This window comes from Periplaneta americana, chromosome 3 (assembly GCF_040183065.1).
Source record: "Periplaneta americana isolate PAMFEO1 chromosome 3, P.americana_PAMFEO1_priV1, whole genome shotgun sequence".
Classification (NCBI taxonomy): domain Eukaryota; kingdom Metazoa; phylum Arthropoda; class Insecta; order Blattodea; family Blattidae; genus Periplaneta; species Periplaneta americana.
This window is the reverse complement of record NC_091119.1, coordinates 179,728,532-180,850,350: the sequence shown is the minus strand read 5'-3', so window position 1 is coordinate 180,850,350 and position 1,121,819 is coordinate 179,728,532. Positions and strand designations below refer to the sequence as shown.

General features: G+C 35.2%; 3 protein-coding genes and 2 non-coding genes across 10 annotated transcripts; all 5 read left to right on the top strand.

Annotated features, from left to right (window-relative positions):
* Positions 1-373,492: 373,492 nt before the first annotated feature.
* Positions 373,493-1,051,693, top strand: sbb (scribbler). 5 transcript variants are annotated; one of them, XM_069822327.1, is made up of 8 exons: positions 373,493-373,704; positions 373,827-374,473; positions 532,187-532,389; positions 735,433-736,591; positions 972,707-972,830; positions 1,024,754-1,024,841; positions 1,044,646-1,047,578; positions 1,050,318-1,051,693. In XM_069822327.1, exons 4-8 carry the CDS (start codon positions 735,515-735,517, stop codon positions 1,050,386-1,050,388), a joined length of 4,293 nt encoding a protein of 1,430 aa, XP_069678428.1. In that variant the 5' UTR covers positions 373,493-373,704; positions 373,827-374,473; positions 532,187-532,389; positions 735,433-735,514; the 3' UTR covers positions 1,050,389-1,051,693. The 5 variants fall into 5 exon arrangements, with proteins under 5 accessions (XP_069678428.1, XP_069678429.1, XP_069678430.1 ...); XM_069822328.1 differs by lacking the exon at positions 373,827-374,473; XM_069822329.1 differs by lacking the exon at positions 532,187-532,389.
* Positions 619,573-619,645, top strand: TRNAF-GAA (transfer RNA phenylalanine (anticodon GAA)). The gene has a single exon. It is a non-coding gene; the product is annotated as a tRNA-Phe (tRNA).
* TRNAS-GCU (transfer RNA serine (anticodon GCU)) lies at positions 684,749-684,822 on the top strand. Its single transcript has one exon. It is a non-coding gene; the product is annotated as a tRNA-Ser (tRNA).
* Positions 1,051,694-1,066,426: 14,733 nt separating the features above from the next.
* On the top strand, positions 1,066,427-1,089,595 carry LOC138696871 (uncharacterized). 2 transcript variants are annotated; one of them, XM_069822325.1, is made up of 7 exons: positions 1,066,428-1,066,756; positions 1,068,057-1,068,218; positions 1,069,305-1,069,552; positions 1,071,524-1,072,838; positions 1,076,403-1,076,497; positions 1,079,750-1,079,935; positions 1,088,307-1,089,591. In XM_069822325.1, the coding sequence occupies exons 1-7, from the start codon at positions 1,066,659-1,066,661 to the stop codon at positions 1,088,936-1,088,938; spliced, it is 2,736 nt and encodes a 911-aa protein (XP_069678426.1). In that variant the 5' UTR covers positions 1,066,428-1,066,658; the 3' UTR covers positions 1,088,939-1,089,591. The 2 variants fall into 2 exon arrangements, with proteins under 2 accessions (XP_069678427.1, XP_069678426.1); XM_069822326.1 differs by lacking the exon at positions 1,068,057-1,068,218 and having other exon boundaries at positions 1,066,427-1,066,756; positions 1,088,307-1,089,595.
* Positions 1,089,596-1,093,718: 4,123 nt separating this feature from the next.
* Positions 1,093,719-1,120,268, top strand: eIF3j (eukaryotic translation initiation factor 3 subunit j). The gene is made up of 7 exons (XM_069822324.1): positions 1,093,719-1,094,008; positions 1,094,094-1,094,185; positions 1,094,526-1,094,645; positions 1,110,177-1,110,321; positions 1,111,494-1,111,661; positions 1,114,143-1,114,279; positions 1,119,684-1,120,268. The coding sequence occupies exons 1-7, from the start codon at positions 1,093,993-1,093,995 to the stop codon at positions 1,119,741-1,119,743; spliced, it is 738 nt and encodes a 245-aa protein (XP_069678425.1). The 5' UTR covers positions 1,093,719-1,093,992; the 3' UTR covers positions 1,119,744-1,120,268.
* Positions 1,120,269-1,121,819: the final 1,551 nt, after the last annotated feature.

Below are 1,121,819 nucleotides of genomic sequence, written 5' to 3'. Positions count from 1 at the left end.
ATAAAGAATAACACATTATCGTACATAATACCCTTTGGCCACAGGATACCCATAGCTTCGTTGAACAGTTTAACTATAGTTTTGTTATTGCACTTTTCTAGAACATCACAATGTAAAAGAATTCGTTCAGAATATTGTTCACTTAACAAACCGATAACTACATTACCAACAAGTCTACCTTCTTTGTCGGGAGTCTCATCAATGGAAACCCAAATTGAACTATCTTTAATTTCATCTCTTATCTTCTGTATTGTCTCATCGTAGATGGATGGAGCATACGTCTTCCTAAGTGTTGACTCATCCGGGATTGTATGTTGAGTATATTTTTCAAGGAATTCCCTGAAGACCTTATTCTTTAGTTTGTAGAGAGGAATATCAGCAGAGATGAGAGAACGGCACAGGTCGATGTTAAACTCAGATCTTACATTCGATGTTGTTGGTTGTGTTAAAAACAATTGTCTCTGCTTGGAATTTAGTTGTTTGTTGGCCTGATGTTTACTAGTTGTAATGTGTTGTTGCACCAGGAACTTTTGTGTAGATGATACTGCACACTGACACAAATTACAAAATAATATTTTATTGTCAGTTGATAAACCATCTTCTTTAAATTCTGAAATGTAACTTGTTAGTTTTGATTTTAAATTGACTGAATGACGTACTTTTGGCATATTTACCGTCTTTATAGTATGATTTACAAAACTGAACCTATGTGTACTCTGACTGGCATTTAACTGTTGAGCTGCACAACTGAAGTCTGTTAAAAATTTTAAATTAAATTAATACAGTTTTGTAACTTACTTTCCCATTGTTGATAGGACTGCTAATTTTCAAATAACTCTGATGTTAAAGGGATTACTGAACATGTGTTTAAATCTCTATTGTTGAAATGTATTTTTAAAAGTTAATGGAATTTTGTTTTGTTTTATTGTTAAACCTAATATAATATGGACTGTTTTATATGAAATATGGAAAATATATGGAAATTAACGAAAATATGTACTAAACTCTAAAATATGGAAAAATATGGAAAATAAAAGTAGGATTTTTCAACCCTACACATTGTGAAACATAAAGATAATGCAAAATATAAATTATATTAGCTTTATAAGTAAATATGTATTTACATATAAATCCTTTCCCTGATGATTATTATTATTATATAGCCAATTTACATTTTCATTCGAAGACAAAGTAGCCATATTATTCTACTGTGTAACCTCATTTATTCAGTTGATCAATTGTTGGATGTTGGCAGTCCTGTTCCGTTTAAATGTTGAATTATGGAACGGACGAAGATGGACGATTACGGAAGAAATTTGAACAGATCGTGTTAATTTAGAAGTTACTGGTGCTTTCCTGCAACAAGAAATAATTCGCAACGTTAAAGGTAATAAAGAAATACGTTAGAGATTATCAGACTTAACGTCATCTACACGGTTCAACTTTTCTTTCAACTTTACACATTCAAGCAATGCATCCAATATACATTCAAGCAATGCATCCAAGATTGATATTTAATATTAATACGGCGTACCATGTAGATACAAAATCTTCATGCATCTTAACTCAACGTGCGTTTTAAACTTGATTCTTTCAATATTCTCCCCAGATTGCATGCGTACGCGCATGAAAAACTGAACCGTGTGAATAGAGCTTAACTGATCTTCATGTTTTTAATTGTAAGCTGAATTCTTCCATCATATCTTAAACATTTATTAAACTGAGGCCCTTTAATTGTTTTAAGGGATATGTCTATGGTAGCCACTAGACAACTGAAATATCTGCCCTAAATTAACCCCATCTATCTCAAATTCCATTTACACTGATGGAAGTTTCAGCCCGTGTTTGTAGCGTGGAATGTCGATATGCTAGCTGTTCTACTAAATGCGTCGTTGAGTATGTATTAAAGGAATGGTCTGCATTAATTACCTGGTGACCACAAGGGACCTGCGTGAGTCGTCGTCTGCGGTATTTCCGGAGCCGAAAGCCATCCGCTGTGTCTCCCACTAATTTCATCTTTTACTCTTGCGGGATGTACAGACCCAGAAACAAAATTTGGGCCACCTGAAATTTCCAAGTTACTTACTTAATTACTGAGCATGCGCAGTTTGTTATAACTGGAACTTGGAAAATTCAGATGGCCCAGATTTTGTCTGTGCGCTTAATAGAGCTGCCTGAACAATCTACTACATGAAAAAAGGATTTACATTTGAGGACCTAACATTCTAAATGTGCTAAGTGCCAAAAATAACTTTCTGAGATGTTGATGAAAAACACACTGCGAAATGCATGTTGAGATAGGGGAGAGTTGGTTAGTATCGGACATCGGGTAATATCGAACAGTGAGTTTCTTTCATCTACCACCAGATGATAGTAGGCCTACCTGAATGACATGGTTACGATTCTGTGATGTCGCATACAGAAACGTAACCATGTCATTCAGGTACTACCATCTGGTGGTAGATGAAAGAAACGCACTGTCCGATATTACCCGATGTCCGATACTACCCAACTCTCCCCTACCTACAACACCGTCTTTTGGCGCACGAATGAGTCACTTACAGTTGAGCTACGACAAAGACAATTTAATATGATATTCTCATGTGGATGTTACTCTCTTAGATTGAATAAAATGAAATTTTAAAAATTGGCATTTAGCACTTAGAATAGGTCTTCATTTGTCCCCTTATATTCAGTCATGGCCGGACATCGAACCCGATTTGACGGAATAATATATCTAAGCTCTTGCACTGAGCTACGAGAGGGAATCTCGTAACTGTTCGTGTTATTAGGATTTTTCACCTAGAAGACTTGAACTACAGTATTTGTACGATTAAGATTTTTTAACTTCATGGACTTTCTTAAGTATTTCTACGATTAGAACTTTTTCATCTGAAGAACTTTCTTAGCTATTAAGACTAAAGGACTGTCAACTATTTGTATGATTAGGATTTTTTCACCTAAAGGACTCATAACTATTCGTGCGAATAGTTTTTTTCACACACATGACTTCAACTGTTCGTACGATTAGGATTTTCTTCACCTGAAGAACCTTATTTTTTCATACGATTAGATTTTTTTATTTGAACTTCCTCGACTATTCGTACGATTAGGATTTTTCACCCAAAGGGACCTTATTTTTTCGTACGATTAGGATTTTTTACTTTAATAACTTTCTCAACTATTCTTACGATTAAGATTTTTCATCCAAAAGGACCTTATTTTTTCGTACGATTAGGATTTTTTACTGTAATAACTTTCTCAACTATTCTTACGATTAAGATTTTTCATCAAAAAGGACCTTATTTTTTTTTTCGTACGGTTAGCTTTTTACCTTAATAACTTTCTCAACTATTCTTACGATTAAGATTTTTCATCCAAAAGGACCTTATTTTTTCATACGATTAGGATTTTTTACTTTAAGAACTTTCGCAACTATCCTTACGATTAGGATTTTTTCATCCAAAAGGATCTTTTCCGTACGATTATTTTTTTTTACTTTAAGGACTTCCTCAACTATTCGTACCATTAGGATATTTCACCCAAAAGACCTTATTTTTTCATATGAGTATGATTTTTTTACTTTAAGAACTTTTTAAACTATTCGTGCGATTAGGATTTTTCACCTAAAAGGACGTTATTTTTTCATACGATTAGGACTTTTTACTTTAAGGACTTTCTCAACTATTTGTACAGTTATGATTTTTTTCTAAAGAACAGTCTGAACTATTCGTACGATTAGAATTTTTTCACCTAAAAGGCCCGGCTACTAGTAAGGTTAGGGTTTTTCACACAGAGAACTTTCTTAAATATTCATATTACTGGAATTTTTTTCACCTAAAGTTCTTTTTTTTTTTTTAGTTATTCGTACGATTAGGAATTTTCACCCGAAAGGACCTAATTTTTTCATACGATTAGGACTTTTTACTTTAAAGAATTTCCAAACTATTCGTACGGTTATGATTTTTTTTTCCTAAAGAACGTTCTGAACTATTCGTGCGATTAGAATTTTTTCACCTAAAAACCCGACTATTAGTAAGATTAGGTTTTTTTCACACAAAGAACTTTATTAAATATTCATATTACCGAAATTTTTTCATCTGAAATTCTTTCTTAGCTATTCGTACGATAAAGATATTTTCACTTGAAAGGACTTCCCTATTAGTAACCATTAGTGTTATTTCACTTAAAGGACTTTCTTAAATATTCATATTCAGATTTTTTAATCCAAAGGACGTTTTTAATTATTAGAATTATTGAAAGTCCCGCGCCGTGACGTCGTGGTCTAAGGCATCCTGCCTAGGACTCGCGTTACGTAATGCGCACTGGTTCGAGTCCTCATTGGGGAAGAAATTTTCTCATGAAATTTCGGCCAGTGTATGGAACCAGTGCCCACCCAGCATCGTGATGCACTTGGAGAGATACGATAGGTAGCGAAATCCGGTTGCGAAAGCCAGCTATAACGGCTGGGGGCATCATCGTGCTAACCACACGATAGCTCCATTCTGGTTGGATGATCGTCCACCTCTGCTTCGGCATGTGGACGTGAGGCCAGCAGCCGCCTGGTAGGTCTGGCTCGTTCATGGGCTGTTGCGCCACGGATTATTATTATTATTATTATTATTATTAGTAGTAGTAGTAGTAGTAGTAGTAGTAGTAGTAGTAGTAGTAGTATAGAATTATTGAAATTTCTCACCTAAAGGACATTCTCAACTGTTGTGTCTAGTATTACTACTATTATTACTGCTGCTGCCATTATTGCTAATACTATTACGTCTGCTGCTGCTGCTGCTACTACTACTACTACTACTACTAATAATAATAATAATAATAATAATAATGATAATAATAATAATAGTGATACTTAACGTGGGAGAGAATTAATAGCTGACATGTCAAGGAACGGTTCTTTTAATTTGGATGCTCTAAACCTGTGGCGCGTTTCCAGAGCTTCATTTCCCTTTCGAAAGAAGCCATGTTACGGATTTTATCTTTATTTAAAGTCCGTCATCTTGAAACCAGTACGTAGCAATTAGTATGTTAAACACTCAGTCTTACTAATGAACCGTGTATAGTTTTTATACGAGACTTATGCAGAGTTGAGACAGAAAACGTTACTAATAAACCGTGAATAAGCTATGGACGTATAAACAGTCTGTAACTATACAATGGGAATTGCTTTGCAGTAGTTATATACACGAAACCCCTTGTTTAAGCGTTGTATATAGGGAAAAAATGGCCGCCCCTTTAACAGCTGTTCGTATCGACTGTCATTTTATGATGATGTTTACCTTGTAACCACAGAAGAACAAACCAAAGATCATAGAATTATTAGAATAATATTGCTGTAGCTTGTACTCTTTGACCAAAATGTAGTGTGGTAATCGATTAGAGCCAGTTGTACTATCGGTATTTAACACGCCACACTAGAGCGCTCTACCGGATCCAGTAGAGAATCTCAGATATTCTATTGCCTTTCGTAACGAAGTAATGACGAAACTATGACGTAGCTGTGTAACAGTTATACTGTTATACACGACGTATGTAGTGATTATTAGTAAGGAATTTACACACGACTTGTAAACGAGCTACTCATTATATAAGTATAAGACAGTTAAACGTCTGTATATAGAGTTTTTATTAGTAAGACGTAGAACACTAGAACAGCTTACCTGCGGCAATCTTTCAGGGTGGTCCTCTCAAAATCATTACATTTAAGGAAAGGTTGAGAAAATTAGACTGAAAATGTAATTGTAGGGCAGGGTAATTATCTAAGTTGTGTCATGTAATTAAATAAGATGATATGTAATTAAATGAGTTGATATGTAATTAATTAAGATGATATGTAATTTAGTTGATAAGTAAATAAATTAAGGTGATATGTAATTAATTAAGATTATATGTAATTAAGTTGATTTGTAATTAATTAGGGTGATACATAATTACTTAAATTGGTAATAGTTGGGTGAAATAGAAGTACTTATAAGTTAGGTTTATTTTTACTTATTGTAGCCTAGGCGTTATTACAGAATAGTATTTATTTATAGTCCTAGGTTTATTGCATCTATTTATTTATAGTTAGAAATAAGATTTAGGTTTATTTTATTTTATCTTTTTTTTCTTTTATTGCTGTAATTATTGTATAACCGTAATGGTATTATTGTATACTAGCCGTACCTGTGCGCTCCGCTGCACCCGTTATAAATAAATATAAAGTAATTACATAATTAAATTAGGACATTTGATCCAGGGAACATTCGTGTTTGATAGAAGGATAAATCGTTTATTATGTTACTTAATTTAAATTGTATTTAAAAAATCAAAATGCGATCATTTTTATCCAGAGACTACTCACTTGGTCATAAAAATTATTTTAGGAAATACAGGAAACGAATGTACAGAATAGCCTATCAAGTTTTCTGTGCATAAGAAGCTATTTTAATCTTACCTGTCCTCAATTCACTCAGAAGTTACTATAATAACATTATAGCATTATGTCAATCTAGAGAAACTACACTTTCCAATGGTGAAATAATAATTAATTATACGAATCGGTTAATTTAGCTTCCGATATTACTTCATACAAACACAGAAACATTCTCTGTAGGCTATCTTTCATAGCTTTCGATTGTTGTTGTCCAAGGTCCCTTATAGACGAAGTCATCTGTTTTTTATTTCATTACACGGCCTTAGATGGCAGTTATTTTAATTTTAAAACTCATTTATCTCATTAAATATCAGTCCTATCAAAATTTTTCAAAGAATAAAACTTATCGGAAATAATTTTTAAAGAAATTTTTGTTATGTAACATTTTTCACGAAATTAAATAATAAGCGAGATATTTCGACTTATTTAATTCAGGCCCCCTTACAACCCCCCTTTTAAATAATGTATTTTGAATGCCATATAGCCTAAAATCTAAGTTAGAACGAACTTAATTTATATTTCAATTTTCATCGAAATCCGTTCAGCCATTATCGCGTGAAAAGGTAACCAACATACAGACAGACAGATAGACAGACAGACAGACAGACAGACAGACAGACAGACATAGAAACAAAAATTTCAAAAAAGCGATTTTCGGTTTCAGGGTGGTTAATTATATATGTTAGGACCGATTATTTTTGGAAAATCGAAAATTACCAGAAAAATTTCGGCTACAGATTTATTATTAGTATAGATTATATATCACTGCCACCGGGTGTAATACCCAATTGTAGTGTTAATAAATACATACATATATACTAGACCACCGAAGACATCAGAAATTCATCGTCCTTGGCCAGGTTTGAACCTGAGACACTTGAGTCCACAGACAAACACAGCGACCACTGGACCACAGAGTACGACACATTTGAAGAACTCCTTCTGGAATTATCAGCTCGCTTGCTTCCATATTTCAATGTCTGTGTAGGCTTCTGAATAGCAGTGAATGATGGCCTTTTTATTAGTGGATTCCTACAACAGAATGATTGTAGTTCTTTATATCTCGACGATCGGACAAGTCTCTCTCTGTAATTTATTCTGTTGACATGTAATGCTGTAATCCAATAGCCAGACTCATGAATTTTTCAACTGTTTTCATATATACGTGAGGAGCGCACATTCTTTGCGCGCTTCCGCCACTTTAGGTATTTTAATCACGTACGGCGTACAAAGCAAACGTCAAAAGTGCTATATATCGTCGGAATGTTTCTACTACTCTTGTGCTCTCTTCATTTTAATGAAAGAGGGAATGAACACAGCGCTCTCGGCTATGCCCTATATAATAATCTCTCACAGAGACTGAAACATTATTATTGGTGGGAATTAATTAATGCGAATTCTAAATGCTACAGAGCGATGTTGTTCTCTAACTGTGGCTCGCAATAAAAGTGTTTCCGTAGGGACAGTATGCTGATTAATAGGTTCAGGATCGATTAATTACAATACAATACAGTGATTTTATTATGCCAAAGGTCAGTCTATTATTATTAGGATGTGTTGGCGTAATTTGGGTATAAAACAGTTTTTTTTTTAAGTTTATAGACCTATAGCCTATTACCATGACTATTACACTCTTACTACGTCATACTACTTTTGACCAATAAAACGGTACGAAAGGACGTATTTCAACCAATCATGGCTGCTTATCGCACAATTTTATCGCGTCCCTAGCATTTGTTTAATTTTATCGCGTCCCTAGCATTTGTTTCTTTGTTTGCCAACACTTGAAACTGCGCTGGTCTGGACGTCAAAAAAAAAAAAAAATATATATATATATATATATATATATATATATATATATATATATATATATAATTACAAACCACTTCAGTCGATGCACTGCAGTTTCAAATATGACTCGCATTGGCATTCAAGAACAAGAATTAATAAAAATCACTGATCATACCTATGCATCTTCTGAAATCCGATTTACAAATAAATGAAGAGCACCATTCGGAAATCCTGAATAAGTTGAATACACCATGTAGGCCTAAATCAACGAGTTCCACTTCTATTACGCACACGTCCAATATAACATCAATTGAACCACCAACCACATTCAAATTTGAAAATTGTGCATTCAATAATTATTCCTTTTAAAATTATTCACGTTTATTTTTTATGTCATCGTCGTTAATTAAAACTTTTCTAACACTTGTATATATTAGTTAGGTTATGTTATAGCTTCTGCTATATGATATTATGGATAGTCACGTGTCAGAGATTGTTTAATATTAAGATTTATTGAAAATCATCTGTCAAGTGACGTTGATTACTGGGATTCGGATAATTGAAGTGGAATGTTGCATTTTAATAAAATTGAAACTGAATCAACAAAGTCTTTTTGACTAGTAACATTGCCATTGTGTATAATAGATCGAAAACTTCTCGACGAGAAGGCATTGCTCACTACTGCCATCTAGCATGCATCTAGCGTAATATTTGTGATGTTGAGATGGTACAATAATACATTTGAAGACAGTTGTATTTTCGTAAGTCAATTAATATTTTATTGTATTGGAGTACTTCGTTACTTCTAATCTTTATATACTTTCTTCTAATCGTGTAATAGTCAATTAAATCCCACTCGAGTTTTGATTTTCTCTAGATAAATCAAAACGTCTAGTGAGATTACTGTTGATAAAATTTTCCGGTCAGTTTTTTGTGTGTTAGCACTGTGACCTTGAATGATTCTATTGCATTGTCAAATATGTTGGACTTTTCTTATCATAATAATAATAATAGTAATAATAATAATAATAATATTATTATTATTAATTTTTTATTTATACTGGCAGAGTTAAGGCCATAGGGCCATCTCTTACACTCTACAAGGTCACAAAGTATACAAGAAGTTAAAATTTAACAAAAAGTTAAAGAACAGAAATACTAACATATTACAAAAAAATAATAATAAATAATAATAATAATAATTATAATAAAAATAGCATAATAAAATCGACACTAAACAACATGAAAATAATACCATAATAGAAAAAAAGAAAGTAAAATACATTGGAATATAGTGAAAGCAACTCATTTAGTACAAATGGTTAATATGGAAAAACGTAAGGAAGAATATATCAAAATTGAATGTAATAAAATGATAATAAAAAAGAAAAGAAATACGAAAATTAAATAAAATTCACGATAAAAAGGCTATGATAACAAATTCATCGGCTGATAAAGAGAACAAAAAGGGGAAAGGAAGGAAAAAGAAATATATAGCCTATATTTTTACAAAACTATGGCAGAGAAAAGGGCTTATAACTGAAAGGAATCTAATTCAAAAGTGCAATTTAAAAAAAAAAAGTGCAGTTCAACAATAACAACTTAATAATAACAATTATAATAATTAATAATAATAACAATTAACAATAATAACAACTTTAAGGTTAAAAATACTCAATTTACCTCATGGATGGGGAAATTTGGGTATAATGTGTATTACTGAAGTAAAAAATGCTTTAGGTAGGTAGGTAGATCAGTTGATGGATGGATGGATGGATGGATGGATGGATGGATGGATGGATGAGTAGTGGGGATGAGCGAAGCGTAAAGCCTCGTTCACACTAACTTGAATTCAAGTCACGTGATTTTAAGTAACCTGAATTCAAGTCGCAGTTCAGACACATTCAAGTTATTTTGTTTCCAAGTAAGATAAAATGGTGTCGATGGAAGTTCTGCAATTAGGAATTTCTGTAGTAGCAAGCCTCCGTGCCAAGGAAATGATAAATATATTGAAGAAATGAAAGATGCGTTGTTCAGTATGGGTTAGGAATTGAATTAGTAAGAGAAATACACGATTACAAATAGAATAAGTGAAATCTTCAAGCAGATTTAATAATTCTTAATGTAAATATAATAAAATATAAGCAGGTCTGATTTACCATAATTGAAAATGATTATTTTGAAGCACAGTTCCCCCCCCCCCCCAAATCTATCATCCACATTGAACTATGCCAATTTCGACCGATAAATGTCATCCCTTCAAGCAACACTCTTCTTAATCCCTCCTATCTTCCTCACTTTTTCTCTATCTACGGTTTAATGGTTTTTAATTGTCTTTCATATCTCATCTGTAGGGCTAGGATTTTGATGACTTATAAATCATGGAAAAAATGTCCTAAAAATCTTTCAAAAATGCCCTTAAAATGCCCTAAAAGTTGATCTTATATAATTGGCTTAGTAGGAATATTAGTATTCAGACTATTAATTACGATTTTTTGTAAATTTTGACCATATTCAGACTAAGTTACCCTAAATCCTAGTACCAACATTCAAGTTTATTTAATTTTACATTTTACATAATTTTTCTAAGTAGTACACTTTAATTATTTTATTTATTTTACCTGATGTAATTCCATGTAGTCCACAACGAGTTAGATACTATAGAGAGGCTGAAGACCTCTGATAAGCGCTCCCTGTGGAAGCCAACAGTACTATGGATCGTTCCCTAAAAAACATGGCGGTCCATAGTACCGCCAGCCTCCGCAAGGAGTGCTTATCAAAGGTACACTGCAATTAAGACTTTAAAATTTCCAAAAATGTCTCATTCCCTCGGATTTAAATGAAATGTACCGTAAATCATAATATTCGTTGCTGTATAATTAAACCCTCTCGCTACAGGTACCATTGCCGCAGAGAATTATAAGATAAGACGGACTGAGCATAAGCGAAATATCTGTATTAATAAGTTTGTACCATCAAGAGTTTAGTATTTATTGTGTTTATAGGGCCTGCTCCAATTTTCTTTTTATTAATGCGTAGGGCTCTTTTTGTTAACAAAGAGGAAAGTTAGCACTTGCATCACACACAATTTGTCATTATTGTTCAAAATGATGTAAGAACAGTTTTATTCTGCAAAAGCCTCTGCCTAGTTGCGAGACACGTGTGAGATCAATGTTTGTTACAAATTATATTAGACCACACGATGTGTCCATCACGCGAAAAGAAGTGTAGCTAGCTGTGGCTCCTGTTGTTTCTGATAACAATGTTAATCGTAAGTATCTTATCGTTTCAATAAATGTGGTGAGTTATGATCACGAGTAACTTTCTATTAGTGTCATTCTTTAATTATTATGTTGCATGCTAAGAGGTTATTTGTAGTTTTAATAATTGCAGTTTTCAAAAGTTCTCTGTATTAATTCCAATTTCAAATGAATTTTTCTCAATAACTTAATTACTGGATATATTTTTTTTAATTTTCGCCACTACCTTTCCTATATTTTACTCCTATTAGTTACATGCGTCGTCTTCCTTGAAATCACCAGGTGAGCACTGAATTACATAATTTCATATTAGGTTAGGTTAGCTGTAAGGTAGGCCTAATTAAATTTGTGACGAAGTCAAAAAATTATTTATTTTTCTTCTGCCGATTAAATTCATCCGTCTTTAGGTGCTTTGCATTGATTGCATCGAGTATAGCTTGTCATTTAATATCTGGGCTATATTTAGTGAAACTAATAAAACATAGGCCTACAGCTGTTATAAAACGTAAAGTTTTGTGTGTATTTTACTTTTTACTTATTAACATAGTCTTAATATGTAACTCAATTCACAATAATACTAACTTCATCACAGTCATTTCCTACAACATCCGAGCCACGCCCCTTTGTTTTGACTAACCGAAACATGGCGGACCAATGTTCAATTGTCTTCACCTTTTTGAGATCTTTGGCCTCTCTATAGTATTTAACTCGTTGGTAGTCCACCACAAGGTCACTCTTATCCGGAACTAGTAGGTATAGAGGAGTCTATATTGAAGGGGTGGTTGGACTGATCCATTATGTGGGGGTGTACTACGTTAAAAGACAATATTTGTGTAGAAAAACTATTAAAATAATAAACAAAATAATGGGTATTGATTGAAAAAATATGTAGAGAAAATATCAAAGGAAATAAATAATATTTTACATTAATAATGGGGATTTATGGCCAAAATTAAATGAAAATACTCCAAAATTGACCGAATAAAACAAAAAAAAAATGCTCTTATGAGTTGTAAGAGGTAAAAAATGCCAAAAAAATGTACTAACAAGTATGTTTTAAAACACTCAGTTTATCACATAACATATAAAAACTAAAGCACCAATGTTTCTGGCTTAGTAGAAAAAAGGATTCAATTCCTTCAAAATCCTAGCCCTACTCATCTGTGTCCACGTTAAAATCTCTGCTGTTCAATTCTTCAGTGAACTCTTCCTTAGCAGTTTCCTTTGCATTTCTGTCACGAAACTTTGCAGTCTCTATAATCCACAGGCCTTCTTGAGTTTTATACAACTTCAGAAACTCAAATATTTGGTCATAACGGAAAAACAATAAGCTATGAATTTAATGCTCTTAAAACAGCTGTTAATTTAAATTCCCGTGCTTTTCTCCTTGAATTCAAGTTATCAAGTGACGTTCACACTCTTCAAGTTGTTTCAAGTGTCCTTTCAAGTCAAGTAAAAAGTAGAAAGGGATTCAACTTCACTTGAAACTTGAATCCAAGCCGTTACTTGAGTTTAAGTCAACTTGAAACATAGTTCACATTTTTCAAGTTCGTTGAATTCAAGTTACTTGAAAGGTGTGATCGAGGCTCAAGTCACGTGATTTCAAGTAACCTGAATTCAAGTCTCAGTTCAGACATATTCAAGTTATTTTGTTTTCAAGTAGGATAAAATGGTGTCGATGGATGTTGTGCAATTAGGAATTTTTGTAATAGCATACCTCCGTGCCAGGGAAATGATAATAGTACATTATGCAACGAGCCTATAATGATAGTAATTAAGAAGCGAGTATTGATATTTATGAAACGAGCGCAAGCGAGTTTCATAATTTTCATACCAGCTTCTTAATTACCATTATAGGCGAGTTTCATGCGACTTTTTATGCTCGACCATATTTCTAACTTGAAATTATTCAGATGTATACATTTTATTTGTATCTGACAAGATCAGAAGTGACCTTGTTCTAGGTCGTGAATTGTGAGATGTGCGCAGACGCGAAAGTATTGATTTTTCCGAGGAACAATAATGTCATTGACCTTGACGTAATCCCGTTAAACTTGATATAACCTTGATTATTGAATTCGACATTAAAAAACGAGATGACAAATTTAATTTATTTGAATATTATATACAATTAACGCTACTTATTATAGTAACAGAACATAACCTTCTGCGACAGTATTGGATTTCCAGCCTCCGTGACTTTTCGCTAATTCTCTTTCGATTGCATATCCGAGAATAATCGATACTTGCGGTTTTATAACGGTACAAAGCTGACTTGCCATTGGCTGAACACCTGTAAGCTGAGTTGTCATTGGCTGAACACCTGTACTTTAATGAGTAGGTGTACTTTAATGACATGCATTAAAGGACTGCTACCAGGTGTGTAATTACTACATTTCGGCATGGTCGAGCATAAATATATTGAAGAAATGGAAGACGCGTTGTTCAGTATAGGTTAGGAATTAGCTTAGTAAGAGAAATACACGACTTTTGACCATTATAAATAGAATAAGTGAAATCTTCAAGCAGATTTGATAATTCTTATGGCAAATGTAATAAAATATTAGCAAGTCTGATTTACCATAATTGAAAACGATTATCTTGAAGCTGTTAGAGTTCCCCAAAAAAATCTATCAACCACACTGAACCATGCCAGTTTCGGCGATAAATGCCATCCCTTCAAGCAACGCTCTTCTTTTCTTAATCTCTCTTATCTTCCTCACTTCTTCTCTATCTACAGTTTAATGGTCCATGTTAAAATCTCTACTGTTCAGTTCTACAATTAACTCTTCCTTCCTTGGCAGCTTCCTTTGCATTTTTATTACGAAACTTTTCTGTTTCTGTAATCCGCAGGCCTTCGTGAATTTTATACAACTTCAGAAACTCAAATACTTGGTCATTATTTCACTTACTGCTGTTTCCTATAATTTTTACATTCCCAGTAGAACAGAAAAACAATCAGCTGTTAATTTAATGCTCTTAAAACAGTTGTTAATTTGAATTCCCGCGCTTTTCTCGAATTCAAGTTATCAAGTGACGTTCACACTTTTCAAGTATTCCTTCAAGTCAAGTAAAAAGTAGAAAGGGGTCCAACTTCACTTGAAACTTGAATTCAAGCCGTTAATTGATTTCAAGTCAACTTGAAACATAGTTCACACTTTTCAAGTTCGTCTTTCAAGTGACTTGAAAAGTGTGAAGGAGGCTTTAAGGATGATCGATCCTGTATTGATAGCCTGCTGAATAGACAGACGACCGGTAGAATTGGACGAGTGAAAGAGAGAAGTAAATTACGTTGTGTTGTCGCAGACACCCGCTGCTCGCCTCGGGTTCCCCTGTGCCCTGTGGTTTGTTTAGTCCGGTACATTGTATCTGCTTAATAGTTTGAGAATAGCTTCACAGAGAGCTCTCTGAGTTCTTCACGCTCAACCCATCTCGTGCAAGCTCTGTACTTCCCCCCCTCCCCCGCTTTGCATCTTGTTTTTAGAAGCTTGATTCTCCCTCATTATAAGCAACTGTGTTTAATATCCATATAAAACAACCCTTGATATTCGCAAAAGTAGACGATGTGATTATAGTTTTTAACTGCCTCTAAAACGAACTTGTTTTAGTTGTTCTTTACTAAGTTATAGGCGGAAGGAATTTTGTGTTGTAGTCTATTCGGCATGGATGTAATACTGAAAAAAATTAGGTTTGGACAAATATCTGTTTCACAAAACCGTAATGATCAAATAAAACTTTTATTGATATCGGTACGTAGAATATCAGTATTTTACAGGTAATTATTGATTACATACCGATAAAGACTGACAGCCTAGTAGAAAATTAAAAAAAACTAATTAATTTAAAATCTTATAAAGTGATAGGAAGGAAACGATCTTTATTGGGAAATAACTATGATTGAAAGATCCCCCGAATGGTCGACAAAATGCCTTCTATTACTATATTGACATGTGTCAAAGTTATATAAATGCATTTTGAAGTATTTCAATCCTGAATTTATTGTATAAACCCCACATGTCCATCTGAATTTTTTTCAGGAGACACAAAAAACTGATTATCTTCAAAAGCGTTTGATATTTTGAGGCGACAATTTTTTTTATTAAAACATAATAAGTTCTAGTGTTCGACATTTGCGTACATTAACTTTATTTTTTTTTCTTCAGTATTTTCTGGAAAAGGAAATCTGAATTGCCTGTACATGTGAAAGTTTCTGCAATTCACGACTATAGATATCCTACAAGCAAAACTCAGCTCGGACTCCTCGCGGCGCGCATGCTAAACCCCTCTCACTGCAGTAGGCGTGAGAGCATGCTGGGAACGGGAGCATACGTCATCTGCGCAAGAAAGTAACGCCCGCTGGTTTCTGCGCACAGAGTTTTCCTTGTTGGATGCCTATAGTAACAATCATTTCATTTCTTTAAAACAATTTTTATATTAAGAAGACGGAGAAGGACAATTTTTTTATCTTTCTTTAGTAGTTTATTTTACGACACTTTATCAACATCTATAGTTATTTAGCGTCTGAATGAGATGAAGGTGATAATGCTAGCGAAATGAGTATTCAGCGCCGAAAGTTACCCAGTATTTATTTATTTATTTATTTAATTTAAATTTAAATGTATACAGAATAAAGAATATAATTACAAACAAACAAGAGAAATAGAAATAAAATAATACAATCAATATAAAAAAGGAGATACAGTAGTATTAACAAAATTTGAGACCGAATGAGCAGCGCTCGTGTTCGGTCGCAGTTCAGATATAATATTAATAGGCCTATAAGAGAATCTATACTAATAATAAATCTGTAGCGGAAATTTTTCTGGTAATTTTCGATTTTACAAAAATAATCGGTCCTAACATATATAATTAACCACCCTGAAACCGAAAATCGCTTTTTTTTTTAATTTTTGTTTGTCTGTCTGTCTGTCTGTATGTTTGTTACCTTTTCACGCGATAATGGCTGAACAGATTTCGATGAAAATTGGAATATAAATTAAGTTCGTTGTAACTTAGATTTTAGGCTATATGGCATTCAAAATACTTTATTTAAAAGGGGGGTTATAAGGGGGCCTGAATGAAATAAATCGAAATATCTCGTTTATTATTGATTTTTGTGAAAAATGTTACATAACAAACGTTTCTTTAAAAATAATTTCCGATAAGTTTTATTCCTTGAAAAATTTTGATAGGACTGATATTTAATGAGATAAATGGGTTTTAAAATTAAAATAACTGCCATCTGAGGCCGTGTAATGAATTAAAAAACAAATGACTTCGTCTATAAGGGGCCTTGGACAGCAACAATCGAAAGCTATGAAAGATAGCCTACAGAGAATGTTTCTGTGTTTGTATGAAGTAATATCGGAAACTAAATTAACCGATTTGTATAATTAATTATTATTTCACCATTGGAAAGTGTAGTTTTTCTAGATGGACATAATACTATAATGTTATTACAGTAACTCCTGATATAATATAATATGATATAATATAATATAATATATAATATAATACAATACAATATAATATAATATAATATAATATAATATAATATAATATAATATAATATAATTTACGTTATTTGAAGGGTTCACAACCATAGTGGGCAAAGCGCCATTTACTGAATACGTAGAAAACAAGGGTTAAAATTAAGTTATTACCATAATTCAATGGAAACCTATAACAAGTAAAATAAAATATACACATTAAATCTAAATGATGTCAATCTTCATTAAACTATGGTTGCATGTAATAAAAATTAAGAAACATGTTAAAGGAATTGTCATGCACCAAATGTCTCTGGACCAAAATCATCGCATTTTAATTGTTTAGATGCAATTTAAATTAAGTAACATATTAAACTATTTGTCCTTCTATCAAACATGAATGTTCCCTGGATCAAATGTCCTATTTTAATTATGTAATTACTTTATATTTATTTCTAACGGGTGCAGCGGAGCGCACGGGTACGGATAGTATAAAATAAAATAAAATAGGAAATAAAATTAAAATTACAGTTACAGAAATTATATAATACAATTGTTCTTAATGGGTTGGGGGGAAACCTCCAGAAAAAAAAACTCAACCAAATAACTTGTTACAACCAGGATTTGAACCCTGGCCAGTTTGTTTCACTGTGTGAAAATCATGATATCTGCAACCTAAACCTATCAATGCTAAATTGACTTGACCAGGTTACAATCGTAAATTGATTGTTGCATTGCAACTGTCACATTATTCACAACGTGCAGGAAAACACTTGACTATAGTTTATCCGAAAATATGTACAAATTATGGAACATAAAAATATGTTTTAAATAATTATAAATATCCTAACTGGTAAACATATGACAAAATTTTAACTGTAGGTAATGAAAAACAAATATGCATTTACATAGAAATCCCGTGGTAATTAGATTTTCATTTTCATAATATCTCATTGTCCATTTCTCATTTCGTTAACATAACACAGGCCTTGTTTATTATTCCCATTGTTTTATTGTATTTAGGCCTACACATTTTTATATTTTATGCTCGACCATGCCGAAATGTAGTAATTATACACCTGGTAGCAGACCTTTAATGCATGTCATTAAAGTACACCTACTCATTAAAGGTCAGGTCTTTCAGCCAATGACGACTCAGGTTACAACTGTTCAGCCAATGACAGGTCAGCTTTCTACCGTTATAAAACCGCAAGTATCGATTATTCTCGGATATGCAATCGAAAGAGAATTAGCGAAAAGTCACGGAGGCTGGAAATCCAATACTGTCGCAGAAGGTTATGTTCTGTTACTATAACAATTAGCGTTAATTGTAAATAATATTCAAATAAATTCAATTTGTCATCTCGTTTTTCAATTCTAATTTTATTTCAGTGTTATCTCTGTAGGTTCTTATGACCTAGCAAGGTCAATGTGGACATATGTTCCTCGGAAAAAATCAATACTTTCGCGTCTGCGCACATCTCACAACATACGGGACATTGCTCCAGGTCAGATACAATAAAATTAATAATATCAAGTTAGAAATATGGTCGAGCATAAAAAGTCGTATGAAACTCGCCTATAATGGTAATTAAGAAGCTCGTATGAAAATTATGAAACTCGCTTGCGCTCGTTTCATAAATATCCATACTCACTTCTTAATTACCTTCATTATAGGCTCGTTGCATAATGTACTATTCTTCTACCAGCAGAAGTCGAAATTAACTTGCAGATTAGTTACAAATAATATTATGCAATGAGTTACGTGTAGGCCTAGTCTATTTTTTTTTTTAGTTGGATCAGCCCAGTACATAAAACTACATAATATTATGTGTTCTGTTCTGTGTTTAACCGGAAACTATTTTTGTTTTTGTCAAAGTTTCAACCATTCTTCTTTGCGATATGGAGACTATCCTCGTGAACCAAAACCCATCATGACGTCGATACTGCCTGAAGTGTATAGTAATAACATGGCATGCCTCCTGGGATTGGGGGTTCGAAACCTACCCTCGGCATATTTCGTCACCATAGCAACTGAAATGATCCCCCACCCGACATGAATCCTGTTCGCTCACCCTTGCAGAATCGACAGGGTGGAATATCTATGGGAAGTTTGAAACAGCTAGAATTTTTGTAACATGAAGACAAGTTCAATAATAAAACTTCAATACGGCTCTTGCAAGTTTTATAATACTACAGCTAGCTTTCGGCTTTTATCATCACCCTCTGCTATAACATGCAAATCGCACATACAGTCCGCTCTTCTACAAAATCGTAGTTCCGAAATGAATGGTGGCATAGCTGCCGTTGACAGTGAAATAGTGGGTTCCATTCTTTCTTCACCCACTTTTCTAACACAGCTTCATTTCTTATTCTGTCTGTCCACTTCACACGTTCGTACATATTTAATTTATATTTATACTCAATCATTATTCTAAAACCAGATTCAAACCTTGCAATTTTATGATAATATTTGGCTGAGATATAGTCATAGCTAGAGGCTGGATTTTTATGTAATTACATATTATATTCCTTTCAACCTAACCGTATATAAATAACAAATCTTTGCGAATCTTGTAATTACCATTAATATATTAAAATTTGATACTACATATTTTTACATATTTACCCCACATTACATATTATGGCTTGATATTACATGAATCTACATATTTAAGGAGTTTATTCATTTTTACTTCTTTAAAAGGAAAAAGAAAACTTCTGCTGGGGAAGTTTACAATTTGAAATACACAGATTTAAAAAGCCTTTTTACCTACCCAAGAAAAGATATATTTCGGGACGAAACATAACGTCCTTAGTACCAGTAAGTAATAGAGGCACTCACTCCATACCGCCCACCGTAAATATGAGTGAACAAAAGGCAACCTTTCTCATGCAACTACCTTGTATTGTAAAAATCACTCAGAAAATAGCGTTGCCTTCATGCGGTGGAGTGGGACGAGGACGACATGATTTGTCTCGAACTATAATTGTTCTGCACACGTCTTAACAAGCCGTTCCCATGCAATTTGCAACCTTGCCCACCCTCTTCCTTATCCTTCCAGGGAAAACCTGTATCAGGTCTGACATGAACCGCAATAAAGTAGTCGACTCGTGAAAAGAAGCTGGAGTAAAGGAATAAACTGGAAAGATGTTGAAAGATTAAAGTAATAGCTTTTCAGGTTATTGCTTGACCTCTTTACTTTAAATTTAGTAGACCTAAACGGAAATGGGATTTTCCGAGCAATTAGAAAGTATTTATTTATTTATTTATTTATTTATTTATTCTGGTGTAGTTAAGGCCATCAGGCCTTCTCTTCCACAACACCAGGAATACAAATACAATAACAGAAATAAAAAGGAAAAAAAAAAACACTATAAACGAAGTAAAGTCACACAAAAATATACACAGGTTGCAGTCACACAAACTTTAAATGAGTGATTAAGTATGGTTCTCGGCTGGAATAATCATACCCTTCTAAATGAGTCAGGAATGTCACTTTTCAAACAACAGTTTGTAAATGCCTATAGTTTGAGGTTTTAGTAGTTAAAATGAATGTGTCCCACATCTCCTCTTATTTTCTCCTAATCCAGTAAAGCGAAACAGTGCTTACAGTACTCTTGTGTCATTTATTTCACTCACTTCTCTAGTTTTAGTACTTACAGTATAAAGTACAAGTGAGTTTATCTACTGCTTTTAACTAAAATGGCCGCTGTATCTTCAACCCTAACGACAAAAATAAAATCATGGATTGCGATGGACGAAGCTTTCATTACAGTTGGAAAAATGGTAATGTGTCAAGTGTGCGGTAAAAAAGTTCGGGTGCTCTATGAAATCACAACTGGAGAGTTTTACCTATCCTATACCTGCCAGATATTGATATTAAATATTTTCATGATTTTACATATTTTGGTATATATTCAGCTTATTTTTCTTACATAAATATGTACATATTTCACACCTTGATATTACATAAAAATCCGGTCCCTAGTCATAGCTATAGGCCTATATCAACCAGTAATTTTAACAAACGGGTGCTCTTAATTACTACTGTTGTTAAAGGCCAAAGAGGTCCACAGGTTAGCAGGACGTTAGGAGTACCACCTTTCTTGTACAATCGGCGCGGCTTTAGAGATATCAGTTCTACGTGCTTGTTGCATTTGCTATTATTTCTGTTAGACGTTGAGCAAACCCTAGGATCATAGTGTAGCTAGAAATATTACAAATGAATGGGTTATTTATGAAAGGGCCTAAGTAATTATTTTGTGAAAATGAGTTTGTAATGCAATAACTGCTCTTTGGGTGTATATACACCGATTTAGATATGAAGGGGACTAAGTTTCACATTCTAAATGCTTAGAAGAATTTATGATACAATTTTTATTTCAGCTTTAATTTCAAAATTTCGGCTTATAAGCAGTTTTTATTTAATTGCTAACAATTTAGTATTCAAGACTTAGACCTGTCATAAATAACCCATTCAAATGAAGAAAATCCATGACCCCATCGGGAACTGATCGCGCGACCTTTCGCTTGTAGCGAAACGCCTTAACTGCGATGCCACCGCACGCCTCTACCTGTCAGTATTGGAAATATTAAATTAACATGTTTTCGTTGTGCAATTATCGGCAGGTAATGTTGTTACTCAGCCGTAGAAAGTAGTTAAGAAATATATAAATAAATAGTGAAATAATTGTAGTGTATGTATATATATATATATATATATATATATATATATATATTGTAGTGAAAATTTAAATTAAATTAAATTAAATTAAATTAAATCTGGATTTAAATTTTTTTTAAATTTAACTCTGTTAAATATAGAATATAATCTAAATTTAACAGAAGAAATACTGAAATCAGAAGTAAACACTGAAATACTGAAACAATTGTCTTTAGAGACAATTAATATTAGGTACCCTCCACAAAATTGGCTTCATTTATACACAGATGGATCCTTGATCTCCAGAGAACAAGGTGCCGGTGCAGGTGTTACGTGCTGTCTCTTCTCACTTTATAGATCTCTTGGATATGGAACAACAAGTTTTGATGGTGAAATCATTGCAGTAAGGGAAAGTCTCAGGAATCTTCTATGCCACATCAATAAATTTAGGAATGCAGTTATATTGTCAGACTCCAAAGCAGCTATTCTATCAATAGTCTCTAAACACACACCTTCATCTCAAACAGCAGAAATAACTAAAATGCTCTCTCAATTAATATCACTCAATAAAAGAATTGTATTTCAATGGATACCATCCCATTATGGAATCCTGGGAAATGAGAATGCGGATCCTTTAGGAAAGAAGGGCAGCACTGCTACTTACAGACCTGTTACTAAATCTACGTATTACCCTGTGAAAAGATTTAGGATTAAATCTACATACTTAGACTTCAACAAACAAAATTTAATAACACAATCCCAAGGGAAAAAATGGAACTCTCTGCATCAAAATCCACAGTTAATTCCCGATTTACCACGAAAATCGTCTGTAGCTGCATTTAGATTGGCAACAGGCCATGATTGTTTGGCCAAACACCTGCATAGAATTGGAATATATCAGTCCCTTAACTGCCCATTGTGCAACTCAAACAAAGAAATGGATTCGGAACATCTCAAAATCTGTGCTTCAGTGGCTGGTCATGATAATATCTTTGAAAAATATTGGAGTGCAAGAGGTCAAATGACTTCATTGTCAAATGCCTGGCATTAGAAAACAACAACAAATATATATATATATATATATATAGTTCCTTCTCTTTCTTGTGTTATAGACGTAAAATTATCCAAGGAAGAAAGTAGCAAGTGTCGATGTATGGAGAAATACGAGGAAAGTCAACATCCCTTAATAATAAACAAATACACGGAAAATAAAATACCGGAGAAGATTGCAAAATTAAAAAATAGAAGGAAGGAAGTATTAAGGGAAAGTACAGTTACTGAGCTGACTAATAAATTCAAGTTTGGAAGGTACGCTTTGTCTAGACTCACAGATAATGACATATTTGACTTAGAAATTATTTGGCTATCTTTTTTATTTCTAAATTTAATATTTTTGAAGGTACGTCAAAAGAATATTATGAAATAAAATTAAGGAATGAAGGCTTACCTACGAGAGAGAGCTTGTATGAATTGTATAAATTTTTTGTAAGGAAAGAGGTATGGAAGAAACTAGAATTAGGGATGATTTAGATATGCTAGCTGCACATTGTAGATTGAAGAGAGAATTACATCTTAGGAAGGTAAACCAATACTGATGGTACCAATATTCTAGAATGTGTTAAGTCTTGCACAATAACTGAAAGCTAGTGCAAGATAAAACAAATTATGTAAATAGGTAAAATGTAGAAATTGTATTTAAATAATAATAATATATCTTTGTGTAAAGTTGTTGTATGTAATGTGTCTGTGATCTATTATATAATAAATTATCAATTATCAGTTACTCAGCCGTAGATATCAAGTCACTCAGGTTGTATCCGATTACTATTCGCTTTGTTGTACGTCCTGTGAGGTACACAATTCCAGTTGTTGGGCACATTCACTTCAGCGGAACTGACTGTACTGTACAGCCTGAAATATGATTTCGGGTTTCGATTCAACATCCTCCTGAAATGAAACATCAAAATTAAATCGCTCACTGTTGGCTTCCAATACAGTCACTTCAATTTTTAAATATCCGCCATATTCAGTACGGGCTGTAGCTACGGCCTGAAGCCACTCTCAAACTGTAATGTGAAACCAACATTCTCATACAGAACTTCAACATCGCTAAAGTCTGATCTTATACACTAAACAAAAGAAAAACATTTATTGATTCAGTGAAATAAATAAATGAAGCTGCTTGTGTTTAACAGGTTGCCGTAAGACACAGCTAATAAATACAATAAATTTATACAGTACTTACTGGCTTTTAAGGAACCCGGAGGTTCATTGCCGTTCTCACATAAGCCCGCCATTGGTCCCTATCCTGAGCAAGATTAATCCAGTCTCTATCATCATATCCCACCTCCCTCAAATCCATTTTAATATTATCTTCCTGTCCACACCTGTGGAGTAACGGTCAGCGCGTCTGGCTGCGAAACCAGGTGACCCGGGTTCGAATTCCGGTCGGGGCAAGTTACCTGGTTGAGGTTTTTTCCGGGGTTTTCCCTCAACCCAATACGAGCAAATGCTGGGTAACTTTCGGTGCTGGACCCCGGACTCATTTCACCTTCATATCATTCAGACGCTAAATAACCTAGATGTTGATACAGCGTCGTAAAATAACCCAATAAAATAAATAAAAAAATATTATCTTCCTATCTACGTCTCGGCCTCCCTAAAGGCCTTTTTCCCTCCGGTCTCCCAACTAACACTCTATATGCATTTCTGGATTCGCCCATACGTGCTACACGCCCTGCCCATCTCAAACGTCTGGATTTAATGTTCCTAATTATGTCAGGTGAAGAATACAATGCGTGCAGTTCTGTGTTGTGTAACTTTCTCCATTCTCCTGTAACTTCATCCCTCTTAGCCCCAAATATTTTCCTAAGAACCTTATTCTCAAACACCCTTTTACCCTTGCCTGATATCTATTCTTGAATTCCTTTACGCCCTTATATAAATCTCTAATGTTTTTATTTTTACTATTTGTTTCTACCATATTCAGTTTTTTCTTCAAGTAATCTCTCTTTTTTATTCCTAAGTGTACGATTTGCTTCCCGTCTGTTATTGAAATAATGATCTCTCTTCGCCTCAACTGGTTCCTGTAAGAATCTCAATTTTGCCTGTTTCCTTCTTTTTTACTACCATGCAACAATCTTCATCAAACCACGGTTTCTTTTCTTAGTTTCATAATAACCTATACTCTGCTCAGCTGCAATTTTGATATTATCTCGGATATTTTCCCACTCGCTATTAACATCCAACTCTTCCTCAACTTCGTCGGAACTTGCTAATACGGCAAACCTATTTGAAATTTCGACTTGATAATGTTGCTTAGTTTCCTCGTCCTTTAATTTCAGAATATTGAATCTTCTAATATTAACTTGTTGCTCTACTCGCTTAGCTACTGATAGTCTTTCTCTTAGTTCTCCAATTACCAAATAATGGTCAGAATTACAGTCTGCCCCCCTGAAGGTTCGAATGTCTACTATACTAGTATGTCTTCTTTTATCTACCAAGATGTGATCTATCTGATGTGTCAATCCATCTGGAGAAGTCCAAGTATATTTATGTATATCATTATGGAGGAATGTTTTACTTTTAACAATTAAATTTTTTGATGTGGCAAATTTGACTAACCTAACTCCATTGTCATTACTAGTTAGTGTAGGCTGTCTTTTCCAATGGTCGGTTTAAAAATATCCTCCCGTCCTACTTTAGCATTGAAATCCCCCAAATATATACAGTATTCATTTCTATTTATTATTTGACAAAAATCGTTCCAGCACCGGGAATCGAACCCAGGACCCTCAGCTTGGAGCGCTGATTGATATTTCCATCTGAGCTAACTCGAGACCCGATTCACGCTGCCTGCCGTGCTCTCCTCCTTGGTATCATAAAATCGGATTTCGGCCAAGAGGGATGAAGTTACAGGAGAATGGAGAAAGTTACACAACGCAGAACTGCACGCATTGTATCCTTCACCTGACATAAATAGGAACATTAAATCCAGACGTTAGAGATGAGCAATGCATGTAACACGTATGGGTGAATCTAGAAATGCATATAGAGTGTTTGTTAGAAGATCTGAGAGGAAAAGACCTTTGGGGATGCCGAACGTAGATAGGAGGATAATATTAAAATGCATTTGAGGGAGGTGGGATATGATAGTAGGGACTGGATTAATCTTGCTTAGGATAGGGACCGATGGCGGGCTTATGCGAGGGCGGCAATGAACCTCCGGGTTCTCTAAAACCCATTTGTAAGTAAGTTGTAAGTGTTATTATTGACAAAATACGTTAGACCCATGTCTTTCACGATGACTAAAGCGATAGATTTTCTAGCGAAAGTTACGAATTTGTGTTTCTGCCATAGGGTCTGCTTCCTTTGTGTTCACCTTGTATTTGCTATAGGCGACGGTTTTGCGCCATTTTGACCACAAAGAGTTTAGTAATTTATTAATGTCTCACATAAGTAGGAAAGAAATGCATCACAGGGCTAACATTTTGAAGTACATGTTAATGATGATTATGTTTATGAAAATGATATTGATGACATGATGATGTTATGATGATATTGATAATGATATGATGGTGGTATTGATGAGTTTGGTATGCTGATGATATTGATGATATAATTGTATTAATTATACGACAATGAGGAATTGATGATACATTTATATTGATGCTACGATTATGATATTGATGATGTGATGATTGTAGATATAAATATTATGTCTGTTTGCCTTTTTTGTGACAGAATCCATTCAAATCCATTTCTATGATTTTCAAGCATCGAGAAATGTTTCACTTGTGGGGGAACATACACCTTTGAGTACTTAAAAATTGATGAAATTTACTATTTTTTTCCTCAGTAATGAAAAATTCTGTAATCTTGAAATTTTGTATGATCAATATTCACTATTTTCAATTGTATAGTATTTCCATATTTAGTAAAACTATTACCGTTACGGGTTATTAGAAATACAAAATGTTACTCCTAACTTTTGTTTATTGAAAAGATTTCTCTTATAACTCAAACAGTTTTCAAGACATTGCAGTCAAAGTTTGCATGCAATTGTATTTCGTCTTGTGAACAAACCTACCTAACGTTATTGGTTTAACGCTTAAGTTTATTTAAATAAAATATTTTTGACCTAGTAAAATTTAAAACAATTTGACTTTAAAGTAGAAATTAAAATAAAATAAAAAACATTTCTACTGAAGATATTTAAAAAAATTACGTCATGTTATTTATATGACATTCAGGAATAGAAAGAAAAAAGAAGCAGTCAGAAATATTCATACTTGTGGAAATTATCAGGAAAGCGGCATTTCAATGCACAAAATGCAGCTGCTATTTTGAATTGCTAATTACACGTAATAGTCATACTAATCTGAAGACAGGCCGTGTTTCAAAGCTCAAGTCTGTACTACACACTAATGGCTAGCAACTAGCTGACTTGTAAATGACACACTAAGGGGCTTTGAATATGTAGACTATGCTTGAATCACGGCCTTCTTAGACTATTTTTCTTAAAACTATGACATCACGGTGCAGCACTGAATTAAGAAGGCTGTGTCCTAATGGAGTTTCATTACGAGTTAGACCCGTAACACACTTGCAGAGTTTTCGCCAGCGAGAAATGTGTTGCGAGAAAATTAAAAAATTGATAACATGGATTCAAATGGACGTCCACACACTGGAAGAGATTCTCTCTCGAGGCAAAAACCTCGCGCGAGTTTCTCGCAGGAATCGGTAGCTCAGCGAATTTTCTTGACACATTTATCAGAGATGTTTGATATTTATACTATTTATGACAATTGAATGTAGAAAAAGATATCATAGGTGGCGATGACTTGTATTGTTTTTATTTGAAAACGAGGAAAGATGGCTGATAATTGCAGTCAGAAACATATCGAACTTGTACGATGTCACCCGTACGCCTATTTATATGATACACGGGATGAAAACTATAAAAACACGAAACTTAGAGAAGAAATCTGGAGACAAATATCAGATTATCTTAAATAGGGCTATATTTTATTTTGATGAGATTTAATAGTATTGATTAAACATTTGAAATAATGTAACTATATGTCTTAACAGTTTACGTAATTTTAATCAGAATATAGCAAAGAATTCTCTATCATATCATGAATGGCAAAAAAAAAAAAAAAAAAAAAAAAAACTGTGGTCCATTGAACCTGAAATAACGCCTAAACGTATCATCATTCAAATCGAAACCAGTGTCCAAAACTCGCCCTTATTTTCGTAAGATACAATGTGATTTTCAGATATTTCTGGCTTTAATTTTAGGCCTACTTCTTTTCATTAACAAAATAAGTTCATGTAACTCCATTTCCTCATCATCTGAATACTCAGATTCAACATAGCGTTCGTACATAATTTGTAAAGTACGACAATATGCTTACAGGTTATATATTTAAGTACGACAGTATACGTAAATACATAACTTATAATATTTCCCCCAACGAGTCATTACTATAATCAGAAAAATGCTTTCTGTATGAAGATAGTGCATAGATGATCATGCGACGTGTGATCTGTGATAGCGAGAACTCGCCAAGTGTGTGGAGGAAGCTCTTCGCCTCCTTCTCGCTACACATTTCTCGCTAGCGAAAACTCTTCAAGTGTGTTACGGGCCTTATGTGAAGAAGATAATGACCTAAGATATTATAATATTTAAAAATGTAAAGAAGGTATCGGAGCACCAATATCAATGTTAAGGTTATTGTATTGTTCTACATTTTACTTCCAAAACATCCTCAGATTCCATAGCTCCAATTGCTAATGAGGCATCCATGTTTGTTTAATGTACAAGTCATCAATCAAGTAAGCGTTTTCGTATACTAGCTACTACGGACTTTATTGCTATGCACTATGTAGCTTTGGAGCATAACTTCTGACGTCACATCCGGCTATTTAGTCAACTATCTAGTTCACTTCAGCTATAAACGAGCTTTGGGACACAGCCTGTACACAATTGCAGGAATGGCGAATATTGAGGATATAAAATTTCAAATTTACACATGTATTCATTGCTGAAGAAAAAATATTGTGTTTTTTTTTATTCATTTCTTGTTGAACATAACAGGCAAAGCCCAATTACAATGTTCACGACTAACAAATTAATTTATAAAACATAAACAAGGAAAAGGAAAGATACACTTATTAAAAACTGAAACAAAATAGAAACAAGGGAAAGAAAAAAAGAGAAATTGAAATAAGGTGTGAAAGTAGCTTCAAATTAACTAACAACAATATTCTGTAAAATATGATAACAAATAATTCTGTATCTAGAGAAATTCATATTGAAAATATCAAGATTAGGATGAGGATGTAATTTATTGTACAACTGTAACATTTGGAAAATTGGGAATTTTTGTGGGATTCAGTATTTGTCCTTGGTATGTAAAATAAATTTCGAAACTTGGTTTTAAGCTTAGGTGCATATAATGTTATATAATAAAATAAACCAACACAGTCCAACTTATTGTTAATAATTTTATAAAGAAAGTTTAAAGTTTGACAATTTCGTCGAATTTGCAAACTAGTAAAATTGAAATGTTGAAGCATTGTAGCATAACTCTCATAGGTAGGATAATCATTATAAAGTCTGTAATATAACCATTTTAGAAATTTATTTTGAATTTTTTCTAGTAACAGAATATATTTGTTAGTAACTGGATTCCAGATAACAGCAGCATACTCTAATTTATAGTCCCGTCGTTCTAATTTCCGGCAGCCAATCACGTTGCAGGTCGGCTAATTTAAACGTGTGCGTCTTGTGATTCGCTGATGAAGACGTTATTCATTTCTTAAGACTCGATAAATACTTAATATAATCGCCCGCCATTTTGGCTCTTTCGTTGGCGTTCGCAGAAAGCACACGAGGACGTTATTTGCTGCTCAATTATTTGCTGAATTACAGTGCGTTTGATTTATTATCATAGGAGCTACGACATAATAATGTTTAACGGTGTAGCAAATAGATCCCTCGTCTGGTAGCTCGGCAACGAAAGAACAAAAATGGCGAACGATACTACCTACCTAGGCTTTATAGAGCCTTGACTTCCTAAGACGTAAGCAAAGAGGAGGAGTCACACCGGGAATAACAGCATCGCGACTATAGATAGAACAATGGAATTTACAAAATTATTATAGTTTTCACCAACTTTTGGTATTTAAATGTCTTTGTCCCCCTTTAATGAAGTCTATCGACTGAACTGGAAACAGAAATAATTCCCTTGTAAGATTTAGTGACAATTCAGAAAATATTATGTTTTCTTAGCTCTCATGCGTCCAAAAATCTTCGATGGAATCTCGTATACTGGACTGTATATTTAAGGCATTTCCGGGCATGGCATTATTATTCAAGGAGACTCCACTGTTAAAAACAGAGGACTGCAAGTTTTTATAAAACAGATTGTATCTACGAGGAAGGCAAATATTTATTTAATGTTAGCAAACCTGAAACAAGTACCATATAGAAAGCAACAGGCTATATGAAGTTGAAATTATATCGTTTTGCTGTTTGGTTTTAGAGTACAAATAAAACGAAATAGTAACACACTCAATGTGCAAATAACGTAGGTCAAATGACTGAAAAAATGGAACTGAGACTCAAAACTCCAGCAAAGAGATAATGAAATAATTGATGTTCGTGCAACTATGCAGTCACCAGCGTAGCTCGTCGGGCGGTAGCACAACTGCCTACTGATCCGAGGCTGTTTTTGGTCTGGGTTCGAATCCCTCATGGACTGATTACCTGGTTAGGTTTTTCCCGAGATCTTTCCGAAGTGTAAGGCCAATGCCAGGTAGGATCAAGTAGGGCTAATGTGATATAGTAAAAACAGTTGGGCTAATATGATACAGACTGTAAAATGTATCAAAATCTCAATTTAAAAATGTTTAAAACTGCGATTATTGAAGTATATTTTATGTTCTTTAAGGAGCAACATTGAACAAAGTTAAAAAAAATCATTATCAGCCTGAGAAATGTATTTTAAAAAAGCTAGTTTTGTATGTTACATCAGCTTCTTGTCTATGCGGATGACGTGAATATGTTAGCAGAAAATCCACAAACGATTAGGGAAAACGCGAAAATTCTACTTGAAGCAAGTAAAGCGATAGGGTTGGAAGTAAATCCCGAAAAGACTAAGTATATGATTATGTCTCGTGACGAGAATATTGTACGAAATGGAACTATAAAAATTGGAGATTTATTCTTCGAAGAGGTGGAAAAATTCAAATATCTTGGAGCAACAATAACAAATATAAATGACAGTCGGGAGGAAATTAAACGCAGAATAAATATGCGAAATGCCTGTTATTATTCGGTTGAGAAGCTTTTGTCATCTAGTCTGCTGTCAAAAAATCTGAAAGTTATAATTTATAAAACAGTTATATTACCGGTTGTTCTGTATTGTTGTGAAACTTGGACACTCACTTTGAGAGAGGAACATAGGTTAAGGGTGTTTGAGAATAAGGTTCTCAGGAAAATATTCGGGGCTAAGAGGGATGAAGTTACAGGAGAATGGAGAAAGTTACACAACGCAGAGCTGCACGCATTGTATTCTTCACCTAACATAATTAGGAACATTAAATCCAGACGTTTGAGATGGGCAGGGCATGTAGCACGTATGGGCGAATCCAGAAATGCATATAGAGTGTTAGTTGGGAGGCCGGAGGGAAAAAGACCTTTGGGGAGGCCGAGACGTAGATGGGAAGATAATATTAAAATGGATTTAAGGGAGGTGGGATATGATGGTAGAGACTGGATTAATCTTGCTCAGGATAGGAACCAATGGCGGGCTTATATGAGGGCGGCAGTGAACCTCCGGGTTCCTTAAAAGCCAGTAAGTAAGTAAGTAAGTAAGTAAGTAAGTGTTGTATGTTGAAAAACTTTGACGTGATGCTGGGTTACTTTTGTTATTGGTCTTGAATGAATAAAGATAGAATAATTTTTAAACTTTTCTCTTACTCAGAATAGTGTCAGCTTCATTTTTTTCTAAGAGAAGGAGAATTGAATGTAAATTTCTTTTCTTATCTAGTTTAAGCCAACCTATTGTTTCCAGGGATGCGGTAATATGATCATGTTTGCGAACATTCCTTACAAAACGTACACACAAATTATGAGCACGTTGAAGTTTCGTTTTGTTGTCGTTGGAAAGGTCCGTCAGTAAAATGTAGGCATAGCCAAAATAGGGAAATACAAGCGTCTGCACAAGAGACTTTTTTAAGCAAGAGGGAAGATGATTATTTATCCTTTTTAGGACATGGATAATAGAATATACTTTTCTGCAGGTTTCTGTGATTATACAGTGCGGTATAAGTTAAAAAAATACACATGTAAACTTATTTTTACGTATTTTCCTAACATTTAACTTAAGTCATTCTTCTTACTGCTAAAATGTAACACAACTTTGGTAAATACATTTATCATTATTTAAAAATGTATAGGCTTATTCAAAAGAAGTTACATTTTGAAATAGATATAAAATAAAATAAAAATTAACGTATGTGGGCTATTCCATATGAAATCGATCAGTAAAAAACCTCGCATTTTTTTAATACTCTAATTTTTTCCCTATTTATACAAGGTGCTGAGGAGAGTGCATTTTCAAAAATATACTATCGAAAGTCAAACGATTTTCGTATTGTTGAGCGACAAATTTAGCGTATTTTAGAAAAACAAGCCTCTGTCAGCGCTCAGAACTCTGGAACCGTTTACTGCAGAACATTGAACGGGAGCTCATTTTGAAGCTGACATTTGGTAGGTTATGTTAAGAAGTAATCCTTATTTTGATTGTATACAGAGAGACAGATAATATGATTTTACTTACTTTTAGGCTTTTTGCCCATTTGTAAAAATTAAAAAAAAATATTAAGAAAAAACCTTGCATTATTAAGAGGGATTCGGCATTGTTTTCTTAGTGGCTCGGCAATAAGTTTCGAGGGTATTAAATAAATTATTTTCACACGCCTAGACTTGAACGACGCAGAACCGCATGCACTGGCCGAAATATGAAGATAAGCGAGCATTGGGCGTCATTTTACTCCTGTGTTTATGAAAACTTGTGATAAAGGAGCCCAGCTATGCGCTACTAGACGAAACATGACGTGTTTGTCTCCTGGCCTTGGTTGTCTCGGCTAGCTCCTGCCTCACAGTCAGCTGGTTACTTCACGCGCGTACTATTTATTTTCTTTATTTGATATTTTCAATACTTTCTTATCAACGTTGCACCAGTAAAAAATATCTGTTTATTTGTACTTTCCATGCGTAATCTAACCATATATTTTAAAAATATTTTTTCGTAGTGAAAGGCGTCTTACTGAAGAAAAATCTAAATTTCTCCATTTCCATAAAAAGTAAGAAAAATTGTTTACATGTCAATATAAACTTTAATTTCTCAGCATCAAAATAAACCATGATTTTGATCATTGGGTGAAAGGGTTTCGGAGCCACAACAGTTTAAATTTGCTAATTGTATGAAAATACGATAAATTTAAATATTTTTAATTTAAACACTATGAAGTTCTGATGCCTCAAACTTTGCACAAAGCATTGTATCACAGTTGTCAACGGACAGAAAAAGCTTCATTGTATTTAAAAATTGCAAGGTAAATTTTCTCTATATTACGGTCGATTTGAGATGGAATAGCCCACATAAAATGGTAACACATTTGTATGTATCGAATAACGGGATTTGTTCCTTTATCACAATCATTTGTTTTAGTTAACATGGAAACAGGTTTTGCTTATAAGCACAGTCTAGTATATACAGTCACGAAGCTTGAGCTTGTTGATGGTACTAGGAACAATAGACTGTGCCGGTAATATTTCGCATTGTCTGTGATGAGGCGATAGTAGCGATCCTAGTGGTTAGCAACTATCTATGGATGCATATTTCCTACGTATTGAGCTTCGTGACTGTATATACTAGACTGTGATATGTGTCAAAAGTAAATAATTTACTTCTTATTGATATTTTAAATCGCTATCATTGACTGTTTTTTTAAAATGGTTTTGACTTTACAAGATCGAATTAATGATCGTTTGGTGTAGATTCACATCCCCTTACGGTTATTGGACAACGTTATTTTGACATGCTGCAAAATTTTGTTATATCAAATTTAAGAAATCGTGACATTGAGAACATAATCGTCATGCAGGATGGTGCACCTCCCCATATTTATACATTAGTTAAGCGATTGTTACGTAACACGTGATCGTATAATAACGAGACATTTTCCTAACACCTGGCCAGCACGTTCCCCTGATATCAATCAGGCAGATTTTTGGCTGTGGGGTTATTTAAAAGTCCGAATTTTTTTAAACTAATCCTACGACTCCTGACGATCTAAAATATGCAATTTCGCAACAAATTGAAGATATTCCACCAGATCTATTAGTAAATACTGTTCACAACATAGAAAAAAGATTGTTGCTTGTTGAAGAACAAAATGAAGGATAAATTCAACATTTAAACTGAATCCAATAAACCCCATACTTTTGTAAGTATAAGAGTGTTCTTGTTTTGTGTATATCTTAATTCTTAAAGAGGTTATGAAGACGTCAACTTACTTTTGAGTAACCTTGTATTTTAAGAGTATTTTGACAATGCAAACGTATAATAATTTTCTTAATCTATTTCCTTACACACGAAAATATTATGGGAGACACGGCAATTTTGTAGCATTTGCAGTAAGGTGTTAAAGTTTAAGTAAATTGTGTAAATTTTATGGAAAAAGAAGGTCATTATTAGACTTCGTGGAATTGCCACGAGAATCGCTAGGTTTACTACGCACGCGGTATAGACTGTATGACAAGGGAGCGTGCAAAAGGATCGAGTATGCCTCTGATGTAAACACTGAGCAGTATACTGGGTGTTCATTTCAAAGTGTGTCATGACGTCACTGTTGTTGGGTCACCGATTTGAAGCGAGTTTGTTTATATGTTAGAGAAGTTGCCTATTATTTAAGGCGTTCTTCAATCTGAACTTGAGAACGTGTACGGTATAACTTGAACGTCGTAGCAACAGATGGCGGTCTGTACGGTCTGTGTGCTACCATAACCTCTTTCGAACTGTGTTTTGCGCCGGCAAGTCGTACGCAGGGTATTTGTTATCATCGGTTGCGTACGGTAACATTCCACAACACAAATCAAATGCTCCGTGTCCATGTTGACCGTCGAAGTTAATGTCAACAAATACGTAAGTAATCGTCTTAACCCTCTCCCCATATCCCGACAGTACGTATTTCCAAACAGTTCACATTCCTGCCACTACCGGCATTACCGTACGTATCGGCACGAACTCTTCAGAATGAACGCCGTACTTGCTAGCCAACTTCTCTGCCTCTTAGATTATACACCTGACCTGCGGAAATGTAGGAAGATTGAATTCTCTAGGCTCATCAGCTAGCCACATGACGGCATACAGCGAGCCAAGACACATTTTGAACTGAACACCCAGTACTACGGTTACAATAAAACCTGTATCCTGCATTCAAGAAATATAATGAATGATCATTGAAGTAGGAAATGTCTAAACATGTAAATACACAATTATTTTGTAGTGAGAGATATATTACCATGTATTGTGGGTCCCTATCACCACGGCATGGCGCGTCCTCAGGTTGCGGATAGAGGAGACGGCCTCCAGATATGGAGGGTAGCTGCGAATATATTGAATAAGCAGTCGTGGACAGCCGATAAGGGGTGGTCCTCCAGCTTGGGGGTTGGGCGAAGGGCTAACAACCCATCACCGTAAAAAACAGCTTGTTACGTATCCCTATAATAAGCAGGAGAATGGAGAAAGTTACACAACACAGAACTGCACGCATTGTATTCTTCACCTGACATAATTAGGAACATTAAATCCAGACGTTTGAGATGGGCAGGGCATGTAGCACGTATGGGCGAATCCAGAAATGCATATAGAGTGTTAGTTGGGAGACCGGAGGGAAAAATACCTTTAGGGAGGCCGAGACGTAGATGGGAGGATAATATTAAAATGGATTTGAGGGAGGTGGGGTATGATGATAGAGACTGGATTAATCTTGCACAGGATAGGGACCGATGGCGGGCTTATGTGAGGGCGGCAATGAATCTTCGGGTTCCTTAAAAGCCATTTGTAAGTAAGTAAGTGAGATATATTAACTCTTAAAATTTAATGTAAGATACTCACATCATTCTTGAATATGTGCATTTCAGTGAAGAGTTACGTACATTTTGAGCAACTGCAAAGTAACCTCATCCGATAGTCACTTAAACAGTTTTTATATTGGGCAAATGTACGTTCAACAATCACACGATGTAATACGCACATATTTGAAGAACGGAAAGTCACTACTTTTTAGTACACCAACTTCAGATGTCTTGTCGTGACCTGATGGTACATCATTTATAATAAGAAGTTGTGAATAGGCAGAATTTTTAGCAATAATGTTTCGCAACTTACATTTCACTTTTTCTGAAATTAGTGAATTGTTATTTTGGATAACGGTGTGTGATACTTTATCCACTATATTAAGGGCTTCTGAGATTTGTAGTTTAGACGATTCTAACAGGATGATGCTTTTGGACAAGATTTTAAAATCAGAATCAATGAACAGAATATCTTCCAATGGCTATTCAGAAGGCAATGATTTTACAGCAGCAACAGCGGAACTGTCTGTGCTATCCAATGCATCAGTTACCTCCATTATTTTGCCGTAATGTTCTGCATAATAATTAACAGCATCCAACCACGTTCCCCAACGGGTCAAGACTGGCTGCGGGGATAAGGGTATTCCAGGGGCAATTATTTGGAACTCTCATTGTAGTATGTTTGATTGAATTCTTGTCTGGACTGAACAAATGTTAAGCTTTGACTATATATTCCAACCACAGTAATGCAAAAACAAGTGCTTACATAGATAGGCCTATACATTAGCTGTAGCTGCTCTATCTGTTTGGACCGGTCACATCTCTTAATATGAATTGCTTATACTACCAGACCGGGCGGTCGCTCACCTCCTCTATACTACCGTACATCGACAACCTGATTGCATGCTGCGTGTGGCAATTCAACGAAGTCTAGTCATTATAAAAGTTGCTACATCTTATTCAATGTTAATGTGTTTTCAACCAAACTTTTACAGGTGATACATTAAACATATGTGTGTATCACAATACCTACCTTTACTTCATTGTTCTGTATAATTTCATTTCATTGCATTTAGTGTTCTGCCCAAGGACAGGTCTTTCACTGCAAACCCAGCTTGCTCCAATCTTTCCTATTTTCTGCCTTCTTCTTTGTCTCATATGACCCATATATCTTAATGTCGTCTATCATCTGATATCTTCTTCTGCCCCGAACTCTTCTCCCGTTCACCATTCCTTCCAATGCATCCTTCAATAAACAGTTTCTTCTCAACCAGTGACCCAACCAAGTCCTTTTCCTCTTTCTGGCTATTTTCAGCATCACTCTTTCTTCACCCACTCTTTCCAACACAGCTTCATTTCTTATTCTGCCTGTCCATTTCACATGTTCCATTCTTCTCCATATCCACATTTCAAATGCTTCTATTCGCTTCTCTTCGCTTCGTCGTAATCTCCATGTTTCTGCTCCATACAATGCCACACTCCATACAAAGTATTTCATTAGTCTCTTCCTTAGTTCTTTTTCCAGAAGTCTGCATAAGATGCTCCTTTTTCTATTTAAAGCTTCCTTTGCCATTGTTATCCTCCTTTTGACTTTCTGGCTGCAGCTCATGTTACTGCTTACAGTACAATCAAAGTAGTTATTTGAAGCTGTCCACTTGCTCTACTGCCTCATTTAGAATGCGCAAGTTTATGTTCTGTATTTTTCTTCCTATGATCATGCATTGTATCCTTCACCTGACATAATTAGGAACATTAAATCCAGACGTTTGAGATGGGCAGGGCATGTAGCACGTATGGGCGAATCCAGAAATGCATATAGAGTGTTAGTTGGGAGACCGGAGGGAAAAAGACCTTTAGGGAGGCCGAGACGTAGATGGGAGGATAATATTGAAATGGATTTGAGGGAGGTGGGGTATGATGATAGAGACTGGATTAATCTTGCACAGGGTAGGGACCGATGGCGGGCTTATGTGAGGGCGGCAATGATCCTTCGGGTTCCTTAAAAGCCATTTGTAAGTAAGTAAGTATGATCATGCTCTTCGTCTTATTTAAATTTATCTTCATTCCACATTGGTCACAGCTGTAATTTAGCCCCAGTAGCATGTCCTTTAGTATCATCTCCTCTCCTGCTAACAACGCCATATCATCAGCAAATCTTATGTACTTTATTCTTCTTCCTCCTCTACTATCACCCTTCCCATGTTCTGAAAACAGTTTTTTACTAACTCCTCCAAGTAGATGTTGAACAGGGTAGGTGATAAAGGACATCCTTGTCATACTCCTCTCCCAATTTCACTTCCTTCTGACATTTCTTCTCCTGTCCTGACTTTGACTCGTTGTTTCATATAAAGATTACTGAACAGTCTTCTCTCTTTCCAATCCACATCAATGTTTCTGTATAATTTGTCCAGATTTATAGCACTGCATGAGAATAGCCCTATAAGTGTTTCCACAATAGCCCATAGAGAAAGTTACTATGATACACTGATTTTGCTTTAATTATATTAATTATTAGAAATAAAAAATAAATTTAACTCCAAATCCTTCATATATTTCTGAAGTAGCACATGACTTAATTTTTTCAAATTTGCAGGATTTGATAGAAAAATTCAGCAAAATATTGATTTTTTTCTGTATTATAATAGCCCTACTTAACCCTAATTCCAAGGCAGTTGTCGAACACAAAGATATAGTTGTACGTCAAAGGTATGCACTTCCTCACAAATTCGAATTCTAATCATCATCAAAGGAATCTTACAGTAGGCCTACATATTACAGAGTAGGTGCGGTAAATCTATTATTTGGGTCATGCAACAGCGTTCCTGTGTAAACTAAGGGGTGGAGAACGTGCCACGCGACAGGCTGAAACATCCACGTGCGTCATATTACATGAATATACGCAACATCTGCTGTCAAATGCAATTTATTACTTGGGAAGTTGTGTGGAGTCTGAAAAATGTATCATTTTCCTATAGCCTACGTACAGACGCAGTCACTGAATTGAATAATTTTAACAAGCGCTTTATTCAGATTCCTATACTACTGTATAGTTGTTCCATACTGGATAGCAAGTTTTCTTCTTCACTTTCTACTTGTTGCTACAGCAGCTGTTATTAACAGTAATAACAAGCTTTTTGACGCTAACTGCTTATATCTTGACTATAACAAACACTTCGTTTATAGTAAAGAGTCCATGCTCAAAGAAGAATTTCTGAACTTTCTTCATGATGATAGTTATCGTTCTTCTTTTTCCTCAGGATTTAGGTCCAATGACTTGTTTCGTCCTCATATGAAAGTGTCTTACCATCTTGTTTTCGGTCTGCCTGTACTTCTGTATTCTATGAATCTGTAGTGAATAAAAGTACCAAGAAAAAACTGCATTGTATTGTATTTATTAATATTCCATGGTATTCATACATGCTTACAGCTAGAATATTGAACAAGTAAAAAAAATTAATATTATTATAAAATCTTAATTTATAGTCACAGTCCAGATGAAATATATAGACGAGATTTACAATATAGTCTACTAGTACAACACAAAGCTTTAGTATCAATTTCATGAAGTGTTATTGAATGTCATGAATTCACCTACAGAATAGAAGGCGTGAGAAATTAGGTACTTCTTTAATTTGGCCCTAAATAATTGTATGTTTTGAGTTTCATTTTTTATATCGATAGGGAGGCTATTAAAAATTTTTACTGCCATATAACGCACTCCTTTTTAATAGCACGATAGATTTGCCGATGGAATATGAAAGTCATTTTTTGACGTGTATTTATGCTATGAACTGTTGAATTAGTTACATAGTTTTCACGGTTACATACGAGGAAGATTATTAATGAAAAGATATACTGGGCATTATTTGTAGTTTTTTGAAAATAGTCCTACACGATTCCCTAGATTTGGCACCTACTATTATTCTAATTACTCTTTTTTGTAATAGAAATATATTATTACTATTTGTGGAATTTCCCCAGAATATTATTCCAAAACTCATTACCGAGTGAAAGTATGCAAAGTATATTTTTTTTATGTACTTCCTGGGGAAAAACTCAATTAAATCTCACAGACGAAAGAGTGTTTAGTGTTCTGTCCAAGGACAGGTCTTTCACTGCAAATCCAGCTTTCTCTAATATTTCCTATTTTCTCCCTTCTTCTTAGACTCCTCATATGATCCATATTTTTTAATGTCTACTATCATCTGATATCTTCTTCCGCCCCGAACTTTTCTTCCGTTCACCATTCCTTCCAGTGCATCCTTTAGTAAATAGTTTCTTCTCAGCCAATGATGCAGCCAATTCCTTTTTCTCTTCCTGATCAATTCTAGCATTATTCTTTCTTCACCCATTCTTTCAACACAGCTTCATTTCTTATTCTGTCTGTTCATTTCACACCTTCCATTCTTCTCCATATCCACATTTCAAAAGCTTACATTCGTTTATGTTCACTTCGCTGTAATGTCCATTTTTCCGCCATCATACATTTTCTGAATTTTCTTCATAATGATAGTTGTTGTTGTTCTTGTTCTTCTTCCTCAGGGTTTAGGTCCAATGACTTGTTTCGTCCTCATGTGATGAAAGTGTCTTACCATCTTGTTTTCGGTCTACCTGTACATCTGTATTCTATGGATCTGTAATGAATAAAAGTAACTTACTAAGAAAAAACCGCATGTACTTACTGGGGAAAAACTCAATTAAATCTGACAGACGAAAGAGTGTTTAGTGTTCTGTCCAAGGGCAGGTCTTTCACTGCAAATCCAGCTTTCTCCAATCTTTCCTATTTTCTGCCTTCTTCTTAGACTCCTCATATGATTCATACATCTTAATGTCTTCTATCATCTGATGTCTTCTTCCTCCCGAACTTTTCTCCCGTTCACCATTCCTTCCTGTGCATCCTTCAGTAGACATTTTCTTCTCAGCCAGTGATCCAACCAATTCCTTTTTCTCTTCCTGATCAGTTTTAGCATTATTCTTTCTTCATCCACTCTTTCAACACAGATTCATTTCTTATTCTGTCTGTTCATTTCACACGTTCCATTCTTCTCCATATCCACATTTCAAAAGCTTACAGTCGTTTATGTTCACTTCGCTGTAATGTCCATGTTTCCGCCCTCATAGAATTTCTGAACTTTCTTCATAATGATAGTTGTTGTTCTTCTTCTTCTTCCTCAGGATTTAGGTCCAATGACTTGTTTCGTCCTCATGTAAAAGTGTCTTACCATCTTGTTTTCGGCCTGCCTGTACTTCTGTATTCTATGAATCTGTAGTGAATGAAAGTACCAAGAAAAAACTGCATATACTTACTGGGGAAAAACTCTATTAAATCTGACAGACGAAAGAGTGTTTAGTGTTCTGGTCCAAGGGCAGGTCTTTCACTGCAAATCCAGCTTTCTCCAATCTTTCCTATTTTCTGCCCTCTTCTTAAACTCCTCATATGATCCATATATTTTAATGTCTTCTATCATCTGATATCTTCTTCCGCCCCGAACTTTTCTCCCGTTCACCATTCCTTCCAGTGCATCCTTTAGTAAACAGTTTCTTCTCAGCCAATGATCCAACCAATTCCTTTTTCTCTTCCTGATCAGTTCTAGCATTATTCTTTCTTCACCCGCTCTTTCCAACACAGCTTAATTTTTTATTCTGTTTGTCCATTTCACACGTTCCATTCTTCTCCATATCCACATTTCAAAAGCTTCTAATCGTTTATCTTCACTTCGTCGTAATGTCCATGTTTCCGCCCTCATACAATGCCACAATTCTCACAAACCACTAGTCTCTTCCTTAGTTCTTTTTCCAGAGGTTCACAGAAGATGCTCCTTTTTATATCAAAAGCTTCTTGACCATTTCTATCTTTCTTTTGACTTCCTAGCAGCAATTTAAGTTACTGCTTGTAGTACATTTCAAATATTTATTTATTTATTATTTATTTAATCTGGTATTTGAAGCTGTCCACTTCCTCTACTGCCCTATTTCGAATTCGCACGTTTATCTTCTTTATTTTTCTTCTGATAACCATGATCTTCGTCTTGTGTGCATTTATCTTCATCCGATACTGCTCACAGCTTTCATTTACTGCAGTAACATGTATAAATCATACACACTCTTCAATAATTTTGTGTATGCATCTCAAGTCTGATTAGTGAAATATGTTACTAGTTACTAGTCAGTGATGTATGCCCCTTTAGAAGCCTAATTTCTTCTTATTGCTACAATACTATTTTCAACAAGTATAATTTGAAATTATTAACATTTCTGTGGTATTCGGGTAAAGGGGGATAACTCATTTTTTTGTGCAGATGGAATTTTGTTCCCCAGATGAACACACAAGTTAAATTATACAAGTGGGTGTGCAAAAATCAAAAGAATGCTAACAGTTGATGTGTTTTATTTGCGTAGAAAATTATTTACAATAAAGATCCGAAGTTTAATTTTTCATTTTTCTCCAAACTCATTTTTATGACATCTCCCTTCACCCAAACAACATAGATTTGTTCCTTCCTTTAGTGTTATTTACGTTTCATTTTGGTATGTGTATCCGTCTTATTAAATTTAAATCAAATAAATACTGGATTTAAGAAAACCATGATGTCCCACTTTTTCCTCAAAGAAAGTGATTTAAGTTCCACTTTCACTCAAAGTAATTATGGTCACCTTACATATACCATAGCTGCTTATCTTGACTGCCTAATTTGTTTGACAGAAACATTAAATCCAACTATTGTATGTTAGTTACTTTATAATAACCCTATATTTCGATTTAGAAAACGGAACATTTACTTGTCTGTTCATTTCAGAGTTGATTACGCATGTGTTACTGCTATTGTTTAAAGCCCTCAATACACATGCGCTTTGAGAAAGGATAGAACAGTTGAACAAATAATGTATAATTAGGTGTAATCAGTAATGTGAATTTACAATAGAGTTCGCACTCTTTTTTCCAGGACATGCGGTCGTTCATTAATGTCCTTTGAACTTATTGATGAATTGGTAACATAGTAACGGTTTCAATGTAATGGAATTACCATTAATATCCATGCAGCCAGTCCAGTTGAAAAAATTAAAAAGAGAAGAAAGGAAAGCCTGATCGACAAAGCTCGAAATAAAAACCCTAAAAAGAGCTTCATCGTTACTATCTGACAATGCGTACGAACAGACGTACGATCAAGTAACCTATTATATAGAACAGTTGGGACTCTGTTGTAATTAAAGAGAACTAATTATAATATTGTTGTAGATCCTTACACCAGCGGCTCACTCTGTAGTGATATGAGGTAATTAAAATGCTAAACTACATGTTTGGAGTGTTGGTGACACTTCATCGCAATGTTCTTAGTGAATTAAAAGGTTTGGTGGGGAGGACAAGAGTGTCACATCGACGTTCTACGTCACAATAAGACGTGATTATCAACAGCGTGTGAGGGATAAACCACTCCGAAGCGAGGCCGTGCCGTGTCGAATCGGGCCAAATTTCCCCCCTCTCTAAAGCTACTACCCGGGATGGTAGCTTGAAATGGCGGTTGCTCAATCGAGGAACTGGTTAATGGCGATTGCATCCGGCGAGTAGTTTCCAAACACAGAAGCAGTGGAAAATGAAGGTCTAATGTTGGCGTTTTGAATATGCTACAACATGTCTGAAGTTCCCCAATAACTCCCCAGCCTTTATACCCGATTGTGGTTGATATCGTGTGACGATCTGTGTATTTCCTCTCTCCTTTTGGAATGTCAATTTGAAATGAGGATTGAGTTGGATGTTGGAAGTCCTTTGTTGACTGGATCAACATGATTCTGGCTGTCTACCTCAGCGAAATGTAGTTTACTCATACCATACCTAACTTGCCTATACTTTTTTTTTTTACTGACATCAAAATAATAGTGTTTGTCTGCAGTGTGTGATTATGATAATATGTGAAACAAATATAACAAAAGTAGACTATGTCAGATATTTAAAGCAAGACATTACTAGGGCGTATTATTACGAAAAATTGTTGAGAATTACGGAAAAATTTAATTTTAATTTACATTCATATATTATGTTATCATCTGTTCTCGTCTCTTGGTTATTTTGTTAGGTAACTACTTCGAAATTTCGTTTACTTCGTAAGTACCATCTTTTGTTTCTTTTTCAGTTAGAAAGTTTTGTAAACAATTGTACTTAACCCATGATTTTAATGTGTGTGTATGTATGTATGTATGTATGTATGTATGTATGTATGTATGTATGTATGTATGTATGTATGTATGTATGTCCTAATGTGCCTATATATCGAGTTTTTAATGCAGTGTAATTTATTTATATTTTGTGCGAGATCGTGCGTATTTGCTTGGTTTCCGCACAAAACCAATCCGCGGAAAGTCTAAAATTCCACATTCAATATTCCCAACCTAACACACATAACAATTTCCCTCTTCTTACCGCTTAAGTGACATATTCATTTTAGTGCTTTAGGCTTTTAACATATTTTCAGAGACGTTCAATATAGTAATAATCAGGGAACGGATTTATATGGACTAAAAATATATGAAATATGTAAATATATATGTAGTTATTTTTACCAAAATATGGAATTAAATATGGATTTTTACCAAAATATGGAATTAAATATGGACTTAAAATTATAAAAAAATGACTATGTACGTTAAATATTGGTACATTTTAATCAAACTAAACAAAAAATATAATGGACGTACCTTATCTTCCAATGTAGTTTCAACAAAACACAATTTTTATTGTCTGTTACCATAACAATAGGTTACAAACATTTCTTTCAAGTGCTGAAAAGTGAATCTTCTTCTATTGTCTCTGAGGATAGATTTATACTGACTAAAAGAGCGTTCGACGTCACAAGAAGTAACTGGTACATAATTCAATTTCACAATGTCTGCTGGGGATAAGTCCAAGTTAATCTTCACTGTTGATTCACCACTCATCACAGCAACAACCTTTTGTAGTTCTTCATATCCAGGGTTTTTTGAAAGTACAGTGTCCACCTTAGCTCTTACTGCATCTGCAACTTTACCTCTACCACGATTCAGTTGTTCCACAGTACTATTTATAATTTCAAAACTTTCAGATAGTGAAAGGTGCCTATTTTGGAGACTTTTGAGCGTTTTTATGATGCATGAAAATGTATGCTGAATGTGAGCTAAGTCATTCTTCACACTTATGTCACAGGTAACTGTTTTCGCAGTATCAATTGAGACTGCATCTTCAGAGTCCAATGCAAGGAGAACATTGTTAATAGAGTCTATATGTTCGGCATAATATTCAACTGCTTCTAGCCATGTACCCCATCTAGTTAAAATTGGCTTTGGTGGCAATGGAATTTCAGGGTACATTTCTTTCAACACGTTAACTCTACTGGGAGCTTTGAGAAATACTTTTTTCACTGATGAAATCAACAAATCTACTTTAGGAAAATTGTCTCTGACCACTTCTGCCACATGATGAAATGCATGCGCCACACAAGTAAAATGAGTCAATTTAGGATATACAACAGATAATGCTTGTCCAGCTTTGACCATATAAGGGGCAGCATCGCTAATAAAGAATAACACATTATCGTACATAATACCCTTTGGCCACAGGATACCCATAGCTTCGTTGAACAGTTTAACTATAGTTTTGTTATTGCACTTTTCTAGAACATCACAATGTAAAAGAATTCGTTCAGAATATTGTTCACTTAACAAACCGATAACTACATTACCAACAAGTCTACCTTCTTTGTCGGGAGTCTCATCAATGGAAACCCAAATTGAACTATCTTTAATTTCATCTCTTATCTTCTGTATTGTCTCATCGTAGATGGATGGAGCATACGTCTTCCTAAGTGTTGACTCATCCGGGATTGTATGTTGAGTATATTTTTCAAGGAATTCCCTGAAGACCTTATTCTTTAGTTTGTAGAGAGGAATATCAGCAGAGATGAGAGAACGGCACAGGTCGATGTTAAACTCAGATCTTACATTCGATGTTGTTGGTTGTGTTAAAAACAATTGTCTCTGCTTGGAATTTAGTTGTTTGTTGGCCTGATGTTTACTAGTTGTAATGTGTTGTTGCACCAGGAACTTTTGTGTAGATGATACTGCACACTGACACAAATTACAAAATAATATTTTATTGTCAGTTGATAAACCATCTTCTTTAAATTCTGAAATGTAACTTGTTAGTTTTGATTTTAAATTGACTGAATGACGTACTTTTGGCATATTTACCGTCTTTATAGTATGATTTACAAAACTGAACCTATGTGTACTCTGACTGGCATTTAACTGTTGAGCTGCACAACTGAAGTCTGTTAAAAATTTTAAATTAAATTAATACAGTTTTGTAACTTACTTTCCCATTGTTGATAGGACTGCTAATTTTCAAATAACTCTGATGTTAAAGGGATTACTGAACATGTGTTTAAATCTCTATTGTTGAAATGTATTTTTAAAAGTTAATGGAATTTTGTTTTGTTTTATTGTTAAACCTAATATAATATGGACTGTTTTATATGAAATATGGAAAATATATGGAAATTAACGAAAATATGTACTAAACTCTAAAATATGGAAAAATATGGAAAATAAAAGTAGGATTTTTCAACCCTACACATTGTGAAACATAAAGATAATGCAAAATATAAATTATATTAGCTTTATAAGTAAATATGTATTTACATATAAATCCTTTCCCTGGTAATAATTATAAATTGGAAACTTACCACTGGAATTTCACCTAAATTGCAGTGTTAATTATTGTTTTTAAATATTTGCAAAAATTAAGTAAACTCTACAACTCCACTAAAGTTACTGCATTCGTGATGCAAGTAACATTAAGGAAGCCGTGAAAAAATCAACAAGATTCCAGACTCCTCATAGACTGGGGGGGGGGGAAGACAGACGTATATCACTTAAAGCAACAATGTTGAAGATAGATATTTTTGTTCTGCAAATTTGCCGTCATTGAACAGAAACGAAGATGGAGATTTCATTGCAACTAATTAGAAATTCCTCTTTCAGGTATGTAATAAACGATCTTCGCACAAAATAATGTACGATACGCGAGCGATATGTTTTCTTTCAATTCTCGGAAATTAAAAAAGCTCAACTACGTTTCGCGTTTTCTAACTTTTCCTCGAACATGAAAACTTCAATATACCGCTCTTGTAATGCATATTACTATTTCCAGTCTTAATAATTAACAAGTAAACATTGTCATGGCAGATAAAGTTATTATTTTTCCCACCATATTAATAATGTAAAAACAAGTGCTTATACAAATTTTGGCCATTCAAACGCAATTTTCAGGGCCGAGTTTCTCAGACCGTTTAAAGAAGGAAAATACAATTTCATGGGAAAATTTATTGCAACAGATACAGCAATTGTTGAGCTATTTTTCAACATATTCCCCATCGGAATTGAGACATTTGTCATAACATTAGATCAACTTTTGTATCCGTGTGTCGTAGAAGTCTGCTACTTGGGATTGAAACCAATGTGAGACAGCCGTCTGCACCTCTCTGTTGATGGAATTGTGTTTTCTTTCTGTAAACGGCCCCAGGGAAACATTTTACAGCCCTCGTAATTGCGCTCGAGTGGCCAAAATTTCTATAAGCACTTGTTTTGACATTATTAACATGGTGGGAGAAAAAAATTAACTTTTTATCTGCACCCATGAGAATGTTTGCTTGTAAGTCAATCGTAGTCACCATTCTTGTAAACCGCTTTCTTGCATTTTTTCATATTATATTGCTTTTTCACGATTTTGTTTTCCCTTCTTCCATTTGGAGACCAATTCAACACATTTTTAGGGTTTACTGTTTTGATTCTCCATTTATGTTCGTTTCACGTTAATCCTTTTATTGACTGTAGTCAGCAACTGTATTTTAAAATTCTTTCTTGAGTAAGAAAGCTTCTAATTTCATACTTTCTTTCTCTATCTTCTGAACTACGTAAAAACAAACTTCAGTTGTCATTAATAATTTAGAATTAGTTTTTCCTTTGAATTGCTGTGTTTTCTCTAGGTTAATATTTTCATTACTCTTGGGAGACGTTCCTTTTTAGCATACGTTGAACATGTGCAAACCAGTTAGTTCTATATTCCTGAATTTTATCTAAAATCGAGGTGACTTTTAATTCATTTAGAATTTCATTTCTCTCATAATCTGACCAAATGCAGTATATTGTGAAGTTCTTCTCATAAATTTAATTTGAGATGCCCTAATTATTGATTTATCTTTGGCTTTTAATGTCCAGATTTCGCTGTCATATGTTAATATTTGGAAGCCCAAGATGTTTGCATTTTTATTCGCGTACTCTGAAGATTTTATGGACTGAGATATGTTATTAATAATTTCTGTTATTCTTAAAATATTGAAATTTTGTTGTGTGTCTCTTCTTCTTTTTCATAGTATAGTAAGTGTTCTAGATGGTGAAATGAGCTGTTTGTTCAATAATTTTATCGCTTATTATTACGGTCTACTCCATTACTCTTTGTTTATTGGATATTGTCCCTTAAAACCCATTATCTTTTTTTCTTGCTTGAATTTTTAAAATCATATTCCTTCATTACTGTAGTCGATTTTTACTGTATACTGCTAATTCTGTACCTCAGAGCGAAATGGATGGAAGTCGCAAAAATATAACTTTTCAGGGAAGCAAAAAAACCCCTAAGCAAGTAAATGAAGAGCAATGGGCCTTCCATCCTTTGACATCTGAATTTAAAGAGAATACGAATCCTGTGCACTTTCATCTTTTTCCAGCTGAGGATAGAGGCCTGAAGGCCTTAACTACACCAGAATAAATAGATAGATAGATAGATAGATAGATAGATAGATAGATAGATAGATAGATAGATAGATAGATAGATAGATAGATAGATAGATAGATAGATAGATAGATAGATAGATAGATAGATAGATAGATAGATAGATAGATAGATAGATAGATAGATAGATAGATAGATAGATAGATAGATAGATAGATAGATAGATAGATAGATAGATAGATAGATAGATAGATAGATAGATAGATAGATAGATAGATAGATAGATAGATAGATAGATAGATAGATAGATAGATAGATAGATAGATAGATAGATAGATAGGCAGGCAGGCAGGCAGGCAGGCAGGCAGGCAGGCAGGCAGACAGACAGACAGACAGACAGACAGACAGAGAGACAGATAGATAGATAGATAGATAGATAGATAGATAGATAGATAGATAGATAGATAGATAGATAGATAGATAGATAGATAGATAGATAGATAGATAGATAGATAGATAGATAGATAAAGTAAATAAATAAATAAACAAACAAACAAACCTCTGTGGTGTAGGGGTCAGCATGCTGGTCTCTTACGAAGAGGGCCTGGGTTCGATTCCCGGTCGGGTTGAATTTCCTGGTTGAGGCTTTTCAGGAGTTTTCCTCAACCTTAAGGCAAATGCCAGGAAATTCGGGCCACAACATCCCTGAAAATCACCGATATCATATTCATAACAAATTAGTCGTACATATACAGTCGCCATCTAGTTCACAACAATAGAACCAGTCTCAACAATAGTACACAGCCTTCGGATTTTCAACCAAAGATTAACTCGCGATATGACCAAAGATGTTAAAGCGAGTATAAATAACAGCGAGGGAAAAAATAAATAAATAAATAAACAAACAAACCTCTGTGGTGTAGGGGTCAGCATGCTGGTCTCTTACGCAGAGGGCCCGAGTTCGATTCCCGGTCGGGTTGAATTTCCTGATTGAGGTTTTTCAGGGGTTTTCCTCAACCGTAAAGCAAATGCCAGGAAATTCGGGCCACAACATCCCTGAAAATCGCCGGCCTCATTCATCACCGAAATCATATTCATAACAAATCAGTCATACATATACAGTCGCCATCTAGTTCACAACAATAGAACCAGTCTCAACAATAGTACACAGGCCTTCGGATTTCAACCAAAGATTAACTCGTGATATGACCAAAGACGTTAAAGCGAGTATAAATAACAGCGAGGGAAAAATAAAATAAAATAAATAAATAAATAAATTCTGATCAAAATAATGTGCTTATCTCAAAATCAGTAAAATTGAACTTCCATCCAATTCGTTCTGAGGTACAGAATTGTAAATTGCTTTCGTTGTTCGATATAATTACTAAATCATCTGTAAATAATATTGTTTTTGTATCATGATTTCGGTTTATTTTGATTCCGGTGACTTCTCGTTCCCATTTATCAATTATACCATTCATATATTTAGACCAAGTAGCCTTTTGGTGAAAAAATACAACCCTGATGTACCTACTCCTTTTTTTATTTTAGTAAGATTATACAATTTTGAATTAAATTTTATTTTAATTTGATTATATCTGATGGGGAATAATATTTCAAAATTTCTACTATGTTATTGTCATTCGATTTTCTTAAAATACCACATATTATAATTTCGTTACGTAGTTTTAAAATATCTCAAACTCTGAAACTCAAATCATCTTCGTGCCTCAGATTAGAAAATTTCGAGAATTCCTTCGCAGCCATGTTTTTGGGCCACTTAGCTCTTAATTAAACATAACACTTTTCTTTGTATCATGTACAATAACATGATTTTTAAAACAGTATGAGTGCGAGATTAGAAATCATCACCATCCATATGGTAAACCGGTTAACCTGTTTCTCAGAAGTAATTCTCTATGAAAACTCGAAATCCTGACCGTTGAAGCGCAGTATTCTATTTGCTGTTCTTTCTGTATCCCTATGCGTGTCGTGTTCGTAAGTTTATATGTTTAAATTGCATTATTTACGTTGAACATGTTTATTTTTACTGGTATCTACATTCTCACTTGATCTCTGTGGTTGTGTCAATAAACATATTTCACGAACTGCATTATTTATGCTGTTCCCGCCATTCTTTCCTTTATCTATCCTAGTCGTCGTCCATAATCTCATGTTCAAATCCTGGTTGGAACAAGTTGCTTGGTTGAGTTTTTTCCGGGATTTTTCCTCAACTCATTAAGAGCAAAATGCTGGGTAACTTTCGGTGCTCGACCCTGGACTCATTTCGCTGACACTATCGCCTTTATTTCACTCGAGCGCTGATAACCATCGCAGTTGATAAAGCGTTGTAAAATAAATCTATAAAAAAAAACAAAATCTCTGATACGTGCATTTATGACACGGACGGCAATTGTTTTTATAACATTTAAGTACAGTATCCGTTCTGTGGCCTCATTTCTGGAGGATATTTTCGTGCCTTAAAAACTGTAATGATTTATAAATCTTGATTATATTCATATTGTACAGGGTGATCTAAAAAAATGGGCAAAACTTCAGATATGGAAGTTTTGCCCACTTTTTTCGTTTTACTCTGTATACTGTATTATGGTAGTCTACACCCCAAATTTTGCGATTGTGTCTGTTAATTTCGCTATTTATAAAATTCTCGATGTTTGTTTGATAATTACCGCAGAAAACTATAACCCCAGATCACATATTAAGACATTTTTCAGCTTTGTGGACTTTGAATTCTTTTGTCATTTTCACTATGCTGCCATCTAGCGACTGCAGAATAAGTCACGTTATAACTTTCATTTGAATTGTAGAGAGAAACTGTACTGTTGTATTGTATTGTAATGTATTGTATTGTATTGTATTTTATTGTATTTATTAACATTCCATGGTATTCATACATTTCTTACAGCTAGAATATGGAACAAGTCAAAAAACTTAATGCTATTATAAAATCTTAGATGAAATATATACAGACGAGATTTACATTATAGTCTACTAGTACAACACAAAGTTTTAGTATCAATTTCATGAAGTGTTATTGAATGTCATGAATTCACCTACAGAATAGAAGGTGTGAGAAATTAGGTACTTCTTTAATTTGGCCATAAATAAACTTATGTTTTGAATTTCATTTTTTATATCGATAGGGAGGCTATTAAAAATTTTTACTGCCATATAACGCACTCCTGCCGATGGAGTATGAAAGTCATTTTTAACGTGTATTTATGCTATGAACTGTTGAATTAGTTACAAAGTTTTCACGATTACTTACGAGGAAGATTATTAATGAAAAGATATACTGACAAGCCATGGGCATTATTTGTAGTTTTTTGAAAATAGTCCTACACGATTCCCTAGATTTGCCACCTACTATTATTCTAATTACTCGTTTTTGTAATAGAAATATACTGCTACTATCTGTAGAATTTCCCCAGAATATTATTCCAAAACTCATTACCGAGTGGAACTATGCAAAGTATATTGTTTTTAAGGTATTGATATTTACTGTCTTTTGCATAGATCTAATAGCAAAACAAGCTGAATTTAGTTTGGGGGTAATTTCTTTAATATAATTTTTCCAATTTAACACATTATCGATTTTTAAGCCAAGAAATTTGGTTGTTGTTTCTAACAGGGATCTTTTGTTAATTACTTGCTAGAAATTTGCGACGTTGAATTTGGACAGGATTTAAATTGAATTATGTTAGTTTTGTTACAATTTAATACCAATTTATTGACTGAGAACCAGTCACATATTTTGAAGAGAATTTCCTCTGTTGAAGATTGGAATGTGTTAGAATTATTGGCTGTAATTACTATACTTGTGTCATCTGCAAATAATATGGGATGACCTACATCTTTTATTAGGGGGGCAAGATCATTTATAAACACTAGAAAAAGTAGGGGACCTAATATTAATCCTTGAGGAATTCCATTATTAATAGTTCCCCATGTCGATGCAGATTTCATAGTTGTATTGACTTCAAGTTTCTGTTTCCTATCTATGAGATATGAGTGAAACCATTGGTGTGCAACACCTTTAATTCCATAATAATCTAATTTATCTAGCAGCATTTTACACACGTGACGTCATCAATTTTTCAAAGGGCACTACATACTTTAATCATGTTACATTGATTACACACATTAAGAGGAGTTAAAAAATGTATCACAATGTCACCTTCCCAGTGGCGGTGCGACAGTAAGAGCACAAGAGCACGTGAACACCTTGTTTCCATTAATTCACGACTAGTTTTATTATTTGATACCGTATTGACGTAGTGGGGATGTATAATATCAGAATCGAGTATTTTAAACTTCCCGCATGTTGCATAAACTTCTTATGTAAACTTGGCAACATCCGTTCACGTACAAGCCGTGCTCTTTTCGAGATGGTTACAGGAATTTCACGCATGCGCGGGAGAAAATTGTCTTTAGCTGGCCGCTTATGACTCGTCAAGAGCACAAAGCGTTAAGTGAACATGATGAGTATCTATCCTACAGATGTCAGGTGCATCGGTGCCCATCGTTCACGTGCTATATCTCGAGGAGGAAATTTAAGAGCCTGTAGATGTCAGCATCTGACTGTAGGAACGTTTACTTTACGTAGATGTGTGTACAGTGCAGCTACGAGAGTGTAGTTTGTGAATTACTATACTTCAGTGTCGGCATAATAGCATAGTTTGACTTTCAAACACGTGCTGGCTGACTGTGGTGGTGGTATGAATTTCTGTATGGTAGTGCATATTATTTAAGAATAATATTTACTGGCATGTATTTATAGCAATCAATCTATGGGAATGGGATTACAGTACTGGTATAGGCTATAGTGTATCAGTGTGTTGTGAATCAAAATATATTACTGAGCACACGCGTTTGTAAATAACGGGACTGTGGTATGTATTCATTATTAACAAACGTAAACAATGAACTCTGTTCAATGAAATTTGGAACAGTAAAGAACTGGGTAAACTGGCTTACCAGGAAAAATTGGAAATAGAAAGACTGAGTTTCATTTTTATTACTACTATTATTATTACTCTTATTATTATTATTATTATTATTATTATTATTATTATTATTATACGTCGTTTTGAATTTATATGCGGTTTTTTTCAATAGTGAAACATTGGAATCATGACATTTCATATTAGACTAAATGTACAATTTCAAATTCTCTTCGATTTTGGAACCACAAAATTGTGAACACACATAATATTTTATCACGAGCCGCCACTGCACCTTCCCACACTCATGTTAGCCTCTCGTTCTAACATAACGCTCAAAAACAAAAATTCCAATACCTATCCAAACAAAAAAAGTTATAATGTACAATATAAATGGGACACCGTGTATATCTCAGACGCATTTTGGAGTATGAGCCCTTATTACAGCTACGTCCTCAATATAGAGTGATCACAGACCATTTTCAATTTAAATTCCAAAGTTGTATCCAGTATGGCTGCTTCAAAAATGGCGAAGTGTTACAGTTATGTCTTCAATTTGTTGATTCATTGGTGATGTAATAATTGAGAACATCTATATTCACCTGATGTACTGTATCAGATATAATAAGGTGGTTTCAGAGTTTTTATTCACTCCGTACTGTATATAAATTGTTGAAAAAAAAGAGTAGCAAATGACATTCAAGTGTAATGCTAATGTGTTATAAAATTATAAAATTTCTGAACTCTTTCGTATGAGGAGCATGAATAAATAATTGCTTCTGGACAACTCTCATTAACAGAGAACGTAATCACAGCAAGGAGAAATAAAAGCTGCTCACAATTACAGTAATTATGTGCTAATTTGTTGGTCTGGTAACCGAGACGGCTGGAAGGAGAAGTGGTTTTGCTGCTGTGTTCTTTGTTCGAAGCCCGAATGGAACACGAATGTCCTCAAGCAATTTATTTTCCCATGTAATTAATTACTTCTTTGTAAAAGAACAAACGTCATTCAACTTGATCTAGAAACCTCCTTGCTTTCAATCTAACACAACACAGTACATACATTAAGATTATGCTATTCGCCTGTAAGATTGCAAATGATCAATAAGATGCCACAATGTAACCTTTGTAATGGTTACAATGACTAGAATCTGTGTGCTCCCATTAATTTTTTCATCTGAAGATGAAAGCATAATAAGCTATATACGACGAAACGTTGTGATCTCTTTCTTCATCAACAATGGTAAAAGTTCGATCAAAATCCAACCCAATTACATTAACTAGCTTATCTATATTCTTTCGAACGAGTACAAAATTCCTTTATACCCTTTTTTCCCCCCCTTACTTAATCCTTAAATTGGCAAAACTTCATTTCTCACACATTTAGCGTAATATTTGTAATGCATACATTACAAATCCACAAATTTAAAATATGCATTACAGATCCACAATTTAAAGTGTACCTTACAAATTCACAATTTAAAATATTATACATTACTTAATTACTTACTTACTTACTAGCTTTTAAGGAACCCGGAGGTTCATTGCCGCCCTCACATAAGCCCGCCATTGGTCCCTATCCTGAGCAAGATTAATCCAGTCTCTACCATCATATCCTACCTCCCTCAAATCCATTTTAATATTATCTTCCCATCTACGTCTCGGCCTCCCCAAAGGACTTTTGCCCTCCGGCCTCCCAACTAACACTCTATATGCATTTCTGGATTCGCCCATACGTGCTACATGTCCTGCCCATCTCAAACGTCTGGATTTTATGGTCCTAATTATGTCAGGTGAAGTATACAATGCGTGCAGCCCTGTGTTGTGTAACTTTCTCCATTCTCCTGTAACTTCATCCCTCTTAGCCCCACATATTTTCCTAAGAACCTTATTCTCAAACACCCTTAATCTCTGTACCTCTCTCAAGGTGAGAGTCCAAGTTTCACAACCATACAGAACAACCGGTAATATAACTGTTTTATAAATTCTAACTTTCAGATTTTTTGATAGAAGACTAAATGACAAAAGCTTCTCAACCGAATAATAACACGCATTTCCCATATTTATTCTGCGTTTAATTTCCTCCCGAGTGTAATTTATGTTTGTTACTGTTGCTCCAAGATATTTGAATTTTTCCACTTCTTCAAAGGTTAAATCTCCAATTTTTATAGTTCCATTTCGTACTATATTCTGATCACGAGACATAATCATATACTTAGTCTTTTCGGGATTTACTTCCAACCCAATCGCTTTACTTGCTTCAACTAGAATTTCCGCGTTTCCCCTAATCGTTTGTGGATCTTCTCCTAACACATTCACGTCATCCGCATAGGCAAGAAGCTGATGTAACCCGTTCAATTCCAAACCCTCTGTGTTATCCTGAACTTTCCTAATGGCATATTCTAGAGCGAAGTTAAAAAGTAAAGGTGATAGTGCAGCTCCCTGCTTTAGCCCGCAGTTAATTGGAAAAGCATCAGATAGAAACTGGCATTTCACACACTAGTTTATTAAACCGTGCCGGACCGTAAAGAAAACAACTATCGCAATGTCCATATTTTATATGTTGTACAATATTATAGTATTGTGAAATTTTAATATTCCTACCAAGTTTTTTCTATTATTCTATTAAAATTATAGCATATAGCCTATTAATCTGATGTATCCTATAGGATACTTTGCGAATTTTAGGGTGAAGGAAAGTATATAAAACCTTCGAAACGTCACGAGTTTTTATTTCGCTAACAACACAAATAGTTCAATTCAAATTTTAAAGCGATGGCTGTTATCATTGGTAGCAGTTCCAAAGATTACAATATTCATCTCCATTGTTTCTTTTGACGCGAGTACGTCTTTATTTCAGTTACAAGCGGGAAAAAATGCCACATTTCGGGTATCAAAAAGGTCAAGACGATTTGGTTAGATACTGAATATACGTGTTACCATCTGTCGAGTGTTGTGTAATCTACTTGCAAGAATAAAATACAATAGAAATGTACTCAACAAACAAAAGTATAGAACGCAAAGTTGTGATCCGTGTGAGTTGAGCCTAAATTAATAAAAACTGTTATACAGACGTTTAACTGTCTTACACTTATAAACGAGCTATTCATTGTGTAAGTCTTGTGTAAATTTCTTACTAATATAATCGCTACAGTACAACTGTTACACAGCTACTTCGTCATTACATCATTACGAAAGGTAATAGAATAACTAAGGTTCTCTGTTGCATCTGATAGTGCGCGCTAGTGTGCTGCGCTAAGTATCGATAGTACAACTGGGCCTGATCGATTACCACGCTATATTTTGGTCAAAGAGTACAGTTACAGCAATATTATTCTAATTACGCTGTGCTCTTTGGTTTTTTCTTCTGTGTTTACAAGGCAACCATCATAAAATGACAATCGATACGAACAGGTGTTAGAGGGGCGGCCATTTTTGTTCTCTATAGTTACAGATTGTTTATACGTCCATCGTTTATGCGTGGTTTATTAGTAACGTTTTCTGTCCCAAGTCTGCATAAATCTGGTATAAAACTATAGGCCTACACGGTTTGTTAGTAAGACCGTATATATATATATATATATATATATATATATTGCTTTTTTACACTGTATTTAAACTGTTCAGTGTTAAAAAGTTTCAGTACCAGGTACAGCACACTTTTTCGCTCTGTTGACAACGCCAAGTGTTGCTTCTTGAGGTCGTCTTGTTCTTTTATGAAGGTATAATGCGAGCAGCAAATACGTTCCTTTGTTTACTTTGTTTTACACTTCGCTTTCATCCATCTCCCACAGACAAACATTTACAGGAGTAAGGTCTGGGGACTTGTCATACCTAAGAGCGTAAAAAAACTATCTACCGCGTGGTTAGCATGTCTGACCACGAAAGGAAAGGGTTCAAATCCTGATTGGGACAAGTTACTGGTTGAGAGATTTTCCGAGGTTTTCTCTCAACCCATTGAGTAACTTTCGGTACTCGACCGTGAACTCATTTCGCTAGCATTATCATCTTAATTTCACACAAAGCTATCAAGAGTTTTATGTTTGTTAAAGAAATTAACGACTTGCGTTTCTCAGAATTATTTAAGATGTGCCTACTTTTCTTTCTTTCAGTCGATAATCCGATATGCCCTAATTTTCTGGGGAAATGGAACCAAAACTGGAAGAGTCTTGATTTTACAAAAGAAAGCCATTAGAATTTTATGTAAAGCAAACTATCTGGAACATTGTCGGGTCCACACCTGTGGAGTAACGGTCAGCGCGTCTGGCTGCGAAACCAGGTGGCCCGGGTTCGAATCCCGGTCGGGGAAAGTTACCTAGTTGAGGTTTTTTCCGGGGTTTTCCCTCAACCCAATACGAGCAAATGCTGGGTAACTTTCGGTGCTGGACCCCGGACTCATTTCACCGGCATTATCACCTTCATATCATTCAGACGCTAAATAACCTAGATGTTGATACAGCGTCGTAAAATAACCGAATAAAATAAAAAATAAAATAAAATAAACATTGTCGGCCACTTTTCAGACAATCACGGATTTTAACAATTATAAATTTGTATATATATATATATATATATATATATATATATATATGATCTAGTACTTTACACTCGACAAAATATCGATAATTACTCATTAGTGGCCAATATACATGATCGTGAAATTAGAAATAGTGAACAAATTAATATTCCATATTGTAGATTACACAAGAGCAACACAAAGTTTTTAATTATGGGGATGAAATTATATAATAAGCTCCCCAGTCAATATTATAAATTACCAATCAATAGCTTCAAAACTAGATTTTACAATTTGTTATTAAATAATCCTTTTTATTCTGTTGCTGAGTTTTTCAACATAAATTTGTATGAAATTGTATTTTAATAAATAAGTTTAATTGCAATTTAGTCAGTTTTCTTTAATTTAAAAGTTTCAAATTATTTCATGTTTTCATTGTATTACTTAAATTTTACTATTTCTTTTATTAGTGTTTTTTAAAAATGTATTTATATGTTTTTCAATGTATTCTGACGAAGCCTAAAACTGTATGTCTAATGGCCAAATAAATTGAATTGAATTGAATTGATTTAAGACGCTATATAACCATCGCAGTTGATAAAGCATCGTAAAATAAACCAAAAATAAAAAAGAACAAAATCTGCAGTCACATGTTATTCAGAGTGCTGAGTGCTTGTCATCTGTTTCAAACTTGCGCGCGCATCTGATCGGTACAGGCTAACTACAGGTACATCATTTTATTTTTACTAACATTTTTAATATTAACCTGTCCATACCATTAGAGAACCGGAAACACCCCCCCCCTCCAAGACTGGAGTTCGATGATACTGGCGTAAAACACAAATCACTCTACTGGGTATAGGAAGGAAGAAAAGTAGTTCATCCATTTACGTAAACTAGGAAATATCGCGATTTTGAGTTTGATAATTTTCATTAGGTTTTTCTTTAATCAAAGTACAGTACTGTATTAAGAATAAGTGGTTTTACTCACGAAGTGAGTTATCCATGCGAACGTATTCATTATGCAGTGTATACTGTCTACAGCACATTAGCGTACAATATAGAGAAAGAGGTTAAATTGAAAAATAATCATAATATGAATATTTAAACACAATTTTGAAAATGGTGGCCGTTCATTTCGATACAGGCTTCAGTTCTTTTGTGCATATTATCGCACTATAGACTATTGTACCTAATCTCAATTACCAGTTTCGTCCTTCGTACTAGTAACTCATGTTGAAATAATTCTGTACCTACTCTACGTACTGTAAATTCAATCTTCACTTCTGCCCGACCCGAAAATATAAAATTACTCAGACATGCTATCTACTGTCCGTCCAAGTGGTTATGTCGCAGGATTGTAGAAAGGGAGGAAATCACGTGACAGTTAATTACTTAACGAGGCCCTTTTATTTAAGTTAAATTAAACAGCTGTATAATATTACGTAAACTTCCAATTCCTAAGAGAAATTAATGTTTTCAGAAAAGAGCTAAGACAGCCCAGCTATTACAGAGGGGCGAGCAGAAGCAGGTGGGGGAAATCGGGATGCGACGTAGGCAAACGGACAGTACCTGTGCGAAAATATGATTCAATATTGAAAGCTCTTTCGTCACTGGAAAACGCGAACATATTTCTGGAACGTACTATACTCAGTAACTCAGTACTGCTTACTATCTGCGGTCTTGGTTCTGTGTGGAGTTGGAACTTCCTTAGTAGAAGGGGTGGGAGTGAAGTACATTCAAAAACTCAGGTACAAAAAAATTGAAGTAAAAATAAAATGATGTCCCTGTACAATCAGCTGTTTCTCTACATCCGTTATGAACATTGTTGTCCTCAGACGATCTCCTTTATACGTAGTCATTTGTCGTTCCATCATACCATTTGTAAGACATGTTAACATTCAAATAGCTGCATCTCCACACGTTGCAAATTGGATACATGTTTATATGAACGTTTTTACTCTGAATAGTCCGTACTACCATCCGTTGTAATGTATACTATTCGTCTTGAGTCACCCTATATATTTATGAGTCATTGTATACCCTTCAGGCAAGAAGAAATCTGTAGGGATTTCGTGACGAGACGAATGTTCTTCTTTTATGTCTACGAAGGCAGTCCTAACCTACGAAACGTTGTGATTCCCACCTTTCGCCAGCAATGGGAAAAAATGCAATAATAATAATCCGTTATAAATAATGTACCATTGCTTATTTCTTCATTGAAAACGTGTCTTATCTAGGCCCTAAATGCTAGTGACGTAAAATTTCAGTTTCAAATCGGAAATGAAAAATAGAAGTGGAAATATCTCTTCTTTGGAGTATAAAAAAGAACACTATGCGGTTCTAACAGTGGGATGATTGAACATAAGCTTATTATTTGCATATGGATGTGCATGTGCATGGTATTTTATCTATCTCGTTCAGACTCCATTCGAGCGTGAGTATCGCAGTAGGTAGGGAAGTTAAAAAACATTCCGCATTTACACTTGATTCAGAGGAAGAGACTAAAAAAAAAAAAAAAAAAAACAAACAAATAAGACACTTGTGCATACGACAGCAAGAAATGTAGCACATACCATATCAGTTTTCCTCAACATTTATTCCAGCATTCCAAAATATTTTTAGTTAGGCCCTAAACATTCCGATCCAAACATTGTTATTATTATTATTATTATTATTATTATTATTATTATTATTATTATTATTATTTACTTACTTACTTACTTACTTACTTACTTACTTACTTACTTACTTACTTACTGACTTTTAAGGAACCCGGAGGTCCATTGTCGCCCTCACATAAGCCCGCCATTGGTCCCTATCCTGAGCAAGATTAATCCATTCTCTACCATCATATCCCACCTCCCTCAAATCCATTTTAATATTATCTTCCCGTCTACGTCTCGGCCTACCTAAAGGTCTTTTTCCCTCCGGCCTCCCAACTAACACTCTATATGCATTTCTGGATTCGCCCATACGTGCTACATGCCCTGCCCATCTCAAACGTCTGTTCCTAATTATGTCAGGTGAAGAATACAATGCGTGCAGTTCTGTGTTGCGTAACTTTCTCCATTCTCCTGTAACTTCATCCCTCTTAGCCCCAAATATTTTCCTAAGCACCTTATTCTCAAACACCCTTAACCTCTGTTCCTGTCTCAAAGTGAGAGTCCAAGTTTCACAACCATACAGAACAGCCGGTAATATAACTGTTTTATAAATTCTAACTTTCAGATTTTTGACAGCAGACTGGATGATAAAAACTTCTCAACCGAATAATAACACGCATTTCCCATGTTTATTCTGCCTTTAATTTCCTCCCGAGTATCATTTATATTTGTTATTGTTGCTCCAAGTATTTTAACTTCTCCACCTTTCAAAAGATAAATTTCCAATTTTTATATTTCCATTTCGTACAATATTCTCGTCAAGAGACATAGCCTAATCATATACTTAGTCTTTTCGGGATTTACTTCCAAACCTATCTCTTTACTTGCTTCCAGTAAAATTCCCGTGTTTTCCATGATCGTTTGTGGATTTTCTCCTAACATGTCCACGTCATCCGCATAGACAAGCAGCTGATGTAACCCGTTCAATTCCAAACCCTCTCTGTTATCCTGAACTTTCCTAATGGCATACTCTAGAGCAAAGTTAAAAAGTAAAGGTGATAGTGCATCTCCTTGCTTTAGCCCACAGTGAATTGGAAACGCATCTGACAGAAACTGATCTATACGAACGTTATTATTATTATTATTATTATTATTATTATTATTATTGTTATTATTGTGCTGAACTGTTATATGCACTGTGGTTAACAAAATAGCGCATGGATTTTATGATTAAATGAATACTTTTTAATACAAATGAAATATTTATAGTGGCAATGGAACATTTCAGTTTTTAGGTATGCAGTGGTTGTAAAGCTATAGGAAAACTAATGCGTAATGTTTTTTTTAATAAATATGTCGCTGATCTTGCAAAAAATTTTTCACATATTTTACTGTAAAATTGAGCGACACATTTGAAATATGGAAATTTTTAAAATTATTTTTGTTAATAACTCAGAAATTGATTACGTATACAAAAAAAATCAAGGACGTAGCTTGAAAAACGTAGGAAATAGAAATGTCAACCCTTAAGAAATGATACAGTGAAAATAAAACAGATACAAATACAAAATAACAGTGACACTTACAAGCAAACGTTCTGATGAGGGCAGATAAAGAAGTTAATTTTTTTTCTTCCACCATGTTAATAATGTCAAATTTTGGCCACAAATTTTGGCCACTCGACCGCAATTACGAGGGCCGTAAAAAAAATAAGTTCGCCAGGGGCCGTTAACAGAAAAAAAACACAATTTAATTGGACAAATTTATTGGAACGGACACAGCAATTATTGAGCTATTTTTCAACATATTTTCCATCGGAACTGAGACATTTCTCATATCATGGGATCGACAGAGAGAGGTGCAGATGCAGTCAAACGCTGGTTCCGATCTGAGGCGGCTGACTTCTGCGACACAAAAATTGATCCCATGGTATGACAAATGTCTCAATTCCAGTGGGGGACATGTTGACAAATAGCGCAACAATTGCTGTATCCGTTTAAATAAATATTTCTATGCAATTGTGCTCTTTTCTATAAACGGCCCCAGGGAAAATCACTTTCTGGACGGCCTCGTAATTGCGGTCGAGTAGCCAAAATTTGTATAAGCACTTGTTTTGACATTATTAACATGGTGGAAGAAAATAATTTAACTTTTTTATCTGCTCCTATCAGAACGTTTGCTTGTCAGCTTCAATGCAATAAATCAAAGGAAAGTAGGTTGTTCTAGTATCCTGGCACAAAGACAAGAGGAAGGGTTAATCTAACACAAGGAAATGCTAAAGATGAAAACATTGTCAGCATAAATATAGTAACTTCTCAGTAATGCATTTCGTGGGGTAAAAGGTACTTTCTGTATCCATTTTGAATCTTGCTTACACTACTTTTAACACTTGAATATAAGTAATTGATTAACTAGTGGACTTACTCGTGTTAATTATGTAAGTCTGTGCGGCTTACAGCTGTTTCGGTGCATTGTTACACCATCTTCAGAGCCTACTAGATCTCGGCGTCATCTTGAACTTCTCTGCCTGTTATGTGGATGCGTTTGGTTGTTGAAAGGATTCAAAATGGATTATCAAGACAACTATACAAGTCAACTAATACAGGTTAGCGCGCATCAAGACTATCAAAGCCTCACACAACATCCGATTCAATCACATATGTTTAAACCAGCAGATCACACCAAAATACGCACAAATACACATAAAAAAACATCACACATAGCTCAAAAAACTAAAACCCAAGCACAAAAACTACACATACAGAACAACATCAAACACCTACATTACACGAAAAACAAACATAACACAAACGCATACAAAACATGTCTACATCTAGCACACATCACTCACCATACAGAACTTGAAGAAATCATAACACACACCAACGAAATAATATCGAACATCAGCCACAAAATAAAGAAACGACACAATACCAAGATAGCAAAACTAAAAACACAACAAACAAAAACACACAGATCAGAACACAAATTCCTCCCAAAAATACACAACACAACAAACATAACCTTCAACCGCAACGAAACCAGTCTACTAGAAAAAGGATTAAAACATAACATACCACACAACAACACAAGACCAAAACAAAAAACACAGACAATCATCAACATGGAAACAGCAGTACAAAAAACAAAAACAGAACACCAAGACTACATCAGACAAGACATCATAAGACACGTAAACAAAATACATGAACCCAACACAAACAAAAGAGAACAGATAACAATAAAAACACTAAAAGCAAAACAACAACAACATAACCTCATTTTCACCAAAGCAGACAAAGGCAATTGTACAGTAATACTACACAAACAAGACCTACACAACGAAATAGAAACATACTTTTGTGCGAGATCGTGCGTATTTGCTTGCTTTCCGCACACAACCAATACGCGGTAAGTGTGAAATACCACATTCAGTATTCCCAACGTAACACACATAACAATTTCTCTATTCTTACCGCTTAAGCGTCATATTTATTTTACTGCTTTAGGCTTTTAACATATTATTTTTAAAGACGTTCAATATAGTAATTATTATAAATTGGAAACTTACCACTGCAATTTCACCTAAATTGCACTGTTAATTATTGTTTTTAAATATTTGCAAAAATTAAGTAAACTCTACAACACCACAAAAGTTACTGCATTTGTAATGCAAGTAACATTAAGGAAGCCGTGAAAAAATCAACAAGATTCCAGACTCAACATAGACTGGGGGGGGGGGAAGACATGTATATCACGGCCTGCTGCAGTATAGTAAACACAGAAAACATTTTATAGGAATAATGTTGAAGATAGATATATTTGTTTTCCAAAGTTGCCGTCATTGATCAGAAACCAAGATGGAGATTTCATTGCAACTAATTAGAAATTCCTCTTTCAGATATGTAATAAACGATCTTCGCACAAAATAATGTACGATACACGAGCGATATGTTTGTTTTCATGTTCTCGGAAATTAGAAAAGCTCAACTACGTTTCGCTTTTTCAATCTTTACTTCGAACATGAAAACGTCAACATACCGCTCTTGTAACGCATATTAATATAAACACATCAAATTCTCAACACACAGATCAATTTCAGCACACACACACACTATTTGACTCCACCTTTCAACAATCAAACGCACCCACATAACAGGCAGAGACGTTCGAGATGACGCCGAGATCTAGTAGGCTCTGAGGATGGTGTGATGAAACACCGAAACAGCTGTAAGCCGCACAAACTTACATAATTAACCCGAGTAAGTCCGCTGGTTAATCAATTACATACTTTATGTAGCTTAATTTTAAACTGTGACAGTGTCTGGCAATACCTGTCGTCTCTAGGAATCGAATTCCAGAGGCAAGGCTGTAATAAGAATTTTATCGTCCTTTAAAAGCCATCGCCTTCTACCTGAGTTGAACCCAGGAATCTCGGATCCACACTTGCCCATTAAAGACGACTAGATAGGTAACGTGGAAAACATTTTCTTTTAAGTTTAATTGGCGTACAGGGTGATGATTGGAAATGCTTTGTACGTCGTGTCAGAGGCAGGGAGTCTGTAATCCTCGACAGGTTCGGGCATTAATGGAATGTCCATTCAAGTAGGTCCATGATGCCGACGAAGGGATAATGTTTTAGGGTCTTGTTTCACAGCTCCCCACTCTATAATTGCTCTCCCGTCAATTGGGTAGCTAAGGGCAGTTTTAATAAGTAATCTTTGAGCTCTCCCCTCTGCACTCATGCCAGGGGTAGGCATACTAATGCCATCGGTCCGATTCGCTGCTTTTCAGTCTAGACAGCAACCCGGAGCGATAATGCGTTCACATTTCGTGTCAAGTCGAAACCCATTACCAGACAAGCGAGTCACGAGGTACCTAGCTCGTGGCTTAAAGGGAGGAATATCAGTTCACTCAATAAAAATAAATAGAACTTAGACCATCTATTACAAACGTGGTGCAATTTACATTTCGTCGGGTTACAAGCAAAACACATTAAGTCAAAAATATAACTTCTGAGAAAAAGGCGTATATAATGTGCATAATGTATGTGTATAAAATTAAAATTGGAAAATTAAATACACATAAAGAGAAATAACGTACTAAAAATAATATTGCGAGGAAAATTAAATACACATAAAGAAAAACAACATACTAAAATAATATTGTGAGGAAAATTAAATACACATAAAGAAAAACAATATACTAAAAGCAATATTGTGAGGAAAATTAAATACACATAAAGAGAAACAACGTACTAAAAATAATATTGCGAGGAAAATTAAATACACATAAAGAAAAACAACATACTAAAATAATATTGTGAGGAAAATTAAATACACATAAAGAAAAACAACATACTAAAAACAATATTGTGAGGAAAATTAAATACACATAAAGAGAAACAACGTACTAAAAATAATATTGTGAGGAAAATGAAATACACATAAAGAAAAACAACATACTAAAATAATATTGTGAGGAAAATTAAACACACATAAAGAGAAACAACATACCAAAAATAATATTGTGAGGAAAATGAAATACACATAAAGAAAAACAACATACTAAAAATAATATTGTGAGGAAGATGAAATACACATAAAGAAAAACATACTAAAAATAATATTGTGAGGAAAATTAAATACAAATAAAGAGAAACAACATACTAAAATAATATTGTGAGGAAAATTAAACACACATAAAGAGAAACAACATACTAAAAATAATATAGTGAGGAAAATGAATTACACATAAAGAAAAACAACATACTAAAAATAATATTGTGAGGAAAATGAAATACACATAAAGAGAAACAACATACTAAAATAATATTGTGAGGAAAATTAAACACACATAAAGAGAAACAACATACTAAAAATGATATTTTGAGGAAAATTAAATACGCATAAAGAAACATACTTACTTACTTACAAATGGCTTTTAAGGAACCCGAAGGTTCATTGCCGCCCTCACATAAGCCCGCCATCGGTCCCTATCCTGTGCAAGATTAATCCAGTCTCTATCATCATATCCACCTCCCTCAAATCCATTTTAATATTATCCTCCCATCTATGTCTCGGCCTCCCTAAAGGTCTTTTTCCCTCCGGTCTCCCAACTAACACTCTATAACGCATAAAGAAACAACATACTAAAATAATATTGTGAGGAAAATTAAATACACATAAAGAGAAACAACGTACTAAAAATAATATTGTGAGGAAAATTAAATACACGTAAAGAGAAACAACATGCTAAAAATAATATTGTGAGGAAAATTAAATACACATAAAGAGAAACTACGTACTAAAAATAATATTGTGAGGAAAATTAAATACACATAAAGAGAAACAACGTACTAAAAATAATATTGTGAGGAAAATTAAATACACATAAAGAGAAACAAGATACTAAAAATAATATTGTGAGGAAAATTAAATACACATAAAGAGAAACGACGTACTAAAAATAATATTGTGAGGAAAATTAAATACACATAAAGAGAAACAACGTACTAAAAATAATATTGTGAGGAAAATTAAATACACATAAAGAGAAACAACGTACTAAAAATAATATTGTGAGGAAAATTAAATACACATAAAGAGAAACAACGTACTAAAAATAATATTGTGAGGAAAATTAAATACACATAAAGAGAAACAACGTACTAAAAATAATATTGCGAGGAAAATTAAATACACATAAAGAGAACAACGTGCTAAAAATAATATTGCGACGAAAATTAAATACACAATAAGAGAAACAACATACAAAAAATAATATTGTGAGGAAAATTAAATACACATAAAGAGAAACAACGTACTAAAAATAATATTGTGAGGAAAATTAAATACACATAAAGAGAAACGATGTACTAAAAATAATATTGCAAGGAAAATTAAATACACATAAAGAGAAACAACATACTAAAAATAATATTGTGAGGAAAATTAAATACACAGAAAGAGAAACAACATACTAAAAATAATATTGTGAGGAAAATTAAATGCACATAAAGAGAAACGACGTACTAAAAATAATATTGTGAGGGAAATTAAATACACATAAAGAGAAACAACATACTAAAAATAATATTGCGAGGAAAATTAAATACACATAAAGAGAAACAACACACTAAAAATAATATTTTGAGGAAAATTAAATACACGTAAAGAGAAACAACATACTAAAATAATATTGTGAGGAAAATTAAATACATGTAAAGAGAAACAACGTACTAAATATAATATTTTGAGGAAAATTAAATACACATAAAGAGAAACATACTAAAAATAATATTTTGAGGAAAATTAAATACACATAATGAGAAACAACATACTAAAAATAATATTTTGAGGAAAATTAAATACACATAAAGAGAAACAACATACTAAAAATAATATTTTGAGGAAAATTAAATACACATAAAGAGAAACAACATACTAAAAATAATATTTTGAGGATTCAGTTTCGTCAAGAGCTTTCTAAACGTCTTTTTCTCGGAGGTAGTATTTTTTTACTTAATATGTTTTGCTTGTAAGCCGACGAAGCTGTTCTGTGTAGCAAATTTCCCGACCTAAAGATAGGTTTATAGAGCTTCTGATTAAAGTTCATGATGTCTCGGGTTCGATTCCCGGTGAGAACACAGGAACTTTTCCTTAAAGATAAATGTTCCTGTGTTCGTCCATGGTCTGGAACTTAGGCTGGACTTAGGGTTAAGACCACTCCTGGCACTTCATAATCATCCTATCATAATATCATCGGAGCAGCGTAACTCCGCCTTCCAGGCGCCCCAACATCAGAAGTGGGTTACAAATAAGCCATTGCCAGGAGAGACCAGAAATGTCGAATGACAACCTGGTAGCATTGGTAAAAAAAGTTTTCCGGTTTTCTTGTTCCCTCAAGAACAAATAATATAATGGATTAACGAAGAAGAAGCTATTAGAAACTTGAAACAAAGTAATATTTTAATCATATACTACAAACATAAAGCATAGGACCTATATCCACAAGCGATTTCACTAGCCGTTAGGAGCTGCCATCTAGCGACATTTTTTTTTCTATTCAGGTTACATGTTTGACCATTGAATGAACAGGCTGTACAAGCAGTCATTGGATGCATGGATTCGTTCGAGCAGGCTGTGCCGTAACCATAGTGCTTCTTCTGCATAAAACAAATGAAGTATTCCTTAAAACGTGTGCTCCTTTAGATGATATTTAAAACTATAGGATGTCATTTAATCATGCTTTAGATGACATCATAACTCGCACAACAATAGCGTAAAAATATTTTATTTCAATAAAGATATTCCTTTCTAAATAAAAGGTGCGGCAAAACATTCTCCCTAATTTAAAATTTAAATAAAACACATATGGATCAAAATAAGGAAACTGTATTAATATGAATGGTATCTAAACAGTGGGAAATTTAGGTTTACATGCGTGAATCATCAAAATTTCCGATATTGGAGTGGACAGAACCTTCGTTAACTTCATGAAAAACCTCTACATAACGACCGTGTTACTGTATGGTGCGCGGTTGCAAGAGTCGGGATGCTTGGTCCTTACTTTTTTGAAGAGGATGGTGCTACTGTGACAGTGAACTCTCAGCGGTACTCTTTTATGATCAACAATTTTTTAGCATCAAGACTCAATGCGCTGCAGATTGACTAGGTATGGTTTCAGTAGGACGGAGCCGCCTCTCACACAGCTCAGATTTCTCTCCAAGTCCTGAGACAGATGTTTCCCGGACGCTTAATTTCTTCACGTGGCGACGCCCCCTGGCCAGCATGATCACCAGACCTTGCACCCTGCGATTTTTTTCTATGGGGACAACTTAAGGCTGAGGCGATCAAACATCGGCCGAGGTCTTTGCCAGACCTAAGAAATGCAATACAGAAAGAAATTGGTCTTATTCCTCAATAAATGCTAGTTAGAGTGATGCAGAATTTCCGAAGTCGCATTCAACATTGCATTGATAGTGAAGGACACTACTTGAGAGACACGTTATTCAAAAAATGAAAAATTCCCCACTGTTAAGACACCATTCATATTAATAAAGTTTCCTATTCAATTCTTTTTGTTCTGGGCATGTCATTTGATATCGCTATGGCAACGCATGTAAACCTAAATTTCACACTGTTTAGATACAATTCATATTAATACAGTTTCCTTATTTTGATCCATCTGTTTTTTATTTAAACTTTAAATTAGGGAGGATGTTTTGCCGCACCCTTTATAAGACATTTTTGTCGAGAATTTCCCTCATTGAATTTTAATAGCAATTAATTATGTATTTATTTTGAAAAGAAAAACCCTGTATGTAATAATTATGTAAATTATTTCCGATTCCCTTAAACGTGTATGTTGTGTGTGTGTGTGCTCGCGTGCATGTGCATGTGTGTGACAGAGAGAGGGAGAAATCCTTTCTCGTAAATGACTTTGTTTTCATTTGTATCAGAAAGAATTTACGTAGCTATTGAGGTCTGTATTACGAGGAGAAAGTTAATCTACTAAATCGTATCAGCTTCTGTAAGTATAGGATTCGACTTCCTGTTTATCAAAGAAACGTCTGCAAGGAAATCTTCTCCACCTCGCTGTAGAGCTTTATCTTATTTATTCCACTTACATACTGGTTATCAGCATTTCGGATACATACTGTCGTGGTAAAGCACAGATTTATTTACAGACATGCGTAGTTATCCACGGTGAGGAAGTTGACATTATACAGGGACATCATTTTATTTTTACTTCAATTTTTATTGTACCTGAGTTTTTGAATGTACTTCACTCCCACCCCTTCTACTAATGAAGTTCAACCGTCCTCCACATAGATCCAAGACCTCATATACAGCCATAGTAGCCTTACGGTCATAGTAAACAGTACGTTCCAAAAATATGTTCGCGTTTTCCAGTGACGAAAGAGCTTTCAGTATTGAATCATTTTCGCACAGGTACTATCGTCCATTTGCCTACGACGTATCCCGGCTTCCCCCGCCAGCTTTTATTCGCCAGCTAGTGGCTGGGCTGTCTTAGCTCTTTTCTGAGAACATTAATTTCTGTTAGGAACTGGACGTCTACGTAATATTATACAAGTGTTTAAAATAACTTAAATAAAAGGGCCTCGTTAAGTAATTAACTGTCACGTGATTTCCTCCCTTTCTGCAACCCTGCGACATAACCACTTGGACGGACAGTAGATAGCATGTCTGAGTAATTTTATCTTTTCGGATCGGGCAGAAGTGAAGATTGAATTTACAGTAAGTAAGGTACTCTTTTATAGAGTAGGTATAGAATTATTTCAACATGAGTTACTAGTACGAAGTACGAAACTGGTAATTGGAATTACGTACAATAGTCTATAGTGCGATAATATGCACATTAGAACTGAAGCCTGTACCGAAATGAACGGCCACCATTTTCAAAAATTTGTTTAAATATCCATATTATGATTATTTTTCAATTTAACTTCATTCTCCATAGTGTACGCAAATGTGCTGTAGACAGTATAATATACACTGCATAATGAATACGTCCGCATGGACAGCTCAGTTCGTGAGTAAAAACACTCATTGTTAATACTGTACTGTATTTTGATTAAACAAAAACCTAATGAAACTCATCAAAGTCAAAAGCGTGATATTTCCTAGTTTACGTAAATGGATGAACTACTTTTCTTCCCTCCTATACCTAGTGAAGTGATTTGTTTGTATATTACGCCAGTATCATTGAACTCCAGTCTGGAAGGGGGTAACAAACGGCGTTGATCCAGAGGTACTATAGGCAAGTTAATATTAAAAATGTTAGTAAAAATAAAATGATGTCCCTGTACTTTCTCATGTAGTTATGATATAAACATTTCGCTCGCAAAAATTACCCTTTTTGTCGTCTTGCCAATATATATTTCGCATCCTATTATATATTTATCGGTTGCAGCAGAAACATGGACATTCCGAAGAAGCATTTGAAATGTGAATATGGAGAAGAATGGAACGTGTGAAGTGGACAGACAGAATATAAAATGAAACTGTGTTAGAAAGAGTGGGTGAAGAAAAAATGATTTTGAAATTAATCAGGAGGAGGGAAAGGAATTGGTTGGGTCACTGGCTGAGAAGAAACTGCCTATTGAAGGATGCACTGGAAGGAATGGTGAACGGGAGAAGAGTTCGGGGCAGAAGAAGATATCAGATGATAGACGACATTAAGATATATGGATCATATGAGGAGACAAAAAGGAAGGCAGAAAATAGAAAATACTGGAGAAAGCAGAGTTGCCTGCTTCAAAACTTAGTCACAGCGATTCTTCGTAAAACTTTCGAAAAGACTAACTCATTAATTTATTTATAAATTTATTCATTTATTTACTTATTTATTTTTATTTATTATTTACTTCTTTATGACTAAGTTCTGAGGGAACTAACCTAAAGACGAGGGGAGTTGCCAGTATTATTGTTCCTTGATGAAATAGAAGATAATGATTATGATGTAGAATTTAGGTTACCAAGGCCGAGAATAATATTGGCGCAAGAGTTGATCATTTCGAAAAATGGGATGAAGCGGTGTTTTTAATAGGTTTCGAATTCATAAACAAACAGCAAACATTGTTTGCACCAGATAAAGGATGAGATTACAGTACCAGCTATATAAAATGATGCTATTTCACCAGAAGTCATGGTTCTAGTAGCTTTAAGATATTATGCTCCAGGCAGTTTTCTTATTAATGTTGGTGTCCAATTTGGTATGCATGTGTCTACCACGAGGAAAATAGTTTGAAAAGTTTCTACATCTATAGAAGATTTGTCACAGCGTTATATGAACATGCCAACAATACCTGAAGAAACAGCAAGGGTTAAGCATGGATTTTACACGATTTCACGTTTTCCTAAATGTATAGGTGCTATTGATTGTACACATGTGAAAATACAATCACCAGGTGGAGGAGATGCAGAAACTTTCAGACACCTATTATGAATATTCAGGCCTTGGGTTTAGGTCACTGACAACCTGGACAGAGAAAATGTTGGCACCCTAACCCCTTTCTTTAACTTTACCCCTTCTATTATCGAGCAAAGAAGTGAAACATTATTTCTGTGGCCGGGAGGAAAAAGGTCTAAAGTAAAAATTTTATATTTTTCAGGAGAGCAGTAGAAAGATGGAAATTGTTGTCAATTATAGAGTTCTTATAATTAAGAGGGTTTTCCTGGATATTGTTTGTTTATATTTCTTCTAAAATAGGTAATGTTGCTCATTTAACAATTTTCTTGATTATTTTCAAAAATAGCCGCACTTAAGCCCTTTTAAGACCACAACCCAAACTGAGAAGAAAGGACTATTCAAACATAAGACCTTTTTCATGTCAAAATAAATGGGAAATGTAAATTATTAGGAATGCAAAATGAGTCTTAAACAATATAGTATTGTTTACCTGGTGCTTAAAGTTTTAAAAGGAAAGGGCATCAGTATATGATAAAATAGCTAAAATACAAGTTAGACCTTTTTAATAGGGAAGCATGGAAAGTAAACATGTGCTGTTTGTAAGGAATAAAGTATTAAATATTCTTAAGTCCTTTATTCTGTGTGTGCTCGATTCAAAAAGTACTTAGGACATTTGGTAACGCTCTATAAATCCAGTCAGGAATCTTATTTGACTTTAACTTTTTTACCAGATTGTAGAGAATTGTTTCCGCTTTCAGAATATATAAAAATCTCATTTGCACAAAAAATCGACTTAAGACCTTTTTCCTGCTGGCCACAGAATTGTGCCAATTCACAAAACAAAAGTCTGTTTTTATATTATTATTTATTAATATTTATTTTCAATGAACATGTATTTAACAATTATTTAAAAATCATATCTTAATGTACTTATTCTGCTCCTTCGCTTTGGGTATTTGCCCATTCTGCCCAATTATAAAATACGTATTGAGAATGCATTGCGACATTGCTTGTGGTATTTTATTTGTTTTTATTTTATTTTGCTAATACCTTCAACATAATTATAGTATACACAGATAAATTTTAGCTCACCCCTTAAGGAAAAGTTTACTAAACAACATCTGTAAATTATTGACCATCACTTTTGAAACATCCTGTATTATATTTCCCTATAAAAGAAGCAACATTCGATTAAAATTCAAATGCATGCATGTTCCTCGTTGTTCGTTGATCGGTGTTGAATAAACTTGTATACTAATGGGAAATTGACCGTTGTTAATTCTAAATTTAAGCAAAGTCTCATGAAACCAATCAACGCATACGTTTTGCGCTGTATTTCTTCCTACTCGATTGCTTCTCAGATCTTTAAAACCAGCTTAGAAATTGTTGGCATGTTCTGCTGTGGTAGACATAACAGAAGAGGTAATGTTGTATAGTACTTGGCAATTTGTAAGAAGTATGCCTAGGATATATGTAGTACTTTTATTTTCATACTTCTCACAGACTTGAGTCGGTAGGCCCATTAAAATCTAGCGAGTCAATCAAAGTGTCTGGTGTAATGCGAAAAGAACCCATCAGTTCCGAACGATCAGCTTTTCAGCTTGCTAGACATTGATGTTCTAACCGGTCTTGGTGCGTATACACAGGTATACATACAACGGGGGGAGGGGAGGCTTGCACACGTGACTTGGGGCTAATGAATACTTAGCGAAGGAAGGCTCGTTCGTATATCGGACGTGGAAATACTAAACTTGCTAGTCACATTCAACTGTTTTTTTTGTCCTGTTTTTATTCAGATCTACTCTCTTGAAACGTGGGAAAAAGCACTTAATAATTCCTTTAGAACTTGAACAAGCAAGTTCTGAAGTTGTTCAGTGCGAGGAGATGATCCCTTGAAGTTTTATCACCACTCCGGTTTTGGGTTTCGCGGCGCTGCGGTAGTAGAGTGGGCAGATTTCAGGGACACAAACCGGGACACATGTTACATGCGTACAGTTTTGCTTTAGTAGGCTACCACCATTTTTGCATAAGAATAATTACAGCCCGAATGTTTAGGCATTTATAATACTTAAAATGGGCAGGCAAAAAAAAAAAGTCCAGAAAAGCAAGAAAAAGACGCTGTAAATAAAAAGGCATAATAGGCAGGCAAAAAATGACAATTAAGATTACAAAAAAAAACACTACTTACTTACTGGCTTTTAAGGAACCCGGAGGTTCATTGCCGCCCTCACATAAGCCCGCCATTGGTCCCTATCCTGAGCAAGATTAATCCAGTCTCTACCATCATATCCCACCTCCCCAAATCCATTTTTAATATTATCTTCCCATTTACGTCTCGGCCTCCCCAACGGTCTTTTTCCCTCTGGCCTCCCAACTAACACTCTATATGCATTTCTGGATTCGCCCATACGTGCTACATGCCCTGCCCATCTCAAACATCTGGATTTAATGTTCCTAATTATGTCAGGTGAAGAATACAATGAGTGCAGTTCTGTGTTGTGTAACTTTCTCCATTCTCCTGTAACTTCATCCCTATTAGCCTCAAATATTTTTCTAAGCACCTTATTCTCAAACACTCTTAACCTATATTCCTCTCTCAAAGTGAGAGTCCAAGTTTCACAACCATAAAGAACAACCGGTAATATAACTGTTTATAAATTCTAACTTTCAGATTTGTTGACAGCAAACTGGATGATAAAAGCTTCTCAACCGAATAATAACAGGCATTTCCCATATTTATTCTGTGTTTAATTTCCTCCCGAGTGTCATTTATATTTGTTACTGTTGCTCCCAGGTATATGAATTTTTCCACCTCTTCAAAGGATAAATTTTCAGTTTTTATATTTCCATTTCGTACAATATTCTCGTCACGAGACATAGGGTAATCATATACTTTGTCTTTTCGGGATGTACTTCCAAACCTATCTCTTTACTTGCTTCAAGTAAAATTTCCGTATTTTCTTTAATCGTTTGTTGATTTTCTCCTAACATATTCACATCATCCATTCACCCGTTCAATTCCAAACCCTTTCTCTTATTCTGGACTTTCCTAATGGCATACTCTAGAACAAAGTTAAAAAGTAAAGGTGATAGTGCATCTCCTTGCTTTAGCCTACAGTGAATTGGAAACGCATCTGAGAGAAACTGACCTATACGGACTCTGAGACACATTTTAATTAATCGAACTAGTTTCTTGGGAATACCAAATTCAATAAGAATACCTTATAAAACTTTTCTCTTAACAGAGTCATATGCCTTTTTGAAATTTATGAATAACTGATGATATTTTGTATTCGACAGATAATGGAGAAAAAAATGGGAGTTTAAGGGTACAGGCACAGTGCAAAAAAAAAAAAAAAGGAAAACACTACTACAAGTTTAAAATGGCATATTTTTATTAACTAATTTATATGACATTCTTGCACGCACATCTTATTGGTTGCGCATTATCACAACATGCATATTTATATTGTCCCATGTTAAACTCTGCCTTCTTTCGAAAAGAACATTTTTATCTATAGTGAGCTTACCAGAGATTTTCATTTATCTAGAGAATATCAAAACTCGAGTGGGATTTAATTGACTATTACACGATTAGAAGAAATTATATAAAGATTAGAAGAAGTAAAGTACTCTAATACAATAAAATATTGACTTACTAAAATACTAAACTGTCTTGAAAAGTCATTTAAATATGCGCTCCTGCATATGTGACTTGTAGAGTATGTCTTAAAAATGCAGCTAGGAGGCTATTGATGATATAAATGGGAGGAGTTTGGCCGGCACCGTGGATCGTGTCCCGGCATAGCTCAGTTGGAAAGAGCGTTCAGAGCTGAGAGGTCCCGGATTCGATTCCCGGTGTCGGAACGGATTTTTCTCAATTTTATACATATGTCTTGAAAATGTATTATTCTACCATTTCATCATTGCAAATATTCCGCTAAATGGCAGTAATGTGTTATGATGAGCTGTTCTCTTGTTACCAGTTGTGCCAACTATATCGTATTCATTGAACTCTATGGACGCTTACTAGTCAAGAAGGCTTTGTTGAGTCAGTTTCATTTTATATTAAAACAGTTGCATTCCACTTCAATTGTAAATATAATATATTAAACAATCTCTGATACGTGATTATCCATAATCTCATACAGCAGAAGCTATAACAAAACCTAATTAATATAAACAAGATAAATGATAGAAAAGTTTTAATTAAGGATAATGAAATAAACCTGGATCATTTTAAAAGAGATCGGGAGATGATTCGTATGGGGAAGAACTTTTACAAAAGTGTTACAAACCAGATGAAAGCAAAAACATAGAACACTCAAGAAAAACTGCTCAGACCAATGTTAAACTACTTTGAAACTGGAACAGAACTTTAGGTTTAAATCCGTGTAGTAAATGATGATGGTGATGATGATGAAGTATGCTTTTAAATTACAGTTCAAGAAAATAAACTGTGAATCTGATTAAAGTGACCAATGGTTCACTTATCGCTTGCATATTCATTGAATGTAACTTCTAGCCTTATATTATTTTGTAATTATTATTTAGTATGTTCGCATTAATTTATTCAACTTGTGCTTGTATGATTGCATAAATTTTTTATTAGTGTTCTTTAAATATTAGTAAAATTGTATCAGCTTCTTTTGTTTCTGGCTAAGTGGAAGAGAAGGCCTGATGGCCTTAACTTCGCCAGAATAAATAAGTTATTATTATGATTATTATTATTATTATTATTATTATTATTATTATTATTATTATTATTATTCTTAATTAACTGACTTCTGTGACTCGCGTGAAATGAATGCGATGAGCGTTTGAGTATCTGAACCTCTCGTGCCTGACGAGAAACAAAGCCTGAGCCTATGAAACCTCGATTAAAAACACTAATAAACACACTGTGTGCACCATTAATTTATTTTGCTATTGTTGCCGCCACTGCAATAACAAACCTGTACTGGAAATCAAAATGCCATTGCTTTCATAGATGCAATTTTAAATTAATAAATAAATTACTCTGTCAAAAAGAGAGAAAATCATCCGAAGCACGCGAAACATATCCTGCGGGTAAACGAGATTGACACCGGCATATTGTTTAGATAATCAAATTTGTTGTGCTGTTATTTCGCTCTTTGTAAAATACTGGAAAGAATTATTTGCTTTATTTTTATCATAACCATTTAAAATTATATAGCATTATAATATATCAAAGCATGTATGCTATGAACACAGACGTCATATCTGACAAAAAAATATTAACATAAATCAGAGAATGAACAAGGTTGCCTGTTATCGTCAAATTTATTTAACAATTTTATTGACATATTCATTTTTCTGGGATAGTCTATATGCTCTTAGTTGAATATGAATGGATTACAGATGGAGAGTAAAATAAACTCACATGCATTTAGTTCACTTCTACATTATGCCTGGAGCTCTTTCATTCGTGGGGAGAGTTCTTTTACTTTTAGATACTGTTTTAGGAGCAATTTTATTTTTATATTTATAATTAGGCTGATCATAATAAAATTTCTTGAGATAAAACGGGGCGGGAAAGGAACGGATTATACAGAGTGTTAAACAAAAGTATCCAATCTTTTAGGAGGTGCTAGTATGCATCAAAACAAGAAAATAATGTCTAATAAACATGGGTCCTACAACACATACTTTCTGAAATCTGAACACTTGTTCATAGGAGGTGCTCAATGTGACGTCCATTCATGGCAATGCATTCCTCTGCCCCTCGGCGTAAGGAATCACGTACTTTTTTTTTTTAATTTGTTTTAATACGTTATTAAGAAAGTTCTGATAACGATTCCCAGTTAATCTCTCTGGTAGCACGTATGGCCCTATTAATCTGTCACCAAGAATCCCTGCCCATAAGTTGATTGACAATCGGTGCTGATTTCTTGTTTCTTCAACTGCATGGGGATTTTCATCAGCCTACTCATGCTGATTACGAAAATTCACAACACTATCTCTGTTGAACCCCGCTCAAATCCGCATCCAGGCTTTTGTTTTAATTATTTTCCATGCCAGGGGTGTCAACTACGACATGATTGTCTGGTAGTCTGTTGCATTGTAGGGCAGAGAAATGGATGAATATAATACAACCTTTTTTAACACGCCCCGAGATGACAGGGCGAATCTCAAATGAACTACAGAGATATGGACTGAAGTTGCACTTGCCTCAGAAATGCACTTACCCCAACTCATCTTAGTTCTAATTTATTAAAGTTTTATGATTTTCAGATTTATATATGAATATAAATAATTTATAGAATTAAACAATATAAATGTAATGGAGAAGAAAATAAATAATATTGATCATCATAAAGGTATTATTTGTGAAATCTGTGAATATTATCTATATTCTATTATCTTGACAAGATAATGTATTCTACAAATATGTAGAATTATCAACAAATGAATTGCCACTTTCCTGTTCCATAAAATGAAATAAGTCAGAAAAAGTCTTGGCAAAACTGTACAATTTTGCCTGTCATAGTAAAACCCTAGATCATATATGTAACCAGATAGATCATCGCTATGTTAAAATCGTTTGCGCTTTGAAGAGAACAACCGCCAGGATCGCCACCCGTCCGCCGTAAACGAACACGAGATGGCAGTACAGTCGCTAATGCAATTCAAATGGGAATTATGACGTGACTCCTTATGTAACAACTAGATGGCAGCGTAGTAAACCTGACAAAAGTTGTCAACGTCAAAGCCTATAAGGCCGACCTATCTGGGGTATATTATGATCTAGGGCAGGGATGTCGAGCAGCGCTCTCAAACTGTGAAACGATTAATACTGTTTCCTACCGTAGCTGAGCTGAAACGACAATCAGTCAGCTCGCTGTAGCAGTGTTCTGTACGCAGTGTGTTTATCAACTCTCGCGGCTGGTATGGATATGGAGCGACGATTCAATAGTGAGTGCACAGATAAATATTTATTTATCTTAAAGGACGGAAAGGTGCATTGCTTAATATGTAGAAAAGGACTTGGATACATTGGCCATCATAATATTAAAAGGCATTTTAATTCTACACGTCATGATGAAGCTTATGGACCAGAAAAGTTATCCGGTTTCACTCGTGAAAAGGCTGTAGAAGAATTAAAATCAAGATTGAATTCAGAAAACCTTCCATCATCATCGGGTGTTAGTAGAATAAGCTTGGTTCGTGCTAGCTACAAAATTTGTGAAATTATTGCAACGGCTTCAAAGCTATTTACTGACGGAGAATTTGTAAAAGGCTCTCTCATAGCTGTTGCAAAAGAGATATGTCCGGAATACGTTAATGATTTTAAATCTATATGTTTGTCTCGTAATATTGTTGCAGAGCGCGTATCATAAATGGGAGATAACTTGGAGGAACAACTGATAACAAGTATGAAAACTTTCACTTATTACTCACTATAGCTCTTGATGAAAGTACCTACCGGAAAGATACGGTGCAGCTAGCTACAATGTATTCGTAAGGAGTGTCTGTTCAGATTTCAATGTTCATGGAGATCTTGTAATGTCATTTCACTGAAGGATTGAACTCGAGGAGAAGATATTTTTGAATCTGTAACAAAAACTATGAACAAATTTCAAGTCACGCTAAAAGTAATTAATTTTATACATCAAAACAGTTTACGTTTCTGAACTTGAAGTTGCACTGCTACAACACATACATACAAAGTTGATATCTTAAACATGATATTAACAACATTATTAGTATGATTTATTTCGTCACTAACGAACAACATTCATGGAATGACCAAGTAGATAAAACTCTGTTATTATTATTATTATTATTATTATTATTATTATTATTATTATCATCATCATCATCATCATCATCATCATCATATCATAATTCATCCTCATGTAGGCTACATTCTTGTTTATCAGAGTTCATCAAGTGCAAATCTAAACTGAGTCCCTAATCAATTGGTAAGATGTATAAAAGTTATCAAAGTACCAGCCGCCGCAGTTCCGCTTTTGTTTACGATCATTCGCCCGGTCTGCCTGCTACCTGTGTTCAACCGTTGCACGGTAAGGGAGGAGTGAAGGCTCTGCAGTTCACAGCTCGAGAGCGCTGTTCGACATCCCTGGTCTAGAGTAAAACCTTTATGAAACAGGAATCTACAAATTGTCACGATTTTTCCTAACAGACGGAATGTTTTATGAAACAGAAATTTGACAATTTGCAGAGTTGTCATTTGTTACTTGTCAGAATTACATTTCTCTCTCTCTCTCTCTGTGTGTTATTTATACTCTCTTTAACATCGCTGGTCACATCGCGAGTTAATCTTCTGTGTGAAATCCGAAGGCCTGTGTACTATTGTTGAGACTGGTTCTATTGTTGTGAACTAGATGGCGACTATATATGTATTACTAATTTGTTATGAATGAGGCCGGTGATATTCAGGGATGTTGTGGCCCGAATTTCCTGGCATTTGCCTTACGGTTGAGGGAAAACACTGAAAAAACCTCAACCAGGAAATTAAACTCGACCGGGAATGGAACCCGGGCCCTCTGCGTAAGAGACCAGCATGCTGACGCCTACACCACAGAGGTGGTCAATGACATATTTATGATTGTCAAATTTTATGAAATAGGCCCCAGGATTAAATCCGTGCTATAAAATGACTCAAGGAAAGCATCATATCTAAGCAAAGATGATGATGATGATAATAATAATAATAATAATAATAATAATAATAGTAATAATAATAATTCTTTAGTTATACTGGCAGAGTTAAGGCCATAGGGCCTTCTCTTACACTCTACCAGATCACAAAGTATACAAGCAGTTAAAATTTAACAAAAAGTTAAAGAACAGAATACTAACATATTACAATAATAATAATAATAATAATAATAATAATAATTTTTTATTTATACTTGCAGAGTTAAGGACATAGGACCTTCTCTTATACTCTACCAGATCACAAAGTATACAAGCAGTTAAAATTTAACAAAAAGTTAAAGAACAGAATACTAACATATAATAATAATAATAATAATAATAATAATAATAATAATAATAATAATAATAGCTTAATAAAATCGACACTAAACAACATGAAAATAATAGAAAAAAGAAAGTAAAATACATTGGAATATAGTAAAAGCAACTCATTTACTACAAATGGTTAATATGGAAAACGTAAGGTAGAATATAACAAAATGGAATGTAATAAAATAATAATGAAAAAAGAAATATACGAATATTAAATAAAATCCACAATAAAAAGGGTATGATAATAAATTCATCGGCTGATAAAGAGAACAAAAAGGGGAAAGGAAGTAAAGAAATATATAGCCTATATTTTTACAAAACTATGGCAGAGAAAAGGGCTTATAACTGAAAGGAATCTGAATTGAAAAAGTGCAATTTTAATTTATTTTTGAAACTAGACAATTTCCGACAGTCTCTGACATGTTGTGGTAGAGAGTTCCAGAGATGAGCTACAGAGACCGTGAAAGATGAAGAGTAGAAGGATGTTCTGTGTTTTGGAATGGAGAGTGTGATAATATGGTGTTGTGAGCGAGTATCTATTTCGTGATATGAAGACAAATGTTGAAAACGAGAAGCTAAGTAGCTAGGGTTAGAGGTTTGAAGAATATTGAAGAGTAAAGTGAAAGAGTGAATAGTTCTTCGCTCTTTAAGACAGGCCCAGGACAGCATATTTAGTGAAGGTGTGATACGGTCAGATCTACTGACGTTGCAAATAAATCGAACACATGCATTATGAACACGCTGTAGTCTGTCTGTCAGTCTCATGTTAAGGTCAGTGTAGACCAGTCTTGCGAAGATGACTAATATTTGCGGGCGAGACCTATTTTATGTCCGCAGCGCGCGCGTGGAGCTCTTTTACCTGTAAACATTGCTAAAGAATGTACAGATCTTAGAACACAGCGCATCATGACGGAACGGAAGCGCTTAAAGCTTTCAAGGAAGAGCGGAAGATACAATATTTATGCTTCGAACATGGTGATAAAGTCCAATGTTTGTTGTGTAAAAAATAATATTTGCAAAAAAAAAAAAAAAAAAAAAAAGCAACATAAAACGGCATTATGAAACGTAACATGAAAAAAATATAGGCATTATTCGGGAGAAGAGAGAAATAAATTAATTTTGGAATTGACATCGAAGGTAAATTAATTTACATTTGGGTCAGCAGATTGTATCTAGATTCCTTTTATTTCTTTATTTTAAATGTATTATTGATGTTTTATTTGTTGCTTGTTTCTGGATATTTACTTTTATTAGACTACGTGTTTCTTTAATTTAGAAATAATATTTTATCTTTGATTGCACTTTAACTTACACTATTACTAAACTCAAAGTGCTAATTCACTTTTATTCCAATAACTATTTTCAGGATTTGTAGCAAATATGAACTAAACCTTTTTAAAACTTTGATGCAAGGAGCTCTTTTAATAACGTCAATATAAAATATACTTAAAAATATAATTTCAAAACTATTAGACCTGATTGCACCAAATTTTGTACAGGTGATATTATTATAGATCTGTTTACATAGTTTAAATTTCACAAATTTTAGCCGAAATTGTGGAAGTTTTAAAAGTCATACATATCCCCTTAAATGATTGACGCCAAAAATTACGATGGCTCTCAATATCTTAATTTAATCAATTTGTTTTTTTTTTTCGTGTTACGTGCATCTCACAAATCACTCTAAGAAAACTCATTACATAATCACGACTGGAGAGTAAGGGCTATATTTTCACAATCACACAATCATATACTCTATTTCAATCAATATTGCCATTATTATTTTTTCAACAAATACTCAAAAGTACTTAGAGATCACACACGTCGAGCAGGTAGACCCTATTAGTTTCTCCTAACCAATGAAGTGAAGTATTTATATAATAATTGTTTTTAACAATAAAATGGTTTACACACAATTAACTTTTCCTATTTCTCTTTTTGTTCCTAAAAACCCCTTCCCTTTTCGATTTGTTTATACATACATATATATTAAATAACTGAATAATTAGCCCTATTACATAACCAGAAATTTAGTAACGCAAGTTATTGTAATAATTGCTGCCTTTATTCGCTGCATGTGCATGTACATCCCTGTTGTCTACGTTACAGTGGATGCGCTATGCGCTCGTGATCAAGGTCGAGCTCTTCTACCATGATTGGGAGCTATTATCGTCTCATCCCTGGTGTAGTGAGTGTCACAGTAATAAAAAAGAAGGCATCAAGAGCGACTGCACTGAAATTCTTCTTGAGAATCAACGGAAGGAAATTTCGAATGATAGTGAACGTCTAAAAACTGTTGCGCTTGCTCCACGAATGTATCCTATAATTTCGCGTTGCATTTTTGCCTTGAGCGTTATAATGTTTGCGGGTTGAATTTCTTTGTTTTCCACTGCTGTTAGGTTAAAGTGGAAAATTGAAATTGTGAACAAGCCAACATAGCTACATAAATTCATGAAAATGATGATGACTGTGATGCTGGTGTCCTCTTAAATGTACCAGGAATCGCTCCCATTACTTTAGGTGAAGAAATCGCCTTGTTACTAACCTATGATGGGCGGAAATGTCTAAGCATATCATTTTAGCATACTCACTCTTCCCCTTCCTGTTAATTATAATGAAGGTTGTATTATTCAAGATTAATAACGCTCTGTTCTATTACCATGTTCCATTAATTATTCTTTTTTAATATGTACCCAATGAATATTACATCCCTATTAATTAAATATGACATCGCATGTTGTGAGCGGGAAAATTATCACGCTCGTGGCAAACGCTGACGTAGTTTGTAATATACAGAATGTGTTGGTATATTATTGAAGCCATTTCAGTAATCTCTGGAATCATCGTGCATTAATGAATTCACTCTTTGAGTCATGGTGATAGGAGAGTAGGGAATATCGTTATGATCCTAATTTTTAGAAATTTAAAACTCTGATTAGATTTTCCTTAAACACTTTTTATGTTTAAAGAACAGTGTTAGCGTATTACATCTTTAATGGGAGAAAGAGGTGAAATTCCTTCAATTTCATAAAGAGTTTCGATTTTTTTTAAATATTAATCCCTGCTGTATACTTAATGTGTGCACGAAGTTTTAGTGACTTTTGCTCCTGCAATCAGCTGTTTTAGTAGTCATTTTTAAATGTTTCCACAATTTAAATAACCCAGCTGTCAAAGATTTAAACATTATTTTCCCTAAGATACATTAAAGATTATATATTACAGTTATATGAACACTAATAAATACAATAAAATTATTAAAGAAATTAGTAATAGTCATAGATTACATGTTTCGGAGATGCTTCTCCATCTTCAGTGACTTTACCACGACTGCAAAACGAAAACAAATGTAATCAATCTCATGTATAATTATATTTCAAAAATTAATGACAAATGGAAAAATATGAGATGTCTGAATAGTAATATTTAAGTCTTTCAATAACTGGAAAAAGTTAAAAAATATAATGGTATAATAATGTATAACCAATATTATTATGTCTTGTATATATGCATATGATAATTAAAAATAATATAAGAGAATATAAAAAGTATAATAGAGTTAAAAATGTGATAGTAGAACTGACAATAATTTTATTGTATTTATTAGTGTTCATATAACTGTAATATACAGAGTGATTTATATAGAACTGACACATTTCTTTCATTAATTGTTTCAAAACGAATTGTGCTAGCGACAACTTATTATACCTAAAATGTAGAGGAATTTTGGGAGATTATTTACCTCTATAGCAAATGTTGAAAATTTCCTCCATCCTGCATAAGGCACAACTCAACACGTCGTTCCATGTTACTGGCCACTCGTAGGAGGACTCTGTTGTCAATAGCTTGAATCTCCTGTGTGATGTTGTGCTTCAGATCGTCCAGTGTCTGGGGACGTGTGGCGTAAACCCTGTCTTTTAAGTAACCCCATAGAAAGAAGTCCGGCGTTGTCAAATCCGGAGATCTCGGTGGCCACAGGTTCCTGGAAATTATTCGGTCGTCAAAGAAACTTGCAACTAGTTCCATGGATTCATTTGATGTATGGCATGTAGCGCCATCTTGCTGAAAATATCCTTGACTCATCTCTACATCGTCTACATCAGCCGGTACTCTGCAGTGTTCACAGTCTGGTTAAAAAAAATTGGCCCTTTTCACTCACCAGAGATCCAGTTGTTTCCAATTTGTTTACCAGTCCCAGTATTGTGTTTCTTTTGGGAGGATTGCGAACACCAAATTCTCTTTGGTATGCCCTTTGAGTAGCTGTAATTGAATTCGTAATCCAGTATTGCTTCACAAGGAATAGTCGTTGATTTAATATGTACTGCATTTTCACGTTGACACAAAATGTCGAAAACAGCTGCCAACAATAGGAATAAAACATAAACATCTGCGCATCTAGTGACAAGGAATCGAAACTCCAGAACATTCTGCTTAATTTGGTGCTAAAATTGGGTCATTGAATGAATTTCCAACGGAATAATTAAAGAAAGAAATGTGTCAGTTCTATATAAATCGCTCTGTATAATCTTTAATGTATCTTATCAAATCTATGTACACTGTATAATTGACCTAACATGTGTGTTTTATCTTTAAATATTATTTTCCCTACTTTAATTTTCTGGTACAGTAGTTGTTAGGTCTTTAAAATATATCTTCTGCCACAAATATTGTTGTAGAACAACCCTTTTTCGTGCATGATATAGATGTTTGATAGCCGTCCCAACCAGGGTTTAATAATCGGCCTCCTAATCAATTCTAAATGAATTGGTAACTAAACTGGGACACGCGGGATTGTTTCAAGAGCTACGTGTCCCACTTACAACGTATGTAAAAATCCTGACATATTTATTTTATTGTACTTGTTGACAATTATTCTAGTTTACATAGTTGCTTTTAAATATCAACTCTTGTTACTGAAGCTAGGGACATTTTACATAATTCATTGCTATTATTATTATTATTATTATTATTATTATTATTATTATTATTATTATTTACTTATGACTTTTAAGTAATCCGGAGGTTCATTGCCGCCCTCACATAAGCCCGCCATCGGTCCCTATCCTGAGCAAGATTAATCCAGTCTCTACAACCATATCCCACCTCCCTCAAACCATTTTAATATTATCCTCCCATCTACGTTTCGGCCTCTCCAAAGGTCTTTTCCCCTCCGGTCTTCCAACTAACATTCTATATGCATTTCTGGATTCCCCCATACGTGCTACATGCCCTGTCCATCTCAAATGTCTGGATTCAATGTTCCTAATTATGTCAGGTGAAGAATACAATGCGTGCAATTCTGCGTTGTGTAACTTTCTCCATTTTTCTGTAACTTCATCCCTCAGATATTTTCCGAAGTACTTTATTGTTAAACACCCTTAACCTCTGTTCCTCTGTCAAAGTGATAGTCCAAGTTTCACAACCATACCGAACAACCGGTAATATAACTGTTTTATAAATTCTGCAGTGCTTGGGAAAAGTGACATAAGTCAGTTTCCACAAATCTTTTTTTGATAACTTATTGACAACTTACACTGGTTTATGTCGATTTGATTTTTTTCTGTACGAATTATTGTAATGGGAAAAATACTTATGTATTTTTTTCCCAAGCGAGCAGATGTTCCGTAAGTCGTCAATAAATTATCAAAAAAGGTTTGTGGAAACTGACTTGTGTCACTTTTTCCCGAGCACTGCAGAATTATAACTTTCAGGTTTTTTGAGAGCAGACTGGATAACAAAACCTTCTCGTATTTTTATAAAGACCGCTAAAAAGAGTCACTTTTCCATGCGTAGTGTGCTTATCTGGTGAGTTGGCATTTTCATGGAGTTTAAATCGATTTGAATATGCTTACCGTATTGAAACCTTCATGAAAACGGGGATTCAAAACGATCTGAGTTTCAACATCGATTCACGTAAAACGTGAGATCGGCTATAAAAATAAGATTTTATAGTTCAATAATAATAATAATAATAATAATAATAATAATAATAATAATAATAATAATAATAATAATGTTATAAAACTGATAAATCTGGTAAATAATGGGTATTCATAATATGATTGAAATTGTCAGTTTGGCACCACTTACAACCAATATCTTCCCATCATTCCCTTAGGAACACAGCTACCACACTACGATCCAATGCGGCAAACAAAGGAACTTTTATGAGAACACAACTTCCATCATAGGAGTTAAACACGTCTGCCCAGGCCAGGCCTTGTTTAAAATCAGAATGGCTTCGCATAAACTCTCTTTCTTCAATTGAAGTGAGCTTGAAGCTTCAAAATTGCAGTGGTAATCATAGTTCCGAGGAGTCCTTTACATGAATAACATCTGTATGGTTATTTAGGAACATTTTAATTTATGTCTGTATCATCCATTTTTTTTTTTTTCTTTTGCGTTTTCTGTATTCATGCGTATGTGCTACTAGTTTTGTCAAATATTATAACATAGTAGTGTTACGCAGTATATTGTGATGTGACTCTCATTTTGCAGCAGACAGCGCGCTCATATTTTATTAGTGATTTATTCGCTGTAACTCGAAAACCATTCCAATTACGTGGAAACCGATTGCAGATTCTGGAAGTTCGTTATTGCGTATCTCATACTGAATGTGTCGGATCAGTCTACTATAGTTTGGGAGATGGAGATGTCTAAACGTGTTTGTTATGACTAATTATACTTAGCTGTTTAAATGTATAATAAATTTAGTATTATAATATAGTTATAGTAAATGTTTACAGACCCTTAAAACTCTTTATTTTCTAAACAAATTACATAAGGATTTTATTACACTAGTCCTTATCGTTATATTAAAATGTGTCTCAGAGAAACGTACAGCAGAGTTCGTATAGGTCAGTTTCTGTCAGATGCGTTTCCAATTCACTGCGGGCTAAAGCAAGGAGATGCACTATCACCTTTACTTTTTAACTTTGTTCTAGAATATGCCATTTGGAAAGTCCAGAATAACAGAAAGGGTTTGGAATTGAACGGGTGAACGGATGATGTGAATATGTTAGGAGAAAATCAACAAACGATTAAAGAAAATACGGGGATTTTACTTGAAGCAAGTAAAGAGATAGGTTTGGAAGTAAATCCCGAAAAGACAAAGTATATGATTATGTCTCATGACGAGAATATTGTACGAAATGGAAATATAAAAACTGGAAATTTATCCTTTGAAGAGGTGGAAAAATTCATATACCTGGGAGCAACAGTAACAAATATAAATGATACTCGGGAGGAAATTAAACGCAGAATAAATATGGGAAATGCCTGTTATTATTCGGTGGAAAAACTTTTATCATCCAGTCTGCTGTCGAAAAATCTGAAAGTTATAATTTATAAAACAGTTATATTACCGGTTGTTCTTTATGGTTGTGAAACTTGGACTCTCACTTTGAGAGAGGAACATAGGTTAAGGGTGTTTGAGAATAAGGTGCTTAGGAAAATATTTGGGGCTAAGAGGGATGAAGTTACAGGAGAATGGAGAAAGTTACACAACACAGAACTGCACGCATTGTATTCTTCACCTGTCATAATTAGGAACATTAAATCCAGACGTTTGAGATGGGCAGGGCATGTAGCACGTATGGGCGAATCCAGAAATGCATGTAGAGTGCTAGTTGGGAGGCCGGAGGGAAAAAGACCTTTAGGGAGGCCGAGACGTAGATGGGAAGATAATATTATAATGGATTTGAGGGAGATGGGATATGATAATAGAGAATGGATTAATCTTGCTCAGGATAGGGACCAATGGCGGGCTTATGTGAAGGCGGCAATGAACCTCCGGGTTCCTTAAAAGCCAGTAAGTAGGTAAGTAAGTAAGTAAGTCCTTATCGTTAGAGTTCTTAAGTATTGAAGTTTAGTTACCCTCAAAGTGTCGCTTCCATGCGACTATCGCAAATCGTTTAATTTAGGCTAGCAGATATACGTTATTCGCTTAAAAATACGGATTAATTCATTATTGCAGCCAACCATTTTTGTACTTAAATAAATAGGTATAGTCTATTAAATAAATAGGTATAGTCTATGTGCATCGAAGGTTTCTTATACTCTTGCCAGAATTTAATCCCAGCACATTTTTTGGCATTTTCAACTAGTGAGATTTTCATGACAGAGTATAGTAAGCACAACTGCAGATTTCCATCTAAGAAAACAGAAAACATCAAATTGGTAGTCAGTAAACATCCATCCTCTTGGTAGAAGCAGAAGCGATTCAGTTGAGTCAGAGTCAGAAACAAATTGGGTGGAATCGGAAGCATTTCTGATGAGATAGAGTCGCAAACAGTTTTCTTTCGATGGAGTCGGATCCACAGTCAGATAAAAGTCAGAGCAGGAAACAGATTTGGTTGAGTCGGAATGGGACGCAATCTTAGTGGAATCGAAATCGGAAGCAATTTTAGTGGAGACAGATCTGGAATATTTAGTGAAGTCGGTATCGGAAGCAATTTTAGTGAAGTCGGTATCGGAAGCAATTTTAGTGAAGTCGGAAACGGAAGCAATTTTAGTGAAGTCGGTATCGGAAGCAATTTATTTTAGTGGAGTCGGAATCGGAAGCAATTTTAGTGAAGTCGGAATCGGAAGCAATTTTAGTGGAGTCGGAATCGGAAGCAATTTTAGTGAAGTCTGTATTGGAAGCAATTTTAGTGGAGTCGGAATTGGAAGCAATTTTAGTGGAGTCTGAATCGGAAGCAAATTTAGTGAAGTCGGAATCGGAAGCAATTTTAGTGAAGTCGGTATCGGAACCAATTTTAGTGAAGTCGGTATCGGAACCAATTTTAGTGAAGTCGGTATCGGAACCAATTTTAGTGGAGTCGGAATCGGAAGCAATTTTAGTGGAGTTAGAATCGGAAGCAGATTCAGTAGATTCGAAATCGGAATCTGATTCAGTGAAGTCGGAATTGTAAGAAATTTTTGTTGGAGTCAGAATCGGAAACAATTTTAGTGAAATTGGAATCGGGAGCAATTTTGGTGGATTCGGAATCGGAAGGAATTTTAATGGAGTTAGAATCGATGGCAGGTTCAGTAAATTCGAAATCGGAATGTTTCAGTGGAGTCGGAATTGTAAGAAATTTTTGTTGGAGTCATAATTGGAAACAATTTTAGTGAAATTGGAATCGGAAGCAATTTTGGTGTATTCCGAATCGGAAGCAATTTTAGTGGAGTTGGAATCGGAAGCAATTTTGGTGGATTCGGAATCGGAAGCAAGTTTGGGTAGTCTGATTCGTAAGGAACTTTAGCGGGATCGGAAGCAATTTTAATGGGATCGGAATCGGAAACAAGTTTGGGTAGAGTCTCAATCGGAAGCAACTTTAGCGGGATCTTAATCAGAAAAAAATTTAATGGGGTCGGAATCGGAAGCAATTTTAGTGGAGTCTGTATCGGATGCAATTTTAATGGAGTCGGATTCAGAAGCAATTTTAGTGGAGTCGGAATCGGATTTTGGCGGATTCGGAATTGAAAGCAATTTTAGTGGAGTCGGAATTGAAAGCAATTTTAGTGGAGTCGGAATCGGAAGGAATTTTAATGTACTTGGAATCGTAAGCAATTTTAGTGGAGTTGGAATCGGAAGCAACTTTGGTGGGTTCGGAATCGGAAGCAATTTTGGTGGATTCGGAATCGAAAGCAAGTTTGGGTAGTCTGCATCGGAAGCAACTTTAAAGGGATCGGAATCGGAAGAAATTTTAATGGGGTCGGAATCGAGAGCAATTTTGGGTGGAGTCGGAATCGGAAGTCATTTTAATGTAGTCGGAACTAGAAGAAATTTTAGCAGTGTCGGAATCTGAAGCAATTTTGGATTGAGTCAGAATCGGAAGCAAATTTAGAAGGTTCGGAGTCGGACGACACAATTTTATTGGGGTTGAAATCGAAAACACTTTTAATGAAAACTGAATTGGAAGCAATTTTATTGGGATCAGAATCGGAAGCGACTTTAGTGGGATCGGAATCAGATTTGTGTGGAGTCGAAATCGGAAGTAACTTTAGTGGAGTCGGAATTCTAATCAGATTTGGGTGGAGTTGTAATCGGAAACAATTTTAGTGAAGTCGGAATCAGAAGCAATTTTATTGGGATTGAAATCGAAAGCAATTTTATTGCAAACGGAATCGGAAGCAACTTTAGTGGGTTCGGAATCGGAATCAGATTTGTGTGAAATCGTAATCGGAAGCAATTTTATAAGAAGCCATTTTAATGGAGTCTGATTCGGAAGCAATTGTAGGACTACCGGAATCGTATGAAATTTTGGGAGCAGTAAGCATCGGAAGCAAAATTTAATGGAGTCCGAATCGCCAGCAATTTTAGAATAGTCGAAATCGGAAGTTATATTATTGGGGTCAGAATCGAAAGCTGTTTTAGTCGGATCGGGATCAGAAGCAATTTTAATACATTGCCACCGGGTGTATACCAAATTGTAATGTTAATACATACATACATACATACATACATACATACATACATTAAACGGCGTCGTTTAAAAGTTAAAATAAAAATAGTTCCATTTTATTAACATCCGGTCCCTACTGATGAAACTATTGAATTTAATTATTTAATAATAATAATAACAATATTAATAATAATAATAGGCCTAATAATAATAATAATAATAATAATCCGTGGCGCTACAAGACTTTTAAGAGCCAGACCGACCAGCCGACTGCTGGCCTCACGTTCACATGCCGAAGCAGAGGTGGACGATCATCCACCAGAATGGCGGTATCGTGTAGTTAGCACGATGATCCCCCAGCCGTTATAGCTTGCTTTCGCAACCCGATTTCGCTATCTGTCGTAGCTCCCCAAGTGCATCACGATGCTGGGTGGGCACCGGTCCCATCCACTGGCCGAAATTTCATAAGAAAATTTCTTCCCCCACGAAGGCTCGAACCAGTGTACATTCCGTAACGCGAGCCATAGACAGGATGCTTTAGACCACGACGCCACAGCGCGGGACGAATTTAATTGTTCAGAACGAGATAATATACTAAAATTGGAAGAGCGGTTAGCATTATTTTTATTCCTACAATTTTTTTGTGGATATATTCATATTGTGTTTCATGAAATTTAACACGGCAACGTATTAATCAAAATAATTAATGTTGGCAGGCCTGTAATACTATTCATCCCCAATATAGTAAGCCTATGCCTAATTACTCACTTTAGTGATTTTATTGTGGTCGTTATTCTATCAAATACTGAAAATGAACACATTATTTTCAGTTTACAGTTCAATATCAATTACTTTTTATTTTTAATTGCAATGCACATAGGTTACACAGGTCGTTAGCGATCATATTTCTTTTTACTCCGTTATCATTGGTGCACAGATAACGATCATAGGACACAACTGACATGACGTCACGAAACCGAACGTTGTATTTGGGAACTGGATAGATTGTATGTCGTGCTGAAAGATTAAATATTTGGAATTTCATTCGTTTTATTTTCTCAAAGACAATATTTCTTGCATGTCATAGCCTATGTTTTGTGACGTATTCCGAAAGCATGGAATTTTCTCTAACATCAGGCGAAATATTCAATATTTGTCTTTCCTGCGAAAGTTGTAGAAATATTTCCCTGGACATGGGGAAAGTTTCCTCGACTACTGTCACTGGCCGCCCGCACAAGAATAAAATATCAAGTCAGATTTTAAGACAAGAAATACAGATGAATAATTTTGTAAACTACTCGTATTTCGGTTATGTACCAATCATATTAATAATAATAATAATTTAATAATAATTTATTTATTTAATCTGGCAGAGCTAAGGCCAGTAGGCCTTCTCTTCCGCCGAGCCAGACTCCAATTCTAATTGAATACAATTGCTTACATAGTTATTACATTAATATCTAGACCATAAAACAACATGAAAGTAAATAATGAAAGTTGGATAACTAATGTTAGTGTGACAATAATAAACATTGGTAAGAAATAATAATAATAATAATAATAATAATAATAATAATAATAATAATAATAATGAGATAATTTAGATATTTATCTGTGATATATAACCATTAAACATTGAGAAACCTGAAACAGCTATTATTGTTAACAAGAATTGCTAGAAAAATATTTCGTTAGCCTATTCTTAAATTGGTTTGATGTCTGACAGTCCCTGACTACTCGGTAGGGAATTCCAAAGTCGAGGAACAGCCACAGTGAAAGAAGATGAATATGAGGATGTTCGGTGGGAGGGAATGGATAATATTGAGGAGTGTTGTGATCGTGTGTCTAGGTTATGATGGGTGGATAAATTTTGAAAACGAGACGCAAGATAGACAGGAGTGGAGAAATGCAATATGTGAAAGAGAAGGGAAAGACAGTGGATTTTCCTACGATCTTCTAGACGGAGCCAGGACAACATTTCGAAGGATGGTGTTACGTGATCAGCCCGGCGAATATTGCAGACGAAACGGACGCACATATTATGAACACGTTGTAGTCTCTGCGCCGAAGTAACGCTTAGGTCAGTAAGCAGAATATCACAGTAATCGAAGTGGGGCATCACGAGTGTTTGCACTAACATTTTTTTCGTGGAAAAGGGTAGATAATTCTTCAATCGCCTAAACGAGTGGATTAATTAGGCACTTAATATATTACATTACTACTTTTTTTTAACTTAATGTTATTTCAATATGGTTCAGTAAAATCTCTCGAATCCGGCACCCAAATAACCGGCAATACCACAACAACGGCACTTTTGACTAGGCAAAAAAAGTCATTCATGCGAAAGAGAAGAATCTGACGAAGATGTGAGTGGTTTTTCTTTCTATATTTGTTATTTTTGTGTAATTGTATTCTGATGGTGTCGTACAGATGGCCTGATAGCCATATCTTCACCAGATTAAATTTTTTTTACTTTGGTATTTAAGGACGCTGTATCAACTACGAGGTTATTTAGCGTCGATGAAATTGGTGATAGCGAGATGGTATTTGGCGAGATGAGATCGAGGATTCGCCCAAGTGGGAATAGAACCGGCGACCGAGTCAACTCCTGATCGGTAGGCAAGCACTTTACCCGACTGAGTTACGCCGGTGGCCATATTAAATAAATAAATCAATCAACCAATCAATTAATGAATGAACGAACGAATCAATAAATGAATGAATAAATAAATTCACCATTGGAATGTAATAATCCGTTGAATTCCCTCTGATTGAGGTACTGGCTGATATATACTCGTACATCTATTATAATAATTATGATAATTATCAGGCAGTACATCTCACTTGACGATATGTGTCAGAGGAAGAACAATTTGTCTGTATACATCTGAAGTCTGATTAGTGTAATATGTAACTAGTCAATAATGTATGCAATGGAGGGGGAAAGAAACTAGCCACCATACACCATTATCTCCTGGCTTAGTTGCTTGATAACTGGTGCTTTAATGGTATCACTTGTTAGGTTCAGACCTGTCTTCGGAAGTGTCCGAAAACTAAACAACAATCGGTTGAATTTCAACCAATCATTCACTGCTGTATTCTCGATTTTGTCGGTTTCATCCTGTCATCGATGATTCGCAATGATTTCCTGTTTGTTAGGCTACGTACGCTAAGTACAATATTTAGAAGGCACTGGAAATTATTAAATTATGTGTCCATACAAAATTAATGAGGGATAACTTACCATTATTATCAATCAACTCAGAAATAATGGACATAAATTTTCTCAGAATCAAGTACCTATTACACCAAATAAATTTAATGTCACTTCCATAATTAGACCTATTTTCTTTAAAATTCATTATAGTTGTAGTGATATATATATATATATATGTATATATATACACATACAAGTATTATATATATAATTATATACATACTGTAAATATATATATATATATATATATATATATATATATATACGGTATTTTTTTCTTAGTTAGTTGTTTCTGTAATTTATATGTAGTTAGAACCGTTAAAAATAGATGGTTGTGGTCGTATTTCTAAATACATTTTTTCATTGTTTCTTTCACAGATTTATATGCTACCAAGGTCGCTAACACGCACGGCACATGACGCTGACAGTTACCATCTTCAAAGCGGGTAAGAGTCTGTGTTGCCTTCGCATAATAATTATCTCTTATATGCTACAGCGACAGCCTAGACATGTGTAGTGTAGACATACTGAGTGTGGCGTTATCATAAAATGTTGTCATACACCGCTTTTGGGTGCACAGATACCGTACATGAGTAAATAATAATAATTTTATTGCCGAAAACTGAAGGCCGAACCACCACTAAGCGGATTGTTACTTGCCCATGTCAGTTTTTTTCGATCGGCGAAACCTGTTTTCAGGCGTACGCTCATTAGAACGATATTATACTGTATTTTAATCCTGAAAGCAACTACCAAGTTTTCCATGTTGAGTATTGTGTTATGAAGTTACGATAAATAAGTATATCGTACAACGTTTTATCTACTTTGATAAAAAAATATTTTTTTAAATAAAAGTATTGTATTATTTTTATTAGTTTTGAACATATCTTTTGTAGAGAGACGATTATATTATTATTAGTTTCTTCCTGTGAGAGGCGATTCGTTTATGTTTGTTTTATTAGTTTTGAAAACGATAGGTTTTTGTTGATAATAAAAGAACAGCAGTAATAGAAGAAATAAACAAACATCGTTAAAATGAGTTCAAACGAGGATATACAGGGTGTATCAAAAATACGTGTACAAACTTCAGGCATGGGTTCCTTACACCAAAAGAAGGAAAAAAGTTCATATGAACATATGTCCCATAATCCTTTGTTTCCTCGTTATTCATTTATTACTAAAAGTTTGCGTTCAACGGCCTTCGAGGTCTAACCTCAAAACTTCATTTCTTTATGCAGTAATTCATAGAAGGCTGTGACTCGTTGTATCAGAAATGGACTGCAGATGGCGAAGTGTTGCCATGGAGACTTGTTTACATGTGTCATTTGTCATTAGTCTGTCTTCAACGTTGCAATTGTGAACGTGGAGTGAGTTAACGTGTTTTGTTCAACCATGGCAGGACGATATTCATTTCGTGAGCAGGCTGACATCATTTTTATGTATGGTCGCGCGAATGGTAATGGACGCGAGGCTGTACAGCTGTATCAGATGGCGTTTCCAGACCGAAGACAACCGAATCATCAAACTTTTGTTGCTGTGTATCGTCGCGTTGCTGAGACAGGAACCGTTGCACCACAGACTGGTGATCGAGGAAGACCAAGAATTATTCGTACGCCGAACCTCGAAGAAGACATTTTACACTGTGCCGAAGACGATCCAGGTATCAGTACAAGACAATTGGCTGTGGCAACTGGTACATCACACAGTACAGCATGGAGCAGCTCTTGTATCCGTATCATATGCAACGTGTGCAGGGCCTTTCGCCTGCCGATTATCCACCACGGGAGAACTTTTGCCGATGGTTTCTAGCACAAATACCCAATCCATTGTTTGTCTCATCAGTTTTGTTTACAGACGAGGCAACGTTTGGGAGAGATGGAATTACCAATTTCCACAATGAACACGTATTGGCAGATCGTAATCCTCGTGCTGTATTTCAGGCTAGACATCAGCAACAATTTAGGATTAATGTGTGGGCTGGAATTGTAGGTGACTGTCTGGTAGGTCCATACGTTCTACCAGCACGTCTTACAGGTGCTATCTACAGGGACTTTATCCAAAACACTCTTCCAGAATTACTGCACGAAGATGTGCCTCTGAACATAAGACAAAACATGTGGTTCATGCATGATGGGGCTCCAGCACATTTTAGTCGCCTTGTTCGAGATACACTGACTGGTGTCTACCATGACAGATGGATAGGCAGAGGAGGACCAGTTCAATGGCCAGCACGTTCTCCCGACCTCAATCATTTGGATTTTTATCTTTGGGGGCACCTTAAACAATTGGTTTATGGAGCAGACATCCCGGATCAAGAAACTCTTCATCGACGTGTCATGGAAGCTTGCGAAATCATTCGACATCATCCCGGAGTATTTGAAAGGGTGCGACAGTCCATGATTCGACGAGTGCATGCATGTCTAGAAGCAAGAGGAGGACATTTCGAGCATTGGCTATGAGTTTTGTGTGTTGGCACATTATTAGTGTACCAATGTGTTGAACAGTTCCTAACGGGGAAACGAAGGATTATGGGACATATGTTCATATGAACTTTTTTCCTTCATTTGGTGTAAGGAACCCATGCCTGAAGTTTGTACACGTATTTTTGATACACTCTGTATAATTGAAAATGCTGTAAATTCTGCAATTGAATGTTTAGTACCATCGAAATCCCGCGTAAGATATGAATTGGAATATAAAACATTTGAAGATTGGCACTCCAAGAAAAATGTAGAAAGTGTGTCGAAGATATTGTTATTAATGTTTATGATCAATAAAATCAATTCCATTTAATTTAATTTAATGTGTGGTTCATACTACGCAACCAGTTAGGTAATAGCAATATCTTTACCTAACTAGTTGCGTAATGAATGTGTTTACAACATTTTTATTAGTGATGTAATGTTCACATTACATAGTCAAAGTGTATAAAGTTGGTTTACATTAACTAAAAATCTTATCAGTTTCAATAATAAATTATTGTCTCTCTCTGTGGTGATCGCTTGCCACAGTTTGGGCACCATAACTCTGGCATAATCTATTTAGACAGTAACTGCCATTCATACCGCAACAGTGTCTCTGAAACTAAATATTCCATTCAGTCAGAGGATTTAATTTCTCCAGCTATCCGTCCTGTCTCATTTTCAACGCATTTTTTTTTATCGACATTGTATGCAAACGAAGAGACAAATTGATCGCTTTTTAATTGAGCTAGTCACTAATTACACACATTATAACAATTCTCATTTTCCGCTCACCGACTGCATTAAAGTACGTTTCTGCTTTATGAATAATTTTGAGCTAATTGTTTCATTTTTACATTGACATGGAAGCCAGAACGTGATCTCGTATGCATTACGGATCGACTGAAGTTATCACAAAACAGTTTACAGCATATAATTTTTTCATCCCCTCGTTAGGTAGACTATATTACATCCGACAATGAGAGTTGTCGTAATGTGTGTTTTTTTACTTTCTCGTTACCGGTATGTGGATATGAAGAGGAAGTATTGTGATACTATTAAAAATCAATTGCCAGAGTTTCACGGAAATACGTCATGTTTTTCGGAATTGCTGCACCGAAAAAGTGGTTTTTAAACAGCGATTTCTCATGAACTATTGGACAGATTTTGCATACGGATATTGATAAAAGTATACAGGGTGGAAGTACTATAACTTTACAGATTGAAGGGGGCAGTAAAATACAGTAAAATAAATAAAAACCTAGTATTCGTTTTCTAGTTGAGTACCTACATGGTTAATTACAAAATCAGGCTGAAAATCTGCGTAGTTTGCAACAACTCGGCGCCAGCTCATATGAGAAAATACACAAGAACTCGGTCTGAACAGCAGAGTTTCGTCCCTTAATCACTGTAGTAGTGCTGCGTTTTATTTCAAAACTTGAAAGGGATAAATTTACTTTCTTATTTATTTATTTATTTATTTATTTATTTATTTATTCATTTATTTATTATTTATTTATTTATTTATTTATTTACTAGCCGTACCCGTGCGCTCCGCTGCATCCGTTAGAAATAAATATAAAGTAATTACATAATTAAAATAGGACATTTGATCCAGGGAACATTCGTGTTTGATAGAAGGATAAATCGTTTAATATGTTACTTAATTTAAATTGCATCCAAATAATTAAAATGCGATCATTTTGGTCCAGAGACCACTCATTGGTGCAATGACAATTCCTTTAACATGTTTCTAATTTTTATAACATGCAACCATAGTTTAATGAACATTGACATCATTTAGATTTAATGTGTATACTTTATTTTACTTGTTATAGGTTTCCATTGAATTATGGTAATAACTTAATTTTATCCCTCGCTTTCTACGTATTCAGTAAATAGCGTTTGGCCGACTATGGTTCTGAACCCTTCAAATAACTTAAATTATATTATATAATATTACATTACATATATTATATTATATTGTATTGTATTGTATTATATTATATTATATTATATTATATTATATTATATTATATTATATTATATTATATTATATTATATTACATTATATTATATCAGAAGTTACTGTAATAACATTATAGCATTATGTCCATCTAGAGAAACTACACTTTCCAATGGTGAAATAATAATTAATTATACAAATCGGTTAATTTAGCTTCCGATATTACTTCATACAAACACAGGAACATTCTCTGTAGGCTATGTTTCATAGCTTTCGATTGTTGCTGTCCAAGGCCCCTTATAGACGAAGTCATTTGTTTTTTATTTCATTATACGGCCTTAGATGGCAGTTATTTTAATTTTAAAACTCATTTATCTCATTAAATATCAGTCCTATAAAAATTTTTCAAGGAATAAAACTTTTCGCAAATTATGTTTAAAGAAACTTTTGTTATGTAACATTTTTCACAGAAATCAATAATAAGCGAGATATTTCGATTTATTTAATTCAGGCCCCCTTATAACCCCCCTTTTAAATAATGTATTTTGAATGCCTTATAGCCTAAAATCTAAGTTACAACGAACATAATTTATATTCCAATTTTCATCGAAATCCGTTCATCCATTATCGCGTGAAAAGGTAACAAACATACAGACAGACAAACAAAAATTTCAAAAAAGCTATTTTCGGTTTCAGGATGGTTAATTATATATGTTAGGACCAATTATTTTTGGAAAATCGAAAATTACCAGACAAATTTCGGCTACAGATTTATTATTAATATAGATTTATTTATTTATTTATTTATTTATTTATTTATTTATTTATTTATTTATTTATTTATTTATTTATTTATTTATTTATTTATTTATTTATTTATTTATTTATTTATTTATTTATTTATTTATTTATTTCATTACTCTAGCTGAATGCTAACCTTAAAAGTTATTTATTTTTGGCTACATTATTGAAATTGATATTTTATCAACAGTAATCTCACTAGAGGTTTTGATTTATCTAGAGAAAATGAAAACTTTACTGCGATTTAATTGACTATTACTCGATTAGAAGAAAGTGTATAAAGATTAGAAGAAATAAAGTACTCTGATACAGTAAAATATTAATTGACTTATTGAAATTCTATTTCACTAATGTTAGCTTCACCAAAACATTTGAACGGAGCTGCCATTTTCAGCTGACTATGTGTGCGGTAAACAAATGACGATCTCAAAGCATGTTTTATAGTACCGTAAAGAATTTGCAGTTTGAAATGTTGTCAAACAAGGAAACATATGGTATGGAGGTGATAAAAACAGAAGAAAGTATATAAAGATTAGAAGAAATAAAATACTCTAATACAACAAAATAGGTATTAATTGACTTACCAAAATTCTATTTAACTAATGTTAGCTTCACCAAAACGTTTTAACGGAGCCGCCATTTTCAGTTGACTATCTGTGCGGGAAACAAATGGCGATCGCAAAACACGTTTTATAGTAGGTACCGTAAAGAATTTGCATTTTGAAATGTTGGCAAGCAAAGAAACAAATGCTAGGGAAACGATAAAAACAAACAAATGTTAGGGAAGTTCATTTTTGTGTGAACTGTTCTATTGTTTGGTAATATTGGAATCTTAAACTTTGATCCAGTTCATTGGTGTACAACTGTACATATGAATTAGCGTTGTGTAATTATTACTGAATTGCTGGGCCAACATAAAAGATATAGCGGGCTCTTGAAACGTTCAAGCAAAGCGTGCAAATATTATTTTCCCATCGTAAGTGAAATGCGGAAATTCTGTTCACCCATTATCGAATGAGTAGACATTTTGCATTTTCGTCTTTCGGCACTATTGTACCACGGCGCAGGAAAACGTCTTACCAATTGAAACTTTGCTACACAAAAAAATGAGAGAGAGAGAGAGAGAGCTAACAGATCATCAGTAATACCAACATGTATGAGCAAGTGAATAAAAAATATATAAAAAACAATGAATCTTTAAATTTAATTTTTATGAACATTTATAGGCTAAGGAAGTGAATCTATACTAATAATAAATCTGTAGTCAAAATTTTTCTGGTAATTTTCGATTTTCCAAAAATAATTGGTGTTAACATGTATAATTAACCATGCTGAAACCGAAAATAGCTTTTTTGAAATTGTTGTATGTATGTATGTATGTATGTATGTATGTATGTATGTATGTATATATGTATGTATGTCTGTTTGTCTGTCTGTCTATCTGGATGTTTGTTACCTTTTCACGCGATACTGGCTGAACCGATTCATATGAAAATTGGAATATAAATTAAGTTCGTTGTAACATAGATTTTAGGCTATATGGCATTCAAAATACTTTATTTAAAAGGGCGGTTATAAAGGGGCTATGATTAAATAAATCGAAATATCTCCCTTATTATTAATTTTTGTGAAAAATGTTGCATGACAAAAGTTTCTTTAAAAATGATTTCCGATACGTTTTATTCCAAGCAAAATTTTGATGGGACCAAATTGCACTAAAAACGGATATTCTCTGAACCAAATGATCATATTTTAATTATTTGCATGTAATAACAATTAAGAAACATGTTAAAGGAATTGCCATTGCATTAAATGAGTGGTCTCTGGACCAAAATGATCGCATTTTAATTATTTAAATACAATTTAAATTAAGTGAGATATTAAACGATTTATCCTTCTATCAAACACGAATGTTCCCTGGACCAGATGTCCTATTTTAATTATGTAATTACTTTATATTTATTTCTAACAAGTGCAGCGGAGCGCACGGGTACAGCTAGTATAAAAATAAACCGATGAAACTTTAGATTTATTTAGGCATTTTTAGGGGAAATATCGAACAATTAGGTTCTAACAATAATTTTAGGGCATTTTAGGACACGTTTTAACTCTAAGAATAGCTTCCAATTTTCATGAAACGTAAAGATCTCTAAATATGTTTTCCTTTTTCGTAGAGCAGCGTTTCCCAACCTTCCTGAACATGTTATACACTAAAGATGGAAATTCATATAAAATCTCGCGGCACATTCATATAATCTAAACCAGAGATTCATAATTCGGCGGAAATTGTGAGGGTTTTAGAAGGGAATGAAGACACTAAAATACAAATAAATCAGATAAATTTACATTAATGTTAATATGTAAAATAAAGTATTTTCATTGTTATATGCATTATATTTGAGTCAACATGGGGGGGGAATGACAGTGTGATAAATGATGAAAGGGAGCATAGGGAAGGTAGCACGGAAAAAAATACACATTCATAAATAGACCAGACTTACTTTTTTGTATTTTTATTTTAAGTTTATGATACAAACGTAAAATTTTGTGGCAGAAAATTATTATAATGCAATATTAGTGTGATAATTATTAGTGTTGTGGGATTTAATCCATTAATAAATCAATTTCTGTTATAAGATTAATCGATCAAAATATTTAATCGAATAATCGAGTCGATTAAAATTAATCGGTTGTAGTTGATATTAATTATTATTTTGTTAATACAAACTCATACTGAAAATTCCGACAAATTTCTCTCTCGGAAATTGCTTACTTAAAAGCACAATAGTACTGTTATTCTCTAACTGTAAACCAGGTAGCGTAGGAAAAATCTATGCACAAACACTTCAGAAAGAGATGGAGATATGAGGACAGTGACCTAGTCTACCTCTATTGAAAGTTGAAACACAATGCGAAACCCTTATTAAGTTTTATGGTTTTCCAAGAAAACTTCCACCGTGTTGTCAGTTCATCTTCCTAGCATATGAAATACATACTTATCTGGGATTCATCCCCTCATTCCTTATAAAATAGCCATGTCTATACACCGTGTGCAAGTGAGAGCGTAACTATCTTCTTTTTCTAAAATCTGGTAATTCGATTACAATAGGGGCCAGTCTTCTGTTTCGACCGATGTACTTTTGCAGGTGCTTGCAGTTCCTCTACTGAGTTTGTATATGAAGGTTGTGTGTTTAGTTTGATAACGAAAAAAAAAATCAGTTTTCTGTGGTCTGTGAAAAGTGTAAACTCCATTATGTCATATGAGAATTTGAGATGTAAACTCGGTGAAGCGTTAGGATTTAAATTGAACGATCGTGGAGAAGTGCTTGACAAAAAAAAAGTTGTAACGTGTTTAGTGATTCAGGAGACATTGTTGCTGAACGTAGAGAGAGCGGCACTTAATTCGGAGCATGTGAATGCACTCACATGTTTAAAATCATAGATGAAGCAGTATTAACTAGGTGAGTCTTCATACTTTTTGTTACGGTATTTATGTTTGTCTCAAAAATTCCCAGAGAAATTGACACAATAAATTATAAGCCTCATAATAAATATGTTAGTAAGTAATTAAAATAGTTTTGTAATATAACGATATACTATATACATTTATACAACATTTAATACTTATGCTTTTCACCGAACACAAATTAAATTTAACAATAATGTATTGTGTATTACAGTATATTAAAACATTTTTTCAACTCGATCAAAACTCGATTAATCGATTAAATTCAAATAGTTAATCGATTAAATATTTTGATCGATCGACAGCACTAATAATTATGATATTATGAATGTTTTCTTATTTTATTATTTAGAAAAAATATTAAAAGACACAATGTTATGACATGTTATGCCGAGGTATTTAATGTACAGACCCTGGCCACCTGATTTTTCCAAGTTCCAGTTATAACATACTGCGCAGTCTCAGTAAATGCTGAGCATGCGCAGTATGTTAAAACTGGAAATTTGAACATTCAGGTGGCTCAAATTTTGTTTCTGGGTCTGTACGATATTTTTTAAGGCTGATACGATATTCTAACCTTACTGATCTGGCAACCCTGGCTGCTTGTCTGCCATTCTCGTCCCTGCCGCTCGCACACCTACACTGTGTTGACTGAATTTTGACTTGTGCGCGTTCGCTGAATGTTGACTCTTGTGGACTCACTTTTTTTTTTACTATTCTTTAGGCTTTTATTTTTCCAATTTATGCTACGACAACCTTTTCATTTTTTCGCGGCACACCGATTGAAAATGGCTATCGTAGGGGAGCAAAAAAGGCATTTGTCCTAAAATCCTATGTCTAGTTATTATCCTAGGAACTCAGTTTACCTACACGAGATTAAGGCCCGATTGTATAAACCATTTAATCTTAGATCAGAGGTTAAATTGATCCTTGTTTCAGTTGAACTTGGAATTTTGTGTTGTATAAAGTCTAATCTGAGATTAATTTGTCTCAAACTAAAGTCAACTTTGACTGAAGAAATTTCTCCGATTAAGTTAGATGATCCAAGTTCAGTTATTTCTTTTCTGTTTGAAATATACGAGTGACATTGTGCAAATAAAATATCCATTATTATTAATATTAATGAATATGATAGGTACATTTATATATATATTTCTTTCAATTTCTTGTCTTAATACACTAACATTCTTATATTTTATAAGGCTCTATCGTGTTCAGCAGTATCAAATAACATAACCTATAATTATATTACGTTTATAACAACCATTAATTATTAATGGATATGATAGGTACATTCATAAATTTTCAGTTAACTGTATTACTAAACGAAAATTGTCGTTTTATAAAGCTTTATTATGTTTAGCAGTATCAAACACCATAACATGATAACAACTCGGAGAACAGTCAACCTTCTTCTTATTGTCCGCCATTATTTACATTGCACAAAAAACCAGTGTCTCCAACAGAGTGTACGGAAAGTCGCCAAAAAGTAGTTGTAAAGTCGCTAGATTTCTCATTATCAACAAATAAACATTAAATTTTGTCACTATGGGGTGCTAAAAAGGTCACTAAATCCCTATTTAAGTAATATAAAAATTAAAAGAAATTGTTGTTGCAAAAGAGTTAAAGTCGCTAGATTGGCAACACTGAACAAACTTGTCCGCGCATCACGTATTTCACCTGTTTATGCGATGTTGCCAAATCCTTTTCACGTGAACTTAGATTGCATTTGAACCAAGGTAATTTGAACGCAGAAAAGTTTCATACAATAGAAGAAGTGTCTGAACTCGGTTCACTTTTCGATCTTCGATCAAAGTTGATCTTTAGTCAGGGAGTTTTATACAATTGGGCCTAAGTAAACAAGTAGTATTCGGGACTGAGTTTATCTAGGGGCGGAGATAAACTACACACACTTTTCAGGTATATTTTTTTCCATACCTTTGCTATACACTTGTGGTATGTAATCTACACACACAACAAAACCTAGGTGGTAGGGGTCGTATGTAAACTACACACACAGCATGACTCGGGTTATGTTTTCAATACATTACATACAAATCGAACTCATTGTCAACCAATTGTAATGGAAGGAGTGACGTACTGTGTGAGTTAGATGTATGAAGTGAGGCCAATGTCATTGGATGTATAGATTCCACTAAGTCAATCCTGGCTACGTCAGATTAATAAATATGGTTTGATAAAGGAATATAAAAGTGATTCTGAAATCGGCAGATGGTTAAAATTTGTATTCGGTCTACTATTTTTAGACCCACATGAGGTTGGCGACTGTTTTGTATCTGATTTAGTGGCCATTAAGCCACAAGATAAAAATTAGATAATTTTTGTGAATATTTAGTAGACACCTATGTAGACGATGACGCTACATTTCCTACTTCAATCTGGGTAGCTAAAACAGCAAGCTTGCAGCGTACAACTAATATCTGTTAGCCTTTTCATAGTAGATTCAACAAGACTTTTTACTCTCCTCATCCTGATAGTTATACTTTTACAAATAGATTAACTGAATTTCAAATAGACACATACGTGAAAATTCAGAGGATATCTAATGCAGCAAAAGTTAAAAATGAGGGCTCGTTAAGGACGAAAGAAACTACGGAGAGAAATATAAAAGATAATGAGAGGCATATATCTCGATTGGAATTCATTAAGCGAGCAAAATACACCTATACTTGGCTCGGAAACATGACGGCCTCTCTTCTTGGAATTGGTAATCTCTCATAAACCCCCAGCCTCTACTCAACCCCTAGCCGCGTGGCAGAAATACAATAGATCCCAGCATTGCCAAATCTAGTAGTCATTGCCTCTACCTGTTGGGTTTCACCCATCCTCAGTGTCTTTGTCGACGTGTTGTTTTATACTGTTGTGCGCTTCAATATGTCTCATTTATTCCGGCCATGATTAATGAGTGTTGGAGCAGATGATCCGCAGCCAGGCCTCCTGATACACCTGAAGATCCAGGACCATCACGACAACAACAACAAATAACACCGTCGAAGAAAACAGAATATCTTATTTGCAGAGGAGCGTAGCTAAGAAAACAAAGTGTTAAAATTTGTCTAACGTTAGAAATTCTATCCATAAAGTAATCGAAAGTTCAGGCAGTTTAATAAGTATAAATCTTAATCACGTAACATCGGACGCAACCGGCGGAGTTGGATATATGGGCATAGAAATTAAGAATTACGGTTCACCGACTAAAGAGAAAATAAACAAATTAAAACAGAATTCGGTAAGATAGACGATTTTATACGTGATTTACTTCGCCGAACAGTATGTGAACAGTACGCGAAAGAGATATCGCCAACAGCAACACCGTCCTTAGCAACCTAAATAATGATATTATTCACAGCACTGCTTAAAAGTTTTCTAACTTACAGCAGTGAATTAAATATTTTTAAATCACTCTACATGACAACCAACATATTAGCAATAGTAAAATGAATATATATGAACTTCTTCGCCAACAACACAGTACAAAGAAAAGCCCTACAATTTAAAATTAAATTTACATACCAGTAATGAATAAAATATTGTATAGCATACTAGAGTAAACAGATTTTATGCTTTCGTGGAAATTATCACCCAAGGCGAAGCTGATAAAATCTAACTTTACTCTTTTGTACTATAAATTCTATAACTATTCAATGATCACAGTTTCAGAAAATTTTACCAGCGCAACATTCTTAATTAAGTATAAAATTCTGGAACTTCAATAACATGAGAATTTAACACTTATTATAGAAGTCTGCATATTTTTGTTTATTTAGGCAAAACACGTTAGTGAAAATATAAATATAAAGTGTTTTTAAAATAAGTTTGTTCAATTTTATACCAATTTTGTTTTAGTAATTATAAATTAAGGTATATTTACAAAGATAATATTGTCTTTCTGAAAATCGCAGTTTGAAAAACGTTCGCAAATCACAATGACTTCAAGAATTGGCAACTCGGCTAAGGGCTTATCCCTTGCGCGTGCCTGCAGTTAACTGGTGAAGGGGATGAGGGAAGGTCGTCATGTTTTCGTGCGAAGTATACTTACTTACTTACTTACAAATGGCTTTTAAGGAATCCGAAGGTTCATTGCCGCCCTCACATAAGCCTGCCATCGGTCCCTATCCTGTGCAAGATTAATCCAGTCTCTATCACCATATCCCACCTCCCTCAAATCCATTTTAATATTATCCTCCCATCTACGTCTCGGCCTCCCCAAAGGTCTTTTTCCCTCCGGTCTCCCAACTAACACACTATATGCATTTCTGAATTCGCCCATACGTGCTAAATGCCCTGCCCATCTCAAACGTCTGGATTTAATGTTCCTAATTATGTCAGGTGAAGAATACAATGCGTGCAGTTCTGTGTTGTGTAACTTTCTCCATTCTCCTGTAACTTCAACCCGGTTGTTCTGTATGGTTGTGAAACTTGGACTCTCACTCTGAGAGAGGAACATATGTTAAGGGTGTTTGAGAATAAGGTGCTTAGGAAAATATTTGGGGCTAAGCGGGATGAAGTAAAAGGATTCTTTGTTCATAAAAGAATAAAATCAGCAGTAAAAAAGGTCGAATTTATCAGTGAGAGGTTATCATATTTAGTACTTAAGGGTAGATGGTGCGACATCATAGTTATAAATGCTCACGCCCCTACAGAAGAGAAAGACGACCATATAAAGGATAGCTTCTATGAGGAATTGGAACATACTTTTGATCAGTTACCTAGATATCACATGGGAATTTTATTGGGGGATTTCAACGCTAAAGTAGGACGGGAGGATATTTTTAGACCAACTATTGGAAAAGAGAGCCTACACGTAACTAGTAGTGAAAAAAATACACCTACTAATATAAATTATTGGTTAATATTTTAATATTGTAATAGGATAATGTTCAAAGGAAATACATGCAATTATAGCTCTGTGTGCAATTTCTGCATCCTGTTTTTATTACCTGGGTTGTGTGCGTGTGCAGATTACATATCCAAAATCGGTGTGTGTAAATTACCTTCTTTTAGGTCAATATACCTGAAATGTGTGTGCAGTTTACCGCTCCCGTTATCTAGGGCCGTATTCACAGACTTTCTTAGCGCGGGCTTTCGGTGGATGATCAGCGAACTAACGTTTTTCGTATTCATAAACCAGTGTCAGCGATATGATATGATATGAATCCTGTTTAGCACGCTCGTAGCCCGGGCTAGCGAAATGTGTATGAATAGCACCCCTAGTCTCCAAGTGTCACTCCGGTCAGCGCAGGGAATCGAACCCTGCTTCGAAGAGTGGTAAATCCGCTCCCTAGCACTGAGCTGCGCATCACTTAGCTGTCAAGGAGAGTAGAAAACTGGGACGTCTACTTAAATATGGAGTGACTTATTCGCGAGTGAAAGCGGCATAACGTCTATTCCTTGATACATATTCGTGATCATGGCACTTCTAGCAGTCTAATGTAATTTTTATTTTGACGCTGACATTGGTCGTTTCAGTAGTGTGAAAACTTTCCAAATTCGGCACGCAAGGCACTTGTAATCCATCTAGTACAAAAAAAAAATATATGCTGCCTTCATTCTATGTGATAACAGTAGTATTTCCATAAGTCACCCTTCTGCGCTATCAGATATGCAACACGCATAACGAGGCACGATGTTATTTTCTGCTTGCCAGCGTGCCTGCTTTTTCGAAATTATCATTCATCTTGCCCGAGTTTGATATGACATATATTTCCACTGTCGAATTTGATTATGATATTATTTAAAAGCAAGCATTAATCGGTTTGACAGTGTTTTAAAATAAAAGCCATTAATGTGAACCATTGTATTGTATTGTAATCGTGTCGCATTGTTGTTTGAGATGTGGTGGCGTACTGCTACGAAGGCAGCAGGCATTTATAGGTTATGTTAATGATTTGAACTTTTGTAACATTATAGAGAGTGATTTATATAGAACTAACACATTTCTTTCATTAATTGTTTCAAAACGAATTGTGCTAGCTACAACTTATTATACCTAAAATGTAGAGGAATTTTGGGAGATTATTTACCTCTATAGCAAATGTTGAAAATGTCCTCCATCCTGCATAAGGCACAACTCAACACGTCGTTCCATGTTACTGGCCACTCGTTTTGTTAGCTTGAATCTCCTGTGTGATGTTGTGCTTCAGATCGTCCAATGTCTGGGGACGTTTGGCGTAAACCCTGTCTTTTAAGTAACCCCATAGAAAGAAGTCCGGCGTTGTCAAATCCGGAGATCTCTGTGGCCACAGGTTCCTGGAAATTATTCGGTCGTCACATAACCGGATAAATGGAACCATGCTTCATCTGTGAACCATGTGATGGACAATATGGCAGGATTTTGCACAGTGAACGTCTGAAACCAACGACAATAATCCAATCTTTTATCCTTATCTGGTTCCTGTAGCTGATGAACAACCGTAACCCTATATGGCTTTAGGCTCTCTGACACATTGAGTAGGTGCACCCTGTCTCCTGCGACAAACGTCTTAATGATTTTTTGGGTGACTGCTCCAGTCGTTCTCTTACGTCAACAACAACCGTGGGAAGCCTAGATGAACGATGCTTGCCCTTTTCACTCACCAGAGATCCAGTTGTTTCCAATTGTTTACCAGTCCCAGTATTGTGTTTCTTTTGGGAGGATTGCGAACACCAAATTCTCTCTGGTATGCCTTTGAGTAGCTGTAATTGAATTCGTAATCCAGTATTGCTTCACAAGGAAGAGTCGTTGATTTAATGTGTACTGCATTTTCAGGTTGACACAAAATGTCGAAATCAGCTGCCAACAATAGGAATAAAACATAAACATCTGCGCATCTAGTGACAAGGAATCGAAACTCCAGAACATTCTGCTTAATTTGGTGCTAAAATTGGGTCATTGAATGAATTTCCAACGGAATAATTAAAGAAAGAAATGTGTCAGTTCTATATAAATCACTCTGTATATTCAGTTGCCGGTATTTATTTTTTAAAGGCATGTTGGGTCCGATAAGTATAAGTGTCAAATATGTATAGATTTATTGCAGTCAAATTACTTATCAATAATACACACGTTGAACCATTACAATATTACATGAAATGGTATATAAAAGTTTTTGACAAACGTTTTCGCCATAGCCATGGCATCTTCAGAAAAGAACACTGTAACACATGATGAACACTTAAAAATATTCAGGTTAAAACAATCGTTAAAAGTTTAAAAACTGGTATGGTAGGCAGTTAGAACATATGCCATTAAAAATTATTACATGTAGCATGAAAATAACACCATGAAGAACATAGCATAGGCAATTAACACTGTAGTAATTGATAAGTGTACAAAGAAGTAGAGTTGTTTCTCAGAAAAAATCAATACTTTCGCGTCTGCGCATATCTCACAATTTACGAGATATTGCACAAGGTCAATTCCGCTCCCCAGTCAGATAAGAATAACGTGAATACTTATGAATAATTTCAAGTTAGAAATATGGTCGAGCATAAAAAGTCGTATGAAACTTGCCTATAATGGTAATTAAGATGCTCGTATGAAAATTATGAAACTCGCTTGCGCTCGTTTCATAAACATACTCCCGTCTTAATTACTACCATTATAGGCTCGTTGCATAATGTACTATTTCATGATGATGATGATGATGAAGATAAAGATAAAGATGAAGATAAAGATAGAAGAAGATTCTTGAACAGACGTTCTCCGCATGATTCCAGTTTCATTGTCGTAAACTTTCTCCCCCTAGCAGTCGGACGACTGCAAACAATATTCGTTATACGTGATCCTAATTTTTTCCCGCTGCTCTTCCTAACGAGTGCCGGCCCGGATAATGGAGATGCACGTAGTTAGAATGGTTATGGTTCCTCTCACCGGTTAATGCATTTTGTTCCAGACAGTGACTTTCAGCCAGGAGCTGGAAATTCTTATGTCCTTCCCCCCCCCCCCTTGCCTTGGTCAAACAGGTTGTGCCTACATGGACTATCGGGCAGCCCGGGGGTAAGAGCGAGTCCATTGCCGGCATTCTGTGTGGCAGTGATGGTTTTTGGAGATCGTAGGGACAAGAAATTTCTTCAACAATTATATGACAATTGACTGTTGAATAGACACTCGTTGCCACGGAGCCGGTTGGTTAATTACTCTGATACATAATAGGCTGGTCTGTCTTGGCGGTGACGGCATATTTATAAAGTCATTATGTTCCATTTTTTAAATACTTGTATTGTTCCCAACATGGAAACAAAAACACAACACAGAACATTACGAGGTTCTCTATAGCATAAGTGAAATGACAGTCAATCTCATGACAATTCCTCGAACTCTTCTTCACCTCTTTCCTGTTTTCAATAACTCTTCATTATTAATGTCCACGTACATGTCAGAATCATCGCTTTTACGCATCTTTTTACCATTTTTTAAATACTTGTATTGTTCCCAACATGGAAACAAAAACACAACACAGAACATTACGAGGTTCTCTATAGCATAAGTGAAATGACAGTCAATCTCATGACAATTCCTCGAACTCTTCTTCACCTCTTTCCTGTTTTCAATAACTCTTCAGTATTTATGTCCACGTACATGTCATAATCATCGCTTTTACGCATCTTTTTACCAAAATAATTCTTCCCTTGAATGCATAACAGTTACATTGACTAAAATGGAGAAGCATCAACAAACTCTATTCTTGGGATTTCTTAGTTACCTAAGGAAGCAATATGCAAAGCCCTTGAAAAATAAATTTGTCCATAACTGATATATAAACTGATCTTTCTTTCACCATCCTTAAAGGCTGTGTGATGTATCTTGTCTCATTGTGAAAAGAGAGAGAAAGGAGATATGTCTTACTTGTCTGTGTTGTTATGGGGATGGGGGAGTGGAGCGGTGCCGTCCATCCATCCAGTGGCGGAAGGGACTAGTTGATACATTCTGTAGCACAAAATAAAATAACAAAATATCTCTCTTCGTACTGTGTAGTTCCGTCACCGAGCTTGTCTTTCAAGAAACTGAGTTCCGGCAGCCTGTACAATAACAAGATTTTGAAAGGAATCCAGAAAATTTACAACCCTCCTATAATCTCCACCCTCATTTGAAGGGACTTGGTTTTATTGCTACTGAGACAAGATAAACCTTACCAGGTATAGCAATTTAGACAATGGCTTTATTCACACAAATTAATTTAATTCAAGACTGTAAATTAATTTTTTTAAATCACTCTCTCCAGACAACCAACACATTAGCAACAATAAAATCCACACATTCGTTCATTTATAACTTCTTCACAAACAACACATTACTAAGAAAAGACCTACAATTTAAAATTAACTTTAGATACTAGTAATGAAATTTAGATACCGGTAATAGAATTTAGATACCAGTAGAGAAGTTTAGATAACGGTAATGAAAATTTAAATAACGGTAATGAAAATTTAGATAACGGTAATGAAATTTAGATACCGGTAATGAAATTTAGATACCAGTAATGAAATTTAGATATCAGTAATGAAATTTAGATGGCGGGAATGGAATTTAGATGCCTGTAATTAAATTTAGATACCGGTAATTAAATGTAGATGCTGGTAATGAAATTTAGATAATAGTAATGAAATTTAGATAGTACTAATAAAATTTAGATACCGGTAATGAAATTTAGATAACAGTAGACTAATTAAATGTAGATAACTTACCAGTAGGCCTAATAATATTTAAATACCAGTAATGAAATTTAGATACTAGTAAAGAAATTTAGATACCGCTAATGAAATTTAGATAACAGTAATGAAATTTAGATAACAGTAATGAAATTTAGATATCAATAACGAAATTTAGATACTAGTAAAGAAACTTAGATACCGCTAATCAAATTTGGATAACAGTAATGACATTTAGATAACAGTAATAAAATTTGGATAACAGTAATGAAATTTAGATAACAGTAATGAAATTTAGATACCAATAACGAAATTAAGATACTAGTAAAGAAACTTAGATACCGCTAATCAAATTTGGATAACAGTAATGACATTTAGATAACAGTAATACAATTTAGATAACAGTAATGAAATTTAGATAACAGTAATGAAATTTAGATACCAATAACGAAATTTAGATACTAGTAAAGAAACTTAGATACCGCTAATCAAATTTGGATAACAGTAATGACATTTAGATAACAGTAATAAAATTTGGATAACAGTAATGAAATTTAGATAACAGTAATGAAATTTAGATACCAATAACGAAATTTAGATACTAGTAAAGAAACTTAGATACCGCTAATCAAATTTGGATAACAGTAATGACATTTAGATAACAGTAATAAAATTTGGATAACAGTAATGAAATTTAGATAACAGTAATGAAATTTAGATACCAATAACGAAATTAAGATACTAGTAAAGAAACTTAGATACCGCTAATCAAATTTGGATAACAGTAATGACATTTAGATAACAGTAATAAAATTTGGATAACAGTAATGAAATTTAGATAACAGTAATGAAATTTAGATAACAGTAATGAAATTTAGATACCAATAACGAAATTAAGATACTAGTAAAGAAACTTAGATACCGCTAATCAAATTTGGATAACAGTAATGACATTTAGATAACAGTAATACAATTTAGATAACAGTAATGAAATTTAGATAACAGTAATGAAATTTAGATAACAGTAATGAAATTTAGATAACAGTAATGAAATTTAGATACCAATAACGAAATTAAGATACTAGTAAAGAAACTTAGATACCGCTAATCAAATTTGGATAACAGTAATGACATTTAGATAACAGTAATACAATTTAGATAACAGTAATGAAATTTAGATAACAGTAATGAAATTTAGATACCAATAACGAAATTTAGATACTAGTAAAGAAACTTAGATACCGCTAATCAAATTTGGATAACAGTAATGACATTTAGATAACAGTAATAAAATTTAGATACCAGTAACGAAATATAGATATAGTAACGAAATTTAGATACGAGTAACGAAATTTAGAAGACAGTAGCGAAATTTAGATGCCAGAAACGAAATTTAGATGCCAGTAACGAAATTTAGATGGCAGTAGCAAAATTTAGATGCCAGAAACGAAATTTAGATGCCAGTAACGAAATTTAGATGCCAGTAACGAAGTTTAGATGACAATAACGAAATTTAGATTACTAGTAATGAAATTTAGGTAACAGTAATGAAATAAAATTTAGATACCAATATTGTATAAAAATTGTATAACACTTGAGAGTAAACAGATTTTATGCGCTCGTGGTAATTATCATACTCCAAACTTTCCGCTCGTGGATAAAATTACTATTACTCTATATTGTCAATGAAAAAAAAATGCTTAAAAATTGTAGAGTATTTACAGTTATAAAAATAATGACGTGTATAAAAGTATGTAATATATATGTTTGTAATAAAATATCGGAATTTACTCGACTTCGTCTCATCTTTCCTAATTTTTCATAGATTCTCTTGTAATGCATTTACCACCATTGTATCACTAACTTATATACATGGGCGGCTTTCGAAGAGGGGCTGCGGAGCTGCAGCACCCCCAGACATTTGTGGCTCTTGTCTCGTTTTATGGTGTGAAATACATTTATACTGTCTTTATTTAGCGGCTCGAATTAAAAAAAAAATCGCTCTTAATGACATGCACGCAATCGTTAGTGAAGTCACTTCCTCCCCTGGTGCTGCCAGAGCGAAACCAGAGACAAGGACTATAGGGTGAAGCCACTTCCTCCCCTGGAGCTGCCAGTCTCATCTCGGATGCTTTGCGCGTTAGTTTTACCCCTCCTCCCCCTACTGCCCCTTGCCGTGAATCCAGAGTTTCCAGGCGCTGCAAAATTTGCAGCAGTTTGTCAGTAGCGCGCAGTTTTAAAGAGGCTACATTTTCTTTAATGTTGTGAGTATAACAAGTGCAACAATGTTCAATTCTGTACAATATTTACAGTCTATTCAGTTCAGTACCTTAACAATTCAGGAGAAATGTGAAAGAGCCGCTAAACAAAATACAAAGAGTCGCTTATTTTTTGATAATTTATCCAGTATCCCTGCTTTCTTCTCTCGATCTCCACACAGTCTGTATTAGATTAATGTGTTTCAAAGACAATTCGATCAGCTGGGGCAACAAGATGGATTTAAAATAAGAACAGTAAATGTTGTTCATGAGAAGAAGGAGCCTTTGCTAGAATGTTTTCAAACCATAATGGAATCTGAAACATCTGACATCACAATAAATGAGGCAAGCGCCCTGGTGCGTACTCTTGAATATCCTAAATTCAATTTCTGGCTCAGTTTTTTTTTTTTCATTTATATATTATACAACCAACTACAACATCGCCAGTTAGATATTTCTAAGGTTCAAATCTGCATATAAAAATTAAATTATGGTTTATTTAACGACACTCGCAACTGCAGGAATTATATCAGCGTCGCCGGTGTGCCGGAATTTTGTCCGCAGGGTTCTTTTAAATGCCAGTAAATCTACTAACATGAGCCTGTCTCATTTAAACACAAGTTACAAGATAAGGCGCATGGAACTAATCTTTAAATGAAGTAAGTTGCTTGGTTTATTTTTGTATGCAGCCCCCCTTAATTCAATACCCACGAGCCGCCACTGCTTATATACTATTTTCAAATAAATCTCTCATTAATTCATATAGGTCTAGTTTATTTGTACGATGGATAAATAATTGTGCTGGTATTTCTCCCTAATAACTACAATATTTTTTTTTTCGAAGATTTAATCATTAGTTCTGCTAGACGGATATCAATTTCAACTGTTCCTTCTCCCAAATTTTCAACTTTATCTTCATCTAAGAAATTATCTTTATATTCATGCTTACTTTCTATATAAAAACAGTAACTAAATATCCCCCCCCCCCAAAAGGAATTTTCATCGACTTGCCATCACTGGCACTTCGTTATCCATTGGGACATATTAATAATTTTGAGTTGTTACTTATCACTCGACAATTCCGAGTTCTAACTCGCATGTGTATTAATAAACATACTTATCTCCCAATCAGTCTGGCACTGACCTTTGATCCTTGAGTTACAACTCTCGATGACGCAACAGACGAGAGACAAGTCACTATTCTATATTAATAAACGTTCTACTCACTCATATAATTGAGTTTATACTACCAACTTTCTGAGTTAACTGAATAGGTGACTCAAAGCGGTTGAGTGAAGTTAAAAAATCGTAATGACGAGGTATATTATTGTTGTATAACGCAGAAGAAAAGGTATAAACATCGTAGACAAGCTTGTAAACATAGTTACAAAGATTTGTACAAATTTAAGAAGGAGAACGTACAGTGACTAGCGCGGAATTTCTTGCAAGATTCAAATGGCAGAAGAGGAAGAGCTCTCGATAACGAAATGAAAATGAGCATTTTCTTACTATTTGTGGGCGATCCAGGTTTTCAAATGGGCGTTCAAGAGTATATGGATATTTCCCATGGTACCGTGTCACTTTTCATTTCATTGTATTCCATAGATCTTGTGTTAGCATTAAAGCTTCAAGATACGAAACAAGAGTTAAACAATTTTTTGGTGAGATGAAGCGAGGCCGAGGATTCGCTATAGATTATTTGGCATTTGCCTTACGTTTGGGGAAACCTCGGAAAAAAAAAACTCAACCAGGTAATCAGTCCAAGGAAAAATCTAACCCAAGCCCAAGTGCAGCTCCTGATCAGCAGCTAGCGAGTCTGCCGACTAACGTAAGTTACCCTGGAGTAGGTTATTTTACGACGCTGTATCAACATCTCAGGTTATTTAGCGTCTGAATGAGATGAGATGAGATGTGATAATGCCAGTGAAATGAGTCCGGGGTCCAGCATCGAATGTTACCCAGCTTTTGCTCAAATTTGGGTTGAGGGAAAACCTCGGAAAAAACCTCAACCAGGTAACTTACCCCGACCGAGATTCGAACCCGGGCCACCTGGTTTCGCGGCCAGACGCGCTAGCCATTACTCCACAGGTGTGAACTCAGTGAAAGAGTGTAGACCTACTCACAATGTACAAATTTTGGAATATCTTTTTACATGATGTCCTTCTATGTACCCTAGTCATTATCCTTATAGCTTTCTTTTATAAAACAAATTCTAACTGCTGGGAAGTTGCAGATTCTTTGAAATTAAAAGCATTCAATTGCGTTCAATTTCCAACAACTGTCCAAGAGTTACAGAATGCAAAAAGGAAATATTCATTTCCTGACGCCATTGAAGCTGTGAATTATACCAATATTTTTATTTAAAAAATCAACATGCCGATGAGTATTTTAGCAAAACAAAAAGGTGTTGCGAGCCTTAATGTACGAGCTACCTGCAATGTCAAGGAAGAATTCACAAGCGTGGATAATTATTTCTATATTAGGCTATATGGAGAAATTCGGATGTTTCTAGAGTAATGATTGGCCAATGCACTTCTTCTAGGTGATATGGGCTATGGAATTCTGTGGTTCCAAGGCAAAACATGATATTTAAATTTTTGTTGAAAATGAGATTTTGCGATAATGTGTGCATCCTGCTGGTATCTTTATTGTGGCAAAAGATAACATGTATATCTCTATTATTTTTTTGTGTAATCCATTGTTATCAAACACGATTCCTACGATTTTATAAGATTGTTCAAATTATATTTGTACATGCTCGCTCTTGAAAAGTGAAAGAAATGACATAGAGGCCTAACACATTTTGCCTTGGAGCCACAGAATTGCTCCTTGGCTTATTACTTTACCATCACTCCACAGTAAAGAGCCTACAATAAATATATACCGGTAACGAAAGAACGTGCGATTATAGAGGTGTTTCGGCCAAGTGAAGCAACAATTTCCAATTCTCCGTAGCAAAATAAGTTACAATGGAAAGTGTCTTTGATCATATTGTGCTGCCTTATATCGCACGATGTAACTAAACACCTACAGTATTTGAAGATTATGAAGTTTCATTACTGTAGGACGAAGTGAAGGAAGATAGAGTAGAATTACCGAACAGGTTGTATCACTCAGACGAGTCATTAGACATGAAATACTAATAATATTACAGCGTACACATATAGGTAAGTTTACCATCACATTATATTGTTACACATTCATAAGATTTTTTTTTGCGAAGAGAAAAAGACTTCCTATTTCTCATTTCCGGTAACTGATTTAGTGAATAATATGTGGTGTTGTTTCAAAATATTAACAAATGAAGTTTGAAACTGCACACTTTCCTCCTCTATGATAGAAACAAAAGTATATTTACAAATCGAATGTGAGGAAGACTTCCCTCTGCAAGGAGCTCTAGTCTAAACATTGATAACTTGCACAGCTATGTCTAGGCGATAAAATGCGAGTAACAACTCAGAGTCACGAGTGAGATATGTCCAGGAGGGGAAAATATTTATTAATATGAAATTCAGACTAATCACTCACTCGACCCTTTACCACTCACTGAGTTGTCCGATGCATCTCACTCACTCTCAAGCAGTTTTATTAATATCTGCCATTGTCTCTGTAATAGCCTAAATAAAACACTCACGTAATTTATAAAAGTCTACAGAGCGTAAAATGTCTGTTTTTATTCTCTGCCGCTGTTTGCTTGAAGCGTTGTGGTGCATCAGGCGTAGCTTCTATTGTTTTCTGGGAAACTGTCTGTTGGGCCGTTCTTTCTTTTACTCAATCTTGAAAGGAAATTGATGTAGAGCTCAATATTTTCGAGAAAATAACAAAGTCTAATTTTCAGTCAAATATGTCAATAAATTATTGCAACATTTAATTTGTAATAAATCCTGCATACAGACTGGAATGTTCTACAACTTTGCAGATTGAGGGGCAATAGAATAAATAAAGTTGGCGACACTGAGAAAACAAATGCTCGTCGAGATGATAAAACGAAAACGATAAAAAAAATAATAAACAGTAAAGTCCCAACTTTATACAGCTGTCATTTCTTGAAATTCAAAATTTATTTACGTTCCATTGATACAAAGTAGGATGACGTCACGTAAGTGAAATAGACTTTACAAATTCGTATTGGACTTACACAATAGCTTCACCTCCGTGCCCCTTCTGCGCTGCAGTGACGTGGTTTGCATGTTCAGCATTTTCGTTTTGTTACTAATACAATGAAGGTAGTAGCAACCTCTTTTTTGTTTCGTTTTAGAACAAAAGAACATCTTCATCTTTGTTGCTCTTTCACTACGTCATTAAAACAGTTGAATATCACGTAACTGTGAGGTAATGAATGGTTGGAACATTTCATAATTAAACGTCGAATGTCTCCCGTCACTCAGCAGACATTGTGGAATAAAAATAGTTCTCCGTGTCGTGTTTCATGGCGGAATAAATGCAAATGAACTTTATCAGCTTAATGAAGTCTGGTTCTCAGCGTAACTTTGTTTGTGTGGAAAGGTATGCAGCTACGTGTTGTAGTCTAAGTTAAACAAGGAAACAGACATTTTGTAATCCAAGCACACCTCAATTTTAACGCCACGATAGTGAGCCTGTCTTTCTGTTTTCTTTCTCTCTAAACGAATAATGAGCCAGTTTTGTTTCTTATAAAAAACTGTTTCAAATAATTTGTTACTTAATTTCTCAGCTTAAAAATTGTTTTCCGCTGTGTGTGTAATTTTTAATCAAGTCGACTCGAGTTTGATTCCGAAATTATGAGCCACAGGTTTTATAAGCAAAGAAATTAATATTACTATGATGTACATATGGAGTTTCTGTGCAGTATTTCTGCGTTTCCATATGGTGAAGAATCGGTAGAACGGAGAAAAAATCTTTCAAAATTCAATAAATTAAATAGAAATAAAATATCATTTATGTATGTAATATATTATTCCACTATATTATTGCATTATATTTTGTATTTATTTTACAATTGTACTATTTAATACTTTTTCATTTTACTTTATTATTGTTTAAAGTGGCCATCGCCCCTTATACTTTCTAGTTAACATAATCTTCTGTGTATTTGGCATAATTTCATTGTATTTCTTGCATTATTATTTTTGTATTTTCCACTTTATTTTTTGCTTACTTACATTTGATTACTTAAATTAAACAATTAAATAATTATTTTAGTTCAGGCTTAACTTGTAATATTACTTTTTAATTATTCAATGTAGGCCCTAATACCACACTCAATACCAATTCACTGCGGGCTAAAGCAGGGAGATGCACTATCACCTTTACTTTTTAACTTCGCTCTAGAATATGCCATTAGGAAAGTTCAGGATAACACAGAGGGTTTGGAATTGAACGGGTTACATCAGCTTCTTGTCTATGCGGATGACGTGAATATGTTAGGAGAAAATTCACAAACGATTAAGGAAAACGCGGAAATTCTACTTGAAGCAAGTAAAGCGATAGGGCTAGAAGTAAATCTCGAAAAGACTAAGTACATGATTATGTCTCGTGACCAGAATATTGTACGAAATGGAAATATAAGAATTGGAGATTTATCCTTCGACGAGGTGGAAAAATTCAAATATCTTGGAGCAACAGTAACAAATATAAATGAGACACGGGAGGAAATTAAACGCAGAATAAATATGGCAAATACCTATTACTATTCGATTGAGAAGCTTTTGTCATCTAGTCTGCTGTCAAAAAATTTGAAAGTTAGAATTTATAAAACAGTTATATTACCGGTTGTTCTGTATGGCTGTGAAACTTGGACTTTCACTTTGAGAGAGGAATATAGGTTAAGAGTGTTTGAGAATAAGGTTGTTAGGAAAATATTTGGGGCTAAGAGGGATGAAGTCACAGGAGAATGGAGAAGTTACACAACGCAGAGCTGCACGCATTGTATTCTTCACCTGACATAATTAGGGACATTAAATCCAGACGTTTGAGGTGGGCAAGACATGTAGCACGTATAGGCGAATCCAGAAATGCATATAGAGTGTTAGTTGGAAGGCCGGAAGGAAAAAGACCTTTAGGGAGGCCGAGACGTAGATGGGAAGATAATATTAAAATGGATTTGAGGGAGGTGGGATATGACGGTAGAGACTGGATTAATCTTGCTCAGGATAGGGACCAATGGTGGGCTTATGTGAGGGCGGCAATGAACCTCCGGGTTCCTTAAAATCCAGTAAGTAAGTATGCCACAGTCTAGTATATACAGTCACGAAGCTTGAGTTGTGAGAGTACTAGGAACAATAGACTGTGCCGGTACTATTTCGCATTGTCTGTGATGAGGCGATAGCAGCGATCCTAGTGGTTAGGAACTGTCTATGGATGCATATTCCCTACGTATTGAGCTTCGTGACTGTATATACTAGACTGTAGTAATACTCCACTCCCGGCCACAAGCTTTTACTTCATCGGGATTGCCAACCAAAAGTGTACTATTGTTATATTTCAAATAAAAATTATTAGTATAATTATTATTGTATTATTATTTGTTACTAGTAGAGTTCGGATTTACATGCAAATGCATGTTTCTACTGGGTGTTCAGTTCAAAGCGTGTCATGGCTCGCTGTATGCCGTCACGTGGCTATTCAATGAGCCTAAAGAATTCAATCTTCCTACACTTCCGCAGAGGTGTATTACTTATCTGCCAGAGAAGTTGCCTAGCAAGTACGGCGTTCATTCAGAAGAGTACTTACCGATACGTACGGTAACGCCGGTAGTGGTAGGAATGTGAACTGTTTCGAAACATGTACTGAGGTGAGTTTTTTCTTACTGTCGGGATATGGGGAGAGGGTTAAGACGATTACTTACGTATTTGTTGACATTAATTTCGACGGTCAACATGGACACAGAGCATTTGATTTGTATTGTGGAATGTTGCCTGTACGCAACCGATGATAACTAATACCCTGCGTACGACTTGGCCGCGCAAAACACAGTTCGAAAGAGGTTATGTTAGCACACAGACCGTACAGACCGCCATCTGTTGCTACGACGTTCAAGTTATACCGTACACGTTCTCAAGTTCAGATTGAACGCCTTGATTAATTGGCAACTTCTCTGACACAAAAGCTGAAACTCGCTTCAAATCGCTGACTCATCAACAGTGACGTCATGACACACTTTGAAATGAACACCCAGTATATAAGCTTGTTACACTTCTCAAACTTAGCAAATATTCGTTTTGTGACTTATCGATTCCAAATAATCGTACTTTCTCCGTGCATGTTTGCATGTTTTGGCCTTTTTTTGAAAGTTAATTCATGCATAATGCATATTTTGAAAATTTTAGATTTAATAGCACATATTTATTCTTTTATATTGCATATTAGTGTCTTTTTTCTGACTTTAGTGCATATACTATATTAACTTGAATAATTGCGCCTTTTATGAATGTTGCTTCGTAGAATCTGATATTTCCACGTTATTAGTTCTATTGAGAAAAAAATAAAAGAGAACTATCGGTAATAAGATTTCGTGGCATCCTACCTGACAATAGTCTTTGGACTTTCCACTAAATCCTCCTTTTGTAACACTGGAATTGGCAACCCCAAACTCTCGCTCGTTGCAAGCCGAAGGTCAAACTATTGAAAGAAACGCAGAAGCAGCATGCTTGCAAACTGCAGTTTCATATACTTTTGTGTCGAATTGTAAATTGTTGCTATTAGAATAGGGATATCCTGAACTAGCACCAACAGATAGCGCGCGTGTACTTTGAGGGATGCGCTTTGCATGTGCATTTATTTTTCCGGTATATAAACATTGAGAATTTACGTAGTGTATTAGTACATTAAATACTCTTAAAAACAACTCAATATGCCTAATTTTTGTTGTGTTCCTATATGTAAAAACCAGAGAAAGCCTTTTGTCTTCATTCAGGTCCCGAAATATCCTGAATATATACTTTAAACCTTAAAAAATTTAACCAATTAAATTGCGCCTCTAAAGTGCTAGCTATGAAACAAAAACAACTACTTCAAGTAAGGACTTGCTGCCTACAGTTTCATTTTGGAAAAAGGGAAAGAAAAATTAATAAAAACTTATGCAACCTTGACAGCAAGCTGTGTTAGCTTAGATTATATTCAGTACTTCTAGGAGTCTCCGAAATTTACGTCAGCATTTTACGCCTGCAGTAAACTCTCGATTAACTGGGATGTTTATTATCCTGGACCAGGACGATCCATAGTGAAATCCATTTCATGAATAATGTTTCTAATGTGCTGTAGACTAATTATTAAAACCAGGTTTTTACTTCAAATTTTCAAAATCATCCTACATAGTATTCAAAACTGTATGTCCTTAGCCTACAAAACAATGATACTATTGCGATAATATTATATTATCTTATCAAACATTGCATTTGATCTTTCTGCAACTAGAGAAAAAATACGAGGAATTCAATCTCGATAGTCCCTTCCCTATAAAAAAATATTGGTGGCTGCATATCCTGTTTTTTTACCATACGGTACCTACCATACTAACGATTAAAGAGGTAATATTCACCTTCGACAAAGTTCGTATTTTTTTTTATTCCTGCACCTCGTTCTCATAGTTCTCGTTTAAGTTAATGAATATTCAATTTACTCGTATCTATATTCTGCACTCTGCAGATATTCCCATCCACCTCTTAAGGGGAATCGCTCAGTATTATACAAGTTTACGCTATTATTTTTTGTAAATTAAATTAAATGATGAGGTAAGAAAATACTGAATTATATTATAAATAAAATTCTGACAAGCACAGAAAACCAACAAGCGGGAGAAAGTAATCAACTGTAGCATGACATAATATAGCCCTACAACATGTTGTGCCGCATGGAACGCTCCTGCCATCTAGCGGTAAAACTTCGCATAAGATATCCCTATTATACTGTTGCTGCTGTTAGAATTGCAAGAAGAGATCTTGTGTCAAAATGTATTGAGAGAAAGGAATTTTTAAAGACTAACGGTGATGTAGTCTCTTGTGATTTTTTGTTATAAAGACGTAAGTACTTTTGTATTTTGAGCCGCGCGATAGAATCACGGTTAAGGCGTAACGCTGCAAACTCGGAAAGTCGCGGGTTGGATTCCGGATGGGCTCATGGTCATGAGGAAATGCAAAAGACTTACAATTTGACCTCACTTTGTCCCAAATTCTTCCGCTTAAAAATGCACCTGTCACTCTTGTGACATAAAAAGATAATTTTCTGTGTTCAAGTACGTGCTTCAGATAAACGGATGAACTTAAGTGAAGAAAATTTTGAGAAATTAGTTGTAGTACTTTGTTTCGAAATAAAATAAAAATGTAACATGATGTGGAACTCAATTTTGATAGTGCATATTTTTACTGTTTTTCGCTTCTTGTACATGTTTTGTCATATGATAGTGAATGAATACATACATGTTTCAAGATTTGATAGTGCATGGAAATCCGGGCTTTAGTTATTATACAGTATTAAAAAAAATTGTGATTTAGCTATGCACTTTCTATTCAATAGAAATTTCTCAGTTTTTTAATAAAAATTACCTTTTCTTCCTTAGTTACAAATGGCTTTTAAGGAACCCACAGGTTCATTGCCGCCCTCACATAAGCCCGTCATCGGTCTCTATCCTATGCAAGATTAATCCATTCTCTATCATCATATCCCACCTCCCTCAAATCCATTTTAATATTATCCTCTCATCTACGTCTCGGCATCCTCAAAGGTCTTTTTCCCTCCGGTCTCCCAACTAAGACTCTATATGCATTTCTGGATTGTCCCATACATGCTACATGCCCTGCCCATCTCAAACGTCTGGTCATCTTCTTTCACTGTGGCTGTTCCTCGGCTTTGGAATTCCCTACCGAGTAATGTCAGGGACTGTCAGACATCAAACCAATTTAAGAATAGGCTAACGAAATATTTTTCTGACAATTCTTGTTAGCAATAATAGCTGTTTCAGGTTTCTCAATGTTTAATGGTTATATATATCACATATAAATATCTAAATTATTTCATTATTATTATTATTATTCCTATTATTATTACTATTATTATTATTGTTATTATTGTTATTATTATTATTATAACTATTTCTTACCAATGTTTATTATTGTCACACTAACATTATCCAACTTTCATTATTTACTTTCATGTTGTTTTATGGTCTAGATATTAATGTAATAACTAGACATCGGATTTTTAGGCACTAAAAATTGCAGTTATAGGCGCCTAAAATAAGCTCAAAATTTGTAAAATTAGGCTCTATTTTAATGAAAATAGGCATTTTAGGCACATCAAGGTATCATACTTATTTCTTTCACTGAAATTTTTAGTTATACACTAAAATACGCACAAAAAAGTATGTTTAAACATTAAAAAAGAATACTATATTATATTTATAAACAGAGCTGCACAAATTTAATATATTGAAACTAATGAAATAATGATTATTGATATCAAGATTACTCATTTTAAGTTATTGAAATTCAGTTCCATGCTCAGACTTTATTATAATTATCTGCATAGTACACCACCAGAATTTTTTCTAAATTCTCCACAGTTAACCTTTGCCTTTTGTCACTGAGAATCATTTTGAAAGCAGAAAAACTTCTTTCAACCGAAACCGATGTGAGAAGCGCAAATTTTAAATTAGGTACAATAGAAACATCAATACTTACTGGAACATTTACACTTTCCCCCGATATCACTCTTGATACTTTTTCCAACAATGAAAATCCTACATTCTTATTTAATATGTTGTCCCACTTATTTTTAACTTTTTTCCAGTTTCGCCAAAGCAGAATGTATGTTCACTTGAGCTTCCTTTACTATTGCTATTTGGCTACAAAGAGATTGTTTTTCACGTTCTAATTGTTCAATGCTTGCAGGTATGAAAGAAAAGTTTGATGTTATGTAGGCAATATCGTTTTTCACTCGTGAGTCATTCAGACAATCTTTCACTGCTTCCACACACGCTGCACTATCAGTTTCAGGTAATTTATCAATAACTGTGACCACTTCTTTAAAATAGCTACTTAGAATAATACACCACTGACTGAATCCAGGTTCCTCATCGTGTAACAACCGGCTGAGGTGGGAGTGGGATATCTGGAAAGTTCTCTCTGAATATTGAAATCCTGGATGGGGCTTTACAAAAACATTTTTTTGTGTTAGAAATAAACGAATTGACAAGAGGAAATTCATTCCGGATTGTTTCAGAAACCCTGTGAAGGCCATGTGCTAGACAGGTTACATGCGTGAGGTTAGGATAAAATGTTTTAAGAAGTGGAGCTGCAGCAACCATGTATGAGGCAGCATCAGTACAAAACAACAGAACTTTAGAATCGTCTATATTACCTGAGTATAAAGACTGTAGGCCTTTATTTACAAAATAAGCAATGGCTTGGCTATTCACTTTCGAAAGTTCCTTAACACATACGAGGTGTGGAATCGAAGGTCCACCAGGACTAAGTTTTCCTACTACCATATTTGCTATATACCTATTCATAGGATCTGAGGTTTCATCCACAGAGACCCATATGTAAGAATCACCTATATCCTCCCGAATGGAAGCTAAAGTTTCACTGTATATTCTGTCTAAGTAATTTTTTCTTAGGGTCGACTCAGATGGGATATTTTGTTTGCAGTATTTTTGTAAAAACTGTCTTAAAACCGGATTTTCAATTGCATTCCAGGGAATGTTAGCAGCAACAAACGCTCTGGTTAAATCAGCATAGAAATTGCTGCTGAGATTGGATGAAGTAGGCTGTGTTAGTAAAGTTTGTTGCAGTTGATTTTTCTGCTGAGCTTTAGCCTTATGAGCCGCTCCTTGCACATGCTGCTTTAGGTGGCACTTCTTTTCTTGCGAAATCTAAAAATGTAAAGTAAACTGAATTAAAATAAAATCCTAATTGTTGTATTGCCGTATTTCTATCACAAAGTTAGTGGGTTCGAACAATAAAAATTTTAATGACCTGCAAATACTTTAACTATCGGAATTTAAAAGGTTAAAGTGTAGTGGTCTTAAAAAGAATTATACCTCAGGATAGCTCAGTCAATGTATATATATTATAGGCCTACTCATTAAAATTAATAGAATGTATATATTTTAACTATTGTTACATACCTGTTTGCTACAGATCTTGCAGAATATTATTTTTCCATCATAAGTGAATTCTGAATATTCTGTTAGCCATTGCCGGATCAATGTAGATTTTGCACTTATATTTTTCGGCATTATCGCGTTAAACTTCACAGGAAAACGTCCTACCGCTCAAAACTTCTCAACACAAATAAGGTGAGGGAAAGAGCAACTGTTAACGAGCATTCAAATGAACCGTTGTTATTGAGATTCAATTGGACAAAAATACAAAGTTCCACTTATTGTTGCATTTCCTGGTAGTGTTAACACTAGGAGGGCCATTCTTTTAAATATTTTGTAACGGTTTACCCTACTAATTCGCAGTTTTACGACTTTTCATAAATATTTCAAAAACACTCTGAAGGACAGTACAGCTAATCGGTTTCAGACCGAAAACAGCCATTTTTATAGTATAGTATATCTTTGAATCGGTAGCAGCACATGTTGTGATTGTTGCCTGCTTCAAAACTAAGGTTGGTTCTTTGTCGGCATTTATGCCTCCAAACATGTTAAATTCGGTGAAATCTATTGCGAGTGTCGTGAGATTCAAAACATTTTGTTTCCTTTATCAATGGTTTCATGGCCGGTGTGAAGCAAACTTTCCACTTTTTAAATACCTTAAATTTCGCAGTGAATGCATGTATAAATTATAAAAAGTAAGAGTAAAATGCGAAACTTTACAGTGAGTTAGGCATTTTTAGGCGAATATTAACAAATTAGGCTCTAATAACCGTTTTAGGGCATTTTAGGGCACTATAAAACTCTTTGAATACCTTTCAATTTCCATGAAACACAAATATTAATAATTATTTTTACTTTTCTCCTAAAGAAACAAAATAGGCATTTGCTCTAGAATCCGATGTCTGGTAATAACTATGTAAGCAATTGTATTCAATTAGAATTATATTATTATTATTATTATTATTATTATTATTATTATTATTAATATTATTACTATTATTAATGTTCCTAATTATGTTTGGTGAAGAATACAATGCGTGCAGTTCTGCGTTGTGTAACTTTCTCCATTCTCCTGTAACTTCATCCCTCTTAGTCCCAAATATTTTCCTAATAACCTTATTCTCAGTGACCCTTAATCTCTGTTTCTCTCTCAAAGTGAGAGTCCAAGTTTCACAACCATACAATACCGGTAATATAACTGTTTCATAAACTCTAACATTCAGATTTTTTGACAGCAGACTGGATGACAAAAGCTTCTCAACCGAATAATAACAAGCATTTCCCATATTTATTCTGCGTTTAATTTCCTTCCGAGTGTCATTTATATTTGTTACTGGTGTTCCAAGATATCCCTTTTCCTTCTAGGAATATGAATTTCCTGTTCTTGGCAAATTTCCCTCCTCCTGATAACACTGGCCGCTAGTACAATATTTCTCGGCTTACTTGTTAGAGAAAGCAGTCAGATGGACACAATATCTCACTCGCCGCGTTTAGAAAAGAACCCTCAGAAATAGATCAATGCTATTACATAGATTTATATCTTTCTCAAGCCCCTCTTCCCTTCTGCTAACAGTAGCGTAACATGTGACAGTTGACATGAGATTGGGAGAGATAGAGAATGGAGTCACATACACACACAGCTACTAGCACTCAATGGTGAAAAACAAACAAAAGAAAACGTTATTCTATAGGGTTGTCCTAAAATAATATATACGAACCAGTCGACGAGGGGAAGTGAATATTGTTATCTGCGGTATAGAAGAGCAAACCAGTTCGCCAAAGTTGGTGGAGAGGGGATTAAAAACTTAGTAACTTGGAAGCATATAGAGGGTGGGCCCCATGGGGAGAGGGATTTCGAGCATTCATCTAGCTAACTTTTATGAAACTCGATGGCTCGGTTCTACAGACACCAGAATCAAGTATGGACCCTCTTCTGTGGCAGTTCTGTCCATAATTTACATCGTAGCATAGTGTTGTCTTCGGTGGTGTAGAGCAGTGATGTCAAAGCAAGCGCATTTTTCTGACCTTGACGTCGTTCGCGGGCATTAAGCGCTAGGTATGCTAGGAGGAATAAGCAGCCTGTTGGATTAAGAAAACAGTGGTGCACGGAACGTGAAATTTTATGTCGTTATTTTTAGATGGCTTCTTTCTGTTTGTTATTTTCTATATTGTCTGTAAAACAAAAGTACTAACACCTATTTCTTAGCCTAATATTGCAGTTGTGTTTTAAACGTTAATAACATAATAAAGAGTAAAGAAAGAATATTCACACAAATTCCATAATAACTACAACTATACCGTCCTAAGTGAATTAAACACATTATTCATAAAGAAAGTGTTATCCCAAAGAAAGACACTGAATATGACATGATAAGTTGAAGTTGATATTGATGGTATCTCTAGCCTTATAAAGTAATCAAAACAATATTATAGTACAATGCAAAGTTGTCTAGGTATATGTTTTAACTGTAATTAATATTACATAATAAAACTCTTATCGCATTATGCTTTTAGGTAATATTGGTTCGCAACTTTCTGTTATCAGAATATTAAATTATCTCGAAATCTGCTGAAGCTATAGAGCTGACGTTTTACCAACACATAGGCAAATATCTTTTGTTTGTGATGTAACAGTAGTTGCTTTGTTAATTCATTTCTTTACAAACATTTTCCATCCGAATATTTTGAAACATTTTAATACACTATCTTCAGTAATACGTATTTACGATATATTAGATTTACGAAAACATTGTTTTAGTACCTGTAAGGCTACTAAACAAACATAATATCTGAAAATTTCACTCTTCTGTAAAAAAGTTGAGAAAATATTCCTTTTGAATAAAAAAGCAAACTTGTGAAAAATGAACATTAAAATTAAAACTTACATTCTTATAATGCACTTATACTTCTCAGACAAATCTAAAAATTAACATGGATAGAGTTTTAATACGTTCTCTTCCCTTTATCCATTGAATCAGTGCTGGCCATTCCTGTATATAGCTCGACCAAGCGGCATATACTACCTCTTTCGTCTGTCTCTTTCCTTTCCGCTGTAAAGCGCTCAGGCACTCCTGGGCTCTAAAGCGCGCGCTTGCTACTATAGGTATCAGTTGACATCACTGGTGTAGAGGATAACTTGCTTTGCTAACAAAGGTGATCTGGTATACTCTATTTTATTTCAAGGAGTGCACTTCGATGGTTCCTTTGAACACCCACTTACAGATTTATGACTTCCTACATAATCAACTCTGACAATTCCATCCTGTCCCCTCGTCCCAACATTGCACAGTTGCCACAATCCTGGTTACCCTCGACGGGATTCATGGAATTCGGAAAAGACACGGCAACTCTGCCTCCACGTGGATTTGACGGGAGTCTGTCAATTCTTCTGAACGAGGGTTGTGATTGGTTACTGACATGAGAAGACAAGATTTCCGTCACAGTAAGGGATACATTTATTTATAACAACCAATTAGTAGGGGGCAGTAGAAGGTCTGTTGGCAAAGTCCTTTCTATGAAACTGCACTCCTTGAAATAAAATACAGTATAGATATTTTGCTGCCTATAAATGATACTATTAAAATTCTTACTAAGAAATATGCATTTCCATCTTTATTTCTTCTCCTTCTTCAGCATTTCCCCTCTCAGGATCTCACCATTTTTAGCTTCTACTTAATCTCGGTTGTCCCAGTCCCCAGATATAATATCCTTTTCGTCCATAACTTTGTTACGAGATAATTATATATAATAATAATAAGTTTTCAGTCAAATACACTTTTCAATTTGTGAGGTCAGATAATCTGTTACATCACAATATTTAGTACGAAGTCACTAATATTTTCGACTTTAAAAAGTCATCTTCAGGTGCATGAGATGCAAACAATATATTTAAAAATAGGTGATAAGTTGATCTAGCAATTAATAACATGGTAAGTAATGCACGTACTGGCATTTACAATTATATAGATTTCGTGCCTCTTGAGGCAAACTGTACATGGTAAAGCTGAACACTGATGCTAGATTTTCGTGTGTATATAAGACAAGGAGGAGGCACGGCATGATATTAACCTTATACAATTAAAGACTAAGTATTCTCATTAGATCGTATCATTAAAATTAAACATGTAACGTCGGGTGAAACACACCCCCTTGTCTGGATGCAAACAACTGAACAACTATACAACTATGGCATTCACCACGACGAATTAGACTGCGTGCTCTCCCACCAACAGCATTTGCATCACAGCTTCTTCTCCATCTTTTTTAAATTTATACATTATATTTAACATTTTAACATAGTTAATATCAAACTGTACAAATTTAATTTTAATGATACGATCTAATGAGAATACTTAACCTTTAATTGTATAAGGTTAATATTATGCTGTACCTTCTCCTTGTCTTATATACACACGAAAATCTAGCATCAGTGTTCAGCTTTACCATGTACAGTTTACCTCAAGAGGCACGAAATCTATATAATTGTAAATGCCAGTACGTGCATTACTTACCATGTTATTAATTGCTAGATCAACTTATCACCTATTTTTAAATATATTGTTTGCATCTTATGCACCTGAAGATGACTTTTTAAAGTCGAAAATATTAGTGACTTCGTATTAAATATTGTGATGTAACAGATTATCTGACCTCACAAATTGAAAAGTGTATTTGACTGAAAACTTATTATTATTATTATATATAATTATTAATTGTATTCACACTTTTCTGAACCAACATGTCCTTCAAATTTATTACGAGATACAAGGTGTCTGATTTAAGCTGTTCATTTTTGGAAAACTTATTATGTGTCTTTCACGTGTTAAATTTTATGTTACATTGTTAACATGTTTCGGCCTGCTATTGGCCATCATCAGAACTGGTTGCTGCTAGCGGGGGCGGTAAACTGCACTCACGTTTCAGGTATATGACCTAAAAGAAGGTAATTTACACACACCGATTTTGGATATGTAATCTGCACACTCAAACAACCCAGGTAATAAAAACAGGATGTAAATTGCACACAGAGCTATAATGGCATGTATTTCCTTTGAAGATACTCCTATTATAATATTAACGTATTAACCATTAATTTATATTGGTAGGTGGTATTTTGTTCGCTTAATGAATTCCAATTGGGATACATGCTTCTCAGTAAAATCTTTTATATTTCTCTCCATAGATTTTTTCTTCTTTAAGGAGCCTTATTTTTAATTGTTGCTGCAGTAGATATCCCCTGAATTTTCACGTATATGTATATTTGAACTTCAATTAACCTGTTTGTAAAAGTATAAATATCAGGATGAGCAGCGTAAAATGTCTTGTTGAATCTAATATGAAAATACTCACAGACATTAATTAGTTGTACGCTGCAAGCTTTCTGTTTTAGCTGCCCAGATTGAAGGAGAAAAGGTAGCGTCATCGTCTACATAGGTGTCTACTAAAATAAATAGTCACAAAACTTATCTAGCTTTTCATCTTGTGACTTAATGGCCACTAAATCAGATACAAAACAGTCGCCATCCTCATGTAGGTCTGAAAACGGTAGAACGAATACAAATTTTAATTACCTGCAGATTTCAGAACCACTTTTATATTTGTTTATTAAACCATATTTTTTTTTTTAATCTGACGAAGCCAAGATTGACTTAGGTGGAATGTACATCCAATGGCATTGGCCTCACTCCATACAACATTTATTGCAGCATAGATAGCACTTATAAACAACTGTGTTCAAGGACCAATACTTTATGTTGAACTGCTGTGTAACTATCCTTCTGAGTCAGTCTAATTCATACAGCACCTCTCTCCTTTCATTACAGTTGTCAATTATGTTTATCGCTTGTAACATTGGTTGATATTGCGTTCGATTTATATATCATTTATAAAAATAATCCGAGCCATGCTGTGTGTGCAGTTTACATACGACCCTTACTACCTAGGTTTTGTTGTGTGTGCAGATTACATGCCACAAATTTACAGCAAAGGTATTGGGAAAAATATACCTGAAAAGTGTGTGTAGTTTATCTCCGCTCGTTGCTGGTTGGCGCAATTACGAGGGCCCCTTCCCAGAAAGTAAGTGTCCCTGGGACAGTTTACAGAAAGGAAACACAATTTCATGACAAAGTTATTCGAAAGGATAAACAATTGTTGAACTATTTTTCAAACATATTTTCCACCGGAAATGAGACATTTGTCATACTGTGGGATCAACTTTTGTAGACCTGTGTCGTACAAGTCTGCCGCCCTGAATCGGAACCAGTGTGTGACAGCCGTCTGTTGATCCTACAGTATGACAAATGTCTCCATTCGGATGGGGAATGTGTTGAAAAATAGCTCAGCAGTTGCTGTATATCTGTTCCGACAAATCTTTCCATGAAAATGTTTTCTACCTGTAAACGCTGAAGGCAACTTACTTTCTGGAGAAGCACTCGTAATTGCGCTCGAGTGGTTAAAATTTGTACAAACACCTTGGTTTGACATTATTAACACTGTGGAAGGAAGAAAAAGAAGTAATTTTTTATCTCCCCCCCCCCCATGAGAATGTTTCCTTGTTAGTTTAATTTCTCTGTCTGGCTATGAACTTTTCAAACAACTTCCGTACATTATTTAGAAGCTTTCGTTATAAAATGTGATGAAGCCAGTGGCTGAATGATCGAGACTATTAAAATGTCAGGTTATTCCTGGATGCGAAATTTTTGGCGTTTTGCATCGTATAATACAGGGACATCATTTTATTTTTACTTCAATTTTTATTGTACCCGAGTTTTTGATTGTACTTCACTCCCACCCCTTCTACTAATGAAGTTCAACCGTCCTCCACACAGATCCAAGACCGCATATACAGTCATAGTAGCCTTACGCTCATAGTAAACAGTACGTTCCAAAAATATGTTCGCTTTTCCAGTGACGAAAGAGCTTTCAATATTGAATCATTTTCGCATAGGTACTGTCGTCCATTTGTCTGCGTCGCATCCCGGTTTCCCCCACCAGCTTTTATTCCCCAGCTAGTGGCTGGGCTGTCTTAGATCTTTTCTGAGAACATTAATTTCTGTTAGGAATTGGACGTCTACGTAATATTATACAACTGTTTAAAATAACTTAAATAAAAGGGCCTTGTTAAGTAATTAACTGTCACGTGATTTCCTCCCTTTCTACGACCCTACGACATAACCACTTGGACGGACAGTAGATAGTATGTCTCAGTAATTTTATCTTTTCGGATCGGGTAGAAGTGAAGATTGAATTTACATTACGTAAGGTACTCTTTTATAGAGTAGGTACAGAATTATTTCAACATGAGTTACTAGTGGGAAGAACGAAACTGGTAATTGGGATTAGGTACAATAGTCTATAGTGCGATAATATGCACATTAGAACTAAAGCCTGTATCGAAATGAACGGCCACCATTTTAAAAAAGTGTTTAAATATACATATTATGATTATTTTTCAATTTAACTTTCTCTATATTGTACGCTAATGTGCTGTAGGTAAAAAAAAAAAAAAGAAAAGAAAAGGTAAAGGTATCCCCGTAACATGCCATGAAGGCACTTGGGGGGCATGGAGGTAGAGCACCATGCTTTCCATGACCTCGGCACTAGAATGAGGTGGTGTGGTCGGCACCACGCTCTGACCGCCTTTTACCCCCGGGAAAGACCCGGTACTCAATTTTATAGGAGGCTGAGTGAACCTCGGGGCCGATCTGAAAGTTTGGCAAGGAGAAAAAATCCTGTCACCACCTGGGATCCAACCCCGGACCTTTCAGTCCGTAGCCAGTTGCTCTACCAACTGAGCTACCCGGCCGACCAATGTGCTGTAGACAGTATAATATACACTGCATAATGAATACGTCCACATGGACAGCTCAGATCGTGAGTAAAAACACTCATTGTTAATATTGTACTGTATTTTGATTAAACAAAAATCTAATGAAAATGATCAAACCGAAAAGCGCAATATTTCCTAGTTTACGTAAATGGATGAACTACTTTTATTCCCTCCTATACCTAGTAAAGTGATTTGTTTGTATATTACGCCAGTGTCATCGAACTCCAGTCGTGAAAGGAGGTAGCAAACGGCGTTGATGCAGAGGTAGAGGCAAGTTAATATTAAAAATGTTAGTAAAAATAAAATGATGTCCCTGTATAACATGTAGAGCCGTTCAGTGCTTCGCTGCAATGTAGCCTACAGAATTCAACTATCAAGCAAGGCAAGGAATGAGAACACATCTGTTGAACCCTTTACCAAGAGTTGTTGGACGTCAAATCATGTAGGCTGGGTATATAAAAAGCAGAAGAATGGGCTGTAGAAAGAAGACATGCCGGTGCTTATAATCTAGGATCATTGTGGAAAGACCTCTTAAGGGAATGAAAGGAAGAAGACATGTATTGGGTGTGTCGGATGACTTAATAAAACATACCTTCCGACCATTTAAGGGCCAGAAAACTATTCAATAATATGAAAAGAGGAAAGCTGTCATTAATCCTTAAGGAGAAACGATACTGTTAATGAATATGACTTGTTGAAGAACAATGAATTATCATGTTAGATTATCAATGCTCTAACCCTACTCAGCACTAAATATCCACCTCGGATTGAATTTGATGTCCTGGAGAATAGATCTTGTATTCAACAAGTTCCTTGCCTTTCTTGTTTATGAAGCCGATATAATTATAGCTTCGAACCTACTGATGTTTTTATTTAACAATATCATGCAAGAAACTCCACAACTTCTTATCACGTTGAAATGTGTAAAATTCTTCAATCACCTTATTTGTTGTTTATTGATAACATCATTGTTATTATTAAACAATATTCTGCATGGAAGTTTAGGAGCGTCTATTATTATTATTATTATTATTATTATTATTATTATTATTATTATTATTATTATTATTGACATAATTAGGAACATTAAATCATGACGTTTGAGATGGGCAGGGCATGTAGCACGTATGGGCGAATCCAGAAATGCATATAGAGTGTTAGTTGGGAGGACGGAGGGAAAAAGACCTTTAGGGAGGCCGAGACGTAGATGGGAAGATAATATTAAAATGGATTTGAGGGAGGTGGGATATGATGATAGCGAATGGATTAATTTTGCTCAGGATAGGGACCAATGGTGGGCTTATGTGAGGACGGCAATGAACCTCCGGGTTCCTTAAAAGCCAGTAAGTAAGTATTATTATTATTATTATTATTATTATTATTATTATTATTATTATTATTATTATCATTGTCTTTGTTGAGTTGACAAATTATATTTTCACAACCACATTCATTAAATTTATAACCTTGCAATAAGAATGTTGGGAATAATAGGGTCAATTACTTATTCTTTTTCTACACCTGACTCTCTTTTAATACTATACTTTAGTGAGATCGAAACTCGAATATGCATCTGTGGTTTGGAACCCTATCACAACTACTGACTCGGCAAAACTGGAAAATATTCAAAGGAAATTTCTATCATTAGAAATGAAGCTGTGTTGGAAAGAGTGGGTGAAGAAAGAATGATGCTGTAACTGATCAGAAAGAGAAAAAGGAATTGGTTGGGTCACTGGCTGAGAAGAAACTGCCTACTGAAGGATGCACTGGAAGGAATGGTGAACGGGAGAAGAGTTCGGAGCAGAAGAAGATAACAGATGATAGACGACATTAAGATATGTGGATCATATGCGGAGACTAAAAAAAAGGCAGAAAGTAGGAAAGATTGGAGAATGCTAGGTTTGCAGTGAAAGACCTGTCCATGGGCAGAGAACACGTATGTATGTATGTAATTATGTATGTATGTATGTATGTATGTATGTATGTATATTCGTACAGATTTCTGCCTAATAACTCCGGGTATAATTATTATGAGCAAAAATGCGAGAACTTTAAATGTCGAAGCTTGTATGCTAGACGTCATGATCTCGACTACTTATTCTTATGTAAGGTCCTTAAAGGTGACATTAGGCTAATTTTCATCCTTCTTAAACAATTCAGCTTTCGTATTCATATGAAGGGCAAGAGATATCACAAACTCTTCTATATTAGAAATTATAAATTTTTCTCTCCAGTCTCCAGATACATTAAAATTTAATTTTCCTAATTAATATTGTTCTCCTATTACCCTCCATCCCCATTTCCAATCTGGCTGATATTTAAGGCATTCCATGGGATCTCCAAATATTTCTTACAAAATTTAAATCTTATTCTGTCTATATTTACTTCTGATAAATAATTTCCCCATATCTCAACATTATATAATATCTTTGCTTATCATCCAGAAAACGTAAGAATAAGGGAATAATGTACAATCTGGCAACCCTGGATATATTGGTAGCACTGCTATTTCTCCATATATCGAATACCGTAAGACATTACATTGTTCTCGGTGACGTAATAACTCGCATAACAATGGTTTCACAAATATTTTTTGCTTCCATAAAACATTCCTTTCTAAATACAAGGTTTGACGTTTCTAAGCTTTTTGTCAAATATCCTTCCATTCAATTATAATTGCAATTATGTGTTATTTTTTAAAACCTTGTACATATTGTAACAGGCCTATATTCATATCCGACGTCAAGTTAGTAACAATAAATCGGAAATTAGTCAATCTGGAAATTGTGAATTTGAGATATGGAGTACTAACGTTGATATCATAATTACATAAGAGATAACATATCGAGCATTATTATCGATACTGATTGGTACCCATAACATGTATTAACTGTTGTTAACTAGCCTGACAAAAATGTCAACGCAGTGAAGTACTTTGATAAAAAAAAAGTACATTGCCTAGCGATAAGGTTTATTAACTTAATCAGGTTGGAAATAATGTTACCGAAAACAGATAGTGAAAGATTGACAGAGTCTTTCGTTATTTACTAGTCCTTCGTTATCCTTCCAGTGCACCCTTCAGTAGGCAGTTTCTTCTCAGCCAGTGACCCAACCAATTCTTTTTCTCTTTCTGATCAGTTTCAGCATCATTCTTTCTTCACCCACTCTTTCCAACACAACTTTATTTCTAATGATAGAAATTTCCTTTGAATATTTTCCAGTTTTGCCGATCAGTAGTTGTAATAGAGTTCCAAACCACAGATGCATATTCGAGTTTCGATCTCATTAAAGTATAGTCCTAGTATTAAAAGAGTCAGGTGTAGAAAAAGAATAAGTAATTGACCGTATTATTCCTAACATTGTTATTGCATGGTTATAAATTTAATGAATGTGGTTGTGAAAATATAATTTATTGCCAACTCAACAACAACAACAACAACAACAATAATAAACTTCAATGTAGAATATTGTTTAATAATAACAATGATGTTATTAATAAACAAAGAATAAAACTTAATGTGATTGAAGAATTATACACATTTCAACGTGATAAGAAGTTGTTGAGTTTCTTGCATGATGTTAAATAAAAACATCAGTAGGTTCGAAGCTATAATTATATCGGCTTCATAAACAAGAAAGGCAAGGAACTTGTTGAATGACAAGATCTATTCTCCAGGACATCAAATTCAATCCGAGGTGGATATTTAGTGCTGAGTAAGGTTAGAGCATTGATAATCTAACATGATAATTCATTATTCTTCAACAAATCATATTCATTAACAGTATAATTTCTCCTTAAGGATCGATGACAGCTTTCCTCTTTTCATATTACTGAATAGTTTCCTGGCCCTTAAATGGTCGGAAGGTATGTTTTATTAAGTCATCTGACACACCCAATACATGTCTTCTTCCTTTCATTCCCTTAAGAGGTCTTTCCACAATGATCCTAGATTATAACCACTGGCATGCCTTCTTTCTACAGCCCATTCTTCTGCTTTTTATATATCCAGCCTACATGATTTGACGTCCAGTCCAAGATAATAACTCTTGGTAAAGGGTTCAGTAGATGTGTTCCCATTCCTTCTCTTGCTTGATGGTTAATTCTGTAGGCTACATTGCAGCGAAACACTGAACGACTCTACATTTGTATTATACCATGCAAAACGCCAAAAATTTCAATATCAGATGTCACTGAAAACATCCCTAGCAATGTGCTTACTAACATCGTTTATAGCATAGAAGAAAGAATCAGTGGCGTAGCGTCAATTTAAGCTAAAAAGCTAAGCTTCCCCAATTAATAATAATTTCATAATAAACCTGCAGTTTATGAACAAAATTATTTATTAATTTTAATAGAATTTATATTTAATGCGTTAAATATTGTGATGCGGCAGCTCAGGATTATTTGTGATATAGCAGTAAACAAGAAGCCTGCACACATCAGCTTCCAAGCAAACTGGTTTCTTTCACTTATTCTTCTGTGTAACCCACCCCGCAGATTTTCCATCCTTTTCTAACTAAACTACCCTGGTCGCAAGGCTCGCAAGAAGCTAGCTTTTACATTGAAAATAATGTAGTTTCCGAGTTATCCCTTTCGTGAGTTGTGTTCAGTTGAAGTGTTAGTGTGCACTGTGGGTGATATAATAAATAATGAGTGAAATAACAGTTCCTGACACCGATTTACTTGAATTTTTAGGACAATTATATTATCAAGACTGACTTACGAACAAAAGTGTGATTTAAAAAACAAATGACCGTGTCTATTTGTTAGAGATATGAAATCATATTTTACTACGTACCATTTGAGTTCATGCCTTATTTGTGTTACTTACGAGGTTCCAACCAATCTTCGGACTGCTGATTTGACATTGACTACTATTTATTTTAAGACTATATTTTTGTAATACGTTTTCTCATATGTACAAGAAAATCAACTTGAGTTAGCTTCCCCTGCTCAAAATTTCATGCTACGCCACTGGAAAGAATATTCCTTATTGAACAACACGGTAGTGATAACATTTAATTTTATCGTGTTTTAATAAAATCCCATTTATTTACGAACAAAATTAGTGTTTTTATTTTTGTGGAATCTAAAAATTTGACAAACTTATTACCATCAAAATGGGAACTTATTTTGAATAACCTTATATTTCTTACATTAAACCACTGGTCCCTAATTTCACTCATTCGTTTAAGCTCGACCATGCCGAAATGTAGTAATTATACACCTGGTAGCAGTCCTTTAATGCATATCATTAAAGTACACCTACTCATTAAAGTACAGGTGTTCAGCCAATGACAAGTCAGCTTTGTACCGTTATAAAACCGCAAGTGTCGATTATTCTCGGATATGCAATCGAAAGAGAATTAGCGAAAAGTCACGGAGGCTGGAAATCCAATACTGTCGCAGAAGGTTATGTTCTGTTACTATAATAATTAGCGTTAATTGTAAATAATATTCAAATAAATTCAATTTATCTCGTTTTTCAATGTCTAATTTAATTTCAATGTTATATCAAAGTTAATATTTAATTTACTCTGTAGGTTCTTATAGGCTATCAAGGTCATTGTGGACGTCTGTTCCTCGGAAAAAATCAATACTTTCGCGTCTGCGCACATCTCACAATTTACGAGGTATTGCTCAAGGTCAGTTAGATACAAATAAAATGAATAATTTCAAGTTAGAAATATGGTCGAGCATAAAAAGTCGTATGAAACTCGCCTATAATGGTAATTAAGAAGCGAGTATGGATGTTCATGAAACGAGCGCTCGTTTCATAAACATCCATACTCGCTTCTTAATTACTATCATTATAGGCTCGTTGCATAATGTACTATTCTTTCACTAATTTATCTCACTTGTTTTCTTTAATCTGTGTTTTGTTATGCCAGTTCGTCACCTCCTCCAAACTTTTACTACATTTGAATTGACATAATATGTGTAAAAACGTTAGTCATAATGAAATATTTACTGTACTATATTTCATACTGTCTTGGTTTTGGCTTTCAACCAATCGCGGAGCAGTCTTTAGATTTAGTCCTGAAACTTCAGAGTTAATTTATACTCAATCTTTTGTTTCCTCTGTAAAATTTCCTTTTCATTAGTTAGCAGTTTACACTCTAGGCCGACGAAATAAGTTTTTTCTTTAATTTCTTCTTTAGTATTAATGCAATAACCATTACTGCATTTACAGTTGCAACAAATATAGAACTGTTGTGGATCTGTTATTAGAACCGTGATGAAAGATATGATGAAAGCTTTGACATAGTGTGATATACTCAAAATCTTGCATTTGATCATATATATTTGATAAAAAAAATTCTGTCGTATGCTGTGACACAGAAATTTGATAGTGTAATACAGGGACATCATTTTATTTTTACTAACATTTTTAATATTAACCTGGCTATACCTTTAGAGAACTGGAAACACAGTTTGCTATACCCTTCCACGACTGTAGTTCGATGATACTGGCGTAAAATACAAACAAATCACTCTACTAGGTATAGGAGGGAAGAAAAGTAGTTCATCCATTTACGCAAACCAGGAAATATCGCGATTTTGAGTTCGATAATTTTCATAAGGATTTTGTTTAATCAAAATACAGTACTACTTACTTACTTACTTACTTACAAATGGCTTTTAAGGAACCCGAAGGTTCATTGCCGCCCTCACATAAGCCCGCCATCGGTCCCTATCCTGTGCAAGATTAAGCCAGTCTCTATCATCATATCCCACCTCCCTCAAATCCATTTTAATATTATCCTCCCATCTACGTCTCGGCCTCCCTAAAGGTCTTTTTCCCTCCGGTCTCCCAACTAACACTCTATATGCATTTCTGGATTCGCCCATACGTGCTACATGCCCTGCCCATCTCAAACGTCTGGATTTCAAGTTCCTAATTATGTCAGATGAAGAATACAATGTGTGCAGTTCTGTGTTGTGTAACTTTCTCCATTCTCCTGTAACTTCATCCCGCTTAGCCCCAAATATTTTCCTAAGCACCTTATTCTCAACCACCCTTAACCTATGTTCCTCTCTCAGAGTGAGAGTCCAAGTTTCACAGCCATATAGAAGAACCGGTAATATAACTGTTTTATAAATTCTAACTTTCAGATTTTTGGAGAGCAGACTGGATGATAAGAGCTTCTCAACCGAATAATAACACGCATTTCCCATATTTATTCTGCGTTTAATTTCCTCCCGAGTGTCATTTATATTTGTTACTGTTGCTCCAAGATATTTGAATTTTTCCACCTCTTCGAAGGATAAATCTCCAATATTTATATTTCCATTTCGTACAATATTCCCGTCACGAGACATAATCATATACTTTGTCTTTTCGGGATTTACTTCCAAACCGATCGCTTTACTTGCTTCAAGTAAAATTTCCGTGTTTTCCCTAACCGTTTGTGTATTTTCTCCTAACATATTCACGTCATCCGCATAGACAAGAAGCTGATGTAGCCCGTTCAATTCCAAACCCTGCCTGTTATCCTGAACTTTCCTAATGGCATATTCTATAGCGAAGTTAAAAAGTAAAGGTGATAGTGCATCTCCCTGCTTTAGCCCGCAGTGAATTGGAAAAGGATCAGATAGAAACTGACCTATACGGACTCTGCTGTATGTTTCACTGAGACACATTTTAATTAATCGAACTAGTTTCTTGGGAATACCAAATTCAATAAGAATATCATATAATACTTCCCTCTTAACCGAGTCATATGCCTTTTTGAAATCTATGAATAACTGATGTACTGTACCCTTATACTCCCATTTTTTCTCCATTATCTGCCGAATACAAAAAATCTGATCAATAGTCGATCTATTACGCCGAAAACCGCACTGATGATCCCCAATAATTTCATCTACGTACGGAGTTAATCTCCTCAAAAGAATATTGGACAAAATTTTGTACGACGTCAACAAAAGTGATATTCCTCGAAAGTTACCACAGTTGGTTTTGTCCCCCTTTTTAAAAATAGGTACAATTATGGACTCCTTCCATTGATCTGGTACAATTTCCTTTTCCCAAATAGCAAGTACAAGTTTATAAATTTCGCTATATAATGCACTTCCACCCTCTTGTATTAATTCTGCTGGAATCTGATCGATACCTGGAGACTTGTACTTTTTCAGATTTTCTATCGCAATTTCGACTTCTGAAAGCGTGGGTTCGGGTATAAATGGCTCAGCAGTTTGTATTTCAATTTCGTCCCGATCATTTCTATTTGGCCTATGTACATTTAGTAGTTGCGCAAAATAGTTTTTCCATCTGTTTAGGATTGATGGAGAGTCTGCAAGCAAGTCACCATTCTCATCCTTGATCACGTTTACCCTTGGCTGATATCCGTTCTTAAATTCCTTTATACCCTTATATAAATCTCGAATGTTTTTATTCTTACTATTTGTCCTTCGTACTAGTAACTCATGTTGAAATAATTCTGTACCTACTCTATAAAAGAGTACCTTACGTACTGTAAATTCAATCTTCACTTCTGCCCGACCCGCACAGATAAAATTACTCAGACATGCATCTACTGTCCGTCCAAGTGGTTATGTAGCAGGATCGTAGAAAGTGGGGAAATCACGTGACAGTTAATTACTTAACGAGGCCCTTTTATTTAAGTTATTTTAAACAGCTGTATAGTATTACGTAAACGTCCAATTCCTAACAGAAATTAATGTTTTCAGAAAAGAGCTAAGACAGCCCAGCTTTTACAGAGGGGGGAGCAGAAGCAGGTGGGGGAAATCGGGATGCGACGTAGGTAAACGGACAGTATCTGTGCGGAAAATATGATTCAATATTCAAAGCTCTTTCTTCACTGGAAAACGCAAACATATTTCTGGAACGTACTATACTCACTAACTCAGTGCTGTTTACTACATGCGGCCTTGATTCTGTGTGGAGGACGATAGAAGGGGTGGGAGTGAAGTACATTAGAAAACTCAGGTACAATAAAAATTGGAGTAAAAATAAAATGATGTCCCTGTGTAAGCCTTAGTTCAGTTAAGTTCTAGTCTAGAGGAAAGCACTCTCGTAAGAAGTAATGGGCTCGTTCATGGTCACGTGACCCTCAACCTAAAGATGTTCAGTTCAGTTAAGTTCTACATTCATATTGGAGGAAAGCGAGGTTTTATACTCTCTTGTTCTACAAATATTCCGTACATGCTGAAATGTATAGGCTACATACAATTTGCAGATGATATATGTGCGAGTTCTAATAAATACAGTATTAGCAACGCTATCGAATAGCCAACATGCATTTCTAAACAGAAGGAAGGAAAATGTATTTTTAATCCTACTGTACGTATCTCACCAGTTTTCAGTCCACTGGTGCATTAAATAAACGTACAATAGCGTCATTTTTGTTACATATGTTTTCGTTATTCCATTTCATTAAAACTACATTTTAAAGCTCGCGTTTCATAGAGAGGCACAGCCACTGTGTAATTTGTTATCCAGTCGGGTTTCCATAGCTAATAAGAAGAAAAAGCTGCTCTTCACTAGAGATTATATTCAGATCGTATAAAAAGAGTAATACATATGAAGTCAGATTACCTCTCTCTATTCATATGACGTGGGATTACGTCGATATGGGGTTATATATAGCATTTCATATCGTCTGGGATAACTAGAAAACAGAGGCGTTCTGATTATGGTAATGTACAAATAGCGTTACATTCTTTCTGTTTGCATTCATCAAATTTAGATCTTTAAGAGACATGATTAATGTTCCTATTCTGCTCTACAAAAATCGCTACTTGTAAATAGAAAATAAACAGTACTTTCATTATGAATTTTACAGTTTTCCGACGCGTAACATGAAGACAATCAGGGCAGTTGTAAGTCAATCAGGACAGTCAGGCCAATCAGCCAGTTGATCAATCTGGTCAGTTAGGCCAGTCACTCAGGTCAGTTATGTGAGTCAGGTCAATTATGTTACTTCAGTGAGGTCAATTAGGTCGATCAGTCAGTGAGGTCAATTATATCAGTTCTCAGTTATGTGAGTCGAGTCTATTATGTCAGTCATGTCAATTATGTCGTTTAGTAAGGTCAAATAAATCAGGTCACTTGTCAGTTAACCGGTCAGGTCAATTGCATCAGCCAGGTGAGTTAAGTCAGTCATGTTAGTTAAGTCAGCAGTTAAATCAGTTAAGCCAGTCAGTCATACCAGTTAAATCAGCCAGTCATGTCAGTTAAATTAGTCAGTCATGTTGGTTAAATCAGCCAATCATGTCAGTTAAATTAGCCAGTCATGTCAGTTAAATTAGCCAGTCATGTCACTTAAATTAGTCACTTACATCAGTTAAATTAGTCAGTCATGTTGATTAAATAAGCCAATCGTGTCAGTTAAATCAGTCAATCATGTCAGTTAAATTAGCCAGTCATATAGTTAAATTAGTCAGTTACATCAGTTAAATTAGCCAGTCATATAGTTAAATTAGTCAGTTACATCAGTTAAATTGGTCAGTCAAGTTGGTTAAATCAGCCAATGATGTCAGTTAAATTAGCCAATCATGTCAGTTAAATTAGTCAGTTACATCAGTTAAATTAGTCAGTCATGTTGGTTGAATCAGCTATATACTGCGATAAGAGTTTTGTTATGTAATATTAGTTACAGTTAAAACATATACTGTACCTAGGTAACTTTGCTTTGTACTATAGCATTCCCTGAAGAAGATGGCAGAGCTAGCCGTCGAAAGCTTGGAAGCAAATCTCCAACTCACCTGGCTGAGAACCCGAGAAGAGTTATCCTATTAGACATACTGTATTCTATATTTTCATATAATAAAAATTAATTTAACACAATATCTAAAATTTCATTTCACTATTTGAAAGTCTCACATTTCTTTGGCACACCCTGTATATCTTTATATGAGTTAAAAACCGTAGGCCACTTCATTCAATGTAAAAACAGCCTCTTGTAATTGAATAATACGTTTTAGTTTCTACTAGTTATGACTTGGCCATCTGCATAAAAGAATGTAGTGATATTTACGTTGTTATTAAAAAAAATAATATTATTCGCAGATGCAGAAACTGAACGGTTAAGAAACTCGTAGAAACACAAGAAATATTGTCATGTCTCTGACACCCATTTCTTTTAGATACAAATTCAAAGGATCCTGCTAAAACAAATAAAGAAGAATGCTCAGTCAAAACAAAACTGTAAATAATAAATAATGCATAATTCAATAACAAAGGGCCAATAAAATTAATACAGACAGGTTTTGAAAAAATAACAAGATTGCAATGGCAGAACGTGACAGGTTAGAAGAATGACATGCGGGGTGGCCTAAAAGGATCGGGGTTTCAGAAGGGGAAGACGGCGAAGAAAATGGATGACTGGATAGATGGAGCAGCATGGATATAGAAGAATGGAGTGTAAGAAATAGGGGAATGGATGTACTGGGAGAAATAAAGAAGACGTCGTTATGCGTCTGCACGAAAGGCGATCTTAAATGGCAAAGGCTTTGTGAAACAGACTGCGTAATAGAATGTTGAAAGCGACGTGTTCACAGTATTCTGTTCTGTTAGGCGCAACTTGAAGTGCAATTGAGATAATTTTACACAAAATTGTAGGCCAGCAATATTATTAGCTTACAGCATTATTAATTCACAAGAGCAATACTTCCCGGAATGTTTTAAAATAGCCGAGATATTTTAAATGTGAGAACAAAGTAGCAGGTTGAATGCTAGCACGCAAACAATGGAGTTGAACGGACTCGGACGTCTGGCACAGCACGAAACTCGAGAAACGGTGGCAAAAAAGAGTTCAGATAAGCAAGTGACAACAAAAAGAATGACTGGCTGCGTTCCCAAAACGCGAAGCTCCACTTCCACACAAGGCCAATGCTTCGATTCCCTTCTTGTATTTTGCTTGATCATTATTTACTTAGTTTTTTATTACATGAAGTGCAAAGGAAACAAAATGGGAAGCTGCAAAAAGGAATATATTATCAACAGTAATCTCACTAGAGGTTTTGATTTTATCGATAAATCTGCGAGTGGAACACGAGCAGATTTATCTAGAGAAAATCAAAACTCGAGTGGGATTTAATTGACTATTACACGATTAGAAGAAAGTATATAAAGATTAGAAATAACGAAGTACTCCAATACAATAAAATATTAATTGACTTACGAAAATACAACTGTCTTCAAATGTATTATTGTACCATCTCAACATTACAAATATTACGCTAGATTCATGCTAGATGTCAGTAATGAGTTATGATTACTAGCAATACCTTCTCGTCGAGAAGTTCTCGATCTATATCACGATGGCAGTGTTACTAGTTAAGAAGGCTTTGTTGATTCAGTTTCATTTTTATTAAAACATTTACATTCCACTTCAGTTATTCGAATCCCACTAAACAACGTCACTTGACAGATGATTTTCAATAAATCTTAATATTAAACAATCTCTGATACGTGACTATCCATAATATCATATAGCAGAAGCTATAACATAACCTAAATAATATACACACGTGTTAGAAAAGTTTTAATTAACGACGATGACATAAAAAATAAACATGAATAATTTTAAAAAGAATAATTATTGAATGTACAATTTTCAATTTTGAATGTGGTTGGTGGTTCAATTGACGTTATATTGGACGTGTGCGTAATAGAAGTGGAACTCGTTAATGTAGGCCTACATGGTGTATACAACGTATTCAGGATTTCCGAATGGTGCTCTTCATTTATTTGTAAATAGGATTTCAGAAGATGCATAGGTATGATCAGTGATTTTTATTAATTCTTGTTCCTGAATGCCAATGCGAGTGATATTTGAAACTGCTGTGCATCGACTGGAGTGGTTTGTAATTTTGCATATATATATATACATATATATGTATATATATATATATTTTTTTTTTTTGACGTCCAGACCAGCGCAGTTTCAAATGTTGGCAAACAAAGAAACAAATGCTAGGGACGCGATAAAATTAAACAAATGCTAGGGACGCGATAAAATTGTGCGATAAGCAGCCATGATTGGTTGAAATACGTCCTTTCGTACCGTTTTATTGGTCAAAAGTAGTATGACGTAGTAAAAGTGTAATAGTCACTGTAATAGGTCTACATGTTTCCAGTATGCCTGATATAGAAAATGTGGGTTGTCATGCTATTCTTCGGTGCAGAGCCATTTCTACTAAATTATCGGACAAATTAGGTTCAATTCAGAATCTACGAGCGATTTTATCCGGGATGTACCGTATATGAAATAAGCTTATAATAATTTCAATAAGAAAAACTAATATTGTATTAAATACCAAGATCATAGAGAATGTACTCGTATATGTGTACTAGTGCTGTTGATCGATCAAAATATTTAATCGATTAACTATTTGAATTCAATCGATTAATCGAGTTTTGATCAAGTTGAAAAAATGTTTTAATATACTGTAATACACAATTATTGTTAAATTTAACTTGAGTTCGGTGATAAGTATAAGTATTAAATGTTGTATATCTGTATATATTGTATCGTTATATTACAAAACAACTATTTTAATTACTTACTAACATATTTATTATGAGGCTTATAATTTATTGTGTCAGTTTCTCCGGGAATTTTTGAGACAAACATAAATAACAAAACGTATGAAGACTCACCTAGTTAATACTGCTTCATCCATGATTTTAAATATGTGAGTGCATTCACATGATCCGAATTAAGTGCCGCTCTACGTTTAGTAATAATATTTCCTGCATCACTAAACACAAAAAAAAAAAAAAACTTTTTTTTTCTGTCAAGCACTTCTCCACGATCGTTCAATTTAAATCCAAACGTTTCACCGAGTTTACCTCTCAAATTCTCTTATGACATAATGGAGTTTACACTTTTCACAAACCACAGAAAACTAATTTTTATTCTTTATCAAACTAGCATACAACCTTCATATACAAACTCAGTACAGAAACTGCAAAACTACAGCGGTCGAAACAGAAGACTGGCTCCTATTGTAATCGAATTACCAGATTTTAGAAAGAGAAGGAGGTTAGTTACACTCTCACTTACATACAGTGAAGACATGGCTATTTTATAACGGATGTGAGGGACGAATCCCAGAAAAGTATGTATTTCATATGCTATGAAGATGAGCTGAAAACAAAGTGGAAGTTTTCTTGGAAAACCATAAAACGTAATAAGAATTTCGCATTGTGTTTCAACTTTCAATAGAGGTAGACTAGGTCACTGTCCTCATATCTCTATCTTTTTCTGAAGTGTTCGTACAAAGATTTTCCCTACGCTACCTAGTTTACAGTTAGAAAGTAACATTACTATTGTGCTTTTAAGTAAGCAATTTCCGAGAGAGAAATATTGTCAGAATTTTTAGTTTGAGTTTGTATTAACAAAATAATAATTAATATCAACTACAACCGATTAATTTTAATCGACTCGATTATTCGACTAAATATTTTTGATCGATTAATCTTACAACAGAAATTGATCGATTAATCGATTAAATCCCACAACACTAATGTATACGTATATTTATTGTCACCAAAATCATATACAATAACCGCAGAAAATTATTCAAATCTCCTGCAGCAACTGAAAGGTAAAATTCACGAGAAGAGGCCGGGTATGGCCAAGAAGAAAGTGTTGTTTCAACACGACAGTGCACCTACTTACACGTCTGAAATCGCGGTTGCTAAACTACACGAACTACGGTTTGAATTGTTGCCGCACCTCACCCCCTGCTCCACAGATCTTGCACCCTCAGACTTCTTTCTTTTCCCAAAGCATAAAACTCACTTGGCTGGGAAGATCTTCAAATGAAGAGGTTATCGCATCAGCAGAAGGATTCTTTGCAGATCTCGAGGAATCTGTGTACAAGGGGGGTATAGCAGCATTGCAGCACCGGTGGACCAAGTGTGTGAATCTCAGGAGGGATTCTGTTGAGAAATAAATAGTCTATTGTTTCAGAAAATCTTACAAGCAAACATTCTTACGGGGGCAGATGAAAAAGTTTTTTTTTCCTCCACCTTGTTAATAATGTCAAAAAACAAGTGCTTATACAAATTTTGGCCATTCGAGCCCAATTATGAACCCCCCCCCCCCAAAAGTAAGTGTCCCTGGGGCAGTTTACAGAAAAAAACACAATTTCATGGAAAAATTTATTGGAACAGATACAAAATTGTTGAACTATTTTTGAACATATTTTCGCCGGAAATGAGACATTTGTCATACCATAGGATCAACGTTTGTAGACCTGTGTCGTACAAGTCTGCCGCCCTGAATCGGAACAAGTGTGTGACAGCTGTCTGTTGATATTGACGTGTAGTAGGTCTACTAAGAAATATATTTTCTTTTAGATAACCCCATAACCAGTAGTCAGCTGGATTTATGTCTGGTGACCTAGAAGGCCAACTGTTCGAAAAATGCCTACTAATTACACGTTCACCAAATGTGTTGTGCAATAGTGTTTTTATATGATTGTGTATGTGAGGTAGAGCGCCGTCTTGCATGAAAACAATGTTTTCGATTTCATTATTCTGTAACGCTGGTATTGCAGTCTTGCAATATTTGAAAATATCGGTGCCCGGTTACCGTCACTGTTTTTGTTTGTTACCATAGCAACGAAACACGCATCGATGAAAAAAACCCTAACCTTCTAAACAGTAATGGTACCTATATGAAACCAAACTGCTGATATGTACAGAAGATACGGCTATTTCAAAATGAGAACTTTTGAATAAACTTATATATGTAACAACGAATCTATTTTTTATAGGAATAAAGCAATGATTAGTGATTAGTAGTAAGCAAAATGAGATCGAGATAAGTAAACTGGTAAAAAAAAAAAAGAGATCAAGAAAGGAGTAGTGTTAGTGACAATTCTGAATAGGTTAAATTAAGTCATTATACTTGTTTTTTTTGAAAGATGGGACATGACAGTAGCGTTGCGATCGAAAAAACAACTGAATGTCACATAGCGTGGTAGGCCTGTTGCTATGGTAACAACGGTTGAGTTGCCAAACTTACCGTTTCCATGTCTTGAGTGCTTAATAGCTCTATTGGCGACATTTATTGTGAACACAATGTTAGCATTGATACGTTTCGTCTTTGATTCTCTGTCGATTTTTGTATTGTTTTCTTACCTTCGCGTCAACCGTCAATGAATGTTTTAACGTCAGCCATCTTAACGTCAATTGCTAGCTTCCATCAGCTGGGAGCATGGTAGTCCATATTGGCAACATAGCACTGTAGTTCCTAGCTCGGCCGCTTAACTGTCATGTCCCATCTTTAAAAAAAAAAACAAGTATAGTGTTGGAATGAAGGAAAAAGTAGAAGAAATTAGTTGGGGGTGGATGTAAGAGGTTGTAGAAAATAGTGAGGAGAAAAACGAACCCGTTATAGTGCAAAGTAATGCATAGTAATAGTATTATAGGGGAAGATAGTATGAGATGAATTAAAAATGGAAGAAATAAGTAGACAAATGAATAAGCGGTATAGCAAAAAAAACTAGATGATAATGAAATATAGAATTGGAAAATAAATAATACTTAGGAAAGAAATAGGAGATAAGTTCATGACGGGTATAAAGCAGTGACTAGGCATAAAAATTATATTTCGAGGGCAGGGGGGAAGAATAAATGTGACGTTTGGGTAACAAAAGGGAATAAAATAGTAGATATGAAATTTAGGTATAATGTGCGTCCGCAAGAAAGTATTTATGTATTATATGTAATTATGGCACCGTATGCAAAATTGTGAGATCCACATTACAATGAATGTAACTGCTGACATGAAATGTATAAAACATACAAATAAATAGAGATATTATGTCAATTCAAATCAGTGCAATGTACTTATCCATTATGATTGTGCAAACCAACTTATAGGTACAGTATAGGCAAAAAAAAAAAAAAAAACCGGACCGACCCTTCTAGCTGATTTCAGAGCTTTGTTCACTCCAGAGCACGATAGACTGGTAACTAAGACTTTCGTGGTTCGAATCCTGCGTGGGAAGGAAACTTTTTGTCTGTTCCTTATTCAAATTTATTCCCAATACTTTTCGATAGCTGGTAAAATTCATGTTCTGGGAATAATAAGTTAATTAAGTAGTAAAATATCGCTGCAATCGAAAAGTATTGGGAATAAATTTGAATAATGAACAAAAAAAAAAAAGTTTCCTTCCCAGGCAGGATTCGAAATACGAAAGTTTTAGTTACTAGTCTATCGTGCTCAGGAGTGAACAAGGCTCTGAAATCAGCTACAAGGATCGGTCCGGTTTTTTTTGTCACTACTGTACATAAATTAATATAAATTTGTTAGAAACTTACTTACTACTTACTGGCTTTTAAGGAACCCGGAGGTTCATTGCCGCCCTCACATAAGCCCGCCATTGGTCCCTATCCTGAGCAAGATTAATCCAGTCTCTATCATCATATCCCACCTCCCTCAAATCCATTTTAATATTATCTTCCCATCTACGTATCGGCCTCCCTAAAGGTCTTTTTCCCTCCGGCCTCCCAACTAACACTCTATATGCATTTCTGGATTCGCCCATACGTGCTACATGCCCTGCCCTTCTCAAACGTCTGGATTTAATGTTCCTAATTATGTCAGGTGAAGAATACAATGCGTGCAGTTCAGTGTTGTGTAACTTTCTCCATTCTCCTGTAACTTCATCCTTCTTAGCCCCATATATTTTCCTAAGCACCTTATTCTCAAACGCCCTTAACCTATGTTCCTCTCTCAAAGTGAGAGTCTAAGTTTCACAACCATAAAGAACAACTGGTAATATAATTGTTTTATAAATCCTAACTTTCACATTTTTTGACTGCAGACTGGATGATAAAAGCTTCTCAACCGAATAATATTTCCCATATTTGTTGTGTTTAATTTCCTCCCGAGTATCATTTATATTTATTACTGTTGCTCCCAGGTATTTGAATTTTTCCACCTCTTCAAAAGATAAATTTCCAATTTTTATATTTCCATTTCGTACAATATTCTGGTCATGAGACATAATCATATACTTTGTCTTTTCGGGATTTACTTAGAAACTTACCTTTTCAATATATGATTCGAAAGTTTCAGTAACATAACAGAAAACATTCAACAACTCATTCCATAGATAATGAACAAATAAACGATTGGTAACTTAACTTGCACCAAATGGTAGGTCAAATCACAGACTTGAAAAAGAGCTATCAGACAAATGGAATGTTCTGTAGATCTATAAAATCGCATGTACAATTTAAAAAGTGTTGGTGGTGCAAAGTTACACTCATGGTGCAAAGTCTTACAACTAGAACTTCGCAATTAAGTACAATAGGAGCTTAATAAGATACTTTAATCTCAGGTTAATTTCTTATACGACTGGCCCTATATCTTTTTACTGTCTAAAAAATTTAGGACAATAGCCCTGTTTAAACTAGTCTGTATCGATATGACGATTAGGCTTCAGAGAAAATTTAAGCCCCATAAAGGAGCAGAGTGCTACACACGATCTGTAGGTCATTGCTTTACTGCTAGAGTCAAAAAGATCTCGGCCACTTTTAGTGCAGAGACAAAACAACGAAAACTTCTTGTCATAGTGTAAATGGAATTGGTTTTTGTATGGCCGAAACCATAACATAACATTCCTCGCTCACTGTAAGACACTATTCCAGATGGAAGTATTATATACACTTTTTTTAGGGGTGGACGTTGCGCATGGAAGGTTATTTGAAACTTTGTGGTTGAATAAAATGACAAGCCAAGTTTTTTATACGCCTCTGTTGGTATATTTTTCATTTGAAAACATAGTTTAGTCAAGGTAGTGGAAGAAGGGATTTTGAAGACTGGAACAATAGATCGGTTGTCGTCATGTGGCCTCCCCCCTTCCCCCCTGCTGTAAACTGTGACAACAAAGTGGTGGCTGGTTTACACCCCTTCCCTCCTGCACGTGTACACACGCTCTTCCTCTCTGTCTCTCTTCCTCCATCACGGAGTCCGGACATCTTTGTCGCTGCTAGGGGAGCTCAAGCTACCGGGCCGAGGGGGGAGGCGTGATCAATGTGTACTCCGTGCAAAGCCCCTGTCATCGCTGCTGCGGACTGGAATTTAATCAATTTATTGTATATCTACACCTAGCTTTAAGACTCGATAAGACTGCTTCCAGCATCCTATTATATAATCAGGCAGAGTGGATTGGAGATCACCTTCTTCACAGTCATTGTTAAAATGAAGTGCTTGCGTGGTGACAGGGCGAGGGTTGTGTGTGTGTGTGTTTGAGAAGTCAACAGAGGGAAGATTGGAATACTCCTTCAAAACTGACAGAGTATGAACGAAGAAATATAGTGCGCGGCGGTTATGACGCGGATTTACGAAGTAGGAGCTCGACCCGTATTCTAAGTAGACGCCGGAAAACCTATTTTGTTCTAGAAGAGACAGGCACATATTAAGTTGTATTGACGTGTTCCATGAGGTTTGTTTCAACAAGCGGTTCATTAAATTAATTGTAATTGTATTCTTAATACTGTAGTTGTAATCCCCTGGTAGAGGGCCTTATCTCTACCAGGTTAAATAAATAAATAAAATAAAATAAATCGTTCATGTACTGTACTCCAACCAGGAGAAAGTCTCAGGGGAATGAGACGCAGCGGAGTAATGCTGTGAATGAATGTTGATGTCATAAGATGTCATAATGTCTAACACGTGGGTACAGGCATCTCCATTGGCTAACTCTGAAAGCACAAACGATAACACTGATAAACACATATTTATACTACCCAAGTTACAAAATTAGATCACGGTTAATCTCCTGGGGTGCTATGCATAGACATTTCACTAGCCCGCGCTACGAGCGTGCTAAACTAGCCCCGGCTATCGAGTGATTACTTGTACAGGATTCATATCACATCGTATCGCTAACACTGGTTTGTGAATATGAAAAACGTTAGTTCGCTGATCATCTACTGGAAGCCCGCGCTAAGAATGTCTATGAATATGGCCCCTGGTCTTTTAATCCCTCCATACATGTAAAAAAAATGATTTTCATACTCCATCGGCAAGTCTATCATGTTATCAAAAAGGAGTGCGTTATATGGCAGTAAAAATTTTTAATAGCCTCCCTATCGGTATAAAAAATGAAACTCAAAACATAAGATTATTTAGGGCCAAATTAAAGAAGTACCTAATTTCTCACGCCTTCTATTCTGTAGGTGAATTCATGACATTCAATAACACTTCATGAAATTGATACTAAAACTATGTGTTGTACTATATTGTAAATCTCGTCTGTATATATTTAATCTAGACTGTGACTATAAATTAAGACTTTATAATAGTATTAAGTTTTTTGACTTGTTCCATATTCTAGCTGTAAAGCAATGTATGAATACCATGGAATGTTAATAAATACAATACAATACAGGAAATAACATATGGAGGAGAGCGCATGTTTTTTAAACTGAAGTTATAACGGTAATATTATCTATCTACTTCGCTCCAATAGATGACGCAATAGTAAGCACATTCCTTTCACGGTTAATCTCCTGGTTGGAGAACAGTATTATTGTCGCTCTCAAATGGTCTAGATCATATATACCCAGATTGCTCGGCCTTGTAGGCTTTGACGGTAACAACTTTTGTCAGGTTTACTATGCTGTCATCTAGTTGTTACATAAGGAGTCACGTCATAACTCCCATTTGAATGGCATTAGCGACTGTACTGCCACCTCTTGTTCGTTTACGGCGGACGGGTGGCGATCCTGGCGGTTGTTCTCTTCCAAGTACTACCGATTGTAACACAGGGATGAGCAATCTGTTATATATGTGATCTGGGCAAATGGTTAACGTCGGCAATCCTTTGACACTTAAGTTTACAACTTTACACTGTTCACCACGTGTTTGTTATTTTACTCGTGTACTTCTTACTCGCCGACAGTGTTGCCAGAACAGCGGAATTTCCGCCGGATCTAGCGGATTGCGATCTTAATCTAGCTGGAATATTTTCTATCTTGCGGATAGCGGATGTTCTAACGGTTTTCAGTTTCATTTTAACTTTATGCTCGCTGTTTTACATTTCACTATCGAGCAGCAAATGTTTAAATGTTGCCACACTTGTGGGTGTAGACTGTAGAGCAATATTATTTTCACCAGCCAATTAGAAGCGTTAATGAACAAACAAAATATCAATGGTGTAGTGTTCGTCAGTCTATTGGAATTATTAAATTGTATAAGTCAAATATCGATCATTCAAATGTTCTTCTTTAACAGTGTCCAGTAAATCAGTAATAAGTTTCATTTGGTTGAGGTGAATGTATTCTTACAGTGCACGTATAAAGAATTTCGTGTTTGATACGGAAAGCAAGTAAATTGCAATAGTATACATTTAAAAAAGTCATTGTTCTTACGATAATTATAGTAAACTAATAAAGACTTCTTTTTTTTTTTTTTTCATTTATAGATGCCTATACTACAGTATGAAAAGAAATTTTGTTCTGCATGGCTGCACGATTCGTTGCTAAAAAAAATTGTTAGGAGTGTGTAAGAGTACGGCTAGTGAAATAGCAAGATAAAAATTCTGTGATAACACTATCCAATGAACTAAGCGACTTAAAGACACATGGGACTTTAAAGAAACACGTAGAATCAGAAAATATTATTGTTGGAACACAAACAACCTCACGATGTTATAAATTTTGCGAAGACTTGAGCCATTGAAAAGTGGACAATTCTGGAATGTCAATAGCCGTTGTATATTGCTGAACACGGTAGTAAGGTAGGTGTCCCTGATATGGCCATGCTAAGGTTTGAGAATTTTTCTAGCCGCCATTTTGTAAACAAAATGTTTTTTTCTTACTCTTTCTCAGTCTAATGGACTTTCTTAAAACAATTTCCTTTCCCCATAAAAATAGCTTTAATTGTCCAAAAAGTCCCAAATTCCAAAAGTCTACCTAGTGGCCGTATCAGGAACATGTGCACATGATATGGTCACCCTTGTTCCATGTTCTACAAATCGTAATTGTTTTCAGTTTGATAGCGCAGTTGTGCTAAAATTAAATAATTTTGGTGTAAAATGAATAAATATGACACTTAATAATCTTTTTTATAATTCAAAAGTGTAGTCAAAACAGGTTTTTCTGTCAAAAACTAAGTTGTTTTTCTTAAAATACAAAACTTTTTCGTAATCCCAGCTATAAGGCATGTAAATTTGTCAGGTGAAAAAATAAAAGTGAAATGAACTTGATATGGCCATGGTGCATTTGATATGGCCATATCAGGAGCAGGTAAGCCTTCACGAAAATCGTTTGATTATGAACAACTCGTAAAAGATACGCCATCAACGACAACACCAATCAACAGAACATTAAAAACTGAATGGAGTACGCTGGTTTTCATGAAACAAGTCTTTGAAAAACATGCATAAAACAAAGGAGACTTACCAGAGAAAAATAAGAAGAGGTCACATGAAAACCGCAAAACAGGCAACTGACTCCATATTGCTCAACCTGATTTTATGGAAAACGATCAAGTGACATACCATGATGTCCTTTCACTGGATGCTGCTGCAATTTAGCGGATTTTTTGGTTAACTAACTCACAATAGGGGAGTGGCCATATCAGGAACATGGCCATAACAGGAGCACCCACCTTATTTAGAATATAGATCATTTAACTACGGTAAAGTGTGCAAAAAATATTCTCTGGCGAAGTAAGTGAAAACATTCAGCGTAAAAGACAAAATGCTCGGCAATTATTCAAAATGTGTTGGGGCCATTCTTTGTACAAGAATTGGCAGATGATATTCCATACAGTTTATTGTTGTATGAGTTAAACGACATCTCTGTACAGCCGAGCCAATTATTGATACTGTTCTCCAACCAGGAGATTAACCGTGAAAAGAATATGGTTACTATTGCGTCATCTATTAGAGCGAAGTAGATAGATAATATTACCGTTATAACTTCAGTTTAAAAAACATGCGCTCTCCTGCATATGTTATTTCCTGTATGGAGGGATTAAAAGACCAGGAGATTAATCGTGATCTAATTTTGTAACTAGGGTAGTATAAATATGTGTGTATCAGTGTTATCGTTTGTGCTTTCAGAGTTAGCCAATGGAGATGCGTGTACCCACGTGTGTGACCTTATGACATCTTATAACATCAACATTCATTCACAGCATTACCCCGCTGCGTCTCAGAGACTTTCTCCTGGTTTGAGTAACAGTATATGTAGAATATTTTGAATCAGTTGAGGGAAAGATCGAGGTCAGCATCGTGTCGCTTTGTCGGATGACTTGTAATAAACAAAACAATCAGCCAGTGTTGAAAGAAAAGGCTGCGAGTGTTTATTTGAGGTACAGTAAATATTAACTCTTTGACTTACCGACGTTAACTATTTGAGAGCGACGATAATATGGATCTTACATCATCTTAGCACATGCGCAGGTTGAGTTAATATATGCTATGAGATTGAAACAGAACTCGATTATGTTGAAACGCTTTCCTTGGATCATCGCGTACTAAATCCAGAGATGCTGTAACTGTGAGCATCTTTGCCTCAGAACGGGCTCGCAGCTAATTCAAATTGCAGAAAATAGAATTTATTTCGATAACTATAAATATGGTCACCCTACTCCATTATCTCCTGGGCTAGTTGCCTCATGACTGATGCCTTATTGGTGTTACTTACGAGGTTCAAACCTGTCTTCGGACAGTTGGCTAAACAACAACAAACAGCAACTTTAAATAACTTTAAATAAGAATATAACAAAAAAAATATTTGTTGTTGTTTAGTCAACTGTCCGAAGACAGGTTTGAACCTCATAAGTGACACCAATAAGACATCGCTCATAAGGCAACTAAGCCAAGAGATAATAGGTTGGGCCACCGGCGTAGCTCAGTCGGCTAAGGCACTTGCCTGCCAATCTGGAGTTGCGTTCAGGCGCGGGTTCGATTCCCGCTTTGACTGATTACCTGGTTGGATTTTTTCCGAGATTTTCCCCAACTATAAGGCAAATGTCAGGTAATCTATGGCGAATCCTCGCCCTCATATCGTTATCACCAATCCCATCGAAGCTAAATTACCTCGTAGTTGATACAGTGTCGTTAAATAAGCAAGTAAAAAAATAATAATGGGTTGAAAGGCGAGAATTCTGCTAATTCGATGTCGTTGTACTTTGGGGACTCTTTCATACAAAATTATTTTTCCAATATCTTATTTATTTACTTTATGTATTGTATTAATCAAAGGGCGGCCGGGTAACTCAGTTGGTAGAGCAGCTGGCTACGGACTGGAAGGTCCGGGGTTCGATCCCAGGTGGTGACAGGATTTTTTTCTCGTTGCCAAACTTTCAGAACGGCCCCGAGGTTCACTCAGCCTCCTATACAATTGAGTACCGGGCCTTTCCCGGGGGTAAAAGGCGGTCAGAGCGTGGTGCCGACCACACCACCTCATTCTAGTGCCGAGGTCATGGAAAGCATGGGGCTCTACCTCCATGCCACCCAAATGCCTTCATGGCATGTTACGGGGATACCTTTACCTTTACCTTTACCTTTACCTTTTACTTCTAATCAAAGTTGCATATTGAAATGTAATCAATTATTTCATTACCAAAATAAATTTCATTCTCTTTCTTTCTGGCGAAAAATTAAATATTTAGTTTTATTATTATTATTCGTCTGCACTGGATTCCGACTCAAGAAAGTAAAAACTATCGTGAATTAAAGTAGAATAAAAATACAACGAACTTAATATTCAAGTTACAAACTCAAATCCTTTTTACATACGTACTGTAAATATGTGATTTCGTAGTTTACAAGCTCTTTTAAAATGCAAAGAAAGCTCAATTCGTTGTAATGTATGTAACACGAAGGCTCTTGAATATGCATTTCTTTCCTCTCAGTCATAATGACTTTCGTCTACCGTCTCTTGTCAAATTTAAGTCGTGTATTTTGTTTTTCCCGCTTGTAACAGAAAGCAGCATTAAGGCATTTATCTCTCATCTCTCTTCCCCTGCAAACAGACAGATTGCAATACAATAATAAGCTGTTTTTATCACGCTGTTTCAAAAACAGACATATTCAGTTTCTCTTAATTACTTTCCTCTTTCTTTTTTTTTAGATATTTTATGCAAACAAAGGAACGTTTGCTTTCCATCTCTCCACGTCCAGCGCTTTGTTTGTATTACACTTGATAAATTGCAGAACTGCATTTAGTTTCCCTTGTGTATTCTTGTCAGGTTTCTTACCACACTCAGCGATGCAGGAACAGACACTGAATAAATCACTTCACAATAACTTTGTAGGTTCGTCTCTTCCGTGCAAAAGACTCTGGCTCGGATCTCGGCGAGTACAAGTGGAATTCGTTGTGGGTAAATGTGGTGTTGGGTACAGATTTCCTTGGGAAATTGCAGTTTCCCCTGTTATAATTCACCGTTTATCCATAACTGAGAAAACCATCCTTATCATCGATGCAGCAGAAAAGGAAACCTGCATTACGTAATTAACTTAACATCTTTTCACTTTACCAATAGTAATGTGGGTTTTTAATAGCCAGAAAATAGTACATTATGCAACGAGCCTATAATGGTAGTAATTAAGACGCGAGTATGTTTATGAAACGAGCGCAAGCGACTTTTTATGCTCGACCATATTTCTAACTTGAAATTATTCATAAGTATTCATGTTATTCTTATCTGACTGGGGAGCGGAACTGACCTTGTGCAATATCTCGTAAATTGTGAGATGTGCGCAGACGCGAAAGTATTGATTTTTTTCCTAGAAACAAATGTCATTGACCTTGATATAATCTAGAGAGTAAAATAAAGATTAATCTTGATATAATCTTGAAATTGATTTAGACAGTGAAAAACGAGATGACAAATTGAATTTATTTGAATATTATTTACAATTAACGCTAATTATTATAGTAACAGAACATAACCTTCTGCGACAGTATTGGATTTCCAGCCTCCGTGACGTTTCGCTAGTTGTGTTTCGATTGCATATCCGAGAATAATCGATACTTGCGCTTTCATATTGCTACAATGATGTTTTCTGATTGGTGGAACACCTGAACTTTAATGAATAGATGTACTTTAATGAGGTCCATTAAAGGGCTGCTACCAGGTGTATAATTACTACATTTCGGCATGGTCGAGCATAAAAAATTTAGTGTGCCTCCCTACCTTCGAAAGGGAAGTAAAGTCGGGGGATTCGTATCGTACATTTATGGGGCGTAAAAAACTTTGCATCTGATTGGTAGTGCTCCAGACAAATATGATATTCTGTTCTCTTCTCTTGTTTTGGCCCGCCTTGTCTGATCTTGTATTGTCTTGTTTTATCATGCCTTGTCTTGCTTTGCTTTGTTTCGTCCTATTTGTGCATGTTTTCCCGCCTTTCTGTGTTTTGCCCCGCCTTCCTGTTTTTGTCCTTCTTTGCAGTGTTTTACCTTGTTCTGTCGTAGCTCACCTTATTTTGTCCTACCTTACCTACTGTAGTTACGTCTTGCCTTACCTGGTTTTGTCTTCTATTGCATTGTTATATCTTGACTTGCCTTATTCTGTATTGTTTTACCTTTCCTTGGTTTGTTTTGTCTTGCCTTGTTTGATCTTCTCTTTCCTTGTTTTGTCTTGTCTTGCATTATTTTTGCTATTCTTACATTCTTTAACTTCTACTTACATTTACATTGTTTCGCCTTGTCTTACATTGTTTCACCGTCGTACATTGTCTTACACTGTTTTGGCAAGCCATGCATTGTTTACTTGTATTCTATTCTTTTACCTTATTTATCTTGTGTTGTTTCATTTTGTCTCGCCTTGGTTTATCTTTCTCACCTTGATTTGTCTTGTCGCCTTTTGTTTTGTCTTGTCTCACCTTGTTTTATTTTTTAGCCTTGTTTTGTCTCGTTTCGCCTTCCTTTGTCTTATCTCACCTTGTTTTATTTTGTCTCGCCTTGTTCGAATTGTTGTTTTGTCTTTTTCTACATTGTTGCTTTGTCAAGTTTCGCATTCTTGTTTTATCTTATCTCGCCTGTTTGTTTTATCTTGTCTTGCCTTCTTGTTTTGTCTTCTCTGGCATTGTTGTTTGTCTTGTTTTGACTTCTCTTGTATTCTCTTGTCTTGCCTTTTTTTATCTTGTCTCGTCTCTTGTTCTTTTGTCTTGTCTCGCCATGTTGTGTTGTCTTTATTCACCTTGTTTTGTAATGACTCGTTTTGTCTTATGTCGTCTTATTTAGTATGGCTTCTTCTTAATTTTTGCCGTGTCTCACCTTATTTTATACTTCTCTTCTCTTCTCTTCTCTTCTCTTCTCTTCTCTTCTCTTCTCTTCTCTTCTCTTCTCTTCTCTTCTCTTCTCTTCGTTTAATTGTTTAGTGAAGACTCAATAACAGTCTTCCGACCGCCTTTTGTACAGTATAACTTAATACTTACTACTCGTTTATACATTTTGGGACTTGATATGGTATGTCTATATTGTCTCATTTCACTCGCTGAAAGGAAACTTCCATTTCTTTGCTTTGTCTCAAGCGATCAAGAACGCATTTCTAATCTCATCATTATTCTTCTGAAATACGTACAAAACATTGAAGTATAATGACAAATACAAAATAGGAATGGAATGGAAAAGTTGTTTTAAGATCAGCACTTGGATATGAATTGATGTTAGATCATATTACATATTACATTCACGTGATACATTCGTAAACGTAAATAAATAAAGAAAGGAAGGAGACAAAATTCGTTCCAACATTTTCTATAAATATTGAATTCAAGCGGAACATTTGCTTGGACATCACCATCTGGCATCACCGAAGCTCATACACATTATTCTCTAACCATAATTTTCAATTTATTTATTTTACGACGCCTTATAAACTGCGATGATTATCTAGTTTCTGAGTGAAATGAAGGTGATAATGCCATTGAAATGAATCCAGAGTCCAGCGCAGAAAGCTACCCAACATTTTACCGTTTTGGGTTCAGGGAAAATCCTGGAAAAAACCTCAATGAGGTAACTTTCCCAATCAGGATTTGAACCCGGGCCCTCTCGTTTCACGATCAGACATGCTAACCGTTATCCCACAGCGGTGGACTCCATATTTATAATATAAAATGGTATGGAATGTAAAGAAGAGTAGGACGAAATGAAGATTATATTTGTGATGTTGAGGGAGCAATTCTTCAGGAAAATCCTCCGATTCTGTCCATCACAAATATCACTTCAGTCAGCGCCGGGATTCGAACTCGAATTTTTGGAATTATAAGCCTACTACATTCTATGTTGTTAGTATGCAAGGCTTCTAAACTTATCATAGGTTGCATTATTATCGAGCTTGTTGGCGAGGGATCGACGGGGAAAGGAGAGCGATTCTGACGTCACAAGATAGCTAAGCGCGCCAAAGCTCAAATGCTTCAAAGCAGTATCTCGTGTTTTTTCTTGTTTATGTTGTTTTGAATGCATTATGCCAGGTCAAAGGTGTGCTGTTGCGGTATGCAACAATTCTAACGATACAAATAAAGAGTTGTCTCTCTTTATCATTCCTAAAGATTTAGAAATGAGAAAAAAAAAGTGGGTAATTGCGTGCAAAAGACAGGATAAATTCAATCCTGATGCAAGCAGATTATGCTCTGATCATTTTAAAGATGACGATTTTGTTCCTGATTTTCGAGCAGCTTTAATGAAAATAAAGCCGAAACGACCGACAATGTTAAAGCCTATAGATAAGTTTAAATAAATCACGTAGGTCTATATAAGTAGCCTATGTTAATACCAGCTTCATATAATTAGATTAGGTTCATCTATGTTAACCTACAAATTATTTTCTTTCTTTTGTAATCTTGCTACTTATATAAAAAATACTAACTACTAATACTACTACTAATACTAACAGTTGCATACCAAAGGGGTGGATGGTTAACGACTGATACCAGTAATGTTTTTTCACTATAATTCTCATTATATTGATTTTATATTAACGATTTATGACATTTTGTCATTATGGCATAATCAGTGGGTTAATCATAATAGCCTCCAGTGACAGTTCATTGTTGAGTTATAATGATTATTGTAAATGAACGTGTTGTTGACATTTCATTACCGGTACATGCCTCTTTTTCCAAATTTTAGAATGAGGTATTAAAATCAATCAATGTTAGATTTTTTATAAGCATCCATTTAAAACAAAAACATCACCATCTTGGCCCTCTTTAAATTTTAGTACATTATTCTATCTTTTGAAGGTTTAACCATGCCATCACCAGCATGGCTAAGTACTTTCAAGAACACTGAAAAATTCTACAATGAGTTTCATCACAAGAACACGATTAAAAAGGGGCGGAATATTATAAAAAGAACCAAAGAATATGTGGCAATGTTCGTACATAACATTCCACGTAAAATTTTATTGTTGATTGTATGGTCAAAACTAGGTTCTTTATACGACTCTAATATGTGAACACAAGACTGGAAACTACTGTAGCAGACGAAAACGGACGTCAGACACTGAGAGCAGACGAATTGTTAAGAAATACAGAAAAATAATGCAGTGACAAGTACAGCTTTTATATACAAGGTATAAACATTTTCAACGTATTTATTTTATTCCATGATACGTACACACTTGGTTTATATTCCTTGTAATGTTTTGATTTGAGGCGATTATGTTTATAATGCACGCTTATCATCTATACTAATAATAAATCTGTAGCCGAAATTTTTCTGGTAATTTTCGATTTTCCAAAAATAATTGGTCCTAACATATATAATTAACCACCCTGAAACCGAAAATCGCTTTTTTGAAATTTTTGTATGTCTGTCTGTCTGTCTGTCTGCCTGTCTGTTTGTTACCTTTTCACGCGATAATGGCTGAACGGATTTCGATGAAAATTGGAATATAAATTAAGTTCGTTGTAACTTAGATTTTAGGCTATATGGCATTCAAAATACATTATTTAAAAGGGGGTTATAAGGGGGCCTGAATTAAATAAATCGAAATATCTCGCTTATTATTGATTTTTGTGAAAAATGTTACATAACAAACGTTTCTTTAAACATGATTTGCGATAAGTTTTATTCCTTGAAAAAGTTTGATAGGACTGATATTTAATGAGATAAATGAGTTTTGAAATTAAAATAACTGCTATCTAAGGTCGTGTAATGAATTAAAAAACAAATGACTTCGTCTATAAGGGGCCTTGGACAGCAAAAATCGAAAGCTATTAAACATAGCCTACAGACAATGTTTCTGTGTTTGCATGAAGTAATATCAGAAGCTAAATTAACCGATTTGTATAATTAATTATTATTTCACCATTGGAAAGTGTAGTTTCTCTAGATGTACATAATGCTATAATGTTATTACAGTAACGTCTGAGTAAATCGAGGACAGGTAAGATTAAAATAGCTTCTTATGCACAGAAAATTTGATAGGCTATTTTGTACATTCGTTTTCTGTATTTCTTAAAATAATATTTATGTACACTCATTTTAATCTCAGAAAATTAACGAACAACGAGAGTGTATTGATTTAGTATGGAGTAATAGTACGTTAGCTTAGCAATCCATTATTTTATAATTCAAATTTTAACTATGCTCAATTGAATCGTGTTAAAATACATAAAATATATATGCAAGAAATGCAATGCAAAAAAAATTGGGTAATGAGCCAAGCAGATTATGTTGCGCTGTTGTAAAAGTTGTTCCCTGGATCAAACGTCCTATTTTAATTATGTAATTACTTTATATTTATTTCTAACAGGTGCAGCAGAGCGCACGGGTACGGCTAGTTGAAAATAAAGGACCAATCAGCATGGACTCTTCACCCGTCATCAGCCAACTAGCTATTTGATTGGCTATTGAAAAACGAGATAACCTATTGAGAGTATAGAAGCCTTGGTTAATATGAAGATGTCCATAAATTAAGGCACAACATGCATAGATAAAGAATAGATTGATAACATAACCTACATCCTATCATATGCTCGCTTCTGGACTCGTTTTCAGCAACGTGTTTCTGTGATATGCAAGTTTGACATGTGTACGTCAATAACAAAGCCCACAGAGTGTGAACTGTATGTATTTCAAGACCGAAAAGGGATTCTTCTGGTTGATTCCACGCCCCATGGAACTATCACAAACATAGCGGCATACTTTGAAAACTGAGGAAGTTTAAACATGTAATACAAACAGAGATCCGACACACGGTGTCTGTTTCCTGTTCGACTCATACCGCAAGGGGAACCCGGCAGTTTTTATACACTTCCAACTGAGACGTTCTAGGCTACGCTACTCACAGTCCAGACTTCGTCGTCAGCGATTGAGAATTTGTTTTCTAATTCAAAAGACCATCTAGTCGACAGGATATTTTATGAAGACGAAGAGGTGGAAAACAGACGGTGAAATTCTGCGACACCGGAATACATGAACATGTATAACCAGGCAAACAAAAGGTTTCAAAGTGGTAATGAAGTGCATTCATATACCTTGCCCTTCGTATAATTTCTCCTACCAAATTATCATTCTCACTTACACGTGGTACAACCTGTTATAAACAAACGAGACTCTAGGGACTTAACCACATAGTCACAGAGGTATAACTGTTCCATTCTTTGTAGAGGAAAGTGAATGTAACGCCAATAATAATAATAAAAATAATTCAGTAAGAGAATTAAATATTATATTTTTAAACTGAAAGTATCCATTGTGAAACTTTTATTTTTTTCGTGTAGGTACAGAATAAATATGGGAAATGTCTCTTATTATTCGGTTGAGAAACTTTTATCATCCAGTCTGCTGTCGAAAAATCTGAAAGTTAGAATTTATGAAACAGTTATATTACCGGTTGTTCTGTATGGTTGTGAAACTTGGACTCTCACTTTGAGAGAGGAACAGAGATTAAGGGTGTTTGAGAATAAGGTGCTTAGGAAAATATTTGGGGCTAAGAGGGATGAAGTTAGAGGAGAATAGAGAAAGTTCCACAACACAGAACTGCACGCATTGTATTCTTCACCTGACATAATTAGGAACATTAAATTCAGACGTTTGAGATGGGCAGGGCATGTAGCACGTATGAGCGAATCCAGAAATGCATATAGAGTGTTAGTTGCGAAGCGGGAGGGAAAAAGACCTTTAGGGAGGCCGAGACGTAGATGGGAAGATAATATTAAAATGGATTTGAGGGAGGTGGATATGATGATAGAGAATGGATTAATCTTGCTCAGGATAGGGACCAATGGCGGGCTTATGTGAGGGCGGCAATGAACCTCCGGGTTCCTTAAAAGCCAGTAAGTAAGTAAAGTTTTTTTCTTCTTTCGACTAGTGTTTTTTTTTTTCTTTTTTTTTTTTCATTTTCTATTTGCAATTAATTATATCACTTAAGGCATACATCGACTCTTAAGATAAAAATCTATTTTTTTTTCCCTTAATGTCTTTCAAACTTTGGTGATTATTCTTGGGAGTAAACTAAGCAATTTGTATAATTCAAACTTGAAAATCGAATCCAAGATTTAAATAAAATAAAATAAAATTTTGGACCGACCATTAGAAATTGACTTGTGATAAAACTTCTTTCGCCAAAGTGATCCCCTACATATGGAGAATGTTACATACTAAAATTATTTATGTTGATGCATTCAAAAGATATGCCACGTAATGTAAGCACTTTAGAAAAATAAAAAGTAGGTATATTTGTATTTTTTGGAAAAAAAAAATAATTAGAATGGAATGAAAATAATAATTTTAATTTACAAATTAGCCACATGTTTAAGCTTTAATTTGGAACCTCAGTGAAGTCTTTTGCTGAATTGGAAGTCTACTTTTTGTCCGTCGGAAGGATAACAAATATCGGAAAATTTGAAATAGGAGAAAACAAACACTGAAGATGACGTAGGGCAGCAAGAGCGGATTCTACTCTCTCACGGGGAGCCATATGGTTTCTCTTCGTCCCCTTTCTTCCACGCCGAACGCCGCGCAGCGTTGATTCCGTTACTGATGAATATTAAGCGTCTCCGTTTAGAGTCTGGATCCGCTCCCGATGCCCAGCCCGGGTAAGGTATAGAAAGTAGAGTGCGCTTATATAATTAATGCCAAAATAATTATGAAATTATTGGGATAATGGATACAAGCTATATTTTTTAAAACTAGAAGAAATGAGCTTCCAGAAGAGGCAAAAACTTTATTTATCAAAATTTTGAAGAAATGTGATATTTATAGAGTCGATATATAGCTTAACTGCTTCAAGCACGAGCATTTGCTGTTTTGGAGGCAAACTGTATATCGTCGTTGTTCCTGCAGTAAATCCTATTCGACATATTTATCGATTTTCAGATTTTTGCTCTATTAAATAGCTTAAACAGCGGTACAGAAATAATAAAATATCCTATATGTAATTATATTTCTTTGTTTCGAAATAGGATGCCATAGAATGAATAAATGTTTTTTTCCTCCTCCTGAAAATTTTTATATTTTGCACATAGGAGTTATTGCAGGAACAACGACGATATTTTAAATGCAAATACATCAATAACTGTCAACTAAATCGATTTTTTCCAGCATCGCAGTTGTTTCTCTTTATATTTTAATATGTGAAAACGAAAGAAAAGCTAAAACAATATCGAAACGCTAATGCACTTCTTATGTTACGTAACTGCTTAACCGTTTTATTTCTTTCTCTTGAATGTAAATTTTCCCGAATAGCATCTTACAGATTTAAATACAACAGAATTCAGTTCCTACTGCATTCGTTTTGCTCCCTTTTTCTTTTTGTCCCAACCACTTGCAGCGAGCTTCCATGTCAAAGTCGTTAGTAACCAACGAGAACTTTAAGCTTTCAGTATACTTTTCTGTTTACATATAGACGTGAGTGACTTTTGTTCGAATAAACTATAAAGAAGCTTAATGACATAATATTTTATTTCACGATTTTTCTTTTGTAGAATAAGCCTTTTCTGAGGATGGAAAGCGACTGTACTATATATTTCTACTTTGTGTACTTTGTAAACTGGATTTAAAAGAGCTTGTCTCTCCCTGCTGCTCACACACGAAACCTGTCTTACAGAATAGAATAACGTATAATGGGGTCTATTGTGTTACGCAGTTGCTTAGTAAAGATTAATTTAGTGTTCTCAGTGTCATTTCTTACACAAAGAAAGAGCGAGATGGTTAACTGTCGCGATATGAATGTAAGGTATTATTAAGCGGATAACAAAGACCATAAACTTGAATTGTGTTTGTACAGAGTTGAAGCATTTGGTTTCTGTTTCACTTATCTTCAACACTAGCCTTCCCCTCCCAATGTAGGTGTTAAATGTTAATGGTGACAACAATAACAATTTATTTATTTCAGATATACAGAATAAAGAAATATAATTACAAAACAAACAAAGAGAAATACAAATAAAATAATACAAGCAATATAAAAAGAAGATACAGTAGTATTAACAAAATTTGAGACCGAATGAGCAGCGCTCGTGCTCGGTCGCAGTTCAGATATAATATTAAAATAAAAAATAACAATATAAATAAATAAGTAAAATAAAATAGGAACTAAAATATAATTACAGCGGCAATGGAATTATATAATATAATATTAACACTATAGAAGAGTAATATCGCACGTGAAAAGTAGGACTAATATATATTTCAAAATTATAGAATACAAATATAATATAGGTTGATTAATTCATACACATAGGCTATAAATTTATTTAATCAAATTGAAGATATTAACACGTTTCTAATTTTCTTGTTATATGTTAGTGGGTTACATGTTAGAAGTTCTGGGTGTAATTTAGTTAAAGCATTGTACAACCGAGGGCCAAAATTTATGCTATGCTTTAGACCAGCAGATGTGAGACATTTAGGTTCTACTAATGTTGAATTAATATTTCGTCTTGTGTCATAATTGTGTGTCTGTAATACAAACTTATTACGATTTTTATGATAAAATTTTAACAGTGTATACTTATAAATTTATTCAATATTAAATACATTAAATTCAGAATAAATTAATTTAGTTGGATAATCGAAACGTTTCTTCAAACAAATTTTAATTATTCGTTTTTGTAGTAAATTTAACGGACTGAGATTAATTTTTGTACTTCCACCCAAAACAATTATACCATATTGAATGATAGACTGAATAATGGCCAAATAAACATTTCGTAGAACTCTAATAGGTAAGTAGCATCGAAGATTAACGAATTTATAAATTGTTTTACGAAGCCTCTTACAAAGATAAGTAAAAAAATATATATATATATATATAATTATTAGTTCAACGTTTGAAAATTTAGGGGAAAAGAAAAATAAGATTATAATCACTTTCAAGAACTGGGATCTTTAGCTTATTTAGACTCTAGAGCTGGGGACGGAGCGAGTAGAACTGTTGAGTTACTCGGTTCTATCGGTTTATGTGCTTGGCAGCGGAGCACCGAAGTTACTCGGTTAACCGTAGCCGTTACCGGCCAATTCAAACGTTCAGACAGAGTTCACGTGTTTTACTTAATTCTAGCAGACAACAACGTAGGTACTGTTATATTTAAATATTTTCTGCTGCAGGACAAATTATTTCCTTATCCCCAAGGCGGGCTGAAAGCCCTCTAGTATTGAAGAGGAGTTCATCCTATTATATGACCTGCCAAGTAGGCCTAATGAACAGTGACAGTCTGAACATATTACTGTACATAATAATAATAATAATAATAATAATAATAATAATAGAGTGTTTGATTAATATTAAAATATGTTGAAAAAGGAAGTGCATTATATTTTCCTTCTATTTGTGTTTATTGGATTTGTGTTACCTCATCAGTCATAATTTTATTTGTATTTATTTCTACGAATTATGTTGCCTAATTACTTTAATTTACCAATAATATTACTCTTCACCAAAGAGAACATGGTTGTATTGAAGGCTAGTAATGTTATAAAATAAATAAACATTATGTTCTTCAGTTTAAGATTCCACGTTTTATTGATTATTTTATCCACTTTCCGTAATAGTAAATAATTCTGTGTGTTATTTTTAAGTGTTTTAGGCAGCGCTTCATGGAGCCCGTTTCTTTCTATCTTCTTTTTTTATTTAGCTGCAGCGTTTAACGTTTACCTCACATTTACTTTATTAACTGTTAGTATTATAAATTATTTTATCAATTTTATTTCGTCTGTCATATATAACAACACTGAAAGTTAAATAGGCCTTTCATACAAAATAACTCCGCAAATAGTTGTAATCACGTAAATGAAATTTGCAACCGCCATTTTGCAATGAAGAGAAGCACTTTTTTCTCGTCAATTGGCAAAGCGAAAGCGTTTTACTACAACGCTTTTAAAACATGCTTGGTTTCACTTTCAAAGTACGTTCTAAAATCGACTCAATCTATCTAAATTTTAAATCTGCCGCAACAAATTTGTACTCGGTTCAACCGAGTAATGACGTCACAGTAACTGCTCCGAACCGAACCGCTCTGTCCCCAGCCCTATTAGACTCCCTTATCACGCGATCAGGGAAAAAGAGGACTTTCGATCGTCCTGTCATGAACAGTTTCATTTTCAGTTTGAAGAAGTTTGTTCAAGTGGTGGGTTGTCTTGTGTTCTGTACTAAAGTGACTGGATTGTGTTTTCCGATCGTCCTGTACACATTACGAGGAATAGCATCTTCTAATACACAACGAAAACATAATGTGTTAACTATTTGTGGATCTCAACCAAAAAGGGTCTTTCGAGCAGTCAGTGGACGCAAGCCATTAAGATGAACTGTAATACAATACCTGTACGTACTCTCCCTGGTAGAACTCTCGACTCAACCCGTTGCAGAAGATGCGACGAGCAAGAAACGATTCCTCACGTCTTGGGTTTCTGCCATCATGGAGAACTGCTCCGAATCAACAGACATAATACGGTTCGTTCTCTCATCGCATCTTCAATCCGTCAGAATGCTTCCTATGATGTTTATGAGGAGGTTGGTTGCGTCTCTTCTGATGGCTCTACTAGACGTGCTGATATCATCATAATTGATTGGCAGAAGGATAAAGGTGTCATTCTTGATCCCACAATCCGTTTTGAGGTGCATGAGCAACAGCCACAAGAGGTGTGTCGTGAAAAACAAGTCATCTATGAGCCTTGTTGTCAGCATCTCGGAGCACAATACCACATCACACATCGGACAGTTTTTGGACTCATGATCGGTGCCCATTCATTCATTCATTCATTCATTCATTCATTCATTCATTTTATTCCATATATCTTACATGAGCAATGAAGCTTTAAGATGTGGAAGAAGTTAAAATTTTACAATATTACAATTACAGTTTTTACAAATGTTTATAGTTTTATAATTTAGTAATTTTCTACAATTTTTACAATTTTGTGCAATTTTTTACAATATTTTGGCGAGATGTAGTGAGATGAGGTGAGATCACGATCCCACGAGAAACTTTAAATCAACATAAATAATTTAAAATTTCTGATACAACGATTGATGCCATAGGATCTCATATGTTAAAATCGTCTTTAGCTATAATTAGTAATCATTTGTACCCAAGAAACTTTTATTGTAAGTGATTTCCTACGTTGTCTTATCATTTATCTTAATGTTTTTTTTTTCTTTCAAATTGTCACATACATAATTGTTTATCATTGTTCATTGTGAATTGATCTATTGACCCCTTATTTAGGGCGGCTTTTGTTCATACAAAATTATTATTACAAAATTACAAATCTTAAACCGTCTAGAAAAGTGAGAAAGTGCGTCTTCCTTGGCACGTGAATATATCAAAGGTAAATCCACTATCTCTGATATAAAACGAAATAAAGACAGCATTTTACAATTTGCTGCGAAGCTTGATTCGAGGATGGTTCGAAGAAAAGAAAAACTATGAGGGATGCAAATGATTCCATTCTTGAACAGGCCGATTACACGTGGTTTGTACATAGACGTGCGAAAGGAGATTTGATGTCAGGTCTATCGTTATGCGAAAAGGCATTAGAGCTACATAAGAAATTAGATGGCTCCTCCGATTTCAAAGCCAGTACAGGCTGGTTAAAAAATTTCAAATCGCGGCATGGAATAAAGGAGTTGCAGATTGAAGGGGAAGCAATAAGATTCGTACGGTATTGTATTATAGTTATCGTTATTATGTATAGTATATATTTTGTATATGCAGTAACTTACAGTATTTTAACGGTACATTATCGTAAATAAACTTTATATATATTTTATGTACCCTGCCATTTTTATGTTCCGAACCCGGAAGTTCATTGCCGCCCTCACATAAGCCCGCCATCGGTCCCTATCCCGAGCAAGATTAATCCAGTCTCTACAATCATATCCCACCTCCCTCAAATCAATTTTAATATTATCCTCTCATCTACGTCTCTGCCTCTCCAAAGGTCTTTCTCCCTCCGGCCTCCCAACTAACACTATGCATTTCTGAATTCCCTCATACTGTAGGACTACATGCTACATGCCCTGCCCATCTCAAATGTCTGGATTTAATATTCCCAATTATGTCAGATGAACAATAAAATGCGTGCAGTTCTACGTTGTCTAACTTTTTCCATTTTCGTATTAGTAGGTTATTTTTTTTACGACACTTTATCAACATCTTAGGTTATTTAGCGTCTGGATGAGATTAAGGTGATAATGCCGGTGAAATGAGCCCGGGGTCCAGCATCGAAAGTTACCCAGCATTTGCTCATATTGGCTTGAGGGAAAACTCCGGAAAAAATTTCAACCAGGTAACTTGCCCCGACAGGGAATCGAACCCGGGCCACCTGGTTTCGCGGCTAGACGCGCTAACCGTTACTCCACAGGTGTGGACTCCATTCTCGTATTATTATTATTATTATTATTATTATTATTATTATTACTTACGGCTTTAAAGGAATCCGGAGGTTCATTGCCGCCCTCACATAAGCCCGCCATTGCTATCTATCCTGAGCAAGATTAATCCAGTCTCTACAATCATATCCCATCTCCTCATATCCAATATTATTCTTTCATCTACGTCTCGTCCTTCCCAAAGGTCTTTTTCTCTCCCGTCTTCCAACTAGCATTCTATATGAATTTCTGGATTCGCACATACGTGCTACATGCCCTACTGCCCTATCCATCTCATTATTATTATTATTATTATTATTATTATTATTATTATTATTATTATTGGCCTTTGGAGAATGATTATTTTACTCTACATTTTATGCTAGGGACCGCACCAAGTAAAATGAGGCTTCATCATCAAAAAGGATGAGAAACATTGGCTTACACTGTAATGTAATACATTCGCCATCCGGTTTCCACCCAGTAACTGAATTCTGGTCCACTGATAAATTACCCGATACGTTACCACTTGGGTCACAAAGAAGACGTGTATTTTCCACAAATTGTAGTTGGGTGCTTCGATATTATTTATACTCGGGATCCTAGCGTACATTAAATATTCGACCTCCGTTTTCCTATCGAGAATCGAACATTGGCCGCTGACATAACGTAACTTTATTCTCAGTGGAGATATCATATTTGTCTGCCACAAATTCTACTCGGATGCCTTCGCATTTATACTCGGAATTCTAGCTTACATTAGACGTACGACTCCCGCTTGCCTCTTTTGAATCGAACTCATGGTCCACTGCTCTCAAGTCAAATACGCAATCACCGGAGTCACAGTGAAGTTATCGTATTTGTCTGCCACAAATTCGACTCGGTTCTTCCGGGAATTGAATCAGAATATCTAGGATAGCGCACATCTGATTAACTGTAACCATACGAGCGACGGAGTGGCAGCAAGATGGAGGAATAAAATTTATCGGTCGACTGAGCAGCCAGCACTTCACGAGATATTGCGCTTTGCCGCGTGTCATATGATGGCGTGTTCGGTATGAAAAATGTTGATATGCTCGTGTTTTGCTTCGTCTATTTTTAAATGCGGAATGGATGTCAATTACCACGGTTCAACAGATCAAACAAACCAGTAAATCCATTTTGTGCATGTAAAACAAATGAGCACGAATTTCATAGAACAAATATATGCATACTCCGCGCAGAGAGGACAGGTTCTCTGTATAATGCGTTCCAATAAACCAGCTTCTCTGGAAACGACCATATGACACCGTCCCATATTGTGTTATAAAGAGCTGTTCCGCGCTACAACACGATAAGATATTACAGATTAAATTTCAAAGCACCGACCGGCTCGGTGTTTCCCCATGCTGGGAAGGTGAAACATATTCTCTGATTAGCTTGCAGAGTGCTTCGCTTCATCTCTCTTTCCTCCGTACGATTCAATTTCAACGAGAGTCTGATTCGCTGATAAAAGCGAGAGACTTAACTCGCTCTTAGAACGAGGCCTGTACAGGGACATCATTTTATTTTTACTTCAATTTTTATTGTACCTGAGTTTTTGAATGTACTTCACTCCCACCCCTTCTACTAAGGAAGTTCCAACTCCACACAGAACCAAGACCGCAGATAGTAAGCAGTACTGAGTTACTGAGTATAGTACGTTCCAGAAATATGTTCGCGTTTTCCAGTGACGAAAGAGCTTTCAGTATTGAATCATATTTTCGCACAGGTACTGTCCGTTTGCCTACTTCGCATCCCGATTTCCCCCACCTGCTTCTGCTCGCCCCTCTGTAAAAGCTGGGCTGTCTTAGCTCTTTTCTGAAAACATTAATTTGTTAGGAATTGGACGTTTACGTAATATTATACAACTGTTTAAAATAACTTAAATAAAAGGGCCTCGTTAAGTAATTAACTGTCACGTGATTTCCCTCCTTTCTACGATCCTGCGGCATAACCACTTGGACGGACAGTAGATAGCATGTCTGAGTAATTTTATATTTTCGGGTCGGGCAGAAGTGAAGATTGAATTTACAGTACGTAGAGTAGGTACAGAATTATTTCAACATGAGTTACTAGTACGAAGGACGAAACTGGCAATTGGAATTAGATGCAATAGTCTATAGTGCGATAATATGCACAAAAGAACTGAAGCCTGTATCGAAATGAACGGCCACCATTTTCAAAATTGTGTTTAAATATTCATATTATGATTATTTTTCAATGTAACTTCTTTCTCTATATTGTATGCTAATGTGCTGTAGACAGTATAATATACACTGCATAATGAATACGTTCGCATGGATAACTCACTTCGTGAGTAAAAACACTTATTCTTAATACAGTACTGTACTTTGATTAAAGGAAAACCTAATGAAAATTATCAAACTCAAAATCCCGATATTTCCTAGTTTACGTAAATGGATGAACTACTTTTTTTTCCTCCTATACCTAGTAAAGTGATTTGTATTTTACGCCAGTATCATCGAATTCCGTCGTGGAAAGGGTAGCAAACGGTGTTTCCTGTTTCAATTAGAAAGGTATAGCCAGGTTAATATTAAAAATGTTAGTAAAAATAAAATGATGTCCCTGTACTATACAAACATACATATATCCCTGGAATAATATTATGAACAGTATCAGTAAAGGCTCATTCACAATGAAAATTAAACATAACGTAAGCGTTAACTTAAGAATATAAACGTTACGATGGGAACATAAACATAACAGCAAACATACTTGGTAACCATGGAAACATAACAACGCCGCCATTTCCTCGTATTCTGTCGTATACTTCAGCTCTCCACGATTGTGTTCTGTTTGCAAATCACGTAAGCATAAGCATGAAAGTCTGGAGTTTGCAAACTTTCAAGTTAATGTCTTACGGTAATGTTTATGTCAATGCTTATGTGAATCATTGTGAATGATCCCATTTGGTATAGGTCTCGCAACCACGGATTACCGACGGAAGGAATGCGAATCAAACACTGCGATAAGGAAGAGCGGGCGAGAGGAAAGGTCACGAGATAACTGAAATGATATGCGGGAGTACAGTCGGAAGAGAAATGACATAGATAGAATCAGTCTTGCGTTGTGATAGTTACATTACGACTTCAGTTTGTTCCATTGCATGTGAATACGTGTCTTGTATCGCACGGTATTATTATTTCATTCGTAAACATAAGTTGCGCGTTTAATTAGTTTCGAATTTTTCTCTTGCTGCGTTCTTTATTTCTACAGCGATATCCTCATTTGTTCATCTTCTTGGAAGAGACAGTACTTCCATCGGCTCGAACCTCTCCCCCCTCGGCTTGCCTACATACACATGCCAAAACAGACAGCAACGCCACCATTGGTTTTCGGTAATCGTTTCTTGCGCGAGCTATAGCTTGGACGCAAACTTCTGTGTTTATGTTACGGTTATGTTTAATTTTCATTGTGAATGGGCCTTAAGTCTTTATTTATTAAAAAAATGAATGTCACGTTAGTGGGACATAGGTAGGCTTGCCAACTTTCGTAAGTAAAAATTAGAGGGACAAACGTTACTGACAGTTTTGTTGCACTAATTATTTCTACCTATCAATGCACATGTTCAATAGTAGTACTCTTATACAGGGTGATTCACGAGGAAAGGTAAAAAATTTAGGATGTGAATTCTGAAGTCATTCTGAGTCAAAAAGTTCATATGAATAAGGGACGTTTTCGAACGGTTACGGAGATACGGCTCTTAGAGTTCACAAAAACTTCTGAGATTCCATTGTACTAACTCGCATTTAGAGACAGATAACGTTTATATTTGCGTATGCATAAATACCTAATATTCTAGACGTCGGGGTCGATGTTTTCGCACATTTTCAAAGGTATCTCCTTCTGTTTCAATGCACTGTTCCGCTCCGGAGTGAATCGCGCTTGTTGCTCGGGAGAGTTGCTCGTGGCTGTTCTTTATGCCGCATTCAAAATAGGTCGATTAGCGCCTCTCTCGTTTCCCCCTTCCTTTGCTATACCAAGTCTTTCATCCAACCCCATAGATAGTAAATACTCTTCGATATGGTACCCTTCTGTTCGGAAAGCGTCGTTCATATTCAGCGACGGCACGCAAGGAACTTCCATCGCACAAACCATAAAAATACACAATATCGGCGTATTCTGTAGTCGAAAATTTATAAGGCATCTTGAAAAACAACTTAACATTGCCGATTACTGTACTTGTATAACTACTGTACTGTAGATAGCTGACTGAACTGCTGTGAACTTATAAGTGATAGTGTATTTGTGTATATGCTGGTTCTGTGTAATTTCATCAGACAAGGGCAGGAAATTGGACATTTGTAATGCCCCACCACCCGGTTTGTGAGGTGAATGAACTTCTCTTACCTATGCAGATTCCAATGTTACGTCATCTATTGCGATCGGTGACCTTGTCTCACGTTCTCACGTCAGCAGCATATGGTAACGTCTGATTCACATTGGGGCGAGACGTTTTACCAAAAAAATGCATCTAGCTCCGCCATCGTTCGAAAACGGACCTATGTTCATATGAACTTTTTCACTCAAAATGGCCTAATATATCGTATCCTAAATTTTTTACCTTTCCTCGTGAATCACCCTGTATGTATATTTTAACAACCACATCATTTCATATGAAAAAAAAAAATTCAAAAACTTGCCAAAGTGACCACAAAACAAGTTGAAAAACAGTATAAATCCCTTATAAAATAAGTGGAAACTAGGAGCATGGCATTGATGTAATTACTAATCTAATATGAACTAACCTAACTTAACGTAATCTGAACTAATCCGAACTAACCTAACCTTCCTACACAAAAGATTTCAGCTACTCTTCTCGGAAAATTCAGAGACGTTTACATGGTTTTTCACCAGAGCTATCAGCTATTATCACATGTGAGGGGCTGCGGTATTTTACAAGTCTTTGTTGTTGTCCTCGGTTATATCTAATCTAATCTATATTTGTCGTAGAAGTGGTCGTAAATCTTTCTTTTTTTCCACTTTTCCGCCGAAACCACTGAATCACGCATCAAGTGGAACAAAGTGGACATAATACTGAATGGCGCCAAACTAAAGTCAAAGTGCATAAAGTACAGTTTCCGTAGAAAAGGATGAGACGATTGAATATTCCTAAGTCTCAGATGTAAAACACTGCGCATGATCAGAGACCAGAGCACTGATACACAAGATAACGAATATTGAGTTACTTAAATTCAGGCTATTTGGTTTGTTACTAGAATCGTTCCGAAATTCACTTCAAATACTGCAAAAAAATGATAATATTACGTAAATAAAAGATAAATATATACATAAATCGTGTAGTTAAATCGACAATGGACGTTCATGACTAGATCGACACTCCGCATAGAAAGGAAAGCTTTTGTGTCGTTTCAATAGCTCAGACAGTAAGACTTCTGTTTGTCGTGTAGAAGAGTACGAGTTCGGTTCCTAGTCTACACAACGATTTTTTTTTTGTATAAATAACTTTGAAATAGCTAAATAACGTTGAAATAGAGTTTTACAAAGTCCTCAGATTAAGTGTTAATGATCACAGGCAATACAAAATTACAAGTTATATTATAAACGTTAATCTAATGAATGCATTTATACATACACACACATACAATGTAAATGCATATATATTAAAATCTAACAATTAAAATGAAATTTAAAAATATTCCTAAGCCACACAGACAAACTTGTACAAAGGTTTAGAGTCCTTAGGCTATGCCATTTGTTGAGTAGTTATTACAATATTTTATTAGTAGCTTTCCCATATGTGTAAGAAATGCACTCGCACAAAACAATTTTTGTTAAAAGTATGGCTTTGGATTATTTCATTCTCACCCCTTCAGTTCATTTTAACTACTTTATCTACGTGTTTGCAATAGTGTTTAATTTAATATGCATTCAATTTTATTCATGTTATGATTGAATGAAAAAGCACTGTTGCAGTTATTGTCTAATTACATATATTAATACTAATTATTAAATGCATCTGTTAAGTAACAAATTGCAGTATCTTTCTTGTGTTTTTCTATTCAAATATATTCTATTTCCCTCTTTCATAATTTTTGATAAATTACACTGTACTTCTTGTAGTATTTAAGAACACGAGGATCATTACATTGCAACTCATTACATATAGATTCTTCATTTTAATACATGAGATTTTTAAGTCCCTGCGTTATTTACATGTTTTTACTTTTGAATTTTTTCACAACATTGAGTGGAGAACATCCACTGAAGTGATTCTGAAATTAAGTAAAAATACAATACATTTACTGTTAATATCAGTAGTACCAGTATCATATACGTTTTTCCAAGATTCATTTTCTAGACATAAATGTAAATACTCACTAGATACAGTATTTACGACCCTTTTTAAGTTTTTAAATTAATATTTTGAAATTGTTGAGTGACATAGGAAACACTTAGGATTTGTTTATCATGTTCAGACAAGCCATTGATTATAGGTTCTGTCGAATAGGAATTCAGTCTAATTCTGTGTACAAAACTTTTATCAATGGCTGTGCTACTTCAGCTTGTATGCTGGTAGGAAAATGATCTACGACTAAGGTTTCCAGTTTCAAGGAGTGAATTTAATTTACTTTTACGGAAAAGTTCCGAGAGATAATCTATGTTTATGTCACTGCAGATCACAAATTCCATATGAGATTTCTGAAGTCTTTCATTTACAAATTCAATGTTGGCTATAAATATTAATAAATACTGTAAGAAATATGAATGATTGTAGTTAGAAGTCTGATTTGCATTATAAAAAGCAAGAAGTTACATTCCTCGGCAAGATTCGAACTCTTGATGTTTCGTTTTGTCGTCCAACGCATAAGCACGGACCTATTCAGTGCTTATGTTAATAACCTAGAATTTAGCTGTAGCAATGTGGTGTCATAACTTGGGATTTGTTTACTTAATTTAATTATATTTAATTTGATTAGTTTCTCAACAATAATTGGACTTCCTGTTATATCCTGTTATTTAAATATTTAATTTAGGGTTGATTTATTAACTCTTACTGTGCAAGATGCCCCTTATTTCAATAATTCTATATCACGTTAAATAGTCATTGTCTACACTAAAGTATTTTCGTAATCCCTCATTTCTAATCGTAATGGCGAACCGACGTGACATGAGACAGCGAGTTATAACTCTAGTTGAGGCTGGTTATTGGGCTAGATCTGCTGGCCGTTTGGTCGGTGTTCCTGGAAGTACAGCCGCGAGGGGGTTCATCGTTACCAAAATTCAGGGGAGGTCGAAAATCGCCCTATTCCTGGGCGTCCCCGGATTTCTTCATTGGAAGAGGATGCTTTCTTATACGAGACAGTTCGACTGGACCCCTTTCGGACTGCTAACGAAATAAGAGCAGCATCTAACTTTCCCGGTTCTTCACAGACTGTAATCAGCAGGTTGAGGAACCGCGGTATTAGGAGCAGGAGGGCTGCGCAAATGGAAATATTGGAGGAAGCACAAGCTGTCAACCGTCTTGCCTTCGCTACCAATCGAGTGGATTTCGATTGGAGAAATGTATGATGGTGTGTGGACAAGATTTTGAGTTAACAGGTCTCTTTTTGTTTTTTTATGGTTTTTGTTTCAGGAAGAACACTTTTAACTTCCAAGTAAGATTTATTTATTTTTTGACGAGGTTCAGCCCACCTGTAGACCCAAAAATTGGGCATAAATTGTTCCATATTTTTCGACAAATTATACAGTCGAGGAACTCAGAAGAAATTAATTACACCTCAATAAAAAAAAAAGTTTTACCTGCGATCGAACACGAAACGTTTCGGTTATACGGTGGAACCGACACGCTACTATATGAGCTACCGAGACAAGACAGTGACAGCAGCAGTCCAGAATGTAGATCCGATAGCAGGCATTTGCCATTCGGTAAAGAGAAGCAGTGACATTTTGTTACCCGAGCTATGTTGTGAAATCGTGGCCTTAAATGGCTGTCTTCTTCGTGATCCTTATTCTATTCTTGTCGTTGTTGTGGTCTTTGTAACAATTCTTGTTCTATTTGTCATGGTACTTGTCGTTATACGTCGATATCGAGTGAACCGCGCTGTAGAACTTTAACTTTCGATAACCAAGAATCGTCTCATTCTTTTTAAGGGTAACTGTACATCATGAGGCATATTTCGTTAGGCTTACCTATATTTACAAGCAGAACCATTTGATTAATCAGGTATAGAAGTTTATTCAGCTATAGGATGAAATCTTTTATTTGTATAAACGAATGCTTAAAAATTACTTTTGCGCGAGATCGTGCGTATTTGCTTGCTTTCCGCACAAAACCAATACGCGGTAAGTGTGAAATACCACATTCAGTATTCCCAACGTAACACACATAACAATTTCCCTATTCTTACCGCTTAAGCGTCATATTCATTTTACTGTTTTAGGCTTTTAACATATTATTTTTAAAGACGTTCAATATAGTAATAATTATAAATTGGAAACTTACCACTGCAATTTCACCTAAATTGCACTGTTAATTATTGTTTTTAAATATTTGCAAAAATTAAGTAAACTCTACAACTCCACTAAAGTTACTGCATTTCGTGATTCATGTAACATTAAGGAAGCCGTTTGTTTTAAGTTCGCATTTATAGACTGGGGGGAAAAAAAGACAGACGTATATCACGGCCTGCTGGAGTATAGTAAACACAGAAAACATTTTATAGGAACAATGTTGAAGATAGATATATTTGTTTTCCAAAGTTGCCGTCATTGAATAGAAACCAAGATGGAGATTTCATTGCAACTAATTAGAAATTCCTCTTTCAGGTATGTAATAAACGATCTTCGCACAAAATAATGTACGATACACGAGCGGTATGTTTGTTTTCATGTCCTCGGAAATTAAAAAAGCTCAACTACGTTTCGCTTTTTCAATCTTTTCCTCGAACATGAAAACGTCAACATACCGCTCTTGTAACGCATATTACTATTCCACCGAAGTCACATATTTTATTAATTTGATGTTACACCCTTTTTCGAGGGAAGTCTTCAATTAGGAATATTAAATCCAGACGTTGGAGATGGACAGGGCATGTAGCACGTATGGGCGAATCCAGAAATGCATATAGAGTGTTAGTTGAGAGGATGGAGGAAAAAAGACCTTAGGGGAGGCAGAGACGTAGATGGGAAGATAATATTAAAATTGATTTGAGGGTGGTGGCATATGATTGTAGGGACTGGATTAATCTTGCTCAGGATAGGGACCGATGGCAGGCTCATGTGAGGGCTGCAATGAATTTCTGGGTTTACTAAAAGCCATTTGTAAATTATAGGCCTAAGTACATCTTGACGATATGTGTCAGAGGAAGAGCAATAATTATTTGTATACATCTGAAGTCTGATTAGTGTAATATATTAATTATTTATTAATCAGTAATGTATGCAATGGAATGGGGAAAGGAACTGGCCATCTCTCATTATCTCCTGGCTTAGTTGCCCATGAGTGATGCATTATTGATGTCACTTATGAGTAGGGCTAGAATTTTGAAGAAATTGCATCTTTTTCTAGTAAGCCAGAAACATAGCTGCTTTAGAATTTATATGTTATGTGATAAACTGAGTGTTTTAAAACATATTTGTTAGGGCATTTTTTTGCATTTTTTACCTCTTACAACTCATAAGAACATTTTTTGTTTTATTCGGTCATTTTGGGGGTATTTTCATTTAATTTTGGCCATAAATCCCCATTATTAATGTAAAATATTACTTATTTCCTTTAATATTTTATCTACATATTTTTTCAATTAATGCTCATTATTTTGTATATTATTTTACTCGTTTTTCTACACAAATATTGTCATTTTAACGTAGTACACCCCATATAATGGATCAGTCCAACCACCCCTTTCATATAGACTCCTCTGTACCTGCTAGTTCCCGATAAGAGTGGCCTTGTGGTGGACTACAGGTAAAATAAATAATTAAAGTGTACTACTTAGAAAAATTATGTAAAATTAAAAAAAACTTGAATGTTGGTACTAGAATTGAATTTAATTAGTAGTCTAAATTTTAATATTCCTACTAAGCCAATTATGTATGATCAATTTTTAGAGCATTTTTAAGGGCATTTTTTAAAGATTTTTAGTTCATAAATGCATTGTTTTAGGACATTTTTTCATGATTTACAGGTCATCAAAATCCTAGCCCTACTTATGAGGTTCAGACCTGTCTTCGGACATTTGACTAAACAACAACGACTAAGTCCAAACCTGGACACCTTATCTCATCCTTCTCCCTGGATTCATCCATTGGTCTGTTTACTCAGTAAACACTTTGAGTAAAGAACAGATTGTAATGTCTTCCATTTGCTTAGTATATATAAGAAAGTGACAATGCTATTAAAGATTTGAGGAGTGTTAGTGTGAGACTTCCCTACCTTTATTTGACACATCCCAGTATCAATATTGACAGACGCTGAGAGAATTCTTAAAGAGTACAATGTAGCGCGGTTCTATGACAGTACCGTCAGTTGCTAATTGACAGTACAGTTATGCACTTACTACCATATGATCTGGGGTTCGTTTCAGAATGCTGACAAATTACAAATTAACCGATTAGAACAGTGACCGGCATGTTCCGTGCTCTGTGACGTCATACCACGGAGCCGCCACGCTCTTTGCTCGGCAATCTCTGCATACTGAGCACAGCGAGGAGAGAAGGTTCAACTGAACAGTGGTGGTACGGCGCCTATGAAATGACAGAGCGCGATCCATTCGTCTGAGGTAGTATGGGAACAGCACAATTACAATACATTTGTACGAAAACAAAACTGTACATCCGTGATAAATAAATGTAACAAAATATTTTGGTTTGTAATCAAATTTAATATACTTATAATAATATGAAATTCATAATACAGCCAGCTGCAGAAGCGTTCGCATTATGTAAATGAGGCGCCGAAACTGCTATAATTATACAAATATAGAAATAAATAATTTAAGCCAGGGACCGTCAAGTGACTACACTCTCGTGCGTACGTACAAACCCTCAAGCCCTGACGTACGGCTGCGGGCAAGGGTAGCTGCTTCCACAGTGGCGGAGCTAAGAACTTGTATGTGAACCAAATTTGTGATAAGAATGTAAATTAATTTCAGCTTTTAATTGAAGCACGCTTTCACTGTTAATTGCACTATACTGAAAAACAGTACTCTATACAATTTTGTACAGTTAACTATATACGAAACAAATTTTTGCATGTTTGCACAATAATGAAACAAAACAAAATATACACTTTTATACAGATTAATATACTGTTTGTCTTCTTCTCATTGCTATACAATTCAATTAACAAAATAAAACAACAGTACAAACGTCATTGAAATACAATTCTCTAATAATAGTACTTTTTCTTAAACATCAGAGATCCGCTGCGATTTTTGCAGTTTTCTGTTAGTAAGCAGCTATTTAATTCTCGGAGCTATTGTTTTAATACCAGCCAATCGCAAACATGCTTTCAATTGTTCATCACTTAGTTGCTTCTGTGACGTGACTTTGTAAACTTCATTAAACAAAACAGTGTTTCGCATACGTAGGATGTCCCGAACATTCACAACGTTCTTGCAGCAAGATTGTACTGTTTAGGAAACCTTTCTCGTGGAAAACAAGTATAAAAATGGTTAATACTTTTTCTGTTTTGATACTTATCCTTTAGCTCAATATCGCTTTGTAAATCAAGTATTTCTAATTGTAGTTCAGCAAGAATATCCAGGACACTCACTGAAAAAGATATTGCAAATATCTTAAATTGTTGTTCAAGATCTCTAATATCCTCAAATCTACGTTCGAAACTTCGCACAATTGTTGCATTATTCTTATATATTCTTTCATGTCCAAGGCTTCTAACAGGTTTCCCATGTACATCCATAAATAAGGCAGTTTCATTTCTAAGTGCGAGAAAACGTTCCAGAATTTTTCGACTTCACCACCTTACCTCGGTATGGTAGAGTAAATCCCCATACTGTTAATACCATCAAGCAGTGCCCTGAAGTCCCTGTGATTGAGTCCTTTAGACCTTATGAAATTAATTGTTCGCATAACAACATCCATTACATTGCTAAGGTTCATGTTTTAGCACATAAATATTCCTGGTGCAAATTGCAGTGCACCGGTGCCCCCAAGCGACCTCGATAGGCTCCACCACTGATAGACTGCAGTGTACAAGTGTACTGCCCGCAGTGGAAGCCGTAAGCAGGCCTGTACGCCCTCTCGCGATCTTGACTCGACTTGGCGGAGCCTGATTTAAGCAATACTACAACACTTTGTCTACTCGGAAACTTGAAAACAGTTCAAGTGTTTTTAACAGACATTTTCCTGCACAATATACAGATTGAACTATATAGGCCCTAACGTGGTGAGTAGTATGCGAAATATATTCCAACTTTTGAAACACACCATCACTTTGTGTTACTACCGTGCCCAAGTTAAATGCTTTGTCGAGATCAAACTGTGTTATGGAGTATGGAGGAATGGCGAAGTGTTTGATTTGTGGCAAGATGTTTCAGCATGTAAAGAAATTCAATATACAACGCCATTATTCTCTATGCCACACAAATGATCATGACAAATATGGGGGAGAATATCGACGAGTACTAGTGCAGCAATTGAAAGATAAATTGTTAAGTGAAGCTAGGGAACACACTGTCAGTGAATCAATGGTAAGCTTAAGGCTTAAGATATAGGATTTCACTAGCCATTGCAAAGAACATGCGTTCTTTAATGACGGGGAATTTGCCAAGAATGTTGCCATCATGACCGCAGAGTAGTTATTCCCTAGCAAAATACAGGAATATGATTCCATCAATTTATCTCCAAGAACTGTCGTATTATTGCTGCACTGACGCCACTGCGCTGGTGCGTGATAACAGTAATACGACTCAACTGCTCGCTCTTCCAAGCTCTTGAGGCCTGACTGGCTCTTACGTCGTAACTGCAGCATCTACCGGCCACTGGTATACAAAGATCACAAATGCCATTAAACTCTGCTACGACTTCCTTTTCATAAGCTGGTGGCTTATGACTGTTGAGAATTCTGACAGGGGAACCGTCTAGGCCGTGAAGCTTGAATTTAATAAAAGTGCATGTTAAGAAACGTGGTGATAATCGTTCTTTCGCTTATTCCTTGTTTACGAAATATGGTCCACACCTGTGGAGTAACGGTTAGCGCGTCTGACCGCGATATCAGGTGGCCCGGGTTCGATTCCCGGTCGGGGCAAGTTATCTGGTTGAGGTTTTTTCCGAGGTTTTCCCTCAACCCAAAATGAGCAAATGCTGGGTAACTTTCGTTGCTGGACCCCGGACTCATTTCATCGGCATTATCACCAGCTCATTCAGACGCTAAGGCCCGATTGTATAAACCATTTAATCTTAGATCAGAGGTTAAATTGATCCTTGTTTCTGCTGAACTTGGAATTTTGTGTTGCATAAAGTCTAATCTGAGATTAATTTGTCTCAAACTAAAGTCAACTTTGACTGAAGAAATTTCTCCGATTAAGTTAGATGATCCAAGTTCAGTTATTTCTTTTCTGTTTGAAATATACGAGTGACAGATTGTGCAAATAAAATATCCTTTATTATTAATATTAATAGATATGAAAGGTACATTTATATATATTTCTTTCAATTTCTTGCCTTAATACACAAACATTCTTATATTTTATAAGGCCCTATCGTGTTCAGCAGTACCAAATAACATAACCTATACAGTAATTAGGCTATATTATGTTTATAACAACCATTAATTATTAATGGATATAAATGTTGAATTAACTGTATTACTAAACGAAAATTGTCGTTTTATAAAGCTTTGTTATGTTTAGCAGTATCAAACACCATAACATGATAACAACTTGGAGAACAGTCGACTTTCTTCTTATTGTCCGCCATTATTTACATTGCACAAAAAAAACCCAGTGTCTCCAACAGAGTGTAATACGGAAAGTCGCCAAAAAGTAGTTGTAAAGTCGCTAGATTTCTCATTATCAACAAAGAAAGATTAAATTTTGTCACTATGGGGTGCTAAAAAGGTAACTAAATCCCTATTTAAGCAATATAAAAGTTAAAAGGAAATTGTTGTTGAAAAAGAGTTAAAGTCGCTAGATTGGCAACACTGAACAAACCTCTATAACATGGTCCGCGCATCACGTATTTCACATGTTTATGCGATGTTGCCAAATCCTTTTCACGTGAACTTAGATTGCGTTTGAACCAAGGTAATTTGATCGCAGAAAAGTTTTATACAATAGAAGTGTCTGAACTCGGTTCACTTTTCGATCTTCGATCAAAGTTGATCTTTAGTCAGGGAGTTTTATACAATTGGGCCTAAATAACCTAAGATGTTGACAAAGCGTCGTAAAATAACCTACTAAAAAAAAAATAAAAACGAAATATGACTTGAAAATCATTGCTACTTATACCGCTTCTTGCGCGCACTCGGATCCTCATAGTTCCGCGAAACTGTATCACAGCTCTCGCATTAATGCTCTAGTCCAGCCGTGACGAAAATGTAGCTCGCGAGCACATTGTGGCTCTCAATGATAGCTATGTATTTCTCTTGCTTCGTACTTCTCCCAACCCTCACCTCTCACTCACTGGAGTCAAACTCCGTTCCATTTGTTATTTGTCTTTTACCTGCGAGTGGCGTACCGTCGCAATGTCTTTCTCGAAACCATGTATTACAAAAACGGAAGTTTCAAGTAGGATGAGAGGACGCATTTTTTTGCTGCCAATATGATGTGAATATTAAATGTATGATTTGTTCACAAGTATTACGAGGAAACGATTGTATAACACAAAACGGCATTATACTACATGTCACCTACATTATGAAACATTGAAAGGTTAAGTATTGTCATTATTTTTTTCATTTATTTATTTATTTATTTATTTATTTATTGTCGCTTTAACTTACAACAAAAGTCATACCGCGACAATTATAATAATAATAATAATAATAATAATAATAATAATAATAATAATAATAATCATCATCATCATCATCATCATCTCTGTACGTCGATCTGTTTTCAGCAGATGTACGAATAATGCTGTTAGAACTTGAATTTAAATTCACAGATTTACAATGTGATGTTAATTGAAAGCTTGATGTAAGGACTTGACAAATGTTAAACCTTTCAAATCTTTGCCAAAAATATCCGAAGCTTCGTTCTTTCGCTTGCTCTGTTGAAGCCATGTTCGCTACAACTTACGTTTGTGAAAAAATATATTCAACAATGGAAATAGTAAAAACCAAATTTAGATCACGACTGACAGAGAAACATCTTCGTGATCAACTACGACTGGCATTAAGTGACCTAATTCCTGATTTTGAAACTCTGTCGCAGAGACATTCTGAAGACAGTTAATTTTAGGGTGTGATAATATGTCCTATGTTTTCTTATTCATTTCTTTCTTCGTTACAAGTACAAAACTTTAGTTTATAATCTTGTACTGTATAAAATTATATTTAAGTGTTTGACGTAAGGAAAATGAAAATCCGTTAATAAGCCAGACAGTTGCTTCACTTCCCCTTCGGGTTTCCGCCTCCCTCCTTAGGTGCTATGCACGTTGCAGGTTACACAGTGGCTCGGCGCACGATAACATTTTCGCCACGGCTGCCCTAGTCAATATTTTCTTCTCTTAGATAGTAAGAGTAGCGTATTTTACTGTACAGTAGTGGCAAAAAAAAAAAAAACCGGACCGACCCTTGTAGTTGATTTCAGAGCCTTGTTCATTCCATAGCACGATAGACTGGTATCTAAGACTTTCGTGGTTCGAATCCTGCCTGGGAAGGAAACTTTTTTTTTCCTTATTCAAATTTATTCTAATACTTTTCGATTGCAGCGATATTTTACTACTTAATTAACTTATTATTCCCAGAACATGAATTTTACCAGGAATCGATAAGTATTGGGAATAAATTTGAATAAGGAACAAAATAAAAATTTCCTTTCCAAGCAGGATTCGAACGACGAAAGTCTTAGTTACCAGTCTATCGTGCTCTGGAGTGAACAAGGCTATGAAATCAGCTACAAGGATCGGTCCGGTTTTTTTTGCCACTAATGTACATAGTGTAAATAATGTAAATTGTAAATATTAGTGTAATTGTTAAAGTGTTCCTTGTTTTGTTCTGTCCCACTTTACAATACAAGAGTCTCATGAGCCGTCAGTCAAGTATTTCGCTTGCTAGAGCACGCTCGTCTATTTAAAAATTTGAGTAATAATATAGACATACTGTGTTTTTTTATTAATGTAGGCTATTATGAAATAGAATATAAAAAGAACGAAAAATACTAATTAAAATTAACTTGGAATGTAATCCAATCACATTTCGGATAGGTTTTTTTTTGGGGGGGGGGGAAAGAATTCATTTTGGCCCCGCTATGTTCCATGCAGTTCTCGAAAAACAATATAAAACTGTAGTGGGATTTATAATGCACGCTAGTGCACCTAGAACAATGCTGATTACCACTCACCCTAGCAAAATTAAACCTGCAATCATTTGTTCCGCCACTAGGCTTAATGTTTGCATATGGCATATAAAATATATATGACTTGGATGTTATGGGACGGTCGTTGACAGCAATAGAAGACGTGTATAAAGACCTGGAACAAGGGGCCGCTAAAATCGGGTTGCAGATTAATACAAGTAAAACCAAACGGATGATACAAATAAGAAATAAACAGAATATATACAGGGACATCATTTTATTTTTACTTCAATTTTTATTGTACTTGACTCCCACCCCTTTCACTAATGTCCTTGCTAACGTCAGCCACACAAACTTACGGCCGCTGTTGCTAGCAGTGAAGTAAACAGTACAGAGTACAGTGTGTTTCAGAAATATGTTGCGTTTTCTATAGAAGAAAGAGCTTATATTATTGAAGTTTATTTTCACACAGGTATGGTGTGTAGCATAACTGAATTTATCTGTGTGGACTGAGCACAAGTGAAGATCAGAGTTACCGAAAGTACGGTACCCTATACTATGGTACGGTACTTAACAGCATTATTTAAACAAGAGTTTTGTTTTACTGTTTGTAGGTATGAAGAACGATGATGGAAACTGGAATTACAATATAACCGAATTTGAACAACAGTTTCCCCCCCCCCCTGATTATATCATTACTGAATATTTTCGTAGAAATGTCATTAATCTGGTAGATAAATTTAGAGAAACAGAGTGTACAGAAAGGAAGAAAAGTGTAAGATGGCCAACAAATGTGACAGAAGATGCTGTAGAAGATGATAGAGAAAGGATGCAGCGAGGTCCTAATAAGTCGGTTAAGAAGTTAGCTGTAGAAATTGGGGTTTCTTACGGAAGTGCTCACAAAATTCTCAGGAATAAATTAAGTTAGTAATATGTTGAATAAAGGAGACATCACATAATATATATATAACCGCCTGAAGACTTGAGTTTGTGAAAACAAATTGTTACTATTCTACTGTTTTTTGATAAAATACTGTAAAGTAATGACCAAACTGAAAATCGTAATACTATATTTCCCTGTAACATAAATGGATACAATACTTTTCTCTCCTCCTATAGCTAGTAAAATGATTTGTTTGCATATTGCACTAGCTACTCCAAACTCCTGTAATGGAAGGGGGGTAACAATGTTTCCGTGTATAGCCAGGTTAATGTTAAAAATGTTGGTAAAAATAAAGTGATGTCCCTGTACAACCCTCATAATCTGACGATAAACATGTTTGAAGAAACTGAGAAGTTTAAATATCTTGGAACAGTAATGACAAGTAACAATAACGAATTAATTGAAGTACAGAGTCGAATCACTGCAGCCAATAAGGCCTATTTTGCATTAAGCGCAATATTGAAATCTGTGTGCACAAGGAAACAAAACTTAAAATATACAAAACAATTATTAGAAGTATTCTCTGTTATGCATGTGAAACTTGGACATTATCTAAGGAGACAGAAGCTAAACTAGGTATATTTGAACGCAAAATACTCAGAAGAATTTTTGGACCGGTGCAAGAAAATATGCAGTGGAGATACGTTATAATAACGAGCTATATAAATTATATAGAAGTTTCGATATTGTTACTTTCATCAAATTAAGGAGGCTTGAATGGGCCGGACATGTCTATCGGATGGAAGGGAACAGAATACCAAAGAAGATCTTAGAAGGGAAAATACATGGTAAAAGACGAATTGGAAGACCCAGAAATAGATGGATAGATGCGGTAACGATCGATTCTCAGGACTATGTCGGAACAACTGCCTGGAGGAGATTAGCACAGGACAGTGACAGTTGGAGGAAGAAAATTGAGGAGGCTAAGGATCGACTTTGGGCTGTGATGCCATCGTAGTAGTAGTAGTAGTAGTAGTATATAATAGTAATATGCGTTACAAGAGCGGTTTGTTGATGTTTTCATGATCGAGGAAAAGATTGAAAAAGCGAAAAGTAGTTGAGCTTTTTTAATTTCCGACAACATGAAAACAAACATACCGCTCCTGTATCGTACATTATTTTGTGCGAAGATCGTTTATTACATACCTGAAAGAGGAATTTCTAATTAGTTGCAATGAAATCTCCATCTTGGTTTCTATTCAATGACGGCAATTTTGGAAAACAAAAATATCCCTCTTCAACATTGTTGCTATAAAATGTTTTCTGTGTTTACTACACTCCAGCAGGCCGTGATATACGTCTGTCTTTTTTTTCCCCCAGTCTATAAATGCGAACTTAAAACAAACGGTAAGGTTATGTAATGATTTATTTTTCATTTTAATATTTTAACAATATTATTTATAGCTCAGTTGGTAGAGCAGCTGGCTACGGACTGGAAGGTCCGGGGTTCGATCCCAGGTGGTGACAGGATTTTTTCTCGTTGCCAAACTTTCAGAACGGCCCCGAGGTTCACTCAGCCTCCTTTAAAAATTGAGTACCGGGTCTTTCCCGGGGGTAAAAGGCGGTCAGAGCGTGGGCCCTACCTCCATGCCCCCAAGTGCCTTCATGGCATGTTACGGGGATACCTTTATTATTTATATAACATATTGCAGTAATAACATCGGCATCTGGAATCTTGTTGATTTTTTCACGGCTTCCTTAATGTTGCTTGCATCACGAATGCAATAACTTTAGTGGAGTTGTAGAGTTTACTTAATTTTTGCAAATATTTAAAAACAATAATTAACAGTGCAATTTAGGTGAAATTGCAGTGGTAAGTTTCCAATTTATAATTATTACTATGTTAAACGTCTCTAAAAATAATATGTTAAAAGCCTAAAACAGTAAAATGAATATGGCGCTTAAGCGGTAAGAAGAGGGAAATTGTTATGTGTGTTACGTTGGGAATACTGAATGTGGTATTTCACACTTACCGCGTATTGGTTTTGTGCGGAAAACAAGCAAATACGCACGATCTCGCACAAAATATATTTAATAATCTGGTTAATAATGTTTTTTTTTTAAACTGGTACGTGAAAAACGTAACTTTTCTAATAACGTGATGGGCACATAAATACAACAGGTCTATGAAGATGATTATTGATGTTGTATTACTACATCAATAAATAACTCCTCCAATCACGACTGTGGCACAACTGGCACGGATATACGCGGGTTTCACGGCTTGTCGATTACAGCGCCGCGGTCATGTAGCTCGGCATTTCTCGTAATTAGCTACAGCTGGCTTCCCGCAACCAGCTACTGAAACAGGAAATTTGCTTGGCTGGATTCACGGGCCGGTGCTCCGATGATGAATGATAAGTAATTGACAATTACACCACCAGGGCCGCATAAAGATACAGATGTTTCATCAGCATAGTCTAATATTGCATTGTTCCAATTACCTGTATGACAAAACTTATTTATTGTGCAAGTTATTTCACCTTCTTTTTTTATTTGAGGCTTTTGTTACCACAGCTGTTAGTACTGTAATATACAATAAATCATTCGACTCTGTTTTCAGTCTGCGGTCCGTGGCCCCTTTAAATACTTGACCCCACTTTTTAACACCACCACATCCTGCCTATGGAGCTTAAATTAATTGAACACATTCATTCTTTCGTAGAGAGTGGTGAATAAATACTCCATATATTTCCGTATCACATCCATCAAGGACCAGTTCTCTCTTTTGTCAGTTAAACCCTTCTCACAAAAACACTTCGGTTCAAATCTAAGTAGGTATTGTGAGTTTTTAGCACACAGTGCTGTTGGTGACAGAGTGCCATTAAATATATCGATTCTCTTGATACTATTGTTGTATTTTTTTAAATTATTAAAATTATGTGGAATGCCCCCTGAGCACCAGTACGTAACTTAATCTTTCTGGAGGCGCTGGAGTGATTATTATATAAAAACAATATTTGTTCTAGCAATAAAGTATTATTATTACTTACTTACTGGCTTTTAAGGAACCCGGAGGTTCATTGCCGCCCTCACATAAGCCCGAAATTGGTCCCTATCCTGTGCAAGATTAATCCAGTCTCTATCAACATATCCCACCTCCCTCAAATCCATTTTAATATTATCTTCCCATCTACATCTCGGCCTCCCCAAAGGTCTTTTTCCCTCCGGCCTCCCAACTAACACACTATATGCATTTCTGGATTCGCTCATACGTGCTACATGCCCTGCCCATCTCAAACGTCGGGATTTAATGTTCCTAATTATGTCAGGTGAAGAATACTATGCATGCAGCGTATTATTATTATTATTATTATTATTACTATAATTGTTATTTTATTGCCACACCAGATATCATTTTCATTTAATGATATAGATTAAACTTTTCTATTCTTTTGCTGTGCACGGTACTAAAATCTCAAGCTTTTCAGTATCTATCTATCTATCTATCTATCTATCTATCTATCTATCTATCTGTCTGTCTGTCTGTCTGTCTGTCTGTCTGTCTGTCTGTCTGTCTGTCTGTCTGTCTGTCTGTCTGTCCGTCCGTCCGTCCGTCTATCCATCCAGCTACTGTCGGTGACTCAGGATGAAGACGAGAGCGGACTGAGGGGGAAGGGATGTGAACAGATAACGTACGACAACACGTCAATATTTGTAATGTAGTAAGCGGAAACATTAGGTCTCCTTCTGTTCAACTTAGCTTTAATTTCCATACGCATTGTTACTCATGTTTCCTGCACGAGTAATAACCTGGCTACTGGGATGCTTATCTGAGCGATGTTTATAATAATCAGCAGCGATAGTCAAGAAGGTCACATTCTTGCCCCTCATCTTCTCCTGAGTAACGGACAGTAGTTTTGTCCGATTTACCTCGGTATCTCTGTAGGAACATGGAGCGTTTTTCTGTGTATCACCCGATATTGCAAAAAATGAATAATAATAATAATAATAATAATAATAATAATAATAATAATAATAGTAATAATAATAATAATAATAATAATAATTGCAGCATAGCCCCTTGTGCTGGCGCCCATGCACACATCTCCGTACGCACGCTAAAGTCTGAGGTGATTTCAGCAGCAGATTTTTCTTCTTTAAGAAGTAATTTAATGACAGCACGCTGTCGAAACGAACCATCGTTGTCGACTATTTTGCAAACATTGCCTGTGGTCACATGATAGAAGATAATGACGTCACAATATGTCAATCGTGACTAACGAGAAAGACAGGCTTCGGCACGAATCGTAGTCACGTGATTATCCTGGTCTAGTCATGGCCATCTTGACAATCGCCCGATATAAATACATGTTCAAAGTTCTAAAAAACAAAGGAATTTCTATATTAAACTCAAGTTAAATGTGCATTTACAAATAAACTTGTCCAATGTTGGCCATGTTATGACTAAAGGCTGATTCACAATAAACCGGGAACAGAAACGACAACGAGAACGAGATCGAATATATTGTTAAAATAATATACCGGTATTTAAATGTGAGCATTCACAATTAATTATTGTGAACGCTCACATTCAAATAATTTGTTTTAATATTATTTCCGTTGCCGTTCTCGTTGTTGTTTCCGTTATCGGTTTATTGTGAACCCGCCTTAAGAATGTGACATCGCGCCGTAGCCTGTCTTTCTCGTTAGCCACGATGTCGATACATAGAGTAAAATCTGTAGATTATGATCATATAATCGTTTTTGTTACATTGTTGAAATTGAAATTATAGCTATGTGTTGCTCATGACTTTCAGTACGATCCTCTGTACAATGCTATAATTCTAATTTAATAAATTATAAAGCCCTTCATACTGTTGGACTTAATAAAATAAGCTTCATGCCATCCAGTTCATTATACCACAGTCTAGTATATACAGTCACGAAGCTCAATACGTAGTAAATATGCATCCATAGATAGTTGCTAACCACTTGATCGCTACTATCGCCTCATCACAGACAATACGAAATAGTATCTGCACAGTCTATTGTTTCTAGTACCCTCATAAACTCAAGCTTCGTGACTGTATAATATGTAGACTGTGATTCTACCTTCAGTTCTACCGCTATTGGAGGCCTTGCAATCGATATATTTGCCATGACATTCTCTATTTCGATCTTGGACCTATGGAAATCCGTTTAGAATTTTCTGGCAAGAATTCTGGACGGAATCTGTCATGCGGACAGAGGCGATACGGCCAAGCGGGCAATGCTCCATTTAAAATAGTGCAAATAATAAAAATCCGAACGCGCCGAACGGATCCGTTTCGGTAAGCGAGTAGAGTTTAGTGTAAGAAGGTATTAGAGTTCGGTTCATTATCATTACCGGTCGGTTTTCCTCACGTCATTAACTCGTATTTTAATAATCAATGAAATCCAGAGTGTTTGACTGAAGATTAGGCTGCTATTATCTTGATAATTAATCGGTGATTTAAAAGTTTCGAAGGTCAGATACATGAAAATGTCAAGTCTTAAATCGATGAAGATATAAAGAAGATAAAATATTGAACACTTAATCCCTTTTCCTTTGATTACATCAATGCTTGTTTATATTATTTTTTTTTTATTATTTAATAATCATTTTACATTAGTGATGATCAGGCTTCGAGACTTTGGACCCGATACAATAAGTTTACTGTGCATGCACTATAGGTTGTTGACTCGCTGCAGGTTGATAGAGATGTGTTGAGGTAGCAACGTTGCTATTTAGAGTAGAGTACGGTAGTATGGGGAAACAGACATATGTACATTCTGAAAGTAAATATACATTACATAATGATAATGTCAGAAGAATGTGAAAAGCATTTATTCTCCTGTCTTTTATAAGCATTCCTGTTTAAATATACACAGTGTTAATGGTGGAAATAAGCATGTAGCAATTTTAATTTTTTCATTTATCCTATTGGTCGTCTTTAGGAAGTACAGTTACAGTACCGAATTGCAATGTACCTATTACAAGATACATTCCCAGTGTCTCAAACGTAAATCTTTTTCGGTTATCTGCCAAAGTTTGTACTGTAGAAAGCTGCGCTCTACGTCGCATGACGTGATGGGAGCAAAACGAAAAAATCTAATATCATTGCAGTCTCTAAGAGATAGTCTTTTATTCTCGAGTGACTATGTCCACTAATTTGCTGTTTATGTTACACAATGCTCCATATCCGTTATTTTTACATAAAATTGATTTCCACTTCTTGTTTTACACGTTCAGTAACCGGTGTACTTGGTGTCTCATTAATTCTCTGTGTCATTTCCGTAACTAATTTGAGGGCTTCCGGCATCTCTTGCTCTGACTTCTCTAACCGTGTAATAGTTTCAGACACAGTTTGTATGAAAACCAAATTATTCGTCAGAACCTTCAAATCCAGAGCGTTTACTTTTGCGTATTTGTTGGGATCCATTCTACAGTATCCCAACCCACTGTACGCTTTACCACTATACTCAGTACACCGTTATGCGGATTTCCCACTGAACTGCTCTATCGGGTCCGAAGTCTCGAAGCCTGGTGATGATAGTGTAACGATCGTGAAGCATGGTGGAAAGAGCGTGTCGCAAGACAGAATTGTTCAGAAAAGATATTCCTCGCACTCTTATACAGGTTGGAAGTGGTATAACTGCATTAATTTTAAGAACAGAATCTTTAGGTTGTAAGTAACCAAGTCAAATGTCATTTTGGTATTTGAATAACGGTTTAGCCGAAAAAAATTTGTGTCTGAAGTTTGAATTCCATTTATGGTAAAACTATTGGGTATTGAGACGCATGACAATAAGATATCAACGCGAAGAACAAGCCGAAAAAATATTCCTTTGTAATTTCTTCGAAAAACGCGTAGCCTAAATTGTGTAATAACGTACAAAATTAACTGATTAAAAACGCATTTACAGTGTGATGGAACCTTCAGGGAAATTTGGAATCACTGCACTTAAGAATTGCCCGGCCATTGTACTGTATTGTTGCTGTGACACAAAGAGTGTTAGAGACTGGATGTGTTATTCCAGCCGGTAGAAATCGACGGCCGCGGTTACCATACTGTTTTCGCTGTAAGAAAAATCCTAATATAAACATAAGCACGTTGCTGTCATACCCGTGATTGGCTCCCAGTCGAAACACTCACATGACGCAGGAAAATATAGTTCGTATTTGGAAACCATAATCTTGTATTATTTGAAAATAAAAAGTTGAATTCTAGTTGTTAAACACGATGAAACATTCAAATTCACTCATGTGTAAAACGCTATGTAATAGAAAAGCTACTTTTATATTTTGTTATGTACTATGAACGCGGATGAATACCAACAGTAATACCGAGGTAGTCTGTTCTTGTAACAAGCTGGCGTCACTTGAGCTCGTAGTTGTTCACGTAAGCACGTGGTACTGTACTATGGCTTCGGTATCCTCAACTGTCCATTGTGAAGACATAAGACGGATAAACTCCAGAACATGGATTGCACCCTTTCCCTCTTACTTCAAAATTCCACCCTTGTGCACACAAAATAAATTATTGGCACTGGAAAGTACCTTTTCGTAAATATAATGATGCGCATTCGACAAACGCAGACAAATCTGCTCTTTTTAGTATTTTAAGACATAATTTGGTAGGTGCAATCCGTGTTCTAAAATTTTCCCCATAAAACTTAAAAATAATTTAATTGCAATAATTATAAAGTAAATGTTTCCTAAGCAAACGAAGGCAGAGTAGTGAGGTTAGGTCTGCTTGACGAGTAACGGGAAATGTTTAACATGAAACAGAATGTACAACAGTAGGCGGGAACATGTACTGAGAATCTATGGCGCCAAACAGCGGCCAATGAAGCCTCACTTCAGTCACGTGCTATTGTTTACATTAGTATTTTTCTTACAGCGAAAAGATTATAGCGTACCTTTGTGTGTTGTTGTTGTTGTTGTTTAATCAACTGTCTGAAGACAGGTATTTAAAACTGTCCACTTGCTTTACTGCCTTATTTAGAATTCGCAAGTTTATCTTCTGTATTTTTCTACCTATGACCATATTCTTCGTCTTATTTGCATTTATCTTGATCCTATACTGCTCACAGCTGTCATTTAGCTCCAGTAGCATATCCTTTAGTGTCATTTCCTCTTCTGCTAACAACGCCATATCATCAGTAAATCTTATGCACTTTATTCTTCTTCCTCCTACTATCACTCTTCCCATGTTCTGAAAACAGTTCTTCATTAAATCCTCCAAGTAGATGTTGAACAAGGTAGGTGATAAAGGACATCCTTGACGTACTTCTCTCCCAGTTTCACTTCCTTCTGACATTTCTTCTTCTGTCCTGTCTTTGATTCGTTGTTTCATATAAAGATTACTGAACAGTCTTCTCTTTTTCCAATCCACACGTATTTTCTTTAGAATCAATATATATCTATTACTAGTTCAAATTAATGCACTTATACCCCTTTCACTCTGTAGAAACTGCCGGAGTCCGAACTCCAGTCGCTGTGGTTAGAAGATGTAGGCTGAATGAGCTTCGATTTAACTAAATTTTAACAAACTTTTATGCTCGACCATGCCGAAATGTAGTAATTATACACATGGTAGCAGCCCTTTAATGGACCTCATTAAAGTACACCTATTCATTAAAGTTCAGGTGTTCCACCAATCAGAAAATACCATTGTAGCAATATGAAAGCGCAAGTATCGATTATTCTCGGATATGCAATCGAAAGACAACTGTTTTCGCAGGAGTTCTGCGACAATTTTAGTAGACGCTGGCGGAGACATCACAACATTGAAACGTCACGGAGGCTGGGAATCCAATACTGTCGCTGAAGGTTATGTTGAAGAATCGATCCAAAATAAAATTGAAATTTCAAATACAATATTACACTCAGTCGAAAAAAACAACACACAAATTAACATCAATTCACCGTCATCTTCCAACCTTTCACAAAGCACATTTCCGCAAATCCATTTCAGCAATTGCACAATAAATCATCTATATTTGAAATAAAGCCAGTTCTGTTACTATAATAATTAGCGTTAATTGTAAATAATATTCAAATAAATTCAATTTGTCATCTCGCTTTTCAATGCCTAATTCAATTTCAAGGTTATATCAACATTAATGTTTATTTTACTCTCTAGATTATATCAAGGTTAATGTCGATATTTGTTTCTCGGAAAAAAAATCAATACTTTCGCGTCTGCGCATATCTCACAATTTACGAGGTATTGCACAAGGACAGTTCCGCTCCTCAGTCAAATAAGAATAACGTGAATACTTATGAATAATTTCAAGTTAGAAATATGGTCGAGCATAAAAAGTCGTATGAAACTTGACTACAATGGTAATTAAGACGCTCGTATGAAAATTATGAAACGAGCGCAAGCGCTCGTTTCATAAACATACTCGCGTCTTAATTACTACCATTATAGGCTCGTTGCAGAATATACTATTTTAATTTCATACAGTTACTTATGTTGTGATTTTACTCTGTTTTTTTATACCCTTTATCGGCGTTGGCTGTCGTGATGAAGTTAACTCCGTCACGCTGGTCATTAAATCTTTTCCATTCGTGCAGGCTACATAAAGTATCGGCAACGCGTATTATTTTAGATTAAAATAATTAGTCATCGGAGCTGAAATGGATGTTGTAATAACCGTATTTTCAAATAGTATTAAGAGCACCAGTTACATGCGCGGGGCTTAGGTATTATTCGCGTATTGCATTTGTCTGTATCGCCGCCGGCTATAATAGTAATGACTTTTGCAACAGTTTGTAATTTTTTATTAAATAACATTACATGTACCTATAATCATATCCGTATAGCAAAACATATCCCATAAATCATATAATAGGCTTTATTCCTTGCTGCTTTCAATTCATTTGGTTTATATGACGCAAACCACATTTTAGCGTTCTGTTATTTTATATGTTGCAAATGATATTATGTTTCATACATTACGATTGCTTTATTTTCAGTATCGTGTTAGAGGTTGTTAAATCTGACGTAATAAAACTGCTTTCCTCGCGACTTCGATAGTAGCTAGGTCTCCGCCTGAACACTCACTCCTGCTTACTTACTTACTTACTTACTTACTTACTTACTTACTTACTTACTGGCTTTTAAGGTACCCGGAGGTTCATTGCCGCCCTCACATAAGCCCGCCATTGGTCCCTATCCTGAGCAAGATTAATCCAGTCTCTACCATCATATCCCACCTCCCTCAAATCCATTTTAATATTATCTTCCCATCGGCCTCCCTAAAGCTCTTTTTCCTTCCGGCCTCCCAACTAACATTCTATATGCATTTCTGGATTCGCCCATACGTGCTACATGCCCTGCCTATCTCAAACGTCTGAATTTAATGTTCCTAATTATGTCAGGCGAAGAATGCAATGCGTGCAGTTCTGTGTTGTGGAACTTTCTCCATTCTCCTGTAACTTCATCCCTCTTAGCCCCAAATATTTTCCTAAGCACCTTATTCTCAAACACCCTTAACCTATGTTCCTCTCTCAAAGTGAGAGTCCAAGTTTCACAACCATAAAGAACAACCGGTAATATAACTGTTTTATAAATTCTAACTTTCAGATTTTTTGACAGCAGACTGGATGATAAAAGCTTCTCAACCGAATAATAACAGGCATTTCCCATATTTATTCTGTGTTTAATTTCCTCCCGAGTATCATTTATATTTGTTACTGTCGCTCCCAGGCAGTGTTGCCAACACATAAATTGTATCCCCGTCAGTATAACACCTGGAAATCCGTCAGAATCCGTCAAAATTAAAAAAAATAATAATAGTCTATATATATATATATATATATATATATATATATATATATATATATATATACACACAAACAATTTTAACACAACTTACTTACTAATTCTGATTAAAATAATTATTATTCGTCAACATTGACTTGATTACGAGCAAATTTGAAACACGACATTCTTAAACATAGTACGGAACAGGCAGGGATGTTCAAATAAAAAGTAAAATCTCCCAAAAATGAAACAATTAAAAATGACAGCAGCTAAAAATGTCAAAAGACATTGTAAATCGTAATTACCGCCAGAAAATCCATCACCCGTCAAAGCCATTTTTTTTCCCGTCCGCTACGTTGAAATTCCGTCAATTTCGACGGAATTACCGTCCAGTTGGCAACACGGCTCCCAGGTATTTGAATTTTTCCACCTCTTCAAAGGATAAATGTCCAATTTTTATATTTACATTTCGTACAATATTCTCGTCACGAGACACAATCATATACTTTGTCTTTTCGGGATTTACTTCCAAACCTATCTCTATACCTGCTTCCAGTAAAATTCCCGTGTTTTCCCTAATCGTTTGTGGATTTTCTCCTAACATATTCACGTCATCCGCATAGACAAACAGCTGATGTAATAATCCGTTCAATTCCAAACCCTCTCTGACTCATTCCTGCTAAGATGCAAAAAGTTAAAGGCCAAAATTCCGTGACTAAAAGTAAACCCAGCTGTGGGAGAATGTGTACTGTTCTATAGCTTCTTTATACGTTGGGCACACCGATTGTTCTGAATTTAATTGGACGGTCCTGTGCAGACTGTTCTCCTGGGGCCTATTCCACAAACGTACGGCGTTGTACATTACAAGTAAATTCTCTAGTAAGTAGTACAAATACTAAAGTTACTGTTCCACAAAAGAGTTTTCAACAGTTGCACTTTATCACTCCATACTTACAAATTAGATTTCGAAGTTCAGGAACATTTACTCTGAAGTTAAGTACACACAGAATAAAGTGTCTACAAAGCATCTGACAAGGTAGTCCCTCCCCTCATACAGTACACCAGCCGTGGCGAAAATGCGACTCGGGAGCACATTGTGGCTCGCAATGATAGCTGTGCTTTTCTCTTGCTTCCTACCACCCCTAACCCCCACCCTCTCACTCACTGGAGTCAGACTCGTTCCATTTGTATTTGTCTCTGACCTGCGAGTGGCGTATCGTCGCAGTGTCTCTCTCGAAACCATGTACCTCTACAAAAACGAAAGTTTCAAGTAGCATGGGAGGACGCATTTTTTTGCTGCCAATATAATGAGAATATTAAATGTATGATTTGTTCACAAGTATTACGAGGAAAACGGTTGTATAACATAAAACGGCATTATAAGTTACTACATGTTACTGATGAAACATTAAAAGGTTAAGTGTTATTATTATTATTATTATTATTATTATTATTATTATTATTATTATTATTATTATTATCTCTGTACGTTGATCCTTTTTCAGCAGATGTACGAATAATGCGGTTAGATCTTCCATTTAAACTCACAGTTTTACAATGTGATGTTAAATGAAAGCTAGATATAAGGACTTGACAAATGTTCAACCTTTCAAATCTTTGCCAAAAATAAATATCCTAAGCTTCGTTCTTTCGCTTGCTCCGTTGAAACCATGTTCACTGCAACTTACGTTTGTGAAAAATTATTTTCAACAATGAGAACAGTAAAAACCACATTTAGATCACGACTGACAGACAAATACCTTCGTGATCAACTACGACTGGCAGTAAGTGACATAATTCCTGATTTTGAAACTTTATCGCAGAGACATTCTGAAGATCGTTAATTTTAGGTTGTGATAATGTGTCCTATGTTTTCTTCTTCATTTCTTTCTTCGTTACACGTACTAAACACTAGTTTGTTGCCTTGTACTGTATAAAATTTTATTTAGGTGCTAGACGTAAGGAAAATGAAAATCCGTTAATAAATAATCAGACAGTTGCTTCACTTCCCCTTCGGGTGTCCGCCTCCTTCCATAGGTGCTATGCACGTTGCAGGTTACACAGTGGCTCGGCGCACGATCGCATTTTCGCCACCGCTGCATATACACATCATGTTAGTTGGATGGACCAATATAGGCAAGGAAAAAATTTAATGGTCGACTGAAGGACAAACGTAAATATTACGTTGGTTGAAATACATCGCATTATCGTCTCTAGGTAGTAGAAACGTAATATTATTTTTAGGTCTGTAAGCAGTTATACAAGGCAATAATATTTACAAAGGTGGCCTACTTTGTAACAATTTTAATAATAATAATAATAATACTCGTATTAGACGTGTGCTGTGTTAACGGTCTCAGTCCATCTCGTAGCCGAACGCCCGCCCTATCGATCTTCTTTCTGTAGCCAGATACTGCAGGATTTCCTTTGGGATTCTTCCTTCATCCATTCTGTTGATATGTTCTTTCCAATTCTGTCTTATTTACTAACGTACTGTAGTATCGCCTCTATCTTCAGTTGTTTCCTTTTTGATCCCATTTTGTGCAACTAGCGGTACGTCTCATAAATCTAATTCCCTCTATAGTATTTCTAGAAGCATCGCACTCTCTGGAGGGCCAAGCTCCACTTTCGTGAGCTAACACAGAGGGGCTAAACTTGTATCATTTTGATCCTAGTGTTTCTGTAGCGTACTAAAAATGATTTCATAACTTAATTTACAGTGGAGGCTATAACTTTTACTTACTTACTTACTTACTTACTGGCTTGTAAGGAACCCGGAGGTTCATTGCCGCCCTCACATAAGCCCGCCATTGGTCCCTATCCTGAGCAAGATTAATCCAGTCTCTATCATCATATCCCACCTCCCTCAAACCAATTTTAATATTATCTTCCCATTAAGTCTCGGACTCCCCAAAGGTCTTTTTCCCTCCCGCCTCCCAACTAACACTCTATATATGCATTTCTGGATTCGCCCATACGTGCTATATGCCCTGCCCATCTCAAACGTCTGGATTTAATGTTCCTAATTATGTCAGGTGAAGAATACAATGCGTGCAGTTCTGTGTTGTGTAACTTTCTGCATTCTCCTGTAACTTCATCCCTCTTAGACCCAAATATTTTCCTAAGCACCTTATTCTCAAACACCCTTAGCCTATGTTCCTCTCTCAAAGTGAGAGTCCAAGTTTCACAATCATAAAGAACAACCGGTAATATAACTGTTTTATAAATTCTAACTTCCAGATTTTTTGACAGCAGACTAGATAATAAAGGCTTCTCAACCGAATAATAACAGGCATTTTCCATTTTTATTTTGTGTTTAATTTCCTCCCGAGTATCATTTATATTTGTTACTGTTGCTCCAAGATATTTGAACTTCTCCATCTCTTCAAAAGATAAATTTCCAATTTTTATATTTCTATTTCGTACAATATTCTCGTCACGAGACATAATCATATACTTTGTCTTTTCGGGATTTACTTCCAAACCTATCTCTTTATTTGCTTCCAGTAAAATTCCCGTGTTTTCCCTAATCGTTTGTGGATTTTCTCCTAACATATTCACGTCATCCGCATAGACAAGCGGCTATAAGTTTTACTTTATTTTATTATGTATTTGTAGTGAAGTGGCTAAATACATATTCTATACGAAATGTCATTTGCCGTAAGCCTATGTGAAAAGACGCCTATAAGATTACATAACCAGATGTTGGAATGACAATTGCATTTACAGCGAAAAAGGAGTTTCAATAAGTGAGTTATACTTTGTAACAATTTCTCAAAGGTTAGAATCTAAATTCTTGTAACCGAGCTTTCTGTGAGCATAGTTTTCCTCAGTCCATGAAAAATCACCATCGTCTTCACTTCATGGTTTAAGCTTAGTGCCTGTTCCGTCTTCACGTTTTATTCCGTTCCACCTCTTCCTAGGACATCCGACATCTCTTTTGCCTTTAGGTTGGTACTGTTGTATCAGTGCCGGAATTCTTTCGTTATCCATTCGAGACAGGTGTTATTTCCACTTTTCTTTATAATCTTCAACTTTTTCGTTTATGTTGTATATATTTAATTCTTTACGGATATCCTCGTTTCTTATCAGATCCCTTCTTGTACATCCCTTTACTCTGCGAAGGAACCTCTTCTCTTCAGCCTGTAATTTACTTTTATCTCGTTCTTTAATTATCCATGATTCGCTTCCATATGTCAACATGGGCACCGCCATAGTTTTATAGAACTTTAGTTTTGTTTCTTTTCTAGTTTTATTTTTTAGTGTTCTATGTATTGTTCCGCATATCCACTGGAATTTGCTTATTTTGTTGTCAATATCTCTATCTACATCATAAGTTATATTACAACCTAAATAATCAAAATGAGATACTTGTTCTATGGGCTTATTATCAACTATTATTTTTGTACGAATTGGAAATTTACCACTTGGGCCATTACTTTAGTTTTATGAGTTGATATGCTCAAATTATAGTCTTCTTTTCCTAGTAGGTGTAGTTTGTGAATGACATATTGCAATTTTTCTTCCCTGTCTTGTATTAATGTTACATCATCGCCAAACATTAGAACATTTAAAAATGTATCTTCACTAATCTTTATAAAGGGTGCGTCAGAAAGAACTGATGGATTTCAAACTATCGATACGCAACGAGGAGAGAGATATAGTGAGGGGGACCACGACTGTTGGGTCAGCCATAGAATGCAGTTTCAGTTGAGAATATGGTGTTGGTCTGGTGTACAACGTGCTTTCATCGTAGAGACATTTTTGAAAAATGAAGAGTCTGTGATTGCCACTCAGGACTCATTTCGACATCGGATGTCACGCTAGGATTCCAACTCGGAATACAATTTTGCGGTGGGTGGCTTCATTTCGTATCACAGGTTCAACATTAAAGAAGAAATCACCTGGACGAAATTCTATTGCACTGAGATTGTCCGATTCTACGGTAAGATCTCGCGCCCTGCGACTTCTTTCTTTGGGACCATTTGAAGGCGTAAGTTTGTAAACATCGATCACATACACTGGACGAACTGAAGACAGCGATTCGTGAAGAAATCGTGGCAATTGCACCAACTATGACTGTGAAAGTGATGGCGAACATCAGAAAACGCCTCGATGCCTGTATTGAAATACAAGGACATCATATGGATAATGTTGTTTTCCATAAATAAACTGCATGTATTGGTGAATATGTTGATAACAATAAATTTCTGATTTGATGAATCTTTACAATTTTCTTGCCCTGTGAAATCCATCCGTTCTTTCTGACGCACCCTGTACCTGGATTCACCTCCATTCCATGAAAAATTTGGGAGATATTTTCGGAGGTTCAATATCTCAGCAATGGATAGTTCTAGCGATAGCTAAGAAGTGATATCTCGTATCTACAAAAAATATCATTTAATTTAACCACATTATTATTATTTAGATTAACTACGTTATATTTACATTTACAAAATTGGACAGTTAGCGCTATATTCATAGACATTTTTAGCGCGGGCTTCCGGTGGATGATCAGCGTTTTTCGTATTCATAAATCAGTGTTAGCGATAGGATATGATTTGAATTCTGTACTAGAAACCAGTGGATACCCGGGGCTAGCTTAGTACGCTCGTAGCGCGTGCTGGGAAATGACTATGAATAGCACCTTAACTACTATTTTGTCCTCGAGTAGAACTTCCAAAGCAGAAACATATACAGGGACATCATTTTATTTTTACTTCAATTTTTATTGTACCTGAGTTTTTGAATGTACTTCACTCCCACCCCTTCTACTAGTGAAGTTCAACCTTCCTCCACACAGATCCGAGACCTCATATACAGTCATAGTAAACAGTACGTTCCAAAAATATGTTCGCGTTTTCCAGTGACGAAAGAGCTTTCAATATTGAATCATTTTCGCATAGGTACTGTCGTCCATTTGCCTACGTCGTATCCCGGTTTCCCCCCATCAGCTTTTATTCGCCAGCTAGTGGCTGGGCTGTCTTAGCCCTTTTCTGAGAACATTAATTTCTGTTAGGAATTGGACGTCTACGCAATATTATACAACTGTTTAAAATAACTTAAATAAAAGGGCCTCGTTAAGTAATTAACTGTCACGTGATTTCCTCCCTTTCTACGACCCTACGACATAACCAGTTGGACGGACAGTAGATAATATGTCTGAGTAATTTTATCTTTTGGGATCGGGCAGAAGTGAAGATTGAATTTACAGTACGTAAGGTACTCTTTTATAGAGTAGGTACAGAATTATTTCAACACGAGTTACTAGTACGAAGGACGAAACTGGTAATTGGGATTAGGTACAATAGTTTATAGTGCGATAATATGCACATTAGAACTGAAGCCTGTATAGAAATGAACGGCTACCATTTTCAAAAATGTGTTTAAATATCCATATTATGATTATTTTTAAATTTAACTTCATTCTCTATATTGTACGCTAATGTCTGTAGACAGTATAATATACACTGCATAATGAATACGTCCGCATGGACAGCTCAGTTCGTGAGTAAAAACACTCATTGTTAATACTGTACTGTATTTTGATTAAACAAAAACCTAATGAAAATGATCAAACTCAAAATCGCGATATTTCCTAGTTTACGTAAATGGATGAAATACTTTTCTTCCCTCCTATACCTAGTAAAGTGATCTGTTTGTATATTACGCCAGTATCATCGAACTCCAGTCGTGGAAGGGGATAGCAAACGGCGTTGATTCAAAGGTATAGCCAGGTTAATATAAAAAATGTTAGTTAAAATAAAATGATGTCCCTGTATAAAAAGTTTGTCTTTACTTACAAATGGCTTTTAGAGAACCCGGAGGTTCATTGGCGCCCTTACATAAACCCGCTATCAGTCCCTATCCTGGAAGAAAAATAAAGAAGATAAACATGCGAAATCTGAATGAAGCAGTAGAGCAAGTGAGCAGCTTCAAATACTTGGAGTGTACTATAAGCAATAACATGATCTGCTCCAGAAGTTAGGAGGATAGTAATCTATATAAAGCTTTTAACAGAAAAAGAAGCATCTTCTGCGGACCTCTGGACAAAGAACTATGGAAGAGACTAGTGAAGTGCTTTGTGTGAAATGTGGCATTGTATAGGGCTGGGCATGGACATTACGACGAAACGACTCAAAGTATTTGAAAATGTGGATATGGAGAAGAATGAAGTGTGTGAAATGGACAGACAGAATAAGAAATGAAGCTGTGTTGAAAGAATGGATGAAGAAAGAACAATGTTGAATCTGATCAGGAATAAAAAAGGAAATTGGCTGGTTCACTGGCTAAGAAAGAACTGTCTACTGAAGGATTTTTTTTTTTATTTATTTTAGTTGGTTATTTAACGATGCTGTATCAACTACGAGTTTATTTAGCGGCGATAAGATTGGTGATAGCGAGATGGTATTTGGCGAGATGAGGCCGAGGATTCGCCATAGATTACCTGGCATTCACCTTACGGTTGGGGAAAAGCTCGGAAAAAACCCAACCAGGTAATCAGCCCAAGCGAGGATCGAACCCGCGCCCGCGCGCAACTTCAGACCTGCAGGCGAACGCCTTAACCGACTGAACCACGCCGGTGGCTCTGAAGGATGTAATAGAAGAAATTATAAACGGGGAAAAAGTTCGAGGCAGAAGAAGATATCAGATGATCGACATTAAGATATGAAGAGTCCACTGCAAGAATGATGGATGTCATTTGGAACACATTTTGCAGGAGACACAATTTAAAGTTCGAAATGCTTAGCGCTCAAAGCTTAACTGTGATTTTCCGATCATTACTGGACAATGACTATTAGTGTTAATGCCATATAACTCTATATGTACATTCTATATGTCTTAAGTTACGCATTGACAGTCTTGGTTCATTTTCGACAAGAAAGTGACATCTATCATTCTTGCAGTGGACTCTTCATATATGGATCGTATGTGTAAACTAAGAGGAACTACTATTTTCCAACCAGGAGATCAACCATGAAAGGAATGTGCTTACTATTGCGTCATCTATTGGAACGAAGTAGATAGATAATATTATCATTATAACGTCAGTTTAAAAACCATGCGCTCTCCTGCATATGTTATTTCCTGTATGAGGGGATTAAAAGACCAGGAGATGAACAGTGATCTAATTTTGTAACTAGAGTAGTATAAATATGTGTGTATCAATATTGTTGTTTGTGCTTTGAGAGTTAGCCAATAGAGATACGAGTACCCACGTGTGTGACCTTGTGACATCTTAGGACATCAACATTCATTCACAGCATTACCCCGCTTCTTTTCATTCCGCAAAGACTTTCTCGTGGTTGGAGTACAGTAAGGGTAGATTGGAGAATGCTGTGCTTGCAGTGAAGGACCTACCCTTGGGCAGAAAACTACGAATGAATTAGTTACCATGCAGATGTTAAAATTGGCCACTCTTATCTAGGTCCTAGATTGGAGGCTTTTGCACTAGATGCGACATTCACGGCGTTTCTTATTATTTCTTGTTTATGTTAACATAGATCTAAAGCATATCCACCGGTCCTAGTGTTGTAACGGGGTTTTACTGTAGTAACCACCTCTGTGATTTTGCAGCTATGGTTAAGATTACCAAATCCACTATAGCTGAGATTTTAACTCTCGTTGTCATAAGCCGGCGCTCTGTCAACTGAAACTGCAGTACTAACGTAAGCTACAACAGTGTCTTAGCTAGATGCCCACCTGACAGGAGTTGCTTCTTGTGTATTGGTCAAGTGGAGCGTTAAAAGTTGAACGGGAAGCAGATTACAGGAAGTACTAGAGTACGACCGAATTTAGAATCTATTTGAAGTAGTGCGCCTATTGGTAAATCGTGTCAACTCCCACTGCCACAGAAGCTTTTGAAGAGCACTCATCAGCCAGAGCGTTTGTGTGGGTTCTCTACAAAATAGTGACCTGCAGGTTTCATTTCATAACAGGATGTGGATACTCCGGAATAAGCGCTTGGTCAAACAGAAGGTGCCAGTTAGAATGTACGTGGCATTAACTCTGAAGTGAACACGGCTCATGAGACACACGCCTCTCACCTCTCCACTCGCATCATAAACCAGGGCTGTCCAACTGCCTGGCCCCCGCCACATATCAAATGAAAGTCTGAATTATTCTCAGTTTTTAAAATTTTAATATAGTTGTTATGATACAACCAAAGTTACCCGAAAGAGCATTGTTCGCGTTCCAGAGTCAGTTCAATAGATGGGAACATTTACGAAGGCTACAAAAATCAATGAATTTGTTAAGGGGAGAGGATGGTATTTTTAAAACTTTTTTCCTATTTGGTGCAAAATATTATTTTTTTTATGTAGAGAGCTCATAGCTGTAGCAACTGAACCAAAAATAAATATTTTGAAAAAATTATTTGGGGGCCCAGATTTGAAAAAAAAAAAAATAAACCCAATGAAGAATTTTACTAAAACCGATATATCTAAATCATTTTTAAAGGTAGATTCATCCAGTTTTTTGAAATGTACTTGCAAAAACATGCTCTACAAACTGTCTGTAGCAGAATTTTGATATTAGTCTCTACGTTTGTAAAATAAACAATTAAAATTTAGTAACGCTTTTCTGAATTCCTTTCTTGCAAACAAACGGACGTAGTTTTAAAATGAAATCAATTAACAAAATTCTGTTACAGAGAAAAGTTTCCTAATAATTTAAAGAATGTGTGTTCTAAATTTCATGCATGTATCTTTAATAGTTCAGAAAATTATATCCATTTTTGTTTGGCAATGTAGCAAAAAAATGAAGTTACCGTAAACCGATAAATGGGAGCGAGTGATTTAACAATCCATAGCGCAGGAAGTTTAAAAATGGCGTCTCAACATCCGATAAGGACACAAATACCCACAAAATGTTATGCAATGCATTCCAAACATATCAAAGGGTATTTTAAAGAGAAAAAAGTTTTTTTTGAAAATTCAATTTACCGGAAACAACAATAAAAGGGGGCGAGTGATTTAAAAATCCATAACGCAGGAAGTTTAAAAATCGCGTCTCAACATCCGATAAGGGCACAAATACCCACAAAATGTTATGCAATGCATTCCAAGCATATCAAAGGGTATTTTAAAGAGAAAAATTTTTTTTTTGAAAATTCAATTTACCGGAAACAACAATAAAAGGGGGCGAGTGATTTAAAAATCCATAACGCAGGAAGTTTAAAAATCGCGTCTCAACATCTGATAAGGGCACAAATACCCACAAAATATTATGCTATGCATTCCACACATATCACAGAGTATTTTAAAGATATTTTTTTTTTAATTTACTCATTTTTCACCAAAAAAATACCATCCTCTCCCCTTAAAGGAATAAAAATAAATTGCAGTAAAGACAAAATGTAGAAACATTCAGTAATTATTAATTTAATTAGTAAGGAATAAAAATAAGAAACAACATTCAGTAAAAATAAAGTAGAACCACTTAATAATTAAACAAAAAAATAAAGAATAAAAACGTAAAAAATAGAAAACCACTCTATAAAAATCTATTATTTCTTTCTTAAACCTGTGTACGAGTATATTCAGTTTACAAATGTCGGGTAATCTTTGTAATAAGATATAGAGTCTTGTACCATAAGAAAAAATTATGATTTGATCCAGATGTTGTATAATACATTATTTCTTATAAAGAGGGAGGAGACATTTCGTCTTGTGTAATAAAGGTGAAGATGGGCCTTATTCATAAGTTAAGTTGGTATTTGTGAAAGAAAATATGTAATGTTTTAATACATTGATCATTCAATAGGTCTAATTAGTGGCAACATTTGAATTAACAACAAAGAAAACATTATGAACAGTCACATTGTTGCAGTGCTCAGTAGTAATCTCCTCCAACATGAAGAACCCCCTCCACACCTCAGGGCGACGACGTATGCCAGCCATGGCGTCTTGTACTAATCTTCGGAAAGACTGCTCTACTGGTGCTGTAATTGCCTGCCTGAAGCGAACTCCTCTAAGTGGTAATTTCATTTTCACGAAAAGGTAAAAATCACATGGGCTCGTATCCGGGGAGTATGGAGGTTGCTCCAGAATTTCCCAGTTCCATCTGCGAAGTAAATTAACCACAGGGGCAGCTATGTGAGAGCGAGCACCATCATGTAGCACAATAGGATGGGAATTCAGGATATTTTGACGTTTACGGCGCACAGCTGGTCGTAAATGGTGCTCCAGAAAGAAACTGAAACGTGCACCATTCACATGATTTCCCGTAGGAACTGAATGAGTGACAAGGACACCGTCAAAATCATAAGCAACAATGAACATGACTGTAAGTGGTTCCTGTTCTTGCCGATACCTTTTTGGCCGTGGGGCATCATTGTACCGTCACTCATTCGATTGTCTCTTCAATTTCGGTTGGTAGCATCGAACCCAGGTTTCATCTAAAGTTATGATGAGTCGAAGGAAACGCTCGCCTTAACGTCCAAAGCGTTCTAAATGCAATCTCGTTGTTTCCATTCTCTGCCATACGTTTTCCTCTTTAAGATTGTGTGGAACCCACCGAGCGCAGATTTTTCTCATCTTTAACTTCCTCTTAAATATGTGAAGAATCGTACCAGGAGCAAGTCCAACTTCCCTTGCTAGAAGTCCAACAACGGTGTTCTTCCAGCAGTGCTCTTACAGCGTTCACATGCACATCATCACTTTTCGATTGCGGTCTGCCAGCTCCACGTTTTTGATGAACATCTTCCCTCCCGTTGCATGTGCCCACCTAGCCACGGTACGATATGGTGAAGTCTCTCTACCACAAGCTTCCAGTAATGCTGTATGGCATTGTCGAGTATTCTTACCTCTTGTAATCTGAATTTTAATAAAGCATCTTTCTTCGTATTTGCTAAACTTTTAGGGCACTACAGATAACAGTCTACAAATGAAACTCACTACAAATATCTTATCAATGAGATTATTGTCTTCAAACTCACAGATAACACACATCAGATGCTCTTCTTTTTCATTAATATGAGCTTGCATCATTTACCGCTGGGAACGCCACATACAAACATTGTTGCCACTAATTATCATCATATCATATATCATATCATATCATATCATATCATATCATATCATATCATATCATATCATATCCTATCATATCATATCATATCATGTCATATCATATATCATATCATATCATATCATGTCATATCATATCATATCTGTCGTCGATTTGCAAAAGAGGACATGTCCAAAACAACAGTGTTGGAAAATCGCAAAAACTATAACCAAGTTAATAAATTATAATATTCATATATTTTTTCTAATTAGATCACTATGGATACATATATTCAGGATCTATGAACATTTACATTTTTTAAGTCCGCTATGGCTTTTTTTACGACTTCCCAGCGCTTTGTCATTTTGGACGTGTCCCTTTTGCAAATCGATGACAGATATATCTTACCATATCATATCATATCATATCATATCATATATCATATCATATCATGTCATATCATATCATATCATATCATATCATATCATACTTACTTACTTACTGGCTTTTAAGGAACCCGGAGGTTCATTGCCGCCCTCACATAAGCCCGCCATTGGTCCCTATCCTGAACAAGATTAATCCAGTCTCTACCATCATATCCCGCCTCCCTCAAATCCATTTTAATATTATCATCCCATCTCGGCTTCCCCAAAAGTCTTTTTCCCTCTGGCCTCCCAACTAACACTCTATATGCATTTCTGGATTCGTCCATACATGCTACATGCCCTGCCCATCTCAAACGTCTGGATTTAATGTTCCTAATTATGTCACGTGAAGAATACAATGCGTGCAGATCATATCATATCATATCATATCATATCATATCATATCATATCATGTCCACACCTGTGGAGTAACGGTCAGCGCGTCTGGCCGCGAAACCAGGTGGCCCAGGTTCGATTCCCGGTCGGGGCAAGTTACCTGGTTGAGGTTTTTCCGGGGTTTTCCCTTAGCCCTATATGAGCAAATGCTGGGTAACTTTCGGTGTTGGACCCCGGACTCATTTCACCGGCATTATCACCTTCATCTCATTGAGACGCTAAATAACCTCAGATGTTGATAAAGCGTCGTAAAATAACCTATTAAAATAAAAAATATATATATATCATACCATATATCATATCATATCATATCAGTTGTATCAACAAAGGTCAATGCGCTTCTGACATTATTGTTACATAAAAAAACCTTTTGAAGGAAGGAAAAAATATCCCTTTCCAGAATATTCGCGGACCCCTAGAAAGGGCTTCGGAGACCCCGGGTGTCCGCGGACCCACTTTGAGAACTATAGTACTGCTCTAGTGCATATCAGCTGTTACCCCAGAGAACCTTCACTGGCGAGACATAATGAAACCCCATAGATTTCGGAATGGACTGGTTTCCGTATCTTTGTTAGGACTTTTGCCTTCTTTCATTGTCCTCAACTTATCTGCTGTAGTTTGTACCTCTAATTATAAAACACCCTGTATAGAAATTCTTTCGGTTAAATGAAGTTTATAAAACGTTGTGAATTTGTATAGCCTAATTCACGGAACTCTATTAATACAACAGTATTATATTTCACGTCTCTCGAATGTGAAGCAGCAGGTACTGAGTGTACACTTAATGAACTAACAGTAAACTTTGTGTAATGGGAATTGGTTTTGTTGCTCAGCCGTTATGGATTTGTGTACGTTAGTGTGGGCAGAGCAGCAGGTAAATGCCGTGAGAGTTGGCAGTAACCGCGACTGTCGTACTAGCTGAAGCGAGATGCATTTCAAAGAAACCTTGCATATGTAACTTCATGAAACAGTTAATGTGATATACAGTAGGTATAGTCTGTGTTGAGAGTTGTATAGTTCCCAGCTAATCCTAGTAATGCCACAGTTATATGGAATTCAATTTGAGAGTCAAAAACACCTCGCGCAGGCCTGCAAAATTAAATTTTTGTTTTTCGGCGGTGCTGAACAGTTCTGCATGCCATTTTTTCGCTCATGTACGATTTCTTGTCATGCGGAAATTTTTTTTTGCAAATTTATAATTTTTAAACACACTTTAAGGTGCGCGAAACACTGCAAATCATAAAAATCTCAATCAGTTTAAAATGAATCGCGAAATTTCATACATATCTTAGGAAAAACTATTTTCTCCTCCACTTCGTTTAAAACGAATGATGAGTCAGGAAGCATTTGTGGTCGTGACGAGGATTCTATCTTATTAACCCTCGCAACTTAGCTGCTCTAATTTGGAGTCTTTTCGACTCCAAGAATATTTGTTGTTAATAATTATTAAGATATTTGATAGATTACAGCATTTTTATGTACTGTACAAGCAAATTGAAAGTTTTTATTGCACCTAGATTTACTCACTATGTTTAACAAGTGAATGAATGAATGAATGAATTAATTTAATTAGTTTAATGACAGACTATTTATTCTGTATCTGTGTTTTTATTCTTTCAATTATCAGAGAACACATTCACTTTTCTTGAAATAAAGCACAAAAAGGAAATTGTTATTGCATGAAGTATTAATTATTATGTTTAGGCAATTAATTAATTAATTTAGACTAATCTTATAACCTGCTGCAGTAGAAAGAACAAATTAAATTTTTGTTTTGCGGCAGTGCTGAACAGTTCTACACGTCATTTTTTCGTTCACGTACGATTTCTCGTCATGTGGGAAAAAAATCTGTTTTATTTTATTTTTTTTTGCAAATTTATCATTTTTAAGCACATTTTAAGATGAGCGAAACACTGCAAAACATAAAAATCTCAATCAGTTTAAAATGAATCGCGAAATTTCATACATACATTCATTCATTCATTCATTCATTCATTCATTTATTTATTCATTCATTCATTCATTCAAAGTTTTCTGTCCAAGGGCAGATCTTTCACTGGAAACCCAGCATTCTCCAGTCTTCTCTAGTTCCTGCCTTCCTCCTAGTCTTCACTTATGATCCATGCACCTTAATATCGTCTGTCATCTGATATTTTCTTCTGCCCGAACTTTTCTTACGTTCACCATTTCGTCCAGTACATCTTCAGTAGGCGATTTCTTCTTAGCCATTGACCCAGCCAATTCCATTTTCCCTTCCTAATCAGTTTCAGCATTATTCTTTCTTCACCCACTCTTTCTAGCAGAACTTAATTTCTTATTCTGTCTGTCCATTTCACTCACTCCATTCTTCTCCATATCCACACTTCGAATGCTTATATCGCTTCTCTTCACTTCATGTTTCTGCTCCATACAATGCCACACTCCATACAAAGTACTTCACTTTAGTTTTAGTTTCCAGGGTCCACAGAAGATGCTCCTTTTTCTATTAAAAGCTTCCTTGGCCATTGCTATCCTTCTTTTGACTTCCTGTAAGCAGTTCATGTTAGTGCTTATAGTACACTCCCAGTATTTGAAGCTGTCCACTTGTTCTACTATCTCGTTTCGAATTCGCAAGTTTACCTTCTTTATTTTTCTTCCGATAATCATGGTCTTTGTCTTGTTTGCATTTATTTTTATCCCATACTGCTCACAGCTGTCATTTAGCTCCAGTAACATATCTCTTAGTATGTTCTTCCTCTGCTCTAAATCAATTACATGCTCTCAACAACGACACTCTATCACAGATGGCTTTATGGTTTGAATCTAATGGTTTCTTGCTTAATCAAGAAAAAACTATCAACATAACTTTCAGCCTAAACTATATAATAAATAAGGACAACAGACTCAACTACACAAAATTTCTAGGACTTTTTATAGACTCCAGCTTAAGATGGGATAAGCACATCGAATACATATGCACAAAGCAATCAAGAGTTTTATATTTGTTAAAGAAATTAACGACTTGCGTTTCTCAAAATTATTTAAGATGTGCCTACTTTTCTTTATTTCAGTCGATAATCCGATATGCCCTAATTTTCTGGGGAAATGGAACCAAGATTGGAAGAGTCTTGATTTTACAAAAGAAAGCCATTAGAATTTTATGTAAATCAAACTATATGGAACATTGTCGGCCACTTTTCAGACAATCACGGATTTTAACAATCATAAATTTGTATATATATATGATCTAGTACTTTACATTCGACAAAATATCGACAATTACTCATTAGTGGCCAATATGCATGATCATGAAATTATAAATAGTGAACAAATTAATATTCCATATTGTACATTACACAAGAACAACACAAACTTTGTAATTACGGGAATTAAATTATATAATAAGCTCCCAAGTAAATATTATAAATTACCAATGAATAGCTTCAAAACTAGATTTTACAATTGGTTATTAAATAATCCTTTTTATTCTGTTGCTGAGTTTTTCAACACAAATTTGTATGAAATTGTATTTTAATAAATAAGTTTAATTGCAATTTAGTTAGTTTTCTTTAATTTAAAAGTTTCAAATTATTTCATGTTTTCATTGTATTATTTAAATTTTACTGTTTATTTTATTAGTGTTTTTAAACATGTATTTATATGTTTTAAATGTATTCTGACGAAGCCTAAAACTGTATGTCTAATGGCCAAATAAATTGAATTGAATTGAAGTCTCATCTTCTGCTAACAACGCCATATCATCAGCAAATTTTATGCACTTTATTCTTCTTCCTCCTACTATTACACCTCCCATGTTATAAAAACAGTTGTTCACTAAATCGTATATGCGTACATACATATACAGAGTGATTTATATAGAACTGACACATTTCTTTCATTAATTGTTTCAAAACGAATTGTGCTAGCGACAACTTATTATACCTAAAATGTAGAGGAATTTTGGGAGATTATTTACCTCTATAGCAAATGTTGAAAATGTCCTCCATCCTGCATAAGGCACAACTCAACACGTCGTTCCATGTTACTGGCCACTCGTTTTGTTAGCTTGAATCTCCTGTGTGATGTTGTGCTTCAGATCGTCCAATGTCTGGGGACGTGTGGCGTAAACCCTGTCTTTTAAGTAACCCCATAGAAAGAAGTCCGGCGTTGTCAAATCCGGAGATCTCGGTGGCCACAGCTACTCAAAGGGCATACCAGAGAGAATTTGGTGTTCGCAATCCTCCCAAAAGAAACACAATACTGGGACTGGTAAACAAATTGGATACAACTGGATCTCTGGTGAGTGAAAAGGGCAAGCATCGTTCATCTAGGCTTCCCACGGTTGTTGTTGACGTAAGAGCACGACTGGAGCAGTCACTCAAAAAATCATTAAGACGTTTGTCGCAGGAGGCAGGGTACACCTACTCAATGTGTCAGAGAGCCTAAAGCCATATAGGGTTACGGTTGTTCATCAGCTACAGAAACCAGATAAGGATAAAAGATTGAATTATTGTCGTTGGTTTCAGACGTCCATTGTGCAAAATCCTGCCATATTGTCCATCACATGGTTCACAGATGAAGGATGGTTCCATTTATCCGGTTATGTGACGACCGAATAATTTCCAGGAACCTGTGGCCACCGAGATCTCCGGATTTGACAACGCCGGACTTCTTTCTATGGGGTTACTTAAAAGACAGGGTTTACGCCACACGTCCCCAGACATTGGACGATCTGAAACACAACATCACACAGGAGATTCAAGCTAACAAAACGAGTGGCCAGTAACATGGAACGACGTTTTGAGTTGTGCCTTATGCAGGATGGAGGACATTTTCAACATTTGCTATAGAGGTAAATAATCTCCCAAAATTCCTCTACATTTCAGGTATAATAAGTTGTCGCTAGCACAATTCGTTCTGAAACAATTAATGAAAGAAATGTGTCAGTTCTATATAAATCACTCTGTATAAAAACACAGCAACTCTTATTGACCTTGTATGTATATGATGATACAGTATAATAATTATTCTGTTTGATATGTACTGCCATATCTGTGCACTGGAGTGTGTTGGCAATATATTTAAACCCCTGAATCGACTGTAGCAAATTATGCTCATATTCAGTCCCCCGTGGGGGATATCAACAGAGCAACTCCCTTTGCTTAATTCAGAGAATTACGCCCTGGAGAACGTTTCCTCCAGGACTTCAGAACGCATAACGCTTAATATTGAAACACAAACACAGTCCGTAGCAACGAGTTTCAGTTAATATAGAATTAAGTAACGCCTGCAAGAATCTACTCACGGTCTTCACATTTCAAAGGAATAGAACTTTATAAATACTACAAAATTTACTGAGAGCTTCCTGCTAGCAAGGCATAAGGTGTGGAATTCTGTAACTACGGATGCGAGGAAATTTCTCTATACAGAGGGGGAATTATGAATATATGAAAGGAGAGAAGAAACATTATATTGCGATGGAAATTTTTAGATATTGAATAACTGCGAACTGCAAGAGAGCGGGAACGAAAAAGAAGGTTTGGTTAGTATTCTATCAACAGTAATCTCACTAGAGGTTTTGATTTATCCAGAGAAAATCAAAACTCGAGTGAGATTGACTATTACACGATTGAAGAAATTATATAACGCTTAGAAGAAATAAAGTTCTCTCATACAATAAAATATTATACATCTTGATTACACAACTTTTAACACTGTATCACTTCGGAATATTTATGATAGGAACTTTCTTGTGTTAAATATTATTCACGTACCTTATTAACATGTTTCGACCTATTTTCGGTCATCTTCGGAACTGTCGTTGTTGGCCTTAGTGCCTCTTGTTTCCTGTGTGGGTGCGTTCGTAGTGTAGAGTCAAAGAGTGTATGTGTTTTGAAGTTGAGTTGTGTGTTGAGAATATCGTTGGGGTGTGTTTTCGTGTGTCTGTATATTTCATATTGTTCTAGTGTGTTGAGTTTCTGGCTTTTTGGTTGGATGTGCAGTATTTCCATGTCTGTGTTGATGTCTTTGTAGGTGTGGTTGGCATTTGTGATGTGTTCTGCGTATGTGGAGGTGTTTTGTAATTTTGTTATGGCTGTGATGTGTTCTTTGTAACGTGTTTGAAATGATCTGCCTGTCTGTCCTATGTAGAAGTTGTTGCAGGTGTTACATTTGAGTTTGTATACGCCTGTGTGGTTGTATTTGTTTGTTTGTGTTGAGATGTTTTTGTAGAGTGTTATTTGTTCTGTATGCGATGTTGTAGTTTAATTTCTTGAATGAGGTTGCAATTTTATGTGTGTTTTTGTTTTCGTATGTTAGTGTGATGTATTTTTTGTGTTCTTGTGTTTGTGTTGTATTCTTCTGTTTTTTGTGGTTTTGTTTTGTCTTACGTATTATGTTGTCTATTATGTTGGGGTTGTATCCGTTTTCTTGTGCTATGTATTTGATTGTAACAACTTCTACATAGGACAGACAGGCAGATCATTTCAAACACGTTACAAAGAACACATCACAAATGCCAACCACACCTACAAAGACATCAACACAGACATGGAAATACTGCACATCCAACCAAAAAGCCAGAAGCTCAACACACTAGAACAATATGAAATATACAGACACACGAAAACACACCCCAACGATATTCTCAACACACAACTCAATTTCAAAACACATACACTCTTTGACTCTACACTACGAACGCACCCACATAGGAAACAAGAGGCATCAAGACCAACAACGACCAGTTCCGAAGATGACCGAAAATAGGTCGAAACATATTAACAAGGTACGTGAATGAATAATATTTAACACAAGAAAGTTCCTATCATAAATATTCCGAAGATAAAATATTAATTGACTTACTAAAATTCTATTTCACTAATGTTAGCTTTACCAAAACGTTTCAACGGAGCCGCCATTTTCAGTTGACTATCTTCTATGCGGTAACCAAATGACGATCGTAAAGCATGTTTTATAGTACCGTAAAGAATTTGCAGTTTGAAATGTTGACAAACAAAGAAACAAATGCTAGAGAAGTGATAAAAACAAATTCTAGGGAAGTGATAAAAATAAACAAATGCTAGGGAAGTGGTAAAACTGTAGGATAAACAGCCATGATTGGTTGAAACAAGTCCTTTCGTACCGTTTTATTGGTCAAAAATAGTATGACGGAGTAAAAGTGTAATAGTCATAAGTAATACCACGAGTGAGTCGATGTGAAAAGATTAATCCACGAGTGATATTTGCTAAGACTATTTCGTGAATGGAATATTGAATAACGAATTTCGTACGTTGGAATGGCCTTCCATATGTTTTAGTATTACTTGCCATCTAGTGTTATTAAAAATTCTGGACAAAATGCAACAAGTCTGTAATTTGTAGGTATATAAATGTGCTACTTGTTAGTTCACAGTAATTGCTATTGACTTTTTAAGTTTTTACGCAACGTCTTCATTTAATATTAACTTTTCTTCTGAAATTACTTCTTGTAGTGGAAGTTCTTTGTAATTGGTGCTTCTTACATCATTACTTTTGCATTTAATTTGTATGTCTCTATTTCCAACTTAACTTTATCAATGACTTCTCGCTAGGCTTCAAATTTCTCCCGTTCTTCTGCATGCATTTCTCTCTGGTGTTTTCTTTATATCATTTTCATTGTCATCAGTTGTATTGCAACGAAGAATCAAGCCTGTATTTGCAATAGATATGTTTCATATGCAGGCGATCCTTCCATCACAACCTTCCGCGTCATCAAGTCGAAACTTCTTTCGACAAATTTTATACAGGTAAATACTCTGAAGAAAAAAATGACCTACAAAAGCGCAGCTGCCTATACACATTATAGGGCACAAAAAACGGAGCGTAATGTAGTGTAAAATATTCTGTTGCACTAACAATATTTGCACAAGGTGGCCATAAAGTGTGAACTAATACAGAAGAGGAGAAAGAAAGGGAGACGTGAGTAGCAGAAAGAGAAGATGAGGAAGGAAGAAGAGTTGAACAGAAAGGGGAAAAGAAGAAATGAGTTGGAAACATGGGAAAGGTAAGAGATAAAGAAATGGGGAAAGGAAAAGCAGATGAGAGAAAAAGGCCAAAATTGAAGAAAGAAAAAAGAGAGGAAGGAAAAGGCAAGAAAAGAAGAAAGAGAGGAAGGGAAAAGGCAAGAAAAGAAGAGAGGAAGGGAAAGGACAAGAAAAGAAGAAAGAGAGGAAGGGAAAAGGCAAGAAAAAAAGAAAGAGAGGAAGGGAAAAGGCAAGAAAAGAAGAAAGAGAGGAAGGGAAAAGGCAAGAAAAGAAGAAAGAGAGGAAGGGAAAAGGCAAGAAAAGAAGAGAGGAAGGGAAAAGGCAAGAAAAGAAGAAAGAGAGGAAGGGAAAAGGCAAGGAAAGAAGAAAGAGAGGAAGGGAAAAGGCAAGAAAAGAAGAAAGAGAGGAAGGGAAAAGGCAAGAAAAGAAGAAAGAGAGGAAGGGAAAAGGCAAGAAAAGAAGAAAGAGAGGAAGGGAAAAGGCAAGAAAAGAAGAAAGAGAGGAAGGGAAAAGGCAAGAAAAGAAGAAAGAAAGGAAAGGAAAAGGAAGAAAAGAAGAGAGGAAGGGAAAAAGCAAGAAAAGAAGAAAGAGAGGAAGGGAAAAGGCAAGAAAAGAAGAAAGAGAGGAAGGGAAAAGGAAAGAAAAGAAGAGAGCGAGAAAGGGAAAAAGCAAGAAATGAAGAGGAAAAAGAAAAAGAAAATGCAAGATAAATGAAAAGGACAAGATAATTAGGAAAAAAATGGAAATAGAGAATAAAATGGGGAAGGAAAGATAGGGAAAGGGAAAGACGTGAAGCAAGGGAAAAGGAGAATAGAGTTAAGAAAAGTATATGTGGAGAAAAAATGAAAAACAAAGAAAAATAGGGAAAAATTAGAAGGATGAGGCAGAAATGAAGGGAAAAAGAAAAATATGAAAAAGAGAGATAAAAAGAAGATAATAAGGAAGAGGATGAAAATAGAAAGAGAGGAAGATGAGGAAGAAAAAGAAGAGACAAAGAAAAAGATGAAGAAAAGGATGAAAAAGGAATATAAGAAGATGAGGAAGTGAGAAAAACGGAAAAAAAGAGGAGGTAAGGAATGGGAAAATAAAGAGAAGAAGATGAGGAAGAAAGAAGGGATGAAGAAAGAATATTAAGGGAAAAGGGACGCCAGGAGATGAAGAAATGAAAAGAATTGGAAGAAAATGAGAAGGTGAAGAATGGAGGAAGAAAGAGAAGAAGATGAATAAAAGAATGAATAATAATAATAATAATAATAATAATAATAATAATAGTTTTATTTTCCTGGCCACTCAATCATGCAGGAAAATACATTATACAATTATTAACTTACGAAAAAAGAATGAATCATATGATTACAGTCACAAAATTAAATTTAATATAATGTATGTTCCTACGAACAGTATTAGTTTTTGTTGTACGTGATATTTAATTAAAAGTCACTTATTTATTATCTTAAATGTTTTAAATATATATTGTTGGAATGTTTTGAACAAAAATTTTCTATATTATCAATGTTTCATCAACCTATTTTGGCACCTTAATACTGTATTTTAGCACTTCAAAACATTCACGCGTTTTCAAATGTAATGCCATTGATAATATCAATATTCATTCATTCCATATATGAAAGAAAAGAAAATATCTTATACAACTAATATTATAGGCCTACCCTATAAAGTTTACATATTTCGTAACATTGAAAGATACCATATTAATAATATTATAATTAAAATCTACCCTCAAATTTCATTTAATAAGCTATTTGTTTCCATATTTATTTTATTTTAATAAATTATCTTTATATGATGTGTTTTTGTCATAAAGACAACGATGACTGAAATAAAATGACAATTTCTCATGTAATTAATGCATTAGGGCGTCCTTCTTTTGTTCCTGTGCAGTGCGATAGTGTTTTTTTTTTCTGGAATCGCGTCAGCACAAACGTTATTGTTTATGTATATTTAAATCATTGTGATCATTAATATCCTGACCGTAAAGACCCGTTCACCATGAAAATTAAACGTAACGTAAGCGTTAACTTATGAATGTGGCCTGAACGTTACGGTAAAATCAAAAGTCAAACCATCATTCACTATGGGAACATAAACATAACCGAAAGTTACTTGGTAACTTTGGAAACATAACAACGACGTCATTTCGTTAGATTATATTGGATTACTCACTTCTACTCCAAAATATCTGAGAGCTCTCTTTGAATACCTTACAACGTTACTGAATCAAAATGAGGCCTTAATCAATTTCTCGTCACCGTACCTCTTTTCATTATTCCTCTTTCACCGTGTCAGTTTGTCGTCTGTGGAAATCCTTATCTCGTCATGTCGGGGATTACCGAACTGTTAATCAGTTTAAACTAAGAATTATATACTTTCATATGGAATTGATTTGTGAATGTTGTCCGATTTTTATAGGTTATTCTGTGTGTTTGTATAAGTTGTCATTTACGCCTATTATAAAGTAGAATTAGGATATAAATTGAAAATTACTTAATTATGTATCATATTTAGTCAATATATGTAAGCATTATATGAAGGGCTTAGAATCATAATGGGCCAAGCGCCATTTACTAAAACCTTAGAAAACAAGGGTTAAATTGAAGTTATTACCATAATTCAATGGAAACATATAGCAAGTAATATAAAGCATACACATTAAAACTAAATTATATATCAGTCTTCATTAAACTATGGCATTCACTTAACTTTAACCCTGGCTTTCTCCGTTTTTAATAAATGGCGCTTGGCCCACTATGGCTCTGAACCCTTCATATACTGTATGTGCATGATAATGGTTTTATATTTTTGCATTACTATTAATATTACTACTTTCGTTATTGTTTCAATGTATTTTCACTTCTGGTAGTGTGGAAGAGAAGACATTATGGCCTTAACTCTACCAGAATAAATACTGTAGTCCACACCTGTGGAGTAACGGTCAGTGCGTCTGGCCGCGAAACCAGGTGTCCCGGGTTCGAATCCCGGTCGGGGCAAGTTACCTGGTTCAGGTTTTTTCCGGGGTTTCCCCTCAACCCAATACGAGCAAATGCTGGGTAACTTTCGGTGCTGGACCCCGGACTCACTTCACTGGCATTATCACCTTCATTTCATTCGGACGCTAAATAACCTAGATGTTGATACAGCGTCGTAAAATAACCCAAAAAATTAAATACTGTAAAAAAAAACTGTAGCCTATATTGTTTCCAAATCACGTAAGTATAAACGTGAAAGTTTGGGGTTCGCTAGCTTTCATGTTATCGTATAACAGTAATGTTAATGTCAGTGTTAATGTGAATCATTGAGAATGGTCCTATTTGGTAACCTGACCGCAAATTTCTGTATTTATTTTAGGGGGACTTTAAGCTTTTTTCGTTCGCGTTGCACGTTTGCGTTTACTTCTAATACAGGGACATCATTTTATTTTAGTTCAATTTTTATTGTACCTGAGTTTTTGAATGTACTTCACTCCCACCCCTTCTACTAATGAAGTTCGACCGTCCTCCACACAGATCCAAGACCGCATATACAGTCATAGTAGCTTTACGTTCAGAGTAAACAGTATGTTCCAAAAATATGTTCGCGTTTTCCAGTGACGAAAGAGCTTTCAATATTGAATCATTTTCGCACAGGTACTGCCGTCAATTTGCCTACGTCGCATCCCGGTTCCCCCCACCTGCTTCTATTCGACTTTCTGTAAAGGCTAGTGGCTGAGCTGTCTAGGCTCTTTTCTGAGAACATTAATTTCTGTTAGGAATTGGACGTCTACGTAATATTATATCCATACAATTGTTTAAAATAACTTAAATAAAAGGGCCTCGTTAAGTAATTAACTGTCACGTGATTTCCTCCCTTTCTACGACCCTGCAATATAACCACTTGGACTGACAGTAGATAGCATGTCTGTGTAATTTTATCTTTTCGGATCGGGCAGAAGTGAAGATTGAATTTACAGTACGTAAGGTACTCTTTTATAGAGTAGGTATAGAATTATTTCAACATGAGTTACTGATACGAAGTACGAAACTGGTAATTGGAATTACGTACAATAGTCTATAGTGCGATCGGTTTGGGAAGTAAATCCCGAAAAGACAAAGTATATGATTATGTCTCGTGACCAGAAGATTGTACGAAATGGAAATATAAAAATTGGAGATTTATCCTTCGAAGAGGTGGAAAAATTCAAATATCTTGGAGCAACAGTAACAAATATAAATGACACTCGGGAGGAAATTAAACGCAGAATAAATATGGGAAATGCCTGTTATTATTCGGTTGAGAAGCTCTTATCATCCAGTCTGCTGTCCAAAAATCTGAAAGTTAGAATTTATAAAACAGTTATATTACCGGTTCTTCTGTATGGTTGTGAAACTTGGACTCTCACTCTGAGAGAGGAACATAGGTTAAGGGTGTTTGAGAATAAGGTGCTTAGGAAAATATTTGGGGCTAAGCGGGATGAAGTTACAGGAGAATGGAGAAAGTTACACAACGCAGAACTGCACGCATTGTATTCTTCACCTGACATAATTAGGAACATTAAATCCAGACGTTTGAGATGGGCAGGGCATGTAGCACGTATGGGCGAATCCAGAAATGCATATAGAGTGTTAGTTGAGAGACCGGAGGGAAAAAGACCTTTAGGGAGGCCGAGACGTAGATGGAAGAATAATATTAAAATGGATTTGAGGGAGGTGGGATATGATGATAGAGACTGGATTAATCTTGCACAGGATAGGGACCGATGGCGGGCTTATGTGAGGGCGGCAGTGAACCTTCGGGTTCCTTAAAAGCCATTTGTAAGTAAGTAAGTCTATAGTGCGATAATATGCACATTAGAACTGAAGCCTGTATCGAAATGAACGGCCACCATTTTAAAAATTTGTTTAAATATCCATATTATGAATATTTTTCAATTTAACTCCATTCTCTATACTGTACGTTAATGTGCTGTAGACAGTATAATATACGTTGCATAATGAATACGATCGCATGGACAGCTCAGTTCGTGAGTAAAAACACTCATTGTTAATACTGTACTGTATTTTGATTAAACAAAAACCTAATGAAAATCATCAAACTCAAAAGCGTGATATTTCCTAGTTTACGTAAATGGATGAACTACTTTTCTTCCCTCCTATCCTAGTAAAGTGATAGGTTTGTATTTTACACCAGTATCATGGAACTCCAGTCGTGGAAGGGGGTAGCAAACGGTGTTTGCGGTTCTCAATCTTGATTCAAAGATATAGCCAGGTTAATATTAAAAATGTTAGTAAAAATAAAATGATGTCCCTGTATATTGTGAATGGGTCCTTACTCCAAAATGTTGGGAATTTCTGCATGTGACACTATGGGGAAACCAAATAATCTTGCAGCATGTTCAATACTCTGAAATTCTCCATTCATACTGAGACGTGAGAAATTTCACAGTTGCTAATTAAACGTCCGTCAAAATGTAAAGAATGTTAGTGAAATCGGCCGTATATGATGCAGTGCGTCTGCAGCCCAGAATGACTCTAATTGGCTTCCCTCGCAAGTCCAGAATTTTTCATCAGTCCACGTATAGTGCTATACTATAATCCCTTTATACTTTTTAAGCTTATATTAAATGAAGCTCATGTGAACAAAGTAGATTAGTGTAAAAAAGATGAATCCTCCATGTCATCTTCTAACTTCTTTTTAAAACTAACCATCACATTAAAAGCTAAAGCTTCTATCCCAAGTACTTACAAGCTCTCTTTTAGGTCCTCTTTTTTATCCTACCCACTTATTCGTTTCGCGTTTTCAACCGGCCTTCATACAGGGCAGTGCACACTGGTTCTCCCAGCTCATAAAAAGCAGTCATACCTAAGATGTTTTTTTTTTATCCCTTGCAGGGATTATATAGTATATATACCCACGGTTCTTTTCTTTACATTTCGTTCTTTGTTCCCCGTGAGCGAGAGCTAGTCTAGGGCCCGATGGGGCGAGGGGGAAGCGAGAGGGAAAGAGTGAGTAGATACATCGATTCGACCACACCCTCGGCAACTACACTGGAAGGCAGTCTGCTGGCTTCAGCTCGCTGTTATCTACTCTTCGGCAGTATACAGATGCACTCACTCCATTCACCACTCAAATAATGATATAAAAAGTTTTTTTTTATATTCCTCCGAGCTATAAAATATGTTATGTGGTAGGAATTTCATTATTTGTAAGGCATCATCACGGTTCAGTAAATACCCCAAAAGAACAACTGAAAGCCGTTATGCTTGGTTTCAGATCACTTGTCTCTAGACAATGTCTCTCAGAATTAACCTCCATCAGGTTGTTATATTGTGTGTAATTTAAGTAGATTCTGAACTTCTGAACAAATTTTCCTTATGGATAAAATATCATAAACAGAGACTGGAAGTTTAGGCATTATGAATCATTAAAATAGGCAGGCAAAAATTACTTATTTTTTATTTATTTCTTATTTGTTGAGTTATTTATGTATTTAGTTATTTATTTAGCTATCTATCTAGGCTTACATATTTATTCTGACGCAGATATGACTATCAGACCTTCTTTTCCGCTCAATCAGAAACAAGAGATTGCAGTAATGTAAAAATAAATAATTATAAAATATAGAGTGATTTATATAGAACTAACACATTGCTTTCTTTATTTATTTCAAAACGAATGATGCTAGCACAATTAGTTATAGCTCAAATGTAGAGTATCTTTGGGAGATTACTAACCTCTATAGCAAATGTTGAAAATTCTTCATTTATTCCGTTGGAAATTCCTTTATGACCAGTTTTTAACGTCAAATTAAGTAATAGTTTTGATTCCTTGTCGCGAGATGCGCAGATGTTTATTCTTTATTCCTTATGTTTGCCTTTTTCACTCACCAGAGATTCAATTGTTTCCAATTTGTTTACCAGTCCCAGTATTGTGTTTCTTTGGAAGGGATTACGAACACCAAATTCTCTCTGGTATGCCCTTTGAGTAGCTGGAATTGAATTCGTAATCCAGTATTGCTTCATAAGGAAGAGCCGTTGATTTAATGTGTACTGCATTTTCATTTTCAGAGACCTGCGAATATATTGAATAAGCAGTCGCGGACAGCCGATAAGGGGTGGTCCTCCAGCTTTGGGGTTGGGCAAAGGGCTAACAACCCATCACCGTAAAAAAAACAGCTTGTTACGAAACCTTACAATAAGAATATGGGCTATGTGTGTTATTATTCGGTTGAGAAGCTTTTGTCATCTAAGTCTGTTGTCAAAAAAACCTGAAAGTTAGAATTTATAAAACAGTTATATTACCGGTTGTTCTGTATGGTTGTGAAACTTGGACTATTACTTTGAGAGAGGAACAGAGATTAAGGGTGTTTGAGAATAAGGTTCTTAGGAAAATATTTTGGGGCTAAAAGGGTTGAAGTTACAGGAGAATGGAGAAAGTTACACAATGCAGAACTGCACGCATTGTATTCTTCACCTGACATAATTAGGAACATTATATCCAGACGTTTGAGATGGGCAGGGCATGTAGCACGTATGGGCGAATCCAGAAATGCATATAGAGTGTTATACTGGTGACAGACTACAGTCACTAATCGCGATTATCGACCTAATCGCGATCGGGTTTGTAGTGTGTCACCGTCCCGATCGCGATCAGGAGCTAAATCCTGTTTCCAGAACAAGATAATCGCGCTGAGGCACGGCCCGGTGGACGAAAGTAACATTTTAGTAATCTTTGGTTTCCAATCACCTTGATTTATATTATTTAGGAAGTCGTGATAACTTCTGCTGTGGAATTTTGTTACCCCTTCCATTGTATTATATATGAAATAGGAACGAAAATGAATGGCTAGAAAATGAATTTGGCTACTATTAGACGTATTGGAGAAATTTAATGCAGATGTGAGAAAAGTAAAAAGAAATATATTAACAAATTACAGACGAATTATTCATATTTCATATTATATAGAGAGCAATAGAAGGCTGCTGAAAGATGTTTCATTTCAATAAATAATGGATTACAAACTAGAACTGGTTTCTTTTTCAGATTTTCTATTTCAGTCTCCATTACGACGCTATCATTGAGGTTAGGGTTTATTTTAAACATATGTTTTATTAAAAATAATATAAATTTTATAGGTTATAAAATCTCTTTTCAAAATAATATAAATAGTAATGTTATAAATTGTATCAGTTTACATTGTAAAGCATATAACAATTTTAACAAATAAATTCCCATATCAAGCTGCAAGAAAGAACAAAAAAAAGGGGGGGAAAAACAATGAACAAACATCAAAAGAAAGTACGAACTTTAGGTGTTGTCCAGGAGGAAAACAAACATATACATATGTACATAGAGAAAATTGTTTCCTCTATGGTAATTCTGACCAGACGAGACCAAGCGTGACCTATTGTACGATGAAAGAGTAATGGAACGGAGAAAAATTCTCTCCGGCGCCGGGATTTGAACCCGGGTTTTCAGCTCTACGTTCTGATGCTTTATCCACTAAGCCATCGTATGATGACGCAGAATATCTGCATGGAAATATCATAAGTACTTCGGTACATTAAAATAATATATATATGATATGCGTAAATCACTTCGTGATTTAAGACGGCGCTTATTCCGTCGGATCCCGGCCAACTAGTCACTCATATCGAGTGCACCTCAGCACATGTGTGGACTTCGGTCCTGCGTTCATAGACATCTATGACGTAGTGCAGAGGGCAGCCACTAGAGGGAACCCAAGAGTTGGAGCTTAATCTGAGACGATTCTAACCGGCGTCAGGGTTGTATCCGGTGTGGCTTAGTGGATAAAGCATCAGCACTTAGAGCTGAAAACCCGGGTTCAAATCCCGGCGCCGGAGAGAATTTTTCTCCGTTCCATTACTCTTTCATCGTATGATGACGCAGAATATCTGCATGGAAATATCATATGTACTTCGGTACATTAAAATAATATATATATATATGTGACCTATTGTGTTACCACATTTTCGGTAATCGTGATCGGGCCTGATCGCGATAAGTGCTAATCGCGATTAGTACTGTAGTCTGTCACCAGTATTAGTTGGGAGGCCAGAGGGAAAAAGACCTTTGGGGAGGCCAAGATGTAGATGGGAGGATAATATTAAAATGGATTTGAGGGAGATGGGATATGATGATATAAAGTGGATTACTCTTGCACAGGATGGCGGGCTTAAGTGAGGGCGGCAATGAACCTCCGGGTTCCTTAAAAGCCATTTGTAAGTAAGTAGGCCTAAGTAAGTATGCATTTTCAGTGACTAAAACAAAATGTTGAAAACAGCTGACAACAATAAGGAATAAAGAATATTCATAGTATTCAGTTTTGAATTTAAACGTAGGCGAGAAATTCCCAAGATATTTTGCATGCAGCCTTCTTATAAAGGACGGAGTTCTCTTATGTAAATGTACGGGACTGGTCCCAAAGCTTTCTTTATCCCTCCTGGATGAAACTATGCTGAAAAATTTAAAGTCGTTTAAAATCTGGCGGCTTCAGCATGGTTTCAAGCCGCGGACTCTGTATCAACGCCTGGCATTGTACCGCTAAACCTCAGAGAGCGACTGTGCTATTGCGTCCGTGCATCATGTTTAAATACTGAATGGAATATGCAGTGACCCGGGATACATTTTCTGCCATTATGCAACATTTTTGTTGATGTACATAGGTATTCAATCTCATGTTTTGTTATTGATTTACGTAGTTTAATTAATCTCATGCCGGGAATATTTTCGTAATTTGCAAAATACTCTATTCTCACTGGATGAAATTACACGTGACAGGCCTCGAGGTATTCCTGAAAATACGGAGGTTTTTATCTACTAGTGGGGAATGCTAGATCTTCGCTTAAAAAATCAAAATTTCGTTTGTTGCATTAAACAACTTCTTTAAGTAGATATTCATTCATTCATTCATTCATATGCCTAGTGTTCTGCCCAAGGGCAGGTCCTTCACTGCAAATCCAACATCCTAATTTGATTGTATATGTTTGTATAGTTTGGCTGATGAATTGTATATGCTTTTAAAATGATTACTAGTCTGTGTAGCTCTACTGATGAATTGTATATAGGCCTACTGTAAATTGAATGGTAGTCTGTATAGCTCAATTGATGAATTGTTTATGCTGTAAATTGTATAGTAATCTGTATAGCTCAACTGATGAATTGTTTATGATTATAAATTGAATTAATCTACTTGATATTAATTGCACAAATTTGTATAGCTAAATGGAAGTATGCTTGTAAATTAAATTAATCTGCTTACTTTGTATTGCATATATATGTATAGTTTTGGCCGATGAATTGTATATGCTTTAAATTGAATAGTAATCTGTACAGCTCTATTGATAAATTGTTTGTGTTTGTAATTTGAAGTAGTTTGCATGATATGTATTAATTTCTGTATATCACAACTGATTGAATTGTTTATGCCTTAAATTTAATTAACTTACTTCTTTGTATTATACATATAGCTCAACTGATGAATGATCGTTTGCATTTGTAAATTTAATAATCTGATTGGCTGACGTATTATATACTTTTAGTGGAGCCATCGATGTAGCTCAGTCGGCAGACTCGCTGGGCTGCTGATCCGGAGCTGCGTTCGGGCTTGGGTTGGATCCTTTGGTCTTATTGAATGGTTTCTTCAGAGGTTTTCCACAGCCGTGGTACTGAAGCCGGATGGTCTATGGCGAGTCCTCGGCATCAACCTCTTTGATTTGATTACCTGGTTGGGTTTTTCCGAGGTTTTCCCCAACCAAAAGGCAAATGCCGGGTAATATTTTGGCGAATCCTCGGACCTCACCTCATCTGACTACATCTTGCCAAAATATTGTAAAAAATTTCACAAAATTGTAAAAATTATAGAAAATTACTAAATTGTAAAACAGTAAAAATTTGTAAAAATTGTAATTGTAATGTTGTAAAATTTTGACTTGTTCCACATCTTAAAGTTTCATTGCTCATGTAAGATCTATGGAATAAAATAAATGAATGAATGAATGAATGAATGAATGAATTCTCCAATCTTTCCTATTTTCTGCCTTGTCTTAGTCCCCGCATACAATCCATATATCTTAATGTTGTCTATCATCTGATTTCTTCTTTTGACCCGAACTCTTCTCCCGTTCACCATTTCTTTCAGTGCATCCTTCAGTATTCAGTTTCTTCTTAGCCAGTGGCCCTGTCAATTTCTTTTTCTCTTCCTGATCAGTTTCAACATTAGTCTTTCTTCACCCACTCTTTCCAACACAGCTTCAATTGTTATTCTGTTTGTCCATTTCACACGCACCATTCTTCTCCATATCCATATTTCAAATGCTTCTGGTCGTTTCTCTTCACTTCGTCGTAATGTCCATGTTTCTGTCCCATACAATGCCACACTCCACACAAAGCACTTTACTAGTGTTTTCCTTGGTTCTTTTTTCAAGTATATATGAACCGTTTTTAGGATGTATTTTTTATGAATCGCTATTTTTAAAGTCTTGCGGCAGTTTTTAAATCGTCATACACGAACCTTCTAATCCTCTTGGCTATAGATACTGTACAAAATTTCAATTTTCTCATTACGACATTTTTGCTGGAGAATAAACATATTTTATCTAAATGTTCTAAAATTTTGTATAAATATAGCTAACAAGATTAATAAAGATCAATTGTCATTTTGTGATAAATAAATCATTACAGCCTTGTTAAAGGTTACTTACTACTTACTTACTTAGCCTACTTACTGGCTTTTAAGGAACCCGGAGGTTCATTGTCGCCCTCACATAAGCCCGCCATTGGTCCCTATCCTGAGCAAAATGAATCCATTCTCTATCATCATATCCCACCTCCCTCAAATCCATTTTAATATTATCTTCCTATCTATGCCTCGGCCTCCCTAAAGGTCTTTTTCCCTCCGGCCCCCCAACTAACACTCTATAATGCATTGCTGGATTCGCCCATACGTTCTACATGCCCTGCCCATCTCAAACGTCTGGATTTAATGTTCCTGATTATGTCAGGTGAAGAATACAATGCGTGCAGTTCTGCTCTGTGTAACTTTCTCCATTCTCCTGTAACTTCATCCTTCTTAGCCCCAAATATTTTCCTAAGCACCTTCTTTTTAAAGGTTATTCTTATGATATAAAATAAATAAATAAATAAATGAGTAAATAAATAAATAAGAAAATAAATAAATCATAAAATAAATAAATAGTGAATAAAAATAAGTAAATAAGTGAATAAAAATAAATAAATAATTGAATAAAAATAAGTAAATAAATTAATAAATAAAGAAATAAGTGAATAAATAAATAAAGAGAAATAAAATATATTGTTTAGTCGACTGTATAAAGACAAGTCTGAACCTCACAAGTGATAAAATAATCATGGATTAAACATTTTTTCAATCAATTATATATTGAAGAACTGAAAATTTGCACTCAGAAATGAAGAATAAGGTTCAATGAACTACTAAAAAAAGTTTATGACCAGAGTGAAATGTTGCAATTTTTGGGTCACTTTGAATATGGGACTAAAAATACAAAAATTGAATAACTTGGAAATCAAACCACAAATTTACTTCCCATTTGGCACAACACTTTACTCGTAAATAGGCCTACTATTCATACATATGCTGTATAAAAATAATTTAATAGTCTCTATTCCGGATTTTTACTTGAAACAAGTAATGAGATAGGTTTGGAAGTAAATCCAGAAAAATAAAAGTGTGATTATGTCTCAAGACTACGACATAGTACGAAATGGAAATACGAAACCTATCGCTTTACTTCCTTCGAGTAAAATTCCCGTGTTTTCCCTAATCGTTTGTGGATTTTCTCCTAACATATTCACGTCATCCGCATAGACAAGAAGCTGATGTAACCCGTTCAATTCCAAACCCTCTCTGTTATCCTGAACTTTCTTAATGGCATATTCTATAGCGAAGTTAAAAAGTAAAGGTGATAGTGCATCTCCTTGCTTTAGCCCGCAGTGAATTGGAAAACTATCAGACAGAAACTGGCCTATACGGTCTCTGCTGTAAGTTTCACTGAGACACATTTTAATTAATCGAACTAGTTTCTTGGGAATACCAGATTCAATAAGAATGTTATATAAAACTTCTCTCTTGACAGAGTCATATGCCTTTTTTGAAATCTATGAATAACTGATGTACTGTACCCTTACACTCCCATTTTTTCTCCAATATCTATCGAATACAAAAAATCTGATCAATAATCGATCTATTACGCCTAAAACCGGACTGATGACCCCCAATAATTTCATCTACATATGGAGTTAATCTTTTGAAAAGAATATTGAACACAATTTTGTACGACGTCAACGAAAGTGATTTTCCTCCAAAGTTACTGCAGTTAGTCTTGTCCCACTTCTTAAAAATAGGTACAGTAGTGGCAAAAAAAAAAACCGGACCGACCCTTGGAGCTGATTTCAGAGCATTGTTCACTCCAGAGCACTATAGACTGGTAACTAAGACTTTCGTGGTTCGAATCCTGGGAAGGAAACTTTTTTTGTTCCTTATTCAAATTTATTCCCAATACTTTTCGATTGCAGCGATATTTTACTACTTAATTAACTTCTTATTCCCAGAACATGAATTTTACCGGCAATCGAAAAGTAGTGGGAATAAATTTGAATAAGGAACAAAAAAAAAAGTTTCCTTTCCAGGCAGGATTCGAACCACGAAAGTCTTAGTTACCAGTCTATGGTGCTCTGGAGTGAACAAGGCTCTGAAATCAGCTACAAGGGTCGGTCCGGTTTTTTTTGCCACTACTGTACAATTATGGATTCCTTTCATTCTTCTGGTACAATTTCCTTTTCCCACATAGCAAGTACAACCTTATTACTTGTCGACAATATAAACATTGACTGTCTCCGTGGTCTGTTGGTCAGCATACTGGCTTCCAGATCAGGAGGTCCCGGGTTCTATTCTCGGGCTCGGCGCTCGGTAAATTTTTCTTGAAGAAGAAGAATTCCCTGGGTGTCTAGAGTCTGGAATTTGAGTGTGCCGGGTTAACACAAATATAAAAATACATCAGGACTGTCGCTGGGCAGTAACCTGAACACACGTTTCAGCGTCACATTGTTGACAAGTAACTCCATCTGTTAGCACAACCATAAAGCATCTAATAGATGTTAAATGTTATGTTTTATTTAACGACGCTCGCAACTGCAGAGGTTATATCAGCGTCGCCGGATGTGCCGGAATTTTGTCCCGCAGGAGTTCTTTTACATGCCAGTAAATCTACTGACATGAGCCTGTCGCATTTAAGCACACTTAAATGCCACCGACCTGGCCCGGGATCGAACCCGCAACCTTGGGCATAGAAGGCCAGCGCTATACCAACTTGCCAACCAGATGCTATATAGTTACCAACAACGAAATATATATGTTATATATATATATAAGTTATATTTATGTATATGTATAAACATAAACGGCTTAAATGCAAAAGTTCGAATTACATGAAAACTAGAGCATGGAAAAAAAACTGTTTTCAGATTTGAAATCAACACGTCAAAAATATTAAGAATCAGCGAAAAAATCTCACGCAACTGACATTTCGAAAAAATTTGTTGGCTAGTGTAATAATAAAGATAATAATAATAATAATAATAATAATAATAATAATAATAATAATACGCAAAATTTAAAATACCGATAATGTAAATTGTAAACAATTTTAATAATGATCCCACCCTTGAAAAAATTCTGCGTACGCCACTGATTTGGATTTGGCTTGTCTGTCTTAGTTCTCTCTTCTGGTTGATAATGTTACCGCCACTGCTGCTACTGATGATGATGATGATGATGAATAGGAAGAAGAAGAAGAAGAAGAAGAAGAAGAAGAAGAAATTTTCCTTTCATCTTGAACTATGCAAAATTGAAGTTTGAACTATACAAGATTAAGCTGGAGACTGTAATATTACCATTTCAAATGACAAGACGAAGAGATTACTCTTGCAGAAGAGACACCAGTAATATAAGAAGAGGGAATTGAAAATGAAACTATTCAACAAGGAGATAATACTGCGCATAGGATTGCAGGCTTCAGGCGATGAAGTTAATGTTTATTGTCGCTTTTATTGTGAATAGCTCTGAGGCGTTACACAAAAGAAGAATTTTTATTCAGTAAGGTCGTCTTGAGTGTTCTAACGTTTACCATTATTTCTATTGCATCCGAGGTTGTCGAGCTTAAACCCAGTCGAGAGTGATAAATTTGTAAAGGCGATAAAAATAAAACTGAAGATCTCGTGCTCAGTTATTGTGTAAAACGTCTATACTCGAACTTAAGTAATAAAGTACAATAAAATAAATATGTAGGCCTACTTTCTTTAACACTGTACTGTAGTATTTTTATTTAATATACATATTTACTCGTACATAAGGCATGTACCTTGTATTTCCGTGACAGTTGTGTTGAAAAGCTCGATACACATTCAATGGAGAATGGAGTGAGACGGGCTGCGTGGAAAACCACGAGGCACGAAGTTCATCTTACACGTCAGAGTAAATTTTTATTACAGTCTACTATATACAGTCGCGAAGCTCAATATGTAGTAAAAATGCAAACATGGGCAGTTGCCCACCACTAGGATCGCTACTATCGCCTCATCATCGCAGATCTCGCTCCTAGCAGACAACAAAATATGTTACACTTTCGTTGTGTTCTTTTGGAAAAATTAACACCTTCCTTCCATTATTGAAATATTAAATGCATAAAGTTAATTTATTATTTTAATGAAGTATATTAAATTCCACCTTAAACTCGAAGATACCTGCAAGAAATAAGGTAATATAATTTTTGTTTGTGCAAAACGAACTGAAATTTACTATAATCGCTTCACTCATTCAAGATTATAGCGATAATTAACTATGAAATCAATAAATATTAATTTGTATTTCCCTTTACAACAATAATAATGGAAATATGAATTAATGCAGTAACTTACGTGTACCGGTACTTGTAGTGTAGGCTTACGTAGTTAACAAAGTGGGATGAGGTTAAGCAATAATAATCACACCAGAATTGGAAATAAAACGTGATCAATAAATTTTATTGTAACAAACTTTTTCTACGTCTCTAGTAAAGCAACAAATAAAAATAACAACAAAATTAACAGCTATAATTAAAAACATATCCTTTGAAAAAAAAAGTAGGCCTAAGCAATAATAATCCCACCAGAATTGAAAATAAAACGTGATTAATAAATTTCATTAAAACAAACTTTAATTTTTTTCTACGTCTTTAGTAAAATAACACATAAAAATAATAACAAAATTAATAGCTACAATTAAAAATATATCCTCTGAAAGAAAAAAGTAGACCTAACCTTTATTTCTCTGGAAATTTAGCAGCCTAAGTGACAGAACTTTAACCGGTATCTAATGTCCTTTCGGTTAGACTGAAACATTTCATTGTGAAATTTAAGGATATAATGTATTCTAACAGTCACAAAGAACTTCAAAATTAAGAGTTTTGTTTCTGCACAGCATTCTTGTGGAAACCCAGGAACCTTTCTGAATCTTTCGGAAATCGGAAAAAGGATAACTCTAGCCTCTTTCTCTTACTGTTGCTATAATTTATATCACTACAAACGTCTCCTCCTTGACCCATATTATTATTCCAATTACTATATTTTAGCCATTAACATTTTCATTACAACTAATAACGAACATTTCACAAGCATCAATGTGAAATACGCAACGAGCTAGCACTCGATAGAAATACGACACAGTCCAAAGTCGACCATGGACAGTCTATTGTTTGTAGTTGCTAACCGCTTGGAGCGCTTTATCACGAGATTTGCAAAAAAACACCTCAAGCTTCGCGACTGTATATAGTAGACTGTGCTTTTATGTACAAACGTAACACAGTTTTTCTCTTTTGAACATAGATATTTCACGACAGAATAACCGGCTATTTCTCGATTACGTTCAAATTTGGAAGTAGCATAATGACCCCATGTAAGTGTTTTACAATTCATTTTGCATTCAGATAAATCGAATATAATATAATGAAAATATTTTGAGTTCAATCCATAAGATTTATCTATTTGCAAATGTTTATTTGCTGCAACATGTATAGAAAATTAACGTTTTCGCCTTTTCGGCATCATCAGATATGTTAAAAACACGTAATCTAGAACTTGAACAAATTAAAGAATATACATTGTAATATACATGTAAGTGGCTTATATGTGCGAGGGCTTACATTATCCTTGTTCTCCTTGCATTCCCCTTATCCTCCTTATATTCTCATTGTTCTCCTTGTCCTCATATTTTCCTTTACTCTCCTTGTATTCTCCTTATTTTATGTAAATTGTTCTCCTTGTATTCTGCTTTTCTTGTATTCTCCTCGCTCTCCTTGTGTTCTTCTTTTATTTCCCTTCGTTCTCCTTGCATTCTCCTTTGTTCGCCTTGCATTCCTCTTGTTCTCCTTGTATTCTCCTCATTCTCCTTTTGTTCTCCTTCCCTCGTATTTCCCCTGTTCTCCTTGCATTCTCCTTGGTCTTCTCATATTCCAATTATTCGCCTTGTCCTTCCCATCTCCTTGTATTCCCCTTGTTCTTCTTATATTCTCCTTGTTCTCCCTGTATCCTTCTTCTTCTTCTTCTTCTCCTCCTCCTCTCCCTTATATTCCATTTCTTTTTCTTGTATTCCGCTTATTCTTGTATTCCCTTGTACTGTATTCTCCTTGTTCTCCTTTTATTCTCCTTGTATCCTTCTTCTTCTTCTTCTCCTCCTTTTCTCCCTTATATTCCATTTCGTTTTCTTGTGTTTCGCTTCTTATATTCCCTTGTACTGTATTCTCCTTGTTCTATTTGTATTCTCCTTGTTCTCCTTTTATTCTCCTTGTATCCTTCTTCTTCTTCTTCTTCTTCTCCTCCTCCTTCTCTCCCTTATATTCCATTTCTTTTTCTTGTGTTTTGCTTCTTCTTGTATTCCCTTGTAATGTATTCTCCTTGTTCTCTTTGTATTCTCCTTGTTCTCCTTTTATTCTCCTTACTCTTCTTGTATTTCCCTTGTTCTCCTCGCATCCTCCTTGCTCTTCTTGCATTCTCCTTGTATTCTTGTTGATCTCCTTGTATTTTCCTTATTCTTCTTATATTCTCCTTGCCCTCCTTGTATTCTCCTTGTTCTCTCATGTCTCATTTCTCACACCACCTCTACACATAGTCCCACGAAAGCTATGCACATATCGGTTTTTCATAGTGCTGTTGATCGATCAAAACATTTAATCGATTAACCATTTGAATTTAATCTATCGATTAATCGAGTTTTGATCGAGTTGAAAAATGTTTTAATATACTGTAATACACAATTACTGATAAATTTAACTTGTGTTCGGTGATAAGCATAAGTATTAAATGTTTTTTATGTGTATAATATATTGTATCGTTATATTACAAAACAACTATTTTAATTACTTACTAACATATTTATTATGAGGCTTATAATCAGGGAACGGATTTATATGGACTAAAAATATATGAAATATGTAAATATATATGTAGTTATTTTTACCAAAATATGGAATTAAATATGGATTTTTACCAAAATATGGAATTAAATATGGACTTAAAATTATAAAAAAATGACTATGTACGTTAAATATTGGTACATTTTAATCAAACTAAACAAAAAATATAATGGACGTACCTTATCTTCCAATGTAGTTTCAACAAAACACAATTTTTATTGTCTGTTACCATAACAATAGGTTACAAACATTTCTTTCAAGTGCTGAAAAGTGAATCTTCTTCTATTGTCTCTGAGGATAGATTTATACTGACTAAAAGAGCGTTCGACGTCACAAGAAGTAACTGGTACATAATTCAATTTCACAATGTCTGCTGGGGATAAGTCCAAGTTAATCTTCACTGTTGATTCACCACTCATCACAGCAACAACCTTTTGTAGTTCTTCATATCCAGGGTTTTTTGAAAGTACAGTGTCCACCTTAGCTCTTACTGCATCTGCAACTTTACCTCTACCACGATTCAGTTGTTCCACAGTACTATTTATAATTTCAAAACTTTCAGATAGTGAAAGGTGCCTATTTTGGAGACTTTTGAGCGTTTTTATGATGCATGAAAATGTATGCTGAATGTGAGCTAAGTCATTCTTCACACTTATGTCACAGGTAACTGTTTTCGCAGTATCAATTGAGACTGCATCTTCAGAGTCCAATGCAAGGAGAACATTGTTAATAGAGTCTATATGTTTGGCATAATATTCAACTGCTTCTAGCCATGTACCCCATTTAGTTAAAATTGGCTTTGGTGGCAATGGAATTTCAGGGTACATTTCTTTCAACACGTTAACTCTACTGGGAGCTTTGAGAAATACTTTTTTCACTGATGAAATCAACAAATCTACTTTAGGGAAATTGTCTCTGACCACTTCTGCCACACGATGAAATGCATGCGCCACACAAGTAAAATGAGTCAATTTAGGATATACAACAGATAATGCTTGTCCAGCTTTGACCATATAAGGGGCAGCATCGCTAATAAAGAATAACACATTATCGTACATAATACCCTTTGGCCACAGGATACCCATAGCTTCGTTGAACAGTTTAACTATAGTTTTGTTATTGCACTTTTCTAGAACATCACAATGTAAAAGAATTCGTTCAGAATATTGTTCACTTAACAAACCGATAACTACATTACCAACAAGTCTACCTTCTTTGTCGGGAGTCTCATCAATGGAAACCCAAATTGAACTATCTTTAATTTCATCTCTTATCTTCTGTATTGTCTCATCGTAGATGGATGGAGCATACGTCTTCCTAAGTGTTGACTCATCCGGGATTGTATGTTGAGTATATTTTTCAAGGAATTCCCTGAAGACCTTATTCTTTAGTTTGTAGAGAGGAATATCAGCAGAGATGAGAGAACGGCACAGGTCGATGTTAAACTCAGATCTTACATTCGATGTTGTTGGTTGTGTTAAAAACAATTGTCTCTGCTTGGAATTTAGTTGTTTGTTGGCCTGATGTTTACTAGTTGTAATGTGTTGTTGCACCAGGAACTTTTGTGTAGATGATACTGCACACTGACACAAATTACAAAATAATATTTTATTGTCAGTTGATAAACCATCTTCTTTAAATTCTGAAATGTAACTTGTTAGTTTTGATTTTAAATTGACTGAATGACGTACTTTTGGCATATTTACCGTCTTTATAGTATGATTTACAAAACTGAACCTATGTGTACTCTGACTGGCATTTAACTGTTGAGCTGCACAACTGAAGTCTGTTAAAAATTTTAAATTAAATTAATACAGTTTTGTAACTTACTTTCCCATTGTTGATAGAACTGCTAATTTTCAAATAACTCTGATGTTAAAGGGATTACTGAACATGTGTTTAAATCTCTATTGTTGAAATGTATTTTTAAAAGTTAATGGAATTTTGTTTTGTTTTATTGTTAAACCTAATATAATATGGACTGTTTTATATGAAATATGGAAAATATATGGAAATTAACGAAAATATGTACTAAACTCTAAAATATGGAAAAATATGGAAAATAAAAGTAGGATTTTTCAACCCTACACATTGTGAAACATAAAGATAATGCAAAATATAAATTATATTAGCTTTATAAGTAAATATGTATTTACATATAAATCCTTTCCCTGCTTATAATTTATTGTGTCAATTTCTCCTGGAATTTTTGAGACAAACATGTAACAAAAAGTATGAAGACTTGCCTAGTTAATAATACTGCTTCATCCATGATTTTAAACATGTGAGTGCATTCACATGCTCAGAATTAAGTGCCGCTCTACGTTTAGTAACAGTGTGTCCTGCATTACTAAACACGAAACAACTGTTTTTCTGTCAAGCACTTCTCCACGATCGTTCAATTTAAATCCAAACCTTTCACCGAGTTTACCTGTCGGGTTCTCATATGACATAATAGAGTTTACACTTTTCACAAACCACAGAAAACTGACTTTTTATTCTTTATCAAACTAAACACACAACCTTCATATACAAACTCAGTACAGAAACTGCAAAACTACAGCGGTCGAAACAGAAGACTGGCCCCTATTGTAATCGAATTACCAGATTTTAGAAAGAGAAGAAGTCAGTTACGCTCCCACTTGCACACAGTGTAGACATAGCTATTTTATAAGGGATGAGGAGGACGAATCCCAGAAAAGTGTGTATTTCATATGCTAGGAAGATGAACTGACAACAAGGTGGAAGTTTTCTTGGAAAACCATAAAACTTAATAAGGGTTTCGAATTGTGTTTCATCTTTCAATAGAGGTAGACTAGGTCACTGTCCTCATATCTTCATCTCTTTCTGAAATGTTCGTGCTACGCTACCCGATTTACAGTTAGGAAATAACAGTGCTATTGTGCTTTTAAGTAGGCAATTTGCAAGAGAGAAATATTGTCGGAATTTTTAGTATGTTTGTATTAACAAAATAATAATTAATATCAACTACAACCGATTGATTTTAATCGACTCGATTATTCGATTAAATATTTTGATTGATTAATCTTACAACAGAAATTGATCGATTAATCGATTAAACCCCACAACACTAGTTTTTAATAAATGTGTTTTAACAATTGTGTTTGAAAAGTGTATTTTTAATACATGAGCTTGTTTTTCTCAAAAAGTGTTTTATTAATTTTTTTCGCGATCTTTCAAATGTGTCACAATGATTCTCAGTTTGCGAAACGCTATCTTCTGAAATTTCGGTATTTATTTTCATCACATTGCATTTCTTGGAAAAAAAATCTGCTGTGAATTTTCGTTTTTCTTGTACGATTTCTCTAAACAGTACCACAATGGCCCCACAACCACCTCCATAGCCATAGCAAAGTTTGAGGTACAACAAGGGGAGATGGTTTTACTCTTTAGAAAAAGCAAGATATAGCAAATTGCTTTCGGTACAACCAAGAATACTATGTATTGGAAAGGGAAAAACTAGAAAAAATTGTCTAGATTTAATGCTTAAAGTACTGTACGGAACATTAGCTGTTGGTCTCTATGGCGACGCATGAGAAATAACATACGGAAATAGTTGAGATGAGATTCCTGAGAACTGTAGCTGGAGTAACGAGAAGAGATCGCATCACAAATGAAACCATATGGAACAAACTGAGAATAAAAGCTGCTTGAAAACACCGACGACTGTGTTCCAACTGGCTGGCCACGTCAAGAGAGTGGACGAACGTCGAATTCCAAAGTACAGAGTTATTCAAAAGTAAGCACACTATCTGAATAATCGAAACTTACATTTACATTGAAATCAATATCATTCGAAACGTGTGCCACGATGCATGATTTCAGTTTTTCTATTTAAGCTGCTTCAGCAGTACTACTTTCGGAATGTAACAAATTAAATGTGTCCGAGGTGTCTGTACGTCTTTTGTTTTAACATGAAACGTTTATGTGCTTCACATTAATACGGTGACGTCATTAATTGCAGTAGGTGTTGAATGGCTGAAATTATAGTGTTTAAAACAAAGCAGGTTCGAATCCAGCTAGCCGTGATAAAATTTAAAGGAGAAACGAATGTCACGTAACTCATTCATTCATTCATTCATTCATTCATTCATTCATTCATTCATTCATTCATTCATTCATTCATTCATTCCACACCTGTGGAGTAACTGTTAGCGCGTCTAGCCGCGAAACTAGATGGCCCGGGTTCGATACCCGGTCGGGGCAAGTTACCTGTTTGAGGTTTTTTCCGGAGTTATCCCTCAACCCAATATGAGCAAATGCTGGGTAACTTTCGGTGTTGGACCCCGGACTCATTTCACCGGCATTATCACCTTCATCTCATTCAGACGCTAAATAACCTAAGCTGTTGATAAAGCGTCGTAAAATAACCTACTAAAATAAAACAAAAATCATTCATTCATTCACAGCTTTCTGCCCAAGGCCAGGTATTTCATTGCAAACCCGCCATTCTCCAATCTTCTCTCATTTCCGCTTTGCATTTAACTTCAGTTATCAATATACCTACTGTATATTAAACAATCTCTGATATGTGTCTATTCATAATCTCACATAGCAGAAGCTATAACATAACCTAAATAATATAAACAAGATAAATGATAGAAAAATTTTAGTTAAGTATGATGAAATAAACATGTATCATTGTATAAGATACAAACATTGAAAGTACAATGTTGACAAACAAAGAAACAAATGCTAGGGAGGTGATAAAAACAAATAAACGCTAGGAAGCTGATAAAAACAAATAAGTGCTAGGGAGGTGATAAAAACCTAATGCTAGGAAAGTGATAAAATGTGTAGGTTAAGCAGCCATGATTGGTTGAAACACGTTGTTCCGTACCGTTTTATTGGTCAAAAACAGTATGACGCAGTAAAAGTGTTAGTCAAGGAAATAACGGCAAGATTCGGCCTTGTTAAATTTAAATGCAGGGGGTACGAAGGCAAAAACGAAAAGGAATGCCATAACTTTACTTAAAAACTCAACCTTACAATTCCAACCATGCTCACAATAACAATCACGAACAGTACAAACGTTTCACGCAATTATAGAGATTGTTTTTTCTTCTTCTTTATCCGTGAAACGTTTATATTCGATATACAAGAGGGACAAATTGTAAACAAAAAGAAAATGCTTGTAACTCATAAGGGGATACCTTCACTAATAGTGACAACTTTTTTTCTAATCATTTCTTTTCAATCGAATTTTGAGAGCATGTTTACTATGTGAAGGACCAAAATTTGAACTCACAAATGTTTTTGGCATTTGATATTTTATTTTCTATTTTTTTTAGAAATATTTTCAAACCCAAGTTTTTAGTAGAAGATCTCAATTTTTTAAGCTACTCTTTTTTTTTTTGGTTACATTCTCAAGACATAGAGAAACATTCTATGCATTCATTTTTATCAAATATCTCATTTATTCACTTTCAAAAATTGTTTTGAAATTTTAAAAAATGTTATTTTTTCTATAATTAATGAAAAAATATTAATAAAATAAGCTAGCAGCATTTCTTATATAAATATAAATGCATAGAAACATGCAAGCATCTCATAAATACTTGCAGTAAGAATTTCATCCAGATTTATTAATATTTGGCATAGAACGTTGGTGTTGAATCAAGAAAAATAAACTTACGGAAAGTAGATTTGAAAGTAAAATGAATATTTATGTAACACAAGGCTATTAAAATTTTCCTCCGCTACATTCATCTAGTAAGTTCAGGGAGCCAAGTTTAGAACAAAAAAGGTTACTGGATGTGTATTCAGAAATTTGTAAAAACGAATTCTTTGATGAAAAAATAATTTTGATAGCTCTTTAAATGCCACGCCCCTTTACATCTTTAGGTAAAGGTAAAGGTATCCCCGTAACATGCCATGAAGGCACTTCGGGGGCATGGAGGTAGAGCCCCATGCTTTCCATGACCTCGGCACTAGAATGAAGTGGTGTGGTCGGCACCACGCTCTGACCGCCTTTTACACCCGGGAAAGACCCGGTACTCAATTTTATAGGAGGCTGAGTGAACCTCGGGGCCGTTCTGAAAGTTTGGCAACGAGAAAAAAAATCCTATCACCACCTGGGATCGAACCCCGGACCTTCCAGGCCGTAGCCAGCTGCTCTACCAACTGAGCTACCCGGCCGCCCCTTTACAGCTTTAATTTATTATAATAATAATAATAATAATAATAATAATAATAATAATAACTCGTGGCACTACAGCCCGTGAAGGGCCTAGACCGACCAGCCGGCTGCTGGCCTGACGCCCATATGCCGAAGCAGAGGTGGACGATCATCCAACCAGAATGAAGGTATCATGTGATTAGCACTATGATCCTCCCAGCCGTTATAGCTGGCTCTCGCAACCGGATTTCGCTACCTATCGTAGCTCCCAAGTGTGCTGGGTGAGCACCGGTCCCATACACTGGCCGAAATTTCATGAAAAAATGTCTCCCTCCATGAGGACTCGAACCAGCGCGCATTCCGTAACGCGAGTGCTAGGCAGGATGCCTTAGACCGCGACGCCACGGCGCGGGACTTTATGTAACACATACGTATTAAAATTCTCCTCCGCTACATTAATCTATTAATTTCAGGGAACCAAGTTTAGAACAAAAAGTTACTAGATGTGTATTCAGAACTCTTTGATGAAAAAATAATTTTGACAGCTCTTTAAATGCTACGCCCCCTTACAGCCTTAATTTAAAAATAAAATTAAGCATATTTGTAATAATAAGTGAACTAAATCCATTTTAGATATGAAAATATATACATTCCAAAGAAGTGAAATAGCCAATATTTTTTTTCTAAAAATGTTCATGATTTTCAGTGGAGTCTGTCCTTAACCGTAATACTGGTGAGAGACTACAGTCACTAATCGCGATTATCAACCTAATCGCGATCGGGTTTGTAATGTGTCACCGTCCCGATCGCGATCAGGAGCTAAATCCTGTTTCCAGAACAAGATAATCGCGCTGAGGCACGGCCCAGTGGACGAAAGTAACATTTTAGTAATTTTGGTTTCGAATCACCTTGAATTATATTATTTAGGAAGTCGTGATAGCTTATGCTGTAGAATTTTGTTACCCCTTCCATTGTATTATATGAAATAGAAACGAAAATGAATGGCTAGAAAATGAATTTGGCTACTATTAGACGTAGTGGAGAAATTTAATGCAGATGTGAAAAAAGTAAAAAGAAATATATTAACAAATGACAGAAGAATTATTCATATTTCATATATATAGAGAGCAATAGAAGGCTGCTGAAAGATGTTTAATTTCAATAAATAATGGATTACAAACTGGAACTGATTTCTTTTTCGGATTTTCAATTTCAGTCTCCATTACGACGCTATCGTTGAGGTTATAGTCGATTGTAAACATATGTTTTATCACAAAATAATATAAATTTTTGGCATGATGATATAAATTTTATAGGTTATAAAATCTCTTTTCAAAATAATATAAATAGTAATGATATAAATTGTATCAGTTTACATTGTAAAGCATATAACAATTTTAACAAATAAATTTCCATATCAAGCTGCAAGAAACAACAAATAAAGGGAAAAAAACAGTGAACAAACATCAAAAGAAAGTATGAACTTATAAAGTAGGTGTTGTCCAGGAGGGAAACAAACATATACGTTTGTGCATAGAGAAAATTGCTTCCTCTATGGTAATTCAGCTGTTGACCAGACGGGACCAAGTGTGACCTAGTGTGTCACCACATTTTCGGTAATCGCGATCGGAGCTAATCGCGATTAGCGACTGTAGTCTGTCACCAGTATAAGAGATAGGTAAAAACGAATTGATTGCATTTTTGAAAAGATTGCATTTACTGACATAATATCTCACTCACAATATGTCTGAATCCATCTTGCATAGATATTAACATACAATAAGTGTGTACTGTAACTCAGCCTGAATGCGTTGGCTGCCCCATCAAGACGTTGTACTACAGTGTAGGAGCTGTTTTATGTTCGTGTCGTTAATACGGCGCATAAATAAACTGATCATATCATTCAGGTCATGAACAACACCATTTATCATCTTCATGGATTAGGTCGTTTCTAAGCCCGGCTCCCTTATTGTACCAAGCAAGATAATGCTAATTATTATACATAATCAACATCTTAATTAATCCTGTATTAATTAGTAGGTGGCGTACTGTACTTCAAGTAACGGAGTCATAATAATAGGCCGTTTCAACTTATTTCCGACTTTCACTGCGACACAGAATTCGCAGTATATAGCCTAAGTTGACTTTCTTAAATACTGTACGGAAATGCGGTTAGTCGGTAGAAACAGCCTGTTGCAAGATGGGAAAACAAACGACTCACTTCAGCTATAATTATTATTATTATTATTATTATTATTATTATTATTATTATTATTATTATCATCATCATCATTATTACTGCTGTCCGTGATCAGAACATAATACGAAATGGAAATATAAAAATTGGAAATTTATGCTCTGAAAAGGTGGAAAAGTTCAAATATCTTGGAATAACCGTAGTCCACATCTGTGGAGTAACGGTCAGCGCGTCTGGCCGCGAAACCAGGTGGCCCGGATTCGATTCCCGGCCGGGGAAAGTTACCTGGTTGAGATTTTTTCCGGGGTTTTATCTCAATACAATATGAGCAAATGCTGGGTAACTTTCGGTGCTGGACCCCGGACTCATTTCACCGGCATTATCACCTTCATCTAACCTAAATAACTTGAAGTGTTGATAAAGCGTCGTAAAATAACCTACTAAAATATAAAAAAAAAGATAAAAATAAGAATAACTAATATAATTGACACTCGAGGAGGAAATTAAACCCAGAATAAATATGGGAAATGCCTGTTGTTATTTGGTTGAGAAGCTTTTGTCATCCAGTCTGAAAGTTGGAATTTATAAAACAGTTATATTACCCGTTCTGTGTGGTTGTGAAACTTGGACTTTCACTTTGAAAGAGGAACAGAGGTGAAGAGTGTTCAAGAATAAGGTGCTTAGGAAAATATTTGGGGCTAAGAGGGATGAAGTTACAGGAGAATGGAAAAAGTTACACAACGCGGAACTGCATGCATTGTATTCTTCACCTGATATGATGAGGAATATTAAATCCTGACATTTGAGATGGGCAGGACATGTAGCACGTATGGTCGTATCGAGAAATGTATATAGAGTGTTAGTTGGGAGGCCGGAGGGAAAAAGACCTTTGGGGAGGCCGAGACGTAGATGGGAGGATAATATTAAAATGGATTTGGGGGAGGGAGATATGATGGTAGAGACTGGATTAATCTTGCTCAGAACAGGGAGATGGCGGACTTATGTGAGGACGGCAATGAACCTGCGGGTTCCTTAAAAGCCATAAATATTATTATTATTATTATTATTATTATTATTATTATTATTATTATTGCAGTAATGGCTACCCTACCCATTATCTTCTGGATTAGTTGCCTCGAGTGGTACCTTATTGATAGGGGTGTGATTTTATGGTGATTATATTACCCTGATTTCGGTGATTAAAATAATTTAATTTCGTTGAATATTTCGTAAAAAAAAAAAACAAGTAATTTCGCGCATATTTCGCACCCAAAAGGAACTTAATAAACAATAAAATAATTTTTAAAAATATTATTGAAAGAATCCCTTTGAAACTAACAAGAAATTGTTTTCATCATTAATTAAATTCAATTTCACTCGACTTTGAGGGGGTGACGGCACTACTTTCTTGATCACACGAAGGCAGTTGTTGCGGGAAAGAGAAATGACCGTTGTCTGCTTGCGCTGCTCCCTGGGAGTAGTCCCTGGAACTATGCGTACATCGTTGCTAGATGACATACACATGTATTGCTGAACGATGAAATATGTAGAAATGTTTATTTTATAACGAAGAAAATTTCCACTTTTTATTTGAAAGAAATAGGCATTTTTCGTGCGAATTGTCCATAAAATCGGTTTTTTGTTGAAAATATTATGATTGTGAAGTAATTTCATGGATTTCTAGAAATTTCGAGAAAATTCATGGGTATATATTTCACTTGATTTTGGACTTTCATTAAGACATATGTATTTTCCATGCATAGAATTAAGTTTTTAACACATTTCGCATATAACCTTAATCCATATTATTCCAATGTCCTATAGATATGACACTGAATGTAAACGCAATTATCTTGAACACTGATACAAATATCGACATGATTTAATTTATAGAGGGTTATATATACATTTCCAAACAACAATAACATGACAGAAATTTTTTAATTATATAACTAACAGAAATATAAATAAATAAATCTGCATACCTGTAGACATGATGTAACCAGCAAGCATTTCCTTCTACCACTGGCGATTAGACGGGAATAAAGAAAGCGATTGTTGTAAATCTTCGACAGAGTGCGTTCAGAAAACATTGCTGAGTCATTTGAACTGACAATTTTTGATTGAGAGCCAACACTCTTAACAAAATTCGGTTATTAACTGGAAATATGATTCCATCCTATTCTTAGGACAATGGGATTAAATGTGTTAATAACAAGAAATAACACTCCTACTTATTGGTGTGAGTTACGAGGTTCCAATCTGTCTTCGGACAGCTGACTATAGCACAATATCCTCAGCATGGTTTTCTCCGATGGAGCAGTCAATTTGGGTAAATACATACATGCATAAGTGTTATGCCCAAGGGCAGGTATTTCACTGCAAACCCAGCATTCTCCAATATTTCCTATTTTCTGCCTTCCTCTTCGTCTTCGCATATGACCCATATATTTTAATGTCTCTATCATTTTGATATCTTCTTCTGCCCCGAAATTTTCTTCCGTTCACCATTCCTTCCAGTGCATCCTTCAGTAGGCAGTTTCTTCTCAGCCAGTGATCTAAGCAATTCCTTTTTCTCTTTCTGATCAGTTTCAACATCATTTTTTCTTCACCCACTCTTTCCAACACAGCTTCGTTTCTTATTGTGTGTGTCCATTTCAGACCTAACCAATTCCTTTTTCTCTTCCTGATCAATTTCAACATCATTTTTTCTTCACCCACTCTTTCCAACACAGCTTCGTTTCTTATTCTGTCTGTCCATTTCAGACCTAACCAATTCCTTTTTCTCTTTCTGATCAATTTCAACATCATTTTTTCTTCGCCCACTCTTTCCAACACAGCTTCGTTTCTTATTGTGTGTGTCCATTTCAGACCTAACAAATTCCTTTTTTTCTTTCTGGTCAGTTTCAACATCATTTTTTCTTCACCCACTCTTTCCAACACAGCTTCGTTTCTTATTGTGTGTGTCCATTTCAGACCTAACCAATTCCTTTTTCTCTTCCTGATCAATTTCAACATCATTTTTTCTTCACCCACTCTTTCCAACACAGCTTCGTTTCTTATTCTGTCTGTCCATTTCAGACCTAACCAATTCCTTTTTCTCTTTCTGATCAATTTCAACATCATTTTTTCTTCGCCCACTCTTTCCAGCACAGCTTCGTTTCTTATTGAGTGTGTCCATTTCAGACCTAACCAATTCCTTTTTCTCTTTCTGATCAGTTTCAACATCATTTTTTCTTCACCCACTCTTTCCAACACAGCTTCGTTTCTTATTGTGTGTGTCCATTTCAGACCTAACCAATTCCTTTTTCTCTTTCTGATCAGTTTCAACATCATTTTCTCTTCACCCACTCTTTCCAACACAGCTTCGTTTCTTATTGTGTGTGTCCATTTCAGACCTAACCAATTCCTTTTTCTCTATCTGATCAATTTCAACATCATTTTTTCTTCACCCACTCTTTCCAACACAGCTTCGTTTCTTATTGTGTGTGTCCATTTCAGACCTAACCAATTCCTTTTTCTCTTTCTGATCAGTTTCAACATCATTTTCTCTTCACCCACTCTTTCCAACACAGCTTCGTTTCTTATTATGTGTGTCCATTTCAGACCTAACCAATTCCTTTTTCTCTATCTGATCAATTTCAACATCATTTTTTCTTCACCACTCTTTCCAACACAGCTTCGTTTCTTATTGTGTGTCCATTTCAGACATAACCAATTCCTTTTTCTCTTTCTGATCAGTTTCAACATTATTTTTTCTTCACCCACTCTTTCCAACACAGCTTCCTTTCTTTTCTGTCTGTCTATTTCACACGCTCCATAAATCTGGGTCACGACCCATAAATTAATCGTGCTTAGACAAAATTTGTTGGCTATATCTCAGCCACTTCTCATTGCGACGCTGAATAACCTGTGGAGTTGAAAAACGTCGTTAAATTAAATACTAGACTGCTCGTACTCCTTGAGCTATTAAGTGGCACAATTTAGAGAAGAGTTGTACCTATATAGTACCGTAAGTTGTTTATATAGCCTGCAGAAAATCCCTCAGTGGTTGCTTTGGGATTTTTCCCTACTTGGATAGCTTACTTTGTCGTCCGCACATTGGAGCAGCTGCTACTGCATTGTACTCGAAGCGAAGTGAACCAGGCTAGTCGCTTCTGTTTCTTCGGCGTGTTTCTCTCTTTTTCATGACTTTGCATAATGGACTTCTTTTCTGCAATGGCCTGCAGCAACTGCTCCTTTGACCATGGAAATAAGCGTCCCTGAGTACCATCATTGTGTAGGAGGTAGTCCTCCGGAAACTATGATTCAAGTAACGAAGTTTTGCTTTGTAATCTTTCACGTAATTGCCTATTCTTGCTATTACGGACGACTAAGGAATTTCGGGTTCACAATCGAATGAAGATTTCAGCTACTTCTGTATTCTTCATCTCACGTACTGTAAGTTCGTTCCTGAAGTGAATGCTTTAGTAATGGAAATGGAGGAAAATGCCGCTGTAATTATATTTTAGTTCCTATTTTATTTTACTTATTTATTATTATTATTATTATTATTATTATTATTATTTTTTTTTTTATTATTTTAATATTATATCTGAACTGCGACCGAGCACGAGCGCTGCTCATTCGGTCTCAAATTTTGTTAATACTACTGTATCTTCTTTTTATATTGCTTGTATTATTTTATTTCTATTTCTCTTCTTTGTTTTGTAATTATATTCTTTATTCTGTATATTTAAATAAATAAATAAATAAATAAATAAAGTTGTTTCTTCTTCCTCTTTTCTAACTAAAGACCCTGAGGTATAGCCAGCAACATACATTTCGAAGTAGTACACAGAAACAAAATGCTCCTACTGGTCAAACTGGGGTGGGAGTTACTTTATTTGGCTTGAATGTATGGAAAAGTATCTGCTGCTGTGAAGTACGATTTACTCTAGATAGCGTAATACAGAATTGTTTTATTCTTACTACGTTAATGTATTTTAGGACAATCGGGGTTAGGTACAGTTTACAGCAGTAAAATTTTTGGAAATATTCAACATTTTTTCTGCATTACTATATCTTGTATCTTGTACAATAATGAAAATTGGTATGTGTAAAACACTGTTATTCTGCTATAACAAAAAACTATTTTTACGATTTAAAAAAAGAAATGTTTATTTTTTTGTTTTCAAAATTCGAAATGGCGGCAGTTCACTGTGCAGTGATGAAGCGTTTTCCTCATAACCCATAAACTTGTTAACTTTTTCATTGTTCTCTCTCTTTTATTTTATTGCTGAAACTCATGTTTACAATATCATGCTCTTTCAACTACATTCCTTAATAAGTAATATATTTTTTTTTCTGTTAGAAGAAAATATTGATATTTGACCATTTTTAAAATGAATTTATTTTTTATCAGAAAATTTATCAAAGGTAAAGTAGTGATATTGCATCATATTGTAGATATGACATGCATAAATACACACAAAAAATTTCATCACAGAATGTTGGATAGTTTTTGAGTTTTATGGGAAACGCTTCATCACTGCACAGTGAACTGAATTTTGAAAAAAAAAAAAATGTAAATAATTTTTTAAATCGTAAAAATATATATATATATATATATATATTTTCATATAGCAGAATTACAGTGTTTTACACATACCAATTTTCATTATTGTACAAGATACAGTAATGGAGAAAAAAAAAGTTAAATATTTCCAAAAATTTTACTGCTATAAGCTGTACCTAAACCCTTAGGGTGCTATTCATAGACATTTCGCTAGCCCGCGCTACGAGCGTGCTAAACTAGTCCCGGCTATCGACTGGTTTACTTGTACGGGATTCATATCATATTATATCGCTAACACTGGTTTATGAATACGCAAAACGTTAGTTCGCTGTTCATCCACCGGAAGTCCGCGCTAAGAATGTCTATGAATACGGCTCTAAGGGTGCTATTCATTGACATTTCGCTAGCCCCGCTACGAGCGTACTAAACTAGCCCCGACTTTGCCAGAGGAGGGACGAATTATTCATATCGCTAACATTGGTTTATGAATATGAAAAACGTTAGTTTCGCTGATCATCCACCGGAAGCCCGCGCTAAAAATGTCTATGAATACGGCCCTTAAAGATTAAAATGGCCTTCCTCTCTGTCACGTCTTCCGTTATCAGCTAGTTGGTGAGAGAGAATAACATCATGCGCGACGCAAGAACGGAAATTGTATTTTATATGTTGCCGCACTGAGCAACGTTTTTCAACCTTTTTCAATATGTGGAGTACTGAACGTGTAATTTAAAATCCCGCGGCACACTTATATAATCTAAACCACTGGTTTTCAATAGGGGAGGGGGGAGGAATTTTGACGGTTTTAGGGGGGAATGACGGGAAATAACAATATGTGTTAATCTTTTTATTTAATTTGGAAGAAAAGGTCCATTTTATTGAAAAATTGCAAAGGGATAAATCATTCCGTATGAGTTTGTCTAGCGATAAGAATAAAAGCCAGAATAGCACGGTTAGTACTTATCGAGTAAAACGGTGTTAACATTTGGGGGAAATTGTTTCTTTTTTCTGGGAAAAGTATTTATTTGGGACTAATATGGTATTATAATAATTTTTGTGTACTCTATCCAAGGAACAAGCAGTTAAAATGTGCTTCCACCTTGTACAGTATAAATGTATGAATATGAAATAAAATACACTACAGTACAATGTTAAAGAAAGTATAATATATAATTTATTGCATCCATTGCTGGTATTTAAACTGGTCTTCATTTCATCGTCCTTAGCAACCTAAACAATAGCTTTATTCACAGCAGTGAATTAAAAACTTTTTCCATGACAACCAACACATTAGCAACAATAAAATCCATACACTCATCTATACTAATAATAAATCTGTTGCCGAAATTTTTCTGGTAATTTTCGATTTTCCAAAAATAATTGGTCCTAACATATATAATTAACCACCCTGAAGCCGAAAATCGCTTTTTTGAAATTTTTGTTTGTATGTCTGTCTGTCTGTCTGTCTGTATGTTTGTTACTTTTTCACGCGATAATGGCTGAACGGATATCGATGAAAAGTTAAGTTCGTTGTAACTTAGATTTTAGGCTATATGGCATTCAAAATACATTATTTAAAAGGGGGTTATAAGGGGGCCTGAATTAAATAAATCGAAATATCTCGCTTATTATTGATTTTTATGAAAAATGTTACATAACAAACGTTTCTTTAAAAATGATTTCTGATAAGTTTTATTCTTTGAAAAATTTTGATAGGACTGATATTTAATGAGATAAATGAGTTTTAAAATTAAAATAACTGCCATCTAAGGCGATGTATTGAAATAAAAAACAAATGACTTCGTCTATAAGGGGCCTTGGACACAATAATCGAAAGCTATGAAAGATAGCCTACAGACAATGTTTCTGTGTTTTATGAAGTAATATCGGAAGCTAAATTAACCGATTTGTATAATTATTATTTCATCATTGGAAAGTGTAGTTTCTCTGGATGGACATAATGCTATAATGTTATTACAGTAACTTCTGACTAAATCGAGGACAGGTAAGATTAGAATAGCTTCTTATGCACAGACAACTTGATAGGTTATTCTGTATATTCATTTCCTGTATTTCTGAAAATAATGTTTATGAACATATTCATTTTTATCTCAGAGAATTAACGAACAACGAGAGTGTATTGATTTAGTATGCAGTAATAGTACGTTAGCTTAGCAATCCATTATTTTATAATTCAAATTTTAACTATGCTCAATTGAATCGTGTTAAAATACATAAAATATATATGCAATACATGCAATGCAAAAAAATTGGGTAATGAGCTAAGCAGATTATGTTGCGCTGTTGTAAAAGCTGTTCCTCCTGAGATTCAAGAGCTCCCACAACTAATTAAAAACTTTCTAATTCGAGTACATCCGTTATCAACACACTTTTTACATAATATAATATGATATAATATAATAAAATATAATATAAACATAATAAATCTGTAGCCAAAATTTTTCTGTTAATTTTCGCTTTTCCAAAAATAATTGGTAATAACAATTAAGAAACATGTTAAAGGAATTGTCATTGCACCAAATGAGTGGTCTCTGGATCAAAATGATTGCATTTTAATATTTTAAATACAATTTAAATTAAGTAACATATTAAACGATTTATCCTTCTATCAAACACGAATGTTCCCTGGATCAAACGTCCTATTTTAATTATGTAATTACTTTATATTTATTTCTAACGGGTGCAGCGGAGCGCACGGGTACGGCTAGTTCATTTATAAACTTCTTCACAAAAACATATTACAAAGAAAATGCATTACTTACTTATAAATGACTATTAAGAAACCCGGAGGTTCATTGCCGCCCTCACATAAGCCAGCCATCGATCTCTATCCTGAGCAAGATTAATCCAGTCTCTAGCATCATATCCCACCTCCTTCAAATCCATCTACGTCTCGGTCTCCCCAAAGGTCTTTTTCCCTCCGGCCTCCCAAGTAACACCCTATATGCATTTATGATACGACCATACGTGCTACATGCCCTGCCCATCTCAAACGTCTGGATTTAATATTTCTAATTATGTCAGATGAAGAGTACAATGCGTGCAGTTCTGTGTTGTGTAACTTTCTCCATTCTCCTGTAACTTCATCCCACTTAGCCCCAAATATTTTCCTAAGCACTTTATTCTCAAACACCCTTAACTTCTGTTCCTCTCTCAAAGTGAGAGTCCAAGTTTCAAAACCATACAGAAGAACCGGTAATGTAATTGTTTTATAAATTCTAACTTTCAGGTTTTTTGAGAGCACATTGGATAACAAAAGCTTCTCAACCGAATAATAACAGATATTTCCCATATTTATTTTGCGTTTAATTTCCTCCTGAATGTCATTTATATTTGTTACTGTTGCTCCAAGATATTTGAGCTTTTCCACCTTTTTCAAAGGATAAATTTCCATTTTTATATTTTCATTTCGTACTATGTTCTGGTCACGAGACATAATCATATAAGTACTTTGTCTTTTCGGGATTTACTTCCAACCTCTTTACTTGCTTCAAGTAAAATTTCCGTGTTTTCTCTAATCGTTTGTGGATTTTCTCCTAACATATTCACGTCATTCGCATAGACAAGCACCTGATGTAACCCGTTCAATTCCAAACCTTCTGTGTTATCCTGGACTTTCCTAATGCCATATTCTAGAGCAAAGTTAAAAAGTAAAGGTAATAGCGCATCACCTTGCTTTAGCCTGCAGTGAATTGGAAAATCGTCAGACAGAAACTGGCCTTACATGGACTCTCCTGTACGTTTCACTACCAATAATGAAATTTAGATACCAGTAATGTATAAAGTAATGTATATAGCACATGAGAGTAAACAGATTTTTCGCTCTTATAGGCTAATATAAATTACTATTACTACTTTAGTTCTAGTAGAGACGTTTTTTGCACTCATTTTAATTCCCTTAAATCCCTTGTAAAAATCTATAATAATAATAAATCTGTAACAGAAATTTTTCTGGCAAGTTTCGATTTTTCAAAAATAATTGGTTTTAACATGTATAATTAACCATCCTGAGACCGAAAATCGCTTTTTTGACATTTTTGTTTGTATGTCTGTCTGTCTGTCTGTCTGTCTGGAAGTTTGTTACCTTTTCACGCGATAATGGCTGAACCGATTTATATAAAACTTGGAATATAAATTAAGTTCGTTGTAACTTAGATTTTAGGCTATTTGGCATTCATAATACTATATTTAAAAGGGGGGTTATAAGGGGGCCTGAATTAAATAAATCGAAATATCTCGCTTATTATTGATTTTAATGAAAAATATTACATAACAAACGTTTCTTTAAAAATAATTTCCGATAAGTTTTATTCTATACAAAATTTTGATAGGACTGATATTTGATGAGATAAATGAGTTTTAAAATTACAATAACAACGCCATCTAAGGCGCTGTACTGAAACAAAAACAAATGACTTCATCTATAAGGGGCCTTGGACAACAACAATCAAAAGCTATTAAACATAGCATAAGAGAATGTTCCTGTGTTTGTATGAAGTAATATCGGAAGCTAATTAATTGTTTAATTATTATTTCACCACTGGAAAGTGTAGTTTCTCTAGATGGACATAATTCTACAATGTTATTACAGTAATTTCTGAAACATATAGCAAGTAATATAAAGTATACACATTACATGTCAATGTTCATTAAACTATGGTTGCATGTAATAACAATTAAGAAACATGTGAAAGGAATTGTCATTGCACCAAATGATTGCTCTCTGGACCAAAATGACAGCATTTTAATTATTTAAATACAATTTAAATTAAGTAACATATTAAACGATTTATCCTTCTATCAAACACGAATGTTCCCTGGATCAAACGTCCTATTTTAATTATGTAATTACTTTATATTTATTTCTAACGGGTGCAGCGGAGCGCACGGGTACGGCTAGTTTGTAATATGCACCTGATTGTCCAAGTGTTAGTGCACAGACAGACGAGCAATATAGTCTTCCATTCATGTAATTGAAGAAGATTAACTAAAGCAAGTTTAATTGCAAATAAATATGCTTCTAAAAGCAATATTTTTTGTTGTATTTAGGACAAATGGCAAAAATATCTTCCCCAAGGAGTTATAAGTAATTTTATTATTTCCTTAACAGGAAGAACGACCTCATTTCGGACATGCTGCTTAAATACAGAACAAAACTTGGCAAACGTACACAGGAGTCATTGCACCAAGTGCTGTCGACCGTAAAATCTGGTAAACTGTCCTGTAGGAAAGCTTTGAAAGATACGAGTTTCCAAAATAAACTATAGAAAATGCAATAAACTAGATTCTTCCCTGAAAATCAGGTCAGCCAGTGTTTAATGAGGAGGAAGAGCACATTTAGTGGCAGGGATTACTGTTGCTTCTTAATGTGTGTGTGTGTTTTTTTATAAGAATTATATACGGGACTTTTGATAAAAGACTATAGCAAAGCTAGAAAAGAAAAGCATTTCTTTTTCCAGTAATCTCCCAGAGTGAGGATTGTTTATAGATTTGTAGCAAAAGTATAAATCCTCTGATTTAGGTTCTGGCTGATATGTATATCTATTATCAGGCAGTACATCTCACTTGACGGTGTGTGTCAGAGGAAGAACAATTGTTTGTATGCATCTGAAGTCTGATTAGTGTAATATGTAGCTAGTCGGCGATGTATGCAATTGAGAGGAAAAGAAACCGGCAATCCTACCCATTATCTCCTGGCCTAGTTGCCTCATAAGTGGTGTCTTGTTGGTAATGTTCTCGTTATCACAGATCACACCTCGCTATGATCATCTATGCACTGCCTTCATGCAGAAAGCGTTTTTCCGATTACAGTAATCACTCGTTGGGGGAAATATTATAGGTTATGTATTTACGTATATTGTCGTACTTAAATATATAACCTGTAAGTATATTGTCGTACTTTACAAATTACGTACGAACGCTATGTTGAATCTGAGTATTCAGATGATGAGGAAATGGAATTATATGAACATATTTTGTTAATGAAAAGAAAAAGTAGGCCTAAAATTAAAGCCAGAAATATCTGAAAATCATATTGTATCTTACGAAAATAAGGGCGAGTTTTGGACACTGGTTTCGATTTGAATGATGATACGTTTAGGCGTTATTTCAGGTTGAATGGACCACAGTTTTTTGCCATTCATGATATGATAGAGGATTCTTTGCTATGTTCTGATTAAAATTATGTAAACTGTTAAGACATATAGATACATTATTTCAAATGTTTAATTAATACTATTAAATCTCATCAAAATAAAATATAGCCCTATTTATTTTCAGATAATATGATATTTGTCTCCAGATTTCTTCTTTAAGTTTCGTGTTTTTTATAGTTTTCATCCCGTGTATCATATAAATAGGCCTACGGGTGACATCGTACAAGTTCGATAAGTTTCTGACTGCAATTATCAGCCATCTTTCCTCATGTTCAAATATAAACAATATATACAATTCATCGCCACCTGTGATATCTTTTTCTACATTCAATCGTCATAAAGAGTATAAATGTCAAACATCTTTGATAAATGTGTCAAGAAAATTCGCTGAGCTACCGATTCCAGCGACAAACTCTCGCGAGGTTTTTGCCTCGAACGAGAATCTCTTCCAGTGTGTGGACGTCCATTTGAATCCATGTTATCAATCTTTGAATTTTCTCGCAACACATTTCTCGCTAGCGAAAACTCTTCAAGTGTGTTATGGGCCTAAGGCTCCCGCTCTACAGATTCCCCTGCGCGCTGCCACCGAATTTCCCTGCAGCCTACTTGATTCCTTTACCTTTCCGCGTAGATCTCACCGCGGTCCCACGAGTTACCATGAGCCAGTACAGAGCCAACGGTGCATAGCGCTACCACCAACAACGAATGACCATATATCCACAGGGCCCGCAGCCGCTGAGCAAGCCCGAAATCTGGGAAAGAAAAGAGGTGATGATAAAAGGGGGGAAGTGTAATTATGATGACGAAATGAGTCTGAGGTCCAACGCCGAAAGTTACCCATCAATTCTGCTTCGATTGATTGAGGGAAAATCTCGGAAAAAAATTCATTCAGGTAACTTGCCCCATCCAGAATTTGAATCCGAGCCCCCTCGTTTCACGGTCAGACGTGCTAACCATTACTCCACACCAGTGGACTTGCCAAACTCTACTAATATGTGAAGTCTGTATTCGCTCTGTCTTGTTGTTTCTTAGTTTATTTAACAATGTTATCTCTTTTACGTAGTATCGAAGTGGTATTTGAATAATCCGTACAAATAAAATGTCCACCCGCTAGTTCGTGCGGGTTTTAACCAGTTTATAGGAAATACAGTTGTGAGTAGGAAATATAAATGAGGGGCAATCAATAACCAACACGTATGAACAGGCAGACATGCAAAACCCTGATCAGCACGCACTCCGGCGATTAGTGCTAGCGCCAGACTTCTGCGCCACTATCTTGACATCCAGTCCAGCTCTAAAATGGTTCATATACATGTTATTTGATTTTAATATTGACCTCACTGATAGTCTAGATATTTAGTAATATCCTACGTAATATATATATATATATATATATATATATATATATATATATATATATATTCTTCATTGTCTGGTATTCTTCATTAAAATAAATCTGAATAATGTTTATTTGAACGTCTAATGAACTTAGTTTGCAGCATATATACTAGTGGCTTGTTCAAATAAACATTTTTCAGAATTATTTTCAACTAGCCGTACCCGTGCGTTCCGCTGCACCTGTTAGAAATAAATATAAAGTAATTACATAATTAAAATAGGACGTTTGATCCAGGGAACAACTTTTACAACAGCGCAAGATAATCTGCTTCGCTCATTACCCAATTCGTTTGCATTGCATTTATTGCATATATATTTAATGTATTTTAACACGATTCAATTGAGCATAGTTAAAATTTGAATTATAAAATAATGGATTGCTAAGCTAACGTACTATTACTGCATACTAAATCAATACACTCTCGTTGTTCGTTAATTCTCTGAGATTAAAATGAGTGTACATAAATATTATTTTAAGAAATACAGAAAACGAATGTACAAAATAGCCTATCAAATTTTCTGTGCATAAGAAGCTATTTTAATCTTACCTGTCCTCGATTTAGTCAGAAGTTACTGTAATAACATTATAGCATTATGTCCATCAAGAGAAACTACACTTTCCAATGGTGAAATAATAATTAATTATACAAATCAGTTAATTTAGCTTTTGATATTACTTCATAAAACACAGAAACATTCTCTGTAGGCTATGTTTAATAGCTTTCGATTGTTGATGTCCAAGGCCCCTGTTTCGATTGTTGTTGTCCAAGGCCCCTTATAGACGAAGTCATTTGTTCTTAATTCATTGCACCGTCTTAGATGGCGTTATTTTAATTTTAAAACTCATTTATCTCATTAAATATTAGTCCTATCAACATTTTGTAAAGAATAAAACTTATCGGAAATCATTTTTAAAGAAACTTTTGTTATGTAACATTTTTCACAAAAATTAATAATAAGCGAGATATTTCGATTTATTTAATTCAGTCCGCCTTATAACCCCCTTTTAAATAAAGTATTTTGAATTCCATATAGCCTAAAATCTAAGTTACAACGAACTTAATTTATATTCCAATTTTCATACAAATCGGGTCAGCCATTATCGCGTGAAAAGGTAACAAACATACAGACAGACATAAAAACAAAAATTTCAAAAATGCGATTTTCGGTTTCAGGGTGGTTGATTATATATGTTAGGACCAATTATTTTTGGAAAATCGAAAATTACCAGAAAAATTTCTGCTACAGATTTATTATTAGTATAGATGAAGAATACCAGACATTCTGAAAGTTATTTGCTTCCATAATAATGAAAGATACTCTCTCTTGAGCCAATACTGAAGAGAACCACGCATATAAATATCTACACCACACCGCCATTAAATATATGAAAAAGAGTCAACCCCACTTGATTAATAACTATAAAAATATTTGATTTTTAATAATATTATTATCTTTACATAAGTTTTATAGCTTTCAGTAACATATACTATATATACTATAGCCTTTAGCCGCCACTCAGTAAAATATAGAAATCAAAATCTAATTTAAGTTATTCTCTATATCTACTTATATAACCCCAAAACTTTTCACTTTCATATCATCAATATAGCATTAAAATGTATTACTTAATGAAAAATAGTTACATCATGGCATTAACTACAATAATATTTCATTTCTAATGGTAATAATGTCATCAAACCACCTCAAGTTTTGTAGTTTTTAATATCCAATACACAGCTGTACCCAGAAAATTACACACCACAGAATCGAACCTGTAAATTATTTTTAGTAAGTTAAGTTTTAATAACCAATTTAATTTGAGCTCTAAATATGTCAGCATTCTTGCAGATCATGGCCTTCGTGTAATATTGTTTACTGTAGTGTGTGTTTTGTTTTATTCTGAAATGCAATTAGTGACGACAGATGGATTTTAGAAAACAGGAAAATTATGTTGAAAAATTGGCATTTGAACTGGTAATGGAAATTACGGGGAAAACGGCTGAATGGATATTAATGAGTGACCCGTCACTTTGAAGCTTGGCATCCAAAGATTTTCAGAAAAATAGTAACTTTCAGTGAAGTGTTAGTTTTCGTACATAATTTTCCTATTTTCCAAAATCCATCTTTCGTCAGTTTTAAGAACTAATTGCATTTCAGAATAAAACAAAACACACACTACAATAAACAATAGGCTATTGCACGAAGGCCATGACCTTCAGGATTGCTGACATATTTAGAGTTCAGATGACTCAGATTCTTTCAAATCATAATGCCAATATGTCGATCTTCATTTGTGTAATTTTTTATAACGTATAAAAATAATTTACAGGTCTGATTCTCTGGTCTGTATTGGATATTAAGAACTAAAAAACTTAAGGGTGTTTAATGACTTTATTACCATTAAAATGAAATATTATTATAGTTAATGCAATTATACACATAATAATATACTGATGACACGAAAGTGGAACTTTTTGGGTTTTATATAAGTAGACGCAGGGCAAGAATATTTTACATTAGATCTTCATTTCTATAATTTACTGAGCAACGGCTATATAACTGAAAACTATGAAACTTACGTAAGGTAATAATATTGTTATTAAAAATGAAATACGTTTATAATTATTAATTAAGTTGTGTGGATCTTTTTCATATATGTAATGGCGGTGTGATATAGATATGTAATGTCTGATTCTCTCATTTTCCTTGGTAATAATTGAATCATGCTTCCTATTTTAGCTGCTTTTTTGAACTACATCAAGATTAATTTCATATTTCTTTAGTTTAATCGATTAGATTTGTGATCGCTGCCAAGCATATTTTGTTGTAGAGAAAATAGCAGGCCATTTCACTTCTTGCTACCGTGATGAGTAAGTTCATTTCCTGCAACCAACAGCGAAAACTTTGACAGTACAGTGAAACCTGTTCAAGACGGAAGTGACATGGTCCTAATTTTTTTTCCGTTGTGGACAGGTTTCCGTATTATTCAGGTGTGACATTAAAATGGAATATTTTGTCATTCATATACATGAAAAACAAAATGGCATGCCGCGAACTGCAAGAAGTACAAAATATTCCATTTAACACTAATCACATTAAATCAGCTTTCTGTCGCTTATTACGTTGGTGAATCATCTCGATTAAAATCTCATTTTCTGTATAAATATTATGTAACTCACTCGTTAGTCATTAAACATTACTAAAGTTTGCTAATCTCATTCATTTTAATATCTAACACTATACTCTAATACTGTACTGCATATCACTGCACATTATTAGTTAACTGGACTAGAAGCCATCTATTAGAAGCCTTGAATTCTGGTTTATTTCATTTCTTTCGCAGTTCAATAGCTTGCTTTGCAGAATAGATCCAGAAATTGGCTTGTTCTTTGAAGGGTCATGAAGAACCCACTCCCACAACAGTTCATTTATTTTCACATAAACAGTTGCTTTCTGGTTCCTTTTGTGTCACCAATATTAGCCGCATGCCACTCACTCACTATGATCTTTATTTTTTAAAGTGTCACACCTGAGTTTTCCACAATTGTACTTCAATATTATTTCACATAGACTTTGTTTCTAATTTTCCTTTATCTCGATAACTTTTACTTCATCACTTAATGTTAATGCCACATTTTATGCAACTTTTTTTTTTACCTGGAAATCACTACGCTTGCGCTCTGTTTAGCTACGACAGTATACGGGTGTGGAGCATTGAAAATCTTTGAAGGGACTCGTCTGCTTAGTCAACAGGGTAATAAAATTAATGACCGACAGGCCAACACACCCTCGTACCCTCTAGAATTTTGCAAAGAAAACTTGTTTTTATCTTAGTGACCTACATATTTCGTATATTCCTTGAAACTACACGCTGATTCAAAATATAGTTACAAAATATAGTGTTGTCCAAAACATTGTTTCCGTTTTGAACAGTAGCAGACAGTTTCCATTTCCGCATTGGACAGTTTCCGTTTTATTCAGGTAAAATTACGCATAATACATACAAATTTCGCCGGGACCAATAAATGTTCCGAAATAGACAGAATCCCGTATTATTCAGGTTCCGATTTGAACAGGTTTCACTGTATTTGATTAACGCAGAAAACCACATCCAGATATCGTGTCTCAATAATTTGTTATTTACATCTGAAGTTGTAAAGGTTTCATTGGACACCCTGTAGAGCAAGACGGCAGTGACATAATATTTCTTCTTTTAATAGAGTTTATGGAAGATTTTATATTCGTATTAAATGTCTTGCTTGTTTATACAATTCAGTTGTAAGCTCACTTCTTTTTGTATTCAAGTTGTGCAAGATACGTTGTAGCCTGGAAGTTGAAGTGATGTATAATCAACACGACAAGAAAGTTTTGTTACTTGAGGGTTTTAAGCATTTTAGAAACACCTTGTCATTGATGTAAAACGTTGAATATGCACTGATGGAAGTTGTGTTTTATGAAATAAAAAATTCTTTAAAAACATCAATCAAAAGGAAAACTGAAGAAACCTTGTATGAGTGGCTCTTAAACATCTTATGACGAGAGTGGAAAGAAGAGGATATTGACACATTCACCACGAAAGACATTAAACGAGTAAGTAAAAACATTTGTGCACATTTAAGTAGCACTCCAAGGTTGTCTCTCGATAAAGTAAGCTTGAACATAAGTGGAATTCTCAATCTGACGTTAGTGTTGTCGTCACAAAATCAAAATAAAATATTGACAGGGGATATAAGGAAGTCTCAGTATGCTACCTACAAGCTTCATTTCATTTAGTGTTCTGCCCAAGGGCAGGTCTTTCGCTGCAAACACAGCTTTCCCCAATCTTTCCTATTTTCTGCCTTCCTCTTCGTTTCCTCGTATGATCCATATATTTTAATGTCGTCTATCATCTGATATCTTTTTCTACCCCGAACTCTTCTCCCTTCCAGTGCATCCTTCAGTAGGTAGTTTCTTCTCAGCCAGTGACTCATCCAATTCCTGATCAGTTTCAGCACATTCTTTCTTTTTTTTGTAGGTTATTTTACGACGCTTTATCAACATCTCAGATTATTTAGCGTCTGAATGAGGTGAAGGTGATAATGCCGGTGAAATGAGTCCGGGGTCCAGCACCAAAAGTTACCCAGCATTTGTTCAAATTGGGTTGAGGGAAAACCCCGGAAAAACCTCAACCAGGTATCGAACCCGGGCCACCTGGTTTCGCGGCCAGACGCGCTAACCGTTACTCCACAGGTGTGGACTCATTCTTTCTTCACCCACTCTTTCCAACACAGCTTCATTTCTTATTCTGTCTGTCCACTTTACACGTTCCATTCTTCTCCATATCCACATTTCAAATGCTTATATTCGCTTCTCTTCACTTCGTAATGTCCATGTTTCTGCCCCCATACAATGCTACGCTCCACACAAAGCACTTCACTAGTCTTTTCCTTAGTTCTTTCTCCAGAGGTCCGCAGAAGATGCTCCTTTTTCCATTAAAAGCTTCCTTTGCCATTGCTATCCTCCTTTTGACTTTCTGGCAGCAGCTCATGTTACTGCTTATAGTACACCCCAAGTATTTGAAGCTGTCCACTTGCTCTACTGACTCATTTAGAATTCGCAAGTTTACCTTATTTACTTTTCTTCCTGTGACCATGGTCTTCGTCTTGTTTGCATTTATCTTCATTCCATACTACTCACAGCTGTCATTTAGCTCCAGTAGCATATCTCTTAGTATCATTTCCTCTTCTGCTAATAACGCCATATTTATTTTATTGGGTTATTTTACGACGCTGTATCAACATCTAGGTTATTTAGCGTCTGTATGAAATGAAGGTGATAATGCCGGTGAAATGAGTCCGGGGTCCAACATCCAACGCCGAAAGTTACCCAACATTTGCTCATATTGGGTTGAGGGAAAACCCTGGAAAAAACCTCAACCAGGTAACTTGCCCCAACCGGGATTCGAACCCGGGCCACCTGGTTTCGCGGCCACACGCGCTGACCGTTACTCCACAGGTGTGGACAATAACGCCATATCATCGGCAAATCTTGCACACTTTATTCTTCTTCCTCCTACTATTACTCCTCCCATATTCTGGAAACAGCTCTTCAATAAATCCTCCAAGTAGGTGTTGAACAGAGTAGGTGATAAAGGGCATCCTTGTCGTACGCCTCTCCCTATTTCACTTCCTTCTGACATTTCTTCTCCTATCCTGACTTTGACTCGTTGTTTCAGGTTACTGAACAGCCTCTTCTCTTTCCATGATTCACTTTTGCTGCCCGTAAAGGCTAGACACATTTTTATTTCGCAACATGACTGTTACACAGTCCAGTATATACAGTCACGAAGCTTGGAGTGATTTTTTTGCTTTTCTCGCAATAGTTGCTAACCGCTTGGAGCGCTGTGAGTACTATGAACAATAGACTGTGCCACTGTCATCGTGATCCAATACAAACCAGACCATGTGACTCGCTTAACATGATCACGAAGGGCGGCTTTTCAACCATATAAATTAGTTGGAATGCGTAAAGTGTAACATATATTTCTCTAAAATGTAGTGTAATTGCTTTAATAAAATTTAAAACAATGATTATGAGACACTTCAGACGTAATTCATTTGTGAGTTAGAGTGTAATATTATTATTTTTGGTGTGAAAATTACGTTGTTCGTACCGTATGTGTTGTACCTGATTTCGATTAAATATTGCGTCCTTTTATGTGGTTAAGTGCATTTTTGGTGTTATAGGCCCTAAATAGTAAATAATTATGTATAATATAGATGTGAAAGTGGAAACATTGACTGGCATGTAAATTGTGATTAGACCTAAGTGCAACATTACTCTTGTGTAATCAGATCATTATTTACTGTATTTTTTTATTAAATTTAAGTTATTGCGCCTCTTTTATGTAAGAATAACCTACGTTATAAATAATATGATGTTTGATGATATACGATACACTATTTTAACTAAAAGGAGATAGAAATATATACGAAAAAATAAATAAAATGGTAGCGCATAGTTTTTGTTACTGTTGGTAGCTAATCTTTTAATTAATTGAAATGAAGCACGCTTCATTACGAAATTCTTGCACTTTCATTTATGCACGATTCAATAATTTTCAGTTGCATCGCACAGATATTTAGATATGTTGAAATTATAGGTTATATTTACTGTACCAGTACTTACCTTATTTCAATATTCTCAATTACACATTATAATTAAGCATAATGTCATGTGTGATACCCCGCACATTAAATTTGTCTGTATTTTATTACTACAATTGAGTATTGAATTATTGTACCTATCTATCTGCTACCTAAGAGACGAAGTAACACAATGATACTTACACTAATTTCATAGGAGTGGTGTGGTAAATTTTTTGTCTACAATAAAGGAAGGTAGATATGCTGAATTAAAATCACAATATAAATTCTTTTTTATTAAACCTCAAAATAGCTTCCATTCTAAACTTAAAATGTTGATGCGAACACATTATGTTAATATGTAAAATTCTCTTCACATTAAAATAACACAGTTTTGTAATTATTTCTGCAACATATTATGTAACAAGAAGTAAACGGAACTTATAAACACATTACATTAAAATAAAGCTTAGCAATGACACGCAATGAAGTTATAATATATTTCACTGAGCTCCATCACTGAAATAGAAAATCCGAACATACATTACGGCCTGGCCTAGATCGAAAAGGCATAGACTGTGCCGTATTTCGCATCGTTGTGAAAAGTTGTGTAAACTGTGAAATGTTCGTTATCGGTTGTAAATGACTAAAATACAATAATTTGAATAATAATATGGGACAAGGAGACGTTTGTAGCACTATAAATTGTAAGAAAAGAGGTCAGAGTTATCCTCATTCCTAAAGATCCAGGAAGGTGAGTTTATGTATGTATTTATTTACACTGCAAGTGGGCAAGCACCCGGTGGCAGTGGTATATACAATATAAACAATAAAATTACAATTCAATACACAATACAATTATACAATACACAATACAATTATACAATACACAATGCAATTATATACACAATACAATAAGAATATACAATACAATTTAACACAAAAATTATAATTAATAATAAAACATAAAATAACCTAATTTTACAATACAACCTACATATCTATAGACCCTACATAAGTTTTAATTAATAGTCTTTCACTTTACTCTCTCTCACTATGGCACTATGACGCATTTCACTGACACTTTAGGACACATTTCACTGACGCTTTAGGACACATTTTACTGACGCTTTAGGACACATTTCACTGACACTTTAGGACACATTTCACTGACACTTTAGGACACATTTCACTGACGCTTTAGGACACATTTTATTGACGCTTTAGGACACATTTCACTGACACTTTAGGACACATTTTACTGACGCTTTAGGACACATTTCACTGACACTTTAGGACACATTTCACTGACGCTTTAGGACACATTTTACTGACGCTTTAGGACACATTTTACTGACGCTTTAGGACACATTTCACTGACACTTTAGGACACATTTTACTGACGCTTTAGGACACATTTCACTGACGCTTTAGGACACATTTCACTGACACTCTATAACACATTTCACTGACACTATAGAACACATTTCATTGACGGTATAAATTATCACTGATCGGAACTATTCACTGCACTGTAAAACCATAACTTCACTGACTCACCTCGCTTCACTGATACAACAGTTCAAATAAGACAAATAATTACACCCTTATGCATACTTATAATAGTACATTATGCAACGTGCCTATAATGAAGGTAATTAAGAAGTGAGTATGGATATTTATGAAACGAGCGCAAGCGAGTATTGATTTTTTCCGACGTACAGATGTCCACATTGACCTTTCTAGGCCATAAGAACAGAGATAACACTGAAATTAAATTAGACATTGAAAAACGAGATGACAAATTTAATTTATTTGAATATTATTTACAATTAACGCTAATTATTATAGTAACAGAACATAACCTTCTGCGACAGTATTGGATTTCCAGCCTCCGTGACTTTTCGCTAATTCTCTTTCGATTGCATATCCGAGAATAATCGATACTTGCGGTTTTATAACGGTAGAAAGCTGACCTGTCATTGGCTGAACAGTTGTAACCTGAGTCGTCATTGGCTGAAAGACCTGACCTTTAATGAGTAGGTGTACTTTAATGACATGCATTAAAGGTCTGCTACCAGGTGTATAATTACTACATTTCGGCATGGTCGAGCATAAAATGATATATACTTTATGAAAATAATATACGAGTATAAACCTTATGTATTTCATATTTCAATAGTGGAAGGAAGGTGTTAATTTTTTTCAAAAGAACACGATATCGAAAGTACAATACATTTTATAGTCTACTAGGGAAAGGGTCTGTGATGAGGCGATAGTACCTATCCTGGTGGTTAGCAACTATCTATGGATGCATATTTATTACGTATTGAGCTTCGTGACTGTATATACCGTAAGCAATGGTATATACTATACTGTGCTGTTACCTTCTCTTGGCATTCACATCCATTAATTTCCAATTTCCGAGGTGTTGGTCTTCCAGTGGTTACATCGATTATGTAGTGACTCAGACTTACGTCTCATAAATAAGTCGGTTACCTAGATTGATTGTCGCCGTCTGGTACCTCCCGATGCTACTTTAGACTAAATTATTTTTTTTTGTTGACAGGAGAAATTGTCCGCAGCTCATAAAACAGGCATGTCCACTTGCATAACGTAACAAAACAGACTTCCACCTCGAGGGAGAAGAGGGGAGAAGGTCACACTCTCTCCTTCTCTATTCTGCTCTCTCTCTCTCTCTCTCTCACTCTCGCTCTCAGTCTCACTCTGCCTTCTCGTTCGCCGTTACGTGGGTGTCTGCCATTCCAGAATTTATTATTCCACTATTTATGTGCTACATGGACAACATTGGCGTAGGAACAAAGGAGTTCAAACACCGTATCGAATTTTACTACATTATACGTGAATATAATAAAAGCATTCATCAGTGCTAGACAATATTTTTACGACACTAAATAGCTTCATAAATTTTATTTTTATGATAATTTTAGTCCTGCATTGTATAATGATTCAGCACAAATTACGAGTATGTTACTGAAATGTGATTTTGCAACAAAAGATATCGACAAATCTATAGTCAGCTGTTCTGTCGCCCATGACAACATTCATAGAAATGTTTCAGATAGCGACTTTAATGCATACTAGGGATTTTTTTTATTATTTACGCTGTAACATCTGTGGTCATATCGCATGTTTAGGATCTGTGGGTTGTTACTATTGTTGAGTTCCTGTTTCTGTTTTGTGTTGTGTTCATATAACTGATTTTATATTTTGATTAATGTGTATGATATTGGTGACTGAGGCGGTGATGAATCATAGTATGTAAATTCCAATCCGGCATTTGCCTTTCTGACTGAGGGAAACCATGAAAAAACCTGGTCAGATTGGCCGCCACGGGGTTTGAACCCGGGACCTCCCGAATGCAATAGTTGTTTTATTGAATACTATCCATACTCATGCGCTTCGCTGCACTTGTTACAAATAAATATCACTTAATAATTTTACGACACTAAATAGCTTCATAAATTTTATTTTTATGATAATTTTAGTCTCTCTTTGTATAATGATTCAGCACAAATTATGTTACTTAGGGAATAATTAATTAGAAATAAAATTAATGTGGAATATGCATTCATTCTTACATTCATAGTTTTCTACCCAACGGCAGGTCTTTCACTGCAGACACAACATTCTCCAATCTGCTATTTTCAGCCTTCCTCTTAGTCTCCGCATATGATCCATATTCTTAATGTCGTCTATCATCTGATATCTTCTTCTGCTCCGAACTCTTCTCCCGTTCACCATTCCTTCCAGTACATCCTTCACAGTGTGCAGTTTCTTCTCAGACAGTAGCCCAACCAATCCCTTTTTCTCTTCAGCATCATTCTTTCTTCACCCACTCTTTCCAACACAGCTTCATTTCTTATTCTGTCCACTTCACACGCTTCATTCTTTTCCATATCCACATTTCAAATGCTTCCAATCGTTTCTCTTCACTTCGTCGTCATGTTTCTGCCCCATGCAATGCCACGCTCCACACAAAGCACTTCACTAGTCTTTTCTTAGTTTTTTTTTCCTAGAAGTCCGCAGAAGATGCTTCTTTTTATATTAAAAGCTTCTTTTGCCATAGTTATCCTTCCTGGCAGCAGCTTATATTACTGCTTACAGTACACTGCAAGTATGTTATCCTGGACTTTTCTAATGACATATTCTAGATCAAAGTTAAAAATAAAGATGATAGTGCATGTCTTTGCTTTAGCCCACAGTGAATTGGAAAAACATTGGACAGAAACTGGCCTATAGGACTATAATAATAATAATAATAATAATAATAATAATAATAATAATAATAATAATAATAATAATAATATTTACTTCCTTACTTACTGGGTTTTAAGGAACCCGGAGGTTCATTGCCGCCCTCACATAAGCCCGCCATTGGTCCCTATCCTGAGCAAGATTAATCCATTCTCTATCATCATATCCCACCTCCCTCAAATCCATTTTAATATTATCTTCCCATCTACGTCTCGGCCTCTCTAAAGGTCTTTTTCCCTCCGGCCTCCCAACTAACACTCTATATGCATTTCTGGATTCCCCCATACGTGCTATATGCCCTGCCCGTCTCAAACGTCTGGATTTAATGTTCCTAATTATGTCGGGTGAAGAATACAATGCGTGCAGTTCTGTGTTGTGTAACTTTCTCCATTCTCCTGTAACTTCATCCCGCTTAGCCCCAAATATTTTCCTTAGCACCTTATTCTCAAACACCCTGAACCTATGTTCCTCTCTCAGAGTGAGAGTCCAAGTTTTACAACCATAAAGAACAACCGGTAATATAACTGTTTTATAAATTCTAACTTTCAGATTTTTTGACAGCAGACTGGATGATAAAAGCTTCTCAACCGAATAATAACAGGCATTTCCCATATTTATTCTGCGTTTAATTTCCTCCCGAGTATCATTTATATTTGTTACTGTTGCTCCAAGATATTTGAACTTCTCCACCTCTTCAAAAGATAAATTTCCAATTTTTATATTTCCATTTCGTACAATATTCTCGTCACGAGACATAATCATATACTTTGTCTTTTCGGGATTTACTTCCAAACCTATCTCTTTACTTGCTTCCAGTAAAATTCTCGTGTTTTCCCTAATCGTGTGTGGATTTTCTCCTGACATATTCACGTCATTCGCATAGACAAGAAGCTGATGTAACCCATTCAATTCCAAGCCCTCAATAATAATAATAATAATAATAATAATAATAATAATAATAATAATAATTGGTTACAAAAGTCGGGCTGCATATAAAAGAGAGAACAATGGAATCATTAAAATAAAATTAAATGAAGTACCTAATTTATTGTGCTCATTAGACATGTTTGCCGAATGAATAGACACGCCATGCCAGTTGCATTTAAACCGTCACATAAATAATGCCTGCTGATAATAATTAGCCTGGGTTAAAAACACCAACAAAACCACAGGCAGCATTTACTTCAATTACGTCACTCTAACAATTTACCATTTACATTGTGTAATTGCTTATGTTCCAGGCGTACTAAATGGCCGTGGAATTAGCTTCTGTTCTCTGGTCTGTCAAGGGAAACAAAATACGGTAAGCGAATTATTCTGTTTACAAGTTTTATATTACACAATGCGCTGTTGAATCAATATGTTGTGTTTCTTCATTATTAGCCGTGTAACAACGTTCGTTCCCGCACATTACGTATTTATCTAACAGTTGCAGCCCATTTACCGAAAATTATATTGGATATATGAATAAGAGATATGTTTATAATAATAATAATAATAATAATAATAATAATAATAATAATAATAATAATAACACGGAAATTTTACTTAAAGCAAGTAAAGCGATCGGTTTGGAAGTAAATCCCGAAAAGACAAAGTATATGATTATGTCTCGTGATCAGAATATTGTACGAAATGGGAATATAAAAATTGGAGATTTATCCTTCGAAGAGGTGGAAAAATTCAAACATCTTGGAGCAACAGTAACAAATATAAATGACACTCGGGAGGAAATTAAACGCAGAATAAATATGGGAAATGCCTGTTATTATTCGGTTGAGAAGCTTTCATCATCTAGTCTGCTCTGAAAAAATCTGAAAGTTAGAATTTATAAAACAGTTATATTACCGGTTGTTCTGTATGGTTGTGAAACTTAGACTCTCGCTCTGAGAGAGGAACAGAGATTCAGGGTGTTTGAGAATAAGGTTCCTAGGAAAATATTTGGGGCTAAGAGGGATGAAGTTACAGGAGAATGGAGAAAGTTACACAACACAGAACTGCACGCATTGTATTCTTCACTTGACATAATTAGGAACATTAAATCCAGACGTTTGAGATGGGCAGGGCATGTAGCACGTATGGGCGAATCCAGAAATGCATATAGAGTGTTAGTCGGGAGACCAGAGAAAAAAAAGACCTTTGGGGAGGCCGAGACGTAGATGGGAGGATAATATTAAAATGGATTTGAGGGAGGTGGGATATGATGATAGAGACTGGATTAACCTTGCACAGGATAGGGGCCGATGGCGGGCTTATGTGAGGGCGGCAATGAGTCTTCGGGTTCCTTAAAAGCCATTTGTAAGTAAGTAAGTAATAACAATTATTTATTTATTTACTTATATTGAATGTATTGTACAGCAGCCAGTGGCCAATTACAGTTCAGCACAAAGAATATAACAAAAACATCAGCAATGATATAAATTACAATAAAATTACAATGAAGTAATTAAATAATGACAATTAAATAAATTATAATTACAAATGAAATAATGGAATAATATAAATAGTATTACAAAGATATACAAGATGACGAGAATATTATAATACAACTACAATAATGACATTGGATGGACGGAATAAAATGGATGACTAAAATACTTAAATAATGGCAATTAAAAGTAATCGTAATTGAAAATGAATGGAATCATGTAAATTAATAAACAACAAAATGATATAAAAGGTAACGAGAATAATATTAAAATACAAAGTTAAACAAAAGACATAAACTAAACTGACATAAAACTCCATAGTATATACTACACATTAAATGGATCCAAGTTAGATCCATGCAAATTAGCATATTTTATACATCTGCAGACCGGAGAGAGAGATTTATAATTTCTATTGTAAAGCATTTTATGAAATCTTAAACCCTTAGCAGGAATATGAAGACTGATATTGCTTAGGAAAGATTCACAATCAATATCATCCTTATGAACTTTACAAAACATAAATAATCAACATCTTGACGTCTGGCAAATAAACTGCCGCAATTAAAATATTTTCAGTTAATCTCATATTTATAATCATCAGAATTAGGTAAAAATCTATAAGAACACAGGGAAATAAACTTTCTTTGAATATTCTCTAGCTTAGCCGAGTCAGTGGAAATAATGGAGTTCCATACTACAGATGCATATTCAAGCTTGGATCTGACCAATGTGTAGTATAAAATTAATAACATATAGGAGTAGGAAAAGAATAAGTTATAGTTCTGATTAGACCAAGCATTCTTAATGAATGGGTATAATATATTGCACATGATCATGGAAATATAATTTAGAATCAAGTAAGACACCAAGATCTCTTAGACTATCTTTCCTAGTAATTATGATATTATTAAGAGAATAATTAAATTTTTGGGAGGTTATTTTACGTGAGAAGGAAATAGCAAAAGTTTTGGATTGATTAATTTTCATTCCATTTTCAACAGTCCAAAGTGCAATTGAATTAATATCATTTTGAAGAATTTGACAATCAGCCAAACTACTAATTCTGCGAAATATTTAATAATAATAATAATAATAATAATAATAATAATTCAATGATTGAGTTGTTTGGAATTTTTCCATTGCTAATTTTTAAAAATTGTAACACAACGTTTCGAAGAGTGGATCTCTCTTCGTCGTCAGGTGAAAACCTACTGTGGGTATCGTTACAAACAGCTAGCCTGGCTGACAACGTCGTTTTATAGCGAATTTCATATTCTGAGCTTTTTTTTTCGGATTTTTTTTTTTCGCTTGAATTTGTTACATATCCAAACAGGCTACATTATATCTGTAGTGCTCGGGAAAAGTGACACAAGTCAGTTTCCACAAACCTTTTTTTATAATTTATTGACAACTTACGGAACATCTGCTCGCTTGGAAAAAAAATACGCAGGTATTCCTCCCATTACAATAATTCATACAGAAAAAAAAATCAAATCGACATAAACCAGTGTAAGTTGTCAATAAATGATCAAAAAAGGTTTGTGAAAACTGACTTATGTCACTTTTCCCAAGCACTGCAGATATGGTATTCAGGGTGTTCTGATTACATTAGGAACTCAAAAGACGGAGAATTCAACATTTAACTAATAATTTGAAAATATTAATTTGGTGACTGCAAGTTTTTTTCCCGTTTTTAATGAATGTGTGTTAAATACCACCGTCTCAATCCAATAAATATTGTCTATTGGCCATACCGCACCTTTACCAGAATCCAACGAACCTTTAATGTTAATTATTTAGAAAGTAATAAAATAATAATAATATTGAACTGCCCCCCCCCATTGAGGGTGGCCCTTACGGACTCAGTATATCCTCAAAAAAAATTAATATACTATATATGTAAACATAGATATTAAATTTTAAAGAAGGGAAACAAAGAAAAGGGCGTGAAAAATTACAGTTGCTATTAATGTGGCGCCATGTGATTAATTAGGATTTGGCAGGATTTTTTTAACACAATTATCACAATGTCATCCCTCAGAGATGTTGGCAGAGCAAACTGCCGTCGAAATTCTTCGAAAAAAAGCTGGTATAGTCCCTCGAGCACCTATGAGCAAGCCGAATACCTCAACGTGAATTAAGGCATATTTCATCTTGAAATAGTTGACTGTAGGCTCATAGATCGACTTCTTCTCAAGGTGGACCTCGGCTGACTGATGACATTCTACTTTAAAACGTATCGTGGGGTCCACAATACTCCAATTCCAAAATAATTGTATTTTCCAAAATTTCCCTTAATCTCCACCAAGAGTACAAATCAATCTCCAACAATCTCCACCGACACCAATATTATAAAAACAGAAATGATAAAATTAATCTCCATAAAACCTGCTCCTGGTTATACCAGCGAATAGGGATTATAAAGAATGGACACTTCGCGTCGGTACCTTTGATGTAGCCGGACTGATTTCAATGACCTTCAACCCAGCTAAAGCGTGAGATTCTGCTTTCTCCCTAGAGTTGGCGCTGACATCACACCAGCTAGCAGTCGACACAGCGGAAATATAACACATATAATTAATACATCTAGGTACATTATGTACTCAAATGAAATAAATTGGATCCAAAAAATAATAAATCCGTCATTAACTGTAATGTCTAGACTCTAGAGTTCCTTCGTAATGAGAGTTGAGACGTTGACCCCAACAACAATTAAAATATGTAATGATTTGATAGCGCTGAAAATGGAAAAACAAAACTCTTACGAGAAGTAAAACCATATACCTATATTATATTATATACAAATATTAAACGAATTCGATACTTAATTTTATAATGTATTATATTATTTTATAATATAATTTATTATATCTGAAATATAAAATATTATTATTACAACTAGTTTGTCACTGAGAAATAAGGAAAAGCCGTTAACTTGAATTTATTTGAAGCAAAGCGTTACTGGATTATGCAATAAGGTAGGCGATGTTTGGATCCTGTGTCTCAACTCTATTCTCAATTATTATCTTAGCGTATGCTCGATTACACTAACTTCTAGCGCTTGAAAGTGGAACTAAACGCTGGCGCACAGAGAAACAAAACGCAGGAAATTTCGCTCAGTGACCATTCTTTATAATCCCTATTCGCTGGTTATACCTCTTAAAGCTCGTTTCCCCTAACTTCAACCCTAAATCACAAATTTCCCGTTAATTTTTTTGGATAAACCCCAAGTTGGCAAAACTGTTTTTTATATCTATGTCGAGTAATGAGGAAATGAAAAGATAGGTAATAAAAACAATAAATTGAAGAGAAAATCATGACATAATATGTTCGCAATTATCTTTATTGATCGAGCTAGGAATATCACATGTAGAATATAAACCCTCTCCAGTGAATTCTGTGCACATTTGAGCGATATTACCTCAAAATTGAATCAACACAGTGTTTTAAATGTAGCGAGTCACCGATAAATCGGTGCTTCCGACTCGTCGACGTGTAAACACAGTAGATTGTTACTTTAATGGCGTGTTTAGCGAGCAATGGCGTAATTTCATACGCAGATGCCTGCTTGTTGTAAGTAATGAGCCTGAATAATGGATCAAGGCGGTGTCCGGGCTCTGTGATCTGCAGCGTTACTGTTTAATACGCAGGCTGAGGGAAAGCCTATAATAAACATTCAGCATGCTTTAATGTTATTCTGAACCTAGAATACAGTGACACCGAACCCAGAGTAGCTGACAAGGGATAAATTCCTGCGTTTATCCTTAAGGCCCGTTCACAATGAAAATTAAACATAACGTAAGCGTTAACTTAAATGTAAACGATACGGTAAAATCAAGAAGTCATACCATCATTCACGATGGGAACACAAACATAACCGCAAAGATACTTGGTAACCATGGAAATATATCAACGGCGTTATTTCCTCATATTCTGTCGTATATTAACAGCGCTCCACGATTCTGTACTGTTTGTAAATCACGTTTCATCCTTAGATTCGAACAGAAGAGCAGATATATTGTAGCCATCCACAGGACTCAATCTAAGGGATTAGTCCTTGATCCTACAATCCGGTTCGAGAGGGATGCCATGCAGGCACAACACGTTGATGAGGAGAAAAAATCCATTTGTGCGAGATCGTGCGTATTTGCTTGTTTTCCGCACAGAACCAGTACGCGGTAAGTGTGAAATACCACATTCAGTATTCCCAACGTAACACACATAACAATTTCCCTCTTCTTACCGCTTAAGCGCGACATTCATTTTACTGCTTTAGGCTTTTAACATATTATTTTTAGAGACGTTTAACATAGTAATAATTATAAATTGGAAACTTACCACTGTAATTTCACCTAAATTGTAATGTTAATTATTGTTTTTAAATATTTGCAAAAATTAAGTAAAGTCTGCTACTCCACGAAACTTATTGCATTCCTGATACAAGTAACATTAAAGAAGCCGTGAAAAAATCAACGAGATTCCAGATGCCGATGTTATTACTGCAATATGTTATATAAATAATATTGTTAAAATATTAAAATGAAAAATAAATCATTACATAACCTTACCGTTTGCTTTAAGTTCGCATTTATAGACTGGGAAAAAAAAAAGACAGACGTATATCACGGCCTGTTGGAGTATAGTAAACACAGAAAACATTTTACTGCAACAATGTTGAAGAAAGATATTTTGGTGTTCCGAAGTTGGCGTCATTAAACAGAAACCAAGATGGAGATTTCATTGCAACTAATTAGAAATTCGTCTTTCAGGTATGTAATAAACGATCTTCGCACAAAATAATGTACGATACACAAGCGGTATGTTTGTTTTCATGTTCTCGGAAATTAAAAAAGCTCAACTACGTTTCGCTTTTTCAATCTTTTCCTCGACCATGAAAACGTCAACATACCGCTCTTGTAACGTATATTACTATTATGAGTCCTGCATCCCTTATCTAAGTGAGAAATATAACATTCCCACTAGTCAGTGGAGTGTTTCTGGTCTTTTGTTTGGTGCACGTGGCACACTCCCTAAATTCACATGTGATATTTTAAAAGCACTCGGACTCCGATTTTTTGAAATTCAAAAAATTTTGTTGAATATTCTTAAGGATTCAATCCAAATATTACATTACCATTTATATTTTGGCCATTGATGATTGTGTTGAGTTTGCATTTCTCTGAATTTTTTACTAAACAATTCCTGCCTTTCTAAATTATTCTGTATTGCTTTATGGTCACCCTCATTGAGGGCAGATTATTTTCTTTAGATATTTATATAAGCATGAAAGTTTGGAGTTCGCAAACTTCCATGTTAACGTCTTACGGCAATGTTAATGTCAGTGTTTATGTGAATCATTGTGAAGGATCCCATTTGGTAACCTGGCCGCAAACTTCTGTGTTTATGTTACGGTTACTTTTGTTTTAATTTTCATTGTGAATGAGCCTTTAGAGTTCAATTACCGGTAATGAATGGACGGACGGACGAACGAAGAAATGAAGGGAAATTGGATGCGTCGTGTCTCCCGAGAAATCGGCATACCTCAGAGCACCATAGTGAAGATGTTACACAAACGTCTGCATTCCCGTCGATTTCTGAGGACTGCATTGAAAAGCTGTACGCACGATATCAACACTTTGGTCACTCACTGCAGGACTACCACTTCTTGTCTTGTTGCAAACACAGCCGCCAGTCTCTTTAAATTTGTCATACCATCCTTTGATGCTCCTCCCGTCTGGCGAATCTCGACCAACGAGTTAGATACTATAGAGAGGCTGAAGACCCCTGATAAGCGCTCCCTGCGGAGGCCAACAGTACTATGGATCGTTCCCTAAAAAACATGGTCTGTCAACATTTCTCCATTCAGTCATTATTCCATAGCATTCCTCGAATGCCGGCTAGCGACGTAAGGACGGGGCTGGCCTAGGGATTAGTGGAGTTGCTTGCTCGAAACCTGGATACATAGCAAACCTTAGTGTAGTCAGCCGGTGTGAGTTTGGGAATGTGCCTAGCTTGTGGGTTAGTGCAATGTATCTTGATAGGTCGCAGGGCTGGGTCATAGTGCCCCTCTCCCAAATTCTATTTCATTCCAATGCATAATATTTGAACTGATAATTTCATGTAAGTTACATTTGTGTGTAAGTTGTAAATAAAGAGGTATTCGACATTCCGTGTATTATCAGCTGTGATTTTATAGTAGTTTTCAAAGAGTCTTGCACGCTTTTCCTTATAATACTCTCTGTGTTCCTTCAATGCCTCCAATTGTTCCAACAGCATTAGCCTCTGCAAATCTGTTAAGGAAATATTTAAATGCACTGCCTCTGGTTTGGTTTGTATCAAATAAGAAATAGTCGGTTAAACAATCCACATTTTCTTGATTAAACCGGTACGAAGTTTTGTAATCTCTCGAAAGTGAATCTCTGTGCTTCTTATACAACTTTTGAGGCCACTGAATATCCGTGAACTCAGCCATTTCGATACAACAGCTTCACTCTACAAGCTTCAGTTACCTATTTAGGTACCTCAGGTTTTTTGAAGCAAATGCTTCAGAGCAAGAAGCAAAACTCCGTTTTATTAATAAGTAATGCGAGGAAACTATTACGTGCTGACTCCTTGCTCAAAGGTGGAGGAAATTCTTGATGAGCAAGCTCATTTTCCTCAACTTTATTAATAGGAAAAGGAGGAAGCTCACAAAATTTGAAGCAAACTCATCTTCCTCATCTTTATTAATACCACCCAGCGAGTGTTGTGTTATCGATCAGCTGAAGTCGAGAGCGTGTAGTTCGATCAATTTTGCTGAGAAAAGCGCGGTTATTTTGAATGGCAAACCTACTCCTCTCCTTAAAGAATTTAAAACTAAAATAAAATCTTATACGAGACATTTTCAAAGTAGTTACTATAATTCTGTGAAATGGTTAATTATGTGCTCGTCAAGCGGTAAATTGTAGGTTTAATTTAGGGTTATTTATTTTTAGTTAACGGTATTATATATTTAGGCCTAATAATAATATCAATATAATATCATTAATTTGTTTTATATTAACATATTCTTTTTCTGATTAAGTTGTAAATGAAGTAAAAAAAAGAGGAATTGGTAATGTTGCTAAATCGTAATACAGATTATTATTATTATTATTATTATTATTATTATTATTATTATTATTATTATTAGTGTTGTTTGTAACCTGTTCCCCATCGAGAAATAGCACTGTACGCCACTGGTTAATACGTCAGTGCTTTTAAATTTTAAGAATGTTTTTCTTCTACATCTTTTGTTATCTCTAGTGTTTAGTTCATATCTAATTGCAATCACATTTGTTAAATTCAATTATCATGTTTTATATTATAATTGACAGTATATTTTGTCTTATGGCAGACCATGGAATGTATGGTAAGTTTATAATAATAATAATAATAATAATAATAATAATAATAATAATAATAATAATAATAATAATAATGAATTGTAATAATTTTCTGTCTTCGATTTTTACATTTCTATTATAAACTTCATATAGAAATACAAAAATCTCCAAATATATTTTTGCAATAATGCAGGCCTAATACTTCCTCTTATAACAAATATGGCGACAACAATGATGATAAATAATGATGGTGGTGATGAAGGATGCTTTTATTTAAACCCGAGAATATTAGAACAGCATGTTATTACTAAATCCCTTTCCGTGAGACAGAAATGTCATGACAAACAAGCATTAATGAAATGGTGGTAAATAGCTACACAAGATAATAAATGTTAATATTAACATAACAATGCAAGTAGATTCTGCTTTCATTCCGTGGTTATGCATTAATTATCACTAGACAAATGAGTCTTCCCAGCATTGTCAAATTGTCTTGCATAATGCATTGTTGCCACACGTTTTCCTATTGGTTACGGAAGGCGTGGTAGGAATTTTCTTCTAATCCTGCTTTATACTTAAATAATGAAATGTAGAAACTTTTAATTAAAGTATACGATTGCAATTTTTAACTACTGTACAAGGTGGTTATTCAGTCCACCGTTGTGGAGTAACGGTTAGCATTCCTGACCGTGAATGCTAGTTCCGGTTTCAAGTCTTGGTTGAGACAAGTTGCCTGGTTGTAGTCATAGTACAAAATGAGAGATGAATGCAGATATAAATACCTACAAGATATAAATGTACAAATGAAAATTAAAGATAACAAATAACCCAATTAAAATAATATTTCTATCTATCTTTAATATTTCAATAAGAAAAGTTTTAAATTTAACATGAGGAATGCTGAAATCTAAATCGCGTATTTTACCTAATTCGCTAAATGTAGAATACATTATTAATAATGGTGAATTTTTATGTAGTAGTAGTGGTAGTAGTAGTGGTAGTAGTAGTGGTAGTGGTAGTGGTAGTGGTAGTAGTAGTAGTGGTAGTGGTAGTGGTGGTGGTGGTGGTGGTAGTGGTGGTGGTGGTAGTGGTAGTGGTAGTAGTGGTAGTAGTAGTAGTGGTAGTAGTGTTAGTAGTAGTAGTAGTGGTGGTGGTGGTAGTGGTGGTAGTGGTAGTGGTGGTAGTGGTAGTGGTGGTGGTGGTAGTGGTGGTAGTGGTAGTAGTAGTAGTAGTAGTGGTAGTAGTCGTAGTAGTGGTAGTAGTAGCAGTAGTAGTAGCAGTAGCAGCAGTAGTAGTAGTACAGAATAAATATGGGAAATGCCTGTTATTATTCGGTTGAGAAGCTTTTATCATCCAGTCTGCTGTCAAAAAATCTGAAAGCTACTATTTATAAAACAATTATAATACCGGTTGTTCTTTATGGTTGTGAAACTTGGACTCTCACTTTGAGAGAGGAACATAGGTTAAGGGTGTTTGAGAATAAGGTGCTTAGGAAAATATTTGGGGCTAAGAGGGATGAAGTTACAGGAGAATGGAGAAAGTTACACAACACAGAACTGCATGCATTGTATTCTTCACCTGACATAATTAGGAACATTAAATCCAGACGTTTGAGATGGGCAGGGCATGTAGCACGTATGGGCGAATCCAGAAATGCATATAGAGTGTTAGTTGGAAGGCCGCAGGGAAAAAGACCTTTAGGAAGGCTGAGACGTAGATGGGAGGATAATATTAAAATGGATTTGAGGGAGGTGGGATATGATGATAGAGAATGGATTAATCTTGCTCAGGATAGGGACTAATGGCGGGCTTATGTGAGGGCGGCAATGAACCTCCGGGTTCCTTAAAAGCCAGTAAGTAAGTAAGTAAGCAAGTAAGTAATAATAATAATAATTTTATTTATTTAATTTGGCAAAACTAAGGCCAGAAGTCCTTCTCTTCCGCCCAGCCAGACTCTAATTGAATACAAGAGGTATACAGGAATAATTACCTTAATATGTAAACCGTACAACAACAAGAAAGTGAGTAGTGGTTTTTTGTAGTGAAGTAATGAAATTGGCGATTTCTCAAATTTGATGTTTGAGGGTTAAGCTGTATTTGTTATTTCGATATTATCCAGTGTTGAGGCAAAAGTACCTTGTTGAGGTTTTTTCCAGGGTTTTCTCTCAACCCATTAAGAACAAATTCTGAGTAAGTTTCGGCGCTGGACCGTAGACTAATTTCGCTGGCATTGTCACTTTCACTCATTCATACGCTAGATAACCAAAGCAGTTGATAAAGCGTCGTAAAATAACTAAGTAAAAAAGGCTATTTAGAATATGAACTCCGAGAAAAATTCCAAACTATTATATTGTGTGCCACAAGTTTCACTATGAATTTTTCAATAAAAAATCCTAGCATTTACCGGGGCTCAAACCCTGCATGACAGGCTGGTGATCTAGAACACACACGTCTTCACCTGTGGAGTAACGGTCAGCGCGTCTGGCCGCGAAACCAGGTGGCCCGGATTCGAATCCCGATTGGGGCAAGTTATCTGGTTGAGGTTTTTTCCGGGGTTTTCGCTCAACCCAATATGAGCAAATGCTGGGTAACTTTCGGTGCTGGACCCCGGACTCATTTCACCGGCATTATCACCTTCATTTCATTCAGATGCTAAATAACCTGAGATGTTGATACAGCGTCGTAAAATAACCCAATAAAATAAAATCTAGAACACACAGTGTGAACGTATAAGAAAAAAAGGAACTTCTTCCTCCCCTCGGTACGTGCACTTACACATTGACACACTCAACGCCCACTTCAAATTTCGTGTCCCAGTATCAATGTGCTCTCTGTATAAATATTTAAATCTGTAATAGGGACATTATATTGATTCAATGTGGAAAGGTATTTCATATGGGTGTAACACAATAGAAGAACAATTTCAGATTATTGTATTTCGAAATGGAGTCATTTGGGTCTGTGAGGAGCCCAGAATAATTTGAAGCAGAATGCTACACGACGCCCAACTACACGAATATACTTTCTAGTTTCAGGAATCGAAGCTAAAAGGCATGTACGAGCAGTTTGTAGCCTTGTTCAACCTTCCCTTTTATCTGTGTTAACAATAGGCCTGCTACTTCCGCATGAATATTTTATCTGGGAATTTCTTTTCCCTCGATATGTGTGACAGTTCTTACTTTGTTCCTTATTTCTGTTTGTCACGTGATTCTGAAAAAAGCTACCCACAAGATAACATTTTTTAAATGTATTACTATGTAGGGAAACTTTTATTTGTAGAATTGAGGCCGCGTGTGATTTATGAATGTGAGTTCGAATCCTGTCTAAGTATGAATGTTTTGTCTTTCTCTGATGACTACAATGATTTGCAATTCGGTATAGCACTGATTGCAATCCCAATACGTTTCTGTCAACCATAATTGAATACTTGAAATAAAAAAGGCTCTAAGTGCCATAATAAGGAATTCTGAAATTGTGTGCAAAATGGGATCTATATGCCAAGCCCTATAATGTATAATGAAAATGTAGTACCAAATGCAATCGACAGATAACATGCGGTTTAACTGCCGCTGCTGTTAACATATAAAAGGCTCTATGTCCCGCGCGCTTCCTCCTCATAGTTAGATTAAATGGCGGATGTGCAGATATTTGTAAGAGTTTGAGTGGAAAGAAACGACGAATTAAAGGAGAAGGTACTGCGGCTGCAAAGAAAAAAAACTTAAAAATGGAGGAAATGAATACATAAGTTCAAATAATAAACATGTTCCTGTAAAAGCTTGTCCAGCACAGGAGGCTAGTCTCATTACTGATCGCTAACCTACACCATACCTGGACAGACTGTTAATTCTTGTTCTTTTTGGATGAAAGCAACAATAAGGTCTAACTAAATTATGTTGATTGTGACAACAGAAAAAACTGGTAGACCTAGGGAGGTTTAGTGCACAGGGTTCTCCATCTTGCTTTCAAGTCTGTGTGCATCAAGAACTTCAGCTATGAACACAAGGTCGGGCTGTTTGAAGATTTTTATGACCTGGAAGATATTGAAAAGCGAGGGAGTTACTTGATGGGGCTGATGCAAGTATCACATGTTAAAAGAAGACGTCACGGTACCTACGATGACCCTTCACAGAGCAGGAGACAAGCAACTATTCATTACTCCGTTCCAGATGGGCAAGGTGACTTAGTGCAAGTTTGCAGAGGGACATTTTCTGAAATATGTTTGTTAACTTAGAAGAAAATCCATGTATTAACCGAAAAGAAGAAGAATTTGACTCAAATGATACAGTACCTGACAAATGATGACCACAAACAGTTTTCCAGAAACATTACAGAATAAACTTTTATTTTATGAACAAAAAACCATTTCTGTTTCATTCGTTTGTCCTCTTCACTATCTTTTTGCTGATTCTGAACTATGGAACTTAGAGCTTTTCATTAAATTTCCACTTTCAGTACGTTTTTCATACTATTGCAATATTAGTCTACGTTTGTAAGTTCCTTTGGACACTACCTCCATACTATGCTTATCTTTGAATTAAAACACATTAATATTGAAATTATGACCAATAATTACCTAGTACACTTAAAACTCATTTCCCTCAAATTCATGATTACGGCACTTAGAGCCTTTTTTATTTCAAGTCTTCAATTTATATTTATTGCTGTATTTCTTTCTTTGTTTACCGGTCTAGTTTAGCGAATACTATGCTATTCTTTGGATCCAAAGTTTACGGGTTCGCTAATAAATACAAATAAAATCCTGTTTTCATTCGGTATTTTCAAATAAAGAAAACTGCATACACTTAATGTATTTCACTTCAAAAGGTAGGCAAAGGCAAAGGTATCCCCGTACCATGCCATGAAGGCACTTAGGGGGCATGGAGATAGAGCCCCATGCTTTCCATGACCTCGGCACTAGAATGAGGTGGTGTGGTCGGCACCACGCTCTGACCGCCTTTTACTCCCGGGAAAGACCCGGTACTCAATTTTACAGGAGGCTGAGTGAACCTCGGGGCCGTTCTGAAAGTTTGGCCTACAACTTTTTACGGAATAAACTTTTCATATCGTATTATATACGGTAGTGCACATGCTGGAGAGTGATTAAATAGTATTGTTGACGATGTATACAGGATGTAACAACTTTAATGTTTAGAATTTCTGGAACATGTTCCCTGACACGTTCTACGTTGATTAAACCTAACATACCTATATCCGAAATTGAGAGGTTACAGAGATAACAGAGCTGGAAAAAATAGAACTTCTTGCAGCTCCAAGCATTATACCGTTTATACAAGACCAATTTTATGGCATTACTAAGTAGAGATACATAAGAAACATTTGAAAAGCAGTGAATGAAGGAAATTTTACTTTTAAGAGAAATTAAATTAAAATTGTTTAGGTTGCTAAGGAAACGAAACAGACAACAGTTTAAAATAACAGTTGTGAGAAAAATAAACCGTATTGTGACTAGTCTTTTTATTGAGTTTTGACCATTAAAACATGCCTTTTGTGTACACACATCAGGAATACGCCGACATAGTTTATGTGTATGGACTGTGTGATGGCAATGCAACAGCAGCTGTTTTGGCATATCAAGCACGGTTCCCAAATCGTAGGATTCCTAGTGCACAGGTATTTTCACGTGCCTATTGGCAAATTTCAAGAAGTACAGTGTTTGGAATCTTAAGGACATTTTTTTTCAACTTTGCAGTGCTTCTTTCATACTCACAAGTAGTTGATATTAAAATGTAATATGGTACTAATAAAAATAATGACATAGACATGTCACTTTCGGAAATTGGTGTTACTCCTTTCAGTATTCAGCGATAAAATTAAACTAAAAATTTAACTTTGGGGTACAAATACTCCAAACCTATAGAACTTTGGATATAGGTAGGCCTATGTTAGATTTAATCGACGTAGAACGTGTCAGGGAACATTTTCCAGAAATTCTAAACATTAAAGTTGTTACACCCTGTATATATATATATATATAATAGCTAATAAACACACATCCAATATGATTTTCAATAATGCATTCTTCTTTATACAAGCAGTTAAATACTGGGTGTTCATTTCAAAGTGTGTCATGACGTCACTGTTGTGAGTCAGCGATTTGAAGCGAGTTTCAGCTTTTATGTCAGAGAAGTTGCCTATTAATCAAGGCGTTCAATCTGAACTTGAGAACGTGTACGGTATAACTTGAATGTCGTAGCAACAGATGGCGGTCTGTAAAGTCTGTGTGCTACCATAACCTCTTTCGAACTGTGTTTTGCGCGGGCAAGTCGTACGCACGGTATTTGTTATCATCGGTTGCGTACGGCAACATTCCACAACACAAATAAAATGCTCCGTGTCCATGTTGACCGTCGAAGTTAATGTCAACAAGTACGTAAGTAATCGTCTTAACCCTCTCCCCATATCCCGACAGTAAGAAAAAAACTCACTTCAGTACGTGTTTCCAAACAGTTCACATTCTTGCCACTACTGGCGTTACCGTACGTATCGGTAAGTAATCTTCAGAATGAACGCCGTACTTGCTAGGCAACTTCTCTCGCATTTAGGTAATACGCCTCTGCGGAAGTGTAGGAAGATTGAATTCTCAAGGCTCATCGGCTAGCCACATGACGACATACAGCGAGCCATGACACATTTTGAACTGAACACCCAGTATTTAAGCAGTTTCATATCTTTTTTCATGTTATATGCAATTCTATGTTTTTTTTTTTAAATATCTGCACTGTCTATTGTAATTGAGGCTTTGCCCTGATATAGACATAAATAAATAAATAAATAAATAAATAAATAAATAAATAAATAAATAACGCGATACCGGCATAACTATGCAGCTGCACACTTTCCTTTTACTCTCGCCGCGACAGCGACAATGCGTTAACAAAACAATATTCGACTTCCACAAGGTGTTCAAGAACAAACTTCAGAAGTGTTTTAAAAACAAGTTTCACTATAAAAAAAAGAAGAGAGAGAGAGAGAGAAAATGCCGCCCCCCTGGAAATCGCCGCCATAGGCAACTGTCTAGGTTGCCTATGCCTAAATATGGCACTGAGTTCGAGTCCCGGTGCCGGAGAGATTTTTTTCTCCTTTCTACTCTTTGTCACCATATGATATTATAGCTTTTTTGTTACATACAACATGAGCTATTCGCTCTGAAAATCTGCAAGGCTATTTCACTTCCACTCTGTATTTCTTTTACTTATTCATTATTTTTTATTTCTTTTGTTTCTTCTTTTCCGTTTATATTTCTTATTGTCTTCCTTTCTTTCTTATTCCTTGATCTGTCATTTTCTGTTTTTCTGTTTTTCTTTCCCTTGTTTTAGTCATCATTTATTTATTTTTTCCTTTCTTTTCTCCGTACTTTTTTCTGTTTCTTTCTTCCTTCCTATTTCCTTTGTTTCTAGTCTTCGCACTCTTCCTCCCCTCACACTTCCAAAAAAATATTTTCCATTATTCACTCATTAAAGCGACTGAAGCACTTTCTTCCTGATAAATTAAAATTAATCCTTGTACAAACACTCGTGATGCCACACTTTGACTACTGCGATATTATATTAAGTAACCTAAATGCAAATTTGAGCAACAGGCTACAACGTGTGCATAATGCGTGCGTCCGCTATATCTGTAATATTCGTAAGTATGATCATGTTTCCCCGTCTTTCCAAACTCTGTCTTGGCTAAGGCTAAGCGATCGACGAGCCCTGCATTCTCTTGTTCTCTTATTTCAAATTCTGCGCACCGCCACCCCAATCTATTTGGCTTCTCGTTTCCAAAATTTATCCGCATATCATCAGCTAAGTACAAGATCTCATCATAACAATTTACTCATTATACCCTACCACAAAACATCTTTATATTCTTCATCCTATACAGTTTCAGTTGTTAGAAATTGGAACTCGCTTCCGAGTGATATAAGGGGTTGTTGGACAATAACTTCATTTAGGTCAAAATTGCATAAATTCTTACTTAACAGATGAATTGCTGATTAATATTTGTTACTTATAATGAAACTAACATCTGTCCATTATTATTATTATTATTATTATTATTATTATTATTATTATTATTATTATTATTATTATTATTATTATTATCATTAATTTTTCTAAATAGATTTACAAAACCTCTAATGGCAATTACATTAATATTCTCATTATAGAAATAGAAATATATATATTCTCCCTGTAACATAGTCCTAGTAAGCTTATATTAAATTAATTTTCATCATTTTACTAGCTATCTCAAATATTAAATTAATTATAATTCATTGAATTAAATTAGCTCATAAATTAAGTTACTACTTTACCTTATAGATTTATCTAAATTTAAATAAATGTGTAGTGAAGATTATTGCTGGAGAACCTTTTAAGTGTAGTGTAAATATTTGTAATTTAAATTTATGTATTGTATTGATTAAGGCTGGTTGAGTGGAAGAGAAGGCCTTATGGCCTTAACTCTGCCAGCGAAAATAAAACATTATTATTATTATTATTATTATTATTATTATTATTATTATTATTATTATTATTATTATTATTAATTGGCGGTCTTCATACCCAAGAGCTGCCACGCTTAACAATGCCGTACAGGCGATAAGACGAGCTGAAGTGTCAGTCAGATGTTTCCCTGCACCGTGTTAAATTCTAATCTCCTGCAAGTCTGAAGGTTAAGTTAAATGTTATGTCACTTCGCTAAGTGTTGAGATACAACAGGCGCCCAGGGCAGGTGAGGTTTTCCTGCGGTCAGATGCATGGATGTCGTCACGCAAACTCCTTCAACCATGGAGACCGCGACGGCGGCAGTAAAAATAACGAGGAAGGTGTAATTGAAAGGGAAGATCGGCGGTAACAATAGGCAGACTAGTTCTGCCGTTTCTTTCAGAAAAGTGGGAGGTGCAAAGCAAGCCCGTATTTCAATAGACATGCATGCTAGGAGCTGGATTACAAGCGATATCTATTGTTCGGCGAGAACTGTGTGAACAAGCGAGACGATAAAGTCATTCCGAACATTCTACATGCTTTGTTACTCTGAATTTGTACTGAAAATGAAACCCAACAGCTTTTTAAGATTGTGAGCCAGGGGCAACTGCACAAGTCAGTGGTATAAAAAGATTGGGACGCTTCGTGCAAGGGGAGGAAAAGCAGAAGAAGAAAATGGACAAAATAAGAGAAGTAAAGTAAATACAGTGAGCTTCCGTTAAGACGCTTTTCAAAGGACCAAACAAATAACGCGCTTTAAGCAGGAAATCGCCTGAGATGGGAATCTTCACCTGATATGTCGCTGCCATACTACTATTGTGTTGCAAGCTGTTCGGGATTTGTTTTGCGGTGACCCTTATGCCCACGTGCATCAACGTCGGTTAGTGTAATCACCGGTTAAAATTGTCACCTAACCCCTGGTTAAGCATTTTTACAGTGGCTCGACCTCGGTTACGACTTAAATAGGAGGTTAACCACAGTAATCTCTAACCGCCCATATTCGAGCGGTTAAAGGAGATAACCAATGATTAGTAGAGCAAGTAAAGCAAAATGGCGGCCAAAGCCACAGATGTTTATTTCGAAGACGATTATTATTGTACAGTACTTGAATTACTTGGATAGAGCGTGAGCATGAAGTTTCTTTAGTGGAAAGAGAGAAATCTTACGAGGAATTAGATGACAGAAAATTTCAGGAGGGATTTCGTTTATCAAAATCTACAATTGGATCACTTGAAATATCACAAAAAGTCATATTTCTCCTATGGATCGGCTGCTTATATTACGATTCTATGTAGCTGTTATTTTCTGTACTAAAAGGGGGAATACTCGAATATCTCTTTCTCTATGTCACTGGCTGAACAAAGAGAGGTTATGGATGGATCTTAGGATAATGAGCAGTTGCCTCATGTAAATGGGGTCCTGGATCGTATACACATTCCTACTAATCTTCTACATCCTTTTCCTTTATAGATATTCCATCTTTTTATATATAATATATTTAAATCTAGTAATTAATTCTATCGATACTTCAACCTCACATTGGGATATAATCATTTTTGCATTCAATTTTCTATTTTGTACGATTTTAACCTAACAGCACTGAAAAGCAAAGAAATGCAACTCGCAAATATAACAGCGCCCAAAGGCAAACAAATGCAAAGCGAAAATGTAGGACACATTCATTTCGATGTAGAACGGAGTGAGCGCAGTCGTTTTTAGACGTTGACTATTATCTTTGCAGCGGTATGGATGCTTTCCTTTAGTCATTTTGTAGAAACAGTGTACCATCACAGACTTTACTCTGGTTAAATGAGGTGCCAGCTAGCCATTTTTAAGTAATCGGTGATTATGAATGGTGCACAGAAATTACATTTTAACCACTATTACTGTTTAACCGTCGTTTCGTAATCTATGATTACTGCGTTTTTAACCGATGTTGATACACTTCGCCATTAAGCAACGTATGAAGGGTGGAAAGTATAAACGGGGACAGGGGCGTGCGCAAGAGGGGAGGGGGTTGCCGAGTTTGAACCTCCGCGCCCAACCTTGAACTTAAAAAAATAGCCTATGCATTTAGATTTGAGTATTTTACCTATGGAAAGATTGGAGAATGCTGGGTTTGCAGTGAAAGATCTGTCATTTGACAGAACTGTATGTATGTAATCGTTTTTCCTTCTAAATTTTCATTGTCAGAGTAACGAAATCTACATCGACATAAGACATAGTTCTCCTACCCTTCCTTCAATATAATCTCTGTACTTGGTCTTCGGGACGTACGAATTATAACAACGCTGTCTTCATGATTTGGTTTACCCGCACTCGATTAACACGGCAGAAGAGCTCGTTGTTCGCTTTGTTGAAGCTGCAACTATTATTCGACAAACTCCTGCAATCGTCAACACGGTTGAGCTGTTGATAAATGTCTCCTGGTGAAGCAACAAGTATAATAATTCAAATCGCGCGTCTTGAAGGTGATTTATGTCAGCTTTAGTTGTGAAGTGTGTTCGTATTAAGCTGGAGAACGTATTAAGTGGAAGCCTATTAAGCGGTAATTTTTTACGTAGTTATTATGAAAGACTTCACGGGACTGGAAAAGCGTATTACGCCGGATAGCATGTTGAGCTGGGCGTCTAACGGGGCGCTACTGTAAATAACAGCCGCTCGTCGTGCACGAAAAGGCTGAGGAGTGGTTTTCATGCTGTGCAGATGTTACAGGGCGTGGGTTTGAAGCTCTCGTATCGATATTTGTTCACCGCCAATGTGATTTCCTGTATCTTACAAAGTGAAGACCAGAATAATTACTTGCATTTACTCGCATATCAGATCCCTTTTTCCTCTCTTTTTAATGCAAAAAGTACGGGAGGATTTTATATGCGCACAGGTATATAAAAAAACAGTAAGCAGAACGTTAATAAGATACAGGGACATCATTTTATTTTTACTTCAATTTTTATTGTACCTGAGTTTTTTAATGTACCTCACTCCCACCCCTTCTACTAATGAAGTTCAACCGTCCTCCACACAGAGCCAAGACCGCATATACAGTCATAGTAGCCATACGGTCATAGTAAACAGTACGTTCCAAAAATATGTTCGCGTTTTCCAGTGACGAAAGGGCTTTCAATATTGAATCATTTTCGCACAGGTACTGTCGTCCATTTGTCTACGTCGCATCCCGGTTTCCCCCACCAGCTTCTATTCGCCTCTCTGTAAAGCCTAGTGGCTGCGCTGTCTTTTCTGAGAACATTAATTTTTGTTACGAATTGGACGACTACGTAATATTATACCCATACAACTGCTTAAAATAACTTAAATAAAAGGGCCTCGTTAATTAATTAAATGTCACGTGATTTTCCCCGCCCCCTTTCTACGACCCTGCGATATAACCACTTGGACGGACAGTAGATAGCATGTCTGAGTAATTTCATCTTTTCGGATCAGGCAGAAGTGAAGATTGAATTTACAGTACGTAAGATACTCTTTTATAGAGTAGGTACAGAATTATTTCAACATGAGTTACTAGTACGAAAGACGAAACTGGTAATTGGAATTAGGTACAATAGTCTATAGTGCGATAATATGCAAATATGCCTGTGCCGAAATGAACGGCCACCATTTTCAAAATTGTGTTTAAATATCCATATTATGATTATTTTTAATTTAACTTCATTCTCTATATTGTACACTAATGTGCTGTAGACAGTATAATATACACTGCATAATGAATACGTCCGAATGGATAGCTCAGTTCGTGAGTAAAAATACTTATTATTAATTCAGTTCTGTATTTTGGTTGAGCAAAAACCTAATGAAAATTATCAAACTCAAAATCGCGATATTTCCTAGTTTATGTAAATGGATGAACTACTTTTCTTCCCTCCTATATCTAGTAAAGTGATTTGTTTGTACTTTACACCAGTATTGTCGAACTCCAGTCGTGGAAGGGGGTAGCAAACGATGTTTTCGATTATCATCCGTTAATCCATGGGTATAACCAGGTTAAAATTAGAAATGTTAGTAAAAATAAAATGATGTCCCTGTAGAATTAAGTTAAACAATCAAGTGTGTAGCTAGGAATGTTATAGGGCCTACCGTCAAAAGATATGAATTACATAAAATTTCATCCACGATTAAGAAGTAAAAAACCATATCAATTAAAAAGTTGAGACAATTGGACATCTAAAATTATAATGTAATCAAAGACTGTTCTTTTATAATAAATGTGGAAGGTACAAGTCGGTGACTCAGGAGTAGACGAGCGCGGAGTGAGGAGAAAGGGTGGTTAATAGATAACGTTACAACACGTGTAATACTTGTACTATTAGTAAGTGGAAACATTATTTCCCTATAAGTACATAGGTCAAACCAAGAGAAACTTAATTAGGTATAATGAACACATATCAGATTTCCGTTATCATACGTAGAAACAAACCCAAATATGCAAATTGAAAATGGTCATGAACTGCTGAATATGGAAATATTAAAACCTATAAATGACAAACATATCAGTGGCTGTATCATTCATTAACTGGCCACATTGGAACCCACGACATATTGGTGTTGTAAAGGCTTACATAACCAAATTTCAATCACATCTTACGTATTGTGGCAACCGTGCTGGAAACTTCTCGTTGCCTCGGGAGTCGAGAGCGCGTCTGACAGAAGGGAGGGCGCGCGGGAAGGAAGGAGGCGCGAGAGACGAGACTCGAGCTCCGATGGGCGCGGCGCGGAGAGGAAAGGGAAAACTACGAGACGGTAGCCGCTGTGCGAAAGAGAGGGGGAGAAAACCAACTGCGGCGGAAGTAACGAAACATCCAGAAACAGGTTGTTCGCGAAAATCGAAGGTACGGGAATGTGTGACTTAATAAATAAAAGCGAGTTTTAGTTTAGTCAGCTAGTCAGTGAACCAGCAACGAACGGGCAGGGAAGCCAGCCTTCGAGACCGGGGTTCGACGTGAGTGAACTTGAGTAACTGGCAGCGTCCAGGCGGAAGCAACGCGTCCGGGAGTCTTTGGTTCGACGTGAGTGAACTTGAGTAACTGTGGCAGCGTCCAGGCGGAAGCAACGCGTCCGGAAGTCTTGGGTTCGAAGTGCACCGTGGTCTTGAGTGAGTGAGCTAGAAGAACTAGCCAAGGCGAACGAACTGAGAACTGACAGTTGTACGTAGTGCTTTGTGAACATTAGTTGAGATTATGAGTACATTGTTGTTCTTCTCAATAAACCACGTGAATTGTCTTTATCGTCGTCTGTGGAGTGCAATAACGAATACTGTGTTGCTGTATTGAGTGGAATACCCATTGTTGACGGGTGTGATTAAAGTTTAGAAGTAAAAACCACATTGTTGTTTGAATTAAAAGTCACAGTATATTACCTTCCACAATATATTGTTATAAATGTTTAATTACTTAATTCGTATTAACTTGGAGTGAGAAAATGAATAATACACGTATAGGTACACAACATGCTGATGTAGGCAGTGGCTATGGCAGACCATCGTTGTCTGTGAACCGAATGAGCAGGGCCGCCAATTCAAAATATTTTTCACAAGACCGTCAATGCTCTGCAGTTCGATCTACGATTTCTCCTGCTATATTCGTCTTTTATTATCTCTGTAACATTATTTAATCGTCACTGAATAGATTCTGCTTTTTAAGAGGGACGTTAAGCGAAGATTTATTGCCGCATCCCTCTGGTTTGTTGCCCCGTGACCATTCAAGGGGTTGAGACGGACTACCGATCTATGGCTCCTCCCCCACCACACTTCAACATACCAGATGCAAGCCACCGTCCAACACTGACATCACCAAAACATCCCAGTGGATATAAATCTTACATTCTGAGAGACAAACGGTTCAGTGTCACTGTTTTTTCTTGTTTATTTATTACGTTATTGAACTACGACGAATCGACAACCCATGCTGTAGCGCGGGATGGAAAATTATGATATCGTGAAATAGATGGCATAGATGTCTCTGTCAGTGTATGTTACTAAAACAGTGCTGTTTAACTTTGAGGCGCCGAGGAAAATTATGACGTGCTATAGCGAGTGTTCATTAGTTAGGTTGACCCGACAGTGTTTTCTGTCATCACGGATGATTGTTTTAACAATGCACTCACTAACAACTTACTTTACTGTACTCCAACCACGAGAAAGTCTCTGGGGAATGAGACGAAGCGGGGTAATGCTGTGAATGAATGTTGATGTCATAAGATGTCTTAAGGTCATACACGTGGATACTCGTAACTCTATTGGCTAGCTCCCACAGCACAAATGATAACATTGATACATATTTATACTACCCTAGTTACAAAATTAGATCACTGTTAATCTCCTGGTCTTTTAATCCCTCCATACAGGAAATAACATATGCAGGAGAGCACATGATTTTTAAACTGACGTTATAACGGTAATATTATCTATCTACTTCATTCCAATAGATGACGCAATAGTAAGCACATTCCTTTCACGGTTGATCTCCTGGTTGGAGAACAGTAATTACTTTCATTATTTCATTCATTAGGTTGCAGCCGCCAAATTACTCTTCAAGAAACGACCACTCATATAAATTGAGGGAAAGAAGACGGAGGACGGACACTGGAAAGTTTTCTTTTCTCAATCGTACTATCAGGGACTGGAATGCTTTACCTGCAGACTTACTAAAGGCTTTACCAATAACCAAAAATGTATTTAAAAACAGGCTTAAGGACTTTACTAATAGACGGTAGTATATTATACACACTATTTAAAGGGTGTAATTCATGTTTTGTTATTGAAGTGTTGTATCAGTGAAGAAGTGTGTTGTGGCAATGAAGGGTGTTGTGTTAGTGACGTGTGTTTCTGTCAGTGAGGCTTTACAGTTTATAGTGGCAGTGCAAAGTATTTGAACAGTGAAATGTTTTTGAAGTGTTAGTGAAATCAGGATAGAATCAGTGAAATGTGTCGTAGTTCCAGTGAAGTGAGTAAGTTGTCAGCGAAATGAGTGTAGTGTCGAAAGGTACTTGTGCAGGTATGAACATGTCATACTCGTGGGTTTTAGTTCGAACTTAGGATTAAGATACAAATTAGATTTACTTTAACTGTTATTTTAAGTGACCATACTTTATTTAATTTAGAATGCTCCCTATTGTTGTTATTATTATTATTAGTATTAATTGTTATTATTAGTATTATTAATTTATTATTAATTACATTTTTATTAATTGTGTTTATTATTAATTGTCATTATTGAGTGTAATTAGTTACCAATGCCACCGGGTAGTCTATATACTCATTTGCAGTGTGAAAAAATAAATACATACATACATACATACATACATACATACATACATACATACATACATACATACATACATACTTTTCTGTCCAAGGACAGATCTTTCACTGCGAACCCAGCGTTTTCTCATCTTCCCTATTTTGCGTCTTTCTCATAGTCTCCGCATCCTATCCATATACAGAGCAGATTGAAAGGTACGATAGGATACACTTAAATGAATAGGAAACCTATATTACGTTTTGTGATTAAATGCACGGTTAATTAGAAAATTAAGTTATTTATTTAGGATCGCTCTTCAAGCGCATGATTCACTGCTTGGTGCCATCGTAACGATTCAGCAACAGCATCCAGTTCTGACTGGAGACCGTTCCTCCGCCTGCCTGTGATGTTATTCTGCAGCCTCCTCATATCGATGGCATCTGTTCATAATTCATGTGTCTGAATCTGCTGCATCCTCAACCAGAAGGCCAAGCCGTCGTCGATTTCACGACTCGCCAAGACGCCATCTATCCGTGAGAGCTACACTCCCCCGATCTAACCGCAGTCCGCTTATTGAAGCCCTTGCGGCTTCTTTGGCTATATGCAGCTCCTGCAGACAGACGTCATCTGTAGGCGGATTCTGGAACCACATCACTGCGTCCTCCTGTAATTATTAAAGGTGATTAATGAAATGATGCTAATGAAAGCGAAATGAGTTCGAGGTCAAACGCCGAAAGTTACTCAGCAATTCTGTTTCAAGTGGTTGAGAGAAAACCTTAGAAAAATTCCAACCAAGATTTGAACCCAGACCCATTCGTTTCATCGTCAGGAAGACTAACAGTTACTCCACAGAGATGGACTACTTACAGCATTAGTTCAAAGTAGTTTCTTTTTATATTTCTTGCAATAGGAAATGTCTTTATACCCAATGAGGGGGGGGGGAGGTATCGTATCGTCCTATTTTGACGCGCATTAAATTATTGGGATTGTTACAGTCATGTACTTATTCATCAATGAAGTGCAAGAAAAAGTTTAACTTCTACCAATCACAGCCATATACCACTGCAATAACATCATTTTAAATTTACCTTCACTATCTTCGAAGGAAATCGAAACATAGACCGCTTGGACGGATAATCGATTTTTACATCATTGCAAAGAAAGTAAAAAAAGCAATTCGTGTAGATGTCTTTATGTTGTATTTTCTTTTGCCCAAGAAGTTTCGAATTGAAGGTACAATTACATATGTAGTCCTAACAAATTATTCTTTTGGAAATAAAGTGAAGTTTTCCGTTTTTTACTCTGTTCTCATGGCTGTTAGGGTTAAGTTAATTTTGCAAAGCAATTAGTATACTGTTCTCAAGTTTGTAATTTTTGTAGGAAAAAGTTTTCGACTTGACGTATAAGTATGTAAGTATCGATAAATTAGTTTGAAAATAAAGTTTTTGGAGGCAAACTCCAGAAAAGAAATTTGTCACTTTGAATAAATAACCATTTCATATTATTTTTAATAAAAAATCATTAATGTGTTAGTGAACATAACTTTATTTCGTTTCATATAGTGCAGCCATGGCGAAAATGCCATCGTGCGCCGAGGCACTGTGTAAGCTGCAACGTGCATAGCACCTATGGAGGGAGGCGGACATCCGAAAGAGAAGTGAAGCAACTGTCTGACTTATTAACGGTTTTTCATTTTCCTTACGTCAAGCACTTAAATAAAATTATATGCCGTACAAGGCTACACATTAATGTTTAGTACGTGTAACGAAGAAAGAAATGAACAAGAAAACATAGGACACATTATCACAACCTAAAATTAATTGTCTTCAGAATGTCTCTGCGACAGAGTTTCAGAATCAGGAATTATGTCACTTACTGCCAGTCGTAGTTGATCACGAAGGTATTTGTCTGTCAGTCGTGATCTAAATTTGGTTTTTACTATTTTCATTGTTGAAAATAATTTTTCACAAACGTAAGTTGTAGCGAACATGGCTTCAAAAGAGAAAGCGAAAGAACGAAGCTTCGGATATTTATTTTTCGGCAAAGATTTGAAAAGTTCAACATTTGTCTAGTCCTTACATCTAGCTTTCATTTACTAGCTTTCATTTAACATCACATTGTAAATCTGTAAGTTTAAATTGAAGATCTAACCGCATTATTCGTACATCCGCTGAAAAGGGATCGACGTACAGAAATGATAACAATGATAATAATAATACTTACTTACTTACTTACTGGCTTTTAAGGAACCCGGAGGTTCATTGCCGCCCTCACATAAGCTCGCCATTGGTCCCTATCCTGAGCAAGATTAATCCAATCTCTATCATCATATCTCACCTCCCTCAAATCCATTTTAATATTATCTTCCCATCTACGTCTCGGCCTCCCTAAAGGTCGTTTTCCCTCCGGCCTCCCAACTAACACTCTATATGCATTTCTGGATTCGCCCATACGTGCTACATGCCCTGCCCATCTCAAACGTCTGGATTTAATGTTCCTAATTATGTCAGGTGAAGAATACAATGCGTATTGCAGTTAATAATAATAATAATAATAATAATAATAATAATAATAATAATAATAACACTTAACCTTTTAATGTTTCATCAGTAACATGTAGTATAATGCCGTTTCATGTTATACAACAGTTTTCCTTGTAATACTTGTGAACAAATCATAATTTAATATTCTCATCATATTGCCAGCAAAAAAATGCGTCATCCCATCCTACTTGAAACTTTCGTTTTTATAGAGGTACATGGTTTCGAGAGAGACATTGCGACGATAGGCCACTCGCAGGTCAGAGACAAATACAAATGGAACGGAGTTTGACTCCAGTGAGTGCGAGGGTGGGGGTTGTAGGTAGGAATCAAGGGAAATGCACAGCTATCATTGCGAGTCACAATGTGCTCGTGAGTCGCATTTTCGCCACGGCTGATATAGTGTATAATTCCTAGTTGCATTGAGTCGTAGTCAATATGAACCAAATCCCTACCTTACTTTCTACATTTTGCTGCATTTTATACTCTGCTTTTTCTAGTGCACTTTATTGTCATCTCCTTTATTGTATTACTGTACTGTGTTTTGGTCTTCTGTATTTTTTTTTTCAAATACTTAAATTCATTTCACTTCATTCTACACACCAAGTCAAACGTAAGTTACCGGCATTCTTACCGAGCCATGAAATTGCTTCATGACGGACAGCACGTTGGTTTTTCTCGGTTATTTCCTCTAAAGGCTGGTTCACAAGAAACCGGAAACGAGAATCGGAACGAAAACGGTAAAATTGTTAAAATGTGTACATTTAAATGTGAGCATTCACAATTAACGAAAAGCTTGCCAGAACCCGGGATCGGCAACGGAGAGTTGGCCAAGTTTCAACTTTGGCGTTCACGTTTCCGATCACAGCCCACTAGATTCATTCTATTGCCATCTAAAAGCTATTTTGTCGTCGTATATTTTGTAGCAAGAAGACCATGACATAACCTATGCATTATTTTGTTCTGTGCTGTGCATCATGGAGCAAGTTTTATTTGATGAGATTCTAATATTGAGTGTTGAGGAAAATCCTCACGTTTACGAGAAGCAGCGCAGCTCGTATAAAGATGAGAAAATGAAGGAGAATACGTGGCTTTCAATAGCTGCATCTTTGAACACCGATCGTAAGTGAATCATATTTTATTACTGTATTGGTTGTATTACACACTACATATTCATGCTTCAATTCAATAACTACTGTTGTGTTCATTTTTATTCTATTGCAAATGTTTCTTTTCTAATTATTTTACGTTATGATAGACTTAAAATAGGTTATGATAATAAAGATGCATGGGCATATTTATAGTACCGTACCTAATGAAATGTTTCAGTTGAAATTTCGAAGTTGGTTAACTGTGTTTATGTTGGCTGCCTTGTACTCATGAGAGAACGCCATTGGTCAGTTATACACAAATAACATCAGAATGCGTAATATCGATTTTACATATTGTTATTGACATACATATCGATATGCATAGTCGTCTACGTTCTCGGTTTATTGTGAATCAAAAATTTTCATATTCACGTCCTCTGCTTCTCGTTTTCATTCTGGTTCTCGTTCCCGGTTTATTGTGAACCAGCCTTAAGTCCGGCGCAGGACACAATGCATGGAGTATTTCACACAATTCTGCTGGTACTATACATTGGCAATCTCCATTATTTGAGTTGTTTTTTATATAATTTTATTCGGTTCTTGATTGTCAATAAATTTGTTCTCAATTCTTTTCGTGAGTCATAGTTAACATATTTTATTTACCAAAGACTTCATTTTGACGAATATAATCACTGAATTTAAATTAATAAAATAACAATTTCACTGTATTAATATTTTAAATTATGGTGTTATTTTACCCGATCGAATAGTTTCGATGTTATATACATCATCTTCTGAATTCTAGCGAGTTCCCGCCCCCAACATAACAGGAAACCATAAGACAGCGCGGGAACTCACTAGAATTTAAAAAATGATGGATATAACATCGAAACTAGTGAATCACGTAAAATTACTGAGAACTGGCTTTTAGAGAACACGGAGGTTCAATTCCGCCCTCACATAAGCCCGCCATCGGTCCCTATCCTGACGAAGATTAATTCAGTCCCTAGCATCATATCACAACTTCCTCATATCCATTTAATATTATCCTTCCATCTACGTCTCGGCCTCCCCATAGGTCTTTTTCTCTCAGGTCTTCCAACTAGCACTCTATATGCATTTCTGGATTCACCCATACGTGCTACATGCCCTGCCCATCTCAAACGTCTGCATTTAATGCTCCTAATTATGTCAGGTGAAGAATACAATGCGTGCAGTTGTGTGTTGTGTAACTTTCTCCATTCTCCTGTAACTTCATCCCTTTTAGCCCCAAATATTTTCCTAATCACCTTATTCTCGAACAGCCTTAACCTGTGTTCCTATCTCAAAGTGAGAATCCAAGTTTCACAACCATACAGAGCAACCGGTAACATAATTGTTTTATAAGTTCTAACTTTCAGTTTTTTTGAAAGCAGACTGGATAAGAAAAGCTTCTCAACGGAATAATAGCAGAAATTTTCCATATTTATTCTGCGTTTATTTTCCTCTCCAGTGTCATTTATATTTGTTACTGTTGCTCCAAGGTATTTGAATTTTTTTTCCACCTCTTCAAAGGATAAATTTTCAATTTTTATATTTCCATTTCGTACTATGTTCTGGCCACGAGACATAATCATATACTTTGTCTTTTCGGGATTTACTTTCAAACCTCTCTCTCTACTTGCTTCAAGTATTACCGTATTTTCCCTAACAGTTTGTGGATCTTCTCATAATATATTTATGTCATCCGCATAAACAAGCAACTGATGTAACCCGTTCAATTCCAAACCCTTCTGTTTTCCTGGACTTTCCTAAAGGCTCCGGTAAAAATAACACCATGATTTAAATATTGACACAGTGAAGTTTTTATTTATTAATCTAACTTAGTAGTTCATCAGTGATATTTTCTCTATTTAAATTCATACAATGCAAAAAATAAAAACTATACGACTGTATTTCTGATGCAAATTTTTGCATCTTAAAACTAGAAGTGTTTTCTTTTTTGCATTGTCTTAGCAACTCCTCATATTTTAGTTACAAGCGTTGTAAATTGCACTCATTAGTTGGCCTTGTGTTCATCACAAAACACGCACATTAAAATCTTCATGGACGTGACGCTGTGCTCGTGATTCCCAGAGGTTTTCTGCCTCGACACCGAGTCTAGGGGTCCCTGGGGTCCATCTAGTGTCATATTCAATGACAAGTGCTTATCTTTCCACTGGGAGTTGAGCTGCCTGGCTTGCAGCTGACACATACATCCGAAGTCTAAACTGTTGCATTTATGCGTCTGGAATGAAGTGCTCCATCATATGTATTCAACTTCACTGGAACTACAGTAAACAGTAACCATAACCTAAAAAAAAAAGTGTTACGAAGATAGGGTGACCATACGTCCCGATTAATCGGGATTGTCCCGTTTTTGAGCCTTGAAAAACCTGTTCCGAATTTTTTTCAATAAATAAATAAATAGACTTTTGTCCCAATTTTTTTTGTAAGTTTGCAAGTCACAATCTTTTTACGGGTGTGCCGATAAATTTTACCTGTAATATGATATTCCTATTGAATTTGGTATTCCCAAGAAACTAGTTCGATTAATTAAAATGTGTCTCAGTGAAACGTACAGCAGAGTTCGTGTAGGTCAGTTTCTATCAGATGCGTTTCCAATTCACTGTGGGCTAAAGCAAGGAGATGCACTATCACCTTTACTTTTTAACTTTGCTCTAGAGTATGCCATTAGGAAAGGCCAGGATAACAGAGGGGGTTTAGAATTGAACGGGTTACATCAGCTGCTTGTCTATGCGGATGACGTAAATATGTTAGGAGAAAATCCACAAACGATTAGGGAAAACACGGGAATTTTACTTGAAGCAAGTAAAGAGATAGGTTTGGAAGTAAATCCCGAAAAGACAAAGTATATTATTATATCTCGTGACGAGAATATTGTACGATATGGAAATATAAAAAATGGAAATTTATCTTTTGAAGAGGTGGAGAAGTTCAAATATCTGGGAGCAACAGTAACAAATATAAATGATACTCGGGAGGAAATTAAACACAGAATAAATATGAGAAAATGCCTGATATTATTCGGTTTAGAAACTTTTATCATTCAGTCTGCTGTCGAAAAATCTGAAAGTTACAATTTATAAAACAGTTATACTGTATTACCGGTTGTTCTGTATGGTTGTGAAACTTGGACTCTCACTTTGAGAGAGGAACAGAGATTAAGGGTGTTTGAGAATAATGTGCTTAGGAAAATATTTGGGGCTAAGAGGGATGAAGTTACAGGAGAATGGAGAAAGTTACACAACACAGAACTTGCACGCATTGTATTCTTCACCTGACATAATTAGGAACATTAAATCCAGATGTAGTACGTATGGGCGAATCCAGAAATGCATATAGAGTGTTAGTTGAGAGGCCGGAGGGAAAAAAGACCTTTAGGGAGGCCGAGACGTAGATGGGAAGATAATATTAAAATGGATTTGAGGGAGGTGAGATATGATGATAGAGAATGGATTAATCTTGCACAGAATAGGGACCAATGGCAGGCTTATGTGAGGGCGGCAATGAACCTCTGGGTTCCTTAAAAGCCAGTAAGTAAATACGAGTAATACTCGCGTACTGTCGACATGAAAGATTTTCTCTATGATATAGATTGTATCCATTAATAATGGACATTTTTAGGTTGGTACAACCTGTTTTGTTTATCGAGAGAACGATAATATTCAAGATTTTTTTTTGCCGTTTTCTGTTCAGTTGCCAAGTTCAGTTAGGGTTTTAATCAGTTTAATGCTGTGTTAATAGTGAACATTAAAACTGTGTTTTATTCATTATAACAATTCCAAAGAAGCAATGTATATTTACAGAAGAGCTTGAAAAGAGATTTCCCTGTTTTAGAGCTACAGCAAATAACTATATAATTAAATTATAACATTGCATACAGAACAAAAAACACTACAAAAGCATCTCAGTGTTTCACTCCTTATAACAATGCCAAAGAAGCAATATATATTTACAGAAGAGCTTGAAAAGAAATTTCCCTGTTTTAGAGCTACGGCAAATAACTATATAATTAAATTATAACATTGCATACAGAACAAAAAACACTACAAAAGCATCTCAACACACAAACAACACAAACAAATACAACCACACAGGTGTATACAAACTCAAATGCAATCCCTGCAATAACTTCTACATAGGACAGACAGGCAGATCATTTCAAATACGTTTCAAAGAACACATCACAGCCATAACCAAATCACAAAACACTTCCACATACGCAGAACACACCACAAACGTCAACCACACCTACAGTAACATAAACACAGACATGGAAATTCTACATCTCCAACTGAAAAACCAGAAACTAAAAACACTAGAACAATGCGAAACATATAGGTACACAGAAGATGAGGAGAACGAAGGGAATATGAAGAAAACAAAAGGGTGACAAGGAGAACTATGGAAATACAGAGCGTACGAGAGAAATATAACGAGATCAAGGGAACGGCAAGAAGAACAATGGGAATACAAAGGGGACAAGGGCGTTGTGTTTTTATGTGACGGTCAATTCCCAAGTAACCTTCCTCCCACCAATAGATACCTAATTAGAAGAAAGATAAGTTTTACGTCAAAGACAATTAGGTAATCAGTCTAAAGGGGATTTGAACCCACACCCGAGCGCAGGCTTGTTGCTCAAGTTCGGCTCTTTAATCCCAGACCACGACAGTGCAAGGCCTGCTTGCAGCTTCCAAGTTTGTGGTTTGATATTTATGCCGGTGCAACGTTAGAGTTGCATATACCGAGGAGGTTCTGATTGTTCGTGTGAAATGCAAGGCTCTTGGCTTTCATGTCAAAGTTATGTTTACATTTACTCGAAGTTTGCTTTGTACATGAGGTGTAAAACCCATTCTCATGGAAAATTAGCCTTCAGCGTTAACGACGTGAAGTTAACCGTAAAATTAGCATGAAATTTCGTCAATCACAATGAAAGTTGAACCGTAAAATGTAACTAATCACGAAACAGTACAGATAAGAATAACGAAACAAAAAAAAAGTGGTAGGAGATTCAAAGGACTTTTTAAATTGTGCAAAAAGTTTACGCTATCGGTTGGGTGACACGTAGATTAAGAATTGTATGTGATCGAGAGTGAAACATTGGCGCAAAAACGTGTGATGATAAGGGAGCAAGATTTCCCCTCCCCACAAAATTGAGAGGAGTAAATAGTGCAATTTTTACCGTCCTAAAATATTATCACATTTTCAGTTGATGCAGCCTACTTGTCTGTCAATAATATTTTAAAAAATAACAGATTTAAATAATAAGAAGTAAATAAAATTTGTTACTGACGATAATATTGCATCATTTCTTGCTGTCTTTCTTGAGCTCATTGGATTTATAGTTTTAAATTAGTTGGTAATAACCAACGAGTTAGATACTATAGAGAGGCTGAAGACCCCTGATAAGCGCTCCCTGCGGAGGCCAACAGTACTATGGATCGTAGTATCTAACTCGTTGGTAATAACACTAATAACATAGTTAATCATTATTACAGCAAGACTTGTTTTTATGAAAATAACTTTACTAGACAAAATTCTTAACCCCCCCCCCCGAATAAATTACAATGTTGCGACACTGTAAATAAATTTAATGCAATTTATGTGTTATATTATTATGGGAGGTGTGCTCAATATCGCACCCTAATTATTATAAGCTAATACATGTCACATGATCTCGAGATATATAATAACTAATTCTCTACATTCGAAATTAACGGTAACTCCCGCAGATTAATGTGTGTAGACTCTGGTACATGACGTTCGGCTTTAATGTCTCTCTTCCGGATCAGGTCGGTGTACTTCTGCTCCTCTCCCCGTATGTTGTAGCTAATCAGTTACGTCCATTTTCGGCTTACGCACTGGAAATTTTTAGCGTTCCTTCACTGGGGCGGCGAAACCCGAAGTGAGACAAGTGGCCAAGAGGCTTGGAGCTCACATATTCAGTTTTTCACAGCCCCAACTCCCCCCTTGCAAGGACGTGTTTTCACGTACCTTTAAAGCTTCTCCTCCCACTTCCCCCCCTCATTCATTCATTCTTAAAACTAGCTCACGTAACTATCCTTTTTTAGAAATGATCTGTATAGCGCTAAATGCGCTGATCGATCAATAAATTGTAAAAAAAAAAAAGTAACTATCCATAAGTCTCGTATGTCGGCGAACATGCAGTGTAAGCCTGCTAACCACCAAAAAGTAAATTTCACAAGGAAAGCAAAAAACTGACAAAAAAAAACTCACTTTTTGGGGGTTAGCAGGTTTACTCTCTAAGCTGACGATATGTCTATTGGGACAGTATTATCACAGTCTAGTATATACAGTCGCGAAGCTCAATACGTAGTAAATATGCAAACATTAGATCAGGGCCGGGCATGAGAGCGGCTCTCGTTCCGCAAGGCACTTCAATTCCAAGCCAGAGCAGAACGCTCACGCAGTGGCGGACTCACATTACAGCTACCTTCCCTGCATTAATATAACAAGAGCCACGGTTGTTCTATTCACTCAATCTGTCAGTACATAATAGTTTATAAGGATATTACATCAATCCATTGTGCATTACAGAATTTATAACACTCTTATTAATTTAATGAAATAAACTTCGCTCTATGCACACACACAAATCATTAGGCTTATTTACATAACCCATACGCACATACTGCATTCTCCTCACCACGGTTCTACGAGACAGGCGTATGGCTTCCACTTCCCCTACTTGCTCTGGGTGTGGACAGAGTTCATTTGCCAATTTAATTAAACATCGCTTGATGAATTCACCTTCGTTGAATGTTTTCAATTCCTTTGCAATTTCGTGGCAAATTTTGTAGCTAATTCTCATAGCCGATTCACTAAGTGCATTATTGTCATCCTGTTAATATATAATATAATATAATATAATATAATATAATATAATATAATATAATATAATATAATATAATATAATATAATATAATATAATATAATATAATATATAATATATTAAACATAGTACGTAATATTGCAACACTTGTAAAAAATTTTTCTGATAATGCATTTAGGCATAAGCTTTGTAACTGGCGAGCGGATTGATTCTGTATAGTACATAGATAATTTAATTGTGGATGTGTAATGTGTATTTGTGATGTATTAATTAATTGTGCATTTGTAATGTACTTAAGCATAAGATTTATAATTGCTAGTTGATCATATATTGTGTAGAGTAGATAATTTTTATTTATTTTAAATTTTGGATATGTAACATAAACATAGCATGTAGTATTGCAAATATTGTATGCAATGGAACATGCTGTTTTAGCACAATAAAGAGAAAAAAAATATAATATAATATAATATAATATAATATAATATAATATAATATAATATAATATAATATATGGTATGATATGATGTGATATGATATTATATAATAGATATGATATGATATGATATGATATGATATGATATGATATGATATGATATGATATGATATGATATGATATGATATGATATGATATATATGACCATAAGTTAATACAACTTAAAGAAAATGTTTCTCAGGTACATTATATTAAAGTATCTATTCGATATTTATATTGCATTATAAGTTATTATAGTACATTTAGTAATATATAATTTTAAATTATACAAGTATTATGATATATCATAGTATAGTATATTACAATTCATGATATATAATATGATATATGATATATCATGAACTGTAATATACTATACTATGATATATCATAATACTTGTATAATTTAAAATTATATATTACTAAGTGTATAATAACTTATAATGCAATGCAAATATCAAATAGATACTCTAATATAATGTACCTGAGAAACATTTTCTTTAAGTTTTATTAATTTAAGGCGTTCATTACCAACATATTTGTCATATTCAGTAGCATGTTGTAAAGAATAATGTCGTTGGATATTGAACTTCTTAATCAGTTGGAGTGTTTAATGCCAAATTAAACACTTTGCTAATCCACTGATCTGTACTAAAAAGAACTCCTCCTCCCATGATACATTAAAAGCATTGGGAGTAGCGGGCCGCTTTAATGTATGAGCGGAAGCCCCGTCTTCAAAGTTCGTCATCATACTTCAAAGTCACCACTGCACCGATACTGAATGACATACAGTATGCTTACGTCACAGCGCTCGCAAGAAGCGCTCTTTAAAGCACACAGAGCTCATTTCTCAGAATCACGTAATGTGTCCAGCCCTGCATTAGATAGTTGCTCACCACTAGGATCGCTAATGTCGCCTCATTACAGGCAATGCAAAATAGTACCGTCACAATCTATTGTTTCTAGCACCCTCAAAACTCAAGCTTCGTGACTGTATATAGTAGACTGTGGTATTATCGTATTCCTAGATGCAATAAGTTTTCTCGAATATTTGTTATTGCACATTATAAAGAAGATATCATTATATTGTGGTCATTGTAGATGAGTCCAACAAGACGAATGCAGTGGCGGAACAACAACTTAATTTTGGGTCAATGAACCTGTATGTTACCACAGTCTGGCATATAGTCACGAAGCTTGAGGTGATGAGAGTACTAGGAACAGTAGAATGTGCCGGTACTATTTCGCAATGTCTGTGATGAAGCGTTAGTAGTGATCCTAGTGGTTAGCAACTCTGTAAGGATGCATATTCCCAACGTATTGAGCTTCGTGACTGTATATACTAGACTGTGATGTTACAAACTCTGGAGAGGACGACTACAAAAGTTTAAATTGTGATTTTTGTTTGGAACTTTACTCAGATATTTATTTTTAAACGATAAGTTATGTGTAACGAATTTTGAATACCTTGTTTTGTGCTCTTTGTTTGGAACTTTAAATATTAATTCTGAGACAATTTTGTGTCAATAAACGTGTATGTTGGCAAAATGTGTTATATTTTATAGCTTATACCGATATTTTCAATAGAAAGGGAGGTGTACGATATTAGGAACACTAGTTGACCTAATATCGCCCGAGCAACATATTTGTTTTTGCTGAAAATCTGCGTTTAATAAATTAGCCTATATATTTTAAATTATATTTAATGCTGTAAACCACAATAGTGCCACATTAAGAATCCGTGTTTATTGGAAATTTTTATGAATTAATAACATTAGAAATATTTTTTTTTTTCAAAATGGGTGCAGATTGTGCACACCTCCTTCAATGATCATTGTTCTTTCGAATTATAGCACATACAGAGTAAACAAAAAGTATGAAATATTGATAATAGCATCTTAAATTTTAATTTAAAAAATGTATACAAAAGCTGTTAGAGGTAGACCGTACAGTATGATGATACCAATGTTAGAAATAAATTAGTTATTCAGGCATACTTTACCTGCAGACTTACTAAAGGCTTTACCAACAACCAAAAATGTATTTAAAAATAGGCTTAAGGACCTTACTAATAGACGGTAATTATACACAGTATTTAAAGGGTGTAAATGATATGTTGTTATTGAAGTGTTGTATCAGTGAAGAATTATGTTGTGTCAGTGAAGTGTGTTGTACCAGTGAAGAAGTATGTCGTGTCAGTGAAGTGTGCTGTGTAAGTGAAATGTGTTCCTGTCAGTGAAGCTTTATAGTGTATAGTGGCAGTGCATAGTATTTGAACAGTGAAATGTTTTTGAAGTGTTAGTGAAATCAGGATAGAATCAGTGAAATGTGTCGTAGTTCCAGTGCAGTGAGTGAGTTGACAGCGAAATGAGTGTAATTTGAAAGGTACTTGTGCAGATATGAACATATCATACTCGTGGGTTTTAGTTCGATCTTAGTTTTAAGATACAAATTAGATTTATTTCAAATGTTATTTAAGTGATCGTTTCATTTAATTTAGTATATTCCCTGTTGTTGTTGTTATTATTATTATTATTATTATTATTATTAATTATTGTTAGTATTAATTATTAGTATTATTATTAATTCTATTTTTAATTAATAAGTTAATTATTGTCATTATTGAGTGTAATTAGTTACCACTGCCACCGGGTATATACCCACTGCAGTGTGAATAAATACATACATACATACATACATACATACATACATACATACATACATACATACATACATACATACATACAGTATGTGATAGTAAACTTTATTTCTTTTTTAATGGTAACCTATTTAAAATTTATATATTCCGAATCTCCATTAAATTTTACGTGCGAATGTATAGAAATTTTACCCATTCACTCATTTCATGTCTTGTAACTATTTATTAAATTTCTTTCCTGGACTTCAAACTTGAGACAAATATATGTTGAGTAGACCATAAAACTAAACAAACACTATGACTAACTAAACTTTGTCACAGATACTCAAAATGATAACCATTCGCAGCCAAACAGTTTTCCAGTCTATCACAAAAACAGTCCATTGTAGATATGAGATGGAACAGATCAGCCACGTAACTGTGAGAAATACAATGGACTGTTTCTGTAATAGACTAGGACGTTGTTTGGCTGTGAATGGTTCTCATTTTGAGCATTTGTTGTAAAGTTCGTTTACTGATAATGTTTTATTTACTTTCATGACCTACTCAGCATGATTTTACATACTCATTTGCAGTGGCGTAGCGTCAATGTAAGCTAAAAAGCTCAGCTTCCCCAGTTAATAATAATTTCATAATAAACCTTCAATCTATGGACAAAATTATTTATTAATTTTAATAGAACTTATATTTACGCGTTAAATATTGTGATGCGGCAGCTCAGGATGATTTGTGATGCAGCAGTAAACAAGATGCCTGCTTACAAGCAGACTGGTTTCTTACACTCATTTTTCTGTATAACCCACCCCGCAGATTTTCCATCCCTTTCTAACTAAACTATCCTGGTCGCAAGGCTAGCAAGAAGCTAGCTTTTACATTGAAAATAAGTAGTTTCCGAGTTATCTCTTTTTGTCAGTTATGTTCAGTTGAAGTGTTAATGTGCATTGTGGCTGATATGATAAATAATGAGTGAAATAACAGTTCCTGATACCAATTTACTTGATTTTTTTAGGACAATTCTATTATCAAGACTGACTTACGAACAAAAGTGTGATCTAAAAAACAAATGACCGACTCCCTTGCTGTCAATGAAAGACACAACCAAAGGACAGACGCATACTTACGAATTGTATCTATTGACCGTTAATATTGTTATTCCTCTAACTATGACAGAGAGTGAGGTAATATTATACGTATACGTGTCTATTTGTTAGAGATATGTGTAAACCGTGAAATCATATTTTACTACGTACCATTTTAGGTCATGCCTTATTTGTGTTACTTACGAGATTCGAACTAATCTTCAACTGCTGACTTCACATTGACTACTATTTATTTTAAGACTATATTTTTGTATTACGTTTTCTCATATTGCATGAAAGACAACTTGAATTAGCTTCCCCTGCTCAAAATTTCATTCTACGCCACTGCTCATTTGTTTCAAGTTTGAAGTCCATGAAACAAGTTTAATAAATAGTTTAAAAAAAAACATGAAACGAATGAGTGGTTAAAATTTCTACGCATTCATACGTAAAAAAATAAATTATGTCTTATTTAACGACGCTTGCAACTGCAGAGGTTATATCAGCGTCGCCGGTGTGCCGGAATTTTGTTCCGCAAGAGTTCTTTTACATGCCAGCATTTAAACACGCTCAAATGCCATCGACCTCGGCCGGAATCGAACTCGCAACCTCGAGTATAGAAGCTCAGCGCTATACCAACTACACCAACTACGCTACCGAGGACGACTTCATACGTAAAATTTAATGGAGATTCGGAATATGTAAATTTTAATATAGGGTGCCCAGCGTATAGGTAACTAAGTATGGACACTTCGCGTCGGTACCTTTGATGTAGCCGGACTGATTTCAATGATCTTCAAGCCAGCTAGAGCGTGAGATTCTGCTTTCTCCCTAGAGTTGGCGCTGACATCACACCAGCTAGCAGTCGACACAGCGGAAATATAACACATATATTAATACATCTAGGTACATTGTGTACTCAAATAAAATAAAGTGGATTCATAAAATAATAAATCCGTCATTAACTGTAATGTCTAGACTCTAGAGTTCCTTTATAATTAGAGTTGAGACGTTGACCCCAACAACAATTAAAATATGTAATGATTTGACAGAACTGAAAATGGAAAAACAAAACTCTTATGAGAAGTAAAACCATATACCTATATTATATAGGATACAAATATTAAACAAATTTGATACATAATTTTATATTGTATTATATTATTTTATAATATAATTTATTATATCTGAAATATAAAAAATTATTTTATGCTCGACCATGCCGAAATGTAGTAATTATACACCTGGTAGCAGTCCTTTAATGCATGTCATTAAAGTACACCTATTCATTAAAGTTCAGGTTTTCGATTATTCTCGGATATGCAATCGAAAGACGAGGGAAACGTCACGGAGGCTGGAAATCCAATACTGTCGCAGAAGGTTATGTTCTATTACTATAATAATTAGCGTTAATTGTAAATAATATTCAAATAAATTCAATTTGTCATCTCGTTTTTCAATTCTAAATCAATTTCCAGGTTATACATTCTCTGCATTACACCAAGGTCAATGACATTATTGTTCCTCGGAAAAAAATCAATACTTTCGCGTCTGCGCACATCTCACAATTCACGAGCTATGAAGAAGGTCACTTACGATCTTCTGTCAGATACAAATAAAATGCATACTTGTGAATAATTTCAAGTTAGAAATATGGTCGAGCATAAAAAGTCGTATGAAACTTGGTATAATGGTAATTAAGACGCTCGTATGAAAATTATGAAACTCGCTTGCGCTCGTTTCATAAACAAACATACTTGCGTCTTAATTACTATCATTATAGGCTCGTTGCATAATGTACTAATTACATTTAGTTTGTCACTGAGAAGTAAGGAAAAGCTGTGAACTTGAATGTATTTGAAGCAAAACGTTACTGGATTATGCAATAAGGTAGGCGATGTTTGGATCCTGTGTCTCAACTCTATACTCAATTATTATCTTGGCGTATGATCGATTATACTAACCTCTAGTGCTTGAAAGTGCAACTAAACGCCGGTGCACAGAGAAACAAAACACAGGAAAATTAGTTCAGTGTTCCTTTCTTTATATCCCTATTCGTTGGGGTGCCATTTAAAAATAAAGTTTACTGTCATACTCTGTAGGCCTGAATAACTTTTTTTTTCGAATACTATTATCATATTGTACGGCCTATCTCCAACGGCTTTTGTGTCAAACTCCCTTTACAAGTATTTACAATGGAATTACTATGTTTCATCTGTATGATTTGTTGCTAAGCAGCTGACGTGAGAAGTTGAAATTTTTCATAGCATATTATTCATTTGACAATCAAGTAAAACTGTTTCACTTACTTACTTACTTACTTACTGGCTTTTAAGGAACCCGGAGGACCATTGCCGCCCTTACATAAGCCCGCCATTGGTCCCTATCCTGAGCAAGATTAATCCATTCTCTATCATCATATCCCACCTCCCTCAAATCCATTTTAATATTATCTTTCCATCTACGTCTCGGCCTCCCTAAAGGTCTTTTTCCCTCCGGCCTCCCAACTAACACTCTATATGCATTTCTGAATTCGCCCATACGTGCTACATGCCCTGCCCATCTCAAACGTCTGGATTTAATGTTCCTAATTATGTCAGGTGAAGAATACAATGCGTGCAGTTCTGTGTTGTGTAACTTTCTCCATTCTCCTGTAACTTCATCCCTCTTAGCCCCAAATATTTTCCTAAGCACTTTATTCTCAAACACCCTTAATCTCTGTTCCTCTATCAAAGTGAGAGTCCAAGTTTCACAACCATACAGAACAACCGGTAATATAACTGTTTTATAAATTCTAACTTTCAGATTTTTCGACAGCAGACTGGATCATAAAAGTTTCTCAACCGAATAATAACAGGTATTTCCCATATTTATTCTGTGTTTAATTTCCTCCCGAGTATCATTTATATTTGTTACTGTTGCTCCCAGGTATTTGAACTTCTCGACCTCTTCAAAAGATAAATTTCCAATTTTTATATTTCCATTTCATACAATATTCTGGTCACGAGACATAATCATATACTTTGTCTTTTCGGGATTTACTTCCAAACCTATCTCTTTACTTGCTTCCAGTAAAATTTCCGTGTTTTCCCTAATCGTTTGTGGATTTTCTCCTAACTATTCACGTCATCCGCATAGACAAGCAGCTGATGTAACCCGTTCAATTCCAAACCCTCTCTGTTATCCTGGACTTTCCTAATGGCATACTCTAGAGCAAATTTAAAAAGTAAAGGTGATAGTGCATCTCCTTGCTTTAGCCCACAGTGAAATGGAAACGCATCTAACAGAAACTGACCTATACGAACACTGCTGTACGTTTCACTGAGACACATTTTAGTTAATCGAAGTAGTTTCTTGGGAGTACCAAATTCAATAAGAATATCATATAGAACTTCTCTTTTAACCGAGTCATATGCCTTTTTGAAATCTATGAATAAAAACTGTTTCACATAAAAAAAATAAATAATAATGGTTTATGTGGAATGGAACAAATAGCTATGTTGTTGACTGTTTACGACGTGGTTGGCTGTTTTTTTATTGTTTTCGCAAGCTTCCACGTAAATATTTAATTTTACCTTTTTATTTATATTCATTTGTATGTATTTTTGTGAGTGGTTCCTTAATATTTTTTTTCTTCGTCGCGCAACAGCACTGATGGAAGCAAAGGTAGACCTACCAGTCGATTGGCTAACCTCACGGACATTTTTACCCGCAGCAGAGGCGGACGATCATCCTGCCAGTACGGAAACAATGCAGCTCATTGATCCCCCCAGCGGACGAAGCTGATTTGCTAGACAGAATTATGCTCTTATTTTTGGTCACTATTTTCTCATCACGATGCTGGGTGATGCCTTAGACTACGCTGCTACGACGTGGGACAAAAAATTAATTCGAGCTCTTACGTTTAGGACTGATTATGTGCGAATGGATTGTCTGTTTCCTGTCCGGTTCGTTAGCCTACTGTAGAGAAAAAAATCTCGTCTTGGAATTAATAGAAAGTCTTTTGAATAGCTATTGACAAGTCCTGACCTTGCTTAGAATGAGAGAGAAGTCTTTTATCTCCGCCGATCGATGTGTAATAGAGATGTAAGCGACTGTGTAATTTTGTGTAAACCGCACGCTAAGGAATGACGCAATCAAAATGTCACATGCAATTGAGCTAATACATGTTTCATAATGATTATAACTGTATATTAACCGTGAAAGGACTGCAGCTTTTAATACTGAATGATTATAAAAACAGTCCACAAGGTGGCCATAAAGTATGGACATGTATGGAAGCGAAGGGGATAAGGAAGAGATTAGTACCGAACGAGTTGGCTCATGTGCATCGTATGGCTCGCATTAGGAAGGTCTATGGTTCGATTCCCGGACCGACGAACCCGACTGTGGTTTTTCCGTGGTTTTCCACAGATACTTAGACAAATGCCGGGTTGGAATTTTCATTACCACGGTCCATTTTCCCTTCCTCTCCCATATAGAAGAAGAATTTAGATTTCTTATCATATCATTAATCTTTCTCATCTCATTCACTAGACGTATTCGGGTCAAGACGCATGTCTTCATCCGCATCCGGGAGGGGGCGTCCTCTCCGCAACCGATCCTGGGTTCCCAGCCTTTCGCAATATCTCTGCCAGGATTCATTCCTTAAGAGCGCTTCGACGCCTTGGAAGGGCCTTGGAATGGATCCTGTGCTGCTTGATCACCTTGGCGGCATGAACTAAGAGCGGAGGAGGGTAGGAAACCCCATGGGATAAGCGAGACAGGGGTCACATGCAGCCGGTGGGTTGGTACACCCTCATACAATTCGGAGTGCACAATAGGCCTCAGTATGGCCGACGTGCAAAGGGTCGTCCTAACCCGCCCGTATCCACCATGACCTAACCTAACCTAAACCTAAGAGATAGTAGCAGGAAGAGAAAGTAAGAAGGAAGAGAAGCAAGGGAAGAAAAGATGAGCAGGAAGAGAAAAGGGAACGATGTTGAGAAAAAGATAAAAAGCAAGAGGAGGACATGATGGAAAGAGATGAATATAAGGAAGAAATCAAGGGATTAAAAAAAAAAAAACAAATATGAGAATATTGTAAAAGCGGAGAAAAGATGAAGAAAGAAAATAAAAAGAAAAACAAAGACGAAGAAAGGGGAGGAAGAAATAAAGAAGATAAAATAACATAAGATAAGGTTACCAGACTTTTTTTCACAATTTCCGAAGCAGATATCGACATATATAACAAATTCGTGTCCACAAAAACACTCCTTGATATCAAATGGTTATCAAATGAAAACTTATTGGAATATTTTTATAAATATGGTGACAGTGTATACATTGACTCTAAATATTTTTTTTCCTTTCCCGCAAAATCTTCTGTGCAGTGAAAATTCTAAGATGCGGCCACTCGACAGCAACGTAACTGGTAGTGAGGATTACGTAAGTGCAGTTCCTAAAAGTCTCTTAAGTGTTGCCAACTAATACCAGCTATCACCAAAGAGGGTAAAATCACAATGCTACGTACTGAAATAATAATAATAATAATAATAATAATAATAATAATAATAATAATAATAATAATAATAATAATAATAATAATAATATAGCAATTACAATAACAATGTCTTACTTATTTACCACATCTCATCTTTATGTTGCGAGGTGTCTTTTTAAATGGTTCAATAAATTATGAAATAGTAAATTTTCCTCCTGGACTTCTCGCATATTATGTTGGTAATTAGGATTAGTATGATCTAATATTAAAACGAACAGATGCATTATAGGGGCCAATCTCCTTATTGGTTGACTGATATGAATGTTACTATCGATATGTATTGTTGTGATAATCGATATAAAATGTTGCCAACTTCTAAATTAACAGTCAGTTTTATATTGTTGACTAGTAGCGTACTTCAAAATGGAAATAACGGCAGTATTAATAAAATTTATTTTCCCTGGACCAAAAATATAATACAAACTGACTAAAATTACATCAGTAGTAACAAACTGTTTAAATTCTTTTTATTTAACTTTTTAATTTGGTAACATTTAATGCTTATCGAATATCGAATACTAAAACGCTAATCGAACCATTACTTCCGCTTACTTTTTTTTTGCTTGTAATGTGTGATGAATGGCTCCTATAATGCATCTGTTCTGAATATATGAAAATAGATATTTACATTTTAAAAAATTCAAAATGTTTTTATGTGAAATAAATTTTGAAATAGCCTATATGCTCAGGTGACCTTGTCCGAAACTTAAAACACAATTACGAGTTTCTATAACAGAGCAAATATAGTACATTATGCAACGAGCCTATAATGGTAATAATTAAGAGGCGAGTATGTTTGTTTATGAAATGAGCGCAAGCGAGTTTCATAATTTTCATACGAGCGTCTTAATTACCATTATAGGCAAGTTTCATACGACTTTTTATGCTCGACCATATTTCTAACTTGAAATTATTCATAAGTATTCATGTTATGGTTATCTAAGTGAAGAGCGGAACTGACCTTCTGAATTGTGAGATGTGCGCAGACGCGAAAGTATTAATTTTTTCCGAGGGACGAATGTCATTGACCTTGATATAATCTAGAGAATAACATGAACATTAATATTGATATAACCTGGAAATTGATTTAGAATTGAAAAGCGAGATGACAAATTGAATTTATTTGAATATTATTTACAATTAACGCTAATTATTATAGTAACAGAACATAATCTTCTGCGACAGTATTGGATTTCCAGCCTCCGTGACGTTTCGCTAATTGTATTTCGATTGCATATCCGAGAATAATCGATACTTGCGGTTTTATAATGGTACAATGGTGATTTCTCATTGGCTGAACAACTGAACAATAATGAATAGGTGTACTTTAATGAGGTGCATTAAAGGGCTACTACCAGGTGTATAATTACTACATTTCTGCATGGTGAGCATAAAAATATTTATTTACCTAAGAATTCTAGCCCTATTGATAGGCTACTGTTGTCATGATAATCGAAGAAAACTATGTTTCCATATGTAAAAATTAGTTTGCTTGCAATATGCAATTAGGATATAAATGCGGGCCCTAGTCTTGGGTGTTCTTGATAAATTATTTCCTTAAATTGACTTTAGAAAAAGAACGTATTTACGTCAACATAACCTATAGGAAAAGCTACTACAGCTTCCGCTGCTTTTTCTCTTCGTTACGTGGTCTTAATTTGAATTTATCTAAAATGTCCACTGAAATTATTGTAAACCTGAAACGAATATGTCCCTTTAAATTACATAAACAAAAGCATTAATCCATGGCAACGAACGGATATATGACAATCAGAATAACAAATGAGCACGGAACAGAAGAGTAAGCAGATAATGACCGGCGCCTTAGGCTGCTAATTATTTACGATTTGTTGTGCTTGTAGTTTGGATTATATATTGACGAGCAAAGAAACCTTCCGGCCAGCATCATGTTATCCGATGTTCTGCCACTGGCAGAGCTGACCACAGCACGGTGCAGTTTTAAATAGCGAACATGTTCAAATCCTCACACTTGTTATCTTTGTGAATACATTTTCATAGACAAAAAGCTGATTCATGCACCCCGAGCGAATATAAACATAGTGCCTTCATGTCAGTGTGATTCTACTGGGGGGAGGGGCCCCCGCCGCCTTGAGAACTGTGTACACCCCGAGGTATGAGACCATCTGTCCCTTTTCACGTGATGGATCTGGGTGGGGAACTCGTAGTACTTGTATGGACGCATAAGATTTAAAATACCGTACGCCCTTGAAACTACTGTAGACCACGTATAGATTTCTTTATCATCTTAAAGCCTGGAATGAAGGGGCGTATTCATGGTCGTTGATGTAAAGAAGGCAGTGATTTAGACGAGGATTTTATGCTTCTTTTTATTCTTTTTCCGCTTCTGAATTCATGCATAGGCAAGATTACAGGCACAAAACTGGGGGAAATGGTTTAATTCTATTACTTGCTCTTCCTGTAGCTTAGTACAGCCGTGGCGAAAATGTGACTCGGGAGCACATTGTGGCTCGCAATGATAGCTGTGCATTTCCTCTTGCTTCCTACCTCCCCTAACCCCACCCTCTCACTCACTGGAGTCAAACTCCGTTCCATTTGTATTTGTCTCTAACCTGCGAGTGGCGCCATCGCAATGTCTCTGTCGAAACCATGTACTTACTTACTTATTGGCTTTTAAGGAACCCGGAGGTTCATTGCCGCCCTCACATAAGCCCGCCATTGGTCCCTATCCTGAGCAAGATTAATCCAGTCTCTACCATCATATCCCACCTCCCTCAAATCTATTTTAATATTATCTTCCCACCTACGTCTCGGCCTCTCCAAAGGTCTTTTTCCCTCCGGCCTCCCAACTAACACTCTATATGCATTTCTGGATTCGCCCATACGTGCTACATGTCCTGTCCATCTCAAACGTCTGGATTTTATGTTCCTAATTATGTCAGGTCAAGAATAGAATGCGTGCAGCTCTGCGTTGTGTAACTTTCTCCATTCTCCTGTAAGTTCATCCCTCTTAGCCCCAAATATTTTCCTAAGAACCTTATTCTCGAAACCATGTACCTCTACAAAAACGAAAGTTTCAAGTAGGATGGGAGGACGCATTTCTTTGCTGCCAATATGATGAGAATATTAAATGTATGATTTGTTCACAAGTATTACGAGGAAAACGGTTGTATAACATAAAACGGCATTATACTACAGGGACATCATTTTATTTTTACTTCAATTTTTATTGTACCTGAGTTTTTGAATGTACTTCACTCCCACCCCTTCTACTAAGGAAGTTCCAACTCCACACAGAACCAAGACCGCAGATAGTAAGCAGTACTGAGTTACTGAGTATAGTACGTTCCAGAAATATGTTCGCGTTTTCCAGTGACGAAAGAGCTTTCAATATTGAATCATATTTTCGCACAGGTACTGTCCGTTTGCCTACGTCGCATCCCGATTTCCCCCACCTGCTTCTGCTTGCCCCTCTGTAATAGCTGGGCTGTCTTAGCTCTTTTCTGAAAACATTAATTTCTCTTAGGAATTGGAAGTTTACGTAATATTATACAGCTGTTTAATTTAACTTAAATAAAAGGGCCTCGTTAAGTAATTAACTGTCACGTGATTTCCTCCCTTTCTACAATCCTGCGGCATAACCACTTGGACGGACAGTAGATAGCATGTCTGAGTAATTTTATATTTTCGGGTCGGGCAGAAGTGAAGATTGAATTTACAGTACGTAGAGTAAGTACAGAATTATTTCAACATGAGTTACTAGTACGAAGGACGAAACTGGCAATTGGAATTAGATGCAATAGTCTATAGTGCGATAATATGCACAAAAGAACTGAAGCCTGTATCGAAATGAACGGCCACCATTTTCAAAATTGTGTTTAAATATTCATATTATGATTATTTTTCAATTTAACTTCTTTCTCTATATCGTACGTTAATGTGCTGTAGACAGTATAATATACACTGCATAATGAATACGTTCGCATGGATAACTCACTTCGTGAGTAAAAACACTTATTCTTAATAAAGTATTGTACTTTGATTAAAGAGAAACCTAATGAAAATTATCAAACTCAAAATTGCGATATTTCCTAGTTTACGTAAATGGATGAATTACTTTTCTTCCTTCCTATACCTAGTAGAGTGATTTGTGTTTTACGCCAGTATCATCGAACTCCAGTCTTGGAGGGGGGAGCAAGCGGTGTTTCCGGTTCTCTAAAGGTATAGACAGGTTAATATTAAAAATGTTAGTAAAAATAAAATGATGTCCCTGTACATGTTACTGATGAAACATTAAAAGGTTAAGTGTTATTATTGTTGTTATCATCATCATCATCATCATCATCATCATGTCTGTACGTCGACCCTTTTTCAGCAGATGTACGAATAATGCGGTTAGCTCTTCAATTTGAACTCACAGATTTACAATGTGATATTAAATGAAAGCTAAATGTAAGGACTTGACAAATGTTGAACTTTTCAAATCTTTGCCGAAAGATAAATATCCGAATCTTCGTTCTTTCGCTTTCTCTTTTGAAGCCATGTTCGCTACAACTTACGTTTGTGAAAAATTATTTTGTACAATTAAAATAGTAAAACCCAAATTTAAATCACGACTGACAGACAAATACCTTCGTGATCAACTATGACTGGCAGTGACATAATTCCTGATTTTGAAACTCTGTTGCAGAGACATTCTGAAGTCAGTTAATAGGTTGTGATAAGGTGTCCTATGTTTTCTTGTTCATTTCTTTCTTCGTTACACTACTAAACATTAGTTTGTAACCTTGTACTGTATAAAATTATATTTAAGTGCTTGACGTAAGGAAAATGACAATCCGTTAATAAGTCAGACAGTTGCTTCACTTCCCCTTCGGGTGTCCGCCTTCCTCCATAGGTGCTATGCACGTTGCAGGTTACACAGTGGCTCGGCGCACGATTACATTTTCGCTACGGCTGGCTTAGCAGATAGAATAATTGACTAAGGACTGGAAGGTACCGGGCTCAACCCGGATGGTGGAGGGATTTTTCTCATTAACGAAACTTTCAGAACGGTACAATATTCTATGAAGCCTCATCTCGAGACAGCAATGCGAAAAAAATTGATAGTCGAAACGATTCACACATCATTATCACGCCAGTGAGTTGTTCGAAATTATAATGAATAATAACGAGAATTGGATTCATTTGGAAATTAGTTAAGTACTTTAGAATTACACTATTTCTGGCTTTATACTCACCGCATTTACTAATCATCCCATTTGTATACGAACAATAATCATTGATTAAATTATAATTAAGTTTAATATTAAGCTTATACAATTTACAATTGGCTTTTTAGGGAACCCGGAAGTTCATTTCCGCCCTCACATAAGCCCGCCATCGCTCCCTATCCTGAGCAAGATTAAACCAATCTGTACTATTATATCCCACCTCCCACAAATCCATTTTTATATTACTATCCCATCTATGTTTCTGTCTCTCCAAAGGTCTTTTTTCCCTCCGGCCTCACAACTAACACTCTATACACATTGCTGGATTCGCCCATACGTGATACATGCGCTGCCCATCTCAAACGTCTGGATTTAATGTTTCTAATTATGCCAGGTGAAGAATACAATTCGGCAGTTATGCGTTGTATAGACTAACGTTTTCCATTCTCCTGTAACTTCATCACTCTTATCCCAAAATATTTTCCTAAGCACCTTATTCTCAAACTCCCTTAACCTCTGTTTTCCGCTCTCAAAGTGAGAGTCCACGTTTCACAATACAGAACAACCGGTAATGTAATTTTTTTTAAATAAAATTCTAACTTTCAGCTTTTTTTAAGAGCAGACAGGATGATAAAAGCTTCTCAACCGAATAATAACAGGCATTTCTCAATGAAGTGTGTTATATTTATTTACACTTACCTGATTATAGTTTTGAATTGTAACCAAAACGCAACACATAAAATAACTATTATGTATTAATATTAATACTGATATTTATTAATTATTATTAGTATGTTCAAATTTACTAGCTCCCAGTAACCGGCTCAGAAATCTAATACAATTTTAATTTCATGGAACTCCAGTCTGTCTCAGCTGCCAACAGAACAGTTACAAAATCACTACCATTTGTAGTATTTGTCAGTATCGAAATTCGAAACGAAGTTGGCAAAAGAAAATTCAACCTGCACACTAGAAAATCACCACAATCCACTAGCATATGTAGTAATTGGGGAAAAATTGTAAGGTTTCACCCTTAGGGTATGAAGTAAGCTGTCCCGGATTATAGTTGAAATTCAACTAATTCTTACAATCCACTGATGAATAGGTACAGTAGAGGCAAAAAAAAACCGGACCGACCCTTGTAGCTGATTTCAGATCCTTGTTCACTCCAGAGCACGATAGACTGGTAACTAAGACTTTCGTGGTTCGAATCCTGACTGGGAAGGAAACTTTTTTTTTCCTTATTCAAATGTATTCCCAATACTTTTCGATTGCAGCGATATTTTACTACTTAATTAACTTTTATTCCCAGAACATGAATTTTACCAGCAATTGAAAAGTATTGGGAATAAATTTGAATAAGGAACAAAAAAGAGTTTCCTTCCCAGGCAGGATTCGAACCACGAAAATCTTAGTTACCAGTGTATCGTGCTCTGGAGTGAACAAGGCTCTGAAATCAGCAACAAGGGTCGGTCCGGTTTTTTTTTTGCCACACTGTACATGTGTGAAATAATAATCTTACTATACTGTTTTCGCTGTAAGAAAAATCCTAATGTAAACACAAGCATGTGGCTGTCATACCCGTGATTGGCTCGCAGTCGAAACACTCACACGACGCAGGAAAATATAGTCCGTTTTTGGAAACTATCATCTTGTATTATTTGAAAATAAAAAAAAAATTGAATTCTAGTTGTTAAATGCAATGAAACATATAACTTCACTCATATGTAAAACGATATGTGAAAGAAAAGCTACTTTTATATTTTGTTATGTACTATGAACGCGGATGAATACAAACAGTAATACCGAAGTAGTCTGTTTTTGTAACAAGCTGGCGTCACTTGAGCTCCTAGTTCTTCACGTAAGCACGTGGTACTGAAGTATGACTTCTGCATCTTCGGTGTGTGTGGTTACTAAACATAAGAGTGGAAGCCCTCTCAGGAGAAAAACAAATAGTCTTAAATGTATATAATAAGTTATGTGAGTTTTAATTAGAGAAATTATAAAGTAAATGTTTCCTAAGCAAATGAATGCATAGTAATGAGGTTAGGCCTACTTGACGAGTAACGGGAAATGTTTAACATGAAACAGAATGTACAACAGTAGGCGGGAACATGTACTGAGAATCTATGGCGCCAAACAGCGGCCAATGAAGCCTCAGTTCAGTCACTTGCTATTGTTTATATTAGGATTTTTCTTACAGCGAAAAGATTATAGTTACACTGTTTCCTTCTTGCTATTGAACAATTTTGCATTTTGAAAGAAGCCTAAGAATACTTTAACGGTCTTACTAATAAAAACTCTATATACAGACGTTTAACTGTCTTATACTTATACAATGAGTAGCTCATTTATACGTCGTGTGTAAATTCCTTACTAATAATCACTACATACGTCGCGTATAAGAGTACAACTGTTACACAGCTACGTCATAGTTTCGTCATTACTTCGTTACGAAAGATAATAGAATATCTGAGGTTCTCTATTGCATCCAGTAGAGCGCTCTAGTGTGGCGTGTTAAGTATCGATAGTACAACTGGCTCTAATCGATTACCATACTATATTTTGGCCAAAGAGTACAAGCTACAGTAATATTATTCTAATTATTCTGTGCTCTTTGGTTTGTTATTCTTTGGTTACTAGACAATATCATCATAAAATGACAGTCGATACGACCAGCTGTTAGAGGGGCGGCCATTTTTTCTCTACAACGCTTAAACAAGGGGTTCCGTGTATATAACTACCGCAAAGCAATTCCCATTGTATGGTTACAGGCTGTTTATACGTCCATCGCTTCTGCATGGTTTATTAGTAAAGTTTTCTGTCTCAACTCTGCATAAGTCTAGTATAAAAACTGTACTTGCTTACTTACTTACTGGCTTTTAAGGAACCCGGAGGTTCATTGCCGCCCTCACATAAGCCCGCCATTGGTCCCTATCCTGAGCAAGATTGATCCATTCTCTATCATCAAATCCCACCTATCTTAAATCCATTTTAATATTGTCCTCCCATCTACGTCTCGGCCTTCCCAAAGGCCTTTTTCCCTCCGGACTCCCAACTAACACTCTATATGCATTTCTGGATTCGCCCATACCTGCTACATGTCCTGCCCATCTCAAATGTCTGGATTTAATGTTCCTAATTATGTCAGGTGAAGAATACAATGCGTGCAGTTCTGTGTTGTGTAACTTTCTCCATTCTCCTGTAACTTCATCCCTCTTAGCCCCAAATATTTTCCTAAGCACCTTATTCTCAAACACCCTTAACCTATGTTCCTCTCTCAAAGTGAGAGTCCAAGTTTCACAACCATAAAGAACAACCGGTAATATAACTGTTTTATAAATTCTAACTTTTAGATTTTTTGACAGCAGACTGGATGATAAAAGCTTCTCAACCGAATAATAACACGCATTTCCCATATTTATTCTGTGCTTAATTTCCTCCCGAATATCATTTATATTTGTTACTGTTGCTCCAAGATATTTGAACTTCTCCACCTCTTCAAAAGATAAATTTCCAATTTTTATATTTCCATTTCGTACAATATTCTGGTCACGAGACATAATCATATACTTTGTCTTTTCGGGATTTACTTCGAAACCTATCTCTTTACTTGCTTCCAGTAAAATTCCCGTGTTTTCCCTAATTGTTTGTGGATTTTCTCCTAACATATTCACGTCATCCGCATAGACAAGAAGCTGATGTAACCCGTTCAATTCCAAGCCCTCTCTGTTATCCTGGACTTTCCTAATGGCATACTCTAGAGCAGCGGTTCCCAAACTTTTTCAGCCACGGAGCCCTTTTTGAAGCAAAAGTTTCTCGTGGAGCCCCAAGAAATGTTTACATTTTAGTTTTATCTGACTACCTTCTATGAATCATATTTCACACGATACATACACGGAAATATATATTAATAAAGGAAACAATAGTAAAAATGTACTGGATATAATATTATTTAAATCTACAAAATGATATAACAAGTAGTTACGATATTAAACAAGTGTTACAATGTTACATGTACATTCGAAGTTAATGTGAAGAATGTGCCTGTTCCTTGCAGCAGAGTTTGTCAATGTCTGGAATCTTAGAAGTCAGTTGAAGACGTAATCATCTTCTGTGTCCATACAAGCTCGATATTTTGTTTTTGTAGCTGTGTATCTCGAAAAGGTCGTTTCACGCAGGGTACATAGTACCAAAAGACAGTAAGAGAAATGTAGCTTTTGAATTTAATATTAAGAAATCCTCCCCTAACTTAGGCCAAAATTCGGGACATGGTTTGCTTTTAAATGATGCCTGACAGTGGCTGTCCGAAACCATGTCTATAAGGACCTCATATCTGAAGCAGTGAGGATTGCTGGTTTTGACATCACTGGAAATGGATCTACAACCCACTCATATTTGTTTAGAATCGATTCCCGAGTGTCGCTTGGAAAGTATGCATTTATATTCTGAAGCATATTGTCAACATGTTCTTTTATTACTGCTATGAATGAGTCATTTATTGTTATGTTTCCTTCTTCTTTAAAGTTTGAAGTCAATGAGAAACGTCATATCCTTATTGTCGACGCTTTCTATGTAGAACGCTATCTTTTTCTTCAGCGCGACAATTTTGTCATCAGCATCGAATATAGTCTTCTGTTTACCTTGTATGTATGTGCTCAATTCATTTTAGAAAAATGTCTGCCAAGTAACATAATTTGTACAACCATTCCTGATCATTCAAATAATCTGCTAGCAAATTGTTTTGGTCATTCAAAAGTGAAGAAACTTCCGTTCGAAGTTCATGTAAACGGGACAACACTTTACCACGCTACAACCATCGCACTTCTGTTTGTAATATTACTAACAATTACTTCTGTATACTACCCATATCGTCACACAGGATTTTAAGTAGCTTACACTGCGAAGGTCGTGCCTTAACAAATTTGATATTTTGACGGCGTTGTCTAGCACGGTACCTGCTTTAATAACACTGGCATTTTTTTCGTTGCGAACCCCTTGTCGGTGTAGTACACAATGACTACTTGTGCAGTTTTTAAACCCTTCTTGATCCTTGCAACAGCGCCAGCAACAGGACCTACCATGGCCTTTGCGCCATCTGTGCACACGTCAATGCAATTGTCCCGCGGTATCGAGTTTTCAATTAAGAAGAAAAAATTTCACTACCGATTGTAGAGGAAATCAATGGCTTGCAGAACAAAATATTTCATGAAAGAACCTGATAATTCATACCGCACAAACATCATTAACACAGCTAATCCGGCAACGTACGTTGATTCGTCAAGTTGTAGCAAAAATTTCGTTAAACTGATACGGGAAACCACGATATTTTTTTACACCTTTTCATAGATTTTGGATACGATTTTGCAGTGTTATTTGATAAGCGCACACTGGAAATCAAATTTGCAGTTTTCTTGCCCAACATGCACTTCACTACCTTCACTAATAGTGGTTTCATGAGTTTCAGCATGGGTGAAGTTTACCAGCAAGAGCCTGGTCATGACTAACCAAGTACGACGTTTTCAGTGCATTCTCGTTGTTTTTTTTACACGACATAAAATTTTGTCTGAACTGCATGGAGTTCGTCACTTTTTCTTTCGAAGTAGTCTGATGTTTTATTTGTGAATTTTTGAAGTGAGAAATGCCGTCTAAGCTTGGAAGGGAACATAGAACTATTGAGAAAAACTTTGTTATTATATCACACACTGTGGACGTTCATCAGCAAACTCAGTGAATTCCATGTCCATATATAAATGACAATATTTTCGTTTGTTACTTTCTTTCAATACCTCTACCCTAGGCATCGTAGACTCTGAGACAGGATCATGTTCAGCATATTCCGGACTCAATTTCCAGGAATTCGCACTATCTTCTTTGAAAGTAAGGTTATTTCTGTTGTTATCCCTCTTTGACTGAGCACTGGTTGATGGTTAATGACTCTTAGGTCTTAGGGATCCCGTCTCAAGCCACAGTTCCGGTTCAACGAAAGTTTAGTAGCTAACACATCTGCTATCAAATTAACATGCAGGTATGCAGTACCGGTATATATATATATATATATATATATATATATATATATATATATATATATATATATATACTTACCTACAAATGGCTTTTAAGGAACCGAAGGTTCATTGCCTCCCTTACATAAGCCCGCCATCGGTCCCTACCCTGTGCAAGATTAATCCAGTCTCTATCATCATATCCCACCTCCCTCAAATCCATTTTAATATTATCCTCTCATCTACGTCTCGGCCTCCCCAAAGGTCTTTTTCCCTCCGGTCTCCCAACTAACACTCTATATGCATTTCTTGATTCGCCCATACGTGCTACATGCCCTGCCCATCTCAAACGTCTGGATTTAATGTTCCTAATTATGTCAGGTGAAGAATACAATGCGTGCAGTTCTGCGTTGTGTAACTTTCTCCATTCTCCTGTAACTTCATCCCTCTTAGCCCTAAATATTTTCCTAAGCACCTTATTCTCAAACAACCTTAATCTATATTCCTCTCTCAGAGTGAGAGTCCAAGTTTCACAACCATACAGAACAACCGGTAATATAACTGTTTTATAAATTCTAACTTTCAGATTTTTTGACAGCAGACTGTACCCTTATACTCCCATTTTTTCTCCATTATCTGTCGAATACAAAAAATCTGATCAATAGTCGATCTATTACGCCTAAAACCGCACTGATGATCCCCAACAATTTCATCTACGTACGGAGCTAATCTTCTCAAAAGAATATTGGACAAAATTTTGTACGACGTCAACAAAAGTGATATTCCTCGAAAGTTACCACAGCTGGTTTTGTTCCCCTTCTTAAAAATAGGTACAATTATGGACTCCTTCCAATGTTCTGGTGTAATTTCCTTTTCCCAAATAGGAACTACAAGTTTATAAATTTCGCTATATAATGCACTTCCACCCTCTTGTATTAATTCTGCTGGAATTTGATCGCTACCTGGAGACTTGTACTTTTTCAGATTTTATATCGCAATTTCGACTTCTGAAAGCGTGGGTTCGGGTATAAATGGCTCAGCAGTTTGTATTTCAATTTCGTCCCGATCATTTCTATTTGGCCTATGTACATTTAGTAGTTGCGCAAAATAGTTTTTCCATCTGTTTAGGATTGATGGAGAGTCTGCAAGCAAGTCGCCATTCTCATCCTTGATCACGTTTACCCTTGGCTGATATCCGTTCTTAAATTCCTTTATACCCTTATATAAATCTCTAATGTTTTTATTCTTACTAATTGTTTCTACCTCATTCAGTTTTTCCTTCAAGTAACCTGTCTTTTTATTCCTAAGTGTATGACTTGCTTCTCGTCTTTCATTGAAATAATTATCTCTCTTCTCCTCAACTGGATCTTGTAAGAATTTCAATTTTGCCTGTTTCCTTCTTTCTACTGCAATGCAACAATCTTCATCAAACCACGGTTTCTTTTTCTTAGTTTCATAATAACCTATGCTCTGCTCAGCTGCAATTTTGATACTATCTCTGATATTTTCCCACACGCTGTTAATATCTAATTCTTTCTCAACTTCATCGGAATATATAATTCTTTGATGCAACGTAACAGTCAATAGATTGTAGATTCCACGTACCACGAATAACAAACGCTGCCTGCCCGGTATATAAAAAATAAAATAAATTTCGAGAATCATTGAGTACTTGGCAAGCAAGAAAGATCGAGATAGTTCCAGTGACGAGTAGATCTATTATTGCTGCTTCCATGTAGCAAGAAGAACGCAAACTGCTTTCTCAGACAGTACTTTTCGCTTGATGGAAGTACTTTCCGTTTTTACCAGCAAGAGACTAGATGGAAGCAGCAATTTTTGTCATCTTCATAACTTCTGCCGACGGAGCCGCTGAGAATCGTTCGCGGAGCCCTAAGGGCTCCGCGGAGCACACTTTGGGAACCGCTGCTCTAGAGCAAAGTTAAAAAGTAAAGGTGATAGTGCATCTCCTTGCTTTAGCCCACAGTGAATTGGAAACGCATCTGACAGAAACTGACCTATACGAACTGTGCTGTATGTTTCACTGAGACACATTGTAATTAATCGAACTAGTTTCTTGGGAATACCAAATTCAATAAGAATATCATATAAAACTTCTCTCTTAACCGAGTCATATGCCTTTTTGAAATCTATGAATAACTGATGCACTGTACCCTTATACTCCCATTTTTCTCCATTATCTGTCGAATACAAAATATCTGGTCAATAGTTGATCTATTACGCCTAAAGCCACACTGATGATCCCCGATAATTTCATCTACGTACGGAGTTAATCTTCTCAAAAGAATATTGGACAAAATTTTGTACACGGTTTATTATAGTTACACTGTTTCCTTCTTGCTATCGAATAACTTTGCATTGTGACTGGAGCTTAAGAATACTTTAAGAAAATTCTTACTCCAAAGGCATGTTTGAGAACCAGGCTGTGGAAATCCAGAGAAAAGGGGCGAAGGGAGACGAACCGTAAAAGTGTTTAAATACCGGTATGTTCTGTCCTGTTAAACAGGTATTAGTCTGAAGACAAACTGGGGATCTCCGCTGCCACATTTCTAATGTCTGTTTATTCTTGTCACCATGTCGATTACAGCGAGGGACGGAAACCTTCTGTCTCTTAAACTGTACATCGTGTTCACTTGAACTGTTGAACTTGCCTCAAGTAACAAAGAAGTATGCCTGCATGTTATCTCAAGTGGAAAGAAAACGAAACTTCGAAGCAAACTCAACAAACGTTTTGAGTGAAACGAAGAGAAATGAGAAAGAGACTGATAGACGGGTTAGGGGGGAGTAGAGAAGGGGAAATCTTTTAAAGTTAAGTAGAAAGAACAAATCACTTTAAAAAGAAATAGCTTTCAATTCAAACACAACGTGAAGCAAATGGAACCTATATAGAATGACAACAAAGTTTTGACCCCGAAGCACGTTTGAAGCTTAAGTTTCTAACGGTGTTGTATTTATGTAGTGAAATTGTTGGATAAACATCATTATTAAGTGTACTCGATTAAACAAGTCGCTTAGCTAACGACGCTTTCTCAGCTATAACGATTAGTGAATCATCTTCAAGTTAAGAATGATTTATAGAGATACTGCCTCATAAGTAGAGACAGGACTCTTAAGCCCCTACTCTTTGAAGTTAAATGAGTACTGTATGGAGTTCGTGGAGTAAGCCAGATGACTCCAAGAGTAGTAGTGGCTCGTGGTGCTGTGTGATGAAAACAGACTATTCATGCATCAAGGACAACAAACACACATAAAAGAATGATTTCAAGAGTAGGGCTGTGTTGTGTATTGCAAAAGAGTATTTATTTATTTATTTATTTATTTATTTATTTATTTATTTATTTATTTATTTATTTATTTATTCTCTAGGGTATACCATTAGGAAAGTCCAGGACAACAGAGAGGGTTTGGAATTGAACGGGTTACATCAGCTGCTTGTCTATGCGGATGACGTGAATATGTTACAAGAAAATCCACAAACGATTAGGGAAAACACGGGAATTTTACTGGAAGCAAGCAAAGAGATAGGTTTCGAAGTAAATCTCCAAAAGACAAAGTATATGATTATGTCTCGTGACGAGAATATTGTACGAAATGGAAATATAAAAATTGGAAATTTACCTTTTGAAGAGGTGGAAAAATTCAAATACCTGGGAGGAACAGTAACAAATATAAATAACACTCGGGAGGAAGTTAAACACAGAATAAATATGGGAAGTGCCTGTTATTATTCGGTTGAGAAGCTTTTATCATCCAGTCTGCTGTCAAAAAATCTGAAAGTTAGAATTTATAAAACAGTTATATTACTGGTCGTTCTTTATGGTTGTGAAACTTGGACTCTCACTTTGAGAGAGGTACATAGGTTAAGGGTGTTTGAGAATAAGGTGCTTAAGAAAACATTTGAGGCTAAAAGGGATGAAGTTACAGGAGAATGGAGAAAGTTACACAACACAGAACTGCACGCATTGTATTCTTCACCTGACATAATTAGGAACATTAAATCCAGACGTTTGAGATGGGCAGGGCATGTAGCACGTATGGGCGAATCCAGAAATGCATATAGAGTGCTAGTTGGGAGGCCGGAGGGAAAAAGACCTTTAGGGAGGCCGTGACGTAGATGGGAAGATAATATTAAAATGGATTTAAGGGAGGTGGGATATGATGATAGAGAATGGATTAATCTTGCTCAGGATAGGGACCAATGGCGGGCTTATGTGAGGGCGGCAATGAACCTCCGGGTTTCTTAAAAGCCAGTAAGTATTTATTTATTTATGTATTTATTTATTCATTACATCATTCTGTATCCCTGTCATGGCGGATTAGATGTATTCCAGTTCTTAATCCGCCATCACTCACTATATTTTGTAATGATTACAAATTAACAATACATATGGCAACCTATAAGTATATACTAATTACTAGACAGTGGATGCGGGATGACTTATCGTTGAATGTAAGTGCACATTTACTATGTTACATTTTTTCATTCAGACCATTGTCTCAACAGGTTTTAAACGTAAACAGACGACGACAACATGCTACTGTATCTCCGTTCAAAACGCTTTCATAACTTCGCATCGTGATGACTGGGCCACAAATATTATCCTATTTAACTCTAACGTCACGCATCCACACCAAATATTGTAACTTTTGTAGATTTGTACTTCAACGTTTGTTATCTGTCAATTTTTAACTTATTGACTTTGTAAGATTTTTCATTACTTACATTCAGAATGCTTAATTCTAATTTGTAAATAATTGTACAGTATAATTATGTAAACAATTTATTTTTATCGCAATTCCATGTTGGAGCTGTTCGTCATAAGCTATCGTTTTTAATCAATATTTATAGCCATACTTATGTATTTTGTAAGGTTACATTATATTTTCACACACTTCATGTTTTTATGTTCTTATAACTTGATATATGCTATCTCTTAGACCTGATGACGTCACACACGGCGAAAGCGCTAGTCATATTTTACTTATAATTATGGCCTAATGTTTTATTTGTATAACCATTAGGCCTAGTAAATTGTGACAGTTACTGAAGGATTTATATTTAATTATTATATATTTAACTTGTCGGACTAATAATGTCTCTTAAAAATTTTGAATGGTGTCATGTTTTCTGTATCTATTTTAAATTTTGCTTTTATTACATGATCTCTTACTGCATCATCCAATTCATTTGTTTGTTTGCGCGTACTAACTTTCCCATCTTCAGTTTATCTTACTTCTTGTGCCTTTAAGAGATTCCATTTAGGCTTAACAGTACATTATGCAACGAGCCTATAATGATAGTAATTAAGACGCAAGTATGGATATTTATGAAACGAGCGCATACATTTTATTTGTATCTGACAAGATCGGAAGTGACCTTGTTCTAGGTCGTGAATTGTGAGATGTGCGCAGACGCGAAAGTATTGATTTTTTCCGAGGAACAATAATGTCATTGAACTTGATGTAATCCCGTTAAACTTGATATAACCTTGATTATTGAATTCGACATTGAAAAACGAGATGACAAATTGAATTTATTTGAATATTATTTACAATTTACAATTAACGCTAATTATTATAGTAACAGAACATAACCTTCTGCGACAGTGCCTCCGTGACTTTTCGCTAATTCTCTTTCGATTGCATATCCGAGAATAATCGATACTTGCGGTTTTATAACGGTACAAAGCTGACTTGTCATTGGCTGAACACCTGTAAGCTGAGTTGTCATTGGCTGAACACCTGTACTTTAATGAGTAGGTGTACTTTAATGACATGCATTAAAGGACTGCTACCAGTGTATAATTACTACATTTCGGCATGGTCGAGCATAAAATAATTTATGTTATTGTGGAGTTGAACGAAGAAATTAAAAGCACTCAAGAAACGGAAAGGATTTTATTACACTCTCTAACAAATCGTTTTCATTATCATTATCATAATGATCATTAACTCGCCGATGTCGAATGATCTCCTCACTTGAAAACATCGTTAAACGAAACATCGAAAAATAACTTCCGTGCAATAGAAATGGCGGTGTATTGCTAAGCAATATAAAATCAACTGGAACGTTACTGGAAACAGTTGAACATTTTATATTGCAATTTATACCATTAGTTACATGTAGGTTACATAAATTAAACACTGGACTTTTATTGAAACAGTAATGGGTAATTTGTACTTTCAGAAAGAAATAAACGCTTGTGACTAAATCACGCAATCTTTTCAATATTAATTTTACTATCGATTTCTTTCTATGCCTGGAAACTTTCTATCCTTTTATTTCAATGCATATTTCACTTGTATCCTTATGGTGAGAGGTGAAATAGACGCTTTATAACAGTATAAAACACACCTCTGTGAACATATGTTCTTAAGTACTTTATAAGGAATGTAGATATCGCTCTGGAAGGAACGACCGCATACTCAACTTTTTTTTTTCTTCACATGTCTAAAGCCACTATTGCAATGCTAGCGGTTGTAACATACGAAAGGTCAAGGCATAAGCTACGTTACATGGAGACTACGGTTTTTGGTTTGAAATCCGCTAAGAATGACGTTAATTGTTTCATAATCATAATTTCATGGGGGAAGTCGCAAGCGAGAATCTGTCTGTCCGTCTATCTCTCTCTCTCTCTTACTTACTGTTTTTAGTAGGTTATTTTACGACGCTTTATCAACATCTTAGGTTATTTAGCGTCTGAATGAGACGAAGTTGATAATGCCGGTGAAATGAGTCCGGGGTCCAACACCGAAAGTTACCCAGCATTTGCCCATATTGGGTTGAGAGAAAACCCCGGAAAAAACCTCAACCAGATAACTTTCCCCGACCGGGAATCGAACCCGGGCCACCTGGTTTCGAGGCTAGACGCACTAACCGTTACTCCACAGGTGTGGACTACTGGCTTTTAAGGAACCCGGAGGTTCATTGCCGCCCTCACATAAGCCCGCCATTGGTCCCTATCCTGAGCAAGATTAATCCATTCTCTATCATCATATCCTACCTCCCTCAAATCCATTTTAATATTATCTTCCCATCTACTTCTCGGCCTCCCCAAAGGTCTTTTTCCCTGCGGCCTCCCAACTAACACTCTATATGCATTTCTGGATTCGCCCATATATGCTACATGCCCTGCCCATCTCAAACGTCTGGATTTAATGTTCGTAATTATGTCAGGTGAAGAATACAATGCGTGCAGTTCTGTGTTGTGTAACTTTCTCCATTCTCCTGTAACTTCATCCCTCTTAGCCCCAAATATTTTCCTAAGTACCTTATTTTCAAACTCCCTTAACCTATGTTCCTCTCTCAAAGTGAGAGTCCAAGTTTCACAACCATAAAGAACAACCGGTAATATAACTGTTTTATAAATTCTAACTTTCAGATTTTTTGACAGCAGACTGGATGATAAAAGTCTCTCTCTCTCTCTCTCTCTCTCTCTCTCTCTATATATATATATATATATATATATATATATATAAATGCGAACAAGTTTTTGTCAAATAATATTTTTTATACGTCCAATAGTTTTGAGAATATGAAATGTAACGTGTTGCAACGCTGCAAAGAGTAGCAATGCTCCTTGAGGTCATTGCCCCGCACTTGGGGTTAGTGTAGCTTGAATCATCCACTCCGCAAATTACTGTAAACACGGAACACTTAACACATTACTTAACATTACTGTAAACTTAATTATTTTCTAAATTAATTTATTTTTAATTTCTTCAAATATATCAGCCTAACTTAAATGGAGATTGAGTTACAGAATGTCTATTCGTAATAATTAGGACTAGGATTTTGATGACCTATAAATCATGAAAAAATGTCCTAAAAACAATGCAAAAATCTTTCAAAAAATGCCATTAAAAACCCCTAAAAATTGATCTTACATAATTAGCTTAGTAAGAAAAGAGGTTTTGTACTACTTAATATTTAGATTAGTATTGAAATTAAATTTAGAAGGGCAATGGAAGATGCATTCTTGAATATAGAAAAGGCAGGAAGGAATATGGGATTGACCATTAATCAGTCGAAAACTAAATGCATGGCTTGTGGAAAGGCAAACCTCAAGAATATGCCATCCTCAATAACAATAGGCAGATATGACTTCGAGAGAGTGGATGAGTTTAAATACCTGGGATCAACAGTTACTCATTCTAATGATATTTCATATGAAATAAAGCAGAGGTTAATGGCTGCCAATAGAGCTTACTTCGCCTTAAGAAAATTACTTTTTTCAACAATTTTATCTCGTACCACAAAGATAACTATCTATAAAACACTTATAAGACCTGTAGTAGCATATGCTGCTGAGACGTGGTCCCTAACAAAAAAGGACGCTGGAAATTTGGATGCCTTTAAGAGGAAGATACTCCGTAAAATAATTGGCCCAGTATTCGAGATAGGAAGATGGAGGAGGCGATGTAATAATGAGTTGTATTGCATCTATAAAGATCCGCCTATTAGAAGACTAGTAAAAGCAGCAAGATTAAGGTGGGCTGGGCACGTGGCACGGATGAATGACGTAGAAATTCCTAAAAGGTTATTAAATGGAAATCCTGGGGGCCAAAGAAGCCGTGGACGACCAAGAATAAGATGGTTGGATGGAGTTGAGGAAGACATATGTAAGATGGGATACAGGAATTGGAAAGCAATTTCGCAGGATCGAGACAACTGGCGGAAAATCGTGGAAGAGGCCAAGGTTCACAATGAACTGTAGCGCCAAGAAAGAAGAAGAAGAAGATTGAAATTAAATTTTACATAATTTTTCTAAGTAGTACTCTTTAATTAATTACTTTACCTGATGTAGTTTCCATGTATGATCGTTCACCTCTGCGTCGGCATGTGGACGTGAGGTCAGCAGTCAGCTGGTCTGTCTTGGCCCTTCATGGGCTGTAGCGCCATGGATTTACTTTATTTTTAGTTTCCATGTAGTCTACCACAAGGCCACTCTTATCCGGAATTAGCAGGTATAGCCTATAGGAGTCTATATTGAAGGGGTGGTTGGATTTATCCATTACATGGGGTATACTACGTTGGCAATATTTGTGTAGAAAAACGATTAAAATGTCATACAAAATAATGGGTATTAATGGACAAAATATATAAAGAAAATATCAAAGGAAATAAACATTATTTTATATTAATAATGGGGATTTATGGCCAAAATTAAATGAAAATGCCTAAAAAATGACCGAATAAAACAAAAGATACTCTTATGACTTGAAAAAGGCAAAAAATGCAAAAAATGACCTAACAAATATGTCTTAAAACACTCAGTTTATCACATAACATATAAATAATAAAACAGCTATGTTTCTGGCTTACTAGAAAAAAGATGCAATTTCATCAAAATCTTAGCCCTAGTAATAATATTATTTTGAGTTTACATCGAATGTAAAGAAATGTTTAATGCAAATAGTTTTGTTTTATAAGAATGTATGTAAAGAGCAAAGAAATCAACATATAGAGTGAATGTTAAATAAGTTTCATGATATTATATTTAGAATTAAAAATGTTATAGTGTAATAAAGAATATTAAAAACCAAACAATTTGCGTATAATTAACTCATTGAATAATGTATGTTTTTATGTACAGTAATTTGATCGAAACGTATGAGATGAGACGTTTTGTTTACATTTTCCTCTCGCAAGTCTTGCGGAGTGGATGATTGAATTTAAATTCACCTCACTGCGGAACAATAACCTCAAGGAGCACTGCTACTTTTTGCAGCGTTGCATCATGTAACATTTCGTATTCTCAAAACTATTGGACGTATTAAAAAAAATTGACAAAACTTATTCGCATTGACTTGATCTATTACCTCTGTGAATTAATGTAATAGATTCCCTCCCAGCCTGTATATGTAACCGTAACAGACACAAATTATATCCAAACTAAGCTGTTATTAGTTCACGATCCAGTCATGGCCAGCTTGTCAATAATAATAATAATAATTTATATTGTAATAAGAAAGATGAACTTCCGTTTTTTGTATTATATATAAATGAACTTAACTATAATCCCAAAATGAAGACATAAGTGTACTTCAATATTCGAAATCGTACAGATTAAGTAGGTACAGGCCATTCGTTATCTCGTGAAACCTACTTACATGTGAGGGGAAGAAGAAATTGGATTCGGAAGCTTCCCTCCCTCGATACGTTTACAATTGCAGCTAGCTAGCAAACTAACCCCCACCATAAGATACTTATCATGAGCTACGACGCATGCATGCATATGGGTTATTCCATATGAAATCGATCAGTAACAAACCTCGCATTTTTTATACTCTAATTTTTTCCCTACTTATACAAGGTGCTGAGGGGAGTGCATTTTCAAAAATATACTATTGAAAGTCAAACGGTTTTCGTACTATTGAGCGACAAATTTAGCGTATTTTATAAAAACAAGCCTCTTTCAGCGCTCTGGAACCATTTACTGCAGAACATTGAACGAGAGCTTATTTTGAAGCTGACATTTGGTAGGTTATGTTAAGAATGAATCCTTATTTTCATTGTACACAGAGAGACAGATAATCTGATTTTACTTGCTTTTAGGCTTTTTGGCCATTTGTAAAAATGTAAAAAAAAATACTGAGAAAAACCTTGCATTATTAAGAGGGATTCGGCATTGCTTGCTTAGTGGTACGGTAATAAGTTTCGAGGGTATTAAATAGATTATTTTCACACGCCTAGACTTGAACGGCGCAGTACCGCACGCACTGGCCGAGAGCTGAAGATAAGCGAGCGTTGGGCGTCATTTTACTCCTGTGTTTATGAAAACCTGTGATAAAGCTAGCACAGCCATGCGCTGCTAGACGACACATCACGTGTTTGTCTCCTGGCCTTGCTTGTCTCGGCTAGCTCCCGTCTCACAGTCAGCTGGTTAGTTCACGCGCGTACTATTTATTTTCTTTATTTGATACTTTCAATACTTTCTTATGAACAAACCACCAGTAAAAAATATGTGTTTATTTGTACTTTCAAAGCGGAATCTATATATTTTTAAAATATTTTTTCCTAGCCAAAGGCGTCTTAATGAGGAAAAATCTAAATTTCTCCATTTCCATAAAAAGTAAGAAAATCTGTTTATATGTCAATATAAACTTTAGTTTCTCAGCATCAAAATAAACCATGATTTTGATCACTGGGTGAAAGGGTTTCGGAGCCACAACAGTTTAAAGTTGCTAATTTTATGAAAATACGATAAATTTAAATATTTTTAATTTAAACACTATGAAGTTCTGATGCCTCAAACTTTGCACAAAACATTGTATCACAGTTCTCTACGTACAAAAAAAGTTTTATTGTATTTAGAAATTGCAAGATCAATTTTCTCTATATTTCGTTCGATTTGAGATGGAATAGCTCATATGTTCTCACGAAATAACGAAAGAACAAAATTTCATATAAAACAGCTATTCGTATATTGTAGTTGTTCCTAATATTATTTTTCCATTTATGAAAACCTGTATTTAAAAGTGACAAATGTCATAATGTCTGAGTGGTACTCATAGGCTATGTTTATTCATTTTATTTATAACATGAGCAATTACATTTATGACACTGTCAGTAAAAAAAGTAACGTGGTTTTAAAATATGCGTGATTTAAAACATTCCAATATGGGATAAAAGCGTTCAACTAAAATATTTCAAATTACAGTAATAAATTTATTTAGTGGTAAATCCCTGCTGCTACTATGAAATTAGTTTTAAAATCTAATGCCAGCATACAGCATACTGGAAATGTCTCATATTTGCTACGCTTGTCTTTTTCAATAGAGAGAAAATTTACATAACGAATCTTACCTCGGGAGGAAATTAAAAGCAAAATAAATAGGAAAATGCCTGTTATTATTCGGTTGAGAAGCTTTTATCATTCAGTCTGCTCTCAAAAAAGCTGAAAGTTAGAATTTATAAAACAGTTATATTACCGGTTGTTCTGTATTTAATTTAATTTATTTATTTAACTACCTAGCTAGTGAGTACAAATTAAATTTATAAAACAAAAATGTTTTTAGCCACTACCGTAAGAGCCAGGCTCGTGTACAGTGTGGTCTTAGTCAATAATATAACATACAATTTACAAGGACAGTTTACTAAATACAGTAAGTAACTTAATTCAAACCAATAAATACAACACAAGAGCAAGAATAAAGAAGAAAGAGAAAAAGAGAGAAAAATACACATTTAATATAAATTGACAGTCAGACAGAAGCCAGTGATATTCAATAAAAACATGAATATAGTCGACAGAAATAAAAGGTAAAAAAATACATTTTTTAATATTATACATCCTGGATAATTTTACAAATTTCTTTTTTAAAAGCTTCAATTTTAAAATATTTCAAATTTGGAAAATGGCTTGTAATTTTATTATAAAGTCTTGGGTCGAAACTAGCACTATGTTTGAGAGCTGTACTTGTATGACATTTAGGTTCAATTAATGGAAAAGTAGGCTTTTGTCTTCGAGTACGATATTCATGTCGATTAGATTTATGTTTTATTTGATTTCTGTGGTAGTAAGTTAGTAAACTATATTTATAAATTTCTTCAATAGTTAATACATTAAAATCTGTATAAATTAAATTTGTTGGGTAATCCATATTTTTGGTTAGACAAATTTTTATTAATCTTCTGTATAATAAAATTAATGGATTAAGTACAGATGATGCTACTCCATCCCAGTTTATTATACCATATTGTATCAATGATTGTACCAAAGCTAAAAATATTATTCTCAATGCCTCCTTAGTGATAAAATTTCGAAGTATTATGAATTTATAAATTGTCTTCTTATACTTGTACACATGAAATCAATTTGTTTATCCAAACGTAAATGCTGGTCTATAATAATTCCTAAATATTTATCTTGTGTGGAAGGTGTTGGATGTGGTTAGTATAGTTGTGAAACTTGGACTTGAGGTTAGGGGTGTTTGAAAATAAGATGCTTAGGAAAATATTTGGAGCTAAGAGGGATAAAGTTATAGGAGAATGGAGAAAGTTACACAACGCTGAACTGCACGCATTGTATTCTTCACCTGACATAATTAAGAACATTAAGTCCAGACGTTTGAGATGGGCAGGGCATGTAGCACGTATGGGCGGATTCAGAAATGCATATAGAGTGTTAGTCGGAAGGCCAGAGGGAAAAAGATCTTTGGGAAGGCCGAGACGTATATGGGATGATAGTATAAAAATTGATTTGAGGGAGGTGGGATATGATGGTAGAGACTGGATTAATCTTGCACAGGATAGGGACCGATGGCGGGCTTTTGTGAGGGCGGCAATGAACCTTCGGGTTCCTTAAAAGCCATTTGTAAGTAAGTAAGTAATGCTTTATATATATATATATATATATATATATATATATAAACTAGCCGCTTGGAGCGCTGTAATCTCAAGAAATGCAAAAAAATCACCTCAAGCTTAGTGACACCGTGGACGTGCTACGATGGCTCTAATTGAAGAATATAAAAAGAAAAAGAAGAAGAATGTTAATTTTGTATGTTAGATTAGTCTATTTCATTATTGCAACAATTTTATGTTTCTTCATTACCTGCACATTTCAATTTATACACAGATAGGTTGTTTTTCCGCCTCAATGTAATTTATACTATGCGCCGCATAATCAGCGCTCCGAGTTTATTCTTCAAAGCATCGTATAATGTCTAAATTACAAACTTACCGTAGCGATGATATGTTATTTGATTCCATAACCATTCATCAGAGTTATGCTTACTGCATAGCTCTATTACAAAACGCTTCAATTACGCATTACCTTCGAAAATAAACATGGAAAGTACTTCTTAATGCATTTATTGCGACGTTACGCAATCTGCTGTCATTTTAGTTATTGTCTGTGTAACATAAACGTACGTGCATGTCACATTTACTTGAAAGCTATGCGGGAAGTATACTTGTGTGAGACCTACTGTCCGTAGATTTATATCAACTGTCTCCCCAGTTTGAACCTGGTAATTACAGAGTCTGTTTTACTACAGAGAACTGGTTTGCTATTCGGCAAATCCGGGTTCGATTCCAGGTTTTGAAATGTTGAGTAGCTGCTCATCAAGGCTGCTTTCATGAACAAGTTGCGGAGAGGATCAATGTCAAGAGAGCAGAGAGCAGATTCTTAGTATATGTTGCTCCATTAATACAGAGGACAGCACACGTGGACCGAAACTGGTTTTCCGAAATGTCAACACAGTTTTGAAAAGTGACAGGGGTTTATAAAATCCTTTAGATTGCGTGAAACATCTTTATTCTTTGTGTGTAATTTTTAGATTGCACAAGGATGGATTTATTAAGTAAATACTAGCACAGAGAGAAAGATGAGTATACTCTATCCAGTAATATATATACATAGGATGTTTCAGAAATACTTTGACAAACCTTGGGGGTATGTTCCTCACAACAAAACAAGAAAGAAAGTTCATATAAACATATGTCCAAAAATCCTTAGTTTGTTAGGGCCATAGTCATAGACATTCTTAGCGCAGGCTTCCTGTGGATGATCAGCGAACTAACGTTTTTCGTATTACTAAACCAGTGTCAGCGATTTGATATGATATGAATCCTGTACAAGTAGTCAGTCGATAGCCGGGGCTAACGAAATGTCTATGAATAGCACCCTTAGTTATTAATGAAAAAACATAATGAAATATCTGTTAGATATTGTCAGCTTGGTAGCAAGTGTTGCAACTTTAATCAATTCAGAAACTCATAACAATGAAAGTTTACATTCAACGCGTTTCGAGGTACAATCCAACAACTTAACTTAAGTTTGTGGCTGATAATAATATTCATTTTGTTAGATAATCGAATGATGCTATCGATACAAGTCTGCTGATGCACCCATTGTATCCTAGATGGCTATGTGTTGCCAAGGAGACTTGTTTACTACAGTCATTTGTCATTTGAACATTTGTTATGAGTTTCTGAATTGATTAAAGTTGCAATACTTGCTACCAAGCTGACAATGTCTAAAAGATGTTTCATTATATTCTTTCATTAATAACTAAAAAAACTAAGGATTTTCGGACAAATGTTTATATTCAATTTTTTTCCTGTTTTTGTCTGAGTAACATGCCCCCAAGGTTTCTCAAAATATTTTTGAAACACCCTGTATAATTAGATAATAAAGCGTGAATGAATGATTCAGTGAGCGAATGAATTAATAAGTGATTGGATGAATCAATGATATAAATAATTAATTAATTAATCATTGAGTGGATGAATGCGTGAGTGAATGAATAAATTAATGAGTGGATGTATGAGTGAATTAATGAATCAATGAATTATGAATTAATTAATGAGTGTATGAATGAATAAATGAATGAATGAATGAGTGGGTGAATGAGTGTTGAGTGAATGTGTGATAGAGTGTGTGAATGGATGAGATGAGATGAGATGAGATGAGATGAGATGAGATGAGATGAGATGAGATGAGATGAGATGAGATGAGATGAGATGAGATGAGATGAGATGAAAAATAATTGAAAAGTACGCGACTATGTGTCCTTGTAAGAGAATCTGGAGGATGGATCTAATGTATGTGAGCTCTAATTTTGTTGCCCATTTGTCTCTATCCGTTTTTTAAACGTTCTGTTTGAACGAACGTAAGAAAAGTATTTATTATATATGTATTTATTTATTTATTTATTCATTTATTTTTCTATAGCAGGGCAAAGCCCCAATTACAATAGACAGTAAAAATAGTTGGTTAATAATATACTCTGTGTCCCCACAGCCCTTGAAGGGCCCAGATCGACCATCCAGCTGTTGGTCTCACGTTCACATGCCGAAGCAGAAGTGAACGATCATCCACCCAGTCGCCATTATAGTTGGCTTTCGCAACTGGATTTCGCTACCTATAGTAGCTCTCCAAGTGCATCAAGATGATGGGTGGGCACAGGTCCCATACACTGGCCGAAATTTCATGAGAAAATATCTTCCCCCATGAGGACTCGAACCAGCACGCATTCCGTAACGCCAGTCCTAGGCAGGATGCCTCAGACCACGATTTGTAAAGAATTTTAATTCGCGAAATGCCAAAATTTATGTTGGTGGGAGAATGAAGGTTTGTGGCGCATTTATTTTAGGGCTCGTTCCCACATTTTTCTTAGCGCCTTACAGCCATTAATTTTATGGTTTTCTGTACCATGAACTACCATAATTTAGAAATGTTGGTACCGTAATGAGTAACCGGCAGGTTGGCGTCACTGGCGGAGAGACCTTCAGTCATTGTCGGTACGTGGCCTCCTTGGAAGCTGTTGCATAGCTTAAAAATTCCACTTCACTTTACGATTTTAATGTGATATAATGACGGTACTAGTTTTTTCACAAAAGGCTTTAGCGAAGAACTGTTTTCAGAACATGGGAGGAGTGCTAGCAAGAGTAAGAAGCATAAAGTGCATAAGATTTGCTGATGATATGGCGTTGTTAGCAGAAGAGATGATACTAAGGGATATGCTACTGGAGCTAAATGACGCTGTGAGCAGTATGGAATGAAGATAAAAATCCAACAAGACGAAGACCATGGTCATAGGAAGAAAAATAAAGACGGTAAACTTGCGAATTCTAAATGAGGCAGTAGAGCAAGTGGACAGCTTCAGATACTTGGGGTTTAACTATAAGCTGTAACATGAGCTGCGGCCAAGAAGTCAAGAGGAGAATAGCAACGGCAAAGGAAGCTTTTGATAGAAAAAGGGGCATCTTCTGCGGAGCTCTGGAGAAACAACTAAGGAAGATACTAGTAAAAAATCGAATGAATTTTATAACTGAAAAACATACACACAACACCAGAAGAAATGTCCCAACTCTTTTGGCAGAACCTAAATGCCACACTACAGCTGGATTAAGACACAGTAGGAATTATGGACCAAGACTATACAATTCAGTATTGAAAAATAATCCAGACCTAAGCAATTTACACATTCTTAAGTTTAAAAATAAAGTGAAAATATTTGTATGATATTTGATAATTTTTATTATAATTTTTAAGTGTTACTAGCATTATATGGTACTAATTTTTATTGTATTTATCTGATACATGTAACCTATAAGATAAAACATTGTAATAAACATAAATAGATCATTTTCTTAATTAATAACAGTGTATATCTCCAATAAATGATTCCTTAGCATAGCCACATATACACTTGATTGTACTTGTCACTAGAAAGTTATTGAAATTTATATTTTCCCCGCCATTCATAAAATATTTTGATATGATACCTCTTGCACAAGAGGAGAGATCTATAACTGAAACTCGATTAATATATTTCAGTATTATTTGTATTTATCCTGGTAATAATGAACAGTTTGACTCGTAGACATTTTGTTTTTACAGCATTAACTTCCCATGATTGTACGAAAAGATTCGAAGAGAACGGCAGTAACGTAGACTTTCAGCTCCCCACTACTACCATTAATGCACAACACAATGTCAATACGGCGGTTGCTGTCGTCTGCGATACAACGAACTTTTCTGTTGATTTTCGAGTTTGGCATTTTTTCTGGTTATTATATGCTTATTTAAGTTGTGTTAACTCTCGCTAGTGGTTTTATATTTTATTTTATCCGTCTTAGTATTTATTTTATTATTGTAAATATTTTTGTTTTATCACTATTATTATTATTATTATTATTATTATTATTATTATTAATTAATTAATTATTTTGTATTACAATATTTGTATAATTTCTGTCACGATTATTCTATTATTATTATCATTATTATTATTATTATTATTATTATTATTATTATTATTATTATTATTATTATTGTTACTATTATTTTATATCATCAGCATTATTATTTGAAACCTGTAAAATTTATGTAGACTACTGGACTGTACCCGAGCACGAGCATATGCTCATTTCGGGTATCTATCCAAATGTAAATTCAAATGTAAATTGTAAATAAAAATTGTAAATTGTAGAAAAAAAAATTGTAAACTTTGAGTGGAGTGTAGCATTGTATGGGGCAGAAACATGGACATTACAATGAAATGAAGAAAAGGGACTAGAATCATTTTAAATGTGGATATGGAGAAGAATGGGGCGTGTGAAATGGACAGACAGAATAAGAAACGAAGCTGTGTTGGAAAGAGTGCATGAAGAAATAATGATGCTGGAACTGATCAGGAAGAGGAAAAGGAATTGACTAGGTCGCTGGTTGAGAAGAAACTGCCTAGTGAAGGAAGCACTGGAAGATATGGTGAACGGGAGAAGAGTTCGTGACAGAAGAAGGTATCAGATGATAGACGACATTAAGATATAATCACGAGAGGAGACAAATAGGAAGGCAGAAAATAGGAAATGCTGGAGAATGCTGGGTTTTCAGTGAAAGACCTGCCCTTGGGCAGAACACTACGAATGAATGAATAATGACAGTTTTTTTCCGACTAGGATAATGATGTTATATTCCGAAGTGACTTGATCCAGTTCATGTACAATTTTTTAAAACACATCTGGGTTACTTGAACTCTTTTTCTCTTTTTGGCTATGTACAGGGACATCATTTTATTTTTACTAACATTTTTAATATTAACCTGGCTATATCTTTAGAGAACCGGAAACCCCGTTCGCTATCCCCTTCCACAACTGGAGTTCGATGATACTGGCGTAAAACACAAACAAATCACTTTACTAGGTATAGGAGGGAAGAAAAGTACTTCATCCATTTACGTAAACTAGGAAATATCGCGATTTTCAGTTCGATAATTTTCATTAGGATTTTTATTTAATCAAAATGCAGTACTCTATTGAGAATAAGTGTTTTTACTCACGAACTGAGCTATCCATGCGAACGTATTCATTATGCACTGTATATTATACTGTCTACAGCACATTAGCGTACAATATAGAGAATAATGAAGTTCAATTGAAAAATAATCATAAAATGGATATTTAAACACATTTTTGAAGATGGTAGCCATTCATTTCGATAATCTACAGGCTTCAGTTCTTTTGTGCATATTATCGCACTATAGACTATTGCATCTAATTCCAATTACCAGTTTCGTCCTTCGTACTAGTAACTCATGTTGAAATAATTCTGTACCTACCTGTACTCTATAAAAGAGTACCTTATGTAATGTAAACTCAATCTTCACTTCTGCCCGACCCGCATAGATAAAATTACTCAGACATGATATCTACTGTTCGTCCAAGTGGTTATGCCGCAGGATCGTAGAAAGGAGGAAAATCACGTGACAGTTAATTACTTAACGAGGCCCTTTTTGTTTAAGTTATTTTAAACAGTTGTATAATATTACGTAAACGTCCAATTGCTAACAGAAATTAATGTTTTCAGAAAAGAGCTAAGACAGCCCTGCTTTTACAGAGGGTCGTGCAGAAGCAGGTGGGGGAAATCGGGATGCGAAGTAGGCAAACGGACAGTACCTGTGCGAAAATATGATTCAATATTAAAAGTTCTTTCGTCACTGGAAAACACGAACATATTTCTGGAACGTACTATACTCAGTAACGCAGTGCTGTTTACTATAAGCGGCCTTGATTCTGTCTGAAAAACAGTTGAAACTTCATTAGTAGAAGGGGTGGGAGTGAAGTACATTCAAAAACTCAGGTACAATAAAAATTGAAGTAAAAATAAAATGATGGCCCTGTATAAGAATGCAGCATTCTACACCATATAAGAAACCTGAAGCAGTCAATTTTCTGTGTAATTTTATGATGGTGTCTGATCTCACTTTCTATGAGAAGAGTTCGTTTCATCGTGCCACATAAAATAAACTTATTATATCTATTTACTTGATGTCCATGTCTCTGCCCTTTATGGCACTAGCTGGAATCCTAAATAAGCGAATTCCTCAACCTGTTACATTATTTTTCTTTCAATGGCGATCTTAGCTGTAACTGGTTCATTCCTTTTATAGTTTATTTCATTAGAGGCTGTCACATTGCACGTATATGTGTAGTTACTCTTACGGAGTTGATTTTCTGAATTCGTAAGAATTGCTTGATCATTTACGAAAGTCATATAACCCAGTAAAGTACAACCTAGGCCAGTGATCCTCAACCGAGAAGCCTCTGCCCTCTGGTATCCGCAGAGCAATTAATGGGGGCTGCGAACAAAATAATAATAATAATAATAATAATAATAATAATAATTTAATTATTTATTTATTTAATCTGGCAGAGCTAAGGCCAGTAGGCCTTCTCTTCCCCCCAGCCAAACTCTAATTCTAATTAAATACATTTGCTTACATAGTTATTACATTAATATCTAGATCATAAAACAACATGAAAGTAAATGATGAAAATTGGATAACTAATGTTAGTGTGACAATAATAAACACTGGTAAGAAATATTTATAATAATAATGATAATAATAATAATAATAATAATAATAATGGTAATAATAATAATGAGATAATTTATACATTTATCTGTGATATATATAACCATTAAACACTGAGAAACCTGAAACAGCTATTATTGTTGACAATAATTGTTAGAAAAATATCTCGTTAACCTATTCTTAAATTGATTTGATGTCTGACAGTCCCTGACATTACTCGGTAGGGAATTCCAAAGTCGAGGAACAGCCACAGTGAAAGAAGATGAATATGAGGATGTTCGGTGGGAGGGAATGGATAATATTGCGGAGTGTTGTGATCGTGTGTCTAGGTTATGATGGGTGGATAAATTTTGAAAACGAGACGCAAGATAGACAGGAGTGGAGAAATGTAATATGTGAAAGAGAAGGGAAAGACAGTGGATTTTCCTACGATCTTCTAGACGGAGCCAGGACAACATTTCGAGGGATAATAATAATAATAATAATAATAATAATAATAATAATAATAAAACAAAAGTGTTAGCCTTTAGAGGATTAGAAACAATTAGAGCCAAAATCGTGTTGAATGGAAGAATGATAGAAAAAATTAATACTTTTAATTATCTGGGCTGCAATATCTCATATGCAAGAAAAGAAGATTTTATAAAAAAAAAAATAAAAAAAAATTATTATTTCTGCGGGGTAATAAAAAGAACTTTAAAATACACTAGAAAAGAAACAAGATTAAAATTTTATAAAGTTATGGCAGTCCCTATGTTACTATATGCCTCTGAATTCTGGACTCTTACTAAATCCGAAGAAAAAAGAATCGAGGTGATAGAAATGAGATTTTTGAGGAGTTTAGCAGGTTATACTCTCTTAGACAAGAAACGCAATGAAGACATCAGACTAGAACTGAATATATTTAATTTAATTGAAAAACTCACAGAATATATGAATAAATGGAAGCAACACGTTGAAAGAATGTCTCAAGACCGTATTCCTAAATTAATATTCGACTACAGACCAACTGGTAAACGAAACATAGGTAAAGATGGCTTCAACAATTTAAAAATTTGTATACTTCATGAGCCCGGAACGAGCCAAACAAGGCTTAAACAATGTGGCTGATGATGATGATGAATATTAATAATAATAATAATAATAATAATAATAATAATAATAATAATAATAACAATATTGATAGCTTTATCAGTAGCAGCAGCAGTAATAATAATAATAATAATAATAATAATAATAATAATAATACTTACTTACAAATGGCTTTTAAGGAACCCAAAGGTTCATTACCGTCCTCACATAAGCCCGCCAGCAGTCCCTATCCTGTGCAAGATTAATCCAGTCTCTATCATCATACCCCACCTCCCTCAAATCCATTTTAATATTATCCTCCCATCTACGTCTCGGCCTCCCTAAAGGTCTTTTTCCTTCCGGTCTCCCAACTAACACTCTATATGCATTTCTGGATTCGCCCATACGTGCTACATGCCCTGCCCATCTCAAACTTCTGGATTTAATGTTCCTAATTATGTCAGGTGAAGAATACAATACGTGCAGTTCTGTGTTGTGTAACTTTCTCCATCCTCCTGTAACTTCATCCCGCTTAGCCCCAAATAGCACCTTATTCTCAAACACCCTTAACCTATGTTCCTCACTCAGAGTGAGAGTCCAAGTTTCACAACCATACAGAAGAACCGGTAATATAACTGTTTTTATAAATTCTAGCTTTCAGATTTTTGGACAGCAGACTGGATGATAAGAGCTTCTCAACCGAATAATAACACGCATTTCCGATATTTATTCTGCGTTTAATTTCCTCCCGAGTGTCATTTATATTCGTTACTGTTGCTCCAAGATATTTGAATTTTTCCACCTCTTCGAAGGATAAATCTCCAATTTTTATATTTCCATTTCGTACAATATTCTGGTCACGAGACATAATCATATACTTTGTCTTTTCGGGATTTACTTCCAAACCTCTCTCTTTACTTGCTTCAAGTAAAATTTCCGTGTTTTCCCTAATCGTTTGTGTATTTTATCCTAACATATTCACGTCATCCGCATAGACAATAAGCTGATGTAACCCGTTCAATTCCAAACCCTGCCTGTTATCCTGAACTTTCCTAATGACATATTCTAGAGCGAAGTTAAAAAGTAAAGGTGATAGTGCATCTCCCTACATAATAATAATAATAATATTAATAATAATAATAATAATAATAATAATAATAATAATAATAATAATAATAATATAGAGAAACTGGTTGAATATTACGTGCTAGTGTAGTAATGAAACGAGCTATTAAACTCTAAGAACTGAAATCTGCCTTAAATCATCGTCATGACTAGAAAGATTACTTAAATAAATGTAAGGAAGCCACCTATCCAGTGCGAATGATGAGCTCGTTCTTTTAAGCCTTCCAACGAAGGAGGTAGCTGAAATAATTTGTCAAATGAAAGTTGTTAATTAATTCTGAAAAACTGCGTATTTCTCGACTAAATATCCAGAAGAGAATTCAGGAGATTTCTGATTGTGTTCACGAGGAATATTAAAAAAAAAAAACCAAGAAAATTTGTATATTTTTTATTGTTTCTTGATGACAGTTACGAGTTTTGTTTCACTCAAATAACTATAAAACTTTTCACATAAAATTAGGAGGCATTACTTTTCAGCACGCCCTCGTAATTGTAATTGCATTTCTTTACACACCAAATTTCATATTATGCATTACACTTACTTCTTTTGTTGTTACCGATGTCCATTTGTTCAACTATAGCCTATAAGTTATGAAGATAAGTGTAATAAAGTATGCAATGAATTGTACTCCTATATTAATCAAATATATTTTTTAAATTACACATGGTAGATTTCCTTCAGTTGTTACTCTGTTTGTGTACTCAGAAAATGTCAGTGTTCTGTCTAGCCTGCAAAACATCAGGGGCAACCGGTTGAAATTCGAACATTCGGTCGGATGCTCTCTGACAGGTCCAATGAAAACCGGTTGTAAGCCCTATTCTGCAGTTCTCTACCTAGTTCATCTTGATTGCTCAACTTCTTTGGCAGCCTATATTAATTTCAACTATAGTAGTTACTTTATAATAACTGAATACTATAGATTTCAAAATTATATATCCGGAAATAGGCCTAGTTTTTAGAAAATCGATATAAGCTTGGTACAAAAGCTTCCGAAATATCTGTTTATGAGAATGGCAACGTTTCGTGAAAAATGAACGTTTGAGATAATTGTTTTTACTTCGGAATATGTATGATAAGAACTTTCTTGTGTTAAATTTTAACGTACTTTGTTAACATGTTTCGACCTATTTTCGGTCATCTTCGGAACTGGTCATTGTTGGTCTTGGCGCCTCTTGTTTCCTGTGTGGGTGCGTTCGTAGTGTAGAGTCAAAGAGTGTATGTGTTTTGAAATTGAGTTGTGTGTTGAGAATATCGTTGGGATGTGTTTTCGTGTTTCTGTATATTTCATATTGTTCTAGTGTGTTGAGTTTCTGACTTTTTGGTTGGATGTACAGTATTCCCATGTCTGTGTTGGTGTCTCTGTAGGTGTGGTTAGCATTTGTGATGTGTTCTGCATATGTGGAGGTGTTTTGTAATTTTGTTATGGCTGTGATGTATTCTTTGTAACGTGTTTGAAATGATCTGCCTGTCTGTCCTATGTAGAAGTAGTTGCAGGTGTTACATTTGAGTTTGTATACGCTTGGTGGTTGAATTTGTTTGTTTGTGTTGTTTGTGTGTTGAGATGTTCTACATAGGACAGACAGGCAGATCATTTCAAACACGTTACAAAGAACACATCACAGCCATAACAAAATTACAAAACACCTCCACATATGCAGGACACATCACAAATGCCAACCACACCTACAGAGACATCAACACAGACATGGAAATACTGCACATCCAACCAAAAAGCCATAAACTCAACACACTAGAACAATATGAAATATATAGACACACGAAAACACACCCCAACGATATTCTTAACACACAACTCAATTTCAAAATACAAACACTCTTTGACTCTACACTACGAACGCACCCACTCAGGAAACAAGAGGTGCCAAGACCAACAACGACCAGTTCCGAAGATGACCGAAAATAGGTCGAAACATGTTAACAAAGTACGTTAAAATTTAACACAAGAAAGTTCTTATCATGCATATTCCGAAGTGATACAGTGTTAAAAGTTGTGTAATCAAGATGTATAATTTTTTTTATGCTCGACCATGCCGAAATGTAGTAATTATACACCTGGTAGTAGCCCTTTAATGCACTCATTAAAATACACCTATTCATTAAAGTTCAGGTGTTCAGCCAATGTCAAGTCACCTTTGTACCGTTATAAAACCGCAAGTATCGATTATTCTCGGATATGCAATCGAAAGACAATTAGCGAAAAGTCACGGAGGCTGGAAATCCAATACTGTCGCAGAAGGTTATGCTCTGTTACTATAATAATTAGCGTTATTTGTAAATAATATTCAAATAAATTCAATTTGTCATCTCGTTTTTCAATTCTAAATCAATTTCCAGGTTATATCAGACTAATGTTCATCTTATTCTCTATCAAGGTCAATTACATTCGGCCTCGGAAAAAATCAATACTTTCGCGTCTGCGCACATCTCACAATTCAGGTCAGTTCGCACATAACCATAACATGAATACTTATGAATAATTTCAAGTTAGAAATATGGTCGAGTATAAAAAGTCGTATGAAACTTGCCTATAATGGTAATTAAGACGCTCGTATGATAATTATGAAACTCGCTTGCGCTCGTTTCATAAACAAACATACTTGCGTCTTAATTACTACCATTATAGGCTCGTTGCATAATGTACTATTAGTTAAGTGTCCCTTTTGTGTTGTGAAGTACGTATGTCTCAAAAACACTACGAAGCCCGTCAATATAGCCTAGTAATGGATTCCTGCTGCTCAAGCAACTTATGCAAAGATATAACTGAATTTTACAGAGTGTATAGGAATTGGTGTCAAATATTTCGACGACGTGTTCCTCACAAAGCAAACTGAAAAACTATCATATAAGTATGATCCTGAGAAAGCTTAGTTTAAGCGTTAGTAAGGAGTCTGTCCTTGCATTTATCCTGAAGTAGTCAACTCAAATTAATTTCATGTTGCAACGTTTTCTTTACAACAAGCCATGAGATTTGTTTTTCTTTGTTTGATTCTTATCTTATTGATCCATATTTCTTACATATGGCAGGAGCCAGATATCGGCGGTTTCTCAGAAACGAATTGCATCATTTAATGGATTATGTATCTCTGGGCGTTATCTGCAGATTTAAAGAACAAAACTAAAATTCTTTCTGTCATTTATTATCATAACACTGCTCTCTTAAATTGACTGAGCATATTGAGAATTAAATCAATGGCTTTCCCAAAACACGCTATTAAATGTTTCATATAAAACAATTTTTGTCTCGAAAAGGAAGCAAAACCGGGCAAAAATTGAATTAAACTTTTCTGTCTAAAATATCTCAAAGAATAACCCCCTGCAGTTCACTCTGAATAAATATTTCATGGTAATACTCGGCATCGTCATCAACAGCACCAGAAAATAACAGAGCGTTCCGGTTCGTGAAGACATCTTTTCCGAGCCCTGATTTTACATTAAACATGTAAAACAGTAATACTAACAGTTTCATTGCCGCCTTCACATACGCCCGCCATCGGTCCCTATCCTGAGCAAGATTAATCCAGTTCTACCATCATATCCCACCTCCCTCAAATCCATTTTAATATTATCTTCCCATCTACGTATCGGCCCCCCCAAAGGTCTTTTTCCCTCCGGCCTCCCAACTAACATTCTATATGCATTTCTGGAGTCGTCTATACGTGCTAAATGTCCTGCACATCTCAAATGTCTGGATTTAATGTTACAATAACACAGGTAACAATATAATAATAATAATAATAATAATAATAATAATAATAATAATAATAAAAATATGAATGTGTTTAGTTACATGTAATTCTAAGAGTTAAACAATTAGAATTTAGTGTTAAATATGACAATTTGGATGGAAGAAATGATTAACATAATGAAGAATAATAATTGCTATATTAAAAATAAAAATCATATTCTACAAGAAAGATCATATTCTAGAGACGAAAACCAGTCTTCTTGACAATCGACTTTTGAAACAACTCAATGTCTGACAGTCCTTTACAAAGGGTGTTAAAAAAGTATCCAATATTTTAGGAGGTGATAGTATGCATAAAAACAAGAAAAAAAGCGTCTAATAAACATGGGTCCTACAACACATACTTTCTGAGATCTGAACACGTGTTCATAGGATGAGCTCTTTATCACCTACCCTGTTAAACATCTACTTGGCGGATTTAGTGAAGAACTGTTTTCAGAACATGGGAGGAGTGGTAGTAAGAGGAAGAAGAATAAACTGTATAAGATTTGCTGATGATATGACGCTGTTAGCAGAAGAGAAAATGATACTAAGGGATATGCTACTGGAGCTAAATGACAGCTGTGAGCAGTATGGAATGAAAATAAATGCCAACAAGACGAAGGCCATGGTCATAGGAAAAAAAGTAAAGAAGGTAAACTTGCGAATTCTAAATGAGGCAGTAGAGCAAGTGGTTAGCTTCAAATACTTGAGGTGTAGTATAAGCGGTAACATGAGCTGCTGCCAAGAAGTCAAAAGGCAAAGGAAGCTTTTCATAGAAAAAGGAGCATCTTCTGCGGATCTCTGGAGAAAGAACTAAGGAAGAGACTAGTAAAAAGCTCTATGTGGAGTGTAGCATTGTATGGGGCAGAAACATGGACATTACGACGAAGTGAAGAGAAACGAATAGAAACATTTGAAATGTGGATATGGAGAAGAGTGGAGCGTGTGAAGTGGACAGAGTAGGAAACGAAGCTGTGTTGGAAAGAGTGGATGAAGAAAGAATGATGCTGAAAGTGATCAGGAAGAGGAAAAGGAATTGACTAGGTCATTGGTTGAGAAGAAACTGCCTACTGAAGGATGCACTGGAAAGAATGGTGACACGGGAGAAAGTTCGGGGCTGAAGAAATCAGATGATAGATGTCATTAAGGTATTTGGATCATATGGGGCGACAAAGAGGAAGGCAGAAAATAGGAAATACTGGAGAATACGGGTTTGCAGTGAAAGACCTGCCCTTGGGCAGAATACTATGAATGAATGTACTTTGTGCAAATACTGTAGATCGCTGGTCGTCAGCACTGGCTGAAATGGGTAGAGTGTATGGAGGGTAAGGAACTCTGCTCCGTCGTGCACAAGGGACAGCATACCCGCCAGCAGCCACAAATGCACGCTAGGGCAGTGTCTTGTCCGCGAGCAAGAGACGCTAGCCCGAGAGTGCAGTGTTCTGATGACCGCTGCTGTAGATTGTTTTCGCACATGAACTATGCAAAGTCTTAAATTGTCGTTTTTGGATTCAAAAACTTATTTCTTATGCCTCGTATAAGTTGTCCTGGAAATTCATCCACCCAAAGTTGGGAACCCTAGATGCAACATATAAAAAACCTGGTACACGGTTTTGTAAGGCTGTTGCAGTATCCGATTGAGAATTCACAAGGATTATGGGAGCAGTCTGTTTAGAGTTCTTGCCTGTTGAGAAGACAGCGTGTGATATTTTATCATACAAATTATCCACATGGCTGTGCAAACCTGATGTGTGAGATGCTGATAGATAATCTGGCAGGTTATATGGCAGTGTAAACACTACAGTTACAAGAATAATCTATTGGAGTATAGGTAACTTCATTTCACCCCACCACTCCGTTACCAGGTATGCTGCTAGCTTGCCTTCTTGCCGAGCCGGCTAGCCTTTACCCTACCTCCTCTCCAGCTCGCAGCGGGGAGTCGCTTGGATCTCCTCCCCCCTCCACACCTTCGACCCACCGTTTACAAGTCATGTTTTTAACGCTTAAATACTCGGCACTTAGGCTGGCTACGTATCTAAACAACCAACAATACAACATTGAGTATTTCCATGTATATATGTTGAAGGTAATGTGTAATTCAGGCATTTTATAAGATGGCTGAGCAGTCAGAATCCATTTGCAGTGATGACAGGTTTCGTAGTGTATCTAAGCGTTACGGACTTAGCATAAAATAGATACTGAATTCAAAACAACTTTCTTAACCGTTCATTTTTTTACGAAACCTTGCCTTCTCGCAATTGCAGTAACAAATTATGAAAGTTTTTGTTCCATTCTTTGCGTTAATTTTTTGTGAAGGATCGCAGATTGTTAAAAGGACATAAGTCTATTGTATTTATTAACATTCCATGGTATTCATATATTGCTTTCAGCTAGAATATGGAACAAGTAAAAAAACTTAATACTATTATAAAATCTTAATTTATAGTCACAGTTTAGATGAAATATATACAGACGAGATTTGCAATATAGTCTACTAGTACAACACAAAGTTTTAGTATCAATTTCATGAAGTGTTATTGAATGTCATGAATTCACCTACAGAATAGAAGGCGTGAGAAATTAGGTACTTCTTTAATTTGACCCTAAATAATTTTATGTTTTGAATTTCATTTTTTATATCAATAGGGAGGCTATTAAAAATTTTTACTGCCATATAACGCACTCCTTTTTGATAGCACAATAGACTTGCCGATGGAGTATGAAAGTCATTTTTTGACGTGTATTTATGCTATGAACTGTTGAATTAGTTACAAAGTTTTCACGATTACATACGAGGAAGATTATTAATGAAAAGATATACTGACAAGCCATGAGCATTATTTGTAGTTTTATGAAAATAGTCCTACACGATTCCCTAGATTTGGCACCTACTATTATTCTAATTACTCTTTTTTGTAATAGAAATATACTGTTACTATCTGTGGAATTTCCCCAGAATATTATTCCAAAACTCATTACCGAGTGAAAGTATGCAAAGTATATTGTATATTACTATCTTTTGCATAGATCTAATAGCAAAAGAAGCTGAATTTAGTTTGGGGGTAATTTCTTTAATATGATTTTTCCAATTTAACACATTATCGATTTTTAAGCCAAGAAATTTGGTTGTTGTTGTTTCTAATAGGTATCTATTGTTAATTATTGCGCTAGAAATTTGCGACGTTGAATTTGGACAGGATTTAAATTGATTACGTTAGTTTTGTTACAATTTAATACCAATTTATTGACTGAGAACCAGTCACACAGTCTATTAAACCAAGTTCTGAGAAAATTGTTTACTTCTTGATTTACTATTGTGAGATAAAATAAAACTATTCTTGTTTATTTCACTATTACTATTTCACATGTTTAATCCAAAATCAGGGCTCGAAAAATATGTTTTCACAACCGGAACGTTCTGTTATTTTCGTGGACACGTGCTGTTGATGACGATGCCGAGTATTACCATGAAATATTTATAACGAAGACTGTCCGTTGTGATATGAGATGGAACAGATCAGTCATGTAGCTGTGAGAAGACAGTAAACTGGTTTTGTGATAGACAGGGACATTGTTTGGCTATGAATGGTTCTCATTTTGAACATCTTTTGTAAAGATTTGTTAGTAAGTGTTTTGTTTAGTTTTATGGCCTACTCAACATGATTTTACATATTTATTTGTTTGAAGTGCACGAAATAAATTTAATAAATAGTTAAAATACACAAAACGGGTGAATAGATAAAATTTCTACACATCATACGTAAAATTTAATGAAGATTCGGGATATATCATTTTTAATACAGGGTGCCATTACAAAAATAAAATTTACTGCCACACCTGTATGCTTGAATAACTTTTTTCGAACACTGGTATATTGTATGGTTTATCTAAAACAGCTTTTGTATAAAATATTAAAAGTATTTATTTCAGTCACTGACTTCACAGCATATGTTTAAGGTGTTAAAACTTTGCATTACATGTTTAAAAGACGTATGAACGTTTTCGTTGGACTACGCCATCATCAGATACGACGTACATTTCAGCAATATCAGTAATCTCTACATAATCTCTACACATACAAAACATATTTAGTGACATGCAAGATAAAACATAGGCCTACTAAAAACCAACATGGTTATGAGTAATATTCCCCACTTTTTTGTATGTATGTATGTATGTATGTATGTATGTATGTATGTATGTATGTATGTATGTATGTATGTATGTATGTATGTATGTATGTATGTATGTATGTATGTATGTATTCACACTGCAATGAGTATATACCCGGTGGCAGTGGTAACTAATTACACTCAATAATGACAATAATAAACTTATTAATTGAAATACAATTAATAATAATACTAATAATAATTAATAATAATAATAATAATAATAATAATAATAATAATAACAGGGAGCATCCTAAATTAAATGAAGCACGATCACTTAAAATAATATTCAAAGTAAATCTAATTTGTATCTTAAACCTAAGTTCGAACTAAAATCCACGAGTATATGTTCATACCTGCACAAGTACCTTTCAACACTACACTCATTGCACTGTCAATTCACTCACTGCACTGGAACTACGACACATTTCACTGAGTCTATCCTGATTTCACTAACACTTCAAAAACATTTCACTGTTCAAATACTTTGCACTGCCACTATAAATTATAAAGCTTCACTGACAGGAACACGTTTCACTTACACAACACACTTCACTAACACAACATAATTCTTCACTGATACAACACTTCAATATCATTTACACCCTTTAAATACTGTGTATAATTACCGTCTATTAGTAAAGTCCTTAAGCCTATTTTTAAATACATTTTTGGTTGTTGGTAAAGCCTTTAGTAAGTCTGCAGGTATAGCATTCCAGTCCCTGATAGTACGATTGAGAAAAGAAAATTTTCCAGTGTCCGTCCTCTGTCTTCTTTCCCTCAATTTGAGTGGTCGTTCCTTGAAGACTCTGTAGATATTTTTATTTATTTTACTAGCCGTACTCGTGCGCTCCGCTGCACCAGTTAGAAATAAATATAAAGTAATTACATAATTAAAATAGGACATTTGATTCAGGGAACATTCGTGTTTGATATGTTACTTAATTTAAATTGTATTTAAAATATTAAAATGCGATCATTTTGATCCAGAGACCACTCATTTGGTGCAATGACAATTCCTTTAACATGTTTCTTAATTGTTATTACCAATTATTTTTGGAAAAGCGAAAATTAACAGAAAAATTTTGGCTATAGATTTATTATTTTGTTGATATTATATTATATTATATTATGAAAACGTGTGTTGATAACGGATGTACTCGAATTAGAAAGTTTTTAATTTGTTGTGGGAGCTCTTGAATCTCAGGAGGAACAACGTTTACAACAGCGCAACATAATCTGCTTGGCTCATTACCCAATTTTTTTACATTGCATGTATTGCATATGTATTTTATGTATTTCAACACGATTCAATTGAGGATAGTTAAAATTTGAATTATAAAATAATGGATTGCTAAGCTAACGTACTATTACTGCATACTAAATCAATACACTCTCGTTGTTCGTTAATTCTCTGAGATAAAAATGAATTGTTCATAAACATTGTTATAAGAAATACAGGAAATGAATATACAGAATAATCTATCAAGTTTTCTGTGCATAGAAGCTATTTTAGTCTTACCTGTCCTCAATTCACTCACAAGTTACTGTAATAACATTATAGCATTATGTCCATCCAGAGAAACTACACTTTCCAATGATGAAATAATAATTAATTATACAAATTGGTTAATTTAGCTTCCGATATTACTTCATACAAACACAGAAACATTCTCTGTAGGCTTTCATAGCTTTCGATTGTTGTGTCCAAGGCCCCTTATCGACGAAGTCATTTGTTTTTTATTTCAATACACCGCCTTAGATGGCAGTTATTTTAATTTTAAAACTCATTTATCTCATTAAATATCAGTCCTATAAAAATTTTTCATAGAATAAAACTTATCAGAAATCATTTTTAAAGAAACTTGTGTTATGTAACATATTTCACAAAAATCAATAATAAGCGAGATATTTCGATTTATTTAATTCAGGCCCCCTTATAACCCCCCTTTTAAATAACGTATTTTGAATGCCATATAGCCTAAAATCTAAGTTAGAACGAACTTAATTTATATTCCAATTTTCATCGAAATCGATTCAGCCATTATCGCGTGAAAAGGTAACAAACATAGACAGACAGACATACAGACAGACAGACAGACAGACATACAAACAAAAATTTCAAAAAAGCGATTTTCGGCTTCAGGGTGGTTAATCATATATGTTAGGACCAATTATTTTTGGAAAATCGAAAATTACCAGAAAAATTTCGGCTACAGATTTATTATTAGTATAGATTTTAAATCCATCACCAGAAGCAAGCTTCCAATTACAGGTGGCTTACAATAATAATAATAATAATAATAATAATAATAATAATAATAATAATAATAATAATGATAATAATAATAATAAAATCCGCCTGTCATAACAGGTGACCATATAGGTCGGGAAAACAATTTAAAAATGCATATATGGAATAGAGAGAAAAATCAATAAAGTAGGTAGCAATCATAGTACAATATGAAATTTAGAAAGTTTAAAAGATTAAACATTATATAAATGATTATGTAAAATGCCCATGGATTACTTTCAGATATTTAAACAAATATTTTTAATATCTTGGGATGTCATATCATATTGTTTTAAAATGTCAGTAGTATATTTCTACGCCGATCTGCAGGTACCAAAAAGTAAACCCCTCACCTCCCATGTGTAATCAATTGCATTATATCTCTCACTCAAGTGAGGAACACATCGGCGGTAAATGACTTGTTTTTCTTGATCAACCGCTAATACTTGAGATACATCGTTTTCGAACCGTACAGTTGGGTCCAATATTACATATACATATACAATACATGTACAAAATACACAATAAGAAAAAACAAAACAAACAACACAAACGAAAGAGAGAAAGAAAGAAAGAAAGAAAGAAAGAAAGAAAGAAAGAAAGAAAGAAACATAATAGATGCTAGAATATAATGTAGCAGTTATTATAGTGCCAAATGCTAATATAATAATGCAAAATTATTTCAAAATTAGAGTAAAAACATTATAATAGGCCTACACTTATTCATAATTTAAATATCTAAGGAAATATAATTCTTTTTAATATTGTATGACATTTTTTAACTGTTAAACTGAAATCTAATTGAGAATCACAGTTTAAAGACAGAGAGTTGTATTACTTACTTACAGATGGCTTTTAAGGAAACCGAAGGTTCATTGCCGCCCTCACATAAGCCCGCCATCGGTCCCTATCCTGTGCAAGATTAATCCAGTCTCTATCATCTCACCCCACCTACCTCAAATCCATTTTAATATTATCCTCCCATCTACGTCTCGGCCTCCCTAAAGGTCTTTTTTCCCTCCGGTCTCCCAACTAACACTCTAAATGCAATTCTGGATTCGCCCATACGTGCTACATGCCCTGCCCATCTCAAACGTCTGGATTTTAAGTTCCTAATTATTACACATAACAAATAATGGAGAATTCTTGAAGAAAACAGTTCTAGGAATAGGAATAACAAAAGGTTGCCTATGACATAATTCTGTTCTTTTTATATTAAACTGAAGGAATTTAAGAAAATCACAATTATTCAATATACCGTTAACAGTCTTATAGAATAAAATTTGGCTATTTATTAATCGTCTATATTTTAAATTTTTATAATTAAATTAAAAAATTAACTTATTACATGGAATTTGCTTTTCATAATACGACATGTGATGTTTTTTAAAAATATAAATAACGTAAAAATCTTTTCTGTATCCTTTCTATTTTTATCTGATGGGACTGGAATTGAGGTGACCATATTATAGACGCATACTCTAGCTTACTCCTAACTAGAGTTTTATATGGAGTATCAATAGTATTTTCTAATAATTGTAACATAATAGTAATATACGTTACAAGAGCGGTATGTTGACGTTTTCATGGTCGAGGAAAAGATTGAAAAAGCGAAACGTAGTTGAGCTTTTTTAATTTCCGAGAACATGAAAACAAACATACCGCTCATGTATCGTACATTATTTTGTGCGAAGATCGTTTATTACATACCTGAAAGACGAATTTCTAATTAGTTGCAATGAAATCTCCATGTTGGTTTCTGTTTAGTGACGCCGACTTCGGAACACCAAAATATCTATCTTCAACATTGTTGCTGTAAAATATTTTCTGTGTTTACTATACTCCAGCAGGCCGTGATATACGTGTCTTTTTTTTCCCCCAGTCTATAAATGCGAACTTAAAACAAACGGTAAGGTTAAGTAATGATTTATTTTTCATTTTAATATTTTAACAATATTATTTATATAACATATTGCAGTAATAACATCGGCATCTGGAATCTCGTTGATTTTTTCACGGCTTCCTTAATGTTACTTGTATCAGGAATGAAATAAGTTTCGTGGAGTAGTAGACTTTACTTAATTTTTGCAAATATTTAAAAACAATAATTAACATTGCAATTTAGGTGAAATTGCAGTGGTAAGTTTCCAATTTATAATTATTACTATGTTAAACGTCTCTAAAAATAATATGTTAAAAGCCTAAAGCAGTAAAATGAATGTCGCGCTTAAGCGGTAAGAAGAGGGAAATTGTTATGTGTGGTACGTTGGGAATACTGAATGTGATATTTCACACTTACCGCGTATTGGTTCTGTGCGGAAAACAAGCAAATACGCACGATCTCGCACAAAATATATTATAAACAGATAAAACTTTAGCTCACCTCTGAAAGTAAGAGATTATATTACAAAATAATATAATATACCATAAAAATTTGTATCAAATTTAACATATGTATAGAATACCATATAAAGATGTATGGTTTTACTTCTCATAGGAGATTTGTTTTTCCATTTTCATCGCTATCAAATCATCACATATTTTATTTGTTGATGGGATCAGAGACCATGCAACATTTCAACTCTAATTATAATGAAATTCTAATTACAGATAATGAAGAATTTATTATTTCATCGACCCAATTTATTTTTGAGTACATAATTACGTGTACCTACATTTATTTATTGTGTGTTAATGGAAGTCATGGTTGAATCCAACCAATCAGAAGGAATATGCTTATTGTGCCAACTCTTTTTCTATTATTATCGATAGACTTTAGTATGACCCGCTGTGTACCCGAATCCACGGTATAAACGACAGCGCTAATTCTGGGAAGAGGTGTAATTATTGAATGTATTATTATACAGTATATTGATTGACTTTACAACGTTTGCTTTGGCGAAATATATCGTCTCTAACCTGGTATTTAAAATTTTATGAAGCAAAACAAAATAAACCATAACTTTTGTTTTTTTCACTATCAGATATAATAATTTATTGACTCTGAATTCGCAAGAAATGAGAAATGCGCTAAAATTTTTTCATATATATTTAATTGCAAATAAAAAAACTGAAATGTAGCTTTAGCTGCGACTGTTAAAACCAGTCTTCAAGTTATTTTATCAGTGGAATTCTAAAACCTCCCTTTTCACCGCAGGTAACGAAAACATTCTATCTCCGATACTTTTCTTATTTCACATGTCGGTTGTTTTATTTTCCTAAAATTCTTGTAATGTAATCACAGTAATTATATACCTTAATAAAAATATCATTAAATAACAATATCCAGAGTTACAAAAATCAGACTTGGATTTTAATTAATTGCCAATTATAATTTTACGTTTTAAAAATTCCAATGTTTTATTATATTTTAAAGTATTTATACGTATACTAATGTATGGCAATGGTGTAATGCATGGTTACATATTTTCAAGTGAGCTTTGTTTTAATATTTTTATATAAAATGAAGGCAATTACACACGACTTCTAATGACTATTTCGCTTATATATCAATTAGCCAACTGAGTTTTAAGAATCCGTTGAATTTCAATCAATCAGAACTATCTATCGCTGCAGTATTGTCGATTTTGTATTGTCATTTTTGTCTAGCTACTGATGATTCGCAATTGTTTCTTCTCAGACAGACAATTCCGAAGGCCATGGCTGCCAAGCCGCTAATAATTAACTTAAGATTAACCAACACAAAGAGAAATGAAACGGCGGTTTGGAATCAATTTTCAGAATTCTGTGTTGAAAGAAACTATGGGATTCACAAAATATCAAGCAATAAAAATCAAAATGACAAGGGATTAATAGGGTCCCTATAGGCTAATTGCGTGAAAAGTTTGTTCTCAGTTGGCTGTTATTGTGATTTTTAGAATTTTATGGAGTTGGTTATTTATAAAGATTGTGAATATGACCACAGTCTAATATATACAGTCACGAAGCTTGAGTTGTGAGGGTGCTAGGAACAATAGACTGTGCAGGTACTATTTCGCATTGTCTGTAATGAGGCGTTAGTAGAGATCCTAGTGATTAGCAACTATCTATGGATGCATATTTACTACGTATTGAGCTTCGTGACTGTATATGCTAGACTGTGATATGACTGAGATTGTAATAAATTTAATATAATTTTTGTGTTATTATTATTATTATTATTATTATTATTATTATTATTATTATTACCTCCATGCCTCCCAAGTGCCTTCATGGCATGTGACGGGGATATCTTTACCTTTTTTTTACAGTTGTTTATTTAGCTCTTTTTCGGTAAGCCATCTAATATGAAATTATTGCATAGGGTGAAACTTAAAAAATGTCTTTAGATCCTCTAATTTTTTACACAAAAAAGGATAATCAAAATCTTCTAAAAAAATCCTACTGATTACCCTTCCAAACTCATCTTTTCTGAAATAAAAATCTATAAGATTGAACAGGGGGCAAAGGATAATTTGGATTTCCCGATCTCTGATCGGGTCAAACACCCTGATAGAACTGATATTTAACCCTTGCGGTGAATTTAGGTGAAGTCCGGAGACTTAATTAGCCAAATCCACTCTCCTCATCTCCACGCTGGAGCCCTCTGGGATCTTTAAAATTTAAGATGCGAAAGAGAGAGTGGTGTGCGGAAAGCTACCCCATTTATCTTTCCCAAAATAAACTGCAAATATGACATGGGTCTTTCCACGGTAAAAGATTCCGGACTTATAGACGACATTAAGATATATGGATCATATGCAAGGCAGAAAATAGGAAAGATTGGAGAATGCTGGGTTTTCAGTGAAAGACCTGTCCTTTGGCAGAAAATTATGAATTAATGAAATATTGAACAATATACAGGGCCCCTACAAAAGACCGGAAGGTTTCGAACACATGTAATTTACTTTTATGAATCTGAGGTGCATGAAAATAGTACCAATGGAAAGAGAAACTCAAAAAGTTTAGTTCCTTACCTTAAAGATGTCCAAAGTGTCCCCCCTTGGTAACACGGCACACATGAAACTTATAGTCAAGTTCCACGTAGGTACACTGATTTTTCGACCCCCTGATTCTGAGGTTATGTCTGTTCACCTTACTAGAAAGATGAAAAGTGGCTTCGTCCGAAAATACCACGGAACGAATAAATTCATCGTCGTTTTCAATTAAAGTCTGCATACTTACGCAAAATTTCTTCGTAGCACTTTGTTCTTTGGTTTTAGGGCTTGCAGCAACTGTAGTTTGTACGGATGAAATCGCAACCGCTTGCGAAGAATCTTGCCTTAAAATCAGTGTACCATTTACGGATTGTGGGCCTACTGGGTGGATCTGCACCAAACTTTGTTCGGTAATGCCGTTATACATTAATAACGGACTGGTTCACATGAAAATCAAGTTTTTCTGTCCTCTATAGTAGCCATTTTGCCTCAACAATGAACAAATTTGTTTGTATGTGCTATTATGAGGCAGTGTTACGAACTAGGAAAACAATGTTGCCACAATTAAACGTTTCGAGTTTCTCTTTCCATTGGTACTATTTTCATGCACCTCAGATTCATAAAAGTAAATTATATGTGTTCGAAACCGGAAAGGTTTTTTGCAAGAGCCCTGTGTATATAAATATACCTACATTATTGAAATATTACCACAAAAATCGTAAAGATTGCATAGAATTTACTTATGTATTAATTATTATTTTTTTTAGTTAATGCTATATTCTACAATGTCTTTTCCTGTTTGTGATTATGTATTCAGTCTCTTTTTTATTATATATTTTTTATTATTGTTATTTTAAAGTTAATACTGATTGTGTATATGTATTCAATCTCTCTTTTTTACTTAATTATGTTTATTATTATTTTTAAGTTAATATTTGTATACCGGTATGTATTTTTCTGTATGTGATTTGATCTCCTGGTTGAGTGGAAAAGAAGCCTGATGACCTTAACTCTGACAGGGAAAATAAAACTATTATTATTATTATTATTATTATTGTTATTAATATTATTATTATTATTATTATTATTATGATTATGTTTGCAATACTAGGGGGAACATTAAGAGAGCAACATTTTTCACAAAGACAGGTTTAAAACACAATATTAGTCTAGGACCAAGATTATACCCCGAATTTTCAAAATTTTCCGTTATTAAGCTCAATAAAAATAAACATCTGCTATACAAGGTGCAATCAATAAATAAATTGTATTTATTGTACCGTTAAAAAAACAAGCGCGTATCACTGAAGATCATTGTTCCTATGCCTGTTGAGTCAGTCTATCAAACAGAATCAGATTTTCTTTAAGAACTGAGCTTCTACATGTGATTTTTTTTTTTTTGCGAACATGTCAAGGACCTATTATGATTCTTCCTGGAATCTCTCCATATACGCCTTACGGCTAGTCTTATTCTCTGCCTTTCAAGTGATACATTTAGTATAGATTCAAGGCGTTTCCCTGATTCTTGATAACTTCTCCGTTTCCTGTGCCCTGTGTGTTGCCTATATTCAGGGCAGTCCGGAAATTTATTGATTGCCCCCTTTGTAAATTTTATTTAAATTGATTCTATGCATAACGTATTTTGTGATTTTTATTTAGTTTTTGTTTTTCTTTAAAGATATTTCTGTGTATTAACTTTTATATTTCTTGTATGTAGCCCAGCGAATAGGGATTATAAAGAATGGACACTTCGCGTCGGTACCTTTGATGTAGCCGGACTGATTTCAATGACCTTCAAGCCAGCTAAAGCGTGAACTTCTGCTTTCTCCCTAGAGTTGGAGCTGACATCACACCAGCTAGCAGTCGACACAACGGAAATATAACACATACATACATCTAGGTACATTATGTACTCAAATAAAATAAATTGGATCCATAAAATAATAAATCCGTCATTAACTGTAATGTCTAGACTCTAGAGTTCCTTTATAATGAGTTGAGACGTTGACTCCAACAACAATTAAAATATGTAATGATTTGATAGCGCTGAAAATGGAAAAATAAAACTCTTACGAGAAGTAAAACCATATACCTATATTATATTATATACAAATATTAAACGAATTCGATACTTAATTTTATAATGTATTATATTATTTTATAATATAATTTATGATATCTGAAATATAAAATATTATTATTACAACTAGTTTGTCACCGAGAAATAAGGAAAAGCTGTTAACTTGAATTTATTTGAAGCAAAGCATTACTGGATCATGCAATAAGGTAGGCGATGTTTGGATCCTGTGTCTCAACTCCATTCTCAATTATTATCTTAGCGTATGCTCGATTACACTAAGCTCTAGCGCTTGAAAGTGGAACTAAACGTTGCGCACAGAGAAACAAAACACAGGAAAATTCCCTCAGTGTCCATTCTTTATAATCCCTATTCGCTGTGTAGCCTATATGGAACTACATCCGAACACGAGCTTTGCTCATGCGTATGTTTCTGATTTTTTATTTTATTAATTTTATATGTAATTTGGTATAAATAAATATAGTAAATCAAACGTCATTATTTTGTTCCTTACGGAGTGGGTGTATGTTTGTCCCGTATTTTAAACTGCTGTATAATTGCATGCATGACGTCTATATTGTTGATTATTAAAGCCTCAGAGATGGTTTATAAAGCTAATAATAATAATATCAACATAATTATGCACGTACTGTGCATATTATTGTTTGTCATAAAAGTATTTTCTGGATTCTCGAATGTAATGAACTGGATTTTGGAATAAACTAGGATGTTTACATGAATTATAATTAGTCATTTCCATTCAATAGCGTATGTTTTTTTGTTGAATTATACGAGCACATAATCCTTCATATAAATGTTCACAAATACATATTATTTAATTTATCAAAAGCGTAGTCAGTTAATGTTGATCAGTTTGATTTATATAGGAGAAGAATGCGCGCATTGTGTCAGTCCTGCTTTTATATACATAATGCATAATTATTTAGGAAACGTCACCGAAAATGTACATTAAAAACGAAGCATGTTAACAGATTGCAATTACACGTTTAATTTATTGTTATTATTGATTCCCTGCCGCGTTTCATCACATATTCCACCTTTCAACCCCGGTTCAAAACAAACCGGCTGCAGCAGCATAAATAAATTTAATCATCAGAGGATGAACGACATGCAACGCGCTGTAACCTAGCAACACTTTGTTTAAACAAAGGACAGCAGATATTCTTTGAAGTCGAAGAGATGCATTAATCTATTTGTAAACAGTATAGTGTAAAGGAATTCAAAAGAAACAGTACAAGGCATTCTATCCCATTCCCATGGAATAAACGCATTTAAGTATTTCAAGACATCATTTTTCTTGGCTGAACTAGGTCGGATGGCAATTTCTTATCTTTCTTCCTCAATGACGCGTGGCCTACAACCTCTTGTTTCATTGGGATGGTTTCTTTTCACGACTACATTAATATCGAGAAGTTGGGATCTTTCAGACTGCTGAAGCAATCTACAGTCAAGTACACCAGAATTTATCGCCCTACCACTAGCCATGAAAAATCAGCCACCAGTTTGGTTCAACAAAACACCAAACGCAATCGCTATTTTGTGTTCGGAAATCCATTCATTTTTTCTTTCTTTGCATGTATTTTTATTTCATTCGAATGGGAAGCGGCAAATAAGAGAACGTGTATTTTATGTTACATCTTGAAGGTGAAATGAGTTTTTTTAGTCATTTTTCCCCAGCAGATAAAGGCAGACTTCGTCACACAGCTAAACCTTTGTATAGAAGAGATGTTAAACGTGTGATGGCGAATGCTCAATCGAGTCTCGCTGCTTGTGTTATATGGCCGGCCCCGGATTGTGCATAATGGTCGTTGGCTCTCCGCGTGGCTGAGGTATGATGGAGCCGTGCCGTGCCGATGGTCGCCAAGCCGAGCGCAGAGGAGGCCTTGCCATGTGTGTGTAGCGACTGTAGCAGGCAGGGAAGCGGGCGGGAGGCCCTTGTGAGAAAGTGCAGTGTCCGCCATTGAGCGAGGAGCTTTGGTGTTTCATTTTTATCGACATCCCAAGTTATTGGATACCGTGGTGTAAATGGAGCCCCATGAATCTCGCAAACGGAGGTTGGTGTTTGTTCGCTTTGCTCTTATTCGTAGCATTTTGTGCTTAGCACCAGTAGTTGCTTCGCCTATTACGGAGCTGATATTCGGTTCATGAGTTTTTCTATATGTACCTTGTGTTTCAGGTGTTGTGTGCGTTCGTACATGATCCTATATGTAAACACGCGGTGAGTTGTTTGTTTGGTGTGTTGTTTGCTGTCTCTCAGTGTCGAAGCGACGGCGGCCATTTCTGGAAACAACTCTTCTGCCGCATAGCTTTCTCGTCGTCTTTGTTTAGTGAAGTCTTGTCATAAGAAGAGTGGCATGGCGCCTCAAGTTTTAACAATTTAGTGGTTCACATAGTGAGATGGAAAGCAGTGTTTGAGAAAAAATAAAGATATTATTTGAAGACCAGCAAATTTTAGTGTAATTTAATGCTGACGTGTGTGAATGTGTATGTGTGTGATACACCCGTCAAACACAATGGAATTATATTCCAACAATATCACGTTGTGTTTTTTGGCTGTGCTGTTTCTCGTATCGATTGTGGAAAGTTATCGTTTCTGAATTAAGACCAGTGCAGAAGTGAGCTAGCGTCTGGGATGTGGAATGACTGACTACGCCCGAAGCCCTGTTGGTGTCGAGATTCTCTTGCCGCTACAACTTAAGGATCCCAACGCGCGGCGGTGTCTCTTATCCCAAGACTCTGCCGGGAATGTTTCGTCTAAAACAATAGACGAAAAAAGGAGATCGCCAAGACTCGTCGCACGGTACTGCAAGCTTATATCAGAGGGTACGTGAGGTTGGTTTGTCATATTTGTATGCAGCTCGGCTGGGGTTTGGGGAGGGAGCCGCTGTATGCGGGTTTGTACTCCCCCCGCAGCAACGGATGCATGTTGGGGCCGTAGCCAGGCCGTAATGTTCGATCGAGGGGAGTGAGGGAAGCCATTTTGTTGAGTGGTTCTCTGCTCGGGGTACAGTCACAAGAAATATCAACTAGACTCTGAATGTTTATTTACTGGGGTATTACAGTAATATGAATTATTTAATGCCTTGGGATTTGAAGTGTTAATTGCTTTCAGAAATAATTTACTGCAGGGGAAAGCGGGTGTGTGTAGTTGGTTGCATTTAGTAGACTTGTTAGTCTTTACATATATTAACAGCTGTATAACTTGGTAATAAATGAGAAATTGACTTTGCCAAGATTACAAATAACCTTCTATTTAATTAGCCTACTTTTATTTCAGTATTAACGTTCAATTAAATTTGATAATACTTTTTTATTGCTGAAGTGTATATTCATAATATTGTGTATGCTGTAATGAGAGAACTTATCGATTTCTACATTCTAATTGTTGTATGTACTTCTATCTTGGGGTTGAAGGTACTTTAAAATAACATAGAGGCTCGGGGTACAGTCAGAAGAAATATCAACTAGACTCTGAATGTTTATTTACTGGGGTATTACAGTAATATGAATTATTTAATGCCTTGGGATTTGAAGTGTTAAATGCTTTCAGAAATAATTTACTGCAGGGGAAAGCGGGTGTGTGTAGTTGGTTGCATCTAGTAGTGTTGTTTGTCTTTACATATATTAACAGCTGTATAACTTGGTAATAAATGAGAAATTGACTTTGCCAAGATTACAAACAACCTTCTATTTAATTAGCCTACTTTTATTTCAGTATTAACGTTCAATTAAATTTGATAATACTTTTTTATTGCTGAAGTGTATAATCATAATATTGTGTATGCTGTAATGAGAGACCTTATCGATTTCTACATTCTAATTGTTGTATGTACTTCTATCTTGGGGTTGAAGGTACTTTAAAATAACATAGAGGCATGCTTTTTACATAGTTTCATAACCATATATTTATTTCTCTTGTTTGTTTAATAGCGGTAATTGATTCCAAGCCTTCGTTTTCCCTTTAAGTGGTAATAATATCTTTCGTATAATTTTTTATCTTTACATTTCCTTATCATTCAACTCAAAGGTGTTTATATTGTTACAGCACTATTTCCTGAGGAGATAGATTGTTTTGTCGTAATATTTATATTACCCCGATAATAATCCAGTTTTACCAGTTTACTGCTGACGGTAATGGCCGACAATGAATGACAAATGGAATAGTTGACAGAACTGTTTTGATTAGTTCTGTTGAGGGGTGGGGTAACTGGGGAATACGATTACTGGCGCTTCAACTACATAATATGCATATAGTTAAGGGCGGTTTTACACGATGATTGTAAATGCACTGAATTTATAGGCCTACTCAGTATTATTTATAGACTCTTTTACATAAGATCGCGATTACATTGTATTCTTGCATCGTTTATAGATAATACAGTTTAATATTGAAATAAAATGCTCATTAACATAATATTGCTATCACATCGATTAAACATGTCATACAACATAATAGGCCTATGTACAGGCTGGTACGAAATAAAATGCTCATTAACATAATTACTATCACATCGATTAAACATGTCATACAACATATATACAGGGTGGTACGAAATTCTCGCGAGGGAACACCACAACATTACTACTTTTCCAAAATTGACTCGAATTAAATATATGGATCCGAGACTTGCTTTTCCGAAAGTTGACATTTAATTTCGAGCGATGTGGCAACACCGTATAATGAAGTTTATGACATGCGACTTAAGACACTGTTGCAGAAACAAAATGTCAACTTTTCGGCGAAATAAGTCTCTGATCTAAATACTGACAATATTTTCGACAAAGGTTCCTCATTCCATTGCTCGAATTACTGACCACACTGTAGAAACGTAAAAATAAAGACCTCCCCCCCCCCTTTTTTTTAAAATTGTTTGAGTCTTATTTTCATTATCGAAAAAAAAATATTTTTATAGAAATGTTTATAAATAGAATTTACTGAGTCTGTCGTAACATTTCGCTGTTTTTTATAGAGCCTACGCTCATTTTTTTTTCATCTGAGAGCATTAACCAGTGGCGTGCGATGCAATTTTATGTGAGGGAAGCAATAATACAAATCTTTATAGGTATATAGTACAAAACTGATAGCAATCAACTTACCTAAATATATTTGAAGACCAAAGCAATTCTCTTCTCTTTAGCAGCAAAATAATCGAAGAACTGGGCATAGAAATCTTCATTATTATGATTGGTTTCCAGTAATTTCTTCTCTATAGAATATGGCTAACGAATCCGCTTCAACTGACCACACTGTAGAAACGTAAAAATAAAGACCTCCCCCCCTTTTTTTTTAATTGTTTGAGTCTTATTTTCATTATCGAAAAAAATATTTTTATAGAGATGTTTATAAATAGAATTTACTGAGTCTGTCGTAACATTTCGCTGTTTTTTTATAGAGCCTACGCTCATTTTTTTTTTCATCTGAGAGCATTAACCAGTGGCGTGCGATGCAATTTTATGTGAGGGAAGCAATAATACAAATCTTTATAGGTATATAGTACAAAACTGATAGCAATCAACTTACCTAAATATATTTGAAGACCAAAGCAATTCTCTTCTCTTTAGCAGCAAAATAATCGAAGAACTGGGCATAGAAATCTTCATTATTATGATTGGTTTCCAGTAATTTCTTCTCTATAGAATATGGCTAACGAATCCGCTTCAACCAGTACAGACGCTCACAAGCAAACACTGTAATGGGGGCAGATAAAGTTTTTTTTTTATCTTACACCAAGTTAATAATGTCACAACAAGTGCTTGTACAAATTTTGGTCACTCGAGCGCAATTACGAGGACCGTAAAATATTTCCCTCGTGCCGTTTACAGAAAGAAAACACAGTTTCATTTTATTGGAGTAGATACAAGAGTTGAGCTATTTTTCACCATATTCATCACTGGAATTGATACATTTGTAATACCATGGTATCGACAGAGAGGTGCTAACGACTGTTACACACTGGTTCCGATCCCAGGCGTCTGACTTTTATAACACAGGGATACAGAAGTTGATCCCACGGTATGACAAATGTCTCAGTTCCGGTGGGAAATATGCTGAAAAATATCTCAACAATTGCTGTATCTGTTCCAATAAATCTTTCCTTGAAATTGTGTTTCCTTTCTGTAAACGGCCCTAGAGAAACTTATTTCAAGGCCCTCGTAATTGCGCTCGAGTGGCCAAAATTTGTATTGCCATTATTAACATGGTGGAATAAAACAAAAATAACTTTTTTTTCTGCCCCATTGAGAATGTTTGCTTGTGAATCTGTCATAACATTTCGCTGAAATATTTCATATAGAGCCTATACCCATTTTTTTTCATCTGAGAACATTAACCAGTGGCGTGCGGTGCAATTTTATGTGAGGGAAGAAATAATACAAATCTTTATAGGTGTAGTACAAAACTGATAGCAGTCAACTCGCCTAAATACTATTTGAAGACCAAGCAATTCTCCTCTCTTTAGCAACAAAATCACCGATGAACTGGACATACAAGTCCTCAATACTGTGAATGGTTTCCAGTAATTTCTTCTCTATAGAATATGAATAACGAATCCGCATCGACAAGGACAGGCGCTCAGAGAAAGAATTTTGTGACATTTTAAGATTAGAGAATTCATAGTAATAATAATAATAACAATAATAATAATAATCCGTGGCGCTACAGCCCATGAAGGGCCTAGACCGACCAGCCGGCTGCTGACCTCACGCCCACATGCCGAAGCAGAGGTGGACGATCATCCAACCAGAATGGAGGTATCGTGTGGTTAGCACGATGATCCCCCCCCCCCAACCGTTAGAGAATTCATAGTTCACATGTTTAAAATATATATGCAATAAATTTCTTCTTTTTCGCTTTATGAACAGAAAAAGCAATGCTTTCTCTTGCCTTCCATGTACGGCACGCCACTGGAATTAATACATGTGAAGAGCACGGGAAAAACGTCATAAGTCCAAAATGATCTATTTTCTGTTTTAAATGTCGTATAATAGCTCAGGTAGTGTAGATTTGTGTAGTTTAACTGTATAGAATAACATTCTTATTTATCCAAAGAAATTTGAAGTATGGTAACCCAAAGACTGTAGATTATAATGGGTCTTGAAACTTTTAACTTGCTTTCACAGTAAAACGTGACTTATCAGGTTTTTCCCCTGTAGTCTTCATGTGGAAACGACAATAATACATTTTTTCCTTTTACCAGTTCTGCAATATACGAAGTTCGTCTGAGTGTTATGGCTTATGCGGTACAAATGTGCTGTTACAAATGATTGTACTAGGAAGATTCGCTACCTAGGCCTACCATGTTCTCTTTTCTAATTTAAATGATTTAGAGATTTTATTCTATGAAACTTTTACGATACAAGATGTTACCAGTGCCCATTCATTACAGACATGGGTGTGGTTGAATTATAAACAGTAATCTCACTAGAGGTTTTGATTTATCTAGAGGAAATCAAAACTCGAGTGGGATTTAAGAAGAAAGTATATAAAGTTTAGAAGAAATAAAGTACTCTAATAGGAATAAAACATTAATTGACTTATTGAGATTCTATTTCACTAATGTTAGCTTCATCAACACGTTTGAACAGAGCCGCCATTTTCAGTTGACTATAAACAAATGACGGTCGCTAAGTATGTTTTATAGTATCGTAAAGAATTTGGAGTTTGAAATGTTGGCAAACAAAGAAACAAATGCTAGAGTAGTGATAAAAATAAATGCTAGGGAAGCGATCAAATTAAACAAATGCTAGGGAAGCGATAAAATTGTGCGATAAGCAGCCATGATTGATTGAAATACGTCCTTTTGTACCGTTTTATTGGTCACAAGTAGTATGACGTAGTAAAAGTGTAATAGTCACACTTATCACATTCAATCATCAGAAAGTAAATATTCTTTTCGCGCAGTTGCTATTATCATAAAACAAAATGACGGTACCTTAATAAATCTGGTCTCTGAAAATATCAAATACATATGAATAAAAAATTAACATTTCCTTACGTATTTAGAAAGCAGTGTGTGCAGAACAATTTTCTTTGAAGCTAGCATACAAAATGTATTCGGCTTCGTTATAATGTTAAACGATATTTCTTTTACGTATGTTTTAGAATGTTAAATACAGCATGAATTATGCATGTAGGCTACGTAAAGTTTGTTGGTTCTTATTTATTGTAGTACATACTACTTATTACTAATACAAAAATGTCATGCCGGGATATGTTCGAAATAAAAACGTGTTGTATCGAGTACACTACCGTTAGTAATAATGTCAAAAGTCATTTAGAAGTTTATCGATAATACTGTTAAAACGTTTAACCAAACTGTTGAAATATATAACATTGCGATCATGATAAAACTATAATAGCTTACTTATTAACAGTGATTTGATACGTTGCTAATATGACGCGATGTAAAAGGACCGGTTTGTATACGTAGCTTCAGTAGCCTTCTGGCGCGGCATACAGAACAGAAACTCTAGCCGGCAAGATGTCGATAGTGTAGAAGACAAGTCTTGGTATATGAAAGACATGATAGTACAAACATTGTGACTCCTTGTAAGGCTTGGTAGAAAGTAAACCGACTGTTATACAGATGGGAAACGTTCTTGTGTTAATAATTTTAAAGCAAGAACATTATTAATTAAAGACATGAGAGCGAAGTTGATTTATTACATGTGTTAAGATCTGTTAAGACGTAAGATTTGCTTGTACATTGTATATCTTACGCTGTAAGATCTGATAAAGATTAAGCGGAATATTGTAAATGCGAGATATTGTTGCTAAGATACGGGTCTAGTTCTGAATGAGGAATGGGTTATTGAAGAGAGTTGAGACTTGAACCGACATCATTGCTAGTCTATCTATACTAATAATAAATCTGTAGCCGAAATTTTTCTGGTAATTTTCGATTTTCCAAAAATAATTAGTCCTAACATATATAATTAACCACCCTGAAACCGAAAATCGCTTTTTTGAAATTTTTGTTTGTATGTCTGTCTGTCTGTCTGTCTGTCTGTCTGTCTGTCTGTCTGTCTGTCTGTATGTATGTATGTATGTATGTATGTTTGTTTGTTACCTTTTCACGCGATAATGGCTGAACGGATTTCGATGAAAATTGGAATATAAATTAAGTTCGTTGTAACTTAGATTTTAGGCTATATGGCATTCAAAATACATTATTTAAAAGGGGGTTATAAGGGGGCCTCAATTAAATAAATCGAAATATCTCGCTTATTATTGATTTTTTTTGACAAATGTTACATAACAAAAGTTTCTTCAAAAATAATTTGCGATAAGTTTTATTCCTTGAAAAATTTTGATAGGACTGATATTTAATGAGATAAATGAGTTTTAAAATTAAAATAACTGCCATCTAAGGCCGTGTAATGAATTAAAAAACAAATGACTTCGTCTATAAGGGACCTTGGACAGCAACAATCGAAAGCTATGAAAGATAGCCTACAGAGAATGTTTCTGTGTTTGTATGAAGTAATATCGGAAACTAAATTAACCGATTTGTATAATTAATTATTACTTCACCATTGGAAAGTGTAGTTTCTCTAGATGGACATAATGCTATAATGTTATTACAGTAACTTCTGATATAATATAATATAATATAATATAATATAATATAATATAATATAATATAATATAATTTAAGTTATTTGAAGGGTTCAGAACCATAGTGGGCCAAGCGCCATTTACTGAATACGTAGAAAACAAGGGTTAAAATTAAGTTATTACCATAATTCAATGGAAACCTATAACAAGTAAAATAAAATATACACATTAAATCTAAATGATGTCAATCTTCATTAAACTATGGTTGCATGTAATAAAAATTAAGAAACCTGTTAAAGGAATTGTCATTGCTCCAAATGAGTGTCTCTGTACCAAAATGATCGCATTTTAATTATTTGGATGCAATTTAAATTAAGTAACATATTAAACGATTTATCCTTCTACCAAACACGAATGTTCCCTGGATCAAACGTCCTATTTTAATTATGTAATTACTTTATATTTATTTCTAACGGGTGCAGCGGAGCGCACGGGTACGGCTAGTAATGAATAAGATAAAGAATTCGTGACGTAGGGTCGTAGGCCTATTGAAGGTTGGCTGTGGAATTCATTCAAAGTGTTGTGCCCAAGGGAAGATCTTTCACTGCAAACCCAGCTTTTTCCAATTTTTCCTATTTTCTGCCTTTCTCTTTGTCTCCACATATGATCCATATATCTTAATGTCGTCTATCATCTGATATCTTCTTCTGCCCCGAACTCTTCTCCCGTTCACCATTCCTTCCAGCGCATCCTTCAGTAGGCAGTTTCTTCTCAGCCAGTGACCCAACCAATTCTTTTTTCTCTTTCTGATCAATTTCAGCATCATTCTTTCTTCACCCACTCTTTCCAACATAACTTCATTTCTTATTCTCTCTATCCACTTCTCACGCTCCATTCTTCTCCATATCCACATTTCAGATGCGTCTATTCGTTTCTCTTCATTTCGTCATACTGTCAATGTTTCTGCCCCATATAATGCCACACTCCACACAAAGCACTTTACTAGTCTTTTCCTCAGTTCTTTTTCCAGAATTCCGCAGAAGATGCTCCTTTTTCTATTAAAAGCTTCCTTTGCCATTTCTATCCTCCTTTTGACTTCCTGACTGCAGCCCATGTTACTGCTTATAGTACACCCCAAATATTTTATTCTGTGCACTTGGTCTACTGCCTAATTTAGAATTCGCAAGTTTATCTTCTGTAGTTTTCTTCCTATGGCGATGCTTTTTAGTTCCAGTAGCATATCCCTTAGTATCATCACCTCTCCTGCTAACAACGCCATATCATCAGCAAATCTTATACACTTTATTCTTCTTCCTCCTACTGTTACTCCTCCCATGTTCTGAAAACAGTTCTTCACTAAATCCTCCAAGTAGATGTTGAATAGGGTAGATAATACAGGGGCATCCTTGTCGTACTCCTCTCTCTATTTCACTTCCTTCTGACATTTCTTCTCCTATCCTGACTTTGATTCGTTTCATATAAAGGTTACTGAACAGCCTCCTCTCTTTCCAATCCACGCCAATTTTCTTTGGAAACCCCATCAGTTTATTCCAATCCATTCTGTCAAACTTCTTTTCTAGGTCCACAAATACTATATACACTAATTTATTCTTCTCTAGGTATCTTTCGTCTATTGTTCATAGCAGTCCAATTGCATCTCTCGTACCTTTTCCCTTCCTGAAGCCAAACTGCTCTCCTTTCAACTGTTCTTCCGTCTTAGAATATGAACGTCGATTCAGTATTCGCAGAAGAATCTTTGCCGAGTGTGATATCAGGCTGATGGTCCTGAACTCGTTACATTTCTTGACATTATTTCTCTTCGGTATTGAAAGCAACACTGTCTCCGTGAAATCTTCAGGCCAGTCGCCTTGCTCATATATTTCGTTGCATAATGATAGAATTTCCTTCTTGTCTTCGCTCAAGCACTTCACTAATTCAATGGGAATTCCATCCACTCCTGTTGCTTTCCCATTCTTCATTTCCCTAAACGCTAGTTCAACTTCTTCGCTTAAAATAGAAAATCGTTTTTCGTCTTCTGATCGGCTTCTTCGTCTTCTATAGCCAAGTCATCTGGACGATTCCCTGTCTCATAACTCTTCTACATATTTCGTCCATCTGTTCAGTATCCCTTGTCTGATTTCGTCCTCTATCAACCACATGGATTTGCTTTTCTTATTTCTGAAGTCCAAACTATAATATGACATTATTTTTTCAGAATTTATCAATAATTCAAAGGAAGTTTCATAATCTAGCAAAAATGTAGTGATAGTGATAGATTTATTGATATTAGTTCACAAAAGTACAAACTTAATAATTTAACAAAATGATCTATATACAAAAGTAGTTATACATAATAAATATACAATTTCCTGAACTAATTAATTTATCGCAAATCTCAATAATTTATTGGTTCAAACTTACACTTACGTCTGGTTTTAGTGCATGTTTAAACCCATCGTGATAACCATTAAGATTTTAAACCTTAATTATCTGCTCCTTTTCACAATTTACTACCATAAATATTTTAAAATCAATTTTTTTTTACATCTAAATTTATTCTATAACTTTCGTATTTATGTTTAGTTATAGGTACACTTATGCATGTTAACTAATTATTCCTGTCATCACACCGCATCTAGGTTAGCAGTTGTTGACATATAGCCAGCATACTGCAATAGCTGAATCGGTATTTTTCAGTGCATACAGTAGGTCAGTCTAAATTCCTGCAAAAATGTAACAAAATTCAAAGTTTAGTCTCTATATAATTGGTTTAAATACATAAAACGAATAAAATCAGTTGTATTACAAATTGAATTAATTCAAATGTATAGTCACTTTAAGGTGCAGTATCATCACTTGTCCTGGAGTCCTGACGAGAGAATCTGGCAACCCTGGTCGTAAAAAGAAAGGCGTTTGAAAATTGATCTATTCTTAATAGTAAATTAATATTTATAAATCGTGCAGTACAATAGAACGATGGTAAACAAAACTAATCCGCATAATTAATTAAAAAAATTATTTCCTCAACAGTATCCGAACCCTGAACTTTGTAGTGTGCGAGCAAGCACGCTAGCACAGAGCTATCGGAATGTTTGCAATGAATTGTCATAATCGGAGTTGTACTATATCGCATTTTGTACAGTAGTGGGGGGGGGGGGGGGAAAACCGGACCGACCCTTGTAGCTGATTTCTGAGCCTTGTTCACTCCAGAGCACGATAGACTGGTAACTAAGACTTGCAGCGAAATATTACTACTTAATCAACTAATTATTTCCAGAACATGAATTTACCAGCAATCGAAAAGTATTGGGAATAAATTTGAATAAGGAAAAAAAAAAAAGTTTCCTTCCCAGGCAGGATTCGAACCACGAAAGTCTTAGTTACCAGTCCATCGTGCTCTGGAGTGAACAAGGCTCTGAAATCAGCTACAAGGGTCGGTCCGATTTTTTTGCCACTACTATACATAATAGCTCTTAGGCATTAATTTGATCTTATTTTGAAATTGCGTTAGTTATGAAATACCTTCCTGTAATACTATTCGAATACTAACAAGGAAGGTTCACCAAGTAATAATGGATTTTCACAACGATTTTTTTCTCCTATACGTTCCATTTGAAATAAGAAATCTCTGTATACGTTTTAGCGTACCTACTAGAGATGACCAACGATCGAGAAAACAAGACTCAGCACCCGCAAAGCCGAAAACCCGCACAACAATGTTGTATTACGTCGTGTCCTTGACGTAAAGACTAGTTGTGAGTCTTCCGAGACTCGATATTGATCATCTCCCGAAGTCCCGAAGTCAGCAGTTGTTTATACCTGACTGAACTTTTATCTACTTTGGCAACTGTTATATATGTATAAACAATCAAGTAGCCTATTTGAAACATCTGTACCTTTCAGTGTATAATAATCCGTTCCCCAGTCTTTATTTAATTACTAGGCCCTTAGTAAAAGACTAGGAATTTTCTTTTCATATGTTTGAGATCAAGTGTGCAATCCCAAGTAAAAAGATACTCATATTAATGTCATATTTTATGTTTCTTAGAAATGCAAATTTATTTTAGAATTGTTTTTTTTTATTTATAAAACCATAGGTAATATCTAGAGCTCTTTAACTCCTTTATTTAGGTTCTATAAAATAAAAAATAGGCTTCTTTGTTAAAGAATGTCACTAATATAAAATTCAACATTTATTTAATGCAAAATTATAGGATTAAAAGAAACTTCCATACATTTCACATTTTACAAGGGTACACATGCATACACAAAATGAAGACATTCTGTCTTTAAGTTAGTTTTTTTTTTCTTTCACTGATCACATTTCTATAGTTTGGTTCACAGTAGATGATCAGCACTTATTGTGGCTATTGTGTTGCTCACAAATGGTGAGAAAAAGGACAGAGTTGTTATCTGTCTTGGAATGTAAGAGAATGCTTATTCGGGTACAACCCAGCGAGTTTGTGTTTAATTGCTGACAGAGGAAGATGAAATAATAATAATAATAATAATAATAATAATAATAATAATTTGTCCTGCAGGAATTCTTTTACATGCCAATAAATCTACTGACATGAGCCTGTCGCATTTAAGCACACTTAAATGCCATTGACCTGGGCCGTGATCTAACCCGCAACCTCGAACACAGAAAGCCAGCGCTATACCGACTACGCTACCTAGGCTAACTGAAAGTTGGAATTTTAGGATTGAAAGATTGTAAGAATGAAAGGGAGTGGCCCGGAGGTACTTTTCTATTGTGTTGTTCACTGCTAGGAAGGAGTTGTTATCCGTCTTGGAATGTAAACTGTGCAGGATGTTAAGAAAAACAGTAAATACTTACAAAAAAGATGCAAAAATAAAAAAAAAAACTTAAAAATAGGCACTAACGTCGAAATAGGAATTTTTAGGCACTATAAAATCCCTTTATTTATATCAGTGGTCGTCAGCACTCGCTGAAATGTGCAATGGTACGCGGTGCCGTCCCCTATGCACCGTCGTGCAACAGGGAGAGATAGAGAGCATACCCGCTAGCAGCTACGGAGTGCACCCTAGTGCACTGCGTTTTCCGCGTGCTCTGTGCTGACGACCCCTGATTAATATCTATATTTCCATGAAAAATGTAAATATTAAATCTCAAGCCTATATGTATCAAGGAAAAAAATAGGTTTTTGCCTAAATTCCGCTCTCTAGTAATATCATATAATAGAGCCAGAACGTTTTGATAACTAAGATACTGTTCTGTTTTGTCTCATTTAAACATTTGTGTTATTTATTTCAATGATGTATGTTATTCAAAGTTACGAAATCTTTCCATGTCGACCAAATGCTATTTCGAGAATGACGAGCGAGACTCGAAGCGCAGCGAGAATGACGAGACGAGACTCGAAAGACAAATGCAGAGAACAGCGAGCGAGAGCGGCAGTTAGTTTTGTTCATCTCTAGTACCGTATCCGGAGAAAGCCTAGCCTTTGAGATATGATTTTTCAAAATAATCGCTTGACGCTCATATACAGAAATCTTATTTCTCCATTGCCATCGTGAAGAAGAAAATGTTTTAAGACTCCAGATGTTCATGCATTGCCCTTAAAATTACTGAAGCTTATGAAAACTCACCTCTTTAACTTGTTTCAAGAAATATACTTTCAATCTGTCAGTGATCATAACATTCTTTTGGTAGACTCGTGGACCAGTTACCGAGGTAGACAAGCAATATAAAGAAAACTCCATAAAGGAAAACAGTGGAAGTGCTAATAATTTCAAAGCACACAACTCCGATTGTCCAGCCTCTTCACGTTTATGGCTTTAGGCCTTGGAAAAATTTCATTCGTAAGTTCTCTGATAGCGTTATGTTACTTCGCACGAATATTATATTGCATCAGAGAGAAATGTGATGCAATTGCAGTCCTCAACACACAATCAGCCATCTCCTAGATACTGTATCTAAATATGTTTAAACATTGCTTGTATGAAGCCGGGTACCTTGACAACAAACCTGATAAATTCGTCACTCCTGTAGAATTCTGTTTTCACGTTGATGTACGGAACTGCTCTAAAACTGACTGTGAGAAACTTATTTTTCTGAAATGTTCACGGTGCTAAGTTCCACTGTTTGAGAGTTTTTACAACGATTTCTACTGCTGTGATGAGTACAGTGAGTAATTTCAAGCATGCATACATTTACTTATCATTTCTCTATAGCATATGCTATCTGATATGTATCTGATACCAGTGGTGATATTCAAAAAGTTTAACAACCAGTGCTCTCATGTGTACCTATGTTAAACATATGCGATATAATATGTCCATGGTAATTGCAAATATTATAAACTGGAAAGTTCGCCGGACCTAGAAATAATTTAAGAACCGGTTCGTCCGAACTGTTGCGAACCAGCTGAATATCACCACTGTGTGATATGTCATTTTCATAACTTAGATTTTGGCAGTACGGTATGCAGCTAGATGAAATTTATTGTCTGATATGTCTAGCACATAGAACTGTTTGCATTAGCTGTTACAGATTTGGATAGAAGAATTTGAAAAGAAAAAAATCATATCTCGAAAACTAGGCCCTTTCTGAATGTAAAAATGTATAGGGAGGTTTCTTATTTCAAATAGAACGCTTGGGAGAGCAATCATTGTGAAAATCCATTATCACATGGTGAGCCTTCCTTAAGGGGTTAGGTACAGCTTACAGTAAAAGTTTTGAAAATATTCAACATTTTTTTCCTCCTTTACAATAATGAAAATTGGTATGTGTAAAACACTGTCCTTCTGCTATATAAAAAAATATTTTTATGTTTAAGAGATTATTTATATATGAAGAGTCCACTGCAAAATGATGGATGTCATTTGTCGAAAATGAACCAAGACTGTCAATGCATAGCTTAAGACTTATAGAATGTACATAGAGAGTTATATGGCATTAACACGGATAGTCATTGTCCAGTAATGATCGGAAAATCGCAGTTAAGCTTTGAGCGCTAAGCATTTCAAACTCTCAATTGCGTCTCCTGCAAAATGTATTCCAAACGACATCCATCATTCTTGCAGTGGACTCTTCATATGTTTTTTTTTTTTTTTTTTTTTTTTTCAAAATGTTATAATTGTGGCAGTTTACTGTGCAATGATGAAGCTTTTCCCTCATAACTCATAACCTTGATAACTTTTTCATGTTCGCTCTTTTTTATTTTATTGCTGAAACTCATATTTACAATATCATACTCTTTCAACTACATTCCTTAATAAATAATATTTTTTTTTATTTTGTGTTAGAAGAAAATATTGATATTTGACCATTTTTTTTAAATTAATTTATTTCTTATCAGACAATCTAACAAAGTTAGAGAAGTGATCTTGCATCATATTGTACATATGACATGCATAAATACACACAAAAAATTTCATCACAGAATGTTGGATAGTTTTTGACATATGTGGGAAACGCTTCATCACTACACAGTGAAATGAATTTTGAAAAAAAAAATGTAAATAATTTTTTAAATCGTAAAAATATTAGCAGTGTTTTACACATACTAATTTTCATTATTGTACAAGATATAATAATGGAGGAAAAAAATGTTGAATATTTCCAAAATTTTACTGCTGTAAGTTGTATCTAACCTCTTAAGGATATTTTGACAGTACGGTATGCAGCTAGATGAAATTTATTGCCTGATATGTCTAGCACGTAGCACTGCTTGCATTAGCTGTTATAGCTCTGGATTGAAGAATTTGAAAAAAAAATCATATCTCGAAAACTAGGCCCTTTTCGGATGTAAAAATTTATAAGGAGGTTTCTTATTTCAAATAGAACGTTTGGGGGAGCAATCGTTGTGAAAATCCATTATCACTTGGTGAGTCTTCCTTAAGTTGAAAATCGTTGTTAAATCGTCGTGGTGTGAATCATGCTCTGTATGGTTCTTCAAGAGTAATGCTATTTTTTTCTGTGACTGTACTTATTCGTACAAATAATGTCTACGTAGATTTTGAATTTGTCTGGGCTTGTCTTGTGTAGATGTCTATTCCTCTTGTTGCCAGTTACATGCCATAATGAGTTTTAGGCATGTTGCCTGCATATTAAGGTATTCTGTTTAAAATAGACACGAGACTGGTAATGTAATCGTCCACTGAGCCGAAGAGACTCTGAGAAGATAACCACAGACCTGTTTGTGATATTTACATCTAAATAACGGTTCATAGCCATGATTTGAAGTAGGATATTCTGTGCCACTCGTAGCACAAGAAGTTTCTTGAATTCTTACTGTACGAAAGCTTTCATCCTTCCTAATTTGACAGCAGGTTTCCGTCAGTTTTCGACTCGTTTTTATCAGGAACGTGTTTTACTATAATCGAGAATGAATTCCTGGTGTTCTTTTAAGAAAATCACAAAATATAATGGAAAATAAAAGTGGGAGAGCTTAGTTTTTGTTTAACTTCTTAAAATAAGTTGCAGTTAAAATCTTTAATATTTGTGTTTCGCAGCTTGCGTTCTTTCTATACCAATACGCTTTAGAAAAGTAAAATACAGCCATAATGGAATGACAAATTATGTACTGTACTATATTTTTCGTGACTGAAAAATTCGTACCTGATAGCGTTATCAGAGAACTTGTTTCGTTTACTGTCGTGACAGTTACTACATGAATTTCTGTCCTTCAGCATTTAGACTAATGAGTTTATAACAAGCCTTCTAAGCAACAAGACGAATATGTATGTATGTATGTATGTATGTATGTATGTATGTATGTATGTATGTATGTATGTATGTATGTATGTATGTATGTATGTATGTACAGGGACATCATTTTATTTTTACTTGCATTTTTATTGTACATGCATTTCTGAATGTACTTCACTCCCACCCCTTCACTAATGTCCTTGCTCCCGTCAGACACACAAACTTACGGCTGCTGTTGCATTCGAAGTCTTCAAGCAGTGAAGTAAACACTGCAGTGTATAGTGTGTTTCAGAAATATGGTTGCGTTTTCTATAGAAGAAAGAACCTACATTAATAATATCGTACTAAAAATTATATTGAAGAAACGATAAATTCAATTTCAGAGAATATGCTTCAAAATGTTTTTAATAATATGCGTAAAGAATTGAAGCCTACATTGTAATGAACGGCAACCATTTTCAGCAACTTGTTTAAAAATTCAGATTAGCTTTTTTTGAATTGAGGTGGCTAGAAGCAAAGGAATGCTAGTGACATTTGTAATAACATGAGTTAAGTTCATCCAGTGTAAGCTAAAGTATCTAAAATTTTAGTGGCAAAGGGATATTGTAATCGCATCACATATTAAAATTTAAATAAAAATTTCACCGATTTTACGAAAGCTTAAATATTTAAACCCCATTTTCTCAAAAGTAACTTAAGTGCACTTACAGCCCTTTACTTATGACCCCCTCAATTTAAGTGCACTCTCTATATCGTATGTTAACATCAATAATTAATATGCTAAAAAAAGTAGACATTACATAACGAACATAGCCACCTGAAAAGTTGAGTTTTTGAAAGAAAAAATGTTACTACTCTGCTGTATTTTGATAAATTCCGTAAAAGTGGTGATCAAACTAAAAATCGTAATATCGTATTTCCCTACAACAAAAATGCATACACTACTTTTCTCTCCTCCTGTAGCTAGTAAAATTATTTGTTTACATATTGCTCTATTAACATCAAACTCCTGTAATGGAAGGGGGCAACAGTGTTTCCGAGTATAGCCAGGTTAAAGTTAAAAATGTTGGTAAAAATAAAGTGATGTCCATGTATGTATGTATGTATGTATGTATGTATGTATGTATGTATGTATGTCATCAAATTTCTGTACAATTTGTATACCATTCGTTAATGATAGTCCTGTGACATTTCTGTTTTCCAGAAAAACCACCCTTCACTACATTTTACTATTAACTATTACTACATATGAGGTATTTAGTTGCAAAATCAGATACATCACATAGACAACCCTGATCTTCTACAGCTAATTAGTTTCAATATTGGTAAATCAAATTTGAGAAAGCGATCTCGCTTTTATTTACAGACATCAAAAACACAATCTCATAAAATGTCTCCACGTTTATTAATACTTCGAACTTACAATCATGTATCAAATAAACAGATTTCTCGTTATCGTACAATATGTACAAGAAAAAGTTATAGGGTAAAATAGGGTCTGTTGGCCAGTCGGGCATGTTGGACACTTTGTACTTTAACGTGTTACTACGCCACTTGTGGGCACCACATTTTGCTAGAAGTCCATGACGGAAGTAGCCCCACTCGTGGCTACTTCCGTCATTGACTTCTAGCAGAATGTGGTGCCCACAAGTGGCGAGGTAACACGTTAAAGTACAAAGTGTCCAACAGACCCTAATTTACCCTATACAGCAATGGTTTCATATGTTGGATTCTAGTTGCATGTTTGTTGTAGTTGTAGTCAGGTATCATGCTGGTTGGAATACATATTCTAAAGTGGTCATCATCATCATCATCCTTCACGAATTAGGCCTCTGTAGACCTGTTTCGGCCCCATCTAGCAGTCTTCTTAACGGTCTTCCTGGTCGACGATGTCCTCTAGGTTTATATTGCATCATAATTTTTGGGATTCTTGAATTTTCCATTCTTCTTACATGATCTAGCCAATTGAATTTGTATCTGGTGATTTTTTGTTCTACTGACTCTACTTCTAATTGTTCTAAAATTTCTTCATTCCTTTTTCGGTCTAAAAGAGTATATCCTGCTGTTCTCCTGAAAAATTTCATTTCCGTTGCTTTGATTCTGTTCATGTCTTTTTTCTTTAATGTCCAAATCTCGCTTCCGTATAGAAGGGTGGGTAATGCTAGTGTATTATATATTTTTATTCTTGTAGATTTTTGTACTAATTTAGCTTTTAATGTATTGTTTATTATTTCTAGAATTTGTGTAAATTTGGTAATTTTCTTGTTCACATCTTTTTCATTTTGATAAGATATTTCACAACCCAGATAATTGAAATTTTGCACTTGTTCGAGGCATTGGTTATTGTGTATTATCTTACTTCTCACTGGGTCTTGTCCTAAAAATGCCATTACTTTTGATTTTTGTGCTGAAATTTCCATCCCAAAATCTTTTAATATTTCATTTAATGTATACAATCCTCTTTGTAAATTATCCTCTGAATTGGAAATTATGACTTGATCATCGGCATAGAGTAAGGTATTTAATGTTAGAGCACTGGTTATTTTGATTCCTGATGTGTAGATTTGGTTCCATTTTAAAATAATTTCATTTATATAAATATTAAATAAAGTTGGTGATAGTGGACAACCTTGTCGAACTCCATTATTAACTAATTTTCTTTCGGATATACAGTTATTTATTTTGACACTTATTTTGCTGTCCGTGTAGATTTCTATTATATTTTGGAATAGCAAATTTGGAATATTTTTTTCTTGTAATATGTCGAATAAAAGGTCTCTTCGGACTTTATCAAAAGCTTTCACAAAATCAATAAAAGCTATATGGGTTTCTAAATTAAATTCTCTTCTTTTTTCCAACAATAGTTTGATACTAAATAATGGATCTACACATGATCTTCCTTTTCTAAAGCCATTTTGACACTCCAGAAGGAAAGTTTCAGCATGTTTTTTTAATTTTTCATTTAAAATCCTACTAAATATCTTATAACATGTGTTGAGGATACTAATCCCTCTATAGTTTTCAACATTCTGTTTATCTCCTGTTTTATATATGGGAATAATTACACTATTTTTCCATTCTTCCGGTAAAGTGGCAGTCAGATATATTCTGTTTAGAAATCTTAGTAATCTTTCTTGAAATAGATCTCCTGCATATTTATACAATTCTGAATTTAGGTTATCTTCTCCAGGTGATTTACTATTTTTCGTCTTCTTTAATGCTTCTTGTAGTTCTTCTTTTGTAATGCATTGTTCATCTGGGTTTTTTGTGTCCCAGAATTTTGAATCAAAAGTAGGATTGTTCCATAAGTTTTTGTAAAAGTCTAGGAATGTTTCTATTTTGGGGCAAGGGTTTATCTTGGCGGATTCCTTTATGTCTCTGTTCATGTATTTTAAAATTTTATATGTATTGGGTTTCATTTTATAAATGTCAGTTTCTAAAAAAGATATAAACTCTTTCCATGATTGCCTGTGTCGTTTTCTAATTTCTCTGTTAGCTATCGCCCTTTTATGTTTATAATCTATTTCATCATTAACGGATTTTGTTTGAAGGTATTTTCTATAAGCTATATTTTTATTTTTTATGATCTCCTTAATTTCATCATCCCAAGATCTTAATTTTTTCTTTTGTGTGAAAGCCTTATATTTTCCGATGCTCTCCGTGGCTGCCTGTGATATTTGAGTTTTAATATTTTCCCATTCTTTGTGAATGTCTTCATCTTCAGGTATTTCTAACATTTTTTGTTAAAGTCTTTTTTGATAAAGCCAGCGTACACTGTCGTCATGGATTAATCTAATTTTGTAACGCATTAATTCTTTTTTGGGGGCATTTATCTTTGTTAAATGTAGCCATCTTGGTGTATATCTCACTTTTGCTAATACAAGGTAATGATCTGATCCAATGTCACTTCCTCTGAAGACCTTGACATCTAAAAATAATTCGGATAATTTTCTATTTGCTATAAAATAATCTATGATAGATTTTGAGCCACGTGCTGACCATGTATACATATGAATATCTTTATGGTTGTAAAATGAATTCATGATTTTCATTTCATTGTATAATACAAAATCTCTTACTTTTTCTCCATTATTGTTTATGGTAGGTTCTCCAAATTTTCCTATGGTATTTTTTATTTCGATGTTGCCTATTCTACCGTTTAAATCTCCGGCTAATAATATGTAATTATTTTTATTTACTTTATTCAAAATTTCTTGCAACTGGGCATAAAACAATTCAGTTTCTTCAACTCTTCCTTCCTCTGGAGCATAAAGACTAAAGAAAGTTAGTTTGCCTCTTCTTATCTGGAGTTGTACTTCTAATATTCTTTCATTCCAGTATGTATAATTGTTTATTTTGTTTTTTATTGATTTATGAATCCAAATCATTACTCCGGCCTGTGCTCTTGTCTTCTTATTAACACCATTATATATGATTATGTAGTTTTTTGTTTCAGTTGTACCTTTTAGTTTCTTTTTTGTTTCTGTTATTGCTGCTATTTTAATCTGCTTTTTATTCAATATTTCATCTAGTTCTTCTTCTTTATGATTGATCCCTCTAACATTCCAAGTAGCGTATGTGAACATATTTTGTTTTTTCCAATTTCGTTTAACCGTTGACTTGCTCTGGGTTGTCATCAAATTATCTATCCTTATACTGCTTGTTTGAGGCTTGAAAGTAATGTAGTTTTCCCTAAGATAGGTTACTAGCCTTATCGTTAGGTAGTCCAGTAGTGGGGCTGCCACTTTTAGCCTCTGGACAGGCTTGTAATGCAGCATTTCCTCTGCATTTGATGAAACAGTTATACCGCTGTGACTCGGTCGCCATTTCCTCGTTGGTAGAAACAGGGTGGACCACGGGAAGGTGAGGATGGCATTTGGATAGGAGAGGCTGTATGTTTCGCGTCACTATCCCTTCTTCACCCCATTCTAAAGTGGTGAATTTCTTAAATAAATAAATTAAGCCTATTAGTCCTACTATATAATACTGTGTACTGAATTTATTAACATAGTGTTATATTTACTCTGTAATTTGCCAATTATAGCTACATTTTACATTTTTGGCTATGATATCTATACTTAACTCTTTTAAATTTATTTTTATTTGGTATTTTTCATTTATATCTATATCTGTGTCTTTTATTTAGGTAGTATCTATTTTTTTTTGTAATTACACTTGTATCTTGCATTTGTGTCTGTTTTATCTCTTTTTTTCATGTTATATGCAATTCTGTGCTTTTTTAACAAATCTGTACTGTCTATTGTAATTGGGGCTTTGCCCTGTTATAGACATAAATAAATAAATAAATCACTAAAACATAATTTTTCTGTATGGAGGAAAAAAGTTTGCAAAGAACCAAGGATTTGCAACCAATACTATTTTTCATCATACAGATCCATGTGATGTATCTGGCTTTGGAGCATAACAGTACTATAGCAGTTGTAGAATCATATGAAGATATGAAATATAACATTAACTCCTTTCGAAAAAAAATGATGTATCTATTTTGCAACTACACACCTCATATAGGGCTCCTACAAGAGACCTTTCCGATTTCGAACACATGTAATTTACATTCTATGAAATTGAGGTGCATGAAAATAGTACCAATAGAAAGAGAAACTCAAAAAGTTTATCAATCTTGCATTCATTGCTTGAATGCGTAAAGTTGAAAGAAAAGTTGACCAATGTAGATGCACCTTTACGCATTCAAGCAATGCATGCAAGAGTGAACGAAAAGCACTCAATTGTGCATGCTTTTTTCCACTGAAAATGAGAGCGCATGCGGTAATTGAAAGCTACCCGTCCCCGTGTGGATATCTTGTGCGTAATTCATTTAACAGTAGCATGTAGCGAGCAGCTGTGAATAATCTGAAAATTATTTTGTTTGGTATATGGCGCACCATGTAGACACAATATCTACATGCATCTTAATTGAACTTTCATTTTCAACTTTATCCTTTCAATATTCTCCAGATTGCATGCGTAAACGCATGGAAAATTGAAACGTGTAAATGCACCTACAGGGTAGCATTATTCTACTATATAGGTATCTACTGATAGGGTAGCATTTTGTATTATACATATGATACATAGTTTGAACATTTCATAAGTGTAGCTCAAGAAACCTTGGCTTTAATGCATCTAGGTTACAATACAAAAATCTGAAATTGTCGCACTAAATTTGACAGTTTTCACGCGTAACACCTTGTATCATATATTTAGTTTACGCTTTGAATGAGTAACTATAGACGAGCAATACCTGTGTAGTGCCATCGGTCTGTAAACACTTAATAGGAAATAATATCATAGGTAAACACTTACAGAATTCATGCGCCGTGGAGATATGTTTTAACACAGCGTTTCTCAAACTTTTTTTGGAGTGGGGACCACTTTTTAAAGTCAGAACACTTCCGCGGACCACCTTACTCTTGTTCCCTTCGAAAGCAAATTTATCATTTTTGTAGCATATTTTAATACCAGTATAATTGTATTTTAAAATTGAATTAAGGTTCGGTACTGGTTATGAATTGGGCTGGTCCTTTGCTGGGTTACAGGTGTGGCGCCAGATATGCAGGGAAAAGATGGCGAGAAACACCACGTGTATAGTGCTTTAAATTCCTATTTTGTTGCTGAGAGTAGAGTGGGAAGTCGATAGACGGGTAGGGTAATAAATTTCATAAAATTTCAATAGTGGGAGAAAAAGTGGAATTCGATTGCCATTTGTCATTTCCAAACTCTGAGATTTGAAGCTATACTGTGATACGCAATTAGTTTGAATTTTATTATTTCTTCTGTCTTTTTTTGAAGGACCACAAGGGCAGACCTCGAGGACCACAGGTGGTCCGCGGACCATGGTTTGAGAAACGCTGTTTTAACACACTGTAATTTTATAATTTGTATACTGTAATGTGAAATGGATTCAGATGTAATTTTCAACATTAGTTGTTAGCGGAGTATTAAATCCCCCAAAGCCACTTTCGCATATGAAGCATATACGTGAAACCAAACAAGTTTTTATGCTAGTGTGAACAAGCGTAACATGGTTTGTTTCATTGTGTGAGAAGGTAATATGTATTGCTGTGGATATTGTGTTATTTAATTGCTGCAATTTTTACTGTTGTCATAAGATTTCCTACTGTACAGAGCGATAAAACGTCTTTTTATGCGGCAGTTATTAACCAAATGTCGCAAAAACACTCCCGTAATGACTTGTGCTACAATTTTATATGCTGAAACGTCTGGCATGGTTCGAAAGTAGATTTGGATAAGCACCAATCCGTTCTCTTGTTAGTACAGATCCATCTTTATCTCCCTTCTCCGAAAAACAATTGCAAGAAGGTAATTTAAGTACACGATAGATAGCATAGAATTTTCTTCAAATAAATAACTCGAATTTTACTTTTTTTTTTTTTTGCACGATAGTGTGTGTTTTCTCGTCGTTATAGCAACTCATTTTTTCCAAACTAAACATCAACTTTCGGGCATCGAACAGAGCATATTAAAGAAATACTAGTGGCTTGTGCAACAAATGCTGCAAACTAAGTTCATTACACGTTCAAATAAACATTTTTCAGATTTATTTTCAGTGAAGAATACCAGACATTCTGAAAGTTATTTGCTTCCAAAATAATGAAACATACTCCCTCTGAATGGTTTTTATGCCAAATATTTTTTCTTGAACCTATACAACTTTTAGTTTGAACGCGAAAACGCAAATAACAATGTCAGGACGATCAGTCGGTTTTTCATGTGGGAGTAAAGCAATAGCTATTTCAGGTCATTGCGGATTGTAGGTGAAAGTTAAAAAAAATGTCAGGTTTGCTATCCTTTCGAACAATAGACATAGCATCTTGGTATAGCTCTGCATGTTTCGTAAACTACCTTGAAATGTAGAGGGTAAAATCATTTTATCCTGCTAAGAGATCTTGCTGAAATGATCGGGAGACCACAAAATTTTGTAGGCCTTTTATTTTATCAGTAAGTAGTACCTTTTGGTCTTTCCTTTGCAACTCTAATTTTTGCGCTCTCTCGAGCCAATACCGAAGAGAATGACGCATATAAATGTCTACACCACACCGCCATTAAATATATAAAAAAACCCAACTCCACTTGATTAATGACGATAAAAATATTTGATTTTTAATAACTATTATTATCTTACGTAAGTTTTGTAGTTTATATACAGCCGCCACTCGGTAAATTATAGAAATCAAGATCTAATTTAAGATATTCTCTACATCTACTTACATAACGCCAAAAAGTGTCACTTTCATATCATCAATATAGCATTAATATGTATAATTAATGAAAAATAGTCACAGCATGGCATTAACTATAATTCTATTTAATTTCTAATGGTAATAATGTCATCAAACCACCTCAAGATTTGTAGTTTTTAATGTCCAATACACAGCTGTACTCAGAAAATTACACACCACAGAATCAGACCTGTAAATTATTTTTAGTAAGTCTTAAGTTTTTAATAACCAATTTAATTTGAGCTCTAATATGTCAGCATTCTTGCAGATCATGGCCTTCGTGTAATATTGTTTACTGTAGTGTGTGTTTTGTTTTATTCTGAAATGCAATTAATAGCGACGACAGGTGGATTTTAGAAAAGGAAAATTATGTTGAAAAATTGACATATCCCTGAAAACTACTATTATTCTGAAAAACTTTGGGTTCCAAGCTTCAAAATGAGAGGTCATTTATTAAAATCCGTTCAGCCGTTTTCCCGTAATTTCCATTACCAGTTCAAATTATATATATATATATATATATATATATATATATATATATATATATATATATAGATTATAAGGAGATCATCATACTTGGCTGACGTTGACCACAGGTTGATATCCTTGCGTCTATGTTATCTGAAGTGACTTCTGATATTGCTGAAACTGGGCCGTAAACGAATTTCCCCCATAAATTTCCCTCCTCAAGAGGTAATGTGGGGTTATTTTCTCTGCTCATGATTCCCCTGACTTTATCATCCGCTTGACAGCTCAGGAACATCGGAATGTACGTGACTAGTGTGGCACAGTCCTTCTCTCTCTTTACTCGCATTAAGCCGGACATTTCGTTGATTCCCTGTATCCGCTATGGGCGAGCTGACTTCATACGCAAAATACTTTTTAAGGCGTACACTATCATTTTCTTATTTAGTGTAAGAAGTTTTCTCATGCTACAAAATAGTAATATGCGTTACAAGAGCGGTATGTTGAAGTTTTCATGTTCGAGGAAAAGTTTGAAAAAGCGAAACGTAGTTGAGCCTTTTTAATTTCCGAGAATTGAAAGAAAACATACCGCTCGTGTATCGTACATTATTTTGTGCGAAGATCGTTTATTACATACCTGAAAGAGGATTTTCTAATTAGTTGCAATGAAATCTCCATCTTGGTTTCTGTTCAGTGACGGCAAATTTGCAAAACAAAAATATCTATCTTCAACATTGTTGCTTTAAAATGTTTTCTGTGTTTACTATACTTCGTGATATACGTCTGTCTTTTTTTTCCCCCCCAGTCTATGATGAGTCTGGAATCTTGTTGATTTTTTCACGGCTTCCTTAATGTTACTTGCATCACGAATGCAGTAACTTTAGTGGAGTTGTAGAGTTTACTTAATTTTTGCAAATATTTAAAAACAATTAACAGTGCAATTTAGGTGAAATTGCAGTGGTAAGTTTACAATTTATAATTATTACTATATTGAACGTCTCTAAAAATAATATGTTAAAAGCCTAAAGCAGTAAAATCAATATGTCACTTAAGCGGTAAGAAGAGGGAAATTGTTGTGTGTGTTAGGTTGGGAATACTGAATGTGGAATTTTAGACTTTCCGCGGATTGGTTTTGTGCGGAAACTAAGCAAATACGCACGATCTCGCACAAAAATCGTTTCGCTATTTTCGCGTAAATGCATGTTTTCATTATACTACAATTTCTCGTGGCTATTGAATAGATATTGTTCATGTTATATACGATAGGGTTGCCATATTAAAAGTGAAAATCCGACACACTTCAACTTCTTTCCATTTAGATGATAGTATATACTACTGTATTTCTCAACCTTTTTCTCACATTATTTTACTGTGGCCCCCTACTTTAAGGTTTTGTATGTATGTATGTATGTATGTATGTATGTATGTATGTATGTATGTATGTATGTATGTATGTATGTATTTATTCACACTGCAACTGGGAAATACCTGGTGGCAGTGGTAACTAATTACACTCAATAATTACAATTAATAATAAATTACAATTCATAATATTAATAATTAGATAATAATAACAATGTATAATAATATGAACAAGGAGCATCCTAAATTAAATGAATCACTTAATATAACATAATTAATTAAAGTAAATCTAATTTATATCTTAACCCTAAGTTCGAACTTAAAACTACGACTATATATGATATGTTTATACATGCACAAGTACCTTTCAGCACTACACTCATTTCGCTATCAATTCACTTACTGCACTGGAACTATGAAACATTTCACTGACACTATTCTGATTTCACTAACACTTCAAAAATATTTCACTGTTCAAATACTTTACGCTGCCACTGTAAACTATAGAACCTCACTGACACAAACACACTTCACTGACACAACACACTTCACTGACACAACACACTTCACTGACACAACACACTTCACTGACACAACACACTTCACAGACACAACATTTCAAATAAAAAACATCAATTACATCCTCATTATTCCGTAGAATAGTACTTACTATATTAACCTCAAATCGCTAGCCTAGACCCCATTACAAGCAATTTCACATCATTCACTACAAATCTATTTCATTTCTCTGCCACTATAACTCTCAGAATTTACTTTTAAGCTCACTGCCTTTCACTAAAACACACTGCACACCAATATAAATCACTGGAGATTCACTGTGTTTCTCTGCGTACTCACTATACTTGTAAAACCACAGAATAGTCTGCATAATATATTACCGTCTATTAGTAAAGTTCTTAAGCCTATTTTTAAATGCATTTTTGGTTATTGGTAAAGCCTTTAGTAAATCTGCAGGTAGAGCATTCTAGTCCCTGATAGTACGATTGAGAAAAGAAAACTTTCCAGTGCCCGTCCTCTGTCTTCTTTCCCTCAATTTATGTGAGTGGTCGTTCCTTGAACTGCGCAGAGCTGCACGCATTGTATTCTTCACCTGACATAATTAGGAACATTAAATCCAGACGTTTGAGATGGGCAGGGCATGTAGCACGTATGGGCGAATCCAGAAATGCGTATAGATTGTTAGTTGGGAGACCGGAGGAAAAAAGATCTTTGGGGAGGCCGAGACGTAGATGAGAGGATAATATTAAAATGGATTTGAGGGAGGTGGGATATGATGATAGAGACTGGATTAACCTTGTACAGGATAGGGACCGATGGCGGGCTTATGTGAGGGCGGCAATGAACCTTCGGGTTCCTTAAAAGCCATTTGTAAGTAAGTAAGGTCGTTCCTTGAAGAGTAATTTGGCGGCTGCAACCTATTTTTTATTTCTCTCCAGGCAGGCTCACGTCTGTATGTTTTGTACATTGCGCACAATCGAATTCACGTTCTTCTGTCCCTGAGTGTGTCCCATTTTAATGTTGAATTATTACGACAACGCTTGAGAGCCCGTTTTTTTAATCTTTTCCAGTGTCTTAATATGTTCTAATCTGTAAGGATCCCAACATGCAGCACCATATTCCATTACTGGACGAACTAGTGACTTATATGCAATCTCTTTTAATTTATCAGAACCTTTTCTTAGTACCCTCGTCACAAAGTGTAACGCTCTCTCTACCTTTCCCGCTGTGTAAGTAACGTATTCCCCCCAGACAAGATCGCTGCTAAAGGTTATTCCAAGTTATTTACATTTGTTAACTTCGGGAATGGCTTCACCTCCTAACATATACGGTGCGATAATTTTCTTTGTGCGAGATCGTGCCTATTTGCTTGGTTTCCGCACAAAACCAATCCACGGAAAGTCTAAAATTCCACATTCAGTATTCCCAACCTAATACACATAACAATTTCCCTCTTCTTACCGCTTAAGTGACATACTGATTTTACTGCTTTAGGCTTTTAACATATTATTTTTAGAGACGTTCAATATAGTAATAATTATAAATTGGAAACTTACCACTGCAATTTCACCTAAATTGCACTGTTAATTATTGTTTTTAAATATTTGCAAAAATTAAGTAAACTCTACAACTCCACTAAAGTTACAGCATTCGTGATGCAAGTAACATTAAGGAAGCCGTGAAAAAATCAACAAGATTCCAGACTCATCATAGACTGGGGGGGGGGGAAGACAGGCGTATATCACGGCCTGCTGGAGTATAGTAAACACAGAAAACATTTTAAAGCAACAATATTGAAGATAGATATTTTTGTTTTGCAAATTTGCCGTCATTTAACAGAAACCAAGATGGAGATTTCATTGCAACTAATTAGAAATTCCTCTTTCAGGTATGTAATAAACTATCTTCGCACAAAATAATGTACGATACACGAGCGGTATGTTTTCTTTCAATTCTCGGAAATTAAAAAAGCTCAACTACGTTTCGCTTTTTCAAACGTTTCCTCGAACACGAAAACTTCAACATACCGCTCTTGTAACTCATATTACTATTTTCTTGTAAAACTGACGGCTTTGAGCAGAATGTAGATGTAGAATATAGGCGTGTAGTATTAAATTTAATAGAGGAGAAGGTGACAGTCTTTTCATAGGTACACTATGAAAATTGAGTGAAATTATTTTCAAAACAGTGTATTTTGAAAACTGGACAGATTTTATTTATTTGGAAGTCAACGCGTTCCTCTACCTCATCCTGTATGTTGCGGAGGATGGTACTTCATTTTCTGCTTCTCCAGGATTTCTCCACTTATGTCAGTCGAGATAGAAATCTCTCTTATCTGATATATTTGCTTTCCACATTCCACGATGAGGAATGGAACCGCTTGTTGGTTGCAGGTGTGTCTGCCTGCCCACCCCAAAGCTCTTTACACTGGTGATGGCAGAATAAACGATTACCTCGGAACGAACCTTCTGTATACTACATAAAATTCAATTTACGGCACGTTTCATATCTGTGTGTCTACAGCACACATCTACACCTCTTATTTTTATACTGACGTGCCTGTTTATGAAGAAAAATCAAGAATTTTATGCTGATATTTTCTTCATATCGTTTTATGTTTTCATCCTGTCGTGATGACCCAACGTTTCGGGTCATTATCAACGCAAAGGTCGGCTGCCGTTAAAGATGCGTGAAGGAGATGCGCTAAATATAAAATGAAACAAATATAAATAGATTATGTATCTTAGTAGACCTAATTCATAAGTGTAAAATTTTGTCCTTTAGCAATTAAACGAGATTTCTAGATTTTATTGTTTTAGATCAATACAGTAGATATCGAAAAAAATCGGATGTGTCCATACTCGCATCGTCAGTCACGGATCTTACAGAAATTGTCGAGAATTAAACTATTGTACACTGCCATATTAATCGATAGTGATCGATAATTTGTTGGTGTAAATGTGGCTTCTTTAGTTATTACTTCTATGAATACATGGCGAAGATAATAGTGTTGCCAATCGTACATAAATATACCCGCATTATAGAATTCAATATTTCATCCTCCCTCTTGATTGTTGGGTTTAGCTGGAAATCGCTGATGTTATCAATTAAGAAATAATTTGTGCTTAATCTACATCATCATTTCCTCCTGACACTGTTTTTAATTGCCCCAATAATAATGTCATCTATTGAGAACTAGCGGAACTATTTCAAAGTTTGTCAATTTGTTATATCTTTGGCTCTGACTTATCCCGTGGTTAGAAAGTTCGCTTACACGATCATAAAATCGTATGTCAGATATCTTTGAACGTCAGTGTGCCTTCGGTAATGCAAAAACTGCGACAGATTTTGCATCAGAGCCCATAAACCTGTGCCATTGTTTGGGTGCATTTCAAGTGGTACCTAACATTTCTGCCTATCCAATGAACTCTTTTCCCATATTATATGTTAACGCTGTTTTACTAGATACACTATCCATGCGATTCTAACTTTTAGTCTTATCGTTAGAAAAACTGATTAGGAATGCAAATCTGGCTTTTAGGTATAGCTCCCTGTGAAGCAGACTTGAATAATTTAAAGCTAAAAAATTGTTCCGGGACCGGGTATCGATCCCGGAACAATTTTTGCCCTTGAAATTATTCAAGTCTGCTTCACCTGAAAGCCAGATTGCATAATATATACGTCACTGTAGGTACGTTAACAGAAGAAGCACAGTTCAAGTCACACAGAGTTTGTGTGCACTAAAAGTTGGGTTTCTGGGTCTTGTCAGCCCACTTGAGGTGTGTGGATATAAAGGGAAAGGTTGAGACGGTGTCGAATGTAATTCCTGGGTAGCTCAGTCGGTAGAGCGTTGGTGCACTAAGCCAAAGGTCCCAGGATCAATACCCGACTCCGGAACAATTTTCCCTTAAAATTATTCATGATAAGGAATGATTTATCCCTTTGCAGTTTTCAAATAAAATAGACGGTTTTCTTGCAGTTTAAACAAAAAGTTTAATACGTATCGCTATGCCGTCAGGATGGTCTAGAGCGCTAGATTTAAATGGATCCGAATTCGATCCCCGTCGTACCCCCGATTTATAAATTGTGTTGGGCAAGCCCGTACTCCAGGTATAACACATTTTCTCCGGGAGCGTCGGTTCCCCTGTGGTATCCCAACAAATCTCCGTTATGATCTCATTTCATCGCGGGTGTAGCGTAGACCAGGCTCCTAAGGCACACCTTGGGCAACGACTCTGTCAGCAAATTTTCTACACAACTGGTTTCATATGGATGAATGGCGAACAGTCAAGTACCCGCCATTAGTAAAAAAAACGTGTATCGTTATTCACTACTATTAGGAAGTCTGGCAGCCCTACTGCAGTGACTAAGGCACGGAATGCTGCTACTCAGATAGGTGTGTGTGATCGTATGTGAGCCGATGATGCGCTGTTACCGAACTACGCAGACTTTTAGTCCAATTTTCTAATTAACCGTGTACTTAATTACAAAACGCGTAAAGTTTTTTTATATTTTAATTGTATTCTTCACCTGACATAATTAGGAACATTAAATCCAGACATTTGCGATGGGCAGGGCATGTAGCACGTATGGGCGAATTCAGGAATGCATATAGAGTGTTAGTTGGGAGACCGGAGGGAAAAAGACCTTTGGGGAGGCCGAGACGTAGATGGGAGGATAATATTAAAATGGATTTGAGGGAGGTGGAATATGATAGGGACTGGATTAATCTTGCACAGGATAGGGACCGATGGCGGGCTTATGTGAGGGTGGCAATGAACCTTCGGGTTCCTTAAAAGCCATTTGTAAGTAAGTTAGTATTCTATTGCCTCATTCATTCTACACAGTTTTATCATTTCCACCCTGTATTTTTCGATATTCATTTGTAACTTCGATAACACGCATAACCAAAGAAAAACTCATAACAATCATGACTTTGCGATTTCCGTTACTGCTACTACGCTGTAAATGAATTTTCGTTTATCCATTTTTTCCCCCCTTTCTGTTATATCACATCACGAACTGAAGTCGATAATAAAATAAGGAACTGAGATTGCTCCACAAAATGTAAATGCAGTGTTAATGGAAATATTTAGAAAACCCGTTAGAGTTCAAACTCCTGAACATCTGAATACGAGTTACTGTATTCTTCGTGACCCGCTACTTGATAGCCATTAGTCGGCAGGTCGTGGTTCGCTGCCCCGAGAATGATCCATGTACGTGCATAATCATAAACAAGGCTGGCATCGTATCTGACACTGCCCGTAGATAAATATTGAGTTTGTATTAACTGTCTTGAATAACATATTTTAACTACTAAAAATACTTGTCACGCGGTAGGGAGAAGTTCGTACCATTTCTGTATAACATCAAGTCAGTGAAATTCGAGACAGGACTAACATGTGTAAGTCCCCCTCCCTCCTTCCCCTTCTGCAGGCGCACAACACTCGGACCAGATGTAACCGGTTTTGACTTCACACCTCTGGCTTTGTTTAGGTATTGCTGCTTTTACTCATGTGAAAAATCGCCCCCCTTAACTATTCTTCAACTTTTAAATTAGACTTTCAAGGGGACAATAGAGTATAAACTAGCCGCTATATGCTTTGTGAAGGGATTGAATTGTACTTTGAGACTGGAAAGGAGCTGTTTTGTTTGTCACTTCATTCACATGTGTACTGCTTAAAGTCAACTGATGAGTAGAGAGTGGAATTTTAGGCCCTGTCGGAATTTAGTAGCGTTCAAAAGCAAACTTATTAAGCATTTTCTTACTGCGTAGAATAGGTTTAATTTTTACTTAATTAATAAAAAAAATGTTTCTCTCTTCTTAACTTTTACAATAAACTGTCTAGCTTTTATTAATCAGTTAATCTTTTAGAGTGCTATTCATAGACATTTCGCTAGCGTGCGCTACAAGCGTGCTAAACTAGTCCTGGCTATCGACTGATTACTTATACAGGATACATATCATATCATATCGCTAACACTGGTTTGTGAATATGAAAAACGTTAGTTCGCCGATCATCCACCGGAAGCCCGCGCTAAGAATTTCTATGAATATGGCCCTTAGTACTTTGATTTTTATTGTATTGGTAAATTTAATATTAATTGTAATTATAATTGTAACGTATTCTTAATATTGTAGTTTTAATCCCCTGGTAGAGGGGAAGAGAAGGCATGATGGCCTTATCTCTACCAGGTTAAATAAATAAATAATAAAAATAAATAAATAAAAAGTGGCATTTTAGGCGCCTAAAATAGACTCTTAAACTCCTTTATTTAGGCTCTTTAAAGCCAAAAATGCTTTTTTTTTTCCTTTGTCAAGTATAAAAAAGTGTTTTTTATTCACCAATCACATTTCCATAGTTCGCTTCACAGTAGATGATCAGCACCTATTGTGGCTATTGTGTCGCTCACTGCTGTATTTACAAATTGTGAGAAAAAAGGAAGGGGCTGTTATCTGTCTTGGAATGTAAGAGAATACTTATTCGGGTACAACCCAGCGAGTTTGTGTTAAATTGCTGACAGACAGAGGAAGATATAATAATAATAATAATAATAATAATAATAATAATAATAATACTTACTGGCTTTTAAGGAACCCGGTGATTCTTTGCCGCTCTCACATAAGCCCGCAATAATAATAATAATAATAATAATAATAATAATAATAATAATAATTTGTCCTACAGGAGTTCTTTCACATGCCAGTAAGGGCTGGTTCACAATAAATCGAGAACGGAAACGACAACGAGACCGAGAACGGAAATAATGTTAAAATAAATGTATTTAACAATATTTCCGTTCTCGTTCCCGTTGTCGTTTCCGTCCTCGGTTTATTGTGAACCAGCCTTAAATCTACTGACATGAGCATGTCGCATTTAAGCACACTTAAATGCCATTGACCTGCGCCGGGATCGAACTCGCAACCTCGAGCACAGAAGATCAGCGCTATACCGACTACACCACCCAGGCCGATTGAAAGTTGGAATTTTAGGATTGAAATATTGTAAGAATGAGAAGGGGTGGCCCGGAGGTACTTTTCTATTGTGTTGTTCACTGCTAGGAAGGAGTTGTTTGTTATCTGTCTTGGAATGTGAACGATACACGATGTTAAGAAATACAGTAAACAGTTACGAAAAAGATGCAAAAATTAAAAAATCTTAAAATAGGCACTAACGTCGAAATAGGCATTTTTAGACACTATAAAACCCCTTTATTTGCATGAAAAATGTAATTAAATCTCTAGCCTGTATGTATCAAGAAAAAAAATAGGTTTTTGCCTAAATTCCGCTCTCTACTGATGAGTTTATAGTGCCAGTTTTATTTTTTTTAAGTGCTGTGAAGTAATTTTTTTGTATTAACTACTCATAGGTAATGAATAGGACTTGAATGATATGAAAATGGGTAAAAATACAAAATATAAATGCAGTTGTGACCTAAATATTAAGAAATAAAATAAGTTGGGCGGTCGGACGGTATAGCGCGAATTTTAAAATTTTAAAGAATTTGAAAATATCAAATCCATTCCTAGATCGCGAGCCGTAGTTTGCCGACCCCTGCCAGGAACAATACAAAATATCCCCAAACAAATTCATTCTGAAAGACTCAATATGTCATAAAACATGTAAATACTGAAGCAGGTGCGTTTCTGGCATACCATTAGGAATATGCAAATTCATCGAAACCCTAGCACCGCTAATGAACACTGAAGAGGAAAACTAAATGCCGTTAACACAAAGAGCGTTAGAAGAAGATGGGAGTTTTTTTCCTCTCTCTTGTTAATGGAAATGATTTGTTCCGTTTACTTAGGGCGTGAAAGAGATTCAACTGCGGAATTTAATTAAGCCAGATATTGACTTTTTTTGTTATTGTAATTTTAAACCCGACATTTTGCAGGAATGTTTCATGCCTTCTTATTTCATTTATCGTTCCATCTCAGAGTACAAATGTTTCAAGGAAGAAACAAATGAGAAATTTACACAAACATTTTGTAATAAGCGCGGGGTTTTATAAGTCCTCAAAGGCGGAGAAGAATATAGTAGATAAATTTTATTGTCAGTGGACGAGAAACTTCTCTCTGAGCGTATGTAATAATTGTAATACAAACGCAATCTTTCTAGCTGCATTTTTATATTTATTATCGAAATCTTAATTGTAAGCCTACTATTGGACCATTCATAGTCTTCTACCCAAGAGCAGACCTTTCACTGCAAACCCAGCATTCTGCAAACCTCTTTTCCGCCTTCCTCTTACTCTTCACATACGATTCATTTATCTTAATATTGTCTATCAACTACATTCTTCTGCCACGAACTTTTCTCCCGTTCACATTCCTTCCAGTGCATCCTTCAGTAGGCAGTTTCTTCTCAGCCAGTTTCTTTTTCTCTTCCTGATCAGTTTGAGCATTATTATTTCAACTCTTTCTGGCACAGCTTCATTTCTTATTCCGTCTGTCCATTTCACACGCTCCATTCTTATTCATGGCCACATTTCAAATTCTTCTAGTCGTTCTCTTCACTTAATCATAATGTCCATGTTCCTGTCCCATACAATGCCACATTCCACACAAAGCACTTCACTAGTCTCTTTTTTTACGGAAGAGGGATCCGAAGACTTTCACCGCAGCCTAAGGCTTACGGTGCTGCTGACCATTCCTGTCCTGTGAATATTTGTCGACGAACGGTCGTGCTTTTGTACGAATACAACATAATCCTGGACTATGACAGTGATGACAATGACGTGTGAATAAATTATGGCGGAATGATTCCGATCTCCAACGCCGAAAATTATCCAGCAATTCTTCTCTAGTTGGTTGAAGGAGAACCTCGAAAAGAACCTCACCCAGGTAACTTTTCCCAACCAGAATTTGAACCCGGGACGGCCCTTTTCACAAACTTCTCGGTGGTAGAAGGTCTATTCTTGAGTTATTTTAAATGTATATGATTAAATATTTCATATTAATATTTTAGTAGGCTTACTTTTTAGTGAAAATGCCTTTTATGCATAATTTTACTTTTTTTTTTTATTTTCATCATTTCCAGAATGGAAGACATATTACTTATTTTTTAAATTATATTCTATGCCTAGGGGTGAAAAATGTATGATTTAATAAAAATGCGTAGTATTAACAAATAATGTATTATATTTTTAGCAGCGTCAGAAAATAGACATGACGTCAAGGTAAACAAAATGATTGTGTATGCACAGTCAACTAGAACCGAAGCCGTGGTACAGTCTACGCTCGCTGTCTGCCTGTATTGTCTACATTCGATTGTTTGTTATAGTATCCAAAACCAAACCCATGGTTGATAAAGGATTCAGAAGGCTGTGGATTATTCATGCTGCTGCTTCAAAATCAGAAAGACAGGCTATGTATGGCGCGACGTTACATTCGTAACATAGCCAACATTGCACAAGTTTATATATAAATGCACATTTAACATGAGTTTAATGTAGCTATTCCTTTTTTTTTTTTTTAGAACTTTGAACATCTATTTATAAAGAGTGCGGCAAAACATCCTCCCTAATTTAAAGTTTAAATAAAAACCAGATGGATCAAAATAAGGAAACTGTATTAATATGAATTGTATCTAAACTGTGGGGAATTTAGGTTTACATGCGTTGCCATAGCGATATCAAATGACATACGCAAAACAACGAGGAATGAATAGAACATTGAATACACGGAATTGACATTCAATTAGTGCAAATTGTAATCTGTAACGAATTCCAACTATGCCTGAACGGGTAAAGAACGTGCTTACGCTGTGGTATCGTTTCTGGTAAGTGGTAATTCCGTTGTCGCTACTCAGATGTTTCCCGGACGCTTAATTTCTTCACGTGGCGACGTCTCCTGGCCAGCACGATCACAAGACCTTGCACCCTGCGATTTTTTCCTATGGGGCATCTTAAGGCTGAGGTGTTCAAACATCGGCCGAGGACTTTGCCAGACCAAGAAATGCAATACAGGAAGAAATTGGTCTTATTCCTCAAGAAATGCTAGTTAAGAGTGATTAATAATTTCCGAAGTCGCATTCATCAATGCATTGATAGTGGACACCACTTGAGAAACACGTCATTCAAAAAATGAAAAATTCTCACTGTTAAGATACCATTCATATTAATAAAGTTTCCTTATTTTGATCCATCTGTTTTTTTATTTAAACTTTAAATTAGGGAGGATGTTTTGCCGCACCCTTTATTAGGCGATTGTTAAGATGGCCATGACTAGATCATGATAACCACGTGACTCCGATTCGTGCCGAAGCCTGTTTTTCTCGTTAGCTACGTTCAAAATCGATATGATTACTAGGTGAAAAGTATAGGGTTAGGTGACGTAATAAGAATGGTAGCTTGCTTTTGTAAGATAAATGAAGGGCTCAGAGCCAAAGGCGACTAACCCACAATTACAGAATAAGTAAATAAGGGGTGAAATTAAGAGGATCCTGACAAAAAAATGATTAATTTCACAATTTATTTTAATTGGTGTACATTGAATAAATACAAAAGTATAGCATGAATCTATAACAACAATGTACAGTTTTGAAAAAAGGCTTAATAATGAACAATACAAAATTGTGGGTTGGTCGCCTTTGGCTCTGAGCCCTTCAAATATGAACTGCTTTATAACGGACGCAACGAAAAAGCCACGAGGTAAGCACCGGCATAGGACTTCTTGTATCATTTAACTTTCTAACATATAGGTCGAGGAAATTATGCGAACACTACTGTAGGATACATCCAAATCGTAAAGTTGTATTGTAAAATTTGAGTCCGAAAGATCCCCCCCCCCCCACAATACACCAGCTGTCATAATTTTATAAAGAATAGGCAAAGTATGTAATTTTGAAGCGCATAAATGTTTCACTTCTATCTTGATGTTGCACCAATGAAATGGCGTTTCCTAGTCACGAGCCATTTTAAAATCTTTGTCACGATATATTTGTATTGTGATCAGGAAGGATAAAAGTTTAAGATCTTGAATACTAAATATATCAAATAATCGCTTAAATATCCCAATTCTACGAAAAATAAAATTGTAGATGGAACTTTTCTTTTACGACAGAAAAGGAAGTGTTAGTTTAAATGTATTTTATTACTCATGTGTAAATGTAATCGCGTCAATTTTAATAATTCAAAAGTCTTATACGAGTGCATTTTTTATTTGTGGTTTAAAAATAATGAAAACGCATTGCTATTAGAGGAGAGTAAGTTCTTACGAAAAAAAAAAAAATGTTTAACAAAAGTTTCTACTCTTTATTTTTCTGCTGCTTTCAGTTCGTTGATGTTTATGTGACATATAAGAGATCCATCTACAATTCAGCCAAGCAGAGAATGTGTCTGGCACTTTTACGATACCGGCAGTACGTGTCCTTAAGTCCCCAAATGCACATTGTGGAAGTTGAGAGGGATGACCTCGCTTTTACAAATAAATTTTGAAGTGTATTCGGTTTAGGTTGCCTTGGCAACATCCTATAACTCCATCTTAAAATCAATCCTGGAAAGACACAAGCAATTATATTAGGACACAAATGGCAAACCGACGCTGTAAAACAACTTGACATTTCCCCCCGTTAAACTAAGTACAGTGCATATTCTTTGTTCTTCAGTAAAAAATCTTGGCATTCACATGGATTATAATCTAAACTGGGACGTGTAAATCACAGAAACCTGCAGAAAAGTATATTCTATTATCATGTGCTAAAAAGGATAAATGCTAATCTTCCCTCTTGCTTAAAAAAGTCCATTGTGCAGACGCTTGTATTGCTCTATTTTGACTATGCCGACATTTTACTGACTGATCTTTCCAGCGCCAACAAAACGAAACTTCAACGTGCTCATAATTTATGTGTACGTTTTGTAAGCAATGTTCGTAAATATGATATTACTCCATCCCTGGATGCAATAGGTTGGCTTAAACTAGATAATAAAATAAATTTATGCTCGACCATGCCGAAATGTAGTAATTATACACCTGGTAGCAGTCCTTTAATGCATGTCATTAAAGTACACCTATTCATTAAAGTTCAGGTTTTCGATTATTCTCGGATATGCAATTGAAAGACAACTATCGATGTTGGAAATCCAATACTGTCGCAGAAGGTTATGTTCTGTTACTATAATAATTAGCGTTAATTGTAAATAATATTCAAATAAATTCAATTTGTCATCTCGTTTTTCAATGTCGAATTCAATTTCAAGGTTATATCAAGACTAATGTTTATCTTACTCTCTAGATTATATCAAGGTCGTCGACATTCGTCTCCCGGAAAAAATCAACACTTTCGCGTCTGCGCACACCTCACAATTCATGAGGTAGGCTATTGCACTCACATAACAATAACATGAATACTTATGAATAATTTCAAGTTAGAAATATGGTTGAGCATAAAAAGTCTTATGAAACTTGCCTATAATGGTAATTAAGACGCTCGTATGAAAATTATGAAACTCGCTTGCGCTCGTTTCATAAACATCCTCGCGTCTTAATTACTACCATTATAGGCTCGTTGCATAATGTACTGTTATATTCATTTCTCCTTTCTCTTCGAAATATTGAACTCTTCTATTCCTTTGTACATGTCGTCTCGCTTCACTTTCCTTTCTTCCCATCATAATCTGAACACACGCTCTCGCCATGAAACAATACTAACAATACCATCCCATCGCACTTCCTCATACTCATCCTCTTTCACCAAAAATGGTGTAAACGAAAAACATTGAAGAAAGACATTGTGGCATTGAATTGTAGCATTCTTGCACATTTATATTTCAGAACTGTAAAATATATATCCGTGCATGATATCCATTTCATATTTTGAGTGACATAAATGACGAAGAATTTGCGGCACACAGACTGGCATCCAAAGCGTAATAAAAATGACGTTGTACTTGTACATTATGACAACATTGCATTACGAAATGACATCAACTGACACTTGCATTTACGTGACCCGTCCATCGTCCACACGACTCTTGGCGGATGTCACAAATCCCATTGTCAATTTGTCTTGTCAATATAACCCCCCCCCCCCGTACAGACATCCCGATTGTGTGGAATGAAGTGTTGATACAGGTACGACCTACCTGCAAGATGAGAGGTTCACATTTAAATAATGCATTGCAGAATTAGCAGTCTGATGAGCGTTTGTGTTTTGAATTCATCACATCGCCTCTACACGATTTCGTAATTCACAGAGAGATTCAGCATTTGAAGGCAATGGGTTGGAAATTCCTTTGCGAAAGCGCAGAATGGTGAAATGGAAACGTATAGAAATGGACGTGTGTGACACATTGGATCTGTAAAAGACATGTTTAATACTGTGAAATTTGTCAATAGTTTCATTGTTTGTGTGTCTTGACTTACAAATTGTATACATACAGGTTGAACCATAAGTACAGTGAAACCTGCCTTTACGGTCACTTCATTTAAACGGCCACCTGGCCAAAAGGCCAATTTTCTCTGGAACCAATTGGATTTTCCATAAGATCAATACAAATTCTCTCTTTATTCAGCGGCCACCTCATGCGCCGGCCAGCGGCCGGGGTCTATTTGGATTGGAACCTGACTATAACGGTCACTGTCCAACAAAAAATCTTTTCACGATACTGTCTGACCTATTTTTTCGATGGTTAGAGGACAGGAAGCAATAGCTAAGTGTATAACAGTACACACTCCATATCTTTGGAGTTAGTTGGTTACTGTTTTATGACTCTTTTGTCACTTTCCACTCCGACCCTGCACAGCTATAAATTCTTACTCGTTTTTTAAGGATTGAAACACGGTTTAAAATTTTTTTTTCTCCTCATCCTATCTTTCTCTATATGGACCAGCTTTTACGAATTTTTCTTTTCATTCACTTGATTCAGAGGAACTGTGAAGTTAGTTTGAGAGAGAAATCATGTTTACCAATAAATTTAGAATGGTGTTAAATTTAGAGATGAGACGAAAAATGATTGAAGAAAGTGAGAAGGGAACATCTGCGAGAAAAATTGCAGAAATATTCGAATGTGGAAGGACACAAATAAACGTTATAATTAATAATAAAGATGAAATATTAAAAGAATGGGAGGAAGAGAGAATCTCTGTTTCGTAATGTGAATGATTTCGTTTATGAATGGTTCAAGTGTGCGAGGGCGAAGAAATTGGCAATAAGTGGGCTTATGATTCAAGAGAAAGCTCTTGAAATTGCCAAAGAACTCAATGTAAGAAATTTTGTTGCTAGTAATGGGTGGTTAGAGTGCTTAAGAAAACGGCACATTGCATTTCGTTCTGTGTCTGGTGAAGGAGGTGACATTGCAAGCAATGTTATTGAAGAATGGAAAAAATAGACTGCCTTCAATTCTTGCAGAATATCAACTCAGAGACATTTACAATGTTGATGAAACAGTTTTTTCTTCAGGGCCCTCCCTAACAAAACTATAAGTTTTAAGAAAAAAAGAGTATAAAGGGGGGAAGTTGGCAAAATACAGACTAACCCTGCTCTTTTGTTTTAATGCTGCAGGAGAAAAGGAACCACTCTTAATGATAGGGAAATCATTAAAACCGAGATGTTTGAAAAATATTGACATGGGCTTATTAGTGGTGAAGTGGACTGCCAACAATAAAGCTTGGATGACATCATCATTGTTTGAGAATTAGCTATGCGATTTCGATTCTAAGATTAAACGACAAAATCGCAATGTGGTCCGTAAAATTAATGTTTCTTCCCCCAAATACATCACACCTCCAGTCCCTTGATCAAGGTATTATCCAGTCATTTAAACTGAGGTACCGCAAGCGACCTTTGAAAAGGCTAGTTGCAAGAATGGAAAAGGCTGACATTAATATGCATGATTGTTGTACGCGCACAGTACTAAAAAGTCAGTGAAATTCAGTATTTTCATGCTGATTCATAAAAAAACCGCAACCTTAATCCAGCGGCCACCTGATAAAACGGCCATTTTACAAGGTAACTTCAGATGGCCGCTTTAGACAGGTCTCACTGTAATATCATTAATTTCAGGTGGTTATTCTTTGAGATATTTCAATCAAATAAGTTTAACACAATTTTGCTTGGTTTTGCTTCCTTTCCGAGATAAATATTAATAATTATATATAATAAAAAAAAGAGATAAAGATTGTTTTGGGAAAGCCGTTGATTGAATTTCCAATATTTATTTATTTAAATTTAAATGTACAGAATAAAGAATATAATTACAAACAAGAGAAATATAAATAAAATAATACAATCAATCGTTTGAGATGGGCAGGGCATGTAGCACGTATGGGCGAATCAGAAATGCATATAGAGTGTTAGTTGGGAGACCGGAGGGAAAAAGACCTTTGGGGAGACCGAGACGTAGATGGGAGGATAATATTAAAATGGATTTGAGGGAGGTGGGATATGATGATAGAGACTGGATTGATCTTGCACAGGATAGGGACTGATGGGCTTGTGTGAGGGCGGCAATGAACCTTCGGGTTCCTTGAAAGCCATTTGTAAGTAAATAAGTAATACAATCAATATAAAAAAGGGGATACAGTAGTATTAACAAAATTTGAGACCGAATGAGCAGCGCTCATGTTCGGTCGCAGTTCAGATATAATATTAATAGGCCTATAAGAGAATATAAAATAAAATTAAAATTACAGTTACAGAATACAGTTATATAATACAATATTAATATAAGAGAAATATAGAAAAAAATAAAAATAAATAAATAAAATGAATTATGTTCACTCAGTTTAAGAGAGCAGCGTATTACGATAATAAATGTTGAAAAAAAAAATGGTTTTGTCCTTTAAATGTGCAGAAATTTGTTCCGAACAAATGTAACTTTTCGTTTTGGAAAGTATTTGCAGAAGAACATTGTGGTTTTGGAAACCCAAATTCTGATGCGTTTCTGGGAGGATTATTTATGTTCATTATATAAGAAGATTTGATAATAAATGGACACCTTGAGTTTGTGTAGGAGGAAAGATAAGAAATTTTACTCTTAACGTGTCGTGTAGTTATTTTGTTTCTGTATGTAGTAAATATTTCGATCATTGAATTGAATTTAATACATGCTTTACATTTTATGGTTCTTGTGTTCCTATTAAGTGTAACAACAATAATATAGCAATTATTTCTCTTGCATATCAGTGAACTCGATTAACTGTGTAAAATTGAAGTGCTATAAAACAAAATTTACGATTGTTTTATAATGAGATAAAATTATGACTCTGTTTTCTGAAGGTTGAGTAAGTTTATGACCGATTAACGGCCTTTTGGCAAATCAAAATCAATTCCTCCATATCAGTTACTCTTATGTCATGAATTTTGATGTTGCTAAGCAGTTTGTTATTCATTCAGTACTGAGTAAACAATTGAAATACGAAAGTTACGTTATTATAGCACAATCTAGTATATACAATCAAGAAGCTTGAGTTGTGAGAGTACTGGGAACAATAGACTGTGCCGATGCTATTTCTCATTGTCTGTGATGAGGCGATAGTAGCGATCCTAGTGGTTAGCAACTATCTATGAATGCATATTCTCTACGTATTGAGCTTCGTGACTATATACAATGTTACAATAAATGATCTTTCCGATTACAAACTTGAATAACTATCGTTAGGAGACACTTAAAAACATGATATTGGTATCAATGGAAAGAAAAACTCAAATATTTTTTGTTATCCATTCGGTTAAATCACATGTGCTATTCTTAAATCAGCAAAAATTAGAAAACATGAAATTGGTATCAACAGAAACAGAAACTAAAACAATTTAAAAAATTTTTCACTGGGAAACATGAAAAAGAAAGAGAAACATTTTGTTCACAACCGTAAGTAAGTCACATGTGCTCAATGTGAGCTCCTTGTGTCACACGACACACATCAAGTCTGTAGTCAATTTCCTGCCATACACGTTGTAGCATTGGACCATCCACCAGTGCAATGGCCTCTGTGATGCGGACACGAAGATCCTCAATGGTAGGTGGTAATGGTGGCTGATACACTTGTTTTATAAAACCCCACAGAAAATAATCACAAGGAGTGAGGTCGGGGGAACGTGGAGGCCAGTGCAAGTCCAATCCATCTCCTTGGAAGTCGTGTATTCAGTTCGTTTCTGACATCTAAGTGGTAATGGGGTGGTGCCCCATCCTGCTGAAAAATGAGACGTTCGATGTCCTGTTCCAGTTGTGGAAGAAGCCATAACTGTAACATGTCTAGGTACGAATTACCTGTGACGGTCGACTTGTTCACTCATATTCTTCTAAAATTGCGTTGTACAGTGACAACAGACTGGGATATGTGAAAATCTAGCACACAAAATGCTCTCCTGTCTTCTCGTTTGCAGCCATTTTTCTGTTATATCGTCTCCTAGCAACGAAATGAATAAATATGCGACAGGTTCACGAACATAACAAAAAATATTTGAGTTTCTCTTTCTATTGATACCAATATCATGTTTCTAAGTGTCTCCTAACGATAGTTATTCAAGTTTGTAATCGGAAAGATTATTTGTAGTAACACTGTAGTAGACTGTGATAACAGTCTACTTCTCAATTAAACTGCTACATTAACAATTTGTTTATTCATGTCATGAAAACTGTAACAAACCACAAAGTATGTGAGAGAAGGACTAGAGAATTGACTTACTAAATACGTTACAGACGAGAATAAATGTTCCATCTTGTCACCTTTAGGCTATATAAAAATAAAAATTTGAAATGCGCAAAAATTTGTCAGGTATGTAATGTAGACGTGAATAAAAATTTTGTATTCTGCGAGGAGCCGGTGAGAATATTTTGAAAACAATAATTTGAGAGAAATACAGTAAATCGACCATGAAGATTATAAAATTCTGTATAGTTGAGATTTTTGTTCGGCCTCTCGAAGTATTAACGAGCACTGAAGGAACGATAAAACAGATTTTTCTGAGATTGTGAAGTGTTCATGCCTTACTTTATTGAATCCATTTACGAATATAATTTAATTTATATTTCTGGAGTTGAAGCGCGAACCCTTTTTAATGGCGTTTTTACGAAAATGAGGAAATTGAATGACGCTAATATTGATTATACACATTAATGCTTTCCAGATGAAGTTTATGCGAAATTAGAATATCAGTACATTTTCTGGAAGAAAATTAATTACAATAAAATTAACGCACTCATGTTACGTAACATATAAACTACCGATATCCTTCTTTCCTATACAGGTATACCACACACATTTTTCTTCGACATAACAATGCGAAATATGAACTGAATGAAAAGTAAATTAGTTAGAATGAAGAACAAAGTCTGTCAGAATGGCAGCTGACAAGCAAACGTTCTGATGGGAGCAGATAACGTTAAATTTTTTTCTTCCACCATGTTAATAATGTCAAAAGAAGTGTTCATACAAATTTTGGCCACTCGATCGCAATTACGAGGGCCGCAAAAAAATAAATTCGCCAGGGGCCGTTAACAAAAAGAAAAAACATAATTTCATTGGACAAATTTATTGGAACGGATAAAGCTTGTTGAGCTATTTTTCAACATATTTTCCATCGGAATTGAGACATTTCTCATATCATGGGATCGACAGAGAGGTGCAGACGCAGCGACTGACTTCTGCGACATAAAAATTGATCCCATGGTATGACAAATGTCTCGGTTCTAGTGGGGAATATGTTAACAAATAGCGCAACAATTGCTGTATCGTTTCAAGAAATATTTCCATGAAATTGTGCTTTTTTTCTGTAAACGGCCCAAGGGAAAATCACTTTCTGAACGGCCTCGTAATTGCGGTCGAGTGGCCAAAATTTGTATAAGCACTTCTTTTGACATTATTAACATGGTGGTAGAAAAGAAATTAACTTTTTTATCTGCACACATCAGAACGTTTGCTTGTGTCAGGTCAGAGGGTTGCAACTCCAAGCATGTGCTGGCCCCTTTAAATTGTCATAGGGCCAAAATAACCACAGATTTAGAAAACTGAAACATTATTTTATTTTTTAGAGTTAAAAACAAAATTTTCTTTTTTTATTATTATTATTATTTTTTTATTATTTTGACCGATCCGTAGCCTTAATGGAAATTTCTATCATACCCGTATTAGAAGTGGTAGCGGACTCTCTGATTATTTGGTCAGCGTGGCGAAGAACAAAAAAGGTATAGAATATTATGTGAAGATAAATAATATTTTCTTTCTTTGCCGGGAATGGAAAGCACAACCATTGATATTAATTACGTAATTGATGAGGGCAGACAAGCACACAAATTGTGAAACTTGTGCTAGTTTCTTGAATGAAGGCATAAAGACATTGAACTTCAAAATACACTCCCTCCTTTTCTTGTCGACCATCTTGTATGTTCGTGAGAACAGGTTTTCAGCAGGGAGCATTAATCATACTCCTGGTATAAATACGTTAAATCTAAAATAGGCTTTAACAGTTAAATAAAAATATATATGCTATAGAAACAACTGTCCACCATTGTGTCCTTGGATAAGGAATACAACATAGTCTGAATTATAAGTATTTCTCTTTCATTGATTTCTGAAGGCCAGATGTTGCTGATAACTTCGCTCTTCTTTTGTTTTCAACATTGTACATTTCCAGATAGATTGCATTGTGATGTCATGCTGACGTATATCGTTGTGGCAGTGTTTTGTTTGTCGGCATACAATAAGCTCGTGCAGTTTTGTTTGGTAACAAGATGTTCACTTGTTTGACAGCATTTTGTGTTTCATGTGCATAAAGTAGGCTATCTTTAATTGGCCGACAACCCAACATCCTTATCTGCAGGAAGTGTCTTAATTGTTGGTCTCCAAATACTGTAATTCAAGGAATTATCTCATGCTGATGATCAGCGATAAAAAGACGTGAATTGACGGAAACGGACGCATGTTAAAGGCTGGTCCACAATAAACCAGAAACTAGAACCGGAACGAGAACGGAAAAATTGTTAAAATGTGTAGGCTATATTTAAATGTGAGCTTTTAACGAGAAGCTTGCCGGGGCCAAAGAATAGGAACGTGATGTTGCCCAAGTCCCAACTTTGTTCTCGTTTCCGATCACAGCCTACTAGATTCATTCTGTAACCATGATAAAGCTATTTGATCGTCGTATATTTTGTAGCAAGAAGGCCATGACATAATTTCAGTGCATCGTTTCTAAGTAACTCGAAAATTCAGTAGAATCCCGTTCAGTATATGCTACGTGTTTATGTGACCAGATTACGACGTGAATTTAATTCTTAAATATTCTGTGTCATAAATTCTGAAGTTGGTTAACCCGTGTTTATGTTGGCTGGTTTGTTTTCATGAGAGAACGCCATTGGTCAATTATACACATACTAGTGGCTTGTGCAGCAAATGCTGCTGCAAACTAAGTTCGTTAGACGTTCAAATAAAACTTTTTCAGATTTATTTTCAATGAAGAATACTTGTCTTTTTGATAGTTATTTGCTTCCATAATAATGAAACATACTCCCTCTGAATGGATTTTTTTTTAGGCCAAATACTTTTTCTTGAACCTATCCAACTTCAGTTTTTGAGTTTCAATGCGAAAACGCAAGTATCAATGTCAGGACGATAGCAGTAGCTATTTCAGGTCATTGTGGATTGTAGGCAAAAGTTAAAAAAATGTCAGGTTTGCTAAGTTTTCGAACAATAGCATTTTCGTATAGCTGCTGCATGTAGAACTTGAAATGTAGAGCGTAAAATCATTTTATCCTACTAAGAGATCTTGCTGAAATGATCTGGAGACTACAAAATTTTCTAGGCCTCTTATTTTATCAGTAAGTAATACCTTTTTATCTTTCCTTAGGAACTATAATTTTTGCGCTCTCTCGAGCCAATACTGAAGACAATGACACATATCAATATCTACACTACACCGCCATTAAGTAAATGGAAAAGGACCTAACCCCACTGGGTTAATAAGTATAAAAATATTTGATTTTTAATAACAATATTATTATCTTAAGTAGTTTTGTAGTTATATATATCAGCCACTCAGTAAAATATAGAAATGAAGATCTAAATTAAGATACTCTCTACATTTACTTACATAACCTCAAAACGTTTCACTTTCATGCCATCAATATAGCATCAGTATTATGTACAATTAATGAAAAATAGACGCATCATGATATTAACTATAATAATATTTAATTTCTAATGGTAATAATGTCATCAAAGCACCTCAGGTTTCGTAGATTTGAATATCCAATACACAGCTGTACTCAGAAAAGTATACACTGTAGAATCAGTTTTTAATAAGAAATTCAATTGAGCTCTAAATATGTCGGCAATCCTGCAGGTCATGGCCTTCGTGTAATAGCCTATTGTTTATTGTAGTGTGTGTTTTGTTCTGAAATTCAATCGAGTCGGCCGTGATTCAATAAAATTAGTTGTCAAAACTGACAACAGATGGATTTTGGAAAACAGGAAAATTATGTAGGAAAATTGACATTTCACTGAAAACTACTATTTTTCCGAAAAACTTTGGATGCCAGGCATGAAAATGAGGGGTCACTCATTAAAATCCGTTCAGCCGTTTTCCCGTAATTTCCATTACCAGTTCAAATTATATATATATATATATATATATATATATATATATATGACATAAGAATGCGTAATATCGACGTTTCATATCGTTATTGGCATACATATCGATCTGCATAGCTGTTTCCGTTCCGTTCTCGATTTATTGTGAATCAAAAATCTTCACTTTCACGTCCTCCGTTTCCAATTCTCGTTCCCGATTTATTGTGAACCAGCCTTAAGCGAAATTGTCTGCTGTATTCTGTCACGATAAGAATGTCTATGAACTCTCAGCTGGGAATTATTATGTTATAAACACCGTATAGTTATAAATTGAGACCTTGTATCAGACCGGATGAATGAGTTACGTAGAGTTATATGTGGATTTATATCCTTTTCCGTCTTAAATTGTAACTATTTACCAATTACAGGGAGTTTATTTTATTACCGTGGGCAATTTACTGTGACGTCACATAACTACCCGTTCTCTGGCCAGCAGATGTAGAGCACATTCAGCCATAAAATAAACTTTACTCCCTGTACGAATCAGGTTGCTTAGAAAGGAGCAGATGGTTATTTGGACAGTCTACATCAGTTCAAGTAATAATATACACGAAGTGGATTCTTTTGTTAGATTGAATTTGTTTTGGAGAACACTACAGCACTTTGGTAGATCAGACGATGCACGAGACATAGGCTAAATAAAATACAGTTTATTGTAGAAGACGTTGTCAGATTAATTCAATTAGCTGACGGATCTTTGAATAAAAAGGCCGGAGTTCGAGTTGTAACACGTTCTAAATTCTATAATAGGCGTAACTACAGGGACATCATTTTATTTTTACTAACATTTCTAATATTAACTTGGCTATACCTTTGAATTGAGGGTTGAGAACCGGAAACACCATTTGCTACCACCTTCCACTACTGATGTTTGATGATACTGGCGTAAAATACAAACAAATCACTTCACTATGTATAGGAGGGAAGAAAAGTAGTTCATCCATTTACGTAAACTAGGAAATATTGCGATTTTGAGTTCGATAATTTTCATTAGGTTTTTGTTTAATCAAAATACAGTACAGTATTAACAATAAGTGTTTTTACTCACGAATTGAGCTATTCATTCGGACGTATTAATTATGCAATGTATATTATACTGTTACAATACATTAGCGTACAATATAGAGAAAATGGTGGCTGTTCATTTCGAGACAGGCTTCAGTTCTTTTGTGCATATTATCGCACTATAGACTATTGCATCTAATTCCGATTTCCAGTTTCGTCCTTCGTACAAATAACTCATATTGAAATAATTCTGTACCGACTCTACAACAGAGTACGTACCTTACGTACTGTAAATTCAATTTTCACTTCTGCCCGATCCGAAAAGATAAAATTACTCAAACATGCTATCTACTGTCCGTCCAAGTGGTTTCGTCGTAGAAAGGGTGGAAATCACGTGATAGTTAATTACTTAACGAGATCCTTTTATTTAGGCCTAAGTTATTTTAAACAGTACTATAATATTTGGTAGACGTCCAATTCCTTACAGAAATTAATGTTTTTCATAAAAGAGCTAAGACAGCCCAGCTACTACTAGCCTTTACAGAGGGGCGAGCAGAAGCGGGTGGGGGAAACCGGGATGCGACGTAGACAAACGGACGAAAGTACCTGTGCGAAAATATGATTCAATATTGAAGACTCTTTCGTCACTGGAAAACGCGAACATATTTCTGGAACGTACTATACTCACTAACTCAATACTGCTTACTGTGATCGTAAGGCGACTTTGACTGCTTACGCGGTCTTGGTTCTGTGTGGACGACGGTTGGAAGTTTACTAGTAGAGGGGGTGAGAGTGAAGTACATTAAAAAACTCAGGTACAATAAAAATTGAAATAAAAATAAAATGATGTCCCTGTATTACACCGTGGCGTCGTAGTCTAAGGCAGGGATGTCGAACAGCGCTCTCAAACTGTGAAACGATTAATACGGTTTCCTACCATAGCTGAGCAGACATGACAGTCAGTACGGTCAACCTGAGCTCGCTGTAGCAGTGTTCTGTACGCAGTGTGTTTATCAATTCTGGCGGCTGGTATGGAAATGAAACGACGATTCAATAGTGAATGGATAGATAAATATTTATTTATGAGGTAGGAAAGGCACATTGCTTTATATGTAGAAAGGAACTTGGATACCTAAGCCATCATAATATTAAAAGGAATTTTAATTCAACACATGCAGAAGCTTAAGGATCAGAAAAGTTATCCGGTTCCACTCGTGAAAAGGCTGTAGAGAAATTAAAATCAAGATTGAATTCAGAAAACTTTCCATCACCATCGGGTGTTAGTAGAATAAGCTTGGTTCGTGCTAGCTAAAAAATTTGTGAAATTATTGCAACGGCTTCAAAGCTATTCACTGACGGAGAATTTGTGAAAGACTGTCTCATACCTGTTGCAAAAGAGATATGTCCGGAATATGTTAATGATATTAAATCTGTAAGTTTGTCTCGTAATATTGTTGAAGAGAGCATATCAGAAATGGGAAATAACTTGGAGGGACAACTGATAACAAGAATTAATTTTTTTTCTTGTTACTGACTAGCTCACTAGCGCAAAGATTCGGCGCAGCTAGCTGCAGTATATACATAAGGAGTGTCGATTCAGATTTCAATGTTCATGGGGATCTTGTAGATGTCTTTTCACTAAAGGATTGAACTCGAGAAGATATTTTTGAATCTACAACAAAAACTATGAACAAATTTCAAATCACGCTAAAAGTAATTAATTTTATACATCAAAACAGTTTACGTTTCTGAACTTGAAGTTGCACTGCTACAACACATACACAGTAAATTGATATTTTAAACATGATATTAACAACATAATTATTATGACAACAACATTCATGGAATGACCCAGTAGATAAAACGATATTATTATTATTATTATTATTATTATTATTATTATTATTATTATTATTATCATTATCATCATCATCATCATCATCATTCATTCTCATGTACGCCTACATTCTTTGTTCATCAGAGTTCATCAAGTGCAAATCTAAAATGAGCTCCTAATCAATTAGTATGATGTGTAAAATATATCAAAGTACGAGCCGCCGCTTTAGTAGTTTCGCTTTTGTTTACGATCATTCGCCCTGTCTGCTTGCTACCTGTGTTCAAACGTTGCACATTAAGGGAGGAGTGAAGGCTCTTCATTTCACAGCTCGAGAGCGCTGTTCGACATCCCTGGTCTGAGGCATCTTGTCGAGGACTCGCGTTACGGAATACGCGCAGGTTCGAGTGCTCATTGGGAAAAACAGAAAACTAGAAAATCAGCAGTCTGTTGACTGTTCATAGCCGTCCCACATTTGACGATCGAGTGGGCCACAGACTCAGACCTTGAAAGGAAGCTAATATTTACAAGACGGAATGGATCGTAAAATCTAATCCTTGAAGTTGTATGTTGGTAACACTTATATATAACGAATTGTAATGGATTTTCATCCAATTAACTGTATAGTTGACAAGGCCCGCTAAGTTTTATTCGTAATTGCATTCAACACCGAAACATAAAAAGTGATAAAATATGTCGAAATTTGTCTGCAGTGACCTGAGCCAGCTCTAAATGAGACGTCACCGTCGCCTTGATTTACTCATGCATTAAATCATTTGCAATGTAAATATATTCATGCGCTGAGCTTTTTATGCGAGAAACATAGCCTGCAATAAAAAGACTGCCATGAGTTAAAAAAAAAACAGCATCGTATGGATATTTCAAGCGTATGTATTTCCACTACTGTTAAATTAAACAAAACAAAGTGACAGTATTTATCATCTGAGCGGAAACCTATTCATATAACGGTAGCTATAGCGATGAACAAATACTTCCATAAGAGTGGAGGGGAGAAGCAGTATGACTGACAAGTGGAAAATAAATTCTTCGTGTTACATGCTTTGTGTATGCATATTTATTCCTATTCATAAAAATTTTGTTCTGTTTAGAAAATAAATATGCGTATTTCATCAGTCACAAAATTTGTTTACTTTCATTGGAAACAGGATATAGATCATCATCATCATCATCATCATTTCTTATTCTACAAGATGGACTCAAGTTCTGTCCGAACGTATTTATTTATTTATTTCATCAATCTTTGTTCACATCATGGCGGATTAGATGTATTCCAGTTCTTAATCCGCCATCACTCTCTATACAAATATAACACAGACTAATACATAATGAACCTATAAGTATCCTCTGTTTACAATAATAATAATAATAATAATAGTAATAACAATAATAATACACAACTAATAATAAGTATAGCTCTTGTATTCAAAACTCCTGCTTTAGCTTTTTCATTTTTATGCTCAATCTCTTAAGAATTCTTCTGTTAACTACATTGACTACTCTTCGTAGTTTCTTATCGTGTGACTACTCAACATTTATAATTCCATCTCTGTTAGAGCTTTGGCTTTCTCTTCCCATCTAATATTAACTCTAAAAAGAAATTTTCCTAATTTATGCAGATTGCTAGCGTTTAGGTGACCATTCATTTTTTTATAAGCTACTATAGCGTTTATTTGTAGAAATTTTTTATCCACCCAACTGTGTCTCAAATCATTCGTTGCCTGACACTTTAGCGCAATATGCATTGCGTCTTCAGCTAGTCCACACAAAGGACATTTGTGCGAGATCGTGCGTATTTGCTTGTTTTCCGCACAGAACCAATACGCGGTAAGTGTGAAATACCACATTCAGTATTCCCAACGTAACACACATAACAATTTCCCTCTTCTTACCGCTTAAGCGCGACATTCATTTTACTGCTTTAGGCTTTTAACATATTATTTTTTGAGACGTTTAACGTAGTAATAATTATAAATTCGAAACTTACCACTGCAATTTCACCTAAATTGCAATGTTAATTATTGTTTTTATATATTTGCAAGAATTAAGTAAAGTCTACTACTCCACGAAACTTATTGCATTCCTGATACAAGTAACATTAAGGAAGCCGTGAAAAAATCAACGAGATTCCAGATGCCGATGTTATTACTGCAATATGTTATATAAATAATATTGTTAAAATATTAAAATGAAAAATAAATCATTACATAACCTTACCGTTTGTTTTAAGTTCGCATTTATAGACTGGGGGAAAAAAAGACAGACGTATATCACGGCCTGCTGGAGTATAGTGAACACAGAAAACATTTTATAGCAACAATGTCGAAGAAAGATATTTTGGTGTTCCGAAGTTGGCGTCATTAAACAGAAACCAACATGGAGATTTCATTGCAACTAATTAGAAATTGGTCTTTCAGGTATGTAATAAACGATCTTCGCACAAAATAATGTACGATACACGAGCGGTATGTTTGTTTTCATGTTCTCGGAAATTAAAAAAGCTCAACTACGTTTCGCTTTTTAAATCTTTTCCTCGACCATGAAAACGTCAACATACCGCTCTTGTAACGTATATTACTATTATCCTTCTGTACGTTCCATCTCTTATTCTTGAGTCTCCAGATACCTAATCTCCACCATGCCATTCCTGTTCTCTCTTCCCTTGAATTTAGTCTAACATATTCTTCATGTTCCCAAAACTGCTTAACCTCCCTATAGTATTTTAGTGATCCTAGGTCTTTAATATTACTAAAAAATATCTTGTCTCGAACGTCCGAACGTATAGAAATAGCCATTCATTGTTTTAAGATCACTGTACCCTGAAAGCTCAACTACGCGAAAGAGGGGAAGTTATAGGAGTGGTGGGGAGAGTTCCGGAGTAGAGATAAGAGCGAGCGGTCAGTAAAGAAATGCAGTACAGCTTAACTGTACTGGAAATACACTGCTCTTCTGCATGCGTGACATCCGATCGTTCTGAATGCAAGCGACTGACTAACCCGAACACCTCTTGGCGTAACTCAATGAACTCGCCTGACTCAGACGCACATTGTCGGCGACCGTCAGGACTAAATAATCGCACTGCACATCGTGTTGGATGTCTTAGGTCTCTGTGAAACTGCTTGCGCAGTCTTAGAAAAAAGTTTTGTTGCACAGATTATTTACAAGTCCCAGAAAAGAGGCAGTGCGCATGATCAGAGGACGAGCGACCTGGTTCACAAGAGAACGACTAGTTGAGGTAATAAAATTACTCGTTTTGTTTCGGTGTATGTCTGATCATGCGCACTGCCTCCTTTCTGGGACTTACGAAGTATCTGTGCGACAAAACTTTTTTCTAAGACTGTACACGATCAAATTTTCGTTAGATTCAAAGCTTGACAAGAATTTTCAAGACTTACCAATGCTTTACAAGTTTTATTGTATAATTACTTACAATACTTTAAAATATTTGATCGTCTTGAAAGTAAATAAGAACATGTTGTAATTGATAAACGACTTGGCAATTCTTCGAAGGAATTGACAAATGGAATTCAAAAATATTATGGCGACAAGAACCACAAGAAGAAATATGGCGTCCTGGTCGAGAGAAAGATCTTTGCGAGTTAATTCAGTTATATGAATTAAACCCATGCCTGTACACCGGAAGTTCTGTGAAATACCACAATAAAATGAAAAATAATGCGTATATGGAAATTCCAAAGCAGATATTCATATGCGGATGATACAGTAGTTATTTTCAGTGGTTTTTCTTGGCAGGAAGCATATAGAAATGCTAATATAGGTGCTAACATTGTTAAAAAATGGCTTAATTCCAACTTCCTTTCTTTAAATATATCTAAATCAACTTTAGTTCCTTTTTCGTTAACAGCTGCCAGTGTTCAAAATTTAAAATTTAGCGATAAATATAGACTAATAATACACAGTGAAAATTGTTTAGATCCCAAAAGTTGTAAATGTCCATCTTTGAAAGAAGCCACGTATGTAAAATATCTGGGTATCATTATTGATCAGAATTTAAAATGGCCTCATCACATTACTTATCTTTGTAAGAGGCTTCGTAAAACAATTTATAAATTCGTTAATCTTCGATGCTACTTACCTATTAAGAGTTCTACGAAATGTTTATTTGGCCATTATTCAGTCTATCATTCAATATGGTATAATTGTTTGGGGTGGAAGTACAAAAATTAATCTTAGTCCGTTAAATTTACTACAAAAACGAATAATTAGAATTTGTTTGAAGAAACGTTTCGATTATCCAACTAAATTAATTTATTCTGAATTTAATTTATTTAATATTGAACAAATTTATAAGTATACGCTGTTAAAATTTTATCATAAAAATCGTAATAAGTTTGTATTACAGACACACAATTATGACACTAGACGAAATATTAATTCTACATTAGTAGAACCTACTACTTTAGTCCTACTTTTCACGTGCGATATTATTCTTCTCTAGTGTTAATATTATATTATATAATTCCATTGCCGCTGTAATTATATTTTAGTTCCTATTTTATTTTACTTATTTATTTATATTATTATTTTTTTATTTTAATATTATATCTGAACTGCGACCGAGCACGAGCGCTGCTCATTCGGTCTCAAATTTTGTTAATACTACTGTATCTTCTTTTTATATTGCTTGTATTATTTTATTTGTATTTCTCTTTGTTTGTTTTGTAATTATATTTCTTTATTCTATATATTTGAAATAAATAAAAATAAAAATAAAAAAAATAAAAGATAGCTCGTTAAGTATTTTTCGAATGACGATTCTAACCTACAGTATATGCTATACAAATACTAATCGTAAATGTTTTGTTTTAAAACAATATGCAATCGTATTTTTGGGACGATCGTACCCTTTTGCTGTATTTACCGATGCTGTCTACATGTCTCGTAAGTTAACAATACCACACGTTACCTTGTTGCTATAAAAAAAAAACCTTGAAAACTCGCCGTACAGTTATGATTGTGGTAATTTGAACTACAAACATAGACCTTTATTTAGAACAATTTTATTAATAGTAATAGTACAATTTGTTGTTGTTAAAGCATATAAGCACTATTATCGACTTCCTTTAAGCCGAGGGTATTATTAACTCCTTCAGCTTCAAAATAAGCTAACATTTTTCTCACTAATGCTCGTTTTCTAATTGGTCACTTCACAAATATGTCTCATATCGGTCTTCCTTGTAGCTTTCCTTCCATTTCCTTTTGCTCTTCCATAAATGAAATGCATAACGGCAAGTTGTGAGGAAAGTTGCAAGATTTAATCAATCAAAATATAATTTGTGCGAGATCGTGCGTATTTGCTTGGTTTCCGCACAAAATCAATCCGCGGTAAGTCTAAAATTCCACATTCAGTATTCCCAACCTAACACACATAACAATTCCCCTCTTCTTACCGCTTAAGTGACATTGATTTTACTGCTTTAGGCTTCTAACATATTATTTTTAGAGACGTTCAATATAGTAATAATTATAAATTGGAAACTTACCACTGCAATTTCACTGTTAATTATTGTTTTTAAATATTTGCAAAAATTAAGTAAACTCTACAACTTCACTAAAGTTACTGCATTCGTGATGCAAGTAACATTAAGTAAGCCGTGAAAAAATCAACAAGATTCCAGATGCCGATGTTATTACTGCAGTATGTTATATAAATAATATTGTTAAAATATTAAAATGAAAAATAAATCATTACATAACCTTACCGTTTGTTTTAAGTTCGCATTTATGGACTGGTGGGAAAAAAAAGACAGATGCATATCACGGCCTGCTGGAGTATAGTAAACACAGAAAACATTTTAAAGCAACAATGTTGAAGATAGATATTTTTGTTTTATAAATTTGCCGTCATTGAACAGAAACCAAGATGGAGATTTCATTGCAACTAATTAGAAATTGGTCTTTCAGGTATGTAATAAACGATCTTCGCACAAAATAATGTACGATACACGAGCGGTATGTTTTCTTTCAATTCTCGGAAATTAAAAAAGCTCAACTACGTTTCGCTTTTTCAAACTTTTCCTCGAACATGAAAACTTCAACATACCGCTCTTGTAACGCATATTACTATTACGATACCAACTTATACCAAGTTTATGAGAAATCACCAACATTTGCAGGAACAGTCACCTACAACAAAACTCCAAAAAGATGGCCTTGAGTTCGATTCTAGCTGGTTACACTGACTAACGTCTCTAGGTTTGTAATGACCAAAAGAACGTTTTCGAACATGGTTTCTATATGAAAGTTCTTCATAATTATCTCCTCTATTATCCCTAAGAGTTCGTAATATAGTCACTGAATCACCATATATCTCTGGAACGCTTCATCTACAATAATATCGTGGCTATGGCGCCTTGGCGCGACGTCACATTCTTAGTCATAACATGGGTAACGTTGAACAAGTTTATATTTAAATGCACGTTTGACATGAGTTTAATATAGCAATTCCTTTGTTTTTTAGAACTTTGAACATATATTTATAGTAGGCGATTGTCAAGATGGCCATGACTAAACCATGATAATCACGTGACTCCAATTCGTGCTGAAACCTGTCTTTCTCGTTAGACACGCAATAATACGTAGTGACGTTTGGTATCAAAACTGATAACGGGACAATGGAGGATCTAAACAGAATTTTACCTCATTGATATTCATAAACACGCAGGAAGAATTATAATACGCAGACCTTGGGAAGTACTGTTTTTATTATATTGTTAAAATTACCATTTTAATAATCCCTGTTGATTCGAGGGAGCACAATAGAGGTGGAATACAATATAGATGTCAGATGTATCACGATGTTACAACAAGATTGACTTACCGTTACATTTATTTTTGTTATCCGAGACTTTTAGATCGCACCTGGCAACAATGAAAGGATTTTAATTAAATTATGTTTTCTCTTTCTATTACTATCTCTGAACAATATTAAATCTGACAGATAAAAACCCTGCCGCATCGTTTTATATGTAGTCATGAATTAATTTTGATCCGTATCTCTTTAAAACATTACTAAAGCGAATACTTTACAACCTGTAGTTAAATGTGATAATACAATAAACAATGTGCATCATCAATTCTTTTTATTTTGTTTGATTATGATCCACAAAACACTTCCGACAATTTTTCCTGCTGTTCATTAAAGAATATATATACAGAGTGTCCCAAATTGATGTATACACATTTTGAAACACTGTTTCTCAGCAACGAAATGAGACAGAAATACTTGGGTTGGATAAAAAGTAATGGCAACAGTTGGATATTTCTGACATGGCTTTATCCGCAGGGGTACAACATTTACGTACCTTCTACATAGTCGCCCCCCCTTATTTATCACCTTTTGCCAAATGTTTGGAAGGCGGCGTACACCATCAGAGCGTCCATCTTTGTTGGTGTTCCGTATTGACCGCACTAGAGCACGGATAAGTTCATCTCTGGTATTGTACCGGATCCCTCGCAGTGGTTCTTTAACTTTGGTGAAAAGATCGTAATCGCATGGATCATATCGGGTGAGTACGGTGGATGTTCCAGTAGTCCGCGTTTTCCGTCTGCCTTGGAGGTACAGCGTGGTGCAGTATTACCCCATCAATGTCATACGCCACAATGAACATCTTCACAGCACTTTGTGTAGGGCGCACTTTCTTTGGACGAGGAGAACCGGGATGCTTCCATTCATTTGATTGGCGTTTCAAGTTTGGTTCATACGAGCGAGTCCAGGTTTCGTCCATAGCGACGATTCGTCCAAGAAAGTCGTCACCTTCCCTTTGGTACCGGTGCAACAAGGCCTTCCCGGAACGCTTTAACCCATCGTGCAACTGTGCGATATGGCAACGCTGCATCGCCACATACTTCACGCAGTCCCTGAAAACATTCTTGTGCACTATGACCTCGTGCCATTTCAATTTTGATCCAGGAACGTTGCTCTAGTTTTGTAAGGATGGTCTTAGGGCACTCGCACTATCCCTATGAAAGTGAACGTTCTACACACTGCAGTAGATTGATGGAGTACTGTCGCCGCTGGCTGCACTAACTCATCCAACAGTCCTTGTTCATGTCCACATAGCTGGCAGCTCTTGAAAGCACCATCGTCACGTGACAGCAGTGTTGCCATTACTTTTTATCCAACCTATGTATGATTTTTTCGGATTTGTATTCCTTAAGCCCGTACATGTTCAAAATGGCCCCCTTCCGCCACATTACACTCCCAACAACGACGTACAACAGAGCGACATACCAACTGGATTGTTGCTAATGGAATATCATTACAGGCATGTTCAATCTGAACTCTCAGTTCCTCCAGTGTTCGTGGTTTTGTGGCGTACACTGTATTCTTTAGAGCTCCCCATAGGTAGAAGTCTGGAAGGGTTAAATCCGGAGATCGAGGCGGGAACCCAGCAGGACTTCCTCTTCGTCCTATCCATCTCTGGGTCGTCCTCATTTAGTGCGTGAACAAGTCTCGGAATGTAAGGATTCCATTTTTGAGCTCGCAAAATTCGATGAACACTGGATTTGCTGACACCAATCTCACGAGAACATTGCCTCATTGACTTCTTTCGTGATTGTGCAAAAGCCTGCATGACTGCATCAACACTCTCGTTATCGGTGGAACTTCTCTTTCTTCCGCACTGTCCTTACAACAAATCTTTCACCGTTCCGTCGACTTCAAACTTGTCTCGGATTCTGTGATAGTTAACCTTGTTGGTGGTTGTATTCCAAATTCAACTCTCCAACGTCGTTGAACCTCAACAACATTCTCCACTTTCCAATAACGTTTCAGAATCCACTTACGTTCATCGAACGATGATCGCACCGCCATGTATGTTTATAAACAGATGAACATGTTTCCATGCCTTCCACTGCCTTCTGAATCGTAAACCGCAAACATCGTATTTCTATCCCATTTCTTTGTTGTGAAACAGTATTTCAAAGAGTGTACACATCAATTTGGGACACTCTGTATAACCTACTGGTACATTGTTTTTGCCAGTAGATAGGCCTACATATAGTAAATTTAGTTGTATAATATATTACATAGGTAGAGAGTATTACTTGCATTGTGAATCGATTTTTAATTTTTTATTGTATAGAGTGTTAGGAAAATATCTAAGGACCAGTTGTATAAATAGTTAACCTCTGATAAGACATCGTACTAATCTTCAGTTATACTTACTGCGAATTTTTTGTTATACAAGTACTGTATAAATACTGACTTCAGGCTATTTCTTCTTAACTCTAAATTAAATATAATTGACGGATGTTCTCAAGTTAATAATATTGACTGAAGTTTACAAAGAATATTCCTGAAAGAAAAGAAGAGGAAAGTTTCTCCTTGTATGTAAAATGGAGAATGAAGTCTATTTGCATTGAATTTAGTAAGTTTTTTTTTAATTCTTAATTTCTGATTGTGGTGAAATTATGTTATAGACACGTTTAATATCTTTTTTGGTTAAGTTAAATTATTACAAATTAATGTATTTATTTGCATGTTTCTGATTATTATGATATCTAATCTGATGATATTGAATTTCACCGTGCTTCTTGTGTTCTCCACGAGCGAGGAAATCCGTTCATTGAACTCGATGACAATTTAAAATAACATTTCGGTTATCAAAATTTGTAGTTGAACTTGAACGAAGGTTCGGTCCTCAGTTACAATCACAAACAAAACTAAAGCGTGCTATGAATCCAATGTCCATGATCCTCACAGGCTTTGAGACTAGGGTTGCCAACTCTGGTAAATAAAATTACTGTCCATTTTACACACGCAGATTTGGATGAATATAAAATTACTAAATACAGAATCTGCTATATATAAGATATGAGCAAGAATAATAATAATAATAATAATAATAATAATAATAAATTGAGGGAAGAAATCTTGGTTCAGTGTTCCAAATTTTGTATTTGGAGCTTGATACCACAGCCAAGAACTTATTTTTCTTCTGCTATTAAGTGAGAAAATTATCCACACTTAAATTTAAGATTTTCTCCGGTAAAAAGTTCAGCTTTTACTATTTCCACACTTAAAAGATTCCTCACGTTATTCCACAAGATATTCATGATACTGAATGCACGTTTCACAGAAGAATTTCTTTTAGGAATAGTAAACACGTACTATTGAACTATCATTCTTATTTGTGGATTTAATACACATTTTTGTTCCGATAAATTGTATTAATTTATCAATGCTTTTTCAAAAGGACCGTCATAAACTTATCTGATTTAAAAGTACAATGTTTTATTTTTATTTCATTTCTTGATTAACGTTTTCGGTTTTGTAAAAAACCATTTTCAGATCATTATTACCTCTTGAATCGAACAGTTACATTGAAATACAATGGGTTACATTAAACCATGTTTTGTTGAAAGTATAAAATAAAATCATGCAAAAGATATCATAAAACATTAATGTATATACAGATTTAAAAACTCTTAAAATATATGTATATGTTAATAACCCTTTTTTGTTTATTTTATAAATCATCTCCTGTGGGGTCGCGACCCACACTTTGGGAACCACTATACTATACAGATTATAATGTGGGAGTAAAAAGAATTCACATGTTATATTTAGATTCATTTTCTTTCGACTGGCTTGCTTACAGACGAAGCATTTTCATAGTCATAGTATCTCAGGAGAGGTAACTTGCCTTCCATATCATCAATTTCACAATTATGATAATCCTACGCATATGTATAAATTTAATAGCTACTACAGTTTATATGGATGCATAAAATAAGGAAATGAGCAATTAAAATACAGTAATGGCTTGGACCAAGATTGTGTGCTGAGATTAATCCGTTTGAATTGTTAGTTAACATGTTGGGAACAGTAGATACCACGTTGCGCTACATACATCCACCCATAAAGGACTATCTATTAAACATAAAGAGAGCATTGGTATTCTATGTAGTTCGAAGGGAGAACGTTTGCAGCTTCGTCCTTTTTGTTTATAGGAACGTTGGAGTTGTTCGAGATTGGAATGTCTTGAAGAGTTTTCTTACTGCCAGTAACTGAAATGAAATTTTTCTATCAAAATCTCTGTATAATACAATGCATATATATTTTCTGTACTGGGAACTCACCATTTACTAAGATGATAATTTAAAATAGTTCCAATTATTTCTAGAAAATATCTTGTGTCAGCTGTAATGGACGGCCGTGTGTTATTTTGAATCTGAAAGCAGTCTTATTGCAAGACTTTCTGTACATAATTACATTAGTTAGGTTTGGAAGTAAATCCCAAAAAGACAAAGTATATGATTATTTCTCGTGACCAGAACATACTACGAAATGTCAATATAAAAATTGGAAATTTATTTGTTGAAAAGGTGGAAAAATTCAAATATCTTGGAGTAACAGTAATAAATACAAATGGCATTCGGGAGGAAATTAAACGCAGAAAAAATATGGGAAATGCCTGTTATTATTCGGTTGAGAAACTTTTGTCAGCCAGTCTACTCTAAAAAAAAAACTGAAAGTTAGAATTTATAAAACAGTTATATTATAGTTGTTCTGTGTGGTTGTGAAACTTGGATTCTCACTTTGAGAGAGGAACAGAGGCTAAGGATGTTGGAGAATAAGGTGCTTAGAAAAATATTTGGGGCTAAAAGGGATGAAGTTCTAGGATAATGGAGATAGTTGTACAACGCAGAACTGCACGCACTGTATTCTTCACTTGACTTAATTAGGAACATTAAATCCAGAGGATAGGATAGGATAGGATAGGATAGGATAGGATAGGATAGGGACTGATGGCGGGCTTATGCGAGGGCGGCAATGAACCTCCGGGTTCTCTAAAAGCTATTTGTAAGTAAATAATTACATTTAACATAAAACTAAACCATTGTTGCGTAAATGCTTTACGTCATAGTGCGGAATCGCTGAATGCAGAATGTTGTTATATCGCGTTACAAAATGAAGGATGTTTGGGGGGGGGGGGACAGGGAATGTCCACTTTTTGGGATTTCATAGTATATAGGTGCCAACTGGGACTACGGAACTAACGGTATCCAATCACAAAAAAAAAAAAAAAAAAAGTTGAAAGTGTAAATGTCGGTGTAAGGCGTAAGGTAAAGTTGAACATTCGGCACACTGGTTAAAAACCAGGAATGTTCAGGCATTAAAACTTTTGTCGATAATGATAATTTGTGACATTCCCTGTTTTTCCCTCGACACCCATCAAATAATATTTATAATCGATGTAACATTTTAATTGTGTGTAGACTGCAATGTTCGGCTATTCGAATATTCTGCAGTAGAAATTTAATTTAAAAAAATTTCCTCTTTTTACTTTTTTTTTTTTTTTCTCGAATTTTGAGACACAAAACTGTTTCAAAATAAAAGATAAATGAAAATCTCGACAAGAACGAAATGAGTGTTTTTAAAGAATAATATTGTCAATGGCAGCAAACTGGTTTTTGAAGGAAACGTGTCTCAGAAAGATTATTGTTGAGTTTATTTATACACGTTTTAACATCTGTGGTCATATCACCTATGTAGGATCTTTGGGTATTTCAGTAGACCGTTTTTACTATTGTTGAGTTCTTGCTTCTGTTTTATTTTATTATGGCTTCTGTTCATGTAACTGATTTTAAATTTTGATTAACGCTTGTGATATTAGTGACTGAAGTGGTGATGAATCATGGTATGTAAATTTTCAATTTGGAATTCGCCTTTGTGACTGAGGAAAACCATGAAAAACCCCACTCATATTTACCGGCCACGGGGTTTGAACCCGGGATCTCCCGAATACGAGTCTCAAACTTTAACCGTCGGAACTAACTCGTTCGGTTTAAAGAATAATATATTGTGAAGGCAATTGTGATGATTATTTAGTAGCTCGTTACCATGGAGATGGATCTTAGATTTTTTTTAATTTTAGAAGCGTTGTTTGATAAATAAACTGGTTTTATATGTTAATAACTAGTTTTTTTTTTTTTGGCCGAGTAAGTAGATACTTTCTGCTTTAGAATTGTAATGTTAGCTCAGCAGCCATTTTATGTCTTCACAAAGTCACTCCCTTCAGGCTAGAAACGAGCAGTGCCACATCCCTGTGCTGTAACTACACTGAGATAGTTTGCTAGGATGATTCTTGTGTGTGCAATAGAATATCACTGATCAGTAGGCAGGGTTCCAGTCGTCCTGAATTTCCCAAGATTGTTCTGGATTTTAATAATTTGCCCTGTGTCCTGGATTGAGTTATATTTGTCCTGGAATGTAAAAAAATAAAATAAAATAAAAAAGGCTAATTTTTTCTCATTTCTATATAATTGTTTTCACAATTCCTTATTCATTTTTTAAGATCGTATCCAACCTATGTTGAATATCGCCATCGCCGCCTGTCGCCTCCTATCGGGCTCTATTGAAATAAACTATAGTACTATACTTTGTACCATTATACAGTTTATTTATTCTTTACTCTCTGCAGATGTTAATTTATTATTGATAGGATTTAAAAACTATATTATCATCGTGCAGTTTTTGTGTATAGATCAGCCTATAATATGACTTTATTTTTCCAGACTTTATCAATAATTCAAACGAAATTTCATAATATAGCAAAAATGTAACAAAATTCAAAGCTTATGCCGTAATATAATTAATTGAAATACGTAAAATCAGTTGTATTAAAAATTTAATTATTAATTCAAATGTTTGCAGGGAGATGCATTGTCACCTCTACTTTTTAACTTCGCTCTAGAATATGCCATTAGGAAAGTTCAGGGTAACACAGAGGGTTTGGAATTGAACGGGTTACATCAGCTTCTTGTCTATGCGGATGACGTGAATATGTTAGCAGAAAATCCACAAACGAATAGGGAAAACACGGAAATTCTACTTGAAGCAAGTAAAGCGATAGGGTTGGAAGTAAATCCCGAGAAGACTAAGTATATGATTATGTCTCGTGACCAGAATATTGTGCGAAATGGAAATATAAAAATTGGAAATTTATCCTTCGAAGAGGTGGAAAAATTAAAATATCTTGGAGCAACAGTAACAAATATAAATGACACTCGGGAGGAAATTAAACGCAGAATAGATATGGGAAATGCGTGTTATTATTCGGTTGAGAAGCTTTTGTCATCTAGTCTGCTGTCAAAAAATCTGAAAGATAGAATTTATAAAACAGTTATATTACCGGTTGTTCTGTATAGTTGTGAAACTTGGACTCTTACTTTGAGAGAGGAGCATAAATTAAGGGCGTTTGAGAATAAGGTTCTTAGGAAAAAATTTGGGGCTAAGAGGGATGACGTTACAGCAGAATGGAGAAAGTTACACGACGCAGAGCTGCACGCATTGTATTCTTCACCTGACATAATTAGGAACATTAAATCCAGACGTTCGAGATGGGCAGGGCATGTAGCACATATGGGCGAATCCAGAAATGCATATAGAGTGTTAGTTGGGAGGCCGGCGGGAAAAAGATCTTTGGGGAGGCCGAGACGTAGGTGGGAAGATAATATTAAAATGGATTTGAGGGAGGTGGGATATGATGGTAGAGATTGGATTAATCTTGCTCAGGATAGGGACCAATGGCGGGCTTATGTGAGGGCGGTAATGAACCTCCGGGTTCCTTAAAAGCCAGTAAGTAAGTAATTCAAATGTCTAGTGACGTTAAGGTACACAGTGTCATTATCTGTCCCGGATTCCTGATGAGAGAATCTGGCAACCCTGTCTGTTGGAGAGCGCTGTATTTCAACATCACACAGTCATTTCGTGTCGGAATCGACCCATCAGTATGGCGTATACAGTGTCCGTATTAATACCATTATTCAAAGTATTTATCCTGTAAGGTCATCTTTATGTACTCTTTCGATATAAGTAAGCTTGTGGTATCTATGGACTAGCTTGTAAAAGATTATCTTGGCATCTTACTTGACCAGACAACCTTGTCTTAGACTTGCCTATTTTATTACCACACTTTAGTGAGATTGTAAACTGGTACAGGATTATGATCGGAGCAGCTGTAGGTTAATTTTCACACCAGTAGGATACAGTACGAAAAAAAAAAAACTTCCGGTTGAGGGATGGACGAAGAAGGGGATACTCACCCTGCATTATGTGGTTCAGAATTAATTACATCGCCTTCTATTTACCGAAGGGTGGATACACTCGGAGTCCCAACCTTATCTGAATTAACTGTTTCGTATCATCTACAACAACACCTTCTATTGTTTGTTTTTTGCTCTTGTTGGATACTACAAAGGTCAAAGGGAAAAGATTGTAAAGAGGCAGTGAAACAGCAAAAACCATACACCAGCACAAAATGGAGTGTTAGATGTTTTTATTGTGTAGTTTAATGTTTGAAGCCTTGTGCAGATCTGATAATGTTTTATCAGTGTTACTATGAAATAGGGCGTGTGAGCCGTTTGTACTTATGATTTATTACCAACTCATTTTTAATCTTAGTATTTTGCCTTCGTGTTTGAATGACGTTTGAAGTAAGTCTTCTGTTTTATGTTAAAAGACTTACTTCGCACTTCTTGAACTGTTGTTATATGTCAGGCCAACTTTGGTTTCGTTCAAATGCAGTTAACTTATAAATAAGCGTCCTTTGTTCAAAAATATATGAAATAGCCCACTTTTTTATTTTATTTTATGCTCGACCATGCCGAAATGTAGTAATTATACACCTGGTAGCAGTCCTTTAATGCATGCCATTAAAGTACACCTATTCATTAAAGTTCAGGTTTTCGATTATTCTCGGATATGCAATCGAAAGACAACGAGGGAAACGTCATGGAGGCTGGAAATCCAATACTGTCGCAGAAGGTTACATTCTGTTACTATAATAATTAGCGTTAATTGTAAATAATATTCAAATAAATTCAATTTGTCATCTCATTTTTCAATTCTAAATCAATTTCCAGGTTATATCAAAATTAGTTCATGTTATTCTCTACATTACCTTAAGGTCAATGACATTATTGTTCCTCGGAAAAAATCAATACTTTCGCGTCTGCGCACGTCTCACAATTCACGAGCATACACAAGGTCACTTCCGATCTTCAGTTAGATACAAATAAAACGAATACTTCTGAATAATTTCAAGTTAGAAATATGGTCGAGCATAAAAAGTCGTATGAAACTTGCCTATAATGGTAATTAAGACGCTCGTATGAAAATTATGAAACTCTCTTGCGCTCGTTTCACAAAAAAAACATACTTGCGTCTTAATTATTATCATTATAGGCTCGTTGCATAATGTACTATCATAGCAGTTATTGCGGTTTTAAAATTCCGATATGTCCAAGGAAAAAGTTTGTCGCAAGCATAGATTGCATTGTGTACGACAGATTTTCTTCGCAGTTACATTCTTCACCGACATCATTCTAACATATCTCCACAGCTGTCTCATCATGTCTTTGTTGTAATCTAACGTTGCTTTCGTATTTTAATGACAGTTTGTGTAAGTATTCTATTTTATGTTACCAAATGACAGTTTGTGTAAGTATTCTATTTTATGTTACCAATTCTACATCACGAACCTTGAAGTGTTCATGGATGTCAGGCCAGCTTTGGTTTCCTTCAGATATGATCGAGTTAAATATGCGCTCATTATGCAGAAAAAAAAAGATCCTTGTTTGGGTTCGTTTCCCGGTTGGTTTAGGATACAATCAGTGTTGGATTTATGTATGCAGGGTACCCCGGGGCGGTATACAATGTGGAGGTCTCCATAAACACATGTAAATTTTATAATAGCGTGTCTGAGAGAATTAAGCAGCTGTTTGATTTTACAGAAATGTAATAACAAAATAAAAAGATGTAGGCTACATAGAGACTTCATAAAAGCCTTTCTTGCAGCGAAATGTCAATAACGCCTTTAAATTTTATTTCCTGAATAAGGAAAAGTTTGTGGACGATCTTGATTCACGGTTGTATGAAGCCAGTTTTTGTCTCAGCTCTATCTTAAAAATGATGACGTTTCCTCAATATAGTTTTGACATTACTACAACAATTTTCACAGCGAAATATTAAAATTATGTTTTACTGTAATTTCACCACATTTGTATTTACAAGTTAAAGTTGTATTTTATTTATATTTCACCATGTATTTGTACATTTTAAATGTAGATAAAGTAACACTACGGACAATTTTTCAAAATCCAGTACCCCAAATTGTCATTTTCCCGAGTCCAGCTTCCCGAATGTCCAACAACCCGAATGCAAAGACACTTTTCCTGAAATGTAAAGTTGCCAGAATGAAGCTGGGTAATATTTATGAACAGTTTTTGTTCTCATTTCTTGGTAATTACAGTTCGTTTATCTACACTGCTGAAATTTACAACGTGGATACGAAACCAGAAATGTGGAGATTGCGAACAAAACCGGTCATTTCCACCGAAAATAAAATAATGAGTTTTTTTTTTTTTTACTGTTTCGGTATGTTTGGAGAGGCATTTTTCTGAATATGTTACTGTTTTTATTCCAAGTCGGTCATTTCCATGAGAAACGGCATGGTAAAATCAGTATTTTTAATAAAAACCGGATAATTCCATATTGTACAGTCTTAGACAAACAATGACCGATCTCCTACAGCTTGAATTTGTCAAAGTCCATTTTGGACAACGCCTGGTTCACACGAGTAGGAATGGGATGTTTATTTTACACCCAATTGACTTCTTAAATATCTCTTTGTTACAGATTTATAAGATGAGTTCAGGGTACAATACCACGTTTTCGTTATAACAAATTTATGTATTTGGTTTGAAGGAGATTTTTACCTTTGTCATTAAATTATTTATTTTTTTGGAAGGGGGATTTAGGATTTATTTTTGTAATTAATGTAAGCAAAGATTTAAACTTCTTATGCTTTCAAAACATATTCTTTTCGTTAAAGCTTTTTAATTTATTTGTTTAAATTATTTATATTATTCGAAATTTACAGTTTGATAGTCTACTCTTTGCTCATGATTTAGCCTTAGTTGCATGCAATAAAGATAAGCTTCAATATTAATTGCATAATCTAAATATAATTAGCGCAAAATATGACATTAAAATCAGTATTGAAAAAACAAAAGTCGTGGCATTTCGTGGGAAGTACCTAGTCGTAAGCAAAATTTGCTTAAACAACAAATTAATAGAAAGAGTAAATGCGTTTACGTATCTTGGCTATAATTTAACATTTTTTAGTGAAACAGATATACAGTAAATTGTAAAGTTTGCAAATGCAATAAAACAAAGGGAATAATCAACAAAATTATGAAGTCTTCCCTAGTACAGCGACACAGAAGAATACGTTTGTATAAAACCAACCTTAGCTAAACCTGTATTGTTACGGAAGTGAAGCATGGACAATGAGAAGTACGGATATCAGCAGAATAACGGCCTGTGAAATGAGATTTGAGAGCAACACTAGGATATACTCACTGGACCGCAAAAGAAATGAGGATATTATGCAAGAACTTCAATTACAACCAGTCTCACAGTTTATAATAAAGTGCCGTTTGCAGTGGGAAAACCATGTCCAACGAATGAATTGTAATAGACTTCCAAAAGCCATGTTCAGTATCGTCCCCAGGGGAAGAGATCTTTGGGCCGTCCAAAAAAAGTGGACCGAGAATGACTCACTGAGACCGTAACAGGCATTGAGCCTTATACTTGTTTGGATGATGATTTTTTATTGGGTTATTTTACGACGCTGTATCAACATCTCAGGTTATTTAGCGTCTGAATGAAATGAAGGTGATAATGCCGGTGAGATGAGTCCGGGATCCAGCACTGAAAGTTACCCAGCATTTGCTCGTATTGGGTTGAGGGAAAACCCCGGAAAAAACCTCAACCAGGTAACTTGCCCCGACCGGGAATCGAACCCGGGCCACCTGGTTTCGCGACCAGACGCGCTGACCGTTACTCCACAGGTCTGGACTGGATGATGATGATGATGATGATGATGTTTAACTTGTCTCAAATTTTTGTTATTGTAAGATTAATAGTATAATATGAGAAGTATAATACTGTTAAAATTTGTCCAGTAATAATATAAACAGAAGACGCAACAACCAAACAAACAAACAAAACAAAGGAAAACCAGCGGAGTCCTGCATAAGAAATTCGTTCATATGTAAACGTATTTCTCATTCACAATGAAAATTAAACATAAACGTTACACGAACACTGAAGTTTGCTTCCAGCTTATCAGATGGGGTCATTCACAATGATTCACATAAACATTGCCATTAACATTACCGTTAGACGTTAACATGTAAAGGCTCATTCACAATGAAAATTAAACATAACGTAAGCGTTAACTTAAGAATGTAAACGTCACGGTAAAATCACATCATTCACGATGGGGTCATAAACATAACCGCAAAGATACTTGGTAACCATGGAAACCACAACGACGCCATTTCCTCATTTTCTGTCATATACCCTACTTCAGCGCTTCACGATTGTGTAAAAGGTAAAGGTAAAGGTAAAGGTATCCCCGTAACATGCCATGAAGACACTTGGGGGGCATTGAGGTAGAGCCCCATGCTTTCCATGACCTCGGCACTAGAATGAGGTGGTGTGGTCGGCACCACGCTCTGACCGCTTTTTACCCCCAGGAAAGACCCGGTACTCAATTTTATAGGAGGCTGAGTGAACCTCGGGGCCGTTCTGAAAGTTTGGCAACGAGAAAAAAATCCTGTCACCACCTGGGATCGAACCCCGGACCTTCCGTAGCCAGCTGCTCTACCAACTGAGCTACCCGGCCGCCTCACGATTGTGTACTGTTTGCAAATCACGTAAGCATAAGCATGAAAGTTTGGAGTTTGTTAACGTCTAACGGCAATGTTTATGTGAATCATTGTGAATGATCTCATTTGGTAGCCTGGGCGCAAACTTCTGTGTTTATGTTACGGTTATGTTTAATTTTCATTGTGAATGGGCCTTAAGTTTGCAAACTCCAAACTTTCATGTTTATGCTTACGTGATTTGGAAACAATACACAATCGTAGAGCTCTGAAGTATACAACATAAAATGATGAAATGACGTCGTTGTTTTGTTTCCATGGTTACCAAGTATTTTTGCGGTTATGTTTAAGTTCCCATCGTGAATGTTGGTCTAATTTTTTTATTTGACGGTAACGTTTACATTATTAAATTAACGTTTTCGTTATGTTTAATTTTCATTGTGAATGGTCTTCCGTTATCTGGTTGAGGTTTTTTCCGGGGTTTTCCCTCGACCCAATACGAGCAAATGCTGGGTAACTTTCGGTGCTGGACCCCGGACTCATTTCACCGGCATTATCACCTTCATTTCATTCAGACGCTAAATAACCTAGATGTTGATACAGCGTCGTAAAATAACCTAATAAAATGAAAAATGAATGGTCTTCCGAAGGGGTTTGGCATGCGGCAGCAGGTCAGTTTTTTTTTCTGAGATTATACATACTATTAATTTTGTATTCAGTATCCCGATATTTTCAGGAAATAGATGTATTAACCAAAACCTTCATATTTTCACGAAATATTTACCGAAATCAGGATAAAATAGGCATCGAAATAGAGGAAAATAAACACCACAAAATCACATCCTTAATTATAAGAGCTTATTAAACTATGGGGATCAGCAGAAATTTTTAAAATTTCAAAACGTTCGAGAACTCTAATTTGAGAGAAAATACTGCACTCAGGAAGCTTCGTCCCCTAAATAGAAACACCTTTTCATGTGCTTAGAACGCGTATTTCTGTCAAAACCTCGAAATCTGTATTTTTCTCCTCCCTACTTTCTCTGTTTCTTTTAGAGCAGTAAAAAATGAAAGTCTGGTTCTTTTTTATATACAGAGAAAGAAGGTTGTATGTATCCTTTTGAATGACACTGTTTCAATAGAATTGAGTTTGCCCTCTGGCTGCTGCAATGTACTCTGGGTGTGTATTGGGTAGGAAGATGGGTGGAAACGAAGCAAGTTGCGGACACGATTGGCTTGGGGTGGGGTGGAGAGGAATTGCAGCTTTTCTCGGATATCGGAACCCGATTATCCAGTTTAAAACCAGTCATCTCGCTAACTGAAAATGTGTATTCGATTGCTGCTTCTTGGGTTGTCTGCTGTTTCCTTTCTGTGAGTTCTTTTTACTTTTCGAGGTTACGACTTCGGCCGAACGGATAGTGCCTCGGTTTTTTACACCGGAGATCCGGTTTCAAATCCCTGCGAATGCACCTGGACAGTTTTGGCGGTCGGATAGTTGGTAGTGCAATTGGTTATTGGAAATTAGCAGGCTTTGACAATTTGTAAAACAAGAGAACATCAGGATTTTATATAGTAATTATAATGACGTTCACTTGTTATACAAATTCTCAAAGCATGCTAGGGATTTAAGGTGGGTCATGTTTAGAAATTGGCAGACTTTGACAATTCTAAAACAAGAGAACATCAGGCTTTTACTTACTAACTATAAATAACGTTATCTTGTTTTACAACTTCGCAAAGCCTGCTAATTTCTAAAAATGTTTTATACGTGGATTTCTTATGTCACTCTTAATTTCCATGTCCTAAGATTTGGGACAACGCAAACTTGCATCGATTATGTAATGATTCGGAAATTGGCGTATACTAAATATCCTCGTTTCGTTGCTGAGGCCCGTCAGACACTTGAAGAGATCTCGCTAGCGAGAAATGTGTAGCAAGAAAAGTCAAAGACTGATAACATGGATTCAAACGGACGTCCACACACTGGAAGAGATTCTCGTTCGAGGCGAAATCGGTAGCTCAGTGAATTTTCTTGACACATTTATCAAAGATATTTAGCATTTATACTTTTTATGACGATTGAATGTAAAAAAAGATGAAGTAATATTACAGGTGGCGGTAAATGTATTGTATTGTTTTTGTTGGCAGTGAGGAAAGATGGTTGATAATAATTGCAGTGAGAAACTTACCGAACTTTTACAATGTCACCTATAGGCCTATTTATATGATACACGAGATGAAAACTATAAAAACACTAAACTTGAAAGAAGAAATCTGGAGACAAATATCAGATGAATTGAAAATAACTAGGTCTATATTTTATTTTGATGAGCTTTAATACTATTAATTATAACATTTAAAATTGTACTTATATGTCTTAACAGTTTACACAATTTTAACCAGAACATACCAAAGAATCTTCTATCGTATCATGAATTGCAAAAAACTGAGATCTATTCAACCTGAAATAAAGCCTAAACGTATCTTCAGCCAAATCCGAAAGACCGAAATCAATGACCGAAACTCGCCTTTATTTTCGTGAGATAACTTACAATGTGATTTCTTATCCAGATTTTTCGGTCTGTAATTTTAAGCCTATATTTTCTTTTCCTTAACAAAAATGTTCACATAACTCCATTTCTTCATTTCCCTTCTATTTTATTTTCCTTCAGCTTTTAATACAACTTTACGTAATTACTGTTTCGTACCACTTTAGATCAAAACATCGATATCAGTAGCTTGTTTTACTATAATTGTAACTCTGTTTATGAGAGAAGTTAGTTGGAAAATTGTAATAACTACTTTGTTTTGTCAATTTAAAATTCATTACATTCCACTACTTAGGCAGCTTATCCACTTAGAAACAGAAAGTGGATGAGTGTGGGTGTTTTTGTTTAAAATCGTAAAATAAACCGTACATGAAAAACTTTGTTACAAGAGTTCATATTATCACATTCTAAACCACGCATATATACGCGTAAAATACACATTTGCGAAGTGTGTGTAAATGTCTGAAATACCTAGAGGCACATATTTACACACTAACTGCTGAAAACGTGAGCTGTACTTTTTTCTGTGGTATAAAATGCGAATTTATTCGCAGAACATTAAAATTAAAGCCAGACTTTTTACGTCTGAGAAAGACTGAAATTATATCTACGGAATTTTAAAATACGTTTTTTAGTTACTGTATAATAATGTCATGTGCCTAAACATTTTTTAACATTCTGGTTTCCGTTTTGAATTTTCATAGTCGTCACTTCCCCACAATCAGTAGTGTTCATACGTTTGCATTTTCTTTATAATTTATGTTCTGGTGGTTATCATGTTTATCACAAAGTTCGTACTTTCAAACCCGGTTGAGGACTAGGAAATTTGAAGAGCAATTAAGTCCTTAGCAGTCTACAGAGTGTTTCGTAACATGTGGGACCTCCATCGGTGGACAGTAGAGACATGAACATTGAACAAATTCATGTACACGGTCCACACCTATGGAGTAACGTTTAGCGCGTCTGGCCGCGAAACCAGGTAGCCCGGGTTCGATTCCCGGTCGGGGCAAGTTACCCGGTTGGGTTTTTTTTTTCGGGGTTTTTCCTCAACTTAATATGAGCAAATGCTGGATAACTTTCGGTGTTGGACCTCGGACTCACTCCACCGGCATTATCACCTTCATCTCATTCGGACGCTAAATAACCTAAGATGTTGATAAAGCGTCGTAAAATAACCTACAAAAATAAAAATAAATTCATGTACACACTTGTCCCATCTGTCTTGCTTAGTTAAAGCCGACTGAACTGTATATACGCTTTACCTCTCGACTTGTTTACTTGGTATGCTATAGCTGGCCTGCACGTTCTCCAGACCAAAATCATTGGACTTTTATTTGTGAGGCCACTTGAAAACAATATTGTTTATCATCAACCTATTCTTAACATTGAAATTCTTCGTCATCGTATTTAAGACGGCTGCCAACTTATTTGACAAATACCCTTATTTTTTTTAAATATGGCATCCTACGACATGACACTGCAGGCTTGCATTCAGGCTGAAGTTGACCATTTTGAGCACTTCTTGTAACGAGAAGCAGCTCCACATTACTGATGTACAAACGTGACTATAACTTGGAACAAAGATCAAATGGGACAAATATTATATGAACTTTTTGTATTGGTGTCTCCTGTCTACTGGTGAAGCGAGTCCCACATATTAGAAAACCTCCTGTGTATAGATGAATTAAGCTGTTCAGTTACAGTTAAAAGGGAGCAAGAGTTCAAGTTTAATGGACATTGCTTCATAATAAGTACAGCTATAAATGACGTGAAGTTATTAGAGTTTGTGCTTCGTAAATGCAGAAGACATGATGCGTAGGGTTATAAAGTAACCAGCGAAGTTCAAATGAATATAACTGCCAAACTGAGCAATCAAGATGAATCAAGCGGCTGTGGAATTAGAATGCTCACGTGGATTATCTGTTGTTCACATCCGACAGTCGATTCATCTGTAACTGCTTAATGGAGGCAGTTATAGCTATGAGATCTGCGTTCCCCCTATTACTGTGATCCCAAGGAACGCAGCTCCATTCAACAATTACAGATGAACCGACCAATAACATAATTTCCCCAATTTTTTTTTTAACCTTAGAAACTACTAGGACATTCACAAAGAAATTTTATACAAATATTTGATCTATACTAATTTAAAGAGTAATGTATCTTATACTGTATCTTAAGGGTGTTTGAGCATAAGGTTCTTAGGAAAATATTTGGGGCTAAGAGGGATGAAGTTACAGGAGACTGGAGAAAGTTACACAACACAGAACTGCACGCATTGTATTCTTCACCTGACATAATTAGGAACATTAAATCCAGACGTTTGAGATGGGCAGGGCATGTAGCACATATGGGCGAATCCAGAAATGCATATAGAGTATTAGTTGGAAGACCGAAGAGGAAAAGACCTTTGGAGAGGCCGAGACGGAGATGGGAGGATAATATTAAAATGGATTTGAGAGAGGTGAGATATGATGATAGAGACTGGATTAATCTTGCTCAGGTTAGGGACCGATGGCGGGCTTATGTGAGGGCGGCAATGAACTTGCGGGTTCCTTAAAAGCCATTTGTAAGTATCATCCAGCAACAGTTGAGAATCGTGCGCCAATTAGTTACTCATTTTCAACTTTAATACCGAAAATATAAGATTTTTTTTTATTTTGTTTGAAAAATTTAAATTCTCTATAAGGACTAACAGTCATGATATAAATACCGAAATTGCACTAAAAACTAGTCTTTCTTATTGCTAATCAACAGTTTAAAACATTGCTAGTTTCTCTAATAACACTTGTCAACAGTGATTTTGTTAAATGTGAAATTTATGCTGTTTTTTATGTGGACTAATTTCATCTCCTAATACCAAAAATGAAGTTAGAATGTTTCTACCAACCACCATTTTTTGTAATTAAAAAAAAGTGATTTATTTTTATTGTTATATAGAGTCCTTAACATGCTAATGGATTTTTTTTTCTTTTTTCTTTTGCTTTAACAATTGACCTATAACGTTAGGTTATTGTTGCATGTGAAGTCAGAATTCATGGAAATAAATTTTATTCCTCATAAAATTGTGAGAGTTGGTATTAATTCTCAGTTGAGTTTGAACTTACATTCATGAAACGTTTGATAACCCGTGTTTTCTTTGTCCTAATTTTAAGTGTGATAAAAGTGTCTTATAAAGTGAAACATGCCTCGAAATATTGTGTAAATCATATAAACAATTTTTGTTATATTTGTGGTTAGTTAGTTTGATTGCAAAATAGATGAGGACAGGAACTGGCCCCTGAAATGTATTTTATTTCATGTAATTCTATTAACTGATTAGCTAAAAAGATCCCGTCATATGCCTTTTCTAGTTCCAATGATATGTCGGGAACCTAAGGATCATTCAACAGACTGGTACTTCCTAGAAACCAGAGATCAGAAGATTACAGAGAACTTGTCAGCGAGCTGATTCAGAACTATAACGTGATGGAGTGTAATATGCCTCTCAAAATAACTTCTTGGGTTCTCATCAATTTTTTCTTTCCTCAAAACTTTCGGGTTGTGAGCCGACGAACGTGGAGAGCGTTTTCATCAGTATTTTTATGAAATTGAAGGCCGCTACCAGGAAAAATGGAGCCCAAATATTGTGGCAGATACTGCTGGACACTCAGAAGACATATTTTCCAAGCCAAGTATAGCTTAAAATCTATTTCACAAACATTTTAGGTAAATAAATATGATTTTAGGTAATACGTTACAAGATATCAATACTAGAAAAATTTGAATTCAATTTCATATAATTACTCAAAAACCCTGCGTGATATAGTCTGGGTCAGCTTACTTCATACCCTAAGTGTGAAACCTAACCATTTTTTCCCCATTACTACATATGCTAATGGATTGTGGTGATTTTCTTGTTTGCAGGTTGAATTTTCTTTTGCCAACTTCGTTTCGAATTTCAATATTGACAAATGCTACAAATGGTAGTAATTTTGTAACTAGTATGTTGACAGTTGAGACAAATATCGACAATATTTGTCGGTACTGCAGTTCCATGAAATTGAAATTGTACTAGATTTTTGAGCCTGTTACTGGAAACTAGTGAAATTTAAACATACTAATAATTAATTAATATCAGTATTAATATTGATACATAATAGTTATTTTATGTGTTGCGTTGTACTTATAATTCAAGACTATAGTCAGGTAAGTTTTCGGAGTTAGTACTAATAATTTCATGTGGTCAAACAAAATACATTTTTAGATTAGATCTCGTGAGTCAATTGTTTAGTCAAACCAATGAATTTCGTATTGCCAGACAGAATACTAGACATGTTGATCCCTTTCTCGTACAGTTTGCCTACGAAAATATGTTACAAATTATTTAGAATAAACGTCCAACATAAAGTACGGTAAGCAAGTCATTTAGTACGAAGGATCGTGTGATATCTGGTAACAGTTGGCAACACTGACAAGACGGCGATATTTTCTGTTTAGGAACTGTTCTTATGTGACCCTCACTATAGAAGAATTTTGAAAACCTATTTGACATCAGTACGAAAAATGCTATAAGAATCACCTTTTCTTTATCTTGTAACAAAAAATGTTTAATTTTGTTGACCAGTGTATTTTAAGGCCAGGGCAGCATTTTATAAGGATTATAAAGTGTTCCTAAACTTTCTGGCAACACTGTACAATATAATACAATACAATACATGGATTACCTAAAAGTCTGCTTTTGAAGACATTCACCGTGAAAGCTAAAAACTCATGTGTCTAAATATATACCTTTTGATACACACAAAGTTCGTGATTTTGTATCAACTTCTCCATAATCTGAAGGAACTCGCAGTGTTGTAGATGGAAGTGTGAGCTATATTTCATTACAGATTACTAGGGAGCGGATTTTTGTGCTAAAAAATTTAAATATATTTATTTTTTATGTGCTGAAAAGTACGAACATATTTGCTAAAAATAAAAAAAAAAATATTTTCTTTAATATGACAAAAATGCCTTACTTAGCTTGAATAAACATTTTACTAGGTACTCACCAACCACACTTGAGTGCTAGTAGTTGGCCGAGAATTGCAGTGAACAACAAAGGTCTCTCCAGATTCCCCATCACAAATGCATGCCGATTATCTCTGAACAACGACATACTGTGAAAACGATCTTTCCATGTCACAGGACGTCAGACATGCATATTTAAAGAGAGGAATGTCACAAACACAAACAATGTCAAGTTCACCTACAGGCACATCCTCCAATACTTGAACAACTTTACACATTTTTTTATATCCACTGTTTTTCCCAAACACATTCTGGAATTTGTCCCTTAGTAATTGTACTTCTGAACCTGGTAGCGAGTCTAGTGTAATTTCCACGGGGCGCACCTCCCTGTTTCAGACAACAGGTTTTTGGATGTTTCGAGTTTTTTTTATGGTGTCACACAAAAAGCTTAAATTTGCTAATAGGAAAGCCAAATCGTTTTTTAAATAACCATCTTTCAGTGTATCTTGAAGGATATCGAATGTCGAAGTCCGATAACAGGGAATCACAACAAGATATATTGCCTTACTTGATAGACATGAGTGAGAGGCGAGAGATTTGTTTAAATTAAATAATGTTCATATTCAGCTCTTATCTGTTGTGTTTCACAAACAAAGCGTGGAATGAAATCATCTTCAACAACAATAAATATTTCTAATTATGTGTTACAAGATCTCTCCTCTTTTTCCATGTTAATTTATTCTCTAATAATAACACTGATATGCTGCCTAGCAGTTCTCAGAACTTAAGGCGATACTATTACGAAAATGGATCACGGATACACAACACAGCGCTTAGAAACACGAAGCAACCAAGTATTCTTAAAAAAGATAACTTACTTCTGAGTGATATAATTGATTTAGTTTTAAAACGTTTAAAAGTTCTTGTAAAAAATTATTTAAGTAAAAAAACTCCAAGATTTGTGTCTTTATAATAGATTTCCTGAAAATATGTATTTACATAATTTTTTTTTTGTGAAAATATTTGTTTTTATGTGAAATAAAATTCGGGTTTTAAACTTGAAACTTCATGTTCGGAATTTTTAACTTTGTTAATTGTGTTTTATCACACGCAAAAAGAATATTTAATTACATAGGAATCCGCTCCTTACTGATTACAATATACTATCTCAATCTGATGCAACATTGTACAGCTGTAGTATATCACATTAACTCCATTGTCACGCTTACGGCACTTGACCTTATATTATTTTTTACGTGCAACATGCAAGCAATATCTCATTTTTGAATTGCTGACTACTAGAGCAAGAAAGAAAAAATATTGCCACTGCGTATAAGTACAGTTGTGTTGTCATGGTAACTGACAACGCCCACCGGTGACCAGTAAACACATGCCGCGTTGGAAGGGAAGATCAGTGTAATAATTTTTTTGTTCCGGACTCAGAATTGACTCTGCTTGGGTAGTTATGGTAATTGAAATGCAATGAACAGCCTGTTCGCTCCCCCCCCCCTTTCTCTTCGCTATACATATATATGCATATAATTCCACACCCTTGTGCCTCCTGTTGGTACCTAATCAGCCAGCTACCAGAGTGAAACTATCCGAGGCATATAATCAAAAGTAATGAAATAGTCTGCGCAAACAAAACTAAAACGCATTTGTCCGCGCTTATACAGTGTGTTGTTTAGTCGTTCACAGGCCAGGGTCGAGGACAGAGACCTATTCCACAAAAATTTGCGAGTATGGTGTTATAAGCAGGCAGCGCATTTTCGTTCCCAAACAAGTTAGGAAAGTTATCGGGTAGTATATCCTGGAGTTTCAGTATGCAAATTCTAACCTTAAATGCTTACGTCAGGAAATAATAATAATAATAATAATAATAATAATAATAATAATAATAATAATAGTAATAATAATAATAATAATGGAGCATAACAACTGTAAGTGGGATTGCTACTAAATTGAAATGGTCTGTCCGGCTAGTTTTCAACCACATAAACGCACTAACACTGCGAAACTAGCGCTCTACAAAATATTAGTGCTACATATGAAGGAAATATAATTAGATCGATGATAATACTGAACTAGTATAGCATATATATATATATATATATATATATATATATATATATATATATTTTATTGGATTATTTTACGACGCTGTATCAACATCTAAGGTTATTTAGCGTCTGAATGAGATGAAGGTGATAATGCCGGTGAAATGAATCCGGGGTCCAGCACCGAAAGTTACCCAGCATTTGCTCATGTTGGGTTGAGGGAAAACCCCGGAAAAAACCTCAACCAGGTAACTTGCCCCGACCGGGATTCAAACCCGGGCCACCTGGTTTCGCGGCCAGAGGCGCTGACCGTTACTCCACAGGTGTGGACTATATATATATTCAATTCAATTCATTTGGCCATTAGATATTCAATTTTAGGCTTCGTCAGAAAACATAAATACATTTTAAAAAACACTAATAAATAGACTTAGTTGAATTGCCACACGCAGCATGCAATCAGGTTGTCGATGTACGGTAGTATAGAGGAGGTGAGCGGCCGCCCGGTCTCGTAGTATAAGCAGTTCATGTTAAGAGTTGTGACCGGTCCAAATAGATAGAGCAGCTGCAGCTAATGTATACCTATGTAAGCACTTGTTTTTGCATTACTGTGGTTGGAATAGTCAAAGCTTAACATCTGTTTAGTGTAGACAAAAATTCAATCAAACATACTACAATGAGAGTGTTGCTGTTACAAACAATTGCCCCTGGAATACCCTTACCCCCGCAGCCAGGCTTGACCCGTTGGGGAACGTGGTTGGATTCTGTTCATTATTATGCAGAATATTACAGCAAAATAATGGAGGTCATTGATGCATTGGATAGCACAGACAGTTCCGTTGTTGCAGCTATAAAATCATTGCCTTCTGAATATTGGAAGATATTCTGTTTATTGACTCTAATTTTAAAATCGTGTCCAAAAAGCATCACCCTGTTAGAATCGTCTAAACTAAAACTCTCAGAAGCCCTTAATATAGTGGATAAAGTATCATAAACCGTTATCCAAAATAACAATTCACTAATTTCAGAAAAAGTGAAATGTAAGTTGAGAAACATTATTGCTGAAAATTCTGCCAATTCACAACTTCATATTATAAATGATGTACTATCAGGTCACGACGAGACGTCTGAAGTTGGTGTACTAAAAAGTAGTGACTTTCCGTTCTTCAAATATGCACGAATTACATCGTGTGATGTTGAACGTACACTTCCCAATATAAAAACTGTTTAAGTGACCATCCGAGTAGATTACGTTGCAGTCGCTCAAAATTTACGTAACTCTTCACTGCAATGCATATACTCGTATTCACATGTATCTTACATTACATTTTAAAAGTTAATATATCTCACTGTAAAATAATTGTGTATTTACATGTTTAGACATTTCCTAATTCAATGATCATTCAATATATTTCTTGAATGCAGGATACAGGTTTTATTGTAACCGCAGTATACTGCTCAGTGTTTACATTAGAGGCATACTCAATCCGTTGCACGCCCCTTCTCATACAGTCTATACTGCGTGCGCAGTAAACCTTGCGATTCTCGTGGCAATTCCACGAAGTCTACTAATAAAAGAAACAGTCAAATTTAAATAATACAATGAAAACCTGAAATAATTTGAAACTTTTAAATTAAAGAAAACTAACTAAATTGCAATTAAACTTATTTATTAAAATACAATTTCATACAAATTTGTGTTGAAAAACTCAGAAACAGAATAAAAAGGATTATTTAATAACCAATTGTAAAATCTAGTTTTGAAGCTATTGATTGGTAATTTATAATATTGACTGGGGAGCTTATTATATAATTTCATCCCCATAATTAAAAAGTTTGTGTTGCTCTTGTGTAATCTACAATATGGAATATTAATTTGTTCACTATTTCTAATTTCATGATCATGTATATTGGCCACTAATGAGTAATTGTCGCTCTTTTGTCGAGTGTAGATCATATATATATACAAATTTATGATTGTTAAAATCCGTGATTGTCTGAAAAGTGGCCGACAATTTTCCAGATAGTTTGATTTACATAAAATTCTAATGGCTTTCTTTTGTAAAATCAAGACGCTTCCATTTTTGGTTCCATTTCCCCAGAAAATTAGGGCATATCGAATTATCGACTGAAAGAAAGAAAAGTAGGCACATCTTAAATAATTTTGAGAAACGCAAGTCGTTAATTTCTTTAACAATATATATTTGTAAAACACTTTGGACTCAAGAGTTCTGTTCATTATATCGATGTGAAATCCTTTCTTCGCCAGCTATGGAAAAAAATGCGAACTACATCTCTTCTGAATTGGGTTGTTATTTTTTTATTTTGTTGGCTGTCTTGTGTGTAATTTTGTTCCTAAAATGTCAGCAGCTAAATATTTAGTTATCGGTAACATCACAGTATCGTACTTCGAGTACACATATCGACCAATGGATCTATACTGTGTAACACGTTCTTATATACATACACGGTTGTCGGTATTGTTTTGTCACCGCGGGCCAAGTTGGCCAACTCTCTGAAAAAGTGATGGGAACACGGAAGTCACTCAAAGACAAACACAAAGGCGCAGCTGCTTCGCACTTGTATATAAAGCGAGATTAATCTTTGCTAGTATGCTTATTTTGCTTTCCGACTTGGAATAACACAAATTGTAAGCATTTTGTCGGTTTTGATTATCCTACTGCGTACTGCAGATTAAATGCAGCGGACCTGTGAGCTGGAGACTGAATTATTGCAGTTCCATCTCTCTGTGCAGATCTCCTAGCACGAGATCCGGGTTCGATAATCTGACTTTTGCCGCCGCAGATGGTATGTCCGCATCGGATAGCTTAACAGGTTAGTCGTGTAACCACTAATGCTAGAATGGGTAAATAGCGACTGTAGCTAATCACTTAAACGTTATTGACCAAGACTCGTGTTAGAAACAAATGTCCACCCCTGTGGTACAGTAATAGCGTCTGTAACAGTAGTAGTTCCGCATTAGATTTCCTGACTATTTCTGCAGTTATTTTTAATTAAGACACCTGCTTAATTTTTTATGTTCTGTACTGATGCTTCAATGTAGACAATGATTGTAAATCGAGGAAGATTTCTATTCTTCAGGAAAAGTTGTCATTGTTTCCACAGAATGGAAAACAGGAAACTTTTAAAGGGGATGCGGAGTTGCTAGGGGTGTGGTTTTATTGTGACTATTTCGTTTATATGACTCATTCCATTTTCGGCCAATGAAGTGTAATGAAATTTTGAATTTCAACCAATCACAGTCATACATCACGACAATTTCTGCAGCTCGATTTATCGCTATCACTTTATCGCATGATCGTTCTTTTGTTTAGTCACTGTTGCCAACTGTTTCCACGTAAATCGATGAGCATGAATCCATTGTGCTGAATAGAGTGCGAAATTCTACTTCCACATCTACATCTTCATCTTCTAATTCCATGTCCATTGTATCTAAAGAAAATGACATTCCTTCGTAACAATTGTTCATTTAATTAATGTATTAATCAAGTTATTTTGTAATTATACTATAAAATGTTTAAATTAAATTATAATTTGAGCAGATAATGAAAACGTATTTCTGTTACAAGAAGAAGAGAAAAGCGCAGTACATGCAATTAACATTTTTAAACCTGTATTTCGCTTTTCTCAGTTGGCATTACTGAATAACATTCAGTTTTCTTTATTGCAGTAATCGTTATTCATCTATTTCGACTTCACAATGTCTGAATAGGTTAAGTATTCATAAATATACAATTATTAACATTTTGTGAGCAATAGTCCTAATAAATGTTACTCAAGGTCTGAGATTTTCCAAATAAATCCACTCGCGTGTGACATTACTATAGATTATTTTATCACAGTCTAGTATATAGAGTCACGAAGCTTGAGGTGATTTTTTTCATTTCTCGCGATAAAATCTTCCAAGCGGTTAGCAACTGAGAGTACTAGGAACAATAGACTGTGTGATAACTAATAAACCAATTGCTAATATAGCAAAGATTATTCCTAAATTTCCGAATGCTTCCTTTTTACCTCTTTCATGACAATATGTGAAATTTAGCGATCCTAGTGGCTAGCAACTAAAGTTCAACTGTCATTGGATGCATATTCCCTAAGTACTGAGCTGCGTGACTGTACGATATGTAGGCTATACATCAAGAATCAGAAACAAATCGTGTTCATTGTGGGAAGATATCAGGATTACAAGACCAGATGACAGTTGGATGTTTATTTAAAAACACTGATCTACAAACTGAATATCAACCCCAATGAGCGTGCGGCTGATAGTGATGGTGAAGAGGAAGAAATGGAATAGTGTCTACTCAGACACTAAATTCCTGTGCAATTGCTTACAATAAAAATAATTATTCCTTCCATTTTATTATATTTTGAGTGTATAATGACCGAAGAAGGTACCAATATGCCATAATTACCCAAAAAGTCATTACCAATATGCAGTGACCCAAAGATACCAATGACCGAAAAAGCGTGGCCCAAGTGTCGGGTACCCATATATCTGTTACCGAAAATGTGGGACCGAAACAGTCGCTAATCAACGTACTGGTTGAAAATATAGAAAATGCGCCGGGACCAATAAAAATGAATCGTTTCAGCAACGTTCGTCGTAGATTCGAGTGTATTTCTTTATTTATTTTTTTTCCTGAAAAGTAAACACTTTTTCCAGTTTTCTTGGGATTTCTTTGTTTTTTTTTTTTAACTAGTCTCCATTCAGCGACAGGTTTGAAGAACTTAATTTTTGCTTTTATAATTATTATACTACTACCTCTCCTCTCTCTCTCTCTCTCTCTCTCTCTCCCTCCCCTTCCTTCCCTTCCTCCCCCTCCCTCTCTGTCACACACACACACACACACACACACGCACACACACAGATATGCTCAAAGGATTAACTATGTATCCTTTGTGTTCAGATTGACCTCAATACTATCAAACGATGTTTTTGCGCTCCCTTGGTTACTAGGGCGTAATAATCAATAGATTGGTTTTGTGACACGGATTAGCAAGTTCATAACCCAGAAAATGATTCTCCTGTTGTGTCTTTGTGCATAGTTGTACTGAAGCGTTTCCATTTTAATAACTAATTATGCTGGCGTCCATTGTAATTATAACATTTTTCTCAAATATTGTCTCTGTTATTAAAATTATACTTTGTCATCTTACTGTTGGGCCATTCCATGGCAAAGTGAGCCTCACCTCAAAATTTTCACATCGAATTTCGAAGATTATGCAAGAGAAAACAATGAAGTTATTGTGGAAGAAAAAAATATGATTCTTTCTCGCATTTTGAGGGAAAAAAGTGCTGTTGTAAAGAAATCTATCATATTTTATTTAAATGTTGTTCTCAAAGACACACAATTTGACAGAACATTAAAGAACCTCTGTCGTCGTTGCTAAGGAATAATGTGACGTAACTCACCGTTGCTAAACGATAGTGTAACATAACTCGTTGCAGTTGCTAAGCAGTAATGTTACTGAACTCGTCGTTGCTGCGGAATATTGTGACGTAACTCACCGTTGCTAAATAATAGTGTGATTTAACTCGTTTGCAGTTGCTAAGCAGTAATGTTACTGAACTCGTTGCTACGGAATATTGTGACGTAACTCACCGTTGCTAAATGATAGTGTGATTTAACTCGTTGCAGTTGCTAAGCAGTAATGTTACTGAACTCGTCGTTGCTGCGGAATATTGTGACGTAACTCACCGTTGCTAAATGATAGTGTGATTTAACTCGTTGCAGTTGCTAAGCAGTAATGTTACTGAACTCGTTGCTACGGAATATTGTGACGTAACTCACCGTTGCTAAATGATAGTGTGATTTAACTCGTTGCAGTTGCTAAGCAGTAATGTTACTGAACTCGTCGTTGCTGCGGAATATTGTGACGTAACTCACCGTTGCTAAATGATAGTGTGATTTAACTCGTTGCAGTTGCTAAGCAGTAATGTTACTGAACTCGTCGTTGCTGCGGAATATTGTGACGTAACTCACCGTTGCTAAATGATAGTGTGATTTAACTCGTTTGCAGTTGCTAAGCAGTAATGTTACTGAACTCGTCGTTGCTGCGGAATATTGTGACGTAACTCACCGTTGCTAAATAATAGTGTGATTTAACTCGTTTGCAGTTGCTAAGCAGTAATGTTACTGAACTCGTCGTTGCTGCGGAATATTGTGACGTAACTCACCGTTGCTAAATGATAGTGTGATTTAAATCGTTTGCAGTTGCTAAGCAGTAATGTTACTGAACTCGTCGTTGCTGCGGAATATTGTGACGTAACTCACCGTTGCTAAATGATAGTGTGATTTAACTCGTTGCAGTTGCTAAGCAGTAATGTTACTGAACTCGTCGTTGCTGCGGAATATTGTGACGTAACTCACCGTTGCTAAATGATAGTGTGATTTAACTCGTTGCAGTTGCTAAGCAGTAATGTTACTGAACTCGTCGTTGCTGCGGAATATTGTGACGTAACTCACCGTTGCTAAATGATAGTGTGATTTAACTCGTTTGCAGTTGCTAAGCAGTAATGTTACTGAACTCGTCGTTGCTGCGGAATATTGTGACGTAACTCACCGTTGCTAAATGATAGTGTGATTTAACTCGTTGCAGTTGCTAAGCAGTAATGTTACTGAACTCGTCGTTGCTGCGGAATATTGTGACGTAACTCACCGTTGCTAAATGATAGTGTGATTTAACTCGTTTGCAGTTGCTAAGCAGTAATGTTACTGAACTCGTCGTTGCTGCGGAATATTGTGACGTAACTCACCGTTGCTAAATGATAGTGTGATTTAACTCGTTGCAGTTGCTAAGCAGTAATGTTACTGAACTCGTCGTTGCTGCGGAATATTGTGACGTAACTCACCGTTGCTAAATGATAGTGTGATTTAACTCGTTTGCAGTTGCTAAGCAGTAATGTTACTGAACTCGTCGTTGCTGCGGAATATTGTGACGTAACTCACCGTTGCTAAATGATAGTGTGATTTAACTCGTTTGCAGTTGCTAAGCAGTAATGTTACTGAACTCGTCGTTGCTGCGGAATATTGTGACGTAACTCACCGTTGCTAAATGATAGTGTGAATTAACTCGTTTGCAGTTGCTAAGCAGTAATGTTACTGAACTCGTCGTTGCTGCGGAATATTGTGACGTAACTCACCGTTGCTAAATGATAGTGTGATTTAACTCGTTTGCAGTTGCTAAGCAGTAATGTTACTGAACTCGTCGTTGCTGCGGAATATTGTGACGTAACTCACCGTTGCTAAATGATAGTGTGATTTAACTCGTTGCAGTTGCTAAGCAGTAATGTTACTGAACTCGTCGTTGCTGCGGAATATTGTGACGTAACTCACCGTTGCTAAATGATAGTGTGATTTAACTCGTTGCAGTTGCTAAGCAGTAATGTTACTGAACTCGTCGTTGCTGCGGAATATTGTGACGTAACTCACCGTTGCTAAATGATAGTGTGATTTAACTCGTTGCAGTTGCTAAGCAGTAATGTTACTGAACTCGTCGTTGCTGCGGAATATTGTGACGTAACTCACCGTTGCTAAATGATAGTGTGATTTAACTCGTTGCAGTTGCTAAGCAGTAATGTTACTGAACTCGTCGTTGCTGCGGAATATTGTGACGTAACTCACCGTTGCTAAATGATAGTGTGATTTAACTCGTTGCAGTTGCTAAGCAGTAATGTTACTGAACTCGTCGTTGCTGCGGAATATTGTGACGCAACTCACCGTTGCTAAATGATAGTGTGATTTAACTCGTTTGCAGTTGCTAAGCAGTAATGTTACTGAACTCGTCGTTGCTGCGGAATATTGTGACGTAACTCACCGTTGCTAAATGATAGTGTGATTTAACTCGTTGCAGTTGCTAAGCAGTAATGTTACTGAACTCGTCGTTGCTGCGGAATATTGTGACGTAACTCACCGTTGCTAAATGATAGTGTGATTTAACTCGTTGCAGTTGCTAAGCAGTAATGTTACTGAACTCGTCGTTGCTGCGGAATATTGTGACGTAACTCACCGTTGCTAAATGATAGTGTGAATTAACTCGTTTGCAGTTGCTAAGCAGTAATGTTACTGAACTCGTCGTTGCTGCGGAATATTGTGACGTAACTCACCGTTGCTAAATGATAGTGTGATTTAACTCGTTGCAGTTGCTAAGCAGTAATGTTACTGAACTCGTCGTTGCTGCGGAATATTGTGACGTAACTCACCGTTGCTAAATGATAGTGTGAATTAACTCGTTTGCAGTTGCTAAGCAGTAATGTTACTGAACTCGTCGTTGCTGCGGAATATTGTGACGTAACTCACCGTTGCTAAATGATAGTGTGATTTAACTCGTTTGCAGTTGCTAAGCAGTAATGTTACTGAACTCGTCGTTGCTGCGGAATATTGTGACGTAACTCACCGTTGCTAAATGATAGTGTGATTTAACTCGTTGCAGTTGCTAAGCAGTAATGTTACTGAACTCGTCGTTGCTGCGGAATATTGTGACGTAACTCACCGTTGCTAAATGATAGTGTGATTTAACTCGTTGCAGTTGCTAAGCAGTAATGTTACTGAACTCGTCGTTGCTGCGGAATATTGTGACGTAACTCACCGTTGCTAAATGATAGTGTGATTTAACTCGTTTGCAGTTGCTAAGCAGTAATGTTACTGAACTCGTCGTTGCTGCGGAATATTGTGACGTAACTCACCGTTGCTAAACGATAGTGTGATTTAACTCGTTTGCAGTTGCTAAGCAGTAATGTTACTGAACTCGTTGCTACGGAATATTGTGACGTAACTCGCCGTTGCTAAACGATAGTGTGATTTAACTCGTTTGCAGTTGCTAATATGGTTTTCTCGCATTTTGAGGGGAAAAAATGGATATTATAAAGAAGCTTATGTTAGAATTTATACCTAATAGTGGCAAAAGAGAGGGCCAAGAAAGTATATTCGTTCGTTATATACAGACGTGGACAAATTATTAGACTAAAACGTTTTCTTGGAAGCAATATAATTCGTAATATCAACTATCAGTATAATTCACAGAGTCTCTAATGTTGTAAATATGATTCTTTACATCATCTGGTATATTTTTCCAACGGTTAAGTATATTTTTTCTGGCACTTCTGGTGTTTTAATTATATACTGCAGAAGATATTTTCCAATGACCTGCAAGAAGACCGGACATGAACGAAATTGAAAATCTGTGATTTATACTGAAGAAGAAAGTGAACAAAAAGAGGCTTACAACAAAACATGGACTCATTTAAGCACTGTCTAATGTCTGGCTAAATGATGCTGATGTTCGAAGAAAGTGTCAAACTTTGGTTTCTATCATCCCTGACAAAATCAACGTGTTAATAAAGAATAAGGGAATGTTCACAAAATATTAATAAACTCAAGACTGAATTTTCTGTTCAATATATCTGAGCAAAATACATTTTTGTTCATTATTTCTATCGATAAATACAGCTTCGTTGCACATATAATTAATTTAGTCTAATAATTTGTCCACGTCTGTAATATAGTTACTAAAGCTTAGGAGTTTCATGCTCAAAATCGTATCAATCGGCAAGCCCGTGTTATCAAAGATGTCTGTCAACATTCTAAAACTAACAAGAGGATAGTAAGCACAGAATCGTCACATGATTGTTACTGACAAAGAAGCATGCAATGTGTTAAAAGCCGAACATCCATCAGCCAAAATAAATTTATCAAAATTCCATGAAACTTCGACCAAAGGATATGCTTATGTCAAGTGAAATGCCACACATTGTGTAAGTTTCACACGGGAAGAAAGCAAAATACAATATATTGTTTTGTCGAATTGTTATTGTAAATGTACGAGCTATCATTAATTTGAAACCAGGGTCAGGAGGGTATAGGTGAGGAGGCGAGAGCTGGTATGTGAGCTGTGAGAGAAGGGGAAGAAATGAGATATTTTCATGCTGTTATACGGATCTACTGACACGAAAGTTCATCTCAGACTAACATTTATCTTCGCTCTCCATACCCATTGGTGATATAGGCACAGCACGTGATAAGGTACAAGACTGGTCTTGCCTCCTCTACTGTAATCCCCACTTCAGTTTGGTTGATAGGCTTTCCCCTCTACTCACACTCTTTACCATCCCTGAAGGGGAAGATGCTTCTGTCTATCTTACGAACGTTCGACTAATTGACTTTGAACTTAGTGAAAATTCTCACTATTGAAAATGTTTACCGGCAATCTATATTTCGAAAATCTACACTTAGCGTTTGCATTTCATTTTATTTATGTTTATGTCAACTGGCACATTAAAAAGCTACTGGTAGCAGAAGATAAATGTTTTCTCCACCGCTAGTTGCTACTCTACAGCATACACAACGGGACAATCTGCACTGTGTCACTCCCCCCTGACTTCAGAATACAAACTAACATCTTTTAATTTAATTAATTAATTATTAGTTGAAAATATTGTAAGAACGACACTAAAATATACTAAAACAAGTAATTGTAAAACATCTGTATCACTATATTTTATATCCACTTATGTACTTTATTTAATATTTTAATTTCTTGTGTGTACAACTTGGGGGGTGCAGGTATAAGAGGTAACAGCTACCGGTCTGTTACTGACGGACTCAGGGCAAGTAGAAGGGGAAAGAAATGCCTTCGCATCCTCTCAACTTGTATGAAATATCGTTTAGTATAGTATATAAATCGTCCTTGTCCGTGAAACTTACGATTGTGTATTGCTTTGGAAACCCAATGTACACATAGAACCGTACCACACTCCCAGAGGAATTTGTTAATATGTAGCAATTAATACTGGTGTAGCTCCATGCGGTAATTCTCTATTAAACTCGGCAGCTTTGTATAATCAGATTTCATAGAACTGATCTAAATAAACACAATTTATTTAGTTTCATCCTCCAGTAGAATCCGATTTCGGAGATTTATTAATACAAAAATTCATGCATTATTTTAAGCGTTAGCACACCGCACGGGTGTACACCCGAGATTTGGATGTTGGGGAATTTAATAATTATACATGTCGAATTATGGAAGTTTGTGTGTGTTTATGTGCGTGCGTCCGCGATATGTAGGGTGATTAATCAAAGATGTTGATACTTTTAGGGAGAATGGACTTTGTATCTAAATTGAGTTCTAGTACATAATAAAAGCATGTGGACACAATTATTGTGAATTAGAAACTGCTGATTATGTCCAAATAAAAACAGAATTGTGGGACCTCTAACTCTTTTTTACTTTTCATTATGGTGTTCACTTAAATCGGCTACAACTTGCCATTTTCACTTCAATGCAGTTAGGCCTATATTGTCAGACTCTAAAGCAGCTATTCTATCAATAGTTTCTAAACACACACCTTCATCTCAAACAGCAGAAATAACTAAAATGCTTTCTCAATTAATATCACTCAATAAAAGAATTGTATTCCAATGGATACCATCCCATTGTGGAATCCTGGGAAACGAGAATGCGGAAGCTTTAGCAAAGAAGGGCAGCACTGCTACTTACAGACCTGTTACTAAATCTACGTATTACTCTGTGAAAATATTTATTAAATCTACAAACAAAACTTGATAACACAATCTCAAGAAAAAAAAAATGGAACTCTCTGCACCATAATCCACAGTTAATTCCCGATTTACCACGAAAATCGCCTGTAGCTGCATCTAGATTGGCAACAGGCCATGATTGTTTGGCCAAACACCTGCATAGAATTGGAATATATCAGTTCCCTAACTGCCCATTGTGCAATTCAAACCAAGAAATGGATTCGGAACACCTCAAAATCTGTGCTTCAATGGCTGACCATGACAATACCGGTATCTTTGAAAAATACTGGAGTTCAACAGTTTAAATGACTTTATTGTCAAACGCTTGGCATTGGAAAACAACAACTTTTTCATTATAAGTTACAGGATGTTAAAAAAGAGTGTAATATTTTGAGAGGTGGTAGTACGAATCGCAACGAGAAAAAAAGACATAATAAACATGAGTCCTAAAATTAATAGCATTTACGAAAAAAGGAACTTCAAAATTCGTTTGTTGGCGTTGATCATTTCCTCCTTCAGTAGAATCCGATTTTAGAGCTTTTGGAAGTCGCTTTTGTGTACTACAGTATATAGTTCCTTGTATTTTACCCTCTATTTACAGTACCTAACTGTGGATAAGTTCTGAAAGGAAATTTCGAAATTCCCTTGCTAAGACCTTCTTAGCTTCGCCCACAAGCATTTGCCACACTTCTATTAGAGTCGCTCTTTCTGTTCCATCACCGTGCTGGAGATTCTTGAGTACCTGGACTCTCCAACTAATTTTAAGTCGAGGTCGTTTCACTAATCTTTTTCCGCGTGGGTTTTCCAGTACAGATTGATGCAATAAGCTAAGCCTCCAGTTCTCAATACATGGCCAAACCTAACTTTGCGGTTGTAGATGAGACTAAACACCTCCACTTTGTATTATATTTCTAAAGTCTTTTTACTGCGAAATAGTCTTATTTTGTTCTGAAATATGGGTCATATAATTAATAAGAAGGTACAGTTATCCCTATTCCAGACCAGCTTTGTAGGCATTCACATTAATGGCAGTGAGGAGGTTAGTCTTGCCCTCAAGGAAATACTCTTGGTACTCATTTGTTTGAGGTTGCTTGAACTCACGGCCAAAGTGGGGATCGGACCTAGCGTGTAGCACAACGCCTTAACCGCAACTTTTCCGCGTTTCCTAACTTCTATAATATCGTATTCAAATTTTGTTCCCAAAGGCACACACTTTGACAGAACATTAATAGAACTTTTGCGTCGTTGCTAAGGAATAATGTGACGTAATTCACCGTTGCTAAACGATAGTGTGACTTAACTCGTTGCAGTTGCTAAGCAATAGACCTAATGTTAGGGTGAACTCGTGTTACTAAGGAATAGTGTGACGAAACTCGCCGTTGCTAAACGATAGTGTGACTTAAGTCGTTACAGTTGCTAAGCAGTAGTGTTACTTAACTCATTGCGTTTCTAAGGAATAGTGTGACGTAACTTGTCACCGTTGCTAAGCAATAGTGTGACTTAACTCGTTGCAGTTGCTAAGCAATAGACCTAATGTTAGGGTGAACTCGTGTTAGTAAGGAATAGTGTGACGAAACTCGCCGTTGCTAAACGATAGTGTGACTTAAGTCGTTACAGTTGCTAAGCAGTAGTGTTACTTAACTCATTGCGTTTCTAAGGAATAGTGTGACGTAACTTGTCACCGTTGCTAAGCAATAATGTGACTTAACTCGTTGCAGTTGCTAAGCAATAGACCTAATGTTAGGGTGAACTCGTGTTACTAAGGAATAGTGTGACGAAACTCGCCGTTGCTAAACGATAGTGTGACTTAAGTCGTTACAGTTGCTTAGCAGTAGTGTTACTTAACTCATTGCGTTTCTAAGGAATAGTGTGACGTAACTCGCCGTTGATAAACGATAGTGTGACTTAAGTCGTTACAGTTGCTAAGCAGTAGTGTTACTTAACTCATTGCGTTTCTAAGGAATAGTGTGACGTAACTCGCCGTTGATAAACGATAGTGTGACTTAACTCGTTGCAGTTGCTAAGCGTAATGTTACTGGACTCGTCGTTGCTAAGGAATAGTGTGGCGTAACTCGCCGTTGCTAAACGATAGTGTGACTTAAGTCGTTACAGTTGCTAAGGAGTAGTGTTACTTAACTCATTGCGTTTCTAAGGAATAGTGTGACGTAACTCGCCGTTGCTAAACGATAGTGTGACTTAAGTCGTTACAGTTGCTAAGCAGTAGTGTTACTTAACTCATTGCGTTTCTAAGGAATAGTGTGACGTAACTCGTCACTGTTGCTAAGCAATAGTGTAACTTAACTCATTAACCGCTGCTAAGCAGTAGTGTTTGCCTACTTAACTCGCTGCCGTTGCAAGCAATAGTGTGACATAATTCGTTGCCTTTGCTAAGCAATAATGTGGCATAACTTGTTGCTGTTGCTAAATAGCAGCGTTTCGTAACTCGTTGCTAAGCAAGTAACGTCAGAATAGTGACGTAACTTGGCGTTGCTAAACAAGTGACGTCAGATTTTGAAACTTCCGTAATGTTTTCTCGATTTAATCCTCGAGTATAAACGTTTCACGTTAAAAAATCAAGACGCAGTGTGAAAGGAATGCATGAATCGCGCACCTGCTTGAAGCTCAGGCATCTTGGGAGAAATTATTTCTTCAGTGAATGAATGTTTATTAACTATGAATGGGTTTTCGCTCGATGGCACAGGTAACAAAAATAATAAAATGAATAAATGAAGATAAATCTATACTAATAATAAATCTGTAGCCGAAATTTTTCTGGTAATTTTCGATTTTCCAAAAATAATTGGTCCTAACATATATAATTAACCACCCTGAAACCGAAAATCGCTTTTTTGAAATTTTTGTTTGTCTGTCTGTCTGTATATATGTTTGTTACCTTTTCACGCGATAATGGCTGAACGGATTTCGATGAAAATTGGAATATAAATTAAGTTCGTTGTAACTTAGATTTTAGGCTATATGGCATTCAAAATACATTATTTAAAAGGGGGGTTATAAGGGGGCCTGAATTAAATAAATCGAAATATCTCGCTTATTATTGATTTCTGTGAAAAATGTTACATAAGAAAAGTTTATTTAAAAATAATTTGCGATAAGTTTTAATCCTTGAAAAATTTTGATAAGACTGATATTTAATGAGATAAATGAGTTTTAAAATTAAAATAACTGCCATCTAAGGCCGTGTAATGAATTAAAAAACAAATGACTTCGTCTATAAGGGGCCTTGGACAGCAACAATCGAAAGCTATGAAAGATAGCCTACAGAGAATGTTTCTGTGTTTGTATGAAGTAATATCGGGAAGCTAAATTAACCGATTTGTATAATTAATTATTATTTCACCATTGGAAAGTGTAGTTTCTCTAGATGGACATAATGCTATAATGTTATTACAGTAACTTCTGATATATAATATAATATAATATAATATAATATAATATAATATAATATAATGTGTAATGTAATCTTATATAATGTAATTTAAGTTATTTGAAGGGTTCAGAACCATAGTGGGCCAAGCGTCATTTACTGAATACGTAGAAAACAAGGGTTAAAATTAAGTTATTACCATAATTCAATGGAAACCTATAACAAGTAAAATAAAATATACACATTAAATCTAAATGATGTCAATCTTCATTAAACTCTGGTTGCATGTAATAAAAATTAAGAAGCATGTTAAAGGAATTGTCATTGCACCAAATGAGTGTCTCTGGACCAAAATGATCGCATTTTAATTATTTGGATGCAATTTAAATTAAGTAACATATTAAACGATTTATCCTTGTATCAAACACGAATGTTCCCTGGATCAAACTTCCTATTTTAATTATGTAATTACTTTATATTTATTTCTAACGGGTGCAGCGGAGCGCACGGGTACGGCTAGTATAAGAATAAGAAAATAAGCTGCAAAAGTAAACACTGCCAGCGTTGTCATTGCGCAATTATCGTTATTTTTAAGAATACAAGCGAAATTAGTCATTGATGGTTGTGCGTGGGAGAAAAGTGAACTTTTTTCACGTACAGGAACAAGTTTGTCTTCCATTCTCTATTAATAGATGAAAACAAAGTTTGAGGGAATCCCTTTCCTATTTCAGAATATTGAATTTGCCATGTGGATTGACACGGTGAAAGTACCCAAATCGCGTTGTTAAATAATCGAAGTTACGTCCCACGATTTGGCTCGATGTGAAGAAAGCAAGCTGATCGTGTGATTTGGGCAGCTGATGGAACAAGCGAGTTTTCTTGGCACGCTGTCAACTAGGGAATTAATTCATGGACTACTTAAGTCACTTTAACTGAGTTTGTTGTATACAATGCAATGAAGAGAGAGTGTCTGCGATATAATGTATAACCCTGCCCCTACGGCGAGCACCGATATAAGAAACATTTCAAGCAGGTGGCATTTGAGTTGCACCTTTTAGGGACACTGAAACCACACAATGGGTCGGTTCTCTTACGAAACAGCTCTGTGCTGCAAAAAAGCTAATATAATAAGACAACATTGTGAGAAACTCCAATTAGCTTATTACAAAAAAGGAGCTCGCTTTAGAAAACGGTATATTGAAATTTTGTGCACTGTTAACAAGCTGAATGGTTGGGGGGTCGGTTTCCCATTCCAGTGCCTCGGGTGCAAATGGAATTTGTGCTTAGCAGAGACGATTTTCTCGGTTTACTAGTGTTTAAATGTTCCATTGTTCCACTAAAATTATCAATAATCATGCCAGTGTATAAGATAAACTCACACTACGACACCGTAATATTTTCGAACTGTTCGAGACCAGCTGCGTGGAATTCTTGCTTTGAACGTATTGGGGAGCAAATAAGCGTAGAAAACCTCACGCTTAACCTAATTGAAGATTAATTTTTGGCCCCGAAGAATATATCTGTTATGGTAACAATGATTATTAGAGGAGAAAAATTCGCTCCGGCGCCGGGGATCGAACCCGGGTTCTTGGTTCTATGTACCAAGTGCTCTGACCACAGAGCTACCCCGAAGTTCAATCCACAGCACCGGATCGAATCCCTCTCCTCTAGTGTTTTTCCCTTTGTAGCCTGACTCCGAACTTCGGCCTAGCTCAGTGGTTAGAGCACTTGGTGCTTAGAACAAGGACCCGGGTTCGATCCCCGGCGCCGGAGCGAATTTTTCTCCTATAATAATCATTCTTACGCTTAACGCCAACATCTGAGTGCTGTGCTTTAACAAAATTTGATGATTTTATATATGAAGGCCGTCTATTTGCTTATCGTCCACACCTGTGGAGTAACGGTCAGCGCGTCTGGCTGCGAAACCAGGTGGCCCGGGTTCGAATCCCGGTCGGGGCAAGTTACCTGGTTGAGGTTTTTTCCGGGGTTTACCCTCAACCCAATACCAGCAAATGCTGGGTAACTTCCGGTGCTGGACCCCGGACTCATTTCACCGGCATTATCACCTTCATATCATTCAGACGCTAAATAACCTAGATGTTGATACAGCGTTCAACCCAATAAAATAAAGAAATAAAAAAAATATTTGCTTATCTAAGTACAATATAGTGTTAAGTACTATAGTACATTTATTAAGAGATTAACGTTTTCTGCATTATGATGCCATCTTTAGATCCATAATTACACACAAAATTGATCATTCTAAATACATGGTTTTTTAAATCAATAAGTAATATGCAGAAAATGTACAGTAGTGGCAAAAAAAAAAAAAAAAAAACCGGACCGACCCTTGTAGCTGATTTCAGAGCCTTGTTCACTTCAGAGCACGATAGACTGGTAACTAAGACTTTCGTGGTTCGAATCCTGCCTGGGAAGGAAACTTTTTTTTTTTTTTTTGTTCCTTATTCAAATTTATTCCCAATACTTTTCGATTGCAGCGATATTTTACTACTTAATTAACTTATTATTCCCAAAACATGAATTTTACCAGCAATCGAAAAGTATTGGGAATAAATTAGAATAAGGAACAAAAAAAAGTGTGTACTAACGCATCATTGGTAGTCATATTTACCGCTTCTTGTGATTGGAGCGGCATCTGGGAAGGCCTAATCAAGAAACAAACTCTTATCTTATCTCTTCAAAGGAAAGTGTTGGCTTTGAAGTGCCTGGTTATCAAATTCACCGAGGCAGCTATGACTGAAAAATACCCATATCCTTCGGGTGTCGAATTCGCGACTTTGGTTTACCTACTGACAGCGTTGAAACTGCGCCTTAAAGATCATGTAGGTAGGAAGGAGATTATAATCTCGTTTATTGTAGATTACTTAATTTACTAGAATCGTTTATTTAGATGTCTTCTGTATGTTGGGAGAGAATAACAATGTTTTTCATTCTGGAATATCAAGAATCGATTATTTTAATGGATTTGCATTAATAAATAATTATCTGAAAGCTTATTTACATTGCCTCAATCAGCAATATCGAAACCGGATACTCAGTATAAAAAGAAAAAGGCTTATCGAGTGACATGTCTAGCGAACTACAGCGAGCAGCTGCAAGCAGACAAGCCTTTCACAGAGAAAGGATGAAGTGAAAATACAGATTCCTAAAAGAAACTCTGACATTGACGCCATTTTCCATTAGTTTGCATGAGTGAGTTTGAGTACGCAAATATGAGTCTGTATGAGTGTGAGCAGTGGCGGCTTCAACTATATTAATTTAGAGGTCCTTCAGATGAATAGAACTTACGATTGAGTACGCAAATATGAGTCTGTATGAGTGTGAGCAGTGGCGGCTTCAGCTTTATTACTTTGGAGGTCTTTCAGATGAATAGAACTTACGATTGAGTACGCAAATATGAGTCTGTAAGAGACTGAGCAGTGGCAGCTTCAGCTTTATTAATTTGGAGATCCTTCAGATGAATAATACTTACGATTGAATACGCAAATATGAGTCTGTATGAGAGCAGTGGCGGCTTCAGCTATATTAATTTAGAGGTCCTTCAGATGAATAGAACTTACGATTGAGTATGCAAATATGAGTCTGTAAGAGACTGAGCAGTGGCGGCTTCAGCTTTATTAATTTGGAGGTCCTTCAGATGAATAGTACTTACGATTGAATACGCAAATATGAGTCTGTATGAGTGAGAGCAGTGGCGGCTTCAGCTTTATTACTTAGGAGGTCCTTCAGATGAATAGAACTTACGATTGAGTACGCAAATATGAGTCTATATGAGTGAGCAGTGGCTGTTTCAGCTTTATTACTTTGGAGGCCCTTCAGATGAATAGAACTTACGATTGAGTACGCAAATATGAGTCTGTATGAGTGTGAGCAGTGGCGGTTTCAGCTTTATTAATTTGGAGGTCCTTCAGATGAATAGAACTTACGATTGAGTACGCAAATATGAGTATGTGAGTGTGAGTAGTGGCGGCTTCAGCTTTATTACTTTGGAGGTCCTTCAGATGAATAGAACTTACAATAGGCGACTTTAATTCTTTTTTTGGGAGTGTATTATTTCTAGTCAAAGCAGAATTTTTGTTTCTTGAAATTGGAGCCAGTGTATATGTTAACAGGTGCATTTTCTAGATTTTGTAATTATTTATTGGGTTATTTTACGACTCTGTATCAACATCTAGGTTATTTAACGTCTGAATGAAATGAAGGTGATAATGCCGGTGAAATGAGTCCGGGGTCCAGCACCGAAAGTTACCCAGCATTTGCTCGTATTGGGTTGAGGGAAAACCCCGGGAAAAACCTCAACCAGGTAACTTGCCCTACCGGGATTCGAACTCGGGCCACCTGGTTTCGCGGCCAGACGCGCTCACCGTTACTCCACAGGTGTGGACGATTTTGTAATTAAAATTCTTGAAAATTATAAGTAAAGAAATCTGTAAAATTACAGTGAAATAAGGCGTTCTCTGGGATAACAATTTAACATAGGTTATGTCGTTTTTCTTTTTCCAAAATGTATTAAATCCTAAAGGGGGAACTCTAGTGAAATTTTTAACTTTCACAATTTTTTAACAGATTGTAATGAAACTTATACAGCTGCAGGAATGTTGTAACCCGACATTCCATATAAAATTTCAGTTCAGTTGACCGAACTGTTTCTGAATTATCAACATTTTAATTGTAATTCAAAATGCTCTATGTCAATCACATTTTCAGTATAGGCCATGATTTTTTTTGCAATACTTGATATGTAAGGTAATTATTTTTAACGTATATTTGGCAGTGAAAGTAAAATTTACAATTCATTTCTTAATTGCCATGGCAACAATTCTTGAATATGCCTTAAATACTTAAGTACTAGTTACACAGGTCTGAATTATAGTACTAGTTTGACAGCAACCAAGCCACGTGTTACTTGAATTAAGTTCGTTCTAAAGAAAAGCTTAGTGCTCTTAATTTTCGACATATTCCTCAGTACTATTATTATTATTATTATTATCAAACAGCGAAATTAGCACTAACACAAATATAGGATACATAAATAATTCAGTGAATAAATAAATGAAATAAGATAAATATATATTCATATATGAGACCTTGCGCTCCTGTCTAAAATGTAGGTAGTAGGCCATTGATGATACAGAGGAGGAGAGTTTGGCCGGCGCCGTAAATCGGGTTCCGGCGTAGCTCAGATGGAAAGAGCGCTCAGCTCGCAAAGCTGAGAGGTCCTGGATTCGATTCCCTCTGCCGGAAAGAATTTTTCTCCAATAATAGAAATAAGATAAAGTATATTTGTTTCTCAAGTGGGCCTACGTATAGTGATAGCTCGGAGCAATAAAAAACGGTAATGCATTTTGTTCCGAAACCAAATGTACTTTCACAGTGCCACACTACCCCACGGGTTATGACATCATTTATACTCCGTGTGTTCCGAACTTTTGCCGACCTGGATGGCTCGAGCGGTAGGGGCACGGCATGTCTCTATCGCTTGGTCCGAAAGGTTGTGGGTTCTAGTCCCGCCTTGGGCATGGGTGTTGTGTACGTACTAGGTTAAGAAAGCGAAAAACAGCAAACAGAAAAATAGGAAAATAGAAAACGAAAAAAACTTCAGTCTAGTGACTCGTTGACCCTAGACCGCGGTCTGGTGTGGGTAAATAGGAGTTATTGTATGTCGGTCTTACTAATAAACCGTGTATAGTTTTTATACGAGACATATGCAGCGTTGAGACAGAAAACGTTACTAATAAACCATGCATACGCGATGGATGTATAAACAATCTGTAACTATACAATGGGAATTCCTTTGCAGTAGTTATATACACGAAACCCCTTGTTTAAGCGTTGTATATAGAGAAAAAATGGCCGCCCCTCTAACAGCTGTTCGTATCGACTGTCATTTTATGATAATGGATCCCTTGTAACCACAGAAGAACACACCAAAGAGCACAGAATAAGTATAATAATGTTGCTGTAGCTTTTACTCTTTGACCAAAATATAGTGTGGTAATCGATCATAGCCAGTTGTACTATCGATTCTTAACACGGCACACCAGAGCTCTCTACCGGATGCAATAGAGAATCTCAGATATTCCATTACCTTTCGTAATGAAGTAATGACGAAACTATAACGTAGCTGTGTAACAGTTATACTGTTATACACGACGTATGTAGTGATTATTAGTAAGGAATTTACACACGACTTATAAACGAGCTACTCATTGTATAAGTATAAGAGAGTTAAACGTCTGTATGTAGAGTTTTTATTAGTAAGACCGTATGAGTATAGTGAGTAAATATGAGTGATTATATAAGAGTGTAAGTCAGTATGGGTCTGTGTATGTGTGTGAATGTGTAACTCTGTGTGTGATCGTAAATAGGAGAGTTTAATTTTATTTGTTTCTGAGCGACAAGAACTTCATTAGTTCGGAGAAATCAGCCGATAACTCTATTTGAAAATCACAAATTAATGGACGTGAAAAGGGGATCTACAACTTTAAATCGTTGTTGGATTTTTATTTCACAATCATGAGTGGAGATCGTTTGGAACAGACACCAGTTGATAGAGTCGGTAATCAGGAATGCAGAAAACCAGTCGACCGTAACGAATAATAAACGAAACAATAATTGGCATGAACTATCGTAGCTCTAGCAGGTGGGTCGTGAGGAGAATTCTTGTTTCAGCATTAGATAAAGGCAGTATTGCCGCGACCATGGAACTGGCCGGACCTCAGTAAAAGTCCGACTGAAACTTCTCTGAAATCGTAAGCACTTCAACCATGCTTATTATCTTTCGTGGTTTGAAGTGTCAACTTTTTCACATGAAAATTGCAAACGTAAATAGCAACATAAATATGTGCCATGATGTCGCAGAAAATCACCTCCAGATACCAGATTGTCAGTAGGTTTCGGTATACAAGCTACTAATGAAAATGGACTGCAAAATTTATCTGCATCTTTATACTGTTTTTACAGTTTTCTGAAGCTTATGTACGCTATTTCTTCTATGCAAATTTAATTTAGATATTACACTATAATTCGTAGACTTTAAAGCAGCAAGGGCTTTGGCATTCGAGGTAATTTCAGCCTCCGTATTTTTATTTCCATCTTCATAAGCTGTCACTTGTCCATTTTTCCTGTTCATCCAACGCTGAAACCGGTGACAAAAAGAACTACCAACTTCGCCGAGTTACTCCTAGATGAGGACGTGAGCGGATGAACGCAGAGTCAAGTACCAACTATCGGATAAAAACAATTGTTTTACGATACAAGTGTTGAAATGACAATTCATTCCGTGAACAAATTTCAAATTTGAAATGCGTCGGAAGATGCTATAACATAGCCAAGTACAAATTTATATAATAATGCAGAAGAGAACATATACAGAATAATACATGAGACTACAGAATATAATTACAACAATAGAAATAGAAATAAAATAATATAATCAATGTAAAAGAGGATACAATAATATTAACAGAATTTAAGGACCGAATAAGCAGCGCTCGTGTTTTAATTTGCCTTCTTAATAGTAAATTCTGTTTTATTGCATTATTATTATTATTATTATTATTATTATTATTATTATTAATATTCTACTTGAAGCCAGTAAAGCGATCGGTTTGGAAGTAAATCCCGAAAAGACAAAGTATATGATTATGTCTCGTGACCAGAATATTGTACGAAATGGAAATATAAAAATTGGAGATTTATCCTTCGAAGAGGTGGAAAAATTCTAATATCTTGGAGCAACAGTAACAAATATAAATGACACTCGGGAGGAAATTAAACGCAGAATAAATATGGGAAATGCGTGTTATTATTCGGTTGAGAATCTCTTATCATCTAGTCTGCTGTCCAAAAATCTGAAAGTTAGAATTTATAAAACAGTTCTGTATGGTTGTGAAGCTTGGACTCTCACTCTGAGAGAGGAACATAGGTTCAGGGTGTTTGAGAATAAGGTGCTTAGGAAAATATTTGGGGCTAAGCGGGATGAAGTTACAGGAGAATGGAGAAAGTTACACAACACAGAACTGCACGCATTGTATTCTTCACCTGACATAATTAGGAACTTAAAATCCAGACGTTTGAGATGGGCAGGGCATGTAGCACGTATGGGCGAATCCAGACCGGAGGGAAAAAGACCTTTAGGAAGGCCGAGACGTAGATGGGAAGATAATATTAAAATGGATTTGAGGGAGGTGGGATATGATGATAGAGACTGGATTAATCTTGCACAGGATAGGGACCGATGGCGGGCTTATGTGAGGGTGGCAATGAACCTTCGGGTTCCTTAAAAGCCATTCGTAAGTAAGTATTATTATTATTATTATTATTATTATTATTATTATTATTATTATTATTATATTCCGTTTTTTAGCCTCGTTATATCGGTCTACGCAAGAAATATGGTTGATGTTACTTGCCGTTATTTGTGTCTCGTACATCGGTCCACGGAAGAAATATAATTAAATACACGTGAAATTCAATAAAGGTACAAAAATAATTTTATTACAAAAGAGTTGAACAGCAAAAACGAAACTGGATATAAAACAAAAAAGGGATAGGGTATTTGGGGAAGTCTCTGTGATTTTGTATAAAGTCTACAGATGAATTCATGGAGTTACGGATAAATTCAATTTGCTGTAAGATTTAAGTGTGTCTAATGAACGGAATGAAATAAATATTAATAATAATGCATTAAAACAGAATGTACTTCTAAGAAGGCAAATAAAAAACTGTTTTGAGCCACTGGCAATATTAAAAATTGACTTGTTTGCTGTAGGCTTATATAAGCACGCAAAAATATTCCGTAGTAGCACAGTCGCGTATATACAGACGCGAAGCTCATATCGTAGTAAATATGCAAACATTATATAGTTGCTCACCACTAGGTTCGCTAATATCGCCTCATTATAGGCAATGCAAAATAGAACCGTCACAGTCTATTGTTTCTAGCACCCTCAAAACTTAAGCTTCGTGACTGTATATAGTAGACTTTGGTAGTAGTATATTACCACAGTCTAGTATATACAGTCACGAAGCTCATTACGTAGTAAATATGCATCCATAGATAGTTTCTAACCACTATGATCGCTAATATCGCTTCATTACAGATAATGCGAAATAGTACCTGCACAGTCTATTGTTCCTAGCACTCTCACAACTCAAGCTTCGTGACTGTATATACTAGATTGTGATATTACGATACAAGGTTGGGAAGTGCTTTTTACAAAATCGAGGAAGAATTTGAAAAACGAGCAGAATTTTCGATATTCTATAATGCACTTCACAAACGTGTATTGTAAAACATTTTGTGCGAAATCGTGCGTATTTGCTTGGTTTCCGCACAAAACCAATCGGCGGAAAGTCTAAAATTCCACATTCAGTATTTCCAACCTAACACACATAACAATTTCCCTCTTCTTACCGCTTAAGTGACATATTGATTTTACTGCTTTAGGCTTTTAACATATTATTTTTAGAGACGTTCAATATAGTAATAATTATAAATTGGAAACTTACCACTGCAGTTTCACCTAAATTGCACTGTTAATTATTGTTTTTAAATATTTGCAAAAATTAAGTAAACTCTACAACTCCAGTAAAGTTACTGCATTCGTGATGCAAATAACATTAATGAAGCCGTGAAAAAATCAACAAGATTCCATAGACTGGAGGAAAAAAAAAAGACAGACGTATATCACGGCCTGCTGGAGTATAGTAAACACAGAAAACATTTTAAAGCAATAATGTTGAAGATAGATATTTTTGTTTTCCAAAATTGCCGTCATTGAACAGAAACCAAGATGGAGATTTCATTGCAACTAATTAGAAATTCCTCTTTCAGGTATGTAATAAACGATTCGTACAAAATAATGTACGATACACGAGCAGTATGTTTTCTTTCAATTCTCGGAAATTAAAAAAGCTCAACTACGTTTAGCTTTTTCAAACTTTTCCTCGAACATGAAAAATTCAACATACCGCTCTTGTAACGCATATTACTATTGCATTCAAAATTTAGAGCAATATTATTCCAAAGCCTTCGCAAAACTATACTGCAATGGTAACTAGGTAACAATAAGTGCAGTGTAGTGGGTCTATTTCAGTATAATAATTTCTTTACGCTCACCTTTTATATGCTTCATTAATGTGTATTGAGGTGACCGGCATAGTTACATATTGGAAAACGTGAGCACGGCGTAGGTTTATTGTTTGCATTTTACGTAAGATAGATTGTTTCAACAGTGACGTCAGCGGCAAGGATTTTGTTTCCATGGTGACTAGGATTCATATCGTGAAAACGTACAGTAAATTTACTCAGTTCCCACTCTCTTGACCTTCTTAACAATAAAATGCTGTTGTTGTTGTTATTATTATTATTATTACTTGAAGCAAGTAATGATATCGGTTTAGAAGTAAATACCAAAAAAAAAAGTATATGTTTATGTCTCGTGACCAGAACATAGTACGGAATGGAAATATAAAAACTGGAAATCTATTCCTTGAAAAGGTGGAAAAATTCAAATAATGCAAATTCCTTGGAGCAATAGTAACAATAAAATTGACACTCGAGAGAAAATTAAATGCAGAATAAATGTGGGAAATGCATGTTATTATTCGGTTAAGAAACTTTTGTCATCCAGTCTGCTTTCAGAAAAACTGAAAGTTATAATTTATAAAACAGTTATATTACTGTTGTTCTGTATGTTTGTGAAACTTGGACCACAGTCTAGTATATACAGTCACGAAGCTCAATACGTAGGGAATATTCATCCATAGATAGTTGCTAACTACTAGGATCGCTACTATCGCCTCATCACAGACAATGCGAAATAGTACCGGCACTGTCTCTTGTTCCTAGTACCCTGACAACTCAAGCTTCGTGACTGTATATACTAGACTGTGCTTGGACTCTCACTTTGAGAGAGGAACAGAGTCTAAGAGTGTTTGAGAATAAGGTGCTTAGGAAAATATTTGTTGCTAAGAGGGATGAGGTCACAGGGGAATGGAGAAAGTTACACAATGCAGAACTGCACACATTATTTTCTTCACCTAATATAATTTAGAAACATTAAATCCAGACGTTTGAGATGGGCAGGGCATGTAGCACGTATGGGTGATCCCAGAAATGCATATAGAGTGTTAGTTGGAAGACCTGAAGAAAAAAGACATTTTGGGAGGCCGGAACGTAGATGGGAGGATAATATTAAAATAGATTTGAGTGAGGTGGGATATGATGGTAGAAGCTGGATTCATTTTGCTCAGGATAGGGACCGCTGGTGGGCTTATGTATGTGAGGGCGGCAATGAGCCTCCAGGTTCTTTAAGAGCCATTTGTATATTATTATTATTATTATTATTATTATTATTATTATTATTATTATTATTATTGAGTGTGCATAGAATCAGGTAGGTTCATTGCTATCGTTACTCATATAATTCTTAGAGCACTTAAAGAGAAAATGTTTCCGTGCAACCATACGTTAGAACAACCTTTCATAATGCCTCTCTTTACTGAAGATTACTCCAATGACGTCATTACCTTTGTGATTCAGTCTCCTGCTTATTTTTGTTAATATTATAAGCTGGATTTAATACCAAAGTCTGCGGGCTTTTTCGTTTATGGACCTGCCTGAGTTGATCTATTTATAGCGTCATAACTAACCTATAATAACAAACTGTTTTAACAGCTGTTTCAAATGTATTAAAGAATTAAGAGACCAGTAGCCATATAAATTTCAATCAAGCATGCAATCGCTATTTAAGAAGGAACGTTGATTTATAAGAGGACCAGAGGCAACATGCAGCTCTCCCCCCCTCTCGATTGCCTCTCGTCTGTAAAAGCTTGAGTTACTGTTGGTTACCCTGGAAAAGAGCCGTGGTCTGTATGCTACTAGCTCATACTTTATCGAAAGAGGAAAAGTGAAGACTGCTCTAAAGCATTCTTGTTAGGATTATCGCTTCAGAGAACACTGGTAGTCTTGAAATAGAATACAAAAAGTGACATTTTGAAATACAACATTCACAGCTCACAGTACAAGCAGCGTAATGCTTTTTTTATTCAGGGTGTATTTTTATTTTTGTTTTATGAAGTTGTCAGGAGAGTACTGTACTTTGAGATATGCCTATATGTACGTGAACGACCACAAATATTATCAGAAAATGCAGGCTCTAAATTTCTAAAATTTGATAAGAAAATGAACTCACAATTGGACAAAAATTACAAGGTACGGCAACAAAACTTATTTTTTTTATATATTTTTTTTTTTACAATTATACTACATTTACAATCTATCTACAATAGACAATAAGTAAATATTATAAAAGAATATGACATGAGTGGAGATGTTATCCCATGACAACACTCCAAAAGAAAAATAACAATGTTTTAAATAGCTGTAGTAAAAATGAATGGAAGGTCAAGAGCATTGGTCCTTTTAAGTCTTCTTATTGTTTGACTAATACCCAGCAAATTTAATGCATGATGATTCGGATGTTGATTTAATCGGTGCAGGTATTTTTTACTGAATTTAGAGATTTCTTCTTTTACAGTTGAAATGTTAAGATCATGATGAATGACATCATTACGTACATACCATGGTTCAGTGACAATGGAACGTAACGTTTTGGACTGATACCTCTGCAGTATTTCAATGTTTGAGTTGCTAGCTGTTCCCCACAGTTGGATGCCGTATGTCCAGATTGGTTTTAATATGACTTTATAAACAAGAAGTTTATTTTCTAATGATAGTTTGGATTTAGGTTCCAATAACCAATAGATTTTTGATGGTTTAAAATTTAATTCTCTATGTTTAGTTTCAATATGTTTTCGCCATGTTAAGCGGCGGTCTAAATGCATACCTAAATGTTTAACATCGTCTGCTTCAGGAAGTTCTTTGTTGTACAGTGTTACAGGAGGACAGTTTCAGTTCTGGTTCCGAAAGTAACATGAACTGATTTGTTTTCACTCGCTTGTATTCTCCATTTAATTAGCCAGTCTTCTGTTTCTTTCAATTCATTCTGTAGACAAAACTTATTAGAACTTAAAATATTTTATAAATGTATAAAAAAGGTTACTAATAATATTTTTCAAACCAGTTTTATTAGAATATGGAAAAAAAAAAAAAAAAATTCTGCAGTTATATTATTTGGTAACCATAACATTGTTATGGTCTCTCTGACATCTTTCATATTTTTCCTGCATGTAATAAACACTTATTTCTGAAAAGTAGACTATTCTCAGACATGTAGGGTTTTTTATTTTAATAAATTAATTTTTTACTTGTCCTATAAAAATATATTAAAATTTACGTAATGTTTTGTGACCGGATTGTTCTATTTTCAAAGAAATGGGCATTATTGTAGTCTACCTTTTGCATAAATGCATGTTAAATCAGTGTACAAAATTTCAGAATTCTGTCTCTAATGGTTGTGAAGTTATGAAATAATATGTGTGAAAATTTTCAAATTTCGGAAAATGTAACTTCTAACAAATTATTAGTAACATTTTTATTGTACTTTTATCAGATATTTAAGTTCTATTAAGTCTTGTTGTGGTACCTTGTAATTTTTGTCCAATTGTGAGTTCATTTCCTTATAAAATTTTAGAAATTTAGAGCCTACATTTTCTGATGATATTTGTGGTTGTTCACGTACATATACCCTTAAATATCTCATTGTGGAGTTGGGTATCAATGCCTTGATATAAGATGTGTTTGTAGGAGATTCGGGTAAATTTCTTTGATGGGAATTAAGAGAAATCTTATTTTGTTCACTTTTTTGACATACGAGGTTGCTGTTCAACACCATAGGCTAGATATGAAAAAAAAAAAAAAAAACAATAGAGTGAAGCTTCTCTTTGCTGAACTTCCACAGGAAATTGTATACTGTCCGTAATACAGACGTGTCCTTTTTGTGGAAGATAGGCCTATGGTTCTGTCTGTGTTAAATATAATGCAAAATATATTAATTCCACAATTAGGAATGATTAATTCAATATACCAAAAAAAAAAAAGGCGCAATAACGTTATTGTTATTATACACTACTTGGATTTGCTAAATCATCAGCCCTTCGATGAGGGTGACCTTGTGACCACAAGGAACAGTTGTCCACACACGTGGAGTAACGGTCAGCGCGTCTGGTCGCGAAACCAGGTGGCCCGGGTTCAAATCCCGGTAGGCGCAAGTTAGCTGATTGAGGTTTTTTCCGGGGTTTTCCCTCAAGCCAATACGAGCAAATGCTGGGTAAATTTCGGTGCTGGACCCCGGACTCATTTCACCGGCATTATCACCTTCATTTCATTCAGACGCTAAATAACCTAGATGTTGATACAGCGTCGTAAAATAACCCAATAAAATAAAACACAGAACAGTTATGTTTAAAACAAAGTCGTATGTTAATTAAAAAAAAACTAAAATTATAATTTGGAATTGAGTTGTTTCCAAATTGTGATGTTGATAAAATTATCTTTCTTGAAATATATAAATCCTTTTCCTTTATGTGTCAGTTGACACCAAGTTTGGAAACACCTCGTTCTTAGAATTTCTCTAAGTTTCCTCCCTTTGGCCTTTCGAGGCAGAGACGTTTGATTGATATTAAGTTTTCCAAGGACCGCTTTCTTTCTTTTCTTCAAGAGTATTGGCTAATATTCTTTAGACTTAGAAGTGGACATATATGGAACAAATCATTGGAGATTATCACTGTGGGCTCCGGATTCGGAGATTGTCTGTAGAAATGATATTTTAGTGGTAGGTAATGGAAATTGTTGGCAACAAAATAAAGATACAGATGATCAATTTTTGGATTATGGATTTGTTTGTAATACTTTATTTTGATTATATCAGAAACGCAAAATAAGTAAACACTGTTACTAAACATTTTATTTACTGTCATAACAAAATTGGCCTATAGAGATTTTCTAAGCAGCTATGAGTATGAAAAGTAGGCCTTTTTGGAACATATTAAAATAAAGTTATTTTGTGCGAGATCGTGCGTTTGGTTTCCGCACAAAACCAATCCGCGGAAAGTGTAAAATTCCACATTCAGTATTCCCAACCTAACACACACAACAATTTCCCTCTTCTTACGGCTTAAGTGACATATTGATTTTACTGCTTTAGCCTTTTAACATATTATTTTAGAGACGTTCAATATAGCAATAATTATAAATTGGAAGCTTACCACTGTAATTTCACCTAAATTGCACTGTTAATTATTGTTTTTAAATATTTGCAAAAATTAAGTAAACTCTACAACTCCACTAAAGTTACTGCATTCGATTAAGGAAGCCGTTAAAAAATCAACAAGATTCCAAATGCCGATGTTATTACTGCAATATGTTATATAAATAATATTGTTAAAATATTAAAATGAAAAATAAATAATTACATAACCTTACCGCTTGTTTTTAGTTCGCATTTATAGACTGGGGGAAAAAAAAGACAGACGTATATCACGGCCTGCTGGAGTATAGTAAACACAGAAAACATTTTAAAGCAACAATGTTGAAGATAGATATTTTTGTTTTGCAAATTTGCCGTCATTGAACAGAAACCAAGATGGAGATTTCATTGCAACTAATTAGAAATTCCTCTTTCAGGTATGTAATAAACGATCTTCGCACAAAATAATGTAGGATACACGAGCGGTATGTTTTCTTTCAATTCTCGGAAATTAAACAAGCTCAACTACGTTTCGCTTTTTCAAACTTTTCCTCGAACATGAAAACTTCAACATACCGCTCCTGTAACGCATATTACTATTATCGCACATTCATGGCCTGCTGTATTATATACTATATATCACTTGTCACTATGGAAACCGTGCTATTGCTGTTAATGTGAAAAATCGATCCATGGCCTGCCGTAACCTACTAAAGACTCCGTTCTCTGTGTGTACATCGTGGCATATGTTTTTATTACGAGAATAGAATAAATTTCTTCTAGAAAACGTTTTTTTGTTGTTCTGGTAATAGATAAAATTATGTATGCAGTACAACTTAAGTGTTATGTGACGTTTTTTGCACTTATGTAATATTTTGAGTCATGCAAATAAGTTCCACTTGACACGCAAATTACATAACTATCTTTTAAAATGCAAACTTTACCGTAAACTTGACTTAAAATAGCTTCAGAAATATATTAAACGAGAAATCCATGTGACTTACTTATGGGAATAAGGAAAGTCTTAGCTGGTTTAACCTGAAATTATAGTCAGACGTGCATGAAAATAGTAATAATAAATAATAATAAATAATAATAATAATAATAATAATAATAATGAATAAATGTTATATTTTCCTCTGAAGTTCCTGCGTTTATGAAGCTTGTTGCAAGAATACTATTTCTGAACTGCTGCCTGCATGAGTTTATATACGTACACCATAATAAATCTATCATCGACTTCGTCTTTATGGTTTAAGTTACTGTAAAAGACTTATAAACTGAAGAAACTGATTAAGAATGCACGCCAAGAGTACAAGGTTCGAGAGATATCTTAACATACTCGTAAAAGAAAAACATGATCTTCAGCATGGCCTTCGGAACTCACGCTGTGTAATCCAGCCAAGTTTTATATGCAGTAAAGAGAATCAACCTTTATTGCAATCTCTGACAATAAATCAAGAAGCTCACACACGATTGCAAGCCATTGCAAATACGACATAAATACATTTCAACGGTTAACAGTGTTATGTAAGTACGCATAAGTTGTCATTTCCAACTTAGATTCCAGGCATGTAGGAAGAATTATCGATTGTAGAACATGGTATACCCGAGTTTAAACTAGAAATCGGAGATGGGGAATTGTTTCTGATGCAATTCTATCTGCATGACGATTTAAATTCTCATATTATATAATAAATCTCATTCAGTCTGTCTGGGGCAACTAGTGTGTGCGTGTCGATATATTATACAGGGTGTAAGGGGTATAAGTGCCATTATTTTAACTGATGATTATTCATGTCATAAGGAAGGAAAAAAGTCCTTACCATTTTTTCTTATCGCAATATTTAACTAATTATTAAAGTTTACAATATTTGACGTTTGACAACGATACTGGATAGAAGGAGGGGGGTTTAGAAGTACACAGTACAGCTCAAGCGGGTACAGACATACCGGTATACTCTATTTTATTTCAAGGAGTGCAGTTCGGTGGCTCCTTTGAACACCCACTTACAGATTTATGACTTCCTACACAAACACCTCTGACAATTTCATCCTGTCCCCTCGTCCCAACATTGCACAGTTGCCACAATCCTGGTGACCCTCGAAATGAGACTGACGGGATTCTTGGAATTCGGAAAATATGCAGCAACTCTGCCTACTCTGGGCTCCACAAGTAAAGAACCCTGGCCTCATACCACTTCTACACAGATGACAGTGTTTGACAGGCCAGTTAGGGGAAGTACACTTGCTAAAACTTTCAGCTGTTGCCATGTTTGCGCTTGTCTTGACTCTTTAAATGTATTTTCTTTTGCAACTGGTTGGATTCTTTCAAAAATGGAAAATTCACAACACAGCATTCTCGGCGGTCTCCTGGCGGTATCTTTGTCCACAGTTTCACTAATTGTGGGAGCGTGTCAGTCAGATTTATGGCTTCCTGAACCCAACCCTGCAACGAAGTTTCTTTACTTGTGAAACCAAGAGTACACGTGGATTTGACGGGATTCTTCTGAACAAGGGTTGTGATTGCGTACTGATAGGAGAAGACAAGATTTCCGTCACAGTAAGAAAGACATTTATTTATGACAACCAATTAGTAGGGGGCAGCAGTACGATCGGTGTCAGGTCGTTCCTTTCAAGATCAAAAGTGTCGTCATCCAGGATGCAGCGAAGTAGAAACCCTTGGGCATGTTTTGGGTTATTGCCCTAAAGGAGAACTACTGAGGAACAATCGCCACCATAAAGTGAGAAGCTCCATCGCAACCACTCTTCGGAAGGCAAAGTGGGAGGTTTACGAAGAAGTGCACTGCTTGGCTGAGAATGGGTCAACGAGAAGAGCAGACATTATAGCCATCGATCGCCGGAATCAAAGAAGCCTCATTCTTGACCCCACTGTCCGTTTTGAGAAGGATGATCAACAAGCCAACAACGTTAACAATGAAAAGAAGTCTATTTACAACCCATGTATTCTTCACTTCAGTGAGAGACACAAAATGAATATTAATACATGGGAAGTGAAAGGACTCCTTTTTGGCGCTAGAGGAACTTCATTTAAGTTAACCAAAACCATTATCCTTTCTCTTAAATTTTCTAATGAGGACATTAACAAAATTTGTCTAATCGTATTGAGAGATTCATTATCCATTTTACACAATCACTTGTATAATAGTATGTAATTTTTTTTTTCACTTCATCTCATTACTCTTCAATGTATTTTCATCTCATGTTTCTCCGAACTCAAATTGTACTTTATTTTTTAATTTATCACTGTTCCGTATTCTCTCCGCAATCATATTGTATTTTTCATTTAACCTCTGCTTTGTATTCTGGATCCTAGTGGTCAGCCGTAGATTTCGGCCAGATGTCCCAAATTGTGGAATTTGTTGTTGTCGGCAAAGTCCTTTCTATGAAACTGCACTCCATGAAAAAAAAAAAAAAAAAGAGTACAATATACAAAACAGGTGCTCTGTTCTAATGCTGGGGCGGACCAGACAACTGTTGTTTACATAAAATGAGCACCAAATACAAACTTTCAATCTCATTAATAGAACATAATGGTAAATTTCCATTTTATTTAACAATATTGCTCCATTTTTATTGTACGTCTAAAAAAGAAACAATAATGGTTTACTGCACAAAATCATAGAAACTTTTTTTAATGCAAAATTTTAATCTCTCCCTCTTCTGTAAAACAGTATCATTTTTTAAAGAAAATTCTGGTTTTGTGATTTTCGAAACGGGGTAAGAGCATCCCAGTTTCTAATAACCGTTGAGAAACTGCTACAAAAGATCCCCGATTAAGTAACCTTTGCGGAAAACGTTGGCGGTACACCTGTTCGTTTGTGCAGTGTACTGTCAGCTGCATGAATCCTGCTGAACGTTGCCACGTCTCTCACGCCAGAATATTAACAAATTTAAAATGCATTATTATTTAATTTCACGAAAACGTAATAGAACACACAAATAGGTCAGCGCGTCTGGCCGCGAAACCAGGTGGCCCGGGTTCGATTCCCGGTCGGGGCAAGTTATCTGGTTGAGGTTTTTTCCGGGGTTTTCCCTCAACCCAATATGAGCAAATGCTGGGTAACTTTCGGTGCTGGATCCCGGACTCATTTCACCGGCATTATCACCTTCATCTCATTCAGGCGCTAAATAACCAAAGACGTTGATAAAGCGTCGTAAAATAACCAACACACAAATATTTATTTAAACTAATAATAACTCTTTGCTAGATATACCTACTGATGTAATTGTATTCGTAATTTTACTAACGATATAAGCAGTATAGCGCAAACAAAATTAGGAAAGAAATATTTTTTTCCTCGAAAAACTATGAAGTTTTGACCCTATGTTGTATGAACATTTTTTGATCCTGTAGACCAGTGGTCGTCAGCACTCGCTGAAATGTGCCAAGGGTGCGCGGTGCTGTCCCGTGTGCACCGTCGTGAACAGGGAGAGATAGAGAGCATACCCGGTAGCAGCTACGGAGTGCACCCTAGTGCGCTGCGTTTTCCGCGGGTAAGGGAGACTAGCCCCAGCGTGCTCTGTGCTGACGACCCCTGCTGTAGACCGTCCCCGACGAATGAGAAAAGGACGGCACTTATACCCCTTACACCCTGTGTATTAGAAGGAATGGTTGTCACATTTTATTTCTGTTCTGAATAATGGGCAATTGGAAACTTTGTACAATTTTGAAATAAATTGAGCTTAGTTAAATATAAGCTTAGCTTGAAAATAAATAACTCAATTCGTTGGCAAATGATTAATACAAAAACTGAGATCACCACCATTTTGTTCTCAATCTATGTCTTCCTAGGACATTAACAATTATTTCTCTTTTGCATTCCTAATAGCAAATGACAAACAAGATCATTTTGCTTCTGGAGAGAAAATATCATTTCGGCAAATAAATAGATACCTATGCAAAGAAAAGGCACAAACAAATATTTAAAATGGTTTTGTTTTTATAACATTTCGTAATGAATGTTGCCATAGCAACGCACGTGAAACAAAATTTAAAACAAATATTACATCTTTAAATCCGATGTTACTAATGGGACAACCTGATATCTCAAACTGCAAACATAGCATTTTAAGAAATAAAACATTAAATGCCCAAACCAACTTACTTACTTTTAATGTTGCATTACTAAATAATAACGCGTACTTGAAGTAGCCTATCTACTTGACATCCTCATGAACGCCCATCCGGTCACGTGATATGCAAGATAAGCTCGAACACTCAACGCTCTTCACCAGGAGCCAACTGACTGAGCGTCTACCTACTTAAATTTTCGATAGTCTTTTGTTCAACCTCTAATTTCACAATCGTACAGTTGGTAAGAACTGCTAATGTTTTGTATTTGTCAGTCTCATCTGATGATCAAAGAATGCGCACATGAGCCCATTAAAAATTCATTTGTCAGTAAAAAAAGAAAAATTATTACAAAATAATTGACAAACGCGCATCGGTGGGATAACTTGATGACCGGATTTTGTTCAGTTATGATTAGGGCTAGGATTTTGATGAAATTGCATCTTTTTTCTAGTAAGCAAGAAACATAGCTGCTTTAGTATTTACATGTTATGTGATAAACTGAGTGTTTTAAGACATATTTGTTAAGGCATTTTTTTTTGCCTCTTACAACTCATACGAGCATCTTTTGTTTTATTCGGATATTTTTTAGGCATTTTCATTTAATTTTGGCCATAAATCCCATTATTAATATAAAATAATGTTTATTTCCTTTGATATTTTGTCTACACATTTTGTCCATTAATACCCATTATTTTTACGTGGTTATTTAACGACGCTGTACCAACTACGAGGTTATTTAGCGTCGATGGAATTGGTGATAGTGATATATTTGGCGAGATGAGGCCGAGGATTCGCCATAGATTACCTGACATTTGTCTTAGTTGGGGAAAAACCTCGGAAAAAACCCAACCGGATAATCAGCCCAAGCGGGAATCGAACTCGCGTCCGAGCGCAACTCCGGATTGGCAGGCAAGCGCCTTAACCGACCAAGCTACGCTGGTGGCTAATATCCGTTATTTTGTATAATATTTTAATAGTTTTTCTACACAAATATTGCCATTTAACGTAGTACACTCCAACCACCCCTTCAATATAGGCGCCATTATACCTGGTAATTCCGGTTAAGAGTGGCCTTGTGGTGGACTACGTGGAACTACTTCAGGTAAAATAATTAATTAAAGTGTACTACTTACAAAATTATATAAAATTAAGTAAACTTGAATGCTGGTACTAAAATTTAATTTAATTACTAGTCTAAATATTAAGTAGTGCAATACCTCTTTCCCTACTAAGCCAATTATATACGAATAATTTTTAGGGCATTTTTGAAAGATTTTTAGGTCATAAATGCATTGTTTTAGGACATTTTTGCATGATTTATTAGTCATCAAAATCCTAGCCCTAGTTATGATTCATCGTTTAGTGTGAAAGTGTTCTTTAGATTCGCTTTAATCGACGGTATTGATACTTATTATATGAGTCTCCTGTATCTTTTTTTACTTGAGCCTTGTTCAATCTATGCCATTTATAAGCGTGTGAATTCATTGACCATGGAAATATTTAATCTCGCCTACACAGATCGACCGTTAAATTTGCATTGCTCAATTTTACAACATTGTTTCAGAAATAAATTTTGCAGATATGACTGCTAATCATTGTAATTTTGTTATAAACTTTTTATTGCATAGTTAATATTATCAGCTGAATGGCATTTGCGTTTTATTTCAAGCGTTTATCAGCATTTGATTCGGTGCATTATGATGAGATTGATCGTTAAACTGGTAGTCGCGTTACGTGCTTATAATTTTATGAGTTTTGTTTAATTCTTCTTTCTTTTGTTTTCAGACAGAAATGTTACGTGATTAAACTTTTACGGGTTTTACCGACGTTTCTATTCAGACGGCAAGAGAAAATAAATTACTAGCTATTAGTCTTTCTAGGAATTGCTGATTATTTCAGTTCTGCGTTCACGCTAAAGTGTATTTTCGCTCTAGTTCGCCCACGCTGCAGGTAGTCTTGATTCTTTTGAGCTTTAGGCTACATATAGTGGTGTATTCCCGGTAGAGAGAGACAGATATATTTTGATTTCAAAACAAGCCATTCCTGGAAAAATGAACGCTTGTACATTCATAAATAATTTCTCATTACTGTTATTGTTGCATGAGGATGTACATAAATCCGTCAAAAACGTATCGCGTGTTAAAAACTTTAAATTGTCGAATCGCTTCATCGCAGTTGCGCCGAATCATTGGTGTTATATTTCAGGAGTAAAATAACAATTGACACTGAACCTTAATTGATGTGTAATAATTATTACTAGGATATGTCATAAATGAGATAACAGCCAGGATTATAGGACAGAGGTGGAGATATGCAGATTATGACGATGGTAGCTTATCACAGTAGGCCTATAGTATAAATAAATAAAATATTCTTCTGTTAATGTACAAATCAGTTTCACGATAAATTACAACAGTTTTATAATGTCAAAATCACAGACAAAGATAGTGTTGTTTGAAGAAGATATGCTCTAAATAATAATAATAATAATAATAATAATAATAATAATAATAATAATAATAATAATAATTTGGCGGCCGGGTAGCTCAGTTGGTAGAGCAGCTGGCTACGGACTGGAAGGTCCGGGGTTCGATCCCAGTGGTGACAGGATTTTTTCTCGTTGCCAAACTTTCAGAACGGCCCCGAGGTTCACTCAGCCTCCTATAAAATTGAATACCGGGTCTTTCCCGGGGGTACAAGGCGGTCAGAGCGTGGTACCGACCACACTAGAATAGTGCCGAGGTCATGGAAAGCATGGGGCTCTACCTCCATGCCCCCCAAGTGCCTTCATGGCATGTTACGGGGATACCTTTACCTTTTACCTTTTTTTAATAATAATTTATTTATTTATTGATATTTATGTGCTGGACAACAACCATAGGCCAGTACAGTGATACAGTTAATACAATAAAATGGACAACTATGGTACAAATGAAATAATTGAGATAACAACAAAGTGAAGAACATAGATTACAATGATTAATTTACAAGAATTAATGCTATTATATCTGCAGTGCTTGGGAAAAGTGACACAAGTCAGTTTCCACAAACCTTTTTTGATAATTTATTGACAACTTACGGAACATCTGCTCGCTTGGAAAAAAATAAATAAGTATTCCTCCCATTACAATAATTCATACAGAAAAAAATCAAGTCGACATAAATCAGGGTAAGTTGTCAATAAATTATCAAAAAAGGGTTGTGGAAACTATGTCACTTTTCCCGAACACTGCAGATATGTTCTAATACTTCTATACATTGAATGGATCGAAATCGCCTACATATATGTTAGCATTTTTAATACATCTGGAGACCGGCGAGAAAGATTTAGAATTTCTAATATATTCTTCACCTGACATAATTAGGAATATTAAATCCAGACGCTTGAGATGGGCAGGGCATGTAGCACGTATGGGCGAATCCAGAAATGCATATAGAGTGTTAGTTGGGAGGCCGGCGGGAAAAAGACCTTTGGGGAGGCCGAGACGTAGATGGGAAGTTAATATTAAAATGGATTTGAGGAGGTGGGATATGATGGTAGAGACTGGATTAATCTTGCTCAGGATAGGGACCAATGGCGGGCTTATGTGAGGGCGGCAATGAACCTCCGGGTTCCTTAAAAGCCAATAAGTAAGTAATATAGAAGAGTTCGTGATGTTTCATGTCCTTCATAGGAATATGAAGACTGACTGTGTTTAAGAAAGATTTACAATTAATGTCACCCGTAAGGACTTTACCTAAGAATAAGTAATCGAAATCATGACGTCTAGCATACAAGCTTCACCATTTAAAGTGCTCGCATTTTTTATCATAGTTATACCCGGAGTTATTAGGCACAAATCTGTACCAACATAATGAAATAAATTTCCTTTGAATATTTTCCAGTTTTGCCGAATCAGTACTTGTAATAGAGTTCCAAACCATAGCGCCGATTGCAATTTATCGTCAGCTGTGCCAGGTCTATGGGCCTAACGTCATGAGCAAGCAGATGGTGCGTTGCTCCAGAAGGTCGTCTGTGATGATGGTTGGCCTCCCACTGTGCTCCTCGTCATGCACATTTTGGCGTCCTGCTGAAAATTGTCTACACTAGCAACGCACAATTTGGTTGCTCATGACGTTAGGCCTATAGACGAAGCTTTTAAAATGATCCCAGAGAAAAGAATACGACGAATTTACGTCGAATGAGCGTTCCACCTGTAAGACGGGGCAGCAATGATATGTATGTGTTGTTAGAAACATTTGTTTCAAATAAATAATTCTCACCTTTATATATTTCTACTTTTTAGACTGCTAAAACTTCAACTCACTTTTTCCCAAAACTTACAAAATTAGAGTTACAGGGTTTTCACAGAAACCCCACGATATGTATATTAAAAAAAGAAAAAAAAAAGTCTAATAAACATGGACCCTAAAATTAATGCCTTCCGAGATATGATTACTTGTTCATCAACATCATAGGAGATTTTCAGTGTGATCAGGGATTACCTGATATTCTCTGTACAGTTAGGAAAAATCTCGAAGAAAATAACTATCCCAAGCGAGAATCGAAGCCAAGCCCGAATGCTGCCCCAGATCGGCAGGCAAACTCGCTACCAACTGATTAACTTTGATATTTTTGTCACGAAATTGACAGGGAACCACCAGAAGTCCGCGGATCACAGTTTGATTGCAATGTAAGCTATTAATCTTCTTCTACCGTAACTCATGAAACGTAGTTAATTGGTAACGGGAACAAAAACATGTAATGTAAAGACGTTTTCCTTCATGGGAGTAATCACACTCTGGACGTATAAACACATTACCATGGTAATAAAACCAACTTCAGAACATGCGCAGTGAGGTTACTCAAGCCGGAATGACGTAACTATCTTGTTTACGTGTTGCTAAGAAATATTTATTCATAATATAATTTCGTAATTGTGATTTAATGATTCTCGGTTTGTTTAACGGAATTTCAGTTGGAATTGGAAGCGGAGAGAAGGCTAGGCAGCCTACTGTAGAGGCTTGGGAATAAGCGGTTGGACGCGTTGTTTGTTTTCGATTAAAATATTGGGTATCGCAAGCCAAACTCTGCCGTTTTATGACTTTCATCCAAGCAGGTGTGATGCCTAATAAATTTTCCAGAAATAATATGAAACCAGAGTGTGTTCTTAATTTATAAAATCTTCACTGAATATCTCTCCTTCGTTTCGCGAATCGTGGTCTTCTGTTATGTACGTAACTTGCTGTAATAAACCCGACCTGCGAAGCTCTAAGGTTGATTTTAATATCAGACTTGGATAATTATGTCCCTAAAATTCCATAAATATATATTTTGTGCTTAAAATTAAAAAAAAAAAAAAAATTGCTTCTAGAATTTCCTAAGTTGAAATATACGGTCTAATAAGTTCGTGCTAAAAATCGACAAAACATTTATTGCCATCTTACAAAATACATGCTTAAATAATCTATACTAATAATAAATCTGTAGCCGAAATTTTTCTGGTAATTTTCGATTTTCCAAAAATAATTGGTCCTAACATTAACCACCCTGAAACCGAAAATCGCATTTTAGAAAATTTTGTTTGTATATCTGTCTGAATGTTTGTTACCTTTTCACGCGATAATGGCTGAACCGATTTATATGAAAATTGGAATATAAATAAAGTTTGTTGTAGCTTAGATTTTAGGCTATATGGCATTCAAAATACATTATTTAAAAGGGTATTTATAAGGGGGCCTGAATTAAATAAATCGAAATATCTCGCTTATTATTGATTTTTGTGAACAATGTTACATGACAAAAGTTTCTTTAAATATGATTTCCGATAAGTTTTATTCTTTACAAAATTTTGATAGGACTGTTATTTAATGAGATAAATGAGTTTTAAAATTAAAATAACGCCATCTAAGACGGTGCAATGGATTAAGAACAAATGACTTCGTCTATAAGGGGCCTTGGACAACAACAATCGAAACAGGGGCCTTGGACACAACAATCGAAAGCTATTTAACGTAGTCTATAGAGAATGTTTCTGTGTTTGTATGAAGTAATATCAGAAGCTAAATTAACCGATTTGTATAATTAATTATTATTTCACCATTGGAAAGTGTAGTTTCTCTAGATGGACATAATGCTATAATGTTATTACAGTAACGTCTGAGTAAATCGAGGACAGATAAGATTAAAATAGCTTCTTATGCACAGAAAATGTGATAGGCTATTTTGTATATTCGTTTTCTGTATTTCTTAAAATAATATTTATGTGCACTCATTTTAATCTCAGAGAATTAACGAACAACGAGAGTGTATTGATTTAGTATGCAGTAATAGTACGTTAGCTTAGCAATCCATTATTTTATAATTCAAATTTTAACTATGCTCAATTGAATCGTGTTAAAATACATAAAATATATATGCAATAAATGCAATGCAAAAAAAATTGGATAATGAGCGAAGCAGATTATCTTGCGCTGTTGTAAAAGTTGTTTCCTGGATCAAACGTCCTATTTTAATTATGTAATTACTTTATATTTATTTGTAACAGGTGCAGTGGAGCGCACGGGTACGGCTAGTAGTAGTAGTAGTAGTAATAATAATAATAATAATAATAATAATAATAATAATAATAATAATAATATTAATAAAAGTTTGTCAACGCCAGTGTATAAACAAATTAACAATGAATATGGGTGATTAAGGGTGTTTGAGAATAAGGTTCTTAGGAAAATATTTGGGGCTAAAAGGAATGAAGTTACAGGAGAATTAAGAATGTTACACAACGCAGAACTGCATGCATACTGACATAATTAGGAACATAAAATCCAGACGTTTGAGATGGGCAGGACATGTAGCACGTATGGACGAATCCAGAAATGCACAGGATAGGGACCGATGACGGGCTTATGTGAGGGCGGCAATGAACCTCCAGGTTCCTTAAAGGCATTTGTAAGTAAGGATGGGTAAAAAACTTTGCACCCTTATAGATACTTAGGCTTACAAAAATCAGTTCTGTAGTGTATACCATACTTAGAATTCTTTCCATTGTTATGTTTGACTTGTGCAAGGCACATGGTAAAATTATATTACAGAGAAATACAAAATTTGGATAACATAATTATCCATGATATTTTCTTAGACAGCACTACAATGCACAAAGATGTTCAAAGTGAATCGTTGAGGATTTTCACCCAACATAGTTTTCTATTGAGAAAATCACCTCTCTACAGTGAATGAAAGGAGGAGAAGGGTGAGTAGTAAAGGAGAATTTATTCACGACAGTCTTAAAATTTCTTTGTAACGAGAAAATGTTCGTTTGCTTAGGAAAAAATAGTCTGTATATGAGAATGGAAATTCAGAAATACTGACGTTTTCTTTAAAAAAATAATGAAAACTTGTATTTTAAGTAAATATTTTAAAATATACTCAAATTCTGAATGCCAAAATATATACAGGGTGTCCCATTTGTCTTGACCACCATAAATAACTTTCTACGCAAGCATCAAATGAAAAATTGTTTCATACCAAAGGTGTACAACTGAAAAGGGAAAATAATACTAATGCAGAGACAACTTGTAGCGTTATTTGCAAGCAAGCAAAGATTACAAGATTTTTATTGCAAGCAAAAATTACATACAATAACAAAGATTTTACAGTACTATTGTAATACTCATATATGAATATTCTTCAAAATTCGGAATTGATTACAAATCTCATAGTCAAATAGTCTACATATTACAAATTATTGTATAAATACAAGGTAACTGAGTCACACCCGAAAAAGCAAGATGCTTGAGGTCGGATGTGACCAATAATGAAACTGGATAGAAGAAAAAAATAATAAAATAATAAAAAATGAAATAATAATAGTAATAATAACAACAATAATAATAATAATAATAATAATAATAATCCGATTACAACTGTTAAATGTAATTACACATCAAATTTAAAAAGAAGAAGAAAAAAAAACAAAAACAAACAAACAAAACGGTATCATAGCCTATACATAAACATACTAAGTTAAGAATACAACATTCTTAAAGTGACGGGGAAAAAAATAAATAAAGAATAAGAATTTACATGATTCATAATTTTAAAAACAGTTCAAGCACTTGTTTTTTGAATAATGTATTGTTTAATAATTTTAATTTAGGATTCCTCTTTATAAAATTATTATATAATCTTGGACCGTAATTAGAACTGTGCCTTAGACCTGCTTCAGTCTTACATTTTGGTTCAATGAAGGGGGAGCGAAATATTGTACCTTCTTGTGTTGTGGCCGTGATCGAATGATTTATTACGAGATAAAGTACTGGGCCTAAGTTTTTTTTAATGGCACTATGTATTTACTATTCAATATTTCAAAAATGTATCTTTTCAAAAATGTATCACAGTGGGCCATTCTGATAAACAGAACTTTAATAAACGGAACGATATTGTTGCCTTGACGGCATGGTTCTTGTGCACATAATGAAGTGATTTGATTATATGTTGTGTAAACAATACATAGTACATTGCATGATGATACTCAAGGTCGCTTAACCCATGACACATACCTACGCGACTCTGGGTATCTGCAATGTATCTACGTATTGTTTACACTAACTTGAAGTCAAACCACTTTCTTTGTACGCACCATGCACAGGAACCATGTCGTCAAGGCATCAAATAACGTTTAATAACGCTCTTTTTATCAGAATGGCCCAATGTGATACATTTTTGGACAAGTCATGACCAGTTTAATTGGAATGCTGAATAGTAAACATATAGGCACATTAAAAAAAATAATGTTAGTACTCGTATCTCATTAACGCTACAAGGTTGCCGTCCCATCAGTATTATTTCCTCCTGTCAGTTGTACATCTTTTGTATGAAACAATTTTCATTTGGTTCTTGCGTACAAAATTATTTAGGGTGGGCAAGATAAATGGTATACCATGTATACAGGGTGATTCATGAACTATACGTTTATTTCAATTATGTAAATTATATTTGATTACACACACACATTCAAAATTATAGATGTTCAATGTGCCTCCCTCTGGCTGCACTAATGACACTTAGACGGTGACTGAATTCGTCCCACACTCGATGAAGAGTGTCTTGCGTAACTGATTTCACCGCAGATGTGATACGGTTTGTTAGATCATTCAAATATATGAGTGAGGTGGTATATAAGCTGCATCTTTCACGAGGTCCCACAGGAAAAAATCACAAGGTGTGATATCAGGAGACCTCGGTGGCCAGAACTGAAGCACCAGGTCTTCATTCCCCATGCTATCTATCTTGCTTACAACTGACGCTTTTGTGCGCATAAGAGCGCTCTAGTGGTAGTATTCGAAACTTTAGGATATCATCTTTCAAATATTCTGTAGGTGATTCAAATACAACGTGCAGTTCAGGAAATATAGCGTTATGAAATTGGGTCCAGCTTTAAGAATCATAACATATTATGTGATCAGGGCTGTCACTTAAGCCTAAATTTGTTGCAAACAAAAACTTCTTATATTTTCTCGGTCTTACTAATAAAAACTCTATATACAGACGTTTAACTGTCTTATACTTATACAATGAGTAGCTCGTTTATAAGTCGTGTGTAAATTCCTTACTAATAATCAGTACATACGTCGTGTATAACAGTATAACTGTTACACAGATACGTCATAGTTTAGTCATTACTTCCTTACGAAAGGTAATAGAATATCTGAGGTTCTCTATTGCATCCGGTAGAGCGCTGTAGTGTGGCGTTTTAAATATCGATAGTACAACTGGCTCTAATCGATTACAACACTACATTTTGGTCAAAGAGTACAAGCTACAGCAATATTATTCTAATAATTCTATGATCTTTGGTTTGTTCTTCTGTGGTTACAAGGTAACCATCATCATAAAATGACAGTCGATACGAACAGCTGTTAGAGGGGCGGCCATTTTTTCGCTATATACAACGCTTAAACAAGGGGTTTCATGTATATAACTACTGCAAAGCAATTCCCATTGTATAGTTACAGCCTGTTTATACGTCCATAGCTTATTCACGGTTTATTAGTAACGTTTTCTGTCTCAACTCTGGATAAGTCTGGTATAAAAACTATACACGGTTTATTAGTAAGACTGTAAGTGTGAAATTTCTATACAATCCAGGTCTCTAATGCATATAATAACGTTGAGATTTGATTTCAGTATCTTTATTTATTACCTATGGTCCCACAGATGTGTTGGAATGTGGCCATATTGTACACATATCGGAAATTGAAAAGTTTTTTTAAAAATTCAAAAACAACAAACTACAATGTTTCAAGTCAAAACAGTTCTACGGACTATGTAGTTATGTGTCGGATTGAATGGAAAAAAAAAAAATATATATATATATATATATAATCATTTGGAAAGTTACCAAGTTCAGCACTTATTTTAGTTTCCAACTCATTTTATTAATTAACATTCTGAAGTTCGTTGCAGCAATAAAAAGAGCGAAGTGCAGACGAGTCAACCAGGTCACGACCCAGATGTCGATCATTAAACTGTTTCTTACACTGACACTTCCCACATTCCACTACGAGTTTTATATCTGCGCTTTATTAAAGACGGAGATCTAAAATTATAGCTGATATACGAGTATGATCAGTGTTTCACAGGATGCTTAACACTGGATGTAAGATATAATAAATAATAAAATATGCCCATAAAATCCCTTCAGGGCAAGGGTCTCCTGCTTACGGGCTATTCCATATGAAATCGATCAGTAAAAAACCTCGCATTTTTTAATAGCTACTCTAATTTGTTCCCTATTTATACAAGGTGCTGAGGACAGTGCATTTTCAAAAATATACTATCGAAAGTCGAACGGTTTTCGTACTATTGAGCGACAAATTTAGCGTATTTTATAAAAACAAGCCTCTTTCAGCGCTCAGAACTCTGGAACCATTTAGTGCAGAACATTGAACGGGAGCTCATTTTGAAGCTGACATTTAGTAGGTTATGATAAAAAGTAATACTTATTTTTATTGTATACAGAGAGATAGATAATCTGATTTTACTTACTTTTAGGCTTTTTGCCCATTTGTAAAAATGTAAAAAATATTGAGGAAAAACCTAGTATTATTAAGAGGGATTCGGTATTGTTTGCTTAGTGGCTCGGCAATAAGTTTCGAGGGTATTAAATAAATTATTTTCACACGCCTACACTTGAACGGCACAGTACCCCAAGCACTGGCCGAGAGCTGAATATAAGCGAGCATTGGGTGTCATTTTACTCCTGTCTTTATGAAAACTTGTCATAAAGCTAGCCCAGCCATGACTGCTAGACGACACATTACGTGTTTGTCTCCTGGCCTTGCTTGTCTCGACTACCTACAGTCAGCTGGTTAGTTCACGCGCGTACTATTTATTTTCTTTATTTGATATTTTCAATACTCTCTTATCAACGGTGCACCAGTAAAAAATATGTGTTTATTTGTACTTTCAATGCGGAATCTAACCATATATTTTAAAAATATTTCTTCGTGGGCAAAGGCGTCTTAATGAAGAAAAATCTAAATTTCTCCATTTCCATAAAAAGTAAGAAAAACTGTTTACATGTCAATATAAACTATAATTTCTCAGCATCAAAGTAAACCATGATTTTGATCATTGGGTGAAAGGGTTTCGGAGCCACAACAGTTTAAAGTTGCTAATTTTATGAAAATACGATAAATTAAAATATTTTAAATTTAAACACTATGAAGTTCTGATGCCTCAAACTTTGCACAAAACATTGTATCACAGTTGTTAACGACAGAAAAAGTTTCATTGTATTTAAAAATTGCAAGGTCAATTTTCTCTATATTTCGGTCGATTTGAGATGGAATAGCCCTTACGTAGGGAGTGGTTCGGATCTTTACTCACATGGGGAGCCAGTCCGTGTGAGTTTGGGTGATCTTCCTATATGCCTTAAGGCCTAATTACCTAATCACTTCCCGAACTAATTCTCATGTAATTTAATACTATTTGTAATACTATATAATACTAATCTTATACTATTTGTAAACGACAAAAATTGAATAGTAACGAAATTTCTTCCAACAAAACTGAAACCTGAGAAAATGTATTTAAAGTAACGGTTGCTCAGAAAATAATGGAAATTTACCAGAGGTTTATATGAAATTGTTTGCTTGTTTTCATGTCCTTCATCAATTCCGCTTACTGTTCTCCAGCCAGGAGATTAACCGTGAAAGGAATTTGCTTACTATTGCGTCATCTATTGGAGCGACATAGATATTACCGTTATAATATCAGTTTAAAAAACATGCGCTCTGCTGAATATGTTATTTCCTGTATGAAGGGATTAAAATACCAGGAAATTAATCGTGATCTAATTTTGTAACTATGGTAGTATACAAAAGGTTGGATAAAAAGTAGTGGCAACTGTTCGATAATTCTGACATGGCTTTAGTCACATTTACGTACAACATTTACGTACCTTCAATATAGTCGACCCCCTTATTTATCACCTATTGCCAAATGTTTGGAAGGCGTCGTACACCATCAGCGCGTCCATGTTTGTTGATATTCCGTATTGACCGCCCTATAGTACGGATAAGTTCATCTCTGGTATTGTACCGGGTCCCTCGTAGTGGTTCTTTCATTTTGGCGAAGTGATCGTAATCGCATGGACTCATATCTGGTGACTACGGTGGCTGTTCCAGAATCTTCCATTGCCAGCAGTGCCAGAGATCCTTGACAGCAGCAGCGGTGTAACTCCTTGCATTGTCATGAAGAATGATGGGGTTCTGTACCACCAAGTATTGTCGTTTTCTCCTGAGCGTTGGAGGAAGGTGGTGGTGCTTCACGCAGTCCCTGATAACATTCTTGTGCACTACGACCTCGTGTCATTTCAATTTTGATGCAGGAACATTGCTCTAGTTTTGTAAACATGGTCTTAGGGCGCTGCCACTATCCTTATGAAAGTCAACGTTTTACACACTGCAGTAGATTGACAGAGTACTGTCGTCGCTGGCTGTAGTAACTCATCTACTCTTGGTTTCACAAGTAAAGAACCTTCGTTGCAGGGTTGGGTTCAGGAAGCCATAAATCTGACCGACATACTCCCCCAATTAGTGAAACTTTGGACAAAGATACCGCCAGGAGACCGCCGAGAATGCTGTGTTGTGAATTTTCCATTTGTTAAAGAATCCAACCAGTTGCAAAAGAAAATACATTTAAAGAGTCCAGCCAAGAGCAAACGTGGCAACAGCTTCCCCTAACTGGCCTGTCAATCACTGTCATCTGTGCAGAAGTGGTGTGAGGCCAGGGTTCTTTACTTGTGGAGCCGAGAGTAACAGTCCTTGTTCATGTCTGCACAGCTGGCAGGTCTCGAACGCACCATCGTCATGCGACAGCAGTGTTGCCATAACTTTTTATCCAACCCTTGTAAATATGTATGTATCAGAGTTATGGTTTGTGCTTTGAGAGTTAGCCAATGGAGATGCGTGTACCCACGTGTGTGACCTTATGACATCAACATTCATTCATAGCATTACCCCGCTGCGTCTCATTCCTGTGAGACTTTCTCCTGGTTGGAGTACAGTAGGTTTCCCACATGTTTAGTTACACCCGGTATACAGATGATCCATAAGTGCCTGTATAAACTTTGTGGGTGCAATGTAGAGGTAGAACTGAGACTTAAATGTTCCATACAACTTTTCCCACAAATCCTTTTATTTATTTATTTATTTATTTATTTATCCCCCAGAATTATGATGCGTAATGTCCTACCTAGCTAGGCATAAAAACATGGGCCAGTAAAGCCTTCGGCTGTGTCACGTTCGCGAACATAGCGACTGCGGTAGATGTTTCTTATTCGTACACCCCACTACAGTTGATTCCGACCTGATAGGACTTTGTTTACTGTGCGTAGGTATGTTTAGTTGTATGGTGCTGTTGCAGTTCCTACCGTACCTCGTCTCGTAAGTACACATTCATTTTGTCTTTAGTTCAGTAGGCTTCAGTTATGTACGATACGTTACATCTGCAACATGAGTTGCTTGGCCAGCCAAATCACCGGACTTCTACTTTTGGTGTCGTCTGAAAGTGCTCGTTTATGCCACTCGAATTCCGTACGTAGCAGAACTACAGCAGTGAAATGAAAATGGCTACGAAACTGTTCAGAATGAATTGCATGGGATTTGTAAAATTTCAAGATCAGTTCATACCTACGTACAGTAAACAAAGTCCAATCAGGACGGAATCAACTGTAGTGGGGTATACGCATAACAAACATCTAACGCAGTCGCTATGTAGGAGAACACGACACATCCAAAGGCTTTACTGGTCCATGTTTTTATACCTAGGAAAGTAGGACATATTGTATCATAACTCTGAAACTAAAGATTTGCGAGAAAAGTTGTATAGAACATGTTATTTTTATTTCTACCTCTACATTACACCCACAAAGTTTGTACAGGCATTTATAGGTCCTTTTATATATTTTAGCAGAAATTAAACATCAGCAATGAACAGCGCGCATTACAGAGATTTACAAGTTCATAATCATTTTAGTAAAATTATATTTCCTACATATATCTCATGTTACGTTATAAATTGTATCGCATATCTACGTAAAAATCAAGAATATATGTTGGGTACAGAATACAGATTAGAGGTTGTTGTATTAATGTACAGTGAAACTTGTGTAATTCGAACGTTTTTAATTCGAATTATTCTTTATTTCGAAGTTTTCCTTTCTCCCCTTGAATTTCCTATGGAAACAGTACATAAATATCGTCTTTTATTCGAACATAATCTTGTTTAATTCGAAGAAAAAAAAATCCAGAATGGACATGAGTTTTACAATGAAATATAGCAAAGGCGGAACGAGCCAGTACTGTAACAAATTGATCTGACCATAGGGGTTGGAGGGAGTGTCATTCACCTCGAAAGTACAGTTACCGTACTCAGTTAAAACAGTCACTGTGCATTGCTTTTCACAAACTCCGAAACCCCGATCTTTCACTTCCGAGAGCTAAGAAGATTCATTGAGGGATACCAAAATGTGAATGGTTCTCTGTTTGATGCATTAAATAAACTGGAGGACTTTACAGTAACCCAGCAAAGCAATAAAAAGAAACAGACTAAAATCACATCCTACTTAACAAAGGCCTAGTAAGGTATGTTTTTTTAACTACTGTATGTGTTGTGCATAAATGTTTACTAATTACTGTACTTATGTACAGTACTGTATATACGTAACAGGCCTATCATTATACAACACTATATTTTCTTGTATTATAATACCCTGTTGTCTTGAAATGTTATAGTAATACGTAGTACATACAGTACACCTGTAGTTTGCCTTCTGCAGTTCCATTTTTTTAATTCGAATTTTTCCATAATTCGAATTTTTTCTTATGCCCTTCAGATTCGAATTACACAAGTTTCACTGTACTAGAATGGATTCACACTCACTTCCAAGTTTATCTTCAGAGTGCAGTTTACACTTTAGTGCACATCCTGGATGGACTCACAAACTCACTTTGAGGATCATCTTCACTGATGTTTGCTGAGTTACACAACTACGCAAGAGTGCATGGGTTCATTCAATTAGCTACCCTGCTCTATGTTTACAAGATGTTGAAACGAAACTACGTAAGCAAGTAGATTTTAAAACGGAGAATTGAATTAAACATTCTCCCGAAAAAGGGCCTATAGGTCCATTTTCCGGCTACAGCCTCAATTTCAATAATTATACTAAACAATGTCTTTAATGAATGTAATTGGTTAGTGCCCAGAGTAAAAGTAACATGTTCAGATTCCAACCGATTACAATGGTTTATTCTCAACATTTCAGTAGCTCACATTTGTCTGTATTTGTTTTTGTTTTTATTATTATCTTTGGGTAAGTACAGGGACATCATTTTATTTTTACTAACATTTTTAATATTAACCTGGCTATACCTTTGGATTAAATTTGAGAACCGGAAACACCGTTTGCTACGACTGGAGTTCGATGATACTGGCGTAAAATACAAACAAATCACTCTACTACGTATAGAAGGAAAGAAAAGTAGTTCATCCATTTACGTAAACTAGGAAATATCGCAATTTTGAGTTTGATAATTTTCATTAGGTTTTGTTTAATCATAATACAGTACAGTATTAACAATGAGTGTTTTTACTCACGAACTGAGTTATCCATGCGAACGTACCTTCATTATGCGGTGTATATTATACTGTCTACAGCACATTAGCGTACAATATAGAGAATGAAGTTAAAATGAAAAATAATCATAATACGGATATTTAAACACTTTTTTTAAAATGGTGGCCGTTCATTTCGAGACAGGCTTCAGTTCTTTTGTGCATATTGTCGCACTATATACTGTTGCATCTAAATTCCAATTACCAGTTTCGTCCTTCGTACTAGTAACTCATGTTGAAATAATTCTATACCTACTCCATAAAAGAGTACCTTATGTACTGTAAATTCAATCTTCACTTCTGCCCGACCCGCACAGATAAAATTACTCAGACATGCTATCTATTGTCAGTCCAAGTGGTTTTGTCGCAGAATCGTAGGAAGGGGGGAAATCACGTGACAGTTAATTACTTAACGAGACCCTTTTATTTAAGTTATTTTAAACGTTGTATAATATTACGTAGACGTCAAATTAATTCCTAACAGAAATTAATGTTTTCAGAAAAGAGCTAAGACAGCCCAGCCACTAGTCTTTACAGTGGAGCGAGCAGAAGCAGGTGGGGAAAATCGGGATGCGACGTAAGTAAACGGGCGACAGTACCTGTGCGAAAATATGATTCAATATTGGAAGTTTTCGTCACTGGAAAACGCGAACATATTTCTGGAACGTACTATACTCGGTAACTCAGTACTGCTTACTATATGCGACCTTGGTTCTACGTGGAAGACAGTTGGAACTTATTTGTCTATGGTTGGAACTTTAGTAGAAGGGATGGGAGTGAAGTACATTCAAAAACTCAGGTACAATAAAAATTGAAGTAAAACTAAAATGATGTCCCTGTATAAAGATCCAAACTGAAAACACGCGGGTAAGGAAGCTCCATTTGCATTTAATAGGCCTATATCTAAAGTAGTGGTGTATATTCCCCAATATAGGATACCCCATATTAGGCCCTCCGTCCTGCCCCATAGTAGGGAACTGGTCATGTTGAAATACGAAAGCTTCCAGCTACTCTTTAGAATGGAATTAGGTCATGAACAGAGTAACGTCTGACAGCGTGACTTTTATACTATCACTCCCGATCACATATAACAGATTGATCAGTTTAATGGACTTTCAAGGCAACCATTTTTATCAATTTCACTTTGCTGTTATCTAGCAACTGCAAAAGAAGTCACGTTATAACCCTTATGGAATTGCATCGAGAAACTGTACTTCCATCTAGCGGTCGTTACCGAAAAAAAAAATGCCTTTTCGACGGTGGACAAAAATATTATTGTAACATTATGCAAATTGTTACTTCGATAAATGTGCATTCAAATCGCAATTACATAAAAAATAAATCTTTCAATCATTGTTTTATCGAAACATAACTTTTGCTTATGGACCCTTTTTCCGGCTACCGCCTCAATTATTGTAGTTATATGCATATTTACGTTAAAAAAATCCCATCCCATATTAGGAACCGCTTACTTACTTACTGGCTTTTAAGGAACCCGGAGGTTCATTGCCGCCCTCACATAAGCCCGCCATCGGTCTCTATCCTGAGCAAGATTAATCCAGTCTCTATCATCGTATCCCACCTCCCTCAAATCCATTTTAATATTATATTCCCATCTACGTCTCGGCCTCCCCAAAGGTCTTTTTCCCTCCGGCCTCTCAACTATCACTCTACATGCATTTCTGGATTCGCTCATACGTGCTACATGCCCTGCCCATCTCAAAGGTCTGGATTTAATGTTTCTAATTATGTCAGGTGAAGAATACAATGCGTGCAGTTCTGTGTTGTGTAACTTTCTCCATTCTTCTGTAAGTTCATCCCTCTTAGTCCCAAATATTTTTCTAAGCACCTTATTCTGCCAGCTAAAATAAATCATTATTATTATTATTATTATTATTATTATTATTATTCTCAAACACCGTTAACCTATGTTCCTCTCTCAAAGTGAGAGTCCAAGTTTCACAACCATAAAGAACAACCGGTAATATAACTGTTTTATAAATTCTAACTTTCAGATTTTTTGACAGCAGACTGCATGATAAAAGCTTCTCAGCCGAATAATAACAGGCATTTCCCATGTTTATTCTGTGTTTAATTTCCTCCCAAGTATCATTTATATTTGTTACTGTTGCTCCAAGATATTTGAACTTCTCCACCTCTTCAAAAGATAAATTTCCAATTTTTATATTTCCATTTCGTACAATATTCTGGACACGAGACATAATCATATACTTTGTCTTTTCGGGATTTACTTCCAAACCTATCTCTTTACTTGCTTCCAGTAAAATTCCCTTGTTTTCCCTAATCGTTTGTGGATTTTCTTCTAACATAGTCACGTCATCCGCATAGACAAGCAGCTGATGTAACCCGTTCAATTCCAAACCCTCTCTGTTATCCTGGAGTTTCCTAATGGCATACTCTAGAGCAAAGTTAAAAAGAAAAGGTGTTAGTGCATCTCCTTGCCTTAGCCCACAGTGAATTGGAAACGCATCTGACAGAAACTGACCTATACGAACTCTGCTGTACGTTTCACTGAGACACATTTTAATTAGTCGACCTAGTTTCTTGGGATTACCAAATTGAATAAGAATATCATATAAAACTTCTCTCTTAACCGAGTCATATGCCTTTCTGAAATCTATGAATAACTGATGTACTGTACCCTTATACTCTCATTTTTTCTCCATTATCTGTCGAATACAAAATATCTGGTCAATAGTTGATCTATTACACCTAAAACCACACTGATGAACCCCAATAATTTCATCTACATATGGAGTTAATCTTCTCAAAAGAATATTGGACAAAATTTTGTGGGACGTAAACAAAAGTGATATTCCTCGAAAGTTACTACAGCTAGTCTTGTCCCCCTATATCGATAAATGTGCATTCAAATCGCAATTACATAAAAAATAAATTTTTCAATCATTGTTTTCTCGAAACATAACTTTTGCTTATGGGCCCTTTTTCCGGCTACCGCCTCAATTATTGTAGTTATATGCATATTTACGTTAAAAAATCCCATCTCATATTAGGAACCGCTATCACTCCATATTAGGAAACCAATTTCGATTTTTTTTTAAATACGTTTACAGCTTAAAGTAGTATGTTTATACCGATGAATGACGTTCTATAACATAAGGAAAGAGTTGAAGAATCAATTTACATTATCTGCAGATAAAATTCTTTGATATTCTCGACGGTATTAAAGAACCAAAAAAGGTACATCGTAATTATTAGGCTGTTATCCTCTATTTATATTTATGGGTGTACACACACACAGATTGGAATGAGAGTTACTGCATTTTCGGTTGTAGGAAGCAAGCATTTTGTTTCTGTTTATTCTCTCCTTGGAAGTTTCAACATACTATCGATTAATTTATAGAAGATAAGGGCGTTTAGTTATCCCTGGCTAGGAAACGCTGCGGATGTGGAAATGCTATTAAGAATAGAGCTAAATTAGTTTCATTAGCCGACGTAATAACCCGCAGTGGATATGCAGTGTTTATAGCCTAGTGTGGGGCTTCTTTCCAACGCTCCGCGAGGCCAGGCAATGAATCAGCTCAAGTGTAGCAGAGTGTAACATTACCCCGGCGGTTGTTCGCTGTATCTAAAAATCTCTGTAAGCTCTCCTGAAATCTTGGAGTAGTTTCTTGGTACGTTTAATAACAGTGAGAGTAATGGGGCAGCATCTGAGATATATAGTTACGGATTAACTGTAGACATATTGCAGCAAGATAATTTCAGATTTTATCAGCAGGAATAGAATTGCGTGATAAGATCAGAAATAATTGCAGCTCGAAATAAAGTATGATGTTAAGATCACGAAGTGAGGATTACATACATACATACATACATACATACATACATACATACATAAGTGTTCTGTCCATGGGCAGGTCTTTCATTGCAAACTCAGCATTCTCTAATCTTTTCTATTTCCTGCCTTCCTCTTAGTCTCCGCGTATGATCCACATATCTTAATGTCGTCTGTTAACTAAGGATTATGAAACCGAATTGCAGGCAGAAATGTAATTTGAGTTCAGATCACAAATTACCAGCAGGAATGTGACTGGCAAGGGAAGGGTTTCGGTTCGAACAGGAATTTCGTATCCAAAATTTGTATACAGGCCCATCTTTACATCTCTGTAAAGCTCCCAAAAGCATTCGTTTGTGTAATGTGTGGTTTGTCTGTTAGAGCACTGCACGAGTTAAGGGGATGGGACACCTTACCCGTAAGCCTAGCCTAGCCTAGAAGCTAGTGCGAGTGGTAAAATGTCTAAAGCCCATTTAAGAACATTTTTCTCCAACGTTCTGTCTGAAAATATTGCAGCTAATCAAAAATGTACACTGTTGTGCGAGTCACTGAATGCGCACAAGGGCACAACCTTAATAAATGAATCATTCCAAGGCTAGGACGTAGAATGTATTATCATTCCACCTAAAAAAAAAAACTAAATATTTCCAGCCTCTGAATATCTATTTCCTTAGACAATACAAAATATATGCTCGGAGGATAACAGATTACATAAGGACTCTTGCTGAGAATTCAGAACTTAACTTGAAAAATCGAGTGTTTATAATGAAAATGCACTCTGTTATTCATAACCAGTTGTCTGCTCCAGTATACCGCCCTATGCTTCAGTATTCCTGGCAGCCAGCTGGTTATGTGAATCCTGAACAAGTCTCGGACTTCAAAAATGTAATTCAGGTGGCATTTGATTTTTCAGCACTGGAGTGTGGTTCAGAAGATTGTTCAGGTGTTGCTTCTGTGTGTTGTGCTTATTGCTCTGCTCCATGCTGTTTCATGCATTTTATAGAGAATCCTCATGTACATTTTTAAAGAAGTGTATTGACCAATACCAACCAAACGGAGAGTTACACAAATGAATGCTTTTACGGACTTCATCACCATTGTGAGGTCAGCCTCTGTACAAATTTTTAACCAAAAATTCCTGTTCGAGCCGAAACCCTTCCCTTATGAGGATTGAAAGTACTGTATGAATTACGAGGATTGTAAGTTGGCGTTACAACACGAACGAATTATGCGCAGGAATACAACCGTCAGCTAAAAGTACGAATTACCAGGAACACAGAACTGTGATCGTGAAATACAGTACGTAAGAATTAGGATCACGAATTACAGAGATTTTTAACAGAGTTATGATAATCAATTACCAAGATTGCAACTCAGCACTATGATCCTAAATACAGGAGCAATATAACTGTGAATTATGATCACCAATTACAACTGTGAGTTATATGACGAATTACAAGAATTATAACATGTACAAAATAACGAATTTCTATAGATATATCTGAGTGTTGTGATCCTAAAAACACGAATTACCAGTATTGCAACTGTGAGTTTAAAGTAACGAATTACAACAGTTTTAATAGGTTTAAGTTAAGCAATAATTATTAGGATTGCAGCTCAGCGTTCTGATATGGAATACAGTAATAACGTAACTGTGAATTAAGATCACGAATGACCCATATATCCATATTATAACTGAATTAAGATCACGAATTGCCTATATTGTAACTAAGAATTAAGATCACGAATTACCCATATTATAACTGTGAATTAAGTTCACCGTATACCCATATTATAACTGTGAATTAAGATCATGAATTACCCATATTATAACTGTGAATTGAGACCACGAATTATCCATATTATAACAGTGACTTATGATCACGAATTACCCATATTATAACACCGTGAACTAAGATCATGATTTACTTACATTATATTATAACAGTAAATTAAGTTCACGAATTACCGATATTATAGTGAATTAAGATCATGAATTACTCATAACTGTGAATTGAGATCACGAATTATCCATATTATAACTGTGGATTATGATCACGAATTACCAATATTATATTATAACTGTAAATTAAGTTCACGAATTACCGATATTATAAATGAATTAAGATCATGAATTACTCATATTATAATTGTGAATTAAGATCACGAATTTCCCATATAACTGTGAATTAAGATCACGAATTGCAAGTGTTTTAACAGGGTTAAGATAAAGATTTATCAGGAATACAACTGAAGGTTATTATCCTGAAATAGTGTACCAATATAACTGTGCATTGACATCACAGATTAACAAATATTAGAACTGTGATTTGAAGGAACCCAGACGTGAGTTTTATACATTTTCAACATACTGTGTATACTTTTTTTTCTCTCTGAAAATATCAAAAGAAATGAAATTTTTCATGTAAATTTACCACAGTATAGTGAATAAATATTCGAAAGTACATTGAAATTGGTTAAAGAGTTGATCACAATAAAATCTTAATTCTGGATAAATGAAGAAAATTAAAACAACGCTGCATTAAGGTACCTATATCTCTAGATACATTAATCACATGGGAGAATTTCTCATTTCCTTGTATGAAGAATGACGAGGCAATTATTATACTTTAAATTAACTTAGTACCAACTTCATTTTACATGAAAAATATATTCATGAAATCTTATTATTAATTATAATTATATTATAAATTTAATTAATAAAAGTTGTATCTGGAATGCAAATTTTTTGCATCAATCTTTTTGTTTGCTACATTAAATGATTTCATTTAGATATGTTTTTTAAATAGTAATTAAAAAGACTGTAAACTGTAATACCAAAGTAACTGAATTCTTGCGAAACGTTTAAAACTTATCAGAAATTGCTATCTTCTGATACTAATTTCTTGTTTCTGATTAACAGTCAGCCGGTTCTTAAATTTCCAACTGCTCGCGTCAATAAACGTATCATTTTGAAGGAATTTCTTATCGCTATTAGCAACAGTTTTCATTTCTACTCAACAATTTATATGTGCGTGTGTAATTTACAGAAAGTAACGGAGAAGTTCGTTATATCGTAAGATTCACCATCATCCCTAATTGTTAATGACGTAACTCAGCATGATTTTTCTAAATTTATTGATGAAGTAATTCTTATCAAGAGGATTGAAGGAGACTTTAAAATCCATTTGTAGACTCGCCATCCTTGCAGCCAATCAAGGATTAAAATTGCTTTCAGTGCCTTCTGCTATACTAAAAAGAAATAACAATTCTACAACTTCAGTTTTTCTTTTGTTTTCTGTTTAGTTACCGGTCTCATTATGTTTAATAGCTCTTATTTAATCGTTGCAGCGTTGTTGGTATCTATTTACCCCACATTCCGTTGTCTTCCCGTACTAAATTGGACTAGTGTGTCTATATTTTTTGACTGCATATCGCTAAACTAAAACTGGAGCTACATTACTAATTACATACATTTCCTTGTATCTTAATACTCGAGTAAGATCTGCTTTGAGTTCTTTTAATACTGGAATGTGGATTTCATTAACAAAAACTGCTGGACGAACTGCATTCTCTTAAGTCTTTTTTTTTAGACAAAATGTAATGATGACACTGTGAAATTCCGATGTAGTGAACTTCCCAGGTTAAAAAGAAAGGAATGGCCACCAGAAGTTGTATATAATGCCGTAGTTTAAAGGTAAAAAAATCCGTATTAAATTGATTCAATCATCTTCCATAATAATTATTGACTCTTAAGATATATTATGAAATTGACCGAGTTATACATTAAAATCTCCTATCATGCTAACACAGTACCAACCAGCAATCTGTAGGGTAAAAGAGGGTCTGTTGGACAGTCGGGCATGTTGGACACTTTGCACTTTAACGTGTTACCTCGCCACTTGTGGGCAGCACATTCTGCTAGAAGTCAATGACGGAAGTAGCCATGAGTGAGACTACTTCCGTCATTGACTTCTAGCAGAATGTGCTGCCCACAAGTGGCGAGGTAACACGTTAAAGTGCAAAGTGTCCAACATGCCCGACTGTCCAACAGACCCTAATTGAGGAGCGTTTTTGCAAAAGTCGATAGATGCAGAAATCAAGATTTATAGAAATTACATTAAGTGACACGATCTATCGAGTTTTGAAAAAAACCTGGAAGGTTTGGTAGTCTCTACATACGGTATGAATCAAGTTTTAGTAAATCTAATTTCATAGATCGATTCCGGAGGTAAAACACATACGATATCCATATGTAATTCACTTTATAATATTTCTGCATTTATCGACTTTTGCAAAAACACTCCTCAATTTACCCTATCACTCATTTTTGTCATACATGAGAAAAAAATTTGATTTTTCATTTTTCTTATAGCATTTAATATTTTTAGCTTTATATCTATGAAATAAATTTTAAGATATCTATAGAATTGACCAAGTTATAGATTAAAATGTCCTGTCATGCAAACACAATACCATCCAGCAATCTGCTCTATACCATCTACACTGTTCATAGCAAGAAAAGTAAAGAAGGCAAACTTGCGAATTCTAAATGACGCAGTACAGCAAGTAATCAGTTTCAAATACTTGGGATGTACTATAAGCAGTAACATGAGCTGCTGCCAGGAAATCAAAAGGAGGATAGCGATGGCAAAGGAAGCTTTTAATAGAAAAAGCATCTTCTGCGGTCCTCTGGAAAAATAACGAAGAAAGAGACTAGTGAAGTGCTTTGTATGGAGTGTGGCATTGTATGGGGCAGAAACATATTAGTTAAATTTTGTATCCTAATGTACAGTCTTAACGAGTTTGCAAGTGTAGCGTGAATTGTAACAGTTGTGATAAATGCGTAATAATAATAATCTAATTTTGTAGTTAAAAATCGAAAAAAAAAAATCTGTATGAAGCAACTATAGAATTCACAACAAATGTTTAGCTTCAGAATAGTAGCTAATTAAAAAAGTGATACCTTATGAATAGTTCATTCTCTGTTTGCAACTTCTTTGTCCTTAAAACTAAAGAAAAAAATATTTACAAACTACTTCAAATTAGTATAACTCAGAAAATATTGAGAATAGGACCAATGTTTATATAAGTTTTTTTTTTTTGCTCAAAATGTATTCGAAAATATGCTCCTTAATTGACGGTAACTCCTCGTGAATCACCCTGTATATCAAGAAACATTTTTTCTTCCTCTTGCATTGCAGATATTCTAACCACTGAGACAGGGGTTGTTAATATGAATGTCACCTTTCAGGCAAGAAGAGAATTACTAAAAATATTTAAAATCTTGGGAGTAATTTTTAATAGCAACTTTGTACAAATCGCAAAATTAATATTATTTCGAAAATTCACAATTCCATGAACTTTTATGTAGACAAATATTTTTTCTTTTAGATAAAAGAGCAATTTTCAGACATTATCTAAAGTTTCGAAATAACGCTTAAGTATACAGACAAATAAAATTTATAAAAATTATAAATTTCTAAAGGTGGAAAGTGTATCGCTCATGAAACAACAAAATATCGTAACCAGCCACAACTTAATTATGCTATTTAAACTGCAGATAATTTTTTTTAACATAAGAATTAAAAAATATGATTTTTTGACCCCAAAACAACATTTTTCAGTGGTCCATTCTCATAATATTAACCCCAAAATCTAACTACCCATCATTACATTGACGACTTTGAAGGGGTCCACGAAAATACTGATCTACTGAAAGGGGCCCGCAGTGCTATTTTTTATGTCAAGTTTGAGAACCACTGCCTTAACCCTTTGCAGCAGCATAATGGTTGTTCAGAAGAATCACAGATTTCTTTCTTTCTCTACAATTATAGCATATATATGTTCCACCATGCAACCACTTCTTGAGGATACATAGAGGTGCCATCTATGTTCAAGGTGCAAAGTGGCACTATGCCTAAACGATAAAAACTGTTTTAAATTGTATAATCAAAAGTAATGAATGAATAGTATATCTGAACTATATAAAGAGCAACATTAATAAATTACACAATTTGTAACACCATTGTAAATGTCACATTATAATATTTTGGTATATTATATCAAAATAATACTGTGGCATAGCGATCGCTTAGAGATTTCATATTTTTTTTAATTGTGTTCAGAGTTAAAATTTTGAAAAAAAAAAATGATCGAAGTTTTGTTATGATGTCTGTCATTATTCAGTTGAGAAGCTTTTATCATCCAGTCTGCTGTCAAAAAATCTGAAAGTTAGAATTTATAAAACAGTTATATTACCGATTGTTCTTTATGGTTGTGAAACTTGGACTCTCACTTTGAGAGAGGAACATAGGTTAAGGGTGTTTGAGAATAAGGTGCTTAGGAAAATATTTGGAGCTAGGAGGGATGAAGTTACAGGAGAATGGAGAAAGTTACACAACACAGAACTGCACGCATTGTATTCTTCACCTGACATAATTAGGAACATTAAATCCAGACGTTTGAGATGGACAGGGCATGTAGCACATATGGACGAATCCAGAAATGCGTATAGAGTGTTAGTTGGGAGGCCGGAGGGAAAAAGACCTTTGGGGAGGCCGAGACGTAGATGGGAAGATAATATTAAAATGGATTTGAGGGAGGTGGAATATGATGATAGAGAATGGATTAATCTTGCTCAGGATAGGGACCAATGGCGGGCTTATGTGAGGGCGGCAATGAATCTCCGTTAAAAGCCAGTAAGTAAGTAAGTTTTGTTATGATCCATGATATGACAAACATAAAAAAATTACATTTTGTTTTCATTTTTTGGTTTACTGTGTGCAGAGGGTTAAGGAATTTGAGCGTGTAATGATTGTAAAACTCTGTAGAAAAGACGAAATCGCCTCGACTTTGGCCGGATTTAAGCCGTGTACCCCAAATCACGAGAAGACTGCCAGCGGCCTGATAGAGCGATATAAAATAAACATTGTAGCAAGAGTAGAATTGAACAGTGGACAGTTCAGGCAGAAAAATGTAGCAATTAATTATTTATGGTTGCCGACAAACGATCGTACCAAAAGAAACACGCCACCTGGTGCTCTGAGATGAATAGATATCACCTCTATCCCCTGCCACTGGTTTTGTTATTGGACAGCTGCAGCCCGTATAATTGCGCCTGCAACATATTGTGCAGTGTACGATATTCAGCACGTGATGCAAGCTGGAATTTCTGACGTTTCAGAGCAGTTCGCTCCAGTGGATCCGTTGTTCTTGGCTGCTCTGGTCCCTGCCAATTAAAGCAGCTTTCGAACAATTTAAATTACAGCTTCGATCATGTTAGCTTTCCACTTGCAGACAGACAATGCCTATGATACAGTAATGGCTTGTAATAACAGTCCATTAGCTGTCCGCCACTAGGAGCCTGTATGTGGTAATTATATTACTGCCTTGTGCATGCGAGAGGCTTGTATAGCCTCTGTCGTACAGTTCATTCAAGCAGTAGTAGATAGGATGGAGTGAAAGAGAAGAGAGCTTTGCTCCATGCTGGGACCACTTTGTCGCTATGGTTACAGAATTTCATATTATGATCATGTAACTCTCTCAGCATTGTTCTTTGTAAAAAGTGTCACAGAAATGTATGTAAGGCCGGACTGGACAGTTTCCTGACGGATAACAGTTGAAGTCAGCGTTGTAAAATGTTCCATAAAGAGCTCCTGCTGGTCTCTCTACAATATTACAGACGTGGACAAATTATTAACAAAATTGACGATATTTATGATAATTCTGTTTACAAAATTTGACTTTTCAATTTAGACTACAGTTGACAATTTTGCATATTTCCATCATTACAGTAGATAGAAATATGCAAAAATGTCAACTGTAGTTTAAATTGAAGAGTCAAGTTTTGTAAAAATATATAATAAAAATCTTCAATTTTGCTAACAATTTGTAAATTAGCAAAAATGTCAACTGCATTGAAGAGTCAAATTTTGTAAAAATATAAAACAAAAATCTTCAGTTTTGCTAATAATTTGGAAATATCCCAAATGTCAACTGTAGTCCAAATTGAAGAATCGAATTTTGTAAAAAATATACAATAAAAACCTTCAGTTTTGCTAATAATTTGTAAATATCCAAAAATATCAAATGTAGTCCAAACTGAGGAGTTAAATTTTCAAAAATATACAATACAAATCTTCAATTTTGTTAATAATTTGGAAATACACAAAAATGTCAACTGTAGTCTAAATTGAATCATATTTTGTAAAAATATATAATAAAAATCTTCAATTTTGCTAATAATTTGTCCACGTCTGTAATTGGAACTACTGTATTTTTAATTTAAACATAAAATATCATGATGCTACAAAATAGATAATAATGATGATAACTAGGGCTAGGATTATGATGACGTATAAATCATGAAAAAATATCCTAAAAACAATGCATTTATGACCTAAAAATCTTAAAAAAATGCCCTTAAAAATGCCCTAAAAATTGATCTTACATAATTGGCTTAGTAGGAAAAGAGGTTTTGTACTAAATATTTAGACTGGTAATTAAATTAAATTTTACATATTTTTTTCTAAGTAGTATACTTTAATTAATTATTTTACCTGTTGTAGTTTCCATGTATGATCTCGTCCACCTCTGCGTCGACATGTGGACGTGAGGTCAGCAGTCAGCTGGTCGATCTTGGCCCTTCATGGGCTGTAGCGCCATGGATTTACTTTAGTTTTAGTTTCCATGTAGTGTACCACAAGGCCACGCTTATCCGGAATTAGCAGGTATAGAGGAGTCTATATTGAAGGGGTGGTTGGACTGATCCATTACATGGGGTGTACTACGTTAAAATGGCAATATTTGTGTAGAACAACGATTAAAATATTATACAAAATAATGGATATTAATGGACAAAATATGTAAAGAAAATATCAAAGGAAATAAACATTATTTTACATTAATAATGGAGATTTATGGCCAAAATTAAGTGAAAATACCTTAAAAATGAGCGAATGAAACAAAAGATGCGCTTATGAGTTGAAACAGGCAAAAAATGCCCTAACAAATATGTCTTAAAACACTCAGTTTACCACATAACATATAAATACTAAAGCAGCTAGGTTTCTGGCTTACTAGGAAAAAGATGCAATTTCATCAAAATCCTAGCTCTAATGATAACACTTACAAAAGGCTTTTAGAGAACCCGGAGGTTCATTGCCGCCCTCACATAAGTCCGCCATCGATCCCTAACCTGAGCAAGATTAATCCAGTCTCTACCATCATATCCCATCTCCCTCAAATCCATTTTAATATTATCCTCCCATCTACGTCTCGGCCTACCTAAAGATCTTCTTCCCATCCCAAGTCTCCCAACTAACACTATACACATTTCTGGATGAACCCATATGTGCCACATGTCCTGCCCATCTCAAACGTTCGGATTTAATGTTCCTAATTATGTCAGGTGAAGAATACAATGCGTGCGGTTCTGCGTTGTGTAGGCTAACTTTCTCCATTCTTCTGTAACTTTATCCCTCTTAACCACAAATATTTTTCTAAGCGTCTTATTCTCACACACCCTTAACCTCTGTTCCTTTTTCAAAGTGGGAGTCCAAGTTTCACCACAGGTATACAGAACAACCGGTAATATAACTGTTTTATAATTTCAAACTTTCAGCTTTTTTGAGAGCAAACTGGACGATAGAATCTTCTCAAGCATTTCCTATATTTATTCTGCGTTTAATTTCCTCCCGAATGTCATTCATATTTGTTACTGTTCCTTCAAGATATTTCAATTTTTCCACATCCTCAGAGATAAATTTCCGATCTAATTAATTACATATTAGTCTTAAGATAGACGGTTACGATTGACACAATTAAATTAAAAGAGGCAATTAGATAAAAAATGTACCTAATAAAAATAAACACAGTGGAATACATATTAATGTTGCTAGAAGCAAATACGATTCACTTAATAAAACCAGAAACCGACAATTCAATAAAATGTACAGAGTAAAAAGGAAAAAAAAATAATAATAATAATAAAGAAACAAAGGTAAATTCCTAGATGACGGACATCTTGTTGAATCTAGTAACTATGACTTTAATTTTAGAGTTAAATTTGAGTGATTGTTAGTGAGTTTTGTATGTTTTTAAGATTTCATACCAAGTGTCGTCAGGGTTTTCATTCATTTTGAGTGGATAATTTGGTCATTTATTGAAGTTGGTTTGACATGAGCGGTCGTATATTTTCTCTGATGGCTGAAGCGGTTTAAACTTAGTCGCTTTATGATATTTGTGAAAGATTTGTAAATATAGAAAATAGCATTAAGTTTTGTGTCGATTTGGCTTAAATTCTTCTCTGGAGAATAAGAATTGTGTCGATTGTGGAGGAGAAAACTGTGTTTCTGTGATTTCGAGGAATGATTTTCTGAATTTTCCGTATAGGTTAGATGTCATTAGTGTTCCAAGAAGACTTCATTTTGTGTAAATTCATGATTTAATTATACAAAGTTAACTGTACGTCACAGTAGTATTGGTTTACTGATTAACTTTATAAGTGTTAAAAGTGTATATATAACAATGAAGACGTGTTGATTTGGTTCTTTTTTGGCTGCATGGTTTAAGTTTCAAACGGCTGCTTCTGAAATCGGCACTAAAATTAACTCTGTTTTGGATTATTATGACTTTCGTTTGGTAAGTTGACCAATTACGATGTTTTATATTGTGTTTAATGATTCTGGGGGGTTAAGGGGGAAGCTCCCCCTTTAAAATATCAATATACAACAATATGCATAATTTTCCATCTTGGAGTTTGTCCGCCTCGTAGAAAAATAAACAAAGTCATTTTTACGCAAAAACTATGTCTTTATTTCAACTCAGAATTACATAATGGATGGCCATGTAATGTGCAGGTGGAAGTGTGAATATGCATGTGAATTGATTGACGAATGAATGAGTAAATATGCAAATGGATAGCTATAGTAATGAATGAATGTAATGACATGTTAATGGATGGATATACTAGTTGGGTAAATAAATGAATGAATGATACCCGGCCCCGGAACAATTTTTCCCTCGAAATTATTCAAATTAACTTTACAGGGAGTTATTCCTGAAATCTTAATTTGCATAATACACGTCACTGTACGTAACAGAAAACCACAATTTAAAGTCACACAGAGTTAGTGTGCACTCAAATGTTGGTTGCTTGACTGTTTTCAGCCCACTTTGAGGTATGTGGATATAGAGGGAAAAATTGGATCGGTGTCGGACAGAGTTCCCGGGTATCTCAGTGGGAGAGCGTTGGTACGTTTAACCAAAGGTCCCGGGTTCGATACCCGGCCCCGGAACAATTTTTCCCTCGAAATTATTCAAATTAACTTTACAGGGAGTTATTCCTGAAATCTTAATTTGCATAATACACGTCACTGTACGTAACAGAAAACCACAATTTAAAGTCACACAGAGTTAGTGTGCACTCAAATGTTGGTTGCTTGACTGTTTTCAGCCCACTTTGAGGTCTGTGGATATAGAGGGAAAAATTGGATCGGTGCCGGGTAGAGTTCCCGGGTAGCTCAGTGGGAGAGCGTTGGTACGTTTAACCAAAGGTCCCCGGTTCGATACCCGGCCCCGGAACAATTTTTCCCTCGAAATTATTCAAATGAATGAAAGTATGAATGAATGCACTAATGGATTAATGGATGAATCTATAGATAAATATGTGGATGGATGTATAAATAAATATAAAAATCATGTACAGATGGCGGATGTATACCGAAATCCATATGGATGAATAAAAGTACAGACAGATGTATGCATTACGGATGGATGAATGAGAAATCGGATATGCAGATTACTGTATAGAGATGTAGGTAAAGAAATATTTGCTGTCTGCAGGGATCACTTTGTCACCAGACACGTTTATAGAATTTCATATTGTCGTAAAATTTTCCTGCAATCCTGAGCACTTTTAGTCAAACGTTTAACAGGAACCAAGCATTTCGTATGACCTCTGCCTTTTCTCTACTCTCAAATCATTTCATGGCTGTTTAATTAATATCTTGCACCGGCAAATATTTGAAATGGTTTCTCCTTTTTTGCTTTGTGCACGTTGCAAGCTTCCAACATTCCTCTTCTGAATCACATTATTCGAAGGTACATTACACACAATGGAGCTTAATGAATTGGAACTTCCCGTGACAATAGAATGAACCTATTGGAATACGCGAAATTCCGAATTCCATGCTATTTCCGTGTATGCTACGAGATTACATTATGTATTACATTTTTAAATGTTTAATACGTCCTTCAGTGTGGTTGAATTGGTAGCGTTTAAGGCTACAAATCCAACTAACCGGGTTCAATTCTTGGCAGGAAAAGGAGACACATCTCCCGTAGATTATAGTTTTTATGTCCCTTGTTTTGTTTTCATACACTGTTATCTTAAACAGGAGTTTTACACCATATTGTACAGTTCCAGAAAAAAAATGTCCCGCCTGAGTTTTCTGAGTTAGATTCAACGCATTGCGCATGCTCAGTACTGCAAAAGCAGTTCAAGAGATCGCTTTGGCAGTTATTGAAATCAATTTTACTTCGATTTTTGTAGTAACCCGAAACGCATTTGAATAGATGCGATGAAAATTGATCTATTCTTAATAGTAGATGCAATGTGCCCAACTGTAGCAAAATTCTGCTACGCGTATTCGGGAGACGTAGCGGCGATAATCGAAATCATCCCGAAATGTAGCGAATTTATATAAAAAAGATCATTTTACAGGATTAAATTTGTATATTCTCTCTGAAACTTCCCAAATAAATTTTATTCTAGGGTCTGTAAGTGAAGAAATAGACTAGAGTATGCTGTCAAGTCTGCATGTACTGCTAGGAGCTGACGAGAAGAAGAGCGGAAGGAATGCGTGACGTAATACTAGAGTCATTACATTTCTGTAGCATGCATCTTAGTACTACGTGTCCTGAAAACATTAGTCGCGTTTCTAATTTAACATTTTACTGCGAAAGAATTTTTTTAACCATTAACCGTTAATTATTACTATTTAATACGAGAAAAATTCGTACCGGCACCGGGAATCGAACCCAGGACCTCCCAGTTCTGCGCGCTGAGCGCTCTTTCCAACTGAGCTATGCCGGGACACGATCCACGGCGCCGGCCGAACCCCTCTCGTAATGCTTTTTACGGCCTTACTACCTGCATTTGAGACGATACAAGTCATATATGCAGGAGCGCATATTTTTAATGACTTTGTGGCCATATTCAATGAGGTGGGCGAGACCTCATACAAAATGAATATGTGATGTATTAACCGTTAACAATAAAGTAAGTTATAAGTTATTCTCAAAGCATTTAAGTACTTAAATAGTAGGCCTATAGGGTAAACATTGGTAATTTCGTGGCAGTGGTTATTTCGTGATACTTTTTCTTTGCTCTTTTGTGAACTAACCAATGGTGTTACGAGATCCAAATTTCCGCCAAGGGATTGCATATGTTGTCCAGTTTCAAGAAACATACAGCTAAGCTTTGTGTGACTATTGTAGTTGCTTCAGTGCGCTTTTATGTTTGGAGAGAGCCAGTTTGCGTCGACTTCTCAGGCATACAAATTTTGTGGATGTTTGTAATTACATTACAGGCTTATTACTAAAGGTAAGCATATGATATTTTGTACAAAGATTTATTGTATCTTCATGAAATTTTAGGAAATGTTTTTGGAATTTTAGATACATCTGTAGTCGCCATATAGGCTTAGCTTTACTGATAGAAATCTTAGCTGTTTGAGGCGAAATTTTGTTGAGCATTAAGTGTTACAATTTTTAAAGTAGTATAAAATGTATTACAATAGGAATTTTAGAAATCTGAAGACAAGATGTGATAACAAAAAAGAAAACGGAGACGCAATGGGTTCAGTGTAGCTTCTGTTTGATTTGTTATGATGCTAAGTGTCAATGATAAGTGCTAGATGACTTGCAAAAATTGTGACAGAAGATGGAACATGGCTCCACCATTTTGGACCAGAGACAGAGGCAGACAATGGAGTGGCATCATGCAAATTCACCAAAGAAATACAAATTCAAAAGTACACCTTCGGCAGGAAACGTTATGGCTACTGTTTTTTCGATTCAGAAGGACTCTTGCTTGTGGACATCATGCCACACGGAACCACCATTAATTCTGACGGGTATGTTGCAACTCTCAAGAAACTTCAAGTTCCACTGAGTCGTGTTCGACGACATCGGGAGAAGCAGGATGTTCTGCTATTGCACGACAACGCACAGCCATATGTCAGTCACAAGACCGCAGACCAGATCAGAAAATTCGGATAGACAACACTGAAACACCGCCTAACAGTCCTGAACTGGCACCGTGCGATTACCATCTCTTGGTAAACTGAAGGATCCCTTCGCGAAACGAGGTTAGAAGATAACTCTCTTGTGCACGCTGCTAAAGAGTGGCTCAGACGTATTGGTCCAGACTTTTACCATGCTGGTCTACAGGCCCTAGTTCCTAGGTTACGTAAGGCAGTTGAAAGGTTCGGGGATTATGTGGAAAAGTGACATTTTGTTCCTTAAGGATGCATCTATATTCTGTGAAAATAGCAAAGCTGTAGGATAAAAATATAATTTTTAAACAAACGTTATGCATTACTTTTGGAGTTACCCTAGTAATATAAGCTATAGTAAAGTCCGTAATAAAAGTGTTCACCCTTTCAGGGCAAAGAAGATCCCTTTTTAATTTCAATTTTTACTTTGATTTCATTCTTATTATGTGTTGATATGTATTTCTATGTTTTCTTGCTATGAATATTAGACGGAATTATTATGTTTGAAGTCTTGTAACAATAAATGAGAATTTCATTTGATTTTAATGAATTTTTCCACAATTCTTCTACCTATCACGAAATTATCAATGCAATGTCACGAAATTACCAAGGTTATCACGAAATAACCAACCTTTCAGCTTAAGTTGTAAAAGTGGTTTTTGGCACATATTCAAGAACGTATCCAATCTTTTATGTCTCCAGATTTGTACAGCAAGTTATCGTCTTTTAGATGAAAAAATCAGAATAAGGATATATTTACACATTTGTATTTTAAATTAGTTTTCATGAAATTATCACGAAATTACCAGTGTTTACCCTATAATCGATAAGTTTACAATGCTATACTTTATTACATGAGTAACGAATATAATAATTGCGTAACATTATAAAAGAGTTTACATTGTACGAGTTTCATACGCTATTTTTTGTACAACAGAATTAAAAAGACATTAATAAAATAAAATAAATATTAATTAATTAATGTCGATTTTATAATAGATCCAAACAATAAATACGAATAAGAGACGAATAAGTTAAGCAACTTGCTTTCAGACGTGTCTTTATAAAATAAATTTGTTTCAATAAAATTAATATAATATCGAGGGCATCATACCAGAAGGGCATATCAACAAATGCAGTGTTATTTAAATATTTTAATGGAATCTGTTTATGTATTAATACAATCGTTTGTGAATTACAGTGGGCATGAGGAAAGATAAAAGAAAGTACCCTGATAAGTAGACTACCCTGTTAAATAGACAAGGATAGGAAAAAATATTTTATATTTAATTTAAATGACCCTATTGTAAGCTTGCAGTTTTATTAATACGCCTTGATATCATTAGGCCCTACTTATATTTCTGTTTAAAAATACGGTTTTTTTTTATAATAATTTGTCAGTAATGTGAAATAAATTGAATACAGCTTCCATATTTGATTTTCAAAGAGTATAAATTATGTCAGAAAGGACAATAAAATCTCTTTCTATTATCCCTAAACATATTTCTTCAGTACCGACAACCGTAGCGGAATTTTGGCAGCTCCGTAGCGGATTTCGTGTTTCTGGAGTTGGGCACATCTTTAGATGAATATTTATAAATCTTGCAATAAAATAGAATGATGGGAAACGAAAAATAACCTGCATAATTAATTGAAAAAGAAAAACTTTTTCCTCGACAATATCCGAACCCTGAACTTTGTAGTCTGCTAGCAAGCACGCTAGCACAGAGATATCGAAATGCTTGCAATGAATTGTCATAATCGGAGTTTTCGTACTGTATCGTATTTGTTACATAATGACCCTTAGGTATAAATTTGATTTTATATTGACATTAATTTCGTGCTTTTTGCATTATTTGTGAAATAGGCTACCTTCCTGTAATATTTATTATTCAAATGGTACTGGGTTGAAAACGATTGTTACATCGTTGTGGTGTGAATCGTGCTCTGTAAGGATCTTCAAGAATCGGGACAATTTTTTTTCTGAGACTGTACGTACATTCTTTATTCTTGTAGTTAAGATCTGAAGACTCTCCAGGAAATATCCTTACTGGCATGTAAAGACACGTAAATAAACTCAAGGAACTGACAAATTCATTTTGTTTTTACAGAGGACATAGGGAAAGTGACGAGAATTACATTAGTGCTATGAACACCAAAAATCCTGAAAGAAGGGCCACCACATTGTTTTCCAGCGCCCAGTTTTAAAATATTGTTTGTCTATACGTTTTAGAAAATGAGTCGTTTAACATCGCTGTATCAACTGCTATATTATCAGTGGTCTTTGGCGAGTCCGATAATTTGACATAGAATTACCCGACATTTACCTTACAGTTGCGAAAAGCTTCGGAAACAATTCCGTCCGGGGATCAAACTCAGTCAGTCCCAAGCTTCATAATGTAATATTTAAGATGCATCTTCGAATAAATCCTGGATTTAATCGTTGTTTTGGTAGTCTGCTCCAGCGTTTCTCTGGTTAAATATTAACCGAGCATTCTGGCAGTGGTTAGACCACTTATCGGCGGTGGGATGGAATTCCACGAGGCCATTAGCTACCAAAACAAGCTCTTTGTACTTCAAGAATCCTTAAGAGCTACCTTGATCTTGCCCAGTGATTGAAACTCAAACAGTGGGAAGAACTGGTTTAAATGACTTTGTGACTATACAAATGGGTCACTTTTGTTTCTACAGAATGTTTTTTGGTTTAATTATCTTTAAGTAGGGAAAAGCTGCACGAAAAACGATTTTTAGAGTTCAATTCGTTTTAGATACGTAGATTTTCGTAGTAATGTACAGTACATGTTTCATTCTACATAATTAATTCCAGTTCACTTTCCTCATAAAAATTTCTTTGTTTCTTTTTTTACATCAAAGTAGGACAACAACAATAGTTGCGGGATAAAGAGCAGCACTACGTAGTGTATTTGGGCATCAGTTCAATTTTTGTTTATGCTGATTATCTTGTTGGCTTCCTTTTCTGGAGGTTTTAAGGACCATTCACAATGAAAATTAAACGTAAACGTAATAATATACAGGCCTCCTATAAAAGACCTTTCCGGTTTCGAACACATGTAATTTACGTTCTATGAATCTAAAGTGCATGAAAAAAGTGCCAATGGAAAGAGAAACTCAAAACGTTTAGTTCCGTACCTTACAGATGTTCGATGTGTCCCCTCTTGGCAACACAGCACACTTCAAGCCTATAGTCAGTTCCACGTAGGTACGCGGATTTTCCGATCTCCGGATTCTGAGGTTATGTCTGTCCACCTTATCAGTAAGATGAAAAGTGACTTCGTCAGAAGACATCACGGAACGAATAAATTCATCATCGCTTTCAATTAAAGTCTGCATACTTACATAGAAATTTCTTCGCAGCACTTTGTCCTCTGGTTTTATGGCTTGCAGCAATTGTAATCGGTATGGATGAAATCGCAACCGCTTGCGAAGAATCTTGCCTTAAAATCAATGTACCGTTTACGGATTGCAATCCCGCAGGGTGAATCTGCACCAAGCTTTGTTCGGTAATGCCGTTGCACATTAATAACCGACTGGTTCACATGAAAATCAAGCTTTTCTGTTCTCTATAGCAGCCATTTCACCTCAACAACAAACAAATTAGTTTATATGCGCTATTATGAGGCAGTGTTACCAACTAGAAAAACAATGTTGCCACAAATAAATTTTTTGAGTTTCTCTTTCCATTGCTGCTATTTTCATGCACATTAGATTCACAGAACGTAAATTACCGAAACCGGAAAGCTCTGGACGAAAACTCAAGCGTCCCCAACTAACCTCACTGTATTACCAGTTTAATTTTGGTGTAGAGGTTACCATCCACCAAGTATATGTGTAATACTGTGATAATTTAATATGTAGCCACAGTCTAGTACATACAGTCACGAAGCTTGTGGTGATTTTTTGCATTTCTCGCGATGCAATGCTTCAAGCGGTTAGCAACTGAGAGTACTAGGAACAATAGACTGTGCGATGTTAGGGATCCTAGTGACTAGCAACTAAAGTTCAACTGTCATTGGATGCATATTTCCTACATATTGAGCTTCGCGTCTGTATATACTAGACCAGGCCTGCACAAACAGCGCTCAACGAGCGCGCGCGCTCCTTCAGAGCGGGAGAGCGGTGTTTACCGCTCGCCGAATCGGAGAGGAAGATACGTCAGAATGACATAGACTTGCTGTAGGTAGAGGAGAGGGAAACGACCACTCAGTTATCTTGTAGAGTGCAGTGTTAGGCCTATTCTCAGTAACTGTTTCACATTGCTTACCTACTGCTGCAGCACAGTATGGAGAAATCTAAGAGACGGAACATAACATTTAACATTTAACGATTTACAGCTCGAACTTATTGATCTTCAATGTGACCTAAGGGCTAAAGATCGTTTTAATAATACTACTAGACTGGTTGAGTTTTACAAGACTAAACATTAGCAATAATATCCACGACTACACAAGCTGGCTGTGAAAATGATTGCTATGTTTGGCTTAACATTTATATTTGTGAGCAACTGTTTTCTATAATCAACTTTAATAAAGGCAGACATCGAACATCTGTAACTGATGTTTCATTACGATCAGTAGGCTATTGTTCCTTTCAACTCCCAACAGCATAAAACCTCGTTTTGATGTACTGATAAATAAAAATATAACAAAATCATATTGTACATTTAAGTAGCTATAAAATTTCTATTACTTCTGTAAAATAAATATTAATTAATTAATAATAGTCCAAGGTAGTTTTGCAAACACTGAACGGGAATTCATTTCATAAGCGCTCGTAATAGTACTTCCTTTTGTGTATATTTTGTACAAGATTACCCCTTCTTCCAGTCCACCCTTATACAGAGCGCAGCTAATATCTGCCTTCCTCTTATGAGCTGTGAGCCGGCTCGGAGAGCGCAAACCTTGTGCAGGCCTGTACTAGACTGTGGTGTAACCAAGATTCAGATATTGTTATTTGAAGATCCCGCAAGACGAAAACGTTTACTAATGTATTATTTTAATGTAATATACTACTTGTGTGGATAAGTCATATTGACTGAGATTTAACATTAAAGGATTATTATTATTTATCCCTTCGTATTTATTCAGTAACCACAACAGCAGCAGAATGTAGCGGAAATTTTGGCGTCTTCATAGCGGATTTCGTATTTCAGTAGTTGGATACACTGTAATGCATATAACTACAGTTAATTTCCATTTCTAGGATTAAAAGCACGGCAGAAATGGTATTTACTCTTTCGCGTACTGGGAAGTGACCTGATTTTGATTTATGCTCTTTTATTACTTCCTGCACGCTAGCGAAGATAAATAGTAAACAGTTTTGTAAATACGTTGTACGCGATTAGTTACCCACACAGTTGGAATTAGTAAATCCCATCTCACTATAGCTGCATTTATGGATAGACAGATGAACATAGCGCCCCGCAGGGGACCTGAAAGAAGGCGGGTTTCTCCTTCCGCCATATCCATTACCGAGGCAGGCGTGTATCTGTGAGTAATGTCCGTTCGGAGTCAATTGAGCGGAGTTTACATCATGCCGCACATTTTGTATCATGATTGATAGCGAGGTCAGGCTTATTGAAACTTGATGTGGCACTCGGAGACGTAGACACGGCCAATAAACAAGTGTCACGCAGAAATTGATGCAATAAGCGACTGGTGTAAGCTCAGCCTGACCTGACGGGCTGTTTGTATATCATCAAGGCACTTCGGTTATCATTTGCAAGTACGTCATCGCGCGAGTCATGTCGCTTTGTCCGTCGGCGAACAAAGACGGATGCTTTAAACGTTAATAATAATCGTCATACAACGTAATTTGACCCCGAAACTTTTTCTGACTGCTGGTCAAGTCGGTACACAGCAGTGTTTAAGCTAGAAAATAAATAATTGTCGTAAAAATGCTCAAATGAAATAGTAATATGCGTTACAAGAGCGGTATGTTGAAGTTTTCATGTTCGAGGAAAAGTTTGAAAAAGCGAAACGTAGTTGAGCTTTTTTAATTTCCGAGAATTGAAAGAAAACATACCGCTCGTGTATCGTACATTATTTTGTGCGAGATCGTGCGTATTTGCTTGGTTTCCGCATAAAACCAACCCGCGGTAAGTCTAAAATTCCACATTCAGTATTCCCAACCGAACACACATAACAATTTCCCTCTTCTTACCGCTTAAGTGACATATTCATTTTACTGCTTTAGGCTTTTAACATATTATTTTTAGACACGTTCAATATAGTAATAATTATAAATTGGAAACTTACCACTGCAATTTCACCTAAATTGCAGTGTTAATTATTGTTTTTAAATATTTGCAAAACTTAAGTAAACTCTACAACTCCACTAAAGTTACTGCATTTCGTGATGCATGTAACATTAAGGAAGCTGTTTGTTTTAAGTTCGCATTTATAGACTGGGGGAAAAAAAAAGACAGACGTATATCAAGGCCTGCTGGAGTATAGTAAACGCAAAAAACATTTTAAAGCAACAATGTTGAAGATAGATATTTTTGTTTTCCAAAATTGCCGTCATTAAACAGAAACCAAGATGAAGATTTCATTGCAACTAATTAGAAATTCCTCTTTGTAATAAACGATCTTCGCACAAAATAATGTACGATACACGAGCGGTAAGTTTTCTTTCAATTCTCGGAAATTAAAAAAGCTCAACTACGTTTCGCTTTTTCAAACTTTTCCTCGAACATGAAAAGTTCAACATACCGCTCTTGTAACGCATTTTACTATTGTGCGAAGATCGTTTATTGCATACCTGAAAGAGGAATTTCTAATTAGTTGCAATGAAATCTCCATCTTAGTTTCTGGTCAATGACGGCAAATTTGTAAAGCAAAAATATCTATCTTCAACATTGTTGCTTTAAAATGTTTTCTGTGTTTACTATACTCCAGCAGGCCGTGATATACGTCTGTCTTCCCCCCCCCCCCCAGTCTATAAATGCGAACTTGGTAAGGTTATGTAATGATTTATTTTTAATTTTAATATTTTAACAATATTATTTATATAACATATTGCAGTAATAACATCGGCATCTGAAATCTTGTTGATTTTTTCACGGCTTAATGTTACTTGCATCACGAATGCAGTAACTTTAGTGGATTGTAGAGTTTACTTAATTTTTGAAAATATTTAAAAACAATAATTAACAGTGCAATTTAGGTGAAATTGCAGTGAGAAGTTTCCAATTTATAATTATTACTATATTGAACGTCTCTAAAAATAATATGTTAAAAGCCTAAAGCAGTAAAATCAATATGTCACTTAAGCGGTAAGAAGAGGGAAATTGTTATGTGTGTTAGGTTGGGAATACTGAATGTGGAATTTTAGACTTTCCGCGGATTGGTTTTGTGCGGAAACCAAGCAAATACGCACGATCTCGCACAAAATTATATGTGAGCGAATTACGAAAAGATTGTGCAGCATTCTAAATAAATTGTACAGAAAGATTTGACTTACAGAAAAAAAAGTAAATTTGCTACTTGGAGTTTTATTACTTTCAACCCATCTTACGATACTGTAGGTATATGTAAGTAAATAATTAGATCTATATTACTGCTGAATTTACATCACATTAAAATACGTCAATTTTATGAACACTCCAAACATTGAAAGCACTTGGGAAATCAAATTCTTTGCTAGTAGACCCCTCAAGATTTATTTTTGGCATAGTGGTAACTTTTTTTTATACTAAAAGACGGTTTCTAACTTTAGTTTTAACAATGAAATAACTAAATCCTCACTCACAATCTACAGTATAGAATGGAATTCTTGCAGTACCTTGTATAACTAAATGATGTACAGAAAATTGTTCACTTAATTTGTTAACATCCTAGATCATATATGTAACAGATATGTCGGGCTTATAGGCTTTGAGGTTAACAACTTTTGTCAGGTTTACTACGCTGCCATCTAGTTGTTACATAAGGAATCACGTCATCATTCCCATTTTAATTGCATTGGCGAATGCGCTGCCATCTCGTGTTCGTTTACGGCGGACGGGTGGCGATCCTGGCGGATGTTATCTTCAAAGTGCTGCCTATTTTAACGTAGCGCGGAGTTATCTGTTACATATATGATCTAGGGTTAACATACATGAATTGGTCCACACCTGTAGAGTAACGGTTAGCGCGTCTGGGCGCGAAACCAGGTGGCCCGGGTTCAATTTCCAGTCGGGGCAAGTTACCTGGTTGAGTTTTTTCCGGGGTTTTCCCTCAATCCAATATGAGCAAATGCTGGGTAACTTTCGGTGTTGAACCCCGGGTTCATTTCACCGGCATTATCACTTTCACCTCATTCAGACGCTAAATAACCAGAGATGTTGATAAAGCGTCGTAAAATAATCTACTAAAATAAATAAATACATGAATTGTGTCAACTCTTGGCAAGAGGCTAAGCTCCTTATCTGTAGTGTGATAATTGTTTTCAACCTGCTCTGACCTGTTATTATCTTTTCTCCCTTTAGCATAATATCCACCGAGGCGATTATATAGTACGGGCAAGAACGATGGTGACGTTGCTCGTGAATGAGGAACAGCAAACGATGTGGAACGTTGCGGGTGCGGAGTGTTAAAGCATTTCGACCGTGGAGAGCCCAGAAACCCCTTCCCCAGTCAGGATAGCCGAGTCCCGGATCTCCCGATTAGCCTACGATGCAGAATTTTGTCTGTAAGTTTTTGTTTATTATCCTTATTTACAAAGAAAATTAATTTTATTTGATTTCTGTAACTCTGCCTTGAGTTTGCTATTTTTCTGATTTTTTTAAATGGATGCGATCATCTAGTTTTCATTTAGTTTTGGTTTGTAGGAGATTTTTCTGTCCTTTAAACTTTTTGTCATGTATTTCTTTTGTTATTTATTAACACAAGACATTGATTTTTATGAAAAGAAAATGATATAATATTTGAGTCATAATTGTTTTTCAATGACTTAAGAGAAAGTCAGCCATTAAACACCATTAGAAAACAGCAACATAAAGTGCCATCTTACACAACCACTTTGTTAAGCTGCCGGGTGGCAATGTTGTGTGGTTAAAAAGAGCTATCATTTACACAACTAATTATTTGATTTTTATTTGTACGATAAACATGGCATTGCGTCTTTGAATCATTAAACATTTTTGTCATAGATAAATTTTATTATTAACAAAGAATATCTACTACATTTTCTTGTCTTAAAACATCAAATAATGTCTACAGTTTTTTGTCTTATAGCAGAGGATGTCTACATTTTCTTGCCTTAAAAACAACAAAGAATGTCCTACATTTTCTTGCCTTAAAAACAACAAAGAATGTCCACATTTTCTTGCCTTAAAAACAACAAAGAATGTCCTACATTTTCTTGCCTTAAAAACAACAAAGAATGTCCTACATTTTCTTGCCTTAAAACGACAAAGAATGTCCACATTTTCTTGTCTTAAAACGACAAAGAATGTCCACATTTTCTTGCCTTAAAACGACAAAGAATGTCCACATTTTCTTGTCTTAAAAACAACAAATGTATACATTTTCTTGTCTCAAAAACAACAAAGAATATCTACATTTCCTTGTCTTAAAAACAACAAAGTATATCTTACACGTTTCTATCTTATAAACAAAAAAGCATACACACACATCGCACACACACGCGCACACGTTTCTTGCTTTAAGAAACAACAAAGAATGTCCACATTTTCTTGCCTTAAAAATAATAGATGTTTATATTTACTTGTCTTAAAAACGACAAATAATGCCTACATTTTCTTGTCTTAAAAACAAAGAATATCTACATTTTCTTGTCTTTAAAACAAGGAATATCTACATTCCCTTGGCTTAAAAACAACAAAGAATATCTTACTTTCTTGTCTTATAAACAACAAAGAATATCTACATTTTCTTGTCTTAAAAACAACAAAGGATGTCTTACATTTTCTTGCCTTATAAACAACAAAAAATATCACATTTCTTTGTCATAAAAACAACATAGAATATCTACATTTTTCTTGTCTTAAAAACTAAGAATATCTGCATTTGCTTGTCTTCAAAACAACAAAGAATGTCTTACATTTGCGTGTCTTATAAACAATAAAGAATATCTGCATTTTGTCTTACATTTTCTTGTCTTATAAACAACAAAGAATATCTACATTTTCTTGTCTTAAAAACAACAAAGGATGTCTTACATTTTCTTGCCTTATAAACAACAAAAAATATCACACTTCTTTGCCTTAAAACAACAAAGAATATCTAAATTTTTCGTGTCTTAAAAACTAAGAATATCTGCATTTGCTTGTCTTCAAAACAACAAAGAATGTCTTACATTTTCTTGTCTTACAAACAACAAAGAATATCTACATTTTCTTGTCTTAAAAACAACAAAGGATGTCTTACATTTTCTTGCCTTATAAACAACAAAAAATATCACACTTCTTTGCCTTAAAAACAACAAAAAATATCTAAATTTTTCGTGTCTTAAAAACTAAAAATATCTGCATTTGCTTGTCTTCAAAACAACAAAGAATGTCTTACATTTTCTTGTCTTATAAACAACAAAGAATATCTGCATTTTGTCTTATAAACAACAAAGAATATCTACATTTTGTCTTATAAACAACAAAGAATATCTGAATTTTGTCTTAAAAGAACAAAGAATATATACATTTCCTGCAAACATCTCATTCATCAAATATCAGTCAGAATACATGCGAAACTGAAGTCTTTAGAGTTGTAATTGAATATCGCCATTAAAAGCAGCTAAATTGACAATAAATAAAGGCATCATTAGGAGGCCGAGTGAACTCGGTTTCACATTTAGTGAGAACTGGAAGCGAGAAGGCTCTTTGTTGAAGGTATACGTCATGGTACGACTCTTCCATTAAAGGAAGGCCAGTGTTGCGTGTGTTGGTTTTTTATGACTCTTTTATCGTCTTTAGGTAGAACTGAAATGACTTTCCAGAGGCATGCCAACTGTATGTACTTTCTCATTATGAGAAGCGAAGGCTTGCCATTACCTCGGGCCTCCCACATGTCTACTTAATGGGGAAGGAGATGAAGTTTTTAAGTATAACCAATGCTCAAGCTGTTTACCGAAAGGAAATAATGTGTATGTGTGTGTAATTTTTGTTCTCTAAACTGACATATCGTGAGGTAACATAATAATCACGTAATTCGTATATTATATTTCAGTGATTATGCCGGACTTGTACGCCCGCATCTCTAACGTAGCGTGAAAGACAAGGTCGTGAGTTCAGTCTCTCCTAGGTCATGGGTGTTCATCTATTATAGCCTGCTGTGTTGTAGCTGGTTGTATGCCTCTTCGCTAGCGCTATCGTCTTCCATCCAGGGTAACCCGGTTCGATTCCCGGCCCGGTCGTGATGAAATTTCTGATGAACAAAGCAGATGTTGTAGAGCAGGGATGTCGAACAGCGCTCTCGAGCTGTGAACTGAAGAGCCTTCACCCCTCCCTTACCGTGCAACGGTTGAACACAGGTAGCAGGCAGACCGGGCGAATGATCGTAAACAAAAGCGAAACTACTAATGCGGCGGCTGGTACTAGACAACTTTTATACATCTTACTAATTTTTAGGAGCTCATTTTAGATTTGCACTTGAAAACTTTGATGAACGAAGAATGTAGGTCTACATGAGGATGGATGGATGGATGGATGATGATGATGATGATGATGATAATATCGTTTTGTCTGCTGGATCATTCATGAATGTTTTTCGTTAGTGGCAGAAATAAATCATAATAATGTTGCTAATTCATATTTAAAATATCAACTTTATGTGTAGGCCTATGTATTGTAGCAGTGCAAGTTCAAAAACGTAAACTGTTTTGATGTATAAAATTAATTAATCTCACTATGATTTCAAATTTATTCATAGTTTTTGTTACATATTCAAAAATATCTTCTCCTCGAGTTCGATCCTTTAGTAAAATGGCATCTACAAGATCTTCATGAACATAGAAATCTGAATCGACATCCCTTATGAATATAGCTAGCTGCGCCGTATCTTTGCGGTCGGTACTTTCATCAAGAGCTAGTGCATTACAAGTAAAAGTTTTCATTCTTGCTATCAGTTGTCCCTCCAAGTTATCTCCCATTTCTGACATACGCTCAGCAACAATATTACGGGACAAACTTAGAGATTTAAAAACATTCTAGACGTATCTCTTTTGGCTTTTCACGAGCGGAACCGGATAATTTTTCTGCTCCATAAGCTTCAGCATACATTGAATTAAAATGCCTTTTAATATTATTATGGCTTATGTATCAAAGTTTCTTTCTACATATTAAGCAATGCGCCTTTCCGCCTTTTAAGATAAAGAAATGTTTATCTATCCGTTCACCATTGACGTTCCATATCCATACCAGCCGCCAGAGTTGATAAACACACTGCGTACAGAACACTGCTACAGTAAGGGTAGAATGATCCAGTAGACCGCTCCAGCTCAGGTAGTAAGCAGTACCTAATCGTTTCACAGCTTGAGAGCGCTGTTCGACATCCCTGTTGTAGAGTATTCCCTCTTTTATTCCACCAACAGTCTTCACCTCGCCCATCATTTCATTTAGCGTCTGCGATATTAAAATAGGCTGAGATGAAGGGTCGTTCGATGCTGTAGTATAGTTTCAAAAGACTTCGGGCTCCGGATCCCGGAGTTTAAAAGATACTCGTTTTGGATGGGACCTGATTTTTTTTTGTAAAATTTGTTTTTTTTTTATATTGCAAAAGCTATAATATTCCCATAATTTTAATGTCAATGAAAATTTTTTATAGTAGAGGAGAGTCGGGTAGTATCGGACAGTGCGTTTCTTTAATCTACCACCATATGGTAGTACCTGAATGACATGGTTACGTTTCTCTATGCGACATCACAAAAACGTAACCATGTAAATCAGGTACTATCATCGTGTGGTAGATGAAAGAAACTCACTGTCCGATATTACCCGATGTCCGATACTACCCGACTCTCCCCTACTTCCAAAAGATATGAGTAGCTTGATAAGGTTTCGGAGCCTGGAACCCAGCATCGGAAACCCGTACTACCCCAAGACTACACTCCCAGTCTATTTTCGTAATAATAATAATAATAATAATAATAATAATAATAATATAATAATAACAATAATAATAATGATTTATTTTAGCTGGCAGAGTTAAGGCCGTAAAGCCTTCTCTTCCACTCAACCAGCAAAAAGTATATATACATATGTATGAACTTACAAAGAATTCAACAATTTGATTTAGATAAGAGCTACATGTATACAAGAGTTATTTACGAATTAAACAACAAAATACTATGAACTATTAATTAAACACTGAAATACAAACAATGTAGCAGAATTAAACTAAAATACATAGAATGTTAATTTATTTCAAATAATGTTAGATAATAGAAAGAGATTATTATGAGATAATTTTGAAAATACAGCACTATCAGGATGCATGTCTAAAGGAAGGAGTAACAATGTAGACAGTGATTAGTTTAAGTCAGTATGATTCGAGTGAAATGCTAAGAAGGTTGTCTTTTAAGCTGTTTTTAAAAGTGTTTATTGTCTTGCAGCCCCTAATACTTTGTGACAGGTTATACCATTGTCGCGATGTGGATACTGTAAAAGATGATGAATAACGAGATGTTCTATGAAGAGGTATACTTAACGCGCCACAGATAAGTGATCTGGTATTTACGTCGAGGTTAGAGCATAGATAAGAGAAACGAGACGAAAGGTAATTTGGTGTTGAAGTTTGCAGAATTCGAAAGAGTAAAGACAAAGAGTGTAAAGTTCTACGTTCTTTAAGTCGGAGCCACTATTGCGGAGACAGTTGAAATGAGTGGGGAGTGGAGTTGTTAGAATGTTAGAGGGAAACGGGAATACCCCGAGAAAAAACCCTCTGCAACGTCTGCTTTGTCCAAAATAAATTCAATCATGACCAGGCCGGGGATCGTACTCGGGCCGCCTGGATAAAAGACCAGCGCGCAGACACTTCAGCCACAGACGCGGCTAGACCAACTGGATTTTGGTGTTGATATAGCGTCGTTAAATAATCGAATTAAGTCGTGGAAGGGGGTAAGTTTTAACCCTACCCGCGAACTAGAGTATACATAGACTGTCCGACCACCTAGAATGTGGAGACAGTATACTTGTCCATTTTCAGTCTGTGAGAAATACGAGAGATTTATCTGCCGTTCGTGGAATCGACCCACTGCCGCAGAGTCTGCTATAGCAAGCCGCTTTATTGACCGCTCTGTAACAGCCTCAGATAAAATGTTCCTATTGAACACGTAACTAATTATCTTGCGTGGTTGGTGGTCTGTCTCTGACGGATCAGTGAATAATGTTCCTTGTTGTCGTTGCTTGGCAACAAATGTTTTGCTTTCGTCGTCGATGTAAGCAGAAATCCTGGCCATAAATTCAATTACAGGAAGCAGTTGATTACACTTAAAGGCTGGTGTGTTATTTAAGCGCGTGAAGTACAGAAATTAAGGTCCGAAACAACGCGGTTTGCATCGCTTCTAATACAGCCTCTTCTTGCCTTCGTACACACACTGAATATAATAGGCCAGGAAATTTATATAGCACTGGGAACGAAGTAAACGGTGCCATGTAAATGACACTCCGAATTATGTATTGTAGAAATGAGCGCCAAACATGTACGTAGCGTACTTCTGGCAAACATAAGTGGGCGTCCGTTGTACTTTTCACAACATTGGTGTATTTTTAGGCATTGAGAAATTTTGCGAGAAATTATCTTAGAACGAGCGTATAAATTACATTTCGCACTTCCAGTAAAATAGTGTCGTAACTCGAAAATTGTGATGTGTAAAAAGATATACTATTTCTCAGTAAAATACTTCTGTAAAATATTTTAATAAGTAGGTACTAGAAGCTTCCATAATTTACTTCATTACAGTAGAGTCTCGTTAATCCGAACTAATTGGGACCAAGACCTGTTCGGATTACAAGATTTTCGGATTAACCGAAATATTTCCTGTAATGCAATGCATGCTATTCACCAGCGTTGAGAGACGGTGGTGGGAGTATCCTGTTGCTATATTTAGAACCACAACCGAGAGGTCCACTTCATTACGACAATAAAGTGAAATAAATTGAGTGAATTTATACATTTTTTTTTTCTTTTCGCTACTTTGTTAAATTTAGTTTTTCTTAAAATAATTTTGTTCGGATTAGCCAGATTTTCGGATTACCGTAGTTTGGATTAACGAAACTCTACTGTATTATAATTTTATACCTCCAACAACTAAATAGTTTTGGAAATTATTTACGAAAGTGACATGTGATTTTCGACATACGACAATATTTTACTGAGGGTGCGATTTATGTATTGTGTTTACGTTTTGTAGCAGTAAAGTAAAAACAAGAATTTTACATCTGTTTAGGTTTAGCTACTTATATGTACTGTATTTAGGATATATTGAGAATAATATTCAATAAAATCTTATTTAATGCCTACTTACGACCGGGAACAACTCAATTTTTCGACAATATTTTATTCAAGCTTAAGGAGTAAGGTATAGCTTACAGCAGTAATTTTTTTTGGAAATATTCAACATTTTTTTTCCTCCATTACTGCATCTTGTACAATAATGAAAATTGGTATGTGTAAAACACTATCCTAGTCTCTTTCTCCAGAGATCCGCAGAAGATGCTCCTTTTTCTATTAAAAGCAGGAATTTTATTATTGACCAAAAACGTAGTTTTGAGAAAACTTCATTTTTAGTGGGTGTGATAGGTTTAAAAGAGCTGCGCGTAGCATTTTAAAAATGGTCGCCAGACATTTAAAAGTAGTAGGCGAGAGCAAAATATAATACATAATACAAATGTATAGGGTAATTATTTATGTAAAAAAAAATATATATATAAATTTATTTTGGCCAAAAAGTCGGTCATAGTTTCCCTTAAAAAGCCATGGGCGATTTCTATAATGGTATTATTCTTTGTAATAATAATAATTTATTTATTTATTTATTTATTTATTTATTTAATGTGCTGTACAACAGCCAGTGGCCAATTACAGTTCAGTACAAATATAACAAAAACATAAAACAAAAATAATTATTACACATAAATATAATTACAATTAATTACAATAATGAAGATGAATGGCTAACAATGATAATTGAGTATAATGCCTAAAAGAATACATAAATGATAAATCGTTGCCAAGAGCAAACTAAGTCTATGCATTGAAGGGATCGAATTCGCAGCTATGCATGTTGGCATTTTTAATGCACCTGGAGACTGGTGAAAGGAATTTCGAATTTCTAATATAGAAAAGTTTGTGGGCTCTCATATCTTTTGTTGGAATACGTAAGGTAATATTGTTTAAGAAAGAGTCACAGGATATATCACCTTTGAGGACTTTACAAAAGAACAGATAATCTAGCTCATGGCGTCTAGCATATAGATTTTGACAATTAAAATATTCACATTTTCTCCCATAACTGTACCCGGAATTAATGGGCAGAAATCTGAATGAACATAAAGATATAAATTTTCTTTGTATATTTTCTAATTTAGCCGAGTCCGTAGTTGTAATCGAGTTCCAAACTACAGATGCATATTCGAGTTTCGATCGCACCAATGTATAATATAGCATTAAAAGAGAATCGGGCGAAAAAAAATAATAAGTTATTGACCGTATTATTCCTAGCATTCTGATTGCGTGATTGTAAATGTAATCAACGTGACTATGAAAATACAATTTACTGTCAAAGAATATTCCCAAATTTTTTACGCAATCTGTTCTGTTAATTAGTACATTATTTAGATAATAATTAAATTTCAGTGAAGAAGTTTTTCTAGAAAAGGTTATTACATTAGTTTTGGATACGTTAATTTTCATACCATTTTCTTCCGACCATTTAGCGACACTCATAATAATAATAATAATAATAATAATAATAATAATAATAATAATAATAATAATAATTTCAATAGAAAGGGAAACAATCTCGGTGTGTATCACTTTCATGTTAACTTCAATCGTATTTTACTTCTAGTAACTACATATTAACTGATCCCATTCACTTTTCTTCAGATACGCCATTCATAGCCTCCTTGTTTACTATTCACTGTGAAATTACGTCGTGCTGCAGTCTCCACTACCACGCGAAAGTAAACAGTGCAGAACAATACTGCTCGTAACTACGCTATGGTCTGCATGGATATAACATCAATTGCGATGATGAATTGATTGCGATTGATTTGTAGGTTTTAAAGCAAGGGATATAGCAGGAGGCGGTATTGATGTTTGCCTGGGGGTGTTTATATACCGCGTGGAACATATCCTCCTGCTAGCAGTCCGCTGTACAGAGTGTCCGAATATCATAGGAGATAGTTGGTATTTTTTTGTCCACCGCTGTGGAGGAACAGCATGTCTCACCGTGAAACGAGCGGTCTCGGGTTCAAATCCAGGTTAGGACAAGTTATCTGGTTGAGATTTTTTCCCGGAGTTTTCTCTCAACATATTACGATGTAGCTATTGCATGATAAGTTTCAGCGCTGGACCCTGGACTCATTTCGCTGGAATTATCACCCCTGGTAGAAGGGCAGAGAAGCCATAACGACCTTATCTCTACCATGTTAAATGAATAAATACGAATGTAATTAATTAATTAACTAGTGGACTTACTCGTGTTAATTATGTAAGTTTGTGCGGCTTAGAGCTGTTTCGGTGCTTCACACACCATCGTTAGAGCCTACTAGATCTCGGCGTCATCTTGAACTTCTCTGCCTGTTATGTGGGTGCGTTTGATTGTTGAAAGGTGTTGAAGAGTGGAGTCAAATAGTGTGTGTGTGTGTGTGTACTGAAATTGATCTGTGTATTATTATTATTATTGATTTATTGATATAGTTCACAGGTACAAAACTTACTAATATAACAAAAGAACTATAAACAAATGTAGTTCTACATACTAAATATACAATTTCCTAGACTCATTATTTTATCGCAAATCTCAATAATTTATTGGTTCAAACTTGCACTTACAATTGATCTGTGTGTTGGGAATTTGATCGGGGTGTGTTTGTATATTTCGTATTGTTCTAGTGTGTTGAGTTTTTGGTTCTTGGGTTGTATGTGTAGGATTTCCATGTCCGCATTTATGTTATTGTATGTATGGTTAGCATTGGTTACGTGATCGGCGTATGTAGATGTATTATTGTGTCCTCTGGTTATTGCTTTAATGTGTTCTTTGTAGCGTGTTTGGAATGATCTGCCTGTCTGTCCTATGTAGAACTTGTCGCAACTATTACATGTAAGTTTATATACACCTGTGTGGTCGTATTTATTTGTGTGTGTTTTTTGTGTGTTGAGATGTCTTTGTAGTGTATTTTCTGTTCTGTATGTTATGTTGTATTTCTGCTTTCTGAATGAAGATGCGATCTTATGTGTGCCTTTGTTTTCATATGTTAGTGTGTTCATATGCAAGATTCAAAATAGGAAATACGAATGCTAATTATCACCTTCATCTCACTCAGTCGCTAGATAACCATCGTAGTTGACAAGCCGTCGTAAAATAAACCAATTGAAACATTATTTGTTTCGGACTAAGGTGACATGCTTGACCGTTCCGAATGCGCCAAATCTGCGACCGATGCAGTTGTCTTTTTTTTTCTTCCCCACTTTTTTTCCTCCTTTTCGTTTCTCTTTTTCTGTTTTCCGATTTCGTAAACTAGTACGTATAGAACACTCAAGCCCAAGGCGGGACTCGAACCCACACCCTTTCAGACCAAGCGATAGAGACATGACGTGCCCCTACCGCTTGAGCCATCCAGGCCGGCCTTGAATAACAGCCTAGATCATATATGTAACAGAAAAGTCATCGCTATGTTAAAATCGGCAGCACCTTGAAGAGAACAACCGCCAGGATCGCCACTCGTCCGCCGTAAACGAACACGAGATGGCAGTACAGTCGCTAATGCAATTCAAATGGGAATTATGACGTGACTCCTTATGTAACAACTAGATGGCAGCGTAGTAACCCTGACAAAAGTTGTTAACTTCAAAGCCTATAAGGACGACCTATCTGGGTATACGTATATGTGCAGTGCTTGGGAAAAGTGACATAAGTCAGTTTCCACAAACCTTTTTTGATAATTTATTGACAACTTACACTGGTTTATGTCGATTTGATTTTTTTCTGTATGAATTATTGTAATGGGAGAAATACTTATGTATTATTTTCCAAGCGAGCAGATGTTCCATAAGTTGTCAATAAATTATCAAAAAAGGTTTGTGGAAACTGACTTATGCCACTTTTCCCAAGCACTGCAGATATGATCTTAGGATAACAGTCTATCGAGTGCTTTGCTGCACCTGCTTGTTGGGATGACGTAGTATGTTGAACTATTTAGTCACCGTTCTCTCTGAGATCAACCGTCACGTCCGCAGAATGAAATGATCCCAAAACGATCCTTCAGCGTCAATATGATTAACCTGTAACGATAATAATAATAATAATAATAATAATAATAATACACACAAATGAATGACAGTGTAACTAAACTCACGCAAGGATACAGTGACGTAGCATGAAATTTTGAGCAGGGGAAGCTAACTCAAGTTGTCTTTCATGCAATATGAGAAAACGTATTACAAAAATACAGTCTTAAAATAAATAGTAGTCAATGTCAAATCAGCAGTCGAAGATTGGTTGGAACATCGTAAGTAACACCAATAAGGCATGACCTCAAATGATACGTAGTAAAATATGATTTCACGGTTTACTCATATCTCTTAACAAATAGACACGTAAACGTATAACATTAGCTCACTCCCTGTCATACTTAGAGAAATCACAATATTGACGGTCAACAGATACAGTATTAGTATCATTACGTAAGTATGCGTCTGTCTTTTGGTTGTGTCCTTCATTGACAGCAAGGGAGTCGGTCATTTGTTTTTTAAATCACACTTTTGTTCGTAAGTCAGTCTTGATAATACAATTGTCCTAAGAAAATTCAAGTAAATTAGTGTCAGGAACTGTTATTTCGCTCATTATTTATTATATCAGCCACAATGCACACTAACACTTCAACTGAACACAACTGACGAAAATGGATAACTCGGAAACTACTTATATTAAATGTTAAAGCTAGCTTCTTGAGAGCCTTAGGGTAGTTTAGTTACAAAGGGATGGAAAATCTGCGGTGTGGATTACACAGAAGAAACCAGTTTGCTTTGGAAGCTGATGTGTGCAGGCTTCTTGTTTACTGCTGCATCACAAATCATCCTGAGCTGCCGCATCACAATATTTAACGCGTAAATATAAATTCTATTAAAATTAATAAATAATTTTCTCCATAAACTGCAGGTTTATTATGAAATTATTATTAAGTGGGGAAGCTAAGCTTTTTAGCTTACACTGACGCTACGCCACTGCAAGAATACATAAATGCAATTGAGCTGCGTTAGTGTAACATACCGTCGTCATAACCTTTTTATGGCGCAGAATGACAATACGAATACAAACAGCAAGTGTATGGCACTACAGCACTGTTAACTGGAGCATGAAGTATTGGATAATGTACAGAGCTTTTACAGTTCACGATTACAAGGCTTGGCGTATGTCGACAGTCTTCTTTTCACGTATTTACGACCGTAGTTCTTTTTTTTTTTAATCAATAACGGCTGTTTTACCGACTGCCTATAACCTATTTACGTCTCAACTCTTTAATGACGTATTGCTTTGGCAACCGTCTCACATTATCTCAACTTTATGTGAATTAAGTCTAGAAAGCTCCGAAGTCGTTGAGTTTTAGAGCGTTTTCTTGCATTCTTTACAGCGAACGACTTGAAGCAAAATTAAATTAATCTGTTATAAACCTTTACAGGAGATGTATGTAAAGGAAACATTATTTCGAACGGCATTCCGAACAATGGCACATACATACATACATACATACATACATACATACATACATACATACATACATACATACATACATACATACATACAGCTCGCGCAAGGAACGAGTACCGAAAAGCAATGGTGGCGTTTGTGTCTGTTTTGACGTGTGTACGTAGGCACGCCGAGTGGGCGAGAGGTACGGGCCGATGGAAGTTGTCTCTTCCAAGAAGATGAACATATGAGGACATCGCTGTGGAAATAAAGAACGTAGCAAGAGAAAAATTCCAAGTTAATTAAACGCGCAACATATGTTTACGAATGAAATACTAATACCGTGCGATACAAGACACGCATTCACATGCAGTGGAACAAACTAAAATCGTAATGTAACTATCACAACTCAAGACTGATTCTATCGATGTCATTTCTCTTCCGACTGTACTCTTGAATATCATTCAAGCTATCTCGTGACCTTTCCCGTCGCCCGCTCTTCCTTATCGCATTGTTTGATTCGCATTCCTTCCGTCAGTATTCCCTGCTTGCGAGACCTAAACATACTTCCTTCCTGGACGCGCCTCGTATATTGCATACAGTAAACACTGGTTAACGTGGTAAAGGAATTGAATTGTTGCGAAATTTATAATGAGAAAGTACAAGTCTTAGTTAGAACTTCTAGAAAGTGATAGAATGGAAACCATTGATGTATGCCCTTTTTACATTATGTCACGCAACTGTTACGAATGCACGCCAGACTGCTTCAATTTCTCATACGTTACACGCCGCTTTAATATCACTCATGCATCAAGTATAGTTTATGGAAATGCCAGTACACTTTAGAATTCTCTGAAATTGTATTAAAAGTAATGTTTACTCAAGGAATAAAAACATAGTTTTATTCAGAAAAAGAATAGGATTTAACGGCATGGTAATAGTGTTCAATTGTTTCAGTTCAGTTGCTTTGGCAACGTTTATTTCGAAATGTAACAAATGACAGTTATTGCAAGATGTCCTTGTGTGGGTTATTGCACTTCATTTCGCAGTTTCCTCCCCGCCCTAGATATATAGGTGTTTTACGCGAATTTTTCGCACTGAGTGTTGTGATTGCAGCAGAGATTTTGCCGCGGCCTGAACAGATTTAGAGCTCTGAATGGTTTCAGTTGTGGGTCATATGTATTAATTCGGAAGCTGTTGTTGATAACAAAATGGTGGCTGTATTTGATTCGTTTCTAAGCACACATGGAAACACTATGTTGAAAGAATAGCAGTTACTCTAAAGGCCCATTCACAATGAAAATTAAACATAACCGTAACATAAACACAGAAGTTTGCGCCCAGGCTACCAGATGGGATCATTCACAATGATTCACATAAGCATTGACATAAACATTACCGTAAGACGTTAACATGAAAGTTTGCAAACTCCAAACTTTCATGCTTATGCTTACGTGATTTGCAAACGGAACACAATCGTGGAGCGCTGAAATATACGACAGAATATGAGAAAATGGCGTCGTTGTTATGTTTCCATGGTTACCAAGTATGCTGGAGGTTATGTTTATGTTCCCATCGTGAATGATGGTATGACTTCTTGATTTTAAGGCCCATTCACAATGAAAATTAAACATAACCGTAACATAAACACAGAAGTTTGCGCCCAGGCTACCAAATGGGATCATTCACAATGATTCACATAAGCATTGACATAAACATTACCGTAAGACGTTAACATGAAAGTTTGCAAACTCCAAACTTTCATGCTTATGCTTACGTGATTTGCAAACAGAACACAATCGTGGAGCGCTGAAATATACTACAGAATATGAGAAAATGGCGTCGTTGTTATGTTTCCATGGTTACCAAGTATGCTGGCGGTTATGTTTATGTTCCCATCGTGAATGATGGTATGACTTCTTGATTTTAAGGCCCATTCACAATGAAAATTAAACATAACGTAACATAAACACAGAAGTTTGCGCCCAGGCTACCAAATGGGATCATTCACAATGATTCACATAAGCATTGACATAAACATTACCGTAAGACGTTAACATGAAAGTTTGCAAACTCCACACTTTCATGCTTATGCTTACGTGATTTGCAAACAGAACACAATCGTGGAGCGCTGAAATATACGACAGAATATGAGAAAATGGCGTCGTTGTTATGTTTCCATGGTTACCAAGTATGCTGGCGGTTATGTTTATGTTCCCATCGTGAATGATGGTATGACTTCTTGATTTTAAGGCCCATTCACAATGAAAATTAAACATAACGTAACATAAACACAGAAGTTTGCGCCCAGGCTACCAAATGGGATCATTCACAATGATTCACATAAGCATTGACATAAACATTACCGTAAGACGTTAACATGAAAGTTTGCAAACTCCACACTTTCATGCTTATGCTTACGTGATTTGCAAACAGAACACAATCGTGGAGCGCTGAAATATACGACAGAATATGAGAAAATGGCGTCGTTGTTATGTTTCCATGGTTACCAAGTATGCTGGCGGTTATGTTTATGTTCCCATCGTGAATGATGGTATGACTTCTTGATTTTAAGGCCCATTCACAATGAAAATTAAACATAACGTAACATAAACACAAAAGTTTGCGCCCAGGCTACCAAATGGGATCATTCACAATGATTCACATAAGCATTGACATAAACATTACCGCAAGACGTTAACATGAAAGTTTGCAAACTCCAAACTTTCATGCTTATGCTTACGTGATTTGCAAACAGAACACAATCGTGGAGCGCTGAAATATACGACAGAATATGAGAAAATCGCGTCGTTGTTATGTTTCCATGGTTACCAAGTATGCTGGCGGTTATGTTTATGTTCCCATCGTGAATGATGGTATGACTTCTTGATTTTAATATATATTTTATATTTATATTTATTTTATATTCTTAAGTTAACGCTTACGTTATGTTTAATTTTCATTGTGAATGAGCCTTAAGACTTGATTCAAGTGAAGGAAAGAGAAAATTTATGCACCGAAAAAACATAGTTATAATTGACCATTAATGAACTGTCAAATCCACAAAACGTTAAACTAACGAACGGGTGAATACCGCTATTAAAATAAGTTTAAAGTCGACAATAGACAATATTTAACATCTGCACTGCAGAACTGTCAAATCAGAATGTTCAATATGTTTCACAACAAGTTAAATTTCATATTGCGTCGGCTTCATTTTATTACAAGGTCGGTACTAGGCGGTAGATCTCTTTAAAATAAAGACAGCATTGTTATAATTCGAACGTGCCGCCGCAACACCAAGCACAGGGATTATACTGAAGGAAAAGTACGAGGACTATGCCTTATGTCGATGTAGATTTTGTCACTCTGACAGTGAGAAATTAGAGAAGGGAAAACGATTATGGATAAAAAAATATTCAAATCTAAATATGTAATTTAAAAAGGGGGGTTCAAACAATGTAACCTTCCCTGCGTACGCCCCTGCCACACATAAAGGTATGAAAACATGTAATTCCTTGCAGACCTAATGATGACCATACAATGGCGAAAACGTTCGTCAAAACTTGATTAACCAAAAATAATGGCGTAATGGACCGTTAATAAAAATAGATAAGTTCATAGGGTTGAGACTACTCATTATTTCACTAGTTAAAAAAATATAATTATGAAATAGTGGAAATAGGATCTGATCTATGGGTATCACAAAGTAATACTGATTTGGATAATCAAATTAGAGATAGGATATTTTAAGACATATCAAAACACAAAGAATTGTCTTTGTCATTTAATAACACTGGATCCTGACAGAATTACAAAAAATATATTAAAGTGGGTACTAGAAGCCGGAGACTTGGAAGATGTAATTTTTTTAAGAGTTAAAAAAAAAAAGACTGGAAACAAATTGCTGGAGACAGAAACGTCTGGAACAAATTAGTTGGGGGAAGCTAAAACTCACAAAGGGGTGAAGCGCTGAAAGAAGAAGAATTCTCGTTGCCTTTTTTTTATTTGCACAAGTAAATTCCATTCTTTTGTGAACGAAATTTTGTTTTCATATATAGGATGTGCATATTTCATTTTAAGCAATGTTTATAGGATTTTAGAAATTCCCTTGCTTGTGAATAACCGTATATAGGATGAAATGTAAGTAATGTGCTTAATTTAAATGGGTTGTTCTTTGAGATGCTTCAAACAAAAAAGTTTAATACAATTTTACTCGATTTTGCTTCCTTTTCGAGATAAAAATGGTTTTCATGAAACATTTCATAGCTTGTTAAGATAAAAATTATTTTAATGGATCATTTCACAGCGTGTCTAAGATTAAAATTGTTATTATGAAACATTTCATAGCGTGTTAAGATAAAAATTGTTTTAATGAAACATTTCATAGGGTATTCAATATAAAAATTATTTTAATGAAACATTTCATAGCGTGTTAAAGATAAGAATTGTTTTAATAAAACATTTCGTAGCGTGTTGAAGATAAAAATTGTTTTAATGATGCATTTCATAGCGTGTTAAAGATAAAAATTGTTTTAATTAAACATTTCGTAGCGTGTTAAAGACAAAAATTGTTGTAATGAAACATTTCATAACGTGTTAAAGATAGAAATTGTTTTAATGAAACATTTCATAACGTGTTAAAGAGTTAATAAAACATTTCGTAGCGTGTTAAAGATAAAAATTGTTGTAATGAAACATTTCATAGCGTGTTAAAGATAAAAATTGTTTTAATTAAACATTTCGTAGCGTGTTAAAGACAAAAATTGTTGTAATGAAACATTTCATAACGTGTTAAAGATAGAAATTGTTTTAATGAAACATTTCATAACGTGTTAAAGATTTAATAAAACATTTCGTAGCGTGTTAAAGATAAAAATTGTTGTAATGAAACATTTCATAACGTGTTAAAGATAAAAATTGTTTTAATGAAACATTTCATAACGTGTTAAAGATTTAATAAAACATTTCGTAGCGTGTTAAAGATAAAAATTGTTTTAATGATGCATTTCATAGCGTGTTAAAGATAAAAATTGTTTTGATTAAACATTTCTTAGCGTGTTAAAGACAAAAATGGTTGTAATAAAGCAATTCATAGCGTGTTCTGAAAAAGCCATTGTGTTAATTTCTAATATGCTCAGTTAATTTAAGAGAGCAGAGTAGTCTATTATGATAATAGATGATTACAAAAATTAGTTTTATTCTTTAAATTTTTAGAAATTTTATCCGAACAAATGTATTTTTCGTTCTGCAAAGGAATTATACGATGTTACATTCATTCGGTTAAAATTTCTGCACATTGAAGGACAAAACTAAAAATTTCTTTCATTTATTAGTATAACACTTCTCTCTTAAATTGACAGCATTTCATTCATTCATTCATTCATTCATTCATTCATTCATTCATTCATTCATTCATTCATTCATTCACCCAAGAGCAGGTCACTTCTAACCCAGCATTCTCAAGTTTTTCCTATTTTCTGTCTTCCTCTTTGTCTCCGCATATGATCCATATATCTTAATGTTTCCTTTTTATTGATATTTCTTCTGCCTCGAACTCTTCTCCCGTTCACCATTCCTTCCAGTGCATCCTTCAGAAGGCAGTTAGTTTGCGTCCAGAATCTTTTACCGTGGAAAGACTCATCATGCCATGTTTGTAATTTTTCTTGGGAAAGGTAAATTCGATAGCTTTCCGTTGCTTTCCGCACACCACTCTCTCTTTCGCATCTTAACCCCTTCAGGCCTGATGTACATTATAGTGTACATTGTTTCTTTTTTTCTTTTTTTTTTTGGAATGTCTTCGATACTTTTAAATAAAAAAAAATGTAATGTGATAGAAATGGAGAACATTATTTTTTAAACATTTCTATACCTGAATTAAAAATAAAATTAAAAATTTTGGGGCCCCAGGAGTCAAAATTGTCCCCAAATTTTTATTTTCTGTGAAGACTTGATTTGGGAATTTTGGATCCCCAGACTGATTATGTGACCATTTTTTTTTTTTTTTTTTTTTTTTTTTTTTTTTTTTTTTTTTAATTTTGTTTAATATAAATTCAGAGCTGAAGGGTTAAAATATCCCAGGGAGCCCCAGCATGGAGGTGAGGAGAGTGGATTTAACTAATTGGGCCCTCCGGACTTCACCGAAATTCAACGCAAGACTTAAATATCAGTTCTGTCCGGGTTTTTGACCGATGAGAGACCGGGAAATCCCAATTAGTCCCCCCCCCCCCCGACTGAGTATATCGGGAATTGAATCAATGGCTTTCCCAAAACACTTTGTGAAATGTGTAATATAAAACAGTATTTATCTCGAAAAGGAATAAAAGATGAGTAAATTGTATTATTATTTTTGTTGAAATATCTCAAAGAAAAATCCCCTGAAATTTCAATTTTTTTTTTCAAATTTTTAAATTTATTCACAATTTACATTTTAAATGAATACATATGAATAGATACCCGAAATGAGCATATGCTCGTGCTCGGGTACAGTCCAGTAGTCTACATAAATTTTACAGATATCAATAATTATGTTGATGATAGAAATAATAGTAACAACAACAATAATAATAATAATAATAATAATAATAATAATAATAATAAAATAAATACTAAGACGGATAAAATAAAATTTAACACCACTTAGCGAGAGTTAACACAACTTAAATAAGCATATAATAACCAGGAAAAAAATGAACTCGAAAATCAAAAGAAAAGTTCGTTGTATCGCAGACGACAGCAACCGCCGTATTGACATTGTGCTATGCATTAATGGTAGTAGGGGGGAGCTGAAAGTCTACGTAACTGCCGTTCTCTTCGAATCTTCTCATATAATCATGGGAAGTTAGTGCTGAAAAACAAAATGTCTACGAGTCAAACTGTTCATTATTACCAGGATAAATACAAATAATACTGAAATATATTAATCAAGTTTCAGTTATAGAATTCCCCTTTTGTGCAAGAGGTATCATATTAAAATATTTTATGAATGGCGGGGAAAATATAAATTTCAAGAACTCTCTAGTGACAGAGATAGTGACAAGTACAATCAAGTGTATCTGAGGCGATGCTAAGAAATCATTTATTGGAGATATACATTATTATTAAGAAAATGATCTATTTATGTTTATTACAATGTTTATCTTATAGATTACATGCATCAGGTAAATACAATAAAAATTAGTACCATATAATGCTAGTAACACTTACAATAAAAATAAAATTTATCAATATCATACAAACGTTTTCACTTTATTTTTAAACTTAAAGAATGTGACGTTACTTACCGTTCACCCTGTATATTTAATTGAAATTACCGTTTGTGTGCACCGTCCTTGACTAGAAGTCTTCAATGTTGTAATGAGAGGAAGTAGTATAGATACAGTAGTGCTAGCGATAGCTGTGGCCAGTGCCATTACAAACGGTATATTGTAGTTAATTGCCCCCCCCCCTCCATCGTTTACTGCTTGGCTTACAGCGTAACCTGATTTTATCCGTATGGCTCAAGTGATAGTTGTAGTAATTGGTTCATTTGATTCTAAACATGAAGTGTACTTTCGAAACTTGTCTATTATGAATTCCAATTATCTGTATTTCGAGCAGCCGGGAGTCTGTGATTGTCATGTGGCCCCTTTCCTTTGTACCGCTATGATCCTGGTTCCTAACAATTATGACGTACCGCAACGATGTCATTTATAACAAAGCATTGATTTGACCCCTTTGCAATCGCGCATTAGGGACTAATTGAAGGTAATCAACTCACGTTTCGTGTAATTGTAGCTCGCTCTGACTTCTTGATTGGATTGCAGCACGGTTTACGTACTCTTTGAATAAAAACGACTTTCATTTTTTTTAACAGAAATATCCGAGGGCTAAGACGGATCTTGGGTAAGCAAATGGAGATCGAACACGTATTGCAGATTTAAATTAAGATTGATTCAACAGGTTTATATACAGGATGATGCACGAGAATTTACCATCACTTACTGAACTTATTTCAGAAGACATTCTGAGCAAAATATGTCATATAAACATTTGTCCTGTTCTCAGTATTTTCAAAGTTACATTAATTTGAAATTGTTAGTAAAATACTTTTTCTTTAGTTTTAAGGGTAAGAAAATGTTACAAATAGAGAATGAACTATTCAGAAGTATCATTTATTTAATTGGCTAGTGTTCTGAAGCTAAAAATGTGTTCCTAATTGCTTTGTACAGATTTTATTTTCCAATTTTTAACTAAAAATAACATCATTTTTACATAGGCCTGCTTATCACAAAAATTGTTACAAATCATACGACTTCAGGAACGTGGATTCTTTACACTTTAATTATGCATCTTAATATACAGTCTTAAAGAATTTACAAGAGTGACGTGGTTTGTAACAATTGTTGTGATAAATGCGTAAGAAAGTGTAATTTTATAGTTGCAAATCGAAAAAAAAAATTCTGTACGAAGCAACTATGGAATCCACAACACACTTTTATCTTCAGAATACTAGCTAATTAAAGAAATTATACTCCTGAATAGTTCATTCTTTATCTGTAATATACTTTTACCCTTAAAACTAAAAAATAATGGTATTTTACCGACAAGTTCAAATTAGTGTAATTCTGAAAATATTGAGGTTATGACAAATGTTTATATGACATTTCTTTTTGTTCAGAATGTTTTCAGAAATAAGCTCCGTAAGGGACGGTAAATGCTCGTGAATCAACCTGTGTATACACACACCAGGGTCATTTCATAAGCCATCGCAAATATGTTATATCTTCCGAATAACCGAAAATGTTAGTTCAGTATATATGTTTGAAAACATGTTGTACACTGTACGGGATGCCACCGCCAGATTGTGTCTGTGTGCATTGGTGGCTAGTTGACAGTACACGCAAAAATTAGTATGCTAGAGGCTCTGCTCCAAGATGGATTAAGTATTGTATTGTATTGTATTGTATTGTATTTATTAACATTCCATGGTATTCATACATTGCTTTACAGCTAGAATATGGAACAAGTCAAAAAACTTAATACTATTTAAAGTCTTAATTTATAGTCACAGTCTAGATGAAATATATACAGACGAAATTTACAATATAGTCTACTAGTACAACACAAAGTTTTAGTATCAATTTCATTTAGTGTTTTTGAATGTCGTGAATTCACCTACAGAATAGAAGGCGTGAGAAATTAGGTACTTCTTTAATTTGGCCCTAAATAATCTTATGTTTTCAGTTTCATTTTTTATATCGATAGGGAGGCTATTAAAAATGTTTACTGCCATATAACGCACTCCTTTTTGATAGCATGATAGACTTGCCGATGGAGTATGAAAGTCATTTTTTGACGTGTATTTATGCTATGAACTGTTGAATTAGTTACAAAGTTTTCACGATTACATACGAGGAAGACTATTAATGAAAAGATGTACTGACAAGCCATGGGCATTATTTGTAGTTTTTTGAAAATAGTCCTACACGATTCCCTAGATTTGGCACCTACTATTATTCTAATTACTCTTTTTTGTAATATAAATATACTGTTACTATCTGTAGAATTTCCCCAGAATATTATTCCAAAACTCAATATCGAATGGAAGTATGCAAAGTATATTGTTTTTAAGTTATTGATATTTACTATCTTTTGCATAGATCTAATAGCGAAACAAGCTGAATTTAGTTTGGGAGTAATTTCTTTAATATGATTTTTCCAATTTAACACATTATCGATTTTTAAGCCAAGAAATTTGGTTGTCGTTGTTTCTAATAGGGATCTGTTGTTAATTATTGCGCTAGAAATTTGCGAGGTTGAATTTGCACAGGATTTAAATTGAATTATGTTAGTTTTGTTACAATTTAATACCAATTTATTGACTGAGAACCAGTCACATATTTCTTGTTTGTTTGTTGGAAATACTTGAATATTTGGGATGTTGGAGAAAATATTGTGTTAAAGAATCTAAACTGCTTGTAACATTATCTTGGGGGATGTTGAGGTTATTAGTTATTGTAAGAAAATATTTGTTAAATATATTTGCAATTTCATTTGGGTCTGATTTGTATTGTTAGATATAAGGGTATAGTTAGTTACTTTACTTTTTGATCGTCCAGTTTCCTTTTTGATTATGTTCCAAGTAAAGTTGAACAGCGGTCATGCGTGAAAATTGCAGTTATTCATGGCAGAAATGCTCTTCAGAGACATTCTGAGCTACGACAAGCATTGGGTGATAGTGCGTTGGAACATCCTCCCTACTCGCCTGATCCCAGTCCATGCGATTTTGTTCTCATTCCGCAATTGAAGAAGTTTCTGCGTGCGATGCGGTTTACAAACAGGGAGGACATCTTAACAGCGTTTCGACGTGAAGTGGTACACATAGACGAATCACACACAGTCTTTGGTATTCAACGCCCGCGTCATCGTTGGTAAAGATGTGTGGAAGCCTTGGGGAATTATTTTGAAGGTATTAGCTCTGAGTTATGTACTTTATTTCCTTTGTGCATAATAAAACAATGACTTCTATTTACACATCTTTCAATTTCTCTTACCCATTGCCTACTGTAGTCGGATCCTACTTGGTACTAGCATTGCGAAGCACATTCCAGTGGCCTTCATCGCATATAGTGAATTTCTATTCCTGCAGCTTATTGGCTGATATAATATAGCTGCCATGACTTATGAAATGACTCTCGTATATACTCTCCTTCCCTTCATTACGACGGATAATCGAGGTTCTAATCTATATATACGATGGAAGGGGACCTATTACATTAATTCATAGAGGTTATAGATGAAGTCAATGCGAATAAGTTTTGTCAAATAAGTTTTTTTGATATGTCCAATAATTTTGAGAATACGAGATGTAACGTATTGCAACGCTGCAATGAGTAATAGTCGTCCTAGAGGGCATTGCTCCGCAGTGGTGTGACTCATCCATTCCGCAAGACTTGCGAAAGGAGAATGTAAACAAAAACGTCTATAGTTGAAAATTATCAAGTAACAAAAAATGAGAAAAATTTGTTGTCCATTGTTATCAGTAAGCTTCGGATAAAGTAGCTGTATCAGGATAGACTGTATATAGGATGTTAAAAAGTGTCACATTGAATACCTCCTATGAACAAGTGTTCATATCTCAGGAAGTAAGTGTTGTAGGACCCATGTATATTAGACATTGTTTTCTTGTTTTGATGCATAGTACTACCTCCTAAAATATTGGACACTTTTTTTAACACCCTGTATAATAGGGCCTTGATTTTCTTCAGACTAAGTAAACACTACCATTTTTTCTCTAGCTAAAACCCTACCTGCTGGAAAGTGCGTTCCCCACCCCCTAGCCAAAACATCATAGAATGAACAATACACCTGATAGGAATTGAATATACGTCGTCACTATTGTCGGCTGGGGGACATGCTACAGCTAGTTAATGTTTGTAAACAAAACGCACGGACCAAGGATATCTATTCTGATACAGCTACTTTATCCGAACCTTAGTTATCAATAATATGATTCTTCTGATGATTAGATTGTGAGAAAAATGACATTTTAAGACTACAGGTAATGGTAATTACCTGTAGTCTTACATCAGCTTCTTGTCTATGCGGATGACGTGAATATGTTAGGAGAAAATCCAGAAACGATTAGGGAAAACACGGAAATTTTACTGGAAGCAAGTAAGTTCTGTATGGTTGTGAAACTTGGACTCTCACTCTGAGAGAGGAACATAGGTTAAGGGTGTTTGAGAATAAGGTGCTTAGGAAAATATTTGGGGCTAAGCGGGATGAAGTTACAGGAGAATGGAGAAAGTTACACAACGCAGAACTGCACGCATTGTTTTCTTCACCTGACATAATTAGGAACATTAAATCCAGACGTTTGAGATGGGCAGGGCATGTAGCACGTATGAGCGAATCCAGAAATGCATATAGTGTGTTAGTTGGGAGACCGGAGGGAAAAAGACCTTTGGGGGGGGCCGAGACGTAGATGGGAGGATAATATTAAAATGGATTTGAGGGAGGTGGGATATGATGATAGGGACTGGATTAATCTTGCACAGGATAGGGATCGATGGCGGGCTTATGTGAGGGCGGCAATGAACCTTCGGGTTCCTTAAAAGACATTTGTAAGTAAGTAACAGGTAATGGTAATTAAAATTATTTTAACTATTTTCCGTCATTAATGAACATCTTTACAATTGCTGTTAAACGGCTAAATTTTGGGAGTGTTTCTGATAACCTGAAGGCGTAAAGAGCGACGCAGGTCACAGTAACAAAGTAGCCTACGGAATTCGAACCGGCCATCATAAAAACAACGTAAGCCATTCACAGCACTTAAAACGACTGATAAACACCTACAGAGCAGTGAGAATTCATTAGGTTTAAAACCTGCACAATTGCAAGTAGCATCTATCCTCCCCTCCCTCACTCCACGGTGCTGCTTCCGTTTCCAAGGCAATTAATTCAGATGTCATAACTTTAATTGGAGCCGGTGCGAAACTCTTGCTAGTTGCTGCCCATTCTTCTTACGAGCCGACTGCTGTTCGGTTGTTAACTCGCAGAAAGACTTTTTTTTTTAACGGTGTAACAAACCCAGTCTTTCAAGAAACACACACGCTTGCTTATGGTAATCAAAACACTTCACACATACACAATTATCACACACTGTCATGGATTTTTACAACTCATTTCTGTCCCGGCTCTTTCGTGCAGCGTCCTCGTTTTGCCCAGGGCGCTATCGGCCACGATACAGGGTGTTTCGTGCGAGATGTTATCCATTAACACTTGACGTGTAACAAGCCGGCAGAGCGCAACACTTTCTACGGGCTATTCCATCTTAAATCGACCGAAATATAGAGAAAATTGACCTTGCAATTTTTAAATATGAAACTTTTTCTGTTCGTTGACAACTGTGATACAATGCTTTGTGCAAAGTTTGAGGCATCAGAACTTCATCGTATTTTCATAAAATTAGCAACTTTAAACTGTTGTGGCTCCGAAACCCTTTCGCCCAATGATCAAAATCATGGTTTATTTTGATGCTGACAAATTAAAGTTTATATTGACATGTAAACAGTTCTTCTTACTTTTTATGGAAATGGAGAAATTTAGATTTTTCTTCATTAAGACGGCCTTTGACCACGAAATAGTAAATTATGCAACGAGCCTATAATGAAGGTAATTAAGAAGCGAGTATGGATATTTATGAAACGAGCGCAAGCGAGTTTCATAATTTTCATATGAGCTTCTTAATTACCATTATAGGCGAGTTTCATACGACTTTTTATGCTCGACCATATTTCTAACTTGATATTATTAATTTTCTTTGTATCTAACCTTGGCCAATGTCCCGTATGTTGTGAGATGTGCGCAGACGCGAAAGTATTGATTTTTTCCGAGGAACAGATGTTCACATTGACCTTGCTAGGCCATAAGAACCTACAGAGATAACATTAAAATTAAATTAGACATTGAAAAACGAGATGACAAATTGAATTTATTTGAATATTATTTACAATTAACGCTAATTATTATAGTAACAGAACATAACCTTCTGCGACAGTATTGGATTTCCAGCTTCCGTGACTTTTCGCTAATTCTCTTTCGATTGCATATCCGAGAATAATCGATACTTGCGGTTTTATAACGGTAGAGAGCTGACCTGTCATTGGCTGAACAGTTGTAACCTGAGTCGTCATTGACTGAAAGACCTGACCTTTAATGAGTAGGTGTACTTTAATGACATGCATTAAAGGTCTGCTACCAGGTGTATAATTGCTACATTTCGGCATGGTCGAGCATAAAATTATTTTTAAAATATATGGTTAGATTCCGCATTGAAAGTACAAATAAACACATAATTTTTACTGGTGCACCGTTGATAAGAAAGTATTAAAAATATCAAATAAAGAAAATAAATAGTACGCGCGTTAAGTAACCAGCTGACTCTGAGGTGGGCGCTAGCCTAGGCAAGCAAGGCCAGGAGACAAACATGTGATGTTTCGTTTACTAGCGCATAGCTGAGCTAGCTTTTATCACAAGTTTTCATACACACAGGAGTAAAATGACGCCCCACGCTCGCTTATCTTCAGCTCTCGGCCAGTGCGTGCGGTATTGAGCCGTTCAGGCGTGTGAAAATAATTTATTTAATACCCTCGAAACTTATTTCCGAGCCACTAAGCAAACAATGCCGAAGTCCCTCTTAATAATGCAAGGTTTTTTCTCAATACTTTTTACATTTTTACAAATGGGCAAAAAGCCTAAAAGTAAGTAAAATCAGATTATCTGTCTCTCTGTATACAATAAAAATAAGGGTTACTTCTTAACATAACCTACCAAATGTCAGCTTCAAAATGAGCTCCCGTTCAATGTTCTGCAGTAAATGGTTCCAGAGTTCTGAGCGCTGAAAGAGGCTTGTTTTTATAAAATATGCTAAATTTGTCGCTCAATAGTACGAAAAGCGTTTGACTTTCGATAGTATATTTTTGAAAATGCACCGTCCTCAGCACCTTGTATGAATAGGGAAAAAATTAGAGTATAAAAAATGCGAGGTTTTTTACTGATCGATTTCATATGGAATAGCCCCTACAGTCATGGTTAATCGGATCAAACTTAAAAGAAGTCTCAAGGATTCCATAATTTTATAAATGGAAAGCGAGGTACACTTCGCGGCAAAAAGAAAGAGTGACCGATAATTTGAAGTCCCAGATACGTAATACTGCGCATGCTCATCTCATCAAAGCTGTAGTTCATCATAATTGAACCATTTAAATTTGCTTTATTTTTGCTTGAGAGTGTGAAATACAGGGTGATCCGTTTGGGTATGGATGAAATAAAAACAGCGTAAAACATTTCCTACTGAACTTTATTTGTTGAAACTTTGTGCACACAACACTGGAAGATGGGAGATTCCTCAGAGCTCAACATGACCCCCATTGCGCACCCTGCACAACTCATAACGGTGATGCATTTCAGCCCATGTCCGTTGTAACATAAGAGGGGTGATTTGTTGGAAAGCTTGAGTAATTTTTACTCTCAGAATAGACGATGTCTTTAACAAAACCCCACACGAAGACGTTAGGAGAAGTTAGACCTGGGGAGTTTGGAGGCCAAATCAAGAGATAGCTCTTCTCGTACTGGGTTTCGCCTGTGACCTCCTGCATGTTTTTTTTTTTAACACAACCTGTTTACAAATGTTCAATACCACAACGTTATGAAATCGTATTTAGGCACATTACGCACACCATACTCACGTTGAAATTACTTTGGAACTCTTTTAACATTCTCAATTTAGCATACTACATTGTGTCTTCTGTTGATTTGTAGTAGCCATTTTAATCATCTACGATTTTCATTTGTCCTTTCAGATTATGCATTGTTGATTGTCATATATGGAAACTTCCATCTTTTAATCATAATAAAACCAGCAGGAAATTTTTCCTACTATCATAATAGCTTTATAATAAATTAATATTATCCATACTCAAATGGATCAGACTGTGTAATATAAAATCGAATGGAGGGTTGATTTTAGATACATCAGGGCCACTGACGGGTGATATAATAATACAATTGATAAATACAAAATCAATCGAAGCGAATATGAACAGGAAACCAACGTATCAGGCCTTGAAAGTTATAATTCCCCATACATAAACTTGTTACTAGGGAAACCATTCTTCATAACATAAAACTATACTAAAATAGACCCATTACAGTGTACTTATTGTTACTCAGTTATAATTACAATGCAGTTTTGCGAAGGCTTTGGAATAATATTGCTCTAAATTGAGGCGGTAGCCGGAAAATGGACCCATATGTCTATATGCTCTTTTTCGGGAAAATAATTCGATTCTCTGTTTTAAAATCTGCTTGCTTACGTAGTTTCGTTTCAGTATCTTGTAAACAGAGGGCAGGGGAGCTAATTGAATGAAGCCATGCACGCTTGCGTAGTTGTGTAACTCAACAAACATCAGTGAGTATGATCCTCAAAGTGAGTGTGAGTCCATCCAGGATGTGCACTAAAGTGTAAACTGCACTCTGAAAATCAACTTTGAAGTTAGTGTGAATCCATTCTAGATTAATACTAAATAACCTAATCTGTATTCTGTACCCAACAGATATTCTTGATTTTTACGTATGCGGTACAATTTATGACGTAACTGTGAGATATATGTAAGAAATATAATTTTACTAATATGATTATGAACGTGTAAGTCTTTGTAATGGGCGCTGTTTAATTTCTGCTAAAATATAACTATATTGAAAGTATTGATAAAATAAACTTGTTCTCTGGAAAAAAAAAAAAGGCCTATAAAATGCTCCAATAAAATATGTAATGTTTATAACACTATTAAAGTCGAAATGCATTATTTATCAATGTAACAGTATGCAAATTGTTATTTTGATAAAAGTTCATTCAAATTGCAATTTGATAAAAATAAATCTTTCAATCTTTGTTTTCTCGAAACATGAGTTTTACTTATGAACCTTTTTTTCCGGCTACCGCCTTAATTTGCAATGAAAAATATATTGTATTTGCAATTTAAAAAATATCGTGCAGAAAATGTTGTACAATACACGTATGTGAAGTGCATTACAAAATCTCGGAAACCGAAAAACTCGCTGTGTTCGTTTTTCAAAGTTTTCCTCGATTTTGTAAAAAGCACTTTCCAACCTTGTATCGTAATATACTATTGCAGAACGAAAAGTTACATTTGTTCGGATAACATTTCTGTACACGTAAAGGACAAAACTAAGATTTTTTTAATTATTCATTAGCATAATACACTAGCCTACTCTCTTAAGGGTATATGTACGTGAACGACCACAAATATTATCAGAAAATACAGACTCTAAATTTCTAAAATTTTATAAGAAAATGAACTCACAATTGGACAAAAATTACAAGGCACCACAACAAGACTTATTAGAACTTAAATATCTGATAAAAGTATAAAAAAGGTTACTAATACTATTTTTCAAACCAGTTTTATCAGAGCACGAAAAAAAAAATCTGCAGTTACATAATTTAGTAACCATAACATTGTTATGGTCTCTCTGACATCTTTAATATTTTTCCTGCATGTAATAAACCCTTATTTCTGAAAAGTAGACTACTCTCAGACATGTAGAGTTGTTTATTTTAATACAATTAATTTTTTATTTGTCCTATATAAAATATATTAAAATTTACATAATGTTTTGTGACCTAATTTTTCTATTTTCAGAGAAATGGGCATTACTGTAGTCTACCTTTTGCATAAATGCATGTTAAATCAGTGTACAAAATTTCAGAATTATATCTCTAATGGTTGTGGAGTTATAAAATATATGTAAAAATTTTCAAATTTTGGAAAATTTTCTTAAAAATATTATTAGTAACCTTTTTTATACTTTTATCAGATATTTAAGTTCTAATAAGTCTTGTTGTGGTACCACATAATTTTTGTCCGATTGTGAGTTCATTTCATTATAAAATTTTAGAAACATACAGCCTGCATTTTCTGATAATATTTGTGGTCGTTCATGTGCATATACCCTTAAATTGACTGAGCATATTGGGAATTAAATTAATGGCTTTTCCAAAACACACCATGAAATACTTTTTATAACACAATTTTTATCTCGATAAGGAAGCAAAAACGAGCAAAAACTTTGAAGAATAACCACCTGAATTAATTACATTATTTATGGTTCAGCCTATATACTCAATTGTATTTTCTAAACTATAGGATGGTCGTACACTGTGTTGGGTCCGATGTATTTGCGTGAAAAAGTCTCTTAAATAAATTTTTCCATCATTACAGCGCTTTCTCATTACACGAGATATAATGGGAATATTAAAAAAGAACAACTTTTTTATTTTCATTTACTACAGGCTCCTCTATGATATTTTAGTATAATTTCACACTGCAGTTAGTCAGGAAACTTTATTCGCGTCATGATAATCATACACATAATGATTATGAAGCCGTTGCCGCCATGATACATGACATCAACAACTCTCCATCTCGCATTACTATCTTCTCCTGCACGCCCATACTCGCCTGCAAGGCATGCTTAATTACCCACCAGGGAGTCGCTTGCATTACTTAATACATCTGAAGTATGTGATTAGTAATGGTTTTACAAATAAATGTTGCCCCGTTTGAATTATTAAGGGAGTAAAATGAGGCAGAGTGGAATTCCCTGTGTGAATATCTGTTTCCAACAAGCTGGGTTAGCTCTGGGAGTTGCTGCTGATTTGGTTGGCTGGAAACCGCTTTCCAGAGAGACAGGGGGAATGCCTACCAATCGATAAATATCTGCCACACCCCATCCAACAGTTCTGGGGAGGGAGATGCAGAGCACAAGGGTTGGTTGATGCCTGTTATATACTGATTCATTTCGGCTCTATAACCCTCATATTTCCCACCCCGTCCCTCTCTCGCAGGATTATAGTATTCCAGTGAACGTGGGCAAGGGTTTATTCATTATTATTGTTATTATTATTCATGCCATTGTTCGTCTCTGTAAGAGAGATTGATAAAGTAATATTTTTTTTTCAAATATCCTACAATATACATATAAAGTGAGATAGGAAATGTTCTGCTACATCCAGTACGTCGATATCTATATAATTAAAACGTTTGTCTTGTTATAAATGGAAGAGCACTACAAAATGGCGTCCAGAATCGATGTAGGTAAGATACGAAATGTACGTAAACAATTCTGATACATTCGCATTATTGAAATTTTATACCCTTGAAAAAGGGGATGAAATGTAATTGTTACTGTACAAAAGCCTCGTGCTAGAATATTTATGACCGTGGTGATATTATTTTATTCTAAAGAAAAAAATTTCCTGTGTTTGTTTATCGCGTCATACACTGCTGTTGCTACGTCTGTTAAAAAAAAAAGAATAGCTAGCACACGTCAGTTGGATTATTTTCTCGAGCATTAAACACGTTTTATTGTTCGCTTTCGTAATTCTATTCTCTCTCTAGCTCGGATCGATGTGTGTGGTGAATATAATTGAATAAATGTTTGAGCGTTCTCCGAAGAATTTGAGCGTTGTAACGTATTTTGTAAGTATTAAAAAACATGGGAATATTTATAAGCGATATGACACCCACACGCATGATCTGTTTCAGAGAAATTTTTATTTTATTGTATAAAGCTTATGAGATCAAGGTGTCAAAAATGTTGAGGTTTTCAATCGTGTTTAGAGATTGAATCTCTCAGAAATTTGGAAAGTAGGCCTACTTAACAAATTCCATTCTTCAGGGTCCTATCCTAAAATAGAACTGAAGTAATGTTGACTTACCATCAGAGAAATCAGATCTCAATGCATTGTTAAAAACCTAAGTCTTCGTAATGGAAATGCACTCAGTTGAAATGAAATGTTGCTAGGTAGCAATGTATTGACCTTACATCGCGGAAATCTCATGGTGTATTCGTTGCAGAGTTAGTACGTTGGTACCGAAACTATTAAGTTGTGTCAGCTTTGAATATATCTCTACCGAATGAACAGTAGTAACGTAGCTTTGAACGTCAACACATCAGCACAACAGACATGTACAATCGGATGGTAACCAAACTTGTCTTTGTGCCAATGGTTCACGGCCATAGGGCAAGAAACACAATAAGCAATTAATATAAAAATACACTAACTGCCAATTAGAACCTTCGTAATTTTCAATCTAAAATAATGTTCGCATATGTATAAGAGTAACAATCAAATACATATGATATGTCTCTAGACTTGTTACAATACTTAATTAAGAAGAAATACTATGTTCAGAAAAACTGTTTGTATACGGAAGGCATTTTTTTTTAAGTCGCAAGACGTGACGAACAAATCTGAAATATGATACGGCATTTCTTATTTTATCACCAAATGAACAATAGATTTGTGAATTTGATACTGCATCTCCTATGTGACACATCATATTATGGACCTAGACACATTCACGCTACAGGAGATCGGTCATTTTTTGTGTCTAAGGCTGTACAATTGTATCGATAATCACTGCATGAACTGTAGAAAAACAGTTAATAAAGTACTGCCAACTTCATGATGTCCCTTTTTACGGTAGGCTATCGATAATCGCTGCATGAACAGAAGAAAAACAGTTAATAAAGTACTGCCAACTTCATGGTGTTCATTTTAATAAATATTAAATCGAATAAGAAATCAATAAGGTTTGTTGATTACGAGGGTCGAGTTTCCGTAGTACCTATTTCATCGGGGCGCAACTATGCCCACAAAACAGGGACCCTTTTTTTATTTGCTGCATCTTACCTGACCGTGGAGCGCAACTATGCCCTGCCCCGCGGGATTCCTCATACTCCACCTGAGGGACACGCCAGACGGGTTACAAAGTCTCCCACGGAGTTGATGTGTAAATATGTGACGTCGATTTGCTTACGTGAAGTCTGTGAACTGTGAACAGTTATGTATTATTTTTGAAGGTTGAAAAATTCAGGGCTCTTGTCGTATAAAAGCCTATATTTTCGAAGTGTTAAGCTTGGTTGAAGCACATTGTAAGAAACAATGTAACTTCATGATAGCTTAATTGTAGAAGTTGAAGTTGCACTGAGTGAAGTGTCGGAAGTCCAAACATACTTTTGAAGACAGTGGCAGAAACACTCGTTGAAAACTTTTATAACTCTCTAATGACAGAAAGTGAACTCCAGTAACATTTTAATTCGACATTTGTCTGCTAATCTATAAAAGCCAGTCATATATGACTCGATTTCTTTTCAGAAGTTTTATATTAGAGGGAATTATCCTGAAATGATGGTAATTGAAGAAGCGAAAGGCATAAAAGAGCGTAATTTGAAGTCGTGAGTTCAGAAATCCTTTTACAATTCGTTAATGCCCGTGTAGCAGTCAGTAATGTTTTCCTTCGCTTGGTGTTGCCAAGCAACCAAGTGCTATGTACGTTACCGACCTAGTTTTAGATACTGCGTTTTATTGGTTCATGGCACATTTAATCCGTTTATTGATGCTATATTTTAACCCCCGCTTCAGCTCCTACTGTTAGATCTGTACTGACGGTAGGGATCGTATATTAACAGTGGTTACTAATTTGTCAAGCTTAGTAAGCAACTGTCAGCTGTTTGTTTATAGACAACATTTCCTGTCATGTCACATATACCGCATTGTTTTATGTCTTTTATTTTATCCACTTTGATTATGATCACGTGATTTGATAAATATTTAAAAATCGTAATTTAAACGTTGTATTCGTAAGCTATTGGAGGTTTATATTTATTGTATGTTTTGCAGTTCGTTGATTGTGGAATTAATTAAACGTTAGAGTTCACTTTGTCATACCTCTCTTTCCAAGAGAATGTAGCTATATAAACATATGGATGGATGGATAGGTAGGGGCATAGGTAGGTACAGAATGGTAGATAAGTAGATATATGTATAAAATGAAATTAGTAAGCCTATATACAGTGCGTTGAAAATACAGGAAAAATTTCAGGATTGGATTCCAAACATATAATAATAATAATAATAATGATTTATTTTAGCTGGCAGAGTTAAGGCCGTAAGGCCTTCTCTTCCACTCAACCGGCAAAAAATATAAATACATATGCACGAACTTACAAAGAATTCAACAGTCTGATTTAGATGCGAGTTACATGTATACAAGAGTTATTTACGAATTAAGCAACAAAATACTATGAACTATTAATTAAACACTGAAATAAACTGTGTAGCAGAATTAAGCTAAAATACATAGAATGTTAATATATTTCAAATAATATTAGATAATAGAAAGAGATTATTATGAGACAATTTTGAAAATACAGCACTATCAGGATGATGTCTACAGAAAGAAGTAACAATGTAGTCAGTGATAGTTTAAATCAGTATGATTGGAGTGAATGCTAATAAAGTTATCTTTTAAGCTGTTTTTAAAGGCGTTTATTGTCTTGCAGTCCCTAATACTCTGTGACAAGGAATCCCATTGACGCGAGGTGGATACTGTTAAAGATGATGAATAACAAGATGTTCTATGAAGAGGTGTACTTAGCGTGCCACAGATAAGTGATCTGGTATTTACGTCGTGGTTAGAGTATAGATAAGAGAAACGAGACGAAAGGTGATTTGGTGTTGAGGTGTGCAGAATTCGAAAGAGTAAAGACAAAGAATGTAAAGTTCTGCGGTCTTTAAGTCGGAGCCACGAAAGACTTGCGAAGGACGGTGATATGTGATCATATCGTCGGATGTTGCACACGTATCTGACGCACATATTCTGAACTCGCTGTAACTTGACTGACAGTTCAGAACTTAGGTCACTTAACAGAACGTCACAATAATCGAAGTGCGGCATTACTAGGATTTGTACTAGGGTAAGTTTTAGTTGCTGGGGCAATAAGTTTCTCAAGCGACTCAAACAGTGAATGGAGGAACAGATTTTTTTTTATCGTTTCTTTAACTTGAAAATTCCAACTTATATAGAGGATCAAAAAATGTTATATAAACATGGGCCCGGAAATTTATAATTATTGAGATATTAGTCAATTATTTTATGTTAGTACGTTACTAACTCCATTTTAGTTTTAAAATGATGCACCATGTGTACTAGTTAACTATAGTGGACGGTATAGAAGTACTGTACAATAAGTGAGGTGTTTTTACTAGTGCTGCTTGACCTGACCACATTAACTGTGAAGCAGACGAGGGGAGGTAAAGCATAGAACAGTAGATATATACAGAGTGAAGTCCACACCTGTGGAGTACGGTTAGTGCGTCTGGCCGCGAAACCAGGTGGCCCGGGTTCGACTCTCGGTCGAGGCAAGTTGCCTGGTTGAGATTTTTTCCGGGGTTTTCCCTCAACCCAATATTTTACCAAATGCTGGGTAACTTTCGATACTGGACCCCGGACTCATTTCACCGGCATTATAACCTTCATCTCATTCAGACGCTAAATAACCTAAGATGTTGATAAAGCGTCGTAAAATAACCTACTAAAATCAAAATAAAAATATGCAGAGTGAATTGTAAGTAATATCATTAATTTCAGGCGGTTATTCTCCAAGATAATTTAAATAAAAAAGTTTAATGCAATTTTGCTTGTTTTTGCTTCCTTTTCGAGATAAAAATTGTTTTGAGAAAGTCATTGATTTAATTCCCAATATGCTCAGTCAGTTTAAGAAGAGCAGTGTATTATGGTAATTTGATAATAAATTATTGAAAGAATTCTACTTTTGTCCTTTAAATAAAATGTGCAGACATTTGGTTAGAACAAATGTAACTTTTAGTTCTGAAAATGAATTTTACAAAGTTACATTTGTTGGGAACAAATTTCTGGACATTTAAAGGACAAAACTAAAATTCTTTAAAAACTTTAATTAGCATAATACACTGCTTTCTTAAAACGACTTAACATGTTGGGAAATAAATCAATGGCTTTCCCAGAACACGCTATGAAATGTTTCATATAAACCAAATTTTTTCTCTAAATTGAAGCAAAAACCAGCAAAATAAAATTAAACTTTTTTGTTTGAAATACTTCAAGGAATAAACCCCAGAAATTAATGACATTTCTTAGGGTTCACCCTATATATATATATATATATATATATATATATATATATATATATATATATGGGTGGTTGGGTAAATAAGGATGATGGATGTGTGGGTGAATGGATAGATATATATGAACTGGAAGGATGGACGGCTTGTCAAATTATTTTGCTTGGAGATTGAAAAGATCTTGCCGTGGACATTTTGAGTGAAATTTATTTTGTGCGAGATCGTGCGTATTTGCTTGGTTTCCGCACAAAACCAATCCGCGGAAAGTCTAAAATTCCACATTCAGTATTCCCAACCTAACACACATAACAATTTCCCTCTTCTTACCGCTTAATGACATATTGATTTTACTGCTTTAGGCTTTTAACATATTATTATTAGAGACGTTCAATATAGTAGTAATTATAAATTGGAAACTTACCATTCCAATTTCACCTAAATTGCACTGTTAATTATTGTTTTTAAATATTTGCAAAAATTAAGTAAACTCTACAACTCCAGTAAAGTTACTGCATTCGTGATGCAAGTAACATTAAGGAAGCCGTGAAAAAAATCAGAAAGATTCCAGACTCATCATAGACTGGGGGGGAACAAAAAGACAGACGTATATCACGGCCTGCTGGAGTATAGTAAACACAGAAAACATTTGAAAGCAACAATGTTGAAGATAGATATTTTTGTTTTGCAAATTTGCCGTCATTGGACAGAAACCAAGATGGAGATTTCATTGCAACTGATTAGAAATTCTTCTTTCAGGTATGTAATAAACGATCTTCGTACAAAATAATGTACGATACTCGAGCGGTATGTTTTCTTTCAATTCTCGGAAATTAAAAAAGCTCAACTACGTCTCGCTTTTTCAAACTTTTCCTCGAACATGAAAACTTCAACATACCGCTTTACCGCTTAAACATCACGCCACTTTTGAAATACAGAACTGTAAAAAGAAAAAGAAAATAGTTCTCGAATTGTGTAATTCGATCAAACTTCATAAACTTTAGGTAGGTATGAAATTCAGAGCAACAACAACCCTGCGCTCTTGGTACATTTACACCGTATTTACCAGAGTTCGAGCTTTTGTTTGATGCATTAAAATAATGAGTTTGTTCAATTTGATCATCAATGCGTGCGAGGATTAAGTTATTTTTACTTTTCATACAGGGTGTGCAGTAGTGCTTTGTTTTTTACTGTGTAAAGCAACGTAAATTTGAGTGCTATTACATCGATCACGAGAGGCAAATGGTTAACCGCATTGTTAACAAAACATATCTTGTTTGCATGTTATATGCTCTCTAAAGCAAACATGCACTAGTAAACATGTTTGAACAGCCATTCAATAGGATGATGGCGTTTCGTGCCTAAATTACATCTGCCAATATGTCTAGTCTAATCGTACGTAGTTAGCCCGAGACGCTAGTTCGAAACGTTCAATATTTACAGCCGGTAGTTATTAATTATTTTACTAGTTTACGGGAATTCTTGGAACACATCATAAATAATTTACTACTGCTGTACTCCATTCTCTTTCAGCGCTTCAAAAGCATTGTGCTGTTGTTATATTTGAATTTTTTTCTGTACTTGGTGTGTTGAGGTTATTGGTTGGACTCCTGTGGACTATGACTCTGTAGGCCTTCCGATTGAACAAAAGAAAACAACACTTATAAGGGAAGGGTTTCGGCTCGAACAGGAATTTCGTATCTAAAATTTGTATACAGGCCCATCTTTACATCTCTGTAAAGCTCCCAAAAGCATTCGTTTGTGTAATGTGTGGTTTGTCTGTTAGAGCACTGTACAAGTTGAGGGGTGGGGAGAGCACTGCACAAATTAAGGGGATGGGACACGTTACCCGTAAGCCTAGCCTAGCCTAGAAGCTAGTGCGAGTGGTAAAATGTCTAAATCCCGTTTAACAACATTTTTCTCCAACGTTCTGTCTCAAAATATTGCAGCTAATCAAAAATGTACACTGTTGTGTGAGTCATTGAATGCGCACAAGGACACGACCTTAATAAATGAATCATTCCAAGGCTAGGATATAGAATATATGATCATTCCACCGAAAAAAACTAAATATATCCAGCCTCTGAATATTTATTTCCTTAGACAATACAAAATATACAGTATGCTCGGAGGATAACAGATTGCATAAGGACTCTTGCTGAGAATCCAGAACTTAACTTGGGAAATCGAGTGTTTATAATGAAAATGCACTCTGTTATTCATAACCAGCTATTTGCTCCAGTATACCGCCCTATGCTTCAGTATTCCTGGCAGTCAGCTGGTTACGTGAATCCTGAACAAGTCTCGGACTACAAAAATGTAATTCAGGTGGCATTTTATTTTTCAGCACTGGAGTGTGGTTCAGAAGATTGTTCAGGTGTTGCTTCTGTGTGTTGTGATTATTGCTCTGCTCCATGCTGTTTCATGTATTTTATATACAGTAGAATCCTCATGTACATTTTTTAAAGAAGTGTATTGACCAATACCAACCAAACGGAGAGTTACACAAATGAATGCTTTTACGGACTTCATCACCATTGTGAGGTAAGCCTCTGTACAAATTTTTAACCAAAAATTCCTGTTCGAGCCGAAACCCTTCCCTTGTTAGACAGTGTATAAACACCCATTCTTTAGGTGGAATTTTAAGTCCATGAACTTGGTTTTCAGGCATCACTATAGCGGGGTATTGTCATAGCGTAAACAACCGGAGTACTAAAGAAGAATATTGATAATGACTGTATGTGAAAGAGAACTTTTTGGAAACCCAACAACACAGGCATGTGCTTCTAGTTACAGACTTCATGCATCGCTTACCGTCAGTAGTTGACGGCCAGATACGAATATTGTAATAATTGGAGTTGTGATCATACTGTATAGCACACAGAAGAAGAAAAATGTAATTTATTTATGTTTGTTATTTTGTGAAACCATATACTTTCACCTACCATATCCAATAGAATGCACTGAAATTAAATACCGAATGATGTTTTTGTAACTGTACGTACAACTGCTGCAGCGACAGTCAGGAGCCAGGAGATAGCTACGGGCCAGCGAGAGAGCACTAGGGAACCCAGGTGTCTAGATAAGTTGCGCGGACAATATAATACACTGCACAGTACAACATGGTCAGTTGTTGTGACTGGAATCATAGTCCTTGTATACCGGTAAGACATTATGTCACAAACACGTTCACGTCTGAGTGTTTCTGACAAACGCCTTGACAAGGTACAAAAATATTAAGGTGACGAGTGAAATGTTGGCCATTTTCACTCAAAAACCGCATTTTCGTTTTCTTGTAAAAATGAACCAGCAATCTCTTACTTGTATGTTGAGCAAATTTCAATGCTCTGCGGCGCTCGAAAGCATAACAATTAGGCAATATGTAAATGGCTGCACCCTTGAACTTCAATTCCATGCAAATTTACTGGCTGTTTTCTTATTTCCCGCCCCCCCCCACCCCCCAGCACATTCGTCAGGTTCGAAGTGTAAAGGCTCTTACAATTGTGATGCTAGAAACGTGAAATTTTTACTGCATGTTCTGTACACTGTGGTTAACAAAATAGCGCATGGATTTTATGATTAAGGGAATACTTTTTTAAATAAAAAATGAAATGTGTATAGTGGCAATGAAAAATTTATATTTTTAGGTATGCAGTGTTTATAAAAAAATTTCTCTCCTTTTGTAGTGAAGATATAGGAAAACTGATGCGTGAAGTTTTTCTAAATATGCCACTGGACTTGCAAAAAAACATTCAAATATTTTACTAAAAAATTAAGCTACACATTTCATTTTGAATATGTAAATTTTTCAGAATATTTTTGTTAATAACTAAGAAAATAATTTACTCACAGAAATCACCACATCATTATCTGTAACACCATGATTATGTGTACAAAATCAAGGACGTAGGTTGAAAACTATAGAAAATAGAAATTTCACCCATAACCCCCCTTAAGGATATTACTGAAGACTTTAAGGTAATATTTATTTAGGTCCATTATTTATTTATTTATTTATTTATTTATTTATTGTATAAATAGATATATTCTAGGAAATAAAATTAATTTGTATTAATGTTGTATCAGATTAATTTTTTATAATGAAAGTCTTAAATACCATTCCGATTTTTTATTGTCCATAATATTCCTCGACTTTCATGCTATACCTAAACATGATGTTTGCCGATTCCAGGGAACTTGCTCCACTTGTTATATCTAAGTAAGCATTGCCTTGCCACCGGCGTGGTTCAGTCGGTTAGGGCGCTTGCCTGCCGGTCTGAAGTTGCGCTCGGGCGCGGGTTCGATTCCCGCTTGGGCTGGTTACCTGGTTGGGTTTTTTCCGAGGTTTTTCTTAACCGTAAGGTGAATGCCAGGTAATCTGTGGCCTCATCTCGCCAAATACCATCTCGCTATCACCAATCTCATAGACGCTGAAGTCCACACCTATGGAGTAACGGTCAGCGCGTCTGGCCGCGAAACAAGGTGACCCGGGTTCGAATCCCGGTCGGGGTAAGTTACCTGGTTGAGGATTTTTTTCCGGGGTTTTCCCTCAACCCAATATGAGCAAATGCTGGGTAACTTTCGGTGCTGGACCCCGGACTCATTTCACCGGCATTATCACCTTCATTTCATTCAGACCCTAAATAACCTAGATGTTGATACAGCGTCGTAAAATAATCCAATAAAATAAAAAAAATATATAAAATCGACGCTAAACAACCTGGTAGTTGCTACAGCTCGTTAAATAACCAACTAAAAAAAGAAAGCATTGGCTTTTTCGTATATCGATGGAGTAGTGTACAGTTGAGCTTACTTATTGCGGCATCGAAGGAACTAAAGAAATCATGTCGCAATAACAGAGTGTCGCTATAAGAAGAAATAAATAAATACAGTAAATAAAATAAAGGAAAATTACACTCACAGTATTACGTATTTTGTGCAAGGTTATAATTTAATTTGGAATTTTATATAGACCTACAGAACTACAACTTTTTCAAATGAGAGATTTTTGACTAGACTCAGGGATCTAGTTTAATTTCACTATTACGTTTACCTTTTAAAGCTACGCTGTAAATAATTTCGTGGCATTCCGTGCGCAATGTATATTAATACAGAAGCATTGCATGGAATAAGAAATCAGGCAGTGAACGCAACTCTGACATGGCAGTCCCATTTTAAATAAACTGCCGTACATTTTTGTTTGGGATATCTGGGGAATGAACAATTGTTTGCTGTCTGCTCATATCGCAGGCAGTAAAGTCGTCTGAAAGTATGACTTTCATGCCTTGCTTATGTACCCATTTATAAAGAAGGTTATGTGTGTGTCAGTAATGTTTCTTTTTGTCTGTAATTTCGAAAGCCGGATTTATACGTTTTATGTATTGAAAGCTTTTGATAAAGTCCGAAGACACCTTTTATTCGACATATTACAAGATAAAAATATTCCAAATTTGCTATTACAAAATATAATATAAATCTACACAGACAGCAAAATAAGTGTCAAAATAAATAACTGTATATCCGAAAGAAAATTAGTTAATAATGGAGTTTGACAAGGTTGTCCACTATCACCAACTTTATTTAATATTTATATAAATGAAATTATTTTAAAATGGAACCAAATCTACACATCAGGAATCAAAATAATCAGTGTTCTAACATTAAATACCTTACTCTATGCCGATGATCAAGTCATAATTTCCAATTCAGAGGATAATTTACAAAGAGGATTATATACATTAAATAACAGATTTTGGGATGGAAATTTCAGCACAAAAATCAAAAGTAATGGCATTTTTAGGACAAGACCCAGTCAGAAGTATGATAATACACAATAACCAATGCCTCGAACAAGTACAAAATTTCAATTTTCTGGGTTGTGAAATATCTTATCAAAATCAAAAAGATGTGAATAAGAAAATTACCAAATTTACACAAATTCTAGGAATAGTAAACAATACATTAAAAGCTAAATTAGTACAAAAATCTACAATAATAAAATATATAATACACTAGCATTACCCTCCCCTTTATATGGAAGCGAGATTTGGACGTTAAAGAAAAAAGACATGAACAGAATCAAAGCAACGGAAATGAAATTTTTCAGGAGGACAGCAGGATATACTCTTTTAGACCGAAAAAGGGATGAAGAAATTTTAGAACAATTGGAAGTAGAGTCAGTAGAAGAAAAAATCACCAGATACAAATTCAATTGGCTAGATCATGTAAGAAGAATGGAAAATTCAAGAATCCCAAAAATTATGATGCAGTATAAACCTAGAGGACATCGTCGACCAGGAAGATCTTTTAGAAGACTGCTAGATGGGTCCGAAACAGGTCTGCAGAGGCCTAATTCGTGAAGGATGATGATGATGATGATGTATTGAAAGTGAATCATTGTAGATAAACATATAGCCTACTTATGGAATTGATAACGCACTAATAAATTTTTAAATAAACATTTTATTGAATGTTTATTAGGTCACTTATCTGAATTTGGTTTGATCTATACAGGGTGTTTCACATTTCAATACACAAACTGGGGGAATACAGTCAACTTCGGATGTAGTGAACCTCTGCGGACTTGCATATTTCATTCATTATAGCCGAGATTCACTAAATCCGAAGTGTCTCTCCCCTTACCTTAAATGACAGGAATGAATGAAATTGTGAACAAGAAAATAAAATACCATACCTTAATTAAAATATTTCATTTTTATGGAATGGATTGCACTATATATTCTTACAGTTTATTTACTTAAACTATGCTGTCCACCCACGTCCGTTTGCTAAAGACCACGTTCAATTTTACTTATACTATTCGCCTTTTCTTTCAAAGAAAATACTTTACGCTTCGACATTTTTATACAGTACATTCACTGTTCGAACACTAGAAAGAAACTGATCAGGTAGGAATGACAAACGCTGTTATGGTGTGACTACGTACTCAGCCTTGGGATTTCCCGGGACACTAAATGGAAACTGGGAGAAAGTTGATGGAGTTTGAAACCATCAGTATCTTATCTTCATTTATGCTCTGGATATAATGTCCGTCATCTTTTAATAAAAGAAAGCAATTTTATTTTTCGTTGTTTCGATGCTATCCGTCATAATGTGGAGGATTAGAGATAACAGTAGATTAGTGTGCCTGAGAACAGAATGACAACCCTTCGACTGTGGAGTGACACAAGGTCGTCACGGTTTGTCATGATAAAATTGTTGTAACTTCAATTTTTAAGGTTCACTATAACCGAAGTGAGAGTTCACTATAAACGGAAATATTAATGTAATTTTTAGTGTAAGTGGGTCGGGACCAACGATTTAGGTTCACTATAGCCGAATGTTCACTATAACAGAGTTCCCTATATCCAGAGTTAAGGGGAGGCAGAGGTGAAATTTTGAACAAAACTGAAGAAAAAAATGAAAATTTGTTTTTTATTATCTTTATACACTATAATTTCATATTCCGATGTTAGTTTTTGATTTTGTGCCCTTTAAAAGTATGAAATTAAAACCAAGATAACTATATTACTATATTATTCCCATAATAAACTAATACTTATCATTATTTATATACCTTCTCTGAACATATAAATAAAAAGAAATATTGTAAATTTCTTACAATATGGTGCATGGAGCATTTTATATCAAACGATATAAAGTTTTATAAAATTATTAATATTTACAGAAGTATTGTACTTAGAAAGCTGAAACTTGGTATGTCCATTACTAATAACATACTTAGTATCCATGATCAATTTCAAACAAATCGGATAAATTTTGTGGATTTTGAAATATTCACCTCTGCCTCCTCTTAACTGTAGTTGTGAAGGCCAAAGTAAACAGGCTTTGTTAGACAACGTAGGATCAGCGACTCGTGATTATCCCGAAAAATGTTTTCATTTACATTACTCATAATAAGCTCCATTTAATATTTTTCTGCAGGAGGCAATCAGTCTTGGAAATTGGATCCAATTGCTCACATACGTGTGTAGAACCAAACTTAGATTCTTACGCGCTTTGTGAATGTTTTGAATACAGAAGTATTCATTTTGTCCATTGCTCTTTAAACTGGTATTTTCCGAACGACATTACGCCGAATTCCATCACTAGACAGTGAATACAAACCCTCTCTGTCCTATCATATGAATGACGCTTGGGGTTAAAGGAAGGCATGAATGATGTATTTCGGCTTGTGACGTATGCCACAACTGACGCCCAGTTCTGCAGCTCTGTTTTAAACATACAATTACGTATTTTGACAGTATTTGGTCACGTTTCTCTTCGTGATTGCGAAAAACCTACCATCTCTACTTACGACATGGTTCCAGCACACAACATTTCTAATCACCAAACTTACAGTCATAAAAGCCTGAAATCTGGTAACTGAATTATACTTCGCTGTATGTTGTGCTAGCGCACCGTATAGCAATCAGTGCCGCATTGAAACAATGGGGACCGGAGACTAATGCCTCAACGCCTCCCACTTCTTGTGACTCTTGTCTTGATGCTTGTTTCGCAGCAATATTTTCACCTTAGTTTCCCCCTTTTTCTTTGTTCCGGAAAAGTGTCAAGGTAATGAATGAATCTCCCCTTTCTCTTAACTTTTGTAGTTGTTCCTGGTGCTCATTTCAGTTTAAAGAGGCGGAAATCTCGCGGATATTATTATACGCTTACAAAGTGTTGCAGTTAACATTTCATCTTTCCCCTCTGTTCATAGTCGGAAGCCCCGCTCTGTATAATCTGCCAGAATTTTTTTTTTGCGCCAAGTTCAGTAGATGATGTGGCTCTGTCAAAATAAGACAACTGTTGTTGTGTCAGTAGTGGTAATGTTGGAATTTGTCCAGAAATGTTCATATTTTACATCTGACAGTTTGGAAGATTGCTTTATCTTTCGTTGTTTAACGAAATTAGTTGGTGGTTCCGAATAGCAATTTTGTGCCGAACTTTGTTGTACAGTTGGATCTTTTAAATTCGAATTCGAAGGGGATTTTGAAAACAAAATCGAAATATCCAAAATTCGAATTAATCAGAAAATTATTTTGACGTGAATATATCATCAAAATCACTCTCGTATTGGGTGCCATGTAATGAAACCTAATGTCACAATTTAGTAATAATTTTTTTTCCATTCAACGTTGTTATACCACTAAACTGAAACGAACAGTGCTCTTGGGGTTATGTAGCCGGAGGACTAAAGTTTGTTATGCGTCACTTTCCACTCTCCTCCGTCACTGTGCGCCTGCGCAAAATGACCTTGTAGCGCAACTTTTCGCGAGTTCTAGTGGCACCAGTATACCTAACTGTGACAAAATTTGAGACTTCAGGAGACGTAGCGCCGATAATCGAAATCCCCTCCCCCAAATGTAGCGGAATTAAAAAGAAAAATTAGAAACTCAGATTTGTATATTTTCTCTGAAACTTGCCACACAAATATCATTCCTTTTTATTTTTTTTTTGTAAGTTTTTGCATAACTAATTTTCCCTGAAAGCTTGCGCTGTAATGCTTGTAATCATGTGTAGAAATTAATATATCACTGCCTTCCCAAAAGTAGCAAAGAAATAGGCTGTCACCTGCCATTGTAAGTGCTTTACTGAGAATAAAATTAGATCTGCAAAATAAAAATGTATGCTGTGAGACCTACAAATTTTATTATATCAGGAGGTACGGCCAACAAATATAAGATAAGAGTGCTCCATCATCTTCACCTGGGAAGGAATATTATAAGCTTTTACAATGTATGTGTGTATATATATATATATATATATATATATATATATATATATATAAGAGATTGTGGCTCCGATAAGCCAGACATGTGATAGAAGGTTCAGTCTGTAGGTTATCTATTTTAAGGATGTTATATTTTGACTTTATATGTAGACGAATGTTTTCGATCTATTTTCGAGCATCTTCAGATCTTAATGGTTTCAATCATGATACAGGTTAACAATAAATTAGATTGAACATATAACACGAAATACAATGAATATAATATTACATCGCATGTTACCCATTTTTGGGAATTTTTATCGTTAGACACCCCCTCAAAACCATTAGGTCTAGCCACTTGTCGCTAAAGTTGGCAACACTGGTCAGCAGGACTTCCCGCTGCGGGCCAATCAGGAGCTAGTTCCTTGTCCCGACCGCCTGCCGCCAGGAACTAGCTGCTGATTGGTCACACGCTTCGGCCAATCAGAACGCGGCAGGCGGTAGGGACTAGCAACTAACACCTGATTGGCCCGCAACGAGAAGCCCTACTGACGTTTATATACTGTTCTCCAAACAGGAGATAAACCGTGAAAGGAATGTGCTTACTATTGCGTCATCTATTGGAGAGAAGTAGATAGATAATATTAGAGTTATAACGTCAATTTAAAAATCATGCGCTCTCCTCCATATGTTATATCCTGTATGGAGGGATTAAAAGACCAAGATATTAACAGTGATCTAATTTTGTAACTAGGGTAGCATAAAAATATGTTATGATTTGTGCTTTGAGAGACAGCCAATAGAGATATGAATACCCACGTGTGTGACCTTATGACATCAACATTCAGTCACAGCATCACCCCGCTTCCCTTCATTCCCTGGAGACTTTCTGTTGTTGAAGTACAGTACCGGCTACACATGGTCCCTATCACGTGAAATGAATTCCGGAAACAGAATATCACTTTCAAATGTACACCCTACTTAAAATACCGGTACATACTCCCGAGTCGCTACCATGCTATTTCCTCTCTTGGACATTTTAATAAAAATCTAAATACTAAGAAATACATTTCTGTTCATTAGCCACGTGCATGTTTCATACCAAGTAGACGTCTATAAGATATATCTTGTTTAATTACACTACTTGAATATAGAGTTTAATTTTAATCACAACGCATACAACTGAATTATGTATTGATATTAATATTAATACCGATATTACTAATTAATTATTATTAATTACGTTCAAATTTCACAAGCCTAGTTACTTCCATTTCATCAGATTCCTTCTACTGCGAACCAAAATTATTGTTGCCAACATAACAGAAAATAACTGCCAGTTGTACCTATTTGTCAGTACTCGAAATTCGAAACAAAGTTGATAAAAGAAAATTCAACGTGACAGAAAATCACTATAATCCACTAGCACAGCGTTTCTCAAACTTTTCTGAAGTGGGGACCGCTTTTTTAAGTCAGAACAGTTCCGCGGACTACTCTTGTTCCCTTCGAAAGCAAATTTATAATTTATGTACCGGTAGCATATTTTAATACTTACATTTTAATGTAGAAATAATTAATTAAAATTAATTTAATTCAATTAATTTTATATTAGTATTAACTAATTAAGTTAATGTTAAGTTGATTTCTTATATCGTCATCTGCAAAAAGAGAAATAAAAAAAATTAATGCAGAAACATGCCCGATTTTCAACAAGTAAAGATGCAATTTTGCATGTTCTATTATTGGTGTACGACGTACAGTACGTGACCATTTCAATGCGCAAACTATTAAGAAAGTCATAAATACCACAAAAGGTTCGGTACTTTGGTCCTGTTATGAATTCGAGTGGTCTCTGGCTGGGTTACAGGCACGGCGCCAGATGTACAGGGAAAAGATAGCGAGAACACCACGTTCATAGTGCTTTAAATCCCTCTTTTGTTGCTGAGAGTAGAGTGGGAAGTCGATAGATGGGTAGGATAAATAAATTTCATAAAATATCAGTACTAGGAGAAAAAGTGAAAGGCGATTGCCATGTGTCATTTACAAACTATGAGATTTCCAGCTATAGTGTGATACGCAATTCGTTTGAATTTTATTTTTTCTTCTGTCTTTTGTGAAGGACCACAAGGGCAGAACTCGAGGACCACAGGTGGTCCGTGGACCATGGTTTGAGAAACGCTGCACTAGCATATGCAGTAGTAAGGGGAAATTTGGTTAGATTTCGTTCTTACGCTATTAAGTAAGGTGATCTCGACTATACCAAAGACGACATGCGAAAGCCAAGACTCCGATTTCAGAAGGCTTTAATTTGGAAAGTGCCTTAATTCATGGGAGGGAGGAAGTTCAACATTGACACGCAATTATGAAAAGTTTTTTTTTTCTCGCAAGGAAACTAAAATTGCGTAACAGTAGTAGTAGTGCATTAAAAGAGATGCGCATTTTTATGATTAATGGTCTTGCATGAATTATAAAATGCTGAGTATTGCATATTATTAACCTCAATTACGAGCTTTAATTACAGGATAAACTTGACAGTTTTTGCTTTCAGTCATATTTCTTTTTTTAAATGGAATGTCAACAGTTATCAAATTCAGATAGAGTAGCGTCAGAGAATTTCTAGTGAACACTGCAGTTTTGTATGTCTGTTAAAAAACATCAAAACACCATTCATATAGCTTTTTACTGTTACACTATCGTCATCGTCTATGAATATACGGGTGCATTTTTAATTTAAATTATTTCCGGAATATAAACAGTTTGGGTTACCTTTGTCATCCTTATTTACTGTCCAGTTAATATTTTTAATTTGCTTTCTAGTTTCTCACTTTAACGATCCAGCCTAAAGGGCACAGGTTACGGTCACAATGTTGGTTATAACATTTAACATTGGATACTGGCAGTCGTGGTTTGGATACCGCTACGGGCGTAAACGAGTGAGTTTGTTAGCCTAGCGAATGATACTGTTTGGTATGTTTTATTTGTAAAACATGTTTTATGTTTTTTTTTTTACTATTGAACAACCATGATCATTTTTGAATAAGACATTTGATGGTTTTTCGTGACGCAGTTGCTTTTACAGATCTTGCGTTTTCAGTAATATATGAATAAATGCATATTTATTAATAAATTTAGCAGAGGGGATGATTAAAATTAATCGGACTCTGTAAATTATAAAATATAATATACGACGAGTAGAACGTACTCGAATCCAAAAGAGAATATGAAATGGCAACAATTTAGCAAAAGATGGAGGTTGAGGGTTATGTTGCTGTAAAAGAGAACCGCTTTTCTTCAGAATATTAACGCTTATCATCATCCTTCAAGAAATTTAATTAATTTTGAGTAAGATGTGATGAATGTTCATTTTGGATATGATTTCTGAGTATATTTTTAAATTTTAGAGCCTCTTTTACAGCTTTATTGAGCACATTTTAGGCTCCTAAAATCTAAATTTTAGAGCTTAAAAATCCGAAGTTTCCTTGTTACTAGGGCTAGGATTTTGATGACCTATAAATCATGAAAAAATATCCTAAAAACAATGCATTTATGACCTAAATATCTTTCAAAAATGCCCTTAAAATGTCCTAAAAATTGATCTTACATAATTGGCTTAGTAGGAAAAGAGGTTTTGTACTAAATATTTAGACTAGTAATTAAATTAAATTTTACATATTTTTTTCTAAGTAGTACACTTTAATTAATTATTTTACCTGTTGTAGTTTCCATGTATGATCTCGTCCACCTCTGCGTCGGCATGTGGACGTGAGGACAGCAGTCAGCTGGTCGATCTGGGCTGTAGCGCCATGGATTTACTTTAGTTTTAGTTTCCATGTAGTGTACCACAAGGCCACTCTTATCCGGAATTAGCAGGTATAGAGGAGTCTATATTGAAGGGGTGGTTGGACTGATCCATTACATGGGGTGTACTACGTTAAAATGACAATATTTGTGTAGAAAAACGATTAAAATATTATAAAAAATAATTAATGGACAAAATATGTAAAGAAAATATCTTCTTCTTCTTCTTTCTCTCAGTTTAACCTCTCCCTTCTAGGTGCATTTACACGACCCACGCCACCCGGGCCTTACAGGGCCGCGACAAAGAAAATATCAAAGGAAATAAACATTATTTTACATTAATAATGGAGATTTATGGCCAAAATTAAATGAAAATGCCTAAAGAATGACCGAATAAAACAAAAAATGCTCTCATGAGTTGAAACAGGCAACAAATGCAAACAAAAAAAAATGCCCTAACAAATATGTCTTAAAACACTCAGTTTATCACATAACATATAAATACTAAAGCAGCTATGTTTCTGGCTTATTAGAAAAAAGATGCAATTTCATCAAAATCCTAGCCCTACTTATTACAAATATTATTTAATTATTTATTTACTCGCGCATAAATATAAAACTTTTGGACGTAAATATAATACTCGTAATATTTAATAATTGGAACATTGTTCTCAGACTACTTTTACTGAATATATTTTCTTTCGATGTTACACAGTGATTATACGGGGTGAGTAAAAATTATGGAACAATGCTTGTAACTTCCTTATTTCTAATTTTATGAAGAAACTATTTATACAAAAGTTGTAGGGTATCAAAGAAGGAATATTTTGAACATGTTTTCAATTACTATTCTTTTCATTTATAAGGGGTGTGCCAATGAGTGTGTTTATGGCACCATGTAGGTCCTACTTATTTCCCCATTTTTGGATTCTTCAGGTCTCAGTACGTAGAAAATTATGTTATATTTTTTTGCCATTTGTAAACTATTATTTTGTAAAAATTACCTCTTTTGATGACAATACATGTGCACTAAACGAAGGGAAATTTTAATGCTTCATTACATTAATTTGAGGAAGCTTTGGGTTAAACAATTGCAGACAAAAACTAATAGAAACATGTGAATAAAGCTAATAAAAACAATTGAATAACAATGATTAAACATCAAACAATTTCAAAGACAGATTAATGGATTGTTTGGCAGAAAATGGGGGCAATTTTGAGCACCTTTTGTAAACTGTAATCAACTCATGATACAACACGACAATGCTAATTTTGGTTTTAATGGGTTTTCTTGCTTTAAAATCCATGTACTATATTGCATTACTACTGCAGTTAAATTTCAGTGGTGCATATCCTACAATGTGTCTTTTTTAAATTATAAATTTAAATAATATTAATTTTGTTATTCAGTTGTTTTTATTAGCTTTATTCACTTGTTTCTGTTAGCTTTTGTCTGCAATTGTTTAATCCAAAGCCTCCTCAAATTGATGTACTGAAGCATTAAAATTTACATTGCCATCAAAAGACGTAATTTTTACAAAACAATACTTTATAAATGACAAAAAAATATGATTTTGTACGTACCAACATGGCACCACTTATAAGGCAATTAGGCGAGGATATAATGGGTAGGGTGGCCAGTTCCTTTCCCCCTCCATTGCATACATCGCCGATTAGCTACATATTCCACTAGTCAGACTTCAGATGCATACAAACAATTGTTATTTCTCTGACACATGAGGGGCTCACAACCAGAGTGGACCAAGTCCACCAGTGATCGATTTGTGGATTAATACAATCTCGGATGAAGAAAACTTAGATTTATTCATTGCCATAACAAACAAAGTCCATAACTCATTTGTTACTCCTCAGAGGGCAGCATTTCCTATGGAAGATGAAGGTTGCTAAGCGTGAGCCAGGAACATTAAGGCCCAATTGTATAAAACTCCCTGACTAAAGATCAACTTTGATCGAAGATCGAAAAGTAAACCGAGTTCAGACACTTCTATTGTATAAAACTTTTCTGCGATCGAATTACCTTGGTTCAAATGCAGTCTTAAGTTCACGTGAAAAGGATTTGGCAACATCGCATAAACAGGTGAAATACGTGATGCGCGGACCATGTTATACAGGTTTGTTCAGTGTTGCCAATCTAGCGATTTTAACTCTTTTTCAACAACAATTTCTTTTAACTTTTATATTGCTTAAATAGAGATTTAGTAACCTTTTTAGCACCCCATAGTGACAAAATGTAATCTTTCTTTGTTGATAATGAGAAATCTAGCGACTTTACAACTACATTTTCGCGACTTTCCAAATTACACTCTGTTGGAGACACTGTTTTTTTTTGCAATGTAAATAATGGCGGACAATAAGAAGAAGGTTGACTGTTCTCCAAGTTGTTATCATGTTATGGTGTTTGATACTGCTAAACATAATAAAGCTTTATAAAACGACAATTTTTCATTTAGTAATACAGTTAATTGAACATTTATGAATGTACCTATCATATCCATTAATAATTAATGATTGTTATAAACATAATATAATTATAGGTTATGTTATTTGATACTGCTAAACACGATAGAGCCTTATAAAATATAAGAATGTTTGTGTATTAAGACAAGAAATTGAAAGAAATATATATAATTGTACCTAACATATCTATTAATATTACTAATAATGGATATTTTATTTGCACAATCTGTCACTCGTATATTTCAAACAGAAAAGAAATAACTGAACTTGGATCATCTAACTTAATCGGAGAAATTTCTTCAGTCAAAGTTGACTTTAGTTTGAGACAAATTAATCTCAGATTAGACTTTATACAACACAAAATTCCAAGTTCAGCTGAAACAAAGATCAATTTAACCTCTGATCTAAGATTAAATGGTTTATACAATCGGGCCTAAGACTCAATATTTCGGAACTATTCCAGATGGACTTGGTCCACTCTGGTTGTGAACCCCTCACATATAACTGGATTAATTTTTTAAGAACAGAACTTTAGGTTGTAAGTAACAAAAAAAAGTCAAATGTTATTTTGGTATTTGAGTAACTGTTTACCGAAAAATTGTGTCTGAAGTTTAACTTCCATTTATGGTAAAACTATTGAGTATTGAAACTATGAGTGGTAAGATACCAACGCGAAGAACAAGCCGAGAAAGATATTCCTTTCTATAGTCCCGACGCTGTTATTTCCAGCGTGACTCCGTCTCTTTGCTTACGTCTTAGAAAGTGAAGCCTCTATAAAGTCTAGGTAGGTAGTATCGTTCGCCATTTTTGTTCTTACGTTGCCGAGCTACCATACGAGGAATCTATTTGCCACACCGTTAATAGTACATTATGCAACGAGCCTATAATGATAGTAATTAAGAAGCGAGTATGGATGTTTATGAAACGAGCGCAAGTGAGTTTCATAATTTTCATACGAGCTTCTTAATTACCGTTATAGGCGAGTTTCATACGACTTTTTATGCTCGACCATATTTCTAACTTGAAATTACAGTATTCAGATGTAGACTATACATTTTATTTGTATCTGACAAGATCGGAAGTGACCTTGTTCTAGGTCGTGAATTGTGAGATGTGCGCAGATGTGAAAGTATTGATTTTTTCCGAGGAACAACAATGTCATTGACCTTGTGTAATCCGTTAAACTTGGTATAACTTTGATTATTGAATTCGACATTGAAAAACGAGATGACAAATTGAATTTATTTGAATATTATTTACAATTAACGCTAATTATTATAGTAACAGAACATAACCTTCTGCGACAGTATTGGATTTCCAGCCGCCGTGACTTTTCGCTAATTCTCTTTCGATTGCATGTCCGAGAATAATCGATACTTGCGGTTTTATAACGGTACAAAGCTGACTCGTTATTGGCTGAACACCTGTAAGCTGAGTTGTCATTGGCTGAAAACACCTGAACTTTAATGAGCAGGTGTACTTTAATGACATGCATTAAAGGACTGCTACCAGGTGTATAATTACTACATTTCGGCATGGTCGAGCATAAACATTATCATGTCGTAGCTCCTATGATAATAAATCAAACGCAATGTAATTCAGCAAATAATTGAGCGGCAAATAACGTCTTAGTGTGCTTTCTGCGAACGCCAACGAAAGAGCTAAAATGGCGGGCGATTATATTAAGTATTTATCGAGCCTTAAGAAATGAATCAGCGAATCACAAGACGCACACGTTTAAATGTAGCCGACCTGCAACGCGATTGGCTGCCAGAAATTAGAGCGACGGGACTATAATTTCTTCGAAAATCGCTTTATTTATGTAGTAACGTAGAAAATTAACTGATTAAAAACTCATTTATGTACTGTGTGACGGAAATTCAATAAAGGGCTCTACATGGGGCTGCACCACCTCACTGATTTCATTGTAATGTGCCGATAAACATTGTCGAACGAACCAAATATCGTGTCTGCATTTGTACCTTTTATCCATAATTACAGACAAATCCTCTTATTCTTGGCGTATCGGGCTCCCGCCCAATATAGCTACAGGGAGCTGTGTTATAATCCGGTGGCATATTGACACCAAGTTACCTCGCATTGTTACACTCACACCACATGTTCCGTGAATGGTGTTAACAGTCGTTGTTTACACGCTAATTATTTGTTATCGAAATGTAATAAAGCACTCATATTGAAACGCTCTCTCTGGCGTTGTTGAAAGGTTGTTGATTAAATTTGATACAGAACAAAACCATTAATAAGAGTGCAGTGTAATGTTTGTTTTTACTATTTTTCTGCTTGTTTTTCTATGTCCCAGCTCTTAACCAAATCGATGTTTATGTGATATAGACACATGAATACTCTTGAGGTGTTGATCTGCTACATTATGTTGTTTTTTATACCTCTCCCGGTTTGAATTCACAAACATATGAAGAGTTCGCGGGAAAAACGATGAATGTCACATTTCTGTTAAGGATTAGATAATGATCTAATTGAGTCTATAGCTGCAAGATGTAGTGCTGTTTCTATAGAAAATAAAGGAAAGGATTACTGTATTCGTGGTGATAATTCTCCTTTTTACCATTTTTCATAAAAACAACATTAAATTTCGTAGTGATCCATGAATTAGATAATGACATCAACCTTAAGAAAACTGTGACATTCATCGTTTTTCCCGCGAACTCTTCATATATCTATGTATGCCAAAATATGTCAAATCCTACTTGAAAAATATGCCACTCACAATATACTGCAGTAGATTTCAATTCACTAGCCTGTTTGTGTGAATAATTTATTTCCAATTAAAGGGTTCAGAACCATAGTGGGCCCAAGCGCCATTTACTAAAATCGTAGAAAACAAGGGTTAAAATGAAGTTATTACCATAATTCAATGGAAACATATAGCAACTAATACAAAGTATACTTACTTACTTACTGGCTTTTAAGGAACCCGGAGGTTCATTGCCGCCCTCACATAAGCTCGCCATTGGTCCCTATCCTGAGCAACATTAATCCATTCTCTATCATCATATCCCACCTCCCTCAAATCCATTTTATTATTATCTTCCCATTTACGTCTCGGGCCTCCCTAAAGGTCTTTTTCCCTCCGGCCTCCCAACTAACACTCTATATGCATTTCTGGATTCGCCCATACGTGCTACATGCCCTGCCCATCTCAAATGTCTGGATTTAATGTTATGTCAGGTGAAGAATACAATGCGTGCAGTTCTGTGTTGTGTAACTTTCTCCATTCTCTTGTAACTTCATCCCTCTTAGTCCCAAATATTTTCCTAAGTACCTTATTCTCAAATACCCTTAAACCTATGTTCCTGTCTCAAAGTGAGAGTCCAAGTTTCATAACAATAAAGAACAACCGGTAATATAACTGTTTTATAAATTCTAACTTTCAGATTTTTTTGACAGCAGACTGGATGATAAAAGCTTCTCAACCGAATAATAACAGGCATTTCCCATAGGCCTATTTATTTTGTGTTTAATTTCCTCCCGAGTATCATTTATATTTGTTACTTTTGTTCCAAGATATTTGAACTTCTCCACCTCTTCAAAAGATAAATTTCCAATTTTTATATTTCCATTTCGTACAATGTTCTCGTCACGAGACATAATCATAGACTTTGTCTTTTCGGGATTTACTTCCAAACCTATCTCTTTACTTGCTTCCAGTAAAATTCCCTTGTTTTCCCTAATCGTTTGTGGATTTTCTCCTAACATATTCACGTCATCCGCATACACAAGCAGCTGATGTAACCCGTTCAATTCCAAACCCTCTCATGGACTTTCCTAATGGCATACTCTAGAGCAAAGTTAAAAAGTTAAAGGTGATAGTGCATCTCCTTGCTTTAGCCCACAGTGAATTGGAAACGCATCTGACAGAAACTGACCTATACGAACTCTGCTGTACGTTTCATTGAAACACATTTTAATTAATCGAACTAGTTTCTTGGGAATACCAAATTCAATAATTCACTAATGTAAAGTATACACATTAAAACTAAATGATATGTCAATGATATGGTACTCCATAATACCCGAAGTTCCCCTATCCAGCATTTGCTCTTAATGGATTGAGGGAAAACCCCGGAAAAAACCTCAACCAGGTAACTTGTCCCAACCAGGATTTAAACACGAGTCCACTAGTTTCACGGTCAGACGTACTAACCGTTACTCCACAGCGATGGAGACACGTACGTAACTCGGAGCTGACAATCTGGCAATACTGTTAGTTTGTGTAGTTTTATTTCTAAATTTATTATATCTTGATGGATTGTAAGCAATAAAAGTTGAATAATCTCATTGAAAATCAAATCATACTATTGTTTTGGATGAAATGTGTATCTTGTTTTGTTTGGAACTTGTGTCGTCGCTTCGGTTTTCTCCTTTAGTGTTATAATTAAATATACAGTAATAATTAGCTAGGGTTTCCTCCACAGTTTATAGCATGTCGTAATTGTTCTAAAGCGCTATTAAGATGTAAAAAGTAACAACAAAAATGAACAGACTACCTGGAAAGGCAATAAAATGGGAGAGAAAAGGTTTATAGTGCAGTGTGCATGAAGTGAGGAAAAAATGTTAGATGTAATAAAGAAAATTGAGAAATACAATTAAACTGCAGGAGCGATGGGTTGAAAATTTCTTGTTAATACAATATGTTAAAATATTTTTACAGCTATACCTAAAATAATAGATCTTTCAACTGTACACGATTGTAATAAAAAAAAGGAGTGTTATGGGGAAATTCATTAAAATTAACTTTTAAATACTAGTGTTAAAAAGTAAAAAAACTTTCAAATGTTCAAAAAGTTGAGGAACTGTGCAAGGTCAACATTTAATAAATAATGTGCATGTCGTTTGTCAACTTTTTAAATAACTAATAGTCGTTTGTTAGTGACACAGAATTGGAAAACGTTTTCTATAATTTCTCGCAAATGACTAATGGTTCAGAAAACGAAGACAGATAATCTGAAGAAGTGGCCGTGAAAAAAATAGACTTTGTGTGATGTATGCGTCAAAAGTGATTTCATTTTGTTCGTAGATGTGCTACATTCGGTCTAGCCGTCTCTTTCCGCGAACTTCTCTACTCACAAAATAAGATAACACTTTTAATACTTGTATCATGAATACGAGTAACTATTCATTTAATAGTTATGGTATAAAAATGAACTGGGATGTATTGCGTGCTAGTTCTTTCTTCCTTTGTTTTCCTCCAGTGGTATTACCGACTTACAATCCAAGGTATAGCAGAGGGTATTATCTTTTGACCAACACTAAGCAGAAAGACATTGCGGGCCTTCCTGGTCGTGTGGTCAGCACTTTACACGGCCACTGCTGACAAGCAACCATTCTGATGGGAGCAATAAAAAACTTATTTTTTCTTCCACAAAGGTAATAATGACAAAACAAGTGCTTATACAAATTTTGGCCACTCGAGTTCAATTACTACGGCTGCCCAAAAAAAGTAAGTGTCCCTCGGACCGGTTACAGAAAGAAAACACAATTTCATGCAAAGATTTATTGGACCAGATACAGCAATTGTTGCGCTGTTTTTAACATATTTCCCACCGGAATTGAGACATTTGTCATACCGTGGGATGAACAGATGGCTGTCACACACTGGTTCCGATCCCAGGCGTCAGATTTCTACGACACAGGGATATAAAACTTCCATCCTATGGTGTGACAAATGTCTCAATTCCGGTAGGGAATATGTTAAAAAATAGTTGAACAGTTTATTTTCTGTTCCAATAAATATTTCCATGAAATTGTGTTTTCTTTCTGTTAACGGTCCCAGAGACTCTTACTGTCCGGACGGCTATTGTAATTGCGCTCGAGTGGCCAAAATTAGTATGACTACTTGTTTTGACATTAAAGGCCCATTCACAATGAAAATTAAACATAACGTAACATAAACACAGAAGTTTGCGCCCAGGCTACCAAATGGGATCATTCACCATGATTCACATAAGCATTGACATAAACATTACCGTAAGACGTTAACATGAAAGTTTGCAAACTCCAAACTTTCATGCTTATGCTTACGTGATTTGCAAACAGAACACAATCGTGGAGCGCTGAAGTATACGACAGAATATGAGGAAATGGCGTCATTGTTATGTTTCCATGGTTACCAAGTATGTTTGCTGTTATACATACTAGGTTCAAAAAGTTCCCGGAATTTGCTAGTATCATAGAAACAACGTACCTTAAACACTATTCTACAGCATTCCCTTCAAAATAGTTGCCTTCCGCAACAACACACTTTTGCCAACGCGTGTAGAGTTCCTGGAAGCCATTTTGTGAAACCCGTCTTAGTGCTCTCGTCGCGTTTGCGATAACCTCTTCAGCATTGAATCTCCGTCCTTTCAGATGACTTTTCAGACGGGGAAACAGAAAGTAATCAGGTGGTGAGAGATCAGGAGAGTATGGTGGGTGATCCAAAGCAGTTATGTTATGCCTGGCAAGAAAATTCTTTACAATAATTGCGCGATGAGCAGGTGCATTGTCATGCATAAGGAACCAGTTGTTTTCTACCCACTTTTCTGGACGTTTCCTTCTCACTGCGTCCCAGAGCCGACGGAGGGTTTCTACGTACAATTCTTTCGTTACAGTACGACCTTCTGGAATGAACTCATGGTGCATGAGACCCTGAGAGTCGAAGAAAACTTCCAACATAACTTTGCTTTAAGTGTGCTTAAATGCGACAGGCTCATTTCAGTAGATTTACTGGCATGTGAAAGAACTCCTGCGGGACAAAATTCCGGCACATCCGGCGATGCTGATATAACCTCTGCAGTTGCGAGCGTCGTTAAATAAAACATAACATTTAAAATAACTTTGCCTTTGGAAGTGTCCCTAGGAAATTTTTGCTTCCGAGGAGATGTTTTCGATTTCCACTCAGATGACTGTCGTTTAGGGACTGTGTCGTACAAGTAGCACCAGTTTCATTTTGTTTAAGAAATCACCATCTTCATCAGCCATACTGATCATGTCCCCAGCAAAACACAGAACTTGATGTTTGTACTTTGCTCTGTGGACATAATTACAAAATGCGACGAACAAACAAAACACTATGATAAACAATTGCCTACAACTCAAAACCAATAATTGCCATTATCAGCAAACTTTAAGGAAATGACATCATGAATGTTACCAACAAAACAAATGTATAATATCCCTTGTTATATATTAATACGAAAAATGGTAGTAAATTTCCGGGAACTTTTTGAACGTAGTAGTATTTATGTTCCCATCGTGAATGATGGTATGAATTCTTGATTTTACCGTAACGTTTATATTAAGTTAACGCTTACGTTATGTTTAATTTTCATTGTGAATGAGCCTTAACATGGTTGAAGGAAAAAAAAATAACTTTTTATCTGTCTCCTTAAGAGTCATAAGAGTGTTTGCTTGTGAGACAACACAGGATAGCATATGACAAAAGGACAAACGCATAGTCTCGTGGGTGGGAGATAATCTGCAACGTCTGTTTCCTTCACAAATTCCACCCAGACCTGACCGGAAATGGAAAACTAAACTCAACAGTCATATACACTGTGGAATTTAGATCATGCTGAACACTCCACACACTTCTTATTACTTATACTACATTGAAATAAAAAAAAAAAATCAAGCTCGCATTTTGAATTTAGGCAGGCTGAGGGATGCATTGAATGATTTCCATCAAACTCGCATAAGAGCACGGATATAAATTATTAAATGACTTTTCGCATTAGTACTTTTTTTTTTCTTGAGAGACAGAGGATGGGCATTGCGACTCACGAACACTTTTTATTATGAAAACCTATCTTTCATGTATAGCTCCCTGTGAAGCTGATTTGAATAATTTCAAGGGAAAAATTATTCCGGGGCCGGCTATAGAATCCGGGACCTTTGGCTAAACACACCGACGCTTTACCAACTGAGCTACCAGGAACTCTTCACCATTTATTATGTTTTATGCTCGACCATGCCGAAATGTAGTAATTATACACCTGGTAGCAGTCCTTTAATGCATGTCATTGAAGTACACCTATTCATTAAAGTTCAGGTTTTCTATTATTCTCGGATATGCAATCGAAAGACGAGAGAAGCGTTACGGAGGCTGGAAATCCAATACTGTCGCAGAAGGTTATGTTCTGTTACTATAATTAGTGTTAATTTTAAATAATATTCAAATAAATTCAATTTGTCATCTCGTTTTTCAATTCTAAATCAATTTCCAGGTTATACATTCTCTGCATTACATCAAGGTCAATGACATTATTGTTCTTCGGAAAAAATCAATACTTTCGCGTCTGCGCACATCTCACAATTCAAGAGCTATGAACAAGGTCACTTCCGATCTTCTGTCAGATACAAATAAAATGTATAGACCTACTTCTGAATAATTTAAAGTTAGAAATATGGTCGAGCATAAAAAGTCGTAGGAAACTTGCCTATAATGGTAATTAATACGCTCGTATGAAAATTATGAAACTCGCTTGCGATCGTTTTATAAACAAACATACTTGCGTCTTAATTACTATCATTATAGGCTCGTTGTATAATGTAATATTTCGGTTTAGTTTTGCAACTTCATGTAGCTACAGGGGAAAACTGTAAGACGAACGTTAGGCAATCCAATGGCAAAACCTGGGACTTAACTCACCACATACCATCTGCTGTAGCTGTCCCGTATTCTACGGACGGCGACACTAAATAACCATTCAGTTGAGACGACGTCCTTAAATTAATAAATGAAAATGTATTCCTTTCATGGTTTTGTTTAGAAATCCGATGACGGTAGTTGCGCATGCAGTGTTTGTTACATAAAGGGTAACAATACCCAGAAATATGTAAAATTCTCTTTACGTTCGTGTTAAAATGTGACCGTAGATCATGTGTAGCCATATGAAACGTACACATATTTCTTTCCTTATCGTAGGAAGTAAATAAGAATATATATTACAATAGCCAAGAGGAAATATCAAGATTCGAACCCATTGTCGTGACTTCAGAGTACCACCAAGGCTGACACAAGCCCGTTTCGTACCATGACTTTCGTTCATAAATACGTATTTAGTTGGGCATTAAGCTTATGTATGCCAGCATTGAAGAAATCTTAAATGTGTTCCAATATTTGTGTTTAATGATAGCCCGAGGGAGAAAATCCGACTTCACATAAATAAGAAGTCGGCGATTGGGAGCAGTAAATCTTCCACTCCAGACAGCAGCGGTGATTTATTACGAACAGAAAACTTGCAAAATGTATATTTTAGCTGCAAAAGGCATTCGTCATATTTTATCCGATTCCAGATCAATGGGATTTTCTGTCACGACGGAACGAATATCACGTAAGGAAAATTAACTCGATTTCATAGTTTCTTAAGTAAATTGCTATTGGCGGGTTAACTTCTGCATAATACTGACCAGTTGTCTTCTTTCTCAGTTCCTTGATAGTAGCACCAGCGTATAGATAATTATACAGTATGGACACTTCGCGTCGATATCTTCGATGACTTATTTCAATGACCTTCAAACCAGTTTGAGCGTGAGATTCTGCTTTCTTCCAGGAGTTGGCACTGACATCACACCAGCTAGCAGTCGACACAGCGGAAATATATCACATGCAGTTAATACATGAACCGTTTAGAGCAAAAGTGGTGTAAGGCAAAATTGGGTAATGAGGTTTAAAGTAAAATTCTGTAAAATATAGCGCAAATTAGCAATTAATATGTCTTCTTGCTATCCACTGACTACTAATAGTTTAAATAAATTGAATATTGATTGCTTCTTAGCGCTGTATTTTACAGAATGTTTACTTTAACCCTCATTACCAATTTTTGACTTACACCACTTCTGCTCTGAACGGCTCACATCTAGGTACATTATGTACTCAAATAAAATAAATTGGACCGATGAAATAATAAATCCGTCATTATCTGTAATGTCTAGATTCTAGAATTCCTTTATAATGAAAGTTGAGACGTTGACTCCAATAACAATTAAAATATGTAATGATTTTGATAGCGCTGAAAATGGAAAAAATAAAACTCCTATGAGAAGTAAAACCATATACCTATATTATATTGTATACAAATATTAAACGAATTTGATACATAATTTTATAATGTATTATATTATTTTATAATATAATTTATTATATATGAAATATAAAAAAAAAAATATTGCAACTAGTTTGTCACTGAGAAATAAGAAAAAGCTGTTAACTTGAATTTATTTGGAGCAAAGCATTACTGGATTATGCAATAAGGTAGGCGATGTTTGGATCCTGTGTCTCAACTCTATACTCAATTATTATCTTTTTTTTTTATTAACAGGAACATGTATGGTACATAAGTGTCAGCCTTAAAAGGCTTTTACTTAACAGAAATGGTTAACAAATAGGAACATTTATATTTTTAATTGAGGTGACCGATCTTCACAGTAGTTGTTATTTTATACTCTTGTTGCCAGGGCTCTTATCAGAGGATTGGGGTGGTACAGCAAGTCCTTATGAAAGTTTTCTGTAAATTGCTGTATAATGTCGTTGGATGATTCTATTTCAAGCAGTGGCGGCTGATTGACTGAGGCAAGTGAGGCCGGGCCTCAGTCATTTGGCTTAACTGAAATCAAATTTTGTGTTTTTATATAATGTATTAGTTATTTGAATGAAGCACATATCGCTTTAGAAGCATTTGAAAACTTTGATGTATGTAGACCTGTTTTGCAGTAAAATTTGTTCCTGAGGCCGGGATCGCTCGTGCCGTGTCTGGCTTGTGATGCATATAGACCTGTTTTGCAGTCAAATTTGTTCCTGAGGCCAGAATCGTTCGTGCCGGGTCTGGCTTAATGCATTTCATGTCCTTTTGCGGGCTTTGAGTTTACGCTTAAAACGTTGTAGCTGAGGCACAATTCTGCTGGCCTAGTCAGGTTTCACTCCTCCCATCCATGGGCCGGCCTCAACGGTAGAGTGGGGTGGGAATAACAGTGGTGACTTGTCTTCCTAAATAGGCCATAAATAACAAAATTCCAGCTCTTTGGCAGGCAGAAACCCACTCGAGATTCCCTCTCCTTATGTCTCAGTTTATGACATAAGCGAGGGTGTTCTACTATTGTACTTCGTAGTACAGTAGTGAATCTGGGCCAATGTTGTTATGTATTTTGGGAAAATATAAACAGAAACAAATGAGAGATATAATGCTGGTGCAGTTAATTCATTGTTAGAGTGTCCTTTTTCGAGAAGAAATAATACTGAAAGAAAGGAAGTTTTAAATAAATGTTATGGTTTATTTAACGACGCTCGCAACTGCAGAGGTTATATCAGCGTCGCCGGATGTGCCGGAATTTTGTCCCGCAGGAGTTCTTTTACATGCCAGTAAATCTACTGACATGAGCCTGTCGCATTTAAGCACACTTAAATGCCATCGACCTGGCCCGGGATCGAACCCGCAACCTTGGGCATAGAAGGCCAGCGCTATACCGACTCACCAACCAGGTCAACAGTTTTAAATAAAGAGAGAGACTACCGAGATACCTTCGACATCGATGATAATTTTTCTGACACATAATCTTAAAACGCGAGTTTCTATTGCATCCTGGTATGGGCAACATAAATGAGTATGTGGTAATGTTATGCAAAATAAACTTCTCTTGGCCTTGTTTGTTGCTTTCAAAGGAAAAAAATTAAAAGAAAAGAAAGAAAGGGGAATTTCCACACACAATATGGGATGCTTCATCACACTGAAACAATCACTGAAACTCACAGCATAACAGCTTATTTGGTGAGTGAAATTATTATTTTTCATTGATAGTAATAAGAATAGACTAATAATAGTAATAATGATATTAATAATATAATAACCATAATAATTAATATAAACAAACATTTCCTATCGGAGGCACTTAAACTAGTTGCATCTGGCCTCACCGAGGATTTTGATCTCCGGCCGCTACTGATTTCAAGCATGTCTTGTAGTTGTTTATTGGTGGTTCTTTAGTCTGCACCAGTGATTGGGATACTTTTCTCTGTATAGCATGAAGACGTCTGATAATTTGGAATTTTGCATTGCTCAGATTTCGCAGCCATAGGTCATTTGAGATCTTATAACAGAAGTGTAAAGGATTTTTTTTCAAGGGCAGTCAGATGTAAGGTGACTTCAACAATGGATATAGATGAATGAATCTGGCTAATGCTTTGTTACGAGCTGCTTCAACATAGTGATGAAATCGAAGTTGTTTATCAAGTGTGATGCCGAGGTATTTTACAGATTGTTTATAGTAGATATCTTCGGAGAAGAGATTGAGGTGATCTGGTATTTTTGTCAATTATTATCTTAGCGGTCCCGCGCTGTGGCGTCGCGGTCTAAGGCATCCTGCCTAGGACTCGAGTTACGGAATGCGCGCTGGTTCGAGTCTCGTGGGAGAAGAAATTTTCTCATGAAATTTCGGCCAGTGTATGGGACCGGTGCCCACCCAGTATCGTGATGCACTTGGGGAGCTACGATAGGTAGCGAAATCCGGTTGCGAATGCCAGCTATAACGGCTGGGAGGATCATCGTGCTAACCACACGATACCTCCATTCTGGTTGGATGATCGTCCACCTCTGTTTCGGCATGTGGGCGTGAGGCCAGCAGCCGGCTGGTCGGTCTAGGCCCTTCACGGGCTGTAGCGCCACGGTTTATTATTATTATCTTAGCGTGTGATCGATTACACTAACCTCTAGTGTTTGAAAGTGGAATTAAAATGCCGACACACAGAGAAACAAAACGGGAAAATGCGCTCAGTGTCCATTCTATATAATCCCCATTCGCTGGTAGCACAATAGTTATTTACGTAACTAGAACAGAAAGTGATACTTTTGTGCACGAGTGAGACGTTTACGGACGAGGCGATAGCCGAGTCCGGAATTTCGAAACGAGTGCGCGAAAGACAGTTTCGTATAATTACGCACAATATTTTTTGGCACAACTACATGGAAATTCTATCTGAATTAATTAACCTAATAAATAAATCACAGACTATTGAGATTTTTGTAGGCTAGGAATTACGGCCTACTAATACTAAATTGTCTTTTCATAGTAGGTCTAGTTAAAACGTCATGATTGTTGTGTAGCTATAGGATATACCTTACTATAATAATACCGGACAGCTAGCAATTCTTCCCGCGAACGACTCTAGTGCTGCTACCTAGACGGCCGGTGTGGCGATACTCCCGAAACAAGCTGTAATAACTGCAATGTATGTTGTTGCTGGGCTAGTTAATAGTTTTATTAATTAGTGTTGTGTTAAAATGTCAGGGTGTATATGTGCTGTTTATAATTGCTACAAAATTACAACATTACAAACTACTCCAAATCGTACTTTCGATTTCCGAGGGATCATAAAACGTCAACAACATTCTTTAGTAGGCCTAAATGCCTTCGTTTTTGTGTTGATAGAAAAATATAAATTAGCTTTTTTATTTAGACCTAATAAATGAATAGAAGTTAAAATGTATTGGAAATTTTAAGGTTTTATCAAATTAAGTTTTATTGTTGTCCACATGCCTTTACTAATTATTACAAGCATCAGACTACTATCAATTTTATCTTTGCAGTTGTCAGCAATGCGTATATAAAGTATTACTGTAAATTCATTCTTAATGTCAGAATTGATTTGGTCTTACAAAACCAAAGAATAAATATGTAACAATTAATTACGGAATGTAATATGAAGTATGCAATATTTCTCATAATATGCAACTTTGATATAAGATAATTTTACATTAAATACTATTCAACATTTCTTAAGTGTTTCATATATTATTCCACATCTTCCACATCAGTAACTCACGTTTTAAACAATAGTCCGAATCCCGCTATGTTAGTAGGCCTATTTGTATTTGTGTACGTAATTCCACACCGCTCCGCTAGATATCAGGTCCGCGATATTTCGCACTGACGTCAATGCTGCTAGTATACAGCTGTCCACACCTGTGAAGTAACGGTCAGCGCGTCTGGCTGCGAAACCAGGTGGCCCGGGTTCGAATCCCGGTCGAGGCAAGTTACCTGGTTGAGGTTTTTTCCGGGGTTTTCCCTCAACCCAATACGAGCAAATGCTGGGTAACTTTCGGTGCTGGACCCCGGACTCATTTCACCGGCATTATCACTTATCACCTTCATATCATTCAGACGCTAAATAACCTAGATGTTGATACAGCGTCGTAAAATAACCCAATAAAATAAAAAAAAAATAAAAAAGTATACAGCTGTCCGGTATTATTATACAGCGATTGCAGCGATATTTTACTATTTAATTAACTTATTATTCCCAGAACATGAATTTTACCAGCAATCGAAAAGTATTGGGAATAAATTTGAATAAGGAACAAAAAAAAAAAAGTTTCCTTCCCAGGCAGGATTCAAACCACGAAAGTTTTAGTTACCAGTCTGTCGTGCTCTGGAGTAAACAAGGTTCTCAAATCAGCTACAAGGGTCGGTCCGGGTTTTTTTTTGTCACCACTGTACACCAAAACCTTCCTCCCATTGCATTATTTAATATTGATTGACTCTGATCTCGTATGCCCGTTGGGCAGTTGTTATTGTTCGGCTGTGTTTGAATATTATTATCTTTTTTACCTTCCCATCTCTTCTGGCTGAAAAAATCTGTCGTTAACACAAAAACCCATATGCATTCACATTGGGGAAAGGATTAATATTTCACAGTAACATGCAAGTGAAAGACAGCCTCACGAAACCGAGAACTTAATGCATGGATCTTTAACGTAATGCATTCGGCCATTTGTGAGTCGTACAATTTTACAATTGAATAAAATATGTATAGGCAAACCAGACGATAAATTATACCCTTTATATTAGCTTTCTTTCTCAACAATTCTTCACGAATGTCGTCAGCCATAAAGTTGTGACAACCGGCAGTTGGTGGTCTTATATATGGCAGCTTGACTCAGTGAGGAAGAAAGAAAAAAATATATTGCCTTCTATTTTGTCCCTGGTCTTGAGGCCAGTAATTGCCACTTAACTGCAGACAATCAAGTGGCTCGTTTTAAACTGCGGTATATATTAAATCAAATCGCTAAATGCTTTATAGGACAGATATTTCGGTGTGTTATTGCTAATGTGATTGGGTGTAACACCAGCTGTGCAATGTTGTGTTATGATTTTATGTTCTTGAGAGTTCACGCAGTTTCTCACTTGGATAATAGGGCAGTTTTCTTGCTATTATCTAGGTAGATAAGATGTGTGTACGAACACTTTATGGATCTGTGATGCTAATTGGATATAATTAATAAATTATTACTTACTTACTTACAAATGGCTTTTAAGGAACCCGTAGGTTCATTGCCGCCCTCACATAAGCCCGCCATCGGTCCCTATCCTGTGCACGATTAATCCAGTCTCTATAATCACACCCCACCTCCCTCAAATCCATTTTAATATTATCCTCCCATCTACGTCTCGGCCTCCCTAAAGGTCTTTTTCCCTCCGGTCTCCCAACTAACACTCTATATGGATTCATGGATTCGCCCATACGTGCTACATGCCCTGCCCATCTCAAACGTCTGGATTTGAAGTTCCTAATTATGTTAGGTGAAGAATACAATGCGTGAAGTTCTGTATTGTGTAATTTTCTCCATTCTCCTGTAACTTCATCCCTCTTAGCCCCAAATATTTTCCTAAGCACCTTACTCTCAAACACCCTTAACCTATGTTCCTCTCTCAGAGTGAGAGTCCAAGTTTCACAACCATACAGAACAACCGGTAATATAACTGTTTTATAAATTCTAACTTTCAGATTTTTGGACAGCAGACTGGATGATAAGAGCTTCTCAACCGAATAATAACACGCATTTCCCATATTTATTCTGCGTTTAATTTCCTCATAAATTATTACCGAAGATTATTTCTATTTGTCTTCTAATGTTGTTTTTACAGTCATTACTAGGGAAAGGATGTCTAATTCCGTACTTGTTTTGTTTTCATGTAGAGTGTACATACACAGAATCCCCCTATTAAAATTTTAGAGGACCTAAAGTGCTTAATGAACCATAAATTCCTATAAATGCCTAAAAATTATGTTTGTGTGTGAAAAGAGCATTTTTAGTATTTTGCGTATATTTAAAATAAAAATACTTGTACTAAAATGCAGAAAAAATGCCCCAAAAACTACAAAAATGCTATTTAAAAAGTAAAATAAAATTCTCTTACAAACACTGGTCGGACAAGTTCGTTCCGTATTGGTCTTAGAAGAGGCGTGAAGAAGATTTTAATCTAATTTCCTGGAATCGAAGTTCGTTTGATAGCACAAAAGGGGTGGTAGGTTGTTTAGGTTAAACGAACGGTTACAAATTACTTTCAGCTTCATATAAGCCCCGTTATGTGAGAGCTTATATATTAAGTTTTCGAGGCAATGCGAAATGAAACTGGCAAACCAACAATCAGTCTCTTTCACTGATAGAATTTGAGTACAATTACGCCATGCAATGAATCATGCGGTTTAAGAAGCGATTCTAATGGACTTCAACAATCATTCTACTGGGTGTTCATTTCAAAGTGTGTCATGACGTCACTGTTGTTGGGTCACCGATTTGAAGCGAGTTTCAGTTTATATGTTAGAGAAGTTGCCTATTATTTAAGGCGTTCTTCAATCTGAACTTGAGAATGTGTACGGTATAACTTGAACGTCGTAGCAACAGATGGCGGTCTGTACGGTCTGTGTGCTACCATAACCTCTTTCGAACTGTGTTTTGCGCCGGCAAGTCGTACGCAGGGTATTTGTTATCATCGGTTGCGTATGGTAACATTCCACAACACAAATCAAATGCTCCGTGTCCATGTTGACCGTCGAAGTTAATGTCAACAAATACGTAAGTAATCGTCTTAACCCTCTCCCCATATCTCGACAGTACGTATTTCCAAACAGTTCACATTCCTGCCAATACCGGCGTTACCGTACGTATCGGCACGTACTCTTCAGAATGAACGCTGTACTTGCTAGCCAACTTCTCTGCCTCTTAGATTATACACCTGAGCTGCGGAAGTGTAGGAAGATTGAATTCTCTAGGCTCGTCAGCTAGCCACATGACGGCATGCAGCGAGCCAAGACACATTTTGAACTGAACACCCAGTATAGTGAGGATCACGTAAGAGTAGTTCATAAAAGGCTAATTTGGCGGTCTCTTCAGTGTTGCCAACTAATACCAGATATCACCAGAGGGAAGAATCACAATGCTACGTACTGAAGTAATAATAATAATAATAATAATAATAATAATAATAATAATAATAATGTGTTAACAATAACAATGTCTTATTTATCACATCTCATCTTCATGTTGCCAGGTGTTTCCTAAATGGTTCAATAATTTATTTACGAAATAGTGTATTTTCTTCCTGAACTTCTCGCATATTATGATGGTAATTAGGGTTAGTATGATCTAACATTACAATTTATTTTATCAGGCAACGTGAGATTTATTGTTTTGAGTAAAGAGTTTACGATTCATGAGACCTAACCTAAAAATGTATTTACTTACTTGCATTTTTATCAGTTTGCTTTAGTATAAACCGAAATCATTGCTGCCAACATACAGAAAACAACTGCCAGTTATAGTATTTATCAGTACCTGAAATTCGAAACGAAGTTGGTAAGAGAAAATTTAACCTGAGAGCTAGAAAATCACTTTAATCCACTAGCGTATTTAGTAATAGTGGAAAAATGGTTAGGTTTCACCCTTAAGGTATTAAGTAAGCTGATCCGGACTATAATCTTTTCGCTGTAAGAAAAATCCTAATGTAAACACTAGCACGTGACTGAAGTGAGGCGTCATTGGCCACTTTTTGGCGCCATAGATTCTCAGTGCATGTTCCCGCCCACTGTTGTACATTCTGTTTCATGTTAAACACTTCCCGTTACTCGTCGAGTAGGCCTAACCTCACTACTATGCATTCATTTGCTTAGGAAACATTTACTTTATAATTACTGTAATTAAAACTCGCATAACTTATTATATACATTTGAGACTATTTCTTTTTCTCCGCTTTTGAGAGGGCTTCTACTCTTATGTTTAATAACCACACACACCGAGGATGCAGAAGCCATACTTCAGTACCACGTGCTTACGTGAAAAACTACGAGCTCGAGTGACGCCAGCTTGTTACAAGAACAGACTACGGTACCTCGGTATTACTGTTTGTATTCATCCGCGTTCATAGTACATAACAAAATATAAAAGTAGCTTTTCTTTTACATAGCGTTTTACATATGAGTGAAGTTAAATGTTTCATCGTATTTAACAATTAGAATTCATTTTTTTATTTTCAAATAATACAACGTTATGGTTTTCAAGTGCGGAACTATATTTTCTTGCGTCGTGGAGTGTTTCGACTGGGAGCCAATCACGGGTATGACAGCAACGTGCTTATGTTTACATTAGGATTTTTCTTACAGCGAAAACAGTATATAACATATGGCTGCGATGCTTACCTGCGGGTACTCATCCGAGAGAAAAAAAAACAGTGCACTCTATGGACATGTTCTACGTAATCATGTTGTAGGCCTATATATCAATGGCAGTGTATTGTGAAATAACCATATGAAATATTAAATAGAATTTGCTACTGGTTTTTATTAAATTCCTAACGCGTGCACCTTTTATGATGGGGATATACATTGCGATAGACGTTAATGTATTCCGTGTGATGAAAATGCTTCAGTCGATAAAACGTTGTGTAATAGCTTAATACGCCACATTAATAGGATATGAAGTTGTATCATTCAATACCTTAACAAAGATATATCATAATTGATTATCCGTCATTTATAGGAGTAATTTCTGTTACACGTAAATGCTCGCATTTGAAACGAATTTAATAGGTGAAGTTTTATTAAATAACCTTGGCACTTGTATGCAGTATTACTCTGCGGTGAATGAAATATGTAACAAATTACGATAATGATGGGTTCTACGCACTTAAACTCTAAGGGAAATTACGTATAACTTCCTCCTACTTTGTGGAAAATACATTTTACATCAGCTAGGAAGTTAAGAGTTGAATGCTAATGGCGTTCATTTTTATTTAATTTGACGAAATTGGTATTTTCATCAATATCCAATCATTAAGCCGGCGATGACATGATTGGTGGCAATTATAGCTGACTGGCCGCTAGTTACAGGCACGCCGTTTGCACCGTCTGCACCAGAGGTACAGTCCCTGCTTACATGCAACTCCCAATTAGCCGCTCATTTAGAATTAACTCTTCCGTCCGCCCGTAAAAATAATTAAGCCACAAGTTTGCGCTATAAACCAAGCTGTTTTATCACCGTAGAAAATTAATAATGGATATGTCATAGTAAACTGGCGTTAAGATTAGTAGAAGTTTATTATTTAATTTAATTGTACGGAGCCCAACCGATCAAGGTGATTCACAAGGGAACGTACAACACTGGAGGATTGGAGAGGATCTTCAAATTTTGTGTACTGAAAGGTCGCATTTATAACAAATTTTCTGCGAAAAAAAAAAGTTTTCGAATTCGACCTATAAGACAGTTAAGCCTAAATACATCAGATAAAAGTGGCGCAGATAAAAGTAGTCCGTGTAAGTAGCCATTAGTATTTCATTTAAATTCAGTTTAGTTCAAACATTTGAGCCGTTCAGAGTAAAAGTGGTGTAAGTGAAAATTGAGTAATGAGGTTCAAAGTAAAAATTCTGTAAAATACAGCGCAAAGTGGCAAGTAATATGGCCTTCTTGCTATCCATTGACTATTAATAGTTTAAATAAATTGAATATTAATTGCTACTTTGCTCTGTATTTTACAGACTATTTACTTTAACCCTCATTACCCATTTTTGACTTACATCACTTCTGCTCTGAACATCTCATATCATACGGAAGCGAAGTACTGAAAAGGTCTCGCCTTTTATAGAAGATGTTGAAAATGACTCCCTGCAGCATCAATACATAGCTGTACACGTCTAATCATGTTTAGATCAGGGTTTAAGCTAGAAAATATTTAATTGTCGCAAAAATGCACAAATGAAAAATCATATTTGTGCAAATTGCGAAACCCCTGTGCAATATTATAAATAATTGCGCAGAAAGATAAAATTAATGAAGTATGCAGAAACAAAAAGTTATGTAGGGTAGACGAGGGTAATTGTAAACAGGGGGTATACTGGGGAGAGAACACTAGAAGCTTGGAGACGGTTACTTTTAAGCTGTCCGACCACCCCCTCCTCCCGCACTAGCATCTGCAAAACATTTTCTCAACAGAAGTTATTGTATTGTGAGAGCACAGCTGGATCAGTGAAAGTAGATGGTCAACGTTTTCAGTTTGTAGTGCAACGAACAATTCTGCTGTGTGTGGGTTCTTCTGTAGTGACGTCACTGAAGCCTCTAGTTGTTCTGTCCCCGGTGTAATTGTAAACAAATGCTGTGAGAAATACAAAATTGTCAATATAAAAATTTTAATTCGGGGGAATATTTAAATTAACATGTTGGCTAACCTACACAGCAGTTTGGCGCCAAATAAGAGTAACTGCTTAGTTGTAAACGAATGTTTTGTAAGAGTCTACAAAAAAAAAAAGTTGAGAGAATTTTGCTTCACTTTCATTTTTGGCATTGTAAGTAAACGTACAGTGCTATTTTTTAAAGAATATGTTGCTTTTATGAGTAATGTATAGTAGTTAACATTTATTACAATGGCTTTGAGATCTTGCATAACCTCAGTTCATTAAATTATGACGTGTTTACATTTGCCCCATAGTTTTAATTGCTTGGGGGTAATTGTAAACGTTTTTTATTATGGTTACATTTCGTACTTTTCAGTAATCAAAAAGATCCCCACCCAACTACACTGTAGAGGATTTAGAAAGGGTTGCCACAGATGTAAAAAATAGTAACTACAGTTATCGTGAAGCTCAAGAGAGGTACTGAGTTCCTATACGTCATATATCATAGGTTAAAGGGACGAAATGTACCAGTGACCAAAATTGGAGTTGGAAGGAGTACAGCTCTTTCTTCTGAAACAGAACAAAAAATGTTCAGTGTCTGATAGTCCGTGCGAAAATTTGTTTGCAATTACCCCCCTCTCAAAGGGGTAAATGTAAACTAGCAATTAAAAGATGAAAAAAAAAAATCAACATTATTTTAAACCCATTTTCAGGGAAACGAAAGATCTAAAAATAACACAATGTTTCTTTGTCATGCATACCGTTACTGAGGGTTGTGTAATGTTGAAATATATTTGAAATCAGTGAAAAGTATTTACAATTACCCTGGTCTACCCTAATTTGTTTCTTGGAATTTTATTACTTTCAATCCATCATATCACACTCTAGATATACTTAAGTAAGTAAATCATTAGACATAGGCATGTTTAGAATCAATTATTTCTGAATTTACATCACATTAAAATACGTTACTTTATGGGCACTCTAAACATTGAAATTCTTTACTAGTAGGCACTTCAAGATTTATTGTTAGCAGAGTGCTCTTTTTACTGAAAGACAGTTTCTTATTCCAGGTTTTACAAGATTCATGCAATTAAATCCTCGCTCACAATTTACAGTACGCGATGGAATTATATAAATCAATTAGAAGAAATTGTTCACGTAACTTAGGCTTATATGAATTGCACCAACTCTTTGAAATATATTCCCGAACATCTATTGCTCAGTACCTTTTTGGACATGTCTATGCCATTAGCATTTCATTTAAATTCAGTTTAGTTCAAAACACATCTCTGATTTAATTTTCTCCATTACCATCTTCGTTTTTGAAGTCCAATGTGGTCGTCGCATTTTTGCACATTTACATTCAAAGTTTGTTGCATTTTTAGAAGTCGAGTAGCAAAATGCGACAAATGCGACTATGGCTTAAACCCTGGTTCAGATACACCCGGCGAACTGAACTAAAGGAATTCTTTCTCTTCGTATTTTGCACAGATCCCGTAGCGCGCCACCTTTTAGCATTATTTATTAAATTGGGAGACTGGTAACTTAACAAAAAAAAAAAAAAAGCATCATGTATGACCTTCCTCAATGAATAATTTTTATTTTACATATTCTTTTTTTTTTTTCTTGTGTACACAATCCCTAGATATTTATTTATTTACTAGAGCTTCCTCAAATTAGAGGCTGCCATTAGACAAAGACAAAACAAGACAAGAACATATGGGTAAGAAAAAAAGTAAACAAGTACACAAACAAACAAACAATGGCAGTATACAGAATAAAAAAAAAGCTACAAGTAAAGAAGCGATGAAAGCTAATAAGAGAAAGAAAAAAGATACTGTTGCGCTAGTTTTTTCAGTACACTGAATTAGAGTCCATATATATGGTTCCGTAAAAGTTTGACTGACTCTCTAATTATGAGGAGGGCCAGTTCATTCAGAAAGGATTTGTGCAGTCCTAGGGTCTTACAGAATTGAGAAAAGAAGTTAGGTATCATTCCTCTTGCTCCAAACATCAATCCCGTAACACTGATATCGTGAAGTTGGTATTTATCTTTATAATACGGGATGGTTGGAACGTACATTGCTCGTTTCTCTTCGTGTACGTCTTCAGGCTGTCCTTTACGCGTTTCAAACCTGATGGTGGGGTCGATTATCATACCATGAGACAGGGATTCGCTAATGGCGATTATATCAGTTAGTCTGTTACTGCCATTGTCGGCAGTTCCGTGGACTTCTTCATAGACGGTGTATTTTAGATTTCTAAGGGCATCGGCCAGTTTAGTTCTAATTGCATGGAGCCTATGTATACGCAATGTTTCGCCATAAGGGCAGGCTCCCAGGACATGTCCAAGGGTTTCTATCTCACTGAGGCATCGCCTGCAGTGGTTGTCCTGAGACCTACCGGGTATGGCTCTTACAGCAGTCATCTTGATAGCCTCATACACCGCTAGTTATTCCATCGGGCTTAGTTATCCATTTGTTAGAGGGAGTGAATTCACTGCACAGAATAACTGAACACTGTACAAAACACGCTACTCAAGACATACAAACACAAAACGAATTTCTAGCTTAAAACTATTATCAAAAAGTTTTAATTCATTCAATTACGGACTAGTGCGAAATAAAATGATTATGAACCTTTGGCGAAATTTCATGTTTAAACCTCGGGCCACTTGCACCCTCAGCAGTAACCCTGTAGAACTCATTATAAGCTTAAACATCTTCATTTCGCCCTTGATACATAAATTGCTATGTCTAAATATAATTAATTAATACTTTAGAAATCTTCTCACTATTCGTGAGCTGCCACAAGGGACAGAGAGTACTTAATCATATAAGTGTTTACAAGTTCAGTGAACCATTAATTTTGTTTGGCAGTTTAACTCCTACAAGTACATAGCTGCAAATACATTTTGAAATTAGTGGAAATATACCTAGTTTTAGTTTTATGTTTTTAGCACATTTTTCTGTAGTAGATCGTCTGTCAGATGAAAATTTTCGAAGTAGCTCTTTGATAACTTCATCTCTTTGGTGAGGACTCTCATACTGACCATATTGGACTCCTTCCATGTGTCGTACTTTTGGTGTAAAAATACGATATGAAATCTCAACACCAAAAGGTAAAACAAGAACACAGACAACAAACAGTAATTTTAGTTTTATCTGTAACAGAACAGCCAGAGTTCAAAGTTCAATCACAAAGCAATCAGACATAATGAATACCGGCGAGCACAGAAACCCCAGCCCTCCACCTCGCACATATCAAACAATTCTCCGACTACACCAGATTGCCCACTAATAGGAGATCCCTGTAACTTACCACATAACCACTGCGATAATTTAAATTACTTCTCCCCCCCCACTTCCCTCTTCCCTTTTATATATGTCTCATTGTGGACCGAGTCGCCCCACCAGTCTTGATCAAATTACAAAGGCTGTGCCCGAGCCCTGTTTGCTCCCAAATTGATAGGATCGATTTGCACATTGCTCACAATGCTATCGGAAAAGGCCTTCGACGCCGCTCGGCGTGTCATACTCGAGGGCGGAGGGGATAAATAAATTGATACACGCGGCAAGCGAATGTACGGGTCAAGTTCTCCCCAGTCACTAGACAACACGAGTTACAAACCCGTCAATTACTCCCAGAACGGATTAGACATCAGTTCGCCCTACCGTAGCGGATTTGAGTATTGGGGAGACATAGCGACGACATCGAAATCCCCTGAAATGTGGCGTAATTTTCCGAAATCCATTTCGCCATTTTCTTAGAAATCGCACTTCCATAAGTCGATCTTCCATATCTAGAATTTTCGATATCTCGAAGTTACTTTAATTTCTGAGACTTAGCGAGATAACCTAGATGTTGATACAGCGTCGTAAAATAACCCAATAAAAAAACTTAGGGAGGACATCGAAATTCCCTGAAATGTGGTGCAATTTTCCGAAATCCATGTTACAGGCTTAAATTTCGCCATTTTCTTAGAAATTGAACTTCTATAAGTCGATCTTCTATATCTCGAATGTTCGATATCTCGAGGTTATTTTAATTTGTGAGACATAGGGCCGTATTCATAGACATTCTTAGCGCGGGCTTTCGGTGCATGATCAGCGAACTAACGTTTTTCGTATTCATAAACCAGTGTCAGCGATATGATATGATATGAATCCTGTTTAGCACGCTCGTAGCCCGGGCTAGCGAAATGTCTATGAATAGCACCCATAGCGACGACATCGAAATCCCCTGAAATGTGGCGTAATTTTCCGAAATCCATTTCGCCATTTTCTTAGAAATAGAACTTCCAAAAGTCGATCTTCTATATCGCGAATTTTCGATATCTCGAGGTTATTTTAATTTCTGAGACATGGCGACGACATCGAAATGCCCTGAAATGCGTCGTAATTTTCTGAAATACATTTCGCCATTTTCTTAGAAATCGAACTTTCCATAAGTCGATCTTCTATATCTCGAATTTTCAATATCTCGAGGTTATTTTAATTTCTGACACATAGACGACATCGAAATCCCCTGAAATGTGGCGTAATTTTCCGAAATCAATTTCGCCATTTTCTTAGAAATCGAACTTTCATAAGTTGATCTCCTATATCTCGAATGTTCGATATCTCGAGGTTATTTTAATTTCTGAGACATAGCGACGACATCGAAATCCCCTGAAATGTGGCGTAATTTTCCGAAATCCACGTTACTGGCTCAAATTTTGCCATTTTCTTTGAAATCGAACTTGCGTAAGTCGATCTTCTATATCTCGAATGTTCGATATCTCGAGGTTATTTTAATTTCTGAGACATAGCGACGACATCGAAATCTCCTGAAATGTGACGTAATTTTCCGAAATCAATTTCGCCATATTCTTAGAAATCGAACTTCCATAAGTCGGTCTTCTATATCTCGAATGTTCGATATCTCGAGGTTATTTTAATTTCTGAGACATAGCGACGACAACGAAATCCCCTGAAATGTGGCGTAATTTTCCGAAATCCATTACTGTAGGTACGTTAATATAAAATCACAATTTGAAGTCACACAAAGTTAGTGTGCACTCGATGTAACTCGAGTTATGTGGATATAAAGGGAAAATTGGGACGGCTACGATGAAGTTCCAGAGTAGCTCAGTTGATCAGAGCGTTGGTGCGTTCAGCCAAAGTTCCCAGGATCGATACCCGGCTCCGTAACAGTTTTTCCCTTGAAATTATTAAAGTCTGCTTCACAGGGAGCTTTACCTGAAAGCTAGATCTGCACATAAGTAAGTTCAGAATTGTTGTGCAAGTTTGTGAGAATATTTCACATTGGTTTTAACTGCGCCACAGAGAATTAAAATTGTCTTGTTTTATTTAGAAACATCGCCGCTACGTCACAACCAGAACGACCGCAATTTATTGTTGCCGTAGCAACCGTGGTAACTTCCTGTGCAATCAGGAAGTATTTTTAATTGAAATATAAACATGATTAAAATCCATATCGTCGTTGTTCCTGCAATAATTCCCATGTGTCATATTTATCGATTTTCAGATTTTTGCTCTATTAAATAACTTAAATAGTGATACTGTACAGCAAATAATAAAATTCTTATAATATGTAATTATATTTCTTTCTTTCGAAAATTTAAGAATTCACAGTCTCCTATGTACCACTGCCATAGAATGAATTATTTTAGTAGGTTATTTTACGACGCTTTATCAACATCTAGGTTATTTAGCGTCTGAATGAGATGAAGGTGATAATGCCGGTGAAATGAATCCGGGGTCCAACACCGAAAGTTACCCAGCATTTGCTCATATTGGGTTGAGGGAAAACCCCGGAAAAAACCTCAACCAGGTAACTTGCCCCGACCGGGAATTGAACCCGGGCCACCTGGTTTCGCGGCCAGACGCGCTGACCGTTACTCCACAGGTGTGGACTAGAATGAATTAATATGTTTTTCTTCCTACTGAACATTTCTATATTTTGCACATAGGAGTTATTGCAGGAACAACGACGATATTTCTAAAAAAAAGTTCAGGAAAATCACAAACTGAAATTGACATTGTAAAATATCAGTATTATGTCGCTGAACTCACGCATTGTTCCTTTGCCGGACTTAAAGCAAACCAGAGGCCGGGAAAGTAAACTTGTCCACGTCACTGCCTGCTGGATCGCATCCTGTAGCTGCATAAACTGTCAGCTCAATTAAAGTTATTTTTCCGCTAGGTGGCAGGCAATACCCACCGCTATTAACATTAGGTTCGTTCCAACAACAGTCAGGAACCGTCCGTAACCATCGTGAGCATGCGCAGTACAGAAAAAACGTTCCAACACAATCCGAACCAGTCCTGAACCGGAAACATGTACTGCAGTCGGGCGTTCCAACAAGCTTTTGACACGGGTTCGGAACGGTCACAAATAGTCCGCGGATTGAGGCATGTACGGATGAGTATGCAAGACGCGCATGCGCATAAGCTCACCAACCTCTCCTGGATACTGAATAAAGACATGATCGACTGTTCACATCAATGAGGTTAAAGATGAAAAGTGACAGTACAGACGTATGTATGTATGTATGTATGTATGTATTTTATTTCGTCCTAATGATCATACAGGATGATGTTGGACACGTCAAATTAATACTAAAAACAGTTCTAAAACTAATACACATTTACAAAATAATGCTAATATATATAACGTGGTGTATTATACTGACAAATGATTGAGCATTACCACTAAAATTGTCAAATCTTCGCACAATAAACCTAGAATGAATAATTATTTATAAAACTAGAGATTTAATTTAAACTTTCGCCAAAAAAAAAAAAAAAAAAAAAAAAAAAAAAAAAGGAATGGAAATTATTTGGGTATTGAAATAGTTAATTACAATTTCAACATGCAGCTTCGATTAAAAGTATAATGAATAACGTACATAAATTAATAATTAAAAAAAAAGAACTATTTTTATATGAGAGTCCCCCAGTACACTACATTGAATTGGCGGAATTCTTGCCTTTCATATTTTTTGTCATCATTTTTTATAGAAAATGATCGAAATTCTACTTCCTACAATTAGAATTGGCTGCGAAACGATGCTAATAATAAGCATCCCGTTCTTAGCAAAGATGATCACAGTTATAGCATCTCTGGATTTAGTACATAACGATCCGCGAAAGCGTTCCAACAGCATCCAGTCCAGTTTCAATCCCAAAGCAGATGCTCAACTAGCACATGCGCATAAGATGGTACAGGAACCGTACATGAACTGATCCATGAACCGCTTGTTGGAACGAACCTATTATCACTATATGCAAAGTCACTACTACCACCTAGTGGCTACTCGCGCATAACCGTTATTGGGCAGGCAGTGTAAGCAGCCATAGGGTGTGATCCAGCAGGCAGTGGTCCACGTAAAAAAGCAAATTGGTGACTCGGTAAGAATGCTGGTAATTTAGGTTTGACTCCCCTCTTTGTGTGTGTATGCGTGCGTGCGCGCGCAATACCATTCATTGCACTCGATAAACGTTTCTAAATAAATCTTTCATATAGGCCTACCCGTGGTACGTATGCCAAGGCGCAATAGGATGTTTATAGTTTCAAACAACAGACTTGGAACTTCGTAATGTTAAAACTAATAATGACAGACTGTAAGTAGCTGATACGGTAGTCGTGCATGTGTCCCCTTTGAAAGATGCAAGAAGTGAAACACAGGGACACTTTATCCCCTTATTTCGAGTCTCATTAGTTACAATTCCAACTTCTGTGGTAAAAACTTTACCGAACAAGAACAAATTTCCCTTCTAGCCTTCCCTTTCTCTTTAGTTTACAACGGCCAGTTAGAGACTAAATTAATTATTAATCGTTAGACCTCAATAATTTAGTCGGGCGTAGAAGAAAGTTTCAGACTAAAGTTTGAGGTATGCTTCATAATACTCATGTCGCTTTGTATGCATTATTAAATTTAATAACCACTTAAAGAAAACTGCACATTCTGGGGTGCGTTTAAATGAATGGCGCTTCAGTGAATACTTTTTTTCAGGTTTTATATTTGGTGGTTTGCTAAACATGAAGTTTATATAATCTTGTGGATTTTTCTAAGGTACTTACATTTTTAATCTTAGAGTTTAAACATTTTCCTACCAAGAAATTAATATAAATGAATGGAAAGAGAAAACTAACGAGTCTTCACGGATAAACCCGAAGTACTATCGATAAATAATCGATATAATCGAATACTCTTGATAGTTTATACTACCGTCGCGTAGTATATTCTTCTTACAATTAGTATCAGGCTTATGCATACAAAACGAAATATAATAATAACTAGTGGCTTGTGCAGCAAATGCTCCAAACTAAGTTCGTTAGACGTTCGAATAAAAATTTTTCAGATTTATTTTCAGTGAAAAATACCAGACATTTTGAAAGATAATGAAACATACTCACTCTGAATGGTTTTTTGTGCCAAATACTTTTTCTTGATCCTATCCACCTTCAGTTTTTGAGTTTCAACGCGAAAACGCAAGTAAAAATGTCAGGACGATCAGTGGGTTTTTCATGTGGGAGTAAAGCAATAGCTATTTCAGGTCATTGTGGATTGTAGGCGAAAGTTAAAAAAGTCAGGTTTGCTATGCTTTCGAACAATAGACAAAGCATCTTGGTATAGCCTAGTTGCTGCATGTAGAGTTTGAAATGTAGAGGGTAAAATCATTTTATTCTGCTAAGAGATCTTGCTGAAATGATCGGGAGACTACAAAATTTTCTAGACCTCTTATTTTATCAGTAAGTAATATCATCTTTCCTTGGAACTGTAATCTTTGCGCTCTCTCGAGCCAATACTGAATCTACACCACACCGCCATTAAATATATGAAAAAGACCTAACCCAACTTGATTAGTAACTATAAAAATATTTGATTTTTAATAACAATATTATTATCTTACGCAAGTTTTGTAGTTTATATATTAACATCATGGCATTAACTATAATAATAATTAATTTCTAATAGTAATAATGTCATCAAACCACCTCAAGTTTTGTAGATTTTAATATCCAATACACAGATGTACTCAGAAAATTACACACCGCAGAATTATTTTTAATAAGTCTTGAAGATTTTAATAACCAATTGAATTTGAACTCTAAATATGTCAGCAATCCTGCAGGTCATGGCCTTCGTGTAATAGCCTATTGTTTATTCTAGTGTGTGTTTTGTTTTGTTTTGAGATGCAATTAGTTCTCAAAACTGACGAAAGATGGATTTTGGAAAATAGGAAAATTATGTAGGAAAACTGAAATTTCACTGAAAACTATTATTTTTCTGGAAAACTTTGGATTCCAAGCTTCAAAATGCGGAGTCATTTATTAAAATCCGTTCAGCCGTTGTCCCGTAATTTCCATTACCAGTTCAAATTATATATATATATAATAATAATAATAATAATAATAATAATAATAGTTTATTTAACCTGGCAGAGTTGAGCCATATGGCCTTCTCTAACACACCCATACGGCCTTCTCTAACACTGTAATATATATTTCTACTTCAAGTATCTTCTACAGTCAAAGCAAAAGGTAATACTACAACTTCATGCATAGGGTAAATTAGGGTCTGTTGGACAGTCGAGCATGTTGGACACTCTGTACTTTAACGTGTTACCTCGCCACTTGTGGGCACCACATTCTGCTAGAAGTCAATGACGGAAGTAGCCACGAGTGGGGCTATTTCCGTCATTGATTTCTAGCAGAATGTGGTGCCCACAAGTGGCGATGTAACACGTTAAAGTACAATGTGTCCAACATGCCCGACTGTCCAACACACCCTAGTTCACCCTACTACCCAGTATATTTATATATCGAACGAGCAGTCAGTTATAGTCATCTTGTTAGCCGTGGAACAGGTTATTCTCGCTTTCTGATTGCATTGTTCGTTGCATGGAAATTATTTATTAACGTTACTTCGTTACATATAAAGACTTCTACTTTTACTCTACCCAAAATTGAACGAATACGTGTATGGTTGAAATGTCAGTCTTATTTGAAAGCCACGAAACACTTTAGTGGCGTTTATTGTATTTCGAAACATTACGTACAGTTGGTAGCATTGGGGTTTATCCAGTCTAAAGACAGAATGATTGAGCGTGGAAACATTACATGCTGAGCAAGTAAGCTTTCCTTTACGTGATAAGGAATGAGTATTACAAACGCGATAAAATGTCGAGATTGTTTGCTTTCTGTGTAACCGCACTTATCTACATTATTCGATTCAAGATCGTTGATCAATTCCATTAAAAATGCATGTTTATTCATGATAACACAATCATAATGTCAAGCACGAACATTGTGAGGGTGAGTGCTATTGTTTCTGTTGCATTGCGTTTTAGTCTTCCAGGAAGCATAATACAATTCTTTCTCACAATATGTACACTTATAGGTATTAATGATGTGAAATATGACTTTAATCTGTATTTAATCTGTTACGTGAAAATTTAAGAAGACTGCTACATTTTTACTACGTCATACTACTTTTCACCAATAAAACGGTACGGAACGACGTGTTTCAACCAATCATGCTTGCTTACCCTACAATTTTTATCATCTTCCTAGCATTTGTTTGTTTTTATCACCTCTCTAACATTTGTTTCTTTGCCAACGTTGTACTTTCATTGTGCCTTTTAAAATGATTCATGTTTATTTAATCATCCTTTCAAAACTTTTCTGTCATTTGTCTTGTTTATATTATTTAGGTTATGTCATAGCTTCTGCTGTATGAGATTATGGATAGTCACGTATCAGAGATTGTTTAATATAATTATATTCATAATTGAAATAGAATGCGACTGTTTTAATAAAAAATGAAACTGAATCAAAAAAAGCCTTCTTGACTAGTAATCGTCCATAGAGTTCATTGAAAATTGTATAGTTGGCACAACTGGTAACAAGAGAATAGCTCATCATAACACATTACTATTTGTAATGATGAAATGGTACAATAATACATTTTCAAGACAGTTCAGTAAGTCAATTAATATTTTATTGTATTAGAGTACTTTATTTTTTGTAATATTTATACTATCTTTTAATCGTGTAATAGTCAATTAAATCCCACTTGAGTTTTGATTTTCTCTACTAGATAAATCGAAACCTCTATTGAGATCACTATAGATAATCCATGAACTACTAGTGCTTTTATATTGCTCGCAATATTGTTAGAACTGTTTTGTTCCTTAGTTGAATATCACAATGTAGGCTGCACATGTACATACATACATACATACACACACAAATCGAACTGAAACCCTGACCGAGTTACTACGTGAGCGCTGGCTGTCTTGGGGAGGAGCAAGTGAGAAAGCACGGGGGGAAGGGAGAGAGCACTATGCACTATGTACTTGCAGGTCCACTCACAGTTTGTCAAACCTGCTAACAAAAGCATTAAAAAGTTGACTAGTTGCCTGCAGTGCTAGCATAATGGAACCTTCCTAGCCGACAGTCGAGGCAAAAATGAAGAATCCGTAATTGTGGTAATACCGGAGAGTGGTTCTTCTATTGGTCGCGATGCCCACACACACACCCTCTCAGATATTTACGTGGTGATTGGTGACTGAATGACGAGGAGCGAGGGAGAGAGAAGAAAGAAAGAGAGAGATTCCAGAAGTTGGCGTGTTTTACGGGGTTTCACTTGAAGTTGTCAAACCTGTGGAGTAACGGTTAGCGCGTCTGGCCGCGAAACCAGGTGGCCCGGGTTCGATTCCCGGTACAAGTTACCTGGTTGAGGTTTTTCTCGGGGTTTTCCCTCAACCCAATATGAGCAAATGCTGGGTAACTTTCGGTGCTGGACCCCGGACTCATTTCACCGACATTACCACCTTCATCTCATTCAGACGCTAAATAACTTAAGATGTTGATAAAGCGTCGTAAAATAACCTACTAAAAATAAAGTACATACATACATACATACATACATACATACATACATAAAAGAAACAATTAGTGATATAATAGCGCTGTTTTCTTATGTGAAGAATGACATATTTCGGTCACTGGGCTCGAACCAATAAGAGGCGAGAATGCGAGAGAAGTTGGTTCACTCAACGCGGATTGGCAATGAATAGGCACGATGCGGAACGATTCTGCGAAGTTGGTCTTTACGACTAGTTTTATACTTCTCAGCAGAGCGTATCCGTGTACATTTTGCCCCCGCTGAATGTCTGAGGCAGCATTGTCAAGCTTTCACAGAATACGAAGATGATGGATAGTCGTAGCTTTCAGTTTGTTTGCAAGGATATAGAAGTTGACTTTAAGACCTCTATGACGTGTATGTGTGTGTGAAAGACAAATGTCTTACAATTCTTTCACACATAAACGCGCTTCTTAGCAGTCTATCTTTAGTTAGAGTAAGCAAAAAATGAATGAATGAATGAATGAATGTCCATGTTATGGTAGTTTTAAGTGTATTTTACCAGAGTTTTAAGTGTATTTTACCAGAAACCGGCAATTTAGTTGTACACTAGACAGCAAAAGAAATGCCTAGTCGAAATCGCTATCGATTTGAAATATTATCGTGTTACAATGACTTCGTTTGTTAAACAATAGAAATAGAGATAATTTTACAGAAGGCATTGCATTCAATTTTCAGTTCTGTATCGGTATTTATAGGCGGCCGGGTAGCTCAGTTGGTAGAGCAGCTGGCTACGGACTGGAAGGTCCGGGATTCGATCCCAGGTGGCGACAGGATTTTTTCTCGTTGCCAAACTTTCAGAACGGCCCCGAGGTTCACTCAGCCTCCTATAAAATTGAGTACCGGGTCTTTCCCGGGGGTAAAAGGCGGCCAGAGCGTGGTGCCGACCACACCACCTCATTCTAGTGCCGAGGTCATGGAGAGCATGGGGCTCTACCTCCATGCCCCCCAAATGCCTTCATGGCATGTTACGGGGATACCTTTACCTTTACCTATCGGTATTTGTAATATTGACTTTTTTGTTAATGCAATATGAAACGTAACTGGCCGTATATATCGACGCGTCCATGGATAATGAAGAAGGCTGTGGAATATCATAAACTGCAATTTAACTATTTTCGTGTAGCAGTCTTATTAATGTTGTAAAATAGTATATTGCGATACAAGCGTGGTAAGTGCATTATAACGGAATCGAGAAAGATTTCCGAGATTTTTGGCACATGTATTGCATACTATTTTTTAACCGATTTTAATTACAAAATTAATTGTTATTAAACATTTTAAATTTAAATTAACAGTTTGTTTTTGGACGCTAACATTTTCGTGTGTGTTCGCCGTTTGTTATTAGTGGATAGATGGCATTTGTTGTTATTCGTGTTTGTCGATAGGTGTTATATATTAAATTATTCGGCAGCGAAAATGTTATAATAAAATAAAGTTTAGCTTTGTCTTCAAAGAAGTAGGTAGATGACACATTAATTATACATTTAATAAATAATTGCATACCGGTATACGTTAATGCTTGAATACGTTTTTTATTTACTCCATGAATGTTTTCGCGTTCGGCCAAGATCCAATGAGTGGCGCTCAGAGCTACAACCGGAAGTCGTCAGAAATGGTTTTCACGCTTACGTCTTATCTACATTAATTCCTGTTTTCTTACAAATCTCCACTCCAATAAATTAATTTCGAAAGAGTACAGGTATAATAAGACATTTAGTTATTTCCTCATAGAACACGGTGGTGAGCGACACTGATAGTTCGTTACTTTAAAGTAAATAAATAAAAATTGATTTATTTGCTTACAGCACCTGTGTTGTAAGTTTAATTTACAAGGCCTACCAACAACATCTGTAAGGTTGTTGAAAAACACGATCGAGTAAAAAAGTATAACTTATGAATAATTTAAAATCAATTCATGTTAAATAATAATGTAAACTTGTTATAAATGTCGTATTTAAATGTTAAAAAAAAACAAGCTGAGGAAAATAGAATTTCCACCTCGCCATGTTTGCTGAAGTCCTCGAAAAACAATATAATTTCTATCGGCATTTCTTTTGCGGCCCATTGTACTTCCACAGTCTAGTATATACAGTCACGAAGCTCAATACGTAGTAAATATGCATCCATAGATAGTTGCCAACCACTAGGATCGCTAATATCGCCTCATTACAGACAATGCGAAAAGTACCGGCACAGTCTAATTGTTCCTAGCACCCTCACAACTCAAGCTTCGTGACTGATACTAGACTGTGGTACTTCCATAAGAACCGAATTCGAATGACGTCAGTGTAAATTTGGTTCAACACAATTTTTTTTTGTTCTGTAGTATTAATGTAGGTCGAATACAGAAGTTGCACGTCAAAAAATACAAAACTTCATCAAAGACTTACGAATAACAGTTATAATGTGAGATATTTGCCGAACTAATACGCAAGATGGCTTTGTTCGCGTCAAACGTTTCACTGCGTATTGGATCATTCCATCGAGTTTGTTCATTAGAGATGAACAAAACTAACTGCCGCTCTCGCTCGCTGTGTTCGTTGTACTTGTCTTTCGAGTCTCGTCTCGTAACTCTCGTGCGCTTCTAGTCTTGCTCATGATTCTCGAAATAGCATTTGGTCGGCGTGGAAATATTATAGACTTATTAATTTGTCATACAGAATATCTGTAATATTGACGTTTAATATTTGAGAGGAACATTGAAGGAGGAGAATTCGATCCGGTGCTGTGGATTGAATTCGGCGTAGCTCAGTGGTCAGAGCGCTTGGTACGTAGAACCAAGGACACGGGTTCGATCCCTGGCGCCGGAGCGAATTTTTCTCTTCAAATATTAATTGTCAATATTACAGATATTATTCTGTATGACAAATTAATAAATCTATAATATTCTCATAGCTAGCAGTGCATATGTCTGTACATATTACTGTACACTTAACTGAGGAATCCCGGCCAAATAAGTCGCTCAGCTGAGTGCGCTCCTAGTATAATGGCAGTTGACATTGGACATATAGCTACGTCAACATATATGCCTAACTTGGAGTCAGGCCATAAAGGGGAACACTGAAGGAGGAGAATTCGATCCGGTGCTGTGGATTGAATTCGGCGTAGCTCAGTGGTCAGAGCGCTTGGTACGAAGAACCAAGGACCCGGGTTCGATCCCCGGCGCCGGAGCGAATTTTTCTCATCAAATATCGGTGTGGAAAGATTTCGTAACTTTGAATAACATACATTATTGAAATAAATAACATTAGAGATGTTCAATTGATACAAAAAGACAAAACAAAACTGTATCATAGTTAACAACATATTCTGGTTCTATTATCAGATATTACCTATGCTTGTATATAAATAGAAAACAAAATTTCAAATAAATTTGCATTTCTGTGTAAAATTGTAGTGTGCTTTGTAAATTTGTAGTGTTTTTTGTAACGCAGTTTTACTCCTGGTTGAGTGTTAGAGAAGGCCGTATGGCCTTAACTCTGCCAGGTTAAATAAATTATTATTATTATTATTATTATTATTATTATTATTTCTAAGAAACATAAAACATAACGTTAAATAAAGCGTTAAAATATATATATATATATATATATACACACACACACACACACACACACACACACACACACACACACACACACACACTTGAGATTGTACACTTGATCTCAAACATACAAAAAAAAAATCTTAGCCTTTTAATAAGGGCCTAGTAATTAAATAAACATTGGGGGGCAAATTATTATACACTGAAAGAGAGATATGTTGTTTCAAATAGGCTACTTGATTTTTATACATACATATGCAAGTTGCCAAAACATAAAATTGACCACCTCTGTGGTGTAGGGTTCAGCATGCTGGTCTCTTACGCAGAGGGCTCGGGTTCGATTCCCGATCGGGTTGAATTTCCTGATTTAGGCTTTTCACGGTTTTTCCTCAACCGTAAGGCAAATGCCAGGAAATTCGGGCCACAACATCCCTGAAAATCACCGGCCTCATTCATCATCGAAATCATATTCATAACAAATCAGTAACATATATACAGTCGCCATCTAGTTCACAACAATAAAACCAGTCTCAACAATAGAACACAGGCCTTCGGATTTCAACCAAAGATTAACTCGCGATATGACCAAAGATGTTAAAGCCAGTATAAATAACAGCGAGAAAAAAAAACATAAAACTTCAGTCTGGCATCAACAACTGAGACGATTCAAGGCCGCTTGACGTTCGAGAGCTGATCATTTCCGATGTCTTGATCGTTCGTGACAAGCAGTCAATGACGTAGGCAATATTGTCGTGCGGGTTTTCGGCTTTGCGGGCGCTGATAGTCTTGATTTCTCGATCGTTGTTCAGCTCTAATGTTCGTGCTCTGTCACGGCAGGACATGCAAAGGAGGCCATGACCGCTCTAGGTCTGCAAATGCCTACGGAGTTAATTAAATGAAATGTACACTTACCATTGGCACCGACTGTGCAGCCGGGAATGTAACGACAGATTAAATCGTGTTAGAACCGCGTATTCTGCCCAGACGCGCCTGTATTCATTATCGTTTCATGTATGTTTCACATGCCATATTTTGTTACACTAGTAAACTACGTACATGTGTTCATGGATCAGTTCTTTTATTAATTTTTGTTCTCTCTTCTGTAAAATAAACACGTATAATATGCTTCTTTCATCTGTTACATATGGCGACTGTTAATTGAGGATTTAAAACCATGTAATAAACCTTCCCCTCCTCTGTATAGCATATTGCAAGTCTTTTTTAGTGGTAAGCTATCAGTGCTCATTCTGCGCTTTCATTTTAAGAGGCATTAATGTAGCTACGGCAGTACAATTAGTTTGACAGCCTTTGTACAATACGAATTAAACCACAGAAATTTGAGACGAGATATAAAACGCAGGTACACTTTCTCATATTCGTGTCGTGGATACGGCTTAGAGGTCTCTGTACGTGACGGAAATGTATATTTATTAATGACCCGAACAATATGAGCAAATGCTGGGTAACTTTCGGTGTTGGACCCCGGACTCATTTCACCGGCATTATCACCTTCATTTCATCCAGACGCTAAATAACCTAAGATGTTGATAAAGCGTCGTAAAATAACCTACTAAAATTAATGATTCGGTTCGCCAAATAACAAGAAAATTTAAAACTTCAAAAAAAAACAAAAAAAAAAAAATGTTCGTAATGTATTTGAACCACGTTTTTTTTTTTTTATCATGGAAGAGTTCATTGTAAATCGATTGGAGAGGGAATTTCCAATATTAAAAAGTAATGTTATTCATATTACTATGATGTACCGAAGTACATATATTTCCGTGCAAGAATTCTTCACCATTTGAGCCGTTCAGACCAGAAGTGGTGTAAATCAAAATTGGGTAATGAGGTTTAAAGTAAATATTCTGTAAAATACAGGGCAAAGTAGCAATTGATATGTCCTTCGTACTATCCACTGACTAATAATCTATACTAGTAATAAATCTGTAGCCAAAATTTTTCTGGCAATTTTCGATTTTCCAAAAATAATTGGTGTTAACATGTATAATTAACCATCCTGAAACCGAAAATAGCTTTTTTGACATTTTTGTTTGTCTGTCTGGCTGTCTGGCTGTCTGTCTGTCTGTCTGTCTGTCTGTCTGTCTGGATGTTTGTTACCTTTTCACGCGATAATGGCTGAATCGATTTATTTGAAAATTGGAATATAAATTAAGTTCATTGTAACTTAGGGCCGTATTCATAGACATTTTTAGCGCGGGCTTCCGGTGGATGATCAGCGTTTTTCGTATTCATAAACCAGTGTTAGCGATAGGATATGATTTGAATTCTGTACTAGTAACCAGTGGATAGCCGGGGCTAGCTTAGTACTCTCGTAGCGCGTGCTGCGAAATGTCTATGAATAGCACCCTTAGATTTTAGGCTGTATGGCATTCAAAATACTTTATTTAAAAGGGAGGTTATAAGGGGGCTTGAATTAAATAAATCGAAATATCTCCCTTATTATTTATTTTCATGAAAAATGTTACATAACAAAAGTTTCTTTCAACATAATTGCCGATACGTTTTATTCTATACAAAATTTTGATAGGACTGATATTTAATGAGATAAATGTTTTAAAATTACAATAACAACGCCAGTTAAGGCGCTGTACTGAAATAAAACAAATGACTTCGTCTATAAGGGGCCATGGACAACAACAATCGAAAGCTATTAAACACAGCCTACAGAGAATGTTTCTGTGTTTGTATGAAGTAATATCGGAAGCTAATTAATTGTTTAATTATTATTTCACCATTGGAAAGTGTAGTTTCCCTAGATGGACATAATTCTACAATGTTATTACAGTAACTTCTGAAACATATAGCAAGTAATATAAAGTATCCACATTAAAACTAAATCATATGTCAATCTTCATTAAACTATGGTTACATGTAATAACAATTAAGAAACATGTTAAAGGAATTGTCATTGCACCAAATGATTGCTCTCTGGACCAAAATGACCACATTTTAATTATTTTAAATACAATTTAAATTAAGTAACATATTAAACGATTTATCCTTCTATCAAACACGAATGTTCGCTGGATCAAACGTCCTATTTTAATTATGTAATTACTTTATATTTATCTCTAACAGGAGCAGCGGAGCGCACGGGTACGGCTAGTAGTTTAAATAAATTCAAGATTAATCGCTACTTTGCGCTGTATTTTACAGAATGTTTACTTTAACTTTCATTACTCATTTTTGACGTGCACCACTTCTGCTCTCAACGGTTCATATGGTAATGCAGAATTCTTGCACGGAAATATCGTACGTACTTCGGTACATCATAGTAATGTGATTAGCGTAAAGTAACCACTTCGTGATTCAAGACGGCGCCATGTTCCGTCGGACCCCGGCCACTTAGTCACTCGTAATGAGTGAACCTCTGTACATAGTGTTGGACATTGTGCCACTGTCACATGTAGGCCTTCTGCGACACAATACATGATGGTAGGCCACCAAAGGGGAACAGAGAGGTAGAACTCAAACTGAGAAGGATTCAATCCGACATCGGAATTTGAATCCGGTGTGGCGTAGCGGGTAAAGCGTCACCATGTAGAGCTGAAAATCCGAGTTCGAATCCCGGTGCTGGAGAGAACTTTTCTTCGTTGTACCCATTCCTCACCATAATGTTATTCAGTTGTGCTTTGATATGGACGCGTAACAGACGGATGCACAATACAGTGTAAGTATAAAAGTGTTAAAGAGAAGGAAGTGGACGAAACGAATACCGACCACCTCTGTGATGTAGGGGTCAGCATGCTGGTCTCTTACGCAGAGGACCCGGGTTCGATTCCCTGTCGGTTTGAATTTCTTGGTTGAGGTTTTTCAGAGTTTTCCCTCAATCGTAAGGCAAATGCCAGGAAATTCGGGCCACAACATCCCTGAATATCACCGGCCTCATTCATCACCGAAATTATATTCATAACAAATCAGTAATAAATATGCAGTCGCCATCTAGTTCACAATAGAACCAGTCTCAACAATAGTACACAACGGCGGGGGGGGGGGGGGACGGGTACCAAAATGCAATAAATAACTTGTAAAATTGTGTAGACTACAAACTGTTCTACGAGTCAACTTCAAGAGATCTTTCAATAGTTGAAAGTGCTTTGGATATAGTAAGAGTCTAAATTCACTCTTAAATCTTATAGCAAACTACTTAGGCTGCTTATCCCAATTCCTGTATAGGCGTTACACCCAATAACAGGAATTTTCTGAAACAAAATGCGTTAAGGTATAGAACGGATGTTGTTAAATGAGGACACACTTAAATCTTACAGCAAATTGTATTATTTGCTGGTCTTAAAAATGAGTTGGTAACCTTAAACCTCATAAACTCAAATACGGCAATTATTGAAATCACGAACTGAATATACAGAAATAAGTTAGCTGTACACCGCGCTCTCTCTCTCTCTCTCTCTCTCTCTCTCTCTCTCTCTGTTAGTGAAGCCCACAGACACACAAATATGCAGATGAAACAATCTTATAAGCTATACCATCTCTTTTTTTTTTTTTTTTTTTTCCGGAGACGAACCTGAAGGAGAATCTAATTAAAAGTTCACTATCGTAACCATTGTGTGAAATGTATGCAGGATGCTTAGCTTATATTGGAATACTAAGGGAAAGGCAGAGAAGCGGATGAATTCACAGTTGGGGGAAGGATTTGAGAGCCGGCCTATATTGTCGAGAATGACATTCCATTTCATCCGAGAGAAGAAGGATCCATTACTATTCCGAAGCAGAGACGAACTTCGGGTTTCTTTGAAAGAAATAGAGAACGGTGCTTTAAATTACCAGTTAATTTTCTCCGTTCTTTTCTTTTCTTCTCTCAAATGACTCTTTTTTTTTTATTATTCCGCAGAATTTTCTTTCGATATAAACAATCAAATAGAGAAGTTTGGAAAAAAGATAGTATTTTGCTCTTTCATGGATTGAACTATACCAAGGGAATTGTAGAGTCGGGAGGGAGCTACTACAAAAATGTAATTCTGATTACAACCTGTAAAAAATAATTAGGGTTTGAAGTGGAGACTGGTTAATTCGATATTGGGTGATTCGAATTACTCACGACTAACCATAATTCCCCTCCGAACTACTGTTCAAATTATGTATTTATTTATTTACTTATTTATTTATTTGCTTATTTATTTATTTACTCATTTATGTATTTGTTTATTTATTTATTTATTTACTTATTTGCTTATTTATTTATTTATTTACTTACTTATTTATTTACTTATTTATTCTGGTAGAGCTAAAGCCATGAGGCCTTCTCTTCCACACTACCAGAAGTGAAATACACAATGAAACTATGACAAAAATAAGTTAGTGATATTAATAGTCATATTTAAATATAAAAATCATTTTCATGCACATTAACAAGCTTATATATAATGAAATATTAACTAAACATGATACATAATTAAGTGATTTACAATTTATATCCTAATTCTACTTTATGATAGGCCTAAATGACAATTTATACAAATACACAGAATAACTTATAAAAATCTGGTAACACTCACAAATCAATTCCATGTAAAAGTATGTAATTGTTAATGTTTATATATATTATTTTAATGTACCGAAGTACATATGATATTTCCATGCAGATATTCTGCGTCACCATACGATGAAAGAGTAATGGAACGGAGAAAAATTCTCTCCGGCACCGGGATTTTAACCCGGGTTTTCAGCTCTACGTGCTGATGCTTTATCCACTAAGCCACACCGAATACCCATCCCGGTGTCGGACAGAATCGTCTCAGTTTAAGTTCCAACTCTTGGGTTCCCTCTAGTGGCCGCCCTCTGCACTACGTCATAGATGTCTATGAACGTAGGACTGAAGTCCACACATGTGCTGAGGTGCACTCGTTATGAGTGACTAGTTGGCCGGGATCCGACGGAATAAGCGCCGTCTTAAATCACGAAGTGATTTACGCATATCATATATATTATTTTAATGTACCGAAGTACAGCACGTAGAGCTGAAAACCCGGGTTCAAATCCCGGTGCCGGAGAGAATTTTCTCCGTTCCATTACTCTTTCATCTTAATGTTTAATATAAGTTGATTAACCGTTCGGCAATCCCTTATGTGTCAAAATATAAAATTCAATTCAAAGAAACTAGTAGGCCTATATCGAATCAAATTTCTACTCAATTAAAGGACAAAACTAAAATGCTTTCAATAATTTGTTATTGTAATATTCCGCTCTCTTAAATTGATTGAGCATATTGGGAATTAAATCAGTGGCTCTCCCGAAACATGATATGAAATGTTTCATATAAAATATTTTTTTTTCTGGAAAAGGAAACGAAAACAAGCAAAATTGCATTGAACTTTTTTTAACTTCTTTGTTTGAAATATTTCTAAGAATAATCCCCTGAAATTAATGACTTTGCCGATGGTTAATTCTGTATGCACTTAAAGTAGTACAACAAAGAAAAAATAATAAACCTAACTGAAAGTGGTAAAATACGGAATAATTTTTTTTGGATAATTTCAAATAGAATGCATTAGATAAAAGCACTCTGAACATCTGGCGTTCGTATTATAATTTACTCTGTTTTTGTGTCGGACATACGTATAACTTAGGCCACCTCCTTGACGAACAGTTCTTGTTAGTTGCTGGAAGGATCAATTTTAATATGAAATGTAGCGTCGAACAATGTTGAACGCATACCTTGTTATTACGGGGGAACAAAAGGGAAAAACTCGTCCATTTAAGAGGAGGAATGCGGGGCGAGGGAAGCACGCAAACGACTGCGGCGACCACATATTTGAAAGAGGAATGGAGATATATACAATAAAAACAAATGGCTTCTTGATAAGAGGAATGTTAATCTCCCTGCATTATCAAATGAATCTTATTAGGTTTTTGTCGAATACCTGCGTTGATATCGTAACTAGTGGCTTGTGCAGCAAATGCTGCTGCAAACTAAGTTCATTAGACGTTCAAATAAACATTTTTCAGATTTATTTTCAATGAAGAATACCAGACATTCGGAAAGTTATTTGCTTCCATAACAATGAAAGATACTTTCTCTCGAGCCAATACTGAAGAGAACCACGCATATAAATATCTACACAACACCGCCATTAAATATATGAAAAAGACCCAACCCCACTTAATTAATAATTATAAAAATATTTGATTCTTAATAATATTATTATCTTACGTAATTTTTATAGCTTTCAGTAACATATACTATATATACCATATAGCCGCCACTCAATAAAATATAGAAATCAAAATCTAATTTAAGTTGTTCTCTACATCTACTTATATAACCCCAAAACGTTTCACTTTCATATCATCAATATAGCATTAATATGTATAATTAATGAAAAATAATCACATAATGGCATTAAATACAATAATATTTCATTTCTAATGGTAATAATGTCATCAAACCACCTCAAGTTTTGTAGTTTTTAATATCCAATACACAGCTGTACCCAGAAAATTACACACCACAGAATCGAACCTGTAAATTATTTTCAGTGAGTTAAGTTTTTAATAACCAATTTAATTTGAGCTCTAAATATGTCAGCATTCTTGCAGATCATGGTCTTCGCGTAATATTGTTTACTGTAGTATGTGTTTTGTTTTATTCTGTAATGCAACACGGCCGACTTGATGCTCGCTTCGCTTCTCCTTTACAAAAAAAAAAGCGAAGAGTATATAAAGTCGGCCGTGAATGCTATTAGCTAGTTCTCAAAACTGACGACAGTTGGATTTTGGAAAATAGGAAAATTATGTTTAAAAGTTGACATTTCACTGAAAACTACTATCTTTCCGAAAAACTTCGAGTTCCAAGCTTCAAAATGAGGGGTCATTTATTAAAATCCGTCCAGCCGTTTTCCCGTAATTTCCATTGCCAATTCAAATTATATACTGTATATAGATATGCTTAAAAATTGCCGTTTGCTGATTATTGTCAGGTTGTTTGTAATTCCTTTGCCCCTTCTGATGATTATTTTTGGATTTGCAACCGTGTATTGGGAATTACTATCTAAAGTTTAAAAAAATATTGCAAATTTCATCATCAGGATTATACTGCCCAAGGCAGTGGTTTTCAGACTATGGCCCACTGCTCCATGGGGCCTGCCGTCGGATAGTTTTAAGTAGGATTATTTTTTTAGTAGGATATTTTACTACGCTGAATCAACATCTTAGATTATTTAGCGTCTGAATGAGATGAAGGTGATAATGCCGGTGAAATGAGTCCGGGGTCCAGCACCGATAGTTACCCAGCATTGGCTCATATTGGGTTGAGGGGAAAACCCCGGAAAAACCTCAACCAGACCATCTGGTTTCGCGGCCAGACGCGCTTACCGTTACTCCACAGGTGTGGACAAGCAGGATTATACAGGGTGTTTAAAAATACGGGGCATAAGTTCAGGTATGTATTTCCCACATGTAGACAATCAAAATAGTTCATTACAACATGAGTCCGGAAATGCTTTATTTCCGAGTTATGGTCTTCACAAGATTGAAATTCACCGGAACGTTTTTCTTTCCGAAGGTCGTTGCCGTCAAAGGAGACATTAAGAGGGCACTCTTGACAGTTCATTCCGAGGCGAAGGTTACATTCAGTGTTGTGTAGGTACTTGGATCGAAGGTTTCCTGATCGATGGATAGGTAGAGGTGGCCCAATTGCTTGGCCTCCACGCTCACCTGATCTGAACCCTCTCGATTTCTACTTGTGGGGCCATTTAAAATCATTGGTTTATTCGTCTTCGGTGCCTGATTTGGAATCCCTTCGGAATCGAATGTTCTGAGGACATACGCAATACTCCTGGAGTTTGGGATCGTGTTCGCAGGTCAATGAGACATCGATGTGAGGTCTGTATTCAAGCAGGAGGTGGACATTTTGAACATCTTCTGTAATGACAACGACCTGCGGAAAGAAAAACGTTCCGGTGAATTTCAATGTTGTGAAGGCCATAACTCGGAAATGAAGCATTTCCGGACACATGTTGTAATGAACTATTTTGATTGTCTACATGTGGGAAATACATACCTGAAATTATGCCCCGTATTTTTTAAACACCCTGTAGATGTTCAAACCGGGAACGGAAACGAGAACGGAAATATCGCTGTTCTTCAGTTGGTTCCTAAACAAAATATCAACAACGCGAGCAGGTTCCAAGGCTGTGTGGGAAGGGATGTTAATCGATCATGTAGCACAGTAATGATAGTATCCAAATATCAACAACGGGGATGAGATACTTGTTATTGCCTATAACACCACTTATATTCGATCATGATCCGTGGCTTTATATACGTTAAAATATAAATACCGATCATAAGTTTCAGTGATTATCAGAGTAGTGGCAGTGGAAGTACAGGACAGCCGTATTGCACTTAATGATGGATTTCACTACTATGCTCGGTGAAAAGAGGAAGAAACTCTTAGTGGTAAATGGTTGGTTTTCAGAAAACATTATTTCGTGGTGTGGAAAGATATACAGGGACATCACTTTATTTTTACCAACATTTTTTACATTAACCTGGCTATACTCGGAAACACTGTTGCCCCCTTCCATTACAGGAGTTTGATGTTGCTAGTGCAATATGTAAACAAATCATTTTAATAGCTACAGGAGGAGAGAAAAGTAGTGTATCCATTTATGTTGTAGGGAAATACGATATTACGATTTTCAGTTTCATCACTTTTATGGAATTTATCAAAATACAGTAGAGTAGTAACATTTTTTTTTCAAAAACTCAACTTTTCAGGCGGCTATGTTCATTATGTAATGTCTACTTTATTTAGCATATTAATTATTGATGTTATCATACAATATAGAGAGTGCATTTAAATTGAGGGGGTCATAAGTAAAGGGCTGTAAGTGCACTTAAGTTACTTTTGAGAAAATGGGGTTTAAATATTTAAGCTTTCGTAAAATCGGTGAATTTTTTATTTAAATTTTAATGTGTGATGCGATTAAAATATCCCTTTGCCACTAAAATGTTAGATACTTTAGCTTACACTGGATGCACTTAACTCATGTTATTACAAATGTCACTAGCATTCCTTTTCTTCTAGCCACCTCAATTCAAAATAAGCTAATCTGAATTTTTAAACAAGTTGCTGAAAATGGTTACCGTTCATTACAATGCAGGCTTCAATTCTTTACGCATATTATTAAAAACATTTTGAAGCATATTCTCTGAAATTGAATTTATCATTTCTTGAATATAATTTTTTAGTACGATATTATTAATATAGGTTCTTTCTTCTATAGAAAACGCAACCATATTTCTGAAACACAGTATACACTGCAGTGTTTACTTCACTGCTTGAAGACTTCGAATGCAACAGCTGTCGTAAGTTTGTGTGTCTGACGGGAGCAAGGACATTAGTGAAGGGGTGGGAGTGAAGTACATTCAGAAATGCAGGTACAATAAAAATGCAAGTAAAAATAAAATGATGTCCCTGTACTTGTGTTAAGAGAGGATGTAAGTGTTTTGTGAAACTTTCTGATTCAGATATTAGCCTATAATGGAATGCAACGTCGAACATAACCACGACCTTGTGATACTGCAACTTCAAATACAATTATGAAGTTATTCGACGCGGCGTGTACGCCAAGCACAAAACATTTTTAACCTACTTACTACAGTAGACAGTAGTTGACAGTCCTAAATTTGTATAAAATGGGAGAGGAAATGTTTTCTGGCTTAATCTAGCGCGGGAACCAATTACAGTACATAGATGAAATCAACCTGGAACCAATTCGGGTATAGCTCTGGGACGAACTGGGAACCGATTCACAGATTTGGGAAGCAATTCCAGTACGCCCGGAAATATTGTTAAAATAAATGTATTGAAATGTGTTAATTCATAATTAACATACATTTATTTTAACACTTTCCGTTCTTGTATTCGTTTCCGTTCCCGGTTTAATTGTGAATATATATAAAATCAATTGAAAATAATACTTTTAGTTCACAACATAACCACATGTTTAAGCTTCAATTTGGTTCCTCAGTGAACTCTTTTGCCCAATTGGAAATCTGCTTTTTGTCCGTTGGAAGGATAATAAATGTCAGAGAATGTGAAATAGGAATAAAACTGACACTGAAGATGACTTAAGGTATAGAAAGTAGTCTATATTGCGCTTATATTATAAATGCCCAATTAATAATGAAATTATTGAGATAACGGGTACAAGTAGTATAGGCATATTTTTTTTTTAACTAAAAGATATGAGCTTCCAGATGAGACAAAAACATTATTTACCAAAATTTTGAATAAATCTGACATTTCTGGAGTCGACGTACACCTTAACGCACCTAACAAACATTAAAAAATAATAATAAATCGGATTAAAATTGTAACAATTTCGAAACTCAGTACAAGACGTGTCCCTTAAACCTTACAAATCGCGTTAACTGATAGAAATTTGGGAATATTTTAGCCATCAGGATTTTTGGACTTTTGCATGTTAATAGTAATCATGGTAATATATTTATCAACCGATATTAATTATACTAGTCAGTAATCACTTCTGTTTTGTATTATAGAAAATAATGTTTTATTGTGTAGGTTAAGTATAAACTCATTTATTTAGAACTCTTCGTGTAATAATCTGAAAATGTGTATTTGGAAATCATCGTAAATAAACTGGTTTGAATGCCTTGCTGAAGCTACATCTATGAAGTAGCAAAACTTCTTGAAAAATTACATTTTTAAAAATTCCTCTGTATTCATGTCGAAATAGTGGAAAGCCCCGGGATTTTCGGGATAGTGAACTCCAATGCAGTGTCTTCAGGATCGCATGAAAGGCGATGTATAACTTAGTATTCCGGTCGCGTCCGTTGGTTATGATAAGAATACTAAAGTTACATGCAGCCATATTTCACCGACGGCCATCATTTTCTTTTATCGTTCAAAAGAAAGAGTCGCATTGTAATATATTTTATTGCCTGCTTAGTTATATAGGTGTGTAGTTTGTGAAACGAAATACCAATCACACTAATGTATACTTCATATATTTTTATACACAGTTATTTTAACATTGATGGCAAGGAGAAAACCTTTCCTTTGTTTTTCTTCTCTGAAATATGTTTGTATTTTGATGTCCTCAAACGCGAGTGCTGTAAAATGGATAAGACTGACTGCTCTTCAATGTTGTTATAAGTTAGGCCTACATCTTTAGTGATACACAAAAGTGACATGGAATTTGACGAAATTCGATTATCGCTATTATGTCTATTCAGGAATTAGAGCAATAGAATTGAGATGAATAAATACAATTTGCTGTATGATTTAGCTTAAGTGTATCAAATTAAAGGAATGAAATAAGCTATGAACAACAGTCAGTCCTCTAATAATAATAATAATAATAATAATAATAATAATAATAATAATTACTACTTATGGCTTTTAGAGAACATTGCCGTCCTCACATAAGCCCGCCATCGGTCCCTATCTTGAGCAACATTAATCCAGTCTCTACTATCATATCCCACCTCCCTCAAAACCATTTTTATATTATCCTCCCATCTATGGCACGGCCTCTCCAAAGGTATTTTTCCCTCCGGCTTCCCATATGCATCTATATGCATTTCTTAATTCGCCCATACATGCTACACGCCCTACCCATCTCAAACGTCTCGATTTAATGTTCCTAATTATGTCAGGTGAAGAATACAATGCGTGCAGTTCTGTGTTGTGTAACTTTCTCCATTCTCCTGTAACTTCATCCTTCCTAGCCCCAAATATTTCCCTAAGCACCGTATTCTCAAACACCCTTAACCTCCGTTCCTCTCTCAATGTGAGAGTCCAAGTTTCGCAACCGTACAGAACAACTGGTAATATAACTGTTTTATAAATTCTAACTTTCAGGTTTTTTTTTTTGAGAGCAGACTGGATGATAAACGTTTCTCAACCGAATAATAACAGGCATTTCCTATATTTATTCTGAGTTTAATTTCCTCCCGAGTGTTATTTATATTTGTTACAGTTGCTCTAAGATAACTTATTTGAATTTTTCCACGTCCTCAAAGGACAAATTTGCAATTTTTATAGTTCCATTTCGTACAATATTTTGGTCACGAGACATAATCATATACTTGTCTTGTCTTTTCGGGATTTACTTCCAAACCTATCTCTTTACTTGCTTCCAGTAACATTCTCGTGTTTTCCCTAATCGTTTGTGGATTTTTTTCTAACATATTCACGTCATCCTCATAGACAAGCAGCTATGTAACCCTTTCAATTCCAAACCCTCTCTGTTATTCTGGACTTCCCTAATGGCATAGTCTAGAGTTAAGTTGAAAAGTAAAGGTGATAGTGCATCTCCTTTCTTTAGCCTGCAGTAGTAATAATAATAATAATAATAATAATAATAATAATAATAATAATAATAATAATAATAATAATGTATACACAACACAGAACTGCACGCATTGTATTCTTCACCTGACATAATTAGGAACTTGAAATCCAGACGTTTGAGATGGGCAGGGCATGTAGCACGTATGGGCGAATCCAGAAATGCATATAGAGTGTTAGTTGGGAGACCGGAGGGAAAAAGACCTTTAGGAAGGCCGAGACGTAGATGGGAGGATAATATTAAAATGGATTTGAGGGAGGTGGGGTATGATGATAGAGACTGGCTTAATCTTGCACAGGATAGGGACCGATGGCGGGCTTATGTGAGGGCGGCAATGAACCTTCGGGTTCCTTAAAAGCCATTTGTAAGTATGTTGTAAGTAATAATAATGTATTAAAATGCACTATTAAGGGGACAACCAAAGAATTTATTTCGAGTCACAGACTAATTATTATTAAGTGATGAACTGTATAGCTATAAAAGCACATGAGAATATCCCCCAAATGTTGTTATTATTAGAGCCCAGATTTCAATGCCAAATCACATCTTAAAACACGCATGCATTCATGCAATATCATATGAAAAAACATGCCATGCACAATGGGGAAAAAAGAGTAAAAATATTCACTATCAAAATTGAGTTCTACATTATACATTTTTTATTTTATTTTGAAACAACGTACTACAACTAATTTCTCAAAATGTTCTTCACTTAAGCTGATGTGCTTATTTGAAGCACGTTCTTGCACACACAAAATAATCTCTCTGCGTCATAAGAAGTGACAACTGCATCTCCTTTCTTTAGCTCGCAGTAATAATAATAATAATAATAATAATAATAATAATAATAATAATAATAATAATGTATTAAACAATGCACTATTAAGGTGACAACCAAAGAATTGATTTCGCGTCATAGCAATAAAGTAACTATTAACTGATGAACTTATGGCTGTAAAAGCGCATGAGAATATCCCTTAAATGTTATTATTAAAGTCCGGATTTCAATGCCAAATCAAATCTTAAAACACGCACTATTATATGAAAAAACATGTCATGCACAATGGGGGGGGGGACATAAAAATGTGCACTATCGAAATTGATTTCTACATTATACATTTTTATTTTATTTTGAAACAATGTACTACAACTAATTTCTCAAAATTTTCTTCACTTAAGCTCATGTGTTTATCTGAAGCACGTTCTTGCACACAGAATATGATGTTTCTACGTCATAAAAAGTGACTTAACTGAAGACATTTGAGACAAAGTGAGGTCGAATTGTGTGTCTTTTGCATTCCGGCATGACCATAAACCCATCTGGTTATGGAATTGGAACATTCATACTATTACGAAAAATAGCACAAATAATACCAAAAAGCCTAACCGATTTTTAATAAGAGACCAGCAGTTGAATTAATATTTCAAAGCAAAATAAATAAATGAATTTTATGCAATACACAAATTTTTGCTTATAAATAGAAACAAAATTCAGATACCGCATTCTTGATTTTTTTTTCGAGTTAAATTAGCCTGCCATCAACAGATTTGTGCAAATATCTCTCTCTCTGTTTTCTTTTTTTTTTTCCTAATTATCAATTGACTCTCTCTCGCTTCATATTTGGGCTTTTGTCGGAAAGAGTTATTGCGTAACAACAGGCATCATAGAGTCCGTGGAGCTATCGCCTGTCTTCTTCGGAACAAGGGTTGGGAAGTTCATGAAGAGGTCCACTGCATTTCTGAAGACGACTCTCACAGAAGAGCGGATATAATAGCAATAAACAGGCAACAACAAAAGGCTATTATCATAGATCCAACTATATGCATGGAGAGAGATCTAAACCAAGCTCATCAGGTTGATCAGGAAAAGAGGGCCATTTATGAACCTTGTATTCCCTACCTTAGTGCCAGGTATAACATCCCTCTCTTCAATTGGTCAGTGACAGGTTTATTTTTTGGTGCTCGGAGTTCTTTACCAAAATTTACATATAATTTTTTAACCAATTATCAATATCATCTTTTGAAATTCAAAAAATCATCTCGCAAATTCTTAAAGATTCCCTGCACATTATACAATTTCATTTATACCACTCAGAAGGCCTTAATTAAGGATATGCTAATTTTAAATAAAATCTTTTATTTATAAGTATAATTTTAAAATCATCTTCTAAGATTTTATTTTATAATTGATAATCAGTGGTATTTAATTATTACATTTTATTTTTATAACAATACTCATGTTTAATTAATTATATTTATTTGCTATTAATTTCCGGATCCTCGTGGTCATCCTTAATTAAGGCCGTACGATTTATTTCTCTCTCTCTCTACGAAATAGTAATATACGTTACAAGAGCGGTGTGTTGACGTTTTCATGGTCGAGGAAAAGATTGAAAAAGCGAAACGTAGTTGAGCTTTTTTAATTTCCGAGAACATGAAAACAAACATACCGCTCATGCATCGTACATTATTTTGTGCGAAGATCGTTTATTACATACCTGAAAGACGAATTTGTAATTAGTTGCAATGAAATCTCCATGTTGGTTTATATTTAATGACGCCAACTTCGGAACACCAAAATATCTTTCTTCAACATTGTTGCTGTAAAATGTTTTCTGTGTTTACTATACTCCAGCAGGCCGTGATATACGTCTGTCTTTTTTTCCCCCCAGTCTATAAATTCGAACTTCAAACAAACGGTAAGGTTATGTAATGATTTATTTTTCATTTTAATATTTTAACAATATTATTTATATAACATATTGCAGTAATAACATCGGCATCTGGAATCTCGTTGATTTTTTCACGGCTTCCTTAATGTTACTTGTATCAGGAATGCAATAAGTTTCGTGGAGTAGTAGACTTTACTTAATTTTTGCAAATATTTAAAAACAATAATTAACATTGCAATTTAGGTGAAATTGCAGTGATAAGTTTCCAATTTATAATTATTACTATGTTAAACGTCTCTAAAATTAATATGTTAAAAGCCTAAAGCAGTAAAATTAATGTTGCGCTTAAGCGGTAAGAAGAGGGAAATTGTTATGTGTGTTACGTTGGGAATACTGATTGTAGTATTTCACACTTACCGCGTATTGGTTCTGTGCGGAAAACAAGCAAATACGCACGATCTCGCACAAAAGTAATAATTGCTTTTGAAGGTCGTTTTCCTATAAGAAAAGCATTATGTCAAGCCTAGTTTCGCCTGTCTGCAGAGCATTAGTATGTATCTCTCCTGACGTTTGATATTCTCCATTGTACAGTGTGCATGTAGACCTACTGCAGGCAGGCGTGGAGATTGCTACAACTGGACGTTAATAGTTTCAACGGATAAATGGTGACGTAAATTGAATCTGCTGTAAATAATAGAAAACAGGTTTTGGTACATCGTGAATAGTGAAGCTGATTCTGAGATGACATGGAGTGAAACTGATCCGGTATCTGGTGATAGCTCAGTTTAACACGCCCGTAGGCAAACTATGAAAGCAGGTGAGCGAGTACACACGGTGAATAAACAAATTGTGGCACGAACCACACGCCTGTTAATTCGCAGCCACTGCTTCTATTTGCGATAACATCACGCCACGTATAAAGCACTCCGCACCGCCTTAGATCTACTTTCTACATTCACGAAAGGTTTAGATGGGACTTCTTCCATTCCTGATCAGTTTACAGAGCTGGAGAGAATATTAAAGAACGTTCTAGTTAAGGGGAGATTTAGGATGAAAATAGTAAAAAATTGGATTGAATTTTATTTTTATGTTATTCTGTGATGTTTAAAGCTTAGGTAGCTAAAATTTTATTTCTAAATTCTACCAGTGAGTGCCCCAAAATAATTATTAAATCGTATGTTACTGCACCACTTTTATGATCCTAAACTTTACACCTCATTTTCCGCAAGTTATACATTTCTACAATTAAGGGGTTAGGTACAGCTTACAGAAGTAATATTTTTGGAAATGCAGTAGAGCATCGATTATCCGAATACCGATCAACCGAAACATCGATTAACCGAAAGCGTTCCAGTCGGCAAATTCAAATTTGCACGCTCGCCATGTAGAAGTTCCTTTAGTGCTGTTTGTGTGATTTGGCTGCAAAAAAAAAAAAAAGTCTTAGCTTTGAAGGAAAGAAAATTTTGGACTTCTTTTCCTAAACTGTATTTCCATTATGAACTTGTCAAACTAGGCTAGTCAGTTCTCCGTTTTATTTGTAAGACGTGTGGTACAAAATATATACTGTATGTACAGTTTTGTGTTTAATTTGTTTTCGTAAATGATCGGTTATCCGAAAAATCAGTTATCCGAACACCCCCCCCCCTCGTCCCTAATTGTTTCGGATAATGGATGCTCTACTGTATTCAACATTCTTTTCCTCCATTACTTTTTTTTTTTTGTACAATAATGACACTGTCCTTCTATTACATGAAAAAAGAAATTGCGATTTATTTATTTATTTATTTATTTAATTCAAAATGGTGGCAGTTCACTGTGCAGCGTTGTTGTTGTTGTTTTCTAATGCCAGGCGTTTGACAATAAAGTCATTTGACCTCTTGCACTCCAATATTTTTCAAAGATAGCCTATTATCTTGGTCAGCCACAAAAGCACAGATTTTGAGGTGTTCCGAATCCATTTCTTGGTTTGAGTTGCACAATGGGCAGTTAGGGGACTGTTATATTCCAATTCTATGCAGGTGTTTGGCCAAACAATCATCTAAATGCAGCTACAGACGATTTTCGTGGTAAATCGGGAATTAACTGTGGATTATGATGCAGAGAGTTCCATTTTTTCCCTTGTGATTGTGTTATCAAATTTTGTTTGTTGAAGTCTAAGTATGTAGATTTAATAAATCTTTTCACAGAGTAATATGTAGATTTAGTAACAGGTCTGTAAGTAGCAGTGCTGCCCTTCTTTGCTAAAGCATCCGCATTCTCGTTTCCCAGGATTCCACAATGGGATGGTATCCATTGGATTACAGCGTTTCAACAAATCTATTACCATAGTAATGAAACATAAAACACTTGAACAACCAAACATAAAACATTTGAACGACAATGAACAAATCCATTTCGAACTCGATTTTGTTTTACATTGGACATTCTTATTTTTTTCTTTAATATTAGCAATTTAAAAATGTAACTCTTTTAGTGACCCACTGTATACGACTAGCATTGTTAGGTATTGTCTGCTTTGACATTATTTTCTTATGTAAGACCTCTGTAGCATTGTAAATGATACACCATCAGCATGCCGATGCATATCTTTAGATCAAGATAAGAGTTGGGAGGGCTGGATTTTACCGGCCTTTCTTTATTGTTCGTTTTATTTCCCTTTGAATGAAAGGTATAAATTATGATCTTACGTGATTAATGTTCGTGTAAGAAAAAAACAATAGCGACTGCGAGAGCTTGTAACACTAATGCAGCGTCATAAAAACCACTAATATTATTTTAAGTAACTTAATGGCCTTTTTTTCCTGTTACATTGATTATTGTAGTGGCATAGGTACACCAGCAGTCATAATAAAAACGTAATAGAAACGATAACTGTTGAAATGACTCCCACTGTTGAATCCCCCCTCCTCGCCACACAACCTAATTTATCCTTTACGTTTCATCGGCTGTCAACTACAAAACTTCACAGGCGTTCTCTCCAATCACCATTATAGAGTGACTGTTTAGGCCACACGGTCTCATAGGGTTAATTAAAATGGATTGATATATGAACACGAATTTAAAATAAAAGATTGGAAAAGAGCCGAGATCTTTTAACTTGGAGCCATAGCTGAATGAATTATCGCTTTGAAACTGAAAATGTCTTTTTACTTGATTTAGTGACCACACCATTGATTACGTTAATTGTGTACAGTAAAATATTATCAGGCTTATAACGGAATCTTAGAGATCTCTGAAATTATTTCGTTAGGCCTGTAATGAAATTTATTTATATCGAAATACGTTCAATATTAGGTTGTTTTTTTGAGACCTAATACTGAAATATATCATCTGTTACAAATGACATCCACAACAACTTTGAATAATTAGGCCTCAAGGCATAACCTCAATTTATACATTACTAGCCGTACCCGTGCGCTCCGCTGCACCCGTTAGAAATAAATATAAAGTAATTACATAATTAAAATAGGACATTTGATCCAGGGAAAATTCGTGTTTGATAGAAGGATAAATCGTTTAATATGTTACTTAATTTAAATTACATCCAAATAATTATAATGCGATCATTTCGGTCCAGAGACACTCATTTGGTACAATGACAATTCCTTTAACATGTTTCTTAATTTTTATTACATGCAACCATAGTTTAATGAAGATTGACATCATTTTGATTTAATGTGTATATTTTATTTTACTTGTTATAGGTTTCCATTGAATTATGGTAATAACTTAATTTTAACCCTTGTTTTCTACGTATTCAGTAAATGGCGCTTGGCCCACTATGGTTCTGAACCCTTCAAATAACTTAAATTATATTATATCAGAAGTTACTGTAATAACATTATAGCATTATGTCCATCTAGAGAAACTACACTTTCCAATGGTGAAATAATAATTAATTATACAAATCGGTTAATTTAGCTTCCGATATTACTTCATACAAACACAGAAACATTCTCTGTAGGCTATCTTTCATAGCTTTCGATTGTTGCTGTCCAAGGCCCCTTATAGACGAAGTCATTTGTTTTTTAATTCAATACACGGCCTTAGATGGCAGTTATTTTAATTTTAAAACCCATTTATCTCATTAAATATCAGTCCTATCAAAATTTTTCAAGGAATAAAACTTATCGCAAATTATATTTCAAGAAACTTTTGTTATGTAACATTTTTCACAAAAATCAATAATAAGCGAGATATTTCGATTTATTTAATTCAGGCCCCCTTATAAACCCCCTTTTAAATAATGTATTTTGAATGCAATATAGCCTAAAATGTAAGTTACAACGAACTTAATTTATATTCTAATTTTCATCGAAATCCGTTCAGCCATTATCGCGTGAAAAGGTAACAAACATACAGACAGACAGACATACAAACAAAAATTTCAAAAAAGCGATTTTCGGTTCAGGATAGTTAATTATATATGTTAGGACCAATTATTTTTGGAAAATCGAAAATTACCAGAAAAATTTCGGCTACAGATTTATTATTACGTAGTATAGATGACGTATATATACATCTTTGGACGGTGAAAAGGCATGTAGTAATGAGAAAACAAGAACATGTGCTTAAACAAATCAGCTGGTATAGATCAAAGACTGTAATGCATCTCTTCACATAATATAGTATATAGATTTTATTTTTATTATTTTATCAGTGAAGACCTGCAATTTTATATATGTACATGTATTGTAATCACACGTGTGTTTTTTAACCAATTGACAGTAAGGTGTAGTCACACAAGAAAAGATATATATTGATGTCCTAAATTATGTTGTTTTTATCATGTTGTATGCTCATTAATATATATTGTATTTTGGTTGTAGAGACATATGTACTTATTAGAGATGATATTGCTGTATAAAATGTTATATCTGATGATGCTGGTATGAAACCGACGAAAACGTTCATACAATATTAAAATTATGTAATGTAAGGACTCGCACCTCACATATATAGAAAGTAAAGTCATTGACTGAAAATAAATATTTCATATTCTAAAAGCATATGTTGTCATAAGATAATTTTTTCTCGACTTTCGGACTCGAAAAAAAAAATCTTGACAACATGCTGTACATTCGTTAAGCTCAATTGAATTATCGTGGAATTATCAGCACTCGTATTATAGAAGAAATGTTATAATTACATCACTACGATATTACAAAATTTAACAAAAGGAATAAGCTAAAACTATGCCTAATAAGGAGAAAATTTTCAGGAAGATTTATAAACAGTAATCTCACTAGAGTTTTTGATTTATCTAGAGAAAATCAAAACTCGAGTGGGATTTAATTGACTATTACACGATTAGAAGAAAGTATATAAAGATTAGAAGTAACGAAGTACTCCAATACAATAAAATTTTAATTGACTTACGAAAATACAACTGGCTTCAAATGTATTATTGTACCATCTCAACATTACAAATATTACGCTAGATGCATGCTAGATGGCAGTAGTGAGTTATGATTACTAACAATGCCTTCTCGTCGAGAAGTTCTCGATCTATATCACGATGGCAGTGTTACTAGTCAAGAAGGCTTTGTTGATTCATTTTTATTAAAACAGTTGCATTCCACTTCAATTATCCGAAACCCAGTAATCAACGTCACTTGACAGATGATTTTCAATAAATCTTAATATTAAACAATCTCTGATACGTGACTATCTATAATATCATATAGCAGAAGCTATAACATAACCTAACTAATATACACAAGTGTTAGAAAAGTTTTAATTAACGACGATGGCATAAAAATAAACATGAATAATTTTAAAAGGAATAATTATTGAATGTACAATTTTCAAATTTGAATGTGGTTGGTGGTTCAATTAATGTTATATTGGACGTGTGCGTAATAGAAGTGGAACTCGTTGATGTAGGCCTACATGGTGTATTCAACTTATTCAGGATTTCCGAATGGTGCTCTTCATTTATTTGTAAATAGGATTTCAGAAGATGCATAGGTATGATCAGTGATTTTTATTAATTCTTGTTCTTGAATGCCAATGCGAGTCATATTTGAAACTGCTGTGCATCGACTGGAGTGGTTTGTAATTTTTTTTTTTTTTTTTTTTTTTTTTGACGTCCAGACCAGCGCAGTTTCAAATGTTGGCAAACAAAGAAACAAATGCTAGGGACGCGATAAAATTAAACAAATGCTAGGGACGCGATAAAATTAAACAAATGCTAGGGACGCGATAAAATTGTGCGATAAGCAGCCATGATTGGTTGAAATACGCCCTTTCGTTTCGTACCGTGTTATTGGTCAAAAGTAGTATGACGTAGTAAAAGTGTAATAGTCATTACAATTATAAAACTTAGTGAAATCAATAAGATAATAAAGCTCTTTCAGGGGAAAATTTCCATCACCAATTAGTATCATTGGTGGTTTAGAACGTCTTTCACTATGAGATGACTGACTGGTGCGAGGTAATAGAGGTTATCGTTTTCTGGATCGTTGCATGTTGATGTAGTATGGACATGAATTTAACAAGCTCTCTCTGTATAACCGCACATCTGTCTTCTAAGGTTGGTCGGATCAAATAATACCTCTTAGTTTCGTTATTGCCGGAACAAATTGGAGATCAGCGTTTAACACACTACGTTGCAGCCCTGCTTCTCGCTATGCTAGGTTGTTTGTGGGATAATTTGATACCTTTTCTGCACAGCAGTAAAATATTTTTATTATTTGCTTCGTGCGCTTATAATACTTCTTGAGTGCAGCAGAAAACGTCGTTTTACCTCCTAGGAAACTAGCTAACTTAATAACATGATTAATTAAGAGAGTATGATCAAGTAAGCGCTGAATGGATTCGTCTTAAGAGCTGTTCCTGCCTCACTTAGCAGTAATTGATTTTCTACCGTCGCCGTATTAGACAGAGTGTGTTCACTGAGCGGAGAATTTAGACGCGCGTCTCGCAATTGAGTTTGTCACGAGACGTGTTTATTTTTTGTTTTGTTTTGTGTTTCATTTGTCGCCTAGTAACGCTCTTTAAAGTGTAAGATGTGATTGTGCGGATTTTTAGGTTTTTATGAACGCTTTTCTAGTCCTTTCTGAGAATATAAATTACGCTTTAGTATCACTGTTAACGTTTCATTTCATTTTATGAGGAAATTTAATTTCACCGAAGTTTATTGCCGTAAATATGTCTATGCTGAAGGGACACTCGAAAGAGAAATAAGACACGGAAATAATGTAATATCCAGCGCTGCGTCAACTTCAATTGTCAATTGCTGTCTATTTTTTATGTAACACTCTACTTTCATCCTCTGAGGAGTTTAGTGCTGAAAGGAATGCGGTTGCGACTAGTCTAGCGCGGTACTGGAGTGGGAGGGAACAGTGACAGCGGCAGTCTGGTAGTACAATCATACTGAAAACATTCGCCCAATTTACGAGAGCAGTATGCCTATTAGTTTTCTAACGTATTTTGGCAAGATAGAGAATTGTAGAAAATTTTATTATTTATTTATTTATTTATTTTTTCTGGTGAAGTTAAGGCCATCACACCACCAGAAATACAAATCCAATAAAATAAATAAAATGAAAAATCATAATACAACTACAATAATATAAATGAAAAGAAGAATCATACTATAAAATTGAGTGATTGGTAGAATTGAATTAAATTAGTAAAGTAATCAATTTAAATATATTGTACTGCTGAACTCACTTGAGAAGTAAAACTACTTGATTTGTATTTTAAGATAATACCATCAAATGATTTTCGCATGACATTATAGGACTTTGTTTTTCACGATACCAATCACTAACATATTCTAAAATTCCAATAGAATAAAACCAAAAACTTTTCCGCAACATGTTTCCTTAAAAATGACTTGTAACGGTGAAATATTTAATATGAGTAATTCATATAATATTAACATAGCATACATCAGGGAGACGTTTGAGCAAAAATTGCAACAATATATTTAATATATTAATAACAAAACCATAAAGACCTAGGTAAACAATATGTATATGAAATATTCACACACTACTACAAACTGAAGACTGCGTATTTTTGGACGATTAATACTTCCCACTCCGCTCTTCTCGGCTTGGCTGTAGCAACAAAAGAATCTACCTGCAACCCACCCGCACCGATGGCAAGAATACCTCAGGTCCCAGCGCTAAACTCGTCGGAGGAAGACAGTAGGTGTCGTTTGATTCTCCACGCAGTGAATGAATGAATGTATGGGGGAAATGGAAGGAGAAACATTTCAAAGGTACACGAAAACGCGTCTGTGCAAGGGAATTTGGGACCGTGAGACAGTATCTGTGTGAGCTCCAAGCGACTTGGTCACTTTTCACACTCTGATTATCGTCATTCCATATGAAGATGAGAGAATTTTGAAGGAGAATGCCAAAAATGAACCTAACCCAATAGCTATCACATGAGAGGGGAGACGAAGCACAACAAAACAGCAACAGGGCAGGATCGCCGAAAATGTCAGGGGCCTGGGCAATGAGTGGTGAGAGCAAAGGCGCCCACCGAAGTCCTCACAAGAGAAGGGATCCGACGAGGCCTTACGCCAGGCATGTCAATTGATGCCCACAGGAGCAAGCGCGCGCTTTAGAGCCCAGGAGAACCTGAGCGCTTTACAGCGGAAAGGAAAGAGACAGAAGAAGGAGGTGGTATATGCCGCTTGGTCGAGCTATATTCAGAGATGGCCAGCACTGATTCAATAGATAAAGGGAAGAGAACTTATTAAAACTGTATCCATGTTAATTTTTAGATTTGCCTTAGAAGTATAAGTGCATTATAAAAATGTAAGTTTTAATTTTAATGCTCATTTTTCACAAGTTTGATTTTTTTTATTCAAAAGAAATATTTTCTCAACTTTTCGTATAGAAAAGTGAAATTTTCAGGTATAGGCCTATTTATTTAGTAGTCTTACAGAATGTTTTCGTAAATCTAATATAGCGTATATACGTATTACTGAAGATAGTGTATTGAAAATTTTGAAAATATTCGTATGGAAATTGTTTGTAAGGAAATGAATTAACAAAGCAACTACTGTTACATCATAAGCAAAAGATACGTGCCCATGTGTTGTAAAAATGTCAGCTCTATAGCTTTAGCAGATTTCGAGAAAATAATTTAATATTCTGATGATAGGAAGTTGCTCACAAATATCACTTTAAAAGTATAATTGGATAAGTGTTTTGTTATGTATGCAGTACCTAGGTAACTTTGCTTTGTACTGTAATATTGTTTTGATTAGTTTATTGATTATTTTTGTAAGGCTAAAGATACCATCAATATAAATTCCAACATCATGTCATACTCAATCTCTTTCTTTGGAATATCACTTTCTTTATGAATGATGTGTTTCATCCACTTAATACAGTATAATATTATACTACTATGGAATTTAAGTGAATATTCCTTCTTAACTCTCTATTATGTTATTAATATTTAAAACACAAGTGCAATATTAAGAAATCAGTGTTAGTACTTTTGTTTTACAGACAATATAGATAATATTAAACAGAAAGAAGCCATATAAAAATAACGACATAAAATTTCAGGCTCCGTTTGAAGTTTGTGCACCACTGTTTCCTTAATCAAACAGGTTACTTATTCATATACGCAACCCTTCCTCTTTCCATACTTAGCGCTTGATGCCCGCGCACGACGTCAAGGTCAGAAAAATGCGCTTGCTTTGACATCACTGTCTTACGCTGTGCTAGTGAACTGTCAATTGTTGTCACTTTTTTGTGTGGCATTTATGGTGTCATTTTGTTTTCCACATTGTCCGTTTCTATATACAGAGTAGAAGTGATTAACTGTGCAGATTGAAGGGGATAATAGAATACATTAAAATAAATAGAAAACCTACGAGTATTAATGCGTTTTGTAATAAAGTGCATGGCTAATTAAAAAATTGGACTGAAAGTCTGCGTAATTTGGCAACAGCGCAAAGCGTATCGCCCGCCGGCTCACCGACGAATACAGACACGAACTCTGAATAGCAGCATTCCGTCCGTTAGTTACACCAATAGGGTTGCTAGTAGAGATTAACAACAGCGCTCGGAAAGCCGAAAACCCCCATGACAATGTAGTATACGTCGCGTCGTTGACGTAAAGACTGCTTGTAAGTGTTTCGAGACGCCGAGATTGATCACTCCCGAAGTCCCGAACGTCAAGCAGCCTTGAATCGCCACAGTTGTTTATACCCGACTGAACTTTTATCTACTTTGGCAACTGTTATACAGGGTGTTTCCGAGGTGGTGTTACAAACTTTCAGGGATGATGGCGAAGGGCACATGTATCAATTTGAGATAAGATACCCTTGTCCGGATGACCGAGTCGAAAGTTACAAGCAAAAATAGTTTTTTCCAAATAACACCAGGAATCACCTCCATAAACGGGGGGGGGGGGGAACTTCGTGATGCACCATGTATAACCATAGGTAATAATATAAACAGAACATTTTGACAACTAAGATACTGTTCTGTTTTGTCTTTTTGTCTCATTTAAACATTTATAATATTATTTATTTCAATGATGTATCTTGTTCAAAGTTACGAAATCTTTCCATGTCGACCAAATGCTATTTCGAGAATGATGAGCGAGACTCGAAGCGCACGAGAATGACGAGACGAGACTCGAAAGACAAATGCAACGAACACAGCGAGCGAGAGCGGCAGTTAGTTTTGTTCCTATTGGCAAGAAATATCGTACCTGCAAAGAGGTGAATCATTCCTTGCCAGTTTCTCTAATGACAAGACTAAAAATCAGAATCGTATGGTTAATATTTGTCGAGTAAAACATTGTTAACATTTAGGGGTTTTTTTTTTTTCTGGGAAAGATATTCATTTGAGACTAATATGGTATTAGAATTTTTGTTGTGTACTATTCTCGGAATAAGGCGTTCAAATCTGCATAGTTATATTATTTCCATTCTGTATAATTTACACTGTCGTGATCGATAATTTGTTGGTTTAAATGTGGCTTCTTTAGTTATTACTTCTATGAATAGATTACGAAAATAATAGTCAGTGTTACCAACAGTAGGCTACATACATAAATATACCCGCATTATAGAATTCAATATTTCATTCCCCTCTGCTGATTGTAAACAACACTGTGTTTACCGGGAAATTATGAGAATAATTTATGCTTAATGTACGTCATCATTTCCCCCGACACTTTTTAACTGTCCCAATAATGGTGCCACCTATTGAGAACTAGCGTAACTATTTGAAAGTTTGTGAATTTGTTATATCTTTGGTTCTGACATCTCCTGGTTAGAAAGTTCGCTTACACGATCATAAAATCGTAGGTCAGATATTTTTTAACGCTAGTGCCCCTTTGTTATCCACGTGATCTGTCTCGCTCCATATTATAAGTATTATTAGATAGGTTATATTCTAGTGTCCCTGAAAGGAATATAGTAAAATACTTCAGTTTAGAATTTGATAAAAAAAAGTAACAATGTGATCTTTTACTTATTTTTTTTATATGCAGTATTTTAAAACAAGTTGACATTGTATAGAAAATAATAATATAATCTGACATAGGACTCTTGACTGTACATTTGAGGCGTTTTAACCACATGGCATACACGTACTGCTGAATTATTTATCGGAGACATTTATTGAAGTATGCTTTTACTGATCAATATTAAATAACGAAATCAACCCCATGTCTTCAGTCTTCTTCAGACCTTCCTCTCAATCACGCACACACAACCGCGTTCATATATCATGTATATTAAATGGAAGCGGATAGCGTGACGAAAATTAATTCTTTATCATCGAGTGCAGAAAGTTCAAATTTCCGTCTGTATATAAATGTTGAACTTCAGTCACAAATTGTTTTCGTATTACTGAAAAGTACTATTTACAGTTGTGTTTTTTATGAATTGAATTAAATCATTCTGATTAGATGGTTACGTCCTATTATAATTATAATAACAGGACAGTAATTGTGGTAAGCATTTTATTAATTAGTGAGAGTTTTGTCACATTAGCCACCGTATTTTCTTCTTTTCGCACTTCAGGAAGCAGACATTACAGCCTGGTCCTTCTTAAGGAACATTAGGATTGAATTTTCTAGTTTCGGTTATTAGTAAGCTATTGATTTGTACACACAATATACAGGGTGAACCGTGAATAATGTCATTAATTTCAGGGGGTTATTATCTGAAATATTTCAAACATAAAAGTCTTATACGATTTTGCTTGTTTTTGCTTCCTTTTCAAGATAAAAATTCTTTTATATGAAATATTTCATAATATATTTTGAGAAAGCCATTGATTGAATTCCCAATATGCTCAGTCAATTTAAGAGAGCAGTGTATTATGATAATAAATTATTGAAAGAATTTTAGTTTTGTCCTTTGAAATGTGCCGAAATTTGATCCGAACAAATGTAACGTTCAAAAACTCCTTTTTGCACGATTGTGTGTTTTCTCGTTACAGTAAACGGCCGCCACGATTGAAAGTTCATTTTACTGAATTCAGAGTTGTCAACCTAGATATTACAAATAACTGCTCTAGAGTTGTAATGAAAACCACTGCCTTCTATGTATGCTACAATCCTACAATGCATGTAAAATTCATACGCAAAAAGCAGTGTTAATTAATATACATTATACGAAACAAATCACTGCATTTGAGATGCACTGAATTTTATTTAAACAATTCAAACTTCCACTTAAAAAAAATTATTCTAGTTGAACACGAAATATTATAAGTACCCGAGTCATTTTTACTCCTTCACATTGAAGTTGATGGCGAAATTTGTACGTTGGCCACCCTGTTAACATCAGTCAGCTGTTCATAGTGTAATGTACGTACTGTTTATTAAGATTTTTTTAAATATTATTTTCAAAATATACTATCGTGCAAAATACTTGCTCTGCTCGTTTTTCAAACTTTTTCTTCGATTTTTTTTAAAAAGCATTCCTCGACTTTGTATTGGAATATATTTCCAGCTACATCACATGCTTCAAGAATTTGACGTTACATCCTTTTTCCGAAGAGTTCTTCAATTTTTACAGTTTGTAAATCTGCGTGTTCTGAGTGTGGCATTTTTCTTAAGTTATTTCTTGTTTGAGATATAATTTTAAGAGTCCACTGCAAGAATGATGGATGTCACTTTCTTGTCGAAAATGAACCAAGACTGTCAATGCATAGCTTAAGACATATAGAATGTACATAAGAGTTATATGGCATTAACAAGGAAATAGTCATTGTCCAGTAATGATCGTAAAATCACAGTTAAGCTTTGAGCGCTAAGCATTTCAAACTTTCAATTGCTTCTCCTGAAAAAATGTATTCCAAATGACTTCCATCATTCTTGCAGTGGACTCTTCATTTGTTAAAATTTTAAAAGTAAAAAAATGGCGGGAATATTTAGTAAATAATATCTCAAACAAGAAAGAACTTAAGAGATAAGAAAAAGGTCAGAATATATTGATTTACAAATTGTAAAAATTTTAGGTTCCTCTTATTTAACATAGGGAAAGGTAGGGTTTCCATACGCCCTTTAGTTCTTTTTGGATGACATTTTTTATGCCTTACTGTTCATGCTGGCGGCTATTTTTTTAACATACTTGTGGGAAACTTTTCTAGGGCAGTTTCGACCGAATGTTTCTGGAAAGTTTTCTTGTAAGGAAATTTAATTTCCCGTAGGAGTCCGTCTGCCTCGGCCAGGTTAAAGCTCTCCTACTTATAAATGCGAAGAAAAGAAAAAGAGAATGACTTTGGTATTATCTTACTGTCTCATCAAATTCCGCGATGTACGAGTGTTTACTTGGAGCAGGATAGCTGGAATGGCTGCCATATATATAATACATCCCAATTGGAGGATGAGCTGCTTCCCTTTATGAACTGATCCCCGTATACTACGTGGCATTCTGGTACACTTTTGTGCTTTACGACAGACTTTATGCATAATTGATAAAGCAGAAATGGCAACCGCTGTCCGTAACCACTTTTCAGAGAGCTTTTACAAGAGACCTGCTCGACTTTCTGAAGAGGAGGAGTGGACCTTTGCTATGACACTAATGGGTTTCCGCCGGCTGAATTTGCAATGCATGAATTCGGAATACATTTTCGTTCCTGGCAGTCGTGGATTATTTACAGTTTCCTAAGACCATGAACACTCTTCCGCGAAGCTTGTTCACTCGTTCAGATAAAACAATGATCCATGGCTCCAAATACAGAAGGATACTGCCTAATAATAATAATAATAATAATAATAATGGTTTATTTAACCTGGAAAAATCACTGTAGTATCTCGTTTTGGTTCAGACTTGGTTATGTTCCTTTTCTAAGTTAAAAGCTGCAGTTATATCTCGTTTTTATCTGAAAACAATCTGATTAATATCCCAAGATGAGACATATGTTTATAACTTTTTTCCAACTAAAGAACTGTAGCTAAGTCACGTTTTAAGCTTATACTGCAATTATGTTCTCTTTCAGCTCAAAACGTGTGGTTATGTTTCGTTGTTATCTGAAAAGAGTGGTCATATCTCGTTCCTAGCTCAAACTATGGCCATGTCTTATTCTAGCCGAAAAACCTATGGTTTTATCAAGTTTCTAGCTTAAAAATATGTGGCCATGTCCCGTTTTTAGCTCAAAAAATCTTTGGCCGTGTCTTATTTCTAGTTGAAAAGAATCCTGTGCTTATGTCTCATTTCTAACTCAGAAAACTTTGGTTATTCCGTTTCTGACTAAAAAAAAATGTTGGCTATGTCCCTTTTTCAGCTCAAAAAAACTTCCACCATATCCTATTTTCTAGCTTGAAAACCTATGGTCTTATCCCGTCTGTAGCTCAAAAAGCTTTGCACATGTCTTGTTTCCAGCTCAGAAATTTGTCATGTCCCACTTCTTGCTCAAAAACTTTGGTCATGTTCCGTTCCCAGATCGGTGAACTTCGGGCGTGTTTTGTTTCAAGTTGAAAGCCTGTTGTCATGTTCCATTTGTAGCTCAAAAAACTTTGGTTATGTCTCGTTTCTTGTTCAAAAAAACTTTGGTTATGTTTGTTTTATTTCTAGTTCAAAAACTTGTGATCGTGTCCCGTTTTCAGCTCAGAAACTTTGGTCATGTTCCTTGTCTAGCTCAAAAAACTTTGGTCTTGTCCTATTTCTAGCTCCAAAACCAGTGATCATGTCCGTTTCTAGCTCAAAAAAACGTTAATCATGTCTCGTTTTTTGCTCAAAAACTTCGGTCGTGTCTCATTTCTAGCTCAAAAGACTTTGACCATATTCCGTTTGTAGCTCGAAAACCTATGATCAGTAGGCCTGCCATTTTAAATTTCAAGCTATGATTTATTCCATTTTTATTTAAAACATTTGATCACATCTACTTCTTGGCTCAAGAATCTGTGGTCATATCCGTGATTAGGTAAAAGGAACTAATCATGTATATATATATATATATATATATATATTTTGCCACAACATTTTTAGCTTTGTCGTTGAACTCCTATGTAATGAAAAGTTTATTGCTTATTGTGCAATAGGCAATAGAACTTTACATGTAGACTACTTCATATCTTTGCCGTCGCTTCCAAAAATACTTTAATGGTAAAGGAATCAATAATAATAATAATAATAATAATAATAATAATAATGTATAACCACTCTTAACTAATTATAGACTTATTTATAGGTGGTGACGACGTACTTTTGACATACTATAATCGAATTTTATCTATAACTTGAAAATTTTGCTCTCGTGAGTTGAGGCAAACGTTGTCAGCTGAATTGTATATTCTTTTAACCTTATTTTACCGACGTCGTTACTGTTATTCTGAGAGGGAAGGTTGGTTTGTTCTTGGAACAGTTTTGTTGGCTTTAATTATGGGTTACATTGTCAAAAGACTGTAATTTTTAATGACTTTGTGCCGTAAAGTTAGGAATGGGAGTTATTAAGTTTAACGAGATAAATGTTTTAATACTGCTAAAATATTTAGGCTAATGAGCCTATCTCCTAACATAAAAGTACTTTTACGGCTATAAGTAGCGAAGTAATTCAGTCTTCATCAATCCCGCAATTTCACAGACGTTTAATTCAGTCAGGCAAGGCCGTCATGAACCGAGTTCCCATAAGATCAGTTCTATTGTTCCATAACTTGTAATTTATTCAGTAATTGCAAACGTATTCTTTTTACAGCATTAGGAAACTTTTCTCTGGAATAAACATTTGTTTTGTTTCATTTGAAAAATATACCTTCATATCTCTGTAAAAGTACCTTCAAAATTCATTCTTAAAATATAATTGTTTCTTTTTTTAATATCAAGATCATGATCCAGGCATTTTAAAGAACGCTTTACTTACTTACCTACTTACTTACTTACTTACTTACAATGGCTTTTAAGGAACCCGAGTTCATTGCCGCCCTCACATAACCCCGCCATCGGTCCCTATCCTGTGCAAGATTAATCCAGTCCCTATCATCATATCCCACCTCCCTCAAATCCATTTTAATATTATCCTCCCATCTACGTCTCGGCCTCCCCAAAGGTCTTTTTCCCTCCGGTTTCCCAACTAACACTCTATATGCATTTCTGGATTCGCCCATACGTGCTACATGCCCTGCCCATCGCAAACATCTGGATTTAATGTTCCTAATTATGTCAGGTGAAGAATACAATGCGTGCAGTTCTGCGTTGTGTAACTTTCACCATTCTCCTGTATCTTCATCCCTCTTAGCCCCAAATATTTTCCTAAGCACCTTATTCTCAAACACCCTTAAGCTATGTTCCTCTTTCAGAGTGAGAGTCCAAGTTTCACAACCATAGAGAACAACCGGTAATATAACTGATTTATAAATTCTAACTTTCAGATTTTTTGACAGCAGACTAGATGATAAAAGCTTCTCAACCGAATAATAACACGCATTTCCCATATTTATTCTGCGTTTAATATCCTCCCGAGTGTCATTTATATTTGTTACTGTTGCTCCAAGATATTTGAATTTTTCCATCCCTTCGAAGGATAAATCTCCAATTTTTATGTTTCCATTTCGTACAATATTCTGGTCACGAGACATAATCATATACTTTGTCTTTTCGGGATTTACTTCCAAACCGATCGCTTTATTTGCTTGAAGTAAAATTTCCGTTTTTTCCCTAATCGTTTGTGGATTTTCTCCTAACATATTCACGTCATCCGCATAGACAAGAAGCTGATGTAACCCGTTCAATTCCAAACCCTGCCTGTTATTCTGAACTTTCCTAATGGCATATTCTAAAGCGAAGTTAAAAAGTAAAGGTGATAGTGCATCTCCCTGCTTTAGCCCGCAGTGAATTGGAAAAGCATCAGATAGAAACTGGCCTATACGGACTCTGCTGTATGAAAGAACGCTTTATATAAGTGAAATTTCATAGAAATATACAGTCATAAATACAAATTATTTTAATAATTCTGGACCATTCGTTACTCGTGAGACAGGCCCTTTTTCCAGTTTCAGATTTCGTTTTACTCGTGTCTTTGTACTGATACTTAGTCTTTTATAGTGCTACCTTTCAAGTAACCTCATTTCAGACAATTAGTAGTTATTTCCTGTTTACAACACATCCATCTGGTTCCGGTTTTCTTTCATAATTTCGAACCTGAAGTAACTCAGTAATTTTCCAACTTCTCCAACCCAACTTGTTGGCGGGTTTTCGACTTTTATGGACATGTGTCGAGGCGAGGAAGAAAACTTTAACAGAAAAGATAAGATATTTCACAACAGGTAGCTTCGTTAATGACATAATGAGCTATTAATACCTCATTTGTTTATACGGTGTAACCACAATCTAGTATAGACAATCACGAAGCTTGAGTTGTGAGGGTGCTAGGAACAATAGACTGTGCCGGTATTATTTCGCATTGTCTGTAAAGAGGCGATATTAGCGATCCTACTGGTTAGCAACTATCTATGGATGCATATTTACTACGTATTGAGCTTCGTGACTGTATATACTAGACTGTGGTATAACTACACACTTGGTCTGGATCTTTATGCCCTGTTCCGAAGCTTGTCTCGTTCACACTTTCCAAGTAAATTGATTCGACGAACTTGAAAAGTGTGAATTATGTTTCAAGTTGACTTGAAGTCAAGTAGAAGCTTGAATTCAAGTTTCAAATGAAGTTGAATCACTTTCTACTTTTTAGTTCACTTGAAAGGACACTTCAAAGAACTTGAAGCATATGAACGTCACTTGATAACTTGACTCAAAGGGGAAAAGAGCGGAAATAACAGCTGTTTTAAGAGCGTTAAATTAACAGCTGATTGTTTTTCTGTTGTACTGGGAACGTAAAAATAATAGGAAACAATAGTAAGTCAAATAATGACCAAATATTTGATTTTCTGGAGTTGTATAAAGCTCACGAAGGCCTGTGGATTGTAGAAACTGCTAAGTATCGTGACAGAAATGCAAAGAAAGAGTTCATTGAGGAATTGAACAGCAGAGATTTTAACGTGGACAGAGACGAGGTACGAAAGACAATTAATAACAATTAAACTGTAGACAGAGAAGAAGCGAGGAAGGTAGGAGGGATTAAGAAGAGTGTTGCTTGAAGATATATTTATCGGCCGAAACTGGCATGATCCAACGAGGCTCATAGTTTTTTTGGGAACTGTAACAGTTTCAAGAAAATAATTTTCAATTATGGTAAATTAAACTTGTTTATTTGATTACATTTACATTAAGAATTTTTAAATCTTTGCTTGAAGATTTCACTTATTCTATTTGTAATGGTCAGTTGTCATCTGTTTCTCTTACTAATCCTATTTCTGACCCATACTGAACAACGTTTCTTTCATTGCATCAATATCTTTATTAGTTACCTGGCATGGAGGCTTGTTGCTATAGAAATTCCTATTTGCACAACTTTAATCGACTCCATTTTATCATACCTGAAAACAAAATAACTTGAATATGTCTGCACTGCGACTTGAATTCAGGTTACTTGAAAAGTGTGAACGAGACATAAGCTTGGAACTGGTTTGAGCATCTTCGTTTCATTCTTCCACAATTTCTTCGCATGTGGTTATAATACAGTAGTACACTTTCTTTGACAATCTTGTATCACCCATTCTTAACATGTATCCCCTCCACTGGGTTCTATACATCTGTGTCCATTGATAAATGTTTAACCCAATAAATTTAATACTTATAATTGAGTAGCTTAATATCAAAGACGGACATCTGTCGTCTCCATAGTTTTGATTTAGAGGCAATTTTTTAATTCACAGTGTTCTTTATAATATTTAGCACGACTTATTTTATAATTATAGTGCTTGAGTTTGCATTTGGTTTCATTAAAACTGGAAAGAGCATGAAATATTGTATAAAAAACCACAGCTATCTAAATTTCGATTGAGATCAGATGTCCGTCTTTGATATTAAGCTACTCAATTGAAGACCGCCCTGAAATGAACTGTAATTCTTGTTTCAGGAGAAAGGAAAATAATTTCAGGGGGATATTTCATTAGGCCAATATTGAGTTCATCTCTATAGACTAAGCCTTTTCTAAATCCACCCCCCCCCTCCCTGTGATATCGGAATAATACATAACGTGGCCCGTCAATTTTGTATTTGAGTACACATTGAATGATTGTATACGTTTTGAATAATTCAGTTATAAATCTCGACACAGAAATTCATCAGTATTAAAAATGCGTTCAAAATTCAATGAAATATGTAAAACACGAGATCTATATTTCAGCATTTTTTACATTAAATATAAATGTTGTCGTATTAAAATATTGAAGGTAGTTGATTTAAAATAAATGTTGTTATTTGTTACTCTGTAATTTTCATTTAGGGTAAATTAGGGTCTGTTGGACAGTCGGGCATGTTGAACACTTTGTACTTTAACGTGTTACCTCGCCACTTGTGGGCACCACATTCTCGTAGAAGTCAATGACGGAAGTAGCCCCACTCGTGGCTACTTCCGTCGTTGACTTCTAGGAGAATGTGGTGCCCACAAGTGGCGAGGTAACACGTTAAAGTACAAAGTGTTCAACATGCCCGACTGTCCAACAGACCCTAATTTACCCTATACGATTTTTTTTTTACAGATTTTACTTACACTATCTGTGTTTATCTATAATGTATTTTTCATTTATATCTATATCTGTATGTATCCCTTTTTCATGATTTTTCTCCATTTTTATGTTCTATGCAAATATTTGTACAATCTGTTGTAGATAAATAAATAAATAAATAATGCTGGTGTCATTGGACATATGGTAAAATAACTAAATTTTCGAAATGCATAAAACCGAAAATGATAAATGTTTTTTCTTGATAACACTCATTTTATTGTTCACCCCTGAGTAACATTGAAGACTAACATATTTTGTCAACCTTGTTTTCAGCGAGTTCTCTCTCACTTTTTTATTTTAGTACGCATTCATTTATGTTTTTATGAGCTGCGTATTGAATTTCCACAGAGGTGGTTGGCGTAGTGTATTGTAAAGAGTATGAATATTTATTGTCCGCGGAACCCGTTCGTTCTGTAGCAGTTTTATCTTTTGTTTAGAACACGAAAATGTACGAAAGTATTAAGATCAGCGACCTCATGCTGTTACGACATGCTGTCGTTAACAAAAATGTACTTTTTAAATACATGATAAGATTATGTTTTGTAATACAGAAACCAGTTTCGAAACTTTTATCTTCTGTTGGTATATACAATTGCCCGTATTTAAGTTACTCTGCGTACACCGACTGACTTCCTGTAATTGTATTCTATCCAATTTGTTTTAAGTTACCATAGAAACAACAGATTACAGATAGCTGTAAAACATTTCAACTGTTTACGTATACACGTATAGCACTTTTATCTGTATCTGTGGGATATGTCATTGCTTTCCCTTACACCGTCGGAATTAGTGACGTATGTAGAACCATTTCAAAAGGTTTGTAAGACCTGCAAATTTGAGTTTTGAGAAATCGTATGACGGAGAAGATTATTTTGGTCTTTACATAGCCCTGTTTTACGCATTTTCCAACAAAACACTCAGTTTCTAAATCTGGGAGTAATATTTCCGTTTTATTAATATTGGTGTCCCTCAAGGTTCAGTTCTTGGCCCTATTTTGTTTTTGATGGAGGCTACATTAGTGATATGTTAACAATTGATTTGAAAAACCACAAAGGTGTAGTACATTCCTATGCAGATAATACAGTATTATTGTTCGGAGAAAAAACTTGGCGTGGTACTTATTTTAACGCAAATAATGGTTTTAAATTAATATAAAATATGGTTTGATTCTAATATTCTTTCTGGAACATTGTTTGGCAGTAAATGGTTCTCATTTTGAGTATTTATTGTAAAGTTTAGTTAGTGATAGAGCTAGGAAGTTGGTACCAAAACTTTTTAATTTTTTGAGCTTGGAATTATATCTCTACCGAGTGAAAAGTAATAGAGCGTCTCTCAATGTCAGTGAACCAGAACGACTAGTAACATGTACAACCGGATGGTAACCAAACATGTGCTCCAATCGTCCACAGCCTTAGAACATGAAAATAATATAAAAAACAATAATTTGTAATTATAAAGTTCGTAATTCCCAATCAAAATTAATTTACCCATACATATAAAAATAACATACAAAGTATGCAATTATGATTCTAGCCTCATTATAACAAATAACAATGAACACTTTAATTTTAGCAAAAGAAATAGCCTACTCCTTTTATCTTCGGGGGGGGGGGGACAATATTTTACTCAAATATTTGTTCTACGTCACAAGACGTTACTGGAGCAAATCTGAAATATGATACAGTATATCTTACTATCATCAGGTGAACAACTAATTTGTGAATCTAATAGTACAGTAGAACTTGGTGATAACGACATCCAAGGGACCTTGAAAATTATGTTGTTATAAACGAGTGTCGTAGTAACCGAGATTCATATTATCAGTCTAGTGAGGTGGAAAATGAAAAATAATAAACATAATTAGGCTTATTTTAGATATATGTATTCACTTTTAAAGCATACCATGAACACAATAAAATACATGTACAATTATAAAATCAGTATTATGTATTAAAACAGTGTGTTCATTACTCACCTTACAACTTATTTACTGAGGAGTGAAGTAATAAGTCATTTTACTCTGTTGCCTCCTACTTGCCCAATATACACTTTCTAAATTAAATTCTATGTTCATTATTTCAGTTGCAATTTCACTGCTCCTTCTCCTAGCTTCGTAGAAATGCTCACAATTCTAATGGCTTCTAAAGTGTCACTCACTTAGTGAAAACTTCCTGCAGTACCATTAATACCGCATGAATTCGGGCAGGTTACAATGGGATGGGGAATCTGCCTGCATTCCAGAGGTCTGTGATAGAAGGGAAGAGTAAAGAATTTGCCAGATTTCAGCAAAATATTACTTAAAATACTTTGGTTCTTAGAAAATCTTATTTCAAACTGAGATTGAAAATGACGTTATATGCTAGGTAGACGCATATACGTTTGTCGTATTAAGCAAGGTAGAAAAGCATATGTCTTATGGGAAATTAGTAGGGACCACAGAATATTTGACGTTATAGGCGAGGTGTCGCACAAAACGAGGTCGCTATAACCAAGTTCGACTGTATATCTCGTAAATGGCACATAATATTAAACTCATAATTTTTTTTTAGAAAATGTTTCGTTTCTATTGTAATGGCAGCTAGGAAGTTCGTATCGTAATTCCGATGTTGAACTTGGACTGTAACGCAACTGAATGCATAGCAACACGAGACGTCAACATTTAACGAAGAATAATCGGGGAAAAAATAAACGTGTTACACACTCCTGTTTGCATAATTATTTAATAACAGATTAGTTTACTTTTATGGAATCATGAATAATATTCACATTACGTAAATAATACAAAAATAACAGAATAGCTCACTTTGTTCGCAACCTAAAATATTAATATAAATTAACAATATTCTTCAAACTATTCACGACTCTACACAGCTCCACAGAATGCCACTATACGTTGTTTGTGAACATACTGTGTATCATGTGTAGCGAGCGGCAGCAGGGAGAGGCGGGTGGTATCTATACTCCTCTCTGTACTCATCTGAAATCTACTGCGTTGGTACGAACTTCCTACTTATGATGATATTGTTTTATTTACTTTTATGCTCGACCATGCCGAAATGTAGTAATTATACACCTGGTAGCAGACCTTTAATGCATGTCATTAAAGTCCACCTACTCATTAAAGGTCAGGTCTTTCAGCCAATGACGACTCAGGTTACAACTGTTCAGCCAATGACAGGTCAGCTTTCTACCGTTATAAAACCGCAAGTATCGATTATTCTCGGATATGCAATCGAAAGAGAATTAGCGAAAAGTCACGGAGGCTGGAAATCCAATACTGTCGCAGAAGGTTATGTTCTGTTACTATAATAATTAGCGTTAATTGTAAATAATATTCAAATAAATTCAATTTGTCATCTCGTTTTTCAATGACTATTTAATTTCAGTGTTATCTCTGTAGGTTCTTATGGCCTAGCAAGGTCAATGTGGACATCTGTTCCTCGGAAAAAATCAATACTTTCGCGTCTGCGCACATCTCACAACGTACGGGACATTGGTCAAGGTCAGATACAAAGAAAATTAATAATATCAAGTTAGAAATATGGTCGAGCATAAAAAGTCGTATGAAACTCGCCTATAATGGTAATTAAGAAGCTCGTATGAAAATTATGAAACTCGCTTGCGCTCGTTTCATAAATATCCATACTCACTTCTTAATTACCTTCATTATAGGCTCGTTGCATAATGTACTACTAAGGTTTACTCAACAAGATTTTACACACTTATTTGCCTCACATTTGAAGTCCACGAAACAAGCTTAATAAATAGTTAAAAGACATGAAATAGGTGAATGGGTAAAATTTCTATACATTCATATGCAAAACTTAATGAAGATTCCGAATATGTAAATTTTAATATATGGCCTCAATAACTCTTAAATTCGCGAAGTATCCTATAGGATACAATAGGTTAATAGGCTATATGCTATAACTTTAAATAGAACAATAGAAAAAATTGGTAGGAAAATTAAAATTTCACAATAGGTTACTATAATATTGTACAACATAAAAAATATGGACATTGCGATAGTTGTTTTCTTTACATTCCGACACGGTTTAATAAACTGTGAGAAATGAAGTTTTGCCAATTTAAGGGTTAAAAATTGAGTTTATTGTCACGCCCTTTACGGCTGAATAACACACTTTTTTTAACAATGGTATCACATTATATAGTTCCAACGGCTTTTGTATAAAGCTTTTTGATGAAGGAGGGATAGAACAGAGAAATATTCTCTCCGGCACCGGGACTCGAACCCGGGTTTTCAGCTCTATGTGCTGACATTTTATCCACTAAGCCACACCGGATTCCAGTTCCAATGCCGGATCGAATCCTGCCAGTTTAAGTTCTACCTCTCAGTTTTCCCTTTGGTGGCCTACCCTCATGTACTGTGTCACAGAATATGTGACAGTGGCACAATGTCCAACGCACTATGTACAGAGGTGCACTCATTACGAGTGACTAAAGTGCCTGGGATCCGACGGGATGAGCGCCGTCTTGAATCACTAAGTGATTACGCATATGATATTATTAGGGCTAGGATTTTGATGACCTATAAATCATGAAAAAATGTCCTAAAACAATGCATTTGTGACCTAAAAATCTTTCAAAAATGCCCTAAAAATTGATTTTACATAATTGGCCTAGTAGGAAAAGAGGTTTTGTACTACTTAATATTTAGATTAGTAATTGAATTAAATTTTACATAATTTTTTCTAAGTAGTACACTTTAATTAATTATTTTACCTGATGTAGTTTCCATGTATGATCGTTAACCTCTGCTTTGACATATGGACGTGAGGTCAGCAGTCAGCTGGTCGGTCTTGGCCCTTCAAGAGCTGTAGCGCCATGGATTTACTTTACTTTTAGTTTTCATGTAGTCTACCACAAGGCCACTCTTATTCGGAATTAGGAGGTAAGCTGTAGAGGAGTCTATATTGAAGGGGTGGTTGGACTGGTCCATTACATGGGGTGTACTACGTTAAAATGTCAATATTTGTGTAGAAAAACGATTAAAATATTATACAAAATAATGGGTATTAATGGACAAAATATGTAAAGAAAATATCAAAGGAAATAAACATTATTTCACATTAATAATGGGGATTTGTGGCAAAATTTAAACGAAAATGCCTAAAAAATGACCTACTAAAATAAAAGATGCTCTTATGACTTGAAACAGGCAAACAATGCAAAAAAAATGCCCTAACAAATATGTCTTAAAACACTCAGTTTATGACATAACATATAACTACTAAAGCAGCAATGTTTCTGGCTTACTAGAAAAAAGATCAATTTCATCAAAATCCTAGCCCTACATATTATTATGATGTACCGAAATACATATGATATCTACGTGCAGGAATGCTGCGTTACCATATGGTGATGGATAGAACAGAGAAAAATTCTCTCCGACACCGGGAAAAAAATTCTTAGCGTGAATTTTTCGATTGGCATTTCAGTGGTCTAACAATCTAGAATAATATATTGTTACAAACTCCAAATGTCTTAATGTTGTTTGAACCCGGATTTCCGACGTAGAAAGACGAATACTTGAAATGTATGTGCTTGGTCACGTCACAAACTCATGCAACTTTCATTAGGCTACTCTGAAGCAAGTACACTTAACCTGAGAAGTGCGTGTCGAGACATTCAAATACACCTAATATATAAGTCAATTAGTAACACAAGAAAATAATATGCGGGTAAAAAAAAGTCGCCTTTAATTGCCCTACATAGTGACTCTCTTAGAAGTCATTAGATACTTGAATAACAGGGCTTTATAAACGCTAGTTAAACAAGTGGCCTGTCATACACGCCAGACCGAGGACCGGATGTTTTATAACGGGGATTTGTGACTAATCTGAGAAAGAATTCATGGGAACATTTTACGGTAGTTTGTCATAGGAGAAAGGTAGTATTTATAACACTTCCACCCTAAATACCGAAATAAACAAACAGTGACAATAAACTTAATTTTTAATGGCTCTCTATATATTTTCTGATTACCGTATTTGAGGGCACCCTATAAATATTCTGTTGGGGATAAATGACTTAATTTTTCATCAAAAGATAGCCTACTGTAAGCATTGTTTAATGCGTGGTATACATTTCGTAAACCTGTGATATAGAAATGTTTCAGCAGGGCCTATATGTCATTTGCAAGTTCAAGAGCTAAAATGGGCAACACTGTAAGCCTACTGTAATGTATTTTGTGCGAGATCGTGCGTATTTGCTTGGTTTCCGCACAAAACCAATCCGCGGTAAGTAAAAAATTCCACATTCAGTATTCCCAACCTAACACACATAACAATTTCCCTCTTCTTACCGCTTAAGTGACATATTGATTTTACTGCTTTAGGCTTTTAACATATTGTTTTTAGAGACGTTCAATATAGTAATACAGTAATTATAAATTGGAAACTCACCACTACAATTTCACCTAAATTGCACTGTTAATTATTGTTTTTAAATATTTGCAAAAATTAAGTAAACTCTACAACTCCACTAAAGTTACTGCATTCGTGATGCAAGTAACATTAAGGAAGCCGTGAAAAAATCAACAAGATTCCAGATGCCGATGTTATTACTGCAATATGTTATATAAATAATATTGTTAAAATATTAAAATGAAAAATAAATCATTACATAACCTTACCGTTTATTTTAAGTTCCCATTTATGGACTGGGGGAAAAAAAAGACAGACGTATATCACGGCTTGCTGGAGTATAGTAAACACAGAAAACATTTTAAAGCAACAGTGTTGAAGATAGATATTTTTGTTTTACAAATTTGCCGTCATTGAACAGAAACCAAGATGAAGATTTCATTGCAACTAATTAGAAATTCCTCTTTCAGGTATGTAATAAACGATCTTCGCACAAAATAATTCACGATACACGAGCGGTATGTTTTCTTTCAATTCTCGGAAATTAAAAAAGCACAACTACGTTTCGCTTTTCCAAACTTTTCCTCGAACATGAAAACTTCAACATACCGCTCTTGTAACGCATATTACTATTATTTCATAGTAATGTATATACAAGGGTATTCTAAAGTTCCGAATAAGTCCTAGAGGTTTTTGTCACATAAAAATATGTTTGGTTTTACCTCCTCTATCATCTCTGAAACGTAAACGTTCTTTTTTTTTTTGACACCCTGTAGATACCGTTATGCTTTAGAGGGATTTTTTTTCCGATATTCATTTCATTGCTATGGTAACTGTCACGCTTGTATAAACAATCGTGGTGAAGAATACAGGCAACAGTAATTTTTATAATGGTTTTGCCTTTACTAGTTCGTATTGACCTCGTTCAGCGCTATGGAACTTCCAATGCATTGTAATTTCGAATGTTACATAGGTTGGGAAATGAACTCTACTCTGTAAAATCATTTCGTAAGCTGGTGAACAAATTTGAGGAAACTGGTGCAGCTACCGATAAAAAGCGATCGGGTAGACCAAAATTAGTAGAAAAGAAAGCGAGTACAGGACACTTAAAACGCTTCCAGGTTAAAATGTCCATTTTAAAAAGCGCACGTAAATAAAAGTCCACAACATAAATGTCCACAATTGAAATGTCCATAAATAAAAGTCCACAACATAAATGTCCACAACTGAAATGTCCATAAATAAAAATCCACAACATAAATGTCCACAACTGAAATGTCCATAAATATAGATGACATTCAGAACACATTTGATATGTTAAATGACAATGTACATGAAGACCTGTTGGAATTTACTGGATATATGGAACATACCTACGTAAGTGGTAGAAGAGCAAGGGGTAGACGGAGGTCTGTGCCTCCCCGATTTCCACCACCCGTATGGAACCATTATCAAAGTACACTGCAGGGGTTCCAGAGAACCAATAATTCCGTAGAAGGATTCCATTCCAAATTTCAGCATATTGTTTCAGCCCACCATGAGTACCTTAAATCATATGATTCCTGTGGTTGGTCACCATATTCTAGATCAGTGGTGACCAAAACGGGTGTCGTGATTACATCGTGTAATCACAAACATTCAAATGGGTACGAGGAGTTTCCTGTACATTGCTGTGTGTTTCATTCACGTACTGAAGGCAAGCAGTGGCGGTATCATGTCGCTCTACAAACTCTGTCTCTATAAACAGTAACAGATGGTTTCGTAAAGAATGAGAAGGAGAACTTTTTTGTTGTTCTGTCGGACAAAATATAATATGTTTACTTTGCTCAACGGGTCAATTAGAAGGATATAGAAACATTAATTGCTATGCTGAATATTGTATTATTATTATTATTATTATTATTATTATTATTATTATTATTATTACTGACCACTAAGTATGTGTTTCTATAATTATTCTTCTGTTCGTGCATGAATATTGATATTTTTAGATCTTCTCGTCTAGAAGAATAAAATTATTAGGTTTTATCTCAATTTTAATCTTCTCAATCTTTAGTTGAGGGTAACTATTATTAGTTATTCATTTAATAATAATATTGTAGAAAAACTGATTCAATATTATGTGCCAACGAACTGTTAAACGCCAGGAATTGACATGTCTTAAATCATAGCCAGGAAGAGAAAGATGAGATAAATAAATGTAAGGAAGTCGGCTACCTAATGGGGTTTAAAATATCTCGTGCTCTAAAGCCTTTTAATAGAACAGAATTTCTTAAAAGAGTAATGATTAAAATAGCTTAAATAACTTGCCCGTAAGAAGTTTTTAATTTTGAAAAACTACGAATTTCTCGGCCGTGTCGAGAGAAGAATTAGAAAATTCATAATTATGTTCAAGAGGAAGGTTAAAAAAAGAAGCAAGAAAAATGGTACATTATTCACTGGCTCTTGATGACAGCAGTGACATTACTGATACAGCAAAACTTGAGATTTTTATCCGCGGATTGATCAAGATGTTAGTACAGGAACCACCACTGGTTGTAGTTTTCATGCCAAGTACCTTTCCTCCGTCTCCTTACTTCATAGGCTGTCTGTCGCATGTAATCACTGCAGTTCGAGTTTTGGTCGCCTCTGTTCTAGATGATCTTGTAATCTTTATTGACATGTTTTAACCTATGAGTTACTGATTAAAGCAAATAAACATTTAATTTAAACCGTCTATTGGCGATTTTTTGATAATATTAAATCAGAACAGCATGACAATGAAAATTTAACCATTCAAGTGATGGCTGGTCAACAAACATTCGGGCACCAGTTATAGAGTTTACGCAACAAATCAGAGGCGTATTGAAGAAATAGTTAGAAGATATGGTCAGTACAAATAAAAACAACAATATTCAACAATATCTAAGAGCCATATTTTACCATCTGAAAATGCACAGGGAATTTGTTGAAGAACCACAAAACTGACCAATTTTAATAGAATGTAATTTTGTATATTTTCTGGACATTTATGTATTTTGGGCTTATAATAATAATAATAATAATAATAATAATAATAATAATACTTTATTGCCAGAAGAAAGATACATGTTGATTTTTTTATATAAGAACACTCAAGCACCCCCAGAAAGAGTAAGTTACATACTCGTGCTGAGGGGACATTCCACATAAGTTAATGTGAAGAATTTTATTGAACAACAGAGTAAAAAGTAATAAAAGAAAAAAAAGAAGAAGAAAAAACATATTACAATAATTTATCTTTACATTTTCTCTGTTAACAGCAATTTTTAATAGATTTTTTGAAATAAGGAGCATTAGCAAATGAAGTGTCCACTGCAAGAATGATGGATGTTACTTTCTTGTCGAAAATGAACCAAGAGTGTCAATGCATAGCTTAAGACATAAAGAATGTACATAGAGAGTTATATGGCATTAACACTGATAGTCATTGTCCAGTAATGATCGGAAAATCACAGTTAAGCTTTGAGCGCTAAGCATTTCAAACTTTCAATTCCTTCTCCTGCAAAATGTATTCCAAATGACATCCATCATTCTTGCAGTGGACTCTTAAAATTGTATGTTTGGGAATTTATCTATTATCATGTTACAAAGCCTTGGACCGAATGATTATATGCTACAGTTGTAGTAAATTTAGGAACTGTCAAGCATATGCTGTTTGATCTTTTGGTTTTATATTTATGCAAATATAAATTAAATATGTTTCGGTTTTTATGTACGAAATTCAGTAGTACATTGTTATAAATTTGATGGAAGTCAAATACTTTAAATTCTGAATACAGCAACTCTGAAGGATAATCAAGAGTTTATTATGCGTATTTTTATTATTCTTTTGTGTAGCAGAGTTATTAGCATGAGGGAGGTACTATAAGCATTATAAAATTGGCATATAATATAGTCAAATAATTGCTGGATATTAAATCCTGGTTGATATTTTCGTTGTGGACATTTATTTCATATGGAGGCCATGATAACGTGGACATTATAGTTTATGGACATGTTCGTTGTGGACATTTATTTCGTATGGACGTCATGACAAGATGGACATTATAGTTTATTGACATTTGTGCTGTGGATATTTTGCAATGGACATTTTAACTATACTAACCCTTATAACTAGGCCCCGGATTTTTATGTAATATGAAAGTGCGAAATATGTACATAAAAATGTAGTAAATATCGGGGAAATATGTAATTAAATACGTAGTATTAATAGAATATGTAATTTTAAATCACTATATTAATGCATTAAATTCACAAAAATATCACAATTTAACTGGTCAGTTGAAGTGGGAAAATACAGCCTGGAAAGTCGATTTGCCATTTCCATCCCATTGTGTAGTTTGCAAATACAACTTGTAAAGATAGTGTATTTTGATTTATCTGACACCCGACCCAAACCCCTCGCTAATAGTCTACTTTCAATTTGTAACAAAATTAAATGACCGGCGCACCTGACCATCCCAGATTCTGAGAAAGCATTAGGGCAAATGTATGGAGTAGGGGCATTCCGAACTACTATGTTTTACAGACAAAGAGTTGGAACCCCTAGTTTTATGTTTGTTTTTTTATATTTATAAAAGAACTATTCTCTTAAGAGGAGAGGACGGTACTTTTTAAAACTTTTTTCCTATTTGGTGTAAAATATTAATTTTTTTATGTAGAGAGCTCATGGCTGTAGCAACTCAACCAAATATAAATATTTTGAAAAAAAAATTATTTGGGAGTCAGATTTGAAAACAAAATATACCCAATGCAGGATTTTACTAAAATCAATATATCTAAGACATTTTTAAAGATAAATTCAAACAGTTTGTTACAATTTATTTGTAAAAGCATGCTCTACAAACTGTTTGTAACAGAATTTTATATTAGTCCCTACATTTGTAAAGTAAACAATTTAAAATTTAATAACATTTTTTATTTTCTTTCTTGCAAACAGACAAATTTATTTTTAAAATGAAATCAATTAGGAAAATTCTGTTTCTGAGAAACGTTTCTTAGTAGTCTAGAGAATGTGTATTCTAAATTTCATTCATATATCTTTAATAGTTCAGAAATTATATCGATTTTTGTCTGGCAATGTAGTAAAAGAATAAAGTTTCAGAAACAGCAGTTAAAGGGGGTGTGATTTAATAATCCAGAGCGCAGGAACTTTAAAAATGGCGTTTCAACATCCAATAAGAACACAGATACCTAAAAATGGCGTTTCAACATCCAATAAGAGCACAGATACCTAAAAATGGCGTTTCAACATCCAATAAGAGCACAGATACCCACAAAATGTTATACAATGTATTCCACAAACATCACAGAGTATTTTAAAGAAAAATTTGGTTTAAAAAAAAAAACTGAAGCTCTGGAAACAACAATCAAAGGGCGGTGTGATTTAAAAATCCAGAGCGCAGGAAGTTTAAAAATGGCGTCTCAACATCCGATAAGGGCACAAATACCCACAAAAATTTTTACGATGTTTTCTACACATATCACAGAATATTTTAAGAAAAAATATTATTATTATTATTATTTTTTAAATTTACTCATTTTTCACCAAAAATACCATCCTCTTCTCTTAAGCTAGCTTTAGAAATTGAAGTATTTTCTATAGTTGTAAACAAAACAAACGACGTCAGTTCCGAGCCCTCCCTCTTTACCAGCATTGTGTACTATAGTGAGAACAAAAGTCGGCCCTCCAATCGGAGTAATGGGACAGGGCCGTTAAGATACATGTCCAAATATATATGAAAAAAATCAATAATTTACTCTGAAAACTAAAACGAATTTAATAAAAAAAAAAAATTGAAAATTGAATAATTGCCTAGATATGTACAAAAATGTTACATTCTTTACATAATATGTAAAATATGTAATATTACTAAGAATACGTAAAAATATATAAAATTAAATTCAACTATAACCATATCAGAACCATTAATCGTCGACATTTTGTCATTTTCAATAGTCAACAAGTAAAGGAATGCAATATGTAATTACATAAGAATCCGGGGTCTACTTACAACAAATGTTGTACAAAAACAATCCACACACCTTTGTTCTTTGTTCTTAACTTCTATGATAAAATGTCTAGCTTTCATTAATCAGGTAATCTTGTCGTACTTTAATTTTTATTGTAATTGTAAATGTAAATTTATGTATTTATTTATTTATTTAACCTGGTAGAGATAAGGCCATCAGGCCTTCTCTTCCCCTCTACCAGGGGATTACAACTACAATATAAAGAATACAATTACAATTATAATTACAATTAATATTGAATTTACAAATACAATAAAAATCAAAGTACTAAAAGAATTAACAGACTAATAAAAGATAGACAGTTCATTGTAAAAATTAAGAAGAGAGAACATTTTTTTTTATTAACTAAGTAAAAATTAAATCTACTCTACGCAGTAAGAAAATGCTTAATAAGTTTGCTTTTGAACGCTACTAAATTCCAACAGTCTCTGATGTCACTGGGTAGGGTATTCCACAAGCGCGAAAGCGAGATTGTGTATGATGATGAATACGATGAAGTCTTATGTGTTGGTATGGCTAGTATGAGGCTATTTTGCGTGCGTGTAATGTTAATTGTAATTTTATTGTTCATATTATAGTTGTAATCCCCTGGTAGAGGGGCAGAGAAGGCCTGACGACCTTATCTCTACCGGGTTAAATAAATAAATACTAAATACCTTTGAAGAGTCGAAGATGAACATCACTGTTCCCGTCCAGAGTATAGGCATCGTAGCGCTTCATGAGGTTGCTGCGAATGCGGTGAAGCTTGTGGAGAAATTCATTCAAGCGGAGGGATTTCATTTCCAACATACAGTATTACGCTGTACCTATTTCGGATCCTCTTTTAAATCGAGCGCTCTGTAGATTTTATATTGTAATTTTTTTTTGATTTGTAACGTAAGTTTAATTGGAGAGGAATACAAAACATACTCAGTACGTGAAGCTTACCCTTTGCGGCAGTGATTGTTTCTTCTTATTTGTAATCATTGCGCATGCTGTGATCATTCGGAGTGTGAAAACCATCAGCTGCTGCACCGACAATAAATACGGCAGGTAATACCATTGGACGTGCCTGGTAATTAACGGTGTGTTTCCTCCCTTTGTATTCCGTTTTATTCGCACTCGAGTTAATCTGGAACCTTCTACATGCAGTATAGCCTCTCCCATATGCATTGTCCGTGCCATTATATGCGAAAGCGCTTGCAGTATATCTACGCAATTTATTCTCGTGCTTGTTAGGAAAATGAATGGCCGCGTATGACACAACACGGTTCTGCCTCTATTTAATGACGTTTTATCAGCGAGTGACTACTTTTATTGACAGTGTGTAACTGACAGATGTTACAGTATTTTCCGCTGTGATGTTCAGTTCGACAAAAAATGTAATACTTTTTTTGTACCACGTCTCTCAGCACCTTAGTTGGGTAATTACCTTGGTCACATATATCAGGGGTATTACGTTTCCACGATCTTTATACCCAAGCCGTTGTAACTACTGGGTGTTCATTTCAAAGTGTGTCATGACGTCACTGTTGTTGGGTCACCGATTTGAAGCGAGTTTCAGTTTATATGTTAGAGAAGTTGCCTATTATTTAAGGCGTTCTTCAATCTGAACTTGAGAATGTGTAGGGTATAACTTGAACGTCGTAGCAACAGATGGCGGTCTGTACGGTATGTGTGCTACCATAACCTCTTTCGAACTGTGTTTTGCGCCGGCAAGTCGTACGCAGGGTATTTGTTATCATCGGTTGCGTATGGTAACATTCCACAACACAAATCAAATGCTCCGTGTCCATGTTGACCGTCGAAGTTAATGTCAACAAATACGTAAGTAATCGTCTTAACCCTCTCCCCATATCTCAACAGTACGTATTTCCAAACAGTTCACATTCCTGCCACTACCGGCGTTACCGTACGTATCGGCACGTACTCTTCAGAATGAACGCCGTACTTGCTAGCCAACTTCTCTGCCTCTTAGATTATACACCTGAGCTGCGGAAGTGTAGGAAGATTGAATTCTCTAGGCTCATCAGCTAGCCACATGACGGCATACAGCGAGCCAAGACACATTTTGAACTGAACACCTAGTATACACCTGACAGCTTTACGTAATGCTGGCAGCGAGAGACGCGGTGTTGCCACAGTGACTACTACCCTTGATCACATATAAAGGGCGGAAGGGAACTTGTTACATTAACACGCAGAGGTATAGTCGCGACGCTGTTATTCCCGGTGTGACTCCTCCTCTTTGCTTACGTCTTAGGAAGTGAAGGCTCTATAAAGTCTAGGTAGGTAGTATCGTTCGCCATTTTTGTTCTTTCGTTGCCGAGCTACCAGACGAGAAATATATTTGTCGCACCATTAAACATTATCATGTCGTAGCTTCTATGATAATAAATCAAACGCACTGTAATTGAGTAAATAACCGAGGGCAAATAACGTCCTCTTGTGCTTTCTGCGAACGCCAACGAAAGAGCCAAAATGGTGGGCGATTATATTAAGTATTTATCGAGCCTTAAGAAATGCATAACGTCACGTCAGCAAATCACAAGACGCACACGTTTAAATGTAGCCGACCTGCAACGTGATTGGCTGCCGGAAATAACAGCGACGGGACTATAATAGATGAAGTCAATGCAAATAAGTTTTGTCAAATGTTTCTTGATTCGTCCAGTAGTTTTGAGAATACGAAATATAACGTGTTATAACGCTGCAAAGAGTAGTAGTGCTCCTTGAGGTCATTGCTCTGCAGTAAGGGCGAATGTAACTCCAATCCAATCATCCACTTCGCAAAACTTGCGAGAGGAGAATGTAAACAAAAACGTCTCATCAGATACGTTTCGATCAAATTACTGTACATACATAACACTTAACATGTTACTTAACATTACTGTAAACTTAATATTAAATAAGTTTCATGGTATTAAATTTAAAGTTAAAGAGGTTATAGCGTAATAAAGAATGTTAAAAACGAAACAATTTGCGTAATTAATTCATTGAATAGATTACGTTTTGACCTACATTCTACAGTATTTTCATGCATGAACTTGGATGCGCTATGGACGAAAATGTGTCTACTCTGTAAGAATTTCACGTGTTGACGCCCACATAACCTGCGCGAGATGACAAGGCTATGCTTCAACTACGGTGAAAGCGCTTCTATAACAATAGCAGCTGATAGAAAATGCTCGTCGTTTCATTTTATTGGCCTCTCGTTGGAGCACTCTGTTATCAATACCATTGACGTGTTGAGTTATGAATTGAGTAGAAGGGAAGATATTTTCAGCATTTTCTATAGATGTTAGTAATCTCCCGAAGATGCTCAACATTTTAGGTATAACAAATTGGGGTTAGCATGATTCTGTTAGAATAATTAAAGAAAAAATGTGTTAGTTTCATACCAAACACCTGTAATACGTAATTAATTGTAACAAATAATGGTGTTGAACAGCAACCTCTTATGTCAAAATATTTAATTTTATAGGAAAACCTAGAAACATTTTAATATCTTGATAACGAACACATAATATGACATAAGAGGGTACCGTATTTAAATATCTTCTTGTAATGTTTGTATCCATGTCTTGATATAAGATGTGTTTAGAGAGAAGAATCGGAAATACTTTTGTTATAGGGATAAAATGAAATCTCATTCAGTCATTTTTTTTGACGAGGTTGCTGATCAACACCATCGATATCTTGTAATACATGAACATATTAAATTATATTACTACTAATTCCACAACTTGGGACATCTGGCCGGCATCTACAGCTGATCACTAGGATCCAGAATACAAAGCTGTAGTTAAATCTATCTAATGCTAATAACGTTTGTTGATACACGGTGCATTTTTTACCCCTTTCAACACCGTGATATATGAAGTGTTTCCCTCTTGGAGATTTATGTTGACTATTATACTTTTACTACGTCATACTACTTTTGACCAATGAAACGGTACGAAAGGACGTGTTTCAACCAATCATAGCTGCTTATCACTACAATTTTATCAAGTCCCTAGCATTTGTTTATTTTTTATCACTTTGTTTTTATCACTTCCCCAGCATTTGTTTCTTTGCTTGCCAACATTTCGAAGTGCAAATTCTTTATGGTAGGCTACTATAAAACATGCTTTGCGATCGTCATTTGTTTACTGCATAGATAGTCAAATGAAAATGGCGGCTCCGTTCAAGTGTTTTGCTGAAGCTAACATTAGTGAAATATAATTTTAGTAAGTTAGTTAATATTTTATTGTATTAGAGTACTTTATTTCTTCTAATCGTGTAATAGTCAATTAAATCCCACTCGAGTTTCGATTTTCTTTAGATAAATCATAACCTCTAGTTAGATTACTGTTGATAATCGACGAACCTCATCCCGCGTCTTTAATTCCTTTTTTGTTTATTGTAGGCTTGTACTGTAGGATGTTAGTATTATATTCTTTTTTAAGGGAAGTCTCATTTATGGGCCTGCGCTGGAAGCAAGAAAGAAGAAAAAAGAAGAGAGATGTCGTCCGGATATGACCCTTCCTCAGACAAAACATGAGTGAACAGGGTGGTCGGTCCAGATGTAGTTCCCCTCGCTTAATTTATGTAGACATGAATACCAAAACAGTAGCCCTTTCGAAAGTTATTATTTGTATTTTTTTATGTTTGGTGTATTTACATATCTTTCGAGGGTTCGGAAAGCTGGTATAAAGAGAAGTATGAGTGAAAGAGGTTTATAGATGTGATATTAAATCTTGAAGGATGTACGTCAGCAATGTGGACACAATTTAGCATGATTGCTGTCATAGTGTCATACTCATGTTCGTAAGACTGCTTCGATCTAGGAAGGTTATTCGATTGTAAATCCTATGAGATGGAACTCATATTCGTAAGACTGCGTCGATCTAGGAAGGTTATTCGATTGTAAATCCTATGAGATGGAATTCATATTCGTAAGACTGCTTCGATTTAGGAAGGTTATTCGATTGTAAATCCTATGAGATGGGACTCATATCCGTAAGACTGCTTCGATCTAGGAAGGCTATTCGATTGTAAATCCTATGAGATGGAACTCATGTTCGTAAGACTGCTTCGATCTAGGAAGGTTATTCGATTGTAAATCCTATGAGATGGAACTCATATTCGTAAGACTGCTTCGATCTAGGAAGGTTATTCGATTGTAAATCCTATGAAATGGAACTCATGTTCGTAAGACTGCTTCGATCTGGGAAGGTTATTCGATTGTAAATCCAATGAGATGGAACTCATATTCGTAAGACCGCTTCGATCTAGGAAGGTTATTCGATTGTAAATCCTATGAGATGGAACTCATATTCGTAAGACTGCTTCGATCTAGGAAGGTTATTCGATTGTAAATCCTATGAAATGGAACTCATGTTCGTAAGACTGCTTCGATCTGGGAAGGTTATTCTATTGTAAATCCTATGAGATGGAACTCATATTCGTAAGACCGCTTCGATCTAGGAAGGTTATTCGATTGTAAATCCTATGAGATGGAACTGATATTCGTAAGACCGCTTCGATCTAGGAAGGTTATTCGATTGTAAATCCTATGAGATGGAACTCATATTCGTAAGACTGCTTCTATCTAGGAAGGTTATTCGGTTATAATCCTGTAAGGTGAAACTTATTGTGGATTAATTTGACCACTGTGTTAGTTTGGGGTTTCCTCTTCATCTAATATTGCCTTTACTTCATTGTCCTTCATTGTCACTGGTCTTTATTCTGAGTAGCTTACGTAATTATGACCCTGGCTTCTCTCATGTCCTGTCCACATCTATGCCTGTTTTAAGAGGTGTCTGTACACCGAATTTTGACAAAAAATGAAATTTTGATTTTCATAGTTTTTCAGTAGTTTAATATGTGTAACATAATATAATTGTATTTCTTCTAATCGTTAGCTTTTAGCTCTATCTTTAGCACAGATATTGTAGTAATTCTTAACGCAAGAAATGTGATCAGTGATTTTTTTTTTTTTTTTTTTGCCAACCGCTCAGTGGAATTTTAAATTTATTTAGCCGGTTATATGCATGAAAATATGTTATATATTCCCTATTTTTTTCAACATTTGTATCTTTTATCGCTTCTGAGAAAAGTACACCCAAAATTGAGGAATTTAACATTGCAAGATATGAAAACTTTGACACAATTTTTCTGCACTTTCTTATTTTTTGTGACATTGGTACACTTTTCTCAGAAAGTATGTTGTTGTTGTTGTTTTCTAATGCCAGGTGTTTGACAATAAAGTCATTTGACCTCTTGCACTCCAATATTTTTCAAGGATATTATCATGATCAGCCACTGAAGCACAGATTTTGAGGTGTTTCGAATCCATTTCTTGGTTTGAATTGCATAATGGGCAGTTAGGGGACTGATATATTCCAATTATATGCAGGTCTCAGAAAATATTGTACCCAGAAGCCTGAAATTAATATATATCAATGTGATGGCATTTTACACAGTAGGTTAAAAAAATTAAGTTGCCAACATTTGAAACTTCAATATAAAACGTCTCACATACAAAAGACAAATAGCTCTGAAAAGAGCATGTGACAAATTATTTTCATGAATGATGTAAATGTCGCTTAACATTGTCTTCACCCGAGCAGCTCAGTTGTTGTCCGCTGTGCATTTGTCGTCTACTGACAGGATTCAAGAATTTTAGATGTCGACTGTACTGCTTATTTGTGGTTCGTCGCTTTTAGAAGCCATTAGAAGTGTACAGACCGTTAGAATTATCTAAATTATACTGTATATATGAATTAAAATTGGCACAAACAAGCTAGAAGCCACTTGTCAGGTAGCTCACAATACATGCACGTCAGCCATTCGGCGTTACTGGTTAATGTCTGCACTCGTTATTTAAGATCTGTATCTTTCTCTTGTTGTGGAATAGTTTAGAACAGTCGGGTTCATGCTACCGAATGCAATTGTAGGGAAGTATACATTAATTGGAGCTAAAGTAGCTGTTGTTAATATTATATGGGGGGCGGACTCCATCATGCGAACCACAAGCAATGGCGCCATGCCTTCGCAACGTCTCCAGGCTTATTTTGGAGTAATGATCGTCATTTGTCATGCCGAGGAACAACAATTACCAACCTAAGTGAGGTTCGTGATGAGATTAAAAGAACAATAATAAAAAAAAAAGAGAAACGCATACTTTCATTCAGTTGTAAACCTTCATCTAGTTTTATTTCCAGAACCATAAAACCTGGGGCTGTATAAAACTGTCGTCCTGCTAGTTGTTGGGACACGTTTGTGAAGAAATGAGCATTACAGTGCAGTGTGTCTTTTGTTTTCTTTCTTTTTTTTTTTTTTTTTAATCTAAATTAGGGGAGAGTTGGGTAGTATTGGACATCGGGTAATATCGGACAGTGCGTTTCTTTCATCTATCACCATATGGTAGTACCTGAATGACATGGTTACGTTTCTGTATGCGACATCTCAGAAACGTAACCATGTCCATCAGGTACTATCATCGTGTGGTAGATGAAAGAAACTCACTGTCCGATATTACCCGATGTCCGATACTACCCAACTCTCCCCTACATATTTTGTCATTGAATGTTATATTTCGAGTTACTTTACAGTGGACTTGATCTTCTGTTATGTCTAGAATAATCGGAATTGTAAGTGCAATAAGTAACTGGCTTTGCTAAATATGAGACGCGTTCAGAAAGTAAGTTCTCTTGAGGCCGTTTAGAAAAAGGAAAAACTATTTCATGGAAAGATTTATCGAAACATACAGCAATCGTGTAAAAAACGATGATGATCGCTCAGCAAGATACGGCTCGGCTCACAACCAGTGTTGCCAACACATAACTTGTATTCCCGTCAGTCTAATACCTGGAAATCGGTCAGAATCCGTCAAAATTAAAAATAATAAGACTCACTCAATATATCTGTATAAAATTAAAAATAAAATTTTAACATAACTTACCAATCTTGATTAAAATAATTATTCACCCACATCATCTGTGCTGGGTTGGTGTACGCTCCCCCAGAAATTATTATTATTATTATTGTTATCCAAATATTGAAACCCTATTTTACCTTTGGTATATTAGGGTTGTAGTTTGTTACATGTGAAATACAATATGTAGTGATAATACACAATTTTAAAGAATTAATAGTAGGTGTGAATCATAGTTACAATATAAATATACTAATTAAGAGACAGTAAACAATACTAATACGTTATGCAATAATTACTTTCAGTTAAAACAAAATGAAATAAAATTAGAAATTATAATCGAAGGTGTAGAGAAATTGCAAGATTATTACATTAATTTGTGATCTTATACACAATTTTAAGCAATATTAATGAGATAATGCACATAATTGGCGTAGTTACAAATAAAATACCTATTATATAGTTGGTTTGCGATAGGAAAGAAAAAATAAAAACAAAATTACTTATGGTTACAAACTATATACCTGTCATCAAATACTCAACAATAGTAAAATCTATAATACAAACATAGTTATTGTTGTCATTACTATTATTATGTCCCAAAGATAGACACCTTGTTTTACATAGTGCATTAGGATTTTATAACATCATTAATTTATATACAATTAACAGCTACAGTCTTGCGTGGATGTGGTGTATAAACTCTGTGAATTGTTTGTAACAACATTTTTTTCTAAGAAAATGGTAAAGGGGTGTGGAGTAATTTAAATTGCAATCCGAGATATGATATCTTAAAAAGTGTCTTTTCCTTTCGAACACTGGACAGTGAAAAATCAAATGTTCAACAATAATTAAAAAATTACAACAGCTTAAGAAGTCAAAAGATGATGCAAATTGTAATATCCGCCAGAAAATCCGTCATCCGTCAAAGGCATTTTTTCCCGTCCGCTACGTTGAAATTTCGTCAGTTTTGACGGAATTTCCGTCCAGTTGGCAACACTGCTCACAACAGATCTCCTGCAGGAGTTCCTCTGATATAGGGGAACAACTTGGTTTGCGCATGCGTAAATCTTAAAGAGTGACTCAATATACTATTCACCTCGTTCTTCCAAATTGTCAGCCAATAGCGCGTACTGATAGCAGTGATGCATCAGATGTTTTGTCAATCTGTAGCGACAGTGATTCAGATTAATGGAGGGAAACTCCAGACTCCACCTTCAGCGGTAAGGTTTAGTAACCTACAGCGGAGTTTTGCCAGTTGTATACCTATATGTGTTTCAACATCCACCCTACAGCCCGCATCTATCTCCCAGAGATTAGGCCTACTATCTTTTCTTACACTTCAAGAAATTCCTGTGCAGTTACCATTTTCACAGTGAAGGAGAGGTGCAGACGGTTGTTACGCACTGGTTCCGAGCCCAGGCTGCAGACTTCTACGACACAGGGATACAAAAGTTGGTCCCACTACGTATAATATATGACAAATGTCTCAGTTCCGGCGGAGAATATGTTGAAAAATAGCTCAACAATTGCTATACCTGTTCCAATAAGTCTTTTCTTGAAATTGTGTTTTCTTTCTCTAAACGGCCTCAGGGGAACTTACTTTCTGGATGCGCCTCGTAATATTGCAGTCAATTGCTTTAGTTTAACTATTAAGTTCCTCGTGAAATGAATTTAATTATATATTTATTTCATTTTTACATAATTTACTGTGCTGTTGAACTTTACATACCTAAGGACGATTGTATAGATTGTGCTAGCTTTACAAGTAAAATTTACACAATTTTAAAATTACTCCATTGTAAAACAAAACACTTGTGAATTATATAACATTTCAGTTCTAAAGTATTTTATTTTTTATTTTATTTTTTTATTTTTTAAGACTCCACTTTATAAACTTTAATTGTGAAGCAGAAGTTCATAATTTAAAAAAACTGTAAACATTGTGAAGAAACTCCCTAATGGTTTTTTGGAATGTTCCCCTGTTGCTAGGAACAAAATAATATGAAACAGACCTCTGATGATTTTGGGATGTTCTCTTTGTCGCTAAGAAGAAAATAATATACTTGTGAGATTGGGTAAATAAAAAAGAGAATATACTTGAGGGATATTCCTGGGTAGGATTGTCACTTTTGACAAGCGACAAGAAGGGACACTATATAACTTGTTTTGGAAGGAAGGGTGTAATATCATTATACATATATATATTTTTTTCCCCGCTGTTATTTATACTCGCTTTAACATCTTTGGTCATATCGCGAGTTAATCTTTGGTTGAAATTCGAAGGCCTGTGTGCTATTGTTGAGACTGGTTCTATTGTTATGAACTAGATGGCGACTGTATATATGTTACTGATTTGTTATGAATATGATTTCGGTGATGAATGAGGCCGGTGATATTCAAGGATGTTGTGGCCCGAATTTCCTGGCATTTGCCTTACGGTTGAGGAAGACCCTGAAAAACCTCAACCAGGAAATTCAAACCGACCAGGAATCGAACCCGGGCCCTCTGCGTAAGAGACCAGCATGCTGACCCCTACACCACAGAGATGGTCAATATATATTATTATAATTCATAATACAATAACCTCACATTTAAATTTATTCTATAATGTAACCCACAAATTAGTGATTTATTTTAATCAACTTGTGCATTGTTCTGTGTTGTAAATGCAAACCTTCGAATTTATAAATAAATATAATTTTGTTGTACGGTATCTTAATGTTTTTGTTACTGCTGTTTCCATTTAAAAGGTTGTGGTTCCAACTTCTTAACAAAAGTAATATTATAATTCATAAAAAAATGAAAATAATTTAAAAATATAAAAGTAGGGACATTTTACCTCCTCATGTTCGGAAGCGGGACATTTTCTCTGAAATCGAGTCGGCTGGCAATCCTGCTCCTGGGAGAAGGGGAAACTATTTCGCAAACTTTAATGTTCTTCGCGTAAAATTAAAGAAAATTGTTTCGCCTTCCGACCACTTCATCTTGCTCATCAAATACGACCGTGTTACCCCCTCACTAGTTCGACAACTCTGTGCAGGCCTTTTTACATAGGGAGAATGCTGTATGTATTCATCGAAGTCTGTCGCTAAGTGAGAAATCGGGTGATGGGGGGGAAGTAAGTGGTAGTTATTGTCCAACAGTACTATCCTGTTATCGTATCCCACTTGCGCTAGTACTGTACCAGCTACTTCCCCCCTGTCTGTTAAAAGAGGATAATAACTCGACTTTTTCCTACAGTCTGTTTATTCTGCCAGTGTAAACCAGTCTTTTATATCTTTGGCGTATCACCACATCATCTATATTCTATGTTATCCAAAGTTACGTACTGTAAGTAGTTTTCGAGAATTTGTCATGTAAGAACACAACAGTGCATGACGCACTGTACGTAGTTTTCGAGCATTTGTCATAAGTAGTTTTCGACCATTTGCCATAAGTAGTTTTCGAGAATTTGTCATGTAAGAACACAGCAGTGCATGACGTACTGTACGTAGTTTTCGAGCATTTGTCATAAGTAGTTTTCGACCATTTGTCCATAAGTAGTTTTCGAGTATTTGTCATATAAGATCACAGCATTGCATGACGTACTGTAAGTATTTTTCGAGCATTTGTCATATATAAGATCGCAACAATGCATGACGTACTGTAAGTAGTTTTCAACCATGTCATAAATAGTGCTGTCGATCGATCAAAATATTTAATCGATTGACTGTTTGAATTTAATCGATTAATCAATAGATTAATCGAGTTTTGTTCGAGTTGAAAAAAAGTTTTAATATACTGTAATATACAGTTATTGTTAAATTTAACTTGTGTTCGGCGATAAGCATAAATATTAAATGTTGTATATCTGTGTATATTGTATCGTTATATTACAAAACAACTACTTTAATTACTTACTAACATATTTATTTATTATGAGGCTTATAATTTATTGTGTCAATTTCTCCGGGAATTTTTTTAGACAAACATAAATAACAAAAAGTATGAAGACTCGCCTAGTTATAATACTGCTTCATCCATGATTTTAAACATGTGAGTGCATTCACATGCTCCGAATTACGTGCTGCTCTACGTTTTATAGTAACAGTGTTTCCTCATTACTAAACACGAAGAAACATTTTTTTCTGTCAAGCACTTCTCCACGATCGTTCAATTTAAATCCAAACTTTTACCGAGTTTATCTCTCAAATTCTCATATGACATAATTGAGTTGACTTTTTTCACAGACAATAGAAAACTGATTTTTGTTTTTCTTTATCAAACTAAACACACAACCGTCATATACAAACTAAGTATAAAAACTGCAAGCACTTGCAAAAGTACAGCGGTCGAAACAGAAGACTGGCCCCTATTGTAATCCGAATTACCAAATTTTAGAAATAGAAGATAGTTACCCTCTCATTTGCACACAATGTACACATGAATATTTTTATAAGGAATGAGAGTGACGAATACCAGAAAAGTATTTATTTCATATTCTAGCTGACAACAAGATGGAAGTTTTCTTGGAAAACCATAAAACTTAATAAGGGTTTCGCATTGTGTTTCAACTTTCAATAGAGGTAGACTAGGTCACTGTCCTCATATCTCCACCACTTTCTGAAGTGTTTGTGCATAGATTTTCCCTACGCTACATGGTTTACAGTTAGAAAATAATAGAACTATTGTGCATACAACACTAGTCATAAGTAGTTTTCGAGCATTTGTCATAAGACCACAGCAGTGCATGACGTACTGTAAGTAGTTTTCGAGCATTTATCATATAAGATCACAGTAGTGCATATACAGATTTTTAATGATTGTTCAATATATTTTCTTTAATGATTATAATAAAATTACACTAGTACTGTATAAATATAAATGCTCTTGAAAATGTTTCGTTGTTCAAGATTTAATGTTTATTATTTTTGCTAAGATTTATAATTTATAATTATAATTATAATATAATTTATAATTATAAATGTTTCTGAACATTTACCCGTATTGCGTTTTATTAAAGTTTGTTTTAAGCTGTGTGTATATGTGACAGACTTGTAAGTCATGAATACTTTGTAAAAAAAAAAAAAGGGGTACGAAATGTACAGACACACGGAGTCTGGGAATCACGAACCAAATACCACATTAACTTTTCCCTTAGCCAACAATAACCTGTTGTTTTAAAATGATAGACATGCATCAGCCTAATATTATTGCGACAATTTAGGTTAGATCTGTAAAATATTGTCATCGCTATAGTTTGTTTGTTAAACATTATGAATGTTATGGTAAACAAACGTGACAATGGCTCTGTTTTGCTGTCCCTATTGACACAGCCATCAAGTTCGATGATAAGACTTACGTTTGATAAGCTAATGGCTAATGAGTAGGGCCAGGAAGTTCTTGCGTTTGCATTTTTTCTATTGGCTGTAATTAATTGCCGATTAATTATCTTCACGAATCATAGCTTATCAAACCAAATTTTATGTTGCATATATTAGCATATTTTGGCTTTTTATAAGTGCATAATATTTCATGATATTATTATTGTGGCATACTTTCTCGTTTAAGCTCATTAAAACTGATTTTATGTTGCATAAAAATGCATAATTTGGATTTTTTTTTTTAAATAAAAACGTATTGAAAGTTTCGCGGTACACCTAGCGAATCTGACGACACAGTAGAGTGCCGCTCGCAACAGTAAACCGTCGATTTACAAGTAAACCACATAAAGTGAAAAATATTACTTCAGAGAAAAAAGGCATTTCAAAGTTTCTGACAAAACTGAATCCTCAAAGTATTATTATTATACTGTAGTCCCGTCGCTCTAATTTCCGGCACCCAATCACGTTGCAGGTCGGCTAGATTTAAACGTGTGCGTCTTGTGATTCGCTGATGAAGACGTCATGCATTTCCTAAGGCTGGATAAATCATAATATAATCGCCCGCCATTTTGGCTCTTTCGTTGGCGTTCGCAGAAAGCACATGAGGACGTTATTTGCCGCTCAATTATTTGCTGAATTACAGTGCGTTTGATTTATTATAATAGGAGCTACGACATGATGTTAAACGGTGTGGCAAATAGATCCCTCGTCTGGTAGCTCGGCAACGAAAGAACAAAAATGGCGAACGATACTACCTACCTAGACTTATAGAGCCTTGACTTCCTAAGACGTAAGCCGGGAATAACCGCGTCTTAACTATAGTAAGCTGTTTCTCTTTATGTGTATTTCGCTTTCCAATTCTAAGTTTATATACTAACATTATATTTATTACATAGGCTTTCTTTCAAAAGTAATATTTTTTACTTATGTGTTTTTCTTATCAACCGACTAAATATAAGTGTAATCTCATCCAGTTTAACCTATAATATTATTAACATTTATTCAAGAAATGTAGAATTTTATTAGTGGATATTTATTGGAATATTTTAAGGTTTTTAGGGTATGAACTTCCTGGTACTAATGCATTGCCACTATGCCATTACTGTTCTCCAATCAGGAGATATGCCGTGAAAGGAATGTGCTTACTATTGCGTCATCTATTGGAGCGAAGTATATAGATAATATTACCGTTCTAACGTCAGTTTAAAAAACATACGCTCTCCTGCATATGTTATTTTCTGTATGGAAGGATTAAAAGACCAGGAGATTAACCGTGATGTAATTTTGTAACTAGGATAGTATAAATATGTGTATAGGTCTCGCAACCACGGATTACCGACGGAAGGAATGCGAATCAAACACTGCGATAAGGAAGAGCGGGCGAGAGGAAAGGTCACGAAATAACTTGGATGATATTCAAGAGTATAGTCGAAAGAGAAATGACATGGATAGAATCAGTCTTGCGTTGTGATAGTTACATTACGACTTTAGTTTGTTCCATTGCATGTGAATGCGTGTCTTGTATCGCACGGTATTATTATTTCATTCGTAAACTTATGTTGCGCGTTTAATTAGCTTCGAATTTTTCTCTTGCTACGTTCTTTATTTCCACAACGATGTCCTCATCTGTTCATCTTCTTGGAAGAGACAGTGCTTCCATCGGCCCGTACCTCTCCCATCTCGGCGTGCCGACATACACACGTCAAAACAGACAGCAACGCCACCATTGGTTTTCGGTAATCGTTTCTTGCGTGAGCTATATCAGTGTTATCGTTTGTGCTTTGAGAGTTAGCCAATGGAGATGAGTGTACCCACGTGTGTGACCTTAGAACATCTTATGACGTCAACATTCATTCACAGCATTACCCCGCTGCGTCTCATTCCTCTGAGACTTTCTCCTGGTTGGAGTACAGTAATGTGATGAGTCGGATTAATTTTCTAAAGACTGATTGATGATAATGAGATATCTTTAAATGTCTGCAAGGTAAAAACAGTCTGTTTATCTACACGTACAGTAAATATATACAGGAGTTCCTGGTCTTTGTTTGTATGTCTGATAGGCGTGGGTGTAACACTGGCACGAAAACTAACACCATCACAAAACTCATTATGTTTGAGCGATAATCTTCGACCTCGGCTCAGGCTATTGCAGGGCGAGTTTCTCAACCTAGTGAAGTGGACCTTGAAGGTCAATATTTTTGCGTCTCTTATTTTACAGTAGGTAATAATTGTAAATTGTAATGAAGGCTGCACAAGATTCCGTGAAGTTGTGCAATATTCTTGTTTGTATTCTGGTTTTGACAGCGTAAACTACCAAGCTACATAACGATGTCGACTCCAGCACATAATATTCTGAATTGACGCGAAGTGAATTGAACATGTTAATTGCAAGTTGCATAAACCTACACACGAGGTTGTCAGCAGGCAAAATATTTCATGCTCAACTTTTCCCTATAAAGGTACTGTATCAGTGGTTCTCAACCTTTTAGGGACCGCGACGAGAGTCCGGTCCCAACACATTTACTCGTAAATGCCTTTCCAGTTTTTTTAAAGTTCATACATTTAACTAACATAAGTATTAATATACAAATCTGGCTTTCAGGTAGTAGCTCCCTGTAAAGCAGGTTTGAATAATTTCAAGGAAAAATTGTTCCGGGGCCGGGTATCTATCCCGGGACCCTTCACTTAGCGCGCGAACGCTCTACCGACTGAGCTACCCCAGGAACTATACACGACGTCACAATTTTTCCTTTTATATCCACACAACTCACATGAGCTGACAAGACGCCAGAACTCATGAGTGCACACAATACTGTGTGACTTAAATTGTGGCTTTCTGTGAAATTGTGGCAGTAACGAATGTATTATACAAATCTGGCTTTCAGGTAGTAGCTCCCTGTAATTGTGACGGTGTCGTGTATAGTTCCTGGGGTAGCTCAGTCGGTAGAGCGTTCGCGCGCTAAGCGAAGGGTCCCGGGATCGATACCCGGCCCCGGAACAATTTTTCCTTCAAATTATTCATAAGTATTAATAATTAAGTATGGCGTACGTAATCTTAAGACTTCAACAGTATGGTCCGGATCAGCTTATTTAACACCCTAAGGCTGAAACCCAACCATTTTTCCCCTATACTACATACAAATCTAGTGGATTATAGTGATTCTCTAGCTCTCAGGTTGAATTTTCTTTTACCAACTTTGTTTCGAATTTCGGGTACTGACAAATACTACAACTGACAGTTATTTTATAACTGTTATGTTGACAACAATAACGTCGCTTTGCAGTAAAGTAAACTGATGAAAATGCAAGTACCTAGGCTTATGAATTAATAATTAATTAGTAATACCGGTATTAATATTAATATCAATAGGCTACACAATTCAGTTGTGTTGCGTTGTGATTCCAATTCAACTCTATATTCAGGTAAGTGTAATTAAATAAGAAATAGTTTATAGACCTACTTCGTATGAAATATACACGTAAATATATTTGACATTTTAATGAAATTCTTTCGTGTTTAGATTTTTATTAAAATGTCCAAGAGAGGAAATAGCATTGTAGCGACTTCTTCAAGAAAGAAAACGCTTGGTAGTATTTTAAGTAAGCTATACATTTTAAAGTGGTGTTCTGTTTTCGGAATTCGCACTAATCATTTCACGTCATCAAACTACATTTTTTAGGTTAGGTCTCGTGAATCGCAAACTGTTTAGTTAAAGCAATGAATTTCATGTTGCCAGATAAAATAAATTCTAATTTTAGATCATACTAATCCTAATTACCAACATAATATGCGAGAAGTCCAGGAGGAAAATATACTATTTCATAATTTATTGAACCATTTAGAAAACACCTCGCAACATGAAGATGAGATGTGGTAAATAAGTAAGACATTGTAATTGTTAATTACTATATTATTATTTTTTTCAGTACGTAACATTGTGATTTTTCCCTCTTTGGTGATATCTGGTGTTAGTTGGCAACACTGAAGAGACGGCCAAATTAGCCTTTTAGGGACTGTTCTTACGTGATCCTCATTATGCATTCGGAAAGCAGAATTTGGATATCTATATTCGTAAATTTGGTTTTGGATTTTTCAATTTCGGGAGAAAATACGTTCGGAAATACAGTATAAACATTCGGAATACTGAATTCTGAAAAATAACCCAACGCTTGAAATGTTTATTACACTCGAATTAAAATAATGAAATGCAATAGGTATTGAAGTCAAGGGCTGCCGAACATTGAAATCTTTCAAATCCAAGTTAGAAAATTATCTTATGACGAGTTGCCAAACTAACTTACTATTATGACAAGTGTTGTATTGCATGTTTCCACGTATTCACATTTTTTTATGTTCTAGTGATATTTAACTTATTTTATATTTTTGTTTTCATATTTTCCGATAATGGTATATCTATAATGTGATAAGTTGAGCTATATATAATCATAATTTTCCTTACTGTGTGTACTTGAAAATATTGTATTCATTGTATGCTTTGTACTGCACTATTTTATTACTGTTACTATTATTATTATTATTATTATTATTATTATTATTATTATTATTATTATTATTTATTATTACTATTATTTTTATCATTATTATTATTATTATTATTATTAATTCTCTTATTTTTTATACTTTGTATGTCTCATTTATTTTGACCTGCTGTTCACATTTTATTATGCTTTTTCCTTTCTTTCTGTATGTTATATATTATGTCTGATTTCTATTTACTTGTTGTTTACATTTTTTATTATTATCTTATTCAGTTTTGTGTGTAAAATTATAGTGTACTTTGTACAATTGTAGTGTTTTTTGTAACGCAGTTTTACTCCTGGTTGATGTTAGAGAAGGCCGTATGACGTTAACTCTGCCAGGTTAAATAAATTATTATTATTATTATTATTATTATTATTATTATTATCAATAATTGTCTTATTTTTTATACTTTGTATGTCTCATTTATTTTGACCTGCTGTTCACATTTTATTATGCTTTTTCCTTTCTTTCTGTATGTTATATATTATGTCTGATTTCTATTTACTTGTTGTTTACATTTTATTATTATTATCTTGTTCAGTTTTGTGTGTAAAATTATAGTGTACTTTGTACAATTGTAGTGTTTTTTGTAACGCAGTTTTACTTCTGGTTGATGTTAGAGAAGGCCGTATGGCCTTAACTCTGCGAGGTTAAATAAATTATTATTATTATTATTATTATTATTATTATTATTATTATTATCAATAATTGTCTTATTTTTTATACTTTGTATGTCTCATTTATTTTGACCTGCTGTTTACATTTTATTATGCTTTTTCCTTTCTTTCTGTATGTTATATATTATGTCTGATTTCTATTTACTTGTTGTTTACATTTTATTATTATTATCTTGTTCAGTTTTGTGTGTAAAATTATGGTGTACTTTGTACAATTGTAGTGTTTTTGTAACGCAGTTTTACTCCTGGTTGATGTTAGAGAAGGCCGTTTGGCCTTAACTCTGCGAGGTTAAATAAATTATTATTATTATTATTATTATTATTATTATTATTATTATTATTATTATTATTATTATTATTATTATTATTATACATTCGGAAAGCAGAATTTGGAAATCTATATTCGTAAATTTGGTTTCGGATTTTTCAATTTCGGGAGAAAGTACATTCGAAATACTGGATTCTGAAAAATAACCCAACGCTTGATATGGTTATTATACACGCATTAAAGTAATGAAATGCAATAGGTATCTATATACTTTCTTACGTTGGAAACCTTTCTGTTTTCTGTAGTCAGCATTTCGTAAGCCATGTCAGACTAACACACGGCATTCCAAGCGCGGATATTTCCCCCTCTTACGCCGCTTTTATTAAGATGGGTGAAATGTTAACATAAAGAAGGTGACTAGGAAGGGTGGCCAACCCCTCCCGTGCTTCTTCACGATCTCGCTTTTCTTCGGCTTTCTTGTTGGTGCAGCCAGTTGACAATACCTGTTCTAGACGAACTCACCGTACCATAAAAGCTGGTTAGTTCCTCGCCTCTCAAAGTGCATAAATTTAATGACTACTGCCTCTCCATTCTCGTTGCGGTCGGCTGCACATTGAAGTATGCTCGGAGTTGTTGCAATCGTTGACATGCGTAATTGTTTTAATGACACTGAAATAGACTTCCACAAAGAAAGATACCATTATAAGCCACACACAAGGACTTCAACTACCACACGTAAAAATGTGATGTGACAGAAAATAACCGCTTGATAAATGCAATCCTTGTTTTCTCCTGTACTTCAAGAATATTTTCCGTTTCTTGGTATTGCGGCTGTCATGTCTTCAAAACTAGTGACGCTAATCATGTTGAAACTCATTAATATCCCAAGAGAACTTAAACACGTCAGTCTTGACTTTTATATAGCGGCCAGTATCGGACTTTGAATTTATTGCCGAAAGCGTCTGAAATTTTAAACTTGTTTGCGTAAGAAACATTCTTTGTATAGAAGTTAAGTGGATGTGTTACTTCAAGAAACTGAAGTTAATTCTTTTGAAGTGTAATTCCGTCTGGATTATGGACATAATTAGCATTGCCTAAGTGAGTGCTGTATCGTATTGGAGTAAGGTGACACACAGTTTATTATTCTTTCTGAAGTTGATTTATTTGCTATATTAGTTGTCCTAGACCTGTACTAATTTGTTTACCTGCTTTTGCGTAAGGCTTTTGCTTAACTTGTTATTCTTCCAGCTCCTTGGTTTGAGTAGAGGTGAAATGAATTCTCTAGATTCAAAACCCCCTAAAGACCATTTTGTTTATAATTTAGTTATGCCCACATATTGCTAGCTAAGAATGAATTATAATAATTTATAAGGTTTGAATTCAAAAAGCCACTAAATTTAAAGCAAAAGATTTGTTAAAAGTCACAGTTAGGTTGAAAATTCCCTCTATTGGCCACCAGTTACTGTCACAATCCTTTAATTTGTGAATAGGGGATTTTGAATCTATAGGATTCAAATATTGATCTTTGTGGTTGATGGAAAAAGGCTTAGAGTCTGCTTTAGTGTCACATTTCAGCTTTTGTTTTCAGTTTCATTTCATGCAATCAATGTTATATGCCTACAACTGGCAAAACTCCGTTGTAGGAGGTTACTAAAAATTTCCGCTGAGCTAGAGGTGGAATTTGGAGTTTCCCTCCATTAATCTGTACCATTGTCGCTACAGATTGACAAATCATCTGACGCATCACTGCTATCAGTACGCGCTACTATTGGCTGACAGTTAGGAAGGAGAAGGTGAATAGTATATTGTGTCACTCTTTAAGATTGACAAATGCGCAGACCGACGGAGTTTTGTAAGTTGTTCCCCTATAACTTATAAACATTATGATCGACTGTAAAATCGCTTGCATGCTTTTGCATAGTTAAAATTTTGTATAAATTATTTCAGTACCGAAATTATCAATATTCCACGCATTAATATTGTTGCTTAATTATATACATTTTAATTTAAAAGAGGACATACACTTATACGGATAAAAAAAATGGATTTTTCATTCTGTTTCTTTGTAGAATACACATTTCTCTTTCCTGTGAAAGAATATTTTTAAGTATCTTATAGTGTCCGACGTGTGCCCTTTAACCTTCCCAATTGTCAATTCGCCATCCCTTTAAGGGAAGAGGATACTGAAAATTTGAATTTCCTTGTTTTCTCTTTGAAACGTACAATTTTTTGTGTACTTAACAACCGTACGTATAAAATCTAAATTTGAGTATTTGTCTTTAAAAAAAACAGGAGGAGGCCCAAATTTGGCAATTAGCCCCCAATTTGTAATTATTGACAAAAATTGATATAAACTCGGGTTTTTTACTAGTACATGTGAGGGAGTAAAACGACCTGCAGTATCAGTAATATACAAATATTATATTTCTACGCAAAAATACCAGAAATTCGCTAGATCTAGTAGAAAAATCAACATAAAACATAATCGTGATTTTTTTTTGCCACAAAGGTTAAAAAATGCGATATTTACTTGTTCACAATACACAATGCTTACGTCAAATGCACCTTTCCGAATTAATGTATGTTAGTATTAAAACACGCTTGTTATGACGCTATAAATCGTACACAATTTGCCTAATTCTGCCACTGGTGCCAGAGAAGGTTACCTAGCAACTAGTATTCTATGACGTCATCACCGCCTTCACAACTCAATTTTATACAGCGTAAGTTACCTGTAAGAAAAAGCTTCAAAGCAATAACAAAATAACATTGTCTTAGAAACGGTTACTTAGCAACCATGCAGTATATTACGTCATATCCAGTACTCATGTCTCTACTACCGTACGTTATAACTTTACATTTTGTAAATTTTTAATAGTTTTTTTTATACATATTGTAATACTAGAATAGCAGAAAACATTGTGTGTAAGTAGTGTACAATCTTTATTAAAAACACTCTTGAAAATTAGCGCGCTCGCTTCGAGCTATAATTTACCTACCAAGATTATACACTACTTACATAAATTATTATTCTTTACATTGATAGCACAGGCATTTAGTGGAATTTGTTCTTGTATAACAGTTTTTCCTGAACTTGTATTGACAACAATGACAGCACTAATCAATTATTATATGAAAGATGAAGTAATTAAATATGTGTTTGTGGTGTTTGTAATTGTTTCAATATCTATTATTTGAACAGTATGTATAAGCATAAATGTTCTGCGAACTATTTATAGGCGACAATTTCATTACCATCCTATTTTAGCAGCTTACGAGTAATATTTTCTATGTGGCTTTTATGTATTTTGTGACTGCTCATCGACTCGAATAATTTATGGCGACCTTACATTACGTTGTAATAACTCTGAGCTTCTGATGAGTTTAGTCATAAGGTCAAGTCATGAGTCCATAGATTATCTGAGGGGCATTTCTTATCGACTTCATTAACTAAGTATGCTGATGTTGCAACATATTTTTTGTGGCAGAGTTTCTGGAATTTTTCGTATTTTTCTGTGGCACTATATTCTATTTTTTAAGAACTCTGATTAAATTATTTCTTTATATCACGAAGATCACGATGTAATATTGTGGCAAGCTGTAATAAAATTGCTGCTGCAAATGATTTTAGCTAAGTTTCCCTTTTTCCTTTCCTGGAATATATTCTTATTACAGATGGAGTCATTTGTTGTATAAGAAAGGCGTCTGTATGTGTTGGGTATTGTTGGGTTAGCCACAAAACATAAATTTTTCTCATAATCAGAGCTGCCAGACGTTCTGGATTTCCCAGGATTATTCTGGATTTTAATGGAGTGTGCTGGATTTAGTTATATTTGTATCGGATTGTCAAAAAGATTGAAAAAAAAATACAATTTTTTGCTAATTTCTATAAAATTATTGTTAAAATTTCGTTTGTTTCAAGACCTTGTCCAACCTATGTTCAACATCGTCGTCAACGCTATCTATTGGGTTGTATTACAAGAAAAACGATTATACTATAGCATGTAAGACATATTATCTTCGAGAATAGAAAGACAGGAAGAAATATAACCCTGAAACGGTGGAAAAAAAAAGGTGTACTAGTATGGCCGTCAAATTACCCATAGTTCATCTCTTTTTCCGGTTTGTTTATCAGCTGATTTGTTCGTATTATTTCGTGTTGTGAATATTTCAAAAGTGTAGTCAAGTTCAGCAGGTGATATTTCTTGTAAATAAGCTAATATTTTGTTCGGCTCAACTGTAGAATATATCCGTTGATATTTCCTCCTATGCTTTAACATATGAAGAAATGCCAACATCATTCATGATAAAAGAAAGAATGGGGAAATATAATGTTCACCCCATGTCACACCATAACACTTTTAATAAATATGCATTGAAATATCTTGGAGCAACAGTAACAAATATAAATGACAGTCGGAAGGAAATTAAACGCAGAATAAATATGGGAAATGCCTGTTATTATTTGGTTGAGAAGCTTTTGTCATCCAGTCTGCTGTCAAAAAATCTGAAAGTTAGAATTTATAAAACAGTTATATTACCGATTGTTCTGTATGGTTGTGAAACTTGACTCTCATTTTGAGAGAGAAACAGAGGTTAAGAGTGTTTGAGAATGAGGTGCTTAGGAAAATATTTGGGGCTATGAGCGATGGAATTAGAGGAGAATGGAGGAAGTTACATAACGCATAACTGCACGCATTGTATTCTTCACCTGACATAATTAGGAACATTAAATCCAGACGTTTGAGATGGACAGGGCATGTAGCATGTATGGGCGAATTCAGAAATGCATATAGAGTGTTAGTTGGGAGTCTAGAGGGAATAAGACCTTTGGGGAGGCCGAGACGTAGATGGGAAGATATCATCATCATGGTTTAAGCCTTGTTTGGCTCGTTCCGGTCTCATGAAGTATATACATTTTAAAATTGTTGAAGCCATCTTTTCCTGGGTCTACCTATGTTTCGTTTACCAGTAGGTCTGTAGTCGAATATTAATTTAGGAATACAGTCTTGAGTCATTCTTTCAACGTGTTGCTTCCATTTATTCCTATATTCTGTCAGTTTTTCAATTAAATTGAATATATTCAGTTCTAGTCTGATGTCTTCATTGCGTTTCTTGTCTAAGAGAGTATAATCTGCTATACTCCTAAAAAATCTCATTTCTATCACCTCGATTCTTTTTTCTTCGGATTTAGTAAGAGTTCAGAATTCAGAGCCCTACAGCAACTTAGGGACTGCCATAACTTTATAAAATTTTAATCTTGTTTCTTTGCTAGTGTATTTTAAAGTTATTTTTATTACCCCACAGAAATAATTAAATTTGTTTATTTTATTTGTAAAATCTTCTTTTCTTGCATATGAGATATTGCAGCCTAGATAATTATAAGCATTCATTTGTTCTATAATTCTTCCATTTAACACGATTTTGGCTCTAATTGTTTCTAAACCTCTAAAGGCTAACACTTTTGTTTTAGTAGCCGATATAGTTAAGCTATTTAAGATAATATTAAAATGGATTTGAAGGAGGTGGGATATGATGATAGAGACTGGATTAATCTTGGCTCAGGATAGGGACCAATGGCGGGCTGTGAGGGCGGGAATGAACCTCCGGGTTCCTTAAAAGCCAGTAAGTAAGTAATGAGATATACACCGAAAATTTCTATATAGAGGATATTACATTGGTCCGAGCCCAAGATTCGAACTCGTGACCGTTGTTCCACGTGCTCATTACGACCGGATGCATTTGTGCTTACAGTGAGTATTTTTTGCATTCAGTATCAGTTTCATCCCGAGCAGCAGCGTGGAGTTGCGACACTTATCAGATTTCCAAGTGTGTTATTTTGCGCTGTATTGTGGAACTAATGTGTCTGGCATTAATTATACATAGTTCGTCATGTGATGTTCTTCTGTTTCCCGTCGCGCATGCTAATTTGTTTCTTTAACGACACTTGATTACATATGTAACGAGAGCGATGATTGGATTACGTGCGAAATTGCATCGCCACATCTTCTCTCGCCTCAGGTGTTCTCAATATCCCTCTCCACACTCTTGAAGTAATAGAGTGAGAGCAAATGGCGGTCGGGACTATATGTACAGTGGCTTTCATAAGATTAAAGGTTGGGAATTGAGCTAGCGTGAATTTAAGATAAGAGTTCTTAAAGTTTCGACGTGGCGTTCTCGCTCGATATCGTAGACTTTAATGTATTCTCCCCATTAATTGTATGAGAAAAGAAGTTTACAATGTTATGGAGATTACAAGAAATGAGACTAAAACTGTAAAGTTTACGAAACGAGTTAATAGTTAATTTATGAAACAAGTGTTAAAAATGTCATTTTATTTTGGGAATGGGAATGTTTGTGAAATGAAGCCTCAGGCCGACTGGAGCAAACCCCACGAGCAAAATAAAGTAATTTGTAACATTTGTGTCGTACACTATTTTTAACGGCTAACCGTGCTGGTATAAGAGACAATTTTCTCCCTTAGTATGATACTCAAATTATATCACATTAGAAACAGTCACTGGCGTAGCTCAGTGGCATGGCATTTCACTGACCGAGACGTCACCAGTTCAAACCCGCCCCCTATTTACGTTTAAAATTGTTTCAAATAGTTATCAATAATTAATTCCAGAAGCAGTTTAATTTGTATATACAGGGTGATCCGTTTGAGTATGAATAAAGTAAAAACACCGTAAGACATTTACTACTGATCTTTATTTGTTAAAACTTTTGGGCATATAACACTGAAAGAGAGGAGATTCCTCAGAGCTCAACATGACCCCCATTGCGCACCCTGCACAACTCATAACGGTGATGCAATTCAGCCCATTTCCGTTGTAACATAAGAGGGGTGATATTTTGAATTTTTACTCTCAGATCATCAATGTTCCTGGGTTTCTGTGAATAGACAATGTCTTTAACAAAACCCCACACGAAGAAGTCAGGAAGGATTAGGTCTGGGGAGTTTGGGGGCCAAGCCAAGAGATAGCTGCTTCTCGTACTTGGGTTTCGCCTGCGACCTCCTGCATGTTTTTTTTTAACACAACCTGTTTCTACAAATATTCGATACCACAACATTATGGAATCGTATATAGGTACATTACGCACACCATACTGACATCGATATTCCCTTTGAACGCTTTTAACACACTCAAATTTAGCATACCAAAGAACACATTGTACCCTCTGTTGATTTGTAGTAGCCATTTTAATCATCTACAATTTTCATTTGTCCTTTCAGATTATGCATTTATGGAAACGTCCATCTTTTAATCATAATATAACCAGCAAGAAATTTTTCCTACTATCATAATAGCTATCATAAACTATAGATTTTAATGAGGGTTTACAATGTGTTTCAATCTGGGGTGGTTGGTCAAAGCCCTCACTTAAACTACTGTAAGTTGTTGTCAAGAATTTTATATTACTTCCGTTGTGTGAAGTGAAGCCTTCAGTGGAATGAGGGTTGGATTTTAGAGTCTGTTCCAAACTATAAAACTCATACTTCACTGTTATTCATTTATTCAGTAGGGAATTACTACTTACCTATTTGCTTAGAAAATGATTTATCCTCATTCAGAAAACAGAAATACAACATAGCATACAGAACAGAAAACACACTACAAAGACAGCTCAACACACAAACAACACAAACAAATAAATACAACCACACAGGCGTATACAAACTCACATGCAATAGTTGCGACAGTTTCTACATCGGACAGACAGGCAGATCATTCCAAACTCGATACAAAGAACACATTAAAGCAATAAGAGAGGACACAATACATCTACATATGCCGAACACATAACTAATGCTAACCACACATACAATAACATAAATACAGACATGGAAATCCTACACATACAACCCAAAGACCGAAAACTCAACACACTAGAACAATATGAAATATACAGACACACAAAAGCACATCCTGATCAAATTCTCAACACAGAGATCAATTTCAGAACACACACACACTATTTGACACAACTCTTCATCACACGAACGCACCCACACAACAGGCAGCGAAGTTCGAGATGACGCCGAGATATAGTAGGCTCTGAGGATGGTGTGAAGAAGCACCGAAACAGTTGTAAGCCGCACATGCTTACACAATTAACACGAGTAAGATCGCCATTTAATCAATTACTTATATTCAAGTGTTAAAAGTAGTGTACGAAAGATACAACATGAATGATTTATCGGTAAAGAAGATCTAAAATTTCTTCAAAGTATTAAAAATGACCAAAAAATGCCGAAAAAAAATATAAAAATGACCTATTAATTCAAAAGCGTCAAAAACTGCAATATAAGATATTATTTTTTTTTACGTTTATATTAACATAGAAAAGATTTCTGTATTAATAGGCATCGTCCTAATGTGAAAAATAAGAAGATGACTTTACATCAACATACGCCCCCTATTTATAATAATGATCACCCATGTCCACACCTGTGGAGTAACGGTTAGCGCGTCTAGCCGCGAAACCAGGTGGCCCGGGTTCGATTCCCGGTCCGGGCAAGTTACCTGGTTGAGGTTTTTTCCGGGGTTTTCCCTCAACCCAATATGAACAAATGCTGGGTAACTTTCGGTGTTGGGCTCCGGACTCATTTCACAGGCATTATCACCTTCATCTCATTCAGACGCTAAATAACCTAAGCTGTTGATAAAGCGTCGTAAAAATAAAAATAACCTACTAAATGATCACCCATAATTAAGAAGGTCACATTTCTTCCGCTCATCTTCTCTTGAGTAACCAATAATTATAAGCAGTGCTCCAAATCGTCACTTTTGAAAACGCTGAACAATAAACATGTATTTAACATTGACAAAAGTCCGCGCCGGAATCGAATCTTGTTTTACGCAGGACTTGGTCTTTCGCACAGATCCTCTTCTAAGAGTGGCACATACTAGAGCCGCTGGTTTGAAACTATTCAGTCTGCTTCTAGTACATTAACTTCAAATTAGCTTGTGTAGGCTAGATTCGTCGGGTGATAGATCGAGATCGGTGATGTATAAACAGTTAACTTGCCCTTTCCATTAACATTTGCAAGTAGACACTGATAACGGTTCATACAATGCTATCGGCGCCAGTTTATTTATGAAACCTACTTTTGAAGCAGTGTTAAATAAATAAATGTATAAATGCAGTATACGTGTACTTTAATTAATGTTTCTCGTGTCACAGTGTGAAAGCCTGCAGTTAATATTTCAGTGTGATGCAGTAGTTTTCCAGGCCTTGTAAGTTAACGCTAATTTATATGTACAGAGCACTCTACTATCGGAAACTGCAAATGATTATATTTTAAGTCGCAAAATATTATCGGAAATAACGCTTGAAATATAACATATGCCAACTCCTTGCATTGAATTTTCTTTGCGTTTTTTTTTTTTTTTTTTTTTTTCGTGTATTTGATTTTTTTACATGAGTCATTTGAAAATTAGTTGTAACACTTTACGGAGATCAAAAACTTATTTATTTGTTCACAATTGACATTAGTGATGGGAGTATTCAAATAAAACATTCGAAATATTCAAGAGAAGATAAAAATATGTATTAGTGGCTTGTGCAGCAAATGCTGCAAACGAAGTTCATTAGACGTTCAAATAAAAAATTTTCAGATTTATTTTCAATGAAGAATACCAGACATTTTGAAACTTATTTGCTTCCGTAGTAATGAAACATACTCCCCCTGAATGGTTTTTTATGCCAAATACTTTTTCTTGAACTTATCTACCTTCAGTTTTGGAGTTTCAACGCGAAAACGCAAGTAACAATGTCAGGACGATCAGTGCGTATTTCATGCGGGAGTAAATCAGTAACTATTTCAGATCATTGTGGATTCTAGGTGAAAGTTGAAAAAAAGTCAGGTTTGCTATGCTTTCGAACAATAGACACAGTATCTTGGTATAGTTGCTACATATAGAGTTTGAAATGTAGAGGGTAAAATCAGTTTATCTTGCTAAGAGATCTTGCTCAAATGATCGGGAGACTACATAATTTTGTAGGCGTCTTATTTTATCAGTAAGTAATACCTTCTGGCCTTTGCTTAGAAACTGTAATTTTTGCTCTCTCTCGAACCAATACTGAAGAGAATGCCGCATATAAATATCTACAACACACCGCTATTAAGTATATGAAAAAGACTCAACTCTACTTGATCAGCAACTATAAAAATATTTGATTTTTAATAACAATATTGTTATCTCACGTAAGTTTTGTAGTTATATAAATATACTATATAGCCTCTACTCAGTAAATTATAGAAAAGAAGATCTAATTTACATCTACTTACATAACCCCAAAAGGTTTCACTTTCATATCATCAATATAGCATTAATAAGCTATGTATAATTAATGAAAAATAGTCACATCATGGCATTAACTATAATAATATTTCATTTCTAATGGTAATAATGTCATCAAACCACCTCAAGTTTTATAGATTTTAATATCCAATACACAGCTGTACTCAGAAAATTACACATCGCAGAATCAGACCTCTAAATTATTTTTAGTAAGTCTTGAAGTTTTTAATAACCAATTGCATTTGAGCTCTAAATATAGCAGCAATCCTGCAGGTCATGTCCTTCGTCTAATAGCCTATTGTTTATTGTAGTGTGTTTTTTGTTTTATACTAAAATGTAATTAGTTCTCAAAACTGACGAAAAATGGATTTTGGAAAATAGAAAACTTATGTAGGAAAACTAACGCTTCACTGAGAGTTACCATTTTTCTGAAAATCCTTGGATTCCAAGCTTCAAAATGAGGGGTCATTCATTAAAATCCGTTCAGCCGTTTTCCCGTAATTTCCAATACCAGTTCAAATTATGTATAGATAAGTATAAAAATTTCCTGGTAGTTTACTATTCATTGTACAGAAAAAACCAATAGTAATATTTGTTCCAATGTATAGGCCTATAAAGAATCATATAAATGAAAATCAGTTAAAAATACTGTAAATTGTGGTGCAAGGGACTTCTTATGTAAAGCGATATAATATTTTATTAAGATACTAATAAAATGCAAACCACTTATAGAGAGATGAAATTTTGTACATGTATTAGGCCTGTTATTAACCAGTACACCACCATCACTAGGATTCGAAATCAGATCCGGTCGTCTTAAGGAAGTGCTGTGTCAACTATGTTATTAAGGCAGGGTTTAAATTGTGTTAGTATGTTGTGTAATATGAGACGTGGATTTTATTTTTAAAATTTCTACGTGGATCAGATCTGACAGCGATTTCATATTCGACTTGACAGATGTTCCGCCTTTGATAGTCGTGTACTCCGAAATGTCCTTCCACTTTGTGCTTGATACGACAGCTGGATTTTTACAGCAGGATTTTTCTGCGGACACTGAATTATCCCCTGTACAGCTTTGATCTCAAACGTCCTGATTGTCATTTCCCAGTTCTGAAGTAATATCTTGGAAGTCAGAGAATTGGGAGTGGTAGCGACTGAAAATGAAAGTGGCATAACGCCTGCAATTAATGTTACGTTAGGAGACCTGCAAGCTTGTCAAAAAAAAAAAAAGACTGGATGCAAATTAAACATGAGATGCTTTCCAGAAGAAACTGCGTATCTCCATCAAATTGTGTGTTAGCCATTTTTGTCCAGAATTTCCTTTAATCAGATTGGCAAGATTATCTTTTACGTTACATATGTTACGAATCATGTTAGATACGCTTACTTACTTATTCGCATTTAAGGAACCCGGAGGTTCATTGCCGCCCTCACATAAGCCCGCCATTGATCTCTATCCTGAGCAAGATTAATCCAGTCTCTACCATCATATCCCACCTCCCTCAAATCTATTTTAATATTATCTTCCCATCTACGTCTCGGCCTCCCCAAAGGTCTTTTTCCCGCCGGCCTCCCAACTAACACTCTATATGCATTTCTGGATTCGCCCATACGTGCTACATGCCCTGCCCATCTCAAACGTCTGGATTTAATGTTCCTAATTATGTCAGGTGAAGAATACAATGCGTGCAGCTCTGCGTTGTGTAACTTTCTCCATTCTCCTGTAACTTCATTCCTCTTAGCCCCAAATATTTTCCTAAGAACCTTATTCTCAAACACCCTTAATCTCTGTTCCTCTCTCAAAGTGAGAGTCCAAGCTTCACAACCATATAGAATAACCGGTAATATAACTGTTTTATAAATTCTATCTTTCAGATTTTTTGACAGCCGACTAGATGATAAAAGCTTCTCAACCGAATAATAACAGGCATTTCCCATATTTATTCTGCGTTTAATTTCCTCCTGAGTGTCATTTATATTTGTTACTGTTAATCCAAGATATTTGAATTTTTCCACCTCTTCGAAGGATAAATCTCCAATTTTTATATTTCCATTTCGTACAATATTCTGGTCACGAGACATAATCATATACTTAGTCTTCTCGGGATTTACTTCCAACCCTATCGCTTTACTTGCTTCAAGTAGAATTTCCGTGTTTTCCCTAATCGTTTGTGGATTTTCTCCTAATATATTCACGTCATCCGCATAGACAAGAAGCTGATGTAACCCGTTCAATTCCAAACCCTCTGTGTTATCCTGAACTTTCCTAATGACATATTCTAGAGCAAAGTTAAAAAGAGGTGAAAATGCATCTCCCTGCTTTAGCCCGCAGTGAATTGGAAAAGCATCAGATAGATACTGGCCTATACGGACTCTGCTGTAAGTTTCACTAAGACACATTTTAATTAATCGAACTAGTTTCTTGGGAATACCAAATTCAATAAGAATATCATATAAAACTTCTCTCTTAACCGAGTCATACGCCTTTTTGAAATCTATGAGTAACTGATGTACTGTACCCTTATGCTCCCATTTTTTCTCCAATATCTGTCGAATACAAAAAATCTGATCAATAGTCGATTTATTACGCCTAAAACCACACTGATGATCCCCAATAATTTCATCTACATATGGAGTTAATCTTCTCAAAAGGATAGTCGACAAAATTTTATACGATGTCAACAAAAGTGATATTCCTCGAAAGTTACTACAGTTAGTATTGTCCCCCTTCTTAGAAATAGGTACGATTATGCGATTATGGACTCCTTCCATTGTTCTGGTACAATTTCCTTTTCCCAAATTGCAAGTACAAGTTTATAAATTTCGCTACAATATGCTAGATACTCTACGCTACAAAATCTGCAAAACTTCATTTCTCACACAAGTTTATTAAACCGTGTCGGACTGTAAAGAAAACAAGTATCGCAATGTCCATAATCTACAAAGATTTATTTCAAATCATCCGTCCCGAAGTGAGGTTGACCACTGGGATCCCGAATTAACAAACATGAAAGATAAAGGGAAATGAAACGAGCAAAATAATGATTCGATTTGTACATTAAAACAAAATTTTACGTGTTAACATATAAATGATAGTGTAGAATTTGAAGAGAGGCCTTCAGAATTTCCATTACAATCTTCTGTTATTCATATTGGTGACGGAGTTTACTAGTTCGGTCCCATGGTCAAAAATATATACTAGTTCGGTCCGGAGCCAAGAAATAAACAATACTATTTCTGTCCCGGATCGAAAATAGAGCAGTACTGGTTGAAAATAAAAATTTTGCTTCCCATTCTATGCAACCTTAGGACTGTCATAAGACAGGGATCAAAACAGATACATGCTGCACATATATACGAGTAACTTGTCTATAACTGCGTAGTTTGGACCGATTTAGAACTGTATCTTCCTGAACCCCGGACCGAATTAGTACTGTATACTTCAGGTGTGTATCTGATGGGACCGAACTATTGTCGGACCATCGGATCTGTGCCCCTTCAGCGCTGTCGTCGTTCTTAGAAAAGTTAACGCCTGTACTCACTCCATTCCACCCGCTTTCCTCCCACCACGTTAAACAGCAGGCCACGAACCTTGCCGAATAGGGATGTTGCCAAACTTCCGTCAAACGGTGTCATATTATATAACTGGCCCTCCATGCTACAATATTATTTCTTTCAATCAAAATACATCTTGTATTTCTACATTTTTAAACCTAAATCCCATGTCTCGAATCACTGTCCGTCGTTTTTCTCTCCAATCTTGGAAATTATTACTTTTCAGTAATTTATTCATTGTTGAAACTTCTTTCTGAATGGAATAAAATTCTTGTTATCTTTTTTCTTAAAATACATCAGTTCATATCATCTACAATAATCAAAAGTTCCCTTGGTCTGTTCTTCTCTGGTGATTCTAGCTTTTAATCTCCTGTACAGATTCCCTCTATCCTGATTTTCTTTATTAGTTCTGACCTGTCTATATAAATTACATAAAATGTTGTATTATTAGTATTAGTTAAGTATATAATTTTAATAAGTACATAATCAATTGAAATAAAATAAGCCTCACCTGTGATATCAGTTGCTCTTTTCGTTGTCTGATTGATAGGAAACAAATATTGACCTGTTTGTTTCTCTTCATCGCAAAATGCTATTACGTACTTGCTTAATAATATTTTTTTCGCCACTCCGTGCTGCAGTATTCATGTTGAGTTGACAACACTGGACTGCAAGTGCAAATAAACTGTCCCGCAAGAAGGCCAAAATTGTGAGTAGTGGGGGACAGAAAGGGAGAGAGATAGAAAAGAGAGAGACAGGAATGCAGGGAGAGAAATGAATTACCGAGGCTGAGAAGGAATTTGGAGTTCAGTTCGCATATCTTACGGGGGCACAGATCCGATGGTCCGACTATAGTATGCACCCATTGGTGAGGGGATGGGCCCTGACAAGGGTTTGTGGGGAGGAGAGCACAATTCCCATGAGCGGCAGTTCAAAAGTTTCCTTCCCTAATCTTCCGTTCACATTTTCTCCCACTGTTGGTATTCCATACCAGTACTCACCATGTGTAATTGCATTACTCATTGATGTGTGGGAGTAGGATTGTTTCTTACATAATGATGTATTGAATTAATAGAGCAGGTCAGACAAAGGAAATGACGTCACGAAACAGAATCTTAATGTCGCCAGAGGGAGAAACCGGCTGTTGTCTGATATATTGGTTCAACAAGTGAGGTTAAATATTTGCATCCGCTGCCGTCCCGCCCATTCATCCATTCACACGTTGTGCCGGTGCAACATTAATGAATGATCGGTACATGTTGTCCTTAACCTCGGAAAACCCGTCCGTATTGGGTGGGTGGCACATAATTTGTCTCCTTGCTTGGCCTTCGAGCCTCCCCCCTCCTTCATTTCCCCTCCTCCTTCGAGTAGTTCCATTGTTCTTTTAATCCTCCGCTGGGGGACTTTGAATGGTGCGGTGTTTTCGTTAATAACGTTGACCTTCTAATCACGCCGCGGAAGATCTTTGCCTTGTAGGAATTCACGCCGGCAATTTTTTATAAGTGAGTCATATGGTTTTTGTCGGAACAAGATAAGCGGCAGTTGAAAACTTTGTGAGTAGGTAGGATGATGTCTTTTGTTTTCATTGTCGCTAGATATTTCTCCCCCTTAGGATGCTTATTAGTAAAGTAGCCACGATCAATTAGTAGGCTAGCGGTATCAAAGAGGACGGAAGCTTTGTAGTTTCAATAATTTTAATTATGTCGCTGTCCATTGTCGTCAAGTCTTTTGAAGGCCGCTCCAGTACTCCACGCGGAGTTGCAAATTTTAGCAGTGTGTCTTGTTCTAGTTCACAGTGAAAATTAATTATATTACAGTTCAGTGTATAATAAAAATGTGGAGGCCGTGGGAAGCGAGTGAAGTGTCGGAACCGATACCCATGAACGTCAATAACGACGATGGTAATAATAATAATAATAATAATAATGATAATAATAATATATCAGAGTTAAATAACAATTCAAATTCAAAAGCTGGACCAAAATTATGTAAGCAGTGCCAAACGTTTGTGTGCAGTGCTCACACGTATGTTCTGAAAAACAATTTAGGTCAAGGAAACATTTCGGAGACATCTAAAATTCTTAAATTAAATAGAAATACTGTAAGTAAAATTGTAAAAAAAGGGACCTAAGACACCTAAAAAGCGTGGACACAAAGTCACAAAATTTAATAAAGTAGATGGTTTTACGTGTGATTACATTCGCCGTGAAATATATAGTTCTTACAATAAGGGCCAATCCTTAATAATAAAAGAATTATTACAAAAAGACAAACTTTCCGGTTTTCCTTATGGAGAAACATTTAATTATTTCTTTAAATAATTAATTTAAAATAAATAATCTAAATAATACAAATAATCTTCAAATTAACTCATGCTTTGAGCAATTAAGCCTAGCCCATATCCATGTTATATTAATATATAGCAGCGACAAACAAGACGTGACAACGTCGCATTTTCATTTTATTATCGGTGCATGCAATAAAGACCTACAAATCTTAAAAAGGAATGCCGCTGCCTAATAATTAAACGAGGCAACTATAGGTAGGATGATGTCTTTTGTTTTCATTGTCGCTACATATTTCTCCGCCTTCGGAAGTTTATTAGTATCCCAGCTGCACCTATGTAAACAGCGACCGAAGTATAGTCCTAGCGTCGAATTAATACCCAGGCGGAAGGTTTTGTGTTGGATATAGCCTATCTCAGGCCTACAGAACTGTAGCTCCTGAGAGCACTGCTATACTCCCCTTTCTTACCCCACCCGCCTTTTCTACCAGCGCGGTCATGACGTTCTAGTTACGCTCGTCTGCATTAACATTCATTCGCGGTGGCAGGTATACAATACGCTATAAAGAATTTACAAATGAACAGATAATAAAATCCTTAGAAACATACCTTTAGAAAGTAAGAGAAAAATGAATGAGGGAAATAAATAAATTAAAAGACATGTAAAATAAATTTTAAAATGTATGTGTGCTAATAATGTAAGAAGGTCTACCTATGTGTATCGTCCTATTACTAGTAAAGCCGATTAAATCCACTTTTTGTGTAAAATATGTTAAGTACAGTCCCTGACATGTCTTTCCGTGCTCTGTATTCTACTAAAATGAAATAAGTCCGAAATGTTGCTCGCAGGCAACAAGCCAATTACTTTATTTGAAGAATTTATTATGATTTTTCATGCATTAATATGGTTTTAATTCCTGTTTTTACAAAACTTGTATTACTGATCTTAACTGGTTTTACTAATAATAGGACGATAAATAAATTGTACGTTGATAAGTAAGTGATAGCTATATGACCGGATGTCAATTCTGTCATTCAACATTGTAACGCACTCCAGCCAAATAAATAAATACATAAGTAAATAAGTAAGGAAGTAAGTAAATAAATAAGTAAATACGTAAATACGCAAATAAATAAATACCAGACGAGGAATCTATTTGCCGCACCGTTCAACATTAGCATGTCGTAGCTCCTATGATAATAAATCAAACGCACTGTAATTCAGCAAATAATTGAGCGGCAAATAACGTCCTCGTGTGCTTTCTGCGAACGCCAGCGGAAGAACAAAAATGGAGGGCGATTATATTATTTGTCGAGCCTTAGGAAGTGCATAACGTCATCAGCAGCGAATCACAAGACTCGCACGTTTAAATGTAACCGACTTGCAACGTGATTGGCTGCCGGAAATAAGAGCGACGGGACTATAGTAATGGCTTCTTCAGACAGAAGTCTAATAGATGCGTGGTTTTATACCAAATTTATTGGAATCTAATGAATTGTTATTGAATTAAATCAATATGTAGCCTACATTAGCTTGACATGTGCTGTTTCTGCAAGTAATCAAAATTGTGGTATAATAATTTCAGTTTGACTGAAGTTTGTCAAATTGGGGATATAATATACAGTGGCTCCCTTTAATATTCGGTTCGTGATTAATTTTACAGTATTTTGCTATTGATGTTTTGTTCTAAGTTGAAGTGAACCTGCATTTCGTTGCAGATAGAACATTTAAACACTTTGTACATAATGTTAAAAAAATTTACATCGAAAGTTTAATATTTACGATATAATAACAAATAATCGCTAAGTAACATCAAAGTTCACCCTCTTTAATATTCGGTTTTGATTAATTTTCTTCCAATCTAAAGCACGTTTTCTGCTGACAGTATTGTAGGATTCAGTAGCGAACGTGCAATCATTCTGTCTACACGTTGTGCACAGCTCAGGCGAGGTGGAGTACAAGTCGTAAAATGGGTCGCAAAGGAAACAACACAACTTTTGACCAGCAACAACTTGTGATCTATCATCACGAAAAAGGGCTAAAATACACAGAAATAGCCAAAATATTACGCGTGAGTAAGAGTACAGTTGGGGATATAGTAAGAAGATACAAAAACGAAGACAGAATCGAGTCCATACCACAAAAAGGGCAGCCAAAAAAATTAACTGAACGTGAAGAACGCTCCACCCTGAAAAAAATAAAAGAAAATCCTCGACTAAGTGCAACGAAACTTGCAGCATGTGTTCGTGAGGAGTTTGGCAAGCAGGTAGGTGCCGAAACAATTCGAAGAGTTTTGAGGAAAAAGGGGTTTAATGGGAGAGTATGTAGGAAAAAACCTTACATAAATGAAATAAATAAAAGGAGGCGGCTACAGTTCGCAAGGGAACATGTCCATAAAGAGGAAAACTGGTGGGACGATGTGATATTTGCTGATGAAAGTAAATTTAACGTCTTTGGGTCGGATGGACAACAGTACGTGTGGCGTAAGAAAAATGAAGAACTCGAAAAAAAGAATCTGTTGCCAACAGTGAAACATGGTGGGGGCAACGTCATGGTATGGGGTTGTATGTCTGCAGGTGGGGTTGGTGAACTTGTTTTTATAGAAAAAAGGATGGATCAGCATGTGTATTTGGACATTATGAGAAACAATTTAAAACGAAGTGCAGAGAGTCTAGGGATTAAAGATAGTTTCAAGTACTATCAGGACAATGATCCTAAACACACAGCTGAAAAAGTGCGTTTATGGCTTCTATACAACTGTCCAAAGGTAATCCGAACCCCAGCACAATCACCGGATTTAAATCCGATTGAGAATTTATGGGAGGAACTTAATCGCAAGATCAGACAAACTCCTGTCACTTCAAAGACAGAACTGAAACGGAGATTAACGGAAGAATGGAAGAAAATTAGTCCCCAATTTACTACGAAGTTATCCAGGAGCATGCCAAGGCGTTTGAGGGCTGTTTTGAGGCAAAAGGAGTATTCAGCAAAATATTGAATTGAACAAACCGAATATTAATGAGGCACTATGTTCTATCAGAATAATGTAATAATATTTATAATTTTTATTTATTTAACAGAGGAGATTTTTTTTTCATTTTGTTGTAAATCTATGTGATTTAACAGAGAGTATATTTTTGCTTTTATTATAGTGCACATTTTTATTTTCATTAAATTTTTTGAAAATAATTAGTGTATTTATTTTAATCTTATATGCCAGTCAAACCGAATATTAATGGGAGCCACTGTATGCATACTGTTCTCCAACCAGGAGATCAACCGTGAAAGGAATGTGCTTACGATTGCGTCATCTATTGGAGCGAAGTAGATAGATAATATTATCGTTATAACGTCTGTTTAAAAACCATACGCTCTCCTGCATTTGTTATTTCTTGTATGGAGAGATTAAAATACAAAGGGTGCTATTCATAGACATTTCGCAGCACGCGCTACGAGCGTACTAAGCTAGCCCCGGCTATCGACTGGTTACTAGTACAGAATTCAAATCATATCCTATCGCTAACACTGGTTTATGAATACGAAAAACGCTGATCATCCACCGGAAACCCGCGCTAAAAAGGTTTATGAATACGGCCCCAGTAGATTAACAGTCATCTAATTTTGTAACTAGAGTAGTATAAACATGTGTGTATCAATGTTATTGTTTGTGCTGTGAGAGCGAGCCAATAGAGATACGAGTACCCACGTGTGTGACCTTATAACATCAACATTCATTCACAGCATTACCCGGTTCGTCTCATTCGACAGAGACTTTCTCGTGGTTGGAGCACAGTAGACATACTGGCATATATATATATATATATATATATATATATATATATATATATATCGATTGTAACAATGACAGCATCCATGAATAATAAGAAAAGCTCTGGAATACCACATAAACTGCATTTTCACTATTTTTTTGTAGTATTCTTATTAATGGTGTAAAATAAAAGTCTATGTATAATTTAAAATCAATTCATATTAAGGGGAGAGGATGGTATGTTTTGGTGAAAAATGAGCAAATTAAAAAAATTCTTTAAAATACTCTGTGATATGTGTGGAATGCATAGCATAATATTTTGTGGGTATTTGATGTTGAGACGCCATTTTTAAACTTCCTGCGCTATGGATTTTTAAATCACTCGCCCCCTTTTATCGGTTTACGGTAACTTATTTTTTTTTTGCTACATTGCCACACAAAAATGGATGTAAATTCTTAAAGATACGTGCATGAAATTTAGAACACACATTCTTCAGACTATTGGGAAACGTTTCTCTGTAACAGAATTTTGTTAATTGATTTCATTTTAAAACTACATCCGTTTGTTTGCAATAAAGGAAATCAGAAAAGTGTTATTAAATTTTAATTGTTTATTTTACAAAGGTAGGGACAAATATCAATATTCTGTTATAGACAGTTTGTAGAGCATGCTTTTTCAAGTACATTGCAAAAACTGGATGAATCTACCTTTAAAAATGGTTTAGATATATCTGTTTTAGTAAAGTCCTGCATTGGATATATTTTTTTCAAGTCTGGGCCCCCAAATATATTTTTTTTTTTTTCCAAATATTTATTTTTGGTTGAGTTGCTACATCTATGAGCTCTCTACATACAAAAAATTAATACTGTACACCAAATAGGAAAAACGTTTAAAAAAATACCATCCTCTCCCTTTAAATAATAACGTGAACATGTTATAATAAAAGTCGTATTTACATGTTTTTAAAAAACTAATCTAATAATTATATTTTTTTCACCTCGCCGTGTTTGCTAAAGTCCTTGGAAAACGATATAATTTCGTATCGACATTTCTTTTGCAGCCTACTGTACGCATCTCAACATTGAAATTCGGATTTATGTGTAACTATTTTTTTTCCTCACATCCATATCTCCCTCCCACTGTAGAGCTCCCCCACAGATTCTACTTCGTAATTTACGCCATTTTCTATGCGTAAATGCACCGCTGACTCACAGGGTTTTAAAACCTCCTATATTGTGCTGCATCCCCTCTTGTTCCGAGAACCAGCAGCCTCCTAAATTAAGTGGTATTATCTTAAGGGGCTTCGGAACAACAGGCGCAAATTAAGAGTGCTTAACCAGCTCTTTAAATCTAAAATCCTCTCGGAGTGAGAGTTTTATGCATATTTATATTTTCACATTATTGAAAACTGCTTTTACGGTCTCTTAGGAACCGATGAATGCCCCATTGAAATAAACATCCGCAAACCAGCTTCTGTACAACCAATAGCTGCGGTTGTGATTGTTCAAAATCGGCTTTATATATTAATACTTCCGTTTGCATTTAATCATGCCTGTCATAAAATGTTTTATAACTTGTAACAACTTAATAAACGCGTTTTATGTATTACAGCGCCACGAGCAAACTGCCCAAAGCATGGAAGAATGTTATGTTAATTACAACAATCAATATTTCCTCTACACATATTTCTTAAAGATTTCTCTGCCCTCCTCAGGGGACAAGTCACTCCGTGCGGAAAGCCTGCAGGCTTAAATCACAACTGTGTTAAAGCTTAATAATGAATGTTCATAAATTCATGCTTAGCAGGTGGTGCAAAAGGAAAGGAAGGGAAGAGGAATATAGGGGAGAAGTGGGTACAGTGAGACAGGGAGAACAGTGAGACATTTTTTATTAGATGGTAAATTTTGATGTTGAAATGTTTGTAACAGTGGAGTTGTATGTTGCATGAGTAAAGTAACAGTATTTTCGTACTCAATTTGATTCTAGTTATAAAGGTAAGTGATGAAAAAATAATTCGTAATTTTTCACTCTAGAAGTAAAATTTTGGCTTGTGTTTAATGAAGGTTACATTGGATATACAAATGAAATATAAATATGAATGTTTTGTTACCTAATAGTATGGCATTTGACGTTATGTTTGGCAAAGTTTCGTCTTTCTTGTTTTGATTTTGAAGTGATGGCACCATTTTTAAACGAATTATGCGTTAAGGGAACAGTGAGACATACCATCTAAGGGTACACTGAGACGTCCCACTGTTGCCATTTACCAATGATTTGCAAAAATAAACTGTAATTATATTACATTTACCGGTAACTAACATTAAAAATGAACATACTAGTAACCAGTTTAGGAACTATAGCTTAAAATAATGGATACATTACATTTTAATGGTTTCTTAAATAAAAATTATTCACAAAATTTAAGAAAATATTAAAAAATAATAAAGAATTAAATTAAATTCTTATAATTATAAGCTTTGTTGTCACCAAAAATTCATTTTATTTTTTTCGCAATAGTTTGAAAAGTCATGGAAAATTCACTTTTCCAAATGTTCCAGATGTTTCAATGGTTTCGAAGTCAGACATCAAAATGATTCTAAATAAGTCTACAGAACATGGCAAGATAAAGAGACAGCAAGCTTTCTTTTCTTTTGAAATAAATGTAAACCATTTCAATGTCCGTTAATAGACACTGTGGTGTCTCACTGCACCCTCCTGAATGGGAACAGTGAGACATTTGCATTTTTTTTTGACAAACACGCATTGTATATTATGTCCTTTATCTATTAACATTTCTGTTTATGTATTATTGTACTCCATGTTTTAATGTATAATTCTTTTGCACTTGATTTTAAAAATACTTGAAATTTCACTTGCATACATATGTCTTAATATTTTGTGTCTCACTGTACCCACTACTCCCCTAATCGTTATGCTTGAGTGTGAATAGGACAAGTATTCTGGAAGAATTATTTTTCCTCCATAAAAAGCTCTTTGTGTTACAGGCCCGGTTAAAATGTTGTTTAGATCTTCAAATTACGTTTAATGGTAGTTTTATGTTAATTTTAAACCGGTAGAAACATATTAATAAGCTTTGAATTAGTTTATAATTGTATCCTCTCCTTAGTCATGTGCCATAAAAATAATATAGCGAAATCACTTTTTAAAAAATTGTTATCATGTTGTCTGGAAAGATATAATTATTCGTGTGAACGTGTGGAAATTAAGCGCGGTTATTTGCATAATTAAGTAATGAGGTTAACATACGCCCCTTGAAACTTGGCTCTTCACACGTTCGATGTAAAAATAGAGCACTTACATTAAGTAGAAGTCAAGGATGAAGTTAATGGCGAGAGGAGTACTCAATAAATACCCTAGCCCCCCTGGGTCATTAGCAATTAGTGGCGGTACAGAGTTTGGCTTTCTAACGGAAATGCGAAATGTACAGTAATGGAATAAAACTCCATAATTTCACCTTTCTGCGACAATCGTGGGATAGAGGGGGGGGGGAAGTAACTTTTTTGTACGTACATTGCGAAATATCTGCTTTGACATGAAAATTTATTTTATACTACTCCATCACGTAAGTTAAAGGAATTCGTAACCCAAGACACTGAACTTTATTTCACGACTTTCTAATGAAATAATAGTTATTTAATGGTACTTGTGAGGTAAGTGCATCTTTATTGCGCGAGTGGCAAGATTTAAGCACGAGGCGTCAGCCGAGTGCTTAAATTACACGGCGCAATAAAGATCACGCTCACAAGTACCATACGTAATTTTATCCATGGCCATGACCAAAAATTCTGTTTTATAAAAGAAAATATGTTGAAAATAAGTCCTCATATAATCACATATCATGGCATGGATTTTAGAATAGATACTTGTACTAGGTAGGTCATGTTGTAGGAGGCCATGATTAGTGAAGAATGGTATCTAAGGCGTTGGATAAATAACAAATTATAATTAATTATATAATTTTGATATATATATATATATTTTTTTTTTTCATTTTAAACGTGTATTTTCGTCTTTTTGAAGTTTCAGGGATTATTTAGAAGTGTTCACGGGACTAATGCGTTTAAAATAATTTCACATTTTACTTCTGTAAACTTAAGAGGAATATTAAAACGTAATTTATCATCGTGTCTGTTTAGCTCAGTTGACTAACACGTGTTGTTTTAAAATTCTATAAACCCAACTTCGCAGGTACAAGTCTCCTCGCCTCCCAAAAGGTAAATTATTACAAATATAAAAAAAGTACATATTCGATATGGATAAAAGGTTATCGTGACGTAGGACGTCCGGTAACCAGATGGAGAGATTCTCTGAGTCGGAACAGGCCATGAGACAGCCTACCATGATGATGATGATGATGATGATGATGATGATGATGATGATGGTGATGATGATTGGATATGGATGCAATGCACAAATTACGACGTAGTAGATAGAGAAAAGAGAAGGAGATTGAGTGTATGTATATTTAAGAAATGGTAATAAAGAAGTAGAGGTGACATCTAGTAACTAATATATTAACTTCTTGAGTAATAGTTCAATGGAAAAGTATACGTGTGTGCCCGGGTACTAGGAAAATACTAATGAACTGTGAGATAAAGTTCAAACTGTGAGGTAAAGTCTTTATCTCACTAGTGAAATAAAGTTTAATTTCCTTCCGAGTGTCGTTTATGTTTGTTACTGTTGCTCCAAGATATTTGAATTTTCCCACCTTTTCGAAGGATAAATCTCCAACTTCTATAGTTCCATTGAGTGTATGTATATTTAAGAAGAGTGTATGTATATTTAAGATTGAGTGTATGTATATTTAAGAAATGGTAATAAAGAAGTAGAGGTGACATCTAGTAACTAATATATTAACTTCTTGAGTAATAGTTGAATGGAAAAGTATACGTGTGTACCCGGGTACTAGGAAAATACTAATGAACTGTGAGATAAAGTTCAAACTGTGAGGTAAAGTCTTTATCTCACTAGTGGAATAAAGTAATGTTGAATAAAAGCCTACTTTACAAACGCAAAAGTATTTAGTAAAGGGATGTTTTTCGTTATGGTCATGGATAAAACACTTTATTTCACTAGTTTCGGTGTGTTAAATAGGCCTATACTTGTTTTTGTTATGGCACTGACTTATATAATATTCAGATTCTTTATCATAAGTAAGTTATTTTTTTGTGGTAACTAACGTAGTGTTACAGCACATGTTTCATTGAAAAAAAATGTCGCTTGTATATCACTAGTTTCAACAAACTTTCTTTTTTCTTCAGGAAAAACCTTAACTTAATTGAGAGAAAAATTTGTATGTAGCCTATCTACTTGTAGCCTTGAAATCAGAAAACATGTGAGCATTAAACTATGAAGTTATATATTTCTCTTTTATATAGCATTATTATGATGATGGTATATCCTTGATTTGTAAGTTTGTGATATGGAATATACAGACTGGAAGTGAAATAATCCTGGATATTAAGAGGGACGATAGGGTACACTTAAATGAATATTTATTTATTTATTTAATAATAACATATACAAAAACGTTACATGAAATACCCCGAAAGAGAAAAGCTCGTGTTCGGAGACAGTTCCATTTTGATAAAATAACTTTTAAATGACACAAATTTTTACACGATCCACAAAAATTATCTATGCTTTTCTTCTGAATTAAAATTTAAGATTCTGCTACGAATATCTATATTACGTTTTGTGATTAAATGCACGGTTAATTAGAAAATTGAGTCTTAAGTTTCAGCAGTCTGGCAACATCGCCGCTAACACATTGCTCTTTCTTCTCGTAATATAGATGTAAGAGGTCAACGAACACAGATCTGTCTGCCTTAGTGAACTAACCATTCCTCTTTCTGGCTACAATGTTGCAAGTTTGTCGCATCGGGCAGTGGCTTAAAATCAGTGGTTTTTATATTAGATTTATACGAAAACCATCAACGCTATTGAAATACGCCAGAGAGATAAATTATTCTTTATTAGTTTTTCTATCGATATGGCAAAAATCACGATCCTGCTCAAAATAGTTACGGATTAAAGGGGTGTTAAACATTTGGAAAAAACAATTCTGAGAAAACAATGGACTTTCCTACCAATAAGGCATTACACTTTTTTGTTACATACAACATGAGTTATTCGCTCTGAAAATCTCCAGTGTTATCTCACTTCCACCCTGTATAGAGGCCTTGTGAAGGTTGGAAAATGCGGCAAATGTAAAAACTGATTTGCATAAAGTGTTGTGGATGCATATATCGGGAAGTGTGTCCTGACAGAATTTATCAAATTTTATAGTCTTTCAGTGTCTTATTAAACGTGCAAAACTATTAGGTGGTAATGAGGTAAATATTGCCCATCAAGTCCTTTGGGAAATGTTGGAAGATTACCGCAACATTGAATCGTTCTGTTTGAAGTATATTTTCACCTCCATAAGCAATGTAGACTCGCAGAGAGAATTGTCTGCTTACTCGGAAAAACGAACAAGGATATTGCCAGCAAATATTGAAAGTGCTTTGTGTATTTAACGGGAAAAAGCTGATGCAATAAAATAATGTAATTTTTTATTTCAGTTTTGTGAAAATGTGTTAACTGAAAGAAATACATCTTGATTTCTGCGGTTTTATTATGAACAATATTCCGTTGCTAGTATCATTGAGTAATTACAAGTGAATAATTCATAATGAAGATAATGATAAAAATGTGCTTATTAATGGGAAACAGCCTAGAAATAAATTATTATTGGCCACACTATGTCGAAATTAATAATCTTTACGCTGAAATATTGCATTTTTATTTACCGTTAAAATCTCTGCTACCTTTAGAATTCATAGTAGGCATACCTTATGATATTTTGTTACTGTTACTTTTTTTTTTGTACTGTCCATTGAACTTAGGAAATTTGGACATAAAATGTTTCCTTTCTCCTATAGGCCTACAAATCTGCAGTAGGTTATGCACATACAACAATTTCATTGACATACATTGTTCTTAAGCCGTGATAATAGAATCCGTTTTACACGCGAAATGCATAACAACATTGTGAGAAATATAATAATAATAATATTTATTATTATTATTATTATTATTATTACTTACTTACAAATGGCTTTTAAGGAACCCGAAGGTTCATTGCCGCCCTCACATAAGCCCGCCATCGGTCCCTATCCTGTGCAAGATTAATCCAGTCTCTATCATCATATCCCACCTCCCTCAAATCCATTTTAATATTATCCTCCCATCTACGTCTCGGCCTCCCCAAAGGTCTTTTTCCCTCTGGCCTCCCAACTAACACTCTATATGCATTTCTGGATTCGCCCATACGTGCTACATGCCGTGCCCATCTCAAACGTCTGGATTTAATCTTCCTAATTATGTCAGGTGAAGGATACAATGCGTGCAGCTCTGTGTTGTGTAACTTTCTCCATTCTCCTGTAACTTCATCCCTCTTAGCCCCAAATATTTTCCTAAGAAAGGTTCTCAAAAACCCTCAATCTCTGTTCTTCTCTCAAAGTGAGAGTCCAAGTTTGACAGCCATACAGAACAACCGGTAATATAACTGTTTTATAAATTCTAACTTTCAGATTTTTTTGAGAGCAGACTGGATGATAAAAGCTTCTCGTATTTATTCTGCGTTTAATTTCCTTCCGACTGTCGTTTATGTTTGTTACTGTTGCTCCAAGATATTTGAATTTTCCCACCTTTTCGAAGGATAAATCTCCAACTTTTATAGTTCCATTTCGTACAATATTCTGAAGACATTACACTTAGCTGCATAAAATAGTATTTTCATCTGCTTCGCAGTTCTACCAATGTATGCATTATTTTTGAAGTGACCCTAGTACTTCCATTCTGTGTAATAAGTATTTTAAACGAATAATTTCTTTTTCGTTTTAATGCATGATTAATGGTGACGTGTTGCGCCATAGGAATTACAGGAAGGAGTGTTTTAAGAGTAATTTTTATTAAGTATATAGGTTACTGTAACATAAATTTATTGACGTGGTTTTTGTCCTTTATAATTATACCAATTCTAACGACATGCTTGCGTGCATATTTCCGTTAACTTAATCATATATTTCTTTCCCTTACTCATCTCGTCCAGATTTCTGCACCAAATAGCAGCCTTCGTTTGACTTTTTTTTTTAATTTCGTGGAAATGTGAAGGTTTTCTCTATGTAAACTGTGCAAAATTGTTGTTGATGAAAGATCTACCGTTTTCACCTGAATGCTCATTGAAATGGAAATTAAAAATGAATTTAAAAGTGGTGTAGAACATAAACAAAACCGCATAACGTCCTATTTATTAACCGTTATTTTGAAATATTACTTTGTCCTTTGTATATACTTTTTTTTTTCCCTGGTATGTTTCTTGTCGACTCGTTTTGGAGGCCCGAGCTATTATTCTGATTTATTGAAGCACGAAATTGAATAGCTCCCACCATTAATTATCGACTCATTTCAAAGCACCCAGCCATATTGAAAGGTTCTAATAATGTTCAATACAATCTAAATGGAATTGTGTACTGATTATTAGGCGTGCATAAACAGGCGCGGAGTTCAATTAGAAAGTATTTGTTGATTAAACATTGTGCGGCCGGGGATGTGAAAGTGTCATGGCAACGCCGGACTGAATGACTTGTTAGACTCCTGTAATTACGAAATAATTTAGCAGCCAGTGAGCCAGACAAAAAGCCCGCACGAAACTAGCTTATAATCTAATCTGTAAGTACTTTTTAGCAGTTAACGTGATGTATACTGTATATTCCGTGAGTATTTTACAGTCGTGCTGTTCTTATTTATGGGGTGACTTATCGGAACATAAAAGTATACCAAGCAGTAACGTCTATAACACCCACGTTCATATCTTTGTTGCTGTCAAACTTGTAGCGTCCGAGCGAAGTCCTCTGTGCTCCGGAACTTCTTCCCAACGTTTGTCTAGTACTTTGGGGCTTTTCAAAAGTAAGAGGTAATTTTAATTGCTCGCATTTTATTCACTTTCTACACCATACCTGCACAAACAGGGCTCAACGAGCGCGCGCGCTCCTTCGGAGCGGGAGAGCCGTGTTTTCCGCTCGCCGAAACTGAGAGGAAGATACGTAAGAATGACATAGACTTGCTTTAGGTAGAGGAGAGGGAAACGACCACTCGGTTACCTAGTGGAGTGCAGTGTGTAGGCCTATTCTCAGTAACTGTTTCACATTGCTTACGTACTGCTACAGTACAGTATGGAGGAAACTAAAGGCCGGAACATAATTTTTAACATTTAACGATTTACAGCTCGAACTTATTGATCTTCAATGTGACCTAAGGGCTAAAGATCGTTTGAATACTATTACTAGCCTGGTTGAGTTTTACAAGACTAAACATTAGCAATAATATCCACGACTACACAGGCAGGCTGTGAAAATGATTACTATGTTTGGCTCAACATTTATATTTGTGAGCAACTGTTTTCTATAATCAACTTTAATAAAGGCAGACATCGAACATCTGTAACTGATGTTTCATTACGATCAATAGACTACTGTTCCTTTCAACTGCGAACAGCATAAAACCTCGTTTTGATGTACTGATAAATAAAAATATAACAGAATGAAATTGTACATTTAAATATCTATAGAATGCCTATTATTTCTGTAAAATATATATGTCTTTATTAATTAATAATAGTCAAAGATAGTTTTACAAATACTGAACGGGAATTATTTCATAAACACTCGTAATAATATTTCCTTTTGTGTATATTTTGTACGAGATCACACCTTCTTTTTTTTTTAGTAGGTTATTTTACGACGCTTTACTAATATCTCAGGTTATATTTAGCGTCTGAATGAGATGAAGGTGATAATGTCGGTGAAATGGGTCCAGCACTGAAAGTTACCCAGCATTTGTTCATATTGGTTTGAGGAAAAACCCTCAACCATGTAACTTGCCCCGACCCGGAATCGAACGTGGGCCACCTGGTTTCGCGGCCAGACGCGCTAACCGTTACTCCACAGGTGTTGACTCCGCTCATGAGCTGTGAGCCGGCTCGGAGAGCGCAAACCATGTGCAGGCCTGTTCTACACAATCTTAAATTTTCTGGCACTGGCTTGTTAGCTTATTACTAGACTTCGAAGTTGAGGTACATTTACTCTGAAGTTAACTACACACAGAATTTTACAGTATTTACAAAGCAGCTAGCAAGGTAGTCTCTTCCCTCATATACGCATTATGTCAGATGGAACAGTACAAGCCGAGCGAGGAAAAAATTTAATGTCCGTCTGAGGAACGAATGTATTGAAAATTACGTTGTAATATTGTTACTAGGGTGTAGAAACGTAATGTTTTTCTTAGACCTATAAACAGTTATAATGGCCAATACCATTTACAAAGATATTTTGTAACAATTTTTAATAATAATAATAATAATAATAATAATAATAATAATAATAGTAGTAGAGCTAACAACCCATCACCGTAAAAAACAGCTTGTTACGAAATCTCAAAATAAGCCTCGGAATGGGACTGATTCTCTGGCACTATCACAGCAAAGAAGTAAGGTTATCCTCAAACTATTAGGAAAAACAAGGGAATTTTACTTGAAGCAAATGAAGAGATAGGTTTGGAAGTAAATCCCGAAAAGACAAAATATATGATTGTGTCGTGACCAGAATATTGTACGAAATGGAAATATAAAAATTGGAAGTTTATCCTTTGAAGAGTCGGAAAAATTCAAATAGTGTATCTGGGAGCAACCGTAACAAATATAAATGATACTCGGGAGGAAATTAAACGCAGAATAAATATGGAAAATATTATTCGGTTGAGAAGCCTATACCTTCCAGTCTGCTCTCAAAAAAATCTGAAAGTTAGAATTTACAAAGCAATTATATTACCGGTTGTTCTGTATGGTTGTGAAACTTGGACTCTCACTATGAGAGAGGAATAGAGGTTAAGGGTGTTCGAGAATAAGGTGCTTAGGAAAATATTTAAGGCTAAGAGGGATGAAGTTACAGAAGAATGGAGAAAGTTCACAACGCAGAACTGCATGCATTTTATTCTTCACCGGACATAATTAGGAACATTAAATCCAGACGTTTGGGATGAATTGGGCATGTAACACGTGGACGAATCCAGAAATGCATATAGATTGTTGTTGGGAGATAAGGACATAGATGGTAGGATAATATAATGGATTTGAGGGAGGTAGGTTATGATGATAGGGATTGGATTAATCTTGCCTAGGATAGGGACCGATGGCGGGCTTATATGAGGGCGGCAATGAACCTCCGGGTTTCTTAAAAGCCATAAATAAATAAATAATAATAATGATAATAATAATAATAATACCCAGGAGGGTATAAAAATCGGTGTTATATTGGAAATAAAATTCCACATACTTTACATCAGACCGTCCACACCTGTGGAGTAACGGTCAGCGCGTCTGGCCGCGAAACCAGGTGGCCCGGGTTCTAATCCCGGTCGGGGCAAGTTACCTGGTTGAGGTTTTTTCCGGGGTTTTCCCTCAACCCAATATGAGCAAATGCTGGGTAACTTTCGGTGTGCTGGACCCCGGACTCATTTCACTAGCATTATCGCCTTCATTTCATTCAGACGCTAAATAACCTGGATGTTGATACAGCGTCGTAAAATAATGCAATAAAATAAAATTAAATACATCAGACCATCAGCTCGTCGCTTGCAGAACACGTTGTAGCTGTTATAGGAAACTGCAGTACAGTTTTTAGTACAGAAATCTAGTTAAATAAATTGCTCATAATCCCTCTTTCTGTCAAAAGCGGATGCAGACTGGCAACAAGGAATCATATTCTTATAATATTTCTAGTTTGTTTTATTTTTCATGCGCCACAGCAGTCTGAACGCTACTAGGTGTAGAAATTCGATACGCCACGCGTTTAATTAAAAAAAAAAGTGACAGTCAGCGCTGGGTAAAGGAGTATATACGTATAAGCCGACAGCAGCATAATTCTGAAGCCGTGCGCACATCCATTGTTCTGTGAAATGAATCGGATTACAGCTGCATATGCTGTACTCCGTGCTCCCCCCGTACCCCTGGCATCCAATCCTCTTTCACTGTACCTTATCTTCTTCTGCATTAACTGTAATGAAGTAATATTACAATCGAGCACGGTCTTGTCATGGTTAGCACGTCTGCCTTGTTTGTATATTCGGGAGGTCCGGGTTTCGATTCTGACGGCCGGTCGTCTTTATTTCACTTTTCGCGGTTTATCAAGTTCCTTTGGATATTGTCAATAAAAAGGGGTCACGACTCGCTTCCTACCCGATCTTAGGCCTACATTACACTATCACACTATTATGTATTGTATTGATTAAGGCTGGTTGAGTGGAAGAGAAGGCCTTATGGCCTTAACTCTGCCAGCGAAAATAAAACATTATTATTATTATTATTATTATTATTATTATTATTATTATTATCACATTTCTGTGTCACAGAAGTTTGATAAATTATATATGATAAAATATTTTACAGTGTAATATAGCATCTTTGATCACATCTAGCTGTGGCATAGTTCTATAATAAAAGTTATGGTCATCATCATACCTTTGATAAAATCTGTGACTGAGAAGAAAGAAAATGGCGGACATTAAGTACACATGACATGTTTCATCATCCATTATTAAATACTTAGTATAGGTAGGCTATATAAGAATTCACATCTTCACACTGAAGTTCTCTCAGTAGAGTTTGATGGATTCCTTTTGTATCTTTTCTCTCTACCCCAATCTCTAACCCAAATCGTCGGCTTATGCCCACGTGCATCAACGTCGGTTAGTGTAACCACCAGTTAAAATTGTCATCTAACCTCTGGTTAAGCATTTTTACAGTGGATCGACCTCGGTTACGACTTAAATAGAAGGTTAACCACAGTAATCTATAACCGGCCATTTTCGAGCGGTTAAAGGAGATAACCAGTGATTAGAGAAGCAAGTAAAGCAAAATGGCGGCCAGAGCCACAGATTTTTACTTCGAAGACGATTATTATTGTACAGTACTTGAATTATATGGATAGAGCGTGAGCGTGAAGTTTCTTTAGTGGAAAGAGAGAATCTTTACGAGGAATTAGGTGACAGAAAATTTCAGGAGGGATTTTGTTTATCAAAATCTACAAATGGATCACTTGCAATAACTCAAAAACAGTCATATTTCTTCTGTTGATCAGCTCCTTATGTTAAGATTCTATGTAACTGTTATTTTCTGTATTTTAAGAGGGAATACTTGAATATCTCTTTCTCTGTCACTGGCTGAACAAAGAGAGGTTATGGATGGATCTTAGGTTAATGAACAGTAACCTGGTGTAAATGGGATCTTGGGTCGTACACACATTTCTACTAATCTTCTGCATCCTTTTCCTTTATGGATATTCCTTCTTTATTATATAATATATTTAAATCTATTAAGTAAGTCTATCGATACTTAACCTCACATTGGGATATAATCATTTTTGCATTCAATTTTCTATTTTGTACCATTTTAACCTAACAGCAATGAAAAACAAAGAAATGCAACTCGCAAATATAACAGCGCCCAAAGGCAAACAAATGCAACGCGAAAATGTAGGACATGTTCACTTCGATATAGAACGGAGTGAGCGCAGTCGTTTTTAGATGTTGACTATTATCTTTGCTGTGGTATGAATGCTTTCCTTTAGTCATTTTGTAGAAACAGTGTACCATCATAGACTTTGCTCTGGTTAAATGAAGTGTCAGCTAACTATGTTTAAGTAATCGGTGATTATGAATGGTGCACAGAAATTACATTTTAACCACGGTTACTGTTTAACCGTCGTTTCGTAATCTATGATTACTGCGTTTTTAACCGATGTTGATGCACTTCGCCATTAGAGTGTAAACCTGCTAACTAACAAAAGGAAATTTTATAGGGGAAACAAAAAACTGAGTATAAATTAACTCTGAAACTTCACCACCTGTACTTAGGGTTTGGTCCTAAAGTTTCAGAGTTAATTTATACTGTTTTTTTTTGTTTCCCCTTTAAAATTTTCTTTTTGTTGTTAGCAGGTTTACACTCTAAGCCGACGAAATACATTTTTTCTTTGAGTTCTTCTTTAGTATTAAAGCAATAACCATTACTGCATTTACAGTTACAACTAGCATGGAACTGTTGTGGATCCATTATTAGAACTGTGATGAAAGATATGATCAAAGTTTTGACATAGTGTAATATAGTCAAAATCTTACATTTGATCATATATGTTTGATCAAAAATTTTATCATATTCTGTGACACAGAAATTTGACAGTGTAATATAGGCCTTATAACCAAGGTTGGTCGCATAAATTATATGATACATATAGGGTGAATCAGGAGGAAAGGTACATGGTTTGAGTCCACACTTGTGGAGTAACGACTAGTGCGTCTGGCCGCGAAACCAGGCGGCCCGGGTTCGATTTCCGGTCGGGGCAAGTTATCTGGTTGAGGTTTTTTCCGGGGTTTTCCCTCAACCCAATATGAGCATATGCTGGGTAACTTTCGGTGCTGTACCCCGGACTCATTTCACCTGCATTATCACCTTCATGTCATTCAGACGCTAAATAACCTCATGTTGGTAAAGCGTCGTAAAATAACCTACTGTGCTCCAACCACGAGAAAGTCTTTGCGGAATGAAACGCATTGGGGTAATGCTGTGAATGAATGTTGATGTCATAAGGTCACACACGTGGGTACTCGTATCTCTATTGGCTCGCTGTCACAGCACAAACAATAACATTGATACACACATATTTATACTACCCTAGTTACAAAATTAGATCACTGTTAATCTCCTGGTCTTTTAATCTCTTCATACAGGAAATAACATATGCAGGAGAGCGCATGGTTTTTAAACTGACGTTATAACGATAATATTATTTATCTACTTCGCTGCAATAGATGACGCAATAGTAAGCACATTCCTTTCACGGTTCATCTTCTGGTTGGAGAACTGTACAAACGATTACTGGTTTGATGAATGATAATATTGGTGAATCTGAACAAAAGAGTTTATATGAACATACGTCCTGTTATAACGGTTTCGGAGATAACTAATGAAGACAGTGAGGAACCGGAAAAGTGGAGGTGATAATAAATTAAAAAATTGTTACTTTATGTTCTATTTAATTGTGTACTTTTCTTTAAAGAACATGTTTAAAAAGTCCACCGTCAACTTCAATTCACTTTGCAGTTCTTATAGACAGTTGCTGATGTGAGCTGATTCGGACATTCCTTTACTTGAGCAAAAGCCTGGAAAATGCGAGCCAGAAGTTTCTCCCTTATTTCCACTTTGCGCTTGTAGACTTCGCTCTTAAGCCAACTCCGCACACAGTAATCCAATAGAGTAAGGTCGGGTGACATCGGTGGCCAAGAAATGGCTCCACCGCTACCGAACCAACACCCAGGATACTTAACGTCGTTTTGGTTGCGTTCGCATGTGAGTGCTGATGAAGGACATGAGACTAACGGCCGTGATTTGGAAACAGCTGTATGTCAGATACCGTTAACGTTTTTGTTCAGAATGACCAATATTATTACCCCTCACAACATGTACCTTTTCTCCAGACTCACCGTGTATTTTACGTCTAAAAGTTGATTTTTAAGGGCCTAAAAATTCGAGGCGACCAGAGACAGCGGAAAGCTATGAGATACAGTCAACTCTGGATATAGTGAACTCAGTTATAGTGAACTTTCGGCTATAGTGAACCTAAATCGTTGATCCCGACCCGCATACATGATAAAGTACATTAATATTTCCGTTTATAGTGAACCCTCGCTTCGGTTATAGTGAACCTAAAACTAGAACTTTCCCAAGAAAATGTAATTTTAAAATGGCCAAAATGGTAATTTAGGAAACCCTTTCTCCTATAAACTTCCAAGAATATGTTCAAAACAAAACCTTCTACTCCTTAAGTGCTTTAAAGTACAAACGATTCGTTCAGCTTCCTGGACAGTTTGAAACATGTTAAAGAGAATAGTGTACGCAGTGAGGAATAAAATAAGGATTAGTTCTGACCCCTTTAAAAGAGGTTATTAGAACAATAGGAAGAAAAAAGTGTTTTCTTTTGTAAAAGGGAGTAGAGTGATTACCAAATGGTAAATACAAGAAGGATTGCAGTATAATGGTCCTCAACCCTTCCTCCCTCATCTTCGTAAAAGTGAACCCGGGGAAATTCCAAGGCCGAGTACACAGTAGCATACCTCTAGTGGGAAGAGGTGCGAAATCGGTCAATGCCTACTACTTACATGACCAGATTAGATTCAAGTTTCGAACTGTGAAAATCAGGATGTCGAAGCGTAAAGTGTTTAAGTTGGAAGATAAAGCGAATATTACTACTGATATATTGAACGTGGTTTGACCCAAGGTGACATTAATACTGTATGTACAGCAACGTCAGTATTATAAATACAGACACTTCGGTTATAATTAATATTTGGGGAGAAAAATTCGCTCCGGCGGCGGGGATCGAACCCGGGTCCTTGGTTCTACGTACCAAGCGCTCTGACCACTGAGCTGCTGGAGGAGGAGAGTTCGATCCGGTGCTGTGGATTGAATTCGGCGTAGCTCAGCGGTCAGAGCGCTTGGTACGTAGAACCAAGGACCCGGGTTCGATCCCCGGCGCCGGAGCGAATTTTTTTCTCACCAAATATTAATTGTCACCATTACATATATTCTGTAGGACCAAAATAATAAAATCTTTAGTAAATTAAAAAACTTCGGTTTTAGTGAACTTCGGATATAGTGAACAAAATATGCTGGTCCGCAGAGGTTCACTGTAACCGAAGTTATACAAACTTACGTCACCAGGGATGAGCATATACCTCTTGAATAGTCTATTTAGTGGATTCGTTCTAACAGTGACGAGGAATGACGAGTGGCGACAATAATAGAAACAAATTACCCCCCCCCCAGCCCCCTGCTTTAGAAAATTCTGGTTCCGCCACCGAGTTGTGATAACTAAGAAGTAAGTAATTTTTGTTTCACATTTTCCATAGACAAACTGCTAATCATTTTTGGAAACATAAGCACAATGAAAGCTTAAAATTTCATAACGTTGCTGAGACTTGTCATGTACTATACACTGCAACCGGATTAAGAGGAGATAGATTGAAATAAATTTTTATGTTTTAATAAAACTGTTAATGTACGAGATCCAATTCATCGGACTGTATTAACAGTATTATTGATCCAGAGGGGTCGAAACGAGGAGGTCGGGTCATCATGGGAGATAAATCCTTATTTTAAACTCAATCTCCGTTCTGTGCTGTAAGAATAGAACTCTCTCGTCCGCTAAGAGCTTTATATCGGAATAAATAATACGGAAGCGATTACATCTACAGCATTTTTAACGTCCTGAATGAAATATGGAAATTGGTATTCAGAGTTGGAGATCATAACCCCATTTTATCAACCGTCACGTTATAAATCTCTCGAGTTTACAGCTTGCGTTACATAACTGTTCGATTTTAACGCGTCATAATCTTTTAAGATGTACGTTTTCCCCATGTCTGCAATGGCTACCGAGTAGACTGGTTTATCGCCAGAATGAAATAGACGATCTCTTTCTTGTGACAGCGTATTTTGAAATTGTAGCTTGTTTTAAAATATGGCTGTTATGTGGATCATTTCCTGTTGGAAATAGTGGGCTGTATGACGACCAATTAAATCCACGACGCTTTCAGTGTTTAACTTTTTTGAGCTCTGCAAATACAGCGTGATTCTCGCAAGGGAAAGTTGTCAACTGGAATTGTGTTACTTTAACGAAACGTAATAAATTCTAACGCTTGAAGAGCATGCTCAAACACACTCACGTTATTGGCGTAATGATCACAACTTTTTTTCTCTTTCTCTTGTACGGAGGATGGACCCGGAGGCTTGCACTGTAGCCTGAGGGCTATTGAGCTTACCACTTCTATTCTGTGAATGATAGGATAGCCGAACGGCCGCGCTCTTCTACAAGTACAGCACGCCGCACCGTGAACTTAACCCGGGCTATTGTATGGATGGGCTAGGTCTCGGACTTTTAGGTGCTAAAAATTTATTTTTATGTGCTAAAAATCGGGAAAATATGCGACAAAAAAGGAAAAATATTTAATTATGTTTCAATTACTTTATAATTAATTTAATTAGTTTTATTATTTATAAATCTTCTCACCATTCGTGACCTGCCACAAGGGACAAAGAGTTCTTAAGTACAGAATTTTTTACAAGTTCACTGAACCATTAATTTTGTTTTAACAATGAAATTCCTACAAGTACATAGCTGCAAATAATTTCTTGAGATTAATGGAAATATACCTATTTTAGAGAGGTAAGTGTTACAAAAAAAAGTAAAGAATGCTACTGAACTTAGTTTGATTTCGAATATTTGTCTGACCCAATATTTTGGGTTTGCCCTGCGACACAGAATGGCTCACAATAAAATTTAAAATGAAAAATTATATAAACAGGTTTCAAACAAAAGTGATTAAGATATAAGAAAAAAAATAGAACCTAGTATAGTTTAAATTGAATGTACACCATAAAGATGCTGACGAAATATCGGTTCAGAAAATTTTATTATGGTGGTGACGATGGCATCTTGAAGATCTCTCTTCAGCTTGTATTTTTCCCTCCACTGTGCAAAGGTTTTCGGAATGGTGCCTCTCGCTCCGAAGAAGAGATCGGTAACTGTGATTTTTTCAATGTTTTATTTCGCTGATAGGTACTGAATCGTGCGCTCGTATAATATTTTCGCTGTAAGAAAAATCCTAATATAAACAATAGCACGTGACTGAAGTGAGGCTTCATTGGCCGCTGTTTGGCGCCATAGATTCTCAGTACATGTTCCCGCCTACTGTTGTACATTCTGTTTCATGTTAAACATTTCCCGTTACTCGTCAAGTAGGCCTAACCTCACTACTATGCATTCATTTGTTTAGAAAATATTTACTTTATAATTACTCTAATTAAAACTCACATAACATATTATATACATTTAAGTCTATTTGTTTTTCTCCGCTTTTGAGAGGGTTTCCACTCTTACGATTAATAACCACACACACCGAGGATGCAGAAGCCATACTTCAGTACCACGTGCTAACGTGAACGACAAGCTCAAGGGACGCCAGCTTGTTACAAGAACAGACTACCTCGGTATTACTGTTTGTATTCATCCGCGTTGATAGCACATAACAAAATATAAAAGTAGCTTTTCTTTTACATATGAGTGAAGTTATATGTTTCATTGTATTTAACAACTAGAATTCAACTTTTTATTTTTAAATAATACAAGATGATAGTGTCCAAATACGGACTATATTTTCTTGCGTCGTGTGAGTGTTTCGACTGTGAGCCAATCACGGGTATGACAGCCACGTGCTTAGGATTTTTTTTAAAGCGAAAACAGTTTAGATTTTTTTTCTCTTCGTTCACTTCAGATGGTTGAGTGGCTGAGATTTCAAATCTGACCGTAGGATCAATTATTTCGGCTGTGTGTCTATTCCTGTTTATAGCTATGATATCGATCCTACGATTGCTCCCACCATCAGCAATACAATGAACTTCCTCGTGAACGTCTAAATTTTTGGATCGAAGTGCATCTGTGATCATAGAACGTATGGTGTTGTGACGTTTTATTCTGACTACTTCTCCCTGTGGGCAACTCCCAAGCACATGTGGTAAAGTTTCATACTCACTGTGCTGTAATCATCAGTATAAATTATGCTGTCTCGCGAACTGCTGAGGAATTACAGTACACAATGAGATTCATCCTCAAGTTGTCCATCACAAATGACTGACGATTATCGCGGAACACTGCCTTGTACTGGGAAAAAGAGCGCCCCGGCCATTGCGAAACAACATGCACCTCCTGAATTTGAACTAACAATGGGTGCCCCAACCTCAGAACAGAATTCTTGTCATAACCTCTAAATGTAGACGGAAGTGGAAATGGCTACACGCCAATATGCGCGGCGTTAGATAAAAAAAGGTTCTTTTTTATACTTTACAAATATTAACAATATATTTCAAAATCAGTACATACACTAAACAGTATGTCCAAGTTATACACAACTTGCAATTTAATAAATGACAATTTCGTTAAATTTGGGATATCACATGTTTTTCAACCAATAGACTAAATTGCACAAAGCCAATCTTGTTTTACTACATTTTCTGAATTAAATAAATTAATTAATTAATTACGGATAACCTGAAGATAGAGGAATATCTGGAGAAACAGGGAATCCACTCCATGGAAGATCATAGACCCAAGAAGGCGACACTCCACAAGCGTAAGAAATTGTAATATGACATTTCCCACAGTATACGAAAAACGTTTTGTACAATAGCGACGTATTCAGTACGAAAAATTCATTAGCTTCATTATTTACTGATAATGTCTGAGCAGTGAATGTAATAACTCTGACTTTTGAGTGCAGAAGCATGTAGAGTAATGTAATAAATATTATTAAATTATCAAAAAAAAAACAATTAATGATATATTATCAATATTCATGGACTTTCTGTGCACAGTTATGTTGAACAATCTGACTTCGTCTATAAATGTTTCATTCGACAATTTTTTTTTCAGTTGTAAGCCAAGATATATACTCATTAATTTATATATAAATTAAGGTTAACATTTAGCTAACGTTTTGGAGAATCTATTTGTAATGGTATTTGATTTTATCCTGATTTTTATGCAAACACTTCCTTGTAAATGTTATGAATAAATTAATTAATTGAATTGGCAAAACTTAATTTCTCACACTAGTTTATTAAACCGTGTCGGACTGTAAAGAAAACAACTATCGCAATGTCTATATTTTATATGTTGTGCAATGCATTATGAAATTTTAATTTTCCCACCAATTTTTTTCTATTGTTCTATTAAAACTATAGCATATAGCCTATTAACCTGTTGTAATCTAAAGGATACATTGCCAATTTAAGGGTTAAGTGTCTTGTAAATGTTTAAACATATATGTGTGAAATAAATTTGAAGCGTTCCAAACACGATTTTAATTTGCCATGACTAATCATAATTTGTCATAATGTGTGAAAGTTCGTATCGTAAACTATCTTGTGTCGTTGGGAAATACTTTGTAATAATGTGCTCAAGTGTACATTAGCACTTTGGACAGAGAAGTTTTCTATTATCTAACAGGACATACTTTAATTTTCTTTTAACAGAAGTGATAGACTACTTGGTATATTGACATACGATTTTGGAAAATGCAACCATATTAGTAAGACCCGCTAGTTCATTTCGTTTATCAGTTTCATGGATGGATGAATTAATCATTGGACTTATGGCTGGATGAATAATTAGATTCAAGGATAGGTGGATACATGAATGGATGGATCACTGAATGAATGGATCGTTAGATACGTCGATCATGTATACAGTATTTGTATACATAAGTTATATGAGCACATGTATGCGTAGCGTGTTTGGCTAAAATTTGTTGGCAGCCTGTAAATATGTTTTGTGCACGGACTTCGCCCTCAAGAAATATCAAGTCGATCGTGTGGAGTTAATGAATTTAAGGGAATTGTTGACTTGGTCTTACATAACCTGATTAAATCATTTTGCAAGTGTTTTTCCATTTGTGAGTCTTCGGTTTCTAATCATAGTGCTGTGTGAATTCGAATGGAACAACACGCCTGGATTTGTCATCGTCTTCAAAAATGAAGTTTTGGAGAAAGTACGTATTCACCACGAATTTGTCGTAGTCAGTCTCATTTTCGAAGGTTCCTTAACATAATAATTGCATGCATTCGCTCCAGGAACTCTGATATGTTCATGTTCTCTGAACTTCGCTTTTATTCTACTCATAGTTGATAGAGAAATAGGTGGCTGAGTATGTTAAAATGTGTGCGTACATCTTGTGTATATTGTCACCAAATTCTATCTTCATCAGAATCTCAATATTCTTTTATTTTCTGTTAAGAGCAGTGTTGCCAACTCAGAATTCCATTTACCGCTGCACAAGCTTAAAAATCCGCTAAACTGTAGTTAAAAAACTCCAGATTTTTTTTAACACATCACTTCCAAACTATACAGTTTTAGGAACTGGAGAATTTTATAAAAAATGTAGACTAAATTATAGTAAGTGTGTATCACTTTGTAGACTCGATGTTTTATGCAAAATCGTATGGACAAATAAATCTGAATATTTTGATTTCAATAATTATCACCTTACACCATTTACACCGGGCTTTCCAAATATCACCGGCAACTACTTCCACCCAATCTTTCAACACTTTTTTTTTTTTCACACATCTCTAAAACTTTAGTACGTATGGAGTTTTACGCGGCATGTTTCTTAAAATTGAATGAAGTAGCTCAAGAATATCCTGGACACTTCGGAAACAATCACATTCACAATCACACCAGTCGGTTCATAATCTGATTTTACACTGAGCTGGAGACGTGCCTGCCAATAATGAGTTTGGTTTTAAGTTTTAAGTATGCCTGTGTTACATAAACTATAATGCGGAATGATACATTAAGTAATATATCATAATATAAGTTAGCCTGTCATAAATGAAAATAATAATTCAGTTCATTATCTACTCTTTATGATTAAATATATCAATTCATTTACAAAAGCACTGCATACATGATTAGACAATAACAAATGTGGCATACCTTATTTGTACAACGACAATGGATGAGGCAGGAAATGGAAGTGGTTGTACCAAATCGAGTTAACATAAAACGTTGATATTTTATACTCGCACAATGAAAAATACCTTATTAAAGTCTCGTTTATGGTTAACTACTATTGTTGTCCGCAAGTACATATAAAAACAATTATAATATCTTTACAGAAAAAAAAAAAAACTTAAAAATATCATCTCCCTCTGCCGGAATCATAAAAAAAAACGCCAAATAAATAGTTAGCCGCTGACTGTAAAATTCTGTAGCTGACCATAGTTCTGAAAACACCACATTTAGCTGCAAAACCGCTGACTTGGCAACCCTGGTTAAGAGTATATTGTGTCATGTTGATTTCATCAATAAAACTCTCATAAAATATTTTTATACTCGCTTTAACATCTCTGGTCATATCGCGAGTTAATCTTTTCGGTGAAATCCGAAGGCCTGTGTACTATTGTTGAGACTGGTTCTATTGTTGTGAACTAGACGGCGTCTGTAGATATATTACTGATTTGTTATGAATGTGATTTTGGTGATGAATGAAGCCGGTGATATTCAGGGATGTTGTGGCCCGAATTTCTTGGAATTTGCCTTACGTTTGACAGAAAACTTTGAAAAACCTCAACCAGGAATTTCAACCGACCGGGAATCTAATCCGGGCCGTCTGCGTAAGAGATCAGCATGCGACCCCTTCACCACAGAGATGGTCAAATGAAATATTGTATTAAAAATGCTCTTTCAGATGATATTAAAAAGTATACGTACCACCCCGATCACATAACACTGACCGTTCCCACATCATGAAATAGCAACATATAAAAGAAAACCACTATTGAAAATGAATTTTTTGGTAACGATCGTTAGATGGAACTACAGTTGCAAGCTATTACTCCATGCAATACCATCAGGGTTATAACGTGTCTTTTTTTGCAGTCGCTAGATGGCAGCGAAGTCAAATTGATACAAGTTGTTGCCTTGAAAGTGCATTAGGCTGATCAATCTGTTGTGTGCCATTTAAAATTGTTCTCAATAACGTCATAATTCACACAGTAGTCGTAAAAATATTTTGTTTATATAAAAGTATTCCTTTCTAAATATAGGGATTGATGTGTTTGAGCATTTTGCCCAAAACCCCGTATTTCGATTTTAATTGCAATCATGCGTTACTTTTGGAACTCTGTTGTTATAGGGTGGAAGTGAAATAGCCTTGAAGATATACAGAGCGAATAGCTCATGTTGTATGTAACAAAAACTATAATATCATGTTGGTGAAAAGTTCATAGTCTTTTGTTTTGTTTTTGTTTTTTTTTTTTTTTCAGAAAAAAAAGCCCCCCCCCAATGTTTAACGATCTCTTATTCGGTAAATATTGCGAGTAGGATCGTTATTTTTATCCATATCAATAGGAAATGTAATAGAGAATAATTTATCTCTCTGGCGTATTTCAATAGCGTGCACGGTTTTCGTGTAAATTTAATTATTTTAAAAATTTCTAATTTCAAGGCATTGCACAATCTGAGCAAATGGCAGAGAGCAGCTCATCTACCTAGACACACCGAGCTCGTTGACCTCTTACATCTGTATTATGAGTAGAATGTGTTGGCGACGATGTTGCCGGACTGTTCAACTTCAGATTTAATTTTCTAATTAACCGTGCATCTAATCACAAAACGTAATATAGGTTTTCTATTCATTTAAGTTTAAATTTAAATTTAAATTTAAATATAGGCCTACATAATAAAGAAGAATATAATTACAAAACAAACAAGAGAAATAGAAATAAAATAATACAAGCAATATAAAAAGAAGATACAGTAGTATTAACAAAATTTGAGACCGAATGAGCTGCTCGGTTGCAGTTCAGATATAATATTAAAATAAAAAAAAATAATAATAATAAGTAAAATAATTGCCGCTGTAATTATAACAGCGGCAATGGAATTATATAATATAATATTAACACTAGAGAAGAATAATATCGCACGTAAAAAGTAGGACAAATATATACTGTATTTCAAAATTATAGAATACAAATATAATATAGGTTGATTAATTCATACACATAGGCTATAAATTTATTTAATCAAATTGAAGATATTAACACGTTTCTAATTTTCTTGTTATATGTTAGTGGGTTACATGTTAGAAATTCTGGGTGTAATTTAGTTAAAGCATTGTACAACCGAGGGCCAAAATTTATGCTATGCTTTAGACCAGCAGATGTGTGACATTTAGGTTCTACTAATGTTCTACTAAGTGTACCCTATCGTCCCTTTCAATCTGCAAGGTTATTTCACTTCCACCATATATGGTCCACACCTGTGGAGTAACGGTTAGCACGTCTGGCCGCGAAGCCAGGTGGCCCGGTTTCGATTCCCGGTCGGGGCAAGTTACCCAATTTGAGCAAATGCTGGGTAACTTTCGGTGCTGGACCCCTAACTCATTTCACCGGCATTATCACCTTCATCTCATTCAGACGCTAAATAACCTAAGATGTTGGTACAGCATCGTAAAATAACCTACTTATATATTTTTTTATTGCTAGTAAGTTCCAAGTGAATAGAAGTTAATGCGATATAGACCTAATGTAAACTAGCCCACTCGTGAATGAGTAAGACTCGTGCTCAGGAGGGCATTCCAATACAGACAAAAATAAAATTAAAATTGAAAAAAAAATATATATATATAATTAATTACACTCGTTGTATATGAGAATGGATTTGTTCACACTCTTTATCGGATATGACGCAAGCATTTCCATAGCAACCGAACTCGAATTTCCGTTCCACAAAATTTTTTTATGTCTTTTGAATCGACCTAATATTTCATGAACAATAATATCGTTGGTAACTTGATAACCCGTAAATATATGAAAAATTGCTATCTTTCACCTTCGTGACTTCTTTATATTCATGAAAGTTATTAAATAATATACATACTGATCGTGACTGTAAGTATGAAAATATACGAAACTAAAACTTTTCATCGTCTCTTAACAAACGTACGAGCGATATCAGCATGGTGCAATTCTTGTATAAATACATGCAATCTCGGTTATTAGAGATTGGAGAACATGGTCAGGCTTTAAAATGCTGTGCTCATTTACTTTTACGTTGCTGTGGGACTTCATAATACACTGCGTGATGTAATCTGATAACGTGTATTGATGTTAAGGTAATAATTAGCCTGAAATCGATATTGGGTAGGCTTGCACAGGCCTGCCATATCCGTTTCCCGAAAACACGGCAGAACCGCTAGTACCATTAGCTAGCTGGTGTTACCACAACGCATTGTGTTAACCTTATCAAAGAATACGTCCGTCTTGTGACGACGTGACGTGAAATTGTTGAGCGGTTTCAGACCGTGTTTAAAGACTAGTTGAGTTACCCAGGATTCAGTATTTTTATATCGTCGGAAATAATGGAATAAGCACTCAAAAATAGTGAAAGAGAACAATAGTAACAATGAAAAAAAAAAAAAAAAAAACAGTTTTCTTAATGTACCTTCGTTTGTGTTAAAAAAAAAATGTTATGTTTTATTTAACGACGCTCGCAACTGCAGTGGTTATATCAGCGTCGCCGGATGTGCCGGAATTTTGTCCCGCAGGAGTTCTTTTACATGCCAGTAAATATACTGACATGAGCCTGTCACATTTAAGCACACTTAAATGCCATCGACCTGGCCGGGATCGAACCCGCAACCTTGGGCATAGAAGGCCAGCGCTATACCAACTTGCCAACCAGGTCGACCCTTCGTTTGTACAACCGCCATTACATTACCTTATTACAGATCAGTACCGACAGAAGCCTAAACTAACTTAACCTAGTTAGTGTACATTAGCATGAAACTTTCGTAATGGCACTAAAGTTATGCAGTATAACTGAGGAAAGAGCTCTACGCACTTGAAGATATGTAAGCGGAGTACGAAGGGATCGCCGAAGATAATGAAATTGAATTTTGAGACACAGACATCACTAGCAAAAGCAAATGGCGTTCCCGCGTAAACATTTTTTGTCAGACAAGATTACCTTTTTTTTTATATACATGTTTGTACGTCCAACGTCTCTTGTATGTGATTACACTCATTGTTGTGCATTCTGTTCCATGTTAAACATTTCACGTTACTCGTCGAAGTAGGCATAACGTCACCACTACTGTTCTCCAACCAGGAGATAAACCGTGAAAGGAATGTGCTTACTATTGCGTCATCTATTGGAGCGAAGTAGATAGATAATATTAGAGTTATAACGTCAGTTTAAAAATCATGCGCTCTCCTGCATATGTTATTTCCTGTATGGAGGGATTAAAGGACCAGGAAATTAACCGCGATCTAATTTTGTAACTAGGGTAGTATAAAAATGTGTATATCAGTGTTATCGTTTGTACTTTGAGAGTTAGCCAATAGAGATACGAGTACCCACGTGTGTGACCTTGTGACATCTTATGACATCAACATTCATTCACAGCATCACCCCTCTCCGTCTCATTCCCTGGAGACTTTCTCGTGGTTGGAGTACAGTATGCATTCGTTTGCTTAGGAAACTGCTACTTTGTAATTAATTAAATTATTTTAAGCTTTCGTATAAGGACAATCACTGTCTGACAAAGGAGTTGTTCCTCTCTTATGTTCAACCACATGCACTGAGGATGCAGAAGCCATGCTACCACTTCGTTTAACAGGATAAACTCAAGGTCAAGTGATGCCAGCCTGTTATAAAGAACAGACTACATACCTTTGGTATTACACTTTATATTTATCCGCTTTCATAGTGAATAACAAATGTAAAAGCACCTTTTCTTTTACATTTATTTCATTTTATTTATTTATTTTGCTAATAATTGTAACATAAAATATAATATAAACAGAATAAACTTTAGCTCACCTCTGAACTCGTGCTCAGGGGCGGATTCCTGAACTGAAATTTAGAAGTATACGATAATACAATTTGCCTTATGTCTACTACACAATAAGAATGTATAAATTTAAATTTACAATTTTAAATTATTTATAAAATCCATACATAACTTTTTAAATATAGCCTAATACTAGAACTATTAGAATTGACAAGATTAGGATATTTAAATATAAATTTGTTATATTATATTCTTGCGCCTAAATTACTACTATGATTAAATACTGTAGCAGTGTTGCATTTTGGTTCAAGCAATCTTAAAGAATCCATACCTTTTGTTTCATAAGTACGAGAATACAATTCAAGATTATTTCGATTTTTATGTATGAATCTTATTAATACAATATAATAAATTTGTTTTATTTTAAGAACATTAAAGTCTAAAAACAATTTTTGAGATGGAAAGTCACATAACGTTGTATTTGAGTCAAGTTACATCGTATTTGCCAACTAAAATTCAATTTTTATTTTAAATTAAATGCAAGGTTATATGGTTCTGAAATATTTTTCCCGTATATGTGAGTGTTCCGATCACAGGTATGGCAGCCACATGCTCTCATATTCTAACAGCAGCAAATAGTCTGACGTCAGCTCGTGTGTTTCTGTGCAGGGGCTAAGATGTTGGTGGGCGGCGGGCCGTGCGGGCCTGGTCAACCCTCACACCACGGCTCGCCCCGGACCCGGCTCTGCGGATGGCTGCCCCAATGAGAGACAGCCCGCTGGACGGCGGCCACCGAGCGAAGGTGGCAGACCCCAGGACGGCGGCGGCGGCGAAGGCGGAACCGGCAGCAGCCTCCAACTTCGAGTACGACGATAATGAGTGGGACATTGGGATAGGCGATCTGATCATAGACTTAGATGCTGATATAGAGAAGACGAACGAGAAGAGCGGGGGGGTGGGGGCCGGGGGCACCACCGCCAACAACAACTCGGGAATGTCTTCGGCAACGAGTGGCACCGGCAGCAAGACCGGGAAGATGGCAGTGGAGCACTCTGCCACCGTGGACAAAGGACTCAAAATGAAGATCAAGCGGACGAAGCCGGGCACCAAGACGTCCGAGGCCAAGCACGAGATAGTGAAGCCCGGCGAGCAGAACGGCGGGGAGGCCGGCGCGGGCGACGCCAAGGGCAAGCATCCGCCGCCCCAGGGCGTGGGCGCGGGCGGGCTCGGCGGCGGCAGCGGCGCCGGAGCCGGCAACAACAGCGGCGGCGCCAACGGCGCCGGAGCAGGCAGTGGCAGTGCGAGTGGCAGTGCCGGCAGTGGTAGTGGTAGTGGCGGTAGTGGTAGCAACGGCGGGGGTAGCAATAGCGGGAGCAAGCGGGGCTCGAGCGGGCACCGCAGGGACAAGGCGAGGGACAAGCACGACAAGGCGGTGGCGAAGCCGTCGGCGTCCCCCGCAGCGTCGCCGTCGACCCCGGACGTGAACGGCGTGGTGCGGCCCGCGGTGGCCCCGTCGGTGACTCAGACTGTGCCGCCGCCACCGCCTCCGCAGTCGCCGCCGGCTCCCTCGCAGGCGGCGCCGCCCCCGCCGCCCCAGCAGCAGCGCGTGGTGTTCCCCGTGTCGTCGGGCCCGGGACCACCCGCCCCCAACGCGCCGGGCCCGCCCTCCGTCGCGGCTACGGCGCCGGCCGCTGCCGCCTCCGCGACCACCAAGCCGGAGGCGCCCAAGGTCGTGGTGGCCGCGACGACGGCCGCCGGGCCGGTGGAGGAGAGCAGGTCCACCTCCCCGCCTCCGCCCAAGAAGATCAAGACTTCTACGGAACCCAAGGTAACTCCCAGTCTAAATCTATATATATAATTTGAACAGGTAATGGAAATTACGGGAAAACGGCTGGACGGATTTTAATAAATGGCCCCTCATTTTGAAGCTGGAACCCAAAGTTTTTCAGAAAAATAGTAGTTTTCAGTGAAATGTCAATTTTCCTACGTAATTTTCCAAAATCCATCTGTCGTCAGTTTTGAGAACTAGCTAATTGCATTCAGGAGAAGCGAAGCCAGCATCAAGTCGGCCGTGTTGCATTTCAGAATGAAACAAAACACACACTACTGTAAACAATATTACACGAAGGCCATGATCTGCAACAATGCTGACGTATTTAGAGCTCAAATTAAATTGGTTTTACAAACTTAACTTACTAAAAATAATTTACAGGTTCGATTTTGTGGTGTGTAATTTTCTGGGTACAGCTGTCTATTGCACATTAAAAAATACAAAACTTGAGGTGGTTTGATGACATTATTACTATTAGAAATGAAATATGATTGTAGTTAATGCCGTGATGTGATTATTTTTAATTAATTATACATATTAATGCTATATTGATGATATGAAAGTGAAACGTTTTGGGGTTATATAACTAAATGTAGAGAATAACTTAAATTAGATTTTGATTTCTATATTTTAACTGAGTGGCGGCTATATAGTATATATAGTATATGTTACTGAAAGCTATAAAACTTACGTAAGATAATAATATTATTAAAAATTAAATATTTTTATAGTTATTAATCAAGTGGGGTTGGGTCTTTTTCATATATTTAATGGCGGTGCGGTGTAGATATTTATATGCGTGGTTCTCTTCAGTATTGGCTTGAGAGAGAGAATCTTTCATTATTATGGAAGCAAATAACTTTCAGAATGTCTGGTATTCTTCATTGAAAATAAACCTGAAAAATGTTTATTTGAACGTCTAACGAACTTAGTTTGCAGCAGTATTTGCTGCACAAGCCACTAGTAACTATATAATGTAAATTAATTTGATTAAACAAAGAGCACGTCAATTTAGATATTGAGGGAGAAGAGAAGTTTAATTGTTTTATTGTAATTCAGAGGACAACAATTCATGCAATTTTACTGACATTATGGAATAAAATTGAAATTCTGAAATACTATATTGCGATACAGGTGTGGTAAGTGCATTATAACAGGAATCGAAATTTTCCGAGATTCTGTTACGCACTTAACGCATGTGTATTGCATACTATTTTTGGACTATGGACATATCGATATTAATTAGAATATTAAGGGATTATTGCGATTAAAACAGTAAAGATCAAAACACGAATTGCCTGTAGTTGCTATGGGAGTAAGTAGTTACTTTTGTCTTCACATAGATAAACTATTGATTACTTTGTCGCCATATTCCGATGCTGACAATGTTATACAGGGTGATTCACGAGGATTTACCGTCACTTACGGAGCTTATTTCCGAAGACATTCTGAGCAAAAAGTGTCATATAAACATTTGTCCTAATCTCAATATTTTCAGAGTTGCACTAATTTGAAATTCTTTGTAATATACCATTATTCTTTAGTTTTAAGGGTGAAAGAATATTACAGATAAAGAGTGAACTATTCAGGAGTATCATTTCTTTAATTATCTAATATTCTGAAGCTAAAAATGTGTTGTGAATTTCATAGTTGCTTCGTACAGATTTTTTTTATTTCTAACTACAAAATTACATTTTTCTTGCGTATTTATCACAACAATTGTTACGAATCACACCACTCTTGTAAATTTTTCAAGACTGTACATTATAATGCATAATTGAACTGTAAAGAATCAAGTTCCTAAAGTCGTATGATTTGTAGCCATTTTTGTGGTAAGTGCGTAGAATAGTGTAGACCAATTGTTAGTTAAAAATTGAAAAACAAAATCTGTACAAAGCAATTAGCAACACATTTTTAGATTCAGAACACTAGCAAATTAAAAAAAAAAAACAGATGCTTCTGAATAGTACATTCTCTATTTGTAATATTCTTTAACCCCTAAAAAAAGTTATTTTACTAACTACTTCAAATTAGTGTAACTCTGAAAATATTGAGATTAGCACACATGTATATGCGACATTTTTTGTTCAGAATGTCTTCGGAAATAAACTCCGTAAGTGGCGGTAAATCCCCACGAATCACTCTGTATATAAAGGTCGAACAGACCTAAACAAATTGAAATTCTACACCCAAATTAAATCTTAATCCAACATCGAGGTCGCAAACCCATTTATCAATAAGAACTCTCAAAAAAGATTACGCTGTTATCCCTAAGGTAATTTAATCTTATAATCAACAAAATTGGATCAACCATTCATAAATAAATGTATACTTAATTGAATTATGGAAGAAGTATTGGACAACGTGCCAAAAGTTGTAGAAGTAGAATAGGCGTTTAGATCCGGATATGATAGTCAAGTACCGGAGAAATTTAAGAAATGATATGAATTGGTATATGATAGACTCCAAAAATGATTAGGCCTACGTGCAATACTTTTTGAAGATCTGTGAGAAAATTTTGTTGGCGTATTTTGTTATAAGGAGTAATATATTAAAATCTTCGGGTAGTTTATGGTCGGAATTTTCAATGTTTTTCTCAACAAAGCAAAATCAAGTTTGCGAACAAAATTTTGCATAGTGGAAGCGAAAATGTGAGAACATCGCCAGATGTAGCAATGCCGTCATGTTCTACAGAATTACTTCCACCTTAAAGTCTATGAACGCAGATGCGCCAATAACATTTAATAATTAATAATTTAAAAAACTGTAACATCACTTTCAATATTTAAAAATAACATTTGACTTTGTTTCACTTCGCACGTGTGCTTTATTTAACTATAACAGCATTGCATTTTATTTTGTTTGCATAGCAAGCAGATAAGTTGTGGTATTCGTTAATTACAATGCATGTCAACAATTTGAGTAAGTACGATATACTAGTCACATCGTCAAAAGAAATAATTTGTTTGGTAGTTATGACAACTGACTCTTTTGTCATTTTTTGTTTGTTTAGTCAACTGTCAGAAGACAGGTCTGAACTTCACAAGTGATACACCACTTACGAGGCAACTAAGCCAGGAGGTAATGAATGTAATTACCAGGCTTCGAGACTTTGGACCCGATACAATAAGTTTACTGTGCTTGTACTATAGGTTGTTGACTCGCTGCAGGTAGTGAAAGGTAGAGATGTGTTGAGGTAACAACGTTGCTGTTTAGAGTAGAGTACGGTAGTATGGGGAAACGCACACATATGGACATTCTGAAAGTAAATATACATTACACAATGACAATGTCAAAAGAATGTGAAAAGCATTTATTCTCCTGTTTTTTTTTATAAGCACTTGTGTTTAATTATACACAGTGTCAATGGTGGAAATAAACATGTAGCAATTTTAATTTCTTCATTTATCCTATTGGTCGTCTTTAGGAAGTGCAATTACAGTACCGAATTGCAATGTACTACAAGATACATTTTCAGTGTCTCAAACGTAAATCTTTTTCAGTTGTCTACCAAACAAAGTTTGTACTGTGAAAAGATGCGCTCTACGTCGCATGACGTGATAAGAGCAAAACGAAAAAAACCTAACATCATTGCAGTCTCTAAGAGACAGTCCTTCATTCTCGGGTGACTCTATGTTCACTAATTTGCTGTTTATATTACACAATGTTCCATATCCGTTATTTTTACATAAAATTGATTTCCACTTCTGTTTTACACGTTCAGTAACCGGTGTACTTGGTGTCTCATTAATTCTCTGTGTCATTTCTTCAACTAATTTGAGGGCTTCCGGCATCTCTTGCTCTGACTTTTCTAACCGTGTAATAGTTTCAGACACAGTTTGAAAATGGGTTTGTATGAAAACCAAATTATTCGTCAGAACCTTCAAGTCCAGAGCGTTTTTCTTTGCGTATTTGTTGTCATTCATTCTACAGTACCCCAACCCACTGTACGCTTTACTACTATACTCAGTACGCCGTTATGCAGATTTCCCACTGAACTGCTCTATCGGGTCCGAAGTCTCGAAGCGTAGTCATTATCTTAATATATAAAATTGAATGTGGGTATGTATGTATATATGTATGTGTGTATGTTCTCTATACAAATCTACACGCTTTGACCGATATGTGCCAAAGTTTGCACATTTAACCTTCATAACCAGGAGAAGAACATAGGCTACATTAAAATTGTGCAAATGGAAGTTAAATTAATTAAAATTGTAAAAAATAAAAATAAATAGATCAAATATTCATGTATAATATTAAAATGCAAAATCTTCTACAGTCAGTTGTTTTTTATTATTGTCTGTTGTATTCAACATCGATTTTCACGAGGCCATGGAAATTTTAACACGAAATTAAATTACATTGTTGTTACACATCATGAAAGCTATAACTAGATAATTCATGCAATATGTATCTTTACGTAGTCCAGGACCGTATTATGAATTCGGTATGATAGAAGTGGGTGTACAGCGGTCAAGAGGTAAAAAAAAAAAATCTTCCAATATAAATTAAATTATATATCTATATATTGATTCGATGCTGAAACTGATCAGAGAGAGGAGAAGGAATTATATTTTCGTTGGGTTTTACTTTGTTTATAGTTTGATTTTTCTATTACTTTATTTGTATTTCTGGCGGTGTGAAAGAGAAGGCCTAATGGCCTTAACTACTCCAGAATAAATAAATAAATAAAAACAAATGAATAAATAAAAACAAATAAATAAATAGATTTAAAACAACAGTTTAACGTCAGGCACATGATGAAATGTTTTCTTTTCGGTGGCTGATTTACAACTGTTTTAAATTGAGTTAACCCTGGCAGGCATTTGGCTAAGTAGTTCATTAATTCATGTAAGTGACGTTAAGTAAAGTTTCATCTTTATGGGCGAGGAAAGCTTAGTAAAGACAATTCGTTTTGGTTGTGTATAGTTAGGTTTCCGAGATTTCCGAAAATTTAATAACCAATTTAATTAAAAATAGAAGCAGAAAGAAAACTCGCGCAACGCCGGGTATTTTCAGCTAGTATATTATAAATGTCAACTTTAAAAAGTTTAATAGGTATGGAATTTATATCTGATATTTTCTGAATTCTGATTTACAATTGATCAGTCTGACCTACATCGGATGGTTCTGATTTACTGAAATGAATTACACCTGACCTTTTCTGAAATTCACTTGATAGTCTGAAATACAAATTGATGTTTCCTGAATTACTGCAAAAATGTGTAGCCTAGTGTTAGAAAGGTTTCCATCTGTTAAAATCGTGTCCTAGAACAACACACTGCAAGCACGAGACGAAGGACTGTGGTTTTGGGAGTGAAGGAGAGCTTGTCTTTGCCTGGAATCGAATCCTGTATAAGTGAATTCTCCTGCATGAATGATCATGTGGATGAAGGTTGGCAGCGGCTTGGACATTGTGTCGGCATTCGCGACTTTGTTGTCGTTATCACGTAGAACATTGGGTTTTGAAAGTTGTCCCTCAAGCTACAAAGCGTACACCGCTGCATATCGATGACGGAGGCTTGCTTGTGTATGTTGCTCCTAATGCGATGACCGTATGTGGATAATACAGTGTCTTGAAGAGAGGTGGCTTCCATTTGTTGTGACATCCGCAGACTGATTGTAATAGTAGTATGCGTTACAAGAGCGGTATGTTGAAGTTTTCATTTTCGAGGAAAAGTTTGAAAAAGCGAAACGTAGTTGAGCTTTTTTAATTTCCGAGAATTGAAAGAAAACATACCGCTCGTGTATCATACATTATATTGTGCGAAGATCGTTTATTACCTACCTGAAAGAGGAATTTCTAATTAGTTGCAATGAAATCTCCATCTTGGTTTCTGTTAAATGACGGCAAATTTGGAAAACAAAAATATCTATCTTCAACATTGTTGCTTTAAAATGTTTTCTGTGTTTACTATACTCCAGCAGGCCGTGATATACGTCTGTCTTCCCCCCCCCCCCCCAGTATATGATGAGTCTGGAATCTTGTTGATTTTTTCACGGCTTCCTTAATGTTACTTGCATAACGAATGCAGTAACTTTAGTGGAGTTGTAGAGTTTACTTAATTTCTGCAAATATTTAAAAACAATAATTAACAGTGCAATTTAGGTGAAATTGCAGTGGTTAGTTTCCAATTTATAATTATTACTATATTGAACGTCTCTAAAAATAATACAAAGCCTAAAGCAGTAAAATCAATATGTCACTTAAGCGGTAAGAAGAGGGAAATTGTTATGTGTGTTAGGTTGGGAATACTGAATGTGATATTTTAGACTTTCCGCGGATTGGTTTTGTGCGGAAACCAAGCAAATACGCACGATCTCGCACAACATATAGTTGATGTGGATAATACATAGCAGTGGAAGTATGTAGATGCGAGGGAATTGTATGGGAGAGAGATTGGAAACAAATTGTATAACGAAGAACTTCGATCAAGGAACTTCTATTCTGTATGTTTTGTCTTTCAAATTACGTGTTATACTTAACCTAGTTCAGTTTTGGACTCTTCCAAGATAATAGAACTTCGTGACGTGTTAGGAGCACAATGCAACCCATTGACAGTGGTTAAACGTGAATGATAACGGGTGTCTGTTTTATGTAGGAGGAGATTTTTTCCGGCATCGTCACGCCCATTGTGGCGGGAAGTGTTGCGCCAGGCGAATCTGAATTGCGTGCGAAAAAGAAAATAAAAACCGAATTGCATGTCACAGTTTACTAAGAGGTATCCGAATTGCGTACCGTCACGTTCGTAAGCATAAATTTGGGAACAGCATTTTCCTTGCCATTTTTCAGACTTGGGACTGTCAGTTGCAGCTTCTTGAAACTGAAACTCGTATGGTTAAAAATGCTACAAATACAGGGTATTTCAGAAATAGTTTGACAAATCTTGGGGGCATGTTCCTCATACCAAAACAAGAAAAAAGTTCATATAAACATATGTCCGAAAATTCTTAGTTTTTTAGTAATTAATTAATGAACATAATGAAACACGTTAGATATTGTCAGCTTGGTAGCAAATGTTGCAAATGTTCAGCGTTTGGACAGTTGCTGTTTTTGCGGTCATAAAACTCTGCACATTAATTGAAAGTAGTTTCGAAAGGTCGTCCCTATACAAAAATGGATGTCTCTCATCGTTTAAAAATTCCCTGACTCTACACACCCATAGGACTTTTCTTCTTGAAGGAAAATTATCCGAGGACAGGAATCGAACCCAGGACATTCAGATCTTGAATCCAGCATGCTGGCCACCAGACCACGGAAGCATTAACTGGAAATACTGTGTTAGTAATCAGTTGCTAAACAAGTGACGTCAGAATAATGTGACGTAACTCATTCCTGTTGCTAAGCAACTAACGTCACACATAACTAAATGCCGTTGCTAAGCAACTGACGTAACATCTTGAAATTTTCGTAGCATATTATTCATTTGTCACTCGAGCGTAAACGTCCAATCTAACCTTTCCTAAACAATTCATGATTTCTTTTTCCCTCTTTTAGATGAAGTCCAATTTTGAATATGCCGTCGTTACTTCCACAAATTTATGCTTTCTATGTTGTTCACGAAGTGAATAAATATTAATTTTTTACGTATGTGGATTTTAATTTAAGCTGGAACGTGGTATATAACCGAGCCTTAAGAAGGGCCTACTGTCCACATTGTTCAGACGAGAGTATGTTATTCTTTGTTCAGAAACGTGTGGTCGTGAAGTTTTAGTTTGTTACTATGGGCTGCAAAGCAGAGACATAGAGTTTCACGTCATCCTGAATGCTATAGTACGTATAAAAGACTCCACGACTGGTATCCAGTAGTTAAACCTGTTCTAAGAAACTTGAAGGAAGATTCATAGCTGTCATCAGACAAGCCCATTATAAAAGTGCCCACTGGCAGTTCGACAAGTTTACGTACATATTCAGGTTTATTTCTCTCCTGTGACTTGCATTTATTTAACGTTAATGTGTTTAATGTTATCATCTATAACCATCCACGTCTCAATCTCGAGTCTAACGTAATCGATATGTCGACTCTAACCTGTGAAACGACTTTCGTGTTTAACAAGACAGAGAGATTGTACGCTCTTAAGTAACAATTGAAATGCTTTCGCTTTCCGTTAGTTTTTTTTTTTGTCTTTTATTTTGTCGTCGCTTCTAATTGTCTGCTGCCATTTTGTTGTCTTCTCAAGTGTGACGAATATGGAGTACAAATATTGGATGTTTTTATTCCTGCTAGAGCAGAACGTTTGGATGATTATGATTTTACAGAAAGCAATTGAAATTCCTTATGATTGACTGTAGAATGGTAAATAAAGGTTAAGTAACAATTACGCTCTTAAGTAACAATTGAAATGCGTTCGCTTTCCGTTAGTTTTTTTTTTGTTGTCTTTTATTTTGTCGTCACTTCTAATTGTCTGCTGCCATTTTGTTGGCTTCTCAAGTGTGACGAATATGAAGTACAAATATTGGATGTTTTTATTCCTGCTAGAGCAGAACGTTTGGATGATTATGATTGACTGTAGAATGGTAAATAAATGTTAATAACTTATATCTGCTTCATATCCCGTGAATTCCTTTTCAGAAAAAGAAATAGGTAGAGATTTATAAGGTTGCTTTTTGTGGAATTTGCAAATGAAGTCACATTTGTTTGCAAGGATTTCATGTTGATGTTATTGTACAAGTACTGTGATCCATAAATCGTGTTATTTATTAACCAAAGTAAAATACGGGTAGAGTGTTTTCCAATATTCATATGGACTTGAAACACTAAACTGTGCCTTCAGCTTTTTAAACACTGTTAGATAGGCATATAATTTATATGAAGTGCATCAGATTTGCTGCTGATATGGCGTTGTTAGCAGAAAAGGGAAATGATACTAAGAGTATGCTACTGGAGCTAAATGACAGCATAATTTATGCTGGCCAGTATATGGCATATTGCTTATATTCACATAACATAATTGAAACATAATGGCATATTTTTCCTTTTTTCTCACATATTTTCCCGATTTAGCACCTAAAAATCCGAGCTGAAGTTATGAATGACTAAGAATGTGACGCTATCTTCAGTATTAAATTTTCTAAAATTTTTGATTAACAAAAAAACATTTCCTGAAGAAATAGGTAAATGATCCTAGACTATGTTGTTGATGTAGGTTTTTAAAACATTCCAGTAGGAGAATATTATAGATATTTAATTAATTGTACATTTTATTATGTAAATGCGTAACGGTTGTAAACAAATATGCAAATTCGATATTTTTACATTTAATTATTAGCTATTTTAATATTCTAAATGGTGCTTTATAAAGTGTAATGTATGTATATTAAGCATGAAAGGTTTTGTTCATTTATCTGTTACAGTAGCTGAGCTATAAAAAAATGAATGTCACTAAATTTTCGGTTTGGCATAGTTGCGCCCCGAAGAAATCAGGTAGCAGAATGGACATGGCATAATTGAACCCGGATGGGAATTGTACACACGAAAGTGATTGGCATCAAATAAAATAAATTACTTTAAAATATTATAGTGGTAGCTGTATTGAAATCAGGTAGCATAATGGATACTGCATAGTACACACGGAAGTGATTGTCTTAAGATATATAAATTACTTAAAAATATTAGTGGTAAATTAACCTCACTATGCGCTACAGTCGATGTGAAAATCACTAATAAAATGTCAAGATTGCTTTGGCGTCATATTACAACGACTCACTCATTTGAATATGTCAGCTAATAAAGTACTGCCAACTTCATGGTGTTCATTTTTACGGTAGGCTGTCGATAATCACTGCATAAACAATAGGAAAACAGTTAATAAAGTACTGCCAACTCCATGGTGTTTATTTTTACGGTAGGCTGTCGGTAACCACTGCATAAACAGTAGAAAAACAGTTAATAAAGTACTGCCAACTCCATGGTGTTTATTTCTACGGTATGGTATCGATAATCATTGCATAAACAATAGGAAAACAGTTAATAAAGTACTGCCAACTCCATGGTGTTTATTTTTACGGTAGGCTGTCGATAATCACTGCATAAACAATAGGAAAACAGTTAATAAAGTACTGCCAACTCCATGGTGTTTATTTTTACAGTAGGCTGTCGATAATCATTGCATAAACAGTAGAAAAGCAGTTAATAAAGTACTGCCAACTCCATGGTGTTTATTTTTACGGTAGGCTGTCGATAATCATTGCATAAACAGTAGAAAAACAGTTAATAAAGTACTGCCAACTCCATGGTGTTTATTTTTACGGTAGGCTGTCGATAATCATTGCATAAACAGTAGAAAAACAGTTCATAATGTACTGCCAACTTCATGGTGTTTATTTTTACAGTAGGCTGTCGATAATCATTGCATAAACAGTAGAAAAACAGTTCATAAAGTACTGTCAACTCCATGGTGTTTATTTTTACGGTAGGCTGTCGATAATCATTGCATAAACAGTAGAAAAACAGTTAATAAAGTACTGCCAACTCCATGGTGTTTATTTTTACGGTAGGCTGTCGATAATCATTGCATAAACAGTAGAAAAACAGTTAATAAAGTACTGCCAACTCCATGGTGTTTATTTTTACGGTAGGCTGTCGATAATCATTGCATAAACAGTAGAAAAACCGTTAATAAAGTACTGCCAACTCCATGGTGTTTATTTTTACGGTAGGCTGTCGATAATCATTGCATAAACAGTAGAAAAACAGTTAATAAAGTACTGCCAACTCCATGGTGTTTATTTTTACGGTAGGCTGTCAATAATCATTGCATAAACAGTAGAAAAACAGTTAATAAAGTACTGCCAACTCCATGGTGTTCATTTTAACGGTAGGGTATCGATAATCACTGCATAAACAGTAGAAAAACAGTTAATGAAGTATTGCCAACTTCATGGTGTTCATTTTAACGGTAGGGTATCGATAATCACTGCATAAATAGTAGAAAAACAGTCAATAAAGGACTGCCAACTTACTGGTGTTCATTTTAATTGTAGGGTATCGTTAATCACTGCATAAACAGTAGAAAAACAGTTAATGAAGTATTTCCAACTTCATGGTGTTTACTTTAACGGTATCGATAATGAATATTAAATCGAATAAGAAATCAATAAGGTTGGTTAATTACGAGGCTCGAGTTCCCCTGTCTTTTTGTCTACCTATTTCATCGGGGCGCAACTATGCCATGCCCTTTTCCTGTACTTGATGGAAACGGAGCGCAACTATGCTCTCAAAACAGGGATCATTTTTTATCTGCTGCATCTTACCTGACCGTGGGGCGCAACCATGCCCTGCCCTAAATTTTTGCAGGCCAATGGTGTATCTTCCCTCCTTAAGGGGAGAAAATGGTATTTTTTATGAAAAATGACTAAATTTTCAAAAAAGGAAATCCTTAAAATACTCTGTGATATGTGTGGATCGCCATTTTTAACTTCCTGCATTATAGATTTTTAAATCACACGTCCAGTAACTTCATTGTTTTTGCTACATTGCCAGACAAAATGAATATAATTTCTGAACTATTAGAGATACATGCATGAAATTTAGAACACACATTCTTTACACTATTAGGAAACTTATCTCTGTAACAGAATTTTGTTAATTGATTTCATTTTAAAAATACGTCCGTTTGTTTGCAAGAAAGGAAATCAGAAATTTTTTACAAAATTTTAATTGTTTATTTTACAAACGTAGGGACTAATATCAAAATTCTGTTACAGACAGTTTGTAGAACATGCTTTTGCAAATACATTGCAAAAACTGTTTGAATCTATCTTTAAAAACGGTTTAGATATATGTATCTGTTTTAGTACAATCCTGCATTGGGTATATTTTTTTCAAATTTGGGCCCCAAAATAATTTTTTTTTTCAAAATATTTTTATTTGGTTGAGTTGCCACAGCTATGAGCTCTCTACATACAAAAAATAATAATTTACACCAAATAGGAAAAAAGTTAAAAAAAATACCATCCTCTCCCCTTAACACAAACAGAACGGTAAAAACAAAATAAATGAAAATGCTGTGTTTAAACAATACAAACATTACAAACGGCCCCATGTATACCTACGTATTTCAGTAACACACGTTTCCTCTGAATTCTGGTATTAATCGTTGATACGTTCGGATTATCGAGGTTCTGCTGTATTAATAATGGGGTTTTGTTGATCGGTTCTTCTCTGCAAGTTCATCTGTATACTCATACAAACTTTAAGAGGGTTTATAGTGTAATTTTGTGAAGGATTCCGCAGTGAAAATAATTTCTAAAAATAATATAATTAAGAAATATATTGTGTTCCGTAATGCTTGCATTATTAATTACACTAAAGTTTAATACAAGAAACAGTATTCATTTCCGAAATAAATTTGTGAAAATTGTTGAATTATTTAATTAAAAGGAGAATATCAATTTAAACCGTATTCGAATATGATTGTGATGATGACCTTATTTAGCACGCAAGGGTACTACCGCATACAGCGCGCGGTTCAAACGGACAAGACATTTAGCGTGATGGAAAACTATTACGGGTCGTAATAGGCCTGTCCTAAAATTTTGGTATTCAAAGAGGGGCATTATAATGAAAGATGATATAACCGGCACGAATCCAGTTCTTCCTAGTATTGTAAATAAAAGTCTCTTGTTCGGGAAAAAAAAAAATGGATTCAGTTTAGTCACGCGATGTGGAAAATCATCGGATTGCCACATTTATTATTGACAGACGGGTTGAAATTATCCCTTCACTCTAGGGCGAGGAAATGCAGATTGAAATCCACAAAGGCTGACGAAAGGACAAGATTGAAGTTAATAATGTAAAACACTGCTAGCTGGAAAGACAATCTTGTTTTAATTCTTATCTGGTCATTTTAGTGGCATTATCATAACTGAGGTTAACATAGGTTGAGATGCATTCGGCACAGATTAATATTAAAGACATGCTACGTTTCATTTCTTCTAGCGTCCAGTAAATATAGAACAGTTATATTACTAGTTGCGAAACTTGGACTTTCACTTTGAAAGAGAAACAGAGGTTCAGGGTATTTAAAAATAAGGTGCTTAAGAAAGTATTTGGGGCTAAGAGGGATGAAGTCACAGGAGAGTGGAAAAAGTTACACAACGCAGTATTGCACGCATTGTATTCTTTATCTAACTTACGAGTAATTAGGAAGATTAAATTCAAACGTTTGAGATGGGCAGGGCATATAGCACTCTATAAGCTTATGCAGAAATGCATATAGTGTGTTAGTTAGAATACCTGAGGAAAAATACATTTTTAGGAAGCCGAAACGTAGATCAGATAATAATATTAAAATGGATTTAAGGGAGGTGGAATTTGTTGTAAGTAGGCTATTGTTATTATATTTTTAATTGGTTATTTAACGACGCTGTGTTATCTACTAGCGGTCTTACTAATAAAAACTCTTTATACAGACGTTTAACTGTCTTATACTTATACAATGAGAGCTCATTTATACGTCGTGTGTAAATTCCTTACTAATAATCACTACATATGTCGTGTATAACAGTACCACTGTTACACAGCTACGTCATAGTTTCGTCATTACTTCGTTACGAAAGATAATAGAACACCTGAGGTTCTGTATTACATCCGGTAGAGCGCTCTAGTGTGGCGTGTTAAGTATCGACTGGCTCTACCATACTATATTTTGGTCAAAGAGTACAAGCTATAGTAATATTATTCTAATTATTCTGTGCTCTTTGGTTTGTTCTTCTGTGGTTACAAGGCATCTATCATCATAAAATGACAGTCGATACGAACAGCTGTTAGAGGGGCGGCCATTTTTTCTCTATATACAACGCTTAAACAAGGGGTTTCGTGTATATAACTACTGCAAAGCAATTCCCATTGTATAGTTACAGGCTGTTTATACGTCCATCGCTTCTGCATGGTTTAATAGTAAAGTTTTCTGTCTCAACTCTGCATAAGTCAAGTATAAAAACTATACACGGTTTATTAGTAAGACTGTAGATCATTAAACGTCGATGGTATTAGTGATAGCGAAACGATGTTTGGCGAGATGAGGCCGAGGACGATTACCTGAAATTCGCCCTACGGTTGGGGTAAACTCCTCCCCCCCCCCCGCCGTCAGTGAAACAAATTGAGTTTCCTCACCTGTGGAGTAACGGTTAGCGCGTCTGGTCGCGAAACTAAGTGGCCCGGGTTCGATTGCCGGTCGGGGCAAGTTACCTGGTTGATGGTTTTTTGGGGTCTTCCTTCAACCCAATATGAGCAAATACTGGGTAACTTTCGGTGCTGGACCCCGGACTCATGTAACCAGCATTATCACCTTCATCTCATTCAGACGCTAAGTAACCTAAGATGTTGATAAAGCGTCATAAAATAAAATTGAGTTGCCGGTACCTAGTTCTTGCAGTCAGGTAAAGGTTTGATGATGCTGAAAAACTGTCTAATTTTGTAGATTTACTTCTATCTAATTTGACAGCCTAATTAAATATAGACAAGAATTATTTTAACCTCTAAACACTTATTTTGTAAATAATTATGTAAACGTATTCTAAATGCTTTAGGAACGGATGTATTTTAGCATAGAAATATTTATATAATATTATGCCAAAATAAATTCATATTTTGGCAAAATTTTCTTCATGTCGCGCCAGTCTTTAGATATAACATTTGAAACTAGAAACTGGGAAATTTCAACACACGACAGTTTCTTTCACGGAAGCACTATGTCTTAACCTTGGTGGATAGAATTAAAGGTTAACAACTGGGAAAACTCCGTTGTAGGAGGTTACTAACCTTACCGCTGCGTTGGAGGCGGAGTCGGAGTTTCCCTCCATTAATCTGAACCATTGTTGCTACTGATTAACAAGTCATCTTATCAGTTAAACATTCTCCTAATGAAATTATTCTGTCAGCTTCACTGTTTTTTACATTAGCACTAGAAAAATATTGTTTTTGTTATTTTTAACGTACTCAACACATTTCTTGCACTTGTCTTTTCCATATTATGGGAAAGGGCGGCGACACAATTGTTCCTTTACGTCAAGTGGAAACGCAATTTCTGTTACAAAAATCCTATTGAAAAGACTGAGACAACTAACTAAATATTTTAGTCTCTCTTTAAGTAAATGAAACCAATCAAAACAATAAATGCTTATTTTTAAAGCATGGTTAGGTATTAAAGGTAAATAATGTTTATGTACGCGCGCGAGCAGTCAGACATAATCATAACAAGTGATATATTTTTTTGACTTATTTTATTAACAAGGGGTTTTTTCAACATAAAGTAGAATCTGTTTAGACGATTTCATACACTGCAACTACCCACTTATCTCTTCAAGAAAATAAGTTTAACGCTGTTCGATTTTCTACTTCAAAACACATTTTCCCACACTACAGTAGTATAAATAAACCTCAATTAAGAAGTCTTACATTTGTTATATTGCGGTGGCTCGAATATCTTACAAGTCTGCAAACAATCAGTGGCGTAGCGTCAATGTAAGCTAAAAAGTTCAGCTTTCCCAGTTAATAATAATTTCAGAACAAACCTGAAGTTTATGAACAAAATTATTTATTAGTTTTAATACAATTTATATTTACGTGTTAAATATTGTGATGCGGCAGCTCAGGATGATTTGTGATTCAGCAGGAACATGAAGCCCGCACACACCAGCTTCCAATCCCCTCATTCTTCTGTGTAACCCACCCCGCAGATTTTCCATCCCTTTCTAACAAAACTACCCTGGTCGCAAGGTTCGCAAGAAGCTAGCTTTAACATTGAAAATAATTTAGTTTCCGAGTTATCCCTTTCGTGAGTTGTGTTTAGTTGAAGTGTTAGTGTGCATTGTGGCTTATATAATAAATAATGAGTGAAATAACTGTTGCTGACACCAATTTACTTGAATTTTTAGGACAATTCCATTATCAAGACTGACTTATGAACAAAAGTGTGATTTAAAAAACAAACGACCGACTCCCTTGCTGTCAATGAAGGACACAACCAAGACAGACGCATACTTACGTAATTACTAACTGTATTTATTGACCGTTAATATTGTGATTTCTCTAAATATGACAGAGAGTGAGCTAGTGTTAAATTATACGTATACGTGTCTTTTTGTTAGAGGTATGTGTAAACCATGAAATCATAATTTACTATGTACAATTTGAGGTGATGCCTTATTGGTGTTACTTACGAGGTTTCAGCCAATCTTCGGACTGCTGACTTGACATTGACTACTGTTTACTTTAAGACTATATTTTTTCCAATACGTTATCTCATATGTAGGCCTACATGGAAGACAATTTGAGTTAGCTTCCCCTGCTCAAAATTTCATGCTACGCCACTGCTTACAATATACTTCAAATTCTTTTTTCCTTATTAGAATCTGACTACTACTTTTTTTGAGTTATTAGTAAGTATAAAAAATGCGAAAATATTCTGCTTCATTGAAAGTCTACGTAAGTAACACCTTCGTTGTTGGCTGGTAATTAGGAAGGAGGAGATGATGTCACTCTTTAAGATTGACGCATGCGCACACCAACGGAGTTTACTAAGTTGTTCCCCTATAATTTTGTTAATACTTCATTTTACTGGTTTATGGAATACATGTATACGAAAATATGATGTCGTAGTATAGAATTTCTCTGTTCCATACAAGAAAGATTTTTTTTTTTGCAGTATACTACACATTTATCTCCAGCACTTCATGTTCTCTATTTTGCACAATTGACGGATTGGATCGGTAACGCGTATTGACGTTTGTGCGTGAAATAAAGTGAAGTTTATGTATAAAACAGAACCCAAAAAGTGATACAGTTTGACATTCACAATTAAGGTTTTTAGAGATTTATTGTTGCAGAGGATTATCAGTCAATAATATTGCTAAATATTTGTGACGTTGCCTGCTGACTTTGATGTGGTTTTTGTATAACTGCGGAACTCTTTTAATAGTAGTCAGCTATTTCAGTCATTATAAAACTGAACGTGCTTTTCTACTCGATATGATCTGTTGTTTTTGTTTGTAGTTATTCTGTTTTATTTTTCAACAGTATACACAAGTTTATACTTGTCTCTATCGCTTTTCAAGTGCCTTTTCCGATCTCTCTAGCTCGACTAAAAGATGTCTAGTGGCGTTGTACGTTGGATGGGGGCGTGGAGGTATGATGATGTGACCAGCACCACGTTCCGGTCGCCTTTATACTCCCCCCCCCCAAAAAAAAAAAACAAAAACCTAACTGAAGTTCACAATCCGTTATGTGTGAGCTATTACAGATCCAAAGTAACAAGTAAGATATGACTTTTATCGATTTCGCATATTTTCTGATAAGGTCAAACGTTTCTTGACTAATAATCAATAATCAATTATTTATTATTCAAATCTGGTCTCATTCTTGACCCCACTGCAAGGTTCGAAATTAATGAAGATCAACCAAAATAGGTACATGAAGAGAAACGCGCTATTTACCTACCATGCTGTGATGATCTCAGTCATAAATATAATATTCAAGATTGGAATGTCATTGGACTTATGTTTGGTGTGCGAGGAACAATTCCCAAATTTACATTGGAGATCCTCAGAAAATTAAATGTTCCTGATAAGACTCTTCAGACAATTGCATCAACCATTTTAAAATCTTCACTGAACATCATCAATCACCATCTCTATTCATCTTTATAATATTCGTTGTGTATTATTTATTTTCAGTAAATTTTTATCGTTTTGATAGCCACTACATCTTGTCGCAGAATATTCGTTGTTAAAATTTCATTATGTATTTTTTGACATCAATTTACATTTTCTTTTTTGTTGATTTGAATTGATTAGGATGCCGATATTTTAAAGCCAAAATTTGGACGGCTATCATTTCGATGATATTCTCTCTATTTAATTTGTTGTCACATAAATATAAAACTAAAACATCGGACAACATATGTTTGACACAACCTAAATGTACAACTGTAGCTTATAATCACAGTAGCATCTTCGGTCCAATGCACTATAACAAGATATTAAATTTCGAAACATTCAGTTTGCTAATGCTCCTTATTTTAAAATACCAATTGAAAATTATTGTTTAGGGAGTAAAAGAAAGTTTAAGTTATTGTAGTATCTTTTCTTTTTATTTTTCTCTTTTTACTTTATATTACTCTGCTAATTAATAAAATATTTATTTACAAATTTTGTGGAATGCCCCTTAAACACAGTATGTAGTCTACTCTTTCTGGCGGTGCTAGAGAGATTTGTTAGTAAATAAAACAGTTTGTATCTTTGTTCTAGCAATAAATTATTATTATTATTATTGTTATTATTATTACTATTATTATTATTATTATTATTATTATTATTATTATTATTATTATTATTATTATTATTATTATTAACTTATGGCTTTTAGAGAACCCGGAAGTTCATTGCCCTCACATAAGCCTCATAAGTTTATATGAACTTCTTTTACTCTTTGCGTGTATTCTGTGATTATTACCAATTAATAATAATAATAATAATAATAATAATAATAATATTTATTAATACTATACACTTGAGCTACATTAGGCATTGCAGCCCGAAAGAGCAGAAGCTCGTGCTCGGGCGCAGTTCAGATCAGTTATACAAAATATATCACAAAATTAAGAGAGTTCATTGAGCACAATCACATTAATAAATGGTAAAATACATACAGCATGTAATATGTCTATATACAAATAGAAAATAAAGAAGTACATGAATATTAGAGTAACAATTTTTAACTCAATTAGCTTAAACAATTAAATAATTAATCTGATTTGTTTCTTAAATCTATGTGTGTTAAGTGTACTTAGCTCAGGGTAAGCTCTAATTAATGTATTATATATTTTGGGTCCAAAATTTCTGCTGTGTTTTAATCCAGCAGTTGTGTGGCATTTGGGAGTATTTAGAAAGAAACTGTAGTTTTGTCTCGTCTGGTATTCATGAGGATCAAATTTAAATTTATTGTGGTTTTTATGGAAGTAAATCAGCAATTTTTGTTTATAAATTTGTTCTAGATTTGATACGCCAAATTCCTGAAAAATTAATTTTGTTGGGTAATCAAAAGGTTTATATAGACAAATTTTGATAATTCTTTTTTGGAGCAGATTTAAAGGACGGAGAGTCGATTTTGCCATTCCTCCCCAACCTAAAATACCATACTGAATTATTGATTGAAACAGAGCTAAGTACACAGTACGCAGAACATAAACAGGTAAATAAGAGCGTAGAATGGAAAATTTGTGGATTGTTTTACGCAATCTGTTACACAGAAAGGAGATATGCTTGTCCCATTTTAAATGTTGGTCAATAATAATGCCTAAATATTTAACTTGTGAGGATATACTCAAAGCGTTACATGAGCAAGTAGGTAGGTTACAATCATGTATAGTTATACTTATATTATTATTTATTTCTAGTTGCTCAAGGCCATGTGATGTTAATGAAAATGGTATTAATTTTGTTTTAGAAACGTTCAAAGAAAGTAAGTGAGCATCCAGCCATTCTTTAATAATATTAATACCAATGTTAGAATTTTGATAAGTTTCATTCCAACTCGAACCGCTAAATATAACCACAGTATCATCAGCATAAGAATACAGAGTACCAGAATATTTCTCAATGTCAATTTTAAGTAAATCGTTGATATATATTAAAAACAAAACAGGACCTAAAATCGTCCCCTGAGGTACACCTATGTCAATGTTACGTGATTTACTAAGGTGATCATTTATTTTAGTTGCTTGAGTTCTGTTACTTAAGTAAGATTTAAATAATTTTAAAGCAATTCCATTAATTCCTAATCTATCCATTTTATTCAAAAGTATACTGTGATTGACCGTATCGAAAGCTTTTTGTAAGTCTAGAAAAATTCCTAGACATTTATTTCCTACATCTAATTCTTGAATTATTTTTGAGGTAACTGCCATAATAGCATCATCAGTGCACAAATTTTTTCTGAAACCAAATTGATTATCATTTAGTAGTTTATTTTTTTCTAAAAATGTTATTAACCGTGTTTTTATACATTTTTCAAATACCTTAGAGAGACTAGGTAATAGTGAAATGGGTCTGTAATTATTAAGATTATTTTTGTCACCAGACTTGTGAATTGGTATCACCACAGCATGTTTTAGGGCTGAGGGAAATACACCTTGAGATATGCACAAATTAAATATAAAGGCTAGTGGTTTAGAAATAGCTTCGATAATAAGTTTCAGGGTATTTGTTGTAATACCATCAATACCAGGAGACACATTATTTTTTAAACTGTTTACAATATTAATGATTTCACATTCGTTTACAGGAAACATAAACATAGATGATATACTTTTATTATAAAGCTTATAGTGATGAGTACCAAATACTTTCTTTTTTATATTAGATACGATGTCATGACTTACATTAGTAAAATGATCGTTAAATTCATTTGCGATAGTTTCCTTGTTTTCAATTGTTATTCCATTTCGACTTATAATTGTCTTTAATATACTATTTTTATTACATTGGGTGTCAGTAGCTTCGTTTATGGTCTTCCAAAATTGCTTTGGATTATTTTTATTTTTGTTAAATTTTTCAGAATAATATTTGATTCTCTGATTTCTTATTACATTAGTGAGAATATTTCTATATTTTTTGTAGTAATTTAATAAAACATTGTTTTGTGGGTCTCGTTTAACTTGCTTAGCTAACTTATCCCTAGATCGTATTGATTTAACAATACCTGTGGTAATCCAAGGTTTAATTTTTTTGTACTTACTTGAGAATTTGAGAGGGACATGATTAGAAAATTTACAAATTAGGTTACAGAGTATTTTATAAAAATTATCGAAACATGTATCTGCGTCTTCATTGTAGAATATAGATTCCCAATTAATATTATTAATATTTGATATTAGGCTTTTATGGTTTATAATTAGCTTATAATTGTCCGAAGGTTCAGTGGCTTCTCTGCTAATACTTTTATTACTGATTGACAACAATGCAAAAGTCATATAATGATCTGTTATTGCGCTTGCATATACTCCAGGTATAAAATGTAAGTTATTTCCCGTTTTTAGGAAAATATGGTCAAGACATGAATTGGATGATGGACGAGTAATGGAATTTAAGTATTTCACGTATCCATATTCATGCATGATATTTAAATACGTGTTGCCAAAATTATCTAATCTATTTTCTAAAATTTGAATGTTTATGTCACCCAGAATAACATGGTTGTTTAAATCTTTGTATATTGACAAGAAGCTTTCAAAATTTTTCAGAAATTCATTTTTGCATAGTTTTGGAGATCTGTAAATTGCAGTTAGGTTAACAAGAGTATCATTAATAAGTGTTAATTGAAAATGTATAGCGTTGCAATGGGAAATGTCAATATCACTTAAAGACACTACGATGTTTTCCTTAAAATATACAACTATACCATCACATTTATTATACTTATTACTTTTAACAAATTTTTTATAACCATTAATATCATAGCCAGAGTCATGATCAAGCCAGGTTTCAGTTAGAACTATAATATCAAAGTAAAAGGAAAAATTATTAAGTAAAACACAGAGTTCGGAAAAATTTTTGTTGATGCTACGAATGTTTAAGTGAAATATTTTAAGATCTGATAGAATATTGGTAATATACTCATTGCAGTGAAGTAAATCGTTAAAAACCATTGTGTTATTATTGTTATTAAATTTGCACTGATGGATTTCATTTAATATAGTATTACTAGCCATTTTTAAGTCAATTATATTGTATAATTAAACGTGGTTACCGACACAATAGTATTTACAAATTATTTACATCGTCAACATTAGTGATTTTACTCACGGGGCTGGCTTCATCTTTTCTTGCAAATATCTTACCGTCTCTTGTCCATACAAATTTATAATTCTTCAGTCGTGCTGCATCCCTTGTCTTATTCAAAAGGTCTCTGGTCACTGCTGTCAGTTGGTCACCTGCTGTGATTCTTCCTTCCGGAAGTTCCCTGTTGACTTTCTTTGTCGCAATCCCAGGGCCGCTGTCGTCTTTCTTGGCCTCGTTCCTGAACAGCTGGAGCCATTCATCACGACTTCTCCTCTTTGTGAAGCGGATGACAATAGGACGCGTCTTTCCTGGCCTGGATGGTATACGATGTGCTATGCTTACATCATGTTGCACCAATTCACTACCGCCTATGACTTCCGATATTTGGTCAATAACTTCATAAGTTGATTGTTCATCGACCTCCGGAACTCCAAATAGCATTATATTGTCTCTGCGTGTGTACTGCTGCAGATCACTCACTTCCTGCTTAAGATGGTCATTTTCTTTCACTAGCCTCTTCATCTCCTCCTGCGTGGAGTTGAGTTCATGTCTTGTGTGCACCAGTTCCTCTCTAAGACTATCGAACTTGGACGACATGAATTCAACTGATTTTCTTAGTTCATTCACCTCCATCTGCACTGAAGATTTAAGATCCTCAAACATAAGTTTGAGGGTGGAAATTAATATGGTTTGATCAAGATCTCTTCTTTGCAGAAATTACTGCATAGTATTTCAATTGTTTTTGTAAGGCTTCTGAAAAAGGATGTGAAATTATAAGTTTGCAGACAGATCTCTAAGCATGGTGTAGGCCGAATAGTCATCGAATTGGCCGTGGTTCAAGATTATGCTGGCTTTTTATTCCATTATTAAGTGCACGGCGTTTGTTAATGTATTCGACTGTAAAGCGACGGTTGAAGAATAATTTGATGAAAAGTCAGTGCGACAATACTGTACTGTCCAAATTTTACGAGAGGATCCCTGCGATGGGAGTATGGTTCTTGCGGGGTAAGAGGCGAGAGTAAGCCAGTAACTCGGCGTTCTTGAAGGAGCAGGTGGATGGGGGCGATGTCATTGGCCGGCTGGGACAAACAGGACTCAGTCAATGGCCGGCCGGTTCCGTGTTGGGGGTAGGTTGTAAGAGTGGGGGAAAATAGTGATGGGCGAAGTTGTTCTTTTCCCGGAACAGTTCCGACGGTTCCGGTTCCGAAAAAATACTATGTTCCAAATAACAGTTCCGAAATAACAGTCACCAGTGGTGATGAGTCGGAGTCGTTGAGTCGTTCAAACGAACGGTACAGTACCCTCCCTCTTCACCATAGACAAATAACACCATGCAGCTCACACTGGAGCACTCATAGGCATGACATAGTACACATTCTTATGTATAGATGGCACTGCAATGCACATTCGAATCGATTTTGGAAAATTGCTGTGCATGCGGACAGAACTCAAAAGCTTAATGTTAGTAATTACACAGCTGTTGACTACAAGGATAGAATACAACACTTTGTTTTCGTACATAAAGTTATAAAGACATGGTAGCCAACTAAAAAAAAATAACATAACATTTAAAACATATGGTATGTAATTTCTGTTCTCTCTATTACATAATAAAAAAAAACAAATCATGAATTTTTATTTTTACTTTTCTTAATGCACAGTTATAATAATAATAATAATAATAATAATAATAATAATAATAATAATAATAATAATAATAAATATTACAATTTCATAAATAAAAAAGATATATATTGGCAGTACTGAAACCTGGAAACCCCGCAGTGGGTTAGTAAAATGTTGGAATCGCATCTTTACCAAAGTGTAATTTAAACTTCGCATTAAACATCACTCTCCAAATCAGTACTTCTATGGGTAGTTTCCAACAAATAATGCTACAACATTTTTGTCGTTCTTTGATAACAGAGAAGATAGCACAAAAACTTGTGCTTGTCAGACTTAACCTCAACAAACGACATACAGACATTGTAACTAAACCACTCATTACCATTTACGACTTTAACCTTTGTATAGAATCAGCTGATCAATGAATTAATAATAGTATGCGTACTTTATGACTTTGTAGAATGTTTATAAAACAGAATTAGTCAACTAATGGTGAAATAAACTATAAAGCGGGAATGAATATTACAGATTATTAAATACTTACTATAACATTACAGATGATTGGCCAGTCTTACAAATGTTGATATTAAAGTTCGCGCCACTGCAAGGATTTCAATTTCCATGCGCCCCCCTCCAACCACGTGAGAGTTTCAAGTACCAACTTCATCCAACGAAGTTCCAAGTACAACATAAAGAACAACGAGAACAGTGTAACTGCAGCTGTCATTGGTTCATCGGAACAAGCTCCGACGTTCCGACTGTTATCTCGGAGTCGGAACATACCTTGTGCAACGCGGTACTGCGAGCCCGTAACAGCTGGGCAAGTGAGCAGCTCGGAGTCGGAACACTGTTATTTCGGAACAGCAGGTTCCGACCTACTGTTCATTTTTGCAACAGTTCCGAGACCGGAACAGTTCCAAAATAACTGTTGTGTTATTTTTTACCCATCTCTAGGGGAAAAACTCGCATTCCTCGCTCGGATCTTCTCGTGAAATGCGGACATTATGTTACATGTAATTTTTTTTTATCTGGGAACTAGTTTTGTAAAAGAGTACTACAGGGACATCATGTTATTTTTACTTCAACTTTTATTGTACCTGAGTTTTTTAATGTACTTCACTCCCACTCCTTCTACTAACTAAGTTCTAACTGTCTACACAGAACCAAGGCCGCAATACTGAGTGATTACAGTACGTTTCAGAAATATGTTCGCGTTTTTCAGTGACGAAAACTTCCAATATTGAATCATATTTTCGCACAGGTACTGTCGTCCGTTTGCCTACGTCGCATCCCGATTTCCCCAACCTGCTTCTACTCGCTTTACTGTAAAGACTAGTGGCTGGACTTTCTTAGCTCTTTTCTGTAAACATTAATTTCTGTTAGGAATTAATTGGACGTCTACGTAATATTATGCAACTGTTTGAAATAACTTAAAAGGGCCTCGTTAAGTAATTAACTATCACGTGATCCCTCCCCCCTTTCTACGATCCTGCGACATAACCACTTGGACGGACAGTAGATGGCATGTCTGAGTAATTTTATCTGTGCGGGTCGGGCAGAAGTGAAGACTGAATTTACAGTACGTAAGGTACTCTTTTATAGAGTAGGTACAGAATTATTTCAACATGAGTTACTAAGTATGAAGGGCGAAACTGGTAATTGGAATTAGATGCAATAGTCTATAGTGCGAGAATAGGCACAAAAGAACTGAAGCCTGTATCGAAATGAACGGCCACCATTTTCAAAAACGTGTTTAAATATCCATATTATGATTATTTTTCATTTTAACTTCATTCTCTATATCGTACGCTAATGTGCTGTAGACAGTATAATATACACTGCATAATGAATACGTCCGAATGGATAACTCAGTTCGTGAGTAAAAACACTTATTATTAATACTGTACTGTATTTTGATTAAACAAAATCTAATGAAAATTATCACACTCAAAATCGCGTTATTTCCTACTTTACGTAAATGGATGAACTATTTTTCTTCCCTCCTGTCCCTAGTAAAGTGATTTGTTTGTATTTGACGCCAGTATCATCGAACTCCAGTCATGGAAGGAGGTAGCAAACGGCGTTTCCGGGTCTCAATCACTAATCCAAAGGTATAGCCAGGTTAATATTAAAAATGTTAGTAAAAATAAAATGATGTCCCTGTACTACTTTATGTCCGTTAAACAATAGTAAAAACGGCCTATTGATAACCCAAAGATCCTGAAACACGCGATATGACCACAGATGTTAAAGCGTGTATAAATAAATGTAACAAAAGAAAAAAGAGTCAGCCTATCCTTTCTTCGGGGAAGAGTAAATTGTAATGACCATTTGTGTGGTCTAACTAGGCAGCGATTAACGCTCTCTCTTTAAAATCTTTAATGTTTTATAATTTTAATCTACAGCAAAGTGCTCATACTGTTGTCGAGGGAAAGAATGCCTCAACCTAAAGACGTTAAACTCTGTTATTGACATGCACTGGACCATCTGTGGCCAACTGATGTATTGATTATTGTGTTCTGATATTACTGTGGTGTAGGAAGACCAACTCTGAACCATTAGGGGTAATTGTGGTAGCAGGAACAGTGGAAGAGAGGGGCGTAAAAACCCTAGAGAGACGCTTACCCGGCCAATGTTTTGATCCGTGGTCCATAATGACTGTAATATTGTCAGCGAGCATGCATTTCCCAGAAGTATAATGTCTGTGCTAACTGCTGTGTTGTTCGCTTCAGTACAGGCTTGTAGACTGAAGAGTTTTTAATTAATATGCTCTAGAGATGGAAGTTGTCAGGTTTGAAGGTAGGGGAATTTTCCTCAAATGGCAGTAAATCATTTTATAGTTGCGCATGAAACAATTTTACGTCATTTTGCAGGCAAGAACCTCCCACAAGTTTATAGCTGCAATTTTAAACGTCCTTCTTCAGTAGAAATTTTGATCGACGTTATAAAATTTGATGACATGAAGATAACTTTCTCATAACGCTTTACCCGTTTGGCAACAATTCATTTCACTTTACCAGTGGTTTTTTAGTCCGTTACTTAACCTTTAATTATCTAGTTAAAAGTTACGTAGATGGGTATGTGGGATGTTCAGAGCATCCCAAATTCAAAACAGTTACTAGGGACATAAGAATGCTTCAAATGTCATGAACGCTTGTCTTTACTTAATGCATTAAGGGGCTAATGTTATTAATTTCGTTGTAGGAAGGTCTTGGGTTCGATAAGAAAAGTTCAACGAAAAAGAAAAATCGCTTTTTAACACCTACTAAAATCTAGAAACTTATTAGTCATTTTCATCAAGATTTGTTTTAACTAAACCACTGTGAACATTTCCTTTAAATCCATAATTTTCGTATTTTTGTGTTGATATTTCTAATTTATATTCTTTAGCTAATGAATTCAAGTGATAAATACTTACTGTAAATTATCTTCTGAAGAGGAAAATATTGCTTGGTCATCAGCAAACAATATTGTATTATATAATTATTACTTAAAACTGCTTGCCACTTTCTTATGACATCAATGTATAAATTTTTATAAAGCAGGTGACAGAGGGCACCCCTGTCTAGTACTCTGGTTAATTTCTTTAAATGTTGAACTATTTGTATTGATTTTAATAACTGTGTCTTTGTATAAACTCTGTACAGCTCTCAGTAGGTATTTCGGTATTTCTCTTTCTAGGAGTAGGGGAGAAGTGGGTACAGTAAGACAGGGAGAACATTGAGACATGTTTTATTAGATGATAAATTTTGATGTTGAGATGTTGGTTACAGTGGAGTTGTATGTTGCATGAGTAAAGTAACAGTATTTTCATACTCGATTTGGTTCTAGTTATAAAGGTGAGTGATGAAAAAATAATTCGTAATTTTTCACTCTAGAAGTAAAATTTGGCTTGTGTTTAATGAAGGTTATATTGGATATGCAAATGAGATATAAATATGAATGTTTTGTTACCTAATACTGTGGTATTTGAGATTATGTTTGGCAAGGTTTCGTCTTTCTTGTTTTAATTTTGAAGTGATGGCGTCATTTTTAAATGAACTATGCGTAAAGGGAACAGTGAGACATGCCATTGAAGGGTACACTTAGACGTCTCACTGTTCCCACGTACCAATGATTTGCAAAAAACAAACTGTAATTATATTACATTTACCAGTAACTAACATTAAAAATGAACATACTAGTAACCAGTTTAGGAACTGTAGCTTAAAATAATGGATACATTACATTTTAATGGTTTCATAAATAAAAAATTATTCACAAAATTTAAGAAAATGTTAAAAAATAATAAAGAATTACATTAAATTCTTATAATTATAAGCTTTGTTGTCACCAAAAATTCATTTCATTTTTTTTTTGCAAAAGTTTGAATGCCATGGAAAATTCGCTTTTCCAAATGTTCCAGATGTTTCAATGGTTTCGAAATCAGACATAAAAATGATTTTAAATAAGCCTACAGAACATGTCAAGATAAAGAGACAGCAAGTTTTTGTTTTCTTTTGAAATAAATGTAAATCATTTCAATGTCCGTTAATAGACATTATGGTGTCTCACTGTACTCTCCTGAATGGGAACAGTGAGACATTTGCATTTTTTTGACAAACACGTATTGTATTATTATCTCCCTTATCTATTAACATTTTTGTTTTATGTATTATTATACTCCTTGTTTTAATGTCTATTTCTATTGCACTTGATTTTAAAAATACTGGAATTATCACTTGCATACATATGTTTTAATATTTTGTGTCTCATTGTACCCACTACTCCCCTATGGATCAAAGTTTTTTTCGATTTACTGAATGAAAAGCTTTAGTGTAAGCAATGTAGATAGGGATATTATATTCTCTGTTTTCCACTAGTTGAGAAACAGTAGAAATGCAATCTCTGTATGATCTGCCATGTCTGAAGCCATTCTATAAATGAATTTCAAGTTGATTAGACTGAATTTAAGGTTTACCTCTCATAGCTGCAGCAGCAAGTACCACACGTACCGCCGCAATTCGAACAACCATCGTTTTCACCCTGTTTATTCTATACTTTATGTAAGCAGTGATTATGCTAGAATTAGAGTTAACCTGTTTATAAATTATATATTGTGATTAGATTCGTCCTGTAAACCGATCCTGTTATACTTACCCAAATATTAAACCGGATTTTGCGAACATTTGTGGAAATAATGTCGGGATTAATCCAATGCACCGTACCCAGAAATGACGTAATCGGATAAAGGCTCCACGGTTTGAAATCCTAGTTCAAGGGTTTGCCGTTCACCAATATAAACAGTTTCATCCCTCTTTCTCTACCCCTCCCCCCTGGACAGTGTTTCGAAAAGTTGCTGGCAACTCGTGTAACATTCTTTGCGCTTCATTGCTATCCAATTATGGAGACAACTAACTGATGTATAGTTACATCGCACAGAAGTCTTGTTATTACGGGACACTTCACTTTCTCCGCAGTCATGCTTGTTGAACTGTAAGAATACAGCTTCGTTCTTTCATTAAAAGCATAAAAAAAATCTGATATCCATTACTGTACACAATTTATAACCTCTAGTTCAAATATGAAGAGTGATTGAATGCGCATGCATCAGAAATTAGATTTAAGACGTTCATTGTTTTCAGTGCGGTACGAGAAAAGTGCTTCTGTTCTATGAACATCCAACGTACAATACCGCAGCTTCTTCCAGCTCTACCGTCACTGTAAAGTTGACTCTTGTGTGAGGTGTGATATATTCACGAAAAAATGTAAATGAAATGAAATTAAATTAAATTAAAAACAGTTACGAGAAATGTATACTCTATGTATATTAGTGTCATCAAAATTATGTACAGTTTGTGTATCATTCGTTAATAGTGGTCCTGTGACATTTCTGTTTTCCAGAAAACCATCCTGAACTACAGTTTACTATTAATAACTATTACTATATATTCCATACTACGTACAATCATTCTAGTTATTTCTTAACAAAAACTCTTTCGCTTTAATTAATATTAATACGAGATGTTTAGTCGGCCTGGTTGGCGCAGTTAGTATAGCGCTGGTCTTCTATTCCCGAGGTTGCGGGTTCGATCCCGGGCCACGTCGATGGTATTTAAGTGTGCTGAAATACGACAGGCTCATGTCAGTAGATTTGCTGACATGTAAAAGAACTACTGCGGGACAAAATTCCGGCATACAGGCGACGCTGATATAATCTCGGCAGTTGCGAGAGTCGTTAAATAAAACAAAATATTTTTTTTAAATATGTTTATACCTTAATTTTCCCTTCCCATTTTTTCTTTACTATATACAAAAAATTTTCGAGTTCCTCAGTTTTCTTCCGTTTACTGTTCTATGCAATTTCCTATATGCTATTTTTACATTTAGTTTTAGTAATGGTTCCTGAATAAAAATTTGTATATTCTTCCATTTTCTAGGCAAGATGGTAGAATGTAGAGGCGTCTTCTTTTTGATTACATAAAGGACATAGGGCTATATCTTTCCCTACGTCTTCCCCTCCAATATTCACCCTCCAATTTCCCAGTCTCCACCACGCTAGCCCCAACTTTTCTTCCCCATTGTTAACTTTTGTATATTCTTCCTGTCCCCATATGATTTTTATTTCTTTGTAATCTATTAATGATTTTAAACCATCAAACCGCTAAACATTTCCTGTCCAAGTATGTCGTTACTCCTCTCCATTATAATTTTAGCTATCAAATTTATATTAATTTCACCAATTTCTTGCCATTTCCAATTTAGTCCTAAACTGCTTACATTCTTTTCTAATTATTTTATCCAATTAGACTTAATTTTCATCGTTTGTAGGAATCTTAAACATCTTTTCAAAATATCATTTTCTTCTTCCTCTACAATATAAACCAAAAATGAAAAGTTCCTTACTAATATTGTTCCTCTTCTACCCTCCATCCCCATTTCAAATCTGGGCGCTGTATTTGAGGCATTCCATTCGATCCGCAAATATTTCTTACAAAATTTAGATCTTATTCTGTCTATATTTACTTCTTTTAAGTAATTTCCCCATATCTCAACATTATACGAGTATAATTTCTTTGCTTAAATAATCGCTCTGTAAATATCATTTAATCTTTTGCTATCTGTTTTGGGCAATTTATTTAAACATTTGTCTATTACGGTTAGTGCTACGTGTTTTCATTATGTAAATTTAGTCGCACACTCAATTTGAATATTGTTTAGTTAATTACGAAATACAGCTGTGCAATGCTGCAAGCTTTGCCACAGTGGTCTGGTTGTCAGCATGCTAGCTTTCTGATCTGGAGGTCCCGGATTCCATTTCCGGGCTAGGCTTTTGGGGATTTTTTCCAAAAAGAAAAAAGTTACCTGTGTGTCTAGAGTGTGAAAGTATGGGTTATTGCTAATAGCTACTTAAATTTTAATTTAAAAAAATATATAAGTTATATGTAGTTATTATACACCTGGTAGCAGCCCTTTAATGGACCTCATTAAAGTACACCTATTCATCAAATTTCAGGTGTTCCACCAATCAGAAAATACCATTGTAGCAAGTATCGATTATTCTCGGATATGCAAACGAAAGACATCAATAAATCACCTATATTTGAAAGAAAGACAGTTCTGTTACTATAATAATTAGCGTTAATTGTAAATAATATTGAAATAAATTCAATTTGTCATCTCGTTTTTCAATGTCTAATTCAATTTCAATGTTATATCAAGATTAATGTTTATTTTACTCTCTAGATTATATCAAGACCAATGTCGACATTTGTTTCTCGGAAAAAATCAATACTTTCGCGTCTGAACACATCTCACAATTTACGAGGTATTGGACAAGGTCAGTTTCACTCCTCAGTCAGATAAGAATAACATGAGTACTTATGAATAATTTCAAGTTAGAAATATGGTCGAGCATAAAAAGTCGTATGAAACTTGACTATAATGGTAATTAAGACGCTCGTATGAAAATTATGAAACTCGCTTGCGCTCGTTTCATAAACATACTCGCGTCTTAATTACTATCATTATAGGCTTGTTGCATAATGCACTATTTTAAATGTTACATTTATTCAGATCTAATGGCTTTCCCAAAACACGCTATGAAATGTTTCATATAAAGCAATTTTTATCTCGAAAAAGAAGCAAAAACGAGTCAAAATTGTATTAACATTTTCGTTTGAAATATCTCAAAAAATAAACAATGAAATTAATGACATTACTTACGATTGATGCTATATTGTCTCTAAACTGTACTCTTAATATTAAAGAAGAACCGACTACAGAGTATCAGAAACTAAACATCAGTTGAAATCTATACTAATAATAAATCTGTAGCCGAAATTTTTCTGGTAATTTTCGATTTTCCAAAAATAATTGGTCCTAACATATATAATTAATCACCCTAAAACCGAAAATCGCTTTTTTGAAATTTCTGTCTGTCTGTCTGTCTATGTTTGTTACCTTTTCACGCGATAATGGCTGAACGGATTTCGATGAAAATTGGAATATAAATTAAGTTCGTTGTAACTTAGATTTTAGGCTATATGGCAATCAAAATACATTATTTAATAGGGGGGTTGTAAGGGGGCCTCAATTAAATAAATCGAAATATCCCGCTTATTATTGATTTTTTTTTTGACAAATGTTAATAGGACTGATATTTAATGAGATAAATGAGTTTTAAAATTAAAGTAACTGCCATCTAAGGCCGTGTAATGAATTAAAAAACAAATGACTTTGTCTATAAGGGGCCTTGGACAGCAACAATGGAAAGCTATGAAAGATAGCCTACAGAGAATGTTTCTGTGTTGGTATGAAGTAATATCGGAAGCTAAATTAACCGATTTGTATAATTAATTATTACTTCACTATTGGAAAGTGTAGTTTCTCTAGATGGACATAATGCTATAATGTTATTACAGTAACTTCTGATATAATATAATATGTAATGTAATATTATATAATATAATTTAAGTTATTTGAAGGATTCACAACCATAGTGGGCCAAGCGCCATTTACTGAATACGTAGAAAACAAGGGTTAAAATTAAGTTATTACCATAATTCAATGGAAACCTATAACAAGTAAAATAAAATATACACATTAAATCTAAATGATGTCAGTCTTCACTAAACTATGGTTGCATGTAATAAAAATTAAGAAACAGGTTAAAGGAATTGTCATTGCATCAAATGAGTGTCTCTGGACCAAAATGATCGCATTTTAATTATTTGGATACAATTTAAATTAAGTAACATATTAAACGATTTATCCTTCTATCAAACACGAATGTTCCCTGGATCAAACGCCCTATTTTAATTATGTAATTACTTTATATTCATTTCTAACGGGTGCAGCGGAGCGCACGGGTACGGCTAGTCGTTAATACAGGCAAATAGTTCATAGCCTTGTCAACATTGAACTGAATCTGTCGCTGGAAATTCTCACATCCTAATGGCTCGGCATAAAGATACGCATGCTTTGGAAATGTAAGAGCCCTCACATGTAGTAATGTATTTTCCACTAGTCATTAACTGTTGTCTGTGTCACTTCCGCTGAGCGACTGTTACAGATTACCACTTCCTGCATTTGCGTGGTACACATCAAAATTGGAGTAGAACAGTAATAGAGAATCAGTCTCAATTTGGTTTAATTCCATACAGCCTGTTAAGTACAGCACATATCAACACCTACTTTTCGGCACCATGTCTACTCCTTCCGCTGACACCAACTATCGATGTGTACGACATCTGTTTTACCCGTAACATTTGACGGAGTCCCGTTTTAGAACGTTCCTGCGTGTGTGGTCACGTGATCCGGTTTGATCCATCCCGCGTTAGTCACTCCATGGTTCTGGCGCTATGTGCATCACATGTGGAATTGTACGTATTGCTTTCAGAAACTGTTTGTATTGTGTTAAAACCGTTGTCCACACCGTAGATTAGCAAATCTTGCCCTCGGAAACTAGTGTGATAGGCATTAAGCTCTTCGCACGTAGGGCGTAAAGTTGGCTTTCTGTATCGCTTCCTTCAGCGACGAAAAGTGGAATACTCTTAACCAACATTTCCAGAGTGTAGAACATACTGCTGAAGTTCGCAAAGTGAGTATGGAGTTTGATCACAGTCTAGTATATACAGTCACGAAGCTTGAGTTGTTGAGGTTGCTAGGAACAATAGACTGTGCAGGTACTATTTCGCATTGTCTGTTATGAGGCGATAGTAGCGATCCTAGTGGTTAGCAACTATCTATGGATGCATATTTATTACATATTGAGCTTCGTGACTGTATATGCTAGACTGTGGTTTGATTTCTTTCTATTTTCTGTCCTTGTCCGTGCTGTGAACTGTGTATTCTATATATAGCGTGTCCCTAAAAATACTTACATTGGTAGTGACTCACGCTTAAAAATTTATCCACTTGTTTACTATCGTCTTCAAACACATTAAGGGGAGGCAGAGGTGAATGTTTCAAAATCCACAAAATTTATCCGATTTGTTTGAAATTGATCATGGATACTAAGTATGTTATTAGTAATGGACATAGCAAGTTTCAACTTTCTAAGTACAATAGTTCTGTAAATATTAATAATTTTATAAAACTTTATATCGTTTGATATAAAATTCTCCATGCACCATATTGTAAGAAATTTTCAATATTTCTTTTTATTTATATGTTCAGAGAAGGTATATAAATAATGATAAGTATTAGTTTATTATGGGAATAATATAGTAATATAGTTATCTTGGTTTTAATTTCATACTTTTAAAGGGCACAAAATCAAAAACTAACATCGGAATATGAAAATAAAGATAATAAAAATGGAAAAACCAAATTTTCATTTTTTCTTCAATTTTTGTTCAAAATTTCACCTCTGCCTCCCCTTAAGGAACCTTTCCCATATCTTCTGTTGAACTTGGATGCACATTTCTTGTTGAATTGCCACAGTTACATTCGTTATTCTCTCGCAGATCGTCAATTCAACATTACGTGGCTTGATTGCATATGCACGATCTTTCAGCATTCCCCACACCCAAAAATTGCAGGTAAAGTAAGGTCCGGCGAACGTGCTGGCCATTGCATAGGTCCTCCTCTGCCAATCCATCTTCGTTGCATGTGATATGCCGGCATTCCAAGATTCTTCCTCAAGATTTTCCATACAGTTAACTTGGAGAGACTAGATTCTACACTGTATTGTCTTGTTGATTTGCTTGGCCTACATGAGCTGCTCTATTTTCAAGGTATCTGCCACTACCGCTGCTCGGTTTGTGATTGTCAGCAACTGAGTCGTTTTCTACGACGAAGTTTTTATAAATGCTGTAAATGGTTAATCTACTAGATGGTGGATCACTGTTGAAATAGGCTTCATATTTTTTGCGAACCATTGTGTGGGACTGAAACACCTGCATGGTTTCATCCATGCCACAATTTTTCATCTCTGCTTTAAGCCAAGTCTTGGAGCTATTTTTACAGTAGAGATGAAAAGAAATTCATTGTAACCATGGAAATACCATGACATACCTTATTTTGGACATATTTAGAGACACGATGTGTTATCCAGCTCTTATGCGCCTCTCTTCGAATAGGGCAACAGTCGCGAAGTGACCTTGCAGTTAAAGCAACTATAAATAAAAATAAGACTAAGTAAAAATAAAGTAAATGCTGACAGTTTGAGTTATCATCATCATCATCATCATCATCAATTCAAGCACTATGTAGACCTAGTGGTCTATTGCGGTCTCAATGGTCTCATGCCATCTTTTTAATGGTCTTCCAAAAGATCGTTGTCCAGAAGGGCGGTAATGTTGCACTGCCTCTGGCCATCTTTCTGTTGGCATTCTCTCGACATGCTGTTTCCAATTAACTCTATAGATTTGAAGAAAATGTAATATAGGTTGGATGTTCAATTCTTCCAAAATTTCTGTATTTCGTTTTCTATCCCAAAGTGTATCGCGCCATTTTTCTCATGAATTTAATTTCGTTGGTAGTTATACGTTGGACATCTTTTTTTTTTGTCTAAGTCCAGGCTTCTGATCCATAGATTAAAGTAGGTCGTGCTAAAATGTTGTACATCTTTAATCTTGTACCTATGTTTCTGTACTAAATTAGGTTTTAAAACTGAATTGATGATGCCGAGAACTTTTACAAAATTAGTTATTGTAGAATCGATATTTTCTTTTTCATATGAAAGATGGTACCTTTCTTCTTTTTCTTCTTCTTCCCTTCAAGTATTAGGCCAAATGGCCTGTTACGATCTCACAGTTGAATTTTCAATCCAGCGCTTCTTTGGACGACCGAGAGATCTCTTCCCGTTTGGACGATAGTGGAGCATGACTTTTGGGATTCTATCTCTACGCATGCGATGCAGATGATTTATCCAGTTGTTCTGATAATGTTTTACGCTGTTAATTACAGGTTCTGGTTGTAATTCTTCCATTACATCTTCATTGCGTTTGTAATCCCATTTCGTATATCCCTCTGTATATCTCATAAATTTAATTTCATTAGCCGTTATTCTGCTTTCGTCTTTCTTCCTCAATGTCCATGCCTCACTGCCGTAACAAAGTACAGGTCTTGTATAGGCGAATTCGAGTATGCCTTTGTACTAGGGAAGGTTTCATAATGGTGTTAATTATTCCCATTGTTTTGGTATATTTAGAAATTTTCTGTGAAATGTCTACTTCATCGAAAAAAGATAATGTGTATCCGAGATATGTAAAATAACTCATCCTTTCTAATATTTTTTAATATAAACATATTTTGCTGGGCACATGGTATTTTCCGCAGAAGGGCATAATTTTAGTTTTTATCTTTATTGATTTTCATATCATATTTAATTACAATTTTGTTAAAATTAAAAATTGAACGTTGTAATTCATCTTCTGAGGATACCACCAGAGCTAAATCGTCTGCAAAAAATAATGAATCTAGTTGTAAATGTCCATTGAGTTGTATATATCCATGAGGCAATTGTTTCCATTCTCTAATTATTTTATTCATATATATATATATATATATATATATATATATAATAAATAGCAACGGTGAAAGGCCGCAGCCTTGTCTTACTCCTGTATGAATTTCTGTCCAATGCGATAATTTGTCACACCTTACTGCAATTAGATTTGTTTTATAGATATTATATATGGTTGCTATAAGTTAAGACGGTACCCTAAATAGTTAAATGTGTTCACTTGTTCTAGAATTCTGTTTTCAATACAGATTTTACTTCTTATTGGATATTTACCTTCAAACGCCATAACTTTTGAATTTTCTACAGAAATGGTCGTATTATAGTCTTTATATTAATATGGATGTTTATTTAATTCCATCAAATTAATTTATCTACTCAACGTAAAATGTGTAAATTACATGTATCGAGCCTAAAATACATACCTTAGACCGCACACAGAGCAGCTGGCCTTAAACGAAACGAATACATTTAACTGAAATAGACTACTGTTTCTCTGTCTTTCCATTATGCACATCGTGCAAACCGTAATAGTACATTATGCAACGAGCCTATAATGAAGGTAATTAAGAAGCGAGTATGGATATTTATGAAACGTATGTCCCGTATGTTGTGAGATGTGCGCAGACACGAAAGTATTGATTTTTTCCGAAGAACAGATGTTCACATTGACCTTGCTAGGCCATAAGAACCTACAGAGATAACATTAAAATTAAATTATACATTGAAAAACGAGATTACAAATTGAATTTATTTGAATATTATTTACAATTAACGCTAATTATTATAGTAACATAACATAACGTTCTGCGACAGTATTGGATTTCCAGCCTCCGTGACTTTTCGCTAATTCTCTTTCGATTTCATATCAGAGAATAATCGATACTTGCGGTTTTATAACGGTAGAAAGCTGATCTGTCATTGGCTGAACAGTTGTAACCTGAGTCGTCATTGGCTGTAAGACCTGACCTTTAATGAGTAGGTGTACTTTAATGACATGCATTAAAGGTCTGCTACCAGGTGTATAATTACTACATTTCGGCATGGTCGAGCATAAAATTCATTAAAGTCTCAGTAACAGATATTCCCAGTTATCATTTGGTACACGCAATAGAAAAAAATAACATTTTAAACTGCTGCAAGAAATTTCATCATATGTACAGCAGACAGCACTCCCAAGGTATAAGTTCATACCAGAAGTAGCCTCAAGCCTGACCTCTTGTCCCTCAGGTTTTGAGGTTCAAGGCCAAGTTCGGGGAGAAAGTTCGTAGCTGTTGCTGCCGCTGCCTTTGCGTTTATATCCACTGCCCACACGCATGCACCACGCGTCTTAAACCTCAACGACGGCAACGTGAACAGTCATTATTTTGTCTACCACATACAATGTTGTAGAAACATCTCGTTCTAATTTCAAAGAAATATAGGAACAAGACTATTTTGTTATTATATGAGTAAAAGTAAAATTCAATACCTGAAGTGTTCAGTGGAGATTTACAATATAAAACATAATGTCAGATGGCATTTCGATCTTGAACATAAGAAGGATTTGGCAGACACAAACTTATAGGTAAGAGTTTTAAAATAATACTTACTTACTTACAAATGGCTTTTAAGGAACCCGAAGGTTCTTTGCCGCCCTCACATAAGCCCGCCATCGGTCCATATCCTGTGCAAGATTAATCCAGTCTCTATCATCATACCCCACCTCCCTCAAATCCGTTTTAATATTATCCTCCCATCTACGTCTCGGCCTCCCTAAAGGTCTTTTTCCCTCCGGTCTCCCAACTAACACTCTATATGCATTTCTGGATTCGCCCATACGTGCTACATGCCCTGCCCATCTCAAACGTCTGGATTTTAAGTTCCTAATTATGTCAGGTGAAGAATACAATGCGTGCAGTTCTGTGTTGTGTAACTTTCTCCATTCTTGTGTAACTTCATCCCGCTTAGCCCCAAATATTTTCCTAAGCACCTTATTCTCAAACACCCTTAACCTATGTTTCTCTCTCAGAGTGAGAGTCCACGTTTCACAACCATACAGAAGAACCGGTAATATAACTGTTTTATAAATTCTAACTTTCAGATTTTTTGACAGCAGACTAAGCTTCTCAATCGAATAATAACACGCAGTTCCCATATTTATTCTGCATTTAATTTCCTCCCGAGTGTCATTTATATTTGTTACTGTTGCTCCAAGATATTTGAATTTTTCCACCTCTTCGAAGGATAGATCTCCAAATTTTATATTTCCATTTCGTACAATAGTCTCGTCACGAGACATAATCATATACTTTGTCTTTTCGGGATTTACTTCCAAACCGATCGCTTTACTTGCTTCAAGTAAAATTTCCGTGTTTTCCCTAATCGTTTGTGGATTTTCTCCTAACATAATAATAATACTGTTAGAATAGTTTATATTAATAAAATAGTTGTTACATGCGATAAAGCAATGTGTTATTTTAATGCAATTTGTTGTGCAGTTTGAAATAGTGAGAAAGTTTTAAAAAATCTACAAGAATAATTTGTTAATGAAAAGCCAACTCACAATCAGTACTAGTTGAAAATGCAGTCCTATCAATTTGTAGCATTTAAAACACATAGGCGGGTCAAATGTCAGGTAAAGCCGGCAAGAAATTGTATGAACTATTACCTAATGACAAGTCTCCTAACTTACGCAATTTCGCAGCTAATATGCTGGCATTCTTTGAATTCACGTGTCTGCGAACATGTTTTTTCCTAAAATTAATCTGAGGAAAAATATTGCGCGTACACATGTAACAATATATCATCTCGTAACTGCTTTACGTTTATATAGTAGACCTAATAGCCTAGAATCTATGCCCTAGATTATACTTACCCAGTTTGCTCGGCCTTATAGGCACCGAAAATCGTACTGGTGGCGCCGCGCAGTGTCCCAACTCCTAATTAACTACAGGCTCGCAGTCATTCACTAGTCATATGTGATACAGAAATTAGATGCGGCTTTCTGCCCATAAAAAGTTGTAGTATTAGTAAGAATGAATTCATTCATTCATTGTGTTCTGCCCAAAGGCAGGTCTTTCACTGCAAATCCAGTATTCTCGAGTCTTTAATTATTTAATAGACGCAGTGGAAAGTCCAGTAGACTACTTCTAGAGGAGTGTAAAAATGTAACTACAAAGTTCCTAAAATATCAGCGTAGTTGTTTGGCATTTAAATCAGATTTCAGACCATTGAATGAGAGGGAAGTGATATTACGAAAACATTGATATACTTATATTTGATGTCATGACGTGTGTAAAATTTATATGTCTATAAATTACGTATGTGATTTAATTCTAAAAGTAGTTTTAATTACACTTCCTGAATAATGGGCGACTGCAAATTCGCTAAAACACAACACATATAAACAATATCATCAACATACTACTTCAGATTCAGGTTCTAGCTGATATGTAGCCTACATCTATTATCAGGCAGTACATCTCACTTGACGATGTGTCAGAGGAAGAAAAATATTGTTTGTATGCATATGAAGTCTGACTAGTGTAATATGTAGCTAATCGGCGATGTATGTAATGGAGAGGAAAAGGAACTGGCCACCCTATCTCATGATCTTCTGGCCTAGTTGCCTCGTAAGTGGTGCCTTGTTGGCATCACTTGTGGATTCACACTTATCTTCGGACAGTTGACTAAAAAACAACAAGATCAACATGCAGAAACATTTCAAGTGATAGTTTGTGTAAAATGTTACATATTTTAATTCGCTGATGCACTTTTCAACATGAATTCGAACACTGGCAACGCTGTAAGTAGTTTCGACTTCTTCAGCTGTTAATTTGCCATCATGCGGTGGAGTAACAAGAATGATCCCTTTATCGGAGAGGTTTGTTCTTATTCCGGGAAAACCTGACTTCATCACCACCTTTTAATGGAGTAAATAATCAGCAATCAGTTGTTACGAATGTGTCACTCGATCTGCCACCGTAGCATTAGATTTGAAGGCCACCATTTGATCCACGATGGGTGGCTGTTCCACTTTAACTTCAATACAATTAATTGTCACTCTGCATTTTGGGTAGTCTACTTTCTTTTCAATATTGCGGGCATTGTTTCCTGAATACTTTGTCTGCTAGTGCAAAACCCATTGTGAATGTCAACAACATTAAAGTGGTGGTAAAAATACAGAACATCACAATCACATAGTTGTACGATTAACTCCGAATATCACCCTTATAGCAGAATACGACAATCCAGCTTTCATTTTAATTTGAAAATATGAGTAGACGATTTTCTTTACTAATCTTACTGTATGTTTGTGTTTCAATTGGCAGCAATTTTAACCATACATTCAAACCCACAAATGTCACTCCCGGTAAGTCCGTAGTTCTGTCTCATCTCTTACTGAAGAATAACCTTGCATTTCATTACACATATCATCTGTTCCTGAACTGTTGTCATAACATTTGAAGAGTCCACTGCAAGAATGATGGATGTCATTTGGAATACATTTTGCAGGAGAAGCAATTGAAAGTTTGAAATGCTAAGTTTGAAATGCTTAGCGCTCAAAGCTTAACTGTGATTTTCCGATCATTACTGGACAATGACGATCAGTGTTAATGGCATATAACTCTCTATGTACATTCTATATGTCTTAAGCTATGCATTGACAGTCTTGGTTCATTTTCGACAAGAAAGTGACATCCATCATTCTTGCAGTGGACTCTTCAATTAGATTTTCATGAAAAGTAGCCTACTGGTGTACTAAAGATGTTCAAATGTTCATAAAACACTAGAACTAGAACTAAATTACTACCAGTGGTAACCCTGCATATAGCTCTAGTACATAAAATACTGTACTTATTTGACATAGTACGCTAAATATACATTCAGCAGCCTTGTTTCTTGGCATGCTGTTGTTGACAAGTCTTACAGATTACAACAGTTGTTGAGTTCGATATTTTATAATCGGAACATGGAGCTGCTGTTGATGCGGCACGACCATTATGTAACCTCCCACTAGATGTGTCTTGACCTCCAATTCAAGTTGCCCTCGTGGCCTATCTACTATGTGTATCTCCTGGGCAACCACGCCCCTCGTACTTGCACAGCGTACGATGTCCGGCGCACATGTCGGAGGTGATCGACCATACAAGGTTGTGCGTTGTCGATCCGGTCTCAATCAGACCTTTTTTTTTTTCTCTAGTTTTCTTCTTGCCAGAGGCTTTTTGTTCATTGTTCTTTTAAATAGGCCATGGCCACATTCTTTTTCGTGTATGAATATATACAGTACATTTCCATTGGATGCTGCATGTAGGATTGGCTCTTTTCGTTCGGTCAATTGCCCTTGAAAGACCCTGAGGTGTTTACATAATCAGGTAGTTCATGCCAGGCACTTAAAATTATTGCCCCTATCTTTGCAATAGATTTTTCGTGACTTGTTTACAGGGTTGTCATTTGCGAATGTTTCCATGCCAACTGTTGACATCGAACGCATCATAATTTTGAGGTTTAACGATGATTGTTATCTATATGTCGGTCAGTGTTACCAACAGGAAATTGCTAAAAGTAGCTAAATCATTATATAAGAATCCCTGAAAGTAGCTAACATGGCAAATAAAATAGCTGAAAAGAAAATGGCTACATTGTAATCACTAATCATCAAACACTTGCAACAAAACTCGGATTAAAATGCTGAACAATGAGGGTGCTATTCATAGACATTTCGCTAGACCCCGCTACGAGCGTGCTAACTAGCCCCGGCTAACGACTGGTTATTTGTACAGGATTCATATCATATCGCTAACACTGGTTTATGAATACGAAAAACGTTAGTTCGCTGATCATCCACCGAAAGCTCGCGCTAAGAATGTCTATGAATACGGCCCTGAGAAGTCAGATCTCGTATCTGCCGGTCAGTGGCCGTTAAATTTCAAGTGGCTTATCTTGCAACGTCAGCGTATTTTCTCCCATCTCCTTGTCTTCCCACCGCAAATGTGACGTTAAAAAAATGTTTGGGACTAAGAGGGATGAAGTTACAGGAGAATGGAGAAAGTTACACAGCGCCGAACTGCACGCATTGTATTCTTCATATGACATAATTAGGAATATTGAATCCAGACGTTTGCGACGGGCAGGGCATGTAGAACGTATGGGCGAATCCAGAAATACATATAGAGTGTTAGTTGGGAGGCTGGAGGGAAAAGGCCGAGACGTAGATGGGAGGATAATATTAAAATGAATTTGAGGGAGGTGGGATATGATTGTAGAGACTGGATTAATCTTGCTGAGGATAGGGATCGATGGCGGGCTTACGTGAGGGCGGCAATGAACCTCCGGGGTCCTTAAAAGCCACAAGTAAGTAAAGAACGAACGATTTCTCCAGGTTTTCTACTGTGAAACTTCTCCTCTTATCTGTCGGGGGGAAAAAAATGCCGAGAACCATCTCTCGACATCACATGATGTGTCTGGTGCATACTTATAAGCAGAAATATTCTAAATTATTGGTTTTATTTCTCATAATATTTTTATATTTCTTAAAAATTATTCTTATTTTTATCAGGGAGAAATTCTGAAATTGAGTTGCAGATCAAACAAAATAAGGAAAAATGTTAATACAGGTGTTAAAAAAGTATCCAGTATTTTAGGAGGTGATAGTATGCATCAAAACAAGAAAAAATGTCTAATAAACATGGATCCTACAACACATACTTTCTGAGATCTGAACACTTGAGGTGCTCAAGTGACGTACATTTATGACAATGCATTTTTCTGCCCTACAATACAGCAGGCTACCAGATAATCTTACCGTTGTTAACACCCCCTGGCATGGAATGCTGATACGTCGCAAGGAATACTGAAAACAAAAGTCTGGTTGCGGATATGAGCGGGGTTCAGAAGAAATGGTGTTGTGAATTTTCGTAATCAGCATGTATGGGCTGATGAAAATTCCCATGCAGTTGAAACACGGCATAAGCACCGATTCTCAATCAACTTATGGGCAGACGTTCTTGGTGATAGATTAATAGGGCCATACATGCTACCACAGAGATTAACTGGGGCTGGTTATCAGGACTTTCTTATTAACGTATTGCCTACCTTGCTGGAGTATGTGCCATGTCAGCAAAGACTACAGATATGGTTCATGCATGATGGCACACCAGCAGATTTTTTTTTTCCGCAATGAGCGTGAACACTAGACGCTGGCATTACAGGACCGCTGGATTGATTGGGGAGGCCCCACACCTTGGCCTGCTCGTTCCCCAAACCTAAATCCCCTAGACTTTTGGTTATCAAGAACGACCAGGTCAATTTCGAAGAGTGCGTGATTCCTTACGCAGAAGGGCAGAGGAATGCATTGCCAGGAATGGACGTCACATTGAGCACCTCCTATGAACAAGTGTACAGATTTCAGAAAGTATGTGTTGTAGGACCCATGTTTATTAGACATTATTTTCTTGTTTTTATGCATACTTACTTACTTACTTACTGGCTTTTAAGGAACCCGGAGGTTCATTGCCGCCATCACATAAGCCCGCCATTGGTCCCTATCCTGAGCAAGATTAATCCAGTCTCTATCATCATATCCCACCTCCCTCAAATCCATTTTAATATTATCTTCCCATCTACGTCTCGGCCTCCCTAAAGGTCTTTTTCCCTCCGGCCTCCCAACTAATACTCTATATGCATTTCTGGATTCACCCATACGTGCTACATGCCATCCCCATCTCAAACGTCTGGATTTAATGTTTCTAATTATGTCAGGTGAAGAATACAATGCGTGCAGTTCTGTGTTGTGTAACTTTCTCCATTCTCCTGTAACTTCATCCCTCTTAGTCCCAAATATTTTCCTAAGCACCTTATTCTCAAACACTCTTAACTTATGTTCTTCTCTCAAAGTGAGAGGCCAAGTTTCACAGCCATACAGAACAACCGGTAATATAACTGTTTTATAAATTCTAACTTTCAGATTTTTCGACAGCAGACTGGATGATAAAAGCTTCTCAACCGAATAATAACAGGCATTTCCCATATTTATTCTGTGTTTAATTTCCTCCCGAGTATCATTTATATTTGTTACTGTTGCTCCAAGATATTTGATCTTTTCCACCTCTTCAAAAGATAAATTTCCAATTTTTATATTTCCATTTCGTACAATATTCTAGTCACGAGACATAATCATATACTTTGTCTTTTCGGGATTTACTTCCAAACCTATCTTTTTACTTGCTTCCAGTAAAATTCCCGTGTTTTCCCTAATCGTTTGTGGATTTTCTCCTAACATATTCACGTCATCCGCATAGACAAGCAGCTGATGTAATCCGTTCAATTCCAAACCCTCTCTGTAATTCTGGACTTTCCTATTGGCATACTCTAGAGCAACGTTAAAAAGTAAAGGTGATAGTGCATACTAGCACCTTTTGAAATATTGTATACTTTTTAACATCCTGTATATGCGTTTAAATATGCAAGAAAAAATATATGCCGTATATGCATTTAAAAGGGAAAACCCTCGAAATATGTATTGTATTTATGCAAAATAATGTTGGCTCCACTCGAACGTAAAAACCATGATCGACAAAGATCTACTTTTACTTTTTCAATATGCCAGATTTATAAAAACATCCAATTGCATGAATTTCCGCGGTCTAATGTTGATTGTCTGTGGGGAAATTGTAAAATGTAATTGAAATTATGTAGGTGTAAGTACCCCGAGAAAACATCCAAACACCATCTTCATTAAACACCCATTCCGCCTCGAATGTTATCGATTCGAACCTGGGTTCCCTGCGGGCAAAGCCATTGGGCATTTGCCTCGAGGAAGTCATTTGTGCAGTACACTTGGTAGTCTGTTGGTGGCAGCACTTGTGTGGTTGGTCATGCGTCTAAATTGTTCCATAAGCCCGGAGTCAACAAATCAAACGTCATGAAGCCCGATTAGAATTGTATTGTGTACAGACATTAGGATCGGAATTAGGGGAAGGCACGAAGTGAATCATCGCCGTGTGATATAAGTTGCCCCGCTCTATAACCGCAGTCCACAACGAACGTAGTCCGACCACGGCCCTCTCTCTCATCTCGGAGCATTGTGGGGTTCGACGAAGAGGATCCGTTCCTGCCGCTGTAAGTGGATAACACAAGCTTTGCTTGCCAGGGAAATAGGGGAGAGAGCAAGAGAAAGAGAGGGAGAGAGTGTGAGTGGGTAACGATCTACTCTGTAGGGCTGGCTGCCTGGCAGGATATATCCCTTGGGCCGGGCGTGGCCCTTGCAAACATCGGAAACGTGCCCCAATGCAAATATTAACCCTCTTGCTTCCAAATCGATTTTCGTTTCTCGCAGCAATTACGCGTCTGTGTGAATCAGTTTTAACATGAATGGATGTTCGTAGCCTATACTATTCACATACGCCCAGCGTATTACATGCACATACTGCTGCAAATGTATAATTATGCTTTATCAATTTCAAATAAAGTATCCTTGTTCTGAATAAGTATTTTTGTAGCTTGGATTCAGTGAGTCTCAATAGCAACTAAAGACTCTGAAAATCCTCTGTACGAGGACGATTGAAATAATATTTGATGCTTTCACGCATATGCTAAGTCTTTCGGTATTTGCACATTGGGATTCTAGAATCGGTAAGTTTTGAAGTCCTTAGAGGCGTTATTTTTGGGGTTCTATAGTGATTGTCACATAAGAACAGTTCCTAAACAGCAAATATTGCCGTCTTGTCAGTGTTGCCAACTGTTATCACACGATCCTACGTACTAAATGACTTATTTACTTACCGTACTTTATGTTGGAAGGTTATTCTAAATAATTCAATAATTTGTAACATATTTTCGTAGGCAAACTATACGAGAAAGGGATCAATATGTCAAGTATTTTGTCTGGCAATACGAAATTCATTGGTTTGACTAAACACTTGACTCACGAGACCTAACCTAAAAATGTATTTTGTTTGACCACATGAAATTATTAGTACTGACTCCGAAAACTTACCTGACTATAGTCTTGAATTATAACCACAACGCAACACATAAAATAACTATTACGTATTAATATTAATACTGATATTAATTAATTATTAGTATGTTCAAATTTCATTAGCTTCCAGTAACCGGCTCAGAATTCTATGGAACTCCAGTACCGACAAATTTTGTCGATATTTGTCTCAGCTGCCAACATACCAGTTACGAAATCACTACCATTTGTAGTATTTGTCAGTATCGAAATTGAAACGAAGTTGGCAAAAGAAAATTCAACCTGCAAACTAGAAAATCACCACAATCCACTAGCATATGAAGTAATGGGGGAAAAATGGTTAGGTTTACCCTTAGGGTATGAAGTAAGCTGATCCGGACTATAGTTATATAAGACGTGAGAGAAGTTCTCGGACGCGTTATTTATAAGATTTTAGAATCTGTAGGGTTTAAGAGAACTTCTCAGCTGCGTTATTTCTTAGATTTTAGAATCGGCAAGTTTTGAGATAACTTCTTGGAAGCATTAGTATCAGTAGGATTTAAGAAAAGTTCTCAGAGATATTATTTTTGAGGTTTGAGATTCAGTAAGACATAAGAGCCACCGGCGTAGCTCTGTTGGCTAAGGCGCTTGCCTGCCGATCCGGAGTTGCGTTCGGGCGCGGGTTCGATTATCACTTGGGATGATTACCTGGTTGGGTTTTTCCGAGGTTTTCCCCAACCGTAAGGCAAATGTCAGATAATCTATGGTGAATCCTCGGCCTCATCTCGCCAAATGTCATCTCACTATCACCAATCCCATCGACGCTAAATAACATCGTAGTTGATACAGCGTCGTTAAATAACCAAAGTTCTTAGACATGAGATTTTAGAATTGATAAGGTTTAAAGGAAGTTCTCAGAGGCGTTATATCAGACATTTTAGAATTAGTAAGATAGGAGAAGTTCTCAAATACGCCATTTTTAGAGTTCTAGATTCGGTAGGATTTAAGAATTTTTCAGGTGCGTTATTTCTGGGGTTTTAGAATGAATAGGGTTTAAGAGAAGTTCTCAGAAACGTTATTTTTGAGGTTGTAGATTCTGTAAAACGTAAGAGAAGTTCTCGGCGTTATTTTTTGGATTCTAGGTTAGGTAGGTTATAACTGTTATAAGATTTCCTAGATTAGATTAGATCTTTGAGAACATCTCAAAGGCGTTATTTCTACGATTCTAGAATCGGTAGGATTTATGAGTTCTTAGAGGCGTTTAATTCTGAAATTTTAAGATCGGTTGGGTTTAAGAGAAGTTCTCAGATGCGTTATTTCTGGAATTCCAAAGTCGTGGGATGTAAGACAAGTTCTCAGAGGCGTTATTTTTGGAGTTATAGATTCGGTAGGACTTAATAGAAGTTCTTAGGTGCTGTATTTGTGGGATTCTGTATTCAGTAGAATTTCAGAGAAGTTCTCAGAGGCGTTATTTCTAGGATTTTAGAGTGGATAAGATTTAAGAGAAGTTCTCAGAGGCGTTATTTCTAGGATTTTAGAGTGGATAAGATTTAAGAGAAGTTCTCAGAGGCGTTATTTCTAGGATTTTAGAGTGGATAAGATTTCAGAGAAGTTCGCAGAGGCGTTATTTCTAGGATTTTAGAATGGATAAGATTTAAGAGAAGTTCTCAGAGGCGTTATTTCTAGGATTTTAGAGTGGATAAGATTTAAGAGAAGTTCTCAGAGGCGTTATTTCTAGGATTTTAGAGTGGATAAGATTTAAGAGAAGTTCTCAGAGGCGTTATTTCTAGGATTTTAGAGTGGATAAGATTTAAGAGAAGTTCTCAGAGGCGTTATTTCTAGGATTTTAGAGTGGATAAGATTTAAGAGAAGTTCTCAGAGGCGTTATTTCTAGGATTTTAGAGTGGATAAGATTTAAGAGAAGTTCGCAGAGGCCTTATTTCTAGGATTTTAGAGTGGATAAGATTTCAGAGAAGTTCGCAGAGGCGTTATTTCTAGGATTTTAGACTGGATAAGATTTAAGAGAAGTTCTCAGAGGCGTTATTTCTAGGATTTTAGACTGGATAAGATTTAAGAGAAGTTCTCAGAGGCGTTATTTCTAGGATTTTAGAGTGGATAAGATTTAAGAGAAGTTCTCAGAGGCGTTATTTCTAGGATTTTAGAGTGGATAAGATTTAAGAGAAGTTCTCAGAGGCGTTATTTCTAGGATTTTAGAGTGGATAAGATTTAAGAGAAGTTCTCAGAGGCGTTATTTCTAGGATTTTAGAGTGGATAAGATTTAAGAGAAGTTCTCAGAGGCGTTATTTCTAGGATTTTAGAGTGGATAAGATTTAAGAGAAGTTCTCAGAGGCGTTATTTCTAGGATTTTAGAGTGGATAAGATTTAAGAGAAGTTCGCAGAGGCCTTATTTCTAGGATTTTAGAGTGGATAAGATTTCAGAGAAGTTCGCAGAGGCGTTATTTCTAGGATTTTAGAGTGGATAAGATTTAAGAGAAGTTCTCAGAGGCGTTATTTCTAGGATTTTAGAGTGGATAAGATTTAAGAGAAGTTCTCAGAGGCGTTATTTCTAAGATTTTAGAGTGGATAAGATTTAAGAGAAGTTCTCAGAGGCGTTATTTCTAGGATTTTAGAGTGGATAAGATTTAAGAGAAGTTCTCAGAGGCGTTATTTCTAGGATTTTAGAGTGGATAAGATTTAAGAGAAGTTCTCAGAGGCGTTATTCTCGGCGCTTGCATATAAAGTGGTGCATAAATTGACATTTGAATTAATATACTTATATTAACATTTTCACTTGAATTACACACACCACGATTATAACAGCAAGCAGTGAAGGACTCACTCGGGGAAGCTCTGAGGTATGCAAAGAGAGTTGCCAATCCTCACCTGGGACGGGAGTTGAGAATAACAGATAATAATGTGTAAAAGAAGAGAGGCGAAGGGAAAAACAATATCAATTTACATTGTGTTACTGTAGACTTGATATTCTTTTTAATAATATTGTTTTTACAAAAACTTTTACATTGTTTTAGTAAGAATTTGTATAAAAAAGGGCAGAGTACAGAAGTTCATTGGCGGCTGTGTAGCTCAGTTGTTGAGCAGCTAGCTACGGACTGGAAGATCCTGGGTTCGATCGCTGGTGTCACGGTATTTTATTGCTGCCAAACTTGCAGAACTGCCTCGAGGTTCACTCAGTCCCCTGTCAAATTGAATACCGGATCTTTCACAGGGGTAAAAGGCGGTCGAAGCGCCTCATTCTAGTGCTAGGATCAAAAAAGCATTCTACCTTCACGTCCCCCAAATGTCTTCATGGGATGTGAAGGCTACCTTTACCTTTGCATAACTTTAATTGTCGAAGTAAAAGTTATGTTTCATTTTCAATCATCTTCATCAGTAATAAAAATTTGGAAAAATTGTTTTTACAGAAAGGAGGGAGTGAATTAAATAATATACAGTAGAACCCCTATTATCCGTGGTAATGAAGGGGGTTGACTGAACGGTTAATCGAAAAAATCGGATAATCCGAACCATAACATATTTTCGTAAATTAAGTGAATAACACTTAACTTTCATCATTTTCTCTGTGGTCTTGTGTTTAATATGCTTGATAGTGAATCAGAAGTTCATCAATTTAAGTTCGGTTGTCAAAGACGTGTTTTTAAGGGGTACGAAAAGTCCTTTTAATGGCTGTCAGTAAAAAGATAGGAATAGTAAAGGTCTCATGTTGTAGATTTACATACTGCATACACTTTATCCTTGATTTTTATTAAATCACGCATAGTTGTAACATCAGTCTCGTATTGTGATGCGAGATGATCCACAATTTCTCCCCAAGCCACTTAATTATTTGTATTTTGTTCGATACTTAGCACAACACGTTTTCTTTTGACACTCTTGTAATACATTTTGTATAGAAGTTGTAGAATATGGCAAATCGAACAGTAGACCAAAACTATGTAGAGTGTAAATGCTTGTAATAACACTCTCTAGAAAAAATACGTATACTAATGTAACGTACAACAGTATCTACTTCATATGTTTCTGTAGCGAAAAAAAAAAGGAGCGAGAAAAAGACGGTCGGATAATCCGCCAATCGGTTAATCGGGTGACGGATAATCGGGGTTCTACTGTACTCGTATTTGTGACCCTAAAACGATGTTTTTAATGTCTGCCCATAGTTAAGTTACATGAAATTTTACTAAATATGAAATCTAAAAAGAGAAAATCTTAAGCGACTGAATTGCATTTGTAATTTTAACGTCATATTAGAGAACTCTGTGCTAGCATGAAAATTAATGAATTCGCTCTGTTCGCATTTACGAGACGGCTGAAAAGACTGAATGACGCTTTAAGTTTATTTCATAATTCACTGTTTTGCAAATAAATGTCAAACGGCTGCTGACGTCATATTTGCACTACGGGTTAGAGATTTCCAAGAATCCTACTCAATTATTCATATACCCTGAACCAGAGGCAGTACAAATTGGATATGCTCCAACACCTACGAGAGGGAGGGAGGGTGGGGATGTCCGGAGGGTGTCGGGGAATCAGAACAATCTCTTCAATAAACGGCAACACCTGCATATCGTAACACGGACTCCTGTGCCTTCAATCTGCTTGTTAAATTAGATACTTCGACTCACAAAGTGTAGGCTACTTCGGTTTATACGATACGTACGCTATGAACCACTATGAAGCGAAGATTGAAATAGGTAGCAATAGTCTACCGCTGTGGATTAACGGTTAGCATTCCTGACGCGAAACGAGTGGGCCCGCGTTCAAATCCTGGTTGAGGTTTTTTCCGGGGTTTTCCTCTCAACCCATCAAGAGGAAATGCGGAGTAACTTTCGGCGATGGACCCTGGACTCATTTCTCTGGCATTATCACCTTCATCTCATTCAGACGGTAAATAACCCTAGCAGTTGATAAAGCATCGTAAAACAACTAATTGAAAAATAAGGTAACAATAATGTGGGATTTATGATGATGATAATAATAATTTATTTATTTATTTATTTATTTACTTAATATGGCAGAGCTAAGGCCAGTAGGCCTTCTCTTCCGCCCAGCCAGACTCTAATTCTAATTGAATACAAATGGTTACATAGTTATTACATTAATATCTAGACCATAAAACAACATGAAATAATTGAGATGAGCAGGGCATGTAGCACTTATGGGCGAATCCAGAAATGCATATAGAGTGTTAGTTGGGAAGTCGGAGGGAAAAATACCTTTGGGATGGCCGAGACGTAGATGAGAGGATAATATTAAAATGGATTTGAGGAAGGCGGGATATTATGATAGAGAGTGGATTAATCTTGCACAGGTTAGGGACCGATGGCGGGCTTATGTGAGGGCGGCAATGCACCTGCGGATTCCTAACAAGCCATTTATAAGTAGGTAAATAAATCTTTGTTTAATAGTATACTAATTTAAAATTTTGAATGTTTTTGCAATATCTTTTTTGTATTATGTTATTGTCATTATAAGGTATATATATGTGGCCTTAACACTACCTTTATAAATAAATTTATTATTATTATTATTATTATTATTATTATTATTATTATTACAAGAATACCGTGTTATAATATTCCCAAAATGAACCGAATCTAAAACTGTAAGAACAACATACTTTGAGTGTCTAAAATTTTAATCTAACCTGGAATTGCAAGAATGAATCGTCTGAGTATTTCTTTCAAATCATGCTGGAACTCATCCTGAAGAATTTGATTCTTCTTACATTGTGTTGAATCTGATCTCATAGTTGGCTGCATTCGATGATATTTCGGGTGACCTTCACACAAAGATTGCCACCTGTTTATCTGCCCTCGAACAGATGGTCCGATCCATCGTTTTTATAGGAATACGCCTATACAGAGCTTCAGAAAAGCGTTAGAAGTCATATAATATTTCTTAAAGTTGACTACCATATAATTTACATTATAGACAAGTCGCTACAGAATTTTGGCTGGCCATCCATAAGAGAAGCTGTCGTGAAGGATGGGTACTCTCTCGCAGATGGGATAGTTATGAGGGGCTAGGTTGATCTGGACCAACTCCAATTTTTTTGTAGTCCTTCCATTCTGAAGCAAGAAATAAAACTTGTGATTCATATGTGTGTAGAATGCTCACATTTCAACTGTTTGGTTTTCATAAGATGTCATTGTATCTGTAATGTCGTCGATTATAAGCACGCGAGAACAAAATTTAGGTATACTTAATTTCTGTTGTGATTCCTTGTGAATGGACACCTGTAACATGCAATCAACTTGCAACATTTATTCCGCCAATTAATCAATGTAGTCAAAATATCGTGGCACGTATTCCCGCTTACATTAACGGCCATTAAGAATGTAGTGTGTGATTTATTGAATTATCAAAGGACAGTCACATTAAATTAACATTGGCGATCTGCCAGACTCGAGATTCATTTTTAAGCTGCAGACAATGTTTTTGATAGATTAAAATTACAATATGTAGCTTTTCTAATTTAATGCAACGTTGCCGGCTGTAAAAAAGTGACTATTTTTATCTCATTTATACGTTGAGTTGAATAATCTTGCAACTGTGAATATATTTTGTTTATAGTCACGAATTGACTGGAAAATACTGGTGGAGTAATATACAGGGTGGATGTAATATAACTACATATTTTAGTAGTTTATTCCTTCGATAGAGCACAACAACGAGAACACGGATCAAAAGATATCGTCCCGTGAAGCTCAGTTTAGTATATACAGTCACGAAGCTTGAGTTGTTGAGGTTGCTAGGAACAATAGGCTGTGCAGGTACTATTTCGCATTGTCTGTAATGAGGCGATAGTAGCGATCCTAGTGGTTAGCAAGTATCTATTGATGCATATTTATTACATATTGAGCTTCGTGACTGTATATGCTAGACTGTGCGTGAAGAATTGTATACATGAACATTTAATTTCTTACGAGCACAAGCGTTAGTCAGAACGTAGTCTTACGTTGTTCAGAAATATGCCGAAAATAAAACAACACGAAATAAATATTGGTAAACAAATTTGGCTGTGCGTACTTTTGTGTGAAAGAGTGTAATATATTTTGTGAAGTATGTAATGTGGAAATAAGAGCGGAAAAAAAATAAATTTCTTTCAATCCCATTGTAATTCAAGAAGATATAGTGAACATGTGAAAATTCATGTTAAAACACAACAGGAAGAACTCCCGTCCACCTCACGGACTACAAGTACCCAACAAGATTTTTCACCCGACTGCACCTCTTTTTCTTTTGATACAATCAGAATGTATATTGTAATTTGTCATAAAGATCAGTGAACCATATAGGTACTGGTATTTGTAATGCATAGAAATACATTTTATTTATGTATGTCAAACTGTAATTACTAGTTTTTGTTATTCATAGAAGTGTATTTTTATGTATTTTATTTAATTACTTTTCAAAGTTCTATGAAGTTTACTGTGTTAAATTCCAGTGCAAATATTGCTCAATAATGAAAAATTTAGTACACATGGAAACTTTGTTCATTTACCTGCTATAAGATTTGCACCCGATTGTACCTTTACACACGCGAGCACTGCTTCGAAATGGGATCGTAAAGGTATTCTGTCTCTTTCTTTCCTCTAGAAATATAGTCGCTGCGTCGTTTACAGCACCGTGCAGGTTAAAGGAATCTCAGCTCTGATTATTATCATTATTATTTAAAAAAATGTTTCACATTCCATGATAGGTATTTTTGAAATAGACAGTATGTATTTAATTGGCATGTGTTTGAAGATTGGGTAAAGTTTTATACAATAAATTGTGACGTACCCAAATTACCCTGACCCCCTCCTTAATGTAGGCTAACCAGACGTCCCCTAATTCCGGGGACAGTCCCCGGTTTTGAATTGCTGTCCCTGGGGAGCAAATGTCCCCGTTTTGTCCCCGGAATTTAATTTTGTCCCCAGAAGCTTTGATTTTGTTTCAATTAAATTTTACACGTAAATATTTAAGGATCGTGGTGGAAGGTGCGATTCAAACACATTTCTGAACGCTTCTCAGTATCAGACAGAAGAACCAGCGAGCGAAGTATGAGGTATTCTGCACTCTTTGAGAAGAACATAGCATCTTTATCTTTGGTCATCTTAGCATTCGCGTTGCTTGGAAGCGTTAGAACTGCCGCAGCGTCCATTTCTAAGTAGTTCAAAGATGAGAAATTTTGTGACAAACCAACAGGTGAAAAGTGGTGTGATATATTTCAACATTTCAAGAAAAAATTCATTCCGTTTGAAAATCTTCTCAAAACAGTGTCATCAATCATGTGCCTTCCAATCAGTAATTCATCAGTTGAAAGACTTTTCTCTACGGTGAACTCAATCTGGACTGATAAAAAGTCAGAAAAAAAGTTGAAATAGTTCAGCTTTGATAGGTCTACAAGTGAAAACTTTCATTCCTCATTTGAAGAACTTGAAGAACTGTGAAGTGTATAGAAATGGATAGATCCTTCAGACAAGTACTTGTAAAATGTGTGTGTTAGAATTCATTGTGTACAATAGGCCTATCATGTGGAAGACTTCCTTGCATACATCAGTACGGAAATTGAATTCTTAGTAACTATAATTATCTACGTATATACAGAAGTTACGTGTGTTTATGCAATTAATTCAAACCTTTAAGATACTCTGTAAATTTAATGTGCAAAGTGCTATCGTTGTATCTAATGTTACATGTATTTTCTTTAACATTTCAACGGTCAGCGCGTCTGGCTGCGAAACCAGGTGGCCCGGGTTCGAATCCCGATCGGGACAAGTTACCTGGTTGAGGTTTTTTCCGGGGTTTTCCCTCAATCCGTTACGAGCAAATGCTGGGTAACTTTCGGTGCTGGACCCCGGACTCATTTCACCGGCATTATCACCTTCATCTCATTCAGACGCTAAATAACCTGAGATGCTGATACAGCGTCGTAAAATAACCCAATAAAATAAAAAAAAATAACATTTCAATGGACAGTGACTAGGTAAGCGTTTATGGTTTTTCTTGAAATTGCCGATGTCCCCTGTTGGACCATAAAAAATCTAGTCAGCGTATCTAAATGAAGAGAACGCTGTAAACAATAATATCATTCACAACATGGTAAAGAAACGGAATTGCTATGACACGTATAAAATGTGTAATGCAAAATAATTTGTAAACTTTTTGGCACTTTCTTAACTTTCCTGCCATTTTAATAGCCGTGATTAGCATATTTTGGTACGTCAGAATGTGGGGCCCATTTTCTGATTTTTTTTTTCTGTGTCCATTCGCTATAGTCGCACATAATACTAAAACCATGATAATGACGATAATGTATGTAGTGAAGTAACAACATGGCGACAAAGAGTTGTGACCAAAATCAATAAGCATTACAGCATGTTTTGTTCGACGCATATTATTCAACAATGACGGCTGTTGTGTGAGAGGGCACTACCGCCGTCTAGTTTTGTACAGAAACGCATTTGAAACAGCTTTACAATGCGAACGTGTATTTATAGGGATTACCGTTCTCTTTTTATTTTATTCTTTTGTGGAAAATGTCATTGTCCAGACAATATAGTGGGATTATGAGTAAAATAGGTGAGGATTCCATGTACCTGTTTTTCTTTTTAGCAGACCGTGTATATTTTAACATTTGTTCGCCATGTTGTGAGAATTCTAATTGCGTCATTGCAGCTGGCAACGTTGGCGGTGATATACAGTATTAGCGAGAAATATTATGTACCATCATTTACTCACAAGCAAAAGCTGCTTTCTTTGAACGTTATAAAATACATTGGTGAGAGGAGGTTGTGTGCGTTTATTCGAAACCAAATGACGTACTCCATCATGATCGTGTATCTGCTAACGTGTTGTGACCCCTGTATATAAATTCGTGTTCATTGGTTGTATGTATAGTAGCATGTGTGGGATTTACATAAATTCTCTATGAATGCACATGTACAGTTGTGTATCAAATTGATTCTCTGTACTAAAGAGCATCTGTTGGTAGTTACCACGGAGAGAAAGAGAGGGAAGATGAACTGGGACGGAACTGATACACAAATAATTGTAAATTTTGTATATTCCTGATGTGAAAATATCTTATGCGACAGATGGGTCTATAATGGTCAGTCTTCATAATATAGAACGAAAATACGTTACGGACCGCACAGTCAACCTTTGCCATGGAGACTAGAAATACGGAGTTGAACATAGGCTGTATCTGAAATTCCGAAGGCTATGAAAAGTTAACAAATTAGTTAAGAAGAAAAGGTACAGAAGTTCAATCTGTAAGATATCCATTTTAAAAATATTGTCACCAATAACTAATTCAAAACGAATAATTCGAAGTTTAATAAAAATAGTTTGTAAATTCAGAACAAAGGAAGCAATATAGTCTGTTTATAGTGTTATGATTCTGAAGCCTCTTATGATAATTAACAATTCTAGGCCCGGTTTCTTCAACCTTTGTTAAATTACAACAGTGTGTTACTCCATTTTAACCGTAAACTTAACAATTGAAGCATTTCTTCAACTACTGTTAGTACTAACAGGCCGTTAAAACCTATGTTAATTTAACTGCTCAATTTAATGCAGTTAAATCATTTAACTCTCTGTTAGCATAGAAGTATCCAATATGGCTGGTGTGGTAGATGCTGAACTTCTATATCTTGATTATTTAGGAAATGATATCCATGAATACATAAACAGAGGGGATGATTTCTGTGATTTGACAGACCAGACGTTCATACAAAGGTATAGGCTATTTTCTGCCAAGCCTCACTTTTCGCTTTCAACTTAGATCCGTTTGTTTGTTTATTCTCATTAATTTGTTTATACTACGAAATAATTTCCAGCAGAAGGTTTCTTTCGAACGGAGAGAAATTAGTCCCACGATTTCTTTTTGTTCCAGTGTTTTCCATTTCTTAACAGCAATACCAATACGCCGCTCCACGCTATTGTGATACAAACGAGGAAAAAAGCATAAATCAAACCTGAGAGAATAGAAAGACTTCTATCCTCTCTGAATCAAACAACGGAAACAAGAGAGAATCGCAATTGTCAGAGTTCAGAAAACAGAAGTGAGCCTCTACTTGGTCATAGATTATGGTCAAACTCTAGAATCTCTGGTCCTAACATAGAATTAACAAACAGAATATTAAAATGAAGAAACGCAATATTTTTAACAGCAATTCATACTTTTAACTTACAGTTAATTAACGCTATGTTAGGTACATTTTAACAAAGGTTGTAGAAACCGGACCTAGGAGAGAAAGTAAATAAGAAAAAACAAAGACATTACGAGCCATGTATTCCCTATTTTTATGAAAAGTATACTTACTTACAATTGGCTTTTAAGGAACCCGGAGGTTCATTGCCGCCGTCACATAAGCCCGCCATCGATCCCTATCCTGTGCAAGATTTATGAAAAGTATGACATTCCAAATTGAGATTTTAATTGGGTCACGTGGTAGTATTACAAAATTTTGTATTATTAGTCTGACTAGTGATATATATATATATATATATATATATATATATATATATATATATAGCTAATCGGCGATGTACGCAATGGAGGAGGGAAAGGAACTGGTCACTCTACCACATTGCCTCATAAGTGGTGCCTTTTTAGTATCACTTGTGAAGTTCAGATCTGTCTTCAGATAGTTGGCTAAACAACAACAACATTCTTGCATTTATGTTTAAATATTTTTTCTTTGGACTAAATAGCACTAAATGTGTTTCATTTAGACATTCATTACTTATACTAAAACATAATTTGTATAATCACATAAATGAAAAATAAAAATGACGCCATTGGAGATAGCTGCTCTTTTAATTTATAGCCACCTCGATTAAATATATAAATTGTAATATAATAAAAATTAATATTCAGAGAAAGAAAAAAATTCTTAATTTTACTAAGAAATTAAATTGTCTTTTTTATTGATTAATCATTATGCCGAACCTTTTAATGGTTACCCTTAAAAAAAGGGGGGGCAGTTACTCAACATTTTGGGGTCTCTCTCTCTAACAACAGGATATGATCACAGTCTAGTATATACAGTCGCGAAGTTCAATACGTAGTAAATATGCAAACATTAGATAGTTGCTCACCACTAGGATCGCTAATATCGCCTCATTACAGGCAATGCAAAATAGTACCGTCACAGTCTATTGTTTCTAGCACCCTCAAAACTCAAGCTTCGTGACTGTATATAGCAGACTGTGATATGATTAAGATAACGAAACCATAACAACCTCCTATTTCATCTTCAAAGAGTCCTACTCCTGATATCAAGCAGATAGTGATGATGTTATAGGTAATAGACTTGTTTATTGTAAGCGAGGGCTTTTTTTTTTTTTTTTTTTGCGTGATACATACTATATCCATACATAACCGAAACTCACTCAATTTGTAAATACAGTTTCTTAGTATATCTTTATGAGGTCGTTTTTTTTAGGTGGCCAGTTTTTAGTTCTTGATACATCAGCGATTAAAGCCTTTTTTTTTCCCCTGATCTAATAATTCGCACTCCAACAATAAATTGTCTACCGTTTGGTGGCTAATTTGACATGGACGTGTTGGATTGATTATAATTTAAAATATGTGCAGGTACGCTCTGGTTTTACCGTGTCCTGCTAACATGTATGTATGTATATATGTATGTATGTATGTATGTATGTATGTATGTATGTATGTATGTAAATGTTATGTTTTATTTAACGACGCTCGCAACTGCAGAGGTTATATCAGCGTCGCCGGATGTGCCGGAATTTTGTCCCGCAGGAGTTCTTTTATATGCCAGTAAATCTACTGACATGAGCCTGTCGCATTTAAGCACACTTAAATGCCATCGACCTGGCCCGGGATCGAACTCGCAACCTTGGGCATAGAAGGCCAGCGCTATACCAACTCGCCAACCAGGTCTTCTGTATGTACGTATGTATGTATGTATGTATGTATGTATGTATGTATGTATGTATGTATGTATGTATTTTTTTAATTGAGCAACATGCTCCATTACAGAGTAATACTACATGTTTTTAGGGTTTTCCATTTTCTACGATAAATATTCATTTGGATTTGTATAGGTGAATACTCCCGATTTAGTCTATTTTGCCTATTTACATTGATCATACCTAAGCAAGATACAGAATTAATACAAATACATATATATGGCTTAACCTAAATAAAAAGAAATATATTGCAATTGTGAGATTTTTAAACAAATTGTTAATTTTATGAAAGTTGAATGATAAATACGTGTAACCTAGCAATAGATGCTTTCCTACAATTGTTCAAAATCTACCGAATTGATGAAAGTGATGAATGGTTGAAGATGTAATTTTATAAGCTGATATTTGATAGGTGGCCAATTTGCTGTCTTCGAAATGCTGTTTCTTAGAATTTCCCTTTTTTCCCCTTAATATTGTACAATCATGTAGCAAGTGATCTATAGTCTGACTTCCACTATCACACGGACATGTTGCACTCTCCAGTAACTTGAATCGATGGAGGTAGGCTCTATTCATCCCGTGTCCTGTCACCATTGACGTGAAGATGGCAGTAATATTTAATTCCATCTTAAGCCTCTCTTTTACATTAGGGAAGTAGGATTTTGTTATCGCTGCCTTTGTGGTGTCGTACCATTCTTTGTATGTCTTTGTATGTATGTATGTACAGTATGTATGTGGTTTTTCTGTGCTGAAAATTTTTATTGAGACGTTCCACTGTATTTTCATTTATTACAAATGTGCACACGCGCGGACATGTGCGAAACGTTTATCACGCCACGTATTATTGAATTTAGTGCACACTGGGGAGTTGGTTGGCTACCACTGCGACATTATGAGTACTTTTGGGCTGAAGGGCGAGGGAAAAAAAAAAGGATGGGATATGAGTTTTGAGAGTGGGGAGTTATCTAGCTAAAATCACTTGAGAAGCAAACGAAATGAAAAGCCACAATCCATCAACTCCTAAACATAAGACACGAGTGGATGCTTCCTTTGAATACCCCTGGACACCCCCTAGCAGTTACCAAGCCGTGAAATTCTACAGCTAGGGCCCGAGTACATCAGTATACATAGACGAGAGAGAAAGGAGATGCGATCGATACGGCCCGGCGTAGAGGCGAGCTGCTGCCGGAGTGCAATAACTTGAACAAGGGCGGCGGGGGAGCGAGGTGGGACAAGGCCGACAACCGATCAGGGTTACCAACTGTCAGTGATGATCTAGTACTCCGTACTCTGAGTTCCCTCTTTCCCCGACGGCAAAATGAGAAATTATTGTGATTCTGTTTAAAAGAGTAGGTGGGGCGAGGAGACATAATCTCCACGTCATGTTTTCCGATATTAGCCTTCCGGTTATGTCGTAGATTATACTTCGTAGGGGATGAGGACTGTTATTATGGCAACATGTATAGCAACCCTCCCCCTGAGTCCCACACCCTCACAACCTCCGCCACCCCTCCCCCTATATTTTTTTGTATCAGCTCTTCTGTTCAAACATATAAAAGCAGACTTTGGGCCGGCGCTTTTGTAAAGGGATGTTGCTTTGTGCTTCTTGTGAAGTAAAATGGAAGGCTTGAATATAACTGGGAGGCGACGGAGTATGTACTGTAGAATGTCTGAGTATTCCGTTTCAAGGAAGCTTGATTTATTTATTGGATTACGGGAGTAATGTGAAACTTAACGAAATGGGATTGCTTCAGACTTGTCTCCGTGCCAAAGTGGATTGTACCTGCTTTCCCAGTAACGGCCGAAGCCTGGCCTAATATCAAACACTTGTGACAAATATTTAAACAGATGTTGGTCGGCGTGATCTGGCTATACGCCGTGTTTGATCGACTTCCAAGTGGCGGGCGTTAGTCAGCCGTATTATTGCTGATAGATTTGACGTTTCCTTTGATGGAATTATTTACCCATCACCACCGAATGTGACGTAGCCTACAGCCCGAAAACAAGAACTCAGTCACTGTTATCAATTGAATCAGTGGTTTGAAAAAGGTATTAGTCACACTTTTTTTCAGAAAATGGCATATTGCTGTTTTTGAATTCTATAAACTTAGACCTGGCGGCCGGGTAGCTCAGTTGGTAGAGCAGCTGGAAGGTCCGGGGTTCGATCCCAGGTGGTGACAGGATTTTTTCTCGTTGCCAAACTTTCAGAACGGCCCCGAGGTTCACTCAGCCTCCTATAAAATTGAGTACCGGGTCTTTCCCGGGGGTAAAAGGCGGTCAGAGCGTGGTGCCGACCACACCACCTCATTCTAGTGCCGAGGTCATGGAAAGCATGGGGCTCTACCTCCATGCCCCCCAAGTGCCTTCATGGCATGTTACGGGGATACCTTTACCTTTTATAAACTTAGACCTATAGTGTATTTTATTTCATGGAGTGCAGTTTCGTAGAAAGGACTTTACCGACAGACCTACTGCCCCCTACTAATTGGTTGTCATAAATAAATGGCTTCCTTACTGTGACGGAAATCTTGTCTTCTCCTGTCAGTAACCAATCACAACCCTCTTTCAGAAGAATTGACAGGCTCCCGTCAAATCCATTTGGAGCCAGAGTTGCCACATCTTTTCCGAATTCCAAGAATCCCGTCAGTCTCATTTCGAGGGTCACAAGGATTGTGGCAACTGTGCAATGTTGGGACGAGGGGACAGGATGGAATTGTCAGAGATGTTTGTGTAGAAAGTCATAAATCTTGAAGTGGGTGTTCAAAGGAGCCACCGAACTGCACTCCTTGAAATAAAATGGAGTATACCATTTTATATGCAAAAGGCACCAGTCCAAGGTTCACTATGGTTTCAGTATGTGTTGAATATTGCGTTTGTTTCGAAATAGACATCAGTCCTTGACTCATGCCCTCTTCAAAAGAAATGGCTGGCGCTACATGGCGCTCGAATAGTGAATCACTGCCAGTCCCAACTTCCACATGGCAAATTTACTAGTGTATTACATGAAGAAAGCTTTACTGTTGATTATAAAGCTTGGTGGAAAAAATTTTGCAAGAAGAAAGCTTTATCCACATAACCCTTAGGAAAGACAAAGTATATGATTATGTCTCGTGACGAGAATATTATACGAAATGGAAATATAAAAATTGGAAATTTATCCTTTGAAGAGGTGGAAAAATTCAAATACCTGGGAGCAACAGTAACAAATATAAATGATACTCGGGAGGAAATTAAACACAGAATAAATATGGGAAATGCCTGTTATTATTCGGTTGAGAAACTTTTATCATCCAGTCTGCTGTCAAAAAATCTGAAAGTTAGAATTTATAAAACAGTTATATTACCGTTGTTCTTTATGGTTGTGAAATTTGGACTCTCACTCTGAGAGAGGAACATAGGTTAAGGGTGTTTGAGAATAAGGTGCTTAGGAAAATATTTGGGGCTAAGAGGGATGAAGTTACAGGAGAATGGAGAAAGTTACACAACACAGAACTGTACGCATTGTATTCTTCACCTGACATAATTAGGAACATTAAATCCAGACATTTGAGATGGGCAGGGCATGTAGCACGTATGGGCGAATCCAGAAATGCATATAGAGTGTTAGTTGGGAGGCCGGAGGGAAAAAGTCCTTTGGGAAGGCCGAGACGTAGATGGGAAGATAATATTAAAATAGATTTGAGGGAGGTGGGATATGATGATAGAGACTGGATTGATCTTGCTCAGGATAGGGACCTATGGTGGGCTTATGTGAGGGCGGCAATGAACCTCCGGGTACCTTAAAAGCCAGTAAGTAAGTATTATTATTACTATTATTATTATAAAAGAAGTTTTGTCCAATATTCTTTTGAGAAGATTAACTCCGTACGTAGATGAAATGATAGGGGATCATCAGTGCGGTTTTCGGCGTAATAGATCGATTATTGATCAGATTTTTTGTATTCGACAGATAATGGAGAAAAAATGGGAGTATAAAGGTACAGTACATCAGTTATTCATAGATTTCAAAAAGGCATATGACTCGGTCAAGAGGGAAGTATTATATGATATTCTTATTGAATTTGGTATTCCCAAGAAACTAGTTCGATTAATTAAAATGTGTCTCAGTGAAACATACAGCAGAGTCCGTATAGGTCAGTTTCTATCTGATGCTTTTCCAATTCCCTGCGGGCTAAAGCAGGGAGATGCACTATCACCTTTACTTTTTAACTTCGCTCTAGAATATGCCATTAGGAAAGTCCAGGATAACAGGCAGGGTTTGGAATTGAACGGGTTACATCAGCTTCTTGTCTATGCGGATGACGTGAATATGTTAGAAGAAAATCCACAAACGATTAAGGAAAACACGGAAATTTTACTTGAAGCAAGTAAAGCGATCGGTTTGGAAGTAAATCCCGAAAAGACAAAGTATATGATTATGTCTCGTGACCAGAATATTGTACGAAATGGAAATATAAAAATTGGAGATTTATCCTTCGAAGAGGTGGAAAAATTCAAATATCTTGGAGCAACAGTAACAAATATAAATGACACTCGGGAGGAAATTAAACGCAGAATAAATATGGGAAATGCGTGTTATTATTCGGTTGAGAAGCTCTTATCATCCAGTCTGCTGTCCAAAAATCTGAATGTTAGAATTTATAAAATAGTTATATTACCGGTTGTTCTGTATGGTTGTAAAACTTGGACTCTCACTCTGAGAGAGGAACATAGGTTAAGGGTGTTTGAGAATAAGGTGCTTAGAAAATATTTGGGGCTAAGCGGGATGAAGTTACAGGAGAATGGAGAAAGTTACACAACACAGAACTGCACGCATTGTATTCTTCACCTAACATAATTAGGAACTTAAAATCCAGACGTTTGAGATGGGCAGGGCATGTAGCACGTATGGGTGAATCCAGAAATGCATATAGAGTGTTAGTTGGGAGACCGGAGGGAAAAAGACCTTTAGGGAGGCCGAGACGTAGATGGGAGGATAATATTAAAATGGATTTGAGGGAGGTGGGATATGATGATAGAGACTGGATTGATCTTGCTCAGGATAGGGACCTATGGCGGGCTTAAGTGAGGGCGGCAATGAACCTCCGGGTACCTTAAAAGCCAGTAAGTAAGTATTATTATTACTATTATTATTATAGAAGAGTAGTCTTAGGTGCTCCCGTCACCAACCAACCCACCACCCACCCACTCACTCACTAGTTCACTCAAGTCATCAGTACGTTGATTCACACATATACAGGCTTAATAGAGAACCCCTGGAAAACAAACATAGAAAATATTTACATAGAACGTTTGAAATTGCGAAACGTAGAAAATTGCATTAACACTGAAAAGCATATAAAGATAATTCTTTTTGCTGCTGTGCATGGTCGTGAATAGCCACGAGTACCCGTGTAAGGCATGAAATGTGTTTACACGTTATTTCACACGAAATAGCAAACATGCGGATAGCGACCATTGGCCCGTATTATTGATATTTTTAATGTAGTCTGTATGCAGATGTGCTGTTCGTGAGTTAGAGCATGATCGACAGCAAGTTCTAAAAGGTAATGTATCAGCGTTGGCACCGAATAAAATAACATATTTGTTAATAAAATGTCATGTTTAATATTGTGTACACGTAAAAGTAATAGTTCGAAACGTTTTCTGTATCTAACCACATGTAAAAAACATTAACAGTCTAACCTCTGTTCCCAACTTAACGTTGAATAACGTTATATAATGTATTTGTATGTATGCAAATCAAGATTTCAGGTATAACTCCCTGTAAAGTTGATTTGAATAATTTCGAGGGAAAAATTGTTCCGGAGCCGGGTATCGAACACGGGACCTTTGGTTTAACGTACCAACGCTTTACCACTGAGCTACCCGGGAACTCTAACCGACACCGATCCAATTTTTCCCTCTATATCCACAGACCTCAAAGTGGGCTGACAACCGTCAAGCAACCAACTTCGAGTGCACACTAACTCCGTGTGACTTAAATTGTGGTTTTCTGTTAACGAACAGTGACGTGTATTATGCAAATCAAGATTTCGGGAGTTATACCTGAAATCTTGATTTGCATAATACACGTCACTGTTCGTTAACAGAAAACCACAATTTAAGCCACACGGAGTTAGTGTGCACTCGAAGTTGGTTGTTTGACGGTTGTCAGCCCACTTTGAGGTCTGTGGATATGGAGGGAAAAATTGGATCGGTGTCTGTTAGAGTTCCCGGGTAGCTATTTGTATGTATGTTCTGAATTTTATTAAATATTACAGTATATTTGCGTATATAGGCCAACTCGACACGCTTGCTTCGCGCCGACATATTTATATGTGACGTCAGACGTCACAAAGAACTACGTACTCTTCTCCAACCAGGAGATTAACCGTGAAAGGAATGTGCTTACTATTGCGTCATCTATTGGAGCGAAGTAGATAGATAATATTATCGTTATAACGTCAGTTTAAAAAACATGCGCTCTCCTGCATATGTTATTTCCTGTATGGAGAGATAAAGGAGACACTCGACTATATTTTGGAACTTTTTTCCTATTTGACCAATCTTTTTCAAATTTGGAGAAAACGTTTAATATGCACATGGAAAGTAACATGCAAAATCTCAGCTCATTAGATCCAATACTTTTCAAAATAAAAAATATTTCAATTTTTAATCAGTCATTAATTGAAATATCACTTTTAATTATCATTTTTTATTTTTTGGCTTTGTGCATTTGACTGTGACTTCTCAATGAATAGGGGAAGAATTCTGCGTATTGATTTAGTTCTGTCACGTAAATTAGTGTAGAAATTTAATTTTTCATTTCTATGACACTTTTTCTCCAATTTTTAAGTTGAGTGTCCCCTAAAAAGACCAGGAGATTAATAGTGATCTAATTTTGTAAGTAGGGTAGTATAAAAATGTATCAGTGTTATTGTTTATGATGTGAGAGCTAGCCAATAGAGATACGAGTACCCACTTGTGTGACCTTATGACACCAACATTCATTCACAGCATTACCCCGCTTCGTTTCATTCCGCAGAGACTTTCTCGTGGTTGGAGAACAGTAACAATCTTCTTCAATATAACAAAGCTTTATTAATAAATTGTAACTTTTTAATCATTTTTATTTTTTCATTGCATCCAATCTATTTCTATCATTTTTTGTTAGGACCCTGTTTTCATAGGCGTATAACAGTTCATTTCATATATAATACTTTGAAAATTGTTTCCTTTCTTCTATATTTAAATTCTTGTTTGTAAATACATTTTTCTTCTCGCCAAAAAAAATCTTCTCTAGTGTTCAGACACATTCACAATGAAAACTAAACATAACGTGAGCATTAACTTAAGAATTTAAATGTTACTGTGAAATCAAAAAGTCAAACCATCATTCACGATGGGAACATAAACATAACCGAAAAAAATACTTGGTAACCATGGAAACATAACAACGACGTCATTTCGTCATATTCTGTTGTATACTTCAGCACTCTACGATTGTATATTGTTTCCAAACCACGTAAGCATAAAAATTTAAGTTTGGAGTTTGCAAGCTTTCATGTTAACGTCTAACGGTAATGTTATTGTGAATGTTATGTGATTCGTTGTGAATGATCCCCTATGGTAACATGACCGCAAACTTGTGTGTTTATGTCAGGTTTATGTTTAATTTTCATGTGAATGCACCTTAATTCTCCATACTTCAAGTCCACACCTGTGGAGTAATGGTCAGCGCGTCTGGCTGTGAAACCAGGTGGCCCGGGTTCGAATCCCGGTCGGGGCAAGTTACCTGGTTGAGGTTTTCCGGGGTTTTCCCTCAACCCAATACGAGCAAATGCTGGGTAACTTTCGGTGCTGGACCTCGGACTCATTTCACCGGCATTATCACCTTCATTTCATTCAGACGCTAAATAACCTAGATGTTGATACAGCGTCGTAAAATAACCCAATAAAAAAATCCATACTTCAGTCGTAGATTTGTTACCATGTCATTCTATCTAAATAATAACATTGTTTGGTCTAGCTTTATTTGTGAAAATCTTGTCCTGTTTTCTGAACTGCCACAATTTTAGTGTTCTTGGTATTCATTTTTATTTTCAATTCCATTAAAATTGTAGCTAATATATTTAACACATTTTGCATACAGTATCTTTTAAATAGCGATTAAAAATTGTATTTATGCAATCCTAGCATTAAAACACGCTTGTTATGACGCTATAAATCGTGAACAATTGGCGTATACCAGAGAAGGTTACCTAGCAATTAGTTCTCAATGACGTCATCACCGCCTTCACAACACAATGTTATACAACGTACCTTTAAGTAAAAGCAAACAACAATAAAATAACATGGTCTTAGAAACAGTTACTTAGCAACCATGCAATATATTACGCCATATCCAGTACTCATGTCTCTACTATGTCGTACATTACCTTTTGTAAATTTATCATAGATTTTTTTTACATATTTTAATGCTAGAATATCATAAAACGTTGTATGTAACACGTGTATACCTAAACTTAATTATAAATACTCATGAAAATTAGCGCCATTCACTCGTGCCATAATTATGAATATTATACCACAGTCTACTATATACAGTCACGAAGCTTGAGTTTTGAGGATGCTAGAAACAATAGACTGTGCCGGTACTATTTTGCATTGCCTGTAATGAGGCGATATTAGCGATCCTAGTGGTGAGTAACTATCTAATGTTTGCATATTTACTACGTATTGAGCTTCGCGACTGTATATACTAGTTACGTAAATTAATATTAAAGATAAAAAAGGAAATTCAATCTGCTTTACCCGGTTGTCCTGTGCCACTGTTGCACGAAAAAGCTGCTTTTAGTCGTAATTATTAATACACAGTTATGAGAAAGTTTATGTACTCTTTTTTGTTCGTTCTACCATATTCTTCCCCTCCTATATTAAACTTCATTTTAATACAAGACACGTTCCCTCTTTTTACAACCCTCGGTAGACTAGTTGGAGACATGAGTCTAAGTCAGGGGATACGAGGCTTTATCAGAACAAAACTAATTTTATCATACTTGTAACAGAATAAGAGGGAAAAATGACGTGATCTAGTTACGCTTGTACGGCGCATACAAGAAACCTTCTGTATCAGTACAGTGATAGCAAACTCATTTTTTTTCTTCAGTAAACATTGGTTTTGAAGAAGTTTTTGCAGTATTCGTGTTTTATTTCTTATTACACGAAGTGATTTACCAAGTGGTTTTGAGGATTCCGTCCGTGTGTCTCTCTGTTTGTCTATATGTTTGTATACAGTGATTTTCCTAATCCGGTGGTTCCTAACTGGTGGTCCGTGGATCCCCGGTGGTGATGTACTATTAATGGGTTGGAAATACTTAAAAAAAAACGTGATTATTCTTTCATTAATGATATTTTAAAGACCATACAAATAATTCTTACGAGTTTAGTTATGGTAACTAGTGTTCTGCAATGTTCGAACATGAAAGAGGCAACTAAGCCATTACAAACATAATCTTATTTCATATGAAAAACTAATTGCAAGATATGTGATAAAATACTTAAGCGGTTAAAACATGAAGGGATGGGACTGAATATTTTTGCAACAAGATGGAACAAACACGACAGGCCTCCACCTGCAGAGCGAACATCGGCGAATATCGAACTTCACCGTACTCGACAAACTTGAACCGATCATAGCGTCTGTAATGAACGACGCTAGTAACAACTTTCAGTGTTAAAATGAAAACTATGTAGTAGGCATACATTATCTAGGTGACTAGTTTTGACTTGTATCAGCCATCTTCAGAACTAGTGAGGTACTTGCTTCTTCCGGTTTCTTCAGTTGTTTTACTGAGGGGTGCGTTTGTGTTTGGTAGTAGGCCTATGGAGTCAAATAGGGAGTGTTCTGAAATTTAGTTGTGTATTGAAGATGTGTTTTAGATGTATTTTTGTGTGTCTGCGTATTTTGTACTGTTCTAGTGTATTTAATTTCTGGTTTTTCGGTTGGATATGTAGGATTTCCATGTTTGTTTCTATGTTGCTGTGGTTGGTGCTTGTGATGTGTTTGCGTATGTGGAGGTATTGTGTTATTTGGTTATTTCTATGATGTGTTCTTTGTAACATGTTTGAAATGATCTCCCAATTTGTCTGATGTAAAAGTTGTTACAACTTTTGGCCATTGGAAGATAACTGAATGAATGAATGGTGACATTATTCTCTAAGAATCGGCTTTCTCATTCGTTTAATCTGAAACGTTTATAGACGAAGTAAAGTTTTTTTTTAAATCTTTTTTTAGTATGCGCATCTTTTCTGCATTTTTCACAATACAAAAGTGTCTTTTTTTCTAACAGCAGATTACGTACCGTAAATAAGTTATAAAGTGTAACAACATGATAAGAAAACGGAATTGTTACGAAATGCGTGAAATGCATCAGGAGAAAGTATGTCATCTTCATATTCATCCTTTGGAGAGATTGCTTTACAAGCCAGACTACAATAAACACTGCAACAGACTATTCAAAGTAAATCATTACGTGGAAAATATTTGTAATCACAAAGTAGAAATTAAGATTTTCTGAGTTTATATTATTTTTATTGTTAGGAAGTATGTATAAGTACACGAGAGAGTAAAAATACTAGGATGGGGGCGTGAGAGTGAAAACTTTTAAACCAGCTGTCCCAAGGAATTTAGATCGTGTCAGACCTGGTGGGTGAATTTGTAAGGTTATTGTCATTATTAGTAGGTCATGCATTTTTTTTAAATGTCATGTTTCAGAATCTGATTTTAATTACGTAGGTTGCATTGTTCACATGAGAGCTGATAAGATTGAAAACAATTGAATTAATTTTAAAATGCATGACGCGGAACACCAGTATTCACCGATTTCACAAGTCATGATCAAGACAAGCTGAGGGATATAAAATGTTTAACGTTTGTTGAAGAGCTTATTTTGACGCGAATCGTTTATACCCGACCTACAAGGGCACTTCCTCTAAATCCCCTCGATTTGTTACTGAATTCCTATTTTCACGGTACAGTTGTAGGTGTTTCAATAAACAACGTTTTACTCAAAATGGACACTTCCTCTAAAGCTCCTCAATTTGTTACTGAATTCATATTTTCACTGTACAGTTGTAGGTGTTCCAATAAAGAACGTTTTACTCAAAATGGAAACTTCCCCTAAAGCCCCTCAATTTGTTACTGAAATTCATATTTTCACGGTACAGTTGTAGGTGTTTCAATAAAGAACGTTTTACTCAAAATGGACACTTCCTCTAAAGCTCCTCAATTTGTTACTGAATTCATATTTTCACAGTACAGTTGTAGGTGTTCCAACAAAGAACGTTTTCCTCAAAATGGATACTTCCCCTAAAGCCCCTCAATTTGTTACTGAAATTCATATTTTCACGGTACAGTTGTAGGTGTTTCAATAAAGAACGTTTTACTCAAAATGGACACTTCCTCTAAAGCTCCTCAATTTGTTACTGAATTCATATTTTCACAGTACAGTTGTAGGTGTTTCAATATAAAACGTTTTACTCTAAATAGACACTTCCTCTAAAGCCCCTCGATTTGTTACTGAATTCATATTTTCACGGTACAGTTGTAGGTGTTTCAATATAAAACGTTTTACTCAAAATAGACACTTCCTCTAAAGCCCCTCGATTTGTTACTGAATTCATATTTTCACGGTACAGTTGTAGGTGTTTCAGTATAAAACGTTTTACTCAAAATAGACACTTCCTCTAAAGCCCCTCGATTTGTTACTGAAATTCATATTTTCACGGTACAGTTGTAGTTGTTTCAATAAAAAAACGTTTTACTCAAAATGGACACTTCCTCTAAAGCCCCTCAAATGTTTACTGAAATTCATATTTTCACTGTACAGTTGTAGGTGTTTCAATAAAGAACATTTTACTCAAAATGGGCACTTCTTCTAAATCCCCTCGATTTGTTACTGAATTCATATTTTCACGGTACAGTTGTAGGTGTTTCAATAAAGAACGTTTTACTCGAAATGGACACTTCCTCTAAAGCCCCTCAAATGTTTACTGAAATTCATATTCTCACGGTACAGTTGTAGGTGTTTCAATAAAGAACGTTTTACTCAAAATGGGCACTTCTTCTAAATCCCCTCGATTTGTTACTGAATTTATATTTTCACGGTACAGTTGTAGGTGTTTCAATAAAAAACGTTTTACTCAAACTAGGCACTTCCTAAAGCCCCTCAATTTGTTACTGAATTCATATTTTCACGTTACAGTTGTAGATGTTTCAATAAAAACATGGCTGTCTTTTAGCCGGAGTCCCGGAACTCTGTGGTATAACCGGGAAGCGATGTATTTAGGTTTTGATGTGAAGGATGTAGTTTACGGAGGAGGGGGAGAAAACACATTTGTCTGTTTTATATTAATTCATCTGAAAGTTGTGACGTTGATCGTAGTCTTGCTGGTCGAATGTAAATTTTAGGAAGGAAAACGTCCTGGCTTAATAAATTGGAAATACTGCGCCTACATTTATCTGGAAACAGGAAAGTTACGAAAAGCCGGTGTGTTTAACTAGAAAATGTATTCTCAGAGCTTTCACGGACGAAATATGCACACTACTGCGGTTAGCCGCGTTAGGTTTCCGTCCCGCAATTTGTTATTCCGTAAATGGAAGGTTAGTTTAGTATAGACACGACTTCATAAAAGAATAATGCGCCGAGGAACACCTAGAATGAGATCAATATTTCATACTACCCACGCTTAAGTACTTACTGGCACTATAAATATAAACTATAACAGCGGTAAGTAAAACTTCGCCTCACTCTGGAGTTTGAACATGAATTCCATTTAGCAAGTAATAAATGCGAGCATAAAATCTCAGGGCGCATTAAGTTTCTAAAAATAAAACGTCTGAAACAAGTTACAATACATAATTTCCATTATAACAACAGTGTCACAGATACCGTCTTTTGTTCCTTGTTACGTCACACACATATATCAAAGCAATAAGATCGAATGCTGCTCTTGAGTGCGTGAGAAGTCTCCTGCATAAAGTTGTGACAAGTTTTATACTTTGGCTTAGATTTATCGACTCAGCAGCGAATAGCGAAATATTAGTTTTTTTTTTACATTAACATGTTTCTTGATATGATACTCTGTCACGTGATTATTTTACAGCTTATTTAATGACGCTGTATCAACTACGAGGTTATTTATCGTGGATGGAATTGGTGATAGCGAGATGATATTTGGCGAGATGAGGCCAAGGATTCGTCATAGATTACCTGACATGTGCTTTACGGTTGGAGTAAACCTCGGAAAAAACCCAACCAGGTAATCAGCCCAAGCGAGAATGGAACCCGCGCCCGAGCGCAACTCGATTATATACTGGGTGTTCATTTCAAAGTGTGTCATGACGTCACTGTTGTGAGTCAGCGATTTGAAGCGAGTTTCAGCTTTTATGTCAGAGAAGTTGCCTATAAATCAAGGCGTTCAATCAGAACTTGAGAATGTGTACGGTATATCTTGAACGTCATAACAACAGATGGCGGTCTGTAAAGTCTGTGTGCTACCATAACCTCTTTCGAACTGTGTTTTGCGCGGGCAAGTCGTACGCAGGGTATTTGTTATCATCGGTTGCGTACGGCAACATTCCACAATACAAATCAAATGCTCCGTGTCCATGTTGACCGTCGAAGTTAATGTCAACAAATACGTAAGTAATCGTCTTAACCCTCTCCCCATATCCTGACAGTAAGAAAAAAACTCACCTCAGTACGTGTTTCCAAACAGTCCACATTCCTGCCACTACAGGCGTTACCGTACGTATCGGTAAGTACTCTTCAGAATGAACGCCGTACTTTCTAGGCAACTTCTCTGGCACATAAGTAATAGGCCTCTGCGGTAGTGTAGGAAGATTGAATTCTCTAGGCTCATCGGCATACAGCGAGACATGACACACTTTGGACTGAACAGATATATATATATATATATATATATATATATATATATATATATGTAGGCCTATTTATTCACACTGCAAATGGGTAAATACCCGGTGGCAGTGGTAACTAATTACACTCAATAATTACAATTAATAATAAACACAATTAATAATAATGTTAATAATTGTATATGAATACTTAACATATTCAGACATTGTGAAGTCGAAATAGATGAATAACGATTACTACAATAAAGAAATTGAATGTTATTCAGTAATGCCAATTGAGAAAAGCGAAATACAGGTTTAAAAATGTTAATTACATGTACTGCGCTTTTCTCTTGTTATTATAACAGAAATACATTTTCATTATCTGCTGAAATCATAATTTAATTTAAAGTTACAAATAATCTGATCAATACATTAATTAAATTCATTTTTATTGTTTTATTTCTTTTTTTAATAGAAATAAAACAATACAATCAATATATAAAAAAGGAGATACAGTAGTAAAATGAATAATTAGTAGTAAATGAACAATTGTTATGAAGGAGTGTCATTTTTTAGATTCAATAAACATGGAATTGGAAGAGGAAGATGTAGATGTATATGTAGAAGTAGGATTTCGCACTTTATTTAGTACAATGGATTCATGCTCATCGGTTTACGTGGAAACAGTTTGCGACACTGACTAAACAAAAGAATGACCATGCGATAAATTGATAGTGATAAATCGAGCTGCAGAAATGATCGCGATGTATGACTGTAATTGGTTGGAATTCAAAATTTCATTACACTTCATTGGCCGAAAATGGAATGACGTCATATAAACGAAATAGTCACCTGCCCTATCTGCGAAGATCGATACATCGAGTCCACACCTGTGGAGTAACGGTCAACGCGTCTGGCTGCGAAACCAGGTGGCCCGGGTTCGAATCCCGGTCGGGGCAAGTTACCTGGTTGAGGTTTTTTCCGGGGTTTTCCCTCAACCCAATATGAGCAAATGCTGGGTAAATTTCGGTGTTGGACCGCGGACTCATTTCATCGGCATTATCATCACCTTCATCTCATTCAGACGCTAAATAACCTTAGATGTTGATAAAGCGTCGTAAAATAACCTACTAAATAAATAAATCGATACATTGAGCATTTGAACCGGAATATTGAGAAACCCCACGTGTTTAGGAAACTAAACTTATCAGGAGATACAAAAAAACATCTCGGGTCCTAGATTGCATTTTTTCAATTCTGATTCCTTTCAGTTATAAGCCCTTTTCTCTGCGATAGTTTTGTAAAAATACATAAATATCTTTTTTCTTCCTTTCCCCTTTTTGTTCTCTTGATCACCAGATGAATTTATTATCATAGCCTTTTTATTGTGAATTTTATTTAATTTTCGTATTTCTTTTCTTTTTTTATTATTTTATTACATTCATTTTGTTATATTCTTCCTTACGTTCTTCATATTAACTATTTGTACTGAATGAGTTGCTTTTGCTATATTTCAATGTATTTTACATTCTTTTTTTTTTCTATTATGGTATTATTTTCATGTTGTTGAGTGTCGATTTTTTATGTTATTATTTTTTTGTAATATGTTAGTATTCTGTTCTTTAACTTTTTGTTAAATTTTTCACTGATTGTATACTTTGTGACCTGGTAGAGTGCAAGAGAAGGCCTCATGGCCTTAACTCTGCCAGTATAAATAAAGAATTATTATTATTCGTGCTCATATTATTTTTTCTTATCACTTAGCTAATATGAATGTTGATGGGAATATGTAGGGTTTCTCTTCATAATATGATGAGTAAACATGTTTAGAATACGAAATCATATATAACTCAGTTTCGTAAAAAAAAAAAAAAAAAAAAACATGTGGGATTTCTAAACATTGTGATTCATTTGTGAAATATGTAAAATAAAAAATAAAAAAAAAAACTTGAGTTTACCTCTATTTCAGTGTAATAAAATTTGGTATCCGTTGCTTAGTTTATTAGTGGTGATTTTTTTATATTTTTTATTTTTACGGACTTATGAATAATCCTGTATATGGGCTTCAAAAGGATAAATTAAAACGTGAATAAAACAAGTTTAGAGAGAAGAAAAGCAATATGGTAGACTAATAAGAGTAGGAGATAGTATGTAACCGTAAAAGTTATCCAATAAAGTGAAAAAGTGATAAGTGAATCGAACAAGAAATAGCAAGGAGGTATCACTAACATTTGAACATTGCAATAATAATTGAGACAAATAATATAATAAGATAAAGTAGATGAGATAGAGAAATATTAGGGAATACTAGTCAGAGATAAAACGGTTTTAACGATAAACATAAAAGTAGGGATAACGGTAATGAAAGATGACAATGATAGTAGCAGAGATGGAGGAGTAGGTGTAGACGAGAATGTTTGTATATAAGAGTAAGGTGGACAGTATTGCATAGCATTCGGGAATTATATTGAGGGAAGATAAAGAAGGTTAAGGCCCGATTGTATAAACCATTTAATCTTAGATAAGAGGTTAAATTGATCCTTGTTTCAGCTGAACTTGGAATTTTGTGTTGTATAAAGTCTAATCTGAGATTAATTTGTCTCAAACTAAAGTCAACTTTGACTGAAGAAATTTTTCCGATTAAGCTGGATGATCCAAGTTCAGTTATTTCTTTTCTGTTTGAACTATACGAATGATAGATTGTGCAAATAAAATATCCATTATTATTAATATTAATAGATATGTTAGGTACATTTATATATATGTCTTTCAATTTCTTGCCTTAATACACAAACATTCTTATATTTTATAAGGCTCTATCGTGTTCAGCAATATCAAATAACATAACCTATAATTATATTATGTTTATAACAACCATTAATTATTAATGGATAAGATAGGTACATTCATAAATTTTCAATTAACTGTATTACTAAACGAAAATTGTCGTTTTATAAAGCTTCATTATATTTAGCAGTATCAAACACCATAACATGATAAGAACTTGGAGAACCTTCTTCTTATTGTCCGCCATTATTTACATTGCAAAAAAAAAAAACAGTGTCTCCAACAGAGTGTAATACGGAAAGTCGTGAAAAAGTAGATGTAAAGTCGCTAGATTTCTCATTATCAACAAAGAAAGATTAAATTTTGTCACTATGGGGTGCTAAAAAGGTCACTAAATCCCTATTTAAGCAATATAAAAGTTAAAAGAAATTGTTGTTGAAAAAGAGTTAAAATCGCTAGATTGGCAACACTGAACAAACCTGTATAACATGGTCCGCGCATCACGTATTTCACCTGTTTATGCGATGTTGCCAAATCCTTTTCACGTGAACTTAGACTGCATTTGAACCAAGGTAATTTGATCGCAGAAAAGTTTTATACAATAGAAGTGTCTGAACTCGGTTTACTTTTCGATCTTCGATCAAAGTTGATCTTTAGTCAGGGAGTTTTATACAATTGGGCCTAAGAGTTGTAAATACTGTACATCAGAAAGGATGGAGGAAGAAATAGACAGAAGCAGGGTTAAACTTTAGGTAATGGGAAGATTTGAGGAGACATAGATGATAAGAGAAATATAAAGGATATATGATGTAATGTAAGCAAGGTAGTGGCGGACCGTATGCAGAAATGTGAGGGAAACCAGTACCTGAAAGACGTATGATGACAAATATGAATATGAATAAAACAAGTTAAAAAAATGGACTTGGGACAGTTTGGAATCCACCTTCGAAAGGAAGTTGGCAGAAAAAATTCAACCTGACAACTAGAATATCACTACAAGCTGACATATGTAATAATAGGGGGAAATTAGGTTTCACCCTTAGGGTGTGAAGTAGGAGGACCTGGACTATATAACTGGGATAATTATTACGCTATAATACCGCACTGGTCGTGTAATGCAGTCGCCGGTGTCGGGGACAGAACATCGGACCCTATAGGGTAGCATTGCGATGTAATTAGACACGGATAAATTAGCGTGAAGATGGGAATATGGAAAACCAATATCAACGGCGCTTTCAATTTATATAGGTAATTAATTTGCAATCTGAAGTTATGTAATATAGTATTGTACAAACGTATAATATAATTGGAATTTGGGGGAGGGTCTGCATTGACACCGCTACTCCGCCGCTCCCACAGCGTGTTCAGTTACGCCTCTGGTTACAGGCCTGATAATTATGAAAACTGCTGTTCTCCATCACAGCGACTCGCTGATCCGTAGCGCGAATCCGTGCTTTTGCATAGTTAATGCTCAAATCATGGACCGCGTGCCACGGAGACAAGCTTGCAAGGTACTTCATGCTTTATTTACGGCTGCTGATGAGCCCGTGTCTCGCGAAACGACGCGACGCCGAATTTATATTTGAGATGCCATGTCGTTATCATGACTTCCATTAGATGCCACGTTTTCGTGTTCGGTTCGGGTCGAATCCGAGAAATTATTAATGGCGTTGAAAATCTTAGAAGAACAAGCTGGTTTCACAACAGGTAATTCTTGTATAGTCAGTATAGTATACTGTATTGTGTCTTAGACAGTTGAAAAAATGCAGGACACAGATAAAAATTTAATACTAACGTTTATAGATATACAAAAGGCATATGATTCTGTTCGAAATTAACGTTTATAGAAACACAAAAAGCATATGATTCTGTTCCAAATTAACGTTTATAGAAATACAAAAAGCATATGATTCTGTTTCAAACTAACGTTTATAGATATACAAAAGGCTAATGATTCTGTTCCAAACTAACGTTTATAGATATATAAAAGGCATATGATTCTGTTCCAAACTAACGTTTATAGATATACAATAGGCATATGATTCTGTTGCAGACTAACGGTTATAGATATAGATATACAAAAGGCATATGATTCTGTTCCAAACTAACGGTTATAGATATACAAAAGGCATATGATTATGTTCCAAACTAACGTTTATAGATATACAAAAGGCATATGATTCTGTTCCAGACTAACGGTTATAGATATACAAAAGGCATATCATTCTGTTCCAGACTATGTTTATAGATATACAAAAGTCATATGATTCGGTTCCAAACAAACGTTTATAGATGTACAAAAGGCATATGATTCTGTTCCAAACTAACGTTTATAGATGTACAAAAGGCATATGATTCTGTTCCAAACTAACGTTTATAGATGTACAAAAGGCATATGATTCTGTTCCGAACTAACGTTCATAGATATACAAAAAGCATATGATTCTGTTCCAAACTAACGTTTATAGATATACAAAAGGCATATGATTCTGTTCCAAACTAACGTTTATAGATATACAAAAGGCATATGATTCTGTTCCAGACTAACGGTTATAGATATACAAAAGGCATATAATTCTGTTCCAGACTAACGGTTATAGATATACAAAAGGCATATCATTCTGTTCCAGACTAACGGTTATAGATATAGGTATATATATACAAAAGGCATATGATTCTGTTCCAAACTAACGTTTATAGATTTACAAAAGGCATATGATTCTGTTCCAAACTAACGGTTATAGATATACAAAAGGCATATCATTCTGTTCCAGACTAACGGTTATAGATATACAAAAGGCATATAATTCTGTTCCAGACTAACGGATATAGATATACAAAACGCATATCATTCTGTTCCAGACTAACGGTTATAGATATAGGTATAGATATACAAAAGGCATATGATTCTGTTCCAAACTAACGTTTATAGATATACAAAAGGCATATGCTTCTGTTCCAGACTAACGGTTATAGACATACAAAAGACATATGATTCTGTTCCAGACTAACGGTTATAGACATACAAAAGGCATATCATTCTGTTCCAGACTAACGGTTATAGATATGGGTATAGATATACAAAAGGCATATGATTCTGTTCCAAACTAACGTTTATAGATATACAAAAGGACTATGTTTCTATTCCAGATTAACGGTTATAGATATTGATATACAAAAGGCATATGATTCTGTTCCAGATTAACGTTTATAGATAAGTTTTACGAAAGGCATATGATTCTGTTCCAAACTAACGTTTATAGATATACAAAGTGCATATGATTCTGTTCCAGACTAACTTTTATACATATACAAAAGGCGTATGATTCTGTTCCAAACTAACGTTTATACATATACGAAAGGCATATGATTCCGTTCCAAACTAACGTTTATAAATATGCAAAAGGCGTATGATTTTATTCCAAACTAACGTTTATAGATAAGATACGAAAGGCATATGATTCTGTTCCAAACTAACGTTCATACATATACAAAAGGCATATGATTCAGTTCCAGAATAACGGTTTTAGATATACAAAGTGCATATGATTCTGTTCCAGACTAACTTTTATACATATACAAAAGGCGTATGATTCTGTTCCAAACTAACGTTTATACATATACGAAAGGCATATGATTCCGTTCCAAACTAACGTTTATAAATATGCAAAAGGCGTATGATTTTATTCCAAACTAACGTTTATAGATAAGATACGAAAGGCATATGATTCTGTTCCAAACTAACGTTTATACATATACAAAAGGCATATGATTCAGGTCCAGAATAACGGTTTTAGATATACAAAGTGCATATGATTCTGTTCCAGACTAACTTTTATACATATACAAAAGGCGTATGATTCTGTTCCAAACTAACGTTTATACATATACGAAAGGCATATGATTCCGTTCCAAACTAACGTTTATAAATATGCAAAAGGCGTATGATTTTATTCCAAACTAACGTTTATAGATAAGATACGAAAGGCATATGATTCTGTTCCAAACTAACGTTTATACATATACAAAAGGCATATGATTCAGTTCCAGAATAACGGTTTTAGATATACAAAGTGCATATGATTCTGTTCCAGACTAACTTTTATACATATACAAAAGGCGTATGATTCTGTTCCAAACTAACGTTTATACATATACGAAAGGCATATGATTCCGTTCCAAACTAACGTTTATAAATATGCAAAAGGCGTATGATTTTATTCCAAACTAACGTTTATAGATAAGATACGAAAGGCATATGATTCTGTTCCAAACTAACGTTTATACATATACAAAAGGCGTATGATTCTGTTCCAAACTAACGTTTATACATATATGAAAGACATATGATTCTGTTGCAACCTGTTTGTTATGGACAGCTATGGAAAAGTTGGACACCTATACTAGAATATTTAGTTGCCACAGTTAAGCTATTTGCTAAGGGTAAAGATAAGAGCTGGACATGCACTGTTGTGTCAGATTTAAGCCATTAGATACAGAAAATTAAGAAGCATGAAGAATCTATTGCTCATAAGATAAGACTGCTTGCCGAGATTTATCAGTCCTTGGAAGAACAGAAATTAGGCAACAGCTTAGCTCAGCTTTTAGGCAGAATATTGAAAGAAAGAATGATAACGTAAGATAAAAATAGCTATGTGCTTTCAAAGATATTCATCGTCGTCGTCGTCGTCATCATCATCATCATCATCATCATCATCATCATCATCATCATCATCATCATTATCAGGCTCATACATATTTGTAGTATTTTTTTAATTTTTCAGAAATTAGATATTGTTTAAATTGTTGGAAAACTATGTAATATTATGAAAGTAGTGAACCCTTTTTCATTTTAGGCACGGACAGCCACTTGAAAGAAGCAATGCTAACTTATATATTGTGCTGTAAGAATACATTATATACTAGACGGGTTCGAAACTGCGAAACTTAAATCTTATGGGAAGCATAGATGGCGTTAGAAAAGAATGATGAAACTGTGTAGTTATTCTTTTGTTGTTAATATCGTCAGTTTAGGTTTGCACATTACGAGCCAAATACAGTGGTGCAAGCAAGCTGCTATAAAATGGACGTAACAACCTTTTTACAGACGTGCGCTACTAATTTGAGATATTAATGGAGCCTTTGTGAGAGTGATGTCAACAACATTTCCGGTTGAGATTAGTACCATAGTTCACACATGTTATGAACATGGCGTCACGAAACGCATAATCCCGCCTAAAGGCATGGTGATTGAGACGTAGTGTGGTCTTCTAGTTCTAACAAACACGGCTATTAAAACTCGAGCAAAACTTCCAGTCGTGTGGAAATTGTCTTTTATGACTGAGCAACGCAGTAAATACACTAATAGCTATAAAGATTTGCTGTCTCGTCTGGAGGAATGTGTATTATCATTTAGTGCTAAAAATCTCTTTATCTATCTGTCTGTCTGTGTGTCTCTGTCTATCTATCCATCTGTCTGTCTGTCTGTCTATCTATCTGTCTCTCTGTCTGTCTGTCTGTCCGTCCGTCCATCCATCCATCTACCTATCTACCTATCTATCTATCTATCTATCTATCTATCTATCTATCTATCTATCTATCTATCTATCTATCTATCTATCTATCTATCTATCTATCTATCTATCTATCTATCTATCTATCTATCTATCCTATCTATCTGTCTGTATGTCTGTCTATCTATCTATCTGTCTATCTGTCTATCTGTCTGTCTGTCTGTCTGTCTGTCTGTCTGTCTGTCTGTCGATCGATCGATCGATCCATCCATCCATCCATCCATCCTGTCCCTCCGCCCGTCTGTCCGCTTGTCTATTTGCTTATGAATCAGTCTCCCTTGAGAGAGGAGCACGGGTTGGAATTACCCTTACACATAGGCCGCTTGGGTGGACCCGGGATGGAATTATGTGCATAACTAAGGTCCTGCTCTCTACAGATTTTCCAACGGACCTTCCCCCAACTCCCCTACAACCTACAAAATGGCTTTACGTCTTTTCTCGTAATCCTACGATGTACCATGAGCCCAGAGGAGAGCTCACGATACATTGCACTACCACCAGCAACTAATGAGAACTTATCACGGGGCCCGCAGTCGACTCTACATCAGACGCATGGCCGATGATGATGATGATGATGATGATGATGATGATGATGATGATGATGATGATGATGAGAGAGGAAAATGTAAATGAAGTGGAGCGTGTTGGAATGATAATAGGTAAACGGGAGTGCCCCGAGGAAAACTGCAACATCAGATTCGCCCATAAATTCCTTCACAATCTGACCGAGGATCGAACTCGGGCCGCCTGGATGGAAGACTAGCGCCTGCACTTGATTCACAGACTATCTATGGATCGATCTGTCAGTCTATCTTTTTTCTCCTTTTCTTTAATTTTCTTATATATTCAGCTGTATTCTATCTATGGCATAGTGAGTTGTTTGCTATGTAATTTATGTAGATTCAGCATGAAGCTAGTCCTTAGCTTATGTGAATACAGAACGTTAAACATGCATTTACTAGGGGGATTCGACCTCATGACCGTGACATTGTCACATCGTTGATGCTGAGCGCCATGTTCATTGCAGTTATCACTGGAAATGTACAAAATCCTGTTCTGCCGTGCTTCGTCGGCCAGGAGGCTATTCCACAAAAATAATATGGTGTTGTACATTACAAATACAAATTACTGATGAAAATTGTTGTGAAGTATGAAGTTTATCTTTCTGGTTGATCGACTATTGATCAGATTTTTTGTATTCGACAGATAATGGAGAAAAAATGGGAGTATAAGGGAACAGTACATCAGTTATTCATAGATTTCAAAAAGGCATATGACTCGATTAAGAGGGAAGTATTATATGATATTCTTATTGAATTTGGTATTCCCAAGAAACTAGTTCGATTAATTAAAATGTGTCTCAGTGAAACATACAGCAGAGTCCGTATAGGTCAGTTTCTATCTGATGCTTTTCCAATTCACTGCGGGCTAAAGCAGGGAGATGCACTATCACCTTTACTTTTTAACTTTGCTTTAGAATATGCCATTAGGAAAGTTCAGGATAACAGGCAGGGTTTGGAATTGAACGGGTTACATCAGCTTCTTGTCTATGCGGATGACGTGAATATGTTAGGAGAAAATCCACAAACGATTAGGGAAAACACGGAAATTTTACTTGAAGCAAGTAAAGAGATAGGTTTGGAAGTAAATCCCGAAAAGACAAAGTATATGATAATGTCTCGTGACCAGAATATTGTACGAAATGGAAATATAAAAATTGGAGATTTATCCTTCGAAGTGGTGGAAAAATTCAAATATCTTGGAGCAACAGTAACAAATATAAATGACACTCGGGAGGAAATTAAACGCAGAATAAATATGGGAAATGCGTGTTATTATTCGGTTGAGAAGCTTTTATCATCTAGTCTGCTGTCAAAAAATCTTAAGTTAGAATTTATAAATCAGTTATATTACCGGTTGTTCTGTATGGTTGTGAAACTTGGACTCTCACTCTGAGAGAGGAACATAGGTTAAGGGTGTTTGAGAATAAGGTGCTTAGGAAAATATTTGAGGCTAAGAGGGATGAAGTTACAGGAGAATGGAGAAAGTTACACAACGCAGAAATGCACGCATTGTTTTCTTCACCTAACATAATAAGGAACATTATATCCAGACGTTTGAGATGGGCAGGGCATGTAGCACGTATGGGCGAATCCAGAACTGAATATAGAGTGTTAGTTGGGAGGCCAGAGGAAAAAAGACCTTTAGGGGAGGCCGAGACGTAGATGGGAGAATATTAAAATGGATTTGAGGGAGGTGGGATATGATGATAGAGACTGGATTAATCTTGCACAGGAGGGCGGCAATGAACCTTCGGGTTCCTTAAAAGCCATTTGTAAGTAAGTAAGTAAGTTTCACGAAAGAATTGAAGTGTGTTGTACATAAAATTACCGGTACCAATGAATCGCTGCAAGTGATGTCATATCAATAAACATACTACGTCATAACATGAAACATCTGTTTAAATCTTCGTATTTCATTCGTTGAATAAGGTTATGTTTGTCACCTTAATTGTAATGTCGTATTTTAAGGTAGGTTATACGGCAAAGATTCGTACTACTGTAGTATTTCTACGAATTTCGTAACCGTGCAATGTTATTTATTTTAGTTTATTTCTTTGATAATGAAAAATTTACTTATCATTACATTCTTCCGCGATCCCCGCATAATGTTTCGCGATAGTTTTCCATATTAGCCAACAGATCCTGCTAATAACGATTTTCACCCTCAAACTTAATTGTTACGAAATTACAAACACTGCAAAATTATTGAAATGCTTTCTAAGGAAGAGAAATTTTTTCTTTTGAATTACGAAATAAATATGTTTAAATAAAATTAGTATATGCAGGCTTATATTTTAATCTTCATTCATTGGTAGAGAATAGTTGAGAATTCACTAGTAAGTTAAATAATATAATAATAAACTGCCCCCCATGGAGGGTAGCCCTTACGGACTCAGTATATCCTCAAAAAATTATTATACATATGTAAACATAGATGTTAACTTTTAAAGAAGGGAAACAAAGAAAAGGGCGTGAAAAATTACAATTGCTATTAATGTGGCACCATGTGATTAATCAGGATTTGGCAGGATTTTTTTAACACAATTATCACAATGTCATCCCTCAGAGATCTTGGCAGAGCAAACTGCCGTCGAAATTCTTCGAAAAAAGCTGGTATAGTCCCTCGAGCACCTATGAGCAAGCCGAATACCTCAACGTGAATTAAGGCATATTTCAGCTTGAAATAGTTGACTGTAGGCTCATAGATCGACTTATACTAGTACTTTTGAGAAACACAATCATGGATCTTAACTGGTAATTTTTACTTTAAGTACAACTGTAGAAAACTATTTTGTGCGAGATCGTGCGTATTTGCTTGTTTTCCGCACAGGACCAATACGCGGTAATTGTGAAATACCACATTCAGTATTCCCAACGTAACACACATAACAATTTCCCTCTTCTTACCGCTTAAGCACAACATTCATTTCACTGCTTTAGGCTTTTAACATATTATTTTTAGAGACGTTTAACATAGTAATAATTATAAATTGGAAACTTACCACTGCAATTTCACCTAAATTGCAATGTTAATTATTGTTTTTAAATATTTGCAAAAATTAAGTAAAGTCTACTACTCCACGAAACTTATTGCATTCCTGATACAAGTAACATTAAGGAAGCCGTGAAAAAACCAACGAGATTCCAGATACCGATGTTATTACTGCAATATGTTATATAAATAATAGTTAAAATATTAAAATGAAAAATAAATCATTACTTAACCTTACCGTTTGTTTTAAGTTCGCATTTATAGACTGGGGGAAAAAAAAGACAGACGTTTATCACGGCCTGCTGGAGTATAGTAAACACAGAAAAGATTTTATAGCAACAATGTCGAAGAAAGATATTTTGGTGTACCGAAGTTGCCGTCATTAAACAGAAACCAACATGGAGATTTCATTGCAACTAATTAGAAATTCGTCTTTCAGGTATGTAATAAACGATCTTCGCACAAAATAATGTACGATACACGAGCGGTATGCTTGTTTTCATGTTCTTGGAAATTAAAAAAGCTCAACTACGTTTCGCTTTTTCAATCTTTTCCTCGACCATGAAAACATCAACATACCGCTCTTGTAACGTATATTACTATTGTGGAACAGAAACTTTAGTATTTGTACTGCTTACTAGAGAGTTTACTTGTAATGTACAACACTATATCTTTGTAAAATAGCCCCTGGGGTAGAAGCCGGTATCATTTAATAAGAAGGCGTCACATTATAACCAAAATAAGTTACGGTTGGCTTCCGAAACTGTTCGACCTGTATGTAATATGTAGATTTCAAGTTTAAGCTTCCCAGAATCCTACATTACGAAAATTGCACTGTAATTTGTCATGCATTGTGGAATCCGCGTGTGGTAGCAGCTCTATGTCTCTCTATATGAATATGATAATTTTCCATATACACGCATAATCAGTTTTGGTAGTTAGGCAGCCGTAGGTACATTATTGTCTTACATTAAGACATTTTACCTGAGTAATAAACCTTCTGATGTCTCAGGAATACTATTGTTACGGAAATTGTGGCTCCAGCCCAGACTCACGGATTAATAACTTGATGATCAGAATTAGTTAACTGCAAATAAAGGGGTTTTACAGCCCAGCGGCTTGCTGCGGGGGACTCCTTTTTGTGTGCGGTTTGATGAAGGGTTATTGAGGCCGGGACTAGCGATCAAAGCGAACACAGAGACTACGTTACATTCTCCAGTTATTCAGATCACGAACGCGTTTTATATACCGAAAGAAGAGAAAGTAATACGGCGAATAAAAAAAAATCGAACTCTGAGATTCCGGTGAATAAGTTTGTCATTTCTATCCATAGCTTCCACACTTTTAGTGCGGATATTCTTTTGCTAACTCTCCTACATTGTGAAGTGCTTTTCTTTTGTAAATTTTTAGTTTCACGTTCAATAGATGAACTGTAGCTGTGAACTGAAGGGAAAGAGTGGCTTTAATATGTTGAAAAACCAGTGAACTTAAAATGTTTTGCTCTAAAATGTATTTTAATGATATGATATATTTATTCATCTATCATATATCTGTGAAATTTATCTTTTGAAGAGGTGAAGTTCAAATATCTTGGAGCAACAGTAACAAATATAAATTATACTCGGGAGGAAATTAAACACAGAATAAATATGGGAAATGCCTGTTATTATTCGGTTGAGAAACTTTTATCATCCAGTCTGCTGTCAAAAACTCTGAAAGTTAGAATTTATAAAAGACTTATATTACCGGTTGTTCTTTATGGTTGTGAAACTTGGACTCTCACTTTGAGAGAGGAACATAGGTTAAGGGTGTTTGAGAATAAGGTGCAAACTACTAGGTCTACTGCTGCTATGAACTACTACCACTACTACTGCTACTACCAACTAGAGATGGGATAAACTGCTCTTTTTAACAAACAGTTTTGACTGTAACTGTTTCATGAACGAAACTGTTCCAAAATAACAGTTTCAAAGAAACAGTTTCACAAGAATTTGTTTACGTCAGTGCCAACTGTTCTGTTTCAACTTTCATCTGTTTCAGGAGCATATTTCAAAGCCCTTGATTCGTCTTAGATCAGCTGTTCAGTGTATTATGACGACGAAAGTCTTTTTTCGTAGGTTATTGTTAAAGAGTACAGTAAATAACTACAATATTAAAAATGAATCGATTTTAGTAAAAAAAAAACAACGCATATAACCCTAGGAGAGTCTAATAACAATAAGACATTATCCGATAATATTTTTTGCGGTCAGAGCACCAGAAAGATATTCTCCATCAGTGGGTAGCTAATAATTATTATTAATATCGGTTTTATTAGGGAATTTGATTCGTACAAATAAATTGCGAGGTACTACACACTGTTGCACGAAGGCCTTGTGGAAAAGCTTTATTGTTATATCTACTTTCGATTGGAGGTTGGTGACAGCGCTGTACGTCTGCAAGACAGCATAGAGGAGGGGAAACTGTTTAGAAATTGAACTGTTTGTCTCTTTGGAACCATGTGGAAAGTTGTAGTGGTCACTGGAGCGATGTAACACTCTTGGGAGCAGTTGGAACAGGTTATTTCACGAAACTGTTTCAACTATTTTTACCCATCTCTGCTACCAACTACTACTACTAAGCATACTACTACAGACGTGGACAAATTATTAGCAAAATTGAAGATTTTTATTATATATTTTTACAAAATATGATTCTTAATTTAGACTACAGTTGACATTTTTGCGTATTTCCAAATTATTAGCAAAATTGAAGATTTGTATTGTATATTTTTATAAAATTCAACTCTTCAATTTGGACTACATTTGATATTTTTGCATATTTACAAATTATTAGCAAAACTGATGGTTTTTATTATATATTTTTACAAAATTCGATTCTTCAATTTGGAATACAGTTGACATTTGGGATATTTCCAAATTATTAGCAAAACTGAAGATTTTTATTTTATAGTTTTACAAAATTTGACTCTTCATTTTAGACTGTAGTTGACATTTTTGCTAATTTACAAATTATTAACAAAATTGAAGATTTTTATTATATACTTTTAAAAAATTTAACTCTTCAATTTAAACTACGGTTGACATTTTTGCATATTTCTGTCTATTGTAATGATAGAAATATGCAAAATTGTCAACTGTAGTCTAAATTGAAAAATCAAATTTTGTAAACAGAATTATCATAAAAATCGTCAATTTTGTTAATAATTTGTCCACGTCTGTACTATTATTCGCTCAAGTTATCTTCGTGGCTGGGTTCCATAGTACTATCTGGTTCCGTTCAGCTGTCTGTTTTATATCTCGAGCTTCTCAAGTTATTGTACAGAACTACAAAAAATCGTTACGTATTTATTTCAGACGCTTTCGCACTTCCATCGGAGCGAAAAGCATCCATTAACGAAGGTCTGTCATTCAGTCTGTCTGCCTATATGTCCATCTTTCAAAGACTGGCTGATTGATTGTGGTATGGTGACAGATTGTGACGTAGCGGTTTTCATCAGAAGCCCCGTTATATTAATTTGCTTCGTGGTGTGTTTTGTGTATTGTGTGTATAGCATATGTGTGTTTGTGTGCGCGCATGTAATGCTGGGAAAGGGTACCAAGGCGGGCCTTTGTGTTAAAAAAAACTATCAAGAATATAAATTAAATTTCTAAATGTACAATACATTATAATAAAATTAATAAAACGCTATAAATTAAAACTAAATGAAAAATAGTTCACATTGTAAACTGCATATCTACTCATAATTATTGACGCGGATTCATAAATTAAGGGTATATGTACGTGAACGACCACAAATATTATCAGAAAATGCAGGCTTTAAATTTCTAAAATTTTATAAAGAAATTGGACAAAAATTACAAGGTACTACAACAAGACTTATTAGAACTTAAATATCTGATAAAAGTGTAAAAAAGGTCACTAATAATATTTTTAGAATTCATTTTTTACTTTAAATTAAATTTTCAAACATTTGAAAATTTCACACATATTATTTCATAACTCCACAACCATTAGAGATGGAATTCGGAAATTTTGTACACTGATTTAACATGTATTTATGTAAACGTCAGACTACAATAATGCCGATATCTTTGAAAATAGAGAAATTAGGTGACAAAACATTATGTAAGTTTCAATATATTTTATATAGGACAAATAAGAAATTAATTTTCTTGTATTAAAATAAACAACTTTACATGTCTGAGAGTAGTCTACTTTTCAGAAATCACTGTTTATCACATGCAGGAAAAATATTAGAGATGTCAGAGAGAATATAACAATGTTATGGTTACCAAATGATGTAACTGCAGAATTTTTTTTTTTTTTTCATAATTTGATAAAACTGGTTTGAAAAAATTATTAGTAACCTTTTTTATACTTTTATTATATATTTAAGTTCTAATAAGTCTTGTTGTGGTACCTTGTAATTTTTGTCCAATTGTGAGTTCATTTTCTTATAAAATGTTTAGAAATTTAACTTGCATTTTCTGATAATATCTGTGGTCGTTCACGTACATATACCCTTAAGACATTGTTAACGAAGTTAGAGTTCCAGTTCCTACATGAGCTACTGAAGATTGCTGAATTAATCCTTTAAATGAGTTTTCCGTGTACAAATTGAAGTAACCAAAACTCGCACCACCATCATGGCTGATAAATTATAAACGTGTCTCATTTGTCTTCTGAATATTTATAGCTATAGTCCCGTCGCTCTAATTTCCGGCAGCCAATCACGTTACAGGTCGGCTACATTTAAACGTGTGCGTCTTGTGATTCGCTGATGAAGATGTTATACATTTCCTAAGGCTCGATAAGATCTGAGTTTCCCGTGACCAGTTAGTATTGACTATAACCTTACATCAATACTAACTGGTCACGGGAAACTCATTACTACAGATTCAGAATTTCGGAAAGCTCAGGATGTCCTTGCGGAGAAGCTGACCAAACAGTCGATCATCTTCTGTGGGATTGCCAGATCTTGAACCAACAGCGCTGTGTCTTCAAGGAAGCAACAAGGAGTGGAAGAAATTGGCCATTAAATTATAGGGGCATCATAAAAGAGCATTTGAGGTCAATTGTGCACTATATTAACGCTATAAACTTTGAACAATTGCAGATATATGTCTCAGTTTTGTAACATGCGTATACACACTCAATAAGCAAAATATTATAATCACTATAATTATAATTACTAAAAGTGTATATATGTAATTAGTGCAAATAGAACTAGTTTCATTAACTGAAAGATGGTGATAGTGAAAATCCAATTACTAAAAGTGTATATATGTAAACAGCGTAAATAGAACTAGTATCATTAACTCAAAGATAGTGATAGTGAACATTCAACAGTGAATAACATAAAATAACATAATAACATAATGAATATCAACGAAATCACGAAACAGTGAAGCAAAAGACAATGGGACACCAATGAACACATAAGTGATAAACAAGTTTCAATAAACCATGTAATATGACAATACGTTATGGGGCATGGTGATAATTAAACGAAATTAAAAAAAAAAGGCTCGATAAATACTTAATATAATCGCCCGCCATTTTGGCTCTTTCGTTTGCGTTCGCAGAAAGCACACGAGGACTTTAATTGCCGCTCAATTATTTGCTGAATTACAGTGCGTTTGATTTATTATCATAGGAGCTACGACATGATAACGTTTAACGGTGTGGCAAATAGATTCCTCGTATGGTAGCTCGGCAACGAAAGAGCAAAAATGGCGAACGATACTATCAACCTAGACTTTATATAGAGCCTTGCCTTCCTAAGACGTAAGCAAAAAGGAGGAGTCACGCCGGGAATAACAGCGTCGCATTTATTTTCCGCCTGTTCGTCATAAAACGAAACCACACGCTCTATAACTTCCTTCTTCTTTGAATTCTGAATTCATTTTTATGTGTATTCCAATAAGTCATATATAATAATAATAATAATAGTAATAATAATAATAGTAATAATAATAGTAATAATGATAATAGTAATAATAATAATAGTAATAATAATAGTAATAATAATAGTAATAATAATAATAGTAATAATAATAATAGTAATAATAATAATAATAGTAATAATAATAGTAATGATAATAATAATAGTAATAATAATAGTAATGATAATAATAGTAATGATAATAATAGTAATAATAATAGTAATAGTAATAATAGTAATAATAATAATAATAATAATAGTAATAATAGTAATAATAATAATAGTAATAATAATAATAATAATAATAATAATAGTAATAATAATAATAGTAATAATAATAGTAATAGTAGTAGTAGTAGTAATAGTAGTAGTAATGGTAGTAGTAGTAGTAGAGTAGTAGTAGTAATAGTAATAATAATAATAGTAATAGTAATAATAGTAATGGTAATAGTAGTAATAGTAATAGTAGTAATAGTAATAGTAGTAATAGTAATAGTAGTAATAATAATAGTAATAATAATAATAGTAATAATAATAGTAATAATAATAATAGTAATAATAATAATAGTAATAGTAGTAGTAGTAGTAGTAGTAATAGTAGTAGTAGTAATAATAGTAGTAATAATAGTAATAATAATAATAGTAATAATAATAATAGTAATAGTAGTAGTAGTAGTAGTAGTAGTAATAATAGTAATAATAATAATAGTAATAATGGTAATAGTAATAGTAATAGTAGTAATAGTAATAATAATAGTAGTAATAATAGTAATAATAGTAATAGTAATAATAATACTAATAATAATAATACGAAGCTGTGAAGTCTTAATTGTTGAGTCTTTGACTTATTTATTATAGCAGAAAATATCAAAGGTTATTTTTACTAGTACATATTGGTGAACGTTTTCGCCCTTATCAACAGACTAATAAGTAGATATGTAGGCCTATATAAAAGTAAGTAAATCCATGTTAAACATATTGCAATAAACAAGTTTAAAAATGTAAAATAATCAATTAAAGTAAATTATTAAAAATTATTGACATGGTTACATATAATATTTATTTAAAAATTATGCATATTTAACAAAAACATGCTAAGAATTGTCTATGAGATGAGTTAGAATTTTTTTTTACCAACCACCAACCTAGTAATAATGAAAAGCATTAGCTCTTAAAAAATGTCTAACTGAAACAAAGATGATGGCGATGCGATGCTGGTTATGTTTAATTCAATTAAAGTTACAAAATAGATTTTAGGTGCTTAGTTGAAATCCTGATTGTCTTTTAATTTCTTGATACGAGATCTTAAAAGCCTAGTGACAGAGAGGAGTTAACCTCGAAGACGTAATTTGCATTTTAAAAACTTTAGCGTTGTTATATACCCCTGAAGAGTTGTTTGCAATGTTCTTGGTATACACCCTACAGAGTTATAGTCAATAGTTAATGGGTTGCCTCGGCCACAAAGAAATAGCAATTTTGGAGAGAAACCGCCATTACAGTGACAACGCTGTCGCCAATGTCTGTTTTAGAGGGAGTTTTATTATGTGAGAGGGAAATTTTGTCAGCGCAGTTCTGTGGTGGCGGTGAGGCTGGGATTTGCTGTAATGCACGCTTAAGCAGAGGTTTTATTCCCAATTTCAGTGCGCTAGTTTAACAACGTAACTCGCATATACATTAAAATTTAATGTTTCAATTTAATGATTTAATTGGCTCATAAGTAATGCAAATAAGCTGTAACCTCGTGACTGGACTGAGCTCCAATCATAAACATTTCATTTTTGTGTTGTATGGAATATGAGGGAGGATATATCTGTTGTGTATTTGGTGACAATAAAACGATACAGTATATCGTAGTCTGCTTTGGCAGCGATTTTCAACCAGTGTGCCATTAAAGATTTCGTAGTCTTGACGCTGGAATTTGTTGGAGGATGGGAAAGAAGCGAGGAAAAATTGCAACAGAAAAATTGTATGAATTAATTTTGGACATATTTTAAGCCTATGTATTTCAATATATGAAAGTAAATCTAAGAGTCAGATAAAGCTGATTGGGGACAGCATGTTTGCGGTAGGACGGCTAATCGGGAGAATTAAATAACAGCCCGTTTGCGTTGGTTTTGGAGGGCCCGATTGCGGTATATCGAAAAACATCTTTTAAGCCTGATAAACTGAAAGAGTGTCCAAAAAGTAACAGCACCACCGATATCGTAATGTTCGCTTAACGCAAAAACTAACACGTAAACTATCGATAAAGAAAAAGAATGTTGATATTTCTGAACTAAGTTTATAAATTAAAGTTCGCAACATTGATATCGTAATGTTTAAAAAAATAACACTTAAACTATCGATAAAAAAGAAATGTTGATATTTCTGAACTAAGCTTATAAATTAAAGTTGGGACCACTGATATCGTAATGTTAAAAAAATAACAATTAAACTATCGATAAAAAAGAAATGTTTATATTTCTGAACTAAATTTATAAATTAAAGGTGGCACCACTGATATCGTAATGTTCACTTAGCGCAAAAACTAACACTTAAACTATCGATAAAAAAAAAGAATGTTAATATTTCTGAACTAAGCTTATAAATTAAACTTGGCACCACTGATATCGTAATACTCATTTGTCTGTTCAGTGCCCACATCTACTCACGAACGTTTTCTACAGCAACATGGTCTAAATGGTTCTCTGACTGGAGATTACTACTCAACATTACCAAGACAGAAGCTAAAATCTTCTCTTTAAGGCCTATTCATAATCCACCTCCTTTGGTTCTTCTAAATGAACAAGTTACATGGCTCTCTAGTCAAGAAGCTGTCAAATATTTGGGAATATTATTAGACACGAAACTTACATGGAATGCCCATATAACTCGCATTGTTACACCAACCTCTTCTAGAATTCGAAAATTATACCCTTTGGTTAATAGACGTTCACAAATTGGATTGGACTGTTCAATGCTACTCTACACCTCGCTTGTACGACCTCTTTTAACTTATGCAGCGCCAGTGTGGGGGACTGCAAATAAGACACACATGCATCGCCTACAAGTTCTCCAGAACAAGTTCCTGCGTACTGCAACAAATGCCCCCTGGTTTGTAAGAAATCAACAACTGCATCAAGAATTGGGAATTCTTCCGCTAGACTCCCTCAAGACATCCTTCTTAGTGATACTGACGACTCTTCATAAATTTAACACAGAAAATCATCATATTTTTATTCACATAATTCACAAAAATGTTTAATTAACTAATTTAAATTAATTAGAGGAGCCTTTAGAGCCAACCTCAGCATGATATTCTGCATGTGATATTCCATAATTTAACAGTGGTCTGTATAGCAAGTTTGCTGGTCGACCAATATTAAACATAAAAAAAACAGCAACATGAACGTAAAAATTGACAGTTATTGAAACCAAAAGAAGAAATACGTGTTTAATTATCGAAAATTGTAAATTTGGCAAAGTTGTAGATTTTTATGAACATCAAACGAGGTGACATTATCGTCTCTGAAGCATAGCCATATTTTAACCAAGCCGTGGACAGTCCTCAGTCTGTGAAAATTGGGAAGGAAAATATGGCTATGTGTTATAACAAGAATTTACACACCCCTAAGTCAGTCACCACGTGTTGCTGAGTCTTGCCGCAAACATGCCCTTGAAATTAGCAGAACCGTGATGCAAACGTGTTGCCTTTTTTGACGCAAAAAGATTACGTTTCTAGAAAATTACCGCAAACGTGCTGATTTTGTCTCCCGCATTATTTACAAAATACAAGGTGGAAGTGAAATGATCCTACAGATTGAAAGGAACGATATGGAACACTTAAATTTGCTGATCAGGTGATTGTAGCAACAACGGAAGTAGAACTTCAAATAGTAGTAAATGAATTACATAAAATCATGAGGAATTATAATTTACAAATTTCAACAGAAAAGACAAAGTCAATGGCATTGTTACTAACAATAGTAGACCCTATCATAGAACAAGTGAAAAACTTCTGTTGATTAGGTTGCGATATTCCATACCACTATGAGGATGATATAAGTAAAAGTTGAATAGATTCCAAGTGTTATGTGTGATTGTTGTAATAAAGACGTAAAGTACTTGTATACTTGTGTATTTTGCGGCGCGCAATAGCGTCACGGTTAGGCGTAACGCTGCTAAGTCGGAAGGTCGTGTGTTCGATTCCCGATGGTGCCATGGTCATGCGGAAATGCAAAAGACAATTCCACCTCACTTTGACCAACATTTAAGTAAGCGCCTGTCACTTCTTGTGACGTAAAATATTATTTTCTGTGTTTAAGAACGTACTTAAAATAAACACATGAGCTTAAGTGGAGAAATTTTTGAGAAATTAATTGTAGTACGTTGTTTCAAAATAAAATAAAAGTGTAACATAATGTAGAAATCAATTTTGATAGTACACATTTTTACTATTTTGCCGCTTCATTCTGCATGTTTTGTCATATGATAGTGCATGAATGCATTAATTACATGTTTTAAGATTTGATAGTGCATGAGAATTCGGACACTATTCATGATTGTTAATTAAAATATATGTCACTCTCCGTGGCAGTAAAACGAGTTTCTGTTTCTCCTCTGAGAATCGAACCTAAAGCTGTTATATTTGTGGCCAGAATCTCTTCTGCTTGAGCACAAAGGGAACAGCAACTGCAGCAAGGAGTAATTAATTTTTGTAGGATTTGTCTCTGCCATTACAATAATTTTCATATGTATGCAAATTTTTCAATTTCTCTTTAAGTCTGACATTTCCCTTTGCATTACATACACTCACTACTATAGTTCCATCTCCCTAGCGTGGCCATGCTACCTTAATTGTGTTTCCTGCTTAGAATGAAGTATTCTGGACATTTGTTTCTGTAGGTGTAATGAACATGCTAGTATATGGTCTTGTAAGTCAAGGCATTACAGTAGTCGAGTCATGCCAGACGTCCGGATCAGGGAAGCCCTCTTTCCGGGAAAAGAGTAAATTAGAGAAGCTTGTGCTGCGATCGAGGTAGCTATTTGGGCAGTGACTTAGAGCGTATTCCGAATCTCAGCGCTGAGCAATCTGATGGCATCACGGTGTTCCGAATTTCACCGATGGCGTCACTGATGCTCCACCGGTGTCGCACCGGTTCCATCAGCTTGCAGAGGTGGTGGCAGTCTCCATCAGCCGCCATCAGGGAATCTGATTGGTTCTTGTATAGGGCGAGAATTAGCAGACGAATGACATCGTGCACTGTTGTGTCATGGCGGTGTGTTCTGCTTTAGTTCTGCTGTATTGTTTGTAATGAGCACAACGTAAAAACAATATGTTAATGGCTTATGAGCGAACATGTCAATGGACCAGTTATTACTACCGGCTCAAGAAATAAATTCTTTATGCTCTCTTTTCTTTGAACGAGATGGCAGTGCGGAAATTTCGCAAAATTTTGCTAGCGTAGCACAGACAACAACTTATACAGTCGCCATGACAGCCATCGATCCTTCCAGCAGTTTTGTTCCTATTTCGCTGCAGCGTGACGTCATTGTTGTCCACCGGTCCGGTGAGATTCGGAATACGCTCTTAGTCTGTAGTCGCAAAAGTCACAAATTCATGACGCAATATAAATACTACCCGTTACACAAAAGTGAAGACAGGGTCGAGCAGTAAGCTAGACAGCAGAGGTGGTTTGCGATCGTCACTACCTTCCGTGTTCATAACAAAGAAATAACATGAGAAATAAGCAATGAATATCTTTTTAGGATTATATTATTTTTATCTGCATTCTTTTATTTTTCGATTACAGTATTTCCATTCCTCTATGCGGATGACGTGAATATGTTAGGAGAAAATCCACAAACGATTAGGGAAAACACGGGAATTTTACTCGAAACAAGTAAAGAGATAGGTTTGGAAGTAAATCCCTAAAAGACGAAGTAGGCCTATATGATTATGTCTCGTGACGAGAATATTGTACGAAGTGGAAATATAAAAATTGGAAATTTATCCTTCGAAGAGGTGGAGAAGTTCAAATATCTTGGAGCAACAGTAACAAATTTAATATAAATGATACTCGGGAGGAAATTAAACACAGAATAAATATGGGAAATGCCTGTTATTATTCGGTTGAGAAGCTTTTATCATCTAGTCTGCTGTCAAAAAATCTGAAAGTTAGAATTTATAAAACAATTATATTACCGGTTGTTCTGTATGGTTGTGAAATATGGACTCTCACTTTGAGACAGGAACATAGGTTAAGGGTGTTTGAGAATAAGATGCTTAGGAAAATATTTGGGGCTAAGAAGGATGAAGTTATAGGAGAATGGAGAAAGTTACACAACACAGAACTGCACGCATTGTATTTTTCACCTGACATAATTAGGAACATTAAATCCAGACTTGAGATGGGCAGTGCACGTAGCACGTATGGGCGAATCCAGAAGTGCATGAAGAGTGTTAGTTGGGAGGCAGGAGGGAAAAAGACCTTTGTGGAGGCCGAGAAGTAGATAGGAGGATAATATTAAAATGGATTTGAGGGAGGTGGGATTTGATTATAGAGACTGGATTAATCTTGCTCAGGATAGGGATCGATGGCGGGCTTATGTGAGGGCGGCAATGAACCCCCGGGTTCCTTAAAAGCCAGTAAGTAAGTATTTCCATTCGGTAAGAACACATAAGTAGCCACTGCCAAATGTGCACGAAGATTGTTAAACGTGTCCTTTTTGATTTTAATGTTTAATTTTGAAAAAAGTTATTCACGAATATACGTAGAACAGAACATAGCTGCGATTGTGGCAGGAAGTGAACTAAGACGTGGATATTTAGGAGTTAATATTTTTAAATACATCTAAACCAACACAGTCCTTATGCGAGCTTTTCACAAATGTGTCATTTTGGAGATGAGAAATCTCAAATTTAAGTCTGGTCGTGTTAAAAGGATTTGCAAGTAGAGAGAAATCATCTTCCATTTGTTTAAAATCACAAAACCTTCTATCTTTAAATTCTAAAAGTAATGTTTCCAAGGTGGAAGTGTGATTTTTGTGAAAGCCTCCCTAACGGCTTGCTTCAAATCTTCAATTGTCTGGTATCGATGTTTCGAGACATGAGGGAAATCGCACCGCCTTTGCTACGGAAAATTTCACACAGGACATGGCACCGCGTCATTTTGTTCCGCGACAATGATGGTCTCATACTGATGTTCTGGATCACTAAACTAGCTGGAACGCAAAGTATCAACCATTGTCACACATCTGCTATGACATGTTCAAAATGGATGCACATCAACCTACAAACAAGGAGGGGGGGGGGAGGTGACAACTGGGAAACTACTAAATTCTTGGGCGTTACATTTGATGATTGTTTGTCTTGGAGACCCCATTGCACAAGTTTAATTTCTAAGCTCAATAGCATTTGTTATCAAATCAGAATTTTGAGGACGATAATAAATCACGATGTATTAATGTCTTATTATTTCGCACACGTCGAGTCAAGGCTTTCATATGGTATTTGTTTTCGGGGATCTGGAACCATGCTCAATGATATATATATTGCTCAAAGGCGTATTGTCAGATGCATAGCGGGTGTTGACAGTAAGACCTCTTGTAGGGAACATTTTTTACAATATAATATTCTTATTGTTTATGGTTTATACATTTTTAATGTTTTACTACTAATTTATAAAAATCTGTCTGATTTTCATCAAAATTGTGATTTCCATACCTACGACACTCGTAACAAAAATAGTTTAACTATTCCAGCTCACCACCTTACAAACACTAGTAGAACATACATGGTCTTTGGTATCAAAATATGCAACAGTTTGCCTGATGACATCAAATATAAAAAAAATTCTCTGAAATTTAGGAATTATATAAAAACGAAATTAATAAAATTGTGTCCCTACAGTCTTGAGGATGCACGCATGGGCCCTCGTAATGAATAATGTTTTTTTTTAAATATATATTTGACTTATTTTACATTAAATTGTAATTGTATATATTTGACCATGTCTATGCATACATTATGCCATCGACAATAAAGTTCTATCTATCTATCTATCTATCTATCTATCTATCTATCTATCTATCTATCTATCTATCTATCTATCTATCTATCTATCTATCTATCTATCTATCTATCTATCTATCTATCTATCTATCTATCTATCTATCTATCTATCTATCTATCTATCTATCTATCTATCTATCTATCTATCTATCTGTCTCTCTGTCTGTCTATCTATCCGTCTGTCTGTCTGTCTATCTATCTATCTATCTATCTATCTATCTATCTATCTATCTATCTATCTATCTATCTATCTATCTATCTATCTATCTATCTATCTATCTACCTATCTATCTATTTATCTCTCTGTCTGTCTATCTATCTATCTATCTATCTATCTATCTATCTATCTATCTATCTATCTATCTATCTATCTATCTATCTATCTATCTATCTATCTATCTATCTATCTATCTATCTCTCTCTCTGTCTGTCTGTCTGTCTGTTTGTCTGTCTGTCTGTCTATCTATCTCTCTGTCTGTCTGTCTGTCTATCTATCTATCTATCTATCTATCTGTCTATCTATCTGTCTATCTATCTATCTATCTATCTATCTATCTATCTATCTATCTATCTATCTATCTATCTATCTATCTATCTATCTATCTATCTATCTATCTATCTATCTGTCTCTCTGTCTATCTATCTATCTATCTATCTATCTATCTATCTATCTATCTATCTATCTATCTATCTATCTATCTATCTATCTATCTATCTATCTATCTATCTATCTATCTATCTATCTATCTATCTATCTATCTATCTATCTATCTATCTATCTATCTATCTATCTATCTATCTATCTATCTATCTATCTATCTATCTATCTCTCTGTATGTCTGTCTGTCTATCTATCTATCTATCTATCTATCTATCTATCTATCTATCTATCTCTCTGTCTGTCTATCTATCTATCTATCTATCTATCTATCTATCTATCTATCTATCTATCTATCTATCTATCTATCTATCTATCTCTCTGTCTCTCTGTCTGTCTGTCTGTCTATCTATCTATCTATCTATCTATCTATCTATCTGTCTGTCTCTCTGTCTGTCTGTCTGTCTGTCTGTCTGTCGGACCTTACTGTACACACTTCTAAACGACGACCAAAAGAAAAAATTCTGACTCCAGAAGCGAAAGAACTTCACCGACGGACTGATTCCACTAATAATGTTAATTATTTTTTCTAGGAACATACTTCTCACCGCGCTGTGTTGGGCTTTTACTGTGTGAGTTTTTGTGTGCGTGTGTGTGTTTTTTCGTATGTAATTCAAATGAAGCGTTGAAATGTATAATGGAATCAATACAAGCTGAAATTAAATAAAACAGAGGCTCTTAAAGCCTCTTGATATTCAGTTTATTGATGTACGAACTAATTAAAAAGCTAGGATACACACAAAAAAGTGTATAAAATGGGGACGGAAAATATTTTAATAGTTTGTTATGCTGACGATGCAGTTCTCACAACTTATTCAAAAGGCACCTTGCAAAGAATATTATTATGTTATTTTGTTTACACTGGAAAACCTGTAACGTTGCAGTAATTTCTACAAAAACCAGAAACATAACCGCACACAAAATAACACGAAAACGTAAAATAACAATGAAACTTTTTAAATTATATTCGATGAATGTATACAACCGTCATTAGAAAATGCAGTTGTAAATATTAAATATTTTCAGTACTGTTAGTTACACATTAGTTATAATTATTTACATATTTCCATACATAATTTTATTCTAGACACAACCCATAGCTTACATTATTTATATAAACCTATAGCGTATTCACATCAAATCATTTTCTTTAGACGCTGGGAACTGCAATAGTTTGCGGAATTAATAATTGAGGCAAGTGTAAAGTTAACACTTTTACATAACATCAGCTTAATGTTCTAAAGAGCTTAAAAAGGTTTTACGTCGTATTTTAACCGTATTAGATCTTTCGCACGTTTTGACTTAAGTTTACAAGGTTTTTGTTTGTTTTTTTTATTAGGTTATTTTACGACGCTTTATCAACAGCGTAGGTTATTTAGCGTCTGAATGAGGTGAAGGTGATAATGCTGGTGAAATGAGCCCGGGGTCCAGCACCGAAAGTTAACCAGCATTTGCTCATATTGGGTTGAGGGAAAACCCCGGAAAAAACCTCAACCAGGTAACTTGCCCCGACCGGGAATCGAACCCGGGCCACCTGGTTTCGCGGCCAGACGCGCTGACCGTTACTCCACAGGTGTGGACTTTTTGTTTGTTATCTTTCACTTTATATCCTCTGTGAAATGTTTCCATAAGACTTACCCTATTAATATCGACTTCATATTCTGTATAGGGTTGCTGTTATTAATATCGATCGCTTTTTCTCTATAAGGTCGATGTTAATATCGACCACATAGTAGTCTCTATAGGGTTGACATTATTAATATCGACCACATATTCACTATAGAGTTGATATTAAAATAGACCACATATTCACTATAGAGTTGATATTATTAATATCGACCACATATTCTCTATAGGGTTGATGTTATTAATATCGGCCACATATTCTCTATAGCATTGATGTTATTAATATCGACCACATAATCTCTGTATGGTAACTGAAGGACAAACTTTGCACTGAATTGCATACTTCCAGTTCCTTCACAATATTTTACTTAATATTTATTCGTTGGAGCATATTGTTTCCGCTGTATGCGCTGAATGACTGAACTCTCGGTATCTGCATATAACACCGCCTCCTTAAGATCACTGTAATCGGTGGTTGTCTTATGCTGAGTGTAAACAGGCACTGCATGACGTAGATCAGTCAGTAGTCACAACCCTATGTGCACATAACTTGTTTTTTGTTTGTGTTCCGAAACTACCAGCTCTGGATATCACCAAAGGCTATCGGATTAAACCCAAACTGATATTACAGTAGTTGGACATAGGACAGGCTTTCTTCGAATGTAATATTACTATCTATTCAGACATATTTCATAATCTCAGTTGCGATGATTACATCTTTAGGGGTGTGTTTTGCGCCCCTATTCTGTTTATATTTTCAAGATACGCATTTCGTGGTTTTGAGGTTCCTTTCCATGAGTTTGTATTGTGCGCAGTATGTAGGCTGATTTATTTGAGATGTACGTTCATTTTTTCACTAGGTTATTCTCATTTAAAGCCAGCTGTTTTGTTTGTTGTTAACATTTACTATGTTATTAATGCCTGTTTAACTTACTATTCAGTCTGGAAGAGATTTCTGTATCACATGCATATTACTGCAAACGTACAATTAAATTATTTCTCGCTGTTTGTGACAGATGTCTTTCTCCATTGTGTTGGAGATACATACGAGTATATTATTAAACAACGTTAGTATTAGTCGATTCTTTGCATCGGTCGTGTTTTCCATAGAAGCGTTAGCTCGTACATCATACACAATTTACTACAGACATACAATTAAAAATATTTCTCGCTCTTTGTGACTCTCGTTCTTTTTTGTCGTGTTTGAAGAGTATAGTTATTGCATATGTTATCACATACGCCGTACCACGTGAGTGAGTTTTATATTAAGAGGAGAAGTGAAGCATGTTCAATTATTCCATCCCTGTGTGGTTGTGTTTTTATAAACCCTCTGATGAGCTTGATGTAGCCAGCTAGCTAGCAAAGTCATTAGATATATATGCGGACGAGATACACCAAACATTCCATTTAATAGGATATCCCCGCGCGCGCACACCCTCTCTTCCCTTCCAACCCCTGTTCCGCATCAACTGTAAACACGTGACTGTCGGGGTGGGGCAGCAATGCGACCGCAGTATTGATTTCCGGCGGCGGTGGTGGCGGCGACCCACGTAGAAAACGCGAACTACTCTCTTGCGACAAGAGAGGATCATGTAGTAAAGCCTCTTTCCTAAACCCGTCCGTCCCTCACACCCCACTATCCCTCTACAGAACTAACGCACTTTGTCATTGACATCGGCGGTAGGGGGAAGTGGGAACTACAATTTCGTAGGCAAGTTTAAATACGATGTCTTTATAATGCATTGTACAATACAATAGAGTGAATGGACAGCTAATGGCATACTCTGCTCTTGGACAATTAGGGGACGTTGTGCAAGTATAAATAATGTTACAGCAACACGTAAACACCAGAAGGGTGTAGTGTTTTGTCACCAGCAGACTAATTGGTTAATTGGTTATTCCATTCAGTTATTTTACAAACAGTTTTACTTTAATGGCAATCTACACAAGTTGCTGTCTATGCCTGAGCTTGGTGCTAGCGGAAGATTCCCCACTGTTAGGAATCTGCTAATGGGAATGGCCGTGTGTGCAGTCTCGCCTTCCTGTCGGAAGTATGCATTAAATACGAGATGTTATTGTCTTGGAGCTATTTCGTAAGATATACAGTCATAAAGAAAACTAAATTATACGGAATAAACTTTAGATGAAGAAATGTGTATCCTACTCCACCCCCCTGATTATTATCGTCATCACAGGACTCGGATTTTCAAGACCCTAAAAGTTAAAAATGGTATATACGGGCTATTCCATCTCAAATCGACCGAAATATAGAGAAAATTGACCTTGCAATTTTTAAATACAATGAAACTTTTTCTGTCCGTAGACAACTATGGTACAATGCTTTGTGCAAAGTTTGAGGCAACTGAACTTCATAGTGTTTAAATTAAAAATATTTTAATTTATAGTATTTTCATAAAATTAGCAACTTTAAACTGTTGTGGCTCCGAAACCCTTTCACCCAATGATCAAAATCATGGTTTATTTTGATGCTGAAAAGTTAAAGTTTATATTGACATATAAACAGTTTTTCTTACTTTTTATGGAACTGGAGAAATTTAGATTTTTCTTAATTAAGACACCTTTGCCCACGAAAAAATATTTTTAAAATATATCGTTAGATTCCGCATTGAAAGTACAAATAAACACGTATTTTTTACTGGTGCAACGTTAATAAGAAAATATTGAAAAAAAATCAAATAAAGAAAATAAATAGTACGCGCGTGAGCTAACCAGCTGACTGTGAGGAGGGAGCTAGCCTAGGCAAGCAAGGCCAGGAGACATAAACACGTGATGTTTCGTCTAGTAGCGCATAGCTGGGCTAGCTTTATCACAGGTTTTCATAAACACACGCCCAAAGCTCGCATATCTTCAGCTCTCGGCCAGTGCTTGCTGTGTTGCGCCTTTAAAGTCTAGGCGTGTGAATATAATTTATTTAATACCCCCGAAACTTATTGCCGTGACACTAAACAAACAATGCCGAATCCCTCTTAATAATGCAAGGTTTTTTCTCAATATTTTTTTACATTTTTACAAATGGGCAAAAAGCCTAAAACTAAGTAAAATCAGATTATCTGTCTCTCTGTATACAATAAAAATAAGGATTACTTCTTATCATAACCTACCAAATGTCAGCTTCAAAATGAGCTCTCGTTCAGTGTTCTGCAGTAAATGGTTCCAGAGTTCTGAGCGCTGAAAGAGACTTGTTTTTATAAAATAAGCTAAATTTGTCGCTCAATAGTACGAAAACAGTTTGACTTTCGATAGTACATTTTTTGCAAATGCACTTTCCTCAGCACCTTGTATAAATAGGGAAAAAATTAGAGTACAAAAAATGCGAGGTTTTTTTACTGATCGATTTCTTATGGAATAGCCCATACAGTTAAATATGGTATATACTTTTTATTACACTGTAGTAGCGAAACCAATCAGATTAAGTGACCCATTCCACCGCTAAAATGTACCGTATTCCATACCATTAAAAGCACAAAAGAAGCTGTCATTTTATTTTACTTTATTGTGTTCTCAGTACGGTCCGAAACATTTAATGTAATCAGAAAAATGTAGTGTAAATCTTAAAACATTAACCATGGCCACAAGACTGTCTGTGTACGATAGAACACGAATTGCTGCTCGAATGGAGGTGTGGCAGTCCCCAATTATGGTGCAGAGATGGTGGAGAATGGTGAAAGGAAGAAATGCGACGCTGGACCATCAAGAGACTTCACGCCAACTTGATTCGCACTGGCTCAGTTACGCAACAGAAGGGTGCTGGCCGACCAAAAACAGTGATCACAGAGGAGGCCAAAGCAGCCGCTTCTGAGGCCTTCCAGAGAAGTCCTAATAAATCCATTTGACAGTACCAGCGGGAATCTGGTGTATCCTATGGGTTAAGGAAATGAATTGGCGGCCATGGAAGCCACACTTTGTGCAAGCTCTGTCATGTGAGGACTGTGATATCAGAATGGAGTTTGGGGAATCTCTACTATAGTAAAGGCAGAAGAAATAGGCGGGTTTTTGGTATTGTGTGGAAACTACTCTACACTTTCTCTAGCGGTTTATGACCTGAACAAAGAGACTTTCCTGTTGCTGTGTTCGAATGCTGGTTGTTGAAAAGTGCTCGCCTGTGATACTACTATGTTATAGATTGTTCACATCTATACTAATAATAAATCTGTAGCCGAAATTTTTCTGATAATTTTCGATTTTCCAAAAATAATTGGTCCTAACATATATAATTAACCACCCTGAAACCGAAAATTGCTTTTTTGAAATTTTTATTTGTATGTCTGTATGTCTGTCTGTCTGGATGTTTGTTACCTTTTCACGCGATAATGGCTGAACCGATTTACATGAAAATTGGAATATAAATTAAGTTCGTTGTAACTTAGATTTTAGGCTATATGCCACTGAAAGTACGTTATTTAAAAGGGGGGTTATAAGGGGGCCTGAATTAAATAAATCGAAATATCTCGCTTATTATTGATTTTTGTGAAATATGTTACATAACGAAAGTTTCTTTAAACATGATTTCCGATGAGTTTTATTTCCTGCAAAATTTTGATAGGACTGATATTTAATGAGATAAATGAGTTTTAAAATTAAAATAATTGCCATCTAAGGCGGTGTATTGAAATAAAAAAAATATGACTTCGTCTATAAGGGGCCTTGGAGACAACAATCGAAAGCTATGAAACATAGCCTACAGACAATGTTTCTGTACTTGTATGAAGTAATATCAGAAGCTAAATTAACCGATTTGTATAATTAATTATTATTTCATCATTGGAAAGTGTACTTTCTCTGGATGGACATAATGCTATAATGTTATTACAGTAACTTGTGAGTGAATTGAGGACAGGTAAGATTAAAATAGCTTCTTATGCACAGAAAACTTGATAGGTTATTCTGTATATTCATTTCCTGTATTTCTTAAAATAATGTTTATGAACATATTAATTTTTATCTCAGAGAATTAACGAACAACGAGAGTGTATTGATTTAGTATGCAGTAATAGTACGTTAGCTTAGCAATCCATTATTTTATAATTCAAATTTTAACTATGCTCAATTGAATCGTGTTAAAATACATAAAATATATATGCAATAAATGCAATGCAAAAAAATTGGGTAGTGAGCCAAGCAGATTATGTTGCGCTGTTGTAAAAGCTGTTCCTCCTGAGATTCAAGAGCTTCCACAACAAATTAAAAACTTTCTAATTCGAGTACATTCAATATCAACACACTTTTTACATAATATAATATAATATAATATAAACATAATAATAAATCTGTAGCCAAAATTTTTCTTTTAATTTTCGCTTTTCCAAAAATAATTGGTAATAACAATTAAGAAACATGTTAAATAATTGTCATTGCACCAAATGAGTGGTCTCTGGATCAAAATGATCGCGTTTTAATATTTTAAATATAATTTAAATTAAGTAACATATTAAACGATTTATCCATCTATCAAACACGAATGTTCCCTGGATCAAATGTCCTATTTTAATTATGTAATTACTTTATATTTATTTCTAACGGGTGCAGCGGAGCGCACGGTATATTTATTTCTAACGGGTGCAGCGGAGCGCACGGGTACGGCTAGTATTATAATAAACAGCATTTTAAATACTAATCATCCAAGGAATCGCTATCATGTCTCAGTCCAGCCTGATATCAGAAGCCATACTAAAGGCGTTATTTATCAGGTTTACTGTTTCTTGAAAGAACTAGACTTAAATTAGCGAACTTAAGATCCACTACCTAGCGTGTTAAAAGAAAATACCACTGGGGAAGTGACGAGACTGTATTATCCACTTAATTTTTTAACTCCTTTTATAGTACGGATTATCCGATTTTTCGATTAACTGTTCACTCCATCCCCTTCATTACCACGGATAATAGAGGTTCTATTGTACAGTATATTATTTCTGGTTCTGTAAGTAAAGCTAAATAAGATTATTTGTTTGAATTTTTAGTAGACTAGGAGGCATTGACTACAATTTCTATATTCATAGTTGGCGATGTGTTTATACTGAGACGTCAGCGTATAGGTAATTAAGTATGGACACTTCGCGTCGGTACCTTTGATGTAGCCGGACTGATTTCAATGACCTTCAAGCCAGCTAGAGTGTGAGATTCTGCTTTCTCCCTAGAGTTGGCGCTGACATCACACCAGCTAGCAGTTGACACAGCGGAAATATAACACATATAATTAATACATCTAGGTACATTATGTACTTAAATGAAATAAATTGGATCCATAAAATAATAAATCCGTCATTAACTGTAATGTCTAGACTCTAGAGTTCCTTCATAATGAGAGTTGAGACGTTGACCCCAACAACAATTAAAATATGTAATGATTTGATAGCACTGAAAATGGAAAAACGAAACTCGTATGAGAAGTAAAACCATATACCTAAATTATATTATATACAAATATTAAAACGAATTTGATACTTAATTTTATAACGTATTATATTATTTTATAATATAATTTATTATATCTGAAATATAAAAAAAATATATTGTTACAACTAGTTTGCCACTGAGAAATAGGGAACAGCTGTTAACTTGAATTTATTTGAAGTAAAGCGTTACTGGATTATGCAATAAGGTAGGCGATGTTTGGATCCTGTGTCTCAACTCTATACTCAATTATTATCTTAGCGTATGCTCGATTACACTAACCTCTAGCGCTTGAATGTGGAACTAAACGCCGGCGCACAGAGAAACAAAACACAGGAAAATTCGCTGTGTCCATTCTTTATAATCCCTATTCGCTGGAGACGTGATAGTTTTCAATAATGTTTCAGGACATCTGTTTACATCACTATGACAACTTTGCGGTATTTGTACGGAAAAGTGAATCATAACAATGTTTTTGCCGTACGCGTACATCAAAGAAGAACTTACTGACCAATAATGTTATGAAAAACATCAGTTTCCGTGTAGGTGTGCCAAAATGTTATTTATGAGTGTGGTGGTATCTCATGTATTTCAATACAAATAATGTAATAAAGAAAATAAGAGATAAATTAATCATCCGGAACATATCATTGATAATTAAACAAGATAAATATTGCACCCATTGCCTGACTTTCGTCATACTATCATGTTATCTTATCGTGACTTATCTGAAGTCTTAGTAGTTTGCAGGAATGCTTTTCCTGTAGCGAAGAAAGCTGTGGTAAGATTGACTTTTGGCTGAAAATTTTAGTTTCAGTGCGTAAGAGTTATGCTTGTCATAACTGTAGCTTTAATTTTCATACACCTAAGTAATTTAAGGAACCATCTGATAATTATATTTCTCTTTTGTTTTTCAGGTGAGTTTTCGACTTGGATGTAGAATGATTTTTGGCATCCTGAAAAACAGCTTTGAGTGAGTATTAATGTGCTATACAAGTAATTTTATTAATTGTAGACAAGATTTATGGCAGTGAACATTTTTGAATGAATTTTGATTTGAATGTTGAGCGTAAGTTCAAACGTGGACTAACTTATGAGAACAAGTCAGAATATTTTCTTCATGTCTTACACCTGCACTCTAGTACACGACATACGTCTTCACAGTACACATCATGTATAGCGTGGCCCGGCGAAATGGTGTACAAATTGAAAATGAGTCACAGTGCTGCCATCCATCCGCAATATGCGGAACCCGAATAATGCAAGTGAAGTGGGTAGGCATTAGATACACACACACATTTTCATCATGTAGTGCCTAGGTTATTAATAAATTGATATACATAACTATCAGTGAGATTTGGAATGTAGAGAGTGTATTTTACTTATACATTGTGTTGAAAACATTCAATATTTTGAGACGTGATAGCATTAATGAAATAAAGAAATCTAATAAACATGGGCTCTAAAATTAATATCTTTCGAGATATGAATACATCATCATTACCATTATCATCATCACCATCATCATCATCATCATCATCATAGGAAGTCATATCAATTGTGATTTTTTTTGTGGGTGTATTGTTCAAATACAGGGTGTCCCATTTATCGTACCCACCCGGGCTAATTATTTTCTTAGCGCCTAATGAAAAATTGTTTCCAACAAAAGTTGGTAAGTGAAATGGGTGAATAAATACTATTTGCATATCTTTCTTGTAACCTTGATCATAGTCATTGTTTTTAGTACGTGCACTATGAGTTCCATATTCTTTTTCACCTCTCAGTGTTTTGTTTATTAGAACGGTACTACATTGTGATATATTTTTGAACAGTCCTTGAAGAAGTTAAATAATTAATTGAATAGAATAGGCCTATAGGCTACATACTATGTCATTTAAAGTTATTACTGGCATCTCCTTAATGAAAAAGCTTACACAAAAGATATACCGTCAGTATTAGTTTCTCATTCAAACAACTTTCGTTTGGAACAATTTTGCATTTGGCGCCTAAGAAAAAATTGTTTTGGGTCAACGAGATAAATGGGACACTCTTTATATATGTATACATAATTTTTTTTATTCAATTATTTATATAACTTAATATATATTATGCAGAGTGAACAATAAGTACGGAATATTGCTAATACCGTAATTTGTTCAATTATAACTTTACAAAAAGAAGTTTTATACAAATACTGTTGCAGATAAACCATACAATATTATGCCAGTGTTCAAAAACAGTTATCAGATATACAGAGTGTGACAATAAACTATTTTTTTAAATGGCACCCTATATTAAAATTTACATATTCCGAATCTCCATTAAATTTTACGTATTCATGTGTAGAAACTTTACCCATTCTCTCGTTCCTTGTCTCTTAACTATTTATTAATCTTGTTTCGTGGACTTAAAATTTGAGACAAATACGTACGTAAAATCATGTCGAGTAGGCCATAAAACTAAATATAACATTATGACTAACCAAACTTTATCACAGAAATTTAAAATTAGAACCATTCACAGCCAAACTGTATCCCAGTCTGTCACGAAAAGAGTCCATTGTAGATATAAGATGGAACAGAAATGTCATATGTAACTGTGAGGAAGAAAGACTATTTTCGTGATAGACTGGCATATTTTTTGACTGTGAATGGTTCTCATTTTAAGCATCTGTGATAAAGTTTAGTTAGTCATAGTGTTTTGTTTAGTTTTATGGCTTACTGGACATGATTTTACATACTCACTTGGGTTGGATAAAAAGTAATGGCAACAGTTCGATATTTCTGACATGGCTTTATTCATAGGGGTACAACATTTACGTACCTTCTATATAGTCGCCCCCCTTATTTATTATCTTTTGCCAAATGTTTGGAAGGTGTCGTACACCATCAGCGCGCCCATCTTTGTTGATGTTCCGTATTGACCGCCCTAAAGCACGGATAAGTTCATCTCTCGTATTGTACCGGGTCCCCCGCAGTGGTTCTTTCACTTTGGTGAAAAGATCGTAATCGCATGGATCATATCGGGTGAGTACGGAGGATGTTCCAGAATCTCCCATTGCCAGCGACGCAAGAGGTCCTTGACAGCAGCACCGGTATGACTCCTTGCATTATCATGAAGAATGATGGGGTTCTGTACCCCCCAAGTGTCGTCGTTTTCTCCTGAGGGCTGGACGAAGGTGGTGCTGCAGGAACCTGCAGTAGTAGTCCGCGTTTACCGTCTGCCTTGGAGGTACAGCGTGGTGAAGTATTACCCCATCAATGTCATACGCCACAATGAACATCACCTTCACAGCACTTCCAACAAGGCCTTCCCGAAACGCTTTAACCCATTGTGCCACTGTGCGATATGGCAACGCTGCATCGCCACATGCTTCACGCAGTCCCTGAAAACATTCTTGTGCACTACGACCTCGTGCCACTTCAATTTTGATCCAGGAACGTTGCCCTAGTTTTGTAAACATGATCTTAGGGCGCTCGCACTATCCCTATGAAAGTCAACGTTCTACACACTGCAGTAGATTGACAGAGTACTGTTGCCGCTGGCTACACTAACTCATCTAACAGTCCTTGTTCATGTCCATATAGCTGGCAACTCTCGAACGCACCAATCGTCACGTGACAGCAGTGTTGCCGTTACTTTTTATCCAACCTATGTATTTGTCTCAAGTTTTAAGTCCACGGAACAAGTTTAATAAATAGTTAAGAGACAAGAAACAGGAGAATGAGTAAAGTTTCTACTCATTCATACGTAAAAAGTTAATGGAGATTAGAATATGTACATTTTAATACAGGATGCCATTTAAAGAAATAGTTTACTGTCACACTCTGTATGTCTGAATAACTAACTGTTTTCGAACACTGGCATAATATTGTGTGGTTTATCTCCAACAGTTTTTGTATAAAACTTTTTTTTGTCAAATTAAAATTTAAGAAATTATTAATAATATTCCATACTTATTGTTCACCTTTTGTATATAACTTTTCATGGCGGCGGACGTCATCTTTCGATGTCCAAAGCCCAGTCCTCTCTGTCGTTTCACTGTGCTTAATTACGAAAATCGAGAGGAATTTTTTTCATCGTTACGCTATATATAAATAGCATTGACTTCATTCCTATTTATTTTATTGCATATTATTCTTGCTGATCCATGCTACGCGCTTTTGGATGCTGTCAAATGATACATCCATTTCACAACTGACAAACATCCATACGATTTTTTGTAGGATTTGTTGGAAGAGTAATATGATTGGATATTGACCTTCCCTCGATTAGACCAATTGCATTAATCACAAAGTACTTACAACGTTCGAAATACATTTTTTAAAATTCCTGTGTTTGTTTTGAAAATGAAGTTACAATCTAATTGGTGGTATTTGCAGTTTATCAGTTTGAAATCAAATTCAGAGACCCCAAAAGATTGTACTAATATTTGCCAGTACAGAATTCCATGGAAATATATTTAGCCTGCTTTGAAACGAATTGTATCGGACACGAGGAGAAATGTCAGGATAAAACTGTGATACGAAACAAAAGCCGGATAATTTTTATTTCCTATACGGGTCTCTGTTTCTCCCCTCCCTTCCCTTTCACATTACGGACACACATGCGCACTTGTGTGCGCAATAAATAACTCGTTTTGGAACTGCAGCAAAACTTTAATACCATATAATGAAACACAGTCAATTCCTTTAAATGTGACTGATATAACGACAAACCAGGGTAATGCGATAATTTTTCATGGTCGTTATCTTTTTTAGTTAAATGCTTCTAAAGGCCGCGGTAACAGAACTGAATAACAATAAGTAGTCTACAGTAGAGATGACATTTTTGAAAAGGTACATGCAAGCATAAAGGTATTGTTACCTTTCACTATTACTATTGCTACTACTACTACTGCTACTACTGCTACTACTGCTACTGCTGCTGCTGCTGCTGCTGCTGCTATTATTATTAGGTCTATTATTATGTTTGAGATGGGCAGGGCATGTAGCACGCATGGACGAATCCATAAATGCAAAATAGAGTGTTAGTTGGGAGGCCGAGACGTTGATGGGAGGATAATATTAAAATGGTTTTGAGGCAGGTGGGATGTGATTGTAGAGATTGGATTAATCTTGCTCAGGATAGAGACCGATGGTGGGCTTATGTGAGGCGGCAATGAACCTCCGGGTTCCTTAATAACCATAAGTATTTTTATTATCATTATTATTATCATTATAATTATTATCATTATTATTATTATTATTATTATTATTATTATTATTATTATTATTATTATTGTGCGTGATCGTATTAATTGTAGACTTTGTTGAATGAAAGAGAAAGCTTCAAGGACTTATCTCTGCCAGGTGAAATAAAATAAATTATTATTATTATTATTATTATTATTATTATTATTGTGCGTGATCGTATTAATTGTAGACTTTGTTGAATGAAAGAGAAAGCTTCAAGGACTTATCTCTGCCAGGTGAAATAAAATAAATTATTATTATTATTATTATTATTATTATTATTATCATTATTATTATTATTATTATTATTATTATTATTATTATTATTATTATTGTGCGTGATCGTATTAATTGTAGACTTTGTTGAATGAAAGAGAAAGCTTCAAGGACTTATCTCTGTCAGGTAAAATAAAATAAATTATTATTATTATTATTATTATTATTATTATTATTATTATTATTGTGCGTGATCGTATTAATTGTAGACTTTGTTGAATGAAAGAGAAAGCTTCAAGGACTTATCTCTGCCAGGTGAAATAAAATAAATTATTATTATTATTATTATTATTATTATTATTATTATTGTGCGTGAACGTATTAATTGTAGACTTTGTTGAATGAAAGAGAAAGCTTCAAGGACTTATCTCTGCCATGTGAAATAAAAAATATTATTATTATTATTATTATTATTATTATTATTATTATTATTATTATTTTATATTATTAATTTGCAGATTTATTGTATTTATTTGGTAGCATATTAAATATAGACAAAACTAATAATATCTAAGAGACTTATTTTGTAAATAATGATTTAAATCTGCTCCAAATGTAGATATTTTAGCATAGGAATGTTTATTTCATATTTTGGCAAACATTTCTTCATATTGTGTCGGTCTCCAATCATCATCGTCGTCATAAATTCTTAACTACATGTTTGTGCTTTCTGTGTGTGTTGATTTTTGCCCCTCTCACAACCGCACGTGATGTGTGCGTGTGCAATGTTGATTCAAGAAATTAACAAAGCGGAGTTGCCGTGATGATGGTTGCTCTGCACTCCACTGCAAATACTTTGAATGCTGCAGTTTGCATATTATATCGATACGTTCAATTATTGGCTAGAATCGTTGAACGAGCCTATCCAGATTCGATTCGATGATCCCGGCCGCTTACAAAGTGTTCCCACGGATCCAGTCGAGTTCAAATGCATTCAGAATTGCATTTTCAGAATTACTCTCGCCATTAGTGGATCGTATTTAATTCGGTATACTGATTTAGACTGTGTGGATAATATTAGGATCTAGCTAATGGACACAAATCTTGCACAAGAGTTAATTAGCATCATTTCAGAGCAAGGAATTTTTAGTTCGATTCTTTTGTGTGTTATTTGTCATTTACAATGAAACAATCCATATACACGTAGGCCTAATGTATCCAGAGAGATCTGCACGTCTGTCATGTTATTTGCTGTTGCAAACAGTTGAAGAGCGCTCGCTATTTGCTCATTATTCAGAACGTATTAACAACCGGAACATGGATTTTACATTTATGCTATTACGAACTATTGTACAGAATTCAAGAGAGGCTGGAATTTAACTTGCTCCATTGTTGGTTAAATATACAGGGTGTTTGAAAAATGATGGTAAAAAAATTTAGGGATGAAAAGTAAAAACGAAAAGAAGCAAAAAACTTCCAGTAAACATGGGTCCGCCATATTACGTCCGTGATACATTAGAGGTCATTCAACCTATGAATGACAATCCACGCATACATATCGCTGAAGAATTTTACATTTCTTAGGTTTCAAATAGTGGTTTATCTCTCTTAAATGAGTATATCCCAAATGAATATAGTTCACTTTATAATTTAAATTCTCCTCACATACATGACCCCCGGCATACCAATACTCTTTCCTCGCCGTCTACCTTTCAATTTTATGTTACTTAGTCATCCTGTAAACGTAACGTTCGCCAAAAATTATTGTCGCTGGTCTTTCTACAATGTCGGATGTATTGTTTCTCGATCATTTCCGTATTTATTTCATTTGTATTTTTTCCCCTTTTTCAATTACTTACATTACTTGATTTTCAAAATGTATTGATTCTCAAAATTAATTCTTCCTAACACAGCAGAAACAAAATTCTTTCAGAATACAAGACCTCACATGTTTAGAACGCTACGTCCACTTTATCTTCACATGAAACTGTACATCTACTTGTATTAACGTAACATTCGTCAACATTTGTCGCTGGTCCCTCTACAATATCGGACACACACCTCTCTCTATCATTTTCGTAAGTATGTACTTCGTTATTTGTGTTCTCTCCCCCCCCCCCCGTTATTGCAATCTTTATATTAGGCCTCCTTGATTTTCAAAATTTATTAACTCCCAAAATTAATTTTTTCTAACATAGTAAAAAATTTTCTACGCATTATTTAAGAATACAAGACCTCATATGTTTCGAACGTTACGTTCTCTTTATCTACATATGAAGCTGTTTATCTACTTCCGTTCATCAATTTGTACCAGCACATCTACGTGACATCCTGTAAATGAAGTCTTCATATTTCTTCTATTATACATATTTTAACCATATAGATTTGGTCTTATTGTCACCTCTTATATAGTTTTAGGTGACATTTTTGATCGATTAATCATATTTTAACAATTTTATTTCTGTATAAATAGATTTGATTACTATTTTTACCTATTCATGTGCATCGTTACAAGCGATGAAATTATTCAGTTATACTTCACATTTAAAACCTATGTCACACATTACATTATAACATATGTTGTTTGTAGTGTCTACGAGAGATCTAATGATGGTTCTTAGAACCGAAAACGTTCATCCAACATGTAAATAATTGTACAGTATATTTGTGTTTTATCACTATGTAATTTGATAAGTTTGACGGTTTTAACAATAAAACTTTGATATCGCTGTTAAATGTTTAATATATAACAATTTTTTTCTCCAAAAGGAAGCAAAAACGAGCAAATTTGTATTTGACTTTTTTGTTTGAAACATCTCGAAGAATAAACCCCTGAATTTACTTACTTATGGTTCACTCTGTATGTGTGGCATATTATAACAAAAATCTGTGTAACGAACCCAGGTAGGTCCTCGCTTTACAAATGGCGGTTTTCGAACTCACTTCCCGATGCGAAAGTAGGGATCTAGGTAGTCGGAAACCTGTAGCGCTAGCTCTTAGCCACGAATGCGGCTCATCTAACGGCAAACATGGCTAGCCTATGTCTTCACAAGAAACTGTATTGTTTTATATTTGATGTTTTTGATTAACTATTTTTTGCAATACAATATTCTTGGAATTGTATACTCTTGCTTCTGTAAATTACCGGGACATACAAGGTGCAATCAATATATTTCCGAACTGCACTTGTGAATCCACACCTGTGGAGTAACGGTCAGCGCGTCTGGCCGCGAAACCAGGTGGTCCGGGTTCGAATCCCGGTCGGGGCAAGTTACCTGGTTGAGGTTTTTTCCGGGGTTTTCCCTCAACCCAATACGAGCAATTGCTGGGTAACTTTCGGTGCTGGACCCCGGACTCATTTCACCGGCATTATCACCTTCATAACATTCAGACGCTAAATAACCTAGATGTTGATACAGCGTCGTAAAATAACCCAATAAAATAAAAGAAAACTTGTATTTATTGTAGCCTACCGTTAAACATACATGCGCGTGTCACTGAAGATCATTGCTTCCATACCTGCTGAATCAGTCTATCAAACAGCGTCAGGTTGTGTTTAAGAACTGATCTTTTATACGTGATTTTGTGCAAACATGTCAAGGACCTATTGTGATTTTTCCTGGAATCTCTTCATATACGCCTTATGGTTAGTCTTCTTCTCTGACTTTCAAGTGATGCATTTAGTATAGATTCCAGGCGTTTCCCTGGTTCTAGTTAACTTCCCAGTTTCCTATGTCCTGTGTGTTATCTACATTCAGGGCAGTCCGGAAACTTATTGATTGCCCTTTGTACAGCTATAATGAATCCATAACGGACGTTCGCAAGCGGGTCAGACCACATGTGGTCTAAATCCTGGTCGTATTTGGTACTAGTGATTATGAATGTCGAAATATAGCTACAAATTCTATGTATTTCACAAATCCGAAGACCTTTCTATACATGTGGTTCCACACCGTTATCCATTACGTTGTGTAGACCTAGTGTGTTCGTTGAGGCCGCAGCATTCAGGGTGAGATCATAGGCATCACGAGAATTTAAAGTGGGGTATCGAAATATATATTAATCTCTGATGTGCATGGTCGGCGGAAACGCGAATAAGATTAATGCTCCGTGATAGAATATCGGGAAGGGGGATAAATGATTTGGAAAAATGATGCGTGCGAACAGGTTGTTGATCTTAAAATCAATAAAGCTCTATTGGATATATAATACGTAATCCCGGTTATTAAATAAACTACAAAAAAAAGTATCACATCCATTTTATTGAGACTACATACGAGCGTGTAGCCGAATTGCTGGGATATCTGCTTTCGACACCAGGGACAGGATCAAATACAGAGGAGCAAAAGTAGCATTTGTGGTAGCATTTCTCTGAGGTTTACTTTCGTTTTCTGTGTTTTAATTACTCCACTTCTACAGAATTAAAGCAGCAAACTTTAACACCGCCACAAAAACCAGCGGGAAAATAGTACTTTATATACAGGGTGGTTAAAAAAAAAAGGACTTTACGGGTGCTATTCATAGACATTTCGCAGCACGCGCTACGAGCGTACTAAGCTAGCCCCGGCTATCCACTGGTTACTAGTACAGAATTCAAATCATATTCTATCGCTAACACTGGTTTATGAATACGAAAAACGCTGATCATCCACCGAAAGACCGCGCTAAAAATGTCTATGAATACGGTACAAGTTTAAAAGCTTACGAAAATTTGTTGAGAAGGCTTACATAATATGGTTTCACTGATGAAAGTTGAGTGGAACGGATTAAATTCTCTCCGGCACCGGGTTTTCAGCTCTGCGTGCTGATGCTCTATCCACTAAACCACACCGGATTCCCATCCCGATGTCGGATCGAATCCTCTCAGTTTAAGTTCCACCTCTTGGGTTCCCTCTAGTGGCCTACCCTCATGCACTGCGTCATAGATGTATGACTATGGGACCATGTCCACACATGTGCAGAGGTGCACTCGTTATGAGAGACTAAGTGGCCGGGATCCGACGGAATAGGCGCCGTCTTAAATCATTAAGTGATTATTCGCATATCATACATTATTATGATGTACCGAAGTACATATGATATTTCCGTGCAGATATTCTGCGTCATCATATGATGAAAGATGAGTGGAACGGGGAAAAATTCTCTCCGGCACTGGGATTTGAACCCGGGTTTTCAGCTCTACGTGCTGATGCTCTATCCATTAAGCCACACCGGATTCTCATCCCGATGTCGGATCGAATCCTCTCAGTTTACGTTCCACCGCTAGGGTTGCCTCTAGTGGCCTACACTCGTCTTAATGTGTGTAATCAATGCAATATGATTAAAGTATATACTGTAGTGATATTTGAAAAATTGATCGTCACGTGTATCTCGTACCATAATGTAGTTACATGCACCAAATCTCCACACTCATGTTAGCCCCTCGTTCTAACATAACGCTCAAAAACAAAAAAATTCCAATACCTATCCAAACAAAAAAGTTATAGGTGCACAAGATAAATGGGACACTCTGTATATATGTGTGTTGTGAAGATTATGTTCAATACAGCGCACCTGTATACACAAAATCTTCATGCATCTTAATTGAACGCTTGTCTTCAACATGATTCTTTCAGTATTCTCCCCAGATTGCATGCGTAAACGCATTGAAAATTGAACCGTATAGATGCAGAGTAAACTTTCCATGTTAAAATAGCACTCCATATTATTAGACCCTAGCAAATCGACAAAATAAATTCTTGCAAAACGTGTAAAACGTAAAATGAACGAAGTCTTCTTGGTGACAGTTATATTTTTATAAAATCGTAATATATAGACGGGAAATGCGTGTTATTATTCGGTTGAGAAGCTCTTATCATCCAGTCTGTTGTCCAAAAATCTGAAAGTTAGAATTTATAAAACAGTTATATTACCGGTTCTTCTGTATGGCTGTGAAACTTGGACTCTCACTCTAAGAGAGGAACATAGGTTAAGGGTGTTTGAGAATAAGGTGCTTAGGAAAATATTTGGGGCCAAGCGGGATGAAGTTACAGGATAATGGAGAAAGTTACACAACACAGAACTGCACGCATTGTATTCTTCACCTGACATAATTAGGAACATTAAATCCAGACGTATGAGATGGGCATGGCATGTAGCACGTACGGGCGAATCCAGAAATGCATATAGAGTGTTAGTTTGGAGGCCGGAGGGAAAAATATCTTTAGGGAGGCCGAGACGTAGATGGGAGGATAATATTAAAATGGATTTGAGGGAGGTGGGGTATGATGATAGAGACTGGATTAATCTTGCACAGGATAGGGACCGCTGGCGGGCTTATGTGAGGGCGGCAATGAACCTTCGGGTTCCTTAAAAGCCATTTGTAAGTAAGTAAGTACCTGTTTATTTCTTTTGAAGAATTGCATCCGGTCTGCGAGCACTAGTTTGAGAACTCTCTGAGCACCACCCCACCGTCATCCCCGTGTACCCTTGAGACACGCTTGCTTTCGTCACGAGGGGGAATTTTTAACTTCGGAGACTACCCTCAAAAATTAAGTTATTGAAGAAAAGTAGTTAAGATAATAGGAAACATTAATATGAATAGGGGAGGACGGGATATCAAAGGCAATTACGGGGCGCTGAAAGCTGGGATGGAGAAGAAGGTATGATTGCGCAGAGTTTGAGCGAGTGGAGCTGCGCTAATGGAGTAGGGTGCAAATTTAAACAGAACTGTCTTGCTAGGCTTCTTTAAAACTGCGTATGCATTCGTTTTTCATTATCGCGGGAAGCAAAAGCTGTTGGTGATGTTTTTATTATGCAAAAAAAAAAAAATATACCAGTATAACGAAATACTAGGGACATCTGAAATTAACTTTGTTACGGTGACATTTTGTTACATTGAAATATTTTTTTAAGAAAATTAAATCACAATTGTTGACTTACTTCTGTTCACTTAACTCTGCTTACGCCATAAATTTCCTAAATTTTGCATATAGGTCAGGAAAATATTTTTAAATAAAATAAAAAGCTGCGCTTGCATTGCATTTGAAAAAAAAAGTTTAAAGAAAGGCATAGGAAAAATACAAAATTCAATTTTTATGGAGCACTTTGTAGGACAAGAGGCGCCATGTTGTGACGTTAGTGAGCTGCGATTGGTGGCGCCATGTTGTGACGTTAGTGAGCTGTGATTGGAGGCGTCATGTTATGACGTTAGAAAGCTGTGATTGATATAAGGAAGCTAAATGCGGAGAACAAGGGAACAATTGCGTGGATAAATTAACACAAAGTTCAGAGACATCTGCATCATAACAGACATAATGCATTAGCTAGATATTTAATGATCTCGTGGTAAGTATTCAATTGGAGTATTGTTACTTACTTACTTATGGCTTTTAAGGAACCCGCAGGTTCATTGCCGCCCTCGCATAACCCCGCCATCGATCCCTATCCTGTGCATGATTAATCCAGTCTCTATAATCAAGTCCCACCTCCCTCAAATCCATTTTAATATTATCCTCCTATCTACTTCTCGGCCTCCACAAAGGTCTTTTTTCCTCCAGCCTCCCAACTAACACTCTTTATGCACTTCTGGATTCGCCCATACATGCTACATGCACTGCCCATCTCAAACGTTTGGATTTAATGTTCCTAATAAATTATGTCGGTTGAAGAATACAATGCTTGCAGTTCTGAGCTGTGTAACTTTCTCTATTCTCCTGTAACTTCAATCCTCTTAGCCTCAAATATTTTCCTACGAACCTTACTCTCAAACGCCCTTAATCTCTGTTCCTCTCTCAAAGTGAGAGTCCAAGATTCACAACCCTGCAGAAAAACTGGTAATATAACTGTTTTATAAATTCTAACTTCAGATTTTTTACAGCAGACTAGATGACAAAAGCTTCTCAACCGAATGATAATAGGCATTTCCCATATTTATTCTGTGTTTAATTTCCTCCCGAGTGTCATTTATATTTGTTACTGTTGCTCCAAGATATTAGAATTTTTCCACCTCTTCCAACGATGTTTCCAATTTTTATATTTCCATTTCTTACAATATTCTGATCACGAGACATAATCATATAGCTTGGTATTAAAGAACGAGGAAACTAAGCAACATTACCAGGTAGAAACTGCAAATAGGTTTGCCGCTTTAGAAAGTTCCGACGAAGTTGAGATAGAGTTGGATGTTAATAGCGTATGGAAAAATATCAGACACAGTATACACAGTATCAAAATTGCAGCTGAGCAGAGCACAGGTTATTATGAAAGTAAGAAAAAGAAACCGTGGGTTGATGAAGATTGTTCCATGGTAATAGAAAGAAGGAAACAGGCAGTAGTATGAAATACGGCCCTACTTGCTAACGAATTATAAGGGAGCGAAATTTTTACTTCGTTCTACTAATTTTTTGTTATTGTAAAAACTAAATTCGTTAAAGTGAAATCACATAGTTATTCTAGGTATAAATCCTATTAAACCCTTAAAAATGTAAAATGTCGTTACAACGAACGCCAGTATAACGAAATATTCAGTATTATTAAATTATTGTGTGGCCCCTATCTTTTCCCATAAATTTTAATTATACAGGGTGATCCGGTTGGGTATACATAAAATAAAAACACCGTAAAACATAGATGATAGACTGAAGGTTTAGCATAATCCTTGATTTGTCCTTTTTTGTGAGACTTTTCCTGAGTATTAAATAGGCCTGCATGTTTTTTATTTATCAATCATCATACGTGCCGTGAATTACCTGGAGAAGATGATTACATATCCCTGTCTGTTTTAATATTTGAAACAGTTTGCTTCTAGTTCCTGTATCGAAATTTTTTTATATAATTCCAATTCACTGAGGACTAAAGTAGGGAGATGCACTATCACCTTTACTTTTTAAGTTCGCTCTAGAATATGCCATTAGGAAAGTTCAGGATAACACAGAGGGTTTGAAATTGAACGGGATACATCAGCTTCTTGTCTATGCGGATGACGTGAATATGTTAGGAGAAAATCCACAAACGATAAGGGAAAACGCGGAAATTCTACTTGAAGCAAGTAAAGCGATAGGGTTGGAAGTAAATTCCGAAAAGACTAATTATATGATTATGTCGCGTGATCAGAATATTGTACGAAATGGAACTATAGAAGTTGGAGATTTATCCTTCGAAGGGGTGGAAAAATTCAAATATCTTGGAGCAACAGTAACAAATATAAATGACACGCGGGAGGAAATTAAACGCAGAATAAATATGGGATATGCGTGTTATTATTCGGTTGAGAAGCTTTTGTCATCTAGTCTGCTGTCAAAAAATCTGAAAGTTAGAATTTATAAAACAGTTATATTACCGGTTCTTCTGTATGGCTGTGAAACTTGGACTCTCACTTTGAGAAAGGAACAGAGATTGAGGGTTTTTGAGAATAAGATACTTAGGAAAATATTTGGGGCTGAAAGGGATGAAGTTACTGGAGAATGGAGAAAGTTACACAACACAGAACTGTACGCATTGTATTCTTCACCTGACATAATTAGGAACATTAAATCCAGACGTTTGAGGTGGACAGGACATGTAGCACGTATGGGCGAATCCAGAAATGCATATAGAGTGTTAGTTGGGAGGCCAGAGGAGAAAAGACCTTTGGGGAGGCCGAGACGTAGATGGGAGGATAATATTAAAATGGATTTGAGGGAGGTGGGATATGATGGTAGAGACTGGATTAATCTTGCTCAGGATAGGGACCAATGGCGGGCTTATGTGAGGGCGGCAATGAACCTCCGGGTTCCTTAAAAGCCAGTAAGTAAGTAATCATCAACTAAAATATGGATCTCTATATTATATTCACGGTGTTTTTGTATGATATGCTTTTAATATGTGATTGATTAGACAATAATTTCATATTCTTAATATCTAAATCCGTAATGTCTTCTCCTAGGGAACTGTGTCTTCAATCACACGTTCCTATCTACGAAAATTTGCAACACTTCGTAAATGTTTTGATGCCTATAAAAGCCTTCGTATTCTGAGCCTTGTAAGATAACGTAAGGAACTGTTTAGACATACCTCTGGTGAAACTCTGTCTAGAGAAACACAACTTCGTAATAGAAGCCATTCTCGGAGAACGAACTATGAACTCCTGCATGCGAAGCCATTTTAGGATTTTGTGATGCTAAGAGTGTACTAGATATGCAGTGTTCATAGATGGCGTGGGGTCTTTTACGTTCTGTCTGCTTCTAGTCCTTGTAGCTAGAATGTACTTTATTCTTTTTCTCAAATATTACACAGTCCCCTTGCTTCTTTCTTCCCCCCTCATCTACTTACCCTCACCTAACCTCTCCATATTCCCTTCCTCCGTCATCTTCTTTCGTCGTAATGAATTTTGTCTCCTTTTTCTATTTGTTGTGAAGTTTTCTTCCACAGCCTGTTTAAATTCATGTGTAATATATATATATATATATATATATATATATATATATATATATATATATATATATATATATATATATATGTATATGTATATATATATATATATCATAATTACACAGGATGATCCGTAAGTAATGATATTAAATTGTGTGTAAAATTGTAGTGTACTTTGTAAATTTGTAGTGTTTTTGTAACGCAGTTTTTACTCTTGGTTGAGTGTTAGAGAAGGCCGTATGGCCTTAACTCTGCCAGGTTAAATAAATCATTATTATTATTATTATTATTATTATTATTATTATTAATTTCAGAAGAAATATATTCCTTGAGATATTTCAAACAAAAGTTTTACACAATATTACTCGTTTTTGCTTCCATTTCGAGATACAGTTTTTTTATATGAAGCACTTAATAGCGTGTTTTGAGAAAGCTATTGATTGAATTCCGAATATGCTCAGTTAATTTAAGAGAGCAGTGTATTGTGGTAATAAGTGACTGAAAAAAATTTAGTTTTGTCCTTTAAATATGCAGAAATTCGATCCGAACAAATGTAATAACATTGTAAAATTCCTTTGTAAATCGAAAAGTTACATTTGTTCGGATCAAATAACTGCACATTTAAAGAACAAAACTAAATTTCTTTCAATCACTTATTAGCATAATACACTGCTCTCTTAAATTGACTGATCATATTGGGAATTAAATTAATGGCCAAAACACGCTATGAAATGTTTTATATAAAACAATTTTTATCTCGGAAAGGAAGCAAAAACGAGCAAAATTGTATGTTACTTTTTTGTTTGAAATATCTCAAAGAATAACTCTAAAATTAATAATATTACGTACGGTTCATCATATACAGGGTGATTCACGAGGATTTACAGTCCTTTAAGGAACTTATTTCCGAAGAGATTCTGAGCGAAAAAGTCATATAAACATGGGTCCTATTCTCAATATTTACAGAGCTACGTTTCGTTAGTGGAACGCATTGCTGTGAACGCGTGATCTTGGTCAGCGTGCAGTCAGCAGCCAGCGCGAGCGCTACGGAAATCAAAGATAGCCGTATGCAGTTACGTAGCGCGACGAGTGCCGTTCACAAGCGTGCGGCCAAGTGTACTCAAGCGGACGGCGACATTTTTTAAAATGTGTTGTAAACTCTCCAAGACTGTAAATTATGATGCAAAATTGAACTGCAAATAATTAAGTCGGTGGAAGTGGTGTGATTTGTAATAATTGTTGTGATAAGTACGTAAGAATAATGTAATTTTCTAGTTAAAAATATAAAAAGATCTGTACGAAGCAACTAAGGAGTTCACAGCACATTTTTAGCTTCATAATCAGGGAAAGGATTTATATGTAAATACATATTTACTTATAAAGCTAATATAATTTATATTTTGCATTATCTTTATGTTTCACAATGTGTAGGGTTGAAAAATCCTACTTTTATTTTCCATATTTTTCCATATTTTAGAGTTTAGTACATATTTTCGTTAATTTCCATATATTTTCCATATTTCATATAAAACAGTCCATATTATATTAGGTTTAACAATAAAACAAAACAAAATTCCATTAACTTTTAAAAATACATTTCAACAATAGAGATTTAAACACATGTTCAGTAATCCCTTTAACATCAGAGTTATTTGAAAATTAGCAGTCCTATCAACAATGGGAAAGTAAGTTACAAAACTGTATTAATTTAATTTAAAATTTTTAACAGACTTCAGTTGTGCAGCTCAACAGTTAAATGCCAGTCAGAGTACACATAGGTTCAGTTTTGTAAATCATACTATAAAGACGGTAAATATGCCAAAAGTACGTCATTCAGTCAATTTAAAATCAAAACTAACAAGTTACATTTCAGAATTTAAAGAAGATGGTTTATCAACTGACAATAAAATATTATTTTGTAATTTGTGTCAGTGTGCAGTATCATCTACACAAAAGTTCCTGGTGCAACAACACATTACAACTAGTAAACATCAGGCCAACAAACAACTAAATTCCAAGCAGAGACAATTGTTTTTAACACAACCAACAACATCGAATGTAAGATCTGAGTTTAACATCGACCTGTGCCGTTCTCTCATCTCTGCTGATATTCCTCTCTACAAACTAAAGAATAAGGTCTTCAGGGAATTCCTTGAAAAATATACTCAACATACAATCCCGGATGAGTCAACACTTAGGAAGACGTATGCTCCATCCATCTACGATGAGACAATACAGAAGATAAGAGATGAAATTAAAGATAGTTCAATTTGGGTTTCCATTGATGAGACTCCCGACAAAGAAGGTAGACTTGTTGGTAATGTAGTTATCGGTTTGTTAAGTGAACAATATTCTGAACGAATTCTTTTACATTGTGATGTTCTAGAAAAGTGCAATAACAAAACTATAGTTAAACGGTTCAACGAAGCTATGGGTATCCTGTGGCCAAAGGGTATTATGTACGATAATGTGTTATTCTTTATTAGCGATGCTGCCCCTTATATGGTCAAAGCTGGACAAGCATTATCTGTTGTATATCCTAAATTGACTCATTTTACTTGTGTGGCGCATGCATTTCATCGTGTGGCAGAAGTGGTCAGAGACAATTTCCCTAAAGTAGATTTGTTGATTTCATCAGTGAAAAAAGTATTTCTCAAAGCTCCCAGTAGAGTTAACGTGTTGAAAGAAATGTACCCTGAAATTCCATTGCCACCAAAGCCAATTTTAACTAGATGGGGTACATGGCTAGAAGCAGTTGAATATTATGCCGAACATATAGACTCTATTAACAATGTTCTCCTTGCATTGGACTCTGAAGATGCAGTCTCAATTGATACTGCGAAAACAGTTACCTGTGACATAAGTGTGAAGAATGACTTAGCTCACATTCAGCATACATTTTCATGCATCATAAAAACGCTCAAAAGTCTCCAAAATAGGCACCTTTCACTATCTGAAAGTTTTGAAATTATAAATAGTACTGTGGAACAACTGAATCGTGGTAGAGGTAAAGTTGCAGATGCAGTAAGAGCTAAGGTGGACACTGTACTTTCAAAAAACCCTGGATATGAAGAACTACAAAAGGTTGTTGCTGTGATGAGTGGTGAATCAACAGTGAAGATTAACTTGGACTTATCCCCAGCAGACATTGTGAAATTGAATTATGTACCAGTTACTTCTTGTGACGTCGAACGCTCTTTTAGTCAGTATAAATCTATCCTCAGAGACAATAGAAGAAGATTCACTTTTCAGCACTTGAAAGAAATGTTTGTAACCTATTGTTATGGTAACAGACAATAAAAATTGTGTTTTGTTGAAACTACATTGGAAGATAAGGTACGTCCATTATATTTTTTGTTTAGTTTGATTAAAATGTACCAATATTTAACGTACATAGTCATTTTTTTATAATTTTAAGTCCATATTTAATTCCATATTTTGGTAAAAATCCATATTTAATTCCATATTTTGGTAAAAATAACTACATATATATTTACATATTTCATATATTTTTAGTCCATATAAATCCGTTCCCTGTTCATAATATTTGCCAGTTAAAGAAATGATACTTCTGAATGGTTTATTCTCTATTTGTATTATTATTTTGTGCGATATCGTGCGTATTTGCTTGGTTTCCGCACAAAACCAATCCGCGGAAAGTCTAAAATTCCACATTCAGTATTCCCAACCTAACACACATAACAATTTCCCTCTTCTTACCGCTGAAGTGACATATTGATTTTACTGCTTTAGACTTTTAACATATTATTTTTAGAGACGTTCAGTATAGTAATAATTATAAATTGGAAACTTACCACTGCAATTTCACCTAAATTGCACTGTTAATAATTATTGTTTTTAAATATTTGCAAATATTAAGTAAACTCCACTAAAGTTACTACATTCTTGATGCAAGTAACATTAAGGAAGCCGTGAAAAAATCTCCTTGACTGGCAAAATTAAACTTGCCGATGTTATTACTGCAATATGGTATATAAATAATATTGTTGAAATATTAAAATGAAAAATAAATCATTACATAACCTTACCGTTTGTTTTAAGTTCGCATTTATAGACTGGAGGAAAAAAAAGACAGACGTAGCCTATATGACGGCCTGCTGGAGTATAGTAAACACAGAAAACATTTTAAAGCAACAATGTTGAAGATAGATATTTTTGTTTTGCAAATTTGCCGTCATTGAACAGAAACCAAGATGGAGATTTCATTGCAACTAATCAGAAATTCCTCTTTCAGGTATGTAATAAACGATCTTCGCACAAAATAATGTACGATTCACGAGCGGTATGTTTTCTTTCAGTTCTCGGAAATTAAAAAAGCTCAACTACGTTTCGCTTTTTCAAACTTTTCCTCGAACATGAAAACTTCAACATACCGCTCTTGTAACGCATATTACTATTACCTTCAAACTGAAGAAAAACGTATTTTACAAACAACTTTAAATTAATATAACTCTGAAAATATTTAGAACAAGAACTATGTTTATATGACATTTTTTGCTCAAAAGTCTTCAGAAATAAGCTCCGTAAAGGACGGTAAAACCTCGTAAATCATTCTGTATAGTATAGTATAAAGAAAGAAGTTACTGTATTCTTACTGTATTTCACTATCTTAATTAAGCTATAGGCGTTTTATGTAGTCATTTGGGTTTCCTTAAATTCGCTGTCAATCTTTTCTACCCACCAGTTTGAAAGTGAGTTTCTATTTCGTTGGCGTGTAGTTATATTTACCAGATTCTGCAATATGTAGTTGCCTATAAGGAAGGAAAATACGTATTGATTTCATCCTTTGTTGTCGAACAGAAAAGTCTTCCTAATGAATTCCCAGACTAGATGGAGAATTTCCTGGAATAAGTTACACAGTACCGTATATGCGTGGGTTGTGTGTGTTTTTTTACTTCAGAATTGTATGAACAGCCATCTTTGTTTACCTTTCAAACAGATGTTTCCATTCATTCTTTGCTTGCATGTCACGGTAAAATATAGAACAAAAATTCTGTATCTCTATATTGAATATAAGTGACCCCATTGCTGCTATAGCTATTTCTCTCGTCTATTCACACATCAGTGCCATCCATTCTTTCCGACCACCTGCACCGTCGATGTTATTTTTTATTAGTTGACGTGAGCCGCATATGTGTCTCCATGCTGGTGCGCTGATCTGCTATCCAGACGGCTGGAGTTCTATCCCCGGCCATGTCATGCTTAGACCGAGAATCTACATGGAAAGGAATGCATTTATTGACACGTCATATTTAATAATTAATTATACAGGATGAGTAAAAAGCATGGAACAATGCTAGTAACTTTCTTATTTATAATTTTATAAAGAAACTGTTTATACAAAAGTTGTAAGGTATCAAAGAAGGAATATTTTGAACATGTCTTCAAATACTATGCCTTTCATTTATAAAGGGTGTGCCAAGAAGTGTTTTTTTTAATGGCACCATGTACTTATTTTCCCCATTTTTGTATTATTTTGGTCTCAATACGTACAAAATCTTTTTTTTTTTTGCGATTTATTAAGTATTATTTTATAAAAATTACCTATTTTGATCACAATGTACGTGTACTGAATAAAGGTAAATTGTAATGCTTCAGTAGGTTACACCAATTTGAGGAGGCTTTGGATTAAACAATTTCAGACAAAACCTAATAGAAACAAGTGAATAAAGCTAATAAAACAATTGAATAACAATATTAATATTATTTAAGTTTGTAATTTAAAAAAGACACATTGTAGGATATGCACCATTGAAATTTAACTGCAATAGTAATTTAATACATGGACTTTAGAGCAAAAACCCATTAAATCAAAATTAGCATTGTTTTGTTGTAGACCCTATCATATGTTGATTTCAGTATACAAAAGGTTCTTCAAAATTAACACATCTGTTCATTCTTATTATTATCATTAATTTATCTCAATAGATTACAAAACCTCTAATGGCAAAGTTTCATTACATTAATATTCTCATTATATAAAATATATTTTAAATTTAAATTTTTTTCTCCCTATAACATAGTTCTAGTAAACTTATATTAAATTAATTCTCTTCATTTTACTAGCTATATCAAATTAATTATAATTAATTGAATTAAATTAGCTCATAAATTAAGTTACTAATTTATCTTATAGGTTTATCTAAATTTAAATAAACATGTACTAGTCGTTAAAACTTAACTGAAGAATATTGCTGGAGAATCTTTTAAGTGCAGTGTAAATATTCGTAATTTAGGTATGTATTGCATTGATTAAGGCTGGTTGAGTGGAAGAGACGGTCTTATGGCCTTAACTCTGCCAGCGAAAATAAAACATTCTATTCTATTCTTAAAATGGCCCTAATTTACTACCAAACAATGCATAAATCTGTCTTTGAAATTGTTTGATGTTTAACCGTTGTCATTCAATTTATTTTTATTACCTTTATTCACTTGTTTCTATTAGCTTTTCTCTGCAATTGTTTAATCCAAAGCCTCCTCAAATTGGTGTACTGAAGCATTAAAATTTCCCTTTGTTCAGTACATATATTGTTTTCAAGAGAGGTAATTTTTACAAAAACAATAGTTTATAAATGGCAAAAAAAATACATGATTATGTACGTACTGAGACCTGAAGAATCCAAAAAATGGGGGAATAAGTACATGATGCCATTTTTAAAAAAATCAGACTCATTGGTACACCCTTTATAAATGAAAATATAGTACTTGAAAACATGTTCAAAATATTCCTTCTTTGATATCCTACAACTTTTCTATTTATTTCTTCATAAAATTAGTAATGAGATAGTTACAAGCATTGTTCCATACTTTTTACTCGCCCCGTATATATTTGCCTTTCAGACAAAGAATACTCGAATAAGGCCTATTTTATTTTGCATATTGTGCACATTTCAAGAGTTTTGGTGGAAAATACATACAGTATTTTAATTTAATATTGAATATAACTGTCTGTTTTGTCTTTTTTTTCACCTTTCCACAAACTTTTACTATGCAACTTTAAAACAACCCTGAAACAACCTGTTTATATTTTGATAGAAAAAAGGACTATCTGCGGATCTCAGGAAAAGGAAGAGACTAGTCAGTGGTTTGTGTGGAATGTGGCATTATATGGGTTAGAAACATGGACATTACGGCTAAGTCAAGAGAAACAATTAGAATAATTTGAAATGCGGATATGGAGGAAAATGGAGCATGTGAAATGGGCAGACAGAATAGACAAAACTGTGCTGGAAAGAGTGGATGAAGAAAAAATGATGCTGAAATTGATCACGAAGAGAAAAAGGAATTAGCTGAGTCACTGGCTGAGATGATAAATGGATCTTGTGTTGAGACTGAGAGGTAGGCGGAAATTAGGAATGATTGGAGAATGCTGGGTTTGCAATGAAAGACCTCCCCGTGAACAGAACACTGTGAATGGGTTTTAGTCTGTTGTCACAGAATACAAAATGGAGGAAAGCAAGTGGGCAAGAACTGAAACTCAATGTAGAGTACGTCAGAGGATGAAACAAAATATTACGCTGACAGCAGAAGTAACCGCCATGATCTCAGGCCATGGAAAAACCAAGGCATACCTGCACCGTTTCGGGATCAAAGACGACTCAACGTGTTCATGCCTTCAAGATGCACAAACAGTAGATCACCTAATATACTCGTGTGTCAAATTGAATAAACAAAGGGATATTCTGAAGCAGGGAATATATAGACATTAAGATAGATGGCCAGTGTCACATGAGAAACTATTCTTAAAACACTATAAGGGATTCAGAAACTTTGTTCAATCAATAGATTTCACATCACTGTAAATATTGTAAATAGTGAAAAAACTACTCTACTTAAAATTAGTATTAGTATTAGTATTCAATAGTAGTAGTAGTAGTAGTAGTAGTAGTAGTAGTAGTAGTTAGATATTATGTTAAAATAATTATAAGCAATTCACCACCTTTATTAAGTCAATGGACTTCACGGCAGTTTATTATATTGTAAATAGTGAAAGCACTACTCCAGTTAAAATAGTATTAGTATTAATAATTTTAAATAATTCATAAACTGTATTCAGCCAGCTGACTTTACATCCTTGTAAATATTTTACTATTAGTTTTTGTTTTAAGTTCCGACAGAATGTAAAAACAGTGTAGCAACAAATGTGTGTAGTATTGCATTACTGCAATGGAGCATACTGAATAAAAAGGGGACACATTTTTTGTTAAAAAAAAAAAAGAAAAGAAACCATGTGTTCAGGTATTTTTTAAGGTAGCTAGTTTCAACTTTTTCTGCTGATAAAGTAAGTGAAGGTATTAACGCCATGGAGAGTGTAACGCATATTTTATAATTAGCTACGTGAAAATCTGTGTTGGCAGCCCGAATCTCGCTATGTTAATATTTGTATATGTGGACGTAATTCCATCCCTCTTCGCTAGATGTCAAGTCCGCGATATTTCGCACTCACGCCAATGCTGCTAGTATACAGCTGTCCGGTATTATTATAGTAAGGTATTTGCTTTCACTTACCCTAACACGAAAATCTCATTTTTACAAAATTAGTAATTCGTCTGAGGGTATATTCAGTGACAGGTGTGATAAAAATTCTGACACATCCGATTTCCAACATCGGAATTTCTGAAGTGTATAAAGGCGCACGGTAAGTGCAACTTGTGGTCTCTGTCAGCGCAACAAAGCAAGGTTCCTAAGTCTCAATTCACGGCGAGCATTTGACGACTGATAAACAAGGCAATTATTTTGCTCTCGACACTAGCACGGATGGGCAGTGACAAAGTGCTGTAACATATAGCGGCGATCCGGTTGGACGACTTGCTGGGTCAATGCACTGCTCGCCTGTGTGGAGGAGACTTCACTGCTACTGTGTGAGAACCTGGTACCTTTTTAATGCTTTTCAGATACGCCATTGATTTTGGACCCGACTGACCATGTCATGAAAACCCTTTAAAATTGATTTGTGTTTCAACTTGATGATATGGACATAGGAAATCCCTGTGTCGTTTGATTACAAAATTTTGGCGGAATTGGATCTCGACGTAATGGCAGTATGTTTTTCACATAATTAAATACCGTGTGACACAACACCATTTGGATACGTTTTATGCAATCCTTGCACTGGGAATAAATTGTAAAATGACTTGAAATTTTCCAGTACGCGTCTACCCAATATGTCATGTTTTTTTTAGAAGTCGTGGTTTGTTTCCGTTTCCAAGACAACTTTCATTTGTTATTGTTTTTTGTTTTGTGAACGTCATCGTTTTAGGGTTGCTGGGTAATCTTTATATGCGGATAAAACAATCGCGGCAAATCGCGAAATAGAGTTCTAACAGCGAAATATGAGAATATTCGCGAATTATTACTATTGCGTCGTTTTATAGCGAATTTTATATTCTGAGTTTTTTTTTTTCACTTGAATTTGTTATATATCCAAGTAGACTACATTACACGATATTCCAGGTGTTCTGATTACAGTAATAAACTCGAAATAGTTTGAAAGTGTTAATTTGAGGGCTGCAAGTTCCGTTTTTAATGAATGTGTGTTAAATACAGTCTCGATGTAGTAAATATTGTCTATTGGCCATACTGCACCTTTGAACCCGGGCCCGCTCGTTTCACAGCCATCGTGCTGACCTTTACTCCACAGCGGTGGACTAGAGTTGCTTTAGTGAGTAGTCCGCATTCAATTCGGAGACATGTTCTGATGTATCATCTTGGTTTCAGCAAGACGATGCACAACATATACTGCAGCTATCTCTATGACGGAAATGCGAAATTTGTTTGGGAATCATGTCATAACGAGAAATGGAGACATTCTCTGGCCTGCACGACCCCTCCCCTCCCCGATTTAAGTATATGTGATTTCTTTTCATGGACATTAGAGTTGGACAACATAATTTTTTTTCAGAAGTCGATTCCAACGATACGATTCTTCCCAGTCTGCGATTCCAACTATTCTTTTGAATCGTCAACGAACGACTCGCAGGACACTTTCCTTTGCAAACCACGCGTAGAACAAAAACGTTCTACATCTCTCGCATAGACGGCATAAGAGGCGAGACATTGGATTGTCTCTTTCTCATTGGCTGGAACCATTCAGCATGACCTCCATTAGTTCATTCATTCATTCATTCATTCATTCATTCATTCATTCATTCATTTATTTTATTCCATAGATCTTACATGAGCAATGAAGCTTTAAGATGTGGAACATGTCAACATTTTACAATATTACAATTACAATTTTTACAAATTTGTATAGTTTTACAATTTAGTAATTTTCTACAATTTTTACAATGTTGTACAATTTTTTTACATTTTGGCGAGATGTAGTGAGATGAAATGAGGTCCGAGGATTCGCCAAAATATTACCCGGCATTTGTCTTTTCGGTGGGGGAAACCTCGGAAAAACCCAACCAGGTAATCAAATCAAAGGTGTTGATGCCAAGGACTCGCCATAGACCATCCGGCTTCAGTCCCACGGCTGTGGAAAACCTAGGAAGAAACCAAAGTCCAAAGGGGGATCCAACCCAAGCCCGAACGCAGCTCCGGATCAGCAGCCCAGCGAGTCTGCCGACTGAGCTACATCGATGGCTCTACTAAAAGTATACAATACATAGCCAATCAGATTATTAAATTTACAAACGCAAACGATCATTCATAAGTTGAGCTATATTATAATACAAAACAATTTAATTAAATTTAAGGCATAAACAATTCAACCAGTTGTGATATACAGAAATTGATAATACATATCATGCAAACTACTTCAAATTACAAACACAAACAATTTATCAGTAGAGCTATATAGATTACTATTCAATTTAAAGCATATACAATTCATCGGCCAAAACTATACAAATATATACAATACAAAGTAGCATACTTTCATTAAGCTATACAAATTTGTGCAATTAATATCAAGTAGATTAATTCAATTTATAATCATAAACAATTCATCAGTTGAGCTATACATATTACCATTCAATTTACAGTAGGTCTACAAAATTACCCAAGATAATGTTTCTAAATTATAATTTATCAACTGAACCTTATTATGAAGTACATGTTTTGCATTACATCTCTATTTAAGTATGCAAATTTCAGGTTTGTGTTCATTATTTTCCATACTTAACAAATGCAGTATTTTGATTTCACTCTCGCTCGGGAGCATTCGGCACTGTTCGGAAATGTCCGTTGACAGGTTACATCAAACAAGTAAATAGAACCGTGGGTTACGATACTATGTCAATTCGTTACTATTCTTTTGAACGACGATTCGTTACAATTCTTTTGAACGACGATTCGTTGATACCACAAACCGATTCTTACGATTCTTTATTATTAGTCGTTCGATTGAACGATTCGTTCACGAATCGACCCAACTCTAATGGACATATCTAAAAAGTAAGATATACGCAAACAAACCGCGAAACATCGAGCAACTGAAGACAACAATTCGTGAAGAAATGTAAAACAGCGCAGTCGAAATGTTGTAAAGTGTAAATGAGATTCTTCAAAGAGCAGTTACAAGAATGCAAGCACGTTGGTGGATGGCATTTAAAGGTTGTCATTTTCAACAATTACAGATTACATACAAATGGCATACTATCTATATATACATACTAGGTTCAAAAAGTTCCCGGAATTTGCTAGTATCATAGAAACAACGTACCTTAAACACTATTCTACAGCATTCCCTTCAAAATAGTTGCCTTCCGCAACAACACACTTTTGCCAACGCGTGTAGAGTTCCTGGAAGCCATTTTGTGAAACCCGTCTTAGTGCTCTCGTCGCGTTTGCGATAACCTCTTCAGCATTGAATCTCCGTCCTTTCAGATGACTTTTCAGACGGGGAAACAGAAAGTAATCAGGTGGTGAGAGATCAGGAGAGTATGGTGGGTGATCCAAAGCAGTTATGTTGTGCCTGGCAAGAAAATTCTTTACAATAATTGCGCGATGGGCAGGTGCATTGTCATGCATAAGGAACCAGTTGTTTTCTACCCACTTTTCTGGACGTTTCCTTCTCACTGCGTCCCAGAGGCGACGGAGGGTTTCTACGTACAATTCTTTCGTTACAGTACGACCTTCTGGAATGAACTCATGGTGCATGAGACCCTGAGAGTCGAAGAAAACTTCCAACATAACTTTGCTTTAAGTGTGCTTAAATGCGACAGGCTCATTTCAGTAGATTTACTGGCATGTGAAAGAACTCCTGCGGGACAAAATTCCGGCACATCCGGCGATGCTGATATAACCTCTGCAGTTGCGAGCGTCGTTAAATAAAACATAACATTTAAAATAACTTTGCCTTTGGAAGTGTCCCTAGGAAATTTTTGCTTCCGAGGAGATGTTTTCGATTTCCACTCAGATGACTGTCGTTTAGGGACTGGGTCGTACAAGTAGCACCAGTTTCATTTTGTTTAGGAAATCACCATCTTCATCAGCCATACTGATCATGTCCCCAGCAAAACACAGAACTTGATGTTTGTACTTTGCTCTGTGGACATAATTACAAAATGCGACGAACAAACAAAACACTATGATAAACAATTGCCTACAACTCAAAACCAATAATTGCCATTATCAGCAAACTTTAAGGAAATGACATCATGAATGTTACCAACAAAACAAATGTATAATATCCCTTGTTATATATTAATACGAAAAATGGTAGTAAAATTCCGGGAACTTTTTGAACCTAGTAGTATAATTTGAAATGGTAATGGAAATTACGGTAAAACGGCTGAACGGATTTTAATAAATGACCCCTCATTTTGAAGCTTGGAACTCAAAGTTTTCCAGAATAAATAGTAGTTTTCAGTGAAATGTCAATTTTTTAACATAATTTTCCTATTTTCCAAAATCCATCTGTCGTCAGTTTTGAGAACTAGCTAATTGCATTTCATAATATAACAAAACACACACTACAGTAAACAATATTACACGAAGGCCATTATCTGTAAGAATGCTGACATATTTAGAGCTCAAATTAAATTGGTTATTAAAAACTTAACTTACTAAAAATAATTTACAGGTTCGATTCTGTGTTGTGTAATTTTCTGGGTACAGCTGTGTATTGGATATTAAAAACTACAAAACTTGAGGTGGTTTGATGACATTATTACCATTAGAAATGAAATATTATTGTAGTTAATGCCATGATGTGACTATTTTTCATTAATTATACATATTAATGCTATATTGATGATATGAAAGTGAAACGTTTTGGGGTTATATAAGTAGATGTAGAGAATAACTTAAATAAGAATTTGATTTCTATATTTTACTGAGTGGCGGCTATATAGTATATATAGTACATGTTACTGAAAGCTATAAAACTTACGTAAGATAATAATATTATTAAAAATCAAATATTTTATAGCTATTTATATGCGGTGGTTCTCTTCAGTATTGGCTCGAGAGAGGGTATCTTTCATTATTATGGAAGCAAATAACTTTCAGAATGTCTGGTATTCTTCACTGAAAATAAATCTGAAAAAATATTTATTTGAACGTCTAATGAGCTTAGTTTGCAGCATTTGCTGCACAAGCCACTAGTATTCTATATTTTCGTATAATAAAAGTTAATTGAATACAATATCTAAAGTGTCATTTCATTATTTAAAAATCTCCCGTTTCTTTGGCCCAGCCTGTATTTAATGTGTATAACATACCATGGATCTACGTAAATTGTATAAAACATATTAGTGGGGTCCGTGAAAATGAAGCATCAGCTATAAGTAAGGTTAGGAACCGCTGCTGTAAGTTAAATCTATATATATAATTTGAATTGGTAATGGAAATTACGGGAAAACGGCTGAACGGATTTTAATAAATGACCCCTCATTTTGAAGCTTGGAACCTAAAGTTTTTCGGAAAAGTAGTAGTTTTCAGTGAAATGTCAATTTTCCTACATAATTTTCCTATTTTCCAAAATCCATCTGTTGTCAGTTTTGAGAACTAATTTTATTCAATCACGGCCGACTTGATTGAATTTCAGAACAAAACACACACTACAATAAACAATAGGCTATTACACGAAGGCCATGACCTGCAGATTGCCGACATATTTAGAGCTCAATTCAATTTGTCACTAAAAACTGATTCTGCAGTGTATAATTTTCTGAGTATAGCTGTGTATTGGATATTCAAATCTACGAAACTTGAGGTGGTTTGATGACATTATTACCATTAGAAATTAAATATTATTATAGTTAATATCATGATGCATCTATTTTTTCATTAATTGTACATAATATTGATGCTATATTGATGACATGAAAGTGAAACGTTGTGTGGTTATGTAAGTAAATGTAGAGAATATCTTAATTAAGATCTTCATTTCTATAATTTACTGAGTGGCTGATATATATAACTACAAAACTTAAGATAATAATATTGTTATTAGAAATCAAATATTTTTATACTTATTAACCCAGTGGGGTTGGGTCTTTTTCATATACTTAATGGCGGTGTAGTGTAGATATTGATATGTGTCATTGTCTTCAGTATTGGCTCGAGAGAGCGCAAAAATTACAGTTCCTAAGGAAAGATCAAAAGGTATTACTTACTGATAAAATAAGAGGCCTAGAAAATTTTGTAGTCTCCAGATCATTTCAGCAAGATCTCTTAGTAGGATAAAATGATTTTACGCTCTACATTTCAAGTTCTACATGCAGCAGCTATACGAAAATGCTATTGTTCGAAAGCTTAGCAAACCTGACATTTTTTTTAACTTTTGCCTACAATCCACAATGACCTGAAATAGCTACTGCTATCGTCCTGACATTGATACTTGCTTTTTCGCGTTGAAACTCAAAAACTGAAGTTGGATAGGTTCAAGAAAAAGTATTTGGCTGAAAAAATCCATTCAGAGGGAGTATGTTTCATTATTATGGAAGCAAATAACTATCAAAAAGACAAGTATTCTTCGTTGAAAATAAATCTGAAAAATTTTTATTTGAGCGTCTAACGAACTTAGTTTGCAGCAGCATTTGCTGCACAAGCCACTAGTATAAAAATACTCTTGAAAACGGTTCCTTTCGTGCAGGCACAGAGGATGAGGTTAGGACGGACTGATCATAGAACAGCGTTGTTCACTATCTGGAAGCCCGTGCCATGAGCTCGTTAAAACTGCAGACGCGGTAGCAAGTACAGTTCAGGATAGGTTTTTTTCTCCCCTCCCAGATGTGCGTTCGGCTGTTGGTAATGAACAGACGTGTAAATCGAAATACTCTCAACACGGGTGTAATAAACGCAACAATTTCCTGCTATCGATTTGAAGGATGCATATGGCGGAGTGTCAGTGGCGGCTTTTACATTCTGTGCAGTGGTAATGAACTTACATACAAAATGAACTCGCTATTGTGAAACAGGAGAAACAAGACTGCTGTGTGCTGGGATTTTCGGCATTGCCTCATAAGGAGGAAGGAGATTAACTTAAAAGTTATTGGTACGAAAACACGATTTTGTAGCAGAAAAAAAAAACAGCAGGTGAACCCCGTTTTCAGTTTACCGTCGAATAACGTTATGTAATACGGGGACATCATCTGATTTTTACTTCAATTTTTATTGTACCTGAGTTTTTTAATGTACTTCACTCCCACCCCCTCTACTACTGAACTTCCAACCATCCTCCACACAGAACCAAGACGGCGTATGGATGCAGTCAGAGTCACTCTACGGTCATAGTAAACTACTGAGTTAGTGAGTATAGTACTTACTAATTATTTCAATGAAAGACGGGAAGCAAGTCGTACACTTAGGAATAAAAAGAGAAGTTACTTGAAGGAAAACTGAATGAGGTAGAAACAAATAGGAAGAATAAAAACATTCGAGATTTATATAAGGGTATAAAGGAATTTAAGAACGGATATCAGCCAAGGGTAAACGTGATCAAGGATGAGAATGGTGACTTGCTTGCAGACTCTCCATCAATCCTACCTAAACAGATGGAAAAACTATTTTACGTTCCAGAAATATGTTCGCGTTTTCCAGTGAAGAAAGAACTTTCAATATTAAATCATATTTTCACACAGGTACTGTCGTCCGTTTTCCTACGTCGCATCCCTGTTTCCCCCACCCGCTTCTGCTCGCTCATCTGTAAAGGCTAGTGGCTGGGCTGTCTTAGCTGTTTTCTGAAAATATTTTCTCTTAGGAATTGGACGTCTATGTAATATTGTACAGCTGTTTAAAATAACTTAAATAAAAGAGCCTCGTTAAGTAATTAACTGTCACTTTCTACTATCCTGCGACAAAACCACTTGGACGGACACTAGATAGCATGTCTGAGTAATTTTATCTTGTCAGATGGGAAAGATATGAAGTATATAGTATGCAAGGTACTCGTACTTTTTTATAGAGTAAGTACAGAATTATTTCAACATGAGTTACTAGTACGAAGGACGAAACTGGTAATTGGGATTAGGTACAATAGTCTATAGTAGGCTACGATAATAAGCACAAAAGAATTGAAGCCTGTATCGAAATGAACGGCCAACATTAAAAAAAAAAGTGTTTAAATATCCATATTATTATTATTTTTCAATTTAACTTATATTGTGCGGTAATGTGCTGTAGACAGTATAATAGACACTGCATAATGAATACATCCGAATAATTCAGTTCGTCAGTAAAAACATTTATTGTTAATACTGTACTGTATTTTGATTAAACAAAACCCCAATGAAAATTATCAAACTCAAAGTCGCCATATTTCCTATTTTACGTAAATGGATGAACTACTTTTCTTCCCTCCTATACCTACAGCTTGCCCAAGTCAAGTCTGCGAGTGGGGATATCGGGATGGAATGTAGAGGCAAAACACAGTTGCCACATAGGACACTTGACGCTCAGATTTCAACGTGTGCACATCGTTTAAAATACACTACGGAGCGCACGCATTTGTTGTCCTCGTCTTCAGATAAAGGCAACAGTTACGCTGTCTCCCAGCCTCCCCCCTCGTGCAACTTTCTCCACGCTTGCCAATCAGAACGCTAAACCTCACTGTCAAGCAGAAGTAGAAGTACAGTCTATTTCAAAGCGTCTTAAATTGTTACCGCTCTATGAACTGAAGCACAGTAGGAAAACTTTGCTGTCATATGAGAGTGTACTGGCCTCCTCTCGTTACCGCCTCTTTCACTACAGAACTGCCTCCAACTTCCCCTATCGGCTCGCAGACTTAACTTGGTCGAGCTGTAGTAAAGTGATTTTTTTTTCCGCCATTATCATCGAACTCCAGTCGTGGAAGGGGATAGCAACCGTTAATCCAAAGGTATAGCCAGGTTAATATTAGAAATGTTGGTAAAAATAAAATGATGTTCCTGTATAACTGCATGCAAGGGATGTATGTTTTGAAATTAATACAGTATTACAGTATATTCGCTCACGTATTCGGCACGCTTGGATCGCGCCAACATATCTGTAGTTGACGTGACAGCTAACTATAGTCCGGGTAACTTACTTCATACCCTAAAAGTGAAACCTAAGCATTTTTCCCCCATTACTACATATGCTAGAGCAGTGATGTCAATGAGAGCGCAAGCGTGCCTCATCGCCCGTATGCGGTGTTCAGAGCACGTACGGCACGCAGGTACGTGTCCTTGATGAACTCAAGGGTTGTACACAAGACATTGAAGAAGTCGTTCAGTAAGTTTTAGGCTGACTGGACTCTTGACTTCTTAAGAGTGAAAGAGGCGAAAATGTTCTTTGATATATGGAAAGTATTTTAGTTACGAAGAGAAGCAATGTGAAACGCCTGAAATTATTAATTGATGTACATAATGGTGTATTGAGATTTTGTTGTTTTATTTACATTAAATAGTAATAAATATATGTTTAGATGTACTGTAGAGGTTCTTCCTCATTGCATTGCATTTAAGTTTACAGAATAAAATACAAAATATATTATGCTAATAGCGTAGACTCGTTATAAATTCTGTCTAAAAAAATTGTCAAGATATGTCGTCCATAGATTTCGAGTTTGACAATGGTCCTTACCATTGTGATGTCCTTTAGTTAAGCCGAGGAAAAGTTCTCCCCAGATTCTTTGAATTGCGTTAACAGAGCCAAGCTGGAAGTTCGCTTTGCCGGGTAATATATTCAGAGTACGAATATTTGCGGAGCAAATTATTTCTATATTTGGCAGCAGCTTATGATACTGGTTATAAGTTACAGTACATCCCAAGTATATGAAGCTGTCCACTTCCTCTGCTACTCTGTTAGAATTCACAAGTTTACCTTCTTTATTTTTCTTCCGACAACCATGGTCTTCGTCTTGTTTGCATTTATCTTCATCCCATACTGCTCACAGCTGTCATTTAGCTCCAGTAGCATATCCCTTAGTATCATCTCCTCTTCTGCTAACAACGCGTATCATTAGCAAATCTTATACACTTCATTCTTTCTCCTACTATCACTCCTCCCATGTCCTGAAATCTTCACTAAATCCTCCAAGTAGATGTTGAACAGAGTAGGTGATATGAGGGCATCCTTGTCGTACTCCTCTCCCTATTTCACTTCCTTCCGACATTTCTTCTCCTATCCTGACTTTGACTCGTTTCGTATAAATATTACTGAACAGGCTTCTCTCTTTTCAATCTACGCCAATTTTGTTCAGGATCCCCATTATTATTATTATTATTATTATTATTATTATTATTACTATTATTATTATTATTACTAGCCGTACCCGTGCGCTCCGCTGCATCTGTTAGAAATAAATATAAAGTAATTACATAATTAAAATAGGACGTTTGATCCAGGGAACATTCGTGTTTGATAGAAGGATAAATCGTTTAATATGTTACTTAATTTAGATTGTATTTAAATAATTAAAATGCTGTCATTTTGGTCCAGAGAGCACTCAAAAGTTACTGTAATAACATTATAGCATTATGTCCATCTAGAGAAACTACACTTTCCAATGGTGAAATAATAATTAATTATACAAATCGGTTAATTTACCTTTTGATATTACTTCATACAAACACAGAAACATTCTCTGTAGGCTATGTTTCATAGCTTTCGATTGTTGTTGTCCAAGGCCCCTTATAGACGTAGTCATTTGTTTTCATTTCATTACACCGCCTTAGATGGCATTGTATTTTAATTTTAAAACTCATTTATCTCATTAAATATCCGTCCTATCAAAATTTTGCAAGAAATAAAACTCATCGGAAATCAGTTTTAAAGAAACTTTCGTTATGTAACATATTTCACAAAAATCAATAATAAGCTAGATATTTCGATTTATTTAATTCAGGCCTCCTTATAACCCCACTTTTAAATAACGTATTTTGAGTGGCATATAGCCTAAAATCTAAGTTACAACGAACTTAATTTATATTCCAATTTTCATGTAAATCGGTTCAGCCATTATCGCGTGAAAAGGTAACAAACATCCAAACAGACAGACAGACATACAAACAAAAATTTAAAAAAAGCGATTTTCGGTTTCAGGGTGGTTAATTATATATGTTAGGACCAATTATTTTTGGAAAATCGAAAATTACCATATAAATTTCGGCTACAGATTTATTATTAGTATAATAATAATAATAATAATAATAATAATAATAATAATAATAATAATAATAATAATAATAATAATAAAAGCCGTAAATCCCCAGTGGGGCAAGGCCTCCTGCTTGGGCAGGGGTGGCTCAAGTCTTGACCATCAGAAGAGCCGACCTGATGGTCTATTTACATTCCTAGTTCTTTGTCCACAATTTCGCTAGCACTGGTTGTTGTTGCTCCCACTCAAAGTTGGTTGACTGCGTCCTTCCACCGTGTTCTTTGGCGTCCTATTCTGGTCCACAGTCCTCCTAGCTGCAACTTGAACTCGTCCTCCCATCTGGTTCTCGGTCGTCCACGGTTTCTCCAGCCAATTCTTGGATCCCACAGTGTCGTCGTGTGTGCCCATCTGGTAGGTTGCATTCGTACCACGTGTCCTCCCCAGCGCCATTTCATCCTATTAGCGAGTGTGACCACGTCCTCTACGCCGCTTCGTCGCCGTACTTCTTCGTTTCTGATTCTGTCCTTCAGGCTTATTCCGAGTATTTTCCTTTACATTCTTCTTTGGCATCTTCCTAATTTTAATGCTTGTTTCTTGGTGAGTGACCAGGATTGCGCCCCATATAGAAGTACAGGTGCAATGCAGCTGCTATTATTATTATTATTATTATTATTATTATTATTATTATTATTATTATTATCAGCAGCAGCACAATTATTCTTGCTTTGTTATAGCCGTTCCTTCTGCTAACCTAACATTGGCTACTCGCTTTTCATTAGCACATTAATATTAAAAATAAATTATCACATTATTGCCGCCATTATAGTCGTGCCTGGAAAATTGTGTACATCAGCGGAGTTATGAATTAATGACGTAAAGCCACTGTTTGTTTTGAAGTTGTGATGAGAATTGATTATCATAACATGATTCATTGCACTGCCATTCGGGAATTGCCTTTGAAGCATCAAAGCGCTTTACGCCGTGTATAAATTATGCTGTCGATAAAATATTGAACGTTTGAAGTGTTATGCATTGGGTTGTTGATAAGTACAGACAACTTGAAAATAACAAAGACAGGTCGAGGGACCCCGTCTTATTAAAAATACATGTGACTTGTCCAGTGTCACGAAGATTCTGAATAATATATCCATCACATGAGAGTCTATTTTATCACTGCTGAATAACGAAATAAGACTATTGTCATCACATATCGTCTCATAATTAAAAGAATTACCATATTCCGCTTTGTAATGCGTTTTTTGATAGAATGAGCAAATGCATAGTTCTCAATTCTGCTCTCGGCCCGGAAAACGCACACCAGACAGGCTTTCGTGGCCGACGTATACTGCATAATTATTGATTCGTAGCTCTTTCAGTTGGTGTATTTTCCGACGCTTTATCAGCTGTGATAGTTATCTAAACCCCTGTGTGAAATGAACGAGTCCAGGTTTCTACGCCGAAAGTTACCCAGCATTTGCTCGTAATGGGCTGATGGGAAAACCTCAATCACGTAAAGACTGGTTCACAATAAACTGGGAACGGAAACTACAACGGGAACAGAAAAATTGTTAAAATGTATTTAAACTAGTGGCCTGTGCAGCAAATGCTGCAAACTAAGTAAATTATACGTTCAAATAAAAATTTTTCAGATTTATTTTCAATAAAGAATACCAGACATTTTAAAAGTTATTTTCTTCCATAATAATGAAACATACTCCCTCTGAATGTTTTTTTATGCCAAATACTTTTTTTTAACCTATCCACCTTCAGGTTTTGAGTTTCAACGCGAAAACGCAAGTAACAATGTCAGAACGATCAGTGGGTTTTTCATGTGGGACTAAATAATAGGCCTAGATAATTCACGTCATTGTGAATTGTAGGTAAAAGTTTAAAAAATGTCAGGTTTGCTATGCTTTCGAACAATAAACATAGCATCTTGGTATACCTGCTGCATGGAGAGCTTGAAATGTAGACGGTAAAATCACTTCATCCTGTTAAGAGATCTTGCTGAAATGATCGGGAGACTACAACATTTTCTAGGCCTCTTATTTTATCTGTAAGTAATACCTTTTGGTTTTTCCTTAGGAACTGTAATTTTTGCGCTCTCTCCAGCCAATACTGAAGAGAATGGCGTATATAAATATCTACACCACACCGCCATTAAGTATATCAAAAAGACTTGATTAATAACTATAAAAAATTTGATTTTTAATAACAATATTATTATCTTACGTAAGTTTTGTAGTTATATACTACATAGCAGCCATTCAGTAAATTATAGCAATGATCTAATTTCATATTCTCTGCATCTACTTATATAACCCCAAAAGTTTCACTTTTATATCATCAATGTAGCATTAATACGTACAATGAATGAAAAATAGTCGCATCATGGCATTAATTATAATAATATTTAATTTCTAATGGTAATAATGTCATCAAACCATTCAAATTTTGTAGATTTTAATATCCAATACACAGCTGTACTCATAAAATTACACATGGCAGAATCAGACCTATAAATTATTTTTAGTAAGCCTTGAAGATTTTAATAGCCAATTGAATTTGAGCTCTAAATTTGTCAGCAATCCTGCAGGTCATGGCCTTCGTGTAATAGCCTATTGTTTATTGTAGGCCAGTGTGTGTTTTGTTTTATTCTGAAATGATGCAATTAGTTCTCAAAACTGACGAAAGATGGATTTTGGAAAATATGAAAATTATGTAGGAAAACTAACGCTTCACTCAAAGTTACTATTTTTCTGAAAAAGTCGGGTTCTGAGGTTCAAAATGAGAGGTAATTTATTAAAATCCGCCTAGCCGTTTTCCAGTAATTTCCATTACCAGTTCAAATTATATATATATATATATATATGAGCATTCACAATTAACGAGAAGCTTGCCGGAGCACGGGAACGGGAATGGGAATGGGAACAGAATATTCAGTAAACAGTATCAATAAAATAAAAATAACATTTTTCGGACCTTGTATCGGTGAGTAACTCGCTCTGGAGTTTAGATTAACAAAATCCGTCTGCCAAAATCGCTGGCTTCTCCTTTACATCAGACGAGGCAAGATGGTCACCAGGTCCAATAATGTCCGTGGAGACTTAACTGTAGGTCTGCGTTCATAAATTGTCTGGCACACTTCATTAGTGAGTCATTGCTGTTTTATTTTTTTCATATTGTGTACTAACCTATTTTATAGAAGTTGTTTCAAAATAGTGTCTGTCTGCATTTGCACATTCTCGTCATATTTTGATCAAATTGCTATTCACATCCTAAAATCCCCTAAAAAAATTGTGTTGGGCTATGTAGGAATAAGCCTATACAGAAACAGATAAACTCTGAGACAATATAAGAAGGGAAATTATTGCAAAAATACACAGAAGTTTGCGTCTTGAAATTATTTTCTTAATAGACATCGGATTCAGACTGTCTCCACCCAACATTCACCCAATATTTCCCCTACCATGTAGCCCTCCTTGCAACCAATACTCAATTCTTCCCCTCCACTTCCTGTAGATTTATGTTTCTCCTTTGGAGTAAAAGTCTGGATTCAGCGTTGTGTAGATTTATTGATAGTTTCCATGTAGGAGTTTATTTTACGTCTTTTATTAGCTACATAAACCATCCAAAGTCGTTGAGACTTTTATTTGGCAATAATGGAGCAATTATGAAATGGAAATGGGTATGAAAGAAAGTAAAACTGCAGAAAATGTGCCGAGGAACGAAACACTTTCCATTTCGTGAGAAAATATTATCTGACAGTGTTACTACTACAGTATTTCTTTTACAGTAGAAGACAACCGAACTCACTGCTCTATTAATATACTAGCCGTACCCGTGCGCTCCGCTGCACCCGTTAGAAATAAATATAAAGTAATTACATAATTAAAATAGGACGTTTGATCCAGGGAACATGCGTGTTTGATAGAAGGACAAATCGTTTAATATGTTACTTAATGTAAATTGTATTGAAAATATTAAAATGCGATCATTTTGATCCAGAGACCACTCATTTGGTGCAATGACAATTCCTTTAACATGTTTCTTAATTCTTATTACCAATTATTCTTGGGAAAGCGAAAATTAACAGAAAAATGTCGGCTACAGATTTCTTATTATGTTTATATTATATTATATTATGAAAAAGTGAGTTGATAACGGATATACTCGAATTAGAAAGTTTTTAATTTGTTGTGGGAGCTCTTGAATCTCAGGAGGAACAACTTTTACAACAGCGCAACATAATCTGCTTGGCTCATTACCCAATTTTTTTGCATTGCATTTATTGCATATAAATTTTATGTATTTTAACACGATTCAATTGAGCATAGTTAAAATTTGAATTATAAAATAATGCATTGCTAAGCTAACGTACTATTACTTCATACTAAATCAATACACTCTCGTTGTTCGTTAATTCTCTGATATAAAATGAATATGTTCATAAACATTATTTTAAGAAATACAGGAAATGAATATACAGAATAACCTATCAAGTTTTCTGTGCATAAGAAGCTATTTTAATCTTACCTGTCCTCAATTCACTCACAAGTTACTGTAATAACATTATAGCATTATGTCCATCCAGAGAAAGTACACTTTCCAATGATGAAATAATAATTAATTATACAAATCGGTTAATTTAGCTTCCGATATTACTTCCTACAAACACAGAAACATTGTCTGTAGGCTATGTTTCATAGCTTTCGATTGTTGTGTCCAAGGCCCCTTATAGACGAAGTCATTTGTTTTTTATTTCAATACACCGCCTTAGATGGCAATTATTTTAATTTTAAAACTCATTTATCTCATTAAATTTCAGTCCTATCAAAATTTTTCGAGGAATAAAACTTATCGAAAATTATTTTTAAAGAAACTTTTGTTGTGTAACATTTTCCACAAAAATCAATAATAAGCGAGGTATTTCGATTTATTTAATTCAGGCCCCCTTATAACCCCCCTTTTAAATAACGTATTTTGAATGCCATATAGCCTATAATCTAAGTTACAACGAACTTAATTTATATTCCAATTTTCATCGAAATCGGTTCAGCCATTATCGCGTGAAAAGGTAACAAACATACAGAGACAGACATACAAACAAAAATTTCAAAAAAGCAATTTTCGGTTTCAGGGTGGTTAATTATATATGTTAGGACCAATTATTTTTGGAAAATCGAAAATTACCAGAAAAATTTCGGCTACAGATTTATTATTAGTATAGATAACCCACGCTTTGTTCGAGATTTATCACAATTACCATTTCCGATGGAATTCGAACCCCTTGGCACTCTTCTTGGAGCAGTACAACGTTATAACTCGTAATGTCATGTATATTTCATGCTGCATTCACGTTGTTTTATACGATGGACCGTTAAAAAATACAATAAAGTTCTGTTACACCATACATATAGCCCATAGGCTTTGCAATCGCGCATCTGTGTTTCTTTTGTTTTTTAATGTATTTACATTGCCTTCCGCTATGTACAGAATTCGATCCAGAGTCACATAAAATGTCTGGTTACAAAAACTGTAACAAATGAACAATTATATCCTGAACCGTGAATTATACACAATGCCAGTGTGGCTGCATTGTATTTGTGCATTAGGTTAGCGCGCACTGCAGCAAAGGCTAACTAACAAGTTACTAAAGCGCACAGAATACCGCAAACAAACGTGTTTTAATCTGAATATACTTTTTGTTGTGGTTTCAGAACAGTCATTTCGGATTAAATAGTTAACCTCAAATACAGGTAAAGCCGCAGAACTAAAATGCGTGAAGTTTTAAAATTTGAAGTTGTTAAAATCACACAAATTATGTTACCAGTTTCTCTACACCTTTCAAAACAACTTTTGATTCCAGAATTAAAGCACTGACAATGGAAACTGTTGTGGTTAGTTGGTTCCTAATGCAGAGTATTTGAATTCGAAGTCATTTACTTTTACCAACTAGAATAGTATTTTATATACCGAGCGAGTTGACTCAGACGAAAGCGTTTGGGACTCATATTCGGGAGGCCCTGGGTTCAAACCCCGCGGCCGATCAATCTGACTGGGGTTTTTCATTGTTTTTCTCAGTTACAAAGGAAAATTCCGGAATGGAAATTTACATGCCGTGATTCATCACCGCCTCAATCACCAATATCATAAACATTAATCAAAATCTAAAATCAGTTACTTGAACACAAGCTATCTACAACATAAAATAGAAACAAGAATTTAATAATAGTAAAAACTACCTACTGGCATACCCAAAGATCCTAAACACGCGATATGACCTCAGATGTTAAAGCATTTGAAGAGTACAGAGGAAAAACCTGATAAATAGGGGGCGGATGTTGATGAAAAGTCATCTCCTTATTTTTCACATTAGGACGATGCCTATTAATATAGAAATCCTTTCTATGTTAATATCAACGTAAAAAAGTAATATTGGATTTTTTGACGTTTTTGAACTAATAGGTCATTTTTATACTTTTTCGGCATTTTTTCGTCATTTTTAATGCTTTGAAGAACTTTTAGATAATTTGGAATGCATATTACTTTCTTCTTTACTGATAGGTCTGTTAAATCATTTTCTAACCAAATAGGTCAGTAGTAATTACCTATGGAATAAGCGAGTAACAGTGAAGTTTGAGTTTCATAGTTTGGAACAGACTCTAAAGTCCATCCCTTATTCCACTGAAGGCTTCATTTCACTCAATGGAAGTAATATAAAATGCTTGACAGCTGCTTAGTTTAAATGAAGACTTTGACCGCTACTGTTCTTTTGTCGATACGAGAGTGTCTAAATAAGTCTACAGAACATGTCAAGATAAAGAGACAGCAAGTTTTTGTTTTCTTTTGAAATAATTGTAAATCATTTCAATGTCCGTTAATAGACACTGTGGTGTCTCACTGTACCCTCCTGAATGGGAACAGTGAGACATTTGCATTTTTTTGACAAGCACGTATTGTATATTATGTCCTTTATCTATTAACATTTCTGTTTATGTATTATTATACTCCATGTTTTAATGTCTATTGCTATTGCACTTGATTTTTAAAATACTTCAATTAAGATTATCACTTGCATACATATGTCTTAATATTTTGTGTCTCACTGTACCCACTACTCCCGTACTTATCAAGGAACAATTCCTAGCCAAAGGAAAAATCCCTTGGTAGAGTCGGGATTCGAACCCGAAACCTTCTGGTTAGGAGCCAACATCGCTAACCATTATGTCTAGACCTAGAGGCTGATCATTTTTAAGATCATAGCAGGATCAGAAACTAAAACCCAATCTTGTTCTGTAAGTTGGACGGTTTGACTGCATACAACTGCTCATACTGCCCTCTATTGCCTGTTGATGCCGGACCGCAAGATAGTTTCCTGTTCAGTAATCGTATAATATCGATAATTATCCTCTACGACCGCAACATATGTTAGTCACGCAAAGCGTTTAGTGTTGTTAGGTTGGGTCGAAAATTGAAGTACTTTGAAAAATCGTATAAAAACGCTTAACCATCAAATTTAATCTACGAATTTACATGCAAAGTGAGTTGCAAGGCGGTTTTAAACTTTACTACATACTTAAAAGAGGTAGTTGGGGAACTATTTAGAGCCGAAAATGTAAATTAAAACGTATTGTTCGTTATAACTCCTCTGAGATAGGAAACGCCTTCAGCTTTCTTCATAACTCGATACATTGTTGGTTGGTTAGGGAGTCACAAGACGGAATTGATGTTACTCAAACAGGTTCGTTATACAATAATATAATAATAACAATAATAATAATAATAATAATAATAATAATAATCTGAATCGTGTTTCTTTAATTCATTATGCAAGATATGGGAAGGATTTCTTTTACCAATGTTGCATTCGTGTGACACTTTCCCAGAAGTATAGAGGGTGTAACAACTTTAATGTTTAGAATTTCTGGAACATGTTCCCTGATACATTCTACGTTGATTAAACGTAACATACCTATATCCGAAATTGAGAGGTTACAGAGATAAGAGAGCTGGAAAAAATAGAACTTCTTGTAGCTCCAAGCATTATACCGTTTATACAAGGCCTATTTTATGGCATTACTAAGTAGAGATACATAAGAAACATTTGAAAAGCAGTGAATGAAGGAAATTTTACTTTTAAGAGAAATTAAATTAAAATTGTTTAGGTTGCTAAGGAAACGAAACAGACAACAGTTTAAAATAACAGTTGTGAGAAAAATAAACCGTATTGTGACTAGTCTTTTTATTGAGTTTTGACCATTAAAACATGCCTTTTGTGTACACACATCAGGAATACGCCGACATAGTTTATGTGTATGGACTGTGTGATGGCAATGCAACAGCAGCTGTTTTGGCATATCAAGTACGGTTCCCAAATCGTAGGATTCCTAGTGCACAGGTATTTTCACGTGCCTATCGGCAAATCTCAAGAAGTACAGTGTTTGGAATCTTAAGGACATTTTTTTTCAACTTTGCACTGTTTCTTTCATACTCACAAGTAGTTGATATTAAAATGTAATATGGTACTAATAAAAATAATGACATAGACATGTCACTTTCGGAAATTGGTGTTACTTCTTTCAGTATTCAGCGATAAAATTAAACTAAAAAATTTAACTTTGGGGTACAAATACTCCAAACCTATAGAACTTTGGATATAGGTATGTTAGGTTTAATCGACGTAGAACGTGTCGGGGAACATGTTCCAGAAATTCTAAACATTAAAGTTGTTACACCCTGTATACAAGGACAGATTGAATTATTTGGATTATTGTTCGGAGCATGGGGAACAATTCCAAAATTCTCAGTTGAATGTTTTAAGTCTTTTGGAATTCCTTCAAAATTTTTGAAAATTATTGCTGTAGACGTAATGAAATATTCTGTTCAGATTTTACGTAATCACCTGTACACCTAAATTTCTTTATATTGTATCTGATTACTAATGATTATTGAATAAACGTACTTTCCCAAGGGTAGCTTTCATTTGAAAATAATGATCATAACACAAATGTTTATTTTTATTTGTTTAGTATGCTGTGTCTTTTGGCAACCCTTACTGAAGGGTAACTACCCTTTTGGGATTTATATATAGGGTAAACTAGGGTCTGTTGGACAGTCGGGCATGTTGGACACTCCGTACTTTAACGTGTTACCTCGCCACGAGTGGCTACTTCCGTCATTGACTTCTAGCAGACCGTCATTGACTTCTAGCAGAATGTGGTGCCCACAAGTGGCGAGGTAACACGTTAAAGTACGGAGTGTCCAACATGCCCGACTGTCCAACAGACCCTAGTTTACCCTATGGAATATTTTTAAAAGATACATTGGAAAATTGTGTTAACTGTTTATGTAAATGCGTACAATTTCTCCTGGAACAAACGCCTATATTAAGGTAATTCTTGAAGTATAGTAAGATAAACGAATTCATTTATGTCAAAGTGCTTCAACCTCGGTTAACCATAGTTTACGAAACGGCGATTAAACAGTAACCGTGGTTAAAATGTAATTCCTGTGCACCGTTCATAATCACCGATTACTTAACCATGGTTAGCTGACACTTCATTTAACCAGCATAAAGTCTATGATGATACACAGCTTCTACAAAACAACTAAAGGAAAACATCCATTCCCGTGCAAAGATAATAGTCAACGTCTAAAATCGACTGTGCTTACTTCGTTCTACATCAACAACGATATGACAAAGTGTTCAATAAACAGGAAATATTTTTACGTAAAGATTAATTTTTTGGTCCTACAGGCTATGGTTACCATTGGTTGCTAATGAAGAAAAATTCGCTCCGGTGCCGGGGATCGAACCCCCAGTTCTACACACTGGGCGCTCTAACCACTGAGCTACGCTGAGGCTCAATCCACAGCACCGGATCGAATCTTCCTCCTTTGGTATTTTCCCTTAGTGGCTTATTTCACGTTCGACCAAAGGAAATATTTTCTTTCGTTGTTAATCTCGGCCCCAGAGTTATTTCCGGAGTCTTGAGTGCGAGGCCAGTGTGGTAACAAGTTGATGGTCTCTCCTGTTATTAAAGTTTGATTCCTTTGAGACGTTTTATGAGTGCCAGTCGGAGACTGGAAGTTGCGTTGCAAATTTATCTTCTCTCAACTGACCTTTAGTACGCCACTAAGTAAGCCAGTGGAAATTCCTGAAATCATATTGGCCGATGGTCGAACACAATGGGGTTGCATTCCGTCCCCTCCCCTTTCACAGCCAGTCGACTTCCTGCTCGAGTAGCGCATTTCACGGACAGGTTCATAATGAGCTGATACTATAGTGCGTGCCGCTACGAGTCACGGATAGAAAGGGGACATTACGTCATATTGATGTACAGGGTGATCACTAGAGATCGTCATAATATCAAGAATATTTTGCATTTTTGTAGCATTTTACAAAACTCATAATTTCTATTAAAGAAACAACAACAATGGTGCAATTTGTATGAACTTTTGCACACACGTTCTTCTCTGTAGATAGTAGAGGTTGAACCACAATAACTAGGATGCTACTTACTTACTTACTTACTTACTTACTTACTTACAAATGGCTTTTAAGGAACCCGAAGGTTCATTGCCGCCCTCACATAAGCCCGCCATCGGTCCCTGTCCTGTGCAAGATTAAGCCAGTTTCTATCATCATACCCCACCTCCCTCAAATCCATTTTAATATTATCCTCCCATCTACGTCTCGGCCTCCCTAAAGGTCTTTTTCCCTCCGGTCTCCCAACTAACACTCTATATGCATTTCTGGATTCGCCCATACGTGCTACATGCCCTGCCCATCTCAAACGTCTGGATTTCAAGTTCCTAATTATGTCAGGTGAAGAATACAATGCGTGCAGTTCTGTGTTGTGTAACTTTCTCCATTCTCGTGTAACTTCATCCCGCTTAGCCCCAAATATTTTCCTAAGCACCTTATTCTCAAACATCCTTAACCTATGTTCCTCTCTCAGAGAGAGAGTCCAAGTTTCACAGCCATATAGAAGAACCGGTAATATAACTGTTTTACAAATTCTAACTTTCAGATTGTTGGACAGCAGACTGGATGATAAGAGCTTCTCAACCGAATAATAACACGCATTTCCCATATTTATTCTGCGTTTAATTTCCTCCCGAGTGTCATTTACATTTGTTACTGTTGCTCCAAGATATTTGAATTTTTCCACCTCTTCGAAGGATAAATCTCCAATATTTATATTTCCATTTCGTACAATATTCCCGTCACGAGACATAATCATATACTTTGTCTTTTCGGGATTTACTTCCAAACCGATCGCTTTACTTGCTTCAAGTAAAATTTCCGTGTTTTCCCTAACCGTTTGTGTATTTTCTCCTAACATATTCACGTCATCTGCATAGACAAGATGCTACGGCAACCATTATTCATAGAAAATATAATGTGTAGAGATACCTAATTTTCGCAACCGCGGATTCGCGAAATACGGGTTTTCAGCTAATGAAAACAAAAATGACGTATGACCCAAAAAATACTGGGACGCAACTGACGTATAAACCTGACCGTGGGCTGCAATCGCCTGTCCCCGAAGCATATGTCGAATTAAATCAGTGGCTTTCCCAAAACACGCTATGAAATGTTTCATATAAAATAATAATTATGTCTAAAGGAATGGAAAAACGAGCAAAATTGTTTTAAACTGCTTTGTTTGAAATACCTAAAAAAACAACCCCTTGAAATTAATGACATTACTTACGGTTCACCCTGTATGTGCGTGAATTAATACAATAAGCTTTGGTGAAGCTGAGTTCCCTGCGCGCTGTTCTGTTGGTAGATATGACAGTGATTGGAATTAACCGAATTTACGATTTTATTTTAATTGGATAGTGGAATTTTCTTTAAAATAGTGATTAAAATATAATGTGGTTTGCATTGATATTTATGTACAAAATTTTGAATCTAATATTCGAACCCTATTTCGAGTGACTTTATTTTTAAATTTGTTTTGTGATGCCTATTAGTTTATATTATTCAGACACATTATGGAAGATTGTTACACGAAGTTTCTCTATAACAGGCAAGTGCCGATATTACATTGTGGGTAATTAAGTTTTGTTAAAATATACAAAGATCATTAAGATTCCCTTAATGACCCAGACCTCTAGTCTCTGTTGTTTATATCCAGTAATGTATTCTGCACGACGAGAGTCAAAAAGTTGTTTTTTTTTATAAATACGAAATAACACCGAGGTTGTTTTTTTGTGCGAAATAACGCCGAAATTAACCAAAATTTTATACCGAAATTTAAGGTTTTTATTTATCGTAAAATATGATCCCAAATCAGGTGGTGAATTTTTTTTAATACTAAAATTTGAAGGGAAAAAAAAAGCGTAAGTGTATATTGGTGCTGTGCATTTCGTAGTAGTTCATAATGTGTGTTATAAATGCTATAATGTTGGCTCTCTGAGCCGATTTAGTCTGCCATAGGATTGACATTACTTTTTACGGATAAAGTTAAACTTTATAATGATCAGATTGATTATTTTTTTAGAAATTGTGTTTCGTAAAATGATAGGAAAATATATGCAAATATTGTTTCCTTTTTATTCACAACAATTAATCTTATCTTAATTTATATACCAAAATAAAGACTATGGGATGTTCTTAGTCTTCAAAATTGTTAATTAAGAAAAATGCATGCTCACGGCCCAAACTAAGAGCACAGTCTAGTATATACAGTCGCGAAGCTCAATACGTAGTAAATATGCAAACGTTAGATAGTTGCTCACCACTAGGATCGCTAATATCGCCTCATTACAGGCAATGCAAAATAGTACCGTCACAGTCTATTGTTTCTAGCACCCTCAACTCAAGCTTCGTGACTGTATATAGTAGACTGTGCTTAGAGTATGAACCCCCATAAAGCAGTGGTCCTGGATTCTGGTCTCGTCACGGGCTTGACGATTTTTCCGTTGTCACTGTAATGCGCTATTTTTATATGGAGGATGTCCACCATCGTGTAGGCTCTACCTTGCAGTGTTCTTACTGTGTCCCAGTCTGAAAGTGTTCCATTTGTAAGAAAAATTCAGACATTCATTAGATCAAGCCTCGATATTCCGCAATGAAAAAAGTACAGCAATCTTAGGGTTCGTGACATTAACAAATTATATCCGTCACTTTCTAAACTAAAAACGTTGTGCAACCCTGATGACGTATAATGATTGGTAACTCGAATGTCATTGTGAAATCCAATATCCCTGATTTTACATTATTTCCTATGCGGAAATTATTTTGCATAACTCGTTTTCACGCTATACACAATTTTTTCCTCCCCTAATGCACGGACGTTTTAAATGAGAAATTACTGATTTTCTATTTCATTCTCGGCGGTAACTAGCTGTGTGAACGTCGTTGAAACAATTGTTTTAAAAATTCCAGTGCGGGTCTATATTTTCCACAAACCTGCGAATTCGATTTGTTGTACTACATTTTGTGGTCTGTTTGTTTCCTCCCGGATCAAAGCAATTCAGAAAGCGATACATCTGTTGAGCATTTGGTGAAGTTAGGCCCTACTTGGAAAGTGTTCTTCTTTTATTTATAGTAATCTCGCTAGAGGTTTTGATTTATCTAGAGAAAATCAGAACTCGAATGGAATTTAATTGAATATTACACGATTAGAAGAAAGACTCTAATACAATAAAATATTGTCTTACTAAAACACTAAACTGTCTTAAATATATATATATATATATATATATATATATATATATATATATATATACTGTATATGTATGTATATATTTTGCTGTTATTTATACTCGCTTTAACATCTCTGGTCATATTGCGAGTTAATCTTTTGGGTGAAATCCGAAGGTTTGTGTACTGTTTATTATTGAGACTGATTCTATTGTGAACTAGATGGCGTTTATAGATATAATACTAATTTGTTATGAATATGATTTTGATGAATGAAGCCGGTGATATTCAGGGATGTTGTGACCCGAATTTCTTTGTATTTGCCTTGTGGTTGAGGGAAAACCCTGTAAAACCTCAACGAGGAATTTCAACCCAACCGGGAATCGAACCCAGACTCTCTGCGTAAGAGACCAGCATGCTGACTGTCCCCACATCACCGGATCGAACCCCTCTCCTCAAGTGTTTTCTTCCTTTTTCGATCCCCGGCTGTGGATTGGACTTCGGCGTAGCTCAATGGTGTGAGCGCTTGGCACTTAGAACCAAGGACCCGGAGCGAATTTTTCTCCTCTAGTATTAATTGTTACCATAACAGATATATTCTGTAGGACCAAAAAATAATAATCTTTACGTGGATTCTTCGAACAACAGTGCATATTACTGTACAGATTACTGTGTAAATTACTGTGGAATCCCGGCCACCAAGTCACTCAACTGAATGCGCTCCTTGTATAATGGCAGTTGACTTATGGTCTTACTAATAAAAACTCTATATACAGACGTTTAACTGTCTTATACAATGAGTAGCTCGTTTATAAGTCGTGTGTAAATTCCTTACTAATAATCACTACATACGTCGTGTATAACTATAACTGTTACACAGCTACGTCATAGTTTCGTCATTATTTCGTTATGGAAGGTAATAGAATATCTGAGGTTCTCTATTGCATCCGGTAGAGCGCTCTAGTATGGCGTGTTAAATATCGATAGTACAACTGGCTCTAATCGATTACCACACTACATTTTGGTCAATAGTACAAGCTACAGCAATATTATTCTAATAATTCTATGATCTTTGTTTTGTTCTTCTGTGGTTACAAGGTAACCATCATCATAAAATGACAGTCGATACGAACAGCTGTTAGAGGGGCGGCCATTTTTTCGCTATATATACAACGCTAAAACAAGGGGTTTCGTGTATATAACTACTGCAAAGCAATTCCCATTGTATAGTTACAGCCTGTTTGTACGTCCATAGCTTATTCACGGTTTATTAGTAACGTTTTCTGTCTCAACTCTGCATAAGTCTCGTATAAAAACTATACATGGTTTATTAGTAAGACTGTTAATATAAAATGTCAACATACATGCCCAACTTGGAGCCAGGCCACAAAAGGAAAAAAGGAAAAAAAAAAAACACTTGAGGAGAGGGGTTCAATCCGGTGCCGTGGATTGGACTTCGGCGTAACTCAATGGTGAGAACGCTTGGTACGTAGAACCAAGGACCCGGGTTCGATCCCCGGCGCCGGATCGAATTTTTCTCTAGTATTAAAAGCTGAATTTAGTTTGGGGATAATTTCTTTAATATGATTTTTCGAATTTAATATGCGAGACAAAATTTGTCGGCCAGTTCTAATCCACGTTAAATTTTGACGCTGAGTAACGCTTGAAGTTAAAAGCTTCGTAAATTCATGTACGTATATGTTTTCCCTTCACGCATTCAGCTGAACACATGCGAAACGCCTGGAGCATGCCAGAAGAGATAATTATATAATTAACATTAATGTGTCCAGCCCCGTGCACTGATTAATCAAGGCACCTAATAGACGAACATAAGCGAATTACAAACAATTAAACGTACGATTAGGTATTAATAAATTCTCAATTAAATCTAGTTAGTTAATGGGGTTTAAAAAGGGCGCGTCAGATACTATGGCTATTTGCGCCCATTCAATCATCTCTGAATTCAAGCTAATTTATACACATAAATTACTGGAATTGATTGATGTAGGAAGTTCAATATTTCATTAACCAACGACTTTACTAAACAGCTTCCTACTCTTCAATTTTTTGCGTGTTTTTTTTTTTAATTCCGTTACAACTTCCCGTACGAAACTGGTTTTGTGTTATTTGTCATCGTGATGTGTCATGCATGACGTGTAACTAAATTTCACGAATCGCCGTCAGCGTAACCTAAGGAAATAATTATGTTCTTTATTTCATGCCAGTGAGTGGTGTAATTTACGGCTATGCATAATTCGTGTCGCGCAGGATATATCTCAGTGTTTAATAGTGGGGATCGACTGTTACCTATGTAATATCACAATAGATTTTTATTGTGTCGAAAACTTGTTGAAAAGGTGAACTTTACGTGATATTTTTCGCGAATAGAATAATAAATAAAGAATACACCGTGTTTCATTAAGATTTGAGAGGTTACAAAAGTTTATCGCAAGGAAACTACTGAACTTATGTTAAGGGTCCGTTCAAACATAAACATGACGTAAGCATGTAAGCGCTAACTTGAGGGGAGAGGATGATATTTTTTAAAACTTTTTTCCTATTTGGTGTAAAATATTAATTTTTTTTTTTGTATGTAGAGAGGTCATAGCTGTGGCAACTCAACCAAATAAAAATATTTTGAAAAAAAAATTATTGGGGGGGCCCAAATTTGAAAAAAAAATATACCCAATGCAGGATTGTACTAAAACCGATATATCTAAACCGTTTTTAAAGGTAGATTCAAACAGGTTTTTGCAATGTATTTGCAAAAGCATGTTCTACAAATTGTCTGTAACAGAATTTTGTTATTAGTCGCTATGTTTGTAAAATAAACAATTAAAATTTAATAACAATTTTCTGATTTCCTTTCTTTCAAACAAACGGACGTATTTTTAAAATGAAATCAATTAACAAAATTCTGTTACAGAGAAAAGTTTCCTCATAGTCTAAAGAATGTGTGGTCTAAATTTCATGCATGTATCTTTAATAGTTCAGAAATTATATCCATTTTTGTCTGGCAATGTACCAAAAAAATTAAGTTACTGGAAACCGATAAAAGGGGGCGTGTGATTTAAAAATTCATAGCACAGGAAGTTTAAAATGACGTCTCAGCATCCAATAAGGGCACAAATACCCCCCAAAAAAAAGTTATGCAATGCATTCCACACATCAAAGGGTATTTTAAAGAAAAAAAAATTTTGAAAATTTAATTTACCGGAAACAACAATAAAAGTGGGCGAGTGATTTAAAAATCCATAACGCAAGAAGTTTAAAAATGGCGACTCAACATCCGATAAGGGCACAAATACCCACAAAATGTTATGCATTCCACACATATCACAGAGTAGGCCTATTTTAAAGATTTTTTTTTTAATTTACTCGTTTTTCACCAAAAAATACCATCCTCTCCCCTTAAGAAACTAAACGTTACTATAAAATCAAGAAGGCATACCATCATTCACGATGGGAACATAAATATAACTGCAAAGAAACTTGGTAACTATGGAAGCATAACAGCGACGTCATTTCGTCATATTCTGTTCAGCGCTCTGCGATTGTATATTGTTTCCAAATCACGTAAGCATAAACTTGAAAGTTTGTAGTTCACAACTTTCATGTTAACGTCTAACGGTAATGTTATTGTCAGTGTTTATGTGAATCATTGAGAATTATCCCATTCGGTAACCTGACCGCAAACTTCTGTGTTTATGTTACGTTTATGTTTAATTTTCGTTATGAATGGACCTTAACTCAAAACAGTTCATGCGTGTATGTTTTGTTAAGACGAGAGTTCACATTCCTGCCACGAGGGCATCACATTGTCTTGTTCGGCTGAAGCTCGTAATCCTTATTGTTGTACTTTTACGATACCTGGAATCTTCACAAAAATCGCTCTTGCTCTTGAAGAAAAAAATGGGATCACTTATTATTTTTTAAGGACGAGAGATTTGCACGAGAAAATACTCATCCAGAAAACTGAAGTTTATCATGTTTGGTCGTATATTAAACAATTTCTTTTAGGTCCAAGAAAATAGCCATAAACAGTAATATTGTTGGCAGCGTGATAAAGGAGCTGATTCATTACTAAACGTGTAAAAAATTATTATAACAAAAAAGTGTGCACAATCTTCGTGACACAGTTATACATACGGAGTGGAAGTGAAATAATCCTGTAGATTGAAAAGGACAATAGGATACTCTTAAAGGACTAGAAAATCTATATTACGGTTTGTGATTAAATGCACGGTTAGTTATAAAATTTATTTGGAAGCTTCAGCAGTCTGGCAACATTGCCGCTAATACAATCTTCTTTCTTCTCGCAATGGAGATGTAAGAGGTCAAGGAACTCAGGTCTGTCTCTCGCTACAATGTTGCAATCGGCTCGCATCGTTCAGTGGCTTGAAATTAATTTTCAAAACTAAATTTGACTGCCTCTGTGGTCTGTTGGTCAGAATGCTGGCTTCTAGACCAGGAGGTCCCGGGTCCGATTCCCGGGCTCTGCTCTCAGTGAATTTTTCTTGAAAAGAAGAATTCCCTGAGTGTCTAGAGTCTGGAAATTTGTATGAATGTGAGTGTGATTATGAGTGTGCCGGGTTAATATTAATTGACCAATCATCACAAATATAAAAATACATCAGGACTGTCGCTGGGCAGTAACCTGAACACACGTTTCAGCGTCACATTGTTGACTAGTAACTCCATCTGTTAGCACAACCATAAAGCATCTAATAGATGCTATAGAGCATACATGGGAACAGTTTTCGGTTACGTGAGGCACTCGATATGAGTTTGTTTACTAGGAGAGGAGACTGCAGAGTAGGATGGGAAATATAAACTGCTGTGACCTGCGTCACCTTATCGTAATCGCTAAGGCGGTCAGTGGCGAATTATTAGGAAAGCGCTTGGTTAACGTGAGAGACTCGAAAACTTTTATTCAATTTGGCAAATTAATTCGGCGGCTTTAATCATAAACCTCTTTATTATTTCTCCATCATTGAATTGATTTAAATCACAGGCGAGAAATTGCATAACTAGCCAATAATATTCCATCACGTTGTCTACGTTTATTTTCTTGAATATTCTGGCGTTTCTCAAGATTACTTAATAGATTTGCACGTTCTCGACCTAAAATAATTTCAGAAAATCATATTTCGTTTTGTACGCACATTTGATATATATTTTTTATAAATTTCTTTAGGAAATAATACGTACATACAACATTTAATTCCTCGTACCTTTTAATTCAGCGTGTTTAAGGTATAATGTCGTATTTAGTATACTATGCAAATGTTAAGATCATAAATTTTCTTCGGAATAGTACGAAAAATAACATTTAATTTGTCTTACCTTCTAATTCAGCATGTTCTTTATGACATAAGGAGTAATGTCGTTGTATATTAAATTTATTAATGCCTAATAGGATTTTCGAGCATTACATACATCGTATGTTCTCCCCTTCTAAACAGCAAAAAAACTCTTCCTCCCATTTCTCATGAAATAATCGTTTTCTAACGCGCACACACTGCTTTGATAATGCCATTATGCCACCACTGATATTGCTTATGAAACTAATATGGAACCTGGCCACGGCTAGGGAGGAACGGGGACTGTGAAGATGATGTCACTCAGAGCGATAAGCTCTGTGAAGGTCAGTGAGGCACAAATTCTCAAGTGAGGCACGATGCGCAACTGTGCTATAGAGTTACCAACAACGAAAAAAAAAAATAAATTTACACGAAAACCTCCACGCTATTGAAATACACCTGAGGGATAAACGATTCTTTATTAGATTTTCTTTCAATATGGACAAAAATCACGATCATACTCGCAATATTTACCTAATAAGAGGATGGAGAAAACTATGAACTGTCCACGAATATGGTATTACACTTTTACAACATGAGCTATTCGCCCTGAAAATCTGCAGGGTTATTTCAGTTACACCCTGTATATAATGTATTTTGTTGTTGGATCTGTTGTTTTTACGATTAATTTCGCCATTCCCCGAAGCGGATCGTTGCTTTTCTGATTGGTTTTTGGTTGAGAATTCTTGGAATCTAGTTGCCTCTTCATGATCGTTCCCTGGATGTTGGCATGGAGTATTTGTTAAACATTGCGACTGTGTGTCAGACTTGAGTGAAGCTTCGTAAGTATTGACTTCGCTTACACATCCCTCGGCGCTGATGATAAACCCCGCTCTGTTATCGGCTTTCAAACATGTATGTTGCGTATCCAAATATTTCACCATTTGCTAACCAAACGTGATACTGATCTGAAGTGGCTTGTGTGTTTTACGTCATGATGTTGAACACAGAGTGAAGGTTCATCATACAGTATGTCTTTCAAAATTTTGGATGTGAAATGTACTTTGCGGATATCTGTTAATAAGCATATATTGACCCGGTTAATACTACTACTAATAACAATAATAATACCACCGTAGTTACCATCACGGAAGTGCTGTGGACTAGACTATGGTTGTTGAATCTTAATATTTAAGCCCATTCTTTCATCTCGCGGGATGGACAACATCTATTTGATCATAATTTCTTTGCATTTTTGTTTATCTGCAGTATTTTCACTAAATGATTCAGCCTATATTTTCTAATAGTACTATTTTAAAATATAAATCATATAATCATTTGGTTTTTTTACACCTTTGCTTTTATTTAAAGAAGTAGCCTGCAAAGAACGGTTGTAGAAGATTCTTTATAGCTACTATTCCTTTATTATTATTATTATTATTATTATTATTATTATTATTATTATTATTATTATTATTATTATTATTATTATTATAAGAAAAACGGTGAAGCAGTAACATGAGCTGCTGCCAAGAAGTCAAAAGGAGAATAGCAATGGCAAAGAAGCTTTTAATAGAAAAAGAAGCATCTTCTGCGGACCTCTGGAGAAAGAACTAAGAAAGAGACTAGTGAAGTAGTGAAGTGCTTTGTGTGGAGTGTAGCATTGTATGGGACAGAAACATTGACATTACGACGAAGTGAAGAGAAGCTAATAGAAGCATTTGAAATGTGGATATGGAGAAGGATGGAGCGTGTATTTTTTTATTGGGTTATTTTACGACGCAGTATCAACATATAGGTTATTTAGCGACTGAATGATATGAAGGTGATAATGCCGGGAAATGAGTCCGGGGTCCAGTACCGAAAGTTACCCAGCAGATGGAGCGTGTAAAAAATACGACAGAGAAAGAAACGAAGCTGTGTTGGAAAGAGTGGATGAAGAAAGAATGATGCTGAAACTGATCAGGAAGAGGAAAAGGAATTGGTTGGTTCACTGGTTGAGAAGAAACTGCCTACTGAAGGATGTACTGGAAGGAATGGTGAACGGGAGAAGAGTTTGTGGCAGAAGAAGATATCAGATGATAGACGACGATATATAGGCCTATATCATATCCGGAGACAAAGAGCAAGGCAGAAAATAGGAAAGACTGGAGAATGCTGGGTTTGCAGTGAAAGACCTGCCCTTGGGCAGAACACTATGAATGAATTATTATTATTATTATTATTATTATTATTATTATTATTATTATTATTATTATTATTATTATTATTAAATTTTGGGTAACTTTCGGCGCTGAACCCTGGACTCATTTCGCTGGCATTATCACCTTCATGACATTCAGACGCTAGATACCCACAGCAGTTGATAAAGCGTCATAAAATAAACCACTAAAATTTTATTATTATTATTATTATTATTATTTAGTTGCGAATAAGCCCATTTAGGACTACGAAAAGTACAATGGCACCAATAAGTCGTGTGTATAACTTATTATATACGTATAGTCTAATATAGGTTACTGACTGAGAAGAAACTGTCTACTGAAGGATGCACTGGAAGGAATGGTGAACGGGAGAAGAGTTCTGGGTAGAAGAAGAAGATATCAGATGATAGACAACATTAAGATATCTATATGGATCATATGAGAAAACAAAGAGGAAGGCAGAAAATAGGAAAGATTGGAGAAAGCTGGGTTTGCAGTGAAAGACCTGCCTTTGGGCAGAACACTAGATGAATGAATGAGTCTAATATGTACTACAGTGTATTCTAATGGTTGGAATGGAATTTTGTAAATATTTCTGTTTAATCCAATTAGATTATTTGATTGTGTCTGATGTAAAAATAATAACGTATGCTGTATTTTCACTGAAAAGGAAATAATTGAATCTTGCAAGCTTTACAATTCCACTTTAGTTGTTCACTCTATAGTCTACCAAGCAAGCTACATTCTCGAATGTATAATGTAATTATGTCTTTGTTCATGTCTGGTATAACGAAGTACACTGTATGCGTTTTTTCTATACCCTATTCATATTTAAAACTAAATAAAAATGACATATCATGTTGTTATGATGACCTACAAATGGATGTGAAACTGGTGAAGCACTTAAAAACGAAACACACCCTTGTAAACGCAATTTGTATAATTGCATTATTTATTAGCGTGTTAAAAAAACTACGATCGCTGTACAATGACAGCTAATTAGTATGTAGGAAGGGAGAGAGGGGCAAGTTCGGCGACTCGACTGGCTCGCGTGGGTGTGGCAAGGAGACTGGCTGCGTGCAGCTGACGGCCTTCACACCGTCCGTACTCAGGTTATTGTCATTCACTGGTTTATCGTAATACTATCCTTGTCTTTATAGTAGCATTCTTATCTCGGCAATTACGGCAAGATTATGAGTGCATAAATAGTTCTTGAGCGTCAATTGAAAAAATAAGCTTCTATGTTTACAACACATCTGGTCTGCCTCTGTCTAAGAACTGATTTTGATACTGATAATACTGCATTGTAAAATACATCAAGGTCATGTTACGTTGGCGATCCCATATGTGTGGTATCAGTGGCGTACCAAGACCAATTCGATTATCATTCTGAGAATGTGATTTCATTCTTTGTTATAAAACAGTATTTGAGTTCCTTGGCTATTTCACAAAAGTATGAATTAGTACAATAGACCTACGTGTTGCAAAGTAAAGTTCTCGTGAAATATGATGTGTGGCAGCAGTGTTTGTTCTTGTTGGAGGAGGAAATTAAGTTTGTTGGCAGAACTGTTCTTTTTACAATCTTTTGTAGATTATTCATTAATATCAGTTGTTTTTTCCCTTAAAATTATACTACATACATACATTTATATAATAATACAGAAAAATAGATCAGATTACAGAATATAATTGTTACAATAGAAATAAAATAATACATTACTATAAAAAAAGAGGATACAATAATATTAAAATTTGAAGACCGAATGAACAGCGCTCGTATTCAGTCGCAGTTGTCAATATTTTCTGTCATTGTTAATTATAGAATTTGTATAAAACATAGTTACGTTACCGATCCAATAATGTGTGGGGTATCATTGGCGTACAGAAACAGTAATTGAGTGTCATTCTGAAGCACGTGATGTCACTCATCGTCCTAAAACTGCACTTAACCTCGTAAATCTATTACACAAAAGCATGAATTAGTACTATAGAGGCCAAGTTGGTTTTGTATAAATGCGAACTCCGCTTGTGTATAGAAATGGACTAGTTCACATTGTTGAATTTATCGAATTCAACGTAATCCTTTCCAAGGCAACCAAAGTCGAATGGCGCCAGTGTAATAAATCGTTCCACTAAATCCTTTCATTTTTTTCTATTCATGTAGGTCTAATGTAGACGTTTACACATAAATATTAGCTTAATCGTCTTTGATATTTGATATTGTTTTATGATGTTAGGTATAGTAGTAATTCCATATTGACAACCGATTGGCTAACTCCGCCTTCCATACGCCCCAACCACAGAAGTGGGTTACAAATAAGCCATTGCCAGGAGAGACCAGAAATGTTAAATGACAACCTGGTGGCATTGGAGAAAAAAATTTATATTCTGACTTATTTGTAGAATTATCATGATTGTGGGACTTGTCAGCGTTATGAAACAGGGCCCTAGTTCATTGGCACGGAAAAACTCGTGCAAATCCATGAAAAAAATGTGAAGATTTTCAGGACAAAATTTGTTGGGCGTTAATGAAAATTCTTGCCATATACTGCTAGCAGGAATGGTTTAGAATATAAAATTTTGTATTTTTCTTGTCTCTAGTAATGATATGTGACGAAGAAATTGCTATTTTCATAAGTAAAATATATTCACAGAGTAGGATTTTTTTCTTTGTACGAGACTATGCCAGGGATTCTGAAACGGTGCTGCAAATAACTACATGAGTAAGTTACACAATTTGTGTCCAGATGGAAGCACTGTAAACACAGTAGGTGGGTGTTCTTCCCAGAACTTGATAATGTAGCTCAACGGACGTGGTATGCACGTAAGTTTCGCGGTCTTGGAAGACCCTCCTGCCATCTATAGCAGCAGGGGTGTTTTGTTGAGCACAAGGCATTTTGCCTGACATCAGTACTTGAACGCCTGCGACAAGTGATGTGTGTCTATTCTATTTTGGAACGTTCCGAATGGCGGAGGCGAGCTCGTGGTAGTGAACGATCAGCGCTACATCCATTCAACAGTGTTGAAAGTTTCAAGAGATCCATGCTAACATAGTCTATAAGGTACGGCTCCGTTTTGTTACGCTTTTAATAGATCCTACATTCTCACATTTTAGTGCCAAGTATAATCTAATCTATCTAACATATTTCTGTTGCATGGACATTATTATTATTATTATTATTATTATTATTATTATTATTATTATTATACCATTACCATCCTATGTGTTACGTTATTTAAGTATTTATTCTTTTACAATTGTGACGTACACATTTACTCCAAAAAAATTGCATTCCTTATCGGTGAACCATTTTGTGACGCCGTGGCTAGTGGCCTTGACAGCGTACGTAAGGGAGTCTTATCAGGAACGTGACTAGCAGAAGGACAATGTGACAATGTGACAGGTTCAATTTTTGCTACATGCTTGTATTGAGTAGTCTTTGGTGCTGCTGTTACAATGCTATTACAATCCGTTGTTCACGAGTTCATACCAGTCTGGCCGATAAAATTCATAGCATGGAAGGGAAGTAAAACTCTGGGTCCCGTGTCGTAGGTTTTTGGCACGTAAAATTACCCCCTCCCTGATAGAGACTTCCAGGCAAAATAATTCGTCTGCCATTTCTCGTCCAGGTTGAATTTCGAAGTTGCAGTTGAAATCATTAAATTAATTAATATTATTGCTCCTACTATTATTTTATTGGTAATTCTCCAGAAAAACTACACTGAAGGAGGTAGGCCTAAGTTTTTTGCTTCACTGGTTTTTGTGATACATATGGTGATAAACACGTGGTTTTATTTTTTTTATAATAATAGCAACCGCAAAAACTTATATAGTTTACCTGTACTGCATTAATATATAATATTACGTGGGTAAGTATAGTTAGATCAATGTGTACCATAGACAAATAGTATATTAGAAGGTTCTAACTCAACGCATATGATCGAGAAACTATTGAAATTGTAAGCGAATGTTACTGTCGCTGGTGGTAAAAATCAGAACTCATCTCATATTACACAGCCTGATCTGCATTACGTAATCCATCCATTATACCAACAATATTATTATTAGTATTGCTCATAGAGATAGAGCGCGCAGTGATTTATCAACAGTAATCTCACTAGAGGTTTTGATTTATCTAGAGAAAATCAAAACTCGAGTGGAATTTGATTGACTATTACACGATTAAAGGAAAGTATATAAAGATTAGAAGTAATAAAGTACTCTAATACAATAAAATATTATTTGACGTACTGAAATTCTGTTGCAATAATGTTAGCTTCACCAAAACGTTTGAACGGAGCCGCCATTTTCAGTTGACTCTCTATGCTATAAACAAATGACGATCACAAAGCATGTTTTATAGTACCGTAAAGAATGTTATTTGAAGTGTTGGCAAACAAAGAAACAAATGATGGGCAGGTGATAAAACAGAAGAAAGTATATAAAGATTAGAAGAAATAAAGTACTCTAATACACTAAAATAGATATTAATTCATTTACTGAAATTCTATTTCACTAATGTTACCTTCACAAAAATATTTGAACGGAGCCGCCATTTTCAGTCAACTATATATACGGGAAACAAATTACGATCGCAAAGCATGTTTTATAGTACCGTAAAGAATTTGCAGTTTGAAATGTTGGCAAACCAAGAAACGAATGCTAGGATAGTGATAAAATTGTGCGATAAGCAGCCATGATTGGTTGAAAGACGTCAAAGGTAGTATAAAAGTGTAATGGTTTAAATTAAGTGTTTAGCCATAATATGCATACCACATATGGTTTTTGGTTTAACATATTATATTATGCATATTAGTATAATTGTTGAACATTAAACTGAAAACAATTGCCAACACTCCCCTGCTACCTGTCCTGTTCATATCAACGGCTCGCGTCTTTAATATTTAAACATAACAGGATCACCAACATCTAATCGCTGACTAACTGAATAGAAGCGGTTAAATGTGGCTACTTTTGTTTTCGGATAAAATCCTAAATAGGGTATACTAAAAGACGACTTTGTACTTCAGTAATAGTAATAATAATAGGCCTAATAATATCATTGTATAAAACTGGCAAATTCTATAAATAAATTGGTATTCATGATATCTGTTTAAAATTGTTAGATTAATAACAATTTAACCAGTTTTTTTTCCTATCATTCCAATCGGAACACAGCTAAAAACACTCAGGCCCCAATGCAGCAAACTGATTAACTTCCATAATGATACACTTTGCGTAAGAGTTAAACTTCTCATGTGTGTTCTGTGTTAGTTCTCAGAGGTCTAATCTGTAATGATTAGGGCCTACCATGTTATACTTTGCTGCAAAACATGACGGCCTTCCTCACACCCTTCACCACTTGACTATAGGAACGAGCAAGGGACAAACACTTGCCATTAATTCTTGAAATCATTGTCATATTATTATATTTCTGCCACGCGCCTAAGGGTTGAGGAGAATATGAGGATTTATGAGGATTTACCAATTCCAGAAAGAAAGGCCGTCATGTTTTGGAGCAAGGTATAGTGGAGCTGTTACTCCTGAGATTCTTGGGTTCAAGCCCAACTTAGAGACTTTGGCTGACTGTAAAGGCTGGTTCACTATAAACCGGAAACGAGAATCGGAACGAAAACGAAAACGGTAAAATTTTTAAAATGTGTACATTTAAATGTGAGCATTCACAATTAACGAAAAGTTTGCCGGAGCCCAGGATCGGGAACGGAGAGTTGGCCAAGTTTCAACTTTGGCGTTCACGTTTCCGATCACAGCCCACTAGATTCATTCTATTGCCATCTAAAAGCTATTTTGTCGTTGTATATTTTGTAGCAAGAAGACCGTGACATAACCTGTGCATTATTTTGTTCTGTGCTGTGCATCATGGAGCAAGTTTTATTTGATGAGATTCTAATTTTGAATGTTGAGGAAAATGCTCACGTTTACGATATGCGGCGCGCCTCGTATAAAGATGAGAAAATGAAGGAGAATACGTGGCTTTCAATAGCTGCATCTTTGAACACCGATCGGAAGCGAATCATATTTTATTACTGTATTGGTTGTATTGCACACTACATATTCATGCTTCAATTCTGTAACTACTGTTTTCATTTTTGTTCTATTACAAATGTTTCTTCTCTAATTATTTTACGTTATGGTAGACTTAAAATAGGTTATGATAATAAAGATGCATGGGCATATTTATAGTACCGTACCTAATGAAATGTTTCAGTTGAAATTTCGAAGTTGGTTAACCTGTGTTTATGTTGGCTGCCTTGTACTCATGAGAGAACGCCATTGGTCAATTATACAAAAATAACACCAGAATGCCTAATATCGACTTTACATATCGTTATTGACATGCATATCGATAAGCATAGTCGTGTACGTTCTCGGTTTATTGTGAATGAAAAATTTTCATATTCACGTCATCTGCTTCTCGTTTTCATTCTGGTTCTCGTTCCCGGTTTATTGTGAACCAGCCTTAAGTCAGCCTGAGTAGCGCAGTCGGTATAGCGCTGGCCTTCTGTTCTTGAAGTTGCGAGTTTAATCCCAGCCCGGGTCGATGGCATTTAAATAGGCTGATATCAGTAGATTTCCTGGCATGTAAAAAAACTCCTGCGGGATAAAATTCCGGAACTCCGACGACGCTGATATTACCTCGGCAGTTGCGAGCGTCGTTAAATAAGCCACAATTTTATTTTTTTAATGTACATTAGAATCGTGTGTTAACTTCTTTTCGATACAGATTGTACCATTTTGCGAACATCCTATTTATGCTATACACGTTCTTACAATGTGTCACTTTATCCGTTCTGATATTTTCTTACCTCCGTTTCTGTCCTGTCGTTGACATCATGCCCCCCCCCTCTCTCTCTTGTCCCACGCGTGTAGCCAGCCCCATCACAACCTTGTACCTTGAATAACAGTACTTTTTGAAGAATACAAACCGAAGGGATTCTGTTGGAGAAGGGATTTCTCATTTCCCTTTTGAATTGGGACTCAATAGAAAGAGAACTCATCCTCCACCGACTTGAAAGAAGTATTGAGAAGAAAGCAATTTCACTCTTTGCAGTCCATTTTAAAGTTATGGCAGAAGACGTATGATTCCCTGTAGGCCATTTTTGAAGATATATTAAGTTGGCGTTCGTATCATGGAGTTTTCTGGTGCCCTCAGGCCCCTCCTCTTCGCCTCCGTGCGTGATGAAATGTTTTGCACTCCACTCAGAAACGTGTGAGGATGTGTGTATAGTTCTGGAATTTTCCTCAACACGAACACCGTACACTATTCTTAATATCAGCATTATTGTCACATAAACATTTTGTTGAATGGTGCGGAGGAAATGACGTGTTCAGGAAAGTTATTTTGTGAAAGAGTTTGTGTCCGCCTCGACTTAAGTTGCTGTTTTTCTAGAAGTGCACGGAAAGCCCCAAACAGTAATTCAAAAATAGATTCGTCATTACCAATACAGAAAGATTTATTTTTGTCGATAGAGTGTGCTGAAAAAGTCACCAGCTACCTATTTAATCAATGGAAAATTTAAAAGAAATTGTCGCCGGAAAGGTCGCTTTTGTCGCTAAATTGCCAGCACTGTTAATACTAATTACATCATGATCTTTAATCAGCGGTTTGTATTATTTCAATGTTGTTTGTTCATTCCTCGGTTGTGTTCATTTATGATCCATATCATTCTTCATCTCATGTGTTTTTGGCAGTAATAATATTATAGTTATATGCGTTACAAGAGCGGTATGCTGAAGTTTTCATGTTCGAGGAAAAGTTTGAAAAAGCGAAACGTAGTTGAGAATTGAAAGAAAACATACCGCTCGTGTATCGAACATTATTTTGTACGAAGATCGTTTATTACATACCTGAAAGAGGAATTTCTAATTAGTTGCAATGAAATCTCCATCTTGGTTTCTATTCAATGACGGCAAATTTGCAAAACAAAAATATCTATCTTCAACATTGTTGCTTTAAAATGTTTTCTGTGTTTACTATACTCCAGCAGGCCGTGATATAGGCTACGTCTGTCTTTTTTCCCCCCGAGTCTATGATGAGTCTGGAATCTTGTTGATTTTTTCACGGCTTCCTTAATGTTACTTGCATCACGAATGCAGTAACTTTAGTGGAGTTGTAGAGTTTACTTAATTTTTGCAAATATTTAAAAACAATAATTAACAGTGCAATTTAGGTGAAATTGCAGTGGTAAGTTTCCAATTTATAATTATTACTATATTGAACGTCTCTAAAAATAATATGTTAAAATCAATATGTCACTTAAGCGGTAAGAAGAGGGAAATTGTTTTGTGTGTTAGGTTGGGAATAGTGAATGTGGAATTTTAGACTTTCCGCGGATTTATTTTGTGCGGAAACCAAGCAAATGCGCACGATCTCGCACGAAAGTTATTTGCAATTGCCTTATCTTGCTGTTACAGTCGCGATTATGTAAAGATACTGATTTTCTGGAATATAACTTAACAGAAGACGTTAAAGTTCGGACTGAATAGAACGTCTATAAATAAAGTGAGAAGAATATTTTCGTGTCATTGTCGAGGTTATCGGTGTTACTGTCGAGCAATATTTCCACAGCTCAATGAGGAACATCATAATCTAATTAACAATAAATTCAGAAATAATCAACATTTATTTCCTCAAAATCAAGTATATCCAATAAATTTACTTATGCAGAATGTTAGTTCATAATTTGTTGTATATTTAATTAAATAATTATCATTGTGTTTCTGTTAAAATGAGTTTCCATTATTTCGTTGTCATTCTTGTGTAGTTAAGAGTAGTTAATGCTAGATGGCTCTGGTAGTATTTCTAAATAAATATTTGTATTCTTTCCTTACGATATGTTGTAAGTAAATCAAATATCTTACGCAATAATGGTATCCGTTATTACCTTAGTTTTATCAATTATTTATCAGAGTAAGTTCGTTCATTGACCGAACTTGAAGTCGTGCGTGTTTTGTTATCGTGATTTGAAACTTCAACAGTACGTCGTAAAAGTGACAGACTACAGCATAGCCGTGATATCGGCCAAATCGCGGTCACACTTGTGTGTACACGTCCGAGCGCGATCAGAAGCTTAATCCTGTTTCCAGAACTAGATAATGGCGCAGAGTTACGGCTCAGTGGCCGAAAGTTACGTAGATTTCAGTAATTAGTAGTTGGAACCACCTTCGTATTTTGAAGTTTTCTGTAGTTTATGAATTCGTGACACTGTTGCCAACATGTCGCCCTACAATCTCGCTAAAATTTCAACAAAAAGTAGCTAAGTCTCTCCAAAGTTTGTTTAAAAAAATCCCCAGAAATGTCGCTAAAAATTAATAATAAATATCACTAAATAACAATAAGAAAAACATACATATGCGGAGAAAAATATAATTTCCTCGCCGTCACCCTCTTCTGCGGAGTCTGGTTGTATTGTTGACGGCTGTGATGTTGAGGTGGTAGCTGTGGGAACATCTGATTGTGAATACACTGCACTTGCTCCAATCTTTGACACTACACTTTCTGGCAAATTGTAAGTGTGGAAATTTTCACCCAAGCGTTTGACCACAATTTTTTTTTTTTGTGAAATCTAGCATTGAGAGAGACCTAACCGTGAGAATCATTGAAACATCATCTTTCACCCCTGATCACTGATCACAAATAATGTATGAGATCAGGGTTTTCACGTATGAATCATTAGACGACTCAGTCAAGCACCCATGCCTCTTCTAAAACTAAGAAGTGCATGACTTCAGTTGATTTTTATTTTATTTTATTGCGTTATTTTACGACGCTGTATCAACATCTAGGTTATTTAGCGTCTGAATGAAATGAAGGTGATAATGCCGGTGAAATGAGTCCGGGGTCCAGCACCGAAAGTTACCCAGCATTTGCTCGTATTGGGTTGAGGGAAAACCCCGGAAAAAACCTCAACCAGGTAACTTGCCCCGACCGGGATTCGAACCCGGGCCACCTGGTTTCGCGGCCAGACGCGCTGACTGTTACTCCACAGGTGTGGACACTTCAGTTCAATGTTTTAACTTAAAAGAAAGGAAAAAGTGGAAGAATATAAAAATCAGCAGAAAAGTCGCTAATCGTATTTTACAAAATTTATCGCCGAGACTGATTCAAAATTCCCTAGATTTAGCGACTTATCGCTAAATATGGCAACACTGATTCGTAATAACTGCCGATGTGGTATTTTGTTTCCTCGTCCATTATATTGGATTGGTGCTCGTAGCGTAAATAAATACTTGGTTGCTATGGAAACGCGGACAGCAAATGAATGAAAGTAGGCCTACAGAAAAACTTTACGAACTAATGCACCAATTCAATATTATATGGCAGAAAAAAGAAAACTAAGTGAATGACTAGAAAATGACATTTTAAGGGTCCACGGAAAGAATAAGCTATGCCATTTTTTGTTTATTTTGTTTTTGGTTCCATCTGTTAGCTCATATTGTGAATTATCTTTCTAGTAAATCAGAATTGCAAAAAAGCCTGCGTTGTAACATGGAACTTAAACTAAATGAGATGTAAACCAATGATGTATTATCAGTGTATTAAAGTTAAGAAATGCTTCCCTGTAAAATTAAAGAAAAGTGACAGCATGTTCTTTCCTTGGAGCCTTCATTTTTTATTATTAGAAGTGTGGGAGAAATTTGATGCAGAATTGGAAAGAGTAAAAAGAAATGCATGAACAAATGACGGATGAATTATTCATATAAGTAGAGAGTAACTAAAGACCTCTGAAAGATGTTTCATTGTAATTCTTCTATTAACCGATTCCATTTGTAGATTTATAATTTGAGTCTGTATTGCGACGATAGGCCTAATGTAGAGATTAGAGTTCAGTTTTAAAATGTGTTTTATTACAAAATACAGTAAAATAAAATAGTAATCGTATAAATTCTTCAACAAATTTTAGCAGGTAAATTCCTTTATCAAACTGCAAGAAACGAAAAAGAAAAAAAAACAATGAACAAACACCGAAAGTAGTGTGTACATAAGTTTTTGGTACTCGCAATTAGCTCGCGCGTGAGCATTCACAATTAACGAGAAGCTTACCGGAGCCCGAGAACGGGAACGTGAAAATTAATTGTGAATGTTCACATTTAAGTACCTGTATATATTTCCGTTCTCGTTTCCGTTTCCGGTTTATTGTGGAGCAGCCTTAAGTCAGTAAAATGTTGGCATAGTCAAAATGGGGCAATACAAGCGTCTGCACAAGGGACTTTTTTAAGCAAGAGGAAAGATGATCATTTATCCTTCTTAACACATAGATAATCTATATATATAATTTGAACTGGTAATGGAAATTACGGGTAAACGGCTGAACGGATTTTAATAAATGACCCGTCATTTTGAAGCTTGGAACCCAAAATTTTTCAGAAAAATAGTAGTTTTCATTGAAATTTCAGTTTTCCTACATCATTTTCCTATTTTCCAAAATCCATCTGTCGTCAATTTTCAGAAATAATGGCTTTTAGAGAGTAAAACAAAACACAAACACACTACAATAAACGATATCACACGAAGGCTACGACATATTTAGAGTTCAGATGGCTCAGATTCTCTGACATCATTTACCAATATGTCGATCTTCATTTGTGTAACTTTTTCAGGATGTTTCTGTAATATTGGTTATTAAGAACTTCAAGATTTACTAAAAAAAATTTACAGGTCAGATTCTCTGGTGTGTAATTTTCTGAGTACAATTATCTGTGTATTGGATATTAAAAAGTACAAAACTTAGAATGTTTGATGATATTATTACCATTAAAAATGAAATAATATTATAGTGAATGCCATGATCTGAGTATTTGTAACTTATTATACAGAGTGATGCTTTATTGATGATATGAAAGTGAAAGCTTTTGGGGTTATATAAGTAGGCGTAGAGAATATCTGAAGTTAGATCTTCATTTCTATAATATTTACTGAGTGACGGCTATATAGTAGTCTATACAAAACTTAAGTAAGATAATATTGTTATTAAAAATGAAATATTTTTATAGTTATTAATCAAGTGGTATAGGTCTTTTCCATATATTTAATGAAACTCAAGAGCTGAAGATGTATAGGTTCAATAAAAAATATTTAGCACAAAGAAAACCATTCAGAGGGATATGTTTTATTATTATGGAAGCAAATAACTTCCAAAATGTCTGTATTCTTCAATGAAAATAATTTTGAAAAATTTTAATTTGAACTTCTAATGAACTTAGTTTGCAGCATTTGCTGCACTAGCCACTAGTAGAATATACTTTTCTGCAGGTTTCTGTGATTTGCATGCCCTAGTTTCAGTGTCAGTATAGTCTAATAGTAAAAGTTACGATTTTGAAAACAAACCTCAGACTCCTGGGGCCGGAATAAATTACGTCCCGAGCCGCCAGTTGGCCATCACTGCTTTAGAAGACGTTGACCTTGGGGCCGGGTTTGATCCTAAAAGTCTCGGATCTCTTGGCGTGGTTTCAATATAATGCAACTACAATACGGTACTCTCCAGGATTCCAATCACGAGTAATAAAAATGCAGGTTTTAATTGATGAAATATTTAGTTGCATTCGATGGCGTATAGAAATGTACGACGGTAACTGTTCCACCCAATTGCATTTAAGCGTTGTTGCCCAGTTTTGCGGCACACTAACCGTGGTGCTGATACGTTGTTTTTTTTTTTCACCTCTTCCAACAAAATACTTCGTGACAAGCGCTTCAAATCAACACGGTGCCTACTCACCTGTCAGTTCAAGTCCTACGTATATTTTTTACCATGTTTATTTTCCTAGAAGATTTGTAATACGATGGAGTCACGTTTCGAACCATAGGCTAAGACTAAATAAAGGAGAGGAGAAAAAACAGTGTAATAACGTAATGACTGAAGTACACAGAATAACAGTAAAAGCAAATATCAAAACTACAACGCCATTACAAATGCATAAATAGAAGCGATATTGAATGATTGAGAAATAAAGAAATTGTAGGAATGTTAAGAAAGAATAAGCGTAGCCTGAACTGTGGTGTAGAAGAAAGCTGTAAGTTATTTATTTCTTGTTCGTAAACTATCATTAGCACTCTTAAAGGAATTCCTGAGTATAAGAAAGAACAAAACAGAAATTGCCGCCTTGTCAAATAACCTTTACAATCGATGGCATCGTTAAATAAGATAGTGCAAGGAAAAAACTTGCTACACGCCGAGAATTCACAATTTATGCAATTCTTGGGGAAGATGTACATATTTATGTACTTTAGAAATTCCTCCCCATTGAAGACGATTCTATTTCTCAGAGATGCTAAATGATAGGGAAGACTTTATCTTCGAGCGCTCTTTAGAAATATGTACAGTAATTTGATCATCCTGCCTTTTAAAGGCAAGTTAGAACATTAACTTTTTTGTTGGGGACTAAACAGGTAGAGGTGTCTGAAACTGACCGTGTGTTTATATTAGAATGCAATTACTCCTCTTCGTCTGAAAATATAAAAGGAATCAAGAAGAAACCTTTACAAGACAGTGTCTATGCCTATGCTTGTTATAGCCCTGATCACATATAGATTGCTCATTGCTATGTTAAAATCGGTTGAAGAGAACAACCGCCAGGATCGCCACCTGTCCGCCATAAATGAACAAGAGATGGCAGTACAGTCGCTAATGCAATTCAAATGGGAGTTATGACGTGACTCCTTATGTAGCTACAATAAACCATGGTACAACATTTTCAGTAGAAATTGTTGTCGCAAAATATTCATTAATTTTATTAACCACATCAGTAGAAAATTGTGTCAATATTGTTCTTGTATTGTGTGTATTATTTACAAATTTTAACCCTAAACTAATAAGAATTGTCCATCTATGCTATGCTATAAAAGGGTGTGTGTAAATTACAAATTTATTTGGGTATGAAATATTTGTTTGTATGATTATGTCTGTATATTCCACATTGCTCTAGTATGTATAATAATATTTGTTGACTTATGGACGCTATATGTATTATTTCATGCCAAATTCTATGTTATTTTATTCAGTTATGTTTTGTATTTACAGATATCATTTTTTTAAATGTATTTTGTATAATTAAGCGCTTTCTTTTATGATTGATGTAGACTTCTCATGTGTTTGTGTTGCTAGTTGTAACTGTCGTAAAAGTAAGTTTACATTTCTCTTATAACATCGACAGAAAAAAAAAATGTTAAAAATGTATTTATATTATATTATCTCAAGTTGATTGAAAACTTTAACCCTAATATACTCATGTAAAATAGGGTTTTTATGTGGGGAAAAAAAACAACTAGATGGCAGCATAGTAAACCTGACAAAAGTTGTTACCGTCAAAGCCTATAATGCAGAGCAATCTTCCCCTTTGGGGAATAATTAAGCAGTATGTCTCGAAACATCGATACCAGACAATTGAAGATTTGAAGCAAGCTGTTAGGGAGGCATTCAGGGAAATCACACCGCCTTTGCTGCTGAATATTTCACATAGGACATGGCAACACATCATTTTGTGCCGCGACAATGATGGTCCCATACTGATGTTCTGGATCACTAAACAAGCTGGAACGTAAAGTATCAACCATTGTCACACATCTGCTATGACATGTTCAAAATGGATGCACATCAACTTACAAATAAGGGGGGAGGGGTGACAAGACTTCCGACCTGACTGTAAAATGTTAAATAAATGTTATGTTTTATTTAACGACGCTCGCAACTGCCGAAGTTATATCAGCATCGCCGGAGTGCCGGAATTTTGTCCCGCAGGAGTTCTTTTACATGCCAGTAAATCTACTGACATGAGCCTGTCGCATTTAAGCACACTTAAATCCCATCGACCTGGCCCAGGATCGAACCCGCAACCTCGGGCGTAGTAGGCCAGCGCTAACCACCTAGGCCGTTTACCTTACTGTAGATTAGTAGCATGTATAATAACAGCGGTATTAATAATAATAATAATAATAATAATAATAATAATAATAATAATAATAATTTCACGATGTGCTTTGGTACTTTTATTTATGACTACACCCCTGCTTTGCAACCATAAATTTGATGCTGTTCTTTTGTTTTACATAATGTCAAAGCCTGCTAATTTCTTAACATGGTTTACTGATTAAATGATTTATTTTTTTCTTGAAGAAGAGGAATTCCCTGGGTGTTTAGAGTCTGGAAATTTGTAAGAATGTGAGTGTGCCGGGTTAATATTAATTAACCAGTCATCACATATATATAAAAAATACATCAGGACTGTCGCTGGGCAGTAACCTGAACACACGTTTCAGCGTCACATTGTTGACAAATAACTCCATCTGTTAGCAGAACCATAAAGCATCTAATAGATGCTATAGGGTTACCAACAACGAAAAAAAATTTTTTTTTTCTTTTTTTTTTTTAACATACTTATTTCTTATGGCAATGTTAAATGTCTATGTGCTATATCCAGAAAAAGTACACATTATATGATTGTGATTAAATAGGTATTGCATGGAGTTATTTACTTTTGACAATAGCGAGTCAAGAAAGTGGTAGAGAAATACGACAGTGTTTTATTGTTGTGCCTCGCTTCCGTGACTCCTGCAATCCATCGTCTGCCATTGAACTCTCCCGCTGTTTATGGGAGTGTCAAGTGTGAAGCTACAGTGAGTTGTCTGTACGTACTTTATTTTAGTGCGACTGAATCACGAAACAAGCCACACGTTTCCAGTGAAGGCTGGCCTGTGTGTGTGTAAACCCATTAGTTGTTTTACTTAAAGCTGACTGCACTATATCAAACAGTTTATATGCTTCATTTTAATCACACATTATCCGAAGGCTGAAAGAGTATTGAAGTGCTATGAAAATAAAATCCACGCAAATAGACCATCCTTGAACTGACGGAAGAACAGAACAGATGTTTTAACGCGCAGCGTTTATGCGCTTGTCATTCGAGAAATATAGTCATATTTTGTTAACTAGCCGTACCCGTGCACTCCGCTGCACCCATTAGAAATAAATATAAAGTAATTACATAATTAAAATAGGACATTTGATTCGGGAACATTCGTGTTTGATAGAAGGATAAATCGTTTATTATGTTACTTAATTTAAATTGTATTTAAAAAATTAAAATGCGATCATTTTGATGCAGAGACCATTCATTTGGTCATAAAAATTATTTTAGGAAATACAGGAAACGAATGCACGGAATAGCCTATCAAGTTTTCTGTGCATAAGAAGCTATTTTAATCTTACCTGTCCTCGATTCACTCAGAAGTTACTGTAATAACATTATAGCATTATGTCCATCTAGAGAAACTACACTTTCCAATGGTGAAATAATAATTAATTATACAAATCGGTTAATTTAGCTTCCGATATTACTTCATGCAAACACAGAAACATTCTCTGTAGGCTATGTTTAATAGCTTTCGATTGTTGTTGTCCAAGGCCCCTTATAGACGAAGTCATTTGTTTTTTATTTCATTACACCGACCACCTTGGATGGCGTTGTTATTGTAATTTTGAAACTCATTTATCTCATTAAATATCAGTCCTATTAAAATTTTGTATAGAATAAAACTTATCGGAAATTATTTTTAAAGAAACTTTTGCTATGTAATATTTTTCATGAAAATTAATAATAAGGGAGATATTTCGATTTATTTAATTCAAGCCCCCTTATAACCCCCCTTTTAAGTAAAATATTTTGAATGCCATATAGCCTAAATTCTAAGTTACAACGAACTTAATTTATATTCCAATTTTCATATAAATCGGTTCAGCGATTATCGCGTGAAAAGGTAACAAACATCCAGACAGACAGACAAACAAAAATTTCAAAAAAGCGATTTTCAGTTTCAGGGCGGTTAATTATATATATGTTAGGACCAATTATTTTTGGAAAATTGAAAATTACCAGAAAAATTTCGGCTACAGATTTATTATTAGTAGGCCTATAGATACGTTGACGTCATTAATTACAGTAGGCTTTGACTGGCTGATATGTGTTTAAAACAAATTAGTTTCGAATCCACCAGCTGTGGTGAAACAAAAGGAAAACGAATGTGGTAGTTACAACGGATTCATTATTATTCGTACACAAATGGGTGTGATTAATAAATGCAGGGAGTATAAGGACAGAAATGATTAATTTAACATAATATAATTGTAAAGTACTTAACAGTGATATTAATTTCGGAATGAATCGAGTTTTCGTGTAAATAATTATGTAGTATTTTCTAAAATATTACTGTTTTCTTCGATATCACACCAGAAAGCATAGATAAAGTGTTGCTCAAGTTTTTTTTAGATGCGATACATATCTCTGTTTCTAAAGAACTCTTAACTACTTTAACTAAAAAGATTTACTTATATTCATTATATAACCGCGGATGCTGGCAAATGAATAAGCAAGAATAAAACTCATTAAACAAACCCTAAAACAAAAATCGGACTTAAATAAAAAACTAAAGATTATATACAATGAAAAAAAAAAGTAAAAACCGAATTTCTAATATTTAGGAATATACCTTTATAATCTCTTGTTTTCCATTCTCTATATATTATCTGTAGTAAAGGACTATTTTGTGAATAAAATAAAAATATAAATAATATATCCCTAAAATTCGATCACAAATTGTTAATAATTGTTTGTTTACAAATACTTAACCTATTCAGACATTGTCAAGTTGAGATAGATTGAATATCGATTACTGTAATAAAGAAATTGGATGTTATTCAGTAATGCCAATTGCGAAAAGCGAAATACAGGTTTAACAATGTTAATTACATGTACTGCACTTTTCTCTGATTATTATAACAGAGATACGTTTTCATTATCTGCTGAAATCGTAATATAATTTAAACATTTTATAATATAATTACATATAACCTGATTAATAAATTAATTAAATGAAGAATTAATTGCTGAAAACGCAATTATGAAATCTGAATGAAGGAGTGTATTTTTTTTTCAGATAGCGTACAATAGACATGGCATTAGAAGATGAAGATGTGGAAGTAGAACTTCACACTTTATTTAGTACTTCATCGTTGCATTACACACTACACCGAGAACTAAGAACTATGTAATATTGTGTGGAAACAGCTATATAGCAGTGCTTATGTATTCACACTACAGCGAGACATATGTTGCTAAACAGTGAAGCCATCTCTGTGTAGATAATTAAAACACGTGTTTTATTACGCCATACGGAAAGCCGTACAAGATCTTTGAGTTTGATATGCGCTGATTTACATATTATTTGAACATCTGACATTCTATTTATTGTTTAATTTCATTCATTTCCATAACAGTAGTAATAAAATTTCAAACAACTCGTTGACGTCATATTGATGTGTGAATCATCTCGACTATCAATTGCATTGTTGTCTCGAGACTCAGCATCATGGAATGAGGAAGCTCCGCCTTGTTAATTTTAAATGCGGGGAATATAAAGACAGAAATGAAAAGAAATATCAGCATCTTATTTCAATCCCAAACATTCTTACAGTCCCAAGAGTCACTTATGATAAATTTTGTTTTAATTCACCTGAGTAAAGCCTTTTCTGTTAAGCTTTTAAAAATATTTTTCGCTATTAATAGTACATTATGCAACGAGCCTATAATGAAGGTAATTAAGAAGTGAGTATGGATATTTATGAAACGAGCGCAAGCGAGTTTCATAATTTTCATACGAGCTTCTTAATTACCATTATAGGCGAGTTTCATACGACTTTTTATGCTCGACCATATTTCTAACTTGATATTATTAATTTTATTGTATCTGACCTGGAGCAATGTCCCGTATGTTGTGAGATGTGCGCAGACGCGAAAGTATTGATTTTTTCCGAGGAATAGATGTCCACATTGATCTTGCTAGGCCATAAGAACCTACAGAGATAACATTGAAATAAAATTAGACGTTGAAAAACGAGATGACAAATTGTATTTATTTGAATATTATTTACAATTAACGCTAATTATTATAGTAACAGAACATAACCTTCTGCGACAGTATTGGATTTCCAGCCTCCGTGACTTTTCGCTAATTCTCTTTCGATTGCATATCCGAGAATAATCGATACTTGCGGTTTTATAACGGTAGAAAGCTGACCTGTCATTGGCTGAACAGTTGTAACCTGAGTCGTCATTGGCTGAAAGACCTGACCTTTAATGAGCATGTGTACTTTAATGACATGCATTAAAGGTCTGCTACCAGGTGTATAATTACTACATTTCGGCATGGTCGAGCATAAAAATAACTAATCTATCTTTGAATAAATGCACACGAACTTTACCCAGCTTATCAGCGGACATTTTCTTGAAAAATATAACGAAATATGGTGGGAATTGGTTGATTGTAATTCGCCATTATTTCTTTTCAAATTTCTACTTAAATCCATATTAAAAATATTTTTCCTAACTTTCAGAGAGAATATTTAGGTAACTAGAAATAGTAAGAAACATAAGCTGTGAACGGATTTATTTAAACAATTTTTCTTGTGGTTCTGTCTAAAATATTAACTCTAGAGATGAGCAGGTCTCCTTCGTACGGAAATTATGCGCAATTTATGACGTAATACAGAACTTCAGATAGCCTATCTTGAGATCACTAATTACGTATATTTCTTTTTTCTTCAGTGGTCAAATAGAGAAATGCATTTCATTTACATGACAGTTTATTTCCCCCATTCGAACAGTTAATAACCATGACAAGATTCTTGTGTGTGATGACGTCAACACACCAAGATAAGCTGATCAAGCGTTACAAGACTCTAGTACTCTAGGTTTGAGGCGTGACATTTTTACTAGCAGAATCAATATTAGTTCTGTTTCATCCACTTTTTCCCACAGCTTGGTTTCGAAGCTTATGGAGCCGATGATTTTGAATAGGTTAATTATGATTGATGGGGGAAGCCAACTGCGATTATGATGGATGTAGATGGAATAGTTGGCGCATTTTAATGTGTAATTCTAAGCTTCGCTATAAAAGCCGCAAAACTCGTCAGAAAAGGGGGCTGACACAGGATATGATCTAGAGTCCTTATTCACGCCACTTAAAGGAGCGTTAATCAATAGGAACCTCTACTACCGACGTCAGATTTACGTACGGGGAATTCCTCGATTGAGGAAATGAAGTAGCAGAGCTAATGAAGGCTTTCTTTCCTTTTTGACGGGAGGAAGAATTTTTTTTAGACTCCCGAGAAGTAAATTACTGTAAAATCTGGTTCACAATAAACCGGGAACGAGAACGGGAAGCGAAGGACGTGAAATTGTAGACTTTTTATTCACATAAAATCAAGAACGGAAACGGCCATGCATATCGATACGTAGGCCTATGTCAATAACAATATATGAAGTCGATATTACGCATTCTGATGTTATTTGTTTATAATAAATTGACCAATGGCGTTCTCTCATGAGTACAAGCCAACCGACATAAAACAGGTTAACCAACTTCAAAATATATGGCACGGAATATTTAAGAATTGTATGTCCTTTGAGTTACTTAATATTTTGACAGTAATAATAATACTGAAATGTCAATTATTTTTTAGTAAATGTACAACTTGTTCCTTTGTTTATACAGGGTGATTCACGAGGAAAGGTAAAAAAAAAATTAGGATACGATATCTTAGGCCGTTTTAAGTGAAACAATTCATATGAACATAGGTCCGTCTTCGAACGATGGAGGAGCTATATGCATTTTTTTGGTAAAACGTCTCGCCCCAATGTGAATCAGACGTTACTGTATGCTGCTGACGTGAGACGAGGCGTGAGACAAGGTCAAGGTCGCAATGAATGACGTAACATTGGAATCTGCATTGTGAATGATGTAGATAAGAGGAAGAAACCGGGTGGTGGGGCATTACAAATGTCCAATCGCCTGCCCTTGTCTGATGTAATGACACAGAACCCGCAGATAACACAAATAGCCTACACTATCATCAATTCACAGCAGCCCAGTCAGCTACCTACAGTACAGTAGTTATACAGGTACAGTTAACGGAAGTGTTAAGTTGTGTTTTTCAAGATGCCTTATAAATTTTCGGCTACAGAATACGCCGATATTGTGTCAGTCTTACTAATAAACCGTGTATAGTTTTTATATGAGACTTATGCAGAGTTGAGACAGAAAACGTTACTAATAAACCGTGAATAAGCTATGGACGTATAAACAGGCTGTAACTATACATGAGAATTGCTTTGCAGTAGTTATATACACGAAACCCCTTGTTTAAGCGTTGTATATAGCGAAAAAATGGCCGCACTCTAACAGCTGTTCGTATCAACTGTCATTTTATGATGATGGTTACCTTGTAACCACAGAAGAACAAACCAAAGATCATAGAATTATTAGAATAATATTACTGTAGCTTGTACTCTTTGACCAAAATGTAGTGTGGTAATCGATTAGAGCCAGTTGTACTGTCGATATTTAACACGCCACACTAGAGCGCTCTACCGGATGCAATAGAGAACCTCAGATATTCTATTACCTTTCTTAACGAAGTAATGACGAAACTATGACGTAGCTGTGTAACAGTTATACTGTTATACACGACGTTTGTAGTGATTATTAGTAAGGAATTTACACACGACTTATAAACGAGCTACTCATTGTATAAGACAGCTAAACGTCTGTATATAGAGTTTTTATTAGTAAGACCGTAAATGTTTATGGTTTGTGCGATGGAAGTTCCTTGCGTGCCGTCGCTGAATATAAACGACGCTTTCCGAACAGAAGGGTAGGCCTACCATATCTAAGAGTACTTACTGTCTATGGGGTTGGATGAAAGACTTGGTATAGCAAAGGAAAGGGGAATCGAGAGAGGCGCTAATCGACGGTATTTTGGATGCGGGATAAAGAACAGTCACGTGCAACTCTCCCGAGTGATGAGCGCATTCACGCCCGAGCGCAACAGTGCATTGAAGCAGAAGGAGGTACCTTTGAAAATGTGCGAAAACATCGACCCCGACTTCTAGAATATTAGGTATGTATGCATACGTGAATATAAACTTTAAATTTGTCCGTTATCTGTCTCTAAATGCGCGTTAGTACAATGGAATCTTAGAAGTTTTTGTGAAATCAAAGAGCCATATCTCCGTAACCGTTCGAAAACGGACCTATATTCATATGAACATATGCATAATCAAATGTCCCCGCATTACGTCTTCTGTGTTGCCATAAAAGAGGAACCAAAATGACTCGGTAACACCAACCATATTAATATTTCAATTAAATGCTTTGATAAGTGTAAAAGTGTGTGCAATAAACCAGTTCACTTAAACTGAAATGTTTCGAGTACTCTGGGGAATTTATAATTTTCCATCTCTGATCCTCTCTATTGCTGCGAACTCTGAGACCACGTACGTTTTCTTTGTTGGCGTAGTCCTTTTTTCGTCTTTTCTTTACTCCACTTATTTTTATTTTTCTTTCCTCGTTATAAATCATATACTTTGACCTGTTTTTTTTTTGTCACATGTAGGGGGAATTTATTGATCCGCAGTTCTTCTTGAAAAGTAATAATAAAGACAGATTGCTTGTGAGATCAATAGAGACATTTTCACAAACGCATTCCGCGTTGCCAAAAGAGCCTGAAAGCTAACATTAGCGGTGCCCCAGATTAAGTAATGGAGTTATAAGAGCACATTAAGAGCTGTAACACCAAAATTAAAGAGCGAGATACAGAGAACTGCTTTGTATAGCCACTTCTTCTTTTTGCTCTGATTCTCCAACCAAATTACTGTACAAATAAACCACGTCTATATCCTTCCATATCTTTTACAAGCTACCATTTTTCACCAGAATCGCCTCATCTCATTTCGACGCCTTAAACTGATATATAGTGTTGAAAAAAGAAAGAGGAGAGAAAGATGATGAATTACGTAGCGAGCTGTACTTTATGCTTAGCACAAGAGTTTCCGATAATCACAGATTACCGCTGACGTATAACTGCTGCCAGATGCTTTATTTGTTAGTCAGTAGCCCATTAAGCAGTATTAGGTTGCTGCCTCATGCTGTGAACTTGACATTGGCCGATAATTCGCTCGTCTTCGTGTTGGGATGAGTTGTAGTCTTGACAGCGCCTTACACATTCACTCTCTTTCATTCATGGCATTGTCCGCCGTCTTCTAGTCTGCATATTTAAGGTGAAGGTGAAGTTGTCCTGCAACTTGCAACAACGCCTCTAGGCTATAAAGAAGCGATAAAGCATTCTAACCCGGCTCCACGGCGAGGTGGATACCGTATACCCGCCATATTCCTCTTGTTATTGGATTTAGTACAGGCTGCGTAACCTTCAACTTGCTGGTTCATGCGGGACTTACAGTACAGTAACCTGGGATTTTAACCACAGTGTATTTTTTTTTATCATCATTAGGGCGAGTAAAAATATGAATACGTTTTTGTCAAAATATGAGAAAGAGAATGTCAAAATATGAAAAACATGACTAATGATTTGGTGAATTTGTTACATAAACAGCATTCTTATGTTAATTTTTATTTTATTTTATTTTATTTTATTTTATTTTATTTTATTTTATTTCATTTTGCTAATATAATATGCATAGTAGTAGAAAGAAGGAAACAGGCAAAATTGAAATTCTTACAGAATCCAGTTGATGTGAATAAGAGATAATTATTTCAATAAAAGACTGGAAGCAAATCGTACGCTTAGGAATACAAAGAGAGATTACTTAAAGGAAAAACTGAGTGAGGTAGAAACAAATACTAAAAATTAAAACATTAGAGATTTATTTAAGGACATAAAGGAATTCAAGAATGGATATCAGGCAAGGGTAAACGTGATCAAGGATGAGAATGGTGACTTGGTTGCAGACGCTCATTCAATCCTGAACAGATGGAAAAACTATTTTGGACAACTACTAAATATACATATGCCAAAATAGAAATGATCGGGACGAAATTGAAATACAAACTGCTGAGCCATTTATACCTGAACCCACACTTTCTGAAGTCGAAATTGCGATAGAAAATCTGAAAAATTATAAGTCTCCAGGTATCGATCAAATTCCAGCAGAATTAATACAAGAGGTGGGACGCGCATTATCTAACGAAATTTATAAGCTTGTACTTGCTATTTGGGAAAATGAAATTGTACCAGAACAATGGAAAGAGTCCATAATCGTACCTATTTTTAAGAAGGGGGACAAGACTAACTGTACTAACTTTCGAGGAATATCACTTTTGTTGACGTCGTACAAAATTTTGTCCTATATTCTTTTGAGAAGATTACCTCCATATATAGATGAAATTATTGGGGATCATCAATGTGCTTTTAGGCGTAATAGATCAACTATTGACCAGATATTTTTTATTCGACAGATAATGGAGAAGAAATGGGAATATAAGGGTACAGTGCATCAGTTATTCATAGATGTCAAAAAGGCATATGATTCGGTTAAGAGAGAAGTTTTATATGATATTATTATTGAATTTGGTATTTCCAAGGAACTAGTTCGATTAATTAAAATGTGTCTCGGTGAAACATACAACAGAGTCCGTATATGTCAGTTTCTGTCAGATGCGTTTCCAATTCACTGTGGGCTGAAGCAAGGAGATGCACTATCATCTTTACCTTTTAACTTTGCTCTAGAGTATGCCATTAGGAAAGTTCAGGGCAACAGAGAGGGTTTGGAATTTAACCCTTTCTTACCTATAGATATCATATGGCAATAATTAACTTTATAGCATTTATATACTTGTGTGTTACATATGAAGGTAAATTTTGCTGGATAACTTCTATTTCAATACATTTTCATCAATAATTTTGTTTCAAATGTTGCCACTCCCGTAACTTGGTCACTGAATTGGTCCTAATACAGCTATTTGTTTCAACATGGATTGCTTGTAAATTTAATTTGGGTTAGAAAGGGTTAACGGGTTACATCAGCTGATTGTCTATGCGGATGACGTGAATATGTTAGGAAAAAATGCACAAACGATTAGGGAAAGGGAAATACGGGAATTTTACTGGAAGCAAGTAAAGAGAGAGGTTTGGAAGTAAATACCGAAAAGACGAAGTATATGGTTATGTCTCGTGACGAGAATATTGTACGAAATTGGAAATATAAAAATTGGAAATTTATCCTTTGAAGAGGTGGAAAAATTCAAATATCTTGAAGCAACAGTAACAAATATAAATGTTACTCGGGAGGAAGTTAAACACAGAATAAATATGGGAAATGCCTGTTATTATTCTGTTGAGAAGCTTTGAACATCCAGTCTGCTGTCAAAAAATCTGAAAGTATTACATTTAAAAAGTTATGTATGGATTTTATAAATAATGAAAAATTGTATATTTAAATGTATATATTCTTATTGTGTAGCAGACACAAAACAAATTGTATTAAATTATATTCTTTTTAATTTAAAATCAGGAATCCGCCCTTGAGCACGAGTTCTACTCTTTCAAGTGTGAGCTAAAATTTTATCTGTGTATACTATATTTTATGTTATAAGTACAGTAGAACCCGGATTATCCATCACCTATTAACCAATTGGCGGATTATGCGACTGTTCTGTATCGTTTTACTACATAAATATATGTATCTTATTTTAAGAACCTTAAAGTCTAAAAACAATTTTTGAGATGGAAAATCAATTGATTTATGAAGACACATTTTAACGTCTCCTCATAATGGTGCCATTTATTGAGAACTAGCGGAACTGTTTCAAAATTTGTCAATTTTTCATATGTATCTTTCGTTCTGACTTACCCCGTAGCTGAAAAATTCGCTTACACCATCATAAAATCTTAGGTCGGATATCTTTGAACGTCAGTGTACATGAAAAGTAGAGATATCTGAACAACATAAGTTTAGAACGTAGATAATAAAATAGGTACGAAACTAGTAATAATACTTACTTACTTACAAATGGCTTTTAAGGAACCCGAAGGTTCATTGCCGCCCTCACATAAGCCCGCCAGCGGTCCCTATCCTGTGCAAGATTAATCCAGTCTCTATCATCATACCCCACCTCCCTAAAATCCATTTTAATATTATCCTCCCATCTACGTCTCGGCCTCCCTAAAGGTCTTTTTCCCTCCGGTCTCCCAACTAACACTTTATATGCATTTCTGGATTCGCCCATACATGCTACATGCCCTGCCCATCTCAAACGTCTGGATTTAATGTCCCTAATTATGTCAGGTGAAGAATACAATGCGTGCAGTTCTGTTTTGTGTAACTTTCTCCATTCTCCTGTAACTTCATCCCACTTAGCCCCAAATATTTTCCTTAGCACCTTATTCTCAAACACCCTGAACCTATGTTCCTCTCTCAGAGTGAGAGTCCAAGTTTCACAACCATACAGAAGAACCGGTAATATAACTGTTTTATAAATTCTAACTTTCAGATTTTTGGACAGCAGACTGGATGATAAGAGCTTCTCAACCGAATAATAACACGCATTTCCCATATTTATCCTGCGTTTAATTTCCTCCCGAGTATCATTTATATTTGTTACTGTTGCTCCAAGATATTTGAATTTTTCCACCTCTTCGAAGGATAAATCTCCAATTTTTATATTTACTAGTAGTAATAATAATAATAATAATAATAATAATAATAATAATAATAATAATAATAATAACTCAATTTTCTGTTGAAGTAAGTTCATGCATTTAATATTGCGTGATGCGTATTTCCATCTCGACTACAATGCCTGGTGTCTCTCAGACCTTTCGAACCTTTCAGCTTCCTAAATCGTACCATCACTCACTAACAACCGCATATAAGTGTTTTATTGCGTTCCACTACATATATTTCTTGACCCCATAACACTCTAAACTAAAGTTTATGTTGAACCATAACGCAACTTCTCCTTTTAGCTATTAAAACGCTTTCTGTGTTTTATTATTATTTTTCAGTCTTATGGCAACTGTTAACAAATAATAAACTAAGTTGTTTTCTAACAACTTGTAGAAGAAACTGTAAAATCATAGTGAAGGGGAGCTGTTGTGTCGTGACCTGAGCAAAGGGTGAAACACTTCAGCTCGTTTCCGTCCGTTTACACAAACTTAAGAGGACTCATTTAAACAACGGTGTAACAACTTAACAACATAGTAACTTTCAAGTGGTAATCATCAGTGGCGTAGCATGAAATTTTGAGCAGGGGAAGCTAACTCAAGTTGTCTTTCATGCAATATGAGAAAACGTATTACAAAAATACAGTCTTAAAATAAATAGTAGTCAATTTCAAGTCAGCAGTCGAAGATTGGTTGGAACCTCGTAAGTAACACCAATAAGGCATGGCCTCAAATGATACGTAGTAAAATACAGTATGAATTCACGGTTTACACATATCTCTAACAAATAGACACGTATACGTATAACATTAACTCACTCCCTGTCATAATTAGAGAAATCACAATATTAGTATCATTACGTAAGTATGCGTCTGTCTTTTGGTTGTGTCCTTCATTGACAGCAAGGGAGTCGGTCATTTGTTTTTTAAATGACACTTTTGTTCGTAAGTCAGTCTTGATAATACAATTGTCCTAAAAAAAATTCAAGTAAATTAGTGTCAGGAACTGTTATTTCGCTCATTATTTATTATATCAGCCACAATGCACACTAACACTTCAACTGAACACAACTGACGAAAAGGGATAACTCGGAAACTACTTATTTTAAATGTTAAAGCTAGCTTCTTGCGAGCCTTGCGACTAGGGTAGTTTAGTTAGAAAGGGATGGAAAATCTGCGGGGTGGATTACACAGAAGAAACCGGTCTGCTTGGAAGCTGGTGTGTGCAGGCTTCTTGTTTACTGCTGCATCACAAATCATCCTGAGCTGCCGCATCACAATATTTAACGCGTAAATATAAGTTCTATTAAAATTAATAAATAATTTTCTCCATAAACTGCAGGTTTATTATGAAATTATTATTAACTGGGGAAGCTAAGTTTTTTAGCTTACATTGACGCTACGCCACTGGTAATCATGCTAGATATAACGTGTGATGTTTGTGGGTTGGAAGCCAGCGTATAAGGGGGATAAATAGGCCTAATTTTAAGGAAGTGGCAGGGAGTTCATCGAATCCTATAATTGCAAGAAATGCTAATGCTGTTCGTGATTGTTATTGTAAACAAGGTTGGGATTGTAAATATGTTTGGGATTAAGATGAAGACTTGATATTTGTTTTCATTTATTTTTATACTCCCCGCTGCATTTGAATTTAACAAGACTGAGGCTTCTCGCTAATTAATTAGTCTACCGTATATCCTAATGTATAAGACGCACCTCTTTATTAGAAAATGACTCTAAAAGAAGGATGCATCTCACGCCGATATTGAGTTTGTGAATGGATCAAAGCTTCATTGGATGCTGTGAAAACTGAGGCAGTGGTTAAATCATTTTAAGGAGAGTTTGGAATTGAACGGGTTACATCAGCTGCTTGTTTATGTAGATGACGATTAGGGAAAACACGGGAATTTTGCTTGAAACAAGTAAGGAGATAGGTTTGGAAGTAAATCTCGAAAAAACAAAGTACGTGATTATGTCTCATGACCAGAATATAGTACGAAATGCAAATATAAAAATTGGAAATTTATCCTTTGAAAAGGTGGAAAAATTCAAATACCTTGTAGCAACAGTAACAAATATAAATGACACTCGAGAAGAAATTAAACGGGGAATAAATATGTGGAGTGCCAGTTATTATTCGATTAAGAAGGTTCTGTCATTCATTTTGCTCTCAAAAAGCTAAAAGTTAGAATTTATAAAACAGTTATATTACATTTTGTTCCATATGATTGTGAAACTTGGACTCTCACTTTGAGAGAGGAAGGGTGTTTGAGAATAAGGTTCTTAGGAAAATATTTGGGGCTAAGAGGGATGAAGTTACAGGAGAATGGAGAAAGTTACACAACGCAGAACTGCACGCATTGTATTCTTCACCCAACATAATTAGGAACACTAAATCCAGACATTTGAAATGGACAGGGCATGTAGCACGTATGGATGAATCTAGAAATGCATATAGAGTGTTAGTTGGAAGACCTGAGGAGAAAATACCTTTGGGGAGACCAAGATGGGAAGATAATGTTGAAATTAATTTGAGGGAGATGGGATATGTTGGTGGGGACTGGATTGATCTTGCACAGGATAGGGACCGATGGCGGACCTATGCGAGGGCGGCAATGAACCTCCGGATTTCTTAAAAGCCAGTAAGTAAGTAAGTAAGTAAGTAAGTAAGTAAGTAAGTAAGGCGTTAGTAATGCGCTGGATGTACAGAGGACAATTTGTTGCATGAGGTCTCATATTCTGATTAAGTAATAGGAAAGGTTTTAAGTGGCTCTTCATTTAGTTGGCTCTGGAGATGAATTTCTGGATTTTGATGAAGAAGATTAAACGGTTTTGTTCCCCCCCCCTAGTGAGATTTCCCGCGCCGTAGCGTCGTGGTCTAAGGCATCATGACTCAGGACTCACGTTACAAAATGCGCGCTGGTTCTAGTCCTCATAGGGGAGGAATTTTCTCAGCAAGTGTATGGGACAGGTGTCCACCAAACGTGATGAATTTAGGGAGCTATGATAGGGAAATTCGGTTATGAAAAGCAGCTATAACGGCTGGGAGAATCGTCCTCACCACACGATACTTTCGTTCTGAATGGATGGTCGTTAACCTCTGCTGATGCGTGTGGACGTCACGCTGGCTAGTCGGTGTTGGCCCTTCTTGGGTTGTCGCGCCACGGATTAATTTTTAGTTGGATTAGGTATTTGACGAAAGTAGATCTACGTATTTATGTTTTTAAACATTGTAAATTCATTATGATATTATATTCAATGATAAAGTAATTTTTTTCCGTCTAAAACGTGTAAGTTACAAAACAAAAAGGGGGGGTGCGTCTTACACGCCGGCAAGTACGGTGCCTACTTCATATTATATTGCTTCCTCTTGCCTAGTCTATAGACAGCAATGCAATTGATAGTCGCAACGATTCACACATCATTATGACGTCAATAAGTTGTTTGAAATTCCAATGAATACTAATGCGCCATTACAGAACAATTAATTCAACTGGAAATTAATACCACAGTTAAGTACCGTGTGACACAGAAGTCAGTTGACAAATGGAAAACATTACTCTAATTGGAAATATAATTGTATACAGTATGTTCACTGTCGCAAATGTTCAAAATTTGCTCCATTTACTTGAAGACAGTGCCTCACTCGATCCTGATGAGCCTTTGTTTCAAGTTGTCTATAGATATAGGCTCTGTCTGAAAAACGTTTCACAAATCCCCATAGAAGATTATCAAAGGATGTGAAGTCTGGTGACCGTGGAGGCCATGACTGAGGCTAATGTGCCGAACCCCATCTTGTTGAAACCACATTCTTATTCGTTTGTTCAGTGGTTAGTATTGTGTTTGTATGCCAGGACATTTTAATTATAACTTGGTTAATTTTAATGGTATCTTAACATTTTCTTGTCCACACCTGTGAAGTAACGGTCAGCGCGTCTGGCCGCGAAACCAGGTGGCCCGGGTTCGAATCCCGGTCGGGGCAAGTTACCTGGTTGAGGTTTTTTCCGGGGTTTTGCCTCAACCCAATACGAGCAAATGCTGGGTAACTTTCTGTGCTGGACCCCGGATTCATTTCACCGGCATTATCACCTTCATTTCATTCAGACGCTAAATAACCTAGATGTTGATACAGCGTCGTAAAATAACCCAATAATATAAAAAAAACATTTTCTTTCACAGATATAAAGATAACAGTTCATATTAAATTACTACTTCTACTCTCACTTTGAGAGAGGAACGGTAATTAAGGGTGTTCGAGAATAAGGTGCTTAGGAAAATAATTTGGGGCTAAGAGGGATGAAGTTACAGAAGAATGAAGAAAGTTACACAACGCAGAACTGCACGCATTGTATTCATTACCTGATATAATCAGGAACATTAAATCCAGACGTTTGAGATGAACAGAGCATGTAGCACGTATGAGCGAATCCAGAAATGCATATAGAGTGTTCGTTGGGAGGCTGGAGGGGAAAAAAGACCTTTGGGGAGGCCGAGATGTAGATGGGAGGATAATATTAAAATGGGAGGTAGTATATGATTGCAGAGAGTAGATTAATCTTGCTGAGGATAGGGACCTTTGGCGGGCTTATATCGAGGCGGCAGTGAACCTTCGGGTTCCTTAAAAGTCATAAGTAAGTAAGTAACATGAAAAATGCATAATCAATTTTTTCCCCATCGCAGATGTATGACTGCATTTTTAGTAACTGCATGGTATTTCGCATGATCCTTTTCCTTAGTAACATGAAAAAACTGTACCTAGCTTAGTCTTTAATATCATATCTTTAACAGTAATTTTGAAAAGTCGATCAAAAATTTGTTAAAAATTGGAATGTATGAAGAACAATATTTTCTTCCTTTTGCAGTGCTGAAATTCTAACCATTGGACTAGGCCTTGTAAACATGAGTGTTAACTTTGTGGCAAAAAAAAAAAAAAAGAACTACTAAGAAATATTAAAACTCTTGGTAGTGATTTTTAAATAGCAGTTTGATACACATCGTGAAATGAAAGTTTAAAAAAATCACATTTTAAAAAAACGTTACGTATTTTTTTCTTTTAGATCGAAGAGCAACTTTGAGATATTAAGCGTATAAAATTTCATCAGAAAGGGCTTAAGATAGGGAAGAATTACATATTTTATAAAACATACACATTTTTAAAGGTGGTAGGTGTATGTAACCACTTTAAACTCCTGATCCGCTCTTGTGAATTCACGAAGGTTTTGTTCTGTATTTGGACAGAGAGTAACTTTTCTTTTTCCTCGAGGTTCGGGTGGTGAATACCAATAGTAAATATACGTTAAAAATAAAGGCGACACTTTGTAACCTTGTCTGACTCCTATTTATTGTTCTCAACGCCAGCCAAATATGCCTATTTACAAATACGGTAATACTGGATTGCGTTGCCCATAACGACGATGTGAGAAAACAACTGAAGTGAAGACAGCTGCGAAAACGCTTACAAATTTACACCCAGCCGCTTAAGTGATTGCTGTTTGTACAGCTTAAGGCTTAGACAGTTGAGCATCAGTGTAATACTGTGTATTGGGCACTGTGAGAAGAAGGTGGTAATTAATGCTAAATCATATTGCAATTATTGCATTTGGCCTCGATTCCACCTACACATGCTGATAAGAAAAAAGGAAATGGAAATATACTCGGATTAATATTTACTTTTATTTTATCCTTTGCGTATACTTTTACAAATGTAAGATGCCTTTTCCCTTCGTGTAGGGACCGATTATTTAGTCCTGACAGTTTGGCGACACAAAGAGGGGAAGTAATAGGAGTAGTAGGGAGAGCTCTGGTGTAGAGATAAGGGCGAGCGGGCAGGAAAGAAATGCAGTACAGCTTAACTGTACTGGAAATACACTGCTCTACCGCACGTGTGACATCCGATCGCTCTGAATGCAAGAGACTGACTAACCCGAACATCCCTTGGCGTAACTTAATGAACACGCCTGACCCAGGCGCATATTGTCGGCGACTGTCAGGACTAGATAATCGTACTGTAAGATATTGTAATCATACTCAGCCTCATGGATTAGACAGTTACGCGCGTTCGATGAAATCAGTTCGACCTTTTGACTTCTATCCTGAGTTCGATCCCAAGCAGATCCTTATTTCTTGTGTTCTTTTCTGTTATTCATTTTATGCCATTTTATTTATTTCTCCTGTTCTTTTCTGTTATTCCTTTTCTTCCACTCCGTTATTTCTTCTGTTCTTTTCTGTTATTCGTTTTATGCAGTTATTTCTTCTGTCCTTTTCTGTTATTCGTTTTGTATCATTCTGTTATTTCTTCTGTCCTTTTCTATTATTCCTTTTCTCTCCATTCTGCTATTTCTTCTGTCCTTTTCTATTATTCGTTTTCTTCCATTCTGGTATTTCTTTTGTCCTTTTCTATTATTCGTTTTCTTCCATTCTGGTATTTCTTTTGTCCTTTTCTATTATTCGTTTTCTTCTATTCTGCTATTTTTTCTGTCCTTTTCTAGTATTTGTTTTATGCCATTCTCTTATTTCTTCTGTCCTTTTCTGTTATTCGTTTTGTATTATTCTGTTATTTCTTGTCCTTTTGTAGTATTCCTTTTCTTCCATTGTTATTTCTTCTGTCCTTTTCTGTTATTCGTTTTGTATCATTCTGTTATTTCTTCTGTCCTTTTCTGTTATTTGTTTTGTATCATTCTGTTATTTCTTCTGACCTTTTCTATTTATTCCTTTTTTCCATTCTGTTATTTCTTCTGTCCTTTTCTGTTATTCGTTTTGTTGTTATTTCTTCTGTCCTTTTCTGTTATTCGTTTTGTATCATTCTGTTATTTCTTCTGTCCTTTTCTATTGTTCCCTTTCTTCCATTCTGTTATTACTTCTGTCCTTTTCTGTTATTCGTCTTGTATCATTCTTTTATTTCTTCTGTCCTTTTCTATTATTCCTTTTCTTCCATTCTGTTATTTCTTATGTCCTTTTCTGTTATTCGTTTTATGACGTTATTTCTTCTGTCCTTTTCTGTTATTCGTTTTGTATCATTCTGTTATTTCTTCTGTCCTTTTCTATTATTCCTTTTCTTCCATTCTGTTATTTCTTCTGTCCTTTTCTGTTATTCGTTTTGTATCATTCTGTTATTTCTTCTGTCCTTTTCTATTATTCCCTTTCTTCCATTCTGTTATTTCTTCTGTCCTTTTCTGTTATTCGTTTTGTATCATTGTTATTTCTTCTGTCCTTTTCTATTATTTCTTTCCTTCCATTCTGTTATTTCTTCTGTCCTTTTCTGTTATTTGTTTTATGCCGTTGTTATTTCTTCTGTCCTTTCTTTTCTTCGTTTTGTATCATTCTGTTATTTCTTCTGTCCTTTTCTATTATTCCTTTTCTTCCATTCTGTTATTTCTTCTGTCCTTTTCTGTTACTCGTTTTGTATCATTGTTATTTCTTCTGTCCTTTTCTATTATTCCTTTTCTTCCATTCTGTTATTTCTTCTGTCCTTTTCTGTTATTCGTTTTGTATCATTGTTATTTCTTCTGTCCTTTTCTATTATTTCTTTCCTTCCATTCTGTTATTTCTTCTGTCCTTTTCTGTTATTTGTTTTATGCCGTTGTTATTTCTTCTGTCCTTTTCTATTATTTCTTTCCTTCCATTCTGTTATTTCTTCTGTCCTTTTCTGTTATTTGTTTTATGCCGTTGTTATTTCTTCTGTCCTTTTCTGTTCTTCGTTTTGTATCATTCTGTTATTTCTTCTGTCCTTTTCTATTATTCCTTTTCTTCCATTCTGTTATGTCTTCTCTCCATTTGTGTTATTCGTTTTGTATCATTGTTATTTCTTCTGTCCTTTTCTATTATTCCTTTTCTTCCATTCTGTTATTTCTTCTGTCCTTTTCTGTTACTCGTTTTGTATCATTCTGTTATTTCTTCTGTCCTTTTCTGTTATTCGTTTTGTATCATTGTTATTTCTTCTGTCCTTTTCTATTATTCCTTTTCTTCCATTCTGTTATTTCTTCTGTCCTTTTCTGTTACTCGTTTTGTATCATTCTGTTATTTCTTCTGTTCTTTTCTATTATTCCTTTTCTTCCATTCTGTTATTTCTTCTGTCTTTTTCTATTATTCCTTTTGTTCCATTCCGTTATTTCTTATGTTATTTTCTGTTTTTACGTGGAAAGAAATGAGAATACACGAGTGCAATTCTGGTCACATCCTGCAAAGTGAGTAAAATCGTGTCGACTCGTTCTGTGGCTTACCGTCTCTCTCTCTCTCTGAGAGGCACGTCGATCGATTACCGAACCTCTCGTGTTTCAGAAGTCTAAACCTTTTCCAAATAAAGGACCGGGATAATGCGTTGGCATATATCACACTCGCTTATCGTGCCTACCCATTCATCAAACGTCATCCTGTTTTGTAATTCGTTATGGACCCATTGAACAAGCATAGTCCTCGAAGTTCTGACATAAAAGGCTTCACTTGCTTTTTACGATATTAGGGTTTTAAAATAAAAAGAATGACGTATGAATCAATATTTCTCATTTTGTTGGTAGCATATACAAGAAAGGAATTGAATGGCAAGCCTCTAGAAAAAACAACTTGACCTTTTCTTATATTTAATCAGTTGAAATGGGGAGTTCCGTCGGCAGAGCGAAGTTGAGGGTTGACTTCTGCACTCCGCAATATAAACACAACCGTAGAAAAAAAAATCTTTTCAGAAACTGTCCTCGCAGGAGAAACGTTCTAAGTGGAGTTTCTGTAGCTAATGAGATTATTTCTAGTCTCTACTTTCCTACCAACTCGAGGCCACAGGTTTTAGGCAAGACGTACATAGCTCATAGTCTGTCGTATACTGACGTTCAAAGATTTCTATCGACAATTTTCTGAAGTCAGAACCAAAGATATCACAAATTGACAAATTGAAATAGTTTCCCTAGTTCTCAATAGGTGACTATTATTGAAACGAGCATATTTCCAAAGACATTTTGAGAAAAAAATGTCATACAAACATGGGTCCTACTCTCAATATTTTCACAATTACATAATTTGAAGTTGTGTATAAAATACCATTATTCTTTAGTTTAAAGGGTAAAATAATATTACTGATAAAGAATGAACTATTCAGAAGTATCATTTCTTTAATTAGCTAGTATTCTGAAGCTAAAAATGTATTAAATGTATTGTGAATTCCATAGTTGCTTCGTACAGATTTTTTTTTTTTTTCCCGATTTTTAACTACAAAATTACATTTTCTTACCCTCTTATCACATTGTTACAAATCACACCACTCTTGTAAATTCTTCAAGACTGTACATTAGAATGCATAATTAAACTGTAAAGAATCAAATACGTAAAATCGTATGATTTGTAACTATTGTTGTGCTAAGTGCGTAAGAATGGTGTAATTTTTAGTTACTAGCCTATTAGTTATTACTTAACATGCCGGCATCATACAGTAACGTACGGTGTGCTTTTAAAACATAATTTTGCCGACCGATTGTTGCTCTGTAGGTTTCACTCTAAGCGTCACGTTGTCACGTCTACTTCCTTGATAAGAATAAGCACTAGTTAATTAATTAATTTAATTAATTAATTTATGTATGTCCATAACAGGGCAAAACCCCAATTACAATAGACAGTACAGATAAAAAAAAACATATACAACACGAAAAAAGAGGTAAAACAGATACAAGTGTAATTACAAATTAAAAATGGAAAAGGGAAGGGAAAAAAAAAACAAATAGATACCAACTAAATAAAAAAGACAAATGCAGATATAAATGAAAAACACCAAATAAAAAACAAATCAAAAAGAGCCAAGTACAGACATCACAGCCAAAAATGCAAAATGTAGGGCGTAGCTATAATTGGCAAATTGCAGAGCAAATGCAACGCCATGTTAATTTTTTTTAGTAAGTTATTTTACGACGCTTTATCAACATCTAAGGTTATTTAGCATCTGAATGAGGTGAAGGTGATAATGCCGGTGAAATGAGTCCGGGGTCCAGCACCGAAAGTTACCCAGCATTTGCTCATATTGGGTTGAGGGAAAACCCCGGAAAAAAACCTCAACCAGGTAACTTGCCCCGACCGGGAATCGAACCCGGGCCACCTGGTTTCGCGGCCAGACGCGCTAGCCGTTACTCCACAGGTGTGCACGCCATGTTAATAAATTCAATATACAGCACTACACAGCAGGCCCAATAGGCTCAATTCATTTATTCAAAAAACTCACTAACACAGAACATGTGTTTCAAGTAATGCTTTACATAACTTTTTTTTGTACATATTGTACGATAACGAAAAATCTAAATCCTGTTTATGTGATAGATGATTGTAAGTTCGAAGCTGTCTGTAAATAAAAGAGAGATCGCTTTCTCGCTTTATATTGTTAAATGGATATTATTATTATTATTATTATTATTATTATTATTATTATTATTATTGTTTCATATACGAGTACGTTGACGTTCTTAATTCTTAATAATAACTATTTATTAATAATTTTTAATCACATACCTTAATGTTCGTCCTCAGCACAAGACATTGCAACCTCAGTTTTAGTCCATGTGGATTAGACAGGTAGATGTCATTTTATAATGGAAGCAGCTTACTGGTTGCAATATTGAAATTGAGGCGAGTGATTGGAGCGGCGACACAAGACATTGAAAACAATAATATAATTAAATTTCAAAGACCTGCCAAATGTTACGCACGAGACCACGGCGATAATAAAAATTGAAAAACAAAATCTGTACAAAGCAAATTAACAACACATTTTTAACTTCAGAATACTAACCCATTAAAGAACTGATACTTCTGAATAGTTCATTCTCTATTTGTAATATTCATTTACTCTTAAAACTAAGGAACAAAGGTATTTTACTAACAACTTAAAATTAGTGAAACTCTGAAAATATTGAGTTAGGACACGTGTTTATATTACGTTTTTTGCTCAGAATGTCTTCAGAAATAAGCTCCGTAAGTGACTGTAAATCTTCTTGAATCACCTTGTATATTAGAATTCCAAGTTGATGCCACAGCTGTTGATCTACTTCAGCGGTGACCAAAACTCGAGCTGCAGTGATTACATGCGACAGATAGCCTATGAAGTAAGGAGACGGAGGAAAGATTGTTGGCATGAAAACTACAACCAGTGGTGGTTCCTGTACTAACATCTTGATCAATCCCGCGGATAAAAATCTCAAGCTTTGCTGTATCAGTAATATCACTGCTGTCATTAAGAGCCAGTGAATAATATACATTTTTCTTGCTTCCTTTTTTAACCTTCCTCTTGAATATAATCAGGAATTTTCTAAATTCTTCTCTCGATACTTGGTCGAGAAATTCGTAGTTTTTCAAAATTAAAAACTTCTTATAGGCAAGTTATTTAAGCTATTTAATCATTACTCTTTTGAGAAATACTGTTATTTTAAAAGGCTTTAGAGCGCGAGATATTTCAAACCCCATTAGGTAGCTGACTTTCTTATATTTATTTATGTTATCTTTCTCTTCCTGGCTATGATTTAAGACATGTGAATTCCTGGTGTATAACAGTTCGTTGGCACATAATATTGAATCAGTTTTTCTACAATATTATTATTATTATTATTATTATTATTATTATTGTTATTGTTATTATTATTATTATTATTATTATTATTATTATTATTATTAAATGAATATCTCTAATAAATAGTTACACTCATCCAAAGATTAATAATATTAAAATTGAGTTAAATCCTAATAATTTTATCCTTCTGGGGAGAAAATCTAAAAATATCAATATTCATGCACGTACAGAAGAATTACAGAAACACATACTTAGTGGTCAGAAATAATAATAATAAAATAGTAATAGTAATAATAATAATAATAATAATAATAATAATAATAATAATAATAGTCCACACCTGTGGAGTAACGGTCAGCACGTCTGGCAGGGAAACCAGGTGGCCCGGGTTCGAATCCCGGCCGGGGCATGTTACCTGGTTGAGGTTTTTCCGGGTTTTTCCCCTCAACCCAATATGAGCAAATGCTGGGTAACTTTCGGTGCTGGACCCCAGACTCATTTCACTGGCATTATCACCTTCATTTCATTCAGTTGCTAAATAACCTAGATGTTGATATAGCGTCGTAAAATAACCCAATAAAATAAATAATAATAATAATACATTATTCATCGTGGCAATTAATGTTTCTATATACTCCTAATTGAACCGTTGAGCAAAGTAAACATATTACATTTTGTCCGACAGAACAACAAAAAAATTCTCCTCATTCTCTACGAAACCACCTCTTACTGCTTGTAGAGACAGGGTTGTAGAGCGACATGATATCGCCGCCACTGCTTGCGTTCAGTACGTGGATGAAAAACACAGTAATGTACTGGAAACTGCTCGTACCCGTTTGAATGTCTGTGATTACACGATGTAATCACGACACTCGCTTTGGTCACCGCTGATCTACTTCACTCATTTCACTGTACGAGTATCTGCAAGTAGTGGGATATATAATAAACAAAGCTCGGAACTTGGAGACTTGTGTCTTTGAACGTGGCTAAGCGAACGGACTTCAATGTCAACAAACTCCCGCTTCCATCACAGAGGTACTGCCAGGTCTGCTATAAAGGTGGTTTTTGGCTGGAACGACATATTGATAGTACTAAGACAGGTTGAAAGACGTAATTTTATAGCATATCTACTTACATTCGAAGATTTTCGAACCCATAACTTCTTCGCCTGTTAGTTGAACATGATTCGAAACCAGAAAAACTTTTTTCTACGTCACATGAAGTGACGGGAGCAAACTTAAAATAGTGAATGTTTTCACTGTTACTTTTCTGTTCGATTTTCAGCAGTTCCTAGCTGATCTCGTATCTGAGACAGAAAAGTATATTCTAAATTTTTCTCGAAAAAAGTTTTCAATTTGTTTGTCACCACTAGAGTAGGTCCCTATACGTCTTAATTCATGGTTATGGATAAATTTTCCACCAATTTAAGGGACTGCAATATCTTTCTATGGATGCTCGTTTATAGCCTCTAATTTGTGTGTGGCACAACTTACAAAATATAAACTCTCCATTCGAAGAAAGTAATCTATCTGCTCCGAATTCCTCCACGAAATTCTGTACCTAAGATTTAAAAAAATGTATTTTCAAATATCTATAATACTCATTCCTCAAACAGACCGTTTGCCTGTAATTGTCTGAATGTAACTGGCTTCGAAATGACACAGTTTCTTCCTCCCTCTTCCTGGCATTCGATGTGACCACTTTCTTAGTACACACGACTGTCCCTGAGCACCTGCAGCGTGAGCTTTGTGTACGTTGTACCTGTAACCTTACTCATGCGCACGACACAAGTCCCCAAGTTCCGAGCTTTGATAATAAACTACTTTTAAGCTGAAGTTTCGTATTAGAGAGATACGCCAGAGGGATTATATATGGATCATGCGAGGTGTAAGTTGAGAATGCTTCGGATTTACTAGAATGTAGCGGAGCATCAGCGTTTCCTTCGCTGGCTGTTCACCCACTGCGTGGAAGGCCTGTTAACCCTTCGACTAGACGCTTTCTTGGCGCCAGTGCTGGCGGCGCTTCCAATGGTAAAATTTGAACGATGTTGTTTACGCAGACACGAAGACTCGGTCAAATTTGAAACATCCTTAAAATAAATTGACTAACTTACGAAGACAGTGAAGGAACTTATCAGTAAAGTAAGACTCTTTGTAACGAAGTTCTATTGCAGTAGCTTTCGTTGTACGTATGAAATTCGCTCCAACAACCTAGACTGTGTTACATTTCTGCAGTACGGTAGCAAGCTAGAAAGCCAAACACTAAAACTTCTATATTTGATGCACCGTTAGACGAACCTCTACTTCAGTGATTATAAGTTCTTTACAGAATTTACCTTACCTTCATTAGAATATATTTTTTACGCCCGAATTTTCCTCAATTTAATATCGGCTCCGAACTGGTGGAGGGTTGTTATGCGTTGTTAGAGGCTTGATTTTTTGGTGAAATAGAACTCCTGATTTCGTTGCTACCCATAATTTTATTTCGATGGGTATTACACGAAATAAATAACAGATATAAATGACACTCCACAGGAAATTAAACGCATAATAAATATGAAAAATGCATATTATTATTTTGTTGAGAAGCTTTTGTCATCAACTATAAAAGATTAAACTTGTTACGTGATGTTCAAAAATACAATTTCTATAAAAATTGAACATAATATGTGATGTTCAAATAATACAATATCTATAAAAGATTAAACATATTAGGGTGATGTTCAAAAAATACAATTTCTATAAAAATTTAACATAAAATGTGATGTTAAAATAATAGTCTACAATTTCTATAAAAGATTAAACGTGTTACGTGATGTTCAAAAAATACAATTTCTATAAAAATTGAACATAATATGTGATGTCCAAATAATACAATTTCTATGAAAGATTAAACGTGTTACGTGATGTTCAAAAATACAATTTCTGTAAAAATTGAACATAATATGTGATGTTCAAATAATACAATTTCTATAGAAGATTAAACGTATTACGTGATGTTCAAAAAATAAAATTTCTATAAAAGATTAAACGTGTTACGTGATGTTCAAAAATACAATTTCTATAAAAATTGAACATTATATGTGATGTTCAAATAATACAGTTTCTATAAAAGATTAAACGTGTTACGTGATGTTCAAAAATACAATTTCTATAAAAGATTAAACGTGTTACGTGATGTTAAAAAATACAATTTCTATAAAAATTGAACGTACTATGTGATGTTCAAATAATACAGTTTCTATAAAAGATTAAACGTGTTACGAGATGTTCAAAAATACGATTTCTATAAAAGATTAAACGTGTTACGTGATGTTCATTAATACAATTTCTATTAAAATTGAACATAATATGTGATGTTCAAATAATACAGTTTCTATAAAAGATTAAGCGTGTTACGAGATGTTCAAAAATACGATTTCTATAAAAATTGAACATAATATGTGCTGTTCAAATAATAATAATAATAATAATAATAATAATAATTTATTTATTTAATCTGGCAGAGCTAAGGCCAGTAGGCCTTCTCTTACTCTGATTCTAATTAAATACATTTGCTTACATAGTTATTGCATTAATATCTAGATCATAAAACGACATGAAAGTAAATAATGAAAATTGGATAACTAATGTTAGTGTGACAATAATAGACACTGGTAAGAAATAGTTATAATAATAATGGTAATAATAATAATAATAGTAATAATAATAATAATAATAATAATACAGTTTCTATAAAAGATTAAACGTGTTACGTGATGTTCAAAAATACAATTTCTATAAAAATTGAACATAATATGTGATGTTCAAATAATACAGTTTCTATAAAAGATTAAACGTGTTACGAGATGTTGAAAAATACAATTTCTATAAAAATTGAACATAAGATGTGATGTTCAAATAATACAGTTTCTATAAAAGATTAAACGTGTTACGTGATGTTCAAAAAATAAAATTTCTATGAAAGATTAAACGTGTTACGTAAAATACAATTTCTATAAAAATTGAGCATAATATGTGATGTTCAAATAATACAATTTCTATAAAAAATTAAACGTGTTACGAGATGTTAAAAAATACAATTTCTGTAAAAAAAATGAAAGTGATATATTATGATTTTCAAATAATACAACTTACATAAAAGATTAAACGTCATACGTGATGTTCAAAAAACACAATTTCTTTTAAAAAAAAATGAACGTAATTTGTGATGCTCAAAGAATGCAAAAAAATTCTATAAAAGATTGAACTCAATATGTGGGGCTTAAATAATAATTGAACGTGATAATATGTGATACTCCAAGAATATAATTTCTATACAAGCGATTGATCGTAATATGTGATTCTCAAAAAATACAATTTCTATAAAAAATTGAACTTAATATGTGATGCTCATAAAGAATATAATTTCTATAATAGATTGGACGTGATATGTGATGTTAAGAAAACAATATCAGTAAAAGCTCGAACGTAATTAGTGATGCTTAAAGAAAACAATATTGTATCTGTAATAGACTGAACGTAATATGTCATGCTGAAAGAAAATAGTTTCTGTAAAAGATTGAACGTAATATCTTATGTTTAAAGGAAAGCAGTTCCTATAAAATATTGAGCTAAAATGTAATGCTTGAACAAAACAATTTCTATAAAAGATTATACTGTAAGTATGTAATAATATTTCATGCTTAAAGAAAACCATTTCTGTAGAATGTTGAACTTGCTTGAATTAGTTCGCATTCCACTGCAAGTTTGTTTTGTGAAAATTTTCTCTTACGCGAAGCAGCTAGTGTCTTCTTTAAAAAAAAAAAAAAAAAAAAGATAATTGCTCCATACATCAATTTCAATATTAATGCTTGGTTTTGTTATCAGGATTTAACATCTATAATTATTATAGAGGCTACAAAATCGGAAACAAATAGTTAAATTACAGATATTTATTACATAAATCGTCGCTTATCTTATTCTGTATCAACTACATAATGACCTGTAATAGGGTGTGTGTTGTGGGGGAGCGGAAACACGATGTATCAGAAGCAAGTTGTAGACTTGTAAGAAATATGTTAATTGAAGGATTCGGAACGATGGAGGAGGAGTACCTGTTTGTCTACTCCTTGGACGTCCGTGGTAATCACTAATGTCTGCAACAAGCTACTCCGATAGTTCAATAATGAGTGCGGGCTTGTTACAGGAATTCTTGTTCGATCCCCGGCCTTGACTGGAATATTGCAATGGAATAGAACTTCGGGAGTGGGGCACTACGATCCTTTACTGCGATCTTTCAAGATCTATTGTGCTAACTAGGTCCCGGATTCTTATGTAATTACATATTGCATTCCTTTAATTGTAGACTACTGAAAATGACATGTCGGCGATTTGTGGTTCTGATAAGGTTATAGTAGAGTTTCATTCTACATATTTTAGTAATATTACATATTTAACATATTACCCCAGATCACATATAGATTGCTCGTTCCTTTGTTAAAATCGTTTGCACTTTGAAGAGAACAACCGCCAGGATCGCCACCCGTCCGCCGTAAACGAACACGAGATGGCAGTACAGTCGCTAATGCAATTCAAATGGAAGTTATAACGTGACTCCTTATGTAATAAATAGATGGCAGCATAGTAAACCTGACAAAAGTTGTTAACTTCAAAACCTATAACGCGGAGCAATATGGGTAGGGGAGATTGTTGTACCTTTAGCATGGTGTACCTTTGAACATTTTTTGTTTTTCCAATTTTTGCTGCTACCTAGAGGACTCAAACTGAAGTAGATTGTAGAGAAAGCCGCTAAGTAGCTCTGGTCGTAGTTTCGGTTTGATTTATTGCAAAGTGTGAGTTCTGTGGACAAAACAAATTTTTTAGTAACAAAAGTAAACATTTCGTTCATTGCTATATATTTTCTAACACAAAACCAGATTGTATTTGTTAATATATTTCAAGTACGGTGTGTTCCCTATCATCTGGTGAGTGTTAACATATTTTAATTTCCATGATTTATTCGAATCTCTAGTTTTGGGAGCCATATTTGTTTAAAAGTGCACCCTCTTGTACCTTTGAACACAAAACATCTTGTACCATGAAACATGTTCCAAAATACACGATACTCTCGGTTTTTGTTTTTCTTTTATTTTAAGGTCATGTCACAAAGTAAGTCTGGAGTTAAGAGGCCCCCAATTGATCCGGATGTCTTGAAGAAAGCTGTTGAAGCAGTTATTGCTCTTCTAGGAAATAAAATCTAAATCAGAGACGCCTGATGTGGTTTATGATGGCAAATGCATTTTAAATATAATTCTCAGTTTTCACAGCTATATTCCCATCTATATTCCATGTGTTCCAACTTACAAGAGGGTATGTTCCAAGGTACATGAACCTGTTGTACCTTTGAACACATAACATATCCCTTCATTTCATTTTTTCCATCCTTAATAGATCTGTAAAACAGAAAAATACATACAGGAAGTTGTAAAGAAATCTTCAATAATTATTTCAAGAATTTTTTCATTAAAAAAATTTCATTTCCCAAAATTAAAAAAAAATAAAATGTGAAAAGTGTTTAAAGGTACAACAGTCTCCCCTATATATGATCTAGGATATTATGTAAAGAATGTAACATTTTTGTACATACAGGGTGTTAAAAAGTATCCCAATATTTTAGGAGGTGCTAGTATGCATCAAAACAAGAAAATAATGTCTAATAAACATGGGTCCTACAATACATACTGTCTGAGATCTGAACACTTGTTCATAGGAGGTGCTCAATGTGATGTCCATTCATGGCAATGCATTCCTCTGCCCTTCGGCGTAAGGAATCACGCACTATTTGAAATTTGTTTTAATACGTTAATAAGAAAGTCCTGATAACGATCCCCAGTTAATCTCTATGATAGCACGTATGGCCCTATTAATCTATCACCAAGAATTCCTGCCCATACGTTGATTGAGAATCGGTGCTGATGCCTTGTTTCTTCAACTGCATGGGGATTTTCATCAGTTCACACATGCTGATTACGTTAAATTCGCAACACCATCTCTGCTGAACCCCGCTCATATCCGCAACCAAACTTTTCTTTTCAGTATTCCTTGCGACGTATCATTATTCCATGCCAGGGGTGTCAACTATGGTGTGATTATCTAGTAGCCTGCTGTATTGTAGAGCAGAGGAATGCACTGCCATGAATGGACGTCACATTGAGCACCTCCTATGAACAAGTGTGCAGATCTCAGAAAGTATGTGTTGTAGGACCCATGTTTATTAGACATTATTTTCTTGTTTTGATGCATACTATCACCTCCTAAAATATTGGATACTTTTTTAACACTATATATATATATATATATATATATATATATATATATATATATATATATGCAATTACTAAGTTTTTAATTGTTATTAAATGTTAAATGTTATGTTTTATTTAACGACGCTCGCAACTGCAGAGGTTATATCAGCGTCGCCGGATGTGCCGGAATTTTGTCACACTTAAATGCCATCGACCTGGCCCGGGATCAAACCTGCAACCTTAGGCATAGAAGGCCAACGCTACCAACTCGCCAACCAGATCGACTATTTTTTTGTTATTAAATCCGTTTTATTTTTCATAGTAAAATATTGAATTTTCTTTATATATATACTCCAAGTATACTGTGTGTATATATATATATATATATATATATATATATATATATATATATATATATGTGTGTGTGTGTGTAGACACACACAGTATACTTGAAGTATTATAAGCAGTAACATGAGCTGCTGCCAGAAAGTCAAAAGGAGAATAACAATGGCAAAGAAAGCTTTTAATAGAAAAAAGAGCATCTTCTACGGACCTCTGGATGAGGAATTAAGGAAGAAACTAGTGAAGTGCTTTGTATGGAGTGTGACATTGTAGGGTGGAAACATGGACTTACGACGAAGTGAAGAGAAGCAAATAGAAGCATTTGAAATGTAGACATGGAGAAGAATGGAACGTGTGAAATGGACAGAGTAAGAAATAAACCTATGCTGGAAAGAGTGGGTGAAGAAAGAATGATGCTGGAACTAATTAGGAAGAGGAAAAGGAATTGGTTGAGCCACTGACTGAGAAGAAACTGTCTACTGAAGGATGCAGTGGAAGGAATGGTGAACGGGAGAAGAGTTCGTGGCAGAAGAAGATATCAAATCATAGACGACATTAAGATATATGGATCATATGAGGAGACGAAGAGGAAGGCAGAAAATAGGAAAGACTGGAGAAAGCTGGGTTTGCAGTGAAATACCTGCCCTTGGGCAGAACACTGAATGTTTGAAGAATGAATGAATGATACTTGGAGATAAATCTTAACCTCTCTGACCCGTAACACCGCCTTTGTTCTCACTGTAGTACACGATGCTGTAAAGAGGGAGGGCCCGGAACTGACGACCTTGTTCTGTTCACAACTACAGGAAATACTTCAGTTTCTAAAGCTGGCTTAAGAGAATAGTTCTTTTAAAAATAAAAGAAACATAAAACTGTGGATTCTAATCCTTTGTCTGTAAAACACAATACTTCGAGGTGCCTCAACTCTATACATTTGCACTAATGCTTTCTCATAATCTGGGATGGTCAGGTGTGCCGGTCATTTAACTTCGCTGCAAATTGAAAGTAGACTATTAGCGAGGGGTTTGGGTCGGGTGTCAGGTAAGTCAAATCTACCATTATTTGTGCCATACAAAAATATTTTTCTAGGAAATCTAAGGCACAAGAAAAGCATAGATTGTGGGAGAGACAAGGTGTATTTGCAAGCTACACAATTGGGTGGAAATGTCGACTTTCTAGGACGCATTCGTTCACTGACCAATTAAATTGTGATTTTTTGTGAATCTAATACATTAATTATTTATCTATCTGTCTGTCTGTCTGTCTGTCCGTCCGTCCGTCTGTCTGTCCGTCCGTCTGTCCGTCCATGTATGTATGTATTTATGTATGTATGTATTTATTTATTTATTTAATCTGACAGGATTAAGGCCGTAAGGTCTTCTCTTCCATCATTCCAGATAGCACATATAGCCTAAATACAAAAAAAAAAAAAAAAAAATACAAACACTGATGAAAACAATACAACTTAAATTAAAGCCCTATAGAGGGTCAACAGGGTCGAACGAACACTGGGCTATAGAGCTTTCATCGAGCTAATACAAAAAAGAAAGAAAAACAGAGATAGCAATTATGATAGTGATAACTGATGATGATGATGATGATAGTAATAATAATAATAATAATAATAATAATAATAATAAATACATTACATATTAATTGTCAATTTTACAACAGCATAGTTACAATATTTATTACATGTCATGGGTTAAGCCGAAGTTGTGCAACCTGACAGGTATTCAACAAGCAATATATTGCATGAACTAGAATGTGATTCTTTAATTTAAATTTGAATTTTGATATTGTTAGACAGTCTCTGACATGGTCATTATATATTTAATTAATATTACTTTTTTTTTCTATATTTACTACATTATGCACATATTTTGCACTTTGATATTACATAAAAATTCGGAGCCTAGAGCTAACCCTCAAATCTACACCGGCTGGAATATTGACGGAATGATGTAGATTTCTACACATTTAAAATACAATCATAATATATTGCTCTCTTAAGCTGATTGAGCACATTGCGAACTAAATCAAAGGTTTTCCGAAAGCACGCTGTGAAATGTTTAATTTAAAACTGTTTTATCTCGAAAAGGAAGCAAGAACGTTTAAAGTTGTTTTAAATCTTTCTGTTGTCAAGTTTATTTATACGCGCTTTAACATATGTGGTCATATCGCGTGGGTATACCAGTAGGCCGTGGTTACTGTTGTGTGTTGTACTGTAGATGGCTTGTGTTCATGTAATCCGATTTTCGATTTGTTTCATGTTTATGATATTGGTGATTGAGGCGTTGATGAATTATGGTATGTAAATTTCCAATCCATTTTTGTTGGAAATACCTCAAAGAATAACCCCGTGAAATTAATGATCTCACGGTTCACTCTGTATAAAATATTTCGGTAATAAACTAAAATGCTGCTGTATACCCTTATATGTAAATCATGCTTCGCCACTGATCACGGCCGACTTGATGCTCGCTTCGGTTATTATCAGAGAAGCGAAGGGAGCATCAAGTCTCGGTCGTGCACTGATAAATCATAATAAACAGCGTAAAGGCTAGTTCACAATAAACCGGGAACGGAAACGACAACGAGAACGAGATGTTCTAGTGATATTTAACTTATTTTATATTTTTGTTTTCATATTTTCCGATAATGGTATATCTATAATGTGATAAGTTGAGCTATATATAATCATAATTTTCCTTACTGTGTGTACTTGAAAATATTGTATTCATTGCATGCTTTGTACTGCACAATTTTATTATTACATTTAGTATTATTATTATTATCATTATTATTATTCTTTATTATTATTATTATTATCAATAATTTTCTTATTTTTTTATACTTTATACTTTGTATGTCTCATTTATTTTGACCTGCTGTTCACATTTTATTATGCTTTTTTCTTTCTTTCTTTCTTTCTTTCTTTCTTTCTGTATGTTATATATTATGTCTGATTTCTGCTTACTTGTTGTTTACATTTTATTATTATTTTATTCAGTTTTGTGTGTAAAATTGTAGTGTACTTTGTAAATTTGTAGTGTTTTTTGTAACGCAGTTTTACTCCTGGTTGAGTGTTAGAGAAGGCCGTATGGCCTTAACTCTGCCAGGTTAAATAAATTATTATTATTATTATTATTATTATTATTATTTAAATTTGAGCATTCACAATTAACAATTATGAATGCTCACATTTAAATACATTTCAACTTTGTTTTCGTTCTCGTTGTCGTTTGCGGTCCCGGTTTATTGTGAACCAGCCTTAAGGCTAAAAAAAAATGCAAACGAATCTTATGTGGATGAAGAGTTGTGATGTAGAAGCTACTTCAAATTTCCCTGTTTATATCTGCTGCAATTAAATCAAAGAAAAAACACTTGTAAAATTTAACGTGGGGAATTTGATGAAAATTCGTGTCATGCTATCGTACGAACCACAGTCTACTATATACAGTCACGAAACTTGAGTTTTGAGGGTGCTAGAAACAATAGACTGTGACGGTACTATTTTGCATTGCCTGTAATGAGGCGATATTAGGGATCCTAGTGGTGAGCAACTATCTAATGTTTGCATATTTACTACGTATTGAGCTTCGCGACTGTATATGCTAGACTGTGGTATGAACTATAGGTCTACTTCTGTGCGAGCTTCCATTTCAAACGAACAAAAATGTTAAGTCATTATCTCGAGTTATGTAGTAAAAATACACGTCTTTGAATTCGCTATTACGACAACGTCGCCACAAATGAGACAAGCTTAAGAAACACTGTTTGGCAAGTTAACATTGCTTTCTTTATGGCTGCTCCACTAAGCAGTTGAGATCACAATCGTCCATTTTACAGAAGCATTCAGAAACGAGATCGTGTAGTATGTGAATGTTCTGCGGGGAAGGGGCGGGAAGTATGGGTCTAGACGGATGGAGTAACATAACTCTGTCTCCCCACCCTGCACCCCATTAAGTACCCGTTGACACATATGAGAGCCACAGAGATATCGCTTGATTTATGGCAATCTGCTAGTAAAAAATATGTTCTTCTCAATGCTGCCCTTGTTAAAGCAACAGCAGAAGCTTCTTTGAACAGACGAGTTGTCATTCAACACTCTACGAGCTGGCTACTGTGTTATATGGGACCTGACAATGTTCCGAGAACCATTTTGGGCCAGTCATCAGCACTTAAAACACCCACTTTTGTTTTAAAATTATGTCTTAAGTCTCTTGAATAGCCAGATATGTACACTTTAATATATCGGAACAACGACGTAAGTGCAACATTAATTTAACCTAAAATGTTTTTCAGGAGAAGCAAAAAACAACATCTTACTTAAGATTAAAAAAATTATGACAAAACATTATAACATTTTTTATTATTTTTAAATAATACTAGTCATATAGGGGTGTTTTTAATTTTCACCTAATTTTCCGTTTTATATATTATACAGGGTGATTCACGAGGAAAGGTAAAGAATTTGGGATGTGAATTCTGAAGTCATTCTGAGTCAAAAAGTTCATATGAATATGGGTCCGTTTTCGAACGGTTACAGAGATATGGCTCTTTGGTTTCACAAAAATTTCTGGGATTCCATTGTACTAACTCGCATTTAGAGACAGATAAAGGACATAGTTAAAGTTATACCTAATATTCTACATGTCGGGGTCGATGTTTTCGCACATTTTCAAAGGTACCTCCTTCTGCTTCAATACACTGTTGCGCTCGGGTGTGAATCGCGTTCATCGCTCGGGAGAGTTGCACGTGGCTATTCTTTATGCTGCGTGCACATCCAAAATACGGTCGATTAGCGCCTCTCTCGTTTTCACCTTCCTTTGGTATACAAAGTCTTTCATCCAACCCCATGGACAGTAAGTACTCTTCGATATGGTACTCTTCCGTTCGGAAAGCATCGTTCATATTCAGCGACGGCACACAAGAAACTTCCATCACACAAACCATAAACATACTCAATATCGGCGTATTCTGCAGTCGAAAATTTATAAGGCATATTCTGCAATCGAAAATGTATAAGGCATCTTGAAAAACATAACTTAACACTTCCGATAACTGTACCTATATAACTACTGTACTGTTGGTAGCTGACTGAACTGCTATGAACCGATAAGTTATAGTGTATTTGTAATGCCTCACCACCCGGTTTGTTTCTCTTATCTACATCGCTCACAATGCAGGTTCCAATGTTACGTCATTCATTGCGATCGGTGACCTTGTCTGACGTTCTCACGTCAGCAGCATATGGTAACGTCTGATTCACGTTGGGGCGAGACGTTTTACCAAAAAAATCAATCTAGCTCCGCCATCGTTCGGAAACGGACCTATTTTCATATGAACTTTTCACTCAAAATGGCCTAAGATATCGTATCCAAAATTTTTTACCTTTCCTTGTGAATCATCCTGTATATATGTATATATTTATTTATATATACACTAATGGCGGTCATTTGACTGTTCGTCATTTACCCATACGAAGCCAGTTTCAACTTTTTCTCTCCCCTTACCCCTAGAGATAACTTTCCACTCCACCTCGTACCCTGAAAATTGTTACACGCCTACTTAATTCAATGAAATTTAAAAATTTATTGTGATTCTCTATTTAGACTGAGCTCAAAAAGCTAATTAATTTTTATTTCCATGACTACATATTTTCAAGCACTTGAGCGAGAAGTCTCTTTAGTGACATCAATATAAAATATATATTTAAACAATATAGCCTAATTTTAAAATTATTATTCCAAATGACACCAAATTTTGTACAGATGATAGTATTATAGGCTTGGTTGTGTAGTTTAAATTTCACAAATTTTGGATGAAAGATGTGGAAGTTTTAAAAATCATACGTTTTCCCTTTTAAACTAAACTTTGTTGATGTTTTAAAAGCATGAATATTTGTCGGTTTATGACCTAAAATGAACAGTATAATTGAAGCAATAAACAAAATTGAATCCAAAGTAATCTAATAAAAAACTTTTGATGTTTTTGTGGAATGGTGGCGGGCACTAACCCACCAAAGCTTCTAGTTAGCACCCCCTCTCCCCAGTTCAATGGTTACTTAAACAGCATGGCTGCAGCTTAAATGATACTATTTTGAAATAAAATTCTAGTTTAATTGAAGCTGTATATTTCATGTATGTATACTATTTTCACAGAGAAGCCCAGAAAACAGACAACAGCTGTGGGCTGGACTGATGTTTGATTTGGTGCACTGCTTTCGCTTCGTTCGCAAACCGCTGGCCTATTGCCTCTAACGGATTTTGTACATATTCAATATTTATAGAGGCAAACCGCGATAGAGCGCCACTCTTTGTGCACTAATTGTACTGTTAGAGAAGAGGTGCCTTCAAAATGGGACAGTTACAAATTAAAATAAATTGGCTTTTTCTGTAAACTGTTACATTTCAGTGTAATTATGAATATAAATGTTAACTTTTTAATGACATAGAATGCAGCATTTTTATTGCTACGGTTTGACTACGAAGATCTTCGTCGAACGAACATCGCTGAAGATTGAAATCGCCAGCGGTCATCGTCAGACAGTGGTTTCTTTACCGACGAACTTCGTAGGTGGATAGTAAAGTGTTTTATATAGTTGACCATGTCTGATCAGCTGATAAGTGGATGACAATATGATAACGTTATAATATAAGTTTTGCCTTGAAAAACAAGTACGGATCTTTAACATAGTTAATGTCATGTTTAGAAATAGATACACAAAGGGGTCTTTTAATTCATTGATTTTAAGACATCTTGAAAATTAACCCACCAATTATAAGGATTATTTCAGACTTTTTCCCGAACAATTTCATTTTGTTTTAAGTTCAATTGAAAAGATATTGTAAAATTACCCACAAAATTTATTCACAGACCAATAAGTCCAGCTGAAAGATAAGCATAACTTTAAAGTAAAAACCAATGATATAAACACTTAGGGTGCAATTCATAGACATTTTGCTAGCCCGGGCTACGAGCGTGCTAAACAGGATTCATATCATATCATATCGCTAACACTGGTTTATGAATACGAAAAACGTTAGTTCGCTGATCATCCACCGAGAGCCCGCGCTAAGAATGTCTATGAATACGGCCCTTAATTTTTTTTTCAATGTTATTTTTTTTTCATTTGGGAGCATTTATTTAGAAATAATGTTACAAATAAAAAAAATAATGTGAGAAGGAGGTTGTTGCACTTCTCTCCTTTGCTCGGAATTCCACTTCACTTACTATTTCACACTGAAACTTTTGCTTCAGTAGCTAAATCTGCCGCATCGTGTATGGCCTTCAATTATGAATCACTTTACTCAATTGTATTAACAGTTCTGGTTGTTGCAAAATATAGATTTGTTATTGTTTACGTTGGTTCTTCTTTTTGGCTCATGCGAACAAGGATTTGTGTTTATTCAATTAATATTTCGTCTGCATTAGTGGAGAAATTGCAGAAAGATTTCTGTTTTACCGCCATTATGGTATGTATGATGTATAAATCACATGTTATTAAATGATTTAATTCATGACCTACTGTAATTTTACAATTGGTTTCTCGGCGATGATCGCCAGGTTTTTGCCTCCAAGGCAAACGCCGACGATGTTCGTCGAACCCAGCACGTTCGTTGACGTTCATCGCCGTAAAGAAACCATGCACATTCAAATCAACGGGGCAGAATCCCAGCGAAGATCGCCAGCGATGATCGTCGGCGAAGATCGCCGTAGCCAAACCGTAGCTTATAATTACCATCAGTTACTTTTATAACTAGGGACCGGATTTTTATGTAACTACATATTATATTTCGTTCAACCTAACCGTATATAAATAACACATCTTTGCGAATCTTGTAATTACCCTACCATTAATATATTAAAATTTGATACTACATATTTTTACATATTTACCCCACATTACATATTACAGCTTGGTATTACATAAATCTACATATATAGGAGTTTTATACATTTTTACTTCTTTAAAAGGAAAAAGAAAACTGCTGCTGGGGAAGTTTACAATTTGAAATAAGCCTTTTTACCTACCCGAGAAAGGATATATTTCGGGACGAAACATAACATCTAAGTTCCAGGAAGTAAAAGAGGCACTCACCCCATACCGCCCACTTTAAATATGAGTGAACAAAAGGCAACCTTTCTCATACAACTACTCTGTATTGTAAAAATCAAGAAGGGAATAATCTCATACGCATAAGCGGACGACATAGTAGTAGGGTCTAAAGACCTTACTAAGTTAAAAGAAACAATAAACATCATGGTAAAATGGTGCAATAAAACAAATTTGATATAAATGTGGACAAGACAGAAATGATGATACTTTGAAACGGCGGAAGAGCACCAGAAACAGTAGAAATCGTCATGGAGAACAGAAAGTTAAAAATTGTACCAGACCACAAATATCTAGGCTTAACAATACAAACCAGCGCAGATATTGATATTAAATATTTTCATGATTTTACATATTTTGGTACATATTCAGCTTATTTGTCTTACATAAATATGTACATATATCACACCTTGATATTACATAAAAATCCGGTCTCTATTTATAACCATTTGTTACCTCACATTGAGTAGTGTTCTTTCTTTCATCTGCCTTCATTTAAATCAGCGATGGCTAGCTGGCGGTAATTTATTCCTGCCTCGGGGAGTCTGTTGTTTATTTTAAAAATCGTAACTTTTACTCCTGTACTTACACAATGTTCATTTTCAACGTGATGCTTCACAAGTTTACAGTGTTTTATAGTAGACTATCTACATTCTCGCCGTATTGGATATTCTCTTTTAAAGCTTCAACTTGCCCACTAATAACATTGGACTTGCGATGAAGTTCCAGAAACAGTGAAATAAGAACCCTCCAACTCTACTACAAGTAGACAGTGGATGCGGGATGACTTATCGTTGAATGTAGGTGCACATTTAGTATATGTTAAATTTTTTTTTTTCATTCAGACCATTGGCTGAACAGGTTTTAAACGTAAACAGACGACGTCAACATGCTACTGTATCTCCGTACAGTCAGAAGGAAAAGAAAAATAACGTACTGTAGTACATACCTTGCAAGGTTCAGTCCTCGTCATCATTGATGGAATTACTAGCGTTGCAGTAAACGACGATATATTCTCGTAAGTTGTCGAAGCTGAATCGTCTTCGCCTATCGCTTAAACAGTTTTTGTATCGAGAGAATTTCTGAAGAAAACCTCTAAAATGGGAATCACTCAATTTCTCTAGAGGAATATTTGTACTGAGCATCATGTTGCACGTGTCGTTAGACCCGCACAACTAAATGATGATGATGATGTAGATGGTTCCTCAGATTTCATTTCAACGCATTTCCTGTGTGATGTACTATTGCAATGTTTCTCTATAGCCTGAGTTCTGGCTTTTATTTCAATTTTACATACATTACACACGATACTGTCTTCGATAATACATAAAATGTCACTCTCATACTTCTTGATTGGATTTCGTATTTCTGAGCGAATTTAACGTTTTCCATTATGAATGGATCAGCACAACACTGTTCAACTCGTACTAAATACTTGACCAGGATAACACAACTGCACACACTGCGTTGCAGTGTTACTATGAACGGACCGGAGTTCCTTCGTTTTGTACGCTGCTGTACTTGTCAGGTACACAAAAGACGGACGGCGCGGCACGTGCCATATATTCCGATACGAAAGAACTTCACTTTTCCTTAAGTCATCCCGCATCCACTGTCTAACTATAAAGGCGGCTGTGAACTGATGAAACCAAACAAATGACCGAAATGGTAAAGAAGGAAGAATTTATAAACCATAAAAATAATAATTATAATAATCGCTCCCTGAAAGCTGACTCGCGAGGGATGGGGTATTTACTGTTTCCTAACATCTTATCATGTATGAATGACTTTCTACACTAAATAAACACCGTAAGCCACAGTGTTTAATATGTCTTCAAGTACTGTTTATTTTTAATTAGTTATTTAACGACGTTGTATCTAATACTGTGTCGATGGAATTGGTGACAGCTAAATTCTTTTTGACGAGATGAGGCCGAGGATTCGCCATAGATTACCTGACTTTCGTCTTGTTATATACAGGGTCAGTCAGGAGGAAAGATGCATGGTGTGAGGGGTGATAATATTGGTGATTCTGAACAAAAAAGTTTCTATGAACATATGCTCTGTTCTTAACAGAATCTGACATACAGCTGTTTGAAAATCACGGGCGTCAGTCTCATGTCCTCCATCAGCACTCATATGAAGATACAACTAAAACATTAGATTGTAGTATGATCAATGAAACGTACCCTGGGCGTTGGATCGGTCGCGGTGGAGTTCATTTCTTGGCCACCGAGGTCACCCGACATTACTACGTTGGCTTAAGAGCGAAGTCTACAAGCGCAAAGTGGAAACTTCTCGCTCGCATTTTATATGTTTGTGCCCAAGTAGAGGAATGTTCGAATCAGCTCAGATCAGCAACTTAGCAGCTGTCTACAAGAATTGCAAATTGCATTGAAGTTGACGTTGGACTTTTTGAACATGTTCTGTAAAGAAAAGTACACAATTAAACAGATCATAAGGTAACAATGTTCTAATTTACTATCACCTGCACTTTTCATGTTCCTCATTGTTTCCATTAGTTTTCTCCGAAACCGTTAAGAACAGGACATATGTTCATATAAACTTTTTTGTTCATAATCACCAATATTATCATCATGACTCACCCTGTATTCTTCGAGTGGCATCCGTACAATTAGAAGTAAGTTTGAAATGGTTTCCCATATTCAGAAATACATTGTCATCATTGAACAGTGTGTGTACAGGGATTTAAGTTCAGAAGGATTCAATTGTTTAAGGAAGCACCATTAAAACTATATTCCATAAGATTTTTATGCTCATTTCTGCTCAGAGAGGAAGAATGTTTTCTGTTACTGTTTAGTGGTGAGTAATGAAAAATTTCCAGGCTTATGACCTTTGTTTATTGATATAATATGTATTATAACTTGTATTTTCTTTCCGCATGGACGAAACTAAACATAAGGCATGATCTGGCCCATGATGAAGTTGTCTAAATTAAATTTGACCCTCGAGAGGTATTGAGTTGGCCATCCCTGATTTAAATCATTGTCCACACATGTGGAGTAACGGTCAGCGCGTCTGGCCGCGAAACCAGGTGGCCCGGACTCGAATCCCTATCGGGGCAAGTTACCTGGTTGAGGTTTTTTTTCCGGGGTTTTCCCTCAACCCAATACGAGCAAATGCTGGGTAACTTTCGGTGCTGGACCCCGGACTCATATCACCGGCATTATCACCTTCATTTCATTCAGACGCTAAATAACCTAGATGATGATAGAGTGTCGTAAAATAACCCAATAAAATAAAAAAAATTAAATCATTTGCCTGATAGTTTCAGTACCTTGAGTGTTAGAAAAAATCTGTGTCTGCTCTAATCCTGATGATATTAATAACCGAAAATAACGATGTAAAAATTGTAATTGTAATTTTGTAAAATTTTGACTTGTTCCACATCTTAAAGCTTCATTGTTAATGTAAGATCCATGGAATAGGCCTACAATAAATGAAATGAAAAAATAAATAAATAAATAAAAAGTTATAATTGAGGTACATTTGTGAATTGTAAAAGCGAGTGCTTTATTTCTGGTACAAAGAATACCTAATACACATTAGCCAAATATATAGACAGCGTTTTAGCTATATCTGCGTTCACCGCTGTTCATTAAATGAAATTGATGGACGAAGTCGCTGTCACTCTGTTTCCATGGATATAATGATCGACGGCATCGTAATGGTTACTAATCAATGAAGATTACCAACAGCTGTTCCACGGGATACACGATTAAGTTAAAGGACTGGTGTAGCCCTCATTCGGAATGGAAACTTCGATCAGATGTGTATTTTTTGATTAGTTGATATATTCCAGAAAATGTGTTGACTTTTCGTTGCCCCACGTGGTTGATATATTGCGTATTATACAAAGTGAGCCAGAAACGGCCGATGCAGTTCTTCTCTGCATATATGAATCGAACAAAATTATAAATATTCCTCTCCATGAGGTTGCTATGAAGCTATTCATGAAGCTTTGAATGTCAGAAGCTTAAAATAGCTCTTCTGAAAAAAAAAATTGTAAAATAGACTTGGAACAGTCTGGTTCTGGGCCATAGAAATGTTGGCAAACAACAGAAAAGTGATAAAAAACAAATGCTTGGGAAATGATAAAAGCAAACAAATTCTAGGAAAGTAATAAAATCGTATTGATAAGCAGCCAAAACACATCCTTTCGTGCCGTTTTATTGGTCAAAAGTATATGACGTAGTAAAAGTGTAATAGTGAGTATAAAAATTGTAATTTTCATTACCTTCATTATTAATGTTATGTTTTCATTGTACGTATCTATTGTTCTATCGTGTTATTGGCTAATCACCGTTGTCTAGCGCATTAAATGTTAATAATAAATATGTAAATTATTATATTATTTTTGTATTCGACTGATATTGGAGAAAAAAGGGAGTATAAGGGTACAGTACATAAGTTATTCATAGATTTAAAAAAGGTGTATGATTCGGTTAAGAGAGAAGTTTCATATAATATTCTTATTGAATTAGATATTCCCAAGAAACTAGTTCGATTAATTATTAAAATGTGTCTTAGTGAAACTTACAGCAGAGTCCGTATAGGCCAGCTTCTGTCTGATGCTTTTCCAATTCACTGCGGGCTAAAACAAGGAGATGCACTATCACCTTTACTTTTTAACTTCGCTCTAGAATATGCCATTAGGAAAGTTCAGGATAACAGAGAGGGTTTGGAATTGAACGGGTTACATCAGCTGCTTGTCTATGCGGATGACGTGAATATGTTAGGAGAAAATCCACAAACGATTAGGGAAAACGCGGAAATTCTACTTGAAGCAAGTAAAGAGATAGGGTTGGAAGTAAATCCCGAAAAGACTAAGTATATGATTATGTCTCGTGATCAGAATATTGTACGAAATGGATATATAAAAGTTGGAGATTTATACTTCGAAGAGGTGGAAAAATTCAAATATCTTGGAGCAACAGTAACAAATATAAAGGGCACTCGGGAGGAAATTAAACGCAGAATAAATATGGGAAATGCGTGTTATTATTCGGTTGAGAAGCTTTTGTCATCCAGTCTGCTGTCAAACAATCTGAAAGTTAGAATTTATAAAACAGTTATATTACCGATTGTTCTGTATGGCTGTGAAACTTGGACTCTCACTTTGAGAGAGGAACAGAGATTGAGGGTTTTTGAGAATAAGGTTCTTAGGAAAATATTTTGGACTAAAAAGGATGAAGTTACTAGGAGAATGGAGAAAGTTACACAACGCAGAGCTGCACGCATTGTATCCTTCACCTGACATAACTAGGAACATTAAATCTAGACGTTTGAGATGGGCAGGGCATGTAGCAGGTATGGGCGAATTCAGAAATGCATATTGAGTGTTAGTTGGGAGGCCAGAGGGGAAAAGGTCTTTGGGGAGACCGAGACGTAGATGGGAAGATAATATTAAAATGGATTTGAGGGAGGTGGGATGTGATGATGGTAGAGACTGGATTGGTCTTGCTCAGGATAGGGCCTTATGTGAGGGCGGCAATGAACCTCCGGGTTCCTTAAAAGCCAGTAAGTAAGTATTTTAATTTAAAGACGAAGTGCGTATTTTCAATCCCTGGGAAAGAATAGTTTATTAATCTCTGATTGCCTTTCGGAAATCAAACCCGGCACCTCTGAATTTATCTCTGAAAACGCTATGGCATACAGAAGAATTGTATGTTCCGAGTACGTATCAATTTCCTTTGAGGCTTTACTTTTATTATAGCTTTCGAGGGTTCATAATTTGAGGACTCTGTTTGTGGAAAACTTTTTCCCTCCCGTCCTAGTACGTTGTTGTCAGGCAGCTTGCGCAAGAATCGATATTTGTGCGAGCGGTAATTACGGAGCGATTTTCGATAAATAGAAACGTAGTGTCGTTTAATACACCCGCACAACGCGCCCATAGTTTATGCGGGCTGGACAGTTATCTCAACTCTGTGGACTGCAGTAAGCACAAGGCACGAGCTAATGACTTAATTGGCTTCTGTTTTGTGCATTTCGTAAACATGCATAGACAATTGCCTCAGTTTTATTACCTCTGCTTTACCGGAAAAGTTTCTATTGTCTCTGTGAGTTAGCGTTGTTTACTTAATCAACTCCGTTTCTCGGTTTTTAGTGAATCGTAGACTTCGAAATCTATAATCCATTGGTTTTCTTTAGCCATTCTCATTGATAGCAATAGTTAGTGTTACATACGAGATTGACGTCTTCAAATTTATTCGACGAAAATTGATTTTTTTGAGTGACTAAAATTTTCCGATATATTTTTCTCAATACCGAGTTGCTTTAAAGGCTGGTTCACAATAAACCGGAAACGGAAACGACAACAAAAACGAGAACGGAAATAATGTTAAAATGAAAGTATTTAAATGTGAGCATTCACAATAGTTAATTGTGAATACTCACATTTAAATGCATTTATTTTAACAATATTTCTGTTCTCGTTCTCGTCGTTTTTGTTCGCGGTTTATTGTGAGCCAGCCTTAACTATACACCTCGGGATACTCTACAGTTCCGCAGCAATTACTTAACAACAGGGATGACACAATAACAACTAATTCAGTTTCCTGTTCACATACGGACTATGTTAGCATTATACAGGATGTTAAGAAGTATCAAATATTTTAGGAGATGATGGTATACATCAAAACAAGAAAATAATGTCTAATAAACATGGGTCCTATAACACATACTTTCTGAGATCTGAACTTGTTCATAGGAGGTGCTCAATGTGACGTCCATTCACGGTGGTGCATTTCTCTGTCCTAAATAAAACAGACTACCAGATAATCATACCGTAGTTGACACCCCTGGCATGGAATAATGATACGTCATAAGGGATACTGAAAACTAAGTCTGGTTGCGGATATGAGCGGGGTTCAGCAGAGATGGTGTTGTGAATTTTCGTAATCAGCGTGTGATGATTGACAAGTTATCTCTGGTGGCCTTAATTTTATTGTTTTATTTGTTCGTCTTGAATACCACATAGTGTGGTAGAATTGCTCACTTTTATGATTCTGTAGAAATCACCTTATGTATACTGCATTTTTGTGCCTCGTTTTACCGTGACAACGCTTTTTAGTTCTTTTAGCACTCTGATTATTATATTATTTATGTATTTGTTACATTAAGAATTTTAGATAAGGGCGCAAATAGCCATAGTAGCTGACGCGCCCTTCTTAAACCCTACTACTACTAATCAGCGTGTGTAGGCTGATGAAAATCCCTATGCAGTTGAAGAAACAAGGCATAAGCACCGATTCTCATTCAACTTATGGGCAGGCGTTCTTGGTGATAGATTAATAAATTAATAGGGCCATACGTGCTACCACAGAGATTAACTGAGGATAGTTATCAGGACTTTCTTATTAACGTATTAAAACAAATTTCAAAGAGTGTGTGATTCCTTACGCCAAAGGGCAGAGGAATGCATTGCCATGAATGGACGTCACATTGAGCACCTCCCATAAACAAGTGTTCAGATCTCAGAAAGTATGTGTTGTAGGATGCATGTTTATTGGACATTTCTTGTTTTGATGCATACTATCACCTCCTAAAATATTGGATACTTTTTTAACACCCTGTGTACAGAATGAACTGTAAGTAATATCATTAATTTCAGGAGTTTATTCTTTGAGATATTACAAATAAAAAAAAATAATTCAATTTAAGACACCAGTGTATTATGATAATAAATTATTGAAAAAAGTTTTTGTCCTTTAAATGTGCAGAAATTTGATCCGAACAAATGTAAATTTTCGTTCTAAAAAAGGATTTTGAAATGTTAAATTTGTTCGGATCACGTTTCTGCATATTTAAAGGACAAAACTAAAATAATTTATTATCATAATACCTTGCTCTCTTAAATTTACTGAGCATATTGGGAATTAAATCAATGGCTTTCCCAAAACACGCTATGTAATGTGAAATGTTTAATGTAAAAACAATTTTTATCTGGGAAAGGAAGCAAAAACGAGCAAAATTGTATTTTTTTTTGTTAGAAACGCCTCACAGAATAACGCTCTGAAATTGATAACATTACTTACGATTCATTCTGTATACACTAATAAAATATAATTATATTAACATATAGAATACCTCTGATTGAGGTTCTGGCTGATATGTAGGCCTAGAGGCGGTACATCTCACTTGACCACGTGTCGGAGAAAGAATAGTTCGTTGTATATTATCTGAAGTCTGATTACTGTATTATGTTACGATTGAGCGATGTACGCAATGGTGGGGGGAAGGAACTGGCCACTATATCCATTATCTCCTGGCTTAGTTGCCTTATGACTAGACGGTGAATGCGGGATGACTTATCGTTGAATGTAGGTGCACCTTTATTATATGTTACATTTTTTTCATTCAGACCATTGGCTCAACAGGTTTTGAACGTAAACAGACGACGTCAACATGCTACTGTATCTCCGTACAGTGAGAAGGAAAAGAAAAATGAGGTACTGTAGTACATACCTTGCAAGGTTCAGTCCTCGTCATCATTGATGGAATTACTAGCGTTGCAGTAAACGACGATATATTCTCGTAAGTTGTCGAAGCCGAATCGTCTTCGCCTATCGCTTAAACAGTTTTTGTATCGAGAGAATTTCTGAAGAAAACCTCTAAAATGGGCATCACTCAATTTCTTTAGAGGCATATTTGCTCTGAGCATCATGTTGCACGTGTTTTGCGAAACGTTTCGTTTAGATCCGCACAACTAAATGATGATGATGATGATGATGATGATGATGATGTAGATGGTTCCTCAGATTTCATTTCAACGCATTTCCTGTGCGATGTTCTGTTGCCTGAGTTGTTCTGGTTTTTATTTCAATTTTACATACATTACACACGATATTGTCTTCGTTAATACATAAAATGTCACTCCCATGCTTCGTAATTGCACTTCGTATCTCTGAGCGAATTGAACGATTTGTCTATGACATTATGAATGATCAGCACTACACTATTCAACGAGTACTAAATACTTGAGCAGGCTAACACAACTGCACACATTGCGTTGCAATATTACTATGAACGGACCGGAGTTCCTTCGTTCTGTACGCTGCTGTACTCGCCAGGTACACAAAAGACGGACGACGCGGCACGTGCCATATACTCCGATACGAAACAACTTTACTTTTCCTTAAGTCATCCCGCATGCACTGTCTGCTTATGACTGATGTCTTGTTGGTGTCACTATTATTATTATTATTATTATTATTATTATTATTATTATTATTATTATTATCCACCGGCGTAGCTCAGGCGAAAGCGAGTTTGCCTGGTGATCCGGAGTTGCACTCGGGCCTGGGTTCGATTCTCGCTTGGACTAATTACCTGGTTGAGTTTTTGCTGAGTTTTCCTCAACCGTAAGGCGAATGTCAGGTAATCTTTGACGAATCCTAGACCTCATCTCGTCAAATACCATCTCGCTATCACAAATTTCATCGGCAATAAATAACCCAGTAGTTGATACAGCGTCGTTAAATAAGCAAGCATTATTATTATTATTATTATTATTATTATTATTATTATTATTATTATTATTATTATAGATTGCAAAATGACATGCTTATTTTGAACAACGAAAATTTTGTTCAGCTACAGTCTACTCTATTGTTAAATGAAAATAGATTATTAATTTATGTTTTCATAGCTAATTGCTGTAATGATGTCGATTTTATATACAGTATATGTGCAGCTTCTGAAGTGGTTCGTAAGATAGGCTACTTATACCAGCAATGACAGTACTGTTATAAGCACATCGACCCCTGGAGTTGTGTTATGATTAATAACACGCAAGAAAGCAATCGCAGACTAATGGACTCGTCCGAACAAGACCCGAGGATGGCAGTAGTAGTGTTTTATGTATGTCTGTTACGTTGCTCGGTCGTATAGTTTTTATTGTGTCGGTGCGGACTGTAAAGGCAACGTTTAATTAAAAACAAGAGGACCGTGAATAGCATTCAGCATTGTTTATACTCGCTTTATTAATCTTGAACGCAATTGGGTACGAATTTGGAATAGACTAACGGGTTGGCTATGTTTAATTGAGGACAAAACTTTACACTATTGCGTTATGTTTGGAAGACATTGTAAACTGTGACGTGTTTCGTAATTTATCATTTTAATCGCCGGCCAAACTCTATGATAAGAGTCTTTACGGCCAGATGTTCTTTTCCTCCATTAGAAATTCTCTTTTCATGGCCTAATTTTCTTCATTTTATTTATATTAACCTCGGACAGGTGGAGTTGCTTGTACTGTGGTACCGAATGAGTAAATTTATAAATGTTGTTTGAGGTAACGCTAATAATTTTTGTGTTAATGTTAAATTACATTACCTGCTCTGGTGAAAATACTTGGAAATAGTCCTACAATTACATATACGAGTAAATACGAGTTTATAGTAGTGCAATAAAGGTGATGTGTTATAGGACCCTTTTAACATTATTTATTCACTCGTGTTTAATTCTTTGTGTGGAGTTATTAACAGTTTGTTTCATAATGAGATGCTGGAACTAAACAAAATCTTACGGGAATGATAGCTGTTGACTTTAATGCAATACTTCACTCAGTTTGATAAACTTATTAAGCTTGTTGATTGGTTAAAGACTAAAAATAAACTTATAATTTTAATGCATTGTTTTCTTACAATTTATTTTCTATTTTTGATTACAGTATGGGATAGATAGATAGATAGATAGATAGATAGATAGATAGATAGATAGATGGATGGATGGATGGATGGATGGATGGATGGATGGATGGATGGATGGATGGATGGATGGATGGATGGATGGATGGATGGATGGATGGATGGATGGATGGATGGATGGATTTGGGTAGACGGAAGGAAGGACGGACCAACATAAAGACGAAAAGACCGAAAGTCAGAGAAATAATGGCCATATTGATTTTGTGCCCGTAATTCTAGCGCACAGAAACCTACATAAAGATCATCTATCCAGTCTTGAAGCTTAAATATTTGTAACTCTATTACTTGTGTATATTTGATCAAAGATAATGCATTATTAATTTTAAAAAAGTTACTTCTGTCTTAATCATGTTATCCTCGAATTTTAGGCCAAATTCCATTATATTCCTTTTTCTTTTCTCTGTGAAGAACATGGCAACATTTTCTCGAAGAAGGGAAATTTCCTTCCAATCATCATTGGTGAAAGTATTATTTCCATATTTTCGTTGTGCGTTATCGCAATCTCTTAGTTTTGATTGTCTATAGTCTGATTTCTTGGTCCTTGCATTTTTTTTTTCATAGGAATGAAATATGTACGGTATGTCATTATTGTATCCGTATACTGTAATTATTGTGTTCCGTAAATTATTAAACCTTTGTATTTATTTTCTATGTCGAAGTTCATATTGAATCTTATTTCAAAATGAAATCCTCAACGTCCATTACATCAAACAACCTAGGAAAATGTGTTTTTATATTTAGCGTGAAAAGGGTTTTAACTTTATTATCAAATTACTTGTTCCTATAAATCAGTTTATTTTCTTTACTGTTTTGTATAGTTGTATTCACTTTAGACATGTCCAGGTCCCGAATTTTGTGGACGTGACAAAGCTTATGTGTACAGAAACTCTGATCCAAAAGGAGTGAGCCTCGATACGTTGTTAAGAAGAAGTATGGACTGGATTTTTCCATTCGTTTTTAAATAAATGATTAATGAATTACAGAAACTCTGTTGTAGATTGTATAGGCTCATTTTTCTTTTGTTGTTGATTAGTCATTTTCAGGTGATTTTAGGTTGTCTTTTTACATTTACATAGTTATATTTTCTTTGTGACCAATGATGTAAACCAAGTGTCTTTGCTGCATTAAATAAATAAATATCTAATTTTGGGCTATTTTTCTTCCTTTGTGTCTTATGTATCTTCAGGCACTTGTTTACGCATGTCAGTGTGTAATAAGAACCATGACTTCTCAGATATAAGATCTTTCACTGTACAGTTGTCGGACTGGGAAGATAAGCTTCATACGGACTTTGTATCCTCTTTACCTGATTCGTTATAAAGTCCGCATTGTGGGTCTCTGCAGCTAAACTGTAAGGAGCGGGAGTGGAATGGGGTAGTTATTGTTTCTGAAGCAGGTAGTGTCCATTTGCAAGTCGATGTTCGGTTAGCTAAATATAAGAGTTTAGTTGTTACAAGTTTTCCAGAGTATACGGTTGTAGTCTATAGTGTCCATTTGTGAAGTGTGTACGTGATTTGTTCGTGTGGATTTATTTCAAGTGTATGCAGCATGCCTAAAACTCGCTCAATTAAAGTTCGTCGTTTAAAACAGATTGTTTCTGAATTTGGAGAGAATATTTTTTCTACTGATGGTAAAATTCTTTTCTGTGAAGTGTGCGAGATTAAAGTGGCAGCAGATAAAAGGCTCGCAGTTCAAGAACATATCAGTAGTGGAAGACATGCACATGCTGTGGAGAATATCAATAAGAAGAAAGCGCATCCACGCGTGAAGGTTCACAATTTTAATTGCATTATGTAAATTCTTACAAATATCAGTAAGGAGAAAGCGTATTCTCGTTGGAAGATTAATAATCTTACGTGTATTATGTAAATCCTTACAGATATCAGTGAGAAGAAAGCGTATTCTCGTGGAAAGGTTAATAATTTTACGTGTATTATGTAAATCCTTACAGATATCAGTGAGAGGAAACCGTCTTCTCGTGGGAAGGTTAATAATTTTACGTGTATTATGTAAATCCTTACAGATATCAGTGAGAAGAAAGCGTATTCTCGTGGAGAGGTTAATAATTTTACGTGTATTATGTAAATCCTTACAGATATCAGTGAGAAGAAACCGTATTCTCGTGGAAAGGTTAATAATTTTACGTGTATTATGTAAATCCTTACAGATATCAGTGAGAAGAAAGCGTATTCTCGTGGAAAGGTTAATAATTTTACGTGTATTATGTAAATCCTTACAGATATCAGTGAGAGGAAAGCGTATTCTCGTGGGAAGATTAATAATTTTACGTGCATTATGTAAATTCTTACAGATACCAGTGAAGATAAAGCATATTCTTGTTGGAAGATTAATAATCTTACGTGTATTATGTAAATCTTTACAGATATCAGTGAGAAGAAAGCGTATTCTCGTTGGGAGGTTAGTAATTTTACGTGCATTATGTAAATTCTTACATATATCAGTGAAAAGAAAGCAGATTCTCGTGCGAGAGTTCATAATTTTAGGTGTATTATATTAAATACTTACAGATATCTGTAAAGAGAAAGCGTATTCTCGTGGAAAAGTTCACAGTTTTATGTGTATTATGTAAATCCTTACAGATATCAGTGAGATGAAAAGCGTATTCTCGTGGGAAGGTTCACAATTTTACGTGAATTATGTAAATCCTCACATATCAGTGAGAAGAGAGCGTATTCTAGCGTGAATGTTCACAATTTTACGTGTATTATGTAAATTCTTGCAGATATCAGTGGAAAGAAAGCGTATTATCGTCAGAAGATTCACAGTTTTACATGCATTATGTAAATCCTTACAGATATCAGTGAAGAAATCGTATTCTCGTGGGAAGGTTAACTATTTTACGTGCAATATGTAAATCCTTATAGATAATATCAGTGAGGAAAAGAGCACCCACGTGTAAAATATTCAGAATTTTACGTGCATTACGTAAATCCTTACCGTTAGAACAAATATTCTCATTGAAATTTATGGGTCTTGCCAATTGAAAGTTTTTTGATGCCATTCTATAAGCATTTTCTTTTTCTTTTCTTTTTTTTTATTTTGTTTTTGCAGACAAAATTAAGAGATAAATAAAATGACCAGCCCAATTGTTCCGTATTCCTATTTTTTCTTCTAGAAATTTATTATTATTATTATTATTATTATTATTATTATTATTATTATTATTATTATTATTATTATTATTATTATTATATGCAGAAGTGTTCTATTCTTTGCAGCGAATATTCCAAGTTCTAACAGTTTCCAGGCTAATCGAGTTAGTCACTATTCCTACTCGAAAAGGACTTCAGTTAATAAGATTAGGATCCTCTTTCTTAAACAGATTTAATACGATTGAGCGAACCGAAGCAAAGTCACTTTTAAATACAGATTTTCGTAAATAGGTATAGGATATTTGAAATGATTACATTATCCATAAAGTTCTTAACACTGATTGTGGAACTACTCACTAATTTATCTCTTTATCAAATCTTACCTAACCTTATCATTGAAATAGTGTAGAGGTCTATATACAGTATAACATTACTTGCGTCACGAACATGTTAGTTAAGCGCTTGGATTACACTGCTTTGGAATTCAAAGAGTTTTTGCCAAACACTTCAAATGAGAAGTATATTTTCTGTGTAAACTGCGTGCCACAGATTTTGTTACCTGCGGAAGGGTACTATAATCTTTCTTTTATTTACGATCATCGTCAAAGAATTAGTGGATAGATTTCGGAGTCAGTGTTCACCAAACCGTAACGAAGTATCCAGCGACAATGAGGATTCTACCTGATTTTGAACTGTTGACCAGTGGGTAGTCAACTTTTTTTTCCTCATACCCGTAGATACACTTTTCCACTTAAGCTTTTACCTGCAAAGTTGTTAATTCAAATTGTACAGTATACGATTATTTAGTCCTGACAGTCGCCGGCAATGTGCGCATTGGTCAGGCGAGTCCATTAAGTTACGCCAAGGGGTGTTCAGGTTAGTCTGTCGCCTGCAGTCAAAACGATCGGATGTCACGCATGCGGTATAGCGTTGTATTTCCAGTACAGTTAAGCTGTACTGCATTCCTTTACCGACCGCTCGCCCCTATCTCTACTCCGTAACTCTCCCCACTACTCCTATTACTTCCCCTCTTTCGCGTCGCTGAGCTGTCAGGACTAAATAATAGGTCTGTACGTAACCACTGTATATCTAAACTTAATTAAACAACACTTTCTCAATTATGTATGTATCCAACGCCTACCCACTTCACTTTACGTGATTCGGGTTCCGCATATTGTGGATAGATGGCAGGGCTGTGACCCATTTTTCTAGTTGTACACCACTTCGGCGGGCAACACTGTACATAATTTGTATCTGTGGAGAGTTATGTCGTGTACTAGGGTGAGTGTATGCGTGAGCCTTCGTGTAAGTGTAGTGTCTGGAATGAGTGATGATGAAGATGAGGAAGGGAGAAGGGAAAACCCGGTGCCGGCACATAGCCTACTCCTGCCGAATAGCATCAAGGGGCCGCCAGGCTTAACGTCCCCGTCCGACGTACGAATCACTATCAACGGGTGACATATGCCTTCTCTTCATATGCACTGCGGAGAGATTTGGGATTTAACTCAGGCATATATTTAGCTTGAAAGGGGTTTCTGCCCTTGTCAAATTATTTACTATTTTTTTTTTTTTTAGGTATTAGGAGTTATTTATTTCTAGTGTTGATTTAGGTGTATTAATTTAAGTAAAGTTAATAGAAGATTTTAATTTCTTATGCTTTCAAAACATATGCTTTTCTTTAAAGCTTTTTAACTTTAATTATTTAAGTTATCTCAAAATTTTATTATTATTGGGTGGATAATATAATATAAAAAGTATAATACTGTTAAGATTTGTCCAGTAATAATATAAGGGTTTTCTGGTCGTGCACCAATTCATGTTGATAAAATTACAGTATTTGTTATCAATCAAAATATGATTTGATTGATAGGATAAAATTGTATGCCTCGGAAATTTGAATTATATATGGGTATAATAAAAAGGATTGCAGTGGGTATTGCCACAATTTAGTGATTAGAAGTTGCGCACCGCCATCTCTCCTAGTCCCGAGGTAGAAATTTTACAGGTAGATAAATTATCGTATTGGTGCAAATGTTTAATGAAAATCTTGTCTTCGTTCGTTAAGCGACCCATTATTCACAAAATGAGATCTCAAAACGGAAGACAACAAATGATGATAGCACAACAAACGGCTTGGCCTGCTGAACTCTTAAGACCATAATGCTCTTAATTCGGCATAAACGATCGATTTTGCACTGCCTAGCAAAAAATAATGTTTAATAAATGGTAAAAAATTAAATATTACAGTACTTCCCCGGTCTACAAGGATTATGAAATTTGTCAGTGAAATAAACTTTCAAGTGAAATCATTAGCTACTGGAATATAACCATTTGAATTTTGTACATTTTTTTTCTGCCCACAGTGTATGTTTCGTTATCATGACAATGTTTTATTTGAACTTATCTTCGAGCTAGACTTTGACCTCTTAGGAGGAAATTCTTCTTTCCTGGCCACCCCTTGAATTTACCATTGAGTTATTTTATCAGTAAACAAAGTGATAAGAAAGATTACTACTTAACTAAGCAACCCTCTTAGTTTGTGTTGTAGTTGAAAGTGAATGTTGATTTTTTTTCCTCTGCTAGCGTTTCACATTGTGAGCAACATAACATGACGTGACCAGTGTTGCCAACTCAGAAGTCCATTTACCGCTGCACAAGCTTAAAAAAACCGCTAAACTGTACTTGAAAAACTCCATTTTTTTTAACACATCACTTCCAAATTTGAAATAGAAATTATACAGTTTTAGGAACTGGAGAATTTTATAAAAAATGTAGACTAAATTATGGAAAGTGTGTATAACTTCGTAGGCTCTATGTTCTATGCAAAACCAATCGTATGGACAATTAAATCTGAATATTTTGCATTCAATACCACCTTACATCATTTAGGCCTACATCGAGCTTTCGAACTATCACCGGCAACTTCTTCCACCCAATCTTTCAATTACTTTGTCAGTCTTGAACATTGTAATTGGGCTTTGCCTGTTATGTTCAATAACAAATAAATAAATAGGCCTAAATAAATAAATAAATCATTATGTTTTTTTTTCACAAATCTCTAAACTTTTGTACGTATGGAGTTTTACGCTGTTTCAAAATTGAATGAAGTAGATCATGAATAATATACTGGACACTTAGGAAACAATCACATTCACAGTCACACCAGTCGGTTCGAAATCTGATTTCACACTGAGCTGGAGACGTGCTTGCCAAGAATGAGTTTGATTTTAAGTATGTGTTACATAAACTAAATGATAAATTAAATAATATATCATATAAGAAGGCATTAAGATATATGGATCATATGAGGAGACAAAGAGGAAGTCAGAAAGTAGGAAAGGCTGGAGAATGCTGGGTTTGCAGTGAAAGACTTGCCCATGGGCAGAACACTACTGTATGAATGAATGAATGAATCATGATATAAGTTGCCATAAATGAAAATAATAATTCAGTTCATTATCTACTCTTTATGACTAAACATATCAGTTCATTTACAAAAACAATGCCTACATGATTAGTCTAAGAGTTTAACGAATGTGGCATACCTTATTTCTACAATAATGGTTGAGGCAGGAAATGGACATGATTGTAAGAAATCGAGTTAACATAAAACGTTGATATTTTATACTCGCACAATGAAAAATTGTGATAATACCATATTAATCTGTGGTTTATGATTAACTAATGTTGTCTGCAAATACAATAAGAACAATATAACATCTTTACAGAAAAAAACTAAAAAATATCGTCTCCCTTTGCCGGAATCGTCAAAAAACGCCAAATAAATAGCTAGCCGCTGACGGTAAAATTCTGTAGCTGACCATAGTCGTGAAAACACCAGATTTAGCTACAAAACCGCTGACTTGGCAACACTGGACGTGACTGTAGCCAGGGGATTGGTGGCACTGCTGTCGTATTGTACCCCGTGCTACAACCGTTTCTGGAATCAATGATACATCCATTATGAACAAAACACTGCTCATTTAAGATAATTTAGTCAATACTAATTTTGGCTTTCCATCGCTTGTTTCGTTACATCACGCCGCATTACTACTCCAAAGGAGCCATTATACAATGAATTACTATGTTCGTGAAAATGTTCCATTAACTCCACAAAGAGCATAAATAATGGAGAGCGTTTCAATTGTTGCAGGACATGTTGGACGTATGTGTGGGGACCAGCGTGGGCACCATCACGGAGCCCGATTGTCTGGGCCCGTGCGAGCCTGGGACCAGCGTCACCCTGGAAGGCATTGTGTGGCACGAAACAGAGGGCGGTGAGTAGTAACTGCACTTCTTTCCACTTTTCACACCCTCGCTCGCGAGCGATAACAATCGATACCTCTCCCCTCGTGACTGTGTCCGTGTTATCTTCCGCAAGGAGAAGCTTTTTAGTCCCGGTTCCTGAAAGGAAAGAGATTTATCTGATCGCTGAGTATGTTATCCTCCACTCTTTTCAATTTTCATAGACTGCATCGTTTTTAGACTGTCTTTGTGTTCTTAAAAGAAGTTTGCTTAACAAAGTGCATGACAAACATTCTCATATTCACCAATTTGTCATAATTCATGCCTGTCGGAGTTCCTATAACCAAACTACATCGAATTTCATTATTGATATCTGTAACTTTTACTTTGAAAAGTGCCACTGGAGTATTGAGAAGAATTTTAAAGTTTAGGTTGCCATAACTTTAAAAAGTAAACTAAAAATATTTCTGTCTATAAAAGTAATTGAGTTCGTCGTACTTTATTATTAACTAGCCGTACCCGTGCGCTCCGCTGCACCCGTTAGAAATAAATATAAAGTAATTACATAATTAAAATAGGACATTTGATCCAGGGAACATTCGTGCTTGATATAAGGATAAATCGTATAATATGTTACCTAATTTACATTATATTTAAATAATTAAAATGCGATCATTTTGGTCCAGAGAGCATTCATTTGGTGCAATAATTCCTTTAACATGTTTCTTAATTTTTATTACATTCAACCATAGTTTAATGAAGATTGACATCATTTAGATTTAATGTGTACATAAACATTATTTTAAGAAATACAGGAAACGAATATTCAGAATAGCCTATCAAGTTTTCTGTGCATAAGAAGCTATTTTAATCTCACCTGTTCTCGATTCACTCAGAAGTTACTGTAATAGCATTATAGCATTATGTCCATCTAGAGAAACTACACTTTCCAATGGTGAAATAATAATTAATTATACAAATCGGTTAATTTAGCTTCCGATATTACTTCATACAAACACAGAAACATTCTCTGTAGGCTATGTTTCATAGCTTTCGATTGTTGTTGTCCAAGGCCCCTTATAGACGAAGTCATTTGTTTTTTATTTCATTACACCGCCTTAGATTGGCAGTTATTTTAATTTTAAAACTCATTTATCTCATTAAATATCAGTCCTATCAAACTTTTTCTAAGAATAAAACTTATCGGAAATCATTTTTATGTAACATTTTTCACAGAAGTCAATAATAAGCGAGATATTTCGATTTATTTAATTCAGGCCCCCTTATAATCCCCCTTTAAAAATAAAGTATTTTGAATGCCACATAGCTTAAAATCTAAGTTACAACGAACTTAATTTATATTCCAATTTTCATATAAATCGGTTCAGCGATTATCGCGTGAAAAGGTAACAAACACCCAGACAGACAGACATACAAACAGAAATTTCGAAAAAGCTATTTTCGTTTTCAGGATGGTTAATTATACATGTTAACACCAATTATTTTTGGAACATCGAAAATTACCAGAAAAATTTTGGCTACAGATTTATATATATATATATATATATATATATATATATATATATATATATATATATATATATAAGTTTTATTTGAAAAGGTGCTGCTACAGAATTGTTTTGGTAGTATATGCAAGGATATTGAAAATAAAGTTAATACCATAACTTAAAAAGTAAACTAAAAATATTTCTATCCATAAGAGTAATTGAGTTCATCGTTCTTTATTACTAATATTAATAACTTTCATTTAGTCAATTAATCCACTGCGAAATGTCTTCAGTCATTAAAATATGTCTAATATAAAATATGTCCGCAGTCATTAACTGGCCGTTACCGTAAATGTCTGGAGTTATTATTATTATTATTATTATTATTATTATTATTATTATTATTATTATTATTATATAGAATAGTCTAAATATCATCCTTTAATTACTTAGGTTGCAATATGTCATGCATAGAGGAAGACGATATAGAACACAAACTAAACAAATTTCAGACAATGTGTGGAACAATGTACCACTCACTCAAAAATAAGCGAAACGCAGATGAAATTCTACTAAACTTTAGCCGTTCCATTTTTGACTTATGGATGCGAGAACTGGACTTTAAACAGAAATGCTAAAAGAAAACTGGAAAGCAGTGAAATTAAATTCATCGGAAGTGTGACAGGTTATTCATTATTAGACAATCAGAGAAACTAATACGTAAGGCACCAATTAAATACTTACAATCTAGTTCATCGAATAGAAGAACAAAAACAAAATTTGTACGAATATATTCAAAGAATGGAAGAATATAGATTATCAAAAATACTCAACTGTCAGCCGAAAGGACGAAGAAGTGTTGGAACACCTAAAACACGATGAATAAATGACATAACCCTCTAAAGTCGAAACAGTCTTATGGCCTAAACCCTGATGCTGAAGAATATTATTTACAAGTTGTGAACTTTCGTGGACATACTTCTAAGCCTTTTACAGTAAATTCTGGTGTGCCTCAAGGTTCCAATCTTGGTCCATTATTGTTTTTATTGTTTGTTAATGATATTGTGAATTGTGTACAACATTCTAAAATTTTATTATTTGCGGATGATATTAAATTGTATAAAGAAAAACTATATCAGATTGTAAGCTATTTCAAAAATATATTACAAACTTACATATTTGGAGTATTAATAATAAATTATTATTTAATATTAATAAGTGTATACATATGACCTTTTATAGATTGGAAAATACATAAATTTTTCATATAAAATAGAGGCAAAAATTTTACCAGCAGAAAATGAACATAAAGATCTAGGTATATTATTTACGAGTAATTTTACATTTCATAGTCATATTAATAATAATATTATACATTTGTCCTATAAATTTTAGGTTTTGTTATGGGAAATTCTTGTAAATTCAAAGTGAAAACTATAATAATTTTGTATAATTCCATTGTTTGATCAAAATTAGAGTATGCTGCGGTTATCTGGAACCCAGTTACTAACAAATATATTCTGTTACTAGAAAAAATTCAAAATAAATTTCTAAAATGGTTATATTACAGACTTTATAATAATTATCCTACTTAATGAGAGTTATGCTACAATGCTTCAACATTTCCAATTTACTACAACATTTCCAATTTACTAGTTTGCAAATTAGACGAAATTGTCAATCTTCAAACTTTCGTTATAAAATTATTAACAATAAGTTGGACTGTGTTGGTTTATTTCATTATATAACATTATATGCACCTAAGCTTAATACAAAATTTCAGAATTTATTTTACATACCAAGGGCAAATACTGAATCCCACAAAAATTCCCCAGTTTTCCAAATGTTACAGTTATACAGTAAATTACATCCTCATCCTAATGTTGATATTTTCAATATGAATTTCTATAGATACAGAATTATTTGTTATCATATTTTACAGAATGTTGTTGTTAGTTAATTTGAAGCTACTTTCACACCTTATTTCAATTTCTCTTTTTTTCTTTCTCTTATTTCTATTTTGTTTCAGTTTTTAATAAGTGTAGTTTTCCTTTTCCTTGTTTATGTTTTATAAATTAATTTGTTCGTCGTAAACATTGTAATTGGGCTTTGCCTGTTATGTTCAATAACAAATAAATAAATAAAAATTATTATTATTATTATTATTATTATTATTATTATTGTTTACGTACCTTCTTGGTGATATCTGGTAACAATTGGCAACATAGAAAAGAAGGCCATATTTGCTTTTTAGGAACTAAGTAATCTTACGTGAACTGCACTATACACCACGGCCATCTGGAATCTGTATTCACTTCGCACAATTTGCTTTTAAAATTGCGTATTTAACATGTTTACGAAGGTGATTAAAAGGGTTGGACTCTGTAACGATAGAAACTTATTTCTATCAACATCTGAAGCCGAAACACGTTCATCTCTTGAAGTGATGCTCCAGAGTTGCCATTTGGCTTCTGAGACTGTGTGATGCACAATTTAAGATGTTGGCTCGGTTGTTGCGGTAGTTTTTTGTACATGGAGATCTAATTTTACATGTGTCATGGGTAAGGCAGAACACATGCATTGACAGACTGTCTGCTTGGCGTCTTGAGCCAAGAGTACTGGAAGAGATTGGCAATCATATGATGCTCTGGCACTTGATGTGTATTCCATCCTCAACACTTGAATCGGTATATATCGCACCATTAATCCGAAGTTATGAATGTCGGCTGAACCTTTTAGGGGAGCCGGGTTCAAATCTTGGCGAGTCCAACTAATAAAGATGTTTGGAGTAGATTATCCTGAAATACTCAGTCTTCTCGTCGGAATTTCACCTGTTGTTCATTTTATCAACAGTAATCTCACTAGACGTTTTGATTTATCTAGAGAAAATCAAAACTCGAGTGGGATTTAATTGACTATTACACGATTAGAAGAAAGTATATAAAGATTAGAAGTAACGAAGTACTCCAATACAATAAAATATTAATTGACTTACGAAAATATAACTGTCTTCAAATGTATTATTGTACCATCTCAACATTGCAAATATTAAGCTAGATGCATGCTAGATGGCAGTAGTGTCTTTATACAGACACTGTAATGATTACTATTCAATAAATCTTAATATTAAACAATCTCTGATACGTGACTATCCATAATATCATATAGCAGAAGTTCTTTTTATCCTCTCAGAGCAGAAGCTATAACATAACCTAACTAATATACACAAGTGTTAGAAAATTTTTAATGAACGACGATGACATAAAAAATAAACATGAATAATTTTAAAAGGAATAATTATTGAATGTACAATTTTCAAATTTGAATGTGGTTGGTGGTTCAATTGATGTTATATTGGACGTGTGTGTAATAGAAGTGGAACTCGTTGATTTAGGCCTACATGGTGTATTCAACTTATTCAGAATTTCCGAGTGAATAATTTTAAAAGGAATGATTATTGAATGTACAATTTTCAAATTTGAATGTGGTTGGTGGTTCAATTGATGTTATATTGGACGTGTGCGTAATAGAAGTGGAACTCATTGATTTAGGCCTACATGGTGTATTCAACTTATTCAGGATTTCCGAATGGTGCTCTTCATTTATTTGTAAATCGGATTTCAGAAGATGCATAGGTAAGATCAGTGATTTTTATTAATTCTTGTTCTTGAATGCCAATGCGAGTCATATTTGAAACTGCTGTGCATCGACTGGAGTGGTTTGTAATTTTATATATATTTTTGACGTCCAGACCAGCGCAGTTTCAAATGTTGGCAAACAAAGAAACAAATGCTAGGGACGCGATAAAATTAAACAAATGCTAGGGACGCGATAAAATTGTGCGATAAGCAGCCATGATTGGTTGAAATACGTCCTTTCGTACCATTTTATTGGTCAAAAGTAGTATGACGTAGTAAGAGTGTAATAGTCATTATATTATATTAGACTTCGATGTTCAGGTCTTGGACGGGGAGATATACAGGTTAATTAATAGCGGTGTAGTTGGCGGTTGTGGAAGGAACAGACTAGGGCTTGTTTACTTTTTCCATATATCGAGTGTATCCATTGCGCCGACCGTCTTGAGTCAAAGGCTGCCGAACCTTGAAATCTTTTAAATCTAAGTAAGTTAGAAAATTATCTCATGCCAGACTAACTCACTGTTATGTCTGCAGTGCTCGGGAAAAGTGACATAAGTCAGTTTCCACAAACCTTTTTTTGATAATTTATTGACAACTTACACTGGTTTATGTCGATTTGATTTTTTTTCTGTATGAATTATTGTAATGGGAAAAATACTTATGTATTTTTTCCAAGCGAGCAGATGTTCCGTAAGTTATCAATAAATTATCAAAAAAGGTTTGTGGAAACTGACTTGTGTCACTTTTCCCGAGCATTGCAGATGTGTTTGTACGTATTCTCTCCATTTACTGTAGATATTCTAGTGATATTCATTTTATTTGATTTTTGTTTCGTTAATTTTTGATATTATGTCTATCATGTGAGAACTCGTGCTGCTATTTATTATAATAATTTTCCTCCTTTTTGTGTATCTAAAATTGTGTTTATTGTATGCTCTATGCTTATCTATTTCTTATTACTATTGTTTGGTTTTTCTACACATTGTATAGATCTCACTCATTTCGATTTACTGTCTAAGTTTTATTATGCCTTTTTCTTTTTCTTTCTGTATGATATACACGTCTCATTTCTACTGACTTATTGTTTACATTGTATTATGAATTATCAATTTTTTATGTACTACATTTGGTACATTTGTAATATTCTTTGTTTCCAAGTTTCACTCCTGGTCGAATGTTAGAGAAGCCCCTATGGTTTTAAATTGCCAGCTTAAATTAATCCACTACTTACGGCTTTTAGAGAACCCGGAGGTTCATTGCCGCCCTCACACAAGCCTGCCATCGGTCCCTATCCTGAGCAAGATTAATCCAGTTCCTAGTATCATATCCCACTCCCTCAAATCCATTTTAATATTCTTCCATCTACGTCTCGGCCTCTCCAAAGGTCTTTTTTCCTCTGGCCTCCCAACTAACACACTATATTCATTTCTGGATTCGCCCATACGTGCTACATGCCATGCCCATCTCATTAATTGATTTAATGTTCCTAATTATGTTAGTTCTGCGTTCTGTAACTTTCTCCATTCTCCTGTAACTTCACACCCCTTAGTCTCAAATATTTTCCTAAGCACCTTATTCTCAAACATCCTTATCCTCTCTTACTCTCTCAAAGTGAGAGTCCAATGCATTATTATTATTATTATTATTATTATTATTATTAGGAACATCAAATCTAGACTTTTAAGATGGACAGGCATGTAGTACGTATGAGTGAATTCAGAAATGCATATAGGGTGTTAGTTGGGAGACCTGAAGGAAAAATACCTTTAGGGAGGCCGACACGTAGATGGGAGGATAACATTAAAATGTATTTGAGAGAGTTGGGATATGATTCTAGGGACTGGATTAATCTTTCTCAGGATAGGGACCGATGGCGAGCTTATGAGAGGGTGGCAATGAACCTCCGGGTTCTTTAAAAGCCATTTGTAAGTACGTATTATTATTATTATTATTATTATTATTATTATTATTATTATTATTATTATTAGTAATTTATAGTGTTCTGCTCAAGGTTAGGTCTTCCACTACAAAGCCAACATTCTTCAACACTTCCAATTTTCTTGCACTCCTCTTTTTCTCCTCTTGTGATTCATATTTCTTAATGTCATCTGTGATCTTATATCTTCTTCTGCCCCGCCATCGAATGCAACTCGAAAGCGCTTTGTGGAGCCTTCGTCGCAAGTGCGATTGGTCGTAAGTCGAGGACTGTCTGTCGTAATTTCAACCGAACTTGCTGTACCACAAGCAGAACACTTGAAAACAGAACTAGTATAAACACTCGACTAAAACTTCTACAAACGAGAGAAATTCTTGTTTTGCTAGAAGAGAGTGAAACGTTGGACTTGCAAGTAGGGGGAGAGCTGCGAGATACGACCAGCAGAAATGAGATTCTTGCAGGCAATAGAGAACTCTTTGTGATCAGACAATTCCGGAATGAAGATATAGGACGGGAACTGAAAATATTCAATATATCTCACAAGATCAAAGAATAAGAACAAAGGTAGTCGGACCTTCTATTACGAATGCCATACGACTTGTCTTTTGAACGTAGGTATGGAATTATCAACCTAGAGAACTGGACACGCGCAGAAAAAAAAAAGTACACTGGAATTTGCTAAGCAGTCAGTTGCTTGAAAAAGAAAAAAATTGTGAGGAAGAGATTCAGACTATTCCCCATCAGAGCTGCAATTCCTTTAACCAATACATTGAAAATAGGTTAGTGGTGTCTAGACTATATACTGTTTTCGCTGTAAGAAAAATTCTAATGTAAACACAAGTACGTGGCTGTCATAACAGTGATTGGCTCACAGTCGAAACACTCACACGACGCAGGAAAATATAGTCCGTATTTGAAAACAATCATCTTGTATTATATGAAAATAAAAAATTAAATTCTAGTTGTTAAATACAATGAAACTTATAACTTCACTCATATGTAAAACGATATGTAAAAGAAAAGCTACTTTTATATTTTGTTACGTGCTATGAACGCGGATGAATACAAACAGTAACACCGAGGTAGTCTGTTCTTGTAACAAGGTGGCGTCACTTGAGATCTTAGTTGTTCACGTTGTAAGCACGTGGTACTGAAGTATGGCGTCTGCATCCTCGGTGTGTTTAGTTATTAAACTTGAGTAGAAACCCTCTCAAAAGCAGAGAAAAACAAATAGTCTTAAATGTATATAATAAGTTAAATGAGTTTTAATTACAGTAATTATAAAGTAAATGTTTCCTAAGCAAATGAATGCATAGTAGTGAGGTTAGGCCTACTTGACGAGTAACGGGAAATGTTTAACATGAAACAGAATGTACAACAGTAGGCGGGAACATGTCCTGAGAATCTATGGCGCCAAACAGCGGCCAATGAAGCCTCACTTCGGTCACGTGCTATTGTTTATATTAGGATTTTTCTTACAGCGAAAAGATTATAGATGCAATCTGACGTATAGAGATACGAGCGTACACTCGCAACGAGAACACGATATCAAAATAAATCGTCCCGTGAAGTTTGTTTTCCTTACTCGGGTACATGAACATTTAATTTGTTACGAGCACAAACGCTAGTCAGAACGTAGTCTTACGTTGTTCAGAAATATGCCGAAAATAGAAAATACAACATGCAACAAATATTGGTAAAGCAATTTGGCTGTGAGTAGGCCTACTTTATTTTTACCAACATTTTTAACATTAACCTGGCTATACTCGGAAACACTGTTACCCCCTTCCATTACAGAAGTTTGGTGTTACTAGTGCAATATGTAAACAAATGATTTTACTAGCCATAGGAGGAGAGAAATGTAGTGTATCCATTTATGTTACAGGGAAATACGATTTACAATTTTCAGTTTGTTTATTACTTTTACGATATTTTATCAAAATACAGTAGAGTAGTAACATTTTTTTTTCACAAACTCAACTCTTCAGGCGGTTGTATTCATTATATAATGGCTACTTTATTCAGCATATTACCGTACTTTCGGTAACTCTAATCTTCACTACTGCTCAGTCCACAGAGATAAAGTTATTCAGTCATGCTACACACCGTACCTGTGCGAAATAAGCAGGGCCGGGTATTTACAGAGATCGCGAAAATCACGACATAATAGATATACAATAGATTTTTACTAATCTTTACGAATTAAGTGATTCTGATTAATAATATGCGGATAAAACAATCGCGACAAATCGCGAAATAGAGTTCTAATAGCGAAATATAAACACATTCGCGAATTATTATTATTGCGTCGTTTTATAGCAAATTTCATATTCTGAGTTCTTTTTTCGGACTTTTTTTTTCGTTTGAATTTGTTATAAGCTTACATTCAAGTAGGCTACATTATATGGTATTCCAGGTGTTCTGATTACATTAGTGAACTCAAAAGACGGAGAATTCAACATTTCACTAATAATTTGAAAGTGTTAATTTGAGGGCTGCAAGTTTTTTTAATGACTGTGTGTTAAATACAGTCTCAATCCAACAAATATTGTCTATTGGCCATACCGCACCTTTACCAGAATCCAGCGAACCTTTAATGTTAATTATTTGAAAAGTAATATTCATACTGAGTTAATACTCAAATTTCAAAATAACTGTATTTTCCAAAATTTCCATTAATATCCGCCAAGAGTACGAATCAGTCTCCAACAATCTCCTCCGACACCAATATTAAAAAGCACAAATGATAAAATTGATCTCCATAAATACCTGCGATGGAAATAAGCTTCAATAATATAGGCTCTTTCTTCTATGGAAAACGCAACCATATTTCTGAAACACTCTATACTCTGTACTGTTTACTTCACTGCTAGCATACTTCGAATGCAACAGCGGCCGTAAGTTTGTGTGGCTGACGGGAGCAAGAATATTACTGAAAGGGGTGGGAGTCAAGTACATTCAGAAACGCAGGTACAATAAAATTGCAAGTAAAAATAAAGTGATGTCCCGGTATTTTGTAAAGTATGTAATGTGGAAATAGCGCTCGTTTCATAATTTTCATACGACCTTCTTAATTACCATTATAGGCGAGTGTCATACGACTTTTTATGCTCGACCATATTTCTAACTTGATATTATTAATTTTCTTTGTATCTGACCTTGACCAATGTCCCGTATGTTGTGAGATGTGCGCAGACGCGAAAGTATTGATTTTTTCCGAGGAACAGATGTTCACATTGACCTTGCTAGGCCATAAGAACCTACAGAGATAACATTGAAATTAAATTAGACATTGAAAAACGAGATGACAAATTGAATTTATTTGAATATTATTTACAATTAACGCTAATTATTATAGTAACAGAACATAACCTTCTGCGACAGTATTGGATTTCCAGCCTCCGTGACTTTTCGCTAATTCTCTTTCGATTGCATATCCGAGAATAATCGATACTTGCGGTTTTATAACGGTAGAAAGCTGACCTGTTGTAACCTGAGTCGTCATTGGCTGAAAGACCTGACCTTTAATGAGTAGGTGTACTTTAATGACATGCATTAAAGGACTGCTACCAGGTGTATAATTACTACATTTCAGCATGGTCGAGCATAAAAGTTGTTTTCCTATGTTCTACGCTCAGAAAAACACTGCATACTTTCTGTATTATTATTCAGTATATTTCTTGCAATTTATCGTTAACGTAGTGCCATATTTTCTCTTTTCGTCATTGGCGTTGTTTCTGACGAAGACGCAGTCGATGTGTTACTTTTCCAGGAGTTTATTGATGTACGAATGCTGCACGTAGTATCAATCATATTTGAATGACAGTACGTTCCAATATATCACTCGATACCAGATAGTAGCACAATTGAACAAATAGTGGCATTCACAGATAGTACTTATTCATCACTGTTATCTAGCGATAGTCCCTATATCCACCCGAGCCTTTGTCATTTTCTGTGAATATTCTTTCCTTTTTTGTGTGAGGCACTTGGTTATAGATTAATAACAGGAAGTATTTCGCATACGTTTAAACATGTCCACTTTGTAAATATGGCTTTATTTGTTCCAAAGATTATTTCTCTTAATTTACTTCGGAGGTTAACAACATATGGTTCGCGTTTATGCGTTCGAGGTTCCAACCAGTCTTCGAACTTGCTGACTAAACATACACATTTCTGCGGCTTCAATATATACAATTATTAATATTTATTACTTTATTATGACTAGGTGGTTTACCACCATTTTTAGGTTTCTTGTCAAAGTGAATTATTCTTTTTTCAGAATAATTTATTTCCAAGTTTCATATTTCTCATGAAAGTTACATAGGGGAGAAGTGGGTACAGTGAGACATTTTTTATTAGATGGTAAATTTTAATGTTGAGATGTTGGTAACAGTGGAGTTGTATGTTGCATGAGTAAAGTAACAGTATTTTCATACTCGATTTATTTCTAGTTATAAAGGTGAGTGATGAAAAAATAATTCGTAATTTTTCACTCTAGAAGTAAAATTTTGGCTTGTGTTTAATGAAGGTTATATTGGATATACAAATTAAATAGAAATATGAATGTTTTGTTACCTAATACTATGGTATTTGAAGTTATATTTGGTAAAGTTTCGTCTTTCTTGTTTTGATTTTGAAGTGATGGCACCATTTTTAAACGAACTATGCGTAAGGGGAACAGTGAGACATGCCATTAAAGGGTACACTGAGACGTCTCACTGTTCCCATGTATCAAAGATTTGCAAAAACAAATTGTAATTATATTACATTACCGGTAACTTACATTAAAAATGAACATACTAGTAACCAATTTAGCAACTATAGCTTAAAATAATGGATACATTACATTTTAGTGTTTCTTAAATAAAAAAAAAATATTCACAAAATTTAAGAAAATATTAAAAAATAATAAATAATTAAATTAAATTCTTAAAATTATAAGCTTTGTTGTCACCAAAAAGTCATGGAAAATTCCCTTTTCCAAATGTTCCAGATGTTTCAATGGTTTCGAATTCAGACATCAAAATGATTCTAAATAAGCCTATAGGACATGGCAAGATAAAGAGACAGCAAGCTTTCCATTCTTTTGAAATAGATATAAATCATTTCAATGTCCATTAATAGATACTGTGGTGTCTCGCTGTACCCTCCTGAATGGGAACAATGAGACATTTTCATTTTTTTGACAAACACGTATTGTATATTATGTCCTTTACCTATTAACATTTTTGTTTATGTATTATTGTACTCCATGTTTCAATGTATACTTCTATTGCACTTGATTTTAAAAATACTTGAATTATCACGTGCATACATATGTTTTAATATTTTGTGTCTCACTGTACCCACTACTCCCCTATAGTAAAAAGAAAACAAAAGAAAGTAATACAATTTTTGCTTATTTCTTTACAACCTTTGAACTAAGAACCCGTTTAATATAAGACACATTGTATAGAAGCGAATGAAAATGTTTTATACAAAGCGAGTCAAACCTAAGTTACCGGCATTCTTACTGAGCCACGAGGTTGTTTTTTGACGGGCGGTGCATTGGATTTTCCCGGCCTCTTTAACTCCGACAATGGACACAGTCATTTGTTGCTGACACAGTCGTTCTCACTCAATTGTCTGAACGTATATAAAATTATTGTTTTGTATAGCCAGAGGATTTTATATTACATATTTATATTGTAATGTTTGGTTAGTAGGCATATTACTTGTACTGTATATTGCAATGAATTTGATGCATGTTTTAAAATCTTGTCAAGTCTTCAGCAATATGAAACATTTTTTTTTAACAAATCTATTTCAATAGGTTTTCTTGTAAATATTGAATTGGAAGAAAAATTTGATCGTGTACATGCAGCTTTATACAGGGACATCATTTTATTTTTACTAACATTTCTAATATTAACCTGACTATACCTTTGGATTAACGGAAACACCGTTTGCTACGCCCTTCCACGACTGGAGTTCGATGATACTGTGTAAAATACAAACAAATCACTTTACTAGGTATGGGAGAGAAGAAAAGTAGTTCATCCATTTACGTAAACTAGGAAATATCGCGATTTTGATTTTGATAATTTTCATTAGGTTTTTGTTTAATCCAAATACAGTACTGTATTAACAATAAGTGTTTTTACTCACGAACTGAGTTATCCATGCTAACGTATTCATTATGCAGTGTATATTATACTATCTACAGCACATTAACGTACCATTTAGAGAATGAAGTTAAATTGAAAAATAATCATAATATGGATATTTAATCACATTTTTTAAAATGATAGCCGTTCATTTCGACACAGGCTTAAATTCTTTTGTGCATATTACCGCACTATAGACTATTGTACCTAATTCCAATTAGCAGTTTCGTCCTTCGTACTAGTAACTCGTGTTGAAAAATAATTTTGTACCTACTTTATAAAAGAGTACCTTAGGTACTGTAAATTCAATCTTCACTTCTGCCCGATCCGAAAAGATAAAATTACACAGACATGCTATCTACCGTCCGTCCAAGTGGTTTTGTCACAGGGTCGTAGAAAGGGGAGAAATCACGTGACGGTTAATTACTTAACGAGCCACTTTTATTTACGTTATTTTAAACAGTTGTATAATATTACGTAGACGTCCAATTCCTAACAGAAATTAATGTTTTAAGAAAAGAGTTAAGTCAGTCTAGACACTATCCTTTACAGAGGGGCGAGGGAGAAGCGGATGGGGGAAACCGGGATGCGACATAGGCAAACAGACGACAGTATCTGTGCGAAAATATGATTCAATATTGAAAGCTTTTTATCACTGGAAAACGCGAACATTTTCTGGAACGTACTATACTCACTAACTCAGTATGTTTACTGTGACCGTAAGGCGACTTTGACTGCATACGCAGCCTTGGTTCTGTGTGGAGGACAATTGGAAGTTTAGTAGTAGAGGAGGTGGGAGTGAAGTATATTAAAAAACTGGGGTACAATAAAAATTGAAGTAAAAATGAAATGATGTCCCTGTACAATGAAGTGTCTAGAAGTAAATGGTCTCGGATGAATAGCTTCTCTCATTAACCACCTTTATAAAAATATATGGAGATAAATAAATCGCTTCGATGAATCGATCCAGCTGCTCATTAGCATTTCTGTTGCTAGGGAATGTCTGGTCACGCTATCAGAAGTGTAAACGAACTCGTGGCATGGCTGTAGCGTCCGCATCCTTCTCAGCTATCTCCTTTGGCTAGACGCTAGAATGTCGCTCCGTATCTGACCCTAGCAGGCCGGGAAACATGATTCCTGTCCAAACAGAAAGCAGACAGACCACCACATCCGTCGCTCTGGGCATTACTTGCATCCTTTTGCTTTGTGGTTTGTAGCCAGAGAGGGGGATATGGTTTCAGATGGAATTTCCTCAGGCAATTGTTTTGGTTCGGACTCCAGCCAGTGTTGCTGAACATCGCTGTAAATTAACACCAATTACCAGTTATGGCTGCCGGCCCCTCGCCAAGCGAAAGTTGCTTATTATTTCATGAGGATTCATTCGGCCTGGCAGTGACTAGTGAACCGCTTTCGGATGTGGATTTATTTCTGAATATTTTCTGTTATAGTTGTAATATGATATGGCAGTACATAGTATTATCGTAGATAGCCTGAAGTCAAGAGAACTGAAGACGCAACACTTCTGTTGTAAAATAGATGCAGTGAACAGTTCTTATACTTTTTGATTGTATTTCCTCGTATATTATTTCCTCTTTTTTTATTTCATTTCTTCTGCATTTCGTTCTTTCTTTCCTTTTATATTTTTTCCATATGACTTTACACATTTTCCTTCACTGTTTATTTTCTTTTACATTTTCTACTCCTACATTTTTTATTTTCTTTTGATTTTTTTCATCCATTGTTTTTTTTATTTCCTTTCTTTTATTTTCCATTTCTTTCTTTCATGATTTTTCTTTCTCTTTTCTGAATTTTTCTTATTTTCTTTTGTATTTCTTTCGTTGTTTTTCTTTTTCTTCTGAATTTCTTTTCTTTTGTATATATATATATATATATATATATATATATATATATATATATATATATATATATCTCTTTTCCATTGTATTAGATCTTTTCTTCTGAATTTATCTTCTTTTCTTTTGCATTGCTCTCTTCCATTGTTTCTTTTCTTTCCTTTTGAGTCCACACCTGTGGAGTAACGGTCAGCGTGTCTGGCCCCGAAACCAGGTGGCCCGGGTTTGATTCCCGGTCGGGGCAAGTTACCTGGTTGAGGTTTTTCCGGGGTTTTCCCTCAACCCAATATGAGCAAATGCTGGGTAACTTTCGGTGCTGGACCCCGGACTCATTTCACCGGCATTATCATCTTCTTCTCATTCAGACACTAAATAACCTGAGATGTTGATAAAGGGTCGTAAAACAACCTACTAAAAAATTTCCTTTTGAACTTTTTTCTTTTCTTTTATATTTCTCTTTTTCCACAGTTTTCTTTCTTTTCGTCTGAATTTATTTCCTTTGGTATTTCTCTCTTCCATTGTTTCATCTCTACTTTTCTTAATTTCTCTTATTTTCTTTTGTATTTCTGTCTTCCATTGTTTTTCTTTCTTTTGAATTTATTTTATCTTCTTTTATATTCTTCTCTTTCATTGTTTTTTCTTTCTCTTCTGAATTTCTTTCCTTTCCATTGTTTTCTTTCCTTTTTTTTGCATTTCATTCGTTTCCTTCTATTTTTCTGTGTTTCCCGCCTTTTTCTCTTTCATTCCATTTGTACTACTCCGTCCTCATCTCGGACACATGTAACTGCGGTAACGATTGTGGAGGTATCTGCTGGAGAATAGGAATAGTATCACAGTCTAGTATATACGAAGCTCAAAACGTAGGGAATATGCATTCATAGATAGTTGCTAACCACTAGGCTCGCTACTATCGCCTCATCACAGACAATGCGAAATAGTACCGGCACAGTCTATTGTTCCTAGTACCCTCAACAACTCAAGCTTCGTCGTGACTGTATATACTAGACTGTGATACTACATTCGATCAAAATCGTAATGGTCTTCTGTGCGTAACGCTTGTTGCTCAGTCAAATTTTCCGTTAAAATTTACTGTTCAAGAAATTTAATTCACTTGAACTGTGTCAAATTCCAGTTCCCCACGGTCAAATTTTAGTAAAACCGAGTTTGATTAAACGTTGAACAAAACTTTTGCCAAATAGAGCAGGTTCTATTTTCGTCAAATATTGAATGACACCAATCAGCAAAGCGGGTGTGTGGCAGCAGCGCTATCTGGTGTGCAGATTGTTAAGTTAAATTAAATTATGATTTATTTAACGACGCTCGCAACTGCCAAGGTTATATCAGCGTCGCCGGAGTGCCGGAATTGTGTCCCGCAGGAGTTCTTTTACATGCCATTCTATGTACTGACACGAACCTGTCACACTTAAATGCCATCGACCTGGGCCGGGATCGAACCCGCAACCTCGAGCACAGAAGGCCAGCGCTATACCGACTACGCTACCCAGGCCGACTTGTGAAGTTCAAACATAAACATTAAACATGGCTGACTTCATGTGGAACAAAGAATTTCTGAGTCTTTTTACCGACAATCACAGATTTCAATTGAGAACATAGTACAAAATATTACTCATAGATGACAGGGCAAACAGACTGTAGTGACAAATTCACCACATAGATGGAAATAGTGTTTTTGAGAAAAATTGGATAAAAAATTTGACCGTGGAGCAAAGGAACCAATTTCATAAAATATTTACTAAAACGAATATGAATTCGCTATGTTATTTATTGTACTTATTGTCTTAAACGATTGACCATGGCAGCTGTGTCTTAAGGCAATTTGTTAAACGTAATTAGCTTTATTTATTTGTTTCATCTATTACTAATAATAAATCTGTAGCCGAAGTTTTTCTGGTAATTTTCGATTTTCCAAAAATAATTGATCCTAACATATATAATTAACCACCCTGAAACTGAAAATCGCTTTTTTGAAATTTTTGTTTGTATGTTTGTATGTTTGTTACCTTTTCACGCGATAATGGCCGAACCGATTTATATGAAAATTAGAATATAAATTAAGTTCGTTGTAACTTAGATTTTAGGCTATATGGCATTCAAAATACTTTATTTAAAAGGGGGGGTTATAAGGGGGCCTGAATTAAATAAATCGAAATATCTCGCTTATTATTGATTTTTGTGAAAAATGTTACATAACAAAAGTTTCTTTAAAATTGATTTCCGATAAGTGTTATTCTTTACAAAATTTTGATAGGACTGATATTTAATAAGATAAATGAGTTTTAAAATTAAAATAACGCCATCTAAGAAGGTACAATGAAATAAATGACTTCGTCTATAAGGGGCCTTGGACAACAACAATCGAAAAAGGGGCCTTGGACAGCAACAATGGAAAGCTATTAAACTTAGCCTACAGACAATGTTTCTGTGCTTGTATGAAGTAATATCGGAAGCTAAATTAACCGATTTGTATAATTAATTATTATTTCACCATTGGAAAGTGTAGTTTCTCTCCGATGGGCATACTGCTATAATGTTATTACAGTAACTTCTGAGTGCTCTCTGGACCAAAATGATCGCATTTTAATTATTTAAATACAATTTAAATTAAGTAACATATTAAACGATTTATCCTTCTATCAAACACGAATGTTTCCTGGATCAAACGTCCTATTTCTATTATGTAATTACTTTATATTTATTTCTAACATGTGCAGCGGAGCGCACGGGTACGGCTAGTTGAATGAATAAAATGTTTTTCTTTCTGTACAATAAATTTAACGCAAAATTTGACTGTGAATAACAGGCATTCCGATACGCTCCGACATGCATCCTATGTTATGAAGTACACAAATTGGAAACGTATCAGTATACCTAGTTGAGTTTAGTTATAAAGAGTCGGTGACTAGTAGAGAGATACAAAGCGCTCGAAATTGGACACGAAGCAAAATTTTCTTTTCTAGCTCGTCAAGCATTGCATGAAGGCATTGAGGAATAGAAGAGGAGGGGGGGGGGACTAAGCGCACCTCCTTCACAGTGCGCATGCGCTTAAAATACCCGTATAATTGTAGAAAGTATTGGAATTTTATTTACCAAATTCGCCGCTGTAAAATGTTGCTCTTTTTGCCTGATGAAGCTAGTCATAACCTCTTTACCGCCATTCAAATCGTATTTAAATAGCGCCGACAAAAATCATTATCTCTCTCCGCTGGGAGAAAATTGGAAATTCGTCTCATTTATCATGGCTTCCCCTCCTGAATTCCCGTAATTAATTTTAACAATTTACACCAACATTTCATGCCGTTTGCACCTTTTACGAGCTTTAGGTTGGGCAGATACCCAAAAGACATAAATAATTTGAAATAGCTGTCTGCATTTTATAGAGTTGTTACGGCAGTCAAATGGCATGGTGGAGAGTCACGTATTCCGCAGCAGCAACAACAAAAAAGGAGTGTTAACGATTTGTTGAAGAGTTACACAGGAATATATAACGCATTTCATGTGTGTTTACTTATTTGCTTTGTATTTAGCATCGGTTACTTCGCTGACTACGTGTTTTGCGAAACTGGCAACAGTTCAGAATAGCCTAAAATGTGCACGTCTTTAGTTCAGAATAGCCTAAAATGTGCACGTCTTTGTTTTGTAGACAAAGAGAGGTTCACGGAACAAAGTAACACTCGTTAATTTGCTGTTATTATTATTATTATTATTATTATTATTATTATTATTATTATTATTCATTAGTTAATTCATTCATAATATTCTGCTCAAGTGCAGGTCTTTCACTGCAAACCCAACATTCTCCAGTCTTTCCATTATTATTATTAGTATTATTATTATTATTATTATTATTATTATTATTATTATTACAGACTAAGTATTATTATTATTATTATTATTATTACAGACTAAGTATTATTATTATTATTATTATTATTATTATTATTATTATTATTATAGACTAAGTATTATTATAAGTATTATTATGATTATTATTATTGTTATTATTATTGTTATTATTATTATTATTATTATTATTATTATTATTATTATTATTATTATTATTGCCAACAGTATTTATCTAGAGAAAATCAAAACTCGAGTGGGATTTGACTATCACACGATTAGAAGAAAGTTTATAAGAATTAGAAGAAATGAAGTACTCTAATACACTAAAATATTAATTGACTTGTTCGATCCCGGGGCAGGTCGATGGCATTTAAGTGTGCTTAAATGCGACATGCTCGTGTCAGTAGATTTACTGACATGTATAACAACTCCCGCAGGATAAAATTCCGGCACACCGGCGACGCTGATACAACCTCGGCAGTTGCGAGCGTCGTTAAATAAAACAACATTTAACATTTAATTGCCTTACTAAAATTCTATTTCACTAATGTTAGCTTCACCAATACGTTTGAACAGAGCTACTATTTCCAGTCGACTATCTATCTATGTGGTAAATAAATGGCGATCGTGAAGCATGTTTTGTAGTTCCGTAAAGAATTTTCAGTTTGAAATGTTGGCAGACAAAGAAACAAATGGTGATAAAAACAGAAGAAAATATGTAAAGATTGGAAGCAATAAAGTGCTCTAATAGAATAAAATAGATAGATAAACAGACATAATTCATCACTCATTGCACTCTACTGAACAAGAGTTCCACAGAATATTAAGAAGTTTAATTACATTACGTGGTTTTTAACATTATTTTAATTTTATGACTTGTAATATTACATTTTATTTATTTTAAACAGTTTATCTACCACCAATGTAATGGCTACACAGTTTTGATATTGAGATATTGCATAATTGTGCCTGAAGATGCGAAAACGTTTGCAAGTTGTAATTCATGTATATAAAACTTAATGACCATATAATATAAGTAATTATTTTACATTGATTTGTCATTTGACTGAGTAACAAATATTATATTGTGTTTATCTATATTAATTGACAATCTGAATATTTCCGTCATGCTTTCTAAATTAATTGACTTACTAAAATACTATTTCACTAATGTTACCTCACCAAAACGTTTGAACGGAGTCACCATTTCCAATTCGACTGTCCATGCGGAAAACAAATGACGGATCACAAAGCATGTTTTATAGTAGGTACCATAAAGAATTTGCAGTTTGAAATGTTGGCAAACAAAGAAACAAATGCTAGGGAAGTGATAAAAAATAAATGCTAGGGAAGTGATAAAATTGTAGGATAAACAACGTGATTAGTTGAAACGCGTCTTTTCCAACCGTTTTATTGGTCAGAAGTAGTACGACGTAAGTAAAAGTAGTAAAAGTGTAATAGTCATCATAATTGTCATTATTTTCTATCGAAAATAAATAATTATTTCATGAAACTGGAAGCTCCTGGATATACTGCCATTAAATTCAGGTGTTATTCCAGTTTTTTTTTACACCGTTTCACGAACTGGATCAGTCAAGTGAATCTAACAGTCGTCTCCACCCTCTTGTTCGTCTCAAGACAAAAGTAGAACCAATCTTCGAATCGTCATACATTTCTATATATTATATATTATTTTAATGTACCGAAGTACATATTATGGTGTTTCCATGCAGATATTCCGAGTCATCATACGATGAAAGAGTACATTCCTATGTTCGTCGTCATCATTAGCAACTAAAAAAGTCCAAGTGTCGTCTCTTCTGTATGATTCACCAATGGTTTCCCCTCTCTTATTCTAATTTTGTCTTTGTTCATCAACAAAGATATTTTAATATTTGCAGAATATTATTTACTGCATGGAGTCAAAGGTGGAGACATGCCTTAACATACAACTCATCCTCTTGTCTTGCTTAAAATCCTATCCAAGAGGCACTGTGTAATCCAATTGAACATTGGCCGAGGATTGTAAGTTTACAGCGTTACTGTGTCTTTTCACGGACACTACTGTTTGTACACTGATGCAGTCTTGCTCTTTAGTCATACTCACGAAGAAACTCCGTCTTGTATCCCCACCCTTACCGTGCACGTGTGGCTTGACTCGTCTGTATAGTGTATTCCTGTTTTCAGTGGCGTTCATGATATAGGAGCGGCTACGTCGTTATCGCAGTAAAGAATTTCGTTTGCGGTGTATGCCAACATTTCAGAGGTAAGGCGGCACACCACTGCTCGTGGGAATGGCTATCTGTGTGCCTGTTGTAGATACTGTATACACGTACTAGCATAACAGTGGGAGGGTGTAAACACAAATTTGATTATAATAATTGCTCTAGTAGGGAATTCGCTGTTTAATGTTAGTGGCATAAAGACGCAAAAATAATACATAATAATACATAAAAAAAAAAAATTGGACATGGAAAAATTCAAATATCGTGGAGTAACACACTCGGGAGGAAATTAAACACAGAATAAATATGGGAAATGTGTGTTATTATTCGGTTGAGAAGCTTTTATCATCTAGTCTGCTCTAAAAAAAGCTGAAAGTTAGAATTTATAAAACAGTTATATTACCGGTTGTTCTATATGGTTGTGAAACTTGGACTCTCACTTTGAGAGAGGAACATAGGTTAAGGGTGTTTGAGAATAAAGTGCTTAGGAAAATATTTGGGGCTAAGAGAGATTTAGTTACAGGAGAATAGACAAAATTACACAATGCAGAACTGGACGCATTATATTCTTCATCTGACACAATTTATTAGGAACATTAAATCCAGACGTTTGAGATGGGCAGGGCATGTAGCACGTATGGGCGAAACCATAAATGCATATAGTGTGTTAGTTGGGAGGCCGGAGGGAGGCCGAGACGTAGATGGGAGGGTAATATTAAAATGGATTTGAGGGAGGTGGGATGTGATGGTAGGAACTGGATTAATCTTGCTCAGGATAAGGACCGATGGCGGGCTTATGTGAGAACGGCAATCAACCTCCGGGTTTCTTAAAAGCTATAAGTGAGTAATATAATACATGTACGAGCGATAGTCAAAAAGTAACCTTAATAATTGTTTTATTAAATGAATATGTACAAAAAGACTACAAAACTTCATCAGTTTTCAACATAGTATAACAGGAACACTTGCATTGATCGTAGTCGGGACTATGTTGAAAAGTGGTTGTAGTCTTATTGTACTTACTTACAAATGGCTTTTAAGGAACCCGAAGGTTCATTGCCGCCCTCACATAAGCCCGCCATCGGTCCCTATCCTGAGCAAGATTAATCCAGTCTCTATCATCACACCCCACCTCCCTCAAATCCATTTTAATATTATCCTCCCATCTATGTTTCGGCCTCCCCAAAGGTATTTTTCCCTCCGGTCTCCCAACTAACACTCTATATGCATTTCTGGATTCGCCCATACGTGCTACATGCCCTGCCCATCTCAAACGTCTGGATTTAATGTTCCTAATTATGTCAGGTGAAGAATACAATGCGTACAGTTCTGTGTTGTGTAACTTTCTCCATTCTCCTGTAACTTCATCCCGCTTAGCCCCAAATATTTTCCTAAGAACCTTATTCTCAAACACCTTTAACCTATGTTCCTCTCTCAGAGTGAGAGTCCAAGTTTCACAACCATACAGAAGAACAGGTAATATAACTGTTTTATAAATTCTAACTTTCAGATTTTTGGACAGCAAACTGGATGATAAGAGCTTCTCAACCGAATAATAACACGCAGTTCCCATATTTAGTCTTATTGTACATATTCAATTAATAAAACATTTATTAAGGTTACTTTTTGACTCTCCCTCGTACATAACATGCATATTAAACAATAAGAGGAACAGATAATAGGGGCCACCCATCACACATAATGCTCAAAAAAGGTCAGCGGAAGTAATGGTTCGAGTAACGTTTTTGGCATTCGATATTCGATAAGCATTAAATGCTACCAAATTAAAAATAAATAAACTTAAACAGTTTGTTACTACTGATGTGATATTAGTTAGTTTGTATTATATTTTTGGTCCAGGGAAAATATATTTTACTATTACTGCCATTATTTCCATTTTGAAGTAGGCTACAAGTCAACAATATAAAACTGACTTAATTTAGAAGGTGGCAACATATTTTATGTCGATTATAACTATACATATCGATAATAGCATTCATACCATTGAACCCATAAGGAGATTGGCCCCTATAATGCATCTGTGCCCAATAAGAATAATTCAACGTTTTTCTATAGTCCCGTCGCTCTAATTTCCGGCAGCCAATCGCGTTGCAGGTCGGCTACATTTAAACGTGTGCGTCTTGTGATTCGCTGAGGAAGACGTTATTAATTTCCTAAGGCTCGATAAATACTTAATATAATCGCCCGCCATTTTGGTCCTTTCGTTGTCGTTCGCAGAAAGCACACGAAGACGTTATTTGCCGCTCAATTATTTGCTGAATTACAGTGCGTTTGATTTATTATCATAGGAGCTACGACATGATAATGTTTAACGGTGTGGCAAATAGTAGCTCGGCAACGAAAGAACATAAATGGCGAACGATACTACCTACCTAGACTTTATAGATCCTTCACTTCCTAAGACGTAAGCAAAGAGGAGGAGTCACGCCGGGATTAACAGCGTCGCGACTATAAATTTTATGACAATTCAACATACCGGAAATATCTAAGCTCCATCAGACATTATATTCGTTAATATTGGTGGTTCATTGTTGGTGGTGTAGGAACATTTACTAAATCTTCAACATTTTGTATCGACTGCAGAAGAGAGGTTACAAAATGCCTTTTCCCTTGCCCTGCATTGTTGTACATTTTTTTTTCTCCCGTTTCTGGCTCAATTTTCGGAGGTTCATTTGTACGCTTTCTTTCACGCCTCGCTCGTGTTCGTTCAGCTTCTGATTTCGTCATCTGGGAAGAGGCTTCTCAACAATGTAATTTCACTCACTGGTTTCGACCGTATAATCACAGTCTAATATATACAGTCGCGAAGCTCAATACGTAATAAATATGCAAACATTAGATAGTTGCTTACCACTAGGATCGCTAATATCGCCTCATTACAGGCAATGAAAAATAGAACCGTCACAGTCTATTGTTTCTAGCACCCTCAAAACTCAAGCTTCGTGACTTTATATAGTAGACTCCAGTAGCGGCCGGTGATCCAAATCCTCGGTGAGGCCAGATGCAACTAGTTTAAGTGTCTCCGATAGAAAATGTTTATTTATGATATTAATTGTTATTGTTGTTATATTATTAATATCATTATTACTGTATTATTATTATTATTATTATTATTATTATTTGTCTATTATTATTATTACTAGTAATGAAAAATAATAATTTCACTCACCAAATAAGCTGTTATGCTGTGAGTTTCAGTGATTGTTTCAATGTGATGAAGCAACCCATATTATGTGTTGAAATTTCCCTTTCTTTCTTTTATTTTTATTTTTTTCCTTTGACAGCAACAAACAAGGCCAACAAAGAAGTTTATTTTGCACCACATTACCATTTAACCATTTATGTTGCCCATACCAGGATGCAATACAAACTCGCGTTTTAAGATTATCTGTCAGAAAAATTGTCAGCGATGTCGTAGGTATCTCGATAGACTCGCCCTTTATTTAAAACTTCCTTTCTTTCAATATTATTTCTTCTCGAAAAAGGACACTCCAACAATGAATTAACTACACCAGCATTATTTCTGGCATTTGTTTCTGTTTATATTTTCCCGAAATACATAACAACATTGGCCCAGATTCACTACACGAAGTACAATAGTACAACACCCTCGCTTAAGTCATAAAGTAAGACATAGGAGGAGAGAATAGTGTGGGTCTCTGCCTGCCAAAGAGCTGGAATGTTTGTTATTTATGGCCTATTTAGGAAGACAAGTCACCCTATTCCCACCCCACTCTACCCTTGAGACCGGCCCATGGTTGAGAGGAGTGAAACCTGACCAGGCCAGACGAATTGTGCCTCAGTTACAGCGTTTAAAGCGCAACGTCAAAAGCCCGCGAAGACAAACGAAAATCCAGAAGCAGACCCGGCACGAGCGATCCTGGCCTCATGAACAAATTTTACTGCAAAACAGGTCTATATACATCACAAAGCTTTCAAATGCTTCTACAGCGATATATGCTTCATTCAAATAACTAATACATTACATTAAAACAAAATTTGATTTCAGTTAAGCCAAGTAACTGAGGCCCGGCCTCACTTGCCTCAGTCAATCAGCCGCCACTGGTAGACTGTGGTATAACGTCGCAACACGACACAAGCGCACTGCCCAGAAGCAGCCTCACTCCAACTAATGTATGCATTAATTTGCGTAAATAGGTTAAAAACCGCAAACATCAACAACTCTATTTACACGATAACATAGCAACGTACACAATCTCGTAGCAACAACACGCGAAACCCTTTCTAAAACGTCCATCACAAAATTTTGTTTGACGGCGTTCGATTCGTACCGTATCCTACTTGAAGTTTCACTTCAAAAACAATAAATGTCAGACTATCTGCCATAACGCGGATGTAAGAGGAAATTAGTAGTACAGTCATTCATCTGCTACAGCAAGGCATTCGCTATGAACCACGATAAAAAGCTGTAATGTCGTTACTTGAGCAAAACGTTGCAAGTATTTTAATAAAACTGCATTTTACAACTTGACTAGAATCATTACTATTGAGAACTGCAATACTTCAGTCTCCTAAGAACAAATTTTCCATGTAGTAAAACTGAATAATAACGCTTTGAACCGTAAAATGTTTGTGTTTTGCAGAGTTGGAAGGTTTTTTTACTCTTCTTCCCCCCCCCACCCTCCCTTTCTGACTACAGAAGTTGGACGTTTTATGCGTTCTTCGGTCGACCTGCATGATTTATGTAACTCACAGTCGAGTCCAAAGTACTGCCGAAATTTATTTTTGCGAGGTTTTAGTATCGAAGAAGTTTTACTTTAAACTATGGTACTGTTTCTTTGTTAAGGAATTACACAGATATACAGGGCGTTCAAAGGTAGCAGTTTAAGGCCCAATTGTATAAAGCTCCCTGACTAAAGATCAATTTTGATCGAAGATCGGAAAGTGAACCGAGTTCAGACACTTCTTCTATTGTATAAAACTTTTCCGCGATCAAATTACCTTGGTTCAAATGCAATCTAAGTTCAGTGAAAAGGATTTGGCAACATCGCATAAACAGGTGAAGTATGTGATGCGCGGGCCATGTTGTACAGGTTTGTTCAGTGTCGCCAATTTAGCGACTTTAACTCTTTTTCAACGACAATTTCCTTTAACTTTTATATTGCTTAAATAGAGATTCATTAACACCCCATAGTGACAAAATTTAATCTTCCTTTGTTGATAATGAGAAATCTAGCGACTTTCGAACTACTTTTTGGCGACTTTCCGTACACTTTGTTGGAGACACTGGTTTGTTTTGTGCATTGTAAATAATGGCGAACAATAAGAAGAAGATTGACTGTTTTCCAAATTGTTATCATGTTATGGTGTTTGATACTGCTAAACATAATAAAGCTTTATAAAACGACAATTTTCGTTTAGTTATACAGTTAATTGAAAATTTATGAATGCACCTATCATATCCATTAATAATTAATGGTTATAAACGTAATATAATTATAGGTTATGTTATTTGATACTGCTGAACGCGATAAAGCCTAATAAAATATAAGAATGTTTGTGTATTAAGGCAAGAAATTGAAAACATATATATATATATATATATATATATATATTAATAATAATGGTTATTCTTTTTGCACAATCTGCCACTCGTATATTTGAAACAGAAAAGAAATAACTGAACTTGGATCATCTAACTTAATCGGAGAAATTTCTTCAGTCAAAGTTAACTTTATTTTAAGACAAATTAATCTCAGATTAGACTTTATACAACACAAAATTCCAAGTTCAGCTAGAACGAGGATCAATTTAACCTCTGATCTAAGATTAAATGGTTTATACAATCGGCCCTAAGAAGCATAAAACGCGAGAAAAGGGCTCGAGACAAAATCAGGAAATAGAAATATTAGTGACGGGCAGAATCGAATAATCTATTGTGTAATATTAAGAATTGAATAATTTATTTGTATAAAAGTTCTCGAGTACTTTTATCATTCGATTTTATTACTCACAGGCAGGTTCTCGCTTCTCGGTTCTCTTATCCGACATCGAGCAGGACAGTAGTGTATTGTGCAAGCACAGGAATTTATATATACTGTATTTTTATTATTCTCATCACATGTTGTAGCTATCTGCAACTTCCAATAAATTTAATATGTATTCATGCGTTCCATAATTAGACGAGAGAAAGAAAGAGAAGAGAGGTGGTACAGAGACGATCTGGTGCAACGCAACTTTGTAGTCGAGATTAGCCGGATGTATGCGATTGATGAGCAGTCGGCCTCGGTAGCGTAATAGGTATAGCGCTGGCCTATGCTCGAGGTTGCGGGTTCGATCCCGGCCCAGGTCGATGACATTTAAGTGTGTTTAAATGTGACAGGCTTATGTCAGTAGATTTACTGGCATGTAAAAGAACTCCTGCGTGACAAAATTTTGGCACACGGGGACGCTGATATAACCTCTGCAGTTGCGAGCGTCGTTAAATAAACCATACGAGTATATGTTTTTTTTTTTTTTTATGATGAGCAATCTGTGTTCTCGAGAACCTCCTCCTCTACTGTTTTTTTTCTGATCTCATTCTTCACTTCTCGCACATCTAATATCCGAGCAAAGTATTCGAATACTTGATCACGATTCGAGATATATCTCGAGAACTTAGTATCGAATAATTCATATTTATTTTGTTCGAATACTCACATCACTAGAAAGTACGCTCTAAATTACAACTTCACCCAAAAGTCAAATGGAACACATTGTGTATCAGCAGGTTAACGTCTTCTTGATTAAGATTCGCTGTTTAACTCCAGATACCATGAACTGAGTAGTCTACGCCTTCTAATTTCGCTTTCGTGTATTTTTCTGTTACGGAAGAGGGGAAAAAAGGCTTGTGCCGCAACCCTTGGCTTATTGCGCTGACCTCCATAGATTGGGATGACTATATGAAGTTCTCAGGACTGCATTTCTGTAAGTATCGTGATTCACTGTTTGGTACCATCTATCGATTCAGCTACACAATACCCGGTCCGACGGAGTCCGCGATAAACGTCCCTTCATCTCCCTGAAAATTCTGCAGCCTCCTCAGACATATGTATGAAAATCACGGTACTACATCTGTATCCTCGGTCGATCTGAAGCTGTTGAAAGATGATAGATGAAGTTGAATTTTTAATGAAGGCGAAATAAGTCTGAGGTCAAATGCCGAAAGTTACCTAGCAATTCTGCTTCGATTGTTTGAGGGGGGAAACCTCGGGAAAAAAGCCGACCAGATAACGTGTCCCAAGCAGGATTTGAATCCGGGCTCATTCGTTTTACTGTCAAACATGCAAGAGCTACTTTATTGTCGACATCAATGTCCTCTAGAGATTTGAATTTATTGTTACAAATTACTTGTATAGCGAACCCTTCTGTTGACTCAAGTTTTGTCTATCGAATTTTTCTACACCCTGTATATACCGTACGTCATAGAGGTCGGTTTCATTTACAGATATTGCCTAACTATTGCAAGTCTGAAGTAAATACTGTATGCATTGTGTGTGACATCATCTTTGTACTTTTGTTTGGCTGTTAATCGCAGGTTGCGTAAATGTTACAGCTGTTGCGAACATCTCCATTACATGAAAACAATTATATTAAAACAAGCCCTCGAAAATTTACCTCTTTGTATAAAGTATAGGAACTTCCATAGTTTATCTCTCTCTAGATTTTAGATGCTAATATGTGTTTATCTCCCAATTAAATCACTTAACAAAACACTACGTTACTTTTCCTAGAATGATATTAAGCATTTAACTTAAGGTGAGTTGTGGATGAAATTTGAGAAATTTGGACAATTTTTTTCGTTTAAAAAGAGTTCACTTCTTTCTCTATCAGAAAATGGTGTCAATTCACTTGTTTCGTCTCGTTTTTAAGTTATCAGCTGACAATCGGACAATTTTAAAAATCATACTCATAGAATTTAAAGATCCAGTACACTCCTTCCTTGCTGTTTTCTCACTTTTTCTTATTTTTCTCCAGGATCCCTCTATTAAAATTCTATGTGACCTAAAACGCCTAAATGAACCATAAACTCATATAACTTAAAATTATGTTTGTGCCTGAAAAGCTCCTTTTTAGTGTATATTTAAAATAAAAATACCGATACTAAAAATGCTAAAAAAAACTACAAAAATGCTATTTAAAATATCAAAAAAAATTCTTTCACAGACAAACACTGGTCTGGCAAGTTTGTTCCGTATTAGTCTTAGAATGGGAGAGAAATTCGGTTGCAATATCCTGACGCGAAAAAGGTTATTTCAACGTGAAGTGTTTATGTAGGCGCCTTCACGTGTGTTACTATTCAAGGACTCGCTACCAAATGTCCTTCTACCACCGGAGCCAGTGCTGACCAGGTAGGGAACCTGGTTCGAAGCAGAGATCTACTAAAGTCTGTGTGATGTATCTTGTCTCACTGTGAAAAGAGAGAGAAAGGAGATATGTCTTACTTCGTCTGTATTGTTATGGCGATGGGGGAGTGGAGCGATGCCGTCCATCTATCCAGTGGCGGAAGGGACTAGTTGATACATTCTGTAGCTCAAAATAAAATTACAAAATATCTCTCTTCGTACTGTGTAGTTCCGTCACTGAGCTTGTCTTTCAAGAAACTGAGTTCCGGTAGCCTGTACAATAACAAGATTTTGAAAGGAATCCTGAAAATTTACAACCCTCCTATAATCTCCACTCTCATTTGAAGGGACTTGGTTTTATTGCTACTGAGACAAGTTAAACCTTACCAGGTATACCTTATTTTATTTCAAGAAGTGCAGTTCGGTGGCTCCTTTGAACACCCACTTACAGATTTATGACTTCCTACACAAACAACTCTGACAATTCCATCCTGTCACCTCGTCCCAACATTGCACAGTTGCCACAATCCTGGTGACCCTTGAAATTATGCAGTGAAACTGACGGGATTCTTGAAATTCGGAAAAGATGCGGCAACTCTGCCTCCACGTGGATTTGACGGGAGCCTGTCAATTCTTCTGAACAAGGGTTGTGATTGGTTACTGACAGCAGAAGACAAGATTTCCGTCACAGTAAGGAAGACATTTATTTATGACAACCGATTAGTAGGGGGCAGTAGACGGTCTGTCGGCGAAGTCCTTTCTATGAAACTGCACTCCATGAAAAAAAAAAAAAAAAGTATATATGAAGGATGAAGTTTGCTCCAATAACTTCGTGTGACGTCGAAAGAAGTTTCCCCATTTACAAGGTGCTGTTCAGGGACAATCGAAAGAAATTCATCATGGAGAATATTGAAAAATATATGGTGTATTGCTACAAACAATATTAAGATTTTGTATTCTACAAATTGTATGTTTTAATCAAATACAGTGTTGGAGAAGATTACACAAAAATAATGACTTCTTTGTACATAAATTGCACCTAAAATGGAATCCTCGCTAAAATTAAAATTATACTATTAATTGTTAACTTTATATACATTACTAAAAGTCCTAAATTGGATTTTATGAAATTCAGCACTCCTCTTATACAAATAACGATCATTTTATGTACCGGAATAAATGCATTTTAATGTATTTGAATCGTGTGCGATTAAATATTCATCATACCGAGGCTATTAACTGTTATGGGTAGTAGTACTACATAAACAATTTATGTTCCCTTCGTCATTCTTAAAAATGCTCTGCTGTCGAGAAATGTTTCGCTACATTTCTTGCGGCGTTGCAACTTTAATTAAGCGAGTTTTAAAATTCATTAGCGTGGCACGTAAAGGAATCGTTGGGTACGATTTTAATCTCTGAACGTAAGACTAGACTTTGCATGTCTAATTAATGTATCGGAATTACATTATTTTCGGCGACATGAAAGGGATCGTGTAATTCCACAATTTTATTTTTGTATGTGTTATTTTATAACGGTACTTCCGTCTGTTCTTTTAACGTAGCTACATAATTCTATTGTTCTCATTAATTACAGTATATAATATTATTTAATACACAGGGTGATTCAGATCACCCGTAACAGTCATTAATTTCTGAAACTAGTGCATTAAAATTTTCCGAGAGAAAAAATATTTGTAACAAAAGCACATGTATTTGTATTTATTTTGATAATAATTGTAACATAATAGTACATTATGCAACGAGCCTATAATGGTAGTAATTAAGACGCAAGTATGATTGTTTATGAAACGAGCGCAAGCGAGTTTCATAATTTTCATACGAGCGTCTTAATTACCATTATAGGCAAGTTTCATACGACTTTTTATGCTCGACCATATTTCTAACTTGAAATTATTCAAAATTATGGTTATGTGCGAACTGACCTGAATTGTGAGATGTGCGCAGACGCGAAAGTATTGATTTTTTCCGAGGCTGAATATCATTGACCTTGGCACAGAATAAGATTAACATTACTCTGATATAACCTGAAAATTGATTTAGAATTGAAAAACGAGATGACAAATTGAATTTATTTGAATATTATTTACAATTAACTCTAATTATTATAGTAACAGAACATAACCTTCTGCGACAGTATTGGATTTCCAGCCTCCGTGACTTTTCGCTAATTCTCTTTCTATTGCATATACGAGAATAATCGATACTTGCGGTTTTATAACGGTACAAAGCTGACTTGTCATTGGCTGAACACCTGTACTTTGAGTAGGTGTACTTTAATGACATGCATTAAAGGACTGCTACCAGGTGTATAATTACTACATTTCGGCATGGTCGAGCATAAAATATAATATAAACAGATAAAACTTTAGTTCACCCCTGAAAGAGTAGGACTCGTACTCAGGGGCGGATTCCTGAATTTAAATTAAGAAGTATGTAATACAAATTTGTCTTATGTCTATTACACAATAAGAATACAATAAATCTAAATTTACAATTTTTCATTATTTATAAAATCCATACGTAACTTTTAAAATATAGTACTAGAACTATTAGAATTGACAAGATTAGGATATTTAAATATAAATTTGTTATATATTCTTGGACCTAAATTAATACTATGATTAAATACTGTAGCAGCGTTGTATTTTGGTTCAAACAATCTTAAAGAATGCATACCTTTTGTTTCATAACTATGAGAATACAATTCAAAATTATTTCGATTTTTATGTATGAATTTTAGTAATGCAATATAATAAATTTGTCTAATTTTAAGATCATTAAAGCCTAAAAACAATTTTTGAGATGGAAAATCAATAGGTTTATGAAGACATATTTTTAATTATTTTCTTCTGTAATAAATAAAGTGAATTAAAATTGGTTTTAAATAAGCTTACCCCATCCTATAATTCCATACATATAATTAGCCTACCGACTGAAATAAAGTTAAGTATATGTGCGTAATAAACTTATTGACAAGTAATTCTTCAATAAAAGGAAATAATATATTATTTTACGTAATTTATTACAAAGGTAATTAATGTGTTGGTTCCATTTTAAATGACTGTCGAAAATTATGCCTAAATATATTAACTTCAGAGGACTCCTTAATAATAGGACATTTACATTGTATAAGGGATCAACACTCAGAGTTACGTAATTTAATACTTAATATAGATGTAGGAGGTTTGTTACATTTTTCAGATGATGAGAATGGAATAATTATAGTTTTATTTTTGTTGATAGAAAGATAATTTATGTCAAACCATTTTTTTATTAAGTCCATTATTTGAATTATTATATATATATCATACCAGGTTTTTCCACCAAAAAGTAAAACTGTGTCATCTGCATAAGAATAATGAACACCATTGCATTGTTGTAATTCAGTTTTTAATAAGTTATTAATATATATTAAAAATAAAATAGGGCCAAGAACTGTGCCTTGGGGAACTTTTACTTGAGCTTGATTTCATAAATCAGCCCTAACAGGAAGTAGTATCACTTCAAAATTTCAAATGAGAGTCGGGGCCAAATAGGGTACCATATGATAGAGCTCTTCAAAACAAATAGTTCCGCAGGAAACGTCTTTATTAATTCCTCTCTTTCAAGGAGAAAACATAGGAAAAGACAGGTAGCAAACGCGAAGTACAATCTTTCTGAGACTGTATATCCGTGCAAGTAACTTCATGTCAAAATATATCTGAAGTCTGTTAACATACTGCAGGTGCCATGGAATGTTGAATGTAATAGTGCGTTGAGCACAACTGTTGCCAACGGATGAAATGGTTGCTTAAACATTAGGTTACGACAGCGCTCGTATAAATAGAGGGAAAAGTTCACAACGTGCATATGGAAATAAATAAACTGTTCCATATCGTTTTGCGGGTTTTAGTGCCAAAACCCTCACATATATGTTAACACCGAAGAGTCCCAGCATTATTTCGTCGTGAGTACAAAATATCAGGCTTTTGTGTGTAAAGAATTGTGAAATCTTGAAATATGAAATATGGTTGAATTATTGTAGACCTTGACATTTTCCGTAGGATTGTATGTTTATTATGATGCTGGAAAAAACAGTTTTAGAGATTTTTGCCATCATTTATATCGAAAAAGTGGTTTTAGACGTGCCTAATGTTTCTGTCACTTTGCGATTTAAGAGTCTTTTAATACTTCACTTATTAGATCACTTTAAATCAGCGGTGACCAAAGCGAGTGTCGTGATTACATCGTGTAATCACAAACATTCAAACGGGTACGAGGAGTTTCCTGTACATTGCCGTGTGTTTCATTCACGTACTGAAGGCTGAAGAATTCTTTTGTACGTGCATGAATATTGATATTTTCAGATCTTCTCCCTAGAAGGATAAAATTATTAGGTTTTATCTCAGTTTTATTCTTCTTAATCTTTAGATGAGGGTAACTATTTATTAGTTATTCATTTAATAATAATATTGTAGAGAAACTGATTCAATATTATGTGCCAGGAATTCACATGTCTTAAATCATAGCCAGGAAGAGAAAGATGACATAAATAAATGTAAGGAAGTCAGCTACCTAATGGGGTTTGAAATATCTCGTGCTCTAAAGCCTTTTAATAGAAAAGAATTTCTCAAAAGAGTAATGATTAAAATAGCTTAAATAAATTGTCCATAAGAATTTTTAATTTTGAAAAACTATGAATTTCTTGACCAAGTATCGAGAGAAGAATTTAGAAAATTCCTGATTATATTCAAGAGAAAGGTTAAAAAAAGAAGCAAGAAAAATCGTATATTATTCACTGGCTCTTGATGACAGCAGTGACATTACTGATACAGCAAAGCTTGAGATTTTTATCCGCGGGATTGATCAAGATGTTAGTATAGGAACCACCACTGATTGTAGTTTTCATGCCAAGTACCTTTCCTCCGTCTCCTTACTTCATAGGCTATCTTGTCTAGGGTTCGCTTATTCGCGGATGATTGTATGGTATACAGGGAAATAAAAAGTTATGAAGATACTACTCTTCTTCAGAATGACTTCAATAGAATAAACGATTGGGCTATAGCCAACAAAATGAAAATAAATTCTCTAAAAAGCAAAGCCATCAGCTTTACAAGGAAAAGAAATAAAATAATCGCATCGTATACGTTAGGGGGTGAAACCATTCCGGAAGTTAACAAATGTAAATATCTCGGAATAACATTTAGCAGCGATCTTGGCGGGGGGGGGGGAACACGTTACAGACACAGCGGGAAAAGCATGGAGAGCGTTACACTTTGGTAATTCGATGAGAATGGGTGAAGATAGATGGCCTAAAATTTACCAGTGGAAACCTACAGGAAGAAGAGGAAGAGGTAGACCAAAAAAAAATTTGGGACAACGAAGTAATGGAGGTCATGCACAAGAGGGGGTTGAGGACTGAAGACGCACAAGACAGAAGGCTTTGGAGGATTGGCACAGGAAGACGGCAGTACCTGTAGAATCCTGAGTACATTATTATATTTATTATTATATTATTATATTTATAAGTTTATTTGTTGCTAACTGCAAACCGTCTTCCGAATCATTAAAAATGGCCAGATCGTCAGCAAACAAAATATTCTTCAATAATTATTTCAAGGATTTTTAGTTTAAAAATGTTCATTTCCCAAAATTTAAAAAAAAAAATGAAATTTGAAAAGTGTTTGAAGGTACAACAGTCTCCCCTGTTTTGTACACCCCTGCACTGCGTCTTGGATTAGGATCTGTTGGCGGTTTCGCGCGGTGCTATATTTAAAATCCCCCCCTCGGTTCGCCCTGTCATTTACAGCTGAAAAAAAGTGAGTCAGTGTAATAACCTTACGCAAGGATGGGAGATGTTTAGTTTTGTCTTTATCTCGTAAAGCACAGACATTTCTCTGCTCGGCACAATTGAAATATCGTCCATATGCTGCATAACATTATAAAGATGAGATTTTGAAGTTTTATTTTGGAGGCAGGCTTTTGGAATAAATTATTTATATAGCCTTCATGCTTTGATAGATACCTAGGGAACTTCACTGTAGGTAGTTTTTTTTTTTTTTTTTAATATTAAGGCGAGAGGATAGTATTTTTTGTGAAAAAAGAGTAAATTTTCGAAAAAAAAATTCTTTAAAATACTCTGTGATATGTGTGGAATGCATAGCATAACAATTTGTAGGTATTTGTGTCTTTATCGGATGTTGAGTCGCCATTTTTAAACTTCCTGCGTTATTGATTTTTAAATCACTCGTCCACTTTTCTTGTTGTTTCCGGTAAATTAAATTAAAAAAAAAAAAAAAAAATTCTTGAAAATACCCTTTGATATGTGTGGAATGCATTGCATAACATGTTGTGGGTATTTGTGCCCTTATCGGATGTTGAGACTTCATTTTTAAACTTTCTGCGCTATGGATTTTTAAATCACACGCCCGCTTTTATCGGTTTCCAGTAACTTCATTTTTTTGCTACATTGCCAGACAAAAATGGATATAATTTCTGAACTATTAGAGATACATGCATGAAATTTAGAACACACATTCTTTAGACTATTAGGAAACTTTTCTCTGTAACAGAATTTTGTTAATTGATTTCATTTTAAAAATACGTCCGTTTGTTTGCAATACAGGAAATTAGAAAATAGTTATTAAATTTTAATTGTTTATTTTGCAAACGTAGGAACTAATATCAAAATTCTGTTACAGACAGTTTGTAGAACATGCTTTTGCAAATACATTGCAAAAACTGTTTGAATCTATCTTTAAAAACGGTTTAGATATATCGGTTTTAGTACAATCCTGCATTGGGTATATATTTTCTTCAATTTGGGCCCCCAAATTTTTTTTTTCAAAATATTTTTATTTGGTTGAGTTCCACAGCTATGAGCTCTCTACATACAAAAAATTAATATTTTACACCAAATAGGAAAAAGGTTTTAAAAAATACCATCCTCTCCCCTTAAAAGAAAGACGTAGGTTCCTGTATTTGCAGGAAAGAGGTCGAGTTTTGTCTTTAAATGTGCAGAAATTTGATCCGAACAAATGTAACGTTGTAAGTTTTCGTTCAGCAATGGAATTTTACATTTGTTCAGATCAAATTTCTGCACATTTAAAGAACAAAACTAAAATTCTTTGAGTCACTTATCATAACACACTGCTCTCTTAAATGAGTGATCATATTGGGCATTGAATCAATAGCTTTCCCAAAGCATACTATGAAATGTTTCATATAAAACAATTTTTATCTCGAAAAGGAAGCATAAACGAGGAAAATTGTACTATATGGAAGTTTCTTGTTTCAAATATCTCAAAGAATAACGTCCTGAAATTAATGAAATTGTTCACTAACCTTCATAAGAAACGAGTCAAAGTCAGGATAGGAGAACAAATGTCAGAATGAAGTGAAATAGGAAGAGGAGTACGACAAGGATGCCCTTTATCACCTACCCTATTCAACATCTACTTGGAGGATTTAGTGAAGAACTGTTTTCAGAACATGGGAGGAGTGATAGTAGGGGGAAGAAGAATAAAATGTGTAAGATTTGCTGCTGATAAGGCGTTGTTAGTGAAAGAGGAGATGATACTAAGGGATATGGTACTGGAGCTAAATGACAGCTGTGAGCAGTATGGAATGAAGATAAGTGCCAACAAGACGAAAACCATGGTCATAGGAAGAAAAGTAAAGAAGGTAAATTTGCGAATTCTATATGAGGCAGTAGAGCAAATGGACAGCTTCAGATACTTGGGGTGTACTATAAGCTGCTGCTAAGAAGTCAAAAGGAGAATAACAATGGCAAAGGAATCTTTTAATAGAAAAAAGGAGCATCTTCTGCGGACCTCTGGAGAAAGAACTAAGGAAGAGACTAGTGAAGTGTTTTGTGTGGAGTGTGGCATTGTATGGGGCAGAAACATGGACATTACGACGAAATGAAGAGAAGCGACTAGAAGCATTTGAAATGTAGATATGTAAAAGGATGGAGCGTGTGAAATGAATAGACAGAATAAAAAATGTAGCTGTGTTCGAAAGAGTGGGTGAAGAAAGAATGATGCTGAAACTGATCAGGAAGAGAAAAAGCAATTGGTTGGGTCACTGGCTGAGAAGAAACTGCGTACTGAAGGACGCACTGGAAAGAAAAGAGTCGAGGGAGAATAAGATATCAGATGATAAACGACATTTATAGTCCCGTCGCTCTAATTTCCGGCAGCCAATCACGTTGCAGGTCGGCTACATTTAAACGTGTGCGTCTTGTGATTCGCTGATGAAGACTTTTTCATTTCCTAATGCTCGATAAATACTTAATATAATCGCCCGCCATTTTGGCTCTTTCGTTGACGTTCGCAGAAAGCACACGAGGACGTTATTTGCCGCTCAATTATTTGCTGAATTACAGTGCGTTTGATTTATTATCATAGGAGCTACGACATGATAATGTTTAACGATGTGGTAAATAGATTCCTTGTATGGTAGCTCGGCAACGAAAGAACAAAAATTGCGCACGATACTACCTACCTAGACTTTATAGAGCCTTCACTTTCTAAGACGTAAGCAAAGAGGAGGAGTCACGCCGGGAATAACAGCGTCGCGACTATAGCTATATGGATCATATGCGGTAGACTAAAATGAAGGCAGAAAATAGGAAATCTTGGAGAATGCTGGGTTTGCAGTGAAAGACCTGCCATTTGGCAGAACACTGTGTGTGTGCGTGTGCGTGCCTATATAATATATATCTTCGAACGCCAGTGTACAACTCGATAATGGATTGAAATTGATTTGAAATCATAAAGGGAAAAATTGAAATAACATTTATCAAAGTTAGAACGGAAATATATGTTGTTGTAGGCTATATGTCTTTCTTCCAGCCCAGTGCAGAGTTCAGTGGTATATCTTCGGGTTTTATATAATGGAGAGAGAGATATGTCCAGAAAGTGAATTACATTCGTGTTGCGTTCTCCAGAAGCTCGAAAACCATTATGCTGTATTTTGGGAACATTTAGTGGATACCGCTGTTGTGACAGGAAAATTAAGTGTTGAACATCGGCGAAGTTTGTTTACACTTGTTCTAGGACTTCTCCGTTTCTATGCGTCACTATCAGCAGTTTTGGATGTCTTCCAATTCTAAGTAACATGCAAGTCATGAACAACTTACACAATACCATCTTGAAATCACTCCATTCAAAAGCCGATATTTAATAGTCATGTATAGATAGGTTCATGGAATGTATACTTCGAAACTGGTGCTATGTATTTATTTCTATAAGGTCTTCAAAAGTAGCTCATAATTGCAGTTAAAATTGAATCAAGGGATTTCGCACAAAAGACTCAAACTTTGTATTTGGGAAACAGTATATCTGTGGCCGGGAGGAGAAAGGTCATAAGTCAATTTTTTGTGAAAATGAGATTTTTATATATTCTGAAAGCGGAAACAATTCTCTACAATCTGGTGAAACGGTTAAAGTCAAATAAGACTCCTGACGGCATTTATAGAGCGTTACCAAATGTCCCAAGTACTTTTTGAATCGAGCACACACAGCATAAAGGACTTAAAAATATTTAATACTTTATTCCTTACAAACCATCACATGTTTACTTTACATGCTTCCCTATTAAAAAGGTCTAACTTATATTTTAGCCATTTTATCACACACTGATGCCCTTTCCTTTTAAAACTTTAAGCACCAGGTAAACAGTCCTATAATTGTTTAAGACCCATTTGCATTCTAATAAATTACATTTCCCATTTATTTTGACATGAAAAAGGTCTTATGTTTAATAGTCCCTTCTACTAGGTGGCTTCTAATCTTAAAAGGGCTTAAGTGCGGCTATTTTTGGAAATAATCAAGAAAATTGTTAAATGAGCAACATTATCTATTTTAGAAGAAATATAAATAAATAATATCCAGGAAAAACATCTTACTTAAGAAGCTCTATAATTGACACCAATTTCAATCTTTCTCCTGCTTTTCTGAAAAGTGTAACATTGTTACTTAAGACCTTTTTCCTCCCGGCCACAGATATATTTGCGACTGTTTTGCGAGTTATAAATTACGTTACATTAAATTACATACTTTTAAATTACACTCTATTGTTTTAATATAATTTGAAAGAACATTCATTCATTCATAGTATTCTTCCCAAGGGCAGGTCTTTCACTGCAAACCCAGCATTTTCCAATCTTATTTTCTGCCTTCGTTTTAGACTCCTCATATGATCCATATATTATTTTAATGTCGTCAATCATCTGATATCTTCTTCTGCACCGAACTCTTCTCCTATTCACCATTCCTTTCAGTACATCCTTAAGAAGGCAATTTCTTCTCAACCAGTGGCCCAGCCAATTTGAAAGACCGTAATATTTTAAATGCAATACTTCATTTGTTTTATACAAAAACATTGTGCTAACAATTATAATGTTAATGTATTTTATGCTCGACCATGCCGAAATGTAGTAATTATACACCTGGTAGCAGCCCTTTAATAGACCTCATTAAAGTACACCTATTCATTAAAGTTCAGGTGTTCCACCAATCAGAAAATACCATTGTAGCAATATGAAAGCGCAAGTATCGATTATTCTCGGATATGCAATCGAAAGAAAACAATAAATCACCTATATTTGAAATAAAGTCAGTTCTGTTACGATAATAATTAGCGTTAATTGTAAATAATATTCAAATAAATTCAATTTGTCATCTCGTTTTTCGATGTCAAGGTCAATTTCGACATCTGTTTCTCGGAAAAAAATCAATACTTTTGCGTCTGCGCACATCTCACAATTTACGAGGTATTGCACAAGGTCAGTTCCGCTTCTCAGATAAGAATAACATGAATACTTATGAATAATTTCAAGTTAGAAATATGGTCGAGCATAAAAAGTCGTATGAAACTTGACTATAATGGTAATTAAGTCGCTCGTATGAAAATTACTCGTGTCTTAATTACTACCATTATAGGCTCGTTGCATAATGTACTATTATTTCATACTTTGTCTCATTTCACTACTTTATGGTGTTAGAAAATGACCAACAAACAGAATATTACAGTACAAAGTACTGTGATATTCACAAATGGACGACATTATTACCAACATAATAAATCATGGCAAACATAATTAGTAACTTCAAAACTAAACAAGTGAAGGTTCTCAATAGAAATTATACACACAAAGACAGTTTATTTACTTTCAAATTATTTTATAACATTTCAAAAGTTGGTACAATTCGGACCAGTCCATTCTCAGCAGATTTTAAGTGTGTTCTTTTCTATTAATTGTTCAGTGACCGACCCCGCGATGGGCGTTATGCCAGTAACTTAAATTATTATTATTATTATTATTATTATTATTATTATTATTATTATTATTATTATTATTAACTAACTAATGCGACATAGTGAATTAAAACGAAAATAAGGTTTATATTGAATTTTTAATATTTCATACGATACTTTAGAATTGGCCTACAACACCACAGAATAATAGAGAAATTATAAACAATATTTCTCGTACATCTAAGTACACCATGTTTATATTCGTTGTGCAGTTAACGTTATCCATTACACAGATCGATGGAATATTATTTTTAGCCATTGTGGAAGTCGTACATATCACAGTCTAGTATATACAGTCACAAAGCTTGAGTTGTGAGGGTAGGTACTAGGAACAATAGACTGTACCGGTACTATTTTGCATGTCTGTAATGAGGCGATAGTAGCGATCCTAGTGGTCAGCAACTATCTATGGATGCATATTTACTACGTATTGAGCTTCGTGACTGTATATTTTAGACTGTGGTACATATCTATGTTTGTTCTACAAAATTTCTACCTCCTTGGATCATTCTCCCTTCGCTTCATTACATTTTTCTTTTCGAACTTCAAAATATCCATCCAAATGTCCTTCCATGGTTTTCCGTCTACCAACCGTTCCTACATGGATCGTAATGATCTAGTTCGTTCATATTTTAGGGATGTCCTTTTCTATTGGTTGTTCAATACGTACATGTTAATATTCTTTTATTAAAAATAATGAAATTGGACATAATACTCGTATGAAATAAAATATTCTGCGTTACAAGAATTGAAAGTGTTTTATGAATTCGTTTCGAAATTCCGGCAACTCATCCGTAAAACCTCACTTTCAATCATTGTAACGTAAATAATTATTGCTAGTTCTTGTGTTATGAAAACAGTTTTATTGATGAAATCAACATGAAGTTGTTCTTAACAGAAAGTAAGAGTACTGAGTTGAGTTCCAGATGGTGCTAGGACTTTGTGACAGAAGAATTTGACACATGCTTATATGAACTTTTTTTTTTTACATAGAATAGCCCTGAAATATTCACTATTCCTCCTGAATCACTGTGTAGGGGAATAGTGGGTACAGTGAGACACAAAATATTAAAGCATATGTATGCAAGTGAAATTTCAAGTATTTTTAAAATCAAGTGCAATAGAAATATACATTAAAACATGGAGTACAATAATACATATACAGAAATGTTAGTAGATAAAGGACATAATATACAATACGTGTTTGTCAAAAAAAAAAGAAAAAAAAAAAAAGAAAATGTCTCACTGTTCCCATTCAGGAGGGTACAGTGAGACACCACAGTATCTATTAACGGACATTGAAATGATTTATATTTATTTTAAAAGAAAGGAAAGCTTGCTGTCTCTATCTTTCCATGTCCTATAGGCTTATTCAGAACCATTTTGATGTTTGACTTCGAAACCATTGAAACATCTGGAACATTTGGAAAAGTGAATTTTCCATGACTTTTAAAACTTTTGCGAAAAAATAAAATGAATTTTTGGTGACAACAAAGCTTATAATTATAAGAATTTAATTTAATTCTTGATTATTTTTAAATATTTTCTTAAATGTTGTGAATGATTTTTTATTTAAGAAACCATTAAAATGTAATGTATCCATTATTTTAAGCTATAGTTCCTAAATTGGTTACTAGTAAGTTCATTTTTAATGTTAGTTACCGATAAATGTAATATAATTACAGTTTATTTTTACAAATCATTGGTAAATGGGAACAGTGAGACGTCTCAGTGTACCCTTCAATGGAATGTCTCACTGTTCCCTTTACGCATAGTTCGTTTAAAAATGGCGCCATCGCTTCAAAATCAGAACAAGAAAGATGAAACTTTGCCAAACATAACGTCAAATACCATAATATTAGGTAACAAAACATTCATATTTATATTTCATTTGTATATCCAATATAACCTTCATTAAACACAAGCCAAAATTTTACTTCTAGAGTGAAAAATTACGAATTATTTTTTCATCACACATCTTTATAACTAGAATCGAATCGAGTATGAAAATACTGTTACTTTACTCATGCAACATACAACTCCACTGTTACAAACATTTCAATATCAAAATTTACTATCTAATAAAAAATGTCTCACTGTTCTCCCTGTCTCATTGTACCCACTTCTCCCCTATGTAGTTTCCTTCAAGCTGTAGGCTCTAAATCTTAATGCAGGCCTCTTATTTGATCTCGCCATCGTTTCTTTGAACATAGTCTACTTAATTTATCAATGAAGTCAAATATCTTAATGCTGTCATTTCCAAGAGATTACTTGAATAAATGATAGATTAATCGACCTCCTTGAAATTGATGCAACCTGTATTACAGTTTATAATTATATATTTATCGTAAACCATCGCCAATATTTTCATGTATGTTACATGCATTCAAAGCTTGGTTTGAAACCCTGTGGTGAAATTTCGTTGGTTCTGCTGACAGACTAACAGAATAATGCCTTATTTATGTCACATTTCTGTGTATGTATCTCTTCCCAATTTTCTTCAGAAATAATGTTGTTATGTATTTGATTTCAAGTTATCCGTGGCGTGGCAGCCCTGAAGGGCCTAGGCCTGCCAGCCGACTGCTGGCCTCACGTCCACATGCCTCAGAAGAGGTGAACGATCATCCAACCACTACTGGGGTGATGTGTGGTCAGCACGATGATCCCCTACCATTATAACTGGCTTTTTTTTTCTGAATTGGGGTGAGCTGTTGCTCTTGCGTCGACTCTGCCTTATCTGGCATATTGTGCTAACTCCAAAGCTAGACGCACTTTTTATACTTGACCGCGCTAATAATCACTGTTTACCAGGTCCGCATATGTACAAACCCACTATGACTAGTGTCTTCCGTACATCGCCTACCGGTGATCGGAGAAATGGAGAAATATTGATAATGATGTCGATGCCTTCATGGGGTAACGGGAGAACCCCGAGAAAACCCTCAACTGGATCTTGTCCACCACAAGTATCGCTATGGATTTCTCAATTAAAAATCCCAGGCCTGACCGGGATTCGAACCCGGACAGTCTGCATGACAGGCTAATAGACTAGACCTCGCAGCCTCTTGCTATACCAGTTTATCTGCAAAATTGGTTGTATTACATTCTACAATTTGTTCTGAGCAGTAAATTCTTGCCATCTATAAAGTGGAATAATGTTCATTTCACTGATGTAAGAAAATTGCTGTTGAAAGTGTGTAGTTTAAAATAAAATACATAGAATATGTAGTGCAGCAGTCCATGAAAAAGGTGTGTTGTACCGTCATAAAATTATTTATTTCATGATCATTTGGTTCAAAAGTCACATGATTGTGACAATTTCATTGTTTGGAATCTCGGAAAGTGATAAAATAGTAGAACCTCTATTATCCGTGATAATGAAGGGGATGGACTGAACGGTTAATCGAAAAAATTTGATATCATATCATTTTATTATCGTTTGCTGCACATACAATGTATAGATGGACTCGTCAATCAATAATATTCTTGAAGTGAATAAAAACATTGTAACAACAAATTAGGAGTTTGGTATCAAAGTTGGACAACTCCACTTTTGCTTTTTTTACAGGAGAGGCGAAAAACTAGATCCTTGGAAACCAATGTCACCGTTATACGTAGACCTATATTTTTATATATTCTCATGGGTCATAGAAAAATTTTTAGTCTCAAAATATGATTAAAATTAATATTCAGGTCACAATTTAAGTTTAAAAAGTGGAGTTGTTCATCTCTGAAAGTAAGCCATGGAGTTGTCGGTTTTTGAAACCAAACGAAGCCATATTTAAAGTGAAATTGTCCACTTTTGAATCTAAGGCTCTTCTAACTCTGTTTCAAAGCAAATTTACGTAAAACAGTAGCCTACTTATTCATCCACAAACCGATTATATAAACAATCAGCCATGTTGGATTCGCGATGCGTGATGGGAAAAAGTGGTACGAATGTGGGCTTCTCATTGGCTACTGAAGGAATTTTTCTAATTTGAAACCAAGCCACAGTGGAGTTGCCTACATTTTGATTCTAAAGCACACAATTAAGTGCTATTTTCGCTCTGTTCTGTCCGTTTTTGAACCCAAACAGTTCCAGAATCGCACTCAGCATACAAAATTTTACGAGAAACAATCGATATCTCGAAATCGCAAAAAATGGAGTTGTCTAACTTTGATACTATGCTCCTCAACTAGTCCTTTAGCACCATCGTAAACTTCTTCAAATTACAAATTTGCTTTATGTCAGGTGGTAATTTATTTACAATGTAACTGACAGAAACAACGGGAGATTTTGAATAATAAGATGCCCTGTAGTTGTCAATAAATATTTAATTCCCTTTCCTTGTATAATATGTATGAACAACTTTATTTAATATAAACATTTCGCTATTGGTTTTGTAAAAGAGGGCTGATTTATAAATAAATAAACAATGGTTGTTAAAGGAGAAAAATTCGCTCCGGCGCCGGCGATGGAACCCTGGTCCTTGGTTCTACGCACCAAGTGCTCTAACCACTGAGCTACGCCGAAGTTCAATCCACAGCACCGGATCGAATCCCCCTCCTCTAGTGATCCGGTGCTGTGGATTGAACTTCGGCGTAGCTCAGTGGTTAGAGCATTTCGTGCGTGGTTCGATCCGCGGCGCCGGAGCGAATTTTTCTCCTCTAATAACTACTGCAACCACATTTTGTTTTTTTGTCAAGATATTTTAACACAAAATTAACAAATTCAATGCTGGCAGATTGGCGGACTCCGTAGCTTTGCTCTTTAAACCATGTTGATATTTCGATAAATTATTACTTAGCTCCAAAAAACCAACAATTCGCTTGTAAAGCTACTTTTCAAAGTTTAGAAAAAGCTGAGAGTGACGTATTGGTCTATAATTGCTTAATTCATGGGGATCTTCTTTTTTTTTTTAGAATTATTAATAACATAGACATTTCAAACACTCTGGAAAAGTACCTTAATAGAATATAGAATTGAATAAAAAAATAAAGGTGCAAGATTATGGCAACACATACATTTTAATATTTTACTTGTTATTCCATCAACGCCTGAAGAATTCGAATTTTTCATGCCATTAATAGTCTAATATTTAAGATTTCAATTTCAGTTACCGGTATAAGGAACATAGATTTATCATTAATTGGACATGTAGTACATTGACTCGATAGCTAAGTAAAATGTGACATACGTTTGTTTTTAACGACGGTAGAAAAAGTTTCCGAATTTGTTTGCAATAGTTATTGGGTTGTTAACGAATTCTCCATCGATCTGTGTGGGTTTAATTTTACGACCAAGTTAGTCGTTTACATTATTCCAAAGAGTTTATTTAAATCACTTATATATTTCTTTCCTGCATACCATATAATATTTTCATAAATTAAGTGTACAATACTTGCAGTTTCGTAATTTCGTGTTGTGGTAACATGTTAGGTAATGGATGAAAGTTCACTAATATATGCTCCGTTGTCAACGACGGATTTTAAGGGCCAACAAAACTCCTTGTGATATATATTATTTTAATGTACAGAAGTACCCGGCCAACTAGTCACTCATAACGAGTGCACCTCAGCACATGTGTGGACTTCGGTCCCACGTTCATAGACATCTATAACGTAGTGCAGAGGGCGGCCACTAGAGGGAACCCAAGAGTTGGAACTTAATCTGAGACGATTCTGTCCGACGCCGGGGTGGTATCCGGTGTGGCTTAGTGGATAAAGCATCAGCACGTAGAGCTGAAAACTCGGGTTCAAATCCCGGCGCTGGAGAGAATTTTTCTCCGTTCCATTACTCTTTCATCCTTGTGATATGTCTGCGAAAAGATAGGAATAGAAGATGTTTCGTGTGGTTGATTTACATACTTTATACACTTTATCCTTGTTTTCTTATTAACCCTTCGTTACTCGCGTTAAATTCCGTAACGCCAGTACTCACCTGGATTACAATGGTAATCCACATTTGTTTTTGTTTACAGACAAGGTTTAAACATTGGAATTAGATTTAAATGTTAAGAAATATATTGTTTTCAGTTATTACAGTAATAAGAATAGATATGGTACGCATAACGGAACGTATTAAATATAAATATTAATAATGAAATGGATAGCACACAAATTGCATTCAAGTGACATGTTTGCATAATATTTCAACACTGGTCGTGTCTTTGAGTCATAATTTATTGTTGCATCATAGTTATGAGTTAGTTCACTATCATCATAATTATGTAGGTTATCTAGCATTGTTGCTCACTCGATGTTTGAAGGTCATCTGAACTCTTGATCTCTCTTAATCTCTCCCACGGGAAACGCAAGTTCACTACTGCTGACCTTACTTACGTCATATTTGATAACCGAATACCTCACTCAGGGGTGTAGCAATGAAAAAATTCAGGGATGTAACAATCATTCTCACTTCACTTGCAATATTTTACAGATGTTTTTGTGTATTGTAAGAAGGATATTGATGCACTTTCATGTTTATGTTTGCATTTCACACTTTACACACGTGAGTCTAATCTACATCTGATTCAATTATCTGAGTAGGCCTATGCATTTCTTCTACACAGTTCAAACAAATTACATCTGAATGAGTAGGACAAATTCTCTTCAAGCACTGGGAACAAGATTGTCTTGTGCTCTTGTTTCTTGTTCTACCACACATGTAGCACCTACCAATACCTTCTGGCCGTGTTCCTTCTTCTTGACCTGATTGTGGAATGCCTAACAGTTGCTCTCCTCTTCTCTTTATTTCTCTTGGAATTGTCTGTTGGGTGATACGCTCGGAAATTAGTGGCTTCATTAGGTCCAGAGCAAGGGTTTTTAGGAAGTTTTTCCGTAGAATTTTTTGTTTGTTTGCAGAATAAACAACAAGAGCATTGACACCTGCTATGTTTAGTAAGTCAAAGAAAATAGTCAGAGGCCAGCGGCGTGAATTTCTGCTTACATCATAGGCTGAGCATAACTGGTCCAGGACATCCACAGCACATTTAGTTCTATTATAGAAAGATATTATTTCAGGTTTCTGGCTTCCTCCTGTTTCCTCATCCATTGCCGTATCATAATGCATGGTTGATAATGCTAACACTGTTTTGTTTTTCTTTGGTACATACGAAATAATTGTGCAGTTTTCATTGAATCCAAACAATGTACTGTTAACTTCTCTGTCTTGAGTAGTTGTGAAATGAGGAGGGATTTCTCTTTTGTTTTTTTTCAAGGTTCCTCAAGTGTAATTTTGTCATTTTCTAGAAGATCTAAACACAGAGGTATGCTCGTGAACCAGTTATCAGTGGTCACATTTCTTCCTGTTCCTTTGATGGGATGAACCAGCCTCTTCACCACTGCATGTGCACTGTTACTTTGGTGAAATGGACCATCTGGTTGAATACCAGCATAAATTTCCAAGTTATGAGTGTAATATGTTTTCACATCCACCATAGCAAAAATTTTGATCCCATATTTTGCTGGTTTAGTAGGTATATACACTTTCATGGGACATCGTCCTCTGAATGCAACCAACTGCTCGTCTATAGTTACATATTCGCTTGGAATGTAGCACCTTTGTGAATTCTGAACAAATAACTCGAACACTTCACGTACAGCAGCCAGTTTATCAATTTCTTTCCTTTCCTGCCTGTCATGAATGTTATCAAAGCGTAGACATCGTAACAAAAATTGGAATCTATTGTAGGTCATAGTCAGGTAAATTGACTCTATACCTGTTCCATTTTTATCCCATAGTTCTCTTACGTTCAGTCTTCCCGATTTCAAAGCACCGGCAAGATACAAAATACCTAAGAGTGCTCGAATTTCAACGTCATTTGTTAATTTGCAATCTCTGTCACGTCCATAATTACGCTTCACTTTTTCAATATAAATATTAGTACACCTTACTATTACATTGATTATTGTCTGATCAATAAAGCAGTGTGTGTCCGCGCATTTTTTGCAGCTCTTTTAGGGCCCGGTAAATGAATCACTATATTTTGTGCTCTTCTTCTCCCTCGTAGAGATACTGGTTCTTCCTGCCAAATTGTAGTGTTGTCTCTTCCCGTATAGCAGTTTCCATCATTTATAGACATTAGTCTTTCATCACCATCACCATCACCATAATCATCATCCTCCTCCTCATTGTCTTGTTCTGAATTAGAATCGTGAACTTCATTCAAAAGATCTTCTTTGTTGCTTTCATCATCACTTTCATTTTCAATGCCAACATCCAGATCTTCATCTAGCCACTTGCAAATATTGCTTGTATTTTCCGTACCCATTGGAGCCAACTACAAAGAGGATGGAACGATATCACACACTTTTTTCATAAAGTTCCTGCATTGCATCACTCATAACCATATAAAAACTATTTCACTTACCTGAGCAAGAAACTGACGTCAGTACTCGCGTGGATTACAATGGTAATCCACTCGGAAAAACTGCGTATAACTTGATAAAACTCCGTATAACTTTCCAAAGCGTTGCGACAAATACGTCTAAACACCAGTAATGCCTCACTTAGACTGTGACGAGAAATTGCATTGACGCTCAGCTACGCAGTGCTGAAGGCGGTGACGTAATACAGGATTAAATATCAGTGGATTACTATTGTAATCCACGCGAGTACTGAAGGGTTAAATCGCTCATACTTGTAAGACAAATTTCGTATTCTGATGCGAGATAAGCCACAGTTTCTCTCTTCCAAAACTGCTAAGTTATTTGCACTTTTAAAATATTTAGCACGTTTTCTTTTGATACTCGTGGAAGACTTTTCACGTAGAAGTTATACAGAACGGCCACTCGAACAGTAGGACCATGAATGGTTTATGGGTTTGCAGTATTTTAAGGGGAATTGGACGTTATCGCATGCAAAGTAATGGTAAAAATAGCCTATCTTCAAGCAGTCATAGATGTAATACTATTTATCACAGTCATTTCATTTTTTAGTGATATATGTATACACATTAAACTTTAAAATGAAAAAAGAATGGTTAATCTAGTGTAAATCTTACCCTTAAATTAATTTTTGAATTTAAACATATGTTTTATATAAATTCTCTACATACCTGTGATTAGGTACACTCTATTCACTTATCATAGCACACATTGAATTAAAAATTTGGCCACTTACTGCTAACAGATACTAAAACATACGCTACTAAAATTATTAAAATATCTGTAATATTATGGGCATAGGGCTTATACTAATCTTCAATTTTTTTTTTAATTTATTGACGGTGATGATTACTATAAGCCCTATGCCCATAATATTACAGATATATGAATAATTTTAGTAGGGTATGTTTTAGTATCTATTAGCAGTAAGTGGTCAAATTTTCAATTCAATATGTGTTATAATAAGTCAATAGAGTGTACCTAATCACAGACATGTAGTGAATTAAAAAAAATGTGCTTAATTAAAAAAATTAATTTAAGGACACAGATTTACTCTAGTTACCATTCTTTTTCATTTTAAAGCTTAATATGTATACACACATAGCTAACAAAAATGAAAGACCACTGATAAATAGTAGACTATTATATTTATGACTGCTAGAAGATAGGCTATTTTTACCATTATTTTGCATGCGATAATGACCAACTCCCCTTAAGTTCTTGGAGGCCATTTCTTTCAAACAGACTAGTTTAAAAGTTGGAGAGAAACATCCTCACCGACAAGTAACTGTTCATCTTGCCGGAAACGGCAGCATTTCTACTACATAGACCTAGTGTGTAACGTTAAAGACTTGTAATAATCCACTTTAGAAATATATACAGTAACAACAATGTACATCACTTCATTTTTGTTCTGCAGCAAAAAAAAAAGTAAGAAAAAAAAGAGTGAGAGAAAGATTGTCGGATAATCCGACGATCGGTTAATAGGGTGACGGATAATCGGGGTTTACTTTACATCTTTGAGTATTTTAGTATCACAAACCATGTATAAGAAACTGTACATCTCTTTCAATAGCACCGAAATGTAAAGTAAAATTAAACCTGTGCATGGCAAAGTAAAATGAATTACACCGAGTTTGAAAATTATAATAACGCTTTCATATAATTATTATGGGTATTAATGATACAATAATTTGTTGCATAGGCCTATAATTAGTTCAAGGAACTTCAAAGTTTTTATTGGCATGTTATAAACACTCAATGTGAGAACCTTTTATTACACGGCATACATCAACACGATAATCAAATTCTTGCCACACACTACAACATATCTATCTCTGTTTATGGATGCAATCATAGCAATGATCCGATGTCTTACTTCTTCAGGTATTGGGCTAGAGGTGACACACAAACTGCAGCTTTCACATAATCCCAAAGAAAGAAGTCGATTACCATGGTATTAAGTCTGGTGACTGGGGAGGCCAAGGGTGATAAGCCATATCACACGTCCAATCCAACGATGTAATAAATGATCAATTCGGAAATGTATACAAAACAACTTTTGTGTCAATGTTTTCCATGGTGACTGAAATGAAAAACGTTTTCCGAAACTTAGAACTCGACACTTTGAAAGTTCGATGTGTACCAAGTTAATTTCTCATTAATACTTAATACTAATATGAAAACGCTACAATCATTTTGAAACTCGTGTTTTTTGTAATTGTTTTTAACCTTAATTAAAATCCTGTTTGAAATATATTTTGTGGCGTACTAGTCCATAATTGTTCAATTTCTCTATGAATAAGATATTATGTAATATAGCCCATTATACTTTTGCGGGCCTAAAAAACTTTTATAAGCCCTAGGGCCAAAAAAATATGTCGTTTGTTTGTTTATACTTATATTTATTTAATTGGCAACAACTTATCTTCAGGTTGTTTGGCTTTAATAACTGGCAACTCGCTATAAACATCTTCATTTCGCCCTTGATACATAAATTGTTATTAGTATGAGTAAATGCACGATTTCTCACAGCTGGTGCAACTAAGAAGTACTGTATGTCCATTAAACCATGTGGTTATTACATAGTTTGCTTGAGAAATGTCGTTTATAGTTTAAGTTGAGTTTACATATTGAATAACGAACACATTATTCACACTCTTATTACATTAGTATTCCCTTTGATGTAGTCAGTGAATATTAATAGTGCATTATTTTCCTTAGGGGTGCTGGTGGTGAATGTGACATGGAGAGGGAAAACTTACGTGGGCACACTCCTAGACTGCACCAGACATGATTGGGCGCCACCAAGGTATGAATAAAACATAACAGGAAATGGCAGGCTGGCTGTAATGTTTATGATTATTGTTGATATTATTGAACTGTACCGCCATAATATTAAGTGCAAGAATGCACGATTTTCTTGCATTCTCCTTTATCCTGCTTCCTAGCCCCCCCCCCCCTGCCTAAAGCCTCACCCCATTTGATGTAATTAAAGTTATGAAAACTTTTTAATGAAGGGTTACTAGCCCGAGATGTTATCCCATATTATATTCGAATTGGGATATTTTAAACTGACGTTAAATAAGAATTTTTTAAGTCTTAGGAATACATATCCCCCCCTCAATGAAATTATATTGATGATTAATACATACAAAAGAGAGTGAGAACTGTTGAAATTAAAAACAGGCGTAATTTCCCTCTTTAAAGGCAACAAACAAACAAAACGTTGTCTTTTATAGTTCAAAATCATGTTGGATTTTGTTTTCAGCTTCTGATGCATTGCTTGGTAAAACACGACATTACAAAGCATGTTTGTTACCCTGTTCGTAATTTTCCATATCATCCCCTTTCAGATTGTGATAGAAAAGAGAAATGTAATCACAAAGATCTCAGTAAACTTTTTAGTTTTTCTGTAGCTTTTAGTTGACCTTCCAGTTAGAGTAACTGCAGTTGAATATTACCAAAGTAACTTCTTAATTTGGCCCTTCAGTTCAAATTTAATCCGAAAATGAATGGGGTTTCTTTTATTTTCAAGACCATTTCACTGGCAAAAGTGCAAAAGCTCTTAAGTCCTGAGAACCAAAATGTTTAGGATTGCAATGAAATTTTTGTGTGGTTTGTCTGACATGAACAAAAGTATGATTCATGAAATAATGTGAAATGATTTTGAGATAATTTTATGAATCATACTTTTGTACACACGTCAAGGAAATTTAATACAAAACATTTTTATTGCATGCCTGAAAATGTTGATTTTCAAGACTTAAAATGTATTTGCTTTATTTTCAAGACCATTTCGCTGGCAAAACCTCTTACGTTCTGAGCACTAAAATTTATTAGACATGCAATAAAACTGTCCTGTATTAATTTGCTTGACATATGAACAAAAGTATGATACATAAAATGATTTTGAGATAATTTTATGAAACATGCTTTTGCTCTGATGTCAAGGAAATTTAATACAGAACAATTTTATTGCATTCTTGAAAATGTTGGTTCTCAAGACTTAAAATGTATTTATTTTATTTTCAAGACCATTTCGCTGGCAAAAGGCAAAAACTCTTAAGTTATGAGAACCAAAATTTGTTAAGAATGCAATAAAACTGTACTCTGCTAAATTTTCTTGACGTATGAACAAAAGTCTGATTCTTAAAGTGATTTAAAATCATTCTGAGATAATTTTATGAAACATGCTTTTGTTCATATGCCAAGGAAATTTAATACCTACAGAACAATTTTATTGCATTCTTGAAAATGTTGGTTCTCAAGACTTAAGATGTATTTACTTTATTTTCAAAACCATTTCACTGGCAAAAGACAAAACCTCTTAAGTTCTGAGAACCAAAATTTGTTAAGAATGCAATAAAACTATTCTGTGCTAAATTTACTTGACATATGAACAAAAGTGTGATTCTTAAAGTGATTTAAAATGATTCTGAGATAATTTTATGAAACATGCTTTTGTTGATATGTCAAGGAAATTTAATACCTACAGAACAATTTTATTGCATTCTTGAAAATGTTGGTTCTCAAGACTTAAAATGTATTTATTTTATTTTCAAGACCATTTCACTGGCAAAAGACAAAACCTCTTAAGTTCTGAGAACCAAAATTTGTTAAGAATGCAATGATACTGTTCTGTGCTAAATTTACTTGACATATGAACGAAAGTGTGATTCTTAAAGTGATTCAAAATGATTCTGAGATAATTTTATGAAACATGCTTTTGTTCATGTCAAGGAAATTTAATACAAAACATTTTTATTGCATGCCTGCCTGAAAATGTTGATTTTCGAGACTTTGTATTTGCTTTATTTTCAAGACCATTTCACTGGCGAAACTTCTGAAGTACTGAGCACAGAAATTTGTTAGGAATGCAATAAGACTGTTCTGTATTAAATTTGCACGGCATGTGAACAAAAGTGTGATTCTTAAAGTGATTTAAAATTATTCTGAGATAATTTTATGAAACATGCTTTTTGTTCATATGTCAAGGAAATTTAATACAGAACAATTTTATTGCATTCTTGAAAATGTTGGTTCTCAAGACTTAAAATGTATTTACTTTATTTTCAAGACCATTTCGCTGGCAAAAAATAAAACCTCTGAAGTACTGAGAATCAAAATTTGTTAAAAATGCAATAAAACTGTTCTATGTTAAATTTATTTGACATATGAATAAAAGTGTAATTCATAAAATGATTTAAAATGATTCTGAGATAATTTTACGAATCATACTTTGGTACATTTGTCAAGGAAATTTAACACAGAACAGTTTTATTGTACTCCTGAAAATTTTACTTCTCAGGACTTACGAGGTTTTGCACTTCAGTTTAGCGATTTGTTTCCTTTCTGGAACTGATCTAACATATTTTCATTTTACTTTCCGGCTGCTAATAAACATTTTTTTGGGCATAATACATGAGAAGTCATCATCTCACAGACCTGAAATTTTGGGGCTTTCTTTTTGTCTTTTTTTTTTTTAATATAAATTCAGTCTAATAGAATTTTTAGGCCTTCATGTTGATTGTGTAAGAGAATTTGGAGTTGGCAGCCCTGTGTTGAGATTTACTCTGTACGACATTTCGGACAGATTTCATCATAATAGTCATGTTAATACCTAAAGATTCATCTACTCTATTAGCTTCGTTAATTGGCTAGCCCGTACAATTGGAGAAGAGACCCACGAACTATATCTGTATGTAAGTGTGATTGGCCTGGCTAATGGGTAGTTGAAATCAAATGAGAAACTAATGAATATAGAAATGGATAATTTAAGCATGTGTAATACTGGTAATGGTCTAATACAGTATATTTGAATTTGAATATACAATGGAGTTTCGATTAGTTATTGCAGTTAATTCATTCTACAAGCTGCTATGAATATTCAAACTATTGTAATTGAATCATTTAAACCCATGTTATAACAACAGTTCTTTCCATATGCACTTCCTCTTAATATGACGTAGGTACGAACAAATAAACACATACAATTTTGTGCGAGATCGTGCGTATTTGCTTGGTTTCCGCACAAAACCAATCCGCGGAAAGTCTAAAATTCCACATTCAGTATTCCCAACCTAATACACATAACATTTTCCCTCTTCTTACCGCTTAAGTGACATATTGATTTTACTGCTTTAGGCTTTTAATATTATTTTTAGAGACGTTCAATATAGTAATAATTGAGGACATCACCCGAATAACGGCGTATACCCTTATACGCCCGTTTTCCGACGATCAAGGGATTAGATAGCTGAATACGTATAGTACACTGTAGTAAATTTTCGTAAGTCTAGCTTTAATACGTAACACAGGACACAATGTTACGTGTTTACGTTGAACGAGTGAACACGCCTACTACAGCTGCAGTCATATGCTGTTGCAAGCCGTACTGTAGTAGGCTAGTATTCGATGTTTAGGCCTACTTCAGGTTGTCAGTTGCAGCAGTGAATCGTGACCGAAAATATGGTAAAAAGAAGCTTGTGGAGAAAACTAAATGGAAAACAGAAAAAAGGAAAATAAATAGAAACAGTGGCAAGTCATACACAACTTGTACAGGCAAGGAAATGGAAAAGAAGTAATTTACACCGGTAAGAAGATGATGTATGAAAATGTGTACAGATGAAATTTCGAAAGACGATCAACTCTCTATTTTCAAACGCTTTTGGGACATGGGTTCGAAATTAGAACAATATCATTTTATTACTTCTTGTCTTGAAAGAGTGAATCTAAAAACTAAGAAACTTCAATCATTGAAGAATAGGTATAATTTGTGGAAATATAGTGTTTTCTATAATGGGGGTAAAAAATTAATGTGTGTCAAAACTTTCTATTGACTCTATTGCAAATTTTAGAGAAACGATTAACAACAATACAGAATAAACTGGTTTCAGGTGACATCCTCAATGATAAAAGGGATACACGCTTAAATCATCCTCATACAATCATGATGCGAAAGTATAAACAATCTCAATACAGTACATGAGGGATATTTTCAGCTTGAATCTCATAATCTGCATCATTTGTTTCCTTCAACATTTGGAAGACGGCAATGGAAGTGTCGCAGCTGAAACTTTTGAGTCCAACACAAATGAACCCAGTGCCTTTGGAACCCTCCAAGGCGAAGAACTTAAGAGAACTGTTACAGTTTTTAGATGAAAATGGCCAAAGTTGACAACTCAATTCTGAATAAAGCCGGGACATCATCACGCAATGGTGAAGATGACTCTAACAACAATAGATGATGCACAAAGAAGAAAAGAACATACAAGAACAAGAAAACCATAAACTGAAAATGTAATGTTATTTTGTAGGCCTACTTGCGTAATTATTCAATAGTTTTATTTAATATGCTATAGTAAATGTATATTTTATTTTGCTGAATTTATTTTATTTTACTTTACTTTTTAGGACAAAATTATTAATAAAGTACGAGATGTTCTCATATATAATTAATTTTCATGCAAAGTTAGACACCTAGAACATCAGAATAATTAAAAACAGTACTAAAACATATTGTCGCCGGAAAAAGGGCGTATACAGAGTTCCATATTATATTTATTTACTAATAGCAGAACATACTACTTGCTGTTATGTTTCAATAATTTTGTTTTAAATATCTTCGAAACTATTCAACAGTAATGAAAAACTTTTTCGACGCACCTATGATGAACCTGACAGCTTACAAACATTGAAATTAGTTTATATCAGAACTACATTTTGCTGTACACGCCCTTATTCGGGTGATGTCCTCAATTATAAATTGGAAACTTACCATTGCAATTTTACCTAAATTGCACTGTTAATTATTGTTTTTAAATATTTGCAAAAATTAAGTAAACTCTACAACTTCACTACAGTTACTGCATTCATGATGCAAGTAACATAAGGAAGCCGTGAAAAAATCAACAAGATTCCAGACTTATCATAGACTGAAGGAAGACAGACGTATATCACGGCCTGCTGGAGTATAGTAAACACAGAAAACATTTTAAAGCAACAATGTTGAAGATAGATATTTTTGTTTGCAAATTTGCCGTCATTGAACAGAAACCAAGATGGAGATTTCATTGCAACTAATTAGAAATTCCTCTTTCAGGTGATCTTCGCACAAAATAATGTACGATACACGAGCGGTATGTTTTCTTTCAATTCTCGGAAATTAAAAAAGCTCAACTACGTTTCGCTTTTTCAAACTTTTCCTCGAACATGAAAACTTCAACATACCGCTCTTGTAACGCATATTACTATTATTGATAGAGCAATTTTAATTTGAATAAAATAAATACAGGGTGGAAGTGAAATAACCCTGCAGATTTTCAGAGTAAATAGCTCATGTTGTATGTAACAAAAATGTGTAATAGCATTATTGGTGGAAAGTTTTCACAGAAAAAAAAAAGTTTTTCTTTTTCCCCAAATATTTAACACCCTCATATTCGGTAACTCGTATTGCGAGTATGATCGTGATTTTTGTTCATATCGATAGAAAACCTAATAAATAATAATTTATCCCTTTGGTGTATTTCAATACCATGGACAGTTTTCGTGTAAATTTAATTTAAAAACCACTAATTTTAAGACACTGAACAATGCAAACAAATTGCAACATTGTAGTCAGAGAGGGAGGTGGGAGATAGTTCACCTAGGAAGGCAGACCTGAGTTCGTTGCTCTCTTACATCTGTATTACGAGAAGAAAGAACAGTATGTTAGCGGCGATGTTGCCGGACTGCTGAAACTTTCAACTTAATTTTCTAATTAACCATGCATTTAATCACAAAACGTAATATAGATTTTCTGTTCATTTAAGTGTACCTTATCGTCATTTTCAATCTGCAGGATTATTTCATTTCCATTCTGTATATACTTTTATTTACTACAGGTAACAACCACTAATGTAGCAGAGGGGAACGCCTTGATTTAATTTGAGCAAAGTCTTTAACTTGCTTGTCTTCTGTTGTCTTATAGAAGTGGAATTGTTAATATTAAATGTACAGTTCTCACTTTTTTCTTTAGTAGTACTAAATTAAGTATTATTACGTTTTTAATCTTAAACTCGTGAGGGTTGCTCTCTGTTCTCCTTAAATGACGCTTCTGGACAGAAGAAGAATAAAAAAGAAGATATTGTTTCATGTTATTGGTTGCGAAGACATTACTAGACAGTAGCACATTCGAGTCAAATCATTTAATCGTATTTGGCACAAAATAGATCTAAACACCAGCTCTTGTCATTCAGTCTTAATTAAGTATTTTAAAATTTAATACAGTATGTATTGTCCTGCGAATACTGAATCGACGTTTATATTCTAAGATGGAAGCACAGTTGGAACAAGAGCAGTTTGGCTTCAGAAAAGGAAAAGGTACAAGGGATGCAATTGGACTACTACGAACAGTCAGCGAAAGATGCCTAGAGAAGAATAAAGAAGTGTATAACAGTATTTGTGGACCTAGAAAAGGCATTTGACAGATTGGATCGGAATAAACTGATGGACATCCTGAAGAATATACGTGTGGATTAGAAAGACAGGAGACAGTTCAGTAACCTATGAAACAACGAGTCAAAGTCAGGATAGGAGGAGAAATGTCTGAAGGAAGTGAAATAGGGAGAGGAGTACGACAAGGATTCCTTTATCTCTACCCTGTTCTACCCTTTATCATTTACTTGGAGGATTTGGTGAAGAACTGTTTTCAGAACATGAGAGGAGTAAAAGTAGGAGGAAGAAGAATAAAGTGCGTACGATTTGGCGTTGTTAGCAGAAGAGGAGATGATACTAAAGGATATGCTACTGGAGCTAAATCACAGCTACGAGCAGTATGAGATGAAGATTAATGCAAACAAGACGAAGACCATGGTTATCGCAAGAAAAATAAAGAAGGTGAACTTGCGAATTCTAAATGAGTAGCGCAAATAAACAGCTTCAAATACTTGGGATGTAGCATGAGCTGCTGCCAGGAAGTCAAAAGGAGGATAGCAATAGCAAAGAAAGCTTTTAATATAAAAAGGAGAATCTTCTGCGGACCTCTGGAAAAGGAACTAAGGAAGAGACTAGTGAAGTGCTTTGTGTGGAGTGTAGCATTGTATGGGGCAGAAACATGGACATTACGACGAATTGAATAGAAGTAACTAGAAGCATTTGAAATTTGGATATGGGGGAGAATGGAGCATGTGAAGTGGACAGACAGAATAAGAAGTGAAGTTATGTTGGAAAAAGTGGGTGAAGAAAGAATGATGTTGAAACTGATCAGAAAGAGAAAAAGGAATTGATTGGGTCACTGGCTGAGAAGAAATTGCCCTGAAGGATGCACTTGAAGGAATGGTGAACGAGAGAAGAGTTCGGGGCAAAAGAAAATATCAGATGATAAACGACATTAAGATATGTGGATTATATGCGGAAACTAAGAGGAAGGCAGAAAATAGGAAAGATTGGAGAATGCTGGGCTTGCAGTGAAAGACCTGTCCATGGGCAGAACACTTTAGTATGTATGTATCTATGGGCATTCTATGATGGACATTATGTCTGCTAACCGTATGTAAGCTATGTATGTAGGGGAGAGTTGGGTAGTATCGGACATCGGGTAATATCGGACAGTGAGTTTCTTTCATCTACCACACGATAATAGTACCTGATTGACATGGTTACGTTTCTGTGATGTCGCAAACAGAAACGTAACCATGTGATTCAGGTACTACCACAGTCTAGTATATACAGTCGCGAAGCTCAATAAGTAGTAAATATGCAAACATTAGATAGTTGCTCACCACTAGGATCGCTAATATCGCCTCATTACAGGCAATGCAAAATAGTACCGTCACAGTCTATTGTTTCTAGCACCCTCAAAACTCAAGATTCGTGACTGTATATAGTAGACTGTGGTACTACCATATGGTGGTAGATGAAAGAAACGCACTGTCCGATATTACCCGATGTCCGATACTACCCAACTCTCCCCCATTAGAAAAAGCTGAGAATGAATTACAATTACAATTTGTTTGTCTTAATCTGCGGACAATATTATTGCAAGTTCGTATCTATCCAAGGGTGATGAATATTAAATTTAAAAGTATTGAAAGTTGTTACCTTAACTTCCTTTGGAAGTAAAACAAAACGACGTGACCTATGTTGCAAAATAATTCTTGATCACGTAGCAAAAATAGGAGCAAACTATTTTCGTTCTACCTAACAAGAGATTGACGTCTTTGCAAGTCAACGTCTGATAAGACAAGGTAGGAAGCTCCAACAGATAACACAGGAATTTTTTTAGCAAATGCGATGCAGTAGACCTTACAATGGCTGTGTCAATTTAAGAGATCTAATGAAAGTTCAGTGTCATATATGGTTTACAGTTTAGATTTAGATGCATTACTTTTAAAAATATTTTTGATTTTGGTAGGGCACATTTGAGTGGACTCGCACATGAGCGCATAGGACAAATCATAATAAATTTGAATTACAAATACCACAAAAGTTGCAGCCAAAATTTGATAAAATTTTTACACCATTATACTGGATAATTATTATTTACAAATATTTTGAGGTGAGAGGCATAACTTTTTTTTTTTTTCAAGATTTATTTTAGGTCGCATAACTGCATAACTTTTATTAAGTGCCTAGTTTTCTTTTACTCGCTATTATTTATTGTGTGAAAAAAAAAATCTTAAATTTGTATATAGTGCACATATCTCAGAAACAAATTATGTAGAAAGCTGTTATTTTGTGTAGAATTTCATAACTCAAATACCTACGGTATGTTAAAAGTAAACTATTGTTATGATATCGATGTAAGAATTCAAGCATTTTTACAGAAATTATGAAATTTAATTAAGAGTGATTTTGGTTAATGTGATAAAAAATTCCAACATATGCAATAACGAAAACATTATTATAATTAGGGCCCGGTTTTTAGATTCTCTATACCTTCGTTTTAAGTTTTTTGTGTGCTTAAATAGGGATTTTTAGGTTTTTTTTCTGTGGCAAGGTTTTTGAACAATACATCATTAAAATTTTCGTTTTTTTCCTATTTTAATGAATTTTATTGGCTTTATTTTACAAAAGTTTTTCTTGTCAGAAAACTAAGCAGAATATACAAGATGGATTAAAAGTCGCTTTCCCCAATATTCGTTCCTAGATTTCATACTTGTACACATATGCCTATACAAATATCATAACATTAACAAACGGATAGCTATGAATTGTGTACCGAGAAACAAGGCCTCCATTTTGAACAATATCTGTATAGGAATGTGTAATGAAATGAAAATTGAATGTAATTAAATACGGTATAAGATTTTGGTTAATGTGATAAAAAAATTCCAACATATCCAGTAACAAAAACAACATTATTATAATTAAGACTCGGTTTTTTAGTTTCTCTATAGCATCGTTTTAAGTTTTTTATATGCTTAAATCATATTTTTTTAGTTTTTTTTCTGTGACAATGTTTTTGAATAATACATCATTAAAATTTTCGTTTATTCCTATTTTAACGAAGTTTATTTGTTGGCTTTATTTTACAAAAGCATTTCTTGTCGGAAAACTAACATTAGAAAAATACACAGAATATACAAAATGAGTTAAAAGTCGCTTTCCCCAATATTCGTTCCTAGATTTCATACTTGTACACATAGGCCTATACAAATATCATAACATTAACAAACGGATAGCTATGAATTGTGTACCGAGAAACAAGGCCTCCATTTTGAACAATATCTGTATAGGAATGTGTAATGAAATGTAAATTGAATGTAATTAAATACGGTATAAGATTTTGGTTAATGTGATAAAAAAATTCCAACATATCCAATAACAAAATCAACATTATTATAATTAAGACTAGGTTTTTTAGTTTCTCTATAGCATCGTTTTAAGTTTTTTATATGCTTAAATCATGTTTTTTTTAGTTTTTTTTCTGTGACAATGTTTTTGAATAATACATCATTAAAATTTTCGTTTATTCCTATTTTAACGAAGTTTATTTGTTGGCTTTATTTTACAAAAGCATTTCTTGTCGGAAAACTAACATTAGAAAAATACACAGAATATACAAAATGAGTTAAAAGTCGCTTTCCCCAATATTCGTTCCTAGATTTCATACTTGTACACATAGGCCTATACAAATATCATAACATTAACAAACGGATAGCTATGAATTGTGTACCGAGAAACAAGGCCTCCATTTTGAACAATATCTGTATAGGAATGTGTAATGAAATGTAAATTGAATGTAATTAAATACGGTATAAGATTTTGGTTAATGTGATAAAAAAATTCCAACATATCCAATAACAAAAACAACATTATTATAATTAAGACTAGGTTTTTTAGTTTCTCTATAGCATCGTTTTAAGTTTTTTATATGCTTAAATCATGTTTTTTCGTTTATTCCTATTTTAACGAAGTTTATTTGTTGGCTTTATTTTACAAAAGCATTTCTTGTCAGAAAACTGACATCAGAAAAATACACAGAATATACAAAATGAGTTAAAAGTCGCTTTTCCCAATATTCGTTCCTAGATTTCATACTTGTACACATAGGCCTATACAAATGTTATAACTTGAATAAACGAATAGATGTGAATTGTATCGAGAAACAAGACCTCCATTTTGAAGAGTACATATCTGTAAAGGAGTGTGTAATCAAATGTAAATTGAATGTAATTAAATGTAAGGAAGTGTTTGGGGAAAGCGACTTTTTTCCCCACTCTGTATTTTACTGTTCTTGTTCTTTGCAATTACAGTAGCCCAAATTTTCTGAATGAACGATTTCTTATTATCTCATAATATACCGGTACTAGTATTTTTGTACGAGGAAAAAGCTCTCTCAAGGAAATATGAAACCATTGGAGCATACTTCATAGAAACTACTGCTGAAGGTTTCAGGTTTAATTTTCCAGAAAACTTGTCTCTCTGTAGTACTCAACAAATGTCTTTCATGTCCTCAAATCCAGGATTGTGTTGAATAATTCTCTGCAGCTTCGAAGCACATGCAGCTCCTACCGGTCCAGGTACTTCTTTTCTCGAAACATTACCTGTGATACCCAGAACATTTTGCGCTTTCCAAGCGGAAAATAGCAACACTAGAGGGAATTTCTTGGCTGATGCAGGGAGTTACTGTTCCATCCAAGTCATATATGACATTTTTATTGTAGCTTTCAGTTAGAAAAAATAGCATTTAACGATTTAGGACATTTTACATCGTAACAACCTATTTAGGCATTTTTAGGTACAATAAAATTCACGTATTTTGCTTCAGGAAGTGTGAACCGCATATATAGGGTGAACCATAAGTTATGTCTTTAATTTCAGGTGGTTATTGTTTGTGATATTTCAAACAAAAAAGTATAATACAATTTTTTTTTTTTCCTTTTTGAGATAAAAATAGTTTTATATGAAGCATTTCATAACGTGTTTTGGGAAAACCATTGATTGAATTCTCATTATACTCAGTTTAAGATAGCATTGTATTATGATGACTAATACACTCTTACTACGTCATACTACTTTTGACCAATAAAACGGTACGAAAGGACGTATTTCAACCAATCATGGCTGCTTATCGCACAATTTTATCGCGTCCCTAGCATTTGTTTAATTTTATCGCGTCCCTAGCATTTGTTTCTTTGTTTGCCAACATTTGAAACTGCGCTGGTCTGGACGTCAGTGTATATATATATATATATATATATATATATATATATATATATATATATAATTACAAATCACTCCAGTTGATGCACAGCAGTTTCAAATATGACTCGCATTGGCATTCAAGAACAAGAATTAATAAAAATCACTGATCATATCTATGCATCTTCTGAAATCCGATTTACAAACAAATGAAGAGCACCATTCGGAAATCCTGAATAAGTTGAATACACCATGTAGGCCTAAATCAACGAGTTCCACTTCTATTACGCACACGTCCAATATAACATCAATTGAACCACCAACAACATTCAAATTTGAAAATTGTACATTCAATAATTATTCCTTTTAAAATTATTCATGTTTATTTTTTATGTCATCGTTGTTAATTAAAACTTTTCTAACACTTGTGTACAGTATATTAGTTAGGTTATGTTATAGCTTCTGCTATATGATATTATGGATAGTCATGTATCAGAGATTGTTTAATATTAAGATTTATTGAAAATCATCTGTCAAGTGAAGTTGATTACTGGGATTCGGATAATTGAAGTGGAATGTTGCATTTCAATAAAAATGAAACTGAATCAACAAAGCCCTCTTGACTAGTAACATTGCCATCGTGTATAATAGATCGAGAACTTCTCGACGAGAAAGCATTGCTCACTACTGCCATCTAGCATGCATCTAGCGTAATATTTGTAATGTTGAGATGGTACAATAATACATTTGAAGACAGTTGTATTTTCGTAAGTCAATTAATATTTTGTTCTGTTGGAGTACTTCGTTACTTCTAATCTTTATATACTTTCTTCTAATCGTGTAATAGCCAATTAAATCCCACTCGAGTTTTGATTTTCTCTAGATAAATCAAAACCTCTAGTGAGATTACCGTTGATAAATGATTGAAAGAATTTTAGTTTTGTCCTTTAAATGTGAGAAATTTGATGTGAACTGACTTTTCGCTCTGCAAAAGAATTTTACAATGTTACATTTGTTACTAATTTTTTTCAAACATTCATTATCATAATACATTGCTCTCTTAAATTGACTGAGCATGTTGAGAATTAAATCAATGGCTTTCCAAAAATATGTTATGAAATGTTTTCTATAAAACAATTTTTACCTCGAAATGGAAGCAAACATTTTTGTTTGAAATATCGCAAGGAATATCTCTCTAAAATTAATGATATTATTTACAGGTTTTATCCAGTATAGGTACAAATATTGTCAGTAGTAATTGGTAACAATGTTACGAACCAATACGTGCAATATTCAAGTTAATTGTGTGGAGAAAAAAGTACGATGTTTTTGGATTCGTTAATATAACCACGATGTGGTCCAAAGACCTGCGAAGCGAGGATGTAAAGACCCTGTGTTCCAGAGGCTTTGGTGCACGGCAATAAACGTTCTTCTGTTGAGAATATGACAGATTTGGAAATATGTTACAATATACATAGGTCTCTTTCGCATTTTCAGATTCTCAAGCTGCTCCATATATGTATATATGAAAGATGGATATCAGATAATTCGGTAAACGTAAATTCTGCCATTATGTAATGCGTTGGGTAGTTGATCTGCGAGCGAACTGTTTCGACAATCTCTCACTGCTAGAGCTGTGCCTTCGTAGTGTACAGGATTGCCAGATGTCCTTGATTTTCCAGGATTGTTCTGAATTTGAATGGTGTATCCTGTGTCCTGGATTGAGTTATATTTGTCCGGGAATGTAAAAGAAAAAAAAATGGAAAAATGCAATTTTTTTGTTCATTTCTGTAAAATTATTATTAAGTAAAATTCCTTATTCATTTTTTTAATATCCTATCAAGCCTATGTTAAATATTGTCATCATTGCCTGGCTCCTCCTATCGGACTCTATTGAAATAAAAACGATAGTACTGTAGTATATATTAGGTATTATGCAGTATTTTTATTTTTTTTTACTCTCTTTGGAATTTGATTTATTATTGATAGGGTCCACACCTGTGGAGTAACGGCCAGCGCGTCTGGCCGCGAAACCAGTTGGCCCGGGTTCGAATCCCGGTCGGGGCAAGTTACTTGGTTGAGTTTTTTTCCAGGGTTTTCCCTCAACCCAATACGAGCAAATGCTGGGTAACTTTCGGTGCTGGACCCCGGACTCATTTCACCGGCATTATCACCTTCATTTCATTATGACGCTAAATAACCCAGATGTTGAAAAAGCGTCGTAAAATAACCCAATAAATAAAAAAAAAAAATTGTTGATAGGATTTAAACACTATCGCACATTTTTTCTATATAGATCAGGGTGTAATATGACATTATTTTTTCCAGACTTTATCGATAATTTAAACGAAATTTCATAATCTAGTAAAAATGTAACGAAATTAAAAGTATATAAATAGTTGAAATATATAAAATCAGTTCTATTGCAAGTTTAGTAAAATTATTCATTCAAATGTTTAGTGACATTAAGGTATGCAGTATCATCATCTCTCCTGGATTCCTGATGAGAGAATCTGGCAACCCTGGTAGTGTATCACGTGATTAGCAGACTTGCGGGTAGTGTAAATAAGGGAAAACAAAGATTGCATACTAAAGCCGTTTAAAACACATTAGGCACTGAAGTCTGTGATTCATTTATGAAAAAACTATTAGGTCCAGGAAAACAGTAAATACGCTACAGTATTATATGTATCTTTCGTAAACGAGTATCAAATTATTTGCACTTACACTTTTTCCATGCTATATAATCCTAAAATTAATTAGTTAAATAATTAGAAAAAATAGGTTATAAACATAACAGTTTGGCTCCTAATTATAAGACTCTGTTTTAAAGATTATTTTATTAAAAATTAGGAATAATAATAAAAAAAAGACTCAAAATTTAAAGTTTTTGATAAACGTGCATTTTAAAGCTGTATGTTTTTGTGAAAAGTCAAAGGATCGTTTAAATTACTCTAAATTCTGTTAATGATGTTTTATATATACTGTAACTTTCAAATGATTGTGTCTTAATTCGATTTTTCAAAGCAATATGAGGCTTTAAAATTCAAATTTCTCAAAACTTTAAATTTTGAGTTGTTTCCCTTTTGAACTTGGCTGCCGATATTTGTAAAAAAAAATTACGTAGAATATAATAGGCCTAGTGGATAAAGAACATAAAGTGTGCGCCTGAAGTTGTAATAATAATAATAATAATAATAATAATATTTAACTTGGCAGAGTCAAGGCCTTCTCTAACACTCAACCAGGAGTAAAACTACGATACAAAGAACGTTACAAAATAAACGAGTATATACCAAACGTAGTTCACAAAAAATTGAAAGAGATAATCATAATATTCATAATACAATGAAAACCATAGAAATGAGATACATTTATAACATAATAAAATATGGAAAGAAAGAAAAAAGCATAATAAAATGTAAATACAGAGTTAAAATGCGTGAAATATTTACAATGTATAGCAGCCATTGGCACAAGAGGGGAAGCATAGAGGACGATTGAAGATCCCCCTACTCTCCTCACGAGCCCTGGTGTTTCTCTTACCGAGAACCTCTCATGGATTCAGGCTCGCAGTGGCGGAATACGTTAACCGTGCAGCAGTGCACAAAAGAGCTATTCTAACAGTGGAAAAACATTTAAGTTTATTCAGGACACACAATATCTGATGCCTTAATTAAGCATTTTTTATTAAACAAATTCACTAGCAGAAAAACATTTGGAAGAATGTGTTATCGCATATGAAATGACATAGCTTGCTTCTAATGCAGGATTGAAATTTGATTTTTCTTCCAATTCCATATTAAAATATTTCACCAGATCAATGTATTTTGTTTTCCTGCCGTCTTTTTTTAAATATAATATAAGCCTGGGTCCACACCTGTGGAGTAACGGTTAGCGCGTCTGGCTGCGAAACCAGGTGGCCCGGGTTCGATTCCCGGTCGGAGCAAAGTTACCTAGTTGAGGTTTTTTCCGAGATTTTCCCTCAACCCAATATGAACAAATGCTGAGTAACTTTCGGTGCTGGACCCCGGACTCATTTCGCCATCATTATCACCTTCAGCTCATTCAGACGCTAAATAACCTAAGATATTGATAAAGCGTCGTAAAATGAGTAGTTTAATATCAAAGACTGACATCTGTCGTCTCCATAGTTTTGATCTAGAGACACTTTTTTGTTTCACAGTGTTATTTGTAGTATTTTAAAACAATTTATTTTTATAGATGTAGTGTTAGAGTTTGTATATAGTTTCACCATAACTGAAAAAAGCATGAAAAAATGTATAAGAATCCACATTATCTAAATTTCATCTGAAGATCAGATGTCCGCCTTCGAAATTAAGCTACTCAAATAACCTAAAATAAAAAATAAACAAAGCCTGTGATGTATATTCGAATTAGGTTTAAGTATAACACAACACAGTAAACAGGGATTGGGTAAGAAGTAAATCTATGAACTATACATATCTTTCAAAACCAGTAATTTTGCATGAGTTTTGTAGTGCCTTCTTGCGTGGTATCCTTTTATACAGTATTCAGTAACTGTTTTTTTACAGTACATATCGTCGGCTTAGAGTGTAAATCTGCTAACCGCCAAAAAGAAAATGTTACAAGGGAAGCAAAAAATTGAGTTTAAATTAACTCTGAAACTTTAGGGCCAAATCCAAAGTACAGGTACAAATTCCAACTGTACTTCGACGGAATACGTTAATTTAAACTTAGTTTTTTGCTTCCCTTGTAAAATTTTCTTTTTGGCGGTTAGCAGGTTTACACTCTAAGCCGACGATATAATGCATTTTATCATCTTTAATTATTATGAAATAAGCATTTTCCCATTCCTTTCGAAACATTCGAAGTTTTCTTTTACCAGAAACGTCATTTCGATCGCATACAGTCGTACAGTACATCACTGACTATTACAGATGTTCAGGGTTAGTAAACAAACTACGTTCAGCTCTCCATAACTGAGCAGTGGCGGGTACCCTCCCCTTGGCCCTGAGTGCCACGAATGACTTTGGCTGATGTATAGAAATATGGTACAATAATACAATAGAGCATATGATAAACACTATTGTAGGTCACATACAAAAAAAAAAAAAAAAAGAAAAAGAAAATTATGATAAGTAACAAAGTGCTCACATGATAGACAATATAGGAAAATATGATGTAACAGAAGATAAAAAAAAACTAGTAACGTAAATATCATTATAATATTTAAATGTAAATAATACGTGGAAACATACAACACTTGTCATACAACACACAGTTTGGCAGCTGGTCGTAAGATAATTTCCTGACTTGGATTTGAAAGATTTCAAGGTTCGGCAGCCCTTGTCTCACCTCTCACCCTTTAAAATATTCCCAAATGATTCGTTATAACACTATAAAATTACTCAGAATTATGGCTGACCCCTTAGTGCATCTGCAGTTTCAGTATTTGCAAATCTATAGTGATTTTATTTCATGCTTGTAAGTCCTGTTAAGCTTATTATAGAATTCAAAAACACTTATTTGTGCACCACGTTATAAATTTATTGAAGTCCACACCTGTGGAGTAACGGTTAGCGCGTCTAGCCGCGAAACCAGGTGCCCCGGGTTCGATTCCCGGTCGGTGCAAGTTACCTGGTTGAGGTTTTTTCCGGGGTTTTCCGTCAACTCAGTATGAGCAAATGCTGGGTAACTATCAGTGTTGGACCCCGGACTCATTTCACCGGCATTATCACCATCTCATTCAGACGCTAAATAACCTAAGATGTTGATAAAGCGTCGTAAAATAACCAACTAAAAATATATTAAAACCACATTTTTCGCCCCCCTTTTTTGATCATTTATTATTGTTTTCAGCCAATTACCTCCTCTTTTTGATCATTTATTACTGTTATCAGCCAATTACTTCATTGTCTGAAATTTTATCTTGCGGTGTAGCACTTACGCACGTTCAACCATTTTGACAGCGAGAGTGGAAGAAGAGTAAACAAGACATAGTTTAATTCTGTCTACTGCTGACTCGGTTGAGTAGAGACTTGGACAAGTGGTGCTTGATAGTATATGATATTGTGTTATGAAATTAAATTGATAACAGCTTGTCATCAAAAGCATCATTTTAGATAGCAAAGAGTGTGATGTTTTTGTTTCTGCAGTCTCTGCAGTAAAATTTGATTCTAAGATAAAAAAGAGACGTGTTGATATTTTTGTGTGTAGAAATATATGTATATAGCACGGAATTGAAATTAATGGATTTTATTCCATATAATTTATAGTAGTTAGTTTAAGATCTGTTAAGTGCAAAAATTATTATTATTATTATTATTATTATTATTATTATTATTATTATTATTATTATTCCTGCTGCTACTACTACATTATTAATGCATTTATGCAATACACGTAGTTTTCCTACAACATATTATCTCAGTCTAGTATAATTATACAGTCACGAAGCTTGAGTTTATGAGGGTACTAGGAATAATAGACTGTGCAGGTACTATTTCGCATTGTCTGTAATGAGGCGATAGTAGCGATCCTAGTGGTTAGCAACTATCTATGGATGTATATTTACTACGTATTGAGCTTCGTGACTGTATATACTAGACTGTGATATTATGTCATTAAGTTAAATCCCTAATCACATAATAGATTGGCCATCCCCATGTTAATACGGTAACATGTAGAAGAAAACAACCACAAGGATTGCCACTGTCGATTGGTAACGATCGCTAGATGGAAGTACGGTTGCTCCATGCAATTCAAATGGGAGTAACAACGTGACTTCTTCTTCTTCAGTCGTTAGATGGCAGCATAGTGAAATTGATAAAAGTTGTTGCTGTCAAAGCCCATAAGGCTGATCAATCTGTTAATATGTGATCAGGGGTTAAATTCCATGGATTTTGTTTCCAAGAATTGAATATATTTATGTTTAAAATATACCCATTTCTTCAGAAATTCTTGATTCATATTTTGTTAACAAAGTACCAGAATGAAATTTTGAAAGTCTTATTTAGTTTCAGATAAGTTGGAGTTGTAATAGAAAAGGTTATATTTCAGTCAGCAACTTATCGAAGTGTAAGTACAGAATGAATTCTGTCACATCACATTAAATTATATATTTTACACATCACATTAAGTTATATTTTCGACTTATACAAAAAGTCATCTTCAGGTGACAATAAAAGCAAACAGAATTGAACACAGGTGATAGCTATGCAATAAAGTGAACACATATATGCATTACAAAAAAACATGCATGCTCATTATGAAAGCGCATAAACTTATGAATGCATGTTTTTTGTAATGCATATATGTGTTCACTTATTGTAGAGCTATCACCTGTGTTCAATTCTGTTTGCTTTTATTATGTCATCTGAAGATGACTTTTTTGTATAAATCGAAAATATTCGTGAAATATAACTTAATGTGATGTGACAGAATTCATTCTGTACTTACACTTCGATAAGTTGCTGACTGAAATCATATAACCTTTTCTATTAAAGTACCTGCAGATGGTCTTGGTTCAAATCCCAATCAACCTTGGGGTTTTTCAATGAAAGATTCTTAGTTCTCACTTTTTCCCCACTTTTAATCATCTTTATTCCATATTAAGTCGCCGATCAACTACCAGGCCTACCGTAATACAAAAACCAAATCAATTTATCTCATTTATAAATTTATCATAAAAGAATACTATAAAGCAAAAACTCATTAACAAAGAACATCTATTAAGAAGCCTCAGAAGATACTCTTAAATGCCCGAACTGTTATTTCTGAAGGACCTCGTAAATCAGCTTTGGCAAAGTTTAGGCTCCTGATCCAATGCTTGGATGGCTTCGATCATCCCTATAGAATTGAAATTTTAGCATCACGAAACTGTCCTGTGTAAGAAGAACATTACAATGATCGAAGACTATACCCCATGTTAGTAATATATCATGAATAACTATTGTAGCTGTTTTCTTGAAGTGAAAGTGAAAGGAATATCTTTTTGTGTGCAGGTTCTGTGATTCGCCTACAAGTGATCTGGATGCCAGGATGCCCAAAGGTCGAGGGAAGCGTGGCAGAGCTGCAGCTAGTACAAACCCCGGTGGGGACCTCAGCAATTTCACAGAGACACGGTCATCTGTGCATAGCAAACTGCGGAATGGTGGGGCCAAAGGTCGGCGAGGAGGCGCAGGTTCGGCATCAAGTTCCGGTTCGACGGCTGGAACCGGATCTCCAACACCTTTCGCACCACCCCGGCCAGAGTCCAATAGCAAAAGAAAGGGTCGGGCTCCAGATGAAGAACCTCTGGGGTCTGGGAAGAAGAACCGCAGTACTCCAGCATCGGGTAGCAACAGTCCTCCCTCGTCACCTGTGCTACTCGAGTGTCCAGAACCAAATTGTTCAAAGAAGTACAAGCATATCAATGGACTTAAATACCACCAGTCGCATGCACATGGGTCTGCAGAAGACGAGGATACGAAGGATGCTGCAAGTCTGTCTGAAAACGATGAGAGCAATGCAGAAGCACCAAGTCCGGCTCTTTCTGTTAAATCTCCTGAAAAGCTGACGGATCAGCAACAGCAGCAGCAGCAACCACCACCACCTCAGCCGCAACAACAACAACAACAGCAACAGCAGCAGCAGCCCCAACCGCAACCACAACAGCAGCAACGGAAAGAGGAGGTTACAAATCAGAGTCCTTTGCAGACACCTCCAAGTGCGATTCCTGCAACTCCTCAGGCAACTCCACCCACCGTTGCAGAGCCACCAAGCCAACCCGTACTGAACAAAAGTGGCCTGGTCTCATCTCCTACTCCACAGATGCCAGGAGTCCCGAATCAGGTGCCACCTCCACCTCCAGAACTAGTCTCAACTCCAGTTGCACCTTCAGGGCAGCTGCTGAGCCCCGATACAAAGAATGTGGTGAAGCCTGGAGTTCTGCGGTTTGGACCGCCAGTTGAAGACTTCTCTGTGGGAGTGTTTTGTAGTAACAAGCAGGTTTTGCCAGCAGCACCGGTAGCCAGCAGTAGTACGCCTGTTTCGACTATTAGAGCTGTCAGCGTGGCAGTCGCACCGAGCCAACCTCAGCCTCAACCTTTGGCTCAGCCACAGTCCATACCTCAGCAGCCGCAGCCTCAGCCCCAGGCGCAGGTTCCTTCGTTACAACAGCCCCAGGTGCAAGCCCCGACGCAACCGCTGGCTCAGCCTCAAGCCCTTCCACTTCAGCAAGGCCTACCTCTGCCTCAGTCACAAATCCCACTGAGCAATAAACCGCAGCCTCCACAGTTCAAAGTCAAGCCAACTGCCTCACTCATGCCTGATGATAAAAAGAAGCTGCAAGGTCATAAGAAGAAGAATCGAAAGTCTCCTGCAGGCAGTCCCCACCCACAACCAGAACAGCCATCCTTCGGAGTGGATGCTTCTGGTCGAGAAGATGTGCAGAGCCCTGCCTATTCAGACATATCTGATGACACGGCCCCAGTGCTGGAGTCTGAGGTTGGGGATGGGAAGGTAAAGGGCCAGGCTGGAGATAAGAAGGGAGAAGTCGGCCAGGGCCCTTCTCCACACGCTATGCCGCATTACGGCATGTACCCATTCTACGGACAGCCACCTTACCTAGTACCTTCAGTGCAGCAAGACGGCAAACCCAAGGAAGCTAACGAAAAACTCGTGGAGAACAAGGGTATGGAGAAGGACAAGAAAGATGGTGCGAATAGTGGTGAATATCAACAAAAACTGTTACAGCCACATTATTACCCCTACGGCTATATGCCGAGCATGCCAAGCTATACTTACAACTTGGAGTCGAGCTATCCAGTGACTGTTATGCCCTCTGACGATAAGGGGAAAGACCCTGTGGGAAAGGAAGATAAGAGTCCAAGTCCGTCAGAACACGGGAAGTCTATTCCTCCAGCCCCAAGTCCAATCCAGGTGCCAAATCCATCCAAAGTGAAGGTCGAACCGGGACCCGGGATGAAGGATAAGCATCAAAACGAGAATCACCAGATATTGAAGGAAAGTATCGAGATGAAGAATCAGATGAGTCCATACCTGTACTCGCGTCAACAGCAGCAGCAACAACAACAGCAGCAGCAACAGCAACAACAGCAGCAGCAACAACAGCAACAGCAGCAACAACAACAGCAACAGCAGCAGCAAGAGGAACTCAGGAGGTATTACTTATACCCTGAACAGCAGCGTCGCAAAGAACCAACGGGCCAGCCAGAACCATCACCTAAACCGAACGCGCCACCACCAAAGCCAACGTTACCCAGCCCGAGTCATAAGCACAAAGAGAAGCCCCCTGAAGAAAAGAAGGAGGACAAAGTGAAGCAGGAAGGGGTGAAGCCCACCATGGAAACACAGGGCCCACCTCCACCACCAACCTCATCGTATGCTTACATCCATCCAGGTTATATGCAGTCGGCCCATTATGGGGCTCTCCCTTTCGATCCTGGCCATCCCATGTATCGAAGCATCAACCCCATGATTGTCCCGGGGTATGGGGCAAGTCCGTACCTCCACCCGCAGATTCCACGCTACCACGCACCTGAAGATCTGTCACGTCCTCCTTCGGGACCCACGAAAGCGTTAGATCTGCTGCAGCACCATGCCAACCAGTACTATTCTTCACACAAAATCCACGAGCTTCAGGAACGAGCACTGAAATCTCCCACACCGAAGACTGCAGCATCGAGTGCGTCACCGTCAGGTGCGGGGGGCCCGCCTGTAGGAACGGCTCCAGGGCAAGGGGTTCCCCAAGGGCCTCCGGTCTCCGCAGCGGGAGGCGGGCCTGGAGGTCCTCCACCACCGGGGAAGCAGGTGCCCGGCGACGGAAAGGAGACGAGATCCCCCCCTCCTCAGCGTCACGTGCACACACACCACCACACCCATGTCGGGCTGGGCTACCCCATACTGGCAGGCCAGTACCCTGCGCCCTATGGAGGTAAGCCTATGGTGCGGCCCTGACAATAGTAAGTGTGGGCTTGCCTTGACCTACAGTAGTTGCTAGTCGTTGCCATGGTCTGTGGCGGATGTATACTACAGTACACCATATTGGTGACACTTCGATTTTCACTAATACACCCTCATTCCAGAGAGCTCGCAAAACAGTCATATTTTGTTACCAAAAATATCATTGTTATAATACTTATAAAATTATTGTATTTGCAGTAAAATACCGTAGGTCTTAGAGAAGTCTGTGATATCTCTTGTGGCATTATTGAGTGGCAGTAGGCACCATTTTTTTTTTTCTGTTTGTAATATGTCGGAGGCAGTTTGTAAGCCTTATATGTATATAATATGTCTTTGAGCACCAAATTAGATTACTTACGATATTAGTAATGACTGTAAAAACTTTGTGTCCTTGTTTTACCTGGAGGGCTGGATAGACGTTATACTGCAATCCATTTCTGTCCCTGTTACTAACAAAAGTTGAATTTGTGGCATGTGTGTTTTCTTAGTCTTCCATTATAGTTACTACGCCAAGAAGCGATGTGTTTAGTTACACATTCACTGCCATTGAAATAAGTTTTGCTCCGACACGGCTGCAGGAGTGGAAGGAGCCCCAATAAATTTTTAGGAACAACACCGGTATTACTTACATATTATGAGGGTGGGGAGATATATACATAAGTACCAAGTACAATGACGACAAAGTTTTTATAGTGCAGTAGTGCCTACTGAGCCACAGAACAAAATATGTAATCCTCATTCCATACAAGAAGACTCTGCGTATCAACAAATGTACTGAAAAATTCTTCTGCACCGCTAATTGGTCCTATGTTCGCACTGGAAAATGAAGCATTCATTGACACGTGTGGGGCAATGACAAATGATGTAACATAACAGACAATTATTTTAAGTTAACAACTTAACATAAAGCATCGAATGCATGCAGGATTTTTACAAAAAATGCACTTACTTTATGAAGCGTGTCCACATCAGATAATGAACTCTTTCTAAAGGGTTTTCCCTTATGATGTTTTAGGCCTGAATTCAGTGGCGGCCGCTGAGGCATTCTGGTGGTGGTGCCAAAAGTGAAAAAAGATTGTACGCAAATTACCCCAGTGAAATTGATAATCGCAGCTCACGTTTACATTATGTTAAATAAAACATTAATTAAACCAGCTATTTTACCAGGTGTACAGTTAATAATGCATCTAGTAACAGTTACAATAACATTTCCGAAACTAATAACGAAATTTACAGATACAGATAATGCAAAACTTTCACAGTATTGTTAGTCAAATACAAATAACTTTTATAACTAGTAAAATTACTGGCAAAAACACACGAGAGAAACAGTGATATAGATAATAAACAAACACGTTTGCACTTTATTTAACAGGCCGATGAATCCAAGACAGCGGCCTGAATAACACATGTTCATGTCCTGCACAGATCTCATGTATCGTTAACAGAAGCATCAATACTATAGCAACAGTGTAGCGATATTTAGTTGCCGCAAAATAAAACAAATATTACACAACATTAACAAACAGTTTTACATAATATGAAAAAATATTTATCTTTCTAAAAAGAACCATGACTATCTCTGCATTTAATATAGTTAAATGGATAATACTTTACACATTCAAATCCAAGTTACAGTATGTGCTTTAGTTTTGAAATGGCAACATTACATTAACATTTGGCGCTGAACTTTAACTTGTGTTTTCGTGCCTAACGTGTCCAACAACCCTGCCATCTAGCGAAAATTCTGCATTACTGTGCTCTAGCGGGCGGAATATTAACTACTGAGTCAAATCGAATTCGGCTCAGTGTCTGCCATAAGAAACGTATATAAACTAGAATCAGTAGCCTTTTGTGCAGTGTTATATGGAGGTAAGCAGTGCCACACTGAAGTGGCTCCAACGTTCGGAGAAACGCTGCAAGAGTGCGTCCCGATCTGTGCACATGCTCGTTCAAATGAAATACGAATAAAAGTGTAGAAATAAACTATTACAACTGCTTTTTAGGATATTATTTTTTGTTTCTTTCATTGGCGGTGCCATGGCACACTGGCACTACCCCAAAAGCCGCCCCTGCCTGAATTACCAGCAACTGGCTAGACATACTGTTCATAATATGTGTCAGATCATTGACAATGCAAAATTTTACACAGCATAGCACTGACACTGTATTCTAATACAGTACATGGAGCAAACAGGAACAGAAACTGATCACTGCTTCAGTCTCTTTGGGTTACAGTTTCGAGTGGTGATGCAGCCATTAAACAACTGCCTTGTTATGTTATCATGCAACAGTCTTGCCCTGCAAATCACATTCTTTCGTGACAGTCTTAGTTTTCCAACAGCTTCAGGTATCGTGTTTTCTTTCCGCGTTTAGAAAAATAACAAATTTGGCATTAATACTGTACTTCGAAAATTACAACAGATGTGCTTCCAGACAAGGAACTAATTAATGTCACGTTGTAGGCGCCATGAAAGGTTCTTTGTCCAGCAGCCATTAGGAAGAGTTTCAGATATTTGCATTTGTTTACATGCGGAGTCTTCATGTATGGAATGAAGTTTAAGTGAAGTATTCATCGTGGTACCTTGGCGCACAGATCATTCGTTGGTCGGATACATGATTGGACAGCTGAACAAAAAGATGGAAATTGTTAGCCATGGCATGTGAGTGGGTGTGGCCGGGTGCTAATGTGCATGTTTCTTGATTGCAGCGGCTGTGCTAGCGAGCCAGCAGGCAGCGGCTGTGGCCGCCACAGTCATCAATCCGTACCCACCAAAGTGAAGTGCGCCTAGTGTAACACTCAAACCCTGCATAGCGCGTGTGCTTGCGTGCATGATGACGTAGCGTGTAAACATAGTGACAGACCTTCGAGACGTGGACGAAGTAGTGAAGCAGTGTACAAGCAGAAAGTGCAAGATCTGTCGGTCGGTTGTTGCTTCTTCTGAAAGAAACTTAAATATTAACACTGATGTCAGTTGAAAACAAGGGCGGAGTTAAGTGTATCATAGGAGTAGAGCTTGGAAAAAGTTCTCCTTCCCTAATAAGAGTGTGTTATGTCTTGTTGTAGCATAGCAGACATTAGCTTTTGTGCTCGTCAGAAGGTCCCCTGACTTTTACGAACCATTCCAAGTGCGTTCCTGTGTTAGTGTCGGCACAGCTGAGATGTCGCGGACTGGATGAATGTTTTGCAATTAACTCTAACTATAACGAAGCATATTAATCTTTTGTGTATATAGTGTAAAGACATAATTCATTGTCTTTTTGGAGTCATAGTTTATGTAGACAATGCAAGAAATTTAAGCTCCATGTGTATTTTTAATGTTTTTCAATTACTAGAGAAGATGGCAGAAATGTTTATTATCATTATCATCATCATCATTTGTGTTAATGAAAGGTGCATTTCATTAATTGGTTAATATCTTCCTTAAATCATGAAAAACCTATCCATTCCAGTTTTAGTGGAATGTGATGTACAGTAACTACAAATCAAATTATATTATATAGGAGATATAGCTGTACCTTATATTTGCTTAGGAGAATAAGAGAGAAAAAGAAATTGTTTGTTGTTGTTAATTTAGTTCCCCATCTCTTTGTGTTCAGCAGAGGACCCCCCCCCCCCACCTGCCCACAGTTGAGTAAGGCTGAAACGAGGGGACATGACAAATTGTTGCTGGTAGAACCATCTCCTTTTGCCTAACTTACATCTACTTGTCAGTATTTAGACACATGTAGAATAGTCAAAATACTATATCACACAATGTCATACAAAACTCAAACCTACTGGCATCTCGATCTCGCATATATATAATATATTGGATTAAAAATTTTGTAACAATAAAGCCAAAAGGCCAAAAAATGATGTGATCCACTTCAAATAAAGTCCATCATTCTATTAATTTGGTCTTCATCAACAAAATTTCTTTTGTTTTTGGTACGTGCTGACAACGATTTGAAAACTAAGAGAGACACCAGTAATCTGAGAACATGTAGATTGTGGTGATATGTGGGTTAAGAAGGGGGTGGAGCGATGTTTCCCCCTTTCATTTCAAGATGTATTAGTACAAAATTAAGGCTGTCAGTAATGTACCTGTGTTTTGTTGATGATGATCATTTCACGCACCTTCCCCCATCCTGTCATGTCATTTAGCAGATGTCAACACTTGGGTCAATGCTGCAGTTCCAGCTGTCAGTGGCAGTATTTTTTTTTCTTTCTTTCTTTTCTTCTTGCACAAATGCAGAGGTCGCAGAAATTATTGACATCCAAGAAATATATTCGACAAATGCAAGAATGGAGAGCAGCGCAATGGTAAGATTACTATTTGTAACCCCATTGTTATGTTAATATGATGGAATTTCAGTTCTTTCAAACCTTAAAAAATGTCGAGTTCTTGCTTATAGAATCTAGATTAAAGCTGTTTGTACACGATCAGATTTTTGTCAAATTCAACTCTTCACAAGGCTTTTTAAAGACTTGCCAATACTTCATTTCATAGAATAGAATTGGAATATATCAGTCCCCTAACTGCCCATTGTGCATCTCAAACCAAGAAATGGATTCGGAACACCTCAAAATCTGTGCTTCAGTGGCTGGCCATGATAATATCTTTGAAAAATATTGGAGTGCAAGAGGTCAAATGACTTTATTGTCAAACGCCTGGCACTAGAAAACAACAACAACATACTTCATGAATTTAAATTCATTAATATGTCACATCAACGGACGTGTATACGTCACCAAACATCGTAAGATGAAGATAACATACTTCATTTCATCTTGCCAAAAAATTGTAATCTTGTAAAATCTTGACTTGCTCCACATCTTAAAGCTTCAGTGCTAAAGTAAGATGTATGAAATACAATAAATTAAATGAAAAAAAAAAATACAAGTTTTATTGTCAAATCACTTGCAATACTTCAAAAGTATTTGATTGTCTTGAAAGTAAATAAGAACCTGGTCTAATTGATTCAAGACCTGACAATTCTTTGAAGGAATTGGCCAAAGGGAGTCAAGAATATTATGGTGTCAAGAACCACAAAAAAAAAAAAATGGCATCTTGGCTAAGAGAAGTTGTTTGCGAGTTAATTAAATTATTTACATCTGTATACACTGTATGTTCTGTGAAATACCATAATAACATGAAGAAAAATAATGCGTATGAGGTAGTTGCAAGGCAGATATCTCTAGTTAAGTACCAATACTTATATCTTTTTGACTTGAAAAATTCTAACTATAACCTAAGTGAATGCTAATCATTTTGTTTTAAAACAATATGCAATCATAATATTCTTTGTTTTAGTGCGTCATACTGTTTAGTAATAGAAATAATGTTTTTTATAGCCTACTTATTCTCCCAAAGGTTTTACATAATATTTTATATTGTAGTAATGACCTACAGAGGTTACAATGAACTTCATGTATTTTAAAATCTTGTTAAGTCTTTAGCAATAAAATATGAAATAGTTTTTGACAAATCTTTTTCAATATTGATCAATCTTTGACAACTTTGGCAGTTTTCTTGTAAAGAGTACTGAAGTGGAAGAAAAATTTTATCGTGTACACGCAGCTTTGCAATAATAGCATTCATAGTGATGGGAATATCAAATCTTGCTTGTAGATTAATGTGCAGATTGCAGCACAAAATTGGCAGTCTTAATCTCAATATGACAAAAGTTAACCTTTTTATATGATTGCACTCTTTCAATTTTTTATCATTAACATCTGAGAACATGAATTTCCTTTGTAAAATTCTAATTCTTAGAAAGTTTTATAAGTTCTTCACATATAAAATTACCAATTTTTATGAGATGATGTGAGTTTTGCATATTTAGAGTAGTATTAATAATATACTGTTTACATGAAACTTCATTTAATAAAGATAATAATGCATTTGAAATAAGCTTGTTTTAAAATATTACTTCTTCCCCATTGCAGCCACATGAGTAATATGTTAAATACGTTTGTAGGTTGTGTATACATGCAAGCATATGTATATGCCAATTTACACAAGAAAAGTATGAATTTCTACATAAAATACTGTATCAAATGCAGGGATGCCAATTATTACGGATATTCTGTAATTATTATGGACTTTTTTCCCATTGTTACTGCATTACAGCCAAAGGGAAAATTATTACGGAAAAGAAAAAAATATATCCTCTGAAGAAAAAAAAAAAAAAAAAAGAGGAGAAGAAATGTGTTTAAAAAATTCAATTGAGAATGAATTTCTTAAGCATACAGAAGTTGTAGATATTTCATTCATACAAAATGTTTCATATTCATCTCTTGAATGTTTTATTAAAAGAATACCAAATTTGGTTATTGAATGTGAACATAACAGACTTGAAGAGAAATTTGCAGCTAATAAGTGGAATACTATTTCTGAATGCATTGTAAATGGATCTAGAATAGATGCAAATTGGTCCAAAATTGCTGATCTCAGAAATGAAAGTGGACAAATAGTATAAAACATTAAGTAAAGTTGTGTTTGCAGTATTAAGTGTGCCTCATTGTGACCCTCCTACGGAGAGAGTTTTGAGTATTATGAGAAAAAATGAAACAATTCTGACTACATCAACACTAGAAGAATCACTTCTGATTCAGAAGATCAAGAGACATCACAAGGAAATTGTGCTTTTAGAAGAAATATGCAGAAAAGCAAGCTGTTAGATGCAAAACTTGTCACAAAGCATTTTTTCTCTTGCCAGAAGAAGTGACAGATAAACAAGCAGTTAATTATATACTGTATATAATATGCTTTACATCTGACGATCTGACTGTAAGAAGAGTGGAGGGGGGAGCATGTGCGGTATGGGATTACTGATAACGCAATTGAATTAATAACTTGTCTCTCAAGTGGTGTCCTTCACTAGCAATGAATTGTTGAATGCGACTTCGGAAATTCTGAATCACTCTAACTAGCATTTCTTGAGGAATAGGACCAATTTCTTCCTGTATTGCATTTCTTGGGTCTGGCAAAGTCCTTGGCCGATGTTTGAACACCTCAGCCTTAAGTTGCCCCCATAGAAAAAAATTGCAGGGTGCAAGGTCTGGTGATCGTGCTGGCCAGGGGACGTCGCCACGTGAAGAAATTAAGCGTCCGGGAAACATTTGAGCAGCGACAACGGAATTACCACTTACCAGAAACGATACCACAGCGTAAGCACGTTCTTCACCCGTCCACGGCATAGTTGGAATTCGTTACAGATCACAATTTGCACTAATTGAATGTCAGTTCCGTGTATTCAATGTCCTATTCAATTCTTGTTGTTTTGCGCATGATATTTGATATCACTATGGCAACGCATGTAAACTTAAATTTCCTACTGTGTAGATACAGTTCATATTAATACAGTTTCCTTATTTTGATCCATCTGTTTGTATTTAAACTTTAAATTAGGGAGGATGTTTTTCCGCACCCTTTACATTAATGAAAGAGAATTGAAAACTTTAATTTTTATAGGTGGTTATTAGTGAAATTAATTAAAACGACATTATTGTTAAAGAAACATGAGAGAAATGGTTTGTTACATGTACAGACCCAGAAACAAAATTTGGGCCACCTGAATTTTCCAAGTTTCAGTTATAACATACATATCAGTTTCTGGAGCTGTACAATTTTTCATCCTATAGAGCTTGTTCCTATGCAAATATTTAATCAATGATTTGGATTTTTGTCGTCTTTGTCTTAGAGATTTGAAAACCATGGGCTATTGGCGGTTTCTAATGCCTTCAGCACCGAAACTTTTCTGAGGTCTATTCTGAAAAAAAAAAAAAAAAGAAACACTTTATAAGTACATCTTCTTGTAACAGACTATTGCATCCTTTCAATATTAGCTAGAGAAGAAATACAAATCTGCAGCTTCATTCCAGGTTCTTGATTTACACTGAGTTCACAGCTTTTACATTTCACATGTTTGAAATAGTTGAATACTGTATTTACTCCCTAATTAAACACATATAAGACCTCTTTTTAAGAGGAAAATTTAAAAAAAAAATTATATAAATACATCCTCATATTAGATCCCTCCGACATATATGTACAATAAAATGTTCTAGGTTCTGAATTCCTGCATACGACTTTTACATAGTAGTGTAAATTATTTTCAGTCATAAATGCTCATGGAAAGATCACAAGGTGAAACTGCTTCTGAAACCATTCTCTATTCCATTGTCCCATTACTTCTCTTAATTGCCTCTGCACTGACAAAGAGGAACAAAATCTCTGTTTAATGTTATGTTTTATTTAACGATGCTCGCAACTGCAGAGGTTATATCAGCGTCGCCGGATGTGCCGGAATTTTGTCCCGCAGGAGTTCTTTTACATGCCAGTAAATCTACTGACATGAGCCTGTCGCATTTAAGCACACTTAAATGCCATCGACCTGGCCCGGGATCGAACCCGCAACCTTGGGCATAAAAGGCCAGCTCTATATCAACTTTCCTACCAGATCGACATCTCTGTTTATCTTCTACCTACCATACTTTCTGTCATGCTAGTTCTTCCACTGTCATAGCAGAGAGAGAGAAATTCCCTTTCTTCTTCTACTGATGGTACTGGTTTTCACATACTGTACTCCAATGAGCAACAAGTGAGCTACTTATCTGTGTCATTTAAATTGAATATGATTGACTTAGTGGAGAAAATGTATTCGCATTTTTAAACCAATTACTGTACTATTTATTGAGGCCTACTGTTATCTAGGGTTGCCAACTCTAGAGGACGGAAATTCAGGACACATTAAGAAAATAAAAACCACATAAACTTATAATGAATTTCAATATAAATACACTTCTATTTTGACACTCAATTAATTATTATTAGTGTTATTTGGTTGTAGCAGTGTAGTCCTCCTATATTAAAGAACATGCCATGTCTCTACACTCACTAATTAACATAGTTTGAAAAAATACTTGTTGCTTCCTTTGTTTTTGTTTATTAGTTGTTTGTTTGTAATATAATAAAAAAAATTCTCTACATTACATAATAAAGTTCGTCTTTACTGAAGAGTTTTGATTTTACAAGTTCTGGCTTCATCCGGTTCCTCTTGTCAGTTCAGAGATTCCTCATTTTTTTTAAAACTCGCTCCATTGCTAATTGGAAGAGCATGTATGTGTGCAGCAAGTTTCTTTAAGTTTGGTACACTATGTGTCTTCAAAACAGTGTCCCAGAGTTCTTGAGGAGTTGATAGATCTTTCAGTATCTGCATCACCTCTTTCAATAGCCAATACTCTTAGTACAATCTATCACCATTTCAAAGTCCAGTTCTATATTAACATGCTATATATTCACAATTTCAGTAAGGACCTGAATGTGAAAGTATCATTAAGGCTTAGAAAAGTGATTTTCTTAAGAAGTGAAGAATAGTAACCAAACCATTTTTTCAAATAGTCGATGGCCCTCTGATACACATTCAGTGCTTCCTTCTTAAAGAGATGCACATCAGAATCACTCACGTTATTCAAATGCTGATTTACTATCAAGCCATGTCACCAATGAGCACCACGAACTCGCTTCTGTGTTCTATCCAAAGAGCTTATAATACTTACGAACTCTTTGCTTCTATTCATCAAAAAGTATATTGTATAATTATAAAATCTCTTTGGTAGCCGTTGCAAACTACGTCAGATCTCTGATAATGAAATATCAATATGAAATTTCAGAATATAATATTGCAGTGAACAAAATTCCGGTCATAAGCGTCCTGAAAACAATTTAATTGTTTCCTGCATAGAGGGCTGATTTCCTGACAATCGGGAAAAATTCCGCATGGTTGGCAACCCTAGTTATCCAACATTAAACACTCTTATGTCCTTATTGAATTTTTACATATTTATATATAAGACCCACCATACTTTTTAAATTTAAAAAGAGAGAGAAAAAAAAAAAGAAGATTCAATATGCGAGTAAATACGGTATTCTTTGAAACAGTTCATTCCTCTCTATGAAACTTATTTTTTAAATGCAAAATCATACATGGAATACGTTTGCAAGTTTTAAAGACATCCTGAATGTAGTATTTCGCCAACATTATGCATTAGTCCACCCTGTGGAGTAATGATTAGCATGCCCTAACCATGAAACGAGCAGGCGCGAGTTCAAATTCTGGTTGAGACAAGTTACCTGGGATTTTTCCGGGGTTTTTTCTCAACCCATTAAGAGCAAATGCTGGGTAACTTTCGGTGCTGGACCCTGGACTCATTTTGCCGGAATTATTACTTTCATATCATTCAGGCACTGGATAATCACAGCAGTTAATAAAAGCGTCGTAAAATAACCCCAAAAAACATTATGTGTTGTAATATTATTCAGAAAATGGCGAGAAACTAGCTCAGTTTAAATAAGAATAAATTTCATGCTAACAAAGCCCTTACCCGAGAAAACTTTGGTATATATGTGTGTGATAGAATTAAGTATTTTAAAGTCAAGACATTATCTGGCTTAACAAATCGAAATTTCACAAAAATCGATGTTAAGGTGGTGTTGAGTAGACTTCAAGATTTTGAGTGACAGAAAACCCCCATGCAGTACGCGAAAATCCATTCCAATAATAAAAATTAGGATTATGGTGTTAGTTGGGAGGCCGGAGGGAAAAAGACCTTTAGGGAGGCCGAGACATAGATAGGAAGATAATATTAAAATGAATTTGACGGAGGTGGGATATGATGATAGAGAATGGATTAATCTTGCTCAGTATAGGGACCAATGGTGGGCTTATGTGAGGGCGGCAATGAACCTCCAGGTACCTTAAAAGCCAGTAAGTAAGTATTATGGTGTGTGGTTAGTACTCTTTGATTCATTATTTAATTTTGAGACAATAAATTCGGACAATTATCTCATTGACAAACACCATTTTTGGGAAGTTCACTGAAAGAAAAAAACATTACACATTTTCCACAGCCTGGTGCAATTACGCACACATCACATAACTGTCACCATCTCGTTCTTCTGATTTGAATGTTTGTGATTTTATCTCTGGAAAAATTTAAAACAAAAAAACGTACTGTAATAACTGGCACACTTTGCAAGAATCAGAAACTGAGATAAGATTGGTCCACGAAATACAGCATATCAGATCCAGAAATTGTTCCAGCATTTCCATCATTGATGTCAGTTGTGTATCAACTTGAGATAACACTATTGTGTACAATTAATTGCTTTAAGGTACAAGGTAAGTCATATTATATGTTGTTATTTTGTATTTTTTTGCCACAGCACGCGAAAATTCTTTTTGGTGTATGGTTGCTTTCTGGCCAAGAATAAAAGTATGCTGCAACTGAAAGAATGTGAAAGCTTTGTATTATAAGGAGCAATCAATAAGTTTCCGGACTGTCCTGAATGTAGACAACAAATAGGACATAGGAAACGGAGAAGTCTTCTAGAACCAGAGAAATGCCTAGAATCTATACTAAATGCATCATTTTAGAGGCAGAGAAAAAGACTAGCCATAAGGCATATATGGAGAAATTCAAGGAAAAATCGCAATAGTTCTTTAACATATGTTTTCACAAAATCAAGTGTATAAGTTCAGTTATTAAAGACCATTCATTCATAGTGTTCTGCCCAAGGGCAGGTTTTTCCTATTTCCTGTCTTCCTCTTTGTCTCCGCATATGATCCATATATCTTAATGTCATCTATCATCTGTTATCTTCTTCTGCCACGAACTCTTCTCCCGTTCACTATTCCTTCCAGTACATCCTTCAGTAGGCAGTTTCTTCTCAACCAGTGATCCAGCCAATTCCTTTTCCTCTTCCTGATCAGCTTCAGCATCATTCTTTCTTCATCCACTCTTTCCAACACAGCTTCGTTTCTTACTCTGCCTGTTCATTTCACACACTCTATCCTTCTCCATATCCACATTTCAAATGCTTCTCTTCGCTCCTCTTCACTTTGTCGTAATGTTCATGTTTCTGCCCCATACAATGCTACATTCCACACAAAGCACTGCTGCTAGGCATGCACATTCTCATCCAACTAGTCATGCCATCTCTGGACGCGATTGGTACTTACTTCCTGGATGAACCTGATATACTGTTTTTAAGGTATTGATATTTACAATCTCTTGCATAGATCTTATAGCAAAACATGCTGAATTTAGTTTGAGGGTAATTTCTTTAATATAATTTTTCCATTTTAATATATTATCGATTTGTAGGCCAAGAAATTTGGTGGTTGTGTCTATTAGGGGCCTGGTGTTAATTATTGGGCTTGAATTTTGCGAGGTTGAATTTGGGAAGGATTTAAATTGAATTATGTTAGTTTCATTACAATTTTATACTAATTTTATTGGCTGAGAACAAATCACATATCGATCGTCTGGTTCAAAAGTGCGACAACTTAAAAAAAAAAAAAAAGTTTTTGAGATATCTTCGGTTGAAAGTTTCAAATAAATCACCTAGAAAGGAACAGATTTCTGGTTCATAACCACGACAATTAGAAATGAGTCAGTATTCAGGACGAGTATATCACAATCTTCCAGTTCATTATTAATAGATTTCGAAATGTAATAATGAATTAATAAAGTCCATAGTTATAATTACTTCTAAAGCAGTTTATTTCGTTTTGGTTGTAAATATGACGTATCCCAATATTGAATCGGAATGAGCTCCGAAAGGAGCTTTCAGTAGTATAAATAACTAAAAAATGGCAATTTTTGAGTTGTCGCACTTTTGAACTGGACGATCGATATTTTGAGGAGAATTACCTCAGTTGAAGTTTGAAATGTGTTGGAGTTATTGACTGTAATTGCTGTACTTATGTCATCTGCAAATAATATGGAATGACCTATACTTTTATTAGGGGGCAAGATCATTAAATGAACACTAGAAAAGTAGGGAACCTAATATTGATCCTTGAGGAACTTGATTTGATGTATTGCAGTTGTTTATGTGTGACAGCAATTGAAAATAATCTATACTTCAGTTTCTTAAAATTACAACTTTTCGCTTTATATTTGATCTGCATAGAATGGTCTTCAAGCTGCTTCAGTTACTGAAATTTCTCCATTAAAATTGCTTGTTTATTTATGATTTTAGTTATATGTTTGAGAGAACAGTTTAGAAATATCATTGCAAATACAATAATCAAGTAAGATACAGACGTTAGTGACATTAACTAGACATGGAGGTGAATCATAAAATTTAATCCTGGTACTAAATGTCTCCTGTTTGGACAGTTTTATTGCACAGCAGAAAACTGATTGCGAAGACAGTTGAGCCAAACAGTCATTTTGACAGACTACAGTAATTGATAATACGAATGGACTGTGTGCTTTCGTAATAAAAATAGACCATTTGGATGATTTATTATGACAGATTATGTAGTAATATTTGCACTGACGTTGAAGTAAACCCAGTATTAACGACAAAATAATTATATACTACGTCTGTGTTCGTGTGAATTCGTTATTTATACCTCAAGAATATAGTTCCTGTACTAATCATCAATCTATTTCTAATTTGAAATTAATGCTTTCATATTAAACAAAAATATATAGATCACATTAGGACAGTAACGGCAACCCAATATTAACGACAAAATAAGTAGCCTATATAAGTCTGTGTGCGTGTGAGTTCGGTATTTATACCTCAAGGATATAGTTCCTGTACTAATCATCAATCTATTTATAATTTGAAAGTAATGCTTTCATATTAAACAAATATCAGTGGCGTATACTGGTTAAAGGGTTTGGGCTACCGCTGACCCTATTATTACACAAAATATATCTAACAATTACTTTAATTTTAATTACTATGGTAAAACTAATAATACAAAATTATTACATTATGTTATATTATAAACTTTTTCTTTTGTAATTTCCTTGGGCTACCGCCGGTAGCCCCGGTAGCCCGCAAAATACGCCCCTGACAAATATATATATAGATCACATTAGGACAGTAACGGCAACCCAATATTAACGACAAAATAAGTATATAAGTCTGTGTGCGTGTGATTTCGGTATTTATACCCTAAGAATATAGTTCCTGTACTAATCATCAATATTTTTATATTTTAAAATTAATGCTTTCATATTAAACAAAAAATATATAGGTCACATTAGGACAGTAACGGCAACCCAATATTAACGACAAAATAAGTATATAAGTCCGTGTGCGTGTGAGTTCGGTATTTATACCCTAAGAATATAGTTCCTGTACTGATCATCAATCTATTTATAATTTGAAATTAATGCTTTCATATTAAACAAAAATATACAGATCGCATTAGGACAGTAACAGCAACCCAACATTAACGACAAAATAAGTATATAAGTCCGTGTGCGTGTGAGTTCGGTATTTATACCCTAAGAATATAGTTCCTGTACTGATCATCAATCTATTTATAATTTGAAATTGATGTTTTCATATTAAATAAAAAAATATGTAGATCGCATTAGGACAGTAACAGCAACCCAATATTAACGACAAAATAAGTATATAAGTCCGTGTGCATGTGAGTTCGGTATTTATACCTTAAGAATATAGTTCCTGTACTAATCATCAATCTTTTTATAATTTAAAATTAATGCTTTCATATTAAACGAAAAATAGATCGTATTAAGACAGCAACAACGAACAAGCGTGCATTTTCTTGAGCAAGGAGTGGGATTTACCAAACACATTTCATAAGAAAAGAATTGGTTGCTTATTTGCGTGAACATGGATGTAATGTGATTGTAGTTCTCTGGGTGTTAATGGATAAATTTGTAATCAAGTGATCGTGGGTGCACAATACTCTTGCTCAGTGTTCCAATAATGCAGGGTGCGAATTAAGATTTCTGATACAATCCTAGATAGAGAATACCATACATAAAATTATTATTATCCTTATTCGATAATGCTCAACGCTTGGTCGCACTGAGTTGCTTGTCTTGCATCTTGATCATAATAATAATTATATCCATTAGCAAGCTTAAGAGATAAGATGTGTAATTCCAAAGTTATTGATTGTTGTCAGCTTGCCGATGATGCTAATACATCAATATTATTTTCTTTGGTTACTTTATACTTTATAAAGTATACTCGTTTTAAAACAGTAAAATTATATTTTGTTAGGGGGATAGAAGTTATCCCTGTTAATGTTAATATGAATTTATGAGAGGGTGATAATTTTCCAACAGGGGGGGGGGGAAATTCCTCCCAATCCCCCCTCCCCCCCGTTAATTCGCGCCCTGCAATAATGTAAGATATAAATTTAGTTGTGATTTTATAATATCAAGTGAACGGGAAACAAAGAATGCTGGTAGAACTTTTAAAAATTTATCGCAGGAAAACATATTATGTCAATTTTTTTACGACGGAAAGAAAAAAGTGGTGTTATGGAAAGTACTGGTATTCAAGGAAATTGATGATAAAAAACAATTAAGTTTTTTCACCAAAGAAGACCCTTATTTCATTTCTTACGGTTTTTCCAATTGGAAACATGCGTTAAGGGAGGAGATGGGTGAAATTTTGATCATTTTCAGTCAGAAATTTATTGCATTTCCGTTTTTTCGTGAAAAATTAATCAGCAATCTTTTATTAATATGTTGAGCAAGTTTCAATGCTCTGTGACCCCCGAAAGCATAAAAATTACGCAATATATAAATGGCTGTACCATTGAACTTCAATTTCATGCATATTTTACAAGATGTCTTCTCACAATTTTTTTCAGCACAATTTGCCAGGTTCGAAGTGTGAAGGCTCTTACAATTGTGTTATATGTACTAGTACTGTTTTGAACAGGACAGTATCATTATTTTACTATGTCCCGGCAGTCCTGTCATTTTAGTAAAAATATCACTTTTCTCCTTTTTCTTATAAACAATTAAAATATGCTTAAATATTTATCAGTCATAACCTAAAATCGATATTTCTTTATCTGATGAATTAGTGCACAGTTTTCTTTAATGAGTAAAACAGTGACTGAATGTTCAAAATTTTTGTAATGTAGTAAAGTTTATTCTCTCTCTGCCAGAAAGTACAGCATCCGTAGAAAGAATATTATACAGTTGAAGGAGAAATTCAGTTTAAGTGTTGAAGCAGTGAGAGCTATGGTAACTGTAAGACAAAATTGTGACGTAGAGTGTGATAGGTTTCATGACAGAGTACTGAAAGACCGAAATTTGTTATGTAAAATAAAATCATTTGAAAAATACTCATGGTTTGAATGTGGTGAAATGAAGCCTCCTCTTCGATATCAACTTAATAGTAATATACGTTACAAGAGCGGTATGTTGACGTTTTCATGGTCGAGGAAAAGATTGAAAAAGCGAAACGTAGTTGAGCCGTGATATACGTCTGTCTTTTTTTTCCCCCCCAGTCTATAAATGCGAACTTAAAACAAACGGTAAGGTTATGTAATGATTTATTTTTCATTTTAGTATTTTAACAATATTATTTATATAACATATTGCAGTAATAACATCCGCATCTGGAATCTTGTTGATTTTTTCACGGCTTCCTTAATGTTACTTGTATTAGGAATGCAATAAGTTTTGTGGAGTAGTAGACTTTACTTAATTTTTGCAAATATTTAAAAACAATAATTAACATTGCAATTTAGGTGAAATTGCAGTGGTAAGTTTCCAATTTATAATTATTACTATGTTAAACGTCTCTAAAAATAATATGTTAAAAGCCTAAAGCAGTAAAATGAATGTCGCGCTTAAGCGGTAAGAAGAGGGAAATAGTTATGTGTGTTACGTTGGGAATACTGAATGTGGTATTTCACACTTACCGCATATTGGTTCTGTGCGGAAAACAAGCAAATACGCACGATCTCGCACAAAAGTTTTTGTAGGTGCTGTGTTATTAACTATTGTAAGTTGAAGATTTTCATCAGACAAAACTTGTTTAACATTTTTAACCATCGTAAGTTGAAGATCTTTATCAGACAAAACATTTTTATGTTTATCTTTTTTTATTTTTTTAACCAATGGCAGATACTTGACTGACGTCATTCACCCATATGAAGCCTGTTATGTAGAACAATTTGCCAACAGGATGTCCCATAGGATGCTGGTCTACACTGCAGCCGCCATGACATGATTATGGAGATTTGTTGGGATGCCACAGGGGAACCGGAGATTCCCAGAGAAAACCCCTGTGTTATCTGGACCACGAGCTTGCCCAACACAAGTTATAAATCGTGGGTACACCGGAGATCGAACCTGGGTCCACAAGATTATAAGTCCAGCGTTCTAGCCATGTGGCAGCTTTTTTAAGAATATAACCCATTCCATTTGTTTGTCTCGAGGAATTATGGTCGGCCTAGCTAAATGTCTAAAATTTTCATAAGTAAGTTGGTGTGGGGGACGCAAAATTTTGTTGGGTCCATGGACGTAGCATTACCTAAATATGAGGCTGGTGATTAAGGTAATGACATGTAATGGTGGCAAAATGAGTCCGAGGTCCAATACAGAAAGTTACCCAGCAATTCTGCTTCATTTGGCTGAGGGGAGACCTCGGAAAGAACTCCAATCAGGGTTTGAATCTGGGGTCATTCATTTCACAGTCAGATATGCTGTTACTACAAGATCTTACTAGTATGGGGAGGAAGAGTTAATTTAGTGGTCGCAATTGGCATTCACAAAAAATAAAAGTGTTAACCCTGATTATGTATCAGGGGTTTACCTACAAGTAAATAATAATAATAATAATAATAATAATAATAATAATAATAATAATAATAATAACAATGAGAAAAGCTCATAACGTGCAGATTACAAGAGTTTAAAAATTCTCGCTGTTGCAAATCTAAAAGTAAATGGACCTATAAAAATACCGTACTATTCACCGAACATTTCAAAATAAATTGTTCTTAGAATTCCATTTTGTTAATTTTATTATACTATAGTACATCTCACTTGACGATATATGTCATAGAAAGAACAATTGTTTGTGTGCATCTGAAGTCTTGACTAGTGTAATATATAGCTATAGTCGCGTCGCTGTTATTTCCGTCGTGACTCCTCCTCTTTGCTTACGCCTTCGGAAGTGAAGGCTCTATAAAGTCTAGCTAGGTAATATCGTTCGTCATTTTTGTTCTTTCGTTGCCGAGCTACCAGACGAGGAATCTATTTGCCGCGCCGTTAAACATCGTGTAACTCCGATAATAAATCAAACGCACTGTAATTGAGCGGCAAATAACGTCCTCATGTGCTTTCTGCGAACGCCAACGAAAGAGCCAAAATGGCGGGCGATTATATTACGTATTTATCGAGTCTTGGGAAGTGCATAACGTCATCAGCAGCGAATCACAAGACGCACACGTTTAAATGTAGCCGACCAGCAACGTGATTGGCTGCCGGAAATAAGAGCGACGGGACTAGAGTGGGCCATGTATGCAATGGAGGGGGGAAAGGAACTGGTCACACTACCCATTATCTCCTGGCCTAGTTGTCTCATAAATGGTGCCTTCTTGGTATCACTTATGAGGTTTAGACCTGTCTTCGGACAGTTGACTAAACAACAATCCATAGTTATATCAATATTATGAAAATTAATATCATAATATACGGAAGAGATAGTTTATGAGCCTTTGTGTTAACTTTTAAGCTGTTTTGAGCCCATCCAATATTCTTCTTAATTAATGTTGGCCCCTGTGATTTGAACGTTTGATGAACCACAGTCTTTACAACGGAATGATCAATGAGATCTGCATTGTACAAAATAATGTACCAAATAATGTATTATTTTTGTGTCGACTATATTATATTAGGAACACATCTAACTGAAAATTTGCGTTAAAAATTACTTTCATTTTCCAATGACAGGTCATAATTTTATTTTTATCCAAATTCTATTTTATTCATGGTATGTGTAGTGTATTTTGTGTACATAAAGTTGGCAAGGGTGCATACATTCAAGTTTTGTTGTGGTGTTGTCATGTGTTTGAGATTTTGGTGGAAGAAATTCAGAAATGTGAATGGACTTGCACGTAAATCAGTTATATATGAAAGCTATTTATTGTGTAGCATTGCTTATGTAATTTTAACACCTTAATTTTCAGCGCGCTCTTTACCTTTTTATTTGATATCGAAACGTTGAACATAACCTAACATGTGCGCGCAATGAATTCCGAATATCATTATTCCACGAGAAGGTTTTGTGTGAAGGAAGTGTTTCTTGCTTCATCTTTATTTGATGTGTTGGAAGACTGTAGCTTGAGGTAATTTCGCTTTTACTATTACATTATGTGTGAACATTTTGAAAATGTTTAGGTTCTGAAGTTACACCACAATAACAACGAAATGTGCATAATATTTGGAGTAGGAAGTTGTTCCGTACTTCATTCTTCGCCAGTGATGTGTGCATCTTTGTCATTAAATTTTTTAGTAAACTATTATGCAGTATAATTTTTCGTAATTATTTAGATTAGGTTATGTGGATAAATTTCAGAACACTGATTCCTTCCTTTCCCTTTTACTGCGCACAAAATAAATTGACACTGAAAAGTGCTTTTCGTAAGCATGATGATGCTCATTTGACAAACGCAGACAAATCTGCTCTTTTTAGTATTTTAAGATATAATTGTCAGTGAGTAATCCGTATACTGATATTTACCCGCATTTGTCTCCCTCTCTCTTCAGGGTAGGAAGGAAGTGAGGCATTTGCACTTGTAACTTAGTGATCGCAATTTTAAAGGGAAATAGTCTACGCATCATGTGACATCAGAAATAAAATTGTAATTATTTTTACTGACATGATTTGTGTTACATTAAATTAACACTCCTGAAAATAAATCATTACAGCACACGGTATTATTTACACGTAAATTTTGACCGAGAAGTGTTTCGTGTTTAAATGATGTACCAAATTGAAAACAAAAATGGAAACTGGAAATCAAAGTTAATGTTCTACAGCTAGGCCAAATGAGAAATGGAAAAACAAATAAAAAAGCTTTCTTGAAAACATTACACGCAATTACAAGAAATGCTCAAAAAGACCTTCCATTGGCAGGGACTTATGATTGACGTCATAGAAAACTCTCGTTGACTCTTCTCAGTACTTCATTTTGAGTAACTTTGTGAGCAGCTTCAAGTACATGTTCCTCTTCTGCTGTACTGTTACAGGTGCGCGACAATGCGTTGTGTTGTAAGATTTATTTTAACGATTTTCGTAATTATTCAATTTCAATTTATGGCTAAATGCTTTAATCTGCAAAAAAAGACTCAAGACATTAACTATTCAGATTATATTTTCAATTATCTGCTTGTACAGCAATCAGCAATTTCTCTCAGGCCGTTACCGCCATAGAGTGCTGCAAAAAATTGGGCAAAGACTATCTTTTTTTCCTGCTTAACGATGCTTTGTCGAAGGGAAAGTGTAATAAAAGTTGTGTTATATTTAACATGTAGAATCACCTCTTAAATTTTAGTGCATCATTCCCCTTCCACTCTGTATAGATTTTGACTTTAGAACTGCTAATTCTTTTTACTAAGGAATTACAATTTTTTTTTTTTTTTCAGTAATTTGAAAAGGATTCTAGATGATGCAGGTGCCAATCCCAATGTCATCATTCCGAAGTATGGAATTTCTCCATTTCATCTAGCGATAGGGAATGACTGTGAAGAATTTGCAGAACATGCTACACGGTTGTTTTTACAGCATGGAGGAAATCCGAACGTGAGGTAGAATTATTTATTTTTAGTAATAGCCTATATGAATACTCCACGCCATCACATAATCCGCGCATCCTAATTTTATGAGAGAAAATTAAAAAAAAAAAAAAAATTGACTGTAATATGTGTTTTATGTACAAGAAATTAATCCTCCATAAGGATGTACTTACTCCAGAATTAAATAAAATATTAATTTGTTTTAAGAAATGCTTTATAATCTTCACATGCAGTTGTAGAAGCATCCGGGACTCTACCTGCAATAGCAAATTGGGATAAACCTTTGGGGAGGCAGAGACGTAGATGGAAAGATAATATTAAAATGGATTTAAGGGAGGTGGGATATGATGGTAGAGACTGGATTAAACTTGCTCAGGATAGGGATCAATGGCGGGTTTATGTGAGGGCGACAATGAACCTCCGGGTTCCTTAAAAGCCAGTAAGTAAGTAAGTAATGAAAGTCATGATGAATGGTTCCAGCTAATCAGAAAGAGACCATCCTATGTCTCAATCTATGCGAGACATGTATGCTCTACCCATGGTTTGCAAAGAGAAATGTCCTATGTGTCATTTGTTGACGATTCAAAAGAATAGTTGGAATTGAAAACTGGGAAGAATCATGAACAAATCGTTAGAATCAATTCGTAATGTATGATTGAATCATTAGAATCAACTTCTGAAAAAGAATCGTGTTGCCCAATTCTACGCCACACGGACCAAGGCGTGAGACTCAATAACACTATGGTAAGAAGAATGTCAGATCTAATATTATTGTGAATAGGTAAATGCAACAAAAAACAGATAATGTTGCGCCATTGTTTTGTTGGGTTGGCGGTACTGTTACATGTTCTGATATCTATTTTGTTGCATTTATTCACATTATTAAATCCGGCATTCTTGTTGGAACATCCTTCATAACAGGATCTAGTGTTTGAGGCAAACTTTATTTCAAATGATGTGCGCACCCCAGTTTTTCTTCGCTAAATTCCGGAAAAAATATGCGCGGAGTATTCGCATATATACGGTATTTTATCAAAGAGTTATTGGAATTTTGTAATAAATATGTGGGCCTAATTGTATTTAAATGTATGTTTTTAGGTCTACTGACTTACAAACTCCTGTGCATGTAGCAGCTGCGTGGGGTCGTGAGAACATTCTTCAGCTGTTACTTGTTAACGGTGGCAATCCTTGGCTTACAGACGTTGACGACAACAATGCTTTTCACTATGCTTACCAGGAGCAACATTGGAATATCGTACAGATATTGCAGAATTTCCGTAGTCGAGATTCATTTGAAGAGGAGGAAGAGGAAGAGGATGGAAGTGATAAGTTTAAGTTCACATTCGGTATGTTTTCCTATTGGAATGTATGTTTATGCACATGATATTAGAGAAATTGGTAAAGCTTTAGTTTCCTCTTGCCATTTCCAACGGACTCCTAACGAATATTCACACGTTTATCACAGGGATTGTGGCACTGGAAATCAATTTTGAACACTTTCATTACAGCCACGACACATTTGAATTTTTATTGTGCAATATATATGAAATTATCACTGCAATGACACAGATAACACAGAATTAACTTAGAAAATGTAATTAAGAGAGTCGCCGTATGTCTCTTCCGCCATGACGAACCACGCACTTTCACTTTACTGCCACTAGATGACTCTCGATTTCCAGCAGACGACGTAGCAGGGATGCCAATATTGGAAAAGGAAATGAAACTAATATGAGGAATGTTACAACAGATGTGCTAAACGTGAGGAATGTTGCAATAGGTGTGTAGTACGTTAGGTTAGGTTAGATTAGGTGTGTAAGATTATATGGTTACCACAGTCGGCGATACTGCAATCATTCTCCCACTCCACCTCAAATTACGTCACAACGACGGAATATGGCCGCCTTCTTCCTTCAAGTACAACAATTTTCCTATATAAGTAAGGAACCTATTTAGGGCGGGTTGCGTGGGACCACAGCTCTTCCAGTGATCACATCGAGTTTCTACTACTCCACACTACAAAACTAAGGTTTTTCAGTGTTTCTTTTTAATTACCTATACTGGCAATACCAAAATGAAGCTTCACCGAGAAATCTTGTTACGCTTTCTGTTAATATGGTGACGTCAGTAATCAGTAATACAAGAATGGGAATGCATAAGAGGGTAAGATTTACTGCCTACAAATTCAGAGGAGTAAATAGTTTAGTTTTTATCTGTAGTAATGTCACAAGAGGTCTGAGTTTTATTACAACTATTTCGTGAATAAAATAAAAATGTTAATAATTATATATTTATGAATACTTAATCTATTCAGACATTGTGAAGTCGAAATAGATGAATAATGATTAATGCAATAAAGAAATTTAATGTCATTCAGTAATTGCAATTGAAAAAAGCTAAATACAGGTTTAAAAATGTTAATTACATGTACTACGCTTTTCTCTTGTTATTATAACAGAAACACGTTTTCATTATCTGCTGAAATCATAATTTAATTTAAACATTTTACAGTATAATAAGAAATGACTTGATTAATACATTAATTAAATGAACAAATTGTTATGAAGGAGTGTCATTTTCTTTAGATACAATGGACATGGAAGTAGAAGATGTAGATGTGGAAGTAGGATTTCGCACTTTATTTAGTACAATGGATTCATGCTCATCGATTTACATGGAAACAGTTGGTGACACTGACTAAATAAAAGAACGACCATGCGATAAATTGATAGTGATAAATCGAGCTGCAGAAATTATCGCGATTTATGACTGTGATTGGTTGGAATTCAAAATTTCTTTACACTTCATTGGCCGAAAATAGAATGACGTGATATAAATGAAATAGTTCTCCCAAAATAGTACATAAGAGGTATGGTTAATAAATGCAGGGAGTATAGAGCAGAAATAGTTAATTTAACATAGGCTAATTCTGAAGTAATTAACTGTGGCATTAATTTCCAAATTAATCCATTTCTCTGTAATGACATGTTATTATTTCATTACAGTTTATTTCAAACAGCTGATTGGCATCATAATGGATGTGTGAACTATTTTTGACTATCAGTTACATTGTTGTATTGAGACTAGGCCTCATGGAATGAGGAAGTGATTACGAAGTAGTTACGAGGTAAATGCAATTTGATAGTGGTATTACTTTTCCTTTCTTTCTACCCACGCCACTTGTTTCTCTGTTTATGTCTTTTACCAAAATTCCTAGAACAACAAAGATTGTGAAAGTATTGACATAAGGGACTCCCAACTCATATTAAAGATAAACCAAAAGTACTTTCTAATAAATAATTTTTGTTTAATTTCAGAGAAGGTGTTTCTGTACAATAACGCCATGGCTTATGAGTATGTAGTGAAGCTACAAACTGAAATGAATTGTAAAGCAAGGTCAGTTGCCACGCAGACCTGCAACTCACGTGATATTATTTCATCCACATTGAACAGTGGACCAGATTCACATCTGAAACCTGATGCCAAGGAAAAATCTCAAAGCAACTACGAAATTTTCTCGAATGTTGTAAGTGGTAGCTGTGAAGAAAAGAAGACTCAGAATGTGAATTCAATTGTTCAACCTGTTCTTGAGACAGAACCTAATAATAACTGTACAATCGCCAAAAATCAGATACCTAATATTTCACAGGAGTTACATAAAGAAAATACAGATGTCGAGAATGAAATTTTTTCCACTTCTGTGGGTTTAAATTCTAAGTCTGAATTGATAGGTGAACTGAAAAATTGTAGTTGTTCAAAGAATGTAACAAGAGATGCAAGTTTTTTGAAGAGTAGTTTAATTGAAGAACTTAAAAGTGTTCAGAAACAAAGGCTTTCTGCTCGGAGTTCATGTAACGTCGGCTTCGAAGCTAAGGATGCATGCAGCTGTGATAATAATGAGTTGAGCAAGCCTGCTCCAAACACTGTTATGGGAAAGTTAAATTCGTTGAACATTAATTCTGAAAAGAGTCTGTTACCGTTGACGTCTGACAAAGATTCTAAAACTGATGCACATGAAACAGTTGGAATGCAAACGATGAAGAATGAGGTGGGTGATGACTCAGACAAAAATATGTTAGGTGAAAAACGTAGGATTTCTATTATTGACAAGTATACTGCAATGAGATCGTCTTTGAAAAACCCTCCTGTTGCGAAAAGTGACATTTTATTACTGAAAGATTATGACATGGAAAACAATTGCATAAATAGTACAAATATTAGAAGCAATGGAACTGACTTGAAGACGAAACCTGATAGAACTGATGTTGATTGTGAGAACTCGAGTTATGAAGACAGTGCGTTAGATTCATGGCATCTCAGCCTCATTACAGAAGATGAATTTATTGCGAGCCAGTCATGTTCTCTTATTTCTCTTGATAGCGATTTTTTTACCTGTCGTGATGCATCACCCGTGTCCAGTACAAGAGACGTGCCTAGAAAAGAAGATAAAAACGTAAACAAAAACATAAATGAAATACATGGAGACCAAGGAGTTACACAGAAACAAAATCTCAATGGAACAGTGTCATCGAGCAGTGACACATATGTGAGTTTATCTGAAGAATACAAGTATTCAGATGAAGAAAATGGCGTTGTCCTGTTGGAAAGAAGGTTCATTGTGCCTCCTGTAAGGTAAGAATTTTAAAAGCCACAAAATTTTGTTGATAGTGGAAGACTGGACATAAAAAAGACTTAAGTGCTAATATACAGTAGCATGAAAATTAATCCGAACAACGTAATTAATTATGCAAAAACACTCAAACGGGATAAAAAAAGGATCTAAGACATACCTCAGTAATCTATGTGGCCTCCCTTGTTCCTAATAACAGCTCTGAGACGATTTGGCATGGATTCCACTAATTTCCCAAAAATATTCATTTCTTCATTGCGAAACCATACACCAATGAGGGCAGAAATCATCTTCTCCTTTGTAGAACAATCCATTTTTTGCATTCTTCTTTTGCAAATTGACCACAAGTTCTCAATGGGGTTGATGTCAGGTGAGTTGCCTGGCCAGGGGAGTACCTGAATATTCTTCTTGTTGAAGAATTCTGTAGTTTTTCGAGACGTATGGCATGGTGCTAGGTCTTGTTGGAACACACCTCTGCCATCCGGAAATGATTTTTGCAGCTGGGGTACGATTCTGGTTTCCAATAAGTGACTATATTTGTCAGAATTCATAATTCCCTTGATAGGTATTAATGCTCCAGGCCCTTCATGTGTAAAACAACCCCAAAACATTACTTTAGGGGGGTATTTGGGTGCTTGTTGGAGATGAGCTGCTGTTACTTTTTCGGATTCTTTCCGTACGTAAGAAACACGGTGGCCGTGGACCTCGAAATGAGACTCATCGGAAAAAAGTACATTCTTCCAGTCATTCACTGTCCAGTGTTGATGTAATTTTGCCCACATTAAGCGTTTTTTGCACATAACAGGGGTTAGCAGTTGCTTCTTAATAGGCTTACGAGCCCTTTGTCCAGCTTCCAAAAGCCTACGCCGCACTGTTGTGACGTGAATATTCGCCCCAGTGGTAGCCATTAACTCGCGGGTTAAGTCGACAGCAGTTAGTCTAGGATTTAATTTACTTTTGCTGACAATAAAACGATCATCTGCAGGTGAAGTCTTCCTTTTCCGGCCACAGTTTCCTTTTTTCTGGGGTGTGATGGATCCAGTCTCCCTGTATCGTTTTATGATCGAATTAACAGTAGCCAAACCGATGTGACATTCTGCAGCAATTTGCCTTTGTGTCATAGAAGAATGCTCTGCTAATGTTATAATTTTAGACCGTTTTCGTGGAGTTGTATCCATTTGTGAAGACGACAGAATGTACACAGGATTACAGTATTAAGTCTTCAACACAACTGAAATGCTTATAAGTACAAAATGACAGGTAAAATGTCACATATTATAAAAAAAATAATGACAGACCTTCAACAATGGAATTACACCTACTACAGATGTCAATTAAAGCGGTATGAGCAGCTGTGAGGCCAACAATGACAGAAAATGTAAAAATATGTCGTGTTTGGATTAATTTGCACACTACTGTACTACTACTACCACGATGGCATCACAACCCAAAATCGAGCCTTAGCCTCCTCAATTTTCTTCCTCCAACTCTCCCTGTTCTGTGCTAATCTTCTCCAGGCAGTTGTTCCAAATTAGTCCTGAGAATCGATTGTTACCGCATCTATCCATCTATTTTTGGGTCTTTCAATTGGTCTTTTACCATGTATTTTCCCTTCTAAGATCTTCTTTGGTATTCTGTTCCCATCCATCCGATAGACATGCCCGGCCCATTCAAGCCTCCTTAATTTGATGAAAGTAACAATATCGAAACTTCTATATAATTTATATAGCTTGTTATTATAACGTATTCTCCACTGCATATTTTCTTGCACTGGTCCAAAAATTCTTCTGAGTATTTTGCGTTCAAATATACCTAGTTTAGCTTCTGTCTCCTTAGATAATGTCCAAGTTTCGCTTGCATAACAGAGAATACTTCTAATAATTGTTTTGTATATTTTAAGTTTTGTTTCCTTGTGCACACAGATTTCAATATTGCGCTAAATGCAAAATTGGCTGCAGTGATTCGACTCTGTACTTCAATTAATTCGTTATTGTTACTTGTCATTACTGTTCCAAGATATTTAAACTTCTCAGAGTGCTAATATATTTGAAAATTAATTTTTCTGAAATAGAGTCTGTGTCCCTGGCTCAATCCAGCAAAAAAGATGATGAATCTCATTGTAATTTTATTTAGAACTAGCTTCTTCCATAGATGTTCAAAATGTGTGATATTACATTACTAATTGCACAAGAAACCACTGTTTTCTCTGTATCACTTGCGACCTTTTTTATGTCCAATCTTCAATTGTTAATAACAATTCAAAAAGCAACTAAATTTAATTGGTAATTGTTAATAATAATTAAAAATTTTATTTGTTGGTAATTCTACAGAAAAACTACACTAAAGAAGGCACCAGTTTTTCTTTAACAATTGTATATTACAAATAGTATACAGTACGCCTACAGTACTGAACAACGTTGGTTTACTTTCTGGCACACAATACTTTCCGCAGATTAAGCTAATACTATTCACATGTATGTAGTAATAAAGGGACGTAGTGCCGCCATAATGACATTTGCTGACGAGATATGTAATTTAAGTGCAGTAGAACCTCTATTATCCGTAGTAATGAACGGTTAATTGAAAAAATTGGATAATTCGTACCATAAAATATTTTCATAAATTAAGTGCATAATACATACAGTTTCGTAATTTCCCCTGTGATGTTGTGTTTAACATGCTATAGTCCAGATCAGCTTATTTCATACCCTAAGAGTGAAACCTAACCATTTTTCCCCCATTACTACATATGCTAGTGGATTTTAGTGATTTTCTAGTTTGCAGGTTGAATTTTCTTTTGCCAACTTCGTTTCGAATTTCGATAATGACAAATAGTACAAATGGTAATGATTTTGTAACTGGTATGTTGGCAGCAGAGACAAATATCGACAATATTTGTTGGTACTGGAGTTCCATGAAATTAAAACTGTACTAGATTTCTGAGCCGGTTACTGGAAGCTAGTGAAATTTGAACATACTAATAATTAATTAATATCATTATTAATATTAATATATAATAGTTATTTTACGTGTTGCGTCGTGGTTATAATTCAAGACTATAGTCAGGTAAGTTTTCGGAGTTAGTATTAATAATTCCATGTGGTCAAACAAAATACTTTTCTAGGTTAGGTCTCGTGAGTCAATTGTTTAGTCAAACCAATGAATTTCGTATTGCCAGACAAAATACTTGGTATGTTGTTCCCTAATTGTACGAAAATATGTTACAAATTATTGAATTATTTAGAATAACCTTCCATCATAAAGTACGGTAAGTAAATAAGTCATTTAGTACGTAAGATCGTGTGATATCTGGTAACAGTTGGCAATACTGACAAGATGGCAATATTTGCTGTTTAGGAACTGTTCTTACTTGACCCTCAGTATAGATAGTTGATCAGTTCACTAATTTAAGTCTGGTTGTCAACAATGAATTTTTAAGGGCAAGGAAATTCCTTATGATGGCTATCTGTGGAAAGATAGGAATAGTACAGCTCTCGTGTTTTGGATTTACATACTTTATACACTTATTGGATTATTCTCCATTATACCTATGTCTGTTCTTCCAGTGTTTCAGATCTTCACTGTGATGATAAGGCTGACAGTAAAATTGGTCCTCCGCTGATGTCATCTACCACACTTGAAGATGGAGTAAGTGATAAAGGTAGGAATTAAGTCGATACCTAAAGATTATTAAATAAAATATGTTTTTGTTTTCTAATGCCAGGCGTTTGACAATGAAGTCATTTGACCTCTTGCATTCCAATATTTTTCAAAGATATTGTCATGGTCGGCCACTGAAGCACAAATTTTGAGGTGTTCCGAATCCATTTCTTGATTTGAATTGCACAATGGACAGTTAGGGTTCTGATATATTCCAATTCTATGCAGGTGCTTGGCCAAACAGTCATGGCCTGTTGCCAATCTAAATGCAGCTACAGACGAGTTGCGTGGTAAATCGGGAATTAACTGTGGATTATGATGCAGAGTTTTCTATTTTTTCCCTTGAGATTGTGTTATATTGTCTTTGAAATTCTGCGAAATTGTGTTCTTACACTGTATCATATCTGTGACAATGTTATTCTGGCAATGATATACATAATTGTTTCAGTGAAGTGTATTATTCCATTGTATGCATAGTTCAGTTGAGATATTGATTACATTATGTTAAACTGGCTTAATTTCTTAACTAATGTTATCTGAATGAGATATCTTCAGTCCCACATACTGTCTCCTGTTTGATTAATACTTCAGGAGATATGCTGAAAATATTAAGTTTTTGGTATGACTTCATACTAAAAATGGCGAAAGTTGTTTTTTATATGGAACTATACCATCTGAAAAGTCTAGGGAAAAACACGTTTAGTCACATTTTGCCAATTTTTCAGAAGAGCATTTACAGACCTTCAGAAATGACAGTTTCTTCCCATGTAAAGGCTGGTTCACAATAAACCAGGAACGAGAACCAGAATGAAAACGAGAAGCAGAGGACGTGAATATGAAAATTTTTGATTCACAATAAACCGAGAACATAGACGACTATGCATATTGATATGCATGTTAATAACAATATGTAAAGTCGATATTACGCATTCTGATGTTATATGTGTATAATTGACCAATAGCATTCTCTCATGAGTACAAGGCAGCCAACATAAACACATGTTAACCAACTTCGAAATTTCAACTGAAACATTTCATTAGGTATGGTACTATAAATATGCCCATGCATCTTTATTATCACAACCTATTTTAAGTGTACCATAACTTAAAATAATTTGAGAAGAAACATTTGTAATAGAACAATAATGAACACAACAGTAGTTATTGAATTGGAGCATGAATATGTAGTGTGTAATACAATCAATACAGTAATAAAATATGATTCGCTTCCGATCGGTGTTCAAAGATGCAGCTCTTGAAAGCCACGTATTCTCCTTCATTTTCTCATCTTTATACGAAGCGTGCCACTTATCGTAAACGTGAGGATTTTCCTCAACACTCAATATTAGAATCTCATCAAATAAAACTTGCTCCATGATGCACAGCACAGAACAAAATAATGCATAGGTTATGTCACGGTCTTCTTGCTACAAAATATACGACGACAAAATAGCTTTTAGATGGCAATAGAATGAATCTAGTGGGCTGTGATCGGAAACGTGAACGCCAAAGTTGAAACTTGGCTAACTCTCCGTTCCCAATCCCGGGCTCCGGCAAGCTTTTCGTTAATTGTGAATGCTCACATTTAAATGTATACATTTTAACAATTTTACCATTTTCGTTTTTGTTCCGATTCTCGTTTCCGGTTTATTGTAAACCAGCCTTTACTTTTTCTTAGTACATGTGTAATGTGGAATCAAGCGAATTTTTCTCCTGTATGATTATGGAATCTTAAAGATCTAACTTTATCTGCTAGATTCAATTAAAATATAAAAGTTACTAAATTTGGACTAAACGTGTTTTTCCCCTGGACCTTTCATCTGTTTTGATTTGTCTGGGTAACCAAATGCTTACTGACTCACTGAAACAAAGACATGATGTAAAATTAACAATTTAAATGTTCTAAAATATTTTACTTGACAACATACATGAGAGATTAGGGAATTTAGATAAGGTTGCAATTTTGTATATATTTGACTCCCAAAATGTTACTAATGACAGCAGCTATGGTTAGGATGAAATTCATCAAATACATGAATTCATAAAATCGGCAGAATGTGAATGAAATGGAGTGGTCTCTGTTCAAAAAATTACTTAAAAGCAGATGTCAGAATTTAAACTTTATAAAGAATTTTCGTAATTTTTATACATCTACAAACTAGGGGACTATGTTACAATAATTCTTATGAATGTAGTAGAATGTGAAAGAGGGGTTAGTTGTATGAATCTGATCAAAACAAAAATTATAAATCGTCTTACAGTTAGCAGTGTTAGTGCTTTACTAATGATTAATAGGGGTATGATTTTTTGGCATTAACAATATACGCGAAATGTGTTGAAAACTTAGTTTTATGCAAGGAAAATTTATATCTCTTAATGAAAGTCCAAAATTAAGTAAAATATATCCGGGAATTTGCACGAAATTTATAGAAATCTATTAAATTACTTCATAATCACGATATTTTCAACGAAAAACAGGTCTTATGGAGAATTCGCACAAAAAATAGTTCTTTCTTCCAAATACAACGTGAACATATTCTTTGTTGTAAAATATACATGAACATTTCTACATATTTGATCACTTAACATTACATGCATGTAGCATCTGGCAATAATGTACACATAGTTCCAGGGAGCAGTGCAAGCAGATAATGGTCATTTCTCTTTCCCACAACAACTGTCTTTGTGTAATCAAGAAGGCAGTGCTCTCATCCTTTCGCAGTCGAATGAAATTGAATTATGAATTTAATTAATTATGCAAACAATTTTCTGTTAGTTTCAATAATAATTTTAAAAAAGTATATTATTTTTTTTAATTTCTTTAGGGTCCGAAATATGCACAAAATTGCCCGCTTTTTACGAAATATTCACCGAAATCAGGGTAAAATAATCATTATAAAATCACACCACTAATGATTAATATTGAAGGTCCAGAACGAAGAGACTTTGATTTTCAAGGTGCATACCTCTTATGGATATGGTGTATTAAACCAAACAGAAATGAATTCTAATCTATCCCTGACATTGGTACTACTCATAATAATGTTCTTGTTTTTCCTATTTGTAAGAAATTGAATTTAGTTCATACAAATGACATATATGTGTCATGTACTGAACATCGTTTTGCACAAAACCTAGAATTTTGTATAAATGAAAATTTTAATCTCTCTCTCTCTCTCTCATTCTTGCGTTCTCAATTAAAATTTCGGTATTAAAGATCAGTTTATTTATTACTTCCACACATTTCTTACAGGACATTCTTCTCCATCAGATACATCAGTTCCATCAAGTTTGGATTATGATACAGATACATTACGGGAAAAGCTGAAAGATAGAGGTTACATTCCAGGACCTATAACACCTACAACTAAAAGACTTTACCTCAAGAAGCTTATTAAACTACAGAAGAAACCAGTTCGACTATCACTTAAATCCAGAGGTGGGAAAACTAACATAGTTTCTACAGATGTGATGCAGTAAATGCATTGTAGTTAAGCCAGGAAATGCATATATGTCTATAAGTAGTGTTGAGAAATATTATGCACTAAAAACCGTAAAATATGCATGCAAATGTGCATTTAAAAATGCCGAAATATGCAACCTTATATGCACTAAAATCTGAAGAGCCTGCAAAGTCACCATAGTATAGAATTTTACGAAAAACGAAACACTAACCATATAATGGGAAATGCTCAAATTATTGAGCATAAAAGAAAAACAGTCACTTTAATTTCTTGGTTATTGCCTTATTGGCTGTTGCTAACTTAATTAAAACCAATTTGATGCAGACAATTAATTTTCATTCATGGTTATATGAAACTTGTGTATAGAAAAAGTTCTTTCTACATCACATGAAATCAGGTGACAAAACTTATAATCTGGTAACATGATACAATTAACATCCACATAACTATCACATCGTTGAAGCCCTTTGCGAATTTCCCTTATCTTCTTCAGACCATCATTTTTAACTTTATCTGACGATGTGTTTTTTCGAAAAAATGTATTCAGAATTCCTTGATTTGATTTGAGAAATACGTACTAACTACTGAAATTAAGTGGAAAAGACCGTTTTTTAACTTGCACAAGGCAAAATACATCACAACACCCTCACTACATCTCGCCAAAATGTAAAAAAAATGTAAAAAAATTGTACAAAATTGTAAAAATTGTAGAAAATTACTAAACTGTAGAACTATAAAAATGTGTAAAAATTGTAATTGTAATATTGTAAAATGTTGACATGTTCCACATCTTAAAGCTTCATTGCTCATGTAAGATCTATGGAATAAAATAAATGAATGAATGAATGAATAAGGAATATCAAAAGAAATACACCAACTTCAGTCATCCCTTGTCAACTATACCATACACTGAAGTGTACCCAAAAATACACATTTTAAAGTTCTAAATACCAACAAACTAGATAAAATTTAGTAGTTTGTATGTCAAATCAAAGAGATCTGAATAATATTCTGGGGAAATTCCACAGATAGTAACAATATACAGTGAAACCTGTTCAAATCGGAACCTGAATAATCCGGAATCCTGTCTATTTCGGAACAATTTATTGGTCCCGGCGAAATTCATATGTATTATGTGTAATTTTTCCTGAATAAAATGGAAACTGTCCAACGCGGAAACGGAAAATGTCTGCTACTGGTCAAAACGGAAATAATATTTTGGACACACTACTTTAATGTAAACTATATTTTGAAACAGTAGGCCTATATGCTTTCAAGGAATGTACGAAATACTAATAGTCACTAAAATAAAAACAAGTTTTCTTTGTAAAATTTTTGAGGGTGCGAGGGTGTGTTGTCCTGTCGGTCATAAATTTTATTACCCTATTGACTAGGCAGACGAGTCCCTTCAAAGATGTTCAATGCTTCACTCCTGTATACTGTCTTAGCTGGGTAGAACGCAAGTGTATTAGCGATTTCGTGATAAAAAAAAAGTGCGTAAAAATGTTGCACTATCATTAATTGATGAAGTAAAAGTTATCGAGGAAAATGAGAAACGAAGTGTATGGAAAATAATGTTGAAATTTATGAATGGAAAACTCAGGTGTAACTTAACACTTTCAGAAATAAAGGCCGTATCATGAGTGAGTGGCTTGCTGTCAATAATGGTGACATAAAAAGAAAGAGAAAACAACTGGTTACATAGCAATAAATGAACAGTTGTGGGAGTGGATTGTTCTTGCCCTTTCATAGATCACGCAAATTTCTGGACCTATTCTGCAAAGAAAACCCTTGAACTGGCGAAGAAATTAAATAATCCGGAATTCAAGGCTTCTAGGCTCCTAGTCCAATTAAATAATGTGCTGTGATATACATTACTTACTTACAAATGGCTTTTAAGGAACCCGAAGGTTCATTGCCGCCCTCACATAAGCCCGCCAGCGGTCCCTATCCTGTGCAAGATTAATCCAGTCTCTATCATCATATCCCACCTCCCTCAAATCCATTTTAATATTATCCTCCCATCTACGTCTCGGCCTCCCTAAAGGTCTTTTTCCCTCCGGTCTCCCAACTAACACTCTATATGCATTTCTGGATTCGCCCATACGTGCTACATGCCCTGCCCATCTCAAACGTCTGGATTTAATGTTCCTAATTATGTCAGGTGAAGAATACAATGCGTGCAGTTCTGTGTTGTGTAACTTTCTCCATTCTCCTGTAACTTCATCCCGCTTAGCCCCAAATATTTTCCTAAGCACCTTATTCTCAAACACCCTGAACCTATGTTCCTCTCTCAGAGTGAGAGTCCAAGTTTCACAACCATACAGAAGAACCGGTAATATAACTGTTTTATAAATTCTAACTTTCAGATTTTTGGACAGCAGACTGGATGATAAGAGCTTCTCAACCGAATAATAACACGCATTTCCCATATTTATTCTGCGTTTAATTTCCTCCCGAGTGTCATTTATATTTGTTACTGTTGCTCCAAGATATTTGAATTTTTCCACCTCTTCGAAGGATAAATCTCCAATTTTTATATTTCCATTTCGTACAATATTCTGGTCACGAGACATAATCATATACTTTGTCTTTTCGGGATTTACTTCCAAACCGATCGCTCTACTTGCTTCAAATAAAATTTCCGTGTTTTCCCTAATCGTTTGTGTATTTTCTCCTAATATATTCACGTCATCCGCATAGACAAGAAGCTGATGTAACCCGTTCAATTCCAAACCCTGCCTGTTATCCTGAACTTTCCTAATGGCATATTCTAGCGCGAAGTTAAAAAGTAAAGGTGATAGTGCATCTCCCTGCTTTAGCCCGCAGTGAATTGGAAAAGCATCAGATAGAAACTGACCTATACGGACTCTGCTGTATGTTTCACTGAGACACATTTTAATTAATCGAACTAGTTTCTTGGGAATACCAAATTCAATAAGAATATCATATAATACTTCCCTCTTAACCGAGTCATATGCCTTTTTGAAATCTATGAATAACTGATGTACTGTACCCTTATACTCCCATTTTTTCTCCATTATCTGTCGAATACAAAAAATCTGATCAATAGTCGATCTATTACGCCGAAAACCGCACTGATGATCCCCAATAATTTCATCTACGTACGGAGTTAATCTTCTCAAAAGAATATTGGACAACATTTTGTACGACGTCAACAAAAGTGATATTCCTCGGAAGTTACCACAGTTGGTTTTGTCCCCCTTTTTAAAAATAGGTACAATTATGGACTCCTTCCATTGTTCTGGTACAATTTCCTTTTCCCAAATAGCAAGTACAAGTTTATAAATTTCGCTATATAATGCACCCCCACCCTCTTGTATTAATTCTGCTGGAATTTGATCGATACCTGGAGACTTGTACTTTTTCAGATTTTCTATCGCAATTTCGACTTCTGAGAGCGTGGGTTCGGGTATAAATGGCTCAGCAGTTTGTATTTCAATTTCGTCCCGATCATTTCTATTTGGCCTATGTGCATTTAGTAGTTGCGCAAAATAGTTTTTCCATCTGTTTAGGATTGATGGAGAGTCTGCAAGCAAGTCACCATTCTCATCCTTGATCACGTTTACCCTTGGCTGATATCCGTTCTTAAATTCCTTTATACCCTTATATAAATCTCGAATGTTTTTATTCTTACTATTTGTTTCTACCTCATTCAGTTTTTCCTTCAAGTAACCTCTCTTTTTATTCCTAAGTGTACGACTTGCTTCCCGTCTTTCATTGAAATAATTATCTCTCTTCTCCTCAACTGGATCCTGTAAGAATTTCAATTTTGCCTGTTTCCTTCTTTCTACTACCATGCAACAATCTTCATCAAACCACGGTTTCTTTTTCTTAGTTTCATAATGACCTATGCTCTGCTCAGCTGCAATTTTGATACTATCTCTGATATTTTCCCACACGCTATTAACATCTAATTCTTTCTCAACTTCGTCGGAACTTTCTAAAGTGGCAAACCTATTCGAAATTTCGACCTGATAATTTTGCTTAACTTCCTCGTCCTTTAATTTCAAAATATTGAATTTAGTAATATTAACTTGTTGCTCTACTCGCTTGGCTACTGATAATCTTTCTCTTAATTCTCCAATCACCAAATAATGGTCAGAATTACAGTCTGCACCCCTGAAAGTTCGAATATCTACTATATTAGTATGTCTCCGTTTATCTATCAAGATGTGATCTATTTGGTTGTGTGTCAATCCATCTGGAGAAGTCCAAGTATATTTATGTATATCCTTATGGGGGAATGTTGTACTTTTGACAATTAAATTTTTCGATGTGGCAAAGTTGACTAATCTAACTCCATTGTCACTACTAATTGCGTGTAGGCTCTCTTTTCCAATAGTTGGTCTAAAAATATCCTCCCGTCCTACTTTAGCATTGAAATCCCCCAATAAAATTTTCATGTGATATCTAGGGAACTGATCAAAAGTATGTTCCAATTCCTCATAGAAGCTATTCTTTATATGGTCGTCTTTCTCTTCTGTAGGGGCGTGAGCATTTATAACTATGATGTCGCACCATCTACCCTTAAGTACTAAATATGATAACCTGTCACTGATAAATTCGACCTTTTTTACTGCTGATTTTATTCTTTTATGAACAAAGAATCCTGTTCCTAATTGGTGATTATTGTTTCCTTCCCCATAATACAACAAGTAATCTCCTATTTGTGATATGCCATTCCCATCTAACCTAACCTCTTGTACTCCCACGAAGTCTATTCTATATCTAGCTAGTTCTTTAGCTACTAATGTTACCCCACCTGTTCTATAAAGACTAGTTACGTTCCAAGTGCCAAATCTCAAAACCTTATTCCTTTGCTGTGGTCGTGCCAGAGAATCAGTCCTATTCCGAGGCTTATTATAGGGATACGTAACAAGCTGTTTTTTACGGTGATGGGTTGTTAGCCCTTCGCCCAACCCCCAAGCTGGAGGACCACCCCTTATCTGCTGTCCACGACTGCTTATTCAATATATTCGCAGCTACCCTCCATATCTGGAGGCCGTCTCCTCTATCCGCAACCTGAGGACGCGCCATGCCGTGGTGATAGGGACCCACAATACATGGGTGATATACATTACAGTATTATATTATATTGTTAGATATTAAATTTACTGTAATTAATAAACTTTACAGTGTTTAATGAGTGAGTTACGATACAATTTATGTACGAAATGAGATTTTCATCAAGATCATTCACTAATTAAATAAGTGACAGGAAGCTGATTTGATGTCAGTAGTGCTAAACTGAATATTTTGTAATTCCTACAATTTGCGGCATGCCATTTTGTTTTTCATTTATGCAAATGATAAAATATACCATATTAACTTCACGCCTGAATAACACGGAAACCTGTCCACAACGGAAAAAAAATTAGGACCATGTCACTTCCGTCTTGAACAGGTTTCACTGTATTTCTATTACAAAAAAGAGTAATTAGAATAATAGTAGGTGCCAAATCTAGGGAATCGTGTAGGACTATTTAAAAAAAAACTACAAATAATGCCCATGGCTTGTCAGTATATCTTTTCATTAATAATCTTCCTCGTATGTAATCGTAAAAACTTTGTAACTAATTCAACAGTTCATAGCATAAATACACGTCAAAAAATGACTTTCATACTCCATCGGCAAGTCTATCGTGCTATCAAAAAGGAGTGCGTTATATGGCAGTAAAAATTTTTAATAGCTTCCTTATCGATATAAAAAATGAAACTCAAAACATAAGATTATTTAGGGCCAAATTAAAGAAGTACCTAATTTCTCACGCCTTCTATTCTGTAGGTGAATTCATGACATTCAATAACACTTCATGAAATTGATACTAAAACTTTGTGTTGTACTAGTAGACTGTATAGTAAATCTCGTCTATATATATTTCATCTAGACTGTGACTATAAATTAAGATTTTATAATAGTATTAAGTTTTTTGACTTGTTCCATATTCTAGCTGTAAGCATGTATGAATACCATGGAATGTTAATAAATACAATACAATACAATAAATTTTGTCGAGAAAACGCACTGTCAGCTAAAGTAAATAATTACTACATGTTTTACCAATGTCCAAGAAACTAGAAGACAGTTTTTGCTACAGAAAAAAGTAGCCTATTAAATAATAAAATTGTTTATTGCCAGAAAAATACAATGCAAAGAAATCTCACTACATCTCGCCAAAATATTGTAAACAATTGTAGAAAATTGCAACATTGTAAAATATTGTAAAAATTTGTAAAAATTGTAATTGTAATCTTGTAAAATTTTGACTTGTTCCAAATGATAAAGCTTCATTGCTAATGTAAGATCTATGGAATATAATAAATGAAATGAAATGAAATGTAAATTAACAAAATTGTAGCACTCCCCTGAAAGGGAGTGTTCTCGTGCTCAGGAGAGGATTCAATACATAATAAATTTACACGAATAAATTACAATAAAATAACATCTAAAAATTAATGATTACTTATAACAAATTGCTTACGTACATTCTTAAATTTCAAACTGTTGGAGGTAAATAGGTGTGCGTATTTCTTTATTAATTTGTCAAATTCTAGGGCCATATTAGCACTATGGTTGAAAGTAGTGCTTGTTAAACACTTGGGTTCAAACAAACTTATTGTAATCCATGTCTTTAGACATATTTTAATTATTTTCTGTAATAAATCTAGTGGATTAAGGTTAGTTTTATAAGTACTACCACATTCAAATATTCCATATTAGGTTATAGACTGAAATAAGGCAAGATAAACTGTACATAATACATCCATTGGTAAGTAATTTCATAACTGAACAAAGTAATATACAGGGCTTTCATTTCAAAACTTCCCAGTCTAAATAACTAATTATTTAAATTGAATTCAATTTAACAAAAAACACGTCAATTTAGATATTGAAGGGGAAGTCTGAAACCAGGCTTAACTGCATTTTAGATTTCACCCTCCACGCGCCAGCCATCCCCACTTTGAAATTTCCAATGGCATCCCTATATTTTTATATGAAAGAGTATTCAATTGTTTCTACACCTTATTCATTTGTTTTCTCATCTTTTGTTTTCTATCGTCGACTGGCAACCTGGATTGTTGTTATTGTTGATTAGAGCTGAAGTGAATAAAGTTACAAAAACTTATTGAGCATTTCATGTAATAGTTGTGATTGTGTATTAAATTATTTTAAAATGGTACATACCCTTCAAGTGAGAACATAAATCATCCTTATTGATTAAATTTAGGGAATTACACAAAATAAGCTGTGTTTTCATCCTACAATCAACTGATAATAACAAAAATACAGGTTGCCAGGCGACAATAGAAAACAAAAGATGCGGAAGCAAATGAATGAGATTTATAAACAATTGAATGTTCTTCCATATTTTAGTATGTTGTTGTTGTTTTCTTTGCCAGGCTTTTGACAATAAAATCATTTGACCTCTTGCACTCCAATATTTTTCAAAGATATTATCATGGCCAGCCACTGAAGCACAGATTATGAGGTGTTCCGAATCCATTTCTTGGTTTGAGTTGCACAATGGGCAGTTAGGGGACTGATATATTCCAATTCTATGCAGGTGTTTGGCCAAACAATCATGGCCTGTTGCCAATCTAAATGCAGCTACAGACGATTTTCGTGGTAAATCGGGAATTAATTGTGGATTATGATGCAGAGAGTTCCATTTTTTCCCTTGAGATTGTGTTATCAAATTTTGTTTGTTGAAGTCTAGCAGTGCTGCCCTTCTTTGCTAAAGCATCCGCATTCTCGTTTCCCAGGATTCCACAGTGGGATGGTATCCATTGGAATACAATTCTTTTATTGAGTGATATTAATTGAGAGCAAAGTATAAAAATATAAGGGTGCCATTTGAAATTTCATAGTGGGAGAGGCTGGGGATAGGGGATGAAATCTAAAATGCAATTAAGCCTGGTTTCAGACTTCCCTCTCAATATCTAAATTGACATTTTTTTTTTTTTGTTTAAATTCAATTCAATTTAATTAATCAGTTATTTAGACTGGGAAGTTTTGAAATGAAACCCCTGTATAATTCTACGTAATTTGTTACAGAGGTAGTTGATTTATTTGTCCCATTTCAGATGTTTATCAATAATCATTGCTTATCAATGCAGTCTTAACAACGAAGTATGCACAAGCATCTAAAATATGCACGAAAAAACATGAGTCAGTGATCTTAATTAAACATGAAATATGTAATTACTAAGTTTCATTAAGATATGCAGCTCTGCTACAAAATGCATTTGCATATATTTCTCATAACTATTTATAAGCTTCTGAATGGTTTATTGTTGTTACATTGTCGTTTCTTTTTTCAGTTTATAGCTCAGAATTGCAGCGAACTCTACAAAATTTCGATTGGCAGAAGAAGTTGGTAGATTATCTTGCGCTTGAGAAGGAAGTCGCGAATCAATTCTCAAAACCTGAAGCATCACGTCGATGGCGGGAGGGTGTTGTGAAGTCGTCTTTCACTTATTTGTTGCTGGATCCACGTATAACGGACAACCTTCCATGTCGCACAGATATCCTCACCCAGTCTGAGATCTGGTCTACATTTCTGTCATCCATCTTTTATGTGGGAAAAGGGAAGCGATCGAGACCTTATTCACATCTCTATCAAGCATATTCTGTGTGGAAGAATAAAACCACGAAGATAATGGATAAGAAGGTGCATTACATTATAGATATCTGGAATGCAGACATGGGTGTTGTGTGCCTTCACGTGTTTCAGAATGTGATTCCAGTTGAAGCTTACACACGTGAAGCTGCTATGATTGATGCTATTGGTTTACATAACTTGAAGAATATGAAGTCTGGCGAGTATTATGGTGTGGCTGCCACATGGACCTCGCACCAGAAGAAAATGCTGGGTACATTTCTATTATATAGGGCAATGTGTATCTTCTTTTATGAGGGGGAAAGGCAGTTGAGACCAGGAGATATTGGTTAATGGTTATGATTATTGGAAAATTATTTAATTGCATCCTCGGAATTTGTGGTGCTGTCATTTTTTTAAGGGCTGGTATACTTGTTGGCCCTCTTTGTTTTGTGACAAAAAAAAAATTGACTTTGTAGAAGAAGTCGTAATTTTGTACAAATTGTGTAATTTTAATATACTTTTTTTACATTGTAATATAATTTATTGTAATGTTAGTGTGTACATGATATTTGAAATCACTTTCTCCGTCTAAACTGAATCTACTCAGGATGTTATTAGAATTTTGTCGACATTGTTCAATTGTGACATTCATAAAAATTGGAAATTGACTGAAGAACATCTATTGAAAGAAAGTAGGGTATGTGTTTCTGTTTACGTAATAAAAAGTTATAATTTTGTTTTTACTGCATTTATCACAATTTGAGAATAAATCAATTTCATTACGATGTTATTAACTATCATGATATTGAATTCTGTTTCAAATTTTGTAGACGTGATATTTTTATGTAAATACATATAGAGATAAAATGTAACAATATACTTGTATGCAAAAAGAAAACCAGCTATTAAAAAGCTTTCTGAATGGAAAAGTATAATTAATTTGAAAATTTGCTACATAATAAAAATCGGCAAAAACGTATTACGGCAAACGCCAGTAGGGGAAGTTATCCCCACCCGCGCCGCTCGGCACCTCACTCGCATGCTCTCTCTCTCTACTGTCTCTCTCTACTATCTGTCCCGCTTCGATGGATCACTGCCTACCACATTGTAATACGCAGTAGACAATACGCATTAGACAACTGTCCACAACATGTACTGACACAACACAACACAATGTAATGTGGTTTTCATTAAACAACACTCACCTGTTAACGTAGTCTTTTTTTCCCACAGGTTGGACACTCGTAATGACTAGCAAGTAGTCCATGCTCGTCACAGTACCTTACCGTATCCGCCTTCAAATTCTCCCTGGACATTTTCAGGAAGAAGTACACGTCTTCGGTACGGATCATCACTACACGTGGTTACGTCTGTACACGAAGTTGGACACGGACACAATGAAGCTCCGCGCGTTAACACTTATGCCACCCCCGTAGTCAACCCCTACCAAGCGACATTCACAACCCCACCAGTTTCTACCCACGCTATTCGGTCATTGTCCCCTTCTACAATACGTTATGGCAGTTCCTTTAAACATAAATAGATTCATTTTCCCTTCTACCTCCAACTCGCCTCGGTAGCCGAGAGGTCTCAAGCGTGAACAAAAAGCGTGCGTTTAGGTTTAGTTACGAACTTTCTCGGATCGAATCTCCCCTCCTGCGAAGTCGTAAGAAAAAAAAAAATAGAGAGAGACATGAAGCAAGGAACAGAGAGAGAGGGGGAGGTGGAGGGGGAGAGAGAGAGAGAGTGAGTGAGTGTGTGTGTGTGTGAGAGAGAGAGAGTGTGTGTGAGAGAGAGAGAGTGTGTGTGAGAGAGAGAGAGAGAGTGTGTGTGTGTGTGTGCGTGCGTGCGTGCGTGCGTGCGTGCGTGCGTGTGTGTTTTTTTTTCCCCCTCTTTTGCTTCGTAGATGTCGTGACTCTTTTTGTTCCACTTTCCTACACTAGATGTCACCCCACCCTAAACCCCTATTTCCACTCTTTCCCGCTAGGGTGTGTGGTGAGCTTGTAGGGGAAAAGTGGAAAGGGGACGTGGGCGGAGCTTTCCGTTCGCCGTATTACGTTTTTCCCCAAAAATCTTCCACTTTACCACCTCTATTATCCTTGAGCTGTTATAAATGACCTTTTGAAACATTTTGTATAATTTTATCTTCCCTTGTTTTCTCTTTTTTATTGCAGCACTTTCTATGGTTGATACATGTTATTTTCATCATCGATCAAACTGACCTAATCTATAGATCACTTAGTCGTCATAGACAATTATTTTGGTACTTGTTACATTTATACATTTATTTCAATTTTTATTTCTGTTCGAATAGGGACTTGCTTTCCAGCAGTGGCGGCTCCTGCATATTTCTTAAAAAGGAGGAAAGAAGTTAACAGCACGAAATGACACCTTCTTGAATGAAACATACTACAAATTAGCCTACATGCATACATGTAAGACCAGGTAGTGTTGGGGTTGGCCTTCCCTTCTGTATAGCAATAATCTGTTCTTGTAAACTGAGTTTCCTAAATTGTCCAAAATATATTATGTTTTCACTTCCATTCATTGTTGAATAATTGCGCAAATGAACAATTACAAGGAAATTCACAACCTCGTAGCATTTTTCGAGCACACTACAGCATCACACGTGTTGGAAGAGACTAGCTACTAACTCGTAACTGGAACCATTTTACGGAATTGGAAATGGGAATGGGAAATAATGTGAGGAAAGCGAGAACACTGCACCCACCCACGTGGTCTGTGTTGCCACATGTACATTTTACAAGTTCAGTATCACATGCTTCAGTTCTTGTAAAGTCATACTATCATTATTGTTCAAAGCTGCCGGTGGCTGATTAATTTTTTATGTTAAAAATGATTTAGTTCGGAGTACCTATTTTCAGTTTCAAATATATTTGTGCAAAACTGACAACTTGGCTGTTGCCCTGTCTAGTAAACAATGAATAGAAGTGAATTTCAGGGGCCAACTACGTATAACTACTTCCTCTTTGTTTTACATAAACCCGACTTTTAACTTTCAGATATCCACGAAAGTTTCAAACCATGAATAGTAGCCTATATAAAATGCAATGAATAATATTTTTGATTCATAATTAAAAAAAAGTTTACATGGTGTCTTTCATAGCATTGCATTAAAACTGTTTTCGTTGTGTCTCCTTCTAGATGTGTTATAGTCCGGTTGAATGTAACATCGTTAGGTGGCAGGGGTAGCGAGCTTGCTGCACGACCAGTCGGTTTCTATTTCCCGCCCATGCGCTGATTCGGAGGAGGATCTCCTCCCTCTCCATTCATTTACTTGCTTTAAAACTCTGCTTCTTTCTCTGGCCACTAGTGCGCTGTTGTCTATGTGTGTTAACTGCAGTAGAGGGGGAATGGAGTTCCTTTCCTCCACACAGACAATCTCGCATCTTTCTCACAGTTTTCTACAGCACATGAGTGTGCGTCGTTTAAAATTCGATCAACCGAGTTTTTCTTAGGCTATAGCTGTGAACTTAAAAATTATCGAATCTTCCTCGAATTTCATGGCACACATTTTATTTGGTATTTACTTTCAAAAGAAGAAAATGTGAGGAGGACGTTCCTCCCCTCCCTCCCCCGAGGAACCGCCACTGCTTTCCAGACAAAATTCGACATCGAATAATTCACTATTGATTTTCAATTTATCTTTAACTAATCTTGCATAATGTCCATTACCGTACTCCTAGCTGCTTTCAAAAACGACATTAACACCTTTCGTTTGCATCTCACTTCGTATTCAAAATCTTCCTCAATACTAATATTCGAGTCTTTTAATGCTTTCTTACTGCCCATAATCTTCTCCTTGATCATCAGTTTCGCCAGTCTGACAAAAAGGGCTCTATTATTACTCTTCCCAAATCTATACATTTCTTCAGTTGTCCATTTCCAATATCAATTCCTAACCAATCCCAACAGTAGGGTTCTAACATCTAAGCTGTGGACACATTGGTAAGAGATCACACATCCAACACCTTGGAGTAACGGTTAGCACATATATGACTGTGAAACAAGTGCAGGTTCAAGTCTGGTTGAAACAAGTTGCCTGGTTGAAGCTTTTTCTCAGCTAACTGAAGTAGAATTGCTGGATAACTTTCGACGTTGCACCTCGGACTCATTTCGCCATCATTAATTAATATCGATGGTGTTCAGGTAAAAGGGCTTATCCCACAAATTTTGACACATTATTATTAGTTACTTTATATGAAGGAATGTAAACATAATTGTAAAAAAAAAAAAAGAAATCTTCGTAATTAAATTTGAACTAATTACAGCAAAAAAGTGACATTTAAAAAAAAAATGAGGGTTAAGCCCTTTTACCTACCATCGATATCATCATCCATTCTATATATCCCTCGTTAAGTTCACGCTGTGGCATGCTGTACTTGTACAGGAGTGATAACCACAATAAGCCTCAGGCTGCTGTGTAAGCCTTCGGGTCCCTTCTCCGTAAAAAAGAGATAAACGTCACACACAGAATATTCATGACAGTCTTTAGACCAGAGCTGGGCACTGGAAGTAAATCCAAATTATAAACCTGGGCGCTTAATATTCATTCGTGACGCTATCAACGCTGCGCGGTGTTTGGCGGAGTAGAAAGGGGCTGAAGAGAAGTATGGCTCCCCGTGAGGGAGTAGAATTCGCTCTTGGTGCCCAGCCTTGCTTTAGACTGACTGCAGTTAGCGAATATTTTTGTATACATATATAAATTTATTTTTAAATGTTTCGATAGTAAATTTATATAGTCACTTTCCTCGCAAAAAAAATATAAATTTTGTTTGTCAATGTATTGTCACTTTGTCACAACCTACCAGAATCCATGGCTACAGGAAGTGGAACTGGCTGTATTATTTTTATTTTTCCGAAAAAAAAAAACCTGAAGTTTATGATAGACAACGCATGTAGTGGTAAAGGATTGTAAAGAAATTACAGAAATAAAAATAATCGTTATTTTCGTAAGAATAACCACATAGTTTTTAATAAGGTATTTGAGAGAATGTCATAACGTTTGGAATGAAATTCATATAACCATGGCTGTTCTAAGTTTATAATCTTTGGTTTTCCTTCGGTAGTCTCGATTCGTCATCGTTAAATGTTCTTTGGAAAGTTGCTGAACGAAATATAATATGGCGACGGTTGATAATAGGAACTTTAACCCAACACCTTTTTATCTGGTGTCACAGTGTATTGATAGTTTTGGAAAGTTTGATTGTTTAAAATTACATATTTGGTAGTCATTACGTTTGATTTAATTAATTGTGATATATCTGTTGCCGTACAACTTTGGAAATCTCGTTTTATTTTTCCCGTTTAAGATAGTATTGCTATCTAGTGTTAAATTATTACATCCGCCACCGACCACATTTTTGTTCACGTGAACCTGCAACATGGATGAAGAGTGGGGTAAGTTTTAATTCTCCTTATTCTACTGTAAAGAGTTATGAATATGTATTATGTTGAAAGGTTAACGCATGAAACTGAATTGCAGATGCTGATACCTTCGAGCCGCCAGAAATTAAGACGACGCCTTCAGTGGGTGCCAATAAGTGGGAAGGAGAGGATGAGGACGAAGATGTGAAAGTGCGTGGCAGTAAACAGATTTATTCTTGGAAAGTCTTTTTATTTCTTATTAACGCTGTGTATAAAAGACAGCAGTGTGGGTACGAATGTAAAAGTTGTATGTTACATGAAAAGAATACATTTTTCCATGTTTTGCATGCATTGTAATAGAACATCTGTGACAGGTTCTTAAATGGATTTGTATCACTTTCTCGTGTAACCAAAACCAACATTTGTATGTGTCTAGTTTAATTTATTTTAATTATGTAGTAATTTATTTGATGTTGTATTTTTCAGATTTTGTTATTTAATACAGAAGTAGGGCATTTTGGGTTATAAACTGTTGCTTTCTTGAATGTAGGATAACTGGGAAGATGAAGAGGAAGAAGAGAAGAAAGATGTAGAAAAGCAAGAAACAGCAAAACCTATGCAGGTGAAAAAAAACAAGAAAACCTTAGCCGAAAAAATCGAAGAGAAAGAAGTGAGTATGAACTTGAAATACGGTATATGTTGGGAATTGAGTACTAGGCCAGATAGAATCTTCGCGCACTGACTGAGTTGTACTGTCCTATTACTGATTTCAATTTTTCTCTTTTCAGTATACAGGGTGAACCGTAAGTTATTCTTTGAGATATTTCAAACAAAACATTTTAATACAATTTTGCTCGTTTTTGCTTCCTTTTTGAGATGAAAATTGTTTTATATGAAACATTTGACAGCGTGTTTTGGGACAACCATTGATTTAATTCCCAGTATGCTCAGTCAATTTAAGAGAGCAATGTATTACGATAATAATCGATTGAAAGAATTTTATTAGTTTTGCCCAAATGTGGAGAAATTTGATCCAAACAAATATAACTTTTCGTTCTGAAAAGGGATTTTAAAATGTTATGTTTGTTGGGATCAAACTTCTGCACATTTAAAGGACAAAATTAAAATTCTTTGAATCATTTATTTATCATAATACACCTCTGCGTTAAGTTTACTGAGCATATTGGGAATTAAATGAATACTTTTCCCAAAACATGCTGTGAAATATTTGATATAAAACAATTTTTATTTAAAAAAGGAAGAAAGAACGAGCGAAGTTGTATTAATCTCTTTTGTTTGAAATATTCTCAAAGAATAACCCCTTGAAATTAATGACATTACTTACGGTTCGCTTTGTATATAGGATAACATTCTTAATTTTATTCTACTAATTATGTTGAATTAAATTTTGTCAATCTATTGGGTAGCTAATCTGGCATACTTTCTTTACTATATCAGTAGGTATAATTCTCATGGATTAGAAATGGTTTAAGTAATATCGAATTTAATATGGAATCAGGTGTTAGTAGTTTTGGTACACCTAGGCCTGATGACATATTTATTTACTTATTTTATTTTATTTATTTTATTATTTTGCTAATAATCGTAACATAAAATATAAAATATACAGAGAAACTTTAGCTCGCCCCTGAAAGAGCAGAACTCGACGATAGGTCGAACAGTTGGGTATTAAGTTTTAACCTTTGTGCTTGAATTTTTATTTTTTGTAAAGTGTCAGATTCAGAAACAGGATAAACTAGTGCATTGTGAATTGCCATGATTCTGAAACTGCAAATTATGAAATTAATAGTGGATTTTTTTTATACATCTTGATTACGCAACTTTTAATACTGTATCACTTCGGAATATGTATGGTAAGACTTTCCTGTGTTAAATTTCAACGTACCTCGTTTACTTGTTTCGATCTATTTATGGGTCATCTTCAGAACTGCAGTTAACACAGGAAAGTCTTACCATACATATTCAGAGGTGGATTTTTTTGTTGAAATGAAGTTTATTATTTAAGGATTTTGTGAAGTAGAATTGGTACGACAAGGCAGTAAAATACAGTAGAAGTGAAAGGTGCGTGATTATGTAGTTAAATATTTGCATGTTTTTACAAAGGAAGAGAGATGTACGTAAGTTAACAAGACGAAACAAATGCAAATTATTAGGAAATTGTTGTTTGGTCAGCTGTCTGAAGACAGGTTTGAACCTCATAAGTGACACCAATAAGACATCACTAGTGAGGCAACTAAGCCAGGAGATAAGGGGGTAGCATGGCTAGTTCCGTTCCCCCTCCATTGCATACATCACTGACTAATCCCCATTTCAGTTTGGTTGATAGGCTTTCCCCTCTACTCACACTCTCTACCATCAGTGAAGGGGAAGATGCTACTGTCCAGCTCACAAACGTTCGACTAATTGATTTTCTACATAGTGACAAATTTTATTATCGAAAGCGTTTACCGGTAATCTATATTTCAAAAGTCTATACTAAGCGTTTATATTTCATTTTATTGCTGTTTATATCAACTGGCACATTAAAAAGCTGCTGAGAGCAGAAGATAAATGTTTTCTCCACCGCTAGTTGCTACTGTACAGCATACACAATGGAACAATCTGCACTGTGTCACTCCGCCCTGACTTCATAATACAAACTAACATCCCTTAACTTAATTATTTATTAGTTGAAAAAATTGTAAGAACGACACTAAAATATACTCAAACATATAATCGTCAAACATCTGTGTCACTGTATTTTATATTCACTAATGTACTGTATTTAATATTTTATTTTCTTGTGTATACAGTTTGGGGGGTGCAGGTATAAGAAGTAACAGCTACTGGTCTGTCACTGACGGACTCAGGGCAAGTAGAAGGGGAAAGAAATGCCTTCACATCCTCTCAACTTGTGTGAAATGTCGTTTAGTAACATATTACACTAATCAGACTTCAGTTGCATACAAACAATTGTTCTTCCTCTGACACATATCGTCAAGTGATATGTACTGCCTGATAATAGATATACATATCAGCCAGAACCTTAGACAGAGGTAATTTGGAAATTATGGTAATGAACAAACACTGAAATGTAGCACAACATTTAAATAATAATTCAAATATGACAAAGTTTTCGTAATGTGGGTGTTTTATTTGTCAGCCAAGACAGTTACATCACACTGAGGAGTGCTGACAACTTCCTGCAGTAAAAATTACTATTATAGACTCATCTCGCAGACTGCTGGGACATATTCTATAATGGCATCAAAAGGATCTTGGTTGAAGCATGAGCAGTTGTCTCTGGAATATGTCGGAAAATAGAAAAAAGTGACTATGCAATGAAGCCTATATGTTACAAGAACTTAGCTATCCTATAATATAACTCACTCTAGCCTTGTGACAGTTCTTGGCCTCTCGTCACTTAGCTATCCACTCATCTAATGCATTCTAACCTTGTCGCAGTTCTCGTCTCCTACCACTTAGCTATCCTCTCATCTAACCCACTTTAACCTTGCTATAGACCTCTTGTCACTTAGCTATCCCCTCATCTAACCCACTTTAACCTTGCCACAGGCCTCTTGTCACTTAGCTATCCCCTCATCTAACCCACTCTAACCTTGTCGCAATTCTCGTCTCCTGCCACTTAGCTATCCCCTCATCTAACCCACTTTAACCTTGCTACAGGCCTCTTGTCACTTAGCTATCCCCTCATCTAACTCACTCTAACCTTGCCACAGGCCTCTTATCACTTAGATATCCCCTCATCTAACGCACTCTATCCTTGTCGCAGCCCTTGTCTCCTACTAAGCTATTCCCTCATCTAACCCACTTTAACATTGCTATAGACCTCTTGTCACTTAGTTATCCCCTCATCTAACCCACTCAAACCTTGCCACAGGCCTCTTGTCACTTAGCTACCCCCTCATCTAATACGCTCTAACCTTGTCGCAGTTCTTTCTCCTGCCACTTAGCTATCCTCTCATCTAACCCACTTTAACCTTGCTATAGACCTCTTGTCACTTAGCTATCCCCTCATCTAACCCACTTTAACCTTGCCACAGGCCTCTTGTCACTTAGCTATCCCCTCATCTAACCCACTCTAACCTTGTCGCAATTCTCGTCTCCTGCCACTTAGCTATCCCCTCATCTAACCCACTTTAACCTTGCTACAGGCCTCTTGTCACTTAGCTATCCCCTCATCTAACTCACTCTAACCTTGCCACAGGCCTCTTATCACTTAGATATCCCCTCATCTAACGCACTCTATCCTTGTCGCAGCCCTTGTCTCCTACTACTTAGCTATTCCCTCATCTAACCCACTTTAACATTGCTATAGACCTCTTGTCACTTAGTTATCCCCTCATCTAACCCACTCAAACCTTGCCACAGGCCTCTTGTCACTTAGCTACCCCCTCATCTAATACGCTCTAACCTTCTCGCAGTCCTTTCTCCTGCCACTTAGCTATCCTCTCATCTAACCCACTTTAACCTTGCTATAGACCTCTTGTCACTTAGCTATCCCCTCATCTAACCCACTTTAACCTTGCCACAGGCCTCTTGTCACTTAGCTATCCCCTCATCTAACCCACTCTAACCTTGTCGCAGTTCTCGTCTCCTGCCACTTAGCTATCCCCTCATCTAACCCACTTTAACCTTGCCACAGGCCTCTTGTCACTTAGCTATCCCCACATCTAACCCACTCTAACCTTGTCGCAATTTTCGTCTCCTGCCACTTAGCTATCCTCTCATCTAACCCACTTTAACCTTGCTACAGGCCTCTTGTCACATATCTATCCCCACATCTAACCCACTCTAACCTTGTCGCAATTCTCGTCTCCTGCCACTTAGCTATCCTCTCATCTAACCCACTTTAACCTTGCTACAGGCCTCTTGTCACTTAGCTATCCCCACATCTAACCCACTCTAAACTTGTCGCAATTCTCGTCTCCTGCCACTTAGCTATCCTCTCATCTAACCCACTTTAACCTTGCTACAGGCCTCTTGTTACATATCTATCCCCACATCTAACCCACTCTAACCTTGTCGCAATTCTCGTCTCCTGCCACTTAGCTATCCTCTCATCTAACCCACTTTAACCTTGCTACAGGCCTCTTGTCACTTAGCTATCCCCACATCTAACCCACTCTAAACTTGTCGCAATTCTCGTCTCCTGCCACTTAGCTATCCTCTCATCTAACCCACTGTAACCTTGCTACAGGCTTCTTGTCACTTAGCTATCCCCACATCTAACCCACTCTAACCTTGTCGCAATTCTAGTCTCCTGCCACTTAGCTATCCTCTCATCTAACCCACTTTAACCTTGCTACAGGCCTCTTGTCACTTAGCTATCCCCACATCTAACCCACTCTAAACTTGTCGCAATTCTCGTCTCCTGCCACTTAGCTATCCTCTCATCTAACCCACTTTAACCTTGCTACAGGCCTCTTGTCACTTAGCTATCCCCACATCTAACCCACTCTAACCTTGTCGCAATTCTCGTCCCCTGCCACTTAGCTATCCTCTCATCTAACCCACTTTAACCTTGCTACAGGCTTCTTGTCACTTAGCTATCCCCACATCTAACCCACTCTAACCTTGTCGCAATTCTCGTCTCCTGTCACTTAGCTATCCTCTCATCTAACCCACTTTAACCTTGCTACAGGCCTCTTGTCACTTAGCTATCCCCACATCTAACCCACTCTAAACTTGTCGCAATTCTCGTCTCCTGCCACTTAGCTATCCTCTCATCTAACCCACTTTAACCTTGCTACAGGCTTCTTGTCACTTAGCTATCCCCACATCTAACCCACTCTAACCTTGTCGCAATTCTCGTCTCCTGTCACTTAGCTATCCCCTCATCTAACCCACTCTAACCTTGCTACAGGCCTCTTGCCACTTAGCTATCCCCACATCTAACCCACTCTTTGTCACAGTCCTTGCCTCCTGTCACCTATCCCCTGATCTAACCCACTTTAACCTCGTCACACGCTTCGACTTCTTGTCACTTACCTATGCCCTTATCTCCATTATCTGACCCACTTTAACTATGTCACAGTCCTCATGCAATCTGCAGTAACCGCATCACAGTCCTTGATCTCCCTTCACTTAGCTACATTTTCGTGTAACCCACCAAAAGTATATAGATGTAGTACTCGTTACTGGTAATTAGCGAGAGTGAATATGTAAAATCGCGCGAATTGGAAAAACAATAACATCTACTGTGGAAATAATAATATCGCCATTACTAATATATACTCCCTCCCCCCCTTTCATTTTTATGTCCGTTGGCAGAGCCCTTAACTTGCCGTTTTGGACCCCACTGTTTGAGTGCGCCCATAGATGTCATTAGTGACGAAAAGCATATACTACTTTGTTTTTTTTTATATTGGGTTATTTTACGATGCTGTATCAACATCTCAGGTTATTTAGCGTCTGAATGAAATGAAGGTGGTAATGCTGGTGAAATGAGTCCAGGGTCCAGCACCGAAAGTTACCCAGCATTTGCTCGTATTGAGTTGAGGGAAAACCCCAGAAAAAACCTCAACCAGGTAACTTGCCCCAACTCGGATTCGAACCCGGGCCACCTGGTTTTGCAGCTAGACGCGATGACCGTTACTCCACAGGTGTGGACACTTAGTTTGTTAGGGACTATCTAGAGTGTACCATAGGCATTGGATGTACATTAGACTTGGAATGGATAATGATGATGATGATGATGATGATGATATAGGTGTAGAGTTGTTGGGATGTCTCAGGAAAGCAAAGTACCTGGAGAAAACCCCTATATTGTCTGGGCTATGTGCTTGTTGACATAAGTTATAAATTCAGAGTAGATCGGGGTTTGAACCCTGGCCCCTTGTCATATAGATCCAGCACACTAGTACTGAGCCACTGTGGCAGTTTTCTTAATATATGTACCGATTTAAAAATTTCTGCCTATACTAACATCTAAGTTTCATGATGTCACAGTAAGTTATGTTGGTTGAAATGAAGGTGTAAAAGCGGTATAATAATGGAATGCACAGTGTGTTCGTTCACTCCAGAAACGTGGATCCCTCGGGAGTATTTTAAAATACTTTAGGATAATATGGTTTGGGTTAACCTGCATCGATTTAACCTGATAAGGGCAGTTTCTTGTTATCGCACGTAAAATAATGGTAAAAATAGCCTCTCTTCAAGTAGTAATAAATTTAATACTATTTATCACAGCTCTTTCATTTTTTAGTGATGTGTGTATACACTTTAAGCTTTAAAATATAAAAAGAATGGTTACTCTGGAGAAAATCTTTCACCTTGAAATAAATTTTGAATTTAAACATTTTTTATAAATTCACTACATGCCTGTGATTAAATGCACTCTGTTGTCTTATTATAGCACATACTGAATAGAAATTTTAACCACTTACTGCTAATAGATACTAAAACACACCCTACTAAAATTATTAATATGTCTTCAATATTATGGGCATAGGGCTAATATCAATCTTCACCATCAAAAAATAAATAATAAAATAATATAAATATAATATTTGCTTTAATCATTGTTTGGAAATCACGACATTGGTGCATAATAAATGAAGACTACAGGAAGAAAAGGAGGAATGTCAAGATTTTCAGGAGAGCTAATTTAAAGTTCAAAACTAATTTATTCAAGAAGTGTATTACAAATGATAAATACTACCATGCATTTTGAAAGGTGGTTAATCTAGTAATCAATATGTTTTATTGTCATCTAACTACAAACTTCCAATTTTTACCATTATCTCAGTTTTCACAAAAAAGTGACATTCCCCCTTTTATTCCTGTGGTCTTCAAATATTTTGGCATATATCACATGTTTTACATATTTTGAAGAATATTATATATTTTGAAACAATATACATTTTTTCACCACTTTTCCTCGACTTAACTCAAAAGTTATACGTTTGAAAATTGTTTATAAAATTTGTCCCTTCGTCTCTAATGCATAAAAATATTTTAATAATTGAAAGTCTAACATTTTGTGTATCCCTTAAGATGTAACGCTAAAGTAGGAACAAATACCAGTGCGAAGGGTTGGTCATTGTACTGCTACCACGGTGAAGGACAGAGTGAAAATTACCCTGTGGGTATGACTGTTTGAAACAAACATTCCCACTCAGTTGGTCTGAAGGAAAACAGTAGTTCTTTCAGTTTTCTTGAGAAGCTTATTCTGACATCAGGTGATACAGCTAGCTAGTCTGCTGCTTTGACGCCAGTTGCATCCAAGTTAAAAGATTGAATTTCAATTGACGATGCCATTATAGTGATGGCAAAATTGTGGTGTGTAAAAAGTGTGTGAGAAACACATTTAAAAACTGAACCTCATGTCAAATAAAAAACGTGCTCTGTCGAAGAAACAAGTTCTTCTTACACAAGTAGTGCTGGAAGCTTCGTCTTCTGCCAGTGAATTTAATAAAGATTTGTGCATGGCAATGGTTGCTGCAAACATACCGTGGTATAAACTTGTAGTGCCAAAGTATTCATACGCAAATACAGCAACTTCAATATTCCAGATAAAGCAACACTCCGGAAAAATTATTTGAACTCCAGCTACACTGACACAATGGAAACAATTAGACCTTAACTTGGCGATTCCTACATATGGGATGTTGTTGACGAGACAATCAATGACCGCAGAAATTATGTAAAAATATTGAATTATTTATTATTATTTCAGATTTATTATATTGTCTTATTAAACTTCATACATAAAAATCGTAATAAATTCAAATTGTATCATCATAAATATGGAACTAAAAGGTCCGATTTTATACGACTAGAGGAACCAAAGTGTTTCACAAGCACAGCTCTTAGCCATGGTACCTACTTTGGTCCAAGGTTATATAATAAAATAATTGAAAAATACCCAAATTTGGAAAATTTTAGTATTAGAAATTTAAAAAATAGCGTTAGGAATTTAATTATTAAATAATATATGTTGATTTAATATGTGTATGTATTTGTATGATTTAGATTTGTTTAAATTGAAATTGTATTTTTAAAGTTAATTTATTCCCATAATTTTTTTTCTTGACTCACTTTGTGTCAAATAATTATCTTTGTTTGTGTTAAGTGTGTGTTTAGATAACTCCCTGAGCACGAGTTTTTACTCCTTCAGGGAAGAATTAAGACTGTATTTTTGTTCATGTTATTTTTTATTAATTGTGCCTCCAAACAAAATTTAAATGAAGTTGAATCACATGTGCACTTGTAATTTTTTATCAGTTTGCAAAAATACATCTAATAAAGCCTGGATTTTAAGTTACATATTTTTTATTTATTACTTATTTATCTACATATTTTGTCATTTTTAGCTACATATTTTTTATTTTCATATTACATAAAATCGGACTTTACTGATGAGAAGGGTATCATGCTGTCTGAGGATCCTTCTCACCTTCATTTTGTTTTATCTGAAGATAGAATAGGCTTTCGAAATGTTGTGATATTTATCTATTTATATACAGTATTATGTATTTTTTCATCAGCAGTGGTAAAGTTCAACCCAAACCTCTTCTAAATAATCTTTGGTTTTTTCCTCCATTTAACACATCTACACATATACTATTTTTTGCATCAACCATCAGTTAAGTCTGATAGTAACATTAACAACTACATAAAATGGCTAGTAGCCAAGAGTGCAGCAGGAACAATGTTCTCACTTGAAGTCTACGCCCACTAGAAGCCAGAGAAATAAAAATAAACGTTTATTGTTAGTACTTTTACTTGAACAGTTATAATTAGAATGAATGCTGCAAAACACCATTCCATGAAAAACTTCTTAAAACAGTGAAGGTTATACATTTCTCTGAGTTCCTGCACAAAACAAGTTGTGTTGTAAAAATAAAATTTGATAATCCCTGGAACTACTTCCTACGCTGTAATGATGTGAAATTCTCGAAATAAGTTGTCATCACCATGAATTAAATATAGGCCTATATACAGGGTGAGTCGGAAGATTTGGAGAGTGCACAAAACTCCTGGTGGAATAACTTTCAAAGAGAAAGTCATCTCGAAATTCAGTTTACAATGTATTGGGCCTCTGGATATTTTACAGTTCTCTATTATATCTCTCCTGGTAAATTTAAAATGTCTTATCTTAGTTATGGACGTCAGAGCATTAAAAAGCATTGCAAACTTCTGTTATCTCTCTTCCCTATAGCAAACTTGATATTACACAGAGGCAGAGATATATGGTGACACACAAAAGTAGCAGTGAGTAAAGAGTAAATACATCGATTTTTTAGTCATGTAGTGGTTGCTGAGAAAATTAACTCCATGTGTAGATGAAATTATTGGGGATCATCAATGTGGTTTTAGATGTAATAGATCCACTATTGATCAGATTTTTTGTATTTGACAGATATTGGAGAAAAAATGGAAGTATAAGGGTACAGTACATCAGTTATTCATAGATTTCAAAAAGGCATATGACTCTGTTAAGAGAGAAGTATTATACGATATTCTTATTGAATTTGATATTCCCAAGAAATTAGTTCGATTAATCAAAATGTGTCTCAGTGAAACGTGCAGCAGAGTCCGTATAGGCCAGTTTCTATCTGATGCTTTTCCAATTCACTGTGGGCTAAAGCAAGGAGATGCATTATCGCCTTTTTAACTTTGTTCTAGAATATGCCATTAGGAAAGTTCAGGATAACAGACAGGGTTTGATATTGAACGGGTTACATCAGCTGCTTGTCTATGTGGATGACGTGAATATATTAGGAGAAAATCCACAAATGATTAAGTAAAACAAGGGAATTTTACTTGAAGCAAGTAAAGAGATAGGTTTGGAAGTAAATCCCGAAGAGACAAAGTATTTGATTATGTCTCGTGACAGGAATATTGTAAGAAAAGGAAATATAAAAATTGGAAATTTATCCTTTGAAGAGATGGAAAAATTCAAATAACTTGGAGGAACAGTAACAAATATAAATTATACTCGGGAGGAAATTAAACACAGAATAAATATGGGAAATGCGTGTTATTATTTGGTTGAGAAGCTTTTGTCATCTAGTCTGCTGTCAAAAAATCTGAAAGTTAGATTTTATAAAACAGTTACATTACCGGTTGTTCTGTATAGTTGTGAAACTTGGACTCTCACTTTGAGAGAGGAACAGAGTCTAAGGGCATTTGAGAATAATGTGTTTAGGAAAATATTTGGGGCTAAGAGGGATGAAGTTACAGGAGAATGGAGAAAGTTACACAACGCAAAACTGGATGCATTGTATTCTTCACTTGACATAATTAGGGACATTAAATCCAGATGTTTGAGATGGACAGGGCATGTAGCATGTATGGGCGAAACCAGAAATGCATATAGAGTATTAGTTGGGAGGCCGGAGGGAAAAAGACCTTTAGGGAGGCCGAGATGCAGATGGGAAGATAATATTAAAATGGATTTGACTTGAGGGAGGTGCGATATGATGGTAGGAACTGGATTAATCTTGCTCAGGATAGGGACCAATGGCGGGCTAATGTGAAAAGCATTTGTAAGTAAGTAATATTTCATAGCGGTCAAAGCACACAGGAAAATAATTTAATAACACAATAATCAAGAAGAATCGGTCCTCAGCAAGCAACGAGATGAGTAAGAAGTGAGTGACCACGAATCTGCTAACTTAGCAAAGTGCAGTAGTATACGCAAGCCATTCTGAAGTGAATATTAAGTGAGTGAAGGAATTGTTTAGAATGGATACCACAAGCCTAAGGAGAGAATCAACAAAATTAATAGAAAATTAGAAGATATACAGGAGAAGAATAACATGTTAAAAAGGAAGGTGAAATATTTAGAAGAAGAGAAAAGGAGGAACAATCAAATCTTTTTTGAATAGAACAGAAAAAAGAACAGTCTTTGGACACGTACAGGGGGGGGGGGGGTTGTGTGTGTCTGTGTCTGTGTGGTTTTTTAAATGTTGTAATAATGATGTTTAAAAATAAACATTGAAAAACGACTTGATCAACTTCATACAAAATGTTTCCCCATCTTTTATCAGTTTGTGATTTTGAAAATGTTGAAAACTGCTGCTTTAAGAGATGAAAATACAGTAGAACCCCGATTATCCGTCGCCCTATTAACCGATTGGTGGATTATCCGTCTGTCCTTCTGTCGCTTTTTTCTGCAGAGATATATAAAGTATTGTACATTTTGTTAATACTTAATAAATTAATACTGTACATTGTATTAGCACGTTATTTCTTCTATAGAGTGTTATTATAAGCTTTTCCCTTACAGAGTATAGTCCACTGTTCGAATTGTGATACTGTATAACTTCTGTATAAAATATCTTCTATGGGTGTCAAAAGAAATCTTGTTGTGCTAAGTATCGGGAGAAAAATTGTAAATAATTGAGTGGTTTGGGGAAAGAGAAACTGTGGTTCATCTCGCAACAGAATACGAGTTTGGAGTGTATAAAGTATGTAAATCTACAACACGAGTCCTTCACTTTCCATAGGCAGCTATTAACAAGGAGTTTTCTTGCCCTACAAAATCCGTCATTGACAGTGAGACTTAAATTAGTGAACTTGTGACCCACTGCCTAGCGCGTTAAATACAAGGCCATAGAGGAATTCACTAAAGTGTATTATTCACTAAATTTACGAAAATATTTCAGGGTACGGATTATCCGATTTTTTCGATTAACCGTTCAGCCTACCCCCTTCATTAGCACGGATAATAGAGGTTCTACTGTATTAATTTTACTCTCAAGATGAAAGAAAATGCTTTAAAACTAATACTTGTTCACTTAATGTTTTGCTTAATTTTATGTTAAAAATGATTCGGGACATACTTCGAAATAGTTGTCAGTATTGAAAGGTAGGAAAGGTATCACCTATATATGCCATGGGGGAGCATACAGGAATTGAACCCAGAACCTTCCAGTCTGTAGCCATTGGCTCTACCAATGGAGTTATCCTGGTGCCTCATCAGTATTTAACTTGAATAAAATTCAGTGGTAGTTTTAAAAGAATGAGAACATTTATCATGTGTCTAACAATATTTTGAAAGCCATTAGCGGCTTAGAGAAACTTTGGGGATTATAAACCCTCTTAAATAGGGACAAGTGACACCACTGTACTGCACATTTGTGTATTTGTATCTTTGTGTTATTTTCTGTGTTCTGATTAAAAGATTACATATCGATGGTGTTCAGGTAAAAGAAAATTTTTTCAGAAACAGCTATAATTAAATTTTAACACTTTATTATTAGTTACTTTATATGAAGGAATGTAAATACACCATGTCCCGCTTAGAGGGATCGAGAAATAAGTGTAAAAATAATGATTTATTTACATACCTTTTTACATAACTTGATGTAAAAACTCTCCTAGTTTCGGAGAATGCTCAATTCAACTCGATGTGTGCGCCTTGAATTGCTCTGCAGACATCTAAACGGTATTCAACCTCCGACCAAGTGTTCTGTAGCATTTGTGGAGCCACTAGCGCAGCTGTATTCGTGATGCATTGCCTCAGTTCCTCCAAAGTGTTAGCTCTGCCTCTTTGGTACACAGCATCCTTCACAAAGCCCCAGAAAAGAAGTCCAAGGAGTCAGATCGAGTGACCTGGGTAGTCATGCAAGGGGTCTTCATTTTCCGATCCACCTATCGGGGAATTTTTCATACAAGAACTCACGCACCCATTGATGATAATGGGATGGGGCTCCATTCTGCTGAAAAACCGATCCTGGGGGAAGCTGGTTAAAAACAAAGTTCCACAACATGTCCAGATACACATTTTCTGTGACTGTAGACCAGGGCCGGGCATGAGAGCGGCTCCGTGTTGCCGGCCAGAGCTGCTCTCGCTCCACAAGGCAAGCCAGAGCAGAACGCTCATTCAGTGGCGGACTCGCATTACAGCTACCTTCCCTGCATTAATATAACAAGAGCCACGGTTGTTCTATTCACTCAATCTGTCAGTACATAATAGTTTATAAGGATATTACATCAATCCATTGTGCATTACAGAATTTATAACACTCTTATTAATTTAATGAAATAAACTTCGCTCTATGCACACACACAAATCATTAGGCTTATTTACATAACCCATACGCACATACTGCAATCTCCTCACCACGGTTCTACGAGACAGGCGTATGGCTTCCACTTCCCCTACTTGCTGTGAGTGTGGGCAGAGTTCATTTGCCAATTTAATTAAACATCGCTTGATGAATTCATCTTTGTTGAATGTTTTCAATTCCTTTGCAATTTCGTGGCAAATTTTGTAGCTAATTCTCATAGCCGATTCACCAAGTGCATTATTGTCATCCTGTTAATACATAATATATAATATAATGTAATATGATATGATGTGAAAGGATATGATATATGATATGATATTATATAATGTGATGATATAATATATAATATTATATTATATTATATATGATATATCATGAACTGTAATATACTATACTATGATATATCATAATACTTGTATAATTTAAAATTATATATTACTAAATTTATAATAACTTATAATGCAATATAAATATCAAATAGATCCTCTAATGTAATGTATCTGAGAAACATTTTCTTTAAGTTGTATTAATTTATGGCGTTCATTACCAACATATTTGTCATATTCAGTAGCATGTTGTGAAGAATAATGCCGTTGGATATTGAACTTCTTAATCAGTTGGAGTGTTTTATGACAAATTAAACACTTTGCTAATCCACTGCTCTCTACCAAAAAGAACTCCTCCTCCCATGATACATTAAAAGCATTGGGACTAGCGGGCCACTTCAATGTATGAGTGGAAGCTCCGTCTTCAAAGTTCGCCATCATACTGCAGAGTCACCACTGCACCAACACTGAATGACGTACAGTATGCATACGTTACAGCGCTCGCAAGACGCGCTCTTTAAGGCACACAGCACTCATTTCTCAGAATCATGTAATGTGCCCAGTCCTGCTGTAGACTCTACGAAGAAAAATGGTCCAATGACTCATATAACAGCTTTTTCTTCTGCAAGACATAGCACACACTGAACTTTCTGTTGTGGTGTCCATATCGTGTTTGCTATAGCTTGTTCTCCTACAAAATGGCATTAGGCTTGTTTTAGTGCCCTAGCAACAAACAAACTAAAGTTACGCATGCGGCTGTTTTCAGACTTTGTTGCATGAACTTCAACAGTTTCTCTATCTTGTCAGATGTAAATCACAATGATATCTTTATCTGATTTTAAGTGGCGAGCATTTATTACTCGATCCCTCTAAGCGGGACACAGTGTATAATTGTCAAAAAACATATCTCCACATTTTGTAATTAAGTTTTAACTAATTACAGCAAAGAAGAGTAGCATTAAAAAAATTATGGTTAAGCTCTTTTACCTAAACACCATCGATATATTGAAAATACTAATTCCATCTTTATTATAAAATAGTTTCGAAGTTTTCGTATACAAAGAATTAAAAATCTATCTCTTCATGCTTTTGAAACCCACTTCACTTAGGATGTAGGTAAAATTACTACAGAAATTTATATCAAGTTATAGGCCTACTAAGATTATCTAGGTACACAAACTTATTGTCCTACTACATAATTTGTTGCCATTTTGGGTACTAGTACTATCAATCAATCTTCTTAATGTATCCAGCTGTTTGCTGACAACATAAAGTCCACTGTAGTTTATTCAGTTGTTGTTTTTCACGAGAAATGAGGGGTATTTTGATCGGTGTTCATTATAGATGCCTGTTGCTAGTAGCCAGAGTTGGGGAGTACTAATAATAAATAATAACTATTAAAATTGGCCATTATTTGTGATCGAGACAGCATCTGTGTCATAATTTCTTACGAACACATAATGGGCTTTTAGTCACTTGTAATATACGTTTTATTTTATCTTGGTAATTATTGTAATTATTTTCCTTCTTATTGTATAATATTAATCGTAGTGAAATTGTTTAAAGTGTTAAAGCATTATGTAAAAATTTCTTTGATGCTAGTTACGGGTTGGATATAAATGAAATAATAATTGTTTCTAATCAACAAATTACTTCACAAGAAGAAATAACAATTGTAACTAAGATACCATTATTTTTCTACATGTAAAGTAATGAACTGTTTCTTACGGTTGCTAACAGTTTGATAAACAGTACATTATATCACTAGGATGAAATAAATAGATCAGTAAATGAGTAAATAAATAAAATCTTAAAACTTTTATGTTACAGCTAAGGCAACTTGAAGAAGCGGAGAAGAAAGCGAAAGCAAGAGAAGTAAAACGAGAATTAACAGCAGAGGAAATTCAAGAAGAGAAAATACGCCAACAGAAGTTACAAGAAGAATCGGATTTGCGAGTAGCGATGGAGACTTTTGGTGTGTACAACTATTTCTTGACAAAGAGTGGCTGGATGCTGATGTTAACCACTAATTTTCTTACTTCCTAAAACAAACCTGTTAGATTTTGTTACCTTTCTTTTTGTGATTTACATTTTCTGTTTGTTACAAAGTAAATTTCAATATAGGCTATACATCTTCATTACACAACTTTTAACACTGTCCCTATCCTGAGCAAGATTAATTTACTCTCTATCATCATATCCCACCTCCCTCAAATCCATTTTAATATTATCCTCCCATCTACGCTTCGGCCTCCCCAAAGGTCTTTTTCCCTCTGGTCTCCCAACTAACACTATATGCATTTCTGGATTCGCTCATACGTGCTACATGCCCTGCCCATAATAAATCTGTGGCCGGGAGGAAAAAGGTCTTAAGTCAGTTTTTTTTGAAAATGAGATTTTTATATATTCTGAAAGCGGAAACAATTCTCTACAATCTGGTAAAACAGCTAAAGTCAAATAAGACTCCTGACTGGATTTATAGAGCGTTACCAAATGTCCTAAGTACTTTTTGAATCGAGCACACACAGAATAAAGGACTTAAGTATATTTAATTCTTTATTCCTTACAAACCATCACATGTTTACTTTCCATGCTTCCCTATTAAAAAGGTCTAACTTGTATTTTAGCCATTTTATCACTTACTGATGACCTTTCCTTTTAAAACTTTAAGCACCAGGGTAAACAGTCCTATAATTGTTTAAGACGCATTTTGCATTCATAATAATTTACATTTCTCATTTATTTTGACATGAAAAAGGTCTTATGTTTAATAGTCCCTTCTACTCAGTTTCGCTTCTAGTCTTAAAAGGGCTTAAGTGCGGCTATTTTTGGAAATGATCAAGAAAATTGTTAAATGAGCAACATTATCTATTTTAGAAGAAATATAAACAAATAATATCCAGGAAAAAAACCTCTTAATTAAAAAAACTTTATAATTGACACCAATTTCAATCTTTCTACTGCTTTCCTGAAAAGTGTAAAATTTTTACTTAAGACCTTTTTCGTCCTGACCACAGAAATATATACCGATATTTTAAATTGTGTTTTAATAGTGGTTCTAAATAAATATTTACTTGCTCAGTTAAGAGATGCTATTCTACTTGTCTGCACTGAAATGGCTTAATCTGGTACATTTGGTGTTTACAGGCATTGGCGAGACCAGTACAGTGTCAGGAATCGATGCTATGAATCCAAATACGAAGGAGGAATTCGATGAACTGCAGCAAGCAATATCTAAAAAAGTCCAATTGTATACAAAATCAGCGCATTTTCCAATATTTGCAGAAGATTTGATTCGGAATATATGTGCAAATTGTAAGTAATTAAAATGAGTTCTGCTGTTAACAAAATGTGTAAGACATGCTTCATAGGAACTGTAAACCTGCAAGATTTCAGGTGCGTGTAAGGAGTTTTTATTGTGCTGTAAATATTTTCTTCATATGTCCCTTATTTTTAGTCCATGTCTTTTATATTATTCATCAAAAGGCGGCATGTAGGATCTATGTACAAGTGGACAATTGTTTGTCACACAACTCAGATGAGGCTTAGATCACACAGTTATATAGAAAAGTCACAATTTTTTAAACTATACTCATCTGTTTCTGTATTATCTTGCTAATTTATTTTCATGTTTCCATTTTTTTTCCTATAAACGGTTTGTGTTTAAGTGTAATTATTTTTAATCTTTACATGTACTATACTTTCTTATTTTTGTTGTGATAAATTTTAATTCCTAAATAACATGATCGTAACAATCGAAAGTTTCTTAATGTATTATAATGTATTTAGACTGGCAACCTTGTAAAATCTGACGCTTGACACGTGTCAAAGCTGCTTTCAGGCAGGGGGATGGGGCGAGAATGTCTTGTTCCAAAGTACAATGTTGTCAGACTGGAAGAAGGCCTGTAACACACTTGAAGAGTTTTCGCTAGCAAGAAATGTGTTGCGAGAAAGAGGCGAAGAGCCTTCCTCCACACACTTGGCGAGTTCTCGCTATCACAGATCACACCTCGCTATGATCATCTATGCACTGCCTTCATGCAGAAAGCATTTTTCTGATTATAGTAATGACTCGTTGGGGGAAATATTATAGGTTATGTATTTACGTATATTGTCGTACTTAAATATATAACCTGTAAGTATATTGTCGTACTTTACAAATTACGTACGAACGCTATGTTGAATCTGAGTATTCAGATGATGAGGAAATGGAGTTACATGAACATAGTTAATGAAAAGAAAAAGTAGGCCTAAAATTAAAGCCAGAAATATCTGAAAATACATTGTATCTTACGAAAATAAGGGCGAGTTTTGGACACTGGTTTCGATTTGAATGATGATATGTTTAGGTGTTATTTCAGGTTGAATGGACCACAGCTTTTTGCTATTCATGATATGATAGAGGATTCCTTGCTATGTTCTGATTAAAATTATGTAAACTGTTAAGACATATAGATACATTATTTCAAATGTTTAATTAATACTATTAAATCTCATCAAAATAAAATATAGCCCTATTTATTTTCAGATAATCTGATATTTGTCTCCACATTTCTTCTTTAAGTTTCGTGTTTTTATAGTTTTCATCCTGTGTATCATATAAATAGGCCTACGGGTGACATCGTACAAGTTCGATAAGTTTCTGACTGCAATTATCAGCCGTCTTTCCTCATTTTGAAATAAAAACAATACAATTTATCGCCACCTGTGATATCTTTTTCTACATTCAATCGTCATAAAGAGTATAAATGCCAAACATCTTTGATAAATGTGTCAAGAAAATTCGCTGAGCTACCGATGCCAGCGAGAAACTCGCGCGAGGTTTTTGCCTCGAGCGAGAATCTCTTCCAGTGTGTGGACGTCCATTTGAATCCATGTTATCAATTTTTTAATTTTCTCGCAACACATTTCTTGCTGGCGAAAACTCTGCAAGTGTGTTACAGGCCGAATGGAGAGAAAGAGTGACTAAAACATTGATTGTAAGCAGGTTGCCCTGGCACCAACAAATTTTTATGTGATACCTGAGTTTTATTATTGAGTTAATCATTTTTTGAGGCTTCGATTTCTTTTATGTTGCTACACTAATATATAATCGCAGTCTACTATATACAGTCACGAAGCTTGAGTTTTGAGGGTGCTAGAAACAATAGACTGTGACAGTACTATTTTGCATTGCCTGTAACGAGGCGATATTAGCGATCCTAGTGGTGAGCAACTAACTAATGTTTGCATATTTACTACATATTGAGCTTCGCGACTGTATATACTAGACTGTGATATAATGTTAACAAAAACAGTCGTAGGAAGAAATGTTGTTGTTGTTGTTTTCTAATGCCAGGCGTTTGACAATAAAGTCATTTGACCTCTTGCACTCCAATATTTTTCAAAGATATTATCATGACCAGCTACTGAAGCACAGATTTTGAGGTTTCCGAATCCATTTCTTGGTTTGAGTTGCACAATGGACAGTTAGGGAACTGATATATTCCAATTCTGTGCAGGTGTTTGGCCAAACAATAATGGCCTGTTGCCAATGTATAATGTGTTTTATCAATTAATTATATTAATATATTTTAGTAAATATACCTTTATCGTAGCTTGAATGGTTTTCCCATTGCATACAAAATATTGTGACTTGTGAAAAAGAAAAAAAAAGAGGCTGGCACCTGAAAATTTTGGAATTTATAATTCTGTCACTGGTTGTAAGAATTTTTTTGTATTGAGAAAATGTTCTTGACATGCAGACTTTCTTGCTTTTCTAGGTTCTTCCTCTTTATTTTTGTTTCTTTATTACAGTAGGATCCCAAGACCTGAAAAAATTAAAAACAACAGTAGAAAATATGTTCCTAGAGAAGAGTAAAGCTGAAAAGGGCGATAAGGCAAAGAAAAGCAAAGGAAAGGGGAAAGTTAAACTTAAAGTGGAAGGTGACCATGTAAGTAAAATATAAATTACTTGATACGGTTATTATCTAAATTGAGGATCAAGATCAGCTAAAAATGCTCCTCAGGATAGGAACTGGATGGTTCCTGATTGATGTACAGTGCTTAGAATAACCAAGGGAAGAGATTTCCTTTATACCAGGTTGAGTATTCATAGCATTGACTGGTAGAGACTGGGTGCACTTAATGTACACGTGTAAGATGTTGGGTGCCATGTTTTGCACATTAATATGTGAAATACAATTACAAAAGTTAATAATGGCGTGTTAAGTCTTCTTACTGTAATAATGTAGCCATTTCACGTATTGTCAACTGGAGTTACGTTTGGCCCTTATTTTACCATTCTAAAAGTAAACTTTCGTAATTGATGTGTTTGTTAATTTATTTTATGCTCGACCATGCCGAAATGTAGTAATTATACACCTGGTAGCAGCCCTTTAATAGACCTCATTAAAGTACACCTATTCATTTAAATTCAGGTGTTCCACCAATCAGAAAATACCATTGTAGCAATATAAAGCGTAAGTATCGATTATTCTATTCTATTCATTGAAACATCACGGAGGCTGGAAATGCAATACTGTTGCAGAAGGTTATGTTGAAGAATTTATCCAAAATAAAATTGAAATCTCAAGTACAATATTAAACTCAGTCAAAAAAAAAAACATACAAATTAACATCAATTCACCGTCATCTTCCAGTCTTTCACAAAGTACATTCCCGCAAATTCATTTCACCAATTGCACAATAAATCATCTATATTTGAAATAAAGTCAGTTCTGTTACTATAATAATTAGCGTTAATTGTAAATAATATTCAAATAAATTCAATTTGTCATCTCGTTTTTCAGTGTCTAATTCAATTTCAAGGTTATATCGAGATTAATGTTTATTTTACTCTCTAGATTAAATCAAGGTCAATGTCGACATTTGTTTCTCGGAAAAAATCAATACTTTCGCGTCTGCACACATCTCACAATTTACGAGCTATTGCACTAGGTCAGTTCTGCTCCTCAGTCAGATAAGAATAACATGAATACTTATGAATAATTTGAAGTTAGAAATATGGTCGAGCATAAAAAGTCGTATGAAACTTGACTATAATGGTAATTAAGATGCTCGTATGAAAATTATGAAACTCGCGCTCGTTTCAGAAACATTCTCGCGTCTTAATTACTACCATTATAGGCTCGTTGCATAATGTACTATTAATGAAACATTTTAGAAGGAGTTCTACATGAAGTAATAAAGGCTTCTAAAGCATTGCAATCACATTGCTGTTACCTGAGTTCATAATTTTTAAAATATTGTGCCAGTGTTACCTTGACATGGGGTAACTTTATCCCAACTTTCCAGCTTGCATAGTACACTGTGTTTAGGATCATGTTGGGCCACTGTAACCCCAAAATCAGTGCTGGTTTACCCAACTTATATGATAAAATGCAATGAAATCATACTCACCTGTGGTGTAGCATGAAATTTTGAGCAGGGGAAGCTAACTCAAGTTGTCTTTCATGTACATATGAGAAAACGTATTACAAAAATATAGTCTTAAAATAAATAGTAGTCAATGTCAAGTCAGCAGTCTGAAGATTGGTTGGAACCTCGTAACGCCAATAAGGCATCACCTCAAATGGTACATAGTAAAATATGATTTCATGGTTTACACATATATCTAGCAAATAGACGTATAACATTAGCTCACTCCCCGTCATATTTAGGGAAAATCACAATATTAACAGTCAATAGATACAGTACGTAAGTATGTGTCTGTCTTTTGGTTGTGTCCTTCATTGAGAGCAAGGGAGTCGGTCATTTGTTTTTTAAATCACACTTTTGTTCGTAAGTCAATCTTGATAATACAATTGTCCTAAAAAATTCAAGTAAATTGGTGTCAGGAACTGTTATTTCACTCATTATTTATTACATCAGCCACAATGCACACGAACACTTCAACTGAACACAACTCACGAAAGGGATAATTCGGAAACCAAATTCTTTTCAATGTCAGAGCTAGCTTCTTGCATGCCTTGCGACCAGGGTAGTTTAGTTAGAAAGGGATGGAAAATCTGTGCTTCATGTGTACTGCTGCATCACAAATCATCCTGAGCTGCTGCATCACAATATTTTACGCGTAAATATAAATTGTATTAAAAGTAATAAATAATTTTGTTCATGAACTGCAGGTTTATTATGAAATTATTATTAACTGGGGAAGCTGAGCTTTTTAGCTTACATTGACGTTACACCACTGATACTCACATGACAATTTAAATAAGAACAATGCATATTTTATTACGAAAACACGCAAATTGAAGGTCGTACTGGAAATTATGTACGGTATTTTATATTATATTATTACATTAATTGATAATCTCTTTGTCAATAGTTGCACAATCTTTTTTAATACTGCTCCATGATTTGACTGTCAAGTTAGGATGATATTTTAGAAAAAGTTTTCCCCACTCGTAACCAGGTATATTGTTTTTTTAAATTAGTTACTGGTTATTTATTTAGCTAATAAGCAAAGTGAGTGCAATTCAAAAAGTATACAACGAAATATGTTTCTAGCCACTACTGTAAGAGCTATGCTCGTGTACGGTATGGTTTTAGCAATAATATAACATAAAATTTACAAAGGCAGTTTACTAAATACACTAGATTAACTTAATTTAGACCAACAACTAACACACAAGAGAAAAAAGAAAGAGTTTATTTTTATGGATAAATCTTCACCTGCATTGAACTGTAGGCAACGAAGTCACCAGGAGACATTTGCTGCAATTTCTACGCTTGCCACAACCTTCTCATAATGGCCAGCAGAGTGCTGCATTGGAGTTAAATCGCTCGCTTGAACTCGGTCGAGTGTTGCATCCTCGAGTGAGATACAATCGGTCGTGATATGCTCATAATAAATAGAAGTACAGTACAAGGTCATCTCACCGACATGTCTTATCTTGTATGGAAGACGACAGATAAGATACACATATGTTTTGCTCGCACGGTAAAAATAAGGCTTTATTTTCTGCATTTATGACAAACGTTTAATGGAACAGTCAATGGGACGTAGCAAAACAGGAACATGAACTTATAAATAAAATAGTATGAAAAACTTCGATATACAGTTATTATTGCTAATTAATAATTATTCAATATTTGATTTACCACATATATAATGTGATAGGTCCATACATAGTGTTCCGCCTATATACTGCGACAATGTAGAAACTTTTACAAAATATTATTGATATAGCAGTAGATTAATAACAATTTTAGTACAGAGATAACGTCACAGAAAATATAATAAAATGAATAATCATGCTGCACAAATGTTAGACGCAAAGATTGATATACCAATTATTAGAGATTATTATTATTATTATTATTATTATTATTATTATTATTACTACTTACTTACTTATTGGCTTTTAAAGAACCCGGAGGTTCATTGCCGCCCTCACATAAGCCCGCCATTGGTCCCCATCCTAAGCAAGATTAATTCAGTCTCTACCATCATATCCCACCTCCATCAAATCCATTTTAATATTATCTTCCCACCTACGTCTCGACCTCCCCAAAGGTCTTTTTCCCTCCGGCCTCCCAACTAACACACTATATGCATTTCTGGATTCGCCCGTATGTGCTACATGTCCTGCCCATCTCAAACGTCTGGATTTTATGTTCCTAATTATGTCAGGTGAAGAATACAATGCGTGTAGCTCTGTGTTGTGTAACTTTCTCCATTCTCCTGTAACTTCATCCCTCTTAATCCCAAATATTTTCCTAAGAACCTTATTCTCAAACACCCTTAGTCTCTGTTCCTCTCTCAAAGTGCTTCTGTTCTTCTTTCACAACCATACAGAACAACCGGTAATATAAGTGTTTTATAAATTCTAACTTTCAGATTTTTTGACAGAAGACTAGATGATAAAAGCTTCTCAACTGAATAATAACACGCATTTCCCATATTTATTCTGCATTTAATTTTATTATTATTATTATTATTATTATTATTATTATTATTATTATTATTATTACTAGAAAACTTGATACAGTTCTTGCATTATCGTGATTGTGTTCTCTGTTTATAATAATTACATTTACATCCAATAACATCTATCGGATGTGGCAAAAACAAAATCACTCCTGTGTGGAAAAAAAAAAAACATTTACCTACAACATTTATATTACATTTTAAAGCAAGTTTTGTAGTTGTACTATGGAGAGGTTAGTTAAACACTGCAACGTTTTGAAATGATAAACATCTATGATGTTTTACTACACAGTTCATCACTGTAACAAGAACGAATGTCTTAACGCTTGGCTTATACCGTTCGAGGATTTATTGCTCGTGACAATTTTACCCATCATGCATGTGCGCTACCTATCGGATTATGCTATGAACTACTTGGCGCTTGAGCGAAAACGTCCGATGCAGACCTCTGGTGGCCAGTGTCATTACACGTCTGCCTTAAGGGAATTATTAAAGAATTTTGAATTGTTGAGGTTACTAATCTTCGCATGGGGAAAAAAAAAGAATGTTTGACAGCTTGGTGAAGATTCAGCACTGTTAATATGTTGTTGTTTTCTAATGCCAGGCGTTTGACAATAAAGTCATTTGACCTCTTGCACTCCAATATTTTTCGAAGATATTATCATGGCCAGCCACTGAAGCACAGATTTTGAGGTGTTCCGAATCCGTTTCTTGGTTTGAGTTGCACAATGGACAGTTAGGGGACTGATATATTCCAATTCTATGCAGGTGTTTGGCCAAACAATCATGGCCTGTTGCCAATCTAAATGCAGCTACAGACGATTTTCGTGGTAAATCGGGAATTAACTGTGGATTCTGATGCAGAGAGTTCCATTTTTTCCCTTGGGATTGTGTTATCAAATTTTGTTTGTTGACGTCTAAGTATGTAGATTTAAAATAAATCTTTTCACAGAGTAATACGTAGATTTAGTAACAGGTCTGTAAGTAGCAGTGCTGCCCTTCTTTGCTAAAGCATCCGTATTCTCGTTTCCCAGGATTCCACAATGGGATGGTATCCATTGGAATACAATTCTTTTATTGAGTGATATTAATTGAGAGAGCATTTTAGTTATTTCTGCTGTTTGAGATGAAGGTGTGTGTTTAGAGACTATTGATAGAATAGCTGCTTTGGAGTCTGACAATATAACTGCATTTTTAAATTTATTGATGTGGCATAGAAGATTCCTGAGACTTTCACTTATTGCAATGATTTCTCCATCAAAACTTGTTGTTCCATACCCAAGAGATCTATAAAGTGAGAAGAGACAGCACGTAACACCTGCACCGGCACCTTGTTCTCTGGAGATCAGTGCACTGTTAATATGGTTATTCGAAATGTAACATACATTAATTTTTCTTTGCAGGCCCTTGTTAATGAGTATTCTGCTTACGGGGACTTGGACGATTACGACGATTTCATGTAGTACTGGTGACTTAATGTGGGATATGATCCCAGTCTGCTCTCAAGTCGACAAATTAACAATCTGTAAGATGGGTACAGATGTTACGTACTGTGAAGATTTTGAATGAAGTGAATTCACAGACTGCAGACCTGAACTGTTGTTATTGAATATAAATCTGAATAGCTGGTAATGCTTGGTGTAGGTTTTTCCCAGCTAATTGGTATGTTAATGTGATGTTTTATTTTTAAAACTGAACTTCTCACATTACTTAATAATGTTTTTGAGGATTTGGAAGAAAATATAAGCATGAAAGTGCCAGATCAAAATAATAATAATACCTAATAAAAAAATGGTAAATTCTGTTAAGTTTGAAATAATTATAAACATCAACAAATATTATAGCTATGGATAACAGAGTATGTGGTATACCCACACATATCTTGCTTCTAACATCGGAAACTTGAAGTGATCGGGAATACATATGCCATCTCATATGGAAGTGGGTACTTATGTAGAGTGACTATAATAAAGATGTCAAACGTGAAATTTATTGAGTTTAGTGTATAGCTTACTGAAACTTCATACCCAAAATTGGTACTAACTGTCGGGAAAGAAGAACAGAAGTAAATACCAAACTTTTATTATTTCGTAAGAAATTTACGCCACTTTGATTAAGGCTATGGATCGGTGAAAATAACGAAAAAAACATAAAAAAAAATAGAAAGTTTGTTTTGAACTCTAAAGAACAAAATATGTGTCAGTTTTCTAAATCTGTGCTTATTTTGGCCCTAAGAGAATTTAAAGCTCCTTATGACGAATTTAAGGGTATAATTACGTGAACGACCACAAGTATTATCAGAAAATGCAGGATCTAAGGGTCGAATTCATAGTCGTCACTTATAAAATGAGGAAACACTTAAGTAATGAGCATTTCCTTAGCACTTATTTCAGATTGTATTGCAGAGACGCTACTCATTCATATATCCTGAGCATTCCCTTGACATCGAAAGAAATATGGCAACATGGCTAGACGTGAGCACTCTCCTACATTCAATTGTTTTCCAGCGCCTTGAGATTGTTAAATCGGCATTATTGTCATACACAAATACAGAAGTAAACATTATAGAGCTAAAAATTATACAAGATGTCCAGGAAGCGTTTTACAGAAAAGAAAGAAGTGAGCTAAGATAACTAGTTATGAAATATGGAGATATTGTCGAAAGTAAAAAAAATTTGATAATTGTTCTCTCCAAAAGAAGAAATTGACAGGGAACAAAATTGCAGTTGAGTTTAATGCAAACTCCGGAAATATTCCTGTAAGTAAATCATTTTCATTTATTTTTCAGTTATTTTTATGCTAAACAAAGTGGAAATGATATAATTACGCAAATTTTAACAGCTTATTCCTAGGGTAGAATACAAACAAAAATGCAAATAACACTTTGTTGAGACGTGAATACTTTTCGAAAAAAAATGCCACTTAAATCTACCTGAAATGCTGCAACCAGTACTTTCAGCAGTGGCAAAATCGGTAAGCCTCATGGTTGTATTGTGAATTGAAATGAGAGACACCAGAATATTCACAACTGTGTTCTTATCGAAATGGTATCTCCTCTTAAATTGTTGATCATTATACATCTCTAAAGGGTTTTCCACATCTCTGATATATCTTTTGCTCGCCAAAACTCATTTTCATTTTAATTACAGAACTCAATAAATTAAATTAAATCATAATCTATTGTATACCGAATCAGCTGATTACAATGCATATGAAGAAACACGTGAGTAAACTGACAATCTACCTTATTTGAATAAGTGTTCACTTCAGTGGGATTTATGAATTGGAAATTATTATAAGCAACTGCTTAAGTGTTTCCTTACGATAAGTGTTGACTATGAATTCGGCCCTAAATTTCTAAAATTTTATAAGAAAGTGAACTCACAATTGGACAAAAATTACAAGGTTCCACAACAAGACTTATCAGAACTTAATTATCTGATAAAAGTAAAAAAAAAGAAACTGCTAATAATAATATTTTTCAAACCAGTTTTATCAGAGTAGTAAAAAAAGAATTCTGCAGTTACATGATTTGGTAA

Bases quoted from the DNA above. Each gene is read 5' to 3' on its own strand.
- sbb (XM_069822330.1), top strand. From the start codon at position 735,515: ATGGCTGCCCCAATGAGAGACAGCCCGCTGGACGGCGGCCACCGAGCG. The intron at 1,024,842-1,044,645 runs GTATGAATAAAA...TTTTGTGTGCAG, and splicing joins CATGATTGGGCGCCACCAAG to GTTCTGTGATTCGCCTACAA. The intron at 1,047,579-1,050,317 runs GTAAGCCTATGG...TCTTGATTGCAG, and splicing joins GTACCCTGCGCCCTATGGAG to CGGCTGTGCTAGCGAGCCAG.
- LOC138696871 (XM_069822325.1), top strand. From the start codon at position 1,066,659: ATGAATTCCGAATATCATTATTCCACGAGAAGGTTTTGTGTGAAGGAA. The intron at 1,068,219-1,069,304 runs GTAGAATTATTT...GTATGTTTTTAG, and splicing joins GGAGGAAATCCGAACGTGAG to GTCTACTGACTTACAAACTC. The intron at 1,079,936-1,088,306 runs GTGGGAAAACTA...TTCTTTTTTCAG, and splicing joins ACTATCACTTAAATCCAGAG to TTTATAGCTCAGAATTGCAG.
- eIF3j (XM_069822324.1), top strand. The intron at 1,110,322-1,111,493 runs GTGTGTACAACT...TGGTGTTTACAG, and splicing joins AGTAGCGATGGAGACTTTTG to GCATTGGCGAGACCAGTACA. The intron at 1,114,280-1,119,683 runs GTAAGTAAAATA...TTTTCTTTGCAG, and splicing joins TTAAAGTGGAAGGTGACCAT to GCCCTTGTTAATGAGTATTC.